Here is a 1,124,704-nt window from a genome sequence, read left to right as displayed (position 1 = left end):
AACATTATAGGGCAAAGTCAACGTCAATAAGAAACAATAAACATTTATTTATTTATTTATTTTGTACAATGCCAAAAGCAATAGGCAAAAAATGCTTTCATAATGATAATGGCACATTTATATGTATGTGTGTATAAATAGCCTATATATGTGAAACCTAGTAAATGAACGTTTTGTTTAAAAAAATGTATATAAATAATTACAAAAAATATATTAGCATTTAAAAAAATATTAACGAGTTATAAAATAATTTAAAAGTTAAATATATTTATTTTTTAAAAAATATGTTATTTTAAGAGTTCTCTGTATTATATATAAATTTATCGTCAGATGGCGTACGTAGTAATCAAAAGCGAGAAGTTCGTTTGGTTTGTTGTATAACTTTGACATCATTTGACGTATTATCGTAATCAAACGAATGGACGCAAAGCTTACATATTTAGTGAAATATGGTGGATAAGAGCGCTATAATCAGAAAATTCTACAAAATCTAGATTCGTTTTATGAAAATATTTGAAAATTTCGCGCAAATTAGACAAAAAAGCTAAAAACTAAGTAAGCAAGCCAATCGCACAATCTGTTTCAAAATTAGTGGCTAAATACGTTTCGTTCACAACGAGCCACACCATTGGCTTACTTAGCCTCTGCCAACTATATTTATCCAATGGTTAAAGTGACAGTCTGTCGCCCTGGGGATCCGGGAACGAAAAACCCAAGAATTTTTCGGGATGTGGTCCATCCCTTCCCAACCGGCCGGGTGATGAGGGACGAGTCAGGACAGATCACCCCCGAAAGATTCGATTGTTCGCCCGGATCTTCCAGAGCAGCAATCACAAACGTGACCTTGAAACTTCAAACATCGAATCTCTACGTCATACTATTATTATTTATATGAATTGTTAAAAAAAATGCATAATTACAAATTTTTATAGTTAAGAAACCGTGTATATCATACGAATTCGTGCGTTACATACACACAGAACGTCACGGCCTAACACGGGCGCGTGCTAAATATCACGTGTTATATGTATGACGATTTTCGCGGATGTAATTGAAATATTTTAATCACGTGTGCAGAGGAAAGGCCATTACTATACGAAATTAATGATTTTGGGTGTTGTAAACGTCTTAAGTGTAATATTTTAAAGTGTTTAACATTTATAAAATAATTAATTACATAAGTAGCACTTGTATATAATCACACAAACGATAATACTTCGGTTTTTTTTTAATTATCAGTAACGATGATAACATCGTAACTAAAAACTGATAAAGTGCAGTTTGAGTGTCTTGAAGGAGAAAATGGATTATTTTATAGGCATAGACGTTGGCACTCAAAGCGTTAGAGCAGGTTTATTTAATGAAAATGGAGTAATGATTAACTCTGCATCGAAACCAATTAAAACGTGGAACCCCTTACCTGATCATTACGAACAATCCTCTGATGAAATTTGGTCGAGCTGTTGTGATGTTGTAAAGGTAACTTTTCAGATTTATTCTTTTATAATTCTGCTAATTCTTCACATCATTTACTGTGTGTATGCTTAGATAATTATTACAGGTTTCCCAGAAGTAAATAGGATTAAAGGTGTAGGATTTGATGCAACGTGTTCTTTGGTGGTTTTGGATGAATCCTGCAAACCTCTCGGCGTCGGCACTTCGGGTAAAATTGGACGAGGCACCGTGGAAATTATTTTACTAAGAATAACTGCAACGGTACTTAATTTGTTAGGTAATCCTGCGCAGAATATTATACTGTGGATGGATCACAGAGCCAAGAATCAGGCGGAAAGAATTAACAAAACCGGTCACGACTGTTTGAAGTTTGTCGGGGGGATTGTCTCGCCAGAAATGGAAATACCAAAGTTGTTATGGTTGAAAGAGGTGATTGGAATGTTATAAATTATCTTAAACACATCATTCATGCTGATTCCATGTTTTTGCACTATTAATCATTGATATAAATGAATACATATTGCTTAACAATACAAAAATTAATAAGAAAACACTTCAAATGCCATTATTCTATATAAAATAGTCTAATTACTGTAATGCTCATTAGAGCAAATATAATTTATACAAATTCATTGTGGTCATAGTAATTTATAATTATTTTCACCGTGATGTTTACATACAGTAGATGAGGTTACATGTACTGTATGCAAACATTCAGGTTTGGTACCTACCGTAGCAAAATTAAAATATTTAGATATATAACTTCAAAGATTATCAAATATATAAAACCAAATTTTGTTGGGTTATCTTTTCAGTAGACATTAATACCGAAATGTTATTATCTAGTCAAAAGATGGTCCTATAAAATCCAGCTTGGTAAAATGTTTATTGAACTTGTATAATAAACAGATTAACAAGTTTTTCCCAGCAAACAGTTGAGAGAAACATCTAAAAACAGACCAACTTTTATGCGTGTATTGCTAAATTAGAAGGGACGTAGACAATTCTTTAACATAGACTATCTTGTGAAGAATGATTCCTGGATTCACAGTTTCTTTTGCTTATATACAGATACTCTACAATACAGACAAATAAGCAAGTAATAAATCATGCAGCCACCAAGAAAATTTCATTTGGCCATCAGGAAGACAATTTTGATGAATTAAACTAACTTTAGACTCATAAGAATCATTGAAATGACCACCATTTTGGGGGTTTTGACTAAAGACATTTTGAATAATAAAATCCTAAACATGACAGAATGTCTTTGTTACTTCGAGAGAGCCGTTAGTTCTCTCGCAGGTGTGGATACGAGTTATTTTCTGTAGTCACACGTGCAGTTGCAGAAAAATGCTATGATCCTGGTTTAGACAAAATAATGCAGATTTACCTTTAAGTAAATTAGTTTGATTATTAAATAACTAGCTTAATTACAAGCTGGATTGTAGATGTTCATATGCTTGAGTCAATCATCCAAAAAACTTATTTATTTTATCTGACAGACTACATTTTAAATGTACAATAAACAGAGCAGAAGATAGGAATGTCTTGTTATTCTAGGGACATTACCAATTATTTTTGTAAAAGTTTTAAAATTCTCTCTCTCTCTCTTCCTGTCTTTTTCAGTGTATAAATAGAGAGAGAGGAAATCCAATGATGGTAAAACTTGTATGGCTTTCACTATATGTAACTGGACTCTATATAATTCATAGCATACATTTTTTACTTTGTTTCTCTACAACAGAAACAAAGCCATTATCATAAATTATGTTCCAGGAAATAAGTTTTGATATATGACTATGATGAATGATATTTCATAATCATAAGAGAAAATCTATTTGCCAGTCATAAAAATGGGTGTCTACTATACATTATTACCTATTTAACCTAGTATATAAGTGCTCTCTAAATAAATTAGGCAACATAATTCTTTTAGATAAACTAGAACCATATATCTGATATAATTTTAATTGAATTTCTTGGAAAATCTGTTTGTTTATATAATTTTTTGATAGAATTTAACCTCATGTTGGACTAGCGCCGGTCATTTTTTCGATCTGCCAGATTTTCTAACCTGGAGAGCTACAGGAAATTTTAGTAGGTTAGTGCAAAAATAGGTTTTGTAGTAGTTGTTTCCAACTAATTCTATACATTTTGATATTCATATTTCAGATCTTTATGTTCTTTAGTGTGTAAATGGTTATATCAAGCTAATTCTGAATCGCAAGGATGGCCAGTCGATTTTTTGAAATTGATTAATTTAGATGATTTAACGGAAAATGACTTTAAAAAAATAGGTAAGATTGTTTTGGATTTAAACGTGGACTAAATTTAAGTGACTTAAATTCAAATTTTGTTTGATTTATTACAAACATTATTATACGATAAATATTACAGTACTAGATTTGAGCCACTGTCACAAATGCATAACCTAGTATAACTACACTTTTATAATTGGTGAAGTTTAAGGAATATCATCTTCCTTAAACTTTCACCAATTTCATCTTTAAGCACGGATAGTTGAAAGTGGAAAACCAGCGTTATAGAAAAGTGTGAAATTTATAACTACACAGTTACCAACACTTGCATAAATGACAGGGATGAAGACCTTGCTGTTTATGCAAGTCCGTTCCCTTTCTGGAAATATCTCCTTAGTCTTTTGCATCAACTGCCACCATCAAAGTCCAATTCCCTCCACTTGTTTATCCTATCCAATCTTCCTTTCTTCTGACATTGGCATTCCACTTTTAACTACCAAGTCAAGCTGCTGTCCAGCCATTGTTGTGACGATAGGATCCTCAAGTGCACAAAATTCTCCACAATATCTTGATATTTCAGACAGTTTTACACATTTGACAATGAGCTCCCGAGTATAAATTGAGTAAGGAGCTCATTAAATAATAGCACGGTTGGGGCCGACGTTTTCAACGCAAAAATGTGTATGTCGCACGTTCGGCGCAGCCATCCTGTAAGCCTAGAAGTTTGACAGTGGCATTTGGAACATCAGTGGAATCATGCTTGACGTTCCAAATGCCATTGTAGGCATCAAACTTCTAGGCTTACAGGATGGCGGCACTGAACGTCCGACATACACGTTTTTGCGTTGAAAACATCAGCCGCAACCTTGCTATTATATTTCTAGTTAATGTGTCTTCAATTCCTGTAATGTTTTTATACAGGCAAAGATCAATCTTTCATTATGGATTTAAAAATTGTAACTTCCTACAGATATTATTATAATAAATATTTTATAGAATTAAAACTTGATTGTTATCAAAAAACATTTTTAGTGTGCATGTTTACGTCCTAAAATTATATCTTAAAGAATTGAATTATATATAAGATTATATTATAAATATTAAATTCATGAATTACCGAACTGCAATAAGATATATTAAAGTCGAATCAAGAATATCTTCAAAGACTATGTATCAAAATGGTTTTAATAATGATACAACACTATTGTTGCTAAACACTGTTTATTAGAATCAATTAAATCCAAGTAAATGTATATCTAGATTAGATATTTATAGGTAACAAAGTACAAGTTCCTGGTGAACCTTGTGGAAATGGTTTAACATTTGAAGCAGCCAGAGAACTCGGTCTGTTACCCGGAACGCCCGTTGCGACTTCGATTATCGATGCTCATGCCGGAGGAATTGGTATTATTTTTTAAATTTTTAATGATTGCGCACAAATATTTCATTAATATTTCCATATTTTGCAGGTTTACTCGGTTGTTTACAGACCCAACGGGAATTCGATTCTTTAACGTCCAGAATGGCAGTGATATGTGGAACGTCGACATGTCACATGACAGTTAATACTTTTTACATTTTATAAATTAGCCCGTAATTTTGATAACATATTTGTGGTGACTTTAACAGAGTACAAAAGATGTAGAATTTGTTTCTGGCATTTGGGGTCCGTATTATTCTGCAATGGTTCCGGGAATGTGGTTGCTCGAAGCTGGACAGAGTGCAGCCGGAGTTCTGGTAAAGCAAAATTTTAAGAGACTAATTGGAGTCTGTTGATCAGATTTCTCAAACAAACAAGCAAGAAATAATTAACAGGTGTGTAGTCATAGTCACATTTAGTCATACATTACAGTCCATATTTAATTTTTCAGATTGATCACATCATCAATACACATCCAGCAAAAGAAGCATTAAATCATCTCTGTATAAAAGAAAACAGGTGCACTTTATTTTATTGAGTTCATCATCCCATTTTATATCACCAACACAGATTATTTACTATTATTGTTTAGACACATTCAGGCGATCTTAAACTCAAAGTTGGAGGCTCTAACGGGCAATCTATCTTCGGCAGCCGAACTCGTTTCCGACCTCCACATTCTGCCAGATTTTCACGGTAATAGATCACCGTTAGCAGATTCTACACTTAAAGGAATGGTTAGTGTCTTTGAAGTTTTAGATCTGTACTTTTATACTGTAATTAAAAGATATGTACATACAAAAAATTTAACTAGATTTGTGGTTTGACACTGTCTTCCAATGAGGAGGACTTGCTGAGAAAGTATCTTGCAACTGTTCAAGCATTAAGTGTAAGAGGGATAGATGCTTTTTTTTTTAACAGAGACTCATAAACATGCTATAAAAATACTAAATGTCTTTTCCAGTATGGTACAAGACACATAATAGATAGCCTGAAGAAGAAAAATATCCTTATCAAAACTCTTCTTATGTGCGGAGGATTAGCGAAAAATCCACTTTACGTACAGATGCATGCCGACATCACAGGTGTAGTATTAAAATTAATGATTTATACTTTTTCCATAGTATAAATGTAACATGTTATGTTGTTTTCTTTTTTATTTGGTCCCATAAATTGAGTTTCAGTACATACATTGTATGTTTATGCTTATACGTACAAACTGTAACAATTAACATCTCATAGAAAATCAAAAATAAATTTATATTAAATTCTTTCTCATACACTGTATACTGTGAAAAATATATTTTACTATATAATAATATTAGCCATATAGATTACTTTGTCACTTTATCTTTGATCTATTCAGGATTGCCCGTGATACTTCCCAAAGAATCTGAATCAGTTTTGTTGGGTGGTGCAATTTTGGCAGCCAGAGCGAGCAAGAAATATTCTTCGGTTCCTCTGGCCATGAATGTCATGTGCGGCGGAGGAACCATCATCTCACCAAATTTGAAGTATAAGAGGTGACTTTAGTTCGTAAAATTTTGAACTTTGAATATTTTCATCAAAACACTTATCAAAGAGAGAGAATTTTTATAAATGGAATGATGTTAATTTTCTGATAGTTTCAGTTGTTCTATTGTAATAATAATTTTGCGTTGCAAAATATTGTAAACTCGGTTCTGCCAACAAAAATTCAGTACCCAAAATTTGTAAGCCACAAATTACCTGCATTACATTTTTTATGCAGCAAGAAGTGCAAATGTAGCTGCCCACTGCATTTTAAACACAAGAAATATACTAATATTTAAAGTTGTTGGTAAATTTACATTAAAATGTATTCTTTCTGATAACATTTTATGTATAATACATATATAAAATGTTATAAAAAAGGCAAACGAGACTTAATTTTGATTGTAGAGACGAGTTTTTAAAAATATTGTAAATATAAATTTCATTTGTTATTGGACATTTAGATTTCACCTGAGATATGACAAATGACAAATTTAATAGCATCCATGACCCTTACATACAAGTTACCATGTCAAATTTTGTTTCCCAATCTTTACCCCATCCCGAGATATTAAATAGAGGCCAACACACACACCCTCGTGAATCTTTTCCCATTCTTTTTTACTTTTTGTGGATTTGGAGGGTCTTAAAATGTTGAGATTTGCAAAAAAAAACCCAGAGAATCAAATTTGACATTGATATTTTCCTGTTTATGTCTAATTTTATTTAATATCTCAGGATAGGATAACAGTTAAGAAAAGCAATTTGTCACGGTAACTTGTGTATAGAGATCATTGATGCTATTAATTTTGGTGATTAAAGTTTGGGAATGGGGTTGGAGTTAATGTTATTTCACTCACTATTGTCTTTTACAATCTTTTAAAAACTCAATCTCAGAATTAAGCCTTTTGTTTTTTTTATATTAAAAAATAACTTATATCATTAATTAACATCTCATAACAGATGGTGCCACACACAATTTTAACTTTGCAAATGTGTCAGTGTTTCATTCTGTCAACAAGTTGCAACTCGTTGACAGAATTACACACAAAAAATCCAGCTTCTGGTTTAATTACTTGCGACACAGTTGCATCTTTCTAAACATTTCGTAAGACCCAATGGTACTGCTTAACGAGACAACTGCAACTTACAAAGCTATACGCATATTTCCTGTTCATTTTCCAGCAAAGATTTATTACAAACTTGGTTTTTAATTTGCACAAAAAAGTAAAATGTTTCATTCTATAAAATTAATCACAGCATCTTTATTCAAAGCTCTCGGGATTTTTTAAATTTGCATCCTATTAGATGATCAAAAATTGAAAGTTTGCTTCTCCGGTTTCGACGGTAGTCTGTAATACTTAATATTGTATTGTGTTCAAAGAATAATCGACACAAAATAAAGCAAATTTAATTTCTTTACATATTTATTATACAAAATTTTACTATTTCTTTTTTGATATTTCCCTCTTGTCAAACCAAACATCAAATTAACAAATTTCTTTGCAAAACAAATTCTCTTAGTATTTATTACTGCAGAGTTTCAAATGTAGACCTGCATTATTCTGACAATACAGTTGGCTCTTTCTATCTGCAGGTCAAAAATATTTCGGAAAATTCCAGGAAGTTTCAAAAAGTAAAACTTGACTTTGTATTTCTCTTTCGGGTCATTAAACGAAAACAATATGTAGATGCCGAAAGAAAAATGTCACGTAGTTACGCCTATAATATAATTGTAGGCTTTTGAAATAATGAGAAGAAAAAGTGTTCTACTCATTATTCCTTAAACAATACAGTGTAACAACTATTTACATATAATTGTATTAGGTATCTACAGTAAAGTTTGCTTTAACTTTGGATCATTATGAAAGCCATGGGTCACCGAACACTAATAAGTAATTCACGACAAAATATGGTCCAAAGGTGGATGTAACATATTATACTCTTAATTAACTACCATTACAAAATTATCATATAATAATAAATTTGTTAAAAGGCTGCTTAACTTTGGTAATAGCCAAAGTTATGGTAAACTATAGACATAATTTAAAGTATATAGGAGTATGTGTATGGGTTATACTGTACAGTACATAAATACTATAATATTTTCTACAAGGGACTGGAAGATCTCCAAACCAATCTGTGGATACTGCGAGACGACCGTATTTATATACCAGTTGTTGTAATGCTTTTAATTTCCTATGACGTATAGAACAAATTTGTGACAATAGACACATGGAGCTTAAGCATTTTAAAACTAGTAGCTTTAAAGTCATAAAATCAATTGTCTCTGACTTATACAAACATAGACATGAAGTTTATAACAATGTCTCTAAAAATTACAAGATTATTCATTGATAAAGAACCACCATCGACACAGGTTCCCAACCCCTTCCTAAACAGTCGGAAACAATCTGATAAAAATAACGTACCGTTAATTCCCATTTGCAGATTTTTTCATTATATTATATTATCAAGTTTAGTAAAATACAAAGTAAATTTGTCCACCAACCCCCAAGCAATCGTTATTAACTTATTCACCCCCAGATAAATCAAGTGGTTGTAAGTAATTGGATTGGGAATCCTGGCATAGAAAACAAATGCTAACATTGATTCCATTTATAAAGCTGCACCTGTACTTTACTAACATTTTATCTTGTAGATTAAGAAGTTTTTAGCTTTATACAATCTAAATTCTTTTCTTTTGACAGTTTACACGATAAGAAGTATCAAGTGTTTTTGGAGCTACTATGCTTTCAGAAGAGAATCCAAAATATCATGAAATGATCTAATTCTTCCATTTATATTTAAAGGTTTATGTATATCATATCGATTCTTTAATAATAATAAACCGTAAAATATAATCAGGTGAATTTTATTAAATGTTTGTTTCAAATTATTGTTAAATTTCCTAAATTTTCACATAGACTTGTAATATTTCATAATCTAATAGATTGTAAGTTTGACATAATCCATAAAAAAATTGCATACGCACACAAACCTCACACAAACATTATGCAATTACTCCTCAAATCATATGTAAAAAAGGAAGAAATCTATTAAAACTTTATATATAAAAATAAACTGCCCTTACTGTTTTGACTACTCTTGATATATTATGTAACCGCTCGGATGCATTATGAAATATAGTAGTCTATGGAAAAAAATTATCATAGTATCGAAACTAAATTCTCATGTGTACCTAATGGCAACATTCGTGGCATCAGAAGGCAATTTCTTGCCACAGCAATGGCAGGAAAGCCCACCAAATTCAATTGTATGCCCCAAACAAGATTCCGCAGCAAGATATTAACAATAATTATCAAGAAGAATTGATTTATTGTACTTCTGATTTGACAAAAAAAGAAAAAAAAATTAACATAAATCAATATACGAAAAACATTTTAATAGAAATACAAGACAGAATTTTCTAAATTTTAAAATTTAGTATAATTATTTTCCCTTCTCACTATTACAGCTAATTTGTACATCTTTATAATGTAAGAAACTATGTAAACGTTACATCCATACAAACTCGATATTCCTTCGATAAGAAACTCTTGGTTATACTTCTTTTTTTAAATTTAAAATTGATTTATTTACATAGTGGCTTACTTTATAGTAAAAACTACCACATAAAATTGTATCCTGAACAAAATCAAAGGGGTACTTTGCTACGAGACGGCATCGGCATCGGCACCACATCGTCGTCTTCATTTTTAATGTAATAAAGTATGACAAAATTCAAAATTTAATATACATGGTAATTTATTTAACATTGTTTCAAATATTATGATGATTTTTTTTTAAATGGGGAGAAAGATTACAGAGTGAACGTGACGAGATTTGTCACGACATGATCGTACTGATTAAAAGAAAAAAAAAAATAAAAATAATAATAATAATAATAAAACAAAACTTAACATTTACTGTACACAGCTTTTTCCAAACATCAGTTCAGTAAAGAGAGCATTAAAATGCTTATTTTACCGTGACCATGGTCACGTAAACACCAACATGATGTTTTATTTATGTTAATTACATGTGAGGTATCGTGTTGAGTTATCCACAGCGACTAAATTAATCTTGTATTCACAAGAGAGCGATTCGAAATAAAAACGGAGAGCTGAGGTCACACTTCAATCACACTCACATGACACGATGAATAACGTAGAAACGTATCGTATGGCAATATGCACTGAATTCCAACTGATTCTAGTGTTGCAAGAAAGGGGGGAAATAAAAAAGAAGGGGAAAGGCGATCGCTAATGTAAGTTAATATATAATTCCTCAAAAAAAGGAATTTCTTCACAGTCTTAAACACATTTTATTTATTTTTTTTTCTTTGCAGCAGTCTGAATTGTTTTAAAACTTGGCAATACTTAATTTTAACTATTTGATTTGTTGTTTCTGCTGTCGGGATTGCTTCTGTCACTCACTCCGACCGAGCCCACGCTCGTGTCTGTGGAGTCTGCCGGATTGTCGACGTCGGATTCTGATCCCCGGGGAAAACGATATCTCGGAGCTGCTGTCGGCTCCTCCCTCATTAGAAGAGGAAAGGCAGACTCTCTTTCTCGAGTCGCCATTGTCTTCCTGTCGACATAACTCTTCGAGAGGAGTGGAACTGGTTGCTTCCTCTATGACCGCCAGACCAGAATTTTTCTTTCCCATGTCTTCTTGAGATTTCAAAATTGTGACTCTCCAATCCAAAGCATTAAATAACTGTTCTGTATCTTTAGGATGTGCCTATAAAATGTTTATAAAATTATGATATTTTTAAGGACATAATTTGTCTGTTTTATTTATTTTCTGTATATTTTGAAATATGACAAAATTTAGCAAAGAAAATTTACCTTCTAATGTTAATTGCATTTTTAAAAAACCTTGTTCATTAACAAATACTCATACATAACACTGTACAAATGTTTCACATTCTTCATCACAAACACCGATTTTCCAAGAGTAAAGCTGAAAATCTCAATTAATAGGTAGAGATTTTGCTTATATTCTAAATTAAAGCAATATCTTTGACAGATATGGTGGCATTTCTGATTTAAAGTACTAAAATGGCCATTTACATGTTAAGAAAACAATATCTTACTCAAACAACACTCTGAAAACTCAATACATTATAATAACAAAGCCAACCACTGCCGAATGCTATCAGGCTATATAACGGCTACATTAATAGTAAATTACCAAACAATTTGACCTTAGAGGGAAGCATATCATAATAAATTTAATAATTATAATGGAGATGGTACCTAATTATTAAATTTATTACGATATGGTGCCTAATGCTTCCCTCTAAGGTCAAATTGTTTGGTAATTTACTATTAATGTAGCTGTTATATAGCCTGATAGCATACAACAGTGGTTGGCTTTGTCATTCAATATCTTAATCTTCTAAATCCAATTAAATCAAATATTAAAGTATATTTCATTTCTGTAGAAAGAACCTACATCTAGAGGTAAAGAAAGATTTACTTCCCCTAAAGGACCTTCTAAAGACGACCTCTCGAGAATACATTTTGGATCTGTCTTTAGCTTCCCCCAATTTATAATGTGATTCAGTTACTAAATACATCAAATTTTAAATCTAAAATTCAATTTATATAAAAATGTATGACCAGTCACAGACATTTATTAACATAGTAGTGTTTTATAGTGTTACTTACTGGTTATGAGTAATAAAGATTAATTTATATAAATTACATACTCATTACAATCATTGTCAATGATGTAAGCAGTGCCAGAGCTTTTATTTGGGGGCGGTTTATCCTCAGGACAGTTTGCTATTTTATGTAAGATTGTTTATAGACTGTGGCCTACTTTCCTTAGCTGCAGGGAATTTGACAGGCTCAGATTCTGATCTAGCTACTGAATTATCACCATTTCTGTATGTTAAATATCAATAACTGAAAGAAGATTTTCTGTTTTGCCTTTTTTTTTCTTTTTCTATTTTAATGATTAACCAATTATTGTTTTAAAAAAAAAAAATAATAATTCAAAACAGACCTTTTCAATCTATAAACATTAAACAACACTATGCAGCCATGGCTGCACATGATCTTCCCATTCACAAGAAGGAAAATTAACCACAGACAAGCTCTTTTGTCAACTTATTTCATTGTATGTATCACACTTGATTCAATAATAAACATTTTTCTATAAGAAAAATTTAAGGATGGAAGATAGAGTTTCATTTTCTCCTTTACATTTTTGATTCACTTTCATCCGAATAATCTAATACTTTAAGTTTCTAAATGAAGACGCCCCCTGTATATTATTAATTTTTCCTAAACATTTGACTACAAAAGCTGGGTGATTGGATAGGTCACTAGATTAATGGTAAAAGAATAAAGTAAAAATATAAAAAATTTTATATATATATATATATATATATATTGGTTTTTAGATTTAAAATTTGATATATAATGATCAAACTACATATTGAAAGTGAAAAAAACAGCAGATTTGTAAATAATGATAAAAAATGCATTCTTCCTAGTGATGTCAAAAAGAAATTAAATGAAATGCAAGTTTTAAAAACTTCTGTACAAGAGTTTTGTAAAAATTTACTTTATAAATCTCAAATATTGTTTTAAATTTTTATTTATTGTTATCTGCATTTGGGATATTATGTCTGTCTGGGGTGGAAATCATTTTTCCTTGGACATTTTCCTATTTTTAATATGATAAATAAATAATTATTATATACATTCTACTAAGTTTTCTGTATGAAATCAAGAGTAAAATATGTATATAAATAAAAATTTGTTTCTTGTCCTTCCTTTGAAATTTTATGGTTATCGAGCTTCTATATTGGCTTCTAGTCTAAAGACTTATACCTTCTTGGGAATGATTTCACTTGGACACCAAGAGACCTTTCTTGGCTCTTCTACTTTATTAACCTATCCCATGTTAAAAATTTTCTCCATTGTGTGTTGCGCCATGTTGAATTTTTGTTGATGTTAAACCTAACGAAAATTACACGTTTTGAAAAAATGATCGTGGCTATTGTATCGTCTGAAATTATTTTTTATTTTGCACAAACAAAAATAAATGTATTAATAAATGTAGAAAGAAAAAAATATTATTTCAGAAGCTAGTTTTAATATAAAAATTATAATGACTAGTGACGTCTAGTTTCAAAAACATTCCGATGCTGAAACGAGATATCACGGTCAACCAGTCAAGGTCGGCAGGTCGCAACCCGAGATATGTCGGGATTAACGGCGGACAGGTTAAATATGCATCTCGGACAGTTATGTTCCCTTTCAGTTTAAATTAGACGCTTTTCAGGTTACAAGTTCTACAAATTAACTGATCTATTGGTATCCAAGTGAAAAGTGTTATCAATACAAAGTGTTATCTAATATATACAGCACACTGTATATATTAGATAACACTTTGTATTAATTAACTATTGGTGTTATAATTATTATGTTTGTGCCATGTGTTTATAAGCTGATGAGGGGTCCTGTACCCGAAATGCATATTTATCTAAATTTGAATATGATTATTAAAGACTAACTTTTTTATTAAAGATCTAGTCCTTCTTTCTGTTGGCCTTGGTGTGATAAGCCCTCCAATTGTTAAGTCCTATTTATTTAGGTTATCTAACTCTATCCAATTTATAGTTGTGGGCTAAAAGCATTGTTTATTATTATTATTATGTGAACAGACTAATTAATAATAATCAGGTATTTTTTTTTGGTTGAACAATATAAAAAACTCTATTTAGACTTAGTAAACACTAGTGTTGTGTGTTTTAAAAGGGGGCGGAAACATATTTTTAAGTTTTACGGTGTTAAAGTTATATTGTATTTTTACAGTCGACGAATTTTTAAAATCGTAATGTATACAGCTTTACAAGATTTCACATTATAAAAAGTAACCAACAGTTGACTGAGGAGGGGCAAAGCCCGAAACGTGTACAGACAACGTACCGTATCAACTAGAATGAATAAAGATATTTGATAGAAAACTTGCCAAGTGTCTTTGGAAAACTCACAACACTAGTGTTTACTAAGTCTAAATTATAGAACGAGACACGGTTTCATCAAACAGATAAAAAACTCTATATTTTCCAAAAAATTTACTTTTTTTTTTGATAATTTAGCTGAGACAGGAGATTTACAAGAGGATACTTCTAGATTTTCTTATGATATGAACTGAAATTTCTATACTAGAGATTAATATGTGAATTGGATCCAAACAATATCTTTAACACATAGTTAATAGTCTTTTAAATAGTCTTTAAAGATACTTCTAAATTATTCATTATTTAAGACAATCTATCACAAAAGTATGATAAAACCATGATTAAATAATTATTGAACTCATTACTTTAATTGACTGTTTTTAAGACATACATTTGCATAAATTCAGTGCCAATGCAGTAATGAGTTTAATATAAATTAAATATTTTTAACTTAAAATATAATAAAGCAAACATAAACAAGTAATTACTATGATCACCATCAATTACCATTAAAATTTATATTAAAACCCATACATACCATGATAAGAAATACTTTAACTCCATCGGTGTCCATTGCAGAGAGACGAACGGTCTTCGGACTAGATTTTTCCACAGACATTGCTGACCATACTTTAGTATTGAGAACCACCCTCAAACTGCCTTGAGTTCGCATCACTGTGAATAAAAATACAAAATAATTGGCATTGATTATTGAACTTTTATTCTTAAGTTACATTTATTTGGCATTATTACTATGGAGAATGTTATGCTCATTACTTTAAATATATATAATATTTGTTTGCAAAATTTTATAGTATTTTTTCTTTATTAACATACTCTATTTGTATCCAAGATTATTGTTTTTTAATTTAGTGTAAATGCGATGTCAAATATCTTTGTTGTTTTTAGGAAATGCTTGTAGTCACAATCATCATTAAAAAGTAACAAACACATGTCTGAAGCAGGAATTAAACCAGCAATTCATGTTTATGTCACTTACTTTGAAAGCTATTAATTAGATCACAATAGGACATGTTTATAGATATGATTATAAATTCAACATTACAGCATTAGAGTTACATATCTAAAAACTTAGGAACATTATCGATGTTAATACACACGAATTGGAAAAAATGCTTTCCATCAGGAAAGGAAAGGTTAATCAGAAGTAGAATGAACATGTTTAGATTAGTTTTTAAAGACAGCATAAAGAAAATAAATTATTTTTACCAACTCTAGAGTGTAAAGTTCCATCTACTTCTCTATCATTCAGTCTAAGTATTCCTCGACCTCGTTCTTGCCATGTGCTCGCCAATTTGTTGAATGCAAATAATTTACAATTTATCTAAAATATAAATTAATACATTAATAATTATTTCCAACAATAACAGTATTGTTTTCATTACTATTATACTTTGATACAGAAGAAACATGTCACTGAAAAAAAGAATTCTATTAACCTGTAATACATTAGATTCGTCTTCTTCGCCTGTGATGACAGTAACTTCGTCAAACTTCCTTTTCACTTGTCTCGACTGATATTCTTCTGCAGACTCAGAAAGACTTTTGGCAAATTTACCTACAAGTTGTTTAATGTTAAAAAATAATGCATTATGTACTTGTCCAGTAATTTACACCAATAATTTTATTTACCTCCTTTATCATCATCATCCTGCTGGGTAGCTGCTTCTTGAAAAGACAGATTTGTATTTGCTGGTGAGGGAGATTGAGATGGAGCATCATCATAATTCTGCTTAAAAAAATTGAAAGGGAAAGACGGAATGTTAGGCGTTATATCTGGATCTTTCTTTGAGCAGAGCTGAAATTATTTATTTTTAAAGTGATTCCGATGACTCAAATATGGGGTCTTCCAAATGAAATGCTACCATTTTAAATTACTATAATTAGGTTAATTATTATCTGAAAAATATACAACATAAACCAATTGATAGAGTAACTTCCAAGTTTAATCTACCATCTGCAATCAAACGTTCCCCATCTACTACTTCTAGGAAGTGCCGTAAATGAAAATGGTGACTCTGCAAAGGCATTTCACATTCTGCAGTTCACAAAGTTGGAATCACTCCATTGTGCAACACAAGTGATCTGCAGGAGCTGCAAAATACAGCTGCAGAGCTGTAGATTTGTGGATTCTATGGAAAGAGTGACAACAGACATGTAGTGAGTTCAGGAAGGATTTGAGTATCTGTTGGATGTGTGCCAAGTGACATGAGGCACATGCACTGAGAAACTGCAATGGGCAAATGTGAAACTTAGACAGTTTTCAATGTTTTAATATATATTACAATGTCCTTGGATAATAATTAACATAATTACAGTAATTTAAAATGGTAGCATTTTTTTTGGAAGACTGTACTTTCAGGTAATTTTAAAATCATTTATTTTTACTTGAGCATATCAAATATTTTTAAAATATTAAATTAATCCTTAACTTTACTTTCTCCTTACTAATTAAAAAAACCATACATTTTTTGTTTTGCTATACATTTATTAAATTTTAGTAAAAGTATCTGCATTCAATGAAATATTTCTCATTTCTTAACAGAATGTTACATACCATATTTAAATTGCAGGCTAAAGCTATCTATTAAATAAATTATTATTATTTATTGAAAATTCTATATAACTTTTTATATACCAACATAATATTTCTAATTAATATATTATCATAAATTGCAATACCAAATAAATTAAATTTAAGACAAATTCAATTAATAAATTTAATTATAAATGTAAATTCAGTGGAAAAAGTGCATACTTTAACTTCAAAACACTGTAAATAATTTAAAAGTAAAATTTAAGATCCGTTGATTAAATTTTTATCATTTTAAACATATTTACATATTTTAGATAAATTCAAATTAAGTTATAATTCATTTTTATATACAGTGGAATTTGCTTATGGTTATGTATAGGACTCATCAATACCGATGATGATGATAACTAAATGATAACATAAAGCAACGCTAGTAAATATGATTACAATTAGCAGAAATTCTGCTTTTTTGACTAACATTAAAAGAGTAAGTTAAACAATTAAAATATGTATAACTTGAAAATTTATTTGTTATGAAGGCAGCTCCATGCATTTTGTGAGAGGCTAGCCCCTCACAATTTGGCATTTGCTGATTGCCAAAGTGTATGTCGTGTGGCGAGCACATATGTACACATTAGGGGTCGGCCCCCGTGGCTTCAGAGCTGCATGTGGTACATTCATCCATCTGCTGCGTCTCCCTGTGGCTTTAGTATAACAGTGAATATTTAATTTGAATTTATTTAATTTTAGTTTGTTAATGTAATTCTAAATTTGAAGATTATCGTGCTCTTGTAACATTAAAATAAAGTGTTTAATTTTTTTTGTCGCTCAAAATATGCATTACAACTGGCAAAGCACGACACCCTGATGCACAATTTGTCAAGCTTTTAAACTCCAGGTAGGCGAACCATGGATAAATCCAAGAAAAGGAAAATTTCTGAGGAAAACAGAACATACACAAAAGGATTCATTTGCTTTTACTGCTGATGACAGTGACAGTGACAACTTCTCACCACATATCAAGCACTCTTACCAGTATGCTTGATACCGTATTTTATGGACTATAAGACGCACCTTAATTTTAAGCAACTTAAAAAAAAAATACCTATAAGACGGTACAGACTATAAGACGCACCTGAATTTTGGAAGCAATTTTTCGAAGAAAAAATTGCGTCTTATAGTCCGTAAAACACGGTATATGGTGAGAAGTTGTCAAACAAAAAAAATCAAATGTTGCAAGGCATTTCCACAATAAACACACAGCTTTTGCCAAAAAATATTCAGATGGAAATGAGAGAAAAAAGCCACTTTGGAACTGATGCGGACGTTTGATCAGAACAAAATCACTTCAAAAACTGGATCCAGTCTGCAAATTCAACTACATATGCAAGTTTTTTGGTCACTCAGAAAATAAGACACGGGAAGCTGTTCACAGACAGAGAACATATAAAAGAATCATTCATTAAGATTTCAGAACATCTATACATTGACTTTAAAAACAATAGTGAAATTGTGCAGAAAATCAGATATGCCTCTCTCTGTGATTTTTATGGTTTTGTCAAAGACAGAACCATAAAAATGGTAGAAAACATCACCAGACAGCAAATTAAAGACATCAGTTGAGCAGTGGCATACTCAATCACCTGTGATGAGTCCAAAGACAAAGGCGATATCGAACAAATAGTGCTATTCTGCCAATATGATTCAGGTTGACAGCTGACTGCATGCTCACATAGTAAAAGGATGACAGCATACAGAAGCAGACTGCATTTTTTGTTTGCTACAAGTGGATAATCAAGTTTGTTTTTCTTTTCATAAATAGTACATGGACTCTAATAAACATAGAGGATTTTATTTGAAAGTAACCTTCAACCCAGCATTTTTTTTTCAGAGTTCAAAATGTTTTATTGCATGCAGAAATAAAATTTTGTTTTCTCTTTAGTAGTTTATTTATAAATGCAACACACAATAGTTTTTTAAAAGCATAGTATAAAGGTAAAAAAGAAGATATATAAAATGCTATCTTTATTTTAGATGTCTAAAGTGTTTTGTAATTCCCAGTGTTTTCTTTTCTGTGGAAAATGGGTCCAAATGGTTCTTTGAGTATTTAAGGTTGTTGATCCCTGGTACACAACACACACAATAATTTGACAAACATCAGTTCCTTGTGGGAGTTATGAATGTCTGAGTTTGTTGCCTTTGATTTGATTTGGTAGAACAAACTGACAAGGAGCAGAAAAGGGCACATGCTGAGTATCTGTTAAGCAAAGCCACAAGTAAATCATCCATGCTCCTAGGTATTGGTCAAATGTTTGCTCAGCATTTGGTGAATACTAAACGCATGGAGCCACCTTAACTATTATTAACTTACATGTTTGAAAACATGTTAATTCTGATACATTAACTGACTGACATTGTTGTCAGTCAGTTAATGTATCAGTAGACTGTTTTTTAAAGAAGTTATTTTTAAGTTTAAAATGAAATGATTTAAAAAAATTAAATGCACAAGAAATTATGATACGGCTTATATTTATGTACAGAGCAGAGTTAAAACTCACCAATACTCTTTCATGTAAATTTTGTCCAAATATAAATCCTGTCCTGTAAAATAAAATATATATACACTTCCAGAATGTATTTATGTACATGCATGTATATATATACTACAATACGTAAAATGCATTTTCCTAAATATTATATTATACTGAATTGAATGAATTAAGAACTATCATTAAGTTCACTTCTAATGTGTATTTTAATGTTAAAGTCATTGTCGTAATTCACCTCTCGTCTGCCTTTGCCGCAGCAAAATCATCACTCCCGCACAGAGCGGTTTTTGAGGTGCTCGATACAAATAAATTCGAAGAACTTTCCGACATCCACACTGATCCCATGATTTCGGATCTGGGTACTTTGCCATTACTTTCATTGCTTGTCGAATTTACTTCTTTTGATCCTACTGAAAGATTTTCTACTAATGTATTTTCTTTGTCTTCTTGCTTACAACCTTAAAAAAACATAATTGTAAACAAAAGTTCAATTAAAATCATTCTAAACTTTTCTATTCATAAAAGAATTAAATATAATACCTGTTTTTTGTGAATTAACAATTTTTAATTTTTCAGCCTGTGCTGCAAGGGCAGATGGACGAAGTAATAATTTTGATGCCGAAGACGAAACGGTGCAAGATGATTCTATTATAAAATAAAATACAAATTGTTAGAATTTTTCATCATGTGTATTTACTGCACAAAATAATTAATTACCTGATACAAAATTCAATGTCGAAGGTGCCACAAGAGGCCTTGATTCTAAAATACAAGTCAAATTTTCATCATTTCAATAGTTAAATCAAATTAAAAATCATCTAATCTATGCTCTGTCAATTTTCAAGTTATGTAAATATATAAAATAAAAATGCAGATTCTTGTATATTTAATTTTTATGACCTCTGCAAAAAAGTTTTAATGTCAAATCAAATTTTTTTAAAATGATATACATCAACAATTTATATTACCTTATTTCATAAGCATTTAATTATAAACAATTATTAAAAAACATATTTTGAAGAAATTTCAATTGTTAGTATATAAATAAATTCTTAATATTTAATATATATTATACAGGGTGATTAAAAAGTCATTTACATCAAAATATTGGTTTGTGTACATTCTGTCAATTTATTTTTTATGTCGTCTCCCACCTCATAATGACACTGCAGTAACTGCTGATTAATAATAGAAACTCTGACCTTCGAGTAAGTCAAAAAATTGGCCACACTGTAGCTTCGTTCATTGAGAAAGTGAAATGGTTATTCCCAGCAACAATGGATTTTCATTGTTGATCATTGTTTTTCCAGTCGCGCTTATGCACGTGTTGCAGACAAGTTTTGTCAGAAACATACGGATTCAGCAGCTCTTGTGATAATTCTTTGGTGACCATCTTATATTTAAAAGATTAGTCACCACCCACCTTTTTCCTCTGGAGTATCTCGAAGGAGCCATGCATAAAAATAATCCAGACATAATAGATGAAGTAAAGAGGAACATTATAACTGAAATTTCCAGCAAGTTAGGTGGCATCAAATACTGTTAAATGAGCTCATGCTGGCACTGAATGAGGAAGCCATTTTCAAACATATGTCATAATAATGTAATTTAATCTATTGTACTTCCATCTATAAATTTTGTTTTTACTACCTTCTGTAATTTTGTGTATCAAGGACACAATATTAAGAGTGTGTATATCTCTACACATCCTTGATTTTGTGCCCATAGACCCTAAAATAAAAGAGAAGTTGAGAGAATGCAGTGTCCAACAAGTGGCAGAACAGAACCTGCAGCAGCAAAAGCCATTAAAGACACCACAAATTGCTATGACAAGTGACACAGTTTCTGACAGCATTAAATTTATTTTTCCTCAACCCCAATAATCTTCCTTGGTCTCTTCTCAAAACCTTACATCACATTTTGAAGAATCTCTCTCTGAATAGTGATGAGCTCATACTCCGACAATGCGAACTTCTTCATTATTATTCTATCCGCAACGAAATTCAAATCCAAATTTCTTTCCATAAGTCAAACTTCATTTAAACCGAAGACAAACATATTGAACACTATAATATAAATGGCTTTTGAGACCAACATGGGTAATATTAGATTAAAATTTGCACATTCATCATTTTAATAATGTATTAAACTACTGACTTTAATGTCAGTAGATATGTTTTGGGACATCCTGTGTATAAATATGATATACAACTGTTTCAGTCATCTTCATTATGTTAATATTAGCAGTTATACTAGTACAATCTCAAATGACTAATCAGGTTTTAACATAAGATGTAAAATCGATTACTTCAAAAAAAAGCTAATGTCTATGCAAATATTAACATGGTCAAAATTAACACACGAAACATATCAACCATATAAAATATACCTTTGTAATCTGTGCTGTCTGCAAGGCTCCGTGTCGGAGTCGTCGTCGTCTTGATAGCAAACGGATTCTGTGACATTCTCGACACTGCTAGCATTCCGGGTACTAAAACACAGTTAACAATAATATATGTTTTGAAAATGCTCATCTGCTTATTATAGAAGATTACATGCAACTATTTTCTTGGTGATAGCCAAAAATATATATAATCATTTGTTCGGCATTAGTTACTCTCTCAATTAAATCATAACTTCATTAATAAAAATTCTAAATCTATAAATTAATATGGACAAAATTTATCCACTTACTTTACTTTTTAAATTAACAAAAAAAAAAAAAAAAAAAAACATGCAAACAAACAAGCTTATAAAGTGTAACTAACCAAAAGAATTTTGATATCTTTTTCTAAAAAATTGCATTTATTCCTACTATAGAAGTTTGAGTAGGGGCCAGAATATAGCTTCAGAATGTTGCGTGGTGTAGTATGCATCTACACAGTAACAAGCACTGGGTTTTAATTTGGCATCAGCCTCCATCTGTTCCGAATACTTTCGATCAAAAAAATAAACAGGTGCAGACTATAAATCAAATGTACTGGGGCTGTATATCTGTTTTGGAAATGAAATATATTTATTTTTAACCCCTAACACAAAAAACAATGTAAGTAAATTATTATAAACTGCACAAACGACAGAGTACATATTACAGTTTTTGATGTTACTTATAAATTCTTCAATAATAAAATTCTAAAACAGATGTAAACATTATTTATTGCAATATCAACATAGGATATTAAACTTTCTAAAATAAATAACTGAATATAAGGTAAATAAAATACTGAAATATTTTTCTATGCCTACTTGAAAAAAAGTTGAAAAATTCTTTCATATAACTTATTTGTGCCATCAAAAGAACAATTGCACAACAAAACAATTACTTAACTTAGTTCACAGCACATTACAAAAAGTTAAATGCAAAAGACAAAGCGTTATCTTCCAAATTAAAGTCGAAAAATGATTCTGCATGATTTTTTCTCTACTTGATGTATTGTAATATAATGCAGCAAGAGTTTATTATTCTATATGCTAAATCTTTAATGCATTCCAAAATCTTCAGGATAAATAAAACCCTATGCAAGTGAAAAATGTCTACAATAAAAACTTATTTTGTGAATTAATTCCTAAGTAATAAATGTTTGAAAGAGAAAAAATTTCTCTTTAATTTTAAAAGAAAACTCATACTCCTCCTCTTCAACAATTTGATAAGAAGTCATCTTGTAAGCTTTCAATTTCACATCATATTTATTTTCATTAGGCTAAACGTAAACTAGTCAACACTGCAACTTGTCAGATGAGACGTCAAACTGAATTTGTGCAATTATTGTAAGCTCGATTGTCGATTTGACATCCTTCTACATGACAGAAGGATGTTGAATCTTCAACTATGCATTGGATTCTTGTGCAACAGTTGTGAGCTCACGCACGATGTAATATTTACACCACTTATTTCAGCTATGAGCCGGGATTTTGATTCAGAAAGGTTTTTGACCAATCATCATATATATAAAAACATCATAATTATTTCATTAATTTATTGAAATTATTAAATTTATATAGTACTAAAGATACTTTATATATTGCTTGTTAATTAATTTGATGCCAATAAAAAAACAAACAAGAAGTCACAGCACAAAGCTATAGGCAACGCCCCGTAATCACTAATTTTCATCATTTTGTAAACCAACTCTTCCAAGCAATATTTGTAAAGGAATAGAGGAAATGTTTATCGGTACTTTAGAATTATGTCACGAATAATATCACAAGCTGTAGCATTTCTAGATCATTTAAGGAAAATAGTCATGCGATTACAGAAATCTCATCTGATGTCGCATCAAAACAACTAGTTTGAGCTTAACCTTAGATTTATGTCTAAGACATTAGAAATTTAATTTTTTTAAAAGACACAATTAGGGATTATTTTCACAGATTCCAAATTTTTTTTTAGCTTTTTATCCATTCACAAATCACATCTAAAAGCTGTTTTATTTTCATTTTTTAGAACTCATTTAAGCATTTAAAGAATCTATATAAAAAATATGTATTTCTGGTATTATTTAAGAACGGTATGATTCAGTGTTGCTAGAAAATTAACTTTTCATGCCTTAAAATAAAAAAATAAAAAGGCCATTCACCAGACATATATGCGAAATTAGGAATGAAGACATCTTTCTTGCTCTTTAGCACTATTTGCAGATGTTCTTATGTGATGAAATATCAGTAAACTCAGTGGTCATTTGAATGTTATAATTTATCATCATCTTGAATATCCCTTCTATGGGTTTTTCTCCCTTGATTCTTTTTTCTATGCTCACATTTTCTCCTCTCCATATTTCTACATTAGTTTTTTGGATCAATGTTTTATCTTATCGCCACCTGATCAAACACCTCTTTGATCTCTTGCACTTCCTAAATATTAGGTATCTTACGTTTTCTATAGATATTTATCAAATTCTTTCCATGGCTTGAGGACAAAATTTAGAAAATGCAACAGAGGCACTAGGAAAAAAGAAAATGGACATGAAAAAAAGAAGAGGAAGGAGTTTGAAAACACTCGTTTTTGCTTGTTTTCTTTATATGCACATCATAATCAGTTCAGAGTACATGATGAAGAGGATAAGGACATAAAATAAGAGAATAATCCAAAGTAAGAAAAAATAGTAGTACAGTGTGTCTAAAAAGTTTCTGTGCAGTGATAAATTCATAACAACATTAAAATTTATACATATGGTATTGCCTGTAAGTTGTCCATTCGATACCAGCTGACCAGTTACACGTACATTATTGCATACAATTTAGAAGTATTGCATGCAATACCATATGTATAACTTCAATGTCATTACAAATTTCTCACTGCATAGTAACTTCTTGGACACACTATAATAGTTGTAGTAAGAAGAAAATAAGAAAGAAGGTAGCAAGAAGTAGATTCTTATTCATTCATCTCTTCTATGAGTATCCAATAAGCATCTATGCTGTCTGCAAATGGGTGTTGGACAGTAGGTACAACTGTCTAAAAAATTTCGTGGAAATCCGATAATTAGGATCACTTTGGATAAAATAAATATTAAAATTTGAGTCGGAAAAGTTTAAAGTAATATAAATCCGCGTCGGAGACCATGAAAACCTTTGAATTGGAGATGTTAAATGCTGTTCTATTCAAACCTACCAAGTGCTTCACTTTCTTCAAGTTAAATAAATGTTTGAGTTAGAGAAGTTTTACTGTATGTACAGTTGTGTTATCTGAAATAATTAGTGCAGGACAATTATGGATAACTGATTGCACTTGATAGAGGAAGAGTTCTATGCACGGAAGTAATCAGAAAAAAAGGTCTTTTTTTCCACCTGTGAAAAATACTGCTTTTTTCTGATTACTTTTCTTAAATTTGCAGAACCAGGTCACCGGTATAATAAGTCCTAGTAGACATTTTACATACTAAACCTAAAAAGGAATTTAAGTGTACTAAAGGTGTTATTCATGCACTTAAGTTTTTCCTTTTTCCTCGAGTGACATCTGCAGCACATTGGAAATGACAGATGAATTCTCTCTTGCCATTTTCAGTCAATAAAAATTGTATCTGATCCTCTCTTTAGTCTTCCGAATACATATGGCCTCCCCCAAAGATGGACTCGTGAGCTAACTTCAAGTATTTGTCATGCTTCCACTGTGGAAAAACTAATTGGTCACTAACTTCCAAAGTACTTTCTCTTTGTGATAAATTAAATCATCAATCAGAATAAAGTCACCCTTCCTTTGTTTAGATCTCTCTAGCATATCATATTTATTTTGCTTGTCTTCCAATCTTATATCAGCTGAATGGTTTAAAGTGTCAGCAAATCATTGCTCTAAAGCCATCGTTGCTCAGAAGTTTCCTCCACTTCATTCTTATTTACTCATCGTACCAAGACATTATTCGCCCCACCTTCTTTACTTGAGAATCAGATTTTTCCTTCATCCAGACATTCATCTAACATGTCATTTGATGAAACTAGAATCTCATACACATTAGGTAGAATTAATGTATACATTCAGTTTATTTGTAAGTGCTGTGATTCATTCCAAAGGGTGATTCAAGAGTAAACTATTTTTGAGGTTAACTGATGTCTCGACAAATTTAGCTTCAATCTTTTCCCCAAAGTTTGGATTCATTTCCATGATCACAGTATTTTTTTTCTTAATAAATGTCTTTACAAACTTTTTATTGCAATTTCAAGCAAAATGGTTTCCTCCACATACGTAACATTCAAATTTTCCATTATCTCTCAGTATCAACTTCTATTCGCTAAATTAGGGCACTTACATTTATTATCCACAAGATTATCATATTCATCATCATCATCAAAATCAATATTTTCAATCTAAAATCATAAACTAAATTATCTTTACGAAACACGTCCATCAGTTTCTATTGAAATTGGCCCATACATTCTCATAATTATCTAACCATAATATTCTCTGGTTTCTTGAACCAAGGCCATTAATCAATGAAATGATCTTGTATATAACTTTATCTAATCAGTTAAGATCAAGTCACTAAGTTCCATAAAGGTCTTAACTGCCAAACCTCAAAGCCATTCTCTGAATTAGTTTCCCAGTTTTTAAGCAAAATCAAACATTGCTGGTTTCTTATGATGCCCTATAAAGGACTGTCTAAAATTTTCTGAAGTTAGAGTGCGACTATGCAGACACGAGTGAGCAAGAATATGTGGCAAGAGGTGAGATGCGATAAATATCAAACCCTGTCAGATATGTACGAGAACCAGAAATTTGCTCTCGCTTCTTGCTTGTGCATGGTTTTCCTTTGCGAGAACTATATCGCTCGCTACTAAATTCGCATCTGCATAGTTGCACCCTAAGCTTGTACCATTTTAAAAGAAGTTTTTTCACTCGATCATAATCGAACGAAAGAACTTGTTGGTTATTTCTTCATTTTTCCTAGGAATGATTTGTGTAACATTGTACAGTCTAATAAGGTATGATACCCAAAATTCTTGATTTCTGTCTTTATTTTATTTTTATTAAAAATAAAAATACACTGAAAAGTATAACGATATCCATAATTATAAGAAACAATAAATGCCTTTATATTTTGTCCTTTTTCAACACCTCAGGAACAAACACAACAGTCTTTATGGCAAAGTTGACCTTTTATTTGAAGCTACTCATGCACCTCAATATGTAAAAATGTTTAAAAAATTCCAGGGATATGGCATAATCATAAAAATCTATTAATTAACAAATATTTAATATAATGGTCAAAACAAGCTATCAAGACATTTATTGTTTCTTCCAATTGTGAATATTTTTATATTTTATTATTGTCCTGGCCATTATATTTATTAAAAAAATATATTTACTTTTTAAAAACATTAATGAATAGAAATTTTTAATGGCAAAAAGTAATTGTTCTGTAGTTTAGGCTTATGCATTAATCTAAAAATCAATAACCGAGATGAATGAATGAGAAGAATCACTTATTATAATAGAGATGTATAAATTTATGCAAAATTAATAAATATGTATAATTAGAGCCAACTTGGCATCTTTAAGATATATTTTTTTCTTTGACAACACTAAAATTATAATAAAAAAATTTACTATTTACTTGACTGTAAATATAGTATTTAATCTAATAAACTGCACACCATCTATAACTGCAACTGTGTTGTTTATTAAAAAGTGTTTACAATAGTAAACACCCTCTAATAAACAATATATCTGCAAGCTTAAAACGGTAGTCATCCTCTAATTGGATCGTAAACGCATCCAATTTCCAAAGAATTGGAAATTGGATGCATTTTCAATGGAAAACTTTTTTCATTTTATCACTATTATTTGAAACAACAATGCAATACTTGACATTTTCACTTTATGTTAACATAAGGTAAGAGTGACAAAGCTGAGTTTAATGTGTGGTTTTTCAGTTTACAATAAGTCTTATCTTCCTCAGACAGAATGCCTTTTCATCTTGCAACTACACTTATTATTAGAACAAATAAGGTATCTGTTAAGGTGTATTAGTAGATGTGAAATTAATGGAAAAGGATTTCACGTAAATTTTGGAGAGAAACAAGAAAGAATTTACAAATATTTCGCATAATTGAAAGACTTAATTTGCAAATTTTAAAAACAATAACACAAAAAATTAATTATCTGAAATCTATTTGCTGTTCATTTTTATACTTATAAAAATTTTAAAATATATTTTTAATATGTTTTTAATAAGTAAATTAACTTCTCTAGGGTTTTGATGTTTCAAAAACTGACTTCATATTAGATTCGACAGCATGTTAGAATCAAGAAAATACAGTAGTAGCATTTTAACTAATATAACAACTTCGTAAGTAGGTACAGATGGAAACAGTACAATAACCTAAATTTTTAAAAATTTGTACTTCGATGTGAATAAATTACTTAAGAGTATTTTGTATGCTGGTTGTTACTTGTTGTGATAAACAATAGTTGCAATGATGATTCTCTAAAAAGGATCTACATGAATTTGGACAGAGTTTTTTCTAAATTGTAAGTGGGGGGGGTTTTAACAAGGGGATAAAATGATCAATTGTGTTTGTGAGCTTTAACCTCAAAGAAATAGGTATGGACAAGAAATGTTTTTTGGGGGATTTTAAGTTGACTGAACCTACCTAATGTTAAAAATGAATGAAAAGAAAATACAAGTTTGACCTTTAAGTTATTTGGATTGTTTTCTTCACACCCACAAAACTGATTTCTATTATCGAGGTCTATTAAATGTGGTAAACACCATTTTACAAATCAGTATTTTGCATTATAATAATTGATAATCTTTTCCTGATGCTCCTGTATTAATGTAATTGACTGGCTTATTATTTGAATCTTTAATCCTTCAATTTGATAAAATTCTAGCCAGATCAAAAATATTTAATATTTTTGTGTGTTGTTCTCAGTTTCTAATCTGCTAATTTCCTTACAGAATAATAAGATAATTAACAGATCATTAATATTTAATCATACATTTTTTTATGCTTGACTTTTCTTAATTAAATTTCTAGAATCAATTAATAATAATAATAATAATAATCTTTCTAGTTTAATTTTAATAATGTAAAATCAAAATAATTCAAATTAATTTCAACAATTCACACACTAAATCTTTAATCCAGCACACTTAACTTTATTAAACACTAGTGTTTTCGACCTTATTTCAAGCTATTCCGAAGACAGAGTTTCCAACAGAATGTAACTATAACATAGACCTTAAAGCTAATTTACATTTAATATTATGGAATGCTTTTGATTGATTGTTTTAAATTGTTCAAATATTCCTACAATTTAAAACTAAGCCATTTAAACTAGGTTTGCAACTAATTATATCATATTAAATTAAAATATTGCATTACAAATTAGGAAATCCATGCAAGCACATCTACATTATGGGATTTCGTACCCTGACTACCAAATATTTGATACAGTCCACTGGTTCTTAAAGTTTATGGATTTACATTAAGCAAGCATTTGCATACTTCTAGTTCTTCCAGGTGTTCTTCCAAGCTAAAATTATTTCGTACAGGTCTTATAATTTTAGCATCTTTCAGAATTAAAAGTTTACTATGTGAATTGTCAACACTGAGTACCCATTACTGTTATATCAAATGTAGCTCTTACCTGGATTGTTGTACGCAACTTCTTGCTTTCCGTTACGTTCTTCATTCATCTTAAATGTAAAAATAATAAACTTCAATTTATCTATTATAATCATATATAATCTACAGGATGATCCAAAATTTACTTGCAAGGGGTAGATTTGATGATGCTGGTGAGGAGTTTCAAATGTAATCCCAAGTCCACATTAAATCATAAGCATTTATTTATGTATTTCTTCAATATGTAGTAAAACTAAAAACAAGTGTCTCGTGGCATCACTAAGTCTACTTCTTGCAAGTAATCTTTTTATTCGATCACCCATTATAAAAAAATTTGATCATAAATTTGAGAGTTTGATATTCTAGAAACATTAAAATCAGTTTTCATGCGTTCTGAATAAAATATGTTCTATGTTTAAAAAACGTATATAATTTGAAGAAAGACAAAACAATACCAAATACCTTCTCAGCATATTCTTATACTATAGAGAAGATATTAGACCTTCCTTTGTAAGTTTTTCTCATATCTAAAATCATATGAAATTGGTTTTAAAAATTCACCTAGCATAAGGTTCTTCTGAAAAAAATCATTACAGGCCATATTCTATTTTAGACAGGTTTTACTCTAGATATAGATATATGTTACATAAATTATTGTGTTTCAGCCTTTAAAACACAATTTAGCAGCTTTCACTTTACGGCTGCTTGATTTATAATCCAACCTATAAGACCAATATGGATTTTCTGTTGTATGAAACACTATATTTTTTTTTCAGTTGCCAATATATTAATTCAAATTATATTTCTCAAGATATAACCTTAGTTTGTGACACTAAGTCTGAGGAAAATACAACTAATTTCCAGAAAGCAATAAGATCACAAAAAATAATATCTACTATAAATGCCCAAGATCTGTTCCAATTATACACATAACTATATAAAATTTTGAGCTTTCGTGTCGTGGCGTTTTCTGCCGGTTTTGATTTCGTTAATATCGAAATTACATTTTCTGTTTAATCGTATTTGTTTGGTGTTATAATAAATTCAAACTTCCTGCATATGAGATGAGAATAATTAAAGCACATGTGCATAAAATGTTTTACACTTAATGTTAAAACCCCATATCTGGGAGAATGTGACAAACGTGTCTGTAAGCAGACGTGTGGAAAAAATTTACCCTTTAGTAACAATGTATTTTGCAAAACAACACAAAATTTTTATTACAAATCCTTTTATATAAATTTTCATGAATTTTCAACCAAGAAATTTGAATTCAAACTTTCTAATTTTATACATTAAAATCTGATGCAAGCCTGTGAAAAGGATCGAAAATGTTTGTTTAATAAAGTAATGTCGCTAAAATATTATTTAAGGTGTTATTCAATCTAAATTAGTTTCAGTTTTGATTGAAATGTTTTTATATGCATCCGAATAAATCAAGTTTTTAGTAAATTTTGTGAAAATTTAATTTTGTTTACATCAGAAAGTGTAAAAAGCAACCATTACTGGAAATAGGGTTATTTCTTGAGGGTCGTAAAGTTAATTTACAGTTTGGTTTAAAGAATTCTGGCAAAACTTTAGTTCACTTTATTGCATTAACATTGAGACAATGGTATTTTGCCAAGGCAGCAGCAAAATTTGCTTTAATGCAGGAATTTGTTTTACTGGTGTTCATTTTAAGGCGAGTTGAACATATTAATTTGTTTGAGTCATACCAATAATATACAGGACAAAGCAGATGTTATACCTACCTCGTTTGAATCTTCAAAAGAGCTGCTTGAAGAAGCACCTAACAAGAAAAAAAATCATAATTTACATACTAATAATAAATATTCTATTCAGTATAAAATGAATATATCATATATCTATGCTTTAGGGCATGTTATTTTAATAAAATGTAGAAAATAACTTCGGACTTCTACGCATAGGAAAGCTCATTATCCAAATATACATCTGTATCTTAAGAACAATAAAAATCTTTTTCTTTAACTTTGGATTAAAAATATCTAATTTCTTTATGCAGTTATTAAACTAAAAAATGGACAGTGTGTTTAAGCACAAGAATCCACCTTCAGAAGCTAATCAATAAAATAAATGTAAGACATTTTACTGTTTATTATCCAAAGACACGCTTGTAAATTAGAGGTTATCCGTTAGTTACTCTCCCCTCCCTGTCACATACTTTTGGCAAATCCCCTTCAATTATGTTTACAATAGTTAATAAACTCCCTGACATTGAAAAAATGAATTTAAAAAATTCTGCAAATATTTTCTAACTGATAATTTATCCACGTGACTAGTAAGTAGGCTTATAAGAACAAATTTGTATGTTGCTAATACCACCAAAAAGTCCATGTACACAATATCTCTCCTCCTCCACTGTATACAATTTTTCACAACTCCTCCCCCCCAAAACTGTACACATAATTAACAGATAGTCCCTTATGAGATCTATTCATTTTTTAGTTTGGTAAGTTGATTTTTCAGTTTATTTCTCGCGTGCCAAGTCTAATCATATTCCAAATTTCAGTTCTGATATAAAGACATTATATTCTTGATGTATTGATTACTGAGGTATAACAATTTATCCACTAGTTTCTTTGTTTATTTTTTCATTAATGTTATCTGTTAACTGATATATTATTTGCATTAACCTACAGTTCAAATGTATTGAATCTGTTATCTGTAATAATTTGTAAGCTTTATTAACAACCGTCTAGTGTTCTGCGGAAGCTTACAGTTCTGTGAAAAAACTCAAAAATAAAATTTAAAAATGATTTTAAAACAAAACCATCAAAGATAATAAATAATTGTCTTTCAAACCTACTACATTATGCAAACAACTCAGACATTAGGAGTAGGTGAAAGAAGGAAGAACATTGCAGTTCTACAATGCTCAGTATTTAGAGATCAAGTTGGGTACCATGGAAAAAAAACATGTCTTATGAAAGGTTCCATGAGTGAAACTTGGAAACTGATGTTCTAGTCAACAATCTCGCAAAAGAAATCTTTACTAAGATGATTTGTTCAGAAAATATAACTGTCAAAAATTAGTATAAAATTTTCACTTTTATAACAACTTAAAAGAGGTTTTTCGGACAAATAAACCAGAATGTCACGTCCTTCGAATCAGATGTTAACCCAAGTACAAGAATTACTCGGTAGAATTCTTGAATTCGAGTGAATGTCGGATTCGAGGGACATAAATTTCAATTTATTCATCTAAAAATCCCCTTTTAAGTAGTTATAAAAGTGAATGATTATATCTAGCAATTATTGCTATTTTTAGCTTCATATTGAAATTTTTTCTTGCAGTGAATTTTTTCTAACTTTGATTGTAGCCAGTAAGAACAGTAATCAAACTTGATCCTTCAAAATTCTGTATAATTTACACCATACAAAGCAGTAAACTGTCGCAGCAGTTTTCAAAAATATCAATCTTAGCCACTGATTGGCAGCATGCCAAAAATGGAAAAAGTTTCAAACTGCTTTTGTGACATTTTGACCACTTAAAGGTTCCTACAGCCAAAATATTGCGTATCAAAACTTAAGATTTTGTGGAATTTCCTTTGGTTAACTTAGAAAGCCATGCACCAAATGGTCGGGTGTAGCAACCTGATCACTTAACATGGAATGAGCGAAATTATTTCATTAAAATTAATAAATATCTATTTAAAAAGATATATTTTTTTAAAATCAAAATTTCACATTAACAAAAAGTTCAACAGACAGAAGTGTGGAAACATTCAATTGTTAGGTTTTATGCCATGTGCTAATAGCTGTTAGATATTATGTGAAATGCTTGATTTCATTAGACAGATGTTGAAAATAGGCACTAAAGAATACCTACCTGCAGAAACCAAGTTAGCATTTCAAGAAGTGACCAGAAAAACTAAATAGATTCTGAAACAAATGAAAATTACAAGATGTGCTAACATTTCAAGAAATGGCAAATTTCAGTATGTTGCTACAATGTTAAAGTATCATCAGATAATACAAGTTCAAATAATAAATAATTTGAAAAATACTTACTTATAAACTTAAAAACATTCAAGTTCAAAACAAATTATACAATTAAAATTCAAAACAAATCAAAATATGTCTTAAAAAAACTCTGAATTATTGCTACTAATGAACCAAATATCTGCTTCATTAGAAATTCTATAAATTAGCACATGCACTTTTAACCCTAGTACAGTTTACAACACACCTTAAGGAATAGAGACATATTATGGAGTTTTCAGAGTTGCTAGAATTAGCAAGTCGGCATGGTTTACAGACAAATTGCGATTGGTGTCTAACTTGGCATCGAACATTAAATCTAATTGTTGTTCAACTCTGGAGACGCGATGCTGGACTCTACAATCCATAGCATACATGTGAGCAATCAAATGAATATTTAGCAGAAAATTTTCTATCCAAAATTAATAAATATCCAAATGTTTTCAACATAAGATTTTACAAAGTGAATAAATTAAGGAAAAGATTAAGACGAATTGGGTCTGAATAGTAATAAGGATCAGTTATTTAATAACAAACAATAAAGAAACCATTTTACTAATCTTTTCACACTTAAATTAGTTGATAGTTTAGGAGTAGATAATTAGCAAAAGTCGAGAAAAGCTAGGTTCTAACGGCATACAAACTTCTACAAAGTGGATACAAACTGTCACTTCATCCCCTTTTGGCAAGTGTTCAACCAGTTTGTTAGTAGTTGAGAATATCTCAACTTTTTCATAACTTTGGTTCTTTCGACCAATCAACTTTTCACAACTAGTGTTTGAAACCTTTTTAACTAATCACATCCTAACTTAGTTTATGTCATTTATGTCACATAGTATAATACAGACAATATTTTTATTCAGTTAGTGTTTGTTTCATCCATTGATAGTAGTTCACGTGACAGTGTAAACCAAGCTTAAGTCTTTGCAACAGAAAAAGTAGAACGAAAGGAGATTAAATTTATTGAAAAACAAAAGTTTTAGAAACATTCTATCAGAGAGAAAAACAATACATTATAACAGTGTTGTGATGTACTGTTTTTCTCTAAATTGTTTAATATTTAGCTTCCATGGTGAGAAAGTTTTCCAAAATACTTTACTGGTATTTAAAATAAAAACAATCATTGAAAAATCTATTAGATATTCATCCTTGGCAGACATTCCAAGTTTAGAAAGTAAAAGAACAAATTAAATTTAAAAACTACAATCAAAACAACATCCAAAGCATTTCTCTTTCCTTCTCCAATATAACCAACCATTCCTTCATTGCTACAACCAATGTGTTCTTAGCAACTGCAAGCTGTGAATTCAGATAATTCGATAAGTCAGTTAGTAAATACAATAATTTAAATGATAGCCAATATTTCAAATCATAAATAACAACAACAATTAAAACATTATAGTAACAGAATACATAATTAAATGCTAACAATTTATTTGTTTTTTTCATTTAGATCCTCTCCATTCTGTGGGCACTAAGAGAGATTTTCCATTCTCACTGTGAGTTCTTTTGGTGGATAATTTGTCCTGGATACATATGGACCGTTCCTTGCATCAGCTGCCCTCACCTTGGGCTTGGATAAATCCTACAAGAACTAAGAAAACTTTATCCATATCCATCACGGGTTTGGCCAAGCCCACAACACGAGTAAATGGATGATGATCCAGTTACCCCTCTCAACAGAACCACCCAGCTCCTCCGGAGACAGGGTGCCCCCAAAATATTCCCTAGCCCGGATTTGACCCCAGTTCCTCAGAGTGGTAGGTTGATGCGTTAACTATCTTGGCCGTCTGCCAACAATTTATTAGAATAGCCAAATTAAAAATTAGATACGTCCTGTAATTAAAAAGTAATAACACAAGCATATTCAGTTTGATCACTGATACAAGAAAAAGTTATTCATACAGAAGAAATAACTGAAATCAAAAACAGAGCATTAATAAAACAATTCTTACATATTATAAAATAAAAATTACAATTCCTTCCTTTCTTTGAAATCAAAATAAACTAAAAGTATTAATCTTAAAAATGATAAGTGAACTAAGTAAACAACAGCAAAAAATTATAATAATCCACTAATAAAAAATAATTATACTTTAATTAGAAACTTGTAAATTAATAAAACATTAAAATAATTAATCTTTTTTTTTCCAGTTACACGAATGAATTTACAAGAGCTTTAAATACTTATTCTAAATCACACAAAAAATATTTAATTCCTTTAAAAAAAATGTTTATATAAGTAAAAATTTATAATGTAAGAATGACTTTCTATTGTTTGCAGTAAAGGAACCTCGCTAATCAAAAGTAATTGTAGCCCAAACCTTACACTAGCAAGTGTTTAGGATTATCCAAACTTCTTTATTCCTATCACATTTTGTTAATACAGTAGAACGTCAACTATCCGAATCAATAGGGGACTGGGGTTGTTCAGAAAATCAATTTTTCGAATAACCAATTATGTACAAAAAAAAAAAAAATTCTTTCAGTTGATCGACGTTATACTGTACAAGGTTTCTCAATATACCATACCTGGATGACAAGATTGTTGTATTATATCGGGACAATCGACACCAGTTGGCGTCACAAGAACAGACAAACTCGGTTCATGTTTGCAAGGGTTTTCAATCTCTTTCTGTAAGTGATGACTATATGGGAAGGAGACGACAGGAAACTAGCTTTTGTTTTCTATTCCAATAACAAATTTTTACTTTGAAGCTTTGTAAATGATGCATAATCTGGATAGTGCAAGGAAAAAATGACAGTTGCATTCTATTCAAAGAGCATGATCCAGATTTTTTTTTTTTTGGATGTTTGGATTAACTAGAATTTCAGACAACAGGGGTTTGAATTAGCAATGTCCTACTGCATATACATTTAGAAGAGAAAAAAAACTTCCAGCAATTTTTGTTTGATTGTCATCTTCGTATAGAATCTTTTATCTTTCAGTGTCATCTTTAATTTTGGGAAAAAGAAAAAACTCATTTGGGGCTAAATCTGGAGAACAGGGTGGCCAAGAAAGTATGAGTGTGTTATTTTTAGCCAAAAAGGAAAGAACTGAACAAGCATTATTGTGATGGAGAGACCAATTCTGAGTGCACATTTTTTAAGGTTTTTTTTCTTCTCACAGTTTTTCTGCAACCTTTGCAAAATGGATAGAAATTTTCTGGTTGATTGTTACTTCTTCGGGAATGAATTTACTCCGGACTAGACCTTTATTGTCAAAGAATATAACTAACAGAACCTTTAACTTTGACATTCTGGATTTTTTTTGGTTTTGAGTTGTGTCTGCCAATCTATTTGGTTTGGTGTTAGGTTGATTCGAATTTTCTTTTGGGACCATACCCACAGACCCAAGTCTTGTCACTGGTTATCACTATCTGCCCACTCATCTTGCTGTCTTCGGCCATCTAGAGATCTATAGCATATTTTAGCAGACCATTTAATTTTCCTCCGTGCGCTCTTGGGTTAATATCTGAGAAACAACTTGCTTGCTCTTCCTTTTAATCAAGATCTTTGCAATGATTGAATGACAATCTAAATGACACATTGATTTCTTCAGCAACTTTCTGATTTTCGGATATCAAATTCTTAATATTTTCACAAGTTTTAAATTGTCTCACTACCTTTGAACATCCATATCACTAATCATCTATGAATGACCAGTGGCCATCTTTAATCCTCTTGTACCATTCAAATGCTGTCATTTTTTTTTGCTGAAGCTTCATCAAAAAGCTTTCACTGGCCCATTTCCCCAAATTGAAGCAAACTTTGAAGAATGTGCATTGTTTGTGTAAATCCTCCATTAAAAATCACCAAATCAATGTTACTAAGCATCTCCAATCAAATTTTCTAGAAACACAGACACTGTAGACAATCTATTTCAAAACACTAGTTTTGTTTGATAAAAATTATCAATTTAATATAGAAAAATACTTTAATCTGTACATTTTTTTCCATGACTTCTAATCTAAATGTATGTCAAAATAAATTTGATTCATAATAGATTACAGATATCAATAGTAGAGCATTGTGTTGTATTTGTCAGGTGATTGACTTTTGCAATGATAATATTAATACATTTGAATATTATATTCAACTTAAATTTAGTAAATGCAAGGCACAGTAGAAGTTTGTTAATCCAGCACCCTCTGAAAAGTAGTGCGCAACCTGTAAACAAGTTTCTCATACTCTGAACATACATTGTTTTTGAGTTGTATACAATTAATGTCCAGAAAATAAATATTACAGTATATGCACACAAATCATTTGGACAAAAACATGTTCATTAATGTTTTTGCGGGTATTAATCAATACAGTATAGTCATTCACCACATCATTTTCAGATTTATTAAATAAATTGCATGCCATCTCAATGAGTAGTATCTCTTATTGACATAGTTTCTGCACATATCCAACATAACATATCAAAATATTCCATACAAAAGAAAGTTATCTGAAAGCCAAGAATCGTCTGTATTTACATTGGATTATTATATACACGTATACTATAGTTTCTTAAATTATAGGACTTTCTAAGAAATTATCTGGTACTCGAATAATTTTGTAAAACAGAAGAAACACTCCAAACAACCCAAAACACATTTAAAAAAAAATAAAAAAAAGCATCTTCATAAATTTGTCTTTTTCATACACCTCAAGAACACAATAAAACCGTATTATAGAGTAAATCTCTATTTTGACACTCTTCTCTGCCTCAGTATTTAAAAACATCCCTCTGTCATTAGCACAATTAAAAAATATCATTAGCAAAGAATCCAAGGACAAATACTTTTACTAATGATATTTTTTAATTGTGCTAATGCCAGAGAGATGTTTTTAAATACTGAGACAGAAAGAGCCTGAAAATGAGGGCTGACTCCATCACATGACTTTACTGTGTTACTGTAAAAAAAAGAAAAAAATTATAAAAAATTTTTTGTACATAAAATGTTTCAGGCTTGTTTGGAGTGTTTCTTCTGTTTTACAGAATATTTACTTATATTGGTAGTTGAACTTTACTAATTATGTAGTAATTTTTTTTTTGAAATTCAATGACTTTTTCAATGGTAAACAGTAAAAACTCAAATTGCTAATTGTGACTATACAATTCCTATTGAAATTGTTTTGAGAAATTCTTTGACTGGTGTCGAAGCCACTGCGTGACTAATACCCCGTTCGCACACAATCCACGACTAACTTCGATCTTGATTTACCTACCATCTGGATTGTGACTGTCGCCAGTCAAACGTCGTGCCATTCACACAGGTAACTCGCTTGAGAATAACCCGGTATTGTAAGCGATGATAAAACTGGCATAACTACTTGGTAAGTCACAAACACCAACACACAAAATGGAAGTTTTGATTAGAAATAAATACTTTTTCTTGCCATATATCTAATAATAGACAGATGTCATCGTCTCTCCAAACATCTTTTTTATTTCTTTGCCGATAGCCCGACACGTGTTCTGTAGCCATCTTGTATTTTCTCACGCGTGTGGGATTGTGGGATCTCTCTTATGACTGGATCTAGTTTCAAGAACTCTTTCGAGTCAATCGCAATTGAACCTCGTTTCAGTCGAGGGTGTTTGCACCAAGGCATAGTCGCCGACCTTGGTCACAATCTAGATTGAAATGCTCGGTGCGAATGGAGTATAACTCTGATTTCAGCATTCTGAGCAAATCTTGTCTCCCAAAGCTTCCTTCAAACACTAAATGGGCAATAATCTTATGATGACAGATCTTGACTGTAGGCTGTGTGATCCAGAATTTCCCAATTCTTGATCATCTCAGCTGTGGGCAAGACTGTGTTCTATTGGTTTTATTGAATATCTTAGTGTAATATTATACAGTTCAAATTGTATCTTCAGGTACAGATCTTCAATTTAAGATATATATGTAATGAAAATTATCATTTAATTGTTAATCATATATAAATAAAAATCATTTTAATTCAGGTATAATTTTATCTGTATTATCCAGTATGAACTGAAAAATGAGAATCTATTGTCAATCACAGTTTCTATCAATCCAAAGCTGCATATAAACCTCTCCATGCTTACTCTCTCTTTCTTCCTCCATCCTTAAAGACAATGTCTTCTCTTATGACATATACAATGTGTTTTACACAAAACTGGCCCCACTCATTGAAGAAAATTGGGCCAACACTGTTTAAGGTGGCCCATGAAGCAAGCATTTCCATGTTTTGTTTTATAAATAAAAGCAAGTTTTCAAAAAGTTTCTTTGTTTAATTTTATTTTGCCACATTTGTCTCATTGTTCCGATATAAGATTACAATAATTTATTCAATTGGTGAATGGAATCAACTTTGTAACACCCTTTGCGAAAGAAATTTCGACTAACGAATCAACAAAAAATAAAAGACAAGAAGCTAAAATAAAAAAACACTTAATCTTTTCTTTTAACAGCAAATACTACTTAAAACTACAAACTTAAATGAACTTTCTTAATATTTTCCTGTTAAAAGAGTATAAGAATCATTAACTTTTTATTCGGACAATTTTCACATCTCTGATATCTGGAGCAGCATTTATTAGGCTTCAACTAATTAATTATTTATATGGTATCGGTAATTTTCACTATTTATATCCTGATAGAGAAGGCACAAACAGAAAATTTCTTTCTAGGCTTTATACTTGTTTTTCAATGCTAAATAACTATTTCTGGATCATGATATTCCATCAATATTTATTTAAATTATTTACTTTGGATAGTTTCCATTATGTTATTCATTGTATAATTATATACTACCACATCTACTTGACTTAAATACCGGTTAACTTAATACACACTCACTTCGTTTAACCTTAATATCCGGTACTTCTTGATCGTCCAAACGAACGTTTTCGTCCTCTCCGAGGACTGCCTCAGGTTATTCGAACAAAAGAATACATTAGAGCAGGATTCCAATTTTTCGAATTAATTGAAAGTTCCTCGAGAAATTAATTCAAAAAATAACAAACATAATTCAAAAAATAGCATAAACACCAAAGACGGCAACACTCTGTCGCACGCGTGGCGTTACGTGTGTGACGAATACGAAAAAGGCAACGCGTCATAGCGCACGCGTATAGTCAAATTATATTCGAATATTTTGAAAATTCCTCGAGAAATTAATTCAAAAAATTGGAATCCTGCTCTAATGTATTCTTTTGTTCGAATAACCTGAGGCAGTCCTCGGAGAGGACGAAAACGTTCGTTTGGATGATCAAGAAGTACCGGATATTAAGGTTAAACGAAGTGAGTGTGTATAATTACATACTATAACACTAACAAATTGTGGCATTAAGCATTAAATAATACAACTTTTCATTATGAAATTATATAATAAATAATCATAATTAGAAAATAAAGTTATTTAATGTGGATTTATTATGTTAACTACTAATTTTTTTTATTGTATATGAATAAAAGTTCTAACTCTTTTTTTATAACTAGAAAAGTTAAAAATGCTTATAGTAATTTACAAGGAATAATGTTTTTAATAAGAAGAATTCATAAAGCTAGAGATGAACTCGATTTAAAAAACAAAAAAAGCAAATTTAACTGACAAAGACCATATACGACAAAATGAATTAAAAAAATTAATTATACAGTGTGTCCAAAAAATTACTGTGCAGTGAGAAATGTGTAATGAAACTAAAGTTATACACACGGTATTGTATACGAGACCTGTACGACGTCCATTCGGTACCAGTTGATCAGTCAACCGTACATTATTACATAAAACTTACAGGTTGCGTATGCAATACTGTACACACAATTTTAATGTCATTACAAATTTCTCACAATACAGTAACTTTTCAGGCCCCTTGTATTAAATCATTGAAAATAAACCTTTTAAACCAGCAATTTAAAAAAGAAAGTAATATTTTCACTATTATATATGTTGGTTTTTAATGTAAAAAATTTTGCAATTTTAAAACTGAAATTCTAAGAATGGATGAAGTTCCAAAAGCACCTGATTCATGTTTTATTGAGAATGATATATCGAAGCATCTTAGAATAAGCAGTCATGTTGGACAATTAGCTGAGTGCCATAATTGTAATGTTGGTATTTATGTCAGTTTAAGATTTTCTGCTCAAAATTCTGGTTTAGACCTACATCTGTTTATACAGCTTATCAGTATCTTTGGTAAGATACTTATAAACTAGAACTAAACTATGGCTACCTGAGATATGAGGTAGCCTATGGTGAAAACATTAACCATAACACCTTTCAATATATAATATACATATTTAAACAGATTGCATGTTCCATAAAAAGTAAGAAGACTAGTATGATGCTAGAATCTATGAAGGAGGCCAAATTTTATTTCAGATTTTTCAAGACTACACCTACAAAACTGAAATAAAAAGTCTCTTTTTTGTTCCAATTCTGTAGGTTCTAAAGATGGGATATGTAGTGTCAAAAAAAAAAAAAAAAAAAAAAATTTAATCTAAATAAATATTGGACTCAGATTCTACTGTTACACTATTCTTCTTATGAAAACATTATACAGTTCGTATAAAAAAGATTTAGACGACAGAATCTACTCAGGCTCGACAGAATCAACTGTTAAAAATCTTCAGTAAGTTATCTTGGTAAGAAGTCTATTGTACCATCAGGTCTACTGATAAACACAACTGAACCAAAATCAATGCCTTCAATAAAATACTAGTTTATAAATAATAGGATCATAACAGTACCAGTGCATGTGCTATATGAGAGACAGTAGAACACTGTATTACGTCTTTGCTTACATTCCTCCATTTGTTTTAGTGATATCGTTTAATTCAGCATCACTCATACTGAATTTTTATTATAATGTTATATTTGTTAAATAAAGTCAGTAAACATGAGTTTTAGTAAGAAGTATTTGTGGCAATTTGCTGGTAATACAGCAAGTAGTGGACAATCAGTTAGCAGTAATGGTTCATATTTTATTCCAAATGTATAAGTTGATCTATAATTTTGGAAGATTGTTTTCAAGCTTAAAAGTCAACTATACTTCAGCATATACAGTGCCCATAAATATTCTGCATTCTGGAATGTACTCTACTACTTATATTCTAGTGCTTACAAATTTTGTTTCTGAATCTAAAGACTTATAAAAACTGTTGAAAATGTTAGCTTTTTTAAATACAGTAGAGAACCAAAAATCGGAATCAATTGGGGACTGGGGTTGTTCAGATTAGTGATTTGTTCCGATTACTGATTATGTACGAAAAAATATATTAACCTGTCCGATGTTCAAATTTTTCTCCGTTGCGTGTCGCTTTGTGTTGAATTTTTCTCCGTTGCATGTCGCTTCATGTTGAATTTTCATCAATTTTAAGCCAAACGAAAATTTTTATAATAATAATCGAGGCTATCATATCGTTAAAAATTATTTCTTCATTTTGTACAAACAAAATAAATATATTGAAGAATATAAAAACATAAAAATTATACTTTAGAAGTAAATCTAGTATCAAAAACGTTCGATTCAGCACGACACAGTCCAACTGAAAATCGTTCCGATTACCGGGGTTCCGATTAACGAGTCTCTACTGTAAATCTGCTTGTTTAAATGTTTATTTCCAATAATAAAATAAAACAAAGTTCCAACTAATGATAACTTCTAGAACAAAATTAGTTAAAAAAATTTCCACATGATGATAATGCAAAGGAGAATTGACAGATAATAGTTTAATATATTGATTTTACAACACATACATATGTTATATAAATAATAAATTACTAAATTAGATCATTAACACTACAGAATCTATATAGAATGTAAAGTTTTTATCAAAACATTTAATTAAAAACACTTTTTACATTAAAATTTTAATGCTAAATAACTATTAGGATTATCAGGATAATCGAAATTATTTTTGGATCATCCTGAAATTCCATCAATATTTATTTACATTATATATACCAGTATATTATTTATTGGTTAGTTATATACACTCTCAAGAGAGAGACGATGCCTTAACGTGGCGAGAGAGTTTGCGTATATCTGAGAAACTGAAAGCCATGCTGTTGGGGCCGTTATACACTCCCAGAAGGGCGGAAAGATTTCAGTGGAGACCTCAGACGAAACCCATTTAAAAAGGTCTACCCGTGACCTTTTCAACTAAATTGTGATCCAAGAATGCAACGGGAAACTACTTGGATCATCTTCCCTTGGAAACTTCATGATAGCAAGCAAAATAAACCATGGCTCCGAGTCTCAGTGTCTCTTAAATGGAACAGGGGTGCTAAGAATCTCTGAACTAGTGTCGAAGAATTCTCTAAAAATAACTACATGGAACGTCAGAAGCCTACAAGCAGGAAAACTAGCCAATGTTTTACAAGAAATGGAATGAATCAACATCAATATACTCAGTCTAAGTGAAACCAAATGGCCAGGAAGAAAGAAGTTTATATCAAATGACCACCACGTCTTCTGTTCCGGAGGAGATGAGAACACCAAGAAGATGTACGGTGTTGCTTTCGCTGTCCATAAACAACTGGCCAACAAAGTCACCAGTCTCACCCCAATATTGGAATGAATCGCATTACTATAGTTAGCAGGCAATAAGATCAACCTCAACATGCTCCAGGTCTACACACTAACAGTGGACAAAGACAATCAAGAAATTGAATTGTTCTACGACCAGCTAAGAAATACTCTAAAGCCATTGAAGAAGCACAACATAATGATCATCCTTGGTGACTTTAATGCCAAGGTCGGTCAGGGAAAGTTACAAAACATAGTCGGAGAACATGGCTTGGGGACACGGAATGAACGAGGCGACAGACTCATTCAGCTTTGCCAAGAAGTAAAATTTAGCATTGCCAACACTTGATTCAAACTACCACCTCAACAACTGTACACCTGGACCTCGCCACAAGACTCTGACAACAATATCATCAGGAACCAAACTGACTACATCTTAATCAACACCAGATGTAAGTCAAGTGTCCTCAAGGCAAAAACTTACCCTGGAGCTGATATATCATTAGACCACAACCCAGTGACAGCAACACTATGCCTCCACCTATGATCAGCAAAACGCACAAGCACACCAAAAAGAACCAATCTGGAGAAACTGAAGAACAACGCCATCAGGCGACAATTACAACTTTATCTCAACACTACAATCCGATCGATTGAAGCAGCAACAACAGACGTGCAAGCGTTCGGGCATTCACTTAAACAGTGATCGATGAAATAACAAAAACCCTGCTAGGACATCAGGCATTGAAAAAGAAACAACAGTGGATGACCAGCACATTCTAGATTTAATGGACAAGCAGAGAATACTCAAAGGCAACAACAATTGGAAAAATACAAAGAAATACAACAAAAGATAAAACAAGAAATCTGAAAGGCGAAGAAAAAATGGACAGAAGAGCAGTGTGCAGAAATCAAAGACCTAATCGAGAAAAATCATAACTTTAACCTGCACAAGAAGCTGAAAGAAGCTGGAAGCATCTACAAACTGGCTCCTATCCCAAGCTTATATACGAACAACAATCAACCTATAATAAGCAAACAAACCAAACTCAACATCTGGAAGAACTACAGGTATATCGTTACATCGTTCTCGATTATACGTCGTTTGTCAAAAAAGTATATGGAAAAATAAAAATCAAGTTTAAGTCATTTTATTCGACTTTACATCCGTCCATCACAAATATTGAAGTCGTAATATCACTAGAAAAGCATTAAAAGCACATAAAATTGTATTACAATATGTATATTTACAGTAAATGTTAATATAATCATCATAAATCCTAGAGAACGAAACATGAAAACATCTGTGTTTCTGTGTTGTCGTTTTATTTAGCAGTCTTTAAGTGCTCATTATTGGCATTTTCCACCGTAGTTTCGACTTACGCCGTAACTACACAAGTAACTTCGACTTACGTTGCCTCTCCTGGAACCAATTACCAACATAAGGCAAGGTATACCTGTATATATATAATCTGTTCGATGCCGACAGAAAACTGACAGAAACGCAACAACAAGTGCAGGAAGACAATCTCCACGTTCTAACATCTGAAGTGGAACATGCCATCCGAAGAGCAAAGACAGGCATAGCCCATGGACCTGACCAGATTCATGTGGAACTGCTGAAGCAACTAGACTACAACAACATTCAGCAACTAACGAAATGGTTCAATCAAATCTACAACAACGTTATTCCATCTGACTGGCTCCAATCAATCTTTGTGGCCCTACCAAAAAATGCTATCAGCCAAAAATGCAAAGACTTCAGGCTGATCAGCCTAATGAGCCAGGTGCTAAAAGTCTTCCTCGAGGTAATTCAGCAAAGAATACAATGCAAATGCGAAAACGCACTAGGAAACACACAGTTTGGCTTCTGCAGGAGACTAGGCACCAGAGAGGCAATTTTCTGCTTACAAATATTGCTACAGAGGTGCTATAAACACCAAAAAGTTATGTACATGTGTTTTATTGACTACGAGAAGGTCTTCGATTCAGTAGACCACAATCGCATAATTGACCAATTGAGAAAACCTAGGCTTGAAAACAATGATATCAACTTCATCGCAACTCTTTACTGGAATCAAACAGCCCGGCTCCGCTATGACAACCTGACAGACCCAATCCCAATACAAAAAGGTGTCTGGCAAGGCTGCCCATTATCTCCCATTCTTTTCAACATCTATTCGGAAATGATTTTCAATCGAACACTGGCCAACAAGAACATCGGCATAAAGGTTTACGGACAATACACCAATAACTTAAGATATGTAGACAATGACAGCACTAATAGCGGATTTTGAACAAGATTTACAGACCATCCTGAACAAAGTGAACATAGAAAGCCAAGCATGGGGGCTACGAATCAACAAAAAGAAAACAAAGGAGATAAAGGTCAGCAGGATTCCAAGTGAAATCACGATCAAATTAAAAAACGAAAAGTTGGAGCAAGTACACCGCTTCAAGTATCTCGGAGTACTCATTGATGACCAGCTGAACCACAAGGCCAAAATCAAGAGCAGAATTGAACAAGCCAGGCAGGCAATCACCAAATGGAAAACACTCCTTACCGACAGAAGTTTAAACATCATGCTTAAATTATGCACATTGAAATGCTACATCTGGCCAATCCTGCTCTATGGTGTAGAAATCTGGACTCAAAAATCAGCCACTACAAAAAAGCTCCAGGCATTTGAAATGTGGCTCTACCGAAGAATGCTGAAAATCCCGTGGACAGCAAAGATAACCAACGCACAGGTCCTGCAGGACATGCACATGGACCGGGACCTGATCAAAACCATCATCAGCAGGAAATGCAAATACCTAGGTCACATCACTAGGAACCACCAAAAATACCATCTACTGACACTCATCCTGGAGGGCAGGATTGAAGGCAAGAAATGCCCAGGCAGACCAAAAATGGCCTGGCTAGACAACATCAACACCTGGCTTCACATGACAACAGCACAAATTCTACACACAGTGCTAGACAGAGAACAATATCAGTATGAAGTCGCAAATTCAATTTGGCAGCATTGAAGAAGAAGAAGAATTATATACAGTGATGCCTTGACTTATAAGTTTAATTCATTCCGTGACAGAACTCTTAACTCAAATTATCGTATGTCAAATCAGTTTTCCCCAATGAAATGAATTGAAATGCCATTAATCCATTATGGACCCCCCAAAACACCACACTTTTTTGTTACATGTTTTTAAATAAGAAAAATATACTTATAAATTATGAATATTATATAAAAACACAATAGAATGTACTGCAATAAACTGGTTTTGCGGATGTTGTGGTGTTTGTTGCATAGATAAAGAAAGAAAAAATGGAAAATTTGAGAAATGAGACAGTGGCACCACACACATGGAAGTGAACTCATGCCTATGTCACTCAATCACGTGTTTTTCTATAAGCTAGCTTGTTAGACATTGGAAGAGTAATAAAAATGACGAAATTACGGCAGTTTTCCATCTTCCTTTTCTTAATCTATGATTTGCTGTGCCAACTAGTATAGTGGGGTATCTCATAGAAGCTGGCACGTAACCCTAATTTTAGTTCTTAACTCAAAGCAAAAACTCAACCGCAAGACGGCTCGTATCTTAAAAAACTCTTTAAGTTGGGACACTTATAAGTCACGGTACAACTATACTATAACACTATAAAAAATGATGGCATTAAATGATACAACATAGGTTTTAATTATAAAATTATTTAGCAAATCATAAAAATTAGAAAATTAAGTTATTATTAAGAAATAAAGTTTATTTTTGATCGCAAATAGTCAAATATTATCAATGATATTTTGATCATATAGATAAAAAGTTGATACTAAAATAATCAATTACGATAAATAAAATTATGTAAATAAAAACAAATAAAGATAGGTTTTCACAATACAACTACCACCAACACTTTCTCGCATTCAAAAAACACAGACAAGATTTGTCAACGATTCAGATGTTTACATGATGTACTGGAATACAACTTATGAGTAGTTCTGAGCATGCGCAAGAGCACTTGTTTCTCAAGTGACAAGTCAATGTCGTCGTTGATTGGTTTGACGCTGCGATGTCAAGTGAAAATCCAACAGATTACATTTTCCATAACAAGGCCATGGTTTGACAAACCAAGGTCACCAACAAGTTGCACTTATGATCAAACAAGGTAAATCCATTGTGGTTTTGAGTGACAAAATGTCAGTGGTAATTGTATCATGTAAACTAGCCTTAACAAAATTTATTATTTATGTTGACTGCCATTGAAAACTAAATTATCATAATATAAATAAGTAATTAATGCATGTTTTTTTTGTCTTCATGCATTATTAAATACTTATTATGTTCAGTATTGAATGTAAAAAAATAATAAAAGTCTCATATAAAAAAAACTGAATTATTGATTCAAACTGATTTACGAAATCACCAATTCATACTGTTGAAGAAGGATGACAATATGGAAAATTGAAAAACAAAAATAGAGAATTAGATAGTGATAATATTAATCTAGAAGAAAGAAAATATGGAAAGATATACAAAGAGAAGTAGATCCAAAAGAGTTAGGATATAGAGAAGAACCAAGCAAATGAAAAGAAGAGATGCAAATCATCATTGTTTTCAGATTTGCAATTTTTTTCTCTGAAAATTTCCTAATCTTCAAAATTACAAAAATTCTTAATAGATAACTTTATATATGAAAATTAAACAAGACACTGAAAAACTTTATCAATATTATCAAATACAAAATTAGAATTTTTATTCAACTAAATCAAAAATTACATGACTATTTACTACTCCTTAACAAAGATATTTACCATCAATTTATAAATTACCTAAAAGACTATTAATAACTAACGATAACTAACTAACAATTACACCATTTTTCTATCATCATCAAAAAAACTGCCATTAAAACCAAAGATAAACTATTTGTCAATTTCTCGATTTAAAAAGCCATCTGTAAAAAAAACTGCTTTATTCTAAATAACAACTATTGTTTCGTGTGTTTTTACATTTTATCGTTATCGGTACTGTTGTAGCAGGGGTGGAATATATTAACTTTGTCAAATTCGATGCATAAAAAATAAACAAACAATTTCTAGTATTAAAATTTGTATTATACTTGCAGCCAAGACAATTAAGGCACGTGCCCACATACAAAATTTGGATTCAAGTCTACATCTAACCTCAATAATTTTTGATTTGTCGGACACCATCTTTCCCAGTACAAATACCTTGTCGTAAGCATATTCGGATAAGATGTCTTAGCAGAGTAATGCAAAAGTAGACCAATTTCGGGCGGCCGTATCGGACGGTTCCCAACTCTTCTACTCCCGTGGGTACGATCTACAGCTCCGGTAAGGACCCAATTGTAATTGTAAGGTAATTGTACCCATATTTGAAACCATACAGGTCATTAAAAAGATCCCTTCTTAATGCCCACACTCAGAAAGGTTTTTTATGTATATATTTTACAATAAAAAAATGTATTTCTTTTTATTTGAAGACTCATTTACTACTTTTAAAACAAAGATAATTTCAGAATTTTATCCCGAACGAGGCAAAATATTTTGAATTAATACATTTTACGTAAAAAAATATATTAAAAAAATTAATTTTTACGTAGTTACAACGCTTACATCGAAGAATATGCGACCAAGACACGTTAAATCGAGGTGGAAGCATTAAAGAGAGGCGATTATAATACAGAATTTAGCCAGAATATCGACTTTTAATAGACATTACAATAAATCGATCGAATGAAACCTTCTTCATAATAAAACCAATCAAAATAAAGGATTCATATTTAAAAAACATAAAGAAAAATTCACAATTCGTAAGAATAATCGGGTTGAAATCGAGCATCAAAACAATATTCACGTGTCAAAATAAAAGTTATGGACAATGATTTACTTATAACCAGCATTAGGCCTATTTTTCATACGATAACAAATCAATCGAAATTTACTAAACACTGAAAATCTGCCAATTCTTCTCTTATTATTTTTAAACTTGATACTTAACTGTACACGAATTGTTAATTCTAATTTGAAGGAATGGTATTATAATACTTAAAACTCTTCTTTTATGAACACCGGGAATACTGAAACCAACCTTCATCCGCCATATTTCTGCTACTGTCACTCCACCTACGAAATTTTGAAACTTTTCCAAATTAGATTTTTTTTTTTCTTTCATAATTTACATTACACATTTACTGAACGTTAAAAAAATAATAACGCAATAAATTATTTTTCTCGATTTTTTTAATTAAATAAAAATTTATTTTGAATGTTAACGTAGACATCGTTTGTTAATTAATAATTTATGAAAAAATAAAATGGCGTAAATATTTAATATTCTTCTTAAGTTTTTACATTTGGAATATTTATAATGCATTGTATAATTGAGTAAACTTTTTAAATGTAGAAATATATATATTTATATTTAAAATTAATAAATTTTATATTAAAAAAACTTTTGAATGTAAAAACTTAACACCAGATGGACTAATCATATTAAATATTAATATTTTTATTTTAATACTTAAATGTAAGTATTGTGTTTTAATAGATGCATTAAAATCTCTTAGGTGTCATAAAAATAAATAATTTAATATTGTTACATTATTTAAAGTCATCAACTGATTACGCCATTATATATTAAAATGATACATTGGATGTGTCAAAGTTGCTAGCAGCTGACTAAGCGAACCAATAGCAAAGTCCGTTTCAAATGAAACGGATTATGCTATTGGTTCGCTTAGTTAGTCTGTTACTTAAAAGCATACCTTGTCATTTTATTCTTTTTCAATTTCAAAATGTATGTAAACAACATAAATTAATATTAAAATATATAAGTAATTACATGTAGTACTGTACATATTATGAGTAGATATGTATTAAATGTGTATTGTTAAAAACCACGTGCAATTTAAGCAAGCGGAACTAGACCACAAACATGGCGAAGGGACGTAGCAAACGTGCGTTTTAATTAAAAAACATTTTGTTTAACATTGTCTTAAAATACTCCATTTGATAAATTTGTTCACTTTGTTTCATTAATAATAAATAAAATTTAGTTAAATTATGAGCTACTCTCATTATATAACATTATAAATGTATGCAAAGAACATAATTAAGTTAATTTTACTGAAATTAATTCTAAATTTTATTAAAATGATTAATAAAATATAAAATTTAAATCTACAAATTTAGGAATAAAAAAAGAAAAACGTGTAAAAAGATTAAAATAGTTCCATAGGAAAACACACAGGAAATCCGTTTTAGTATTGACATCACTTAATTTTAAAAAAATATAAAACATTATATTTGTATTTAATTAAATTATATCAAATGAATAATTTTGAAAACTTATACACAGCGTGACGTCGGGCCCTGTTTCTTACCATACGATTGCTGCTATGTCGGCCTGACCGAATACACTAAGGATATGGAAAGAAAGATCTATCAGTGCCTACAGAATGGAGAAAAAAATGAAAAACTGGGTAATCATAATTAAAGTACTTCTATTCAACGCTATTTAGATAGATATTTAGCAGTCCAAATGCAACCAAATTTGGTATCATGACATTTCGGTAAATGCGGGAGGTATTTCCTTAAAAATAAAAAATGAATACCGAAATTCGCCACTACAGCACTTTTGGTGCTGCAAGCAACGAAAAAGAAGTTTTATTTACGGGCACACTTAGAAAGTGTAGTTTATCGAGGACACGTTGCAAATTTTGCATTCTTGAAAGACAGTATCACACTACTTATGAGAAACATTACAGAGAATTAATTACGATCAGCCGTCGAACACGCTGTTTAATGCTTTCGGATTTAACACCTTCAAAATGCGGACTACCAGGGCAGAATAAACTCTAGGGCCGCCCTGGTGGTCCGCTAAAGGACAAGACATGCATTTGACGTCCCTTATGTATAGGAATCCCTACATAAAACGGAAAAAATGGTTTTAGAATGCCATAACTAATGCAACTGAAAAGAAATTTTAATGTTTTTAAATGTTGATTTCACTTACATTACTACGATAGTTTCCCTGTTCTTTACTTTCATTCACGAAAATTTATGAAAATTTGCCGCCTTGGGCAATGACCAATTTGCCCATGCGGCAGCGCTGGTCCCAAGGACCACTTTGAGTAATGTCCCTACATCGCTAAGATCTCTGTATAGCACGAGGGTCTTGTACAAATAAAATGATTGTTGCTGCAAAAGTATCATAGTAACGAGTTTTAATACTAAATTTTATAGAAAATATCTTCTTTATGTCTTGAAATCTTATCATACCAAGTTCTTTCTTATTTACGCCGCTAAATATTTCTGGATAGAGTTGAATAGGAGTACTCTCATTCACCCAATTTAAATATACAAATGTTTGAAAATTATCTTTAATTCAATACTAGTAATGCATTTCAATAACTATTAGAACGTACTATGTTACAAAAGTCTCCATAAATAGGGAAATGCAATTACAGTGCTTTCATAACACAGGATATGTCAATATCCGCTTGATATCGTGTGGAACGCGTATCAATATATCTGGTGTTATGCAAGTAACATCATAAGTGGTCAACACATACAGAATGATTTGTAAATAAAGGTAAATTTCGCATTTTTTTTTTTTTTTTTTTTTTTTTTTTTTAATATTTGGCGACTTTTGAATTATTCTGTATTAAATTCTAACTTGATAATTAAAGCGGCCGGATGGCCGAGCGGTCAAGGTTAGCAGCCTGCCGCCCTGGGGGACTCGGGATTGAATCCGGACAGGTCGAAAAATCCCCAGGAATTTTTCGGGGGTGGTGCATCCGGATATGTCGGTCTCCGTCCCTCACCACCTGACCGCCCAATTGTGGGCCAGGTCGAACCCATAATGGGCTTGCTATAAGAGGCCCTTTTAGTGCCCACGCGGCGGAAAGAGTTACAAAAAGAAAAAAAAATCTTGATAATTAAACTGGCAAGACATTGAAGCAAATTTAAAACATGAGTATTTGGAAAAATTTAGTTACCGTATATTAAATACAAAAGTTGTGCAAATATTTCATATCCTGCAATTTATTAATACAAATTTTAATCAAATTTTCTTACGTTTATAAGCAATGCACAAATTTGAAAATACTTACTACGTTAGCATGATGTGTACAATGTTGTTTAGCACATCCTTGATAACATACAATTTTTCTAATTTTCATTATTCTTATACATGAACTCAGCTAGGCTCAGAATAAAGGTAGAAATGTACGAACGGAATCCGAAATATCCCGATCAAACTACTTATGAAACGCTATAAGGTTTCGTCCCGAACTCAAAGCCATAATTTACGGCTACAAAAGAGCGGAGGCCGGACGGCCGAGTGGTCACCTGGGATCGAATCCGAACGGGTCGAAAAATCCCCAGGAATTTTTTGGGGATGGTCCATCAGTTGATCATTTGGGACAATTTGGTCGTTGGTATGCGCCTGGCTAACGAGTTAATCATGTGGAGTTTCCGCGGTTTTTTCCACGTCTGTAACACCTAAATAGGGGCCAGTTTTTTAAATAGAAAGTCCTCCCGGAAAGCATCCCCGTTGGAACCTCGTCCACGTGTCGCCTTGCCGTATAAAAATAAACGCACAAATAATTACAGTATTATGAAACTAGCAGATAAACCCGGCGTTGCTCGGGCAAAAAGTAAAGATAGCGAAGATTAAGATTATTACATTATAGCCAATCTTACCCGGTTTCACAGAATGCAACAATTAGGTCCCTCTGTTTCCAGACTAATTAGAGAATTTTTAGATGGGTCTAAAAATATGTTCGATTTTCCGCAAAAACGAAAAAACTGCATCTGCGTCTGTAAATCTTGCATGTCACTTTCTCTTAACACTACCATTGTTGAAGCCTTAATCCTGTCGCTCTTCCACCCGGGGAAATTTCGAAAAATCCCTTCTTAGTGTACGTTCTCGTGACGTACCCTAACTGTGTGCCAAATTTCAACTCCTAACCATTTGGGCTCTGCGCTGATTATTATTATTAACCCGTCCCGATTATATATATATATATAGATATAATTGTTATATTATTGTTTTTATAATTGTTGAGAGTTTTTACAGAAATATATTGCGTATGAATATATTTTAATGACTCTATACAAAGAAGTTGTTGCTTTGTTTTATGATGAGGCTTACTTGGTGTTTAATCAATAATTAAAAATGGCGCTAAGTTTATTCGACGTTTGAGATCTGAGTTGGGTGGCGCTCAATAACATATTTTTAAAATTAATTAAGTTAATTTAATTCGCAATTAATAAATAATATTTTGAAAAAGAAAAATAAATTAATTAATAATCCCTATTAATGGCACAGTTAATTCGAAATACAACATTATTTTCGATACTGTAAATGATAACTAAATATTAAAAAATATTATTAAATGCTTTGAAGAAAAAAATAATTTGATAACAAACACTGGCAAATGTTTTAACGAACAATTATTAGAATTTAGTTACAAAAAAATAAATAAATAAATAAAACAGAGAAGATTTACCCGGCATTTTTAAGTCGCTACGAAAATTTCCCTGAATAATTTCATTAAATTACTTAGGGAAATTTTTAGGGAAATTACATTAAAAAGTTTTTAAATTTATTTTTAAAATATTCGTTAAGAAATTATTATTAACAATACGTGCAAGAGTAAATTACTTGCGTAATTAATTAATATTTATACTGGCGCAAGATTTACTGATTTAGATAAAAAATACATTTTCTGTAAAAATTTATTTTAGGGAAATTTTTTTATATTTAAATTATTTTAAAATTCAAATTTAAAAATTTAGTAAAGCAAAAAATTAAAACCGAAAAATTATTTTAGCTGACGAATTTAAAAATAATATAACTAAAAATCGGTGAATATTTTTAAAAATTGTAATCAAGACATCAACATTTGTAACGCGTGAAAAAAGTAAGTAATAAATTAAACGGCATTAAAGTTAATTATAATTAAAATTTTATTAATAAAGAGTAATTTTAAATAAAAACAAAAAGTTAAAAGAAAAAAATTCTCAAACGATGAAGATTTCTTAATTGTGATCACGTGACCGGAATATCCGGTTTTTGAACCTGTCATGGCTTCCTCGTGTTTGTAATTGATTAGATGTAGAAATTAACTAAGAAGAGCTCGACCATGTCGAGAAAGAAAGTTGTGTATTTTTGGGATCCCGACGTCGGTAATTTTCATTATGGTAAGTTATTTTCATCCATTATTATTTATAATATAATATTTTCTGTTTATGCAAAAAAACTGATCATAAAGGGCTGATTTTGTAGTTTTTTTGCTATTATATATTGTAATTTCTTCTTATCTGATGAACCCTTACTAGTATGTTAGTGTATAGAGCATTTACAAATATAACTTGGTAGAAGTTAATGTTATTTGTATGTATAAAACTACCTAAAGTAACTTTTACCATCAAAATTCCAAAATAAAATTGAAAAAAACATCAATTTTTTGTAATTTAGAGGGTAAAAAATTCTCTTATAAACCCTTTTAATAAAGAAAAATGATCAAAAGTGAATGAATGAGTGAATTAAAGTTATAAATCTTGTTGACTGGACAATAATTAAGATGATTCTTATCACGAAACCTCAATTCGGTTAAAAATGCAACTCTGATTTGGTCTGGGCCTTGTTGGAGGTGTAAGCCGTGTTCGTAGGAGTAAAAAAGTCAAAGGAACCGATGGGCTAAGTGTGACATGTCGTAAAATAATGTCCCTCAAAATCAGCTATCTAGAATTTCGGTTTTGTTTTATTCATATGTGGCAATGCAACCTGGGCGATCTGCTGAGGGGGAGTGCCTCCTGAGAGATGTTTTATGGTTCTAGGCCCCTATTTAGGTGTTACTAATATGAAGAAAACCCAAAAAACTCTTTTGGTGGTAGATTTGCACCTGGCCAAGAAGCCAGGTGCAAACCTATTATCCAGCCTAACCTTATTAACCTATTACCAGCTTTTAATGGTTTTATTTTCTCAGCCACTTCTGGGCCTAGAATTTTGGAGATCCTTAAAATTCAGGTAAATTTAAAAGTGAAAAAAAATCATGTAGACCATTGAATTCCCTTGACTTTTTTACTCCTACTGTCATGCATGGCGTATAGCTCTAAGATTTCAACTGTTTCGTTCAGAGCTGAATTTATATGCACATTTATACAGTTTAACTAAAAATTTATTATTTAGCGTGAAACAAACTATAAAATCAAAATTTTAGTGGCTTGGGGTGTTTACTGCGAGAGTTTAACTCTGATGTATGTTATAAACCTAAAAAAATTACTCAAATTGTGATTTTTGAGCCAAAAAATTATGTATAATGTGATTTCTTTGAATTTTGATCATTAAAATTAACATAATAATAATAATTCAAGACAAAAGTATATATAATTTGAAGAAAATTGCAAAAAAATTCGGGGTCATCTTAAATTCTTCTCGTACCACAAGGAACACAAATACTAATGAAGTTGACTTTCATTTACGTGCTCATCCTTGTCAAAAAGTATAAAATTTTTTATCTAAACTCTATCATTGTGACCCTGTAAAAATAATTATAATATAATTTCTGTAAGACTACGGAGCCAGAAATACGTGTTTGAAAGCAATTAAATTTTTTTTAATGTTTTCGTAGTAATTCTAAATTGTTTTAAGCAAGGAAGAGCTTAAAAATGGTCAGCTTCACTAGTAAATATTTATGTTCTTGGGTATGAGAAGGATTGGATTAGATTTATGGGATAAGGCAATGAACATGTTGCTGGGAAACTGGCTTCAATTAACATAGCTGGATAAGTAAACCAATTACGTAAGCTGTTTCAAATGAACCAAACTATGTTCTTGCTTAACTGTATTAAAGCTGTTTTACCTGTACACCTAATAAAACACATGTCAAAGGGATGCCTTCTAGAATGAATTTTAGAATGTGTTAGATAAGTGAACAAAAACTTAGAAAACTCCACATGGTTAATCCTTTGATCAAGCATGAACCCAAGACAAGCTATGTTTAGTGGTTTTTATCAACTGGTCACTGGTGGGCAGTTTGTGAACAAAATACTGGGAAGACTGAGCTGCCCCATAAATTCTCGACTCTTGTTTTGATCAACAATAACTTCCTAATGAAAGAAGACAGGTTTTTTTTTATAATGCAAGTTACTTCCTCTTACTTCCAAAGTCAACTTGTATTCAGCCAAGGTTGAAACAAACCTGTAAACAAAGTGAAACATCTATGCATGCTATTTGGCAGAGATCAATACTAACTGCATTGAATTCCTGAATGATTACATCACACAATGCATCCATATTATGTATCCTATGGCATCATTTGCCAACCTTTCTGACCTCACGAACTGCTAAACTCACAATTTTGTATCTCGTGGACCATTATCGTGAACTTTTTAAACAATACAAACATCTATGGAATAATGATCATAAAACTTTCATTTTACTTTATTTTGCTTTTGTATAAAAGTTTCATTAATATGATATTCACTTGTTTAATTATAACAAACTAGCTGTTACCCGCGGCTTCGCCCGCTCGGATTTTGCAATTTGATAGAAATAACCCTCCCTCGATACTTCACTAACGTTCTCAATTATTAGTTGTTACTAATTTGGTAAAATTACTGATTTTTGTTCGTTTCAAACTATGGACTGCTAATGCACCTAAATTCAAGTTTCAAATATTATGGGATTTTGAGATACGATAAATCTGACTTGTGAGTTTAATTTTTTTTCGAAACATAAATGACGTTATCTGAAACTCCCTAAATTTAAATAAATAATAAAATGTAAAAATACGGAGCATTCACAAAGATAAAATCTTTGTCATTGCACACCATCAGTAGTCCATCGGATATTACAAAAATTACAGAGACGACCTTTCCCTTTTAGGCAACTGCCTCTGCAACAAATATGCAAAAATGGTAAAATGTTCTCTGTTGTTTCGCCACTATCACAGTAATCTTTTTTAAAAAATTAACAAAGTAAAATCGTGGCCGACGTTATTTCAGACACCATAGTAATTATTTAATTTATAACAATCTAAATATATAAAATTCTCACACACGCAACAATCAAACGCGAGTCGTATCAGCTTATACTAAGTTATAACTTTCTTGCAATTAAGGAAAATGGAAAGAAGCAAAAGGGATAAAAAGGAATAGAAATACCCGGGGTTTATCGTAGCGACGTGCTCTTGGATAGGACACCACTTCGAAACTCTCCTTTATTCGTGACCTTCTTCTTGTCATAGACCTTTCGTCTATTCCTGACTTCGTCGTTTGTCCACAAGGTTTTCTGTCCGTAGTCTATTTTTCCTTTCTAACTTCTTCGGCACCTCTCAGTCTTGGATCGTCTTTCTCGAGGTCTGGAGCACTCTTTTTCTCTCCCTACTTCTTCAGGGTTCTCATCAAAAGTGACTCTTTCTCTGTCCGTTTGGCTCCAGGGCCCCACGCCGTCTTTTGTTTTACTTATTTTTGTGGAAAAGATAATCCTACCCAACGGCAAAAGGGTTAGACGGCCACACTATAATCAAACAAATATGTAATAACAAATTCGAATTTAAATGGTTCGAACATTTGGTTAAAAAATTCGTAATATGTAAATATTGTACGTTTGGAAATTAAGTTATTACCATCAGAAACAAAAATCGCATCTAAAATAGTAGAGTAGAAGCCATTCTTCCGGTTAAGACTTAATGCTCTCTCTCTCACCCCCGCAGGGGAATTTCGAAAAATCCCTTCTTAGTGTGCATTCCCATGGCATGCCCTAACTGTGTACCAAATTTCATCACTTTAGGTTCAGCGGTTTGCTCTGGGCGATGATGAATCAATCAGTCAGTCAGTGAGGACAAGTAGTTTTATATACCGTATTTTACGGACTATAAGACGCACTTTTTTCTTCGAAAAATTGCCTCCAAAATTCAGGTGCGTCTTATAGTTTGTAAAATACGATATATAGATTAGTGTGAAGTTTGTTGCTACTTGTTTGAAATAAGTTTATAGATTCTTGGTTTTTTTCCACAAAGCACAATAATACTCACAACATTATTTTTTGATTTATTGACATTATTATTTATTGATAAGCCATTTTATGTTTGGTTTTAGATTCAAATAAAAAAAACCCCAATGAGTGAGAAAAAGCAACTGAGCATTTTGCATTTTTTTTGTAATACTTCGTGTAACCTCGAGTTGATAAATGTCCAAATTTCTGCACGGACCACCAAAATTTTCTTGTGGACCATCAGTGGTCCATGGACTTCCGGTTGGCGACAGCTGTCCTATGGATAAACACTTTATGTTTTAAATACTGTAGAAAACAAACTCTGGTGGAATCTGGTCTGGAGATGATTTCATCCCGCAGCAAACATCCAAAGTGATTTTTCGTAATTGAAAATAAAAACATTGTACCCACTGCTACAAAATAAGCTAAAGCTTTGCCACCCCCTGGCATGCCTGACAGTCACTGACCTTGTTCTTAAGCTGGATAACATCTAGAAAATAAAAACAACTATCTATCTCATTTCATGAAAAAAATTACAATCAATCAAAATGCGAGTCATGAATTATGGGATACCCTGTATTTTTTGTACTTATGTAACACAAAACTATTAAAAAATATATAGTTTGAATACACATTACTTATACACATGTAATATTTGTTGCTTTATTTGATTATATTTGATCAATTCAGCTCTGAATGTGAATACTTTAATTAAAGAATGTTTTTTTTTTATTGTTTAAAATTTGTATTGAAAAATATTCTCATGCATTTTTTACTGTACTCAAATATTTACCAAATTATGTTTTAAGCAGTAAAATGAATGGGTTTTATTTTAAAGAGATAAAACTTTTTAATAGTATCGAGTGTTTTTAGAATTAATTAATTTCATTTCTGTCAGGTTTACGTAAATTATTATACATTATTACCAAAGTGTAAGGAGTCTCAAATTGTTTTAAAAGAATGGATAACAGATGACCTTTATTCAAGGATAAATATGCTGCTTATTTAAGGAGAAATTAGGTTTATTCAAAATGTTTTTGGCCATTATTAGCTAAAGACACATAAAACTAAAATGGAGCTCATTTCATTTTAACTGTGTGCATTGTTAGCTGATAATGGCTAACTTAAGATGTAGGCCAAAAAAACTTCAAATTAACCATAAATAAGCAGTAGATTTATCCTTGAATTTGATGTGGTGTCAGATTTCATTCAGTTTCAATAGAATAATTCAGCAGAAAAGTAAAAACAAACATAAAATAGATTAAAAAATGTTTACTTTTATCTAAAATTTACTGCTGTATTAAAAAATTATTCTGATATTGATATCAATAAAACATTTCTAATGATATTTCCAAACAGTTTTAAGTTGGAGAATGAGACGTTCTGATCTTTATGCTTTAACTGTCAATACATATAACTCTCTTCTAAATCAAATTATACAATAAAACTGCTTAGAGATAATTAAAACATTTCTAAACTCTAATGTTTTCAAGGTCGTCATTGGATGATTCTAAATTATAGTACGAAGAATGCAATTTGTCGTAAGGAGTTCCTCATAACAGAATTACCTGATGTCGACCTTGAAAAAGTTGGAAAACGTTTAAAAAAAAAGCTCTGTAGTAATTTTATTGCCGAGTAATAAAATTATTTAATTGATTTTATAAAATTTTTGAATTGTATAACTTGTTAAATTTCAACATAGAGAAAATATGCACTTAAAACATTTCTAAATTCCATTTTCATTTAAACCATTGAATTTATTTTCGGTTAAACTTATAAAAGTTTAATTGATCGGTAATTCTAGATACGCACTTAATTATAAGATCAAAATGCTCATTTGTTGAATGTCGATAGTTTAGAAGATTTAGTTATTGGGTCTAATGTTAAATGTTTAGTATATAATCTAGAATAATGTTGCAATATATGGGATACGATGATAGAGACTATGTTCTAGTGTAATACTTTATATAAAGTAAGACATTTACTTACTTTGCCACTCCAATTCTCCAATTGTTTATATCTAGATAAATTTAATTCTTTACAAACAATGTAAACTTGTATATTTTACTAAGCTAAATCTTAATTTTATAAGAATTTTAATTGATTGTCTGTTCTGTTTATATAGCAAGAATTGACGGAAAAAACCGATAAAATATATATAAAAATTTCCTTTTAGATTTCCTATATTAAATTGCTTTCTAGTAGAAAAAAATCCTGCTGATTTAATAGTTTTTATATGGGATTTAGAATGGGATTTTTATTATCCTTATCTTGATCAAAATTAATAGATAATATTTACTATTAGTAATAGTAATTATTAATTATTACACTAATAATGAAGATTTTATACAGATCTAAAGATAATTTCTTCTATAGATTCATAAAATAGTATAGTAAGTGCTAACCTATTGGATAATTTCACTTATTCGAAGTATATGTAATGAATGTAAATAAACAACGCAACATCAGAAAAATGTTAAAATAAATCACTCGAGCAAAGTATTTTTATTTGGATACATAACTACACAATTGTCTTAAATAATTGAGCTATAAATCTGCTATTTTTAATGATTAATACTAAGTAATTTGCTACTAGAGGTAGACGTTAGGCACCATCTCTTATCTAAATTAATAATTATAATTTTAATGATTTATTAAATAATTTAGAATCATCTTCTGGAAGAAAAGTTTCGAGTAAGGAGTACGAATTAAGTCATTTTGATGATGAGGAGCCTCGGGTGGCACAGAGTTTCTAAAGAGTTTGAGGTTACATCCAGATCGCTATATGTGATTGGTGGGAAGTCTGGATACAGCCTGTTAAACATTTGACTTCTTGCTGGCTCATACGTAATAAATTAAATGATCTCTCAGCTAAGATATACATTTACTGTGACTTCTGAAGAAGAGTTGCATTTAACTGATCTCGGAAGTGATTACAATAACTCACAAACACCGGTACTTATTCCAGAAGTTATTTATTGGAAAAATGAATGTTTTCACTCACTTTCAGAGACCTTTGTCAGGCTGATGTATGTTTCCACATATCGAATGCAATTAATTGAAAAGTTCTAAACTGAATGTTCTACATTAAACATACACATCCAAACAACACCGGAGTGAAGTCAACAACATACCTTGAACCTGTTACCGGTGTGAATTATACAAAGGATAAAGTGCATCATAAACATTTTCACGAATAGCTGGAAAATAATAACAAAGTTTGACTTTTACACTAGACTGGATTGATTATAAACAAGCAAATATTTATCGTGACGTTGTCACAATGCCAGGCTGAAATTTTTAATCATAATTTATTTAATTTAAAATGGAAGCTCTCCACCTCAAGTTAGTAGTGTCTTATCCCTAAACGTCATACTTTTCCTTTGGCAATCGAGTTGTGCCGGTCACCATAAAAACCTTAAATTACCAGTAAAGAAATTAAATATACTTGATTTTCAGATAAATGTTCTTGATCTACAACTAAGATCATCTTAAGTATATTAAAGTTTTTCTCTGGTGATTTAAGATTTTTATGGTGTATAATTATGAATGGACTGCAATTTGAAAAATTTGTAGACTTGTAAATTCTTACCGTCATTCGTCGGGGTTAGATAGACGAAAGACGAAAGACGCAGACACGAAAACTTTAGGAGCGGCAGGAGACCCGACTATGTTCTAACTATGTACGAACTTCTGATGCAAACCGGAAGTCACGTTATTTCAATTAAAAAATTTCCCAGAAAGAAGTTAGATAGATGACCGGCACAACTCGATTGCCAAAGGAAAAGTATGACGTTTAGGAGTAAGACACTACTAACTTGAGGTGGAGAGCTTCCATTTTAAACTAAATAAATTATGATTAAAAATTTCAGCCTGGCATTGTGACAATGTCACGATAAATATTTGCTTGTATATAATCAATCCAGTCTGGTGTAAAAGTCGAACTTTGTTATTATTTTCCAGCTTTTCGTGGTGTTTTGATGGGAATAATTACTTTAATTATACACTTGCATGTTAATTAAATGCCCGAAATTGTTAATTAATGAGAAAATATTAGAGAATAGACTGTTTTTCGAAAAAAAATAAAATCTTGCACACTTTTTCTTCTAATATTGTATTTCATTATGTTATAAACTGCCATTAAAACAAAATTAATATATAATTAAATAATTTAATTCTTTTCAAAATTGCAGAATTAAAATATTAAAAAAAAATTTTTTTTCAAATAGGTACGGGACATCCCATGAAACCGCAGAGATTGTCAGTAACACACAGTTTAGTTTTACATTATGGACTTTATAAAAAGATGCAGGTAAGTATTATTTAATAATTATATAATTTTTTTAAATTAATAATTTTCCGGATTGAACTATTATTTATAAAAAACAAAAAATTGGCCGTTGAGAGATTGTGATTATTATTTTTATTTAATATAAACTTATACAATTAATATAGTGAGAATTAATTACATTATTGTTATAGAAGTACCGTACGTACGTACCAGCATTTAGATAATGTAGAAAAGGATAAGGATTAATACCGTATTCTCAATCGTGAATAATTGCCGACAGAAATAATTTTTACATATTTTAAGCAACAATATTCAAATGTTTTTAGTAATTTCGGTATATTTTGGAATGTATGGCTATTTATGCAGTCTGCAGATTGTTATGACTTTGAATGCCTTTCTCTGTAAGGTAGTTTGGAGTGCTGTGATCTTCAATGTTTAAATTTTTTTGCAGGTTTATTTCATGCCTGATAATTACAGAAAAATCATTTTCTGGTCATTTTTAGAAACACTTCAGCTTTTCCATTATTGTATGTTATCACATAGTTTGAAGGGCCTCTCTACGAGGCCAGTCAAAGACATTCCTCTGTAAACTAAATGTATGACATTGAAATTTAGTATGTGCAGAGAAGACACATCACAGGATTACGCATAAGGATCATACGCATAAGACAGTGATTTTCTGCTAATTTTTCACATGTTAATCACCCTGCACATAATTGCCATTTTTCAAATTTGACAATTTGGAAGAATGGCAATTATGTGCAAGGTGATTAACATGTGAAAAATTAGCAGAAAATCACTGTCTTATGCGTATGATCCCGTAAAAAAAACAATCGCACGTGATTGCCGGTTAAAATAGCCATAAAATCTCTTATGGTATAAATGACTCCATTGAAAATATAACATAAATCTGAAAGACAAACACTTGAGAGATTTGGAAGTCAGAAATTTTATCCAGATGAAATATTTTTCAAGACCTTTATCATATCAGAGAAGATCAACTAGAAGTTGTGGTAAACTGACTCATTCCTTGTTACAGGGCAGAGTAAAGTTGAGATTTGAGACTGAGAGGATAAAGGTCTCAAATGTTTTGTCCAGATAAATTTGACTTATCCTAAATATCTCAAGTATTTTTGGATCCATGTTTTATTAAAATGACTGTTCTGCTTTGGCAGCTGTATACTTGCGATGATATCAAGTAGAAATTAAAATCAAGTAAAATGCTTGAATTATTTTGTATAAAGTTATTTTTTTCCATTTTGCATGTTTTCTGAATATATTTTGTTAAATGATAAAATTCATAAACAAGTATACAGGTATACCTCGTCTTTACGTCGGTAATTGGTTCCAGGAGAGGCGACGTAAGTCAAAAAACGACGTAAGTCGAATTTACTTGTGTAGTTATACATATTACGACTTCAATATTTGTGGCGGACGGATTTAAAGTCGAATAAAATGACTTAAACTTTGATTTTTATTTTTCTATATACTTTTTTGACAAATGACGTATAATCGGGAATGACATAACTCGAGGTGTACCTGTACAGTGTGGACAAAAAATCACGTGCCAAATAGGGTGAGAGGACATATTGCAAATTATAGACAAATGACACTATATATGAATATGGGAAATTACTGTAAATGATGTTTAATGCAGTATGTGTGACAGTCAGGTTGAGACTAGTGCAAGTAGGGAGTGCTGTAGACCACAATACTCATCAATGCTTATGTTTAGTGTTGTTCACACACTCGAATACGAAATATGGTGTTGTACACAATGCAGGGATTCATCTGTCACCACTGCAAGAGTTCCATGTTGATTGTTGTGAAGAACGTTACCAAGTCATTATTGTACCTGAAATAATATAAATAGTAATTACCTCTATTTGGCCACACTGTATTTACAAATTTATATTTTTGACAAGGTTTAGTAGAAATATTTTGAGTTGATTTTCCTAATAATGTTACTCAATATTCACAAAAAACAACCTATTTTATTGAAGTTACAAATCAAATGTAGCAGCTTTCCAACTGCTTTTGGACTGGTTAATTTTATTAAAAATGCTCTTAATCAGTCCAAAAATATTCGGAAAGCTGCTGTGTTTGATTTGTGACTCCAATAAAGTAGATTATTTTTACGAATTTTCCTTACTGTCTGTAAATAAAATGGCTTGGCTTTTATTACAGTAGCATTTCTCTAACATATATTAGTAAAATTTTAAAAATCAAAATCAAAAGTTTTAAGGGGATATTGATAGATTTGAAAATAAATAATTTTATTACCTGTGGGACGTTCTGTATGCTAACAGCTGCAGTCTTATATTCTCAAATACAATAGATCCTTATATCACACATATCAGGAGACAAACGAAGTGAGCAATATATAGTTATTTACTCACCTGTTTTGTGTTTTCAATCCCTTGCTAGCTTGCATTTTTGTGGGTTGTATTTCATACAATGGTAGTCTCAAGGTCAGTGATAAAGGTATAAGGAAATATTTCTTTACAAGTAGAAATTTGATTGCAAATAATTTTTTAAAATTATTGGCTAAAGATCTCTCATATTTGGAAGACCAAAAAGAAGTGTAATATAAGCAAATGAGTGATGTAACGATGGGATAGTGTACACCATTTCAACTGTAAGGTGACTTGTAACAAGCATATTTGTTTTGAAAATCTTTTAACTTTGTTCTTAAAATCAAGATCACCAATAAATTACTTATATAAAGTGATTGTTTGCAAAGTAAACATCTGTCAGAAGACAGGATAAATTTATTTTAGTGATTTTGATAATGTAGCAATTGTCCACACTATCTGGATCTTATCTTTCTTGCTGTTTTGTATAGATATAGATTCATATTCTGGATACAAATTGTCTACTATTAAAATGTATTTTTGTACTGTACACCTGGACAAGATAATCCCTAACATTGAGAAATATTAATATCAGTAAAACGAGCATAAAGAATTTTTTTAGATGAAAAACCTTTATGAAACTACAGAAAGAACAAATCACCGGAATGGATAGAATATTTCAGAACAACATCAGGGACAGCATAAGATGGCTCCATGATAACCAAACTACCTTATTGAAAGCTGACAAAAGCAGAGCCTTTGTTCTAATGAAAAGAGCATTGTATCTATCTCGGCTCAATGACTACGTCATAGCTATGGAATGTGAACCGGTCGATGAAGACTACTTAAAGCACCTCCAAAATAAAATCATTAGGTTCACGAGCACTAAGTTAGCTAAAATGTATTTTTGTTTTAATAGTATTTAATAAAATAGTTTAGAAGAATATTAGGTAAGCTAAAACACATGTGCACACCCACATGCAGTCTTCTAAAAAGAACACTATTATTTAAATTACTGTAATTATGTTAATTATTACCTGAGAAGTATGCAATGTAATATGGTGTGAATAATGTTGTCTATTATTCTAAGATGCGTCATAAATGAAAATGGTGACTCCACAACAGAGAAGGTGTTTTGTATTCTGCAGTCCACTAACTCAGAATCAGTCATGGTGGATCACTTTGAAATTGTCATTCACCAACAATTTTAGAGTAATCCATCGTGTAAGGCAAATGCTTGTTGTACAGTGATGACTGATTCAGAGTTTGCAGAATGCAGAATACAAAATGTTCTGTTGTGAGTTGCCGTTTTTGTTTACGGCACTTCGTAGAGGAACTACGCAAAAACATGTTCGAATGCAGATGGAGGCGAAACTCAGACTTTTACTCTAATGATTAGCATATGCTGTGTACGTTTTGGGTAATAATTAACATAATTCACAGTAATTTAAAACTGTAGCATTTTTTTTGGAGGATCTTGTGTATATTATTGTGAAAATCAAATTATTCTCATCAGTTATAAATTTAGAAAGTTAACAAATTACTGAATCAAATTACAAAACTTTGTGCCTTTCAGGTGTACAAACCATATCGTGCCAGCGTCCACGACATGTGCAGATTTCATTCCGACGAATACATCGACTTTTTACAAAGAGTGACGCCGCAGAATATTCAGGGATTTACGAAAAGTCTTAGCCATTACAATGTTGGTGACGATTGGTAAGTTTAGCACCTGTATATAGATATGCAATTCAATGCCAATCGTCTTTATGAACTGAAATTTAAAATAAACTTGAGGGGCAAGTCTTGAAGTTGTTTTCTCATATTGTAACAGTTCATAGAAAAATCCAGATTTTTGAGAAGTTACTTTAATTTTGCAGGAATTTTTTTTAGTAGAATTGGTTGACTCCTTTATGACTTATTTAATGAGAATACTACAGGTTTTTATTCTTTAAATCTGCCTCCATTTTGGATGCAGTCAGACTAATGATGGACATGACTAAAATACCTTCTTAATGACCAAAGAATGGTATAAGTTTTTACCCCTTCAGTTTTTTGGCCATTAAGAAGGCATTTTAATCATGCCCATAATTAGTTTGGCTGTATTCAAAACAGAGGCAGTCTCATTTATGTCAGTTCACCTGTAAAGGTTTGAATAGACTAAACCCGAATTCACATTTCTAGAGTTGTTTTGATTGGTACCTTTACTGTTTTGGCTGTACAACTATTGTTATCTGCAGTTACTACTGTTTAAACATTATTTAAGTAGTGCTGTGATAAATTTTATAGTATGTTTCACAAATCTTGGCTCACCTGCTTTAATTTACGGTAGCAAAGATGAGTGTGGGAGTATTTGAAGGGTATAGGGTTATCTGAATTTAGATTTTTCTTTTTTTATTTTCATTTTTTCTTTCTTTTCTTGCTTTTTTCCTGCTTCTTCCAATCATTCTTCTCTTGGATCTCCCTCATCTACTAGAACCACTTTGTTTACAAGTTACTCAACATCTTGAACATAGCTGTAGAAGTGATTTTCGTTTTGTTCTTTTTAGATAATTTTCAACATTTTAAAACTGTAGTTGAGTTTTTGGTCCAGAGATTTTTTTCCTATTGCCAGAGGATTCTCTTTGATTGCAAGGGGACTGAATTTAACTTTGTTTTCCTCTTTTATTAATGGGAGAATTGCTCATGATGATGTACTTTAATTCTGAAGAAGCTAATCAAATTGAGCAATTTTCCCATTGATAAAAGAAGATTACAGGACTCAAAGCACATCTCAGGTCTGATGTATGCTCTATTTGAATACTTTAAGACCCTTGTTTGAGTAAGCATAGCTTCTAGCTGGTATGCATAACGTGTTAAACATTTCAACAAACACTAAGTTGATACATTATCAAAGTCCAGGAGTTTAGATAATTATAATTGTTTAAAAGTTTATTTAGCTGATCATTACTTTATTAAATAATTTTCTAAAATAATAATTTCATATTCTGAAAAAACTGGTTAAAATTACTTAAGCAATGACTTAATTAGATATGAACTAGTTAAAATTTCAAGATATTTTTAAAATTTATTATTAAATATAATATAACGAAGAATTAATTGAATATAACTCTGATAGTTAGAATTTATATACTTTTAATATTTCATTTTTTATAGTCCTGTTTTTGATGGATTGTATGATTTCTGTTCTATGTATACCGGTGCTTCATTGGAAGGAGCTGTGAAACTTAATAATCAAGTAAGTGTTAATGTATTGTATTAAAAACTTTTTGAAATTATATAAACCTTTATCACATTGCCAACTGATTCTGTAATTTAATTACCGAGGACATTGAACAGTAAAAGTAAATTTATAACAATAATTGTGATATAAATATATTCAGTGTATTGTTGATATCAAATTACAGTAAATTGGTACGCATCAAATATAATGGACAAAATGAAACTGAAACTACATAATATTGAATTATTTCCTTTTCAATTCTTAAACATAAGTTTTATGTAAGTTTTGAAAATAAAAAGGATTCAATGTTACACAGATGAGAGAGAATTGAAGACATGTATAATAAGACTATGGAGAACACTTCACACCTGGTATTAAATAATTCTTACCCAAAACCTAAATTCTGGTGTTGATAAAAATTCACTTCACTAATGTTTTCAGGTTCCTCGGGAGTCCCGCTTCGGGTGAATATTGCTCTTTCTTTGACAGAACACAAATTTAAAATTTATTCCAATTTGCGTAATGTTTAGGCAAACAATCTAACGCCTCCCATTTTTAAATTCGTTTCACTCTCAATTGCTATTTCAATACAATATCATTCAAATTTTTATTTTAAATTGGTGTTCTGTCAAAGAAACGCCAACGTTCACCTGAAGCAGGACTCCGGAGGAGCACAAAATTGTTAGGGAAGTGAATTTTTTCCGACACTGGACTTCAGGTTTTGGATGAGAATCATGTATAATAAACTAATAAATACAACTAATCCGATAAGTATTTCAAATACCAAATGAACAGCTGAATTCTTTATGAGGTTAAATCGGACAGAGATTTGGGTAATACAATTGACGACACACCACATGTGCATGGTAAGCAGGATTTGTGGATTTGAGTTCAGCTTCAAGCCAATCTTTTCTTTCAGAATATTCTAAATTAAATATAATTAATTAATTTATAATTATTATATTTAACAAGAGATGGCAGTCTGGCAACCTTCCTCGTGCCGAATTGCTTAGTCTTTCAATTATAATCTTTCAAAGCAAACACTTTTACTTAATTCTAAATATGAAATTTATGAATGATTTTCATTGATAAATTTTAACTTTACCATTAATGGGAAAGGTATATGGATTTGGTGACAAACAGTTCTCATGTTCATTCACTAAGGATTAGACTTTCCTCTGGTATTTTGCAGATTGTATGGTCTTGTTCGTTTCTTTGTCCAGGTCAGATTTGGTGCAAAGAGCAGACATGTCGCTCTTAGATGATTCATGGTTTGGCATTCTCTATACTCATGAGTCGGTGATACATCCCCATTTTTAAGGTTACTTTTTGACCTTCCAACTTGGTGCAAACTGTTTGAGTTTACCAGGTGGGCCCGTCTGTGTCATAACCATGTGATAGCATAAATATCCAAACCAGATAACAACTGTCTCTTTTGTTTCAATCTTTTATTTGTTCACACTGAGGCTGAGTCTTTTCTGGTTGTTGAGCAATGGAGTTGCCATTCTCTCAAAGCTTCTTCTAGATTTAAGCCATCATTTTAGTGTAGTGCAATCATGGAGGGAATGCCTAGCATCATTCGGTTGTTTTGTTCGTTTATTGCTTGTTGCGATTGCTTTTCGGATGTTGGGTAATACTGCACAATAATGCGCAGGTATTCTGTTGGTGCTGGTTTAAGGCTTTTATTTTGAAGATAAACAGTTAATACAAGCGTATACCTGTTTTGTCATAATATAGTGGAATGCAGCTTACAAACCTGTTGCATCTTTCATCCAAATACTACTAAACAGTTATTGCGTCTCAGCAGTTTGAATTTTGTTAGACACCCGCTGATCAGCGTGAATACAGTGGATGGTATGTTGTCCAGTCAAAATTCAAATTTATAATTAGACGTTTCAATAATATCCATATCCAAACTATGTTTTTTTCAGTTATAATTCTTTGAATTTGTTATATAGCCAGACAGCATCATAAAAATAGCTGAGGCATTGTAATTTTGCTAGATTCTTTGTAAATCCACTATAAATCTATCAAAAAAACTAGCTAAATTGATTACTTTGGTAGATGATGCCACAGTAGCGTATTGATATTAATTTTGCATAGGGCATTGGCATTTTCTGTACGTCATTTTGAATGCAGAGGCCTTTGTTGAAAGGTGAAAAATGGGATTTTTAGCAGCCAGGGCCATTGTTAGAAGTTTATTTTATATGCGTATTTGTTCAAAAAGAAATGCTCTTGGAAAAATGGATGCTATTCAGAAGTGGTTGTTATTGGAGGTTTGGCCATAATTTTAATTTAATTGTTTATTTATCTTTGTTTTTCACTTTTCTCACCAAAATAAAATAAAATTTTTTGTCTTAAAAATTCTTATTAATTAAGTAATTAAAAGTGCTGTTAGAAAATTAGTTTTATTTTGATATATATAAAAAAAATAATTACATTTTTATTTTATTTTCAAGTGCTCTGATGTAGTTATTAATTGGTCGGGTGGACTTCATCATGCAAAGAAATTTGAGGTAATAATAATGTGATGATAATTTTAAATAGAATTAATTGTCTTCATAAAATTAAGTTTCAATCTTATTTAATATCTTTATACTATTGCGGATAATATAAAATCATTTGTTAATTATTTTGACGCTTAAATAAAAGTAATTTTTTAATGTTGTCTTTTCTGAGAAATTCCATTTTTTAAGTCACAAAACAACTCTGGTCCCTCTGTCAGTGAATTTTGATGATTGTCGAACATTATTTCAAGGAAGTGCAAGAAAGAATTTAGCAAGCACTTTTTCTAAATAATAAGTGGGATGAGATCTTTTGTTTGCAAGCGGACGTAATGGCCAGTTTGCCTTATGCGTATTTGGTTGGAAGAACAATCTGGGACATGCAACGTTGGAGGGGGATCAAGGGATCCAGTTAGGGTTGATGAAACACCTGGTAGAGCAATTATTCTTCTTGCCTTACTTAAGACCGTTGGTGTAGGGTCTTCACTCAACGCCGAGGATTGCGATTGCGTTAGAAATTCATTGGCCCTGAGGAGAAAGTCGTTTTTCTCTGCACAGCACAAACTTCCCGTCGTTATCGAAAACGCATAAGACAAACTGCCGTTACGTCCGCTTGTGAACAAAAGATCTCATCCCACTTATTATTTCAAGGAAGCTTTCTGTTAATCTGTTGGCTTAACAGACCCTGTGCCAATTTTTTCTGGCTCTCTCCCTTCCTATAAATATATATTTTCTCTGCATAACTTACATTTTTCCTTTGGATTCCGGTAGAAAAACTTCACTGATTTCGGCGTTAAACTATTTTTTTTTTTATTATCACTAGCACTTTCGATGAGTTTATAATCGTTGTCTTCAGGTGAAAAGAATTATTTTAAAAACGAATGTGCAGAATGTTCTAAGGAGAACAGAATTTGTGAATTCAAAAACAGGCATCCGGTAATTCCGTTACGAACATGCAAAAAGATGTTGGCATGTTCAAATTCTTAAATCTATGGTGCGGGCGGCGCATGCGTGGAATTGACACTGCGATGGCGATAGTTTAACGCCGAAATCAGTGAAGTTTTTTACCGGAACCCAGTTAAAACTTGGCGTGAGTTCTCAACTTTATTTTACATTTTCCCTTTTTTTGACACACCTAATATTGTAGTTTGCCCCATTCCACATTATCTTCATCAAGAAAGCAGAGAGCTGTATTTGTTTGGTGAATTTGTAGCAATAAATCTGTGGATTATTTTAAAGATCTTGTTAACAAAAGAAGTATTGATTCATTTAATAATAAAATAAATTTTTTATAAACTATCTTGTTAAACAAGATACTTCTGTGGCCACAATCACTTTTATCTAAATGACAATTGTTACTCAAAATTAAATATAAACTTTCAAATTCGTGAATTTGCAACTGATGTGCAATGTCTTAATAAGTTTTGCCATTAGGTTACTACAGAATTTATTAAAATATAATCCCTTAATCATATAAATAAGATTATTTAGCATATAAATATATTTATTACATGGAAATTTAAATTATTACATTCTAAAATAAATGTTAATTATGTATTATTTTATATTACAGGCTTCTGGATTTTGTTATGTAAATGACATAGTTATTGCAATCTTGGAACTTTTAAAGTATGTATTTTTTTATTATATGACACAATTACAGATTATTTTTTTCTTCTAAATTATATAATTATAGATTAAATGTAGACAAAATTCTGCATGCTATGAGATATTTACAACATATCTATATAATATATCAATCCATTATGAATGAGTAGGAAAACAAAAACCCTGAAATCAACTTATAAAACTTAAAATCAATTTCCAAAATAATTTTAAATTTTGATTTATAAACTGAATGAAATGTCTGGAGAAGCATTTAAATAAAATTATTTTTATTTATATTTTCTCTTTCTACTCTGTGGGCACTATGAAGTTTCTTTTAACCTTTTGCTCCTGAAAGTACCGATCAATTGGTACCCCCGTTGTTAAGCAAAACTTCGAGAGTACCAATTCGTCATCACTCTAGTAAAAATCGATTTTTGTAAAATTTATCGACAACAGATGTCAGCACTTGACGGCATCGTCTTGTCTATCGTCTGTTTCGCATATTTTTGTTCAGGTGGTGTTTTGTTGACTTAAAAAATTTTAATTAATGCTTTTTTTTCTTAATTTATTTTTTTGGATAATTTTTTATTTAATTTTTAGCATGTTCATGCAATAATATTACTATAATAAGTTTATTCAACTATAATAAGTCAACGTGTTATAAATATTCAAGTTGTGACTGTCAGTTCTGGTATTTTATTTATTTTTTATTTTAATCTAAAATATCAGTGAATGTTACATTTAATCCTACTGGTAATCATATTTTTATTACAAAAATATAGAATCTCGTTCGATATGAAGTGAATAAAGTATATTAGTTCATTATATTAGTTGATAGCAGAATAAAATTTTGATTTCAAACAAATGTTTGATATAATGTGCGATAATTTCACGACGAATAAACGTACATGCATAAGTGTTATATCAAATGGTACAAAACAATATTCTACCCCATCTTTCTGGCTTAGTGCCAGCAAACAACTAGCTAATTAGACAATGTTAATTTTCACAAAAAGTTATAAATTATCAAGTTTATGTCAGTTCTGATATATATATTTTTTTTTCTTATAAATTTTTCTAATAAAATGTATTGGAAACTATCGTATTTAAAACTAAAGATATTAATAAATGCACGTGATTTTTTTTCATATAGATATAATGATAATTTGATTTTTGGTGAATTTTTAAAATAATATTGCCTGACTGACCTATATTGCCTTAGGAGGGATCGCAAAATAAACATAAACAAGATTTCGAGGGAAAAGGGTTAATTATATCCATCATAGATTTGGCCAGGTTCACAGTTGAGGGACAGGTCCTGACCTATCCAGGATAAGATTTTCCGTGAAAAATTCTATGGGGTTGCTCTCTTGGATTTGATTTTGGATCTTCCAGAGCAATAAGTTGATGCCTTAACTGCCTCAGTATTCCTGCCAGTAGCCAAGTAGATAAAAACATCAAACCCTGGAAATTGGTCATAGGTCTGCACCAGACCAATGGGTTAGTCATGTAAAGTTTTGTTTTCTTCATCTAGCACTTAAATAGGGGCCAGTTTCCCAATAGAAACTCTCCACGAGGTATCGCTCTTGTCGGATTGTCCATGTGTTGTATTGCCACATCTAATCAAATCAATCTTAATTTATTATTTAATCTACAATAATAATTTTTTAATTTCTATTAGAAATATTAAATATTTACAGATAAATTTTGATTTAATATAGAGTATTCTGCTTGCGTTGTAAATTGAAACTATTCATATCATTCAATATGTAATTTAAATACAACAGATTACTCCAGAACATACTAATTAAACATAACTAACGGCTTTTTCAGATATCATCCGAGAGTACTTTATGTAGATATAGACATTCATCACGGTGATGGCGTACAAGAAGCATTCTACCTCACAGATCGGGTTATGACTGTATCATTTCACAAATATGGAAATTATTTTTTTCCTGGAACAGGTAACTTTTTATTAGAGAAAATAAACAATGTTTGTGTGTTTGTGTGTGTATATACATATCATATAATATATATATATTACATTACATATACGTATATATGTGTGTGTGTGCGTGCATATATGCATATATTCTTATAAAAAAGCTAATAATTGAATTAAATGAAACAGATGAAAATATAATAATAATTAATAAATGTTAAAATAATTTTGTATATTATTAATAAATATCAGGGTGGTTCAAAAGTTCCAGGACATCGACAACACTTTTGTGAAAAAGATCTCTAACACTGGCAACACTGCTGTGAATGCAAATGAATTGGTATGCATGTCATCATCAAAGCACATACTATCATTTTATAGAACTGTTGAGTTCGTTCCTTTGGTGAGTATTGTTTTCCACAAGAAAGAATGACTGACAAAAAGCTCATCATTTGAGGCATCTTGCATCATTACTGGAAACATGGTTTCAGTGCAAGAGTGGCAGAGAAAATTTGCAAAATTGAAGGCCTAGGTCACGAGCAAGACAACTGCAGCTGAATGGTTCCACCGCTTAAACTATAAGAACACCGGCCTCATAGACAAACCTCAGTCGAGATGACCATTGATCATTGATGACAAAGCACTGCTCCAAGCTGTTCAACAGGAACCAGGCAACAGCACTCGCCCAATCAACCATCATTCAACATTTGAAACACCTTGGCTTTTTGCAGCAGAAGACCTCGAGAAATACCCCATGAACTGACAGAGCAGCAGGATACAGGTTTGTAATCAGATATTGCAAAATCCAAAAGATGACAGGTTCTGGCATAGGATCATAATGGGAGATGAAAAATGGATTTTTTTCCAGTAATCCTAACAGAGGAAACCAGGGGTTCTGACCAGGTGAAGTGTCAGCACAAGTAGTTCAACAAGGACAGTTTGTGTAGTCAGTGGACCATCCAAATTCCACAAAATGCAAAGCACGACTTTTCATTTTGTGGAATTTGGATAGTTCAGTGCATCGGGAGCTGGTTCCTAATGGCCGGGCTGTGGACAGCAACTCTATGCTGAGCAACTGGAATGGGTATTTGAAATCCTGCACACTCGCTATCCATCATTGGTTAGTTTTGCTTCACCCAGCATATAGCCTTGACCTTGCTCTGTCAGATTTTTTACATTCTCCAGTCATTGGCACATTTTCTGAGAGAACATTCTTTCAATGCAGTGCATGATGTCAAAAATGGGGTTAGGGAGTTTTGGCATCAAAACCAATCGAGTGGTATTGCGGAGGAATCCGCCAACTTGCAGAAAGATGGAACAAGACCATAGCTAACAATGGCCTTTATTTTCAGGAATGACCATGTCTTTGTGTTTTATTATGAATAAAGCTTTGTATCATGTATTTGTGTCCAGGAACTTTTGAATCAACCTGATAATTACAAATACACAATAATTAAGTGGTGATGTATGTACAAATCTGCAGAATTTTTCATACTGAAGATTTAATATTATTTTATATAATGACAAAGTAACGAATAAAGAGAGTAAAATAAAATTTATACATTAAATGCCCAAATTAAGTATTTAAATTTATCAGTGATAAGAATTCTTTTCATAATAATAACAACCACCATTTTGTTTTCAGACTACATGAACAATAACATTCTAATCTAGTATTGAATTTGTCTGCCTAATATTTCTATTTGTTTAAAATGTGTTTATTTATCAAATATGTCTAAATACAATAGAAGTTAAATGTTAAAATTGAAGACAGTCTGTCAGTCACCCTCTATTCACTTTTATGTTCCAAAGTATATTCCATAACGACATTATCTTTCCTTTAGATCAGGTCATCAAGAAATGTATTCCAGAACATAAAAGTGAATGAAAAGTAACTGTTTTGACAGACTTTGTCTTCAATTTTAATCATTTACTATAAAACCAAAATCACCATTCAAGTGGAAGTTTAAAAAAAATATAGAAGTTAAGTTTAGATGTACTTCTGGGTACTTGTAAAGACTTGCTTCTGAAGAACACCAACAAGTGCTTTTTGATTTTATATAAAATAATTTTACAAAACAATAAGACATGTTTATTTTTAATACATGGTTATAAATGAGAATTAATGTGGAATCTCCTTCCATACTAGGAAAGATTAATGAGAAAAAGATGTTCTAGTAGTATTTATAGAGCATCTTTCAAAAGGCATCATTCTTGACAAATTATCACGTCTAAATGATAAATTAAGGTTGGTTTGATTAATCATGGATCATAGTACAGGGTGTCTGAAAAGTCATTGTGCTGTGAGAAATTTGTAATGACATTAAAGTTATACATACAGCATTGTATACAAGACTTGTAAGGTTTATGACCTGCATTTTCACTTTGCATTAGATGATGCTACTGCTCATTCATAGATGTTCTGGTTTTTGGACTATAATTTTTGGAAAATTTATTTTCCATTGGCATAATCTACTGTAAAATCTGGCCTGCTAGGTCTCTGGATCTTGGGGTCTTGGGGATATTTCTAGTATTTGCTGAAGCAGAAACTGCAATGTTGTATGTGAAACTTAAGTTAAACCTTCTCCACTGCACAATGTATCCAAAGTTGAAAAAATGAAACTGTTGGAAGTGAATTCAAACTTCCAACTTTTGAAAATTCAACTCAAATACATGTTCTACCAATTGTCATTAATTTTGTTAATAAGCTTTTTAAACTGTAGTAAAGTTAAATGTAATGAGTTCTTACCTATTCTGGGAACAATTTTTTATTTATCAAAAATTTTTGGCTATCCAAAAACTATCCTTGTTATTGAACATTTATATAAATAGAATGGTTTTAAATTTTTTATTTAAAAGAAGAATTTAAAAGAATTCTATTTATGCAAATGTTCAATCACAAGGATGAGCCAAAAACTTTTGACAAATAAAAAAAATTGTTGCCGGAAGAGGCTAGAATTCATTACATTAACTTTGTTGTTTAAATATGTATCTGCAGCCATTTGATAGCTCTAAGCTCTCTACTCCTAAAAGTCAGAAATCCAAGTAAGTCTTTGCAACCATTTTATATTTTTGATTATTTAGTAAAGAAATTAATACATGGGATGGCACAGGGTATTCAATTTCAATGGTCAAACCTCGGGTTACGAATGTCTTGTAAAGTACTATTTTTAGTATCTTAGGAAACCGACACTAACTGCGGTCGGTAAAACTTCCGTTAACCTAACGGGTACTTTACGCGGATTCAAGATTAGTTTGCCAGGCCTGGGCTTTTAAGCGTGCACCGAAAAAATTAGTAAGAATAACGATAAATATCAAGTCAAAGCAAAAAGTTCAAATATATTTAATTAGTAACTAGAATTTACTACGTACAAATGTCTATAATCCAAAACAAAATTTGTTAACGAAAATCAACAAGTCAACCCGACAATAAACTCAGCTACTTAGCTTAACTTAATATTAATTCCCCTTTGAAAATTCAACAAATCAAATACTTAGGAACTATGAACAAAATCTCTTACGAATTAAACATCTATCCGTCACCTCACTATACGAGGAACCTATTTCCTCAATCTTTTCACTATCATCAAATCGTCAATCGAATTACTCTTTAACACCTTGGATTGCCTAATTCTCAATCTGGACTTCGACCAGAAAATTACCTCGCTTTCGAATTCACCTCGCTTTGGAAATCACCTCGTCATTCTTCGGTTGATGTCCTGGTTTTAGGCTGTGAGGTGACGTCACAATTCAGCTGGGTTACTCCCCTTATTTACATACTTAGTTTTCTAACATTAAGTTTCCTTCTGATGGCTTTAATTTTTCGACAAAAGCTTATAAACCGTTTACAAAGTATTTAGCACAATTTTCTGGGATGCTAAGACGATTTAGTAAGTATTTCTTTACTAGTGAGTGTGGGGATTCCCCCCTCCATTTTTTTTTTCTGCAGACCGTTTACTTCCACTGGGCAGCGCAAGTGTGCGAGATTTTTCCTACGGCGCTTGTTTTTTCGTGAGTTGGTTTATCTTCTTTTTTTGTTACTAATAAAAGAATGGTGGGGAACCTTCGTCCTAAATAAACATAAGCCCCAAATAAAATATAATAAAACGAAAAATTAATAATAAAATAAAAATAACGTTCGGACTCAGTTCCTTACAGTCTCTGTTTATGAACAGTTTGGTTTACATGAACAAAATTTTGAATGCCATATTTGTTCTAGTTGTCATATGATAACTCTGTCTCTAAACAAGCTACTCAGCAGAGCCAGCTACTGATGGTCAACTTCCTATACTTCTTATGTTAAAGAAAGCCGACAGCCCGACCAATCAATGACAGGACTATCGATTCAGTAGTGGCGTCAAGGTTCACCTTGTGTCATTAGACATCACTAAATAATATAAGTCTACTGGAGCTAAACAAACTGTAAAAGATATAAACAACATCTTTTTAACAATCCAGCAAATGTTTAATTTGTTAAAAACGTTTTCGACCGATTTCAGCAGTCTTTGTCAGTTATTCTAAAGTTAAGAACAAAGTATTCGAAATTTACGAAAAACAAAAATAAAGTTCAAAGCACGGTTGTGCAGATTAACGGAAATGTGCTTACAGGTTAATCAAATATTACAAAATAAAAATATAAAGAAAATACAACAAATAAATATAATAAACAATAGTGCCGTCAAAAATACATCTATAAACCTGTATCAATATAAAAGGACTTCCAGGCGGTGGATAATCCATCCGCATCCCTATGATTGATGCATTCTGTGGTTACATGTGCCTTGTATAGCTCTTATTTTTTTGAGAAGTTTCACTGCCTGTATAGATCTTGTTGCCCTAATTCTGGGACCGAGCGGCAATTATTAGGGCAACGAGATCTATACAGGCGGTGAAACTTCTCAGCATATATAAGCTATAACCATCAACGGTTATTACCGTTGATGGTTATAGCTTATATATGCTGGAAGAGGAGATCGAGCCGAAGGTCTGCGTAGCGTAAGTGGTAACATGTCTGCATGGATAGAAGTTACGGGTTCGAGTCCCACTTTGGGCAGATTCTTTCTTCCAGTAATTCTAAATTATTATTTAAATTATTTAATTAATTGTAATTATTAAATTTATTAAGAAATGGTGCCTAACGTCTACCTCTAATGCAAATTGTCTATTAAATTATTAGTATTATAGCCATTTCTCGCCCGATTATATTCGGCTTTGGTTGGTGTATAGCTTTACATGTATCGGGTGTAGTAAAGATGCTTGATTAGAAAATAGAAAATTAAGCAGATGACACTGTAGTTGCTAGTATCGCTGCCTAGCAGTGAAAATGTGCAAACTATTAAAAAAATACTGAAAGGCAAGAAATCTGGCTATCCAGAAATCATAAATATAACTTTTGAACTTTGGGAACAAAAAAGTCAAAGGAGCCATACCCCTATATGCAACCCTTCACGAGATATAGCCCTGTAAAGAATTGCCTGTCATTTCCAGTGATTGTGATCAGGGGTTGCATCGCTCTCTCCGCTAAGCCTATTGTGTGTTTAACAGGCAGTCAGGCCATATATTCTAAAGACACATCGGCAAAGACTAAAGAAAACTGCCCACATAAAAGGCCAAGAAAACAGAATGTACTCACCTTCAACAGAAGCAGATGTTGATCCACGGGCACACTGATCATCTGCATTTGGAGTAAGTTCTTTTTGCATGCCCCTGCGCTTCTCGACCTCGGGACCTATGGCCCCTCAGCCACCGACACACTCACTATCACTTGTGGTCGGCTGGTACTTTTCGCCGCTTTCACGGCTTGTCTAAAAAACTTAACCTATCCCTTTGGGAGGTAACCATCCCTAATAGAAAATCTTTTTTTTTCAACTTAATCGATATTCAAGGCTGCAAGTCCATGTGCAGTTGGATTAAACACATTACCACAGAAAACTCTAAAATGGCATAGAATGCATTGTGGAAGGCAAGAAATTGTAAATATAACTTTCTTATTTTTTATCTGCACTCCAAAAGTATGGTACTGTTGAACTTGTTTTGGTCTCCTCAATTCAGATATATACTCAGTCCCAAAATTCCACCGGGAGTAATCTATACAACAGCCAAAATTTCCAATAATTTTTATTCAAAAACATTTCTAGAGATTCAAGAGATTCATTATTCTTAAGTTTTTGTATTGGTGATATAGAAAATAGACACTACTATAGTCTGTACAGCGAAAGAATAGACATGAGTCAGCCCGAGCTGAAGAATCTACAGGATGGGAAAGTAAGTCACTTAACACACCTGCTACAGAATATAGAATAGAATGTACCCAAAGTTAATTTACTCATGTCAAAAACACGTTAGACCACAGAGAAAACATTGATGTGTGTTACAGGCGCAGTCACTATCTTGATTGTACCTCAAAACTGTAGATGGGAAGGGGATCGTGCGACACGTCATTTAGAGTCAGAATTTCACTACTAGAGGTAGACGTTAAGCACCATCTCTTATCTAAATTAATAATTGTAAATTTAATAATATATTAAATAATTTAGAATCATATAGAAGAGATATGAGATATAAGAGTATTAATCATTAAAATAACAGATTTATAGCCTGATTATTTAAAGCATTGTTATATGTAGGTTTTCGGGATGTTTGTTTGATGTAGTTTAGTTTATTTTATTCATATTATAAATTAAATTTTAAAATTTTGTTTAATTTTTTTAACGTTCTTAGGTGATATGTATGAAATTGGTGCCGAAACGGGCCGGTATTATTCAGTTAATGTGCCTTTAAAGGAAGGAATCGACGATCAGAGTAAGTTTTAAACCTATAATTATTTGCACATAAACTATTTGTACATTGAGAACAGACCTTGCACAATGTTATTTGTTAATAAAATTGTTTACTGCATTTAGAGAGTTTATTGTAAGTGGTCATTTATATATAAGTGGTATCTTGTATCCAGTTACATACAACGAACCTTAAACACTCTTCCAGCAGGAAAACGTCTTTTAATTTTTACAATAGCAAATGTTTTTGGTCTTCTTTCATAGGCCTGCATCAAGCTTACACAGAAGAAACATAAATTCAAATTGAGAATTCCAGATTTAGAATGTTTTTTGAGATTTTTTTGTGTCATAGCATTTAAATGATTACGGGATGTTTTTTTTGAAACTATACACATTCACCTACAGCAAAAATTACTATGTAATAGAAACTTTTACATAATTCTAAAATACAAACCATAAATACAAACAACTAGGAGGATGCAAAATTAGAAAAATCTTTGATTTAAAAAATAAGAAGTCTGGAGGTATAGAACTTTTTAATATAACAGTTAACATGTAAGTAATAAGGACTGTGTGATAATACCTACGGCATGGCGATCGTTGGCAGACAACCATCCGAAAGGAAACAGCAATATGACAATGAAAAATTTGCATGCAATTCCCATCCATCGTCCATTAACTTTGAAATTGGTAATATTTAGGATTGCATATTATATAATGTAGAAATTCTTCACGTAAGTTGGCAGATCTCGTTATAGATTTGGCCCATTTACGTGGACAAAAATTGAGATCGGATAGTCTGCAGAGAAATGGTATCTTGTGTCAATAAATTAATTGATTCTTATTTGAAGAAGTGATATAAATATATTAGAGTATCTTGTATTATATATTTTTTCATTTTATTTGTTGTTTTGCAGGTTATTTTCAAGTTTTTAAACCAGTTATTCAATCAGTTATGGAGTTCTATCAGCCTACTTGTATTGTTCTACAGGTATGAATGTTTGATTAAAATAATTTATAGATTTAATAACTCTATTGAAAAATAGACATTTTATAATGAGATAATGTAAGTTGATTAGATAATGCATGAATAATGCAATATTTCAAACAGGCAAAAGAAATTTTATTCAAAAATTAGTTACTTGGTCCAAAAATATCCTGAAAGAACATATGAGCAATCTTGCAGCTGAGCAATGCCATCTACTACATGAAGATGGTGTTCTGACTCTGCATTGCTATATACCAGGGGTGGCCAACTTTTGTGTACATAAGATCTACTTTTTATCTTAAAAATGTGTCGCGATCGACTTGTTGTCGTAGGCATAGTCTAAGTGGCGAGGGGGGTGTGAAATACATACTATGTTTATACACTGTGCTTCAGTACGAGGTGCACTCCCGCGAGCTATGGGTAGATAAGGAAAATATATGTTCAAAACTATTTTTTATTTTTTAAATCACTTATTAAGTTTTCAAGATATAAGCTCATAAAGAAAATAAATTTCCAGACCCAACTTTTGATATTTGCAGTTACGAGTTCATTCCGTACAGGCGGCACCTAAAAAAAAATCGATTTTTCCACACTTTTAAGATAGATTTTTATTAACTTAAAATATAATTTAATTTTTTTATCAATTACAATGTATAAATTGTGGTACTATTTGTTTGTAAACTTGAAAAAGTTGTTATAAAACTGCACAGTATGGCTGATAATTTGATTATAAGATTTTACTTTCGCGATTTGTTTTTGGGCGAGGAAAATTTATCATGGAAGAATGATATAAGATTTTTAGACTTATTTTTTGCTAATCTATCAATAGCTCGCGGGAGTGCTCTTTGTACTGAAACGCCCTGTATATCTACCTACGTAAAAAACAACGTAATTATTTAACGGGCCAAAAAACTCACGTCCGGGGAATTAAAACAACACGAGTAATTATTAACAATATTTATTAATTCAAATTAGCTACTGATAAAGACAGATTTAGAATTTATTTTATTACGTTACATTAATGGGAGGACTGAGTTTTCAAGTCTCTTATCAAGGAAACATAATTAGGTGTATATCCTGACAAAGATAATAATAATGATTCTTCAGTATGGGAATCAGTCAGGACAGAATGTTTAGTCTTCGTTAACTTTAAGTATGAAAATGCCAATTCACACAGGTATGTAGTTCCGAAACAGGAATAAATATATTTGCTACATTTGGTGATACTGGGATATTTTTCTCAATTGACGTATTTCCAAAAATCCAAAAACGTAGAGGTCTGTTGCCGAAAACGCTCACTTATCAAGTAAATAGATAGGTAAGAAAAGCCATAATTTAATTTAAAACATAAAGAACAGGTACTTACATTTTAAACAAATGAAAAATTGAAACTCAACGTTGTCACCGTGGATAAATAATATTGATTAATAATAATAATAATGTTAATACTAAAGAAAAGAAGCTACCGCATGACAGTATCAAATATTCAAGCTAAATAGCTGTGTTTTCTACGAGTCCAGTGATAACTGCGTGCATATTGTTGCTTTTGCGCGTTACGTTCACGAGTTGCATTCAGTTACAAGTCAAGACATCGCGAGCGATCGACCAAAATTGGCATCGTGATCGACCGGTCGATCGCGATCGACTTGTTGGCTACCCCTGCTATATACAGTAGAGAGTTGTTTATCCAAATCAATTGGGGACTGGGGTTGTTCGGTTAAGTGATTTGTTCAGATAACCGATTATGTACGAAAAATATTTTAGCCTATCCGATGTTGAACTTTTTCTCCGTTGCATGTCGCTTTGTGTTGAATTTTTCTCTGTTGCGTGTCGCTTCGTGTTGAATTTTCATCGATTTTAAGCCTAACAAAAATTTTTATAATAATAATCGAGGATATTGTATCGTTAAAAATTATTTTTTTATTTTGTACAAACAAAATAAATATATTGAAAAATATAAAAACATAAAAATTATACTTTAGAAGTAAATCTAGTATCAAAAAAGTTCAATTCAGCACTTCACAGTCCGACTGGAAAGCGTTCGGATAACCGGGGTTCGGATAAACGACTCTCTGCTGTAATTCCAATTTGTCTTTGTTCAATCTACCCTTCTCAGTAGTATGCACTTAGACTTTAGCTGAATCATTCTGTATAATATATTATATATATATATATATATATATATAATGTTTATTGTGTTAGTTAATTAATTTAAATAATTGATTTTGAACTAAATTCAATGTTAAAATAAATCTTTCTTTGACTTTTAGTGTGGTGCCGACTCTTTAGCCGGAGATAGATTAGGATGTTTCAATTTAAGTATAAAAGGACATGGGTATGTTAATTTCATATGTTTAATAATTTAAATAGCCCCTGTTACTTATTTATAGATTTGGTAGAATCTTATTTTAATCACTCTAGGATTTTCCATACCCAAGCACAGTAACCAAATGATAATGTTAAGCAGAATAAATAAATTAGATTTGATAAAGGAAATTATGATTTTATTGACTCTGACATTAAGAAGACTATGATAAAAACAATTAAATTACTTATAACATAAAGATTGATTAATTTCAACTACTGTACACTCTTGTTAATTTAGCCTCTCAATTATCTGGCATATCTTCAGTGTGATAACCTGTACTCTTCTGTTTTCCGAAAATGTTAGTCGTGTTGCACCAGTTTTTTTGTTTACTTGGGTTTCATTTTGGCATGTGTGTCAGTGTGCCGTATTATCTGACCTGCCAGCATCCACAAAGAATTCGTACCGAAGGGCAAGGTGTCACACATTTTTGCCTTTTACAGCCTCTAGGCCTATATACACTTGGGTGATCTGGCACTCTTGTTAATCTGGCATTCCTCTGTGCAAGGAATGGCCAGGTTAACAGGAGTCTAGTGTATTAATTAATACACAACACACTCTTGCTAATCAGCCATTCTTGCACAGAGGAGTACCAGATTCGCAAGCATGCTGGATTACTGAGTAGTTCATTATTTTTTTGTATCCAATCAAAAATATTTATATAAATCATTAAGTCTTAATAATGCACAAATAATCAGGTGTATTTTTATCTTGTTCTAGTGAATGTGTCAAATTTGTTAAAGAATTAAATCTTCCCTTACTTGTTCTCGGTGGCGGCGGCTACACCGTTCGTAATGTGGCTCGATGTTGGACGTACGAAACTTCGTTACTAGTAGACGAAGCCGTCAGTAGCGAAATACCTTACAATGGTATGATTTTTATTTTCTTTGTATTAATTTATATTCAAAAACGTTTGTTACTTCAGTAGATTATAAAGATATATATGTTCTAATGGCAAAATTTTTATGTAGAATACTTTGAATACTTTGCACCTGACTTTACATTGCATCCTGAAGTTGTTACAAGGCAAGAAAATGCAAATAGTAAACAGGTAATTTATTCTTGTTAACAAATTTTAGTAAAAAAAAATGTATAAAATGACTGAAATTTATAATTTTATCAACTAAAATATTCAGTTTTAGGAATTTTTTTTTAAACATGGAATTTAATTAAAGGTTTATGATATTTTACAGTATCTGGATGCTATTGTAAAAGCAGTGACAGAGAATCTAAAATGTCTTGCTCATGCTCCCAGCGTGCAGATGCAAGATGTTCCTCCGGATATGTTAAATTTAGAAAATACCGAAGAACCGAATTTAGACTCGCGTGGTTCTCAGAACGAGACGGAAACAAAGTAAATTTTTAAAACTTTTCTTGTATTCTTGTAATCAATTATCGTAGATCTATACCATATTTTTATTTAAAAAATTTATACAAAAATTTCTTCATTTTAATGAAATTTTACAGGTATTTAAACTGTTCGTAGAGCTTGTTTATTTACTTAAATCTCGAACGGAGGCAGGCATTTTTCCGACTTTCTAAGATACGGAAGCTTTCCGAAGCAAACAAAAACGTCAATTAATTAACTAAAGAAGCCTTAATTTAGCATTACGCAAATGCTTTCGAAGCTTTTAGCTTTATTATCGGGTGCATTGTTAGACCTCTGAATAAAATTAAACAGAAAAGGCATTTGGTAGAATCGAGTAAGGAACAGAAAATGCATTCGAGACAAAGCTAATAATTCATTTACTTAGTTTAGAACTCAAAACGTTTTTTAGCATTTTAAAATATTTTGCCGAGTTAAAATGCCTGATGCATTGAATCAACATTTTAATTTGGTTTAGCAAAGAAACACTTTGTCCTACATTTTCAATTTATATACTTTATAAACCTATTTTATTTCCTGGATCTATTTCATTCTTTTACATTAGACAAATTTATTGTTCCCTTATTGTTTATTAAGTATTTCAAAAGTACTTCTGATGAAAAGTTAGTGTTTCCTATCTTTTTTTTTTTGGTTTTTTTTGTTACATTTTTATTTAAATGTTTCTTCATTTTTAACATTCTAAAATATTTAAACTTATTTTTACATTTCCCATCTTCTGATTTCATTTATTCTTTTGTATTTAGACTAATGTGAAGGTAAGCTATCTTCTCTTTCGTTTTATTGATTACTTACTATGGAAGATAAGATATTGACTCGTCCTCAATTCCATTTTCTCTATTCTCCTTATAATCTCTCGATTCCCGAAAGCTGTGATAACAAATTTCCATTTAAAGCATTCATTTGAATTTAAAATGTAATTTATGAAATTTAATCTACAAAATCTCTCCTAAAATGTTTTGCTTGCCTTCCATTACATTATCAAATTATATGCAGTTTCTACATATGCAAATATAGAAAATGTCTTTAATCTTTCTCTTTTAGCTCTTTAAGATTTTCTCCTTGATCTCTCCACAATATGTTCAGTGTTGCTTTCTGACAAATTTCTTATTTTCTTAGACAAGATAATATGTAGATGTTTTTGCACTCAATTTCTTTAATTGCTAGATCCAGATCTCAATTGTTTATTATCGCACAAAAAAAACCAATTATTTTTAATATTGCTTTCTGAATACATTCATCTGTAATTTTTTATGAGCTTTTTTCATTTTTTTAATTATTTTAATTTACTTTTCTTTCTATTCTTGTTGATCAAATGGTGGTGAAATCATTTGAGGACCTACACTCAAATCTAGTCAAACTATCACGATTTATCATAGACTGTTATGATTGAAACATGCTCATTGGCCGTACCTCTCCGATCCAGTTGTGAGTAAAGATCTGCCAGATAGTTTATATTCCAAGTAATGCAGGTCAAATTACAATTTTCTTGGAATTATATCTTTATCTTTCCTTAATTATTTCTAGCCTGCTTTTTATAAATGTTGATTTTTTTCTTTTTTTAAGTATTAATTCTCTCAAATCTAGAAAATCCAGTAACATAACAAGAAGCATACTTGTCTGCCTGCAAGAATTGCAGGTTTGAATCCTTTTCTGGGTCAATCTTTTCTACCAAATGTTTCTATAATTATTAATTTATTCAAACAATTGAAATTGATAATAAAAATTAGTGTGTTGGAGCCAAATATTTTTAGCAATTTAATAAAATTATTTGCCCGATATATATGTAACTAAGTCGTACTGTATTCACGATAACATTTCCCTTTCGGAAAGCAATCCAGTTCACTTAAAAAAAAAATAGAATTTTATTTGTGTACACTTCTAGTTTTATCAGATAAAATGGAACAGATTCTTATTTAAAGTTAGTAAATTGAAATTTTAAAATAAAAATTGATAGGCTTTGAATTGAATATGTGACTTTAACTTATAATTAATGTCATTGGTTTAGAATCAATATACAAGTTTTTGAAACTAACTTTATAAAATACAGATTTGTCATATTCTTATAGAACTTTATTATAATATACAGTAGAGCATCGATTATCCGACCCTCGATTAACCGACTTATCGGTTAACCGACTGCGTTCTAGTCGGCAAATTCAAATGTCCGCTAGTGATGTGGCGCTACAATATTTGGTTATGTCTTGGATACTTTAATATTATTTTTGTTAAATTTTTGCATGTTTTAGCTGGCAGCACTGGCTCGACCATGAAAGGGAGGCTAGTATTTAAACCAGGCCTAATACACTATACTAATAATGTATTTTTTCATACTTTTCAGTTATCCGACCAACCCCAGTCCCCAATTAAGTCGGATAATCGATGCTCTACTGTAATTAACAATCCAAGATACATTTTACATATATATTCTCACTATTTTGTTATTATATAATGCTCTAGAAAGCCATAGTAGTTTGAAGACTACTCCCATTCCTGTTTGTTATCCATTATACATAGTAGACAGTTGGCTTTACATGCTCTTTTGTATTGAAGAATCTGTCTTTGAATTATAGGAAACTACAAAAAATTTTACAATTGACAGTCACAAAACATATAAGTTAATTTATTAAAAACTATATTTAATGGACACTATTATAAATTAGGTCGTTCGTTCGAAAAATAATTAAACATCCAAAAGATGGATTAAGGTCAGACATAACAGGAAAAATGTATTATAACTAGTTCTTAAAATATAATTTTCTGTTTTTAATCATTAAAAAATGTTCTTTATATTTTATTTTGAACAAAATTTTTAAAGAGTACTTATAAAAAGTTTTAAAATTTTTTTTTTAATAGGCCAGAATATCCAAACGAATTTTACGACGGCGACAAAGATCAGGACAAAGATGCGGAAAATGTAGAAGTTTGACGGTGAAGAAGAATAATTTTAAAATACTGTAAAGAACGTTGCCAAAATCTGAGTCGATAAATGTACAATTTTAATATGCATCGCAGCGTCTCGCTTAATTTCCCGACAGAAATATAAGTAATTATGGTTTTATTCGTTCCCGAATGCCAATGCCATTTGTTCTTTACAAAAGAATCATCCTCATTACAAATTTGTTACTGTAAAAATAGTAATTTCAATCATCTTTCATTTGTACTTTTTCCCATAATTTACAACTACATATGTAATTTTTACAATAGTTTTTTTTATGGCCGAACATTTTAAAATGTAATTTATAAGTATTAAGACCATTTCAATACATTATTTTATATAGATAATAAAATTAGTTGCATTTAATTTATAAATTTTAATTTCAATTTATTTTCAGTTATAGAAGTCTGAAAATGTAAATCATTATACAGTTTTTTCACGGTTATGTTTAATTATTGTATGTTTTCAAAAAAAAAATACAAGTATCATTAAAATAATTTTTATGAATATAATTTTTAACGTCTATGCTCTCGTTAATTCGCGTCATAATGCCTCGGGTATCTCGAGTCGGTAACGGCAATCTTCCGAGAAATAAAGCAGAGATGCTCGGAACGGAAGTACATTAATTTACTCGAATTTTTATACAGTTTAGGTACTTAAAAGACCGTTATACACCTCTAAATAACAAAATTATCAATAGAAGGTGGTGTAATGGCTAAAACGTGGCAGCTACAAAATCATTAAATAAGTTATTCATATGCTCTGCTCGATTTGCTACACAGATTATAATTTTTCTTCGTATTCTTCCAGACAATCTTCCATATTGACGGTTATAAATCATTAAAACAGTCTTTTGTAATCGTTTTTAAGTTTCGGACTGTTGTATGGCGACATTTAGAAATTCCTCACAACGCCACAAAGAAAATTGTCTGGATTTTGAGAGGATCCACAACTGATCTATTATTCCATTGAGCTATTCTTTAATCAACATCTGGAACAGAGCCTTTCTAATCAAGTTTCCACACTAATTTTTGATTTTTTTTCAAGCAAAAACACCCCAAAATCTTAAATTTTTATTAGTGTGTTTTTAAAATATTTTGTACTTTATTAAAAGCATTTTTGCTGTTGATTTTAGGTATTTTAATTAAAAAATAATCCCCCTTTTTATTATATTATTAAGTTAAATTTTATATTTTATCATATATTTATTATTATTATTAATAAAAAAATCCTTAAAAAGTAAACGATTATTTATATTAAATTGTAATTAAATTCGAACAATTTTTAATTAATCCTGCACTATATTTTTTTTAAAAAAATCAATAAAAATTTGACAAACTCAGTAAATTATTATACTTTATAAAAGAGCAATAACACAATTAAGTATTATATATACAAATAAAAATAATTTTATTTTATTTAAATTTCCACACCATAAAATTCATTTATTTCTTAATAATAAAAGAAGGTATACAGATGTTACAACATCTGCTTCCTACAAAAAAAAAAAAAAATACAGAATAAATTATTAATTTTTCATGCAAAAATGAAATTTCTACGAAATAAAAGTCAATTTTTATAGAAATTTATTAATACATAACTGTAAAATCTATTTTGGATCGTGTATAATTATAATATATGTATATATATATGATGCATACGCTCGTGCATTGCATACCAACCAGACGTTACACATCAAGGACACCTGTCCACAACCTCAAACGAGCCACAACGAACCTTGTCCCTCCTCGGCACAGATGTACTCCTGTTGTCATAACAGTTGCACTCCGCAATGGCGCACAGTAGACTAGTATACGTGTTGTTCAAGGAGGATGAAGTAAAGGTGAGTGTTGTCCATACGTGTCTATAACGCGCACACCGTTAAGCTTCGTTATATAAGCCTTGTACGCGAACAGAAATCGATTTTAAACAGGAAACAAAACCCCCAACTTAACGTCCAAACCCGTTTGTAGCGAATTAAACGTCTAATTTATTCGTAAAATCGAATATTTAGCGTGCTACTAGACGTCAATGACACGCAAAAAGCGGCTTAGTTGAGTCTGTCCAAACGCTCTTATCACATGGTTACATTCGAGGGTTGTTAATTTAATACGTTGTAGAGGTGTTTACGATGCTCTTACGACGATAATTACGTAAAAATTTGTTAATATTTTAAATTAAATTAGCGTATAAGAAGCGTGGGGGGGTGATAACGGGGATGTGTTTGTTTGTATATGTTTTCTCTTCACCACCCCGGTTTAAAATTCGTAGAAACTGGTTTCGTGTCATCGAATAGTTTAAAAAAATTCACAATTTAATTCTTCGAATTTCCTCCTGTGTAGATTATGTATACACTTTCGGGTCTTATCCGGTCGTTAAATGGGCATACAACATGCAACGTGCAACAATGCTGTTGTCACAATGATAGAAAAGAGACACTATTCAATCATAAATTTCGATTATTATATAACATTAATGATCTAAAACTCGTTCCTTAACTATTCTAAGAAAGACTTGAGGTGACCTTCGTGCTTTTTTAGAACAATAAAAGTTTGTTAAGAAGGTGCCACGTATAGAAATTCAATGAAAATCTTAACTAGTCTGTGATGGTTTGTGTGGGGGTGAACCTACTTTCCTTTGTTTTTACGCGCCTTACGTTTAAATTATGAAGTGTGGAGGGTGTTTTTGGTGTTTGGGAGGGCCCAAACTATCGAAAAAAAATCTGTTTCGATCAAAAATTTGGGGGCTATAATTCGAGAGAAACGTGTTTAAAGTTAGCGAAAGTAAGGTGTGATATGTATTTGGAAGGAAAAAATGAGACTCTCATTGACCTAGTTTTCAACGCACACACACGGAGACACACACCTTCCTGTGTGTTTAAAGCAAGGTCGAGATCGATCAGATCGATCATCCAAGCGACTGGATTGAATAGAGATCCTGTATCCAGAAAATAAAAAAAAATAGGACAATTCACACTGTTGCTGTATTAACTTAACACAGTAAAGAGGTGTCAAGGACAGAATGAATAATGTCAAGTTTGTCTTCGCTTGGTTGAGTAGGTAAAGTGTATTTTGAGTTCTTTTTTTACGAGGATTTTTTTTAGATTTACTTCTTTAATAAAAGGTTAAAAGTACGTATCACGATTAGGAGCCATCTTGAACGATTCAACGAGGTATGACCTTCAAAAAAATTCATAATTTTTGCTTTGTTTTCGTATAAAAATGGCTTTTTTAAATGTTTATTTAACTTCCAAAACACCACAGAGATAAATTAAGATCGGGAGCCATCGTGAATCCAAAGAATCGCCAAGATTAAACGAAAGTATGGCTCGGTTTGATCTTCAAAAAAATTCAAAATTCCCCCTTTCTTGATGTAAAAGTGGCTTTTATCTGTTTACTTAACTTCTAAAAACACCAGAAAATGAAGGATAATTAGATAAATTATGATGAATTTAGCTTCCAACCTTCCTAGACACGCCATGCATTTAGAGGTGACATCATTTAGCTTTTAAATGTATCCTGAAGGAAATTTTGATGATTCTACGAAATTCAACTGTTTAATGTCAATTCTATAGTATAAGGAAAGATTTAATGAAGTTTTTAGAAGTATAAATTGCGAAATTTTGCTTTTGTATCGTTAGAAATAATCAGGATAACAGAGAAGAAAAGAGGGTGCCAATTATCTGATTCAATATTTAATTCTATACCTTTAGTCATTTAAACAAGGTCTTTTTTAGAATTTTATGAAGAATTAATTTCCTATTTCTCTATAGACTCTAAAAAAATCACACGCTCGTACACCCTTAACGATCCTAACGTGAAGAATTCTAATAACAAAATACATCTGTACTTCATTTCATATCATTGTTTTTGTTTTTCTAGATATTTCGGGGATTTTTTTTTATTCTAACGTGTAATTTTTGAAGCATTAACCTCCTCCAGACGTCAGTAATGAAGCCTTTCGGGGATATTTAACTCACCCTACTCTCATTAAGGTAGAGAGACGACATGATGGCATCCATCTCTCGACTTTTTATAACTAGATTTTTCTAAATTTTTGTGTTATTTAATGATGTTTTTTCGTGTATATATATATATATATATATATTTAGATTTTTATCTATTTTAATTACTGTACGCACTAACGTTACGCGTAGACGAGCGTAAAATGGTATAGAATGTCAGGAAGTGCGAGTGATTTATACTGTATACGATAACGATGGGATCTGAAGTGTAAAATTTTGCGTGGAAAAGGGGTTAAATTACATAAACCAAAGGTTTTACATTCTTAGAATTAATTAAATAACATTTAAACAGCATTTTCTTTTAAAAAAAATTTGAATTTGGTAACCGTAAATTACCCATTTTAACGGTCGTTAAATTTGCGGCAACGTTAAATTTAACAGTAGTACGATCTATTTTTTTTTATTTTTAATATTTGCTTATAAATATGGGGTTTAAATGATTAATTATAGAAAATTTAATTAATTTGTTATATATTTTAAATCCGGGACCTGTTTAAATTATTATAAGAACGATAGAAGTTGTAAGAATGAGCTGTAAACATGGCTTCGTTTGCATGAAATAAAATCTGCTTTTGGATCCGAAAAAACGCTGTTAAGTTGATTTTTTTGGATCTAAACTCTAATTTATTCCCTAAAAATTTGTGTTTTAGATAATAATGTGACGTGAAAGGACTTAGAAGAAGAATTTAATGACGATCTCTTTCGATACTCTGATCATCATCATCGTTGTCGTCAGTGCTTCCATTGTTATAGGAGTCATAGTTGCCTTGTGTTGGATGTAAGTCGCCATTTTTTTATGCCCTCGTTGAGAGTCAATTACTTAAATTTATGTTTAACAGGTGGAGAATCTTACGTCACGATAGAGATTGCGTCACTTTGCAGAATCCCTATAGCTGGAGTGTTGTACCACGTTGGCCTGCAGACACGTGCACACCCGCTGCAGCATCACACGTTACAGACACGCCGTGTGATACTGCTCCATTAACTAACGATACAGCGGCTGCGAGAGTGATACCCGCTCGAAGGGATAGCTCATACAGGGTTGCAACGGCTCCACCCTGGGAAGAGGTCATTTCTAGACACATGCCGGGGTCTGAAGTGTTAGTTATTGATGTAAGTTGGTTAAAAATCTTTAAAAGTGTTAATTTTCAGCATGAATCATTACTTAAATCTCTTGTTTGAAAATATAGGGCACGGAGCCGCCGCCTCCTTATGCGGTTTAAAAACGGAAACATGATCTGCCTCCGTTTTTGGATGGTAAAATAATTTTTATTTGTTAATTTTTATACGTAAAAATTATCTCTGTAATAATACTAATAACTAAACTATTTTAATTTTAAGTCGTTTAAAAATTAAAATTTAGTTTAGTTATCGACGAATCAAAAAGTTGTGGTGGCGCTGAAGAAGGAAACATTGCGATATGATTTTATTATTAAACCAAAAAATGAGTGTTTTTGTTGTAGAAAATTCTCAAACTTTTTAAATTAATATTGATTTAAAATTTAATTTATTAAAAAATATATAACACACTTAATTTTTTTAAAAATTTGATACCTGTATTTCATAAAGATCGTCTCTTGTTATTAATATGTGCTGCCATCTATAGTGAAAAAATGTCACTATCATTCGTATTATTATTAATCGAGTGTCGGAAACATTTTAAAATATTTTTTATATATTTAGACATGTAAAAATATATTTTTCAATATATATAATAAAATCACATAAAAATTATTCTTGGTATTATTAATTTTTAATAGCAATAAAAGTTTGAGTTAACGGTTATGTATACATATATACAAAATGGCTTTCAGTACAATTTTAAAAAAAAAATAATAATAAAATATATAAAAACCAGCATTTAATACATATTCTAAATTTTTAGAAGGGTTTAACGATTTAAAACGTTACAATAAAAGTTAAACCTTGAAAGAGAAGATTTAACTGGCATTTCTCCAAGGAGCCATTTCCTCTTCACAGAAATACTACTTATTTCAAATATTTACAATTCCAGAAGGACGTGGGCCAATGTTTACGAGAAAATTTATCAGTTTTATTGACTTAAATGCTTATGTTATCCTTTATCTTTGTTGTAAATTTCGCAACTAAGTAGTAAAAGTTTTATGCCTTTATGAACTTCCAACTTGAAACGAAGATTGTCACACTTCGTTAATTTTTATAGAAGGATAATTGCCTCGAAACTAAAGAAAAAAGCAATGTTTCAAGATTATATTAAGCATACATTTAAGTGTAATTTGCTGAAAATTTGGCCATTATACAGGTTTATGTACCCAGATACAATTATCCGATTATTGCAAAACTGCATACACCTATGTAAATGTTACTGATTGTATGCCAGTTAATACCAACAGAACGTTCTATAAAAAGCTCGCAGAAGCTCACTGTGTTCAAAATTTTTAGTGTATTTGTTGTTTGAAGGTCTTCTAATCCTGGGCATGCTTTACAACGCAGTCAAAGACATTACGTTCAGCGTATAGCTAATGGAGTTTTTTTTAATACTTTTTTGCCCTATGGGATTAACAGGTTCATCGTGAGTTTGGCTAGGCTTACAATGGGGCGGCCAGATGGCGAGAAACCAGGCTTAACGGACTTTCCTCTCAAAATTTCCGGAGATTTTCTACCTGTCCGGATTCGTTTCCGGGCTCTCTAGAGTGATAAGCTATGCTGGTGGAGTTTGATAAACGTGAGAAACGTGAGATATATATACATGTATGACAGACTTGACGGCGCCAGAAGAGTTGATCGTCTGATTGTGAGACAAGTATTAACATCTTCAATGGCGTCTCTGGTCGCCATGAAGAGTAAGCTGGAAGTGCCGTTACAAAACCCTATCTCTTCCCATACCATTGGCAGGCAACTTTTTAAAACTCTTTTCATCCTATGCATACTAAGCAGCTTCTTCATTATACCCATCGTCATTCATACAATGGGGCAACTGGGAGGTGAAGGACAGGCCCGACACATCCCGGAATAGATCGTCACGTTTTTACTCGCCTGGATTCAATCCTGGGTCTTCCGATTGTAATCGATGCTAGACGACTAGCATAAGTAAATGTGCATGCACAGTGACCGCTGTGCATCCTGCCGTTAGTGCCTCAGCATTGTTCAGTTTAGTTTGTAATGGTGTCATGACAGAAGGATAGACTACTAAGGACTGGCAGCGTATTGTCTTTAGTGATGAATACCGATTCTATTTGGAACGGATGACCACTGTTTTGAGTGTGGAGTAGCCTGATTAGTGCTTTAATTCCGCTTTTACTGTTGAGCTCTGCCCTGCTTGCCATCTTTAATAGAGGTATGAGAGACATTGGCAGCACAGCGTTACATTTAGGAAATCCTGTGCTCTCATGTGTTGCCTTATACGTGGTGAGGTCTTAAACAGCCATTTTCCAAAGAGAATGCTCACGTCAGCTGAACACAACTAGGGTTTCCCACGAATATCTCGTTTCGACACTTACTTGGCTTGACGGGCAGATGGCCGAAAGGTTAAGATAACTACTAACTGCTATGGGTATCCGGGATCGAATCCGGATGGGTCAAAAAATCCCAGGAATTTTTCGGAAGCTGGTCCATCCGGATATACGGGTAGATATACAGTTGTTATTATGGAAAAGCATACAGGGAGAAGATAGGAAGAAAAAAACCATTTATTTTTTTATGTAGAAATTAAATCACAAATAAGGAATACGAACTAATAAAAGAAAATAATAATGAATCCATACATTTATATTTCTCAGATTCTCAGCTGTATACCTACTTTTGAACCCACCTGTATATAGCCTCATTCCTCACCATTCTGCCGTCTCATTCTGGGCCTGGCGGCACCCATAATGGGCTCGCTAAAGAGACACTCTTAATGCCTACATGGTGGAAGAAGTAAAAAAGAAAAGACACTTGCTTGACCTGCCTAGTCTTTGAATTTGTCACTCATCGAGCATTTGCAGGACCAGATAAAATGCCAGGTTCGGTCATCCTATGAGTGAAGGATTTGGAACAGCAATTGCATCATCTGTGGCCAAATCTGTCGCTTACGATGGCCGTATCGCTGCGAGTACACATACAAAAGGAGATCGTGCAAGATACTAAAGGTCGTTTTAGATCCTCATAATACAAAGCTATAACTTCGAGCCTTAATGGGAGTCATTTATAATATGGCTTCCATGAAATAATTTAGTCTACTTTCGTGATAAAGTTTACACTTTTTGTGTATAATTAAGTGTTTCGCTGCTAATGGAGATTTTCTTGTTTTGAGTAAATTCTTTACTTGTTTGTAAAGTCTGAAATGTTTGTTCAATTCATGTATTGTAAAGTCTTGATGACGTAAAAATAACTGAAACGTTTATTAAACGTAAAATGTTAGCAGGATAATTGATAATAAAATGGTAAGAAGATGTAACTTAGTGCAAAGCGTGGTTAACTGTCGAATTAAATGTAAATGACTACAAACTATATCACCGCATAGCAATGTTGCAAACTTTATGATGCAAACTATATGATGAAAACTATGTGGTTACACGTAGTAAAGTATATAATATTTAATACATGGAAAACGTATGAGTCTTAAATGAATTGCTTGCAAAGTGTGGAAGATATGATGGGAGCCATTGAGCTACCGTGCACATTACATCTACATACAATCATTTATAAATGATCGTAAAATGATGTAATATGTGTGGTGGCTCATTGGGAAATAGGGAAGCTAAGTATTGAATAACCGTTGACCCGTTAGAAATCATGGTGAGGATCTGTAATGGAATCTCTATTATAGAATGAAAATTTATCAGCGCCATAATTCTTGTGGGAAGCCCTAAATATATATAGATATACTTTTTAAAAAAGGGTACAAGTAATTTAATTTAGCAAAAAATGTAGAAAGTATCTATGGTTACGTACGATAAAAATATGGGACAAACATAAGGACACACGCACAGATAGTACAGTACATAGTGTATAAAAATAAAAAAAAAAAGGATAAATTTATTGATTATTCGATAAAAATTTTGAACAAGAGCAATTAACAGTAAGCAGAAAGTAATAAGCAATTAAGGAAATTATCTTTAAAAAATAAATTTGAAACATTAAATATAAAAAATATTAGCATTAAAAAAATGAAAGTCGTCATTAAAATTAATTCACTCTGAAACATTTTTATTACTTGATAAATTTAGTTAATGCAAGTTTATTTACTAAAAATGCATGGACTGAAATTGTCGTCACGATAAGTCGATTGTAAAATTTGGTAAGAGAATCATTTTAAAATAATAGGAAAACTTTAAAAGGGGGAAAAAAAAAATCAAGGCCTTGAATGTGCATGAACATACAAGGCCAAAGCCAGACAATATTAAAGACCTTATTTCTCTCATCACAAAAAATAATGTATAATTTTAAGTAATGCTTAAGTCGAATATTATTTTTTAAAAATCAAAAATAGAACTGGCAACCTAGTGTGGCGTTTTGAAAAAAAATGCCGATTTGGCAGCACTGATAATTAATAAGAAATTCTTTTCATGACAGATGGCGCAGTACACGATTCTTTATAAAAAAATTATGTTTAAGAAAAAAGTAAGAATTTTAACGTTAAATTAAGCGTTTATCAAATTTATTGCGTTGGATTAACAAAAAAAGGGATAAAAGTTATTATTTAAAAAATTAATTTTTTTACCGTCGTATGAAATTAATGAACGCGTGTAAATAATTAATAAATCATTGACCACACCTTTTTGCATTAAAATTTAAAATTCAATTATTTATTAACCACCTAACGACCAATTTATTAACTTCAGCTAATTTAGTTTTAAAGTAGTAAAATTTATTACGATTATAATGTGTTACGTCTTCGTATACATTAAATGTAATTGGTTAGATTACAATATGGCTGCTTTTAACTATAATAAACTGATACAAACATAATTTATTTCAACATTAGTAAATTGCGTCAAGTTACGGTAAAATGCATTTAAGTAGCATTAAATTACAATATAGTGTATTATAATGAACTCTATGCACTTAAATGCAATCTATATGAACTGTTAAGTACAATTAATTACGCTTCATAATTGTATAATTATATAAAACTGTAAAGCTGTAGGAACCAGGTAATACAATGCATGGGTGATTTGCCATAAATGGTGCCTCCCGGAGGGCTTTCTGCGGGAAAGTGGCCCACTCCGATGTTAAATAGCGTATTTGGCCACAGTTTGTAATGCCCCTTATTAAATTTAATTTTAATTAATGTAATAAAGTACATTTACCTGATTACAAATTTATCTAATCACGAATAACGATAGTAGATACAATTATTTATGATTACTTAATTACAAAGTGTACCTAATTATTAGATAATTATATATATATAGTTTATATAAAATGTAATTAAGCACTTTTAGTTAACTATAGTGTACTTAATTGTAATTTAAATGCTTCAAGTGCATGTAAATAAACTTTATTTTAAGTTGTAATTAATTGTAATTAAGTACAAATTAAAATGCATCTTATTAAATTTAATTATAATTAATGAATTAAAGTGTACTTACCTGATTACACTTATTTCTAATTATAAATAACTGTAGATGTAGTTAATTGTGTAATTATGAATTTAATGCATTCATAATTGCATTAAATTCTTAATTAATTGTATCTGAGCAATATTAAGTGAATTGAATTAACTGTGTTGTTCTCTATTGCAATTTAAATGATTTAATTAGATACAGTTTGAAATATACTTTGTTAAATTTAATTTTAATTAATAAAGTGCATTTACCTGTATATGTATAATTTCATAATTATGAAGCTACTGTATACTAAAGTAGCCTACTTAACAGTTTAAGTAAATCGCAATTAAATTTATTCAGTTGTACTGTATTGTACTTCATTGAAATTAAAACGCTTTAAGTGAGAATTGATACAATTTCAACACATTAAATTTTATATTGTTCTTAATTACAATTAAGTATAATTTGCATTTTATTAAATTTAATCATAGTTAACATAATAAGGCACAATTCGAAATATAAGTAATCACACTAGTTTCTGTATATTAGGAAAAAAATGGAAAATTTGCGATAATTTGGCTAAATATAGTCCAAAATTCACGGAACTGGAATATGTTCATCTATGGCAAAGGCGTACGGCATCAATGTAAGGAAGGCAAACGAGTTATACTTGCATAGCCTTATGCAAATAGCTGTTTTATGGTCCACAGGATAAAGATCCGGTTCCAAACCACGGAGTCTGCTTCCTGAAGGTATAGCCAAAACAGCTCTTCAGATGACGCTTTTGTTCGTCTGTATTCATTCGTAATTGGTGAGGCATTGATACTACGAGCTGATAATGGCCACCTTCACACAGTTTGCCTAGTGCAGCAATACCTTGAAAAGAAAACTATTATCCGTATGAATTGGCTAGCACCCGACCAAAGCCCCACTGAGAATGTCTGGGATGCCCTTGATAGGCGTGCACTGTACTGCCCTCCATCCTCCCATACTCTGTAGGAGCTTCGAACTGCTTTCTCAAAACAATGGATGCCGCTGTCTATGGATCTCATCGACACCATCATTAACAGCAAGAAACATCGCTATCAGTCCTGAATTGCTGTTCGGGCGACCACACATCTTACTGAGATCATTTTTTCCTATTTAATTTTAATTGTTTGTACAGCTAATACAAAATGTTCTTGCAATTTCTAGTAAAATATGACATGACACTGTAAAGAATACCACCGAATTTCATTCAACTTCAATTGCAATATATTCAGTACAAAATCTTACAGAATTTTATTTTAAAATTCACAAAAATTATCAAAAAATATAATTTCTCCATTTATAACCACTTAATTGTTTAGGAACCACTGTAAAACCTATTCAAATTTCGTAGATACGTTCTTTATTGCACCCTGTGTTAGCAAATATATAGATGTCGTTTAGAAGCAAATGAAGCAATTCTGTCACATTCGGCTCTGATGTGACAGAATTGCCCAATAAATCTAACAAGACATTACACAACACTATTATAGAGACACGAAATGTATTACTGCAATAGGCAATAAAATATTCATCCATAAATACCCCTCAATAAACCAGTTTATAGTGGACATACCTACTTTACAACGCAGTTGAAAGTAAATTAATTACTGTAATTAAATTAAAATTTTAATACAGTTTTATAGTAGTTTACACTAAAGAATCTCTCTCTTGCTCTCTTACATTGTAGAATTGCTCTAGATATTTAGAAATTGGTGTCTTTGAAAGAATTCAATTTTCGAAAAAATGTTTCTAAAGTGATGCACAAAATTACATTTGTAGAAATTAATTAATTGCTAATTAAGTTATTTCATTTTTTGAAAACTTCAAAAAAGTAAAATTCAACTGCAAACTCCTGTAAATAAAATAAAATTAATTAATTTATATTCTTTGTTATTTATATTTTAATCTTTTGTTACTTGTGTTATTTTCGGGGAGGATATCATGTCTTATGACATTTCTTTTTGTACTTACAATTTTAAAAATTTCAATTTTAAATTTAAAAATGCAACAGAAAATTAAATAAAACGCAATGGAATAATTCAACAGAAAATTAAATAAAACACAATGGAATAATTCAACAGAAAATTAAATAAAACGCAATGGAATAATTCAACAGAAAATTAAATAAAACGCAATGGAATAATTCAACAGAAAATTAAATAAAACGCAATGGAATAATTCAACAGAAAATTAAATTAAATGCAATTAAAAATATAATAGAAATTAAATAAAACGCAATTACATATAAAAAAAATTTCAATTTAGCAATCATTTGAAAGAAAAAGTTTTGAAAAGCTTTTGAAGTTTAATTTAATATTTCAATAGCAATTTATTTCTTACTAAAAAATCAATTTAAACTTCAAAAACTTATATTGGACCTATTCAAACGCATGTTTTTGAATTAAAATTCAAATAAAACGCATAGTAAATAATAGAAGCTACTAACATTATTATTAAATAATCCATAAAGAATTTTTATAAATTGTAAATTCATAAATTATAACATAAATCAAATAATTATCGATTAGATCGAGAAAATTAACCAGGTTTCGGTAGAAAATTCATTAATCATCATTAGCCTTTTTTCTATAATTAATCATTAATTATAATTAATTCGATATTTAATTTAATATTACCCATTTGGATTATAAAATTTATCATCATTTATGGGATTCTTGAATTGTCGAAAGTAATGGAGCTTATCGATTAGTTTTACGCTTACGAAACTTAATTTTAATCATCATTAAAATTAATGATAATGAAGAAATTTTTGTAAATGACTACATTTCTCATAATTATGTTTAAGATATTACCATTAATCTTATTCTGCGTTTTAATTTAAAAAAAAAAAAAAAAATGGCAATGTTTGACTCGCTTCCAAACTTGAATTGATTCTAGAAATTCTTCTTGGATGCGGTTTAATTTTAAAAATAATTATTTCTAGTTTAGATTTTTGAACTACAGCCAAACCTCGATTTACGAACTTAATTCGTTCCTTAAAGTTGTTCGGAAACCGATTTGTTCTCAAACCGAATCAAATTTTTCCATAAGAAACGATGTAAAAGTGATTAAGAATTTAAATATGAATTTTAGGTGAATCGTTTCTAGAATTAATTCGTTTCTAGTATAATTCTCTAAGACATTTCTTGTTTAATGTTACAATAAAGTCGTTCCTGGTTTAACTCTATAATTTAATTTAACATTAGAATTAAGCTTAATCGTAATTAAAATCTAGAACTATGTAATTTCTAGTTTAATTCTAAAATCCAGTTGTTTTTTTTTTTTAGTGTAATGTTAGAACTTAGTTTAATTTAAGTAAAGTAAACTAACTCTAGAATCAAGTCCAGAATTTCTAGAATAAAACTAATTCTAACTTAATTTTTGAATCTAATTTAAATTTCATTCTTAGAATTAACTTGATTTCATTTAAATTAGCTGAGTAATTTTAATTTTTAAAGATTTAATTACGAATATACGAAGTATATAATTGCTATCCCTTAACAATTCTTCAATAAGTTGAAGGTTAATTCAATTTTTTAATCAGCTCTCGTGGTTTTTCATTAAGTTGAATTTAAATTTATATATATATATATATATATCTAAGATGTCTGCTTCCAAAAATTGCTCTCGAGTACTGGAAAAAAATAAGATTTATTGCTTTACTACATCCATCACTGCCATTGTGATATAATTACGATTACTTCTTCGTCATTGAATCATTCTTATTGTATCCAACTTAATGTATCTAGAACAAATTGCATTCATCAGAATTGACTTGATCGTTAGTGAATTTAGTTAGAAAGGTTGATGTTTTTAGATTTTTTTCTGAAGACACATTCTATAAAATAGTAGGAATCGGAGTATCATAGAAACCCATTGATTACTTGGAGCTTCGAGTTGATGAAACTGTCGAAGAATTTTCTACAAAATCATGAAAATTAATTTGTATTTTATTAATAAAATTATTATTACATTTTTTGCTATTTTTTGACATTTTTTAAAAAAATCATAAAAATAAACACATTTTTAAATAGTAAATTTGCATTGGAAAGTTGAAAGGATTTATGTAATTTTATGATGAAAACTGATGAAGAGGCACCCAGGATCTAGCCTCAAGATCTTCGTTAGTTTATTCTTTATAGGGACAACGAAGAAGTTGTAAATTCTTCTTCATTTTAAAAAGCTAACAGCCACATAAAATAATTTTACTTCTGAGAGACCTTATATATAAGTTGTACATAGAATCATCGAACCTTAATAATGGGACCACCTCCCAACAACGGCCACTTCTAAACCGCGGCAATTTTCTCAGGAACGTTTCTTGTTGAAATGCATACAAAATAACTCGAAACAACGGTTATTTTTACGTTATCGTCAGTGGTCGTTGTTTAGACTGTACTGTATATGCGTAAGGCTTCTCCCAGAACATTTACATTTTGATGTCCTACAAATGTGATGTCACAAAACGGGATATAAGTCTATAACAGAACCTAATGGCCCTGTTTATCCCCGTGTTAGAGTTTATATACAGACTTAACAATAATTTTTTGAATATACGAGTATTAATTACAAAACTTGTTAATTAAAACTTTATAGATTATAACATGAATTTTATGATTTTCAAAAAAAAAAAATATAGTAGTTTTTATAGTTACTGTAGTTATAAATTGAAGAGAACAGCCAAATGTAGGTAGTTAGAAAAGTTGGATGAGAATCCTTAGAACTAGATATAGTGTAGGGCTATTTTTAGAAATTAATCTACAGCTAAAGGAAGGAGATGATAATTACAGAAATCTACAGAGAAGATTTCTTTGTCTGTTCTAATTCTGAAATAAATTCCGAGTGTCTGGAATAAATCCAAAAGAAAAAATCACTGTAAAAAGATCAAACGCTTTCTTGACTTATATTTTAGAAAATATGAAGCTTACAGATTTAAGAGAAATAAAGAAACAAAGTGAAAATTAATCAAAAGGCAATAATCCAACAACAAAAAAAAAGTTTAAAAGCTATATCGTTAGTGTATCTTGATTCTAATATTCTTAAGATCATTGAAAATATTTTGAAGATAAAAAAATACAATGAATTAGAACTTATATTAGTGAATAAGTCTCAAACATTGAGCTTGAAAATTAAGCTTTACAGAATAAGTATAAACTACTACAAAGAGATTTAATACTATATTTATCTGTATAACTAGCCGTAATTATGTCCATTACAGGGAGGATCGATCCGCGGTGGGGTCAAGCACGAAAAGCAAGAAATTGCACTGATAAAATAAGGCAACGTAACACGTGGTCATTTGCCAAGAGTGGTGCCTCCCGGAGGACTTTGTATGGAAAACTGACCATTTAGGTGTTATACATGCGAAGAACACTAGGAAAACTCCGCATTGGTGAGGCGTGTGTATAATTGGACACTAGTTTTATACACCAGTGCACACTGGCGAGTGTTGGTGGAAACTCATAAGAGATAGACACTCACAGATTCTTCATTCATGCTATTCGACCTGCATGGTGACAGCTAGCATGAGTAAAGAATGGAAAGTAGTACTTCTATAAAAATGGTTGGATCGTTATGGCGGGTACGATGCTATTTTACAGCTTAAGTTTATCTAATAAAAAGAAATAAATTGAATTTATGACAATTTGGGAGAATGATTCCATTAATTTTAAGAATATTAAAATATTTAGATAAAGAATAAATATATATACATTAATTCTAGGAAATATGAAAAGAACGGGAATAAAAAAATTGTTTAAACTTATGGTTCGTAAATTAGCTAGACGGAGATGAAATAATTTTATTAGAATTTCCTCGAATTACTCGTTAATTTAAGAAATTAATGTAGTATTCAATAATTTAATTATAAAGTGAAAATTTAATAGGTTAAACTATAATTTAATTTAATTATTTAAATAAAATGAAATTTTATCATGTATTATTAAATATATTAAGTTATGACAACTCGATAAAAATTAAAAATTGTTTTTTGTGCTTAAGAGTAAAAAAATAGTTTCCCTATTAAGAAATTGTAAGTACAGTACATAATATATCTAGACACGTAGTGACGTTTTAGGCATAAGAAACCTTGCATAGGGCCTTTTAGGGCCTCGCTCATTCACAATTACATACTTGTCGTAGTTGGCTTCGGTCTATTCCTCGATAGTATTTAAGACATTTACCTTAAATACTATCAAGTTTCACATAAGCCTCATAAATTCATACTCGGCTAGGGCTCATGCAACCTAAAATTGCACTGAAATTAAAATATTATTGTTACATGCTCGAGTCATTAAAGAAAATTTTAAAAAATGAAAATATATTCATAATTATATTGTTACAAAAAAGTATATTTTTATTCAAATTATAATTATTTTAATATTTTTTGAAATTATGTGCACGTTTCCATCATTTTTCAATTTATTTTAACTTAAAAAATCGCAATACGCACAAACAGTACGCTATTAAAATTAGTTCCCGGAACTCTCACTGGTGGCGTAATAGTTATGATTTTAATTACAATTACAAAATTATCTGTAAATAATTTATGTTTTAATAATAATAAAAACCGGTTAAAAATGCTATATTGTTACAGAAATAATGAATTTTTATACAATTACTTTAAATTTATTCTCGAAGTTAAAATTTTTAAGTGAGTATCGTTTAAAACGACATTTATTGATCTTTTATTAACGTTAAAATTATTTTAAAAATGTCAACAACGAGGTGTTTAAAGTCGTTAAAATGTACGTAAAAATAATTTAAAAGGCAGCGCCGGATCCAATAGGTGCGAGGCCCGATTGAATTTTTTTTGCGGAGCCCCTCAAACTTTAAATAACAAAATTAATAAACTGTTAATTTACATATTGAAATATGTTGTTTTATTTTTAATAATAATATACCTAGATATTTATTTTTGTAACATGTACTATTTTTAAATATATAAATTTTGACGTGATGCGGGGCCCCTTCAAGCGCGGGGCCCGATTGGCACCAATCGCTCCAATCGCCTAAAATCCGACCCTGTTAAAAGGTATAAAATGTAACTTATTTACTAATTTAAATTTTTAAACATTTTCCCCTCCCCTCGTTTCTATTGAGAAAGAAATTAACTGATATCTAAATTATAAATCAATATAAAAGTATTTAATATTCAGTTAAATAAATTTTAACCTTTTGTATTTTTTTAAAAAAAGCAAATAATACTTTAGATTTTAATTATTATTATTTTTTTTTAGATATAATTTTTTTTGTTTTTTTTTAAGTAAAAGCAATCTGTTTTATATTGATTAAGTAATTTTCTTCTATGTTAAATTTAAAAATTTATTATCATTATTTTAAACGTTTTTTAAAGCCGTTAGCCATTAATTTAATTATATAAAAACGAATTTTTTTTGAAGTAAATTATGAGTTGTTTAATTTACATTATTCATATAAACGCGAGAATAATTTTTTTATTGCTGATATTATTTATTTTTAAATTAAAAATTTAACTAAAAATTATATTTTATAGATAAAAATATATGTACTTGTCCCAAGTTTTTAAATTATAATTTATTAAACTTCATAACAAATTATAAGAGATATTTTATTAAGATCTTGCTTCTGTTATTTAACACGTTAAATATTGTAAATAAATAAAACAAAATAATAAATATATAATATTCGTAATTGTAACTATTTTATCGCTTTATTTTCAATATTTTTAACCGATTTTTTTATTTTTAATTTGAAAAAATCGCCATATATCACGAATAATATGACCTTGAGATTAGTTTGAATCACGTTAAATATTGTAAATAAATAAAACAAAATAATAAATATATAATATTCGTAATTGTAACTATTTTATCGCTTTATTTTCAATATTTTTAACCGATTTTTTTATTTTTAATTTGAAAAAATCGCCATATATCACGAATAATATGACCTTGAGATTAGTTTGAATGACGCTCACGGGTGGTGCCACAGTCGCACAATACTTGATGCAGGTGTTTTATAATTTAAAAAAATAGTAAATATTTTTAATATTTATTTGGTGAATTCGGGAGAGAGTATAAATTAATTTGCTGATGAATTTAGTGATAAACATCGTTCATAATTAATTAATTAATTAAGATACGTTACCTATGAGATACACACACCCTAGAAATGTCAACCATGTTAAATACATTAAATGATTTTACCTGCCATGTTTTATCATTACATTTTAGCTTCTTCTGTACAAAAAAAAAAAAAAAAAAAAACCATAATTTTCTTCATAAAATACTTTATTAGTTATACAAACATGTGTCTAAGAAATACAAGTCTCACAAGTACTGTACATGCTGAGGGGTTTTTTCTTTAAATTTTAATTGAAAAACCTTCAAGGAATATTTGAATTGACAACTAACTTGAATTTCTAATAATATTTCACATATTATTGGAGTAAAGAGGTATTTTATATGCAGATTTTTAAAATTAATCATCAGAATTGATGTGGTATACATATAGCTTTGTTAACATAAATTGAGAGTGATGCTTTCTGTTTTTATATATTTTTAAATTATAAAAGCAGAGTATTAAATATAAATAATTAACTTAAATAATAGATAAAAGCTTTATTTAGTTATATTTTCGTTGATTTTCTTGTTTATTTCTGATTTTATCAGTTTAAAATCTGCTATTTTGAGTAATAACAATACATAATTAATTGTGATAGTTCATTGTTATAATTTAAAATAATTTTATTATTAATAAATCAAATTTTTTAATTATTTTTTGCTGATTATAATGCTCTTCCATCAAAGACTTTGTTTTATGTTATCACATCCCTTCCGTTCATCTCTGACTGATGAACTAATTCCTAATCTTAACTGATGCATCCCAGATCAGTTGTATCCTCTATTACCAAAGCAGACATATACCTTTTCCAATCAGTATGATCAGCAACCATGTGATTTTCTTTTTAACTTTTCTATCTGCTGCATCTTTTTTTTCTTAGTGATTACTTTCTTATCAACAAGATAAGTCTTTCTTCCTCACTGTCTTACCTTTGTAACATTCTAATGAGGACAAGCTTATCTTTTTCTATAAGACAGTAAACAGCTTTACTGTATACTTTAAGCGTAATTAAGGGGACAGAAAGGTGTTTATGTCAGTTAAATTAATTTCCAATGGTTTAATTAGTGCTTTAAGTTAAATTTTATACATAAATATACTTATACACATGTTTTATCTGTCGTATCTTATATAAGAGACTGATGTTTGTAAGCAGTCATTTTTTTTTTCTAGTGACCAAACGTTGTAAAATACGTTAAGGAAATTCGTCTAGTTTTATAGAAAAAAGTAATAAAAACACATCTGTATATTGTTTTATTCAATATTCCCTTATAAAATAAAGAATTTTCTAAAATGGAAATTGGTTATTTTCTAGGAAAACAATGAAGGAAAGTTTTATTTAACGTATATCTATCTCAATTGAATTTTCGCATCAACTAGTACTTTTTGTTTTCAGTAAGAGGAAGAACGGATAACCGGAACGAAAACAGAAGATAAATATATACATAAAAATGTAATAAAGAATCGGAACCGTCATAGAAAATTTGATATCGAATCTACATTTTCCAATGTTGTAGTGTTTGAATTTATTTATTTACTGTTTTCTAAAGAAAAATGTTGCTACGGGTATGTAAAATTCTAATAAAATCCATTGTAATTTGTATCCAGTAGACACAATTCTATAATTTATTACATTTAAGATGTGTAAACAATAGTGATTGCTTAACGTCATTGCTGTCGTTGTGTCGTCGGTTTTACGTTTTCAATTGTCGTTAGCGATGACATTGATGAATAATTATGCATTTATACAAATTAGATAAGTATTAAGATGTAAAGGGGTTTTGTTATTTGCCGTTGATACTGATTTATTATTGTCGTCGTGTTGGCTTTGCTGCTGCTGGTGTCGATACTTTTGCCCTACTGTTGTTGTCGTTGCTATTATTGACGCTGATTAATCGTTGTTGCCAGTGTTGATGTGTTATAACAACAACAACAGCAACGTTAACATTTTTGCTATTATTGTATCTGTTGTTTCTGCTGTCGGCACCATTGTTTCTATTATAATTACATTTCTTAAACGAATTTATTCGTATATAATTTTAACTTTAATCCAAAATAAACCGTAAAAAAATACAACTTCTAATTTTTGTTAAACACACAATTCCATATTAGAAAATGGAATAGACATTAAAAAATTAAATTAGTTTAAAAAGATCTTTTGAAATTTACCCAAAATGATTTAAAAAAATAACTTTTTTATACATTCTCTAAGAGAAATTATAATAGAAATTCAAGTAGAATGACAAAATTGAATTATATTGAGAGAGTATTTTATATTCTACGTACATAGAAGAGTATTATTCCCAAATGATCAGTAAGATCTATCAAGCTTTATTGTTATCCAAAGTTGAATCAATCAAATGATCTGTTAAAGATTTTTTTTCTTACTTCTTTCCTCCATTAGTTATTCTCCTTACGTCAGTTACACTCTGTACATTCGACCGAAAATAAAATAAAATAAAAAAAAGTTACTGTATTACAATTTTGAAAAATATTTTATACTAAAAGAGGAATTTCAATTTAAAAAAATATATATATATATATATTAATATAGACTTTACAAAGGAGTTACATAATGCTTTAAGAGTAGAAAGATATTGTCTGCAAGATTTAAAAAAAAGAAAAGCAGAAAAAATATTTCTTACATCTAAAAACGTTCTACGAATGAGGAAAAGTATGGCGAAAATGACCCCCCAAGATTTTTAGGACTCGATGTCATTGAAATATTGAGAAATGCAAAAAAATCGGGTGTTTTTTCTGTGTATGGATGTTAGTGTGTGTGGGGGGGCACGATTTTCTTTACCCAATTCGAAGCTTAATAACTCCTGTGCCTTTTGTCGAACATTTCTGAAATTTTGCAGGGAGGTTTGTATATTAGGGACATTGATGCTATTAAATTTCGGTGGTTAAAGGTCGAGGGAGCGGGGAGATAGAGGGGAGTCGTGTGTCACATCTCGAGTGGGGACGGACTTAATGAAGATTTTACTGTTAATCTTAGATGTAGAGCGATGTAAAATTTTATTTTAAAAATTAGAAAAAAAAAGTTCAAAATTTGTAGTGTTTTTTCCCTTAATATATGAGAAAATGGTTAAGAAATTTTTATTAAAGACTTACAGTACAATTGAATTGAAAATAATTAAAAAAAATACAATTTATTTTAGAAAAAACTCAATGAAAATATTAAAAATAATTAAATATAAAGGAAGTAAAATTCAATAATTCTAAAAATCGATAAATACATTTTAATTATTCAACATAATTCATGATCCTGTTAATTAATTAATTTTTAAAAAATACAAATAAAATAGAAATAATTTTCTGCATTTTGATGAAATGAATTTTATGCAGAAAACACGAGAAAATTGATGATGATCGATCACTTTCTGTAATTTTTATCTCGTTCATTTCTTGTGTTTGTGATCCTTCTTACATCTGGAAGAACAAGAAACAAGAAAAAACAAAATTCTAGAAACCTTGTTGACAAGAACTAAGATAAAAAAATAAAACACAAATATCATTAACTCGAACTGCTTTCTAGATTTGGAGAAGGTTGTTTTTTTTATAAAAGAAACTAGGCTATAATGTCTGTCTGTCACGGTCTTTACTTCACTGTTTCTTCGTTTTGAGGCTGTTTTGATGGCTTTATTTAAATTTTTTTTCATAAATGTGTACCAAGTAAATGTAATTTGCCGTTTTTGTGCTGTTTTAAATAATACAGTAGCAATTTTTTAAGATGATGTTGCGACGTCGCTTCCGTCGCGTCGCGTCGTCGCTCGTGAAAAAATGTACATAAAACGTTATCTCAGAGTTATTTTGGATACTTTATTTTGTTCACTGTAATATTTTATGTAAATTTATGTTAAAGCACGTAATTTATTGCGAATTTTTTAGATATATGCGAAAGACGTCGCGATATCGCGCTCCGCTTCCTTTACGAAAACAATTTATTGTAATTTAAAATTATCGAGTCACCTTTGTGTAAAAACATAACTTAAATTATTTTTCTCGTTTTAATTTAATTTTTTAAGTTTCATAAAAATAAAAATAAAATGTATTTATAAGGCGCGCGACGCGACGCGCTCGGATGCGACGTCGCTTGGGAGCACAATAAAAATACCTGTAGAACAAGAAAAAAAACACATAAAAATCGAAAATAATTAAAGTAATCTCTCACTTTTACATTGTATTACCCATTTCTCTCAATTTTTGATTAATATAAATTAGTTCCCATTAAATTAATTAGCATCCTTTAAGCAGTAACGAATGACTCCAATCAAAATTTCTCGTGTGCAGTTTAGAAAAAGAAAAAAAAATGCAATTTTAATGGGGAAAAAAGCAGAGAGACGAAGATGCCAACGTAATATAAATCATATTGAAAAATCACTTCATGGATTTTCGGAGATATATTCTTTATTGATCCATAAATCTCAGGTTATCGAAATGATGTCTTTAACTTAAACACGTGTATCGAAAAAAATACAAATTTTAGAAAATATTTTAAAATTACAATTGATTTTTTAAGATAATTAACATAAAATTCTACTTTTATGCATATTTATTAAGGATACACATTGAGCTTTTGTCAGGTATTAACCTGACAAAAGATCAATACGTAGCCATTTTGATGATAACAATAAGCCTAATAATGGAAAATTTTTTTTTCTTTGATAAAATACACTTTAAAAGCACTTTAAATTATCTTTTAAGTGGTGAAATCTTTAAAAAGACTATTGTGCCAATCTGTAAAAAGCTTCAATGACTTGTTATTAAGTATGCCTGTGGGTGTGTAAGTAATATCAGTGATAGGAAGTGAACGTTGTTATCTGTCTATGGCTCGTGTTATCTTCTTCAATTTTTGATTTTTTTTTTCAATTTTTTTCTCTCGTTTTATTAATTGTTTTATGTGAAAAATGAGGAATTATCTTACAATTTAAAAATAAAATTGTGCTTTGCTGATGTTTTAAAATTTTACGAGGTGATTCGCAGTGGCGTGCCGTGACATTTGATGATAGGGAAGCTGTGTTTCTGTAAGAAGCCGACTTCCAGGGGCAATTAATTAATTGCGCGTCAGGGCCCGTTCGTATTCGTTTGTTCGATAAGCCAGTAAAAACCGTATACTTCTTTAAATGTATTTTTAACAGATTATCTGACGTACTTAATAAATAAGAAAGTTCAATATAATTACCTCCGTTATCAGATTCAATAAATTTCCTATGCCCTCTAAATGCCAATTCTCGCTTTGAGAAAAAACATATAACATCTATTAATTTAGATATACCTATTAATCCTAATTATCTAGTTATAATTTTCAATATTTATTTTATATTGTCTACCAATGTTAAATTCTATTCCTCTTTGATTTCCAAATTGCTTCAATTTTACAAAAGAATCGTCATTCGTCATAAATTTTATCGTCAAAATGTCGAAATTTTTTGTCGACGTATTTATATTTAATGTAGGCATTGGTCTTTCTCTTTTAATAATGTTTTCTTTTCCATTATACGGTCTCGAGCCAAAACTTTTTAAAATAAATTTTTGAATCACTAGCCACGATATAAGGGCTAAAATTAAAATTATCAGAAAAACTTACTTGGTAAAACAAAATGTGTGACGAATATACATACCTAGTACAAAAAATTCTTCAATTGTATGAATATACTTTTAAAGAAACTTATAATTAAATATAACTTTGTGAAGAAACGTACATAAAAATAACAAAATATTCTTTACTTTTTAAATCTTAAAACAATCCACTTAGTGAAATACTGTAGCTCCCTACGAGTGGCTAATCCCTAATGAATGGAATCAGAGACGGTCCAGGTAGGTGTGTGCGTGCCAAATCCCGAGGGTGCCGATACCGGTCAATGTCAAATGCCTCTTTTGTCGCATCGCTAGTATATCTCAAAGGACGCGACAGGGTTGTAGATTTTAAACGTTTCTCACCGTAGCTGTAAAAATCTAAATATGTTAAACTTAACAGATTGTCCGTGGTTCGTTTTCTAACTAATTGGTTTTAGGACCAAGTGTCCACGGAAATTAACAAAATTTACAACTTTTCGGTCACTCTCGTTGAACTGGAAAAATTTCTGTCTTTATTACATCTAATATTACGAAGAGATCAGACCCCACTGTACTCGGCAAGAGATTGGTTCGGTTAAGCTTCTGTTTAAGTAAAATTTCGGCTCTTTCATCGGGGTTTTATTTATGTTTCTAATTCCCTAATCGCTTAATTATTTAACTACTTCTTAAGTAGAAATAAGTCGAAACTAGTTACTTTGTACTTGGATATCTGTAGTCTTGGGAAAGAAGTGGAAAGAAATTTTTATGACAACGGATACATAAATCGTAAATTTAAGGAAAATAAATTCTAGAGCTTTTTTTGTACCATTGTACGTCTCATTCATTAAATTTGGTTGTAAATGATGCAGCCAAAGTAACAGTTAATTTTTTTAACACTGTACCAGAATTGTACACGTTTTTTCTGCATCCCCTTACAGATGGGACATACTAAATCGTAATATCATCGGTTTAACATTGAAATCCGTAAGTAATATAAGATGGGGGAGCGGAATAAACGCGGAATAAATATATCAAATATTTTAATGGATTTTTTTTTTAAACTCCTGTCAACTATACAGAACTATCGTAAAGACATGCCAGTAAATTCCTATTGGTTGGGTTAAGTTATAAATCTAGTCTAGGGTGGGCACCCTTTTTTATAACACGGGCCAGAATAAATTTTACGTTTTTTCCGCGGGCCGTAGTAGTTAATTGACGCCTTCTTGTGACTTGTAATTTTTTTAGTCTGCAAATATGAAATAAATAAATAAAAAGTTAATTACTGCATTTATTTCTCTTATCGTTTTCGAAAATTACAAAGAATTGGAAAAATAACTATTAATTAGTTATTTTTCCAATTTAATAATCCCGTATAAAATATAGATATATATTATGTCAGCTTACATCCCTTAACTTATTATTTAGCAGATCAATACGTTTATTTAATTAATTTTATTAATGTTTTTATTATTGTTTATATTTTATATTTTACATGGAATGTTTCAACGGTTTTTTAAAATTTGAAATATCTTGCGCGTATACATTCGAACCTGCACGAGATAACATTCCAAAAGTAAAAATTGCTTGAAGATGACCTGTGGAACAGGTGGAAAACGTTTGCAATATTAAATTAATAATTTATCAGAGGTATAAGGTGTCTGAGTAGTGAAATTTTAAAACTCTGAGCATTTATTCAAATTTAATAATCTATTAAAGATCTCGCGAGCCGGATAGAAACTTTTCGCGAGTCGTAGCTGGCCCGCGGGCCAGGGGTTGCCCGCCGTTGATCTAGTCTACTCGTGATTCACATAATCGGGCGAGGGCGGCCGAATATCTAGCAGGCAGGCGGCTAACAGCCCACAACCGGTCCGGGATATAAAATTAGATGCTTTATGCGTGTGTTGCTTCTACCAGCTAAACCGGGTGAGGTTGGTGCTCTGTAAACCGCATGTGACAATGCCAATATAATCTGGCTAATTGGAAACTGACCCGGTTTCGACACTCCTTCCTCCACCGAATCATTCGAATATACAATAGCAATCTTATCGTTTTTTTCACATGTAGTATAGAAATTTGTAAAAGATACATAATGCAGTTATAATAAAATATTAATTTTAATTAATGCAAAGTACGTTAAAATATGAAAATTTATATTTTGTAAAATACAAGGGAAGGTCATTGGAAGGTGGAATCGGCGCTTCCATCGCTTCCAATGACGACACGCCACTGGTGATTCGAAACCCCCAGTGTATACAGGCAAGGGTTCACTTTACTAATCACAGAATAGGATCTGTATGGGTAAGATTTAACTGAAAGTATGTTTATATGTACACATATTGTACTTACGCACAGACATACGCTCGCGTATAAACACACACTCGCTTCAAATACATCTGTTCAATTGGTCTGTGTTTTATACGGAGAAATTTGACTCGCCTTGTATTTTTATAGCGGTATATGAAAAACTTGATACTAGAATTAAATTGCTTAAGAGTCTTTTATGGTGTTTTTATGCTTTTGTAAGATTTTTTGACATTCTTTAGCTTCACATTACTTCTAATTAATCTTATTTATATGGGGTTTGCTTCTAAACTCGAATTAAATTGCTAACACGTATGAAGACGTGAATTGCTTGGTTTGTTCGGATTGAATTTAGTTTTACATTTTATAATTAAACTATAGAGCGAATTTGTTTGTACTTTTGTTATGTAGAAATAAAAGTACAAACGAGTAATAACGTATTTTGGGCAGGCCCAGATAAGGGAAGCTACCTAGGGGTATTTGGGCAGAGAGGGCCACAAAATTTAGTCTTGTAAGTGATAAAGGTCTTTCTGATAAATAATGAAAATTGTATTGATATTATTCACATATTTTTATGGCACTCGAAGAGATACTTTGACCACTTATCACACGTGACCAAGTAACGTGAGGTAGAGCCTAAATCTGCAACAAACGAAAGGCCTACTTTTCTCCGGAAATGGTAATAAAGCTTTTTATCATTTATGAAAATAAATTTGAATTTATATCGTGTTTTTACATTTAGAAAAGTGAATTTCGGAGGCCTCTCTATGTTCGGGGGCCTGATTAAATGGTCCTGCAGCGCTTCCTCTATGTACCTCTTAAATTTTGGCATACTGAGGGTACAGATCTGCATAATATATTAGCGAAGTTGAGGCCGAAGTTTTAAACGCGAAAACGTGTACGTCGGACGTTCAGCGCCGCTTTCCTGTAAGCCTAGAAGCTTTACAATGGCGTTTGGAAAGTCAATGGAATCATGCTAGATATTCCAAACGTCCATTGTCAAACTTCTAGACTTACAGGAAAGCGGCGCTGAACGTCCGACGTACACGTTTTCGCGTTTAAAACTTCGGCCTCAACCTCTCTATTATATAAATTATTTAAAGTATGCATAATAAAGGTGCAGTACGTGTCGTGGCTATAATTTGGCTATGGGAGGGCGGCGGATGCATCGCGGATACATTTCTGGTGAGAGCAGCGTTGCCATATTTGGATACTTTGCGCCAAATTTGGCTACCCTTTTTTTAGTTTGGAGTAAAAAATATCATTTGGTGCATTGGCTACTTTTTAGGCTACATAAATTTGACTCGGCTACATTTCTGGCTACATATTATTTGAGTAAAAATGCACTTTAAAATGGTGTTTTACCGTCGTTTTTTATTACGCAGAGACCCAAATAAAACAAATATTTGTTTTTTTTCAAATAAATTTTTGTCTGTCTCCTTTATAATACTGTACTCACCATTGTGGACGACTACTCAAGAAAACTTTTCACCAAATTCTTAAGGGCCAAATCCGAAACGGAGGAAGCAATCATAGACTTCTTAAAAAACGTCGAAAACACAACTTCGAAAAAGATCAAACAAATCAGGTCTAATAACAGCGGAGAATTCCTTAACGAAAACCTAAAGACATTTTTAAAGGATAAGGGTATTAACCATCAACTGACTAATTACTATTCCCCTGCTCAAAACGGCGTGACAGAAAAGGCCAACAGAACTCATGTCGAGGGTACTACAGCGCTACTGATAGAAGCGGAACTGCCAAAAAACTTCTGGGCTGAGGCAATGAATTGCTTCACTTATGTACGCAACCGGACACCCATCCAGAACGACATGAAGAGGACCCCCGAGGAATTGTTCTCCGGAAGAAAACCCACTATAGGACACTTAAAAGTATTCGGTTGTAAAGCATATTGGATTCCCAAAATGAGAAGCAAACTTGACTCAAAGGCGGAACTATGAATCTTTGTGGGATACTCATCCTGTAGGAAAGCGTACCAAATATTCGACCCTATCACTATGACTGTACACCAAGAAGCCCTCTAGTGAGATGGCTTTTTGGAGTCACGTGATGTAAAATTCCTAGAATTCCTAGTGACTCCGATGTCGAAGAAGACATACTGGAAGACACAAACGATCCAACATATCGACCCTATAACAGTCCTGATATCAGAAAGCAAACTCATAATCCCGAACAGTTACGAAGAAGCAATGAACCTACCGAGCAAGGACAAATGGATAGAATTGATGCAAAAGGGAACGAAATCGACAGGACTGCGCTACACACCAGACAGACTAGCTGTAGAAGTTAATGAAGATTTTGAAAAATCTTACAATGAAAATGTAGTGGATGAAAAGCAGATTAAAATTGAACAGGAAGAAGTCGTTGCGGAGGATGGAAGCGTGCTTCCACATAAAAAGCACAAAAAAGCATAAAAAGCACAAAAGGAAAAAGGTTCAGAACAATGTGCTGAAGATGGATCTGGAAGTCCAACAGCAAGAGAAGGGGGAAACCATCATTAAAATTTAAAAAGCGAAGAGACCAAGCTGAAGAAAAATGAGAAAAAGATAAGAAACAAACAATTGAAAGATTATTGGAAAACAGATGTAAAATCAAAAGTGAAACAAACTAAAAATCAAATGCCCCAAAAATGACATATATAAATAATCAAGAGACAATTCTGCTGCTGTTACCTTTAGGACAAGAGTATCCATTAACATCTAAAGTTTCCAAACTGCCACCTTCCAGAATATTTTGTGATGTTAAAAGATGTAAAAGTTTTAAAAAAGTATTCTTGTCCAAAAACAGGAATTCCACTTTATAGTTTGGAATGTTATAAGAAGAATTTGAAATTCATTTAAATTGTATATTTTTGTATATGTGGATCCGCCGCACCCAACCCATAACCAAATTGGGCAGGGAATCTGTCGTGGCTATAATTTGGCTATGGGTTGAGCTCTGGCTAGGGGGCGTCTTTGTAGCATTGGTGCTTACCTTCCATGTAGAGCTTGTGAGGCCTTTGTAGTTAACAACAAAGTTATGTTGTTAAAAGTTTAGATTAACTGTGAATACAGATATACTGGCATGCGAGAATAACGCGACAGTGCGCAGAATTATAGCAACGTTATTTGAATGCAATTTCTTCGAATTCTATTCAAATAATTAACGAATTTTTATCATTAAAACTCATTAAAATATTAAAAATTCTCTCTAATTTTAACAATCACACACTCACACCTACAGGACAACCGACTTAAATGTAATTTCAATCAATATGATTAATGATAATGCTGATTAAATAATTGTTAAATTGTATCTAAATTTCTTTAACACGAGTCGAAGTCATTACAGAAATTGCTTATTCGAACGGTAAAAAATTACTTTAAATAGAACAAAAATGTCAACAAAAATCTTTCAGATATAAAAATGTCGGCTATTTGCCTATTAGATTTGAATTCTCCAAGGTAAATATTAAAGAGAATTTATGTAAACATTTAACATTGAAACGTACTTTAAATACTTTAATTCTTACCTCTTCACACATCTTTTCTTGGCTTACATCGATTATAAATTTGATTTTATCGAAAGTAAAAAAATTAAAATAATTTAATTTTAAAATCGATTCCCTTAAAACCCTTTAATATTTATCACATTTATCGATTTAAATTTTTCAAAAAATAAAATAAAAAAAATTAAATTTTGATCATTTTTCATAATAATCTTCAGCTGCGATTTAAAATAATGAATTCAATTTTTATAATTAGGTTCGTTTTTTAAATTATAAAAGAATATTTTGCTATTTTTAAAATGCAAAATACGTTTGAATAAAACATTTTCTAGCAGAATGTTGACGTTTTAACATTAACGACTTAAGGATAAAAAATAGAAGATATGAAGCAATTTGTTATATATTTTTTTTTACTTTTTTAGTTTCTAAATTCCTTTCTAGTGTAGTATCGAAAGAATTTCCGATCGTATCCTACAGAATAACGTTTTACTTCATCTACTTTTCTATAGCCGTTCAATAAACGGAACCATCATTTGGAGTGGAGCCAATATTAAACCATCAAATGCCAGGAGTATGAGCTCAAATTTACCCGTTTTAATAATTTTTTTGTACTTTATTTTTTTGTATTATTAAAAAAAATTAACGAAAAAAACTTATCTAAAATTCGAAATTAAACAGTTGTCTTGATAAAATGACCGTTATATTAATATTTCGATATCTCATTACGAAATCTACATGCGAAACGTCGCGAACGTTCGTTAAGTTAACGAACGTTATTTTTAACGAGAAAAATATCTGGATGAAATAGAATAGATAGAATACGTTTACGATGACGATGATTGGGACTGAAACAATTAAGATGCGAACGTATAAGTAGAAAAATTGATCAGAACTGCTTGCCCAGTTTAATTAGCTTACTAAAAAGGATCGTGTAGAAAAGAAGGAAGAAAGGATAAACAATTAAAAATGTTATGTTGAGATAATAAGCCGTGTGTAGATTTTTTGATAATTTGGCATCTTATACTTTTTGTTTTTATTATTTTCAAGAAAATTTTTAGATCAAACTAGTGTTGTTTTTTTTCCTTGTTCCTCTTTAGGAATTTCCTCAACTGTGAGGAAAATGAACTGAGAATGCTCAGCTTTCCAATACATTGCTTTTCAGCTTCCCCATCCACTGTTTTTTGAAGAAATTTCTCTTCTTTAAGAGTGAATTCTCTTATTTACCCTTTTCTCACTTCTTTTCTGTCCGTATTTTTAATAATTAAAAATTAAATTATTGGTAATTATATATAAATTACATACGGTTCGAATCTTTACACAATTATGTTAATTATTATATAAAAATTTAGGGTGTAACCTCTGATAGATTTTCAGAAAAAGTTTTCGAATAATAGGAATTTAATTCGAATTTATATCGATAGAGCTTTTACGTAATTTAAAATGTTTTAATGTAATTAATTATCCGAAGCCAGATAATCAATTAAATTTTGTAAATTTCTATTATACTAATTATCTGTTGTCCATTAACTTTAAAATGGCGAAAGTGTATCAGTGTTACATAGACGGAGCGATGCGTTTAAAAGGAACGACGCGTTATCGCGTTGCGTCAGACAGCGTGTTCTACGCATAAAATTTTAATCACTTATTAATTAATGTTATAACAGCAACTATAACTGAATAACGAGGCGTTTATTAATTATCTTCAATTTTTAAACTACATTATTTAATTAAGCAAGTTTAATTATTAAGTAAACTAATTAATTATACAGGGTGTTACGCGGTAATGTTTTTCCGCGTGTTCTGAAGTCCTATAAATCAAAAAAGTACCATAAACACAGCCTTCGACACACTGTTTTGGCGATAGAAGGGTTTAAAGGTCAGACTTTCTGCCCCTGAGATGCTGCTCTGCAGCACTGCTTAGCACTGCAGTAAAGCCTCAATCTCTCTTCTCTTCAGCTTCTGTGCTGTGCTAAAGGGCTAAGAAATGCAAGCGAACCTTAAATTTTTACTAGTCTGAACTTTAACCTCTTCTAGTGTTAAAAAAGTGCGTTTAAGGGGGCATGTTTGGATCTTCCAGGCTTATAGAACACTCTGTAAAAATATTAATTTAATAAAATATTTTTTAAAACTTATTTAATATCATCTGTATTCGTCTGAATATAAAAAGTCCTCGCGTCTGTTAGCAAATTTTATAAAATTAATGACGCTTGGAGGAGATAACAAACTAAAATTAATCCTATCAAATAATCGAGTGAGCAGAAAAACCTTTTATTTATAAAAATTTTTATTATATTTAGAAATTTGTTTCGATTTTTATCACTTGATGTAGCTTCTAACTACAATATATCATTTGAAATAAATTTATATAGGGGTTTTTTTATACAATTAAACTATATTTTCTACATTAAAGCTCAAAGTTGTCGGGTATTCCTTATCATCTTTACTGTTGAATTGTTCCACATCATCATCATTAAATTCATTAATTATTGAAATATTATATAAAGATTTATATATATATATATATATATATATATATATATATTTAAATTAAGGGTGTTAGAGAATGGTTTTAAAGTGCTGAGATAAATTATTATTATTCTTATTGTATATAAAACAGTAGATCGAACGTTTTATTAATGCAACGAATTATAATGGAAAAAATTCGATATCGAAGAATTTAGTAAGAATTCGATTCAAAATTTAAGCTCTGTCGCGAATTTCATCGAATTTTAAAATACTTTGAATAGACGTAATACACCTCTACTTAGGTATAGAAATGTATTTTCAACAGGAAAGTCTCTAAGAATAGGAAGGAATAATAAAATAAAAAAATAAAAAAATAGGAGGATTTTAAAAATATTTTTTACGTTAATTAAAATATAATTAAATTTAAGCAAATTATCAATGTTAAACTCTCACAAGGACTTCAGTTTCTTGCTTTTAAATCCAAGAACAGTCCATTATAAATTTGAATTCACCCAAATTTTCGGCTCCATTTAATGTAGATTGATCATTTCTTTTTAAAGTTTTGACTAATTTCCTTTCAAGACAAGGAAAAAAAACAAAAAAACAAATTTGGAACAACGTAATTTCCTGAATTAATGGACAAACGTGACGCTTGAAAAATCACGAAAAGCACGATAACCATTATGTTCAATTTTTGTATTTTCTAAAATAAGAAATGGTTGTCAACATATAAAAGATAAATGTAACGAAAATAAATGTATATTCAGAAGGAGAAATCAATGCCAAATGCTAAACAATACAATAAATATTTAAATTTTTTGAATACATAAAATGCTCTTAATATAGAGTGCGAGTTTACATAGAAACGTGCAACTACACAACAACAAAATATTGACTAAGTAAAACCCAATTTTATAATGAAAAATATCGATAATTTATATTTTTAGTTGAAGAAATTTAATATTTTCATTCTATTATAGAAACAAATCTCATTTGTTATCATGTTTCAGCATATATAATTTATATCAGAGATTTTTTATAAGTAATTCATGAATTTAACCTACGTTATATATATATATATAGATTGTGTGTATGGGTAATCTGTTTACGTGTTTGTTTGCTATATAATCATTTTCAAGTGTTCTGTACAAGTGATGAAACGTTATAGGATCTCTATCGTTTTTCAAGGTTAGGTCTAGTACAGATTGTCTTAGAAGATGATGAATGGTCTTGAAAAATAAAAAGTCTTGAATGGAGTGTAAGTGTTAGAATAATAATCGGTTAGAGATACGTCAGGAAATAGGTGATACGTTATTTTATCTATTTCTATCACACTTCCAATGAATTGTTGTTAAGAAATTAGAGTATCTCGAACTCCAACCAATCATCGTTAAGAAATTTGTACCTTCAACCAATCATCGGCCGGACAGTCGAGGCGGTTAAGGCGTCAACCTACCCTTCTGGGGAATCCTGAATCGATTCTGGACGAATCGAGTAATCTCGAGAATTTTTCGGGGGTTGAACCCATGGATAAGTAAAGTCCAATACATAACCATCCACTTCATTGTGGGCCTGGCCGAATCTATGATGCACCTGAAAAAGACAGTGTCCACAGCATGAAAAAGTAACAAAAAAAAAAAACAAAAAAAAAATCCTTTAACCAATCGTCGTTACAAATTGTTCTTCCAACCAATCATCATTAAGAAAACCAATTAATGATAAAAAAATCACACCTTTAATTGTGAAAAAAGCTGTATATTTAACGAATAACGAAAACTGCACCTCTAACCAATCAGCGATAAGGAAACCTCACATCTAACCAATCGACGTTATGAAATTTATAGACTATATTCAATCCATCTTCAATATTTAGCAACGAACCACCTATATTAGTAAGAGTTTTTGTTCTCTTTTACTATAGATAAAAAAAAACTATCTAGAAAATTTCGCAAGAATTTTTTCTTATTTATCTCTAGAAAATATCGGCCATAAAAATTTCTTTTTTCTAACAATATTGTTATAATTTTGTTTCAGATAAAGATAAAGAATGAGAAACTTTAATCGGATAAATGCTATATTAAATTAAACTAACAAGAAGAAAAACTTATAGAATCGTTATTTATTCTTGTTATTTTTTTCAATTTTACATCTTTTAAAATTGCAATTTTATTGTATTTTAATACAATTTTTTCTTTTTTAAACTGTTTTATAAGTTATAAACAACATTTTGAAAAAGTTATATTTGATAAATGTTAATATGTTTTCAGGAAAAAAAAAAATTAGAATAAAATTCATTTTTTAAAATACTCTCCGTCTTATTTTATTTAAAAGAAAAATGGAATTATTTCTTTTTAATTTTTAAAAATTATTTATATTAAAAAAATGGATACAAAATAACAAATTTATTACAATTCTAAAATAGGATTTTTGCCAATTTGTATTTAACATAAAAATTCAGTTTTTTTAAAAATTAATTTAGCAAATGTTTTTTTTTTAAAAAAATATATCACTTAATTAGCAAAGTTTATTTATTTTATTTGTGATTATTTAATTATTTATTTATTTAACTTTATTACGTCGTGTTTCTTGCTTACTTTTGTTATTTAACTGTTTTTTGTTTTGTGTTTTATGTATTGTTATATTACGTATTTTTATTATTTTTGTTTTATATTTTTCTGCTTTTTTTTTGTTCAATATTATTTGTATTTCTTTTTAGTTTCATTTGTTACTATTATTTTATGATTATTTCATAACAAAACAAAGTAACAAATGTACGAAACAATTATATTTCATAAATATTTGTTGTGAACAATTACTGTAATATTTCGTATATTTTCTACTGTTTTTATTATTGTGTATGTTAGTTTGGTTTATTGTCATTTTTGTGGGTACCTTTTACTAATTTTACTATATTTCAGTATGATTGTTGTCACTTTATTATTTTTTTACAGTCAACTTTTGTATTTTTTAATATAAATATTTTTGCATTTTTACAACCAATTTGGCTGTAAAAAATTCAAAAATAATTTCGATTTTTACTACCAATCAATTAACTAATTACAGTTTTACAAATAATCATTTTTTAATTTTTTAAAAAAAAGCAAATTTGATTTTTCGCAGATAATTTTGTATTTTTTTAAAAAAGCAATAAACTTTGTATTTTTATAAAAAAAAATCAATTCCATGTTTTTTACAATCATTTTTGTATTTTTACAAACATTCAAACATGTATTTTTATGCTATTTTACGTGAAACTTCTTATAAAATATATATTTTTATATAAAGTTTCACATAAAATTACATTAAAATACCTGTTTTGTACATTTTCTGGTATCCATAGCCACATTCTATTACTTTTAATACTTAAATTCTTTTACTTTCGACTTGAAGTTTACTTAATTTTATTACAACAATTACTAAAATAGCCCAGACACTAGCTAAATTACTTTTATCAGAGCTATTACAGTTTTGAAGCAGAATATAGGAGTTTCTATTAACATTCGGTGGTAAAAATTCGAATATATTGGAAACCATTATCGAGTTTAAAGGTTTCTTAGCAAGGAAACTCATTCTATTTTGGTGCAAGAAAAATAAGATTTCGTCATTGATAACGTCTCCCCATAAATACCATCTGATGTCAAGGAAGGAGACAGCTTATCTGTTAAAAGCAACCATACAATCGACTTTTTGGTCAACTGTTCGAAATCTTATGTAAAGAAGGAAATCGTCTGGTGAAAATTTCGAAAAAATACAACCGAAAATACCAAAGAAATTAATTTTTTAAGAAATAATTTCGATTTTTATAGAACCATTTAATTTTTGAAAAATTTCAGTAATGAGCACTAAGAACGTACCGGAAATTTTCCCTATGCTCTTAATTGGGGTGTAATTTTCAAAAATTGCAAACCTATAAATTCCCATTAGGATCTGTCTGTCTGTCCTTCTTTAATCTCGAGAATGCACTTAGATAGATGAAAGTCGAGACCAGATATGGAAGAAGTAGGAGAGGAAGGCCCCGATTATTTATATACAAACTTCTGATTTACACTGAAAATTACGTTACTTTAATTCAAAAATATTTCCTTAAACGGCACGGCTCTATTGTTAACAGGAAAAGTATGATGTACGGAGACACGATACTACTAAAATTGAGAGCATTGTGACGAAAAATTGCGGCCTGTCACAATAAGTAATAGCTGGTTAAAAATTAAAATTATATCAGTTATTTGATTAATTTTTAAAATTTAAATTAAATTTTTGTAATGATGTCCAAATAAAAGGATAAACAATGTTGTAAGTATCAGCAATAAAAACATTTTCAAAGTAGGCCGGATGGCCGAGCGGTTAAGGTGACAGCCTACCACTCTGATGGACCCGGGATCGAATCCGATTGGGTCGCATAATCCCCAGGAATTTTTTGGGGGTGGTTCGTTCGGATATGTCGGCCCCCGTCCCTCACCATTCAATCGCCCCATTGTGGGCTTGGCCGAACCGATAATGGGCCCTCTTAGTGTCCACAGGATGGAAAGAGTTTAAAAAAAATAATGCTTCCTATACTGCCATTTTTTTATAATTGTTTACATCGTATACTGTCATATTTATTGTGTTTTTCATGAACTTTTATAATTATTTGCCTCAAAGATTGCCATTTTTATCATCATTTGCTTCGTAAGCCGTTATTTTTCTTTATACAGTAGTTACCTGTTTCATAATTATATTGCCATCATTGTTTTGCTTTAATTTTTATCATCATCACACACAAAGCACACGAACACATACAAAATATAAGCGCACATTTTTAAAATTTAAATTTCTCTCTAAAATCTTAGAAAATTCATTAAAATATTTTTGATTTTTCATATTTTAATATTTATTAAAATCTTTATTAAACCATTTTTTTGGACTCAGACAAAGAAGAAGACGAAGAAGAAGCAGCAGCAGCATACATTTGTAATAACATTAGATATAAAAAGGTACACCTTTTAAGAAAGGATTAAAGAGTACTCTTAGAAGTAATTTCTTTTTGATATTTTTCCGGTTTGTTTTCATGTAGACAACGAGAATCGATAAAATACTTTCTGACAATTCTTGTTTGTATTGTTATTGCCATTGTGACAAGCTTGTCGCTGAACTTTCGCTTTTCATTGATCGCTTTCACTTATTTCAACTGAAAATACAAACGTCTAAAGAGAAAGGAAAGTAATGAAGATGTCGTTATTACTATATTGCAGACTATTCTTTTCTTTCTACCTTCTCTATCAACTTCATTTGTTGTACACGTCCTGCAACTAATTTCTCCATTTACATTACTCGCGTGACAAATTCTCTTTTCCCTTTATTTCTAATAAATATAATTAAAATCCATTTCTTTGGTATAAATTAAAAATAATTAACGAGTAAGTGATAATCCGCTTGGCGCCATATTGGAGTCTCGAAAATAATTTTTTTTTTTTTTTTTTTGAGTGACACCAGTTAAAATACAAGTTTAATTTATTAAATTTATAAATTACCACCCGTGTTTTTAATTTTATATTATTTCTTTTTAATATTAAAGATTTAAATTTTGAAAAATTATAGAGATTAACGAGCAATTATCTATTGTGACATCGTCACAATGCTATCAATTTTAGTAGTGTTTTTTTATTATCTATCTACTGCATTCTCCAGATTAAGGAAGGAAGGACAGACAGACAGATGGATGCCAGTGGGAATTTATAGGTCTACAATTTCAGTCCAATATACGAAATTTTTTTTATAATTGAAAATCGTAGATTCTTGCTGTAAATTTTGGTTTATTTTATTGTAAAATTAATTTTATTTATAAAATACATATACATAACAGTGTAATTTTATTGATTTTTATGACTTTCCCTGTTATATGGCTGCTACTTTTTATAGCTTTATGCCTGTTATATCTTACTTTCTATCATTTTTCTCTCCTTATAAAAGCCATTTCGTTTACTAAATCGATTATTTTACATGCATCTAAATGTTCTATACAATATATTTTTTACATTTTTTTAACCTTTTACACGGGTATAAATTGCAGTGAATGGCCACTTTCGCCCATATTTTAAAAACAAAATTCGCTTACAGTTTTACTTATAACCAGTGAATATGGATATTAATTATAAAATGATCAAGACTTTTATTTACTGTAATGAAATATTTATAAAATTGTTGTTTATAAAATAAAAATATTAAGAAATAAATGAGATAAATTAGACGAAAGAACATTAAAATGATTTATTTTGTCGAAAGTTCCTTTTATCTTTAACATTTTTAATTACTTTCGTATGTGTGTAGCGTAATATTAATGAAACTATGGACAATTTTTGTGAATTTTAGTTCAAGAATTTGGAAGAAATTATAAATTTTAGCTGAAAAATTTGGTAAGAAATTACAAAGAATTTTAATAAATTTTTACTTTGAAACTTGTAAAGAAGTCATAAAAACTGTTACTAATTGACAAGATTATAAAATTGACACAAAAATGTATAAAAATTGGTAAAAATTGACTGTAACAATTTTTATACATTTTTGTGTCACTTCTGTAACTTTGTAACAATTATTCATGATTCCTATAATTTTAAAAGATAATTTTCATTAAAAAATATCGTAATAAAGTTTCGAATCTTATTACAAAACCAGTAAAATTGATACCGTCATATAAAAAAGACCATAAAAAAAGCTTAAAAATATTTTATGCAGAAAATAAGACGATTGGTGTAAAACCTGGCCATCATATAGACCTAAGGTTAACACGTATAATATCGATTAACTCTTACATTTTGAAAATATTAACGAGAATTGAGTGTTTAGTTTGAATGAGTAGATTCGAATTGACTTGGCCATACGCAAACTGGCCCAGTATGGTTTAACGATGTATGGAATCACAGAAGATGGCCAAAAAAGATAGGCAGAGTTTAAGGAAATTCCGTTTGCAAGGACTATTTCTGAAGCTAATTTTAAAAATAACGAGCAAAAATTGTGACATGGTCACAATACCTGGCTGAAAGTTTTCGTCACAGTGCTTTCAATTTTTAAATGTCTTGCCCCTGTATATCATACTTTTCCTGATTACAACAGAGTCATGCCAGTCATCTATGTCACTCTGTTCTGGGAAAAAATTTTGAATTAAAATCATGTGACTTCCAGTCTTATACGGAAGTTTCTTATATTACATGATTTTCAGGGCCTCTCTCCCGTCCCTAAGCTTTCCATATCTGGTCTCAACTTTTGTCCAGCTAACACCGTTCTCGAGATTAAGGAAGAGCAGGCAGACAGAAGACAGTGGAAATTTATAGCTCTATAATTTTTCAAATTGCAACCCACAAAAATAAGTTGAAACTATAAGTTTAAACCTGACCGAGGAGGCCAAGTTTAAACATATAGCAGGCCAGTTTTATCTCATAACGGGTGAAAACCTGGCCCAATTGCCTACATATATTACATCCTACATATTGAGAAATCAAGCATTCTTGTCCGAATTTATTCGATTCAGAGTGGAAGTGGAAGTGACGTAATATAGAAGTATGCCAGCAGAACACGAGGACGGTTAAAACTCGTTTTGATATTGATCGTCACAGGCTTAAGTGGCCAGGTTTTATCTCAATTACCTTATTACAAAATTTACAAAATTGTTATAAAATGCTTTATGCTCTTTAATCATTATATTTTCTCTTCTATCAATGTAGCTACAAATTTGGCTATTAATGGGAGCTTATCACGCCACAAGTTCTAATCTGGTCACATTTTGATTGTGGTGTGATAAATCCTCATTAATTGCCAAATTGTTAGATATGTTGTTAGAAATTATTGAAACTTTGCCACGAAATTGAACAACTGTTAAAGACCTCTCAAAAAGTTAAGGTTAAAACAGTGTTTCAAATTACAAAAAGTATGTACAGTACATTTTTATATTTTTAATAAGAAATTTAGAAAAGAGTTTTGAATTTTTATTCAAAAAGTCGGAAGGAATTTGTGTTTTTATCAAAAACCCAGAAAAAAATTTGAATTTTTATTCAAAAAGTCGGAAGGAATTTGTGTTTTTATCAAAAACCCAGAAAAAAATTTGAATTTTTATTCAAAAAGTCGGAAGGAATTTGTGTTTTTATCAAAAACCCAGAAAAAAATTTGAATTTTTATTCAAAAAGTCGGAAGGAATTTGTGTTTTTATCAAAAACCCAGAAAAAAATTTGAATTTTTATTCAAAAAGTCGGAAGGAATTTGTGTTTTTATCAAAAACCCAGAAAAAAATTTGAATTTTTATTCAAAAAGTCGGAAGGAATTTGTGTTTTTATCAAAAACCCAGAAAAAAATTTGAATTTTTATTCAAAAAGTCGGAAGGAATTTGTGTTTTTATCAAAAACCCAGAAAAAAATTTGAATTTTTATTCAAAAAGTCGGAAGGAATTTGTGTTTTTATCAAAAACCCAGAAAAAAATTTGAATTTTTATTCAAAAAGTCGGAAGGAATTTGTGTTTTTATCAAAAACCCAGAAAAAAATTTGAATTTTTATTCAAAAAGTCGGAAGGAATTTGTGTTTTTATCAAAAACCCAGAAAAAAATTTGAATTTTTATTCAAAAAGTCGGAAGGAATTTGTGTTTTTATCAAAAACCCAGAAAAAAATTTGAATTTTTATTCAAAAAGTCGGAAGGAATTTGTGTTTTTATCAAAAACCCAGAAAAAAATTTGAATTTTTATTCAAAAAGTCGGAAGGAATTTGTGTTTTTATCAAAAACCCAGAAAAAAATTTGAATTTTTATTCAAAAAGTCGGAAGGAATTTGTGTTTTTATCAAAAACCCAGAAAAAATTTGAATTTTTATTCAAAAAGTAGAAGTGTTTTTATCAAAAACCAGAAAAAAATTTGAATTTTTATTCAAAAAGTCAGAAATAATTTTGAATTTTTAATTACCAATCAGGAAGAATTTTAACTTTTAATTAAAAAAGAAAAAAAGATATCTGAATTTTTTTAAATCAGAAAAAATTCTGACTTTTAATTTAAAAAATTACAAAAAAATCTGTTTTCCAAAATCTATTTTTTTATTTTTCTTATAAAATAAAACGAAGAAAGGCATTATTTTCGCATAAAAATAACAAAACTTGATATAAATCAGTAACGATGTAAGCTGGTTGACTTGATATTTTTTGACTCTTCCCCTTTCAATTCTAATATTTTGGAGAACTTTTTGGGGTTTATCTTCATATTACAGACTTCTTGTTAGGTTTATATATCTATACAAATTCTTCAATTTAGGAATAAATTATGATTAAATATACAAAAATAAGTCGTTAAAACAAACCTTTAATTATATATTTAATAAAATTTAAGATATTTCTTTGTATAAATCAATATTTTAGTGTTTAAATCGAAGCGAAGCGACGCGACGGTAAGAGTAGTTTTAACAACAGTTTTTTTTAAGTTTAGAGCTTAAAATATTAATTCTAAAGTATTGTAATTTATATAAGAACACTAAATTCATATTATTTTGTATTTTAGAAGAAAATTTAACATATACATAGTAGTATTTTGGAGATCGCGTAGCTTCGTGTCGCGACACGCGACACGAAGCTACGCGGCGACATGAGGAAACAATAAATGTAAATCATGTAACGACAACAAATTTACTATAAAAGTAACCAAAATTTTTATTTTCCATTACTTTAAATTAAGGATTAATTAAATGATTTTTCACGCGACGTGACGCGATACGTAATTCTTAAACGTTGTTTATATTGCATGAAAACACTTAGTACAGCAATTTTTATTGTAATAAATAACAATTTTGGAGACATATTCTAGTGACAGACAGACAGACAATTAAAAACCGTATATAAGATAATTTAAAATTAATTGTTTAAAGTTTTTAAATTATTAAAAAAAGTTACGTATGTAAATCACTCTAACAATACTTGTTTATACTTTATATGCCATATATCAACTAATTATTAATGCAATTTTCATAAAAATATTACAAAAATATTTAGAAAACTCAAGAGAAATAAGAAAAAAATATCTTTTCTCATATTTATTTTTATACTTTACGACATTTTATAACTGAAATAAGATGAAAATTGAGTTGTCGACAGCCAAAATATTACAATTGATACGATGACTGACGTTAGATGAAGTCAATTTTTACTGTATTCAGACAGACAGACAGCCAGACAGACAAATCACACGCTTACCAGAGATCTGAGAATTTTTCTAATCATAAAGATGACATCTTTCCTTCCACCTGAGGGAATTTCCATAAGAATCGAGACCCAAATATAGAAACTCATTCTAAAAAAAATAAATAAATAACAGTTTAAAATATAAAAAAACACAAAAAAATCTTTAAAAATGCAAAAATCATTAAAAGTTCCAAAGAAAATACAAAAAAATATTAAAAAGATTTTAAAAATGCGGAAAATATAAAATTAAATAAAATTACAAAAACGTCACTAAAAATGCAATGGTTTTTTATTTAAAAAACGCATTTTTTATTTATTAAAAATTCAATTAGGTTATATATTAATGAATAATAAAGTTTGCTAGAAAGTATGGAGTCACGTAAGTCTATATCCTAGATATTAAAGATTATTGCTGAATATGTAATGAAGTTTATTATAATAAATATTAGGAGGCGTGTAAAATAGACAGGAAAATTATTTTGCAGTCAAAAGAAGTTGGTGTGTGAAGCCACTACATATGTAAATTAAATATTTTCTGAGTGGTACACGAATCGCTGACATTAAATATTAAATAACTGTGTTTTTTTAAATTGAAATTTTATAGAAACTTGTTGAGAAATTACAGAAAACTTTCATGAGTTTTGACTCAGAAATTGTTGATGAATCTTAAGAAATTACAGAAATTTGTCGAGAGATTGCAAAAAATTTTAATTCGAAAATTGTAGAAAAACTTTGACAGAAATTATAGAAAATTTCGACTCATAAAATTGTCAGGAAGTCACAAAAATACAGGAAAAATCATAGATTATAAAATCCTAAAACATATTATGGTAATATAAAAATTCGGTTAATGTAACCCTTGGTGCCAAGATGTCGGCTCGTCTCTGATTCCAGCAAGGAAACAGTGGGGACACACGTTCTAACCTAACCTAACCTATTCTAATAAATTACCATAATTATTACCAACCAAATTATTAGAATATGTTAGGTTAGGTTAGAACGTGTGTCCCACTGTTTCCTTGTGGGAATCAGAGACGAGCCGCCATCTTGGCACCAAGAGTTACATTAACCAAAAATTCTTACGCTCTTCCGTAACTTTGTAATAATTTTTTTTATCACTTCTACGAATTTTTCGTGATATTTTTGCCACGAAATCAGTAGCAACGTTTACAAACTTGCCATGAAGCCATACAACGGCTAATTTGGAGTGGCCAAAGACTTCATTGTTCTTATATAATGAAGAAGATTATCAATCTAAAACAATACTTCATACAGAATATCATTAGCAATCGTGTAAAATATATTTTAAAATTTTAAATATATATATATATTTTAAAATGTCAAGAAAGCGCTAAAACTTGCAAAAATGTATTCAAATCACGAAAACTTTCATTAAAATTATAAAAAATTCACAGAGATATTGCCATATTTTACATAAATATATCGATAAGGCACCAAGCAACAATCCTTATCAATGAAATAAAAAAAGTCATTCGTGATGTAGAGTAAGAAAGAAATTTAAAAAAAAAATCGCAAATAGCAATTCATTAATATTTAATTCCATCAAAAATTCATAAATATGTATATATATATATAAATTACACTTTATAATTTACCATTTATAACGAAATTGACGAGTGTCTTCACGAGTGATTACTTTTAATAATGAAATTTATCGGAGGAGCATCATCTTATCATTTTGCATCAACGTATTTGGAGAATGGATGAAGGATGTTGATGCGTGAGCGTGTGTGTGTTTGTGTCTGTGTGTACGAGAAATTTTCATACCGAGTTTTGGCAAGTGCTAGAGGCCCATTGAACGAACGAAGAACAAAATCAATAGGCAGTAGTGCGTTGCTATGGTAACGTGAACGTCACCTGCAATGCCTTTGCGTCAGTCTGATACGCAGTGATTTTGTCGGGCGCCATTCACGAAGCCACATATAGTAGAACCCGTTCGGTTGCTCGGTTGTGATGTGGACATTATAAGAGAGGAACGGGAGATGCGACTTATCAAACAACCCTCAGGCATTACCAAGAGTTAAAGGTAGGCATTAAAATGCATTCAATTATATCTTAGGAGGCATTTTTTTACGTATACAAAGTTGCAATTAAAGTTGATCTAACGTAGTGTAAGTGAGGATTCGATCTGTCGGAGCGCTTAATATGTTTATTAGGGAAAAATTGCTGATTTAAATGCCATTAAGTCGATCAAATTATGTGTTTTGTGTTTTATACGCTTTGAATTTGTAATTCTATTAAGCAAAGTTAATGTAATTAATGAAGGATTGCCTTGTTTATCTTCCTTACTGTTTGAATAACGGATTACCACTTAGTTTGTTAGATTGCTTCCATACGAAGCGAGAAGCTAAACTTGACGAACTAGTCGCGAAACTCATGCATAAATATTGAAAAAATAATTTTAGACGAAAAAAACAAACGAAACCATCAGAAATTTGCATTTTTACAAAAATTAATCGCCTGTAAAAGACAATTTCGGTACTTTTCCAGCGTACTTTTTACGGAGGAAAGTAAGCAAATTAAATTAATCTAACAGTAATTATCGTGAAATTTAAGTAAGAATACGAAATGCAAATTGTAAATTAAAAAAAAATAATAATAAAAATACAAAAAATTTGCCTTTTTTACGTAAATTGAGTTCGTATAAAAAGGCAATTTTGATTTCCTACTTAATTTTTGCCAAGGAAAATATGTAAATAAGTAATTTCATTTGGATTAATTTAATGGTTACATTAGAAAGAATTTCTCGATTGGAACAATGATGAATTGCTTTTTTAACGATTGAATTTTTATATATTATATATCGCAGATAATCAATATAATATGTTATTTTTACAAAGAGTCAATTTCTTGGCGTACAGTTAAATGCTACAGATTAACTCAATTTAAAAAAAAATTTCTAAATCATTATCAATCAAAAATTATTAAGAGAAACGTAATCAAGTTTTATAATTAATTTTTCAAAATTTTTATAAATTACATCACAAGTTCGAGTTTCGTATTCTTAATTACTTTTCGTGCCACTTGCTACATGACGATTGAAGTGGTACTTTTTTGCTTAATTATTAGACTTTAAATGAAAATTATAATGTTTAGGAATTAAGAATTTTAAACGAATTTGAAATTTTAAAAAATATTTTAAAAAATTTCCTCGAAAATTCCAAGAAATTACACACTTGTTTCTGCCAGCCATTTTCAGCCACTCTTCAACAGAACAGCATCTGCAGTTGACAATGTACAACCCTACTAGACGTGTCGAGTAATCTCAATTTAATCACTTCAAAATCACGTGTTTAACAGTAAACTATCGACAGTATTTACACGCCATTTTTTAATTCTATAAGGTAACCTTCTATTGGAATTTAAAGCCACTTTTTCATGGGGATTTGCTGCAGCTTCTGGCGTAAATTAATCTAAAATTTAATAAGAAATGCCACAAATTAAAACATTATCTAAAGTAATTTACTATATTTACTATCTCTGTCAATAAATGAATATTCATGGTATTAAAGTATAAGCTATATATAAACGTTGATTAAATTCAATAATTGTTTATTCGGTACACATCATAAATCTTTCTCTCTTCATATAATTCATTCAGGATATACTTAAGGGATTTATAGGTTATGTATAACTTATACATTTAATAACATATATTTCAATACTTTGGTGGCGAAATATTTAAATTTTAATACTATTTTTTTTTTATTTTTTAAGTTAAATCTTTCAAAATTCAATAATTACCGTTGTTAAATTAATCAAGTATTTAAAAACTATTTATATTTAACATTTTCGTAAATTATTTTCATCAATTTATATAAATTTTGATAATTTATTAAAGTTTTTATTGTTAAATAACAAAAATATAACGTCGGAAATTAAAAGGAAATTAATGTAAAAAAATTTAAAGAATTTTAAAACATTAAATTAAAATTTAAGAAATTAAAACAAGGCATTTAATTTTAAAAAATAAAATATAAAAATTTAAATTTGAAAAATGATCAATTGTTGATTTTTTATGTAAAGAAAAAAATCATAAATTTAAAACGAGAAATTGAATCAATTTTAAGTCTGAAATTTAAAGGTTAATTGCGAAATTGATCAAATTTAAGTCTGAAATTTAAAGGTTAATTGCGAAATTGATCAAATTTAAGTCTGAAATTTAAAGGTTAATTGCGAAATTGATCAAATTTAAGTCTGAAATTTAAAGGTTAATTGCGAAATTGATCAAATTTAAGTCTGAAATTTAAAGGTTAATTGCGAAATTGATCAAATTTAAGTCTGAAATTTAAAGGTTAATTGCGAAATTGATCAAATTTAAGTCTGAAATTTAAAGGTTAATTGCGAAATTGATCAAATTTAAGTCTGAAATTTAAAGGTTAATTGCGAAATTGATTAATGTTAAGTTGAAATTTAAAGGTTAATTGCGAAATTGAACAATTAAACAAAATTATCAAACTAAATAATAAATAATGTTCAAAATGTTTTATTTTCGTTATTTAAAAATAGAATAAAAATTTTAAACAATTCGAGAAAATGAAATCTTTAATTTTTAGTTTTGAAACTAAGTTGAAATGAAGAATTTAAATAAAAAAAAAAAACAAAAAAAAATTAAATATAAAAAGGTGAACAAAAATTAAAGAATTTAAAATGAAAGATAATACAAAATACAAAAAATAAATGAATAATTCGAGTAAGAAAAACCTTAGAATTCAAAATAACAAAATAAATTAAATTTGAAAAGATATAAAAACGAATCATTAAGAACTTTATTAAAAACAATGATTAAGCGATATTTTCGATATTTATTTTAAAATTAATTTCATTTTATTTAAATAGAAATAAAACAATTTAAAATAATTTTACAATTTAAACGAAAAATAAAATAAAATTCAATAAAACTCGATTTTAATTTCGAAATTTTGAAAGTAAAACAAAGAAATTCAGGAAAGCAAATATTAGTTTTTATGTAAGACAAGATAAAACGTAGACGTATATTGAAAAACACATTTAGATAATTTAATTATGATTTTAAAAAAGGATCAAAACTTAATTATTCTACATTTAAGCTTATTCTAAAGACGTTGTAATTTTCTTCCTTCGACATAATTGATTTCATCGCTGTCGTGTGTTAATTTTAGATATAGACTATGATGTTACACCTAAATGTTACATGTAATCCCCCTTTAATATTATTAAAGGAAACTTTACATAAATTTTTACAAAAAATTTAACATAGAACGGACTATTTATTAACGTTGTTTCGGCCCTAAATTAATCATAGTTTTTAAGTAATTTAATTGGCTACCTTTCTATGCATACATATTGTTAAAATTGAATTATTCTTATTAGTAAAATATTCTTTAATTTAATTCTTATTTCATTGACTCTATTAGCGATATATATTGAATGTAATTACAACATTACTTGACCATTACGGAATGAAGAACTTAATTAAAACAGGAATTATTCCCCCGAATTCCTTAGCTCTGTTAAGAATTTTTCGTGTTTATGTCGTTTGTTGTTTGTTTTAACGATTAAATATTTATTTTTAATTATAATTATACATATTTTTAACCTTTTGTGGGTCAAAAAGTTACATTATACAGGGTTTCTTACAGGGAATCTTTTCCAAACATTTAATTATTCAGAATTCCAGTGTTTTGTATAGAACTTCTTGTGTTTGTATCCGATTTTGGAAAGTGTGGGAATGATGCCCCTGTGAAGAGATATCATTTTTAGGAAAATATTGTTACACAGAGTTCATTCTATTTTTATAATCGATAATTTGAATAAGTAGGAAGAGATGGCCAGATGTACAGGTCCGAAATTAGGCAATGGAAGATAATCACGGAGAAAAGACACAAAGTCTGAAATAATAAAGCAATCTTTAGAAGCTGTACAAAACTATAATCTTAAGAAAAGAGGATTTTTTTAGGAAGCTACAAGGGAAGTAAAATAGAAAGAAGGAGGGAGCACCAAGAAGAAAATCTTTCTTCCTCTTTAACTTCCTTCCTTCCTCGAGAGATTCTAAAAATTCTTTCTATTCTGTCATTTTCTTGTGGAAATTATAGGTTTGTTGCATCTCTCAAATCCCACTTCCTCCACGCTACAATGTTCTTAACTCTCAAAAAGACATTTTTTTTTTCTTTTTTTGAAGAGGGCATCTTTCCCGTACTTTAACTATTACTTACACCCAACTTCCCCCTTATAAAGTTCTCTTCTTTCTTATGCTCTGTAAGGCGATAAACATTCTCGACAAGGTGAAAAATGCTCTGCACTTTAGACTGAAATGTCGCCATCTTTCCCTCGTGGCCATCTCACCCAAAGTTCGAAAATCACGAAAATCGAAAATTTATTACACAGGGTGACCCAAGAGTTGATCGTTGTAAAAATTAATGACTTTTTTACTACATTGTTCTCAATTTACGTTTACAAACGTACTGTACTTGAAACACTGTTAACTAATTCGGGCCACCCTTACATCTATATACCTTAAATCGTTGTAAGTATACAGGGTGGGCCAGAAGCCGTTAACAGCTTATTTATACTTTTAATCACGTTGTAAACTCGTTAGTAAGCTTCCTTGAAAAACATCAAACACCGTTAAATGATATTTAGACCACTCTGCAATTTTTATTTTGTATTTTTAGTTTTTTTATTTTTTTATTTCTAAGTAAAGAAATCTCAATAAATTTAGTTTGACAAGTTTCAATTTACTCGCAAGTCACATATCATATATATATATATATTGTTTTGTTTTTTTATTTATAACTTGGTTTACAGATTTAGAAATTTTAAGAATAAATTTTTCAAATATCTAATTTCGTTTGCAACTTCTTATAAAAAATACAATAAGAAAATACAATAAGATACTTTACTTTTTGAGTTTTTTTTTAAAAATATTTTCCTTTCCTTAAGAATTCGTTATTTATTTATCGATAAAATTGCAAAGATTAAGGAGTTACATAAAGAGCTTTAAGATTTTTATTTTTTACTTTATTTTTTTATTTTTTATTTTTTGGAAGTTCGTGACGAGTTCAAAAATATAAATTTGAATTAATAAATTAATAAATTAAATTATTTAAAAAATTCTTTTAATATATTTCAATTTTTATTCATTTTTTTGTAAATTGGCAATAAATTTATATGATTTTTTTAAAAAGTTTAAATGGGAAACAACGGTAAAAAGCAATATGAATTTTTTTTCTTTTGGAATTTTTTACGTATTACATTTATTATTTAACTTCAGAAAATTTATAGAATGATATTTTAACTGATTATTAACCTGAAGGGTGTATGTTGCATGTACGGTTCTTTAATTGCATTTTTTGAAGATTTTTTTCAGTTTTTTCAGTTTTTTGGGGTGGTTTTGACACATCAAATTCATTCTTTAACTTCAAAAAATTCACAGAAAAATGTTTTTATGTCTGATTTCGTGTAATAAAACCTGAAGAATTTGTGGCATAAAATCCTTAATTGTGTTTTTTAAAGATTTTTGGATTTTTTCGGGTTTTACACACCAAATTCATTATTTAACTTTAAAAAAACCCTAAAAAGAGCATTTGCACATGTAAACTCACCTAACATAACTTGAAGTGAATATGCTGTATATATCTACTCGAATTGTATTTTTTAAAGATTTTTTAATAACTTATTTCAGATTTTTCAGAGCTTCATACACGCCTAATTTATTATTTAACCTAGAAAAAATTCGCAGAATGACATTTCTATACCTTAACTCACTCAACTTTAACACACGTATATCGCATACATCTTCTCTAATTAGTTAGTTATGAAGGTACTGTACAGTACATCTATAGACTTTTTTTTTTAGAAGTAGAAGTAATGCCAACTATTCGTTCATTGATACCAATTAAATTATTCAGTTGGGATAATCTACACGTCACTTCTATACCACAGACACACATACATACACACACGCACACAGAGAGAGAAAGAGAGACAGGAGAAGTTCAGGTTGCCACAGTGACAGACTGACTCATTTCATTCCTAAGGGGTACACGAAAATATTGGAAAAAAATTTGTTCCCGATTTTTTCCTGTAATATAAGGTAATTTTCTAGACGTAAATATATTATTTATTAATATAATAAAAATATTTATCGAGTAATAAACAGTTTTTTATAAGTAGGTGCGATTACTGGTTGTATTAATTACATATTGTATAGCCAAAGTGAGTGAGTAGCATGAACTGGGTTATCGATTTCCTCGTTTGTAAATGTAAGTCTGCCTCAGAAACATTATATATATATAAATATATTTATTCCATCATAATTTATAATTTTTTTATTATTTATCTTTGTATTTTTTTAAAATTAAAATGGCGAATTTGAATGACGTCGCCAGCGTGTGGCCGTGTGTCATTTTTTACGGTTTGCCATTAAAGAGAACCGTTAACGAGGACTTAGAGTCCAAAAAAATCGTATTTTGCATGTTGAATAATAAGTAGATTGTTTTTAATTTATCGTAAATGCCTTCATGAATTATAATTTATTCATTTAATAATGTTTTTTACTCGTACAGTTTACGTTCTGTTCGAGAAAACTTATAAAATTTTTCATGTTGAATCGCCGAATTACTTTATGTTATTAATTTTTATTTCTTTTTATTAAATGACTTTTAGAAAGTTTTAAATTAATTTTTCTTTAATTTATTTTCCCACTTTTTATTAAAAACCAAGCGGAATTATACACTGTTGTATCGCGTTGTTTTGATTATATTATAGCTTTTAACAATACTGCTGTGGTTTTAATGCTATAGAAAATTGAAGTGAGGTAAAATTAATTATATATATATATATATATCTTAATTTATTGTTTAGAAAGTTCTAAATTGTTTTTTTTTAAATTAAGAACTGTTAAGTAGTGTTCTGTATCTCTGTTTTGATTATAGTTCTAAGCAATGCTGCTGCAGTTTTAATACTGTAGCAGCGAAAATAAAGATGCGGAGTAAATTATTTAAGGTTGAACAATAATTTATAATCAAAAAATTAATTAATTTGAGTTTTTGTATTTAAGAAAACATCATAAACATGCATGGATTCAGACATACACAGACTCAAACAACACACACATATACAGTTTTTATTTGATGAAAAATGAATAAAATAATAATAAACTTTGAATAAAATTCTTGTTTTCGGATAAAAATCAAATAAAAATATAATAAAAATGGATTCCAAATGTATATTTCGTTATTAAATTTAGTTATAAAAGTAGTTTGTAGACGGTGCATTTTCTTATCTTAAAGAAAAGAATGTAATTTTATATATATATAAAACCGAGAAAAATAAATTTATTTAAATAATGTTTTTTATATTCAAAAGTGAAAAAATATATCGATTTTACATAATTAATTTGTAAGGTTATTATTATTATTATTTTTTTTAAAATTTTATTCTGCTTCAATGATTGGTTACAAAGTTTTAATCATTAACTCACAGCTCACGTTTTTCTTAGAATTAATGACGTAAAATCGAATTTTTTACATATAAAATAAGTAATTTAATCGATAATTTACAGAAATTCGAATATGTTTTTTAAACACGGTGTCGAATTTAATAATAAATATGTAAACTAGTTTACTGGCTTAGGGCCTCACATTTAAAAATATGAGGCCCTAAACCAATGATTCCCTAAGTGGGCACTATCAAGGGGTGGTGAAAGGCAAGAGGTATAAAAGGAGGAAAAAATATTTAAAAATATATGCACTATAAAGAGGTGGTAGTCCCGAAAAAGTTTGCGAAACACTACCCCGTTTAAAATGCTATAAAATTAATTAAAGTTTAGTATTTTAAATGAAAAAAAAAAAATATATATATATATATATATACGTTTTTAGAATATTTATTCCTACTTTAAAGCTACTTATTCCGATATTTTTATACACGAAAATGGCATTTTAGTGCAGAAAAATAGTTAATTAACGCAGTGACATCGCAGTTATCGATTCGTCTCCATTACAGTCCACCATTCATCCGACAAAGCCTTATAATAATTTTTTGAGATAATTTATTGGATATAAAAATGTTAATTCGTAAAAAATTAATCTTTATAATACATTGAATTATACATAAATTTATTATTATTATTATTATTTTACTTAGTCGAATTCGATAAATGTAAACATTGCTCTAATTGGCTACAATTATTGAGAGATTTAATACTGGAAAAAAAACTGTTTTTTATGACGTCTTAACTGTCAAAACATCCGAAAAAACTCAATAAATTTCCTTCATATTTACTTGTCAGTTGTCGATTTGTTAAGACGAAGCGTTAGTTTCTATTTTTTCCCTCTATTTATTTTATTTTTATTTAAGTAAATAAAGGAAAACGGAAGTTACGTTACTTCAATTTAAAATATTACTACCGAAACTCACCATTGTGGCATTTTCGGCGCTTCAAGCAACGAACATTGTATCAGCGTGATACTACCTTTTGAGGATGTCAAATATGCAATGTAGCCTCTATAAACCTCACTTCTTATCATCAAAAGTCACGCGGATGTAGATCCGAAGCGCCAAAATTGCCACGGTGGTGGACTTTGGTATTAACTTTTGTTTTTTGAGGGAATGTCTTCCGCGTGTTCTGAAGCGTCTCTAGTTACATGTGGACTGCTGAATATCTCTCTATAAATAGTTAAATGGGGGTATTATAACAACGATCAATCTATATATAAATTTTCACGTAATCTTTATTAGAAGGTTGCATGCATATTCTATGAAAGAAAATGCTTAATAATCTATGTGAAAAGGTTATAGGGCAATGTATATAGAAGAATTTTATGGTAATTTAGGAAAGTGAAAAGTTATAAGCCCTGTATTAATATGAATAAAAAGATTTATGGCAATCTTCAAAGAACGGCTGCAGAATCAATCAGTTTGTAATTACCACAGATCTTATAGAGGAGTTTGTGACAATCTTATGTATAAAACTATAGAAATCTATGTAGAATAATATATAATAAAATTCAGTACGAGTTGTATAACTTTTCCGGCAAAAACATTTAAAATTGCATGCGGCGCCAGTTGTTGCGATATTTTACCTTTTTAAAAATGCTTTTTATATTATTAATTATTATAAAATGTCAAAAAGCTTAATTTTGAAGGTGGGACGAATTTTATTTAAAAAATTCTAAATGCTAATAACTAGTAAAATCTTCATTAAGTCCGTCCCCATACGAGACACGACAAACGACCCCCACGTACTCCTCACCCCCTTGACCTTTAACCATCAAAATTTAATAACATCAAGCCACCTAACACCCAAACCTCTCTGCAATATTTCAGAAAATTTCCACAAAAGGTACAAGACAAGGACCTGTAAAGAAAGATTTAATAAGTAAGTTTATATCTTTGGCAACTAACGCCATTGTTTAACTGTAGTTTCTCTTTATTATTATTATTTTTATATTGTACATCGTTTAATAATTGTTTTATAGATGAATATTTTAGACATTTTCTGATATAAAATTCCCGTTACGCCGGAAATAGGATTAATTCTACTTAAATGATTTAAAATTTCACGATAATAAGTCGAACATCCGTTATAAATATCAGATTTCCGAACTTCGAAGTTTACAGATCCGGATATTGGAAGATCAACGTACGGTACAGGGTGGTCCAGTTAACCCCGCTGTTTTATATTCCAAAATATACTTGTAGTACATAGATTTATTACAAAACGAGATAATAAGGTTAATGTTACCTATGGTTCCAAAATGGCGGCTCGTCTCTGATTCCAGCAAATAGAAGAAAGGAAACAGTGGGGACACACGTTCTAACCTAACCTAACCTATTCTAATAAATCACCATAATTATTACCAACAAAATTATTAGAATAGGTTAGGTTAGGTTAGAACGTGCGTCCCCACTGTTTCCTTTCTTCTATTTGCTGGATCAGAGACGAGCCGCCATTTTGGAACCATAGGTAACATTAACCGACAATAATTTAAGCTTCGTAATGATTAATCGACTTTCGGGTCACACTTATATATTAAATAAAATAATAATGATATTTATTATATTAAACAATTGAATTTATTTTTACTTTTGACATAGGAATCGACAAGAAATTTCGACTTGAAAAGAATAAAGAAGAGACAAAAATAAAGCGCCCATTTGGAATTATTTTCCAAAAAAAAACAAAGAAAACTGCTCAATTTTAAAAAGTATGCATTGGTGTTGATGCAGAAAAAATACGAAAAATATCTTCAAAATCTACCCTGATGCCCCACGAAACGAAATTCCAGACAGTAAGGATAATTATCTTTTAATTTTAATTTTTTTTCCTAATTAAATAATAAATAAATAAATAAATAAATAATAATAATAATAATAATAATTAAATTTTAAAAATTAATGCCATAATCGATTCTTTGCCGTTATATCATTAATTATAATTAAGTAACAATAATGTTAATTAAATAAATTCGAAGTGACATCTTGCTTGATGGCAATTATGATAAGTTACAAACAGATTTTAATAAAGAATTTTACTGTAATTAATTATCATATTGATGTAAGAATTATGATACGTGATTAATTATAATGATAAGTTTTTGGCATTTATAACGGATAAAAATTAAATTAATTAATTATTTAATTATACAAATTTTTTTAATAAGCAAAAATAATCTCGTTACATGTGTAAAAAACCATGTTAAATACGTTTTAAATCTTAAAATACTTATCTAATTTATTCTCTAAAAAATTTTGTTGGGCCACAATTTTCAAAAATCGTAGACCTTTAAATTCCCACTGTGTCTGACTGTCTGTCTGTTTGTCCTTAATCTGGAGAACGAAGTTAAGTAGATGAAAGTCGTGACACGTATGAAAAGCTTAGGGGCAGCAGGTCCTGTTTAACTATATAAGAACTTCCTGTTTGTACCAGAAGTCACGTGATTTTAAATCGAACATTTTTTTCCTTCGAGATGTTAGATAAACGGCACGACTCTATTGTTAACGGGGAAAATATAATGTACAGGCGCAGGACACTACTAAAATTGAGAGCATTGTAACGAAAAATTGCAGCCTGGCATTGTGACGATGTCACAATAAATAATCGCTCGCTATATATGTATATATATATATGCATACAGTCGAACTTCCAATAACGGCCACCTGCCAACAACGGCCACGGCTAGTGTTTCAGGAACATTTCTTTTTAAAACGTAATAAAATAACCTCTAGATAATGGCCAACTCCAAACGACGTCTATATTTTTATTCTACCGTCAGTGGTCGTTGTTTACAGGTTTGACTGCATATATATATATATATATATATTATAAGGATGTTATTTAGAGGATGATTAAAAAAAACCTATAAAAATATAATCAAACCTCTGAACAACGGACACGGGAAAATAAAAAATAACCGCTGTTTAGAGTTGGCCGTTATTGAAGGTTCGAACGTATGTTGATTTGTATCAATATAAAACAGTATATAGAGTGTAATATTGTACCAAATTTTCTTTAATTGGTTCCAAAATAAGGTAGCAATTTAGGCTTTACATTAGTTAACTAAAATTTTGGGCCACCCTATTTTATGAGTAAATAAATTTATGAAAATAGTAATAATTTTAATTTTTTTAAAATTAATTTTATTGGCTTTATTTATTTTTTTAACGTATTATCGAAGTGAATTCGATATAACGAATGATCAGTTGATTATATCGAAAATCCCGTATAAAAGAGCCATAAAAATAAATAAAATTTTTAAAATATAATTGTATAAATGCGAAGATTAATTGTTTTATAAAGAATTTTAACAAAATATATATGTACTGTATATACCTTTTTATCCCATTGTAAGTGCTATAAAGAGTATTGTTAAATCTGGATGTATCATTGGCCAACCTTACAGCGATGTCCTTAAAGCATCTTCCTTAGGGACATTTTGGATCAATAGCTGGCTAGTAAGTGTATAAAATCGCTTTACTCCCGATCGAGGAAGAAAATTCATTATTTTACAAATAAAAAATAGATATAAAGAATGTATATACACAACATTATAAACGAGCATATCAACCTTGACCTTATATAACAAACATTACGTAAGATAAAATTCAATCTATAAACTAGAAAAATTTTTAAATTTATTTATTATTAAATTTAATTAAAATTTTATTTAAAAGAAATAAAATATAAACTATAACAAGTCAATTTTGTGTTGGTTTAATTAGATTTAATTTAATTATTATTATTATTATTTTTTTAGGATTTTTGTGACCTATTTACAAAATTTAATGATGTCAGACTTTATTATAATTTCTTATATTATTTTTATTATTTTATTTTATTTTTTTACTTCACGAGACACGATTTCTTGAAGTGTTCTTGAAGGGGTGATTTCGATTTTCGAGTGTTTTTCGATCTGTTGGCGTGACCTTAATAATGAAAGTCTTTGAAAGTATAAATGAAAGTCTTTTTCTTATTTCATTATTTAATTTTTTTTTAAAGAATTTCATCCTGTTTTTAATAAGGCAAAATGGTTTTTATTTTAGCAATTTTTCTTATGAGAATAAGAGCAACGAGCAATTATTTATTGTGACGTGGTCACAATGCCGGGCTGCTATTTTTAATCATATTTATTTTAATTTATTTAATTTAAAATATATGCTCTCCACCTCAAATTAGTAGTGGCATGCCCCAGTACATCATACTGTTCCTTTACAAATAGAATCGTGCAGGTCATCTATCGATAACCTTTAAGGGAAAAATTTTTGAATTGAAATCACGTGACTTCCGGTCTATATCGGAAAGTTATTATATAGTTAATAATGACCTTCTGCCTTTAAGGTGTCCATATCTAATCTCGAATTTTAACTATCTAAGAGATCAAGGAAGGACAGACAGGCAACAGACAACTGTGGGAATTTAAAGGGCTACAGTTGTAGCCAAAACCATGCGAAAAATAAAGAAATTTACAGTAAAATTTTCATTTTTTACATTCTAAAAAATGTATTTGTTTACTAAATTCATGTCGTATTAAACAATTATTTTGTTACAATTAATTTAAAAATTTAATGACGATTAAATTAAAATTAATTTATGCGAATTGTTTTTTTAAAATTATAATTGTATTTTTATTAAAAATTTTACAATGTAGAAATTGTAATTTTATAAGTTACAATTTTAGAAATAGTAAATTAATTTTTATTCGATATTACCGTTCAGAATTTAACATATTTATTGCAATTTTGCAAAAATAAAATTATATATTCTATGAAAATTTAAATGTCCTGTGCTAATTGATTGTTTGAAACCGTTTAGTTGTAATTTGGGAATTAGATAAGCTATTCCTAGTAGAAATTTATTATTCATAACTTTTCTTTACGAAAAAAAAGAAAAAATTATTTTTAGAAAATTTGAATAAATCATTTTTAATTTCCTTTTTTCTCGTTTTTCTGGTGTTTAAATCGCGCATTTTGCCTTTTTTTTTTTTTCCTTTTAAGCTAACGTATTTTAAAAATTATGTCGATAATTTAAGCATTTCGATAATAAATTTATGGTTTGGACATTTAAATAATAATTTATAATTTGTGTGTTTCAATAATGAAGTCGACAGTCGTTTGTTGTTTCAGAGATGAAATTTAATCGTTCTACATCGATAATTATGGCCGATTTATATATTTAAACGATGGTAAATAAATCTTTTCATTTCAACAATGAAATAAAATATGTTTATTTCAATATTATATAAAATTAGTTCATTTTTAAAAAGGAAACTAAATTTGTACGTTTCAACAATACTGCATACAATTCTTCATTACCGAAATGAAAGAGAAATGTGTCCATTTCAACAATTAGGCACACAATTCTTCCATTTCAACAATTAGGCACACAATTCTTCCATTTCAACAACGTAGTGAAATTTGCATATTTCAACAATGCTGCATACATTTCTTCATTACCGAAATGAAAGAGAAATGTGTTCATTTCAACAATTAGGCACACAATTCTTTCATTTCAACAATGAAGTAAAATTTATATATTAATATTTAAACAATACTACATACAATTCTTCATCAATAATAAATGTGCACATTTCAATAATAAATTACACCGGTATGAAGCATAATTTATGCAATTTCAACAACAAAAACATAACGAATACATTTAAATAACGTAATATCATTTATGATATTCAACAATACCCTATATAAATAGCAGATATAAACAATAATGATTTCTTTTTTACATTATCTAATAACAATTAAAGGAAAACACCATATAATTATAACGATATATTGTGATATTCATGAGATAATCTAAGCACGAAACTAATATAGATTCTGATATTTAGCACTAAAATGGATGTATATTGCATAAATTACACGATACTGAATAAAACATGGTAGAACTATTCCAAGAGAGTTATAACATTGTTTGGCCATGATTCTAATAATCTGAATATTCACAAAGATTCATTACACGGAATTACAACGATGCACTATGAATAACGCGTTATAATTAATTCAGTAACTTAACGAATGATATTGATTGTTACAATCGATCACGATCAATATTTAAAAAACCTAAATCGATTCTAATGATACTAATTTACATAAAATACCGTAATTACCGTATAAAATATCTTATTGATATTAAATACCGTAATTATGTTATTGTATACGAAACAGATCAATATAATTAATCAATTTGATACTGATAAAATTTCAAATAATTTTTTGTATCAATTAAAATTTTTTTAAAATTATATTAACAAAATTTAAAAAATAATTTATTTTTAAAAAATTAAATAATGTTTTTATTGATTATTATATAAATAATAAGGTTAATTTCCAAGGAATAATTTATTATTAAATAAATCACTTTTATTCTTTGATTTTATTTAAAAATGCGTAAAATGTTTCTTTTTACGTATTTAAACATGTTGTTTGTACTATAATTAAACGTTTTATAATACATTTTAAACCTTAAATGATCATTAAATAAAGCAAAGTACGATACATTTATTAATTATAAATCGTTATATTTTAAAAACGTTTTTTTAAAATAAAATTAAAAGAATTAAATTACTAGTTTCGAGAATATAAAATTATATAATTTTTAAATCAATTTGAATTTTTACTCTTGGATAAGGCATATAAAAGATTAAATATTTAATCGATTTAATTCAGAAAAAATTTTTTATAGAAAAGGATCCAAGTTCTAAAAAAAAAAATTAAAATGTTCTTTTCAATTTTTCATATAAAATATTTTCAAAAGGAAAAAAAGTTTTTGAAATTCTTCTTTCAAAATTTGAAAGGAACATTTTACAAAATAGACAAAATCTTTTTTTCAATATCGTTAAAAGTGTTCCTCTCCGTTGCAAATTATTAACTGCATAATTTATTTTTTTAAATAAAAGTAATATTATAAAGGACACTAAAAAAACTTAATTGTCGATTAAATTAAATAATTAAAGTTTATACAGTGGTATCTCGTACTTCGAAACGCTTCAGTATTCGAACGAAAAATTCGAGAATTCTCCTCGGTGTTCGAAACGATCTCCTGGAATGAATAATAAGGCTTTAATGAGGTTTCATGACCATATAATGTAGTGTTTATTACGTAACGCTTTTGAATTTGACAAGAAGGCTATAATAATATATTATATAAAATTATGGAGATATTCGTCTATTACGATAGAGTAGTGTAGTACCTATTATATAAGGCTCTCAAGTATATAAAATGGTCATTATGAGGACGTATGACATAATATAATGCTCTTAAGTATACAGGAAGATTAAAGTAGTGTTCTATGACAGAATATGGTATAACATATGTTATATTAAATTTCGTCATGCAATCTTTATGTAATAAATACTATATATAGCTTTAGAATAAATTATAATTGATCATAGGCTCTAATTATAAGATTATAGTGTAATATAATGAGGATCATTAGTAAAATATTACATAAAATAGGCCTATATGTGCATTTTTTAAGTCGTAAGAACGACATTTATAACGTTAATTACATAGGCTTGAAAAATATTCATAAATTTATAAGACATTTTTGAAAGTTTTATAAAGCAATAAAGATTTAGAAAATGGGTTAAAGTTGGCCAGCCAAGAAAATAAAAATAAAAGGAAGAAGAAGAAGAAAATAACATTTAATAATATCCTAACTTATACGAGAGGATTTAGCCTGGAAGCGTTTCTCAGATACAGAATTGCTCTCCTGCAGTGCAATAAATGCATGCTACTGACTTCGTTTCCTGGCAATTGCTAACTTTATGTAGGAGCTTCACTGATGCAGTACGTTGCTTGGTTCTATATAACATTTCCTTATTAATTATTGACATTCTGTAAATTCTTGTGACAAGTATGACACTTTTACATATTACATTTTGTTTCTGACTTTCTAACTGATTTATTAAACATATTTTGACATTTTATTAGTTACTTCAATGTGCCTAGTTGAAAAATTAATTATTAGTTCCGTATTTAAATCAGTTCGTACACGTGATTATTTGAAAAAAAAATCACTGTGTTTCATTACGTTTTTATATTCTAAATAATTTTTAATTTTTTAAAAATATATTTTATTGTAAATAGTAAAATAATAATAATAATAATAATTTATTTTTGACTTTCGACTTTTAAAATATGTAAGAATTTTTGAAAATAATACAAAAGATATCTTCGAAAAATGACGATGATTGATGATGATGCTTATTTTTTTTATCCTGCTGCATCTTCCGTATCATTTGTATCTTAAAAGTTGAAACATTTTGGCATCGGTAACAATATTTGTTTACTTTCTTTTTATAAAATGCAATTACTTTATAAAAAAATAATTTTTTTGAATAATTTTTCAATTTTATATCTATTTAAATCAATTTTTAAAATACGTTTAACATCTTCGTATTTATCAAATTCAGATTTTTAAAAAAAATAATAATTGTCATAAATATGATGATTTATGAGTTAAATATTTAGATATTTTCCAGAATAAAATATACAATAGAACCTGCATTAAAGGTGACCTCCCAACAACGGCCCATTTTTTCAGGAACTTTGTTTGTTTTGAATAAAAATGCGTACAAAATAACTCCGAACAACGGACATTTTTTAAAAATATTTTTTGTCAGTGGCCGTTATTTACAGGTTTGACTGTATATTATGTAGATTATTTAAATAGCCTATACATAACTTTCTTATTTAGACTATAAATGATACAATTACAGATAATTATAAAAATTATTTAAGTTAGTTTGAATCAATAAAATTATATAAATAAAAATTGAATTAATAATGAAGTAAAATGACTCTAGAGTAGATAATAAGGCTCTGTGATTGAATCCAATGCAGTATATATGTTCATGGGGTTGTAATAAGGTCCTATGATAGAATGTAACATAACACATACTATACAAAGCTCTACGCACTTAGTAAGAGTATAATGATGCGCTACAATAGAATATATGTGACGTAACACACAGCGCTATGACGAGATATAATGCATGCAATATTATATGCGGCTCTAGAGCAGATAATAAGGCTTTGTGGTTGAGTCTAATGGCATTATGTATTCATGAGGCTTTAAAACAGGCTCAAGTTTCATTGTACATTTGAATCAGTTTTATAGTGTTAGAACACCTACAAATACTTTTTCCTTGTGTTCTTTAAACATACCTTATGATAAATTTATTGTTGTTTTTGTATTTAAAATTCAATGAAAAATAAATTTATTATTAAAATAAAATAATTCTTTAAAAAATTTATGTGCAATTTAGTCATAAACTCGATGTTTTTCAGGTATATTACGAAAAAAAGCCTCATTTAATTAGCTTTACAATTTTATATTCTTAAATTTTAAAAAATAATATCGGCTTAAAAGTATACAAATTAAGCTTAAGCCATAATTCTTAACATAAAAAATAAACGTGAAAAATGAAATAAAATCGAATTAAAATAATCGCCAATTTATCAATTTTTACAATTCGTATAAATAAATTTAAGTCAATTTAAAGCTTAAAAAAATCAAAAAGACACATTTAAAGTGAAGGATCAATGGAAGAAAATAAGCCCTCGACTATTTTTCTTTCCATTAAATTCACTTTCACGACAATTCGATGACATAAAATACGATTTACAAAATAAAGACAAGAAAATAACAATTTGTTGGTACAAACAAAAGCAATTTAAGGCCATATTTATTTATTAAATAAAATAAGCAGTTTATCCAATTTTATCTTTAAAAAATTATAAAATATTATTTTTATTTATTAAGAATAATATATATGTATTTACAGTATATAAAATGCCAAAAAACTTTGCCAAAATATCCATTTATATGGATTACTACACCATTTCGTTTGATCTATATTTTTAATATGCGGCAACATTCATAGAATATGACGCAAACCTCTTATCCGTCAACAGGATATAAACGATAAGCTAAATAACGTCGCATCGTTGCATTCACCACACATTTCCTGTTATTCAAAGTTTTATATTCTTTGAAAAAATATATGACTTAATTCTTTATAATAAAATATTTAAAATAACTTTATATCCGTTTTTAATAATTTACGAATGAATTGCCTCTCCTTTATCTAGTTAATTAAATATTTAAAAGTTTTAAAAAGTTACTATAAAATGAATTATCTTACTGATTATTATGAAATTTGCCTCAATTTATGTGTTTAAATCAGCTTTATACACGTGTCTAGTTGAAAAATTAATCTGTTTCATTCCGAATTTAAATCGTTTCATTCATACACGTGTTTAATTGAAAGATAAATGCTTCACTTCTATTATATATTTAAATCAGTTTCATTACACGTGTCTGCTTGAAAAATTGGTCAGTTTCATTATATTTAAATCAGTTTCATACACGTGTCTGGTTGAAAAATTGGTCAGTTTCATTATATTTAAATCAGTTTCATACACGTGTCTGCTTAAAAATTGGTCAGTTTCATTATATTTAAATCAGTTTCATACACGTGTCTGGTTGAAAAAATTGGTCAGTTTCATTATATTTAAATCAGTTTCATACACGTGTCTGGTTGAAAAATTGGTCAGTTTCATTATATTTAAATCAGTTTCATACACGTGTCTGCTTAAAAAATTGGTCAGTTTCATTTTTAAATCAGTTTCATTACACGTGTCTGAAAAACTAATTTATTTTATTTGTAATTTAAATTTTTTTTTTTTTTTAATTATTATTTTGAGTTTTGATGGAGTGTAGCATATACGGCATATGACTGTATCAGCGTTTAAAAATTTCTACTGTTACGTGTATGACAGTATCGTGATGTATGTACTGTAAATATATATACATATTATTTATTATTATTATTATTATTATTATTATTATTATTATTCATATATTAAAAAAATTTTTGGTAGGAAATTCAGATTATCAAATTTATACCAAACAGTTTTTTTCCTATTTTTCATACTCAACTTTTGTAATAATGTTGTTAAGGTTTGGCATAAAAAATTTCTTCCTATTCGCTACTTTAAATAAAATTTATATAATTTAATATTTTACATATAAATATATATAATATTAAATATAAGAAATTCGCTTCTAACATCTTTCAACAAAAAATAATTTATTCATAAGTTTAAAAGCAAATGTGAAGATGAAAATAACATTTTTTAAAGCGAAATTTAAATAAATTCTTCTGCTGATACTTTGAATAATTACCATTTTTTAATTAATCTGATTATTTTTAAGGTCACTTTTCTAATATAGAAAAATACTTTGTAATTCTTTTTCTTTTTTTAAATTATTATTTTGAAAAGAAAACATTTTTTTTTTATTCTGAATAAAACCATTCTCTGTTGAAATATTCAACATTAAATTTAAATAATGACTGCATTATATATGTCATATAAAAATTTAAATATTAATGTTTCTTGGTTTTGCTGTTTTTCCCCTTATTTATTAATGATTCTTTTAATCTAATTTTACAAATTATTATTTCGATATTCGGGAATTTTTCTTGTGTTTTTTCCAATTTATTTTTTCCGTTTTTAAAATCTTTAACGTGTCATCCGTCCGTTTGGCTTGGGCACCAAAGAAGGGTTCCAAAATTTAAGTTTTTATGTAAAAAACACGAGTAGTAAGAGAAATGAATTAAAATTTTAATTTTTAAGTGATGAAAAATTTGTTTTGTTTTATCGATTTCGTTCATTTGTTTTTTACGGTTTCAATGTGTAAATGGGAGCCCTCTTGTCACTAGTTCGAATCTCAAATACGGAGAGGCCCAGCGGCGCCCTCAGACTATAAAAGAAGGGGGCACAAGCTATAAAAAGGGGCATCATACATTATGCAAGAAGTTTAAACGATTCGACGTCGGATTAGCGCTCCCACCAGGTGAAACTAATGCAATCAGAGCTAATGAGGAACAAGAAACATTCCTTGTTTTCAACGCCAAGTTTTGGTCAACATACGACAAAGTTGCATGGAACAATGGACAAATATCGTTCATCAATTTCTTTTATATTTACAGAATAGGCTCATGAATTTTCTGTTGTTTGTTTATCGTGGAATTTGGCATCTTGAATATTAGGAAAAGAAGGCACTTTCCGAAGTGCCCCAATGTACAGGCAATGAGAGGCCCCAAATTTAATGTTTTATATTTAAAACATGATGAAAAAGTGATAGAAACTTAGAGTGGCCATACTGTTTATCGCCCAAACCGGGACAGTATTTAAGAATAAGTAAAAAAATAAGTCTAAAATGGACATCCTACATGCTTATATTTTATTTAATACAGTAAAATAAAATCTAGTTCTATTTGTTTCTATTTATTTTATTCATAAATTTTTTATGGCTTTAACGAGGGAAGAAAGCTCCAACTCTGTGAAAATACCCGGCTCTCGTGTATTAGACACAACTTTAAAGACTTTTATATATTAAATAATTTTACAATTTTTTTACGGTTTTATATATTTCAAGTCGTGCTAGTGTAGTTTAAATCTGTCTGTTCGTCGCAAAACGATCGAAACAAACACTAGAGTATTGATTGTAAACCTTGTTTGAAATTCGTCTGAACGGTGTTGACAAAATTCTAGAATTTGGTTTGCAAAACTAAATTTTCTTTCGATCTAGATAACGAGTGGAGAAAATTCTTTTTAAATATTTATATGTATATATAAATAATTTCAATAATAATGTTTAAAATTTGCGAATAAAATTCTTATAATCTGATAAAGGAAACCGAAGAAAAACTATTGTATGTAAATGAACCTAGCAAAAAACATCATTAAATTATTTATTCATAATATTAATTTTAACATAATTATGTTTTTTAACGTAATTATGCCAATAAATATTTAAAAATAAAGTTTATTCGATCAAAATTAAAAAAAAACTCGAGATTTTTAAAAATTCCGTTAATAAAAAGTTTAAATGACCCGATCCGTTAATTGAGAATTTGAATAATCCAATAAGCGTTTAGTAAAATCGATCACTTAACTCTTACTGGCTACAGAAAATTTGAAATTCTTAACGTAAAAGTTTAATTGTCCAATCAGAGATTAGTAATCGATTATTTAAATTCTATTCGTTAAAACGGAATTTAAAATTTGGATTTTATTCTTTTTTAATTAGATTTTATTTTATTATTATAATTAATTGAAAACAATTTTCCATTTGGTTTATAAAAAATAATAATAATTTAAATTTCTATTTAATGACCTAAATTTTACGTAAAAAATAATTTAAAATGTATCCAACTTATCAATTTTATTTAAAATAATTTAAATAAATTCTTTTATTTTAAAATATTTAATAAATTACATATAAATAAAATAATTTTATGTTTAAATTTTACTTGTATTCTTTTAATCATAAAACAAATTAAATTAAGAATTCAAATATTTATATAAGGATCTCTAAATGTTATTTATGAGAAAATTTATAGTTATTCAGTTATTATATTCAGTTAATAATGGTAATATTAACAAGTATTATCGCTTAACTTTACGTACACTTTCATTAATTTGCTTTATATTATCGTTTAGAGTGGTGTCTTAGCACATTGCTTATGATTAGAACATTCAATATTTTCTCAGGTTATACAAAGAACAAAGAAGGCTCCTCTCGTCGATATTTTTGTATCAAATTGCCAGACAAAAGCACCGTTTATTCATCGTTAAGCTTTACAATTCTCGTATGTCTTCTTTTGTAACTCTTACAAGTTTAACTCTCCAGTGAGTAAAGAAAACCCTTCATGTTATCAATCCTAGAGAATTTTATTAACCATTACATGAAAAATTCACAGTTTCATCCTTTAAATTTTTATTTTTTCTACATACACACAGACAAAAAATAACAATTTCGACATAGGAGCCACGATCAATAACCCCTGTAAACGACCTCTTTATGAATTTTTATCCACTTAACAAGTTAAATTTCTTGATTTTTAATATACAAAATAACCTTAAATTTATAATTTTACTACTTTTACCCTTCTATAGGTTCTGTAGTTTGCAGTACATAACATAAATTCCATCATATAATGGTTACCACTAAGAAAACATTTATTAATAAATATATAGAAGGTAATTGTAGCTAATAATAATTACACCTTATCTTATATATATATATATATATATATATATATATATATATATATCCGTAATTATTATATATTTACCCATAAATGTATAGAATCTTAATGGATAACAGTAAAGGATTCTCCTTGAACTACAAGAAATACATCTGTATTCAGTACCAATATGCAATATGTACTTATAGACGTCACTAAGACATCTTATACGATCCATAAAAACAGACATAAAGAAAAATCCTTCTCCACTTCTCACATCAGCAAACATTATTTCCTATGTTGAATAATTGAACACGAGCAGTTCATCAAACTCTTGGTACCAAAATCCAGCAAAGAAATTGCAACAAAACAATTACAATAGACAAAAATAATAATTATGTTATTTTAATTTATATAAATATATAAAAATTCATTTTTGTACGGTGTTATCGTATTAAAAGTTTGGTTTTTTTGGCCTACCATTATTATATTTATCACGAAGTGTCAAAGAAGTAAACTCAGGAAGAAGCGTAGGTTTCATGGTAGCTTATTCGGAATTCTAGTGAGTAGAAGACAGAAAAAACGGACAGACAGATAGACAGACACAGTTATATAGATATCATATTTTTACTAACTCTTCTACACGGGTAAAATAGAGGTGCCTAATTGCCACGGCTATTTTCAGACAATACAAATACAATCTTTATATCCTGTATAAAACGGAAACCTGAAAAGACGGAAAATTCTGATCGTTACCGAAAAGTCGATCACAATCTCAAGTTACAGTATTAATTATAATTTAGAATTTGGCCGCTGTTACGCCGAAAATTTTCGCTTTACTCAGGTTACGTCACTCAATTGATCGCACACTTTCCGCGTTAGACAGGTTTTCGGCTTATAACAAATCGTATTTTTATACAGAATATGGTTTAGTTTTAACATTTATTTTCCGTTTAGACAGGTTCCGTTTTGTAGAGGGTGTTTCACTGTATCGTTCTATCGAGTATCAGAGAAATTAGATCGATATAAACACTGTTTCACTCTTGAAAAGTTATTCTATCCTCATAAATGATGATAAATGACGACAGATAAGTATATACATTTAAAGATTAGAAAAAAAAATACAGTTTATGCTGTTATTTTGCTTTTTATAAACAGTTTAAAATGCGTAATAATAAAGTAAAATATAGAATATCTTCCCTGAATATTTTTTAGTACAGTCGTTAAATGCTTTTAATCTTCTTTGAAAATTACTTATAAATCTTATAGTTTAACCATGTTTATATATACAATATTACCTATACACTGCGGAACCTGTATAAAACGGAAACCTGCCAAACCGGGAAATATATTCGGTACTGTGGATTCCGGTTTACACAGGTTTTACTGTATTTATTTACAATTATTATTATTATTATATATTATTATAAAATAAAAAAATAATAATTTTTACAATTAAAAAAGGCCACATGTAAACGGTTGATATTTTTTCAGGAACAAAAATGAATACAAAATAACCTGTAAACAACGACCATTTTTTAAAACATGTTTCAGTCAGTGTCCGTTGTTCGGAGGTTCGACTGTATAAATGTTTCGTTTAAATTATTTATTTTTATTTATAAATTTATTTTATGAATTAGAGAAGATTTATAATTAATTTTTTTTATATACATTAATTAAAATTTTTGAATTTTTTACTCAATTAAAATGATTTATTATCTGTTATTTCTTATTAGTAAGTGATTTTAATTAGAAAGATATTTAGTGAAGTGAACGGAAGCGGAAAATTCGCCTGGAATTTATCCAGAATCGATTCATAACGTTTATATTTTTATCCATAATACATATATATATATATATATAATATATATAATATATATATATATACACTGATAAATTTAATTTAATTTTCTTTATTATCTTATAATAAAAAAATAAAAAAATATATGTGACATCAAATTATATAGAGCATAAAATTATAATTTATTTTCTATAAATTAAATATGTTTAAATATTTTATTATTATTTTTAATTATTTAAGAATTCGAACCCCGTATCTACTTCATTTTTATATATTAAGCATATAATATGGGATTTCTAATGTATAAATGTTTAAATTTTCCATATTTTTATTTAAAAAAAAAAACTGAAAAATTTTGTTGAGAAACGGTTTAAAATTGATCATTTTTTAAATATATTTTCCTTTAAAAGTTGTCTATATTTTTTAATAATTCATTAAAATTGTATGTTAATTATTCAATTTTAAAGTAATTTTCTTCTTATATTTTCATAAAACTCTATAATTTTTAATTAAAAATGATTGCTTTTAATCTAAGTAAACTTTGTTTATCAATCGGTAGTTCGCGGTCTACCTGCATGGAAATTCGTATTCCTTAATGTTATTACGCTTTGCAGATGCCTCACTTTACGATGAGATAAGAAAAAAGCCTTAAAACTGAATACAATTGATAGATTTTAATTAAAAATAAATAAATATTTAATGGATAAAAATGAGAAATAGATTATATTGGGCATATTCATCTTGAAGTCAACCTAGTTGAATAGTGTTAATCGATATTACTTCGAATAATTGCAATATATTCTTAATGACCTCGAAATACTATTTATACCTTTGATATAGTTTCATGCTCTTGATATGCACTTCTATGCGATCTTATACTACGCTTTATGCTCTTGTAATACTTCGTTGCAAATATCATATAGTTAGAGCCAGATTTAACCAAAACATTGAGGTGAACAACCAAAACCCTCAAAAATTGTAGTCAATAATAAAAAGACCATACAATGTGAGGCCTATTAAATGCGAGGCCCTAAACCATCGTTTATTCAACTTATAAATTCAACACAGTACACAATTCTTTGTGTCTTCTAAAAAGATGCAATGAATTATGTCAAGTGTTGGATTGTGCTAAGGAAGAAATTGCTTTAATGATACTATCATTTCTTCTCGTAATATTGATCTAATTCAACATTGTAATGAATATCATATATCGGGAATCCATTTACTCTTCAGCATTTATGGTGAAAAGTATTCACATAAAAGAGTTTTATTGTTTAAAATGTTTTACTTTTATATAAATTTAAAAGTTTTAGTTTGATTAAAGAAGAATTGGATAAATTGCTTCAGCGAAAGTAGAGCGAAGACATTTTTAAAGATTGCAAAGTGAGATCTTCGGAACCGGCTACAGTGAGCAACATTCTCTCAGGATCTTGTATAAATAAAAATACGAAGATGCGGTACATTTGTACGCATTGCTTTAAGAAAGAAGAATTAAAATATTCCTAAAAGTAAATCGAATTCGAACAAAAACTTTGCTAAAATTCGTACTAATTCCGATCCGGCACGGAGCATCATACGGAGATGTGAAGTATGCCAAGCGCATCTCCACGGAATTAACTGTGTTTTCTCCTCTTTTTCCGGGATTCCATAATCGACATTGACCTGGATTCCGAGAGGAGGAGGATGGAATTCCGTTCCGAGTTAATTAGCTTGTCAGCTCTGACTCCTGCAACTTCCTCCTCGTTCGCCTTGCTGAATGTTTATCGACCCTCTTACAGACACACTACCCACAACACCTTGCGAGTATTGCTGGGACTGACCTCGCACACACGCCCACACGACTCTCAGGCAGCGTACACAGTTTCATCTACTCCCGGAATATGTAATTTGTATAAGATATAAATATAAATGCTCACCAGTCGCTGTGGTACTCTTTGATAATTTCTGTGCTGTGCAGCAAAGATCAAGGTAAGTATGTGTTCGAGTTAATGTTACATTATACATTCAGGGATGACCTCTAACTTTATGGTAACCTCTTTCACAGGTTAATTAGTTCAGTTAAATTAATTAAGGTAAACCTGTGACTTATTACTGACATTGAATGTGGGAGGAAATTGTCGTATTAGTCAACTAACTTACTATGACATTCAATGACAAAGTGGAGGGGTGAAAGTAAGACATCAGTGGCCATAAGTAAAGTGTCAAGATACCTAAATATGGCATAGTGGATAAGACGGGATATATATATATATATAAGTTCTGTACCTTTATATTGCATTTAGCAGAAAGATAAAGGACAGTATGCAGTAATGGGCCTAAAGATGCTGGGATAGGTTAGATTGAAAAAGTTTATTCTCTACTTTGTACATCATAAGAGAGATTAAGTTGTTGAAGAAGTTGAGTTACATTGCGTAATATAATTTAAAGTATAACTTATGAGAACTTTGAATGTGATAAAACTGTGCATAACGTTTTTGTTCTCAGCTCTTATCATTTGTTATCGATAAGTAAATGTCAATTGCTTCATCAAAGTGTGTAATTAAGTCGAAGCAGCCAAGTAAACTGTAACAATTATACTGTAGTTGCATTTAATTTAGAAAAAAAAATTTGACAGTAAATTTATATTTATTACAGAAAAGTAGGGCAGATTATTATTATCTTCGCCTGATAATAGATACTTTCACTGTTTATGTTCTGTTTACTGCAATTCCTATTAACATAGGATGGTAATATCAATCAACATCCTTTGTCTTTTTCGATATGGGTCAATGTTTGTCCTTCACGATATATACGATAATCTATGCTTATCAATTTTAATTTTGTTTTCTTTTTTATTTATTTATTGCGAAGATTGTCATATAATATAATATTTTTATGTGAAAAATTACAATTTCAAAGCAGCTATTTTACTCAAAAACCATTCTATTCTATAGAGATTTATCTATAATAGTTGAATATATATTCAAAATTTTCTTAGGAGTGATCAAAATGTAAATTTTCCTATTGTAAAAAATGATGAAATTTTCATGATTATTAATAATTTTCTTCTTTTTCGGCATTTTTCGAATAAATATTTTACATAAAATGCCAATTTTATGTACAGAAATCGACAAGTTTTACGGTTTTAATTGTTCAGTAAGCAGCTTAGTTAATATAGAAAATCAGTTTATAAATTTAATCATTATATCTGTATACAATTGGATTAAATAATCATTATATACGCATATAATATATAATAAATAACTTAATACAGCGAAACCTCCAAAGACGGCCATCTCTATTTTTATATTCTCGTCAGCGACCTTTACTCAAAGGTTATTGACTGTTTTTTTTCAATTAATTTTGTGTTAAATCACATTTAACAATTATTGTAACTAATAAAATTTAAGTAAAATATCGAAACTACATTTCTTAATTAACAATTTTATGATATTTTATATATTATTTACTAAGATTTCCATTATAACAATGATTTTAAATTGGTTAAACAATGTTATTAATTTTCGACAAAACCACTGAAATGTCCGTGAGATTTTCTTCACTATCACGCAAAGATTCGTTCGATGTTTTGCCTGTTTCGTGACAAAACACGAAAGAGTTATCGCGGGTAAAAGTTATAAACCGATATTATTCACTGTTATTTCCTTTTTTAAAATAATTTTATTCTTGGAACGTATGTTACTTGCTTAAATTGTTCGAAGAATGTTTCATCGTAAACAATTGACAAATACTTAGAAATTTTTTTTAAAATTAGTAATACATTTTTTTAAAAAAAGATTGACGAAGCATAGGTGGTTCGCTGTATAATACAGAAGAAATAATTTAAAAATTTGAATTTCTAAACGATGATTGGTTGGAGAATAAAAGTAGGCGGTGACATAATTTTATATTTTTAAGTAATCATCTTAAACTTAGTATATCTTTTTTAAAACATTTTTAATCTCTCATCTTACATATTTTACATATGCCCGCCTACATTTTAAATTTTTTTCCTACACGTTCTTCCTGTATTTAAGTACTTCTTGGTTTATATTTAGAAATAAGAATTCCTCTTGACATCTATATGAATCTTAAGAAAATATTGAAGTAGCTACAAAAATATAACGTTACATCACATAATCAATAACGAATCATTAGGAAAGTACGAGTGAGTTAAGCGTGGATGTGGTTTTTTATGATTCATAAAACGTATCAGTAATACTTTAAATGAATTTCTTCTAACAATACGAACATCATTGATCCTTTATCGTAAATGGAATTAATGAATTTTATATTTATTTTTTTCCCCCATTGAATTCTATTTTGTATTGCTTGTAGTTTCTTCTACTAATATCATAACTCAATTCTATTTATTTTATCTACAGGATGGTCTAAAAATCAGTTATTTGTAAACTATTTAGAAATTTTATCATGAGTCAGCAAATTGTAAGTGTGTGTCAAAGCGTTGTAATTTGTGCATTGAACAAGAAAGCTTTCACTTTTAACAATGTTTACAAAGCTTCTAAGTAATAAAGTACCAGTACTTGAACAGACATTCGTATGGTCAAGGCGGTTAAGGCGCCAACTTACCATTCTGAGGATCAAGAATCGAATCCTGATAAAGTAATCTCAGAAAGTCTGTCCCAAATATATTGGGCCCGTTCTCATCATCCGGCCGTTTCCATTGTGGGCCTAGCATAATTCACCATTGATATGGAGATTTACGTCCTCTGGACCCTAAGAGGATTTTTTATGATTAAAAGGTCCTCTTAAAACCCACAGGACGGTAATAATTCAAAAAGATACGTATTTGAATAAGACAGCAAATTCTTTACAATTATTAACTGTCTTTTCAGCCACCTGTATTTGTACAAAACCAATTATTTTCTGCATTTTATATGGCAAATCGCTTAGTTCTTTTCCATATCATGTTTCAAGTAATTTTATTTGGCTTCATTGCTTTCTCTTTTAGAGCTTTCTATAGAGGAAAATGTTTATAAATCATTAAAATAAAACACTTAGTTGTTAAAAATATTAGAATCAGTTATATAAATCTCGTCTAGAAAATATTTACCTGGTTTTTATTACTTAAAAACCTTACTAATGCAAACATTGATACATTTCCCATGTTATCAATGATGGTGATATCAAATAATGGTTTTCAAACATATAAACTTTATATATGTTATCATGCAATGGTTCAATGCATTTAAACGTGGCGATTTGGTGCGATAGTAAAACATAATATTACAAAACTTACATATTTCAACTATTATATATAGCGTAAAAAATGAAAACTGCAGCTGTTATATGAAAAGTTTTATTTTTAGAAGCTAAATCGATAGTGGGAATCATCACTAAAACAAAAAACAATAATAATAATGAAAACATCTAGTTATTTCCGGCGACGTGGTGTAAACGCAGAAGAAATTCCTTAAAAATATATTAAAAAATTATTATTTTTTAAAAAATTTTTCAGGCGGCGCTGTTATTTCGAACAATTACAACGTTTGAACTTTAATAAAAGTCGTAGCGCCACCTGAAAATATTTTTAAACGATTGGAACTAAAAAATGTTATCATTTTAAAAATAATAATTAAGAAATTTAAATAAGTTTCCTTATCATTCAACCGAAAATTATTCGTGAAAATTTCTCTGTAGAATTATATTTGTTTTAAAGCCGTACGACGTTATGCAAATATAAAGTCTGTAAATATTTATTTTTTTAAAATTTACTTTTAATCTCTGTATAGCATGAATATAAAATTTCTACTTCAATTTAGAAGAATAAGATTAAAAAACAAATAAAACAAAAGAAAATAGGAAATGAGAACTCGGAAATAGTAAGGTTTAGTGTTATTTCGAGGAGTTGATATTGAATTCGTATGAATAAGTGATGAAGCGGTGCAGAAATCAAACAAGAAAACTAAATTTTAAAAAAACCTGAAAAAAATACAGTTTTGATTCTTAATAGCTTAAACAAATGTAGAAGAATTGACTGTTTTAAACGTTCTTGAAACAATTTTATCAAGATTACAAATAAGAATTCTTAATTAAAAGTTGAACCTTCTTGTTGACCTTCACCATAACGAAAGCGAATTTAGAAGGTCATAAATGACAAAAAAAAAAAAAAAATTGCAATATTTGGGAATTCAACATTCAAACTTCATTAACAATTTAATAAATGTTAAATTTTTAGCTCGAAGGTTTATATATATAATATATATATATAACAGAAGGGCCTCATAGATTGTGCGCAAGATTTTGAAAAATGTGGGGTTTAAAAATCCACCACTGCCGTTATGAAACACGGGCATTGAAAGTAAAAGTCGAATTGTGTCCTTTATCGTTTAAATAAAGGACAAAGACAATTTAGCTAAAATAAAGAACGTTTGGCATCCCTAGGTTTAAACAAAATTAATTTTTCATAGTGTAGTTTATTAAATTTTATAATACAGATTTATAAAGTAACAATATAATGAACTAAGGAAGAATCGCAGTGTAACAAATAAATATAAATTATATACAGTTTTAATTAATATTTCAATACTTCCTAAATAAGGAATTTTTTCTCTCTCCGCCCTGTGGGCACTAAGAGGGTCTTTTAATCATAACCATCGTGAGTTTAGCCAGTCTACAGTAGGGTTATCCACATAGTGAGGGATTGAATTGGCTTAATGGAATAAGAAAAACTGGTCCATATTTAGGTGTTGGGCACGTGAAGAAAACCCGGAAAATTTCACGCGATCAACTACAGTCGCGGGTTTGTGCCTCATTTAGTATTCAGTTTTTTTATGCACTCGGTCGCTAATGGGGAAAGGATGAGGAAAGAGGCCTGACATATTCGTGACAACTACCATCGAAAAATTCCTGAATTTTTTGTCTGCACGGATTCGATCCCGGATCCCCCAAAGTAATGGGTTGATGTTTTAACTGCATCGACCATCCCAAAATGATGGGTCAACTTCAAAACCAGCCAAAGCAAGATTCGTGTGCAAGGCCTCGTTTCCTTAATTGTATGTATGTACGTATACGCAAAATTTAACTTAGAAATTTGTAATCAAATATAAAAATTATTACAGCGAAAATTATATTTAAACTTTTAATTATGTTGAATTACAAAATTTTAAAATGTATTTAAAAATTGATGTCATATTAGAAAAGAGATAGCTTTAAACCTTCATTCATAAATAATTGAGTTATTAAGAAAGTTATTTAAAATTGAAATTGTTTTTAAAAATTCATATCACGAATTAAATATTAAATAATGTATACACATATTCTTTTCAAATCTTCAATCGATAAAATATCAGAATATTTTAAAGATTTTATTTATCAATTTTTTAAATAAATTAATTCCTAATTCAAAAATAATTTTCTTTTCATTTAATTATAATTATATTTTAATAATAATTTTAATTATTTGATTATCTTTATTATTACATGAATGAAATTAAAATTAATTATTAATGTTTATTCTAATTATTAATTAAATAAATAAAATTCCGAATTACAAGTTTGAAAGTTGGACCAATAAAATTGCGTTTTATTTAAAAAAAATAAAATAAAATTTAATTCCAAATATGGAAAAAAATGAAGCAAATTCTTATTTTTCAGTAAAATTAAATGGAATTAGTTTTATTTTATTTTTTTAAAATTTTTTTAAGAAAAAACAAAATTATCTTTATTATTATTATTAGAATTAAATTATCATATGATCAAATCAATGAATTAAAATTTTATATAAATAAAACTGAAATATGAATTTTTTTTATTAAAAAATAATAATAAAAATCAAATTGAATAGCATGAATTAAAACAGTAATCATTGCTCGAGACGAATAAATTACATTTTATCAACTGAATTTTCACATTGAGCAAAAGTAAACATGAAGAATTTTTGAATATTTTTCCGTAAAAAACAAATTCAAGTAATTATTTTTATTGAAAAAATAAATAAATAAATTTTGCCAAAAAATCGTCTTACTGGTATATTAAATTTTAGAACGAATCGTTAACGGAACTGGAAATTATTAACAATTTTACGTTAGCGCCACGCCGCGTCGCGTCGCGTCGCGCGCGTTTTAATTCAATATGGAAGTAAGTGTACGGTGCGTACATAGCATTCTTTTCTCTACTTTTTTTTTTCTAAAATTGAGAGGATTAGTAAAACTAAACTCGAAATATTAAATATTTTTAAAAAACGACTTGTATGGTATAGATTTTGTTAAACAATATTAGAGGGGAAAAAATGATAAGCAGAAACAGAATTATCTGAGAAAATATTATCGTTTGTTTATGAATTCAGACATTTCAAACATCAATAAAAACCTTATTATCTATGAGAGGTAATAAGATTTCATTTGCAGCATCTAATCTTCCAAGTTTAAAGATAGACTTGTAATAAAATATATATATATATATATATATATATATATATATATATATATATATATTATATATATATCGAATAAAACTCATTCGAAGAAGGTAATATTATTTATTTTTATTACACAAAAAGGAAAATTTTCTTTACTTGATTGAATTTTATCATCTTTATATTTGCTACTGGTAGAAAACACCACTTTATTACTTTATTCTTTGATTTTTATCGATTATAAACCTCAGAATTTAGCGCTTGTAGATGCACTTTTTGGTGTATATTTGTGGCTTCTCGAATAATTTTATTGTTTATTTTCCTTCCTTAATAGTCAGAATTCGTGTTAAAAGATTATTTTCGCAGAAAAATTATGTTTGTTTTATGTTGGTGTATGTTGTTTCGGATCTCGTTACGGAGGATGAATATTTTTGTTATAACTAAATAATGGCTGGCAGGAATGAAACCAGATTATTACTTAAAATTTCTCATATTCGTGTGATGAGGTACGTTAAATTTTAGAACGTATCGTAACCGAAAACAGAAGTTATTAACAATTTATGTTTGCTCCGCGTCGCGTCGCGTCGCGTCGCTTGCATCTTAATATGAAAACAGATGTATGGTGCACGCCAAGCATTTATTTTTTTACCGTTTTTAATAATGAGAAAATAACATCTAAATTTTGTAAGAAGAAGCAATGAATATATAGATCAATATGTAAATCACCATTACCCATCTCCAATCTCTGAATTTTGATACGATCGAATGATTTTAATGTTAATCTACGGACGTGGGCGTCGTACAACCCACGTCCTGTTAATAATCTATACTGTTTCATTTTCGTTTTATATATTTCTATATACATTTTCTTATCATAGAACGTATGTTCTAGTATAAAACAAACAATAATTCGTGACAGAATCAAATTGCGGAGAGTTTTTTTTTAGAAAAATCCAGAATAAAAATCGACAAATTTATCTGTACCGTATAATCCTGGAAAATTTATGTTTCTCTTTATGTGCAGGTTTAAAAAACATTATTGATGATTTATTCCATTCAAAATTATGTATTATATACAACAATTTCGTCTATGAATATCTTACTCTCCTGAATATAAATGATTATTTTAATTCGTAATATATGGATGAAAATTCTTAATTTTTTAATTAATTTTACCTTGTGTATATATTTTTTCTTGTATTTCTGTTATATATTTAAGTGAGACATTCGTTTAATCGCATCAAAATGCCAAACAGCAGAGCAATCGATGCGCATTATATACGATCTCAGTATCTTTTGCATTCGTTTCATCAAATTTCCATATAAAATTTCAAAATAGCCGTTAGTAAAATCTGTAATAACATAATTTTAAAATGTAAAACAAATCGTTAGCTAGTGCTTAAACATATCTAAAAGATATATTTAAGGCGCCGACTAATGAACAACAGCGCAGAAGACTGCACTACCGGTGCGCATTATATACGATTTTCGACACGTTTTTTGTACTCGCGTTAAATCTATTATTATTTTTAGCCAGGTCTGTGCCCGTACGTTCCGAACCTGTACTTAAGATAATCTTAGTACGGATAAATCGACTTTTAGACCACCCTGACAAGAACAACGTGTCTAAAAATGCATTCGGGTTCGTGCTTTTTTTACACATTTTCCCAATTATCCTTAACTAGAAACGGGTTTTTTTAGATAGTCACGTTTCCAAGAAAATTTTTAGATTGAAAAAAATATATATTTTCAATTCTAAAAAATCTAAAAAATATATATATTTTCATCAGATGTCTCTGATACTTTCGAAGAAATATTTTATATATATATATATTTTAAGAATCTAGATACGTTTTAATGCATTAAAGCTTGCTTAAAATCCAATAAATTCATTGATTTATGTACCGGTTTCTGTACTTTTCTACATACTTAGCGTGTTAATGGAAGGTTTTTATAGAGTCACACGTATACAAATTATTGGGGAAAAAAATGCTATACAGAAATATAATATGAAGTAGGTGAGACGTACAGATTAATTAATTATTGTGTGAGGTTAACTCATAAATATTCAAAACTAAGCTTCGATCATGTCACGAAACTAATTCTTTACGAACATCAGGAAATTAATATGAACAAGAACGAAGAGAAATTTATATATTTGATATTTTACGAGCAGAAAAATGTCATAAATGATAAAATATGACCGAATTATATATATATATTATTAACTTCATTATAGAAAAAAATATATATACATATATTATACGCGTGTACGTGTATAAAGTTTATTACAGTGCACATTTGCGTGTAACTCTTCACAGAAAGTTTATTTTACATGAATTTCTATATAAAATATATTCTTAATATTGTAATTATTTACTTTTAGATATATATCTCCAGTATTTTAAACATAGAATAACAATGTTCTTGCATGTTAAAATTGTTTATGATTACTGATAAATATACCAGAGCGGTCCAAAAGTCAATTAATTGTGATAAGTACCTTGCTAATATTTGGGTTAGGTACCGTCCATTAATTAAGTGTAAAGTATTTAAACCTCTTTTGACCACCCCCCCCTAACTCCTTGTAGTCTACAACGATGTGCTTTCCGTAAACCCCTTTCCTCCTTTAAACTGTACACGTATCCTTAATTCTAGATCATCCCATGTTTACAAAATATAATAATTTATAAACTTTTTGTTATTTGATACATTATATAATGTAATATTTATAAATTAAAAACTTCCTTGCGAATTTTTCGCTAATTTTCCTCAATTAAGTCCACATATTTTTTTAAAAAAAAGTCAGTCATCTGCGATTGGTTAGATATTTAAAATACGCGAACGTTATAAACATTCGTCCAATTAGCATTCCAGAAAAACTATACGTATCGTTACGTAATCACGCTTTCGACCAATCAACGGAACGAATTTATGTTATTTTCCAAATGCCGTAATCGCTGGTAGAATCCACGACCAAAAAACATCTTGGAGATTTTAATTCTAAAAAATGATTAGATTTTGTTACAGATTTTTGTTGCAGATTAAATATTTTATATATGGTACATATTTATAGACAGAGAAATTTTTATATGTATTTTTAAAATTTGATTTACAAATAAACAAGCTACAGATTAGAGTATAGAGCCTCCAGTTTTTAAATTATAAGAGGCTCCACCTCTATTATTTAGAGGTGGGAGGCCTCTTATATGTTATATCCAGAGTCAGTACGAGTAGCAAACTGATCTTCATAGGGCCCCACGCTTAGAGGACCTCTTGAGAAGGCTGTATTGCTATAAACCACGCAAAATATGGAACCGAAAGGGGTGAATTTAGACTCTCATTTATACAATTTAAAGTAAAAAATAAAAATATTAAAAGTGAAATGAAAGTTTTCAAAGAATTTTTTTATATTTTTTACGATGGAAAATGTAGTTGTAAACTCTGAATACAAATAACGTATTAAATATTTAAGAATTTTAACAATGTAGATTGAAATTCCATTTGAATAAAATTCCAAGAAATGGAAATAAAGTAATTTATTATTAATGAATGGGGAATTATCATCACAGTTTTATATATATATCTATATATTAAAAAATAAATAAAAAAGAATTTTATCTCGAATAAAATCTATTTAATAAATAATTTGAAAATACTTTCTCCCCTTTTCCGAATACGTAACGTTATAAAATGAATAATTTCACTTCGTATGAAACATTTCCTTTAATGTTTTATTTTTTATATATATTTTAAAATCTTTTTATTAATTTTTAAAACTATTTTGGAAGTTTTTTACATTAAAATTTCACTTGTTTTAACTTAAAAACAAGCAAAAACCAGCCTTATAAATCCGTTTCAAAAGCTGCTTTTGTTTTCAATTTTTTCGTTTGTCTGTCGGTCTATCCGCGCGGTTTCTAGAAAATTGACAAACTAAACGTTAATAGTTTTGATTGATCTTATATAATCTGTCTGGCTGTCTGCCTGCATGCTTTCTAAGTAACTAAAAGTGGAGCTGATGCTATTAAATTTCAATTATATACGAAAATAACTTAAGATTTCTATGGCATGTAGAAAATGATTGATGTATTACCCGATAATCAATTTCTGAACCGTTTCGAACACAATTTCATTAGTTTTGACGTACGTTTGTATGTCTGTCGTCCATCTCCATAACTAAACAACGGTTTATCGTACAGAAATGGTTTTGATATATAAAATTCAAAATATTCTCATGGTTAAATTTACTAACTTCTGAAACTATTCGCTACCGGAAACGGAAGTTATTAGCATTTTCGATTTCCATTCGCATCGCCGCGCATCCGTTTTAAAGTAGCTGGCGCGAGTCTCGTGGCATTGGCGAATTTTAATTTTTATTATTTTCTTGAAATTTAAACAATTTTAAATTATTATTTTGTTGTATACGTTTGAGGCATTTACTTTTGGAAATTGCTCTTAGGAATTGCTCAATATTCCAATTTTCTCCATATATTTCCCTCTTTATGGCACATTCCTTTCGCATTTATACTCGATCCTTGGTGATTTTAAACGTTTCCTTTATAGTTTTAACATTTAAAAAAATTTAATTTTATATGTTACACATACTTTCTGAATCAATTCTCCTTGCCGGGTGATACTCGCTTGCCGATAACTTAGCGAAAATATTTGGTCACGAAAGCAATTAAACGATTTCTGAAGAAACATTACCTAAAAATTAATTAATTTATCGATTAAATAATATAATTCTATCGATTCTTCATGTAAAATTCGATACAAACGCAATTTTTCTCTAATAATCCTCTTCCTCTTTGTCCATGCTGCCACTTCGTAATTCAAATAAAATCTATTTCTTCTTTGACACCGTGTTTTGTTGATTGTTGGACAATGAACCCAAAGTTGAGTTTTAATTAAACACTTGGCTTTATTTCCATCTTTATATAGTTGATAAAGAATAAAGATGGAAATAAAGCCAAGTGTTTAATTAAAACTCAACTTTGGGTTCATTGCCCAATCAAATAAGATCCTGATTTTTATCGTGAATTTCAGATATTGATGACAGCGATTTGATCTTTAAAGAGAGATAATTCAGTATCGAATGAATTTCTTCGAGGAGTTTCGATCATCGAACATCGTTTGATCAAGAATTTTTAGTGCAGAATAGTATCGATTATGATAATTTCAACATCGTAGTAATGTTGTATCGACGCAACAAACCTCAATATTGAGCAAAATCAAAGCTACAGAGCTTCAGGGCAATAGCTCTGATTTAGTTTATATATCATCAGAGCAATTTACCTCATTCCTCAGTATCGAATTTCGTCAAAGCTATGGATAAGAGCCGCAAACTTCAGATTAAGAGCATTAAATAATTGTTATCAAAAGCTGTAATTATATTGTTATCGATTATAAAAGAGGATTTAGTATCTTTCCCAACAAAACATCAATTACTTTTACACCAAACAAAAAACAATATTATTATTTCCAAACGTTAAAAAAATAATACAGTAGACTCTCAATAAATCGAAATTTTTCCTTCCTATACACAGAGAGAGCAGAAAGGAAATAATATGCCTTACAAAAATTTTCTACTACCTCAGGCACCTGGCTTTAGCGGGGAAACCCCCCCAGGGTGCCTAGTTTGTTATGGAGTAACAACACGAGTGTGTTGGGAGTGTCACGTGTCATGAATGGTCTTAGTGAATGAGTTTGTACCATGAGACGTTCGAGTTGTTACTCACATAACTCGAGACTAGGCACTCAGAAGGGGTTTCAGCTGTGCTCTTCGCCCCCTAAATCCGCCCTGTTTCTTAATTTCGACATTATTCAATAATTTGATGAGTGAAGCCTTCTTTTGTGGAGCAATTTGCTTGGTTCGTCGTGCAGCTTCATTCCAAGTTTTTGCTAATCATTGGCATTGCATCTAACGGGCACACTCGGGGTGATTCTTCTTCAATAACGATCCGTTCGATAAGCTTCTTTATGACGTAATTTAAATCTTGAACGATTCCAGGATATAAAGATTTGTGCACATTCAATTATGCGGGTGTCTAACTTTTTTAGCCAATTAGAAAAAGGCTCCGACGTCATTCTCTCTTTCTTATTTACTGCACATTGCAACGTCTTGGCATTGCGGTATATCGAGGTTTTAAAGTTTTCTCAATTAAATCAATTCACTCCTCTGAAGTTCTGGTGAAAACATTCGAAGTTGCGGTGTAATTTTCGGGTGTAATCATCACTATCTTCAAGTAATATCAAGAACTTTGAAGCTGTACTTTTGCACTATCATCCGTAACGCGCGATCATTATCAATTCTCGTTACCACTCTTAATCACCGCTGTAAATGTTAAATGTTAAATGTTAATCGTTATTTACTGGCAGTGCAGTAGTTTAATTATACATTGGATAAATACTATTAATTATTAATAAAACTTTAATTAGTAAATATTTTCAAGTTAAGCATTCTTATGCCAGAGGCAATGAAACCAGAATTTTCATTAATTGCAGTGTTATTTATTTACCCGTTTTACCGTTAATGGAGGGGATTGTGTTGGATTGACGGAGTAAGGCAACGCAACACGTGGGCGATATGCCAAGGGGGGAAAGAACTTTCTACCAAAACTAGCCCCTATTTAAAGGTCAGACACGTGGAGAAACCCGGAAAGCTGCGCGCTCGAGTACTACCGAGATTACGATCATAGTAGAGCATCGTTAGTAATTCGTTTAACTCTCCCGACTTTATAATAAAATTTTATGAACAATACGAGCAATTATACGGGCTGCAATTTTTCATCACAATGCTCTCAATTTCAGTAGTGTCATACTTTTCCTTGTTAACAATAGTCATGCCCATCATCTATCTAACTCCGTTCTCGAGATTAAAGAGCGACAGACAGACACACGGACGCCAGTGGGGATTCACGTATACATTTTTTTGAAAATTTCGGCCCAATGAATACATACTACAGAATTTCAGTATTATAATTATAAATATAAAAATTACGTATGAATAATGAAATTGTTCACACATAGGTTCTGTAGTACGAACAATGAAATTGTTTTTACCAGAATACACGAGTGTGAGTGACAACACATGAACTGACCTCATTAATAACGACAGCAGTTTATCATTACCTGCCACGTTATCTTCCAAATGAAGAGTTACACGTTGTTTTGCTTTTTTAACCTCTATGACATCTTTGAACACCATAGTATTGTTCTGCGTGCCCCATTTGTTGTGTGAATTGTTTATTTTTTCTTTAAGTTTTCCATGGGCAATAATAATAATGTCCGTACACTTTACAAATCACAGCAGCAAAGCGCTTTTCAGCATTTGAATACTCATATTTACTGTCTGATTCCATTGTTGATTCAATCTTTCCTTGTTTTTCAAATATGTAGAAGAGATTACACAATGGAATATCAAATTCTTCAGCAATTTATCGCTTTTCTCGGAATTAAAATGGTCAATACATTGATTAAAAGGTCATTATCGGTGATGAAAATGCCAACATGCCATTCAAATCGTATACAAGTGTGTTCAGTAGCTGAACATTCATACTGTATGCACTTGTATACAGTATAAATGCTCAATTTCGAATAAGGAGTGGCACTAATTATAAAAAATGTTCAAAGATTTAATTTCATCTTCAATTATATTTTTAAATTTTTTTTACAGTTAAAAATGCCTGAACAAAGCAACGATTACAGAGTGGTCGTATTCGGTGCTGGAGGAGTAGGGAAGAGCTCACTGGTCCTAAGATTCGTCAGAGGGACCTTCAGAGAATGCTACATACCAACAATAGAAGACACCTATAGACAGGTAAAAAATTAATTCATTCTCATTAAGTTTAACGAATAAACTATAATGATATTTAATACGTAAAATTAGAATTCCCTCTCCTCTTATTTGCATAAAGTTCCATTATTTTAAACGGTTTATTTGATATTTGCATGAATTTCGTTTGAATGTTAAATGCATTTAAAATCGTTTCGAATGACTTCCCTTTAAATTCCTCTTTAAAATCAATAAAATTAGTATACAAGAAATACAATATTTAAAATGATGGATGCTGAAAGTAAATGGGATGCAGAGAAGGAAAAATAAATTGTTTTCAGTTGAAACGGCTAAAAATAATTGTGTTCAATTTAAATAAATTTCATTCTGGAATATTTCTTGACAAGGTTAAACTCTATAATTTTTCTTCATACTGATTTTCTATCACTTCGACTAGAAAATATCAATTTAAAGACATAAAAATTACTGTATGGACTTTTTATTTATTGATTTTACGTGTCTATATATTCTGTACAACTGTTTATTATTTAATGATGTATACAGCTATTGTATATCTGTTTTAAATGTTTATTGTTTTGTTATATTTTATGATTAACTTAGGTATAGAAATATAACAGTATAATAATGAAATGTGTTTAATATTTAGTCTAAATAAATAAACATTACAAAACGGCCTTTTAATGTATTTTATAATGTTTATTGGTGCATGAACACCAACTGAAGAGAGACTATTTATTATGTCTGAAATTCATTTTGAGTGTTCTTTATTATGTGCATGTTAAAGAGCCATAGTTTATTGTAGAATTTTGGGTGTTAATAACATTAAAGAATACGTAAATTAATCTCATTCGCTGGTGTGATTAGACACACATACATACGGACTTTTTATTTAGACTAAATAATAAATAGTATTAAGGGTTAGGAGTAATAAATTATTCCAATGAAATATGTGCTAATTAATCATTTTTATGTTCAAAATGTCTGTCGTCGAACGTAAAATATTGAACTTTTCATTGTTACGCGTGTTCTGAATGTTTCATTGTTGCACGTGTTTAACTAATTTTTTATTGTTGCATTTTTTTGTCTTATTTAAATTTCATTAATTGTCATATCGTTTTCTGTTTGAATTTTATCAATTGTTACTTTGTTTATTTTTTCTTTTGTTTACTCTGTAAACTGTTACGTTATTTGCCATTTTATTTGTTAATTGCTATGTCATTTACCATTGTTTTTATTTTATCTAAACTTTATAAACAAATTACGCAAGAATTAACAAAGCAAACAAAACGAAAACAAATGACGCAACAATTAATAAAAATTCAAATAAAAACTCAAATGACGCAACAATTAATAAAAATTCAAATAAAAACACAAATGACGCAACAATGAAATTTACATAAAAGAGAAGAAAAACGTAACAATTGACAAAATTTTAAAAAAAATCGAGTGACGTAACAATAAAAATAAAAGTAAAAACAGAAGAAAAATACAGGAGAAAGTCGTCTTAACAGAAAATTTGCAATTACGTAACAATCGATAACATATTTTTGACTTTTAAATATCTACGAAATTTGAAAATGAAAAGCAATCGAACTGGAGTTATTTAAATAGCCAGAAGCACTTACAAATCAATGTTTACGAAACTGCCCGAGTTCGTTCCAAGTGGAAAAATATTCTCAAATGTTATTTATTTTGATGAGTTTGTTCAACTCCCTAACGATAATTATGACGAATTTTATCAACCATTAAAATACATTTTCTAATTTAATTTAAATATATATATATTAAAAAATGTAATTAAAAAGATAATTTTTTAAAAAGTAATTTCGTCATTAATGTACATGTACCATTTAATAAAGCTTAAATATGTTAGGAAAGTGTGATTTTAATTTAAGTCCTTCCTTTGGAGTTGAAGAAAGTAAATATTTAAGTTAGAAAATGATTTTGTAACATTTTAATTCAATGAATTTGTTAAATATTCTTGAAGAAAAAATGGCGTAATTATAAAATGAAGTTACGTGATTTCGATACTTTTTACACGAGGATTTTTATTATTAATTTTCTGACTGTTGTATGTAACAGAGGGAATGTTAAAAAATGACCCCCTTCCCAAGAATTTTTTTACATTTTTGGACACCGGGATGGCCTTAAAACGTCCAGAAATCCAAAAAAGTTAGGGGGGGTTGTATGTTTGGGTGTTTGAAGGGCACCACTTTGAAGCTTAATAACTCCTGTATCATCTGTCGAAACTTACTGAAATTTTGCAGGGAGGTTTGTGTATTAAGGACATTGATGCTACTAAATTTTGATGGTTAAAGGTCAAGGGGTGGGGAGGTAGAGGGGGGTTAACGTGTCGCATCTCCAGTGGGGTCGGGCTTAATGAAGATTTTACTCGTTATCATCTTTTACAATTGTTTTTATAAAATTCGTCTCTAACCTCAAAATTAGTCTTTTTGCAATTTTGTAATAATTAGAAATATAAAAAGTTTTTAAAATAAAATCCCTCTACAGATGGCGCGACAAACGATTTTAACTTTTCTGTCGGGGAAAGTTACGCAACTCGTTGATAATTTTTTTTAAAAAATTATTTCTATTTATAAAACAGATCGATAATTTATTTTTTAATATTTAATAAAGTTTATTTGCATTAAATTCATAAATTAATTCATTGCATTTTTAAAAAAAGTCAATAATAGTCAATAATACTTATTATTTACGTAATAATAAAAATATATTGTTACGTCATCAAGTTCTAAAACTAGTAATAATATTTTATTGTTGCGTCACGGAGGAATTTTGTTTGAACAAAAGTTGTTGTAATTTATTATTGCGTAACAATTAAATTCGTTATTAACGGTTATTACGTAATAATTACAGCTTTAGTGTTTATAAATTATACAGAAATAATCATTGTTACGTCACATAAATGATAAACATAGTAATAAATAATTACATTGTTACGTCATAAATTGATTCTATTTTAGTAATTCTTGTTATAGTGTTTACTATTTATTATTACGAAACAATTAAAAATTATTGTTTACAGTTGTGACGCAATAATTAGTACAGAAAAAACGCAAATTTTGTTCACAGTCAATCTCTGAAACCTCTGAACAACGTCCAATGGCGTTGTTTGGAGGTTAATGGCAAAAAAGTAAGTTTTTTGCTGAAATGTGTTATATATACTACTTTATATCGAGGTAACTTGCATTTTTATGAAGGAATTTTGGTTACGCCTGTGTTTTATTATACTGTACTGTACTGTACGTTATATTGCTTAGCAAGCATCTGAAAGGTTCTAGAAATGATAAAAATCTATAAAAACTTTTCGTATAAAAAAACCCTTAAAATTACAGCCAAACTTCGATTTAGTATCATCGTTTGTTCGCTTCTGAAATTGGCACTAAATCGGGTCTAGCGTTAAAATGAAGTACCTCGTCACAAGTCTGAGTCTAGCGATTTGAAGGTCACTCCATTTGGTAATGAAAATGTCGTTTTAAATGCAAAAATGTCTGTAACGCTATTTGGGATAGCGCTATATCGAGTCAAAAATCGTACATTTAGCTTTAAGCGTTCGTTATTTACTATTTACGAGGCACGAGTGTTTTATTTTGGTGTTTTACTTTGGTGGCGCTATATCGAGGTTTGACCGCCAAACTGAGTTAAAGTCTTCACTAAATTGTTAAGCTTCTTAAGTAATATATATATAAAAGAATGTATTTAGTTTAAACCTCCACTGACGGCCAAAAATGACCATTGTTTGGAGGTTCCTTTTTGGCCGTCGTTTACAGGTGGCCATTATTACAGGTTGACTGTATTTACATTGATTTTTATATACATTAGAGTGAATAATAAAAAATTTATAAGGTTATTCCTCAATATAAGGACAAATCAAAATATTTTGTGTCATTTAAAAAAATAAATAATAAATTCGATGTTTGATTTATTTTTTCATGTTTTTCTACAGAAAAAAAATATATATTGAATTTTTTATTTGTTTATTTTATATCAACATGCAGCCTTTGTGTAATTTATAAAATTTTCTAGGAAAAGAAACAGGTAAATTTCCTTATTTTCTAGGTTTTTTGACAGATAAGTTAGAGGAAAAAATAAAAAAATACATAGCCATAGTGACAACTTCATCCCTGAACCAATTTAAAAGTATTTGTAAAAGGACATCACCTGTCAATTCACCTCCGTATCTCGGGATTAACAAGTCAAACTACAGTACTTATCGACTAATAATCTCTATACAGCACACTCTCGATGTAGTGATCACTCGATATAGTGAATTTACCTGTCCCACGCTATTCCCTAAGCACATAATGGATGATTTGAGTTCGCTATATTGAGCATCCACTCTATATAGTAGTTCTCGATATAGTGAACAGTTCTTGCTATTTTTTTAATACATGTAGTGTGAATTCTTAACATAGTAAGCAGTGTTTTACTTGTGAGGGTTCATTGTACACTGTATAAACTCTATCGCTCGAACCCCGATATAACGCCACTCTCGTAAAGAACAGGTTTTCCCGTAAATATTAAACAGAAGACCCTTAACATTAAATGTACGATTTTAACTCGATATAGTGCTCCCCTGAATAGCGTTACTAGACGTTTAGAATGAAAAATCTTACATTGTTAACATCAAATCTCGATTTTCAAACTCAAATTTGTATGTAGACACCATTACTGTATGTATTGTTCGAGGTATTTCGGTATAGCGCCGCACTCGATTTAGTGCTATTTCCGTATTTTTAAATTAATTCAAAAACGTTATTAAATTGACAATTTCGAATTTTTCGTTTTCCTAAACACAGTGATCCAAAAGTCAGTTAATAATGTATATTATTTTAGGCTATTTATTGTTAATCGCAAAATATAATCTTAAAGACAGTCAAACCTCGATATAGCGCTACTCCAGTAAAGTGCCAGTGAATACGAGTGAATACACGCGAACGGATCTTCCCCATAAATATTGAACAGAGAACATTTCAATGCCCACATACACAACCTCGCTGTAACGTATAATTTTTGTTGTTTGAAGTCCCCAGTTTAGTGCCACACTCGATTTAGTGCCACTTTCAGAGACAAACAAATGAATGGCATACAAGTAAAGCTTAATTACATTCATTGGTAATTTACAAGAGTAGCGCTATTCCGAGGTTTTGACTGCGCCTATCTCAGTTTAACTGACTTTTACTCCATCCTGTACGTACACAAGTCAATTTTTTCATAACTTTTGCAGTACTTTTTTAAACATTTCATTCCTTTTATCACCGTATGTGACCACACCATTCCCAGTTGCCTGTATCTAGTATTGTCTATTGACGTTTCTTATATATCTATATATTGACGTTTAGTGTTACTTATATGTATATATTGACGTTGGGTGTCATTTTTCCCTCCAGGTGATCAGCTGCAACAAGAACATATGTACGCTTCAGATAACAGATACAACAGGAAGCCATCAGTTCCCAGCCATGCAACGACTAAACATCTCAAAGGGTCACGCATTCATCCTGGTATACTCCATTACAAGCAAGCAGAGTTTAGAAGAGATCAAACCGATCTTTCAGGTGATCAAAGAGGTGAAAGGGGACATAGAAGGCATACCGATTATGTTAGTAGGTAACAAATGCGACGAGACTGAAAGTAGAGAAGTGGAAAATCAATATGGAATGGATCAGGCTAAGAAATGGGGCTGCGGTTTCATGGAAACTTCAGCGAAAACTAATTACAACGTTAAAGAATTATTCCAAGAATTGCTGAACATGGAGAAAAAAAGGACCGTGAGCCTACAATTGGACACGAAAAAGACGAAATCTGAGCTACGAAAAGAGAAATTGAAGGGAAAATGTTTGTTAATGTGATTCTTCAGGTGCAAAACAAACAAAAAACACACACAATTTCGAACGACATATCGAAGATGATTCTATGAAGGGACCATATATATATGTGAATCTCTCTCTCTCTCTCTCTCTGCATATATATATATACATATATAAATATAATATATATATAATACATATACATATATTTTTCTTTCTTGTTTTCATCACGTGTTAAGTCTCATTTTAATTATTAATTTATAAAAATAAATATATGCCCATGGGGGCGCATGAAATACAGAACTTAATCATCTTGAACACGTGCATAAGGATATATTTTGCATTAATTTCCTCTATTATAATGGTGCTGTGCAACGTTGTATAATTAATAATCAGCGTTAGGTATACAAGAATGCAACCTTACACTTAATTAACACATATAATTATAGAATTTTTTTAAAATTGTTTTAATGTATAACGAAGGTCAAGCGAAGGTCAAAAAGTATAAGCAAATTGCTTAAAAAATTGTTATTTGTTCATTTTATAAGCACAAGAAATAGTTGTAGAAAGTTAAATAAATTCTAAAGTTCTTGGGTACTTATCCAAGTAATTTGCCCCATTAATCAAAGAAAAGATTTAAAACTTCAATAAATTCTTGGGTATTTGCCCATTTAATCAGAGAAAATCATCGAAACAAATGGAATTCTTCGGGGGAATTTATCTGAGAAATTTACCAATCTCTGAAGAAAAAATCAATTAATTCTTGGGTACTTGCCCAGGAAATTTGCTCATTTATCAAAGAAAGTCTTTAAAAAATTAAATATATAACCTTACTTAATTAGTAATTTAGCTAGATATATAATAAATCTATTTATTATTAAAAAAATCAATAAGAAATTGTGATACACTTAAAAAAAATTAATCAAAATCACATTAAAATGGAGCACTTTTGCAACTTTAAAAAAATCACAAAAAAATTGCAAAAAATTCAGTAGTGATTGTTTAACAAAAGTCAGCACTTTAACGTTAAAAAATACCTTAAAATCATTTTGAAAATATAATTTTCCCCCTTCAATATGTGTATTTTATAATTTAATAATTAAATAAACACATATCTAGAAGAATTATAGCTGATATATATATATTTATATATCAATCAATGGTCATGACATTTTTTGATGATGGAGCTTATATTCTTTGTACATAAACAATTAGAATGGTGAACAAATTAAAAAATAAATAAATAAAACACAAATTAGAAGAAGAAAATGTCTAATTTGAATACGAAAACACTGAAGAGGCAATGAACAAATTGTAGAAAATCCTAATTTTCAATGGTTTGAAAGTGCAATTTGCCCCACCAAACTGTAGTATAAATTGATTTCTAGTGTATATAAGCGCGTGAATTCAGGTTAATTATGTATATTATGGGATATTCTATTGTTAAACACACAGCTTAGTAACAATTGTTAGTAATTAGAATTATAATTAAAGAAAATATAACTCACATGTTGCCAGGGAGGAACACACTTTTTCATAATATTTCAAACACTTCTTTGACTTCTTTTTTTAAATTAATTTATTAATTTTCTGCTGCAGAAAGGGAGCACCAAGATGAAAGAAAATATTATATTATATATATTTCTTTATTTGGACCAATTTGATTAGAAAAATAATAAAAATAAAAATAAAATGAAATTAATAAGAAAAACTATTGCTTGTAAAATTGTAATAAAGTTAGTGACTAGTTTACTTGTTTGTCATTATTTTTAATTTAAATATAAGAAGAAAAACATGATTAAATACACCCAAAAGCCAGTTTATCATTGTAAGTTGTAAAGCACTGACAATGGACCACCCTGGACGGTTTCAATTGTATAATACAGTACACGGGATTATATAAACAGGTACTTACCGAGTTTAATGCTTTGTTACTTAATTAGAGTCGTCTCGATTGGACAATTTCCCTCCGTCTGGTGCCAAAATTTGCCACCCTATCTCTTGGATTGGTGAAGATTTGACAATTGAACATCTCCAGACTAACTCGAGGAGTATGGGGCATGTCTCCTCGAGTATACATCCACGTAGAGGCCACAAGGATTCGAACCCCTTCTATAATGAACACCCGGCTGAAACGGGAGGTAACGTGTTAAACGCATTGTTACATACATCGTTCAGTCGTAACAAAGCATCGAACTTGTTAATTAGCTCTAGGCCCACCCTGCAAACAAAAACGTATTGTATATTACAAAACAAAAATAGATAAAGGGTGGTCCAAACGTGAGTTAACTGCGCTAATGTGAATCAGAAACCGCGAGTTGAGAACAACGTACCCTTACCTAACTGAATTACAAAATACTGTAATGTTAAAAATTTAGTCTTCACAGTGATTAACTGGCTTTTGGACCAACCTATATCTGTTTTTTTTTTTTTTTTATAGTTAAAACATAAGAATATTCTGCCTGAAGTGGCATGAAACAAACGAAAGGTCAACCTCGTCAATACTTAAATCCATTAAGTAAGTATCTAAGCTTAGAAAAGTGCGAATATTTCTGTGTAAATTGTATTTTATTTATTTATTTAGTAGAAAATTTAATTTACGTGGTTTTAACGAATTTACATGATAAGTTAAAAGAATTCACTTTTACTTTCCAAAAAGGAGTTTTCAATATGTAAATTTTTCCATTCGGTAAAAGGTACTTCAAAAGACGTTTTACATCACTTTTAAGCAGTGAAAAAGTGATTTTATTTTTTAAATTTTAAACGGAAAAAGAGTCAAATATGAGAATAATTTAAATAAAAATTCATTTAAATGCGGGCGATGCGACCTTTGGGCCACCCTGCGTGTATTTGTTTTAATTTTTATTTAAGGTTAGAATTATTTTTTAAATACTAAATCATGGCTTTATTCAATTTTCTGGACGAGAAAATAAATATAAAATTTTAATGATGATTTAAGGTCTTGTATGTGTTAAATGTTTAAAGCTTTTTACGAATGCATTCTTGTGATGTTTACGTTGAATCTTAGGCCTTATATAGCTTGAGATAGACACAGCTTAAGTGGACTTGGAGTTTAGAAGTATTGAAGATTTAGGAAAAGACAGTCTTCTATCATAAGTAAATAATTTTAATTAACTGTGGAAGAACAGTAACAGATAGGTAAAAGACTTCAAAGGCATCTATTATAATACAAGGGAAACATCCCAATACTACTCTAGTTTTGCACTTCTTTAACGCCAAGTTCTAAGAGCGATTCTAGCGCATCATCATCTTTCAATCATTTAAAGATGGCAGGTCATTTCTTTAGATGATAACACAGATTTACCTAAACCATTTAATGGAGGAGCAGCATTACAATCACATCTTATAAGAATATCATCTGAGATGATGATGAATGGAGTCAAATGTCATGAACTAACAGCATCATCCACTCGTATTTATGATTATATCAGAGATGGACTTGCATGTGGATTAAGATTCGAGCAGCCAATCGCAATTTGTAAGAAGAATAAGAAGCGGTAAGCGAGCCAATGACAGCCGGTTTCTTATAAAGCGTGACATGCCATTGGCTTGTAGATAAAATTCAATATGACTGCCTCCGTCTTTTGTGTAAATCTTTAAAATTCATTTTGTTCATAAGAAATTAATTCATTAAAATAATTCTATTGTAGTTTTACTTGCAGTATGATAAGTCATAAATTAAGAATTAAAAAAAAGCTTTTGAATAAGATTCAAAAAACTGAATAATTCTAGAGTAAAGTACTGTGTCGCCATCTAATGATAAAGATAATAAATAACATAGTAATTATTAAATTAAATTCTGTTGACATTTCAAATTCAATTTTTGCAAATTTTTATTTTAAAATAAAAATATTTAATAAGTAATATTTTTATAAAGTTAAAAACAAAAGAAATAATAGATAAAAGAATACAACATATCTATTAAAATATAACAGCTCTAGTGTCGCCATCTGATAGTAGCAAATTAATTTAATATTAGAATTTCATTTACAGTAAAGCAAAATAATAATATAAGTAGATAATATTATTGGCTATTAAAATAATAATAAATATAACAAATTTTAATCAAAATAATGCTTATAAAAGCGAATAATTTTACATTTAACATTACATGTTTTGTTTATACAAATTGATAACAGATGGCGCTAAGACGAATTCTTAGGATTCATCTTTCCAGCATCTTCATCCAAATCACCATCAATCGCGACAGCTACATAGCCATAAATCTCTTCCAAAAATAACTCTACTGTTAATTCCTTTTAAAAAATTGAGTAATTAATACGAATTTCCACTTCTAAACTGCATAAAGTTTGCTTATAAACCAAAAATTCGAAGCATTTGAATGTGTAAACAATTTAAAAGATGAAAAAAGTACTTGCCAATGGAAGTTTATCAATGAAATTTTCAAATTTTATTTTCATTTGTGATTGAGTAATGTATTCTAATTCATCAGAATCATCATCTTCGACTGCTCCAATTTCTTTGTTTATGCGAAGAGCTGTCAAAAGTTCCCTTTCGTTCAAACTTTCTCCTAAAATATTGAATTTTAATACAGAAAAGTACATAATAAAACAGATTCTAAACCTAAAAAATGCTTTAAAATGGCCGAAATTTACCTTTCTCTAGCAGAATTCTAACAAATTGTTCACTAGACATGAAACCTCCCTTATCTCTGGTAAACACATCAAAGGACCACATTAGATCTTCCACTATAGTATCGCAAACGGGCCTATGGTTAATATATACTAAACAGAAATATAAATAATTAAAATTCAATTATAACTATATTAGTCAATCAACACTTAAACTGTGAAGAAAGCTTTAGAGGCAACTTCATTACATATTAATAATAATTAGTAATTTACGTTTAAAAAATTAGTATGTTTATAGCTAACTTACATTTAACCAAATCATCAAAACATATCTCATCATCTCCATCTTTGTTATCCAATTTCATCTCTTGAATCATGTCCTTTATCTACACAATTATATAAATTTTTATTTAAAAAACATGTATTTTAATAAATGTGTTAAGGGTTGTTGGTATTACTTCCATACCTCATATTCTGCAGGAAAATACCCAATACCTCTTAGAAGATCAGGAACGTTGCTTATGGGAATTTTATAGGATAATTCCAGCTTTTCTGTTTGATCTTTGCTTTGACTAAAGATGATAAAACATATAATTATGCTCTAAGAATCATGATATACACATGTTATAAACATGGATTTGACATTGATGTAGCACAAATTAAGCAAAACTGAGTAAATAAAAACGGAGATAAACACCTATTTAACATTATTCAAACGTTTAAAAAATTTTTAGTATATTTAGATTTTAAAAAATAGGGAGGCGACGGGACGCGACGAGATGCGACTACACGCGAAGCGACGCGATCTATGTTAATTGAGTGAGTCGCGACGCAACGCGAACCGGAAACAAACTTGCTAATAATTTCTGCTTCCGGAGTTGGACCGTTTTAAAAATTGATAGGTTCTTAACAGACAAATAAGGTTAACTTTTGGTAATAGAATTGTTTATATATGTTAAGAAGCTTTTCAGTTATAGAGGTTTATATAAGTTGTATAGGTTATTATAGAAAATAATTGCGTGAACAATTAGCGCATGTAAGCATCTTTTAGACTTTCACTTACTTTCTTATCAGTAAATAGATGAATAAATCTTTAAATTCCTTCAGCAATGGTCCTGTTATACCTCCTGGAAACATGTCATAGAAAGGAGTCATACTTTGTTCTAGTTTCGTCAAACGATGTATTAATCTATAAAATGTATTAATTAAATAATTTTGAGTTATAAAGCATACCCAACGTTAATGGAAAATTCATAAGTACAACTGCATACTTGTAATTTAAATGCCACATAAAAATACTTGTACCGTTGTCTCCAATTGTAAAGACATACTTTCCATCAAAACTGCAGTCAAAATCGACAATCTAGCAAGAAATATTTATAAAATATAAAATATACATGTCAAAATTAATAAATTTAAATAATAAAAAGTTAAAATTTTTAAGCAATTGAACGTTATTAACATAAGCGGTTCGTTTCGTAATAGTTAAGATATAACTGAAACATTTAAAATTTATGTCGATTTGATTGGTCGATTTTAAAATACGTTTTTTAAAACTGACAAATAAGAGTGTTTTTATATTTTTTTTCATAATTTATGTTGATAAATTTTTATATTTTTTTACATAAAAGTACCCCATCAGGATGTGCTAATACGGATATATGCTTGTAAGGATTTCCATCAACTGGTAGTACACTCAGACATATATATTCATTGGAACAGCATAAAAGATGAGGCTCTTCAGAAATTCCATTTTCACATTCTTCTAGATTATAAATTATTTTCATCCTATTATACATATAATTGATTAATAAATTAGTAAAAATTACAGCATAAAATTCCCTCAGAGAAACTACAAATATGTTACTTCATCCTGGATATCTGTAGAGGAGCTAAGACGGTCCTTCTGCATAAATGATCTTCCACATCGTAAAACTTTAATTTATACTAAATTTAGAAAAAATAAAGATAATTACATTAACATAATATTGATTAAACATATAATTTGTCAATCTATACTTCATTATTAGCAATTATCAAATGTTGACTCATGTATGGATCCCAAACCATGTCGAGTGGAACAGCAATTTGTTCGATTTGGCACGAATGTAACATTTGTATCTTTCTACCCTTTATAAGTTCGTATTCAAACTAAAAAAATAATATAATTTATAATTTTAAGATTATATATTCTGCAAGATAAAGATTAATACCAATTTCTTATCTTCTCCTAGAGATAATAAACGTGGATATTCTAGATGTGAAGCGTGTCTGAAGAGTATAGTGACAATTGGAAGTGTGTGACAACGTTGAACTCCAAGTAATTCCCATTTAATCTCTGATCTATGTATATCTTTCTTAAGATTTCGCTTGAATTGGAACCTGTACGCTAGTACAGAGTAGTTTACATCCTATAATATGAAATACAGAAACTGTAAAACTGTAAATCATATGGAAGAGAATCGATCATATTTACCGCAGCAGCCAAGTACTGAGCATCATCAGAAAACTTTAATTTAGTAATTGTCCTTTTTTCAAGGCTGAGTGAGAGTTTAGTGGGTTTTGTAAGTAGTAAACAAGGTATATCTAATACAGTGATATATCCCCCTGTAAATCCTACAGCTAAAAGATGGTAAAGTTACTTGAGTATCAACAGAGTATCATCTTTACGTAATACTTACCTAGATAAACACCAATTGGATCGAATTCCATGCAGGAAATTGTTTCAGGAAGCTCAAACAGGCTCTCAATTTCAACTTCTCTAATAAATAAAGCATTAATTAATCGAATAATTTAACTATTTTAAATGGTAAATTAAGAAAAAAATAAAAATAATGCGTACTTAGTTTCATAGTTCCATAAGCGTAATAGTCCATCAGTTCGTGTAATGCATAACCAAGGACTTAGAAAATGTATAAAAATTACTTGAAAATTTATAAGTAAAGCTCTTTTTAAGTAGAATAAACTTACAGTTCTGGATGGCATTTAATTACGTATTTTAAATCGGAATGAACTTTAATTATTTTCTGTAAATTACACTGTTTAACATCCATATATCCGCAATAACCCGAGGAAGTGGTAACCAGAAAATCTGGTATTATAAATGGTGACTTTTGTATTGCAGATAGAGGGTAAGATTTTATAATATGGCTAGAAATTAAAAATATTATCATTAATTACATTTAAATTTAATAAACAGAAGTAAGTTTAATATCAAATACAGAATAATAAATTTAATAATTTAATATGAATATTTTAACCATATTTTTCTAAATTTCAGGTAAAGAAATTTATAATTGAGAAGACTTTAAAAATGTATTTTATTTATTTATTTATTATTATTATTTTTAATAAATTAATATAAATGAATTCTTGTGAGAGATTATATATGTTATTTCTTCTATCTTTAAAAAAATATATACACATATCAGTAGGCAGTATAGGGTATATATAGAGCTGTCAACAGCTTGGATAAGACATGGAGTAGAGAGGGCCTCTTTTGCCTTTTTTTTTGTTTGTTTGTTTTTTTTTAAAGAAATGAAATGTGTAGAATGTTTCTTTATTAACAAACAGCAGTCTTAAAGATTATATAGTAAAAATAGCATTAATTTATAGGGGAAGAGAACATTGTGGACCCCTAAGTTTTCTTGGAGTTAGGAGAAAATAACCAGCTCTCCCTCTCAACAGCCTTGTATACTCATAAAAAATGTATTGTTACATATATCATATACCCTATATTGCCCATATAAAGGACTTAAGCATGTATAAGCTATAACAATATAGGCTATAAGAAAGGTCTATAAGCAATGATGGACTTAGTTGTGACCATAAGTCAATATAATACATATAATAGGTCCTTTCCCTCATCAAATAATACTCATGTCAAAATAAGAGGCCCTAAACTGCAGCTTGTTTTGTTTACATGAAAGCTTATTTGTGTCCCTGTCTATAAGGATTATATATATCAAGGATAACAAAAGCTATGTATATCAGTATAAACAAGAAGAAAGAAAAGAAATATATAGTATTGCATAAGCTACACGTATAGTTAAATATTTGAACCATTTATATAATTTAAACTATAAAAAAATTACTTATAAAAAGAGCTCACCTATGCAAATTCTCATTTATATCATCTAATGAGAAGAGTATATTATTTATAAGACCAATATTTGATTCTTTGTAGCTTAAAAAATGCAAATTTTATTTAAAAAAATTATTATTTAATATTTTACAATTATTATTTTTAAAAAAACTGTTAAATTATGAATAATACTTACAAGAAAATTAATTTAAGATCTTTATCATAAAAATCAATAACATTTTCCTGGTTAACAGTTACTACATAATCTCTGCATATTGTGATGATATTAATTGATATCTGCTTATAGTTACATTGATTGAATCTCAAAGCTCTTCTTTCATCAGGTGGTGTTATTAATACATTATCTAATGATAAAATTCATTAACAGATTTATATATTTTTAATAAAATTAATAAATTAATTTATAAGATAAATCCAATAACATACTATCTTTTGTGTATTGATTATCCCAAGTAATTATATATCCCATAGAAGTTGCTGTCAGAGCAATATCTGGTGATTTTAGATAAATAGTTTGATTGAATGAACCCAGAGAATGTGAAAAATCCTAAATAGTTATATAAATAACAGTTTATTTTTGTTATAAATTTTATAATTCTACAGGTTATAATTGATACAGCTTATCATAACCATAACCTACAGATTAAGTTATGCAATTGGTATTACTATTGGTACAACTCACCTTATGGGTTATAATTGGCGAATAGTAATAGAGGATATTTTCATTATCTAACTACGGTAAAATAAATTGCATATTAAAGAATTGCAATATGTAAAAATGTTTTAAAAAGGCATTAATTAATTACTTACTAGTTGATAGAAAATCACTCTATATGATCCTGTTGAAATGAAATATGAAGAATGTATTGGATGGAATGATATGTGATGCTGGAAAAAGAAACATCATCTAAACATTATAAAGTTTAGCAAAATAAAAGTAGGATAATTAATAAACTTTTTATTAAGTATACATTTTAATCAACAAATAAAAATTGAATTAATTAATTAATTAAAACCTTAAAAGTACAACTATATTTTCAGTTATTTTAACAGAAAAGTACTTTATGTAATATAAAAGTATGTTAAAATATATTAATTTAACATTCTAACATTTTTAAAAATTATACTTTAATTAAAAAAAACCAAACAAAAGTTTAATTTGTAAATATATTTTTAAATTAGATAAAACATTACCTTCATCAACATTAAACAAATCATTGTTCAATATTGATCAGTTTACTTATATGAATAAATTGATGATAATCTTTAACATACAGGATGGCCCAAAAGCAATTCTTGCAAGGAAATGAATAATTTACCAATGTCAGTGTTGTAATTTGTATATTGAACAAGAGGCTAAATAAGCTGAAGCTTAGGGCCTTAGATTAAGCGAGTCTATAGGTTAAGGCCGCACATTTTTGCATGCATCATTATTCGGTGGAAGGAAAAGGCCTATTATATGTTATAGTTTAGGGGCAAAACTCTAATTCCAACCCTGTGGTTAACTGCATTTTGAATCATCTCTTTCTATATAAAACAATTAAAATTAAATGGCTAAATTACATGTAAATTAAAATAGTTTTACCTGTTTACCATACTCTTCCTTAATATTTACAGTATCAATAATATAATTATCATCTGTCTTCCAATTTATAATTGAAATTCTCTAAAATAAAATCAATTTACACAATAATTATATAAACATATGCTAATAGAAAAAAAATATCATATAATCCAAATGAATGTACAGCACCTGAATGTACAGCACCTGACATTCATTACTTAAAGTTAAAAGATATTTAGAATCTTCAGAGAAACTCATGCATTTTATTCCATATTTTGGATAAATTGATATATTTTTTATTGGCACACTACAAATTATTAAATAAAATATGAGAAATTTCATTAAAAATTATAAAGACAATATAATTATACTTGCTAAGTTCTCATATCCCATATAATTAAGCAATTATCTTCACCAGCATCTGAAGTAGCAAGCCATATTCTATCAGATGACAGAGTTAAACAAGTGATGTTACTCATCTACAAATAAAAGCATAATTTAATCATTTATATTAAGAATTTTGAAGCTTAGGATAATGTTATAACTTCTTACATGGCCAATTAATATTTTTTCTTCATTATTCTTCAAATCATATATAACAGATGCATAACCAGTAGCATAAACTATCTTCTTTTCTTGTTGTGATGATATATTTGCAACTGGCACATTACTATTGAAGCCAATCACCCATTCAAGTGCCTAAATTTTATGTTAAAAACTCTTTAAATGCCTGTATGTCATGCATATACTTAGCAGGATGGCCCAAAGTTAGCTAACTGTTTGTGTGCAAGTAAATATGCTTTTCATGGTTAACTGACTGCTGGACCACCCTGCACTTTAAGGAGTGATTGCAGCTTTCTTACAATACTTTTGCAGTGTCTTTTCGCACCGTTGTCCTCAACTTCATCTGTGTCTTCATCTATAACAGTTTGTTTATTACATAAATTATCAATTTTTAATGTTGGTTCCATTTAGGGATTTTTATGGATTATTTTTTGAGAAATTCGTTAATATAGAACATAAAAACGTTATATAATTAACGTTTATGACGTTTTTCTGTGAGAAAATTCGATTTTTTTCGAATTCAAAAATTTCAAATATTCAAATTTTCAAATTTAGACCAATCAGTTTTAAGCGATAAAAAAATAAATAAATTTGAAAAAATATATATAGAATTTTATGTTATTATTTACTTTTAAAATAAATAAATAAATATGTTTTTTAAATACATTCTGATCTTAATAAAAATAAAAAATTTCCCTACATACTGTATATTTTTCTTGTAGGGAATTTTCGTGAACTAAATCTGAAAAAAAACCCTTCTTTTATAAATATAATAATAAAATTCGAAAATACAATACTGTATTTTCCCTGCAATTTATGTAAATGGTATTAGATATTTTAATTTAATTTAAAAATCTGCAAAGTTTTTCTCTACTAAAATTCCCAACAAACTTAAAATCGATTAGACTTTAAAATATTTTTAAAATAAACTTTAAATATTAATTAACGTAACCTAACTCACTCTCTCTGTAGAGATAAAAAGAAGTTTAAAGTATCATTTTTATTTGTGAATCATAAATAAAGATAAAACAACTAAAAAAAAAACCCGAAACATTAAATTCCCTAATTTAGAGTAAAAACTTTGATAAAATTCTTTAAAATTCCCTATTTATAATTTAACAAATCTTAATAAATTCCCCCAATAAAAAGCGAAAAAATAATTGATAAATTACTTTTAAAATTTTTTATGGAACGATAAAATCCCCGGATATTTCAGTAAAACTTTCTGTTTACAGTTAAGATAATCTTACTAATTTCGTAAAAATTCCCTAAATAAGAGTTAAAAATCCTTCGATATAAGGATTTTTCCCCGAATACTGCTGTAGCTTAGACCTATTTCAATTTGCAGATAAATAAATCAAACAGGAAGAAAATTGCTATATATACTTGTATATATATAACCTATACACTATAAATAAGGAAAACTTCCAAGTTGTGGTTAGTTTCTGTCGACAGCTATCAAAAAAAAAAAAAAAAAAAAAAAAAAAAAATGGCTGGCTTTCATTGAAAAGAGAAACCTTTTCCACGAATGTCGAGAAAGAGAAGTTGATTAGATCGAGCGAACGCTTTTCGATCGAGGGCCATTTGTAGAGGAAACCACTAGAGACGGTGGGAAAATTTCTGGGGATCGACGCCATTTCTAGAGAGATAGGTCGACGTCGAATTAAGTGGATCGGCGCTTCCGTCCAATCGTCTACGTTCTCGGGGGAGAAGAGCAGAACAGCCAGATGACGTTTCCACGCCATCCGTCCTTTCCCATCGACTGTGACTATCTCGGACTGCCACACCCGGACTGTAATCTGGGCGTCACGGCCTTCCTCCTTCCCTCTCTCTAATTGGGACGTAATCTGTCCGGGGCACCTGTCTAAAGGCGCCTTCCACTCCAACAAGTTTTGCTCTTCTCCAATCTCTTTTGACTTTCTACTGCAAAGCCTTCCGCCCGAAGCTCACACTAGATAAATAACTCATTCTATAGCTGATAGCCATTTCTACTTCATCAACCACTCCCATCTACAATTGTTCTAAGCTACTCTGTGAGGCTGGGGTTTCGGAACTCTTTGCCGATTTTTCACTAATTCATTATACGAGACAACGAAAAAATATTAAAAAATTATAACCGTGTCTCTCGTGAAATTTGCATTATTAATACATTCACTATTCATTCATTTGTTTTTAAACGCGATTCGTAAATATCAACCATCGATATCTGTGATTTTTGTTAAGGCCTAACTAGGCCTAATTGTAATGATTCTTTCGCATTATTCTAAACGTTTATACACGCGTTATTAGGAGTATAAGGCCCAAAACTCTTGTACAAATAAGCATTCTAAATTACGCCTGCAGATTTTATTTCGTCGGGGTATTAATATATAATTGATTTAAACCTGTTAATTCTATAAGTACTCGGGTTTTCTGTGTTTAATTATTTGCAATTTTGTAAATGCTTAACTGATTAGAGGATACTAAATGCGCTTGTGCATATACAGTACTATTATTTATGTAATGGTGATAATCGATGTGTCTATGCTTATCGTGTTTTCTATAGGCCTTTTAGGGATGTAACTGCTGGTTCTATTGTGATATAACCATAATAGGCGGCATTTTTTCTCGCTTTATCAACTTTAGTGGGGTCAAAATGGAAAATGTATAGCTCTTAACAGGTCTTTCTTTATCCGTCTGTTATTTATTTACTCCCCAAACGGTCGCGCTCGAAGCTTGTGTGGGCACACCTTAGCACTAACATTAAAACACCACTCTATAGAGGGTCTCTCGAAACGGAATCTTTCTTTCCTTAGTAAAAATTGCATCCGAAACGATCGTAAATCGACTTTCTAAACGGCCAAGTCCTATTCACTAGTGAATACCATGAAGTTAACGACCTGAAACGATCCCTTAATATAGTAGCTGTTTGTCCGCAGGTAGAAATGGCGAGTTATGGAGTGGAAGAGAGAGAGAGAGAGTTTCACTAAACCTCCCCCCTATTCCCGAAAGGTCGGGGAAAGAAAAACCACAATGGACAGCCACAGATCGTACGTCATCTTTGAAGCGTATCGAGGGACCCGACGAATTTTACGGCTTGGCAACATTTGTCGTGCAGCTGCCGATATCTACAGCGTGATGACAGCGCCACGTGGCGTATAATTGGCGAACTATTCAATGCAAGCAGGGATTACAGATAGAATTTTCATCTACATTGTCGCCATTCCGCTGACTAATGCTGTTTTTCGAGAAAAGTTACGCTTGATGGTTTTCTGTTAACAAGGGATGATTGATTTTGCTGGAGTTAATCGGTTCGTCCCCCTCCAACAATCCGGTTTCCGGAAGATATCCACTCTCTCATCCCCGCTATGAAAACGCGATTATCATTGTTGATGGGATGATAGCGAGCAGATTTACTGAAAAATTTTACCATGCTACGCCATACTTTTGCATTAAAATTGATCTATAGATAAGAGTATTAAGAAATGCATCGTTTAACGATAACGCAAAGCAGCAGCATGTAAGATCCACATCAATCTAGGAATATATAGGCCCTACAAAATACCTAGGTTGATGTGGGCCCTATTAATCCATCGATATAAAAAATACAGATTAATTAATTTAATTTTACAGTTGAAATGCCTCGCGAACGACGTATGACACGACTCAAAATGGCGAAACAGTATAAACTAGCGTGAGAAAAATGATTTTTCATGGTTACGTTGAGCTTTTTAGTTCTTCATTAAGCAGTTTATTCATCCAATTTTTCTATGATTTCGGTTGCCCGTTTTGTAGACTAGTCGGGGGCCATATTCCGTGACCACGAGCGATATGCTTGAAAGGTTTTATTACCGACAGCATGAATGCCATACTTAACTGTTTGACCCGGAAACGATCAACCACTTTTCACCCTCCAGAGATCATAAAGTCATCGGGTGTCATGCATCAATGGGCGATCATACAACAACGTAATTAGAATCCCGTGCTTCGTTCTTATTCGTTTATGGCAATTCTGTCAACAGTTCTTGGGTGAGCAATGACTTTTGGTGACGTCACCCGGTGTCGTTACCAACTTTCTCGTGACAGACGCGATCGGTCCAGATGCCAACACCTGCTACGAATCTTTCGAAAATGGGCTTCCTTGCCGTTACTCTACCAAAGATTTTGGACCCGATTTTTATGGTACAGTACAATTTACATATTTGGTGTGAGGATGACAAGTTTTTCAGCATGAATATAAACCTTAAAAGCCCATTTTATTAATAATAAGATCTATTATAGAATGATGACAACCTTTCTACAACGATGAACTTACAGAAAACCCACAAATTATAATATAACTCTTAGATAAGGCAAGATTTAATCAGACTCGAATGGCCTAAGCTGCAATATACGAAGGGTCCTTCCCCTCTACCAAATAATAATAATTATTATTATTATCTGGTAGAGGGAAAAAAGCCCTTTGTATGTTATAGCTTATGAGGCTCTAAGCTGTAGCTTAGGGCCTCATAAACTGTATAAATTCAACTCTGCCTACAAAAAACCCACAGAAAATCCAGCTATTTTATGCAAAAGAAAAAAACAAAAAAATAAACTACTATTATTGCAAGATTTTATGAGTGGTAAATCTTGCTCTCGTGTTTTTAAGGGCTTTAGATCAAACTTTAGGCTCCAAAATTCAAAATTTAATAAATTAAACGAGCATTTTTTAGATGTGAAGCATTGTTAAACCCATTTGAACTACATTGAACACTCATTTTTAAACGTAACGCGTTGATTAATGTGTTTTGATGGAGCTTTAGTATAATTTTTTCCTAATCCCAATTTATAATTTAAGAGAGATCAAAAGAATCCACCCGTTATCCTCCGCTCCTGACACAAAGGATGAAGAGTGAGTGAGCTACAATTCGTGATCCTCGTACCAGCTGGACGTATGGAAGCCTTGAGGGGATCATGAACTGTTACCAAATCGTCAGGTGATAGAAATCTGCGCACGATACAGATATTTAGAAGTCGTAAACACCGGTGATGATCTCTCAATTACTTTCACACCCATTACTCGGTTATGCATTTACATATGGCATCATACGGCACCCCTTCGTGAATGCTTGTAGCGTGCCAACAATAATTCTAAAAATTCACTTAAATTTCTACAATTTCCAGTATTAGAAATGAATTATAACTCCAAATCTCTTGAAATCATAAAAAATAATTAATTAATTAGGCCTTTAAAATGGCTAAATTAGCAATGGACACTTAACAGAGAAGAATGGCGCTTGTATAATTTGGAAATGTTTCTTAAAAGTTAAAATTTAGGTGATAAATTTTAATTTTCTTCTTCTTTTTATTTGTGGGGGTGTTAGAATATTTATTTCTCTTTTTAAAGCACGTGAGAAGAGCGATCTCGCGTACTAAATTATGCACGATAAACTGCCGTAATGATAGCAATTACGGCTTAGTTAAGGTGTTTCGTCTGTTCCACCCTTCCAGTTTTCCGTGATTGTAGAAGAGTTCAGTCTTTGGACGTCTCGTAGGCCGACACCTGCTACAACATTCGATTTTCTCCCCTTAATGACAGCAAGATAATCCACGGCGTGGCCGTTTCGGACGCCATAGGACACAGAAAATTTCCTATGTCCTTCATTAATCGCGAATGGGATTTAAGGCAAAAGAGAGAGAGAGAGAAAAAGAGAGACAGAGACTAAAGAGGCAGGTGCTTCTCCTACTCCATCCCCTGCTTCAAACTTTCATTACTTGGTTCTGGTAAAGGGTTGTCACGTGACCGCCGGTCCAAGTTAGCTATTGGGTGCGTGGCCGCCCCGCCCCGTGCCGGTGCTTTATGGTCCAATGACGTGATCGAAACTTAACGAAAAGGTGACATTCGCCCGTATCCGTACAGGCTGCGCTTCTTTCGTGCAGGTAAGTACTGCTTTATCTATTGTCATCTATATATATATAATTAATTAATTATTTTTTAAAAACTGCTTTTTTTCTCCTTCTTTAAAACATTAAAAACGCCGTTCGTTTTTCTTGTTTTTCCCGAATTAAACGGCCGTTAAAAGCGTAATTGTTAAATTAACAGGCGGCTGCAATTTACGTAATAATTGAAATATACATATTTGTGTAATAAATGTCTGTTACGTTTTCAGTATGAATTGTCGAGAAAAATCTTAATTAAACTTGTAAAAATTTACTTCTATATTTTTAATCTTCGAAATTGTAGCGTAACGTTACTTAAAAGGCCTCGTGAACTAGCGATTAGTGCCTATTACATAAATACATTTATATTGTCGTGCGATGCCTATAGAACGGTTATAAATTCTACATAAAGGCCTCTACTTGGCACGCACTCAAAATGCAATTATCATAAATAAAAGTGTCTGTAGGCCCTTTAAATGTATCAAATGTCCTAGAGTGTATTGGCACTTTAATAAGATTCGAGTGTCTTTATATGGTTTTGAATGCGATACAAACGTTAATTCTGATTATTTAATTGATACGTATGTCCCAAAAACTGTCCATTGATAGAGGTCCTCTTAGCATGCGATCTGTACCACATACTACAGCCGGATTTCTAAGATTTATAAGGGATTAGTAGCAAGAGTAGTGTAATACTAGTAGTTTCTATTAGCAGGGCTGTATTTAATATAAGCTAAAGAATTTACAGTTTAGGGCCTAGCATTAAATTCAGTATCATTTGGTGGAGGGGAAAACATCATATATTATAGCTTAGGGCCACAACAAATCTAAATTCGGCCCTGTTTGCAAGTACAGTTAGCCTAGTATATAAGTTAAACTGGAGGAAATTATATATAAAATCCTATTTTTATAATGCTAAAGTAGATGGCACGTTAAATAATAAAGGGCATTCTTTGATAATAATGTTATTACTCAGTAATTTTGATATGGAATCAAACTATGAATGCAAATTTTAGCAATTTGCACCGTCGTGACAGAGGAAATTGTTATAGGTTATAGGTAACTCTAGCATAGACATCCCGGAATAGGGTCAAAGTTCATACAGGAAAGACGTTCGAACTTTCAAATAATCAGTTTCTTAGGTCATCTAAGGTCAATGCATCATTTTATATAGAAAAAGCCAAGAAATTGTAAAAAAAGAAACTATAAAAATATAATTTTCCATTAATAATTTATTATGTAATAAATTGAAACTTTGGCTTTAAAACTTAATATTAAAATATTTAAAAAGTTTGATATTTTTATAAATTTTACTTTTTACTTTAAATCTGTGTCTAAAAAATATTTAAATTCTTAACTTTTTCTGATTAAAATTTAAATTTCCAAGACATTATAAGGAAATTTTAAATTATTTTAACAATTCCGACGGTTATAACTCCTCATTTAAAGATGTAAAGGGGGCCAAGAGTCAATTAACCATAGCAAATGCTTTGTCTGTGACTCAGGTTAGTTCTTAAACTAACCTGATGCCTTATTTAAACACTTGATTAGGTTTATTGTTGGAATTTTTATTGTGCCTTGCCTGTTCAGTAACAATGTTCAAAAACAATATTATAATTAAAGTGTAAAGATGTTGATGTGTTCTGCTGTAAGAAAAGATTAAAAACATAATTACCAACCTCATAACCCAACAGAGGCAGGCTTACAACAGGAGGGGCCCCGTTGCATAAAATTATAATCTTTATTAAAATACCTGTCAATTTTGCCTTGTGTATGCCAACTTCTCGCATAATCCGACATTTATAACGTCATAATTCAGCATTTAAAAGATACAAAGAACGGCCCAAAATTCACTTAATTAACCGTTGTAGACACTAAATTACTGCCTAATTCAAACACTCGATAACTTAGAATCGTGGTAAACCGACCTTTGGCCGTCGTATAGATTTAATAACTTTCTGATTTATTTTTTAAAATATTTATTAATTTATACATCGTTTAATCATGATTTTAAATGAATAAATTTACAGATTTGCTTATTAAAATTTTGAAGAAAAATTATAAATTTAAGGAAGATTATTAAGAAATAAAATAAAAAATAAAATTATTTCTTAATTGAATTTAATATATATTTTTTAATTAATAAATATTTATTTTATGTTTTTTTTCCACCAAAAATTTAATAATTTTACTTTATTAAATTAGTAAAGTTTTCTACATTTATTTATAAAGACCAATATAACTTTATATATATTTTTTCTTGTAATATATAATAAACAAATGAAAAATTCCTTTAATTAATAACAATTAAATGCACTATTTTTGAATTTAAACATCCATTATGTTTATTTATTTAATCGTTTTTAAAATATAATAAAAATAATTAAAGAAATATTTATATATTTTTTAATATTTAAACTCATTATTACGTAATAAAAGAGTGTTAAAAAATTAAAAACGTAAAGCAACGTCACGTAATTTATTAAATTTTAGTCGCATTGTTACGTCAAAACCGAAATCTTTTACGTAATAATAGATTTCAACCACACTATTACGTCGAAACTAACAGCTATTACGTAATAGTAACTTTTAAACATGCGATTACGTCACAATTAACAACTATTACGCGCAATAGATTTTAACCACGTGATTTTTTTACGGCGTAATCGCACGGTTAAAATTTATTGTCGCGTAATAGCTGTTGATTGTGACGTAATAAAGCGGTTAAAAATTATTTTTACATAATAACTACAACTTTTATCACGTCACAGCCAACAATTGTAATGCAATAATAAATTTTAACTGCATCGTTACGTCACAACCAACAACTATTACGCGACAATAAACTTTAGCAGTGTGGTTACGTCGTAACCGATAATTGTTACGTAGATATAGTTTCATCCGTATTATTATATCACAGCTAACAATTGTTATCAATAATAAAATAAAAACCCACTTAAAAATTTATTTTAAAAAAATTAGGCAATTGAAAATCTTAAGTAATTATTAATTTAGACGTAATAATGTGACTAAAATGCATTATTACGTAACAAGTTTAATTTTGACGTAATAATGCTGTTTAAACTTACTACGTAACGATTGTTTATTTTGCCGTAATAATGCGGTTCAAATTTATTGTCACGTAACAATTGTTGATTGGTTTTTGACGTAATAACGCAGTTAAATTATATTATTACGTAACAATAGTTAGTTTTGACGTAATAATGCGGTTCAAATTTATTGTTAACACGTATATGTAATTCTAACTTGAAGTTTCGAATTTTTACACAATTACTGTGTATTTCGGACATAATGGCACCGATTTATAGTTATATTTGATAATATATGACCCAGCTGATACTACAACTGTACTTTATTTCTGGTTACTCTGACGAGGTGGGGGTGACGGGATCATTTTGCCAACTATCAATCTTACTAAATTCTAGACTCAACTTCATAAATCTATCATCGAAAATCCAAAGATTTCTCTGAGTTCGAAGATAACAATGTAAATTGCATTCGATGAATAACTTACAAAATCGATCAAATTAAACTCGCAGGAGATCAAATTTTACATCACTGTAAAGTATAGAATATTTTTAGAATATTCTTTAACAATTTCTTTTATTTTTTAGTCTATTATTCAATATTTTAAAGGTAACAATTTTGATTCGGAATCAAACAGCGCTTTGATTAAGCCGACATTTTGACTGTTTTCAATGTATTCGAGTGGCAAAATTTTGAGAAAAATATATTATTTTGGGCAATAAATTATAAATTTAAACATAAAGATCTTTATTACTTACCGTATTTAATAATTTTATTTAAAAAATAATCTTGTTATTAGATTAACACGCGACAAGCTACACAGGACTGTTATTTGTATACGAACGTGAATAAATTGCGTTATTCGTGAATTAAATTACGCAAAATAACATACTTTTTAAATAATATTACATTGGCATGTTATAAATATTGCTACCAACTTAGGCATTATTGATCCTATTCGATAATGCCTACAGATTAATTATCTTGACATACATATTTGTTGTTCTATAGAATTTTTCTTGGCTTTCTGATAAAATTAATGATACAACACTCATAAGCATGCCAAAATATATTTCATGTCTGCACGTGGATATGCCTAGAGGGTTCACAAATACATGCCTGGGGGATTCGCGTTAAACATAATTAATTAATACCAAAAAATAAAATATTTTATTTTATTTTGTTTAAAAAATATCGAAACGTAAAACACCACTTTTTAATTTGAAAGAATAATTTCTTAAAGTATCAACTGCGCAAAATAATCACTAGATGGCGCCGTAATTTTTATATATATATTTAAATTCTTCAACGAATTTTTATACTTTGAACTTATTTTTATGAAAATATTTCTTTATTTTTAGATGAATTTTAATTTATTTATAGTATAGAAGAATGCCACACACAGGTAAGTAAATTTTTTTAAAAAAAATTACTTTTTAATAAAATAATATCTATTTTTATAAATTCAAATCAATTCAATAAATTAGAGGGCGCAGTGATTAACGCCCTCTAACTTATCGAAATAATAATTATTAAAAAAAGCTTTTTTTTTGAAAAATCAATACAAAAAGTTTCTTTTTTTTATGTGTAAATATTTTTAAATATTTATAAAATAATTAATTTTAACAAATTTTTCTTATTGTGTTTAGTTTCAATTATCTCGACAAGAGTTTTGAAGTGGTTGATAGTAACGAGTTTAGGTCTAAATGCTTGAAAAGAGTTCGGACACATTGCTGATAAAGAAAGTTTTTCTTTACGATTATGGGGGGAATTACATCCGCTAGAAACAAATAAAACTAAACTGCTTGTTGCAACTCGAGATATAGCAACCCGGGGGTAAAATATCGCAAGACCTATTCGCTAAGGTTTGTATCCAATAATTTGTAATATTGATGGTAAGTGGTTAATATAGAAGTTTTCTGGTAAGCCTCACAAATCATAGCTTTTCCTTTGCCAAGTCGTCCGAAAAAAAAAAAAAAGTTGCATTTTACGATCGTCTCGACATAAAAAGAAAGGTTTTTCTACAACGTCGGCAAACCTCGGACATACCGTGGCCAGAACCTGGCCAGACGGGATATTTGACAAATAATTCAATAAGCCATCGGCCATAACGGGCCGGCGACTCATCCACACACGTTGTAACTTCCGGACGATTACAGTTGCTATTCTAAGGCACGATTGGTAGTTCGGGACGGGGAAAAAAAGCTTTTGTCATAATTAAATGTCACGGTGGTTGCGGCCGTGACGTAACAGCGGTCATTTGGGAAGTATTGTGACTGCATACATCAATTGTTATGGCCGGGGGAGATGAAACTGTCTCGTTTGTTACTGCCAAACTTGAGTTCTGGCGTGTTATCGGTAGACTCTTGTTTTTCTTTTACCATGCCAGAATGCTTTGAGAGTAATTGCATGAGAAATTTTATATATAAAACTTTGGAGAAAATGTCCGAAATTTGATTTTTGCAAAACAAGAAACGAAAAAGTTAGGTGGCGCAATCGGAACGATAAACTTGATTTCTATGGCTAACCTCTATCATAGAGATCTTTTAACTATTAAACTATCGCAGCGCCACCACAATGAAAAGAAAATTAATGAAATTTAATTTTTTTAAAATTGATTATTAATTTAATTTAATTTTTGAGAATATTTTGGAAGCGATAACCGGTGAAAATTTCTCATTTCGACTGTAAATATAATAACAAAATCGAAATAAACGATAATTAAGTCTTCCTTCCAACTTTATGTATTGTATGAAAGGGAGGAAGGGATTCATAACAGCTTCATTAAGGTAATAAAGCCGTATTTACTCCACGTTAACAAAAGGGAGACGTTCAAACGAGTTAATTTCTGAGTTAAATCAATTACGGAAGTGTAGGAAGTTGGTTAATTCAAAATGGAGTCGAATTCTTCGGTGGATTAAGCGAATGATATATCAGTTTAGAGAATTTATATTGTGACAAAAAAGTAGAATTTATGTTTATCTCTTTGAATAATTCATTAAGTTTTAAGCTTAATAAATTTTTCTCTGTGTAGATTTGATAATAAGGAAGAAACGATCTTTCTCATCGTATTTCTTGCTTCAAGTCCGATTTTTACTTACAGAATGGCAATTTTGGGGTATTTTTAGAATTTCTTAATCAAAATTACGTCCTTCTTTACGATTTTAACTAGAGAAAAGAGTTTTTCTGTGGCTACTTTCGCTAAATTAAAATTAAAATGAAGCTTAATGCGGGAAGAATTGATACAATTCGATTTAAGCCAGGATCCCGTTAAAGTCTATTTAATTAAAATGGACTAAAAAGTATTAATAAAATTAAATAAAATAGAACAAAAATACTGTTCAATCGAGAAAATATAAGCAAAATATTATGAATTTATCTGCATTTACAATACGAATCGATTGTATATTTAAAAATTAGCGGCCTCAATATTAATATTCAAAATTCATCAAGATCCATTTATGTTATCAATTAATGCAGTGATTATAAAAATTAAACAACTAATTAAGCAAAATAAATCGTAAATTAGATGCAAATAATCATAAATATAATGTTTTCGATTAGAAAATGCGATCAGAATGTTCACAGGCTTGTAGCAAAGGGCATAAAACAAGAGCCGCAATACCCGTAATGTTAAAACGTGGTTCATTAATATTTATTACGAGGGGTCGAAGAAGAGAAGAAGAAAGAAACCCGAGGAAACTGTTGTTATTGTAATTAGACCCAAGGCATATTCAAGAAAAAGTCGAGAGCCAAACACCTGCCGAATTTCGACCAATTACCTAGTGGGAATGGCCCGGTAACTGCAGTTAATCTAGTTCCCGAGAGGGAATGGACTAGTGCTTAACTAATCATTAGGTACTTGCAGAGACAAGTGGCTGACGAAAGGGAGTCTATAATTGATAGTGATGCTCCGAAGCAGGTGGAGAACCGCCCTCTCGATCGTTCCCCCCTCTTTCTCTCTTCTAGTTTATTCGCCCCCCTCTTCCTATGCCTCTCGCAACACTTAGAGGCAGATGTGATCCACAGATTCATCTCGCTCTCATTGTTTGTTTAGCTTGTCTGCGGATGTACGAAAGTACATTAACTATTCAAATTATTTATCCCTTTTAAATTACTCACTCGCGAATGTGTCAATTAATCAATTTTACTTGTTATGCTTCAGAATTTGTAATTTAAAGGTAAGAAATTTTTTGAAAATTTGACCTTGTCTTAAGCTATTAATTTATTATTATAGAACCGTTACGAAGGGTTTTGCATAGAATATAACTTTTACTACATCAACATTTTGCCATTTTTATTGATGTTAAACAGTGGCGTAGCGAGGGGAGTGCAAGGGGGCCACTCACAGAGGGGCGCCCAAATGGTCTCCAAGACAAACTATATGTGTTTCTGGAGGGGGAAGAGGGGCACCAATAAAGTGTCGGGAGCCAGTTATGCCCCGGACGCCAGTTATGTTCGCTACGCCACTGATGTTATAGGTAAATTAGCATTGAAATCCAGGGAAAAGTGTATGCAGAATATGTGAAACTATGCTGTAAAGAGTAACAAAAAGGCTGGACTATAATAAGGCCTAGTATAGTAAATTGACTTCATAGTTTTGATGCAGGTCTGCCTCATCTGACATTGCATGACGTTACGTAAGAAAAGCCTGTCTGAACAGCCTATCTAACAGTGATTCTTACAATTTGGCATATAGAAAGCTGTTCTTAAATACATAAAGGCCCACTTGTGTAATGTTTGTAAGATAGGTTTCTGCAACTAAACAGGCCTACAACACGCGAGCTTCTAATAGCAAGTTAACTAGAGGCCTCAAAATTGTAGTGATAATAGAAAAGGCCTACTTATGTGTTTAACACGTTGCTGCAGCTATACATTAGTGTATCGTTCTTAGCCACGGCTCTAGTGTAAGAAGGGCCTGGTGTGAGACTTCTAACCGATTTTCCCCCCTCAGGCCAGGCTGGCATCAACCAACTGGGAGGTGTTTTTGTCAATGGGAGGCCTCTACCCGACTACGTTCGTCGAAGAATCGTGGAGTTGGCACTTATGGGAGTCAGACCATGCGATATATCGAGGCAGTTGCTGGTATCTCACGGATGCGTGTCAAAAATTCTGACACGATTCTACGAAACCGGATCGATCAAACCTGGTTCCATAGGAGGAAGCAAGCCCAAAGTAAGTTCTTAGTTAAGTTACAATTAGAACTTAGGTCTAAGAGCCAGGCGCCATTTTCTCGCCACCCTGTGACGTATTATGCGATGTTTTTATTATATATATATATTTATAAAAGAAAAAAAAGAGACGTTCCCCTCGATAAAATTTAAATGAACTTTAAACTTATCCGAGTGATGCATCTGCCACATTCGTCACGATCGATGTTCAACTCGTGACGGCGCAGTTAGTGCGTGAACAATTGGGGCAGGTGAGAAGCAATTGTCTCTTCACCTTCACTTCATCCTCCCCTTCTCCGCGTATAAAAATAAATGGTTTAATTCGATTATTTTTAGTAAAAATATCGATAGAACTTCACGTAACGGTTGCTCGGTTTGCGGGCACGATACGTGTTTTAAAGCATCCTGACGTTAAAACGGGGTCGAATTGGCTCGTAAATCGTAAAAACTTAATCCTAATTTTATATACAAGCTCCTATATATAATATAATTTGGGTTTTTATCGATATAACGAAGACAAATTAGAAAACTCATCCAGATTTTTATCATTATAGCGAAGTTCTACCCCGTCGTAACGATGTTGAATTACTACTTAGACAAGGCTTACTCTGAATTTTATTGTCATATTGAACATTTATCCCGACTTCATTCGATATAACGAAGCCAAATCTCGAAGCTTATTCTGTTCTTCATCGTTATAACGAAGTTTTGCCGAAGTTTATTTTTTAAATGTAATGAGAGCGAGTCGCGATTTATGTCGCGGAGATCACCGGAAATTTCACCAAAAATATGCAAATTTTTGGATCCAATATAGAAAAATAACGCCGAAGAATCTTTTAATTAATTTATTTTAGTGTTTTATTGTTATAAAATATAGATAAATTTGAAAGTTTTAGGGAATTATCCCTCGGACAATACGGAAATTTAGCGTTATTATTTAAGGGGGGTTTCTTTTTTTTTTGGTGGTAGGAGCTACCGTCTCCTGTCAGATTTCGCAGGTGATGAATGACCTCGATGGCCCGAGGTCAATTCGGCTGTTGAACAACTTAATGAAACCTTCCAGGTGCTATGAGAATGCATTATTGCGAGGTCTCTACAGTTGTCCATTCTGCATTTTCACTTAGAGAAGAATTGGAAGAACGAATTCAAGAGAAATTTTCGATTTAACGTTGTTTTTTTAAAGGGGGATATTTAATTCTCCAAGGCTTCTATTGGTTCAAAGTTGGATCCTCGTCAATTTTAAATGATTTTTTTTATTCTTTTAAACATCGTAGGAGTGTATTGATCTTGGCTATCTCAATTTATCTCCGTATAGTGAAGATATGCCGCAATTTTTCTCGATTTAACGTAGGAAATCGGGGACAGAACTTTCTTGTAACGATAAAATTAAGGATAAGTCTTCTATAATTCGAGGTTTGGTATCGTTATGTAGAGTAAAGTCAGGATAAATCTTCGATATAGTGATAAAAACCAGAATAAGCGCTTGTCTATCGCGATATTTTGTTTCGAGGAAAGTCAGTGACTTCGTTATAACGAGAGAAATACTACAATGAGATGAATCAGGATAAGTCTTTCCGGTATCTCGTTGTGATATAACGAAGCCAAATCCCTGAATTAGAGTCGTCTTAGCCTAATTTTTTTTTTAATCGTTAGAGTGAAGTTCTCTTCCGAATTCTCTCAATATAACGAAGCTATAATTAGAGAAGAAACGTTTTAATTTATCTCGTTACAACGAAGTCACAATTTAACTTTTCTAGACTCTAAGTCTGAAAATTAGAGAAGCGAACTTATATCGAAGATTTACTGGGACATTACTCGATATAACGTAGCCTTATCTTGAATTAGAGCGCTCTTATTCACATTTTTATCGTTATATCGAAGACATACCTGGAATTTACTCGCTTACACTGAATTAGGATATTCTTATTCGCATTTCCATCGCTATACCACGACTTTATTCGAGGTAGTGGAACCTAGTCTCGAATTAAAGCATTCTTATTTACATTTACATTTCTATATCGAGGTTAAATTTCGATATAAAGAAGATCCGTCACGATTTTTCTCTCCAATCCACGCGAAACTCGAATTTACTTAACAAACCCCATTCGAGAAATGCCCTAATTTTCTATGTTTATTCCACTAATGTAGCAGGTTGCAACGCCTCACGTGGTCAGGAAAATCCTACGTTACAAACAGGAGAATCCTTCGATTTTCGCGTGGGAGATTCGGGACCTCCTACGTAGCCAGAAAGTATGCGACGAACAATCGATCCCCAGCGTGTCCTCCATCAACAGAATCTTAAGAAACAGTGGGCATTTAGTGGCCGAAGAACCCCAGCTAACCACCAGTAAGTACCTTCAGAAAACTGCGGTCCACGCGAGTCTAAACGTCACCGAACCTACTGTGTGACGTAATTTTACTACTTTCCTTTACACTCAGGTGGACAATCGCCCACCAGCGAAGTACCTTTATCGCTTCCACCTCTCCCCTACATACCGACCACTTATCTTCTATCGGGGACCGCACTGCAATCTTCTAATTTAGGGCAAACCTCCCGTACTAGCGACTCCCCCGTCCTCAACACCCCTGCTTCTAACGCTACCAGGGACGTTTCCAAACCATCGAACGTCATGTCGTACACCATCGACGAGATACTCAAGCCAAAAACTGACGATTCCACACAGAAAACCAATAAGAGAAAGCGAAACAAGACGGATGAAGACGACGATAACTGTGAAACAGGTGATCTGATATGTCCATATTTTTGTATTTAAATTTAAAAGTATTCTTACGTAATAGGTACTAAACTTTACGGCTTACTACTGTACGGAATTATCTAAGTTTTTCCTAATTTTTATGAGGTTTTAACTGAGTTTTTCATTAAATAAAATTAAACTTTTTCGATTATTTTATTCGAATATGACATTTTAGCCTGGGTGCATTCGTTTGTCCGAATAGTGTACAATTCGACGTCATTTTTTTTTACGGATTCCTTACGAAAAAGTGCCACAATGACGTCAAATTTGGCACACCATTTAGACAAAGTGAATGCACTTCCTACTCCTAAAAGGAGGAACCATATTAAACTACTAGCATCAACCTATACAAGTAGAGGCATAGTTTGTGCCTTATTTAGAAGCGTTATTCTTTAAGAATGTTCGTAAATCATTGATGATCCTCCACTCAAGTTGTAACTCGAGTATTTGTTTACCTTACAGAACACCGTTTAAGGTTAGATTCGTACTGTACATACACCAGAAAACACGTAAGGAAACACTACTTAACCTTGTAGAATTTAATGTTTAAGCGGGGGGGGGCGAAAGCGCAGTTCATAGAATAATCGATGCCCTTAATGAACCACGTGGTTGTCATCTTTAATGTCGACTTACACGACGAAACATGCGATAATTATTGGTGCAGCTGGCGTAAGCGATTGACGTATCGGACGAGGAAATGTCAAATACGCATGTCAAGCTCGGTCGAGTGGCAGATGGTCGAAAATTCGTCCATTGATCCGAAGAGTATAACGCAACATAACGCATTCATTGGACGAAGTGACACCAGGTGCTAAACATCACAATGGCAGAGTAATTACATCCACTCTATTGGTTTAAGGTCGAATGTCAAAGACTTAATTAAGCCAATGATTGGTTTCCACACATCATTTTCATGCCGTAACGGTGACTCTGTGACGTCTCGTGTCGTAATCGGCCTCCCTCCTACCTTAATTAACCTTTTAAACGGCGTCAATCTCGTTGTTTTACGTAATAATTAATATTTTAATTTAATGGAATTTCATTTTTAAATTTGGTAAATTAAGTTATTTTAGTATTAAGCCACGATTTGATGTTGTAGCCTATAGAAATTGCCGTTTAAAGATTCAATAATTTAAGGCCTCAAATAAGCATTCGAGGCCTTAAATGAAGTTACAACACACAGGCACAAGCTTATAAAGTAAACACAAAGGCAGCAAGAACATAAAAACACATTTTATAGCATAAACAAATGTCATACGAGGCTATACAAAATTATATAGTATTATATAAGGCTACGTAACGTCTTAAAGGCCGTGCAGTATTTATATATAAACTTAAAGACTATATAAGGCCGTACAAACAAGCCTATAGTTTATACATACATAAACCCAAAAGCTTCAGGCTGTACAATAATCATATTGCTTATGTTGCAGTGTATAGTTTTATATACAGTTTATATAAAGTTAAACATCATTCAAGACCAAACAGGCCAAGGCCTTCGAGTTTTATAGGCCTTTAAGACTGTATAACTAGGTTTCAATTTCAACTAGAGGCATAAGAATGTAAAAATGACCCCCAAAAATAAGTAATAATGTAGTTATACTAATAGGTAAGTAAGGCCCTGCAGTATAATATTTTGCAGTAATTTAGGAAGAGGAGGAAGACAGAAGTTTCTTAAAGTCAATGCCTACTTTACTGACAGCGTTAACGATATTTTTTCGTGTAATTTGACAGCTGACATACGAAAAAACAGGTTTAAAATGACGTTCGGAACCACTCCAACGTGTTTCAAAGTTATTATTAACTTTTCACTGATACAGAATGACAAATCTGCATAGGCCTTAAGGCTTGACTCTTCTGAATGAAATCGAAAAATACGTACTTAGACAATACAAAATTAAGGCTCAAAATGAAAGTTTAGGTTACTTTTGAATCAATTTTACTTATTTTATACAGGTTATAACCTTCCAAATTAAGTTATAATCCTATTACAAAGCCTAGTTTTTTAAAATATAACTAATATATAAGTAAATATCGATTTAAAGTCGAATTTTCAACCCTAATTTCATATATAAGCCTGTAATTTTAGACTATTCCATAGATTTAGACTCGGTTAATATATAAACTTTATACGATTTAAAGAATTTAAAATTTAATAATAATAATATAAATATCATGATCATTAATGAAGATATGATTCACGTATATAAGCTAGTAATTAACAGTAAGGCAGTAACTATATTTATGCTAACGACATCAACTTTAAGCAGGCGTTAACATTATGATAATGTATCAGAAAGGCATTAACTACGTCTGTCTATACACAGGTGTGAATGCGAACAAACTGTCTAGGATTGGACACGCAGACACAGGAAACACTGACTCATCGACCGAGGCTGCAAACCACTCCAATCGTTCCTGTTTGGCCAATCACCGACCACCCATTTCCATTGTTGGACATCCGCCTCCAATCCTGGATTTTCGGCTTTTTCTCTTCCCAGGTTTGTTCCCGTTCCTGGTGTTATGACTTTCAATTATCCGTACATTAGCAACCCTTCCGCTCTTACTTCCAACCTGTACTCTTCCGTTTATCCGGCTATCCGAGAATTGGCGTGTTCTCCCAAATAAAACACCCCACCTTGGTTGTAAATGTGTGTTCGATCTAAAGTATGGAGCTTGTGTATATAGTATATAAACACTCGTGAAACTTGTTTTAAAAAAAAAAAGTGTTCTCTAACCACCCCACCTCTGCTTATTTATGATGTTAGAAGAAGATTCTTCTTTATCCTTTGTAATTTTACAGAAGATGTATGTATTTTAGAAGTTTAAAATAATTAAAAAAGTCGATAAAATAATAAGAAAAATTTATTTACATTATTTTCTTTAAAAAGAAATCTGCTTCTATAACGTTAAAAAATCGAATATGAGTTTAAAAATCTCACTTTTCGTTAATTTTTCATTTAAAAAAACCCAACACGTGGCTCAATTTCAATTGTTTACCTTATAAATAACCAGTTTCAATAATAAAATACATTTATTTTGCATTTTATAACACTAATTTTAGCTAATTTTTAAAATAAAAGAATCAATTTCGCTTAACCACGTGGTTGAAAAAGTGTCGGTTTCAATTGTTTTATAAAAACATTATCAGTTTCAACCATTGTTTCGGGTATTTGAAGAATAAAGCTTCAAAACAATCATTTTCAATCATCTGTTTTGATATTTTCGAACGAATTTAATCAAAAAAAATTATCAATTATTGTTAAATTGTCAGTTTCAAGTATTCAATCAGTTTCTTACAATTGTTTACCTTTGTTAATTGTTAATATTTTAAAAAAAACAATCAGTTTCAACCAGCTGTTTTTTTAAAATATTTACGTCAATTTCAACAATTAATTATGAAATTTAAAGTATTCTGTTTCGGTTTTCTATTGTTAAATCATCACTTACAAGTTTAAACTTGAATCGATTTCAAATAATCGATTTAAAACAGCTTTAAATCGATTAAAATCGATTACAATTAATAAGTTTTAGGCATAAAAAATTTAGTTTCGGTGGGGGGAGGGGGTTAAATTTAAAAGTAACCTTTTCAATTATTAAAAGGAGAATAACTTTAAATGACTTTTTCGGTATTCAAAGCGTGTATAAAGGTTATAAATAATAAAGAAATGTAGGCTGAGTATAACGTAATATGCAATTATTTCAGTAATGTTTATACGTGCATCACGCTATAACAGGAATTCGAGTTAATGTTCGGCATCATTTATAGCTAAGTATTTGATAGGATATTGAATTGATAGGGGGGAAAAGAAAATATTGACAAGGTTATACAACAGCCGAAAATAATGTTTTCCTTTTTTATCTAGCTCAGCAGGTGTTTTTATACAAACGTTTCCGACTTCCATTTATCTCTAGACGAGTGTTTGTGATGTCTTATTCCGTTGCCAATTTAATTAACTTTCCTTATTCTGTAACCTGTGATATAGGGCCTCGATTATGCTTTATTAATTATGCTACGAGATTTTATAATTAACATTTTCTTTCTGTCTTTTATTAATGTTTAATAAATTAGCAGCCTGCAGGCTTTCTTTACCTATGTTAACTATTAATTATTAGTAATAAATAGGCCTATAAGTTAATATGATTCGAATTAATGGCTTGTGTATAGCCTACAGGGCTATATTTTTGAATATGTTTTCATAATCTGTCGATTAATTATATCATTATAAAGGTAAAGCTTTAAAATTTGAGCCTGTAGGCTATATAAAACGTAATCATTTAAAACAAAGTTTACGACCGATTCGAAAGTAGTTAATTGAATTAGTATTTAATCAATATTAGCCACATAGGGCTGTTTATTAAACACACACACAGCCTTTAATCAGACATACAAAGGGTCTTTGTATTAGACAAAATAAGGCTAAATTTTTAAAAATTAAATTTCAGAAGCCCACTTTAAGTTTTTGAATCTAAATTTAGGCACGAAACTCTGCTGTTATGGGGGGGGTCTGCTGTTCGAATTAGAAGATTTTGGGTATAAATTTGAACTCAATTAGCAATTTTTGCAGACAAATTACTTAGAAATTGTGTAGTTTTTAAATTAAAAGTGAATTTTTTAAGCTTTTTTTTTGTTTTTTAAATTGGATAGGAAGCTGCTTACATAGAATATATAGAAGAAGGATAAAATTGGAGCTACAAATTATATGAAGATGTCAGGGGCGGTTTTATTAAGGGATACCCAAGTCACGATTATCATGATCGTGAATGAGACGTCATCTCAAAGCCTACTTGATTAATGGTGCAGGGGAGAGTGTAAACAAATAATCTACTAGAAACTACTAACAGAATCGATAATTTTTTTAAAAATTAAAATAATAATAATAATAATCATGCTTTGTAAACTTTCCTAATTTATAAATAACCACATAATTAAGTAAAATATGCGTAATTAATTAGACTTTAAGGGTGAGAAAACAGTGTAGAATTTTTATCGATTTTCAAGCCTGTTGTGATATGTTTTAATAGAAATATAGGTAAAAATTTAATTATTTTTTAAAGTTTATAGCCTTAAATGCTTTTATTAATTTAATAAATCTTTTTATAAAAGAATTGTACGCTTATAAAATTAACATCAAAACGTTGAAAAGTTCATTTACATCTTAGCTAAGAGATTTTACTTTTAATTTTAGTTTATATTAACATAATTCTATAATGTTTAAATATAATTATAGTATATCATATTCTAAATTGATCTAGATAAGGTTTGATGTTGTTTATATAACAAAAATTTAATTAGATTAAATCGTAATATGTCCTTATAAACAGAGACTCCTCAACTGATAGATCGCGGTCCCTTTCTTTCTACGTACTCTTACAAGCTTCTAATGCACAAAAACGAAGATTTATGGTTATAATAACATTCTAAACTCAAAAATTTCCATCTACAACGTATATTTTATATTTAGTAAGTAAAAATATAGTATAAATAGTCCTTTTTTTTTTTTATCTTAGTCTCTTCGAGTTTAGCAATTTTTAATATAAGACTTATTAAACTAAATAAATATTTAAAATTACGTAAGCAAGATTTGCTAGTGTGACGTATGACTCGGCTCTAATTGAGCAAATTTATGCAAATTGCTCCTATCAGTAGGCTTATACAATATAAAATATACAATTGTTTATATAATATAAACAATTAAAATTGGTATTTTTCTAACTGTAAATTGCTTAGATTGTGAAGAAATGTAAAAAATTAAGCATGAAAAGTAAGCATTCGGCCTTGTGTGTGTGTGTGTGTGTGTGTGTTACGTCACGGGTTTCCATCACGGTGACATTTAATTACGTCAAAAGCTTTCTCGTCTCTGGTCCTAGTTGTAATCTAAATTGACTGGAAGTTATAACATTTGTGGACGTTGTTGTTTCCCGCAGTTATTGAATTATTGATGTAAATCAATTCAACTTTGTCCCAGATTTTGCTTATTGAATTTTTAGTATCTATAAAATCTAAAAATAATCGACTCAATGGCAAATAAATTAATTTAAAAAAGAGTATTAATAAGCGTTAAAATTGCTTATAAATTAGCGATGTGAAAAATTTCGTCTGTCCATTATGCGATACAGCATTCTATAACGCGTGATGGACAGACGAGAATGGCTACTGACTTACAACTTCTAAAACAGTTATATAATGTTTGGTTAATTTAATTTATAAATTATATAAATCTTGAAAAATTAATCTGAAAATGGCGCTTAAAAGTTTAAAATTTACTGTTTTAAGGCATTAGAACTAGTATTTTTTCTATATTTTTACATATTTTTTCGCTAAGTATTAGCTTAATGATGCGTGGGTTCGAGTTGGAGGCCATTTTGAATCTCATTATATATCAGGGGCATTGTTTCTATTCCATCACCCATGCTAATTTTCATCCTTCACTGGTGTTGAGCCTTCACTCCTGCTGGGTCCATCCCATTAAAGGTCAGATCGGGCCGTAATTGTGGTCAGCCATAAAACCTATCGTGTACTGATAGTGATCGACCCCATTGCGGGTCAAGCCCTCCCATAATGGACGTAATTACAACTTGCTATATAGCTGTGTAGATGCCTATTGTTAATCAATCAATCAATCAATCACTCGTTCTTATCATACCAAAAGTAATTATATTATATTATATTATATTTTATTTATTTATGGGAATTTAAGAAAAGTCTACTTTTTAAGACGGACACTCAACAATTTAAACTGTTAAAAATTCCAAGCAAGCGCCCGAAAATAACGTTAACAAATTATCCACATTCCGAAATCTAGTTAAAGAAATAGTTAAAGAATTTCAAATAATTTAAGAAAATTTTTTAATACGCGGAACATAATTAATTTTTATTAATGTTTGGATAGACATCTGCACTAATTCTGCAGAAACAATTACTGAAATCAAGACTTTAATCTCTGTACAGGCTAATTATAGTAATTAGTTATCGTTTCTGGGGATAGAAAGCTTATCATCGTCGTTTAATTTTATAATTAAAAGCATTAGTTCGGGTAGCAGAATCTTTTACTCACTGACAAGCGTTACGTGTTTCTACCGCTCTTCTTAAAAAAAATTAAAAAAAAAAAAATTAAAATTCTAGAAAATATTTTCTAGAATTTTCTAAAAAACGGTTTTTAAATATTTTTAAAAAACGTCATAATCAATTCCACTATTACGTATTATTTACTCTGTCATTGTTTCAGTTTCGGGTATTATTACGTCATCGTTCTAGTTCTAGAATCGTATCTAGAATTTTTAAAAAATGCTATTTAATTTTTTATATTTAAAAATAATTTATTTTATATTTAAAATTAAATAAAACTCTTAAATTTTTCATATTTATTATTTAAAAAAATTTTTAAAAATAATTTAAAGCTGTTTAGTGAGAAGAACGTCTTGCCATCTGTCGGACAAATTTGAAAATTTCTGCGAAAATTGGAAGAAAAAATTAAAATTAAACAATATACGTAATGTAAATTTAATATTCGTGTCGTTTAATATTAATTTAATCAACGATAAATAAAAAAAATAAAAAAAACGAACTTTTGGGGATTGAAACGTCATTAATATTGTTATGCGGCTTTAGACTGCGTTGAAGCGGAGGTGTCAATGATTGTAACAAGCACCTGCCTCTGTCTACTTTTAAATCCCCGTCCGCGATTAATAAAAGGAATTTTCTGTGTCCTGCGGCGTCCGAAAAGGCCATGAAGAGGATTAGTCCATCGTCATTAAAGGTAGAGTTTCGAAGGTAGCAGGTGGCCAACGGACGTCACGAGAGTCTAATTTGAAGATGCGACTGCTTTATTCTTGATTTTACTTCGATAATAATTCATAAAGTGTAAAAATTCGTGGAAAAAATCGTTATATCCGCTTTGTAATTAAAGATAATTTAGTCATTCGGATGTAACTTCAAAAAGAAAAGAAAGAAAAAAAATGCGTGTTATGCGTAGTTAACACATTTATCATGTAGATGGCGCCATATTTCACTTTTCTACTTACGTAATTCGTGAGACTATTATTTTTTTAATACATAAAAACATTAGTAACTCTTAAGGAAATATTACTGATGTAAACGTGAAAACTATTGTAAATTATTCACATTTTTTACTTTGGTACAAATGAAATTTTCTTTTTTTTTGGCTTTTAAAACTTGTTTCTATAATTGTTATTCAATTTAGACGAAATTTCTCTAACTAGGGAAAAATTTATCAGGTATTAGGTATAAAACTACTTCATTCTAAAAGCATTTAAGAATTAATATAAACAAATTCAGATTCAGATAAAAGTTTAAGTGAAATTTCAGGTAAATTGAAATAAAAATTTTATTAGGGAATTTTCAAAAATATTTCCTGTAAATACGAAAAAAAATCACGTAATTTCCCTACATAATTATTTAAGCTCCATTTTTGCATTTTTTACATAAAAACTAATGAAACATTAATAAATATACAAAAATTTCCCTACGTTAGGTAAAAATTCGATCAAGTAATATTAACGCAAAGATAAAATCAAACTTTTCTTTTTCTTTTAGATTTTTAAATTCATTTACTCAGTTAAATTATAAATAAAATCATTTTAATTACAACAAAAGTGTGAATTATTTTACTGGCATCACAGTTGGAAAGACGAAAATTTCCCTAAATCTGGGTATCAAACTTCATCATGGGTATCTGGAAAGTAGAAAATCCGCACGTTATCAATGGTTGGACGATGGAAAATTGAATTATGTAAAGGAAAGTTTGCCTTAGACAGGTGCTGCGAGTAGATTAAGTTCCAATTAGAGAGGGGAGGGAGGAAGCCGTGACGCCCAGATTACATTCCGGGTGTGGCGGCCCGAGATAGTCACAGTCGATGGAAAAGGAAGGATTCTCGTCTGACTGCTCTAGCATTTTCCCTAGAGACCGGCTTTTACGTCATCAAACTAAGTACTTAATTCTGCATTTCTCTACGGAATCAAAAATTTTCAAATTTCTAAGCGACGAGGTAATTTCCCTAACTTGAAAAATTTTTTTAATCCGGCAGGGGAAATCTATTTCGTAACGAAAATGAACGTTTATAAAATTTATTATTATTATTATTATTATTAATTTATTGATGGTAAAAATTCATTTCAATAAGTTTTATTAAAATATAAAATTCCATTTTGCATTTTATTCAATTATTTAAAAAAATTCATTTTGACGTAACACTTTTTAAGCACGATCGTTTGGTCATTTTAGCTCAGTTCTGACGTCAATTTTACATCATTTAATAAAATTCTTAATGTAAAACTGGAGAGATGACGTCAAATTGACGTAAAAGCGAACGCGCGCAACGCCATTTTGTTTCTTTCGTAACAAAATGGCGGCGTTACAAAAATTTATAAAAACCAAAAATAATGATATGAACCGGCTTCAAACTCTAATTTCTAATGTGTTTTTTTACGTTAAAATGATACTTTTAACGGTTTTAATTTATAAATAACTTAGTAAACCGTAGTTTTTTTTAGCTTACTCGCCATATTGTTTTTTATATCCATATGTACTGTCTGTACTTACATGTATTTCATTAAAGTTTGAGCAATGTAAAGGATAAACGAAGAAAGAATCATCATGATACTTGGCAAAGGTATTCTTTTCTTCTTTTTTTTATTTGAATTTATATAAAGTTATCACAAAATTTTTCACACAAGTGAGATTTCAGAAGAACAAATATATACTAACAGAGAAATTTTATTGGATTTCTTAAAATACATTATAAATCATATACTTTCAGTCCTTTCATTGAAAACAATGATTTTTTTTTTAAATATTTGGTTTCAAACTTCTCAAATAGGAACTGTACAATAAGAAAAGTATAATTTGCATATTTGACAGGTACCAAAAAAATATATATTTAAGAATTAATCATTTAAGAGTCATTCAAAATGCATCTTTGCCTTAAAACTTTGATTTCAAAAATAATAATAATAAAAATAAATAAATCATACACTTTATCATAAATTATATAAATACAAAGGAAATTAATTTAAAAATATAAATATAATTTTTTAAAGAGTTTATATATAATACATCATGACATCATATCAGCAATCCTAAAACATATTTTACATCTTTACATTGTGAAAAAAATTGTAAAAACTAATACAGTAAATATATTTTTATTTTACTTTAACTATATTTCGAAAATATTACATTTATGCAATTAAAATTATGAATGCCAGCTTCACAATGGCATCAGTCAGTATAAGTGAGGGATAGGAATGACGATTCTGTTCTGAAATATTGTGAATACCGATTGGATTCAATGCTGGATTCTTGGTGGTCATAGAACACTACCTTTGGGGCCATTGAAAGGATGAGCTAGGGATTTTTCCCTGCAATTAGAGAAAGCTTAGGAGCCTGTAATAGTTCCTACCCTTACAGAATTAATGTTATTTTTACTACATTAAGATTTCTTTTTATTAATAAAGAAACTATGTATTTCATTTGTTTAAAAACAAAAGACTGTTAAAGGGCAGAGGCAAAAGGGTCTGTTCTACTCCCAAGCCCATGCAAGATCTTTACAGGCCCTATCTTACAGCAAACAGTTTCCTGTAAGATAGGTCTAGCTAACTATATCCGACGAGAAATAAATTATTATTAAGCATTTTAGTTATGTTTCACAAAATAAATAAATTAATTTACATAAACATTTTTACAGAAAATTAACTTACTTTTATTAATTATAAAATCTCTTGCACTTAATAAAAAAAAAAAAGGTTTTAATTATTAAATAAAGACTTAGACAGAACAGGAAAGAGTAAAAATTTGCTGAAGGGAAGAGGAAGTTATAAAATTTTATAACAAAAACTGATACAAATGCAAACTTTTTTAATTTTTAGATATATTACAGCTGTTGCTTACTTTCATAAGATTATTTTTTAAATCTTTGTAAAAATTTAGATACAAATCTTATTGATGTTTTATGCGATTGCTGAATTGTTATCTTTCAATTTGAATGTATTATACATATTTAACAAAGAATGGAAAATAATTCATAATACAGTTATCACAGTACTGATTCGTACGGATCGTGTTCACTTTCTGAATCATTCTATTAAAGTTAATCGAGAAAAAGCTATCACAGATCGACGAAGCATAGATCTAATTTTGTAAAAAATGTTTCTGTTTGGATTAGTTTATAAAATATATGTTTAAATATTCCAAAAAAAATTCTTCTATAGATAAATATAGCACAGAGTTAGTGAACAATAGCATAAGTTGAAGGAAATACTTGTTAATTAAACTATGTAAAGATGCTTAATTGTTTCGTTTCTCAGTGCAGAAATGTAGAATACTGTTTATTTGTGAAATATTTTCTTCGATATTTTGCTGTTTTCTGGTAGAGTACCTAATCGGTGGTGGATTTATTGGTTCGTGCAGTTCACGATTAAAAAAAGGGCCCTTTGAATCCGGGAGGCCTCAAAACAGCCGAGTTCATTCTTTATAATTTTAAGAAAATTGGTTAAATAATGATCGTTTACTTCTAATTTTATTTTATTCGGTACTAAAAAGTAAGTTAAAGAGATATGCTAATTTTAGTGCCGGTTTTCAGTAGCTTTAAAACACATTAATATTTTTATAAAACAATATAGGTTATTTGTTTTTTCCCCCTACAAAAAGGTCCTCACTATTGGGCAGTGAGAAGGGTCCAATGCTATAAATCCACCACTGTGACTATGATTTAATATAAATATATAAGAAATCTGGCAGAATTTTAAAAATTTATTAATAAGCAAGACTCATTTTGTAATTGAGAAGAAATTGTTTAAATTTGATAACGATGATTTCGACTGCAAAATATTAGAAAAAAAATAATAAAAGTTTATGAATAAAATCATTTATATTTTACATTTATTTAGACAAATTTGCATTTTGAATTTTTATATCATCTTTTATTTTAAATATATAAATAAATTGTTAAGTTAAATTTTAATTAATTTAACTTTTATTTTACTACTCGTCCTTACATTGAATACACATTTGGCAGTTTTAAATGAGAAATTATTTTCGGAATGTACAAGTACAAAACATACTTTTTTTAATATGTTTATGGAAAATAATTTTCACCATATTTAATCTTGATATTAAAAGAATATATGAAAAATAGAGCTATGAAATGAAAATAAATGCCGTCATCGTTCGTCGTCAACTGATAGACAGTAAGACGAACGTACGCATCTTACTAACTACCAGTTACGACGAAGCGTATTTTAAATAAATATATTTATGTGACTGATATAGGATTATAGTGTATTTCCAGAAATCGCAATCGATTTTCGTTACAATATATTTAAGCATAAACCATGTCAAAATTTTATAAAATATTTTTGTCAACAAGAAAAAATTAAATAATATAAAAATTAATTCCAAGTACAAAACAGGAAATAAATCAAAATATTTACACAACATACATTATATTAAAAAACACTTATTTTCCCCTACTTTCTGTATATATTTTTTTTTTGTTCATAAATTTTTCCTGATTAAAATGTGACCGTTGTCATCATATCTCATCATCTTTTAATTAATAGATAACATACAATAATTTTCTTTTTGTTAGAACGTTCTATTCAATATGTAAAAGTTGTATGTTATTTGTTTTTACTCCAAAATTGATCTAACCTACTTCTTGCACGGTCGAGAACGTCCGAAGCTAACATTCTTCCGGCCGAAGGTGAAACCATCTCTACGTTCGGCACTTCCGTGCTTGGTGGAACTTTAGGTGCTATAATGAAATGTTTCGGACTGTTATTATGTTTAGTAAGTCACATATACAAGTTAATAAAATAAATTAGTAAAATAATAATATCACAAAATATTAACATAGAATTTAGACGCAGAACATTAAATGCCTGTTGGGAAGTTGACTCATAGAGATGAGCACATTTTTCTATACTTATTATCATAGAAAAAATATCTGATAATGCTAACATTTAAGAGCCTCTTAACTGTAACAAATAAACAGCAATTAAAGACAAAATAAATATTTTAATTTAATGTTTATCATACAATATTTCATGGTATGCATACTGCCTATTAAGTAGGATAGTGCATTACAATTTAATTTTAATAAACTTGTTTTTGTAATAAATAGATTGTGGGAAATAACTTTCTAATTGTGAATGAGCAATTACTGTATTTTCATACTTTCCCTTTAACAACAGAGTTGTGCCAGTCACCTATCTAATACCTTTGAGGGGAAGTTTTGAATTGAAATAACATGACGTCTGGTTTGCATCAAAAATTATTATATAGTTAATTGGGGCCGCTTGCCCCTAAGGTTTCTATATCTAGTCTCAGATTTCATCTATCTAATTCCATTCTTGAGATTAAGGGCAGACAAACAAACAACAGTGGAAATTTATACTACAATGTTTCAATGGTCTACAATCTTTTTCAAATTGCAGCCCAAAAACTCTGACTAAATAAATTTAAAAGTCAGAAATTATAATGTATACAAGCAATCTGATACACTTTATTAAACAAACAAGCAACTAAATTCCCATTAGGTTATATTAGGACTAATTAATTAACATATTATTAATAAATTTGGCTAGAGCCTAGTTAGTTAAGTTGCGACCTTATATTGAATTTAATTTAGAATATCATCTGGGTAGTGTAATTGCCAACAAATCGGTGCAATAAGCAGAAGTTGCAATTTGAACTTGATACAGCAGCTTAACTGCTTTTGTCTAGTCAAATAGTTTAATTATATGTTAATTAATTAGACTTAACATAGTAATAAGAATACACAATTCCTGGGTATGGTGCTTGCATGGATAGAATCCAATCTATATCTGATTTGATTCCAAAATGCAACTTATTGTAAGCTGCATTATCAACTTCTTAAAAATTTTTCATACTCTGTAGGCATTAAGTGACAATAAATTCCAATTAATATTAGTTCATTTCTATCAAATTTTTAGAAAATAGTTAAAATATAAGAATCAATGCATATAATTAAAATACTAAAACTAATTCATGAATACAGAATACATGAAATTTGTAACTTGCTATAGAAAAACTCAAAACGAAACATTTAATAAAATATATAACAGAAAATTCAAAGCTTCTTCACTTCATATATTGGGTAGTTTGGAAAGTAATTTCGTTTTTTCCATACAAAAATAAACGCAATATTCTTATAATAAATAAATATTTTACTGAATTATATATCGACCATTTTGGTCAAATACCTGTTGTCATTGTTTCTGGTAGTAGCACGATTTCACATTCATAAAAATTTTGATCGTTGTTTACAAAAAACTGATCCAAGTGATTTTTGACATTGTCATTTTAAGTAAATGTCTTACAGTTAAAAAAAATTTGTATAGACCGGAACAAGTAATAATCTGAGTGTGCCCGATCTGGCGAATATGGTTGGTGCGATAACACATCCCATCTAAGCTATAACAGTTTCCGACCAGTTACCAAACTTGTGTGAAATTTGGCATTATCGTGGTAAAACACTACACTTTGTTTGTTGATCAATTCTGGCTTTTTCTGTTTGACGATATTACTCAATTTGTTTACTCGATTGCAGTACGCTTTCGAATCAATTGTTAAATTGTCTGGTAAGAGCTCAAAAATAAATTTCTTTAAAATCCCACCATAGAGAGCATCTCTCATTAGTAATGTGTGGAACCCATATATCGAGCTTTGAAACGAAACCAATTTGTTTTAAGTAATAATAAACGGTTCAATTTAACAGATTTAATCTCTTAGTGATTTCGTGTGTTGTTATACGGCAGATTGCTTCGATCGGTACCTTTATTTTGTTTTCATTGGCTTCGAATGGCCATCCAGAAAGTGGTGTAGCTTCGATATTAAAATTGCCAGAATGCAATTTTGTAAACCAGTTTTGGCACTGTCGTTCTCTCAACGCATCTTCTCCAAACATGTACCACAATTTTTTTCTTGTTTGGACAGCATTTTGATTTTTTAGTTATAAAAAAGCAAAATATGCCGAAAATGATGCTTTCGATTTTCCATATTTGATGGGTCACCGAAAAAAAAACAATTGTACGGAATCAAACAAAACTTTTTACAAATAAGCCTTAAAATGTCAGCTGTCAAAGTATATAATGAAAATGTGGTTTAAAATAAAATTGGCTGGTAAAAATACATCTAATCCCTCTAGTAATAAAAAAACGAAATTACTTTCTGAACAACCCAATAGTTGTACTTCAAAAAGTTATACATGAGCAAACTCGTCGAAACATGCCAATTCAGAAAAAATGATATTTAATCATCTACTGTAACTGTAAATGAGACTATGCTATGTATTATGATCTTTACCTAAAAGAGAATTGGTAGAATGGCTTCATCCAAATGTAACTCTCCTTGAAAAGCAAAAGTTTCACTAGTAACAAAAAGTTAATGGTTATTGTTTGTTGGGATTGTGAGGGTATCCAGATAAATGATTTTAAAGAGAGAAACAGAATCATAAATGGTGAATGTTATGCTTGGTTACAGAAACTGTAAAATGTTGCCAAAGAAGAAAAATGAAAAAACTGAGTCAGGGAATAATAAGGCTCATCCATATAGCTACAATTATAAAGGAGATAGTTCTTGAATGTGATTTTTTCACAGAAATTAGCCATTCTTTCTAGTCTCAGCTATTATCTGTTTTCAATATAGAAATCTGATTTAAGAGGAAAAACATTTCCAATGATGAAGTCTGCTGTTTTATGATATTTTCAAATCTAAAGATAAGAAATACTATTGCTGCTAAACTGAGAAGACTTTTTCAAGAATGCATAACATATATTGTGATGAAGAGGAAATAAATTGAAAAATAACTAATAATACTTGATTTTCTTGAATGTTTTTATTAACTTGTTTAAGCTGGAAACTTTTAGACCTTTCTTTGATATGTACAGTACATATGGTTTAAAAAGGAAGATATAAATAAAAGATTCAAGAGAACAAATAGAGATAAGCAGAACATACTGGAAGAATGTAGAATAACCAATGGACAAGAAGAGCAATGAGACGAATGTCCAGAGAACGGAGAGAAAGAGGAACAGAAAGACGACAAGACGACCTCAAAAGAAACGAGATAAGATTGACAAAGGAAGGAAGCACCAGAGATGCCTGTATCATACAGTGAATAATTATATTAAACCTGATGATATATTTACATTATAAAAAGATACTTGTGAAATGTCTAATGTATTTTTACTTATTTATATATTTATAAACGAAAAAAAAAAAATAACGAAATTTTTATAAGATATTTCCTACCAGATTCACTAGGGGCAGGTTCCACTTGTGTAATAACTGGTTCTGAATTTACAGCAGATGGAATAATCTCTACAGGTTTACTAGGTACCGCCGGGGGACTTTTTGCTCGAACGGGTTCTTCGCCTAGAGTTATCACATAATTGCATTAGTTAAAAAGTAATTATAAATAACAATGAGTTAAATTTTACAGTATTTTAAGCAGACAATTTCTAAATCGTTACAAAAGAAAATTTATAAAATACAAATGATTGAATTTAAATATTTAGATATATACTTTCAATATTATTTGTCAGTTTAAACTTAAAAACAAAATGCAAAAATTATATTTAAATTAAGAAAATATAAATAACTTATATTTTAAATAACATTCTGTGCAAAAAATAAATAAAAATAATGAAAAATTTATCACTCGTTTTTAGTTTTTTAATTGGCAAAAAGGGAAAGAAAAGAAGGAAAAAAAAAATTATAATATTGAATTTTATGACAATTTTACTGTAAAAAAGATTTACAAAGTGTAAAAATTAATTTCAATCAAGTTTTTAAAAAGAGTTTCGACATTACATTAAACAATAATTCATTTAATTAAAGGAAATTAATTTTGTAAAAAATATCGGATGAAAAAAATTTGCAATTGAATATCTTTCAATAAAAAAAAATTAAGATATTTTACAAGTATAATTATTACATTTAATGGATAAAATATTAGGATATTTTTAATAAAAACTGGACATCACTCCAAGGTTTTCATTAAAATAAGTTAAAAAGATTTTTTTAAGTTGATTAAAATATATGAAGAACAATCATTGTCAGAAAAATTTAAAAATAAAATTAATTGTAATTAAAAATATATGTTGTAATTACTGCAAGAAATAGTTTTACGAAATTCTTGAAGCACAAAATAATTGCATTAGCTAATAATTGTTGTAGGAATCTTGGTATTAATTGGAAAATTCTAAAATTATAGAAAGCATAGGGATATTTCTAGGAATCTTGCAAGAATGTATTGCCGTGGATATAAAAGAGAATGTAGAATTTCATTATAGACCTTCCGTACAATTTGTCAGCCGACGCTTATACTAAAAGTGCATCTAGGTGGAAGCGACTAAGCAAGCAAGCCAATGAAATAGTATGTTTCACACAAAACAAACTGTCATTGGCTTGCTTGCCACATAAACACACCCTAAATTGCTATTAAGTATGATTATTATTAGTGTCATTAAGCTTACATTCGATCTTGACGTAATGAAATTTCTGTATAAACGGATTCGTCATATTTTCTTTAGACGTAGTGCTTTTAAAATAATTTTATGCTCAAGTAAAAACAAACAATAAAGCTTAAGACATAAATCATATTTTTATTTACTGACTATAGGATTTCTTATGGAGTCTAACAGAATTTGAAATGATCACAATTTGCAAAATTCCATTCCTAAACTACCATATTGGGTTGTTTCTATCTGTTTTCTTGTTAATTCTGTACATTTTGTTATTTAATGTATAAATTTTATTATAATTTAAAGTTTAACTAGGACATTTTGGTATCACATTAGTATTTGTATCATTAGTTGTAAAATGGCATGGGTGGTAGTATGGATTATTTGTTCATCTAGCTTCAGTTTTGTCAATTATGTCAAGTCTAGAACTGCATTGACGTAATATTAGTCTAGTCAACATGAATGTAATATTAGGAATGTCATCCCATGAAGATTCTGTTAAAGTAAACAGTTTTACACCTTATTTCTCTAGCAATTTATTAACTTTGGATGCTACCATTTAAGATGTATTTAATGCCTATCCTCACGCAGTCATACCGTATTTTACGGATTATAAGAAGCACTTTTTTCTTCGAAAAATTGCCTCCAAAATTCAGGCGCGTCTTATAGTCCGTAGTGTCTTATAGGTATTTTTTAAAAATTGCTTAAAAATTAAGGTGCATCTTATAGTCCGTAAAATACGGTATATTTAATCATATAAAACAAATTACAAATTAGAACACATATTCTATACATTTAAACTTAACAAGCAAATGAAACAATGAGCTTTTGTAATGTTATATTTAAGATTCTGGAATGAAACATTCAGAATCTTAAATATTAACATTACAAAAATTTTGAAAAGTACATTACATAAAATTAATGGGAACCAAGGTTTACAGAAAGCTTGCCATTTTACATTTCAGTGGTATCCCATGACCTGTTCAATTCAAGAAATTGGCTTTCAGGACACTAATAAGATGAGTGTACACCAGTGGCATAGGGTAGTGGGGATGGCAGGGGCGGCCCGCCCCAGGCGGCACTTTGAGGGGGCAGCAAAATTTTACAATAAATAATAATACCTAAATAAGGGAGCAGCTGACACTCATGCCACGCCACTGGTGTACACACTTTGCAGCCAGTCTACATGAATAGCGAGCTAAATTATGAAGAAAGGCAACCGCCCAGCATGGTTAAGACTATGGTGGAAAATCTGATAAGAGCATTGAGGCTAATTCTCAGCATGATAAAAAAAGAGAACAAGGAAACCCAAAGTTGGCCGGATATAACACACAGCTAATTGGTATACACAGCAGAATAGTTTAAATGATGAAGAGCAATATTTGTTTTAAATGGATCCCCATGGTGTTTTAAGTGCTATGTAATGATAAGGACCATGTGACTTCTGCACAGAAACCTGGTGCTTATATTGTGCCATTAGAAGACAGGATATAGGGGACTGACAGGAAATATGTTGAAGCAACATCCACGAATGTAAACATTACAATTAAAGGGCATGTTTACTTAGTAATAAAAGGTTTACAATCAACAACACTAGAAGTTTAATGTATTTGGTGTGGACAAAACCACAGTATTTGAGAAAAAGAAACACTAGAAGTGTTTACAATGAACGTGGGATAAAACTGCAGTGGGAAAAGACTAAGATTATCTCTCTAGCATGTGATATCACAGACTTACGATTATTAGAAATAATTGAAATTTATAAGTCATCTAAACAGGGAATATATTAATTTCAAAGAAGTTGAAGATCTTTCCAATGAATGGTGGTTGTTTTACGAGATATTGCACTAAATAGAGTCCAGATGGAATTGTGCCGATATATACTGTTTGCACGTTACTTATATTATCTCATAAATTTAAGCATTTTTTTGGCAACTTTATTTTACTAATGTTTTGGTTTGTTTCTTTAATATTTTAATGTGTAGCAGATATGGGAATATCCTCATAATGGAAAGTTTTAAAAAATTATGTAATATTTTTTTTTAAATGTGGAAGGTTTGAATTCTGTTAAATTCAAACCGACAGATCATGTTATATTTTAATTTTATGTAATGTTCTGTTTAAGAGTTTGGAATGCTTATTTCCTCATTAAGTTTAAATGTATAGAATGTGCATTTTAGTTTGTAATTTGTTCTATAAAATGATAAAACAAATCGGGATAATGATTAAGAAACGAAAGTTGGCGTGGTAACTTGTTTATAAGGAACATTAATGCTATTAAATTTTAGTGGTTAAAGGTCAAGAGGTGGGGATATAGACGGGGTCATGCATTATATCCGAAGTGGGGTTAGATATAATGAAGATTTACCTATTATTAGCATTCCCAATCTTTTTTATAAAACTTGTCTACTTTCAAAATTAAGCTTTTTGCCATCTCATAATAATTAACTATATGAAAGTTTATTAAAATAAAATTTTTTAATAGATGATGCCATAAACAATTTTAATTTTGTATCAATATCTCTTAATGTTTTTCATTGGAAAAGTTACCCAGTATATTGATAGATTTTTTTAATAGCAAACCTGCTGAAAGTCATTATACTTGCATTGCCAATGATGATGATGATAACACTGATGTTGTAAGCATCATCTCCAATGTTAAAATAAAAAAAATACACCCTAGTCACAATATGGCTTGTGCATTACCATTTTTACTTGCGTGATATTGGTAACATAACTGTTATTGAATTTGTGGGCCCAAGATTGAAATGACCATCCTCAGTCATATATATATGACGTCTGTCTGGAAAGTTTGTAAACTTTTTAAATTATGCACCAACTGATAACTGAATCTGAATGCAGCCTACACAGCTCTCTAGAGACAAGTTTTGTGTACTATTTACCAAAAGCAGTTTGTTCTATCTTCATTTATTGTTGTTACATTCATTTGTGTAAACACATGTTGATTGCATTTTGTGATTATCTTTCAGTGAGTACAAATGAGTGAAGAGCTTCTGGGATGGGATAGGTCTGATGAAAATTTCATAAAAAAACATCAACACTAGGGATAAGACGTGGATATGATGTGGAAACAAAATGTCAGTCTTCAGAGTGGGTGGGAAAATCTTCACTGTGGCCCAAAAATGCACAACAAGTTCATGGGTCTTGCTCACTGTTTTGTTTGATTCTGAAGGTGTCATTCACCATGAATACTATCTGAGGTGATGAAATGTCTTTATGAAGCAATGAGGAAGAAAAGACTGCTTGGATAGAACAGCATCATGACAATGCACCTGCCTACACATCATTGCTGATAACAGAGTTTTTGGCCAAGAACTCAATGCCACTTGTTCCCTAACCTCCATATTCACCTAGCAGGACTAAGCGCCAGCAGACTTATTTTTGTTTCTCAAATTAAAATCCTCACTCAAAAGTCACCGTTTTGAATCCATCAATGACATTAAGGAAAATTCACTAGTGAATTTTCCAAAAGAAGTTTTTCAGGAAGTATTCTTTTCATGACAGAAATGCTAGATTTGGTGCATAGACTCAGGAGGAGACTACTTCATAGGTGACAAAACTGACTAGTGTCTAGGTAAATGCAAACAACTTCCATTTTCAAAGTTAGGAAACTTTTCGGACAGACCTCATGTACTGTATACCACACCAGAATTTATTTACTGGGAATATGGCTGTATATGGATATTTTCGGTGCAAATATGCTGAATGTGTCTACTTATGCAACATGTAACACAATATGTGACTTTACGAAATTCTTCTGAAATGGGATGTGGTTTTTCAATTAAAAAAGTTCCTCACTCTTGATTTAGGACTATGACAGTCAATGTGATTGAATTTGTTTTTTATTTAAAACATTCTTCTTTTCCTTCAATTTCCATTCTTTGTACTGATCAGATTACGACACTAATGAATATAAGTTTTTATTAGAATAAGTCAAATAAAAACTTATTTAGCAATTGCAATATCTATTTGTAATGAAAAATTAATTTTACCTAATTAACATTGACTTTATTTACAATCACCAACAGTGCAGCCAGATTAATATGTAATAATTTGTTAATTCTCATCTATATTGTTATTGAAGCAGCTCTAATACAATACATATTAAATTATGAATTCTGCATTACAAATAGAATAGTATATAATTTTGCTTTTACAAACTAGTTTGCTTTGTCTTCTTTGTCCCATATTATTTTTTAATATCTAATTCTAGTTTTATCTTGGTTATATAAGTCAAATTTCAAGATTAAGAATTCTGTAATAACAAGCAATTATCTTGTACTTGTACAGTACATATTTTTTGTATGTATAAAAGTGTCTATAGGACAATTTGAAAAGAAGTGCAGGTTATATGTTAAATTGCAATTACAAACCTGTGTCTGTGGAGTAATGGCTGCTTTCATAGGTACAGGTTGTACTGTGGACAGGTTATGCAAAGGTTTTACTTTGTTCTAGAAATTTTCTGCAGCTTTGGATTACACACACAAAAACATGATACTTAATAAATTTCAAAAAATAAATCTTGTTTTATAAAATCAATAATCCGGTATAATGATTATTATTTTAGCACCATGCTTAAAACATCTGTACTGTACTTAAAGATGTTAGATACTTTGGTAAAATTCATCTAAGTTTGGCTCATTTTGGTCTCAACACGTTAGGTTAAACAGTGAGTGCAATTTGCAGTCCATAAATGGTTGCATTTAGCAAAAATACTTTGTCGTTTCTGCCACAATATTTCATCCTTTATATATTTTGGATAAACTGTTATATCTTACGATCCTTACAGTATTAATCCTATCTATTCAATCTAGGTATAATTAATTAATTGATGATTTATCTTAAATACATATATATATAGGTCTTTAGTCTTATATATATATAAAAAGTTCTGAGACTGAGCCTGTAGTGATAGATGGAGGCACTGCATAGTCATGAGTGTGCAGAGAGAGCATAAGAGAGAGGCACTTGATGTTCATGAGTCACTATGCAAAGTGACAATGTGCTGCATTAGTTGGAAATTGTGTTACACAAGCTTTGTGATGATGTCCTAATGTTAATGATGATGTGCCTTTGTGATTTCATCATGGGCCTGAAACTAGAGCAGAAAACTAACAAAATTTTGTGTGAAATTGGCAAGATATATCCAGTAGCATGCATACTTCAAAAGAGACAAAACTTCACTGGAGGATGATGAAAGGTCAGTTTGACTATCCATGAACACAATCCGAAAACTGTTGAGAACTTTTGACATCTTATGTGTTAGGATCATTGGATAACGATCAAGGCAATGTTGTCATAGTCAATGTGTTATATGGAACAGTGCAGGTGATCTTGACATATGAACTGAACATGTGCCTGGCAAAGTTTGTGTCTAAGCTCCTGAGTCCTGAGCAGAAGATACACTATGTCCAGGTCTGCTAGGATCTCTGTCAGCAAGCTTCTGATGACCAAACCTTCATCTCCAGGATTAATATCAGCGATGAGAACTGGATCTATGGCTAGGACCAAGAAACCAAACAGCAATCTTCACAGTGGAGGAGCCCAAAATTGTGAAGACTGAAGAAGGCAAGGCAGGTCTGATTTATGACCAAAAACATGCTTCCATAAATGCTGAAGAATGTTTTTCAACATTTGTGGGATTGTACACCAAGAATTCATCTCTATGGGCCAGACAGTGAAGGCTGAGTTCTACTGCAATTTTCTGAAACATCCAAGAGAGGATGTTTGGCACAACTGTGATGCCAAAGACTTCTATTGGATGCCATAGAAAATTGCAGTAGAACTCTCACCAAGACCTCAACTGTGGTGCAGTGACAATTGGATGCTCTACTATGACAATGCTCCCTCTCACACAGCACTGAAAACACACATTTTTAGTGAACACCAAGACAACTGTTGCCTCCCAACCTCTGTACTCAATGGATCTGACGCCCTGCAATTTTTCTTGTTTCAAAAGATGAAATTCAAGTTGAAGAGTCACCATTTGACAAAGTAGAGGACATTCAGTGTGAATTGCAGATAGTATTGATACTTTTCAAGAATGGGACATTCAGAGAGCATTTCAAGCTTGGCAGAAATGCTGAAATTGATGCATCAATGCAGAAGGGAACTATTTCAAAGGCGATGAGTGTCAAAGTTAAATAAATAACTTGTTTTTTATATGCCTAGACTCAGAACTTTTTGATCACACCTCAAATATTATTATTGAAATATAATTTGGGGTAATAATATAAGATATATTTAAATTGTTACGGTCTATTTGAAATTTCCAACACTTATGCAAAAAGTTTGAGATCATAAAACAAAAGAAAACATCACTTGTAGGTCACATTACAAGAATTTTCAACTTTTTTTTCTGTTCTACTTTGTTCAACTTGACTAACTTCATTTATTGCTTAATAATGGCAGTGGAATGATACATATTTAAGATTCATCACATCAGCTCTATTCTTATTTTGGGAAAGACTACATATTCATTGCCTACACAACCATTCTATTTTAAGAAACTGTTCAAACAAAGATTCAAATGATGCATTGAGCACAGGTTATGAAAATTAAAAGTTTTGAAAATGTTAATATGTTGTTAAATTAATATTTCTTCAATTTTACTTGCAATTTATGTTTTAAATTAACTACAAGAAACAATTCTAAAATGTTGAAATGTTTAACAGTTTGGAAATTATAGCATTTAACATAACATTACATTTAGAGTTTCTCAAATGGGATGGATCCCAGTTGTTTTTTAACCCAAAAAATCGTGCAAATTTCTTAAAAATTCACTTATTTGTTATTTTGTGTTAAAGTTGAGGAAATTTTGCAATTAGAAAGTATAATTAACTCATAAACTGCCAGAATACATTTGTATTTATTAATTTTAAACCTACTTATTAGTTTTTTAAATTTTTGCTCGTTATGGCATGTCACAAATGGTCAATAATCAATAAGTAGCTTATTTGTGACAGGACTCTGAAAATTCTTTACTTGTCAGAACCTGTAATATCTGGAATAATTGTGCTTATGCTGTCTTAATTTTTAACCATGCCCAATAGCTTGAATAACTGCATAATGCCAGGTCATGCAAATTGCGCGAGGCTACAAACGAGTACGAAGTCCGCAAGTATAAAGTTTTTCTTCATAAACTTAATTATTAAAGACAAACGAACTGCCGAATTATCAAGCCGTAAGCTTGATGTTTCTATTAAAGTAGCCGAGGTAGACAAATCAAAAATACTAGCGAGCAAAAGAATACTACAATCTCGAAAACGAACTAGAAATCTTCCAGGCTATGGGTGAAAAAACACGTAACATCCGTCTTCTCTTAAATGCATTAAAGACGATTCCACCTGCAGGAATCGAATCGGAATGGACATTCTCGGTAGCAGGACTTTTCATTAGTTAAATAAGAACCGGATCGAGTGATCGGAGTATTGACCATCTTTGCTTTTTGAAATCTTATTATAAAAATTTACAATAATATTTTGTATTGTGTTTTATTTAAAAAACGAAAATTATCTTTTAAGTTAGAAGTTTGATCTAAGTTCATTTTTTTAAAATTTTCGACTCGATTCAAAGCATTTTGTTGTCGTCGTCGTATGCAGTTTCCAGCAAATGTTAATAAATTTTTTCTATTTGTGAAAATTTCTATGTAATTCAAAAGTAATTTTTAATATATATTTACACAGCATTAATATGATTTTGGAGGTTGCAGAATGTATTAAATTACTTTAAAAAATGAAAAATAATTATATCATTTGATTTCAAGATATTTTGTATATCTTAAAAATAATTAATTCTATCCCGGGATCCCGGGAAACAGTTCACTTTTATCCCGGAATCCTGGGACAAGCAAAAGACCGGAAAATGAAAAACCCTAATTACATTAATGCACTTTGGAAATAAATTTGGAACATTTTATTTTTAATGCTGTAATTTTATCATTTATTTTTTTATAAATCATAAACTACGATACAGTTATCATCATTTTTATAATATCTGTAAATAAGCTGTTATCTTAAACGATATCTCATATTACAAAGCAGTTTAAGAAAGTCCAAAAATCGTTTTATAATAATTGTTTGGTCATTTGAACAGATTAATAAATAACTACTTTGTAGAATTTAAAATTATATGATGAAAAATGATAAAATGATAGAATAAGAAAAAATTTAGAGCACTTTAAGCCACATAAAAATATATTTCTTGATTAATGTATCTTTACATTAAAATTCTGAATGAAAAATTTTGAAAACTTAAAGCAATTTTAATTTTAGAAAATTTATAAGCATTTTTTTTTTTTTAACTATTATTTTTCTATATATAATGTAAAATTTTGGGGTTGTTAAAAGTTGTTTTAAACCATAAATCAGTGAAATTGTCATATGCCAGGATTATGATTGTGGATAGGTGTGTACTTTCTTTGGATGAAATAAGAACAATACCTGGAGTTTGTCCATCAGTCCATTCTAACCCTTTACCTGTTTCTATCGGTACAGTCCAAGATTCTGGATCTGGCGATTTCACTCCCGTAACTTCTTCTGGAGACCTAACTGTTGTTAGCTGTACTGGACCAGGAAGAGGTTCAGCTTGTGAGGAAGAGTCTAAATATATAAAATTAACTTTATTAATTATGTATTTTTTTTTTTTAAATCTCAAAATAAAATGAGATTTTTGTATTTTAAGACTCTCATTAGAATGAGCATTTTATGATAATTTAAATATTTTCAGGGATATATTCTTTCCAAAATTTGTGTTGTGATATTCTCAATATTATGTACTTTGTGGCTACTTAATCTATAATTTTTTACATTTAATTAATTATGCATATTAAATATTTTTAGTTTACACTTCATTTATTGCTTTTAAACATAGGGAAAAAAATTACATTTATATGTGAACCATAATAAAAATAATCTTGAATCATATCTAGCATTAATATTACACGATTAACACCACTTATTTGGTTTGGAATTGATAGTAACTTATTAATCCTACAAGATTAGTATGCTGCTGAGATGACCGATGCTAGAAATTAAGCATTAAATTCACCTTAATAAATTACTGTTTTCAAAACTGTAAGTTATTGATGCTAATATAACTATCCAAATTTAGTAGAATGAAAAACAATAACATTTTCAATACAGCAACTCTGTTTTTGTAGCTTAATTTTTCTTGGAAAATCATTGTTAAGTGGAGTCACTGTAAATCAAAGTCTGATTTCTCTTAGATTTATTACAAATTATGTCTGTTCATGGTTATACAGTTTGAACTACAAACTGCCCTCATTTTACACCAGTGATGTGTTCTTGGAGGAGGCAGTGCAAACAAAGTTGGCATAAAATAAATCTGATTCAATAAAAATTGAAGGAATCCAAAAAGAAAAGAAAGTAACCTTAATGTTCAGTTGATAGTTTAAAAAATTTCAGGATATTTCCAGTCTTTTCAAGACCGTCTTCAGTGTATGATTTCACTTCACAGAATAATTTGAATATTAATATATAAGAAACTAGGACTAATTTTTTAATATTTAGTCGATAGTTTAATTTTTTAAACTATCAACTGACAATTAAGATTAGTTTCTCTTTTTTCAAACTAAATCTATACAGTATTATTATGGAATAAATAGGGATGAATTCTATGTATCCACAAATGAATATATATACAGTCGACTCCGCATAAGTCGTCACCTGGATAACTCGACATCATCGGTTAAGTAGTCAGTTTTCTGTGGTCCCGGCCGACTTACGTAGGCATTAATGTTAAAAAACTTTGGTTTATTCGACACCGTTTAACTCGTCACCACTGGATAAGTCGACATACTTTTGCTGTCCCACACTCCGATAAGTCGTCACCCCCTCCTGAAAAAATGAATTCACTCCGCACGTGTGGTGCAAACTCATTTTTTTCAAGAGGGGAGTCGATTTATTTATTAATATATAATTAATATATTTAATAATATTATAATACATTAATATTATTAATATATATACATATTAATAAAAATGCCTTAACATTTTATGTATTTTTATGTATAAAATAATAACAGATAAACAAAAAGAAAATATACAATCTACATCAACGTCACACCGGAATCCAATTTTTCATTTTCTCACGCTAGAGGCATTAAGAATCCTTAGATGTTACTTGCCAACAATTGACAATTGCGAAGATGTTTTCAAAATGTTCATGATCGCTGAAAAAGAAAGTCGAGACGGTTAAGTGCTCAAAACAAACAACACTAAACGAATTTTTCAGTTTTTCATCTACGGAGTAATTGTAAATGGAGGAAACAATGTATTGTAAGCCTATACTACTGTATAACGCACTACTGTATTTTCCTAATTGCAGTGTTGTGGTTTTATTTCCAACTTCGCTTTAGTCGTCACGTCGGATAACTCGACACATTTCCACTTCCCCTCGGGGTGTCGACTTATGCGGAGTCGACTGTATATACATACATACATATTTTCAATAATAATAGTGAAATTTGACTAATACAAAACAATATCTTATTTATTTATAACCAAAATCAACAATGCAATTTTTTATCCCACTGCTATATCAATTTCATATAGCAACATCAGTTCTGCAATGATGGCCTTAGTTGAAATGCTGGGCTAGACTGATCATACATCTTTTAAAATATGTTATTTTCCTTGCCTTTCTTTTCCTCTTCATGAGAATTTCATAATAAAGTGCTAAGTCTTTATTTAAAGTCTTCCTAAGCCACTTCACTCCTAGTCAGGGCCCACTTCACAACACTCTTCGATCAATGAGGTGGCATTAGTCAACTAATGACAACCCATTGATTTAAGGGCATCGGTAGTTATTATCTTTATAACACACTCTGGTTTATCATCATTTGTCTCCTCTTCTGTTTGAGTGTCTAAATGTTTTTACTAAATTTGCTAACTCCTACATAAATATTTGTATTTAGCATTTACTAAAAGTATTCTACACATCACGGAAAAAGATTTTTCGTGGAAAATTTGAAACCATTATCATCAATTCAATTTGGTATAAATCAAACTGGTGTAAAATGAACACCTTGTATGTAACAAAACACAGAGATAATGAAAAAGTTACATTTAAATACAGTATTTTGTAAATCATAACAGAAAATTTATAACAGTCGTAAAAACAGGAAATCACAAAGTGAATAGTCAATAATTTATTAAATTTCATAGTGTGTATCAAATATGTGATTCATGTGATTCAAGTATGTACTGTACTATGTATGTAATATTTGTCAAATAAGTATTGAAAGATTTTTGACATAGGTGATTAAAAAAACTGAGCATCTACATCGTATCATCTGTTATGTGACTTTTTGACTCCCTTTTAAAAACTTTACATTAAGATAGCTAATTATTCCATTTTAACATCACTGGTTTTTATCTTAAAAAATTTAATCATTTACCATTTAATCTTTCACTTTTTAAATCCATTCCATTAACAGACGGCAAAGTGTTTGGTCGGGTAGCATCTTTTTTATCACTTTTTTCTACTACAGTATTAGTTTTACCCATAGAAGTCTCATCTGATAAACTATCCTTTGAAGAATCTTTGCTTTCTTTCATAGTCGGTTTTTCTTTATCTTTATCACATTGAATAGTTTTTGCCTCCGAAGTAGAAGGTTTCAACCATATTTTTCCATCCTCTCCGTTAACTACGGCAGTTGCCGACGCAGAAGCGTGTATTGGACGGGGTTTAACGGCATGAGAAACTTGTTCCGAAGTTTTTGGTGTTTTGAAGCTAGTTCGACCTGCAATTCAGAAGGATAAGTTATTTATTAATAAAATATTATCAATCACTTTAGTCATTCGCTAATTTATAAGATTAAGATATCTATTTTTAAATTCATTTATCGGAGTTTTTCAATTCAAAACTTCACTTTTAATGTGTTGAATTTTTGAAGTTTCACAACTCATAAATACAGCCTTCTAAACAAGATTAAAACTGAGCATCTACATTGTATCATCTGTTATGTGACTTTTTGACTGCCTTTTAATGGGATGGAAACATTTGAAAGATGTTGTAAAAACACAAATTATAACTTTAGTTTAGGAAGCATATAATAGAAGTGTAAAAGTTAGATCAAAGGAGGCAGAATTATTATATGATAAGTAATGAATGTAAGAATTATGGTGCCTACCAGTGGCCAAGCAGTTCCATTCCCTAAACACTGGTAGTTCGATTGTGGGTTTGCACCTTGCCAGCACTGGCTGGCCAAGTGGAGTTTTATGGGTTTTCTCCATGTCTTTAATGCCTAAATAGGGGCCAGTTACCCCTCGAAAGACCTCCCAGAAGGCATCCCCTAAGCAAATTGCCCAAGTGCTGCATTACCGTAAGTAACAAAACGAAAAGACTAAACAGTAAGAATTATGGGGTAATTATATACATATTCTTTGAATTTAAGTCACAGTATTGCAAATAAAAAACATGCTAAAGAAGTTTATTAGTATGGAAAAGAGTTACTGATTTAGCAGTTAATATTCAGCAGATTTGTGTTTTCCATCAGTAAAGCATATACTGGAGTTTATTTTATGATTTCTTGGTGTATTTTGTTTCATTTAACATCTTTAATGTTATAATTTTTATTTTTAACCAATGTGGAGAAAGAGATTTAATAAATTATATGCATTTACCTATTTTATGTTTTGTATCCTTTTTAGTGGGAGATTCAGATGGTCCTGCTAAATTTTCCTTAGGTTTAGTGCTACTTTCTGGAATACTAATAGATTGCTTGGTTAAATGCTTGGGAGATTTACTGTCTCGTTTCGAGAGACCTAGAGTCGGTTCGGCCGATTTGGGACGGGCTAAAAAATATAATTGTTTAAATTATAAAACATTATTATTAAAATAAACTTTGTAATATAATTTCTTATTTCATTTGATTGTAATTAGTAAATAGTTTTAATTACTTTTAATATAGTGTATACTTTAAATTTAACATACACCCTGACTTTAAAAAAAAATTTTTAGAGGAAAAAAATTAGAAGAAAACATGATTTAATAGAATTTATTAAATAAAAATAGTATTTTATTTTTACAACAGACTTCTGTTTAAAAGACAAAATATATCGATTCCAAGACTCATCTTTTCAGGGAATAATGATTTTTATAGAATGATTTTCAACTGAAAAATCCGTAATGCCTCCTCCTTTTCATTTGTCTGCAGAAGTTTGCATTCAAAGTACTTTTATTTCTTTACATTGCTTATATTTAGCTTTACAGTTATCTGTTCCTTCCCAAAATGAACAATTTCTAAATTTTTTTAAGAGTGATGAAGAATATCTTAAATTTAAAATGCAACCTAACTCTAAGTTAAGAAATGTGAAAAAATTTATCTTAAATTCAATGTAATATATTGTTTTTGCCCCGTGGACACTAAGAGGGCCTTTTTAGCAAGCCCATTATGAGTTTGGCCAGGCCCAAAAGGGACAACCTGGTAGTGAGGGACAGGTCCAACATATCTGGACAAGACCACCCTGAAAATTTTGTGGGGATTTATAACCTGTCCGGACTCGATTCCAGGTCCCCAAAGCAGTAGGTTGCCACCTTACTGTTCTGTCATCTGACCATCACATAATATGGTATTATAAAATAGTCCACAATTTAGAATAATAATTTATATTCTTATATAAAGCTGATGTCTTTGTTTAAAACCAATAATTTTTCTAAAATATTCGCAAAGTCATAAATTTGATGTACAGTACTTTCCATTTTTGTTCAAATAAATTACTTTTGAATCTAAGTTTTTAAAAATGTATAAAAATGAATATCAATATAAAGTAATTATATATTATCTTTATTGCAATTTCATTAAGATATATTATAACATATTTTGATAATAGCTTTACTGTAGGGGGGCACTCAGATCATCACTGTGGTTGGTGACTTTTTTCCTCACTTCATCCGACTTTGATATAATTGTTAATAATTGGAAACTGTGTAATATTTTCAACTAAAATGATGAATCTCAAGCTAATCCTACTAGTATTATTAATCTCTGGAATTGAATCAAATCCAGGACCGTTGCAGAAAACACCAATGAAGAGAGGTAGACCACCAATAAATCGTCTAAAGCAGCATTTCTCAAAGTGGGCGATAACGCCCCCTTGTGGGCGGTGAGTAAATCTAGGGTGGCGCTGAAGGCAGGGTACCAAACGGTGACCAAAGGCAAAAGTTGAGGTCACTGACAGCCGCTCCCTTTCCTCTGTTAAACTGATAAGAGGAAATATTGCATTTTATGGTTTCCAGATGTTGAGAACAATGTACGGTAAGGGCACAAAGTGTGAGATTCATAGAAAAGTTTTCCTAAGAATATTTCCAATCCTTTCTCACACAAGAGAAAATGGGTTAGGGGCATTGGGTATAACTTTATGGAACAAAGGGGGCGGTGGATCAAAAAAGTTTGGAATCACTGGTCTAAAGCAATCAACTAACAACGCAATATCATCGGAATTAGAGACAAACCTTATCACGGACTATATTGAAATAAGAAGAACAGAATTACCAACTCAGACAGGCGAGAAATCTAATTAAAACCCTTCGATAGAGCTAACAACTACGAAAACAACAAGCATTTCAACTACAGATCTATGTAAACCACACTCGTACCCAGCAGAATTCAATATACAAAAAACTTAAACCAACACCTTAATGTTCGCTGAGAGATTTATTAATTTAACTAACGTTTTCGGCTTACAGAAGATGGCTTATTGAGTAAGCCGAAAACGTTAGTTAAATTAATAAATCTCTCAGCGAACATTAAGGTGTTGGTTTAAGTTTTTGTATTGTGAAGATCCTAAAATGGCGCCGAGAATTCGGTTGTTTACAAAATCGCTACCTCGGGAAATTTCGGAAAGTCAATCGGAGCAAGAACGCGCATCGGGCTATAAACCGGACATCTGTAAAGCGTGTCTTCTAAAACAAACACAACGCGGTAATAAACGACGAAGGGAATGTCGCGGTGCTCGTATACAAGAGTCGAGATGTAAACAATTAACAAAAAAGGGGAGTAAGAAGAGAGACAGATGGTCAAGGACACCTGCTAGACCATATGAGCCCGGGATCGTCGCGAAAGGGGGGGGGCAGCCACAGAACGTTGGCGGATCGGTTCAGCCCGATGTCCGCGAGAGGGGGGCAACCTGTGTAAATTATGTGAGTAGCTGTCAACGCCCGGGAGCCGTCCCCGGCCGAATTTGGTTTTCGTCTTGCTTAGAAACAGTAGACTGACCAATCGAAAAAAGGAAAAAGGGACTTAAGACCAATCAAGAGGGAAGATTCGGGGAAAAATCGTATAAAAACCCCCGTATCAAGGTCAGAAGGGGAGACGACGGAGCTTTCTACCCGGAAGTGGACGACGGTACTCCAACCAGCCACCTACTCCTTCGCCGACGTCCGTCACCGACCCCATCGGACTCTCCTACCCGACTGCCCCGGGGCTTTACCGACGACTCCGACAGCCTTCTCCGATCGCCGTCATCCGGAGCGCCTTCTGCCGCAGACGATCTAGATCGCATCTTGTACTGTAGGCCTACCTTGTAAGTTTGTTTTGAGGTTAAAATAAACGGTTATTGTAAGACACTTGTCATCTTTGCCTCTGCCGCCACCACCCACATACGATCGGTCCCTAGGTTTTTCCTGACGTGCAATTAACTAATTGCCCCCATATGTCGGCAGCTTACAGTATACAGATCTATGGTTGAAAATTGTAGAACTTAATACTATCAGAAATGAAAAATTGGAGAAACAATTTTCATTTATCCGAGAGGAAATTAATGTAGTTCATAGTGAAATAATTAATTTTAAAAAACAATTGCAATTTATTAACGAAAGAAATGAAAAGATTGAATTAGAACTAACCAAATTACGTAATGATAAAGAACTAATGCAATTTAAGATAGATACTTTGAATAATGCAATAAATAATAATAAATTAATAATATATGATTATGCAAATAAATTAACGGATGTAAATCATAAAGAATTATTGAACTTCTCGACGCATTCTCTGAAGATTTACATGCGATGAAAATGAAGACATAAAATCTATCTATAGTATACTTAATTCTAAAATTAATATTAAGTGTTTAACTCTGAAATCAGAACAACTGAGAAATAATATTTTAATGACATTTAATGATTGAAACAAAATACATTACTGGGAGAGTGGCAACATGTAAATATGGCAGCCGATTTAGTTAAAAACTCACGTAATAGAAGAAAATCACTATTACTATATTAATTAAAAAAAACGAGTAGTTCAACCTAAATTACGAGATGATTATCTGTTAATAAATCAGCAAAAAATTACATACAGTTTTATGCAAAATCAATTAGTATATGCTGATGATTTTTTAGAATATACCCTTCAAGGAAATTTAATAAATCAGAGTCCACAATAAAAACAAAAGAAAATAATGAAACAAATAAGAATGGAAACCAGGGAAATGTACAACTAAAAATAGCAAACTGGAACTGTCAAGGATTAATAAGAAAAACTACTAGTAATGACTTCTTACATTTATTAAGAAACTGATATTCTGGGTAGTACAGAAACCTGGATAATCTCTCCAATCGAAGATTTAATTAAAAATAATGAAGAATACAAAACTATATCGACAATAGCACAAAAACCGGACGGCCCAGGACGTCCATAAGTTTGATACTAAAAAGAAATATTGGAGAAATAAAATTTATTCAGAAAACCACTAATTATATAACAGTATTATTACAAATCACTAATCCAGATATAAAGTTTCTAGAAAAAAAAATTGATAATAATCATGCTGGTCTACGTACCACTAAAACAACTACAGATTCTAAATGATATTTTTAAAGATTTTGAAAAATGGAAAAATATTTCCCCATATGTTCTAATGATAGGAGATTTGAACGCTCGAATAGCACAAAAAATGGACTTGGAATATAGGGGACCGAATATGCTAATTCGAAATGCACGAGAGTCTAAGGATAAAAAGCATAACAAATTAGGAATCCAATTACTAGATTATACTTACCAACTACAGTTATATATATTGAATGGAAGAATAAAAAACAATTATCCGTCAGAAATAACTTGTATAACTAATTCTGGATGTTCGGTAATTGATTTAACAAGATGCTCCGAATTATTGGCAGATCTATGTACAGATATACAAGTTTTAAACTGTGACTTATCGGATCATTTTCCTGTAAGAACTTCTATCGAAGTGGCGAAAGATCAAGCTTACAAGAATAAACCCGTACCCTACCAAGTAACTTATTATAACTATCAACAATATCAATTACAAATTAGTGAAAGAATTAAGTAGTGGACTAGAAGATGGAATCGACAAATATTTACAATTGGAAAATTCAATAAAACAATTTATAAAAAATACGTAAAATAAACAATACAAAATCTCTTATATTTAAAAAGCCTTGGTTTGACTTCGACTGTTATATTTGAAAAATTAAGAAGAACAAAGTCTTATCACTATTCAGAAAATTCTATACAATCGATTCATTTAATCACCACAAAAAACTAAAATCTATATACTTTAATTTACACACGGGGTGTATAAAATATAAATCGAACTCACTTGTGCCTATTGACCGGTGTGAAATAAATAACTTCAATTCAACGAACGTTTTCTGGACGCCTTCCGTGTCCTTCTTCAGGTTAACTGCTGGATTCTATTATTTTTAAAAAACTGCGTTCCGATCTTTTAAGAACAAATTCAAATGAAGATAGTTCGAAAGCGCGATGACCATCGCGCATGCGCTATATCTGTCGTGCTCCTTGTCGTACTGTATCATATTCTTTTTAATCTTTTTATTCTTTTTTATCTTTGGGTCACATGATTTCATGTGTTATCGGACCCAAATAAATCTTTATGCATCCTCTTGTAATAAAGTTTGCCAAGCAAGCGAAAGAGTTATCTCGTCGCGTGAATTAATGCATGTTGTTTTAGTTTGCGCTTTATGTATCTCTATCGCTTCCAGCCATTTGAGATGTTCCATCCGAGTCGTTTTAGTTATTAGCGTGGCCCCCGCGAAGTCCACATTAATGCCCGGTTCAGAAGCGTACACTGCAAGCGACGTGGTAGCTCTGTTGTATCTTATATCCGCCTCATGTTCTTTAACCCTGACTTCCATAGAGCGTTTCGTTGATCCTATGTAGATCAGATCCCTATTAAATCTCTCGTCCTTTATCGGGATTCGGTATACGCCTGCCATTCTATTCGGGTCCGATGGGTCCTTTCCGTTACGTAACAAAGTGTAAATGGTTGGGCCTCTCCTATAAGCAACGGTGACCTTACGTCTCCTTGCGATAGACGCGTATACGGATTTCAAGGTCGGGTTATATGTGATGGGTATTCTCTCCACCTCCGTATTTTGGTTGTTAGTTTGTGCCACTGCAGGTGCGTTTTGGCTCATTCGTGCTCTTTGGCGTTCCGCCATTCTTGGAATAATGTTGCGGTAGCCGTGTATATCCGCAATCTTCTCAATATGTTTCAACTCTTTCTTAAGCGCTTGTTGAGTGGAAGAGTGCGTGTATGCCCGTCTGACCAATGATCTAAATGCTGCTATTTTGTATTGGATCGGGTCGCATGAGTCACTCGGGATGTATGTGGGGCTTGCACATTGTTTGCGATACACAGAGGTATGGATGTTGTGCGAGTCAATCCTGATATCCACATCCAAAAAATGCACATTGGTATCACTATGTTGCTCAACTTCGATTGACAGACCATACGTGTTATCATTCATCTTTTCTACGAATTGCGCCAAGTTCGGTGTTGTCTTCCATACGATGATGACGTCATCTATATAACGTCTGTATAGTAGGATATCGTTGGTGAATCCCGGGAGTGTTTTGGATTCGAGTTGTCTCACCACCAACTCACACAAGTCCCCTGACAGTGGACTTCCCATCGGGACACCCCGCGATTGTGTGTATGTTACATTTTTAAATTGAAACACCGACCCGTAACACATGAGGTGCGCTAATTCCAACACATTCTGGTGAGGGCTGTGTCATTTACTTTCGTAAACAGGAAGTCTCGAAGTGCGCAAAAGCACGGTGGTATCTTGATGGAAGGATACAACGATTTAAAATCCAGCACCGTTATGTAAGCTGGGGAGGTGATCTGTTTCAACTGAATGATTAATTCTTCCGGATTAGAGATGGTGAACTGATATCCGCTCATGTGTGGAACAATTATGTTGTGAATCGCTTTTTCCAACTTACGGGTGGGAGCCTTGGTTTTATCCACAACCGGACGAAACTGTTGGCCTTCTTTGTGCGTTTTCGCGAACGCAAATAATTTGGGTACGTCCGGGGTATCCATTGTGATGTTCTTTAGTTCTAGCTTCTTGGCCAATTTCGAGCACGACAATCTCTTAACTCGTGAATGTAGTTTTTCTACCCAGTTACTTCCAACCTGATTGCATTGAGTTGCGTCTATGTATTCCTTCAGCCCTTTCTCGTATGTTTCCCTTTTCATGATTACTATGTTCTTGGTTTTGTCTGCTCTGGTGATCGTGACCTTGTTCAGACGTGCCCATCTAACCGTGCGTTTGATATTTTCTCTCAGAACTAGAAGTTCCTTGGAACTCCTGTTGTTTTTAATTTTGAGTGTGGCCTCACCGACACGCAGAAAGAATACTACAGATGGGTAGCCACACTCAAAATTAAAAACAACAGGAGTTCCAAGGAACTTCTAGTTCTGAGAGAAAATATCAAACGCACGGTTAGATGGGCACGTCTGAACAAGGTCACGATCACCAGAGCAGACAAAACCAAGAACATAGTAATCATGAAAAGGGAAACATACGAGAAAGGGCTGAAGGAATACATAGACGCAACTCAATGCAATCAGGTTGGAAGTAACTGGGTAGAAAAACTACATTCACGAGTTAAGAGATTGTCGTGCTCGAAATTGGCCAAGAAGCTAGAACTAAAGAACATCACAATGGATACCCCGGACGTACCCAAATTATTTGCGTTCGCGAAAACGCACAAAGAAGGCCAACAGTTTCGTCCGGTTGTGGATAAAACCAAGGCTCCCACCCGTAAGTTGGAAAAAGCGATTCACAACATAATTGTTCCACACATGAGCGGATATCAGTTCACCATCTCTAATCCGGAAGAATTAATCATTCAGTTGAAACAGATCACCTCCCCAGCTTACATAACGGTGCTGGATTTTAAATCGTTGTATCCTTCCATCAAGATACCACCGTGCTTTTGCGCACTTCGAGACTTCCTGTTTACGAAAGTAAATGACACAGCCCTCCACCAGAATGTGTTGGAATTAGCGCACCTCATGTGTTACGGGTCGGTGTTTCAATTTAAAAATGTAACATACACACAATCGCGGGGTGTCCCGATGGGAAGTCCACTGTCAGGGGACTTGTGTGAGTTGGTGGTGAGACAACTCGAATCCAAAACACTCCCGGGATTCACCAACGATATCCTACTATACAGACGTTATATAGATGACGTCATCATCGTATGGAAGACAACACCGAACTTGGCGCAATTCGTAGAAAAGATGAATGATAACACGTATGGTCTGTCAATCGAAGTTGAGCAACATAGTGATACCAATGTGCATTTTTTGGATGTGGATATCAGGATTGACTCGCACAACATCCATACCTCTGTGTATCGCAAACAATGTGCAAGCCCCACATACATCCCGAGTGACTCATGCGACCCGATCCAATACAAAATAGCAGCATTTAGATCATTGGTCAGACGGGCATACACGCACTCTTCCACTCAACAAGCGCTTAAGAAAGAGTTGAAACATATTGAGAAGATTGCGGATATACACGGCTACCGCAACATTATTCCAAGAATGGCGGAACGCCAAAGAGCACGAATGAGCCAAAACGCACCTGCAGTGGCACAAACTAACAACCAAAATACGGAGGTGGAGAGAATACCCATCACATATAACCCGACCTTGAAATCCGTATACGCGTCTATCGCAAGGAGACGTAAGGTCACCGTTGCTTATAGGAGAGGCCCAACCATTTACACTTTGTTACGTAACGGAAAGGACCCATCGGACCCGAATAGAATGGCAGGCGTATACCGAATCCCGATAAAGGACGAGAGATTTAATAGGGATCTGATCTACATAGGATCAACGAAACGCTCTATGGAAGTCAGGGTTAAAGAACATGAGGCGGATATAAGATACAACAGAGCTACCACGTCGCTTGCAGTGTACGCTTCTGAACCGGGCATTAATGTGGACTTCGCGGGGGCCACGCTAATAACTAAAACGACTCGGATGGAACATCTCAAATGGCTGGAAGCGATAGAGATACATAAAGCGCAAACTAAAACAACATGCATTAATTCACGCGACGAGATAACTCTTTCGCTTGCTTGGCAAACTTTATTACAAGAGGATGCATAAAGATTTATTTGGGTCCGATAACACATGAAATCATGTGACCCAAAGATAAAAAAGAATAAAAAGATTAAAAAGAATATGATACAGTACGACAAGGAGCACGACAGATATAGCGCATGCGCGATGGTCATCGCGCTTTCGAACTATCTTCATTTGAATTTGTTCTTAAAAGATCGGAACGCAGTTTTTTAAAAATAATAGAATCCAGCAGTTAACCTGAAGAAGGACACGGAAGGCGTCCAGAAAACGTTCGTTGAATTGAAGTTATTTATTTCACACCGGTCAATAGGCACAAGTGAGTTCGATTTATATTTTTTCACCACAAAAAACTAAAATCTATATACTTTAATTTACTAAAATCCAAAAAGATAAAATATTTTTAAAAATTACAACAGCGGCTGATTATAAATAAAAATAACGATTTTTTTCTGGACAACAATACAAAAACTACAGAAAAAAGATTTTGAACGATAACCTTATATTGATTTGTCAACTTGGTCTCTCTATTTCAAGAGATTTCCCAATATTGAAAAAAATAACATCCACGAAATCAACAAATCTGCATAAGGAAATATTAGATACACCGTTTACTTATGAAGAATTAGAAGAATCAATTCGTAAACTGAAATTAAAATTGGCTCCAGGTATTGACTTAATTACTGCTAAATTTATAAAATTACTGCCACTATCAGCTAAACAAATATTACTTGATTCATTTAATTATTTTTATAATTCGCTAAATTTTCCAGAATCTTGGAACTCAGCTAAAATACTTATGATTTACAAAAAAGGAAACTGGAATGAACCCGAGAATTATTGCCCAATAGCTCTTCTACCGATCATAAGAAAATGTTTTACATCAATTCTAGCAGCACGTTTTCAACGTTGGATAAAGGAACGAAACCCGACTTCGAAATTCCAATTTGCCTTTATTAAATCCAAGGAAACCGAATCTGCCATATTCTTTTTAACTTCAATAATTCAGATTTACTTACAAAAAAAATGCAGGAAAATATATTCAGCCTTTATTGGCATTTCAAAAGCTTTTGATTCCATACATGTTCCTACTTTAGTTAATAAACTAAAACTGTTTGGTGCTGGAAATAAATTTTCCAATTCTATTATGCAATTGTTCTCCTACTACAAAATTATTATTATTAATGGCGATCAAACTTATCAGGAAATAACTATGAACCATGGTATACTACAGGGTGAGCCACTATCACCATATCTCTTTAACTTTTATATTAATGAAATAGATAATCTATTTTTAAGTGAGATGGAAGGAATTTATCTCAATGGAGAAACTTATGGTGCAGACGACCTAGTACTAATTGTTCCAACTCGTGCAACATTACAATGTAAGATCGACAAGGTAAATAATTGTCTGAACCCACTAAATTTATCGATTAATGTATCCAAATCAAAAATAATTATTTTTAGAAATAATATTAAAATAGCAAATCAAGGAAATTTGGAATGGAAATTTTCAGTTACATTTAAAAGCCCTTATTACAAAAATTAATCTACTTATCAACAATGTCATTTATTTATGTTCGGTTTTAAAAATTACGGACCTAAAACTTCAGATGAAAATATTTAACGTACCAATTACACCTTCATTTTTCTATGCTAGTCCGATAAAGACAATAGATTTATTTTATGATCTGGAAAAGTTTCGCATCACCTACTTATTAAAATCAAAAGAAGAGTCCCGGGATACACCATAAGAGCAGAAACGAACAGATATCAACTATTCCCTTTTTTTCTGAACAGACTGATCACAGATTAATAAATACCAACGATTCGAAAACAAACACGTGGCAATACAAATTTAATAAAGTTGGTTTAATAAAGTCAATCATTTGGTGTCTCAAGCAGAATATTTGATAATTCAGAGAATAATTGGAAACACGGCTATACACTAATGATGGAATCAGCCTTATCACAGTCTATTATAAAAGATCAAAATTTAATAATGAAGTCGATTTATCACCCTCGGTACTTGGAATCTCTAAATATATCTACAGAATCGAACATCTTATCCACTAATATGTTCATATTTGTTGATAATTTATTTATATGCTCATATTTGTTATCAAAAAATTTGTATAATTTTACTGTAGTATTTACAGATTTGGCTAACAGAATAATGTATAAACTATAATTGTAAACTTAAAGCTATGTATAATAATAACCCCCTGTAACAAGGTTTTTCCTTACTACAAATAAAGATTGATTGATTATAACATATTTTATGGAAATATTACAAAAAACTCTAAGCAAAAGAGAGAATTTATGACAAAAATTATCATATTTGTTTAATAGGGATGCACAGAAATATATTTATATTACAGATAGGTAATAATTTCAAATACACGATTAGAATAAAATAATGTGTTAAACATACCTCTCTTACTAGGAGTAGCTGCTTTTCCTTGTGAGGATAATTTTTGTCCACTCCAAGTACTAGGTAATTGAGAAGCGGCGCTACTCGTACGAGCCGGAGCAGATGCAGTTCTTCTAGCCGAAGGTACTTTAAATATATATGGTCATAAATATTTAATATAATTCTTTCTATTAAAGTAAACATTATGCAATTCAATGTTTTGATTTTTATCTTTTACAAAGTTGAACTTTATATATTATTATAATTTTTGAAGTAAAAAAATTAATAAAATATTAGAAGCAGAACTTATTTATAACAAACCAATAATTTTATAATTATTTGAGCTATTTGTTTTCTTGATATCCTAGAAAATATGACAAGTCGATCCCTTTTATAAAAGATCAGAGTGTAAACGAATTTCCAAACATTGGTGAGTGTTACTCAAGAGTAGCATTTGTTTTTCATTCTAAAATAATTTTCATGTTTAATTTAACAAATCAATTTTTCAGTTAATCTAATAATGAGAAAAGATAAGAAGAATTAATAATTAAAAATATGCATAATTTGAAAGTAGAATTAATTTTCAGCCTTTTTTTGTGTCTTCTCATGTTACAAGAATGCAATCTCTTTTCTTAAATGTTCTTTAATTAAATATATTTTCTATATACTGTTGTACTTTCCCGATTTTTCAGATCTATTATATAATTCCAGTGGCCAAACTGCAGTTCATGAGCCACATGTGGCTCTTCTACACCATTATTGAGGTTTCCATACATATACTTACACAATTTCTTTTTATAATGGTGCATACTGCTTACACATAAAATTTTGTAAGTGTTTTGACTATAATGTAGTGTGATATACATACAGATTGTAAGTGTAACTTGCAACTTGGGAGCTATGGGAAAAGTTGAAAGATTTAAATGATTGTTCACCTAGTTGGTCATAAAGTACTTCATAAGTAAAGTAATAGTGATATTTACTATAGAACAGTCCACCTCCTTCTCAGCAACTACAACTAATTATATCAATACACCTGAATTTTTTGCCAAGCATTAATTATTTTATTTCTCTAATGTTTTCAACCTACTTATTATAGGCCATCTTCAGGCTTACGATTAAACCTTTCCAAAATGGAACGCATTGTTTTTTGAATGCATTTCATTTTAAATTTAAAAGATTTACAATAACTGTGTACATTAAATAAATGAAAACAAATAAATATCAATAAAAATAACATAAATAAATAACATGTAGTAAACAAGGCTAAGTATAATTATTACAAGCTTTAGGGGTTTTTAAGTTCCATGCTTTTTTCTATCATATACTTCCACGCTGTTAGAAGTGTATTAGCATCCTTGGCATTTAGGCAACGGTTTTTCATTTTACTTTTATATATTTCCATCTCTAACACAATGGATGGAGAGTGGACCATTTTAATGACTTTTGCCTCATCCCATTTTACAATTGCTCCTTCGATCTGTGCCATAATCACTAATAGTGTGTTGTTGAGCCCTTTATCAATGTTGTATTTCTGTTCTTGCAGACGTACCGCAGGTTTCTTCTGGTTACACTCACATAATCCTTTGCTACTCCCAGCTGTTGATTTTCAAATGGTATCTTATAAACTCCAGCTTTCTCTTCCATTTTTACACTGTCTTTATTGTTCCTTAGTAAGCTATAGATATTAGGTGCTCTTTTATAGACCATTCTTGAGTTTTTATAAGTAGCCAATTCATTCATCACTCCTCCTATATGCTTATTGTATGTGAATTTGTTAATTGCATGTACTTTAGTGTCTTTTTTGCCTTTATGTTCTCTGTAACACTTGACCAGGCCTTCAATTGTGGTGGTTTTGTAGCCTAAATTTGTTGCAGTTCTTTTAATTCTATCGCTCTCCTTGAGACGGTCCTGAACATTGGTACAATATAAAAAAGCTCTTCTGATGAGTATATAAAAGTAAAACGAAAAACTGTTGCCTAAATGCCAAGGATGCTAAATGCCAAGGTGCTTCCAACAATGCGGAAGTATATGATAGAAAAAGCATGGAACTTAAAAACCCCTAAAGCTTGTAATAATTATACTTAGCCTTGTTTACTACGTGTTATTTATTTATGTTATTTTTATTGATATTTATTTATTGTATTTATTTATGTTTTCATTTATTTAATATACACAATTATTGTAAATCTTTTAAATTTAAAATGAAATGTATTCAAAAAACAATGCGTTCCATTTTGGAAAGGTTTAGTCGTAAACCTGAAGATGGCCTATAATAAGTAGGTTGAAAATGTTAGAGAAATAAAATAATTTATGCTCGGCAAAAAATTCAGGTGTGTTGATATAGTTATTATAGAACAGTATTATAAAGTAAAACTTTAACCATATATAATATAAAATATAAACGAAGGATGTGGCTCTCATGTATTTTTCTGATAGGCAATATAGGACTCTTGTTGTCACATGCCATCCCTGATATAATAATACTTTGTACATTTAATATTTAATTTTAAGTCAAACTTTATAAAAATTAATGTTAAACATAATGTATTTTAAAAACATTTATGAAGATTTGAAATTTATCAGCTTTGTCTTGTTAACATTCTTCAACTCTGCTGTTGATAAATTAATTTATAATTTAATATACAAATATCTGATCAGTAAAGTTTTTGGACTATCCTTAGGCTATTAACTAATTAAATAAATTAAGAAATTTGGCCTAAAGACAGACAGTTGGCTGCATTTTACAGTAAATTTAATACAAAATGTCAACCTAACAACCTTTGAGCCAAGTTGCTTAGTACCTAAGTATTGTCTAAAAATATCTGGAAATTAGGTATTTGAATATTAATTTTGGGTTTGGTAATTGTTTATGTATATAACTTAACTATTATTGAATAAGTATTAAAAACTTTTTTAAAATTTCAATTAATTTAATTATTATAACATAAAGATGCAGTCTTTTTATTTAAACTGCACCTTAAAGGGTTTTTGTTGTTTTATGTTATTTGATTTAAGTGCAGGTAGAAAAGAATTTAATTATTCATTTATTCTCTTAAAAATTGTTATAATCAACTTCTACTATAAATTAGATTTAGCATTTTCTTTTATATACCATCAGCTTTGTCTCCAGTTTGCTCTTCAGTATCTGTTGGTTCTGGTTCTCTCTTCTTTTTTCTTTCAAGTTTTGATTTTAAAGGTTTTCTATGCAAAAACAATGTTTAGAATTACTTGAATATATAACAAGAATATGATAAATAAAACAAACAAACAAACAATAAAGCAAATTAGTCTTACATTGATATAATTATTACAGAACTTCAGAAGTAAGGTTATTTATTCCATAGTTTCAACATTTGCACATTTTGATCCTGCATGTTAATTATCATGCAAGATCAATGAACATAAATACAATATCAACAGAAATAATTCTGTAACTACCCTTGCCCGGTATGCAAGCGAACCCAAGGTGTCAGAAGATTTTGGCAGCGCCCAACTTATAAAAGAAATATACGACGAATGCAAACTAAGAATGGCGGAAGTATTAGAAATATTTAAATACACACTAAGAGAACATTATATTAACGGCAGAGAGTGTGCATCGCTCTCCTAGGCATAAGATCATTATTTGATAACCCCCTTAAAAAGGAGGGGCGGCAAAAATCATAACCCATTGCAAAACTTAACGTCATTGTAGTACTTCAAATGATTTCATTTTATTTACATTTATTCTTAATTGTACATTATTTTAGTATGTTATTATTATTTAAATTTATACTTTATTTGTAACTTAATCAATAATCCTGTTAATTTTTAAAACATAACATAATATCGATCTAAAATAACATACTTTTAAATATCATTCCAAACAGAGTCTGTTCATAAACCTGATGAAGGCTTATTAATCAAGCTGAAAACATTAGTTATATTAAAGTTTAAGTTGCTGGAAAAGTACATAAGGTAAGTATGTCTCTCTAGTTACATAATCTAGCCATTCAATTTTAGCTTAGTATTCAATCATGAAGTAGTGTATTTAAAAATATTGTTAAATGATATAGAAAAATAAATCAATAATTAAAAAATCTGTGCTCAACGTACAGGGTGTTCTGTAAGTCTGAAACCATAGGAATGTTGATATTTGTTTATTCTTTTACAGATGGCATTGGATAAGGAGGAATAAATTCAAGTTATTTTAATGATGGAGACTCAGTAGCAAGAAGTTGCTGAAGATTTTAACAGGCTACATCCAGACTACTGTATGCAATTGATGTGAAGCCTGAATACAGCCTGTTATACTCTTTGGTGACTTCACTCTGATTGAGAGTCCAAGTCATTAAAATAACTTGAATTTATTCCTTCTTATTCAGTGCCATGTAAAAGAATAAATAAAGATATAGTAAAACCTCACCTGGTCGAACTGCATTAACTTGAAGCAGTCAAAAAGCACATCGTAACATAACAGTTTCTAATTGAAGCAGTCAACAGATCCCGAGCAGAATATATATGGTTTTCCATATAATATGGTCTTCTTAAGTTGAAATTTATGGTAATTTTAATTTGAACTTTATGTTCCATATCTCTTTATCTTTTTATAGCTTTGTAATCTTTATTTTCTCTTACATTCAGTGCGAATACAGACAATTAAGATAAACACTACATCTCCATGCCGAATACAACACAACAACCATGCCATTACAACCTCGTATCAACATCCTTTTATTGATACAGTATGCTATTATTGGTATTCTGATAGGGACAAGTGGGGTGTCCTTCACAATGCCCTCGAAAGTGCTATAAACTATACGATTTTGTAATCATTCTATGAACAGATTCTTGAGAAATGGTTTGATAACACAAATTTTACAATCACAAAAAAGTTTGAGGAAATTTTCAAGATTCAGTTTAATATTAAAAAGTGTTGTCTTTTTACTATTTTTGATCAACTGAAAATACTAAGAGTTGTGAAATATAAACATATTCACTACCATATTTCCTCAATTCTTAACTTTCTTATCTAGTTTTGCTTATCTGAAATAGAGACACATCTTAGAATCAATGGTATCTTACATTTGCAGTCCAAAACAACAATCAGAAGACTTGCACGAGAATGATGCGAGCTTTATGCACTAATAGTAATGTTTTTGGCTATCCTGCTCAATGATCACAAGTTCAAATGGGCTTTGCTAGAAAAGAACATTTAATAGTAATTTCTCTTTTAATGTTTAAAATACCGTTGTGATAAAAGTTTTTTGGGGATATAAAAGTTTATATGATATGTTTTTGTTTACAGCCGGCAAGCATTGTCTATCGCATGTGCATTTGTATTGCTTTTTCTTTTGTCACTTAACAAGACTTGAAAAACTGGACATTTAAAAATTTCTCTCTCCATAAAAATGTCTTAAAATCTGATTTCAAGTTTGTGATGTATCTTACAATTAAGGAAATACATCATTTTATGGTTCTTAAGAACGTTTTTCTATCTATTAAGACAACAATCTATTATTATTAAATAAAGAAATAGTTTTAATTCTCAATATTATCTTACAATAAACCATGAATTGTTTATAACATTCTTAAATACACTTAAAATCAGTTCAGTATGTTAACAAAAATTATTCAAAAAAGTTATTTTGAATTTTATATACAAATACAAATTTTATTAACTTACTCATGTTTAACCTGACCATTTCTTGGTTTACGATAGAGAGACTTCGGTAAAGGAACTTTGGCAGTGGGAGCTGTATGCGGTCTATCACGTGTTTTGTCGTCTTTCGCTGGCTGTTTTCTACAAATATAAAATTTTCCTATAAACTAACAAATTCAATTAAATGATTAAAAATATTCTTTATATATTAAATTTTAAAATATATAATTTTTAAGTAAAAATAAATCTGACAGTTTTTCTCTTATACAGTAGACTCCCCTATAACATGGGTTCATATAACATATTCAGGATGAACCACTCATTCCTCAATCAACAGCAAAAATTCCTGAGGTTTTTTGACCTGACAAGATTTGTTCCTGGATCCCCAGAGCAGTAGGCAGATGCCTTAACTACTCATCCATCTAACCATAAAAAGATATTGGTTAACAATTCTAACTTAACACAGTCTTTCCCTCCTTTTCTTAAGTTGTCTGGTTATCATAAGTATATACAGTAGAACCCTTATGACACGGATTCGTATAACACAGTGAAAAAATTGCGATTCATATAACACACTAAAAGAGACTCATAAAACACAATAAAACGTCATCGCCGACTCGTGTCGCGACAGGATTGGTGGAATCTGGACCAATAGTGGACATTGCACAAACCGTTCAGTTTAAACGAGCAGCGGACCTACTAAAAACCATTTATTATTCAACGGCCATAAAAATTATATTTTTATTAATGATGTCTCCAAAGTTCAGCAACTTTTTCGCAGAAAAATAACTTATCGGGAAACACGCACCCGCCATTCGATGAGCCGCTCTGCGACGAAAACAAGCTTAAGCAATGGCGTTGTCGAATGGTGCACACTCGCTAAGTAATCCTACAATTTTTTGTTTATAGCATAGTTTATATGGATTATTCACAAAAAATTATATGTGATTTGGAAACGTTAAGTCAAATTAGTCTAGAATCGATTAATTTTATGGAAGAAAACCTTTCAAACAGCCGTAGCCTCTAAACTCCACATGTGCCGGGCTGTGATTGGCTCATGTATTTAAGTGACTCGTACAACACAGATTCATATAACATGGGACATATCTACAGTGTTATAGGGGGGTCTACTGTATTATTAAAAAATCTAAACATATTTAGGTCTTTAAATAATTATTTTAAAGTATTTATATTAATAATGCATTGTAATTAAACAACAAATATCTGTAGAGAAAATTATCATATTCACAATTTAAAATTTAAAACTACTGAATAAATAACTGAATTAATAAACTGCCAAATGACATCATATGCGAAATATATTGTAAATTCTAGGAAACAGTATTTGTTGATAGAGTTTATATGATTAATTATTTACAGACAAATTCGCCCAAGTAGGGATCACCATCCATTAGTTTGTGTTCCAGACGATACATTTCGGCGATCGACCTTTCTTCTTAGGCTACGAACCGTTGAAAAAAGCTAAAAAGTCCTTTTTAAAACATAAAAAAGTTTCCAATTAAAAATAAAATATTTTCTAAAATCGGAACTGATGATGTACGACTGTCCTTGTTTCTCCATCTTGCCTTTTCGGGGTGTTTCGTCCTTTTATCCACAGAGAGGAGAGCGCAGGAAAATGCAGATTAAAAAGGTCCCCCTGGCGACGATATTTCACATTTATAATTTGTTATTTTTTCGTCCGATGGTTATTTTTAAGTTTAATTATTTAAACTTAAAAATAATAATAATGATAATTTTGATACAGTAAAATTTTGCTAAGTCAAACTACATTAACTTGAAGGTATCCAGGGAACTCAATATGGGTTCTTTAGATGCCTTCAAGTGTTTACATAATACAATCTGAGTCAAAATTACTGGTACTTATACTATTTGTCTAGGTTTGAGTTATGTTGAAGTCTATGCTAAATGTTGCATATGATAATAAATGGGGTAAACACTGTCAGTCAGTGTTACAATAAAAGGATTTTAATGCCATTTGACAGTGTGCTTACTTTATTATTATACTTGAACCTATTTTCCCTGTGTATCTTCCACCTTTTGTAGGTCCATGATCATTTTCTCTTATATTTTGTACAAATACAGATGATTAGGATAGACAAACACTATGGCTCCTTGCTAAACATAACACCATGCCATTACAACCTTGTATCAACATCCTTTTACTGATATAGTATGTTAAGGGTGTTCTTACAAGGAGGTTCCCTACACAATACTCAAAAGCAGCATAAACTACGTACAATTTTGTAATCAATCTGTGAACAGATTCTTTAGAAATAACTTAATAACGGGAGATTTCAGTTGCAGAAAAATTTAAGAAAAACCATTTTCTCAAGTTAATCAATGTGTTAACTCGATACTCTTTAATTTGAAGTCTGGATGTTTTTATTCGTTAAAAGTCAACATAATGGGGTTCTATGGTAATAGCAAACACTGTTAATATTCTGTAAATATTATAGTGAACATATCTTTATGAATGAATGAATGTTTTTGTGTCTATCTGTTTCTCACTTACAATTGTTTAAGTTCTGGAATTCTAGAATTTGTAACTGTAAATGTTCTAGTGATTATTTTGGCATTTTATTTAGTCTTTTGTAAAGTGTTATTGATTTTAATACTTAACTTTTTCGACCACTTTAACTGACAAAACAATATAAAATGCATCTTGGCTTCTTATGTGAACTTTGTAAGATGGATTATTTTGGAATTTGAATTTGAATTACATAAAATTTTTTATTTCATTATTAAATCTCATGATCTGCTGTTATTACTTAATTCTGTTTTTCAACTTAAGATGCAAGATGGATCGGGACCGGGGTGCCTAGTCTCCAGTTGTGTGAGAGACAGCGCAGACATGTGGGGAGTGTCGCTTGTCACGAACTCGTTCGGCGAATGAATTGGTGCCAGGTGACGTTGCTCGCGTAACTCGACACTCAACATCCAGATTAGTGGTTCGCCCTTCTCCGAGTCATAGAAATGTACGAGTAAAATAAATAAAAACTTTAAATTTTGACGGTTTCTATGCCAGATGATTGAAAAGTCGCATCTCGTTTAATCAGTCTTAAATAATCTTACAAAACGTCATAGTTAATTGATTTTGGGGCTTTCTTGTATCTCTTTATATGGGCCTACTATTTACATATACATTACTTTTTACTGTAATTTTTATTAAATTTTCTAAGTGCAATTAAAGTATATTTGGCAAAGTGTTTTGTATTGAAGAATACCTGTCAAGAAAAACAGTTATTTTCTGTTAGAAGTCCATGTTTTGATCTGACATTTTGTTTTCAAGTTACTTAAACATCTAGTCTCATTGTAGTTTCAATAAATTGAATGGTAAATCTTATTGAAATTCCTATTTATTATAATACAAATTTTTTATTAAAAATGTATTAGATATTGTGATTTCTCTTGGTTTTAATTTTTATATTTTATCCATTATTTGTTATAATTCTTGAGTAAGTACCCAATTAAAACAACCAACCTTACTTGATTTCATAAATCAAAACTTCAAATTCGGACAATCAATCCATTTATTAATGGATTATTTTTCTCAAAATGTTTATAAAAATATTTTCAAATTGTATAAAAATATATTTTGCTAAATAGTTGAGTACTTATTCTATTCGATATCCACGTGCGTGTGCACCGCTTAATGACTGAAATATATTCCGAGAAATGCATTGTTAAGCGAACGTCGTAACGTGTACTTAGACAAACTTGTACATTATAGTTTACTACTTTTATAATTGTTGCACAAATACTTATTTTGCACCCCGAAAAGGCAAGATGGAGAAACAAGGACAGTCGTACATCACCAGTTCCGATTTTAGAAAATATTTTATTTTTAATTGGAAACTTTTTGTGTTTTAAAAAGGACTTTTTAGCTTTTTTCGGCGGCTCGTAGCCTAAAAAGAAAGGTCGGTCGCCGAAATGTATCGTCTGGAACACAAACTAATGGATGGTGATCCCTACTTGGGCGAATTTGTATGTAAATAATTAAACTTAAAAATAACCATCGGATGAAAAATTAACAGAGTTTATATGAATTATAAATCTCTTAAAGTAGCTTATTAAGAAAGTTTAAATATTTTATAAATACATGGTTAGTCAAAATAATGCAGACTACTTCCACATTTTATTTCAACTTTTCTACATATGGTATTTCCCAGTATGTATCAGTCTCATTTACAATAACAATGCACTGGTGATCAGTTTAATAAGCTTCTACTGGATGTCAAGCAACCTAACAAGATGTGGAAGCAAATGGCACTATATTGGCATTTGCAGACTTATTCTCAAAATGACATTGGTTTAATATAGACAAATAGTAAAAATGATGTTAATAATATAACTATCGAGGTGGCCATATTGCTTCATCAGAACTCATCATATCCATAGCTTGACAAATGTGACGTCATTGATCACCAATGTGCTGTTTGATGCATACTGGAATCTTATAATATAATCAAGATGGGTTGATAATAATAATAATAAGTACAGGGCCCAAATGGTTAGGAGTTGAAAGTTGAAATCTGGTACACAGGGTAACATCATGAGAATGCACAATAAGAAGGGATTTTTCAAAATTTCCCCTGTGGGGAGAGGGAGAGGGTTAAATCAGATATGGACTGTAAATTAAAATAAATAAAATTAAATAATACAAATGAATTTGGTAAAATATAAAAGTATTTGAGTTAAAATTAACTGAAGCAAACGATATTGAAAGTACATAAACATAGACGAGATATCCATAATTTAATGACAAAGGTAAAAATAATTTAAATTCTTCTTAGTACATCCTTCTCATGCCACAGAAACATATAAACAGAGTTGACTTTAAATATAACAATTTTACATACTGCTTTAGAGAACTTCTAAAGTTTGATTCTGCATTTGTCTTCAAATAATGCATACTTTAAATTTTTTCCTTAATTTTTACTGTTGTCAATGTATTTCATACATCAAAAATATCACTTTACATTGTTACAGGAATCGGGAAAGGCTTTATTTTAGTTAAATATTTTTCCAATTCCTTAATACTAGCTTCAAACCTGATACATTTAAACAAACTAATGTTAATAACAGTTATTTGGGTAGCATATGATATTCTGACTTAATTCAAAAGAATTTTAAACTTCCAAACATTAATATATTGTATTTAAACTGGAAATTTATATTTAGTTACACCATTTAACTAATTTTATAAATAAATACAAAGAAAGTTTCACACTAAAAATGAAATTAAAATTAAATTTTGTCCATTGAAGTCACACTTATATCTATATAGTACACCCCCCTATAACACGGTAGATAAGTTCAGTGTTATAGGGGGTCTACTGTAATGTTAGTTTCAGTTTCAGCAGCATCAGATCTGAGGATCCAAATCATCTTTCTCACTTTGTTCAATCAAGTGTCTTGGAATTATGGATTCTGAAAACTTTTATCTAAAAATACAGCAGTTTAAGGTGATATTTTTGTTATATGCTACTAAAGGAGTCATATGACTTAAGTTTAAAAAAAATATATTTAACTAACTTATCTTGTAATAAGTTAATAACCTAATAAAGATCAAATTTAAAAAATTCATTTATTACTCACTTAGTTGTTGCAACTGCCGTTACTAGATTTTTATCCCAGACTTGATTCCAAACGTCCGATTGCCTACAACACGGAACGCCTTGCTGTTCTCCGTACAGCGGTCTTCCGTGTGCTCTCCATCTATATTCGTCGGCTTTCTTTAATCTTTCCACTACTTCTGTGTACCAAGGATTAACTTCCAATTTTGTCGTAACATTCTAAAATGAAATATATTTAAATTAAATTTACCTTTTTGTTTTTATGTATATCAAGATAGTAAATATACAAGATGGAAATAAGTTCATTAAGAGATTCTATAGTTTCACAACATTTTTATACTAGGGTTAAAGGATGCTAATGTTTATAATTAAAATATAACAACGAAAATTAAAAACATCCGTAAATATATTTTTTTATTCATTATTTTTACTATAAATATCATAATAGAAGGATAATGTCATATGATACAGAGTGATGTTTCCTAAATGCCAGTCTGCAGCAAATTTAATTAAAGGTAACAAGTATTTCTATCTCTAAATAAACCAGTGTGCATACAAAGTTGCATCTAACCAAATATGCATCCCTCAGCAATGGTGATAAATGAAAACAAAATGCAGAAATAACTTGGATCTTCAAGCCCAATTTGAGTTGTGGCAATGCATAGAACATTGAATTTACAATATATTTTGAGTTGTTTTTTTATAAATATTTAAATGAATTGCTGTGGAAAAATATGTATATATGTATATGCGGCTCTTCAACGAATTCTGTTTTCAATATATGGCTCAAGTTCTAAAGAGTCTGGCCACCCCTGATACATATGTAAATTAGTATTTTAAGTACTTTAAATTCAACTTTACCGTAATTCAAGTTTAGGAGTTCTAAGCTCAAGCCAGTATTTCATGAGGAATGTATGAATACTTGCAAAGATTTTAAGTTACAGAATTCATTATACCGTCATACCTCGGTACTCGAACGTTTCGAAGCCCAAACAAATCGGTACTTGACCAAAAATTTCAAAAAAAAAAATGCCCGTTTCCAAACAAAATTTTGGTACTCGAACGGGAAAGCCCGCCAAGTCGACGCCGACGCCGCGGTGTCAGTTACGAGACAGTCCAGTTAGGCCTAAATTTATTTAAATTATTTAATTAAAATTCTAACTATTAAATTTAGCAAGAGATGGCGCCTAACTCCTAACTCTAGTACCAAATTATCTTAAATTATTAATATTACTATAGCCATTTGCTAGCCCGATAATACGGCAGTTGTTGGTCTTTACGAGACAGTCTTTGTTTCGCATGCACATTAACTTACGCTATGCTATATTTTTTGGATTAGCATTTTTTTCTTTTGATTTATTAGCCCTTGAACATGGGTCCCAAGAAGAATAAAAGTGAAAGTGGTAAAGTGAAAAGGAAAACAGTGAGAACAACAATCAAACTGAAAAAAGAAATCATTGCTAAACACGAAAATGGAGTTCGTGTTTCGGATCTTGCTGTCCAATATTCTATGGCTAAGTCGACAATATCGACTATTTTAAAGAATAAAGAAAGAATAAAAAGATACTAGCGAATCAACTGGGGAGTGGGGATTAATCCATTTTACATTATTTGTAATGGGAAAAAATGATTTGGAGTCCAAACATATTGGTACTCGAACCTCTTTCTGGAACGGATTATGTTCGAGTACCAAGGTACCACTGTATTTAAACAAAAATACACAAATCATAATTTTGAAATTGTAAAAATTACAAATTCTGAATGAATATTAGAACTTCAAAAAATGATGGCAAAATGAACATTAACAACAAAGTTAACATTGAAAGAATTAATATCCCTTTTTTGATAGCTGGATTTTCGACACTTTACCATACTTACAACATAGAGCTATTGAATTTTGTAAAGTAATGATTATTGTTATTTTATTTTACAAGTTTTCTGCATTCAAAATGTTTTTTTTTCTTAAAAATAGTTATTGTTATCTTAATAGTAGTGTTCTTTACTTTAAAATTATATCCATCCTAACTTTATACTATAGGTTATAGGTGAAAAAGATAAAGGCCGCACCATTAGGCATAGCCTTAGAGAAGAAAGGAATGAGAAGTAGAAATATGGGGGTAGGGATAGGTATAATAGTAGTAGGAGGGAGGGAAAGGGTGGATAGTGGGGAAGAAAGCAGAAGGAAGTGGGTCCCCATAAGTGATGAGCCAGAACAAAAAGAATGAGGATATAAGGTTAACGGAAGTTCCCACGCAGGGGAAACAGTAATAACAGAACCATTAATAAATATGGGGTGCGAAAAGTACAAAAAGGAGAGGCTTCATAACCGAGATGGTATAGAGGATAACATTGCGTCACCCAGGAAGTGCAGAACTGGAAGGAAGAACTTTATATTATGTAAAAGGGTTTTTATTTAAGAGGTAATAGTGAACAATAGCAGATTTTACACAAAGTGCAATTAAAGTCATACAAAAAACTTTTGAATTAAGATATCAATCAATACTATCAATCTCTTAGCTGATGAATAGTCCATAGCTGACAAATGTAAGATAATTCTGACATGCAGCTTCCCTAGCATTTTTTCCATATTTGCCAAATAGCAGTACTACCTTGCAATACTCTTCATTAGTGTAGTTTTTCATAATCTTTTCTTGACACTATACTCTTCAAAAAACCATCTGATGATCGATGATTGCCACACCCATGTTTTTGTGTATGAAAAGTGTACTGCTCTTATGAAAATAATGGTATTTTATGTAAAGTTTTCAGCCTTTTATTTCCATCATCTGTTTCAGTGAAATGTTTTTTTCCTGTACAACTTTCTCATTTACTTTTTTCCTGCATCTCTCATGATTTCTGAGACAGGAATGCTAATATCCAAATTTTATGACTACTGGCATTGTCATCAGTCTCATCTGGTAGTGCATGGTCAGTTTATCATATTAATATCTCACTCCATAGCTGTAGATATCTTCATTCAAAAGTTATTTATGTGACTTGACTTTACCATAAATTGAAAATTAATTCATAGTATTAATATATAAACAATCATCAAAATACTGTAATTTTCTATGAAATTAATGTCATCCTCAGTTGTTGATTGGTTAGTGATTACAAATACTCAAAATTTTGACCATTTATATGTTGATAGTGAAGATATGGAATAGAAGCACAGCATAGATTGCAGATCATAATTCATAGTACTTTTATCATCTTCATTCTTTTCATTATTTTATATATCTGATCAGATGATATATAAACATTTTAAACTCTTTGACTTGAAAAGATGCAATAACTTCACAAATTGTGCTTTAATGGAGAAAGAAACATAAGAAACAAATGATGTTCATACACGCTGTAGAGAAGAAAACTGCAGAAAGTTTTAAATTCTACTGTGTGTCTTGTGATTTTGGCAAAATTAAAAAAAAAGGAAGCTTCTTACCAATAGACTTTGTTATCATCATTAAAATATTTTTAAAACTAGATCAATTTGTATGTGCTCAATCAAATTTTGTCAGATTTTCTGAATGATAAATCTGTTACAATTTAAATTAGTCGTTAAGTAGTTTGGTCTTACCATATACAGGTTATGTTACTGTTACACTGAATGGAAAATCTGTTTTTCCACAATACTCAGATGGCAGTATTTAAAATACCAAATATAGCCCCAAAATATATGGTTTAGAATTTGGAATATTTTCAAGTACTATCTTTTAGGGTGTAAGATGCAACTAATGTCAAAAAAAAAAAAAAAAGAAAAAAAGAAAAAGCTAAAAAATTGTTTCTCATCCTATGTGTGAAGTTGCAATCTCCCCATGAGCTATGAATTCCCCAAGCCTTCAGTAAGTTACAGGTAATCTAAGGGATGTAGCCACATGGAGTGGCAAGGGATGACACTTCCTACACTAATGCTCTTCTACTCCTCACTCTCTGCCAGTCCTCACCGCCAACCTCCACTGCTGCCCTCGTACAAGTTTAAAAGTAAACATGTAAAAAAATCACAAAGCAGTTGACCACTGGATGAAACGGAAAACGGACACATCAGACTCAAATACTAGGCTACTTGATGAGCTACGAGGTAAAGAAGAATAAATTTAATATTTGTTCTTGTTCTGCCATTTATTTATTTCTTTTTATTGAGCATTATCATACATATTACTTTGCATATGACATGCAAGGAGCTGCCAGATTGATAAGGCAGCTCCTTGCACAATAATATGTTGTTAGTGATCTTGGGGCTATTGTGTTTTTTTCATAATCTACCTACCTATACTATGTTTATGCAAGCTAACAGCAATGTGGGGACCTGCTTTGAGGACCTAGGATTGAATCCAGATGACAAAAAACCTCTAGAATTTTTTGGGGACAGTTTATCCAAATAATAACCTATTGTGGATCTGGCTAAACCCATAATGTGCTTGCTAAAAAAAAAAGGCTCTTAGCGCTTGCGGGGCAGAAAAGTTAAAAACAAATTTGCCTACTTGAAACAGTGTTGAGAAGAATAAAACTGTTAGCATTTTTATCAATTTTGTATGTGTTTTTGACAGAAATTATTATTCTTTTGGGTTAATGTTAACCTTAGGTAGCCAAGATGGCGGCTCATCTCTAATTCCAGCAAGGAAACAGTGGGACGCACGTTCTAACCTAACCTAACCTATTCTAATAATATGGTTGCTAATAATTATGGTAATTTATTAGAATAGGTTAGGTTAGGTTAGAACGTGCATCCCACTGTTTCCTTGATGGAATTAGAGACGAGCCACCATTTTGGCTACCTAAGGTAACATTAACCTTTTTTTGTATTCATGTAATATTAAGAAAGTGTATTATATGCAAGCCTAATTATGAAAAGCAAGCCCAAATTATGATAATGATCAAATGATAGAGCCAGATTAACTATCAGGATAGATCTTGGTTAGTTAATTATATAGATATCTGTGTAATTAATTTTTAATTATTTATTTATTTATAAGCATGCATACATAATAACCTATGGCTTATATGTTACAAAAAAAAAAAAAAACAGAAATTACATATATTGGAAGCCATATGGTCAAAGCTCTAGTTGAGTACAGGTTGAAATAATTATAAAATACATTGTGTTCGAGATATTTGTAGAAGGCCTGATTAATCATAATTTGCTTGAGTTACTATCTGTGTAATTAATTAACCAAGTTCTACAGTTAATCAGACAATTTCACACGATGCTTATAATCAAGTATCATGCAAATTTTGGTATTTTAATTGACAGAAATTACTCTTAATGCTTTCATTATAACATAGTTTTTTCTTTAAAAAAAATCTGTCTGATGTTAAAAAGCATAATTACCTTAATTTTAGAAGGTTTTTTCCATCCACCATCAATATAGACATATGTAGAAAATGGTCGAAACTTTGCTTTATATTCCGTCTTTCTCAATTTTCTATAAAAAAAAAGTTAATTAAATAGACAAGTAAATTTATTTATAATTAATAACTATCACAATTTAATATAATTAAAAAAACAATAATAATTTAATTTTTAATTCTGACATAAAGTATAAAAACACATTGTTACATTATACAAGACTAGTTACAAGAATAAGTAAATTTAAAGAAAAATTGCTTGTTAAAATATAAAGAGTTCTTGATATTAACTCAGATAACCTGTTTGAGAAACATATTATTCTGTTAAGTCTCAAACAGTTGGAAACATTTTAAAATTATTGCTATGTTGTTTTTAATGTAATATATTCTGTAAAAGTACTCCAGAAAATGGGTTATATTATACTGTGGATACTCTCTACCTTGGTATTCACCTAGCAGAATGGTGCAAGTTCAGAAAAATGAACATTTTTGGTGTTCTTTTAAGACCTGCTTCAGGTCACAAATTTCAAATAGATGGAATGCTTAACATTTTAGTGTTCAAATGTGTCAGGCACAGAAGAGCTTATATGAAAATTCAAATTTAAAATCCTGTAAAATTGACCAATAGGATGTGTCCAAGTATAGAAATTGTAAAACGAATTTCATAATGATGTATCAAACAGGGCCTGCCATACTTGTGAAATCGGCCTCTCTTCTTTAAAATTTATACATTTTCCTTGTCTTTCTGCTTTAAAAATCTCTAGCACTTCCAGTACTTTGAGTTGATCTGTGTTTGTTGTTGTTTTAATTAATGTAGCTCATTGTAAATCAGGATTAATTTCATCCTCCCCTGCATATGTTGAGAGGGCAGTGGTTTGCTTGCCTTTATCTACATTTGCTCTGTGTTTGGTTAAGCAATTTTTCAAGAGACCTTATGGTTGAACCTATGTAGATTAAGTTTCTCTGGAACCTTTTATCTCCGAGAGGTATTTTATATATGCCTGGTGCTCTGTTGTAGTCAATCAGGTCTTTTTCATTTCTGAGCATTTTAAACATGTGAGGACTATGTCTGTATGTTACTCTTGTGCCCGCATATGATGTGGTGGCTTATGATGCACGCGATGATCGTAGATCACCACATTACAGTAAGATTTAGTTTCTTGTAGTGCTGGGTTATCTATGGTAGCATCTTTGAGTGTGCTGTCTGTGTTTCTTTCGTTTCCTGTCTATGGGCTAATTTATAGGTAAAGCCCTTGGAGTAGTCATACATAGTAGCAATGTCTGAAGATTTAACCCATTTTCTTAGGATCATTCATAGTACTGCAATGAAAATAGGCTCTCTTTGTAAGTGTTGTGACGGCTGCTACTTTGTAGTTAAATGGATTGTTGGAGTTGACCAGTATGTGTAATGGAATAAAGTCTGGTTTGTAATAGATATTCGTGTCAAAACACCTGTCATTGGAAAAAAAGTCTATATCTAAAAAATGTGCTCTGTTCTCGCCAATTTGGTCTAATTCCAGAATCAGTCCATGTAGAGTTGTCATTCATTGCATGGATGAAATCATTAATGTTAAGCTCAGTTGTTCAAATAATGTGCAAATGTCATTAATGTGTCACCCATAAATAGTGATTTATGACAGGAATTTAGGAAGAAACCTGTCTTCTAATCATTGTATAACCATTTCACATAAGTCACCAGACAATGGACTACCCATGGTGACCCCTCGTTTTGATAGGTAGACAATGATATCCAATTGGAAACGGGAGGTGTAACAAAGCAAGTGGAGACAATTCCAACATTTGTTGATGGTGTTCTTGCATAGGAACTTTTTGCATCAGCCAATCTCTTAGGTTACAGAAACATGTTTCTAATCTGATTGATGGATATAAAGACTTGAAATCCAAGATGGTAATCCAAGGGTTACTCGTTAGTGTGCATTGGCATAATATCTCTACCACTTGTGCTGAGTTCATGATATTAAGTTGGTATCCCAGGAAGTAAGCTGTGTACTGCTTGCTCCAACTTGTGGGTAGGAAACCTGGCTTGTCTATGGGTTGTAGTTGTTGCCCCTGCTTATGCATTTTTGTACAAGCAAACAGTCTAGGGACATTTGGTGATTTGACTATCTTATTGTCTAATTTCAGTTGTTTAGCTAGTAGCATGTGTGTAAATCTATGGACCCTTTCTTATAAACGATCTATGTAATCAGCCCTGATGTTTTCATATTCTGTGTCCTGAATGTACTGTAGTAATGTCTGTGTGTAGGAGTCCCTTTTCATTAAAACTGTAGATCAGTTCTTATCCGCTTTTAATAGGACGACGTTCACCCTCAATCACCTTTTACTCACCATCAGGTTCCTATAAAATTCTCCATGTTGCATATGCTCTTTCCAGTTGCAATTTCTAATTCTAAACTGTGCTTTCCTGAAGAAGTATTCTTTTTGCATTTCATTCATCCCAAGGAGAAGGCACTCATATGTTCCATTTTCAGTTTATATGTTCCAGGGACATGACATACGTTGGAACATTCTTCAAAATGTCTATGAAGTATAGGAGTGGGGAAATCCCATCCCTATATTTTATTTGTATAATAAAATTTTTTGTTGTAATGAAGATTTTTAGGAAACACATTATTTCATTATTCTATACATATGATATTGTTGTGAATGGTGTTAGGACAATAACCCCCCCCCGAATACCCCCGAGAATAACTCCCATGTAATAACCTTCCAGATATAACCCCTCTGTATAAAAACCCTCCAGATATTAAACCTCCAGTTTTAAACGTCAGTAAATTAAATCAAATATTACAGGTATCCCTTGATTAAAGCAGTTAATTAATCCTCATTGCTACCACATATGTCAAAATTCATTAATCAAATATAGTGATTAATGCAATTTTGACATATGTGGTACCTTGGTACTCAATTAAACAATCACCACCCACTAGAACAAGTTTTTGGTTAACAACAAATATTTTTATTTTAATAAATAAAAATAGCAAATCCACTAACACTTTATTTGCCAAGAAAAACATCTACGTTAAGTAAAGACAGTTGTTAAAGCTGTATTAATTAAAACTTTTGCTGCATATAAAAAGGGATTGCGCAGTTAATTTCATGAATTAATCAAATCCTGCGTTAAACAAGATACCTGTATTTGCTAATTACCACCCAAACTTGCACTCTTAATTTGATAAAAACTCATTTTTCTGCAAAAACATGTCAATAGGTAAATAATATTAAATATCTTTTCTTTTTAAATTTTAAGTAATAAAAAAAATCTACAATGAAAAATTTGTTAAAAAATACCTTAAAGTTATAAATACCTTAAAGTTATACCTTAAAGTTTTACAAACCACGAAAACCAATACGAACCACTGCAGTGAATATATTTATCATTAATCAAGTTTATGTAAATCAGTCATGGAGTTTACAATCCAGGCAAATTGAAGTTTTCTTCGTGTCCTGCGGGTATAGTGTTGAAGTAAATGTCGCTGCAGTGGTTTATATATATATTGAAAATATTGAAATAGATAAATATTGTATATAAAGCTACTCCTGAAACTAACAGTTTCAGGAGGAGCTTTTATTTTTATGAGGGTTTCAACACAAGAGCTTTTATCTAGGGGTTATTGTTGAAGGGGGGTTTTATCCAGGGGATTATTGTCCTGTTATGGTTATGAATGTGTTTATTGTATTCAAAAATCTTACTCAACTGTAAAGTCAAAAAGAAATCAATATTGTGTCAATTTGTGCTATCACTTCAATGGACTTTGTCACAATGATTTCTGATGATAAGGCACAAAAATCAATATTGTAACAATATTTTGGCTATTGTAGAGATAAAGCACAATATACCAAATGTTAGATTATGTAAATACAGTTTATAGAAATTGGGGACATTCATTAAGTGTAGTTTTTGACCCTGTTGTCTACAATGTTGTACTTTTTGCAAACCCCCTCCTCTTTAACTATGTATATAATAGTTCATGGATCTGCTGATATTGAAGAAGTGATTTTAAAATGTTCTGAAAATATTTTGTAACTGACAGTTTATTCATATGACTAGTAAATAGGAGTATAAAAACAAATTTATAAGCTACTAACACCACTAAAAAAGTCTATGTAGACTTTGCCTTGACTCTTGTTCTATTGTGTACAATGCAATAAACAAAAATAGCTACTGGAAAATAACTATTAAAAACAAAAAACCTTGATAATTACAACATGGGTATCGGAGTAAGGAGATTGATGGACTTATCGACAGGTTTCAGAGGACTAAAAATCGGCAGCTTCCTCCTATGAATCAAGGGAGAAAAGTGATTCTCAATTATTTTCCTTTCTTGCACACGATGGTTAAGAAAGTAGCCAGAAATAACAACATAAGCCTGTTGTATCGGCGTAATCCTACAATATATCGACTGTTGAGAAACGACAAGAAAAAAGAGAACCAGAGTTTTAAGACAGGGGTATATTCTATACCTTTAAAGGATCGTCGATTTAATACAGATCTGGTATACGTCGGTGCAACTATGAGACATTTAAAGCAGAGGCTTAAGGAGCATAGATACTCCATCAATAAGAGCTTGGATACTACTGTGCTAGCAGCTTTCGCTAAGCATCAGGAGGTCGACGTTCATTGGGACAAAGCGTCTATTATTAGGGCCACGACCAACAAACAAATGCTGAAACATCTAGAAAAGCTTGAAATCTACAAAGCCCACGTTAACACGGGTTGCATTAACCACAGAGACGCAGACGGTTTATCCACGGCATGGAAGTCGTTTTACCGAAATACATAACGTTCTTTCTTGTAATAGAAATATTTTTGCGGCAGTATTTTTTGTTATTTTATTTTTATTTTTATTCTTACTACGATATTTAGCGCATGCGCTGTTTGTTAGTTTCTAATATACGACGGCGTTTTTGCTTTGGAATTTTTTTGAATTTTTAAATATTTGTATTGCTTGAGTTCTTTTTTCTGCATTCTTTTGTTTAAGTTCGTTTTAACTGATGATGGCTGTTTAAAACAGTCGAAAACGTTATTATTATTAAATATTTTTTGCTGGAATTATCAAGGTTTTTTGTTTTTAATAATTTTTAATTGTGTACAATGATGCACTTTTTGTAACCCTCCTTCCCCTTAAACTGTATATGTACAGTCAAACCTGTTTTTATGCGGTGGATAGGGACCGCATAAAAAAAATCGCACGAAACTTCACGAGTGGCTATAAAAATTAGTTTTCGCAACACAATTAAAAAAATATTTTTTTATGCGGTCAATAGGGACCGCATAAAAAAAGTCTCACATAGAAAATAACTCAAAACCGTACGAAATAAAATTTATTGACAACAGATGTCAGCACTTGACTGCATCGTCTCGTCTATCGTCTGTTTTACATATTTTTGTCCAGGTGGTGTTTTGTTGACTTGAAAAATAAATTGTTTCATTTTTCGCATATTCATGCAATAATATTACTATAGAAAATAATAAAAGTTAACTCACGCCAAAGTTGCATATATTTCTGATAATTAGCACTGAGTTCAGCGTTAACGTAGATTCTTCTTTTTATTGCAAGCACTTTCGACGAAAAATTACGATCGTCGTCTTCAGGCGAATGTGGAAAGAACAAATTTGAAAGAGGCACGTGCCGAACGTTCCAAACCGAATAACGGAAGATTTTCGTTGGCGAATTTTTAAAAAATATAATGTATTCTTTTAGCGTTCGGTAACTTCGCCGGTTCGAAGGAGATTTTAGATCGGCACGAATTGACGGTGCATGCGCTGAAAAGCACACACGCTACGTGTGCGCTTGTCGGCGTGTTTGAGTGTTTATGCGCTTGTAAAGAGTGACCCAAATTTCGGGCAAGTCCAGGGTGGGGACGTTGCATGCCTCTGCTGTTATTGTGAGGATCGCTTCCCAGATGAATATTATTTTTCTATTGTTGGAGCTTTTTAGGAGCGCTGTTTCTGACCAAAGCGGAGTGTAACCTTGTTGTAGAACTTTTCTGGTCAGCTCTGTTGTTTGCCTTCCTTTATTTATATCATCCTGGTGTTCCGCGATACGGCAGGCGATCATTCTTGTTGTTGCCCCTATATATTTCTCTATTTCTCCTGTTGTTGGATTTTTTAGTGGCACCGCGTAGACCCCCGATTTTTCTAATGCGCTGATTTTGTCTCGGTCGTTGCATATGGTTCTGCGTAGGCTGGGTAGAGGGGTCAAGGGGAGCACGAAGCCGTACCGCCGGAATATACGGCTAATGAGTATGGACTGTGCTCCTAGATATGGTAATGTTGACGGTACTATTGCCATTTCTTTTTTGTTGTGTAGCGTGGTGAACGGGTGGATGGAATCGTTCACTCTACGCAGTACATGCGTAAATTTGGCGCCTGTGAACCCAGCGTGTAATACTGCCATTCGTATGATTTCCAATTCATCGTTTATTAGGTCCTGCGATGAGGGAAGCAGTATCGCCCTTCTGATGAGAGCTGCTATGGCGGCATTGATATACCGCGATGGTTGGAAGGCGTCAGCTGGAGTGATGTGGGGAATCATGTCGGACTTGTGGTATACCGCAAACCGTGGTCCTTCCGGCGATTTCTGTATCTGCATATCCAGAAATGTTATTGTCTGGTTCCGCTCCTTTTCCCAAGTGAATTTGATGGTGGGATAAACGCTTGATAATCGCTGCATAAATCGGATAAATTCTTCCTCTGAATTCCCCCATGCTACTAGGATGTCGTCAACATATCGTAGGTATAATAGGGGGTAGCAAATAGTGAGCGGTGCGTTGAAAGTTTTTTGCTCCACGTCCCTCATGACGAGCTCGGCCAAGACTGCAGAGAGAGGGGAGCCCATAGGGACACCCTGTTTCTGGAGATAGATTTTCTGGTTGAAGCGGAAATAATTGTTTTCAGTGACGAAGATCAACGCTTCACGAATATCTAGTACCTGCTGAACTGTGAGACCTTTCTTAAGGAGCATAGTATTGGCTAGCATTACGGCTTCAAACGTGGGGACGGAAGGGTATAGAGATATCACGTCCATTTTGTAGAAGGTGCAGATGTTGATGTTTGCTCTTGTGATGTTGGCTTCGATGGTGGTCTTGGCTTCTATGGAGGAGGGAGTGACAAATGGTGACTCCGGGAGCAGCTCTCGTAGAAATTTTGCCAGGGCTTTTTCCAGGTGGTAAGTTGGATGCGACCTTTTGTTTACTAAAGGTCGTAACGGCCAGTTCTCTTTATGCGTTTTGGGTTGAAAGAACAGCCTAGGGCAGGCAACATTTGATGGAGGTTCAAGGTGACCAGATAAAGTCAGTGCTAGTCCTGGCAGTGTTGTAATTTTCCTTGCCTTTCGCAGTACAGTTGGCGTTGGATCTCTGCCCATCTCCACTGAGCATGAATGCAACAGAAAGTCATTCGCTCTAGAAGTAAAATCGTTCTCTCTGCATAAGACAAATCTTCTGTCCTTATCTGACATTAAGAGCCTGAGACCATTCGTGGCTAAGAATCGTGTTACTACCTGGTGGTTTCCACGGTTTTTTGGTGCACCTTGTGATCGCTTTGTTGTAGCAAGCTTCGTGAAGACCTCTAGTTCCATTTGCTGATGCATGGGTGTAGGTTGGCAGGACTTTATGGCCGCTAGGGCGGCCGGGACCAGCTGGTCAAAATCGGAGCTTGAGGGAGGGGGGATATATTTCGGACCTCGTTGCAACATGTTATGCACAATCGTGGGCACACTTTCTTCTGTGTAGTTATGATACGGAGTTGGTACTGCCACTGTTTTTTGTGCATACGAAAACTTGAGTAGCCACTGGAGTTTTTTGCTCAGCCTCTTTTTAGTTTTTTGAGTGGCGACCGAAGCTATACTTTGTATTTTGCCTATCTGAGTGTACAACTTGGAGGGGTCACAGACTTTGGAAAATCCCAGATGTGCCACATAGGTTCTTTTCTCCGCTTCCGCGATGCACTTACGTTTATTTCTAATTAGCTTGGTCAAAAGGGACTGTTCTACTTTCGGAAGTGTTCCTCGAATACACTCCGGAAACTTTTTGCGCTTAAGTTGTATGCATTTGGGAACTACTCTTTTGGCTCTGCACGTTAGTAGGAAATGTAGTTGGGCGAGCAATTTTTGCCATTCTATCTGTAATTTCAGCAACGTGAAGAAACAGTTTTTCGCAGTTTCCATTGCTTGTAGAAAATAATAAAAGTTAACTCACGCCAAAGTTGCATATATTTCTGATAATTAGCACTGAGTTCAGCGTTAACGTAGATTCTTCTTTTTATTGCAAGCACTTTCGACGAAAAATTACGATCGTCGTCTTCAGGCGAATGTGGAAAGAACAAATTTGAAAGAGGCACGTGCCGAACGTTCCAAACCGAATAACGGAAGATTTTCGTTGGCGAATTTTTAAAAAATATAATGTATTCTTTTAGCGTTCGGTAACTTCGCCGGTTCGAAGGAGATTTTAGATCGGCACGAATTGACGGTGCATGCGCTGAAAAGCACACACGCTACGTGTGCGCTTGTCGGCGTGTTTGAGTGTTTATGCGCTTGTAAAGAGTGACCCAAATTTCGGGCAAGTCCAGGGTGGGGACGTTGCATGCCTCTGCTGTTATTGTGAAGTTCATTTATGCTATAAGTTTATTTAGCTATAATAAGTCAACGTGACACATGACAAATCGCACGAGACTAGTCGCCAACTATACCGCACAAATAAAAAATCACATTAAAAAATCGCACAAAAAAAGACCGCATAAAAACAGGTTTGACTGTAATTAATGGCTGACACCTTTGATATACATTGGACATACACATGATGTACATGTCACAGCCAGATTGTTAATTTAGCTCCTTTACAAAGTATCTAGCTGTTTGATTAAATTGTGCCGTTTTATAACAAAGCTAACTAACCTTCAGCCACTTTACAAAGAGGCTAAACCAAATATCACCAAATTGAATGACATTTTACATTCTACAATACGACTGGCCAAACGATTAGCCATTTTACAATGAGGCATTAGATAAACCGCCAGATTGTCATATTTACCAATTCTTACCATTTGAAATGCCAAAAGACATTCATTGATATAGCGTCATCTAGTATGTCTCTTCTGCTAGAAATATTGGATAATACAACAAATAATAAAAGTATACAAAATTTGTCTGAATATAGTGTGTTTAAAGATAATTTCAGTAAACAACTAATGGAGTTCTATGCAAAACAACATGGAAATTTGAACAAACCATTAATTAGAGAGAGGATTTTTGAGGTGTTCTACGGTATATTTTAGCCGGCATCGAATTTTTGAGGTTATTAGACATATCAAACACGGTAAGATGGCCATAAATTCCGACGCGCTATCAAATATTATTGGTGTTCAAAGGATGATGTCATAAATACAGCCAATGAAGATTATCTCGTTTTTCCTAATCCTACAGTAACCTACGTATCGTATCTACTGAACTGTATTTTGATGTATTAGAGATTCGTAAATCCACTGGATGGTGGTTTGTTGCTTTGTCCTACCTGCAAAACCAAATGTAATTATAGCATACCTAAGAAAAGTACCAATAATTTCTAGAGATTTTAGAGATGATGATTTAAACATACTGCTAAGAAACTTACCCTAATAAATACTGGAAAAAATATTTTTCTTAATTTACCAAAAATAGATCACGATCCTTTAGGTAATAAAAGTATTATAGGAAAAATAGTTGATTTCAGAAACAGAGTTTACAAAGTAGGGACTAAATCCAGAAAAATTAAAAATCGATTCTGTTTAAATCGATAATTATAAATCTATACGAATTATAGGAGTCGTCGAATGATTATAACAACGAAACACCAGAAAGATCAATATCTCTGTGAGAAGCTGTGATTAACCAATAATTATTTGGTAGTCAAAAGATTTCATGAAAACCCATGAAATATCAGTGTCATATGTCATCAGATGCACATGTTTTTTGAAGAAGTTCTTTACGGATCTAAATTGTCAGTCTGGTTTATCTTGGATTAATTAATTAAAAAATAATAAATCTATTTGATACATTTAGTATGCCTATTATTTTGTAACCATTGAAAAATTAAAGTGTTTTCTCATTTTTATAATTTAATTTTGCACCGTTTAATACATCAAACTATTATTTTTATTATTATTTATGTCGTGATTTTACAAAAGTAATTAAACACTAAGAGTACTTTACATATTTTTAAAGATTTTAAATAACCAATCAACAGTTAAGTTGATTAGTTTTTATAAATAATTACTGTATTTTCTGGCGTATAAGACGACCCCCGACCTTTACAGTTAAAATATAGAGTTTGGGATATACTTGCCTATAAGACGACACCCGGCGTATAAGACGACCCCTGACTTTTGAGAAGATTTTCCTGGGTTAAAAAGTCGTCTTATACGCCGGAAAATACGGTATATTACTATATTTCTCAAAGAAAGAAGTAATTGCATACTGTACTCTTTTTTATAATTATCGTCAAGTTTCTAATATATAAGTTCGATTATACAATGTATGTTTTTTTGTACTTCCTAACATTTTTTCCCCTAATCTTAGTCCTAATCCATAGTTCACATTTTAGTAGAGGCTGATTTCTGCCACTTTATAAAACAGCTGAATTTGTAGCCAGCCACATTGTAAAACGTGATGTAACAACAATCCAGTTGGATGTTAGCTATATTATAAAACGGCTAGATGCTTTGTAAAGCAGCTAAATTAACAATCCGGCTGCACATATACATTACGCGGCATAACTATTTCTAGAAAGAATTTCTTTATACTATCATATTACAAACAAAAACAGTGCTATTGATTTTAAACATTGAAATTTAAATGAATTATCTATTAATTAATTAATTTCTATTATTAAATTTTTAAGAAAATATAAAAACATGTAACCTTCAATATACACAAAGATGATATTGTATAAAAAGAGGTATATACACATAGATTTAATATACAATTATGGTAATTGAACTTAATAAGAATATTTGGATGTATGTTTTAATTATTATACTTGTATATAAATGCCTTTGAAATTGGATTTGATTTAACAATAAGTAAATTGTTAAACTATGCATTATATAGTACATATCAAATAAATGAAACATTTTATAACCTCTTTAGATCTTCAACTTTTGCTCCTCCATTACTTTTGGGTTTGCTCTGCGTTTCGATAATTTTGACCGACGTGCTCGCTTCGGGCACCCTGTCAAATCTCGTGCCCGATTCCGAATAAGGAATGTGGGTGGCCGCTAGGGCCAGTCTGGCCGAAGATCCTATTTCAAACAAAGTTCTTTATAGCACATAATTACACGAATTACTTCACTTAAGTAAAATAACGTGAATTATATCGATACAAATTGTAGAGTCAAAAATAAATATATCTTTAAAAATGCTAAATTAACTATCTTAAAAATAAAATAAATTTAATACTATAATAATTAATTGTTTACATTAAATTACAATTATAGTACTTTTTATTTCTTAAGCAGCTTTAGACAAAATAATTAAGTAAATTAATAGTCACACATAACCCAATAAATGTAGAAATTACGTATTTGATTTAATGTTAATAAAATTATGCTGGAATATTGTTTACAGTAGTATAAATGTTAACATTTATAAAAAAACAACTCAAACATGGCAATTTGGGACAATTGCAGACACTTTCTCAAGACAATCGTGGATAGCATTATACTGCGGAATTGCTTGTGTTCATGTTTTGGTACATTTACTCAGTTTTTCTTACAATATTCACAATTTTAGGAGCAGATCCTGATCATGGCAATCTATAATTATAATGATTTAATATCTGAAATGTTCATTTTCCTTTTTTATAAATTGATGAATCTGTTGTATATGAATTTCTAATATGTGCAAATAAATTACATTTCATTTCTTTATTCCCTTTGTCTGCCAAATTTTGGCCATTTTCTAACTGTTCTGTCATTGCCTTGCACCACAGGGAATACTAGACGCTGCATACTTACCTAGTACTTTATTTCTGCAGAAAAAAAGGAGGTTAATTTTTTTTAACGTCCTACACCTTATGATAGCCAACAGATTGGAGTAAAAATTGATATAATGAAGCAGAATTCCTTATCCATAATCTTAAGCGTTAAGCCAACTGGCCCCATGCCAAACTTATACCTCTCTGAATGGAGGAAATTTTCATTCTAAAGAAACAATTGTCGTCTTTATTGTAAGAACTTCAGATTTTAAAGTCGGCAACATTGTATCCAGTATACGTTTTTCTAGCAGTTTAGTTTTTAATTGACGTTTACTCTTTAGTGGAATTCCAAATGGGGACCGATTCTTTGTGGCCAGGCTTGCAAAAAAATAATAATTTTAAAAATTCTATAGATTTATTGTCTTCAAAATGAAATTATTAATTTTAAATTAATAGTTAAAAATCTACTTTAAAACAACAACAACCTTCTTCAAGAAATCACAGTTTTTATTCAATTAATTATTTTCAAGGAGTATCTTCAGCAGGGATGGGTCAGACGTCGGTTTATCAGGCTTTGGACCAAGTCCCTGTGCTCAGAGGAGCCCCGCACTTTCAAATTTCTAAGAAAATAATCAATAATGAAAGTTTTGATATTTCAAAGATGTACTGATGCGGAAAACATTTTAATTAAATTTATATTAATTCTTCGTCCTTTTATCGTTGCAAATTATTATTCGATAAAAGTTTTTTTTGCAAATATTTTGGGGTCCCACTAATAATTCTCCCAAGGCCCCGAAAAACCTTCAGCTGATCTCGATCTTCAGAATCAAACACTTAACACAATGTAAAAAATAAGAGACAATCAATATATTTTTTTATTTTTTCCTCTTAACTATAAGAGACAATGTCTTATAGTTAAGAGGGAGAGAAGAGACTCACTTCTTAAAAATACTAAAAACTATAAATTCTTTGAAGTATTCTTGATTTAAGATTTAACGAATAAGAAAATAATTGTTTTGTTATGTAGAAAAAAAAAAAATATATCGTAATATGTAGAATATGTAGTAGAGTCAAAAATAAACTGAACTTCCAGCCAGAGGAGTCAAGTGATGTTGCTGGACCTGGAAAATTTACACTGGTTCCAAGTAAATAAATTATTTGAAATTTTATTTTGAGTTTTTTTAATCGATATATTACTTTTTTACAAAATAAAGAATAATAATTATTGTTAGGCATTTTTATATTTCAATAGCATGTAAAAAATCAAGTTATGGGATGATGTCCTGGCCCCCATGATTCTGTGAGCCAGGAAATTTTACCTCATCATTCTCTTCCTCCCTCTCATGACCCTGCTTCCAGCACAGATTTTATTATTCAACACAAGAAGTCTTACAACACACTTTTAAAAATAAGTTTTTGCTGCTGTTATGCACAACACTTGTCAAAAGCAGTCCTAAAAGCTATTTTTTTTGCACCGTCTTTGTGTTTTCATCTCGGCTGTTTCTACTTCTATTACTGATTGAAGCCTGCAACCCTTCAATTTCTCCTTCATTGTAGGAAATAGATAAGACTTTAGATGTCAAGACCAAGGGGTAAAGAGTTTGAGAAAGCATTGTTATGCCATTCTTGGTCAGATACTTATTAACCAGAAATGGTTTCTGTTTGGCATTCCACATGTGGCAGTTTCCATCACATCTGACTTCTATGACTGATGAAACCCAAATACAATGGAAGCTGAAGTAATGAAAACCTTTAAAGACATTGAAAAAAAGCTTCCAGACAATATTATTAGCAGAAATGTGTAGCTGCAGGAGAAGTTTACTTTGAAGAAAGTCTTCTGTAAATGCTTGTACTATTAATGTACTAAAAGCTATATTAAAAGTTGTGTATTTTTGACTATTACATACAGTATACAGGTTCCTCAGAGTGGCAGATTGATCCCTTTACTGGCTCAACTATTCAGCTGTCTCAGAATATCTATGTGGTGTTATACACATTCTATTGATATAATCATACTATTTACAAGTATATTATAATTCATTAAAAAATTTCTCAATATATACAATATTTGTTTTACTGTGATTACGTATTTATAATCATATTTTATGTACTCCATATCTAAATATATAAAATTACTTGTCCTGACTGATTGGTTCATCATTGCCCAGAGCAAACCGCTGAACCTAGTGGTGAAATTTTTGGTACACGGTTAGGGTACGTCATGGAAACGCACACTAAGAAGAGATTTTTCGAAATTCCCCCGCGGGGGAGAGGGAGAGCATTAAGGCTTAACTGTACTATTACTGAACGGCTTCTACTGTACTATTATATACGCAATTTTTTGTTTTCAACTACGTTTAGTCTTTATTGAGTACTTAGGTGTATTAAATTGATAACATTTCAGACATTGTTATAAATATATTTATATATTTTGATTTTTTAACCAAATGTTTGAACCGTTTCAAATCCGAATTTGTTATTGCATATTGGTTCGATTATAGAACGATTGTAAACGTTCCAGAAAATTGATCAAATTGAAAACAGTTTGTTCAATTCTCAACAATTCTCATCATTCTCAGCGGTAGGTGTTATATAACAATTACTACGGTTGTTGAAATACTGAATATAAATGGTGTTTGCTTGCAAAATCCGCACGGGCGAAGCCGCGGGTAACAGCTAGTAATTAATATAGTTATAATAATGTTTTAAAAAAAGGAGATGAAATATAATTAATGAGTCATTATAAAAAAAAATCAATTGCTATTGCTTTAAAAGTAGGCAAAACTCAGATAAAAATTCCATAAACAAAATATTTTAAGAGAGTTCGGAAATTGAGAAGAATACATTATAATGATTTTATGTCATTATTTGATCATATAATATGATTATTTTTGAAATTGTATTCTATAATCAAACCAAAGATAAAGGCTAAAGTTAAATCATATGAAATAAATATACCATTTTGGTAACAGCATTTAGATTTTGCAAAGTTTCTAACTTTCAATGTAAAATATCTTAATTAATTTGAGAGGTTATTCTTGCTATCTTTTAACTGTTTTAAAGAAAGACAATACTATTGATTTTCACAAATAATTAGTCCTTTCTGCGTATTGTTTGAAAGTTTTATGAAGTATCTACATTTGTTACTCTACTACAACATCCGGTAACAAAATATCTATAAAACATTGCATTCAATTTGTTCTGTGCATCTGACAAATTAACATTTTGGGAGTTTCAAATACCTGTTAACCCGAACAACTTTTCAGAACACACTATTTGGGATCACTCTTGGTATATTTCAGTTGGACGAGAAATGGTTAGCAACTTTATAATGCACTGATGGGCTATTTGCTCCTAAGAAATGGCAACAGCACACATTGCGTGTTTGAAAACTTAAACTTCATCCTCAAAGAAAAAACTTATCAGTCTGAGGAAAGTATTTGTAACTCCAACAAAGTAGGTTTTATGCAGAAACTTCCAAATTGTTTTGGATTTTATAATGTGGTTAATGTTACCCATGGTTCCAAGATGGCGGCTCGTCTGATTCCAGCAAGGAACAGTGGGGACGCACATTCTAACCTAACCTAACCTATTCTAATAATTTTGTTGGTAATAATTATGGTAATTTATTAGAATAGGTTAGGTTAGGTTAGAACGTGCGTCTCCACTGTTTCCCTTCTTCTATTTGCTGGAATAAGAGACAAGCTGCCATCTTGGAACCATAGGTAACATTAACCTATAATTTAAATATTTTAAAAGTTAAGATTTTAACTGTATCAACAAGGTCTTTTTCTTTATTTTCATAAGTATGTACTTAAATATATTAAAGAATAAAAATAATTATAATTAGTTCCTTTAAAATTTTTGCATGCTTGCACACTAACAATAATATAAATTTACTATATTAAATAAATATTTTAAAATTGTTCTAGAGTAAAATTATATTCTTTTAGTATACCCAGTATACATATTATTATAAATAAATAAAAGATATTTTATGCTATTTTAAGACTCTAACAAGTTTCTGATTATATATAAAATTAATAAACATTTGATTATATATAAAATTATGGATTTATTTTAAAACAAATTTATCATTTGAAATAAATATTCGAAAAATTAAAATATATTTTAACATTTATAGATATAAAAATTTAAAAAGACTTGAATTACTTTGATAATTAGTATCACATAAATGTGAATTATTTTATAAAGTATTAAATGTAACTTTTAGGAATAACTTATTGATTAGTTATTTTTTAAGATGGTTCTTTTCTCTCAATCCAAACCACATTATTAACATAACTAACAGTTTCCTATGGAAAGTCCTTCAAGGGGAATGCCTCCTGGGAGGACTTTCTACAGGATCCTATTTAGGTGTTAGATACACGAATAAAACTGAAAAACTGCTTGCAGCCAGCAGAACCCGCAAGTGTTCGATTGTGTTATCCACTCAATCACTCAATGGGCCCTCAATTCAAAACTAAAATGAAACTATTAATGGTACTTTTGTAAGACTTTTACTTTTCAATTATAAAAATATTAGTAAATAAAACTTTGATACTTACAAATAAGTTTTTGGTTTCTGTCTGGATAATATACATTACTTTCCATAAAAAGTAAATTAAAAATTTTTAAGGTGTTTGAAATGTAAGATAAAGCATGTGTGATTAATACAGTTCTTTCACTTACAGGAATAGAGGAGATAAAATCTTATAGCTAACTTCTACCAGATATAGAGTTCTTCACTTTCGGTCACCAGTGCACAATAAGCTGTAAGGCAAGCCTCAGCTTTCCCCATCACAAACAGATCCAACACGTATTGGAGTTGACAGATACAGACAATACCCTAAATGAGCTTTTCATAAGAAATCATAAAGGCTCAGTAAATTCAATCATATTTGATTATTTGAAATTCATTTGTAACAATAAACTTTCATCACGTAACACTGAACACATCATAAAACCTAAAAACGAAATGAGGAGAGCTACAAACATTAGCAACCTCCTCCCGAGATCTGTTTCAGGTTTAAAGCTAACTGTTTTATAGTAGATCTATTCAGTGTTACGGAGCAGTCAAACCTTATCATCACCTAATTACTAATTTATTTGTTTACTTATTTGTAGTAGAAGAATCTGAAGTTTCTCTGTTACTGTAGCACTCATTCTAAACATTTCCATTAAAAATCAATAAACACATTTGTCCATCTCATAGAAGAAGTTAAATTACGACATGAAAATCAAGAAGTAAAACTTAAGTAAAATCTAATGATCAGATTTCGAAAGGTAATAATAAAGTTGATATCGATCATCAAATATCTTCCTTGTTTTTTCAATTCAGTTTACAATAACAATATTATAATTTCAGAATAATCAACAACATTATATACAATTTTTCTTAAAATTAAAATATGAATCAATCAAAAATCAACATTTAAGAAATGAATAGTCAGGTATGGTCAAGATAAGGTTTGTGTTTGCTACTTCAAGCAGCATGGACCCAAATCTGGATTAGATCCTCAAAAATTTTAATTAATTAACTACACAATGATTACGAAAAAGCTTTTTAACACTTAATTAAATTTAAGTACATAACCATCAGCTACGAAGGAATTTAAAAAACAGATAATAGTACCGAAGTTAAAATCATCTATTACAAATTTTACGAGTGTTAGCAAATTAGATTTTTTTATTCAAAATTTTAATATGTTATAAATTACTAATCAAATGAACAGCCTGATTCCTATCAGATTACATTAATGATAATTAATTAGCCAGAATGTATCCTGACATAAGTCTGGCTGTTTCTCTGTAAATTTGTATTCTCCAATAAATTTGTAGCTGCCTGTACCTTTTTTATGTTTAGATGTTTTAAATATGTAAACAATCACCGTGTTGCAATTAGTCTATACAATTAGCATTACATTTAGCCTATACGACGAGTACTATACCACATAAGATTTGTCTAAGTACATACATTGTATGGTATGATGATTGATTATGTATTTCTCAAAACATATCCCCCATTGTTAAGGAACACATACCTGTATTTGTCTAATAATACATCAGTAAATAAGATTTTTTTAAACAAATATCAGTAATATTTTCTTTTCCTCAAAGAATATTGTAGAAGTTTGTACATATAATCTTAAATTTTAATTTATAATATGATTCAGTTTGAACTAACAGCACAATTTTTCTGAATGTAAAACACAAGATGTACCTAGCTCATCATAGATTGCATAACTTATCAAGACAATAAACTCAGAACACCTTATATATAAGCAGCCGTGTCAAGTTAAATATATGACCGTATTGGACTTCAAGGCTCTATATCCCTCCGTCAAGCTGGAACCATGTTTCTGCCAACTAAGAGACTTCCTCCTAAGCGTGATCAAGTCCCCAGAAAAGAAAAGAAAACATATACTAGAGATGATGCACCTAACCACATTCTCATCCATCTTTAGCTTTAACGGCGTCACTTACACGCAGCAGAAGGGTGTAGCCATGGGTAGCCCCCTGGCAGGTACATTATGCGAGATGGTTCTAAGAACAACGGAGAATGCACTCCTGCCTAAATATGCTTCGCAAATCCTAACTTACGCTAGGTACGTTGATGATGTGGTTGTTTTCTGGAAAGTAAAACCCAACATACTCCAATTCATAACGGACATAAACGAAAACAAATTCGGCCTCGAGATCGAACTCGAACAAGAAAATGATAAATTTATACATTTCCTAGATTTATCTATACAGCTGGATAGCCAAGGAGCTTTCCACACTAAGGTGTACAGAAAGCCTACTTACAACCCGATATTCATCCCATGGAACTCGCACGACCCGCCGGTGTATAAACTCGCAGCATTCAGATCGCTCGCCGCTCGAGCACACACACACTGTAGTAGCACCCGAGACGAAAATAAAAAGATGAATTACATCATTAAGCTAGCTAAGAAGCACGGGATCAGTCACAAAGCCCTCACTAGCCTCACCACAACACACACTAAGAGAAGAAACCTCTTAAACACAGAGGAGTTTACATTGATGGACTACAGAGCGGCACTGAGTGGCATATATAGACGTATAGGAACCGCTACGAACAAAAGAATAATATACAAACGGAGTCCCACTATATACCAGCTGTTAAGAGCTGATAAAGACGCCCTGGACACTAACTCCCTCCCGGGAGTTTACAAAATCCCGATTACGGACGCACGGAGGCAGAATAAATTATTTTACATTGGTGCCACCAGAAGATCACTCAAGGAAAGGCTGGCGGAACATCAGAGAAACATAAGAAACGAACAGCCTTGCACAGCGCTGGCGACTTATGTCCTAGCAGATTCCCAGGAAGTCCAAGCCGAATGGGCCCAAGCAAGACTAATACAAACAGTTTGTAACATAAAGCACCTACGTTATACAGAGGCATGGCATATCTACAAAGCTAGCCAGAAAGGACAATCCATAAACTTCCGAGAGGCTAGTAATATATCTACGGCCTGGCGCTCAGGCGGCACATAAACGACAGAAAGGCGATATGCAGAAGCTTATGCAAGGACTGAACCCGCCGGTTATAGTCTCTGCACAGCTCCTACCCTTCCCTCGGTTATATGAGATGTTTGGCATGCACCATATTCTTCTGTTTGTTTTTTATTTTTAATATCTCCACAAGGCATATATTATTATTTTTCACTGTTTGTTATCTATTTTTACATTATTCTCATGTATTGTGTTATTTAATACTCATCGATGTAGAGATGGTGCACGCTATTCTATTTAGATGTTCATTTAAAAACGTTCCAAACGCTTGTTCGTTACTGCTAAATGTTCTTCTGTTCGATTTTTTCATGTTCTATCCTGAATAAGGTCGTTAAATACGACCGAAAACGTTAGTTAGTATCTAATAAACACGGCTGCTTATATATAAGGTGTTCTGAGTTTATTGTCTTGACAAGATGTACTTTTGATAGGTTAATCATTTATAAAAACTCAACGAAAGAGTGGAATTATTCATATTATTACTGAAATGTGATAAGAGAATCAAAAATTTTGTATTTTATTAACGAAGATGAAATTTATTTCTGATTGGAAGTTATCTTTTAGTAAAATACAGTGGAATCCCATACAATGTGAGGGATATGTTCCATGTTATAGGAAATTGTGTTATTGAGACATGCATTAACAGATGATTTTATGCAAGTGTAAACTTATGCCTAGAAGTTGAAGAAAAAAACGTATATCTCTGGATGACAAAATTAGAATTACGTACGAGTACTAGTTGCAATTTTTTCGTCACGTTATAGGGGAGCACGTTATATTGGAGTTCACTGCATAACAAAGACTGTCAATCAATAGATAATTTATGTGACTGTATTTTATTGCCGTCTTTAATTTAAGAATCTCCTTCTATCAACTTATTATTTTAATATATTTTTACGTACAAAACGTAGAAAACAAGAAAAATTATTATTATTATTATTTGAACTCACCAGTAAATTACGCACAGTAATAAGTAGATGAGCCATAAATATGAAGTTTTAAAAAAATAAAAATTACATAATATGAAATAAAGTTTCTCTGCAAGAAAAAAATTTTGATAAATTTTTTAAAATATTAAAAGAACAAAATTATTTTATAAATTAAATAAATAGAATTTAAAATAATTATAAATAAAATACAAAATTTGAAGCCTATTGTGTCATTTTTCGTAGAAAAAAAAAATTAAATTTATATTTTATATAGTGTCTACAATTTGTATAAAAAGTCGAAAGTGACAAAAAACAAAGATTTTTTATTTGAAACAAATTTCATTTGGCCTCTCTCCAGAACTTTCATCAACTCTTTAAAGATCAAATAATGGGATTTAAAAAAAAAAAACGTTAAAACTAATATAAAAATTTAACAGATAAAAATGTTCCTTGTAAGTTTAACAAAATGTTTAATCTAATTTTTAAATTGTAATCTGCGTCGTATCAGTAGCTTTCTTCGGACAGCCAAATATAGAATTTTCTTTTGATAAACTGGAGAAAAGCCAAAAATATATCACAAATAAGGAAAAACAGATTATTTTTTTCCTTTGGTCATGTTCTATATTTTTGTTTGCTGTCAACAACGTACGATATTTATTTTATCCTGCTGACATTTATATTAATTCGTTCGTTCTTGAATGGCGTAACAAAAATTTATCGTCCAATTATAAAAATGTATTTATTATAAATAATCCCCACTAACTCGGGCAGATTTTTTTGAAAAATTGTACGGTAATGAAATTAAAATTAATGAGTGATTTTGATATTCAGAAGTTTTTGTGATACCATGCATTAATATATATTACTGTATATTGTCAGTTACAGTTACTAAAAATTGTACATTGATTTAACTGTTATTTTTTGAGCTCATTTCCTGTAATAATAGTAATGAATTCAGTAGTATAACCTACTGAGAAACTTCTGTATAGAGCAGATCTCATAAATTACTGTACTGTTTATTTGCCTTCTCATTTTCACAAAAAACATCCCATTAACTTGGTGTTTTGTAAACTCAGACATCCTTCACCCCCTATTAGTCCAAATTAGTAGAGGTTCACTTTAGTAAACACACTTTTTAAATTTGATGTTGCTATGTACTGGTAATATTTAGTTATTATAAGCTTAATACAGTGAGATTCAACAGTCTCTCATATGTAGGCAAAGGATTTACTATATACAGTTACTCAAAGTCACAGAATATGGTGGCACTCGTATGATGTGTGTTAAATGATCCTCACATGCCATTTAACTGAATGTGCATTTGAATGCTTTTCTCCCACTCATGGTTAATACATGTTAACATGTCTGCACACATGCATCCTTTTGGGTATTTTGTACAGAAACTTCTGAATCACAATATATAATTAATCATTTTTAATATACTGTAATTTAAAGTTATAAGACTATATTTGAGGCATTAAATTTGTTATTATAGAATTACAGTGGACCCTCGATATAATGCGCATGTCGGGCAGGAAACAACACCCGCATTACAAGGTGAACTGTAAATTCGATTATTAAAACCAATGGGATCGGTGGTAATATTAACACACTAAAAATAAAAAATTTTTAGTTAAAAAACAAGTAAAAATTATACTCTTTCCATTTCCGACTTCGAGGATTCTATGAGCCAAAACAAGACAAACAAATGGCAAGGAACAATCATTACTTTATTAATTTATCCATATGCATTTCGCCATCTAGGCCTCCTCAGTGGATACATCAGGATGTTATTCGTTGATTACGTTTTATACCCAACAACCGTTCCCAGCATGCATCAACAACCACTCCAGCATTCAAATTAAGTAAATTTACATGTTCGGCGATACAGAAATGTTCTACAATTTTTCTTTCTAAGTTATTTTCTATTCTATACAAAATTTTAGTATTTTTTATATTTATATTACAATTAAATTTATTGCAATGTAAAAACCATGCTGATTCCGTTCTTCTCAGTCTAATGGCTGCCTCATGTTCCTTTACTCTCAACTCCAATCTTCTTCCGGTTTCTCCAATGTAATAATTTGGGCTTCCACATGTACATGACATCCTATATACGACGCCGGCGATTTTAAATTGGTCTCCGGGCGAATTTTCACTGTTCATTATACTGATAATGTTAGACATCTTATTCTTTTGGTTCGCAACTATGCATACAGAAAATCTTTTAAAAATTGGTTTATATTTTTCAAAAACTTTAGCAACATAAGGAAACTTTGCATAAGAAATATCTTCTATGTTATTTTTAACATTAAATCTACGTTTTAAATATAAATTGTACCACTTACAGAGAATATGTTTCGGATAGTCATTTAACTGAAATTTTTTGAACAATTGTTTTACTTCGATATCTATGTTTTCTTGCTGAGTTGTTCTATTTAGTATCTTTCTCAATTCCATATTAAAGACATTCTTTTTATTTTCTAAAGGACAGTAAGATTTAAAGTTAATAGTTTTACCATTATTACATAGTTTTTCATACTTACTAAATGATACACTTCTCTCTTCTCTTTTTATAGTGACATCTAAAAAATTCATTCTATTTTGTTGTTCATCTTCACTTGTAAACTTTAAGTTTTTATGTAATCTATTTGCATATTCCTCAATATATTTGGATGAAACTATTTGAGAATCATAAACTATTATTATATCATCTACATATCGTGCATAATATTTAATACCTGTTAGACTTGAAATTCTTTCATCTATTTTATTCATATAATTATCAGCCAATTTTGGTCCTATAACCGATCCCATGGCAATACCTTTTTTCTGCCTATAATATTCTGTAGAGATTTTAAAGTAGTTATTATTAAATACAAATTTAACAAGCTCTATTATATATTCAGGAACGTTACATGTCTTGAGACTTTCTATTATCATTTCTAAAGTGATAGATGGATACATAGACTTTATATCCAAACTCATAATACGAAAAGATTTTTTATAGTTACCTTTTAATAATCCGTTAATTAATTCTTCTGTACTTTGTATACTATAGGTTGATTTTTCCATGTTCTGAAAGAAGTTTTTTAAAAAACCTTCTAAGTTATACAAAACAGTTCTTTTAAAATCCACAAGGGGTCTACAAGTATTACCAGGCTTATGCGTTTTGATTCTTACATTTAACTTAGGTTCTCTTACATTATTAAAGTCCAAAATATTTTTAACTTGGTTAGCTGGAATTTCATTCTTATATTTTTTAATTAATTTAGTAAGGTTGCTTTTAATTTCCTCAATAGGGTTTCTTGGTAATAATACAACAAAATAGAATGAATTTTTTAGATGTCACTATAAAAAGAGAAGAGAAAAGTGTATCATTTAGTAAGTATGAAAAACTATGTAATAATGGTAAAACTATTAACTTTAAATCTTACTGTCCTTTAGAAAATAAAAAGAATGTCTTTAATATGGAATTGAGAAAGATACTAAATAGAACAACTCAGCAAGAAAACATAGATATCGAAGTAAAACAATTGTTCAAAAAATTTCAGTTAAATGACTACCCGAAACATATTCTTTGTAAGTGGTACAATTTATATTTAAAACGTAGATTTAATGTTAAAAATAACATAGAAGATATTTCTTATGCAAAGTTTCCTTATGTTGCTAAAGTTTTTGAAAAATATAAACCAATTTTTAAAAGATTTTCTGTATGCATAGTTGCGAACCAAAAGAATAAGATGTCTAACATTATCAGTATAATGAACAGTGAAAATTCGCCCGGAGACCAATTTAAAATCGCCGGCGTCGTATATAGGATGTCATGTACATGTGGAAGCCCAAATTATTACATTGGAGAAACCGGAAGAAGATTGGAGTTGAGAGTAAAGGAACATGAGGCAGCCATTAGACTGAGAAGAACGGAATCAGCATGGTTTTTACATTGCAATAAATTTAATTGTAATATAAATATAAAAAATACTAAAATTTTGTATAGAATAGAAAATAACTTAGAAAGAAAAATTGTAGAACATTTCTGTATCGCCGAACATGTAAATTTACTTAATTTGAATGCTGGAGTGGTTGTTGATGCATGCTGGGAACGGTTGTTGGGTATAAAACGTAATCAACGAATAACATCCTGATGTATCCACTGAGGAGGCCTAGATGGCGAAATGCATATGGATAAATTAATAAAGTAATGATTGTTCCTTGCCACTTGTTTGTCTTGTTTTGGCTCATAGAATCCTCGAAGTCGGAAATGGAAAGAGTATAATTATTACTTGTTTTTTAACTAAAAATTTTTTATTTTTAGTGTGTTAAGGTGAACTGTGTTATACCAAGATGCGCAGTGTAACGCAGTTCACCTCTTTACTTTAGCAATAGTGTCAAGCTTTTCTTTCACACTGTAAGCTTTTCTTTTACTCATCATGCATACAATAATTAAACATTATTCAAAATACATTCAGGAACTCAATTACTTAATACGCAGTAACAATAAAATGCGCTACTCACTAACACTGCACGGACCTGTATAAATGTGTTTCAGCTTATCGCGTTGCAAACATCACCTGCGCTATAACCGAGTGTGCGGTATAATGAGCAGCGCTATATCAAAGGCCCACTGTAATTATTAATTTAATGAATATTTAAAATCAATTTTAGTTTAATTTAATCATTAACTATTACTCAGAAACTTGTCAGATGAGATATTTAATTTTAAAAAAGATATATCAAATATTCCCATGTTATGTAGTGTTGTGGTACGGTAGGGAGTGGTTTGCGGAATTTTAAATAAAGAAATACGTGAAAAGAAAATAAGTTATAATAAATTTTTTAAAATAATATATATATATTCATTCATTCAAAAATATGCTTGAATAAAGGAACACAGCAGAAGAAGCAATTTTTGTGCCAACAATTTTATGAAATACAAGAAAAATATATATACTTCCATTTTGAAATTTTGTTAAAAACTCAAAAATGAAATAAATGGATATGAAAAATTCTCATTTGTACAAATTAAACATGTTTTGTGGTATATATAAAAATCATATTAAAGTATAACTGTGCATTATAACAGGCATATATAGTATATAAAAATGTAAACAAACAGATTTAAGCGAAACATTCCAAGGGAATAATTCAGCCATATTATATTCTTTGTGTTTTTTTATATATATATATGACAAATTATGGTATGGAAACAATCAAGACATTCAACAGATAGCATACATGTGGACAACATATAAATAAATCAGCAACTAAAGAGAAACAATTTAAAGTGTCATGCACATTCTGTACCTTCCATTTGTAATGCTTGAGTTGCTATTGATCCCATAGATACAGACTTACGGGTGGCAGGCTGGGAAGCCTCCATCCCAATGTTCGGCCAGGCATACTGAGAACGGTACTCGGACATCTTGTTCTGCTGGTCTTCCGTTTTGCGTACTCCGGGATTGCCGTGCGGACGACAAGGCGGAGGGTAGCTAAGAGCCATTGCCTATATATAACATATATATACATATTAATAATTATGATTTAAAAAGAATAAAATTTTCAAGAATAATGTTAAAACTTCTTTATTATTTTCCTATTTTTGAATGCAGGGGTACCCACATCTAGTTGCTAGCAACTCCCGAAGCTGATTTATTTGGAAATCTTGGATAAAATTTAGTAAAATGAAACACACAATTTTGAATTCTGAAGAATGAATTATAATAAACTACGATAAAAAATTATTACCGTTGGCATTGAGCCAATAGAGAATCCTACTTATACAATATTATAGTATCTTTCTTATGAAATCTAAATATTTTATTAATTATTTATATTATTGATGTTTCACAGATAATGGCACAATAGTTTTTATATCGGAGTAATGTGTAAATTTATTGTAAGTACACCAGACATGTATTTACATTATTGATATACTGTACTTATTAGCATATTGTATATTTATATGAGATTGTACAATCATAAATAATGTAATCAATATTACAGAGTGAGCTTGTCTACTAACATAATAATATATTTTATACTTTCAACATTCATTTAGTGGATAAAAAATAAAATAAGAAATCACAGATTATAATGTTTCAGGGTATTAAATTAGAAAGGAGACAATGAAACAAGTTTAAATTTAAATACATTCATTGACTTTCCTGTTAGCATACTCAGGAATACAACTATTTCATTGTCTATTTTCTAATTTAATGTATGAAAAGTGGGTTATCGTGTCTTATAAAATAATTACAATATACACTCTATAACCCTTTTATATAGTATATGGTTAATAATGCATAATACGTATAAAATGACTATCGTATTTTCCGGCATATAAGACGACTTTTTAACTCAAGTACCGGCATGTCATAAGCATTTGAATTAACATTACCATATTGAAATCAAATCTGATTTTGTTTTTTACTTTTATTTGGTGTGCGTTGGAAGAGGGGTAGTCTTATACGGCGAGTATATCCCAAATTCTATATTTTAACTGTAAAAGCCGGGGGTCATCTTATATGCCAGAAAGTACGGTACATGTTTATTAACAATAAAAATATAAATTGTTTAATTTTCGGATATTTTAATTGACAAAATAACTATCGACAAACATTTTAATAATATACACATTCTGACGAGCACCTTAACGTTTAATTGTAACGATTCTCTCAAGCGACCGAGAATAGCAATTATATATATGCAGAATAAATTCTTTATTGTACGTACTACATAACCGCTATCCTTTATCACCAGATTTTACAATTAAATGTCGATAAAAGTGCTTGGCAAAAGTGGTTAAGCGCTTTATTTATGACATTCCAAAGACTGATTATTTTAACAATTTTTTATTTACAATTATAATAATGCTAGAGTTCGAGTTGTTAAGATTGAATTATTTTTTGCATATTTTAAACTGTTAGAACAGCAATTAAACACTAAGAAAGAATTAGAAATTTATATAATAATTTACAGAGATAATATCATAAAAATGGATTCTAATAAGTAAAATAAATAATTTTAAAAATTTATATGTTTATTAATTTTTATAAAATTATAAGTGTATATTACAGAAGAATAAATTATGGATATTTATAAATTTAGTTTATTAGAATTGTGTAAAAAATTTTATTTCAGTACTATTCACCTTGATATAATGAGAACAAGCCTACTTATAATTGGTGAAAGTACTTTTATTTTTAAAGTTTGAGAATTATTTAACTCGTGGACAACTTTAACATGCTTGGTATTTGTTTACGTACAGCTGCACTTCAGTAACTATATTTTTACTACTGCAAACAAGGTTCTTTAGTAGCCATCACAGTAACTGAATCAAATTATCCCAGTATTTTGAATTTTTTTGAAGCACATTTGTGAAAGTCTTGATAGTAAAAGTGGGAAGTAAGAAGTGTTTGTACTTCCTACTTATCTCTTTACATTCTCACTCTGTTTTCATTTGTTTGGTAGCATTGTGACTATATTACATTTCAAGTGTACAGTTTAATGAGTTTCAGTGCATTTGATATTTGCTGATTGCCAAATAATTGCCTATTTGTCCCCTTTGATTTTGCACAATACACTGACAAGGAGTGGAAACAACAAATACTGAATATCAGTTGCAAGTAAATCATCTACGCTATTTGGCATTGACTAAATGTTTGTTTTGCATTCGGCAAATACCTAATGCGAGGATCTTCCTTTACAAACTTATTCTTAACAGGTCATTACAATATGTTCACCATCTCATTTGTTTATTTTCATTGTTGCTATGTTTTCATACAGTAATATTTGACACGAAGTGTACTGTACAGTATCATTATAAGATTTTCAATACAGTCTACTGCATATTATAAAGAAATAATGAAAAATAAAACACTTACTAATATCCAAATTTATTATATTTTAATTGTTTTCAAAAGCATGTTAGATTTGGATAATTCAGAAGTTGTGGAAGAGCAAGAACATGAGAAAGCTGATTTACAAGGAAATCCTCTTCTCCCTGAAGCACAGGATATGGAGTATGGCTATATTTACTTAAACACATTGTTCAGGATATATCTTCAGCAGTTATAACAAACTAACAGAGAAAAGCAATGATCTATTGTATCCAAAGATTTCATGGTCTGTTACAAAACAAATTTTAAGAGATGTCAGAAGTAATTTGTTCTGTGAAGATATTGTGGTGAATATAATAGGAAACATTTTTCCTATTTCCTACACTGCAATCTTACACAGGCTTGGAACAAGTATTATAGATTTTGGACTAACTGCATATACAAACATCACAGAAAACTATTTTCTAATCTGAATTACAATACTTCTGTTGTACGTAATGCTAAAATTTTGATCCCATCTCACTCCAGATACGTTCATTATTAATTTGTTTACATAATTGGCACAGGTTCTTACAAGCACAAACTTCACTCAACTAACAGTCATTAGTGTGTGCCACAGTGTGTTGCTGTTCATAATTTAAATAATAATTTTTATTTTTTCAAATATTATATTAAATATAAATGTACACAAGTAAATTACTAATGTGTGCTCTATTTTAGCTGTTACAGCTAGTTCTTCAAATGGAAACTTGGTGACATTAGTGACAGAGTGCTTGGAATAATTAATAATAAATAAAATAACAAGTGATTTCAGCCAAGCTAGAGCATTACTGACTGTCAACTAACTGAATACCTGAAGAGTATTTAAGCGAACAGATAAGGAATTGTGCGTAATTAACTGAATACCTGAATATGTTGTATAATGGCTGGACTGTGAATGGCTTGATAATGTGGATCAAGCCTAACTGTATTTTATTGAATTATTATCGTAGGAAAACAATAATGGTGGTGTTTATTTTGAAAATTTTATAATGAAATATATAAACTATTAAATTATTTATTATTCTTTTTTATTAAAATTGTATTTTACAAATAATATGAATGATTTTACTTTCATTTTAAATTAAGAATACGATATTTAACAAAAGTACTAAGACAAGATTTTAATTATTTGACAACACTTTAACAAATAAAGGATTTTCTTTATCATCAGTTATTAAATATTGTCTTCTTATCCGGCTCAGCTCTATTCAGAATCATCAAAGTCAAATGTGCTCCTAGTAATAACATTTTCAGAAGAAAAGTCTTCCTTTTTCTCATCATTCTTGAAATTAAGTCATTTGTCAACAGCTATACCTTCTTCAAATAAAATTCTGACATCATCCAACTTGCTTCAAATGGCAATTAGATGATAACTGAAACTTTAGACATTATTCAGTAAATGTTTTTCACTGACTAAGCAGCAGCAACAGGCAACATTTTCTTCTGTCTATTCATTATTGTCATTCATGCTATGTATATATTACATAACATAAAATTGCTAATCTTTTCCAGAAATCCACATTTTTATGTTGTGTAATTTTCTATTGTTTAAGATAATGTGGGATGATCACTTCTACTGATTCTCTTCAATCACAAAACTGTGAATAGCACCTGAAGATGTTAGAACAGTTCAGAGCCTCATTATTGCATGTCTTTTGTACTAGTTTTATGGTTTCAATAACACAAAGACCCACATTAAAAGAAAATTTAATTGCAATTCTCTATTCACTTTTTGAATCTATGATGCAACAGCACAGACATAGTTTACTCAGAATCTATGATACAACATAGGACAGACTAGATGTTATAAGTCACAAGTTTCTGTATGCACACTAGCAACACTACACAAGTACAATAGTTGCTACTACTTAGCATGTTTGCCAATACTCCTTAATCCTAAAACTTATGGACTGCACAGTGTATTTGGTAAATTGGGATTGTCATTTATTTTATGAAAAATGGATTTAATTATAACAGGCTAATTTCTAAAGAAAAATTGATGAACTGTGCTTCAAATAGCCATGCAGGCTTTACATCCTATCTTTTCTTTATGCAAAATTTCTTTTTAATTAGTGGTTCCACCTTTACCATGTCAAGTGCCATTCTATCTTTGGCAAATATGCTTGAAACACCCATACCAGGTAGAACTACTCTGCTCTGCTATCTCTTCAATTGACAAGGATGGATTTTGTTCTCATATCTAAGCTTATATACAGGGTGTTTGGAAATTCCTGTTACAAACTTCTAGGACTTGTAGAGGGGGGTGAGTACATAATATTTTGATTAGGAATCCATGTCTACGACGGTTTCAATTCAGATGTTTAACTCTTCCCCTTTTGCTGAGGGAAAGAGAAAAAATAAAAACAAATGTGCTTAAGTGATAAATGGATGTTTCGTTATGTTTCCTTTCAAATAGTTACCTAATAATTGCACTGCATCATGGCTAATTCAAATTCCTCAAGAAGTGGAAGAATTAAACATCTGAATTGAAACCATTGTAGAACAGAAACAGTATGTTTCCAGACATGGGTTCCTAATTGAAATATTATGTACTCACTCCCCTCTATAAGTCCTAGAAGTTTGTAACAGGAATTTCCAACAAAATTCAGCTAACATGTTAATGCATGGATATGTGCAACCATGGTCAAGGGCTTTGCCTTATTAAGACCACATCCCATTGCTTGCAACTAAATTTTGTTCTATATCTGTGTAAATGCTGCTAAAAAATTGGACAGGGCCACAAATGGGTTTAAAACTGTCCCGATTACACAACTAACCTTTATAATTATTAATTTCTTTAACAAGTTCAGTGTAACTCAATGGACTTTCTCTATTCAGTTAACCAATGCAAATTAATATGTTATTTATATAAATGTATCTCAGTTTGATTTATTCAAAGAGTTCAATGGCAAACTGTAAATGTTTTTATGAAATTTATTAATAAAAATATAAGATGTAGATATGCTACAATAATTTACTTATAACAATACCTTAATTTACATAATAATTAAAAATAAGTAAATTAAATTATTTTAATTATTAATTAACTTACCACATCACCATCTTTGGTATTTTTTACACCTTTCTCCTGAGGTTTCCTTCCTGGATTTCCAAGATGCTAAATAATTAAAATAACAAATATTTTAATATATTTCTTTCACTTAGTTATAAAAACTAATTTAAAAAAATAAAAGTCTTAGCAATACACTGGGGATAAATTCATATAAAAAAAGAACATTTCAAATGTTTTCAACCCAGTTAACAAGCTGTCTTTAGGTAGGGACAGTTGAAAAAGGAACTTCATTGTTTGACTATCCACATCCTAGGATGGCCCTTTAACCGGGTTGAAAACATTTGAGCTCTTTCTCAAAAATTCTACTGTTATAGGTGAATTAAGTAATTCAGTTAAGTTACCATAGTGCCTAATACATCTTTACTTCTATTAAAGAATTTATTTGTTTTTTTACTGTAAAAATAGTTTTAAAGCTCTTTTTCAATTCAATTTATTCATCAGTGAAACTCAACATGTATAAATTCAATAATGATGCAAAGTAATAATGCAACAAATAATACTTTCCTCCTCTATTTATGCCTAGACAGTTATGGATGAGATAAATTACAATATATTTTCAAAAGTGTGTACAGATCTCTATACAACAAAGGAAAGATTATGTATCCATGACTTGGCATCATCTGACACATGATGTATTTCCTCAAGAGGCCCTGGGAAGCCATAAATAGGACAATCAGTTGCTAAGTGTATCATAGTCTGGAGGGATCCACATTCAAATGAAGGGTCTATTGATTGCTGTCATTTATTGAGGAGATATTCACAGTGACCACAATTAGACCTTACTCTGTTAAGAGTTATCCATGATTTTCTTGGGTGACTGAATCCTGGTTGCCTCTTTGTGGGGTGAAGAATAGAGCATTTGTTGGTAAAAATCAAGGGAATTCCATTCCTTCTTCCATACTGTACATATATTGTGTTTCTTGCAATATTTTACCTTTCCATATTGATTTCCTTGATTTTAATTTTTCCTTGGGGTGGATCGAGCAGGAAGTTTCTGATAGGGAGTCATTCATTTTCTATGATTTTATTATATTCTTTTAATGTGGAGGCTTTTAAAAGAGGAGGAATATTTGACAATATTAGGAGTTGAACAGAGTGTTAAAAGAAACTGTCCTCATTATTTTGTTGAGTTCTACATCAATCAACTTTGTGTATGCACTTCTGTTCCAAATTGCAGTACAGTATTCAGAATCTGGATACACTAAGGAGAGAGCTGGGCTTCTTAATATTTGTGCTTCACAACCCCATGTTGTCCTCATGAGATATGATATTGTGAGTTACCATCTTTCCTGTTCTTTCTAGATGTGCCTTGTAGGTAAGGCTTCTATCTAGATATATGCCAAGGTACTTGGGATTAGCTTCAAATGCTATTTTCTTCCCATAGAAATATATATTTAGTTGGTCAGATGTTTGGGAATTTGTCAAATAGAAATAGTAATGAATTGTCTTTATGGGTTTTGGTATGAACTCTGCCTACACTGGTGGGTGAAAAAAGGAGGGGGTGGAGTAAATGCCTCATTAAAAATAACCTGGGTACAGCTGACCTGACTGTTTATGTCCTAATAAGGACTCCCACCAGAGTTTACTGGTAAAGATGGTAGATGAACCTATATGGAAGGTCAATGCTCTTCTACCCTAATTATAAGCAGTGTCTGCCAACCGTTTTAGATTTGACTGCCAAAGGTGTCTGCCTCCATGTCAGGAGCAACCTTTATGACGAAGGAAGATGGTAGCCAGCATGGGCTTTCTGGCTAGGCCACCAAGGCTGACTAATACCATCCCCGGAAGACAGACTTTATTGGAATTCTCCTTTGAACTCCTGTCTCTTTCAGTTGTGGATAAACATGGAATCCCTCCTTTAACTGGAACTTTCTTACTTTTAATCTTTTTGAAAAACCATCAAACATTTTAGAAGTTTCAGTATTTTATTAAGAAGACAACTCATTTTGAATTTCTTATATCTCTCAGAGTTTATTTTAAATAAATTCTAAGTATTTTTGTATTATTTCCAAGATCTAAATGCAGTAATATCTTGTTTTCCTATATAGCAAAATCATGTTGCATTATTAAGAAAATGGAACACTGTATTATATTTCAGCCATACAAAATACATTATGTAAATTGTTATATAAATATTGTATTTATCCCTCATGTAATGGGAAATTAATCGTTACACAATGAAAGTTTATTGATTGATTAATTACAATGTAAAAGAAGTCTGAGTTGAACATATTTTTTAAAGGAAGTTCCTCAACCATAATTCCAGTTCAAACTGATTTTCTCACAGCAAAAACTTAACATCTGAATGTTGTGGAATTTTTTCTCTAATAAGAAAACTTAAGTCTATTTACCCTTAAAAATACAAATGTAAAGAGAAGAAATTAAGATATGCAATTTTCCTCCAAAACACCAAACAGCTGATCAGAAAAGGAAGAATTCAGATAGAGACAGAAAGTTGATGTTAAGATGTACTATACATTTGAAAATTTCATTAATCTAATCTTGGCTTATGTCAATCAGAATCTGTATTTATTCATTTTAGAATTCTCAATAAAACCTGTTTCTTGAAAAAGTGAGAGGTAATTATCTTTAATCTCAAAAGACACTGTGGCCATTTGGCCTTTTTCAAGTGCCACAAATATACAAAAAACAAATGACAGAGGAACAAAAAGAATCTGAAAATCAGCAAAAAAAAAAAAAAAAGAATACAAATGCGTTAATAGCTGAGAAAAAAAAATTTCAGTACACTAAAACAGAAAAGCATAATTTATCCGTTGTAGTCAAAATCCCTTCAGAAATTTACTTCCCCCTCTTCCTACGTTTTCCTTTTTTCTTTTGGTGTAAAGGAAAAAGGTGTATCACTAAATCAATTTTTAATTTAGTTTTGACTTTGTTAAAAAATTTTCTAGGACAGGGATGGCAAACCTTTTTGAGTCCATGTGCCATATTGTAAGCATAGTTAGCTTTAAAGATGTTAATGCGTGCCAATGTCTTAGACTTCGAATAATGATGTTTAAAGAAATTAAACGAATATGCTTTAATTCGAATAAATGTAAAAAATCTGATTGAAAAAAAAATGATCAGGTGATAAACAGAAAGAATGATTGAAAAAGACAGAAATCATATGATACATTATGTGCCAGATGATTTCTCTTACGTGCCACTTTGGACACACGTGCCATAGGTTTGCCACCCGTTCTAGGATTATAAAAAAGAACTTAATGCAGTTAATGTAACTAAGTCACGAGTCTGATGTTGTACAGTTTTGATTTACAATGTTGTTCTTTTATAAATACATTGAAGGATTTTATTTTAATGTTTGTATTAAATAAAGTTTGCTCTTCTCAACGCACGATTCTCTAAACTAATGTATTAAAGTGATGGTAGATGGCAGAGAAATAAGGTACTAGTCTGCTGTCCTGAAGGACCAGACTTTCAAAAATTTTAATGAGTGGTTTGATCAGACATACTTGGTTTTCTCCCCAGTTGGTTGTCCAATTATAAACTTATTGAACCAATAACAGACACAAAAAAACCCTATGTGTGAGAGTATAGAGTTAAAGAAAAAAGTATTAAATATAACCTCTGCCCTTCTCTGGATATACCTGTGTTGATGCAGTTTATACTAAATTGATAGTACTAAATATGCATTATCTAGTTTGTTTCCTTACTATAATAATTATAAAACTGAGGATTTTAAATAATTTAGAAGTGGAGGAATGATAAAAATTTATGGGATTATGCTTTTTTTTAATACTCAATGTATCCTCACTTTGGTAAGATTCTAGTTCTAAATCACGCAGTTGGGACCTTATCAGAGATGTAGACCGTATCCATAAGAGTAAAAAAGTCGAAGGACCCAACAACCTATACATGACCTTTTAAGAGATATAGCCTCCCAAAATCAACTTGTTCAACATGTGGTAGGCTTAACAGAGTGTGCAGCACAACTCAGATCACATCTTGAAAATATAGTCGGCTTGCTGTATGGTATCACAATGTGGATTAGTCTCTGTAAACCTTTTAAGGTTCACAGAGACTAATCCACATTGTGATCTTGAAAATAGTCGGCACAATGGCATTTCTCATGTCTTACGAGCTTTTAACAATCTCTATTAAAGCGGAAAACAGTTGACTTTTAGCATTGTTTTGAGAAATAGTTCCAGATTTTTCGCTTTTAAATTTACCTCATTTTTGAAGGTCTCAAAAATTCCAGATGGACTGATTTCAGGGGGGTCTATATATGGGGAAGGGTCACATGGAGATCATTGGTTTCTTTACTCCTATGGGCATGGTCTACAGATCTGATAAAGTCCTTATTTAGAGCTAGAATCTTACATTACTTCTCTTATATATATTCAATCATTGAAATTCTTACATAAGATGATTTTACACTTAAAATTTGGACATTTCATCTAACGAGGTTGTTTATAAAGTTTAAAAAGATACAGTAATTCGAACGAGACATTCCAATTGGGTTTTATAGATATATGGATGGAAAGATTAGGCATAATGTTGATTTCTAACTATATCATTCTGCTGTATCATTACTTTTAAGTTAACTAACTGCGATCTTTCTCAATTAACGTATCTACGCAATTGTTTTCGTTATAAATTATCTTTAAGAAGCACCGAACACGTTTATCACGAAGCTTAATGTCTTTCTTCTGATAGCAACATTCATCAAAATAAAAGGAAAACGAATGATAACAGTCACGTAAGATGTTTTACAGTCAGCGATCGATGCAGTTGCTTATTTTAATCACGTTAATCACTTCAAAAATATCCATTTGTTGTTCATAATTCCAGTACTTACAACTCACGTGTTACAAAATTAAAATTGTTTATTTCAATTTGAGCGCCATCTATAATATCATCTCTATTCGCCATTAAAAAGCTTTTTTTTTATGAAACTTTAATATTTATATTTAAATAATTAATTATTATCAACATCAATAATAAAAAAAAAGAATTATAGCGTTATATTCAACATTTCTAAAGTTGAGTTTTTGTAGATATTTTCGCAGGTTTCCTCCGTTCGACAGGGGATTGATATTCTTTAGCCCTCTGGTGGAGAGAGCAAACTTATCCGCGGTCAAGGTGACCTTGATCCGCGGTATCTAAACCAAAAGAGGGCAATTCTAATAGAAAAATTTACAAAACAATTATTTTTTAGTAAATATTTGAAGCAAAAAATAGTATAATAAATTATATAATGTTAACTTTTATGTAGTAGCCAGGGCATATTTTTATGACGCTTCCAATATACAAGTATGTGTTATTCCTCATTCAGTTCACGTGTTTTGCCTTCTGGCTAAACTTTTTACCAATAATGTATATATATTTTATTCGCTTTCGTATTCAGTTTTTCAAGAAATTCGAATAAAATTCTTTTTTCCTGTTTTCATTAAATTCTTTTATGGCACTGTACTAGTATTTCATTAATTTTAATACATAATGCTAAAAAACGAAGAATAAGCTATTCAGGAGTAATACAAATTTATATTTCTATATTTTCTTTCAGTATATAACCAATTTCTGTTTTATTCTAGGAATTTCCATATCTAAGTATATAAAATAAACACTTTGCAAGTAGGAAAATGGTGATAATTTGCATCCATGTACAAATAAATAGGTAATTCATATTTATTTATAATGTAGAAATTAAGATAAAATTTATATTATTCACTAATAACGTTGCTTATAATGAACTTAAATGAATTGATAATCATATAACCCATTTAATAAGCATATACATCATTCAACATTATTTTGAAATTAATCAAAAATAATTTAAGAAACTTGTGATTTGTGTGGAATTTCAATATTTATTTTAAAAACTATTTTAAAAAGTTTCTTAACATATAAATGGGTTATATGAATGTGAATTTATTTAAACACATTATATCCAAGGCTTATAATATTCTTCATACTTTTACATTTAATATCTTATTATGTTACTTATGCCATGTTATTTTTATCATATCTATATGTACTGTACAGTACATTGATACTTTACACCACTACATGTACATTATTTTGATACAGGAAATATATATACTGTATGTCATAATAAATATATTTATCATGATATTAAAAAATATATATATATTTTTGAAGCTATAAGTAATAAAATGACAATATAAAAATTAAATAATAAAATACAAGAAAAAATTAACGATAACTATTCTAAACTATACTGTAGACCCCGCTTTTACGACTTAATTGGTTCTTGTAAATCGGTCGTAAAGCGAGCCTTCGTCATTTCCTTAAGACTCTCTCATAAATAAATTACGTTCCAGGAATCAATTTGAACTGAATAATACGTTACCGAGATAGCCAACAAAAATACAGCATTTCACACGATCGTAATAAAAAAGAATTTATACCAGTCATAAAAGCGTGAGTCGTAAAGCGAGGGTCTACCGTCAGATCTTTTTAGAACTTCACAGAATCAAACAAATTAGATTCTATAATACATTATTCATGAGAACGATTTATGACACATAACAATGTCATTTGATACATTAATGCTCCGTATTTTCTCTCACGAATACGCTATTATTCTCTGTAACATTGACATTAAGAACAAAGATGTTTCCAAAAAAATGAAATGTAAGAAATTAAACAACCAATTCTTACATCTTTCTGTTTCTCTCTTCCAACATTTGGATCCGCCGAACGACTTCTAGGTCCCATTTTACAACTGTTATTCGATCTTTCTTCCGACTGTTAATGTAAATATTTAATTACCTATTTATGTATTACCATAAATTGATCTTATTAGATAAAGTTACTGAAAGTAGAAGATAAATCGCCTATTTAAATAAATTAATAGATTATCATGATAGTTATTTAATAGTTTATAGTAAGACATTAAACTATTCAATAATTAGAATTGCAAATTCACGGGAATGAATACGTAAAGTGTTTGTTTAATAAGGTAGTTGCAAATGTAAATCTCAAGGCTTAACCTCTTTAATAATATACATTGTTATAAGAAGATAGTTAGCATTGAATAAAGACCAAATTAGCATTGAATAAAGAATTAACTACGTGTTTTAAATCCCAATTTTCTAGTAGATTTGAAGTATTTTTAAAATGCTAACTTTGCAGCAAACATAAATTCGATGGATCGATCAAACAGTGAGACCAAAGATCGTGTTGAAGAGTTCCTTATTTTCCTGTAAAAACTATTAAATTTAATAAAAAAAATAGTAATTATAATTAATTATTTATGCATCATTCTTAGGAGCAATGTTAAAAATACAGTTTTTCCCTCTTCTTGTAGTATGTGATTAAAGTATCCTAATTCTGATTTGCGATCGTCCGTATATTACGTAACGCAACTTTTATACTTTTCAACTGCCATTCCATCCCCTGTAACGCTCCGTAACGGTGTGACAAATATTCACCCCCCGAATTACGTAATGTATATCTTCGATCAATACCTTAATTACACTAAGGAATACTTCGAAATACACAGCACGGGATACGAGCGTTATATTATTTTATTAATTAAGCGTATAGCATACAAAGTAAAGATAAAAACAACATTTCGGAAAAAGGATGAATCATTCTGTTACTTAAGAGTCGAGGGTCTAGCACTACGTAACGTCTTTGTATACACTCTCATCCCTTACAACGCATCGTAACGATTACCTGCATATCCACTCATTCATATCTATTACATAATTTATGGACAGACCCTTTATTAAAATATTTATCGATGTAAACATAATATATTATCATCCAAGATTATGTATATTATTTATAAAATTATAAAGTGACTAAACATAAGACATTTCAATTTCTATCATCACTCTTAAGATAAATCTGTCATGTCTTATGAATCCATAAATTGATCCAGTTGGTAAAATTGTAAATCAAAGCACCTTGTTGTATTTGTACGAGGACTAATTCAATGAAAAGTTTTAGTTTGACCTAACTTCAATAATGATAAAACTATTCAAATTGTAAAAAGAATCTATTATCTTCATCTGAAGATTTAAGTGAACTACAAATTACACTAACAAAACCAATCAAAGACTGAAGATACTATCGTAAAACGGATCGAACTGAAAGATACCAATGGCATCTTCTTGGACTTTTTTTTTAAAGTTCAGTTCGATTAATTGTTAAATTATAACATTTCAATAAAATGTATTGATTTACAGTAACTTCTAACTCAATCGGATCGATGTAAATCAAATAAAAGCAATTGAATAATAGAACGCAACTATAACCACTTTGCCTCAATAATCTCTCATACGAAACTAATTTGTAGTTCATTAATTATTGTATTTTTTAAAAATATATTAACAGATAACGTAGAAAACTGAGCACTTAACACGTTACAAGAGTCAGTAAAGAGTTCGGGTTCGAGTTCTGAATGCCTAGTCTCGAGTTACGCCAGAGCAATGCGGGCTTGTTAGTGAAACCACTGCCTGAACGGTTTTGTACAAGATATCTTTCAATACACTCGCTTGTTACGCATGCTCGCGAATACGCATCCGATCGGCTGAGAAATTTTCTCGAATGGGTTAATCTGGCCCATCCCTCAATACCCGTTAGTTCCGTTGCAGGCCTGACTGAACCTACAACGGGTATGGAAAGAGGCCCTCTTAGTGCTTGCAGAGAGAGGAAATTAAAATCGAAAAAAAAAAAACATTTAAAGAAAGGAATAATTTAGAATTTCTTTAAAGAAATCCATTTATGGTACTCACCCTTGCTCTAATATCCACATGATCTCTAGCGTATTGTAAAGTTGGTATATTGAAATTTATGCTTTCCACAAATTTCGAACCGATCCCTTCTTGTTTCAATACTTGATGTGTCCGATATGCCAGGTCCGGATATTTTTTCTTCCTCGGTAGAATTGGTTCCATCAAAGCCAAAGCAGCTTTAAATATTTAAAAGAAAAATAATTATAATATTTAAACTAAATATCACTAAAAAAAACATTTTTGGTTCGGTAATTCGTCCAACATTAAAGGTCATTAAAGTGTAAGAAGTTTCTTTTCTGTGATTGGTTGGATATATTTTGAACTGTGCTGACGTAACGGTAAAAATAGAAAGATACATTATGGTAGGAATGCGAAGATGGATTCCAAACTCGCGTATGAAAGAGATTTTAATTATTTTTAAAAATAACACTTTAAATGCTAAATATTTCTAATCCAAAGTTTCAAAAAGTTTTCCGTTATTAAATTAAATAAAAAGAAGATGAATTTGCATATTTACTCCTCCTCTGCTGACATCACGAACACGTGTTTACATTCGCTAGCAAATCAAAATCGATTATTTTAAATTTGATTTCTAAGCAACTAACTTTATTCTGACTACCGGACCAAAAAAATTCAAATAAATTTTGTTTTTTGTTTAATATTAAGAAATAATTATTAAAAATGACAGGAAAATATTCCATTTTATAAATATAACACAATTTTACTTAAAATATGTTTTATAATACAACACAAGGGCGATCTGCAAAGGTGAAGGATGCCACCCAGAGGATTGTCTGCGGGAAAACTTCACGTAATAGGTCCGTTGGCAAGGGCAAATCCACGACCAACTACTAATATTCAGTAGTTTTATCCACTATGAACACCTGAAAAAGTGCACATTGTAACAATACACACGTGCACGCAGAAAAAAAATAGAGACGTTCGAACTGGTGTACATACACTACTTGAAAGAGAAGTTGAAGAAGATTACGAAGAAAACTTAAAACAATACTTGAATGACATGAAGGAAAAGATATCGCATTGTGTGACGAAACAATTTACTTTGAAGAGGATTAGAATTAGAATAAGGCAATGTAACACTTGGGCGATTGCCAAGGATGGTGCCTTTCGGGAGGACTTTCTACAGTAAACTAGTCCTATCTAGGTGTTAGATATATGAAGAGAACCCGAAAACTCCAGGCTGCCATCCCGTTGGTTGGGCGCGATCCCGCGACTATTAGTGTTCAACGATTTTACCCATTCGGCTATACTATGAAAAGAAAAATGTTAAGAAATTAACACACTAATCTTCCCATAAGCTCGTGGCTTGAGAGGGAAAAGAAAAAGAATGTAAATTTTTGAAAGAATAATTTTGTTTTTTTTAAAATATTTTCTGATGTAATGAAAAATGATATTTAATATTACAAGAAAATGTCATTAAGAATGCGCAAAGTTAAAAAAAAATAACCGAAAAGTTTTCATTTCTCAACGCTAAAAATGGATTATGTTATTAATCATTTCCTTTCCATCTCGAAGAAATATAATTTTATCAAACATAATTGGCGCTATTAAACTTCAAATTCCTTTTATTATTGATATTAATCGGGATTTTACTTGAGATAAGATATTGATTCATGTAACAGATTCTGATAATGGCCAAAATTGAATTACATCAATGGATTATGGCGTTTGTAAGTAACATGTTTTATCGACAGCGCTCTTAATTATGAATTATGTGCCCTCGACACTCGTAAAGCTATTGTTTAGTTTCTTTAAGAGATCATTGATTAATTTTGGAAATAGTTCTTCAGCCTCTTAAAAGATTAATCTTGAAGCAGCTCTATGAACTACATGACTTGGGCGCTTATATCTATGAGCTCCTCGGGCGCGATCCTACGACTATCAGTATTTAATCCTTGAAGGATTCTATAACTTTTCGACTTTGACAAGGAGATTTTTAAATTCTGAAGGACTACGAAACGGGAAGAGTCATTTGGTAATTAATCCTATTGTAAGGTCCATTGTGCACAGTTATTCCCATTAATCCTCTATGAGCTCTTCGCCTCATTAACAGATTAAATAGCAGTTAATTATGAGACACCGTATGAGCTTCTTGAATTTGGACAAGTATATTCATGGACTCTCAAGTTTCTAGGATGAATCCACTATAAACTCTCGAGCTTGGAGGATTAATTTAGTAATGAATCTCAAGGACCTCTGCCAGCTCCTGGGCTTCCTAAAAAAAATTAATTTGGTAATTAATCCTTGAAGGATCTCTATGGACTCTTGACCTTCTTGACCTTTAGTAATGAATCTCAAGGATTTCTACAAACTCCTATGCTAATTAATCCTTGAAGGTTTCCATGGGCTAACGTAGTTAATATAATCTAAATCAACTTAAGATAAAATTAACGAGAGCAATAAATAAACTTAGGAACTACATAATATATATTACTTAAGGATTTTAGTAGTTTTACATGGTTTTAACGCTGAACAGACTCCATCATTGATTTATAAGACATAAAACTACACATTCGAAAATTTAATTAACGTAACTAACGATAGAACAATGTTATTTTGTAGGAATAAAATGTTATTGTTAGCCTTTAGACGAGAGTGAAAGTTTTAAATTAAAGTAATATCGATCCATGTAACTTAATTGATTCACGCGTTATAGTAAATTATTGTCCGAATTGTCTCGTCAAAGTTTGTAAATGCTTCCATTCCAATTTACATATTCTATTTAAAATGGATAAAATAGCAATATTTTGCTAACGAGAAGAGTTCAAAGTTCACGTTAACTTTCCCTATGCTTTTCATAAGCATATATACATTCCTTTTTCATGGAAGTTCCTTCCCTTTTGTGTTTATTGCATAGATCTTAACGATGCGATAAGGATAAAAGAGTGGCCCAAACGTCAGTTAATCATTGTAGATACTAAACTGCTGTCTTTTTTTTAAATACTTAAACAATTTTTGCAAGTTAAGTATTTAAATAAGATAGAAACTTGACTTTCATGTTTGGTTAACGTATTAATTCGCAGATACTGAAAAATATTCCTATTTAATCTTTATGAGGTTCTTTACGAGGGAAGAGCTATTTAGGAGGACGTTATACCGCGGTTTGAGCGAATTTTCCTCAGGAGGCTCTTCAGTATCTGTCAATTATTAAATGTACGATTTTGCATGGCAGAAGACGTCATCACCAAATCACGTGACTCTTAAATGCGAACTCGTGCGTAGACGTCACTGTTATATATATTTCCCACTGCTCGAGGTTTTTCAGTTTAGCGCCACACTCGATTTAGCGCCGATTTCGGAGACGAGAAAACGAAAGCACTAAGTCGAAGTTTCGACGTATTTATCGGCATTTTACTAAGATGACGCTAAATCGAGGTTTGAGAATATTTTGAAGCAACTGTTAGAAGGATGGCAAACTTTTTTTCCAGATTTAATAATTACATTTTAAGAAAAATCTTCCATCAGATTTTATAAGAAGAGGGGGAGAAGCACGAAAGTTTAAAGTAAAGTTTATGCAAATTTTTATAAAATATAATTTTAGAAGGGGGAGGGGAAATGTCCGTGAAGGGAATGAAACCATCTGATTCACGAGAAATGTTTAATTTGAACGATGAGCTAAGCCGAACCTTCTGGTATCGATATCCAATATTTACTTCTTCACATTAAAGGTATTGACAGATACACGTGACTGAATCGTGTGCCGAATGGGAAAAAATATGATCGATTGTTTCGTGTTGGAATGTGCCTTGAACACTATTGATGCGTGACAGATGCATAAAGTACAGTACATCACTCGATGGTAGATATTGGCAAACACTTGATTCTGTATGTAAAAAAAAAAAAATATTCAAAATTTCGATCGAATTCTGCTGGATTTCTAAAAGAATATCCTGGATACAATTCAAGCTTTCGCATGGAAGCAAATAAGTGAAAGTGGGTCATATGATGGAGAATGTGTGATGTGATGGAAAGTGACACAGGCTGGAAATCTGAAGAAAATGGAGCTTCTTGAATTTTTTTTCTTTTTTACATTTTAGTTCTTTGAGTAAGTAGGAAAATGTAAGTGATACTTTGTGAAAAAAGCAATAAGAATCCGGAATATATTTTTTTTGGGTAATAAATCACGAAGAGGTAACGGAATAATGTAAAAAATTACGTGAAAAAATGAGATTTTCTTGGGAATTTGCAAGATTTGTTGACAGAATAAAGAAAATCCTCACTTAATTCTATCAGTTAATCTTCTATGAATATTCGCTTGCTTCCATCAATAAAGATGCTTACAAATTCTATTATTAAAGATAAATGAAGTGTTTTCCATTGTCGCGTTATCCTACGAGCAAAAAGGGAAATTGTCTGAAGTCCCATCAACAGGTGACCCAAAACCGACCTTTTATAATAAAATATTCTCTCTAAAAACTTCGAAGAAAAATGACTGAAGTCAACACCCTACATGGGGCTTCCTAATTCAAATTTGCCTGGGTCCCGTGAAGCCATAAAGCGCCACTGGTATCTTCTACGAAGATCCACTTCATTGAACACATGTGACTCTAATACGAAGATTGGCATAGATTGAAAGAAATTTGAATTTCGAAAGTAAACGTTTAAAGAAGAAATTTCTAAAAAAAATCTAGTAAAAAAATTATTTTACTCTATAATAATAAAATTCTATGATAAAATATAATAATTTATTTTAAATCACTTCAAATATCGAAAATATCTCTTTAAAACATGTGATAAATGCGTTGATGCCACTCGATGCCGATCCATTGAAGATCGGATGCGTAGCCAGGCAGATTTGCTGATAACTTCCGTTTCCGGTACTGGATTATTCCGAAAATCGATAAGCATCATTCAAGTGAATACAAAGGACAATTTGACATCGTTTCAACTCGATAATTATAGTAGCTACATTGGTTCATTAAGGACTTGTACTGTACAGTACACACATCTCACGTTTCATGAGGCACAGCATGAAAAGTATGGCTTATGAAGGAGAGTTGAATGTCATGTTGTGTTCTGATTCTAGAAAAACGTTACAGAAACTCCAATCTGTATATTTTTATACCCTGAAAATTTTTTGTATTGGGTAGAAGCCATCTTCAACCACTTGCAGTTTCAATATTGAAGAAAAAATTTGCTTGACGTAGTGATTTCACATAAAACACGATACCACGTTACACTAAATGGAGTGAACCTGCTTTAGGTGGAACCTGTGTGAAAACGTGGCCTAGTGGTTTCAGAGAAGCCATATTCTCCATTCAGAGTACCAAACACAATGCCACGCTGAGGATCTTGTTGATTTTCAACATGGCTTCTACAAAACATTGGTTTTGTGTTTTAAAATTAAATTACCAAATAAAAGAGAAAATTTAATTTTCAAATATTTCGTTTAATTTTTAATTTTTACGTATATAAGAGCTAATTTTGTCTTACAAAATACATGTCCATGAATATATTGAAGAATTTCTTGTCCTATGGAACAACCACATAAAATTTTGCTTTTAGACGTCAGAAAATTGCCAAAATATGTAGAAATGAATAATTTGTAGTGGTTAAATGGCTAAATTTTCCATAAATTAAACTTTTATTTATAAAATTATTTAAAGTTTCCAAAATTTTCATTAATTGTAGAGTAGATTTTGTTCTTTACATGTATGAAAGGACGGTTGAAAGGAACGTATTTTAGTGTAAATCATGACGAATTTATAAGTAAAACGATTAAATGTAATAAAATGATAAGGTTCAATTGAATTAGTAAATTGCAAATCAAACAAATTAACGTAAACAATTTTAAATGCTGAAACGGAAAATTTAGTTTCTCACCGTACACTTCTTCCATGTTGACAAGGAACGCGACAAGCGCGCGCCCACGTGAACTTTTACATTGTTTTAGAAGGCAATCTTTCTAAAATTATCAAAAATCACAAAAAATATACGACATAAAAATCGTTCACCTTCATTAATCTGTATTCTAGTCATTATAAAAGCATGAAATTAACTGAAATATACGTAAAAGAAAAAGGATACATACATCACAGACAGACATACAAGACGTATTCTAAGATGTTTAGCCTTCAAGAAAGAAGATATTTACCGATTTTAATAGACTTTTTTTGGAATTTGTTACATGTTCTGTTTGTAGAATGACAAAGAGGGACGAAGAGGAAAATGATCAAAATTAATTTTATTTTATAATTTAAGTTATTATTTTTGGGGGGGAATTTATTTTCTAAAATTTTTTCTCACGTACGACTTGAAAGACGTGTCAATATTTGCTAAATTTCTAGGTTTTCTTCCTTAATGATACAATACCAACTGTCTATACACGTTACGTGACTGACTTACATACTTTGTGACGTAAGCTGTAAGAAATTGTAAAATACAGTAAAAAATAGAAATTATTGTATTTTTTACTTCGGAAGTGTTCTTATAAATAAATAAATTATCAAAAAAATATTTTAAAATATTTAGATTTTTGATTGTCAAACTCGAGCCATTCTACTGATCTACTGGAGCAATTTATTTAGATTTTTAAATATTTTTTTAATTGTTTTTAATATTAGGAGACTTAATTACTATTTTTAGAATGTGTTTTAGGTGCAGGAGTCTGCGGAAAATTGCCAATTTACGTTATAAAGTATAGGGATGTATGGAGTTTCTACACGCGTGTGCTGCGATATAAGCGATCAGAAATTGTAAAATAAAGTTTAAAATACAGCTAATAAAAAATAAATTATTATATTTTTTATTTTGGAAGAGTTCGTATAAAGAAATTATAAAAAAAAAATTCCGAAAAAATAGTTTAAAAATTTAAGATTTTGGCTATCAAAATCTAGTAGTTCTAATTAGTTATAATGCTATTAAAATGATTTTTTTTACGTTTTTAAAACAATTATTTCAGGTGTTTTTAAATTTCTATTATATTTTTTCCTATATACAGGTGGACCTTATTGCTATTTTTAGATGTTTGTGGCCAGAGAAGAACGTCTAAATTATTAATTCAACTTTTAGAGATGTATGGAGTGATGTATAATCCGCAGTCACGAAAATATAAGCATTGGAAATTTATAACATAAATTCGTGAGAAAATTCTTTATTATATTTTAAAATTTTATATCATTTAATTTTTTAGATAGGGCACGTCTGTAGGGCGACCCTAAAGTCAGTTAAGACGTTAAAAATATAATTTACACTTAAGATTTTGATAATATTTTTTAATATAAAAATAGTATAATTAAGATGTGTTTTTTATACTTTAATTAGAGATTTACATTAATTAATCGCAGCTGTAAGATGTTAAAAGTCTAATTTCTTCTCGTTTATACCAACGAATTTAACTTTAGAAAATGCGATTAATTTACAGTAAAATAAACTTAATATATACATTTTATACCTTAAAAATAAATATTAATACTTGTTTTAAGTAATATTTTCATGTGAAAAAACGTTTCCTATGTCCCTCTTTATGGATTTTTAATGGATTTTTTTAGTAAGTTGGTGCAATGTTTAGATCCAGATATAATTTTAAATAAGGAAGATGCACTATCAAACATATTCCATTGTCAGGCACATAATTATTTTAATGACATCCTCTCGTTAACAACAATCCTTGATAGAAATGGCGTCAGTTTGACTGTCAGCAATCCAAACACACACTAACATTAACAACGATCGATTTTAACTAAAGAATACATTAGCGCTTTTTATTTAAAGAAAATGTTTATACACCGAAATTCTTAAAGCAAATTTAATTATATTTACAGGCTTTTGTAAGATATTTGCTTAAATTTAACTCAGATGCGAAGTTATAAAAAGAGTAATCACGTCATAAAGCGTATACAGGTAGTGAAACCTCGATATAACGAACACTCAACGTACTGAACTAAACTCTCTATATAAAAGAGTAAATCTCTCTCTATATAAAAGAGTAGAAAGGGGCAACGAAATTGTTCACTGTATCGAAAGTTCTCTATATAGAGTGATCATTATATCAGCATTATCTTCATTATTGTGTAATGTGTAGTTTATAGTTGACGTAACAATAGTAAACTTACTGAACAGTAGAAGAAATCGCAGTGAGGATTCCTAAATGCGAGAAGGACAATGTGTTACTAACAATGGAGGCGTTTAAGACACTGCAACACTATACCATAACACTACACAACACGCTGGTCAGTAGTACATTTACATACAAAACAGAATTTAAACTGCAATTTATGGATTAATTGTGTTCAGTATTGTTTTCTCGTGCCTCGTTCACGCTTTCTAACACATCGAACAATGCAGGTATGGGTTTACATATTAAACAGAACGTTATTAATTAGTATATATATTATTGCATGCCACGCATACAGATGACAACTCACTTTATGTATCGAAATATTCGGTCTACTGAATAAGAAATACTTTCAGTAGACATGTATATGGGGGTTTGTGTTTTAAAAAATGGAAGAAAATCTATAATTAGGAATTTGTGAAATAATCTTTTATAAAATGAGCATGAGACTTTTAGATGTATTGAGGAACTAATTAAGCCCGTACAATTCACGAAGGAAAAGTCAGGAAGTGTTCACGAAAGAGATTTTAGTACAGGGAGCCAGCCCATGGGATCTGTATAAAAACAATGTTTCTATTAGAAAGCCTGTAGAGATAGAAAGACAATGACTTTACAAAGAAGCTTACAAAAGGGATTTGGATTGAATTGATGGGATAAGTAACGCAACACACGGGGAATCCTCCACTGGAATTGCTTTCAGGAAGGATTTTTTTTAACCAGGAAACTGGTCCCCATTTTAGTGTTAGACACGTGAAGAAAACCCGGAAAACTTCACGCGGCCAGCCTAATTATTAAGCGCTAACTACCACCAGTGTTTAGTGGTTTCATCCACTCGGCCAATGGTGGGCTCACGACAGGAGGGAAGATAATGGTTGTACAGAGAAGCCCACGGGAGAAAACATAATGATTCCACGTAGGAGCCTACAGCAGGAAAGATAGTAACTTCACAGAGAAACCCCATAGGGTAGAAGATAATGATTCCACAGATAAGAATTTAAGGTTCATGAATCCCTCTTCTCCATGAAATCCAAGAGTTTCAAGAAAGTCAATCAGAAGATTTGACTTATGCTATAAACAATTTCAATTTTTATTATATTAAAATTAAATTTCTTAAATTTATTTAAAAAATAATAATTAAATTATTGAGACAATTTACTCTAAAATTAATCTGTAATTTTTATGGTAAAATTTATAAAATAATTTTATAAATAAACTTAAAATAAAAATTGAATTTTTTAATTTTATTTTTTAAAATTATTAAAATTACTTCATAATTTTAATAATTTTAAAATTTGAAATTTATAAATTTTTAATATTTAAAAAAATATATTAAAAAATTAATAATAAAAAATTTTATTGAAAACTTTAAAAAAATGTAATTTAATTAGAATTTTCCAACCCGATTAATTTCAATAAATAAAATTTTCTATAATAAAAAAAAATCGATTTAAATGTAATGAAGTGTAATATAGATTTGTTGAGATTAAATAAAATTATAAATTTTAATCGAATTTTATATTTATAATATTCAATAGAAATTTATCTAAAGTCTGATACAAAGACAAAGACTAGACTTATCCTTCACTCTTTCTTAAAAATACATTTTAATATTAATAAAAAAAATAATTTGTAGCTATAATTAACTGTTTAACCTAGTTTAATTTAAAAAAATATATTTAATTGTAATATGCTTTTGCCCCCACTCTCTCCACTCCTCCTCGTTTCGCTCCCTTTGCTTTACCCCCTACCCCCCGCATGGTTCGCTCGACCAATTCCCCCTAGCTTTGCTCACTTCGTCCCTCTCTTCGCTTCACTCCCTCCAAGCCACCCTTTTCGATTCGCTCAATCCTCCCCGCTCGCTCCGTCACTGGTCCAAAAATTTCGTGACGTTTCATCGATTTCTGGTGCCCCCCTTCCTAGAGTAGATTTGAATGTAGTGTAACGTAAAGTGTAAATTATTTTTATAAATTTTTGATTTTTAGTGCTTTAATTTTGGTTTGTTATTTGTAAAGAAAATCATGGAATGCCATTTAACAGAGTGGAGGTGTGTTGTAACAGGTTATAGCACTTCAAAATACTTTATTTTTAAAGCCTTCTATGTAAAGTAACGTTCGTAATTTAAAGAAGTTTAGGAGTTACGATAATAATACGTGAAAACATCAACTGTAAACAACTATACTAAGCCATGCTTCAACTAAAACAAACGTGTACAAGAACTAATATTAACTCGCGAATACACGTAAAGATGAGTACACACGTAGTTGAAAAGGAAAAGAATAGAGAAAGTGTGTATTGACAGGATGAAGATGGAGAGCAAAGATGGAGGAGCCATCATAAGAATGGCAGGAAATGAAAGGCATTAGGGGTAGCGAGATTTGTGTTCGAAAGTACTGTATAACGTCGTGTGCAGTATCTTTCAAAGACATCTTCTGGAAATGGATACGTGTTGAAGAATGTTTCGGATCATCCACGGATGGCAACAGTTTAGGATGATTGATGGCTGTCTTTAACGGATAAAGCCAAACATATCCTAGATGCATTACTAATGAACTGTTGTCAACATCTGGAAGGACACTATCGAGGAAAAGAGAACTTTATGTCAGAAGATTAAGAGTGTGCGGCCCCCTCATCACGGAATACAGGCGATTTCAACAATAGGCAGCTCCTCGAATGGCTCACGGATCAATGATTTCATATTTTGTTCGTCTCGTTTCAGCTTTTATAACTGATGGTAGACGTCACTGTGTGTAGAGAGATAAGCAATTCTCCTTTCGGTGGGGTTGATGGCGTTGATTGTGCTCCTTTTCATGTTTGATATAGGAATTTAGGATGAAGATATCCTTGAGACCCATGCAAGATTGGTAAAAGCCCTATTAGCCTCCAATTTATTTCCATAGATGATGATGCTCGTACAGAAATTTAAAGAATCACGAGGACGAAGGTATTCAAAGACTCAAATGATTAGGAACTGCTCCAAAATATAATCACGTAACGAATGGATTCGAGAGATTGGTTGCAAAGGATTTATTTATATCATTATATATACTTTCATTATATTTGTAATGATTCCTATTCATTTCAAAACACTATAAAAGGGGAGTAGACAAAATATTATTAATAATGAAGCATTTATTAATCACTAATGAAGAATTGTTACGGCTTATCTTTATACGAAAGGTTAATTATAAAAATTATAAATAACGCACCACTAGGCCACACGTTTTTTAACTGGGCAGAGGCCCTCTAAGGCCCCGATCACTGCTTATAGTTAAACACGTACAGTACTTGTTACAACTAACCTCACCACTTAACAGGAATTTTTATTTGATATTTTCATACAAAATATAATTAAAAAAACACAAATAAAATGCAAAAAATTTTCTTCCTAATCTTTACTTTTTTGTAATTTTTAAATAATTGATATCATATAAGATTAAAACATTAATAAAATAGCGCATAAAAAGCTGACTAGGACTCAATTATTAACAACAAACAAGGGAGAGGAGAATGATAAAAGAGTTATAAACTTTAATGTAATAAAAGCCTAATATAATATTAATGAATAAGAGTTATGAGGGGTATGATTATGAATATTAAACACGATTTGTATATAAATTCCTTTATCAATTAAGAATTTCTCACTGCAAAATTAATAAATATTTTAAAAAAATATATTATTTTGCATCAAACTACATAAAATACAGCTTAAAAAATTCAATTTTTGGGACAATTTTACTTATTTCTTTATTAATCAGTAGAATTTTATATTTTTCATTATAAAAAAATGCAAAACATTTCACTAAATTAAAGCTTAATTTAGTGAAATGTTTTAGAACAATTAGAAAAATTAAATTAATTTTTCTAATTGTTTTTTTTAATTAAATTATAATTATATAAAACTTTACACGTTTAAGGAACGTTAAATCCGTAAAATTACATTTAAAAATCAATTGAAAAAGTTAATATTAATTAAAATTCATTACAATTAAAACGATTTTAATTTTTATAATAATATAATTGTCGATAATAATCGTAATTATGTATATTTTAAAAAATCGATATTAAAGGGTAATTACTGGAGTAAATCATTTCATATTTGATAAAATTAAATCTAAGATAATTACGTCATTTGGGAAATTTTAAATAATTCCAATATTCCTGTTGTATGAGATTTCTTATCATGTCGCTACTGATACATCAGGTGGTTATTGTTAATAGATCACGAGATTACTGATAGAACACGTAGTTATTGATGAACCACGTGGTCACTGATACATCACGTGGATGCCGTATATCACGTGGTTATTGATAGATTACGGGCGCACTGTATACTAAAAATAGCTTTAATGTAACTCATAAACGAGCCAGTGGCGTAGTCTTTTTTGGTTTGCATGGCCAGTGTAATAAAGTCGCTATACCTGGATGATTTCTGGTAGATCTGGGAAACCACGTGGATCTTTATTTCACTGTTACAGAGATTGTTGATCAGAAAAGAACAATTATACACAACAACCATATTCCACAAACAACGCAGATATATATATCAACACACAGAAACACTAGATCACATGGTAGATCAGACAATGCCTCAACAGCAGACACTCATGAAAACGTACGCACGCTAATGGAAACATAAACACAGCAATTACAACTATTCACACTACAAACACAAATTTAATTAATACAATCGCTAATTTAGACTCCAAACAGACCACGTTACTTAAAATGCAGTAGAGAAAACTCTACACTACTTAAATATATACACATTATCAGAACACGTTTAACCAAAATCATGTGAATTCACTGTAGCTACATACCATGGACTTAAATTACAATTATAGACAGAAAAATCACACACTTAGAAACACAAATACATAATTTTAAACAACAATTAAGCATGCTGATACAATACACTAAAAAGTAACATAACACGAAACTTAATGAAAGTGGTTAGGAAAATATTCAGGAAAAGAAAAACACACAGACAATGCGAACGACACAACACGCACGTACAGGAATTGTCACTCCAAACACTAGCAGCAAAGACTGTACGCTACCAAAACAAAATAAATTATTCACAAACAACGAGGTACTTTTATTCTGACGTCTACAAATTGAACCTACCACACAATCACAGTACAGTGGCACGCCAACAGAAAACCAATTCACAGATTATTGATCTGCTTTTTGGTCCAATCCACACAAAGAGAGGCAAGCTGGATCAAATAAGAGGAAAAAGACATGCACGATACTCCAATCATGGGGCGTGTTGAAATTAACATACACGACATCCAACATGCAGTATAAAGAACACACAATTGGAAGACACCTGGTGCAGACAACATTTGAGATTTCTGATGCGAAAAATTCACACCAACAAAAATGCTGTCGTGGAAACCACACGGGATGGATGCAAAGAACAAATACTCATAGATTCAGTCATTCTGTGACAAAGCACTCGACAACAGAGAAACTACGTAGCATACATAGATTACAGGAAATCATTCGAAGCATCTCACACTTGTGGCTACTGCATACATTATACCTATAACAAAACGCATCCAATACTCATTACATTTTAAGAAAACATTGGAGAACAACACTACACCTCAGACTTCACGACACATGCATTAAAACAAGTCAAATAACACTGGGTGAGACATTTGAACCCATTGTTCAACAGGTTAAACTACACTAAATAGGGATACAACACCAAACACAACAAAACAACACGATACATATCTCATTTCATGTACAGTACGTGGACGACGTAAAAGTACTCACGTGTATTCAAACAAGCATAGCAAAATCACCTATTAGAAGTTACACAGTTACTCCTCTGACATTTGACCGACCTAGACCACTGTTTCCCAAACTTTTTGGATTACTTTTAGTGCATACATTTCTTATATTTTTTTGTTTGTTTCAAAATGAATTTTTGTCCCCTTGTCTTCCATACCCTTACCGCCCCTTGTCTTAAACGGCCTCTTGAGTCATCTACTACTCTCAAAATGACAATAGCGCCCACTTTGGGAATCACTAGCCGAGATAAATGCAGAACACTTTGCATAATAAAAGAATCCTGAAGGGAGGTGATTTTGTAGTCGGAAATGGATACGTCATCGAATCCGTAAGGATGAAATCTAAAGATATTTCGGGTTCCAACAGGTCCTGTGTTTTATTTGTGCGTGTTCTGACACAAACAAATAAAACAACGACATACAACAGGATACGATACGACAATAATTAATTTTTAAGCTTTTAAAACAAACTTATTTTTCGCGTATTTCACGTAATTTGTTAAGGAAATTTAACCAATCTAAGAATTTTTCGGGAATACTTTGTACTAATTGCATTTATTAAAAATTCATTTAGATGTATTTATTAGATAACGCGTTTTTCGTGCATAAATACACAAGTTAAACCATCGTTTCATGTTATATATATATATTTTTTAAAAATTAAATGAAATATTTTGAAAATAATTAAGTGAAAATTTTACTAAATTTTCGATAGATATAAATTTCATGAATATTCTTCGAAATATTACGAAATAAAATGAGATTAGCAAGAACGATGACTAACGGCATGCAATTCTTTATCTTAATGAAGTGAAATGTCTCGTATGATTAACGTTAAATATAGTAAAATGTATTTCTATAAATTATATTCTCTTAAGGACGTTATCATTTATTTTATACGCTATTTTTCGTGTGTAAATAATCGTTTTCTAGCAATATTTTATTGCTAGAAAACGATTTTACCCAGGTATTTTACCTGGGTATCGTCTAAATTATCGTTTTCGAGCAGTAAACATTCGCCTATATGCACGTATTTTATTGTTTTAATTTATCTTTTCTAAGCATTGAGTTTACAGAATTTCACGCAATAAAATTAGTAGATTTCACGCAATAAAATTAGTAGATTTCACGCAATAAAATTAGTAGATTTTACGCAATAAAATTAGTAGATTTCACGCAATAAAATTAGTACATTTCGTGCAATAAAATTAGTAGATTTCACGCAATAAAAATTATAATTTGCATGCAAAGTTTTTCGTGGAGCAAAATTAGGTATTTCAAGCAATAACATTAGCGAATTATCGAGCAGTAAATTATTAAATATCGATAAATGGGGGTCAATGAATTTCAATAAATAAAACTAGAAAATTTCAAAAATTTTAAAACTAGAAAATAGAAAATTTAAGAGACATAAAATTAAGAGAATTCAGGCAATAAGGCTATGGAATTTCAAGTAAAAAATTTATTCAATGTCATGAAAAGGAAATTGTCATGTTAAGGAAATTTATGCCACTATAGTAAATTTTTAGAAATACATGTAGAATCAATGATTTCAAGTAATAAAATTATAGAATTTTTAAAGAAAAAAAAATTAAGTTGGAGCAATGAAATTAGCTAATTTCATGCAATCAAATTAAATCAATTCAATCAAGAAAATTAGTGAATTTTAGGCAATAAAATCATGGAATTTGAATAAATCAAATTAAGTAATTTTAATTAGAAAAATCCACGAAATTTCAAGTAGCAAAATTCAGGAATTTCAGGCAATAACAATAAAAAAATTTCAAGTGATAAATTAATAAATTTCGAGAAATAAAAGTGTACAAAAGCATTCTTCAGGCACGAAAATAAATAAATAAATAAATAAATAAATAAATAAATAAATACAGTGAAACCTGTATAAATCGAACTCCCACGGTACTGGATGTTTTCCGTTTTAGACAGGTTTTACCGTACTTTCAAGAATATTTTCTAACCTATTTACAAGACATTAAACATAATTCAAGCAGAAATTTCGCTTGGTAATTCGATTACAGCACGGAAAATTTCTTATATAATTTTAATTATTTCGTATTCTTTACATTATTATTTAAAAATTAGAAGACGTTAAGCATTAAAAAATGATGATGTTTTATCGATTTGTATGGAGAAATTCCCAAACATAATGTAACGTTATCGTGTCAAATCGATCGACGATGATAATGATGATCGATTATTTGATATAAATAATGTGTTAATGATACGATACGTTAAGTAAAGCCATAAAATCGTGCACGTCACGATAGAAAAGTCGTGTGTAGAAAATACAGCAGATACACGCTAATTAGCTCTTGCAAACTGTCGTAGAGCGAGCGTAATACTTCACACAGGTTTAGTGTTGTAAATTGGGGTTTACGTTCACGAGAATGGTATCTTACATGCACAATATTATACAATAATATGTAATGTAAAATTGTTATAAAGCTAACAGTCGTAAAGCAGGGTGTAGTACTTAAATAACCTCCTAACGACGGCCATAAGAGGACGTAACGGCCGTTGTTAGGAGGTTAAGTTAAATGTTTGCTCGTTTATTTAGAAAGTTATATAACTTTTATTCTAAAAAAATACTATTAATTCTTTTTTACCTCTATGTCCTTTCTGTTTGTTTAGTTTGTTTTCATGTAACTTTATTGCATACGAGTGCGTATGTAAAATACAGTACGTATGAAAGGATGCCTTAAGGATATAAGGGTGTATATAGGCCTTAAGAAGCAAAATGTCTAGAGATGATATCTTAATAGGGAGATAAGTGTAAGGAGAGGAGAGATGCCCTAACGAGATGATATGCCTTCAGAGAAGATATGCTCTGAGGAAGAGGAGGAATACTTCAAGCAGGAAAAGTGCCAAACATAAACAAATGCTGGCCGTCTCTCCTGTGGCAGAACCCCCACGAGTCATCTGTTCCACATTTACTACACAATTACAACACTTCAACACTTCAACTCATCATTTCTTTATTTTTATCATATTCAATACCAAAGTAATAAGTTATCTTTTAAGGAAAAAAGAAATCAAAAAATACATAAATTTTTATTATTAGAATTATATATAATTTCTTTAAAAAAGTTACATAAGACCGAAAATAAGTTTTACATTTTAAAATCGAGATTAATGCCGTATCATTGTCACATTTAATAATACAGAATGACGGTGTAATATTTTATTAGAATTTAACGTCTAAAAAAATTTATCTCCACGTGTTTTGAATGAATTTAATTTTTGGAACGACTTTTCATGCAAATGTATTTAAATGTAATTTTATTTTAAAAATGCATAAAAATTAATTGCGTTTGAATAAATGACAATCTGTGTTTTTTACATTATTATATTATTTATTTATAATAAGTAAATTGTAATCCAATAAAAGTAGAAAGAAATCGAAGCAAGCTTGATGCATTTTACTTAATTGATAAATTGTGTATGGCTTATATTGATTAGTTAAACTGAAAATGGAGCAAAAAACACAAGAAAAAAGCAATACAATCAGTTTTTTTGTTTTTTTTGCCAGTTTTTTTTATATCAAATTTGAGTTTTTTTTGAAAATTTGTGTGATTTTTTGAAGAAATTTTAGATTTTTTTGATAAAATTTAGTTTAGTTATTTGATTTGGTAATATATTTACAAATATATCAATTTTATTAGAGATTTTTAAATTGTTTTATTTGCTAAATAATAGGAACAATGTGAGATTTTATAAATTTCAAGCTTCTACAAATTCTACACCTTTTTAGAATTCATTTAAACATTCTATAAAATATTCACAAATTTCAATAATTGCTTCACAGACAGACAACCTGACAGATACTATATTTTATAACCTCTTTTCATCTTTAATAGTAGCTTAAACGGGCAGAAAAGTATATGAAATTATTATAATTACCTTAAACAGACAGACAGCCAAACGTACGGTTGAATTTAAACAAGTTGAAAAATCGATATATCTTTAATAATGACCCCAAATAGATAGAAAGATCGACATATCATTTAATAGTTCCTTAAACAAAAACAACCATATAATACCTATCTCATACGGACAGACATTTCTACGGACACGATTTCTATTTTTAATGGCAACTGTAAATGGACAGACATGCAGACAACTGTAAGCTGCCCGTACGTCTCATCCAAGCTTCAGGCAGGAAAGCAGATAATAGATACATTCTATCATTAATAACGAACGCAGACAGACAGACAGCCAGACAGGCTGTTTTGCTCCTTAATAACGAGAACAGAAATTTAAAACAGTAAAATTAAATTATATAGACGTTAAATAAAAAAAAATTTATATGATTTTAATTATTATTTTTATATTAATTAACACCTCGAAGTTTATTAACAAAAAGAAATCCCCACGTTTTGTAAACAAAATTCGATTTAAAAGAATTAATACAAAAATTACAATTAATTTATTATACTTTTATAATTTTATTTGATAAAATGAATTTCTTAAATGTATTTTTGAAGATTTTATCAAATAAAATCACCAAAAAATACCAATAATTATCGAAAAAATTAGGGAAAAAGTACAGAAACATTCTAAAAAAAATTCCCTTTACTACAGTTTTATGCATTTTCTTTAAAAAAATTCAATTTTATGTATGATTTTATGTAAATATTTTTTGATAAAATGGAATTTTTTAAATCGATTTTATCGAATAAAACCACCAAAAATGATGTAAAAATGTCAAAATTAATTTATAAATTGATTGTAAAAAATTACTAATCTACAGTTTGATATATTTTCTAAAAAAGACAACAATATTATCAAAATAAATAAATAAATAAATAAACTGAAGACAAATTTTGTCGTCACGTGGCTAGACACATTTTCCATTTTTTTTTTTTTTTTTATATATTAATGGAATTTTAAGGGAAGATTTCTTTGATAAATGGTGCCAACTTTCTAAAAACACATTTTAAAATATTAGGAAAGGAAGTGAAGCTAAATGGGGTGACGTATTGCACGTATGACATGATAAATGTCACGTGTTAAAATTGTTAGATGATCTACTTCCTAAAAATTCCTTTAAAAAATCAAAAATTACAAGTAAATAAGGTGAATGACTGGAGTAGATTGTAATTAAACACTGATTTTTGGGTAAAATAAAATAATTTAATTAATTAGATTCGTGTAAAATGTCATTAAAGTTTATCTGAAGATCCATTTTTTTTAGTAAATTTATTATATTAATAACTGCAAAAAACGTATTAATATGAATTTCATTTAATTAATTTTATTTATAAATTAATTACAAATTTATAAATTAATTTTTTTTTTGGTTTTAAAAAGGGTGTTTATGAAGCGCTTTAAAAAAGAATTTAGATATTAATTGAATAAGTTTAATTTTTAAAAAAATGTATAAAAAGTTAAATAAAATTAAGAAAATTTCAATTGTTTATTAATTATAAAAATTCAATCACAAATTAATTTTTTTTGAAAAACTCAGAAAAAAATCACAAATAAAACTGCCAGAAAAATCATTTTAAAAAATAAAACTAATAAAATAAATATAAATAAAAAAAATATACAGTTGAATTTTTTTAATGTTTAAAAAATTCATAAAAATATAAATTTTTTAATACAAAAATCATAATTTTTTGGGTTTACTTTCAAGAATACCGTGTGGAATTAAACAATACAAATCATTGTGACGGACAAAGGAGCATTGTTCTTACATCAGACGAAGAAGAAATATGAAAAATGAAAGTGAAATTTCTCGAATTCGAAGACAATAAACGAGGTGACAATTCGTGATATTGATAAAATTCATTAAGGTTATTATTTGATTACGTACAGCAATAACACTAATTGGGTTTTTATGTTAGATACGTGAGAACGGGTATTGGAATTTCTCGTTGAAAGGTTTTCCTACTTATCAATAGAGATTTCATTTGATTTTTATTTTAATTCATATTTTTTTTATTAATATGCAATAAAACCTCGATATAGCCAGTGGGGTTATTAATATTCAGTCATAACTTGATATATCGCTTATGCATTAAATGATGTGTCCGGTTATTAATATGAGATTAAAGCCGTATTATATAACGCCTGCGTGTGCGTATGTAGGTGTTGCGTGTGTATTGCATTGTGTTGTGCCTATTTATGACGTGTGTTTGTATGTCTGCACACATAAATACAGTATATTATACTTATTTGAAATAATACTGTCTGCTCATTTCTTGCATTTTAAATACTGAATTTAAAAAAAAATTAACAACAAAATGTAGAAAATTATTCGAAAAATGAATAAATAAAATGCTTAATTCTTCAAAACTTTTCCTTAAATTTTCCCTTTCGGTTAATAATTGAATTTTTTTATGATTTTTTTCCCTATAAAAGTAGGGAAAATAGGGAAGAAATTCTAAGAAATATTCGTCAATTTTTCTTATTTTAATTATTAAAATTAATCATTTCTTCTGATCAAATTCAACCAAATTAATTTGAAATTAAATTTATTCTTATTTTTGCCGAATAATTTATTTTTTTTAAAATTTATTTTTTAAACTTTAATTTTTTAAAATTTTTATAATTGAAACGATTCCAAGCGCTAGATATTTCCAAAATTATACTTTTCTATAGCGAAATATAAAGATTGGCACCCAATATTCAAGGAAATGGTGCCTGAAAGACGGTTGCCAAGTTTTGAAAAGGGAAATATTCAATTTTTTAGAGACAAAATTAAAAAAGAAAAACAAAAATAAAGTAAAATTTAAGCTCGAACTTTATGAATGTTATTTGTTTACATCCTGAATTTGACGCGTGCGGCAGACCTCATTTGCATACGAAATATCTCTTGTAGAAATCGTTTCGTCATTTGAAAATGCCGAATTTATTTATTTCTCAATTTTTAAACAATGAAATTTGTAAATTTTTAGAAAATATCTTCACGAAAAACATTTTTAAAAAATGAATTTTATTTAATTTTGTTTTTTAAGAATATTTATTGTTGTATTTGTAGAATAGTGTTTGAGAATTTTTATAGTCTTTTAGAAAATATTTTAGGGAATTTTTATTATTTTAGAGAATATTTTAGGGAATTTTTATTATTTTAGAGAATATTTTAGGGAATTTTTATTATTTTAAAGAATATTTTAGGGAATTTTTATTATTTTAAAGAATATTTTAGGGAATTTTTTATTATTTTAGAGAATATTTTAGGGAATTTTTTATTATTTTAAGAATATTTTAGGGAATTTTTATTATTTTAAAGAATATTTTAGGGAATTTTTATTATTTTAGAGAATATTTTAGGGAATTTTTTATTATTTTAAAGAATATTTTAGGGAATATTTTATTATTTTAAAGAATATATTAGAGAATTTTTTATTATTTTAGAGAGTATTTTATGGGAATTTTTAGTGTTTGTATATTTTAGAGAAAATTTTAGTGAATTTTTTTATTATTTTAAGAAATATTTTAAGGAATTTTTTAGAGAAGATTTTGGGAAATTTTTTGTTTAAATAAATATAGTAATTTATATAGAATAAGAGTTAATTATACACAAGTGTTTGTGAAAATCTATAAAATTAAAAAGCTTAAAATTATAATATTAAAACCAATCACAATGTTTAAAATGGTTTTATTCGATTTTGAATTAATTTTTCGTAATTTATAACGTCTAAAAATTATTTTAAAAATGATTTTTTATATAATAAGATAATTCTTTTAATTAATTATAGTTTTAATATAGAAAATATTGGACAAAGTGAAATTTTTAGATAAAATTTTTCGGATAAAAACATTTTGAAAAATCTCAAAACGAAAAAATACCCAGTTAAAAAAAACCATTCTGAATTCTTAGGGAATTTTTTAGCGAAAATTTCAAAGAAAAGAACTTTCTAACTATAAAATAATTAGAAATTTATTTATTAAATATAAAAGTGAAGCAAATAAATAAATTAAATTATTAAATTAGCAAACACAAAAGAATTTGCTTACTTTTTTTTATATTTAAAAATTTTTCAAACTAGAATTATTGTGGCATCGTCACAATGCCAAGCTGCAATTTTTAATTTAAAAAAAAAAATCACGTCACTTCCGGTCCAGACCGGAAGTTCGCTTATTAGTCGAGACCTCCGACTCCTAAGATTACCATAACTGGTCTGGATTTTACTAGTGTTTGCCCCTGTACGTCATACTTTTCCTGATAACAATCGAGTCACATCGATCATCCGATTGCTTTCGTGAAAAATTTAAATTAAAATGACGTGATTTTCGCTCCATACCAGAAGCTCCTATATAGTTAATGAGGCCTCCGACCCCCGAGCTTTTATATCTGGTCTCGATTTTCATCTATCCAACTCCGTTCTCGAGATTAACTAAGAACGAACGGACAGAGACATGGAATGTATAGGTCTACAATTTAAAAATTGCAGCCAAATAAGTATAAACAATATATAAAACAATTGAATAAATCTCTATGCAGAAATACAGTTTAATTTGTAAAAAAAAATTATTTATAAAGTTCAAGGTTTTATCTGTTTTTTTTTCGGAATTTTTATTTTTGTAATTCATATGACCTGAAAAATTGAAAGGATAAACAGAGTAATAAAATAAAAATATTCATATTTAAGTACTTATATATATTTTATTATCATAAAAATTTCTTATTTTCTAAAATTACAAGTTAATTTCATTATTTATAAATATTTATTCGAGTTGTAAAGTTTCGTTACTTAAAAAAGTAGTTTCATTGCCGAATTTTATTGGAATTACATTATTTTTAGTAAGTTTTAAATTGTAATTTATTTTGATAATTTTATACTTGAATTTCGATTTAAAAAATTTAATTTTTTTAAAAGTTTAAGTGTAACTTTTGGATTTTGATAAAAATTTTCTTTCATTCTTCTAAAAATTAAAATTAAAATGAATTTATTTTTTAAATAGAATTTTCTTGATTTATTTTTTAAATTGAATTTTCTTGAATTATTTTTTAAATTGAATTTTCTTGAATTATTTTTTAAATTGAATTTTCTTGAATTATTTTTTAAATTGAATTTTCTTGAATTATTTTTTAAATTGAATTTTCTTGAATTATTTTTTAAATTGAATTTTCTTGAATTATTTTTTAAATTGAATTTTCTTGAATTATTTTTTAAATTGAATTTTCTTGAATTATTTTTTAAATTGAATTTACCAGAAAGTAAATTTATATTATTAAACAATAACTTGCAATTGAGAAAATAAATAATTTTTAAAAGTAAATTTTAATTCGAATTTTGATTAAAATTACGTTTTTTTCTTGTTTAATTTATTTAAAAAAAATCAATTTGTAATTTTACAAATGTTTTCTCCATTTTTTTTGATAAATTTATTTGAATTTTGAGTCGTTTTTTTCGAATTTTAATTGTAATTTTCTCTTATTCTTCATTGGTACTAGGATTAGTCACGGGAAGGTGAATCGTAGGAATCAATAGGAGGGATTTTTATGCAGTAAATCATTAGTTATGGCACGTGTCGAGTCGATATCAAGGAATCTTTCTAGGATTTTGCAGAAAGATCTAGAAGGAATTTTGCTATTCACATGAAGAATCCGATCGTTATGGATACCCGTAAGTACACTTAATGCTATACCTTATCGACTTTAACTAAAAATAAACATAACAACGATCGTAATCTACTCTTAAAAAGAATCTCCATTTATGAGCGATGGGTTTTAACTTTTATATTACGTGTGTTACAGATATACGATGCGTATCCGCGCGTTATACACGATCACGGCGGTTTATTCGAGTTTAAATGAGAAAATTTTGAAGTAAACGGTGCAACAAACGGAAAAATATTGTAAAAATTGCAATAGAAATAAGATAAAATGATATATATATATATTTTGGGGTTTTTTTTCTTACTTTTGAATGTGCCTTTAAGCTAGGTCGTCTATGCGCACCGTAGACAGATTAAAGTGATTTATTTAGATTCAAATATAAAAATATTATTAATAAACGGTAAGAAGCGATTAAATATTATGAAAATTTAATAAAATTTAGGTGGAATGATATTTTAAAATGGTTTCCTTTATTGTTAAAGTCCGGTTTACATATGTTATACGTGTGTGTGTGTGTGTGTGTGTCTATGCGTGTTATACGCGATTATAGGTGTTTACTCAGCTTTAAACGTGAAAATTAGAGTGGAAAACGATTAAAATAAGATAAAATAGCATTTTTAAAGCTTTTCCCAATGCTAGAATCTGTTTTAACACTTTATGAAATTTATCTTCGCGCTTTATATATACGATTAAAATTAAAAGTCTTCGTTTACCTAACACTAAGAATTCATAAAAGCAGCAAAAAAATAAATAGGAGTAAAAATGTATAAAAATTGAATAGAAATAAAGCAAAATAACATTTTAAAGATTATTTTTAATGTTAGAAGTTGTTTAAAACAGACTAAACGCTTTTCGTGTGCGCATTATACACGATTAAGAACGTTCATTTAGCTTTAAATCTAAAAATTTATAAGTAAATTAAGTGAAAAACAAATAAAAAGCATAGAAAGTTAGTTAAAATAAGATATATTTATGTTTTAAAGCGTTTTTATTGATGTTACAAGCTGTTTAAGACAGATTATAAGCATTGTTTCTATGCCTTATATGCGATTCTAAACTACTTTGTTACTTTGAACATAATAATTTATTAATATATATAAGATATATAAATTAAATAACAGAATAAAGCATTGTAAACAGTATATTTTATACACATTTTTTAAATATCGAAGCTTATTTATGACAGGAAATTCGAATCTCGTACTTCTAAGCTATTCTAGTAATAATTCTTTTAAATATAATTTTTAATATTACGTAAAGTTTAAAAAAAAACACAATAATGAATTCAACAGCCTATGAAAAATAAGTTTTATACAGAATTATGCCTCCAAATATATATTTATAAGCCATATTTTGTAATTCAACTGTGCGCATTATACACGATACTAAACCAATATATAACATAAAATATAATATTTTTTCACTTTATCTTAAGGATAAAAAGTAAAAAATATAAAATGTAATATATTTTATTAAAAATAATATAAATTATCTCAGATTTTTATTTTAAAAACTACTTTTTTGAGGTAAAAATTTCACTCCAAGTTCTGCATGTTATATGCAGTTATTAACTATATTTCTATGGCATATATAGTATTTAAAACGAAATATATCCAAGTAAAACAGGAAAATTAAATATATTCTAAGTTAATTTAAATTTAATATCAAGTATCGAATGAGAATGGTTAGTATATAATGTTTTATTCATTTTCTTACATCTTAAAGTGGAATAAAAAAATTAAATTTTTTGATAAAGAAGAAAATGGAGAATGATGTATTTTACTTAAATTAAAATTTCTTCTTACTCCTCTTTTTTAAAAAAAATGAAACGTATTTTAAAATTAATTATTTTTTAAATAAAAACATAATTTTCTCTTAAGATAAAACGAAGAAAGATAAGAGAAATTCATCACTAGAATGGGAATTGAAGCTAAAATTTTTGACTTTTAGGAAACTTAATTTGATTCTTTTGTGATTAAAATATAAATCGGAGATCATTTAAAGAGGAAATTCATTTTAAATAACTATTAATAAAGGATAAACACGGCGAAAATAGCATTGAAAAGTGATAAAGATAGAGAAATTTATCACTTTTCTTCCTCCATTTAACCCATTTTAAACATGGAAAAAAAGAAAAATATCGTAAAAAAATGTAAAAAATACTTCACATTTTAATAATTTTTAAATTAAAAGAGTGAAACAGAATTATTAAATCGATATTTAGTTTCTTTGAAGAAGGAAGGAAGGAAGAAGTAAACACTGTATCTAATGATACGTTAAGTTTCATAAAAGAAAATAAAGGAAACTAAATTTAATAATTTAGAAAAATCTTTTGAATTAGAATAAAATAATATAAAAAAATATTAAGAAAATTTAATACTTTGCAAGGATTTATACAGGAAAATAAGCTTAAAACATGGGGAAAAAATCAGAAAATTACTTAGAAAACCAATTTTTCTGACTTTTATTTAATTTTTAAGTTATTTAATAAATTAAAATTTAAAAAATAAAAAAACCAAGCTGCTAAAAAGTCAAAATTGCAACGAAATAAAACTCAGATTTACGTTTTCAACGTCATGAAACAATATAAATTAATAAATAATAAGTAAATGAACTTAGAGAATGAGAAAACGAGAAGCAGAAAGGTTAATCCAGTAAAATTCAATGCTCGAAATAACATAGAAGCAATTCTAGACAAATAAAATTCTCTAGAACGATGCTTTACATGGCGTAAACAGCATCCAGTTAACAGTTGATGGATTAATAATGGCAAAAATAAGAGCTACCAAACAAGCTATAAATCAAAAGATTCCACTAAACTAGTCTTTCTAGAATTTTAAAAATTAAAAATAAAGTTTAATTTGCTCTAAAATGCATTCAAATATACTGAGAAGTGATTAAAATCTTCAACATGGTACCATTTAGAAGCTCGAAGAATCATCTAAAAACACGAGTTTTCTTCTAAAAAATCCCAAAATTCCAAAAATAAGAAGGCCAAAAATCATTCTAGAAGCTGGAAAAAGTTTTAAAAAGTGCAAATTAATAATAATAAAAATACAGTTTTTAGTAGGTCCTCGCGGATGAGGAAAGAGAAAAGATGAAGGATGAGGAGACCAGAAATGGGATTTCGTGGCGAGGATGCCCCTTTTATAGAATTTATAGGCCATTTTCTCGCTTCTAAGAAACTTCTTAAACAAAAGGAAGCCATACTTTTATGATATTAAGCGACCGCAACTGCTAGACAATAACTATTTTTAGTAGAGGGTTGATGAAGATCGATACGATTGTTATAGCTCTCTACCATATACTCCACCCCCGCAAGTCACCAGCAATGATAAAATTTCTAATAAATTTATCAAAATTAATTCGATTTTAATACGGAAAAACTTCTCATCTTTAACTGTAAACGGACGGTACTCTATAAAGCCTTGTCGCTTTATTATTATATAAATAGTTTCTGTTTATGTACATATTATAATCGTTAATTTTAATTAAAAATAAATTGCCAAAAAACCCAAAAATGTTTGGTTAAACTTCTCTAAATTTTAGGATTTTTTTTTTTAGATTTATTTTTGAAGTGTTTTCCTGAAAATCGACTCGAATTTTTTGGAAATTCTAAAAAATTAACCCTAGTTTTTACTTTCCTGGCTGTTATATAACGGGAAAGTATGGCCATCTGTCAAAAAATGACCACCTTAAGATTTTCCTGTATGTACAGTACAGTACGGTTGTCAGTGTGTTTGTGGGGGTACGATTTCTTTTACCCACTTTGAAGCTTAATAACTCCCGTGCCTTTTGTCAAAAATTCCTGAAATTTTGCAGGGAGGTTTATGTTTTAGGGGGAAATCTTTCTATAATTTTTCAGGAAAATCGAACTATTGGTTCGAGAGATACAGCTTTATCCCATTAATATCTCCCGAATCAATCTGAAGACTTAAAGGTAATGGTAGCAATTGTTAGGGATGAAAACAAATGAAGGATGGAGGGAAATTGCAGCATCAATGTTACTAGCTTTTATTTTATAGTCTTTTTAAAAATAATTTGAGTCCACCAGTGGTCGATGTATAAAATTACTATTTGCCAGGTGGGAATCCACGAACATTGATCGTGGGTTCGCACCTGACAAACAGACATTGGCAGATAGCCCAGTTATTGCTTTGCCATAGCCCATGAAACCCAACCAAACGAGTTTTAAATAAAAATGAGGTTTATTTAAGATTTACAAAATAAAGACTGTAATTTCCTGTATAATACAGTATAATAATACTGTATTCACGGGGTTTGTACACATGAAATTTTGCCAGGATGAGCTTTGTACATTGCGGTTTTGTCTTTGGGTTTTCGTCCTATGGGTATTTGTTCTTTGAGTTTCTGTCCGGGTGATTTTATTTACATTTCTTCGGCACATTGTTAACGGATTTATAAACTTTTCATCAAAGATTCACGCATTCCTCCAAGGATCCTTGACTTGGAGCGGCTTTGTTAACAGTTATGCACACATTCCTCCAAGGATTCTTGACTTGGAGCGGCTTTGTTAATAGATTTTGAATAATTTGGTATACGTTCCTTCAAAGATTTTTTTAACATGGCGCAAAATTTTTAATTATTTAAATTAAAAATAAAGAATAATTCGAATAATTAAAGTGTATCCTTCGACTGACACGCATTAAATCTAACTAAACTGCACGTTAAATAATGCATTTTGAATGAAGGGTGTGGTAGCAATAAAAGAAAGATTTGTCATCTTGTTTGCCTTTGTGATTTTTATAACAGACAACTCGATTAAACGATTAAAAAATACACAAATTCTGCTGTAAATTTAGCAGCCGGAAAAATAATATTTTGGAACAAAAAGAGAAAAAAAAACAAAACAAAAATGCAAAGTGTTTAGGTAAATTTTTGATAAAGATATAAAACATAATTGTCAATATAAATTCATTTTTATGGATATTTTTCCCGTCGTAAATACATCAAAAATGGAATAAATTTCTTAAAAGTCTCCTAAAACTTGATTTAGTGCTATTTAACGCGTAATTTATCATCTAAAAACATGCATTTTGCAGTCAAAAATTCAAATTTTGTACAGTTTGAAAGGTCAGATCACATGCTTACACCAAGTTCTAATTTAAAAAATTACAAAAAATTATTTTTAATAATATATTTTTTAATTGAAAATAGTAAAAAATAACATATAAAAAATGATAAAATTATATATTTTTTTTATGTAATTTCCGAAAAATCTATAAATAAGACATACTTTTTGTTATAATTTCCAAAAACACCAATAAATTAGACATATTTTTAAACAAAAGTTTCCAAAAAGCCATAAATGGGATATGTTTTTTCAATAATTTCCATAAAACTTCATAAATTGGATATAATTTTTGCAGAAATTTCTAAAAAATCTATAAATTAAGCGTATAATTTCATACAAAAAAACCCCGAATTTTTAATAATTAAAACAAAATTATGCACCATTAACTGAAGAAAAAAATATTTTACATAAATTACATCATCAAAAAAAATTTTTTTTTTCTTTTTTACTATAAAGATAGATGATAATATTCATAAATGGAGGCAATTTCTGTCCTCTTTACGATGTAAAATAGGAGGAGAGTCTAAGAATTATAGCATCTGCGACGTCGTGGATCCGTGCCAAAAACTATACAGAATAATTTAAATCATTTGTACAGACAGACAAACAGACGCATATACACACACACCTTTTCAAAAATTTGAAAAATCGTTTCCTATGACTTTAATACTTTAAAACAGGATAAAACTCAATTAGAAGTCATCAAATTTAAAAAATATTATCTTTAATCGTTAAATTATCATAAAAATCATAAAAAAAAGACTTTAATTATTTAACGTGACATGTGATAAATGCATGTTTAATGATACAGGATTTTATGGCCTCGTAGGGGTTGACAAATTCCATTATTTCTGCCTTTTTTTTAAAATAGAATTTTCCGGAAATATTACATATAAAATATAGTATTAAAAAAAAATAGTCTTTAATAAAGATTAGAAGAATTTATTCTCAGTTCATTCAACCCTGTATCGAATCAAAATCATGACTTTTTTTCTAGTTACAGATTCAGCAGATCAAATAAAATCTAGAAAAAAACAGCAAAAACTTTTACTACTTCGATTATTTTTAGTTTGTTTTAATATAATTCTGGAGTTTTTAGCTTTATCTTTAAGATTTTTCCAAAGATTCTGGAGATTTTCATGTATAACGCGCACCCCAGAACAATTTCCATGGATAAAATTCGAAATTTTAGATTTTCTAAGAAATATTTTGTCCTAATTTCTCTTGAATAATTTTGTTTGATTTTTCTTCTATTTTGTTGGATATAATTCTTTTTTCTCTTGCCAAATTTATTAAACCATATTCCAGTTTGATGGCCTTTTCTTTTTCATTTATGACTTTGAATAACTTTCATACCAGATGATTTTTATGATTAAAAAAATTAACGTTAAATAAAGTTAAGATTTATAAAAAAATAATGCTTTAATTGGTATATAAATTAATTTAATTAATCGTCAATTAAAATTATAATTTCTACCAAGAAAGGGATAATCGTTAATGAGCAATTACAAGTTACAACTATGGATATTGAATTATTTATAACTTTATGAGGAATTTTATGGAGATAAAGAGGACTTAATCGATGAAAAATCGATTTTTTACCCATTAACAATATAATTCGTGTGAAATTTATTAAAAATTACATTAAAATTTGACACATTTTTACATCCATTGACGTTACTTATCTCTACAGCACATTTTCGCTCTTATCTCCTTTATTTTTCCGAATTATCTCATAATTTTAAGAAAACATTAAGATAACTAGGTGTGTAACTATGTAAAATATTTAAAATAATTTTATTCTTAATAATATTTGCAAGAAAAGGCCATTAAGAAATCCACCTGCAATCGATCCCGGTTATCCTTGCAGATGCAGATTAAATCTCTCGTTATTATTATTATTTTTTTTATATTTAAGCTTACGGTTAATATTAAAATAATAAAACATTAAAATTTTATAAGAAATTTATTAATTTAATGGGAAAAAAAGAGTGCATTTATTGATGAGTGCAAAAATTCTAGCGTAGAAATGGTAAATCCGATTAAAGTATCTCAGAAGAGGGATGTTAAAAGCTTTCTTTTTTTAAGATAGAAGAATTGCCGAGAGGAGAAATGATAAAAGAAGAGACACTTCAATGAATTACAAGTTTGAAACATCCTCTGATAATTAAAAACTTCGAAAAAATCTTCGAACTGTTGAAGAATTTCTAAGTTTTGGCCATTTATAATTGCCAGGAAACATGTGATCGGCCCCCCAAGGGGGGGGGGGGGCAGTGCAGACCCCCTACACCCGAACACATATAGATTCTTAGAAAGATCAAGGAGAAATCAAGATTTCGTTGGAAAATGTGGCCATTAAGCCGACAGCAATATTGACAAAAATATCAAAATCTGAGATAAGTAATCTACAAAAAAATCGCGTGGAACGTAATAAGATTATATTTTGACGTTTTTTTACAGGTAGAAATACCTGACTTTGATAATTTTTAAAAGAAAAAATTACGTTTGAATGTCCTAGAATCCAGCGCCATTTTTGAAAATCATTAAGAGAAATCGATCATTTGATAAATGATGAAAAGGTCAGATGATGCCGTCATTTAAATATATTTATTTAGTCTAGAATTTAGTTTCTTAGACGATATTATCGAAAAATAAATATTTTTTATTCATTTATTTATGACTTAAATATATAAATAATTCCATCACTATCATTGGTTTGTAGCTATAGTTACATCTATATTCAAGAATATGTTAAGTATTGTACATGAAATCCCGCCACAATAGTAAAAAAAAAATTAAAATTTTGTAAAGTTTACATGAATTAGAAGGCCTAAAAATGCAAATTTATTATTATTTAAAAGGAATTATGAATAAATAAAAGATAAAATTAACCAAAAATACGCTATAAATGAAGATAATTTCTCACGTTTTAAAGGTAAAATTTAATTTTTTTTCGTTAAATATTCATAACTTTGCTTCTTTTTTGCGTTTTAAACTAGCAAATATCATTAAAATGTGATTTGTTTAAAGTTATATTCATGTTTAATCAAATTCCCAAATGACAATTTAAAAAATAAATTTAAACGTATTTATTGATTTTAATATTTTATCGTAGTTTTATAAATTTTATTTTAAAATAAGGCAAAAATTTAAAAAAAAAATTAATTTAATTCCTTTAAAAAAAGGATAAAAGTTTGAATTAAGTAGGTGGTCCTCCGAGATATATTTGATTTCAATTAAAAAATATTATTGACGATTGGATGACACGCTCATTCTATAACGATGATTGGTTGAAGATATTCAAGCAAGCAGACGGAGATTTATTTCCACCAATCGTCGTTAATCAGATCAAGTCATTATCCAATCATTAGTAAACTCTCTTAAAATGTATTTATATATCTTATATATCATAGAGGACTGCCTATATATATATATAATCTTCAATTTATATTTCTATTATTATGCAAATAATGAAAAAAAATTAAGTATTAAAATAAATTCAGATAAAAATAACGTTCAGGATTAAAGCATAAAATAACTATTTTAATTTGAAAAATACATTAAATTAAATTATAAAGAATATAATCTTTTTAATACAAATAATATAAAATTCAATATGTTATAATATTAGAAAAGATTAATTAGGGACTAGATTTAGCTTATGAGTTAAGCAAATTACAGCATAGGGTCTCGTGTTGTGAGAGTAAAATAGCATAGATACTCAGGTTACGAAGATAAATGCATTTTTTACCTCATTATTGCCTGCATTATTGCACATAATTTAAATCTACCAACGTAAGCCCGACTTAACGTGAAGAAATTCACGATTATTCCCTGAAAATCTCTCATTTAAACAAACCTGTTTACCCGAATTAATATAAAGGGAGGTTCAATTTTATTTTATTCACTCATTAAATAAATGAACTGTTTATTATGAAAGTGGTGTGAGTCCATTTTCCCTTGTGTTGAGATAATTAAGGGTTTTCATTTCGATTGATTCAAAAACCCCGATCAAGTTTGCTCCTGTTTCTATGAATTTAAATACGGCATAAGTAAATTCATCACACAAATAATTTTTCAATGACAGTTAACCAAACTAAATATTTTTTGTGGTGCCATAAGTGAACTTGCGGCATTTTCATAATTATTTAAACTATTTAAATCGGGCTGCAATTTGAAAATTGCAGATCTATACATTCCCACCGTCGTCCGTCCAGCTGTATGTCCTTCGTTAATCTAGAAAATGGAGTCAAATATGTGACCAGCAAGGCTCGATTGTTATCAGGAAAAGTATGATATACAGGGACAAGATGCCACTAACATTCAGACTAGGTAGGAAAAGATTTCACTATACACGAACTTTCCGGACTGGAAGTCACGTTTTTCTTTTTTTTTTAATTATAAGATGATTGAAATTTTCATCCCAGCATTGTGACAATAAATAATTGCTCGGTTTCATTTTGGATTGTTACGTAGCAGTGTATTGAAGAATTCATAATACGTAGAAAGTATGTAAGGCAGTAACTGCATCACATCCTTATATTTTCTCCGGTTTAAGGATTTTAGCTTATTTTATACAGGGTTGTTCGAGTGTTGAAGATGCTTCCATACTTGTAGTACTGTACATATATATTCACTGTACCATCAGAGAGCATAGTCAGAAGAACGACATAAACCATTTGGTTTATGTCGTAAAATAATAAAACGGCTAAATTCTGTATGTTTCTAATTATTTCATTCATTAAATAATTGTTACGGCGATTCACACTGTACATTACATGTTTCTCTGATTAATGTTGTAACATACGTACTCCACATGTACAATTCCCACATCCCCATACATACTATATGAAGGGCATTGTAAATTACAATGTTTCATGTGGCACTTACCTAAGTGTTACGCGTGGAAGCATCTAGTGCATTATTTTTGAACAACCCTATATTTATTTGTTCGTATGATATTCCCAAACTTTGGAGGTCCCCTTCATCTGATTTGTGATAAATTTAGAGTTTAAGTTCCTCTTCCTCCATCAATTTTATAGAAAATTTGATACGTTTTTTATATAAAGGAGTCTAATTGTAAAATATCCAGTGTTACTCCTTAACTTACCCATAGTTTAATTAGACTATGGGAAATGGACGTCAAAGCACAGTTCAAAGATCGATCACAACCTATCGTCATACTAACTTTGCTACAATATAGTGTAAAAAGGAATTTCTTGAAGTGACCTACAATGAAACTCTGAACCATTTCCTGTGTGGCTTCGATTTAGCCAAATATACACCTACAGCGTATCGTAGGAACCTCACAGTTTATTGGCCGCTACACAATGACAAGGGCCTTATCGGCTTATCCCAGAGGTCCAGAAAGCAGGGGTCTACAAAATACCCGCGTTTTATCTAGTAGTCGTGCCAGGACATACCAAGGCGCCGCCCTGGTACTTTTTTAAGCAGCAAAAGTTGCGCTTTGTCCATACAAAGCACCATAGACGGTGGCGCCTCCACAAACAATGGCGATTCAAACTAGGAGCGCCGGTTAGCGTCCTGGCTCTTTTAAATTTATGAATACACTCCTGGTTTCATCCCGATTTTGAAGTTTCTTCGGCGTATGTCAGCCAAACCTCGTGACATTCGGGTACGAGGCCGGTAGAATGCAAAAGAGACTTTGGCATTAATACGGCTCTAGCCGCTTTTGGTAAAATGGGGTGAAGGTAAAAAGGAACCACGCGTCAAAGGCTGGAGTGGTAGAGATTCTACACCTTTACAAGCAGGCATTACGGTTGGATCCATTAACAAGGGCCCAACTCGGAAGTTTTTCCAGAAGGAACATTTCAAATTAACTTAATTTTTCGCCTTTTATTTGTGTTTTTTAAAATATTTTTGTTACTACATCGTGTTATTTAATTAATACAATTTGTAAAGCGCGAGGGCGTTGTGTTCTAAAATTTTATTTTGTTTTATTTCGACTCGTGGAACCTGAAAATGGCGGAAATGTGTTAATGTAACTACACATAATCGAATGCTTTATATTAAAAAATATATATATTTACTGTATAATTTTTTTAAAGATTTAATGATATTAAATCTAATTTTTTAATTAATTTTGATACAATTTTTTTAAATGTTTTAACTTAATTACTCGTTAACCATTTTTAAATTTTTGTCTAGCTTTTGATAATGTAGATTCTGTGTTATTGATTATGTTAATAAATTTAATTTAACTTGGCAAAAATTAAGTTATTTCTTTAATTAAATTATTTAAAACGGTAATTTATTATTTAAATTAGTAACATAAATTTTTTTGGCTTTTGAACATTGCATGTTTTTACGGCGTAAAGTGCGCTTCCCGTAGAGCGTGACGGACCGACGTGTCTGTTTTCTGTTCCTATCGTATGTAAATTACTCAATTTTTTCTATAGATGTGTTGTTTTTTGAATTTATTCGCATATATCTTAACATAAACTTTAAAAAAAACATATATTTTGTATCAATGTTTTCTATGGGGACTGCATTTAAATTGCTAATATTTAAACAAAAAATGGCATCGACTTATACAAAATTCGTATAGAATAACAACTACAAAGATTAAAATACATAAAAATTGTAAAAATTAAAAAAAAAAAATTTTTAACTGCTGAACGTATACAACTTAAGTCTATAAATGTCGCTTGAGTGACTTTTGGGCTACTTTATATACTTAAATTAATTTATTTAACTCATTTTCCGACTTTAGAATGTAAAAATAACAGTTAAAATAATAATACAGAGTGGCCAAAAATTCGGTGAGCCGAGATACTTGACAGCAATTTCGGATCGGTTTTGGCTGTTCTTAAAAATAAGTTATATCAGCGGTTTAAGGACCAAAATTATAAAGAATTTTTTATACGGAATAACTCTAAAATATCTATAAAGAATTTTAATTAAAACAAAGACAAAAATTCTATTAAAAATCCGAAAAATTCTAAACATTTTAATGGAAGAAACGAAACGATTAAGATCTTAAGAATCTCCATCTTTTCGAAATTCGGAAAAGAATTAAGGGAGTAAAACGTAATTAATTCTATTCCATTCTCTTGTATCATCTGCCAATAGAAGCGTCACGTGTTGAATGTAATTTAACAGAAGATATCAAATATATTGGACTGTTACTTCCGTGACTTCGGCACACGAGACATTTTGCGGTGGAAGTAGGAAAAATATCAAGAGGTCATTAAGGACGATCATCGATTTTTATTGCTTGCTTGACATTGTTCAAACAATAATAAGAAACTTTATTAAAAAGATTCGGTATAAAGTTTATGGTCAGCTGATACATTTTATTTGACGATTTCACGAAAATACTGTGTCGAAATGCTCTTTCACATTGCTATTGATGTGAACTATCGTCAGATGAGATAGAAATGTATTTTTTTTTTTGTGTATGTGTGTGTGTGTTTTAGACACTGATGATGTGTCTAAAAAACCAAGGAAAGCCTCGTATGCGATTTTAATTGCGTTTGTTTTGTTTATTCTTTAGATTTCTAATTATCTGTCTTATTTTTAGTGTGTTTTTTTAATTATCTGTTTCATTAATTTATTTATCTATATTCATTTTCAATTGTTAATCTTATTTGTTTATATTGTTTTAATTGTCTGTTTATTTTATTTGTATAAGTTATTTCAATTGTAAATTTCATTTATTTGTGTTAATTAATTGTCAGTTTCATCAATTTCTATTACTTTAATAATCAATTTTACTTGACTGCTCTTTTTTTTTCAATGTTTGTTTCACTTGTTTTACATATACTTTTAATTGTTTGTTTCATTTTTCTTTGTATTTAGTATTTGAATTGTCTCTCATTTGTTTAGCATTCTTTAATTGTCAGTTTTGTCTGTCTGTATTATTAAACAGCCTATTCATCCGTAGCTTTCAATTATACACATTTCATTTAGCTACGAAAATTTTAATTGTTTCAATTTATTTGTCTTTATCATTAACTTGTATATTTCCTCTTTATTGTGTCTCCCATTTGTTTATATGTTTTTTAACCGTCCATTTTATTTGTCTGTCTTATTTAATTATCTATTTCTTTGTTAATAACTTGTTTTTTTTTATAATAAATAATGTTTAGGTGTTATATTTATCAATTTTTTCGATTTAGAACACAAAATATTATCATGTAATTTTTTAAAAATTCAAATTCAATTTTTATAATTTAAATTTTTATAAAAATGTCTTTTTTGTTGTTTACATTTCTAACTCCATCCTTACAATTTTATAAGCACGTTGAAGGTGATCCTTTCATGTTTTTTACGTTGAAGGTGACTTATAAGGTTTATTTATGGTATAAATTATTCATTATTTACGTTACTTTACTGCTATTCTTGAATAATTCTTTGAAACGATATAATATCGTGGTTTATTTATTATCGATTCATTGATTTTTCTCGTCCCAAAAGGAGTAAAAGCATAAAAATATCCTTTCATTCTTCCAACATTTGTCGATTTGTCGTCGTAAATCTTAAGATTTATATCATTCCAGTCATCTGGGAGTATTGTTTACGTGACTCATCTTCACTTAAAAGGAAAAAAAGAATCAAATTTTCTTTCCATCTTTATGCCAATGTGACCCAAAATTTTGTATCATGCACTCAATTAAGTAGAGTGCAGAGCGTGAGAAAGAAGGTTGAATTTCTACCACTCGCGTGAAGACATAAGAAAAATTTACATATAAACACGTAAAATTACATATCTAATTGTATCTTTCTTAAAAAATTATTCACGTTTCTTTCAAAATAATGAAGAGAAACTTACATGCTTCCGGCACCTTCTTCACCACTTCCTGCTTGGTTGTTTGATATCCTTGGTGCCATGTAAAATTTCTCGCGTATTCTGTATTCAGCTGACGAAAAAAAAATTAAAAAATACATTAAAAATCTCTTGTAAAGTTTATTAATTAAAAAAAATATACGTATTAATTAATTTAATCTTGTAGTAAACACCAGAAGTGAAGCTAAAAACAAATGTAGGTCGCGATACACGAATCAATCAGTGTCCATAAACCTACTGTAAGGCCGAAACTAGAGAATTAATTAGTGAGTAGGACATTGACAGAACTGATTTTGCTTACGTTAATTAATAACATTTTTCTATTTTAATTTTGTTTTACATCTTGATTATTCCATTAAATGTCCTGAAATGTTTCGTTATTTAATCTAGTTAATTAAATGAAAACTTCAAATTTTTCTGAGGTGCAAATAGGCGTTGAAAGACTTTTTTGATGTTTCTTTCTTTCAGTCAATCTCTGTCCTGTTTTAATTGATATTTTTTATCCTTCACAATAGAGCAGCAATAAAGTCACACTAACATTCTCTGGAGATTTTTATTTATTTACTTAAGAGTTCTTCCTCGCTCCTTTCAAAGAATTCAATCGGTAAACACGAATATAAATTGTCAATTTACTTATTTATAATTCACATTACATGCTAAAATATAACTTTACTATTTAATTAAATTTATTATGTAGTAAATTAATTCATTGCTTATTAACTGAGATTTATTTACTATGCGGAATATTTCATTATTCATAAAGTTAAAATATTATATAATATCTTGAAAATTTAATTTATAAATAGAATAACTATGCCAATAGATAAACTTAACAAAAAAATCGGTTAAATTTAAGGAAAATAAAAAGTTTTTAAGTGTAGGTCGTCCTCTGCAATACACGTAAGATATAAGAAACAGATTATTTTAAAACGTATCTAGGGCGTTCATTGGTCGAAAAAAGCGTATCTCCGCCTACTTTTTATTAAACTAGCCAATCGGCGTTCAAATTACAAATAGTAAACTAATTTTTAAAAATGTATAATGCAGAAGACCGACTATATATTTCCATACTATTTTTAAAGTTTTTCGCGTTAATAAACACCAAAAACTTTTTGATTTTACGCTTTATTTATCCTTTTCTTCTTAGATTTTAATGAAGAAATATTATTTTCTTTCAGAAAACGTTAGAAAATGGCATTGACAGATCGTTATAAATCCCTGGAGCTTAGTCCAAGACGTCTGTAATCCTACTATTGTCTCCTCATCAAGCATTTGTTTTCTGAAACCTTTTCTATGCAATTAGTGATGAAAGGGGAAAAAATGGTAACATACGACAATTCTGCTTATTTTTTCCCTAGAAAGGTATTATTTTTAATTATTTAAATAAGTTTAACGACGACATTTTTATTTAAATATAGCCATTTTCTACTCACACATGAAAAGAAGGTTTGTTTATTTAACTTATATTATTTTTCTTAATATTTTTTTCTTTGAAATTCAATATAAAATTCGTGAAATTTTACGTCCGAACATAAAGAAAACATTACTAGTTTCATATGTTCAAACTGCAAAGTGTAAAGGTCAAGCTGACAATATAGTTTCAATAACGGACTTCTACTCGAAAGAAAACTTGCTGGAAATGTAAATAATATTATTTATTTTAAATAAAATTACATTTTATTGTATTTTAGAGCAAAAAATTTTTTATAAAAATAAAAAAAAAATACACTGACTTTTAGCGCATCTTTTCACGAAATGATGCCATTTAATTCAACAGTAACAGGTAGAAAATGGCTAATATTATTACTTAAATATGAAAATAATTTTATTTACTTTAAAGAAAAATAAATATAATTGTGTTTTGCAGCAAAATTCTTGCTGAAATATTAAAAATTTTGCCAATTTACGACGTATCTTTTCATCAAACAAAGCAATTTAATTTGATAGTAATAGGCAGGAAAGAAACAAAAAAACCCCTAATTTCATTATTTAAACAGCAAATTTATTGGGAGATAAATGTGTATTATTTAAAAAATAAATAACAAATTAATTTTTTTATTGGTTTAATAAAATAAATAATAAAACTAACAGGAAATTTTCTGAAGTGATAAAATTAATACTTTAATGCTTGTAATTATTACTTTTAACCCATTTTTAAGCACGTATTTTCGATTTTTATCGATTTATTTCTGTTATAAACATCTATAAATAACTTATAAATGCATTTATACGCAAAATAATATCGAATAAAATTAGATAATTAGATCCACGGTTAAGATTTTTTTGATATTTTTTTAGTTGAAATTTATAATTAATTCCTCTTCCCTTTCCCCCGAAAATTTACTAAATAAATGCTTAAAAAGTCGTATAAAATAATTAAATAAATTGAAATTTTTAATGATAAATTATAATTAAAAATTCTTATACAGCTTCATTGTATAAACTCATTAATTAAGTTTAAGGGATTAATATTCCAGTTTTAATACTTTAGCAGAATTAAAGAATGATGTACAGTAACATTACCACATAATACCAATGCTTTATTATGTAGTTATATTACTATTATTGATTTGTATGGTGTGCAGCATTGTACACTTTCGTATCGTTAATGCTGCATCACATACAGCACATCTGATCTTCTTACTTGAACAGCATTAGTCTAACAGTACTTTTAAGTAATAAATCATAATATTCTACTGTTATAATAGCCTTACAAGAGCCTACACCATCAAAACTCGGTGATAAATCGTACAAATTCACCAACCATCCCTATTATAAATGCATTGAAAAAATTAGTGTGGAGGGGGAAAATACCTCAAAAATTAAATTATTTTAGTAACTTTTAAAAGTATTTTATCCTTAAATTATTTAATTTTTATATAATTTAATTGTGGATTTAATAAATTACTAATTTATGAACTAATATAAAGACATTATTAGGTAAATTTTTGGAAGATTTTCAACACTAAACCATAAAAAACAGAAAAAAAATTACCGCGAATGAAGGACAGAATTGAATATTTAATCACTATCAAATTCCTTATGAGACGTTCTATTTTGGGAGGGTTTTAACAGTGTTTAAACCCCTGTAATTCTAAATTAAATTGATAAATTAATTATAATTAAAATTTTACAATAATTAATTATATTATACATTAAAATATTAAAAGATTTTATCTAAGAAATAATATTTAATTCGGGAAGTATTTTGTCACCACAAATTCCTTAAAAGACGTTCCGTATTTAAGGGTTTTTAATCATTTTTACACTCCTAAAATTGTAAATTTAATCGATAAATTAATTATAATTAAAACTATCAGTAGTTAATTATATTATACATTAAAATTGTTTAAGTAATTATTTTATAAATGTCCCTAACAAGTCGAAAATTTGGTAATATATTAAAAAATAATTTTTAATTATTACAAAAATTTATAATATATTTTTAAAAAATTTATTATATTTTATATAATTTTTCGATAGAATTTATCATCGATTCTACATAAGCACCACTTGTAGAACCTTTAAAGTAATGGAGATCCTTCCGTGCGATTTAGGATTAAAATAATAATAATAATAATATTTTTTAACGAAAAAAATATAAATTATAAGTTTAAAAATTATTAAATTAATTAATTAAAAATTCTAAAAAATTATTTAGAGAATTTCTACACAAAAATTATATATACTTATGTATTATTTTGTGTACTAAACATAAAAAAATCAATAAAAAAAATCAAGAAGAAATGTCAATGATAGATTACGGGCCCTTTATTAAATTTTTTCTTTTTGGATAATTTTCTTGTAATTTTTGTATTTTTTAAAGCCCAATTTCTTTAGAGAGATAAATTGCAAGAGATCGTAAATACAGTAAGCTATGCAAATGGTATATATACATACAATTAATGGGTTATCTGCTATGTAAAAATATGAAAAAAAATGGTAAAATTTGTATAGGGGGGTTAGGATATTTAGGCTTATAATTCTTACCTTCTCCTCTGTTGGCATCGGACACGCACGGCATAAATTCCAAAACGAATTGATCATGTGCCACCCTTATGACCCTTTGTTCCTATAAATCTGTAAAACTATATCTCAACAAATCCGCATACAACTGTATAATTGCAATGCTGAAGTGAAGACGAACACTGCAGGGTGGATTGGCTTTCTCTCCCTTCTACTTCATGACGCCCCGATGGAAGTGCCATCCCGTGGACGGAAAGTAAACTATTCCCGAAATTGACATTTTTTTTTTTTTTTAAATCGTGTCTTCCACGTGTTTAGATTCGAATGTCAAAAATGGCGTCGCGAAAGAGGTTCTTGAATTTCAAATATATAACTTTTATATATTTATATAAACTGTGTGTACTTAAAAATTTTAAACTACTTCTGTGTTTTAAAATAGGTTTTTGTGTTTTTAAAGCTATATTTCGTCTGTAATTATGTAAAAAGTTGAGCCTAGAATGATATATATTTTTTAATTATAAAAATAATTGAAAAAATTAATTTATATTTTACTTTTTTAATTTTTTTAATACACAGGGCGGCCAAAACCGTAGTATTTAAAGGCCAAACTCGCATCTTTCAGGTTCAGTCTTTTTTGTAATAAGTTATTGAAGTGCTCACAAAAAACACCTGTTAACTAATTTTCGGGCTACCCTGAACAAATGGAAGTTTGTTAGATAAAATCGAATATAAATTTTCGTAAAAATCCTAAAGATGAAAATAATTAAAATCTATTATTTTGTGATTAATTATAAAGTAATCAACCAGCTGATACTAAAATGCTCATAAATCAAAGGATTTTCAAGTGGAAAAATCTTAAGTTGGCGAAATTCTGGATAATTAGAATAAAAATTAATGATCTCGATTTGATTATCTAATGATTAGGAGATAAATATTCTTCTTGTTGAAGTTTGTGACCGTTAGAAATCGCATCTGAAATGCCAAATGTTACATGTTACTAGACAATTTTTTAGTTACAAAGATAATTTTTATATTCAAACTGATCAATAACGTCTAGATTATAAACGTGGAAGAGTTTTTTGGCATGATATTTGTCAACTCACCGCCAGATTTACAGACAAACTAAAAAAATTACAGTTTAAAATATCCCTGCTATCAGGTACAAATTAGGGGCTTACGCCCTTAAATTTATTATTTAGTAGAGGAAGGGCCTCTTATAAGTTATAGCTTAGGGCCCAAAACATAATCCCGTGCCAACTGCTAATAAATCATTATTATTATTTATTTATTTTACTGTCACAAATTGGAACCAGTTCATTCGATTTTTTGCTTTATTCGAAGCAAAAATAACAGATTTATTTATAAAAATAATTTAAAAATTTATAATAATAAAATATTTTATTAAAGTTAAAAAAATTTTTTTAAATGAAATATATTATTACAATTCCTTAGTTTTGTTTATATAAGTGGTTCTCTACGATACCTGTAAGATCATAAAAAACCTGAACACGGATTGGTTGATTATGTGATTAGCTCAACGCTAATTGGTTAAAATTTAAAAATTTGAATATATTTTTAAAACTCATATTTTAAAGCCATTTTTCGAATTATTTAATTTGATATCGTTAAATATGGGGAATTGCTTATATTTAAAGACATTTTATGTTAATTTTCTATCTTCTAGCATCTCAAGCTTATTATGTAACTGCATAAGTTATTCTATGTAATTACTGCACATTAATTTATTAAAGGAACTACTAAATAAATTTTTAAGATGAAAATATTTGTGGATATTTCTTTTAAAAACTGAAAATATTGCGAAAAACAGGAAGAAATTAATAAAAAAAACTTATCATAAATTATTGCTTTTCATAGAAATTATTAAATAGAGTCTTCTAAGAATAGAATTTAATAAAATTTGCGTTAAAATTAATTAAAATATTAATTTTATCCACTTCAGAAACCATTTTAAGTGTAAAAATTGTACAGTAAAATACATAAATAAATAATTTTCCATAAATCGATAGCACTAATTAGGGAGGGATGAAATTAAAATTAAATTTCCAGCTTCCATTATTAATTCAATAAACCGTTAATTTATATTTTTTAACATATTTAACTAAAGCTTCTTATTAAAATGATTAATTAAATAAATTTTCTTAATTACCCAGACCAATTTGAACATATAAATTATTTATTATTTATAAATTTAGATTTAAACCTAAGAAAATTCGTCAATGAAAAAAAGGAAGAGTAGGAACTTAATAAATTTTAAATTATGTTAATCAAGTATAAATTAGGAACATTAATTACATATAAAATGTATGCTACAATAAGTTATAAATAGTAAATGGAGAACATATCAATCTATTAATCAATGACACATTGGTTAATGGGTCATAAAAATTCAATAATTCTTATATAAATCGATCTCTAAAGCTGGATACACACGTATATATATATTGATCAAACCTCTGAACAACGACCACTAACGAGGACACAAAAAATGGCCGTTCTTCGGAGGTTATTTTTGTTCAACGTTTACGAAAAATGCCCGCCGTTAACAGGTGGTTATTAACGGAGGTTTGACTGTATTTAATTATAATTATAAAGGACCCATTTCTGTAATTGAGGAAATTAAGAATTTAAGTTATTCTAGTTTAATTTTAATGAATATTTTATTCGTTTAATTATACGTTTTAATGCTAACTTAGTTTTATTAATATAATTAGTATCGTAATGTGTTAAATTTTATAGTAATTTGATTTTTTTGGAGTGGGAGGGCACCAAATGTCTCTCACATCCGGCTACCTCCATTGCGGGTTCGGTCGAACCCACGATGAGTACGGAAAAAAGGCCTTCTTGATACCCACAGGGCTAGGAAGGCCTTATGGAACCAAGGCTTTCTTTGTCCTCTACCAAGAAAGCTTTGGTACTCATTAGTACTGTAGTATCTTGCCCCTGTACATCATACTTTTCAGTTAACAATAGAGTCATATCAGTCATCTATCTAACTCCTAAATTTTGAATTGAAATAACGTGACTTCCGGTGCAAATCGAAAGTTCGTATATAGTTAATCGGGGCCTCCTGTCTCTAAGCTATCTATATCTTGAATAACGTGACTTCCGGTTTGGACCGGAAGCCACGTTATTTCAATTCAAAAATTTTTCTAAGAAAGGAGTTAGATAGATGACCGGCACGACTCAATTGTTAACGGAAAAGTATGATATACAGGGGCGAGACACTACCAATTTGAGGTGGGGAACATATATTTTAAATTTAAAAAATTATTTAAAATATGATTAAAAATTGAAGCCCGACACGACATTGTGACCATGTCACAATAAATAATTGCTCGTTTCTGTGTTAAAATTTATAAAATTTAGAAATTTAAAAGGTAATTTTACATTACCGACGAACAGTTAATCTTTAAAAAGAATATCTTTTTGTTTTTATTTATTTATTTATTTATTTTTACTTTTTTTGTCTCGTGGGCACTAAGAAGGCCTCATTTTAGCAAGACCATTATAGATTAAGCCAGACCCACAATGGGGCTGCCGGGTGGAGAGGGAAGGGCCAACGCCACCTGATGCCCATGATAATAAGTTTTGATAATCAATTCCCAATTGATAGTATATAAAACAAAGTAAACTACAGAAAAAAGAACCATTCTATCTTCTATATTCGAGATAATAATAGGTATATTATATTTAAAATTTCACTTTTTATGCTATAAAATACTTTCCTTTCCCACGGAAAAATGGAAATTATAACGCATCTTCCAGTAACTATGAACTTTGTATGGAAGAATTGCTAGTTAATTCGTTAAATAAATTCTAGAGAATAGGGCAAATACATATTTTTATGGAAGAAACAAATAAATAACTTTTGTCTTGGTTTATTTGTAAGTTAACAAATTATATAACTGTGCAATGGGTGTATTATTATATAAATTTTAAATTTATATAATAATACACCCATAACTACAAGAAAATCGAATAGTTGAAGGAAAGTATCTTCAAAACTGTACTTATCTATCGTGTCTTTATGGCATTTGTTTGCCATCCGTAAAGGGATTTCAGAATGTTACAGGCAATAAATCCATTATAAACTATATGTTACCATTCACACTGCCCAACGTACAGTATATATACTATCTATTATGTTATTCGGTACTATAGTGGATAATATAGCGGCTTATATGATACTTATTGGGGGATAATATAGTTGTCATGTTTGGGCCATAAGGGGCATAGCAGTACCAGTTTGTTGCCGCCAAAAATACGGGGGTGAATAGGCGAGCAGTAATTTCACGCGTGGTGTCATACAATACCGGCTAATTTATGAGTATCCTATTATACTTATATAAGTCTTTATTCAAGTTTAATAAACACCGAGTTTTCTTGTGTGCCTTTTTCATTTGATATATTATAATAGTGTTCGATATTATAAGCTTACTGGTGGCTAATATGGTATATTATAAAGTGACCTGATATGTTAGGTTGAAATGCGGGACGCTTCTGTGTTGTGGGAGCTAAAAATGGGGTGGACCTCCGACATACATATATATAATAATAAAAACTAGTTCATTAATAAATAATTTAGTAGAAAAATATATGAATACATAAATGCATAAATAAACTTAAAAATAACTCTTTATAGAAAGAAAACAATACACAACTTAACAATAGTTAAAAATAATTATTAATATGTAATTTTTATTAATATTTTCCGGCACGGTGAATATTTTAATAAATCATTATTATTTTATATATTATTATAAAATTCTTCGCAGGAATTGGAAAAATTGCACTTCACTTGTAATACAGCCTTTAAAGTTTCTACGCTTAGTTGCATTTTCTCTGCAGTCCAAAATTGGCTTACAATTGAAAAAAACCTCTTTCCGTTTAAGCATTAGTGCCAGGCAAGCATAATGAAAATTCAATAATTTTCAATATTGCTGAACGGTATGTTATTCATATCAAAGTAATTAAATATTTCAATCCACCTTTTATCAGTTGGAATATTTTGGTGATTCCAAGTACTTAATTTTGTATGATCAACATACTTTTTTACATATGAAACCTCATCAAAAAGTCCCCTTTCTTCCTTACAGCAACGAATAATTCCATTTTATCATCAAATTTTTTAATGTATTCAAAACTTTTTTGCACATTATCCCAATGAGCACAGATTTTAAGATTGGCCCACTTAAAACAATCAATGTGTTCAAATTGTGATAAGCGGAGTTCTAAGTAATGGATACATTTATTATAAAAATTAGTGGCATTGGTTTTGAAGAAATCTGTTTTGGTGGAGCACTCATTTTCTTCTGAATTTCTTATGCGAGTGCGTACAGAGAGTAGTAGGTACTGCATATTTAATCTTTCTTTTAATTTGAATTTTAAATTGTCTAGTTCTGTAGCAACGTCCATAATAGTATTTTTATCCCCTCCAATATTTGTCACGGTACTACGAAACAGTGCTGCCTGACTATGCATAAAATGCAACCATGCTTCTGAGGTATCATCTTCGAAAAATGTTTGCAAAATCTTTGGTCAGTTGTTAATGGACAAGAAATATAATTTTAAAGGAGGAATACAATTTTTGAATTCTTTCAATTGCAGGCATCAATGCCAACCATGTAGTCTTGCTGTATCCAAGCAAGCGCTTGTATTCCACCTCTGCATCTTCGTAGAATTCTTTTAATAATCCTACCCTTATTGTAAATATCAATATATGAAAATGACCGTAATTTTAATTATGATGTACTCAATATCAATTGGAAGTTGATCTGCTGCTGACTGTATAGTGTTGCGTACTATATGTGCAGCACATCATACACCAAAAATTGGCTTCCGGAGATGTGTTTTTAGCCTATTGTACACATTATTTGTTCCTCTTCTAATAAAATTCTTTTTGTAATTTAATTGTAAACGTACAAGCTCGTTTCTTCGACATGGCTATCTAAAATTAGTTTTTATTTATTTATTTAAAATAAACCAAAAAATTAATTAATTAATATTAAAAATTTATACATACCCTCTGTTGAACATTCACTAAATATAATATAAATAAAATAATCTTAAGTTTGTTTAATTAACTGTCAATATCAAATTCAAATTTTATACGTCTCCACTACACATTGACATGACAAGTTTAACACAAACTTGTCATGCATATTATCTATATATATATATAAGCCATTGATGGCGCTGTTTCTATATCTGTTACGGTATCCCTAGAACGGCCACTAGGGGCGCCCCTAGATATTATTTAAATTAACAATAAATTTAGTATATTATTATTGCAATAGAAATTTATTATTGAATTATTAATATGAATTTATTATTTATACCACGGAATGACACCGTTGCTGGTAGAACGCCCACTATGGGGCGTCCCGGGCTACTAGTAGTAAAAGAAAACGACAACTTTGTGCTCTTGACGACTTGCGAACATGTTGAAAATGTTACATGACCAAATGCGGGACACTTTCCGGGACGGCGTTCAATGCGGGACTAACAACCCAAATCCGGGACAGTTCCGCACAATCCGGGACGTCTGGTCGGTCACCTTAGTATATTATTAAATCTCAGTTATAAGATACTGATACTATATTATTTATAAACCTATTTTTACAACTTATAGATTAAATATATTTCGTTTTTATAACTTTCTCATCCTTCTACATGTTTTTCCCAAATTATTTTATTATGTATTAATGCCTCATTAATTAGTTTACAATTTAATTTTTGCATTAATGTACTATTTTCCGCACTATACTTGTAACATATATAAATTTAAAGAACAGTGCTATTCTCTTCTTACTGAACTCAGACATACTATAACGAAAGTTATGTAATAATTAAATTTAATTTAATACATAACTTTAAAATTTTAGCATTGTATAAAACATTATTTAGCGTTATTTAAACATACTAGAATATTAAAAATACGCTGTATTATAGAAACAAAGATTTATTATGTAATCAAACAGCACGTTTCATTTATCTACCATAAATATTCCTCTAAATTACCGTGTTAACAATAACCAGATAAGGTATATATGTATTGATTATTAGTCATTTAGCTTAATAATTTCTTAAACAAAACAATTCTACATTTGCAATCGAATTTTCTACTTTTTCGATTGAAAAACTTAATATTGATGGGCGCCGCCATTTTAGTAAGATCACGTGATGTTTTTATCTTTTATTTAATGATAGAGTGACTAAAGGAAATAAGTATAAATAAATATTTGCGTTATTTATAAGATTAGTAATTAATGTTTAATTATTTAAAGCAATAATTAGTGATTAGTTAAATTATATTAGAAAAGGTCTACTGATGGGAACCAATCACATATGCTGTACTAAATTTATTATTAAGGCACGTAATTATTAATAATTAATAACAATAAACAATTAAAATAATTATGTAATTAAATTATTTAAAAAAATTTACACTAAAGATAACCTTTAAGTAATAAGTAATATTATTTAATTTTTTAAAACAATTAACATTAAATTATAAATAAAAATTCTAAAGATATTTCATGCTTATCGTATCTAAATTATTAATTAAAATTAATTATTTATAATTAAATGCACAGATGCATAGGTATAACGTGTATAAAGGAAATTTTCAATCAAACAATCCAAGAAAAGCAAATAAGACACTTTATTGATTTTTCTACTTTTAGAATATTTCATGTTTAATTTTATCTTTCTTATCTTCAGTTGAAAGAGATAAATCCGATATTATTACATAAATCTGGAGATTGTTACCTTCGAGTGAGAGATTTCCATCACATTTCTCTTGGGCATCCTCGCCAGAAGATATCTTTCCACTTCCACTAACTTGTTGTAGAATAATTCGTAAAGGGAATCCATATTTCTTCTTTAATTCTTCTTTGTTTAAATTGTTTAAAATATCTTAAAATGGAACGAAAAAACCGTATGGCATTCCTCAGACTCGGACAGTCCTTAACGGAAGACAGAAGAGAAGTATACAAGGTCGCTGTTTTGGGTGCCGAGAACGTTGGAAAAACTGGTGAGTCATACGACTGTTACTCTTATTGTTCTTCCTACACTTGGCGAATTCTTTGAATAGGCATCGTTAACCATAAGTCGATTCGTTTCTATACAGCAGGACTTCCCAACAGTAGTGACTCCTTAGGGGTCTAAGAAACTGACCTCCTAAGGAGTCACAACCCCATAAAAATCGATAAAACTTTGCTCATAAAAAATTTTGGAGGGTGCCTTTTAAAAATGAAGTTAAATACTTGTTGCGTGTAAGGGGTCGATGAGAAAATATTTTATTTTAAAAGGGGTCGATATATGAAGAAGGTCGGGGTTTGGTTTGATTTATTTGTTTACCACGTGGCGATTTATAGAGAGGGGATGCCTTCCTGCCTCTAGTTAAGTGTTAAACCCCATATAGCCAGCCCTATATGGGATTTCCTTCACGTGGCACGAACCCACGAGCAATTATCAGTGTTAAGTGGTTCTATCCACTCAAGCATTGGTGGGCTCATCCTAGAGAAATTAAGTGATTTCGATACATAAATATCAAAATATTTAATACTTTTTTTTAAAAAAAAGTAGCTAAATTGGAGCATTAATAAATATTTTAAATTATACAATCAATAATATCTTATTTTAAATGCTAGATGTTGCAAAAAATTATTTTCGAGTGTGGTCACCATTTTAAAAAAATGGCTACCGTTTTTATAACTCTACGTCTTTCACTAATATAATTTTTTTCGTAACATCATAAATTTGGCCAGACCTAAATGAAAATATTGGGGTGTTAAAGGATGGAACCTGCATATTCGAATCAAACCATCCAGAAAATACGACGAAGATTCGAACCCAAATCTTTAGCGAGCGACTGCAGTTTCGAAAGAAAATGGCCGTCATTTTATTGGTATATATTTTTAATTATGTATATTATGGAAAGTAAATATAATAGGGGGTCTGCTAAATGACGTAACAGTCCGGATTTCTATAATTTATCAAGTGCAATAAAGGTCACATCGTCCTCCATTCATGTCGATTGACATTGTGGGCCGGTTCCGTCCGAAATTGGCGAAAATATAATTATAAAAGAGGGATTAAAATACAATAAAAGTTCGAATTTTTAAAATGTTGAGTTGTAAAATTAGTAATAAACTTTTAATTTACTTGCATAAATGGAATTTACGCTGTTGAATCGAAAGGTAAATTACCGGTTGAATTACTGTTTAATTTTCAATGAAATTATTTTATTTTTATGTATAAAATGATCAAACTTGAACTTATTTATATAATCGCAGCCGAGTTAAACAAGAAATATACTATATTTGTCAGCATTAAATGAACTTTTATACTTTCCTTTTACGTAACTTAGTTATATAAATCCAATAGCGAAATCTCGACTATATAAAGGAATATTCAACAATATACATTAAAAATAACTTTATTTCGTATAGAAATAAAAGGTTAAGGGAAATCACTTTTTTATTCTGTTTTTAGAATATTTTTTTCCTTTTAAAAACAAGTCAAATTTGCAAGAAAATTCTTATTTTAATGATTAAAAAATTAAATATATTAATAAATTGTATTATTTTTTTTATTTATTTAATTAATTTATTTGCACTTATTAAAAAAAATCCAGCAAGAGTTGCGTAACTTTCCTGGCTGTTATGAGATTTTATACAGAAAATAACTTTTATATTATTAATTAATTACAACATACTAAAATTGTGTGGCATCATCTGTTATGAGACTTTGTTATAAAAATATTCTATACAGTATTTTTAAATTATTATCAAATGGCAAAATTCTTAATTGTAAGGGTAGTGAGACATGTCTAGGAAACTACAGCTGTTTGCGACCGTGCATTATTTTGCTGGAAAATGCTATCCTGCCACCAAAGACAAGACATGAAGATCGCAGATTTCCTAAATGTACTGCTGTGTTGATGTGCTTAATAGTAGTATGAGAGATAATTTTTCAGACTAACATACAAGCAGTAAAGTTCCTTAGACTAGCACACCAGGAAGCCTTTATCGTTAAGCAGTGTTGCTTAACAGTAAATGCCAAATTGAAGTGCTCTTCAGTGGTCCTCTATACTCTAACACTGTGGTCGTCTGAACCCAAATAAAACTAGCTAAAAGCAATACGTTCGAGTTCGTAGCATCACTTGTTTCTCTGTCACGACAGAACAGCAAACGAAGCCAACGATTGTAAGATCCTAATGGCATGATGCATAGAGATCGCTTTGTAAATTTATCTTTGCTAGTTACCTGATAAGGGAGAAAACAGGATTTTGTAGCAAGACTTACACTTGTTTGTGCATGCTCACGATCAGATATTTGTTTTTAATGGTGGTTTGTCTGCCCGCCATGCATGTCTACCGTCACGTATCCACTGCTTCCAACACATGCTCAGAGTCAGCATGTGTTGGCCGTTTTGCTGAATTACCCCCCTCTGGTGGATAATTCGGCAAAACGGCCATCTTGCTTCTCTCAGCCCGATGATGCGGCTGTTTTCAAACTCTGTCAGCTGTGCGTAAATGTATTTTATTAAGTCGTGCAGGCATGCTTGATGCACGAAGACGTTTCACACAGCAAGTACACTGAAAATTCTGAACACATTGAGCCTTTGCGAGCATTATCACAGGATTCTATGGTAGCGATTATAAGGCACTCTGCTGGCATTGCCTGATGCAATTGGATCACAACTGTGACCATTCACATATATGAGAAACAGTTGTATACTGAATCTATCTGCGGCCATAACTTTTTTGTCAATGAGCGTAATAATATCTTATCATTTTATATTAAAAAACATTAATTTTGGAACTAGGTGTCGCTTATAACTACGATTATTGATATTAACTGGAAGTCATTTTGTGTCTAAAATGGTGATTGTATTTTAAATTTATATTGTTTAATTAACTTATAAATTATAAATTATACCAAATTTAAAGGTTTATTATAACAAAATTGTCCTTATTTATTACAAAGTAACAACGTTATCGTGTATTATACAATGTAAGATATTGAGTAATGAATAAAACATTATTTTAATTAACTGCGGTTAATATTAATGACGCGTAGATGCTTAGATGAGGGCAATTAATTATTTTAATAACACTTTTATTATTTACGTTAATTTGCCACTATTTTGAATATTTGAGTGTACGGCAGATAGAGTTTCTTCTCTTATAAATATTAATTAAAAGTAAATCTCATTTATTGAATAAATGAATAAATGATTTATAATTATTATAAGATTCTTTATAGGTTAAAAAAAATCGGTTAATGTTACCTATGGTGCCAAAATGACGGCTCGTCTCTGATTTAAGGAAACAGAAGAAAGAAAACAGTGGGGACACACGTTCTAACCTAACCTAACCTATTCTAATAAAATTACCATAATTATTACCAACCAAATTATTAGAATAGGTTAGGTTAGGTTAGAACGTGCGTCCCCACTGTTTTCTTTCTTCTGTTTCCTTGAATCAGAGACGAGCCGCCATTTTGGAACCATAAGTAACATTAAACAAAAAATCAACTTGGCCAATTTATGAATTGGCCAAAATTTAAATATATATATATATTTTAAAGATTTAGACCATAAATTAAGGCATAAATAAGTAAAATTAGTGTAAAAACTTCATTAAGTTTTAAAAAATATTTTTAAAATTTTATTCCTTAGCTTTAATTGTTAGATTCCTGACAAATAAATATCTTTCCGAATATTCCCATTGTGGTAATGCTACTTATGAGAGAAACATCACCATCGATGGAAGAGTAATTGCTATTAATGTTTTCGATGCTTCTGGCAAAGTACGTAAGAAATTTCTACTTTATTTATTTATTTTTTCAAATTTTTTATGATGAAGATTTTATTTCTGTATTTTCGAATTTAGGAAACATTTATAGGATTAAAAAGACACGGAATGTTGGAAGGTATAGAAGGATACGTTGTGGTTTATTCTATTGTTGATAAAAGGAGTTTTTTTAAAGCCAGAGAACTATTGAGAACCATTCAGATCATAGATAAACGAGCAGCAATCGCCTTAATTGGTAACAAGGAAGATCTCATTCATTTAAGGTAGGTCATACAGACATCACGTCATACAGACATCATTTTAACAGCTGCTGGTAATGATGTCTGTATGACACAGTATTTTACATAATACAGTGACTTATTTTGATTAAGTTTTTCTTCATTTTCAGCTCTTTTTGCCTTGTGGGCACTAAGAGGGACTTTCCTTACTATCATAGCTTACCATCCCGGTTGCTCTCATGTGGCCAAGCCACAGTGGGGGCATCCGGGTAGTGAGGGACATAGCCCGACATATACGGGCCTTCATCCATGAAGATATCTTGGGTGGCTCGCCTGGTTTTGATTCTGGGCTCTTCAGAGCGATAGGCTGCCATCTTAGCCGCTCGGCTGTCACGTTAATATATCTTTAATTTACGATACAGAATGCACATTCCTCCATAATTCATTTTTATTATTTGAAGTTGCCTCGCAAGCATTATTATTGAACAATTCATTAATTATCTTTCAGCATTAAAAAGTCTGAATTCCTTCCTTTTTTTAGTCGCCATGTTTGATGAAATGACATCAATCTTTCGCAACATTTTATTGGCTTTGTTGTAAGCATACGACTACTCCGATTGGCCTAACTGGTCTTTCATGAGCACTACGACCCGACCCTACGCTTGCATAACACTATAACGTGGATCTTATATAATTTAAATTTAAAATTTTTATATAATAATCCTAATAAAATCTTTAGAATTAAAATTAATTTTTTTAAAAGAAATTGAACTTTAATAAATTGTAATTAAATGCTGATTATTTATTTCAATTAATTAATATACTTTACATGGAAAAGTGGTCTGTAATATTAATATTTACATACTTTTAACATAAATAAAAATATTTAGAATATTTTAAAATATAAAAAAAAATTATAATTAAAAATATCTCGAAATTGATATCATTAAAATTAATTGTATTATTTTTTCCAGTAATTAAATTAAATTAATAATTTAAATTATTCAGAGAAAAATTATATATTAAAATCATTTTAAAATAATAATAATAACAATAATAATAATAAAATTTAAAATTTAATAAAATAATTTTTATATCCTTTAATAACTTTATATTTGATCAGATTTAATATTTAATATCATTGTAAATTATAATTACTAAATTAACTCATTTAAAAATCGTACTTAAATTTAAATTTTTTATTTTTTAATTATTTTTCTCTGATTTAAATTACGTTGCATAATTTTTCCACTTTATTTTAATTGCATTTTTAATTATTAATTTTTTTAAAATTTAATTGTATGAAGTTTAAGAATTAATATTTAAAATAATTTTTCAAGGACTGTAAGCGGAAATGAAGGTTATAAAGAAGGGATTAAATATTCGAGATGCACTTTTCACGAATGTTCAGCAGCTAAAGAAGCCGAAAATGTTAAAATTGCTTTCCAAACATTTTTTAGACAGGTAAATTTACAAGTTTCTTTTAAAAATATCCAGCAACGAGTTGCTTAACTTTCCCAGCAACATTTAAAACTGCGTATGTGATGCCATCTGTTATTTCATTATTGAAATTTTTTATGTTTTTAACTATTATAAAATGGCAAAAAACCTATTTTTGAGATTTTTAAAAAAGTTTTATTTTAAAAAAATCTGTAAATGCTAATAACGAGTAAAATCGTCATTAAGTCCGACTCTACTGAAGATACAAACAACCCTCTTTATCTCCCCACCCCGTCGACCATTAATCACCGAAATTTAATAGCAACGATCCTCCTAATAAACAAACCTGCCTGCAAATTTCAGAAATTTTTTCGACAAAAAGCACAGGAGTTATTAAGCTTCAAACAGGGTGAACAAAATCGTGCCTTCCGACACATACACTAACATCCATACATACAGAAATTACCCCCGAACTTTTTTGAATTTCTCCACGTTTCAAGGTTTCCTGAGTTCAAAATATAAAAATTTCGGGGGTCATCTTTCGACCAATTGCCATACTTTCCCACTGTTATTTATAATAGACGGAAAAGTGAAAATATAGACTATTTTACGTAAGAAAGTACATTCAAACCTATGAACAACGGCCAATAACCGTTACATTATAATGGACGTTGTTAAGAGGTTATTAGGCTGCAATTTTCAAAAAATATAAATTTTCATTGGCATTTATCTGTCTGTCCTTCTTAATTTTGAGAACAGAGTTAGATAAATGAAAGCCCAGACCAAGTTCAGAAAGCTCAGGGTTAAGAGGCCCTGATTAACTGTATACGAACTTCTGATTTGACCCAGAAGTCACGGTATTTCAAGTCAAAAATTTTCTCCCGAACGGAGTAAGATAACCGGCACGACTCTACTGTTAACAGGAAAAGTATGATGTACAGGGGCAAGACACTAAAATTGAGAGCATTATGAAGAAAAAGTGTAGCCTGGCATTGTGACGATGTCACAAAGCCAGGCTGCAATTTTTAATCATATATTTTTAATTTATTTAATTTAAAATATATGCACTCCACCTCAAATTAGTAGTATCTTGTCTCTGTACATCGTACTTATCCTATTAGCAACAGAGTCATGCAGGTCATCTAATTCCATACAGGGGAAATTTTTGAATTAAAATAACGTGGCTTCCGGTATAGAACGGAGGTTTCTAGTTAATCGTGGCCTCCTGCCCCTATAGTTTTCATATTTGATCTCGACTTTAATCGATCTAACCCCGTTCTGGAGATTAACAAAGGACAGATAGAAGGACGACAGTGAAAATTTATAAGTCTACAACTTTTTTTCAATTTGCAGTCCAATAAATTCTTGATTAGGTTCGACCCACTCGTGATACGACACACGACATCCGCTATCTCTCCACCACTTCGACCTCTAACTATTAAAACCCCCCAATACATGCATTTTTTTGCAAAATTTCAGAAACTTTCGACAAAAGGCACACGAGTTATTGGGTGGACAAAATTTTGCCAACACACACACACATCGACATTCATACACACAGAAGAAAACTCCTAAATTTTTGCATTTCTGAACAAATCAAAGCTCCCCAGTCAAAAAGTGTAAAAATTTTGGAGGGTTCACTCTTTGACCTCTGGCCATACTTTCCCTCTGTTATATATTTTAAGCTTCTAGGCCAGAAAATTAAGCCTTTTTTATTTTAAAATAATTAAAAATATAAAAAGTTTTTAATAATAAAATATTGCAATAGATGGCGTCACACACAAAGTTTTTAAATGTCGCCGGGGAAAGTTAAACAACTCGTTGCTGAGTTGCTTAAATGAGTAAATGTTGATATTTTGATGCGAAATGGTGCAAAAATATTAAAATAAAAAATCTTCTTGAAGTACAATGCTCTTTGCTGGTGTGTTGCATTGTTACCAAACCAAAGCAAACCGAAGTTTTGTCATAGTTCACGACTTAGTTGTTAGTAGTCTGCTACCGCCCTGGGAATGATTATAGTGGTCCTTTTGTGATCATTTAGCAATATTAACTCTTCCTCTCGATCCGGAAAGATAGAGAAGTGTGAGCCCAATTTCATGGAAGCCAGCAAGGCGTAGGAAAGAAAAAAAAGACGATGGAAAAAGTAATGAATAAGAAAATAGCTATCAGGGAGAAAATTCCGATAAATTTTCAATTTTTGTTCGCATTTCGATAATATTCTACTGGAAGTTTCCGGATAGTCATAGAGGTTATGAGCAGTTTTATACAAATCGAACAGCTGTATTACGTGACCTCGACTTACACTGTATTGTATTGTATTGTAAATAACTTTGTATGGGAAACTCATCCTTGAAAAACTTTGTACAACCGTAAATGCTTTCCAATACAATAGGGAATACAATTTATAGGGTTTACTTTGGAGATATCATAGATTACTATCTGTGGAATTTCGGGACTTTGAGTATATATCTGAACTGAGGGGACTGAGACGAGTTCAACGATACCCTACTTTTGGACCGGAGACGAGAAATAAGAAAGTTATCATACTTTTTAAGTTATCATACTTATTTAATGCTACCATGCAGACTGCACCGTAGTTGCTAGTCCCGCCATCTTGCGGTAAAGTCTGCAAACCATTAGAAAAAGCACTCTGAAAGGCAAGAAATTGCACGAACAGTTGAACGCCACTTCCTGTTTTTCTTTTGTTCAAGAACTGCCGTGAATGAATAACTAGTGACGTTAAACACTCGGCGGCCTGCCGGCGGCCTCCCTCCGGGAGGTCTGTCGGGAACACGAACAGTCGAACGCCACCTAGTGGAAAACTCTAAAATGGCGTAGAATGCATTGTGAAAGGCAAGAAATTGTAACTATGATAACTTATTTTTTGTCTCCGGTCCAAAGGTAGGGTACCGTTGAACTCGTCTCGGTTCCCTCAGTTCAGATATATACTCAAAGTCCCGAAATTCCATAGATAGTAATCTATAGTACACCCTTTAATTCGATTAAATGTTCGTACTGGAAGGGTTTAAAGATAATACATATTACATTTTGTTGATGGAACGTTTGCTCTTTTAAAGAAGTAATTTCATAACTGGGTATGCACTGTATATACATTACATACATTTCTTAAAACAAGTATTTCGAGTTAAAATTACCGATACGATTCAAATTACTAACAAATTTCTTCTTTAGTAGGAAGAGATACCATCCGGATTACCATCGATTTCCATTGCATATTAGAAATTACATTATAAATTAAGTAATTACTAATTGTATAATGCTAACAAATTTGAGAACTCTTCGTGTAAGAATTGTTCATGGAGTATATATACACAAAATGAAACAGTAAACTTAAAATTTCATTGGTCACTTTGAATATAAAATTAACTATTATGATAAATTGAGGAATTGGAAAGTTTGCAATAAAATAGTTTTATTAACGATGTATTATTTTAGTAGCAATAAGTTTGGCGGTATTGGAATTTTATAGAGAGTATTATTTATACTTTAGGGAAATAAGAGCATTAATAATTATGCTTAAATTGTAATTAAAAGTAAGAAGTATTTTGCATACTCTTCTGTGATAATCATTAACATTTCTTTATATTTATTTATTTGTATCGAAACTCAAGGTCTGACTCTAATATACCTATTACTGTACAGTCAAACCTCCGGTTTTGAACTTAATTCGTTCCTAACAGTTGTTCGAAAACCGAAACAAATTTTTCCATAAGAAACAATATAAAATGAATTAATCCGTTTCCAACCCCCAAAACAGTCTTTTGTTTACCTTTTAGCTGTATTTTATGCATAAAAATGCCTACAAATGCAATATAATATAATATATATATATATATTAAAAGCAAAATGTCCCGTCATTGCCAACCAAACCGAAACCGAAACCATCACTTTACAAAGAAGTGCTATAAATAGAACGAAATAGGCGAAAATGGAGGCTGGATATGGAAAGCTTAGGAGCACGAGACCGACATACGATCTTTTGGTCTCGACCGGAAGTCACGTGTTTTAAATTCAAACATTTTTCCCTGAATGGAGTTACGTAGATGACCGACACGACTATATTGTTATCAAGAAGAGTATGATGTACTGCAAATTTGAGATGAAGAACATATATTTTAAATTAAATAAAAAATTATCTTATTTAGGAATAATTAATTAATATATTTTCAATTACTTTATACACAATTCTTCTCATTATTTTCTATTTATAATTTGTGATTATTACTGCATATTCCACTTAATTCTTGAATAATTGAAGAAATATTAAAAACTAGCAGGTAGGCCCCGCGTTGCTCGGGCAAAAGTAACGATAGCGAAGATTAAGATTATTACGTTATAGTCAACCTTACCCATTTTCACAGAATGCAAGAATTGGGTCCTCCTGTTTCCGGACTAATTAGAGAATTTTTAGATGGGTCTAAAAATATGTTTGATTTCCTGCAAAAACTAAAAAAAACTGCATCTGCGTCTTGCACCACTTTCTCTTAACAATTCCATTGTTGAAGATTCCATTGTTACGTAACACTTCCATTGTTGACACTTCCATTGTTAACACTTTTATTGTTGATGGAAGTGTTAAGCCTTAATCCAGTCCATCTCTCCCGTAGGGAGGAATTTCGAAAAATCCCTTTTAGCGTGCGTTCTCGTGACGTAACCTAACTGTGTACCAAATTTCAACTTTCAACTCCTAACCGTTTGGGCTCTGCGCTTATTATTATTATTATTATTATTATTATTATCAACTCGTCTCGATTATATATATATAGATTTTTAATTTTTTTATATCACTTTAGCTTTTGTTATTTATAATTAAATTTATTTAGGACATGTTACGTGTTTATAACAGTAGTCTATAAGTAAGTAATTTACTTATACAACTAAATTAACTGTAGAAATGTGTTTGATGTAATTATATGTACGAAAGTGTTAAACACACTGTACTGTAGTTATTTAAATACACTGTAAATACTTTTTTCTGGGAAGGTTATGCAATTCGTTGCTGGATATTTTTACAGCAGGGTCAAACTTTTTTGATTGTCGATCCGTTCAAGGATTTCATCTACCTTCTCTTTTTCTAATGCAGTTAATAATAAATTACTGTTAATTCATATACAGTTTTCATTGGTTTCGTTTATTTGGTTACGTCAGTGCCTGGGACGCTACCTCTCTTTGATTATTGCATCACCACACGTGGCGAGGCCCAGGGAGATGCCTCTCGGAAGGGCTTTCTATGGGAAATGTCCCTACTTAGGTTACAAACGTGAATAAAACCCGGAAAACTCCACGTGACCTGCCCTTTAGCCAGACGCGAACCCACGACTAACTACCAGCGTACAGTGATTTTTTTCCTCCCCGCCACTGAAGGGCTCACAGTTTCCATAGAAACGATTCACTACAGTATGTAAATTTACAACGTTCTGAACTGTCATATACATAACCCTGGAAATTTTGGGATCCTACTTTAGTGAAATGTTTAAAGGAAAAATAAAAATAAATTAAAAATTAATTTAATTTTAATTTATAAAACTAGTTAATAATAATTTATTTATTTATAATTTATTATTTACTAATAATACAAACAAAGGTAATCATCCTCATCATTTATTGGTAATATGATCTTTGATATTGATCATACTTTTAGCAAGACTTTTAGATATAACTGTAATTTATTATAATTTTTCTTTCAGGTAATCCAATCGAAAGAAGATCGCCAGCAATATTACAGCAATAATAATAATAATAATTTTCCGCAACCAAATGTACGAAGGAACACAATTAGTAATTTCACTTTATCAACTTGGTTGAGAAGATCTCGTTTCGCTTCAACCAATACTAAAACCATTAAAAATCCAAGAACATTTACTATGTAAACAATTTTTTTTCAACATTTATGAAGTTTAATATATAAAAAGTATCTTGGTTTATATATTTTATTTTACTTTATAAATGTTTAAAAAATATTTTGTAAGTGATGCAGATATACTTGGATTTAGATGTTACATTCAAAACCGCTTCAAATCTCACGAGATTAAAAAAACTCGTGTTAAAATAATAATTAAATGTATTATTTATAAAATTAAATATCATTTCTAAAGCTTAGCTTATATGCCATAAATTTATTAATTAAATATTGTGTCATATGCGAAATAACGCTTTATATATCACGTGATTTAAGATGGCGCATCTAAACTTTGTGATACATTGTAATAAATTAGTTTAATTCCTGATATATATCACAGATTAAACTTTAAAAAAATATATTGGTAATTTCGATACATAAATTTAATTCATTGTTTTTTTCGGATTTAAATATTTGTTTGAAAAAATTCTGGTGACTCGTTTCAAAATGGCGACTTGCAGTTCGAGTTTAACGTGCAAAAATATTAATTTACTTCATTACTGCTCCATTTTTAAGCTCGTAAGTTTTGTGAAAATAATATTTATGCATATTCTAATAACATGAATCATAAATTAAACATAGAGTACCTAGATATCAGAGTAGCGACACACGAGTCATCGCCGCCATGTTCTGTTGACTGTCATCACGTGGTCTATGGGTTTACATTAAGAAATGACGATTTTTTTTTTAGTTTAATAAAGCATTTTTACGAATAAAATGCTTTATTAAACTAAAAAAATCGTCATTTTCTAATGTAACATACGTATTAAACATATTTATGCATATGGTGTTTAAATTATCAAACTTTAATAGCCTATATGTTAAAATTATTGGAAATATTTATTTATCATTTAATATAATCTTCTTTTTAAATAATTAAATAATTATAAAATATTTAAAAAAAATTTTAGTATAAGTTTATGGTATACTGTGTATTATGCAAATATTTTAATAATTAAAAACAGTTTATAATTCATAATAACAGATGGCGCAACATATGTATACAATTTTGTTTAATTGTCAGATAATCCGAAAAAGCACATTACATTTTTTACGCAGCAGAAAAATTAATTTTGTTTTAAATTCAAATTTTACTTTTTTAAACTTAATATAATTAAAATTGTATGCTAATTAATAAAATTTTACACACGTAATACGAAAAATCCGCTTACGTCATATTTTTTAAAATCTTTATTTCCGCTCGAGGGCGTATACACACTTTTAAAATTTGTTTATTGATCTAAATTTAAATTTTATCGATTTTTCTGCGTAAAATTTATGTTATTTCTAATTTTCTTTGTGGCGAAACAAGTAAATTTTATTTATTTTGTCTGCAAGGTTGTTGACCGGTTCTCACAAAACTAATTTTCTCCTGCCTTGTCAAAAACACTAGGAACATGTTTGAATTTTTGTTTATATTGTCTTTTCTAACTCAGCGACATTAATTCTACTTACATTTAAATCTTTATGGCAAAAATTTTAAGTAAAATATATTATGAAACCTTAATTTTATACATTAAAATCTTCAAAACAAATTTGATTGAAATAAAGCACATTTTACGTCAGTTTGATGTCATCTATTCGGTTTTACAATGAGTAATTCTCGAAAATGACGTCAAATTTACGTAAAAATATGGCACCAATCGAACGTCAAGACGTTCAATCGTAATTGCATTCATTAAAGGCATACATCCGCCATTTTGGATCTAAAAAAGTAACAAGAAGACTTTTCATTCGTACATTAAATATTAGTGTTAAAAAATTTATTAAAATTAATTAAGAATGTAGATTAATAAACTACTTAAAAATAATTATTAAACATTAATTAAAAAGTATAATTGTATTTGCATTCATTAAGTACAGTACATATTTCTGCCATTTTGAACCTAAATGTAACATTAAAAAAATAAATTTTTTTTAGCTTTTAGCATTAAAAATTGAATTAATTAAGATTAATTATTCCTAATTAATAATGAAACGTACAAAAATAATTAAAAATTTTAAAAAATACAGTTTTAACAATGGCGGATGTACTGTACAGTACATCCGCCATTTTGAATAGAAAATAATAAAAGCGATTCAAATATTTTTAAGTTTAAAGAAATAGGCTAATTTACATTAATTATTGTTATTATTATTATTACTTTTAAATTATTAAAACGACTTTAAAGATAAACTAAATAGCTTATATAATATTGATATATTCTTTTTGTATTTTGTTTTAACTGGAGTTTTATTTTTATCGCTTCCATAATGGAGTCATAAATATCAGAAATGTGCAAAATAAATCTAAAAATAAATTCTTAGATCTTATACTATAAATATATATAATGATAAAGACTGTAAAAATCTATGTACTTCAAACAAACATTAAATTCTCTTCAGCATCGATCGATCATCAATGGTGAGAATTCGCGCTTAGGTATCGATCGACGAATCATCAATGGAAGAATTTGCATAAGTATCGATCGACGAATCATCAACGGAAGAAATTCGCTTTGGTGTCGATCAATAAATCACGAATGAAGGGAATTCACTTGCAATTCAATCGACGTATCATTAAAAGAAAGAATTCGCTTCAGTATCGATTAATCAGTGGAGATAATTCGCTCAGGGAACGATCGATCGATCATCATCATCAATGGAAAACATTCGCTTTAGTATTGATCGATATATCATCAATGGAGAGAATTCGCACGAATAGCGATCGATCATTATGACGGAGAGAATTCGCATCAATGTCCTCATCAATGCAAAAAATACACGTTTTTATAAGAATTCTTGAAACGATTTTCGATTGTATCGTTTCCAAATTACTCGGATTGTTTACGGCTGTTCTTTTTAAAGTTTATTTTAGTTTTTTTTTCTTCGTTCTGTTTTTTGCTACATCAACACTGTTCTAAATATAGCTGCTACCGCTTGACGATAATTAAACATAAGCTATTCAAATAAAACAATTTATAATTTAATACAAGAATATTTTTCTACGTGATGTAATTGAATGCTTCTTGTATAATTAATTCATGTTCCAAGAGTGTTTATCGGCCATTTTACTGTGTAAAGTTTAATGTTACCGATTAAAGTCGCGTTAATGTTCATTGTGTTTACTTTCCTTCCTTTATCTTAAATTACTTATCAGTGATATACTAGTATATATAAATATAACGTATGGTATGTGTATGTATATATGTCTTGTAAGTAACTTATGTATGTATGTACATAGTCTACAATGGAATTTTGATATAATGACCACCCGATAAAGTGAATAATTTATCTTTCTTCTTTGAAAGTTCGCTGTATCGAGAGTCGATTGTAAATTTAAATTTACTACAGATTACAGACGAAAATATTAATATATTTTTTATTTTTGTTAACTTTTTTTTATTTATGTTTAATGTTTGGTTAAGAGGACATTATTTCCCCTCTATTCTCTCCCTTGAATACATGTGTATATAGTTGCAAACACTAAATTCTCGATACAAGGCATTCTCAAGAATGTAAGATAAATCATTCTTTATATCGAATTCACCTAATATATAAAGAATAGAGAAGAGGAACAAAATTATTCACTATATCATGAATTTTTTATACCGTACGTAGGCAAATTTTTGCATTTTTAGGTAATAAAATTAATAATACAATTAATTTAGAATTGCTAATTAGCATCAATAATTTGAATAATTTTAATTATTGTAAATTAAAATTAAATTTTTATTTTAACTAAATTTTGAAGCATTTATCTAAAACTATTGTTAAAAAAATTAGATTCAAATTTAGGAGAAAAAACTATGAAAATATGTAAATATGCAGAATGCGTGAAGAACTAAATTTCTGTCGGCTCTATAAGCGATTTTGTCAGAATTTACGCAGGAAATTGATTATAAAGAAGACAGCAGGTGAGTTTTTAGTGACTTTTGGGTTACCATCGTATATATATATTATCCGTATTTAATAGAGATTTAAATAATTAACCGCTTTTAGGCCCCCTTTCAATACTTAAAAATTAGGATAATGACTTTGTATTTTATATATAACTTCCTAACTTCGATTTAAATGTTGTAATGTCATCGTAACACATCCTTATACACGTTCCCTATCAAAAAGTTTAATCAAGTAATAACGATAAAGTGTGTTTAATGTATATATTGATATAAAACGTCCTCAATCTGATAGATAAATATATATATATATAACTTTTTTAATGTGTTACGAAGCGTAAAATCACCCATACGATAATATCGATTGATCTATCATTCAATATAATTTTTTAGAAATAATTAATAAAAATTTAATTAAGAGTAAATTCCGGATACAAAATAAACTTATTTATAGCGTAGGAAACGTGTTTAATTCGATTAGTAACAATACTTTAAGAATACAATGGGTTCTCAATCTTATTATATGTAAATTTATACATCGACCCTAATAATTTATCGGCTCCCAGATAATTTGAATGAGAATTTAAGAAATAATTTAAATAATAAGTTGTGTGTGACGTCATCTGTTACGAATTAAAAAAAACATTTTATATTTAGGCCTTTTGCCATTTCATAATAATTAATAATTTCGAGGGTAGGGACGAATTTTGTAAAAATCTTCGTTAAGTCCGTCCCCACTTGAAATATGACCTATGTACAGTACGCCCTGTATTTCCTTACCCCTCGATCTTTAGCCACCAAAATTTAACAGCGTCAATCGTCTTAATATACAAACCTATCTGCAAAATTTCAGAAATTTTCGATAAAAGGCACGAGAGTTATTAAGCTTTGAAGTTGATGTACAAAAGCGTGCTCCCATCAAACATGGCGACTATATACTGTATCAACATTAGCAGTTGTTACTCCTGAGTTAGAAATAAATTGTAATATGTTTTAAGACAGCGTTAAGATTATTCTCATGCCAACAATTGCCAGATTATTGCAATAAAACAACATAAACACGAGTGACACCAACAACGTATATCTCAGTAGAATTTGCTTGAATTTTTTCTTCTGCTCCACTCTTAAGAAATCAATACTACCATAAAAAATTAAGCAGGCATTAATGCTAGAACCTCATCTAATGAAGTCAATCTAGTACTTTCCCGGCTGTTTATATATAACAGAGGGAAAGTATGGCCATTAGTCAATGGGAAAAACATTTCTGAAATTTTGCAGGGAGGTTTCTGTATACAGTAAAACCTGCGTAAACCGTACTTGAATATTATTTCCGGTTTGGCAGGCTTGCTTTTTTGTTTCTAAACAGAAAATCGCTACGATCCGAACAATTTTTCCCGTTTAGACAGGTGTCCGTTTCGAACAGGTGTGTGTTTTGTGTGTGTTTTTCAAAACAAATAATGCTGAGTTGGAATATTTAGTGGAATGTTTTCCATTTTTAAAGAATAAAATTGCTGAATCATTTTATACTGTAACATATGAATATTTTATATAAAATAAAGTAAATAATTTTTTATTTTAAATGTGTAAATATATTTAAAATAAAATTTAATTAAATTAATACAGGGTTCGATCTTTAATGATAAATTAAGCTACCAAACTTTTAATAATTGAGCTACTAAAATAGCAATTTTTACGTATAAAAATTTAAATTAAAAATTAAATTTTTATTGTACATTTTATAGTAATAAAATGTTTTTAAAATGAAGTATTATATCAATATATTTAAAGAAATTTTTCAACTTGTTACGCTTCGCAGAACCCGTAACTTGTCAATGTTTTCGCGGAAGTCGTAAACATAATAAACTATTTTAAAATAATAATAATAATAAATAAAATTACTTGAGATAAACTGCGACAGTAAAGTTAGAAAGATAAATAATTTTTGTTGTTATTTATTTCTACACTTTTAAAACTACAAATTTATATATAATTTTACCACGAAAACAGAATTTTATGAACACTATACTACACGTTACTCAATAATTAAACATTTATAATTTTTTTTTTTACAAAATTTATATGTGGTAACTCACTATAATTTGTAATTTAAAAATGCATTACTAAATAAACGTCATTCTGTAATATAATAACGAGAATTTTCCGTATTTTTAACCTAATTTCAACAGTAATCACGCGTGACGACGTTGAAATTTTCGAGAAATTCGCTGTTTTAGCGCTCGATTTTACGGTCGATATTTCATTCTAAAGGTCTATTATGGTGTTATAAAGAAGAATAAACACACGTACAAGCAATTATATAGCATTTAGCAGTTTTATTTTATCCTCATTGAATACCGAGTCCGGTTGAAAGTTTTCCTCTTTATCTTCCTCCGTCTCCTCCTCCTCAAATTGCTTCCACAAGAAAAAGAAAATTAAATGGCTTTATAAGATTATTAGAGCGTGGAATAATTTCGTCTTTTCTAATAAATTTCTTTGGTTTCTAAAAAAAATAGGAGCAATTTACAAAGTAGTAAAGTCATACACGAGCTCCATTCTGACATATCGTGGTTAAGATTATAAAATCAATAATACCAACTAAATAACTCGCTATAAAGCGTGCAAATCAGGCTCTGCATTATTGTAAAAATGATTATAATCAGCTTGTCAATTTAAGATAATTAAAATAAAATAAACATTAAGTCGCACGTTTACGCAGTTCGCTAGCGCAAACTTTAATTTTACTTGTTTTATATTAATATTTTGCACGATAATCTTCTTTATATAGCATTTGAATTAAAATATCGAATTTAAAATTAATTAAGGTAAAGATTTTTGATTTAAAAAAAAAATTATAATTGGGAATAAACAAAGTGGGATCAGTTTCCGTTCCTTAATCACGCGAAGTCGACAACGATGCTACATGGCCACTATAATTCCTGTATTTAATTAAATTATATAATTATTATTAAATAAATAAATAAAAACTAAATTTATTTTATGTAATTAATTTATTTAATTAAGATTCTTTATTGGACTGCAAATTTGAAAAAAATTGTAGACCTATAAATTCCCGCTGTCGTCCGTCTGTCTGTCGTTCTTTAATCTCGAGAATAGAGTAGGATAGATAAAATCTGAGACCTGAGGTGGAATTGTGAGGGGTAGGAGGCCCTGATTAACTATATAAAATCTTCCGGTTTGAAGCGGCAGTCACGTTACTTAAATTCAAGAATTCTCTTCTGAAAGGTGTTAGTCGTGCCGGGCATCTATCTATTGTTAAAGATAACGTACGACCAACAGGGGCAAGCCACAACTAATTTGAGATGGAGAGCATATATTGATAATTTAAATTAAATAAATTAACAATATAATTAAATTTTCAGCTCGGCAATGTGACCATGTCACAATAAATAATTGTACGTTATTTTTTAAGTCTTATTTAGGATTAATCCTATTACTTTTTTAATAAAATTATATATATATATATATGAACCAGTCACTCAAATAAAAGACAAGAAATGACGAGGGTTCCCACGTGTTACATTCTTTCGGTTAAATTATTTTTCATTTACTAAAGGTCTCGCTGATGATTTCATCAGCGAGACCTTTAGTACCTATTGTAGAAAAAAATAAATATTTACTCCCACAAAAATTTTTCTAAACTGGATTGGAAGGAGTAAACCTACAGATTATCGTGTAATCATTTTCGGAAAACCATTTATATACATATATATATAACCTATCAAAGTCAGGAACGTGCATTCACCTCTTGTCTTTGTATATAATATAAATCACTTTGTTATAATTTACTAAATAAATAGTTAAGTAAAATTATTATTGCATAAATTAAGCCAAGGCCCACCAGTGGCCGAGTGGAGAAAAACCACTGAATATTTTGGTCACGGTTCGAGCCTGGCCACGTGCAGTTTTCCGAGTTTTCTTTACATTACTGACATCTAAATAGGAAACAGGTTCCATAAAAAAAAACTCCTCTCTGGGGACAGATTGTCCTATGTGTCGCGTTGCTGTATACGAATAAACCAAATAAAACCAGAAGGTCCTTTGCCCTTTACCAAATGGAGAGCAAAGCCGTCTATACGTTATAAGATGAAATCTTACAGTATGAGGCTCTAAGGTCTTTAGCCTCGAAGTTGTGGAATACTCAACTTACGCGTAAATCCAGTCCCGTTCGTTAGGTTGACGCCCCGTTTTGCTAGAACTTCAAATCTTTGACGCTAGAGGATAATACGGCGCTGCAATAAATCAAACTCTCGTTTACCTTTTGAAATTAGCTTTAGAGCGTTTAGTTCTACGCCCAAATTCATCCCCGTATCTGAGATGGTTACGTTTTAATTTTCAAATTTCTGACACTAGTAGATAATAAAGCGCTTTGATAAATTCAAAAGAAGAAAAACTTTTAGAATTTTTAATTACATGCGAATCTATTTTGTGTATATGTAAAATTTGCACCCGATACTATCATTTCTCGTTTATTTATCACGAGGATGTGAATAGATTCCCGAACAATTTTATGAATGCACGTGACGTCGAACACGGCCTTGAATTATAGAAAATACTACAGTTTAATGTTTTATAAATTGCTCGAAAGTAATTATTAGATTTTTATATTCACTATAAACTGTATTTTCTTAATAAAATATAAAAATACATTTTCAGCAGTAAACTTTAATAGTTTGAAACCACATGTTACCATGAATTGCAATTATCTACGTGTTGATTATTTGTATAAAGTTACAAAAGAGAACCGGTATTTATTTTATTCTATATTTTTTTTGAAATTAGCCATGCGTAAAAAATTTAATAATAATATCCGTGATGGTTAGGCCGGTTAATACGCCAGTTTTTTGGAACACGGGATCGAATCTCTGCCAGCAATTCCTCAGCAATTTTTTGTCGGGCTCCATCACTACCACCCGCTAACCCACGTTTCGGTCTGGCCTTATCATAATGTTTCTTTTTTTAATTCGTTCCTCCCTGTGGGTATAAATGGTCTTTCTTGCAAGCTGGGCAAACATGGGTTCAGCCTGGCCCATGGTACGGACTCGATCCCGGTTCCCAAAGAGGTAGGATGACACCTTTAATCGCTCGGCCATCCGGCCAGCCGTTCATAATAAGTATGATTTTAATAAAAACCCTCTTAGTACCCCTCGAGGGCCGGATGGCTAAGCAGTTAAGCTAATATCACGTAATTTTGTGGACCCGTGAACGAATCCCCTAGGAGTTTTTGGGGTGGTCCATCTTTCACTATTCAGACGACCCATAGTGGGTCTGGCCGCATCCACAATGGACTCGATGAAAAAAAAGAAAGCCCTCTTAGTGCTAGAGGGCGAAAAGGGCAAAAATATAAGAAATAAATTTTCTGTCTAAAAATATTAACTTTTTAGAATTATAAATATGATTTTAATTATTTTAAGCATTTTTTAAAATCTAAAATGATTTAAAATGTATGAGTATTTTTAAAAATTAAATAAAGTGGTTCGATCTTTGGAATTTTGTGACAATTAATCGTATACGGGTCATGGTCGAGCAGCAGTCAAGGTGACAGGAAATGTCAAAAAAAAAAGAAAAAAAATAAAATAAAACAAAACTCATCGAGTAACTTGCTTAATTTTATGCAAATAAATTATTTTAAATCAAGAATAATATTTATTTAAATTTTTTAAAATTATTAATATATTAAAATTTACACTTAACACACGGTCACTTTTTATTGTAATTATTTGATACGGTTTACCAGAAGAATGACTTCTAAAAAACAATTAAAATTTTCACAAATAAAGCTTAATTACAATTAATTTTCTGTTATTTTTGGATATAAAAATTTCTAAAAGGGTTTAAAATTTTATATAAACATTTATACAATGACTTTATAAATAATAATAATAATAACAACAATAAAAAGCAGTAACTCTAGCAGATCAAATAACACACCATTAAACTTACACTCACATCATATGGTCACAACACAACATATAAAAAGCATAGACACCATTAAGCAATCGTGGGCTCGAAAGGCACTTCGTGGCAGGCATCCTTACGACCTAGCCCAGGATTTTGTTGACAAAACTGCATCAAACAGCTGATTAGCTGGGGGATGCCTCTTTGGGGAGACGGAAGGAGTCATGATTGCCATATGGGATCAGGTCATAAATACTAAAAACTACAGACACACATACTCAAAGATACAACACTCACAAATGACACATGCAGAAAACGTCACATTATGCCAGAAACTATACAACACATCACTTCCGGTTGCAAGCTCTTGGCACAGACAGATTATTTACACAGACATAACCAAGTAGCAAATATAATACACCGAGAGCTTGCAAAGAAACACAAATTATTACTTGTAAGGTTCGTGGATGTCTATAGTCCAGAGACAGTACTGGAAAACAACACGCACAAAATGTACTACGACAGAGCCATAATCACAGATAAAACGAATTTACCACAACAGACCAGACATCACACTCATTGACAAACACAATAACATCACATACATTGTAGATATAGCCATTCTAAACACTATACATTAACTGGAAAAATTAGCAAGTATACGGAACTCGCCCAGGAAATAAGGCGAGGATGGATAGGGTGCTTATTGTACCTGTTCTCTTCTCTACAGGTGTCATACCACACACACTACACAAAAGCCTGGGCACATTACAATTGAATAGAAACACATACCTCACACTACAGAAGGCCACTATATTCAATACGTGTCATATTGTGAGAAAATTCCTGAATACAAACACACACACACTGATACACTTCTTTAATTTCTGTTTTGGTTACTATGCCTTGACTTTAGTCCGGCATAGTACACAGCCACCAGTGTCAACCGAGTATAACCCACTAAATTCAACATAATAATGCATTTACATGAAATTATTTTTTATAATTTTAAGAATTAAATATTTTTCCATTTTTATATAATTATTTTCTGATATTTAAATAATTTTAATTGGAAAACTTAAAATATTTTAAGAAATAAATTCTTGCAATAATTGAGTTTTAATAATATAAAAATTTTATTTTAAAATTAGAAAAATTCTTAAAATACTAATCATAAAATAAAATAATTTAAATTTAAATTTAAAAAAAAATTGCAAAAAGAATAATTAATTTTAATGACTTTTTACAAATATTTTTTAATTATTAAAAATATATATATTTTAAAATTTTATAAGTGGTTTGCGAAGCATCCTATGTTATGACAATGTATTCGATAACTTAAAGTGTTATATATTATCCGAGCTCCGATAGAAAGAGGCCAACAGGGTGAGGCCCCTTCGGGCCCCTGCCCTTCTGGCCTTTTTTTTTAAAAAAAATCTGAACTTTAGGTTTCGTCAAAAAGCCCTTCTCTCTCTCTCTCTCCCCTGCTTTTGTCCTCATTTTAGTGAAGCCACGGCCACCTGTAAATAGCAGCCATGATTTTTTTTTGTGTGTCTGGTCACCGGCCGTTATTCGGAGATTTCGCTGTTTATAATTAAATTAATAAATATACCGTTTAATTTAAATCTACTCAGCTTGTATAATATAATTTAAAACTATAACTGTAATAGAAAAAATGCGAGGTAGGTATAAAAAATACTAAAATTTCAGGCCCTAAAAATCGCAATTTTTACTGATTTTTTTTTTTTATTTATTTTTTTAATTATAAACCGATATTCTTTATAATAAGAATATCAGTTTATAATTTTATTATTATATTTTTTATCTGTTAAAGTATCTAACAATAGTACAGTACGTATATATATATTGTATCTATTATAAGCGCACACTTCCTTCCTGGATTTCTATAACTTAAAACAATATTACACCACTACTTTTAATTTTATTAAAGAAGAATCGAAAGTCGTAAATGTTGAACTATATTTATTAAACGAATATATATATATAATATAATTTTTAAACAGTTTTTAAAGTTGTAATACGTGAAGAAATGACAAGAGGAGGGGTGAACTTACGTAGAAACATTCTAGAAAATCCCACTCGAGTGTTACGAAATATATAATTGCTTTGCCTGTTTTATAAAAAGGTATATTAAGAATTCCATGAACAATTTATTTTGCTTGAGAGCGTATATATATATATATATATATATATATATACACTTTTACATAAGATACGTTAAATTATGTATAACTAATTCGGAGAATTGTATAGGTTTACGTACATAAAAATCGGATAAATCTAGAAACATACAAGGAAAAATACAATTTATTTATTTATTAAAGCAATACACCAACCAAAGCCGAATTATGTAGTACCGAATTATCTTATAAATTATTAATTAATTTTTTTAAATAATATAAATACAATTTATTTACATATTTTGTAATTAATAAATGTAAACAATTTATATTAATTTATAAGATTTAGACATTGAGGAGATTAAAAAAAAATGATTTTTATTACATAAAATTTCAACTTAAAAAAAGGCAAAAATTATATTTTTGAATATTTATTCTTAAAAATCAGTAAAAAAATTTGTTTTAAAATTTTTAATTAATATAATTATTATTAAATTAAATCAAATCCTTCTTTATAATTTTAAATACGTATAAATTAAACTTAAATAACTAAATTAATATCTTATTTAGACATTTTCTATTGTAAATAAATATGACAATGTATTTTTCCTCCCCAAATTAGCAATAAAACCCCCCCAAAAAAATAAATTAAATAATAAAATACAAATTTTTAAATATTAACATGATTTTAAATGTTTATATATATTTCAAATCTCTTAATTAAATGAAGTTTCTTTTAACATGGAAGTTGACCTAAAAAATAAAAAATAAAATAAAATATTAGAGGAAAGAAACTTGATATTTAGGTTTACAGGTCAAAAGATGACAATCTCACTTTTAAAACTAGACTTGCAGAAAGTGGAAGAATTCTTCTTTTTAAAAATATAATAATAATAAATTATTTAAAGTCTTGTTTTAATAAAGTCTGTATTTGTATATTAAATAATTTTTTAAATTTGAATTGGAAAAAAATATCAATTAAAATAATAATTTTTATATAAAAATTTATCACTCACTCAAAGCCTCAGTTAGCTTCAATGGTAGATTTTTGCTTAAAACTTATATAACTTAAATAATTAAATAAATTATAGAAATTAAACACTTATAAGGAGGACGGGCCAAAAATCTGTTATAAATATTAAATTTCTGCCTAATTTAAATATTTACACCATGTTTTTATCAACTCTCTTGTCCATTACTCAGTATGTGATTCATATTCACAATTTACCTAGAACACACTAAACAAAACAAAACCACTTTTAATTGTTTCACCCTATATTAAGTAAACTAATTTTATTATTTTATAGCAAATTATTTGTTTTGTTTATTAATTAATATAATAAAAGGGTCAAAGTTTATCATGATTTATATATATATAAAATGTGTATTATATATATAAATTATTTGCAGTTAACTTTTAACTTTGTAGTTGCATGTTATAATTATTTGATGATCTGTCCTGTGAATTTTCTATAGATTTTCTGTAGATAATGGAATTTAGATCACTTAAAAGAGCTTAATAATGGTAAGTAATTGATAATAAATTAATATTTAAAATATATATATATATTTTTTTTAATAAAAAAAAAAATTCCAGGAAATCATTTGACCTTAAGAAGTCAAACACTTTTCCTGGAAGTAGAAAATAAAATAAAATAAATTCCAATTTAAATAATAAATTTTAAGATATATTTTTTCATATTTTGATAATATTTCACTTTCAATTTTTATATTTTATACAATTAAATTTTCATGCTAAATTTATGATTAAAAAAAAATATATTTTTAATTACTTTAAAAAAATTCAAAGTTAAATTAATAATCTGATGTAGACTCAGAAGAGAATTAGTAGGACGTGAGAAAATAAGTCTGGGGGGCCCTAGCGAGGCACCAAAACTTAGTCTTTTGACTTATGTCTTATCTCTCTACATTAAGAATGCCTTCTACGTCTTATATATTACGTCTAGACTAGGCTTTGATGCCCTAAAGGAGCCCAAACTTAGCTCCTTTATATAAAAAATACGAGATGAAAGTAGTTTATTTTAATAAAATAGATGGTGAATGGCGGGTCTTGTATTTACGATGGGCCCGTCTCATCACTCAAGTCTCGCTTAAAAACGATTTTAGATTAATTATAATGATTTTATTATTATTAATTTAACGCAGTTTTAACCGAATAACTCTGATAAAAACGCGTTATTATAGTTATATATTTTAAAAATTTATTTATTTACACTATTTATTTTTTCCCGTTAAAAAAAATGCAAAAAATGGTGAAAAATTTCGGCATTCTTTCCTAATTTCGATGCCGTATCTTGCATAATGTCGACGCGCAAAAATTACTATAGAAATATAGAATTTATAGGTATATTGAACTTAAATTTATGTAATTAAATTTAAAAAATTCGAGTGACATTGAAACGCGCGTGACTGACATGTCATTGTAACTCGACTGACATTAATGACCTTGAGTTATATTATTCGGCGGCAAATAATCGACATCCCAGACTAAAAAAAAAAATTAATTTTTTAATTTTTTTTTAAATCAAAGAACGAATCATCGAGGTGGCGTTGTACGTTAGTAACATCTGGATGAAGTGCCGTCCTAAAGATTCATGTAGTTCATTGGTGTGTGTGTGCTTTGATATAACATTACATATATACATATATAACAATTGATTCTTGGTTTTAAACGTATTATAATAAGGATGAATATATAAAATAGACATGAATAATCGTATTTCGTTAACGTTATTACGCAAATATTCGTCATTCTTTAAAGGTGAGAGGATCTGTCGACAGGTATTTTGAGTTTTGCACAAGTTACAAACTGTAAGCCGCGTGCAAAATAGGCTTAAAAAGTACGTACCGAGTGCAAAAAGAAGGTTGGAAATTTTAACAAAAGAATCTATATATATACATATATATGCATATATAGGTTCATATATACATTAAGTACTTATCTGAATATTCGTATATAACAGATAGGCAGATACATCGTTCGTTTATCCGTAAGTATCAAGCTTAATTAAGAATTGTAGAGTTAAATTTCAAGAAATTTGACGTCAAAAATCGAATTTCTAAACTGTTCTGCTTAATACAATTTGAATTGTGTGTGTGTAAGTAACAATTGCTTGTGTCTAAATAACAGAGATTCTATTGTTTTCTGCTCATTCATTCGCTGTTTGGATGCTGTGTTGAAGACCTGGTCTTAATCTGTTAAATTTATTTAATATTTTTTTAATGTTTCCATCAATCTTATCCTTTATCTGATTCTATACTTTGATTCTGTTTCCCTCATTTTTAATTTACATTGTGATAAGCATATTGGGCCAAGGACTTGTTGTATAAACTGTGAGATTGTCCTTTATGTTGTAATTTGAGTAATAAGTTTCTTTTGAATTATCTCTTCGACATCCGGGGATGATGTTCTTGTAATATTAATTTGCCAAGGAAAAGTTAAATTAATGTTTTTTTTAGGAGTTTTGTTTTTGCGGTAATTGGATTTCTAGGACTATCGGGAGTGGAAACCCGTAAGCCTGCTACTGTAACTAGCTCTATATTAGCTTTTTAAGTAAAGGGATAGATGTAAATTGATTTCTAAATGTTATAGATGTAAATTATTTAGTGTTAGTCAATTTAGTAAAATTAGCTTGAATAGTAATGTTGAAAATGAATAATATTAGGCGATTTGGTTCCTTATATATGTATAAAGGGAAATTTATTATCAGGAATGCAAATGTTTCAGTTTTGTGGTAATATTTAGCTTTACGATTGCTCAAGAGGTTTACAGAATTATGCGTTTCCTTTCTTGATTTGTAAATTCTTGAAAACATGAGTAAGGACTTCTTGCTATAACATACTTTTCAAGCCAGTTTGTACATAAAATGCATTCCTAAGTATGTGACACTACTTTTTAACCAATTTACAAAGTTTAATTAAATTATCATCATTTATTGATAGAGATTCTGAGTTATTTGTATTTTGATAAATCTATTTTTAAGATTACATCTTCGTAAAAGTAAAACTCGTCGAAATTTTTAGTATACCAAAATTTATACATTTATTAAGTTATTAAATATAATAATGTATATTGAGTGGTTGGTAGATTTGATTTAATAAAGTCCTTTTGTTTGTATAAAATTTACTAGGTCAGTATCATGTTAAATTGATTTAAATTTATTGATTCAAAAATTGGAATTGCTAGCATTAAGTTGATTGACACGTAAAGTTTATATTTTTAAATTAAATATTACTCAAGGCCCCCCGCACCATAGAGACAAGTGAAAAGAACTACCTTTTATACAGAAAAGGATATCATTGTTTTGGTTTAAAGTAATTTCATAAAATGATAAATTGGGAAGATATGTTAAGAGTATTTTATATATACAGAAACCTGATTTTATCTTAATATATAATAATTTTGGAGACGTAAAAATACAGTTGCTCATGATATTTAAGTATCGCCTCACAAAGTGAAACAGTTACATTAATAAGTATAATAAAAGTTTTATTATTCATTTTTATGGAATATTAAGCAGTTTTTGTAAGCATTTACTTTAGTTTTTTCTATTCTTTTGAAGTTAATTGGTTTTCTTTGTTTAACATTATTATATTATTAAAAATCCTTTTTAAGGTATACTCGTTTAATCCGAACCTTACGTATACCGATTTTAACGGGACAGATTTTACTCAAAAGTCAATGTTTTTTGTTATTTATTTTGATTACAGTTAAGCGTTTAGGACCAGGAAACTTAGCTGGTCTCTCTTCAGATTATTTTGTACTTAGTGGTTTAATTGTAATTTTATTTTTTAACATAATTTGTTCTTCAGTTTACTGTACTCTCTAACGTATTAAGAATTTAATTTTAAGTAACATTATTGCAGTAAACCGATATTAATTATTGGATATTTCATTGGAAAATATACGTCCGTGGAATTTATCTTGTTATTGATTTCGATTTGAATTTATGATCTGCCGCAATGATTCATATTGGAGATTGGAATTTCTCGGTGTTAGTTATCAAATTTATCTAACAAGTATTAGTGTCGCGCTTTTAATATATGTTTTTGCTTAAACTATGAGCCAATTTTGCTCTAGATTGTATTTTTCGTGCGATAATTATTATTTTTTTGAAATAATCTTATACATTTATAATGTTTTTTCCCCCCCATTTTCACTTTCTTTGGAGATCAGAAAAATACCCCATTTAGCACTCCTTAAATACCACTGAAGGTGGGCTGAGGAGCACTAAAGAATGGGGATTTAAGTGTGAAATGTCATTTGTTTTTGACCTCTAAGAAAGCAGAGATGTGTGTTTAAGATATTTGAAGAGATTAATAAATTTGATAATATTTAAATTTATCAAAATAAATTCCTGTACTTTCATCTCACATCTGTGATAATTATGGTAATTTGTACAGTTTACATAGAATAAACTGTAGTGACGAATTGTCACGTGCTGTATTTGTCATTCGAACAAATAGTCAGTCAGTCCTATGATAATATTAGCTTTGGTTAATAATGAAAAATTTACTTTATCATCATTTTATTAACTTATAAATCAATATATCAAACTTATTTTGTTTGTATTATATAAATTTGCAAAGGGGTGGCCAAGCAGTACTGTTATATTTGGCCACTATTTTGACTCTTAGCCATCCCTTTAATTGTGTATAAATTGTTTTACTAAATTTTTGTGTGTATATGCAAAACATGTCTAGATAGCAACCATCAGTATGATGAAATTGCAAATTACTCAATGACACTATCATTTGTAAATTGTCATCACAAAGCTACAGTTTTATCCAGAGATTTTTTTCAATAGGGTTGTGACTCGTTTAAAATATATGAAACGAGAGCAAAGATTTATGCTATTCTTTTCGTTATATTAATTCCTAGATTAAAATACTTTCAAAATGATCTTTGTTTGTTTGTTTTTACAATGCACTAATGCACTAAATACTTTTTTAAAAACAAAAAAGGGATGTTTTTAGTGAAATGAAGCTTAAAAGTGGAGATGAAGTAGTACAAAAGTTATACTTAATTGGTTGATCTACAGTAGTTGTAATACTGAATTTCATGATACTTACCATGTTTACAAACCTTAGTTCTTTATATCGTAGAAATGAAGAATTAAATTAACACTAGAGAAAGTACATTGTTTAATTAATAGTACCTTTCTTTTTTTGTTTTTCAGCTTTTTATTTTATTTTCATAACTTCTAAGGTTCAGTTTTAACATTTAAGTTGTTTATTCTGAAATGTTTAAAGTTATATCATTCTATACAAATGTAACCAACATTTGATTTGTATTTTCTAGGAGTCTTACTGTCATGGGTAGGACTCTTAGAGCACTGCTAATTGATACACCCCTTTTCTATCAGGAGATCTGTGCGAATAGTGGTACAATTCCTAGAAAAGCAAAATCGTTATTGCAGTTTATTACGGAGATGATGATATTCAATTTGTATTTCCCTCCCGAGGAAGGTCAGTAAAGTATAGCCAAAAACATTAGAAATGAGAGTGGTTAATGCAGTTATTAAGGTTTATTGGAGTGCTTTTAAATATTAGTACATAGATTAGTTTCTCCATTTTTAGAGCATTGAATCATAACTTACAAATGTTAGTAAATTTTAACTAAGTATCTATCATTTTATTTTATTTACCTGTCTGTTCAATTTGAAGATCTCCAATGACGAAATCATTTAGTTACAGCATAAATATTCGGAAATGGTGCTTTTGCGCTTTCATACGCGCATGGAATGGAAAAGTTTTTTCAGTTATTATTGCAAGAAAATGTGTTAAGGCATACAGAATTGCTTAGACTGCATAATATGTCTAGGAAGTTGCTTCTAAATTTTATAAAATTCTATTAAAGTTATGAGCTATAGTAAAGTATTAATGACAAATACCCAAGTCTTTATTATCTATTCAATATTTTAATGAGCGCATTCATAATAGTTTTCTTCTGTAGTTAATAAAAAGTAAATCGTGATCAGATATAATAAAAGGTCAATATAATTGATTTAATGATTGTATTGATGCTAATATAAAAATATAAGATAACATCACTTGAATGATGAATCATTTCCATGTGTTTATAATAAAATCAAGACATGAACAATAAATATGTTTGCTTAAATAATAGAGATAAATTACTATTGTTTTATGTTGTTCAAACATTAAGTTTGCCATTGGCAATTGAAGACGATTTGGACTAATGCATGCTGAATTCATTAATGATGATGATTGGATTTTTGAAATTAGACAATTTCTTATTAAAACATTTAAGTAAAGTAATACACCTACTTCTGTTTTTATACAATAGACTGGTTTCTGGAAATTGTGTAAAAAAAAATACATTGTATATATGGAAAATGAATTGGTTACGTACCTAAGAAATAAACTGAAAAATCTTGTTAGAATCGTATTTTTTGCATGTTGTTGTTATCAAGTTTTATTTTATATACGTCACACATAAATGAAATTTATGTTTCTATAATTCATTTTTATTTGAAAACAAAGAATTAATAAACATAAAAATTGGGCAGAATATGTATTGAGTTATATATAAGATTTTATTCACCCACTTTCTGACAATAAACGCATACATATTCACTCAATTGAAATATTACTGCTATCACTAAAAATGTTTTGGTTATCATGTTATTCATCCACAGGTGAAGTTTTTTCTGTGAATTCCTAAACAATGTTAGCAGTAATATCCTATGGTGCTGATGTTAGTGGTTGTTTGAACAAATTCAGTTATTAATGGCTGGGTTTGTATTGTGGCTAGGCCTTAATGTCATCTTGCAGAGAATTATATAAATGATTTCAGATCCTGTTGAAACTTTAAAAGTCGTTTCTCGTTAGAATCATACTTGACAAATATATATATATATATGTTAAATCAAAATCTTTTAAAAAAAGTTCATGTGAAAACAGAATTAGGTGTGTACTTAAGTATATGATAAAGCAATATAACAATTTGCATTCTGCTGCGTGTTTGATTTTAAATATGCAAAGTAATGTAGGATACAGCAGACACATTTTTGAAAATACTCCATAATTGGAGTATTTTGGAAATTTCACATATCGAATTTCACATATCTCCAATTATGGAGATATGTGAAATTCGATGGTTGCATTACTTTTTATAGCATTTCTATCTTAGAAAATAATCGTTACAGAACATTTTTTGCAGATTTTCGTCCGACGGCGGTAATTATAATTAATTATTTGAAGACGTAGTCCTTCCCAAAAAAGGAACCACCATTTATTAGTTCCGTGTTCCAGACAATACATTCTTGGCGACCGACCTTTCTTTTTAGGCTACTGGCCGCCAAAAAGTCCTTTAAAAGCACAAGAATACATGCAATTAAAAAATACAAACATTTTTTTAAAAAAGGATCTGGCGACACACGGACGTCTTCGGTTCTCCCTCCTACCTTCTTGGGGTCGTTTTGGCTTTTATCTACAACGAAATAAGTGCCGATAAAATGTAGATTAGAAAGAGCCTAAAAAGAAAGGTCGGTTGCCAAGAATATATTGTCTGGAACACAGAGCTAATAAATGGTGGTTCCTTTTTTGGGAAGGACTGTCTTCAAATAATTAATTCGTTACAGAATATTATTATTATTTGATATAGTGGGAGATAGTGTCTAAAAAGCCAGTTCAACAAATTATAGCAGAGGCATTATTTACTAGCATATAGATTATAATTTGACTTATTTAGATTATTTTAACATATAGTAAAAAAATATAAGCTAATTTTTTTATAGAAGATTAGTTAGCAATTTATCATATGACTTGTATTTTAAGTTTCTAGACAGTTAAAATATATAATTCACGTCATTAACAAACGCGTAAATGCAATAGTTTCTTTTCATTTTCTTCAACTCGGGCTTTTCTTTCACGACTATCGTTCGTGGCGATGTTTTTCTTCTTCGGAGCAGAAGCAGTTTCTTTTCATATATGCTTGTTGTATTATTAAGAAATGAAATTTAAACTTTTAGTTAAAATTCACTTTAAAAAGTAGTTTTTATAATCCTTATTGTTTGTGTTCCTTGCATGTAAATAGCACTGCAAAAGTTTTCTTCTCTCTAAAATGAAAATTGCAAGTCAGAATAGTATGACTTCTTATAGGTTGATATATACTTAAATAAAATTACTAATTTATAAAGCTATTTTTATAGAAGTAAAGGTTACATTGAAAATTTTGAGGCTTTCTTTTTTCCTTGCTATTTGTTGTTAGGAATAAAATTGAGAATTTTACTGTATTTTCCTAAGAATAAGACCTAACTGGAAAATAAGCCCTAACGTGATTTTTCGGGATTTGTGTAATATAAGTCTTACCCCTAAAATAAACTCCAGTTAAGATTGTCAGCCAGATATTGGTTATATTTAATATGTCCGTTGCAACCCACGACAGACTTATTGAATTATAAAATAATAATATATAATTAAATATTATTGACGTTAATAATTAATTAAAATAAATGATATTTACAAATACTTATAATATTTATTATCCAAGCGAGCAACTTTGGATGAGACATCCCCCGAAAATAAGACCTAATGCGTCTTTTGGAGCAAAACTTAATCAGAACCAGTCTAATTTTCAGGGAAACATAGTAATATATAGAGGCAGGTTTAGGGATCCACAGACTAGTTTATAAGTGTGAAGCTCTAAGCAAAAGTTGTCTAGAGCTTCATTCTTTGTTGTCATGCACACACAAATACAGTAAACTTTCACTAATTTGCTCATATTAAATCAGTCTTTCAATTATCTATCGTACTATAGTGTGATCATCTATGTACAGTACTAATGATTCCACGAAAGTGTTAGTCATGTCACGCAATGATGTTTTCCTGTTTACTTGACTTTCATTTCTGTATACTGTGTTGCTGTTTGGTGTGCCATATTACATGTTTATCTGCCTCCAAAAATGATCGGTACTGAAGAGCAAAGGTCACTTCATTCATTGCCTCTAAACCTGTGCACTCTTAGCAATCTGTCACTCCACTGATCTGGCACCTCTTTGTTCAAAGAACGGCTAGAAGAGTCTACTGTGTGTACATGTTGATATTTAGTCTTTATCCAGCACAGAATTTACTAGCCTTGTATGGTATTAAATGTCGTACGATACACACGTTATATGAACTTATATAAAAGAGACTTCTCAAATCGACTCTTTTCTAGGATCTTGCACATGCAGTAATGGTTTTATTGACATACAAAGCATTTTACCTGAACTGAAAACATTTGTATCTTTATTAATACTGAAGTAGAAATATTCTATATAATATAATTACTCATTAGTCATAGAGCAGAACACCATGTACGATAACATAAACTATCAAAGTATCACTATGAAGAACACCTCACCAATTTGTTTCATTAGGTAATTTGATATGAAAGCTTTCTTTTCTGAACTCAATCTGGAAATGGTATTCAACACTGTTAATTTATATTTATTTTCAAATTTGAGTGCAAGTATTTTACAAAAAAAACTTTGTGAAATTTAATAATATAACTTGATATATATGTTTTTGTAATTCGATACATTAATAAAGTAATATAACTACAATTTCTTTATTGAATTCCTAATGTAGCAAAGTTTATAGAAAAATCACCTGTGCTTAGAATATCTACATTTCATTTGATTTAAAAACTTGTTTCATTATTATTATTATTTTTGTCATGCTTTATAATTGATAATATGTATTATACATATTAGTTTTGAGTTGTTTTTGTATTTGGGGTGTGGTTTATCTCAGTTACTATGAAAAATGTTGTATAATTATATGTTTAAATAGAATGTAATACCCAATTTGCTTGAATGATGATGTAGCAGACTAAAGTAATGAATATTTGTGCTTTGAATAGCAAAAAAATTTGTGCATTATGTGGCAATTATAGGAAATTGTTGACAGACACTGCTGATAATACATTTGAATGGCATTCTATTATATTTAAGGGTATTTACAGTTTATAGTTTTCTTGCTGTACTGGCTTTTGCAGCTTTATTAAGTTTTGAAAGCATTGTTTTTATCAGCTTCAGTTTTATTAATACAGGTTCTATGTCAAAAGCCAACATTTTAACAGAGAGCTTTCTCGGAACAATGACCATCAGTAGTCAAAACCTGCCAACAGAGGAATGGGAATCTGCCAAATGACTGCCGGAGGCTACTTCTCTATGATTATTTTTAAGTAATTTCTAAATAATTTGTCAGTAGAGGCAGGCATTAGGTGTCATCTCTTATTAAATTTAATTATATAATTAGGGATGTCTTCAGTGCCCTTGTCCTATAATCCCACTTATGGCACTCAGCTGGTCGTCATTCAACCCTGGCATGGTGTGTGTGTATATATATATATACCATGCCAGGGTTGAACAATGGCCGGCTGAGTGCTATAAGTGGGAGATTATAGGACGAAGATGCAGAAAGCATTTCTAGTTGGCACCATAAGTAACCAAGGATGATTATATCATAATTAAATGGGTCTGGAAGTCTGGTATCGTAACTGGCAATGCATTCACACAGTGAGAGTTGCTGGTTTGAGTCTCGCTCCAGGCTGATTCTCTTCTTCCAGAATATTCTAGATTATTTATAAATATTAATTTAATTGTAATTATTAAATTTAATAAGAGATGTTGCCTAATGCATGCCGCTAATGACAAATTATTTAGAAATTAAAAATAATTGCAGAGTAGTGGTAACCCGCTCGCTTGCGTCTGCATAGTCGCATCCTTTGAGTAGAGAAAGCTTCCTACTGTGATACTTTTTCCAGTGTTATCATGTAACAAAGTTCAAAACTATTATTAAAGTGATTTAAATTGCAATTTATGAAATACAGTTGTATTGAGTGGCATTTAGAGAGATAAAATCACTTCTGTTAAGCATAATGGATTATTATTATGGGTATTATTACTGAAATTCTGCCATCTAGAAAGCTTTATATAATACTTAGTCTAGAGTAATTTAATACAATGTCCTTCCTATATCTGTGTTTAACTCTACATGAACCACTTTAATATTGATGGAATGTGAATTCTATCTATTGAATTTGAATTTAACATACTGTTCTAAAACAATTTAAATTTTAATGATCGACTAACCATTAAATCTGTAGTAATTTGAGTTTCAATTCACTTGCATTCAAGAAAATAAATTAGTTCCAATGTTATAGCCCTGCTTAAAATTGATGGGTTTCATTTCTTCTCTTGTAATTCTTGATAGGTTGCATCTGATACAACAATAACAAGCTAGAAAGTAAGACTAGTTGACTATATATATGCAACAGAGGAAAATTTTAATTGGTTTCTCTGAGAAGAAATACTACATTTTGCAATGTAGTATTACTTCTAACCGGTGTTTTTTGTTGCCCAAAATGCATATCTGCTCCTCTCGAGGACCCTGGAGTAAAGTTTGGTCTAGGATGTCTGTTTTTTTTTTTCACGTTGCATCAAACTTTACAGGGTGTGGAAGTACACATTGAATATTGTGATTCTGATGCATTTCCATCAGACAAATAATGCCTTCTATCATTAATAACAATGCAGTTATATCAAATGAATGAACAGCTGTTTTATTTTAGTTTCATCTTACAGGCATTAGACTACAATCTGTAGTTAATATTTACGAAAGTAATAGTTATGAAATCGTTAATGTTTGATTATTGCACATACATTTGAAACTTTTATCATCATTTAACATGCGAATTAGCGACAAAAGAATTCAATTTCTGTTCATTATTTATTCTGTTTGTGATACTTGATTCCTGTTAAAGTAACGAAACATTTGTTGTAGCTTAACCAATCTATTGACGATTTTATACATAGAATATAGCTTTTAAACAAACAGTTAATACTGATAGTCATTTATGATATAACTTAAATAAATATTTATACAAAAAATTGTAAATAGATCATTCTTGCTACATAATTGAATTTAATTTCATAATAAATTGTATATAATTATAGTTTGTCATGTTTGTTTTTAACTGTTTTCATTCTACTTTTCTATTTCAAACTAGGGGATTATTTTACACATCACTTTCTCTAATTTACTATGAATGAACAATTGTTATATATAATAATGGGTGTAACACGTGCGCGCGCGTGCATGGTTATCTTATATCATTCAATATTTTTATGAAATAAAGCCCAGTGTCATCTTGATAATTTTCTAGAGAAAAATATTCTGAGTATTTTTTGATTAATGTGTATCAAGAAATAATTTATAACTGATTTTACATGTAAATAATAAAAATTTTATAACAGTTTCAAGAGTTCTTACTTAAAATTATTATTTAAAAATTTAACAAGATACTTGAAATATTTTTTGCATTTGATTGAAAGAATTAATATAATATAATAAGAACACAATGCATGCGTTATTGAGTAAAACAATCGAATAAAAAAAAAATTTAGAAGTTACTTAAAACACAAATTAGTTGAATTGGTCGCACTTATCGTAGTAATTCTGTGAAAATTGCAAGTAATTCAATTTGTTAGCCGCGACATTTTATTATTTTAGCAGATTTTGATATTATTGACAACTACTGGTTCAGATTTATAAACAGAATATATCATAAAAGATACTAATGGCTTAATATTATTGTTCATAAATCTTGCAGATCAGACTCTTCTCATTGGCTGTAACTTACAGTTATGTACAGTACATAACGCAGGCTCAAGATAGAAAAACAAGTTAAATATTATCTACTATGATAACTTTATTTTGTACAATATTTCTGATCTAACTTACCTTAACTTTTATCTTCATACACTTTCACGGTAGTGAAATGAATAACTTTCATTATATGAAAATATCATCATTTATCATTACATTATCTATTCATTATCAATTATGTCTGTCCTGTGTATTGCAGTAGACAGATTGATTTAATATATTTTGGAATTTTTTTCCTAATGACAGCAAATTAATATAGAAGATAATTTAAAAAAGATAGAAAATTGTTGATTATTCTACAGGATTGGATGAAAGTTCTAGTAGCTGTGTGTGTGTGTGTATGTACACAGCAAGCTCTTACTTAACATTGTCCATGGGGGTTATGCTACCAGGACCTTCGGTCCAATCTCTTCTTCCGTGTTTGATTATTTATACGCCTTGCCGAGGTTTGCGATGGCCGGTCGAGTGCCTTGGGAATTGCACGTCGCGGGCACCGAATGTGTCCCCAGTCGGCATTGTAATAACCGTCGATGGTTATATCGTTAGCTTATATTGTTCATGAGTTCGTGGAAACTGTGATGTTAAGCAAAAAAGTTTTACCATAGACTAAATAATATAAACAAGATATAATTCAGTTAATATTATTTTTATTAGATCATGTGTTCAATTCCTACATTTATTTTTCAACTTCACAGAATCGGTTTTGCTGTTTCTATGAAGTTGTTGAAGTTTCTCTGAATGCAGAAAATTCAATGGTGATAATTGTAAACGATTACAATGCATTTTTATATCTTTTATCAAAGATGTTATGTTGCAATGACGTTAAGTCAGGACTTGCTTAAAAATAAATTTACACATATACAGTATTAAATTTTTGTAATTTCACAATTTCCGGTTTTATTCACAGTGGAATGAGGCTTATTAGCACTATCAAGTTTGAATAAATTTAATATTTGTAGGGTTAATTTGTAAATATTTCTAGTAAATTCAGTTTCTTCAATCTGGAGATGTAATAGTGGTTCTAGTCAAATACACCCGAAAGATATATGCAAGATATAGCAACTAGTGCTTTGCTTGTTATTCTGGAGATGGTGTGTTCTACCGGTTGATGTTTAATCAGAAAGTCTTGAAATTGCTATTTCTCTTCCTTTTTTTCCCTTGTAGGCAATAAGAGGGCCATTTTTTTCATATCAGTTACGAGTTTAGCCAGGTCCATAATAGAGATGGCCAGGCGGTGAGGGACGGAGCCCGACATATTGGAGACATACTGTCCACGATAAATTTCCGGAGGAATTATTTGCCAAAATTTGGTCATTGGCCCCAGAACTGACACCTTAGTTGCTTGGCCATCCTAAAGTCTCCAAGATTGCTATTAAATAACATATGCTTTCATTTTCATAAAATACATCCATTATTTATATTTTCTCAAGTTAAAATCAGATATCTTTTTATCATTAACATAGCCTAGTTGAGAATCTAATAATTTATATTTACACTAACAAAAATGTTAGTTAATTACAAGATTTTAAATTAAATAAACTTGGGATGCTGCATGACTTTGTGGTATCGTGATAAAATTGAGGCAGAATGTTGTTTTTGTAGTTAAAAATTTATAGATTAGTATTAATACATACTAAATTATCTTTCATTTCATCTGACTCGAGCACCGACTTACGTTTGAATGTATATGTAAAGGCACGCATGTGTGTATGGATGAATGAATAATATTATTTTGGGTATTCATGATATCATTTAATTATTACAAGTCTACAAAAAAACCAGTAACGGAAGCCTAATTAAATGAATAAGATTATGTTTTGATCGGAAGAAAATGGTTGCTGGCCACACAAAGAGGATAATCTTTACACCAGTCGATTGTGGAGAGGTGGTCTTTGCACTTGCCGGGCACGGACAGATGATCCTTACATTTGCTCAGTGTCGATCGCTTTATTTTTGTGTCTTATTCATTTTTGGCATCCATTTTTCTGTTAGGCATGTGCAATGCTTTTTTCTTACTTATATGTTTTTATTTTTGCCAGAGAAATTCTGTTAGTTGCATTCACTTGCATCAGGGAGCATGGACATTGTCACTTTGACTTGCTACGTGTCTCAGAAATGAAGTCATGGGCCCCCATTTTTTATTACATTTTTGTGTTGTTCCTTGCATTTAATGGAAAATGGCAGTTTTATCAAAATCTGCCTGTTAAATTTTGAGAACTAACTCAACTTAAGTCCGTGCTGTGTAAAGACATGCTAGCAAACATGGAACATCGCACGACAAAGTGGTTCATATGATATTGCTTTGTTGCGTCCTCTCTCGCTATGACCTTATATCTCAAACAAAGTCATGGACTTTGTTTTTTATGATTTTGGATTCTTCATTGTAATTAATGGAAAATGGTAAAGTATATTCAAAATTGATTGGATTTATATTTTATATTATTATTTTAATTAATCAAGTGGAACATTTTTATTTTTATATATCATGTTATCGCAAAGAAGTCCTTTAAACATAGTTGAAAACATTTCTTCTGAATAAATCCGAGTTGCTCCAGACTCGAAGGCGTGTTCTTTACTGCTATTGCTTGCGTATCTACTTTGTTTTTATACACGTTCATTTTATTTTACAAAAGGCTTTCCATAATAATTTCATTGTATGCTGAACGAATTGTATAAAATGAAAGTAACTATAAATAAAGGATGTTTCAAGACCTTTGCTTATTTATATTGATGTAAAAAGTATTTTCAGTCTAGTGTAACATAAAGTGATAAAATATTAAAGATAATTTAATCCTCCTTTATTTTGTGTTAGACCTTGTCTCTCGGATATAGAATTTTTTTTCATTTGAGTCGAAAGATTATCATAATACTTGAAATTTCCGTTTGTTTACATAATAATAATTACTAGATACACAGTTCTAGATATCATCAGTATGCGAACGTGTGTTTATTATATTACTTTTTCATGTTTATCTGTTTTTCCATTTGCGTTACTAGAAATAGTCTTTTAGATAAACACTTAGCCTTTAAATTATCATTGCTGTTAATTTTTGTTATTCCAAGATTAGCTTTCTGATAAAACTGTAAAAAATTTGCTTAGTAATTGTATTGTGGACCTATTTACAGTATATTCTTTTAGTCTTTGCAAATTTTGATTTCAGTATTTTATTTAATATTTAAGGAAATGTCTGTTTTATTGAAAGTTTATGCACTATCAACAGGGATAAATGATAATCTCCATGGATTTGAAAACAAATATCACAGTTATAACGTTAAGCTTCTGGTTAATCTTACTTGATAAGCTGATCTCTAAATGAAAGATTTTTACATTTTAATTTGGATGTTAAACGATTATAAATCTTTGCCAGCCTATTCTGTTTCATTACCAGTTAAACAGTAGATGTGCGACATGTTTTTCCCTCTCATTGCTTTAATTTTATTCTCTTTTATTTTTCCTATTTCTTAAAATTTTGTCCCGATAAATCCTTACTTAATTGTTACGTATTGCTGAATATAAATTTTCATTTATTTTTCAATTTAATAAGATATTTTTTAATTTGTAATGTTACATTACCCATTTAAAAATTCTTGTTTATATAATTTACATCTTCAGAAACAATGTACTATACTCACTTTTATAACCACTTAAAAGGGGGTTTTTGGACTAATAAAATGTTATGTCCTTTGAATCCAATGATCGCTCAAGTTCAAGACTTATTCAGAAGACCATTTTATTCCCAGATATTTTATTTAAATGCATTTCAGATTGGAATGTTTGCCGATCCTTCTTCAAATCGTATGTTCGCCCCAAGTTCAAGAACCCGAACTTGGGCGAAAGTCGGATTCGGAGGACGTAACACTGTTTTGTTCGTCCAAAAACCCCCTTTTTATGTGGGTTATAAAAGTGAGTGATTATATCCAGCAAATATTAATAATTTTAGAATAGTAAACAATGTACTATAGTTTCTTGATTACAATATAATGCATAAAAACAAATACAGGTATACCTTGCGTTACGTCGGTAATTGGTCCCAGGAGAGGCGACGTAAGTCGAAACTACGGTGGAAAACGCCAATAATGAGCATTTAAAAACCGCTAAATAAGACGACAACACAGAAACACAGATGTTTTCATGTTTCGTTCTCTAGGATTTATGATGATTATATTAACATTTACTGTAAATGTATATATTTTAATATGATTTTATGTGCTTTTAACACTTTTCTAGTGATATTACGACTTCAATATTTGTGGTGGATGGATGTAAAGTCGAATAAAATGACTTAAACTTGATTTTTACTTTTCCATATACTTTTTTGACAAACGACGTATAATCGAGAACGACGTAACTTGAAATGACGTAACTCGAGATATATCTGTATTTTGTGATACCTTTTTAAGTAATTACAATATATTTTGAATTAAAATAAATGCAATTTTTGCTAAATTTGCTTTGTAGTGTTTTAAATATTGTTTTCTAAAGTCGAAATAATGTTTATTAGCGAGGTTGAGGCCGAGGTTTGAAACGCGAAAACGTTTATGTCGGACGTTTGGCGCCGCTTTCCCGTAAGCCTGGAAGTTTGACAATGGTGTTTGGAAATTCAGTGGAATCGTGCTCGACATTCCAAACGCCATTATCAAACATCTAGGCTTACAGGAAAGCGGCACCGAACGTCCAACGTGCACGTTTCTGCATTTAAAACTTCTGCCCCAACTTCGCTAATGAAAACAGGCCTTCAGTGCCTGCAGCTTGAAAAGAATTGGAAACAATCAGTCTTATTACAAGACTGCGCAAACTACCTACAGCAGATTTGCAGTTCTGACTGTGTAGGACATACGTGAACACGTAGTTTAAATCAGCATTTGTTTCTCACCATACAAAGCTAAATCAAGCTTAAAGCAGTTAGAAAAATGTAAAAAGTATTGCCGTTAATTTTAAATTTTACTCCCTCTTAGTGGAATGCTGATCTTCAGTTTTCTGTTAACTTATGAAGGGAGTGAAATTTGAATTTTCTTTGCATTTTTTCCCCCCTCTTCTCCACTCATTTCAATGTGGAAACAGTAAAGTATTAGAAAGCCAACCTGCATTTCTTCATTGGCTTGCCAAAGATATAAAGAATTAAATATCAGATTAGTTTTGCTGTTCTTATGCTTAATTCACAATTCATATTAATAATAATGATTTTAAATATATTGCTATAACATTATTTATTTTTGCTAATTTCATTGTAGATCTTTCTGTTCTTATAATTATCCGAATAATAGATTTTAAGATCTATTCAAGTGTTGATAGGAATCATTTGCTTTAGATCCCGTATTTAATAATGAAACTTTAATCAAATTCAGTTTTATTAACCGGATTTGTACAGTTAGTTTGTTTTTAACTTATGAATTCCCATACGCTTATGTGGCTTTTACTTCGTTGCCCTTTTTATTAGTTGCAAATGTTAATTTTATTTTTTAATTATTAATCGTTAGGAAGTAGTTTACCATTTTAAAATTTATTTTTGCGGCGCAAAGTATAGCTTGTTATGAAATACAAATACCGATGATATAATATTAATGAGATGTATTTATTTTGTAATGCACGATTGTTTCATATCTTTTTTTGCTTTAATTTTTAATCAAATAAAGTTGTAATTTCTTATTCATTTATGTTTTTCATCGTATTTAGTTGTTGTATTACAAGCCATATATATAGACGACAATGTGAAGTTTTTTCCTCCTTTATTCCACTCTTCCTTCGCTTCCTTCTCCCCTTCCGTTTCTTCCTCTTCCTTTGCCTCCGTCCGCCTCTTCTACGTCCTTTCCCTTCATTTTTTCCTGTATTTAAAATTTGATTTTGCTATTTATAAGTTAGTTTGTTTGAAAAATGTGCGATTATTTCTTTCTTCAGCATTCCAACTTTTTAGAATAGATTTACTAAATAAATAAATAAATATATACATTAATAATACTTTTTGTGCTTGTTATACAGTACATTTGTTGTGCTAACTGGTTTGTTTATTTTTATTTTTTTTTAAATTTTTTGTAATAATTAATTTTGTTATTGCCCTTAAAATATTTATATACCATTAGTTTTTCATAGTCTTTATCGTTACAGTCGAGTCCGCATAAGTCGACGCCCGGATAACTCGTCACTCGTCGGTTACGTAGTCAATTTTTTGTGGTCCCGGCCGACTTACGTAGGCACTGATGTTATTAACGTTAAAAAACTCGGTTTACTCGACATCGTTTAACTCGTCACCACCGGATAAATCAACATACTTTTTCTGTTTCGCACTTTTTAGAATTCCGATAAGTCGACTCCCCCCCCGAAAAGCGGGTTCACACCACACAGCTTATTGTATTAAGTTTTACATTGTTCGATTTATCTTTCCGGAAAAATCATTTTGTGACCTAGTAAATGTTTTAAGTGTATGTATTTAATGCTACCCACTGTATCCAGAATAAATAGACAAATTAGCTGATTTATTTGTTTACAAAAACAGTTTAATGCTTTGTTTACAAAGACGAAAATAACTGGAGTGTGACAGTGTTTGTTTACGATTATTTTAAGAATGATGAAAATAATAAATAACACTGTAATGAAATTTAAAAAAAATAAAGAAGAAAATATCTAAATTGTTGAATAATTTAGAAATCTTCTCTTTGAAAGGAATAAGTTCAGTATCTTGCTCTCTTCTTCCTATCTTTCTTCTCTTCCTTCCTTCCTTTCTCTTCTTTGCAGAGAATGAATTGATTTTCCCTCTACTTTCCTTTTGGCCGAAGAGAATGTCAAATTTTTCTCCTCCTCTTCAGAGAATAAATTGAATTCAGAAAATATTAAAAAATTTAACGATGTTTATGTATTAATTTTTCTTTATTTATGTTTTTAAAAAAGTATATTGAATATATTTTTATTTTGTTTAACTATATTAATAAAATTAATAATATATTGTATTTGTGATTTTACTTAAAGATGTTAATTTTACAAATAAAGATCAAAACGTAGATACATTTGTTGTTTAAACCATTATTTACATACAAGTGTAGTGGTTTTTTTAATGATTTTAATTGTATTTAATGTATTAAGTACAGTATTTAAGTGATAAAATTTATTATTGTTAACTTTGGTAGGGTAATTCAGTAAGGATGAACCAGCCACTAGTATTTTTGAAGTTATTTAGGTATTGCGTGTAGAATTTGCTTATTGTAATAGTCATTTTAGGACTTGCCTGTAGTCACGATGTTCTCACTTAATGCTATCGGTTGATTAAGTAAATAAGACTACAATTAGTAGAAATTCTGGTTTTATTAACTCCAATATTAAAAGGACATGCTTAAAGCAATTAAAAAATGTATAATTTGAAGATTTATGACTTATTGTTATTAATAGTAGTAGTAGTGTAACTGAAGTATGAAATGCCAGCGATTTAAACTAATGTACTGTGAGCAAATAATGATTTAAAACTATTAAATTTAACGTTTATAAGAAAGGGCTGAAAAGTTTTCACTATTGAACATATATTTCTTTTTTGACACTTAAAATACAATTTAATAATATTTCCTTGCAATTCTATACATTTATTCCAATGGTGTTCTTATTTCTTTATCTTCAAATATATGCTTCTTCCAGCCTTTCAAAATAGGGATTTACAGTCAATATTAGTTCATTGTTAGAACTAATTTTTCCATTTATTGTCCTTTCTTTCTCTAGATAATCCATCAACATACCTTTTTGCCACAACCTTTCCTGCCGATAACTGTGTTTGCTTTTTCCGGTGCAGATTCTTCACATTTTGTCCACAGTTTTGAATATTGTTTGGATTTCGGTGTGTGAATCCAAGTTTCATCAGTTCATTGTCATAAATCGATGCAAGGATTGGTTGAATTTTTGCAAAACAGTAACAAGTCGTTCTCGGACGGCAAAGTCGTTTTTGTTTGTTCGCGAGCATGTCTTGTACCCGTCGTGCATTTAATGTGGACAAGTCCAATTGTATACGTATGAAGTATCCGTTTTTTGAGATGCCAGAAGCTTCTGCTGTTTCTGAAGCCTTCAATCTCTGATCTTCTAAAATCATATTGTGGACTTTATTGGCCGTTCCTAGTGTAGTAGCCATTTTTGGTCATCCGGATTAAGCATCATCTTCCAAGCTTGTTCATCCTTGTTTAAACTCATTTCGCTATTTTTCTACTATAGTATAGGAAGGACAAGACTTATCCAGTGTAGCCTGCGTACCATTTTAAATTTCTGTTGTAATTGTGTGACACGAGATTGTGTGTGTGAACTTTTCGTCCCATTCCTGTAAAGCGCTGGTTAACACTGATAACAACTGCATGTTATCAGCTGTGTGTTGAGGCTGATAGCATGAGAAGATTGCTTAGAGATACTTATTTATCCAAGGATAATGACAGCTTTAGATTAAAATAAGTATAGTTTTATAAGTGTATTCTAACTTGTTTATTTTGGAATTTGTTATTTAGCATGAATTTGTTAATTTTAATAACATTTAGATGACAATAAGCAGGTTCTGCACATTACAAACTATAGTAGTTGGTAATGTGTTTTTAGAAATAGATCATTGATATGATGGAAAATGAGAAGTTGGTTTATGGCTACATAATATTTAGATAATTGAATGTTTTTAAGATCAACTTGAAAAGGTAATGTTACATAATATATGATTTTATTTCTTATTCTTTTTCCAGACTGCCAAGAAATCCATCCAGAAATATTCCATTAACAAAGTAACGAAACAATCATTGTTCATTCGATCAGTCTGTATAAAGGATATCAAATAATTATTTTGACGAGCGTAATTTAAACTACTATTCGAAAACACTTCAAAAAGCTATTTCATTCATAAAACTTTAATACTTGAAAAATTTTGTAAGTTTTCCAAACATGGGACGTTACTCAGGGAAGAAATGTCGCCTGATGAGCATGTTCTTTCTCACGGCATCATACTTTTTGGTGGAAATCGTTGTCGGTTACGTCACAAATTCCGTAGCGTTAGTGGCAGATTCGTTTCACATGCTTTCCGACGTGATAGCTCTAGTCATTGCCTTCCTTTCCGTTCAGGTAAGTCCATTGTTTGACAATAGAAACTTCTTGAAATCCTTTTTATTTTATAAATTTTACTTTTATGAACTTAGTAAAATGCCTTACTTTATGACAATGGAAAATCACTTCATAATAGCATTTTTATCAATATTTCTATATGTCACACCTTGAAGTGGCTCCATACATATATCTGTTAATTAACAGAAATGACAAAATGGTTTTTTTTTACAAAGGTCTGCCATTTATTTGCTTAATTTTTCTACAAATGCATTTTGGTTTTGGTCGACACCCCCATCAATGTGGCATTCTCCACATTTAACTATAATATTGACTTTTGAAATATGGTCATATTGTGGTTAAACCTGGAGAATGCCACATTAATGAGGGTGTCCAGGTGTTAATTGAAATGCATTTGTGGAAGAATTGAACACGTAATAAAATAAATTGCAAATTTATGTAGTAAAAATGATTTCGGTCGTTTGTCGAACAATCGGTCGGATTATTCATTTGTCTATTTTAAGGCACGTAAATACTCAAATACAATTTGTCAGGAGTCCCCATACGAGGGAGTAATGCTTTTCAGTGTGGCTTCCAAAGAAAACAGCTACGTAAGTTTCATCAAATATACTTAAAATACAAGTCAATTTGGCTAGAAGTAGGAGGTTATGCCACCATCTCGTGGTAAATTTGATAATTATAAATAAATAAATTTAGATATTACCATGATGGTGACTCAGATTTACCACGAGACGGCAGCATAACTGCTATCTATAGCCAAATTTATTTGTATTTAATTATTTACTTGTGTTAAAATAACCCGATAGATGGTCCTCTAGATCATTTGGCAATACAAATAAATTGGGTTGTTGTTTACATTGGTCTATTTGTGTTAGTCATGAATATAGCAGGTTTTGTTTTTCGGGTATACAATATTTACAGTTTGAGTACATTTTATGCTATGAACAGTCAAAATCAACTGTTTAAATGTGAATGTAATTTTAAATAATCTCTGATTTAAAAGTTATTTCTGAAAAGTTATATTTGGAACACACTTTTAATTAAACTAGGCTTTCTGATTAGAATCAATAATGAGTAAATGTAAGTCCTAATCCTATCTGTGTGTATGGTCAGTGATTACCCCTTTCACGTTCAGTTGACGACTGGACGTGAAAGGGGTCTTAAAATATTAAAATTTTCCATAATATTTTATTATGTAATACAAAAACCATAAGCAGCATTGAAATAAATTTATGACCGTAAATTTCTGTTTTTCAGATGTCTCCGAGAAAATGGTCTAAAAATACATTTGGATGGGCAAGAGCCGAAGTATTAGGTGCTTTAGTAAATGCAGTGTTTTTAGTAGCATTGTGCTTCTCTATCCTTGTGGAATCTTTAAAACGGTTCTACGAGTACGACGTTATTCATAAACCAGTCTTGCTTTTGTACATTGGATGTATTGGTCTCATAGTTAATATAATCGGACTTTTTCTGTTTCATCGTAAGTATGCTTAATCTCGATACTTTAATATTTTAATATATTTTTAGTGAAGCATCACAATTTTAAGTTAGAGAAATTCTTAAAAATTAACATAGATAATCCATAAAGACATTTTCTTAATGTTTCACAAGCATCTGCATTTAGAATTCTTAGTAGACAATATTTTATCTTAAAACTATAAGAACATACTTAGAAACTTAAAAGCTTTTTCTAAATATCTGGAACTGTAAAAATGTCTCATAATCAAATACAATCTTCAGAATACTGGATAAATATTTAAAGATAACACTCACCAACACCAAAATTCAGAAAAATAGAAAAATTTTACATTAGACTAACGTTTACATCCATATATAATAGACATCATCTATGTTTAATTTAACTTTACTGTTTTACTCTGAAGAATTAAACATGGAGATGTTCATTATATATAGATAAAAATGTTAGTCTACAGTGAAATTTTCTATTTTGCTGGATTTTGGTGTTAGTGTTATCTTTGAATGTTGTTATAATTATTGAGAATTACCCAAAATGATTGATACAGTGAGTTGGGCATAGTAAAATTTCCTGTTTTACTGTCCAATTTACTGCATCAATTTACTATTTATTACATATTTGAAAGTGTATCTTACAAAAAAGATAATAATAATAGTAATAATAAATGCTTGTGGAATTTTTTGATAGATATCTTTGAACGATTTTAACTGTTGAACTGTAGTAAAGTATTAAAAGAGCGAATGCTTCAGATTGTCAGAGATGGGAAAAGATTTCACTTCAGATATAGAACAAATAGTAAAAGAAGAAATAAAGTTAAATTGGATAAATTGAAAAATGCAAAATGTTTGTCAAACTGTAAAGCTAAAATCATATAAAGAACAATTCCAACTAATATAAAAGCCGTCGAGTCATGCTCTAAAAATTTGATTATGTTGCAGTGATTTTAGTTTAGCAACGTTACACACACGTTATCTTGATCAGATAACGTGTGTTGTCTGGTTCACTTAATATGTAATTACTAACATACACATCATTTTGTAAACACATCAGAATATTTTAATCACTCAAATGTGCATTCAATTTACTTTTAACGTAACTATTTCGTATTACACCAATCTCTTATTGAATTTCTCAACAGGTTTCCGAATTTAATTCCTCAAATCTTAATAACGATATTGTGTTATTTGTCGAACCAGTCAGAATACAGATGAAATTTGTTAATTGTTTAAATCTTGTATTCACTGCAATGGCATTAATTAGCATTATGAGGTAAGTATTGTACCGATATGTACGACAGATTAAAATGCATACAGAACCGTACGGACACGTTCTGAAGATGGTGCTATTTTTGTACCATTTTTAAAGAAAAATTTTTTATACAAAAATATATATCAGTTATTTTTTATATTAAGAATAAAAATGTATTATTGAGACATATCGATTTGTTCTAGAAACATTTCACTTTTGCACAGCTTCTGCTAAGCACTATCGTGTTATCTTAATGATTCGTAGAAGCAATCATTTTTAATTTACTGTTCGAAAGATTAAAAACATTCCAAGTAAATTCTTGTGTTGATTACCTTGCAGAATATAAATAGAATACATTATATATGTACTAACAATAGTTCTAGTAAATCATGCATGAGATGCTTTCATTTATAAAGTAAAAAAATAAATTTGTGTTATACAATAGAGTAAATTTTACATTTACATTTTAGTAAAAATTAATTATAATTTTTTTTTTTTTAATTTTTCATAAAGAACTTAATTCTTTTATAAGAAAGATAAAAGAATAATAATAATTTATTTGAAAGTTTCTTGAAACAAATGCAAGTGATTCATATCCAATTTAATTTATTTTCACAATTTAAGATGTTTTTGTATTGATATTAACAAATAAGGAAATTAAACAAAAATAAATTTATTATTAATTTTTATGATTTATACAGTGTATTCCAAAAAATTCTGTCATTTATTATCCAAGAATATCGTAATGTACATTAAAACATTGGAAAATTTGATTAAGTTTTACATTTGTCATTACGATTTCTCAATGCATGCACTTAGTCGCATGGCATACATCCGACTGATGCGCAAATTCTTCCCACGCTTGCTACAACGTATCTGTTGTCGCTCTTCTCACAGCAGCCACAATTTAACAGCTCTTGCAGATTTTTTGTTATACAATAACGAGTGATTTCAACTTTTTGAACTGCAGAACACAAAATGCCTTTTCCTGTTGTGGGGTCACTAATTTTTTATGGCACTTCCTAGAGGTAGTAGACGACAAGACATTTTGAATGCAGATGAGAGACGAAACTCTGTTGGTTACTGTATTGACTGGTATATGTCATCCTTCTTGGATAATAATTAACATAATTACAGTAATTTAAAATGTTAGCATTCATTTTGAAAAACCCTATGTTTGTTAAGCAGGAAAAGAAATTGTACCTTTATATATTACAATTTTCATTACACAGTCCAAATCAGAATTATACTTTTTGATTGTTTAGTATATTAGCTATTGTATGTGTAATTAGTATTCTTATGTATAAAGTTTATTATTACTATTGATCCAAGTTATATATTTGAGAATTTCTGTAACAAAAAGTTCCTTTCAGTTTAGAAACAACATTTTAGATTCAGATATACTGTGTCTAAAATTATTTAACTTGACAACCTTGACTCTGTAATAATTGTAATTGTGATAGCAGTTTTCTTCGTGCAGAGACTAAATTGCAGCAGTCGTTGGTATAATACATATACTTATGCATACACACTTAAATTTTTTATGGTTACATTACAGTAATGTGAAATTTATCCAACAATCATAACCAAATTGCAATGTTAAACAGCATAAAGTTTAACGAAAAGAGGAATATTGAATAGATAGATTAGTTATTTTATGCAGTGTGCAAACATTCACTTTGCTCAATCTGTTTTCAGTGATTTCTATAATAAGATTATTTATGAAAAAATAATTATAAGTTTATTGCTTTATATTTAAACTTACGTCAAGTTTTTTAATGTTTTAGATCACGGTAGCGGTCATACCCATCGACGTGGACATCATCACAGTCTTCCCACTATAGAAGATGTCATGGCAGAAGAAGATATAAATGACAACCAAGAAAATTATCGTCTGTCCGATAATCTTCCTCCTACTCCTCCTAAAGGTGGAGATACTAAGAAACCTCCAATGAGTAATTTTTTTTTACTGTACTGCCTTTATCATTTATAAAATATAGTTAATAGAATAATTTACTATATACATACAGTATATTTGTAAATCAAATAACACTGTTTTCTGGAAATTTTTCAAACAATTCTAAAATTTAAGTAAAGTGTTGAAGTGAAAAATTCAACACTTACTCTTTGACAATTGTTTATTTGAAATTGCATTTACCATCTTTAATAGCGATTTTATGTTTTAAATTTCTAAAAACTTCCACGAAAATATTCATGCAATTATCATTAAAAAGTCACTCTTTAGTATGATTTGAAATAGCTTTGTATAGAGAAGTAGCTTAGATGAAATCTTTCTTAACTCTTTTACAAGATGGCCTTATTGATTTGAGTTTCTCAAATGTGCGTAATATCAAAATTTGTGATGAATTTTTCAGCTTTGAGTGGATTTTTCTGATACACGCTACATCTATTTGCATAAAACAGTAGTTGGAACTCTGTATTGTATAATGAACAATTCATTCTTGCTAATCTAAACCAAGTTTGTTTAGTTATTATATAAAAAGCATGTTAAGTTTTAAAATGAATGTGTACTATACATGGTACTGTATGTTAATATATGTATTTTATTTTATTTTTTACTTGTTTTCTTTACAAATAGCTTCAGTAATCAGAATGACTCTACACAATAATTGGTTTTGGATTAGCAAGAGCACACTGTATTTTTCAGCAACGAAAAAAAATTTCCTAGTTGATGGCTGTTTTTTATGAATAAATCTTACCTGCAATAATTATCAATGGTTTTTCATTTAATAATTGAAATTCTTACCAGTTATCATTAGTACTAGTAGAGACTATGACATATGCAATTTGATTTTTTATTCTCAAAAAAACAGTTTAAATTGTCCTTCATTGTACAGAGGAAAAAAATGAAGTAGTAAAGTTCTGGATAAAGTTCTTTGTGATGAAGCATTGAACTTCACAGTGTAAAGTACATTGATTGCTTCAATATACAGTACATTGAAGTTAGTCGTGTAACATATTTTATATAGAACTTTTTATGCGGAAACTAAATACAGTCACAGTAAAAATGAACATATTTACACTTAATTTTATTAAATATAATTTTTAAGTTTGTTTATTTATAATAATCAATCGTATAAATCTCTTTCAGACAGTGGAAGTCAAATGAATATGAGAGGCGTATTCTTACACATCCTTGCCGATGCTTTGGGATCTGTAATCGTCATCATCAGTGCTCTCGTGATTTGGTTGACCGATTGGACGTATCGTTTTTATGTAGATCCTGCTCTCAGGTAATTCTATAAACTAATTTGTCAAACATTTTCTTTTATATTGAATTATTTATTAATTTAATATTAACTATTGAAGTAGTCTGTAATTAATATTATATTAAATCAATTTGCAATTTTCAGTTGCATTATAAAGTTATTTGATTACACATTAAGTACAATGCATATATTTGACTTTTTGTGCACTTTAATGTACATTATAAATTTAATAATGCCATTTGTTTTCTGTGATTTAAAGCTAAAATATTAAAAGTTTCTTGAATACTTTTAATAGAATTATTTCATGAGACTACATTTTAATAGCAACTTATATACAGGGTTCCTACACATGTGGAAAGTCAGGGATTTTCATTAGTGTTTGGAAAAAGTCATGGAAAGTCAGAGAATTTGTTAAAAATTGCTAAAAAAATCAGGATTTTTTTCCCTTGGTTGCCTTGTTGATTTTGTCAGAGAGTATGGCTGACCAAGTGTAGCTGTCTGCAGGCAGCAAGAAGTATTTTGGTACAATGCAACTTGTGAAAAGGGGTGCAGAATATTTTCAGGATCCAAAATTTCACCCAAACATACACAAAATTTCCTCAAAATTATAGTGCACAAAATATACAAGCATACAACAATATCAATTGTTATTTTTAAATTTTAAAATACTTTTAGATTTTAAAACTGCTGTGTTATGCAGTATTATAAGTTTGAGAGAAAAATCTAATATTTTTAATAATTGTTTAACATTGATAAAAAAAAAACTTCTTCAAAAATTCTCTCTCTGCACACACACACACACACAATTTACACTTTCAATTTGACGGCAGGTGCTAATGAACTGATGAAAAAAAAAATTGTTAACAAAGAACCAAAAATGATAAATAACTTAAATGATGATATTAATTCAAATGATATTATTTTTATTTTAATAATTTTGATTGTTTAACAAAACAGTTTCTGATTTCTTAAACTTTTCCCAGTTTATTAATATTTTATAAAGTTTGGGAAATTTATTAAGGGACAAATTTAATAAATTTATACTTTTTTACATAGATTATACAGAATTTGTTAATAATAATTAATGGCTTTTTTCTTTTTTCAAAGCCATGAAGTTATGAGTTAATAACAGGATAAATTATTTTTATTTAATAAAACATTTTAGTTTTATGTAGAGGAAGACATGCCATAATTCTGTCTGTCTTATTTTAATTTTACTGCTACGTTGATTATAAAAAAAATATATAACTGTTAATTAGAAGAAATAATCAGTTAAAAAGTCGGAGAAGCAATAGTGTGTGTGTAGTAAGTCATGATGTTTTATTTTGTTAATGTGCCATGCTATAAGGGATGTGAGGGTCAGGTAATTTGTACAGAGTTGGTCAGGAAAAGTCATGGAATTTAAAACAAAAATTTGAGTAGGAACCATGTATATTAGGAAAATTTTAATAATAAATTTCAAATAAATTAATTTGTATACTAATGTTTAGAAAACTTAGTGTGACCATGACTATTTTCTGGAATTTTAAAAGTAATACAAATATCCTTTCGTTAATGCGATTAATTAATCCTTCGATGTCATCGCACGTATCAAAATTGCATTAATCGAATACAATATCTGTGTTAAGTAGACAATTGATAAGGCTGCATTAATTAAAACTTCCGCCCTGTATACAAAGGGATTGCCACAATTAATTTCACATGCTAATCAAAATCCTGCATTAAGCAAGGGTTACCTGTATATGTATATTTACTACTTGGTTAGGATAAAAATGAGAGTGTTGATTTCACCTCTTAGTTAACATACAGTGCTTAACACTATGTAAAATGCACATACATTTGTTAAATTTAGTAATGTATTACATACCTTTTTAAAGACTTTTTTTCATTAACATTGGTTTTTTTGTGGTTTATCTGTGACTATGGATTAACTAATAAATGTTTCAAAAACAAAAGTGATGATGTTCAAGAAGGGTGGTAGATTATCACCCAGAGAGAGAGAGAGAGAGGTGGTCTTTTAATAATCGGCCTATACAAGTCATTTCGAATTACGTATACCTGGGAGTATTATTTTTATCTTTTGGACTGTTTATATATAAAATTATTTCATTCAATGATTTCATCTGTACTACTATATGTTGCTCCTGTATGGTCAATTCACAATAAAATGGAAATTATTCTTGCCTTATATCTTTGTAGAATATTCGTTATACCATAAAATTCCAGTTTGTGTGTCGCAATTAGTGTTTGGTATTTCTAGAATATTGGTATTAATAATAAAAGCAATAGTTTTTTTGGATTAGACTGTTGAAACTACATGATAACAGTTATGTTAAAGTAGTGTATAACAAACTGCATAAATTAAGTTTAATGATGGATAATTATATATATAACTGGACATTGGCATTGAAAAATCTGTTAGTCTTTTCATTTCTATGGTTGTTCCAAGATCCTCATTTGATCGAAAGTTATCAAACATTAATTATAAAAGTGTGTTGCGAACAGAGCATACAAGAAGATTGGTCTTTGTTGGAAAAGAACAAGCATTTTCAGTTATATTGTATTTCTAAAACAACTTATGTGTGTGAAGATTATTTGTTATGGACATAAATTATCATGTAAAACGATTAATTCTACAGCAGAGCGTGTGGTCAAAATTATATTTTGACATATAACACTAGACTAATAATAGATCTCGAGAGAATTTGCAATAACTGTAGTTTGCAAACACATGGAACTTGGGAACATGTGTTCTTTCACTGTGTCAAATTTGAAACAAATAGGAAAAAAGTATTTGACAAAATTTGAATCCCGGAAAGATATAATTAATTTATCGCATTCTTCAAAAAATGATTATTTTAGTATATTTTATTTTGGGTTATCTTGCACTAAGCTATGTAATTAATTTGTTAAATTTTACTAATTTCAGATTTACATAATATGTATAAAATAATTATTATTGTGTTTTATTGTTGAGATACTAAGCTGCTATATTAATTTGATAAACTGTACCAACTTCAGTTTTTATGTAATACTAGCAGTACCTGCCACACGTTGCTGTGGCTCAAAATGTATCTATTATAAATGTATAACACTTCCCCGTGGGGAAAATTTCGAAAAATCCCTTCTTAGTGTACATTCTCTTGACGTACGCTATTAAAACGCAATCAAAAATGCAAAAAACCACATCTAAAATAGTATAATAGAAGCCCAGTTCTTCACAGGTAAGTCTTAAATTTGTCCCTCTCCCTGCAGGGGAATTTTGACATCTACCAGGTTGTTCAATAAGTTTTGTCGTTCAATAAGAGATGGCGCTATTAGGTTTGTCGTTTTATTTCTCTAAAAATAGTACTACTTTTTAATAAACACGTGTGAAGTTTCATGTAGATCTGTCAACTCATTTGTATATTTGCAGCTGTTCAAAGTTGACGTGTCAGTGTATTTTTTTACAATGGAAAAAATTGAATATCGTTCGTGCGGTGATAAAATTCTTATTTTTGGAAGGTGTAGCACCAAAACAAATTCATGAACGATTGGTAAAAGTGTATAAGGACTCTTCACCTTCAATTAGAACAGTAGAAAGATGGGTTGCTGAATTTAAACGTGGCCGTACAAGTCTCGAAGACGATCCACGTGAAAGACGTCCAAAAAGTGCATCAACACCAGAAATCGTAGCAAAAATACAGCATATGGTTTTGGAAGATCGTCGATTAACTGAGAGAGATTTAGTAGAAGCCCTAGGGATCTCATTAGGCAGTGTGAGCAATATTTTGGCTGATGTTTTGGATTACAGAAAGCTGTGTGCACAATGGGTGCCGCATTCGCTAACTATGGAGCAAAAACACATTCGAGTGCAACTTTCTCAGCAACATTTGGAGCATTTTAGAAAAAATAAAAAGGATTTTGTGCGTCGTTTCATTACTATGGATGAGACTTGGGTCTACCATCATGATCCTGAATCAAAACAAGAGGCTAAGGAGTGGTGTGAACCCGGTACTTCGGCTCCGAAGCGAGTTAGGGTCCAGAAATCGGCCAAGAAGGTGTTAGCATCAGTTTTTTGGGATGCAAAAGGAATTTTGTTCGTGGATTATCTCCAAACTGGTAAAACAATAAACTCAGACTATTATTGTAATTTTTGGACCAGGTGGATGTAAAAATTCGTGAGAAAAGACCTGGTTTACAGAAGAAAAAAATCATTTTTTTTATCAAGATAATGCACCCTCTCATACAGCTCAAAAAACCATCGCGAAAATCAGTGAATTAAAATACGAATTGTTGCAACATCCTCCCTATTCGCCAGATTTAGCTCCCTCTGACTTCTGGCTGTTCTCACATCTCAAAAAATTCATGCGTGGGAAAAGATTTTCATCGAATGAAGAGGTAATAGCAGCCGTGGAAGCGTATTTCGACAGTCTTCCAGATTCTCACTTCAGGGATGGAATCCATAAATTAGAAGATCACTGGAACAAGTGTATTGAAGTTCAGGGAGATTATATTGAATAATAAAATGTATTTCAAACCATAAAATTGTGTTTTTTTTATCGAACGACAAAACTTATTGAACAACCTGGTATATTATATAAAAACATGCAACATGCACGTATTCGAATGCAATGTTGTGTCAAAATTTCAAAGCAATCGGTGAAGAACTTTCGGAGATCAGCTATTAGGAACAAACAAACATTTACATTTTTATTTATATAGATCAGGGATGGGCAACCTTTTTCTACGTAAGGGCCGCATTTCAAAACTTTTGAACTGACGCGGGCCGCGCACAAGAGAAAAGAGGGGGCAACTGTCGGTAAATCACAATTCTTTATTCATATATAATTATAAATTAGCATAGGTATACTTAATATAGCTTCTGGCACCGATCTAAACGTAATATATCGGAAATATTTGGTTAAATGTCAGTCGCTGCTAGTTTTAAATTAGTTTCGGTGTATCTGTTAGTCGGTTTCTTGTTTTAATTTTTACTAAATTCATTGCGAAAATACTTTTCACCAATATAAGTTGTAGAAAATAATGTTTGAATTTTTGTCGAATATCTCATTAAGCTGGGAAATTGATATATTTATTCACGTTTTATGCCACGCGGGCCGCAAAAAATATTACTGCGGGCCGCATGCGGCCCGAGGGCCACGGGTTGCCCATCCCCGATATAGATTTTAACCCCCCCTGTAACAAACTAAGGTTTATACAATAAAGAATTGAATTGATATAAAAGTGAATGATACCTCAAAATTTGTGTAATCTTTTTCAAACTTTTGGTGCTGTTCTTTTCCTTTTATTAATTTGAAAAGTGACAAAATTAATTTGAGAAAAAGTTTTTAATCATTTGATTTTTAAAATCTTTTAAATCAATGAAAATACAATGCCAAAAAAGTGAATTAGTTTATAGCAGCAATAACATACCAATGGGATAATTTCAAAGAATTTTAAAAACCACGATGAATCCCTCTCTCCATCTCAAGATGTGTGTGTGTGTAAATAATTGTGATTCTCAAGAAAATGATTTTTCAGGAAAAAATTCCTGAAATTTATTTTAAATTTTAAAATTGTTCCTAAGTTCTGTTTAATCATATGAAATTATTTTATTTCAGTATAGTGATGGTTTGTCTTATCATGCGATCAACGTGGCCATTATGTAAGTATAGAAATGAATGATCTTATCTTCTATTTAATAAAAGATAAACCATACATTTATAAATTCAACACTTTATATCATATAACTAAGTATAAGAGTAGCTAAATGTCAGTTTCGTCGATAGTGACACCATCTACAGCAAAACTGATAGCGCCATATTATGACCCCCTTCAAGTATATCATTTTTTTTCATAGAATGCGTATTTCTCGATTTATTTGCCAATAATAATATAAGTAAACTACGCTGTATAATACAAGGAAAAGAAACATTCTACATTCTTGCTGTAAAATCTTCAAAATTAGAAACTCCAAAAAGAATGGCAAATGGAAATGAAATGAGTTTGCCAAAATACATAAGGTCGTAAATTTATCATAAAGCTGTACTAGTGTTGCTTGACACAGTTGCTAATTTTGTGAATTTGGTAGGAATATTCTAGAATCATAAAATTGATACATTAATTGCCTGTTTCACAAATTACACAATTTTGTTTTTGTCTATTTGATTAAATAATGCAAAACTTATTTACATATTTATTTTTTGTTTAGTTGTTGAATCTGCCTTAATTTTGCTGCAGACTGTTCCAACTCATATTCAGGTGGACTCTCTTCAGAAAAAACTTCTGCAAGATGTAAGTTATTACCATATTTACATGAAAATAAACCACGCTTTTTTTTTCACTTTAATTTTATGGACTGGAGTTGGGTTGCTGCTTATTTTCAGAAGCAAAGACAGAATACACAATCCGTTGGTGTGTCCATATGGGATATTGTGGACATTAATCAGCATCACAAAGTATTGTCTTTACATTGCTAAATTAGCATTTTTTTGAATTACTTAATGACTATAGATTCCTTGATCCATCTTGTAACAATTGGGTCAGAGGCTAGCCAAATTTTCTCTGAAGGTGTCAGTACGTGATGTGAGCTTTTGTCCACGTCTCATACTCCATCACATTGGCTTTAAATGGTTTATCGATACTGACATCAAATAGCTACAATACCGATGCCATCCCCGTGGGATTGCTTCCGGTTTGGTCCTTTGTTTCCTAATTTCATGTTTTGCCTTGTTGGTAAGGTGCCCTCTGAATGCATCTAATACAAGTATTACTTGAAAGGAAGCCCAAAAAGAGTTCCAGGATGTTCTCTTAAAACTGTGTAGTCAATCTAACATCAAATATTGTCATCTGTCTCTTGTGTTTGAATAATACCCCAATAGGAATCTGTCTTCATTTTTTTTTAATACATTTTTCTTCTTGATAGTGGTTTCTGTCTCTGCCAGCATGACTGTGATCTGGTGTTTTTATAACCCATAGTCTTTATTCTGATTTATTTTTTGCTGGTGTCATCTATTGTATAATTCCTTGGCATACTGAATCAAATTGGAATATTCACGATATTATTGATCTGCCCCATCAAAAAGTTGTCCCTTTATGGAGATCAATTATGGAAATATACGAGCTTATTCTCAAAGTTTGCTAGGAGTTTTTGTGCAACTGAATTGCATCATCTTAGTGAAAACCCTTGACTTTTCATGAATTTATCTACCCAACTTCTGCTTTCTTGGAATATTTCACAGGGAATATCTGCATACTTGGACAACTTCGTGTGCTTTGAAGTTAATTCTGGCACTTGTTATATACCGTCGTTGTGTTTGCTAGATGTATTCTGAATCTCTCTCATGATCCGAAAGTAGGCTGTCATCTATTTCTGGATGACTTGTTTTGGGTAGCTCTGTGATTTGCTTTGGATTTGAATAATGCCAGCTTTAAACTTATTCTGTCTATGAATTTGACTTTCAAGTTCAAATTGTGAACCTGCCCTGTTTACAATTTTCTCACAGCAAACATGATCTTTTTCTTGTTTTTAGCCGTGTAAGAAATGTGCTTATGCTTAACTTTTGCTAAATTCATTGTGCCACAGCACACAAATAAAGAGAAGATGAAAAGCATTAATGAAATTAACATGTGGGAATTTGCATTTGAGGACATTACATCTGGGCTGCTGAAGCATGTGCAAGTCAATTGTATTTGGTATGGCTTATAACAAGCCACAAACTATTTTTCTGGAAGAGTGTAAAATTTGTGTGGCTTATTTTTAATGCAAATACAGTAATTTAATAAATAAACATTAAATTTTAGTTTTACGTGTTTAACTGTTGTTTCCAATATAGATTGACGGTGTGCTGGCTGTTCATGAATTTCACGTGTGGCAATTGGCAGGAGAAAGGATCATCGCTTCTGCCCATATACGTTGCAGAAATTTAACTGATTACATGAAAATAGCAGAAAAAGTGAAAGAATTCTTCCATAATGAAGGAATACATTCGACCACCATTCAACCCGAATTTGCCGATCTTGCAGCCGAAGTAAGTCTTACGTGATTGCATTATAAATTACAAATGTGTAAAAGAATATTAATCCTTTTGTATATTAGAAAATAACTTGTTAGAGTTATATTTATTTTATCCTTACTTTTTCTTATAGTCCAGTAGAGAAGTTCTGATTGGGTTATAAATTCCATAGTATATCCTTATTGTATCTGTAATCATAACCATATCCATATAGTGTGGTTATAAATTCTGTATTATATTTGTATGACCATACCATAGTCTGTAAGAAAAAAAATTTGGATCCATCAAATTTTTACAGTATGGATTTGGAGAATTAGTGAACTTTGCATACATCAATTCACTTTAGTTGATACAATCAAAAGCTGGAAGCAACATATAAAAAAATAATGGATTGGGTCAATAGTAACCTTTTGTCCGACTTGAGCTATATAAAATTTTAAGGTAAGAACTACTTTGGTCACAAAGAAAATGAATAAATAATTGTGTTAGATCTGGCAGCATCAGCTGGTTATATTTCCACTGATTTACATCAAGAAAGCACATCTGTAGGTGGACTGCCTTGTATGCCATGAAAAAGGCTTGATTTGATACAGATACAGCGTATGGTATTTTGTAACTGCTGCCATAGATATGGTACCGTGGATACAAATATTATTAATATTAAACTGCAGAGTTTGTAACCCACTTCTTACTGTGGAATTTATCTTCATAAACATGCAGACATTTATCTTGTATTTGAATTTTGCTAAATTTATTTAAAGGTAATAAGATTTTAATGTGCACCTTGATTCATAATTTAGGAGTGTAAATTAACAAGGAATACAGTTAAATCTATATATAGTACCCTCCTAAACAATGTAATCTTTGTAAAGCACCACTGAATACTCATGAGTAGGTTTTTCCATAAAAATTAAATAGAGAATTCCTTATCAGCAAATTACTTTTTGTACAATTTTCCATCGAAAACAACATTGTTAATACCAAATTGCATGACTCAAATTCATGCATACGCCTCATTAGTATATATAATTATTATTATTTGATGTACTTCAGTCTAGTGACATACTCAATTGTCTGTTTTAAAAGGAACAAAGGGATCGTACTAAATTGAAGTTTCACTGTACTGTACATTTGTATTGGGTGTCTGTAAACTTACTTAACTTTTCTCCAATGAATAGTAAGGTTTTAATAAAAGTGAAATTTTATGTACAATATTGCAGTTTCTCCTAGAGGAGATGCCAGAAATGTCTCCCAGAAGCCCTAAAATCTGGGGAGAGGTTCAGAGACCTGGCGGACCAGATTACATGATCAACAAAGAAGTCTTCCAATAACTAGAACAACAGTAATGCCATCTATCACAAAGTAGAAACATGGGACATACAACTTGTCTCTTATGCAAAACCATGATAAAACTTTATAAATCATTACAAATTTTTTACTGCTCAGTAACTTTTTGGACACCCTATTCTGTATTACTAGAGTTTGACTTATAAATCTAAGCTGGGAAATGTAAGTGAATCGTGCGGAATTAGAATTTGTTTAATCAGTATCAGTTATATATTATGAAATTGAATTATAGATGTAAATCAGTTTCCTCAAGAAAACAAATGGATGTTAGTGCAAAACATTTTGTAAATCGAATGGGTGTTGAATTAACTTTTTTAACTATAACACGATCGTTATTAATTCCCAACATTCAATTTTTACACTGTCTTGCAGCTATGTTAAACTAAAATAATTTGTTTTTCTATTTTTAAGCACAAATATTAAAATGGCATATATAAATGATTATAATTATTAACTTTGTTTTTAAATTTTAGCAACAAGATAAAGAAGATTGTGTACTCGATTGCCCTTCTAGTATGAATTGTACTGCCCAAACATGTTGCGGCATGCAGAAGGAAGGAAAGGAAAGCCCGAAAACCGGATTGGTCAGTGGTGGAACATCGCCAAACTGTCGTCAGAGAATAAATGGTGGTCCCGCCATGGAACATCGCAATAAAGAGGTAGCTCTTGTCATGGAATCAGGAGAAGGTATAAGACAAGATAATATACCCTGATACGAAAAGTAGCTGTGATAAAATAAAAGAAATAAGATGTATCTTAATTATGTACTGTATCTGTAACGAAAATAGTCAGCAGTGTGCAATTAGTATAGTGCTCGTGAGATGTTCTTTCCATTGAAATTCTCTTTCGAGGCTTTCCCAAATTAATAGAAACCATTCGTAACTTCCATTCTCATAAAATCATCTCATTCCGATCGATTCGAATTAATTTGCAATTCGAGAACACACTATTTTTTTAGAACTGTGAAATAAATTCAAGACATTTCTCTATCTCATTCTCATTAAATTTTTTGATCCCTTTAAGAATGTTTTATATTCTAAATACTGCATCCCGTTTCTTCTACTGGGTTAAGATTCTTGGACCAGGTTTCTATCCTTCTGCCATTCTGTACCGTAAACCAAAACTGCGCTACAATTTTGCGACATTTTGTAAAGATCCAAATTGCGTTAAGTTGTACTCGCTTTCATAAATCGTCGAGAAAGTCTGTACGCGTCGGACCAATACAATTGCCCGCACACGTCCACAAAGCGCGAGCACGTCGGCGTTTTACCGCAACGTGCCGCTCGAAAGGACAATCATTTGGGTAAAACGCATGCCATTTAACTAGGTCTATTATTAGAAACAGTTAAGTACAGTATATCTATATATATATATATAAACATATATGAGTATAAATTAGTTATTTAACGAAATGTTGTCTTCTGAAAAAGTATTTATATTCTTCTGCATCCATACAGTTTTCCTTTTGTAAGGCAAATCTTCTGTAGGAAAGTAGAAACACGGAGACGGCGACTAAGAACAATTTTGTACATAAAAAAAAAATTGTATATATAAATATATAATATACAGTATATACATATATATAATTATACTTTACGTAATATCAACAGGACTTAAAATTTCTACTTCGTGTCGAGTTCCTCGTCGATCACCCGAATTTGTAAGGAGGAAACAATTGTAACTGTGTTAAATTATTCTGTATATTTACTGGGATACTAGAAACCGGACAGAATTTTAAATTAAATTATACGCGGCATGCAGTATACTATATATCAGGACACACTTTACAGCCAGTTTGTTCGAATTACTGGAAAGAAAGGAAGGACACAAGTTTCTTTTTTAAAAACATATTACAAAGGAAAAAATTGTCATATTTCACATGGAAACTGTTTAACATTAAGAATAGATTCATGAAATTGCCAGTATTTTAAAGTAAAAGTATTAAAAACAACAAAAAAAAAAAAAGATTTTTCCTTTGTATTAAAAGGTGTTTAAACATTTTCTTCAATTTATCATTATTATTTATTATTATTATTATTATTATTATTATATTAATATTTTTTTTATAGTTTAAAAGAACAATTTGAAAAATGTTTGTTTGTATATCCATGTACAGTTTTCAGAAATATTAAGAAATGAAATTAAATATTTACAAGTTTTAATTATTTGAATAATAATGCTTTTTGAATAATTATTTTAAAAATTAAGAATTAATTAAACTCAGTAAATTTGCAATAAATAAATTAAAAGTTTTTAAAAATGAATGCGTTTATGGTAATTTTACATTGGATAAATTTATCTCTCATTTGTAGCCGTATTCGAATGGAATGACGTCAGTATTACGTCTGTACTTCAATTCTGCAGAGCGATAAATGACGTCAATCGTCGTCGGTAAATTTACCGGTCGTTTATGCACTCCATCTGTCGTTAAAAAGACGAACTATCGCGAATACTCGAACGTTTTCTGACTGGAAATTTGTGTTAAACCTAATTTTAATTAATATACAGTCAAACTTTCGAATAATGGCCGTTCTGTACAGGCGCCCGTTATTGAAGGTTCGACTATATTTTATATATATCGTGTTGCAGAATGTAATAGTTTTTAGCAAAATTTACAGGCCTTATAAATAGCTACGAAGATACGAATCAAGCCATTTATACTTGATCAGTCATACGTTTTAATGCAGTATCATAAATTTCCTAGGACTTCTTTCATCGTAGCTCTTAAATATGATAAATTAACCGAGCGTTAAGGAAATTCGCACCATTTTATAACATGCGAATCGACTTTATCTCTGTCATAACGTCATACTTGATATCTGTCCGAAGGATATTTCATCCTATTCGGCCGCCATCTTTGACTAACGATCTGTTTGGTATGATAGTGCTTTTTACGTCAGTATGACGTCAATATTTTTAAACTGCTCGCAAAATTACATAACTCCCAAAATGATAAACGCGTGCACCGTCTCAACCAATCGAATAAACAATACGATCGATATTTGTCGACTATTTATTGAAGTAAATATAACGTCAGATAAAATATCCATAAGTTCTGCAGGGGGGCTGAATAAAACCAAAGGGCATTCCACAGAAGAGTCAAGAGTTCGCGAATGAATTCGATTTGGGTCATGAAAGCGTGAATGTAATCAATTTGTAATTATAATTAACATCATATTTGCTATTTCTGTTAAATGAATCTCATCGTGGAGTTTTCCAGGTTTTCTTCATTTGCATAATACGAAAACGGGTCGGTTTCAGTACGAAGTCGTTTTAAGCAGAAGGGTCTTATGTTGTTTCATTGAAATTAATATAAGGACGGATCAATAAATAAACGAAGTTCATTTTAGCTGGTTATTAGCCGAACCGATGCTCGAGGCTATTGAGGGCAGCTCGGGATGGAATAAAGTACGGAAGATATCAAGAAATTTTTTGTATTCTCTCCAGAATGCGTTGGACCCTATCTCTCATCATGGTCGCCAAATTGTGGCCCAATAAAAAAGGTCCTCTCTGTTCCTATAAGGCAGAAAGAACAAAAAGAAAGATTCTTTCCTTGTTTAGTTATGGCAACGCAACACGAGGCGTTCTGCCTAGGGGGTGGTGCCTTCCGGGAGGTCTTTTTAAGGGAAACTAGTCCTATACAGACATGGAGAAAACCCGGAAAACTCCACGTGGCCAGCCCGTCCGAGCGAGGCGCGAACCCACGAACGAACTCCCCAGTGTTCAGGAAATGAAGACCGCTTGGACACTGGTGGGCCAGTAAAAAGAAAAACAATACAGTAACTGAAATATTTGAATCAACGAACATTTATTTGAATTTTGCAATCTGACATTTAACATCAAAATAATACAATATAGTCTAGTATAATATAATGGTATGATAATATAGTATAGTATCAATATAATGGTTACAGTGAATTTCGATTGATTTATTTATTTGTGGGTAATTTTTAATGTTCGAAATTACATTTATGTGCAATAAATTGATAGCAAATAAGCCTGTTTTATCATATCAATATTTTTATGGAAAAAGTGAACGGTGAAGATCGTCCATGATTATGTGACTCCTTTTCATTATTCCCTTCTTGAGAATTGATACACAATGAGACCGTAAGTGACGACGGCACTAAAAATTGTCATCGTAAGATTATTATCGATGCAAAACATATTCCACGCCGAGAAATTAGGCAAATCTTGCAAAATTTCTACAGAAAACCGAAAGGCAAATTGCTGAATGGCTTGATCGTCGATAGAAAGTGACAACTTGTAAAGAGTCGTTGCGAACTTCTTGGCCTGTCTGTTCATATTCGACGAAGAGAAACAAATATCGGAGAATAAAAAGAATGGAAGACCACAAGAACTGAAAAAACTTATGACGATCGACAAGTCGGTAGAAGGCTTCAGATTCTCAAAATAGACACCAACGCTAAATATGATATTTCCAACGATCAAAGTAGACCAAAGAAATAAAATGAGAGAGTAAATAGTTTCCTATATCATTTACCAAGCCCGTAATTTGCATATATTTAAATGATGCATCTTTGATTTCTTTCAAATTGCAATTATCAACGAGCTTTTTACGAACTAACACGAAAGAATACTCAAGATCTTTGCATATGGAACAGAAATAAAGTAACAAAAAATGGAACTGAAGAGAAATAGTAACGCTATAAAGGAAATGCGGAAGAAATTCGACGATATCCGCTGTATAATCGTCAGAGTTTATATGAAAAATTTGTTTAAGGCCATTAGACTTAACTTTCTTCTTAGTGATATCGAGATAAACCACGATATTTGTGGCGATAGTGCCGAACCAAATGATACAGACCTTAATTAGCATTGATCCGGACTTGATGGAAATCTCTCCGCTTATGCCAGAAACTTCGTACAAATCATTTAATTTTGACATAATTTTTTTCTTATTCAGATGAAAGTGATACAGAACGAACACATTTATGGAAAGACAGAAGAGGTAATATAAAAATATCATCCAATTAATTAACGAAGAAGAAGAATTTGTTAAGTTTACAATATTTGAGTAGATGTAGAAGATTGTAAATATTTTTGCTGCTATCAACATGATAATTATATGTAAGGTGAATCTCTTCTCGAATTTCAAACCAAGGAATTTCATGGACATGGCCAATGACTTCCATCGATTTATGTAGGTGAAAAGTTGAATTTCTTCGTCGTCTATAAACTTCTTGATTTTGTCTAGGCGAATTGAGGAATTCATATTGTTGTCTGCCAAGTTTCGAAATCTAAAAGTAGAAATGTAGTAAAAATTTAAGGAAGAGCAATGGAATTAGTGAATAAATAAGCGATGCGATTACCTGTATAACGCTTCTTTATCCGTCAGCTATTATTTTGTATCTAAAAATAAATTAATATATAAGATTGACATTTTCTTTCCATGTGCATGGAGACGATTCAATAATTATAAGCAAAATAGTTAAACAATTTTGACAATAGTAATAGTGTTGTCATTATTTGCAATATTCTCATTGCTTTTCGCCAATGCTGAAACTTTTTAATTCCTTCAAGAAAAACGTCTTTGGCTGAAGGACGAGCCGACAAGTACCGCTTCGAGTTATTTTACCGTGATGACGATTGTGCGATTATTTTTTTAAAATTATATTTAGTTCTATATCAAAATCTTTAATTTATTTATCGATAAAACTTGTATACAGTAACGAATTTATTATTGTAACTTACCGAAATGTTTAATGAATATTTTTTACACTCGAAGCCTTTCACTTAATTTTGTGGCAGAGTTTACCCTTTTCAATATTTTTAGATAAATAATAAGCACCAGTTTTTGAAAGTAAATAAAATTATAATCTGCATAAGCACCAACGAGCTAGAATATACTACATAGAATGGCGGAAGCATATCGTGTCCAGGAAAATTGAATACACGTTCGCCATTTTTCTTTTAGTCAACGGAACGTGGCATTTGTGTTGTGTAAAGGCAACGAGCAAGAATACTTGTGTTAAAGTGTGAAAAGGAAAGGAAGAGTTTTAATTCTTAACTAAGGGTCATTTTGAGTCGCTCTATCTACTTGTTATTTACTTTCAAAATTAAAAGTAAAAACTAAGACATTTCTTTTTTTAATCCTTTATTTAAACGTGTATAAACAAGATAAAATATTCTGTAGCAATAAGTTAAATGCATTTCTAAACATTCTTCATTTTACTTCCCGTGCTGTTATGTATACAAAACAAGGTAAAGCATTGGAATTGTGTCAAATTTGAACCTCGTAGTTTTTTTGGAAATCTCACGTTTTAAAACCTTCTTATACCAGAAACGTAAAAAAAGGAAAAACTATTTTGTGTGTGTGTGTGTTCGTATCTATAAGAAATGAAATTTGGTGATAGCTTGTGTATAAGGAGCATTGATACCCCCTATTAGAGAGGTTGCGGCCGAAGTTTTCAACGCGAAAACGTCTATGCCGGACGTTCAGCGCCGCCTTCCTGTAAGCCTAGACGTTCGACAATGGCGTTTGAAACGTCGAGCATGATTCCACTGACGTTCCAAACGCCATTGTCAAACTTCTAGGTTTATAGGAAGGCGGCGCTGAACGTCCGCGTACACGTTTTCGCGTTGAAAACTTCGGCCGCAACCTCTCTATTAATTTAATAGCATCATTTCTGTTTAATATTAAAGGAGTGGGGAGAGAGGGTTGTCATGTGTCATATCTCTAGACAGGTAGAACTTAATGAATATGTTATTAGTTATTAACATTTACAAGTTTTTTAAAACTTGTCACAGTCCTCAAATCTAAGCTTTTATGCCTAATGGTGTAGTTTCTACAAATCAGTTTCTCTCATTTACTGGCTTGTTTTTTTTTGCGTATTTTTGGTGGGATAATGAAGCACTTCTTCCATTTCCCACAATTATTAGCTACCTATTGCCGTGAATTAATATTATGCTTTTTGTCCTACTATTATTTATTATCTGTGCACTATAAACAAACAATGAAGGCAAACAATTAACAATATAAACAAACAATTTACTCTCAGCCATATAAAGACTTGGCTCGTACCTAGATTATAAAAATATTGTTAAGTACTACACTTACCACTTTAAACTCTGATCTTGTCTTCTTTAGCTGTTATTTAATTATTTTAAATTCGAGATGAAACAATTCAGATTTGTATCATTTATCTAATTGCCCAAATCTCAAATCTTGGGGCAAACGAAACAATCTAGATTAGATTCGATTTTTCTCATCTAAAAGTGACAATCCTGTCTAACATGTGGTACAGACTTTAATGTTTGACTGAAAGTAAAATGGCGGTTCATAGTACTCGTCGTTGCCACCAAGAGCGCTGTAACAATGGTCACAGCCACTTTATATATAGTATATTGTAGCTCGTTGTTAAACACAAACACTAAACTAAGTACACAAGACAGGGTAATTTTCAAAAAATCGATTTTTTACGATCGAATACAAAATTATAACTTTACAATATTGAAAAGAAAATTGTAAATAGATAAGATTTACATTAGAGATCTATTAGAAAATTCGAAGAAAAGTTTTCAGGGTTTTGAATTTAAAAGTTATAAAACTTAAGTATGTAAGGTTTGCCGACGGGAGTGTGTGAAAGCAAAGGCGGTCGAGCAGTCAGACGGTCATGTGGGGGTGGATGACTCACTGAGACCTGTGTTCATCAACAACCGTTTAATAAACATAAAAATGGAGCTTACAACAACTCTATAAATTCGGCGTAAGGCCACACAAAGGGATGGAGCAGTCCGTGCAACCGTTCAAAAGTCTAGTCGATCGTTTACACTTCCGATGACTTGAGGTGGATGGCGTCGGACACGGGGCTCACAGCACAGCTTGAAGTGATGCTTTTCGACGGCGGGATGTACCTGGGCGCAGCTCGTCGGGAGCGGAGGTCGGAGACAAATTCGAAGCGACGATCCAGATTTCGTTGTTAAACTTTAGCCAGAATCCAGTAGCGGAGCACTCTGAACCAAAGACCAAGAGCTCCGAATGTCCTTGAAGCGACGATTTTATAATTTTTCTCCCCCAAATCGCCTCTCCATTGGTCTCTCATTGTCACCTGGTGCCAATTCGAAACCCGATGGAGGGCGCGGGAGAGGTCATCGTCGCGACAGAACTTGATTCCTCTCTCGGCGCGAGTTTCTCGAATTCGTTCTTTTCCATTGTTTTAAATACACAGAAAAACTTCCATTAAACAATGGAAAGCTCCATTTCGTCCCTTTTAGTCGACCCCCGTTCGGGTCCTCACAAGTACATGGAAATATTTTATAATTAAGAAAGTATATAATTATAAAAATATTAATTTTTTGAAACAGGTGACAGCATAGTTTCTTTTAAACTTCGTTGTTGTTGAGACACGTCAAGGGTCTTTTTATCTAATGGACTGTCAAATGGTGACGTTTTCTATTCGTACATTCCAAAAGGGAATATTTTAGCCAACAGAGGGCTTAAAGACTAGCAATTCAGTACAGAGGTCAATAGAAATGATCTGGACACGATCCGTGATCCTTTGCGGCAGTGGCCATTTTGGGATTTATCGATACAGGTTCATGCGTGAATCGGTTATGTTGAAGTGTTCAAAAAGTGAAAGAATAGAGTATTGTTTGGCAACAGATTGTAAAAGTTCGGATGTTAGATTATTTAAATTTCCTGCAGATAAGCAAAGAAAGGCAAGATGGGTGCAGAACTGCAGACGCGATAAATGACAGCGAACTGAACATTTTAAACTGTGTACAATTGCAGTTGTAAATGATACTGTTGGGATCTTAACAGAGCAGAAGAGAATGCCCTAGGAGCAAAAAAGTCACAGGAACTACGTGTGATTCTTCCCGAGACATAGCCTCCCTGAAATCAGCCGCACGCGCTCTACTATGTTTATCGCGTTTATGTATTTAGTCTACGCGACTATGTCTGCTTTGAGTAGCCCATTCGAATGTTGGTGGAGTACGTAATGATAGAGTTATATCGCGTCAGCGCACGATTACGTGCAGAGCGTCTGTCAAGGCTTGCTTTCGCTTGCCTGACAGACGCTCTGCTTATAATGATAATTGAAGTTTCCCATAAGCCTGCTTTAAAGGCACGAAGCTGGGAAGAATCAAATCCGGCAGAGAACATCGAATACTTTTGTTTACTCTGTCCAGGATATTTCGGGGCCCCGTCCTTTATTACGGCCGCTCAGTTGTGGGCCTGAAAAAAAGTAAATTATTTTCTAAAAACAAGAAGAGTAAAAAATAATAATACCGTACTACGACAATAAAATATTGGAAATACTTCAACTTCCATCAGTGACAGAGTTGGTAAAGCCACCAAACACTGGTAATTGGCCGTGGGTTCGGTCCTGTTCGAGAGACCAGCCACACGGAATTTTTCGGATGTTCTCCATTTAAATAGGGACCAGTTTTCCAAGAAAAACCTTCCGGGAGGCATTCCCTTTTTGGCAGATCGCGTTGTAGTAAATAAATAAACCAAACTGAAAAGTTTTAAGCAGCAAATATTTATTTCAATTTTATAATATGACATTTATAATCAAAATAATACATTTTGTCGAAAACTTTTATAATAGTTACAGTGAATTTCGATTCATTTATTTTTTCGCCGATTATTTTTAACGTTCTAAATTACACAAATTACATTTATTTGAAATAAATTCTAATAGGAGTGAAGACCTTTGCTTCATTTCAGTATTTTCTCAGACAAAAAGGAGGAAGGATGAGGGTCGACATCCATGTTCACGATTATGCGAGTTCCTTTTCACTATTCCTTGCTTGAAAATTGATGCATAATCAGACCGTAAGTGACAACAGCACTAAAAAGTGCCATTGTGAGATTATTATCGATGCAAAACATATTCCACGCAGAAAAATTAGGCAAATCTTGCAAAATTTCCATAGAAAACTGAAAGGCAAATTGCCGAACGGCTTGATCATTTATGGAAAGTGAGGCTTTGTAAATACACATCGCAAACTTCTTGGCCTCTCGGTTCATATCCGATGAAGAGAAACAAACGTTACAAAACAATAAAAATTGAAATCCTGTACAACAGAACAAAGATATTACGTCTCTCATGTCGATATAGAACTTCACCATATGTAAATAACTACCAATGATAAATACGACATTTCCAACAATCGAAATCGACCACAGAAATAAAACGGGGGAGAAAATACTTTCTATGTCATTTAATATGGCCGATATCCGCATATACTTTAAAGATGCTTCGTTAATTTGTTTCGGAGTGCGCTTATCGGCAAGATTTTTGCGAATTAACACGAAAGAATACTCAAACTCTTTGCATATGGAACAGAAATAAAGTAACAAAAAATGGAACTGAATAGGGAATGACAAAGTTACCGAAGAAATATAAAAGAAATGTAATAATATCTGCTGTATAACCATCAAAATTTATATGAAATATCTCATTAATACCAACTAATTGGAATCTTTTATTGGAGATATTGAGATAAGCCACGATACTGAAGACGATACTGTTGAGCCAAGTGAAACAGACTTTAATCAGCATTGATCTGGACTTGATGCAGGTCTGGCTGCTTATGCCAGAAACTTCGTACAAATCGTTTAATTTCTTGATAATTATCTTCTTTTTCAGATGAAAATGATACAGAGAAAAAATATTTACGAAACGAAAGAATCCAAAATATGTAAGCATGATCCAATTAATTAACGAAGAAGAACTTGTTAACATTACGATATTTTCGTATATGAAGTAAATGGTAAATATTTTTACTCCTATCAACATGAAAATAATGTGTGGAGTAAACCTTTTCTCGAATTTCAAACCGAGGAATTTCATGGACAAGGCCAATGACTTCCATTGGTTTCTGTAGGTAGAAAGTCGAATTTCTTCTTTGTCTGTAAACTTCCTTACCCCGTTCAATTGAGTTGAAGAATTCATATTGTTTTCTTTCAACTTTCGTAATCTAAAACTATAGATTTTTTTATAAAGATTTAAGGGAACGCAATGAAATTCGTGAATAAACGAGCCATGCAATTACCTAGAAAACAATCTTTAACCATGAAATATTATTTTGTATCTGAAAATAAAATATTAATAATTAATTAATATCTATTAGTTTATTTGCATACTCATGGTGATTACTCAATAATTGCAGGAAAAATATTTATAAAATATTTACGATAACAATACTGACGTCACTTGAATATTATTTTCAATTTTGTCCGCATTTATTCGTCAATGTTCGAACTTGTTAAGTCCTTCAGGAAAAATGTCGGATGAAAACGGACTAAGCATGCAGCTTTTCTTTATTTATTTTACTATAGTGACGCTTATGTGACTTTTGTTAAAGTACTCAATTTACATCGGAAAATTCCTCGTAATAAAACAATGTGCCTGTAACTAGCGTGTGGTTCCCACGATACCAATAAAAACGCATTGTTTTGCTTAAAGTTTTAGTTATTCATATCTTGCATAATATTCAGTTACTCATTTTTCAGAATTATTTATTCACATATTAAAGATAATCTGTGAGTAACTGAAACCACAGATTAACGCTGAAACATCGATCTCTCATCTCGTTAAAAGTATATATTCATTTACTACTATTATCACCCTATAGGCTTTTTAAGGTGAGACCTGTTTATAATTATATTGTAGATCTGGCCGTAGTGTATTTGGCCAGGTCTACAATAGTGCGGTGGGTGGCAAGCGACGGGGACAGACCTCTCGTAAAAAGATTCCTGGAATTTCTCGCCGGAATTCGACCCGTGGTCCCCCAGAACGGTAGACTGACACATTACCCGCCTTCTTAAATATTAACAAATGCCCTTTGCAAACTGTGCAGAAATATCAAGATTAACATAAACTCTTTAGAGGGATTGATATAACTTAAATTATAATTAGTTCTATACCAAAACTTTTAATTTATTACACTGATTTGAATTGTTGTTTACTTATTTCTCACTCTGTCTGCAACGTGATTATTGCTATGCATATTTCGATTAAATACATTAAATCATTGACAAAAGATAATATTTTGTATGGAAGTATGTTTTAAAATGAATATTAGTCTCTAGTTTATAATTAATTATTTTAATTTTTATAGGAAAAAATAAGATTTTATATATATGTGCCCAGAAAAGTTTTTGCTCAGAATCTGCTCAGCAAAATTTTTTTTGCTCAGAAAAGTATATGTTCCGCTCATCTACAAAAAAAAAAAAAAAAAAAAAAAAAATAGAGGGAACGTTGCTTGTATCTATTTCTGGATGTATAAATTTGGAAATCGTCATTCTAATAATATTTTTGGCCCACCAGTGGCCGAGTGGTTCCGTCTCCCGAATACTGGGAGTTCGGTCTCGGGTTGACCGGTGGCGTTTTCCGGGTTTTCTCCACCTGAATTTTCATTTCTTTTTCTTTCTTTCATTGAAGGGGTGTTAATATGGAGTGTTCGGCACAGATATAACGCCCAGTTACCCTTAAAAAGACCTCCCGGAAGGCATCCCCTAAGCAGATCACCCGAGTGTTGCGTTGCTATAACTTAACAAACAATAATAATTTAAAAGGATACTTTTATGCAAATTTGTCGAAAATTACAATTTACAGATTAATTTTACAGTAACAAATTAAATTTAGAACGAAAGTATCGGAGAGTAAAACTAAATTATTTTTACAAAACAAAAGCGTTTCTATAGCTTAAGTCAAATTTGACCTTCATTCAACACTACTAAGATGTTTAAAGATATTATTTTAATATAATAATATTAAAATGATTGGGTGTACTATAGATTACCACCTATGGAATTTCAGGATTTTGATTATATATTTGAACTCAGGGGACCGAGACGAGTTCAACGGTACCCTATTTTTAGACCGGAGACGAAAAATAACAAAGTTATCATACTTTTTAAGTTACCATACTTTTTTAATGCTCTCACGAAGACGGCGCCATAGTTGCTAGTACTGCCATCTTGCGGTAAAGTCTGCAAACCATGACGTCGGACTACGGTCATGTCCAGTAGAGTTAAACACGCGATACGAGAGCGGAGAGAGCCACGCGACTTCCGATCATCGCGCGATCGCCATTTCGGTTAATGTTACTTATGGCAGCGAACGCGCCACGGCCGTTCCCACTGTTCGTGCTCCCGACTGACCTCCCGGAGAGGAGCCGCTGGCAGGCTGCCATGTGTTAAACGTCATCAGTTATTGATTCACGGTAGTTCTTGAACAAAGTAAAAAAAGGGGGAGAACGTCTACTAAAGGCAATTTTAACGGCAAGCGACGCGACTCCCGATCGCGATAGCGAGACCGACTTAGCGGAGAGAGCGACGCGACTTCCTATCATCGCGCGATCGCTGGAAAAAATTATGATAACTTTTTTATTTTTCGTCTCCGGTTCAAACGTAGGGTATTGTTGAACTCGTCTCGGTCTCCTGAGTTCAGATATATACCCAAAGACCCGAAATTCCACAGGTGGTAATCTATAGTATCCCCAAATGAATTAATTTAGGAAACATAATTTCAACAATTATCAATTGTATAACGTTTAAAATAATTACAAACACTAAACGATGCACTAATAATGATAATGAGTCATCAGCACTCATTTGTGTATATACATTACGTATGTTCGAGAAGTTTAATTTCACAAAGTTTTCTGTAAGTGTAAGGCTTACGTACGAACCAAATCAAAATAAATGATACCATTTAATTATATTTTAACTAATCAGGTGAGATAAAATTTTGCCTTCGTCTTAAGTACCGTACATTATTTAACAAAAACACAAAGCTTTTATTCTTGTTCATCGATGTAATTCGAAAAACAAATACCCTTATTAATTTAACTACGTATGAAAAGCATTTTAAAATAAATACTATGTGCATTTTAACAGAAGACATTTGTCCGTTAAATCGAGGTTATAGTGTTAGAGTTGATAAAAAAATATTACTGATACTGAATTTTTATTGATAATGTTGAGAGAATCTGCAGCGGAGTATCCAGAATACCCATTTCATAACTCGAAATTACGCCAAATACTTTCACCTCCACCAACTTCACACGGAAAAAAATTGAGCAATGAGTTGCACAACTTTGTCGGCTACATTTGGTAGCGCCATCTGTTATCATATTTTAGTTAAAAATATAAAAAAAATTTAAAAATATATAACGGCAAAAATCTTACTTTTGAAAGTAGGTTCAGGTTTTATTCAAAATTGTAAATTGTAATAAGAAGCAGTATCGCCATTATGTCCTACCCTACTAAAGAGAGACACGGCCCGTTGTTTTCTCACCCCTCGACCTTAATCACCAAAATTTAACAGAACCAATCTTCCTATCAGACAAACTCTTTACAAAATTTCAGAAACGCACAGGAGTTATTAAGCTTCAAAAGGGGTGAACGAAATCGTGCCTCACACACACAAACATCCATACACACAGAAATTATCCCCAATTTATTCCGCATTTCTCGACGTTTCGAGGTATCCTAAGTTTAAAATGTAAAAATCTTGGGGGTCATTTTTTGTCGGATCGCCATACTTTCCCTCTGTTACAACAGCCTGGAAAGTAAAAACATATATGTCATAGAGAAAGACTAAAAGGTTTTACATATTGAGGCTGTTGAAAAGCCTCTAAATAAAAGTTTACTCCATTGTAACGATGTTATTTCTTGAGGTGTAGAAGACGCTTTTGTCGTATCGTCTTTTATTTTGTGAATTGTTACGTTGATTTAATTGTTTCTTGGAATAAATTCAAGCGCGCCGACTGTGCTTTTCGATGTGTCCATTTATTCCGTATTATTTTTTTAAAGTTTGTCAAAATCACAAAAGATTTAATGAAGGAATATCGGATTTTCTGAAATTATCATAATCTGTATCTATTGTAAACTGCACGTTGCACAATATAATGCAAATAGATTTTATGTATAATTAACTCTTTTAAAGCCATGGCGAAAAGATGACAGTTTTAATGTTAATAAAATATAATTAGGATTTCGATTATATAATTCATTTCCGTGAGTAACTCTGCATCAACGGCCATTTTGTTCTGTACATTTTGATCAAAACAAACTCAAACACTTTTTTGACACAAAGAAATATATAATAATATATGTATAAATACAATGCATAGTATAGTATGTATGTATATAAATATGTTTTCTACCAAAATGATCTAGTAGCAATTCATTAACCGTGGCTGTTTCCGATGATGATGCTTTGGACTTATTGGACTTAGCGAATATTAACAATTGTACTAATTGTGATGCCACACCCAAAAACGTCTTTCTGGGTGCATCCTCGTTAGCAAGAAAATGTCAATTAATCCAGCAAATTGTACAGTACGTTGAAATCTGGATCGTCTTTCGTGTTTGCTATTTGTGGTTAATGAAACTTGAAAACTAGAAAAATTAAAAACACTTTTCTTTTGAACTAAATTTCTAGTAACAGCTGACAAAAATGGAGCCTGCTGCAATCGTCTGACATATAGAATGCATAGTAGAAATATATGTATAAATAGCCATGTGTTTTAAAAAAAATTTTTCATAATTTAAAATTAAGGAAAGAAAACAGACAATTTTATAAAAATTATTTCAAATGCCAAAATAATTAGTGAATTACTAAACTAAATTTTATTATGTACAGTAGAGAACCGAAAATCGGAATCAATTGGGGACTGGGGTTGTTCAGATAAGTGATTTGTTTCGATTACCGATTATGTACGAATAAATATATTAACCTGTCCGATGTTCAAATTTTTCTCCGTTGCGTGTCGCTTCGTGTTGAATTTTCGTCGATTTTAAGCCTAACGAAAATTTTTATAATAATAATCGAGGCTATCGTATCGTTAAAAATTATTTCTGCATTTTGTACAAACAAAATAAATATATTGAAGAATATAAAAACATGAAATTATACTTTAGAAGTAAATTTAGTATCAAAAACGTTCGATTCAGCACGACACAGTCCTACTAAAAATCGTTCCGATTACCGGCAATTCCGATTTCCGGGGTTCCGATTAACAAATCTCTACTGTATTTTAAAATGACAAGAAAATTTCGTATATTTTGCCCAGAATATATTGGGCCCATTCTGCGTTCTAATAACCCTCACGAATAAATAAAAAAATAAATAAATAAACACAATTTCTGAATTAATTTAGCCAACGAATATTTATTTTAATTCTATAATGTGACATTTACGAGTATAATTAAAACAACACAATATCTCCTTCGGAACACATAATAATTGCAGTGAATTTCAATTAATTTATTTTCTTCGTGGATCGTTCTAAATTATATTTATTTGCAATAAATTGTGAAAGCAAATAAGTCTTTTTCTTCATTTTAATATTATCTCTGCAAGAATGAAGTATAAGAATCGATGCCTAACTCCAGGATTATGTAAGTCTTTTTCGTTATTCTCTTCTTGAGAATTGATACATAATGAGACCGTAAGTGACGACGGCACTAAAAATTGTCATCGTAAGATTATTATCGATGCAAAACATATTCCACGCTGAAAAATTAGGCAAATCTTGCAAAATTTCTACAGAAAACCGAAAGGCAAATTGCTGAATGGCTTGATCATGGATAGAAAGTGACGACTTGTAAAGAGACGTTGCGAACTTCTTGGCCTCTCTCTTCATATTCGACGAAGAGAAACAAATATCGGAGAATAAAAAGAATTGAAGACCACGAGAACTGAAAAAACTTATGACGATCGACAAGTCGCTTGAAGGCTTCAGATTCTCAAAATAGACACCAACGCTAAATATGATATTTCCAACGATCAAAGTCGACCACAGAAATAACACCGGAGAGTAAATAGTTTCTATATCATTTACCAAGCCAGTAATTTGCATATATCTAAATGATGCATCTTTGATTTTTTTCGGATTGCAATTATCAACGAGCTTTTTACGAACTAACACGAAAGAATACTCAAGATCTTTGCATATGGAACAGAAATAAAGTAACAAAAAATGGAACTGAAGAGAAATAGTAACGCTGAAAACGAAATGTGGAAGAAAATCGATGATATCCGCTGTATAATCGTCAGAGTTTATATGAAAAATTTGTTTAAGGCCAATAGACTTAACTTTCTTTTTAGTGATATCGAGATAAATCACGATATTTGTGGCGATAGCGCTGAACCAAATGATACAGACCTTAATTAGCATTGATCTGGATTTGGTGGAAGTCTTTCCGCTTATGCCAGAAATATGATACAAATCATTTAATTTTGACATAATTTTTTTCTTATTCAGATGAAAGTGATACAGAACGAACACATTTATGGAAAGACAGAAGAGGTAATATAAAAATATCATCCAATTAATTAATGAAGAAGAAGAATTTGTTAAGTTTACAATATTTGAGTAGATGTAGAAGATTGTAAATATTTTGGCTGCTATCAACATGATAATTATATGTAAGGTGAATCTCTTCTCGAATTTCAAGCCAAGGAAGTTCATGGACATGGCCAATGACTTCAATCGGTTTCTATAAATGGAAAGTTGAATTTCATCTTCGTCTGTAATCTTCTTGATTTCGTCGATGCGAATTGAAGAATTCATATTGTTGTCTGCCAAGTTTCGAAATCTAAAAGTAGAAATTTTTGGTGAAATTTCAAGTATAAGCAGTGAAATTCGTGAATAAACAAGCGGTACTTACCTGGATAACACTTCTTCAACTTTCAAATATTATTTTTACCTGAAAATAAAATGTTAATTATCAATTAAAATATTGTTCAAGAAATACCTTGAAAGTAAAAAAGTGAGATTAAAAATCACAACATACACCAGAATATTTGAATAATGGAAACAGCAAATATTTTGCAAGGAAAAGATTCAGTTACCTACAGTTATGGTTTACCGAATCATTTCATCATGTTTTGTATGTATCAATTTGAGTTTTTTAAAATTGTTTCTGTCCTGCGGGCACTAAAAGAGTCTCATTTAGCAATTCTATTATGGATTCGGCCAGGCCACAATGGGGCGACGAGTGGAGAGGGATGGGGGCCAACATATGCTGTCGAACCACCGCCGATAAATTCCCGGAGATTTTTTGATCCGTCCGGATTCGATTCTGGTTTCTCCAGAACGGTAGACCCACACCTTAACCCCTCGGCCGTCCTGTCCAATGCATCCATTTGATTTCTTCGGGAACACCCTCCTGGGGATGAAGAAATCAAATATAATACACGTGTAGGAAAATAAAAACAACTATCTGTATTTATGGACGGCCAAACCACCGAAATGGCTAAGACATCAATCTACCCATGGGAGACCTAGTATCGAATCCAGGCGAGCCATTCCCCAAGAAGTTTTCATGGATAGTTTGTCCCAGACGTGTTTCTCCTCATCACGTGACTGCTTTATTGCGAACCCAATCGAACCCACGATGAGGATGATTAGAAATTTCTCTTAATGCTCGCAGGACGAAAACGGTAAAATTAATTGCATTCACGAGTTTTTATCAATTGATCTCTATCATACATCGTATATATCACTATTATATAAATTGTCTGTTTTTCTTTATTTCCTTGGTGAATAGTCTATAAACTCGAAATAAAAGAAGTCTCGACGTCTGAGTTGGTCTATAATCAGCAGCGGCTTTGGAAGACTATAAAAAACGGGGTACAAGCTATAAAAAAGGAACATCAGGCATTACGAAAGATTTTTACTGTAGGTTCAAAGTAAGATTCAACGTCACGCAAAGAAGCACCGGCTGTAATCGAGTAACTTGGCCTCGGAAACTAGGAAACGTTCTCGCTTTCAAGGCCAAGTTTTGGTCAACGTAAGACGAAGTTGCATGGGGACATGGACAAATATTCGTTTATTACTTTATTTTATATTTGTAGAATAGTCTATAAGATATTAATTTTCAGTTGTTTGTTGACAATTAAACTGGGAGTCCGCCTGAAAATCAGGAAGAGGGCAACACAGACGGAAAGGAAGCAGATGTTTCATATACCCCGATGTATAGACGCCCCTCCGACCACAGAAGTTAATTCTTCTACTACCTTGCAAACTACTCATTGACTCACAGATCACCTCTTAGAATCAGTTGAAATAAACACTATGAAAATGTACTGTACAAGTAATCCGAGAAGCAAAAGAAACGAATTAATCCCATTTTCAGTTTGAGTATTCAACTTTTATTTTGCTTTCAGTAAACAAGTAATATAACTTAATTTGTATTCAAACTTATTGCTTACTTAAATTCAATTAGCACGCTGTGACTTACCAAAATTTTGAAAACATCTTTTTACATTCGAAGTTCTTCTTCGACTAGAAAAGTCTTCATTTTGTAAGAGGCGCTAACTTTTCGAATATGTTTAGTTGAAAAGTAAACAGCGGTTGTATGAGATTAAAACGTTGAAAAGAAAATGATTTATCATCATAAAGTACACATTAATTTAATGATAAGTAAATTCATTCTGAAATAATACAATACAGCTCGACATAAGAAAATGTTATCCATAAAATCGATTTTTTCTCATTTTTGTTGTCTTCTGCCACTAACTGAATAGGACCACTAAACAATGATAAGTAGCAATAAAATTATAAAAAACGATGGGGTCAGACTATTTTACTTCTTACGTAATTGTATACACGAAAAAATATATTTTTCTTTCTTCTCTGACTTATGGATATCTTATAACTTCAAAAAAATTTTAAAACATTGCATCAACAATGAATAAAAAACAAAGTTAAAAAAAGTAAAACGGAGATAAACTTGCAAAGAAAACTTTTATTTACAATTAATAAACCTCCTAAATGCACTTCGACTATGGAAGGCCTCGGGGATACTATAGATTACCACCTATGGAATTTCGGGTCTGTGGGTATATATCTGAACTCAGGAGACCGAGACGAGTTCAACGATACCCTACTTTTAGACTCGAGACAAAAAATAATAAAGTTATCATACTTTTTTCCAGCGATCGCGCGATGATAGGGAGTCGCGTCGCTCTCTCCGCTAAGTCGGCCTCGCTATCGCGATCGTGAGTCGCGTCGCTTGCCGTTAAAATTGCTTTTAGTAGACGTTTCCCCTCTTTTTTACTTTGTTCAAGAACTACCGTGAATTAATAACTAGTGACGTTTAGCACATGGCGGCCTGCCGGCGGCTCCTCTCCGGGAGGTCAGTCGGGAGCACGAACAGTGAGAAGCGCGCCATAAGTAACATTAACCGAAATGGCGATCGCGCGATGATCGGAAGTCGCGTCGCTCTCTCCGCTCTCGTATCGCGTGTTTAACCCTACTGGAGATGACCGTAGTCCGACGTCACGGTTTGCAGACTTTACTGCAAGATGGCGGTACTAGCAACTATGGTGCCGTCTTCGTGATAGCATTAAAAAAGTATGGTAACTTAAAAAGTATGGTAACTTTTTTATTTTTTGTCTCCAATCAAAAAATAAGGTACCGTTGAACTCGTCTCGGTTCCCTGAGTTCAAATATATAATCAAAGTCCTGAAATTCCATAGGTGGTAATCTATAGTACACCCAAGGCCTATTCAGTAGGTTCAATCATATACAGTTCATGCACCGACAGAAACTCATTAAAAGAAACCGCTTATATGATTTACAAAAAATTTCCAGCATTTCGCTGTCAACACTCCCGTATTCAGATTTACATTGTTGTTTTGCATAATTATAGCAAAATGTTCCTTTACTTTTCGTTTTACATTGTCCTTTTCCCTAAAGATAACTTTTAATTTATTACTATTAATTTGATAATTATTAATATTACAGTGTTGGAAGATAGGAGAACTACTAATTCTCAACCTTACTGCAACCAGGTGTTCAAATAATCTCATCTTCAGTCTTCGTTTCGTGTCACAGATGTAAAAACTAGGGTTGTTGCGTGTACATTCTATTCGATAAACACCTTCTTCTTCCAATATATTTTTTTTTGTGCTTCTTATAATCATCATATTTGATAATCTATTATTTTGAGATGGGGCTAATCTGATTGATTTTTGATTAAAAAATTTATTATATTTTTCATAAATACCTTTTATGTATGGAAATGATACATACCGTTTTGTTCTTTGATGTTGTGTAAGTACTACACTTTCCACTTAAACTTTGATATTGTCTTCTTTAGCTGTTTTCTAGATTTTAATTATTTTAAATTCGAAATAAATGATACAAATCTGGATTGTTTCATGTAATTGCCTAAATCTCAAATCTTGGGACACACAAAACAATGTAGATTTAGATGAGAAAAATAGAATCTAAAGTGACAATCCTACCTAACACATGGTACAGGTTTCAATGTTTTGACTGAAAGTAAAATGGCGTTCGTTAATACCAGTCGTTGCCACCAAGAGCGCTGTAAACAATGATCATAGCCACTTTATATATAGGCTAGTATATTCTAGCTCGTTGATAAACACAAACACTAAACTAAATACACAAGACAGCGTAATTTTCAAAAAAAATCGATTTTTACGATCGAATACTAAATTATAACATTACAATATTGAAAAGAAAATTGTAAATGGAAAAGATTAACATTAGAGATCCATTAGAAAATTTTCGGAACTTTTCATTAGTTTCTACACTCAGTGGATGTTCGAGGTGGTTAAGGTAATTTACCCACTGCTCCGGGGAATTCGAGTTAGGGTCACTGCACCCACCTGAAAATTTGTTCATAAGCTCTGTTCTGGATATGTCGGGCACTGTCTCTAATCGCGACTTTGAATCGAACCCGCGTTATCTGCCTTTATGAAGAATCGTCTATCACTGCACTGGTCTTCTACATTTTATATTAAAATACAAAGTATATGCTTTAAAAAGTTCAAATTTAATATATTTCTTTATGCCAACGGGAAACTTTAAAATTTGTAAGCCTAGATTTATTTTATTATTTTTTTGAAATAATTTAAAATTTGCTCTGTGAAGATAGAATTCCGTGTCCTTTTCACGAAGAGCGCCATAATCCACCTGACAACTATATTAGTAAGATTTAAATAGGGACCAGTTTTCCGTAGAAGACCTTTCGGGATGCATTCTTTTCTTGTTGCGAATAAATAAACCACACTGAAAAGTTTTAAAGCAACGAATATTTATTTGAATTTTAAAATACATTTATAATCAAAATAATACATTTTTTCGAAAATTTTTATAACGGTTACTGGGAATTTCAAATGATTTATTTTCTTCTCGGGTCCTTTTTAACATTCTAAATTACATTTATTTGCAATAAATTCTAGTAGCGATGAAGACTTTTGCTTCATTTTAATATTTCCTCAGCAACTTTATAGACAGAGAGGAAGAAGGATGAGGGTCGATATCCATGTCCACGATTATGCCAGTTCCTTTTCACTATTCCTTGCTTGAAAATTGATGCATAATCAGACCGTAAGTGACAACAGCACTAAAAAGTGCCATTGTGAGATTATTATCGATGCAAAACATATTCCAGGCAGAAAAATTAGGCAAATCTTGCAAAATTTCCATAGAAAACTGAAAGGCGAAGTGCCGAACGGCTTGATCATTTATAGAAAGTGAGGCTTTGTAAATACACATCGCAAACTTCTTGGCCTCTCGGTTCATATTCGATGAAGAGAAACAAACGTTACAAAACAATAAGAATTGAAATCCTGTACAACAGAAGAAAGATATGATGTCGCTAGAAGATTTTGCCCTCTGTAAGTAACTACCAATCATGAACACGACATTTCCAACAATCAAAGTCGACCACAGAAGCAAAATGGGGGAGAAAATACTTTCTATGTCATTTACCATGGCCGATATTTGCATATACTTTAAAGATGTTTCGTTAACTTGTTTCGGAGTGCGCTTATCGACAACCTTGTTACGAATTAACACGAAAGAATACTCAAACTCTTTGCATACGGAACAGAAATAAAGTAACAAAAAATGGAACTGATTAGGGATGACAAAGTTACAGAAGAAACAGGAAAGAAATGTAATGATATCTGCTCTGTAATCATCGAAGTTTATATTAAATATCTCATTAATACCAACTAATCTGAATCTTTTATTGGAGATATTGAAATAAGCCACGACATTGAAGACGATACTATTGAGCCAAGTTAAACAGACTTTAAGCAGCATTGATCTGGACTCGATGCAAGTATCGCTGCTTATGCCAGAAACTTCGTATAAATCATTTAATTTTGACATAATTAGCTTCTTGTTCATGTGAAAGTAATACAGAGAAAAAATATTTACGAAATGAAAGAAACCAAAATATATAAATAGGATCCAATGAACTAGTGAAGAATAACTTGTTAATATTATGATATTTTCGTAGATGAAGAAGATTGTAAATATTTTTACTCCTATCAACATGAAAATAATGTGTGGAGTGAATCTTTTCTCGAATTTCAAACCAAGAAATTTCATGGACAAGGCCAATGACTTCCATCGGGTTCTGTAGGTAGAAAGTCGAATTTCTTCTTCGTCTGTAATCTTTTTGGTTATGTTGAATCGAATTAAGGAATTCATATTGTTTTCTACCAACTTTCGTAATCTAAAAGTAGAAATCTCTGGTAAAAATTTAAATGTAAGCAATGTAATTTCCGAATAAACAAGAGATACGATTACGTAGAAAAGTTATGCAACCTCCAGTTTTTCAACCTTCAAATATTATTTTGTATCTGAAAATAAAATATTAATTATTAATTAATATCTATTCATTCATTTTCATACGCATGGAGATGACTCGATAATTGCACGCAAAATAGTCATTAAATATTTTAAATCAAAAATATTTAATAACTATTAAGTCAAAAGCCCTTTAAGTCAAAAATATAATGTATATCTGATGGAAATAAGAAAGATTTTTTCTAGAACAACAAATATAGATAAAAGAAAAAAAGAAATTGAAGATACACGTAAGAAATATATTCTAAATGGATACCCAAAGCGATTATTAAATGATCAGTACCACAGATTTTTAAGAAATAGATTTAAAGTCAAATGTCGTCAAGAAATAATACAGTATGTATTGTTTCCGTATATAAAAGGTATTTCTGGCTACGTTGTCCTCATTACGCAAATGCCCGCCACGACCTGGGATCGGCAACGAATGCCAACTTGGCGAGGGCCAGTACGCCGATCTCCATTTACGAACCTTCGAACAATATTACGTTCTGCCAGCTCGTGTCGCACCTTGTTACCTACGTCACTCGCACCGGTCGCTTCCATTGACCAATGAGTGAAGTCGGATCGGAGAGAGAACCGAACTTGCGCTAATATCTCTATATAAACCTTTTAAACTTTAATTTTAATCGTTGTTAGTTTAATATTTTAAAATTTATCGAAGTTATATAATATCCAAAAGTCAGAAATGAAAGAAAAATATAATCTTTTCGTATAATTTACATTTATGTAAGAAGAATAAGGAAAAAATTCTGATTCCGTCGTTTTTATAATTATTTTGAAGTTATTAAATATATACGATAATAATAACGATGTCACTTGGACATTATTTTTGATTTAGTTTGTGTTTATACGTCAATGTTCAAACTAGTTAACTCCTTCGGGAGAAATGTTGGTCTAAAATGGACTAAGCATGCAGTGCTTCTATTGCTTATTTTACTATGGTGACGATTGTTTGACCATTTTTGAAGTATTCAATTTACATTGTGAAATTCTTCGTAATAAAACAATGTGCCGGTAACTAGCGTGTGGTAGCCATCATACAAAAAATCAAATTGTGTTGCTCGAAGATTCAATTATTTATAGAGAATCCTGCCTTACGCTCTGTTACTCATTCTTTGTAATTACAGTATTTATTTATTAATTAAAAATAATTCACGAGTAACTGATGCTTTATCTTTTCATCTTGTTAAAAGTAGTTATTTATTATTATTATTATTACTTTGTTTTCTCTCTACATACTTTTTAAGATGGGAGCTGTTTGTAATTATATCCATCGTGTGTTCTGTCAGGTCTATAATAGGTAAGTCGGGTAGCGAGGGGCAAAATATTCCTGGAATTGCTCGCCGGAATTCGATCCCGGGTGCCCCAGAACGGTAGACTGACGCATTACCCGCCTTTTTAAAATGTTAACAAGTGCCCTTTGCAAAGTGTGCAGAAATATTAAGATTAACACAAATTCTTTAGTGGAATTAATATAACTTGAATTATATTTAGTTCTATATAAAAATTGTTAGTTTATTCGTTAATAAAATATATATACACTAACGCATTTATAATACGTTGTAACTTACCGAATTGTTTAAAAGAAATTTTTACTCTCGAAGACTTGTAACGAGCTGTACCTTTACCAATATGATTAGATGCATGATAAACGAGTTTCCTAAGTAAATAGCCTGTCTTCGAAAACTTAATCAACATAAAGTAAACATAAATGCTAAGGTAAATAGACAAGACAATGTAATGTCCAAAATTCGATTTTTACCAGCGAATACAAAATTATAACTTTACCGCTTTGAAAAGAAATTGTAAATGCATAGGATCTACATTAGATTTCAAAATTTAAAGAAAAGTTTTTGGAACCTTCTATTAATTTCTACTTTCGATCGGATTTTCGAGGCAGACAAGACAGCGACTATCCCTTTTGGCCATTCGGGATCGAATCCGAGCGACCAACTGCAGGAATAAAAATCCGTCCCTTATAGATCGAATTCTGTCGCTAATCCGAGTCGAATGGGCAAGTTAGCCGAATTCTGAATAGGTATGGAAAAAGGCCAACAGCGATTAAAAAAAGTGAAAAAATTAGCAAATATCGCGAATATTAAATCTCAAAAAAAATTTCAGCCAAAGAAAGATTTCTGAAATACAGTGAGAGAATATACTACGTTACGTAAATGGATTCAAACTGGCATACATATGCGTTTCAAAATCCTCTGTTAAAGCATTAAGACTTTAATAAAGTTTGATTAACATTGCGTTTGCTTAAAATTAACCAGTAAATAAGCAATCTCAAATATCTTATAAATAAATTCTATTCGAATTGTTAAACACAAGATCGTGTTATTAACTCAATCACTTGGCTTTTGACTCAGTTATATACGACATTAATTAAACTAAAATTGCATAAATTAGTTTAATTAATGTCGTATAAAACTGACTGCTCGTACAAGTTTCTTTTAAACATACGACTCAAAAAGGCCCAAAATGGCGGCTCCAGTATGCGTGTCCTGACCTTCCTATATAGACCTTGCGCAGAACCGCTGTTCTTAGAGCCATCTGTGGGAACCCCTGCAGAACAAATTGAAAGAAAAAGGCGGAGTTGACAGACCATAGGATAAAAAGACCCTGGCACGTCTTTACAGAAACGGTGACTCTAAAAGAGATATTTATATCAGTGTAACTCGTTCCTCTTTTTTTGTAACTCTCATAAACGTCATTTTCTCAGTTCTGGCACCATGTCTGGTTAAGACCCGTGCAACTCGATTTCGTCACTTCCTTCAATTCTGTCATTTAATACATATCATGAACTAAAATCACTAGTTTTATTTGTGTATTGTGTAATTTTGTATTGTATTTTGATTAGTACGTTTAGTACTTGTGAAATTAAATGAGGAACCACAGTTTAACAGTATTGGCTGTATGGTAGAATCCATTTGAGTTCTGGTTCCATCTATTCATAAGAGAAAAATACACAGAAGTTCCCTTCTTTTACATATCTCAATTGATACAGGTAAGAAAACGAAACCAAATCCTGCATTTGCAACTTTTGTGAAAGTGCATTATTTTAGGCTATTCTACGAGTGTACGTGTACCGCAACAACAATTGTACTGTATTTTCTCAAACGTAAGTCTTTTATATTTCTTACGTTTGCATTTACAGTCACATTTACGTGTGTTATATGGTAAATATTTTTTTAGATTTTTGTGGAATATTGCGTCCAATTTAGCAGGCCTATACACCCTGTACTGTACATGCCGCAACATAACACAGTAAAATAAGTAGAAGCATTGAGAGAAAAGACATTTTTAGAATCTAAAACGAAAAAAACCGAAATTTTGTAACTGTATTGTAAAGGTGCCACTACGCAAACTACTGCAAACAATTTCAAGTGCATCTAACTACCATCAGTACAATGAAAAAATGGGTTGAATCTTCAATGAATCGAAAACAACTTTCATAATTCAAAATTCACTACGGAAAAATAAAACGGGTGACATTTAAATAAATTTTATCAAAAAACCAAATAAACAGTGACTATTTTTAAAAGTTTTCATTATATATTTTCTAGTGGTAATTGAAATTTACAATAAGCCGGCCGGATGCTGAACGCTTTACAGGCACGACGCTCGGGGAAATCAAATCCGGCAGAGAACACCGGATACTTTTGTTTATTCTGTCCAGAATATTGGGTCCCGTCCCTAATCACGGCCGCTTAGTTGTGGGCCTGAAAAACAGTAAATTATTCTCTAAAAACAAGAGTAAAAAATAATAATAATATGACAATAATGGATTTGGTCCTGTCCAAGAGACCAGCCACATGGAATAAAAGACCTTCCGTGAGGCATTCCCTTCTCGGAAGATCGCCAACGTGTCGCTTTATCGTGAATAAATAAACAAAACTGAAAAGTTTTAAAGCAATGAATATTTATTTGAATTTTAAAATATCACATTTATAATCAAAATAATACATTTTCTCGAAAATTTTTATAATGGTTTTTGGGAATTTCAATTGATTTATTTTCTTCGCGGGTCCTTTAATGTTAAAAATGTAAAAGTTCTAAATAACATAACATTTATTAGCAATAAATTCTAGTAGCAATGAAGACTTTTGCTTCATTTCAATATTTCCTCAGCAACTTCATAGACAGACAGGAGGAAGGATGAGGGCCAATATCCATGTCCACGATTATGCCAGTTTCTTTTCACTATTCCTTGCTTGAAAATTGATACATAATGAGACCGTAAGTAACAACAGCACTAACGAGTGCCATTGTGAGATTATTATCGATGCAAAACATATTCCAGGCAGAAAAATTAGGCAAATCTTGCAAAATTTCCATAGAAAACTGAAAGGCAAATTGCCGAACGGCTTGATCATTTATGGAAAGTGAGGCTTTGTAAATACACATCGCAAACTTCTTGGCCTCTCGGTTAGTAGCAGTCAAATGAGTAGCACTAATCACAAAATTCCCATAGGATAACATGTATGAGTAGCACTAATCACAAAAATTTCAATTCTCTCCTACGATAACATGTATGACACGTACGAATCACAAAAATTTCTGCGCGCGTTCTAATAACAAAATTTTACAAATACCTTTTGACATACTTACTATAAAATGTGATTGGTTGATTGTCGGCATATATAAATTTTTAACATACGTTAGAATTTATTCTAATGCCAGGATCGAACATGGAAGCATACGGTTTTATTTTTACCTACGACAGCGACAGAAATTATTCTGTTTCTCCTCGGTTGTACAAGTCTCTGGACGGCTGTATAGCTGCGGTAAATAATTTTTCACTCGATATTCCCGATAATTTTCCCGTTGTTTTGCGTTATTTTAAAGTTAACGGAGATATATGGAAGGGAGATGGAAAGTTCGGTTTTGTAATTGTTGATGAAGACGGAAGAATTAATATATAACTTTATTATATGTTTAGAAAACACATCTTATCAAATTGTATGAGAATAAATAAAATATATTCAAGTGGTTTTGTCGAATTGGCTGGTATTAAAGTTACTTTAAAAATAAAGTGTAGGCCTGTTGACTGCTTACTAATGCACACTTCACTGCGTTTGCTTTAAACAAATAAACCAACCAAACAACACTTAGTTAATTTCTCAGGGTTATTGACCAACTGACTGCTGATTCTCTCTCTTCTGTCTCTTATTCTTGGTTGTCTGATTTGGAAAGATTAGTCAATTACATTTTTAAATTCGGTATTCATGTTATCATTAAACAGCAATTGAATGTTTTTATCTACAGTTTCTGTTCACGGGGAAGAAGAAAAACTCGGTGGTGTTATTAAACACGGCAGATAGACAAAATATTTCATTTCTTTCACTTCTTGCAGATGAAATAGGATACTAGATTATTCATATTTTCTGCGAAATAAAACAAATATTTCGTGTAATAAATTATTTTCTTTTATTTTAGAAATTTATTGGGAAACAATAATTTTGTATCTTACGAACACTGAAACATTCGTGTTTTAATATCTACGCTTCCACAAGTAAATTCATAACATTAGATCAAAAACACTATTCAGCGGCTCGTTATCATCTATTAAACAGAGTTTATTATAAACTAATTTCTTTAAATTAGCTATGATCGACTCAATAATTGGGACAAAAAGTTTAACATTTCGTTGATCAAATATATAGTCAAGGAAAAATTATCTTATATTCATCTGGCATTAAGTTCCATACAAATACAGTAGATCCCCCTATAACACTGTAGATACGTGTTATATGAATCCGTGTTGTACGAGTCAATACATGAGCCAATCACAACCCCGGCACGTGTGCAAGTTAGGGGTTACGGCTGCTTGAAAGGTTTTCTTCCATAAAATTAATCGATTCTCGATTAATTTGACTCAACACTTCTAAATCACGTATAATTTTTTTTTTTAAATATTTCATATAAACTATGCTAGAAACAAAAAATTATAGGATTACTTACCGAGTGTGCACTGTTCGACGACGCCATTGCTTAAGCTTGTTTTCGTCGCGGAGCGGCTCGCGGTGCTCGTTTAAACTCAACGGTTTGTACAATAACCGCTATTGGTCCAGATTCGACCAATCCTGTCGCGACACGAGTCGGCGATGACGTTTTACCGTGTTACATGAGTCTCTTTTAGCGTGTTATACGAATACGATAGCATGTTTCTCGCCGTGTTATACGAATCCGTGTTATATAAACCCGTGTTATAGGGGGTCTACTGTATAAGAACCATACACTAATTGATCTATTTTATTAATTCTTTAAATACAACAATTGTATAATATTAGTTAAGTAATAACAATATAGAACACATTCGCCCGTTCTTGTCAACGTCATTCGTAATATTGTCAGCATAAAAGTAATCATTTATTTTTATTAAATTTTCAATAATGTTGTTCTGACACAATAATAGAATCGAAAAGGGATTCATTTGAATGACCATTATCTACGCCTTCCAATTGATTAAATGGACGACATTTTGATTTACAATAAGTAAATATAAAATCATGTTTGTTGGGAGAATCAAGAACGATTTCGCATACTTCACCAATCTGTACATAAATAGGATCGTCTAATAAAAGAGAAATCGTTTCAAAATTTGTAAATTCTGCATTTCCCTTCAAATTACATGATATTTTTTTGTTTCCTTCAATATTTTTACTCACATTCTTAACTTTTAAATTAAGTTGTACGGTTGTCTTAATCGGATCATTATATTTTGTTTTAACGTTAACACTGAAATATATTCCGCATACATGAATATTATTATGGATAGGTCGGAATCGTTCTTTTACTTGTAGAAATTCAGAAGATTCTTTTAAAAAGCAATTGCATTGTGATTGATAACGTAGGGGTTGGCACGGTATATATTCTGTTGTTTCCATATAAAATGTCTCATCGAGTCGATCGCAGTTATCTGGTATAGCATTCGATTTAGCTTTGAATATTTTCAGTATTTTATTTTTTGGCAGAAAACCATCTAAACACGGAGCTCCAGAAAATTCATAAAAACTCATAAGTTGGAAGTTAACCGTTTCGTATAATGTATTCATATTCGAACGTACATCACGTGAGTTACCTTCCTGCAATTGTTTTGTTCCCCATCTGCTAATTGCATCGTATTTCTCTATCTCTGGTAAAACTTTCCAACAATTCTCACAAGTGAGTTTTAGAAATGTTTTGTAATCGGTTGATAAAAAACTCTCATTCTGAATTACTTCGGAAAAGTTCTCTATAATATATTTCCAGGATTTACATTTTAAACCATTTTCTTCAACTGCAATTGCTGTCTCGTGAATTTCCAAGACATAATTCAAAGAAAGATGCTGTTTTAGATAAGTAACGCATTCTTCTTTCATATGACTCACTAAATATTTATCGGCAAAATACAACGCTGAAATCGCTTCAGTTACGGAATTTAGTTTAATTTCATCCTTGTAAATATAGCTATAAAAAATGTTTAAAAATTAATTAAGTAACATTAGAATAAATACTTAATAAATAATACAGATAATATTATAATAAAAATAAAATATACAGATATAAGCTGTTCTGATATTGTTTTTTCTGCCCTGTGTGCATTAAGACGACATTTTGATCGCACTCGTGAATTCAACTTGGCCTAAAATGGGATAGTCAGAAGGTGAGTAAAAAACAGAGCTGAACATAGGCAAAACCGTCTATCCGTGATAACTTCCTGAAGTTTTTCGCCGGAATTCTATCCCGGATTTTCCAACGCGGCAGGCTATGCTTTTATCGTCTTCACCACACTTGGCCCCATCATTGCATTACTAAGATGTCCGACAGAACTTGACAGCTTCTCCACATGTAGAGTATTGTTTTCAAAATGGTGTGCAGTTATGTTTTTAATGTCTTCGTTATTTTTTAAACTGGTTTTAAAATATGTATAATTCAATAAAAGGTTTTAAATTACAGTAGAGAACCGAAAATCGGAATCAATCGGGGACTGGGGTTGTTCAGATTAGTGATTTGTTCCGATTACCGATTATGTACGAAAAAATATATTAACCTGTCCGATATTCAAATTTTTCTCCGTTGCGTGTCGCTTCGTGTTGAATTTTCGTTAGGCTTAAATTAGTTAGGAAGAAATAATTTTTAACGATACGTTAAAAATTATTTCTTCATTTTGTACAAACAAAATAAATATATTGAAAAATATAAAAACATGAAAATTATACTTTAGATGTAAATCTAGTATCAAAAATGTTCGATTCAGCACTACACAGTCCGACTGAAAATCGTTCCGATTACCGGCGATTCCGATTACCGGGGTTCCGATTAACGAGTCTCTACTGTATTTTATTAAGTCAAAACAATCAGAACCATTTGAGTGTCAAAAGAATTCTGTTAAGTATATATAAAAATGAGATTTATATAAATTTTTAATAACTTATTACAGACTAATGAGATTAAAAATGTACAGTTTTTCTAGGTTCTTATAAACAGAAAACATTAACACATTGGGTAAGTTGCCGCCCTTCCTATATTCTTTTCTTTCAGTACAGTGGGAGTTTGCTGATCCCTGCTGCAGTATTTCGATGCAGTTTTCTCATCTGGGTGCGTTGGCTAAGCGGTACACGTTCGCAAATATGAAAAACATAATGACGATGGCTGGAAGATGCTTTGAACAACCTCTTTGAGACAGCAGACAACAACCCAATTTATTTATTCTTGCTTTTGTATCGGATATTTTCAGCCATCGACCGTATCAGTTATTTCTCCAAAGTTACAACTTACGCATGACTTTTGTATTTAAAAATATGTGTGAAGGGTCTGTGAAGGGTCTCCACCAAGACAGGACCTAGTTCTAGGCCCTGTTCAGCTAGTTCAACATTGGCAACTTCAGAGCATAGTGGCAAGTCTGCTGCTGTTAGCTCCTTGTCTGCAGCTTTAGAGTCTATTAGCAAGCTAGCTGCCGTATACTCACAAGGAACTTCACCGTAAGGCTGGTCTACAATCAGGAAAAGATATTTTGATTTCTATTCTTTACAACATTTACTAAGCCTGTCCAGCATTAAGCTATATATATATATATGCCTTCGCCTAGCGGTTGGTTAATACGATTTTTCTTACTAAGCCTGCAAGAGATATTATTCTGGAGCTAGTTTTTTTTACACCATTAGCTCAATTCTTTCATGTTAAACGCATTGGAGGAGCTTATTAATGGGCATCTGACAAACATTTATTTGAGGAGGTTTCCTCTCCATTACTTTCAGTTTTCCTATCATCTTTAACTGCCTTGCACAATTTGGTTTTACAAATGGAAAAAGCCCCGAATGTCAAGAAAATTGTATTAGGTGTATTCCGGCATATTGAGATGATGTTGATCAGAGCTCTTTCAAGGTATCAAACATTTTGCACTTGAGCTGTACAGTACATATATGTAAATTATAATAATAAAAACGTCACTTCACGAAGACCTTACTTGATGAAAACATCGAAGGTTCCTGGATCATCATCTGGCAAATTTACTTCACTCTTTGTCTCTGCCATGGAACCATAAAACATAGCTTCAAAGTATTGACTGAACATCGCTAAAAATACTTTGTGGGTAGAAAAAGACTTCTTTTCAGGACCAACAATTACAGTCACATCACATAATTGATTAGAATTCAAAAGAAACGCCATCTTTTTCTTCAAAAACGGATTATCTAACTGCCTCGACATCTATACAAGAAATTATATATATTAATTGATTGTTGCAAATGTAAATGCGTTTATAACAGAATTAATTTTAAAAAAGTCAATAAAAATTTCTACAACTAAATGATTAATGTTCAATTTCATGCATACATATTTAGAAATTCCCAATAAATTTTTTCTGCGATGTTTTCGACACATATTCGCCCTCGAGGAACACTTAACATTCTTTCGTAAAATTCAACTTGACAAAATTTCATTTATCTCGTTTATGATAAATCGCTAATCGAAAAAGATTGGCCAATTTCATACGATATCAAATTATTCTCTAATTTATTTTAATCGATAATACGCGAAACTCGATGAAATGGCTTGTTGCATTTTGTGGAAAGTGCACCTACGCCTAATAAGCCAGTGAAGTACGAATCAAGATTTTCCCTATTGTTCACTCTAAAATAAATTATTCTGTAAATTTAGCAATACAAACTGCGTTATTACGTTGTCGTTTTATGCGAAACTGATTTGCAAATTCCTGGACGAGAGAGGATAGGAATGTTAACGACTTCGGTTAATACAAAATTCGGTTAATGTTACCTATGGTTCCAAAATGGCGGCTCCTCTCTAATTCCAGCAAATAGAAGAAAGGAAACAGTGGGGACGCACGTTCTAAACTAGCCTAACCTATTCTAATAATTTTGTTGGTAATAATTATGGTAATTTATTAGAATAGGTCAGGTTAGGTTAGAACGTGCGTTCCCACTGTTCTCTGTCTTCTATTTGTTGAATCAGAGAGGAGCCGCTATTTTGGAACCATAGGTAACATTAAACCAAAATTCTAATTTGTGAGTCCCTTGGACTTTGTATTAACAGTGTTTGATTGTCTCTCCAAATCGATATATAAAACTAGAAAAAAACACAACTAATAATTGGTTTATTAGTTACTCAATGGCAAATAAATTGTGCGACATAAGTAGTAGTAGAAACATTTCGAACAATAAACCAGAATTGCCTCCAGTTTTTACAAATCCAAAGAAACGTGAAGTTTTTAATAGTTTCAATTTCAAGAAGTAACTATTGTTTTCTTCGTTCTTAAAAAATTTAAATAATAACGTATTGTTATTATTACGAACAATGCGACACAGTGTTATAATAGATGATTAGTCAGGCAAAGATAAAAATCCGAAAATAATAAGGTTTTTATAATTACATATTATTTATATAAAACGTTTAAGAAAAACCGTCAAATGAAATAGTAACTAATACTGTAGTACGTTTCTTGTCTACTTCAATCTATTATGTAAAAGCACAGTAAATAACAGCTTCTTACATCTAAACTTACTATATCGTTAATAATAGAGATATACTATGCGGTCAGTATATCACTTTGACACCTTTCCCGAATAAAATATTTATTTATTATATCTAATTATTCAAACAATCATTTTTCATTTATATTAGATTCTTTTCCCATTATCATATCTGTATTTTTAACTATGTCATAACCTCGATTATTACAGTGTTTATCAACTGCCGAGTTATCATTATTGTTTTTGATTGCAGAGATACGTTCTTTAAATCTAACCTTTAATTATTTTTCCGTTTCTACTAAATAGTTTTTAAAATTATCACAACTCGAATTATATTCGTATATATAATATTTTTTCTTTTTCGTATATCTGAGTTGCCCACTTTACGCGGGACACACTCCATTATTAATTTGTTTATTTCTTCTGGTACTCATCAAATCCATTATGGACCATTTTTCAACTTTAATGTTTCTCAAATGTTTAGCTGTTTTACTGACGGATACGCATTACGTATAAGTAACTCAGGGGAAGATAGTTAGGACTTCGAAGTTTGTAAGTCTTTCGGCATATGAAGAAAACAATATATATCACCACATTGACAACACATTTTTTCTATATTTCTCACTTTATAACGATTTAAATATTTGTAGGCAGGAAATTACGGTCTGAAATGAGTAAAATCTTATTCTAGAATGATATTTAGCGGCAAAAATCTAAGACAATCGATATTTTCTCCAGAAATAATGAAAATGCAGCACTTGTTAAGTGTATCTGTTGGAGAAACCACAAGGCATCCATGTTCAATTGTGAATGACACGAAAAATCGTCTTACCCTATATGTTAGGAAAATAAAACGGAAATTCGCGTACCTGCATTTACATAATTTTGCTGTAATAAATGAATAAGTCCATCTTTATGGCACCAAAGCCTCAAGATGTCTTGTCTGCCTGGCCTTGGTTTGTAAGCTATGAGCCTCAGAGAGGTAGTTAAATGCAAACAAATCTATAACAACCTTTACCAGAGTTACTATATCTAACGATACATTTCTATATGTTTGTTTAAATTTCATTATTTGTAATTTTTGTATAAAATAATCTGTACTGTGTATACTGCGTTCTGACTTCGCCGAACTATATGCCATTAAATATGACATTTTAAACAGTTTTCACGATAAACAACTTCAAAGAAAAATATCTAGTAGAATATGATTGCGCTGATAATTATTACAAGGTAGGAAATGAAATGTTTTATACTAATTTATGTGTTACCTTGTAATTTAAATTTAACAAAATATGCAAATTATAACTATAATACCACTTACCTTGTTTTATTATTTCAAAAAATTATATTTTTCTGTTGTCTTTTATGTTTAATTAATTCTCTGTTTACACGCACGTTATTTAAACAAATACAATTGAGTTTTACTTTCGGTTTCGATGTTTCTAACGCTATATACTCCACTTCCCTCTAGATATAAACTGCTAAGTTCTATTTAAAAAGCAAAATTCAGACGTATTATTATGCTGTATAAATACACTATCACACACTATCTACTAATAATCTAATAATAATATAATAGCGATATTACATACGATTTATTGTTAATATCAGACGAACTTTGATTTGATCGAATTTCATCCTATATTCTTTACAAAATATATACTAAGAAATAATATATAATAAGAAAAATAAATGCACATAACAGTGAGTCTAACACATAAGACCAAAAGAACGTTATTTATAAATTAGAATGTAGTTGTATCATACCTAGATTTTACATAGAGAAAACAGGTAGGGGGTTAAAAGTACGTTTCAGAGAACATTTATGAAGTTTATAAAGTTTATAAAAGTTTATAGTGTTTTTTATTATGTATAACTGTTGACTGGCTTTTAATATTGTGTACTGTTTGTTTTAATTATACTGCTCTAAATATCGAATCAGCACGATTAATGTAAGTTTATAACACTTCCTTTTATGTTACTTGGGGTATTTAACATTGTTAACATCCTTTCAATATTGCAGCAAACACCTAATACTTGTTCTGTAATCAATGATTTACCAATTGTAGACATTTCGTCGTGCATTTTAAAGAAGTATATAATTGTATTACTCTAAACAACTTGTCAATACATCTAATGTAAGTTCATAGTTATACTTTTTACGTAATTTGTGTACTTAAATTATTAACATCCTGTTAATATTACAGTATATATACAATGATTGGATTTGTTATCGGTATTTAACCAAACGTTGATATCACACTGTGCATTTCGTAGATGTAGCTGTGTCAATTTCATAAACATGTAAGTAGTGTTACGACCTTAAATTTTTTAATGTTAACATAATTTACAGAAAAAATATTTCTATTCGACTCGCCTCGTATAGCGTGTGAAGGGACAAATCAGCTAGACTCATCTGTATGTATATTCGAATAGAAATATTTTTTCTGTAAAGCAATATTGGTCCCGGCAATTTTTATTCAATTTAACGTAATTTAACTTGCATGTTTTATTCCTAAAATATAGTTGTAAAAAAAAGCTGATGTGGGACTTAAGGTCCGAAATGCATACTTTCTTGGGTAAATAAACTGATTTTCTGCGGCTGATCTTGTGTTTAGTGACAGTGTAATGACGCTATGGATAAAGGAGGACAACGAAGTGCTCACAAGATATACCAAGTTAAAACCAACGAACACTGGTAGTTGGTTAATAGTTCCTGCTGACCGACGGGCTGGGCACGTGGAGTTTTCAGAGTTTGATTTATGTTACTAACACCCACATTGGAGCCAGCTTCAAATAAAAATTTTTCCGAAAGGCAGATCGTCCAAGTATCACATTCATTGCCGTAAACAAATAGGCCAAAATATACCCAAATGTAATACCATTATTTTACCTATAAAATAATGTTTTTTTCAACTTTTTATTTACGCGGGCATACCTCTCACGTAGTTTATAGGCATTCAGTTAATATTCTTAATTGATATGTATAAATCCGAACAATATTTTCTGGTGGGAAATAAGACATTATTCGTGTATCTAAGTACTTTCACATAACTTCCGAGTTTCGTAATAATTCGTCGAACTGCCTAGGAAATTATAGCGAACAAATATTTTTATTTGTGTAGGTATATAGATAGCAAGAAGCTTAATTTTGAGAGTAAGAATGGGCTTCATACAGAATTGTAAATATCGATTTTTTAATCACTAAAATTTAACAGCATCAATTTCCCTAATAATTGAACCTCCCTGCAAGATTTGAGAAATTTTCAAAAAGCACTTCAAATAGGGTGTACAAAATCGTGCTTGCCACGCAAACACATCCATACAGACAGAAGAAACCTTCGAAGAATTTTGCATTTCTCATCGTTTCAAAGTCTCAAAATCTACTCAGTAGAAAAATATAAAAATCTGTGGGATCGTTTTTTGACTGATCGCCTCCTCTGTTGTATATAATAGAGCTAAGAAGGTAAAAATCAACAGGAACCTTTACGAAAAAACCAAATTTATTATTATTATTTTTTTTTGAAATTTCATACTTAACATTATTCACAATATTCATTTCGGCCAGACACAAAGCCAGACTCAATTCAGTAATTAAGATGTAGCATCTTTTTCCGGACCCTCAATTCACTCATTGTTGCTCGGTGTTCGCGTAACAATACATTATTGTTTTGCAAATTCTTAAATAAGCACACAATTTATACTAATTAAAAATTTTACATAAGTGTTGCAATAATTGCACTAAAATGACCTAAATTTTTATTAAAAGTTATTCTTTCAAACTGGTTTGATAGAGGACAGTTTAATCTACACAAAACAAACTTGGGACGTGACCACGTTGGAAATAATTCAGAATGAAGAACGATTTCGCAGATTTCATTCTGCTTCACAATAACTGGACGTTGTAAATATACAGGAATATCATCGATTTCTTTCGAACTATTTTCTATGTACTGGCCAATGGAAATTTTCATAGAATTATCGAATGTTGCGGATGAAATCTTATTAGTAACTTTTAAAGTAACAATACATTCTGAATCGCCTATAATATAACTAAGGGGCGTAACGGCAATTTTCAAGAAAACTCCCCAGATATACAAATTATATTTACGTATTTTAAAAATTTCTCTTATACTTGGATAATTACCAGTACAGATTAAATTACACCGACAATCCGAGGAAAAGCGATACAGTTTAAATAACCGATATCTTCTTGGATTATACCATTGATGTACAGTGTACGTATTTTCACACACTTTCGGTAAATTTCTACATTTTCTTCGAAATATTTCTACTTGTTCGTCTTCTGTTAAAAGACCATCGGTCGAAGGGAATCCTGACAACTCATAACAAGTCATTGAAACGAATCTCACTTGTTGAATTAATGGAGAAATTTTTTCCAGTAATTTTTTCGGATCATTATCGTTAATTTGTTTTCTCCCCCATGCCACAACTGCATTATACATATCTAATTCCGATTCCAATATTAGATCATCCTCGGCTACCATGTTGAACATGGTTTCAAATTTCACAGATAACAATTTTTCACTCCTGATTACTTCAGAGATATTGTCTTTAATAAAGTCCCAACACTTTCGTATTAATCCTTCTTCGTTGATGTCTTTAGCTGTTTCGTAAATTTCAAAAATGTAATCCTGACATAAATGATTATTCAAATAACTGATACAGATTTTCTTCATAGTTGTTACCTTATATTTATGTGCAAAACACAGTGCTAAAATTGCTTCAGATGTAGAGTTTAATTTCATTTCGTCCAGATAAATGTGCCTGTAATAAATATAATAACAATATATTTACATACAATAATAATGAGAAATTAATAGAAATATACGTTTTTAATGTTCACTCAGAATTACGAATTAAAATAAGAAGCACACCCAAAAAGTTAGAGTCCAAAGAATGGAGTTTTTAGGGTTAATGTTATCTTAGGTAGCCAAGATGGCCGCTCGTCTCTGATTACCATAATTATTAGCAACCAATAATTTGGTTGCTAATAATTATGGTAATTTATTAATACGTTAGGTTAAGTTAGAACGTGCGTTTCACTGTTTCTTTGCTGGAATCAGATATGAGCCGCCATCTTGGCTACCTAAGGTAACACTAATCGTTTTTAGTATTATTTTTCTACACAGGTATCGTAATATATATATATATATGCAGCTATGTAGTAAATATAGTCTATACATTTAATTATGAACTTACTTTAAGAAAATATCAACAGCAATAGAGTTATCATCCGGTAAAATTATCTCCCACTCGTCATTTAACCCCGCGCCGTAAATAATATCACAGAAAACCTCGCTGTATATCGATAACAGCATTTTGTGTGACTCAAAGACAGCTTCGTTTTCTCCAACAATCAGGGTAATATCTGATAATTGCTTTGTCGTCAGTAAGTAAGCAAATTTCTCATTTAAGGTTCTGGTTACCGATTGCCAGGCCATCTAAAGATAAATTAATATAATTAGCGATATTACCGCTTGTTTGTGGTAGATTCGAAAGTAAACCCAACGTTTCATATTGCGTCAACGGCCGCAATTACTCGCACGCATGCCTGTGTACGTTTTCTTAGCTATGTCTGTACTAGTTCGAACCAGTGGGGTTGCCCTGGTGCGGGACAAGTGAACCTGGCACCCCACAAAGTAATTAAAAAAACTAATAAATTTTCAGAAATTATTTTCTTAATTAAAATTTACTTTTTTTTAATATTGTGTCGTATCTTTCATTTTTACACTACTTGTGAATTAGCCGGAATATTAAGAGAGATTTCATGAAATTTGCATTATAGAAATTTTAATTAGTTCAACGCGGCTCTTCCGTGCTTAAATCTCGAGCGTGCGCCACCGGTTCGATAGCGAAGTGTTGTAATGTGTAGACGTTTGTGTTTGTATTCTTAAATCAGACATTTCGCGCAGCGATTTATCGTTAAATTCTACGTGGAACACGATAAAAGCATTACCTATTTTGGTAAACTTTTCTCTGCTGATAACTGTTCAACTATTAAGATTCTCGTGTTATTTTCTTGCAGAGATTTTTACTTCTGTTTTGTGAATAATCTTGAATTATTTACTATCAATGCGATTTTAGTCATAACACAAAAGTAAAAATGCCTCACGTATATTTTGCATATGAAAATAATTGTACTAAAATAAATAGTCTTGAATAAAGTGTGTGTCATATACTTTTAATTCTACAAAATATATATACATATAAATTATACCTAACTTAGCAATGCTTACCTTTTTATTATTAATTCGAACAGATATTCGCTTTCGTTTTTATCAAGGCTTGTCTAAACGAAACTACAACAGATAACTTTTGTTTCGATTTATACGACGTAGAGGTTCTTTAGAGAAACATTACGCAAAACGGAGATTGTTAATTAAACACTATACGAACACTTTAATGTGTTGATATATATAAAACAAGTCTCCGCCGTTTTATATGTGAATTGCATTACTAATCAGTTAATATCGGATAAACTTTGATTATTGAACTGTGAGATCAGATAAAAAAGTTACTCAGTACTTTCGCTTTAGTAGAAGATTGATTATACGTCAATTTTCTAATACTGTATTAGGAAATTTATCCGGCTTGTTATTGCATTTTGTTTATATATTTACGAGAATAAGTAAAAAGAAATCAGTTACTTGCTTACAGGACTTGCTTATGTACTAATCTTACATGCTTGTTAAGATTTCCTTTTGAGGAGAAGTGGTTATAGCAATAACAGCAAGTATTTTCTGATATATCATCTAATGCAATATTCTCCATAACGATTTCTTAACAACGTAGCGGGAATACTTCAAAACTAATTGTCAATGATAAAGTACGGTTTTAAAGCTAAAATATCGACAAAAGAAAATTCCAAGCACACCGTACAGTACGAGGTATACGCTACCTAACCGTCACGACCAGTGCTGACGTTCCTAGGGTAATTACCCTTTTCTAGGGTAATTTGCACCTCTCAGGGTACTGTTTAGGGTAGTCGTATATTTAGGGTAAAACTGCCCTGTGATCTGATGCCTTTATTGTAAAAGTTTTTATTGTACACTTGTAAAAGAAATCTATGCCAGATTTCATTTCGGTAATTACATTTTTTTCAAATCGGGTTTTGTTCTAACCGGAAAATGCGCAAAATTTAACAGCGAGGTCTTAAAAGCCATTGTTTAAAACGTTTAAACATGTTAAGGTTGATTTACAACTTGTAGACAATAGATGGCGTAAAACCTTTTCTTAGAATTTTGAAATCTAATGTAGATCCTATGCACTTACAATTTGTTTACAATGTTGTAAAGTTATAATTACGTATTCGGTGGTAAAAAATCGATTTTTGAACATTACATTGTCTTGTCTATTTACTTTAGCATTTATGTTTACTTTATGTTGATTAAGTTTTCGAAGACAGGCTATTTACTTAGGAAACTCGTTTATCATGCATCTAATCATATTGGTAAAGGTACAGCTCGTTACAAGTCTTCGAGAGTAAAAATTTCTTTTAAACAATTCGGTAAGTTACAACGTATTATAAATGCGTTAGTGTATATATATTTTATTAACGAATAAACTAACAATTTTTATATAGAACTAAATATAATTCAAGTTATATTAATTCCACTAAAGAATTTGTGTTAATCTTAATATTTCTGCACACTTTGCAAAGGGCACTTGTTAACATTTTAAAAAGGCGGGTAATGCGTCAGTCTACCGTTCTGGGGCACCCGGGATCGAATTCCGGCGAGCAATTCCAGGAATATTTTGCCCCTCGCTACCCGACTTACCTATTATAGACCTGACAGAACACACGATGGATATAATTACAAACAGCTCCCATCTTAAAAAGTATGTAGAGAGAAAACAAAGTAATAATAATAATAATAAATAACTACTTTTAACAAGATGAAAGATTAGAATTGAAATTATGACTATTTACCAAAATATAAAATTTTCGAGTCTATCTTATATCCTGTTTACTCCACCACAGAAGTAACAGTGTATTGGATTGAATAAACTTCAGTAGAACAAATGGTAAATTATAAAAAATCTTCACACAAAGTTAAAAATTGATCGAAACGCCAACCTTTTATTTGAGGATTCGGCGTCCTTTAAAACTAAAAACAATAATTACAACAATGGTTACAAGATGAAAGATAAAGCATCGGTTACTCATGAATTATTTTTAATTTATAAATAACTACTGTACTTACAAAGAATGAGTAACAGAGCGTAAGGCAGGATTCTCTATAAATAATTGAATCTTCAAACAACACAATTTGATTTTTTTATCATGGCTACCACACGCTAGTTACCGGCACATTGTTTTATTACGAGAAATTTTCCAATGTAAATTGAATACTTCAAAAATGGTCAAACAATCGTCACAATAGTAAGCAATAGAAGCACTGCATGCTTAATCCATTATCAACCAACATTTCTCCTGAAGGGGTTAACAAGTTTGAGCATTGACGAATAAACACAAACTAGATTGAAAATATCGCTATTATTATCGTATATATTTTATAACTATTTTGGGTGCAATTATTGAGTAATCTCCATGCATGTGAAAATAAATTAGCGGATATTAATTAATGATTAATATTTTACTTTCAGATACAAAATACTATTTTACGATTGAAGAACTGTTTTCTAGGTAATTGCATCGCTTGTTTAATCACGAATTTCATTGCGTTTTCTTAAATCTTTATTTAAAAAATCTATACTTTTAGATTACGAAAGTTGAAAGAAAACAATATGAATTCTTTAACTGAATTGAACGGTGTAAGAAAGTTTACAGACAAAGAAGAAATTCGACTTTCTACCTACAGAAACCGATGGAAGTCATTGGTCTTGTCTATGAAATTCCTTGGTTTGAAATTCGAGAAAAGATTCACTCCACACATTATTTTCATGTTGATAGGAGTAAAAATATTTACAATCTTCTTCATCTACGAAAATATCATAATGTTAACAAGTTCTTCGCTAATTAATTGGATCATGCTTACATATTTTGGTTTCTTTCATTTCGTAAATATTTTTTCTCTGTATCATTTTCATCTGAAAAAGAAGATAATTATGGAGAAATTAAATGATTTGTACGAAGTTTCTAGCATAAGCAGCGAGACTTGCATCGAGTCCAGATCAATGCTAATTAAAGTCTGTTTAACTTGGCTCAATAGTATCGTCTTCAATGTCGTGGTTTATCTCAATATCTCCAATAAAAGATTCCAATTAGTTGGTATTAATGAGATATTTCATATAAATTTTGATGATTATAGAGCAGATATCATTACATTTCTTTTATATTTCTTCGGTAACTTTGTCATCCCTATTCAGTTCCAATTCTTGTTACTTTATTTCCTATCCATATGCAAAGAGTTTGAGTATTCTTTCGTGTTAATTCGTAAAAAAGTGGTCGATAAGCGCACTCCGGAACAGATTAACGAAGCATCTTTAAAGTATATGCAAATATCGGCCATGATAAATGACATAGAAAGTATTTTCTCCCCCATTTTACTTCTGTGGTCGACTTTGATTGTTGGGTGTGTCATATATAGCATTGGTAGTTATTTACAGAGAGTTAACTCTTCTAGTGACTTTTTGGATGTCATAACTTTCTTCTGTTATACAGGATTTCAATTTTTATTGTTTTGTAACGTTTGTTTCTCTTCATCGGATATGAACCGAGAGGCCAAGAAGTTTGCGATGTGTATTTACAAAGCCTCACTTTCCATAAATGATCAAGCCGTTCGGCAATTTGCCTTTCAGTTTTCTGTGGAAATTTTGCAAGATTTGCCTAATTTTTCTGCGTGGAATATGTTTTGCATCGATAATAATCTCACAATGGCACTTTTTAGTGCTGTTGTCACTTACGGTCTGATTATGCATCAATTTTCAAGCAAGGAATAGTGAAAAGGAACTGGCATAATCGTGAACATGGATGTCGACCCTCATCCTTCCTCCTTTTTGTCTGAGAAAATACTGAAATGAAGCAAAGGTCTTCACTCCTATTAGAATTTATTTCAAATAAATGTAATTTGTGTAATTTAAAACGTTAAAAATAATCGGCGAAAAAATAAATGAATCGAAATTCACTGTAACTATTATAAAAGTTTTCGACAAAATGTATTATTTTGATTATAAATGTCATATTATAAAATTGAAATAAATATTTGCTGCTTAAAACTTTTCAGTTTGGTTTATTTATTTACTACAACGCGATCTGCCAAAAAGGGAATGCCTCCCGGAAGGTTTTTCTTGGAAAACTGGTCCCTATTTAAATGGAGAACATCCGAAAAATTCCGTGTGGCTGGTCTCTCGAACAGGACCGAACCCACGGCCAATTACCAGTGTTTGGTGGCTTTACCAACTCTGTCACTGATGGAAGTTGAAGTATTTCCAATATTTTATTGTCGTAGTACGGTATTATTATTTTTTACTCTTCTTGTTTTTAGAAAATAATTTACTTTTTTTCAGGCCCACAACTGAGCGGCCGTAATAAAAAACGGGGCCCCGAAATATCCTGGACAGAGTAAACAAAAGTATTCGATGTTCTCTGCCGGATTTGATTCTCCCCAGCTTCGTGCCTTTAAAGCAGGCTTACGGGAAACTTCAATTATCATTATAAGCAGAGCGTCTGTCAGGCAAGCGAAAGCAAGCCTTGACAGACGCTCTGCACGTAATCGTGCGCTGACGCGATATAACTCTATCATTACGTACTCCACCAACATTCGAATGGGCTACTCAAAGCAGACATAGTCGCGTAGACTAAATAGATAAACGCGATAAACATAGTAGAGCGCGTGCGGCTGATTTCAGGGAGGCTATGTCTCGGGAAGAATCACACGTAGTTCCTGTGACTTTTTTGCTCCTAGGGCATTCTCTTCTGCTCTGTTAAGATCCCAACAGTATCATTTACAACTGCAATTGTACACAGTTTAAAATGTTCAGTTCGCTGTCATTTATCGCGTCTGCAGTTCTGCACCCATCTTGCCTTTCTTTGCTTATCTGCAGGAAATTTAAATAATCTAACATCCGAACTTTTACAATCTGTTGCCAAACAATACTCTATTCTTTCACTTTTTGAACACTTCAACATAGCCGATTCACGCATGAACCTGTATCGATAAATCCCAAAATGGCCACTGCCGCAAAGGATCACGGATCGTGTCCAGATCATTTCTATTGACCTCTGTACTGAATTGCTAGTCTTTAAGCCCTCTGTTGGCTAAAATATTCCCTTTTGGAATGTACGAATAGAAAACGTCACCATTTGACAGTCCATTAGATAAAAAGACCCTTGACGTGTCTCAACAACAACGAAGTTTAAAAGAAACTATGCTGTCACCTGTTTCAAAAAATTAATATTTTTATAATTATATACTTTCTTAATTATAAAATATTTCCATGTACTTGTGAGGACCCGAACGGGGGTCGACTAAAAGGGACGAAATTGGAGCTTTCCATTGTTTAATGGAAGTTTTTCTGTGTATTTAAAACAATGGAAAAGAACGAATTCGAGAAACTCGCGCCGAGAGAGGAATCAAGTTCTGTCGCGACGATGACCTCTCCCGCGCCCTCCATCGGGTTTCGAATTGGCACCAGGTGACAATGAGAGACCAATGGAGAGGCGATTTGGGGGAGAAAAATTATAAAATCGTCGCTTCAAAGACATTCGGAGCTCTTGGTCTTTGGTTCAGAGTGCTCCGCTACTGGATTCTGGCTAAAGTTTAACAACGAAATCTGGATCGTCGCTTCGAATTTGTCTCCGACCTCCGCTCCCGACGAGCTGCGCCCAGGTACATCCCGCCGTCGAAAAGCATCACTTCAAGCTGTGCTGTGAGCCCCGTGTCCGACGCCATCCACCTCAAGTCATCGGAAGTGTAAACGATCGACTAGACTTTTGAACGGTTGCACGGACTGCTCCATCCCTTTGTGTGGCCTTACGCCGAATTTATAGAGTTGTTGTAAGCTCCATTTTTATGTTTATTAAACGGTTGTTGATGAACACAGGTCTCAGTGAGTCATCCACCCCCACATGACCGTCTGACTGCTCGACCGCCTTTGCTTTCACACACTCCCGTCGGCAAACCTTACATACTTAAGTTTTATAACTTTTAAATTCAAAACCCTGAAAACTTTTCTTCGAATTTTCTAATAGATCTCTAATGTAAATCTTATCTATTTACAATTTTCTTTTCAATATTGTAAAGTTATAATTTTGTATTCGATCGTAAAAAATCGATTTTTTGAAAATTACCCTGTCTTGTGTACTTAGTTTAGTGTTTGTGTTTAACAACGAGCTACAATATACTATATATAAAGTGGCTGTGACCATTGTTACAGCGCTCTTGGTGGCAACGACGAGTACTATGAACCGCCATTTTACTTTCAGTCAAACATTAAAGTCTGTACCACATGTTAGACAGGATTGTCACTTTTAGATGAGAAAAATCGAATCTAATCTAGATTGTTTCGTTTGCCCCAAGATTTGAGATTTGGGCAATTAGATAAATGATACAAATCTGAATTGTTTCATCTCGAATTTAAAATAATTAAATAACAGCTAAAGAAGACAAGATCAGAGTTTAAAGTGGTAAGTGTAGTACTTAACAATATTTTTATAATCTAGGTACGAGCCAAGTCTTTATATGGCTGAGAGTAAATTGTTTGTTTATATTGTTAATTGTTTGCCTTCATTGTTTGTTTATAGTGCACAGATAATAAATAATAGTAGGACAAAAAGCATAATATTAATTCACGGCAATAGGTAGCTAATAATTGTGGGAAATGGAAGAAGTGCTTCATTATCCCACCAAAAATACGCAAAAAAAAACAAGCCAGTAAATGAGAGAAACTGATTTGTAGAAACTACACCATTAGGCATAAAAGCTTAGATTTGAGGACTGTGACAAGTTTTAAAAAACTTGTAAATGTTAATAACTAATAACATATTCATTAAGTTCTACCTGTCTAGAGATATGACACATGACAACCCTCTCTCCCCACTCCTTTAATATTAAACAGAAATGATGCTATTAAATTAATAGAGAGGTTGCGGCCGAAGTTTTCAACGCGAAAACGTGTACGCGGACGTTCAGCGCCGCCTTCCTATAAACCTAGAAGTTTGACAATGGCGTTTGGAACGTCAGTGGAATCATGCTCGACGTTTCAAACGCCATTGTCGAACGTCTAGGCTTACAGGAAGGCGGCGCTGAACGTCCGGCATAGACGTTTTCGCGTTGAAAACTTCGGCCGCAACCTCTCTAATAGGGGGTATCAATGCTCCTTATACACAAGCTATCACCAAATTTCATTTCTTATAGATACGAACACACACACACACAAAATAGTTTTTCCTTTTTTTACGTTTCTGGTATAAGAAGGTTTTAAAACGTGGAGATTTCCAAAAAAACTCCGAGGTTCAAATTTGACACAATTCCAATGCTTTACCTTGTTTTGTATACATAACAGCACGGGAAGTAAAATGAAGAATGTTTAGAAATGCATTTAACTTATTGCTACAGAATATTTTATCTTGTTTATACACGTTTAAATAAAGGATTAAAAAAAGAAATGTCTTAGTTTTTACTTTTAATTTTGAAAGTAAATAACAAGTAGATAGAGCGACTCAAAATGACCCTTAGTTAAATCGTGTTGAATATTGACGGTCGAGGCGCTATCTCACAACTTTGGGGCAAAGTCTATAAACACAGAGACGAGACACCAATGTTCCGTACAGAGTCGACATTTTGGTTCCTTACTTCCTTGACCACGGTATAGATTTTATACAATTTTTAGCCACTAAATTCTTTATGTAATTCCAAGTAGAGTATGTGTTTATTCTGATATTTACTTCAGCTCTTTAACTAAACAGATTAAAAATTTATATGTACGTATTTTTTTATCTTTATGCGAAGATTCCAATCGTTATCGATGTTTTCCTACATTTAAAATCAATGTAATTCGTATCGATTATCGGCCAATAAACGACCGAGCGAATAAAACCACAGGAACACTGATAGGTCGAATGAGCCTGACTATAGAGCTGCTCACGTGGAGCAGCTCTATAAGAGGGTATTCTTCACAATCATATATACCGATTATCAATAATATTGTTTATTTCTACATTGAGTCTTACAATGGAAGACTTATATACAGTTGTTATATATGTTGCAGTCAAAACCCGTTTTTAGTTAGAACGCGTTTTAACTAGTTAAAACTAGTTTTAACTCAAATTCATTTTTGACAAGCAGTAAATTCTAGTTATAACAAAGACATCCAGTATAAACTAGTTTCAACTATTTAAAACGCGTTCTAACTAAAAACTGGTTTTGACTGCGACATATAGAGTGATTCGGGGTAAAATGGTAAGCGGGGAAAGATGCCTACTTTTTGATATTTTCAAACGGTGACGTCAGATATTGTCACGTGTTTAATGAATCGTTGGGCAATATTGAGTGCGAAAAGCTGTAGTTGGCTACCGTTACCTCATTTTCTACATCTGAGAAGAATAAAAGAAAAATAAGAACGAAGTTTTTGTTGTAAAATGTTTCTAGAATCATTTTAAAACTAAAAGTTAAAATAGAATTTATTAAAAATTGCGGAATTAATGTGTGACGTAGTTAAGGTTCTAACGTTTCCATTGTCAGCTATCGCCGATCCCGATCAGACATGCTAGAACACGTACAACGTAGGCATCTTACCCTGACAAATAGAAAAGATGCCACATTTTTCATGGGGTAACATGCCTATTTTCTGTTAATTGAATTCCAATATGCCTATTTTTAATGAATTTTTGTTTTCTCGTTTTATTGCAGGGTATGCATAGAAATTATATAAGGACTTCTCGAAAAGGTTTTTGAACTGAAAAAAGCTTTCAGCTAGCTATAGAGCACGTTGGAACGGGCGGATACTTAACAATACTTGTACTGCGCTGTTATACTTACTACGAAGTACTTTGTACTACATATGCAATAAATTAAATTTGGTTAAGATATTCGAAAATTAATTTTATGCAATTATATTTGTTATCTTACCCTAACGGCATTTGGCATGTCACCCGGATACTTAGGGTGAGATGCCTAAAATGCCAGACAGTAAAAAAGTCGTCATTGCAAACACAAAATACAACTATTTTTCATATACTCCAAAGTTTTATTTGAAAAACATGCTCAAGAATGTGATATTTTTGTTAGAGGCCTCCAAAACCCAAATTATCGCTATAATTTCCTTCATAAGCATAATGTTAGGCGTCATCCCTCGAATCACTATACATAACTTTATTTCCCCCAAACATATTTATGTAGCTAAAATTAGTTTTAACTAATGTTAAAAGTTAAAACTAGTTTTATCTAAAATCAAAACATGTACAGCAGTAAATTAACTAGACAAAACCCGTTTTGTCTAGTTAAAACTAGAATTTACTGCTAGTCAAAAATGAATTTGAGTTAAAACTAGTTTTAACTAGACAAAACGGGTTTTAACAAAGACATCCAGTAAAAACTAGCTTCAACTAGTTAAAACGCGTTATAACTAAAAACGGGTTTTGACTGTAACATATACAAACGTATTAATTATTAAACCTGGTAGAGGATTTTGAGACAGTAGAAATGTTCCTCGTTGCTGCTGTAGTTTTATTTACCCGTTGGTTGTTTGTCCTTCTGAGTTCTGGTCTTCTTCTGGTGTTGCTGTTATAGTTACACATTGTTTCTTACCTCTGTAGATAAGTAAGTGTAGCTTCGGTGTACTGTCAGTTTTTTGGTACTGGTTATGAATTGTAATATAACATGCACAATTACAGTAGCAAATAATAGAATATATTGAATGTGGCTGGCTGTCTTTGCCTTACGAAAAAATTCTTGTAATTAAGCGTTAAATAGCAAAACATTATTTAATAAATTTAGTAGAGGATTTCTAGACGCTAAGAATGTTCTTCGGTACTATGGAAGATTTCTTTACCCGTTGCCACTTGTCCTCCTAAGTTCTGATTTTCTTTTATTATTGCCATTATAGGTGATAAATTGTTTCTATCACTTGTAAGTAGTTTCCTAAAACTTTGAGTCACTATTCGTTTTTAGTTCTGATTATAAAGTTTGTGATTACAAGTACAATCAAAGAGGCAAATATTATTATACATTAAATTTGACTGGTTCAATTTTCCTTGCAAAGGAATTCTTATTTACAACTTGTAAATAAGAATACCAATTGTGTAGAACACTTGTAAATTACAAGTGTTCTACACAATTGTCTTAAACAAACACATTAATTAATAAACTTGGTAGAAAGTTTTAAGACATTAATAAACAGTGACTCAGTTTAAAAGTTTTCATTATATATTTTCTAATGGTAATTCAAAATTTTCAATAAGCCGGCCGGATGTCGGACGTTTTACAGGCATGACTTTCGGGGCAATCAAATCCGATAGAGAACACCGGATACTTTTGTTTATTCTGTCCAGAATATTTCGAGCCCCGTCCTCCATCACGGCCGCTCAGTTGTGAGCCTGAAAAACAGTAAATTATTCTCTAAAAACAAGAGCAAAAAATAATAATAATACGACAATAATGGGTTTGGTTCTGTTCAAGAGTCCACCCACACGGAATTTTTCGGATGTTCTTCACATTAGTAACATTTAAATAGGGACCAGTTTTCCAAAAAAAAAAACCTTCCGGGAGGCATTCCCTTCTCGGAAGATCGTCAGCGTGTCGCGTTGAAGTAAATAAATAAACCAAACTGAAAAGTTTTAAGCAACAAATAATTATTTGAATTTTAAAATATCACATTTATAATCAAAATACTACAGACACAACAAACTACTTCAAACAACCTTTACTCTGCAGTTACATTATTTCTTTACTTTAACGTTTTCGGTTAGCTTTACTAACCCACTTTAAAATTGACAAAAAAAACCCGTTATTTCGAAAAACTCTTTACAATTTACAATGCTTTTAATCTTTCCGGCTGCGCAATCTTAGATCATTCTTTCACAGCTGCATCTTACATTTATGTTCCTCTATCCTTACCGCCAGCGATCTCTTCGTGGCCCCTAAATAATATAGCTCCGTTCGGAGCTGTATTATATAGGGCAAGATGCAGGCAACCAGTTACAACATTAGCCAACTATGCGATAGCAGATCCGGACGGGGTGTCTATCAACTGGGACGATGCAAAAATTGTACAGATAGTGGCAAATATAAGGCAACTTAAATATACGGAGGCATGGTGTATTGGCAAGTACAATGAAAAAGGGCAAAGCATTAATTTTAAAGAATCGTATCGAATCCCATTCGCTTGGAGAGCGGCCGGTATGTCGGCGATTCCAGCCACGACATGCGAGTTTCTTTTCACTATTTCTTGCTTGAAAATTGATACATAATGAGACCGTAAGTAACAACAGCACTAAAGAGTGCCATTGTGAGATTATTATCGATGCAAAACATATTCCAGGCAGAAAAATTAGGCAAATCTTGCAAAATTTCCATAGAAAACTGAAAGGCAAATTGCCGAACGGCTTGATCGTTTATAGAAAGTGAGGCTTTGTAAATACACATCGCAAACTTCTTGGCCTCTCGGTTCATATTCGATGAAGAGAAACAAACGTTAGAAAACAACAAAAATTGAAATCCTGTACAACAGAAAAAAGTTATGACGTCCGAAAAGTCGCTGTAAGTAACTCTCTGTAAATAAATACCAATGCTAAATATGACACATCCAACAATCGAGGTCGACCACAGAAGTAAAATGGGGGAGAAAATACTTTCTATGTCATTTACCATGGCCAATATTTGCATATACTTTAAAGATGCTTCGTTAATTTGTTTCGGAGTGCGCTTATCGGCAAGATTTTTGCGAATTAACACAAAAGAATACTCAAACTCTTTGCATACGGAACAGAAATAAAGTAACAAAAAATGGAACAAAATAGGGATGATAAAGTTACCGAAGAAATATGAAAAAAATGTAATGATATCTGCTCTATAATCATCAAAGTTAATATGAAATATCTCATTAATACCAACTAATTGGAATCTTTTTTTGGAGATATTGAGATAAGCCACGACATTGAAGACGATACTGTTGAGCCAAGTTAAACAGACTTTAATCAGCATTGATCTGGACTTGATGGAAGTATCGCTGCTTATGCCAGAAACTTCGTACAAATAGTCTAACTTCAACATAATTATTTTTTTATTCATGTGAAAGTAATACAGAGAAAAAATACTTACGAAATGAAAGAAAACAAAATATGTAAACATTACCCAATTAACTAGCGAAGAAGAACTTGTTAACATTATAATATTTTCGTATATGAAGTAAATGGTAAATATTTTAACCCCTATCAACATGAAAATAATGTGTGGAGTGAATCTTTTCTCGAATTTCAAACCGAGGAATTTTATGGACAAGGCCAATGACTTCCATCGATTTCTGTAGGTAGAAAGTCGAATTTCTTCTTCGTCTGTAAACTTCCTTACACGGTTCAATTGAGTTGAAGAATTCATATTGTTTTCTGCCAACTTTCGTAATCTAAAAGTATGGATTTTTTAAATAAAGATTTAAGAAAACGCAATGAAATTCGTAAATAAACAAAAGATGCAATTACCTAGCAAACAGTTCTTCAAGCATGAAATATTATTTTGTATCTGAAAATAAAATATTAATAATTAATTAATATCTATTAGTTTATTTGCATACGCATGGTGATTACTCAATAATTGCAGGCAAAATAGTTATAAAATATTTACGATAACAATACTGACGTCACTTGAATATTATTTTCAATTTTGTCCGCATTTATTCGTCAATGTTCGAACTTGTTAAGTCCTTCAGGAAAAATGTAAATTGAAAACGAACTAAGCATGCATCGCTTTTATTAGTTATTTTACTATGTTGACGCTAGTGTGACCATTTTTAAGGTATTCAATTTACAATGTGAAATTCCTAGTAATAAAACAATGTGCCTGTAACTAGCGTGTGGTTCCCACGATACCAATAAAAACGCATTGTTTTGCTTAAAGTTTTAGTTATTCATATCTTGCATAATATTCAGTTACTCATTTTTCAGAATTATTTATTCATATATTAAAGATAATCTGTGAGTAACGAAACCACAGATTAACGCTGAAACATTAAAAATTTTTAACAAGATATGATTTATTCATTTATTATTATTATCATTCTATAGGCTTTTTAAGGAGAGATTTGTTCGTAATTATATCCGTCGGGTATTTGGCCAGGTATACAATATTGCGGTGGGTGGCAAGGTACGAAGACAGACCTCTCGTAAAAATATTCCTGGAATTGCTCGCGGGAATTCGATCCCGGGTCCCCCAGAACGGTAGACTGACTCATTACCCACCATCTTAAAATATTTACAAATGCCCTTTGGAAAGTGTGCAGAAATATCAAGATTAACATAAAGTCTTTAGTGCGATTAATATAACTGAAATTATAGTTAGTTGTATATCAACATTTTTAATTTATTCTTAAAGAAAATTTAACAGTAACGCATTTATAATACGTTGTAACTTACCGAATCGTTTGAAAGAAATTTTTACTCTCGAAGACTTGTAACGAGATGTACCAGTACTGTACAGTACCTTTACCAATATGACTAAATGCATGGTAAACGAGTTTCCCAAGTAAACAGCTTGTCTTCGAAAATTTAATCAACATAAAGTAAACATGAATGCTAAAGTAAATAGACAAGACAATGTAATGTGCAAAAATCGATTTTTACCACCGAATACAAAATTATAACTCTACCGCTTTCAAAACAGATTGTAAATGCGTAGGATCAACATTAGCTTTCAATATTCTAAAAAAAGTTTTTAGAATTTTCTATTAATTGCAACGTTCGATCGTATTTTCGAGGCAGACCAGACAGCGACCATCCTTTTTAGCCATTCGGGACAGAATCCGAGCGACCAACTGCTGAAATAAAGATCCGTATAGATCGGGTTCTGTCGTTCACCAGATTCGCATGGGCAAGTTAGCTGAATTCTGGATATGTATGGAGAAAGGCCAACAGCGATTAAAAAAGTGAAAAAATCCTCTTTTCAAACATTAAAACTTTAGTAAAATATGATTAACATATATTAGTAAAAAGTGCAGTTTTAAAAAGTAAACATCTCAGATTTAGGAAGTGTTTGAATTGCAACCCGTGTCTTCTGCCGCGCTGAAGAATCCGCTGTAACCTTTCCTGTTTTCTGAATTTTATATTAATTAAAATACAGCATATATACTACAAAAATTTTATTTTACTACTTTTTTTATATAACAATGGTATTAGTTTATTTTACAATTATGTTTTCAGAATAATCTTTGAATTTTTAAAAGCGTTATTTGAAAGGAATGCTCTTTACTCATACAATAGAAGAACGGTTTCGACCTGGTTCTGAAAACATTTGTCTCCGAAATTTATTTTTGCATATAGCTAAAAATGTACAAAAATAGTCTCACATAAATAAAATTTTTGTAAAAATACTTTTATTTCTACATTTTTATGGCTTTTGAAAGAAATGGTGTCATATATTAGAGACTACTCTTGTCTGTTATTTCTCTCATTCCCTTGATTTTACAGTTAACTCTACTTATCCAATTAAAATCCAATTATATATTAACCTGTAAAATTTATTGTCTCTCTTACTATACGAATATATGCAGTTATCACTTTTAATATGATTTGCTAATTTATTTCAGCGTTTGGTTGCCTTTCTTCGTTCTGAATATTATTAATAATATTGGGCATTACATAAAAATAATTTTAAACATCTGAAAGTAAAAGAATTGCATTTTTAGTGTCTGTAGGGTGCTCAGGACCCAGGACCAAATTCAGGTTTATCAGGGCTCGTTTGCTAGGGCTTAAGCCCTAGCAAACGAGCGACAAGTTGCGTAATTTTCTTGCCTAGCGTTCCACTTGTTTGTTTTACTTTCAAAATCATTTATACAACCTCGGGTTACGAACAACTCTGTTTACGAACAAAATTTTGAACACTATAATTGATTAATCAATGATGGGGTATGACGATCAGTCAAATACTGACCCTCCAAGATTTTTACATTTTTGGACTCGGGTAACATTGAAATGTCAACGAAACGCAAAAAATTACGGATTTTTTCTGTAAGTATGGATCTGTGTGGGGGTGTAAGAACGATTTTTACACTCGCTTTAAAAATTTCTGTGAATAAAGCTGGATTATTTAAATTACTTGAGAATAAGAAATACTATTGTAAATTTTTTATACTAACTAATCAGATAACAATACTGTTATGTAATAAAAATTTTATAAAATGTGGTTGTGTTAATTGTAGTAATTCACTGTAATAATCATTATTGTACTTTAAAAAATGCTTCTCTCTGATAATTTTGTTAAGAAATATATCGATAAATTAAATATGAGAATAGTTTTAAAATATCAACGATTAAAAACAGATACTCTGAGGGAATTAAAAGATTATCTCCGCTGGGATTTAGTTTCTCGCTATCAAATACTGAACGAAGATTTTATTCACGATTTTAAACACCATTTTTTCTGGTGTTATATTATAAAATATCAGAAACTAGATCATGAATATATCGCTGAAAATTCTCAGTTTGTTAGTCTATACACTTCAGGATATTAGTAACATCGTTGATGATATAATGGAAAATTTAAATAAATTCGATGAAGAAGAAGAAGAAAATTAAAATAAATTCGAAAATCTGTAACATTATATTGGAATTTAAAATAAAAAAAAATAGTTAAATCTTCTTAAAAGAGTCAATCGTTATTTTAAAAATCTATTTTGAGGCCACTTCAGGACACGGTATAAGATGCAATTTGTTTGTATCATTGTTTTATAATTCAAAATGTATCATTACTTTACAAATTAATTTTATAATCCAAGTGTATCGTTCTCATTTTCAATATTTTTAAATGTTGTAATCTACTTTCTATCGGTCTTTATTTTTTTATAATACAAAATGTATCATTACTTTACATTAAATTCTACACAAATTAAATTTTATACTCCAAAATGTATCGAACCCATACTACTAATATAATAATTTTAATCTTATCGACGATCTTTTATGTTTGATAGAAAAAATTAGTTTATGAGAAACTGTAGTATTTGTTGACTGCCGTAACACAAAACATCTGTGAAAAGAGAAAAAAACGAGTCGACGAATGAACTCTGATGGTTCTAATTAATTAACACTCAGACAGGGATATTAATGTATGTATGTAAGACGACTGGATGGCCGAGCGGTCAAGGTGGAAGCCTACCGCTCTGGGGGACCCGGGATTGAATCCGAACGGGTCGAATAATCCCCAGGAATTTTTCGGAGGCGGTTCGTTCGGATTTGTCGGGCCCTGCCCCTCACCACCCGGTCGCCCCACTGTGGGCCTGGCCGAACCCATAATGGGCTGTCTATAAGAAGCCCTCTTAGTGCCCACAGGGCGAAAAGAGTTTAAAAAAAATGTATGTAACATATAAATTATAGCCGGAAATAACAAATATAAAGTAGGCTATTTATTCATTTTAATTTTGCTTCAACCCATTCCATTGGAAAATTAATAATGTAAAGACTATTCTAGAAGAGTCGCTCGCTTCAAAGGAAAAGATGCGATTCCTCTGAAGGAAACCGATCAATTGTTATTGGAAACCACAGCCGCTAATTGTGACAATTGTGTTTATCGAAGTTAACAGGTATTTAAATCTAGAAAGATCGTAGTCTAAACTTACTTAAATAATCGCTGCAAACGAAGCAAAACTCAAAAAAGCACTCGCAATAAATAATCGCACGACTCAACAATCGATCCTTTCTCAACAACGAGACAATAAAATTGTCTCGTTGTTGAGAAAGGATCGATTGTTTTATTGTCACGTAGTCACTCAATTTAATGTTAAAAATTGGAATTTTGCGGCGAATTTCGTGATCACCTTGTCTCTCTATTTCTAAAGACAGTGGCTTTGACTCATCATTGCAAGAGTTTGTCTGGAGCCTTCTACTCTTTCTCACAAATACGAACCGTAGACAATATATTTTTTCATTCAGTATTTTTGATATACTTTGTTAAAATTTTCAACCTTTTTTCATGTGGTCAATAGTTTTAATAAGGTGAATGATAAAGTTTCAGTTACTCATAGAATACACTACTCAACAGACAGAAAATAAAAATTTATTTGACTGATATAATGGGTGTATATTGGTGTGTATAAAGCATCCTTTTGAAAATATGGCAAGCATAATTTGTCAGCTCGTATATATATTGTGCTCTATGATATATTTTTAATTTTCAATTTACTTTAAAAAGTTTCATTCATTGTAAACATAAATAAAACAGGAAAGAAATTTAATTTATATCAAACCGAAAGATTGTTTTATCTGCAAAGATATGTATGACATTATTAAATTTACGGATAAATACTTTAAAATTTATTGTTAAAGTGTCAATATTTTTAAATTTATTTCATTGCCAGGTGAATGACAGGTGTTTGGTTGACAGTTTGATGTCGCTCTTCATAAAAAAGAGTGAAAATTCCATCCCCACACACCTTTAACTTTTAAATTACCTTTAAAAGAGCAATGAAATAACTTTTTAAAAAATTTAGTTTTCCCTTATATATAAAAAAGCTATCAAATATATGCTTTTTAAACCATATACACTGTATTTTAATATAACAGGGATGGGCAAGCAAGAGTTCAGTGAGAGCCGAAATGTAGGTTTTGCAAAATGCATGAAAGCCAAAGTTCTGTACTGTCATGGCGGATAGTATAATAAAACGCGCAATTTTATCATATAATATAAATATAATATAAAACAAATATTGAATTTTTTGAATAAATATATTTTCACAAAATTATAAGAATAAGATTGTAAAAATAATAATAAAAAACAAAAATGAACACTTTCAGCAAGAGCCGCATTTGCCCATGTCTGTAATATAATGCAGAAAATTAGAACAGCGATAGAAGATTTCTCAGACAGGCGGAAAGGCATGGGTTTTGAATCACTCATTTCCCGAATTTTAAAGATGTTCGCGGTTTTACTCCATGCCGATCGTGAATTAAGTCAAATCTGAGTCTGCGACTACGGTGAGCGACATCCCGAGACTGGTCACACGGTTTCCATCCCAAATTCCTTAGAACCAGGGGTTGCCGCTTTAACGCCTCGAACATTCGACCGAGTGTAGAAATTAATAGAAAATTGTAAAAAGTATTCTTCGAAATTTCTAATGAATGCAGTTTTATGCATTTCCAATCGTTTCCTTGCAATGTTATATTTAAAGTTATAATTTTCTATTCGGGAAGCAAAAAATCGATATTTAGTAAATTATGCTGTCTTGTATATTTACGTTAGCATTTATGTTTATTCTAAGATGATTAAATTTTCAAATAAAATTTCAATTTTGTTTACATTCGAAAAATGCAATTTATTATTCATCTGAAAATATTGGAAAAGGTAAAGCCTGTCACAAAGTGAAGAGAAGTGCTTCGAGGATAGAAGTCTTTATTAAATATTTTGGTAAGTTACAATAACAAATGTGTTACTGTATACAGTATAAATTTTATCATTAAATGTATTAAAAATTTTGATAAATAATTAAATATAATGTAATTTATGTGGACCTTTAGGGCAATTAATATTAATTTTAAGTTTTGTGCACATTTTGAAAGGGGCATTTTATAAACATAAATTCAATCATTTTAATTGTTTGATGAAAGGAACACAAATTTTGGTAGGCTCTATTTGCGAATCGCAATCTTCTTTACAAAGTGAATACGAAGGTTTCGGTTACTAAATTTACTTTTTCAAGGTGATCCGTTAGTAAGGGAGTATTTTGCAAGGTACAATGAGAGTAGAAAAATTAGCTTCTGTGATTGAACACAGATTCAATGTCAATTCATTTAGTTTGAGATTATGACTAATAATTTTCCATGGAATAAAAAAATTGACAATTTGTATAATAGTTATATAAATGGTCTATGAGATAGAGAGACTCATGGAGAAATAGCCAAGAATACAATTTATTACATTTTTTGTTCTGTAGACATAAAGAATGACTTTTAGTTAGACCTGTCCTGTATTCGGTCAGATGATGACAGGGCAACATGTCCGCGATGAACCAGCCACGAAAAATTCCTGGAAAGTTGCTTGCTTTCCAGGACTTGATTCTGGTTCTCCGGAGTGGTAGGCTCATGCTGCAGCCGCCTCGGTCACTTGGCCGTTCACGAATACAAATATTCGTTTCTATGTTTCTACGCTCATTATTATATTTGATTTCCTCATCCCAGGAAGTGTTCCCGAAGAAGTCAAATGGATGCGTCAGGCCGGATGGCCGAGCGGTCAAGGTGATGGCCTACCGCTCTGGGAAAACCAGAATAGAATCCGGACGTGTCAAAAAATCCCCTGAAATTTTTAGGGAGTGATCCGACCGGAGGGGGCCTGTCACAAGCCCCATTGTGGCCTGGCAAAACCCATAATAGGCTTACTGAATGAGATCCTCTTAGTGCCCACAGGGCAGAATAAGTTTCAAAAAAATCAAATGGATACATTCAAAACATGATGAAATGATTCGGTAAACCGTAACTGTAAGTAACTAAATCTTTTCCTAGCAAAGTATCTGCTGTTTCAGTCTTTCTAAGCTATTCATAAACTAAACATCTTACAATGAATCAAAAAGTAAGAACGTATTATCATTCTGGCATATGTCGTAATTTATATAGTTAATTTTTTACCGTCAAGGTGTTTCTTGAACAGTATTTTAATTCATAATTAAGACTTTATTTTCAGATAAAAGTAATATTCGGAAGTTAAAGATGAGTTATCCTGGTAATCGTATCGCTTGTTTAATCACGAATTTCACTGTTTATACTTGAAATATTACCAGAAATTTTTGCTTTTAGATTTCGAAACTTGGCAGACAACAATATGAATTCTTCAATTCGCATCGACGAAATCAAGAAGATTACAGACGAAGATGAAATTCAACTTTCCATTTATAGAAACCGATTGAAGTCATTGGCCATGTCCATGAACTTCCTTGGCTTGAAATTCGAGAAGAAATTCACCTTACATATAATTATCATGTTGATAGCAGCCAAAATATTTACAATCTTCTACATCTACGAAAATATTGTAAAATTAGCAAATTCTTCTTCTTCGTTAGTTAATTGGATGATATTCGCATATTTTGTTTTCTGTATTTTCATAAATGTGTTCGTTCTGTATCACTTTCATCTGAATAAGAAACAAATTATGTCGAAATTGAATGATTTGTATCAAATTTCTGGCATAAGCGGAGAGATTTCCACCAAATTCAGATCAATACTAATTAAGGTCTGTGTCATTTGGTTCGGCACTATCGCCACAAATATCGTGATTTATCTCGATATCACTAAGAAAAAAGTTAAGTCTGATGGCATTAAACAGATTTTTCATATAAATTTCGATGATTATAGAGCGGATATCATTGAATTTCTTCCGCATTTCCTTCATAACGTTACTATTTATATTCAGTTCTGTTTTTTGTTACTTTATTTCTGTTCCATATGCAAAGATCTTGAGTATTCTTTCGTGTTAGTTCGTGAAAAGCTCGTTGATAATTGCAATCCGAAAGAAATTAAAGATGCGTCATTTAAATATATGCAAATATCGGGCATAATAAATGATATAGAAAATATTTACTCTCCCATTTTATTTCTGTGGGCGACATTGATCGTTGGAAATGTCATATTTGGCATTGGTCATTATTTAGATAGCGTTAAATCTTGTAGCTTGTCGGACATTATAATAATCTTTTATTTTTCTGGTCTTCAACTTTTATTGTTCTCTGACATTTGTTTCTCTTCGTCGAATATGAACAGACAGGCCAAGAAGTTCGCAACGTCTCTTTACAAGTCGTCACTTTCTATTAATGATCAAGCCATTCAGCAATTTGCCTTTCGGTTTTCTGTAGAAATTTTGCAAGATTTGCCTAATTTTTCTGCGTGGAATATGTTTTGCATCGATAATAATCTCACAATGGCGATTTTTAGTGTCGTTGTCACTTACAGTCTCATTATGTATCAATTCTCAAAAAGTGAGTAAAGGAAAGGAACTCGCATTAATTATGGACATAAACAACAACTTTCATTTTATTTCCTGTTTGTCTATAAAGTTGTTGAGAAAATATTAAAATGAAGAAAAGTCTTCTTTGCTTTAGATTGTATCGGATATAAATATAATATAGAACGTGAAAATGATGCACGAAAACAATATATCAATTGAATTTCACTGCAATAATAATTAAAGTTTAGAAGAAAATATTGTATCAGTTTGATTATACTCATAAATTTCATATTACAATATTTCAAATAAATATTCATTGGCTAAAATAATTCAGACATTGTGTTTATTTATTTATTTATGTTTACACGTGTTGCTTTGTGTTTATTACGAGGGTTTTTAAAACGTCGAATGAGTCGGTGGTGCTGAGTAACGTGGCCCAATATGTTCTGGACAGAATATACAAAATTTCTATTCTAAAATATATTATGAAACCATTTTTATGAATTCAATGATTATTTTTGCTTTTGAAATAATTTCTTTTTCATTAATTTTAAATTATGAAACTTTTTCCTCCTTTAATTATACATCATATATATATGCTATACATGTGTAGCAAAGGATACATGCATATGTATATATACACGTGCATCCTTCGCTTAATGCGGGGTTTGTGATTAACCCCCGAAATTAATTAAGACAATCCTTTATATACGATGTAGAAGATTTTAGTAACATGTCTTTAGCATCTTTACTTATCATAGATATGTTTTTTGACAAATAAGATGTTGGTAAATTTGCTATTGGCGTGCTGTTTATTTATTTATTATGACACGGTCAGAATTCCGGGCTGTAATTTGTAATCACATTTTTAATTTATTGAATTTTGATCGTTTGCTTTCCACCTGAAATGAGTAGTATCCTGCCCCTGTACGTCATACTTTTTCTTTAGCAAAGGAGTCGTGCCGGTCATCTTACTCCTATCGAGCGAAAATCAATATTTGCATCTTACATAGTTATCGGGGCCTTATTCCCTACTTTTTCTATATCTTGTTTTGAATTTTAGTTATCTAAAATCGTTTTCGAGATCAAGGAAGGTCAGACGTACAATGGTAAAAATTTATAGGTCTACAATATTTTTTAAAAATTGCGACAATTGTGAAATTTAACATATTAGTGCTTTAAGTTAAAAATTCATTTTTATCATATAACACCTTTTTTCACGGGTAACAAAATTAAAATAAAAATATCTGTTAATGTAATAATTTTTTTGTTCGGGTCCTAATTGTTCGATCGAATGATTGCCACGAAGTAATTTAAACAGTAGCATTTTGTTTTTTTGGAAGTCTCTGTATTTTATTTATGTAAACGTAAATGATTCATACACACTGGTTTTAAATGCTGTGTTTTTTACTGGTAATGTACAATATTTATGAAAAGTATTTAACGCAAAGTAATTTCGTTAATCTCTGTTAATTTTGAGTATATAATGTGTTCAATGAATGAGTTTTATATTAAAATTACTTTTTCTGTGATTCTTCACCTAATTGCTTTTGTCGCTATTTCTTGATGTGTATAGGCCTTTACTAAATTTTGCAATCAACCATTTTTTTTAAAATAATTCATAAAAAAAATTCCGATTTATTCTTTTCTGATTGGTAAAATGAAATCATAAACATTGAAAATACAAATATCTTTCATTATAGATTGATTTGTGTAGTAAAATATAAAAACTGAAGCCATCAGATTATCAGATTATTTAGAAGTTTATGGGTTTATACCGAATACAAGACCAGATGATCCCTGTCATTTCATTCTTGACTTGAACATCAAAAAAGAATATTTTGATCAAAAATCTGCTAAGTACTTTGAGTTATTTGCTTATATTTCAAATTTAATTTATACATAAACGGCAAGCCAAAAAACTGTCAAATGATGAACTCTCAAGTATACTACGAAGAAAAATTGTCAGTCATCTCTGCAAATCATTACAGGCAAGTTTGACACGAGTTTGGGAACTGATGACACTGATAGGGTAATTCTCTAAGAGATGTTTGTCTTTGGCTGTTTTGGTCATGCAGTCCTGTTGTTTCGACTGCTGCAAACAATGATGTCATTGGATAGTTGAGCAATGAAAGAAAGCATTGAAGAATGATGAATCCCATTACATAATTTGGCACTTCGATGAATGAGTCTGGAGAACGGTACTGTCGAAATGTGTTGTTTTGATTGAAACCAGGAGGTGGCAGCACAATGCTGTGGGGCCATACCTCTTTGTACAGACTGAGCCAGTTAACTTCTTATGTCTGAATCTTTAAATGCTGATACTTATCGAGCCATTTTGGACAACTCTCTACTTTCCGCACTATGGCAGCAGTTTCAAACGGGCCCTTTTCTGTAGCGGCACGATAATGCACCTGCTCACAAAGCAAGGTCCTTAGCTCCGCGGTTTGAGGATTTGTGGATAGATGAGTTTGGCTGTCCAGCCCAAAGTCCACACTTCAACCCATTCGAGCATCTTTGGAACGAGCTCAAGTGATTGTGTGTCAGTCCTACCTGGTCAACTATGTCAGACTGCTCTCATATTAATAACAATGTTGTAGGTGTAATTCGCACCAACGTGATGTCTGGACAGTTTTGGCAATATAGTGTGTGTAATTATATATATACACTATATGTGTATATAATTATACTTTCTGTAACAGATTGATATGAAATATGAGTAGAAGACAAGGAATGTGAAATAAGTTATCGGAAAATCAAATTTCTGGAGGAAAGAATGCTGTAAGATCTGCTCAAGTTTAATCCTTAGCACATATAGAACAAAATGGCGTCCGAACAGTCAATTTTAGGTGCCATCTGCATATTTCTAAAAACATTTATTACTTTGCTTAACATTAAATTATTCCGTATTTTTGTCGTAATATCGATTATTTTTTACCGCAGGTCCCGAGAATAAAAAATATGGTTTTACGCACGTTGGCCATCCTGCATATTAATTAATACTTAGAATTAAAGCAAATCTTAAAGATAATAATTCTTGAATGCTGTGTAACTTTTTAGGTACACCAAAAGGGCGATCTCCAGGGCTTTAATTGCAAATGCGATGACTGGTCCATGGTGCCACTTGATTTGCAATTGCATTCTGAGTTATGTAGCAGCTACCGACTCAGTTGAAGATGCTGCGACTACGGATATTTAAAAGAATAGAAATACATTTGTTTTTACTCCTCGGGTCTACTCTGACCAACCAGCATTAAGGCTTTTCGGGCCTTAATGATTGTTAACCTTCCAAAACAAAATCTACATATTACAAAGGCGGGAAGTTATGATGTCCCGTAAATTTCCATCATTTCACGTGAATTAGAAAAAGTATACCACCCGAGTAACATCGAATGTATGAGAAAAGTGCCAACCATCCAAACCTGGTGGCTTGTGTGGGAATACACAAAGCCCACACATTGCATTTCTCTCTCACTCACGTCCGCTGTCTTACAAGAGTGCATTTATAGATTTTCCCGAATTTATGGAATTTCCTTGAAAATAGCATTTAATGTGGAATCCCAAACACAAGTATGGAAGAGCTTAACGAGAAAGAGTAAGCCTCTGACCTATTCAGATGAACTTATTCTCGAAATCCATGATTCGCACTCGAATTCGAATTACCAGAGTGACCAGCTGTGGGAACTAAGTCACGAGATCGTTGTTAGGACGGAAGAATGATGAATTCGGATGTTGAGTGTACAATTTACGATGTTACAAAATATAAAATTTTCCACGAATTCTGCTGTTCGCTCCTAAAATCGTAGGAATAACTAATTCGAAAAAATTAGATAAAACCCGAATTTCACACCTTTATGCATGGTTCATATGGTCGTAACGAGATTAATTAGTATTATAATTAAACAGTGCTTTATCTTATAATTTTGTTTGAATCTCATTTATCTGATTTACCGCTGTGTATGATTAGGTCTTTCCTTAAACTCTTTTCTGCCTTGTGGGCACTAAGAGGTCCTTTTTTAAGCAAGCCCGTTATGGGTTTGGCAAGGCCCACAATAGTGAGACCGGGTGGTGAGAGACAAGAGCCAACACACCCGGATGGTCCTTGTCCCTCACCACCCGAAAAATTCTTGAGGAGTTTTCAACCCGACCAAATTCGATCCCTGATCCCCAGGGCGGCAGGCTGCAACCTTGACCTCAGCCATCCGGTCGGCTGTATGATTAGTTCAATAATAGTGATCGATAACTTTTTGCAATATCCTAAAATAATAATACCGGATGTAAGACTTTTATATGATGTGGAATAACTTACGAATATTTAAGTAAAACCTCAAATTATATTAAATAAAATGAAAAATATCGCTTTCTCGAGAACGAATGGATGGAACTCGATGAAGTTTGATACATTGGTTGGGAAAAAATAGCAGATGACGACCGATACTCATATATTGGATTAGGCGTCTATCGTAAGTATTTTAATAAAATATGAATTCAGTTAGAAAGTGTTCTAATTTCAGTGTAGTAAGGGTCGCTTCGTTTAATCGCTTACTTGACGACTTGCCTCTACCGAGCCTTGTGATTGCACGAAATAATACTATGCATCTAGTTGTGACAGAAAAAACAAATAAAAGAAAAGTTTAAATGTTTCAAATGATATAAGACAATAACTTTTTAAATTGGACCAAATGGTCGGCACCAAATCGGCAATGCCACTTCAGGATCGGAGATGGCGATTCGTTCGTTTCACGCGCGAGCGGTCGCGGTGTAAGCGATTGGATTCCGGAGATTGGACATCCGAGAGACAACGCGAAAAAAAGAAGTGCACACCACAACTTAATTAAAAAAGAATAATACCCATTTATTTATGTAAACTATTTACAAATATACATATCAGAACAGAGTTCCGTTATAGCTTTTGTATAGCGTCATATAACGGATAAGACTTATTTACTTATTTATTTAAAGATTAGAGGTTGAAAGTTGTAAAGAAGGGTTTTCGTTGAAGGGGTAGAGGGAAAAAAGTAAAGTGAGTTAGAAAATTCGGAAAGAAGCATGGGATCCCAGAGCCCCGCTTCGCAATTAATGAACATACTTTGTTAAATGCTATTTACAATTTTTTACAATACTGTGCATAACAATTTAATCCCGGTTACCTACCCTACTATGGGTAGCTATAATTAACCGTAACACTGCCTTTGACAAGATGTACAGATCATGGCCAGCGTGGCCAGCTTTATTACATTCTTCGACATTGCTGTTACATGCTGTACTGTTTCTTGTTGGTCATTTTTTTCAGTTTACAATCGAATATAAAAATTAGAAAATTCTAAAAGCTTTCCTTAGAATTTTCTAACGGATCTCTAATCAGTATCCTAAGCATTTACAATCTGTTTTCAATGTTGAAAAGTTAAAATTTCGTATTTCGTCATAAAAAAACGATTCATTAAAAATTGTATAGTCTTGTCTATTTACTTTAGCGTTTTTGTTTACTTGATGTTAATTAAATTTTCGAAAAAACAATTTACTTTCTGAAACTGTCGTTTATCACGCATGGAAACAGGTAAAGGTACAGTACAACTCGTTACAAGACTTCGAGAGTAAAAATTCCTTTTAAACACTTCGGGAAGTTACAATATATTATAAATGCTTTAATGTGTATAAATTTTATTAACGAATAAAGTAACAATCTTGATATAGACTAAATATAATTAGATTTATACAAACTCTTTAGTAAAATTAATATTAATCTTAATATTTCTGCACACTGTTTAAAGGGCATTTCTTAATATTCTTAAGAAGAAAAAAAACAAGATCCTAGAATATAAGGTTGCGTCATACGGCCGTTTTAGCCACATCCTACCACATTCCGAATATCAAGCGACTGCTTCACAACAGTTTTCGAGGAAAGAAAATTTTGGAATTTCGTTATTCTTTTTACTTTGTTAAGAGGTTTTAAACTCTTAATCTTTGAAGGCAAATAAATCTATTGTTATTACTATTATTAAACATAATTATGTTGATAATTATATTGATAAAAATTGTACGGAAGTAACGAAACTGTTCCTAGAGCCGTTTGATATTCTGTTGTAGTCTTTACACTTGGTTCTGTAGATATTACAGAATATGATTACAGATGAAATATATTTATTACTAAAATACTTTAAAATACAAACAATAGTTTTATTCGCGTATAAAAATAGTATCCGCACGCTGAAATGACCACTACGAATAATAAACTGGCCGATAACAAGATGATAACACTTTCGAAAGAACTTGAGATGTAAAAAAGAAATACAGTATATTAATTAATAATAAACAATAACTTTTTTAAAATGTGCATATTTACGTAAAATGTATAGAAATGCAAAATGTAAAAATGTTTATGTATAGTATAGCCTAAATTTATTATAGTGTTACTTATTTGTTTAGGGTCTTTCAACAAGGGTGTCATTTTAAATCAACAGAAAAATGCAATATTTTTGTGAAAAGTGGTGATATTTTTATTTTATTCCAAAGTACAAACTCTGAGGTTAGTAATGGAACACAATATCTGCCAAATGTCCTCCTCAGTTCTTCTTACAAATGGTCATTCTTTTGATGAAATTTTTCATCGCGTTTTCGCATAATAGTGGCTGTATTTCACCAATAGCAGCTGTAATATTGTCTTTGAGTGCTTGAATCATTGCTGGAGCATTGGTGTAGACATTACCTTTAACGTAGCTTCAAAGAAAAAAGTCTAATGATGTTAAATTGCTTGATCTTGGCAGCCAATTGAAGTCTCCATTTCGAGAAATCACAAATCCAGGAAATTTTTCATGCAATAGAGCCATTGTTTCACAAGCTGTGTGACAGGTGGTGCTCTCCTGTTGAAAATAAATGTCGCCTGCATCTATAGCATCAATTTTAGGCCAAAAAAGTCAATCAACATGATTTCAACTCAGTTTTCAGCCACACTCTCAGCTACAGCGGCGATATTTCCAGGTGATTTGGCTGGACTAACACGAGCTATTTGGAGTCTTCACATCACTAACTTGTCTGAGACGTTCAAATTTATTGATTAAATTCACTATAACCGTGAAAGAAGGCACTCGATGAGGACCAATAGTAGTATGAACTTTATGAGCCATCTCCGCAATATTTTCACCGTTTTTGTAGTTAATTTTTACTACTTCAAAGCATTGTGCGACTGTGTATCAATCCATATTTGAAAACCTTCTAGTTTTTACTTGTCAAATGTCACTGCCCTGACAAATGTATCTTGACAGTTGAAAAATGGCGCGAAATTTAAAATGACACTTCTTGTTGAAAGACCCGGTATAATAATTTTTATATAAGAAATTTTAATACTAATTTTTTTCCACTTCAGAATATTATATCTTGAATAGATTTATTTGGGAAAATAAAACAAAAACATTGCTAAATTTTATTATTATTATTATTTTTAGATGCCAGGAACAATATGTGCTGTTGCAACTTGTAATAACAGCTATCATAAAACAAAGTTATTAAACAGGAAAGTTAGTTATTTTATATTTCCTAAAGATCCAACAATAAGAAAATGGGTTCATAATTGTAAAAGAAAAGACAAATTCAATCATCATTCTTGTCATGTTTGACTATTTACAAAGTAGAAAAAGATTTTAATTCCAACTTTACACGTAAAAGTTACGAAGATTTGCACGATATTCCAGATTTTTCTTATCTATAATTCATTTTTATTTATATTTATTTAAGTAGAAATCGTAATTAATGAAACATTAGCGTGTAATTAAAGCTAGAAACTTTTGATCGGTAATCTGTTTACCATTAGGACGTAATAAGGTGTTTCGTTTTGGAATCCATGTGACATCAAATAAGCAAAGAATGAGAAGCATTTCTTCTGACGAAGTAACACCTTACCTTTTACGATCTCGGGAGGATAATGCGTCAGTCACCCGCTTTGGGGGACCAGGGATCGAATTCCGGCCAGCAATTCCATGGATATTTTTCGGGAAGTCTATTCCCGATCCCTCGTTTCCCGACTACGGCAATGTAAACCCAGACAGAACACACGACGGATATAATTACGAACATGATTATATAATAAATGCCAGTTTTCGAAATTAAATCGTTTTCTTTTGAAAAATTTAATCAACATAAAGTAAACATAAATGCTAAATTAAACAGACATGCCAACATAATTTCTAAAAATTCGATCTTTATGACCGAATAAAATGACAACTTTATAATATTGAAGATTGTAAATACATAAAATCTACATTAGACCTACTTTAGAAAATTCTACGAAACGTATTTAGATTTTTCTATTAATTTCTACACTCGGGAGAATGTTTGAAGCGATTAAGACCCATGGGTCTGAGGTATCCGCGATGGAAACCGTGTAAACCATTTCCAAGAATCCAAGTCTATCCCCGATATGTCCAACTTACCAAGGTTGCATTTGCTGTAAATTTAGCCGAATCCACGATGGGCATGGAAAAAGTCCCATGGGTAAAAAAGAGTAGAAGGGAAAAAAGTTGAGCGAATATATAACTCTTTTGAAAAAGTGCTAGGTCAAAGAGAGATTTATAAAATACAATGCAAGTATATACTTCGTAATTGAAGTTTAGACTATTTACAAAAATTATATTTTTGAGTCTATCTTAATCCTTTTTACATCACACTGATGTAAAAAGCGGTAATAGAAAACTCTATTACCGCTGAGTTCTCTATTACCGCTCCTGGCATTCTGCATTTTATATTAATTAAAATATATATGCTTAAAAAGTTTCAATTATGAGCGAATTTACATAACATTACACCCACATTTCTGCACTTTATTCAGTAATGATACAACAATTTTGGTAATGCAATTGAAGCATTTTTCAGTTGCTACTTCTGGTTTTTCATTTTGTTTTGAGTTAGTCTTGAAGATTACGCTGTTATTTTTTCTAGAAGAATCTCGCTTTTAATCTAATTAGTTTTAACTGTTTAAAATATAGTGTAATATGTTTGCGTACGTAAATTACAATTCCGTTGATATATTATACTAAACAACTATCGGTAACAGTGGCGCATTCGAGATTTCATTTTGGGAGATCCGAATTGAATTAATAAAAAAACATTTTAATGTAGAAAATTGTAGATATATTTGCTGCTATCAACGTGAAAATAATGTGTGGAGTGAAATCCAGGCGAGTAACTCTCAGGGAATTTTTCATGGATGGTTTGTCCGGGACACGTTGCCTCTCACCATCTGACCGCTCCATTGTGGACCTAGCCGAATCCAGATGGGTATGATTAAAAAATTCTCTTAATGCTTGTTGTATGAGAAAATATAATGAATTGAATTTACGGGTGTTTCTCAATTGATCATTCATACATCTTTTATTTACGTCACTATTCTATAAATTGTCTACTTTATTAATTTCCTCGTTGAATATGGCATTATCTAAAAATAAGAGAAATCTTTTATGTGAGCCGCCATTCAATCGTACAAGCAGATTTTTCTACTCACAGTGAACCATGCAAAATACTCACTCACTCACAGATCACCTCTTACAATTAAACAAACCACCGTGAAAAGGTACAAGAAATCTAAGAAGCAAAAAAGATGAATAATTCAATTTGAGTACCAACATTTTGCTTTCAGTAAACAAGTAATATAACTTAATTTGTATTTAAAGTTACTGCTTATTTAACAGAGTAACGGTATACCGATAATATCAAAATTACTCAGCAAATAAATACATAGAAACAAAACACCTTAATTTGTTGCTGAGAAAAATATCTAATAGAAAAACAAACGTTTTCAGCCCGATTAACAGGCCATGTTCAGGTCAAAAAACGAAAATAGAACAGATACGTTCCATGCATAGAATACAAACATTTAAATCAAAATTTAAAACAAAAAATTTTAAAAATTATACAAGAGAAACGGAAGACCGCATAAAATTAAAACAAAATAAAATAACATAAATCTTCTAATGTACTAATTCTAGTCCGGGTTTTTAGTAAATTTCTTAACCGTGAACTTCCACGCTGACGGCAGGGTCTCGGCATCTCTCGCATTTAAACATCCCTCGTGTAGCCTACTTCTATATATTTCGATCTTCTCCGCCATCATTGATAAAGTTGGAAAAGATAAAGGTTTAATAATTGTTGCCTCGTCCCACTTCACCATAGAACTTTGGACTTGCGACATTTGAGACAAAATAGCATTGAATCCTTCTTTTTTTACGTTATATCTATGCTCTTTTAGTGTTACGCCCAAGGTCCTGGTGGTGACACCGATATAGCCTTTCTTAACATCTAGTTGGATGTTCCCATAAGGAACTTTATACACCCCTAGTTTCGCCTATGTTTTTATCTTATCTTTATCATTCCTCAAGATCTTATATAAATTTGGGGCTCTCTTTAAAACCATGCTTGCTTGTTTTCGACTAGCAACTTCTTTCGTAACACTATTCAAATTACTATTATAAGTAAACTTCAAGCGCCTAGTGGGAACATTATTTAAGTCTTTTCTTTCTTTGTTCCTTTCATACGCCTTGAATAATCCTACAATAGTGCTCTTCTTGTAACCTTGGGTCTGGGCTACTTGCAATATTCTATCAATTTCATTATTCCTGTCACATATTCTGTCACAATATAAATAAGCTCTTTTTATTAAAGTTCGAAATGCGGCCATTTTATACCGATAGGGATCCATGGACTGGGAGGGTATATACAGCGAGGTGTAAGTAGGTTTAATATACACGCTGGTAATTTTTATTGTCATTTCATGCTTTCAAGGTATTCATTGAACAGTATTTTAATTGATAATTAAGATTTTATTTCCAGATTAGAGTAATATTTGAAGTTGAAGAAGTGTTATCCTCGTAATCGTATCGCTTGTTTATTCACGAATTCCACTGCTTATACTTTAAATTTTACCAGAAATTTCTACTGTTAGATTTCGAAACTTCAGACAACAATATGAATTCCTCAATTCGCCTCGATAGAATCAAGAAGTTTGCAAACGAAGAGGCAATCCAACTTTCCACTTATAGAAACCGATGAAATTCATTGGCCATCTCCATGAAATTCCTTGGTTTGAAATAAGAGAAGAGATTCACTCCTCATATTATTTTCATGTTGACAGCAGCAAAAATATTTACCATTTACTTCGTCTACGAAAATATCATAATATTAACAAGTTCTTCTTCGCTAGTTAATTGGATCATATTTATATACTTTGGTTTCTTAAATATTTTTTCTCTGTATTACTTTCACACGAAGAGGAAGAAAATTATGGCAAAATTAAATTTGTACGAAGTGTCTTGCATAAGCAGCGAGACATGCATTAAGTCCAGATCAATGCTGTTTAACTTGGTTGAATAGTATCGTTTTCAATATCGTGGCTTATCTCAATATCTCGAAGAAGAGATTCCAATTACATTTTTCCTATTTCTTCGGCAAGTTTGTGATTTCGATTCGTTTCCATTTTATTAGCGTATTATTATTATTATTTTACTCTATCTGGTTTTTTGAGACTAAGATCGACTTTTTTCCACGTTCACATTTGAGCAGCCGGGATGAAAGACGGGCACAAAGTATTGTGGACAAACTAAACTAAATTATCTGGTGTTCTCTTCTGGGCATTGATACTCTCGACTTTCAGGTTAATGCCCGTAAAACGTCCGGCATCCGGCCGGTTATTGAAAATTTCAATCATCAATAGAAAACACATGATTAAAAATTTGAAATGAGTCACTGTTTATTTGAGTTTTTTTTTATAAAAATCGTCTGTTTTGTTTTTCTGTAGTGAATTTTGAATTGTGAAAGTGGTTTTTATTCCTTTTTCATTAAATATATTTGGATATATATATTAACCTCGACATAAGAAGTAGCCTTATAAGTCCTTTCTGATTGAAGTGGGATCTCCACCTTTGATCTAAATGTTAGATTGGATTAATGCAATAAGGAATGTAACGGGCAATCGGTTGCCTGCTGAAAAGACATAATATGGGAAACTATTCCAATTTACGTTAGACACGTGAAAACAATCCCGAAACAGCACGTGGCAACCAGCTGGTCAGCCACTAGCCGAAATATCATTGTTTAGTGGTCCTATTCAGTCGGTGGCAGAAGACAACAAAAATGAGAAAAGAAAATGTCATCCATAAAATCGATTTTATGTCCAGCTGTATTGTATTATTTTAGAATGAATTTACTTATCATTAAATTAATGTGTACTTTATGATGATAAATCATTTTCTTTTCAACGTTTTAATCTCCTACAACCGCTGTTTACTTTTCAACTAAACATATTCGAAAAGTAAGCGCCTCTTACAAAATGAAGAATTTTGTAGTCGAAGAAGAACTTCGAATGTAAAAAGATGTTTTCAAAATTTTGGTAAGTCACAGCGTGCTAATTGAATTTAATTAAGCAATGAATTTAAATGCAAATTAAGTTATATTACTTGTTTACTGAAAGCAAAATAAATGTTGGACACTCAAATTGAAAATGGGATTAATTCGTTTCTTTTGCTTCTCGGATTACTTGTACAGTACATTTTCATAGTGTTTATTTCAACTGATTCTAAGAGGTGATCTGTGAGTCAATGAGTAGTTTGCAAGGTGTGCTTTGAGTAGAAGAATGAGCTTGTGTGGTCGGCACGGGCGCTTATACATTAGGGCACATGGAACAGCTGATCTTTTTTTATTTATAATTCATTTTTATTTATATTTAATTAAGTATAAATCGTAATAAATAAAATATTAACGTGTAATTAAAGCTACAAGCTTCTGATCCGTAATGTGTTTACCATAAGGATGTAATAAGATGTTTCGTTTTGGAATCCATGTGAGGTCAAATAAGCAAAGAATGAGAAGCATTTCTTCTGTACGAGGTAATTTGACCTTCTACGTTCTCGGGAGGGCAATGCGTCAGTCATCCGCTCTGGGGGACCGGGGATCGAATCCCGGACAGCAATTCCATGGATATCTTTCGAGAGGTGTATTCCAGGTCCCTCGTCACCCGAATAGCTCATTGTAAAGTACACCTGACAAAGCACACGACGGATGTAATAAAAAACAGGTCCCTCCTTAAAAAGTTAGTACGGCCAAAACATAATAATAATAATAATAATAATAAATGAACATTTAACAAGTTAAAAGGTAAAGTTTCAGCTACTAGAGAATTATTTTTTATTTATAAATTACTAATTACAAACGATAAGTAATAGAGCATTAGGCAAGGCACTCTATGAATAATTGAAACTTTGAGCAAAACAATGCGATATCTTTGGTATCAAGGGCACCATACGCTAGTCATAGGCACGAGGGATTCCCCAATATAAATTGAATACTTGAAAAATGGTCACACAAGCGTCACCATAGTAAAATAACTAAAAGAAGCGTTGCATGCTTAGTCCATTTTCAACCGACATTTTTCCTGAAGGACTTAACAAGTTTGAGCATTGACGAATAAATGCATACAAAATTGAAAATAACGTTCAAATGACATCGCTATTATTATCGTAGATATTTTATAACCATTTTGCGTGCAATTATTGAGTAATATCTATGCGTATGCAAATTAATTAATAGATGTTAATTAATGATCAATATTTTATTTTCAGATACACAATAATATTTAACAGTTGGAAAAGTGTTTTCTAGGTAATCGCATCGCTTGTTTATTCACAAATTTCATTGGTTTTTGTTAAACCTCTATAAAATTCTATACTTCTATACTTTTAGATTACGAAAGTTGGTAGAAAACAATATGAATTTTTTAACTCAATTGATTAGAATCAAGAAGTTTACAGACGAAGAGGAAACTCAACTTTTCACTTATAGAAACCGATGGAAGTCATTGGTCATGTCCATGAAATTTCTTGGTTTGCACTTCGAGAAAAGATTCACTCCACACATTATTTTCATGTTGATAGCAGCAAAAATAGTTACAATCTTCTTCATTTACAAAAATATTATAACAATAACAAATTCTTCTTCTTCGTTAGTTAATTGGTTGATATTTTCATATTATCTTTTCTATTTTTCCATAAATGTGTTCATTCAGTATCATTTTCATCTGAATAAGAAAAAAATTATGTCGAAATTAAATGATTTGTATCAAATTTCTGGCATAACCGGAGAGAATGCCATCAAGTCCAGATCAATGCTAATTAAAGTCTGTATCATTTGGTTCAGCACTATCGCCACAAATATCGTGATTTATCTCAATATCACCAAAAAGAAATTTGAGTCTAATGGCATTAAACAGATTTTTCATATCAACATCGACGATTATAGAGGGGATATCGTCGAATTTATTCCGCCTTTCCTTTATAGCGTTATTATTGATATTCAGTTTCTATTTTTGTTACTTTATTTCTGTTCCATATGCAAAGATCTTGAGTATTCTTTCGTGTTAGTTCGTAAAAAGCTCGTTGATAATTGCATTCCGAAAGAAATCAGAGATGCATCATTTACATATATGCAAATTACAGGCTTGGTAAATGATATAGAAACTATTTACTCTCCCATTTTATTTTTGTGTTCGACTTTGATCGTTGGAAATATCATATTTGGTCTTGGTGACTATTTTGAGAATCTTAAGTCTTCTAGCGACTTGTCGATCGTGATAAGTTTTTTCAGTTCTTGTGGTCTTCAATTCTTTTTATTCTCTGATATTTGTTTTTCTTCGTCGAATATGAATAGACAGGCCAAGAAGTTCGCAACGTCTCTTTACAAGTCGTCACTTTCTATTAATGATCAAGCCATTCAGCAATTTGCCTTTCGGTTTTCTACGGAACTTTTTCAATTTTTGCCTAATTTTTCAGCGTGGAATATGTTTTGCATCGATAATAATCTCACAATGACAATTTTAAGTGCCGTTGTCACTTACAGTCTCATTATGTACCAATTTTCAAGCAAGGAATAACGAAAAGGAACTCGCATGTGCACATCAATTCTTACACTTCATCTTTGCCAGGAAGGTATTAAAGTGAAATGCTTACTTTCTATCACAATTTATTGCACCTAATTTCGAACGTAAAAAATGACGCACGAAAAAAATGAATCGATTGATATTCCCTGTAACCATTATGGAATGTTTCGATGAAATGCATTATTTTGATGATAAATGCACAGCCTACAATAAAAACAGCCTAGTCAAATGGGGAAATATCGTAGAAGAAGTGTGTCCAATGGAAAATATGCTCTCCCGCTAAATGGAGTCACACTACCGACTATAACAACACAGCTGATTAAGTTATCCTAGCTACATGCTATCATATAGTCGTAAAGCAAAACAGAAATTCAAACTTATAATATAGCAAATTATTTATGTTTTAAATTAAGATTTTGTCTAGATTTCCGCAGAACAATCTAAAACAATAGACATATTGTCAACAATAACCTAGACGGTTAAATGCACTTATTAGCGAGGTTGAGGCCGAGGTTTTAAACGCGAAAACGTGTACTTCGGACGTTCGGCGCCGCTTTCCTGTAAGCCTAGAAGTTTGACAATGGCGTTTGGAAAGTCAGTGGAATCATGCTCGACATTCCAAACGCCATTGTGAAACTTCTAGGTTTACAGGACGTACACCTTTTCGCGTTTAAAACTTCGGCCTCAACCTCTCTATTAATAGGGTAGATGTACTGTACAGTACCTGTCGTGTCCACCCATGTTTAATACACGTAAAACTATTTTACAAGAATATTTTTTAATTAATATAATTGACAAAAACAAAGCATAATATATAATCAATAGCATCTGAATGTTATTCCAGCTTTTAAACTAGTGAAATGACCAAGAAAACATATTTTGTTTTGTACCCATCAAGCCTATTTTATATTATCGATATTATTTTATCTACAGCAGACTTAACTTATAAAAAAATATTACTGCCACAGCAAATTGTTGTATAGCTTACTTATAAAAAATATTTATTTTTATTTGACTGGAAGAAAAAAGTAAAATCTTAATATAATACCCTAATAATGCATACGGAAAGAATCCATATGGTAACCAAAAATGGTGTACTATTTTGGCCGTTCCTGTGGCCATAACTGGTGCATCATGAAATATTTTGGTCATGACTATTTTTAAATATACCTTTAAAAATAACCTTTAAAAAATTAACTTTAAACTTTAAGTTTAAAAACTAAATAACCTTTTAAAAATTCTCACACTTCCTAAAGCTTTCTATGTCCCTTAAACAGTATTTGTACAACAGAATTATATAAGGTAACCCCCGTATAGCACGGCACTTCTATAACACGGATTCACTCTAACACGGTTCGAGAATTGAGACCATCCCCGTATAACACGGTACTTTTATAGCATGTATTCACTTTGACACGGTTCGAGAATTGGGTAAAACCCTCGTACAACATGACATGTAATAAAAAATATTAAAAGCGAACTTTATCTGATTTGAAAATAGGGAAATCCCCGTTCAATAAACGTGATAAAGCTTTAGTGCGAAAGATACCTCATTTGACACTTTTCATGACACATACTATCAGATTTTCATGCATAATTTTCGTGAACTATTAGTACTTAAGTACAGCATGTAAATTTTCTTTTCTTCTCTTCTGTCGATACACGTGGTCCTTCTCGAAATTTCTCTCAGTGTTGCCAGATCTCTACGCTTCTGCTTTTAATGTTGCCAGATGTTTTTCCCTTACTCCGTACTTTCTTTATTCAGTCACCGATTTTTAGGCATTGAACCGCGCCTCCGACCGTTGGGACAATCCAGGTCTTTACAAGTAAACTTTAAGACTTTGTGTCTCATTTTTTGGCTACGTAGATTAAAAATTTTCAGTTAATAGTGCTTAGTGATGAGAAAGAAAACATTGTTTAATTTATATTAATATGTATCACTTCTTAAGAAAATTTTAATAAACATATTTATCTTAATTATGAAAATATAATAGCATGTTTTTTAATTTTTGGAACCTAACCCCCCCCGTTTAGTATAACACCGATTCGCATAACACGGCAATTTTTTGGAACGTAACTCCCGTGTTATACGGGGGTTACATGTATTAATTAAAATATAAGCTGATACCTATCTGTTAGTTCTGCCTCAGGCATCGACACACTTGCTAAGAGCAAATGACTAGGCTGTTTTTATTGTAGGCTGTGATAAATGTCATATTAGAAAATTCAAATAAAAATATTCGTTGGTTAAAATATTTCAGTTTGGTTTATTCGTCTACAGCAACGTGACAGGTTGGCTATGCAACGAAGGGAAAACTGGGATAGTGAACCCTATTTAGGTGTTACTAATGTGAAGAAATTTGGAAAACTCCTTGTTTTCCAGGCGCAAACCCACAACCAACTATCAGTGTTCGTACTTCAGATATTTTATTGTCCTATATTTTTTTATTCTTCCCTAATTTCTGATTGAAATGGAATCTTCAACTTTGATCTAAATGTTAGATTGGATTAATGCAATAAGGAACGTAACGGGCGATCGGGTGTCTTCTGGAAAGACATTCGCTGAGAAACTTGTTCAATTTAGGTCAGACACGTAAAGAAAATCCCGAAAAGCAAGAGGCAATCCGAGCCTAGAACTAAATGTGAGGTCGCGTAACGGCAGGATATCCGAGTGGTGTCGAACTTGAGTGGGAATGTCGATGACACAGACAACTCTCTTCAGTTACGAACAATTAACCCGGTTTATTGTTACTGAATATACATATATGTTTTACAACAACAATACACTTTTATCTGTCGGTGGAGGCCAAATCTTCAGGTTCCCTTTTCCCAGGAGACGAAGTGTTAAGATTAATCATATTCGTTATTGTAAAACCGCGCTTGAGTTAGGCACCATGTGTTGACTTTAATTCTGTTTGTATGTCCGACCACCGAAAGACTGCTTTAGATCGAGTCTGTTTGTAACTAACTTCGTCAGTAGTATGTACAAAAGGTAAATTGCTTACGAATTGAGTCTTTGTTTAGTGTTTGATAAATGTATACCTTATTTTGACAATTACTCACAATTGCAAGTGCTTTTTGTATAGAATTTATGTTGAGTGTATATAATCTAATAAATGTTCTCATCAACTACGTTTTCACACCTTGATTCATTCACGGCATTAAGAAATCACCACAGGTTATGGGCCAAGGCCCTGTGAACGAATTTCGACGGTCCAATTTGTCTGAAAGAAAAGAAAAGGCATAAATTAAGAAGCGCGAGTTGTGTCGAGACACGTGTCAGCCGCGATCCGAACGAGCCAATCAGTCAGTCAGTTTGAGCTGTGGATATTCAGTCATTTCGTCAACATAGAATTTATTAACGTCTTTTAATTGCCGTTAGTTGAAAATCGTGTATTCTCAATCTCATCGAATGAGGTGCGGCCATCTTTGTCGGTCGCCGTTCGTGACGCCAGCCACATCTTCGTTCATCGTTTGCAATCCCCGTCTTTGACGAGCATCAATCGTCGGTCAACCTCGTCAACGACCGTAAGTGATCGTGAATTGCTACCTGTTATTACCTTCAGTAGAATATTTTGAGCTCATATAGTAAGTTATCTAGTCTCTAATACAGATTCAATGTCGAGACTTCATTTATTTTGAGATTATGACAAATAATTTTCCATGGAATAAAAAAGCAGACAATTTGTATAATAGTTACCTATTACGGACTATGACGCTACGACCATAAGACGCACCTGAATTTTGGAGGCAATTTTTCGAAGAAAAAAGTGCGTCTTATAGTCCGTAAAATACGGTATACAAATGGTCTATGAGAGTGAGAGTCATGGAGAAAGAATACAATTTATTACATTTTTTGTTCTGTAGATGTTACAGTCAAAACCCGTTTTTATTTAGAACGCGTTTTAGCTAGTTGAAACCAGTTTTTACTGGATGTCTTTGTTAAAACCCGTTTTGTCTAGTTAAAACTAGTTTTAACTCAAATTCATTTTTGACTAGCAGTAAATTCTAGTTATAAGAAAGACATCCAGTATAAACTAGTTTCAACTAGTTAAAACGCGTTCTAACTAAAAACTGGTTTTGACTGCAACATATAGAGTGATTCGGGGTAAGATGGTAAGCGGGGAAAGATGCCTACTTTTTGATATTTTCAAACGGTGACGTCAGATATTGTATGATGAATCGTTGGGCCAATATTGAGTGCGAAAAGCTGTAGTTGGCTACCTACCTCATTTCCTACATCTGAGAAGAATAAAAGCAAGATAAGAACGAAGTTTTTGTTGCGAAATGTTTCTAGAATCATTTTAAAACTAAAAGTTAAAATAGAATTTATTAAAAATTGCGGAATTAATGTGTGACGTAGTTAAGGTTCTAATGTTTTCATTGTCAGCTATCGCCGATCCCGATCGGACACGTACCACGTAGGCATCTTACCCTGACAAATGGAAAAGATGCCACTTTTTCCTGGGGTAACATCCCTATTTTTGTTAATTGAATTCCAATATGCCTATTTTAAATAAATTGTTGTTTTTTCATTTTATTGCAGGATATGCATAGAAATTATATAAGGACTTCTCAAAAAGGTTTTTGGACTGAAAAAAGCTTTCAGCTAGCTATAGAGCACGTTAGAACGGACGGAAACTTAACAATTCTTATACTGCGCTGTTATACTTACTATGAAGTACTTTGTACTACATATGCAATAAATTAAATTTGGTTAAGATATTCGAAAATTCATTTTATGCAATTATATTTGTTATCTTACCCTAATGGCATTTGGCATGTCACCCGGATATTTAGGATGAGATGCCTAAAATGCCAGACGGTAAAAAAGTCGTCATTGCAAACACAATATAAAATAATTTTTCATATACTTCAAAGTTTTATTTGAAAAACATGCTCAAGAATGTGATATTTTCATTAGAGGCCTCAAAAACCCAAATTATCGCTATAATTTCCTTCATAAGCATAATTTTAGGCATCTTCCCCCGAATCACTAACATAATTTTATTTCCCCCAAACATATTTATGTAGCTAAAATTAGTTTTAACTAATGTTAAAAGTTAAAACTAGTTTTATCTAAAATCAAAACTTATACAGCAGTAAATTAACTAGACAAAACGGGTTTTGTCTAGTTAAAACTAGAATTTACTGCTAGTCAAAAATGAATTTGAGTTAAAACTAGTTTTAACTAGACAAAACGGGTTTTAACAAAGACATCCAGTATAAAGTAGTTTCAACTAGTTAAAACGCGTTCTAACTAAAAACGGGTTTTGACTGTAAAGGGCATAAAGAATGGCTTTTAATTAGACCTGTTCTGTACTTGGTCAAGTGATGACGGGCAACAAGTCCGCGATGAACCAGCCACGAAAAATTCCTGGAAAGCAAGCAACTTTCCAGGACTTGATTCTGGTTCTCCACAGTGGTAAGCTCATGCTGCAGCCGCCTCGGTCACTTGGCCGTTCACGAATACAAATATTCGTTTCTATGTTTCTACGCACATTATTATATTTGCTTTCCTCATCCCAGGAGAGTGTTCCCGAAGAAGTCAAATGGATGAGTCAGGCCGGATGGCCGAGCGGTCAAGGTGGGGGCCTACGGCTCTGGAAAAACCAGAATCGAATCCGGAAGTGTCAAAAAATCCCCAGAAATTTTTAGGGAGTGATCCGACCGGATATGTCGGCCCCCGTCTCTCACCAGCCGGCCGCCTCATTGTGGCCTGTCCGAACCCATAATGGACCCGATCCTCTTAGTGCCCACAGGGCAGAAAGAGTTTTAAAAAAATCAAGTGGATACATACAAAACATGATGAAATGATTCGTTAAACCGTAACTGAATCTCTTCCTAGCAAAGTATCTGCTGTTTCAGTCTTTGTAAGCTATTCATAAAGTGAATATCTTAGAATGAATGAAACTATAATGAATCAAAAACTAATTAGAAGGTATTATGATTTAAAATTTCTTGGTAGGTTGTATTTTTATTGTTATTTTTTATTTTTTGCTTTCAAAGTATTCCTGGAACAGTATTTTAATTGATAATTGAATTTTTCAGATAAAGTAATATTTGAAAGTAGAAGTGTTATCTTTGTAATCGTATCGCTTGTTTATTCGCAAATTTATATCAGAAATTTCTACTTTTCTATTACGAAACCAGGTAGAAAACAATACGAGTTCCTTAATTCTGTTCAACAGAATTAAGATTACAGACGAAGAAGACCTTTAACTTTTCACTTATATAATCGATGGAAGTCATTGGCCATGTCCATAAAATTCTTTGGTTTGAAATTCGAGAAGAGATTCACTCTACAGATTATTTTCATGTTGATAACAGCAAAAATATTCACACTCTACTTCATCTACGAAAATATTATAACATTAACAAATTATTCTTCTTCGTGTTAATTGGATGATATTTTCATATTTTCTTTTCTGTACTTCCATAAATGTGTTCGTTCTGTATCACTTTCATCTGAATAAGAAAAAAATTATGTAAAAATTAGATGATTTGTATCAAATATTTGGAATAAGCAGTAAGAGTTCCATCTGGTCCATATCAATGCTAATTAAACTCTCTATCACTTGGTTTAGCATTATCACCATCATTATAGGGAATTATCTCAATATCACTAAGAAGAATGTTGAGTGTAATGACACTAAGCATTTTCTTCATATAAACTTCGATGATTATAAAGCAAATACCGTTGAATTTGTTTCATATTTTCTTTTGAGCATTTCTATTTTAATTCAGTTTCATTTTTTGTTACTTTATTTCTGTTCCATATGCAAAGATCTTGAGTATTCTTTCGTGTTAGTTCGTGAAAAGCTCGTTGATAATTGCAATCCGAAAGAAATCAAAGATGCATCATTTAAATATGTGCAAATTTCGGGCTTGGTAAATGATATAGTACTCTCCCATTTTATTTCTGTGTCGTCTTTTATCGTTGGAAATATCATATTTAGCATTGGTCGTTATTTTGAGAATCTTAAGTCTCCTAGCTGGTCAGACATCATACTATTTTTCTGTTTATCTGATCTTCAATTCGTATTTTTCTCGGATATTTGTTTCTCTTCGTCGAATATGAACACAGAGGCCAAGAAGTTCGCAATGTCTATTTACAAGACGTCACTTCCTATTAATGATTAAGCCATTCAGCAATTCTCCTTTCGGTTTTCTGTACAAATTTTGCAAGATTTGCCTAATTTTTCTGCGTGGAATATGTTTTACATCGATAATAATCTTACAATGACAATCTTTAGTGCCTTTGTCACTTTCGGTATCATTATGTATCAATTATCAGAAGGGAATAAACAAAAGAAATTCTCATTAATCATGGATATGGACATCGACTGTCGTTCTTTCTCCGTTTTGTCTATGAAGTTGCTGAGTAAATATTAAAATGAAGCAAAAAACTTCTTTGGTTTAGAAATTATCGCATATAAATGTAAAATAGAACGTTAAAAATGATATAAATGTAAATGATTAATACACACTGATTTTAAATACTGTATTTTTATAATAAATTTGCATACTACGAAGAATAATGGTCAGTCATGTCTGCAAATCATTAAAGAGAAGTTTAAAACGTACTTGCAAAATACTCCCTTATTAACGGATCACCTTGGAAAAGTAATCCGAGTAACCGAAACCATGGTATTCTCCTTGTAAAAAAGATTGCCATTCGCAAAGAACGCCTACAAAAACTTATGTTGCTTTCACAAAACATTTAACATCATTTATATTTAACAAATTTGCTTTTTCAAAATGAGCACAAAACCTAAAATTAATATAAATCGCATTATAACTTAAATTATATTTCATTTTACATAAAAACTCTTAATATATTTAATGATAAAAATTTGTACACAACAATATATTTGTTATTGTAACTTAACAAAATATTTTATAAAGACCTTAGGAAAAACTTTATTGAAGTTAGTTACACAGATCACACGGCACTTGCGAACTTTACAGACTGCACACACACACACACAAAGAAAAAACACAACTATAAAAAACTGGGATTTTCATTATAAAACACGACACGAGATCTCGCCTTCTTTTTATGAAGACTGCCGTTGAGGAGTTGTAGACATTGAGGTCTAACAGGGATAGCTGTGTGTTAGCGAGTGGAGGGTCCGAGTTCGCGGATAAATTCTGATTCGGATATAAAAGCTTTTAAATAAAGTTTTTAATAATAATTATGGTCGATATTCAATATCTGATAAATTATTGCTGCGTTGTTAAATAGACCTTACTGCTATAGTCAATATTTAGAAGCATATTAAGGTAGATACGTTAATAAAGCCTTAAAATTTTCACGTGGCCAGCTCCACCTTAAAAACCAATTCACAGTTTACGCCAACTTGTCGACCAGGCCACGTGGAAATTTAAGGGTTTTATTCACTCGACTACTTAAATAAAAATCAGTTTTCCATACAAATCCTCCAAGGGCCAATCGATTGTTTGCCGCCATTCCTTATCACATTACACCAATTCAACATTTAGAGCAAAAATGGACATCCCTCTTTAATCAGGTGGATCCTCTAAAGTTGCGTGTTATATAGAAGGTAATGCATATATTTAAATGTATTAAAAAAGGAATATAACACCTTTCATATAATAAATATAAAAAATATAAATACGACGTTACAAAGTTGGGACTTTGTCTTTTGTCTTTACTTCCGCCGTTCACACCATCAGCAGTCCTTAAGGATTCACAGTCCCTCGGAGACGACCTTTCCTTTGAGGTTACTGCGGTAATAAAGACAAAAGACAAAGTCCCAACTTTGTAATGTCGTATTTATATTTTTTATATTTATTAAATGTAATAACGCCGGCTATGTTTCTGTAATTAACACCTTTCATAATTTAAAATTCATAAACACAAAATAAAACAAACGATTTAAAAAGAAGAAATTTATTAAAAACCCAAATAAACAGCAAATTGTTTCACAAGTTTTCATTAATTTCTATTGAAAAACATATCAAAATAAGCAGGCCGGATGGCTGTAGAGCCGTCAGTCCATCCTGCAGTAGTTCTGGGTGATGGACAGAAATTTCTGAACTTTTGTGTAGTTTGTCCGTATTGTACTAGACACGAAACCACATCACGGCCGCGAAATTGTGGGATTGACAAAAGGCCCTGCAACTTCCTACACGACACAAGCAGTAAAATAAATAAGACAATTCAATAACTAAAATACTTTAATCAAAGAACATTTATTTGAATTTTGTAATATGACATTTATCATCAAAATAATACAATATTTTTTCTAAAACAATAGTTACAGTGATATTTTACTTCGTGGGTTATTTTTAACGTTCTAAATAGTTTAAAAGCAATACACAGCGATAATAAATAAGCCTTTTCTTCATTTCAATATTTTCTCTGCAAGAATGAAGTATAAGGATCGATGCTTACATCCACGATTATGTGTGTTTTTCGTTATTCGCTTTTTGAGAATTGACACATAATCAGACCGTAAGTGACAACAACACTAAAAATTGTCATTGTAAGATTATTATCGATGCAAAACATATTCCTTGCCGAGAAATTAGGCAAATCTTGCAAAATTTCTACAGAAAACCGAAAGGCAAATTGCTGAATGGCTCGATCATTAATAGAAAGTGACGACTTGTAAATAGACATCGCGAACTTCTTGGCCTGTCTGTTCATATTCGACGAAGAGAAACAAATGTCAGAGAACAATAACAATTGAAACAAAGAGAAATTGAAGAAACATATGAAATCTGTCAAGGTACTAGAGGACTTAAGATTCTCTAAATAACGACCAATGCTAAATATGACATTTCCAACGATCAAACACGACCACAGAAATAAAATAGGGGAATAAATACTTTCTGTATCATTTATTATGTCCGATATTTGCATATATCTAAATGATGCATCTTTGATTTTTTTCGGATTGCAATTATCAACGAGCTTTTTACGAACTAACACGAAAGAATACTCAAAATCTTTGCATATGGAACAGAAATAAAGTAACAATAAATGGAACTGAACGGTGATAGTAAAGGTAAAAAGGAAATGCGGAAGAAAGGCGATGATATCGGCTGTATAATCATCGAAGTTCATATGAAAAATTTTGTTAGTACCGACTGTTCCGAATCTCTTGTTAGTGATATTGAGATAAGACAGGGCATTGAAAATGATACTATTCAACCAAGTTAAACAGACTTTAATCAGCATTGATCTGGACTTGAGGCAAGTCTCGCTGTTTATTCCAGAAACTTGGTACAAATCATTTAATTTCGACATAATTTCCTTCTTATTCAGATGAAAATGATACAGAGAAAAAATATTCACGAAATAAAAGAAAACAAAATATGTAAATGTCATCCAATTAACTAGCGACAAAGAAGTATTTGTGATTGTTATAATATTTACATATATATAGAAAACTATCGATATTTTTGCTGCGACCAACATGAAAATAATATGTGGGGTGAATCTTTTGTTGAATTTCAAACCAAGGAATGTCATGGATATGGTTAATAATTTCCACCTCTTTCTATAGGGGAAAAGTTGAATTTCTTCTTCGTCTGTAAACTTCTTGATTTTGTCGAGGCGAATTAAGGAATTCATATTGTCTTCTATTTGGTTTCGTAATCTAAAAGTAGAAAATTTTGGTAAAAATTTAAATGTAAGCAATGAAATTTGTCAATGAAAAAGCGATGAAGGTACCTAGATAACACTTCTTCAACGTTCAAATATTACTCTTATCTGAAAATAAAATTTTAATTATCAATTAAAATATCGTACATGGAATAAGTCAAAGCAGAGAAATACGTATAGCACAATTTTTGAATCATAATACGTTCTTAATAGTTTTAGATTTATTTTTGTTTTGTCCTTTGTAAGATATTTAGTATATGAATAACTTACAAAGACTGAAATAGCAGATACTTTGCAGAGATAAGTTTCAATTAATCGTGGAAATCTTTCATTGTGATTTCTTTGCAACGGATTTATTTTTTCGGTTTTATTCCATCGCGGCAACTTGACACGTGGGCGATCTGCCGATAAAGGAATGTCTCCCAGATGGTCTTTTATCAAAAACTAGTTCCTATTCAGTTGTTACTAACGGGAAGAAATCCCGGAAAATTTCACGTGGCCAGCCCATTGGAGAAACGCGAACCTACGACCAACTACCATTGTTCAGTGGTTTTATCCTCCCGGGCACTGGTACGCAGTCGCGTATCTTCTTCTTCGGAATTTGTATCCCCAGTGTCCTCGGTATTTCTATATTTGATTTTTTCTTAGTGCTGTAGCTTAACCATTGTCTATAAAGGGATGGTGAAATAGCGTAAATATTTGGGATAAAGAAATGAAATATAATAGATGTGTGGGAAAATAGAAACGAATATTTGTATTTATGGACAGCCAAATGACCGAACTGGCTAAGGCATCAACCTACCACTGGCAGATCTAGTATGGAGTTCAGGCTAGCGATTCCCCAAGAAGTTTTCATGGATATGTCCCGGATGTGTTGCTCCTCATCGCCTGACTACTTTATTGTGAGCCCAACCAAACCCACGATGAGTATGATTAAAATTTTCTCTAAATGCTCGAAATCGAAAATTACTTGCATTCACTAATCTTTCTCAATTCATCTCTATCATACATCGTATATATCGCTATTCTAAAAACTGTCTGCTTTCTTTATTTTTTTGGTGCATAGTCTCAAAATAAGAAAAGTCTGACGTCTGAATCGATGTATAATCACCAGCGGCATTGAAAATCTATAGAAAATGGGGCACAAGCTATAAAAAAGGAACATCATGCATTATGCAAGAAGGTTCAAACTAAGATTCGACGTCACTCAGCGCTCCGGCAAGAACGTACCGGTTGTAATCGAGTAACTTGTCCTCGAAAATTAGGAAACTTTCTTGCTTTTAAGGCCAAGGTTTGGTTAATCTAAAACGAAGTTGCATAGGGCCATGGACAGATATTCGTTTATTACTTTCTTTTAAATTTTTGAATACTCTAGAAGATATTTATTTTCAATTGTTTGTTGACAATGGAACTGGGGGTAAGCTTAAAGATTAGGAAAAGGGCAACACAAACGGAAAAAAGCAGATGTTCCATGTACCCCAATGTTTGGACAACCCTGCCGATCACACAAGTTAATTCTTCTAATCACAATGAACCTTGCAAACTACTCACTCACTCACAGATCTCCTCTTAGAATCAGTTGAAATAAACTCTATGAAAAGGTACAAGTAATCTGAAAAGCAAAAGAAATGAATTAATCCCATTTTCAATTTGAGTATCCAACATTTATTTTGCTTTCAGTAAACAAGTAATATAACTTAATTTGCATTTAAATTCATTGCTTAATTAAATTCAATTAGCACGCTGTGACTTACCAAAATTTTGAAAACATCTTTTTACATTCGAAGTTCTTCTTCGACTAGAAAATTCTTCATTTTGTAAGAGGCGCTAACTTTTCGAATATGTTTAGTTGAAAAGTAAACAGCGGTTGTAGGAGATTAAAACGTTGAAAAGAAAATGATTTATCATCATAAAGTACACATTAATTTAATGACAAGTAAATTCATTTTAAAATAATACAATGCAGCTCGACATAAAATAGATTTTATGGATAACGTTTTCTTTTCTCATTTTTGTTGTCTTCTGCTACCGACTGAATAGAACCACTAAACAATATACAGTTCCGGGCTCATGCCTGTCCGACAGTTTGCCACGTGCTATTTCACGTGTAAGGGAGACCGGGGATAGCTGTGACAAAGGGCGTGTTGTCACAGTGTAAATATCGCCAATATAATCAAAACTGAAAGGTCACGTCATCTACGAGTAGATTCGTTTACCGCTCGCCTACGTCATCACAAAATTCGAATAATATCCGTTGCATTGTTTTCCGTTAATTAGCGGTTAAAAGATTTACGGCAAGTCGCCTAAATTTTGATGTGTCATGTTTTGTGCCGTTTGAAAACTTGCAATTAGTTAAAGGTGAGTAACAACTATATTTCCTATTAGGTGGGTCCTTAATGTATATATACATTATGAGCAATCGAATTCTCTATTTTCAAATTAGAAACTATGAACTGATTTAATTTAAAAAATCTCCATCAGACGAAAATTTACATATGAACTGATTTGTTAAGAAAGTTCATTTGGGGCAAATTGTCACACATCGAACGGGGCAACTTGTCACTGTGACAACTTACCCCGTTTTGTGTACAATCTTTTTATTAAAAGAGAAGGAAGGCGGTTGACGATTTTTTATCATCGTACATTATAGTTTTAAAATTAGAAAGGGGAAAACGTTACTCCAATTAGTTCGTTCTTCTCTTTATCCAGATGGTACGAAATTATAAAAGAAAAACTGATAGAAATGTCCCACCTGAAGACGTTTTACTAAGAGCTGCCAAAGCAGTTAAAAATGATGTTCAGCAAATTTCCATTAGGAAAGCTGCAGAGGAATACAATATCTATTACAGAACTTTAGCAAGATTCTGCAAGAAAATAACTGACGAAAAACTTGATTCTGGAAGCTCTACGGTTCAAATGGGTTATAAAAAGAGCAGACAAGTCTTTACCAGTGATGAGGAGTTGGAGTTGGAAAAATATATAAAAAAAGCTTCCGATATTTATTTTGGGTTAACGCCAAAACAAGTACGTAAATTAGCATAAGACTATGCAACAGCGCTTAACAAACCGTTTCCTCAAATCTGGATTGATACCCTAATGGCAGGCCCCGATTGGTTTACAGGATTCCTAAAGAGGCATCTAGACTATCGATACGAACACCCCAAGCCACCAGTCTATCTAGAGCCACAAGTTTCAATAAGACAAATGTGGATGCCTTTTTCACAAATTTAGGAAATTTATTTGAGCGTTACCATTTCCGCCCCAATGACATTTACAATGTGGATGAAACTGGAATAACTACAGTGCAACGTCCTCATCGTGTTGTTGCTAGAAAAGGATTTCGCCAAATTGATTCTATCACCTCGGCTGAAAGGGGCAAACTAGTAACTATGGCTCTTGCAGTATGTGCTTCTGGAAACAGCATTCCGCCGTTATTTGTGTTTCCTATTTCCTCGAGTACACTTTAGAGACCACTTTCTGCAAAATTCTCCTGCCAGGTTTCTATTGGAACAGTAAACCCATCCGGCTGGATGAAAGAGAAGCAATTTCGAATATTTTTGAAGCATCTCGTTGAAACTACTAAATGTACAAAAGAAAGGCCTATACTGTTATTGCTTGATAACCACGAGTCTCACCTCTCAATTCCCGGATTAAATTTTTCAAAAGACAACGGTGTCGTTATTTTATCCTTCTCCCACACTGCAGCCACAAGCTTCAGCCTCTAGACCGGAGTGTTTTCGGCTCCTTAAAAAAATTTACCAACTCTGCATGTGCTTCGTGGATGAAGACTAATCTGGGGAAAACTATCACCATCTATGACATTCCTGGTATTGTCTCTTTAGCACTTCCATTAGTAGTTGTGCCAAATAATATAATACAGTGGTGCCTCATATAACGTACTTAATCCATTCCAGGTGCACGTCCGTTAAGTGAAACGTCCGTTATACGAAACGCATTTTCCCATAGAAATACATGTTAAAACATCTAATTCGTTCCGCAGCATAAAATAACCGTACTGTATCATTAAAAAAATGAACATGGGGTGCGTTCTTTTATTCTTCCGCGTAACTCTGAGCGAGCGACATCCGTTTAAAAATTCCTGCGGAACGCGTTCCTAAATTCCTGTGGAAGTGCGCGCCGTCGAACGGCAAAAACGGCCGCTTGTAGCAGCAGTTTACAGTGGAAAGCAACATGGCGTCCTCCATGGCTCAGATAGTTTCGTTTCCGGGTCCATTATGTGGTTTTATGAATGAAAATTTAGAAATTGTGAAAGGGCGAGTTAGCGCACGCCGTGATGTAAGTGTCTTTACGAATTTTTTTTCGAATGGTAGCCGGCATTCTCATTTTTTCGTGGCTATTTCGAATGCTCTTTCAACAAATAATTCATTTTATGGTTAAATTTTACAATTGGGACCCTTCTTTTGCCTTTAAAAGCTCATATTTTAGAATTATAGATTCCTCCATCACGATACTATTGATAGTGCGGGCGCTGCCATCTTTCTTTCTTTCACCGTCGTTCCTAAATGCCTACAAACAGCAGCGCACTCCCGTAGTAGCGGAGACGCAGGGCGACCGCTATTAAAGAACGTACCCGTGGAGCAGTCACCAATTATGCCGGAAAGTCCGTTGTTCGCAGCCAGTCCGTTGCTCGAGTCACGTAACGGTCAAACAGAAAGTCCGTTGTTCGCAGCGTCCGTTATTCGAGGCGTACGTTATACGAGGCACCACTGTATCTGGATTTCGCCTGTCTGGAATTTATCCATTCAACAGAGATATTTTCACCGATTAAGCTATGTCACAGATCGTCGAGATCCGAACAGCCCTGCATATACAGCCGAAAACATTTTCGTAGAACGATCAAATAACATAAAAGATTCAACAACTCATACAGATTCATTTATAATAAATAAATTACTAACCAATACATGTGCAGAAACTCCAAATCCGAACATACCTTCGACTTCTGGTCTATCTGGTGTTCCACCAAATGCGAAAACCTTAGTAGCCGCTAAGCCCTAGTTCAGTAATTTCTCCGGAGGTTATTCGGCCACTACTAAAGGCACGAGGAAGAAAGGGTAACGTCAAAACAGAATAAACGCAAGTCTGCCATATTGACAGAAACCTTCAGAAAGACAAGTTGGAGGCACGAAAAAATTTTAAAACCGCAGAGGTTAAAAGAAAGCGTCTTCAAGACACAAGGCTGTCTTTAGTAAAATAAAGAAAAGACTGACTCATTAGAAGCGGAAGAAGAGACCTTCTGTTTGGTTTCTGGTGAGAGTTATAGGCGATCCGAGGAAAAATGGATTCAGTACACCAGATGTAAAAATTGGTCTCACGAGCTATGTACGGATGTAAATCCATTTTATGTTTGTCACAACTGTGATTCTAAAGACGATATGTGAAGATTTGAGTTAATTGTCTTTCATAGAATAAATAATAATAAATCGGTAGTCTACTTTCTTTATAGAATTAATACAAGTGAATGTCATAATAAGCATAATTTAACATAATCAAACTTAATTTAACATAATAAACTCAGGAAATGTGAGACTTAGGCTACCTGTGACAACATACCCCTTACCTTGTGACAACGTACCGCGTGTAGAGGTATGTTGACACAGGGTGACACAGTTTAAAAAAAAATTAATAACTATGACAAAAAATTTTTGAATGTTCATATATTTATTATAAATCGAATCAAAAGATATGTAGGTGTATGCATTTATACTTAAACCTAAATAAATTGATATTATAGACCAGGCATGGGCAAATGCGGCTCTTTTTGAGTTACACGTGCCTCTCGATGAAAGTGTTAATTTCTGTTTTTTTCTTATTATTTTTACAATTTTATTTTTATAATTTTGTGAAAATATGTTTATTTAAAAAATTCAATATTTGTTTTATATTATATTTATATTATATAATTAAATCGCGCGCTTTACCATAATATCCGCAACGACAGTACAGAACTGCGGCTCCCATGCATTTTGCAAAAACTACATTTCGGCTCAGACTGAACTCTTGCTTGCCCACCCCTGTTATAGACCCTAAAACTAGAAATCACTAAAAACTGTGAAAACTAGCCTCGGTCTCCCCTACTGTCGCTTTGCCATAGTCAAATGAACCAAACAAATATTTCAAGCAACAAATATTTATTTGAATTTTGCAATATGACATTTATAATCAAAATAATACAATATTTTATCGAAACGTTTCGTAATGGTTACAGTGAATTTCAATCGATTTATTTTCTTCGTGGGTCATTTCTAACATACGAAAATTATGTGCAACAAATTGCAATGGAAAATAAGGCTTTCTCTTCATTTCAATACTTTCTCGGCACAGACGAAGTGCGAAGATCGTTGTCCACATCCTAGTTCCTTTTCGTTATTCCTTGCTTGAAAATTGATACATAATGAGACTGTAAGTGACAACGGTACTAATAATTGCCATTGTGAGATTATTATCGATGCAGAACATATTCCACGCAGAAAAATTAGGCAAATCTTGCAAAATTTCCATAGAAAACTGAAAGGCAAATTGCCGAACGACTTGATCATTTATAGAAAGTGAGGCTTTGTAAATACACATCGCAAACTTCTTGGCCTCTCGGTTCATATCCGATGAAGAGAAACAAACGTTACAAAACAATAAGAATTGAAATCCTGCACAGTAGAAGAAACTTATTACGTCCGTTATGTCGCTAGAGGACTTCACCATTTGAAAGTAACCACCAATGCTAAATACGACATTTCCAACAATCGAAGTCGACCACAGAAATAAAACGGGGGCGTAAATACTTTCTATTTCATTTACCATGGCCGATATCCGCATATACTTTAAAGATGCTTCGTTAATTTGTTTCGGAGTGCGCTTATCGGCGAGATTTTTGCGAATTAATACGAAAGAATACTCAAAATCTTTGCTTATGGATAGAAAATAAAGTAACAAAAAATGGAACAGAATAGGGATGATAAAGTTGCCGTAGAAATATGAAAGAAATGTGATGATATCTGCTCTATAACCATCAATATTTATATGAAATATCTCATTAATACCATTTAATTTGAATCTTTTTCTGGATATATGAAAATAAACCACGACATTTAAGGCGATACTATTGAACCAAGTTAAACAGACTTTAATCAGCATTGATCTGGACTTGATGCAGGTCTGGCTGCTTATGCCAGAAACTTCGTACAAATCATTTAATTTCTCCATAATTTTCTTCTTATTCAGATGAAAATGATAAAGAGAAAATATATTTACAAAGTGAAAGAAAACAAAATACATAAATATGATCCAATTAACTAACGAAAAAGAATAATTTGTTATTGTTATAATATTTTCGTAGATTATGAAGACTGTAAATATTTTGGCTGCTATCAACATGAAAATAATGTGTGGAGTGAATCGTTTCTCGAATTTCAAACCAAGGAATTTCATGGATATGATCAATGACTTCCATCGATTTATGTAGGTAGAAAGTGGAATTTCTTCTTCGTCTGTAAACTTCTTATTTCTGTTCAATTGAGTTAAGGAATTCATATTGTTGTCTGCCAAGTTTCGTAATCTAAAAAGAAAAAGTTTTGGAAAAATTTAAAGTATAAGCATTGAAATTCGTGAAGAAACAAGAGATGCGATAACCCAGAAAACAGTTTTTCATCCATCAAATATTATTTTGTATCTGAAAGAAATATTAATCATTAAATAAAATATATTAGTTTGTTTCCATATGCACGGAGGTAACTTAATAATTAAACGCAATGTAATTTTAAGATTTCTTACGATAATAATAATAATATTACTTCAACATTATTATCAGTTGTGTATGCGTTTATTTGTCAATGCTCAAAGTTGTTAACTTCTTCAGGAAAAATGTTGGTAGAGGATGAACTAAGCATGCACCATTTTTTTTATTTTTTATTTTACTATGGTGACGTTGTTTGACCATTTTTGATATATTTATTTTACATTGAAAATTCTTCGTAATAAAACAATGTGTCTATGAGTAGCGTGTGGTTCCGCTGATACCAATGAAAACGCATTGTTTTGCTCAAAGTTTCAATTATTTATAGAGTATCTTGACTGATGCACTGTTACTCATCCTTTGTAATTAGTTATTTAAAAATAAAAAATAATTCATAAGTAACTAAAGCTTTATCTTTCATGTTGTTAAAAGTATTTATTCATTTATTTTTATTATTACAGTCGAGTCCGCACAACTCGACACCTTATGTTAAGTAGTCAGTTTCTGTGGTCCCGACCGACTTACATAGGCGTTAATGTTAAAAAAGTTTGGTTTACTCGACACCGTTTAACTCGTCACCACTGGATAAGTCGACATACTTTTGCTGTCCCACACTCCGATAAGTCGTTATCCCTTGCTGAAAAAAAGGAATACACTCCGCACGTGTGGTGCGAACTCATTTTTTTTTCAGAAGACTCGATTTATGTATTAATATATAATTAATATATTTTATAATATAATGGTATATTAACATTATTAATATATACATACTAATAAAAATGCCTTAACATTTTATGTATATTTATGTATAAAATAATAACAGATAAACAAAAAGAAAATATACAATCTACACCAACGTCACACTAGAATCCAATTTTGTATTTTCTCATGCCAGAGGCATTTAGAATCTTTAGACGTTACTTGACAACAAGTGACAATTGCGAAGATGATGTTTTCGAAGCGTTCGTGATCGTTGAAAAAGAAAGTCGAGACGGTTAAGCGCTCAAAACAAACAACACTAAACGAATTTTTCAGATTTTCATCTACGGAATAATTGTAAATGGAGGACACAATGTATTTTAAGCCTATACTATTGTATAACGCACTACTGTATTTTCCTAATTGTATTTTTGTGGTTTTTTTCCAACTTCGCTTTAGTCGTCACATCGGATAACTCGACACATTTCCACTTCCCCTTGGGGTGTGGACTTATACGGAGTCGACTGTATTTTGTTTTCGTTTTACAGGCTATTTAAGGAGGGACCTGTTTGTGATTATATCCGTCGTGTGTTCTGTCAGATATACAATAGGCTAGTGGAGTGGCGAAAGACCGGGAACAGATCTTCCGCAAAATTATTCCTGGAATTGCTCGCCTGAATTCGATCCCTGGTCCCAAGACGATTGACTGACGCATTATCTGCCTTTTTAACAATATTAACAAATGCCCTTTGAACAGTGTGCAGAAATATTTAGATTAATATTAATTTCACTAAAGAGTTTGTGTAACTTAAATTATGTTTAGTTCTATATCAAAATTGTTAATTTATTCTTAAAGATAACTTACATACAATAACGCATTTATAATACGTTGTAACTTACCGAATTGTTTAAAAGAAATTTTTACTGTCGAAGACTCGTAACGAGCTGTACCTTCACAATTGTGTTTCCATGCGTGATAAGCGACAGTTTTCGAAAGTAAGTTGTTTTTCTTCGAAAATTTAATCATCATAAAGTAAACATAAATGCGAAAGTAAACAGAAAAGATAATTTAATGTCCAAAAAATCGATGTTTACGACGAAGTACAAAATTATAACTTTGCAACAGTGAAAACAGGTTGTAAATGCGTAGGAGGTCCATTGGAAAATTCTAAGGAATACATTTAGAATTTTTTAAATTTTTATATTCGATCGAATGTTCGACGTGGTAAAAGCAGCAACTTTTCATTCTGGGTCACACAGGATTGAATCCGCGCGACTAACTCTAGGATACGTTATAATTCGTAACTCACCAGAATCGCACGAGCTGTGAAGTTAGTAGAATCCTCAATAAGTGTGGAAAAAGTCCAAAGCGATAAAAAAAAACCCTCAAAAAAAGCGAGTGCCGCAAATATTGAATCACATCAAAAAATTTTCAGTCAAAGAAATATTCGTGAAAAAGAATGAATGTACTATCATATACAAAAAAAATTCAAAGTGGATTGCATAGCAAGAATTTCAAATTCCTCTCTTATAGTATTGACATTTTAATAAATTTTGATTAACGTATATCCATAGAAACTGAATAAAATAGAAACTGTAGTTTCGAAAAACTGAATAGAAACTGTAGTTTCGAAAAATTAATTTCTGACATTTAGAAAATGTTTGAATTGTGACTGAGATTAGAACCCGTGTCTTCTGCCGATCTGAGAAATCCTCTGTAACCTCTGTAAAGCATATACATCCCAGCGAAAAAAAATTGCAATTTAATTACCGGAGGATGATCGCATCTTTAACTCCTAAGTCACTTTCTTTTCCAGGTGATACATGGAATGTGTCACCAGGAACTATCTACAAGTATTCACCATTCGTCGAAAGTAGTAATGTGGCATAAAGTGGGCGTCGATATCAAGGATGAGGACCATCGAAATAAAAGGGTAGAATCTCGAGGGGCCCGAGAGTTCGCCGATCCCCCTTTTTCGTGTGAGTGTAGTTTGACCGTGCTTTATCGACGATTCCTTCGACCGCCGCCGTTAGCCGTAGACGACTTAGCAACGAACATTTAATAGTGAACTGTACCGTCAAGGAGTCCACACTTCTATCAAGCCGGTCATGGTATTTAGCATTGGGCGTAACAATGTAAGCTCTCTCTCTCGGCTCGCAACCCGTTAAAACAGTACCTACTCGTATAAAGCCTAATCAATTATGTTACGCTATATAAGTCTTATATATTCGTTATATGATGCGGTACAAAATCTATAACGAATCTCTGTGCTATCATATGAATACGTGTAAATAGTTTACATAAATAAATGAGTATTACGCTTTTCTAATTAAGATATGGTGTGCACTTCTTTCTTCCGCGTTGTCTCTTCGATCCCCAACCCCCCCCTTCCGAATCCAATCGCTTATACACGCGACCGTTCGCGCTTAAACGAACGAATCGCCATCGCCGATCCGGTGCCGACCCTTTGGTCACAATTTAGAAAGTCTATATCTCTTTTATATACATTTGAAACAAAATAATTCAAGAAAATTTTGTTATATTATTATTGTTGAAAAATAATTTAAATTTAAAACTCTATGGCAGGGGTTCACAGTGTGCAAAATGCAACACGCCAACCCTGAAAATCATGCCCGCGAAGTTGGACCATCCGCCATCTTAAATTCATACCAGATAATTTTTCTTTCCGTTTTATTATTTATTCCTTTTGGAATGTGTTAAGAAATTACTTGTAAAAAATGAGTTATTGTTGTAAATAATAATGTATTACTTCCTTATTGCTTATCTTGAAACCGTGTCTTCTTTTATTTGTTTTTTCTGTCACAACTAGATGCATAGTATTATTTCGTGCAATCATAAGGCTCGGTAGAGGCAATACGTCACGGAAGCGACCAAACGAAGCGAACGTTACTAAACTGAAATTAGAACACTTTCTATCTGAATTCATATTTTATTAAAATACTTAAGAAATACGCGTCATACGGACAATAAAACGTGGAGGTGCCGTGCAAAAGCAAACAAATCCACAAAAAATCAAAGTTGAGTTTAGAATTGAGTTTTTTCTTCAGCCTACTGTTACAGTCGGTTTCATTCAAAAAATTGTGCATCCAACACTTTCTGAGCTTTAAAAAATCGACGTTCTGCCCAAAAAATATCCCTTTACATGTGTTCCAAGCAGAAAAATCCTATTCATTGCAGTCTGCCTCAACCAATGAGGAGCTATGATTGAGTCACGTGATTGCCAGACTGCCACAGGTGATACTGTTTTTGTTGTGTCATTTTGTTGTTCTGTTGGAACAGAGAAATTTATTTTAAAATGTTCTTTATTAGTACACATTTTATTATACAGTGTATTTTAGTGTTATAACTGAGTGAAAAATGGATGAAGACGGTTTGATAAGCAGGATCGGATTTACATAAAAACATTTGGGGCCGGTGCCCAGGGCTCTCACAAAACTATGTTTAAACATAATTTTTTTTTTCCTATTAATGCGACAGCAGAGTGTGGCCTAATCATGAGGGCCACAGGCAAAGAAAACCAAACCCGGGAAAAAACCTATGGAACATCCGAAAATTTCGGTAAAAACTTTACTTAGGTATTTTTCAATTAAATTAAAATAATTAGTTTTACACAATAAAACATATGTATGTTTACCATAACCTTATTTTTAAATAAAATTTACAACTTTCTAGTTGAAATCTAGTTGAAAGTACAGTATTTTCAGTAAATTTTCTAAATCATCAAATTTGCCTACTCTTAAAGGGTGCCCCCAACCGAATTTGTGCCAGGGCTCCTGGACTGGTAAATTCGGCCCTATTGATAAGTGTGGAAGAAGGGAATGTTGGATCTAGAAAGAAACATTAAACTGTTGGATTACGGGCAAAGAAGAAAATACAAAAATACAGTACTCGTTTCGGATGAGATTTGAGTAGCTAGTCGAACAACTACCTGTAGGGCACCCTCTGTCAGCTGCCAAATTAAGAGTCGTTTAATCACTTTCAAAGCTTTTGTATTGCAAATAATGAAAAAATGATGAAAGTTTTTCACGGTATAAACAAGTGTTACGAAACGGAACAAGCTTCTAGCAGACGACCCGGAAAAAGAAGAAAATAATGGAAACCTGTGTGATTGTTTGGCAGAAGACGTTTATTGTTCATCCCTATTTTATAAAATGCCATGTGTTTTTGATAAGTCAAAGTAGCAGCCAGTATAGCAAAGTGAAAAAGAATACAGTGGCCTACCAAACGAAAACGTATCCTAACAGTTCATGCAAGAGAGAGGAAAGGAAACATATCCACCCTGTCCGAGCAAAAAAAACGTCCGTATTTTTTGTCAATTAATCAAATACAAACTATATTCCTATCAAAAACTGCTTTCAAATATTGATGTTACATACGAAATGAAAAATAATAATAAATTTTTACAGGTGTCAGGTGTAAAATATATTTACTAATACATTTTTGCCTTTTCCCAACAATTGTTTACAGCGGACTTGTTTGCTTTTGCTTGGCACCTCCGTTTAATAATAAATATAGAACTATATAAATGTGAAGGGAATAAAAGTTTTATAATTCAAAATTGATAAAAGAGAAATAAAACAGACAATTTTTATAGAAATTATTTCAAAAGCAAAAATAATCATTGAATTACTAAAAAAGGTTTCAGAGTGTATTTTAAAATTAAAGTTTTGTATATTCTGCCCACAATATCTTGGGCCACGTCAATCAGCACCGGCGACTCATTCTGCGTTTTAAAAACCCTCATAGTAAACAAAAAGCAACAAGTGTAAAAATAAATAAATAAATTCAATGTCTGAATTATTTTAGCCAACGAATATTTATTTCAATTCTGTAATATGACATTTATCAGTATAATCGAAATAATACAATATTTTATCCAGAACATTTAAAATGGTTGCAGTGAATTTCAATTGATTTCTTTTCATCGTGGATCATTTTTAAACTTCTATATTATATTTATATGCAATAAAATTCTAAAGAAAAATAACTTTTGCTTTATTTTAATATTTTCTCAGCAACTTCATAGACAAAAAGGGGGAAATTAGGGACGATATAACCATGTACATTAGTAATGAGAATCCCTTTTGCTTATTCTTTTCTTGGGAATTGACACATAATGAGACCGTAAGTAACAACAACACTAAAGATTGTCATTATGAGATTATTATCGATGTAAAACATATTCCAGGCAGAGAAATTAGGCAAATCTTGCAAAATTTCTACAGAAAACCGAAAGGCAAATTGCTGAACGGTTTTATCGTCGACAGAAAGTGACGACTTGTAAAGAGTCGTTGCGAACTTCTTGGCCTCTCTGTTTGTATTCGACGAAGAGAAACAAATATCAGAAAACAACGAAAATTGTAGACCAGTTAAACAGAAGAATAGCGTGATGTTCGACCAGCTACAAGACTTTAGTCTCTCAAAATTATCACCAAGATCAAATATGATATTTCCAACGATCAAAGTCGACCATAGAAATAACACCGGAGAGAAAATAGTTTCTATATCATTTACCAAGCCCGTAATTTGCATATATCTAAATGATGCATCTTTGATTTCTTTCAAATTGCAATTATTAACGAGCTTTTCACGAACTAACACGAAAGAATACTCAAGATCTTTGCATATGGAACTGAAATAAAGTAACATAAAATGAAACTGAAGAGAAATAGTAACGCTGAAAACGAAATGTGGAAGAAAATCGATGATATCCGCTGTATAATCGTCAGAGTTTATATGAAAAATTTGTTTAAGGCCATTAGACTTAACTTTCTTCTTAGTGATATCGAGATAAATTACGATATTTGTGGCGATAGCGCTGAACCAAATGATACAGACCTTAATTAGCATTGATCTGGACTTGATGGAAATATCTCCGCTTATACCAGAAATGTGATACAAATCATTTAATTTCGACATAATTTTTTTCTTATTCAGATGAAAGTGATACAGAACGAACACATTTATGGAAATACAGAAAACAAAATATGCGAATATCATCCAATTAACTAACGGAGAAGAAGAATTTGTTAAGTCTACAATATTTGAGTAGATGAAATAGACTGTAAATATTTTTGCTGCTATCAACATGAAAATAATGTGCGGAGTGAATTTCTTCTCAAATTTCAAACCAAGAAATTTCATGGACATGGCCAATGACTTCCATCGATTTATGTAGGTAAAAAGTTGAATTTCTTCGTCGTCTATAAACTTTTTGATTTTGTCGAGGCGAATCAAGCAATTCATATTGTCGTCTGCCAAGTTTCGAAATCTAAAAGTAGAAATTTTTGGTAAAATTTCAAGTATAAGCAGTGAAATTCGTGAATAAACAAGCGATACGATTACCGGGATAACACTTCTTCAATTTTCGAATAATAATTTATCTGAAAGTAAAATCTTTATTATTAATTTTAAAAAATATTGTTCAAGAAATACCTCGAAAGTAAAAACGTGACAATAACAATTACAACATATACCACAATATTTGAATGATAATATGTTCTTACGTTTAAATTCATTTTTGTTTTATTCATTCTAAGTGTATGAATAGCTTACAAATGGAAACAGCAGATATTTTGCAAGGAAAAGATTCAGTTACAGTTACGGTTTACCGAATCATTTCACCATGTTTTATATGTATCCATATGAGATTTTTTTAAACTCTTCTGTCCTGTGGGAACTAAGAGTATCTCATTTAGCAAGCCCATTATGAGTTCGGCCAGGTCAAAATGGGGCGGCCGAGTGGAGACGGACGGTGGCCAACATATTCGGTCGGACCATCCCCGAAAATTTCCTAGGAATTTATCGATCAGTCCGGATTAGATTCTGGTTTCCCCAGAGCGGTAGGCCCCCACATAAACCACTCGGCCATCCGGCCTGACGCATCCATTTCACTTTTTTGGGAACACTTTCCTGGAGATGAACAAATTAAATATAATAAATTGCGTAGAGAGATAGAAGCGAATATTTGTATTCATGGACGGCCAAGTGACCGAGGCGGCAGCAGCATGAGCTTAACACTGTGGAGAACCAGAACAAGTTCTGGAGAGCAAGCAACTTTCCAAGAATTTTTCATGGCTGATTTATAGCGGACATGTTGCCCCTCATCACCCGACGGAATACACGACAGGTTTTATTAAAAGCTCTTCTTTATGTCCACAGAACAATAGAAAATGTAATAAATTGTATTCTTGATTATTTTTTCGTGACTCACTCTCATAGACCATTTGTATAACTGTTATACAAACTGTCTGTTTTTTTTTTTTTTATTATTCTAAGGTAAATATTTTGTCATGATCTGAAAATAAGTGAAGTCTCGACATTAAGTCGCTGTTCAATCACAGAAGCTGATTTTTTCTACTCGGATTGTACCTTGCAAAATACTCACTTACTAACGGATCACCTTGGAAAAGTAATCTGAGTAACCGAAACCCTCGTATTCGCTTTCTAAAGAAGATTGCCATTCGCAAAGAAAGCCTACCAAAATTTGTGTTGCTTTCACCAAACAACGTAACTTAATTTATGTTTAACAAATGCTTTTTTCAAAATGTGTACAAAACTTAAATTAATATAAATCGCACTATAACTTAAATTATATTTATATCAAAACTTTCAATATATTTAATGGTAAAATTTATACTGTATACAGCAACGCATTTCTTATTGTAACTTACCAGAATGTTTAATAAAGACTTCTATCCTCGAAGTACTTCACTTCGTGACAGACTTTACCTTTTCCAATATTTTTTGATGAATAATGAATTGCATTTTTCGAAAGTAAACAAAATTGAAATTAACTGAAAGTAAATATAAATGCTGATGTAAATGCACAAGACAGCATTATTTCGAAAACATCGATTTTTACCGCCGAATAGAAAATTATAACTTTACAATATTGCAAGGAAAATATTGGAAACGCTTAGAACCTGCATTAGAGATTCATTAGAAATTTCGAAATAAAATTAATTTAACTCAAATTTATAAAAATATTTAATAACTAATTCAAATTTGTGACCAGTATGGTCCAAGCTGCTACTACTGTTGTCCCTTTATAGTCCGACGTTTTGTAATCCGACATGCTCAGTAGTCCGACTCGCCTCCCGTCAAGGTCGCCGCAATCCCGTCCCCGTTACGTGTCTGCTTGCACAGAAGCGATGTCGCGACACGAATCTTCCCACCAATTCTTACACGATGACACACATTTCGTGTGTTTTCCGTGAGCAGTTCTGTTCGAACAGTTGGAGTAGAAATTTTGTGTGTAGGGTTTTAGTGCCAAACTTTTATTTAATTCGTTTAGAAAGTTCGTTCAATGGCGAGCACAAAACGAAAGCATAAACCGCTGACTCTAAAAGATAAATGGGACATTATTAATTAAGAGGTGCGAGTGTAGTGAAACTCTGACTGCCATAGCTAGATTCTATGATATTGGACGAGCTACAATTATGGCATTATAAAAAACATAGACAAACTCGAAAATTTATGAAATCTGAATGAGATGATTCTAGGGACAGAAAAACCCTTAAAATGAGTGAATTCCCTGAAGTTGAAAAAGCTCTGCACATCTGGTTTAAGCAACAACGAAGCAGACATGCTCCTATTTCAGGTGACATTTTAAAAATTAAAGCTCAATTTTTAACCAGGAATTGACAAAGAAAACTGATTTCCGTGCTAGTCACGGCTGGTTCGAACACTTCAAACAACGGTACGAATACGATTTTTGCAGATGAGTGAGGAGAAGTTGAAAGCAGGTAAGTCCGAGGTCCAAGAATCGAACGACCAATCTCTGCAAGTTGTACTAGATGCTGCCCTTCAGAATTTGCAACGAAGTGACTAATTCATCAGAATCAAGTGAAACGTTACAAAGGTGGATTTTAAATGGCAATCTCAATGCTGACTTAACAGATGAATAAATAAATCAAGAGACAACTGTATTTCTTCAACAGTACTTTAATTAATAATTAAGATTTTACTTTCAGATAAATTATTATTCGAAAATTGAAGAAGTGTTATCCTGGTAATCGTATCGCTTGTTTATTTACGAATTTCACTGCTTATACTTGAAATTTCACCAAAAACTTTCTACTTTTAGATTTCGAAACTTGGCAGACAACAATAAGAATTCCTTGATTCGCCTTGACAAAATCAAGAAGTTCATAGACGAAAACGAAATTCAACTTTTCACCTACATAAATCGATGGAAGTCATTGGCCATGTCCATCAAATTCCTTGGTTTGAAATTCGAGAAGAGATTCACTCCACACATTATTTTCATGTTGATAGCAGCAAAAATATTTACAGTCTATTTCATCCACTCAAATATTGTAAACTTAACAAATTCTTCTTCTTCGTTAGTTAATTGGATGATATTTTTATATTTTGTTTTCTGTCTTTCCATAAATGTGTTCGTTCTGTATAACTTTCATCTGAATAAGAAAAAAAATTATGTCGAAATTAAATGATTTGTATCATATTTCTGGCATAAGCAAAAAGATTTCCATCAAGTCCGGATCAATGCTAATTAAGGTCTTTATCATTTGGTTCAGCATTATCGCCACAAATATCGTGATTTATCTCGATTTCACTAAGAAGAAAGTTAAGACTATTGGCCATAAACAGATTTTTCGTATAAACTCTGACGATTATACAGCGGGTATCATCGATTTCCTTCCACATTTCGTTTCCAGCGTTACTATTTCTCTTCAGTTCCATTTTTTGTTACTTTATTTCTGTTCCATATGCAAAGACTTGAGTATTCTTTCGTGTTAGTTCGTAAAAAGCTCGTTGATAATTGCAATTTGAAAGAAATCAAAGACGCATCATTTCGATATATGCAAATTACGGGCTTGGTAAATGATATTGAAACTATTTACTCTCCGGTGTTATTTCTGTGGTCGACTTTGATCGTTGGAAATATCATATTTGATCTTGGTGATAATTTTGAGAAACTTAAGTCTTGTAGCTGGTCGAACATCATACTATTCTTCTGTTTAACCGGTCTTCAATTTTCGTTGTTTTTTGATATTTGTTTCTCTTCGTCGAATATGAACAGAGAGGCCAAGAAGTTCGCAACGACTCTTCACAAGTTGTCACTTTCTGTCGACGATAAAACCGTTCAGCAATTTGCTTTTCGGTTTTCTGTACAAATTTTGCAAGATTTGCCTAATTTTTCTGCCTGGAATATGTTTTGCATGGATAATTATGTCGATCTCATAATGACAACTTTTAGTGTTGTTGTCAGTTACGGTCTCATTATGTGTCAATTCTCAAGAAAAGAATAACCAAAAGGGATTCGCATTACTAATGTACATGGATATATCAACCTTTTTTCCTGTCCTTTTTGTGTATGGAGTTGCTGAGAAAATATTAAAATGAAGCAAAAGTTTTTATTTCTTTTAGAATTTTATCGCATATAAATATAATATAGAACTTTAAAAATGATCCACGATGAAAAGAAATCAATTGAAATTCACTGCAACCATTTTAAATGTTCTGGAGAAAGTATTGTATTATTTTGATTATACTTATAAATGTCATACTACAGAATTAAAATAAATATTCGTTGGCTGAAATAATTCAGACATTCAATTTATTTATTTATGTTTACACCTGTTGCTTTTTGTTTATTACGAGGGTTTTTAAAACGCGGAATGAGTCGCTGGTGCTGATTGACGTGGCCCAAGATATTGTGGGCAGAATATACAAAACTTTAATTTTTAAATACACTCTGAAATTTTTTTTAGTAATTCAATGATTATTTTTGCTTTTGAAATAATTTCTGTAAAAATTGTCTGTTTTATTTCTCTCTCAACAATTTTGAATTATAAAACTTTTTTTCTTCACATTTATATATTTCTATATATATTATTAAACGGATGTGCCATGCAAAAGCAAACAATTCGCTGTAAACAATTGTTGGGAAAAGGCAAAAATGTGTTACTGAATATATTTTACACCTGACACCTGTAAAAATTTATTAATATTTTTCATTTTGTATCTAACATCAATATTTGAAAGCAGCTTTTGATAGGAATGTAGTTTGTATTTAATTAATTGACTAAAAATACGTACGTTTCTTTTTGCTCGGACAGGGTAGATATGTTTTTTTTTCCCTCTTGCGTAAACTGTTAGGATACGTTTTCGTTTGGTAGGCCACTGTATTTTTTTTCACTTTGCTATACTGGCTACTACTTTGACTTATTAAAAACACATGGCATTTTATTCAATAGGAATGAACAATAAATGTCATTTGCCAAACAATCACACAGGTTCCCATTATTTTCTTCTTTTTCCGAGTCGTCTGCTACGAGCTTGATACGTTTCGTAACACTTGTTTTTTATACCGTGAAAAACTTGCATCATTTTCTCATTATTTGCCATACAAAGGTTTTAAAAGTGATTCAACGACTCTTAATTTGGCAGCTGACAGAGGGTGCCCTACAGTTAGTAATTCGACTAGGTACTCAAATCTCATCTCAAACAAGCACTGTATTTTTGTATTTTCTTCTTTGCCCGTAATCTAACAGTTTAAGGTTTCTTTCTAGATCCAACATTACCTTTTTCTATACTTTTCAAACCGTCTTCATCCATTTCTCACTCAGTTATAACACTGAATACATACAGTGTAAGTAGTAGTGGTTTGGGGAGCTTTGATCACAACATTAATTTTCTAATTACAAATGTGAGACATATTGATCAGAAATCTGAATTAAATTAATTTTATTTTAACGATAAGACACAGTTTCTCTATTAATTATTAAATGTTTTAATATCCGATAAAATTAAAACACGGCAATTGTATGAAATAATATAACAGCAAAACAAAATTATTTTTGAAATTTTTTATTTTATTTAAGCTTTTCCAGTTTTCTTATTCACTTTATCTGAAACACAACACATTTCTGCAAGTAAGTGGAGTAATAAATTTTGTTGATTGTTGAAAATATATTCCCGGTCTAATTTCTGATATTTTAAAATGTAACACCAAGAAAGTTCATTTTGGAAGTCGTCAATAAATTGCATGTCAAGTGTTTGGTAAAGAGAAACATAATGCCAGTTTAGCTAATCTTTTTATATGCGTAATATCATAGTTTGTAATCGTCGGTGTTTTAAATTTTTTTTTAATATCACACTTATGTATCGCCTAATAAATTTATCTGAAAAGGATTTGAAATTCGGCAACTTTATTCCAATTAAAATATTGTGAAAAGTTGGATAAGAATGACTCGTCTAACTCCCGATACTCGCAAATTAAATCCCATTTTGTATATTTAATATGTTTTTCAATAAATGAAGTAGCGAATTTGTAGTTTTTCTATAGGATTTCCCAGTATAACTTATCGGCAAATTCAGAAATGAATGTGAGAGACAATTCGTTTCGTCGACTGATGATATCCCAGTCAATACAATTTCTTAAATGACGAATATTATTTTTTTCTAATGGCCAAAATGAAGAATCCCCCAATCAATTAGCAGTTGAGTATTGTCTATAAAGAAACAATATTGTTTTTGTGTTGAAAAATATTTATTTAATTAGTTACATAATAGAATACGTTATTATTCAAATTGAATACATATATAAATGGATAACTTTATTTAAATTGAGTACATTTATTAGCAGATACAAAATTATTTATTACATTTTATACAGTAACGTCTTGTAAAATATTTGTCATATGTTAGTAATGTTATTTTATCATTTATTACAAAAAATTAACATTCATTTCTTTTATCGTTAGACAGTTTTAATGATGCTGCTTTATTAAACGCTTGTTTTAAACACAAATAAGTTTTATTACGAACACTATGTATTATATAGGCCTAAGTATGTTTTTACTTTGCATACTATTAAAAATCCGATTTGTGATGATGAGGATACCCAAAAATCTGTAAGAATCAAAAGTAGAAGCTGTAATGACCGAACGACATCACATCTATTCCATTATTTAGAATGAATTTTTATCGTAAAATGGAGAAAGAGTGAAATTTTGTTTTGCAGGTATGTTGTTACTACTTGATTTTTCCTACTAATCCCACATAGCTGATGTCTTAATAGTTCTGTGTTGAATAAAACTTCTTTATATTTATCATGATTAAATGTTTTCATAACAGATTTTTCAATACCATTAGCGGTCTTTTTTATTTTGTTTATGAAAAATATAAGAAGACATGTTTGGTTTTAAAGAACAAAACAAAACTCAATTATCGGTTTCAACAGAGTCTTGTCTTTAAAATATCTTAATTTATTTTCGTTCGTTTTATATATGTATGTAATTTGTGAGTTTTAAAATAGTTACTAAAATCAAAAATATTAATGAACGATGTAAAATCCTCATAAATATCATTTGTATAAAGTTGAAGTGTTAAAGAATCTGTGTCGGTATATAATAAATGTACGTTTTCACCATATCTGTTTTTAAATATTTTATAAAATGTTTCATATATATGTAATTTGTTTAATTCTAATACACAAAAACCTATATAAATAGATTTGTCTAAGCATAAATTAGGTTTCTTCATTTTAAAAATTGTGAGAATATTGTCTATAATTTGAAGTTGTTCTACAAATGGTTTACGTAGATATCAGCAATATTGATTTAATGTTGTAGCTGCTTTTAAGTAAATACAATTTCATACATTTTGACATGTTTTTCCGAAAAACTATTATTCATTAATTTAAAAAATGACTTGTCAAAATCGTTATTCGACTCTTGTCTTTTGTTATTATTAATTAATATATATTTTCTAAGTCATACACTTTGACAAAACGCTGGTACACTATGAATTTTAGTTATTATCAAACCTTCATGTGAAAATTCGAACCCGGGGAACCAAAATCTAGCAATAAAATTGTTTTATTGTATGTTTCCCACTGAGAGAAAAATGAATCATGAGGAACAAAATCCGAATAGTGCTGGTTGGTGAAGGAGAGTAACGTGACCGAGAAGATAAAAGGGAGAACAGAGAGGTAAAGGAGGGAGGTTACACAGTGTCTGTCCGATCGAATCCAGGCCGATTACCGAGTGCCCGTCGTCCCGAGGAACTCGACACCGTCAACGAAGAAAGCCGAGCCGAAGAGACACTCTCAACTTTTACAAGGACCTATCCACTCGGACACAGAGGTAAGATCTCCCCAATTCGTGTGAACTCTCTCTCGGGTACACTAAACTTAGGCGACTGTATATCATCTTTACTTGTAGCTGTAGAATTTAGTTATAAATAAATTGTTGTTGTATTCTCCATCGATGTCATTTATTCGAGTATTGCTGCCACTCTATCGTCCGACCCATCCACTTCTTCGCTCTCACTCGCGTAACGCGTGACGCGTAACCTACCCGAACCGCCATTTTGACCGTGGGCAGGTCTACCGACCTGTTAGCCAAGAAAAAGGAGGTGCAACTCTGTCCACCTCCCGGTGCACCCACATTCATCTAGATAAAATTTTAAATTCCTATAATGAATTAGATATTTTTTTAAAATGAAAAACAGTGGAAACCAATTTTTTATTATTATTAGTATATTGTAAATATAATTTAGTTAATAATTAGATAATAAATCATATGGAATATTAATATCCTTAGTGGCTAGTGGTAAATCATTGTGTCTATCATGAATACTTTCGGGATATTTTAGAACACTTATAACATATATTTTATATTATTTCCATCTGATATATCACATATGTCTAAACAATTTATTTCATCTTTGGACAATCATCTAAAATTATTTACAGGTAAATATGCACTCATTACATACCCATAAAGATTATTTGCATCTATGGACAGAATATAATTATCAGGTTGATTTTTATCATAAGTTTCAGGTATTAATAGATTAAAATAAAACATTGGTATATTCTGCCCACAATATATTGAGCCACGTCATTCATCACCGGGCACTCATTCTGCCTTTTAAAAACCCTCGCAGTAAGAACAAAGCAACAAATGTAAAAATAAATAAGTAAACACATTGTCTCAATTATTTTAGCCAGCGAATATTTATTTGAACTCTATAATATGACATTTACGAGTATAATAAAAATAATACAATATCTTCTCCAGAACATTTAGAAAGGCTGCAGTGAATATCAATTAATTTATTTTCATCGTGGATGATTTTTAAAGTTCTACATTACATTTATATGCGATAAAATTCTAAAAGAAATAAAAACTTTTGCTTCATTTTAATATTTTCTCAGCAACTTCATGGACAAAAAGGACAGAAAAAAGGTTGATATATCCATGTAATGTACAGTACATTAGTAATGTGAATCCCTTTTGGTTATTCTTTTCTTGAGAATTGATACATTATGACACCGTAAGTGACAATGGCACTAAAAATTGCCATTGTGAGATTATTATCGATGTAAAATATATTCCAGGCAGAAAAATTAGGCAAATCTTGCAAAATTTCTACAGAAAACCGAAAGGCGAATTGCTGAATGAATTGATCATTAATAGAAAGTGACGACTTGTAAACAGACATCGCGAACTTCTTGGCCTCTCTGTTCATATTCGACGAAGAAAAACAAATGTCCGAGAAAAATACAAATTGAAGACCATGAAAACAAACGAATGATATGATGTCTGACAAGTCGCTAGAAGAATTAACTCTTTCTAAATAACGACCAATGCCAAATATGACATTTCCAACGATCAAAGTCGACCACAGAAATAACAGAGGAGAATAAATGTTTTCTATATCGTTTATTATGCCCGATATTTGCATATATTTAAACGATGCATATTTGATTTCTTTCGAATTGCAATTACCAACGAGCTTTTTACGAACTAACACGAAAGAATACTCAAGATCTTTGCATATGGAACAGAAATAAAGCAACAAAAAATGGAACTGAAGAGAAATAGTAACGCTATACAGGAAATATGGGAGAAATTCAATGATATCCGCTCTATAATCGTCAAAGTTTATACGAAAAATCTGTTTAATGCTATCGTACTCATATTTCTTCTTTGTGATATTGAGATAATTCACGATATTGGTAACGATACTGCTCAACCAAGTGATACAGACTTTAATTAGCATTGATCTGGACTTGATGGAAATCTCTCCGCTTATGCCAGAAACTTCGTACAAATCATTTAATTTCGACATAATTTGTTTCTTATTCAGATGAAAGTGATACAGAGCGAACACATTTATGGAAATACAGAAAACAAAATATAAAAATATCATCCAATTAACTAACGAAGAAGAAGAATTTGTTAATTTTACAATATTTTTGTAGATGAAATAGATCGTAAATATTTTTGCTGCTATCAACATGAAAATAATGTGTGGAGTGAATCTCTTTTCAAATTTCAAACCAAGGAATTTCATAGACATGGCCAATGAATTCCATCGTTTTCTATAAGTGGAAAGTTGAATTTCTTCTTCGTCTGTAATCTTCTTGGTTCTGTTCAATCGAATCAAGGAATTCATATTGTTGTCTGCCAAGTTTCGTAATCTGAAAGTAGAAATTTCCGGTAAAATTTCAAGTATAAGCAGTGAAATTCGTGAATAAACAAGCGATACTATTACCAGGATGACACTTCTTCGACTTTCGAATAATAATTTATCTGAAAGTAAAATCTTAATTATTAATTAAAATATTATTCAATGAATACCTTGAAAGCATGTAATGACAATAAAAATTACAACATATAGCAGAAATTTTGTGTTACAATACGTTGTTACTAGTTTTAGATTCATTTTTGTTTCATCCATTCTAAGACTTTCAGTTTATGAACAGCTTATAAAGTATGAAACAGCACATACTTTGTAAAGAGAAGATTCAGTTACAGTTTTGGTTTACAGAACCGTTTCATTATTTATTATGCGTCCATTTGATTTCTTCAGGAACATTCTTTTGGAGATAAAGAAATCAAAATGTAGTAAATTGCGTAGAGAAATAGAAGAGATTATTAGTATTGCTGGACGGCTAAATATCCGAAGTGGCTAGGGCATTATCCTACAACCGTGAGACCTGGCATTTGGTGTGAATCATTAGAAGACAACGTTAAATAATTCTGTAAAGTTTTATCCGTGTATTCTAAAAAATTGACGTGAGTTATTTATAATAAATTTGCGAATAATTCAGCTTCGCACTGTAGACCAGTGATTCTCAAAGTGGGGGTCGCGACCCTTAAGGGGGTCGTGAAAAATATTTGGGGGGTCGCTGAAAAATTGATGCCAGATTAATTTTTTCAAATATTTTATAAATTTACTATGGATTCATGTTTAGAAATAATAGAAATAAAAAATATATAAAATAATTTTTACTTAAATAAATTGCACATATAAATAATAAAAATAATATAAATATTTAAATACGAGCCTAACCCCCTCCCTCCGGGATGTTTTTCGACACATACTTATTCTTCGGGAGTCTTTTGAAATTTTTAAGTGCAGAAGGGGGTCGCGGTCCAAAAAGTTTGAGAAACACTGCTGTAGACCATTTATATTACTACTAGCAGGTAGGCCCGGCGTTGCTCGGCAAAAGTAACGACAGCGAAGATTAAGATTATTACATTATAGTCACAAAAAAAGGAGTAATTTCATCAACGAACTAAGTTTTTCTAAAGAAAGGTCGAATTTGAAAATCGACTGTTCTAATATTGTTCGATTTTCACGACGTGTTCTGATTATATCCTTCGATTTTCATCGAATATCATAAAGAGGAAAGGTCGAGAAAAACCGAACTAATCTGTTTAAATTTGAAAATCGAATATGTTCCGCCATATTACTCTTTTTCTTTTTCCTTTTTTTTTCAAGCGCCCGTAAATCTTGCACGTCGCTTTCTCTTGGTCTCCATTGTTACTTGACACTTTCATTGTTACTTGACACTTTCATTGTTACTTAACACTTTGGTACTTAAATCTGGTACCCTAACTGTGTACGCAAATTTCAACTTTCAACAGTCTTAACCGTGTTGGCTAAACAATTCACTGAGTTATTTATATTAATTTCGTTTAATTCAGCTTCGCACTGTAGACCATTATATATTACTGGATTATACAAATTGTCTGCATTCTTTTTATTTCGTGACAAATTATTGGTCATAAACTGGAATTAAGTGAAGTCTTGACAAGTGAATCTGGGTCCAATCACAGGAGCTGATTATTTTACTCACATTGTACGTTGCAAAATACTCCCTTACTCACAGATTACCTTTTAAAATCAATTATACAAATCACTTTGAAGAGGTAATCTGAGTAATCAAAACCCTTGTATTCACTATGCAAATCATATTGCCATTCTCAAAGGGTTACGTCGCTTTCACAACAGTTTAACTTACGTTTAACAAATGCCCTTTTCAAAATGTGCACAAAACTTAAAATTAATATTACTCGTATTAAAGAATTATATGTATGTAAGTTAAATTATATTTAATTTTAAAATCAAAATTTTTACATTTCCTACTGTAACTTACCGATAAGTTTAAAGATTGTTACACTCGAATCCCTTCTTTACATTTAGTGACTGGCTCTACCTTTAGCAATATTTATGGATAAATAATAAACACCAGTTTTCGAAATTAAATCGTTTTCGTTTGAAAATTTAATCAACGTAAAGTAAACATAGATGCAAAAGTAAACAGACTTGGCAACATAATTCCTAAAAGATAGATTTTTATAACTGAATAAAATGACAATTTTGTAATATTGAAGGAAGTAAATACATAAAATCTATAATAGACATACTTCAGAAAATTCTACGAAACGTGTTTAAACTCTTCTATTAATTTCTATAGTCGAGCGGATATTTGAAGCGATTAACACAGCAATTCGTCGTTCTGGGGTATCCGAGATGGAAACCGTGTGATCATTTCTGGGAATTTTTTCATAAGCTCTGTCCCGGATATATCCAGCTTACCAAGGTTGCATTTCCTTAGCCGAATCGACGATGAGCTTTAAAAAAGTTCCATGGGGAGGAAAGAGTAAAAAGGAAAAACGTATAAAACTCTTTTGAAAAAGTGCGAAGTCAAAAAACGATTTATAAAATAAAATGGAAGAACATAAGTAAGAGATTTGAAAGCCAAGTACTGTACATTGCAAGAATTTATAATGTTTTTAAAGTTGGATTAACATATATATGACAAAATATCTTATAGTTTCAAAAAGCAGGCGTAAGTGAGATTCGGGAAATCTCTTAATCGCGACTTTGATTCGAACCTGATTTGATCGTCTTCTACCTCTCTGGCGAGTTTTCTGTTTATGCTCCCAGCCTTCTCCATTTTATATTAATTAAAATATATACGCTTTATAAAGTTTAAATGTTGGACGGATTTACACAACATCACGTCTACATTTTTGCTCTATTCGGCATGATACAACAATTTTGGTAATGCAATTGATGCATTTTTGAGTTGCTACGTCTACTTTTACATTTTGTTTTATTATGAGTTAATCTTGGAGATTCCTCTGTTGTTCTTAGTTTTTATAACAATCTCGTTTTTAATCTAATTAGTTTTATCTGTTTAAAATATAGTGTGATATGTTTCCATACGTAAATTAAAATTTCGTTGATTTATTATACTAAAGAACTATCGGTGACAGTAGTGCATTCGGGATTTAAATTTGGGAGATCCGAATTGAATGGATAAAAAGTTTTTAATCCAAATTCAATAAAATTCTAATGTAGAAGATTGTAGATACATTTGCTGCTATCAACGTGAAAATAATGTATAAAGTGAATCATTTTTCGAATTTCAAACCAGGATCGAATCCAGGCGACTCTCAAGGAAGTTTTCATGGGTGATTTGTCCGGGACACGTTGCTCCTCATCACCCGACCGCTCCATTGTGGACCTAGCCGAATCCAGAATGGGTATGATTAAAAAATTCTTTTAATGCCTGCAGTATAAATAAATAAAATGAATTGAATTTATGGGTGTTTCTCAATTGATCAGTCATACATCTTTTATTTACGTCACTATTCTACAAATTGTCTATTTTTTTATCTCCTTGTTAAATATGAGATTATCTAAAAATAAAAGAAATCTTGTTATATGAGCGGCCATTTAATCGTGCAAGCTGATTCTCCTACTCACAGTGAACCATGCAAAATACTCATTCACTCACATTTTACAATCAATCGAAAAAACAGTATGAAAGGTAAAAGAAATTTCAGAAGCAAAAGAGATGAATAAATACCATTTTTAAAGTGAGAACTAACGCTTATGTTTGTTACATTCATTAAATAATTAATATAACTTAATTTGCATTTAAATTATTAATTTGTTCATTATTTAAACGCTCCCAATCGTAAGCTGTGACTTTCCAAATCTTTAAAACATCTGTTTATATTCGAAATTCTTCTTCAACTAGAAAATAATTCTCAACTACTACTCATATGTTCCTGAAAACATAAAAGAGAATACTTATATCATAGAGTTTAAAAATATTTACACAAGAACATCAGATAATAAATGGCAAAAGACTAAACTAAGGGAGTTAGAAACTACGTTTATACTGAACGAATATCCTAAATCAAGATTAAGTACAGTACATGGTATAAACAATACTAAAAAAAACAGATATGATACGAAATACAAATTAGACAAAAATATAAAACCTTGCCGTATATAAAAAACATTTTCAAGAGCTATAATAAGAGCCTAAAAAAGATAATATCAGTTTGGCACCATCGTTGTTTAACAAAATATCGCGTAGCATTTATAATAGCATTAATAAGCAACATAACAATAAAATAAACATTCTTAAAAATGTAGGAATAGTTTATAAACTAGAATGCAACTGTTAAATCCGAAAACGTACAAAGGCGAAACAGGCCGGTGATTAGAAACAAGAATTAAAGAACACGAAGCCGCTATTCGCCTAAAACATAACACTTCCCCTTGGTACAATTGTGAATCTTCCAGTGGCGTGCCGTCATTGGAAGCGGTGGAAGCGCCGCTTCCACCTTCCAATGACCTTCCCTCGTAGTTTCTAAAATATAAATTTTCATATTTTAACGTACTTTGAATTAATTAAAATTAATATTTTATTATAATTGCATTATGTATCTTATTACAAATTTCTATACTACATGTGAAAAAAACGATAAGATTGCTATTGTATATTCGAATGTCAGTGGCGGAATGGAAGCGCTTCCAAGACAGCTTTCACGGCGAGAATAACTGAATGGTGTAAAGCAGCCAGAGGGCATTGGCGCATGCGCTTTACAAAGCACCAATCTCAGCCGGTTTACTGGCGGAAGCTACACACGCGTAACGCTTCCAACGATTCTACCCCTTAGCCACTGGGTAGGGAGTTATCTGACTAAAGCCGTGGTCACACTATGCGACTTCCAGCCGCGCGGCAACTGCAACCGCGACGGCTGTTCCCGTTAACTAGTAATCCCCCCTCGAAAACCGGCGCGACTGCAACCACAACTAGAAACAAGAAAGTTTGTTCTACTGGCGACGGTTGCAAACGCGCATCCAATCAGCAAACGCCTTTGAGCCACGTCATGCGGTGGCAACATTGAAAATAGTTCATCATGGCGGATAACAAGAATATGGATGACACGTGTATAGAATCCAGGTTGATCGAACTCATCCAGTCTCACGAATGCCTGTGGGACTTTAATTCTTCATTTTATCGAAGAAAAGATAAAAAACGCAGGCATGGCGTGAGATTAGTGAAAGTCTCGGCGTTGATCGTAAGTACCATTTTTAGATTTCTGGATATAGAATGTTGATTGTTTTTAGTTTGGTAACGACAATATTGATTTAAATATAGCTAAAGTACTAAGTAAAAAATTCCACCATCTCCGAACGTCGTTTCTGAGGATTAAAAAAAAAGTAGATGACAGCAGGCGAAGTGGATGTGGAGAACACGAGGTATATAAACCAACGTGGGAACATTGGTCGTCTATGAGTTTTCTTTTAAATTCATACAAGAAAACGATGTCACCGCTGTCGTCATACGATGTAATTATATAAGTTATATATATTTTATATATTAAAGTAGGTAAAAATTAATTAAATATAGCCTATTTCTATTTATAGTTAAATCAAACACAATCCACTTCTGGCTGCATATCTGATGAGGCAGAAGAAGCAAATATAGATGTGCATGATGATAATGAAATGTTAAATGAAAGTATTTCATTGTCACCATGTACATTTGATGCACAGCCACCTAAGAAGAAAAAAAAGATGGCAGAAAAGGAGAAAGAAAATTTTTACAAATGTGCAATGAATGTAAGTTATTTAAAAATGTATAATTTATTTATTTATAGTTTACAGCTCAGAGTGAACAACTAAACAACTCAAAATTATTGAGTAAGTGTTCACTTTAGTAACTGATACTATAAATATTACACAAATACAAAGATTATTATTAAATAATATGACTGAAAACCTGATCTGCCTTTTCATTTAAGATTGTCTATTAAATATTTTTTCAGGCTCTCTGTAATGAACCAAAGAAGGATGTGTTCGATGAATTTGGCAATCTTGTAGCTGCCAAACTAAGAACACTTCCCCAGAAAAATGCCTTAGATTTGCAGATGAAAATATTTTCACTTATTGTAGAAGAAGAAAAAAATATTATGAATAATAATTAATTAATAAATATCTTTCACTTATTGTATCAAAGTTGTATTTCTTAACTCAAAATAGTGTATCATTTATAATGACATAATCATAATAATTCCAAACTTTTTAAATATTTTTACATTTCACATTTATTATAAATAATTTTATAAACAAATTTCATCTCATTGCCATTCTACTTGGCCTACAGTATTAAAATATGTCTTGAATTCATCACGGATTGCTTTTGCCACTGTTGTTGATGGATTTAAATTACGACTGCTTTCCAAGGGTGTAAACTGTTGATGTTGCTCTCCAAAGTTGTCACTGGTAGCAACTGTGAGATAAGATTTTATTTTTCTTTCCCGTAACATGTTGTGAAGAACACAACATGTTAGGATGATTTTTGCAGCCTTATCCGGGGATAATAAAATCACTGTAGAGAAGACTCGCCAAACAGAAGTGAGGATGCCAAATGCATTTTCGACAACTCTCCTTGCTCTTGATAATCTAACAATAATTTCAATTTGAATTAAATTAAACAGTTTTCATTAGTTATACACTAATAATAATAATAAACTGTCTTAAATAATTAATATTAAATAGCTCTTTTACCTATAATTAAAGATGGATTTCTCAGCTGTCAACTGTTTCATTGGGTAAGGCCTCATTACTCGTGAAGACATACCAATTCCTTCATCCGTAACAAATACATATGGAATTGGCTGTCCTCCACTTTGAAGAGGACTATCTGGTGGAAAGTTTAACTTTCCATCATCAATGGCTTTCTTCAGATTTGATGCATTCCAAATCGAAGAATCACTTTGTCTCCCATTAGTGCCTGCATCCACATATGTAAATGAAAGATCTGCTCGCACTATTGCCATCATAACCACACTATAAAATCCTTATTTGGAAAAAATAGAGTTTTAGCAAACAGAATAACTGAGTACAACCTTAAATAATTGACTAATAACAAAAATACTACCTTTGTAATTATAATAAGCAGATCCAGATTGCTTAGGACATATGATTTGTACATGTTTTCCATCTATTGCACCAAGGCAATGAGGAAATTGCCACATTTCATCAAATTCCCTAGCAATATCTTCCCATTCACATACTGTAGATGGTACCTTAGAAAAATAAACAATTTTAAATTGATGTAGCCAATATAATAATAAAGTTAAAAATCAAAATAATATGAATTTCTTTAAGAGCATTTGAAATAAATTTTTTCTGCACAATTTTTTTTTAAATTAACATTATTGAGATATACCTTGTGTTGTATATTTGTCAAACATATCTTGATAGTAACATTAAATGTATTAAAACTGAATTAATACAAAAGTTAAATGCTATATTTGATATAAATCAAATCTGAATTTATGAAAGTTATTGTTAGATTTATTTGATTACATTTAATCAGTGGCGTGCCGTCATTGGAAGCGGTGGAAGCGCCGATTCCACCTTCCAATGACCTTTCCTTATAGTTTCTAATATATAAATTTTTATATTTTAACGTACTTTGAATTAATTAAAATTGATATTTTATTATAACCGCATTATGCATCTTATTACAAATTTCTATACTACATGTGAAAAAAACGATAAGATAGCTATTGTGTATTCGAATATCAGTGGCGGAATGGAAGCGCTTACAAGACAGCTTACACGGCGAGAATAACTGAATGGTGTAAAGCAGCCGGAGGGCATTGGCGCATGCGCTTTACAGAGCACCAACCTCAGCCGGTTTACTGGTGGAAGCTACACACGTGTAACGCTTCCAACGATTCTATCCCTTAGCCACTGGTAGGAGCTATCTGACTAAGTGAATGTTTAAGATTTAAGAAGTAAAGAATATTCAATGTTATTTTTATGTACGTTTTTTTGCAAAGTTATATTTAATTATAATTTTCTTTTAATTATACTGTAATTATATTGACAGATTTTCAGACAAAATCTTTAGAATTTTTATCACTTTTAGATGTTAATAATTTTAATTTTATGAAAAACAATTTTTCCAAGCGTGTTTTAATTCTTTAAATTAAGTAAATTTTATGGAAAATTTTTTGATTTAACTAAATTAAGTAGCGAATCGCAATATTTATATTCGTGTCCGGACTATATTGACAAGTAACTCTTAAACATAAAACATATTATAATTAAGGTCGATCCGAACAAACACGTACTAAAAGAATTATATGATTTAATATCATTAATTTTTATGGTACCATCTACCTGTGCGTCTGCTGAGCGCAGTTTTTCGACCACGAAGCGAATTCATACATTGGCCAGGAACACTCGGTCGGAGGAAAAATTGTCGTCGCTAGCGTTGCTTTCGATAGAAAAAGAGCTTTTAAATACGTTGATGGAGTCGACGACCAGTGACTTTTATGATAAAGTAATTAAAGACTCGCACAAGAAAACCCTCCCTTGTTCGTTCCACGCGCAAAACAACGTGTTTCAAGATGACAAAAAGAAGATTTCTCTGTAAAATAATTAACTCTTTGTGGTTACCGTTAAGACAATGGCAAGAAATATGTTTAGAAAAAGTGAATGTTTATGAATTTATGTAAATTTAAAACAGGATAAGTAAAAAGTTGCAATGGAGAATGTTGTTGCTAGAACGAATTTACAAATTGTCTGCAATAATTTAATTCATTAATTATACATTAATATAATTGTGAAGAATTTGATTTATAAATTGCAAACATTTCTGTGAAAATATCAATATACCGATTGACGAACAAGAAACAATCGACAATACAAATAATAAGAATGTAATATGACAATCGGGCGTTTTATTTGTTTGACTTCATTTAATGCGGACAGACGAAATTCGCGTCTCTCCGGATTAAATGGGGGCGAAACCCAAATCCTCCTAGCCTTGACCTCCTCGTGGTGCCCCCGGGATTATCTCCTTTCTGCCGCACTCCCGTGTGATCTGACCAGGACTTTTTTCAATAGAATCTAGGCACGGACTCGAGAGCGTCTACGGCCTGCCTGTCTGGACGGCTCGAGAGCGTCTACGGCCTGCCTGTCTGGACGGCTCGAGAGCGTCTACGGCCTGCCTGTCTGGACGGCTCGAGAGCGTCTACGGCCTGCCTGTCTGGACGGCTCGAGAGCGTCTACGGCCTGCCTGTCTGGACGGCTCGAGAGCGTCTACGGCCTGCCTGTCTGGACGGCTCGAGAGCGTCTACGGCCTGCCTGTCTGGACGGCTCGAGTGCGTCTACGGCCTGCCTGTCTGGACGGCTCGAGAGCGTCTACGGCCTGCCTGTCTGGACGGCTCGAGAGCGTCTACGGCCTGCCTGTCTGGACGGCTCGAGAGCGTCTACGGCCTGCCTGTCTGGACGGCTCGAGAGCGTCTACGGCCTGCCTGTCTGGACGGCTCGAGAGCGTCTACGGCCTGCCTGTCTGGACGGCTCGAGAGCGTCTACGGCCTGCCTGTCTGGACGGCTCGAGAGCGTCTACGGCCTGCCTGTCTGGACGGCTCGAGAGCGTCTACGGCCTGCCTGTCTGGACGGCTCGAGAGCGTCTACGGCCTGCCTGTCTGGACGGCTCGAGTGCGTCTACGGCCTGCCTGTCTGGACGGCTCGAGAGCGTCTACGGCCTGCCTGTCTGGACGGCTCGAGAGCGTCTACGGCCTGCCTGTCTGGACGGCTCGAGTGCGTCTACGGCCTGCCTGTCTGGACGGCTCGAGAGCGTCTACGGCCTGCCTGTCTGGACGGCTCGAGAGCGTCTACGGCCTGCCTGTCTGGACGGCTCGAGAGCGTCTACGGCCTGCCTGTCTGGACGGCTCGAGTGCGTCTACGGCCTGCCTGTCTGGACGGCTCGAGTGCGTCTACGGCCTGCCTGTCTGGACGGCTCGAGTGCGTCTACGGCCTGCCTGTCTGGACGGCTCGAGAGCGTCTACGGCCTGCCTGTCTGGACGGCTCGAGAGCGTCTACGGCCTGCCTGTCTGGACGGCTCGAGAGCGTCTACGGCCTGCCTGTCTGGACGGCTCGAGAGCGTCTACGGCCTGCCTGTCTGGACGGCTCGAGTGCGTCTACGGCCTGCCTGTCTGGACGGCTCGAGAGCGTCTACGGCCTGCCTGTCTGGACGGCTCGAGAGCGTCTACGGCCTGCCTGTCTGGACGGCTCGAGTGCATCTACGGCGGGTCTAAGTTTCCTTTAACTTTCTTTAACATTTCCTTCTTTTTCTTTCTCTTTTTCTTTCTTTAACATTTTCTTCTTCATCCTGGTCGGTGTCGGGCAGTGGGTCAGATTGGAATAATGCTAACAAGGCAGGGGGTACTCCTCCTCGTCGTGTCTCCACCTTCTCGTGGTGGGGAGGCTTGGTGATCTGTGCTGCAGTGTCTCGATGTAATTTCTCGTCAGTGTTGCGGCCGGATCCAACTAAGAGAGACACATGCCTGAACTTGGAAGACACAGTGCAGAGGTAGCGTTCTGCCTCAAATTTAAGTACGCCTTGTCAGAAAAGACATATGGCTGCTGACAACCACTCTTTTTATTACTGGAATTTTATTACTTCAGTGTTTATATTAACCGCAATAATTTATTTATTTCAAATACAATAAAAAATGTCGTTGGACAATAGATTTCACTTTGATTTCAATAAAAAGTAAAAATACCCTCTAAAAACAATTTATAAGTCAAAATATATGCATTGCAGCAGATGAGCTCATCGTTTTTCGGGCAAAAAGTAACGATAGCGTATGATTAAGATTATAGATTATAGTCGATCATATGTCATTTTTTAAGGAATAAAAGAGAGTTCCTAACTTAAAGTTTTGCTGTGAGACCGTCTACCAAAAATCTTTTGGATTACAGAGACGAATTATATACATAGTGACATACACCTTTACACCGGGGAAAGAATTTTGGAAATTTCCGTGGACCCTGGTCCTAAAACGAATTAGTTAAAAAACAAATGACGGACAATCTACTTAGTATTAAGTTTAACATATTTAGATTTTCACAGCTATGGTGAGAAACGTTTAAAATTTACAACAACCATGTCGCGTTCTTTGATATATACTAGTGAGCGACAAAAGAGGCATTTGACATTGACCGGTACTGGCACCCTCGGGATTTGGCACGCACGCACTGCACACCTACCCGACCGTCTCTGATTCCATCACTAGCCGCTCGTATCGAGCTATTTGACTAAGTGGATTGTTATCTATCTAACTATCTCCTTCTCAGCACTGTTTAAATCAATTAATAAATAAACACACCTCTTTTATATTCGCTGAGCTTATTGTTTTATTCCGAACGTTTTCAGCCTACTATAATAGGCCATCTTCAGGCTTTTCATTTTTTGTTCGAAATGGTAACATTCGAATTTATTTGAATTTGCATTTTAAGTTAACGGATTAACATACTCTCAAAACGCGTTGCAAACTAACCAAAAACTTAAAGTAAAAAATAAATAATAAAATACAAAATAACTGAATAATAACAAAAATAATAAAATACAATAACTGAATAATAACGATGAATTTTACATCTAGATTAATTAATTGTGAATACTAATTCCTATACAATCCAGCCCATATTTTTATGGATTATCAAATCCCATACTCTTTTCAATTTTGTACTTCCAAGCCGATGGTAATGTATTTGCATCTTTCGAGTTTAAGCATCTGTTCCTCATTTTACTTTTGTAAATTTCTATTTTTTCCATTTCCATTGCGATGGACGGTGAATGTCCTGTTTTAACTATCTTTGCCTCATTCCATTTGACTACCGCTCCATCCGCCTGCGCCATACTCGCCAAAATTGTGCTGTTTAGTCCCTTACTCACACTATATTTATGTTCCTTTACTCTTACTTTGAGGCTTTTTCTTGTCACTCCTATATATTCTTTATCAATTCCTAATTGTTGGTTCTCATATGGTATACTGTATACACCCGCTTTGATAATCCATAAAAATATGGGCTGGATTGTATAGGAATTAGTATTCACAATTAATTAATCTAGATGTAAAATTCATCGTTATTATTCAGTTATTGTATTTTATTATTTTTCTTATTATTCAGTTATTTTGTATTTTATTATTTATTTTTTACTTTAAGTTTTTGGTTAGTTTGCAACGTATGTTAATCCGTTAACTTAAAATGCAAATTCAAATAAATTCGAATGTTGCCATTTCGAACAAAAAATGAAAAGCCTGAAGATGGCCTATTATAGTAGGCTGAAAACGTTCGGAATAAAACAATAAGCTCAGCGAATATAAAACAGGTGTGTTTATTTATTAATTAAGTGGATTGTTTTAAAATTTAAAAAGTAAAGAATATTTTATGTTATTTTTATGTACGTTTCTTTACAAAGCTACATTTAATTATAATTTTCTTTAATAAAGTATATTAATACAATTGAACAATATATTGTACCAGGTATATATATATCCACCGCACATTTTATTTCACCGAGTAAGTTTTCATAATTTATTTTTAATTTTAGCTCTTATATCGTGGCAAGCGATTCGGAATGTAATTGTGATATTAAAAATACATTTAGAGAAGTCTACAGTTTTTACTGGCTTATCGAACAAATGAATACGAATGGAACCTAGACCAGGGACGGGCAACCTTTTTCTATGTAATAGCCGCATTTTAAGACTTTTGAACTGATGCGGGGCCGCATGCAACAGAAAGAGAAAAAAAATGTTGGTAAATCAGAATTATTTATTCATATATAATTATAAATTAGCATAGGTATACTTAATTTAGCTTCTGGAACTGATGTGAACGTAATATATTGGAAATATTTGGTTAAATATTGGTCACTGCTAGTTTTAAATTAGTTTCGATGTGTCTGTTAGCCGGTTTCTTGTTTTAATTTTCACTAAATTCATTGCGGGAAAAACTATTCACATAAAAAGTTGTAAAAATAACGTTTGAATTTTTGCTGCATACTTCCTTAAGCTGGGAAATTGATATATTTATTCACATTTTATGTATCACGGCCCGCAGGTTGCCCATCCCTGCCCTAGACCATCACTGACGCGTAATTAACTGATTGCTCCTGGAAGTCGGCTTCTTACAGAAACGCAGCTTCCCCGTCATCAAATGTCACGGCACGCCACTGCATTTAATAATATACAATTGAATAAAATAAATGCTTACATAAAAGAAAAAAATATATCAATTAAAAATGAATTAAATCATTCAAGCTTTCTTCTGAACAACACTTACCCTCAAATATTCACTTTTATAAGATTGATAAATGGCATCCAAAACTTCTGGGATAATGATTGATATTGTATTATGGGCCACTCTAAATTGGTATGCCAAACTACGAAACGTTTCTCCTAAATTATATATGAACCATTTTAATCGTAAGATTGCATAAAATATAAATTAAATACAAAATATATTCTTACTGGTAGCTAAATAACGAAGTGTCAACGAAAGACGTTCTCCGCGTGAAATAGAACCTCGAAGATGTGTATCTTCTTTAGCTATTACGGGGGTTATCTTCCTTAAAATACTTCGGAAAGTATTTGTATCCATACGGATATATCCCCTATAACCTTCGGCATCCGAAAGTCTTAATTCGTTCATCAGCTGGTGGAAGCACGATTGTTCAGCCCGTTTATTTTCATTTCGCCAAGTTTTAACCCAGCATGAGCGTTTTTTCTTATTTTTTTCTTCGTGTATTCTCGCGAGCTGTAACAAAATTATCGCCTTTTTTCTCTTATTCATTTCAGAAAAGGAACTGCTTGCCATTTTAATAATAAAAGTGGCTAAAATTCCGTAAATATTCTGAAGTAAAAAGTAAAATGTCGGTAAACTCACGAAAGTAGACAAAAACAAGCTACTGTAATTTTATTGGTTTATTATAGGGTCACGTGTTTCGAGTTGCAACTGCAACGAACAATGTGTGACCACGAGAAGACGCGCGCGACTCGCGCTTGTTGCGGTTGCGGTCGCGGTCGCCTGCGCGGCTGGAAGTCGCATAGTGTGACCACGGCTTAAGTGAATTGTTTAAGATTTAAAAAGTAAAGAGTATTCAATGTTATTTTTATGTACGTTTTTTTGCAAAGTTATATTTAATTATAATTTTCTTTTAATTATACTGTAATTATATTGACAGATTTTCAGACAAAATCTTTAGAATTTTTATCACTTTTAATTCTTAATAATTTTAATATTACGAAAGACAATTTTTCCAAGCGTGTTTTAATTCTATAAATTAAGTAAATTTTATGGAAAATTTTTTGATTTATCTAAATTACGTAGCGAATCGCAATATTTATATTCGTGTCCGGACTATATCGACAAGTAACTCTTGAACATAAAACGTATTATAATTAATGTCGATCCAAACAAAGACGTACTAAAAGAATATCATTAATTTTTATGGTACCGTCTACCGGTGCGTCTGCTGAGCGCAGCTTTTCGACCACGAAGCAAATTCATACATTGGCCAGGAACACTCGGTCGGAGGAAAAATTGTGGTCGCTAGCGTTGCTTTCGATAGATAAAGTGCTTTTAAATACGTTGATGGAGTCGACGACCGGCGACTTGTATGATAAAGTAATTAACGTCTTTGCGGAAAAATGGCCGAATAGAGTTAGTTTATAAAAAATTTAAAAAAACAAGTTTTTCTATCACTGTTCGTGTCAAATCAATTTGTATTATGTATGTATTATTTGTATTTTAGAACTAAAATACACAAATTGTTTATTTCTGTCATTTCTAGTATTTGTTTAAAACTTTTACGGAAATGTCATGTACCGGACGGGTCTGACCGGTCACGAAAAAGGCGAAAAAACGGTTAATTTAGAGAAAAATTTATTAGTTTAAAAAAACAGGTAAAAGTCGTTTGTAATCGGACACCCGTTGTTTATATAAAACTGCCAGGCAGAAACCATAAATCGCGGAAGGAAGTCGTCCTATGATCGGTGGAAGATCGAATTCGTCTTCGGTTTTGACTTTTCTCACTCTCCAGGTAAGAGTCTCGTTACGTTTAGTAACCAGGGACCGACCACTCGGGAAGCGTGATTGAGGGAGAACGACCAATCAAAATGAATAAAAGAAAGAACGGAGATTGATATAATCTCCGACAATCGAGGACACCTGGTGGACTCGGTTAACGTTCCGAATAACCAAAACGCCGTGTGTCAACGCGCAAAAAAAACAAAAAAAAAAAAAAATACAATTTCTCGTCTATTGTGCCAACTTGTAACCCGTGCCACTTCGGACTTAGACCGTGTCCCCGACGCCAACAGAGGAAGTCTCCCCGTGCCCTACAGACTTGTCAACCCACCGTCCCGGGGCCACCTTCGATCGACCATCGAAGAACCACATCGACGCCCAGGATGTCCGAACGGCTGATTGTCCTGAAGCAAACTATTTTGTACATAGTATATGTTTATTTTATGTTTCTTTTTTGTCGGTTTTTGTCAGATACGTCTCTTCCGCCATCACGCAAGTACGAATGGACCCTAGGCCATCACTGACGCGCAATTAACTGATTGCCCCTGGAAGTCGGCTTCTTACAGAAACACAGCTTCCCTATCACCAAATGTCACGCCACTGGAATCTTCGGAAGTGGTCCTAGAATTTTTAAAAAAAAAAAAAAAAAAAAAAAAAAATTAAATTTTTGTATAGAAGAAGATAATAATTATTATGTTGTAAAAAGAAACCGTCAAACGAGGGGAAAAAGGAAAAAGAAAATTGAATATTTTATGTCCATAAAAAGACATGTCTGTAGAAATTTCCAAGAAAATCGAACCACTCAGGTTAAAACAATACATGAATTTGAGTACTGAGATCGAACATCTTCGATAGGAATCAAATTCTCAGTCGGTGTTGACTCATTCTACGATCTGGGTTCCGATCTCGTTACAATTCGTAACGAGGAGGGGGACCAATTGGAGAGCGAGAGCGAGTCGGCATCCACCTACCGGAGTGTTCGATCTGGGACCCAAAAGAAACTTATAAAAACCGTCTGAAAAAAGGCTGTGACGTTCTTGGTTCATAGCGCTCCTCTCACGGAATTTTTGGTGCTCCTGTCCTTCCACACCGAAGGCGTCCGAGAATTCGTTTTCCCGTCCCTTCAAGAACCAACCCAGGTGCACCAGGTCATCGGAGGTTATCGCTGCCAGTTGTACTGTGCGTCCCGGAGTCATCGTTCTCCGCTTCACCTTCGTCGGAGGAACCTAAAAGACCATCGGGACATTTCGACTTTTTTATTTTTTGAAGAAGTTATTTCCCTTTGTTGGATTGGCATTACGCCTCTTGGTCAGCTTAGTTGTAAGGAATTTTTTTCATTATTAAACGGTTTGACGATGGGGAACCCCTCTCTGAGAGTTTTTCCTACTCCCACACGTTGGTCGTGACGGCACGACAATCCTGTCTTACGCAGTCGGTCGGCTAACTTTACACAATCACACGATGAATAATAATTGTCAAATTAATAAAAACAATATGAAAGTTTTACATTTAGAAAAAGACCCATACAAAAGGAAAGTTAAAGAGCATATAGAAATTAAAAAACACCCTAAACAGAACTTAATGAATATTTCAGAAGGCGTGTCAATTGATCCCCAAATTAAAAGAGGGAGCCTCCACGTGTTAAAAATTGTTTAAAAAGCACACACCGTTGTACGGAATGTTAGGAATGAATTGGATAACACTACTTGTCGGTATACTGTTACTCTGTTAAGACCAGATAAACATCTAATGTCGGTTACACTCTGTTTTACTCGTATTGGAAATGATACATATTTACTGGAAAATGTAACTTTTATAGAAAGGCTAAAATGAATAACTGTATACATTTTATAAAAATGTCTTTAAACCGCAAAAATTTATATATTTTTTTTATATTATAGTGAATAGTTATACACCTACGACACAAAAATATAGAAATATAATTTTAAGATGTCTCATTATATATGATATGTAAGTTTTATGTTATTGTCTTCTTTTTATACGTGATATTTAAATAATGTCGTAAACCTTACTACGATTTGTATCTTCTAACAGCACTGAAGAGGTGTTGGAAACATAAACCAACCCAAAATGCATTTGATTCAAGAATTTTACAAAATAAACCGTAAAATTTTTCTAACGAATTGCTGTAAGGTCGTCTACCAAGAATTATTTCTTTGGATTACAAGAACGACACACACAGAATAAGAAATTATTCAATTTGTAAGAGCCGCTAACATTTCGAATACGTTCAGTTGAAAGGTTAAGAGCAGTTTCAGAAGATTAAAACGTTGAAAAATTACGTTTAATCATAAAGTAAATTCATTCTAAAATAACACAATACAGCTCGACGTAAAATCGACATTTTGGATAACATTTCCTTTCCTTATTCTTGTATCATTCTGCCACCGAATGGATACAACCATTACACAATATATAGTTCCGGGTTCGTGCCTGACCGACGGTTTGCCACGTGCTATTTCACGTGTAGATCGCCAACGTGTCACTTTGCCGTAGACAAATGAACCAAACAAATATTTCAAGCAACAAATATTTATTTGAATTTTGCAATATGACATTTATAATCAAAATAATACAATATTTTATCGAAACGTTTCGTAATGGTTACAGTGAATTTCAATCGATTTATTTTCTTCGTGGGTCATTTCTAACGGACGAAATTATGTGCAACAAATTGCGATGGAAAATAAGCTTTTCTCTTCATTTCAATACTTTCTCGGCAAGTCCCTTTACGTTATTCCTTGCTTGAAAATTGATACATAATGAGACTGTAAGTGACAACGGTACTAATAATTGCCATTGTGAGATTATTATCGATGCAGAACATATTCCACGCAGAAAAATTAGGCAAATCTTGCAAAATTTCCATAGAAATCTGAAAGGCAAATTGCCGAATGGCTTGGTCATTTGTAGAAAGTGAGGCTTTGTAAATACACATCGCAAACTTCTTGGCCTCTCGGTTCATATTCGATGAAGAGAAACAAACGTTAGAAAACAATAAGAATTGAAATCCTGCACAACACAAGAAAGTTATTAGGTCCGTCATGTCCATAGAGGACTTCATTGTCTGTAAATAACCACCAATGCTAAATACGACATTTCCAACAATCGAAGTCGACCACAGAAATAAAACGAGGGCGTAAATACTTTCTATGTCATTTACCATGGCCGATATCCGCATATACTTAAAAGATGCTTCGTTAATTTGTTTCGGAGTGCGCTTATCGGCAAGATTTTTGCAAATTAACACGAATGAATACTCAAACTCCTTGCAAATGGAACAGAAATAAAGTAACAAGAGTTGAAACTGAATAGGGATGACAAAGTTGCCGTAGAAACATGAAAGAAATGTAATGATATCTGCTCTATAATCATCGAAGTTTGTATTAAATATCTCATTAATACCATTTAATTTGAATCTTTTTCTGGAAATATGAAGATAAACTACGACATTTAAGACGATACTATTGAACCAAGTTAAACAGACTTTAATCAGCATTGATCTGGACTTGATGCAAGTCTGGCTGCTTATGCCAGAAACTTCGTACAAATCATTTAATTTCTCCATAATATTTTTCTTATTCAGATGAAAATGATAAAGAGAAAATATATTTACAAAGTGAAAGAAAACAAAATATAGAAGTATGATCCAATTAACTAGCGAAAAAGACAAATTTGTAATTATTATAATATTTTCGTACGTGATGAAGACTGTAAATATTTTGGCTGCTATCAACATGAAAATAATGTGCGGAGTGAATCTTTTTTCAAATTTCAAACCGAGGAATTTCATGGACAGGGCCAATGGCTTCCATCGGTTTCTATAAGTGGACAGTTGAATTTTTTTTTCGTCTGTAAACTTCTCGATTTTGTCCAGGCGAATTGAAGAATTCATATTGTTCACTGCCAAGTTTCGTAATCTAAAAAGAAAAATTTTTGAAAAAATTTAAAGTATAAGCATTGAATTGTAAAAGCCTCACTGTCCTTAAATTCTAATATTATTGTTAATTGTCTACTTGGACTTTACTTATTAACAGGACTTTATTTTTTAAACAATAGTATAAAGTCCTATTAATAAGTAAAGTCCAAGTAGACAATTAACAATAATATGAGCATTCAAATTCGTGAATAAACAAGCGATGCGACAACCTAGAAAACAGTTCTTGAACCATCGAATATTTTGTATCTGAAAAAAATATTAATTATTAATTAACATATATTAGTTTGTTTGCATATGCATGGAAGTAACTCAATAATTACACGCATGTAATTTTAAGACTTCTTACCATAATAATAATGATATTACTTCAACATTATCATCAGTTGTGTACGCGTTTATTCGTCAATGCTCAAAGTTGTTAACTTCTTCAGGAAAAATGTTGGTTGAGAATGAAATAAGCATGCACCATTTTTTTATTTTGCTATGGTGACGTTTCTTTGACCATTTTGGAAGTATTTATTTAACATTACAAAATTCTTCGTAATAAAACAATGTGCCTATAAGTATCGTGTGGTACCATAAAAACGCGTTTTCATCGGTATCATAATACCAATGACAACGCATTGTTTTGCTCAAAGTTTCAATTATTCTTAGAGTATTTTCCTTAATGCTCCGTTACTCATTTTTTGTAATTAGTTATTCATAAATTAGAAATAATTAATGAGTAACTCAATCTTTATCTTTCATTCATTTATTTTTATTACTATTTTGTTTTTTCACCCTGAAGGCATTTTTAAGAAAGGACCCGTTTATCATTATATCCGTCGTTTGTTCTGTCAGGTGTACAATGGCTAGTGGGGTGGCGAGGGACCGGGAACAGCCCTTCCGCAAAAATATTCCTGTAATTGCTCCGATCCCTGGTTCCCAAGAGCGATTGACTGACGCATTACCCGCCTTCGTAAGAATATTAAGAAATGCCCTTTGCAAAGTGTGCAGAAATATTAAGATTAATATTAATTTCACTAAAGAGTTTGTGTAACTTAAATTATATTTAGTTCTATATCAAAATTGTTATTTTATTCTTAAAGATAACTTATATACAGCAACGCATTTATAATACGTTGTAACTTACCGAATTGTTTCATAGAAATTTACTCTGGTAGACTCGTAACGAGCTGTACCTTTACCAATATGTATAGATGTAGGATAAGCGACAGTTTCCGAAATTAAATTGTATGCCTTGAAAAATTTAATCATCATAAAGTAAACATAAATGCTAAAGTAAATAGACAAGACAATATAATTCTTAATAAATCGATTTTTACGGCGGAGTACAAAATTATAACTTTTCAACATTGAAAACAGATTGTAAATGAGTAGGAGGTCCATTGGAAAATTCTAAGGAAAGCTTTTAGAATTTTTTAATTTTTATATTCCATCAAATATACTTTTACCACGTTGTAAGCGAGTGCCGCAAATATTAAATCACATGGAAAATTTTCAGTCAAAGAAAGATTCGTGAACAAGAATGAATCTATCGTACGAAAAACTAAATTTAAGGAATTACAGTCAGAGGTTTATTTTCTTAATGTTTAATATTCTTTAAACTCTTTCTTAATTATATTTAAATAAATACTCGGTAATATAACTTTAAATGTATAGAAATTAATTAAAATGATAATATCATTTTAAATAAGTTGATATTAAATAAATGAATGTAATCGTATTATATATAAATTTTTTAATATATTTAAAACTAATCTAATTGTACGTACTATAATATATAACTAATACAGATAGTGTTACAAGTTTATTATGTTCTTAGTTAGCTTAATTGAATAAGTTGCTTTTAAAATAAATTACCTTATCGTTGTAAAATTTATTCTTTTATTTAAAGTTTCATTTCAATTCATTTACAATATAAATTTTAAAATTATATTTTTATAGATTTCACATTGATAATTTGATAAAATGGATGAAATAATTGAATATAATCGTGGTATAATATCAAAAACAGGAAGACAAGACGACATTTGGTATATCGGTGAACATTCTGTACGGTCAGTAAAAAGATTTATGTATGAAATCTTTTCGTTATTTTGTTATTAAATATATAATAATACTAATCCTAATTTTTATATATATATATAAAATTACAGAATGCCATGCTAATAAATTTTAAAGCATTTCGACTTATTGACTGTTGGCTTACGAACAATTCTTAATTAAACAAACAACAGATATTTTCAAAATGAATACATTGTACAGGTATTTAATAAATAAGTAAGAGATGTAATTTAAATAATAATTATATTGAAATATTTGCGTATTTTACATTGACTTATTGATAAAATAAAATTAATTTAATTAAAATTTGTGATCAGAAAATTAATTTAATTCAGATTTGTGATCGGTATGTCTCATATTTGTAATTAAAAAATTAATTTTGTGATCAAAGCTTCCCAAACCACTACTTCTTACACCATATTTCAGTGTTATAATTGAGTGAAAAATGGATGAAGACGGTTTGATAAGTATAAAAGAAGGCAATGTTGGATCTAGAAAGAAACCTTAAACTGTTGGAGTACAGGCAAAGAATAAAAATACAAAAATACAGTGCTCCTTTGGGATGAGATTTGAGTAGCTAGTGGAGCAACTACCTGTAGGGCACCCTCTGTCAGCTGCCAAATTAGAACACGGTGAATCACTATTAAAGCCTTTGTATGGCAAATAATGAGAAAATGATGCAAGTTTTTCACGGTATAAACAACTGTTACGAAACGGAACAAGCTTGTAGCAGACGACCCGGAAAAAGAAGAAAATAATGGGAACCTGTGTGATTGTTTGGCAGAAGACATTTATTGTTCATCCCTATTGTATAAAATACCATGTGTTTTAAATAAGTCAAAGTAGCAGCCAGTATAGCAAAATGAAAAAGAATATAGTGGCGTACCAAACGAAAACGTATCCTACCAGAGTTCATGCAAGAGAGAGAGAGGAAAAAAAAACATATCCACCCTGTCCGAGCAAAAAGAAACGTCCGTATTTTTTGTCAATTAATTAAATACAAACTATATTCCTATCAAAAACTGCATTCAAGTACTGATGTTAGATACAAAATGAAAATTAATAATAAATTTTTACAGGTGTCAGGTGTAAAATATATTCACTAACACTTTTCTTCATTTTTCCAACAATTGTTTACAGCGAACTTGTTTGCTTTAGCATGGCACCTCCGTTTAATATAAAATATATAAACTATATAAAACTATATATATATATATATATATAAGGGAATAAAACTATATAAATATATATAGTTTTATTCCTGTAAAAACTATATAAAATATAGTTTTACAAGATGTATATATAAAACTATATATATGTGAAGGGAATAAAAGTTTTATATTTCAAAATTGATGAAAGAGAAATAAAACAGACAATTTTTGAAGAAATTATTTCAAAAGCAAAAACAATCATTGAATTACTAAAAAAGGTTTCAGAGTGTATTTTAAAATTAAAGTTTTGTATATTCTGCCCACAATATATTGGGCCACGTCAATCAGCACCGGCGACTCATTCTGCGTTTTCAAAACCCTCGCAGTAAGCAAAAAGCAACAAGTGTAAAAATAAATAAATAAATCAATGTCTGAATTATTTTAGCCAACGAATATTTATTTTAATTCTGTAATATGACATTTACGAGTATAATCAAAATAATACAATATTTTCTGCAGAACATTTAAAATGGTTGCAGTGAATTTCAATTGATTTCTTTTCATCGTGGATCATTTTTAAAGTTCTATATTATATTTATATGCGATAAAATTTTAAAGGAAAGAAGATTTTTGCTTTATTTTAATATTTTCTCAGCAACTTTATAGACAAAAAGGGGGAAATTAGGGACGATATATCCATGTACATTAGTAATGCGAATTTAATGTGGTTATTCTTTTCTTGAGAATTGATACATTATGAGACCGTATGTGACAATGGCACTAAAAATTGTCATTGTGAGATTATTATCGATGTAAAACATATTCCAGGCAGAAAAATTAGGCAAATCTTGCAAAATTTCTACAGAAAACCGAAAGGCAAATTGCTGAACGGTTTTATCGTCGACAGAAAGTGACGACTTGTAAAGAGTCGTTGCGAACTTCTTGGCCTCTCTGTTTGTATTCGACGAAGAGAAACAAATATCAGAAAACAACGAAAATTGTAGACCAGTTAAACAGAAGAATAGTATGATGTTCGACCAGCTACAAGACTTAAGTCTCTCAAAATTATCACCAAGATCAAATATGATATTTCCAACGATCAAAGTCGACCATAGAAATAACACCGGAGAGAAAATAGTTTCTATATCATTTACCAAGCCCGTAATTTGCATATATCTAAATGATGCATCTTTGATTTCTTTCAAATTGCAATTATTAACGAGTTTTTCACGAACTAACACGAAAGAATACTCAAGATCTTTGCATATGGAACTGAAATAAAGTAACAAAAAATGAAACTGAAGACAAATACTAACGCTGAAAACGAAATGTGGAAGAAAATCGATGATATCCGCTGTATAATCGTCAGAGTTTATATGAAAAATTTGTTTAAGGCCATTAGACTTAACTTTCTTCTTAGTGATATCGAGATAAATTACGATATTTGTGGCGATAGCGCTGAACCAAATGATACAGACCTTAATTAGCATTGATCTGGACTTGATGGAAGTATCTCCGCTTATTCCAAAAATGTGATACAAATCATTTAATTTCGACATAATTTTTTTCTTATTCAGATGAAAGTGATACAGAACGAACACATTTATGGAAAGACAGAAAACAAAATATGCGAATATCATCCAATTAACTAACGGAGAAGAAGAATTTGTTAAGTCTACAATATTTGAGTAGATGAAATAGACTGTAAATATTTTTGCTGCTATCAACATGAAAATAATGTGCGGAGTGAATTTCTTCTCAAATTTCAAACCAAGAAATTTCATGGACATGGCCAATGACTTCCATCGATTTATGTAGGTAAAAAGTTGAATTTCTTCGTCGTCTATAAACTTTTTGATTTTGTCGAGGCGAATCAAGCAATTCATATTGTCGTCTGCCAAGTTTCGAAATCTAAAAGGAGAAATTTTTGGTAAAATTTCAAGTATAAGCAGTGAAATTCGTGAATAAACAAGCGATACGATTACCGGGATAACACTTCTTCAATTTTCGAATAATAATTTATCTGAAAGTAAAATCTTTATTATTAATTTTAAAAAATATTGTTCAAGAAATACCTCGAAAGTAAAAACGTGACAATAACAATTACAACATACATCAGAATATTTGAATGATAATACGTTCCTACTTTTAGATTCATTTTTGTTTCATTTATTCTAAGTGTATGAATAGCTTACAGATGGAAACAGCAGATATTTTGCAAGGAAAAGATTCAGTTACTTACAGTTACGGTTTACCGAATCATTTCATCATGTTTTGTATTATCCATTTGAGTTTTTTTAAAACTCTTCTGTCTTGTGGGCACTAAGAGTATCTCACTTAGCAAGCCCATTATAAGTTCGGCCAGGCCAAAATGGGGCGGCCGAGTGGAGACGGACGGTGGCTAACATATTCAGTTGGACCGCGCCCGAAAAATTACTCGGGATATATCGACCAGTACGGATTCGATTCTGGTTTCCCCAGAGCGGTAGGCCCCCACATAAACCACTCGGCCATCCGGCCTGACGCATCCATTTGACTTCTTCAGGAACACTTTCTTGAAGAAATCAAATATAATAATTTGGGTAGAGAGCTAAAAGCGAATATTTGTATTCATGGACGGCAAAGTGACTGACGCGGCTGCAGCATCACCCTTCCATTGTGGATAACCAGAACAAGTCCTGGAGAGCAAGCAACTTTCCAGGAATTCTTCATGGCTGATTAATAGCGGACATGTTGCTTCTCATTACCCCGACCGAATACACAACAGGTTTAACTAAAAACCTTTCATTATGTCCACAGAACAAAAGAAAATGCAATAAATTGTATTCTTTCTCCATGCCTCTCACTCTCATAGATCGTTTGAATAACTGTAATATAAATTGTCTGCTTTTTTTATTTCATAATAAATTTTTGTCATGATCTCAAAATTACTGAATTCTCGACATTGAGTCGCTGTTTAATCACAGAAGTTGATTTTTTTACTCTCAATGTACCTTGCAAAATACTCACTTACTAACGGATCACCCTGGAAAAGTAATTTGAGTAACCGAAACCCTCGTATTCGCTTTCTAAAGAAGATTGCCATTCGCAAAGAGAGCCTACCAAAATTTGTGTTGCTTTCACCAAACAACATAACTTAATTTATGTCTAACAAATGTGCACAAAACTTAAAATTAATATAAATCGCACTATAACTTAAATTATATTTATATTTATATCAAAACGTTTAATTTATTTAATGGTCAAATTTATACTGTATACAGTAACGCATTACTTATTCTTACTTACCAAAATGTTTAATAAAGACTTCTACCTTCGAAGCACTTCAGTTCGTGACAGACTTTACCTTTTCCAATATTTTTAGATGAATAATGAATTGCATTTTTCAAATGTAAACAAAATTGGAATTTCATTTGAAAATTTAATCAACTGAAAGTAAATGTAAATGCAGATTGTCCATTTTCCGAAACCGACAAGACAGCATAATTTTTAAAACATCGATTTTTACCACCGAATAGAAAATTTAAACTTTACAACATTGCAAGGAAAAGATTGGAAATGCATAAAACTGCATTAGAGATTCATTAGAAATTTCGAAGAATACTTTTTAGGATTTCCTATTATATTCTACAATCGATCGGATATTTGAGGCGTTAAAGCAGCAACCCCCGGCTCTAAGTAATCCGGGATGTAAGTAGTAGTGGTTCGGGCCATACTGATCACGAATTTGAATTAGTTATTAAATATTTTTATAAAATTGAATTGAATTAATTTTATTTTCACAATAAGGAGGAGTTTTTGTATTAATTATTAAATGTTTTAAAATCCGAGAAAATTAAAACACGACAATTGTATGAAATAATATAACACCAAAACAAAATTATTTTTGGATTTTTTTTTATTTTATTTAAACTTTTTCAGTTTTCTCATTCACTTTATCTAAAACACAACACATTGCTGCAAGTAAATGGAGTAATAAATTTTGTTGATTGCTGAATATATATTCCCGGTCTAATTTCTGATATTTTAAAATGTAACACCCAGAAAGTTCATTTTGGAAGTCGTCAATAAATTGCTAATCAAGTGTTTGATAAAGAGAAACATAATGCCAGTTTAGCTAATCTTTTTATATTCGTAATATCATAGTTTTTAATCGTCGGTGTTTTAAATTTTTTTTTAATATCACACTTATGTATCGCCTAATAAAATTATCTGAAAGAATTTGAAATTCGGCAACTTTATTCCAATCAAGATATTGTGAAAAGTTGGTTAAGAATGACTCGTCTATCACCCGATACTGGCAAATTAAATCTCATTTTGTATATTTAATATGTTTTTCAATAAATGAAGTAGCGAATTTGTAGTTTTTCTATAGGATTTCCCAGTATAACTTATCGGCAAATTCAGAAATGAATGTGAGAGACAAATCGTTTCGTCGACTGATGATATCCCAGTCGATATAATTTCTTAAATGACGAATATTATTTTTTTATAATGGCCAAAATGAAGAATCCCCCAATCAATTAGCAGTTGAGTATTGTCTATAAAGAAACAATATTGTTTTTGTGTTGAAAAATATTTATTTAATTAGTTACATAATAGAATACGTTATTATTCAAATTGAATACATATATAAATGGATAACTTTATTTAAATTGAGTACATTTATTAGCAGATACAAAATTATTTATTACATTTTATACAGTAACGTCTTGTAAAATATTTGTCATATGTTAGTAATGTTATTTTATCATTTATTACAAAAAATTAACATTCATTTCTTTTATCGTTAGACAGTTTTAATGATGCTGCTTTATTAAACGCTTGTTTTAAACACAAATAAGTTTTATTACGAACACTATGTATTATATAGGCCTAAGTATGTTTTTACTTTGCATACTATTAAAAATCCGATTTGTGATGATGAGGATACCCAAAAATCTGTAAGAATCAAAAGTAGAAGCTGTAATGACCGAACGACATCACATCTATTCCATTATTTAGAATGAATTTTTATCGTAAAATGGAGAAAAAGTGAAATTTTGTTTTGCGGGTATGTTGTTACTACATGATTTTTTCTTTTATTCCCATATTGCCGATGTCTTAATAGCTCTGTGTTGAATAAAACTTCTTTATATTTATCGTGATTAAATGTTTTTATAACAGATTTTTTTAATACCATTAGCGGTTTTTTTATTTTGTTTATCAAAAATATAAGAAGACATCTTTGATTTTAAAGAACAAAACAAAACTCAATTATCGGTTTCAACAGAGTCTTGTCTTTAAAATATCCTAATTCATTTTCGTTCGTTATATATATATATATATATATAATTTGTAAGTTTTAAAATAGTTACTAAAATCAAAAATATTAAGGAACGATTTAAAATCCTCATAAATATCATTTGTATAAAGTTGAAGTGTTAAAGAACATTTGTCGGTATATAATAAATGTACGTTTTCACCATATCTGTTTTTAAATATTTTATAAAATGTTTCATATATATGTATTTGCATAATTCTAATACACAAACCCTATATAAATACGTTTGTCTAAGCATAAATTAGGTTCCTTCATTTTAAAAATTGTGAGAATACTGTCTATAATTTGAAATTGTTCTACAGATGGTTTACATAGATGTCAGCAATATTGATTTAGTGTTGCAGCTGCTTTTAAGTGAATACAGTTTCATACATTTTGACATGTTTTTCCGAGAAACTATTATTCATTAATTTAAAAAATGACTTGTCAAAATCGTTTGTCGACTCTTGTCTTTTTTTATTATTAAATAATATATATTTTCTACGCCATACACTTTGACAAAATGCTGATACTCTATGCATTTTAGTTATTATAAAACCTTCATCTAGATAAAATTTTAAATTCCTATAATGAATTACATATTTTTTTAATCAAAAACAGTGGGAACCAATTTTTCATTAGTATTATTATACAGTGGTACCTTGGTACTCGAACATAATCCGTTCCAGAAAAAGGTTCGAGTTCCAATATGTTCGGACTCCAAATCATTTTTTTCCATTACAAATAATGTAAAATGGATTAATGCGTTCCAATTCCCAGTTGATTCGCTAGTAACATAACTAGTAACATAACTTCTCCACTTCTTCAAGCATCTGAGGCCTTTGCTTTGTCAACGTAGTTACTCCTTTTGCAACATTAGCTTTGTTTATTGTTTCTTTATTCTTTAAAATAGTCGATATCGTCGACTTAGCCATAGAATATTGGACAGCAAGATCCGAAACACGCACTCAATTTTCGTGTTTAGCAATGATTTCTTTTTTCAGTTCGATTGTTCTTCTCACTGTTTTCCTTTTCACTTACCACTTTCACTTTTATTTTTCTTGGGATTCATGTTTAAGGGCTAATAAATCAAAAGAAAAGGATACTAATCTAAAAAATATAGCACAGCGTAAGTTAATGTGCATGCGAAACAATGACTGTCTCGTAACTGACGCTGCCGCCGTAACGTCGGCGTCGGCGTCGACTTGGCGGGCTTTCTTGTTCGAGTACCAAAATTTGTTCGGGAACAGGGGCATTTTTTTTTCGAAATTTTTGGTCGGGTACCGATTTGTTCAGGATTCGAAACGTTCGAGTACCGAGGTATGACTGTATTTGAAATTTAATTTAGTTAATACCGTTTTTTGATAATTAGATAATAAATCATATGGGATATTAATATCTTCAGTAGCTAGTGGTAAATCATTGTCTATCATGAATACTTTCGGGATATTTTACAACACTTATAACATATATTTTATATTATTTTCATCTGATATATTACATATGTCTCAACAATTTCTTTTATCTGGGCATCTAAAATTATTTACAGGTAAATATACACTCGTTACATACTTATAAAGATTATTTGCATCTATGGACAGAATATAATTATGAGGTTGATTTTTATCATAAGTTTCAGTATTAATGGATTCAAATAAAAGATTTGTATATTCTGCCCACAATATATTGGACCACGACATTTATCACCGGAGACTCATTCTGCGTTTTAAAAACCCTCGCAGTACATACAAAGCAACAAATGTAAAAATAAATAAGTAAACACATTGTCTCAATTATTTTAGCCAACGAATATTTATTTTAATTCTGTAATATGACATTTATGAGTATAATGGAAATAATACAATATTTTCTCTAGAACATTTATAATGGCTGCAGTGAATATCAATTAATTTATTTTCATCGTAAATGATTTTCACGTTCTACATTATATTTACATGCGATAAATTCTAAAGGAAAGAAAACTTTTCCTTCATTTTAATATTTTCTCAGCAACTTCATAGACAAAAAGGAGGAAAAAAGGGTCGACATATTCATGTACATTAGTAATGCGAATTTCGTGAGGTTATTCTTCTCTTGAAAATTGATATATTATGAGACCGTATGTGACAATGGCACTAAAAATTGTCATTATGAGATTATTATCGATGTAAAACATATCCCAGGCAGAAAAATTAGGCAAATCTTGCACAATTTCTACAGAAAATCGAAAGGCAAATTGCTGAACGGTTTTATCGTCGACAGAAAGTGATAACTTGTAAAGAGTCGTTGCGAACTTCTTGGCCTCTCTGTTCATATTCGACGAAGAGAAACAAATATCAAAAAACATCAACAATTGATGACCAGTTAAACAGAAGAATAGTGTGATGTCCAACCAGCTACAAGACTTAATTCTCTCAAAACAGTTTCCAAGGCCAAATATGGTATTTCCAACGATCAAAGTCGACCATAGAAATAACACCGGAGAGTAAATAGTTTCTATATCATTTACCGAGCTCGTAATTTGCATATATCTAGATGATACATCTTTGATTTCTTTCAAATTGCAATTATTAACCAGCTTTTTACGAACTAACACGAATGAATACTCAAAATCTTTGCATATGGAACAGAAATAAAGTAACAAGAAACAAAATTGAATACAAACACTAATGCTGAAAAGAAATTGTGGAAGAAATTCGATGATATCCGCTCTATAATCATCAAAGTTTATATGAAAAATCTGTTTAGTGCCAGAAGATTCAATTTTCTTCTGAACGATATTGAGATAAGTCACGATAACGATGGCGATACTGCTCAACCAAGTGATACAGACTTTAATTAGCATTGATCTGGACTTGATGGAAATTTCTCCGCTTATACCAGAAACTTCGTACAAATCATTTAATTTCGACATAATTTGTTTCTTATTCAGATGAAAGTGATACAGAACGAACACATTTATGAAAATACAGAAAACAAAATATAAAAATATCATCCAATTAACTAACGAAGAAGAAGAATTTGTTAATTTTACAATATTTGAATAGATGAAATAGATTGTAGATATTTTTGCTGCTATCAACATGAAAATAACGTGTGGAGTGAATGTTTTCTCGAAATTCAAACCAAGGAATTTCATGGACATGGCCAATGACTTCCATCGGTTTCTATAAGTGGAAAGTTGAATTTCTTTTTCGTCTATAAACTTGTGGATTCTATTGAGGCGAATTGAAGAATTCATATTGTTGACTGCCAAGTTTCGAAATCTATAAGTAAAAATTTTTAGTAAAATTTACTGTATAAGCAGTCAAATTCGTGAATAAACAAGCGATACGATTACTAGGATAACACTTCTTCAACTTCCAAATATTATTTCTATCTGAAAGAAAAATGTTAATTATCAATTAAAATACTATTTAATGAATACTTTGAAACATGAAATTACAATAAAAATTACAACATATACCAGAATATTTGAATGATAATACGTTCCTATCTTTAGATTCATTTTTGTTTCATTTATTCTAAATGTATGAATAGCTTACAGATGGAAACAGCAGATATTTTGCAAGAAAAAGATTCAGTTACTTACATTATGGTTTACCGAATCATTTCATCATGTTTTATGCATTCATTAGAGTTTTTTAAAACTCTTTCTGCTCTGTGGGTACAAAGAGGATCGGGTCCATTATGGGTTCGACCAGGGCACAATGGGGCGGCCGAGTTAAACGGACGATGGCCAACATATTCGGTCGGACTACTCCCGAAAAATTCCTGGGGATATATCGACCAGTTCGGATTCGATTCTGATTTCCCCAGAGCCGTAGGCCCAACGTTCACCGCTCGGCCATCCGCCCTGACGCATCCATTTGACTTCTTCGGGAAAACTTTCCCGAAGGAATCAAATATAATAATTTGGATAGAGAGATAAAAGCGAATATTTGTATTCATGGACGGCCAAGTGACCGAGGCGGCTGCAGCATGAGCCTACCACTGTAGAGAACCAGAACAAATCCTGGAGAGCAAGCAACTTTCCAGGAATTCTTCATGGCTGATTCATAGCGGACATGTTGCCCCTCATCATTCGACCGAATACACGACAGGTTTCATTAAAAGCCTCTCTTTATGTCCACAGAAAAAAAAAATGTAATAAATTGTATTTATTCTCCATGACTCTCACTCTCATAGAACATTTGTATAACTGTTATACAAATTGTCTGCTTTTTTATTCCATGGAAATTTTTTTGTCATGGTCTCAAAATAACTGAAGTCTCGACATTGAGTGGCTATTCAATCACAGAAGTTGATTTTTTTACTCTAATTGTACCTTGCAAAATACTCCCTTACTAACGGATCACCTTGGAAAAGTAATTTGAGCAACCAAAACCCTCGTATTCGCTTTCTAAAGAAGATTGCCATTCGCAAAGAGAGCCTACCAAAATTTGTGTTGCTTTCACCAAACAACGTAACATAATTTATATCTAACAAATGCCCTTTTCAAAATGTACACAAAACTTAAAATTAATATAAATCGCACTATAACTTAAATTATATTTATATCAAAACGTTTAATTTATTTAATGGTAAATTTTATACTGTATACAGTAACGCATTTCTTATTGTAACTTACCAAAATGTTTAATAAACAGTTCTACCCTCGAACCACTTCTCTTCACATCGTGACAGACTTTACCTTTTCCAATATTTTTAGATGAATAATAAATTGCATTTTTCGAAAGTAAACAAAATTGTAATTTCCTTTGAAAATTTAATCAACTGAAAGTAAATATAAAGGCTGATGTAAATATACAAGGCAGCATAATTTCGAAAACATCGATTTTTACCACCGAATAAAAAATTATAACTTTACGACATTGCAAGGAAAAGATTGGAAATGCATAAAACTGCATTAGAGATTCATTAGAAATTTCGGAAGAATACTTTTTAGATTTTTCTATTAATTTCTATACTCGGTCGAATATTTGAGGCGTTAAAACAGCAACCCCTAGCTCTAAGGAATCTGGGATATAAACCGTGTGACCAATCTCGGGTAGTCGCTCACCGAATCGCAGACTTAGATTTAGACCAATTCCCGATAGACATGGAGTCAAACACCAAACATCTCTGAGATTCAGAAAATGCGTAAATCTCCAATCTGATTCCAACCCTCTGAGATTGCCTCTTTGAGGAATCCTCTATTGCTGCTCTGATCTGCATTTTGTATTAAAATACATTGTATATGTTTTAAAACGTTTAAATTTAATAGCTATTTATATACAAAGAAAAAGTAAAATTTTTAAACAATTATTTTATTGTTCTTTTAAAAAGTAATTTAAAAGTTAAAGGTTTGCGGGGATGAAATTTTCACTCCTTTTCACGAAGTGCGACATAATTCCCCTGGCGATCAAATACATTTGAAAATATATCTGTGTTGGTACTTTAACAATAAATTTTAAATTTTAAAGTATTTATCCGTAAATTTAATAATGCCATACATACCTTTGCAGGTAAAACAATCTCTCGGTTTGATATAAATTAAATTTCTTTTCTGTTTTATTTATATTTATAATGAAGAAAACTTTTTGAAATAAATTAAAAATTAAAAATATATATCATAGAACTCAAAATATATACGCGCTGACAAATTATGCTCGCCATATTCGTAAAGGGATGCTTTATACACACCAATACACACCATTATATCGGTCAAATAACTTTTTTAATTTGTTGAGGAGTATACTCTATTAGTAACTGAAACTTTATCATTTACCTTATTAAAACTTTTTTTTTTATTCTGATCGAAAATTAATGACGGGACACAAACATATATACATAGGTAAATTCGATCTATCTGTATTCATTTTCTCTCTCGCGCCAAAGCCAGTCATTTTTACGCGAATTAAGCGACTTATTCGTAATTGTTTCTTTTTTCATTTGTATTCGAAGGGAGATGTGTGGTCCTATTGATATTTGTAATCGCGAAATAATTTTGTTAGCTTTTTTGCAACGCGAAGGATTGATTTCAGATAGAGAAAAATGTGCGCAATGCAAAAAGGAGTGTAAGTTTGTGAAAAATAGACAAAATTATTATTTTCCGTGTACAGTTTGAATTAAATTTTATGCAAAAAAGCTCAATACTTCGGACCTACCTAACCTAATATGTCCTATCCAACAGACAAATGGCCGAGCGGTCAAGGGGTGCATTTTATTATTCCTCCGCGCGAGAGGCATCCGTTTAAGTTTAAAAATTCCTGCGAAACGCGTTCCTAAATTACTGTCGGAGTGCGCGCCGACAGACGGCAAAAATGGCCGCTTGTAGCAGTAGTTTATGGTCGAATGCTACACGGAGTCCTTCTTGCACGGACAGTTTCGTTTCGGGGTCCATTATGTGGTTTTATGAATGAAAATTTAGAAATTATGAATGCGCAAGTTAGTACACGCGGTGATGTAAGTATCTTCTCAAATTTTTTCGAATGGTCTCAAAAATCTTTATGAATTTTTCGGGAGGTGGCCCTTCCAGATATAAAATGTCATTTAAAAGTCATATTGGTTATATAAAAGTCATATAAAATGGAAAGCATTATAATTTTTTTAAAAATTTTATCATTATTTTTAAAAAATAATTTAAAATCTAAATCTCTGTTAGGATCAACGAGCTAGAATATACTATATAGAGTGGATATGACATTACATACAGCGCTCTCGGTGGCAACGACAGGTACTATCGACCGCCATTTTATTTTCAGTCAAAATATTGAAGTTTGTACTACGTGTTAGCCTGATTGTCACTTTAAAATCTATTTTTCTCATTTAAATCTAGGTAGTTTTGTTTGCCCCTAAATTTCAGATTTAGGCAACTAGATAAGTAATATAAATCGAAATTGTTACATTTCGAACTTTGCTATTTCATTTATTTTATTTATTTATTATAAAAAAGGCAAGATCAGAATGATAAGTGTAGTACTTAACATTTTGGTTTCAACTTTTGAAAGTATTTACAATGAAAATCTACATTTTGACCTATATCATGTTGTAAACAACATTGTTGAAATTAAAATCCTTCTAAGAGATAACAAAGAGCTAATAACCGTGGGAAATGGAAGAATTGTTGCATTTTTCCATCAAAAGTAAACATGCCAATAAGTGAAAGAGACCGTTATGTAGAAACTGCACCATTAGGATGAATACAAATTGTCCGCGATATGCATCATTCTGGATAACAAAAGTATATTAACCATTTGTTAGTTATGTCATTTATACAAATATCTAGAACTAATTCTATTAAATATCTTACCGGCAAGAATTATTAACGTAGCTTTCCAAAAATGAAACTTAAACCATTATCATATTTTAAACCTAGCAGCTTGTGAAAAAACTCGGCAACGAGTTGCGTAAATTTTCTGGCTGTTGTTAGATTTTATTTTAAAAATAACTTTTTATATTATCAATCATTGTCGAATGGAAAAACGCTTAATTTTGAGGGTAGTGATGAGTTTTATTTTAAGAAAAAATTATAAACGTTAATTACGAACGACATCTTCATTAAATCCGGCCTCTCTCGAGATATGACACGGGATACCCCTTCAAACTTTAACCACCAAAATTTAATAGCGTCAATGATTCTTATACCCAATCTATTTCCAATTATTCTTTTGATTTATCACCCGATCATCCTTTCTTTCAATAATATCTTTTACATTTATTCCATTTCGAGTATATTCGTTTAATTTCTTTAAATACCGTCATTCGAAGTCGAAAACTTTTGCACCAATAAATATCTTCAAAGCTAAGTATACGTACAACGCAGCACGTGGACTCAAAAAGGTTCGCCATCCCTGCACTATTTCCTCACCGAATTTTATCAAAATCGATGGGAAGCTCGGTGCGTAATGCCCTAACGTTACGCCGTCCCCTCTTCAGTCAGATACTGAATAGTATTGCACGCATTGGCTCGCGCCTCTCTGTTTCGGAATCAATGAATTCTAACTGATTTCGTAAAACCACAACACTAGAAATGAATGTGGTTCCCATCTCCTAATAGAGCTGTCCAGGTGGAATTTGCTGGGTTTTCTTCGCGTGCGTAACACAAAACTCGGTTTCCAAAGAAATCCCTCCCGGGAGGCATGATTTTAGTACATTATCCTAGTATTGCGCTTCCTTACTTCATTAATCTAATCCAACATTTAGAACGAAGATGGACAACCAATTTTAATCAGAAGGATCTTAATATTGAAGTTAATGTATTTCTATATACAGTCAAACCTGTTTTTATGCGGTCTTTTTTGTGCGATTCTTTATTTGTGCGTTTTTTTATGCGGTTTTTTTGTGCGGTATAGTTGGCGACTAGTCTCGTGCGATTTGTCATGTCTCACGTCGACTTATTATAGCTAAATAAACTTATTACAGCATAAATGAACTTATTATAGTAATATTATTGCATGAATATGCAAAAAATGAAATAATTTATTTTTTAAGTCAACAAAACACCACCTGGACAAAAATATGTAAAACAGACGATAGCCAAGACGATGTAGTCAAGTGCTGACATCTGTTGTCAATAAATTCTATTTCGTACGGTTTTGAGTTATTTTCTATGTGAGACTTTTTTATGCGGTCCCTATTGACCGCATAAAAAAATATTTTTTTAATTGTGTTGCGAAAACTATTTTTTATAGCCACTCGTGAAGTTTCGTGCGATTTTTTATGCGGTCCCTATCCACCGCATAAAAACAGGTTTGACTGTTTATTATTAATGGGTTAAAAAACGTTTCATAATTCAAAATTAATAAAAGAGAAATAAAACAAACAATTTTAAAAATAATTACCTCAAAATCCCAAATAATCAGTGATTTACTGAACTCAAATAATTTTAATTATGTATTTTAAAATGACAAGAAAATTTTGTATGTTCTGCCCACAATATATTGGATCACCAGCGAATCATTCTGCGTTTTAAAAACCCTCGCAGTAAGTACAAAGCAACAGGTGTAAAAATAAATAAACAAATAAACCAATGCCTGAATTATTTTAGCCAACAAATATTTATTTGAAATATAGCATTGTCATCAAAATAATACAATATTTTCTTCTAAACTTTTATAATTATTGCAGTGAATTTCAATTGCTATATTATCTTCGTGGATTATCTTTAACGTTCTATATTATATTTATATGAGATAAATTCTAAAGCAAAGAAGACTTTTGCTTTATTTTAATATTTTTTCAGCAACTTCAAGAACGAAAGGAATCGATATTTATGTTCAGGATTCGTGCGAATCTCTTCTGGTTAATCTTTTCTTGAGAATTGATACATTATGAGACCGAAAGTGACAATGGCACTAAAAATTGCCATTGTGAGATTATTATCGATGTAAAACATATTCCAAGCAGAAAAATTAGGCAAATCTTGCAAAATTTCTACAGAAAACCGAAAGGAAAATTGCTGAACGGTTTTATCGTCGATAGAAAGTGACGATTTGTAAAGAGTCGTTGCGAACTTCTTGGCCTCTCTGTTCATATTCGACGAAGAGAAACAAATATCAGAGAAAAATACGAATTGAAGACCATGAAAACAAACGAATAATATGATATTCGACAAGTCGCTAGAAGAGTTAACTCTTTCTAAATAACGACCAATGCCAAATATGACATTTCCAACGATCAAAGTCGACCACAGAAATAACAGAGGAGAATAAATGTTTTCTATATCGTTTATTATGCCCGATATTTGCATATATTTAAACGATGCATCTTTGATTTCTTTCGAATTGCAATTACCAACGAGCTTTTTACGAACTAACACGAAAGAATACTCAAGATCTTTGCATATGGAACAGAAATAAAGCAACAAAAAATGGAACTGAAGAGAAATAGTAACGCTATACAAAAAATGTGGGAGAAACTCGACGATATCCGCTGTATAATCGTCGAAATTTATCTGAAAAATTAGTTTAATGCCATCGTACTCAAATTTCTTCTTTGTGATATTGAGATAATTCACGATATTGGTAATGATACTGCTCAACCAAGTGATACAGACTTTAATTAGCATTGATCTGGACTTGATGGAAATCTCTCCGCTTATGCCAGAAACTTCGTACAAATCATTTAATTTCGACATAATTTGTTTCTTATTCAGATGAAAGTGATACAGAGCGAACACATTTATGGAAATACAGAAAACAAAATATAAAAATATCACCCAATTAACTAACGAAGAAGAAGAATTTGTTAATTTTAAAATATTTTCGTAGATGAAGTAGATTGTAAATATTTTTGCTGCTATCAACATGAAAATAATGTGTGGAGTGAATCTCTTTTCAAATTTCAAACCAAGGAATTTCATAGACATGGCCAATGAATTCCATCGTTTTCTATAAGTGGAAAGTTGAATTTCTTCTTCGTCTGTAATCTTCTTGGTTCTGTTCAATCGAATCAAGGAATTCATATTGTTGTCTGCCAAGTTTCGTAATCTGAAAGTAGAAATTTCCGGTAAAATTTCAAGTATAAGCAGTGAAATTCGTGAATAAACAAGCGATACGATTACCAGGATGACACTTCTTCGACTTTCGAATAATAATTTATCTGAAAGTAAAATCTTAATTATTAATTAAAATATTATTCAATGAATACCTCGAAAGCATGTAATGACAATAAAAATTACAACATATAGCAGAAATTTTGTGTTACAATACGTTGTTACTAGTTTTAGATTCATTTTTGTTTCATCCATTCTAAGAGCTTTCAGTTTATGAATAGCTTATAAAGTATGAAACAGCACATACTTTGTAAAGAGAAGATTCAGTTACAGTTTTGGTTTACAGAACCGTTTCATTATTTATTATGCGTCCATTTGATTTCTTCAAAAATATTCCTCTGGAGATAAAGAAATCAAAATGTAGTAAATTGCGTAGAGAAATAGAAGAGATTATTAGTATTGCTGGACGGCTAAATATCCGAAGTGGCTAGGGCATTATCCTACAACCGTGAGACCTGGCATTTGGTGTGAATCATTAGAAGACAACGTTAAATAATTCTGTAAAGTTTTATCCGTGTATTCTAAAAAATTCACGTGAGTTATTTATATTGAATTTGCGTTTAATTCAGCTTCGCACTGTAGACCATTTATATTACTATTATACAAATTGTCTGCATTCATTTGCGTGCGTGACAAATTATTGATGCATAGGGAAGCTGTGTTTCTGTAAGAAGCCGACTTCCAGGGGCAATCAGTTAATTGCGCGTCAGTGATGGCCTAGTGTCCATTCATACGTGCGTGGTGGCGAAAGAGACGTATCTGACAAAAACCGACAAAGAAGAAACATAAAATAATCATATATTATGTACAAGATCGTTTGCTTTAAAACAATCAGCCGTTCGGACATCCCGGGCGTCAATGTGGTTCTTCGACGGTCGATCGAAGGTGGCCCCGGGACAGTGGCGTTGACAAGTCTGTAGGGCACGGGGAGACTTCCTCTGTTGGCGTCGGGGACACGGTCTAATTCCGAAGTGGCACGGGTTACAGGTTGGCATAATAGACGAGAACTTTTTTTTTGCGCGCGTTGCGCGTTTAGCAGAAATGCGTTTTGGTTATTCGGAACGTTAACCGAGTGCCAGGTGTCCTCGATTGTCGAGGATTATATCGATCTCCGTTCTTTCTTTCGTGCATTTGATTAGTCGTTTTCCCTCAATCACGCTTCCCGAGTGGTTGGTCCCTGGTTACTAAACGTAACGAGACTCTTACCTGGAGCGCGAGAAAAGTCAAAATCGAAGATGAATTCGATCTTCCACCGATGAGAGAACGACTTCCGTCCGCGATTTATGGTTTCTGCTTGGCAGTTTGATATAAACAATGAGTGTCCGACTACAAACGACTTTTACTTATGTTTTTTTAAACTAATCAATTTTTCTCTAAATTAACCGTTTTTCGCGTCTTTTGTGACGGGTCAGACCTGTCCGGTACATGACATTTCCATAAAAGTTTTAAACAAATACTAGAAATGACAAAAATAAACAATTTACGTATTTTACAGTAGTTCTAAAATACAAATAATACATACATAATACAAATTGACATGATACAAACAATAATAGAAAAACTTGTTTTTTTTATAAACTAACTCTATTCGGCGATTTTTTTCGACAAAGTCGTTAATTACTTTATCATAAAAGTCGCTAATCGTCGACTCCGTCAACGTATTTAAAAGCACTTTTTCTATCGAAAGAAACGCTAGCGACGACAATCTTCCTCCGACTCAGTGTTCCTGGCCAATGTATGAATTTGCTTCGTGGTCGAAAAACTGCGCTCAGCAGACCCACTGGTAGATGGTCTCGTAAAAATTAACGATATTAAATCATATAATTCTTTTAGTACGTCCTTGTTCGGATCGACATTAATTATAATACTTTTTATGTCTAAGAGTTATTTGTCAATATAGTCCGGACACGAATATAAATATTGCGATTCGCTACGTAATTTAGATAAATCAAAAAATTTCCCATAAAATTTACTTAATTTAAAGAATTTAAACACGCTTGGAAAAATTGTTTTTCATATTAAAATTATTAACATTTAAAAGTGATAAAAATTCTAAAGATTTTCTGACAATATAATTACAGTATAATTAAAAGAAAATTATAATTAAGTATAACTTTGCGAAGAAACGTACATAAAAATAACATTGAATACTCTTTACTTTTTAAATCTTAAACAATTCACTTAGTCAGGTGGCTCCCTACCCAGTGGCTAAGGGATAGAATCGTTGAAAGCGTTATGGTGTGTAGCATCCACCGGCTAAACCGGCTGACGTTGGTGCTCTGTAAAGCGCATGCGCCAATGCCCTTGGCTGCTTTACACCATTCAGTTATTCTCTCCGTGAAAGCTGCCTCGTAAGCGCTTCCATTCCGCCAGTGATTATTCGAATATACAATAGCAATCTTATCGTTTTTTTCACATGTAGTATAGAAATTTTTAATAAGATACATAATGCGGATATAATAAAAAATTAATTTTAATTTATTCAAAGTACGTGAAAATTTATATATTAAAAACTACAAGGGAAGGTTATTAGAAGGTGGAAGCGGCGCTTCCACCGCTTCCAATGACGGCACGCCACTGGTCTGCATTCTTTTTATTTCGTGACAAATTATTGGTCATAAACTGGAATTAAGTGAAGTCTTGACAACTGAATCTGTGTCCAATCACAGAAGCTGATTATTCTACTCACATTGTACGTTGCAAAATACTCCCTTACTCACAGATTACCTTTTAAAATCAATTATACAAATCACTTTGAAGAGGTAATCTGAGTAATCAAAACCCTTGTATTCACTATGCAAATGATATTGCCATTCTCAAAGAGTTACGTCGCTTTCACAACAGTTTAACTTACGTTTAACAAATGCCCTTTTCAAAATGTGCACAAAACTTAAAATTAATATTACTCGTATTAAAGAATTATATGTATGTAAGTTAAATTATATTTAATTTTAAATCAAAATTTTTACATTTCCTATTGTAACTTACCGATAAGTTTAAAGAAGATTTTTACACTCGAATCCCTTCTCTAGCTTTTGTGACTGGCTCTACCTTCAGCAATATTTATGGATAAATAATAAACACCAGTTTTCGAAATTAAATCGTTTTCGTTTGAAAATTTAATCAACGTAAAGTAAACATAGATGCAAAAGTAAACAGACTTGGCAGCATAATTCCTAAAAGATAGATTTTTATAACTGAATAAAATGACAATTTTGTAATATTGAAGGAAGTAAATACATAAAATCTATATTAGACATACTTCAGAAAATTCTACGAAACGTGTTTAAAATCTATTAATTTCTAAACTCTGGCGGATATTTGAAGCGATTAACACAGCAATTCGTCGTTCTGGGGTATCCGAGATGGAAACAGTGTGATCATTTCCGGGAATTTTTTCATAAGCTCTGTCCCGGATATATCCAGCTTACCAAGGTTGCATTTCCTTAGCCGAATCCACGATGAGCTTTAAAAAAGTTCCATGGGGAGGAAAGAGTAAAAAGGAAAAAAGTATAAAACTCTTTTGAAAAAGTGCTAAGTCAAAAGAAAATTTATAAAATACAATGGAAGAACATAAGTAAGAGATTTGAAAGCCAAGTACTGTACATTGCAAGAATTTATAATGTTTTTAAAGTTGGATTAACATATATATGACAAAATATCTTATAGTTTCAAAAAGAGAGCATAAGTGAGATTCGGGAAATCTCTTAATCGCGACTTTGATTTGAACCTGTGTCTTCTACCTTTTGACGAGTCCTAAATTACTGCTCCCGGCATTCTGCATTTTATATAAATTAAAATATATATGCTTTAAAAAGTTTAAATTTTAGGCGGATTTACATAACATCACGCCTACATTTTTGCTTTATTCAGCATGATACAACAATTTTGGTAATGCAATTGATGCATTTTTGAGTTGCTACGTCTACTTTTACATTTTGTTTTATTATGAGTTAATTTCGAAGATTTCTCTGTTGTTTTTACTTTTTATAACAATTTCGCTTTTAATCTAATTAGATTTATCTGTTTAAAATATAGTGTGATATGTTTCCATACGTAAATTAAAATTTCGTTGATTTATTATACTAAAGAACTATCGGTGACAGTAGTGCATTCGGGATTTAAATTTGGGAGATCCGAATTGAATGGATAAAAAGTTTTTAATCCAAATTCAATAAAATTCTAATGTAGAAGATTGTAGATACATTTGCTGCTATCAACGTGAAAATAATGTATAAAGTGAATCATTTTTCGAATTTCAAACCAGGATCGAATCCAGGCGACTCTCAAGGAAGTTTTCATGGGTGATTTGTCCGGGACACGTTGCTCCTCATCACCCGACCGCTCCATTGTGGACCTAGCCGAATCCAGAATGGGTATGATTAAAAAATTCTTTTAATGCCTGCAGTATAAATAAATAAAATGAATTGAATTTATGGGTGTTTCTCAATTGATCAGTCATACATCTTTTATTTACGTCACTATTCTACAAATTGTCTATTTTTTTATCTCCTTGTTGAATATGAGATTATCTAAAAATAAGAGAAATCTTGTTACCTGAGCCGCTATCCAACCGTGCAAGCTGATTCTCCTACTCACAGTGAACCATGCAAAATACTCACTCACTCACACATCACATTTTACAATCAACGCTAAGAAAGGTAAAAGAAATCTGAGAAGCAAAAGAGATGAATAAATACCATTTTTAAAGTGAGAACCAACGCTTATGTTTGTTACTTTTATTAAATAATTAATATAACTTAATTTGCATTGAAATTCTTAATTTGTTCATTATTTAAACGCTGAAGTAGTAAGCTGTGCCTTTCAAATCTTTAAAACATCTGTTTATATTCGAAGTTCTTCTTCAACTAGAAAATTTTTCATTTTGTAAGAGCGGCTAACATTTCGAATATGTTCAGTTGAAAAGTAAACAGCGGTTGTAGAAGATTAAAAATTAAAAAAAAATGATTTATCATCATAAAGCATACATTAGTTTAATGAAAAGTAAATTCATTTTAAAATAATACAATACAGCTCGACATAAAATCGACTTTTTCGATAACATTTTCTTTTTCATTTTTGTTATCTTCTGCCACCGATTGAATAGAACCACTAAACAATATATAGTTCCGGGTTCGTGCCTGACCGACGGTTTGCCACGTGCTATTTTACGTGTAAATCGCCAACGTGTCACTTTGCCGTAGACAAATGAACCAAACAAATATTTCAAGCAACAAATATTTATTTAAATTTTGCAATATGACATTTATAATCAAAACAATACAATATTTTATCGAAACGTTTCGTAATGGTTACAGTGAATTTCAATCGATTTATTTTCTTCGTGGGTCATTTCTAACGGACGAAATTATGTGCAACAAATTGCGATGGAAAATAAGCTTTTCTCTTCATTTCAATACTTTCTCGGCAACGATGAAGTGTGAGGATTCGTGTTCACATATAAGTTCCTTTACGTTATTCCTTGCTTGAAAATTGATACATAATGAGACTGTAAGTCACAACGGTACTAATAATTGCCATTGTGAGATTATTATCGATGCAGAACATATTCCAGGCAGAAAAATTAGGTAAATCTTGCAAAATTTCCATAGAAAACTGAAAGGCAAATTGCCGAACGGCTTGATCATTTGTAGAAAGTGAAGCTTTGTAAATACACATCGCAAACATCTTGGCCTCTCGGTTCATATTCGATGAAGAGAAACAAACGTTACAAAACAATAAGAATTGAAATCCTGCACAACAGAACAAAGATATTACGTCTCTCATGTCGATAGAGAACTTTACCATCTGTAGATACCCACTAATGCTAAATATAACACATCCAACAATCGAAGTCGACCACAGAAATAAAACGGGGGAGTAAATACTTTCTATGTCATTTAATATGGCCGATATCCGCATATACTTAAAAGATGCTTCGTTAATTTGTTTCGGAGTGCGCTTATCGGCAAGATTTTTGCGAAGTAATACGAAAGAATACTCAAACTCTTTGCATATGGAACAGAAATAAAGTAACAAAAAATGGAACTGATTAGGGATGAGAAAGTTACAGAAGAAACATGAAAGAAATGTAATGATATCTGCTGTATAATCATCAAAGTTAATATGAAATATCTCATTAATACCAATTGATCGGAATCTTTTTTCGAACATACTGAGATATGCCACGACACTGAAGACGATACTATTGAACCAAGTTAAACAGACTTTAATCAGCATTGATCTGGACTTGATGCAGGTCTCGCTGCTTATGCCAGAAACTTCGTATAAATCATTTAATTTCTCCATAATTATCTTCTTTTTCAGATGAAAATGATACAGAGAAAAAATATTTACGAAAAGAAAGAAACCAAAATATGTAAGTATGATCCAATTAATTAGCGAAGAAGAAGTTGTTAACATTATGATATTTGCGTACATGTTGAAGATTGTAAATATTTTTACTGCTATCAACATGAAAATAATGTGTGGGGTGAATCGTTTCTCGAATTTCAAACCAAAGAATTTCATGGACATGGCCAATGACTTGCATCGATTTATGTAGGTGGAAAGTTGAATTTCTTCTTCGTCTGTAAACTTTCTGATTCTGTTCAATTGAGTTAAGGAATTCATATTGTTGTCTGCCAAGTTTCGTAATTTAAACAAAAAATATTCTGGTAAAATTCGAAGTAAAAGCAATGAAATTCGTGAAGAAACAAGAGATGCGATAACCTAGAAAACGGTTCTTCAACCTTCAAATATTATTCTGTATCTGAAAAAAAAATATTAATCATTAAATAATATATAATACTTTGTTTGCACATGCGTGGAAGTAACTCAATAATTAAACGCGATGTAATTTTAAGATTTTTTACGATAATAATAGTGATATTATTTGAACGTTATTTTCAATTTTGTATGCACCTGGAGCCCACCGAACGTTCAATACTCCGGAGTATTGTACGTTCAAGCTGAACATTGTAAAGGATTATGTATCAATTTAAAAATCAACCAAAAAGCCTATTATTGTCGGATGTTGGATTCTCGTATTTCTTAAAACTAGTAGCCATTGTAATCCTGCCGAAGAGGTGTGTGATAGCCCGAAACGCAGTTGTAAACAAAAATGTGTGTACAGGAGGCTCAATAAAGAAAGTCTGTTTTCTTTGAGTACTTTTGCTCAATTTTGCGATAATACTTACACCAGTTTAACAGTCCTATTAATAATTTATGTCCAAGTTGACAAATATAATAAGTACTGAAATAAGGACAATAAGGCAATAATAATTTTTGTATGCACTTATTCCTCGGAGATCTTTCAAACAAAATGTTGGTTGAGGATGATCTAAGCATGCACCATTTTTTTATTTTATTTTACTATGGTAACGTTTGTATGACCATTTTTGAAGAATTCATTTTACATTGGAACTTCTTCGTAATAAAACGATGCGCCTATAAGTAACGTGTGGTACCCATGATACCAATAAAAACGCATTGTTTTGCTCAAAGTTTCAATTATTCATAGAGTGTTTTGCCTAATGTTCTGTTACTCCTCCTTTGTAATTATAGTAGTTATTTATAAATTAAAAATAATTCATGAGTAACTGAATCTTTATCTTTTATCTTGTTAAAAGTATTTATTCATTTATTTTTATTACTATTTTGTTTTTGTCCTGTAGGCTTTTTAAGAAAGGACCTGTTTATAATTATATCCGTCGTGTGTTCTGTCAGGTGTACAATGGGCTAGTGGGGTGGCGAGGGACCGAGAACAGACCTTCCGCAAAAATATTCCTGTAATTGCTCGTCGGGATTCGATCCCTGGTCCCTCAGAGCGGTTGACTGACGCATTATCCGCCTTCTTAACAATATTAACAAATACCCTTTGAACAGTGTGCAGAAATATTTAGATTAATATTAATTTCACTAAAGAGTTTGTGTAACTTAAATTATATTTAGTTCTATATCAAAATTGTTATTTTATTCTTAAAGATAACTTATATACAGTAACGCATTTATAATACGTTGTAACTTACCGAATTGTTTAGAAGAAATTTTTACTCTCAAAGACTCGTAACGAGCTGTACCTTTACAAATGTGTTTCCATGCTTGATAAGCGACAGTTTTCGAAAGTAAATTGTTTTCCTTTGAAAATTTAATCAACATAAAGTAAACATAAATGCGAAAGTAAATAGAAAAGACAATTTAATGTCCAAAAAATCGATTTCTATGACCAAATTCAAAATTATAACTTTTCAACATTGAAAACAGATTGTGAATGCGTAGGATCTTCATTAGAGATCCGTTAAAAAATTGTAAGGAAAGAATTTCCTCATATTTTTATATTCGATCGAATGTTCGAGGCGGTGAAAGCAGAAACCAATTATTTTGGGCTATCCAGGTCCAACTCCAGGAATTATTTTTGTAAGATCTCTTTGTCAGGCTTCGTCACTCATCAGGGTTGCACGAGCTTTAAAGTTAGCAAAATCCTCTATTGATACGAAGAAACGCCCAAAGTGATTAAAAAAGCACCTCCAAAATAAGCAAATGACTCAAATATTAGGCTAAATCACTTTTAAAATTTTCAGTCAAAGAAAGATTCGTGAAAAAGAATGAGAGAATGTACTATCATATATAGAAGAATTCAAAGTGGAATGCATGGCAAGAATTTCAAACTCCTGTCGTAAAGCAGTAACATTTTAATAAATTTTGATTAACGTATATTGATAGAAAATGAATAACCTGTAGTTTCGAAAAAGTAAACATCTCTGAGATTTAGAAAATGTTTGAATGGGGACTGGGATTGGAACCCGTCTTCTGCCACTCCGAAGAATATGCTGTAACCTCTGTAAAGCATATTGCCAAATGAGGCACGCGAACCCTGAAAATCGTTTAAGTTATGGCAACACAACACTTTGGCGAACTGCCTTGACGGATGCCTTCCGGGAGGTCTTTTATGAAAAAAATGGCTCCTATTTAGGCTTTATAGACGTACCGAAAAACTTCACTACGTGGTCAGCCCGTCCGAGCGAGGCTCGAACCCACGATCGAACTCCGTGTTCGGGGTACAAAGACCGCTTGGCCACTGGTGGGCGCACTCTGAAAATGAGGCCCGCGAAGTTGGACCATTCGTCATCGTAAATTCATACCAGATAATTTTTCCTTCCTATTTTTTGTTTATTTCTTTTGGAATGTTAAAAACCTACTTTTAAGAAAAATGAGTTATCATCATAAATAGTAATGTCTTATTTCGTGCAATCATGAGGCTCGGTAGAGGCAAGCTGTCAAGTAAGCGATCGAACGAACAGAATCTTGTTATACTAAATTTAAAACTCTTTCTGATTTCATATTTTATTAAAAAGAACAAGATTTACGTGTCATCCAGACAAAATATGAGTGTCGGTCGTCATCAGCTATTTTTTCCGACCTACGTATCACCTTCGAGCTCCGTCCATTCGTTCTCGAGGTATCGATATTTTTCATTTCACTTAATACCTGCAGTATTTAAGAATAAAATGAATTGAATTTATGGGTGTTTCTCAATTGATCATTCATATATCTTTTATTTACATCACTATTCTATAAATTGTCTACTTTTTTATCCCCTTGTTGAATATGGCATTATCTAAAAATAAGAGAAATCTTGTTATATGAGCGGCCATCCAATCGTGCAAGCTCCTACTCACAGTGAACCATGCAAAATACTCACTCACTCACACATCACATTTTACATTCAACACTAAGAAAGGTAACGAAATCTGAGAATCAAAAGAGATGAATAAATATCATTTTTAAAGTGATTACCAACGCTTATGTTTGTTACTTTTATTAAATAATTAATATAACTTAATTTGCATTGAAATTCTTAATTTGTTCATTATTTAAACGCTGAAGTAGTAAGCTGTGCCTTTCAAATCTTTAAAACATCTGTTTATATTCGAAGTTCTTCTTCAACTACAAAATTTTTCATTTTGTAAGAGCGGCTAACATTTCAAATATGTTTAGTTGAAAAGTAAACAGCGGTTGTAGAAGATTAAAAATTAAAAAAAAAAATTATCATCATAAAGTACACACTAATTTAATGATAAGTAAATTCATTTTAAAATAATACAATTAGGGATTGCAATTGCTGGATCCCTCATCCAGCAATCCAGCTGTATCCAGTGCATTCTCCGGCCTGCTGGATCCAGCGCTGCGGATCTGCAAATACTCAATTAACTTTCTAAATAATGGCGCAAAAGTCTACGTTGTCGGTGTTGCCGGTTTGCTAATTACTAGACTGCTACTAATTACTTACTCACTACTTTACTAACACTAATAATTAAATTACTTATAAATAAACTATACCTTTATCAATCCAGCAAAATTTAATAAAATAATAACGTATTCAATCGCTTTTAACGATCTTCCTCAGTTACAAAAAATACATTAACTACAGTACATAAAATGTGTTCGAAATAAATATAAAAAGAATAGTGCTTAATTACATCCCATTTTTAAACAAGATACATAGTTGTACTGCCAGGTCTAATAATTTTCGCATTGTATACCGACGTAATCCCACTGTTTTCAAACTTTTAAGAAACGATAAAAAGAAAGAGGATCGGAATTCAACAACGGGTATATATTACACGACCAACGTTTCAATTCCAAGCTCGTTTATGTGGGTGCGACGATGCGCAATTTAAAACAAAGGCTCAAGGAGCACAAATATACAATCAGTAAGAAACTCGACGACACTACGCTGGCATCACACGCAAGACAGAAGGATGTTAACGTCTAATGGGACCGAGCGGCAATTACAAAAACGATGACTTATAGGCAAACGGTCAAACATCTTGAGAGATTGGAAATCTGCAAGGCCCACATGGCAATTGGTTATACGAACCATAGAGATGCGGGCTCATTGTCTACCGCGTAGAGGTCCTTTTACATTAATTAATGTTATTAACGGACAATGGTGGTTTCGTTGTCATACCTTTTTTTTTCCTTTTCGCTATTTATTTTGTTTATTTATCTATATTTTGTCCGCTTCGGCTTTTTCCGTTAATTTTTATATTTATTCCGAACATATTTTATGTTCTATATATAATGTTCTACCTTTTTGTAACCGAGGAGCATTGTTAAAAATGATTGAAAATGTTATTATTTTATTAAATTTTGCTGGATTGATAAAGCTGTAGTTCATTTAACTTATTCTATTTCCAGTACATTGTTGTTATATACTTATAAATAACTATAGACTAATATATAGAGCCTATATAAGAAAACTGGTAAGACTGATAGCCACTTAGCCACTGATTATCCGTCCTTACATTATTATAATATATTATATTAATATAAATTAATTAGTAGAATTACCTTTGCTATTATTTAACTTAAAGATTACATTATAATCTAACTAAATATTTAAAGTTAATTATCTCTATCTCAAGTGTTAAACCGAACCAAAATTAAGTTTACTACCTAAATATGTAACGGGGAGAGTTAAACGGTAAAACGGGGGAGTTTTACTGATTTATAGTGACCAGTCTAAATAATAAAAGCTTCTTAAGTATTTTTAAAAAAATGTTTTATTTCTTTAAAAAAAAAACCTAAATTGCTGGATAGATAGATAGAGAGATAACACTTTATTGCACCAAAAATACATTCGCGCTGGATCCAGCTGGAATTATTTTGATCCAGCAAAAATCCAGCTGGATTGAAAACACTGCTGGATTGCTATTTCTAAATACAATACAGCTCGACATAAGATCGGCTTTTTCGATAACATTTTCTTTTCTCATTTTTGTTGTCTTCTGCCACCGACTGAATAGAACCACTAAACAATATATATAGTTCCGGGCTCGTGCCTGACCGACGGTTTGCCACGTGCTATTTCACGTGTAAATCGCCAACGTGTCACTTTGCCGTAGACAAATGAACCAAACAAATATTTCAAGCAACAAATATTTATTTAAATTTTGCAATATGACATTTATAATCAAAACAATACAATATTTTATCGAAACGTTTCGTAATGGTTACAGTGAATTTCAATCGATTTATTTTCTTCGTGGGTCATTTCTAACGGACGAAATTATGTGCAATAAATTGCGATGGAAAATAAGCTTTTCTCTTCATTTCAATACTTTCTCGGCAACGATGAAGTGTGAGGATTCGTGTTCACATATAAGTTCCTTTACGTTATTCCTTGCTTGAAAATTGATACATAATGAGACTGTAAGTGACAACGGTACTAATAATTGCCATTGTGAGATTATTATCGATGCAGAACATATTCCAGGCAGAAAAATTAGGCAAATCTTGCAAAATTTCCATAGAAAACTGAAAGGCAAATTGCCGAACGGCTTGATCATTTATAGAAAGTGAGGCTTTGTAAATAGACATCGCAAACTTCTTGGCCTCTCGGTTCATATTCGATGAAGAGAAACAAACGTTAGAAAACAATAAGAATTGAAATCCTGTACAACAGAACAAAGATATTACGTCTCTCATGTCGATAGAGGACTTCACCATATGTAAATAACTACCAATGATAAATATGACATTTCCAACAATCGAAATCGACCACAGAAATAAAACGGGGGAGTAAATACTTTCTATGTCATTTAATATGGCCGATATCCGCATATACTTAAAAGATGCTTCGTTAATTTGTATGGGAGTGCGCTTATCGGCAAGATTTTTACGAATTAACACGAAAGAATACTCAAACTCTTTGCAAATGGAACAGAAATAAAGTAACAAAAAATGAAACTGAATAGGAATGACAAAGATTTCGAAGAAATATAAAAGAAATGTGATGATATCTGCTGTATAATCATCAAAGTTAATATGAAATATCTCATTAATACCAACTACTCGGAATCTTTCTTCGAACATATTGAGATATGCCACGACATTGAAGACGAAACTATTGAACCAAGTTAAACAGACTTTAATCAGCATTGATCTGGACTTGATGCGAGTTTCGCTGCTGATACCAGAAACTTCGTACAAATCATTTAATTTCTCGATAATTATCTTCTTTTTCAGATGAAAATGATACAGAGAAAAAATTTTTACGAAATAAAAGAAAACAAAATATGTAAGCATGATCCAATTAATTAGCGAAGAAGAAGTTGTTAACATTATGATATTTGCGTAGCTGTAGAAGATTATAAATATTTTTACCGCTATCAACATGAAAATAATGTGTGGGGTGAATCGTTTCTCGAATTTCAAACCAAGGAATTTCATGGACATGGCCAATGACTTCCAACGTTTTGTATAAGTGGAAAGTTGAATTTCTTCTGCGTCTATAAACTTCTTGATTCTATCGAGACAAACTGAAGAATTCATATTGTTATCGGCGAAGTTTCGTAATCTAAAAGGAAAAATTTTCTGCTAAAATTCAAAGTAAAAGCAATCAAATTCGTAAATAAACAAGAGATACGTTTACCAGGAGAACACTTCTTCAACTTTCAAATATTATTTCTACCTGAAAAAAATATTAATCATTAAATAATATATAATACTTTGTTTGCACATGCGTGGAGGTAACGCGATGTAATTTTAAGATTTTTTACGATAATAATAGTGATATTACTTGAACATTATTTTCAATTTTGTATGCGCTCAGAGCCCATTAGTGACCAAGCTGTCTTCGTACCCCGAACACTGGGAGTTCGGTCGTGGATTCGCGTCTCGCTCGGACGGCTGGCCACGTGGAATTTTCCTGGTTTTTTCCACGTCTGTAACGCTTAAATAGGGGCCTGTTCCTTTAAAACAACCTCCCGGAAGGCATCCCCCTAGGCAGATAGCCCAAGTTTTGCGTTTCCATAACTTAACAAACAAACATTGTATGCACTTATTCGTCAATGCTCAAAGTTGTTAACTCCTTCAGGAAAAATGTCGGTTGAGGATAGACTAAGCATGCACCATTTTTTATTTTTATTTATTTTTTTTATTTTACTATGGTGACGTTGTTTGACCATTTTTGATATATTTATCTTACATTGAAAATTCTTCGTAATTAAACAATGTGCCTGTGTAACGTGTGGTACCCATGATACCAATGAAAACGTATTGTTTTGCTCAAGGTTTTAATTATTCATAGAGTATCTTCCCAAATGCTCTGTTTTCATTCTTTGTAATTAGTTGTCGAAACGAACTGATTGTCGGAATGAAGTGACGACTAATACTTGACTTCATGCATTCCTTGCCAACATTATAACTTTAGGAAGAGTTGATCGATCTTGATGAAATTCTCTTGGACGACTCATCATCACTCAAGGATTAACTGATTAAAATTTCAACTCTCAAAAATGATCCATTTTTGTAGAACTGAAGATAGGGTTTAAAACGAACATCGCGTGTTTCTTCAGTATGGATCATTTTTGAGAGTTGAAATTTTAATTATTTCGTCTTTGAGTGATGGCGAGTCTTCCTAGAAAATATCACCAAAATCGGACAACTCATTCTAGAGTTATAATGTTGACAAGGAATGCATGAAGTCAAGTGTTAGTCGCTTCTTGCAGGCACGTGTAGAAGCGTCATCTAGTGGTCGGAAAATATGACAAGCATTAAAACGGTAATTTTGAAAGGTAAATGTATCGCCAACTAGATACACAACAAGTATAAAGAATCTTTATAGAAGAATAAGTTAAGAAAGTTTTCTTTTTGAAACGTGGAGCAGCAGCGATCAATATTGATGGCTTTACGATCCATTCTCTCCTTCGTCTTCCTATCGTTAGTAGGAAATTTCGATCTCTAAATGGAGAAGCTGCGCAGAGATTCCAGATTGAGATGAAGTCGCTCAAATTTATGATCATCGATGAAATGTCAATGATTGGCGCAAGAATGCTTTACATGATCGAGAGAAGATTGAGGGAGATAAACTCCGAGAAAGATGAGCCGTTTGGGTGGATTCTTTATCGATTTGTTTGGTGATTTTCGTCAGCTTCCTCCTGTTAAAGATACTCCTCTCTATTCGAGTGTTTTTTACAATGTAATGTCCGAACAAGGTAGGGATCTTGTTGGGACATTACATTACAATCTTATTTGATTCTTTTGAGAAGTTCATTGAACTTAGCAATTCTCATAGACAAAATAGCGTAGATAGTTCCTTCACAGATGTCTTACAACATCTAGCTTCGGGTGATTTCTCTGATACAGATCGAACATTCTGACGACAAGAAATCGAGCTTATTTATCCAGAGATGAACTCGATCAATTCCAAACGGCAGTAGAGCTATATCCAACAAACAGAGCAACGAAAACTACTTGCAGTCAACTGGGTACCCTCTTGCTTATACGGCACCTGAAAGCACTCCAGATACTGCCCGGCCTTCGTCCAAAGATGACTCAGCTCTCGGTCTCTCCAAGTATTTGAATCTCTCAGTTAATGCCAGAATCATGCCGAGAGTCAACTTATGGGTGCAAGGAGGTCTCGTCAACGGTTCACTAGGAACTATACGCTATATTATATATGCTCCTAATGCTCGTCCTCCGGCCTTCCTCTGTTTATTTTAGTGAAATTCGATAGCTATCGGGGACCTTTCATCTATTTCCAATAACCCCATAACACGCTCTTCGAACGATGGCAATATATTGCTATCTCGTAGACAGTTTCCCCTTACCTTAACATACTCGATGACTATACATAAATCACAGAGATTAACTCTTCCAAAAATCAAAATAGATATAGGGAAAACAGAGACAACTATCGGTCTTACTATGTCACATTGAGTCGAGTGAAAAAAATAACTGACTCAGTATTTTTAAAAAGTTACAATAAAGATCGCTACGAGTCTGTAAGTCCAAGGCCCATAGTGATAGACAGAATTTCACGAAACGTTGTCATAGCAATTAATTAATGAATGGCTTATTCTGACCTTATGTCTGTACCTTTAAATCCAATAGAAATCAAATATATTGTTGAGAACGAATGATTCTTTGTTTCTTTTTTCCCTCATAATCTAGAAAATAAAGGTGCGAGCAGCTTCGTTCCGACTACACGCTGATACAGCGTTACTTAACTTGTTACTTATAAATTAAAAATAATTCATGAGTAACTGAATCTTTATCTTTTACCTTGTTAAAAGTATTTATTCATTTATTTTTATTGCTATTTTGTTTTTGCCCAGTAGGCTTTTTAAGAAAGGACCTGTTTATAATTATATCCGTCGTTTGTTCTGTCAGGTGTACAATGCGCTAATGGGGTGGCGAAGGACCGGGAACAGACCTTCCACAAAAATATTCCTGCAATTGCTCGCCGGGATTCGATCCCTGGTTCCTCAGAGCGGTTGACTGACGCGCCTTCTTAACAATATTAACAAATACCCTTTGAACAGTGTGCAGAAATATTTAGATTAATATTAATTTCACTAAAGAGTTTGTGTAACTTAAATTATATTTAGTTCTATATTATAATTGTTATTTTATTCTTAAAGATAACTTATATACAACAACGCATTTATAATACGTTGTAACTTACCGAATTGTTTCATAGAAATTTACTCTGGAAGACTCGTAACGAGTTGCACCTTTACCAATATGTATAGATGTATGATAAGCGACAGTTTCCGAAATTAAATTGTATGCCTTGAAAAATTTAATCATCATAAAGTAAACATAAATGCTAAAGTAAATAGACAAGACAATATAATTCTTAATAAATCGATTTTTACGGCGGAGTACAAAATTATAACTTTTCGACATTGAAAACATTTGAGATTGTGAGTGCGTAGGATCTTGATTTCAGATCCGTTAGAAAATTCTAAGGCCGCGACTCCACTAGCCGTAAAAGGGCCGTAAAACCCCTCGCCGTAAAAGCTTTTAATCACGTGACCTATTTGCGTTTGCGCTCGGATTGCGGTGGAGGTCCGGCTAGCGAAGCTTTTTACGGCGACAGTACTATTACAGTGTATACGTGATATATCGATATAAAGACAATAATTATATTCTACGAGTTTTCTCTGTACTATAATTACAAATGTAGTAAAAGTAATATCTTTACTTTCATATATTGACTTTTATTATTATATTATTAAGATAATATACAGCACTTATAAGCTTAGCTTTTTTATTATATACTCCTCTAAATTGAAGGATTTTCCTTTGGCCGTTCATATCGCGTTTTAGGCATCCATTATTATAATCGGGAGACCTCTTGTCGTAGATACATGAATACTTTCGGATGTTTTCGATAAATCTTTCCAGATCTTCTAGAGTAGCCACGAGAGAACGTACACAAAAGCTCGTTTTCGCCATTTTCGCACCGTGTCACGATGACCTAGATTTCACTGACTTCTGATTGGTGGATGGTACCGGTTTACGGTCGTATTCACTTCGAAAGTTGAACACTGCTCAACTCGCTTTTACGTTGGTTTTACGACCTGCTCAGGCGTAAAATATCATGGTCACGTGATTAAAAGCTTTTACGGCGAGGGGTTTTACGGCCCTTTTACGGCTAGTGGAGTCGCGGCCTAAGGAAAGATTTTTCCTGATTTTTATAACCGATCGAATGTTCGAGATGGTGAAAGCAGAAACCAACTATTTTGAGTCTTTTTTTTTTAAACTCTTTCCGCCCTGTGGGCACTAAGAGGGCCTCTTTTAGTAGACCCATTATGGGTTCGGCCAGGCCCACAATGGGACGACCGGGTGGTGAGGGACGGGGCCCGACATATCCGAACGGACCACCCCAGAAAAATTCCTGGAGATTATTCGACCCGCTCGGATTCGATCCCGGGTCCCCCAGAGCGGTAGGCTGCCACCTTGACCGCTCGGCCATCCGGCCAACAAGTATTTTGAGTCATCCAGGACCAACTCCAGGATTTATTTTTGTAAGATCTCTTCCGAATACGTCAGGCTTCGTCAATCATCAGGGTCGCACGAGCTGTGCAGTTAGCTAAATTCTCTATTGATATGAAGAAATGCCCAAAGTGATTTAAAAAAACAAAAAAACTCCTCAAAAATAAGCGAGTGCCGCAAATATTAACTCACATTTTAAATTTTCAGTCAAAAAAGATTCGTGAAAAAGAATGAGAGAATGTACTACCATATATAAAAGAAATCAAAGTGGAATACATGGCAAGAATTTCAAACCGAGTGGGCTCGGTCTCCGCTCATAGCGGCGGTGACTAGACCCTAAACAGTGGAGTTCGATCGGGGGTTCGCGCCTCACTCGGACGAGCTGGCAGCAGGACTGGCAACCTTTTTTCCAGGTTTTCCTCCTTGCAGATGACGCCTGCATAAGGGCAAGCCTTTGCCCAAAAAGTCCTCCCGGAAGGCATTCTATCCCCTTTCTCGAGTGGGCCGTCAACTATAAGGCCCGCTTTGGTCTCTTCGTGACCTTTCTCCGGTCTTCCTCGGACTGGCCGACTTTTCGGTCGCTGAGCGATCATCCTCCTGTTCTTCCGGAGTATAAGCGAATAGCAATAAATTCCTCTATCAGACAAAGACAAAAACAAAGAATTTCAAACTCCTCCCTCAAAGCATTAACATTTTAATAAATTTTGATTGACGTATATTGATAGAAACTGAATAACCTCTAGTTTCGAAAAAGTAAACATCTCAGATTTACAAAATGTTTGAATCGCGACTGAGATTGGAACCCGTGTCTTCTGCTGCTCTGAAGAATCCGTTGTAACCTCTGTAAAGCATATATATATGCTTTAAAAAGTTTAATAGCTCTTTTATATACATTTGAAACATAATAAAATTTTCTTAGATTATTTTATTATTATTGTTTAAAAACAATTTAAATTTAAAACTCTATGGCAGGGATACACAAAGTGTGGTCCCTGTGCCAAATGAGGCACACGAACTCTGAAAATCGTTTGTTTGTTTAAGTTATGGCAACACAACACTTTGGCGATCTGCCTTCGGGGTCTTTTAGGGGAAACTGGCCCCTAGGCGTTACAGACGTGGAGAAAACCCGAAAAACTCCACGACGTGGCCAGCCCGTCCGAGCGAGGCGCGAACCCACGACCGAACTCCCAGTGTTCAGGGTACGAAGACCACTTGGCCGCTGGTGGGCGAATACTGAAAATCAGGCCCGCGAAGTTGACCATCCGCCATCTTAAATTCATACCAGATAATTTTCCTTCCTTTCTTTTTGTTTATTTCTTTTGGAATGTTAAAAACCCACTTGTAAGAAAAATGAGTTATCATGATAAATAGTAATGTGTTATTTCGTGCAATCATAAGGCTCCGTAGAGGCAAGCTGTCAAGTAAGCGATCGAACGAACAGAATCTTGTTATACTGAATTTAAAACTCTTTCTGATTTCATATTTTATTAAAAAGAACTTGAGATTTACGTGTCATCCAGACAAAATATGAGTATCGGTCGTCATCTGCTATTTTTTCCCACCTAAGTATCACTTTCGAGTTCCGTCCATTCGTTCTCGAGGTATCGATATTTTTCATTTCACTTAATATAATTTATTGTTCCAGATGTGTTGGTGTGAATAACAGCTGCAGCATCATCGTTAATACGAGAGCAGTCTGACGAAGGTGGCCAGGAAGGACTGATATGCAATCACTTGAGCTCATCCCAAAGATTGGGTTGAGGTCTGGATTTTGGGCTGACCAGCCAAACTCTTTTACCTACAAATCCTCAAATCACGATGCTCAGAATCTTTCTTTGTGAGTAGGTGCATTATCATGCTGATACAGAAAAGGGTCCATTTCAATCAAAACAACACATTTGGGCATGTACCATTCTCCAGGCATCTGTCTTGGCCAGACTCGTCCATCAAAGTGCCAAATTGACCGGATGGCCGAGCAGTCGACTTAGCAGCCTACCGCTCTGGGGAGCCGGGTTCAAAAAATCCCCAGGAATTTTTTGGAGGGTGGTCCATCCGGTTATGTCGGGCTCCGTCTCTCGCCACCCGGCTGCCCCATTGTGGCCCAGCCAAACCCATAATGGGCTTGCTTAGAGGCCCACTTAGTGCCCACGGGGCAGAGTTAAAAAAAAAAAGTGCCAAATCATGTAATGGGATTCATCATTCCCCAAGACCCTCTTCCATTGCTCAACTATCCAATGACATCATTGTTTGCAGGAGTCAAAACAACAGTACTGCATGACCAAGAAAACCAAGGACAAACATCTGTTAGTGAAATATCCTATCAGTACCATCAGTTCCCAAACTTGTGTCAAACGTGCCTGCAATGATTTGTAGAGATGATTGACAATTTTTCTTCATAGTATACTTGAGACCTTCTGACAGCTTACTATTTACGTATAAATTAAATTTGAAATATAAGCAAAGTTCTTGGCAGATTTTTATCAAAATGTTCTTTTCAAATGTCCATGTTAGGAATGAAATAACAGGGATCATCTGGACTTGTATTCAGTATAAACTCACATCCCCAAAATAATCTGATAGGGTATTTTACTGCATGATCACCTGACTAATAATAGTTTCCGTTTTTATATTTTACTACACACATCAATCTATAATGAAAAATATTTGTATTTTCATTGTTTATGATTTCATTTTACCATTTGTGATAGTAATATCATAAATGAATAAATCAGAATTGTTAAAGAATTATTTAGAAGAATGGTTGACGGAAAGATTTACTATATAAACATCGAGAGATGGCAACAAATGTAATTAGGTGAAGAATCACAGAGAACGTAATTTTAATATAAAAGTCATTCACTGTACACATTATGTACTCAAAATTATAGATTAACAAAATTACATTGCGTTAAATATTTTTCACGGCACCTAATAAATATTGTAGATTACAGATAATGTGTAATAGATGGTATGTGAAGAAAATTTAAGACAAAAAGTAGTAAAATAAGCTAATTCACAAATTTATACTTGTTTACTGAAATCAGTTTGTCATAAAATAATACCAAATTTAATCATGTGTAATATAACCAAAGTCAAAAAACTGAACAGATCTTACTTTAATTTTAAACTTTTTTAATGACTATTAGGATAATAAAAGAAATTTAAAATGGCAATTTCGATGCGTAAAAGTCATCTTGACGTATCTTAAATTGGTTTAATCTTGAAATGCAAACTAATTAAAGAAAACACCAAGCACTTCAGATCTTGAACTAAGTAATAGAAGCATCTAAGCCCTTCGGGGTCTCTGTAATAATAATAAAAATAAGGATTTAAAACCAGTATTATGCTTTAATCATTTACATTTAAATAAATAAGATACAGGGTCTTCCAAAAAGAATGCTACTACAGGTATTTTAAATTACTGCATGTTAACCATTACCTGAGAAGTACAGTAGCAATGTCACCAATTGATAGAGTAACCATCCTAGTTTAATCTCCCATCTGCATTCAAATGTCTTACTGTCTATTGGCTCTAGGAAGTGCTGTTAACAAAAATGGCAACTTAGCAAGAAGAGAAATTTGGGACACTCTATCAATTGATGTACATTGAATACCTCTTCAATTATAATAAACATATTACAGTAATTTAAAATATCATATTTTCTCAACAACTGTGTACATGAATTATAACTTACTTGCTCTGATTAACATCTACTAATGAACCAATTTTCGATGTTGTAAATGAAACGTGTTCATCTCCCATTACAATTTCCAACTCCTAAAATAGATATATTAATTTGTGATTAAAATTATTCAGTCATTCACAATCCAAAATTATTCATGCAAAATCCAAGAAACTTGATAGAAATAATTATAAAAAAAACAAATAAAATGTAATGGATTTTGCAGATACATTAACCTAATATTTTAACTAGAATGTAGAGCACAGATATTCAAGTGAAGTAATTCGACAGTTTAAAGCTTGATTAACTAAGATGAACCTGTAATTTAATATGTTGCTTTCCTTATAATTCATAAAAGCTTTGCAACAAATGCACCAAGCACATAAATTAGTAATACTTTTAATCTAGAATGTGCCAAACAAGTGGTTGATGCCAAGGTGACTGCAGAGCATCATGACAAAGTAGGGAGAAATTGCTATAAAATGAAATACTCTAAAGAATATTTTAAAATTAGTTTAAAATGACAATATGTATTACAGAATGATTTGTTTATTACCTGATATATTAAATTATCCTTATAGAAACATGTTTTCACAACACAAAGGGAGAAAGTACAGGTACTCCTGACTTTACGACCGAGTTCCGTTCCGACGACTACGTCGTTAAGCGAATTGGTCGATAAGCGAGAAGCTTGTGACGAGAATATAGGATCGTTGTAAAATTATACAAATTATGCAACAAACTTCAAATTTATTCATAAAAAGACTACATGTACTCCTCACTTTACGACCTATCTGCTTAACGACCACTCGCACTTACGACCAATTGAGTTTCGACCTGCAATTTGGGGTATCCCCTTTCTCGGCTTGAGTGTCGGTCAGTGGCGAATGGTGACATGCGCACTAAGCGTACTATTATAGGCTTACGTGTACTATAATAGTCTTTTTATGAATAAATTTAAAGTTTGTTGCATAATTTGTATAATTTTACAATGATCTTATATTCCTGGCACAAGCTCCTCACTTATCAACCAATTCGCTTAACGAAACGTCGATAAGCAAATTGGTAGTCGTCGGAATGGAACTCGGTTATAAAGTGAGGAGTACCTGTACTATAAGACTATTATAGTACACTTAGTGCACATTTCACTATTGCCACAATGAAAAAATCATACAAATTCTGAAAGTATTCAATACTGAGAAATATGACCATGACAAGTATTATACACACAGTAATTGCTTCAGTAACACACAAACATTCACATGCAATCTTGTATAGCAGTAAAAATAAACTTTAATAAGAAAAAGCTAACATTTTAAGTCACCTTAAATGATCATAGAACAAAACAATACGTTGTAAGGGAGAAGAGTGACTACAGGCATCCCTCTATCAGGTCTACTTTGTGAAATTATTTCCCAACTGACTTCAATTTAGCCTTCAAGATCTCAATTAGAAGTGCCACATATCCATTGCAGAAACATCATTGACCAATAGGAAGAGCTATGCTACATTAAGAAAAAGTGTTATGGATATAACCCTCAAATCATTCAAATTGCTGATTAGCAGTTAATGGGGACACCCTCAGTTCTAGTGCGGTTAACAACACCATGACTGAGTACATGGTAGTCAGTCACAATTGCTCTCTAAGTAACATTTATAAGGATATCTGGAGATCAATGGGCAGGAGAATATTTTATAAAAGGAGGAATCAAACAATTTTCAAACCCCTTTGGAATGACAAAACCCTAAGGGCCTGTTAAGAATTCTTGGTGTTTACATGGTACCCATCATAGATGGCAGAGCATCGTGCAACTTGGAACACATTTGATTGACTGCACATTCCATGATTTCACAAATGAAAGCACAAATACACAATTACCTTTGACAGCCTTAGCCACTTATGTCTTGGACAACTGGTAACAGGTACCAGACATTGAGTTACATCCCCAGTGTTGATGTGTTGTAGATGTTGATGTTTATTAAATATTTTATGGTTTGTTGTAAACATTACAACATAATATAAATGCTAACTGAAATGTTCTTTACATATAAAACAATTAAATGTTTTGTAATGTACTTACCTGACGACCAACTCTATCTGGCTGCGGCCACACTGCATCGTCTTCTTGCATTATCTCCGAGTCATCAATAATGCGCTTTAATTCTTCCATGACACATTTATGAACATAAGCCTAAATTTAAGATATCATTTATTAACATTTTCTACATATAATTAATTTACATTCATATTTTATTATTCAGATTTAAGTTAATTGATACTGGTTATAACAGATCACAATAAGATGCACTGTTTTATTGAAAATTATTACAACAATTATAACAAAGACTATAATCAGTAGACACAACCCTTATTTTCATAAGTAAATAGACACTTATTTTCTGACACTGTCTTTTATTTCACAGTATCTACATGATACAAATGCCACATATGTATATAAAACATGTCTTAACCCAACTGGACATGAAATCAATGAATTATGCTATCTTGTCTGTTGAATGTTGGCCCACATTGCACACAAAAACTCTAAATATTCTCCAGGAAAGTGGGTTTTGTGAATGTTGTCACAAAATCCTCTTTCCTATACACAAACCAGCAGATTTCAGATGCGTTCGACGAGATTCGTGTCAGATGACTGACTGGCCCATGAAAGCTTGCCCAATCCTTGCATTACCAGCCAATTCTGGCTCTTTTTGGCTGTGTAACAAGCAGCTCTGATGTCTGTGAACAGTGTAGCTGTTTTGTCCATTGGCAAACCAGAGAATATTGGCAGATCTTCTCCAATACAGCAATTATTTTTGGAGTTAATACTGCCTCACGTATTTGCTGATATTTGGGGTGTCTATTTACTTATGGATTGTCTCTGAAGAAAAGTTGTCGCATTTGTTTGAGATCTGTTAAATGAATTAATCAATATAATTACTATTTTCATTGTATTATTTTAGTGTAAAACACAATACATCAACATACCTGTAGTAAGTGTATAAACTAAAAAGAGAAATCCTGTAATTTGCAATTTCTGTTACTATATTATTTATAATATAGTCTATAACAAATATGGAATTCAAAATAATTAAAATATTAATAAATTAAATAATAAATGTCATATTATCCAAAATACCGTTTATCTCAATTATTATTTTTGCTATTGTCATAATCGTTAATAAAAACTCAGAAGCAAGTTTGCCAATTATTCTACAAAGATGAAGTCGTAACAAAAAGTTTAAAATACAGTTTAACCCAATTATAACGTCATTGGATGTAACGACAACCCTAACATAATGTCAAATTTTTATCGGTCCCACAATTTTACTATACTAGATAATGTTAAAAAACCCACTTGTAACAACAGAAAATCCTGTTTTAATGTCATATTTGAAGCACTCCCAAATTTACAAAATTAGATTACAAATTTTAACAAAAAACATACTATGTGTTCAGTTGTAGAGTCAGAGTCCACTTCCTAAAATGACTGTGGGTGGTACTCTCACCACATGACTTCGGTGGGGTGAGATTCGCCACACTTTTAAATAACGTGATGATCGGTTATTATGGTATTATGTACTCGTGATGATTGGTTATTATCAGTTATTATGTACTCATTTTTAAATTAATTTATGCTAAATTGTTAAATATTCTATTATTTTTAGTATAACATATTATGTCAAATACTTTATAAGGAAATAATTGAACCATTTTTAATTGGCATACATTAGTTTAACTTTTTGTTGCCTTTTGATTTGACATTTATTCTCATTACATCGATGTATACTTAGACATAATAATGTAAATAAAGTTGATTTAAACTTGTAGTTTGCATTTTTATACATGCGATAATAAATTATCACGATCGTAATAGATACAGTATACTGTATTACCATTAAGAAATAATTTTACGGTATATACGATGTTAAATTAGAATGGATTTTATGATAGATTCTTGAACACACTTGGTACTTTTTATGGGACTGAAATTATGACAACACAGATAACAACACTCGGTTATAACATCAAAAAATTGCCGGTCCCATGGGTGACGTTATAACTGGGTTAAGCTGTAATCTATATTTAACAAAAGTATTTTCTTTGACTCTTGTAGTAGTTGGAATGTGAATGATATTATTTTAACATTTTTTAATGATTTAAGTTTACTAATCAGAAACGATATTTGACCTCTTAACCTAACTCCTCTATGATGGACAGTTGGATGCCACGGTGACAAAAGCACCAATTCTATTTTTCCAAAAGACCCAAATTTGATTCCAAGTTAGATCCTCAGAAATATTCATAGGCAGTTTGACCTGATACCCCAAGCTCTATCCACTAAAATTGCAGCAGCAACAACTGTCACTACTGTGGAAAGACTTAAGTTGTATTCTTGCTGTAAGACTACTGTAGTGTTACAGCAAGTATACAACTTAACAAGCCAGCAATTGCAACTAAACACACACATATTGATTATATTCTTGAATAAAGACTGATTATTTACCACCTGAAAACAAAAAGTCATTCAGTATTGGATGGAAATTGACTGGTCATTCAGCTGATTGCATATGCCAGGTTGGGCGTTTGCTTAAAAATGTTCATTTGAAGAGACAGGTGTGAGCCTCCTAGGATAAAACTAGAAAAATGTAAAAACAAAACTGATCACAAGATGCCAGGTCAGTAAAGCAGTAAAGGTGTGGACATCAGCTGAATACAGCTCACTCTGTCCATGATAGCATATGTTGCTGTGAATCTATGATAACACAAGAATGTTGCAGATACAAATAATAATAATAAATTACAGTAGAGTGTCGTTTATCCGAAAGCCGGTTAACCGAAACGTCGGTTATCCAAAAGCTTCCAGTCAGACTGTGTCGTGTCGAATTGAACGTTTTTTTGATACTAGATTAACTTCTAAAGTATAATTTTCATGTTTTTATATTTTTCAATATATTTATTTTGTTTGTACAAAATAAAGAAATAATTTTTAACGATACAATAGCCTTGATTATCATTTCGTTAGGCTTAAAATCGACGAAAATTCAACACAAAGAGACATGCAACGGAGAAAAATTTCAACACCGGATAAGTTAATATATTTTTTCATACATAATCGGTTATCCGAACAACCCCAGTCCCCAATTGATTCGGATAAACGACGCTCTACTGTAATATTTTTCATTAAGTGTTGATCAGTCATGCTCCATCCAAATACACATGATGTGACACCTTTCACTAAGGCATGCCAGAAAATTAAGTGAGATTTGCAGACTGGTTACCACTTGAGTCACAGTAGTCTGATGTCATCAAAGACAAACAAAACTTGCAAGAGCCTCAAACCAACTATTTCAATACAAGCATAATCAAACTGGTGATGGGCAAAAAACACTTCCTTAGAGACCAGAAGGCACAACATTGTTGAAAAACAAATATAATTTGCTTCTGAATAAAATACAAAGTTAAAATAAAATCTCAGATCTTCATCCTGGTTTATCAATGCACTCCTTCATAAAATAAGAGCTGATGGTCTTTCAATCATGAACGTTAGCTTCATGTTAGAATCAAAGAATGGGTTTTCGCTAGTATTCAGAGCTTCACAAATACATTGAAAAGATCGATATTATTGAAAGAACAACTACAATTAGGTATAACTGTATTAAATATATAATTATACAAAACATTAAAGTAATCAAAGTGCTACTGCAGTGAGAAGTACTGTACAAAGTATTTGAGTTTGAAAGGTGTACTTTTTCATATAAAATAAAAACTGGAGAGAGAAGATGAGCATGTTTATAAAGAAGAAAGATGTTACAATTTCTAGAATATCAAAAAATAATAAAGATGGCTGACATACTAAAAAGTAGCCCAGTCCAGTTTGAGTCTCTGCACTAATGTATCATGTGCAGTGAATAAATTGAATCAGCTGAGTGAATATTGGTGTTCCATATTGTGTATATCCACAACCGAGCAACCATAGCAACCAAGGAACAGCATTAGCAGTGCAATCACCATTGCGTAATGCCAAATGTTCCTAAATATAATTTTACAAGTGCAGCCATGTATGTACATGATGGGATTACTTTCAACGTCATCTATGAAAGTGACACTGGCATTTGGCTTTGTGTTATTACTGATTATCCTGTGTTTCGACTAAACTACAGACCGGGTTACTTTTTCTGACTCAGTCTGTATATGAAACCCTGATAGAAAAGAAATATATAGAATGAGTTTCATAAAAAAAATTCAAGCAATTCAATTCAAGATTTTGAAGCAAAGTGATGCAAGCTTTAACTCAGTCATGAGCAACCCACAGCCGCTGGGTGACACGACCCATAAGGTCCTAATAATATGCAACTCCAGCTTCAAAATATGTTTCTATTTTCCCATTTTCTGTCTTGTGCTCCTAACTATTATGTAATCCTAACTAAATTGATATTTGTGACAATAAAAATTCAAAGTAAACTTGATCAATGAAAAGATGAGAAACTATACTACTAATTTGCATATTATTAGCATCTATTATTTTAGCACATTGTGTACTGGTAGTTATGGATATATTGGTACTAGGCTGGCTTAGTCTGTAATTCTAATAAAAAATTTGCATGACCTGCTAAAAAAGATCCTCTTAGTATTCATAGGACTAAAAGAATTTTTAAAAATATCTACTAAAATGTAATTTAGTGACCATTTAAATTAAAATTTTACTGAACTTACCTCTTTTCTAATCATGGTGTCATTTTTGTAGTTTGAGTTGTTGGCATATCTCAGTTTACCTGTTAAATAAGAACAAAGTCACTAAAAATTGTTTAACACTAGAAATAAGAGTAATGAGTAATTGTTTATTGTGACATCGTCACAATGCTGGGTTGCAATTTTCAATCATATTTTAAATTTATTCAATTTAAAATATATACTCTTCACCTCAAATTAGTACTGTACTGTACCCTGCACATCATACTTTTCTGTTCGCAATGACACAAGCCAGTCATTTATCTAACTCCTTTCAGGGAAAATTTTTGAACAGAAATAATGTGACTTCCAGTTTTCATCAGAAGTTTGTATATAGTTCATCGGGGCAGTAAACAACTGTATTCAATCTGCTGACAAGAATCCTTCACAATTATAAATTATTCTAATTTTCTAACTATACAATATCGAGTATAAAGTCCAACCTTAAAGTCTCATTGAGGTGGGAGGAAAGCAATAAACACCATTTCTAATCCAGGAAGGTAGCTCTTCCAAGCTGGAATTGGCCATCATGAAAAAATATAACGATGTGAAGTCCCAAAAACGGGTTAACATTAATTATTTATATTAGAAGATTGTTAAAACGAATGTAGAAAATCGTCCATTGTTAAAAGGGACAAAAGCCGATCAAAGATCGTATTTGATGCGTTAGTCATTTGAAACCGCGACGCATGAAAAAAAAGGAGAAAGATGTCGAAAGACAAAAAGAGCCTAATGTAAAATAAAACGCAATAATTGTAATGAGTAATGATTGTAGACGAATGTCCTCCAGTATAGATGGACCTTTGACAAGTCGCTCGTATACGAAATTTAGATCATTAAAATTAGGAAAAAGGGAAAAGTTAATTATGAAAAGGAACATCATATCAAAGCATTGAATTTCAAAAATCTCTCAGACTAGACAACAATGGGGAAAATATGAGCGCAAGTTTCAAAGTTCCATCAATTCTTTCCAACCTGAGTAAACGGAGGGTGTCAAGTAGATTTGTCGAGGTGGTTCTTTCTTGTGACTCGAACAGGGGTCGTTTTTCGCTTGGAAACAAGCGAGGGACCAATCGAGAAGAGAGAAAGAAAGGATGTGGAGCCAATCAACATGAACAATACGAAAAAGAGAGATAGGAGTAATCGCCGAATTGGAAGGACAAGAGATTTTTCCGAGAGGTTTCAAGGGAGACAAGAGGTGTTCCAAGGTGTCCATCGAAAGGTCCGCCGACGCCAACCGACGAGTCGCTGCACCTGCCGCTGCCCCAGGGCCTTCTATCAAGCGACGATAGGAAACACATCGGCACAAAAACGTTCGAACGTTCACCTTTGTAACGATCTGTGCATAGTGTGAGTTGTTTTATATTTAAATAAACGGGTTTCTTTGTGAGACACTTATTGTCTGTGTCATCCTCCCTCACACCCACACGCGAACGACCCTAGACCATCCTGTCGCGGGATTAACGATCCCCCCCCCTAAAGGTCGGTGAACTTACAACAATATCCTGCAGCAGATATTATAGATGCTAAATATATTGAAAATAATGCTGTGCAACTCTGCAATTTATTGCTAACTGTACTTGTTACACATTTATATTTTCAGAGACAGATAAAGAATTTTACTGGCATTTAGAGATCCTTACTACATTTTCACATAGGTACGGCCACAAGTCATTTCCGTAGATGGTATTTTTGAACAGTTTTAATTGTGAAATTTTCTTATAGCTTCAATAAATGTAACAGTTTATTGTATAACATATCAATTATTCTGTCAGAATGAACCAGGTAAAAAGTCACAATATGTGTATTTTTTTTTCTTACAATTTGATTAAATAATCCACAAAACCTTCAAAAGCACCAGCACAATAACATATTTAATACAAATATGTTAAGACAAACGTTTTCGATCCAATTAGGATCTGTTTCAGGTCATTAATGTTTGAAAGAATTAGAATGCGGGACATTCGAATTTATCAGTTCACGAATGTTGAAGGAAAAGTATTTCCTTCAGGAAGACTATCTGCATTACAGGTAACCCCCGTATAACACAAAGTTACATTCCAAAACATTGCCATGTTATGCAAAACAAAGAACTAGTACAATAAGAGGGGTTAGGTTCCAAAAATTAAAAAACATGCTATTATATTTTCATAATTAAGATAAATATCTTTATTAAAAATTTCTTAAGAAGTGATACATATTAATATAAATTAAACAATGTTTTCTTCGTCATCACTAAGCACTTTTAACTGATAGCATTTTCTTTTTGGCAAGTTATCCTTATCCTCTGAGCATTTTTCTGCATTATCTTTAGATCCATGCTTTACCTTTTGCAAAAAGTATGTAATTTTAGATTGCTTGCTTTTAGATAAAAGATCTTTATAAATTTCCTTATATGGTGCTAAGCACTTATGAAGAATAAAGCAAGTATGGAATAAGGAAAAAACATCTGGCAACCTCAAAAGCAGAAGCATCGAGATCTGGCAACATTGAAACAAGTTTCGAGAAGAACCATGTGTATCAACAGAAGGTGGGAAAAGAAAATTTACATACTTAGGTACTAATAATTCACAAAAATAATACTTTTCATGAACTATTAGTACTTAAGTATGTAAAAATTTATTACATTTTATGTTGTACGAAGGTTTTACCCAATTCTCGAACCGTGTCAGAGTGAATCCGTGCTATAGAAGTGGCGTGTTATACGGGGGTTACCTGTACTTCAAAAGGAGGGTATTGAATTATCCACCTTTGCTAGGGCAGTGGTCTGTTTTTTGAGTTGTATATTATATCTATGTTCCGCCAGCCATTTTTTTAAGGGATCTCTTTGTTGAGCCAATGTACACAATATCCCTATGAAATCTGTCATCCCTGACAGGTATACTATACATCCCTGGTGCGTTGTAGGTGTTAATGACATCCTTGCCATTTCTTAATAACTTATATACTGACAGGTTACGCATGTATGGTATTGAACAATCTCTACGAGTAGCAATATCTTGGTATAAAGCCTTTAATCCCCGGTTGTATTCAATTAGCATTCAGAGCCCTTACAAAAAGAACCTTCCACACTGCACAAACATAATTATTGAATAGTACAAGATAACAATTAAAACATATAGAGAAAATAGCAGCTATGCATGGTTACCCTAGAAAAGTGGTACAAGGTTTAGTAAAGAATTATATTAAAAGAATGAATGAACACACCACTTGCAATCTTAACAAGGGCAATAATAAGGGTTTTTACAAATTCGTATCTGTATTAAATATATTATTGTGCTGGTGCTTTTGAAGGTTTTGCGGAGTTATCTAATTGTTTATAACCAGCTTTGTGAAGATTCAGAATACAATTTGATTATCATTAACAGTATAGATTTGAGGATGATCTACCGAAACACCAGAAGCACTCATCAAATCAATGTATTTGCACTAGTTACCAAGGCTCATTTTTAATCATTATGAACTATTGATTCTATTAAGCTATTAATATTCTATTAATTTCTTTGACCAGAGTGCTAACTAATGGTATGAGATGTTTCTGTTAAGATAACAAAACTGGAAGAGAAGAAAAGATAAAAGTTGTTTTGATTAAACAAAGCCTGGTTGACACACACAACACCTCTGCTGTGTAAAGCTTCTAGTGATAATTTAGTATTGAAATAACCTGGCCACATTCAATAACACACAATTCTTGTATGTTGCAACCCTGAACTTGTTTCTACAGTCTATCTCAACCAAGATGATAGTGATGTAGACATGACATAACAAAAATCACAGTGATAGGTGAAGTACCAAACAAAGCCAATAACACAATAAAAAATTCATAATCAATCAAATCCTGACACTGCCCACTTCTTTAATTCCAAGCAATGAAATCAGCATACAATGGTAAGTTATGCTTATGACATTAGTTTTTGTGTTGGGTCTTATTGGCAGCATTACTCATTTGTAAGATGGCTATGTGTTGGTGTAAATAAACATGTTAATCAATTTTTTATCATCTGCCATCACAGCCAACTCTCGCTGACTTGAGATACCATTCAAAAATAAATAATTCTTTGTTCTACTCTCCTAGTGAATTAAATTTCTTACTTAGCATTATAAATTACTGAACATTACATGTTCAGTAATGTATAATGCTAATTAAGTCAGTAATACTAAGACTTTCTTATGTTTGCTGAATTGCTGATGACTTCCTTAGAACTTTGTACGTCAGACTGTCATTGTTACCATCTGCTAACAGTTTTTTCTTTCCTTTTTATATATGTTGACAACAAAAAACTCTTGTTTTAGAAACGTAGGCCTATATCAAATACATGTCTTTAAAAAAATCAAAAGAAAACATGTAATGGTAAAAATCTATAGTTTTAACTTTGAAGTCAACTGTTCACAGTATAAATTCAATAAATTTTATTTCATTATTAATTGAATAACTATGTAGCCCACTAATTCAACTAATGTTAACTCACTTATAGTAAAAATTATAAAAAAACTTTTAAAAAGCAGGCAAATTTATAAAACAAAAATTATTGAATTACTAAAAAAACTTAAATAAATTTAAATTTGATTATCTTTTGTGCAAAACAACTCTAAAACAATTTCTATACTTATGTTGCAAAAGAAGAAAAGACTTGCAATTAAAAAAAACTGTAATTAATGGTTCAAAAATTGCAGGCAAAATTAATGCTAAATTAAATAAATAAGTAATGTGAACGTATGTCTCTTTAATCCGAATAAATAAATCCGGTAGACTTCCTCACAGCTATCAGGTTAGGTACTCCTTTATTGAAGACTTTACAAGAGCCATAGACCAGTGTCCCGCAACCTTTTTCTACTTGTGGCACACCCATGACCCAACACGGCCCACCAAAATGTTATTCCCCTCAAAAACGTATATGATAATATTAATAGAATTACGTAATGCCACTAACCTATTATTATTATTAAACAGACATCAACACCTGTGAGCAAATTTATTTTACATATAATTTCTTAGAATACATAAAAATGAGAGGCTTGTAATAAAGAATAAACAAACATCATCTTATTTAATCAGTGCTGCGGCAGAGAATGAAATACAAACATAAGAAACACAACTGTGATAAAATATATAAATAAAACTTGAAATTAACAGAATATGTAAAAGTTCACGTCACACCTTTCACCACGTGACAGCACACTGGTTGCGGAACACTGCCATAGACAACGCCCAACAAGTAAAATAATCAAAGGAGCCAACGGTCTACAGGTGAACCTTTGCAAGACATAGCAGCATAGTATATAATAGCAACTATACATCAAGAAGACCATCAGTATGTAGAAGATACATATGCACCGTCGGTTCCTTTGACTTATTTACTTATACAGCCATCCAATAAGGTCCCACTACTTCATTCCAGGCTGCATTTGTACCAAAGTTACTTTTAGATCATTAGATTATATGTTTATTTATGTATATAGCTCTCAAAAGTAACTCCTACCAAAAACATATGGATTGTCAAAGTCGTTTTGTATACATTATTATAATAATTCACACGTGTTACATTGTGTTCAGCATTGGAAAATGTGTTCTTGTGTATATTATATGATTTGTGTGGTAAAGAATAAATTGATATTTTGGCATTAATAAAGTTTAATTCACCAACAACAAAGTTAATATACAACTTACCGTCGGGTCTGAATTCAAATTCCAAAAATTCGTGACCAAATTTTCCTTTATGTCCAACGTAATATCTGATATAAAAGTCTCTCGACATTTTCGTTGCCCTAACTGTAAGACGTGCCTTCACAACAACGAAGTTTAGAAGGAACGGAGCTGCCACCATTTTTTAAAAAAATTAATATTTTTCAAATTATTTATTTTTTTAAATCATAAAATTTTTCGATGTATTTTACTTTTATTTTAGTTATAATTTACGCTTAAGTATTTTTACATTTTAAAATTTATTATTCTATATTTTAATACAAGGTAGTATTTTTTTAAAAAATTACTTAATTGCCAGGTGGATTGCAGTCAGATTTTATTTTTTTACTCTTTCCGCTCTGTGGCACTAAGAGGGCCTCTTTTTGCAAACCCATTATGGGTTCGGCCAGGCCCACAATGGGGCGACCGGGTGGTGAGAGACGGGGCCCGACATATCCGGACGGAACCACCCCCGAAAAATTCCTGGGGATTTTTCGACCCGTCGGGATTCTAACCCGGGTTCCCCAGAGCGGTAGGCTGCCACCTTGACCGCTCGGCCATCCGGCCTGAATCCCCACAGAGAAGGGGTTCTCAATGTTTTGACCAGGCGAGACAAATTGTAAACTCCGAAATAATTGGCCTGCCGAAAAAGAAAATAGACACAAGAAAATAAAAACAATATATACTCATCTCCAAAAACATACCTGTAAACATTACAGGTACAGAAACTGAGGAACGGATGGCCGAGCGGTCATGGTGGCAGCCTACCGTTATGGGAGATCCGGAATCAAATCCGGACGGGTCAAAAAATCCCCACGAATTTTTCGGGGTAATCTGACCAGGGGCCGTATTCTGGTCACCGTCTCTGGTCTCTCGTCTCTCACAAGCCGGTGGCTGATTGGCTAATCATTGGTGGTGGCGACCGGCTTGTGGGAGACGAGAGACCAGAGACAGTGACCAGAATACGGCCCCAGATATGTCGGCTTTATCCCTCGCCATCCAGCTGTTCCATTGTGGGCCTGGCCGAACCCATAATGGGCTTGCTAAACTAACTCTCTTAGTGCCCATGGGGCGGAAAGAGTTAAAACCGTTTATAATGAAATATAAAAAGTTAGTAATGAAATGAATCTGTAATTCACCACCGAGTGTGCGTTTGAAAACCGAAATATCATAACATATACGATCAATTAATTAAATATTGTTATGTAAACTCGGCAGTGCCTATGCATTGCCGCGACTAAACTAGTTCATACCCCTTTAACTTTTTACCAATGAAAACCAAAATTCCCCTCAACATTTACCTGTATATGAGTATGTATAATTGCTGAAGAGAATTTAGAAAAAGAATGTTTAGTTTACTGATATTGACCTTTTTATTCTTCATCTCAGTAATAAAATGCTGGAGGTAGTAATACTGTGGGGGTAGATATATTTCCAGCATTATTTACGGTTCAAGAAATAGTTTAATCTATACCGTTATCTTTTATTATTATTATTTTAGATAAGGCCAATCAAAGAATTAAAGTGGAAAATAACTTTCGAACTGTTTCCATAGAATTTAGCGAAAAACCTTTCAGTAACGTTGACTGCAATCGTAGAGAAAGTGTTTCCGTGTACGGCATTGATGAGTGTTGTAATACCAACCTGTGGCAAAGAAATGACGTCAGAAAGATAAGCTTGTATCTGTCAATTGTTATAATTTGTATAATTAACAATTGTTACTCATATAAATTATTGTATAACGTGGCTTATATTAGCGACATTGAGGCCAAAGTTTTATACGCGAAAACGTGTACGTCGGACGTTCAGCGCCACTTTCCTGTAAGCCTAGAAGTTTGACAATGGCGTTTGGAACGTCGAGTATGATTCTACTGACGTTCCAAACGCCATTGTCAAACTTCTAGGCTTACAGGAAAGTGGCGCTGAACGTCCGACGTACACGTTTTCGCGTTTAAAACTTCGGCCTCAATCTCGCTATTATATTAGACAGAAAATAGAGTACTTGGATCCGACAGCAATTGTCATACTCCACTGTGATTAACGTAGATGTATGAAAAGTAACAATGCAGAAGATCGGATAACCGAGACGGTTTTGAGGCATTAGCCAGATGGCCGGATGACTGAGAGGTTAAGGTTAAAATCTTATTATAAAAAATTACAGTAATATTTTGTATTGTGTTTTATTTAAATCACGAAAATTACCTTTTTCAGTTCATTTTTTAAAATTTTCAACTCAATTCAAAGCATTTTTATTGTTGTTGTATGTAGTTTCCAGTAAACTTTAATAAATTTTTTTATTTGTGAAAATTTCTATGTAATTCAAAAATAATTTTTAATATATATCTTACACAGCATTATTAATATAATTTTGGAGGTTGCGTAACGTATTAAATTACTTTAAAAAATGAAAAATAATTATATCATTTGATTTTAAGATATTTTGAATATCTTAAAAATAATTTTATCCCGGGATTAAAAGTAATTATAACTCAGTTTGAATAGCGGCATGTTAATATATGACGTATGCAACGACGACGTCACATATAAAAATAAAAGAACAATGTTACTCGAACGCGATTGATGTCGGACAGGTTCAAAATATCGGTGGCAGGTTGAACCTTTGTAAGTTATTTTCATATTTTACATCTTTGTTAAAAAAGTTATTAACTGTATGCTACAAAACAATTTTATTGTTTTATAGACTGAAGAGGGATCGGCGTAAACTGTAAACTGCAATTATTAATTTAAAATGTGTGCTCTCCGCCTGAAATTACCAGTGGCTTGTTCCTGTACTGTACATCATACTTTTCCTTTAACATCTATCTAACACCTTTGAGTGAAAACGTTTTGAATTAAAATAACGTGACTTCCGGTTTGCATCGGAAGTTCGTACATATTTAATCGGGGCCTCCTGGCCCTAGAGTTTCCACATCTGGTCTCGTCTTTTCTCTAAGTCCGTTCCGGAGATTAATGGAAGACGGCGGCGACAGTGGAAATTCGTAGGTGTACAGTACAATTTTTTCAAATGCAGCCCGATGATACCAGAGATTTCGTCAGCATGCGGATATGATAAGTGGAAGAAGAGCAAAGAAGAAAGCAACGCGGTGTTCACAGATACAGAAAATTTTGTTTAAATAAAACATTGTAAATTAAAAACTAATTTTTTAATATTAATAGAAATTTGAATGCTAACAGTCGTTACTGGATGGCAGGATAACGACGAAATGCAACGTCGGGAGGGAATTTAAGACTATTTATGGAAGAAACGATACACTTTTAAGAAATCCGTACGAGGAAGACGTTTCAGATGGAATTTCAAATAAAACTTTTAAAATTTGAGAAGTTGTTTTGTAAATAAATGGTTTAGACTTGTGAAACACCAGCAATAAACGTGAAGAATTGTTTGGCTGTTCTTAAAATAATTACAATTCCGCGCGTCAACAATAGACTTATATTGCCAGTTGCTTACAATCTGTAATGCAACAGGCATCCGAGCTCCTTTGCTCGGCCGGGGGGTTCCCTGGGACAACTGCCTGCTTGTTGGGCAGATCCGGCGCCCTGCGCTGAACTCGCAGTTGGTCGATTACATCCGAATTAAGATAAGGATTCCGGTTCCGCCCTGCAGGCCCCTTTTGTACCTGGGCCGCTCTCCGGGCTTATCCCGTTCTTGAGCCGCCCTCCGGGCCCCCTTTGGGATTTTCGCTTTATCGGTGGCCCTGGGGCCCACTGTCCCGTTGGAAGAACACCCTTGGACCACCAAAAATAGAAATAATATAAATATGAACGATGCACGGGACCGTGTTCCAGTCCGTTTCACGCGTCCATTCATTTGTTTTTACACACACACACAATCGCGCACTTCCTGCACTTCCCAATAAATTTTTCTGCTCCGCAACTATGTAATCCCTTTCCAACCCCACTGAAATACCCATTTCAGTGGTCCGTTCGGATATGTTGGGCCCCGTCCCTCACCACCCGGTCGCCCCATTGTGGGCCTGGCCGAACCCATAATGGGCCTACTAATGGAGGCCCTCTTAGTGCCCACAGGGCGAAAAGAGTTAAAAAAAGTAAAGCCCCTTATGGAAAAAATTGCGGAACACGTATTTAGAGAAATTTTCCCTTTCCGTACCACAAAAGCAGTGCAGAAAATCGTGTCTAACTTTTCCTTTACGTAATAGGGAAAAGGACTTTCTTGCACCGATAGCAATAAAGTAGAGAATTGCGTCATCACCACTGCATAATAAAGAGTTTCGAAAGAATATAGTATTTGAAGTAAAAGAGCAATCGGAATTTTATGCAATCGTCTATAGAAGAGATTCTCATCCATCGACACGCAGACATGCCAACTAAATGCTACAATAGCGTTTTCCTGCAACTCGGCCATATCGGCTGTGACGTCATTACAATAATATCCGATTGCGTAAATTATTTTCCGGATGTGACGAGGACACGATGTATATTTCGCACAGAACCACTATAGAATTACTTTTCTGTATTCTTTTTCCGCATTACTTTTCCCTAGTGATTTTTCTTGCGCTAGAGCGGTTTTAACTTGGGGCCAAAAAGTCATACTGTGTGATTTTGCCGGTCAGAAATATTTAATTTACTCGCAGAACTATATTGTACCACGGAGTTTTTTAAATAAAATTTCTCAGTGATATTTTCATGTATCTATGCTTTTATGTTTTGGATCGCAAAATTTCTATACAATTTTTTAAAGTACCACCACATTCCTGACGTTCAAACAATAGGAGTGTTCTTACACTATGATACCGACTTTAATTTTCTCTCTAAATTTCCCTCCACCTTGACGACTTCCCCCAAATTTAGGAGGAAAATCCCTAAGTTAGCATTACGTTAAGGGATTATAAATTTTAAATATTCAAATTAAATTAAATATTTATTATTTATTTAAGTTATTATTAGCCTGAATCATTATATATCTTGAATTTTCTTAACATCACTACCTGATAATAATCGTTTATCTGGCAACACTTGAGGGTTTGTTTATGAAATTTACGTGCCATGCTGTCTCCGAGATTTCAGAAAATGAGTTGATCATGCCTCTGCCTATTCACAATACTCTCCATTTGGATTGTAAACAAGGAGCCGTTCGGGCTGTTAGATTTAATGGTATGTTTGTTTATTCGACAGATCGAAATGATATTTAAAAATCAGCTTCAACCAATTGATATTGCTAACCTATCCTATTAAAATGCATATCGCATCGTAACACCCACAGATACTAATGAGTTTAGGATCATCCATTCACTATTTACCAAGAGTATCTCAAGAGTACCACCGTGTATCTCACAATTAATGAGCTTATGAATAAGCAGAAAGATGCATTATGTATCTACTTTCATTATACAGTAGGATGCAAACTGTAGGCTGTTTTTATATTATATTGTAAATATATGTAATTTTTTCATTTCATTGTAATAGACAGATATAGAACTGTGAATAATGGTAAGATATGAACTTTGGATGAGAGATTCACCATTTCCAAAGTTATAGACTCCCTGTACGAACAAAACATCAATGGAACCGTACCTGTAAGTGTAACCCTTCGTGAGATATTATCTTCCAAAAGTCAGATTTTACCAAGAACTAGAACTACTGCTTATTCTCCATGTACTGTACCTTGTTGGTCAAAGCTAATGTTAGTGATTCTTGAATGACACTTCGTACGTAGTTGTGCATTTTGATGTTCGCGAATACTCGCACCGTGGTGCTGCGTGCGAGCCTCGCCTCCCCTAAAACCGTATAACATCAAGTACTCCACAAATGGTCGAGTGGGCTACTAAAGCTGCCGTAATCGTCCGAGCTAAATAGTTAAACGTGATAGTCTGATTGGAGTGATGCAACTCTCGATCATGTGTGACCCAAAGCAGAAATAGGCTGCTTTCGTGGGGCTATATTTGGCTAAGGGTCATATATGTGATTCCTTTGACTTTTTGCTCCTATGGGTATGGTCTACAGCTCTGATAAGGACCCAACTGTCTCATTCAGAGATGTAATTGTACCAATTTATTGATATGACATGACAACCCCCTTCCCATTTTAAAATTGTGAGTTGCATTCAAGATGACAGTTGCAAAAGTTACCTTCACTGAAAAGTAGAGGATTCCATCCAATTACTATCTTTGCACATGGAAAGTCAGTTTTGTCAATATTGCTCGAGATAAAAGGATTTACCTTACCCTGTATATAAGTAGCTTATGCTAATAAATCAATCAATCAGCTACAATTTAGTAACAGATAAAAAATTAATATACAGTTATTTGAAATATATTAGATTTCAATGAAAAGTTAATAGTTAATTTATAATAAATCGTAAAAAGAATTTAAAATTATACTCTTATAATTTAAAAGTTTTCTCTTTTTAGTCGACGGCAATTATTCTTTGACTTGTGGTAGCGATAAGACGCTTAAATTATGGAATCCCTTTACGGGAACTCTTCTGCAGACGTATTCGGGTCACGGATATGAAGTTTTAGATGCCCAAGGATCGTGTGACAATGCACAGATTGCCTCCGGGGGAATGGACAAATTGATATTTTTATGGGACGTTGCAAAATCGGTAGCAGTCAGAAAATTTCGAGGACATGCAGGTAAGATCTAGTCTGAGAATAACTTCAAATTAATTTTGTTCTAAAATCAGTTTTCAAATAGACAAGTAAACAATGTTTAATGTAAATATATTTCCAAATACAACAGCGATTCAACTTCTGTCTGGAATTTCAATAATAGCAATGGAACCATGTTACATAGTATGTTTATTTCTCTAGGTTTGACCTCCACACATTGACATTTTCATCATTTCAGCAATGATACTATGCCTGTAGAACAGAAGTCTTTTAGCAAGTGTCAGAGCATGGCCCTGTGCATGGTGGGGTGAATCGACAGATTTGATTGGAAAATTCTGGATCTGTCACCACGCGATTGTCATCCATTTGGCTCTTTGAAAGAACATTTGGGATACAAAAGATTAATCCAGAAACTTTCAAGTCAGAGTTTGTCATGCAGTGGCTCCAAAAGAATTTCTATCACTGCTAAAACAACGGGAGAAATTTTATCATGTGGAGAAGGAGTACCGAGAGAAGGAAACATAAATTAGGACCAGGTAACACATACAGTTCCATTGGTATTACTGAAATCCCAGACAGAAGTTGTCCTCGTATAATTTAGATATATTCTTTGGAGAAGTGAGAATTTGTATTACAGAAAAAGTATACATATACAGCTTTATTTCTGTTACTAATTAAGGATTTATAATGAAACAAATCCTCAAAAACTCATTACTTCCCTTATTAGATCCTAAAATTCATTATTAATTTTATACATATTTGAGTTTTGTACCAGTACAATTTTAAAAGATTTTGAAAGGTCTTAATCATTTAAGTTGTACCTAAAGTTAGGTAAAATACACATTAAAAAATTTTATGTCATAAATGAAAGAAACTTAATAAATATTTGATGGGAGTATAAGAGCCCATGTTAAAGGAGTATGAGCAACGGAGAAAGGGCAGTAAGAATCACCGATTTATCGTTAATCATAAATGTAAGACGAACATAATTTGTCTGGTTATGTTAAATTAGAATTCCAATCTGAAGATAATCAGATAAATTTATGTAGTTCAAAATGTTTGTGTATATAGAATATAAGGGCTTTCTGTCTTATAGGTGTTAAGAAAGTTTATTTTTATACTTGTAATGGGTATTACTATTAAAATGTATGAACTTGTGAATATTTGAATCACAATGTTTTCTCTTTGTCTATATAATTATATTACTAAATGAGTAATTAATTTAGGTCAAGTAAATGCAGTTAAATTCAACGAAGAATCGAGTGTCGTTCTGTCGGCTTCGTTGGACTGTACGGTTCGAGCTTGGGATTGTAGAAGTCGTAGCAAAGACCCAATACAGGTTATATTTGTTACAAATAATTAAATCGACGATTATATTAAAATATTTGTTTATATAAAAAGTAATGTTTTTAGATAATGGATGAAGCGAAAGATAATGTTACTTCTTTACATGTGTCCGATCACGAAATATTAACGGGCTCTCTGGATCGACACGTGCGAAGATACGATCTACGTAAAGGAGAAATGTATAGCGATCATTTAGGAAGTAAGTAAAGTAAAATAAGAATGTTAATGTTTAACATTCTTTTATATCCACTTGTTGTAATCACTTTAGGGCTTACCTAAAATGATAACATTAAGTAGGGTAAATAAGGATATAATCAGTGGAAATTCTGGTTTTATTGAATCAACATTAAAAGGGTTAAAATCTTAAAATAACTCAAAATATATGATTTTAAGCTTTATTAATTAATTAAAAATTATTAGTAATTCATACAGTGTTATTTGCCTGCTGATATTTTTCAGTATCATCTTTAACAATGACTAGCATATAACTGAAGTAGGAAATGCTAGAAATTCAATTATAATACTGCAAGCAAATGATTACAATGATTAACTTTTGAATATTTAAATCAATAGTTAAAACTGATGATAATTGTACGTTGTCAACTATACATTGAGCAAGTAAAGACAGCTTAAAACTGCCTATTTTTCTGAAGATAGTTAACTAAAACTGAATTCTGATCACAATAAGCAAAGTTATATAAGTGTGTTTTAAATTATGTTTTCAAGATTTGTTAATTCTGATAACATTAAACTAGGTTTGCTCATGTGGGTCAGATACCTTGCCTGTAGACTTAACATTGTAAACTTTGACATTTTATATCTCCAGTCAACTTTTAAAATTCTATTTGTGTCAGGATGTATATCGCAATAGATTCTATTTGTATCCATGGTGGCTTTTCTAGACTCTTACTGCATTATATATCATAGCTAAACCAGTGTGCTTTATATATATAAACTTATATAAAATACAGTTTTAATAGAGAATGCGTTGCTCGTATTTTTGATGGATATGGCTCCTATCATGGTAACATTTGGCCAGCCCCGGTATATGTATATAATTACAGTACACACACTTAATTATCTGCCAATGTGATTGCCTACACATTTTCATTTCCAAGAAAATGATAGTCATGTTTTACTTTACATGTCTCATTTTGTGTGTACTCACATTTCATTTCTGTATATATTATTGCACATCAGTAACACTGTATTGTTTTCTCCTGCCTCCAAAAGGTACCACAGGGCAACAGATTACTTCATTCATTGCCTTTAGGAAGGTTTTACACCTATACACTTTCAATAATCCAGCACTCTCGCTAATCTGGCACCTCTCTGTGAATGAAATAGCCAGATTAGCAAGAGTCTAGTGTATTAAGAAGTAATAAAGTCATGTTGATAAATTTTGAATGAATTTGAAGTTTTTTTAGATTAATAAAACACGAATTTAATGTATGCAATGATACAAAAATACACTAATCCGTTGTATTCAATGTACACTATATCAAGTATATAAACAGTGTTTTAATTAATCAAATATATATTAATCAAAACATAATAATTCATAAATTATTTATATACAATTTCAGATTCTGTCACTTGTGTTAATTTTACTAAGGATGGTCAGTGCATTTTGGTCAGTTGTTTAGATAATACATTGAAACTTCTTGATAAAGAAACTGGAGAAATGCTAGCAGAGTAAGTAAAATATTTTATCTTAATTTTTTAAATATAAAATACGTGATGTGTGAGAAACAATATGGATATGTTCCTAACTTTGACTTGATTAATTTGAAATTTCCTAAGTGTTTAAATGGATTGCCAGATGGCTGAACAGTTAAGGTGGAAGCCTACCCAGAATCGAATCTGGATGGGTCACAAACTCCAGGAATTCTTGTGAGGAATTTGTCTGGCCCCGTTCCTGCCTCATTGATGACCTAGCCAAACTCATAATGGGCTTGTTAAAAAGGCCATCTTAGTGCCTACAGAGAGTTAAAAACAATAACTAAAAGTAAAAAGGGGGGAGAGCACCCAAATTGAGGTTCTGTTTTGGAACTATAGTTTGAGCTATATAATAATGTAAAGGAGTCAATGTCCGATCGTTAATTTTTGTTTTGGGGCGTTATTTTTATTTTATTCTTTTCTTTTTCTTGGTTCCTTTTTTTTTGTTGTTACGGACAAACTCCCAAGCACCAATGACCAAAAGAACAAAAAAACGAAAATTTTTAACTTAGTTTGCATCGGTGCCCGATCCTGGAACATCATCCTATGTAAATTAGACAGTGCGGAGCTACACTGGATGAACAATTAAAAGCGGAACAGCCAGGACCAAAAGGAGAGAGAGGTTCAGGTGACCAAGGTGGTAAACGTCAGTGATAAGTTCGAGGAAATTGTGTTTGGCTGTACACTATTTATAGCTTGAGGAGGAGATAAAACGTTTTCTTTATTATGAGAAAGCTGTACAAGATTTTGATATTGTCTGTGGTTTGTGGAAATTATTAGTTTTAAATAAAGTCCTGGTCTGGTACTTGCCTCATTATTATGTAACCTATTGTTGTTTCCGAAAACGGTGAGTTACATAACTGGCGCCCGAACAGGGACCTTTATTGGTCATAAGAAAGTTCTTTTTGAGTTTATTTCAGATCGAACCGCTAGTGTAATTGTTTTGTGTGGACGAGAAAATAATGTCTAAGGAAGATTCCATTACTCGTGAAGAGTTCAGGACTTTACAAAACCAGCTGACAACGTTATCGCAGCAAGTCGCTGCACTGACACAAAGCATGGCAAGTATCGCTTCTGCCTTATCTTTTAAGCCGGCGGAGCCGCCAGCCGAGAACCGACCCGATCCCAGGGAAGTGAGCCAAACCAGTCCGGGGGGAAGCATACCCAATAGGCCGCCAACAGGTACATCTACTCCCCTCCCACCAGTGACACCAAATACCTCTGTGGTGATTGTCAATGCTCAACCTACGCCATCTAAAACATTTAACGGGACATCTGAATACCCGGCGGCCGACTTTATCCAAGATATGGAACAATATTTTTTCGTTAATCAGGTCTCAGCTAATCGTTGGGTTGATACAGCCGCCTTCTTATTAGAGGGTTCTCCAGCTAAATGGTGGAGAAACGATGGACGGAAAAGAGTAGGTAATAGCTGGCCTCTCTTTTCCCATTTACTTAAAGAATTGTATTCTCCTCTTACAGACGAAGTCGCTCTAGCAAAGAAATTATTCAGCCAATCGTATGATGGTATGTCTGGTGTCGAACAGTACATTTGGGACACTGTTCAGCTGTACCGTGCGTGGAAACCCTACTCCAGGGACGAAGAAATCGTCCAATGTATAACGACTCAAATGCCTTTAAATTTACGTGAGTATCTAGAAATTAGACATTGTTATTCTATTAATGACTTAGTGCGAACTGCCAAGGAGTACGAATTTCGGAGAAAGCCGACCAGTCGCCGATCTGCGGAACGAACCGATGATTCGAGAGAAAGTTTACCTGAACGCGCACTAACTCAACCCCTTAGTGCGGAAAGAAAGGCGCTCTCAAACAATTGGAAGAAGAAAAGAAAGAAGAAACGGGCGCTCTCAAACAATTGGAAGAAGAAAAGAGAAGAAACGGGCTCTCAAACAATTGGAAGAAGAAAAGTGTAGAAGAAAAATATGACGAACTTCAAAAGATTCTAGAACAAGCACAGAGAAACATAAGAAAGGCTCAACGCCAACAAGAAAGAACGTATAATCTAAGACGGCAGCCACTCTCATATAAGGTGGGTACACCTGTATTATTAAAAACTCATCCAATTTCTTGTTCTCCCAAACGTTTTAGTGCAAAATTTGCCCCGAAATGGTCTGGACCTTATGAAATTTCCAAGGTGATATCGCCATTAGTCTACGAACTACAGGACCCCGCTACAGGAGCCAAACATGGACGACATCATATATCAAACCTTAAGAAATACAACTTATTTCCAACCGTATCACCAGTTCCTCTTGATCAGACGTCACCAGCACCCCGACGACTCCGGCCCCGAAAGAAAATAGACTACCGACAGACTGCCAAACGGAGGTCTAAGAAATGAATAAAGAAAACAATAGCACCGATAATGGTTACAATTTATTGTCAATCATCGATGTTAGGAAACTGTAAATCTCCTCCTCATCGACAAATATCTACAACAACAGCTTTATTACCAATATTACGGCACCAGGACGGGCACCCTTACTGGTATATAATATTTTTCAAACCCTATAAAAGAAATATCCAGTATTTCTTTTTTTTTAAGAGGGGAGGGGTGTAAAGGAGTCAATGTCCGATCATTAATTCTTGTTTTGGGGCGTTATTTTTATTTTGTTCTTTTCTTTTTCTTGGTTCCTTTTTTTTGTTGTTACGGACAAACTCCCAAGCACCAATGACCAAAAGAACAAAAAAACGAAAATTTTTAACTTAGTTTGCATCGTTGCCCGATCCTGGAACATCATCCTATGTAAATTAGACAGTGCGGAGCTACACTGGATGAACAATTAAAAGCGGAACAGCCAGGACCAAAAGGAGAGAGAGCTTCAGGTGACCAAGGTGGTAAACGTCAGTGATAAGTTCGAGGAAATTGTGTTTGGCTGTACACTATTTATAGCTTGAGGAGGAGATAAAACGTTTTCTTTATTATGAGAAAGCTGTACAAGATTTTGATATTGTCTGTGGTTTGTGGAAATTATTAGTTTTAAATAAAGTCCTGGTCTGGTACTTGCCTCATTATTATGTAACCTATTGTTGTTTCCGAAAACGGTGAGTTACAATAATGCACAGAAACAGTTAACAAAAAATATTTTTTCTGGTTAAATGGTGCTGTATAAATCATAATATAGTAGAATCTCATTTTAACAGATTGTGGGACAACAGATTTCTCAGAATAATGGATTTTCTTCCCACGTCCCTCCAAATCAATGTAATTTTACCTCCTTTAGCAGATCCATAACTTGGGATAACAGATTTTTTTCTAGACCCATCTATTGTGTAAACCTTGCATTTTTTTCAATATATAGTTAATATTTAGGTGTTTCCAGGAATTTATAGAGTTTGATAAGGCACTTATATCAAACGGTTGTTGTATTCAATAAGCAGAAAAGTGACATCAAAACAAACCAAGATGGATGATTTTTTAACAAATCATCATGAAATTGAGTGAAGGTGAAGTGTTAATGAGCATATGTAATTTGTCTCTTTGTGTGCTTACAGTATAGTTTCTCTCAGCTTTGTCATATATACTGTACTACATATAGCATAATATATGATCATGTGTATGATCATGTAACATATGTATATAGAATAGAGTAGAGATCCCAAGAGACTGAATAATTTCAAGTACAAGGTATTTCTTATATGTAGGGGTTAAATAATGGATATTTTCCTATGTGTGTGGGAAATTTGTCATTTGCAATATAAAGGATTTTTGGTGGCCCGAGGAATATGTTAAAATGAGATTCTGCTGTAGTAATAAAAGTGGGGGGTAAGAATCCACTGTATAGACTCAAAATAACCCATGTATTGTCTTTCTTCTTAAATGATGTAGAATATTATGTAATGCTATATAAAGAATATTTTCCCATTTAAGGCTTTATAATGCTGGTATAGACACTTGCCCACACTCCTTTGCATTGCTTAATTTATGGAAGTGCCAAAGTGAGACATCTTTAGAAAAAGCTAAATCTTATAATCCCCTCGAAATACTAGAACACCTAGTAAGTTAAATTCTTGAAGTCCAGTGAAAGCGCTTCCAACTCGCACTTCACCTAGAAAACGTTTTAACCTTGGACATGATGTATTATCAACTGAAGAACTCTATAGTCAGTCGCAATCTAAAAGACTAACTAATATTGGTTCTCCAAATAAACGAGCTTGACTCCAACATTCTCCAAAACCAGTTGTTAGTCCTAAAATTGCTATTAATGCATTAAATCAAACCCAATTAGTTCACGAACTTATTGAGAGACACCAGATATAATACAAGTAATAAATGATATTCTGCCAGCAGTTGATATACATCCTCTAGAGCAAAACTCTCCTATTTACAAAAGAATATTTTCAAATCAATTCACAGAAATGTTTGGTTAGCGGATAAAGATGTTTATTGTTATCACTGCGTTTGTATTTATTTGTACACCATCTAAATATATGTCCTGTGGCATGAGTTGGTGACATCATCACAGGGTGGATGATCATTAGCTGGAAATAGTTTCAATGTGTTAGTTGACAGTATTGTTTTTAAGGTGTCGACGTGGAAAGTTTATATGCCGTGCAAAACTCCGTATTGTTTAAATAAAGTAACAAAGCACCATATTAAATTTATAAAATAAGAATGATACTTATTGTCTAAATTTATGTTAATATAGATATATTATATCGGGTTTAGCGATGTTGTTTAAGACTAGACACCAACCAAATGCCGAAACTCTGTCGGGCTAGTTTAAGGCTAGCCCGATAGAGTTTCGGCATTTGGTTAGTGTCTAGTCTTATGTTAATACATAAACATTTTAACAAACAAATTATTCAGGTGTTATATTTATTAATCAAAATTGAAACACATCCATGTTTATGTTCGATCTCTACTTGGTATAATGAATTATAATCCTCATAAAAAGTAAGAAAAAATCTCTCAAAATTGGCTTTTATTCAGATTTGGTCTCGGGAGTTATATTAATTGAAGATTAGTATCATTGCATGTAATTCTAAGAACTGAAAGTAATAAAAGGATTAATTTTGATGGATTTTGTTTTGATCTTAATTAATATCTTTTAAATATTTATCAAATATAATCTTTAAAAGTACCCTGAAATTGTTATTTTTATATATATAATTTGCTTATATTTTATTTAAAATTGTAGAAAAATACAAAATAATAATTACAAGTACTACCATTGTACTTCAAGTACAAATGATGGTGAGCCGAGCTAATTTAGTAACTTGAAGAGCCATATTTTTCAAAATTTTGCCATACCGAGTTAATATACATAAATGAGGATGGCGTAGATATCATAAATTTGTGTAATTTCTCAGTTAATTAAAAAAAGTTTAAGTAAATAATTAAAACATTGTTATTTTAGATATACCGGCCACAAAAATGAAGAATATCGAATCGACAGTTGTCTAAACGAAAACGACGACCACGTGTTTTCGGGATCCGAAGACGGAGTAATTTATTGCTGGGACTTAGTCGAAGTAAGTTTTAATTCTAAAATGTGTTGTGAAATATTGAATACTCGACCTTGACCTTGTTATTAAGTAACAAGGTCAAGTACGAATACAAGTTTATGTATAATTATGGGTGTAATTTTGTACAATTTTTGTTTGTTAATTAAATTACTGCAACAATAAATAATTTCTTGTGATAATTGAATGAATTAGCATAGTAATCAGTTTTATTTGAAAATTTTTTAATATATTATAATTGTTTAAATATTTTTGCTTCTTGTAGTTAACTAAAGAAATTTCTTTATTGCTACAATACTTTATTAACATGTAAAGTTGAACTTCAAGTAATTTACCACTTGGGAGAGACAAAAATTAATAATATCCTTAAGCTTTTTATGGTGTCGAATTGGTAGAAAATATGCATGATACATTATATTGTTTAAAACTCAATACAATAAGATAACAGGAGAAGCAATGATCCAATAATACAAGTGGCCACTATTTGTATTCCAAGATTTCTTTGTCAACTACAAGTCTTTACAAGGGATATAACTGACAAACTAAATAACTTTCTGCATGTTGTCTACTGGCATTCCACGAATTAACAGTCAACGTCTGATCTTAAATAATGTATTTCCAATTTAGAATTAATTGGAAATACATTATTTGAAATGCCTTAACAAATGCCTGGTTACAAGGCATTTGTTTCTGAAATTCATTGTCAGGGTCTGTAAAATTGTGGGTCAACAGTAAATGCAGAACATGAGGCTACATGTATTATGTAATGTATCATTGTAACTGGGTGCAACTGGCAAGTGCAGCGCACGGCAAGCAGAGATTGCGGGTTCAAGCCCCTCCCTGGCCAGTTCTTTAATAAATAATTTTAAAACATTCTGAAATAAATTTATTAAAAATTATAAATATTAATCTAGTTAAGAGATGGCACTTAACACCTCACTCTAGTGACAAATTATTTTATATTAATCATTTAATTAGCCAAATTATAGCCCCGATCTTTAAGGCAATCATTGGTAATTCATTGTATCATTGTATTGTTATTGTGATTGTAATGTATCATATGATTTCAATATAAAGAGGACAAGTTCAAGTCACACTACACTTTATTTTATTTGTAGGATTGAATGAAGAGAGAATCTTTTGGCTTTTTTGTATTTGCTAGTTGCTGGTAATGTTCAGCACATTATAGAGATTTGTAGCCTTTAACACTTGACAAAATTTCTCTAAAATTTCAGAGAATGTGAAGATAATGCAAAATAGAATAAATTCACTCAAAAAAATGGTTTTTGTGTTTAAAATCAATTTTTGATTGTTATCAATATCGTTAATTTCAATACTATTACATAATTTAAACATATTGAAAGCATAATATGATTTATGATATTCCTCAAATCAAACAAGACTGCCAGTTGCATTAGATGCAGAGATGTGGATAGGTTATTGGCCACACAAAAATCAAATTTACATTCTATATTATGATTTTCAATTAAAGCTTGATGCTGTATTTGAATAAATATTAGAAAATTCAAATAGAAATTTTAATATTTACAGTTAGAAAACAAAATTATTAATCAAAAAATTACATTATGTTTGATAATAAGCCTAAGTAATTACTCTTTTCCAAACTGCAATTGTACAGATACCTCCTCTAAAAACCATTTAATGCAGTAATGTGGAGCTTTCAAATGCATTCTGTAAATTCGAACAACATTCTAACATATTTTTAGAAATATTTTTCCTGAATATCATTGTCGCCTTTATGATTATTTTCAATCAAGAAATATTACTGCATTAAATGGTTTTTACAGTGAGTATCGTAACATAATTTATTGTTCTAATGTTAAATTTGAACAATTTATATAATGTAAAATAGCATTAATATTCTCAGTTTTGTAAAGATGCATCTATCCAAAAGAATTACCGTATATTTCCGCAGATAAGACGATAGTTGGATCATAAAAAATGCCTCCGAAATCAGGGCTCGTCTTATAGGACAGATATATGCTAAAACTATAAAACATTGACGAAAATTTATACCTCGTCTCATCTGTGGAAATATACAGTACAAATAGATTATCTACGGTACAAATAGAATTATATATCTATAAGAAGGTCCAAAACTCGGTTACAAGTGATTAAAACCAGTTTGAACCTCATTATTATTCATCATTCAAACCCTTTTGTTGGAAGAAACTGAGTTGCAAATAACAACATGCAGCCACTCCAAACTGCTTGTTATTGTTATATTTATGCTGAGGTGTAGGAAGGGTCCAAGCTGACTTTCTGACCGCTCTTTTTATCATTCATAGATTAAAATTACAAAACGTAGATATATATTTATTATATCTAAATACAGTATCACAGTAAAGTTTGTTGTAACTTCATCTGTCGACGAATATATATTGATGAAAAATTTTTTAAAATTGTTTTATGTTTATTAAAAAAAAAAAGTTATTTTGCTGTTTGTCAGGCTGCTCTAAATGAAGAAGAATTTAAACAATTAAGATCGCATTAATTCTGTCGAGTTAAATGTATTATAATAGAAAAATTCCAACCGGTTTTAATGCACTCGTGCATTTTTCTGTCGGAGATAATCAAATAATAAGAGCGCAAACAGTCGTGTCAATGACAGCTTCCATTGTGAAGTGATGGCTCATTGTCTCCGATAACTGCATTGTGAACAGCTAAGACAATTGAATAAAAGGATAATTATCTATTGAAAAGTTGACTGCCTGTAAGCTTGAAAAATACCAATAAATGTTTTATAGGTAGAAATGAAATTTTAAAAATGTCAAGAATCGACAGTTTTCTTATAATTATATGTAAATTTGGTATTAAGAATTTCTTTGAATTGTTAAATTAGCTGACTAGTGAAGTATTATTACACATAATTAAGTAAAAGAAATTCAATAAAATGTTCCAGTCTTTCATAAAATTTACAAAACTTGCTTTATAGGATTCCAAAATCAATAAATAACATGTTTCTATGTTGATTTCCAAGATTTTTTGATGTTAAATTCTCCTGAAAGTGATTGGAAAGATGTTATATGTCAATTTTTGACTCCAATAAAGTTAACATCCAGATGGCCGAGATGTTAAAGGTATCTGTCACACTGGGACTGGAAACCATGGGTTTGGGTTCTGGTTAACTTAGATGTGTCGCACTCATCCCTGATCGCCTGGCTTTCCATTTATAAGCATGGCTACTGACAGGCACTCTTACTACTTGCAAGAATTAACAAACAAAAAAGACTACAATAAAGTATTTTTGTGATATACAAAAAAGTTTAAGTACTTTTATGCTTTGTTTTCAGAGTAACGTCAAAGCAAAATTGAGTCACGTCGGCAAAGTGGTACACTCTGTCTCGTCTCATCCTTCCAAACCTTGTTTGATCTCGGCGACAAAGAACTTAGTGTACGTATGGGAGGATTCGCCTCGAAAAGAAGAGAAGGACGACTCTTAATTTTTACGACGAACGGTATTAATTTATAAATTATTAAACAAACCGAATATCTTTAAGTTCTCTTACGAAGACTGTATTATAATAATAAATAAATAACAATTTTTGTTACAGTATCATTCTAATATTTTTATGAAATAAAATTTTAATAACTTTGTACTTTGTCATTTGTCACTTTGACAGTTTAATTATTAAAATTGCATTCATGGAATAGGATAATGACTTGGAATACAATTATTTTTAATTGTAATTTACTAACAAAAGTTCTAATACTTTGAACAATTGTTTACAAATTTAACGTAATGTAATGTAATTACTTTGGATAAACAAAATGTAGTTATTATATTAGAATAATTTATTTTTGGAGAATTTAAATTGATTATTATTAATTTAATTAAATTGTAAGAATTGGATCGGATGGATTACGAAGCAGTAAAGACAATCGTCGTGCCGTTCTTTTCGGGTTGTGTCCCACACCACTCGACTGCTCCATTGCAGGTCTGTAAAACCCACGAGGAGCATGAAACAAGGCCCAATCTTCTGTAGGCATCTTAGTGCCTTTGGGAGGAGAATCTTTAGACACTATAATCTATGCTTTCCACTCTTACTGCCTGCAAGGAGGATGGAGTTTTAAAATAATTTTGAAAATAAAGAAAGAAAATAAAAAATTGGCAAGATAATTCATTAAAATACTATGTAAATATCATTATAACTTTACTTTTAAGAATATGTTCTTAACTCTATACTGAAATATTGGAAATTTTTATTTGTTACTTCATTTTTTAACTTTTTATAATTAAAAATATACAATTTCATGCTTTGCTGCCACATTTAAAAGTAATACAAAACCTATAAAACACTGTTTGGAGGTTTTTAAAATATATATTTATATATTTAATAAGTTACTGTCAATAAATTATTTAATAAATTAACAGAAATGATATCCATTTATTTAAAAAAAATATAATACACATTAAAGAAAGGTAGATGTGGTAAAGTTTGAATCCTTGAACTGCAATTTGTCCTTATATATTTAAAAGACAGATGAGCTAATTTACCTTTCAAGTACTCAATACAATGCTTATTGACTTATAGAGGAGAATCAAAAATTTATGGTGATGTAGGATGTATCCCACACATCACTTCTCTATTTACATTTACAGAATCACTTGTAGGCTTTGATGTACCGGACTTTCTGAATGAACACGCTAGTTGTGTTCGCACACAAAACTAGATGCATTAGTGCATACATTACAACGGGAAGAATTCGTCTGTACACGCGTTCGTCGGCATCTGTGTAGAGAATATTTTGCGACTTGTAGATTCTTTGTGTATTTATAGAGACTTTTAATCCATTGCAGTTATGAATTAATAATAAATGCACACATAATTAGTTACTATTATTACATTTTATGTTGCAATTTTTTATAAATTCTACTTCTTAGTTCTGTAATGTGACCATTCCTTTCTCTTGATATCATCAAAATTACTTAAATATGTAGTTTGATTTTTATTTTTATGTAGCTGTAGAATAACAATTAGAAAATTTAAGATGTGGAAATTATTATTTATTCAAAAGCAATATATTGTTTTGTTTAATATAATTTTTTTTTTTTTTGCATTAATACAAACTTTCCAACAAGAATTTACTCGTGCTTAATTGTATATTAACAGGTTTTCCTTGTGACGACAAAGTTAAAATAACACTTAGAAAGACCTTTACTAATTAGAATACCAGCTGCATTATTAATTATTTGCACAAATGTAATTATTTATTAAGGAACACGAAAGGTTAGAGATTGAAATTATAAATTATCGTCATCCATTTTTAAATATTAAACTGTGCAAAACGTGTCTCGTGTTCCAATTCACATATTCTGGTTTCTTTGTCTTCCCGAGGACGGTATTTCGAAATATTGTACACGTTATTAAAAATATCATTTATTTAACACCAAATAACCGAACTCTCTTCTTCATGACTTGTCTATCCTATTTTATAAGCAATCATCCTGCATAACTTAGAAATTAAATGATTAATAACCCTTACAATGCAACTTCTTTTAATTATTTAGTCACTTCTTGTCATAAATTATTCACATTTAAATTAATTATGCATGAAAACTGTTCAAGTTGTGTATTAAACACAAATACAATTAAATACAAATACGATTTGTCTAACCACTTTTGACGAATAGAATTTATACAGACGTCTTATCAATACTCTTGTTATCTAAATTACTTTTGTCAAATTAATTCCTCACAGTTATAACAGAAATTATCAACTCATCAGGACACAATAAATTAATTTATGATAAGAAAAATAAAATATGTGATAGCAACAATATTTTTATTAACTGATAATATTACTTGAAATCTCATCATTTATGTTAGTGTTTTTATTCCTTGTAATTTAGAATTAAATTTCAGATGATAATTGAGATTATAAATTAACAAGAAGAACATTATATATAAAGAAATTGTATATATAATATATTAATTACCGTCGTTAAAGAAGTTACGTAACACAAATATGGAGATAGCTATGAATTACTGTTAACCAGTTGATTCCTTCCATAGATTGCTTTAGTGAATTTCAATTATTGATGCGAGATGATATCCGGTAAAGCATGGCAAAAAAGTGTGTAGCGAATGAAAGAGCATATTGATAAATTTCTAATTAACGTGTATAGGGAACTTTATTGTATAATCTTTTTTGTATAATCTTATCTATACAATGCATCAGAGATTGATAATATAAGACCATATAGAATATTACTAGAGAATTTTATCATAAAACATTATCACAATCATTTTCAATTTACCAATTTCTTAGAAATTAAATGATATTTTATGCAATTAAAGTAGATATATTCAATTAATTTAAAGCAGAATTGCATAAGAATGACAATTGTATTAATTGAATCCGAGAAAGAGTAATTAAAAATTAAAAGTTCAAGAACATCGGTAATTACGTCTTTCATTATATTAATTATTAAATATATACATTAAAACATTCTATATTTGGATAGAATTCTGTTTTGTAGAACTAAGATCATAAAATATAATTGATTAAGTGGACAAATGCTATGCTTAAAGAAAGATTCAGTACAACAAATATTTTATTATTCAATTACTTATGTATCAAAATATATTAATGTTAAGCGGTGTCTATCAGATTATAATGAAGTGAAAAAATTTGTAGTTGCCCATACTTTTTTATGTTTAGATAGATAGATACTCTCATTGCATTTAGGTGGCTTCATGCATTAGTATTTGCTAAATGCCTAGCAAACATTTGGCACCAATACTGAGGTGTGGATGATTTATTTGAAAAATATTTGGTATTCATCATTTCTCACTCCTCTTCAATATATTGTGCCAAATCAAAGAACGATTATACAGACAAACGTTTGTAATTTCCACAATGAACCAATGCTTGGCAAATAATCGTGTGTGAGCACATTTGTCTCGTCATGTGACAAACCCTTTGGCAAAAGGCAATTATCCAGCAATCAACAAATAATGTGTGGAGCAATCTTGACATATACTAGTACCATATAAGCTTAGATTTGTCTAAGTATGCTATATGATGTTTGCTTAAAAATGTATTTCTTGGAACGTATCTTTGGCTTTAAATGGCACAGACCTATACTTGTAATTGTAATAACTATTAATGCATTCTTTGCAAGCGATTAAAGTAAATTATGTGCAAGTAATTGAATGTAATATACCAATAAATAGGTACAGAATTGTATAATTTTTCATTTTTTTTAGTTTTACAATACCAACAGAACAGCTGTTTCTTTACATATTTTTAATTATAAAATTATATGTTACATCTATAAGAGATACAATGTTACTGTTGCATTACATATTCAATACCGTGTAATCCAGTATGTATGTGTTAGAGTGACTCAGACTATACAGTCTGAGTACGGCAGTTTATGTAGCATATAATGTTCAGATATGCAGTACAACAGTATGTAATTTAAAATATATATCATACAGAATATGTAATGCAAACAGTATACATTCTAGAATATATATTATGATAGTAACTCAACTTGTATACAGTCCAGAATATATATAACATATTAATACAAATGGTGTATACAGAATTGCAGTAGTAACAAACTGTATACAGTCTAGAATATGTAACTATTAATATATACAGTCTGTAATGTGTAGCACAATAGTATAAAAACTGTATGCAACTCAGAATATGTAACATACAGGGCCATTTTAAGCACTTTTGAGGACCCAAATTTCTTTAGAACGGCGAGACGAGGCCCCTAAGAAGACAATGCTCCCAGCTGATAAGATCGTGTTAATTGTAGCCCTGGTAACACGATAATTACACAACAAAGTGCATAACATGGTAGATATTTTTGATTATAACAGGTTACATATTGCAAACGTATGGCTTGTGCTACGTATCCAGGATCAGTAATGAACATTTATAAAACTTATATACACAGAAACAATCTTGTTTTACAAAATCTATATTAATACTAATATATTAATGCAACAAGAGATATTAACAGATTTATTTATAATAATATAAATATATAATACATTAATTTAATATAAAATTCATTATTGTTTTTATACCTTTTTTTTTTATTTTTAACTCTCTCCTATAGGCACTAAGAGGACATTTCATTCTGTATCTGACAAGCTCACAATGATGGTGACTGTATGATGAGGGATGGGGTCTAATGTATCCCAGACTTACCACTCACAAAAAAAGGGTTTCCCAGATTCAAACCCAGGTCTCCCAGAGCAGTAGGCTGACAGTAAAATATAAATACAGGGTCTTCCAAAAAGAATGTATAAGGGATTATAATTATATTAATTACCATCTGAGAGCATTGTTATTGGAAAACTATCCACATTTCCCGTTTGCTCATTACAATTTTTCAGTATGCACCTTGTGACACATGGCACACATCCAACCGATAATCAAATTCTTCCTATGCTCACTATGACATATCCGTTGTCACTCCTCCTGCAGCAACCGCGATTCTACGGCTCCTGCAGATTACTCGCATTGTGCAAAGACGAGCAATTCCGACCACGTGAACTGCAGAACACAAAACACCTCTATTTCCGGTTGCCATTTTTGTTTACGGTTCTTCCTAGAAATAATGGACGACGAGATGTTTGAATGCAGACTGGAGGTGAAACTCAGATGGTTACTCTGTCAATTGGGTATAATTACAGACTTCTCGGATAATAATTAACATAATTACTGTAATTTAAAACTGTGACATTAATTTTGGAAAACACTGTATTATAACGTAACAAAGTTGCAGTTACTGGTACCATGGTCTTCAGACTTAACATGCAACAGTTTTCTTTACAGCATTATGAAGGAGAAATTTTCTTCACTAGGTCTTTACATGTAGGAAGTTAAAGAATTAATCAATTGGTTATCAGGTCTATTTTATAAAAAGGACTTTCTATCATTGATGTGGAAGACGATCTTCGGAAGAATTCAGAGAAAAATTAAGATTTGTGTAGAGAATAGAGGGGACATTCAAATAACTTCTAATTCCTGTGCATAGGGACTTTTAGAGCATTCTTTACATGGAAATTCTTAACAGTTGCCAAATTTAAAACATTTAAAAGTAAAGTTATTAAAAGATATATTCAAATTAATTTTGAATTTTATAGAAATTTATTAACTTTAAATCTAATTTTTTTGGTTTCTGCAATTAAAAGTTCCACTTCCTCTTCTGTCAGAAACACATAAAAACGTTTATTTAGTAAATTAAATATTGTATTAAATCCTAATTATTTCATTTATTTAAATATTTACATATTTTAAATTCATTTAACCGGAATTTACTTCAGGTTCGGTTGCCATGTATTTAATACTCAAAATATTTTTTGTTTACATCCTATTCCTGGATATGCATGAGCAATGATGCTGTTCCACACTGTCTGTTTTCTATGTTTACTTATTCACAAAAGCATTACAACTTGATGAAGTGAATTATGACTTAGATATGTGTTTTATATTATTTAAAGTATGGTTCTACAGATAAAATATCTACAAAATTACCATGCATTAATTAAAATTGACTTTATCCCTGTAGTGCATATAGCACTTAAGTGGTCTCTGTAAGGTTTGATACATCTAGCTGCTTCAAAAATTAACATTAATACAATTTTCTGATTTTTTTTTATGGCAAAAGTAAAAAATATATCTGATTATTTATCCAAAAATCAAAATTATGGGCAATTTTCACACTGTTTTAAAAATATTATATACCTTCGACACATCAATCAATGTCAAGGGCTTATAATTTTACCTGGAATTTGCTATAAACTTTGCTCTTTTGAAATTCTCTTTACATGCAAATATCAAATTAAGATAAGTTCCTGCATTAGACTACTTATTTGAATTTATAAATGCCAATTTTTAATGTTTTAATCAACTTTCTATTCCTCTGTTAAATGTTGAAAAAAATGCAAATTTCTACACCATTTAATGATTACCTCAGAAATGTCCCTAGTACGGAAAATTGCGAGATGCTAGCTCATTCCCTCTTCCACGTCTTTGTCGCACGAATTGTAATTAGATAACTGGGTACTGCTGGGCGACGATAACGGATACTTTTCGTAAGCAAAGAGCTTTATAGGTAGATTAGACACGTATTTGATCTAAATAGAGGAAAAAAATTAATTAATTATTTAACATTCTAATTACCTGACTTGGTTCATTTTAATAAATTTTATTAAATTAACTCGATGCAAATTATTATTTAATGATTTTTTCATAACATAACCTATTAATTAATCATATGCGCCGAATACAAAATGACTGAAATGGGTTGCCTTTAAACTGCCATATTCGTAGTAAATTAGTATTTGATTTCATTAAAATAAATTCAAAGAACTTACTACGATAATTGCAACAGAAGTGCCTAAAATTCCTCCGACTAGGACGTCGCTCCAGTGATGTTTATAGTCGGATATCCGCGACAGGCTGATGAACCAAGTGGTCGCGAGTGCTAGAAACTGGAGAAATGGCTTCAGTAGTTTATTATATTCAAATTTCATTCTGTGTTGTAGATATATCTGAAATTAAAAAATGAAATTTTTATTAGTATTCATTTTTATGACATTTTAACCAAAACGGAGCAAGATACCTACTATAATATATACCATGGCATATGAAGAGAATGATGCATGACCAGAAGGGAAAGATAACCTAAAACATAAAAAGTTATTTTGTTTATACATAAATTTACATTATATTTAATTATTTTCTTGACTTATCAATCTTATAAAATAAGAAAAATATCTAAATTTGCATGATGTATCAGTATTTAAATATGCTTTATCTGTAGAGAGACCATGAAATGCATGCTTTCCTCCATTCTCTATACAAATCCTTCTATTATTCTGCATATATTCATCAATACAGAGTTGAAATTAATTAAAATAGTTTCTAAAAACTAGTTTTATGTCTTCATTTGTTTTAAAGGGGCTTTTCCTAATCTTTCTTGATCTTTCACTGTCTTGCATTCTCACACATTTTAGCATAACTTTCAGTACAGCTTGAGGCCATCCAAATACTTCCAAAATTGTACTGATAAGAAACAAATACTTATTTATACTTTTGTATAAGTAAAATAGGCATTTTACGGATATAGTAAGATAAATAATGACATGTATCAAGAAATGTTTATTTCTGCAATTAATTACTTGTGTATTTTTAAAAAATACACCTAATACAAAGTCTCACATTGTCGAAGGTGTATACTCTTTGGATTAAATCACTCTCTTTAAAGTAAACTGTCACACATTAAGTCTGGACTACAAGGATACATTATTGCAGCATTCTGAAGCTTTTGTAGCTTATATCAGACTAAAAACCAAGTAGTAAAATTCTACAGCACTCCTATTCAACTATTAAGAATATATCAACTGTTACAAAAAAGACAAAAAACCTATCAAAATCTCTTTAAAATTTCATTTATTTATGACACCTTTTAATGAAATTCTAAAGAATAAATCAGAGTTATTTATGAGATATTTTTATTCTTCATATCAAAAGCTTGCTGCATTATCGGATTCGCATTGTTTCGTCACTTGCCAAATTTGTCATCTAGATATTCTTTAACCGGGAGATCCAATACGCAGTGTCGTGTATAGGAACTTTGCAACTGATCTGTACATAATCCACATTTTAAAATATAATCACCAGTCTTTGAATTTTCAGTAAACAAGTTTAATCTTTCGACAGTTTAATCCTTTGCGACGATTACGCTACTTCGATATGGTCGACAAAAGATACTTCTCAATCTTACAATGGAGAATTTATATTCAAAATGTTAAATAATGCTAAAATATTCGGCTTTAGAGGTTCTTAGAAATTCATTATGCAGTCGGAAAGCGTCGAGATCCTTCGAGACGGAGAACATTTACAGATGAATGAAACGGTGTTTTTAGATTAAATTTAATATTTTTAAGCTCAAAAAATATAAATAAAAAGTATTAAATTTAATATGTTTTTCATTAAAAATGTATAAATATGCATGTTAGTTATGAGTTAAAATAAATAAGTAGTAAATAAAATATTCTACATTATTCAACTATGTTATTTTGGTTGTAGGTGACAATGATTTTTTTTATGCTGAAATTAATAAAAAATGTATATTTCTTACAATTATTTAGAATAAAATTAATTGTAATTTTTATATATTTGATTATAATCTAATAAATTTATAAAGTTTCCTCTGTTGAAGGAAGTTTAACAAGTTTTATAAATAACATTAAATAACTAATATAACAGAATTATACTGTTTACGGTTGTAAATTGAGCTTAAAATAATAATTAAATTACATTTATTTTACTAATATTCAGTATATTTTAACTGTTTCCACTTCAAATTTGATAAACTTTGAACTGGTAATGAATCATGACTGATAAACTGACATAAAAAAACCACAAATCTTATACCCTTATGAAGTTTTATCTTATCTTTTCAATGGTTATGACCTTGTTTCAAGTATTAATCAATTAAAAATATAATTTTATATTTACATAATTGAGAGATACAGCTGATGAGACTTATAATTTATGTTTTGTAGAGTATGATATTAGTTTTATTGCACTTACCTGGCTTCCCTGACCGCGAATAAATCCGGATTCGTACAGTTAAAATTTTCTACGTAACGATATCCGTACTGCGAGCAACTCGTGAGGTTCACGTCGGGCCTGCACATCGCTATAAAGTAAGGCCTTAGCCTCCCCGTGGTATATTTAGCTATGTCGGTAAGTATCTGAGAGACACACGCTCCAAAGAGGAAGACTCCTATCTGTTTGTACAGCAGAACGGCCAGAGGAGGAATCTGAAACTTGTGTACCGAAAACTGATTTTTGTTCTGGCACTCAATCTTCTTTACGCAGATTATAGTTTCGGTGACACTTATCTTAAATAGAGAAGAATGCAATTTTAGAACTTGCAAGATAACAGTATTATTCACACAATTAAGTAACACTTACCACAATAACTGGGGAAGTTATACCTATAACATACAGCCACATATTGGATATGGTATCCTTAACAAAAGGATAACGGATCGAATCATCGTCACAGTAGAACCCTCTAATGAAAGGTTTTCCAGCAACATAGAATATTAACAGAGGGAAACCAACTGCAAACAGTTACACACACACATATATATACATATTAGAATTAAACTGATATTTACATTCTTTCTTAACAGGCTATTATTCTATTTAGCTTATAAGATAGTGTATGTTAGAGTAATTACTTTCCTTATTTTGTGATCAAAACAAAGTGAATACATCCTGCAAATTTACTTATATTACATTTAAGCAAATTTGCACGTGTGTAATTGAGTACTTTTTTTTTAAATTACATTTAAAAAATTACTCAATTACGCACGTGTAGCGTAGAAGAGTGTACTCACCTATTGCACAGCACACAACGTCCAAGCACACCTTGATCAAGCGACTGTTTTGCTTTGCCATCAACACTAGTCAAACTGCTACCCCAACACTAGCTTGCCACACACTACCTATCGTCCTTGCGCCCTTTTAACGACTTTCAGAGGAAGTTGGGAATCAACATCCTGGTCAGTAGATGAGTTGTGATTGGTTGTTCCCTCTCTTTCTTTTGTATCTCAATTACACCAAGTCGCGTGGAAGTTAAACTTTCCAGTATTTAATACCACTTAATTATAATAATTCCTTGCTTAATCGTTGGTTTAAACTCGCGTGCATATTTAAAAAACAAAAACATTTTCGCAGTTGGATTTTTTTTGCGTGTGGAATTTTAGTTTTTTTACGTTAGTCACTCAGGATTTCTATACAAGTCACGGTTGTGTTGCGCTTGTACAGGTATTCTGCTGGCCCCAATGTCACAGACGGTAACATATCCTGAGAGATAATTAATATAACTATATAACAGATAATAGGAACGACCTTCAAAGTCAATTCAGTTAGTTGGATTACATTCATAACTGCTAACTGCTCCAGTTATTGTTGCTTAATTCGTGTACACAGATTGAATTTTAAAGTAGTTTTATTGAAGTAAATATCATCTAAAACACTGCAAAACGAATCTTTTTCATCATTACTAAGTCTAGACCATGTTTATTTATAGTTTAAAATCTCATTCCGTTCGGTGGCTAAAAATAAATTTCTCCAAAATAGAAGCTATTAAGTTCATCGCTCTTTTTATCAATTTATTATTAAAATATTAATATATATCTTTATATTTTGCATACTTTAAAGATTAATTTCGATTTTTCTATATATTTATTAGGTATTTAGAAGTTCCGGTATGTGTTCTCAACGCGTAGAAAGATGATGATGATGATGATGATGTGGTTGATGATACGCATGATAAACCGGTGAGAATTCTTGATCATTAAGTTGTTTAAGTTGCAAAACATTCACAAAAATCGGAAATTGTTTAGTTTAAAGACCAACGGATGAGTTAATTGAGTTAATTGATGCATAATTGGGATTATTAAAGAGTTCCTCATGATCCAAATGTTTATATCGTTTTAAACCCTATTCCACGCAAATTTTAACGTTAAAATAATACAAAATTATGCCACATATTGACATTAGAAGAGCGAGGATGCTAAATTTTCCAGTCACGTTTATGTAATTATAACCTTAGTCAGGCAGTAGTCATGTTTCTATAAAGAAACTGCGTGTTTGAGATTAGTTAATTAACAGGAATCTCCCTCATTTGTGCCTCTGAGGTCATATGGCTTCGTGTGGTTATCATTCTTATTTTGGGTTGTGATGTGTTGCGATTATATTCGAGTTAATGAGTAACAGCAGTTTTTTTTTAATATATATATAATTTAATACAGGTTTTTGGGGCCCCCTATTACATTTTCGTAAGTATTTTTCTTACTTAAGCTACGATGATACTGCAGCTTTTATCTATGGATTAGTGTATTTTTAATAATAAATGCTTTGGTAATGTTAGTATGATGGTGCATAAATTGACAACATAGAAAACAAATAAAAGCAGAAAGTCTCTGTTCAGTGCAAAAATGCGAATAAAAAATCCTCCGGAGAAATTTACTTTAAAGAGTTTTTGAAGGAGCCCTCTAAAGAACCTTCTCTGTTCGTGGTTCATAGTCTTTGTATCGCTGAAATTCACTGTGTTCCTTAATTAAAGGATTCTTCAGACCTCTCTAAACCCTGTAGAACCCTGAAAAGGGCCGTCCATACAGTAAAGTTTTTCTGCTACTTCTGACCTTCTTTCTCCTGTAGTGTACAATGATATACTTTTGGCAAACATCCTCCCTCCTTAATTACGTGTACAATAGTTCAAGGATCCGATATTGAAAAAATGAGTTCTGCAAATATTTTCTGATAGATTATTCACACGACTACTAAGTAGGCTTATAAGAACAAATTCGTATGTCACTAATATTACTGGAACAACGCCTCGACCCTCTCAATTCCTATCATGTACAATGACGTAATTTTCGCGGCTCCTCCCTTAAACTGTACACGAAATTAATGGACGGCCCCTAAGTGACGTTCAAGAACTCGGATACTAAGCAAGATTTTGACTTATTTTCATCTTATTTAACAGAAAAATTGAGGAAAACAAATTGTAGAAAAATTGCTTTTCGAGAACTATTGACGTAATAATAATGTCTCAGCTCATAGACAACATTGAAAGGTATGAAGCGTACTCATGCTACCGAGGTTTATTCATTGTAAATCTAAATTAAATACAGTAATTAATTCAAATATACTTTACTATAAAATCCTTATTTAAATAATTATTCGTTAATTGTGATTATTTATTAATTACTTCATGGTAGCGATGGGAATTTTACATTTGTTTCTATTATTAAAAATTCGTGTTCATGTGGCGTATTAATTTACTTGCTAGCAGGAAAGGGAGATGAGGGGGAGAGAATTTTTGTAATTACTTCAATATTAATCTTTACTACTTCTTCGCCGAAATAATTTTAATGAAATATTCGCCACGGGTATACAAACACAAGCTGTTGAAACCAGGCTGGAAGTTCGCTAATCCGGCACCTATGGCACCGGATGATCGAAAATGCCAAGTTATCCGGTGCCTACTTAAACAGTACAGTCATATATAAATAAATACCGATTTAAAATGTAATAGGTGACAATAGCTTTAATACAAGATGCGAAAACTGGCAGCATTCATAAAGTATTCAGCAATAACTGTTAAGAATAACAGAAAAAATAACAGTAAGTAATTTATTGGGAAGTAAACAAATTGTCTGGAAACCATAAACTGGCCGTAAATAATATAGATGTATACGAATTACAAACTGTTTATACCAGGAAATCTAGAAAGCAAAGAAACGAGAGAGGTTCTTCTGTGGGTAAAAATCCAATTTGGGCAAATTATTGGGCCTGTCATTTTTGATTGAGGGAATTATAACATTAAGAAAACGTTAAAAATTGGAAGGATTTTCTCGCAGTTAGGGAAAAAAACATTTCCCCAAAATTTTTTAATGTTTTAGAGAATTTTCCCTATATTAATCCTGATAAATTGGGAAGAAATATTTCTAAAAAAATTTTTTTTTACTGTTGCAGGAAATTTTCATTATACCAATTTTAGAAAATTGAAGAAAAAATTTCCCTAATGCCGTAGGGAATTTTCCCTACATTAATCCAGCAAAATATTTCTCCCCAGATTTTCCCTCTACAAGTTTAGAAAATGAAAGAAAAATGTATATTTTTCAAAATTTTTTAATGTTGTAGGGAATTTTCCCAATACCGATAACTAAATTTCCCTCGTTGTAATTATTAAAATCTCAAACTTTCTTCTGTTTACATTTCTTGTTTTTTAGTTACAACATACTATTAAACTAATATTTATTTAGTGTAAGGTTAAACTGTGTGAAGTTCAACGTTTAAAAAATATTACTAACGATAAGAATTTTTTAGAATTTCTAGAAATTCTTATCGTGTTATCACGATATCCGATATGCGAGATGGAGTTATTCTAAATCGATATTGTCAACAGACTGAAAACTTTCAAAGGTCACTTACCCATCAATTCAAAAGTTTCTTTGACCTTTTCAAATATTGCAAATTTAAGGGATATTTCCTACAGAGGAGGGAAATTTCTGACAAATTTTCTTTCCTAATTTTAAATTTAGGGAAATTTCCGCAATTTTCCCTTTTCGGTGTATAATTTTATGAAAATAAAATTTAGTTTTTCTAAAATTAAAAAAATAGAGGGAAAACTTTAATTGAAATTTCCGTTGATTTTCTCCCTCACAATTTTAATGTAAATTATTTCTTTTTAATTTAGAGAATTTCATTTACATTTTTTTTTTTACTCATGAAAACAGAGAAAACTATAGGATTAATATTTCCAAAAGTTTTAGGGATATTTCCTCTGTTTACAACTTTATATAAATACAGTCAAACCTGTATCACTGACGGGAACGGCGGCCATTTTTACTGTATGCTCGCATCAGTGATCATTGTTCGGAGATTATTTTGTATGCATTTTTTGTTCAAAATGGCTACTGGTTTAGAGATAACCATCATTGGAAATTGGGCAATATGAACATTAACCGGATAACTGAGGCGATTAAGGGACCATCTAGGATCTAACGTGGATCCGGTATCTAATCCGGAGAGCAACCCCAGGAATTTTTCATGAGCAGTTGGTAAGTACCAGATATGTGGAGCCCCGTCTTTCACCAAGTAGTTGCCCCATTGTGGACCTGGCCGAACCCACCCTATGGATGTGAAAAAATGCCCTCTAGTGCCCACAATAAATATATATATATATTGTGATAGTTTCCTCCTGATCACGTTGTGCAGCTGCTTTGTTCGCAAACAATCAGTTTAGATCAGCTGTAATACTGTTTATTTTATTATTTCGTTTTCTCTAGTTAACACGAAAGTTCACTCCCATTTCGTGCTTTATTTAACAAAGAAAGAAAAAAAAAATACGAACGATTGTTAGTAAAGTCGTTTAACTGTCGATAAAATACAAACATAATAGGAAAAAGTAAAATAAATAAATAAATAAAATCCTCCATTGACTGTTCTTTTCTATAAAATCTAGTCAGGATTTTAGGGAAAAATCATGTAAGCTGTTTAAGTATCTCATATTATCAGATGGAATTTTTACAGGGAATTTCTACTAAATTTATCGTAAAGAGTTGTAGTCTCTGCCAGAAACTCATTTATTTTTTACTACATCGATAACGAGAAAGGTTAAATTTTATGTAACTTTAGCAGAGAATTTTTCTTTGGCCAAGTTTGGCTCCCTCGTTTAGTCGTTTCATATTTTTTAAGAAAAGAATTAAAGAAAGAAAACGATTTTTTTAACTGAAATGCAAAGCGCTGATGAAGTGTTTTAAATGGTTGTTTCCGCCCTGTGGGCACTAAGAGGGCCTTATTTTTAGCAAATCCATTATGGGTTTGCCACCCGGCCTCCCCATTGTGGGTCAGGCCCACAATGGGAGGCCGGGTGGTCAGGGATGAGAGCCAAATTATATGGCGCGTTATAGCTTCATGGGGCTCAGGCGATTTTTAATTAGGAGCCTCTGCGGACTGGCCATCTCCCGAAAAAATCCTGGGGTTTATTTGTCTGTCCGGTCATCTCGCTGATGAGGTTTAATAAACCCAATAGTAATCCTGAAAAATTTGTACTGAATTCAACGAAATTTTACAGAAAATTTAGGGATATTTCTGTAAGAAATGTTTTATAAGATTTACGTAATATTTTCATATCGAAAATTTCTTTAAAATTGGATTTTTCCACTTTACAACTTCAGAGAGATATTCGATTTGGTTAAATTTTTTCCCCAAAAATTCTGTAATGTCGTGGGAAATTTCCTATATGATAACGGAATTTTCTTGAAAACTAGGGAACATTTCCTGGTGCATTATTAACGAAATTTATGTAGAATATTAGGGAAGTTCCCTCTTAAATATTCAATTTTATAGGGAAAATTCCCTATATTATTTCCCTAATCAAGTTAATTCTTAATAGAAAGGAAAATTTATTATTATGATTATTATATGAGTAAAATGAAATTAGTTTTATCGTTAGTTGAGTTAAAGTAAAATACCGAAAAATTAAATTTAAGGTTTGCACAAGAAAAAGTAATATATATATTATTTTTATTGCATTTTCTCCAACGAATAAAATTGTGTCACGCATTATAAATCTTCAGTTTAACGTCGTGATCTGTATAAAATCTTTTCTGAATCGATACTATTTTTTCTCTTTCTACATTTCTAGATATCTCTACTGCTACTAAGCTATAAATACCTGAAAACTATTAAATTTATAATTAAATTACACGAAGAAGATAAATCATGATAAATACAGGAAAATGTGCATTTAAGAATTTTCCTTCTTACTAATTCTACTACTTTTCTCTAGCTTCTAGAATTTTTATACGGGATGGTCCATTTATAATGCCCCTGGTATATCTTCTAAAACATGCACCCTGTTTAAAAATTGAACAGAATAAAAGTTACTTATTTTCTAGGGGCCTCGGAGGTAATTCAAAAATAGAAGAAAAATAGATGGTCTCATTTGAAATATTAAAGTTGTCCCTGCTTCATATAAGGGGGCAAGGCGACTTTAGAATAAGGAAATAAAATAAAACCACCTCATAGAATAAAACATTAAAGCCCCCTTATAGGGAAAAGGGATTGGCTTTAATTTTTACGAAATTGAAAAGGTCCCTCAAAAATAAATAACTTTTATACTGATCAATTTTTTTTTAATTGGACTTATATTTTTTATGAGACGTCTGTCAGTGACATTATACTACCCGGTATAGTTGCATCTCCAAAAATTAATAGTTTATGTAGTAATGAAATATTCAATATATCAAAAGGTACTTAAAAGTTATCTTTATAACTACGTATTCCACTCATGTATTGATTCAATAAAAGATATTCTCCATTTGTCTACATAATTTATTTGATGATTCTTATTTTTCCCTTGTTTCGCTATTTTTAGATGAATTCTGCTATATTCCACGATTTCTTGCCTTTAGCATTGCTTATTAACTATTTTCACATTTTAAGGAAATAGTTTAGAAAATTTTCTCCTCACAATTTTGAAGAGAATACAAAATTCAGGAAAGAAAATGACTTTTTCTCGAATATATGTAAAATTTCCCTGGTGTGGGGAAATTTCCCTAAATTTTATCTAAAATTGGAAGAAAATTTATCTAATTTCCCTAGATTTTTCAGTCATAGGAATTTTTTCTTTTCGTGGGGACATTTAGAGGGAAATTTTAGTCTAAATTTTATAGGAAAATCTCCCGTAAAAGAGTAAAGAACTAATAGGGAAAAAATTAAATTCTAAAACAATTATGGAAAAAATGAATTTAAAAAATATTTAACATAATTTTCATTTATTTATTATTAAATATAAATGTACAACATTTATAAATTATTCTGAATATGATAATGGATGTGTTTAAAACAAATATTTCATAAAATAACCCTTCCATAATATACAGTATATTTATATACATATTTTTATTATTATTATTGTAAACTCTGTTAAAGTTTCATAGCATAAAATTAAAGATATAAAATTTTGTTATATATATAGACATATATACACACACACATGTACGTCACGCAAGTCCACGAGACAAATTTATTGCCGAGATATTGTACATACAAACACACAGACTGACACACACACATGTACACACACATATTCACAGTTTATTTATTTATAAAATTAAACATTTTAAAATAAAAATTACAGAAAATTGTCAATAGGAGCAATATTTCTGTTGATATTATTAATATTTTATTATTATTATTCGTTGATTTCATGAAATTTTCTTAACATCTCGCACATCTCACGATAATCACAGCAACAAGAATAATTTATAATTGGCAGTTATTGAAGATTTTTTTTTTTTTTTGGAATAAGAAAATAGCTTAAACAATTCTTGGCAACTCGAACTTCGCTTCCATTCTTCAGTCGTCGTTGTTGTTGTTATTTGGTCCCCATTATTTCCGATTTTTTTCCTATTATTTTTGAATAAAGTGGCACGCTCCACCCCTTTAGATGGCAACACTAGCGTTGGTGATCTTTATCCGTTGTTGCCAGATAATTGATAGACCCGTATTTAACCTGCGGATAAATTCGTGTTTAGTTTAGTGCTTAATGTTGCTGGTGTTAGAAAATCACTTTTGTCAACTATGGCATCGCCTCGTTTTAATTTCCTTCTCACGTGAGCTAAACGGGATTACGTAGAGGGGAAAAGACTTCAGTTTGCGTCACGAAACCGGACCCCCCCCCCACGAGAGGACGTCTCGCTTCGCACACTGCCATCCTATGTTAATATTGTTGATTTAATTAAACTTATAGAATAATTTATAGATATATTGATAAAATCGAATCAAATTTTGCTGAAATTTATTAATACTTTTTTTAGTACACGAAATATAGATATATTGCAGAAATTAGGCCGAAAATATTACAAAGTCGCCATTTTCAAAACAAAATGGCGTATGAAAAGCAGTTATCGATTAAAATTATAGGCAGACAATTAAGACAGTGTGGGAAACCCAAAATCGACTCTAGGATTTTTTCATGAGCGGTCCGTCCCGGATATGTCACCCCATCTCTCACCATTTTAGGCCTGGCCAAACCACGAAAACTGGCATGATTAAAAAAGGCTTTCATAGTGCCCACGGGGCAGAAAGAGTTTTTAAAAGTTATAATTATAATAGTGGTCTGGATAGTTATCAATAGTAAAGACCAAAAGTCACAATTGAATCTCTGCGATAGCGATAGGGACAAAAGCAATTTTTCTCGAATACCCCTAAACAAAGCACGTTACTCACAGTTAAAATTGCACCTATCACCCCAAGTAAAGCTCCTAAAACCACATCCCACCAATGGTGCCGAAAATCAGTCACTCTAGTCACACAGCAAGTTATTGCCCAAGAGAAGAAGAAAATCTGGACAACGTTCGATAAATATGACATTTGACTCGATTCTTCACGAACTTTACTTCTGGTATATAACTGAAAATAAAAAAAAAAAACATTTAGTTATTTGCCGAAAAGTATTTTTCTTTTCTGTGCGTTGATTGTAAACACTTACAAAGACAAAGACAAATGTGTAGAAAGATACAGAAGCGTGTCCCGAAGGGAATGATTGATAAATATCCTTGTCAACTAGCCATTTGGGACCATTACCGGTACAATTGTATTTAGTCACCAACCTGGAATAAAAGTAAATTTTTATATAACACGAATTTGCAACCGAGTAAAGTATTAAAAAGCATGCAAAGCTCTGAATCAATATCGTACCCAACTTACAGGTGATAGAAATTGAGGAAGTTAATGATGCGTAACGGGGCGAAGAAATTATTAGGGGCCATCGTAAATCACGTGTTCTAAATTGAAAATTTTAAGGCTGCTCTTCTTATTTATTTATCATTTTTTTTAATTTTTTGAAACTTTGCCCTATGGGCACTAGAAGCCTACTTTTTTTTAGCGAGCCTATTATTAGCAAGCCAGGTTACAACGGAACGGGGCTGAACATATCTTGACGGATCACCCTCGAAAAAATTCGTGGGTTTATTTTTACCTGTCTTGATTTGAATCCAGTTCCCCGCGAGATAGGCTGCCACTTTAACCGCTCGGCCTACTAAAGACATGAGGATTTTGTTTTAGTAGAGATATCACCAGATACTAAAAACCTCATGTCCTTTCTCTCCTCCTTGAAAATAAACACCATAAAAAAGTTCTAAAAAAATGGGGCATATGTATAAATGAAATCTCCTACTCTCCCTACGGTGTCCAAGCTTATACCATTTCGACCCCCACCCGACCCTTTTTCAGGGATTGTGATTTACGGATGGCCTCTTATTATTTTTTAACTTATAAAAATTTCACTAAGATCTTCTATAAAAAAAAGTACGCAAGACTTTAGACGAAACACAATCAGCATCCATTATTAAGTTACAAAAAAGTAAGATAAGTCGTTTGTACTTTATAATGGAAGAGTAAAGGTTTAAAATTTCAGAGAGAATTCTTAAGATATTAAAAATAAATTAGGACATTCCTCGTTTATTGTCTTTATTTCTTCTGTATTGTACGAAGGTCTATTGCTAAAGGTTTGTGTATTATACTCAAGTACGTTCCCGCATTAATTTAATTGATTAAGTAAGTTATTAACCTTTATGTCACGCTCTGTAACGTAGATTTTACAAGCGAATCACAGGTCATATCACCCATAAAAGTGATAAATTCTGTTGTAGAGATTACAATAAAACACGGCGAGTGCGTTATGTAGAAAATGCCAATTCAGCTTATGCAATACTCGATTACACATAAAGTGGATTCTATTGTTGAAGCATCGTCAAACGGATGTAACGCATGAATTACTCCATTGTAAACACGACAAGTACAGTGTGCGGATGATAATGTTTAAGTATAAGACACCAGGCAGCATTCCCAGATTTAACTCAAGCAGTACTTAAAATGTTTATATCTCTTACCCCTCATAAGAGAATTAATTGTTAAAGAAATTGTAAGAAATAAAATGGCGGAATAAATTCGAAAAAAATAAATGTAATTTCTTTTACAATTTTAATTAACTTTTATTCCCTAGATTGTTTGGAGTTGTATTGTATGGGCGTGATGAGAAAACTGGAGTAAGTTTGGTGATACAACTTGATTTAGGTTGCCTTAGGGGATCAGATAATGTTTGCTTTGTTGAAAGTAGTGACTTTCGCCAAGTGCACCAGTAATAAGAAGTGGTAAGACATTCAAATTGATTAATCTCGAGAATGGCCCGAATTTTACTGTTAAATGAACAGAAAATATGCAAAAAATCGATATTTATAAACTTTGTATGCATTTTTATGGGTTTGAAGCAAGTAATGGCGCTGAGGTCATTCAGGAATCTTCCTTTCTTTTGTGAAAGTCCTTTGTTTAAACGTGGGAGTGTGCACGTTACGCTGTTACGGTTGGTTACAGGCGATTGCAGCATTGTTACTGAGCACAGATATTTTCGAAAATACGTAAAAATGTTACTGGTATCGTGTTACGTATCGAACTAGAGAACACGATCCACAAAATTGCAGTTCGTTAGAAAGAATTATCTTTTTTGTAGACGATTTATAAACTGGAAAAAATTCTTGTTTTCGCGTGACTCATTTATCACCTTCGCCATTTTTTTTCCTACCAGTTGAGGGGGCGATAATCTTAATGATGACGTCAGACATGTCTAGATTTTGCAGACTGTGACGTCAGTTGACAACCTGTTATCAATTCAACTAGAGGATTACTATTTTTTTATTTTATTTTATACTTTAAAGGAATATAACTTTGAACATTTGGAAAATGTTTTAGAATACTTAATATTGAATATTTTTGAAAATTTTCTAATACAGTTACACTAAATTTCTCTTTGTTCTTATAATATAGATTTTTTTTTTTAGGTATTAAATTTTGCATTATTTAGTATTTTTATTTTTTATATTAATTTATTTTAAAAGATAAAACATTAAATATATATATATATATATATATATATATATATATATATATATATATATTTAATGTTTTATTTTTTTTTCAATTACCCAAGCAGTCAGCCATTTTTGTCCTTAATAACCATCAAAAATACATCATTGCCATCTATCGGCGGTTTTACAAACTATTCCGTCCAATTCATTTAAATTTAATTAAAATTAACTTAATCATTATTACTTTCGCCAATATAAACATATTTTTTAAAGAATTAAATTAAGAACGGGGTCGAGATCTTTCGCAACTATCTACAACACTGTATTTATTATGCGCGAGGAAACTTATGGAGTTTAATTACCCTTGCGAACAATTAATGTTCGACCAATCAGGACGGCAAGAATCTATAAAATGTGGCCTCAGTTCTCTAACGAAGAACTTTAAAATATTAGTGATTGCACCAACGTACGTTAGACCCAAAGAATAAGTCTTATAATAATTTTTGAATCTCCAAATGAAGCTTTTTCCTCCGTGTTTACTCGACGATAACAGCTCTTTGATGAGAATCTGAAAGTAAATTTTACATGATCACAATTAAATTTAAGGTTTAATAGGTTAGAAAAAGCTATAAAAAGTTAATTTTTAAAATAAAATACAGAACAAAATTGTTCTGTCACGTATTAGGACACAAAAAAACGTTTCCTGTAGCAGATTACTCTTCATTGTCCTCCTTCCAACTTTGCTATAGAAGAAGATAGAATTCCAGGAAACTAGGATGCTGTAACCAGCAATCTTAACAACAATCGATTGTTGTAGGCACAATATATAAGATCCTAACATTAATTTTACTCTAAATAATAGCAGCTGATAGTTAACAGCGTGCATCACTCACCAGTATGACAGTTGAAGTTAAGGACACAATGATGAGAGTTCGAAATGATATGGTATCACCACGAAACGGTTTCTGGATATAAATATCATCACAATAGAAACCTTTAACCGGTTTCGAAAACAAAACCCCACGAAGGTCAAAATATAGAAAAATTAATGCTGTAAAATATAAAGGAAACTTAATTAATATACAAGTTATAAATCATTAAATTTAAATTTAAATTCAGTTAGTAAAGAAAAAATAAAAATATACATTCGTTAATTTATCCATTTCTTCCTTTATTTTAATTAAAATTATACATTTATACAAAAAATGTATTTGATTTTTTTCTGTTGCGCCCTTTTTTATTCGTGAATTAATGCTAAAAAAGCATTAATTCACGAATACTTAAGCTGAGATAGAATTTATATTTTGCCGAAAATTAAAGGTAATTAAAGGTAAAATTTAATAATATTCAGTGAGATTATTTTAATAATAATATATAGATTCGTTAATTTATTTATTTTTTCTATTATTTTAATTAAAAACATACATCTGAGTGAAAAATTCACTCGATTTTTTTTACGTTGCGCTCCTTTCTTACATTATTAAATGTAGTAATTTTAGATAGTAGCCTGTCTACAAAACATTTATTACTTGAATTATACATGTAATGGTGTCAGTAGGAATTAAAATTGAATAATTTTTCTTACTAAAATATATATATATAAATTTAATACAAAATTTCATATATAGATATATAAGTTTACTTATATTAATGAAAAATCAAATTTTCCAATAAAATTCTTCTTAGATCTGTCGAGTTAAATGCATTTTATTATATTAAATATATTTTATTTTATATTAAAAAAAATTTTTATTCTTTCGTGTCATTTATTTGAAAATATCCTTCTTAATTTTATCGTGATTTAAAAAAATTTTTATGATTAAAAAAATATTTTTAATATAAAAAAAGACGTAAAATTTGAAAGCGTTTATTATTATTATTATTATTTTTTAAAGAAGAAATTTTAGTATGCAACTCTATAAAATTTTTTAAACGGTATTTATATAAGTTAAGGATAAATTGAAAATTTTAACAAAAGTACTTCTTTTATATTTGAGGATATAAAAACTAGGAAAAAATACAAATAAAAATAAAAAAAAGCATATTTTTTCTCCTTTCCATTTTCTTTGTTTCTTACTTTTCAGCAGATAAAACACAGTTTCCTTTCCAAGAAATTTCTATATTACAATTGCGATAACTAGAAACTTTATCGCCATTTTTTAAAATAAATTGTACGTATAATAAAATATTTATTTATAAATTTTAATATATTTTAAATCTTTAAAAATAAAATTTCTATAAATATTCTTATTTTATCGAATAATAATAATAATAGTAATAAAATTAGACTTTTTGATTCAGTAATTGCATCTTTATCCTTCGATTATGGTGGAGAAATCAATGAAGTTTTGTCCGTCGTTAGACTCTGGATTTCCTCGAAATTTCAACCAGATCAAATGTACTTTTATTGACAATCCTGACAAACAAAACTAAACCCCAGACTCCATTGTTAAGCTTTATGAAGTAGAAACATGTACAGTGGATATCTGCTAAGATTATTCGCTTATTTTAATTTATTTTATTTTTCCACTAACTTTAATTTCATTCTAATTTCTTTATTTCACTTACACCTATAGAAAATTAAGTGTAAAAATTATCAGAACGATCTAGAAATTCTTTAAAAAAAGAAAAAAAAATCCTATCAGCTGTACAGATTTATAGAGACTTTAAAATTTAAGATTGAAGGGTTTTTTTTATTGATAGAAACGTTTTTTATGTTCTAAAAGTAGATCGATATACACCCTTAGAGAATAGAAATTTGTTCGAGTATATACATATATAGGTTAATTCAGTAGGAAACTGGTTTAAATATCCAGTAAACAGCAGGATTTTTTTTGCAAAATTAAACTTGAGATCCTTCAATTTCTGGTAATTTTCTTTTGCAAATAGTTACTTCACTAGATAATTCTCCTTTCTCCTTTTTTTTCAACACTCCAAGACGATTGTGATGGATGATATAATATTTAAAAGTTCGTGTTGAGAATGAGTAAGAAGCTATTGTAGAAGGTGTAAAATTTACCAAAGGAACTATCCAGGGTAAATAGTATTTTTTTGATAAATATCGATTCGTTAACTTGAAGATTGAATTTTAAAAAAATTATTACACTAGAAAATTTAATTTTTACATTCTAAAATTAAAAATCCGTTGATGAGACATGTCATATTTAAATGCATTAAAAATGATTATAAATCGTCTTTAAAATCCTTGAAAAAATCTGTGATAAACTTTTTTTTATTTTTTTAAATTCTAGAATATGAAATAGATAACTTTTTTTAAAAATAAATGACGTAATAATGTCGTGAAACGTACACGGAAATGTTATCTGTAATTGTTATAGAATTGACAGATGCTTTTCTTGTACATTTCACAATATCATTTACCTTAAAAAATAATCTGTTTCCTATTCTAGAATTTACAGATCGTGTAACAATTATAGATAATTTTTCTTTACATTAATGACGTAATAATGCTATGAAACGTACAGTACACGAATAATGCCTATGACGTAATAATGAAGCGTACATTTAAATTTATTTATATGTATATTTCATAATGTTTCTAATATTTTGTCATGAAATTTACAAGAAAATATTCTAGATTTTGTTGCAAATTTCAGAACCAATAAGAAAGGTGAAATTTACAATTTTCTCTTGTTAAATTCACAATAAGAAAGGATGAAATCGAAAATTATTTTCGCTAGAATCTTCAAGAAATCTTTTAAAATAGCAAATTTTACATCAGGCAATTATAATTTCTTATAAGTAGATTTACACGAAATTCTATATTTAAGAAAATAAAGAACATTCTACAATTTTCTACAATTTCCCGTGTAGAAAAAAAAAATCAGTAAGAAAATTGAGACGAAAATATTTTATTATGAAACCTTCAAGAAAAATCTGTAATTTTTAAAGTAAAATTTACAAAATTAGAAGATAAAAGTAAGAATTTTTGTAATTATATTTTTATTGTTGCCAATTGGCATTTCATCAAGAACCAATATCGAGTAACATATTCAATATCGACATGAGTTATTTTAGTAAATCGTGGAGATGCCTACAGCAAATTGGATTTACTTCAGGTCGAGATGAAAATCTATGAGTACGGGGGGACAAAAATGATTAATGGGGAAAGTTGCGCCATTTATTGAGTCACTCGGATTATATAAACACAGTTTATGCAACCGACTTAATTATGCAGTTTGAATCTTCTTAGAAATCCCACTTGATTATGTTAATTTTTTTCAGTTATTTCAAGCAATATAGTTGTAGAATATTAACTTTTTTAGAATAAATTTTAAGTTTTCTTCTGCTTTCTTTTTGTAATGATGAGAATATTTGTAATTTAAGTATGTAAAATTGTAGATATATACAAAATTTGGAAACGAAATTGTGAATTCCGCGATAGAAATTGCAGTTGCATTTTTTTTTTTTTTTTTTTTTTTTTGTAATTTTGCAATAGAAAATTGTTAATTGCACTTTTTTCCTTTTAATTTTACAGCACAAAATTGTAAATTGCATTTTTCCTCCTTTCACTTTCGCAACGGAAAATTGTTGATTACGTTGTTTCTCTGGCAATTTTTCAGCATTATTGCGTCATTAATTGTAGAAAATGATTTATTTCAGTATTCTAGAATAAAAATCATTGTGTAGCAATTTATTTTTGAGGATTTTCTTCAATGATTCGCAAACAATTCGGTAAGATTTCGACGCTTGTAGAGTAGCAAACCGAATCCAAATTTTCAATAATTAATTAATTAATAACGTGATGTTGCTGTAGTAAATAAAATATATCGCATTTGATAGGAGATTTTTCTAAGAAAAATTATTTAAAAAATGCTAAAAGGAAAACGTGATAATATCAAACACGCAAACTCATTCCCTTAAACAATAATTTGCTTACTTCCTGCAAATTATTAATCATAACTTCATTCCCTCTTTTTTTTGTAATTTTAATGAATAAAATAAGTTTCGTAGTTGCAAGAAAAATTAAATTGGGAAAGTTAAAACATTATTTAACACGAAATTTATTATTTAATGGGGACAAATTAAGGAGTTTAAGTGCTTTAAATGTCAAGGAATGTTATTGATACGTGCATGAAATTCGATTTGCTAGTTATTAAAGGAGGTAACTTAACTTTGAAGATGATTTAGTGCATGCTGAAGTGAATGCAATTACTACAATTTATGATTTATTAGCTACTTATTTAGATTTAATAATTGTTCAAATTATTAATTTATTAGTTAAATTAGAAGATGATACTGAAGATTATGATTTATTATGGTAAATAATTCATTATATAACGTATTTTCTTTTAGTAATTAGTAGCTCGGTTTATATTATTCTTTGTTTAATTAAAATTATTACTACTTACCCTGCTGTTATATGTAACAGAGGGAAAGTATGGCGAGTGGTTCCTTTAAGATTTTCGCCCAAGAAAAAAATGAACCCTAAGATTTTTGCAGTTTTGAATATTTCGGGAACATTGAAATGTCTAGAAATGAAAAAAGTTGGGGGTTTTGCTGTATGTATGGATGTTTGTGTATGGGAGGCACGATTTTGTTCCTCCACTTTGTAGCTTAATAACTCCTGTGCCTTTTATCGGAAATTTCTGAAATTTTTCAGGAAAGTTTGTGTATTAGGGATATTATTGCTGTTAAATTTTGGTGGGTAAAGGTCAAGGGGGTGAAGAGATAGAGGGTGTCACGTGTTGTAAATGCTAATAAATCGAGATACAATTTTTTTTTCTTTTAATTTTATAAAACTCATCACTACCCTTAAAAATAAGCTCTCTGCCATTTTAAAATAATTGATATAAATAAGTTTTAAATAAAATTTCATAATAGAGGAATTTTTTACAAGTATATTTTCTACTAAAACATGATTTAGTAGGTAGAGAATGCGTAGGAGGGGCGAGCATCACTTATTCAATTATTCTTGCTGGTAATATAAATATGGCCATCTCTTCCTAATTGGCATCTCTTCGCGGTACGTGCTACAACATTAATTATGCAGAAACTATTGAAATATATTATAATTTACCTGTATTAGTAAGCTAGTAAATGTACTTATTATATAGATAATTGTTGGCTATATTATTACAAATGATCGAAGTGTTACTACAGAACAGAATTTAACGATTCAATAGTAAAATGAAGCAATAGAAACAATAAAAATCCATCACGAAACATATTAACTACTAAATTTTGTTCTTGGTTTTAAATGGAAAAATTAGCAATTAATAAATCAATTTTCTAAGAATTTTATTAATTATTATTTTAACTAAGTTCTTTTCAATGGTAATGAATGATCTCTACTCATAAATCCAATAATAATAATAATATATCTGTCTATAGCAATCAATAATGTTCAGTAGTAAATAAATGGTAAGTTATCCACTACAGCAATGAGGATAATTTTTCAGTTACTATAGCAGATAATTATCAAATGCTGTAGTTTATCATCAAGTTATAATAGTTACAGCTGCTATTACCCCAAAAAAGGTAACTGCTACTCTAATTTATTAAGTAGAATTTAATAGTAATTCCAGAAAATGTAGCAGCTGTTACTTATAGGGCTTGTGTTTAAAGTACAGTTGTGTTGTTATTATTGAAAATTAATTACAGAAAATTGTACTTAATGACTTGGATACTTAAAACAAAATACATTGGTAACCATGAGAAAATTTGTAGGAGTTTCAGAGGTGTTCCTAACTAGTCTTACTGCCCTTCTCACTATTAAAAATTAGAAGGAATATTAGAGGTATTCCTATTAATTTCTTACTAATTTTACTACTAATAGTCACATTGATGTCTGTCCTTCTCACTAATATCACTTCCATTTTTTAAAAAATCAATTGCTAGGAATATCAGAGCTATTTTCTACAATTTCTTACCAGAGGCCATTTCTACTATTAATAAGAATACCCCCGATACAGTAATTACTACTAAATTAAATATTGCAGTAACCGTTTCATTGCTCGAATTAAGGATGACTAAACTTACTAATGAGAATTTACTATTTATTAACCTATTTACTGTAGTAGCAGTTACAGGAAGTTATAACAATCAACTGCAACAACATTACCATTTAGTGCATACGTCAAGACTGCAGTTACTACTAAAAAAAGTCGTCACTAATTTGCATTTTCTAAAGAAATTCCGAAGATAAATTACAATTTTAATACGTGTTTACTCGGAAGCAATCGATACAATTAATAGGTGAAAATCTTAATTTAAATTATACATAATTGACAAATATACTTAATGCCATTTTACATTAAGACCTCTCATCTGGGGGAGTTAATTAAGCTTCTAAGTAAATACTTAACGTAATTCTTAATGAGGTAAAGTAGCGCAGAGCCTCATAAAGTCGTTTCCTTAGATTAATATTCAAAACATTTCGGTAATTTATCAAACTCTAACCTATCTCTACGACTTGATAAATCGTGTATTAAAATCAATTAATTAATTATATAATTTGAATTATTCTCTTCCAATTGTCTTTAAGTTAGAGCGTGAATTTTGGAGAGTAAAATTTGAATATTTATTTGTCCTTCTATTCTAAATTTATACACTTGTATACACAAATATTTTATGCGGAGATTCCCGTAGATGAAAGTAAACGTAGTCTGCTAACACTTGGAGAAACTACCTGGACATTGAATTTTCCTCCATCTGTACCATTTATGGACACGTATAATCGAATTTATGTCACAAAAAGTATTTTATAAATATCGTTAAATTCTTCTGTAATGCATTCTAAGTGTCCCTTTCTATGTTTTATGTAAGAGAATGATAAAAAAAATTATAAAAAACCATAGGACAAATATCATACTTACAGCAGAATTCTCGATATTTATTGCAGTTTTATGATAAATTTACACGTGTACAGTTAACAGTAAATCGCGCGCCGGAAAACAATGAGAAATTCGTTGATTGGCCACCCTGTAGGAATGTATTTTTTTTTTTTTTTTAAGTTATAGCTGGGGAAGGGTGTATTTTAGATAAATTATATTTGAAATTATTATAAAACACCTCTATATTTAGAGGTAAATAAGGGGGAAATGTATTTAGTAAAGTAGTTTTGGTAAATGAACAATCAGCTACACCAATGTACGATTTAAAATTTTTTTTTTTTATGTAGCAAACATAGTCCTGTACACATATATATAAAAACACGCAATGTTTGCTTGATCATTATTCATTTTTGTTATTCATTGAATTATACAGTAAACGGAGGAAAATAATTTCTAATTTTTTGTCTTTTTTTTTGGCAATTTCATTACAGCTCGCATCCATTAAAGCTCGACATTAGTGCGCATTATACGCGGGTCGACCGGCATTTATACATCGGGCGTCCGTACACGTTTTCTATTTTTATAAATCAAACAAACGGATAAAAATACACCATTTTAAAATAACATAAAAAAATATTAAGTGTAATTTATAAGAGAGAAACATGAAATTCTAAAATGGCCGGCACCGTACCAGGAGACATCTGCCACTGACAGCGAAACGGCTTAAAAGAATGAAGAAATACATTAGCCTATATCGCATGCAGGTGTTCCTGACAATGTTAAGACACATTTTTAACAATATTACGCTAGAAATATATATATATATTTAAATGCAATAATCATAATAATAGAAAATCGGGCTTGAATTCCTCTCTAATATTTATCCTTCTTTGTTTATTATATTTTAAATCCCTACCTATACCGATCATTAATAATTAAAATAGAAAAACAGTATACAGTATTAATGTAGTGGTATACAACTCTCTAGTCAATTTTCGCTTATATCAACGAGACATCTCGTTACGGAACACATGGCATATTTCACATGCAAGCGCTCTTTCTACTCGTGTTTACAAAATTTGATTTCGAATTCCCCGATCGATTTCGTAAAATTTAAACAGCAAAAATGGCGAAAAAACAGATTTTAATTATTTAAAAACTTAATAAACACGTCACAGCTGTTAAAATCCAATTCAAAATGGCGCCCGAATTAAAAAAAAAAAAAAATGGAGGCGAATAAAACTCACACGTCTTCACCTGACACCGAATTCTTTTGTGTAAAAAGTAATTAATTAATTAAAAAATATTTTGGCAGATTTTTAATTGATAAAATGATAAATATCTTTATTAAATTTAAGATAATTTCATAAAATTTAATTATATTTAAATGTAACTATAGCAACCGGACAGTTTGTGTATTCAAGGTATACACTCTTAGCATTGTTAATAATTCCCATAACAGTAGTGTTGATTAGTTATGTTTAAAAGCTTATTTATCTTTACTTTTATATGAATAAATATTAAGCAATATTTATATACTGTTAACGCATTATATATAAATAAATATATATATAGTAACATGTTAATTTACTTTAACCATTCGAGTGTTTTTTTAAAACTTTTATGTTAAAATGACACGTATTTTAAATAAATTCTTTACTGTCTTTTCTTTAAAAAATACTATCTACTGTTTATTAATTCTTTTTAAATTTATTTATTCGCTTTAAAATGCATTTTTAAATTAAATTATTTAAAGGATAATTTATACCGATCTCGCTCGTGTTTTGACTATAGAATATGCTAATTTAATTTTTGCAGACCTTAAAAAATCGATTTTTATGCGTATTTTGCTTATAATATTTGTTATATTTTTATGTAATTCTTTACAATTTATTTATTTATTTGTCTGTTTTAATGGTAGTGGGATAGAGATTTTACTATCTTGTCTGTTACCTACAATAGAGGACGAGTGTGGTGATCGGTCCCCCAAGATTTTGACCCGAGAAAAAAGACCCACCCTAAAAATTTTTATATTTTTTTTACTCGAGAAACGTCGAGAAATGCAAGAAAATCGAAGGGGTTCTGTATGTTTGGATGTTAGTGTGTTGGGGGGACACCATTTTGTTTGCCCAATTTGAAGCTTAATAACTCCGGTTCCTTTTGTCGAAAATTTTGGAAATTTTGCAGGGAGGTTTCTGTATTAGGGTGGTTATTGCTACGAAATTTTGGTGGTTAAAAGTGGAGAGGGTGGGAAGATACAGAGAGTCGCGTGTCATATCCCGAGTGGGGTCGAACTTATTTATTAGCATTTCTATACCCAAAAGTCAGCTTTTTGCCATTTTATATTAATTAATAATTTAAAATGTTTGTTAAAATAAAGTCTCGTAATAGATGACGCCACACGCAATTTTAAAATTTGGCCGGGAAAGTTAGGCAACTCGTTTCTGCATTTTTGAAAGTGTAACTTTAAAAATTTTAATGCTGAAAGCAATGTTTTTCTTCAGATATTTATAAAATGTTTGCTTATATTTAAATTTTTAAATAACGATTTTTAAAAGATAAAATATTTTATTTTAATTTATTTCTTTTACCTTTTATAAAAGAATTTTTTTAAAGTAATTTTTATGTGAATAAAATGTATTTTATCATTCGTAACCGTCATCTATTTTCTTTACTTATAATTTGTTTAAACATCTAAGAAAAATTTCAATTACGTGTAATTTACATTTATTTTACATTTTCTTTATTTATTTTTTCTTATAAAATTGTCTTTATCACTGTAAACGACATTTATTTTTCCATTGTTATATTGTAACAGATTAACAAAAATATATTTCTGTTACGTGTAATTCACATTTATGCAGAAGAGATTAACAAATAAATTGTTAATACAGCCGAACCTGCTATAAAGACCACCTGTAAACGGCGGACATTTCTCAGGAAGGTTTCTTTCTTTCTTTTTTTTTTAATGCATAAGATAATCTCCTAACTATACCCATTTTTTATGTTCTCATCATTGTCCGTTATATACAGGTTTGGCTTAGATATATAATCACACGTGTTTATTTTTATACAAAAATTCATCTTTATCATTGAAAAGAATATTTTTTTTTTAGTGTTTCGTTACACGTACTTTAATTTTTTCTTTAAAATAATTTTTTATTCAAAATCAAATTGTATTTTTTTATTTTCAAACGATATTTTTTAAAATAAAAATATAAATGTTATAAATTATGTATAAGATAATTTTTTAATATAAAAAATACACGTACCCTTATCACTAGAAATTTTTATTTTTATAATTTTACAAACAAAATACGTTTAATTTGCACGTTTTTATTGTTAATTTTATTTATTTATTTTTTTTTTAAATGCTTTTTTTCATTTGCAAACGACATTTATTTTATTTATTAAAAAAAATCAATTTCTGATACACGTGGTTAATAATTTTTTGAATTGTCTTTTTTTATTATTATTATTAAAAAAATTGTCAATATCACTGTAAAGGACATTTTTTTTTTAGTAAAGAAAAATAAAAAATAAATGTTCTGTTACACGTAATATACAATTTCTTTTTTAATTTAAAAATCCTCTTTTATCGTGTGTAATATACATTTATTTCGTGTTTCAATTGTTAAGTTTATTTGTTAAAAAATAATCATTATCATCGAAATGGATTTATTTATTTACTTTGCTCATTATTATTATTATCACTACTTTCTCGGCCGTTGTATATAACAGAGGTAAAGTATGGCCATCGGCCAAAAAATGTCCCTCCCCCCACCGAAAGATTTTTACATTTTTGGACTCGGGACCTTGAAACGTCCAGAAATGGAAAAAATTTGGGGGTTTTTCTGTATTTATCGACGTTATTGTGCGTTTGTGTGGGGCGCGATTGTGTTCTGCTTTGAAGCTTAATAACTTGTTCCTTTTGTTGAAAATTTATGCAATTTTGAAGACAGGTTTGTACGTTAGGGATGTTGATGCTGTTAAATTTTCATGGTTAAAGGTCGAGGGAGTGGGAAGATAGAGGGTGGTCACTTGTATTTCGAGTGATATCGGACTTAATTAATGAAGATTTTACTCGTTATTAGCATTTACAATTTTATATATATATAAAACCACCTCTACCCTCAAAATTATACTTTTTGCCACTTTATAATACTTAAAAATATTAATTTTTTTAAAAAAATGATAGATAGCAGATGGCGCCAGCAAATGTTACCGGGAAAGTTAAGCAACTCGTTGCTGGATTTTTTTTTAATAATTATTTTTTAGTTTTTGCTTAAAAATCAACTACGTTTTATATAATTAATGTAGTTTAATGAACTTTTTCTGTATATGGATGTATCTATTAACTTTTATAATGGGCATTTATCATTTTAAATGGTAACTAATCACATTCTACGCTTTAATATTGTCAACCGGAATGTTCTTGAGTTGTAATATATTTTGTACATTGTTCAAAATAATTTGGATGGGAGCCAAATTCGTGGAAAAAAGGGAGGAGAGGAATGATTTTCTTAACCTTAATCACGTGTCAGTTCAATCTAACAACAATCTAATTGGTTTTCATTCATGTTTTTCTTCGTTTTGTCTCCTCCAACAAGGAATTAACTAGGATATTTAACAGTTGATGTTAAGTTAAACCAATTATTTTAAAATACATTTAAATGTAATTACTAAATTTCTGGAATTTTTATTAAACGTAACTCTATTACAATGAGTGTAACAAAATCAACATAGAAAAAAAAAATGCATACAAAATAACCTCCGGACAACGACCACCTCTCTATAACGGCCATTTTTCTGGACTACGAAACAAAAATGCGTACAAAATAACCTGCAAATAATAGCAATTTTTTTTTCATGTTTTCGTTTTTGGCCGTTGTTCAGAGGTTTGACTGTAATATAATATAAATATAAAATAAATATTTGTAAATCGTTGTAAGATAGTGAATATATATATATATATATATATTTTAACCTTCTATCAATAACAACTTGAACATTGTTATCGATTTTTTCAGCATTAACTTAAATGAGACAATCAGAAAAGATTCAAGTAAATGTAATTCTTCAAAATGAAATTTTTAAAAAATGCATTATTTATATAAACAAATTCTTGTTTATGATCGCTTCTAAATCTTCTTTAATGGTTGTTGAGATAAAAGAACGTATAATAAATTATACTTTATTGTGTTACTTCCCCGGCTGTTATGTATATAACACAGGAAAAGTATGGCCATCGGTCAAAAAATGATCCCCAAAAAATTATTTTACATTTTTGGACTCGGGGACCTTGAAACGTCGAGAAATTAAAAAAAAATTGGGATTTTTTTTGGTATGTATGGATGTTCGTGTGTGAGGGGAACGATTTTGTTCACCTACTTTAAAGCTTAACTCCTGGTCCTTTTGTCGAAAATTTATGAAATTTTTGAGATAGGTTTGTGCATTATGGATGTTGATGCTGTTAAATTTTGGTGGTTAAGGGTCGAGGGGTTAGTGAGATAGGAGTCAAGTGTCTCGAATGGGATCGGAAAGTTTTACTCGTTATTAGCATTTAAATTTTTTACAAAACTCCTCTATCCAAGTTTTTTGCCATTTTATAACAATTAATAATACGAAAAGTTTTTAAAAATCTGGTAAAAGATGGCGTTACACACAATTTTAACTCTTGCCGGGAAAGTTATGCAACTCTGTATTGGATTTTTAAAATATATATTTTTATCTATTTATACTTATACAGTTTGAGAAAGTATTGTATAAAGTTCTTTTAACTTTAGCTATTATTATTATTATTATTGTATAGAATTTCAAATTTTTTGAAAAATATAGAAAGTAAATCTGTGGAAGATTTCAGAAAAATCTTTTCTAGAATCTCGTTAAAAATGAAAGAAGATTTATAGCTTATTTTTCTATTTCTTAACCTTATTTTTCATAACTTCCTATGGGAATATAATACAAGTTTCTATAGAGAAAAGTATGTATATAGATTATTATTATTTATATTATGATAAATTAATTAAATCCTGTATTATGTAAAGACTCGAATGACATATATACAAGTCGAACCTCCGATAACGGCTACTCCAATGTCAGAAAGCATACAAAACAACCTGCAAACAACGGCCAGCCGCAAATAATGGTCATTTTTATATTGCCACCAGTGTCCGTCGTTTGAAGGTTTTTCTGTTTTTAACTTTCAGATATACGTGTATTCACGAACAACGTAAATAATTTAATAAAGAAAAATGTTTTAAAATATTATTTTTAATTTTTCTTAAGTGTTTTCCATTATTTTCACTTACAAAATATACGACAAATAAATAAGTGGAATTTTATTCCAATCATAAATTTCTACACACGACAACTTTAAAATATGATATTTTCTGATTGATTTATTATTCTATTAAAATGTTAAATACATTTACGTTATCCTCGTTAAAAGTTTTCTCACGATTTTTAAATCTTTTGTCCCTTGTTGGATTTTTTGGCGATGAATGTTTGGTTTTTTAACGTTAGGTGTTGGATTCCCTAATGAAAAATTTCCGAATCTTTCATTTTTATTAAAGAAAAGGAAGAACAATTAAAATTTGACACTTATAATAACCATCTTTAGGTTAGGAGCTTGTTACAGTGGCTAAATCTTTGGAGTGCCAGCTGATACAACTTTCGATTATCAATATATGTAAATGAGTGTTTATATCCCTTCTACCGCTTGTCATATTTAATGTCACTAAGTAAATAACTAATACTGTTAGTGGAGTAACAGAACACTGTATACGCCATTATCTATCGTTAACGTAATAGCTTCTGTACCAAAAAAAATAAAGAAAAACCAATAAAAAAAAAAAATATGGAGTTACAACTTACACCGGGCTATAAAACTGTACAAAGTTTGGGAAGTTTATCTGAACAATAAAAATTGTTTGTGTGAATGGTATAGAAAAATTCGTGAAAGAATGAAACTAATTTCAAAAAATTGAAGCTTTCTTTTTTTATAGTTTCTTGGCTGTTATATAGATATTTGTGTGTGTATTGTGTTATGTATATTGTTATGTGTATTATGTATCGCAATACATGTGAGTTGTATGGTAGAACCCCAATTTTTCACCTTCAATTTTATCCACTCCCAATTTTATTTACCCCAAATTTTATTTACCTCCAATTTTATTTACCCCAAATTTTATTTACCTCCAATTTTATTTACCCCAAATTTTATTTACCCCCAATTTTATTTATTCCCAATTTTATTTACCTCCAATTTTATTTACCCCAAATTTTGGCAGATTCCCTCTATTTCCCCAACTCCTAAAGGTAGAGGGGTGGAGAGATATTGGGGTCACGTATAATATCTCAAATGGGGTCGGGCTTAAGATTTTACTCGTTATTAGCATTTATAATTTCTATTTTATTTATAAAACTCGTCTCTACCTTGAAAATAAAGGTTTTTTTTCCTTTAGAAATAATGAAAATCTTAATACAATATTTGAAAAATTTGCAAAAAAGTCCTATCCTTTATCCATTCAACATCATTTATACCTCATTAAGTTATTCATAAAGTATAGATTTAAACGAATATTTTTTTTTCTATTTAGTAGGAATAAACTAAATAGGAATAAAAATTATAAATTATTAAGATAAAATTATACGTAAAATAAATTAACCTTTAAACAACGGCCACCTCCGAATAACGGCCTTTTTTTGTTATTTTTCCACCACGAATTAAAAATTTATAAATCGAATTTAAATATTACAACGAAACCTGTCTAAAACGGAATTTGAATAAAAAGAAAATCTGCGTAAGCGGAAAAAATTTTTTGGAACGGAGTGATTTGTTTTGTGTTTAAAAAATAGAACCTGTTCAAAGCGGAAACCTGTTAAACTGGAAGAAAATATTCGATACCACGCGGTTCCGGGTTACACAGGTTTTACTGTAAAATTTTTCTTAAATTTTTTTGTTTTATACATTTTTAAATAATAATTAATGATTTAAAACTCCTTCTCTTGTTAATTATGAAGAATTATTTTACATGCAGTTTAGGGAATATCAATGTCTGTACTTGGTTAATTAACTTTATAATCATTATTTTGTATCTTAATTAAAGTTTTAATCAAATTATAAAGGTCAATTTTGATAAAATTGCTTAAATTTTTTTTTCATTTTACTAATTTAAACAAGCTTAAAATTATAATTAAGCTCGTGGAAAATTTTTTTTAAAATATTATTTTATAACTAAAAATTATTTTTAAATAAATAAAAGTTTATTTTACGAGTAAAACCTGTGTATGCCGGAATGTGTTTGAACAGGGTTTTTTTTAACATAAAAAAAATCGCTCGGTCCGAAGGACTTTTCTCGTTTACACAAGTTCCGTTTTGGACAGGTTTTACTTTGTTTTGTGTCTTTACAGAAAGGAATTTCATATGTAGAATAAAACCTGTGTAAAGCGGAATCGCGCGGCATCGACTATTTTTCTATCCTTTTAGCGGGTTTCCGTTTTAAACAGGTGTTTTTTAAACATAGAAAACCGCTCCGTTCCGAAGAATTTTTCCCATTTAGGCAGGTTTCCGTTTTGGACAGGTTTTACTATATATAAAATTTGTAAAAGTTTATTAAAGAAATTCCTTTCTTCATTAATTTTTTTAAAAAAAAGTAATTACTTTTTTAATTTAATTTAATATTATTATTTTATTAAAAAATCTTCTAAAGATTATTAAGTTTCCTTATTTTACTTTTTATTTAATAGAAAATAAATTTTTTCCTCTTTAAAACTAAGTGAAAATAGCTCATTTAATTAATTTCTGCTGGCTAACTGCTGTAATTTTATACATAAGAGGGTTTTAAATATTTTTTTAAAAATTATTATAATCTTATTAAGGAATAAGAAATTTGGGTATATATTCTACACCCTTTCTTCTATAATATATTAATAATAATTTGCTATTTTAACTGAAAAATAATTTTAAAAAAAAATAAAAGAAAATGGTAAATTGAAGTGTGAGGTGTAAGCTTCAACCTGCCTGCTCATGAATACATAGTACTTTTATATAAACAACTGAATATAAAAGTAAATTTTTTACTGTTTTATGAATTAAAAAAAGACCTTATTTTAATATATATTTTAAAATTTTTCCTTTATTAAGCTGTATAAAATAATTGAAAAAAAATATTCATATGTGTGTACATTAATGTGTGTAAATTTTAAAAGTTTAATAACAATTTATTAAAATTTTATTTAATAAATTTTCTATTTATTTTTATTTAATATAAAATTTATATTAAATTTTTCACTCTTCTCTTTATAGATTTCTTTCTTCAATTTTCCAATATCTAAAGTTGGAATTTTGTATACATGCACACACAATTCCAATTGTTAAGATCTCAAATTATAATCCTATACATTATATTTTTATTATTGATTTTTGTTTAAAAATATAAATAAATTATTCAAGTTTTATGTAGTTTTTATCATGAATTAAGAGGTATTAAGTAGACATTAAATTTTTCATTGTTTGAATTGCATTATCTTATTCATCTGTGTATTACCTAAGATAATAAGATTAATTTTGCTGTTAAAATTTAGCACAGTTTCCTATTATTTTTTATAATTATTATTATTATTTTTTACATTAAATTCTTAACACTTTATGGATTTTTTTTTTTCCTTCAATTTTCCCAATGTCTAAGTTGGAATTTTGTATACATGCACACACACATACACACAATTCCAATTGTTCTGCTCTTTATGATCCCATAAATCATGTTTTATTATAGATTTATTGTTTAAAAACACATAAATTATTGAATTTCATATAAATTTTATCATTAATTAGGCAGGATTAAGTATAAATTAATTTTTTCACTGTTTGAAGTGGCATTATCTTAATCTCATCTATGTATAAGGACAATAAAATTAATTGTCCTTTTAAAAATTCAGAATATTCAGCACAATTTCTCAATTATTCTGAATATATAGAATATTTTTTTAATTATTTTTTTATAGATCTAACACATGGCATAATTCTAAATTTAAATGTTACTGGCCATATTGTGATTGATGATTTTAAATTACAATAATATACGTTTTATGTTAAACTTTATTAAAGTTTATATTTTGATCAATATAATCTATATTTATTGATTTTTTTACATTTTCTTGAATGGGATAAATCAAAAAAATATTACTTTTTTTGTAAAAAAAAACAATAAAAGTAATGTCTAAAATAGTGTACTCTTGATTGAAAATCATTACACAACTTTGACTTTATATCAGAAATTAATTTATTTTTTTTAAATTTATATATTTAATTACAGTAAAACCTATTTAAAACGGAATGATACGGTACGAATACTTTTTCCGCTTTTGCAGGTTTCCGTTTTGGGCAGGTTTTACTGTATATGCACATATTTTTAAAATAATTGTAAACAGACAAAAGTAAATTTTATTTGTTTTTCCCCCTTTTAAAATTAATTATAATATTTATAACTTTATGTACAGTCGAACCTTTAATAACGGCCACCTGTCAAAACGGCTATTTTTTCAGGAACTTGTTTTCAATAGAAATGTATATAAAATAACCTTTTAACAGCGGCCTTTAAAACATAAATGAATACAAAATCACCTCCGAACAACGGCCATTCTTTTTTAAGTTTTTGTTACTGGCCGTTGTTCACAGGTTTGACTGTAATATAAACATTAAAAAAATTTATTTGCGAATAATTTTATTTTATACTTATTTATTATTTTTTTAATTATTAAAAGTTTTATATATGAAAAAAAATTAATATAATTTGTTATAATAATTACACAGTAAAACCTGTTCAAAACGGAACCTGTATAAAACGGAAACCTGCCAAACCGGAAAAAACTTCGGTACCATGCGATTGCGGTTTACTTTAACCTGTGTAAACCGTAATTGCGTGGTTCCGAATATTTTTACCGATTTGGCAGGTTTCCGTTTTATTCAGGTTCCGTCTTGGACAGGTTTTGCTGTATAAATACAGAGAAACCTTTGTAAACCGGAATATCTGTTTCGGTTTTGCATATTTCCGCTTTAAGCGGGGTTTTTTTAATAACAAGAAAATCGCTTTGTTTCGAAAAATTTTTCAGTTTAGACAGGTGTCCGTTTTATTCAGGTTTCGTTTCGGACAAGTTTTCTTGTAATTATTATTTTTGTGAAAATAAATAATATTTCTAAAAATTTTTTTTAAAATATAATTTACAGTAAAACCTGTCCAAAACGGAACTTGAATAAAACAAACCTATTTAAATGGTAAAAAATGCTTCAGAACGTTGCGGTTTTCTGTTTTAAAAAAAACCTGTTTAAAACGGAAACCTGCCAAACCAGAAAATATTCGGTACCGTGCGAGTCCGGTTTACACAGGTTTTATTAAATTTTGAATATTTTAAATGCTTCTGAAGCATTTTATATTTTTAAACATAAGCGAAAATAAATTTCTGATTTTTTTCCTCTTGCCAGGTAAATGAACTTTGTAAATATAAAATAAATATTTAACGAAAAGTATTAACCTTTTTCTCTATTTTATCGTTAATAATTTATTTTATATATATACACAGTAAAACCTGTAAACAACGACCACTGACGTTAACAAAATTAAAGCGGTCGTTGTTAGGAGTTTGCCTGTATTTGGAAGTTATTTTTTTAATAAATTTCCAAAAATTGGCCGCTGTTTACAGGTGTCCGCTTTTGGGAGATTATTGCTATTGTAGGTTCGACTGTATAATATTCTATATACATTTTTAAACTGTTTATTGCAAATACATAAAGAAAAAAACCTTAAAATTTATTTACAGCAAAACCTGTCAAAACCGGAAAGTATATCCGGTGCCGTGCGATTCCGGTTTACACAGGTTTTCATGTACATAAAAATGTATTATTAAATATGTAAATAAGAAGTGCGATTTAAAATTATGGCATTAACCCGTAAAGTATTCATAAACTGGTTTGAAAATCCGCGTGAAAAGTGGGTCGAAATTTCAAATTAACAATTAACAACATAATTTAAATTATTCAAATTGTAACAATTGGCACGAATTTTGCAAAAGGTACAGTACAAAAGTTGAATGCCGAATGAATACAGATTTTTAGCGTGCACAAATTCTTCGTCAAAATTCCAATTGTGTTTTCCTCACACCAAACGAACACATAAAAGTAACAAATAGGAGGGCATAAAAGAAAATATATATATATTTTTTTTTCGCCTTTAAATGAAACGTTAATGTATAATATTGATTCATTTTTAATCCTTTAAACCTTAACAATGGTTGTATGTTTCAGTAATGTTGAAATTAATCATTTATTGTTTCGTCATTTTTACGTTTTGTGCGGGTGTCCAGTCTCTAAACTTACAATTCTAGTATATTTCAGTACACAAGCATTGTTGAAATTAATTATTATTTAATTTCTTTCGCCGTTGTTACGTTTTACGTGTGTTCAGTTTCTAAACCTTTAACAATACTTGTATATTTCGAAATATATGCTCCATTATCATTGTTTTACGCGCACCCTTTAAGCAAATAAACCTTATATATTTCAATAAATAAACACTGTTAACGTCAATTAGTTACTTTCTGTAACGCATATGAGGGTTAAACTCTTAACAATGCAAAGACCTGCCCAAAACGGAATCTTAATAAAACGAAAACCTGCATAAACGGCAAAAAAAATTCTTCGGAACGAGCGATTTTCTACGTTAAAAACATAAAAACCTGTTCAAAACGGACACTTGTCAAACCATTCCGGTTTGACAAGTTTTACTACATACGTATTAATTACCATTAAGAAGTTTGTTTAAGGAAGTAAAGCTTTAACAAATGTTTAGTGTTTAGTGTATTTAAGTAATTCACTGTATAAATTCGAAATAATGCTTTGCAATTAATTATGATTAATATATTTTAATTTAGTTCAAGGGGTGTAACCCGGCTTACACGACGCACCTAATTTTTTGTCCAGGAAACATCCCACAGGCAACTCTTGCTAGTCAACTCTTTCAACCTTGATCTTTTTAACTGTCCCAACAGATAAACTGCAGCGATCGTAGCGCCAAATAATCCCTTTTTATGGTTTATATATTAAACCTACAACATACCTGCGATCCAGAAGAACTCCACGATCTTTCTGATGAGCGAAGAATCGCCATTCATTCTGCTAAAAAACGTCCACAGGTCCAAGCAAACGAATCTTTCCGACGTCGGCGACTCTTCTGTGCGATCTTCCCCCCACGTGACTAGGTGACGTCAGGACGGGTGGAGTAATCGTGGTGACGTCGCTTCACTCTACCAATAAACGAGAACAGTTCGGGTTGAATGAAGTTGATAATCACGTGTTTTTCTTTTTATTTTTAATTATTATTTTTGTTTTTACGTCATAAAAAAGTTACGCGACGAACGGTAAATATATATATATATATATATTTTTTTTCCCATTGGTTAATAAATTGTAAATTTCGAAATAGACAAGTAATCTGATTGGTTTATTTTAAAATTTTAAATTTAAAAAAATTGTACGTTTCATTTCCAGTATGATTGATTGGTTATTTGCTATTGTTACGTCAGTCGAGTGTTGAAATTGACGAAAAAATGCGTTTTTTATTTAACAATGGGAGAAATTGACGTTTAACAATGAAAACGAATGACCTTGAAAACGATTTTTTTTTCTTCTATTTCATTTTGTTTCATTTTATTTTTAAGACAGGGAAAATAAAAGAATTTTCGCTAATACTAAAGGAGGAAACAATCGATCAATAAATAAGAATTACTTTCAGAATAATTACGTGGCTTGCCAAGAATACTTTTATTGTAAGACTTTGCTAATATATATTTTTATCACTTAAAAAAAAGTTGTAAGTGTTTTTAAAACTTTTTAAACGAAGAAATTTAATTTTTAAATCCTTCTTCTACACTAGAAATTGTTTTTTAATCCCCCTTTTCAATTATAACTTGAATAATAGGTGGATAGTAGCCAATATAATTTGAAGAATTTCTAGTGTTATCTGCGAGAGAAATTTGAAATGTTTTCGAACTTTCTGTATTTTAAGAAGATTTGTTGGATTCTTGAAATATTTTTTTTCTGTGTCATCATCGTCGAGTGCTTCCTGAGGGTTTACAAGTGCTTTAATCTCGAGATTTTCAACGTTTCTCCTGTTCTCTCGACTTCCTACGGTTTCTTATTAACGTCAGATCTTAAGTGATAAGGGATGATTCCTGAGTAAAATGGCATTAAGTGATGATAAGGGATGATCTGGACAAAATGCATTTTCTATAAAGAAAAATCGCGTAGAAATTGTAACGTCTTAAGCAGGTTATGCTCTGTACAGGTTTGACTTATTTTAATTAAATTATCACAGTAAAAATAACAGGGTAGCCCAAACGTCAGGCAAATGTGTTTGTTTCACGTACACTCGTGAATATAAATGATAAACTGCTGCGGTTAAATGACCCTTTTGGGCTGACCTGTACATAAGGACGAAAAATATATTAATGTATATGCTTTTATCTGAAATAGGCCTAAGCTTGTTTAGGTTATTTCAGATAAAAGGCAGACAGACTGACATTTCTATCTTCGTGGATATTTTTTCTTCGCTTTAAATACAGTAAAACCTGTTTAAAACGGAACCTGAATACAACGGAAACCTGCCTGAACGGAAAAAATTCTTCGAAACGGAGCGACTTTTTTGTATTAAAAAAATAACCTGTTCAGAACGGACCGTGCGATTCCGGTTTAGGCAGGTTTTACTGTATTTTCATTTAAAAAATGATTTATTTTATCTTAAAAAATTACAAAAAGTCAACACTTTATCTTACATCCTTATCGATTTATAACGCTGATTAGGAGACTTTTTTAAAAAATATTTTAATCATCAATTATCGAATTTTTACTCTAATTAATTGTTAATTTATAAAATTTAATTTAAATTTTATTTTTTAATAAATTTAATAAATTAAATTAAGATTTATCCTTTATTTTTCACACATTATTACAGGACGTGTAGAGTGTAAGCTTGTGTAATTCACATACAAATGCGTAGATTTGAATGTTTTAAATGCAAATTTTTATAATTTTTAATATAAATTTTCGTTTAAAACATTTAAATTTCTATAATTTATCAATCGGAGACCATTTCTAAATAGAATTAACAGCTGGAGCTTTATTTATCTACGCGTGTTTTATCTGTGAGGATCCACAAATCTATTTGATAATCGAGGATTTTTAATTATTTTAATTGAAAAAGTAATTACTTAATACTTAAAAATCGACTGTTAACATTTAAAATTAATAATTTAGATAATTAAATGTTAAAATTGATCAGGAATGTGCTAATTAGTTAGGAATTTGGCAAGTTTATCCCATTGATTAACGTGTAAATATTAGTTAAATTATTAAAAAAGTGAGTAAAATAAACTTTAAAAAAAGTAAATTAATTTATTATTAATTATTTTTTTACTTATTTATTAAGTTTTTCAGTTAAAAAAAAACATTAAATAAATCGTTTTTAAAGTGTATTTAGTTAATGAGGAATTAATAAAGTAATTAAAGTTCATATTTTTAATATTGATTATTTAATTAAATAATAATAAAAATCTAAATTTACTTTAAACGTTTTTGGAGGAAATTGTGTATTTTTTTCTACATTTTTTCTGATTTTTTCCCTCGTTTTTTTTGAAGTAAGAAGTGAGAATATTAAGAAAAATCGATTTAAAAATATTACTAAAGCATATGTTACTGATGGCTTTCTTTAAATGATCGTTAATTATACATTAAATCAATGTCATAATTTTATTATTTTAAACGTAATTCCCTTTAAAGTGTATTTAAACGTAATTAACAACTTAATTTTCTTACAAATAGGGTCGTTAAACGGGTGTTAAAATCTCAATTTTCACAAAATAATGCCATCGATTATCGACGTTATCTGATACTTTGAACGCAGTATAAGTTTGACCTTTAACCCCTGATTACAGGGAGATGGGTCACGTGAAAATTGAAAGTAACGGCTTATATTTTACTTAAACATGGCGGAGAAACGTTGCAAATTGATATTTTTTAAAGCTTGCGGTTACTCGAAACGTGTGCTAACTTCTTACTTATGGTGTTTTGGTAAGTGTGTTAGTTTAATTAGACTCCATGTTAAGTTACGACCCTCGTGGGGTGATGGAAACAATAATTTACTGACTCTAAATGTAGTTTAGTGTTGGTTACTCACGCTAACTCCGTAATTTCTGTGCTTTCTGCAGCTTTATCCTTCTTGTTACTCAGCATAACCGGAGTGATACCTCCTTACAAACGTTCCTTCGTATGTAACGACGAAAGGATTGATAAACCATTTCGTGGAGACACCGTAGGGCCATTGTTATTCATTTCATGCACGCTACCCCTCCCCAGTTTAGTGGTAAGTTTGTATACTTTGACTTTGACAACCTCTTTGACTCTGTATCTTAATTTTAGTAGGTCTACTTAACAGATCGTTTCACACTTAAAAATGGTGGAGGAGGTTGGCGTACAGATGTACGACGGTATTTACGAGGATTATTGTACGTGCTGACCGTCACAGAACTGTTGAAAATTTCTGTAGGAGAATTAAGGCCTCACTTTTTACATACCTGCGTGCCTGACGTTAAATGTGTCACTGGGTATGTAAGGCTATGTTAATCTATAAATTATAATATGATTTTTTAATATTATATTAACATTTTTAGCATAGTTTCGTCGTACAACTGTATGGGAAGCTCTTGGTTTTGGAGACTGGATGTTCATAAATCCTTCCCTTCTGGCCATGCATCTTTATCAACGTACATGTTTCTTTACATCCACGTGAGTGTTATACACGTTTATAAAGTGTTTACTCGTCATTTTGGGGAATGGAAAGTCGCAAAATTCCCCAAATTTTTCTCTTTAGTTGTGTTATTAAATGGTTATTTTTTATCGTGGATTACGTCCATCTCCAGATGACATTTTCTGTAGATTCTGCTTTAATAAGTCATTTCTAAATCCCTAATTCAGTATTTATGAGTGTTAAAATGTCTCTTGCATAATTTAAGAAGATAAATGATGCAGAATTTGCATAAAGCGAATGCTCCAGATCCGACCGTGTTACGAGCATTGCGCTGGGAAAATCGGATTTGAAGTTTATGAGCATGAAGATATTGCATAATTTACTTGGCATGTTTTATTTCGGGATGATAAATGACTGAATTTAAGCGTAAAATATTGCATAAGTGGAGACATAATCGCTACTATGCATGAGTGGACTCCATACAAATACACTGTTAAAGTAATTAGATTTGAATCCTAGTCCTTTATATTTTATGTTTAAATGCTTTTTAGCACTTAAACATAAAATATAAAGGCTTAGAAGCATCAAAAATAAGATATTTGATGCTTTTCAGCTCAGAAGCACCAAATATTTATAAAATATCAAGAACAAAGCTTGAAAGATTCATTAAAGAAAGCATCAAAATGGTGTCAGAAGTGAAATTATATGCAAATTTTTGTAAAATTTAGTTTCCTCCTCCTTACTTTAGTATTTATTACTTTTTAAAAAATGTAATTCCAGTTCTACATCGAAGAAAGAATTAGAAAAGGATCCGTTCGTCTGTTCATCCGGATAATGTTTTTAGTATGGAGCTTCATCTGTTGCATCACCAGAATCACGGATCATCGGCATTTTTGGTGGGATGTCCTCTTTGGAGCCACTCTAGGAATCGTTCTGGGATTCATGATGGTATATATAATTATCCTTTACGCGATTTTCTCTATATATAATTTTAAAAAATTAATTATTTTTTAAAAAAGCAGATTACTTACAATCGCACACGAGAAGAATCGCTCCAAAAATTATGAATCTTATAGAGATTTAATGAATTCTGTGTATAAATTCAACATGGCTCTGAGCCACCGGTTGGCCCTGTGCCAGTTAACTACGTTTCGTTTCGTTTGTTCCAATCAGAATTGTAAATTCGGATCTTTAAACTGAGTTGGAAAACAGCGCAAGAACACATAGAACTGTTAATTGACATTGAGCCACCCCGTATATAAAAATTTATTTCTGTGGCTATTTAAAGTGTTATATTAACGATAATTTAATACATTATTCGGATTTTTATTGTATTGAAATAATTATTATCGAAAATACTTGGCGCTGTTAATATTCTCTGCTCCAACAAACAATTTAATCAAGCGTTCTAGCTAAATGTCTTAAGCCGAAATTAACAGGATAATGACGTAATAACGATGATTACAACCAGGAAAAACCAAAATAGTCGCAGGTATTTAGATATTTATGAGGGAAATATCGAACGTCGGGTTCAGTTTTCGTTAGAGGAAAACACAGAGGAAAAGGACAATACAGAAATTGATTTGATTTATGACTCTCAACAAAATCTATCCTGCATTAAAAGTCTATCGAGCGGAAGAAAATGGCATCCGTAAAATCATTCAGTAAATTTTATAACCAAAAAAGAAAAAAAAGTAAAATCCACCAATGAGTTGCTTAACTTTTCCGGCAACACTTAAAATTGCGTGTGTGGCGCCATGTTACGATATTTTATTCTTATCGATACAAACTTTTCATACTTTTAATTATTATAAAATGGCAAAAAGCTTAATTTTGAGAACGTGAATGGGTTTTATTTTAAAAAAACTGTAAATACTAACCAGTAAATTCGTCATTAAGTCCGACTCTATTGGAGATTTCGATGCCCTTTATCTCCCTACCCTATCGACCTTTACTCACCAAAATTTAACAACATCGATCCTCTTAATTCAGAAACCTCCCATCAAAATTTCAGAAATTTTTGACGAAAGGAACAAGAGTTATTGAGCTTCAAAGATGGGCAACAAAATCGTCTCCCCCCCCACACACTAACACCCATACATACAGAAAAAATCCCTAAATTTTTTTGCATTTCTCGAAGTTTCAAGATCCCTTGCCATCGGTCAAAAATGACCCCCCTAGATTTTTACATTTTTGAACTCTGGGGTCCTTGAAACTTGGAGAAATGCCGAAAAATTCGGGGGTCTATTCTTGGTGTTAGTGTAAGTATCTGTACGTGTGGAGGGTGCGATTTCCTTCACCCAATTTAAAGTTTAATAACTCCCGTGACTTTTGTCGAAATTTTTTGAAATTTTGCAGGGAGATTCGTGTATTGGAGGGAAACGTTTCTAGAGATTTTTAAGAAAATCGAACCATTGATTGGGAGATGTGACCCCACCCTTTCGATATCTCTTCGAATCAATCTGAAGACTTGACGATAATGATAACAATTATTGGGGATGAAAACAAATGAAAGAAAGTCCAGTAACAACGTTGCCAACTTAACACATTGGCGCACTGTTTATTTCGATTTTATTTGCATTATCAGATAATTTTATAAAGTAATTTAATAAATTTAATTATAATTTTTTCGATGTAACGATAATAAAACAATTTATAACAATATTGGCATTTGAATAGAATTAGTTATAGTTAGAGTTATATTTAAATGGCAGACAGAACGAAATACAAAAGCTTAACAGTAGTAGTGTGAAAATTTCAAATAAGAATACAAATAAATTCAGACACCATAAAAAATGTTTTCAATACTCCACTTATAAGAATTCGTATGAGTAGCAGGAAATTTAAATGAGAAATTCTTGTGTAAACAACACTGGTTTATTTAAAGACAATACATTAAATTTTATAATTGTTATTTATTATTCCTATTTTGAAAATACAAAGAGAAAACTCTTTAAGATAACACCAAACATAAGTCACGTGTGTAATGTCAATATTCTCGTGACCTCTGCATTCGACATAAGCCCAAAATTTGACCCTTTTCACAGTCAAAATTAAGTATTTTTTGGGCTGCAGTTTTCAAATTGTAGAAATGCATTCTTTGTTAACAACAGAACGGAGTTAGATAGGTAAAAACCGAGACCAGATATGGAAAACTTAGAGCAGGAAGTTCGGATTAACTATCCAGTTTATCCGGAAGTCACGTGATTTTTCAAAATTAAAATATGATTAAAAACTGAGGTGCCAAGCAAAACTAATTTCGATTATCCTATTTGTTTTCCCTGTTTCTTATCATACTTGTGTACGTCAGGTAAGAGGGGATGAGTAGGGGTAAAGAAGTGTTAATTTACATCCCCGAAAAATCTTGAACAAAGGGCAAAACTTGAAATAATTTGTGAAATTTATAAAAATTTCTTTTGTTCACGTGACTTCCGACCCCTGAAGTCTTCCATATCAGGTTTCGATTTTCACTTACCTAACTCAGTTCTCGATATTAGCGAGGTTGCTGCCGAAGTTTACATCTCTAAAACGTGAACGTCGAACGTCGAGCGCTGCTATTTTGTAAGCGGCGCTCGACGTTCGACGTTCTTGTTTTAAGGATGTAAACTTCGGCAGCAACCTCGCTATTAACAAAGAACAGGCAGACACAACAGTGGGAATGTATATGCCTGAAATTTGAAAATTTGAATAATTAAATATAAAATTTTAATATTTTAAAGTAGATATGTAAGTGCTTATCGTAATTAGCATTTTTTTTTATTAATTAAATTCAGTTTCTGGGTAATTTGCATAAAATTGTAATTACGATCACGTGACTTAGATTTTCCGTATAATAAATGTTTGCACACAGAAATGATTTAATCTTATTTCCTGTAAAGTTGCTATTTATAAGTACGTGACTGGTAATTTATTGGAGTATTTTAACAGACAATCAGACATTTAACTAAAGGACGAAGCCATAAAATCACCGAAGCGAGACTGTGCCAGGCCCTACTTAATCCAGAACCAGCGGCACCCTTTTATATAAGTTATTTATGGTAAATAACTGACGAATCACTTGTTGGACCCTTTGCCTTTACCAAATAACGATTTACCTTAAAATGTAAAAATGTAAGGCCTTAAGCTACAGGCCCGTAATGGATGCTCCGAGTTTTAGCTTCTGTGCCAATCCTGCTCTGATCACACCACATTTACAAGGTCTAGGGCCCTACTTAGTATTGGATTCTCTGTGTGTGGCACTTTGAAACTCAATAACCCCCGTACCTTTTGTCAAAAATTTTAAAATTTTGCAAGGAGGTTTGGGTGTTAGGGCTATTGATGCTATTAAATTTTGGTGGTTAAAGGTCAAGGGGTAAGAAGATACAGGTCACGTGTTATGTCTGTAATGGGGTTGGAGTTAATGAAGATTTTTATTCGGTATTAGCATTTACAGTTTTTTTTTTTTTTTTTTTATAAAGCTCGTCTGTGGCTTCAAAATTAAGCTTTTGACCATTTTATAATAATTAATAATATGAAAAAATTTTAATAAAATATCATAACAGATGGCGCCACCACCATAATTTAAAAAGTTTTATTGCCCAGAAAGTTACGCAACTCGTTTCTGGAGTTTTATTTATAAATGAAAAAATAAAAATAAAATATAAAAATTTAATTTTATATTTTATTTATATATTTTTTTTATTTAAGAAATTGTTATAAAATTTGTTTGATAATAGATGGCGCCACACTAATGTTATAATTTAATATAATTATAAATTATAAAAGGCATGTCTGTATTTTTTTTCCCCGATTATAAATAAAATATAATCTTTAATATATTTGTTACAGAATTAAATGAAAAATTTATAGTTATTTTTATATTTTTTTTTAATTTAGTGAGTAGGCCTATATAAATTTTTGGGGTAGGGAAATGTGGGGTTAAGTGCCTAACTATCCCTTTTATTAACAAGAAATTTACAATTCCTCTTAAGTAATGGAAGAATTTATATTATTTTATATTATATAAATATTTTATTTTTTTATATTTTTATTTAAAAATTTTATTTTTTAGTGTAAAGTGTGTGTGACATTTTTCAGGGTCGAAACACATAAAGTTAGTGTTAAACCACGCTCTTTATTAAGGAGGATATTTATGATTTGACGGTATAATAAAGTAATTTATAATCTTTAATATATAAATAATTTATTTTTAGCTTAACTAGCTTATAAATTTTAGCAGATAGGGAAAAATGGGGTTTAATTACGGCTTTATCATTGAGAATATTTATAATTTGACAATACAATAGATGTATTTACATTCTTTTAATTGTGAATTTTTTGCACGTGATTAGGAAACAGCGCATTAATTTTTTTAAATAAATATATACTTTATCCTGGTGCAATATTTTAAACTGGATAAACACTCAAACCAGTAAAGAAGATACGATAAAAAAATTTTATTCATATGAAAATTGCTCTTTATTTTTAAAATTCCATTGATTATTGTCTTGAGAATTCTTCATTTTTTATAATTTATTGTTAGAAAATTCCATTTTTTTTTTTGTATTTTTTTGCATATAAATGATGTTGCTTGTATTATATTAAATGCATTCAATGGAAGTCCCTTCTTACATTTTTATGTAGTGAGTATTTATTTAGCATTTAAATAATTTAATTATCGAATCAGGACATTTTTTATACTTTTCTGGGTGTTCTACATAACAGAGGAAAAGTATGGCGATCGGTCAAAAAATAACCCCCCCCAAGATTTTTGGACTCAATGGACCTTGAAACATCGAGTTCCAAAAAATTCGGGAGTCTTTTCTGCATGTATGGATGTTAGTGTGTGGGGGGGACGATTTTGTTCACCCTGTTTGAAGCTTAATAACTCCTGCGCTTTTTGTCGAAAATTTCTGAAATTTTGCAGGATGATCTATGTGTTAGGAGGATCGATTCTATTAAATTTTGGCGGTTAAAGGTCGTGGGGGGTGAGGAGATAAATGGAGGTCGGACTTAATGACGATTTTACTCGTTATTAGCATTTACAATTTTTTTTATGAAACCCATTCCTGTTTTCAAAATTAACTTTTTGTCATTTTAAATAATTAAAAGTATGAAAAGTTTGTAATAATAAAATATCGTAACAGATGGCGCCACAAAACGTTGCCCGGAAAGTTTAGCAACTCGTTGCTGAAATTTATTATTATTATTTTTTTTTTTTTTTAAATAATTTAGAAAAAATTTTTAACTTTCAGGTCGATTGATTTGCAAATCGATCTGAGTCGAGTCGAAAGTTAACATCGACTTCGGCTTTAATATGATCTCTGAAAGCAAATTTGCTTAAAATATGTAAAAATAGATTTTATTTTATGTTTTGCAACTATAAAATATACCTTTATATTAAAAAATTGTTAAATATTCTGTAAAATTTTCAAAAATATACGAGTTTTTGTCAAATTTATAGGAAGAAATTTCATATAAGAAATACGCTAATCTATCACGTTGTATAAACTGTTAATGAATGAACTTTCACATACAACGTATTGTCATTTAAAGTTGAAGTATCTTTCAACTTATAATTTTTTTTTAATTAAACAATTATTTAGAATATAAATGTTTAAATTCTTCAGAAAAGTCACACTAAGAGTACAATTGTAGCTATTTTTATCATTTATCAATTATTACTATTCTTATTATAACAGTACTTTAAGTTACTACAACACATAGACACATCCTTTCATTCAACATTGTACACACTGTATTGGAAAAAAAATCAATAAAAATTGAAAGACTGCACTAGTTTTTATATATATCTTGATTACAGAATTAAAAATCTGCAATGTCTCTATCATCTCTTGTCTTTCTTCTTCTCATTTCTACTCTCCCCAATTGAGTGGAGGTATAAATGAGGAAAGATGTTTTTGATAGGCAGTAGGAAGAAGAGGTTTTTTTGGACGTCTGCAGTAGGAAGGAGGAGAGATTCGTTGGGCACCTGTAAGAAGAAGGAGGAGAGATTCGTTGGGCACCTGTAGGAAGAAGGAGGGGATATTCGTTGGGCACCTGTAAGAGAAAGAAAAGATTCTTTGGAAATTTGAGATAGGATGAGGGAGATTCGTTAGACATATGTAAGAGGAAGGAGGGCTTCTTTGGGTACCTGTACGAGGAAGGAGGGGAGATTGCTTGGATCTTATATCCAAAAAATCAATTAATTTTAATATTTTCTTAGACTTTTATATAAAATTTAAGGAAAATACGTATAATTTTTACCTTGAATTAATAAGATAATTTATTAAAAAAATAAGTAAAATTAATTATAACATCTGTTCGCGTTTAGTTCGCTGACATATAGTTTTTAATTATAATATTTTATATATAATATAATACTAAAACTGTTAAAGATATGTATGTTTTATATAACTCATTTAATAAATTTACAAAAAGAAAACTATGTTTGAACATCGATTTGATTTATAAGAATTCATGTCGTACCAAATAAAAAAAGGAAATATATTTCAAGAAAAAATTATTTTCTTTTGTAGGAATTTCATTTATGAAAATAGAAATATATAAACAAATTTTAAGTTATTAAATTAGTGTCAGGAAGTAAACGTGACACATTAATATAAAAATTACCAGATGAAATAAAGGATTAGGAAGAACGGGAAGAATATCAAAAAAATAATAATAATATAAAACAATAAAAAAAATATATTTCTTGCCAAACATTTGACGTCTTCAAAAAAAGTGAAGCAGGAAAAATTGCTCAATGGAGCAAACTAATTCAAGAAAATGATAGATCTCTGTCAAAATATTATGTATGACCCTCATTCTAAAGAAGATTTACGGTGCATCAAAAAAAGAAGAATCAATATAGATATCGTTCAATATCCAAGAAAACAAATGGTTATTTACATATTTAAACAACAGTACAGTAAATTTACGGTTTTAATTATAGTATTAAATAGTGAAAAACAGAAAAAAACACGTTTAAATGAGCTTTGTATACAATTACACGTTCTATAGTTGTGTGCAGAATTCTGTAACTACCGAACAGTTTTCCACTGTTTTTTACGTAATTTTATTGTATCTTTTTGTTATTACGCTATTAATAATTTTTTGAACACGTGAAACAAATTAAATATTATTGTTTGTATTGTTACATTCCTTTCTATGTCTCGTCAGTGATTACTGTAAATTACAATTTCATTTTTGTATTATTACGTCAATTTCTTTCTGTTGCATTATTAATTATTGAAACTAACAAAATAATTTTTATATTATTATGTCAGTTAGTTTATAACGTGTCTTTTTATTGTTACCTCAGGATAATACAGAAATTAAATTGTATTTTTCAATGATAACTGACGTAACAGTAAAAAAAGACGAGCTAAAAACTAAAGGAAGTGACGTAATAATATAAAAATTATTCTGTCAATTTCAATAATTAATGAGGTAACAAACACGCATCAATACTACGAAAAGTGACGTAATTATTGAAGAATGCAATTTAATTTTTGTATTATTACGTCATTCCAACTATTAGGAACGTGAAAGAAATTGATTTTTTAATTATTTTTTATGACAGAATAATAAAAAAAATAAAATAATTGTTCCGTAAAGTGACAATACGCACGATCTGTTCATGTCTTCAAGAAAATGATCCATAACAATAAAATAAACATACAGCTTATTATTACATTGTTACTATGAAAGACAGAATAGACTCACTTATTATTTTTTGTCGAATCAAAAATTATATACAATAGCTGCATATTTTCATGCTTTTACCTAACTTTCAAAATCAAACCTTTGATCTAAATGGTTAGGCGTTCTTATGATTTTTGTTGAACAGTATTTTCATTGGAAATTGTTCTATTATTTTCTTTACTTTCCCGGCTGATTTTACATTTTTGGACTCGGAGGACCTCGAAACCTGTGCAAAAAGGGGTCGATTTTTTGTATTTATGGGTGTGTCACTCCTCTAGACAATACGACGTATGATGCCCTTCTATCTCGCCACCTCGACGACCTTTAACCACCAACATTTAATAGCATCGATCTTCCTAATATACAGGAGTTATTAAGTTTCAAAGAGTGTGAACAAAATCATAACTTCCCAGACAAACATCCATACATAACATACCCATACTGAAAAACACACACACACACACACACACACACACACACATACACAACTCTTTCGTATTTCTCGACGTTTCAAGGTCTCCTGAGTCTAAAAATGTAAAAATGTTGAGGGGGTCATTTTTTGACCGATGGCCATACTTTCTCTGTTATAGAAACAGCTGGGAAAAGTAAAAATTTATTTAAATTTCTAATCATTATTATTATGAGTTAAATTAACACAATTATTTCAGTCTATTTTCGTAATTTTTTTCGAAATAAATATGTTCGGTTCCATTATAATATCCGCGATACGCAGCAACAGTAATTTACAACTATTACTACTTTGATTGGTTCTATAAGATGTAAATTTTTGAACGAACCAATCAAACAATCGGAGACAATTTTATCGTAAAAACAATTAATATCTAAAATAAAATCACATAATTTTAAAATATTTTAATGCGATTTAATTAATTTAAATGTGCCGATTTATGTAAAATAATTTTCAAAGGTTTTACAAAATCTTTTCCAGTAAGTAATGATTCATTTCAATTTATCGCCAGCAATTTTGACTTCATCTCTGGAAAAAATGGGAATAAATTAATTTTAGAGTGAAAATACGAAACAACTAATTAATAAACTAGCAATTTATTTATTCATTTTTAATCGTTAGCCCTAAAACTAAACATCTTTAACGGTTTTTAGTCATTTATCTTATCTCGAAAATATCCATTATAATTACGAAAATCCTACAATATCTCTAAGGACCTGCTTAATGGATTACGACAACGTAACGCATGGGACGAGGGAGGCGCCTCTCGTGTAAATTTTTTAAACTAGTTCCTATTTAGGACCCGCAAAACACCACACGACAGCTTGTTAATCAGGCGCAAACCCGCGACTAATTAATAATGCTCAGTGGTTACATCCACTGGGCCACTGGTGGGCAATGTAACTTAGGATTTTCCTAGGGCCTCGCGAATTTAGGGACCTCAGATACACGTAAATGCTTGTCATGGTCTATTGGTTTCATTCGGTCACGTTCCGGTTAGGACTAAATATACACGTATTACACAAGCTGCAGTAGCTTGTGTAGGGTTTCACGTCACGACATTACGACTTAAAAATTAGGAGCCTCAGTTTTTAAATTTAGCCCAAGGCACATATCTAGATTCGGTCTTGAATCCAGTACTAGGAATCCAATACCTCTACCTTATACAATACCAAGTATCGTGAGATGTGAGCTTTGTGTTATATAAACTTATACAGAGGGCACATCACGATTTTACATTTCCTAATAGCTTAAGATAACCTAAAATCGCTTATTATAAAAAGATAAATCATTCAGAATTGTATTGAAAGAGTGTTTATCGACTTACACGAGCATTGTTAAATCACTGAGTGCCGCTTCTTGCAAGACACGTCGATCAACTTGGATTTCCGAGAAATATTTTTTTAAAGAGAAACGTAATCTTTGATTTTCAACATTTAATGACATTAATTCTTTCTCTAGCACATTACAATCGATCAATGCTTTATTGTATAACTTCCAAAATTCATCGTATGAATGGTATTCATTAGTTTCCTATTAAGAGATAATCATATTATTGGTAAATAGGAAATTTTTTAAAATAGATTTATATATATACTAGCTGACCCGGCCACACGTTGTTGTGGCTCAAAATGTATCTATTATAAATGTATAACGCTTCTCCCGTGGGGGGAATTTCAAAAAATCCCTTCTTAGTGTACATTCTCTTGACGTACCCTATTAAAACGCAATCAAAAAACGCATCTAAAATAGTATAATAAAAGCCGAGTTCTTCACAGTAAGCCTTAATCCCGTCACTTTTCCCGCTGGGGAATATCGAAAAATCCCTTTTTAGTGTATATTCTTTTGACGTAACCTATTAAAACGCAATTAAAAACGCAAAAAACCGCATGTAAAATAGTATAATAGAAGCCGAGTTCTTCACGGTAAGCCTTAATCCCGTCACTTTTCCCGCTGGGGAATATCGAAAAATCCTTTTTTAGTGTATATTCTTTTGACGTAACCTATTAAAACGCAATTAAAAATGCAAAAAACCGCATGTAAAATAGTATAATAGAAGCCGAGTTCTTCACGGTAAGCCTTAATCCCGTCACTTTTCCCGCTGGGGAATATCGAAAAATCCTTTTTTAGTGTATATTCTGTTGACGTAACCTATTAAAACGCAATTAAAAACGCAAAAAACCGCATGTAAAATAGTATAAATAGAAGCCGAGTTCTTCACGGTAAGCCTTAATCCCGTCACTTTTCCCGCTGGGGAATATCGAAAAATCCTTTTTAGTGTATATTCTTTTGACGTAACCTATTAAAACGCAATTAAAAATGCAAAAAACCGCATGTAAAATAGTATAATAGAAGCCGAGTTCTTCACGGTAAGCCTTAATCCCGTCACTTTTCCCGCTGGGGAATATCGAAAAATCCTTTTTTAGTGTATATTCTGTTGACGTAACCTATTAAAACGCAATTAAAAACGCAAAAAACCGCATGTAAAATAGTATAAATAGAAGCCGAGTTCTTCACAGTAAGCCTTAATCCCGTCACTTTTCCCGCTGGGGAATATCGAAAAATCCCTTTTTAGTGTATATTCTGTTGACGTAACCTATTAAAACGCAATTAAAAACGCAAAAAACCGCATGTAAAATAGTATAATAGAAGCCGAGTTCTTCACGGTAAGCCTTAATCCCGTCACTTTTCCCGCTGGGGAATATCGAAAAATCCTTTTTAGTGTATATTCTGTTGACGTAACCTATTAAAACGCAATTAAAAACGCAAAAAACCGCATGTAAAATAGTATAAATAGAAGCCGAGTTCTTCACAGTAAGCCTTAATCCCGTCACTTTTCCCGCTGGGGAATATCGAAAAATCCCTTTTTAGTGTATATTCTGTTGACGTAACCTATTAAAACGCAATTAAAAACGCAAAAAACCGCATGTAAAATAGTATAATAGAAGCCGAGTTCTTCACAGTAAGCCTTAATCCCGTCACTTTTCCCGCTGGGGAATATCGAAAAATCCTTTTTAGTGTATATTCTGTTGACGTAACCTATTAAAACGCAATTAAAAACGCAAAAAACCGCATGTAAAATAGTATAAATAGAAGCCGAGTTCTTCACAGTAAGCCTTAATCCCGTCACTTTTCCCGCTGGGGAATATCGAAAAATCCCTTTTTAGTGTATATTCTGTTGACGTAACCTATTAAAACGCAATTAAAAACGCAAAAAACCGCATGTAAAATAGTATAATAGAAGCCGAGTTCTTCACAGTAAGCCTTAATCCCGTCACTTTTCCCGCTGGGGAATATCGAAAAATCCCTTTTTAGTGTATATTCTGTTGACGTAACCTATTAAAACGCAATTAAAAACGCAAAAAACCGCATGTAAAATAGTATAAATAGAAGCCGAGTTCTTCACAGTAAGCCTTAATCCCGTCACTTTTCCCGCTGGGGAATATCGAAAAATCCCTTTTTAGTGTATATTCTGTTGACGTAACCTATTAAAACGCAATTAAAAACGCAAAAAACCGCATGTAAAATAGTATAATAGAAGCCGAGTTCTTCACGGTAAGCCTTAATCCCGTCACTTTTCCCGCTGGGGAATATCGAAAAATCCCTTTTTAGTGTATATTCTGTTGACGTAACCTATTAAAACGCAATTAAAAACGCAAAAAACCGCATGTAAAATAGTATAATAGAAGCCGAGTTCTTCACAGTAAGCCTTAATCCCGTCACTTTTCCCGCTGGGGAATATCGAAAAATCCTTTTTTAGTGTATATTCTTTTGACGTAACCTATTAAAACGCAATTAAAAACGCAAAAAACCGCATGTAAAATAGTATAATAGAAGCCGAGTTCTTCACAGTAAGCCTTAATCCCGTCACTTTTCCCGCTGGGGAATATCGAAAAATCCCTTTTTAGTGTATATTCTTTTGACGTAACCTATTAAAACGCAATTAAAAATGCAAAAAACCGCATGTAAAATAGTATAATAGAAGCCGAGTTCTTCACAGTAAGCCTTAATCCCGTCACTTTTCCCGCTGGGGAATATCGAAAAATCCCTTTTTAGTGTATATTCTTTTGACGTAACCTATTAAAACGCAATTAAAAACGCAAAAAACCGCATGTAAAATAGTATAATAGAAGCCGAGTTCTTCACAGTAAGCCTTAATCCCGTCACTTTTCCCGCTGGGGAATATCGAAAAATCCCTTTTAGTGTACATTCTCTTGACGTACCCTATTAAAACGCAATAAAAGCAAAAACGCATGTAAAATAGTATAATAGAAGCCGAGTTCTTCACAGTAAGCCTTAATCCCGTCACTTTTCCCGCTGGGGAATATCGAAAAATCCCTTTTTAGTGTATATTCTGTTGACGTAACCTATTAAAACGCAATTAAAAACGCAAAAAACCGCATGTAAAATAGTATAATAGAAGCCGAGTTCTTCACGGTAAGCCTTAATCCCGTCCATCTCCCCCACTGGGGGGAATTTCGACATGTATATTATATAAAAACACGTGCGTATTCGAATGCAACGTTGTGTCAAAATTTCAAAGGAATCGGTAGGAACAAACGAACGAATACGATATAAATATAAATAGAATCGAATAGAATACGAATAGAATATAAATAGATAGAACTATCTATCTATTTATATAGATAGATAGAAAATGATCTGCTTCAGTCTCCATTCTCACAGAAAAGCATAATGCCTGACAGAAAAGCAAACTTAGGTCGTCGGAAGGTAGCGCCATCTGTTGGACATAAAAGCCTTAATCCATATATAAATATATTTTTGAAAGGGGGGAAATAGTGTAGGAGTATGAAAAATAGATAGTAGCCGATTCTCAGACCTACTGAATATGCATATGAAATTTGGTAGAAATCGGTAAAGCCGTTTCGGAGGAGTACGGTAACAAAAATTGTGACACGACAATTTTATATATAAGACTAGCTGACCCGGCCACGCGTTGTTGTGGCTCAAAATGTATCTATTATAAATGTATAACACTTCCCCCGTGGGGGAATTTCAAAAAATCCCTTCTTAGTGTACATTTTCTTGACGTACCCTATTAAAACGCAATCAAAAACGCATCTAAAATAGTATAATAAAAGCCGAGTTCTTCACAGTAAGCCTTAATCCCGTCACTTTTCCCGCAGGGGAATATCGAAAAATCCCTTTTTAGTGTATATTCTGTTGACGTAACTTATTAAAACGCAATTAAAAACGCAAAAAACCGCATGTAAAATAGTATAATAGAAGCCGAGTTCTTCACGGTAATCCCGTCCATCTCCCCCACTGGGGGGAATTTCGACATGTATATTATATAAAAACACGTGCGTATTCGAATGCAACGTTGTGTCAAAATTTCAAAGGAATCGGTAGGAACAAACGAACGTTATATTTTGTTTATATAGATAGATAGAAAATGATCTGCTTCAGTCCATTCTCACAGAAAAGCAGAATGCCTCACAGAAAAACAAACTTAGGTCGTCGGAAGTTAGCGCCATCTGTTGGACATAAAAGCCTTAATCCATATATAAATATATTTTTGAAAAGGGAGAAATGGTGTAGGGGTATGAAAAATAGATAGTAGCCGATTCTCAGACCTACTGTGTATGCATATCAAATTTGGTAAAAATCGGTAAAGCCGTTTCGGAGGAGTAAGGTAACTAACATTGTGACACGAGAATTTTATATATAAGATAAAGATTTATTGAAATTTCTCTCTTTATTCCATTTATATTCTATGATTTTGTCATGGTATATCTTAAGAATGTGGTTTTATAACACAATTTAATACTTTTTACATACAATAATAATAATAATAATAACTTTATTATGTTAAGGCAAGCCTTATTACAGGGGGAGATAATTTTTTACATATTAATTTCATACAAACAAAATTACAAGATTCTATTTTATATCCTCATTTTTGATTTTGCTAACAAATAAAATATTATATAAATTAATATTTTCTTTGTAACATTGAATTTAGATATTAATAGTGTACAAGCAGTAATGGTAATTAAACCATACGATAAACTTCGTAGACTATATATAATTGGGGTTAATGTAACCTATGGTTCCAAAATGGCGGCTCGTCTCTGATTCCAGCAAATAGAAGAAACAGTGGGGACGCACGTTCTAACCCAGGCCTAGCCAACCCGCGGGCCGCATGTGGCCCGTCACGTTAAATTGTGGGGCCCGCTAAGCAATATTTTATATCTATTAAAACTTTTGTTTACGTGTATACCAAAACAATTAAATAAATGAAAACTTGCATGTGTCATTGTTATAATGCACAAGTGCGAGTACGAATTCTTGGTATAACAATAAAATCTTATTCATTTTGTATTTGTTTTACTTTTTTAAAAGAATGTTTACCTAAATTGTGGTCCACCGTAATTTTACGCGTGATCGAAGTGGCCCGCGAAACAATTTGGGTTGACCAGGCCTGTTCTAACCTAACCTAACCTATTCTAATAAATTACCATAATTATTACCAACAAAATTATTACAATAGGCTAGGTTAGGTTATAACGTGCGCCCCCACTGTTTCCTTTCTTCTATTAGCTGTAATCAGAGACGAGCCGCCATTTTGAAACCATAGGTAACATTAACCAATAACTTTGGCAAATTGAATATTGTATGCTCGCTCTTGGATGTATGTAGATAACAAACAGGTACATCCCATGTAAATTTTTATATTTAAATATTTTTAATATCTATAAAGCTTTCCTCCTGAAAATTTTTAAAGACATTGTGTATTCAGTCTGTCACAAAACAAAAATTGAGCCACTTTGGATTAATGCAAAATTGTAATAATTTTTATACTATGGACTGAAACTGAGAAAAATATAACCATCAAACGGGTGCAGAAAACAGTTCAAAAAGGTGAAAGTGTTCGATGCACCCATTTGGAGTTCACCACAAGTTGCTTGGTTTGAAAGGCACATTGGATGTCATCTCGTGCCATCAACCCTCCAGACTTCAATCAATTCCATATACAATGTATGAAGATTGATGAAGCAGAAGCTGTATGAACTGAATTTAAGTAAAACAGAGAAAAAACTTTAAAAATTGGATAGATTTACATTTAAGCTACTTTGGATTTGCTTGTAGATTCGAGGCCTTTTCCAAGCTGAAAAGTGTGTTGTGTGCAATAGAGAATTTATTAACTATCTGTTACATATTTATATCATGAACAAATATTGTATTTATAAGTTTGGAAAGGAATAATTTGATTCCATTAAAGAATTTTAATTTCATCAACAAAAATACGAGGCTCATATTTTTGGTAACAGACTGTGTTTATGTAATTATATAATATATATTTATATATTATATAATTAAAAAATAATTTTTAAAATTAACTTTTAATTCTATATGATTTCAATTTAAAAAATAAAATTAAGTTTATGTTACTTCTATATTAGGAAGAATAAGCTTGTCAGATATATTTTCATCGCTTGTTTGCTTCGATTTCTTTTCAATTTCACTGTTTCTATAAAATGGGTGAAGTTTTTCCTCCATTAATTCTAATTTTTCGTATAATATTCTAATTTTCAGAATTGCTTCAACCTAAAATTTTCAATTATGAGAAAGATAAGTTAAAAATATGCAATGTTTAAATTAATTTAAATATTCCATAAATCTGGACAAAAATTGTGGATTGGATTGATGGAAGAAGACAACCCAACACGGGGGGACGATGTACAAAAGAGGTACCTCCTGCGAAGACTTTCAATGGGAAAGTGATTCATATTTAGGTGTTTGTCACATGACGGACTGGCCTCAAAAACGTATGAGGCCAGTCCAATGCTCGGGCGATCGAGAAGGTGGCTTCTTTAGCGGCTGCGAACAAGTTTCCTAGGGAGGCTTTGTCTTTGAACAGGATAAGTGGAATGTAGTCGATTGGACTTGTCTGGCGCAAGCCTGTCATAAGGAATGGAAACATCAGCGAGTGCCTCTTGTAGGATTTCACTTGATAGGAGTGCTGCTGAAAAGTGGGACGGGTCCTTGTTACTTTGGCGGCCCGAGCCGAGTTTCCTGCCGTCAATCGAGCACGGCTTTCGTTGGCAGTAAGATGGCCCTACTTGCTGTACTCGTACTTGCAAATGAAGTTTCTGGCGTCTTTTGAAACCTGAGGGTTCCGGGATACTAGATCTCCCGGATTTAAACACCGACGGGATATTTGAACAACTTTGAATGGATGCGGCATCCTTTCGAGTTCCGAGGATTGTTCCCAATCTGAAACACCTTCACAAATTGCGGCATTTTCCTTGGTGGTGAAAGGACAATGTATGAACTGAACGAATGCAGTCGATCTCGCCCCAGTCGGTGGAAGGAAGTTATATGGTTAACGTTCCTATATCACAGCGAGGGAGGTGCCTAAAGTCCACTCCTGCTTCAGGGCCATAGTCGGAGAGAAAGTATCATATCGTATTGTATCATGGTGCAATCGTATTGAAGTACAGTAGACTCTGTAATCCGACATGTATCGGATCGGTGGATGTCGGATTATTGAATTTTGTATGTATGTATGAACTGTACAATAAAAAATGCACTTGGTTGACAGGTTAGTTTACCTATTAATCACGATTGTGACTGTTTTGCCAACTGCAGGTGCAACAAACAACAAGCGACTAACAGTATACACATACATCGGTCTCTCATATACATCAAGAGGTAATACGAAAATTTCATGTGCTTCGCCTTGCGGAGCAACACTGGACGAGTCGGACTGGCAAGTGACGGATTGTAGAGACTATATTGTTTTCTTATTTATTCATAAGGTCAAAGATCCGGCTATCAACATCAGAAATATTTATCCTGAAATGTTTTAATAATTTTTGTTCTGATCCCCCATATGAATTCGTTACCGCTAAAGCCAGAATATTATTCTGTCAGACTTTTATTGTTCAGTTACCTTCAGTGATTATTGTGTGCCGACTGCCGATGATTAAATTACAATCTCCTTAGTGCCATTAACAGCAGAGTCCAACTTCTCAGATTTGTTGATGTGAAACAATGCTTCAGGCGCCAACCTGTGTTTGGTGGTTTAATCCACTTGAACACTGATGGGCACGACAGAAGTCATAAATTTACGTGCCTGTGAAACAAAAGTATTAGGAAAAATCTTTGATGTATTCTTTAAATATGGATTCGAATTAGAAGTGACGATCCTGGATCTACCTGAAGATCCAACTAATACCTGCATATAAGTTCATTTACATTTGGTATTAAGGTTACGAATTTTTCTCCTATTTGCATTTTCATTGTGTAGGATTTCATATTTTATATAAAATTAAAGTCAATAATAAGCAATTAAATTTATTTGAAATTAATTCTAACCTTTTCTATTAAAGACTGCAAATACTTTAAAACTTCGTTACTACGAGTTGCAAGAATTGATACTGATTTTTTCCCCTCTTCAAAGAACTTTTTCTGCGAGTTTTTTCTTCTCAATTCCTTTTTCTGCATTTTGCCCCTTTGCTTGAAAAATTATTTATGAATTATTAAATATTAATTTCTATAATATCATCTATATAATATATAAAATAAACATTGTTATTTTCATATACCTCTGATAATGAGCGAATTTTTTCTTGTGTCTTCTTTGAAAATATTGACATCTTCAATTTTAGTTTTGCTATGTTTTTCTATAAATTAAAAATGTCTATACTGTAAACAAATATGAAACAATGGGAAAATTTTTGTGAAATTCTATTCATAAATATCATTTTATAACAGATTTAAATTGTTTGGGTTTGGTTCGGTTTTATCCGTATACGACAGCGCGACACGTGGGCCATATGCCGAGGGGAAAGCCTTGTTGGAGGTCTTTTATGGGAAACCGACCCCTATTTAGGCGTTACTAACGGGTAGAAAACTAGAAATACTCCACGTGGACAGCCCGTTGGACAGGCGCGAACCCACGACTAATTACTGATCTTATCCACTCGCTAGCGGCGGGTTTGTTTGTGCTAATTGGAGCTGCGACTGTTTGTATAGGCTACAATAAAAGTTATAAGGGTTTATTCAACGGTTAAAACTAGGAGGAAATTGGCACATTCTTATAATCGTTGTATGTGCCTGATTCTTCAAAGTTTTTCATCAGAGCAATTTTTTACAATGTTAAATGAATCTTCATAGCTTTGTTTGTTGAATTTCTCGTAATTTGCCGAAAAGTTACTCGAGCTCTAATACGAAGAAAGTAAAGTAAATACGAAGGAAGCGATTTTGTATTAAATATGGCAAATTTACATTTTAAATCCAGGGTAATTATAAAGTCTCGATTCCTCTTTGTGAAAATTGTAACAAAATCATTTGTATGCAGATCGCGTGGAACATACTGATCCAATTAGAGAGAATCACTGTTTTTGCGCAGGTTTTCGTTGATTAACATCAAATTCGGGTGAACGGGTAATGTATACGATGGACAATGTTTCAGTAGATCCACCATACCAGACAAAATGGTTCAACGTGTAGAAACTGCAATAATATAGAATCTACGTCATCAACCAGAAGACTAAGCCAGGTACCTCATTGTATCACAATAGCATGGGAGATCATTACAAATTCATAAAACGTGCATAATGTGACCATGCGTTTCATAAGCTGGAAGAGGTGAAAAAAGACTGTCACTCGCCATGCAATATCATTATCTCTTAAGGCTACGGAGCAGGAAGATTTGATGGTACTTTCGTGTATGTTAATCCACTCAAACATGTTCAAACCGCAGCGATTCTCTTTTCTGGGATCATCATGCTTCACACGACTTACAAACAACTAACTTTTTTACCATTTTCTTAAAAATGGATCGACACTTTAGAGTCACGCTGTATGTTGATGATTTTACAATTGAGTTACCTAAAATTGATATTTCAGTAGCAGTTATGCCTAATATGAGAGGGCCTGACACGCAATGAGAGCGATGCATTTATTGTAATGGTGAATTAATATATTCTTTCAATTTAAAATGCGTAAAAAATATAATAAATTCAGAGTATGATCGTGACAATATAAGTATGAGTTTATAGAAATAAGGAGAATCGAGCAAAATGAATAAAAAATGTAATTAAGGACAGCAAAACATTTTTACTAATTCACACTTCGACCTTCAAAAATTGAAATTTCTGAAGACCAGTACAGTCACCAAAATCGTAATGAAGCATTTTGTTTTGAAGCTAGCAAACTCGCATTATAAATATGATGATCCATAAATACCATTGAGACACCATCAATTGGAATAAAGTCAATACTTTTGCCCATTACAAAAAGACCTCACCCGCAATGGGGTCGAGCGATCTTTATAACTGTGGATTTATAAATTTTATGAAAATTTATAAATCCATGCCGACATTCATAAAATATAAATATGAGTATGTTAATGGTATCAAATGTGGACGAAGGATTGAATTGGATTAATGAAAAAAAGGCAACGTTTGGCTTTGACAATCACTAAAGAGGTATTCAATCCTAGAGGACTTTCTATGGGAAAATGGCCCCTATTTAAGCATTAGACACGGGAAGTAAACTTCGGAAAATTCTACGTTGGCGAGATGCGAGCCCGCGACCATAGTTCAATGCTTTATCCACTCGGTCGATAACTGACAAAAATATGGTGGATGCAACTTACAGTTAATGCAGCAACTTTTTCCTTTCCAATATCGATATTTCTTTGATCTTCTTCGTCTCTTTCACATAATTTTTTGTATCGTTGCCTTCGATCTAAGGTGCTATTTTCGTATGTCTTATAGCAACTAATAAGTTGTTTCCAGGCTCTCTCCTTTTCTAGTGTTAAGGCACCTTTTGCGACTTTTAATTGATCTTCATTCTAAATTTCATTTAAAGATTTAATATTTAATTAATTCATTAATAAATGACATTTTAAATTTATATTATTATTATTTCTATTTAATCTCAGTTTTAATTACTTTTTAAGTTTTTGACTTCTCTTTACGTAATTTCCATTCAATACTGTATTTAATAATTCCATAATTAGCTTCTAGAGGTCGTACCTATTTCAAAATTCGTAGAGAGCCTATAACGAGAGTAACGCTTTCTATTGGCAGTTTGTGATCACGTGACCGTAAGCTGCCATTATTCTTCCAAACACGTATTAGAGAGATTGCAACGAAGACTTTATGGATAAATTTTAATGTCTCTACGTTCGTTTTTTGCAAACAAATTAAAATTAATCAATGGTTAGTGACATTAAGAATGCGATATTTCCAATGCGATATATTGTTTGTATTAATGTTAAGTTGTTATATACTGATATTTGGGTTAATGTTACCCTTGGTGCCAAGATGGCGGCTCGTCTCTGATTCCAGTAAGTAAACAGTGGGACGCATGTTCTATCCTAACCTATTCTAATAAATTACTATAATTATTAACAACCAAATTATTAGAATAGGTTAGGTTAGGTTAAAACGTGCGTCCCACTGTTTCCTTGCTGGAATCAGAGACGAGCCGCCATCTTGGCACCAAGGGTAACATTAGCTGATATTTGTTAGTTAAATGAGAAGTTATTGTTTATTTTAACTTATTTTATACTTTAATAATTCTTAGTGTATGCTTTAAACCTCACAAATCGCAGCGAGAAAGAATTTTTGATGAAAGTCGTAAACTTTGGGAAACAAAAGTGAAAAGAAAGAACTGGAAAGCAACAAACAGCAGCTATTTATGTGAGGTAAGTGAAGTATTAACAATTATCTATGTATATAGAATTTTTATATTATATTCGGATGATATATTCGTTTATAAAACAGTCCAAATTGCTTAAAATTTAAATAAATAAAACAATCATTATACATGAATTAATTATGAGTATTGATATAGTTTAATATTTGTAATATGTGATATACAATATCTGATATGAAAGCCATTAATTATACAAATCTACTTTATTTTAATCAAAAGTATTGTAAATTACAGTATATTTGTAATTTAGAACATAAAATACAAGTATATAAAATAGAATTTGATATTGAAATGATTGATGAATAATAAACATATTTTAATTATGTAGTGTTTATCATAAGCCACTTATAATAAATTATTACTTTAGTTTAATAAATAACAATGATTATATATAAGTATGATGTGTATTGTTCAGGGATTAAGTTGTTTTATAAATACATCTCACAGTAGAATACATTTAATATTCTATAAACATATATATTTTACTTATTTAATTGCATGGAACTTATAAAATAAGTTAATTATACAATTGCAAACCACAACATAAGTAACATTTACAAGTAAATCATATAATATATTTAATTTATACAGGTTTATATTATGATATCATATCAATCTATTTCTTAATAACAACATATATATATATATATATATTACTAATATGAGACTCTACTTATAAGATAATTTTTACTTATATATGTTACTTATGGTTTGCAATTGCATAATTATTTAATAAGTTCCATGCAATTAATAAGTAATAGCACAAATTGTTTAAATCAAAATGTGCCACCTTAATATCTGAAATGATACACTTAAAAAAAGTGAGTTATAACATACAGAAGTCATTGTGATAAGTTTAGGAATAAACAGCACTATTGGGGTGCTGAAATAATTTGATAAAAATTCAAACAAGAAGCTAAATGAAGAATGATACATTTAATCTGATATCCTGATGATCAATGGGAAAAACTAGAGTTGATGGAACTAGAGAATTGAAGCATATTGCTGTTCCTTCCATATTTTCTTATGCATCACCTAAAAATCTAGAAAGGCTCCAGCAGTAAGAAACCCACTTCCTTCAAAAGCCTGTAAAATTTCAAAAGATTGATGCAAGTTTTGTTGAACGAGCATCAACTTATGAACAAGCAACAGATAATTTTCAACATGATAATTCTACAATATTTAATGAAAATTTCAGTTATGAGAAATGTAAAGATAACGATAAAATAATTGATGAGTTAAAAAGCATAACATTGAAAAGGGATAAAGTAATTTCTAAATTACATTTTAAATTAATCAATCTCCATTAAAAAAATTAGTTAGGAATAGAATACAAAAATTTAGAGATTGCCAAAATAATAAGAAAGTTAAGACAGCTGTACAAAACACATTTAAAGAGGATCAAGAGGATTTAGCTGTGGTTCGAAAGGTTATGACAGCATACTCAAATTCAATCTGCCATATGCATCTTTAAGAACCTTACTTAAACGATTGAAAAACTTAAAATTTGAAAGTGGAATATTGTATGAAGTGTTTGATTTTTCTAAAAATAAAAGTAGATGGTATGAAAACAGATAAAGAAAAGCAACGTGTTTTAATTTTGGACGAAACATCACTAACTCCAAGCCCTGATTATGACACAAGTACTAATAAATATTATGGCGAGGTAACGTTACCAAATCATAGTCTTGGCTACTCATCCACTAGTCTTTATGTTAAGTGGTACAGTACCTTTATACTAGCAACTCAACATATGGTTCAGTTTTAAAAAATATAATTCTTGATATAATTAAATCTAGTGAAGATGTGGGATTAATTGTCAATGCTATGACATCTGATATGAATGTGTAAATCAGGCAATGTGGAAAGCCTTCGTCATTGTTAGTGGAAATTTTAGTAAATATGTATATTATATCCCAGACCCTTATTGTTCAGAAGAAACCATTGGCATCAGGCAAGACGCCAATGATTTCTTCTGAACAATTAAGGTAGATAGACATTGGCATCTATTCGTATGACCACTCTCTCAATTAAAGGCTCTCTAAAAATTCCTTATGTAACTTATTGTCAATATTTTTACTGTTTGTCAGCGGATTTATCCAAATTTATTTTGCCAATCGCTACCTATTTTTAGTTTTTCCCTTATCTATTGTCTAGACTAGTGTTTTCCAAAGTTATGAATACAGTATACTTCTTAATTAAACGTTTTTTTGTTGTAAACTAGAATGTATTCCAACGTGTATAATTATCTGAAAGTATTATATCAACTGAAGTAACTCTCATCGAAATTAATTTTGATAATATACGATGCACCGACATGGTACATTCGAAACGTATACAGTACTTATAGACTGCCATTTTGGATTCTCGGCCGAATCCATGGAAGTGCAACTTAAAAGCATCTCTAATCTTCGTTTACTGTATGGCTACGATCCACTGTACAGATCTAATTCAGACAGGTTCACGTAACGTAATGTAAGCGACGTAACTTGACGTCTTTATATACCCGGAAGCCATTTCAATTACAACAACTGATGCCAATTCGATTTTGACGAAAAGAATTTTAAGCTCGGACAATGAAAATTGTCCCATGCATACACAGGAACGGCAGGAAGGACAAAAAAATGGAGAAAAATCATGTAGTTTACGCTCAAGTTGCAACAAAATTTCTCTGGTGTTGAAATTAAGTTATCAAACTTTCAATACCAGATGTTAGTTTACATTTTATATTACGTCATGCTACTTTTATATTAGTTTACCTTGTCGCTAATCTGTCTTTTAGTACTTTCGCACTTGACTTTTGATTCTCTTCTGCGGTTTTCGATCTCTTTTAATTTCGAATCGATCATTCCTTGAATTTCCCTTTTTTCTCGATTTTGTCTGTGTTTCATTTCTGTGTTTTTTTTCTCGAATTTTTTGAGAATTTCATCCCTCTGGTCGCTGATATCTTCACACATTTTCTGCTGGTTTTGTTGTATTTCGTCTAAAATTTAAAAAAAAAAGCAAAAGAAAGAGTTTGCTACTATTTATTTACACTTCAAACAATTAAAAAAGAAAATTGATTGATCAAACGGCGATAATTTTATATTGATTTTCTGATGCTTGAAGCACGATGCAATATGCAAAGGATGCTTGACGCTTGCGATAATGGCTTCAGTATTTGTTACCAGGTGAGGAAATAGCGTTGCGAGTGACTTATTTTATTATTATACCGCTCTCCAAACTCTCTAAATTAATTTATAACCAACGAAGTAAATACGACCATCCGTGGCCGAGTGGATAAAATCACCAAATACTGGCTGTTCGCGGATTCGTTGACCACGTGGAGTTTCCCGGAATTTTTTTCACGTTTCAAACACCTAAGTGGGAGGCAATTTCCCTTAGAAAGTCCTCCCTGGAAGCATCTCTAATTGTCGCATTGCCGCAATCAAATAAACCAAACCGAAAATAAACATACCAATTATTTTGTCCATAACGTCGTAATAATAACTTATAACTTTGGAATGCAGACGTTCGGCATCCTCTAAATATCTTTGTAGTAAATTATACAAATTATCTTGGCCATCGACAAGATTATTGAAAAAATAGATCATGAAATCTCCATCTCTTCGAATTTCTTCTGAGTGAATTTTCGCAAAAATCTGCTTCAAAATGTTGTTAGTAGTATCTTCATTTTGATCTCTAAAGTCGGTTTCTCTCGATAATTTAAGCTGAAAAGGAATTTTCAGTCGTTTCACAAAGAAATTTACATTAAAATCAATTGAATTATGGTCCCTTGAAGTGCAAACTTACGTGTAAAAATTCACTTATAAGACCTTTTCTTCTGGTATCTTCTGGTTTTGTATTAGAAGCTTCCATTTTTTCTTCGCTGTAAACAAATCGAATTGTAAATTACTGCCAATAATAAAAATTAATAAATAAAAGTAAATTATGCTTTTTACTATTTTTAGAAAATTTTTTACAGTTTTACAAGATTTTAAAAAATTATGATTCTTTTTAGTTTGTACAGGATATCTATAATTAAAATAAATATACTACTTTGGAGACAAAACTATAGGAGTTAGATCGATAAAGTTTTGTATACATATTTATGGCGACGCGGGAAAACTATGGACAGTTCAAAAAATTGTAACAAATTTTGACGCTTGGGTCTATAACGTCGCCACTGTAGCAGCAGCCACTCTGTCAAATACTACAGTCGTGTTATCACGTTAGCTATAGCCGAGTGTGACATGTCAGGACTAACGAGGCTCGCTTCCTTTCAGTTCGCCATTTTAATTCTGATAAATCCACAGCTCCATCTGTATAAACACTGCTTTTCAAATAACATAATAACCAGAAGTCGCTTGGAATTGGGTAAACCCGTATGACAATGCATTGAAGAAGACAGCGATTAGTAATGACTGCTGCGTGGAATCTTGCACTGTCTTTCATAAACATGATGTTATTAACTTTATACTAAATCTATTATATTATACTATCTATTAAATTATACTATCTGCTATACTTTATTGATGACAAAGGTTTTCGAGTAACAAATAACTGTGTTATGTGATGCTACGAAAGTGGAACCGTTGTAGACTCTTTGAAAACTGTAGACCTATAAATTTTTACTGTCGTCCGTCTGTCTGTCTTTCCTTAATCTCGAGAACGGAATTACATAGATGAGAGTCGAGGCCAGATATAGAAAGCTTAGAGATAGAAGGCCCGATTAATTATATAGGAACTTCCGATGAAAACCGGAAGGTATGTTATTTTCAATTAAAAAATGTTCCCCTGAAAGCAGTTAATAGATGACCGGCACGACTCTGTTGCTAAGGGAAAAGTATGATGTACAGGGGCAAGCCAGTGCTAATAATTTGAGGTGGAGAGCATATATTTTAAATTAAATAAATGAAAAATATGATTAAAAAATTTCAACCAGGCTGTTGTGCACGATGTCACAATAAGTAATTTCTCGTTTTAACTCTCTTTTTCATTTAGTTAGATAAACATAAAATTAAAAACATGGTTTACTTCCCTCCCAAATTATTTCCATAATTACAGAACAGCCATGATATAGATTGTTTTGGTTATAGTTCTGCCAACTTTTTCAATTAGAACCAAATTTGCATTCCAGAAATTTGTCTCTACCTCTCACGAAACAAGAAAACACTGTATTAACAGAAATATGATTGTCTATACAACAGATTAATTAAAATAAAAAACCAAAATAGTAAAAAAATGTACGTAGAACTCTGGTTCTCGCCTCACGATATGTCCATAGTAAGAGCCCATCAGTGGCTAATTGGATAAACGTACTGAAAATGTGGTAGGTAGTGGGTTCGCACCCGACCAACAGGCTGATCACGTGGAGTTTTTCAGGTTTTCTCACTTGTCTAACACTTAAGTAGAAGTCATTTTCTCTTTAGGTGTTAGACAAGCAATCTAGGATAATAGCCAAGGGGGCAATACTCTTCGGCTTATTATCCTAGTGTTGTCTTCTCCCATAAATTCTATTAATTATCAACGTTAAAATGCATAATTTCTTAAAATGAAATCCGAGTTGTTGCAATCTAGCTCAGTACTATTCGTAATTGTTTTTCTTTGTTTGTCTTAGAATAATAAATTCTAGTTTACTTCTTTCTAATATCTTTTAGTTCTAGTTCTAAATGTGTTTTTAACTGTTTTTTCTTTTTTAAAAAAAAAGGAAATTGTTACCTTTATTCTCAATTTTAAAATTTGAAAGAATTTCCGAATATGAATTCTGAAGTATTTAAAAAAATTCGAGTAGAATTTTTAAAATTTAAAGCAAGGAAAGAAAATTAAATTTTGAATTGTATACGATATTTTTAGTAATACAATTTTTTTAGAATTAAAATTAAAATATACTTTAGGCTACGAACGTCGCCATGTGGCCATTTGTAGAAACTCGTCACGGACGGCAATTAGTGCACGAAATATCCGCTAGGGTAGCGGTATTGTTTATGTGTAGTGTTTGTTTCTCGTATTTATGAATTACAGTGTTTGTCTATCTTTTTGTATTTCGTACGCAGTTTAGTTTGAAAGCAGGGATTGACCCTCCGACATGCTGCTATCTTAACATTTTCCTCCCTTCCTGTAATTGAAATCGAAAACGTTTTCTTAATACTTTATAATTCACACTTACGAATACAACAGACAATCGGCATTACCAAACTAATACCATATTCCTATTAGTCTGTTGTATCGAGGGGTCAGCTGTAATATAATATTACTAAATGTGTTGTAACGAGCAGAAATGTTTATTTCGGAAATGGTTATACCGGGGTCCGTAATGGCGAGGAAAGCGAACTAAATTGCTCTAGTTAGTGTTTCCAGTACCCTTGGTGTTTTGTTGCCTGAATTTCAAAGTTAGGTATAGCCCGCTGACCCTTTTTATACCGATACTCGATAAGACTTAATGTCAGCTAATAATACAATGACCCTCGATATAGCGAACTCTGTAAGCACCGAGTTAATCGTGCGCAAATATTAACTGTAAATATTATATGAAACTAATAGGAAGAACCGACAGACTTGTTCACTACATCCAGTCTTCTGTGTATTATTAAGAAAAAATTATGCGTATATTCACACGCAATTTATGAATGTTTTGTCATATTTTTCATTAGTAAAAAAATAATTTTCTATTTATTAAAGTAGAAACCATATAAAGAAGTTTTTTTTATTTATAAAATAGAATTATCCATTTTTATGGTTTAATCCGTTACATTGGTTATACAGTTACAATATACAGTAGAGTCTCTATAGTCTGTCACTGCCAATAGTCCGACACATCGTCGCAGGGTGGCGCACGTGAAATTTTCGTGTTACTATTTGTTATCTATGACAGTGTGTGTACTGCCAGTCTGTTATAAATGCGGACGGCAAAACAGATACAATTGTGATTAATTAATACGGTAAACTAACCTGACAACCAAGGCCGTTTTTTACTGTATAGTACGCACATACGCACTATACAGTAAAATACGTAGTACTCAACTGTGCTTTAATACAGTTGCAGTATGATATAAACTTAACATAGATTATCGTCAAAATTGATAGAGAATTAATGCACAAATCTACTTTAAATGATAAACTTAATTTTTCTGAAGGTGAGACTGTAAAGGAATGCCAAAAGAAATCCAATTTTCATAAATAAAATTACGTAATATTTCCTGTAAAAGTAAAAATAATGATATGTTATAAATTTTATTATTTACAGGTGAAATAATGTAAATTGATACTTACACCAACAAAACTTTTCTGCTTAGAGGGATGGTCGAATCATCATCCTTGAAAACAAATCTCCTCAAACCCAGAACGTAATCTTCCATGTAGTCATTCCAATTGAGTTTTGAGATGTCGAAATTGAAATTCTGAAATGAAATTTCTATTATGCGCATATTTTGCCAGTGGTTTTCGGTGGCCAGTAGCGGTCATTATGGGAGACTGGTCCCCATTTAGGTGTTTCTAACATGAAGAGAACCCGGAAAACGCCACGTAACCGACCCCATTGGGGAGGCACAAACCCGCGATCAGTGCTCAATGGTTTTATCCATTTGGCCACTGTGGGAAGCACGAGATTAGAAAACAAAAGAAAATTCAAATTTTAAGCAAAACCATGAGGTAGCTCTTGTTTTCTCACTTACAGAAAAGAAGTAAATTCTAATAGAACCATGTGAATAAATCAATGCAAATGTTTCTTTGATAATAACTATAAAAATTTGAATGGCAGCAAATCGAAAGATAGAAATAAAAGAAAATGTTCAGAATTATGTTCCAAATACTGCTAATGTGTACTGTTTGCTAGTAATTCAAAATAGTAATGTGTTTACTGCTGATTATTGCATAAATTGGCCTAAAAGAGATGGAAGATTTTGTCGAGGATTGAAAACCTCATAATTAGGAAAATAACCTAACTTAAAGTTTGATTTTCTTGTACTTCTTTCCTACTTCTGGGCACCTACTCTTTAGTTAATAACCCCGTAAATTTGCTGCTTATTATTGCATAAACTGATATAGAAAATATTAAATTTATAAACCATGGATGGGATAAAAGTCAATTAACAGCTTGTATTTGAACAGGCGCTGGCTATGTAGAATATTTTGAGATTTTTCGCGTTTATAACACCTAAATAAGGGCCAGCCTCCCGTAGAAAATCTATCCCCCCTCACGCGTGAGTAGCGTTGCCGTACAGCAACAAACGAACAAGGAAGGGGTCGCTAACTACTTAATTTTAGTGCTGCTATTAATTCTACAGTAGCAATAATTGTTTAATTATAAATAAACCATTATTGTTACTATTTCAACAATCGTAATATGGTATTATTTACTGAACGTAGAAAATAATCCCACCTGTTTATCTTGTGTCGACATTGTATTAAACAATTCTTCTAGATTATTAGCATCAAACATCCATTCTCTTGTACAGAAATATTGTAACACTTTCATCGTCGTATGAACTTTTTTGTAGATATTCATCATCCTAAATTGTAAGTAATATGAATATCATTCCGAATACAAATACGAGATCATATTTAAAAGAACGTACATTGGTTTTCTGCCCACAGCAACTTGAAATATATCTGTTATCATTGCAGGAAACAGATGCTGCATCACAATGCGTAGACGATTCCAATAATAATTTTTCTTGGGTAATTTTGCCGGATATAGAAAGGTGCTCTCCGGGGGGTAATTCCAAAAATTTACGTGTAACAATTCGGTAAACTCGCGCAAAGTCAGAGGATTTATGGTTCTTGAAGTGCAGTTGTATATTGGGATTTCATCATCTCTGAAAAGAGAATAACAAACGACTTTTCTGAACCGTGTTTACGGTTTCTGCATGAAATTCTCGTAATAACGGATTCGTATTTTTTCGAATAAGAGAAAAAATTTCATTTTAAAATTTCTACTTTGTTCTGTTATGATGAATATTTTTAATGTTTTCGTTCAGTGAAACCTTTTGAATAATTACCTTCGGTGAGGAATCTTCGCTTTTTTCCAAGTCGCAGCTAATATTAAATTAACTACCATGTCCGCAGGAACTAAATCGAAGTGTTTATCTTCATCAATTAACATGGTCCTCAAAACTCCTTTCATTCCCTGAAAGTAAGAAACTTTGAAATTTTTTTTTACGTGTTCAGCAGTATTTAAATATACTTACAGCTGCAATTAAAGAATTGACACCGGTCGAGCTGTCGTTCCATCCCTAAATAATGAAATTTGTAGTGGTTACACGCCAACAGATAATTTACTTTTATATATAATGTAAAAGTACTCACGTCAATAGGTTCCTTCCAACTGCAACCCACAATAGAAGGTCTTACAATAACTATAGGCAAATCTCTACAGAAGTCATTTAAATAATTTTCTGTTATGGCCTTTGTTAAAACGTAAGTGTTAGGTCGACCTTCCAAAATATTTTCATCTGTTATCTCTACTGAAGCGTTATTTCGTACACTGCATTAGAAAAACATGATCACAATGAATGCATTTACTAATTAGGAAATATACAGCAAGAAGAGAGTGCATTTATAGTGTCATAATGTAATAATACTTTGCGAGATTCTTAAATTCTTCGTAAGTTCTGGACATTGTATAGATTTTCTCATTAATTTCCTTGTTGTTGCAGAAAGAATAAGCAGTAGACGTGTACACTAATACCTGAAATCGTGATACATAATCTATATTATATTCATTTTGGTATTATTCTTACACAGCAATGCGACACATGGGAAATCTGTCGAGGGGATGCCTCCTCTGAATACTTTCTAAGGGAAACCGACCCCTATTTAGCTGTTACTACCGTGAAGAAAACCCGGAAAATTCCACTTGACTAGCCCGTTGGCATGTCGCAAATGCAAGTATTTGGACAGACAAAATCCTACGAACTTTGTTCAATGCAGTCATGAATTTGCATATATAAAGATGTTACAAACGTTCGATTGACCAGAATTGGTATGAATTAATTTTCTGTTATTGGGCGTGTTGCCTGGTATAGTGACTTTAATACAGCCGGACAGCGAGCCAATGACATAATGGGTTTCAAATGAAACAGATCACGTCATTGGCTGCTTCTCCAGCCGAAGTAAAGTTGCTTTACTAGACATTGCTTGTATTGTTCATTCACAGAAGACGTTTTGTGTGGATAAGAGATTTGGTTTTAACAAATATTTTGGACATACACCAATAAAAACACTTCATAAAATTTACATTTCTCGTAAATCTCACGAGGTATTTGTGATCACAATATTGAAGTTTGAAAATAGAAACAAACGTGGCTTCTACGAAACGTTTGCGTGCTCTTGTACTGTACATCGAGTCAGTGGCGCATTATTTTGTATACAAAAAGGGCAATTGCCTGGGAAAACGAACCAGTCTTTTATAAGAAAACGTATTCCCCCAAAAAATTCCCTAAAAAATAAATGTCTGAAGTCATCACCGTTCGTGCGGTCACCTAATTCAATGTCGCTTGGGCCCCACTAGGCTATAATACACTACTGCATCAAGTCCAACAATAGCCGAGTGGATAAATTTGTACTGGTAAAACTGGTAATTGGTCGCGAAAATCGGGTTGGAGGTCTGAAGTTTTCCGAGTTTTCTTTGCCTATGTAAGACCTAAATCCAGTTTTTCGGAGGCATCTGTTTGGCAGGTGTCACAAGTGTTGCATTGTCTTGTTTTGTCAATCAAATCCGATTCTTTACACCAAAAAGCAGTCTGTATAATGAAACCATTAAGAAATGTTTACCAGTAAATTTTCCATCTGACGACAAACTTTGATCACATTTTTTGTCGATTCCACGTTCTTGGCGAATGAGTCGCTACAGAAGAAATAAAATTACTTTTGTCTCACCAAACACCTAATTTTGCTGAGCTTAAAATTCTTTTATTTTTACAAAATTTTTTTCAACCTGTTTTCTATAGGCCATATTGTACCAACGAGCAGGACCGTCTCAAGGAGATTAATAGAATTAAAAGTGTTTCAACAACTTTGGGTTACAAAACCAGCAAAAGTTGAAGGGCTGATCAAAGGTTGCAGAGAAAATCAAGGAAAAAAGATACTAACTCAGAAGGAATTAACAAATTCAGATACAATAGGCATTTAGGAGGTGTGGTGAATGAGTAAGTTTCTTATAAAAACTCGAGAATGATCTATAAAAGTTATCCCAATATCTATAGCTTAATACGGAGAGAAAGCTGGAGTATATAAAATACCATTTGCAAATCAACAATTAGGAATCGAAAAAGATTGTGGCTTGTAAAAATTGAAAACGTTTGTAAAAATAAAAGAATTTTAAGCTCAGCAAAATTAGGTGTTCGGTGAAACAAAAGTGAATTAATTGCTGAGAAAGCGGTGGATGGATAGAAAAGAATAATTTAATTTAATTTAAAACTTACGGAAAAGGTTCGTTGAATTTAAGTGATGCGGCCAAGTGAAACACCACCGAAACATTTTTCTTTATCAAATTCATATACGAAGAGGAAATTCCCAAATTCTCTTCACAAATATTTCCTTCGATGCATTCGACTTTGTTGCAAATATCCGGATTTTTCAGTAAGGCTTCTTCAAAAATCTTTAAGAAATTTTAAAAGGATATAAAAATTTCAACACCAAATTTCATTGAATTTAATGACGTAAGTCTTTTACATTGTTTGTGTTACAACATTAGGTGTAGGGGAGAGCGGGGCTACAAGTTCCGTTTTTTAATCAACCTTATATTTTGTTAAGGAAACATAATTCTAGCCTAAGTATTAAGAGATTAAAATTTAGTAATATATCTAACTTTGCTATAAATACAGTTTTTGGGGTTGATTTTTTGTAAGTTTTTTTATAATTAATAATACAATACCTAAAGTCGGAAAGTAACAACTTACCCCGGTTCGGGGCTAGTTGTTAACAGGGTGGGGCAAGTTGTTACAAGATCTATGGAAGGTGTAATATGTAAAAAAAAAAACAATTTATTTAACTAAGTATGTATTTAAAGACTAATCAATAATATCTTATCAATAATTAGTTGTTTTTCTTAAATTTATTATAAAGAAAACATTTTTACGTTACAACATTTATAACTTTTACTTAAAGAAAAGGGGAGAAAGGAACATCCTTTCCAAGTTCTTGTATAACACCAGAGTTGCAGGCAAATTTACAACTCCTGATGACCCTGGCTGATCCAAGATTTGTCTTTCGTCAGTAAAGCTTACATGTAACAAATACTCTGCTAACTTGTTTTCTTGTTCTTCAATAAAGACCAATCTTACTTTTCTGTAGCCAATCGCAGCATTTTCTACTCCAGATTTCAACTTCTTTACAAAGCAAGTATGAAATCTGGAGTAGAAAATATAACGTCATATGACAAATATCCAATTCTCTGGCAACAGTTTTTATTTTTTAACCATCTTTAATAACTGCATCTGCAGCTCTTTGCATCAACTCCTGAGATACAGAACCCCGTGTTGTTTTTCGAATATAAGTCCGCATACTGCAAAAGGAAAAAAACATTATTTTTACTGCATTACCGGTACAGATGAACTGGGGCAAGTTGTTCCAAGGTCACAACTTGCCCCCAAAGAAGGGAACATCCAGCCCCGATAACACATAGGTTCAAAACAGCAACTACTAGATTAGGTTACGGGACATATACAGTTTTAGCGTAGTATATCAAGATACTCGATATATTTTTGAATAAAAATACCAAACAACTAATCCCTAATTATTTAAATTCGCCAGATATACCAAAAATATCAAACACGAAAATATTTACTTATGTGGATCAGCGACGTACAGGCTCTTTTTCCAATGTACCGGACGTCACTGGCCTGATTAAGATAGCTGCCGTTGGTGCGCAGAAACATTCGATTTCATGAAATATTTACTAATTATATATATATTTTTTCCTTGTGGAGCTATTTCAATCGGAACAACTTACCCCGGGAACTTTTAGCCCCGCTCTCCCCTACTCGCGTTAACACGACTGTGTTCGGTTTTACTTCAATGTGACGTCGTCATTATACTTTTTGTAATCGGAAAATGTAATAGTGACGTCAATTTAGAGTAAAAAAATCTATGTATTGTACTTGCCTTCAGGTTTCGTACGTTTTATAATAAACAAAGCATTGTAATGTTTCTTACTGTAAATAATAACCTAATGTAAGAACTCCTGTAAATGAATTTTACGATACTATATTGCATGTAAGTGTTCATCGGCAGTTCACCCATCACTGTGATCCTTGTGACGTCATGTATTGTTTTTACTTACGTCACTATCAACTTGGTTGAGATGGAGTATACTGTAGGTATTCAATAACGAAAGTATGGCACTGTTAAATCAATTTTAACGTGTTATACTACTTGAAGGCATTTTCTTGAAGTATTTGTAGTTAAATTTTTGTAAAGTATTTGTTCTTAAAATACAGAAGTTGATTTTAAGAACGCGTCTTTACTTCAAAATTACTGAAATACTGATTTGAAATTCATGCCTGAATTTTGATCAACGTTATAACTCTTACAGAATAATATAAGCAACTCAAGTAATTTATTGAAAATATATTATTTAAACTTACTTTACAACGAAGCAATTCCTTTTTCCTTTCCTCCACTTCTTTTTCCTTCTTGCATCTGACTAAAATGTAAATTTTTCTAACATTGCAAGACCGTAGCAATTTCTCTATAAGAATCTACAGATATTAAAAACATAAAGTGTAAATATACTTAAAATATTATCGGTGCATGAAAATCGATGTAGAAATGCTTACCTTTCCCAAAAAACCCGTGCCTCCAGTTAAAAATATGTTCAAATTTTCGTAAAACTTTGATACGGACATTCCTCTTCTGTGAATCTATCAAATACCGTATTCAGTTGAATATGAACGATAATTAAAAATAAAATATTTTGTTCCACTATATCTTCTTTACTCGATTTTAGAATAAAAGACAAAATATAGGGGTTTTCTTAAATTGTCCGTCCCTTTGGCTAATTGATTTTTAAAAGAAAGAAACTTTATAAGATGCGAAGGTAAAATGAGAAGTTCGTTAATTCCAATGATTAGAGAGGTTGCGGTGCAAGTTCAAACGTTAAACTTGTACGGCAAGCAGAAGTACACGTTTGACGTTCTAAGTCTAAGTAAAAGACCTTGTGGCGCTCGTTCACAACATCACGTGACTCTGTGAACGTCGCGCATTGACTCACGGGAAATTTGTCGAAAAAATGGCGGTTACATTTAACATCGAGGATAAAGTGGCTAGGAAATATAGTGTCAAAAGCGCTTATATCCCTCCATTATAACCGTTCGGTCCATACATCGAAGTTAGTGACGACACAGAAAAGGTGGCGCTGATGTCAATCGTAGTGCTACTTTCGCTTTGTCTACATAATATCCTTTCGTACAACATGATTGAAAGCGATTAAATTTGTGTTTTTAAAGTAAATATATTCATAGGAAATGTTAATCAAATAATGGTTGAACAAGAACCAAACACCCGAAAATCAAAATCAGGCACAGTACGTGTTTTGTTCCATTGTGTAAAACAGGATACCGATCCTGCAAAGAAAAAAAAATCGCTCTTCTTGGCACCAAAAGACGAATTGGAAACATATCGTGAATCGTGAAGAAGTTATTATCCCCCGTTATGTTTCAATACTGTCTGTTGATGCTAAGTTTGAAGATTACCCAAAGTACTATAGTAATGTTTCAGTGCCAAGGAAAAGATCAAACAGAAATTTAAGTAATAACACAAACAAGAAGAAGAAGGTCAACACGCCTCTTCTCTCTTCAGAGAAACTAGATATCGAGCCAGAATTGTCCTCAGCACCTTCCTCATTTTCATCCCTTCAGCTTAAAGATTTTGAAAAGCTAAAAGTGCCGGATTTCTGGATAAGGTGCCCTTTAAAAAATGAATCTAATTTAATTGTGTATGCAGAAAACGAGCTAATATTAGAGGACAATCGTGCTAGTATAAATGCACTAAAGTTAATAACTTTTGCCCAGTATGAAAATGTATTTTCATGCAAAGTATATATCAAGGTTGTTCAATTTGAAAATATTTCACCAATTTCTTCTTTGCAGCAAGCTGAGGATATTATTGAAAATACAGATAAGTTGAAAATATGCAATGGTGCTGCAACAGAGAGAGAATTAGAATCAAACATTATGTTTGACTTTAAAAATATGAAAAATTTATTCGGCTGTATCCACAGTTCAAAATGTTTGGTTATTGCTAACAATGGTAAATCCTGCATCCCCTGCAAATATACAAGGTATTTACTCATAAACCGTAAATCTAGACAAAGAAAAATTAAAGTTAAAACATCAAAAACTGTGCGAAAGCCTCAACGTACTTACAGAGCTTTGAATGAAATAAATTTTAGATTAAGAAGGAAGTAAATAAATTACAGTTTGTGATCATCCAAATTCATACATCAAACAGTAACATTCAGCAGTCTACATTGGAAGAAAAAATAAAATCATTGCCTGCAAAAGAACAGCTAGCAGTGAAGTACTGTTTCCTAGCATCCAACCGTGGTTTACCTTATGACCCAGAATGGATTTTGGAATGTATTATGATGAGGATGAAAAGTCCCAGATTGTATGAGCATCTTAGAATCAACAAAATTCTTGCACTACCACTCAGAACCTCGCTATATCAGAATTCTCCCTCCTTACCTCCTTGTTCCTTCTCGTAGTATCCGTCGAAGTTCTTCCCACGAAAACCAATCCACCAGAAGAAAAAGATAGCTCTAGCATGGCGCTCCCACAATTTATATACCGCGCCAATAGAAAGACACGTGAGCTATACGTCACAAACATAGTCCAATCACGATGAAACAAAAACGGTAAAACCCGGCACGTGACAAACGGAACTAAGTATTATAGTACTAGTACGCGACTAAACGGTAAATTCCAGTACGGAGTTTACCGAAAAAATAAAAATACTAGTGTCATAACACTACAATATTTTCTATACTGTGTAGAATTTAATTGTAATTTTAATATTGCTTTATACTATATCACACAATACTGTATGAACAGTATACAGTATTATGTAACTGATAGCATTTGCCTAATAAGTTCTATTCTAAGCCCTCACAGTGGAAGAGGTTCACAAAACTATATAAAAATTGCATTTTATTATCAAAAATATGATAAATTCTGTATTTTTTAGTAAATATAAATAAATCTTGTTGGTAATAACAAGAGTAGATTACTCTTGTACTCTAAATAATACTTGTTTGTACAGTACTCAACAGTTGTAATGTAAAAATAGACAGTGCTATTTGATTTAAAAAGAATCTTAATTAGCATTAATAAAATCGAATTCCTTTATATATAAATGTTAATAAAGTAATACTATATAATAATTGATTGCTTGTGATATGATTTAATATCGATCTAAATTCTTTTACTACTAAAAATCCCGCTTAAAACCAATATAAACATAGAATGACACAGCCAATGTAGCGCAACAATTGACAGCAGCGCTTCTAGAGACAACCTCCAGTAAAGGGATAGACAATAAGTTTGATTCTGACACTATATTTTCTAGCCACTTTAATCGGGGTTACCAGCAAAGAAAAATAAACAAATTAAACTGTTTAAAAGTATTTATAGGGCGTTTAATAACACTAAATAATTATTTTTAATTCTCTTATCGGACGATTGGACTACCTCATACTTTTGTCGAGGGAAGTAGTGGCTTATATAAATTCAAAAGCAGCTCGGAAAATTTTTAGAAAATTTACAAACGTATTACGCTGTTGATGGTAGAAGATGCCGTCGAACAACAAACCTACCTTAAAATAAGCTGTTATGAAGACAAATATATGTATATTCTATAGGCACTTCCCATCACTCGCTAAAAAATTGAATAATTAAATAATTTCTGGATTAAAATCGTCTGTTATTTTACAATATTATTCGTAAATGATTTAAATAATCATTATTTTAATATAATACGTCATAATTTTAACCACAAACACAAAAAAAAAGAAGTTTAAGCCGATCGTCTACTCGCCATTCTAGACGTAGCAAACGTCATTATCGGCCGTATAGAATAGCTATATGGCGGCGCTCGTCCGTCCGACGTTCACGTTTCGGGCTGAATACGTGCGCCTCGACCTCTCTTATTCATTAAGTAAGTATTGTAGAAGGTTGAAAAATTCCTCGAAATCTCCCATTATATTTAAGATTCAAATCATAAGAATCCTTGGAATCATGGGCGTTGAGATATTAGTAAGGTGACTAACCGTCCTCCTTTTGTAAGTTCTGTCGTCCTGCATGTCCTCCTTTTCGATATTTGAAGACTAATCTGTAAATCTCCATATTCGATTGATGCCGAACTGATCCGTTACATGTGATGTGATGTGTGTATTTGACATGACGGTTCATCGAGGCTTGGTACAGTGCAGCAAGACGCGATTATGAAACACGTGCTCTGCACAGGAGACCTTGAGAGAGTGCGCTGCATGCAAGTAGTTTTGTTTACTCCTTACCGAAACGGTAACACGGCACATACGCATACAGTAGAGATTATTACAGTGTATCATTGTTGCAATGAATAAAATGTCTTTTATTTACAATATTTTTTTCCTTCAATTTATTTGTCTTCCTTTTCATTGTATAAAAGTTGGTCACCTTAGAATATGTAATGGCTGCGGGCCGATTATCGGTTGTAAGCTGGTTCGTGGTTTCTCATCACTATAAGTGTGTATTGTTCTATACAATTTTTATCTTTACGAAAGACATAACACGCGCGATGTCGTGACGAAATCAATTTTTCAAAATACGCACGTGTGGTCCTGCGGCTACGCCGGTTAAAACACGCACACGAGTAACCACGGAATACATGTGCACATGTTTTAACCGGTTGTTGGAGTATGATAAAATACAGAAAATATTCAGTTTATGTATGTGCATGTATGTGCTTTAAACGTTTCTTGACGTTTCCTGACAAGAGTTAAAATTGTGTATGGCGCCATCTGTTACGAGATTTTATTTTAAAATATTATTTATATTATTGATTATTGAAAAATGGCAAGAAGCTTAATTTTGGGGTAGAGACGAGTTATTTAAAAAAAATAAAAAAAAACTAAATGCTAATACCAAATGTTCATTAAGTCCGATCCCACTCGATATACCACACGAGACCCCCTCTATCGCCTAAGCATGGACTTTTAATTAGCAAAATTTAATAGCATTAATGTCTCTAATACACAAACTTTCCTGCAAAATTTCAGAAATATTTGACAAAAGAGACAAATTATTAAGCTTTAAAGTGGGTTAACAAAATCGTGTGCCCACCAGTTGCCCAGTGTAGTGGATAAAACCACTGTCCTGGTATGTATAAATAGTGTGTGTATAAGATTATAAAAGGCACAGGAGTTATTCAGCTTCAAAATGGACTTATCCGTCCATTTTGAAGCTGAATAACTCCTGTGCCTTCTATCGAAAATTTTTGAAATTTCACAGGGAGGTTTGAGTATTAAGGAGATCGATGCTATTAAATTTTGGTGGTTAAAGGTCGAGGGGATGGTGAGATAGAGAAGGGCACGTGTCGTATCTCGAGAGGGGTCTGACTTAATGATTTTATTCGTTATCGGTGTTTACAATATATATATATTTTTTCTATAAAACTTATTCCTACCATCAAAATTAAACATTTTGCCATTTTATTATTATTAACAATATAAAAAGTTTTCGTAATAAAATCTAGTAACAGATGGCGCCACACGCAATTTTAACTTTCTCACTGGGAAAGTAATGCAACACGTTGCTAAATATTTTTTATTTTGTTTTGAAATGTGCAAATACATTTTCTTTCAATCTGTGCAATCGAATTTGACTCGTAGAAATTTGTACGCTTTGTGCTGCACCGAAACACCTGTGCTATTTTTCAATTCTGTGTACTGTCCGGGGAGTAGGATGAGGAAATAAAATACATTATCTGTCAGTTAAACACTGCTTATTTGGAGTGATTACTGGTAATTGTCGACATATAGCTTGAAAAACAACAATGACAACCACTCAAGTGTAATATAAGTGATTGTAAATCCAACAATTTACAATAATGGAGTACGTGTATTAGGAGGGGGCAAATATAATATACGTTTTTCTGTATTTAAGGAACTAACTTAAACAACTCGTCGATGGACTGTTTCATAACTCCTGGCAAAAAATATTAAAAATCATAGTTTAATTTTGAGGATAGAGACGAGTTTTATTTTAAATAAATAAATATATATATATAAATGCTAATAATGAAAAAATCTTCGTTAAGTCCGACCCCACTCGAGAGTGACACGTGATCTCCCTCTATCTATCCACTCCCTCGACCTGTAATCAATGACCTAACACACATAACCACCCTGCAAAATTTAAGAAATTGCAATAGGTGGGCGATCTGACCTCCCGGGAGGACTAGCTAAGAAGAATTGGCCCTATTTAGTGTTATTAAGGTGAAGAAAAGCCGAAAAACTTCAATTTGCACCCATTTGTCGGGTGCAAACCCACGATCGGTGTTCGATGGTTTTATTCACTCGGGCACTGGTGGGCAAGAAGATTTTAGAAAAATTTGGTCATTGCAAAGATTCAATCTTTCTAATATTTATAAATATTTGCTTAGTTAATAATTACGCGGGAATAAAAATACACATTCTTACCTACAAAATTCGAAGACAAAGTTGATTCAATACACTACCTCAGGTACTGTACACCAGGAGTGAAGTAAACACAGAATTTCCTCCTACATTATTGAAATATATTTTATCTCTCGACTCAATCAGTTTTCCTGATCGATGATTTATTAGACATTAAAAAACTCAATTTCGTGGAAACAGGTTAATTATGCAATTTTCTGTCCTTCACACAATCTTGATTATTTATTTTGATTGTTAATTGCAGGCAGCCCCACCGATTCGCAAAATTTTATTCGAAAAAAAAAGGGATATTTTCGTGTTTATAAAGCATGATGTCAATAATAGAAGGACTATATTTTATTTATTGATGCAATAATACAAAGTAGTCCTATTATTGACGTCATAATTTGTTCTACTTGTATCTCGGGTAGGGTCGGCTTTATGACGATTTTACTCGTTATTAGCATTTCAAATATTTTATAAAACCCATCCATACCCTCAAAATTAAGCTTTTTGCCATTTTATAATAAATTAATAATAATAATAATATAAAAAGTTTTTATAACAAACTTTCGACAGATGGCGCCAGACACATTTTTTTATTTATGATTAATAATATAAAAGTTATTTTTTGTATAAACTCATAACAGCCGGAAAAAGTTACAATACTTCGAAATTCGACTTATTGTCTGCTACAATTTAATGCTTTTTTTTTTAATTCAACCAAAGGTGTGAATTTCCAGCAAATGAATTGCGAAGACAAAAGGAAAGTCAAGTCATTCCTGACGCAATAACACTTAATGCAACAATAAACTTCACAGAAGAGAAGTCATGAGTAACGAAAAGTAATTTTTCTTTTAAGTCTTTAAATAATTGTTTCGGGAATTTCTAATTTTCACGTAAACGTCCTTGTATCCATTTCAAATCAATAAATTCATAGGCCAGACAGAAACAATGACATACGTTCATGTGTAAATACGAAGTTTTCTCTATACCTTTACATTAATGCGAATAACAATAAGGATAAAATCCAGCAACGTGTTGCGTAATTTTTCCGGCAAAAAAAGAAATTAAATCTTTGATTATTAAATTTCGTCTTTAGATAATTTTTTAGTCGATTCAAGAAGACGTAGTCTGTTCAAAAAATAATTTTTGGGTCCACCATTTATTTCTTAACTGTGTTCTAGAACACCCTTTGACGACCGGACCTTTCCTTTGAGGCTGCTTGGCTGCGCCAATTTCTGAATTTTTACCTTTGTTTTAATTTGGATGTTTTATTGTGTTTTCATAAAGGAACTATTTTAACCCGGCGGCCTAGCAGCCTCAAAGGAAAGGTCCGGTCGTCAAAGGGTGTTCTAGAACACAGTTAAGAAATAAATGGTGGACCCAAAAATTATTTTTTGAACAGACTACGTCTTCTTGAATCGACTGAGAAATTAAATCTGTTGATGCCACCATCTGTTATGATATTTTATTTAAAAACTCTTTATATTATTAATTATTATAAAATGGCAAAAAGTTTAATTTTGAGGATAAGGATGGGTTTTATAAAATATATATATAGTAAATGCTACTAACGAGTAAAATCTTCGTTAACTCCGACCCCCATTCGAGATACGACACATGACCCCCTTTCTCTCTCCACTCCTTGGACCTTTGACCACCGAAATTTAATATCATCGATCCCTTAATATATAGACCATCCTGCAAAATTTCAGAAATTCTTGACAAAAGACATAGGAGTTAAGCTTATGTGGATGAGTGGATAAACGAAATCGTGCCTCCCCCATATACACCAACGTCCATACATACAAAATTTCGGGTTTTTTTTTCTGTATTTCTCGATATCTGAAGGGCCCCTGAGTCCATCAATGTTACTCAACAAAAAGAATCATATATAACAACACAATTTTGAAATACACTGTATATAATGAAAACGAATGTTTGTTAAAACAAAGAAAATCTCTAGTCCTTATTTTAAAAAGTAATTTTTTAAATGTAAAAGAAAACCGCGAAAAATTAATAATGTTGTCTGGCGACTCTAATAAAACACAAGTGTCTGAACGAATTAATAATAACGATTAAAAATACTTAGCCTATAAAATGGCAACTGTGTAGAGACTGTTACAAACTATAAAGTAAAATTGCCCAATTTGCGACTGTCGCCAAATCTGGCATCCCTGAACATAAAAAAAAGTTTCAAGAGTTACGACCGTATTCACCAACATAGTTGAGAAGTCAAGCAATCGCAATTCATTTTGCTTTAAGTGCCCAATTTCCCATTAGATGACTTTGACTCTCAAGTATTTGTTGGCGAATACAGTCATATCTTGATCCTTACTCGTTCAGTGTTGTCAGATTAAACGAGCTCTTGATGTGAATAGGAATCCTAGTTAGTTCCTGGTGCAGTGAAATACTATAAATTGTTAATATCGTCTGCCCCATGTGTTTCCCGACTGTTCGCTGTACTCCATTTTGACTGTTTTATTTGCTTATTTCGACATAAAGTAAGATTGGTCTTTTGTAAAGTTTTCTTCTTCCTTTTTGATTCCGCTTGCTTCATCTTTGTGTGTGACTTGATTGGACCAAAGAGCAGACAAATAGTTTGTGATTTGCTTTTCTGTTGGCATGTTATTGTGCTGCGATCGTGTGGTGGATTTAGTATGTAGTTGTCTGAAGAAAAGTGCCTCATTGTTTGTGAAATAATTTATTTTGTTGTTTTCGCAGCGTAAACATTTAGTATCGTTTCGGTCTTTACGACTTGGCTGCTAGTTTTTGTTTCTAATTAAATCTGTAGGTGTTACTAGTTGTAACACCTACAGAATTAATTATTACGAGCATTTACTCCTACAATCTTAATGCTCTTATTGGTTATGCTAGGCTGTGCAAGGTAGCATGAGTGACTACTGTTGAGGTACTGTCAATAGCAGCTTTTATACATATAATACTGTACATTTTTAAATGCCCGACTGACCGGGTCATTCCTGCGCACGCGTACAGACGGAAGTAAGATTATAACGCGCTAGAACATGGAGTGAAAAAATACAACACATTCTTACCCACGCGTTTTCCTGCGTTTATTACGGCAACACGCAGGAGTGGACGTGTAAATACAAGATCACCCGCCACTCGAGTGGGGTGAGAATGCGCACTGAGTATTGAATATGTCAAAAGTTTTGATTGGCGCGTCCTTGAGTGTAATCACATCTAAATTGAGTCAGCCATATTACGAGTGCAAATAAAGTATCGTGTTCGTGCTGTTCCTGCTGCTGGACTATGTGTGCTGGTTAATAGCAAAAAAAAATAAATAATAAATAAAACAGTGTTGTATTTGAATTGAAGAATATTGGCGCCGCTAAAGCCATTTGCCGGCTCATTTTTTCATAATTAATGCGCATTTCGTTATTAATCCAGATCACATCAGAAATTGATATCACGTTGTGAATGTGACGACCAATTCTTTCTACACAGAAGTGTGCGCGCTCATAATACCTAAAGACAAGTATTTCTTGATCAGTCGCATTTCACATGGCGAAGACATAAACGAAGTTAAACCTCTGTTTATCTTCGTCTATGCCTTAACGATCTGCTTTAATTTCGACGAATACGATTGGAGGATTTTAAATTCAAACTATCCAATTATAACGATCGTTAGTTACAAATTCGAGTCGATCGCCATTGTTTGATAATTTAAGTTCTGAATGTCATCGAAATGATATACAGTTTACAAAAATTAAATTAATTAAATTATATTAAATTGTCCTCTTCCGAATTTAAGGAAACTATTTACATTATCACTTTCAATTAATTATTAAATATATTACAAAAATTATTTATTTATTTAGTTCTAATGTTTCTCGTTAGATGGTGTTACTTGTATCATTAACATTTTCCGACGCGTAATAAAAATTTTTTTATTTTATTTTAAATGATGCGTTATCAATTTTGCTTTTTTCAGTTGGTAAATAATAATATTTCCCCGTTGATCGAAAATTTAAAATCATAAAACAAGCTTAATAATTATGGGAAATACCCACAAATGAAGTTTTGCAAATTTTGATCCTGTTTATTTTAGTTTTAACTTCAAAAACCAGATGGCACTAAATGGTTTTTCTATATAAACGTTGCCACTTTTAACTTTTACAATTTAAATCATTTAGTGCGGCGTGAATAATTACATTATTATTTTAAAAAATAAAACTTTTAACTATATTATTTAACTCATTATAAAAGCAATGATGTGTAATCATAATTGTGGGCACTATGTAATTACGGACTCGCACTACTGTCGAATCACCGGTTCTTGGTCCCTAATACTGATAAATTGTCCCTTCGACTCAAAGTTACTACTGCTATTAATACTTGCCCCGTCGTATCTATAAACATTTTCAACAGATAATAAAAAATTATTGAGTTACAATATAGCCTAAGAGACTAATTAACGTGACCAAATCCCGGCCGCCCGTTGTTGTAATCAATGGCAGTTAGATGCCCCCTCAATGTTGGCAAATTCCGGTGAATATTCAGCAAAGTCACGCCACCAAACAAAAAACATATTAATATGTATATTTTTTTGAAATTAAGATAGTCTTGTCCCAAGTACGGCTTTGCCGTTTTACTTGTTTATATCTCGGAGACTCACTACTAAGCGGGTCTCGTCCTCATTCTCCATTCTTCTTTGGTATCGCTGGTTTTGAGCGCGATCGTTCAAACTTCGCCGGCCACGACCACGAGGTCATCTACGATGCATTTTCGGTGAAATTAACCTATCCAGGTATACCCTATTCGTGTCGAAATTTCTTTTCGTTGAGTGACGGCCAGGATTGAATTTTTGTCGATGCTTAACGAAAATTTCCCGTTTTTGAAAAAAATAATCGTGGCTATTGTATTGTTCGAAACTATGTTTTTTATTTTGCAGAAATAATACACAGTTTAATCCGATTATAACGTCATTGGATGTAACGACAACCCTAATATAACGTCTTTAGAGGCGTGGCACGTCCTACCTTGTCCGTGATGTTCACGTTGACCTCGACCACGTGTTCTGCGTCTTTCGTTCTGCCGGTAAAAATTAACTGAGAAACTGATCATTTACTTAATTTGTATCGGCTACGCGATATTTACAATAGTGTCGAGATATAATATAAATCCAAGATCGGCACGGCTGTCGAATCGAAAGGTTACCTAAATGAAATAAAAAGATCTCTCTCCTCGTTAGAGTTTAGGTGCAAAGTGAGGTCAAAGGGCGAAGGTCACGCGGTGACGCCCTCTGCCTTACACGTCAAATTTTACTGGTCCCACGATTTTACTATACTAGATAATGTTTTAAAAAGAACCCACTTGTAGCGACATATAACCCTCGTTTACGTCATATTTGAAGCACGGGTGTACTATAGATTACTCCCTATGGAATTTCAGGACTTTGATTATATATTTGAACTCAGGGTACCGAGACGAGTTCAACGGTACCCTATTTTTGGACCGGAGACGAAAAATAAAAAAGTTATCACACTTTTTAAGTTACCATACTTTTTTAATGCTCTCATGAAGACGGCACCATAGTTGCTAGTACTGCCATCTTGCGGTAAAGTCTGCAAACCATGACGTCGGACTACGGTCATCTCCAGTAGGGTTAAACACGCGATACGAGAGCGGAGAGAGCGACGCGACTTCCGATCATCGCGCGATCGCCATTTCGGTTAATGTTACTTATGGCAGCCCGACTGACCTCTCGTATGGGCGCCACTACACACGCCGCCATGTGCTAAACTAGTGATCGATTCACGGTAGTTCTTGAACAAAGTAAAAAAAGGGGTAAACGTATACTAAAGGCAATTTTAACGGCAAGCGACGGGACTCCCGATCGCGATAGCGAGGCCGACTTAGCGGAGAGCGACGCGACTCCCTATCATCGCGCGATCGCTGAAAAAAGTATGATAACTTTTTTTATTTTTCGTTTCCGGTCCAAAAGTAGAGTATCGTTGAACTCGTCTCGGTCCTTTGAGTTCAGATATATACCCAAACACACGAAATTCCATAGGGAGTAATCTATAGTATACCCTGAAGCGCTCCCAAATATACAAAATTAGATTACAAATTTTATTTAACATAGAAGATACTACGTGTTCAGTCCTAAGGTCAGAGTTCACTTCTTAGAATGACTGCGGTGGTACTCTCCCCACCTGACTTCGGGGAGTGAGGTGCCTGTTTTGCCTGTTTGTAGAAGAGGGTCGCCATTTTGTATTTTATTTTGACTCGGTTCTCGGTCCCCTGACTACTTACAAGTCTGAATTTTTTATGCGCAAATGATTCGGGCACCAAATACTCTGTGCCAAATATCAACTCTTGACATGTACTCCTTCATACCTCTAAGCTGGTAACAAAAACGGCAGTACGATTTTATAGACAAGACGATAGTCTTGTCAACTATATAAAGGGCAGGAACAGGGATGCCAAATTTCAGAATAACAAATTCCAAACACAATGTGAAAAATCATCATGAAAAATGCGATGAACAAAAGAAGACTTACAATCAAATTTGGAAATATTTTCTCTTTTTCCATGATGATGGAGGAGGAGACGGCAAGATAGCCATAGTGGTCAAGGTGTCAGCCTATTGCTTTGGGGACTAGGGTTCGAATTCAGACTGCAACCCCAGGAATTTTTCGTGGGTGTCTATTTCGAATATATTCCTCACCACCCTGCCACACCCGCTGCGGGCCTAGCTGATCCCACTATGAGTTTGAAAAGAGCTTTTGGTGTCCATGGCAGAATGAGACACCCCCCAAAAAAGGATCCTCATTCATTTTTCAGAATATTTCCAAACAGTTGACATCCCTAGGTGCGGGTGATGGGGAGAATGGAGAGGAGAGTTAGTCTTCTTTACTATCCGATCGGCCGTTGGTACCGGTCGGCCAAATTAGCCTCGAGCCCCCTCGACGAGAAATATCAGCTCCTGCTCCCGACCTCTTCAACTAGACGGCCAAATGGGCACGTGGTTATGGTGGCAGCCTACCACTCTGGGGAACCCAGGATCAAAACTGGACCGGTCAAAATAACTTAAGGGATTTTTGGGGGTGGTCCATCCAAACATATTGGGCCTCCCATTGTAGGCTCGGCCGAACTCATAATAGTCTTGGTGAAAAGGCCGCCTTAGTGCCGAGAGTTTAAAAAAACATGTGGTTTGTGAACATTCTCTGTAATGTAAATGTAATGGTTAACAAATCAGTATAGACATTTTAAAAAATTATGAATTTTTGTTACTCATTTGCATTAAGACATGGTCAACTGAAAATGTAAAAAAGTGTAAATGTAGTGTACTATCAGTCAACAGTTTTACTGTATAGAAAGGAATGATGTAAGTGTTGTGTTTATTTCTGGTCTACATTAGCATAGTACTGTACTATTTAAGGGTATCTAACAAGTATCATGTCTGAAAAATGGGCTGTGTCGGTTATAACATGATAAAATAACAAATAAAAAGTACACTCGTGGCCAAAATCTTTTCTACCATTGGCACTCCAGACTGATACGTAATCAGAAATGTAGTCATACGAGGCAGAATTTTCCACACTAGCACTCTTCTGCCGCTCACGAGTTTAAAAGCAAGCGCAAAGGGCAGTCGAGCACTGGACGAACCAGAGAAACGAACGTATCAGACTCAAATACTAAGTACACAAACAGATCCAAGATAAGAGAGAGTAAAATTTCTCGTTCAACCTTTTTTCATTGGGCATTGTCACGTGTAGCATTGATTTGCATTTGACAAGCACATCCATATTGATACTAGCTCCTTGCATTATGTGTTGCTAGTGGTTGTTGGCTATTGTATTTTCACAGTAGAGTACCCATATGAAGTCTGTGCAAGCCATCAGCTGTGTGGATTACCCACTCATATTTCTGGATACATCCTTGATAATGCATCACACTCACTAGTGATATGAAAAGAGAAATTGCATGGATGTGAGACTACATTACACAGTTTTTACTAATTTTAAGATCTTAACGTGAATATATAAATCAATAGTATTATATAGTAAATACTACCGATTTATGCATACTTTGTAGGCCCGAAATTCATTAGAACATGCCTAATTATTTTTATAAAAGTCCATAAAGTTGCTAGTAGTAAATACTTGTTATTTAATAATATTAAGTAGGCATTTAATGACAAAAGTGAATCAAACTACTCAATTAACTTTCAAATTTATTGAAAGGATTGCTTCTAGATTTGGATTTAGAATAATTGTTTATTCTGTTAGATATAAATTAGGTATTACAATTAGAATTAACAATTATTATTCTAATAATTGTTAATTCTAATTGTAAGCAGTTGGAGTGACTTTGTCCCTATCTACATTCCAAAACCATGTAAATATTATTATAAATTCTAAAAAACACATCCATATTTATTTTTTCAATTAAATACAAAGTATAAATAATTTGCTAATTGTTAATAAAAACATAAATTGTATATCTATATTATGAATGAATTTTCCATATTTTTTCAAAAAATTCTTAAAACTGGTCTGTTACATTATTAATACAGATTAAATTATGTTCTTTCTTCATTAAAAATATTTTATAATTGAATTTAAATTTAAATATAATTCTAATATTCTGATTTTAGAACATAATTCAAATTTTAATTCTATAGAATTTCTATAAAATGAAGTAATAAACTGGTATATTAAAAGCTTTATTATATTTTAAAATTACAATAAAAGAGAGTTTAAGACAAAGGCCGATTATCTCCTGGAGATTGTAGATGATTATAATCTGGTTACGCACACAATCGTCTAAATTGCCACTTGCAAATCCTTTGCAAATTCATAAAGTGAACGGAAAAAACATTGGGACAATTTGTATATAAATTGTTTTACTTTATCATTACTTTGTATATTTTGAAGTAAATACTAAGTAAATCTATTCATTCAAATTGATTTTCCAGGTAAAAGATAGATTTACCAAAGTACAGAATATAATAAAAATGAATCTATGCTGGAAAAATAAAAGATATAGAAGAAAGTTGGTAAGACGTACAATAGAGCAAGTTTGAGAATTGTCTTTCTAATGGCAAAGTTTGTATACATAACACTCGTATACAGTAGTATTTGTGTGTGTATGGAATTATATTTTACACAGGGCTGTCCATTAATTATGAGTACCGTCTCAGAGCCAGTTTTAACCCAATTCCTCCCTGATGTGTACAGTGATGTAATTAAAGGGGGGATTTTCCAAAAGTACATGTTCATGAAGACATTGAAGAAGGGAATTAGTTTATTCCCACCTCTAAGTATTGTTACTTCCAGCAGGGAGGAAGGAGGTCTGATTGTCGTCTAAGTCGGCATTTTAATAACATTAGTGGCATATGAATTTATTCTTATAAGCATGTTCTGTATATTTGAATTTCTTCCCTCTCCTTAAATTACACACACAATTCAAGGACTGTCCTCTTCAGGCTGATGCAAGAAATTAAAAATCAAGTGTTTGAATGCCCTTAAAATTATGTAATAACGATGATCATCATCATCATTCAAAAGTCTAATTTTATTCTTCATTTATCCCTATCATCACAATTTATTTTTAAAATCTATTTTTTACTTTAAAAACTAAAAATGGTTTTATTTGATAGATTACATCTGCTACAATCATACAAAGATGGTGGAAAGAAAATAAAGATAACGATCGTAGATCTTATCTCTCGGTACTCGTACGCTCCATTCTCTTCCAGATTATCGTCTAGTTTAAATCGCTAAAGATCGTTTTATAAATTTTATTTTAGAATTTGAATCCGGTGATAATATTGCAAAATGTTTCCAGAACGTATTTGATTAGAAAGAGACTGCAAAGCTATTTTATAAGCTTAGAAATGGTGATTATTTATGCGGTAGATTCTTGATTATCCATCTTTGAATCAATTGGGATGTTGAATGTAAATCACTAACTCATCCAAAAACCTTTAACCCGTGAAAGTCTGCTCAAAGTCCCCCGGCAAACGTTTTCGGACACCTCGCCGTGCCCTTTCTCGAGCTTTCTTCTTTTCTTAAAACGATTTTTGAATTATTGAACGCCTATTTCCGCCGGTTTCACCGGTTAAAGGTTTTTAGATGAGTTAGTGATTTCGACCTGGTGTTTTAGGTGATTATTTATTTGTTGAATATAAAAATACAGGATGTGAGATATAATGGAAAATCAATGTGTGAGCCTTTTACATGTGAGCCAATAATGATAACAGCTTTGTGTGTGTTTTCTGTCTGATCAACAGAGGAGTATTAATTAGTATGTAAAGAACATTGTTTACACTGACCAACAAGCTAATTGTATGATTTTCTGAATTAACTTCACATTTCTAAAAACCTAAACAAGGACTGGTTTCCTGTAGAAAGTCCTCCCAGGAGGCACCCCTTTAACAGATCACCTTTGTATTATGTTGCCTTATGCCATCAAACCACACTAACTATTGGTACTAATAAGGTTTTATCCCAACATCCATTGTGATTCATTTTGGATAACTGAGAATCTTTTAGGTACATACATAATATTACAGACTATACACTAATAATCTTATAACAGAACATGGCAGTAATGGCAATACAGTGTTGGTGGAAGAAAAATATTCAAGAAATTGAAAGATTGGTAAATATAGTAGTAATATAAAATCAAAAAAACTGACATTATAACATTGCTTTGTACTTTTTTTGACAGATGAATAAAATTGAAAGAATACAAGCAACGCCGAAGACAAAGAATCGGGAGGAATTTTATAACCGTTACGGAAGAAAAGTGGTCCTGATTCAAAGCATTATTCGAAGCTATTTTACCAAAATTACAATTAATTATTTACAAAATATAATAAGGGTAATTATATATTTTATTTATAATTAATTAATAATATATGAGTATGCAATCACTTATCCGAAATCCTTGCAAGTTTTAAAATTTCGGCGCCTAAGATGCGGCACGGCTACGTGCATTAGAGTTTTGTGCTATCGATAATAATTTTCAAACGCTTTCTTTCCGCTTCTCAAAGTGACAAAATGCTAATAAAACTATTAGTAAGCAGTAGAGGGTCATGCAACTGATACAACACACCTGTGATTTGGTGTGGGTGCGTGTGTAATTGGGACATTTTGGTATCAAATACAAGCTTTGGTGTCAGGATAAACTTTTGGTTTTCAGAATTTCAGATAAGAGATTGTGTATTTGCATCATCATAATCATGTCATTCCTGTTTAAATCATCAGACTGAAGCACAAGTCAAATTATTCATGATGATGATGCTGGTAATAAAAAATTGCATTACTGTAATGTTTGTTCAGTGTGAATTCAGTTGTGAAAATGTTCAGATGATTTATTACTCTCTCTCTTCTACCTTTTCAATATAGAATTTTTTGATAACTGCTAAGTTTAATTAAAAAGATTTATATTGATTTTTAAAATATTATTATAGAGTTTTGTTTCACAGCAGATTATAATGTCATCTAACAATCAAGCTTTACACAGAAGACCGAGAGAGAGAGATTTTCCTTTATTGGAAGAAAGAGAATTTATCACAAGACGGCCTCGTATGCATGAAGAGGTAATTTATTTAATTTATCATTTCGGATAATATATTATTTAAATAATAAACATTTTGGGAAAAGCCATTAACTAAAGTAATATCTTTTTTCTATCTCCAATATTCAATTATAACTGCTAAGTGACAGTTGAATTTTGAATTAAATTTGCTGCAATTTATAGTTCAAATCTAATCCATCTGTAAGATTGAATGCTTAGAAATTTCGGTTAATGTTACCCTAGGTATCGAAGATGGCGACTCGTCTCCGATTCCGGCAATCAGAAGACAGGGAACAGTGGGGACACCCGTTCTAACCTAACCTATTCTAATAAATTACCATAATTATTAGCATCCAAATTATTAGAATAGGTTAGGTTAGGTTAGGTTAGAACGTGTGCCCCCACTGTTCCCTGTCTTCTGATTGCTGGAATCGGAGACGAGCTGCCATCTTTGATAGGGTAACATTAACCAAAATTTCTATAGCCTATTCTCTAAAATTCAAAACTGGTTGCACAGGAAACACGGAGAAAGAAATAGTATGGATTGATGTTCGGGATGTTGTCACAAAGATGGCAGTCTCAAGTACTGATATCCAGATTTCTTTCTTGCCAGGATACATGGAGTAATATGGTCAAGCATGGAAATATACAAAATAGTAGCATGTAGTGGCCTGTGATAGAGTTGCCAACAGATGTTACAACTGCCACTGTAAACCCTCGTGCTCATAGATGGCCAAAGCCAGTGTTCCATCTGGTCCCACAAATGCTCGACATGCAACAAATCTGGAGACCGGATAGACCGAGAAATTGTAACAATATGACAAAACATTCCTCAAAAACCCTAGTTCTGTGCAGCCAAATGTTATCTTGCCAAAAAATGGCCATTTACATCCGTGCCGTGAAAGGCAACACGAGGGTACAGTATTTCCCGAGCATATTGCCACGCTTTTAATATCCTTCGCACCACTATTAAAGTAACAGACTGTCGTGCAAGATGGCTTTCCAGACCAGCCACTAGTGGGAGCAGTGTGCTGGACGGTAAAGGTGGGACTGAAGTGCTTGTCAATGGTTCCACACCTATAATACAGCAATTGTCTGATCCAAACATAACCAGGATTCATCATTAAAAGGATGTTCAAACACTTTATATAATTTAAAAATTTAGGACAATGCTCCGACACTCAACGTTCCCGAATCAGAAAATTGCCACAGACTTTCATACGATAACAATCCATCCAAAATGATTCGAGCAATCCTTGCCAAATCAAAGATCATCCACTTATCTCGACTTAGAAAATGCGTAAGGAATGCACTTCGAGGAATGGAAGACGTAAAATATTTTAACAAGAAGCTAAATTTCTAAATTTTATTAGGATGATAACTTTAATAAAGATTTGATTTTATTATTAAGATTATTGCAGCAATAATTATCGAAAGCTGGTGGAGAATGGCTAAAGAAAAAAAGATATGCCAATCTCTTAATTCGCCACCTAAAAATTGGAAATCGAGAAAATGCCAAGTAATTTTCAAAATATATTGTTTTGTTTTGTTATGTTATACAGTGGGAGATCGATTAACGAATGTAATCCGTTCTGAGATTTTGTCCGCTATCCGAATTGTTCGTTAACTGATTATCAATTTACCATAGGTTTTTGTGGGAATTCAATTAATTCGTTCTGGAGACCCCAAAAAATAAAAAATGTAAATAAACGTAGTAAGAAAGAATATATGTAACAATAAAAATACATATATACACAATCTTGCCTTTTTATTAGTCATGTATTTTCCATTTGTGGGGGTTAAAGAATCTGTCTAATGTCGATTGCATTTCTCTCTTCTTCAGAATTTTTCAGAAGTAATTAATAGCATTGTAATTGTAGAGATCCCTAAGCCTATTAACCTCAACCTAGTTTGTATGCCATTCTAAGACCGTTGTTCTGACATCCTCCCACTTCTTCAAAAGATCTTTAATAGTAGATGTCGGCATTGATCCTTTTTCAGAAGAAAACATATCTCGCCGAATTTCTTGGTATTCTTCTGTCGTCAGATCGGTTTCAGATTCCACTATGAGCTCTTCAATGTTCTTTATTTCTCAGATTTAACTTTTGTTACTGCTTTAGTTGCTTGAGTCTTCTTGATTATGCTGTATCTTTCTTAGATAAGAATGAACTGCAGCCTACCGTAGACCTGTTCGAGCCATACTGCCCGGCAATGTCAGACATCATCAGCCCACTCTCTACCTTTGCTATTATACTCTAGCCTTTCAAAAATAAAAACCCATGCAAAACTTAACAAGTGCCTGCCTGACAGTCTCGCAAATTCTATAAAAGAATTGTTTCTGTCAGAAAAATAAAAGGCTGGAATTACAAGGGAGAGTTTCAAAGTTCGGAGGAATACTATCCGATCGGTATATACCGGGTCGAGCGTCAACGTCGACGTCTCCCATTCTCCAAAAAGTTTCGAATTGTTACCCGAAGACAGGGGAAGACCAATCGGTATTCATTATTTTGCGTTGCTTCCTCTGGTGTTTGTTCTGTGAGGTGTTCATTATCCGAACATAAAAATCTTTTACGAAAGTGTTCGTTAACCAATCACCCACTGTATTAGCAAATTTCATGACAATTTTGTTTTAAATTTTTATACAATTTCTGTACAAACAAAATAGTAGATTTCTGTGGATTATCTGATTGACCAAATACAATGAAATCTGGGTTTAGTAGACACCTGCACTTAGTGAACAAGACTAAATACTCCTATTTTGATGTTGGGACTGTTTTTTTACTTTTTCATGATAAAAAATGGCAAAATAGACAACAGATTGATGTTACTTAGTTAACTTTTATTTGAATAAAACTTCACAATTAAAACAATATATATGGTAGAAAAGTTAATTTGTCTAAAGTAGAAAGATCTGATCATTGAAATGTAAATTGCAACCACTGTACACAGCAATTCCTTTTTGGTGTGCACTCTCCCATTTTGCCATTACGTGAGCATTTTTATTCATGGAGTAAATATGATTCAATCCTGCTTCTATACTTTCTGCCAATTAACACACGATAGAAGCAGTGTGTATCACTTGACAGACCAATCCGATCTTACGGATCAAGCCATCCAAATCACACACACCCAAAGTTGTTCTAAATGACAGTACAATTAAATAATTTTCAGACCACCAAAATCTTAGATGACCTTCGGCATCTTCAGTGGCTTGACTGTGTGATTTATATGCACCATACCCATCATACCCGCCTAGAGCAGATATAAAATATAGTTAATAACTGTGACATAAGCAAATGTTATTTAAACTAAGTGATGTTAAACAGTAAAAATACTTTTTTTAGCATGAAGAATTTGGATTATCATCATCATCAGAAGAAAGAATTTTAAAAATAATAAATAAATTTTGTCGTTCTCGGTATTTTGTAGGAACAGATTATCTTGTCAAATCGATGTTGGAAAAGATTGCAAAGGTAAGATATAACTTAAGCATTTATACACAAATATATTCAAAATTCACATTTCTACTGTTTGCACAAAGAACGTAGCTGCAATGACCATTCAAGCAAACTGGAAAACTGCTGTGCAACAAATAAATATCTAACAAAGTAGTGAAAAGTAATAAACTGACGTTTTTCTTTTCTTCTTGATTAATTATTATAAAAGACATATTTTAATGCTGTATACAAGTCGTTACTATTCCATTTCTGCAAATGATATACTACAGTATTTTTATGACATTTTCAAATGAATAGAATATAAACTATAGATTTTTATATACCAGATGATCACTTACTTCCAATTTTATAATCTAAAATATTCCTATTCAAATCAATATGGTAACATCTTTTTAATGGAAATGCCTTTTGCAAGTCCATAAAAGTACCAAAACTTGCCATTATAATGGGTAAGAGTAAGGCACTGATCTACCACTTTGAGGGACTGGGAATCAAATCCAAAAACATTCATTTTAGTGATTGGCTGTTCTATCCAATTTTGACTAGATTTGTCAAAATTTGATAGAATAGCCAATCAATAGGCAACGATCCCGAGTGTGTCAGACCCCATCTGTTGCCATCCAATCTTTCCCACTGCAGACATGGGAAGAAGGTCTTTTTAGTGCACAAGAGAGTGAGTTAGGAATTAAGAAAAATCTCAACATTATGCAGCAATGCGATAATCCATTTAAACTCTCCACGACCAAAAATTAGAATACCGGGGGTATCGGGGACGTTTCGAATCGGGTTGCTTCGAAAGACGAGATTGGAGTGTCGATTACGATCGGCAGTCGACCGAACGCCGTTCGTCACCATTTTTACCTTTAGAACGGAAACCACGTCGGGCAATATCTTTCGCCGAGGTCTTCGTACGGCACAATCATCTCGTTCAAATAAAACATTTGTTGCTTGGGTGCCGAAAGTGCTAGCTCTAGTGGCAAGTTTTAATATTGATTTTTAGTCATCTTACTACATTTGGACTGCTATATCTCTCTGTAGATAGCACATTGAATACAGATACCATACATGATTGTAAATTTATATATATGGTATATAAATCCAAACGAGTGCTCAGTTCTGACCTTAATTCTGGTCATTTTTATGTCTTCTGTTTTTTTAGAATTGTTTTTAAATATAATGAATTACAACTAGAAGTATAAGAAGTGTAAAATTTAATGACTTTATGAGATTATAATTATCTTGATCAATTTATAAGCAAATAATTTAGACACCAAACTCATCTGTGAATTTAATCAGAGGTCTGTGGAATATGGGAACTGTTTATCTTGTGTTCTTTATATATAATTTTTTCTTACAAAACACATTATTTGAAATTATGGTTGTCTTCATTCCCTATAATAACTATTTACAAATGTATTTCACTTCAAGCATCATACTGATTGATGCTCTGTACTTTTATAATTTTCATTTATATATACTACTTTGTGTGACATTTCCTTTTGTGAAAATGTACAGTACTCCAATCAGAAAATTTGCTGAGCTATCATTTTTAATCCTCGTTTCTGATGTACTATACTTTACCTAACAGCATTTCTGAAATTTCTACCTTCAAACTGCATACAAGTCTATTCCATACCGATAAAGTTTTTGATCACATTGCATATAGAAAACCAAATATTAATGTGGTGCAAAAAACTAATCGTTATTAACGTCTAAAATTGAACATTTACTTATTACAAAGTAAACTTGTAATGTGTAGCAGGACAGCAACAGGCATACATGAACATAAATTAACTTACTTGGTATTAGTCCAGTAATTACATCATCACTTAGTCATTTCCCACTGAAATCAATGACTTCGTGATGATGTAAACTGCTAATGATAATGAATGAGCATTAATAAAATATAAGGAAATTCAGGTACAAATGTAGCTCTGAATGAGGTAGTTGGGACCAGCGGCGTAGCTAGCATGGGTGTCACCCTTTTTAACTCTTCTATAAAACACTATTGAATCCTATTATCTTTGCACTTGAGCAACTCGAACGTTATATCGAATATGCGATGTCGCCGCATATAAGTTTAGATTTATAAATCATAATCATACATCAGTACTTCCACCTATAAATATTTGCAAAACTAGTGATTCCATAACTGCCCTTTGTAAACATTTTGATCTGGAGTAATTATTTATTTTGTAGCTTACATGCATTTATAAATTATCACAATTAATAAATTAAACTATTTAATACAGACAACTTGGTTAAAATGGCTTCAAGTCTAAGTGATTTATCATTGAAAAACATTGTGATGGTTTGTTTAAGCTTTTATTTTTTTCATGCCACCCCCTCTAGCTACGCCACTGGTTGGGACCTTATCAGAGCTCTAGACTATGCCCGTAGGAGTAAAAATGTCAAAGACCAATGGTTTACACATTACCCTTTGTGAGATATAGCCCCCAAGAGGCTTAACATAGTACTGTACACGCAGTCAGTGGCTCCAGTCATGCCTGGAAGAAGTCAATGCATTTCTTGTGTTTTACGAGCTTTCGGCTGTAACTCGTTAAAGTGGAAAACAGTTACTGTTTCGAGAATATTTCAGGACTCTTTTGGTAAGGTTTTTACTCTCACGGTCCCGACCTCCTCGTTCGGAGCTGTATTTGTACCAAAATTTGCAAGTTATATGCATCTTGCTTGCAAATAATTTCAAATATAATAGTTTATATATGACTATAGTACTCTTTATTTTCCAATTGTCATTTTTTCATACAACCTTCAATCTTGTTTAACATTGATTGAATGTGAAATTCTTTAGTACAGCAATTTAGATATCTTCATTGAGATAACAATACATACCAGTAGTGTTATTAAAGTACTTACAAGATGACATATAGAGCAATAGTAATAACATCTAACAGAACTTATCTGTGCCAAGTTAGTTATAACAGACAATCCTATATGTACAAACCATAGGCCAAATCTTATTTTGGCAGCAGAGCCGATAAAAATAAAATCCAAGCCGACGGGGGTGGGCGCTTCGATAAATTCGAAATAACTACCGACGATCGGAATACACGGGGATAACAAAATTAAAAAATAAACGTTTCGTATTGCACCGGACCATTCGAGACTCTTACCTTGATTTCCGTGCTTAACTTTATTACTACTACTCCCGATTAATATTAAAGTGCAAAAAACCTTTCGAGGAAGAATGAAAAATGCAAACAATGCAATGGACAACATGTATGGCGAGAGCCGTCGATCGAAAAGTCAAAAAAAGACTAGTACTGATTTCACGAGAGACATCACAGACTTTCATTATTGGCAATGTAATTCGATAAATTGCCGACCCACCTCAGAACGACAATGTAAAATTAATACACACCTATATTGAAAATGCTATACTGCGCTATCTGATTAAAATGCATATTTTAGATCTTTTGGGATCCAGAGCTAAATTACTTAAATTTGTCTCGTAAATAGAATAACATCCGAAATCATCCTTAACGTTTACATACATAACACAACGTGTACCAACAAGGCGTACGAACCCATCGTTAATTACCAATAAAAATTAAATGCTCGAACGTCTTAAAAAAAACTGTACATTATAATAATAATCAACATAGAAAATTTTTCTCATTACCAAAAATTACAACAAGATATCAAAGTTTTGACTACCAACTTCATTCAACGCGAAGGCTTATTATTATTATTATGGTACTCTTATTTTAGACTGTATTGTGTTGCATTCGAACTATGCAAAACTATTTAAATTTTTGGTGATGTGCAATTTTAACGTAAGGTAAATAACTAAATAAATGTTTGAGTAAAAGTATGATCCGAATGAACTATGCCTGATTTAAATTAATTTTCACTGGCAGAGGCGGTGCCTGAGGATCTTGAGGCGGTTGAATCTTGATTTTTTCTGCGGGACTACAAACTAATAAATAATCAAGATCACCATTGATATGAAGTTTCTGAAACAAATATACATTTTGATTAGTTTTAATTTTGTGTATTCTGTATTTTGATCTTTCACAAAACTCACCTGAGGGCGAAGATGTTGTTCCGGAGCCGTGACTGCGGTGGCACAGCAAAGCCACACCATGACCATTACGGCCAAGAACAGTACCAACACCAACAACCATCGCGGTATGCCGGACTGTCTCGAGATGCAACCCAGCCAGTCCGCTGCTGCCGTTCTTTCCGGATATCTAGAGACTTCCTCGCGACCGAATCCTCCGAGAGCCACGCCGTAGTGGGAGTTGCTTCGATAGGCAGTAAGCCTGTGCATCTGTGCACCTTCAAATCTAATTGGTTCGTTGGGAAAATCATTTTCTTGTGAATCTATAACTAAAAAAATACGAATTATTTTTGAACTTAAAGTATAGTTTAATAAAAATTATTAAAATCCAGATAAGTACATCCGAAATAAAATAAGAATTCTGCATTTACACACAGCCTGGATCCATAAACATGCAGACTGAATATCCACTCGTAAAGGTTTCTTATCTAAACATAATGTGGAGATTCTGCAGCTCATTTCTTCAAATAAAAAACTAAGATCATTAACTGAAGGAATATCAGAATTACCTATGGACAAAGCTGGAAGATGAGGATTACAGATAAGTAGAAAAACAAACAACACATTGCAATGGTTTGTTTGAGTTTATAAGTCAAATGGCTAAAACAGAGAATAAACTTATCAAATTGGCTTGTAATGGTTTGATGTTGCTATTAGTTACTCAACCATCATAGCTTACGCCAATTCAGACAGTATCCTCGTCGGGTGATGTACGCTGAAAAATTCAACAATCTGTGCTTAGATTTCTTTTTAGAGGCGAGAATAATCTAGAAAAAATGCATTTGGCAAATCAAAATTAATGAGTCAGACTATAAGAATGGGATTTATTAGGCTGCAATTTGAAAAATTGTAGACTTATAAATTCCTACCATCTGCTGTCTGTCCTTCCTTAATCTTGAGAACAGAGTTAGATAGATGAAAATCGAGACTAGATATGCAAAGCTTGGGTGCAGGAGGATCCGATTAGCTATATACAAACTTCCGGTTCAAACCAGAAATCATGTTATTGTAATACGAAAATTTTTCCAAATGAGTTATACAGATGACCGGCATGTATCTATTGTTAACAGGAAAAGTATGATGTAAAGGGCAAGATGTTAATTTATTTAATTTAAAATATAAGTTCTCCACTTTAAATTAGTAAAAATATGACTAAAAATTTCAGCCTGGCATTGTGACAATTTCACAATAAAATAATTGCTCGTTAAAGATTATATTCTTATACTGCTATCCTAGAACCAAACTGTTCTAACTCTATTTTCACAAAACCTCTCTACTGAGAAATTTAATTTCAATGGGCATTAATTGGTGTGTGTTAAACAATTCAATGGACAATTTTTTTTGTCTATTCTATCGATCAACCTTTCTTCGGGTAACATATTTTGGCAGCTAATAACAATATTTGGACAGTCACTAAGTAAATACGCAATATGGCGTCAGAGTTAAAACATGGAAATGACACTGAATTCGAAACAGTTTCCTTGCTATCTAGCTAACCTTTTGCAAAAGTTAAAAAAATAACAAAGTATCAATGAATGTTTTATTTTATTGTAGGCTTTATACAGTATTGACAGACATCAAGGAAACACATACACTTTACCATTTTATTACTTATTAGCCATTTTTGGAAAGATTTGTCATAAGGGAAACTGCCTTGTAATTCTTGAACCCATTCTTCTGGGCTTCTGTAACTTCATAGCTTCTTCCGGATTTTTCTATGGCATTTGTCACGGCCACGGGACTGCGTAACATGTTTTTCAAAAAATGATCCGACACGGTGTGCATGCTACCTACTTCTTGCATACAATTAGGGTCTGGCTCTTGAAAATTTTGATGTATTTCACATACATTGTGTCCTTGTTTCAAGAACTTCGTGATGGCTGCAGTTGTCGGAGCATTTTGACTTTGAGGGATGCACGAAGTATCAGCATTTTTCTTTTTTTTTTTTAGTTTTCTTAACATTTGATCTCTTCAACAGTTTTCATTAATGTCTACATCAAAATGCTGGCAATGTCATTGCCAGTCCTTCCTGCCATAGAAAGCAATAGCCTTGCCTTTTGCCAACATCAATAGGCTGTCAAATTAAACACAGCATATTTTCTTATTTACAGCAAACTAGCTTTGTGTCATTAATTTACTAATTTTCACAATCTGGTTCCAAAATAGTCTGGAATTAGAACAGTACATAATTATGTCCTCTTTACCAATGAAAATGGTAAACCCAACTTTTTCTCTATACCATGATACTACATTACCATTAGAACACTATAATGTATTTATCTCAAAATTGACAAAAATTGAATTAGAACACACATGTTCTGACTTTGACATATCATTTCTCTAGAACCATTTTTTTATTGTTTTAGTAATTAAAATTTATTTTTTAATATCTTTTCAGGCTATCTGCATCTTTGTTTGCTCTTCTGTCACAAATGAATCACACATTAACGAAGATCAGAAATGCAGTAGCATCATGATCCACTTCTCAACATTTATTAATCAAAGCAGCATATTCTTGACTTTTTTCTATATTACTATTATTCTTTGATTTAACTTTCCATTAGGCAAGGAAAACCACAGTATAATTCTATAAATTCAGTAAAAAAGTCAAAAGACCATGGTCATAAATCTGACATCACCCATTAAGGGTGAAGAAAAACAATACAAAATAGGATAGGAACTTGCCGACATTTGCAAACAATGCAGTACCGAAAGAAAATCTACAATGCAATGACCCGTCTACTGTCTTGCTTGTCAAATAACTACAATTACATATTATAAAAAAATAACTATTTTTTTATAATATGTAAATCCTGTCCTAGACAATTATTCTATATCAAAAGCGTGTAGACATTTTTACATACAAGCTTCAGGAGGTGCACAAGAACAGAGAGAGGGAGGAAAAGTTTCAATTTTGGTACTAATATCACAACTCGAAACATCAAAAAATGCAAAAAACAACTTGGGGATTTTCTGTATATGTGGGTGTTTGTGGGGGGCACAATTTTGTTCACTCACTCTAAAAATTTTCGACAATTAGGCTTCACAGTTTTGCAGAAAGGTTTGTGTATTAGAAGGATTAATGCCATTAAATTTTGACAGTTAAAGGTTTAAGGGTGGGGAGATAGAGGAAGGTCACATATATCTCTAGTGGGTTGAACATAATGAAGCTTTTACTCATTAACATTTGCAAGTTTTTATAAAACTCATCTCTATCCTCAAAATTAAACTTAAGGTTTTTTGTTGTTGTTGATTTCAATTTTAAGTTTCTAAATTTGCACATTTTTCTATTAATCTACTTTTAATTTTAAAAAACAACACTTACATTCATCTGTATCCGAAAATTCCTGCACAGTTTCCGGCTGAGAACGAACAATCACCATTTTTCCGTTGTCTTGCTGAATGTATAACGTCCAGCTTTTAGTAACCAGACGTGAAACGTGATCCACGATATTGTTATACATCGACTGGATGTACAACAAGGGCATCATGAGATGTAAAGTTTGTTTCTGTTCCTAGTACATAAAAATATAATAAATTGAAATTTCAAAAGTTCTTTCTGATGATACAAGATCTAACATTAAATATTTCATAAGTGTTTGTACATTAAATATTTTCTAAATTCAAATTGTCACAAATTAAATTTTACATCATAGATTATAAATAGTTTTACCATTCATTGAGTGACTATTACTACTACTATAAAAGTTTAGAAGGCCGTACCTATGGCTTAGCCTTAGAAGAGAAGTGAGAAGAGGAAGAGGGGGGGGAAGATGGGGCAAGGATGATAGAAAAGTGTGAAGAGAGGGCCGTGAGCGGTAAGTACCGGGCAGAGATAAGTAATGCCAAGATAAGCTTTTACAAAACGTGGGCCTAGGCCCACAGAGAACAGTGTAGGTGCTCCAAATTGGAGGTGACAGATGAAACCCGACAATTACAGTACACTTAACTAAAACAAGAACAAAATGCTCCTTCGAAGGAGAGGTAGCACACAAACACCAACTCGGAGTGGACGAAGAACACCACGAAGCAAACGCCGTTACATGGAATTCCGAGTAAAGCACAGGTGGCAGATGAACATAAACTGACGAACCACTGTCTTGGGGGACCCCGAGTACCATGTAGGACTTACTACAGGTTCAGGGGTACAAGAAAGGTCGCGTGATGGACAACCCTCCTGATGAGAACATAACATCCCCAATGTGAGGGAACAGAGCCCGATAGTGAAGAGGCGCCCGACAGAACACTCGGTCCCGATGAACCGAACACAATGAGATAGCCTTTAAGAAGCCGAATGTGGGTGCAAAGATGAACACCCGGTGAGAGCCCCAGGGCTCGACATAACAGAACAATACCACGACAATACACGAAAAGCAAGCATTCGCAACAACCTTTGCTGACAAGTTCCCATCTTGGGAAGGTCCTGGGTGCCGTATCGGACTTACAACCGGCACAGGATTACAAAAAGCCGCGTGTAGATCTATGTGGCAGGATCAGAGGAGGGACGCCTACTGGAGCGCTGGTTAGTACTAGGATGAAAGTTCGGAGATGTGATCCCTGTGTTGTAGATGAAGGTCTTGAAGGCAGTTGTTGTTTTCTTGTTGAAGAGAAAGTCCTTATTCTGACAGGGCCAATGAAACCCTTGGGAGTACATGACACTTTTCAGCTGGACACGGTGGGTAGAGTACACTGGGCAGTGGAACAGTATATGTTCTGGTGTTTCTTTCCCCTTCTTGCAATCACACATTCCGTTGCCTTTGTTCAAGAAACGTTTAAGGTAGTGTTTAAAGCCGCCATGCCCAGTGATGAACTGCGTTGTATGGAAGTCAGGAGTGTAGTGGTTCGCTTTGTTCCTCTCTTCGATGGTTGAGAAAAAGTCAAAAGTGCTCCTTCCCGTAGAACCAGTGGCCCACCTTTCTTGCCACCTACTGATAGTGAATTCGTGGAGCTGAGCTTTGACCCAGCTGAGTGGGACGAGGGAGAAGGTAGGTTCCGCTATATTACAGATGGCCTTCTTTGCTAAGAAGTCCGCTTTGTCGTTTCCTAATGTCGACTCCGGAATGTCCCTTGGTCCAATGGAAAGAGATGTTAATGTTTTTCTTTGCCAGCATGTTGGTCATAAGCGTGATGTCCTTAATAAGTTTTAGATTTGCGTTTAGTGCCTGGATCTGATCGAGCGCCACCTTACTGTCGCTAACCAAGGCTATCTTTTCCTTGGCTCCTTGTTTAACTGTCGTATCTCAATATATATATAACTTAACTGGACGTATTTCAATGCGTTGGAGATTGCCAGGCTCTCGGCTTGATTGATCGTACAGAATGGACTTAATTTGAAATACGCCTGATGGATCACTCTACTGTTGTTGTTGAGGTGCACAAAGGCAGCCCCTACACCCATTGGGCCTTTCGACCCATCCGTGTAGATAGTGGCGCAAGTCTTCTCACGAATCCCAGAGTTAATGTCCACCACTGGGGGCACGGTGGCGGGGTGCACTAGACTGTAATCATTATATTTATCGATACCATTTTTGAGAATGTTTTCAGCTATGGTTTTAATCCGAGGCGGAGTAGTATTGCAGGTGACCAGGTGAGAAGGGAAGTGCTTGAGTTGGAATAACCAGTACCTACCAGCCGCCTTGAGGTCGAGAGGGACGATGTTGGCTATCACTTGCAGCCCACTGGTCGGGGCCGTCCGATAGGCCCGACACACAGTAATGAGACAGCAGCGTTGAATTGTTTGGAGTTTTTTACTGATTTGTTGCCTACAGGTAGCATATCCCCAAACCTCGGCGCCATACAAGACAGCCGGCTCGATCACACAATGGTAAATAAGAGAAGAACTTTTGTGGTTGAGGCCCCAAAGGTTCCTGCTAATGGACCTAAGAGTGTGCGACATGGTCACCGCTTTTTGCTTTACATAGTCCATGTGGGGCGACCAGGTCAATTGGCTGTCGACTTGTATTCCAAGATATTTGATTATGTCTGTACACCTGATTCTCTCATTCCGAATTTTTATTGATGGCTTTTTATTGAGCGGTTTCTTCCTTGGGAATACGATACAAGCACAATTATTGGTGTTGATGATTAATTTGTTTTTGACAGTCCAGTCCTGGATGTTGTCCAGCAGGGAATTCATTCCGCTTTGAAGAACTTCTTGATTTCTGTGGTTCATCAGGATAAGGATAAGGGTATCATCTGCAAACCCTATGATTTTGGCTTTCAAGTTGGAGTGAGCCTTATCCTGGATGTGAAGAAGGCCATTGTATAGTATTATCCAAAGTAGGGGGCCTGAACTCGACCCTTGGGGGCATCCCCTAGTAATCTGCTTGATGACCATCTTGCCAGTTGGGCCCAACTGTGCTTGCCGGTGTGTGAGAAAGCTTCTATAAAGCCCAAGGATGTTAGAAGGGCAATTTATGTTTTTCAAGGCCAGAATGATGGCCGGCCACCAGGCGTGGTTAAACGCCCCCTTAAAGTCTATGGCTACAGCCAGAGTATGTTGGTCTTTCTTCTTAGCCTCCTTTATGCTGTTGATTAGCTCCTGGAGGGCCAAATTTGTACCATATTTTTTCTAAACCCATACTGCAGAGGGTGAAGGGTGTTGTTGAGTTCTGAATGATGTTGGAGCCTCCTAGCCATAAGGGAATCCAAAATTTTCCCCATTATCGATAAAAGCGAAATGGGTCGGTAGTCATTCGGGGTGTTTGGCTTGTCACATTTCGGTATCAGCCTAATTTTTGCCACCTTCCACCTGTCCAGGAAGTGTTTCATTTGTAGGCATTTGTTATAAATTACCAGGAGGTGGGCTGGGATTGCCCTAAGATCCCCTTTCGCCATTTGTCCGGTAATTTCGTCTGGACCCGGCGCCTTCCTGTTGTTTATTTTCCTGAAAAGGGTGGCAATTTCTGTCATTGAAAAATTTTTGTCAGTGATTTGTTCGTCCTCTGTCACGCTGCACGTCCTGATGTGATCGTGGTACTGAGTGTCTTCGCTGGGGTTATCGTCAGGAAAGAGAGCATTAAGAACATAACTGTAAGTTTCCTCGATGCTTTTGGTATAATTCCCGTCTTCCTTTTTGACCGAGCAGGGAGTGTGTGCAGCTTTTGTTTTGTTAAAGGCTATATAGTACGGTATAGTCCATGGCCCTTTCTCACCCACCCTGTTGCAAAACTGTTTCCAAGATTGTGTTCTCGCCTCATTTATGGCCTGTTTGTACACTTTTTTGATTTTTAAGTATTCCTGACGTAGGTCCTCCTTACTGTTTCCATTAGCCTTCCTGTAGCCTCTTTTTGCTTTTCTTGTTTTCTTCCTCAGATCCTGGAGGTGCGAGTTCCACCAGGCTGTTTTTGTGGTATGAAGTCTCTCCTTAGTGGCTAGCCGATATGCCATGTGTAAGGTATGGGTTAATTCTTCAATAGCGTGGTCCAGCTCCCCAGTGGTTTGGATGTTGATAAGAGGGTCAGGCCTCCAGAGAGTTTTGACCAAGTCTTCGTAGAGGTCCCAATTTGTGTGCTTACTGATGGTGCAGATGGCAGGAGGAATGGTGCAGGCAAGTATTGTGAGGATGTAGTTGTGGTCACTAGGGACCATGTAGTCCAGAGTCTTGCAGGAGTGAACAGACCCCAGTATCCTATTGTTCCCTATGCAGACATCTATCCAACTCTCACCCTGGGCCGAGGAGAAAGTAGGAAGGGGGGAGGTGTTGAGAGAGTGGAAGTGGTTCTCCTCCAGAAATTCCCTGACGATTGTCCCCCGTGGGTCTTCCTTTTTAGCGAACCACAGAGGGGATTTAGAGTTGAGATCGCCTGCCAAAAGGATCTGGTCAGTCCCTAAGGCTCGTATAGTGTCTCGGACTTCCTGAAGGGGTCCGAGGATGGGGACAGAGGGAGGAAAGTATGCTGAGATGATGTAGCAGTTGAGGTTGCTTTGCTGAATACTAATCGTGGCGTGGTAAGTACCGCTTAATTGCGGATGGAACTGAACAATTAAGTGGGGGTTGTAAACAGCCACCGCAGCCAAGGTAGGACCTTGAGAAATGGCCTCGAAAACCCTGCATTTACCCAAGAGGGCAACCCTGTTTTTAAAAGTGTAGGGTTCCTGGAGAAGGGCGACATCAATATTTAGGGTAGTGACATCCAAGGCAAGCTGGGAAGTTGCGGCCTTACTTTTCTGTAAATTGGCCTGGAGGATGTGAAGATTGTGCTGGGGAGGGGTGATACAGGTGTTTGCAGTTATAGGATTGTTAGCTGTACTTGCTGTTGTAATGATATTATTGTCCATAGTTGGTTTGCATGATGGCCATTGATTTCATTTTCTGCAGTGTTGGGCATTTCTGGTCAAATGCATTGTGTGCTGTGTTAATCTTTTTCCCCTTATTAACCATGTCGTTAGCTTCGTTGCAGTTTATACACCTGGGCGCCTCCTCCCTGTGAGGGCATTCATGGAACCTATGTTCCTCCCCACAGTGACTGCAAGTCACCAGCTGGTCGCACTCTCTGGCATAGTGGCCATAGCCGCAGCATCTGAAGCACCTCAATATATACACGAAATCATCTACCCTTATGTTGCTCCATGATAATGCAACATATTTTTCGTTGATCATTATTTTCCTAATTTCTGGTGTGGTCGTTACAATAATATGCCTGCACTTCTCCTTAACGTTTCCTCTCTTTAGGAAGGATGTTATTCTGCACTGCTCTAGAAAGTTTTCCTGTGCAAAGTTCCCCCATATTTTATTTTGGCTGTAGAGAGTAGGAAGGACTTCATTGTCTCCAATGTATTCAGGTACATTTAGCATAATTAATTTAGGTTGCCGTCCCTGTGAGAGTTTGGTGTTCAGTTTATTTGAAAGTTCCGGGACTTCCTGGACTGCTTTCAGAAGCTTGGCCCCATCTCTATCCGAGCCAACCCTTACACAAACTCCATTTCCCCTGACATTTCTGATTGATTTAATGTTTACTCCCAGTTTCTGAGGCTCTATCTTGGTCCTCAGAGTTTTAGAAATCTCTTGCGAATTTTGTCCGTCACCTTCTTCGCCCGGTTTGGGGTACAAGAGTAGGGTACAAGAGGGGTACAAGAGTAGGGTACAAGGGGGTACAAGAGTTGGGGTACAAGAGTACCACTCCCCCTCCCTATTAATCTTTCCGGTAATAGCCTTACTTATTGTTTTTGTGGTAACACTGTGGTTTATGTTAGCCTTTACAACATCGGCGAAGCTTTTCTGCATGCCAGTGTCAGTGACTTGGGTCTTCCCCCTTATTTCTTTAAGGACTCCAACTAACTGGTGGACACACCCGTGTAGCTGCATAACCCTCTCCCTAATTTCAGCCCTTTGAAGGGTTGAAATTAGGGAATCCTCTGCTCAAGTCAGACCCGACTTGAGCGGAGGACATAACTTCATTATTCTATCAAGCAGAGATGCTGCTTCTACGATAATCTGATTTTCGATTGAGGAACCCATTTCTTTTGGCCTAGGCATTTCCTTGTGTGATTCCTTATGTGTTACCTTCAGTGGAGTTGAGACCACCATAGGCTGTATGCCTCCTGGGACTTCCATTTGACCCCACCAGTAAATAATATAATTCGGAGCAAATAATAAAACCAATTTTAAATCCGATGACTAATTAAACGAAAACCGTTGGAACCGTTGTAACGGCCGAGCGAATGTCCGTTAAGTGGAAAGAAGCAGCAAATTTGCCAAAGTTTCCAACTTGGCCTAATTTAAAAAGTATACCGTTGTAACGGCCGAGCGAATGTCCGTTAAGTGGAAAGAAGCAGCAAATTTGCCAAAGTTTCCAACTTGGCCTAATTTAAAAAGTATTATGGTTCCAGTAGCCAAATTTGCAGCCAAGATTGCTGAAGCCGTCTGCTTTCCAACGACACCACTTTAGTTGGCGGATGGAAAACCAGCGGCCCGATAGAGCCCGCCAAAGCCCGACTTAGAACCGGTAGAAATCCCAGATAATCAAGTCCGACGGTCCGGTTGCCGGTCCCAAAGCCCAAGTCTCCAAGTGTCCGTAGCCGCCGAAAGAATTGGTCCACCCCCACAAAAGTGACACCAAAGTGATCCTTAGGACAACCCGAAGCGAAAGATGCAACACACCCCACAAAACCAGTTAAACCCAAAGAATAATTACATGCAAAACATGAGCTGAAAATAATCCAACTTACAGTCGATGAACTCCACCTTGTGGATGAGTGACATTGAGTGACTATTGGTAGTTCCAGTACTGTAAGTTTATATAGTAAATCTTAAGGACAAAACATACTGCAGCAAAAAAAGAATTGACCCTAGCCCAATAGTGGTGATTTGTCACCCCATCTCTGGTGTCTACACATTGCTCAATGCTGTTTACAGCAACTGGCACCTCTATCAGAAATGACTCGGATAAAATAACCGAGGAACAAAAAGCTAATTTATTTAATCAGTTTCCTTTATTTTTTTAGTCAATGTAATTAATCATTGAATGGGAAAGTTAAGAGAGTGATCTCCACTTCCAAGTCCTGGAACAAAATGTTCAAACAGAAGAAACACTTTTTAGTATCAGTTTTTAAAAATTCGGAGGCCTTTTCTCATTGGGAAAAAGGGTTCAGCTAACAAAACTCCACTTAGCAGTATTCTCATTAATTTGATTACAACTGACTCCCAACCACAGATATCTGCAATTACAATGGTACCAAAAATACCGCTACTAACAGGATGACTAGCTGTACTGTATTTTCAGATGAATTTATTGCCCCACAAAGGATGGATCTGTATATGGAGGGACAGTGGCAAAAGGCTTCTGGAACATGCACTTTGAAACACTGTAAAGGCCTACCACCAGCTGTTATGGTTTGGAATAAACTATTGTTCTTGCCTATACACATTGCTAATACTTAGACTAGCCAACAGATCACAGAGTACTGCCTTAGCTTCCAATACTTATCTTCAGAGGTTTGCTGGTTTCATATTCCAACAACATAATGCCATCATCATGTGCATCATGAAATGTCCTACTGTTTCTGGATGACTACCATATGTCATTTCTTCCCTAACCTGCATGCTCACCAGATTCAGTCTCAATTAAGCACATCTGGGAGATGGTTACAAATGATTGGCTTGACAGAGCCTGTCAACAGTTACCACAAATAAACTTTGAGCACTTATAGAAGCTGCAAGGCATTCCATAGGCACATTTGGCAGCTCTTCCTTTTCTACCAGACTGTATAAGCAGTTTTTTCCATCTATGTTGGGTACACTAAATACTAACTATTATGCATTCTGCATACGTAGCCAACCGTACCTCTAATCATGACAAGTGATTTTCTATAAAAAAAATTATTTTGTCAGCCCATATCTTTATATTGCTGGGCATTAAATTTGATACACCATTTATATTACTACATATCATTGACTCAACACTGGATTGTATTAACTAAAATGCTATACCTGTTACTGGTGTGCACGCTCTAGACGACCACCAAGAAAATCAACCCAATTATTATACTATATTAATTTAAGGAACAAAAACGTGTAGAATTTATATAATTTTATGTTCATATATATATTTGTATAAACCTAAAATTCTATAATTTCTCTCCCCTCTCCCTGCAGGCAGCATCTACCACCTCATTGCTTTGCTGGACATGTACTGCATCTGTTAGATAGATAAACTTTTTCACATTCTTTAGTCTACAGACTATTTGGTTGCTCTAGACCAGTGATTACCAAACTTTTTTCAGCCACTGCCCTCTTGAGTGCATAAACTTATATCCAACATCCCAACCTAATTTCCCTTGTGTGAGAAAGGCTTGGAAATATTCTTAGCAAAACTTTTCTACAAACTTTGTACCTTTACCATACATTGTTGTCAACATCTGGTCTGGAAACACATTAAATGCAATGTTTCTTCTTATCTGTTTTAACGGAAAAAAGGGAAAAGTTGTCAGTGACCCAAACTCTCGCCTAAGGTCACCATCTGGTCCTGCCTCCACTGACCCGTTGCATCTTTTCGTCCCCTAGATTTACTCACTGTCCCATTGGGGACGATAGCACCCATTTTGGGAACCACTGCTCTAGACACACAAGATACTTCTTTGTAGAATCCTATTGTCGGTAATATGGTTCTGACAAATGGACCAAATGTATTTTAATGTCTCCACAATTACTTATTATAAAACTAACATTTAATTTTGTTCAGTCCTTAAAAATTATTTTCATTGCTGAATATGTAAATGAAGTATTACGGTTGATGCCAGTGCCAAATGTTATGCCAAATCAAGGTACAATTATTAAAACACAAAGAACTTATCAGAAAGATTGTTTGTTTCTGTATTTAAGAATATGAATTTTTTACAGAGTACCAAAATAGGTGAAAGAATTAAACACATAAATTTGAATGAAATTGTGTAACTAAGATTAAAACAAAACGTAAGAAAACAAACTCGAGAACAAACTGAGATCTGATCATTTTAAATGTTTTTACCTCTTGTTGTTTCTGCGATGCAAATGGGACTTGATTACTGCAGCCAAGATTGCAGGCGTATCGCTCGGCAGTATGACTGTAGGCTTCCATACACGCTGCAAGAAAAAATAAAATTTTACTAATATTTCATTTTCAATCATTTTTAAATAACAATAACATCCAATATTCTACAGAAATATATAACATTGAGAGCATTTTTTATAAAAACATATATCAAAAGTGGTTCCCAAAACACTCACTGCAGGTTAACCGTCAATTTTAATTATTAGTGATATGCCAATCGCACTTGTGAAGCAAATATTTTTGGGTTGCTGTAATTTATGGGCTTAATACCTTAGCCCATAAATTGGTCATCACTTCAAAGAATTGAAATTGTAGAATCCATTTAGATGAATGTTTCTGTATTTGTATTTAGACCATCCTTTTATTCTGTAACTAACTGAATTTATATCCTAACTTAAAGAACAAAAAAGTATTCCCAGAGTGCCAAGAGTCATTAAATTCAAAGCTATGTAAATATAACAGCAAATTTTAACAAATTTAGAAGATACTTCTAACAGCTTTAAGAGTGAATATAAAAATAAAAATACAGTAGAGAGTCGTTTAACCAAAAGCCGATCAACCAAAAGCTTTCCAGTCGGACTGTGTCGTGCCGAATTGAACGTTTTTGATACTAGATTAACTTCTAAAGTATAATTTCTTTTGTTTTTATATTTTTCAATATATTTATTTTGTTTGTACAAAATAAAAAAATAATTTTTAACAATACAATAGCCACAATTATTATTATAAAAATTTTCGTTAGGCTTAAAATTGATGAAAATTCAACACGGAGCGACATGCAACGGAAAAAAATTTCAACATGGGATAGGTTAACATATTTTTTCGTATATAATCGGTTATCCGAACAACCCCAGTCCCCGAATGATTCGAATAAATGACACTCTACTGTAGTATGTTTTCATAAATCTTGGCCAAAATGTCATAACACGCAGTAGTAAACATAGATTGAGTTTATATTAGTGTTCAAACGAAATGGGTTGTATGAATTTAACAATACAAAACACATTTTGGATTTCTGCCATTTACACTTTCTAAACACGCCATTTGGGTAACAGCCTGGATAGGATTTGTGAAACTACTTATAGTTCGAAGTGATTACCACAAGAAACTAAATGAAAAAATATGTGAATTCTTGCATCTTCCTGCTTTATTAGAGGTCCTGTGGTGGTTTGTCATAAGTATCGAGTACTTTTGGATCTTGGCCCCTCATCACGAATATAAAGCTACGAAAAATTTCAGTAAGCATCCAGATAATGTTCTATCTAATATTTGTCGGAGTGTCTTTTAATGTCAAACCTCTGATAATGGGCCGAAAGGTCAAAGTTAATGGAACTTAAAGCAAACAACCATAAAAAAAAAATCTATTACTTTCTGCTTTATTAGAGGTTTTAAGGATTAGAGAAAGAAGTTTTGAATTTCTTGAAACTTGTCATCTTAAATGTTCGTTCGTGAGATGATAAAGTATCGGTCGGCTATCAAAAATCTGCTCAAAATTTTTGAAACAACCTATAACCAAGAGCCAATTAGATTTCTCAAGACAAGTGTTTAACCCAAAAGCACTTTTTGAAAATTTATGCTCTAGAGAGAGACAAAGTCGGACTGTAAATTGTTAGTGCACGTTTGTTAAAACGATTTGTTTGTGTTATCCGCTCGCTTATCATATTGTTGTTTGTTTTCCTATCTGTTGTATTTTACTCCATTATATAACTCCATTTGTTTGTATTCATATACAAAAAGAAAAAAAAAATCAATTGTTGATTGATGAACCCAACGTTAAGTCATAAGACATTTTGCAGCTCCTTAACCAGAAGCCAAATCAGGTTAAGAAGCTCCCGATTATAAGTGTCATCTCTACTTATCAGATAATGTACAAGTAGAGATACGCAGTACTTATGGACGCATAGCTACTTAACTGTTATCTGTTGGTTTTTATTGTAAACAGCTAACAGAGTTTAAATATTTAAATATATTTTTTTTCTGACGATTTTCCTGCATCTAGAATTTAACTTTTAAATTAAACACAACACATTTAAATATTTAAGTTTAAAATAGTTTGTTTCTAAATTCTTACGACACTAATTGGAAAATTTTTTCACTTCCTCTCCTCTAGTATTTATTCCCATACACTGCAATTATTAATAAATTCAGGAAATGTCATAATATATCATTTTTGCTTTGGATATTAGATTTAATTGTTTTACACCATACCAATTATAATGATATTATCAAGGTTATTTTAAATAAAGAAATGACAAATTAAATTTGAATAAACAATGTACGGAACAGTCGTCGGATGCAAATAATACTAAACAATAATATGCAAATTAGCATCATTAAAATTCAAAGGAGTTACTTATTGCTTTAATAATTATATAGAATGGATTTTAAAAAATAAGCAAAAAATAACTACACTAGATATATTTAATTTATATACTGTAGTTATTAGATTGTTAAATAAAATTAAAATTGAAGCTATTTTAAATGTATAACCTACTTGAATCAATTATATACCTACCGCTATGTTGTCTGCTATCTTCGCACTACATTAGCATAAGAAGGCCTATTGTATGTACTAGAATAGCAATTCTCAATATTTCTTGTATATCGACCTATTTTAATAAATTTTATCAATCCCTAATATCGACTAACTTTGTTAGGAAGCCCTGCATAAAAGGTCTTTGTGCCTTTGGGTTCCCTTCTGTTGCCTTAACACAATGAGATCATCTTTTGACCAATATTATAAATCTGTTAATAATATTGAGAACTTGCTGCACTTTGAATTCCATTTATAAAAATCACACTGCAGAAATTATATAATTAAATCTTTATTATTATTTTTATTTAATTGTTAATAGTTATTGCAATAATTTAACTGGGATTTGTTTTTTAAATATTCATCGCAATGGGAGGGCATCTTTTGTCTTTGTGATGTCTGTAAATATGATAAATATTAACACACACATAAAAGTAACTTAAGCATTGAATCTATTTATATTTGTTTTAATTACACATTTAATGGTAAATGTCAATGTACTCACCAATTGTTTGGGCACAAATGTTCCTATTTGTTAGATTTTAATGGAAATTGTCATTTGGGATGCTTGAAACCACTAAAATTAGCATTGCGTGTAAAGATTAACAAATTTTGACACCTTAAATTGTAAAATAAACATTAAGATCTAGAAATGGCCCTTTATTACAGATAAAATATTCTTGTTAACTATTAGAATTTGGAACATAGATTGTAAAAAGTACGCTTTAGTTTTACATTCGTTACAGCACAATAAATCCAAAGAATTTCTGAAGTATAAAAATCCAAAAATTATTCCAATGTAAATAAAATTTTTTTTACATATGATCTTTATTTTTTAAAAATTAACTTACTTTGATGATAATGAGTATAACATATGGCTTCCACCTTTATAATGGTAAAGGCCATATGTTACATTCCCCAAACAAATGTCACACTGACATTCTGAATCACATAATAATAATTTTAAATTTATTTATCTATATTTTTAACAGTATTTTAAAGCTCTCAAATTGCTACAACAGATTTTTTAATTTAGCATTTACTATATGTGCTATAAAAAAGATATTCGTGCTTAATACATTTTTTCATTTGATTTCCTTACACATTTAATTATAAAATGTGATATAGAATTGAACCAAACATGTAAACAGACGTTAATGAGTGACAATCCAAGCTCTTTTACATCAAACATTCTATATACATATTTGAATTCTGAAAATATAAATTCAAAATACAAGGTCTTCCAAAATGAAAATTACATTAATTTAAAATGGTTGAAATGTTATTATCTGAGAATATGCAATGCACAGTACACCAATCAATAGAATAACTGAGTTTCATCTCCCCTCTGCATTCAAATATCTTTTTCTTCTAGTGTGTTCTGTAAATAAAAATGGTAACTGCAACAGAGAAGGCATTCTGTGTTCTCGGTTTGTAAAGTCAGAAAGTAACACGAGTAATTTGCAGAAGTTTGTAGAATTTTGGCTGCCGCGGAGGAACGACAATGGATATGCCGTAGCAAGTACGGGAATAATTTGAATATCAGTAGGATGCGTGTTGTGTTACGTGAAGTGTACACATCCAACTGAAAGAGAAACTATAATAAGCAAATGTAAAACTTGGACAGTTTTCCAATGTTTTAATGTACATTGTAATGTTCTCAAATAATAATTTAACATAATTATGGTAATCTAAAATGGTAGCAGTATTTTCACATGCAGTCTCATCTTTTTCAAGATCAGAACATGGGTTGCAAACCATTGATTTACAGTCTGCATAGATTACCTAGTTTCGAATCTCTACAGTAATATTTGATAATGACTATGCACTCAGCCAACTTAAGCTTAATATTATACTGTGTGTGTATGTATGTACAGTACAGTACATACATACATACATATACATATGTATACATATATACACACACACAATATATATATATTGCCATGGTAAAAACTTGAGTTGGCTGAATGTCATGAACTATGAACACACAGATGTCCCCAATTGGCATATTAAATGACTAATATGGTTGTAAAGGTCCGCTTTTAGCGTAGCAGGTCGAAAAGTCACGCGACCAGGATAATTGGTCCCACCTGGCGTCGGGGCTATAAACAGCCGGAAAGAATAAAGGGATAGCGTCTCTGTTTATGGGTACACGTCAATGTGTTTGCCACGTGTTGGTCGACTTGAAAAACGTAAGCAAGGGACGGACGCGACTGTAAGCTACGTCGTCGGGAGGAGGGCAGACGTCTTTGAAAGCTCCCAGGGGAAAGAAGAACCTGATTGGTCGCAAGTGGTCGCCGTGAAACTCTTTAAATTGTAAGAGTGGCGAGAGGAACGGGGAGAAGGGCGAGAGACCGGATACGTGGTAGTCTCTGACACTTAGGAAGCCCGTGAGGTGTAGAGAGAGTGTTCTCCTCTTAGGAATTCCTCTGAGAAGGGTTAGTGTAGAGACCGAACGGCCACACGGTTGAGCCAACTCCGCAAACCGACCGGAGTTTCCCCAGAGTCTAATAGTCCCCAACAGACAAGTTGTTACGTGAGACACCACACCCTTGTTGCATCGTGTGTGTAATGTTGTCAAACTTGTATATCCTGTAAATATTTGTTTTGTAAATAAACTGTAAATATTCACTGGACTGAGTGTGGAAGTGTAGCTTTCCTCGAACCATCATATGGACATTCTCGAGTCGTAAGAACCAACTCGAGACGGATCATCGTAAAGATCGTAATGGATTACATAAGGATCTTCACTATGGTTATCTTCTAAATTAATTAGTCTGGAAGCAAAAATCAGAGATTCAAGTAACATAACCAGTAACTCATCCGCACGGAAAGCAGGAGTTGCAGGTTTAAGTTCCATTCTGAATCAGTTATTTCTTCCAAATTATTGTAAATTAAATTTATTTACTTCTAGTGATTAAATTTAGAATGGTGGGACAGTTTAACTGCCTATATCTAGTTCAAACTGCTTAGTATCTTAATAATTAATTAGCTTTTATGACCTAGACCGACAAGATCCTGGCTCTATCATTTGGTTATTAACCTTTTTCAGTTTGATTTTGTACGTAATCAAGTATTTAATGCTATCAAATGATCAAGTCTAAATATTAAAACTGGTTAATTACACAAAAATAATAACTTACATGCCATGCAAGAATCTTTGGTGCTATTAATGTTATCGGCATCGTGTATGAGATCGATCATAGCAAACAGTCGACATCCTCTTTTACAACAGGTGAGGTGTTCCGCCTGTTAAATATTTAATGTATAAAGTTAGAAAGTACACACACACAAATTTATTTATTTATTTATTATAGCTATTTATATAACAATGCCACTCAACACACTAATTGTTATAAATAAATTCATTATATACTTTTTCAAGTAGCCACACGGTTTCATGTATAAATGCAGCTATATATAAAGTTATATACATATTTAAAGACAGCTGTATGAAAGAGATAAAATTATTTATAATTTTCATATAATTAGAATTATCAAATAACCCTGGTACAATTTTATAACATTTTCTATTAAAAAAAAAATATTTAAATTCTATTTTTGTAGATTTTTATATGCAAATTCACTTGAAATTTTGCTTCTGCTCACATTACAGAAGCTATTTATTATGTTTGCATTTACCAAAGTTATTTACAAACAAAGAATTATGCAAAAAACATATATTTATTTATTTATTTTGTGAACCATCCTCTTTGACATTTACATTACAAATATCTTATATACATGGAGAAACCATTGGAAGATAAAAACTTAAATCGGATTTGAATACAAATTACATTTTCGCTCTCCCAACGGACACACAAAACACACTTCTCTATCATCAAGATACTTTATAGAACATTTTAATGGATTTAGATCCAATATAAGTGCGATATACACATCGTCGTCTACATTTTCAAACGAGAGAAAGGCCGAAACAAGAGTTATTATTATTTATTTTTTTCTCCTGTATTTTAATCATTTGAAAAGTTGGTAAGTAACTTGGAAACATTGCTCATATAGTAGTTGCAAATATGTAAATACATATTTATCTGAGATCAATATCTATATATAAACTATGTTTTTAGTATAGTAAATAAATAATACTTAGGTGATTATGGCTATTCTTTTACAGTTCAGTTTAGCACTCATTAGTTTGGTATTGTTTTTTATTAATTCAATAATAATAAAAATCATTTGTCTAACTTTTAAGGGATGATAAATATATCAATTCACTTACTTTTAATTTAGAAATTGAATTACTAATCTTTACTGTTTAAAAAAAATATGGCCTTTTTTTATGTAAATAATTAGACATTGTATATGTAGAACGAACAGTCGAACTAACGGCTTCGACTGTTTGTTTTGGTCATGCAATGGTCGTCGTTTCAAAGCTCTAATTGCCTCGTTCAAATACTTTTTTAGATAAATCTTTGCGGTCGGCGAGTTATTTTGATCGAGTAACTAATTAAAGCATTGCATATCTTTGATTGTTCGATTGGATTGGACCGTCCTAATCTAACGGTTCTCGAACCGTGTCGACCGTTTTGGTATCTTTGTGGGTACGTATATACATAAAGCGAGTATAATAGTGACTGTTCTCAATCCATGTTATACAAAGTTGCAGTGTTCCACAAAATAAAAAGCTTTAAAGTTTTTATTGCAAATTTATTCCAACATATTACTTTATTCATAGACAATTCCATGTTTGCTATTTTATTTAATACAATAAAGTTTATTGTTTATTGCTTCATTGCTTTGTGAGAATAGTAAACACGGAATTGCTTATTGATTATTGAATATATTGATGCTAATGCATAATGAAAAGTATATGAATGGTTTCTTACAGCCCAAATCTAATAGTTTTCAACCTTTCTGCGGTACATACACAATTTTTATTGACATACTGACAAGCCAGCATGACATCAAAGATGACATTATATTTAAAAAAACTGCAAATATTGAAAAACAGACAAAAAAAAATCATCATTTAAAAATTATTATGGCACTTCTATAAGCAGTTTATGGATACCAATTGAGAATTATTGCTATAATACATATAAAACAGATTAGAGTTTCACTCAGAGCCAACAGAAATATTCAAAAAAAATAATAAAAAATAAAAAGCTGTCATTTTGACAGCTGTTGTCGAGGCAACCGTTATTGCCGGTAAATAAAACTTGGTTTTATTGCGTCGGTTTGATCATCTGCTTCTTTTAAACACAGAAAATTAGACAGAAAGAAGCAGATTTTTAGAAGCGCGACCGTAATTTATTATTTTGTCCGATTTACTACATTTACAGATAAATAAATTAATTAAATATTAATAAACTGTTACTAAGCGTGAAAAAATTCACAATTTAATTTTAAAACAAAATGACTGCAAACCGGATTACTTTTTACTTATAATAAAGCTAATCATTAAACTACACAGTTTGTCCTAAACTTAATAATTAGCTTAATTAGAGCCCAAACAGAATCAGACTTGTAGACATTGACCGCTAGATGGTCGCTTCGGTTGACTATTAATAATCTACACATAGACGTCAGGAGGAAAACTTACACACACTTTGTTCGTTAGTAATTTTTATGATTATTTCCTGAATTTTAATTTAATGATTTTATAAAAATTCAGTGAATGCTTTTTTTGGGGGGAGTAAGGACCTTTTATTAACTAGATGTCTGAAGAAAAAGCATTGGTCACAAACCATTTTTAGAGCAAATGTTAAAATAAAGATTACATTATATATTTCTAAATCCAATTTTTATCTTAAAGAAGTTAGAATTATAGCTAATAAAACATGTACATGTTTTTTTCACCTGTATATACAATATAATTTTCACAATAAATCAACTTCTTTAAGAAATGATATATTTTACAATTTAATTTTTGTTTTTTTTTTACATTCCTAAGCACAAAAAAGAAGTCATTTAAATAATTAACTAGAGATAAATACTTGAAACAGTAAATTTTAGGGAACAAACATTTCAGATTGTCAACCGTCAATTTGTTTTGTTTTAAAATTAAACTACTAATGAGAAGTTGTCTTCTCTGACACAAACTTTTAGTAAGATCATTTCTCTATTACTTCATTAAAATGGAAATAATATAAAGACATATTATACTGTAAATAAATATAAATTCAAAATTCAGCAGTTTCTCCGAAGGAAAATGTCAGAAATGTCTTCCGTAGGCCTAACATCTGGTCCAGAGACCTAACGAGCTGGATTACATGGGAGATGACGCAGTTGGCAAAGAACTCCGGTTTTTGAACGAGTTCTTTGCAACAAACAGTAAAGCCACCTTCCAAAGTAGAAATGTGGCGCATACAATTTAGAGTCTCGTGTGCAACGTACGTAAAACTTTAACGTCGTTGCAAATTTCTCGCTGCACGGTGACTTTTCGGTCACCCCGTACGTGACAATCTTTTCTTGTAAATCTGCACTATTTAATTTAAAAAACACACGATAAAGTATTGAAATATATATTTGTGCAACAGTTCTTTACTCTCGATACGAATTTTTAGTTCTACAAAACTCTATTAAAAAAATCTTAAATTCTCAAATTAATCACAATGCGGTATATTTTCAAGATTCCGCAAACTAATTACGTCTTTTATTACAATTTCAGGTAGAAGAAACACCATTAAAACATAAATTCTGCATCTAACAAAGATCTATTGAAGTTGCAAGTCCCATTTCTATAAAAAGGGTCATTGTCCTCTATGCATATTACATCATTACTTTTCAATCATTAAATATACATTCTATAAACCTATTTTCAAATTTTAAACATGTCATAGCAATTTAATTTATTATTTTATTGTAAATACAAAGACATTATACTTTTATAAATAATTAAAATGCACGTACATTATAAAAATTATTATTATACAATTGTTTTTTCAAAGTATGCAAGTAAAATAAACCAGCGATTAGATGAACTATGGTATATTGTTGCTTTGAATGATTATTTTCTCCTTCAATTTAAAGTTACAATAGATAAAAATCTAATTACGCATTAGTACAGTAAATTTTTCACCATAGTACGATGTCTAGAATGCATCCAAACGAGCACAGAAAAAATTAAAATTTCAAAGTTATTATTAAGCCAGAACGATATTAGTAACTTTCAATTCTTACTGTTCAAACGAACATTTTTGACCATTTAAGTGGCCCTCGTTGGGTTAATTAGCTTACTTAGAAGAATCCATTGCATTCCAAGACATTCAAAATTTTTTTCAAACAACGGCATTCAAAAAGGCACAAAAAATTAAATTATTTATGTAAGATTTGAAGTTGTTAGAGCTTTAAGAGATTGTTAACAATCTCTTGTTTGGAAAATCATGAAGACAAAAGATTAAAAAACTTCAAACGTCTTGGAATAAAACAGATTCTTCAAAATAAGCTTTTTAAACCTGACGAGAGCCACTTAAGTGGCCAAACACATTCAGATGAATAAACTACGTGCTAGAAAAAAGTATGAAGCAAAAGATACTAACAAAGACTTTCTTAAAAACTGAATACTTTAATGTGTTTTGGTACAATAAAAACTAATTTTATTATTAATATGTATTAATTGATCATTCTGCATCAAATTAATTTTAAAAAATCCCATTACTTCATGCTGTTTGAAAATATATACATAAAGACTGAAAATGGTCAAATCAATTGAATTTCGGATAAAAATTGTTAAAATGAAAACCAGAAAGTATGAAGTATAAAATCATTTCATTTAATGTAAATTACACTGCAAAATAGTACAAATGAAAATAATAGAAGTGTGTGTGTGTGTTTAAATTTTGCCATCTGCTTCACAAAAGTCGGTAGCTTGCCATCAAAAACATTTAATTTAGACAGCTGAACTGCCGACGAACTTGTATCAACAATCGTCAGATCAAGTTAGACAATACTTCTAGCCGTAAGCTGGCACCATTTTACGACAGTTCTCCAAAGGTCAGTAGTTTGTATTGTTGGCCAACGGCTGCATTCTTCTGACAGCACGACAACATAAACTGGCTTATGACATCTGGTTTACAACCATTGCCTGCTTCAAGTCATTTGTTTTTTCAAAATCAATTTCTAAATTCAGAATTTTAAGCATTAAGAATATAATATTAAGATTCTCATTTCACAGCAGCAAATTTTACACTCCATTAATTTCGGTTACTGAACTGACACTCCTTGATCTACTTTAGTTAAATCGTGAATCATTCCAAGACATAAGGCTTTCTAAATCAGTCTCTAAACCACATTACGTTCCCAATATGGTGTCGTACATATAAATTACGATCGTAATTGTTTCCATGACTTCTCTCATCTAAACGGTAATCTGTTATTAACTTCAATCTTTAGATCTCATATTTAATATTTTATTGCTTTTAAGTATACGAAACTGCAATTTTATTTATAACTGTCAATTATGATTCATGATCTCTAATTGAAGTCAAAAAGAAAATGGAGTTTGACTCTACAAAATATATGAGAAAAACATAAATAATGAAGTATATGATACGCAGGATGATAGAGTGTTATGCTAAATTATATTTACTGGATGTAAACAAGAAAATTAGTCAAAAATACAGTATAAAACAAATCTATAAAAATCTTTCCTTTCCACATGACTTCACTTTGGTTAATGTTCTCTCTTCTTTTTTCAACAAAAAGTGTTCCAAGAACAATTTTCAGATGCCATAAAAGAAAGAATGCGATTAAGACTCAGTAGAGCTTGAGAGTCATATTCTTAAACCGCTTCTTATAACACATGTAGCATTAACCTCTCTAAGTATACGAACTTAGAGAGACATTCTATGACTTATAAACTATTCTACAAAGTCGAACTTTTAGTTAATAACAAAAATTTTATAATGTAATTACTACTAAAAAATATGTAGGGTAGACAAAAATTTAATTAATCTTAAAATATTCTTGGTTAAGATTGAAGATATTCCATCAAAACTGTCACTTTTTTTAATTCTTGCATTCCTGAATGCGTATTTTGATGCACAACCCTCCCTTTTAGGCTATTCACTCATTAAGGGAATTTTAAAATATTTGTTAACATAACCAAATAACCTAAACGGAAGGGTCAGGATCATCATAAAAGAAACCTGGAAGTGAATTAAAAAAGGTGATCCAGAGAAGAATTTCTTTAAAAATCTAAGACCGGTTTGCGGCTTCCTCCTCTCCGTCGAATGATTTTTTTTAGAATTTTCGACTCATTCTTTTCTCGAATCGTTTTCAGTCTTAATTAATATAAAAATTAAAATTTTAATTTGAAAATATTTAAAAAATTGCCGACTTTCTGAGTCGCTTAGTATTTATCATCTTGTATTCGAGTGACATTATATATTCTAAAAGAAAAATCATATCTAGATTCCACATTTATGTTAAATTTAATACATTTAGAAATTAACTCTAATAATAATAATAAAATTCTACAGAAGTTAAATTATCTTCAAACATCTTTATGTACATTAAATTCAAAAAAAAAAAATAAAATATCACACAGTTGAAAAATAGCATATGTTTTGAGTTATGACTACAATTACCGTTTGAACAACCGTAATTTAAATTCAAATCACAATTACGAGCATATTTTTTATCCTTAATCATTATCATTATTATATCTTCCAGAAAAAAAGCAAGTACCATAACATTATATAATAATTATACAGTTCCTTTGAAGGGTATTTCAAGCAAAGGAAAAGAAATAAGCAATCAAGAGAAATGTCTTGGAAAATATGGAAAGGACAGATGAAGGAAGATGTACAGGAAATTGGAGTAGAGTGGAAGAATGTCAGGTTTACAACAATAAGAACGAATGAAGCAAATTGACTTAGCTGACCTGACTAACAGCTGGAACAGCAGGAGTATAATGATGATGAATCATATAGCACACAATTCATAATGTACAGTACATCTCAGTCTTCCGTCCTGAATAATTCTTTATTTTCTCTCTTATTTGTTAAAATAGTACTTAAATAAAAATAATAATAATGCAAATAAATACTTATTTACACAAATATTCTCAGGGGATACTAAAACTTGTATTTAAAAAAAAAAGAATAAATGTTTATCCTGATCGAGCAAGTATTCTATCATTATCATCTTTTATTAACTAAATATCCAGCTCCGAAAAATTATATTAAAGCATCAATAAAATAACGACTTCTATATTTAATATCAATTACACTATCTTTTGTACTGTATAAAGAAATGCAATAATACAACCTAATGCAATTTTCGGGCGCGCTCCACTTAAATTATAATTAAATTTATTTTTTACATTATTGTTTATCTTTACAATGTAAATGAGAACATTACTCTTCATGAACAATTCTCTCTTTTACAATTGATATCATCATCAATAATTGGGCTGCAATTTGAAAAAACTGTAGACTTATAAATTCTCATTGTCGTCCATCCATCTGTCTTTCCTTGTTATTTCAATTCAAAACTCTTCCCCCAAAGCAGTTAAATAGATGATTGGCATGACTAATGTTAAAGGAAAAGTATGATGTACAGGAGCAAGCCACTACTAATAATTTGAGGTGGAGAGCATATATTTTAAATTTAATAAATTAAAAGTATGGTTAAAAATTGCAGCCTGGCATTGTGATGATGTCACAATAAATAATTGCTTGTTTTGAATTTAGTTTTTGCTTTCTTTTAAGTATTTGGCAAATCATCACAAATTTTCGCTTAAAATCTTGTCATAGATACTCGTACAAAGATTTACAAAAATATCTTAAAATCACTTTTATTATAAATGATCTGCTGTGCCATTACAATTGTATTAATTGCATAAAAATAATTTGTTGGAATAAAACTAGAAGTTCCAAAATTACATTAATCATGACAATGAGAATGTCTTGCTATCTAAGGGCTTGTTCTCACCAAAAGCAACTGCAAACACAAACTGACCGCAGTACTTAAGTATAAAAATAAGCCAGATTATTATAATAATCTGATTCATTTTTATACTTAAGTAGGTATAGTAAAAAGCATTACAGAGTTAGATGCTTGTACTTGATGACCAGATTCTTTTATCAGTAGTGTCTTGCAGAATCCGATAGACAGGTAATTTAAATACCTCCTTTAAAACTGATGCTTTTGCTTTGAATTCATGTCTAGTATATTGGACAAAAGACTCAAAAGAAATTGTGATTAGCACATTTATCTTTTCTGTCTCAAAGTATTCCATGAAATACTTTTCTGCATCCATTGCTTTTCATTTGGTCCCAAAAGGACAATGAACCTTCTTGTTAAACATTTGGTTACCTGAAATAAGCATTCATAATATGGAGCTAGAAACTTAAAGTTATTGATCAATATTGTTACATTTTGATTCCAGACATTTATCTACTGGTGATAGCTATCAAAGTATGACTTATTTTATGGAGAGACTCATTACAATTAGCAATATAATTTCACCGAACCAATTTGGACGGTTCTTTAACAAGCATGTCTTTGTGAGAAGGGTAGAAACAGACTGCAAATCATCACTATAAGTTGTGGATTATGCCACATTGCCTAGGCACATTGGACAGCAAACATTTCCAAAGATTTCTCCTGATTTGTCAGTAAAACCAATAAAAATATAAAGATATGGTGATTCAATAATTACAAACTAATTATGAAGCCAAAAACCTGAAGAAAAACAACAAAATCTTGTAATTATGTTTTACACCTAGTCTAGATCAAATAGATACATATACATGCAAGCTTATCACACCAATGTGATAAGCGCACATATATGTGCATCTATTTGATCTAGACTAGGTGTAAAACAATATTAAGGGCTAAAAGCAATTATTCCATTGTAACGATGTATTTAAACATTAATTTTAAGCTTTGTATGAACATAAAATATATTAGATTATGGTTCAAATTCAAATAAACTTTTTACTTTTAAGAATTTTATATTTATTTTACAAACAAGCATTTCATTTTTATTATATTTATGCTTAACTTTATTCAAAAATTTTAATTATATTCTGATGAAAAACTATTATTATAAAAATATTTACACTCCCAACAAATATCTTTGCATTAATTAAATATTTTATTTCTAATAAAAATAAATTTAAACAAATATAGCAGATTTATAAGTTATGTAATTTGTTAATATCTTACTCACATTACATAATTAAACAGACTTTGATAAACCATAAGATAAGATCTAAAACCTAAGTTTCACCAAAGAGAAATATAACTACTAAATGTTCTATTTTTAACAGTTCATTACTCTCATTTGAACAAAAAAAAAATCTTCAAATTATATACACAATTCAAGATAAATAAATACATGCAGACATTTCTGTTTTACATTAAATATTTTGAGTAGCACTTTATTATATCCACTCTACGAGGAGAGTTCGATATTAAAAGGTACAGGTCAAAATTACACTAACATTTATAAATAAAGAAAATATTTAATATATTCCACAAAAACTATATACTTTTGTTTATTTCTCAACATAATCACCTTAAACATTGAGACATTTTCCCAGTGTGACACTATTTGAACATCCTTCACGCTACTGTCGCTTGCCAACTTGCTTGTAGTAGTTCGGAACGGTGTCTTCCAATTCCTCCTGATCTGCAAAGCATTTCCCCGCCAAAAATTTCTTTAAAGGTCCAAATAAATGAAAATCCAAGTAGGCTAAATCTGGACTATACTCCACGCGTCAAATCAAACTAAACTGTGGTTGGCATGGCGGAACTGAGAGGTCCTGCAACATCTTCCATATAGTCCAGATTTAGCCCCCTTGGATTTTCATTTATTCAGGCCTTAAAAGAAATTTTTGGCGGAGAAATGCTTTCCAGATCAGGAGGAATTGGAAGACACCATTCTGAACTACTACAAGCAAGTTGACAAGCGACAGTAGTGTAAAGGATGTTCAAATAGTGTCACACTGGGAAAATGTCTCAATGTTTAAGGTGATTATGTCAGGAAATAAACAAAAGTGTGTAGTTTTTGTGGAATGTATTAAATATTTTCTTTATTTATGTTAGTGTAATTTTGGCCCGTACCTTTAATATCGAACTCTCCACCTAGATTAATTAGTAAGAATTAAAAATTGGATTGATTTTAATTTTGTATAGAATCAATACCTTTCTCCAGCAAATTATTGTAGAAAACAAATATTTTTGACTAGCTAAACAAGTCAACTTTATATATATATGTGTGTGTAAGCAATATGATCGAATACAGTAGAGCATCGATTATCCGACTTAATTGGGGACTGGGGTTGGTCGGATAACTGAAAAGTATGAAAAAATACATTATTAGTATAGTGTATTAGGCCTGGTTTAAATACTAGCCTCCCTTTCATGGTCGAGCCAGTGCTGCCAGCTAAAACATGCAAAAATTTAACAAAAATAATATTAAAGTAGCCAAGACATAACCAAATGTTGTAGCGCCACATCACTAGCGAACATTTAAATTTGCCGACTAGAATGCGGTCGGATAATCGATGCTCTACTGTATATCATAAATATAAATGTTAAAAGAATATGTAGCAAGGGTGGCAGATCCTTGTCACAACAGGAACAATATACGTTTATCAAATATGAGAACATCGCATCCTATATTAGGATGTTACTTTATATATCATTTATATACTGTATTAAAAGAGAAACCCTACCTCTAAGTTCTTACTCAAGGGTAGAGATCCAATATAGGAAAGTCACAACAAGGTGGGCAAACTGTACCTTTAGAAGAGACACAGTTTGACCACCATAGATTTTGTTTAGTCCATTCCAAACAATAATATGTAATAGACTAAACAAAATTGAATTTACATAACATTCAAAATTTTATTTGACAGTCAATTCAGCTGAGTGACAAAGTTGATAAAAGGCACCGACCCGCCATCCTGAGATTTCAAGTTCAAATCTAAACAGCTCAAATCACAATAGCTTGAAAAAAGGCAACGGGAGTTAATCTAAATAAGTGAAAACAGTCCTTTCATAAAATACTTTGCTGGATAAAAGTATTACTACTAAATAAAGATCACATAGACAGATATTGATGAAAGTACACCAAACTTAATGAGTACAACACTTAAAAGTGATGCATGGTTGCAGGAACAGATTGTAAAGATTTAAATACAGCTTAAGTTATAAATTAGAAGTTAGTTGCATACTGGAAATTTCTTCTTGAACACTGAGCCAATAAATTACAGAAATATTGAGAGGGTTTTGTTTTCTATTAAGTTTGATAGATTGCAGGACCAACCTACCTGCAGTAAATCCAGTTCCAACTGTAAGATTAGCCTTTCATAGGAATATAAGAGCCTAGTTTAAGCCATTTTACTTCAAATTTATTGAACAGAAAAATAAATTTGTCAGTTTTCAAAAATAAAGAGTTTAAAAACTGCTTGATAACAACTTTAAAGTTTTTTTTTTATCATTTCATTTCTATCTTTTTCTTCATTATAAAAAGCAAATTTACCTAAAAAAATATATATATAAAATACAGAGCTAACAGAACAGCCCACCCCTTAATAATCTGAACATCACATTAAATATAGACTTAATGCTTCACCACAGGATGAGATAAATAAGATCAGTATATAGAGGCATGTAATTACATCTAACTTTCATGAGGTACAACCTGTAAATAATTAAATTGATCACTACAAATTTAATTATTATTTACAGGTTGTCCGTACAAAAGTTAGAAATTGAATCCTCTTCTATATGGTAGCATTCCTTTCTCTTTCAGAAAACTTCAAGTAGTCACCATTAAACTAATAAACAAGTTACGGCAACAGTTATTTGGGATAAAAAGATGTTCTTTTGATCATTATTCTGCCTTGAAAAGAAAATCAATGTCAACAGTTATTGCAAAATATCAAAAGAACCACAGCATGCTATCCAAAACCATTCACACGGATCACAGAGGGAGAGTGCCTGTTTTACAATAATATACTTCCACACATTGCTGGAAAATCGTTACAGAAAAGTTTAGACGGAAAATAATCAACAGTCTGGAGATCTGGCACCTGACTTTCATCTTTTCCCATTGAATTTGGATGGAAAATGATTGCAAATGAACAATGGCATTCAGGAAACTGTCATCAATTGGTTAAATGGCCTAGTTGCAGACTTCTTTAATAAGAGGATACACTACATCTCTGCAATATTATGCAATTTATTATATTAATTATTATTGTACAATTACGTATTAACATTAATTTAAACATTTTAACTGTTTTATTAATATTGCAAAGGTATAGCTTCTAATAAAAGATTGTCTCTGTGAAGGAAGACTGTTTCTCTCTATATATACTAGACTTCTAGTATCTAGTTTTAATATATTAAGAGTCATTTGAATTGTTAAAAATATTAAATGTTTGTATATTAAGGAAAAGTATATTAAGGTTTGTATATGTTATTATTATTATAGGATATTTACACAGTTTAAACCCGACAGTATTTTATTGTGTGAACAGGTTATTGTATATTTAACAAGGTAATGCAACTTAAAAATTTATTAGCGACTTGTATTTATATTATAATTGTATCTAATTTCTTTCATATTAAGTTATATTAAGGAAATAAATAAAGCATATATTTTGCTAATTTATTTATTTTATAAGATAATTTGGTTTTATTATTATTAACATAACAGAATTTAATAATAATAAAATATACTTTTATATTTAAATGCACACGTTTTTTAATCTGTGTTCAGTTTTAAAATAAAAATATTGAAGGTTTGATGGTTTTTATCAATTAATAAACAGTATTTGCAATGAGCATTACATTTGTTTTTTTTTTTACTGGTTTATTCAGATGCCCCATTTAAACGTATTGTATCTCTTTACAAGACACAAATCACATTTATCTACCACAAATAATTTTTTTCAATTTCGTCACAAAACAGCAAAATAGAAATGACAGTACAAGAAATTGATAAATCAGTATAAAATTTTTGCAAGAAAATAACTGAAGAAAAAAACAGAAATTCTTCATTTTTCCCCCCATCTTTTGCCATATCACACCTGAGGAATAAACAATAAAACCTTTGTTTTGAATAATCTATATTTGAAACAAGTGAGTAAAACCCGTCGGGCAAGAAATTGGAGTGGGTGGTTTGAACTACACATGGAGGCAGGAGGAAAAAGCAAACAAACAAACAGGACATGGGGATTGATGAAGCATCAGAAAATGTTTAAAAAAGTAAATGAAGCTGCCTTACTATTAAAGCTATTAAATTATGTTCTGGCTTAAATAACTTAATAAATCATATCACAAAATTTTTGAATTTTAATGTGGCTATATTTAAGTATAATCTTTCAATTTAAGATGATATTAATTTCAAATATATCATAATCAGTTTATTAAAGTCATACAAATCAATGACAAGAATGAATAGTGAGCTTGTAAGCCAGTCTACTATTCATTATTTTCTTTTACATAAAGATTATAATCTCTAATAGATGTTTGCTAAATAGAGAATATTGAAATGAAATGTATTCTACACTTCAAATAATTAAAACTTTGTATGCTTAATCTATTTAAAATGTACATTAAATACATCAAATCTTTCTAAAAGAAAACATTAACAAGAAATAAAAATAAAGGAAAAGCAAGATAATTAAATTTGTAAAGACTAAAAGTCAAAATTCTTTACATGTAACAAAAAACAAAATCTCTCTATTGGAGCTCACTCAACAGTTTCTGAAGTACTTTCGAGCAACCTATCTCTTGACAATGAGCTTGGTTACCCGGAACTCCTTGAGAAGCTGTCATTCAACCGAGCTACGATAAACAATGTTTTATCTAAAAATTAAATTTGACAGAAGAGTCACATTTGTACACTATTTTGCACAGATTTATTTTCAACAAATTATATATATATATGTGTGTGACAAAATGCTAAATAATGAAGCTTACAACACAAACGTTTATAACTGACAGAAATCTGTCAGTACTGTGTACTGACATGCAAATAAACACACTTAAAATCCATTCTTTAGTTTATTAAAAAGCAAAAAAAAATATAAGGTAGGAAAAAAAATGAAGCTCTGTAACTAATCATTTGAATCATTAAAGATAATGCAATTTAAGTCGTCATTTTTTAGAAAAGGGAATTCAACGATATCAAACAACACTCAAATACAGTAATACCTCAGTTTTTGTTGACTTCAGTTATTGTCGGTTTTGGTTTTTGTCGATTTTTTTCGCAAAAAATCTGTCTCGGTTTTTGTCGGCGTGACCAAATGACCTTGCTGCTAATTTTGAGAAAACAAAGGGTGACCCATGCATTTTCTGGCTCAGTGTGGCGTTATTTCTCGTTCTGTGAGCATTACCCTGCGACGGCCCACCATTGGCCAACATTTCCGTTTCCTGAACACTGAGAGTTCGGTCGTGGGTTCACGCTTCGCTAGGATGGGCTGGTCACGCGGAGTTTTCCGGGTTTTCTCCACGTCTGTAATGCCTGAATAGGGGCCAGTTACCCTTAAACGGACCTCCCGGAAGGCATTATTCCCCTCAATATGACCATCATAAACGCATACAACTACTATTACATGACAATTACGTCACACTTTACCACGGGGTGATATAGGCTAGAAGCTCATGTCCAACTAGCTTCTATAAGACAAGACTACCCCGCGTGCCTAGCCAAACAATTCCATTGCTTTCTTTTAGATTAGTTTTTTTATATTAATTTCTTATTGTTTTTAGTATTTAACACTACATTAATTCTCTATAAAATGTGTTTTTGGTATGTATTTTGGACTGTCTAGAACGAATTAATTGTATTTACATTGATTCATATGAAAATAATTGCCTCGGTTTTCATCGGTTTTGGATTTCGTCGATTGTTTTCAGACGAATTATTAACAAAAACTGAGGTATCACTGTATTAAGCACAAACGTCCGACGAAAGACCCAAAAAAAGTATTCGAAATAATAAATCGCGATTTACTTGCCGCTTCTTCTACAAATCTCATAACTGAAATTAAAACAAATCAATTAAAAATACGAACTTAAAACCACAATCAAAATTACAAAACAAAACCAATTAATTCACGTAGCCACAGCAGTCGAACCGCAGTTCACAAACAACACGTGGCTCTTCTAGATCTTTCATTTTCAATGCACAAAAAGCAAGAAACAAACTCTAGATGCTTCTCAATTCTTCAGTAGTGCGAACAGAGTTTATAAAAAGATACGACACGGTAGGAAGATACATAGTACGATATGGGAAGTTATACGCCCTCCGTAATCTGGAAGGTCATTCACAATCTTCTCGACGCAAAGAAGAAAGGTGCAGATGACATACAGAACACAAGGAACAAACTAAGTTCATTTCTCGCTTTCCGTACGTCATCCATACCTTTCTTCTTTGCATCAAGATCACAAAACACCATCCAGATTACAGAGGCTATATAACTTCCTACAGTGTCGTATCATGGCTATATAATTTCCTTTTATAAACTCAGTACACACTACTTACAAATGTGGCGAGTTAGCCGAGCGGGCCCGACCACCCAATTTATACAGGGTATTTATTTCCAGCAAATAATTAAAGCATCATTATGATGCTTAATAAGTAGGGCATATCAAAAGACATTTTAAAATATGCAAAAAATGTAATAATAATGCTAATAAGAGGCTATTCTTTTTTAAATTAAGCATATGGAAACACACCAACAAATACCTGTAAATTATATAAAGAATGTAATTACAATTGAATAAATATAGCGATGAAGTATTAATATATCAAATTATAAAGGAATTGAGCGTAAATATTTATAAAAATTGAATAAAAGTCGAGTGAAAACATCAACTTACCGATGGATAAGTGTGTAGAGGGTATGTTTTATCACAACTAGCTTCACACGACTCGGAATCTTCGTTCAATTTACCAAACAAATTACAATAACTTAGAGAATGTCCAAATGTAAAGAAAATGAATACTTTAAATAAAACCTTCGCCTCCATATCCGTAGTAACTCGCTAAATAACTAACAACAAATTGCATCGATTCGAATCATTCCAAGTTCCAAGCTAATTAACCTACTGCGACATCTGACATTATCCTCACTATAAACAAAACTATTTTTTAAATTTTATATTACCATTTTCTACTATTTAACTATTTTATTATTTATTTTCGCTTCGGTACTATTATTAATAAGTTAAATAATCTCGGTTAAGTTGTATTTTTCTTTTTTTTTTTCATAAATTATTACGCGTCTTAATTGTTCGTAATTTAAAGAGAGGGCGAAGTAGAAGTGGAGTAGCACGCCTATCGGAATGAGATGGAACTAATTATTAATTAACAAAATTTATTCTCGTTAATTAATATTTTATTGTACGGTATGATTGTTGTATAAATGACCAATAAAAATTCACGTACGATATTTATCTAAATTTGATTATGTTATCTCATTAATATCGATTTCGTCATTATTTAACACAATGAACGTCATCAAATATTCAAATTAAGACGTGTCTGGGCGGCGGCGTGAAAAATGTAGCGTGCTTCCGCCATGAGAACTCGAGCAGGGTCCTCAAAAGGGTCTATCCGAGTGGTCTCGAATGTCACTTCCCAGAAAAAGACACAAAAGAGAATACTTCAATATAATCACTTCAAAATTAATAAATGACAGTTGAACTGTATCGTAGAAAATAGAATATGATGTACAGGGATCCACAGTCGGTTCCTGTCTGAATCTTCACGTATCTTCGTGAGTGACTAGAGCTTCATTTTCGCCATACCATTAGTCGATCCTGTTTAAAAATGGAAGAGAATTAAGAACGGCGTAATACAGTTTCGAAAACTTAAAATATTGTCAATAAATTTAGATTAGTCCCTAGTAAATCAATTATCGTTACATACAACTATGCATGCAGTCGGATAAACAAGACGATTAAGACATCAGCACGGGCATCCGCTGAACCATTATCAAGGAGGGACCATAGGGATATATGCTCTCCCTATCATAATTATTGCTTAAATAAGGCTAATCCAGCTTATCTGAAGTAATTTACTATACTACCGCTTTAAAGATGAGGCATCCAGTCTAGTCGACACGCATTCCCTCCTTCATCACCCGGTCTTATCCATTGGAGATCTGACCAAACCCATGATGGATATTTTTAAAAAACTTTCTAAAACCCAATGGGTGTAAAGAATGAAAAAAAAGTACGCATGCTGATACTGTATGTATTTATCTTAATAAAATTTCCAAGTCTCATTAAGCATTTGTTTATTTATGTTATACGAAATATAAATAAATTACAAAGTATTATCTATATTACATCTATACCTTTTAAATAAGAGAATAGATTGTGTTAATTTTATTAGTTTTAGTGATGAATGAAGCACTTTACTTAATCTGCCATTCAAAATTAAACATCTCTCTTCCAGCGGGATGTCAACCTATTCTCAAGATATAGGATCGAATTCAGTCTAAAAATTCGTTATTTATCATAGGCAACACGGATCGACAACATTTTCCATCCTTCAATCCACTCGGTGGGATGAAATCGGTGGATCTGCTTGGAGTTAACGCTGCAAAGGATCCCAGTTCGATGCCAATCCACAGCCTTACAAACTACAGTTCACATCATATCAGTATGGCAATGTAAATTTTGGTATTTTCAGTGGTAATTTTATACGCTGATTCTAGAAAATATAATTATATTTGATTTTTATCTTCGTGATAAATTCTATAATTCCCCAGATTATCGTTTGACAAATTCAAAAATATTCCTTTGTTTTCATCTATAAACTGTAGTGGCCAGATGTCCGAGGCCGTTAAGGCGTCAGCCTACCGCTCTGGAGGAATTCCCGATCGAAATTCGGGCAAACTACCCAGAAATGGTGGTCCTCATAATCCGGCAACCTGCATTGTAGGCCTGGCCGAACCCACTATAAGTACAGAAAAAAAAGGCCTTCTTAGTACCCACATTATGGAAAGGTTTTCTTTAAAAAAAACCTATAAACTGTGGACAATATTGTTATTTAAAATTTTTAAATCACGTTTTCAAAGATAAATATAAGACTGAATGAACACATGCATACTTAAATCGCGTATTATTTTTAATGCAATTTTAATGAGTTCTTTTTAACTCTCGGTCCTGTGGACATAAACAAGACTCTTTTATCAAGTCTCATTATGGGCTCGACCAGGACCACAATAGAGCGACTGGATAGTGAAGGAAAAGACCCGACATATCTGTATCCCCGAAAAAATTCCAGGGAATTTTCAATCCGTCCAAACTCGATTTGGAGTCCTGCAGAGCAGTATGTTGGCACCCTAACTGCTCAGCTACCCGGGCATGTAAATTGTTTTAAGAGTTTTGAGCTCATATACAATTTTTTCAGTCTAATAACAAATTTTAAAATAACTATTTTGGACACAGTGAGAGTACAATAAAAGAAAATTTTATATTTGTAATCGTACGATTAATTGAATGAATATTATATGTATTTAATCGAAAAATAGAACTTTGATTCCAAACAAAATTGATTATGAACCGTCAATTATTTGCCCTACGATATAAATATCAATAAACACAACATAAATAGGTGGACATGATCTATTTCCTAATTCAGTGCTATATTACGAATTTACAATTTAAAATACTATAATTTCCAACAGTTGTCATTATTTATAAAATATCTTTTGATACAAAAAACAAACATTTTTTCAATATTTGCGTGATGGGGAGAAGGAGAATTTTAAATTTCTTTCATAAAATCCAACTGATGGAAGATCAAGTAGTACAGTTCTCTTTATTTATGAGAAACTCCAACAAATGCAACTGCTCGGAACTCTATCAATCTCAGAGGAGGCCTGCGTTTAGGCCTTGTGGTAGTTTTCTTACAATTTCTCACTTCAGCATTTGATTTACAAACTCGTTTCATTCAATTGTTCTTGTACAAAATACATAAAAAGAAAAAGAATTATTTGTTTACACTATATACTCATTGACAACAAAGTTACGCATACAAATAGAATTGTCTGATATTAAACAATCGACTTATATCAATAGATATGTATGTCAGATTTGTAAACGATTACAGTTGTGACACGAGTGCACAAGCAGAGTGCCTTAATCCTTATCACACTATCCTATAAAAAAGGCTCGCAGAGGCTCAGTGTTCAGAATTTTCGGTGTACCTGTTGTTTGGAGGTCCTTGAACGCCGGGCCTGTCTGTACGATGGAAAGATGCACAGCCGACAGAGTAAAAGGCTGCATCACGGAGTTGATTAAAACAGGAAAACCGAATTGCCCGCCATCTGGGTCGACTGTGAGCAGGCGATAGGGAAGGCAAGGTGAATATAACAAACAGACACGTTAGGGAAGGTTCATGATTTTGACCAACTAATGTATCGCGCAGATTGCTATAAATTTACCAGTATACACTGAAGCTAGCAGAACATATAATGAAACATCGCGAAAACCATAGAACTTCGTTTATAGTTTTAAAAAACTATTTTAAAAATGTCTGCAAGTGGCCATATTAGAAACACCGTATACCCAATGCAGTCACCTGGTGTGACTATTTTAAGAATATAGACATTTAAAGGAAGATGGTAAGTTGTTTTTTTTTTGTAAAATCAATTGTTATTGATTAATGGTAATTGTTTTATTAACTCAAATGAAGTACGAAAAAAATTTTATCAGATTATTAAAACTGAAAAATCTTTTAATGATGTGGCCATAAGTTTTGAAGCGTAAATAAATCATAAACCTAACGAAATTTTCAGAAAGTGTCATACGATATAAAACTATTATTAGGTAAGGAAAAACGTCCAAAAACCATTTTTGATAATTTACAACAAAGAAAAAACCTACTGTAATTTTATAATATGCCTATCAAAAAAAGAAACTTTCTTCTCTCTCGACTATTATGTGAGTTGAATTGCGGTCATTATGAAAACTTCTCTTTTGAATACGAATTGGTACGTGTTCTTATTTAGAGAATGAGGTGGCTGTCAAAACGAAGAAACAGTTTTATGATTGTATTAGAAACATATCCATTATTTAGCGCACTTACCTTATATTAAAAATGTTCATATTATTATAGATCTAAATAAATTTACCCTTCACCTATCACGCTTTTAATGGGCCTCAAAGATAAAGTTTTCCTAAGGCCTCGCAAACCCAAGACCCACCTCTGCATACGGTTCACCAGAGGAGACGATGCTCTGATGCTTACACAAGCAACACAGAATCAAACAGCTGCAACGGAATCATTTTCTCTTATCCAGAAAAAGGCGGAACTCTCTTTACAAAACCCTCTCTACCCGTACCACTGGCAGGCGATTAACTATCAGAAGCAAATTAGCATGCACGATGACCGGTATGCGTTCTGAAATAGTCCGCTTCGATTGCAATGGTACCGTGACAAAGAAGCATCGACTATTACTGTTTTGGCAGTATATTATCTCTGGCGACAAATCGTCTGTTTGGGAACGAACGACCACCATGTCAGAGTATGGAGGGCCATCGGTAAGCACTTCAGTATTATTGCTCAGCGATACTCATTGCCCCTACTGCTGGTGTGCTGATCTAGACAGCTTCCCAACTAGCACGTCACCACTAAGTCAATCGTTCAACTCTAGCAATGGTGCGAGGAACATCGATGGTACAACGGTAGGTTCAGGAAATCCTGCATCCTCACGTGTTATTTTTCATGACAGAATTGCAGCCTTTTCCAACATGATAATACTTGGCCGCGGAAAACTAGTGTTTACCAGGAACGTGTCCATGTCGTCATAATTTCTTCACCCTCCCAGTCTCCAGATTTATTGCCTATTGAGAATTTGTGGGACCGGGTGTAACACCAGTTTCAGCCATCCTCTAGTGTAGAGGATCCGGAATGATTGTTGCAACATTTTTAAATACTGTGAACAGGGCATGGCAATACTGAAACATAATTTTGAATAATTAAACGTTTAAAATTGAGTCAATGACATAAAATGGCCATTATATATTTTATAATTTAAATATTTTTAAATTGATTCTCATAAAATGAAATTTTTTGTTATAGTTTGTTGAAAATAATAAATAGAATTAAATTTAATTTACATTAAGAAAAATTAAAATATGAAAATAATACATAAATATTGTTTTATATATCAACTATATTATAAAAGAATTTATAATAGCCAATATACCAATTATTCAAATTACTTTCTACCGAAAATGTGTGTTTAAGGTGCATTAATCTATAAAAATAACCTCAAATAACATTTGGATCACTGAACTCTTCTTATTGAAATCAATGAAAAATAGCTTTAAAAAGTAAAATAATATGATACTTAGAAATTTAACACTTTTAACACGTAATTATTTCGTAATCTTACAGAATCTATGTAAAACCAAGGTCATATAATGCACTAGGTAAATTGTAAATGAATAAGATCAATCAGTCAATGCCATAGTACAAATGTCTTTATTGTTTCTGACTATTTGGACTTTAAATTGCAAATGCTCTTAGTTTTCTTGAAAAAAAAGAAACGAAACTCCAGAAAATCGAAAGTCGAGAACGTAATTTATCACAATTAAAGTCAATGACTTTCTTGCGACTAATCTTCGTCAAAGAGTTCGTACCATTGTAGATGATATCAAATAATCGCGTTTTTTCTTCATCTACATTTAATTTAATCTCGAAAGAATTCAGTATAAAATCGCTTTATGTATTATATAATCATCATTAACAAAGAACATTTCATTTAATTGTCATTAGAAGGAATGCAAAGCGGAATTTACAGATTTAAAAATATGTCCACGAAGTACGGAAAAGTAAGAAAACACTGGAATGAAAAAGGTACACAAATAGAACTAAATGATCATTTGAAATGCCATTAAAGTAGCTATTTAATCCTTATAAAACTACACGAACCGAAATAAAAGATTGAATTTCTCTACCGTAAACGAAGAGCGTAACCTTTATATACGTAAAGCTCGCTCTCGCGCCTATAAAACGTTTTTCTACCTTGTTTATTTTGATAAAGTATATTATTTACGAGGCATCGCAGTTAGTATTATACGAGGAAGCAGTGTATGATTTCTCCCTCTATATATCGTGTTTAGTCTAGACAAAACCCATTTTAGTATATTGTTTCTGTTTGTAAGTCGTAACTTAGCTTACGAAACGTATGCACTTCACAGCAATGTAGAAATATCTGTGTTTAAATAACAATTTATGTTCCTTTATATTAAAAATTTGTTAATGAAGCCAAACGGTATTTTTTAAGTTATATTTTTCGAGTAAATTATTGTTTTTTTACGGCTGATTTTATCGTTGTTCTGTTATTTGGATCCCAGATAAAATGCCATTACGTTCACATGATTTTAAAAGGTATCTTTTGCATAGGAACGTCCTTGAATTGGAGTCAAGACGTTATCTGTTATCGAACTCTGCAAAAATCTAAACGTTTCAGCAATTAATGATGTCAATGAATGCTTAGTTTAAATTATCGTTGCATGAAAACTAAAATTAAAAACTCTGATATCGTTTCTAGCTCCTAGAATTTTTGTTTGTGATATTTTTCAAGACTTCCATTAATTATTATTATTTTATTTTTGTTGTTTCTGTTAGGAAAACTTTTAAAATTTGAGAAGTTGATACAAAATATTACTTTTTAAAATAAATTTAATTCCTATAAAATGAGAATAAATTTGCTTTAAAAATTTTTCTTGATAAAGAACCAAAAATACAATTAATGATAATGATATAAAGTTATAAAAATAGCATTAAAATTTAATGTGATTTCATATAAAAATAAAATTAATTAATTTTTTAATTATTTATAATTATATATAACAAAATTTCAAAGGAAATTATTATATAATTTTTCCTCCAAAAATGTCAAATATTAATTAATAATAATAAAATATATACAGTCGAACCTACAACGGCTCTCTTTATGTTCCCATCTGTGGCCTTTGTTCAGGGGTTTAACTGTACAACTGTATTCAGATAGCCAAAATTTAAAAATTCTTAATTAATTATAATTAGAAGAAAATATTTTAAAAGAAATTCCAATACAGAAAAGCATAATTTAAAAAATGCAGTAAAATCCAACATAATAAATAGCTTTTAAAGCATTATTTTATATATTATTTACATGACTAAGATGAATATTTTAAATTCTGTAAGCAAATTTATTGACTTACATATAAGCAAAAAAATTTCCTTAATATGAAATTTTTGCAAAAATAAATAAATAAATAAATAAATAAAATAAAAATAATTTTACTTGACCCAATTAAGTTCATATAAAATGCTTAAATAGCTTCCAATCTGCTTTAATTAAATTATTATTAAAAAAAAAAACAATTAATGTAATATATACAGGTTGTCACATATGTCTGAAACCACAGGACTCCTGTTGATCTTTGTTTATTCCTTACAGGCAAAGCCTGGAACTGAGTAAGAAGGGACAAATTCAAGTTATTTTGATAGTGGGACCTGTAATCAGCAAGAGGATGCTCAAGAGTTTAACAGGCTACATTCAGACATTCAGACTTTCTACCAATTACATACAGCAATCTTTATACAGCCTGTTAAGCTGTATACAGATTACTCTATGGATTCCATACCCTGTATATAAATGAAAAATTAATAATTTAATTTGTTTAATTATAATAATACTTATATTATTGATTAATTACTATGTTTTTGTAACTACAAGCATATTAATTAATGTTATAATATAAAAACTAAGCTTGCAAATGCAATATTATTTTCAATTCAACCATAACTTTGCTTATATAAAAAATTCAATAATTAAACTAGAGCATAATTATCAGCATAATTAATTTTAATTTATGTAATTAATAATATAGCTTCTCTGTTTCTAAATTTAAAAATTGATTCACTAATTCTGTAAGAAAATATTTTTTTAAATATATTTTATATCTTTCAATTGTGTAATTAAATTTTTATATAATTATAATTATAATTTATATTTAATTATATATTTTATATTATTATTGGCCTAATTCTTAAGTTTTTTCATAAATAAAATTAGGGCAAAATATAATTAAATTATTGCAAAAGATCTTTTTGCAATATATTTCAAAATGGCCTTCATTTGTTTAAAAATATAAAATCTTTAAACTTAATTAAAACTCAATTTAAAATCTTATTTTTAATAATTTATATTACTATATAAATTATGTACATATATATATATATACAAGTTTTTATATTTATTTTATAAATAAAATTCTATATTATGTATAAAATTACAATTAAGTAAATTTACATTAAAATTAGTTAATTTTAATTGAAATATAAATAATTTAAATTTGATAAATATTAGAAAATTATAACTTAAACATTTTGAAATGATTTTTAAGTGATGAAATTAGGAGAAATTTTGGAAATTTTCATGCTACAAACTACATCTCTTATAGGAACATAAGTTTAAACAGTATTATCATTATATTTTATTAAAAATTAGTAAAATAGGAATAAAGATCACTAATTAACCTATAATTTCCCTTAATTTTTAATAAAATTAATAAATTAAGATGTTACATTATATAAATTATCATTTTATACCTCTAACATTGAAGAGATATGATGCAAAAAGTTAATAAGCATAGTAAAAACATTATAATTAATTATTATAGAGGATAAACTAAATATAATACATTATTCTATATGTTAATTTTATATGAAACACTCTTAAACTTGTATTTAAACTTGATACAAAATAATTTCTTTCGTGTTGCTTATACTTCCAAATGGGCATATTCAAGCTAAAATAATATGTCATATATTAATTAAATTTTAAATATTCTGACTAAAAATTTATGTATTTCCCTTTTTATTTATGTTGTACAGAAATTACTTTAAACTATTTTAAAACTTTGATTATTTAAGTATTGGGCATTTAAACTGAAATTTATAATGGCATTTTACATGTTATGTATGGGTTCTCATATCTTACTTAATTCTATGAATAAATATGGCCTAAAGGCAAATATCTTGTCTGGCCAATAAGCCAAAATCTCTAGGGTATCCTATTGTCCTAAGTTCTCTAGAAAATACTCATTTTTCTTAAAAAATTCGAATTACATAGTTGAAATTCCCAATTTCTACGCGCTATTTTCGCTAATACGCCATTTTTACAGAGAAAAACTATATAATTTTATATAATTTTTCAACTTATAACATATTCTGATGATTTCTACATATTTTTGAAGGAAGGATGCCAAGGCCCTACACTTTCTTAAACTAATTAAGGCATATTCTGTACTTAAAATAAATTTTATAAATTAAATTATATATAATTATCATACCTATAAATTCTCCAAATTTTCGATAATTTTGAGATTTAATGGGCAAAACTTGTAATCAAATTTTTATGAGTAGGTTGGAACGTAGGAGTCCTAATAATCAAAGAAACACAATCTTGCTGTAAATTATCAATATGTACGATTATGTTTTATTTTTTTAATGCATTGTTTATGTCTAACGGAGAGAGAAAGAACCTTACTTTCACTCGAAATGTCTTTCAAAAGTCGCTTGAGGACAAATTATATTCAAAGTTCAATAGATAAGGATTCATCTTTCACCAAGTTATATTCAATCCCAGATATTCGCATAAATTCTTTCAGAAAACTCTAATCGCTTCTTTATGCAAACATTTAATTATTCTGGATGAATTTTATTCATTTATTTTTAAAATTATATTTGAGTTCTTGAACACGCAAAACAAATTTTCCAACCCGTTTCGAGTACCGAAAAAAGTGGTATCTACTTGTGTTTTGCGCGTGAAAATTACGTTTTAAATCCTAAAATATTTTATGCAATTATAATGTGGCTGAATTTTATTATATATTTTCTCCGTAGTTTTGTATTATTTCTTTTTTTCTTAAATTCTTTTAGACGTTTCTGGTATCCAGAATGAGTTTCCAATAACATCCGTCCAACCTCCGCTTATTTTTGGGACCGTCCTGCGCAGAAGAGATTTCTGTAGATATCAATGACGCCGTAAAACATATAAAAAAGTGAGAATCTAAGTCTTTTGCACATTGCTCTTTCATTAGAAAGTTCAGATCAACATTGTCATCAGCATGTCTCAATCGCACCGCGCTATCTTTTTGAGTTTTCTGGCTATTTTTATAACGATATCGCATCAGAACTCTATAAGAAACAGGCGAGACGAAGAAGAATGTCCAACTTGTGTTAGGAATAAACAAAGCAAAGAAGAAATCAGTGAAGAAGAAGAGAAATTAATGAGGACCGCTCTAATCCAATTGCAAATCTTGAAGACATTGAAGCTCGAAGAACCACCAAAATTTAACGATAACATCTCGAACTATTTTCGAAATTTAATGAAAAATGTAAATCTAGAAAATGGTCAAGATGAATTTAAACAATATAGAAGTTTATCAGAGAGAAGGGTTTCGAAAGTTGAAACGAAGACTATCATCGTGTTCCCAGATGAAAGTGAGTATTGAAGCCATGTCCATTCTTTAAAACTATTTTCCTGTTTGTATATCGTAGAAGCAGAAATTTGGGAAATTTTGGCCTTAAGAAAATTTTAATTTAAAGAATTTTTATTTTAAGAACCGTAGATAAAAATATCTTTAATCGCTTCGATTTAATTTCTGTTTGTTTTCTGTCTAGAAAAATAACCTTTTATCATATGTTCATATTTCTCACTGTACGGAGATAAAAGCATTCTGAAATCTAGAGAAGGGTCAATGTCATCAATTCATACGTAGCCAGTGTGAATAAGTACCATTAACTTCTTTTAGATGCAGCTGTAAGAGTCATAATTTGAATAACATAAACAGTGAAGAATCGACATTGTCATATGAATCTTAATGATATAATATAATGACAAAGATCAGGCAAATATTTTGAAAGTATCTAATTTCATTATAGAAGTGCCACTGGGAGTATGCTGTTTGTTTGTTGACAATCTCATTTTGCTACTATAGAATGACATCAGGTACCATAAACAATCTTGGTAGTTAGTTTACCGTGTTACTTTCTTATACCTCTTTCGTTTTTATTAAAAAACGTAAAGATTTAAAAGCATTAAAGTTTTTACTAACATTTTAAGCCATTTTTAAGTTTGCATAAGCTTTCTTATTCTTTTGCAACGTTAGTCAAATTGCTAAACTAAAACATTTCAATATGGCGACCAGTGAATAGAGATTCTTGTAATAAGATTTGTTTTTAATAATCGAACTTCTTTAGTAATATATACATATATATATTTAGAAATTACATATATATTATTTTAAACCAGCTACATCATAGTTTTAATTCAAGAATTGTTTCATTCAAGGTTAACTTTTGTTCGTTGTAACACGATAATTTTTTAAATACAAAAGGTGTGTGAACTGAACGGTTAAATTACATTTTAAAATATAATAATAATAATAATAATAATAATAATAATAATTCGATTTATTTAAGAGATAATTAAGTAAAATTTAATTTCATTTTATTGATTTAACAGCATTTTTCTTATAAATTTATATAAATAATTATGAAAAAAAATATATGAAAAGTTTACATAATTCTGTTTAAATCTGAAACTTTTAAATATTAGATTATTAATTCATAAATAAATGATTGTTCGAAATGAAAGTTTAACATTTTTTATCATACAAAATTCAAAAAATACAGCAAAAATGTAGTACAAAGTTCATAAAAATCTGCTTTTAAATCATTGTTTGATTATATAATTTTGCTGAATTTGTTTGTTTCTGTAAATAATTTATAACAAATTTTAATTATTTTTAAGAAAGTTGATTTTTCTAATTAATTGATATATTTAATATAATATTTTTTTTATTTTTTATTTTCAGTTAATGATAAATCATTTAGCAAATATCCAGCAGTCACTCTGTACTTTAATTTCACTTCAAAGACACTTCCAAAAGGATCAGTTTCAGCACAGTTATGGTTTTACAAAACTAAAACTGATAAAGAAGCTATACAGTTTGGTATAACTGAAGTTGTGGAGTCAAGCAAAGCTACAATAGATTATGTATACAGCAAACACGATATTAAAGATTTTACAGATGCTAGAAGAGCAAAATGGATGAAAGCTGATGTTTTCTCCTATCTTCCAGAATGGTTTGAGAATCCCAACGACACTCACCGAATAGAAATCAGTTGTCAAAGTTGTGCCGATGGAACCAAACCTCCAATATCATTAATCAAGAAGAGGAAACCATTTCTTCTCTTTAAGATTAACGATACAACATCAGATAGAAACAAACGAAGTACATCTTGCACGGGATCTAACTCTAATGGATGCTGTAAACAACCTCTCTTCATCAGCTTCTCAGAGATAGGTTGGGATGATTGGATCATCCAACCATCAGGTTACATGGCTAATTATTGTAAAGGATCGTGTTTAAACGAAATCGATCGATCAAGATACTATTATTCTACAGTCATCAGAGAATATATTACGAAACAGAAAGATAAAGCCGAAAAATTAAACTTAACTTTATGTTGTACACCTTCAAAGTTATCTTCCATATCCTTGATCTACAGGGAAAAGGATAATGTTATCCTGACTAAAAATCTTCCTGATATGGTCGTCGATGAATGTGATTGCGCTTAAAAAAACTGTATAAAATAGAAAAAAAACAATTGCGAACAAACTCTAAGTTCTGAACTATTTAGGAACCAGTAAACAGTTTTCAATAGAACTTTCTACTGTAAAAAAGAGCACTTTACCTATTAAAGATGTAAACTTTGGTAGAACTTCCATCCTAGAGAATAATGGAATAGACTCCAGATAAAACACTAAAATACAGAATAAATGTTTAAATATCCTCTGTTTTATATAATGTATTATATACTTGTACATGAATTTCTATTTTGGAAGAAAAAAGTTCTATTTTCTAACTTATTAAAAAGACATTATATTAAAATTTTTGTAATCACTTATAAATCAATCATTCCAATCTTTAAATCAATTATAATTAATTTAATATATAAATATACATATTTTTCTTTATAAAATCATTAGATATATTTAAATAAAATTGTATATTTCATATTAATAAAATTTATTTAAAAAATAAATAAAAAAATTATTAAAATTTTCTAATATTTTACCAAAAAATTTATTTTTAAACCATAAAAAAATTATAAAAAGAAAAGATTTTAAAAATTATTTATTTATTTTTAATTCAAATATTTAATTATTTTTTATCAATTATAAATAAATTGTACACATTAAATAATTGATTAAATTCTTCAAATTAACTCATATAATTTTTATTAAAAATTATTTTATTTATTTTTAAATTAATTTTTAATTAATAATTATTGATTGAAATATAACAAAAAAAATAAATAAATAAAATTATTTATAAAAAGAGCAGGAAGATGAGATAAGCTTAAGAATAATTATATAGAGTTTATTATGTTTGAGAGCATGAGAAAGTCCTTGTTAGATAATAAAATGAAGGCTTTAACAATTTAATAGAGCTTAATAAACATTATTTTTGTTTATAACTATTTATTTAGCACAATTTATATGTTGTACATAAACAAACATCATTGTTTATTGATATGTAATATTGATAACAAATTGTTAACTAAATTCTTTACCTCTTTTAATTCAATTTAAAATTTGGAACATTCAATTATTTTATTAATGAATTTGATAAAAAATTTTAAAAATTAAATAATTTTTCACTCAACCTTTATTTAATTTTACTAAAATATAATTTATCAAGTATAATTGCTGTACAATTTTAATGTTAATATTTTTATTTTGAATCATATCTTTAAGCAGATAGGAATTACATGAAATAAATATTATAAAATAAATATTACAGTTTTAAAATCTCGTATTAATCTCTATTTATTCTAAAAGATAATTTTTATTTATATATAAAAAAATTAATTAAAATTAAACTTATTTAAATTTACATATTCGGCTTTACTGCCTGACGACTTTAGTGTTATGAGGAGAAGTTCATCGATCAGCACAGGAGCTTTAGAAATATCTTTTGTAATAATTTTTAAATAATTTATTTTTAATTATTTGCGAAATGAATATCAAATTAAATTATAAGATTAATACTTAATTTTTATTATAAAATTATATATAAATATTAAAGTCTCTTCACATGAAATAATTAGTTAAATAAAAGGTTGATGAACCTTTTACAAAGTGCATGCTTCAAAATACAAAATTAATTTTTAAAAAATTAGCTGCGTGCTCAAGTGTTTCCAGACAGTAACTGTGTTTAATTTAATCATTAAAAAAAATAGATACTAGAATAGTAAAACAAAGGAAACAAGAAGAATGGAGAATTAAATTACATATATGAGAATATTCTATTATGGTAAATATTTTTAAAGTATTAAATTTATCATAATTATGATAAACCATAGGCAAACAGAAATAATATATTTAAAGTCATATTATTAATATTTTAAAGTTTCAAGGGACAGTTATGAATTGAAGTCAGTGACTTTTATTATTTATCCAACCAATTAATAATTTAATTCGAATAATTTTATGAATAAATTATTCATATTAAATTCATGAATAATTTTTATTTTAGTGTGAATTAATGAATATAAACTATTAATTTATCCTTAATATCAATCAATTATTCTTATTTTTCATCTAGCAAATTAGAGATTAGTCAGATGTAAACGTTGATAGGAGGATTATTCAATCTGAAAGGATAATATTAAATTTTTATGTCTATGTAAACAATTCCAAAATTCTATAGACTTTTGGGGCCGTCCATTACTTATGTGTACAGTTTTTCAGTCACTTTCGACTCCTCCCTGTTGTGTACAGTGATTTACATATGGCAAACTCCCCCCTTTAATTACCTATACAATACATTACAGACCTCGCAGACATTGAAGAAATGACTTTAAAAAAAGCTCTGAAAATATTTCCCGAGAGTTTATTCACATAACTATTAAACAAGATTATAATAACAAATTTGTACGCCATTAATATCATTCACATAGACAATGCCTCGGCCCTCCTGTCTCCCCAATGTATACAATGATGGAGATGTTTACTGTATATTAAATTACTTAAGAAAACTCCCGAAGATATAAAAGTTTAAATAGGATTTTAATAGTATATAGTATAAATAAGTAAAAAAATCCCATTATAAATTGAGGAATAAAAAATACAAAGGTATCCGAGTAAGAGATAATTATATAAATATCTCTGTTATATTAGAATCTTAAAATTTTAAATATCTGTACACTATTTTGTAACTTGATTAGGAACGGTATAGAATTGAATCTTTAGATTAAAAATAAACTTTTACATTTTGTAATATGTATACTGTATGTTATAATCTGTAGAATCCCATTACATAAAATTGATATAAATCTATATAATTATATAGAATAGTAGAATTACGAGAATAATGGCATCGTTATACAGAATAAAACGTGTTAAAATAGAACTGAAAGCATTTAAATTAGTAGTAAAACATGTGCAAAAAATCCAAGATGGCTGAAATGATAAAGAAATCATAATTTTAGCAATATTTTTCAACTATTTTAATTAGACAGAAGCCAAATAAGAAAAAAAAATTTGGAATATCTAAAAAATAAACTCTTGTAGTTTTATTCAAATTTTAAATCCAAAAAGAATCTTAAATAATTTTTACCCTTTTTTTCCGTTTCAGAAAGTTTAGAAACGTAGACGTCACCATAGACGTCATACATTTTTGAATTCGAGAAGCCAATCAGCATCTAATAATTATTACATGACCCAAGATGAGGTGCGGAAGAGAAATAAAAAAGAAAAATAAACTTGAATTTTAGCAAGCTTTGATTAAAGCTTTTCTATAACTTAATATAAAATATTTAGAAAAATAATACAAATATACTTTCATATATTTAATTTAATATGCAAGTTTGAGAATTTAATTTTAAAATTTCATAGATATGAAATATTTACATTAAGAACTACGGAAAAACGAATGAAGCGCCAAAATGGTCGAATTTTTTTTATTTAGAAAATTATTAAATATTTATTTATTTAATCGTTTAAAACATTCTTTCAATAAATTAATATACGTAAATATTTTAAAATAATTTTAAAATATTTTATAATTATTACATTTCAATTCTGAAAATCAATGAGAAACTGCGAGTTTATACTGGAATCGACCTCGGATTCCTATTACATTAGAAACTCGATTATTCGAATCGGTATTTTAAAAAAAGAGAACAAAAACCTAGAACGTGTAGCATTGTACATACTACAGAATATAATATAGTATATAAAAATCCAAATTATATATTGAAATTACTACGTTATCTGTCGATTGTAGCGCCACGAAACTAGGTCACATGTGCTTAACATTACGTTACATTTCAAGAAAAGTAATTTACTTTTAAACACAGTAATTGCATTAAAGTATTCACAGTTCGTGAAACTTTAAATGTACAGTGGAAATGCACAAAACCAAATGAGTTTCTGAATCATCCGAAAGGTCCCCGATCCCATCAAGTTCTATAGTATTTAAATATGCTAGAAATTTAAGACAATTTTATAAACTTAAATAAAATTAAAACAAAGTTTTGGAGAGTTAAGATAGAAAAAGCATAAAAATTCAAGCGAGTCCGAAAAATCAAAGATAAAAACTTGGTTTTCGAGCATTCCGAACGGGACGTAGCTCTAAAATTTTTTATAAATTTCAGTTAAAAACTCTAAATATTTGAGGAACATTGTTATATTTAAAATTTTTCCTTAATTTCTTCTAATATATTGAAAAATAAATTCATATAATAGTAGATCTTACATAACAGGTTAAATATGACAAGGTTATAAGTTTAATTACACGAATGATCGTTAAAATATCGATGAAAAAAGTGAAAGTGGTGAAAGATGATTGTCTATTTATTATTATTATGGGAGATATTCTGAAGATCAAGGTTACAGAAATAATTTTAAGCAATAAAAAGTTAAGGGCAATACGTTCTTTTAACCTTTACAATGATCTTTAAACTTGAATTAAATGTCAAGTTCATTTAACAATATATTCATTGTCTATTGATTAATTTAATGTAGAATAATTTTTTTTAATATAAATAAACAATCTTAATTTAATTTTTTGTATAATTAAAACTGTTAAAAAATAGTTTATAATTTTTCTAATATTTATAAAATGTTAAATATTCTTATAAAGGTATGTAAAAGTTTGGTATTTTTATAAGAAGTTATGGAATTTTCAAGGGATTTATAAGAAAATATTTGAAATTTATGGGTGCCCACCAGTGGCCGAGGATAAAAACATTGAACATTGGTGGTTGATCACGAGTTCGCGCGTGACAATAAACAGGTCACGTGGAGTTTCCCGGGTTTCTTCAAGTGTTAAACAGGAGCTCATATGAGAAAATGGCCCTTGTTTAGCTGTTAACCACTTGTCTTTACTTGTCTAACAGCTAAATAGGGCCAGTTTCTCGTATCTTCACGTACCTAACACATAAACATGGATAGTTTCCTGTAGAAACGCCCCTTGGTAGATCTCCCATGTGTTCGTTGCATTATCTATCACTCTAGTCCAAAATTTAGAGGAATTATTAAAATACAGGTAATTTTATGCAAGAACTAATTTATAAAATGAAACTACAGTATTTTAATAAAAATTATTCAATGTAATCCTTTTTTTAAAAAAATTGTACAAATTTTGTAAGAGATATATTTATTAAAATCTTAAATATATTATATTTCTACAATTCAATAAAAAATATTAATTAATTAATTGTATTATATTAATTCGTTCTTCTTATGAGACGTACTGTACAGTACATTTTAGAATGACGAATGGGTGGCCAAAAGTCAATTAATCATTGTTCAGAATAAATTGCTGCCTTATTCAAATACTTCATTACTTGCAAAATTCGTTACGCAAATTGTTAATGGTTAATTTAATGGGACAAGACAACGCAACACATAGGCATCGGCCAAGAAGGAATTTCCATGGAAAGTCCATCCGTGAGGACTTTCCACGGGAAACTAGACCCTGTTTAGATGTTAAATCTAAACAAAGATTGTAAATAAATTTGCCGGCAACGTGCAGTTTTCCATATTAAAACATGGAAAACTCCACGTTGCCGCGTTGATGAGGCGCCAACCCGCGACCAACTGCCAGTATTCAGAGGCCAATTCAAACACACTTCATAAATTTCTGAATTCTTGCATAAAACATGGACTTTTGGACTACTCTGTGTGTATGTGAGTGTGCTTTTGTATTTCTTTACTTATTCTTCGTGGTATTTTCTCAAGTTTTCCTTTACACATCTTAAAAATTTAATTACAAATTGTTCATAAATAGTATTTTTGTAAAAAAAAAAAAGTTCCAACAAAACATGAGCATTTTAACCTTCAAATAACGCTTAATATGACTTAAATGTAGAATGCTGCATTAGTTTGCAACTTGTTTCTTGTTTTCGAAGGAAGATTTCATAAATTTATCTCTTGTGAAAACGAAAATAAAATTGCTAAATTTCTTTATTCCAAATGGTGAAATATGATTTACTGATTGAATTTTTCTTAATTGCCCAAGTATCATTTTTATCGCAAGTTTTTGCAATTGTGATTGCTGCAATGAAGATGCTGCGCTTATCGACTATTATATTAATTTTTCACCACAAAACTTTCTTTAATTAATGTTTGAAAATCTGTTAATTCTAGATTACCGAACACGACGGCATTGAACAGCAACACCTCTTGCAATGAGGAACAATGCGTGTTCTCGTGTTCTTACAGCGCGATCTTAAAATAGAATTTAATCTTTCATTACTTTAATGAAAGATCACGTTTTATTTTAATGTAAATAAATCAATTTAAATAAATTCACAATCTTCAGATGTCATTTAAATACATATATGGGCATGGTATCTGCAAGGGTCTTCAGGATGACCAATTCTCTGGTGCATGAAAGAGGAGGAATACGTTTTTAATTAAAACGAATTAAATCATTTATATATTTTTATTAGTTGTAAATAATGTAAGTCGGGGCATGGAAATGTTTACACGATAAAATCTCGATATATCTATAGATAAAACATTGGTAAACACAATTATCACGAAGCAGGAAAACTTTCACTGCTCTCAAAGTCCACAGCGAAGGTCGAGAACTGGAGAAACTGAGAGTGATTTCCCACTTCTTCTAGTGATTAATGAGACTGATAAAGCCTAAAAAATACACATGATGCAATTAAACTCCATATTTAAATTGTTAAATCAGTAAACAAACCATAGATGAATATTCTCTCTCCAATTATTTTGATAAAATGTACAAGTTTTACGGGCATTCGTTTAAAAATTTAAAAATACTTTTAGGGTGAGAAACCATTTTTTGATAAGCTATTTTTGTTTATTTAAAAAAAATAATTTCTCAGATATGTCTATTATCGAACAGTTTGCTATTCATTCTTGATTGAAGTCCATCAATCAATCATCCGATCGCGAAGAAGAATCATTTAACTGTTTACTGTTTAAAAATAGTAAAAATAGTATAATTTGATATTTAAAACCGATAAATTTCACGTAATTTCTTAAAGAATATTTCTAATGTTTTAATACCCTGGTTTTCTGAGTTTTTTCACGTGTCTAATACCTATATAGAACTAGTTCAAACCCCTTTAAAGTCTTCATAAAGGACCAGTTTCCCATAGAAACCCTTAAAATCTTCATATTATTTCCAGTTTCTACATTTTGAGTATAAGAAGCTTTCACATTCTTTCGCTGTTATAATGCACATTAGTCATCGCATTTTGTCTATATGAATTCTTTATAAGTCTTCATTATTAAGTCTTTTATATTTTTGTCGTATGAGCCTTCATTTTTTAGTGTGACATTAAAATCTTCAAGCTGTGAAATAATATGATGTAGACTAATGTAGTATGAGATTGATCAAGACTCATGCTACGTAGTGTAGCCACAATATAGTGACTACACTGCATAGCATATCCTAGCAGAGAAGCCAACATATCAGGAAAAATATATTCTTCTATGCAAGATATAGAAGAATATATAAATTAAATTGCAAAAGAATAAATTGGAATTATAGTGCAGTTTTTTTAAATGAAAAGAAAGAATTAGAGAAAAGGAAGGTAGAAAAAGCCAAAAATCTGGGCAATTTTTCTCTCATACGGAAAAATTACTGCATATATTTTATAATATATTTCATTAATTTATATTATGTTATTAAATTTCTTTATCTGGAAGACAAAATCAATGAATTAAACACAAATCGACCTTGAAAAATTCCAAGAAGAAGCCTATTAAATGCATTTTTAAAACAGTTCTATTTTCGTTTACGGAACATATCATCTCGATTGCAACTTACTAGACCATAATTTCCTATTTTTACGTTATAATTTGGATATACGTCACTCAAATTACACTCCTTCAAACGTCATAGATTACAATTTGCTTTCATTCTCGTGACATCACGACTCCGTGACACATCGACGTCATACGGGCGCTACCTCGACCTTGTGTCTAAATTCGCGTCACACGATTTCATAACGTAAACAGAATATTACTTGATTACACTGGAAAGAGAAAGGATATATTGGTACCTTTATTTTTTAATTCGTTTTTCTGTACGACGTCAGATAATTGTAATTCAATTTGCAAATTAATCGACGAGTTGCATTTCCTTCCGTTTTTTATCAGCCTGTTAAGTGGTCAAAATTCGAATTTTTAGCAGTAAAACCGGTTGAAAATTCAAATCCAAATGGTCAGAAAAGGCTGTAAGATGCTCTGAAAATTAAAGAAAAAGGAAAATAGTTATTAAATATGATTTTCCTGCACAAAAAGATTAAATTGTTGATATAAAAATATGCATCTCGAGTGTGCCTCCTGCTAGATAGCCTCGCTGATAAGGTTTTGTATGTATAGAATGGATGCATGTAACGTTAAACCCTGCAGTAATTATAATTAAAATTAATAATTTATTCTCACGTAAATTCAGGATTTACATTAAAATAGTTCTAACAAATATGAATGCAGTAAGGCCATTCTATACTAACATGTAGAATATTCTTGATGATATTTGCATATACATCTATTGGTTTGAAACTTGAACATAATGTGATGCTTTAGAAGCCTTTATAGAGCCTTTATAAAGCATACTTTCGTAAGTGTAAGAGTTTCAGACGTGACTCATTCAGGGTTGTTACTGTATAAATATTTAGTACAGGTTCCAAACAGCATAGGATTTGATACAAGATCTAAAATTCACTTTTAGATTCTGTACTAAATTGCTGTAAAAGTATCTTTAATGGCAAAAAAAGTTCTGTAGATTTACTAAAATTGGAAGAAATCTTAATATAAACGAGTAGAAATCTATTTAAATTCATCCAAAATCACATCTTAACGTTCAAATGTACGTATTTTTAGAGCTACAACTACATAAAATTCGATATAAATCATCGACTTTTTATATATAAATACATACTTCGAACTATAAAAAATTGATTAATGCGACGATAATTTATCATTTTCTACTCGAACAATTGAATTCTAACGCATTAAATCATGTTAAAAATAAGAAATATGCGGTATAAACGGGCCAGTTATATAACCACATGTGTTTATTTTCGTTGCGGTTTCCTGTAGAAACCGAATAATGTATACAAAACAGCGATTATTTATTTAAAAAAATTCAATTAATATAAAGTTTGTGTTGACATTTACAACCTAAAATGATTTAAAATTAAATTAAACGTAAACAAACAAGTGAAATTATGTAATGTTAATTAACAGCCATTGTTAATTACCTGATAAACTAAATTAAAAAATAGAAAAATCTCCATCCACTTTATCATCTTTGAACATTTAAACATAAATTTCCCTAAAAATTAAATTTAAAAATAAAAAAAAAACTCTTCCTAATTAAAAACTTTATCAATTAACGTATCGCGTAAAAAATTAGTAGTGTGACGTATCTGACGTCATCGCATAAATTTCATTCCGAGAAGAAATCCGGTAATTGACCTTACTTCCATATATGGTCACGAGTAATTCATGAATGAATGTCGTCATCGAACACTTTCGTAAAGTCTACTCGTAAATTTAATGCCGTCTGTTAAAGTTATTAATAAACGGCAATAAATTTTAAGTATAATAATAATAAATAATATATAATTAAACGTTGTTTTTAACTAATTAAATTTTGTAATCATAACTTTTAATCGTAGTGACTTGCATTTTAGTCATCCGCCTCGTCGCGACATCTGCCGTTTGTGATTAACATTTTAGAAATTAATTTATAAAATTTTTCTTATTAAAGTATTATCTACATTGTTATAGAAGGAAAAATTAATTAAATTAATTTATCTTAATTTACATAGTAATTATATTTAAAATAAAAGTATTTAACTGTTTATAATATTAAATAATGAAATTATATTAGCGAATCGAATTTCCGAACACTCTTTAATTAAAAATATTATAATATATCTATATATAATTAATCCATTTTATTTTGTTTAAATAATTGTAATATTTGATTATTATAATAATTTTATAGTGTCGTCTGCTTTCTGCTATTATTTTTTACACTACAGATGGCGTTAACGTAGCAAATTTCATAATCATCGATTTGTTTTCTGAAAAAATCAATTAAAAAAATTAAAATTTCGAATTAAAAGAAAATTTTTTATATATTAGAAAATATTTTAAATATTTTAAAATATTTTTATTCACTTTTGATAAAGATAGGACGCGAGGTCCATTCACCTACATGTTTAAGTTAGTGTGGGTGCTAAAATATTTCCTCACCACCCTTCTAAAGGTAACAAGATACTAGTCGCATTCTAGGGCAAAATAGTAATGGCACGCGACAGTCAGCCACCCACAACTACTAAAACATCACTATAACAGTTTCCTCTACTTTTTTTTTAATGCGATTTTTTTCAAACTTGAGTATCGCTAACAACTGCCGCCGCATACTGGAATATCAAGCAACTTTTGATTCTAAGAAACTTATAATATTAAAAGAATTTCCATGAAGATTTTTTAAAATGTATCAGCCTCGGTAGTTTTTGAACTTCGCCAATTTCTACCTCATACGAGAAAAAATCCCTAAAATTTTGCTTTTACAAAAAAATCTTCAAATTACATTTTGTGGGAAAATTTACCCAATTTTATTTTTTATGACAAAAAAGTTTACGTAATTTCGCTTCTAGGGAAAAATCCCTAATTCCCAATACCTTGAGGAAAAAACTTTCTCAAATTTGATTTATTCGGGAACGAGCCCTGATTAAAGGAAAAACCCGAAAATTCCGCTTCTGAAAGGAAAAACCCTAAATTTCTCTTTCTCAGGGAAAAATCCTCCAAATTCCGCCTACCCGAAGAAAATCCTCATTAGTCATCATCTAGGAAAAACAAAATAAAAATTAAAAATTCTACACTTTGAAATAAAATCTCCAAAAACTTCCCTCTTCGGGGAAAAATCCCTAAAATATATTTTTCTACAGAAAAAACCTCAAAATTCATTCTTCTAGGGAAAAAAATCGACGATATCTTAGAACTCCAGTCATAAGAACAAAAAATCTTCCAAAATTTTTAAATTTCCTTTCAAAAATACATTAAAAACAATAGACAAATAATAAGAAAGTGACCATTGTTTAAAACTCCGATCACGTTGTGGTATAGCAAGTTTTTTTTAAATTTTATTTATAGACAAATCGTCTCTATAGCTAGATTATGAGCAATTAATTTCGTTAATGAAAGTGGGAAAGTGTACTAGAAACCAGTTCCACCACACCAGCCATAACACTATATATACATATGTGGCATACCCGATGACAAGAGGTTGAGAAGAGTTTAAAAAAAAAGAAACTAGTCGAGGCCTGTGAACCAAAAAGTACGTGGGATTATCAAGTGTCATCCCGACAAGGTTAGTCTAGCAATCAGGTATACAGGTTGAGTTGAGAGCCATTCATTGCTCTCGTAGAAAACACTTGTGGGAGGAAAATTGTCTTTAGTTCAAGGACAGTAACAAAGAATAAAGCACCGAATCGAGTATAAATATTTAAATAATTTCAAAAACAGAGTATGCCTTTGTACGATATTGTTAATATACCACTTCTATACACCTCCAAGTACTACCCCCTAACCTAACGCATGCTCCTTTAAATAACTAAAAGAAAAAATTTTTAAATGGTCCACGTCACTTTAAATAGTCCTCTAAACAATGCAAGATAATCACGTGATTGGTGTTAAGAGACTAAAAATAGTATCAATTATCTTGAAAAAATAGCATAGTATTTTTTTGCGAGCGCTTAGTTACAAGTCTTGAAGTAATTTTAATGTGTTTTACTGTTAGTTGCCTTAAGTAACGATGTAGTTAGTTTTAAATATGGAACTTCCTTCATTTTTCATGTAACCTTGTAAAATTTTTAATCTGTTTGCGGGGTTAAGTAGAAAAAAATTGAAAAAAATAACAATAACAACACAAGGACTTTATTCTTTCCCTTCATTACTCCTTCACGTATCATTAAACGCTTAATTTACTACTAATTTTATATGTTATATGAATTATCCTATCGAGAGAGATATCTTGAATATTCCAGGCATCAAGGGAAAAATCTCTAAATTTTCACTCGTTGGGGATTAAAATATATATATATATATAATTAAAGTTACACTCTTTGAAGCAAAAAACTATAAAATATGTAAAATAAACTAAATTTTATTTTATTAGTGAAAAATTTCCAAAGTTTCACTTTCGCAGGGAAAAATCCCCAGAAATCAGTTCTCAAGAAAAAATCAGCAAAATGTCACTAGAGAAAATTTTTTGGAAAATAAATGAAATTTTGAAGACTTTTCCCCCTCGAAAAAATCCCTAAATGCTGCTCTGCGAGGAAAAAAATCCCAAAAATTTCATCCATTTAGGGAAAAATATTCGGTATTTCACACATCTACGAAAAAACTTTCTAAAATGCCGCTGATTGAAGGAATGATTCCTCAAACTTCCAAATTCGACCATGACGAAAAGATCCCTAAAATCCTCCTAGAGTTAATCAACTCTGTAATATTCTAACCTAAAGTTTTTTTTAAAAAAAAATCTCTAAAATTCCCTAATTGGAAGAAAAAAGTTTCAAAATCAGTGGGTTAAAATCGAGAGTTCACTTTAAAAAAAAAAAAAAAAAAAAAAAAACAAAGTTCTCGAATCTTCGTGGAGTTCTGTCGTCCCTCTTGAGTAATATACCATTATTAGAACACACACAAATACACAACAATAAAAGATAATGCTCCCCAGCAACGATGACGACATAGTAGAAAGAAACAAAAGGTTATTGCCTCCACAGACGGACTTAAAGAGACTTCAGAGAATTCAGGGAAATTTATATATATATATTTATTTACATTTAAAAAAGGCACCCCACGAGGTCATTCATATAAAAATTCCACAGGAGTCAATTCTACTTTAGCGATTACGTTAGCGATTTTTGTGAGGATCGATACTTTAGTAGTATCGAAAGCAAGCGCTTTTGGAGGTCGACACTTATCGATCTATCGATTAGATTTATCTATTGTTAACCCAATAAAGTTACCTAAAAAAGAAACTGTGTGTCTGCGTCTGTGTGTGTGTGTGTGTGAAGAGTAAAGTAAAACGTGTCCTTCGAACCCCGCTATTCAGCCTTGAAACGTGGGTGGCACTATAAACAACGCCATTAACATGCACGATACAACGTGGGTCAAGTCAAACAACAGATATTCTATTTAGTCGATGAGCTATCGATGCCACGTCACGTGATTTGTATGCGTGATGGGGAATCCTCGCGAGAACCCCTTGATGCGACATGATTCTAGCATTGATCAATGGAATTCGATATCACGTGGTTTGCACCAAAAAAAGAAGCTGAAGTTGAATCCTCTTTTGCGTGCGATACGAGCGCTTGGATGGGTAGCTCTAAGTTACGTAATTCTTCCAAACCACCCCCAAAAAGGGCAAAACGTGAAAATCTTCCTGTGATCAGCGTAACGCTGAGCTAGCAGAGGTTACTTAATGAAGATAGTGATTTAGGCACAAGCTACGGACGAGAAATCACTTCATTTCTTGCAAAAATGTACTGAAATAACATTTATAATATTTTCTGTACGCTTTCGCTATAGAAAATAACAATAGTAATAAACATTGTGATTCTAACAGCATCACTTCTAATGCAAATCTCATCAATATTTGATGGTAAAGTTTACGTGATAATATGCATTGTGTAGTACGAACGGGATATGACAAGTCTAACCCGTTAGCAATCACCATAACATTTTTCCCCATTAAAACTCATACATTAGACCCCATTAAAACCCACACAAGTTACAATTTTGCGTACGGGTCGCGAATCACGTGATCTTCCCACCAAAAGAAACCCCTCGAAACAGCGCACTAAATCTCGTAACGTCGACTCTATCACGAGAAACGATTACGTACATCACATGTTTATACGTAAGCCATAATTTATACACGCATAAACATAAATACTGCAAAGTTATCTGCGTGCAAAAAAAAGAAGAAGAAGTCTCATTATACGGCGTAGTACGTTCGTTTGTTTGTACGAAAACATTTAACCAATAACTCTTACGAAACACTTCAATCGTTACGTGACTTCTTGACCTTTTAAATGTCACTTTAGGTTATCTACCCGAGTTTAAAATCGTTTAAGTTAGCACTTTATTTAATTTTTCTTCGCATAACACAGAACTTTGTTCGAGTATCACGAAGACAGATGCCTCAGGTATTACATAAGCATCGATAACACACTATAATAAAGTAACACCCACGTTATTACGATAGCTTTTTTTTTCCTTTTATATACAATTATGAAAGAGTGAACCGTTCTATTCTCTCCTATCGATCTCAATGGTTAAATAACTTCTAAAGCGATCGACTGTTACGGTAACAAAGGAATTGTTACCGTAACAGTTAAAAAAAAAAAAGTGAAAAATTCGATAGCGCGTAACCTTTAAGTAACGCCTGACTACATCATTTAAGCTATAGTGATGAGAAAATTATGATTAATTCGTTCGCTTTACTAATATAGTAACAAAAGTGGCAAGTTAAACACAACAGTATCGCGTTACTGGCGTAAAGATCAGAGTTCAGTTCGGTGGTGAAGGTGTTTTCTTGTACGTATAATACCTTAATTATTATCGTAACACTAAACTTATATTCTCGTGTGCTTTCTACGTTAAGTCAATTAATACTTTTTAACTGTTATCGACGATCTGTAAAACGTCAAAAGAGGCAAAGACCCCCCTCTAGATCCTAGTTGACGATAACGTCCTACATAATGTGAGATGCTTTAATAGTTTCGCGTGACCGAGCACTTCCGGTCTGTCCACTAAGAATGCCCACATACGCCCACGTGATTCTTTTATTCGTGTTGGCCCTACCGTCACCTCACCAAGCTTGTAATACTCGAGGGTGTCGAACAAAGAATCGTGACGTCGCTTAACTACTTTCACGCTCTACACAATTTGTAACGAGAAATTATAAATTTGCATACACGTATTCATCCCCCATCGGAGCCATGAGCTAAAACATTTCGTGTTTATAACACGTAACTAGTCTCGTGAAACTACGTAACGTCATAGTAACAAATTCGGGGTCTAATTTGTCACGTGAGCTTTATTCTTTACTTCTCTATTGAGATGTGTTATAGATTCTGAGCACGTTCTAGTTCTTAATTCTGTGTAGGTTTATATTATAGTTGACGGTGTTAGTGTTCATTTAACACTAACTATGGGCTTTAATAATACAAATAGTGTACGTAGATTTACGCGACTGTACGTTTACGAAACGTAAGTGCAAGTTACAAGGCCATAGACTTTTAAAAAAAGCGAGAAATTCGATATAAAATTGGAACAATATTTTTAGTAATACCTCGTTATAGCGATAACTTAACACAATGATCCATAGCGTGATGTGAATAACCCGTAATGACTTCGATCGCCGACGATCGATCGTATCTACGTATCGATTCTAGATTTGCATATTACGTTACGTCACATTAAATGAACTGAGTTAACACCGTTAACGCATCAACTAACCTATATCGTTGCAGGGTGAGGGCCACGTTAAACAATAACGAATAGAGGAACTTAACACCTGCGGAACATCTCCAACCGAATTGTTTATAGTATGCTAGTTAATAAGGGTCGACGACCCTAAAATTACTCTCCGCATCACATCACCTATTCCGGACTTTAACCGATAGAACGAACGCATTAAACCCTTTCTAGACGATCGAGAAAGTATCACGAACGAGAACGACCTCGTTATAACGATTAAACCGTACTATTTTCCTTAATTCGTAAGGCGCAACAAGCGGGTTTCTCACACACACAAAAAAAACACCTCCCAAGTTCTTCATCTGGAAAGCTGTTAGTAAGGTGTGATAGACATTATGCAGTTTCCAGATGTCACCGGCTGACGTAAACGAACTCAACACATAGCCTTGAGAGCGTGTAATGCCCATACAGGAGATTACCCCGATACAACGAGTGACAAATCTGTAAATCATTAATGACACCGAAATTTTTGTGCCGCGTAAACGTAATTAAATCTAATTAAAATTGTTATTTCTGTTTGTATTTTTATACGGATCAACAGTTACAAATATCATCCACCCACGCCTTCAGACACCACGTTTTAAAAATAAGTCGAAACATATAATTAAAAGACACGGGGTCAGAGATGTTGCTCTAGAATGTAACCCACGTTACAGGTATTTATTTATTTTTTTTTTTTTAAATATTACGTTTATGTACTCAACAAACCGACTGTACAATGTGTTCCCACGATGTTTCTCCATCTGAATACTGCTAATTATAAATTATAAACCAGTCCAGAAACAGATTAACTACCTACTTTGTTAAGTCAAACTTCAGATAAAGTATCGATTAAACAGTCTACACTAGAAAAGGTCATAGATAAAAGGTCAAATTTTATTTACTGTCTTATTTTCCAAGGGTATCCACAGTAAACAATAGAAACTCTGCCTTTATATATATATATATATTGTTAGGGTGAAGAATTGTAACATAACACCAACCACACCCTCGAGTGTATACCAGGATGTTGTGGGTGGGTAGACCTGTTTTCTAACTCCAATAATAGAATAGTGTACGTTTCCTCGCACTCTATCAGTAGTACAGCCGCTAGACTTGTGTTTATTATTTATTTTTCGATGGTTAATATAGGTTACGTGACTTTGTTGAACTGTTACGTACAAGATTATTCGATATCCTTTCCGCCATTTTCACTACAAAGCAGCAAGTGTAATATCAATGTGTATCGTACAAAACACGCGTTTCATAACCATAAAACTACAACTACTGCAAATCTGTTGTAAATGACAAGTGTAGGCAGCTATCAAATAGTGTTTCGTAGACTTACAACAAAATTACAAGTATTTCGAAACACTAGAGTACACTTGCAATACACTAGAGTATGTGTTTAGAACACACGGGCCCCAACAACAACAACAAAAAACTCGCCTTTAATAATTTTAAGCTCGAAAATAATTAATACTAAAGTGTATTTCGTAACTACAAACGAACTCTACATGTGTTTCGTAACAATAAAAAAAGTACAATTAAATTTGGAGACTTGCCTGATGAATGGCAAGTGACTCGAGACTTTCGATAGAATTTTTAAATGGCAGACTCGAAAAAAAAGAAAAGAAAATTCCAAGTATGTTTCACGTAACAAAATGGCACCTTAAAATATAACAATGTAAACGTTTTACGTCACTCGAAACATTCTTTAACCGTAAAGTATCGAATACGTAACAATTAAATTCCAAAAATAAATAAAGTTAGTGTCCGAAAGAAAGTTTGGTGTGTGTTGTTAAGCAACGAATAAAGGAAAACAGGGATTGTTTCCTCGAATCACGACACTACAAAATATACTAGGAATTAAAAGTGACAATACAGATTATGTTTTTAAATTATTTAATAGTGGTAATTTAATCATACGTCGGAGAATCTGCCTCCACTTTTCTTCGTACGATCTCCCACGTCAACAATAAACGTGTGGATATCGAAGTAAATGTCAAGGGCATTTACTAAACCGGGTTAAGAAGCGATCGTTTAAACGAGAAAATAAATAAATAATAATTTAATTCAATAAAATAATGATTAAAAAGTCAAAAAATATATTTTTTTTAATTCGATTTTTTTAATCTTTTCACTTTACTTTCTTCTTTTCCTCATTTACTAGGTCGAGGTCGCGTGTTTACCATTATTTAATCGACACCTGGTGGAGATTTCTGGCATTTTTTCGAAAATATCCACCATGTTTTCGGGGTCGATCTCTTCGTTTCTCTTTAAGTGTTGTCACCCCCTTTTATTTTTTATTTGTAAACATGTCCGAGTGACCTACATTCTGGGTAATCTGTATTGCTGTTTTTTTTTAAGTTAACGTCGAGAGGGGGTAAAATGTATTATTCATTTTAAAAAATTAGGCATTAAATTTGTTTAGAAAGTATTGTTTGATTGTAGTCCAAATATTGTGCTCTAGTTTAATTATTTTTATGTAGAATTGTTATTTAAAAAAAATGAGTATTTGTTTGTTATAACTTGTACTTTTTTTCTCTTCTTGATTTAAGGCACCGGTTATTGATTGTTCTATGTTATTGTTCCAGAATTTGTACGATTTATATCTTATTTACACCATTGTTTATGCTTGCATTGCTCAATAGACAATTGTAGATCTATAGACCGTTAACATAGAATACTGGCATTTATCATACACTGATTATCTAGTGTATAACTTATTTACATCTCTAGGGTATTGACACTAGACATAAATTACGATAATGACTTATAAACTCATTATAAAGCTCTAACAATAAAATTAAACACTTAGCCTAACTATAACACAGTACTGTAAATTTAAGACGGGGCATAGATACCTCAACATAGATCCATTCCTCACTGCATTCGTGTATGACTTAGTCTTACAGATATACTTAACTATAACACAGAGCTAACATAGGACTATAAATTTCAGACGGGGCATACTCGTCCAGCATTCGTGTATAACCTACAATGTTACAGCATTATTAAAAACCTTCAAATAGCATTAAAGCGTTAACATAACAATAGCCTATGGGGTGGGTGTGCAAGGCCAAATAAAGCCTATTGTTGTAGTCTACGAAAAAATTTAAAAACTTTTATCACTAATTTCTGACACTTCATTATGAGAAATTTAAAGTTAGACCTTACTCTTTCCCCCTTTAGTTTTGGCCTATTTTTCTCTATTTACATTAAAATTATAAACAAAGTACTCCGTGTTCTCAGCATTTTCTGTACACGATCTTTGATCTTTGTTCATATACTTATAATAGACTCTAAGCGGTATGTTTATTACCACAAACATATTTTGTCAAACATTCATTACCACGTAGTCTTGCTATTGTTATGAAACAATGCTGTTACTACGTTATCAGAGCGATCTTATGATGCCATTACTTGTAAATTTGGGAGCCATGACCCACGCCTTTTTCGTCATAATTACTACATTCCTACTATCATTCATGGTATTTTACGACATCAAACAGCCTACGATTTATTCAAAATTTCGAAAAATTAGAACTTGTAAACCTCATGAATTACACAAAAGTAAAAAATAAATAAAACTAACTCGATTACGTCAGAGAAACTGGTAAGTGAAAGCACAAAAACCCGATCTTTGGACCTTTTAACATCCTCTGTGATCTAATTACGATCCAGCAAACGCTTCGATTGAGAGTCATTTTTGGGTCGTTCACACCGTACGAGCTTATCCTATCCCATTCAAACGTATTCGGCGCAGAGAAATGTCAAAGGTTACTCTATCTCTATCCACCGTAGAAGATTACACACCAGTGTAGCAACGTCTATTCGAAATAGCTAACCTCACCCCTACATTTTTTTTTTCTCAACTCGAGCATTCGAAAGCGGCAACCCATAAACCAGTTTCTCTGCAAAAAACGGGAGAAAAGTATAATAATAACAAAGCAACTTATTGTTGATCCGTGCAGATGAGAGAAGCCGACACGTATACACACACACATATGTGTGTACCACTTCGAGGTGGAAATGCCTCTATGGCGTCAGGTGAGTCATTAAGGTATTCAGCACCTGGCTAACCTTCGATATGAGCCACATGCTGACTCTAACTCAAACGAGTCGGATATTAATTGGAATAACAAGTCCAAGGTTCTATTTTAATGCTTAAATATATAACTAACATCTAGAGTCGAAAAAATTTCAAGAATTTCCTTTGAACTCTTCAAGGAAGACTTGTTTATGCATCGTTTTTTAATAAAGACGACATGTTTCTTTTCCTGTTTAGGATATGGTTTATCTGTAAGCATGCGAAGAACGAGAATGCAATTGGATATAACGCTGACTCACACAGTGTGGATCAATGGATGACACATTCGATTGTTATTCTTTATGCCTGTGACCTCTACTCTTTACCTAAACGTCAGCTTGAAGTAAGAGAAAACGTTTCTTTACTTTTGTCACGTGATAATTGATGCGCTCACCTTTTCACTCTAAAATTATCGGTATACTTAATGTAATAAATTGTCAAATATCATAGACAAAATATTTCTCCTTACAATAAAAACTCTTTTTATAAAATTTATTTACTATTTTTTTGTTATTATTTTATACAGTAAAACATTTATTATAAGGTAAAATATAGAATATTGAAGATCAAAAAGTGGCAGCGTTGTAAATTGATTGCTTACCACAGAATGGGCCCTTCAAGTGGGGAAAAGTGCAATTATTACTTTTTAAACAAAAATTTCTAATAAAAGTATTTATTACTCTTTAATTTCAAGTAAAAGTAATTAAAAAAAACAAAATAATAATTACAAGATTAAGTTTAAATATCTATAAAGATCGAAAGGTGGCAATGTTGTTAATCGATTGCTTACCACAGAATGGACCCTTCGAGTGAGGTAAAGTATCAAACTTTTTTTTCTAATGATCAGAAACTGGAGAATGAGGTATTATTAGGTTTTTTTGTGTAATTTTTTGTGATTAAATGAGAATGTTTCGCGACTATGTCGATAATATAATTGGCTTCACTAGCTTCGAAACTGCTTACTGCAATTAGTGTTTCAGTTTTAGTTTTCAGACGTTTATTATGCAATTCTGTCATTTTTTTTAAAAAGTAGTAGTAATTAATTTTGTTACTTATACGAAAAAATATCCCGTTATACGTTTATTATTTTATTTTATCAAAGTAATGTGCATTAATAGAGCTTTTCTTTGTTAGTAAACCATCCTTATTAACTTTTCAACAGCACTTAGCTTTACGTAGTGTTAAAGGAATTGTATATATATGAAGATACTGTACACCACTATCCACAGCATCTCTATAAATATACCTTGATGGGGGTGCTGTGGGAATATTGAAGAAATTGATGGGGGTAGGTATTGTAGATTACATAAAATTGAACTTTCTCGCAGAAAAAGCTCCCTAGAATTTTTTTTTTCCTGTAAGTCTAATTCTGTCACTTAAATAAATCCGATAAAAACTTGGAAATTCGAGTAAAATGCCTTTTTTTTTGTTTTTTTTGTTTTTTAGATTAATAAATTCCCGTTTTAAGATGACTTCAGAGCGAAATAGTTATAAACACTTAATTAATTTAATTGAATTTTACTAGAAATTTAATTAATTTAATGAGCTAAATCCTGATAAAGATCCATTTAACAGTATTAAATTAACAGAAGAGAGATTAAAAGTGTTGAGTGATTTAGATCCATTTGATTGATTTACAAAATGAATCCTGAACTTCTTCTAAATTAAATTATTTTAATAAAATAAATCCTATAAATTCAGAAAATTTTAATTAAAGTACAATCTGGAATTTATTCTTTTTAATAAATCTTGACTCTAAAATGATTTTAAATATTAACAATTCATGAGAATTTAATTATTCCAATTGGATGAGTCCTGAAAATTTAATTATTCTAGAAAATTAAATACTGAAAATGTAATTATTTTAATAAGCTAAATCCTGAAAATTCAATTGTTCTAGTAAACCGAATCCTGGAAATTTAACTGTATTAAATTAATAGAAGAAATCCTGAATATTGATTGAAATTTGGATTATTTGATTTATTTTAAAAAGAAATTTAGAAAAATTTTTAAATAATATTTTTATAATATTGTATAAAATTCTTGAAATATATTGGCATGTAAAATTAATAATTATGCTATTTTACAAACGTCTAATTGCTATAAATTAATAGGAAAGGTTGTAAAAGCCTAGAAATATGCAAAACAAATCCTAAAAAAATGTTTATTCTTCTTGAAAATTGGATTATTTTAATGGAATAAACCATATAAATTCAATATAAATTTAATTAAAATAATTCTTAATCTATTTAAATAGCATTTAAATGTTTAATTATAAGTAAAAGCCAGACACAATATGTTTTCTGTTTAAGGTGATAAGTTTTCAAGTTTAAAAAAAAAAATAATAAAACCTTGAAAAATCTAGAATTAAGAGAAAAATATCCTGAAAATTTAGCAATTTTTATAAGGGGAAAAAATCCTTTAATAAATAACTGAAATTTCAACAGTTTAATTATCATTTTATACTTATATTATTGAAATTTTCACGTATGAAATCCTGAAAATAAATTAATAATTGATTTTCACTTCAATTATTAATTTATTTTTATATTTACGACATAAAATTTTCTGAACTTAGAGAAGAAAAGCCTTTTAAACTGCTGAAATTTTAGCATTTCACGAAAAATCCTGAAAAATATAAAAGGATTATTAAGGTTATTTATTAGGATTATTAGGATTATTAAAGTTATAAGATAATAATATAAGGTTTTATTACCTCAGTATAAGGTAATAAAACCTTATACTAAAGCAAGTTATAAGGTAAAATAAGGCATCATAACGGTGATAAGATAATAAAAGTAATATAAGTTATAAAGCAAAATATATAAGGCTTATTAAAGTAAAATAATCTTGAAATATCGGAATTTTTTAAAACCACTTTCACATTGAACTTCTGCATTTAAATATAAAATAAAAGTTTTTTTTTTTTAAACCTTAGAATCTGCACGCACAATCAATCGACAGAAAACGATTTCCAGCGTTAATGTAATATTAAACAAATCGATAATTTATCGAAGTTATTTAGCAACGATCTTTGGTAAAATTATCATAAAGCTTGTCCTTGAGCCGGTTGAAGGTTTTTACATCATTTTGGCCTACCTCAAGATCGCATTCTGGGAAGTAGACACGAAGCAACCTACACTTTTATGTGCCCACACCATTTCTGTCAATACATTTTGATAGAGATTACTTCACGTGTGTTGACTACAGACAAACTCACGTGAGAAAATATCTGCCGTGACCTAAGATCGACCCTCTCTCTCTTTCGGCCATTTTTATATTCCACAAACTAGTTTAGCCTCACTAACATTACTTAAGCAAATGTCTTCCTTTAACAAGATCCTCTCCACGTTTGCAAATTACATCATTTGCATCACTACTTTTTTTCTTTTTAAGTGCTGAAAATTCTCTGACTCTTTTTTTGTATTAAAAATTATATATATATTTTTTTTTATTAAAAAAAACATTTATTATACGCCATTTTTTTAGATTTTTTTAAAATAATTTTTTTCTAGAATTTACTTCCTCATTCCATCCACTTTAAAATATTCTCACGTTTAAATGGAAAGTCTTCAACATGAATTTAAGAATTGAATAAGTAAATCTGTATTTTCGGCTTAGAAAAGCTGAAAAAATTGAACACAGATTCTAGAACTTTAATTCTAGAACGTCTGAAAAACGTTCTAGAATTAAAAATAAAAATAAAGTTTACAATCAAAACCTTTCAATTTATATTAAAGTATAGTAAATTTTTTTTTAGTTCTAGAATTAGTTCTTTTTAATAATAAAACATTTTAAATTCTAGAACTTTTGTTTTAAATTGTTAAATTATTTAAAAATTTTAAGAATGTATTTATTAATTAAGAATTCATTTTCAATTATTTTTTTGTTCTGGAGCATTATTTTTTTATATTGTAGAATTATTTTAATAATAAAACAAAATTAATGCTAGAACATTTTAAAATTTTCGAAAATAAAATTTTTTTTTCTAAATTCTAGAATTTTTTAAAAATCCAGAACATATTTGAATTCATTGATTCGATTCTAGATTATTTTTAAATTCTATAAACATTTAAAATCGATTATTTCTTTAAACTTTTCCTGGTGTTTTTAAGTGTTTTTCCTAAAATTTTAGATTAAAAATATTTAGGAATTTATAAGAAATAAAATTCTGGAATTAAAAAAAATAATTAAAAACTCAAGAATTAATCATTTTAAAATTAAAAATGATATAAAATTAAATTATAAAATTTAATATAAAATAATATATATAATATATAAAATTATAAAATTAAATAAAATTAAATATAAAATTTTTAATATTTATTCATTAGAAAATAAGTAAATAAATAAGATTTTTTTAGGAAATTCACACGAAAAAAAATTTAATAAAGTTAATTATAATCAAATGGACTGAAATATATATTAGAGAGCATCCGGATGATAAGATAGAAAAGGAGAAAATGTAAAATTTTAATTACATTTTAGTTAGTTAATTAAACAGATCGTTTGTAATTCCTGGATGAAAATCGATCTATATTTGTTTTTAAATGCAATTTTCTCTTTTATTGTTCGTTTTAGTATTATTTAACGTCTATAAAATTTCCTCCTTTTTACTCGTTTGTACTAACAAATTGTCGACTTAATTCCAGAAGAAACGTTTTTCGACTGAAGTTAAACATTTTAATAATTTTCTAAAGAGAATTTTTTAAAAAACATCCAAACTTTTTCTTTTATTTTTTATTTTATTTTATTTTTTTTATAAAATGAATCTTGGAAACCTAAACTACTTTACTGCTTATAACCTTGTTTCGTCCACTAGTACGTATCTATTAGCAGGACTTATTAAACTGGCTTTAAGGATACTGCAACTCAGTTTCACAGATTATAAAATTATTGTTTTATTTAATTGTTTAATAAACTAAATAAAACAATAATTTTATAATCTGTGAAACTGAGTTGCAGTATCCTTAAAGCCAGTTTAATAAGTCCTGCTAATAGATACGTACTAGTGGACGAAACAAGGTTATAATAAGTTAAGGACATTGAGGCATATTAATTTAAATTTACTTTACTGCTTCTTCACTTAGCTTTAAAATCTGCTGAAAAATATTCTGGTTTATGCTTAAAATCTGTTGAAAAATGTTCCTGTTTATCCGTAAAATCTGCTGGAAAAAAAAAATTCTTAATTATCTGGCAATGTGAAAAGTCTTTAAATAATTTTATCCTCAAAATCCCTGAAAACAATCGTCAATTATCCTTAAATCTAAAAAAAAAAAAAAATCCTAAGTTATTCTTAAAGTGTAGTTTAAAATATTCTTTATTTATTGTTTTAAAAATTAAAATTAATTCATTAAGGTGTACTATTTTAAATCCTTTTAACTATAACATATCAGAAAAGTCTAATTCTTTTGTAGTAAATAGTTTAAAAGTTTAAACTTAGAATAAAATAAATTAAAAATTTGAATATTTTAAATGAGATAATCGAAAAATTTCCAAAAAAAAAAAAGTTCATAAATTTCTACAGTAACGGCTCATAATTAGCGATTGAGCGGGCGAATGGAAAATATATTTTCCCCCCTCAAAAAATATTGAAATTTTATATAAAAACAGCGATTCTAAAAAAAAACAATATTCAAGATTATTTTTTTTTCTATTATAAAATTTCCAAAAATATTCGAACCTTTCTAGTAGAATAACTTCAAAAAATTCGGATTTTTCTACTCGAAAAACTCCAAAAAATATCCGAATTTTCTAGTAGAAAAGTTCAAAAAAATAAAATAAAAAAAATTTCCAAGAGATAAAATTCTTATCTTCAATACTTTTTAGATTATTTCTCTAGAAAAAAAAAAATACTCAAGAAGTTAATGATGCTTTTCTGCTCCGTAACTTAAAAGGTTGTAGCGGTTTGTAAAAGAATATTGTTTTAATTTTTTTCTTTTTTAAATCTTCAGTAAAATTAATTTTTTTATTATAAAATTTTTATAAATGAAGTATTCATCGATCGCCATTGTTCATTTAGATTATTACTATTATTTAAAAAAAATATTATTGGGAAATATTTGGGCTATTAATAATTATTTTTTGTAAAATAATTTGGCCTTTTATAATACTTTTGGCGAATGTACTTTAATAATTACTTCTTCAACGAAGAAATTTTGTATTTTTAATTATTTTTAAGAAAAATTTAGGCTATTAATAATGTTTATTGAAAATTCTGTGTTATTTATAATTATTTTTAAGCTATTTGGGCTATTAAAAATCGAAATTTTTAAAATTGGGCTATTATTTATTATTTTATATGATAATTTGGCATCCTAATAATGATTATTTTTAATTAATTAATGGTGTTATTTAGGATTATTTTGAGTATTATTAGATTCTTAATTATGTCTATTAAAAAATATTTAGGTTATAAATAATATTTTTTTAAATTTTGCCCTATTTATTAATATTTTACAGCGTAATTTGGGCTATTAGCGTTACTTTTTGAGAAAAATTTAGTTTATTTTAAAAATATTTCGATTATTTCGGGCTATTATTAGTTATTTTTGGAGAAAATTTGGGGAATTAATAAAAAATTTTGGTCATTTTTATATAAATTTTTGGCGATATTTGGGCTAGCCTTGATTATTCTTTTTTTAATATTGAGCATTTAATTGTGCTTATGGGCAAAATTTTAGTTTATAAATAATATATTTGGCTGTTATAAATTAATATTTTTAAATGAATTTGGGTTATTTTTGGGATAATTATAAATATTTTAATTATTAATAAGTATAATTATGTTTCCGCTGTACGTAATTACTTTTGGGAAAGATTTGGGCTATTATTAATTATTTTTGTTGCATGTCTCGGCTAGTGTTAATTTTATATTTTTAAGAAATTCGAAACTATTAATATTTTTAGAGACATTTAGATTATTAATAAAAATTTCCGAACAATATTTTCTCTATTAATGATTATTTTTTGGGAAATATTTGGGCTATTAATTATAAATAACAAGTTGCAGACAGCTGCGCTATCGACAGTTTGAAATAGAACGAAAGGAAAAAACTTTTCAGCAGAAAATAAGGTGGGTATAGAAGAAAAATAAGAAAAATATAAACGTAAAGAAAGAAAGAGACAAAAAAGAAGTTATTGGAGATGATAAAAGTTATTTATTTTTATCTTTCTCTTCTCCATTTCCTGTTCTGTAAGTTGAAAACAAAATGGAAGAGACACGAACACTGATTGGCGGTAATCCTTAAACAACAACAAAAATAACCAATCGATGACGAGTTAAAAGAATTATATTAAACTTAATTGATAAATGACCCTCTTTTGGAACGAATTTTCATATATTTTGCGATTTTTTACTTAATTTTCTATAAAATAATCGTTATGTAATTCATTTTTCCACGTTTTCACGTGTTAAAATACGATAATGAATTTTCTATAGTGTTTTTCACGCATCTCTCAATCTATTAATATGGCCCATTATAAGTCAATACGGTTTAGGAGCCGCGAACTACCGGTTGAGAAGTTTTCGACGTAGGCGTTGGACTTTTCACGATAATAATACATTTTTGTTTAAAGATTAATGTAATTTTTAGAACGGATGTTTATATTTTTTCGTACGAATTCAAATTTTCTATGAGAAATGTTTATCGCTAATGGAGATTTATGTTATCGTTTGACGTCCGTAATCATAAATAATTATAGTTTATAACGTATCATTTCAGTAGACATTCAAATTTTCCATAGCATACACGTGACGTGTATGTCTATAGTATGCCTCATATATGATGTACTTTATAGAATTCAAAGCATAGTTTTACATAAAATATATGCTTGTATGTGAATATAAACGATACCACTTAAGATACACACTCCAATAATGGAACAGTACATGCCGTAGAAACATGTTACATAAGACACTTCTATAACACACTTCATGTATATGCCATTAAAGCATGTCATATTGTAGAAGCGTATTTTATGACAGGAAGCATACTACAGAGGAATATCACGTGAAGGCAGCTGCATAGGAAGCATTCATATTACATAAGAAACACGTATAGGCATATTTCAAAGGCATGCAACAGAAACATTCCAAAGAAGAGATAATTTCTGTTCTTGTATTTGTATGAGGCATTTATTCTTTCTAAAATGTCTTGAATAAACATAATTTTCATTTTTTTAATGGAAAAATTACATTATTTTTGGGAATATTTCGGTTGTTAATAAATATAATCACAAATGTATCAAGTGCCTTTGTTCTGATAGCAACCTTTCCTTATTATTTCCCGAAAAATGTTATCTTACATACTTTCTGATAAATAAATGATTATTTTTTTCCATAAAAATAAAGTTAACATTTAAGAAAACTTAGTTAATAGCGTTTAAATTTAATGCTAATTATCTATTCTTTAGTGTCATGGTCATCAATTTTATATCTATTTTACATTTAAAGTTCATTTATCACGACATCCTGTTTGCATTTTCTCATCGTACGATGCTATTATGTAGGAATATTATCAGCAGCTCTTCCTATCGTCTCTCAATTTCCGACTCTTCACGAATTAATCATAAATAAACCGAATTTTAATCTTCCTAATCTTGAAATGGACCATCCATTTACCATTATTTATCTCTAACTCCTTATACTTTCCTCCAAAGGCTCGTACCTCTATGCTCTCGTGTCTATAGAACTATAGACTTCTATATTCAAAGAAATAATGACGCCACGAGCCATGTCCATAAAACTATGGGCCTCCTCCTATATCCAAAGAAGTAAGGACATCATGAGCAATGTCCATTATATTCATATTTTTATGTGGCACATTTTCTATGTTAGCCTATCAACAATTTCATTAATGTCTCATAATTCGTTTATGTATTTGTGAAGTTTTATTATTAATTTATGAATTATTGTCTATATAAATTCTTCTCGTGCCCCATAGAACACTTCTTATACACAAAATACCTTTGCTCATAGAATAAACGTACTCATAAATCACTAGAGAACGATTTTAGCGAGTTTTCTGACGTGTACAATTAAGTTTTAATCCAATATTTCTACAGATTTCTCTTAGTATTATTTTCGATTTTCGATGGTGCCACAATGTCTTTGATCCCATTTTTTAACACCTACGCTAGGAATCGTTTTAATACCTTTTAATTGCATTTCCGTGTCTTTGTCTCCTGTATAAAAATGGCATAACCATCGATTTTTCTCGGTTAATTCTCCCATGTTACGTTAGGATTTTTTTTCCTCTGTTAACGTCTATAAATATACGTATAAGTTATAGGCCTATTTTGCCTTTATGGAGTCAAAGTTAAATTCGTATATTTAGTAAAAGTACATTTTCTAAATAATTTCTACAGCCCATAACAGCATAAATTCCATTAGCTTAAGGCTCGTAGAATACTTAAGCATACCGTGGGAAATCTACATTTATGGGCTCTATATGCCCTACTTTTTCATAATCTATGGATTAAACTGATTCTTTATTGAGATTGTATTGTAATTTTCATAATTTATGCCCATTTTTAATTTATTATCGACCAAATTTACATAAAAGTGCACCCCTTGCGGTTGTTTTTATGTTAAGAAGCCCGAAATGAATTCGAATCTCATACATTTATATGGCCTTTCACGTAAAAGTGGGTATCAAGTTTCTCGTCTAGCGATTGTCTGCATTGTAGACAAAGAACTTTTTAAATAAAATAGAAAAAAAAGAAGACTACTAAACAGAAACCGGATCCTATCCGCTTTTATCATTCATCCGCTCGGTTCTGCATCTCAGAAATTTAATTTAATATTCACGAACTGACAGAGATCCTTAAAGCTTGGATATAAAATACTTGTACATAAAATTTCATAATATGAGGCCATATAAACTCTTTATGTATGGAATATGTACAGGTTTAATCGGATTTCTAGTCAGTAAATTCAGCATAACCCGTACTAGAGCCCTATACAGCTGTTAAAGATACGCCTACAGAAAGCTAACAAAATAGGCAAAGGGCTTACATAACCTACAAACTCGATAAATATAGAATTAAAAGTAGGAAATACCATGAACACCCATAATTAGCTGCGTTAGTAGACCCATTATGTAACACAGACTTGACATTGGTTCTGTAAATATCATTAAATCCATAAAACTGGGGTGTGCCATAACAATTTTGTAAGTCTTAGGCCTTTATCTTGTGTAAAAGCCCTCAATACAGGACGTTTATTGTGCATCCTACACCCATAGCAGAGATGATCCTTTCTATTAAAAAACAAAATGTAAAAGGAGAGGAGTAAAGAAAGGCAAATTAATTAAACAATTCTCTATCGTTGCAAGTGCTTACTGTGAACACTTTTGTTCACGTTTAGAAACCAGAAACATAGTTAAGATGGCGGAAAGGATGGAAACACAAAGGAGACTCGAGTTCTCATACTAGAACTAGTCTCATGTCATCGGACTAGCAAACATGAGAATGTCATTTTACCTTCAGGGCTTGTCGAGCAGGAGCCATTTCAGACACCGGAGAAGGGAAAAAACTTGCCAAAAAGGCGAAAAAATTGGCCAATGGTATGCAAATTTTTTAAAAAAACAGAATCCGATTGGTGCGTTTGGAACTTTTAACCAATTTTAAATTGTTAATTACAGATTAAGAGCTGGAACAAAGTAGAATATATTTTGCGAAAGATTTATTCTTTTTATTTTATTTTTTCAAACTGGCGCAGCAGCAGGATTTTTACATCATCACAGGATATGTGCAAGAAAGAGCCTGGCGGCTAAGTGAACGAGTCTCCGATGGCACACAGCAGAGGGCCAACGACCCTGGTTTGGTGTCTGCAGGGGTTTTAATCGAGATTTTAATTCACCCCGTCACTGTAACCATAGCAACGCGGGACCGTGCAAGAAGCTGGCAGCACGGCGAACAAACAAAACCATTTCTATGTTGATTTATCCCCGTAGAGGTTGTTTTTTTTAATTGCGAAACTGTTAGTAACGGACGGAATATAAAAACGATAAGAATAATAATATATAAAAAAAAGAAAACGTGACGTGACGGCAGCTCGTTAAACAATGCATAAAGCGATGCAGAGATCACGTGGCGTGACGTCACCGCATGAGTCATAAAGCGAGCAACACACATACATACGCACACACACACACTACAACTGGCGAAACACCTGGCTCGTTCCGTTCGACGATCCTGTTTAAAAAACGAGAATAAATTTAAAAAATAAAACGTCACGCGCGATTCGGATGAATGTTCTACTTTGCAACGTTTTCGATTCTGTGTTAGGAAATCGATCCCCCGTCTTCGTTATCTTTACTTTTACTGATAGACATCGACTCGATTACGTCACTAACTCGCCTCCCCTAGCCAGCGATTACAACGCCGCTCCGCCAATTTGGAAACGTGGACGGATTCCAGGGCAGACGCGCTTGCCACACTCTGACGCCACGGTCTGACGTCAGAGCGGCGTGACGTATTACACAAGACACGTGATTAAATTGCACCGTTATCCATCTAAGGTAGTATAAACCACACCGGACCGGCTTCGGACGCTTTCTGTACAGTTCTTAGCGGCGGAAGGTCGACGTCGTAACACAGGAATCGCTAAACTTCTAACTTATCTACGTAAGTCACGCTCTTCGTTCGACGCGCCGTCACCCTCTCCCGACGTCGTGGACTCTTCCGAATGGTAGCTAACACCCGATTGGTCGGTCGATCTTTCATTGTGAAATGTTAGATGAACGAGAAGTGAGACTGTGTTGAGGTGTCGGACGGTCGTGTTCTTTGTGGTCTGTGTTGCGCGTCTTTTTTCTTCCCTTCCTTTCTTCTCTTTCCGATTAATTCGTCGTCAGGGCGCAATACGCAGGGTTGTTGCTTTCTGCGCCAGGGACTAGGCATTTTGCAAGCAACACAAAGCCAACACACAAAGCATGGCAAGCAATACTTCGACTACAACAATAGACAATAAAAGTCCTGTGTTAGAATGTACTGTTCAGACGAGTTGCAAACAGATTGTGGTGTATGTTCTACCCACTACAGGAGGACAAATCGATTTGCATGTGAGCCAGGACATAAGTGTCGAGAACCTCAAGAAGTTAATCGCCGGAAGGTTAAAAGTACCAAAGGACAAGATAGTTCTGTTGTTGAAAAATAGGTGAGTTTCGTACAGTTTTTTTTCTTATTTTATTATTATTATTATTATTATTATTATATTCCCCACCGACAAAGCCGTGTTAAGAGAGAAGGAACTCTTGTTTCTTTCCCTAACAACCCACGCCGAGTGCCTCGATAGGGGAGGAACGTCTCGCAACCCCCTTTCCACTCTTGAGGCATGTATGCCACCGTCGAGAGCTTGCAAACAAAGAACTTGGTCCACGCGGAAATAAATTGCACTCGGTGTTTGGGGGATCGCCGACTGGCAACACTTAATGGTAATTCGGGCGATTGTTAAAATGCGAAACAGAAGGGGAGGTGAGAGAAAGAGGTAAAAAGGAAACGGTGACCTTTAAACTCTTAAAGCTCTCGAGGTTATCTACCTCGATTTCTCGAATTAGAATGGATAATTTTTCAACGTTTAAGTCGATTTTTGTTGCATGCCCCCATTTATCTTCGCTTTGCCAGAATGAAAGATAAACTATGTTACATAAGTTTGGAGCTTGTTTGTATTCCCATATTCGAGCATCAATTCCGACCGACCTACTTTCTGAACGGTTCTCTTGTCGATCGCTCTTTGTGCTAATTCGGCTCGTTTGACGGGGGCGACGAGTGTGACATTTCTGACGTTCCGACACCCCACGTGCTTCGTTTTGGGCCGTTCCGAAATTAGTCAGAAATGCCCTCGTGTAGGTAGCGAAATCTTTCTCGAGTGCCACTTTTTTGTTTTTTCATTGCTCTCTGTTTTTTTTTGTGCTGTGTTCCTGGTAGCATTCCCTGTGCGATCGAGTGGCGATTAGCGTGTTTGTGCGTGCGTGACTGGCACGTCCTCCATCCACCCGCATCACTAACCACCCTTCCAACACGGGAGAATTTATACGCGATTCCCACCCTCTGTTCCCCCTTTGTGATTTTTTTTTTCTCCTCCCCTCTAAGTTTGCTCCTCTGGTCTAGCTCCTTTGTGGATTTACGTCGTGTTTGCAAAGGATCCCTTCGTTGCGCGTTCTTCGCGTGCTTGCAAAGGTTCTCTTCTGTTGTTTGCTTTTTTTTAAATATATATACAGGAGGAGAATTTATTTGTGCTTGCAAGGGCTCTCTTTGGGTGTTCCTTTGTATATTTTTTTATGGTTTTCTTCCTTGTGGCTTGCTTTTTTAGCTACGTTGTGGTATTTTTTGTGATTCCAGGGCTAACACCTTTCGTGGGTTTTTATGAAAAGTAGTTTTACGCGCTTCCAAGGACTGTCTTCTTTTCTAGGTTATTTCCTAGAGTCTCTATACTTGTTATGCCCTGTTTTTTTTTCGAATGGTTGCTTTGAGTGCTTTCGAGCATCCCTTCCTCCCTCCTTTTTCTTGAAAGTTGAACATAATACAATTAATGCTGCACCGCTTTTGTAATCTTTTATAACGGAGGAAGGGATTAAAAAAGAAATATTTCTCGTCTTTGGCTACGCGTCGTATTGTGCAGAGGTTGCACTATCCCGAAAATCGATTTAAGATACCCTTAACGGATTAGCTACCCCCCGCGCCGTCTTCCCAGATTCCCCTGCAAGCGCGGACGACTCGTATCGAATGATGTCATCTTAGTGGAAGCGGATTGGGGGAGGGTGCTCCGTGCAAAAGAAGACCGCGCAAAAGGCACGTTCTGCAAAATGGGGGGAAGGTCACTTTTCTTTCTACAACCTCGAGCAGTTTGTGCAAAGCGCAGCGGGAGTGTAGTGATGTGTGGGCTGCGAAGGGCAAACGATGTTTTCTGCGAAACCCCACGGCTGTGGCATGTAGGGGTCCCGTTGTCTGCAGAAAGGAACGACATTCTTCATCGCCCGACGCCCACTGCGCGTAGGTGGTGCAGGTGTATCAGTTTCGTTTGGAAGTTTAGCCGCTGTGCTACACGTATCACGATTTCTGTATATCGTTTATACGCGCCACGTATCGCATTTATTTTCTTTCGTCACCTCGAAACACCCTCCTTTTCGTTTTTTAATTGTTCTCGTTAATACGGGGTCGAAACAAAACCCGTTTGTAGAAAGGGATAGGAAAAAAAGGAGCGCAAAGTGTGTTAAAAATTGAATACCTTCTAAAGATCCACCTACGCCTAGCAAACAGGAGACCGACTATCATTGTCCTTCCTGTTTCCTAGACCGTCAGAGAGGAAGTGGGGTGATTTCCTGAACCGAGGGCGGACAGAAGTATGCATTAGAATGTAAAGCCATTGTCTGCTGGTGTGAGAAACGTTCGAGAGACTTGGGGAAGGGGAAAAAAATTCAGTCTAAGTGCCGCCCTTTGCTATAAAGATTAGATAATGCTACACGGCGCGCACATACAGATTATCCGATCTAGATGGGGGGATCGTTTGATGAAAACCGTAGTGCGCACGCTCCGCACAGCATCGTTTTGTTCTCTCGGGTGTTACTCCAGGGGTTTCGTAGACGATGACATTTTCTTCTTTTCTTTCCAGAAAATATGCAAATTTGTAGGTTGGCGCGCCATACTCACCTTAATCGCTCTCTTGTTGCAGTTTTTTTCTCCGTTCCTCGTCCTTGACATTAAAAAAAAGAATCGTGGCAGGACCCTCCCGCTTTGACACTCCCCGTTCGATCATTGTTGTGCCTTCCTAAACTATTTTTAGGGTGGTGCAAAGCGCTAAGAAAGTTTCGTCGCGTGTCTCGCTTATGCCCTTTAAAAGCGGGGGATTTTGTTTTTTCTCATACACACACTTTTAAAAAAAGAGACCCCCAGCTACGCCAGCGGCTTGTGTGTCGATTTGCCAATCTCTGTCTCTCCCCCCTCTCGAACGACGTGTGACGTCAATTGACAACAGCCGCTCTTCGAAACGAGCTGCATATTTTGCTGGAGTATCGATTTATTAACATGTTGATCTCCCTCCCCAACGCGCAAATACGCGCGTAATTCGTAAAAATTCTACGCGGATGATCGTCTCTTAGGTGATTGAACCAAACAGGAAACGGTCACGGTTACGCATATTTTATTTATTTTAATTTTTTTTTCGTTGGTCGCTGCGCTGATAAGTTTAGTCTTACCGCAGCGGAAGTTATCGGGTGTATCGCTGGGTTTTTTCTCCTTCACTCGATTATTCGGCCGGTTTCCGACGAAATTCCGGTTATTCGGGAGGGGGGTTTGTGAACCGGAGCCGATTTTACTGTGTTGCGGCGTCGGAAGGTCACCTTTCGCGTCGTATCGACCGCCACCGCCAGCCGTAGCCTTTGGCCTTTTCCTGTCAAAGCTACCTTCGCTGACGTCACCACTGACGTTAATCGCGTCGGAATGACGTCAGCGTCGCCCAACTGCCAATGTAGCTAATTTCGCTCTAGCTCTGTACGAATCATTGTTTTTTATATTATTCTTCGAAAAATCTGGTTTCGATCGGGAATAAAATGTCCCCGTTGTAGAGACGTTAGTTTAAAATAAGATTTTAAAATTCGAACGCCCGCTACGATTGTTTACCGTGTTTTTAAAAAAAATTTTGCACATTCTAGTGGGATTTCCAGTAGAGGGCGAGAGAGACGATTCGGGGGGAAACGGGGGAGAATCGGCGCCCGATCCCCTTCTTCCACCTACACGTCTGCCAGGGCCACGGCTGACGTCATTGGGTGACGCAAACGACCCGAGCAACGACAACACACTTTCGAGCGTGGGTGGCTACAGTTCGCTTCTGTGTCGATTCACCAGATTGTTTTGTTGACGTTAGAAGGAGAGAATCTTGCGTCATTGATTTTCTAACAGAAAACCAAATTTCAAGATCGAAAAATATTTTCGCAACGGGGGAAGAAAAAAAAACATGGCGTTTCGTAAGGCCATTACGAACTAATTTCTCCGTTCGAGCGCTATTAATTCGGCACAAAGAAGGTATAAAATAGGGAGAAAAACGCTTCGGATTGACCCATATTTTCATCCTCCCTGCGTGTATCGGGTCCCTCTGTTGCCGTGGTAACGGGACGGGTCCAAAATGGCCCCACGGAGGGGAAGCGGCTCCTTTCGTGTTTTGGCGCGGAAGAATATATACATAAAAAATTAAAAGGGTGCATTGCTAACAACGGAGTTAATTTCGAGAGAATAATTTAAGTTTTCGTTTAATTTTCTTCGCGAAATCGTTGAAAAAGTTAATTTTTTTTTACCATTCGCAGACAACTGACGGAAGGCACACTACTGGAAAATCACGTTACCGACGGTGCTAAAATCACATTATTACCCAGCGTAGAGACTGGATTGCTGGTAAGTGATCTGAGTGAAGTTTTCTTTTGATTTCTTCGCGAATTTAACCGTAATCTCTAAGAATTTCGGTGGAAAGGTGGCCGAGGCTTAATATTTTATGAAGAAACCAAAAACGTTCGGTTTTCTCAACGTTAAGGCGGACAGCAATACGGACGAACTTAGTACTTTCGATCGCGACTCGGACTGCGAGTACTACTTTGCGGCGTGTTTTAAGCCGTTTACAGCCAGACAGGACCACAAAAATGTAAAAAAATCACCGCATTTTTGTGATTTTTTTTTTGTAAAAAAGAAAAGCGTAAAATTAAAAAAAACAAATTAATTTACAAGACACTAAAGGAAAGGAAGTTCTTCCACTTTCGCTTCTTAGCGTTACACAATCGTAAATTAGCATTAAAAAATCGAAGTAAACCACGAAATCATTAATGGATAATGCCACTTCGTGTAGGTGTCGAGATTTATGACGTAGAGAATTTTTTTTTGTAATTTACGACGATTACGTTCGTTCAAAACACTAAAAATTACTGTTTTCTTTTTGTTTTTAAGGCTCAAAGACCCGAACACTCCGTCAGACAGGCTCTGGAAGGCTTGACAGACGTACAGGTAAGGCTTTCCCCCCTTCTTTTTCTCTTTTTTACACACACCGACATAGAAGTTTTAAATATTTAAAAGAAAAGTGGAAGGAGGAAAGAAGAAAGACGACCTTGAAAATGTCTGAAAGGGGGTGGAAGATTCTCATTTTTCGTAAAGATCATTCACTCTACATCAGACCTATCGTATATCAAACACAAACGTTGTCTTGTTACATGTTATCCAAACAAGGAAATGTCCTCTAGATGATACACTTTAATCCTCCGTTTGTAACCGTGAACATTTATGGATTACGTATCCTTCCGTTTTAAAATTCTTTTTCTTTTTGAAAGCAATGGAGATTAATGTGTTTTCATTGAAGAGAATTAGTTTTAATTGCGTAACCGAGAGCGTGGTTAGTAGCTGGAATTTAAGGAAAAGCCACGATTTCGTATATTTAAATTTCGACCCTCCTGGAAGAGGGGAGGGGGACGTCACTACCACTGTTTTTTTTTCTTCTATCCTCCTCCTGGGCTTGGTTCTTCAAGTTACAGATTCGGAGATTTTTCCTCTTGTTTTATTAATTCAGTAGGAATTTAAAGACGAGCTTTGCCGTATCGATTCTGGGGTTGGAATTACGCACGTAAATGTTGGTTGCCATGAAAACCTTGTAGTGACGTCAAACTTTCTCTACCCCAAAACACTTTCCGAATTGGAGGCGTGGTACTCTTATTGATTAGCTTGAAATTACTCAAGTTTTTTTCGGGAGGGTTTACTTTAGTAGAATTTTAAAAGAAATAATAGTAAAGTGGTGAGGATTTTTCCCCCCTCCTAAAAGTAATTTAATTGTTTAGAAATGGGCTTCGTTTAAATATTGTCAACAAGAGGTCAACAATTAACTTAGCCATTAAAAAAATAAATTAAATGTATTAAACCCCCAAAAAAATCATCAAAAAATAATTTTTTTGGCTTCTTCCGAGGTTCTTGTGTAAAAATCAATAGTGCTTAAGTGTGTTAACCGTTCTATTCTTAATTATAAGTGTGAGAATTGAAGATAAGTTTAATGATCCTTTTAAGTAAATTTTTTTTTGTGTTTTCTTCTTAAAGTTAATTTGAATATCTTTTTAATCTATTTACTCTTCGTTTAAATTCTTATAACTTCATAATAAAACTTGATTATAAATGGCATACAAGAGGGATGACAGGATGATTTGGCAGGCTTCAAAACTTTGTTGCTAAATTGTAAAAAAAAAATGTTTATTGATGATGATTATTTCATGTATTTGCATAATTCATCCATGTTGGACACCTTTTCAGATCATGCCCAATTTCTTCAGAGGGATCTTGAGGGATCTGCCTATGAAATTAGTTGGAGGATCTCGGTTTGAGCCCAGATCCTTAGATGACGGAATTCTATGATCGGTGGTAAACTTACGGTTTTGATCCGTGTTCGAGTCCAATCCAGACTATTGTAATCAATTTTGGACGGCGAGATTGGGTCCCATTCTGCACCTACACTGCCGGTCGGACCCACCGTAATGGGCATATTTGAAGTCGTCCGCGTAGCCCGCAATATGTCGGTACCTCGTGCAAATCGGTTTCTTTACAGATATTTATTTTTTACATTTATGAATAGCAACAAGGCAATGTTTACCTACAGTCTAAGCAATAATTGAGATTATTTAACATTCAATGATTAATTTCAAAAGGACAGAACTTATTTAACCTGACAGATAAGAATCACAATGCCTTAAAGGAGCAAATTATTCAAATTTTTAATCGAAACTTATCTCTATACAGGGTGCAATTAGAGGCGGAAGGTGGGGAAAAAATGATTTTGTTAGCCTCGTCATTAATATTTATAAAATTAACTTGATTAATTGTACAATAAATGAGTAGAATTCTAATTTTAATGAAAATTTAATTAAATTTTTTTTTATTCTTTCAATTTTTACATAATATGTTACTATTATGCATGAAAATCCCCTTAATCATCCTTATATGCATTATTAGAAAAATATGTTAATTAGCAACATTAATTTATACTTGATAATTATGATAAAAATGGAAATTAATTAGATATAATTTTATTGTTTATCAATTTGAAAAAATTGTGATTATATTTACATGAATAATTTGAATAAATCTAAATGATATCAATTGTTTTATTAATTTAAAAATGTGAATGATAACACTTCTCAAAATTCTGACACCATCAATATTTTTAAAATTAAGTGTTGCCAGTTACTTTTTATGATTAAAACTGGTTAAAAAGAATTTTACTAATTCATTTAACAAATTAAAATTTAAAAACATTTTTTGCAGGTGGATAATTTTCTTGCCGGGCGAGCCCCGCTCAACCTGACGATGAGGCTAGGCGATCACATGATGTTCATCCAGCTACAATTGTCCACGGCTGCCAGTGCGGGCAACAGACCCTCCCAAAATTCGAATGTTCAGGCGCGTTCCACGTGCCTGCCCACTCCGCCCCTCACTCCGACGTCGCCGGGCTCTTCGGCGTCTCCACTCTCGTTTCCTCTGCCCCAATATTCGACCTCTTCCATAAGCCACAACTCCGTGCCTCTATCTCCTCCTCCGTCGCCGGGATCGGACGACAAAAACGAAGCCCGCCTCGACTCGCTGTCCGAAATTGCCCGCTCTCAAAACTACAAACCCGCCCTGGACACTAAGGCTCTTGTCGAAGCTAGTCGGAATTTGACTCAAACGTTGCGCCAGTTATCCACGGCAGCATTGGGAAAGAGAAAAGAGGAAAAGTGCGAGGTGAGTCTTAACGTACTTTCCTCATACACGAGGAGCAATTCTGTATGGTCCAAACCGTTAATTTAATATTCAAGCTTAGTGTGATTTTTGTTTCCAAAAAAATTTTTCCTCGGAGGATTTCATTTATAATGCACCATAAAACAATGAAATTTTTATTTCTCACAGGGTCATTGCTGCAAAACTCGTCAGAGTGGTGCCGTTATTGAAAGCATGTATCATCATGGGAGAGGAGTGTACTCCGGAACATTTTCTGGTAAGTTTTTAATTTAAATTACAGAAAAACATTATCAACATATCAACAATTAATGACAATGACAAAACAAAGTTGGTCATATGGTTCTGCATGGGGGATCATTTGGCTATGTGACATGGATTCTAGTTCGAATCCAACATAGCCTGTATGTTCATGTATGTTTTATGGGTCAGACGTACCCAAATGGGCATCCATATAATCCTTGTGTGCTAGAGCTACAATAATTCTTTTGTTACTTGTAGTAGTGGTCCACTATGATAGTTTTTTTCACACATTCTTTACATTTTAGATTTTATTATCAGTATATTTTTTTTTAACTTTAAGAACTCTTAAATTCATATTGAATAGGGTAAAATACCCCTATTCAATACTGTTTGGAGAGAGATTTAGTAGTCTAAATGCAATCATATCTGGTATGATAACATTTTGGGACATGCATAACAGGTATCTGTAAAAATACCTTTAGTACCAAAACTTGCCACTGTGGTAGTTTTGGCACTGCAAGAAACAAACATTTGTACTATACTTTTAGATACTGCTCAATGTGGTATTCATCCTGAAGGTGTAAAACCTAAAGGTGCCAATGCATTCAACGACCGACCACAGTTGATTTGTGATGCTTCTCGTACGTAGTGTGTGGTATGGACATGTTGCAAATTTGGCAATTTGCAACACGTTCTCAATGAACCACGTCCTCAATGAACCACACTTTAAATGTCTCCCCAACCAAAAATTGTGCAGATTACGATCTAGAGACTGAGGGAGCCGGGCAGTAGGAAATGCACAACTAATTATTCTATTACTGTGAAATGTTGTCACAAACTGCCGTACACTGCATTTGGTATGTGGAGGTACTCCATCTTGCATGAAACTAATTTGACCGAAGGCATTAGCGAGGTTGAGGCCGAAGTTTTAAACACAAAAACGTGTATGCCTAATGTTCAACGCTGTTTTCCTGTAAGTCTAGAAGTTTGACAATGATGTTTGGAAAGTTAGTGGAATCATGCTCGACATTCCAAATGCCATTGTCAAACTTCTACGCTTACAGGAAAGCGGCAGTGAACGTCCGACGTACTTGTTTTCGTGTTTAAAACTTCGGTCTCAACCTCACTATTGTTGCAGTTGGAGCATTTTTCAGTATTTCTGATCTCTTCTTGGTATCACAGAACATGTCACAGATTGATTAGGGCTAACTTCTTCAAAGAAGAATGGTTCAAGGATAAACATGGGCTGAATCTGCACCAGACTAATTTTTGTTGTGAATCTACTGAAAAACATTAAGGTCTTCCATGGCCCTAAGGTGACAGTCATGGGTGTTAAGTTTTCACCTTTGTGAAAAGTAATCTTGTATATTAATGTCTCTTTAATCCAAAACTTGTTCGGTAGACTATCTCACAGCATTACAGTTAGAAACATCTTTACTTTTGTAATCCAATTTTTTAAAAATAATCTAGTTGCTCCATGGAGATTTTCTTGGATAAGGTACATTCACTTGCATACTAGGAAGTGAATTAGTTTCCATAGGTTGTGTGTTTCCCTGCCATCAAAGAACTACACTCAAACCTGTTTTTGTGCGATTTTTTTTGTGTGATTTTTTTTTTTTGTGTGCAGTATATGAATTTCAATCAAATTGGTATACTGCACAAAAATAATTGCACAAAACACGTTGCACATATAAAAAAAAATCGCACAAAAACAGGTTTGAGTGTACTACTGTTTATAGCTGATCCTATACAGATGACAACACACCAACTTTCTCAGTACCTTTCATGCTCTGTCACTGCAAGTGTACTGTTGGATCCTATAACATTGTTTTTGACTATTTGTTGTAATTGTAAGATCTTCTGTAACTCTTGAAGCTCCCAGATGTCCAGTTTTCTCAAAACAATTGATCGTTCTTCCAAGAGCTTAGTCGGTTCTCGGCATAAATTCTTTCAAAAACAAAATTTTGGGTTCTGGTAAGAATGAATACCTAGAGCACTGCTGCAACAGGCGTGCTTATGCAGAGAGAACTTTCCCATTACTTGTAATGCCAAAAGTGCCACATTGGTGAGTTTTGGCATAAATTATTTTATATTGTCTTTCACATGTCCCAAAATCAATTTGGTTGCATTTGAATTGTTAAATCTCTCTCTCTAGATAGTGTTGAATAAGGGTGTTTACCATCACACTTGATGATTTTTGACACTGACAATTTATATTTTTGTAGGAACTCTCAGTCCCGCACTCCAAGATAGCAACGGACGCCCAAGAAGAGATATTGGGACCATAATTCACATCCTTAACGACCTATTGGGAGCATCTTCTGGATGCTGTCAGTGTATGAACGGACACAGTCAGTCCACACACAACTGGTCAATGTCGTGTGCCAAATCATCATCTGTTAATAATATGGAAGGTGAGTTTTCTGTGACATAACTTGTCCAGCAGAAAATCCGACAGAATCGTTAAAATATTTCTTCTATTTTCAGTGGACTGTCAGAGAGAAGATGAAAACAAGGTGACGAGAGGTAAAGTGGAGCAATTGCAACTGATGCTGGAGGAACGTCGCCAACGACGAAAGGCCAGAAGGGAAGTAAAATGTAGTCCCTATTATTCCAATCGCGTCGGCGGACATTCCGAACACTACAGTTTGCACCCGAAACAGACCGAATATGAAAATTCCAGGAAGAGCATCGCCAGCACGAGGATACAGTCCACGGAGGTCAACGGAACGGTAGAGAGCAGCAGCGAACTAGCCAAACTGAGTTCGGAAGCGGCGGTAGCCTGATACGGCGGGAAATAATTGTAAAAGCAGTATTCCAATTTGCGGTGTCATGTGCAAAGCTCTAAAACACCCAGTGTGAGTGTGTGTCGTTGCCCAGTTTTATCTGTAATGGATAAGAGAGGCAATTTGCTCTACCCACTTGGACATGGATTTAACAAAGATGTTGTCCTAACAAAAAATTAGAATTTTTTTTTGTTCTTTGGTTATCGGTAGTTGGATTGTTAAAGAAGTGTATTCTCATACTTTGCCGTAGTGGGAAAGCGGCAAAATGGTTTGTTTGCGATAGAAAAATTCATATATTTATATATCGGTTACTCGACGGGTGACGTAAAGGAGACCGGTACCAAAGTTAAACACTAGATTCGCTACCTAACAACGCTCGTCGGACGTTACGTGCGGACAGTTAGTTACGTCGTCACAACTTATGGGTAGGGAATACAGTCTGGCACGCAGACGGACGTGAGTCTCAGGTTATTTAAATTCTCTGTAGAGGCAAGTCGCGTCGGTTAATTCAGAAAGACGCAGGGAAACTTTCTTTTTTGCTACACCGACTGCGTGTAGTCCACTTCACTTTTTTCAGTATATTGCCACATAGGTATTATTATAATCTACAGTATCTCGGTACTGTTAATCCATTGTGTGTACGTGTGCGTGTTTAAGTGTAAGTATGCACTTTACGAATTACAGAACAATTCAAAGTTTCTCGATCCATCTTCTATATCATATCAAGACACCAATCAGGATTATTTGATACAGGATTTACTAGTTTTAAAAGCAGACCAGATCAGTATGCTCGCTCGTATTAATCGTACCAAAGACCCGACCGGTATGCTTGCTCGTGTTAATTGCCCGGCATTTCCTTTCTTTTGTATAATCGTGACGTAGAACAATGCAGTTTTAAAACCACGACAGTATATAGCAGTTAGCATCTAAGTCCCTTCGAATCGCTACCTTCGTTTTCAGAATCCTACTGGTAAAAGTATGTACGTGACCCTATAGTTTACTAGATTGTTCATCTATATATACATATTATATATATATATATTATTGTTTGTTTTTTTAAAATCATTGTCGTATTTTCGATTTCCCAGTGAAAATGTATAGATTTATTGTCTCCCCTCGAGAAAAAACATAATAATAATTGAAATTGTTGTGAAAGTGTAACGAGTGATTAAAATATAAACGTGCAAATGGGATGCTATGCAATGTTGATGTGAAAAAAAAATTTTTGAGTGGATTAAATTCATATTTTGCTGGTGATCACGTGTTCTGTTCTTTTGTATAGTTCAATTGTTAAATAACGGGAAGAGATTTGACCTATTTACTAAAATGGCGACTCGTTCTTTTGCCGCAATCGTTACGAGAATCAATGAATCATTCGCGCCAACTTCTGACCTTTCACGAATTAAATGAGTCGTTACAGATAATGCCAGTGACCGAAGGGGACCCTAAAATTAGAAACGGTTAATTTTATTGTTTAAACTAAACTTTTCCACAAGGGGGAGCCAAAAAACTCTTTACGTCACTGGATAATGGCAAACTGACGAATTCAGGACGTATTGTTAATGTTAAGTATTTTTATGCAGAAAAAAAGGTCAGTGTATTTTTAGAACAGATTTTGACCTTTACTGGGATTGATGATTCGAAAATGTCAAACTGATATAATCGAAGACGTTTTGAAATGTCAAGTGTAATAAATATACACAAATGCCAAAATTGAATATCGTTTATTAATGGAATGCAAACAAATGGAAAAATATATTTAAGTCTGTAGATAAAAATTCATTTCGAACCCGTATGACACAAGTCAAATTTGCAACAACAATTGAGCAATGTTTTATCTAATGAAAGCAGTGAATGGAGGAATTTCCACGTGTTAGATTTCTATCGAGCCTCCTTTCTTATTCCAACGTCAACTGCTGACGCAATAATGGCCGACCCACCCGATCCTGATACCCGACACCCAACCCCAAGTAACGGCAAAATTTCCCGTTTTCTTTAACGAAACTTAGAATGGAGCCAGACAAAAGTTCTAGCATCGTCTCCACGACTGATGCAAATTCGTGACTCATCACTTCTTCCATTGTAACCTTGTGTTTTGGGGTGTCTGCTAGTTTTCGTATGTCATTTGGGTGGTTGCAAGCATTTCGCTTTATATTCAAGCTATTTGCATACCAAACAACACAGCCGGCATTATTTTAAATATGAGTCCATAATTTTTTCGGGGGGGGGGGGTAAATGACTATGGTCATCATAAATTAGCTGCGGGTAAGGTTGCATCAAAACAATAGTACTGCTGGGATTCGAGGCTCAAAAAGTAGAATTAATAGAGGCCAGACAATGCTGTATTACTTAGACACCAAACTTTTATTGATGATTCTTGTATTTATTACAAATTGGTTGTTTAGTGATCCCATCTACGGAACGGACCGGACTTAGAAGTTGGTACTCGACAGATCTTAAAACATGGCCAGTTTATTGATTTTCGACATCCACGTTTTTCACTAGCTTTTATCAATTTTAAAAGGTGCTGGGGATATGTTAGGGTAGCTACAATTTGTGACATAGAAATTCATATATGTATGAGAATGTGTCTTCCGCAGTTAAGTTGGACCTAGAAAGTCACCCTTTTCCGAAATGGAGATGTGGGACAAAGGGAAATTGCCCCGCAGAAGCTTTTTATGATCGTTTCGGAGTTTTCAAAAAGTGTATATTGGACCCGCGTAGGGGTAAACAATATCAAATGGGCAAGCGGTTTGGAAGATGTTGTGCCATACTTATTGCCCGTAAACACTCTGAACTAAGACGATTAATGAATTTTGTGGTACCAACTGAGATATAAGTCAAAGATAGATGTTCCCAAAACTATGGTAATGTTTGACACACTTGCTACCAAATTATGAGGATGATTGACACATTTTCATAACTAGGCCATCACAAACGGCAAATGAAATCGGCTAATGTGGACTACCTTCTCCGAAATAAGGCATGCTATTAGGAACGACATTGAAGATCTTATGCTTTGGTGAGATGAGTGTATGGAAGCAAAATGTGGGTTGCCAATTACTTGAAGATGGGCTGCGTCCCGACGGGAATGATTGGCATAAGAGGAATGGATTAGATTGGAAAGCAATAGATGTAAATTAACATAAAAAACATTGGAACCGGTCCCAGGCTAGATATATTGCACAAAATACAATAGACGGATGGGTTCTGGATATTGGAGTGAGACCTAGAGACCTGGAGACCTGGACGGAACGATGAAGGATAATTGGCTAGGGTGCAATGGAGATACTGCAGATGACACTTGAAATAAGTGTAACTTTTTCCTAACAAATTTAGCTGCAATTGGTGCATCAATTTTCTTGTAATTACATTTACATTATGAAAGAGTGCCATGCATGTTAATTCTGTATATATTTTTTTTGTAGCAGATAATTACTGCTTAACAAGATCAATTTATGTACACAAAGTTAGCTACCGAAATTACATATTTATAGAGCGGAGCATTTTATTTTAATCTCTATTACTGTGCAACACAAAATCAGACTATTTATTCCAAGTGAAATATTTATTTCAATGTTTTGACAATATTCCCCTACAAAATCAAATGATTCCCATTACACAAACTCACAATAAGACATCTGTACAAGAGTTGTGCATAGACAAAAGACGTCACAAACAAAATGTTGGCTTTAATGTAAAATGACATCCTATTCCTCCGAATAGAATAAGGATTTTTGATGTAAGAACTATTTAAATGAATAATACCCCCCTAGAGTTCAATATGGTCGTGATCGTGAGCAGTTTCCTGTAAAAGAAAATAAAAATTATAAAAATATGTTCCATTTTACTTTGGTAAATTCTATTGATTTATCATTTAGATTCTAACAAAATATCAATGCCATATAACTACAAGAATTTATCTTTGTTAATTGAGAATAATTAATTTACAACAGTTATTACAAAACACATTCTGTGTGTAAGCATAATTAATAATTATTCTTTTTACCATTCAGTAACAATTACCATATAACCGAATAATAATTTCAATATTTGTATAAACTCTTTTTATAATTTGAATATTAAAAATCCAGCAAAAAATTGTGCGCCATCATCTGTTATAAAAAGCTTAAATAAAATCTCATTATTATAAAATGGTAAAAAGCTTAATTTTGAGGGTGAAGACAAATTTTCTAAGAAGTAAAATTGCCATTAAGTCAGACTCCACTTGATATGTCACATGCCCACCTCTCAACACCACCAAAATTTAATATTTGTTTTTTAATAATCTACTATATTTTCTTGTTAAAAATCTGAACATTTATAAAGACAGAATAATTGAAAATTATCATTAAAAAATAATTTTAATGTATTTTACTGCCTTTGCATGGATAAACAAATATAAATTTACGATAAATTCCATTTTTAAAAGTTTGCAAAAAATCATTCCTATAAATTTTATGTAAAATTTGTGATATTGATAAACTTTTTTTAATTTTTGAAAACATTTTAATAAGTGTAGAGGAAGGTCAGACAAGATGGGGTATAGGCTGCATTGTGTTTAATGAGTGCTGTAACTTGGTAGTAAATATTACAAACTAAATATGCACACCACTAATAACAGACATCCATAAAACTGCTGCTATTGTTCAGTATTCTTTGCCTATGGAGGTAATAATATATTTGCAACCAGACAGTTTAATGCTGTTGTAACTTGTTTTTTAAAAATACTTGCATGTAAGTAATGCAAATAATTTTAATTTTTCATTCTATTATATAAAACAAAGAATTTTCTACTGACTATTCGAAGTCAATTGAATTACCATACAATTGATTATCACAAGCAGTTTAAGCACAACTTCAAAATGACATATTACGGCAAAATTGTTTTGTGTACTTTGATATTCTATCTTAAAGAAAAAAAGACTTAAGAGAAGACAAACTTAGATAGCAAGAAAGAAAAAAAAAAGTCAACTTGCAAAAAGACAACACACAAATAGGAGGTTCACTACTTTTACACCTTATGTTTTCAAGAAAAATACAATGATTACTACAAAAATGTCTATAATAAATATTGTTTCATTGCTAGTTTGATGTTTAATCTTAATACAATAAAATGTTGGCATAATGAATTCCAGTTTAACAAAACTGGTATAACAAGTTTATCTTGAATTCCCCCAATTTCCTATTCAGTTCAATACAAAAATGTTTCAGTTTAATGAATATCACTGTAATGAAATTTCAGTTTAAAGTAAGTTTTGTCCATTATAAAAGAAAAGTTTCATTATAATGAAATCTATAAATGCATGTCATTAATTTTTTAATAAATGACTAATATGTTTGAGTCAGTCCGGCAACACTAATTTTAATCCTGTCAGTTTCTTTTCAATGCTATTACTCTAGTTATTTCTTTCTAAGTTTATGAGGAAAAAATGAAGAAAAACAAAGCAGAAATAAAAGCAGTTTTCTTTGGAAGAGAAGAAAATATATCGGATGACATGCAGAAAGGAATTAAAAGAAATGATGCTGACAAGAGGTATGAAACCTCTTGCAATTGCAAACTGCTTTTCTAAAGCAGTTATTATGGAATAGCCAGCAAAGAAACTGAAGATGATTACAATACAGATATTGTAAACCACTGGAAACATTTATGCCAAAGTTAAATGTACCAAAAGAAACAAAGTTTAATGATTTTGTTAAAGTAGATAAAGTTGCCATTTATATTGAAGTGAATGATGTAGACACTATGGCAGAAATACTGTTAGAACATGGTTCTAATGACAATTATGATGAGAAGAGGAAGATAAATTTGTAGATGACTAAAATTATTCTGTTATTTCTGTAAATTATCAAAGATTTTATGAAATTTATTTGCAATTAAACAGCCTATAAATACTGGTTTTAGATCAGTGGTACTCAACTCAAAATAATCAAAATTTATATAGAATTTGGTAAGTTACTAAAACCATTAAGAAATATTTATATATAAAGATGTTACTAAAAATAAATTAACTTAGTAATAAAATAAAAAAATAGAATTCATTATAAGTAATTTAACATAGAACAAGCAACTATTTATTGTGACATCATCACAATGCCAGCTGCAATTTTTAATATTTTTAATTTAAAATGTAAGCTCTCCACCTCTAATAGTGGCTTGCTTGCCCCTGTACATCATACTTTTCCTTTAACAATAGAGTTGTGCCAGTCTTCTAACTCCTTTTGGGAAAAATGTCTGAATTGAAATAACATCACTTCCTGTTTGCATCGGAAGTTCACATATAGTTAAATGGGACCTCCTGCCCCTAAGGTTTCCATATTGGTCTCATCTTTCATCTAACTAACTCCATTCTTGATATTAAGAAAAGACAGATAAACAGATGACAGTGGGAATTTACAGGTCTACAATTTTTTCAAATTGTAGCCCAATAATGAATTTATGTTAAATAATTTATTTGAACTACTACTTTCTTTTATTACTCTATTTCAACAGAAAAACAAATCTGAAGCATCATAATTTTCAGATTCAAGCATTAAAATTGGATAAAATTTGATATTTTAAATTTCCATTAATATGTTGAACAAAAAAATGTGTGTTTTATGTTAGATTATTCTGATTAAACAACCTGAAAAGGATTTTAATAAATAAAGGATAATATATCAAATTCTAGGAAAAAATACAGCACCAAATATTTGTTGTTGTATATCTCAAATTTTCTTCACTTTTTGAAGAATAAAACTAGAATCTAAATTTTGTCTTAAATATTTCAAAAAATATCAATATTTATAATCTATCTATTTGTTGTTTATTTAAACAAAAAACCAATATGACATTGACTAAAAATCTAGTAATGCCCTTCTTTAATCTAGCAAACTCATTCTATTTATGGCAGTAAATTCGTACATAATTATGCTGGGAAAAACATGAATTATATTACCATTAAACTGTACATAAATCAAATGTATTTGTGGTTATGACATAACCTGCCTTTATTCTAAAAATATCTGTTTCAAAACAAAACTGAACTCATTTTAACTATCCCTAACAAACAAACAAAAAAATTGCATGTCAGATTAAAAACTTACTTCTGTAGCTTCAGTTGTAGATTCAGTGTCTTCCTCCTCATCTTCTTCCTCCTCCTCTTCATCTTCATCTTTTTTAGCTTCTGCTTCTGTTTTCTTCCTTTCTTCTTCATCCTGCTCATCTTTCATTTTACGTTCAGCATCCTAAAAATTTTCATTTGTTAGCATTTAAGAACAATTACATCAAATCTAATTATAATGCATACAACTTCAAACTAATTATTTATGAATCATCTCGATTCTATATAGATACATATACTAATTTGCATACTTTGGGCATAACTAATTTAAAAGTTTAAGAAAATTACTTTTGTAGAGCCCCATGTTTCTTCTCCTACTTTCTGAGCAAAATCTTCATCATCCGTAATTAATATGTTATCAAATATTGTACCAGATTTAACCTGAACAGAAATAAATTTTAATTATTAAATTATAATAGCTACATCAGAATTAATTTTAAATTTTAAAATAAGACTTTACCTGCCATAGATCAAAACCAAATGCTCCAATATCAGTATACCTGTAGATAAATGGATCAGGTACATATTCTGGATTATCAATTTCTGGATGAATCCATGGTCCTTTGTAATTAGGATTATCAATTTGTTTAGGTTTCCATTCTCCTTTATATTCAGGATTATTTATTTGTGGTGGTTCCCATTCACCATCCATTTCATCATCCCAATCTTCAGGTTTTGTGGCATCTGGATCTGGTATGTATTCAGGTTGATCCCAGTCCTAAAAAAATATACACATAAAATTTGTTTGTTAGTGTTTTCTCAAAATAAATGAATTTACAGCAACTGATTCAGTAACAAATTCTTGGTACAATAATGTGTTTAAACAAAAAATATTTTAAAATATTTAAACCATTCAAAATGGAATTAAACCAGTTAAAAATTGCACAATTACATTGTGTCAATTAAATTAAATCTCATGACTCAGAATCATAGATCTAAATATTGCCTTTTATAAATGCTTTTTATGCTCATTTGCATTTTTGAAATTTAAATGCTGTGCTACTTAAATATTTCAAAATTTGGATAAAAATAAAAAGTTCAGATTAACAGTAAAAATTTAAAAATTTCATTCTGTAATTATAAAACATCAAATGAATCCTGTCATATCTCAAACAATTGATTTATTACCTAAGTAATGATTCAACATTAAATAACTGTAAAACAAATTTATCTTGCAATAGCTTGAAATATGTACTCATCCGTTTAATAAATGGCTTTTCATTTGTCAACTAAAAATTTATTTAGTAAAATAGTTCCAGAATTTATTTTGTTAGATTAAATGTTGCTGAAAAATTGACAATTAAGTAGTACTGATAAATACTTAAGGTTCTGAGAATGTATATTTATTATTGTATATTATTAAAATTAGTGGATATCAAGTTTTCTATTGTAATCATTTATTATTATTTTGTCAGGATGTCAAAAGCATTTTTAAATATTGACAGTTCTGAAAGATTTTTTCTTTTCTGTCTTTACTTCAATTATTACATATTTTATTACATTTGTTTATCACTTCTCTCAACTTATTGATGTACAAATTCAAAATATTTGGAAACTGCTGTAAGATTTGATATTTTTGAATTATGTATACAATTATGGTGTTTCAGAAACATTGTTATAATTTTTATGATTGCCATTTAAGTTTGTATTATGTAACATGCTTTGATATGTTTAAAATTTACTTTAAAATGATAAAAAAATTTAAAAAGAAAAACTTACATCTGGTTTCTTGTCTTCGGGATCATCGATTTTGGCTCTATCGTCCCAATCCTCAGGCTTTTTAGCTTCGGGATCCTTGATTTTTTTGGGAGGCAAGAAATTCCAATCCTTTTCCAATTCACCACTTTCTACCTTTTCATTGTCAATTTTGACAATGTAAGTATTATCTGGTTTTACAATCAATGTGTATAAATGGGAATACACATCATCCTATTAAAAGAAGGAAGTATTTAAGCAATGAAAAATACAAGAATTAAACTAAAACGTAAAGTTTTTTACCTTGCACCTAATGTCTTTATTGATCAGAAGATTTTTTCCTTTATAATTGAAAATAACATGTACTTTTTTAGTGCCAGGACCACAAATATCAGGACCTTAAACATAAAATAAAAATTTAACTTAGTGCAAATGAAGCTTAAATGTAGAAAATGGATCATTTTAATTAGAAAAAACTCATACCAAACATAATTAAATAAGGTGTTTCTCCATGTAAATCTTTCTGATCCAAAGTGTTATCAAACAATTTCATATAACCTCCTCCACAATCAATATTTTGCTCGTGTTTTACAGTAAATTGTATTACTAAAGTTTTCTTTTCATTACTAAAGGGAGAGAATTTTGAAGATATACCATAAAACCTAGCATCCTGGGAAGTTTGAATACCTGAAATAATTAAAAAATCGTCATCATTATTACTACTTTAAATAATTAAACTTAAAATTCAAAATAATTAACAGCCTTTACCTTTATCCTTCTCAGCATCACCATAAAATTTACCATGAGTTAAAACAAATTTTCCTAGTTCATTTCCTTTATGTTCTGACTGTATCCATCTTTCTTCCCATTTATCTGGAAGGTAAAAAATAATTTGCATTAAACCATAATGTAGTACAGTACATATAATATATAAAAGAAAATGTTTTTGTAATTCTGAAGAATAATTCTAAAAAAAAAAAAAAAAACAAAACCTAACTATTACTATAATAAAATTATGTATGAAATGAAGCAGTAAAGAGTTTTATAGCACTACTGCAAAACAGGTTCGTAATATTAAATTTGATTATTACTAGTTTTCAAATTCATTTTGTTCCGAGTCAATGCTAGCTTCTCAAGCAGATGCTAGAAAATCATGTCGTTTTCTAAATTTAGATATTTAGAAGACAGAGAGCATATTGGAGCATCCACTCAATTTCTAAACATCATTTACAAAATTTATCATCATATACCAAGAATTCTACGAACTTAAATTTGTTAAGTTATTGATCTTGTTCCGTCACACTCTTTTCAAGTCTTCTGTAATATTACACAGTCTTGATTAAGCTCAATTGGTTCTCCAATCATTAAACTTGAACTACTCCAAACATTAAGATTGGAGAAGTTCAATATAAACAAATTATCTATTACTTTTAAATCATAACAGACTGACCATATCAAAATATTTACAAGAAGCTATCAACTGAAGTTGTCTATCCTACTTTTCCAATTTCAATTCTATTCTAATTAAAAAGTGTCTAGAATTAAGATTTAAAAGTAGCCATAAAACATGAAAATTTGGGAGAAAATAAAAACCAACCTTGTTTCACTTGATAAAAAGTATCGCAACATCCTTTTACTACATTACGTATGAATAAATCAAATGATTTAGTCGAAAATATCTAGCTCTAACTTAACTAATTACCATACACAAATATCACATATTTATAGCCAAATATGGTAGAGCCAGATTAACTATTAGTACAATAATTTAGGTTTGATTTTCTATATTAGTTAGGGAAATGAGATTAACCAATTAAATAGTTAAAAGAGATGCAATAATTATGAACTACTGACCATTCTTGTAAAATAAATCCTGATAGAATGGAGAATATTCTAGCAAAGAAAATGGAAGTTTAACAGCTGTAAGTTTAAAAAACACATTAAAAGATATTGGCTTTATAGAACAGTGAATCATACCAAACAATTGTAGCATAAAAAATAAGCTAATTATCTGTCCCTTGCAGAATTGAAGAATATCAAATTCCCAAATCAACACAGCATGATGAAAGAAAACTAAAATTATATACAATTTCATCTAACGTCCACTTATTTAAGCTACAGAAAATAAATGTACAATTCCTGTAAACAATCATATCTATCGAGGAAGTAATTATAGTCTGAATATTTTTAATAATGTCTTTAAGATACAGTAGTTCCATGTTTTTTGTAACTTGATTTCTGGAAATCAATTAAGCAAGCTGTCTTATTTTTCCATTATAAATTAAAATTAATTCCGGTGAACTGCTGACTTCAGTGATTTTAATTATAATAATAGAGTATGAAGAAAATTTGCTAATGTTAACAATAAAAGTAACTGATAACAATAATAAAATTATAGAACTTAGTTATTTTATAACTAGCTTTCCTAAGGTGCTAAAACTATAAACTTTTTGGCAAGATTTTCTCTAATTAGAGCTCTATACAGGGTGTATCAAAACTCGTGGTCACTAGATAATATGGTTGGTGAGCTGCTATTATTCTCACCCTTTGTTTTCATTCTAGGAACAACTGCTTCTGATCGGGCGGCATTCGGATGGTCCAGTAGGCAAAAATATGTAAGAGTTTCATTAGTACGTGTATATTTTTACTAGTGTTTTTGTACTGTTTTTGGTTATTTCAGTTTTATTTTTTGAGTTTTTTGTAATATGTAATTCTTGATTCAGCTTTAAATCTACTATTTGCAAAGAAACAAGGTGGAAATCATTAGTTTTTTTACAAACAGGCATGAGAGTTTGAAATCTGTGGATTTCTAGCAAGTGCAACATGAAAAGCACAGAGTTGCTATAACAACAAGAGTTGTACATTTTTTTATTACTTAGAGTGCACTTTTTTGTAAGGTGAAAGTAGATAGAGATTATATATATATATATATATCTATCTAGTGTTATGTTTTGCTTCAAAACATAACACTAGATATGCAAAAAGTTGTCGCACATTAAATTCATAACTACAATAAAAATTACATACCCAGAACCTTTTAAGGTGTGATCACGTATAAATATCGACAGACGAACGTTTTCAAACCCCTTCTGGGCTCTGCTTCAAGTTCCAATCAGTTTCTATATGGATGTTTGACATCAACATGCATAACAAACTGATATTTAACGGCTATCAAACATCCATATAGAAACTGATTGGAACCTGAAGCAGAGCCGAGAAGGAGTTTGAAAATGTTCATCTGTCGACATTTATACGTGATCACACCTTAAAAGGTTCTGGGTACATAATTTTTGAAGTAATTCTGGTGTGATAAGTAGTGAGTTATTTACTACAATAAAATTTTAGATAAATATTGCAAATACACCGGTTATTGAAGTATATATATTTAACTTTTCATCACTCTAACACAAACAATTTTTTAAAAAATAATTTCTTTCGACTTCCTATCCATTTCTAACTTATCAGTTAAAGGTATCATTTCTCACTTTAAAGAACATTTTCTTCCTTTTGATTTCTATGTCACCAATATAGTTTACAATGGAAACTGATGGCTCATGGAATTTTGGCGTTATAGAGTTAGCCAGTGGGGTGATAAACATTTTCTAATCTTTTTAATGAAGTACCAAAATAATACATAGTTGTGTAGAATGTCTTTATTATTGTCTACATTCAACTTAAGTCATATTAAATATTAAAATGTCTTTAAAAGAAACTTGAAATTAAAACACTTGTAAATGTTTTAAAATACTATATAATCAGTTTACAATATAATTCAAAGCTTTCAAACTATGTATTTTATATGAAAATTTTATCCTTATAAATTAACTGCATTATTTATTGTTTTGTAAGAATTTAAGATACTTTTAATAAATTTATTGAAAAAATATATTTTGCAGAAGCTGCTGAATTTTTATTTAGAAAATCATTTTTTTCCATTAAAAAATTGGCTAAACAATTATTGTTGAGGAGAAAATGCATTCATTTTTAAATAAATTAAGACTTTAAAAGATAGATAAATAATTTTAATGCTTCTAAGTAATTTTTTATTTAAAAAATAATAAAAACAGATCGTGCAACTTTAGGTCATATTAAACATAACTTTTTGTCATTTATTAGGGAGGGTGGCCTTGTAATTTTTAACAAAGGTTCAACAGTCCCTTTTACTGAATTTAAATATATTTGAAAAGGTCTTAATTTATATTTAGAAGTCAAGTTACATATCAGTTTGAGCAGAAGTGGCTCTAGGCAGAAAATTCACTTCTGCTCACAGTCCCTGCTCCGCTCCCAAACCAAATTATTTAGTAACCATGGTACAAAAATTAGGGAGTGATAGAACAACTAGACAAGCACAACAATCATCCTACAATGCATACTTGAAACTCAAGCAGTGAAGCACTAGAGTGATACTTGCTGTGTCACGAAATGATTAACAGGAATGACAAGGAATAAAAGAAAATCGATAAATTTAAGGAAAATGTTTTATTCAACATTTTGTTACAACAACTGCTCAAAAGTGTGATCACCAACAGTGATGTACACTTCAAACTGTCAATGCAGTGACAACCGTACATTCACCTTGAAGTTCTTCTAGTGCATTGTAGGATGATTTGTGCATGTCTAGTGTTCTATCACCCCCTAATGTTTGTACCATGAGTTTGATACACCCCATATAACTGAAAATATTAATGAGACCATCTAGTGAGGCTTCATCTCAGCTCCCAGTAACTGATACAGCTGGGGAATAGTGTAAAAAAAAAAAACATAATAAACAGTGTGATGTGGTCTACTCTCGTCTAGCTCCATTTGTTTGTTCAAATAGATTTTCTAGAGTATCCTCTAGTCAAGAGAAATGGCAAGTAAAAATAAAGTTTATATATAAGAAAAACATTTTATATTGTATCAAAAATTCACTAACTCAACACCAGAGTGCAGTAAATTAACAATACCTTTGAGCCTGTTACTGGTGTGTACTCCCACGATGACGAAACCAAAAAATAGTTTGTTACTAACGTTTTTGAACCAAACAGGTTCTTCCTCAGGTATACCAAGATAGCTAAAAAGAGCCACTTTCGCATCACTTACAGAAGATGTGCATCCGTATTTAACATCCTCTGTAATGGAAAGGACGATCCTGACCAGAAAAGACTCCTCGGTGTATACAGCATCCCACAATTAAGGATCATAGATGCAATAGAAACCTAGTCTGCATAGGCTCTACAAAGCACTCCTTAGGAGTTAGATTGAAAGAACACTCAGCTGATATACAGAATGAGAAGACCACCATTGCTCTGGCCATTTATGCCTCGGATCCAGACATACAACTGGATTTTAATCAGACGAGAGTTATCTGCACCGCACAAAATGCACACCACCTCAGGTGGTTAGAGGCCGTATGCATCTACATAGCTAGCCTCAGCAATAATAACTGCAACAATCACAAGGAAGAGAGAACTATCAGTAGCGTGGCAGGCACTTATGAATGAACAAAAATCTATAAATACAGTCAATCGCTGGAGAGCGCATGCCCAAGAAGACTTAATTGAGAGGCGCATGTTTCAGTTTCAAATTGTGTTCCTTTTCTTCTATCTGCATTCTATCAGGAATTCAACATTACCTGAGGAAGAACCTGTTTGGTTCGAAAACGTCAGTAACAAACTATTTTTCGTTTTCGTCATCGTGGAAGTACACACCGGTAACAGGCTTAAAGGTATTGTTAATACATTGTATCAATAAAAAAGTTATCAGAATTATTCAAAGTAACTTTAAAAGAACATACATAAAGACAAAATAGCCAAAGCTTCAAAACAAATTGAAGTTTTAAAGATGCTTGAAGGAGAAAACTCAAAATGACACAATTTAAGACAGTGGCAGATCAAGTAGAATCAAAGGGGCCTAACTGAAAAATTAAAAATATTTCAAATAAGTATCTTTTATTAACATGTGCATGAAGTTTATATTGCAGATGGTCCAATAAATCATGTTTACAATCATAATATCTATAAAAACAACATACTGAAGTTAAAATAGATAAATTTTAATGTCTTTTTGTGTCAATGGGTAGGGCTTAGATCTGCCATTGATTTAAGGTGCCCAATAAATGCAAAAGTATAAAAGCAGCATATCATCTTCAATTAATTCTTTTAATAATTTTGCTGGAATTTCATCGTCTTTTCTTCTCTATACCATTTTCCTAACCCAAATATTTTCTTTAACTTTTTCTTTTGATTCATTAATATTACAATAGCTATAGCAACTAGGACAAGTATCTCTAGAACAGTGTAACTCATAGCCCAACTGAGTTCTCTAAAATAAAAATACCCTCAGTAGAAAACAGCAGAAAAATTGATCATTTACCTCTCTAGAGATCTAATGATTTTAGACTGGTCTCACTAGAAAAGAGGGAAATTTTCTTCCAAAGTTAGAATTTATCATTTGAATAAAAGATAACATGTACACAAATTTTAATATAAAATGTTAATTTATAAAATATTTGAAGGCAATAATCTAAATAAAATAATTTAATATATTCAAGTGATCCACCAGATCTTTCCTGTACCATACTTTCGTGTCATTAAATTGATTTACGTACACCAGATTCATTTTTGTACATCTTAGCCAACAAAAATTTTGAGTTATTGTTCAGTGACAATTACTGTTAATTTTTCTGGTAACAGCAGAATCATTTTTGAAAATGAATTTTTTTCTGTTTCCTGTTTAATCTATGGTTTTAGCATTTTAAATAATGTTTTATGCATTGTAACATACTAAAAAAACTTTTCCTATCTTAAAATTTTTCTTTTGCTATCCGAGAACAGAATTCCTGTATTGATTTTTGTACATATTGTAGATCTGAAATTGAAAGCAGCAGCTTCACATGTTTGCAAATGCTACTGATTTGTATTTTTCCATCAAAAATAATTTTAATGTGTGTTAAGTTCAAAGAAAATGGTTCTTTCAATTAAATAATTAAAGTGTGATTTAATACTTACATTGGAATTTTATCAAATTATGATTTTTTTGCTCCCTCAATATTTTGTATTTTCTAACATTGTTGTTAATCCAAGGAAATTATTGGCCCAAATTTAAGTTGAATAATCTGGACTGACGTACGATCAGAAACAACAGTAATTGTGAAATACTACTGAATTACAAACTTCTCCAAACAAGACAATTGTCAATACACTTAAATACATCACATGCTTAGTCTGGCTTTATCTGTTCTCCATATACAGCACATTGTGTATCTAAAATATGAAATGCAAAGAATACGAATATTCTACAGATGTGTAACAATATCAGTCTTTATTAACACAAACAAATGCATGACCTTCCATTCTTTACTACATTTATGATTTTAATATTTCATTATAGAACATGGTAAAAATGAAAATCGTGCATTCCACTAAATCAGAAGCAATTATATGTGCAAGGACAGGTCAATAAATAATGAAATTTTTTTTTACTGAAAACCTGTTCAATATGGAACAATAAGTGAAATTATCCTCAAAATCTCAGACCTTACTCTCCTTTGTCAGCAGGGTCACACTGCAGCAAATACAAGCTACATAATAAATTCTGAAAAATGGTGTTAATTCTAATTTCATCCACATGTGAAGAGCAGAAAAGTATGATTTGTTTTTTTATGTGCTAAGGGGATGAAATTCATCCACATGCAATTTGTCTCAATGTATGGTAAATATGCTCTTGACCACAGCAATGGGCACTAGTGTAACAAATTTGAAAATGGTAAAACCAAAGTTGTTAGTGTGTCAAGGCCTGGACACTTAATCTTCATCCAGACTACAAGCAATAGCCCTACTGTAAATAAACTTATTCAAAGTAATTGTCAAAAGAATGTTTTCAGTAGAAGCATGGATTTGGGATTGTATGTTTGCATTGTGCATATACCAACATCAATAAAGACTAGTAGTAGAGAAAGCTCTTGGCTAGGTAGATTTCCAGTGTGCTCAGTGGAGAGCATATACAGCAACAGATGGTGCTGTTGTTTAATCATCTGCAGCAGTATCACGTGGAAGATCCAGAAGGGAGCAGCAGTTAGGATTGATTTATCAAAAGTCATTCTCGTCCACAATAATTCTCACCCACATGTCACTGAAAAAGCTGTTAAGGGCAAACTAATCTTAAAATTGGAAAATTTTTGGCCATCCTCCAGACCTTGCTGGAATCCATCAACATGTTGATGGATTTACGTCCAACTGCACAATTTCTGAGTGGCAAAGAAAAACTGGTATACCACAGAGAAATGTACAAACTACACAAGCAAGGGTTTTCTGTGGGGTTGCCAACTTATACAGTAATCTAAACAAAAATATTCACTATAATGCAATTTTTATTTTTAATGGTGTCTTGAAGTTTGAATAATTTTATATATTTGTTTTTAATTAAAAATAAGTGTAATCTAGGTACGCTATTCTGTCACAGTTGGTTGAAACATGTGTTCAGAGTTTGAGAGTAATGGTGAAATGCCTCTATTGTTTGAGGAAATTCATTCTTGGAAACATTGCCATGTTTGAGAAACTCTGCAGTGTGGTAGACGAATCCGAAGGTGAAATAAATGAAAATTTGAAAAGAGGAGATTACTAGGCATCTTGAATTCCTTGAAAACAAACTCCAGCGTTACTTCCCTGAGCTGAAAGAAGAAGAAACTACATTGACACGAAATCCATTCTCTGCTTCCTCTGATGTAGCCAGCATTCCTGATGAATTATAAGACAAATTCTTGGATTTGCGGAATGATTCCTCAGCACATAACTTGTTTAATGAAAAATTGCTCACAATTCTGGTGTGGTATGTATCATTCATACCTAAATGTGACAATGCTTGTCTTTCAAGTTTTAGTTCTATTTGTGTCTACATATCTCCGAGGGGATTTTCAACTCCTCCTCGTTTAAAAACAAAAGAAATAAATTAAATATTGAGAATGACATGAAGTTGGCATTAACAAAAACTCACCAGAAAATTTTGAGGCTGGTTAATAACATGCAATTTCAACCATTGCATTAAATGGTTAATGTTACCTTAGGTAGCCAAGAAACAGTGGGACGCACGTTCTAACCTAACCTAACCTATTTAATAATTTGGTTGCTAATAATTATGGTAATTTATTAGAATAGGTTAGGTTAGAATGTGCATCCCACTGTTTCCTTGCTGGAATTAGAGACAAGCTGCCACCTTGGCCACCTAAGGTAACGTTAGCCCATTAAATTAATTATTAAACATAATTTAAAATAAAATTATACTAAAAAAACTATTTTCGTTGTTTTTTTAATTACCTTATTAAAAATGCTTTTTTCAATTGTATCGGGGTCGCGGGTCACCTGGCTTTTATAAAAAGCGGTCACCACCCAAAAAAGGTTGGGAACTGTTGATCTCGTTGAAAGTTTGCCTTCATAGAGCACCAGACATCTTTCTGTTATGCTATCTGCTTCAGATTGAAACACTAACTAGCCTACTCTTTCAGGCAATCTATCCATTTTCTACACAGTTATCACCATTTGTTGCATTTGATACAATTTCTCCTTAAAAGCTCTTTAAGGCACCAGAATGCCATCTTTTACATTATAATTCTTGTCCAACCTTCTTTCATGCTTTGATTGTTAACTGTGAGAGGCCTTCCCATATAACCAGAACTCTTGTACCTGGTTCCAGAACCTCTATACAAACATGTATACAGTAGATTGTCTATAGTTTCTCTTCAAACACCACAATTTCATCTTATTACTGCTTGATAACTTAATAATTCATAATTTTCTCCAGTTTGTTACAATCTGTCCACTGTATATTGTAGAATAAAGCCAGATAATATGCCAAATTATCAGGTTATGATTAGGATAAATTAATAATTACATACAAATTAATTTGTCTAGAGATAGACAGTTAAACCACAGTTAATTTTAATAATTATAAATTAACTTTTAATTTAGAATTTCTGGAAGAAAATTCAGTTTGTTGAGATGTTTATGTACATTGATGTTTTTTCCCCAACTATTATTCCTTTGATGCTATCTAGTGCCTCTTGCACCACCTATTTATTGAGGATTTTGATAGAATCTGTATTGGTTATTGTTCTTCCATAATACATTCTCCTGTCTTTGACCTTATTCTATTGAGAAAATATTTTACACGTGCAAGGTAAGATTCATAATTTATGATCATTACAATCATAGCAGTTTTCCTTTGGGATATAAATCACCACATATCTGGTAAAATCTGCCAGTATATCTTCTCCCACATACATGGAATTCATTTTGCCATGTCTGTCAGATGTCCATTCATGTATTTAAATGCTCCAGTAAGGATATTGTCCACAATAACTTTTTTCCTCAAATGGATCTAATCAATGGCATCTTCTACCTCCATATAGAAAAAGGGTAAGGGCAGAGTTCCAAGGCCAGCAGCACTATTAGTTCCATTAAGCCCTTCCTCACATCTAAAGTTCCCTGCTATATTCACACCATCTATTCTTGAGACCTCATTTTATGTCAAATTTTTATATTAAAAAAATTTTCTACAATACTGTACTCTAACAAAGACATTTTATACCCTGCATTCTTATAATGTATGGATTTATGGAATACTGTAGATCGATATTAGTCAGTAAAATAAAAATACTAGTTTCAGCTGCAGAGGAGTCATAGCTTTTGATAGTTGAATCATAATGGTCAGCTACTTGCACAAAAGCAAGGATTATACACAGTGGTGATATTCAGCGAATTTGCCCGAACCTGTTGTTAAAATTTTCAGTTTTCCAAACCTTGTTAAACTCACAGAACATTTCTCAGTGGTTTTGTTTTTTTTTTATTAAAAAAAATACATTAAAATATACGTATTATACTCTGTAATACTACTAAACTAGAGCCTTCTACCCCATTTGCACCGAGCATTTCAATCTAGATTGTGAGCAAGGTCGGGGACTATGTCTTGGCGCGATCTCTCTCAACCATTTTAATCTCGACCGAAACGAGGTTTAATCGCGATCGATTCAAGAGAGTTCTTGAAACTAGATCCAGTCATAAGAGAGATCCCACAATCTCACGTGCGCGAGATAATACAGGATGGCTGTGGAAGACGTGTCGGACTATGGACAGCGAAATAAAAAGGTTATTGTATTTTGAGAGATGATGACATCTGTCTATTATCAGCAGTGCCATTTGGGGTGAAAAATTTCTCTGCCTAAAAAAAAAAAAAAAAAAAAAAAAAAAAAAAAAAAAAAAAAAAAAAAAAGGGTCGACAGCAGTAATATACTATTGTTACCTGTCTTCGTCCAGGGCTCGTTACGTTCCAAATATGCCACTGATTATTAGATATATCACAAGAAAAGGTATTGTATTTATTTCTAGCCAAAACTTCCATTTCGTTTGTTGGTGATTGCCAGGGAAAAATTTTCTGCTAGCAAACCCTTTGTTAACTATTTCGAATATCACCACTGATTATACAGCATGTCCAAGTTGTAACTTAAGATAAAATTACTCTATTTGGATCAAAAAATCCAACAAACAATTAAATTAGTGAAAACATGAACAGCACAATCACATTAATGTTGCTATGTAACATGACAATTATAGAAATCTCTAAAATTCAAGTAGCACCACAAACCAGTAAGTGAAGTGCAAAAATGCAGTCAGTATTCTTCATTTCAATTTTGGAAACAAAAAATATCAGCAGCAGCAGCAGCATTAGATTATAGAAACAAGTCAATCTGAAAATCAGGATTTTCAGATTAAACATGTGGAATAAACATTAATATTTAATAATTCTTGTTTATTGAAAAGATTTGGAATTAACTTAATGAAATATTTAAAAAAAATTTAATGGAAAAATTTGTTCATTAGTTCAAAAAAATATTTTAATAATTTGATATAATAAAAGTCAAATCAAGTATGTTTTATCTGTAGAGAAGTCAATTAGATCTGTAATTAAAAGTAACACTGAAGAACTCCTAGTGTAAAGCCTGGAACACAGTAGTCAATACACTTGCTTTTGATATGATGTCAAATGAGAATTCTGTAGCCAAGTGACTATCTTCCTTTGACCATCTCAATGTCATGGTTTGTGACACCACTCATGACAGTTCTAAAGAATCAATAAACATTTCCTCTACCACCCTATGATCTACTGCCTGGAGGAATTTGTTGACAAAATGACAAAAGTCAGAGTTTACAATGTGTTACTTACAGTTTCATACCACCATCTCTCAAGTTTCTTTTTATTGGCAAAGAATTAATAAGTGATAAATATGTTGTTTATAATATTTGTGTGTATATTTTGTAGTTTCAATAATTTAATAAAATAATTATAATGATCTTACAGACAGAGATGAAAACATTTTTGACTGATCATCATCAGTCAAAAATCTTTTTATCGAGACAAAGTATCAGTTTGTAGCTGAAATAAGTGGCATAAATATTTCACTGCACGAGTCTCTCATGACAGTCACACAAAAAATTAATGTGTTGGATCTGAGAGTCAAAGGGACTGCCTACTTCCTGTCAAAGGGTAATCAAATGATATGATATAGAGTGACATTGAATCAACAATTGCATGGTGCAATGATCATACATATTTAGTTCAACATTACATCTGACCTGTTTGCTGTGATATCATCTAGTTTGTACTTAGCCTAGTATCTTATAAAAGTTCTAAAAACTACTATTAAAAAAATAATTATATAGATCATTCATCCAATTCTTTCATTTCTTAAATAACTTAATTTTAAGAAATCTGATTAGAAAATAGAAAATGTTTCATAATGTTCTAAATTGCAGCATAAATCAAGTCTTAAGCCACATGGAATTGGAAACAGAGTTTCAATAATTAAGCCCTTATGCTCTAGTTCGTCTTTTTGGCTTACTATGACCTGGAAATCAAGGAACTTTCAAAAACATTTTTCCTCAATATCTAATCAGTGTTTTTAAAAGTAAGCCATTACTTTATTTTCTTAAAGATTAATTATAATCACAATATTAAATATTGTGTTTTACATATTGAGGCGGAAGAGTAGTCTACAAAAGAAGGTCAACTCCGCCATAGAGACAGACAGTTCCCAAAGAGTGAAAGGGACGTTAAAATTTAAAAGAAGACACTTTTGTGATTACTTCTGTGCATTTAATATTGTAATGTATAAATTTTGTCCTGGCATGTTTTAATTATATTGTTTAATTGTAAATTAATTATAATCCCCATCTCTCTTATTCTCTGTCTATAATCCTTCTCTTCTTAAGGATTATAGACAGAGTAATATTAAACTGGTGAAATTTTAAACAATTACCATATTTACTTGCATATAAGACAATCTCACATATAGGACGAGGTGTGACTTTAAAGATCAAAATAAAGAAAATTGGATTTATTAATACAATTCTAATTTTATTTCGTTTAACCACAAATAAAATATAAATGCAAGTAAATGCACACATTGTCCTGCAAAAATTACTGGCATTTAAACTTTAAGGAAAAATCTTGTAAAATCAACAACATAATTTGTTCATGAAAGCTGGACAATCAGGAACCTTTTTTGCCAATTCTTAACAGTCGAATCCACTCACCGTCAATTACACTTATGAGTTTTTCCAAATTCTGATTTCCAAATAATCATCTGTTTTCATGTGAGAATGGATTAAAACTTACATCGGGTTTTCGTGTGATTTTCGAATTTCAATTCAAAAGCTTTGCTTTTCCTATTGCTATTCATCATTACTCCTGACATTACACAAGAACAATTGAAACGACTCAGATAACATACTTTTGTTTTTAAACACGAGAGGTTGAGCATCCGATAAAAAATGTGAATACACGGTTCACAAAAATTATTGCAAAAACGCAAAGAATCCTTCGAGTATAGAACAAAAACCTAGGTTTTTGAAGCTGTAAAAAATGAATAAAAACCTCGTCTTATATGTGAGTAAATATGGTAGTTGCAATATTTTATAAAAATGCTAAAATCAGGCTGAATTGATGTTTTAATTAAAACCATAATTTAAAAATTCATGGGCTGTTTTTCAATTTTGAAATTTTAACAATGAAATTTAAACTGAAACAAAATATTCTGTATTCATTATTGCATGGACAAAGTCGTATCACATTTCATTGGTGCAATTTCATTTTAATTTAACTGATCTGTATAGATTTTCATTTCTATGTTTATATTATAAAGTTTATGTATTAATATTGTAAACACTTTATATATATATATATATATATATAGTGTTTTTATATTTTGATGAACAGTTTTTGCATTTGATGTTTCTTAAATTAACCACATTCAATTTCAATCTTTTAAAATTACAAAATTTCTTTTGCTATACATTTTTATTCTCTATTGCTTGTTCTAAAAATATTAAACAAGTAGAACTCACAAGAAATAAGAGTTTGATGATACTGTGAATCAGACTTCACAATGCCATAAGACAGTGGTGCAACTAGCATGATAAGATTATATACCAAATCACAGTAATTTCATAAACTATAAAATACAATATTCATATAAACAAGTTTGATTATTGAATAAAAAATGAGGAAAAGGATGAAACAATTTCTGTTTGTTAATTATTAACGTAAAAAATTTTAAAACTTTTCCTCTAAAGATGAAAGATAAACAGTTTAAAATAAAAACAGACAATTCATAAGTATCACTCCAATCAAAAATGTTCAAATTTCTTACCGCACGACTGAATTTTTTTTAACTTCCTACAAAATTACCTTGAACTAAATCACAAAATTTAATTCCTACCCGTAATAAATTTCACAAAAACAATTGAAAAAACTTTTTCCGATTAGCAAATCATTTAGGATAATCAAGACAGAAAAATGATTATGGCAAAAATTTTCCTACCATTATTCTTTATTCTGTTACTTGAGGAAGTAAAAGAATAAAAAACTATCAGAAAGGTTTTTACTCTAGTCAACTTCAGTCAAGCTGTTCGTTGCAACTTCCAGAATGTGTTACATAAATTAGTACTTTAATATGAAAAAACCAGCCTGTAGAACAATCAAATTTTTCAAAATTTTGAAATTACTAATGTATAATTTTCAGTAGTTCTCAATAGCTTTGGCTTCAAGTAGCAGAATAAAGAATAAAGGTATTAAACATGGCACAAAAAATTTCCATATCTAATACAATATTACATCTATAAGAACAAAAAATTTTTACCATTATCATGTTCTACCATATAATTTTTGTTTTGAAACAGAAATTCCCTTTATAGCTTATAAATTTTTAATTATGGAATTTTAAAGCCGATTAATATCTGAACACCGGATATTTACGTAAATCACTAGATTTTTGCAAGAGGCAAATTTCATTTACCAAATGTATAATTTAACTTGCTGCTTCTATTCTGTTTTTCAAATATCAATATGTAACCGGTTCAAACACAATTATTCTCTAGGAATTATCATATACACTGATTCCAAAAATACTAGCCTATCGACAACTATTTTATTCATATGCATTTTGGAATTTACAATATTTCCCTCCCACCGAGGAGAAATTCCAAAGAAAAATATTGTAATTTCCTGAATAAAATAAAGTTGTTGATAGGCTAGTATTTTTGGAATCAGTGGATGCGATAACTCCTAGAGAATAACTGTATTAGAACTGATTACATACAGATACAAAGGTATACTTTGCGATTCAAGAAATACCTAGATTATTTATTAATCCTATTTTTTAGGATAATCTATTAATTTTCCTCTATGTCGAAACACATTCCTCACCATAAATTTTTGATCAAGTTATATCAGCACCTTATTGTGAGTCAGAAGCAATTTGCAATGAGCAAAAACTATAGCAAGTCTTCTTATGTTAATGAACAGTACTTCATACTAACAACGTAATCAAAATCATTTAGCTACAAATTTTTAAAAAATTTAAAATTCCTTTCATCATTTAAATATTAAAAAAACCATTTATGGATATAATTTTAAATTCATATGAAGAATTCCAGAACTTATACTGTTCTTGCCTCATTTATTATTAATACTTTTCTTAAACGGCAAATTTTCATAAACAATTTTCAAATGTACATTTGGATCCAAAAATGTCCAAATTTTTATAGTGATCACACAATTTACCATATTCCATTTCTTCTTTACTTTAAAACCATGAACTCCTTTCAAAAAAAGGTAACATTCTCAATTAAAAAACAAAGTAAAAACAGATGAATTGAGTTCACTTTCAATTTATTATTAGATAATTGAGGCCAATTTAATATACAAACGCTATATATTTTTCCTGAGATCTATGTTCATCTTTAACTAATGTTTTCAGCTTCTCAAAAGTAACCTGCAACATTATTTTATTATCTGCATTAACTCAGCCTGCAGATGACTTTCGAGAAGCCAAAAACGCCACTTTAAACAGATTTCCAAATGGATTTTGAAGCTTTCTAACATTTAGACAAATTCCTTACACATTTTAAGATAAATACACATACAACCAGATACAAAATCTAAATAAGATCAAACCTTCAACATCCATCAAAAGATATAAACAAGATATATATACATTTTCACCTTGCTTTATAAGCCATCATGTTATATATTCAAATCATACCTCTCTAAAACATGTAGAATTATGGGTTTTAAACGTTCTAGAATCGTAGAATTTGAATTTATAAGCCGTAATGGCTTCGAATAGTAGCCGAAAACATACGTTCGTTCTTTATAACCTTGGCCAGATAATGAAGGTTCGAAATTATTTAAAAGTTGTAAGCAGAATGAAGCAGAATCTTTTTAAATATGCACAAGAAACAGATTTTTTTATATAATTCACCAGATTTTTCTCTGAAAATAAGAAAATATGAGTTTTTTACATTGAAATATTCTATAAATTTAAATTATGTAACTCTAGAACAGAGAATTATGGGACCTAAATGTTCTAGAATAACAGAATTTATAAATTCTAGAAATTAAAAAAAAATCAATTTTTTTTAATTTATAGAAAAAAACAAGGAAACTCAAATTTAGATTTAATAAAATCACACTTTTAGGGAATTTTTAGGGAAAAAATACAATAACTTTGAACAATATAAATTTCAAATACATCTATTGTCTTCTGATAATCAAGTGTTAGATCTTTTTTTTTAAAATGCAAGTATTTAGAGATTTAAAAGAGAAATTTAAGTAAATTCTTACCACCGTCGTTGAATTCTTCTCTGAAATATACGTTTGGTTCGGTAAATGCTAAACTAAATAACGAGAAAATGATTATAAAAGTCTTCATGTTTGAAATGTCTTCTGTCGTCTGCCTACAAAACGCTAAGCGATGACGATTGTTAATGACAGGACCGCACTTAATCTACCGCCAGATGGACGCCTCTCATTGGTTAAAATTAATAAACCAATAAAAGACTACCACGCGCCAACTGATGTAGTTGAATGGCTGATTCAACTCTAACCAATAAGATTCTACCACGAGTTGTGACTCTCGTTACGTCAAAGATGAGATAATAATATATATATCTACTTTTTAAAATTTTAAATTTGATATTTTAAAATTTTGAATTATTTTTTAAAGTTTTTTAAAGGTTATTTTTAATTAAAAAATGAGAAATTTGTTTCTGAATATATGTAATTTTTTATTTTTTTAGATTAAACTTTATCAGCATTTTTTAAATATTTTTGCTGAGTAATTTGGCTCTAAATAATTGCATTTTATGATTGTTTAAAATTTTTTTTGCATTAAAAAATTTATTTTATTACAAAATTTAATATATTTATGGCTTAGATAACTCCTGTACTTTCAGCATAAATGCAATAAAAGTAATAAATTAAATTTTAATTAAATAATTTTTTTCTTTTAAAAATAAGAAAAATTATGAGAAAAGTTATTAATTTTCAATTTAAAATAAAAAATTTTATTCATTTTATTAATTTATTATTATTTTTATTATTTTTTTTTACATTACGCTCGCGCTTAAGCGACGCGACAAGGCGACGGCCTCGCGTGTCGCTTTTTCTATAAACGACTAGCAATTTCTTTTAAAATTACTAAATAAAAGTCAAAATCATTACAATGGACATTTTAAATAAAATTCCTTCGTTGATGCGCATATTTATAATAATAAAAAATTTATTAAATATACTTTCTTTGCGTCGTCGCACGCGACAACGCGCACCCAACTTACAAAAGACAACGTAAGAATTTTATTATATTATACTTAATAAAATTAATTCTATTGTTAAAAATACACATTTTAGTTATCAATGCAAAAGATTTTAAATCATTATCATTAGTTTTGATTGATTTCTCACGCGACGCGTCGTCGCATGCGAAGTCAAGGAAAGTGTTCTTTCAACAAAGAATACTCGAGATATATCAAGTTACAGACTACAATAATATACAACAAACAATAATATAGGAATTATTGATATTTTATGATTTGTTTAAGTATATTTTTACTGTAAAAATGTACAGGAAATGCTTATTATAACATATTTAGAGGATTAGATAATAGTTTATTGCTTGTCAAACGATAATTTAATAAGTTTAATGCAGTTAATTCGTAACTTTATTGTATTTTAACATGAAAATTGTCATTTATTGTGATTCACTATAAAATTTATACATTTAATTGTTTAAACGGCCCAAAAGTCAGTTGACCGTTGTACATATTTTAGTACTTAAAGTGGTTAAAATAAGGCAGATATTTTATAAGCATTTATATATACATATATAGGAAACGGTTAAAGAACGAGTGATTATTAGAGTAATTTATTAATAATTTTATGCACATTAAACTTTTATTGAACATATTATCACGCTTACAGATCATGTGAACACTCGAAAATAGAGTGCACGCGGGACTATTTGCATCATTTATCAATGACTGCGAGTGCATAAATAATTTAATGTCACGTGAATTCTAGTAATAGTGACATTGTTTTTCAGATAACGTTATAGCTAAAAGCTTCTTATAGATTAAATTAATCATAGTATTGCACGCTCCATTCAGCATGAAGTATAGAAAAGATTCTTTCATATTGATTTTAAATTTTAAGAAAAATGAATAAATAAGAGCCTCGAATAAATGTGTCACTTATAATTATAACTTTGATATATATTATTAATAAAGAAGCTTAAATGTCAACTCAAGCCACTAGAAGTGGTATGTTCGAGCACTCTGATTCAGTTCTGACGTGGCATTTAACTACATACACCCAAATATTTTATTTTTAAATAAAAAAATCACACTTTTTAACACGTACTTATTAATGTTATTATAGGTTAGAAATCCAGCAAAAACATTAATTTAAAAAAAAAAAAAATTATTATAATATTCTGAAAGAAAAAGTCGAATTTTACATGTTATAAACTACAATAAATTAAATTTCCAGTAACTTCGAATGATAATTTCGTGATTAACACAAGTAAAGAGCGGATTTTAAACACATTTAGCAACGACAAATAACAGCTGCATCATTATGCACATATTGATTCAAATAAGTCTAAAAATGCAATTATAATTTATCTAAAATTTAATTCACTTTAGATTAAAAACAAATCTTAATTTATAACTTCTAACCTTTTTAAGATTTATTTAAAAATAATAATATGTCATTTGTAACATATGAAAACAGTCTCAAAAATTAGCATGTACTGTACTTAGTATAGATAAATTATAATTGTCTTAAATTTATAGAGAATAATGTGCATGGCAGTAGAGATAGGATTTTAATCAATAGATAAACAAGTATAATTAGTAATTAAGAGATTATATGTGAATTTTCTAATGAGGAAACTGTTTTAAAGAGTATAACAGTTGTAAATCAACCTCTTTATGTAGACAACTTGTTATATGTTCTATAACAGAGAGAGCAGCTGTGACCTCAATAATGTTAACAACTATCTATGAAATATTCAAACATTAATTTATGCCAGTTTGTATGTTAATAGGTAAAAATTTCTTTCTTTCTTTTGTTTTAACTTAATTCATGTCCTTGTCTTATTTCTTAATATTTAGACATTTTCATTTTTACTAGATGGCTTGAAGACTTTAAGCTCCCTTTCTTTTTTAAGTGAATACACTATATCGTGGGTGTATGAAAATATAAATATTGAGTAACAATCTGTAAAGATTCTCCTTAAAATCACAGTTTTATCAAAGAATGTGCTGATTTCTGCATTGACCCATTACTAAATGCTGAATCATTAGAAATGGCTCACTTGATTCATTAATTAGCAATGAATCTCTACCGGAATCATGCCATTCGTGGATAGGTGGTGAGGAACCGGATATATCAAGGCCAATTCTCATGAAAATTTTCCATCGAACCTGCAGCTGTATTTTGGATCTTATCTCTCGTGTTGTAGTGACTACTATATTACAAACAGGCCATAGATTGGCTAAAAGTTACTCTTAGACAATGAGAGATTTGACTGGTATTTCCAGTTAGAATTTCGTATTGGTAAGTCGTACCGGGCCAAACATTCCGGTACAAATACCAGGATTCTTGTGGGTTGCACGTTACTGCTTCTCACTCCACGTGGCTCCAGCGAACTCAGAATGCTATTCACATGATTTACGACACCTACTGGATAATTATTAAATAAATAAACATTTATTTTTTAAATAAAATTTATTATAAAAAACACAATAAAAGATTACAACTACAATTACTTAATAAATTTATAATTATTATTTAAAAAATTAAAATAGCTTAATTTGTTTTAAATGACACAAAATTTTTGAATTGTGTAAAATATTTCTTTGTAAGAATATGGCCGCCGTGTTTTTACATGGCGGCTGGATGATTGTAATGGCTACTGACACCGTTGTAAAGGCTACGATTGCCTTAAATTAAGTGGGTTTTCAAATGAATGGCGTGCAAAACACGCCGGTCTCCACCCTACGGCTCCAGCACAATTAAATTCTAAATTAACAACGTAAAAGACTTGAAAGTAAATTATATGGAATTGCACGCGGCACAGTGCCTGCAATTCCATATTATTTTCAGATTAAATTAAATCACGATTTTTAAGAAAGTATTAGTACCTTATATTCAATTCGCAATTCGGATTGATTTTAAAAGAATACAAAAATTATGAATTCATATATTACAATACATAAGTTTTATAGTTTGATCACCGAAAAATTTAAGTCGCTATTCTACATAAAATTCCGCTTGAATGATCATCCGAATTTTGGGTGCTACACCAATTACTTAAATTCTAGTCTTTGCTCTCGCCGTCAATTTATTACTAGAGCAAAATGTAGAATAGAAATGGGTCTACCTTTAGTAATCTACATTGAATCCAGTATTACTTACGTGGTCTAGCCAAACAATTGTAATAACTAAAGGGCAGTACAGTGTGGTACACTTGCTTATTTTTTCAAATTAAAACTATTCTACAGTGCTTTCCACCTAAACAAAGTAGATGATACCTAATCAAGAATTAATTCTCATGTACTGTACAGTACTGTACGTAATATCAATTACTACTATAAACACTTGTATATCGATTTGACAAAGTTTGAAAATTAGCGAAAAGTAAAATAATTTTGATCTTTTTGATCAGCCAACGAAATAATTCTGGATTCTTATTTACAATAGCAGGAGACTAACCAGTTGATTCCATTAGATGGATGGCCGAGCAGTTAAGGCATCAGCCTATCACTCTGGGAGTCCGGATTCGAATCCATCAGACTCCAAGCATTTTTCATTGGCGATCAGCCCCGGATAAGTCGGGCCCTATCCCTTACTTCTCAGTTCCCTCACTATAGTATGGAAAAAATGTTTCTCTTAATGTCAACGAGATGGATAAAGTTTTTGATGTAATACACGATATTGTAGATAATACTGCTGAACCAAATGATTAACCTTAATTAGCATCGATCTGGAATCGATGTAACTCTCATTGTTTATACCAGAAACTTCGTACAAATCATTTAATTTCGACATAATTTTCTTCTTATTCAGACGAAAATGATACATAACGAACACATTTACGGAAATATAGAAAACAAAATATGCAAATATTATCCAATTAACTAACGAAGTAGAAAAATTTGTTAATATTATAATATTTGAGTAGATGAAGTAGAGTGCGAATATTTTTGCTGCTATCAACGTGAAAATAATATGTGGGGTGAATCCCTTCTCGAATGTCAAACCAAGGAATTTCATGGACGGGGTTAATGGTTTCCACCTGTTTCTATAGATGGAAAGTTGAATTTCTTCTTCGTCTGTTGAAGTGAATTAAAGAATTCATATTGTTGTCTACCAACTTTCGTAATCTAAAAGAGAAATTTCTGGTAAAAATTTAAAAATAAACAATAGCGAGGTTGAGGCCGAAGTTTTAAATGCGAAAACGTGTACTGTAAGTCGGACTTTCAGCGCCGCTTTCCTGTAAGCCTAGAAGTTTGACAATGGCGTTTGGAACGTCGAGTATGATTCCAGTGACGTTCCAAACCTTCGGCCTGAACCTCGCTAATAAAATTCGTGAATAAACAAGCAAAGCAGTTCGCAACTTTCTTCAACTTTCAAATATTATTCTAATCTGAAAATAAAATCTTGAATATCAATTAAAATATTGTACAAGGAAAACGTTGAAAGCAAAAATGAAAATAAAAATTAACAGAATAGCGAGGTTGAGGCCGAAGTTTTAAACGCGGAAACGTGTACGTCGGACGTTCGGCGCCGCTTTCCTGTAAGCCTAGAAGTTTGATAATGCCGTTTGGAAAGTCAGTGGAATCGTGCTCGACATTCCAAACGCCATTGCCAAACTTCTAGGCTTACAGGAAAGCGGCGCCGAACGTCCGACGTACACGTTTTCACGTTTAAAACTTCGGCCTCAACCTCGCTAATTTTTGAATTGTAATACGTTCTTACTAGTTTTGGATTCATTTCTGTTTCGTCCTTTGTAAGATATTTAGTATATGAATAGCTTACAAAGACCGAAACAGCTGAAACTTTGCAAACAGAAGATTCGGTTACTCACAGTTTTGATTCCGGGACATTTCCTCGTGATTTATTTGCATCGGTATGTGATGAAACTCAAGTAACACGCTGTAACTTACCAATATCTTTAAAAGGGCTTTTTATATCCGAAGCTCTTCTTCAATAGAAAAAAGAGGGGCTAACTTCTCCATTTGTAAGAGGGGCTAACTTGTTTAGATGAAAAGCAAACAGCAGTTTTAAACGATTAAAACGTTGAAAAGAAAACTATTTATCATCACAAAGTAAACATTAATGTTACAGTAAATACATACTAAATAATAATAACAGCTCGACATAAAATCGATTTCTTGGTTAACCGCTCGGCCATCCAGTCACTTAACACTGGTTTTCTGTTTGTCTAACCAACGGACTGGCAACGCGGTATTTTCAGTGTTTTCCTGACATGTCTAACCTAAATACAGGCCAGTTTCACATAGGAACCTTCCCAGAAAGCACTCCTCGATCGCCTATGTGGTGCGTTGCCTTACTCATCACTGAGATCATTCTAATCCATTCTTTCCACCCCGTGAGCAGTAAGGGAGCCCTTTCTTTTTCATGCCCATCATTTGTTTCGGCTAGGTCTAACTGGGAAGGCCGAGTGTCCAGGGATGGGCCTGACTTATCCGGGCTTCTGTAACAAATTTCTGGAGAAATGCTCTCTCGGATTTAATCCTGGATTCCCCAGAGAGCATCGGTCATCCAAATTGTACATGATATTAAAAAGTCATTAATCTCTCCATTAATTCATTCAAATCTAGTTTGTAAAATTTTAAAAATCAAATTTTTATTTGAGGTTCTTTTTTTTTAACTCTTTCCGCCCTGTGGGCACTAAGAGGGCCTCTTTTTGCAAGCCATTATGGGTTCGGCCAGGCCCACAATGGGGCGACCGGGTGGTGAGGGACGGGGCCCGACATAACCGGACGGACCACCCCCCGAAAAATTTATTTGAGGTTCTATATTTAATATTGAATTTCCTTCTGGCGATATATAGAGTAGTCCAGAAGTCCATACAGAAACTCCATTTTAAAGTAAACGTAAACAAAAACTAAATTGTTCTTAACTGTTTATCATGAAAGTATAAGCTCAATTTTTACTACAAATAGTTTCTGAAGAGATCGCGATGGACAGACATTTAGAAAATTTACATACACTCGAATACAAATGATTTATTTACGTTTATTATCTTCACTAATTTTAAACTCTTTTAAGTTAGTTTCCACTCGAGATATTTTTATTTTTAAGGCACACGCTTCATTTTGTGATGAATCAGAATAGTTTTCTATGCCTTGTCGCGATGCATTAGTTTTAATAATGGGTCCTTCTTCTCTTTGCAATGTTTCGTTTTCATTCACGGATAGTTTATCACCAGGATTCATTTCTTCGATCTGCTGAAATTCAAAATCTAATTGAAGATCTTGTTGATGAGATGATCTCTGCTTCAATTCATCGTTTATTTTAGCTTCAGGATCTAAAATTTTGTAGATTTCTTGGTTCCTCCGGTTATCGACTTCGTATTCTTCGTCATTGTTGTCACGATCCTCACTCATTTTGCTTTGATCTTTATTTTGCATACAGATCCTGAACAGAAATTCGTTAGTTCTGTTCTCTTTTTCTAAAACTATGGATTCGATCGTGGTGTCATATCCGCCCAATGTCCTGAATTTAATAGCGTATTCATCTCCCTTTCTGCCATCTTTAACGATTTCAAATTGGAAATTGTTCGCTTCTTTCGATTTCTCTCTCATAATTATCTAATTTTCATGTAAAATATAATTTAAAAAATATTATCATTTTCTGACGTATATATTAATTGGGTTAGATTTACCTTAGGTAGACAAAATGGCGGCTCGTCTTTGATTCCGGCAAACAGAAGAAAGGAAACAGTGGGGATGCACGTTCTAACCTATTCTAATAATTTGGTTGGTAATAATTATGGTAATTTTTAGAATAGGTTAGGTTAGGTTAGAATAGGTTAGAACGTGCATCCCCACTGTTTCCTTTCTTCTGTTTGCCGGAATCAAAGACGAGCCGCCATTTTGTCTACCTAAGGTAAATCTAACCATTAATTGTTTACAATCATAACTTTTTGTAGTTCGAAATATACCTTTTGCTCTTTTAAAATTGCTTGATTTTCTTTATTTTCTGAAATTTCTTGTGCATCAATTTCCTCTTCTGCTCCTTCTACGTAAGTAATTGGGACTTTCACAAGCTGAGTACAAGTATCTTTCTTGGCATCCTCTCGTTCGGTAGAAATGGATCTTGTTTCAACTTTCGCTTCGTACGATTCGTTAGAAGCGCTTTGAAGATCCATTCTCGAATCGTTGGAATCGTCACTTACAGATTCTTTTGCATAATTTAACAAATTATCATCTGTTCCGGTTGGTATCTCGCCTACTGATAACTGACTTTTTGTCTCTTGCTCCTCATCCTCATCATCAAAATCAGTTCGTCTTTTCTAGAGAGAACAATTGTTCAAATTTACAACAGTTCAATGGAAGAACTGCTTTGATCTTTGACAAGAGTGAGGATCAAATATAAATTAATAGAAAGATTATTTTTAATTATATTGTTTCGTGATTAAACACACCTGCAACACTTTTCTAGCTAACCAACTACGAATTGTCGATTGATCTCTGATAACAAAATTCAATTCGGGTTCTAAGTATTGGTACTTTGTTACTGTCTTTTCGTAGATGATTATTTTTCTCTATAATTTTAAAAATAGATTCGAATAATTCTAGGAGTCATAGACAACGTATTGTAGATCAAGTAGAGATCCAAACACCATATTGCACCTGACTACTGTTTAATGGTTTCCTGATGAAATTTTTCTCTACTTCCTGACTGAAGCCATCCCTGTAAATTTTTTTTATTTCAATTACCGAATATTCCTAGATAAAGAATTGTTGTGGAATAATCTGTTATCGTGCATTCAATTAAGCATAAATATCAAATATTATGGTTAAGTAATCAAATTTGCCCGTAGACTTCTCGTACAAACCTCCGTTAATCCATCTTTCCAATGATTTCTTTTAAACCAATTTTGGATATTTTTAATTGAATTTTTATAATCTTGGTTTTCTAAACGAAAATAAAATATTTTCAAAATTTAAAAATTAGTTTCATGTTAATTTTAATTTTAAACAAACCGATAAAAGCCTTCAAGAAGTGATATCCATGATAACCAGCAAAGGCTAAAGAAACCACAATCACTAATCTCTTGATGATATTCATGAGATTGGTGCTGCTGCTGCTGCTGGTATCTGGATTCAAGTAGCAAATCCCCGTGTTTTTTTCGTCATCCATGGACTTAACATATCGAAAACATTTGATTAACGAAAAACAAACATTTTCGATTGTTACATTAACAAATTGTTGGCGTTACATTCAATTTTTCAATGGAGAATTGTTATGCATCAGTTAAAAACGAAGATAAATATTGGAAATAACACGAAAATTTTATGTTTTTTTCTGTATTCTTTACATCCTGTGGACACTAAGGCCTTTTTCAAGCCCATCTTAGGTTTGGCTAAACCCACAATGGGGTGGTGAGTGGTGATTGTGAGGAATGGGACAGACCACATTGTGCCTTTTTTCATGTATATTTAAGCTAGGCACTTACCTTATTAATCCCAAAGGAGAAACGTAATATATACTGTAGTGTCTGCCATTTAAGGAAATGATGACTGCATTTTTATAGACAGAACGTTAATGAAAACTGAAAGGTATGTTTGTTAAATTCGGACATTAAAGGACACTTTTGTATGCTAAATCTAAGAGTTAGTGACTAGTTTCTTCCTAGAATGAAAAATTAATGGAGAGATAAAAATAAAATGTTTTATGCAGTTTATTACAAAAAACTACACGTTCAAATGATTATCTTTAAACTACTTCAGGATTAATATTTAGCTTGAATGGCAGAGGAACCTCTTAATTTATATAGATCTAGACTTTAAAACATGTCTGTTAACAGTTTTATACAACCATTCCATACCTGAATATATGTACAACAGATACAGAACCAACTTCTAGTACATAGAATACAAAAGACAAACACTGCACAAACATTTACAGTTTGACCTTCACACACAAAGAGTTATTTGTTAGAGTTTAACGATGAACAGAAGACTCAACAACATTCCCAAACATAATCCAGAATACTGAATATTGTATTGTCAGTGGCGTAGTGAGGAGGGTGTAAGGGGGTCTATCGTGCATCGGGTGCTCCTCGCAGAGGGCACCCGGTCTCCATGACAAACTATATGTGTTTCTGGAGGGTGAAGGGAGTCGCCAATAAAGTGTCGTGCCCTGGGCGTCAGTTATGTTCACTACGCCACTGTGTATTGTCTCTCTTAATTCCATTTTTAAGGGATAAAAATTACAAACGTGTATTATTATAATAAAAATTAAACTTCTAGCCAACAAACTCGATTTGATTATTAATGCCAAATGAACTGCCAAATTATTGAGTTAAAACAAGGCTAAAGTAATGGTTAGATGTAATGGTTCACATTTAATCATTAAATTAGTCTTGTTATAGTTCAATTAATAATCTGGTAGTTCATTCGGCATTATTATTATTGATTCTTAACCCTTGAAAATGGAACTGGATATGTTTTATAGCACTGGAAAATGTGTGTGTATTTTTCCATTTTTATTCCAATAAAGCATCCCTTTTATTTTGTTAACTTTAAAATGGCAGCTTTTCAAGACTGATTTGTAAATACAAGCCCTGGCACATTAAGGCTAAACAACTAGCTATATTTTTACCCATTAAAAGGTGGACCCAACTGTAGCAATGTTGGCCGACACAGGCAAAAGATGGAGAATAATGCTACAGCCCACATTTGGTATAAATTATTTAAAGTTTGTGTTGGATTTGAACTGGAATCCTTATAGCAGTAATGTGACACTTTACTCTGTAACCACTGGCCAATACAGTGTTTAGAGATACAGACTGCAATCCAATTCTACAGATCTACAAATAATGTGTTGCAAGAAATTAAATATATATTTCTTTTTGATAAAAATGTATTTATTAAATACAATTTCTATACAGTTTTTCATATTTTATCGATATTTACATAATTTATATCTTAAAACAGATTTCAATTTTTTCTTCCGAATAGAGAACAAAATAATTCATTCCTAAAAGATAAAAATAATAATTAAGAATTAGTAAATAATCATAAAATTATCAAATATTTATGATATAATGTTGAACATTTTTATGGTTTGAATTTGCTAGAATTTTAAGTTGTAAAAATATTCTATTTTGTCTATGCTAAAAATTGATAAAATTCAGATTGAAAATGTTGCAGTTCATAATAAACATATTGGTGTTTTTCTCTGTTAAAAGTTATTTAATAAAAGCATTCAAGAATTTTTAGCAAGACTTAAGGACTGCTTAAAATAATGTGTTAGGATATTCGCAATGTGCAACTTTTCTCACTAAACCGGCTTTTACAGCTTTCTTAAAAGTAACAAAAACATTGCTTCTCTTGACCCTCATTTTCATAAGTACAGGCTCTATAACAAAAAGCATTGGCTTAATAGAAAGTTGCCCCGGAGCAGCATTCTATGATTATCGAAATCCACCAACAGAGGAACTAGTTGTCATATTTTCAACAGAAATGGCATAAAATAATTCTCCCGAAAGATAATAAATGTGAAACAAGAATTGTGACATTTGTGGTTGACATTATCTGAAAGCTTCACATTTATTTTCTCATACTTCCAAATATTTAAATACTTTGGATCTTGCATCTAAATCTCTCATATTTTATAAAATAAATATCTACAATTAAATACTTTTTATTGATTTTTTTAATGAATATCTGAATATCATTTTTTTCCAATTTGAAACAGTGTCTTTTATCTATGTTTATCCATATTGTACAATGAATAGATTCATTGTACAATACATTCAATAGATACCGGGCTTTATATCAATCTTTATTCTGCCGATACGCACTTCGGCCGCTTTCCTCTCTTCTGTCGGCTACAGAATTATGTTAGTTTTACAATATTATAAAACTGCAATAAATTTTGTTTTAAAGAATATACCTCTTTGTTATTTCATATTCAACATTGTATAAAATATATAAACACATAGCATTCTTGCCACTTTAAAAATGCATAGAATTACTATGAAATAGAGTTAACACTGATATATACATACAAGATTCCTTAAGTTACATCACATGTAAGATAAGCAGAGGGTCAGGGGTTTATCCTCGCTGACCACTTACACTGCACGGGTTGGCAAAACCCGATCTCGTTGTTGTTTCGGATGGCTAGGAGGGCAAAAAAGTGAGTGGGGAGGTGCGTCGGTAAGTCGACAGACGTCTTGGATTGACAGGAGACAGGTTAACAAATAAAACATTTATTGAATAACTAGAATAACATACAAGGCGATTACAAACTATTCTACGGTACTATGCGGTTATATACGAGTAGATATAAAGCTCAACAAGTTCTAAACAAACAGATGGCTATGGGCTAAGTCTATTGCCGTTGAGGGAGAGAGAGTTTACAAAGGTCCTAACAAAATACCTCTTGGTGTGAGATTGGACGATATCATTCGATGTATGGCAGTCACCAAAGATGTGGAAGAGTTGCCATAGGTCTTCTCTGACGGGACTTCGTTCCTGAGCATGGAGACGGACACAAGTACAATAATAACTTCCTATGCGAGCGCCCTAAGTTTCCGGTGGCGCGAGTTTTTATAGTGTTAGTGTGGGAAGCTGTCGGTTGTTGACGATGACTTGCGAATTCTTGACAGCTAAGTGTCAACTTTCCCACCTAACTGTTGATAGTTACTGGAGACCTCTGCTCCGTTTCTCTGTGAGGAGATTTTTCTATCCGTAATTGTTTACAATAATTTTTGAACAAAAACCATGAAAGTTTTCTTTCATTTACACACATTTTCCGGCTAAAATCCGCGGTCTCACACCTACACAGATATCTATAAATGATTTTCTTGCAATTCTTAGTGTCAAAATGACACTTAGAATATTTTGTATATAACAATAATAAGAAGGAAAGACAAATTAGAGTTTAAACCATATCTGAGTAATCAAAAAATTAATATAAATTTAGAAATGAAAGAAAAGATTAATGTACTTTTTACAATTCATATTATTATTAAAGACTTATGGAAATGAAAGTTGGAAGTGCAGCTCATAAAAGTGTAAAAAAAGAACTAAGAATGTAAAGTGCCATTTTGACACTAAGAATGGCAAGAGAATCACTTTCGGATATCCGAGTATGTAATGTAACTTAAGGAGTCTTGTATGTATATATCAGTGTTAACTCTAAAATAGAGTTAACACTGATATATACATACAAGATGCATTTTTAAAACAGTGAGAATGCCATGTGTTTATATATTTTATACAGTGTGTTGAATACGAAATAACAAAGAGGTACATTCTTTAAAACAAATTTTATTGTGGTTTTATAAACAGCAGAATGTAAAGTAAAGCCTGGTGTCTATTGAATGCACTTCATTGTGCAATACAGATAAATCTAAATATCAATTGTTCAACAACCGTTTTGCTTTATTAAATTCCAGAGAACTCAAGATAAATTCACTGTTTTCTGTAGTCATTCAGTCGCCATTTTTGTCACTAGATGACATTATTATTTTCCTGAAATTGTCCAGTTCATATGGAAGTTCACAATTTACAGCTTTTGTATAATTCACTCTTCTAAAAGCAAGAAAAGCTCTCATTATGAGTAGTCCTATTGATTGATCAATTCACTGATACAGTCAAGAGATAAAGCATATTATTTGTTATCAGTTATTGTTAATCAACTGGTGCAAAATTGTTGTTTAACCTTATTTCGCACCAGTTATTGGGTTTTTTGTTCATGGTATTATCATTATCCCAGTGTGGTTTGCAGCTATTTAACGTTAATTGAACATTGTTATTATTGTTAACAATTGAATATAAAACAATACTCACTTTGCTTCATCACTCATTGTGCAATTGTCAACAGGTGCCATAAAATTAACCATTTTTGAATGAACTCCAAACCTGTAATGTAAAAAATTTCAATAAATAACTACTGAAATTTATTCAAAATTATCTTTTAATAAGCATAAATTGAAAATCATTCACACTTTTCCAGAAAATGTCTGTTTGTTTAATGATTAAACCCAAACATTTTCAGTTTATTTTACAGGTACTCCTCACTTTACGACCGAGTTCCGTTCCGACGACTATGCCATTAAGCGAATTGGTCGATAAGCAAAGGGCTTGCGCCAGGAATATAGGATCGTTGTAAAATTATACAAATTATGCAACAAACTTCAAATTTATTCATAAAAAGACTATTATAGTACGCTTAGTGTGCACGTCACCATTCGCAACTGACCGACACTCAAGCTGACAAAGGGGATTCCCCGAATTGCAGGTCGAAACTCGATTGGTAGTTACGCAGATAGGTCGTAAAGTGAGGAGTACCTGTATAAACCTGCCTCGTGTTTCAATCTACAAAATTCAGAAGTTTCAAACATTTGACGATATTATTTACAAAATTTTAAAAATATCGTAATTTTGTGTAGCAAAAGATATATTTGAAAATATATTCTATGTATTATTGAAAAGCAGAACAAATAAAATAAAAATACAAATAAAAGTGAACAATAACCACCAAATATGCACAAGTCTTTTCGTGTATAATTAATCTGTGAGATCATTACTGTATGCATCCGTCTCGTTTCTCGGGTGTTATCGAAGAACGGACCATTAAGTGTTACGTTTAATACAACCGTTTTTGCAATGTGGCCGTGATTATCTCCAATGTATCGGGCATTCTTCATAAACCGAAGGTAGGTTTACGAAATAAACCAAAAACACTCATAAATTTGCTTAATGATTAAATCCATTTGCTGGAAAAGTGTGGTTGGTTTTGATTTTAGAAGTTATCTGTGTCCAGCTCTGTTATTGGATTTTAATCATAAAACTGTTTAATTATTACATTTTATACTTTTATCTTGCATATTAAGTTAAATTCATTGTGATGACATAGAGACTTTATAGTATTATAGTATCTGAATGATAACATTAACCAAACATTTAAAATAAATCGATTGCAGTTAACATTTATTAATATAAGCAGCAAACATACATCGTTGTGGTAAACTTGTCGAAGAGGGATCTAGTGGTCTGAAACACAAATATCATGTGTAATAAAATAATAATACTTTAAAATTTAGCATACACTTGACATATCAACAGTAGAAAACGTCGTTCGGACTTGATGCATACAGATTCGATTCGGTTAAATAAAAAAATGCAGATAATCCGGAATTCATAAAAATTTGAACTGTTGAGGGTAAAGAAATATGTAATTAATTGTTATTTTTTTAGTACTGTAAAGTTTTTATTGTTACTGAGTTTCATCTTTCATCCACATTCAAATATCTCATTGTTTACCCCTAGGAAGTGCCATAAATGAAAATAGCGATTCTGCAACAGAGATGTTTTGTGTTCTGCAGTTTGCAAAGTTGAAATCACTTGTCATTGCACAATGCAAGTAATCTGCAGGAACTGTAGAAGTGTGGTTGTCGTGGAGAAGTGACAATAGGCATGCTGTAGTAAGTGTAGGAAGAATTGTGTATCAGTCAGATGTGTGCCATACAACATGAGGTGCACACATTAGGAAATTGTAATGAGGAAACATGAAAACTTGGAACAGTTTTCCAATGTTTTAATGTACATTACAACATTCTCTGATAATAATTAACATAATTACAATAATATAAAATGGTAGCATTCTTTTTAAAAGACCCTGTACTTTCTTGGATAAATTGTACTGCCCAGACAACTATGGTAAAGCTCATTTTAACGGATCGTGGAACGACAGATTTCTCAGAATAATGGACTTTTTTCGGGTCCTGCCAAATTAATGTAATTTTACCTCCTTTTAGCAGATCCATTACTTGAAATAACAGATTTTTTTCTACCCCAAATCTATTGTAGACTTCACAGTTTTTCAAAAGGTTAGTTAATATTTGGGTGTTTCTGGAAAGTTGTAAAGTTTGATGATGCACTTGTTACATTTGGGATGGATATATATATATATAATTGAAGAACTATACGAAAAGAGTCAGTCGGCTGATACAATTGAAAATGAGTCACCTAGTGAACACACTGTTGCTGGTCCAAGTGTAGAGCCAAAATTTAGTAAGGCCATCGAGTATTTCCAAGTCGTGAAGACCTTCCTGACAAGTTTCAGGATAAATGAACAGGCTGTACTGTACATGACATTTCTAATATCAAACAGCATGTATTCAATAGACAGAAAAGTGGCATCAAAAGAAACCAAGGGTGCGTTTACTTCTGAGCTAATAGTGCTACTTCTGAACACCGGAAGTGACGTCATTAGCACGTGTATCCATGCTTACACGTCCAGTTCGAAAGTAAATGCAAATGCAAACAAGAAATATGGCGGTTTCCTGCAAATAATATTGTCAAAGCTGCTATTTTAAATGTTATATTACAGATAGAATTACTTGTTTCCAAATCGGACGAGGATGATCTTATTGTGGATATAATTGTAGAAAAAAGAAAAGTAAAGTCAAATAAAAAAGATAGAAACTTCTATTGAAGAGACTCTACTTTTTTATAAGCCAACCAATTTTAAACAACCTTAGACTTACAAGAGAATGTTTTGAAAGTCTCCTTTAAAAAATAAGTCCAATTATAGACACAGAAAAATTACTTCCTCTAGAAGACAACCCGTGTCTCCTCAAAAGCAGCTTTTATACTGCCTACGGACATTAGCAAATCAAGAATCATTCAGGTTTGTTTATACGAAGTAATATATGAAATTAGATGCAGTATATAAGAGAATAGCAGATTATACATATAAATAATACAGATTTAATGCAATTGTTTTATGCAGTGAATAGATGCAACGTTGCTCTTTTATAGTGTAACTAAACTGAGTTTAAAATCAACAAATAACACATTTTATTTTCTTTCTTTCTTTTCTCTAAGGGTATTGGCGATCGTTTTAATATGTTTAGACGAACTGCATGAAATATTTTAAATAAGGTTGTTAATTCTCTCTTAGTGTTAAATGAAAATAAAAAAATAATCTCTTGGCCATCACAGCAGGATGCTGTAAGAATAATGAAATTTTTTTATACCAAATATGATTTTCCTGGAAATATAGGCTCTACTGATGGAAAACATGGCTATTAAGACATCAACATGCCCAGTAGCTTCAATAACTGCATGACGCCAGGTTGTGAAAATTGGGCAAGGATACAAACGAGTACGAAGTTTTTCTTCATAAACCCGATTATTAAAGAGAAACGAACTGCCAAATTATTGGGCTATGATGTTTCTATTAAAGTAGCCATGGTAGACAAATCAAGAATACTAGAGAGCAAAAGAAGTACTGCAATCTCAAAAACGAACTAGAAATCTTCCAGGCTACGGGTGAAAAAACACGTAACATCAGTCTTCTCTTAAATGCATTAAAGACGATTCCACCCACATCAATTGAATCGGAAAGGGCATTCTGTGTAGTGGGACTTTTCATTATTAAAATAAGAACCGTATCGAGTGATTGGAGTATTGACTGTCTTTGCTTTTTTAAATTTTATTATAAAAATTTACAATAATAGTTTATTTAAAAAACGAAAATTATCTTCTAAATTAGAAGTTCGATCTACGTTCTTTTTTTTTTTAATTTTTAACTCAATTCAAAGCAATTTTTTTTGTTGTTGTTGTATGCAATTTCCAGCAAACTTTAATAAGTTTTTTCTATTTGAGAAACTTTCTACGTAATTCAAAGGCAATTTTTAATAAATATCTCACACAGCATTATTAATATGATTCTGGAGGTTGCAAAACGTATTAAATTACTTTAAAAAATGAAAAATAATTATATCATTTGATTCTAAGATATTTTTTATATCTTAAAAATAATTAATTCTATCCCAAGATTTCCCGGGATTCCGGGAAACGGTTTACTTTTATCCCCGAATTCCGGGACAAGCAAAATGCCGGGAAATGAGAAACCCTAGTGAAAATTCATTCAAGTTACAAACTTATATAATTTTGGATTATAATTAATGCTGCTTGTTTCTTTACAATTTATTTAATGCTCTGAACATATACACGTTTGGAATCTTTAGGAATGTTAAGGTAAACGTCACTTTTAATCATAAACAATAAATTGAACTTAATTTTTTTCACATCTGTTTATGAAAAAAGATCATTGTAAACATTTTATACAACAAACAATTGAAATTTATCAATGAAAATACTTTCTGCTGTTTATTTTTCCAAAAATAATTCCATTTTTATTACTTTGTACAGAAAGTAATTTTTTCGTTGGAGCAGCCATATTGAATTAGAACAAAGCTCGACGGAGAATTAGCTAGCACTCCCAGCTTACTAATTCCGTTAAAAATGACGTCACACAACTATAAAGTAAACGCCAATGAGCGCGGCGCTCGGACAAAAGTATACGGGTTGAGCGTACTGTGCCGACAGTAAAATTAGCTCGGAAGTAAACGCACCCCAAGATAGATGAGATTTTTACAAATTGTGAAGTCAAGCAAAGTGCTAATGAGCATATGCAACTAATTTGCTTCTTTTTTATGTACAGTTTTTGACAGCTTTGTCATATGGCATAATATACACGTATGTTACAAACATATGTGTCTCTATAGGATCAAGAACAGATATCTCAAGAGACTGAATAATTTCAAGTACTGGTATTTCTTATATACAGGAGTTAAACAATAAAAAATTTTTTGAACGACGGATATTTTCCTGGGTGTGTGGGAAATTCGTTGTTTGCAATATAATAAATTCTCGTAATAATGATGATTTTTGGCAGCCTGAGCAATCTGTTAAAATGAGATTCTTCTGTAGTTATAGTTTTTAAACTTATGTAGTTGTTCTTCAACCTGTTACTCCTATGTAACATGGGATCACTAACAACTGTTTTATACACAAGGACAAGTCACGTTTGGTATATATTTTAGAGTTGGATGCCCTTCTTGTCACTCTTCATATAGACTCGCAAACATTCAGAGTTACCAAGTTCTTGCTGAAGATAAAGAACATCTGATATAAGTGAACTGTCTGATATCTTGCTCCTTAACTTCAGCAATCTAATGAGAAAGCTGTATGTTCAATGAGGGCTAATAACCTTTCAGTTATAAGATTAATAAAGTTCCAATATATTTTAACAATTAAACTAATAGGATATTAATGACAAACAGTCCACAGTGGAGATTTGGCTTCATGAATCTTTATTGAATAATTTTCAACAGAATTCTTTATCTTTAAAGAGTAATTTTTGACTTAAATTTATTGAATTAGTTAAAAATATTACAATTAATTAAGTTCGTTTATAACCAATTATTATTAAAGTTAAATTAAAAGCGTAATAAATTGTCGAAATTTTTTACTTAATACAAATAGAGAATACAAACCTGATTTTCCTTCCTTTGCTGGCTTTCGTGTCTACTTTCTTTTTCATTTTACTTCTGAGTTTTTGTATCTCTAACCATTGCCTTTGATAGAAAGAAATATTTCAAATTCAATTTACTTTTAAATACCATTTTCAGATGATTATATGCTAGTTTAAACCTAGACCTAGAGTAGAAGTAATAAAGTTTTAATGGACCAGTACTAGTCTACAGATCACAGTTTGAGTAGCACCTGCCTATATAATGCTAACGCGTTAGCATATTGTAAGCTATAAAACCAGCCTCAGTTTGCATATGTATATGTATATTATACAGCAGGGTCAGCCACAATGGATAATAGAAAAGATCAAAAAATCTAATTTTTCTAGACGAGACTGTAAAAGTATGGCTGAAATTTGAATTCAGATCCTTCATGTCAACAGGCCAACCTTACTACACAGCCATCTGACCAATCCATATCTTAATACAAAAAACAAAAAACATCAGAGAATTATTAACAATTATTTTAATGTGTTGCTAGTAAGTTTGTTTAAAACATTACCTGCTTAATGCTATGGGATCATTAATATCAACAGTTTTCCTCTCTATTATTTCTCTTAGCAAGTGGTGATAAAAATCGTCGTCGTCAAATATTTCTACATCATAATTGTAATCTTTTACGCGATGATCTTGCAGAGGAAGTTTTTCCTGTAAAGAAAAAATTATTATTTTAAATGGTAAATTTTAAATTTTAAAAATATATTTGCACAAATTAAATATATCAAAAAAGTTGAGTTATAAGAGAATTTGGATATTCGGGACTTAGTTCAATCCCTTAGCATTTTGCGCCGCTATCCTCCGTGTTGCATTTTATAACAATTCTTCACATAAACAATAAATATTACTTTTAAAAGTAAATGTCGGTAATACCTGTTAGAACATTAAAACAAAATTTTAAAAAATACACAATGTGATCACAATTTAAAGCCAAACATTTACTGGATTAAATTGGGCTACAATACCTCTACTAATAATTATTAAATACCAAGTAATTTGACACCAGAGGTAGCATTAAATTCCATCTCTTATTAAATTTAATAATTATAATTACATTAATATTTATTAAATAATTTAGAAAATTCTGGAAGAAAAGAATTGGCCCAGAGTGAAACTTGAACTTGCTACTGTCACTTATGCTACCCAAACCTCCATCCGATCATTTGCTTCCAGACATATTTGATTTAGATATAAGTATACTAGTTACTCATGATGATGACTGGGGACAACTCAGCACCCATATAGCCATAGTGGGTGCCATAGTGGGTGAATATAGGCTGTGGCTATTGGATTACTGAATTTCGTAAGTACATATGTACTGTACAATACAGTAAAAAATGCACAATTGTGACTGTTTTGTTGATCACATATGCGACAAACAACTAGTGACTGCCAGTATACATGTACATCAGTCTCTATCTGTTACATCAAGTAGTAACACAAAAATTTCACATGCACTGACCTGCAGCGGAATGTCAGATTAGCAAGTGATAAACTATAGAGATTCTACTGTATAAAACTCTAGAACCATATAAATTATTTCAATCTTTGTTTATTCTTTTCAGTAAACTATTGCATCGAGTAAGGAGGAATAAATTCAAGTCATTTTAATAGCAGGAATTCACAGTCAGTGTGAAGTTACAGAAGAATTTAAGACTGCATCCAGACTTACCACCATTCATATACAGTAGTCCATAAAAAAATAAACGAAGATTAACATAACTCCAATGGTACCAGACTCTTGGGACATCCTGTGTATGCTCTACAAACCATAATAGGGATTTTTTGCATGTTAATTATAGATAATTATGAATTGTAATCTATAAAACTATGACATTATTATTTGAAAAAATAATCCGTAGATTAATTAGTAACTCCTACTCTCATGGGTAACTCATTAGTGTCTCCTGACATCACTAAAAAAAATAATTGATGAAATTTATTAAATAAAAATGAAGCCAAATTTACCTTTCCAGATTCAGAAATCTCCGCCTCTTCTTTTTTTTCTTCTTTCCCCAATATTCTGTAAGTAGATCTTTTCAGTTGAGTTCTACTTATAAGCCGTGGCTTATCACTGAGTATCTACAATAAAATAAAAATGAGCAAGATTTATATTTTATAGTATTTAAATTCATTTTCATTTAATGTAAGTAAATTATTTAAAACAAATATAACAACAATGTTCATTGTTTGCTTAGAAAAGTAGTGGAATTTCTGTGCTAAGAGAAACTTTAAGAAGCTTCTTGCACAATCTTGCATAGTCAAAACTATACCACCATTTCACAACTCGTTTTTCTGACAGTGTTTAGCCACTTCCCCTTTAAGAAGACAAAAAACATTATTTTATATCTTGAGACTCTCCACAACTTTGTAATTTAAACTGTGTTTCTTAGTAACGAAGACAGGATTTGGACCCATAAGGGGAGTCAGATGCACGGCAAATATGACATCACTACCACCATGCACTCATACACTTGTATTCAGCAGAAGCACGATATAGTCTACACTCATACATGATTATATTGCTCAAACAGATTGCAATAGTTTCTAGGTGCAGCTGAACAATCTATTGGCACACACTTCTTTAAACAAATAAATGTTCAAAAGTGTTCCCACTCTCTGATTTTGAAGCAAAACTACTTCATTAATATCTTACTCCATACACAGAACATTACAAACTGAAATCCAAAAACTTGAAACAAAAGTAAGAACTTACAGTACAAGAATACAATATATCTTTATACTCCATGAGAATATGGTTATATATTCTTTAGAACAATTCTTAAGAATATATCACCATACTTCACTTTCAAAATCTCTACTCATCAATTAATCTATATTACTATGTTTTTGCCAGTTAAGAGATTTACTCTTCGAGATAGTTGCGGAGTCATACGAATATCACCAGACCATCTCAGAATTAGCACACTTGATCTGCTATTTCTTCTTCCAATTTAAAGTATCATTTATATGCAAAATAGGAGAGTACTGACGAGAAGCCCCATTGCTGGCCTGTTGTATAAGTTAGCTGTTTGAACCTGCGAAAGCCATCTCATTATGATATTGAATGTAATAGCAAATTGTTATGTTGATGACAACCTTACCGCCTGGAAATGAATGATAAATGTCCATCATATTCTGAACCATGTCGACTCTTTGGCCTCTCATTACAACTTGATCTAGAAAATTGTATGGATATGCATTTCCTAGACATTTTATTAGCATTATGAGAAAGAAAGTCAACAATCAATATCTGTATTTGATTAATGCAATTTTGATATATGCGATAGCATATATAAAACAGAGAGTATGTATGTATGTATGTATGTATGTATATATATAACTCTTTACTCTTTACATCCAGACATCTTCAGGATATAGGATTCAACAGAAGTTAACAGGGAAATGCTTAAGTGCAGAATATGCCATATTTCACCTCCATATAGAAATATGCATTAATTAAAAAGACAAGAACTTGAAATTGTATATCCTGAAGGCGATCTATCAAATAGACTGAAAATGTACCATATCTGTTCGGGTATAATTATCATTTAGCAGTTAGAAAACAGCATTGGTGTCAGATCTCGGTATTTTTTTGTCGAAATGACTTTTAAAATAATAACAAATATAAGAGTTGATACCTGTTCAATTTGTTTCAAAGCAGACTGTTCAAATGCATTAAAAGAACTTTGATTTAATTTACTGGATGCGACTTTTGTCTTTTCATTCCATTTTTGAATCGTGGAATTCCTACATAACAGAAAAATTAAATAGAGAATATAATTTCTAAATTTTAGTAGTTAAATATATTGAAAATATTCCTTTGAAACAACCTAAATGATGTGAGGTTTTTGTGTCTCTTATTCAAAAATTCAGGATATTCGTCGACAGTCAGTTTTCTCTTGCCAACGTGTTGATCTCCACCTGTTTCATCAGAATCGCTTTCTTCTTCACTGCTTCCACTAATTTCTTCATCACTGAAATTTTTAACTTAATGAAGTAATGAATTTTATATAAAAATTAAACTCTTTTAAATAAATTGTTAAAAATATATTAAAAACTGAAATTCCTTCACATCACAAAAATCAATTCTTGAACTTTTGTCTCTGTCATACAACATTCGCACACAATCCATGACTTATTTCAATCTCGCTTTACCTACAATCTAGATTGTGACTGTCGCCGGTCGAACGTCATACTGTTTGCACAGGCAGTCTGCTTGAGAAGAACCCGGATATTACACACGATGATAAAACTGATATAACTACGCAGTACATCACGAACATCAATGAAAAAAATGGAAGTTTTGGTTAGAAATAAATACTTTTTCTTGCCATATATCTAATAATAGACAGATGTCATCATCTCTCCAAATATCTTTTTTATTTCTCTGTTGATAGCCCGACACATGTTCCGCAGCCATTTCATGTGCGAGGATTGTGGGAACTCTCTTATGACTGGATCTAGTTTCAAGAACTCTCTTGAGTCGATTGCAATTGAATCTCGTTTCAGTCAAGATTAAAATGGTCTAGAGAGTTCACACCACGGCACGGTCACCGACCTTGTCACAATCTAGATTGAAGTGCTCGGTGCTAACGGGGCATTAAAGTACAGCTAACAAAATTATTGTGTTATGCGAAAAGACTGCAGTTTTTCTGTGCAATTTTGTACAATTTCATACAAAATTTTAGCATGCAATAACTGAATCTCTAAATCATTCACCAAGTAGAAATCAGATATGCAAAAAGTACTAAGAAAACAGCAGCCGAAGCAGTTTTCTAAGTTTACAAATGAAAATTTAATTAATTTAGATGATGAGCAATATTCCGAAAGACTCAAACATTTATTCATACAAAAATAAGCAGAAATTTGTGATAAATCTTTAGGGATGTTGCAAAAAGCAAATATATATATATATATATATTTTTGTTTTAAACTCTTTACCTGTAGGCACTAAGATGACCTTTAAAGACCCATCATGAGTTTGGCCAGACAAATGAGGTTAAAGGATCGACACAGCTGGGACAAACCATATACAAAAAAAAATTCCTCGGGTCTCCAGAGTGGCAGGCTGATACGCCTTTACCATCTGGTCGTCGGCAAAAATATATCAGAAAATTCTAGTAAACTGTACATTCATTATGAATTCTGCACTTCACATTACATGCTCATCATCAGTTATCAATAAGAAAATCCTAATGACAGGGTATAAAGCCCGAAAGCTCTGGTATCATATTTAAAGAACTTCATCAACAAGTATATTATCAAATTATTGTTTTCTATTTATTTACAGCAGAAATAATTATATAAAAACTCTACAATAGTTTCGATGTTATAGATACTTTAATAATTTCTTACCTGTTCTTTTTTACTTTGCGAGATTTATCATCAAGTACGTATCTAGTTTCTGGATTTTTTTGGAGCAATTTAGTCTGAACATCAATTAATAGGTCTAAAAGCTTTTTAACTGAAGAACTACCTGCAAATTATAATTATCTTATGTTATTATTATATATTACATACATGAAAATATCATTATAACTATTAGAGTTATACATAAGAATGTAAGCACAAAAACTGACTGACTGATTAGTTACTGTAAGACATCAATATATTGATGCCACTACAACACAATTTCGTGCATTATGGATATAACAGGGTCAACCAGCATGGATAAGAGATGATAAAATGATAATCTGACCAAACTACCTACAATCAATTAGACAGTATGTGTTGAAACTAATATATATATGTGTGTGTTATATGTGTGGTGTCTGTAGATGGCTGGGCTGGGCTGGGCATTAAGAAGCATATGCAGAATGCAGTTTAAGAAAGAATATGAAGAGCTTCTTATGACATATAATGACGTATTTTAATATGATACAGAAAACATTACAAAACAAAGAACACTAAACAAATTATCTTGATACTAATTATTAAATGGATATTAATTGTCTTGAAGCGGACACGTCATTCGTGCTATGTCGTCGCTTCTTCTTTTTCTAACTCTAACGGTCCGTCTTTTTTTCTGCCTGCGCACGACATTGGTTTCGACCAAGTCATATCGACGTGGGGGACGAGCACCACATATATATATTAATTATTTATTATTATAAAGTAGTAATATAATTAATTTATATTGCACTATGTGTATACTATACACTATTAAATAATTTATCTAAAGATTAAGTTAGAAGTTAATTTATGCGTAAATAATTAACCTTGTTTTGTAAAATCGTTATAGTCAATATCTCCTTCTTCAAGAAAACAGTTAAAATTATCTGGTTGAGGAAGTTTATTAGCGATGACCAAAAGTTTCTGCAACTTGATCCTGCATTCGAGAAGACAATCCCATAATGCTGAAAATACATCATTTCATTTATTAAATAGAAAATAAAATCACAAACATTAAGATGTAGATGAATAATTTTATCATAAACAACAACAACAAATGGAAAATATTGCCTTATCCTACTACTTTTAAGCTAAATTCTGCTTACAGTTGTCAATTGACATTCACATGATAAGATTCATTAATGAATAGATAAGATGACAATTAATCTTTTGTAATCTATTCATAAAATAATTCTCATGCACTGATAAAATTTTTATAAAATATGAATCACATTTATAAATATTAAAGTCAGTTTATTGTCAAATTATACTGTAAAGATTCTAAGATTACTCATGCATCTAGCATTATTATTAACAATAATAATTAATTTGTATCATTGGTTCAAAGTTTATAATTTATTATTATTTCATTTTTAAATATATGAAGTCTGTTCAAAAAAGTTCTCCAACTTTTTGAATAGTACGCCTCTAGTTGATTATTTTTTAATCAGCTTGGAGGCTCTGTGTCTGTGGAAACCTCCCGAGTTACCTCCTTCAATCCATTTGTTGATATCTTGTGTTGGTGATTAGTTATGGCCATTTATATGAAGGGGTGTTTGTGGGATTTGGTGAAAAATCAGAAATGAGCTCTTTGAAGGAGCAGAGTTGTTCTGTGAAATTGTGTGAAACTCGGGAAATCCTTCATGGAAACTTTTAAGTTGATTACCAAGGCTTATGGTGAAGACGCTACGAAACATACCATGTGTTATGAGTGGTTTACCCGGTTCAAAAAGGGACGACAATCAGTGAAAGACGACGAGCGTTCCAGATGACCATCAACATTGACTAATGGCCTCCACATCAAGAAAGTGAACAATCTTGTTTGTGTAAGTTTGACTGTCATGAGAGTCAACTTGCAGAAGAGTGTGGCATCTCAATTGGTTTGTGTTATGAAATCCTGACTGAAAAACTGAGGATATCTAGAGTTGCCAGCAAATTCGTGCCTCGCCTGATGACAGCAGACCAGAAACAACATCGAGTTCAAGTCTGTCAGGAACTGTTTGGTCAAGCTGAAGAGGATGAAACCTTCTTGTCCAGGATCATAACAGGTGATGAGTCATGGGTTTATGGATATGACATCAAAACAAAAGTGCAATCTTCACAATGGGCAGGTGAAACATCCCCCCACCCCAAAAAAGCTCGACAAGTTCGCTGAAATGTTAAGGTAATGTTGACTGTTTTTTTTTTTTTTTTTCAATGCAAAGGGGGTTGCGCATCATGAATACCTACCTACAGGCCAGACAGTCAACACAGAGTATTACCTAGGGTTATGAAATGCCTAACAGACAGAATCAGGCAAAAACGGCCCAAACTTTAGAGGAGTGGCGAGTGGTTTTTTTCACCATGGCAATGTGCCGGCTCATTTGTCCCTCAGAACTCGTGAATTTTGGCCAAAAACAAGACCGCTGTGCTTCCCCACCCACTCTATTTACCTGACCTGGCCCCATGCGACTTTTTCCTGTTCCCCAAACTAAAAAACCTGCTCAAAGGAAAAAAATTTGCCACCATTCCAGAGATAGAGAAAAATTCGACGGAGGAGCTTATGAGCATTCTGGAAGAAGCTTTCCAGGACTGTTTCAAAAAGTGGAAACACCATTAGAATAAGTAAGGGATTACTTTGAAGGGGACCCTGACCAACAAATTGTAAATGAAGTATTTTTTTGTAATAAATAAAGTTCGGGAACTTTTTGAACAGACCTCATATTGCTTGATCAAAATCAATCAAATAACAATATTTCCGTGACTCACTTCTCTCACCGTGACATTCATGGTGCACGGATTAGCGTCTTCGCCTGTTAGACGGAAGGTTTCCGGTTCGAACCTCTTTGACATGGTTTTTTTTTTTTTTTTTGTGCGTACGTTCTCCTGGTCTGAGAACACATGTTAATTCATTATCATTTACATATTTCAACCATGTCCGAACAGTATATCATTGCAAGCTCTCAGGTCGAGAGCGGTTATTATCTAGCACTGCAAGCTGCAGTGGTTGTATGTTCTCTGAGTGAATAAACACCCCTTTGTGTTCCTAAAGACTGGTTGCTGTTTGTCTCCATGACAATACATATAAAGGTAAGGAATGTGTAAAGAACATAATATTAAATGTTATGTGGTCCTAGTGTAGTGGTTTTCAATTCATGTTCCGTGGAATGTAGATGTTCCACAAACTTGTATGAGTGTTCCATAAAGAAAATTTTTTAAAGTTTTTTATTGCAAATTTATTCCAAACTACTATAACATATTACTTTATTCGTAGACAATTCCAAATTTGCTATTTTATTCAATACAATAATGTTTATTAGTTTATTGCTTTATTGTTTTATGAAAATAGTAAACAATTGCTTATAGATTTTTGAATATACTGATGCTAATGATCCACATGATATAAAGTATACAAATAGTGTTCCATGGCCTCAGAAAAGTTGAGAACCACTGTTATAGTGTTTCAAACACTGGAGCTGTAGCAAGATAGACTTAAGACTTTATCAACGGCATGTTTGCAACTCTGTACTAAAGTTGAAATCTAAAATCAGCCGTAACAATTGCTTTCTGATCATTAATAACATATATTATATGTGCGTGTATGTATATTTATGCGATTGATGAGTAATGTATATTTAAACAAAAATGCTATTATTAAAGCATAAAAATATTTATAATAATCTGGTACTTACTCAACTGTGACTTAACAGCTTTTCCTTTTTCAATTTCTTCACCAACATCAATCTTAGAAAACTTTTGCACAATATCCATATCTAAAAGTATTTAAATAATTATACCTATTTTATTTGTTTATACAAATTATGGTTAAATATTTATGTTAATATAAAAAATAATATTAAACTATTTATATACACACCCAATTCTCTTTTTACATGATTGGTTTTGATCTAACACATTTCAATAAATTTGGTTTATTTTTTTTAAATCTTCATTTAATTTTAATTCTAAGAAACAATATTCATACTTTATTTTCTAGCAAATTGCTCCTGTTTAGAGGAAACTTTTAATATTTGCATTTAAGGAAGCTATACATGCTCAAGTAAACTTTAAGATTTGGCTATTTTCTATAACTTATTTGAACATGCATAGCAACAATATATATATATACTAGCAGACTCGGCCACGCGTTGCTGTGGCTCAAAATGTATCTATTATAAATGTATAACGTGGGGGAATTTCAAAAAATCCCTTCTTAGTGTACATTCTCTTGACGTACCCTATTAAAACGCAATCAAACACGCATCTAAAATAGTATAATAAAAGTCGAGTTCTTCACAGTAAGCCTTAATCCTGTCCCTCTCCCCCGCAGGGAAATATCGAAAAATCCCTTTTTAGTGTATATTCTGTTGACGTAACCTATTAAAACGCAATTAAAAACGCAAAAAAACCGCATCTAAAATAGTATAATAAAAGCCGAGTTCTTCACAGTAAGCCTTAATCCCGTCACTTTTCCCGCTGGGGAATATCGAAAAATCCCTTTTTAGTGTATATTCTGTTGACGTAACCTATTAAAACGCAATTAAAAACGCAAAAAACCGCATGTAAAATAGTATAATAAAAGCCGAGTTCTTCACAGTAAGCCTTAATCCCGTCACTTTTCCCGCTGGGGAATATCGAAAAATCCCTTTTTAGTGTATATTCTGTTGACGTAACGTATTAAAACGCAATTAAAAACGCAAAAAACCGCATGTAAAATAGTATAATAGAAGCCGAGTTCTTCACGGTAAGCCTTAATCCCGTCCATCTCCCCCACTGGGGGAATTTCGACATGTATATTATATAAAAACACGTGCGTATTCGAATGCAACGTTGTGTCAAAATTTCAAAGGAATCGGTAGGAACAAACGAACGTTATATTTTATTTATATAGATAGATAGAAAATGATCTGCTTCAGTCCATTCTCACAGAAAAGCAAATGCCTCACAGAAAAGCAAACTTAGGTCGTCGGAAGTTAGCGCCATCTGTTGGACATAAAAGCCTTAATCCATATATAAATATATTTTTGAAAGGAGGAAATGGTGTAGGGGTATGAAAAATAGATAGTAGCCGATTCTCAGACCTACTGAATATGCATATCAAATTTGGTAGAAATCGGTAAAGCCGTTTCGGAGGAGTAAGGTAACTAACATTGTGACACGAGAATTTTATATATAAGACTAGCTGACCCGGCCACGCGTTGTTGTGGCTCAAAATGTATCTATTATAAATGTATAACACTTCCCCGCGGGGGAATTTCAAAAAATCCCTTCTTAGTGTACATTCTCTTGACGTACCCTATTAAAACGCATCTAAAATAGCATAATAAAAGCCGAGTTCTTCACAGTAAGCCTTAATCCCGTCACTTTTCCCGCTGGGGAATATCGAAAAATCCCTTTTTAGTGTATATTCTGTTGACGTAACGTATTAAAACGCAATTAAAAACGCAAAAAACCGCATGTAAAATAGTATAATAGAAGCCGAGTTCTTCACGGTAAGCCTTAATCCCGTCCATCTCCCCCACTGGGGGAATTTCGACATGTATATTATATAAAAACACGTGCGTATTCGAATGCAACGTTGTGTCAAAATTTCAAAGGAATCGGTAGGAACAAACGAACGTTATATTTTATTTATATAGATAGATAGAAAATGATCTGCTTCAGTCCATTCTCACAGAAAAGCAAATGCCTCACAGAAAAGCAAACTTAGGTCGTCGGAAGTTAGCGCCATCTGTTGGACATAAAAGCCTTAATCCATATATAAATATATTTTTGAAAGGAGGAAATGGTGTAGGGGTATGAAAAATAGATAGTAGCCGATTCTCAGACCTACTGAATATGCATATCAAATTTGGTAGAAATCGGTAAAGCCGTTTCGGAGGAGTAAGGTAACTAACATTGTGACACGAGAATTTTATATATAAGACTAGCTGACCCGGCCACGCGTTGTTGTGGCTCAAAATGTATCTATTATAAATGTATAACACTTCCCCGCGGGGGGAATTTCAAAAAATCCCTTCTTAGTGTACATTCTCTTGACGTACCCTATTAAAACGCAAAACGCATCTAAAATAGCATAATAAAAGCCGAGTTCTTCACAGTAAGCCTTAATCCCGTCACTTTTCCCGCTGGGGAATATCGAAAAATCCCTTTTTAGTGTATATTCTGTTGACGTAACCTATTAAAACGCAATTAAAAAACGCAAAAAACCGCATGTAAAATAGTATAATAGAAGCCGAGTTCTTCACGGTAAGCCTTAATCCCGTCCATCTCCCCCCACTGGGAAGAATTTCGACATGTATATTATATAAAAACACGTGCGTATTCGAATGCAACGTTGTGTCAAAATTTCAAAAGAATCGGTAGGAACAAACGAACGTTATATTTTATTTATTTAGATAGATAGAAAATGATCTGCTTCAGTCCATTCTCACAGAAAAGCAAACTTAGGTCGTCGGAAGTTAGCGCCATCTGTTGGACATAAAAGCCTTAATCCATATATAAATATATTTTTGAAAGGGGGAAATGGTGTAGGGGTATGAAAAATAGATAGTAGCCGATTCTCAGACCTACTGAATATGCATATCAAATTTGGTAAAAATCGGTAAAGCCGTTTCGGAGGAGTACGGTAACTAACATTGTGACACGAGAATTTTATATATAAGATATACACACATGAATATATAAATATGTACGACATATTGATAATCATTCCCTGCTTTATTAACCCGCAATCACTTACAATAGTGGCAATTTTCTGCAGCAACTAGTTTTTTCCATGGGCATTTTTCACCAAACTAACTTACTTAACTGTTTTATATACTATTCATCTAACTGTAAAAATCACTATGAAAAACTGCTGCATTACATCTACAACTGTATACAGTTTTTCTTTATTGTCACATAATTGTGTGTCTACGGTGATTTTCCATTTTGGCATCATTAAGAATGATATTATGGAGATCTTACATAATTGCTGCAAGAGGTAGTCATGATGTCGTGGAAGTTTGTCAGCTTCGCAGGGCATAACGACACGGTAATCTGCAACCTTGAACATAAGATAGTATGGGGCACCATAACCTTCCACAATTTAATCATTATTTTAATTGCATCTGTATTTTGTGCCTGAAAAATACAGAAAAATCACGTTTTGATTCTTCTAAGAAACACCTCATCCCTCCCGTCGTTTATTTCCATGAATTTGTTTTGCATTAGCAATGCTATCACAAAGTTTCAAGGTTTCCTTAAGAGAGCCCGATCAAGAACAATGTTCTGAAAATAAAAAATTATCTCATACACTAAACACTATATTACATGAAATTTAGCACATTCAGAAAAAAGCATGTTACAGGATTTTTCAGACTTGTCAAATTGGAGAAATAGCAATTACGTGCAGAGCAATTATGTGTGAAAAATCAACTGAAAATCATTGCCTTATGCATTCAACCTATAAAAAAAAATGTGATTACAGATTAACTCCATTTTTGATTCCTTATAATGAGATATATATTACTGAGAGACAAATAAATTTTATATATTTTTATCGTTTTTGACTCTCTCCATCCCGTGAGTACTAGGAAGAACTTTTCCTGTGCCCTTCATGAGTTTGGCCATGCCCACTATGAAGTGGCCAGGTGGAGACTGACTTATAGGGTCTAGAACTTATCTGAGATCAAATCCAGAAATTTTTCATATCCAAGAGCTATTAGCTAATGCTTTAACTGTCTTAGCCATTTAATAAATACAAAATATGAAGATGAAATATATTCACACTTTTGGTTTTATAAGTGATAAAATAGAAGTTCCATTCTGATATTATATATTTTATACTTGATACCTCTCTATCATGTATTTTGATGATCTTTAATCATATCAATTACAAAAAAATAATAATTAAATGTATAAAAGCATCTGATTTTATAAAATTAGATACAGTAGGTAATTGGTTAATGAACATAATCTGTTCCAAGACTCACTTCTTCAAAAGATCTTTAATACCAGATACCGACATTAATCCTCTTTTTCAGAAGAAAACATATCTTGCCGAATTTCTTGGTGTTCTTCATTCAAGAGTTCTTGGCGTTCTTCTATCATCAGATCAGTTTTAGGTTCCATTATGATCCCTTCAATATCATCTTCATTCACCTCCAATTTCAGATCACTAGCAGTTGTCATAATTTCATCCATAATTTCAAGGACATCATCTGTTTCCCTGAATGCAGGAGGACACAGCTTTTGCCAAGCAGAATTCAACTGTTGTTGAGTGACTTCTGACCACACCTTTTGAATGAGCTGGATAGCTTGAAGAATATCAAATTTTTCTTAACAAAACATTTTTAATGTCATCGTCGAGAATTGGCATGCTTCAAAGCACCGACGAAACGGTGCTCGAATGTACAATTTCTTGAAACCCGCAATAACCTCATGATCCATTGGCTGAATCAACAAAGTGGTATTCAGAGGCAGAAAGTCTTCCATCAAATTACCTTTAAGATCTTTTGGGTGTCCTGGTGCATTGTCCAATAGCAATAGTATTTTCAATGGCAATTCATTGGTCTGAAGGTAATCCTTGATGCTTACAACACAAACTTTTTATTTAATCTTCACATCATTGACAGTCTTTTTTTAATGCTCTAGGGTTCTCAGAGTGATAGACAAGAAGCGGGATAAGCTTCATATCACCATTAGCATTAGCTCCCAAAAGTAACGTCAATCGGTCTTTCATGGGTTTATGCCCAGGAATATTTTTCTCATCTTTTGTGATATAGGTACGGTTTGGCATGTGCTTCAAAAATTTCTACAGTATTCTCATGAATGATAATCATTCTAATTACATCTCTTTTCATTTCCTTTTCTTTTATCCAAACTAAAAGCAATCTCTCCATTTTTTCATGGATGGCACATTGTTGTTTCTCCAATGTGATTTTCATTACTCCTTTAGCTGCTAAGAAAGATATAATCAAGAAGAGTTGAGTCTTCTTGATTATATCTTTCTAAGCTAAGATTGTGCCTACTGTAGATCTGTTCAAGTCATTCTACCTAGCAACATCAGACATCTTCTGCCCACTCTCTACCTTGGCTATTATATCTTGCTTGGTGTCTATGGTCAACACAGTTCTTGACACTCCACTCCTTTTAGGCTTCATAATATTATCAGTTTCTTTTTTAAATATACAGTTCAGAAAAGCACAAAAATTCAGAGAACAGAAATCAACTAGCACACAAAAAAAAATTATGTAAATGTGAGGCCCGGATGAAACTCAATATTTGGTGTTAAAACATTAATGAATGTCCAATGAGACAGTTAAACACTCATCTTATGAAAATAAAATCCAATGCAAAATTTAATGAGTGCCCAGCAGTCTCAAAAAGGATATAAAAAAATTCTTTCTGTCAGAAAGGTAAACAAAAGGCTGGAATTACAAGAGAGAGTTTCAAAGCTCGGAGGAATACTATCTGATTGGTATCGAGTTGAGATTCAATGTCGACGTCTCCCATGTCCTGAAGGTTTCGAATTGTCACCTGGAGAAAAGAGAAGATCAATTGATATTCATTATTTTATGTCGCTTCTTCTTGTTTCTATTCTGCAAAGTGTTTGTTGTCCGAACATAAAAATCTTTCACAAAAGTGTTCATAGTCCAATTTGTTTGCAGTCCAAACTGTTCATTAACCAATCACCCACTGTATTTGAAAAAAATTATAAAAATTTAAATTTACTAACCATCATCATCTTCATCTTCATCGTCATCTTCTTCTTCTTCCTCCTCCTCTTCATCAATAGATTCCTCGCTTTTATCTTCTTCCTCTTCATCCAGATCACTTTCAATATCCTCATCTCCAATATTCTCAAGATCTTCGGATAATCTCTCTCTATCACTGAAAGCAGAATTGTAACTTTGATGAAAATCATCAAAGCTAAATTTATAGTAAATAGTATTTTAATTACAATGTATAATGTATTTAAATTATTTGATTTACATTTTTTTCTGTTTTAGACTAGATTATGGCAACTTTGAGTTTATCTGGAGCGAACGACGGACGAATAAACGGAAACAGTAATTCTTGTTAAACGTTGTTTTTATATATTTATTTATACAATGTATTACCGTCGGCCATGCTTTTTATATTTTTTACTTAAATTGTAATTTGTGAAAGTGGCGATAGCCCAGAGGACGCTAGTTGACTGTTTTGCATTTTATTCCGGAGGCAGTAGCCTCTAAGGAAAGGTCGCCTCCGTGATTGTGAAATTGGACTGTCATCTGGAGCGAACGACGGACGAATAAACGGAAACAGTAATTCTTGTTAAACGTTGTTTTTATATATTTATTTATACAACTTTAGTTTAATTACAATGCAATGCAATAATTACAGATGTACTACTTCTGATCCAATGAATAAGAATACTCATTAAAATCTGTAAACTCTAAATATTTATGTCCAAATCCATAATCTTGCAAACAAAGAACAACATTTTGACAAATTCTGTTGCCAGTTTGGCAAATAAAAATAAAATGAATGTACTTAATCATGCTTCAGATGTTTCTTAGCATTTCTCAAGAAATGCCAAGCGAGCGATGTGTTTCCTATGTCAATATATTGAGTACGGCTTCCCAGAGAATATGATTCGCTTTTACCGAAATTAAGAACATTACATTTAAGAAAAGCAGTTCATGCAACAAGAAAAATTACGTATTCTAAACTCAATGGCTTAATTAGAGTTGAGAATCAACTCTTTGAGCAAAACCCTGCATTACTATATGAGGTGAATGGAAAGGTTACAACTTATCAAGAAATACTGGAACGAGACCTGAAGAAAAAGTATCAGAAGAAATTTTCTTGGATTTTAAGTAAGCGAAAGCCTGGCAAAGAAATCTATAGCATGTAGTTAATCTGTTGGAACAATATCTCACTCACCCCCGAATTACCTAATTCATACTATGGCATATGGACTTATGTATGTGCCAAGTAAATCCATAATACAACCTGAAAAACTGATTCCAGAAGTCGAAAACCTCATCACGGGCATGATGGGAGTCCAAGAGGAATATTACAGATGGAAAACCACACTCAAAACCTGCACTACCAACAACCAGACCCAAGAGGATGAGTTCTGGCGCCTCCTAAGAAGATCCAGGAAATAGTTGGTGGATGAACATGTCATTGTGCTCAAGGCAGATCGCTTGTCTTACTGAAGGAAGATACCTACAAATCACTAATGTAGCAGTACATCGTGAACACTGACTGTGAACCCGTCAATGATACATACTTAAACAGGTTCACACAAACTCCCTTGGCCAGGGCCTGGACGTTGAACAGAGCAGTGGTTGCCTCGCCAGATACACCTAGGCTATTTGCTTTCGCAAAGACACATAAACCGATACCTTTCCTGAGACCCATTCTGTATAAATCCAGATCTCCTACTAAGTTGCTTGACAATGCAGTACACAACTTTATATCTGAGCGCTTACGGGGGTATGATTGGAATGTCGAGAATTCCAATGATCTAATTGATAGTTTATGACTAGTTAAGGCAACAGATGTTGCATACATTACTGTCTTTGATTTTGTCTCCCTATACCCTCTCGATTAAAATACAACAGTGCTTCTGTGCACTCAGGGATCTGTTACTAAGCTGTGAAGGGGCAGGTATGCATCGTAAGCATGTATTGAGCTAACACACATCCTATGCTATACCTCATTCTTCCGCTTCAAGAACTCTACATATTTACAAAAACGGGGCATACCTATGGGCAGCCCATCTCAGGAGACTTGTGCGAATTAGTTGTTTGACAATTGGAGCAAAAGGTCATACCTCTATTCCTACCCAACATCCTAGTTTATAAAAGGTATGTAGATGCATCTGCATTCTTTGGAAAAGTGAGTCCAACGTAAATGATTTCATGGAATACATGAACAACAACCTGTATGGCCTTACTGTCAAACTGGAGCAGAAGAGTGACACAAATGCACATTTCCTAGATGTAAACTTTCACCTTGACGCAGACAGAGTGCAAACCAGCATACATTACAAACCTTGCTACGTACCAATATTTATTCCGTCGAACTCTGCGGACCCTTTATCTTACAAGATCTCTGCATTCCGTGCGCTAACTAGAAGGGCGTACACGCACCACACTAGATGAGAAGATACTGTGGCAGAACTAAAGTGCATTGGTAAAGCACAGGTATGGTCAAAGCATGATACATAATTTATCGTGCAAGTATGTCAACCTACTAACAGCACACTACACATACAGCACACAGGTAGACACCCATAGTATCCCCAATCATAGTAGCAACCAATCCCGTACAGTGGTGCAATACAACCAACACCACCTAAGTTCCATTTATAAAGAAATTGCTAACCGTAAAGGAACAAAGATCACATATAAGAGATCTAACACAATATATGGATTGTTATGCAATGACAAAGACAGGACAGAGGAAAGTCGAGCACCGGGTGTCTATATGGTTCCTCTCAGAGACCACAGATTCCAGCATGATCTAGTATACGAAGCGCTCACTAAGCGAAAGAATACAGGAACACAGGTATGATATCGCTAACCAAAGGCATACCACTGTCCTAGCTACCTATGCCACAGACCCTGAAATACAAGACGACCTGCATAGGGCCAAATTGGTAAAAATGTCAGATCAGGTTTGACACCTTTGCAACCCTGAAGCGTTGGAAATATACAAAGCCAGCCTGGCCGGCAACTGTATTAACGTGAAAGATGCCGCCAATATTTCGTACGCACGAGGTGGTGCTATGAGAAAAAGCGTAAGCAACACTAGCATGTTGCTAACATTTCTACACCAGCAAATACGTCGTATTATTTATTTGTGGAAATGTAACAATATTTTTATCACTTCAGTAGCATGTATGATGAAAATTAGTTTCCAATTTTTAAATAATTTGGAATTTAAAATAATTTTAAACATGTTGTTCGAATTCCAGTTTCAAATCTTATACTACTACTACTAATATTAATAATTAACTACTAATTTGGCCTAGAGATAGGCATTAAGTGCCAGCTCTTATTAAATTTAGTAATTATAATTAAATTAATATTTATTATTAAATAATTTAGAAAATTCTGGAAGAAAAGAATCAGCCCAGAGTGAGACTCAAACTCGCAACTCCTGCTTATTGCGTGGATGTGTTGCAAGTGCACCTGGTGCTCCATCCCCATCAGATTCTTCACTTCTAAACATATTTAATTCAGATATAACCATACTAGTTGCTCACATTCTTTTTTTAGCAAGCCCATAATGGGCTTGCTAAAAAAACAGCCCACTTAGTGCCTACAGGGTGGAGAAAGTTAAATATACAATATATGTATTCAGACCTATAAATTTTATTTGTGACTTAGAAAGTTTGAATATTTATATTAATTTCTATAAATGTGTTAAATAATTAAGAGAAATTATTGGCTAAAAATTTTTCTGTTAATGAAGATATTAAAACAGAAATTAATACCTTAAAACTTGTTTTTTTAAAGAAATTCTTTTATCTTTTAGAAGGTCTTCAGTTTCATATTCGTCGTCGTCGTCATCGTCATCGTCAACCTCCTCCTCCTCATCCGCATCACTAATTGATTCTGGAATAAGCATTTTCATTATAAATTGTTCAAGCATTTATAATTTACTTTCTGTTTAATCAAACATTTTAAATCATTTATTCAAAAATAATAATTTTTTTTAAAGTTAATGATATAAATTTACAATCCCTTGCTTGTATACTCAAGCTTAAAATACTTTAAATCAACTTCATATAGAAGTCTAGAAGTTACATAAATACTTAAAGGCAAATATTTTTGGTTTACGTTATACCATTCTAAAGCCAATATACTGTACTTTGCATCACAGAATAAAGCAGAATAAAAAATAAAAATAAATAAATTATTCATGTAACAAAACAAGTCAAATGTATTGTTTATTTTTAAATAATTCCTTATTCCTTACATTAAATGGTCATATTTCTTGAAATATGATCATTCTAAATGCAGACTAACTTGCTTCCCATCTCGAATTTATTAATAATTTAATTATGCCATAAAGTAATATAATTCTTATTAATCAATGAAAAAACTGTAGATTATTTAAAGTTTAATTTTAAGATTCAATGAATATCTTTGCTTCTAGTCAAATTGAATAGGAAGCACAAAGAGAATTACTACTAAACATAGATGTCTGGTAAGAAATTAAGCTAGATTCACATTGACACATGAACTGCTACAAACACTAATTATTGTTTGCATTGTTATGCATGTTGTTTGCATTGTATAACACAAACTAAGCTAGAACATGATTAGTCAAAAAGTTTATATTCCTCAATTTTAAATTATTTTCCTCAAACATGTGTGGTATTTTTATGAAATTGAGGAAATTTTACTTATCATAATTTTAATCAATTGATATTTCTTATAGATTAATTTAAACTTTACGTAATCAGTTTAGAAATATATTACATTATTGCTAACCAAATAGTAATATTGTATTGGTGTGTATTTTAAATAATAATTATAATAATAACCTGTTCTGAGAATAGCATTTAACCTACCAAAGTAGGTTAAATACTATTCTCAGAACAGAGTTAAATGCAAAACACACAGTTAAAGCAATAAACACATGTCATCCCAGTACTCACATATTCTCTTGGAGTTATACATTAGACTCACACAGATCTTGAGCAACTCCAAAGGAAAACAAGAACAACACTTACTAAGCATAAACAACATCATCCTAAATCCGCCACAGAAAGATTAACCCTTCCACGTAAAGATGGCGGACGTGGCCTGATTGACATAGTTAACCTTCACTACAAACAAATACAGTCACTGTGAGAGTTTTTCTACAGAAAACAAGAAACATCACAATTACATAAAGCAGTAACTCTAACAGACTCAAATAACACACCATTAAACTTACACTCACATCATATGGACACAACACAACATATAAAAAGCATAGACACCATTAAGCAATTGTGGGCTCGAAAGGCACTCCATGGCAGGCATCCTTATGATCTGGCCCAGGATTTTGTTGACAAAACTGCGTCAAACAGCTGGTTAGCTCGGGGATGCCTCTTTGGGGAGACAGAAGGATTCATGATCGCCATACAGAATCAACTCATAAATACTAAAAACTACAGAAAACACATACTCAAAGATGCAACACTCACAAATGACACATGCAGAAAATGTCACATCATGCCAGAAACTATACAACACATCACCTCTGGTTGCAAGCTCTTGACACAGACAGATTATTTACATAGACATAATCAAGTAGCAAATATAATACACCAAGAGCTTGCAAAGAAACACAAATTAGTAGACATCCACGAACCATACTACAAATACATTCCACAGACAGTATTGGAAAACAACACGCACAAAATGTACTACGACAGAGCCATAATCACAGATAAAACAATTTACCACAACAGACCAGACATCACACTCATTGACAAACACAATAAAATCACATACATTATAGACATATCCATTCCAAACACTCACAACATACAAAACGCATGCACTGAAAAAATTAGCAAGTACACAGAACTCACCCAGGAAATAAGGCATCTGTGGAGGATGGATAGGGTGCTTATTGTACCTGTTGTTCTCTCCTCTACAGGTGTGATACCACACACACTACACAAAAGCCTGGGCACATTACAATTGAATAGAAACACATACATCACACTACAGAAGGCCACTATATTGAATACATGTCATATTGTGAGAAAATTCCTGAATACAGACACACACACTGATACACTTCTTTAATTTCTGTTTTGGTTACTATGCCTTGACTTTGGTCCGGCATAGTACACAGCCACCAGTGTTAACTGAGTATATCTCACCTAACCCAACATAATAATAATAATAATAAATAATATTACTATATTATAACTTTCACTGCTGTGATGATTATATAAACAAACTCTAGATAAGAAAGTTGATTGGTTGAATGAACTGAAGTTTGGCAAAAGTTGAGATAGTTTCAACTCCCAATGAACTGGCAGTTTGTATCTACTTCTGCAATGAAATGGAAAACAATGACTTTGCATTACAGTTAGCCAGCGTATTAGTGAATTCCTGACCAACCATGAAACTTTCAACTCTTATCTAGCATGATTCAAGAACATGCCCAACTTCAACTGCTCCCTCTGTGGGGTTGCTGACGGTAGTCAGCACTACATCTTTGACTGCCCCATGTTGGAGTCAGAAAGACATCAGTTAAAGACAACAATCGAGGCTTATGGTGGTACTTGGCCAACCAACTGTGACAAAGTCTTCGATAACAGAGAGACTTATGATACATTTATGATGCTCGTTAACATTTATTTTGAAAGGACCACTGTAAGAGCATTCAACTAACACCTTCTGCTTGGGCCTTGATACAGTAAGTGTAAGTGGTAATCGTAACTGAAACTGCAATTTGTAACTGTAGTCTGTAATTGATATTAGTAATTATAATTATAACTGCAATCTGTAATTGTAATTTGTCTCATAAGTGTTAATGTAATTGGCGTAATTGTACCTATCCACATGCATACACTTGGATATGAATCTATTCTACTGTGATTATTTTCTCTCATGACATTTGTGAATCGTTATGTGACTGCGTTTAGTTACCCTCATGTGTATGTATACTATACTACTGTTGTAAATTTTTAACCTGTATATTACTCTGTATATTATTGTATAGAATCTTATGTAACTTTCTTATATACCCAATTTTATTATTATTATTTTTTTCTCTTCTCCTGCTAACTTATGTATATTATTGAATCAATTGTTACTTATTCCAATTGTAATGTATCAATTAACTGTACTGGATCTGCATTATGTATTAATTGACTGAGACTGTACTGGGTTATACCCAGTGGTGATATTCGAAATAGTTAACAAAGGGTTCGCTAGCAGAAAATTTTTCCCTGACAATCACCGACAAACAAAATGGAAGTTTTGGCTAGAAATAAATACAATACCTTTTCTTGCGATATATCTAATAATCAGTGGCATATTTGGAACGTAACGAGCCCTGGACGAAGACAGGTAACAATAGTATATTACTGCTGTTGACCTTTGTTTTTTTTTTTTTTTTGAGGCAGAGAAATTTTTTACCCCAAATGGCACTGCTGATAATAGACAGATGTCATCATCTCTCGAAATACAATAACCTTTTTATTTTGCTGTCCATAGCCCGACACGTCTTCCACAGCCATCTTGTGTTATCTTGCGCGCGTGAGATTGTGGGATCTCTCTTAAGACTGGATCTAGTTTCAAGAACTCTCTTGAATCGATTGTGATTAAACCTCGTTTCGGTCGAGATTAAAACGGTTGAGAGAGATCGCACCAAGACATAGTCCCCGACCTTGCTCATAATCTAAATTGAAATGCTTGGTGCAAACGGGGTATAAGGCTCTAGTTTAGTAGTATTACAGAGTATAATACATATATTTTAATGTATTTTTTAAAAAAAAACAAAACCACTGAGAAATGTTCTGTGAGTTTAACAAGGTTTGGAAAACTGAAAATTTTAACAACGGGTTTGGCCGAACCTGTGCGAACCCGCTGAATATCACCACTGGTTATACCTATTGTGGCACCCAAAATGCTTTGTAACCAATGTGTTGAAAAAATAAAATATGAGTATGAGTATATTGCAGTATTGCATATCAGTACTATACCCATGCTCAATTAGAGCAGCAGAAGTATAGTAGTGATAACTGCAAAGCCATTGTAAATGTATATATTAACACTCTAAAAACCTTTTTATATCCCAGTACAAATAGCTTTAGATAAAAACTAACGTTTTCGACCAAAACTTGGTCTTTGTCAGGCTACTGACCAGTATAAAATTCAAAACTGAATATATATATTTTATGGAATGAATATTAAATAATGTAGCTTGCAATATAGAATACAGTTAAAAATAATCATAATGTGCCTTTAGTTAACCTAAAGGTACATTATGATTATTTTTACATTGCAAACAAATATTAGCAGATGAGCTATCAGCTGCAGGCTGAGCACATGTGATTAACTGAATGATACAAAGTTATGTGGCAGCCGGCAACACAATGTTGACTATAACTCAAGTGATGTCAAATGGAGTCTATCTCTTTCTCTCTTGTCGAAATGTTGACATAAGCTGGATCATCCCCTATGTGACCCAGTACAGTATATTTGTTTATTATATGTAATTAGTAGATGTGGAGTAATAAATAACTGGGATTCATTCAGAGAATATACTCAACCATTTCTATCTGTTTTCCTACAACTGCAATGTTACACATGGATGAGAACAGATTAATCATTGCACACAGCTTATCTGAGCACAGGCTTACCACCATAACACCTCAGTTAAAGCTCATAAACAACATAAGGATTTTAAAATTTAAAGGAGCTCCAACAAAGCAGATTTGATATTCCCATGAATTTTCAGGCCACCAAGTCCATCATCAGGACTTGAGTGTACAGCGAGCTGTTATAAATTTACTGTTAAAATCTACCTGATTCAGAATATTCTTCTTGCAGCTTCTTTCTAGATATCTTTTTGCCGGCATATTTTGAACCTAAATTTATTTGAGCAGTTTTCTTTCTTAATTGACTTTGATGAACTGGTATATCGTCTTTTTCATATTTTTCAACAACCGTAGCTTTAGTATCTACAAAATATTAACAAATATTTAAAAATCTAAAGACTTCTTCCTTATTTTCTTATATTACAATTATAAAAAGGCATAATACAAGAGAAAATAATGTTTACAAACCAAAATCTACATTATCTTCCGGTTCTATTAACGTTGGTGCTGGATTTATAAGTGCAGCTATTTCTTCTGCAAGAGATGTCATGATTTTAAATAATCTTTCTTTCTTTCTTTCTGTAATCGTTTTTATATTTAAATAATCTTTATAAAGTTATTATATTTAAATATTACTCAAAATAGTAAAGTATGTGAAACCACGTGGTTAGGAAGTACTTGAGTGTTGTTTGAAAAATAGACAGTAGAGGCGCTGCTAAGATTTTAAATTCAAGAGAATAACTTTAAAAAATAATAATTTATGACAATAACTTTGAAAATTTCTAAATTACTGATGACTATTTTTACATTTTAATAAATTCATATTAATTCATTTTTTATATTTGTTTCAAATTCATATTAAAATATTGTTTTTACGAAAGGCCAGATGACCGAGCTTTTTTTTTTTTTTTTTTTAACTCTTTCCGCCCTGTGGGCACTAAGAGGGCCTCTTTTAGTAGGCCCATTATGGGTTCGGCCAGGCCCACAATGGGGCGACCGGGTGGTGAGGGACGGGACCCGACATATCCGAACGGACCACCCCCGAAAAATTTCTGGGGATTATTCGACCCGTTCGGATTCGATCCCGGGTCCCCCAGAGCGGTAGGCTGCCACCTTTACTGCTCGGCCATCCGGCCGTCAGATGACCGAGCTGTTAAAGCTGCATCCTAGCGCTCGGGAAATCGAATCCGGACGGGTCGAAAAACCTCGAGAATTTTTCGGTGGGAATCCATCCAGATGTGTCGGACTCCGTCTCTCATCATCCGGTAACCCCATTGTAGTCTTGGCGAACCCATAATAGGCCTGCTAAAAAGGCCCTCTTAGTGTTCAAGAAACGAAAAGAATGACGGCCGGATGGCCGAGCGGTCAAGGTGGCAGACATTTGCTCTGGGGATCCATCCGGACGGTTCGAAAAATCCCAAGGAATTTTCCAGGGGGTTCGACCGGATATGTCGGTCTTCGTCCCGATTATTGGCAGTGTGCCCAGCGTTGTTCGGACAAAAAGTAATAAGGGAAAACATTATAATTAAAATCATATCAAAAGTTTAATTATTTTAGGCTGACTCAAGTTGTCAGCATTATTGCGGCGGAGCTTCCAAATCATAAAGACCCTATCACTAAGAATGTGAACCACAAACCGTGTGTTACCTTCAATTATTACTCGGTGCTTAATTACGCAATATAATAATACATTCAATTTAAATTATCATAAAGTGTCAAAAAGAGGAAAATAGAGGATGATCGGGTTTCATGGTAGCCTATATTTTTCACATGGTCTTAGAGAGTAACTGTGAAAAACTTGAGCAAGATCAGTCAAGTGGTTTGGTATTGTGTAGGAAACAATTAAGCATTCTATTTTATACATATACTTATGAAGAAGTATTTTGTGTTATTAACGTTTTATGACTTAAAAATACTACTCCGTAGTTAGAAAAACTGTGATAAAAAAATATAAAAAACTCTTCTTTACGTTGATGAATCGTGTAATTTTATGGAAAATAAACTAAAATAATTAATTTTTTTTACCGGTTTATAACAGTTAGTTTATTGTTATAAATATTTTTAAAGGCAGAAACAGCACAATCTTAAAAAAACTAAATGAATAAATAAATTTGATTTTATGCTGATCTTGTTGCTACGATCGTATGTACTAAGGGCTTTTTTTATGCTCATCATGCATGATCATTATGGGCGTAATATAACCCATGATTATCACGGTTTACAGTAGAACGACATAACATGAGAAATGAAACCTGGCATTTCCGAATCAGCCAACCCTTAAAAGTTTCGGAATAAACCTAGATTCAAATCCGGGTTTCTCAGAGAAACTACTGTTGAGTTTATCGCCTCTGCTATCCAACCGTCCGGTACGATTATTCTCATGTTTTTACGATTGATCAATCATATAAAAAATCGCGTGATATTTGCAAAGTGCAAGGAAACTGTAATGCGGAATTGTATTTAAATTATAAGCAGCTGAGTTATCAAATAAGCAGTTTTGAGGGCAATGGCGGATCACACGTGGAATCAAAGGACTGTCGGTTCATCGCCCATCCATTTCCATCATTACACGGACGTCGCTTATCGAGATGGAGCAAAAGGAATTAAGTAAAGTCCACGGCTACCATTAAAACTATAACAATATTTATTCGTGAAAAATCGGTACAAGTACAGTACACGTTACAGCTACACGTATTCTAGCTGTTAACATCCAACAAAACTAAGGTATCCCAGAATCCACCGGAATAATCGAGTTCTCGTGTATGAGGCTATGGGGGCCTCTAGAGGAACGGCGCCATCTGTCGAGTCTGTGACAAGTTACTGGTCGCCGCAGTTTAATACTGTACATTACAGACGAAACGAAATATTCTCTTGGTTTGCTTACTATTTACAATCAGCCCTAGTCTAATTTTAAAGACTTATGCATCAATACCGTTAAATAAATAATAATAGTAAACAGTATTTTAATTGTTTTGATAACAAAATGATTAAAAAATTCACATTAGTGAACAAGCTAATCTACCATATTTAGTCCTGATGGTGATATTTTATTTATTTATAATATATATTGCACTTATTTATGCCCATTATTAATATATTTATTTCTATATCCTATACATTTGCATAGATTATGTAAATAAATAGACACTTTAAAATACAGTATAAATTGTGGATAATAGATAAGGACTAAATATGGCGACGTCCAGTATAAATCATTTATGCATATATGTATATATTATCATTCAATATTAAAATAAAATTTAAAGAATTTTGTATATTAATAACATTTTTTCAAGGATAATTATGCTAAAATGAATGTTGAGAGTAAAAGAAACAAGTTTTAATATTCGCAATTAACGACGTCACGTGATGTTTCGAGTCGTTTAACCTACTGTAATAAAAATAAATTTACGAGTTTAATAATCCGAACATCGATTAAGAAACAGAAATTTAATATACACAAAATAATGAGAGAAACGGAAATTTATTACACTTTAAAAATTATATATAGAATGATTAATAAAAAAAATTAATTTTAAAATATTTAAAAAAAAGTACGTTTTAAAAGTAAAATAAATTTAATTCTTCACTTGAATAATATTAAAAAATTATTAAAAGAAGAAATAATAATAATTTTTAAAACCAGACGATCAAAATTCTAATCACATGACCAGAGTACAATTCAAACTAGTTTTTCAAGATGGTGGATAGACTAGGTAAGTCACTTATATCAATAACGTTTAAAACACGAAATAAAGAACGTATCCGTACGAAAAATGTAGAAAACCGGGATTATATAAGTTTAGTTAACGTTACGGCAAGTAAATCCACGGAAATATTTATAAATTAACGGAGAAAAAGGGAAAAATAACGAGAAAAGTTGTCGAGCAACGCCCACTGAGACAAGTGTCACGTTTGATTATGAGTAAAAATTGGCGTATTTGGTGACGAAACGGAGCAATTTACGTAAAAATAACGTCAGAATTATTCATTCAGCAATGACTAATGATTTTGATTAAAACTTACAAGCGATTGGTTTAATATAATAATAATAATTCGACGAACATTCAAGCGTCACATCCTGCTCTTTACATATTTTCCACTAGTTTCTTAATAGAATATTTCAGTCGAGAATTACACCAACGTAAACACTTGTCTTCCTTCTTTAACATGGTGGAAAAAGATTGTATGTAATTAATTTTTTTATATGTATATTTACTTATGTTACATGTGTCGGTGATATTTACTAGAGTTAATTATATTTAAAGCTAGAAACGTTAAATTTTAATTATGTAAGAGTAAAATAAGCTTATTTTACTGTTACTGTGCCCCTCGTCGGTTTGACCCGGGTGCTCTCTTCTTTCGGTCAAATCGACGAAGGGCACGGACGGAAATGCATCTTCGAAAACTGACTGCAATTAGAAACTTTACTTCTTGAGATTGCATCCGAATAGTGCGCCACAATTTTTGCGAATAAGCCTCGACTGTAAGTATATATGGATCTTGATACTCGTTGAATAAATATTTGCTATTTATTATGGCAATTTGCTTTGTAAAATATTTATATAATAAGTATCTTATGAAGTAAATGATCTAAATCTGCGGTGCCCGTACTTTTGATTGTCGGGACAAATTGTGCATAACTCGGGCAAAGATTTTAGGTGAGCTGGTTCCGTGTGGTCTGTAATTCCGGTAAGGTCCCAACTGTCTCGTTCGGAGGTGTAACTCTACTGGATTTTATATATTCTGTGTGTACGAAAAGATCGTACAAATTCCGTCTTTAACCGCTCGCCTCTAGTCGAATTACCTCATATCTAATTGTTAAGTTAGTCTTGTTATAGCCCAATAATACTGCGGTTTGGCCAAACATAGTCCCATTTTTCTCGTTTTATAAGTGATTCGTCCAATATATTTGGCGACTGGATTTGACCCAGAGATCGTAGTTCGGGCACTGCGATCTAAACCGTAATTGTGATTCCTAGCAAGTTTATAGCAGGGGTTCTCAAAGTGGGCGATGAGTAAATCTAGGGGGTGCTGGAAGCAGGGTACTGAACGGTGACCAAAGGCAAAAGTTGGGGTCACTGATGGGTTAGGGGGCGTTGGGTATAACTTTATGGAACAAAGGGGGCAGTGGATCGAAAAAGTTTGAGAACCATTGGTTTATAGCAATGTAATAATAATTTTGAGCATGTGTCAGAGTAAAATAACCTCATACGAAATTTATTTTTATATGCTTATATAAAGCTGATTAAAATTTAAGTACGTAATAACAAAATAAATGTTGTTTTTTACTGTTGAAATTTAATGTCTGTAGCTGTAAGTTTTGCATTTAACTCTGATTAACTCTACAAAGTTTATTTTACTGTTTAAATAATGTTTGTGGCTTTGTATGATCCTTTGTTTTATTAATTATGTTACTATTATAATTTTTATTATAGTATTTAGCTCTTTAATTTATAAATTCTTATTAAATATTGGGAAGTGATGAATCATATCCTGATTTGATTAATCTATTATACAACTTTTTCTTTTGTTAATATATTAAAATATAATAATTTCAAAACTTTTTAGAATTGAAATTGTCTACAATTTTCTGTTTGATTGATTATATGTCATCAATTTGTATGTGAAGTTATATATATGTATTTTTTTATTCTTAGTTATAAAATTATAAAATGTAGAAATTTGAGGAAGGTTTAGCAGTGTTTGTGGTTTATTTTTTTTAATTTTATTGAATTTCTTATTTAAACTGATTGTAAAATGAGGTCATATATGCTCTGCATGTAAACTAGTGACTCCAAGATATTGATTCATCCATGCTCGAGTGAATCAATATGTTATGAAAAATTCTTGGACTATTGAAAATATGCCATTCTTGAATGATTTACTGTTTTTAAGAGAAACTTATTTTTAAATTATGTTTGTCGAGTTATATCACTAATTTTTAAATAAAAATAAACAGTTTTCTGCCCTTTTCTGTTCTTAAACAATAATTATTCATTTTAGAACATGATCTATATCGACCTCTCTAAACTTGATTTATAAGTTAGTTCAAACCAAACGATACGCCAAGTTATCAGGCTAATTATTAAAATTAATGCGAGATGACGGCATAACTGCCTACCTCTAGACAGATTAATTAATTTCTAATCATTAACTTGCCCATATAACAGCCCGATAATTTGGCAGGTGGTTTAATTTGAATTTTCTTTAATATGAGAACATTTTTATATTGTATCTAGAGGTGGTGTTTACTTGAGAGTGCTAATAAATGATTTACAATTCTATGCTGTTGCAATAACTATTTCTATATTTTCTTGAATGATCATTACATTTTGAGTTGTTTATTTAATAAAATATCAATTATATAAATAAGTAAATGCATTACAAAATGTTTTAAATACTTTAGTACATTCTCCATATGCTTTTTCTATAATATATAATGGATTTTGAACTTTTGAAAGGAATATCCTGAAGATAAAGTTTAATATCTGAAGACTCTTATCTTACGCATTATATTCAGGATGTTCTTTTAAAAGTACAAAATGCTCTAGTCATGAAATTATTTTATAATTTGTCACATTCTTAATTATGCTTTCCTGAAGATGCTCTCATACATTTAACATTATTATGTCCTTTGTTGCTATATATGTGAATGTATGATTACAGATATCTTCCAATATTACTGGGTCATTTGAATTAATTAAGAAAGATTAAAACCTGTTGACCTAAAATTTAGAGAGGGTTGAAAATTATTTTAACCGAATCAACGGATTTTTGGTTCATTTTTAATTGTAATGAAAAAGTAGTTAATGCTGAGATGATATACATCTGAAAATGTCTGCAAGGAAATAAATTTCTGACTTTATCCTGCATTACTTCTATTATCATCATTTAACATATCTTTCATATTTAAAACCTGTTTCATCATCAATAATATCGGACGTACTGTTATGAAATTTGATGCATTGGAAATTTTATATGAAGTAGCTTTGTAATTTCTGTATTGAAATATGGTTTTAATGATTATTATTTTTAAAAAAATTGCAGTTAAATTATAAAATATACAGTTCAAAGGTAATTTTTAGTAAAAGTTGTTGCAACGTGTTCGTGTCAGTTTAAATGTTAAGATACAGCTGTTTGATAGTTAATTTCGACACGTGTTGGCTTATATCAGTTGCACGACATAGTTCGTAGACTGCATGTGGCCCTTCGTGTAATTTTGACAAATATTTTTGTATCAATAGTCCATTTAAATATTTAATATGCATATTAAGACTATTTTAATTAAAATTCTTGTAATGTTTTTAAGTTTAATATGGTATTTGTGTAGTTAGATTTTCATACACCCAATTTTTTATAGCTAAATGTAGCCATATGGGATTTAATGATGTAATTTGAGGCAATGCTTTAAGTTATGCACTCCTGCATTAGTGTTGTCATGGTATACCATCTCACATGTATATTTATGTATTCAGGGCTTATATCATCAGCATACTGATGATTTTATATATTAATTTTAAACATTAAAAGTAATTTTCTGTAAATAATGCTTATAATTTAGTAGCTATTTATTTATCTTAAATAATATGAAGTTTGTATCAAAATATAAAAGAATATTACATGTTCAGAAGAATTTATAAGGTTAAAGTTTTGAATTTTAATTGATTTTTAAACTTGAGTGCATTTCAAATTATTTTTTAATGAGAATTAACACTAATAAATAATTAAAACTAAGCATTTGTTAAGATATGTCTCTATCCCTTAAATCACAGGGATAGAGGCACACTCCTCATGACAACGATGATAGGAGGCTGTAACGGGATCTGAGGCCAACTACCTGTTAAGATAGTGAGAAACACAAATATTTTATTTTTAATTACCATGTTTACTGCTTTAAGTAATGCATATTTAGCATTAAGACTTTTGTTTCTAATAGTGCAATAATGCAACAGAATTAATTATCAGTGTATATTAGGAGATTGCCTTGAATATTGGAAAATAATTCTGATAATGTATTGAGTAATAAAATAATAGCTATGTTTAATTTATTGTGGTGGAGTGTACAGTTTAAAGAAGAAAAACTTTGTAATTTCAAAGTCCATTCTGCATCGAAAGATTTCGTGTAATTTTTACTTTTGTTCCTAATGTAATGGGATTAAAGTTGAATCTATGAAGAATTTCATATTTCTGTCAATAAAATTATGTATTATAGTTCTACATGAATAGTAATTATACAGGAATATAGTAAACTATTGCAAAAAACATGCAATTTTCATTATTAACGTAATAATTAATATTTTGTTAAATGTAAACCAAAACTAAATTGATTTAGCAATGCTTTGTTTGTCCTGTCTGGTTATTAGAAAGATGATTTTTCTCAAATTATCACTTTATTTTGATAGAAGTAAAGAAAGTTAGTTATAAAAATAACACACAAATATCTCTTATTTTTTTATGCCTAGCTTTACAGGAACTGCTAATTACATCTTCCAGGAAACAAACAAAAATTTTTAGTGAATGTTATGCACATTAACACATCACAAACTAAATATTTTGATATATTTTACCTTATATTGTCAAATACATAAAAATGCTGAATAAGTATTAAATTATACAAATTATTATCCCACGAATCTACAGTCTTTTTGAATTATTCATAAGTTTTCAGTTTAAAGCTGCAGTTACGAAATCAAATACAGAGAAAATTGCAGTTTAGCGTTTATAATAATTACATATTTCTATTACGTCGCTTACTTGGATCATTATGTTATCAAGATATAATAAATATAATTGTTGTTGTATTATCTATTTCCTTATCACAGCAGTGTTTATAAAAAGTATTTATTAATTATCTATTTGACAAAGGTAAAATTGAAGATTTATCTTAATTGTAGCAAAAAAATTGGATTTATCACACGGGGTGTAATGCAGCGATCAATATTTGAATTATAGTTAACTAATCAGTATATCAATATTCTGATAATGGTTAAGATTAAGGAAGCAAATTAAGTAGCTAGTATTAATAATAATTTACTCATTTCATTACACCAGATTTTGATACCGTGAATGCGAATTTAATAAATACAACCTATCGATGATAATTTGATGCTAATTTTATTGTAGAAAATTATAGTTTCTGCTGATTTAACAGGCATACATTAAATATTTTAAGAGCTATAAATGCAGTGTAATAGTATCTTCAGATTTTAACTATTCTTTAGCTGTTAAGTTTTAAATGAAAAGCCAGATGAATTTTCGATATTTTATATTTTGGATGAAACATGATACTTATTAAATTCTATCTGCGTATTAGTTAGTTTGGAAGTTTGCAAAAGGTGATATGATAAGAGGAATATACTCTTTAATGTGAATAATGGGCTTTCGATATCGATTTGTAAGTTACAGACTTCGTTCAGGTGAAAAAATTCAGTTAAACTGTATAATTTTAAGTGTGAAAATGTTAAAAAATTTTTAGGTGTTGCATGCAAAATTGATTTATAAACAAATTTTAAATTTTTTATAAATTGTATTGTAATTGTCACACGTTTTATTTTTTAAATTAATTTAAAGAATTTATTAGTAACAATTTGGAAAGTAAAATTTATTTAATACAACATATGAAGTAAGTGAAGAGTTAGGTTGCGAAACAAACTGGTCCTTTGACACTTTACTGCTGTCGACCATCTGTGACCTGTCCTATTAATGTAAAACTACGCATAAAAAATATTTAGTTATCATATTAAAAATTGGATGATTCTGAAATTACATTAAGAAATACTGTAGATGTAAATTAAAGAAATTTTATTAATAGTAAAGTCCAGTTAACAATAATTGAACTAGATTGATTTATAAAATTAATTTTACAAAGATTTTGCTTAGATTAAAACTTATTTTTCATAAATGTTTGTATGGCATTTATGTATTAATGTAATAATGCATGTATTAAGGCATTTATTTTATATTAATATATATTTATATTGAAATATAATACAAAATTTCTGCCTCCTTTTCCAGTGTTATTATTTTCACTTTGGGGTGGTTGTTGCCAGGGCTTTGGAATCCATATATAAAACCACCAACTGTGTCTTCTCGGTTTTTAAATCTCAGACTTCTTTATGAAAGCTTAGTAGGTATTAATAATGGTAAACCTTCTAAATTGGTTAATTGTGTCGCAAGATATTTAATAGCTTGACAATAAACATAGCAGCAATTTTTTTAGACTTGTAGCTTATATTTAAGTTTGTTCAAATGTTAAAAGTAGGTAAAATGTGCCGACTCCATCTACATAGTCTTTTTTGATGCTATTTCTTGATTTGGCTGGTTTTATGATTATTTGCTGGACTTGATGTTAATCAGAACTTTAACCTGGTTGTTCTAAATGGGGTTAGATAACAGCATTTAACCAGAATACTACTGGAATCTGAGAATCTTACTGTTTAACTTCTGATGAGAAGTAGCAGGAATATTCATGATTTGTAGCTTTTCTCACTTAACTGACTTTGGCTACTTTTTTTATTAAAGTTGTGAAAGCATTGCTCTTTCCAATCTTGCTTTCACTAGTACTAATTCTATGATTAAAGATAAGGCCTTAATGGAAAGTTTTTTGGAAACAACATTTGTCTGAGTGTCAAAAGTCATTTTACGATTTGAAAAATGGTGAAAAAAATTCCTCAAAAAAAGACAATGCCAACTAATAAAATAGTGTGATGAAAATGAAGTTAGAATTGCAAATTATTCTATTCGAATGCATGTTTATGGTTTATAGCAGACATGGGCAAATGTGGCTCTTTTTGAGTTACATATGGCTCTTGCTGAAAGTGTTAAAATTGTAAATATAATAATAAAAAGCAGAAATTATTTCCACAATTTTGTGAAAATATGTAATTATATATATGTAATATTTAGTAATTTATTTCCAAGTTGGTGCAATAAATTAAATTGTCATTTCAAATCTATTCTTTTAAAACAAGTTCTCGACCCAGATGGGGACACCCTATCCTTCCCTGCCTTACCATACTATCCGCCACAATAGTACAGAACTGCGGCTCCCATGCATTTTGCAAAACCTACATTTCGGCTCCCACTGAACTCTTGCTTGCCCACCTCTGGTTTATAGCTTTTGTATAATGCTGTTGTTCTAAAATTGATAAGTTTTTCATTTTATGTCTGGTAAAGGCTACTCATTGTCCTAGCTGCTTTTGATACTCAAAATATATATTCTAACTGGTCATTTATTAGTAAAGAATTTTCATTTTAATGATATTTTGATTTGTTAAACTAAGCTCAATATGATTAACAGTTTTAGTACTTAGCAATAAGTGGATAATTTAAAAATTGTTTTTCAATGATTAATTATTGCATAACCTTCTAGGAACTAAACTTTTAAAATTTCAATAATATGGAAAACATTTTGAATATTCATATTTAACTGTTGTAATACTTATAGTAAAGCTGTATGATTAAAATTTATTATTATATTTACATTAGGTTTCCAAAATGAATGATGTCATTTTAAATTACTGTAATTTTGTTAATTATTATCTGTGAATTGTTCAAGGTACACAATCAATAGAGTAATTGTCCAAATTTCATTTCACCTCTGCATTTAAATGTACTATCATCTACTACCTTTAAGAAGTGCCGTAAACAAAATTGGTGACTCCAATACAGAAGGCATTTTGTGTTCTGAAGTTTATGAAGTCAGAGTCTTTTATCATTCTGCAACGTGAGTAATCAGCAAGAGTTGCAGAACTGTGACTGCTTTGGGTGAAGTGACAATGGCTATGCCATAGTGAGCTTTGAAAGAATTTGAGTATTAGTCATATGTATGCCATGCTACACAAATTATGTGCATTGAGAAGTTGTAATGGTCAAATGTGAAACTTTGATAGTTTTTAAATGTTTTAATGTACATTATGTTGATTTCAAGTATTAATTAACATAATTACAATAATTTAAAGTGGTAGCATTTCTTTTTGGAAGACACTGTATAATTCTAAAAACAAATACATACAAAACTTAAGAAAACAAAGTTTTTGACAGTGTAGGTAGTACTTAAATATTAGTATTTCACAAATAAACTTGATTTGTACCGTTTTCATTGAAATTAATTCTTAAAATTCCACTCGAGGTCGGTGAGTTAATCATAAACTGGTTTGCATTATTTTCACTTGATTCAGCATTGATTTTTTTTTTTAAGAAGTCTCGAATAGAAGTCTTAAATAAATCATGTTAAGAATGTACTTTTTTTTTTCTTTAAACATTTTTATTATTTTAAAAAGGAATGTTGCTCATTTTTTTTTCATTTTTTTTTTTGCTCTTTGAATAGCTCAGTGCTTGCGACAATTATTTCAGCAGGAGTAATTTGATTAATATTTGTTGAAGTGAATATCATGTAATTTAAGAGAAATTAAAATTGAATGATTTTTTTTTTTCAAAATAAAGAGAGAGGTCAATGATAAAACTGAAATAGAACTAGTAGATATTTTACTTGGTGACTTTAGTAATTTTGTGCCAGTTAGGAAAAATGGTTGTGTATTGGTTTGTGCTTTACTGACAGCAAAAATGAATAAAATTTAAATTTGTTTTTTAATAACACACATGAACCTATCTTTCTCTCTTCTTTTTCTGTACTGACATAATTCAATTTATATGAATTTCAACTGTGAAAAAAACCAGTTGCACACTCACAAACACAAATACACTTATCCTCAATTTAACAGAGTATCATTAAACTTTGTTAACGTAATGAAAAGAAGTATTTTTTTTTCATAATTATTCTTTATTTCATTCATTTATAATTTATTGTGTTTTGTATCTGTGTGGAAAGAAGTCTGTGAATTGAATTCCACATTGTAAAGAGGTTGACAAGCAAAATTAATTGTGGTTTTTTTAGATGTGTTTTCCAATCTAAATTTTTTTTGCTTAACATTCCACAGAAATTATTCAGATTTTTATTTTTTAGAGTTTTGGAGAAAAATTTAGAATTGAAATTCCCAAATTCAACTAAATACTAGGTGTTAGTTAGGTGCAGTGGTGAGCTATACATGTTTTATTAATAGCCAAGGCAGCAAAGGTTTTGCTTTGCAGCTCTGCAGACCTGGAATTAAATCCTGGCAAAGATCTCAGAAATTTTTTGGATAGGGTCTGTCTTGAATACATTGAGTTCTGTTCTTTGTCGCACAACTATCTCTGTTATATGCCTGGCTGACCTGTGATGAGAATGGTTAAAGGAACCCTCTTAATGCCCTTAGGATGGAGAAAATTCGGTAACTGTTTCCTTTAACCTAATCCAACTAGATGTGATTCTGAAAAATGTGTTTAAAAAAAGTGTTACCATAACGTCCATGGTCTGTCTAGGCACATGTTTTGCACTTATTAAAAGTGTCTGCCAGTGTGATGCGTTAACTTTAAAATTCATTTTTAATCTAAATTTGACATATTTTAACAAAATAACACCTTAAACACAAATTTCCAGCAAACGTATTTTAGTTAAAACAGTGAAGTACATTATTTAACTCTTCAAAAAACTTATGTATAAAAATTACTTTGTCTGTATATATCATATTGCAGCACTTCCGTTATTTTCAACAGCTAAGGGGGGATCATGAAGAAAAGATTGTGTGGATCTGAATTAAATCAATGCAATAGTCTGCTGTTTAAAAAGATTACCATCAAATCTGATTTATGTTTTGCTATTAAAGACATCTCTTTAAAGAGTATGTCTTTAATAGCAAGAGTATGTCTTTAAATTTCTCTTTAAAGTAATATGTTAAAAGTTTATTTAACCCTAGCAGTGATTTCAATAAAAGAAAGAATATTTCTTGCATTTCTAATTGAATCTGGAAATTCTTTAATTTTTAATGACAAGATGTCTTCCACCAAATCTTTAAAATTATAATTACTTAGGTTACATATAAAATATAATAGGCCTATAAAATATAATATAGGCCTTTTCTATTCTGTCTTTCTGTTATGTACCATAAACATTCTGTTTCTGGATATCATATGTTTAAAATAATCTGTTCCTCATCATTAATTTTTGATCGATGTTTCTCTCCATTATCTGCATATTTATTTATGGCAGTCAAGGCACGCTATGCTATCATCTGCAATACCATAAAATACTCAGTGCCAAACTGCCAACCACTACGATACAAATATAGGCCAGTCCTTATTACAAAATATGATGTCAAGTTTATGGCATTTAGTCATTTGAGAGGCTGTTTGTGTCAGTCTTTGTTAATAGAGAAAAAAGATAGGAAATAATCTATACTTACAAGGTTCTTGAATGTAAACATTAATCACAAGCCTGCAAACTCATTAAATTTAAATAAAATTTAATGAGTTTTTCTCAAGCCCATGCTACTTTAACACAGCTTACCACTGGTTAGACTTGTGTTCTCATTATTTTATATAATAATTATAAAATTGAAACTTTGTCGTGACTACAGAATCTTTGACTACTGTTTGTCTAATGTTGGAGCTTGTAATAATGATCTGTATCTTACCATATCTTTCTTAATTTCTTTTTAACTGTTTCTACCTTGTGGGCACTAAGATGATTTGCATACCCAGCATGGATTTGGTCATGCTCTAAACAAATCTGGGTTTAACCATCTACAACAAATTTGAGTTAATTGGACTTAAAGAGAGTCTCTCGAAGTGGCATTTTGATGCCTTTACTGCCTCACCAATCTTATCATTGATAATTTTACTATTAAATTTTATTGCTTTTTATTATTAATTAATATTTTGGACATACAAGATTTTTAAAATGAGTTAATTTTTTTAATAGTGAACAGTGAAGCAAATGCTCAAAGAATTGCAACTGTGGAGTACTGTTTTGGCAGCTCTGGCGAGGTAATCTGATTGTTTTTAAATAAAAAAAAATTAGATATGTTTATAATAATGTATTGAACAAACTGATACACTTGTATTACCAAATGAGCTGCTGAATCTTTTCTACCAGGCTTTATTATTAACTAACCTTAATATAGGCCTATAAAAACATCTGGCAGGTCATTTGGTGATAGATATATTTGACTGGAGAAATTTGTCAGCTTTTACAACAGAATTTCACCTTTATTCTAGAAAAATTAATTACATTTCTAGCTACTGTACTAAAATTTCCAGAATTAAAGAATTTTTTTAATGAATTCATAAGAAATGAAAATTTTTTACAGTTTTTCTTAGCATATCTGTAAATAATGGTTTTCAATTTACAGTATTTTTGTTTTTTTTTTTTGCAAGAATCACTCTGGTATCGAGTTTTTGCAAAAACGTTTTATAATAATTAAAAATTTCAGGACAAAATAAATATTTTTTAAGAATTTGGAGAGAATATTCTTTTATACAAAATTAATAGCTGATTCCAAAGATACATGCAGACAAATTAAATAGTGGTAAGCTTGTTAGGAAATCAATAAAACAGGATATACTTGGAAAATTTGTACAATAGATTTAAAGAAATTACATAACACACAGATTGATTTTGTAACATAAAAGAGGTAATTCCAGATTATGACATGTTTTATAAAATATTTTTGCTGTAGACTTCAAATGATTTCAGATGATAACAGAATTTTTTCATTTAAAATTTTATTTAGATTATTAATTAAATATGGTTGGGAAAAATATTAGAACAGCTTCCAAAGACAATTTATATTTTATATTAAAGTCATATTATTTTTCTTTTATAGCCACTTGCCATTCAGGGTCGCGTGTTGGTCGGCGATGGAGTTTTAACCAAGATGTGCCGAAAAAAGCCAAAACCCCGTCAATTTTTTTTATTTAACGATATACTAGTATATGGCAATATTATTATACCAAAGAAAAAGGTAAATATTTTGAAGTTTTACAAAAATATGAGAAACTGATATGTTATATATGTTTTTCCATTAGAAATTTTATATATGGAGAAATTTAATTTGAACAGAAAGTTGATAGTTATGTACACATCATGAATTAGTTACTATGTGAGATTATCTGGATTATGAAAAGCTAAGATTAGTGGAGTTATATAGAAAGCAAAGAGAGTCAAAAAGGACTATAGAAAAATACATACAAAAATACATATGTATTATTATACTGTATTTGCTATATGTATACAGGTTTTCAAAAAAATGCTGCCATTTAAATGATTGTAATTATGTTAATTATTATCTGAAGACATGAAAATGTACATTAAAATATTGAAAAACTGTCTAATATTCACATTTGGCCTATTACAATTTCTCAATGTGTGCACTTCACGTTGCATGGTACACATCCAACCAATATCAAATTCTTCCTATGCTGGTTACAACAAATCCATTGTCACTCTCACAGCAGCTGCAATTCTAAGATTCCTTCATATTACTCACATTATACAATGGTAAGTGATTTCAACTTTGCAAAACTGCAGAACACAAAATGTCTTCTCTACTGGAGTTGCCATTTTTGTTTACAGCACTTCCTGGAGGTATTAGAGTGCAGGTGGGAGGTGAAACTTGATGGTTACTCTGTCCATTGGTGTACTTTGCATACTTCTTGGATAATAATTAAAATAATTACAATAATTTAAAATATCAGCATTTATTTGGAAGACATTGTATTTGTTAAAATGTGCATATTAATTTTACAAATGTTTTTCTCTGCAACATTCAGTGATGAATTGAAGAAAATCAGTTTGGATTATTGCAAGTTTGAATTTAGTGAGAGGACACTACATATGTATTATCACTTATTTTACTGAACAAAAACTATCATTAGAGCAAATTTTGTACTTGTAAAATTTCTTTCATTTTAAATATTAATTTTTATAGCTGTTTTTTGCAAATATAACATACCCCTATACATGGAAAATTCAGTTAGTGTTACAATGAATTGTAAAATATATATGATTTTACTAAATCTTTTATAATCATTAAGTATTCATTTATATTTTTAAAAGTTATTGTTATTTCTTATTTCTGGTTTATTTAAACTTTGGAGGGAAAGAAATATTGAATAGAAAATAATTAATATTATACAAGTAGATACAGATTGTAACACACTAATATGACGTATGACGTAATATAATTTCATGTAATTAGGAAGTAAAACTTTTTATACGTTATCATATCAAACTGTGTAATTTCCTAATTACATAAATTCCTATTTTTCCCCTTCTAATATTCACAATTATATTTGAAAATTCCCAAGTGTCAAATTTCAATATTAAAGTAGAGTGAGAGTTTAGTTAAATAATAAAACCAAAAAATCTATAATTATGAAATTGAGTAGGAAAATAAACTAAAATTTATTATTATTATAATTATTTTAAATTTCTATTGAATGAATAAAATTTTTATTGGAAAATGTTAGTTTTTACAATCCAACACACCAGTTTCATACTATAGAGCAGTGGTTATTAACCTGGGGCATGAGAGAGATCTTTTTGGGGGTTAATAGACTTCTGAAGGATAAAAATTCTTTTCCTCCTTGAGTTGAACTTTTTAGATTGCTTTTTATTAAGAACAGAGTATTTTTAAATTAGAATCTTAATAAAATTGTATTAATATCAAATTCAAATTTATTTCAAAATATATTTATTATCACACTTCTAATAAAATATTAATATATTATGATATAGTTGATATTTATTTATTTAGTTGATATAATATTGATATTTTGTATGTAAACCTAGTAACAAATGACTTAAAAATCAGTTACTAAATAAAATTAGTTTTGATATTTTTATTTCCTGTTGAAAATTTACTCAACTTTTTAAAGTACATTGTTATTTAAGATTAAAAATGATGATGATAACTGATTAAAAATAATTATTTTTAGTACAACAAGCAGCATATCATTCCTTTGGAAGCAGTAAAATTGGAGAACTTAGAAGATGAAGGAGGTATGTAATCTTTCGTATTGGAATTAAAAAAAAAAACACAAAATGTAGTTTAATAATAAATTTGAAGAGAAAGTCTGTTTAATTGCCATCCAACAGAATTCTATAATTGAAAATGTAGTATAATATTAAAAAGTATATTAATGATTCATCATCTGGATTTTCCATAAGTAATTCATATAAAAATCAATGAAAGCTTTCAATTCCAGAAAGTGTATTGATTTTGAAGTAGGATTTTTTTCCAATGTATTTACATTTGTAGATATTTTTCCAATGTTTTATATGTGTAGATGTGTGTGAGATAAGCTGGGGGCCACTGGGGCGATCCCCAATGACCACTTATGTGGCAAACTATACCCAATATCAAGGTCACTGGATGGCTTTAAGGATAAATTGTTGGTGGGATTGCAAGATCCGGCCAATGTTAGGATCAAGTTAATTGCGTTCTTAATTCGTGGATGGTAAAGTTGAGTAGGAGGGCTAATTTTCGAGTGGGGAGTCAATGAGCATGTCGATAGGTGTCCACTGTTTGACAAAGACAGGTAGACAGGTTAACAAATAAAAATATAAGTTTAATAAAAACATCTAAATCTAAGAATATGCAGAAATATGGGGTATACATCTATAGAAATACGGAATTTACATATGAGGTGACATGACAAAATATTTGTGTGCTCCAGTCGCGTTCTAGCCGCTACATGCTCGAGAGAGAGAGTTTACAAAAATACCTCAGAGAGAGATGCAGTTCTCTGTTTTTTTTTTTTTTTTTTTTTTTTTTTTTTTTTTTTTTTTTTTTTTCTTCTTTTGTAGAGGTTGGCCGGGGACAAAGTCTTCTGATCTTATAAGGCAATTTGAGCCATTGTTTTCTATGGAAAAGTCTGCTTTTGGCTATTCTGGATACGACAGGACGGAAGTCTTCTCCTGCATCGTGGAGTCCATCTTGTAATTGCTGTCCTAGAAGGTCCATTGGAGTGGCTGGAGGTATTTGCTGGTATATGGCTCCAGATGTAGTCCACCTCAACTTGAGTTCTCACTTCCCTTTTATCACTTTAGCTTGGGAAAAATAGTCAGGTGATCAACTATTTATATGACGGATCTGCAGGTGTAAGGTGAAGGGTTACCATTGCTGATGTTATGATGTCGTCCATCTGCAGCTGTCATTTCCATATTTGGTACGTTTCCATCTATTTAGATGTGGACAATTGACTTTCTCCTTCTTTAACACTGTTGTGTTGTTTATCATTTAGACTCAGATATTATATTTCTCAGCCAGTTGTTGAAAGTGCTGTGATATTCAATCTGTTTCCTGAGCAATGTTTTTCTTATAGTCACAACGGAGAAATAGGCTTAAGATTTTTCTTAATTTTACGCAGAATTGCACCTGGATCCTCACATATGTATTTTCAGCATAAAGATTCTAGAAAGTTTTAAAAAGAATAATTATGATATGCATGATACAGTTCAATATATTTAATTTAAATTTCCAAAAATAGGATCTTTACTGTAATTAAAAGGATCAGAGAATTACATTTAAAATTTTAATATTGGTAGTTGAAAAGGTTGTATCATTGAGATAAAATAAGTTTTAGGTGAAATTAAAGAATTACTTCTATGTGTAACAGAATAGTCTTGTTCTGTATAACTGTTATTTTAAAAAAGTATATTTTAGAGTGCACATTGTTAATTCTTATTTATTGAACATTGTCATAATTAATAATCACTGTAAAATGTAAATTTTTTAGAAACAAATTCCTGTTAAAGTTTGACTGTTATAAGCATTGTTTTCCTTAAGATTTATTAAATCTTTATAAAATATCTGTAATAAGATTAATGCCCAAAGTAAATTTGAAGTTGTGGTGCAAATAGATAACACGTAATGCCTGAATAAACTTGGGTGGTGGTGTTTTGGCAAAATTTATTCAAAAATTACCAATATTAGCGATAAACAAAAACACACACAGTTTAGTACAGTCAATAAGATCAAAGAAGTGTGCTGTGCTTGATGAAGATTTTTGCTACATACTACTTGAAATACTTCCCACAACTGTTACACATTTCTCCCAATGGACGTATCATTGTTGGAAGCAATCATGTAAGCCATTTCCTGTAATTGTTTGTTACATGTCTACCATAGCTACTCAAACCAAATAAACACAAATTACTGCCTCTGTAGATTCTTTACCTTCAAAAACATGTAAGTCTATTGGGATCAGATCTGGGGAATTGACCCAAGTAAACTTTTATCTGTTCCTAAAACAAAAAGATTAAGGAAATAGTTTTTATTCAAATAGGATTTACAAAGATTTCAAATATACTAAGTTTTTATAATGAACATTCAAACATTCCTATAGAAAATTTATACATAAATTATCAAAATAAATATCTATATAACTACTTTTACATCAGTAAAGTTTTAAAATATTATTTTAGTTAAATCTGATTTTCTTTTATTAATATAATCATATTGCATGTAAAACATAAGTAACCAAATTATAATCTTGCTGTTATCATTAATAAAATGATTGATCAATTATGCTTAAATTGATCAAATTTTAAGATTTTTATATTAATATGTAATTAAAAGATATTTTTTAAAATAGCTGTAAAGAATGGATGGTTAATTAGAACTCCAACAAAATCATTCGCTGTTTATGCAGCAACTGCTAGTGAAAAAACAGAATGGATGGCTCATATTAACAAATGTGTTGAAGATTTAATAAGAAAAAGTAAGTTGAATGTTATAATGTTATTTTGATTCTTTTAGAGTTTAGATTATTAATTTTTTTTTCCTTAAAATATATAATATGCAATGTCTAATATTAAAAATTAAGTTCAGAACCTCCTCTGAATATTCAGAGCAGAATTATACAATAGAAGTAGATATGAAAGCAATTATTACCAATTGCTTCCAAAAAGTGCTAATTATTTAAGATTTTATAATATTTTAATGAAATGCTGCTATAATTATATATATTATAAGTCATTCTAAAAATTTCTTATATAAAAATAGCTGGAAAAAAACCTTCAAAAGAACATGCTGCTGTTTGGGTGCCAGATTCAGAAGCATCGGTCTGTATGCACTGTAGAAAATCCCAATTTACTATTATTAATCGTAAAGTAAGTGAATTTATCATACAACAACTTTTAAAATTTTAAATATGTGATTATTAGACTGATGATTTAACAATTGATTATTTGCAGAATTAATACTTGATTGTTTTAATTGAATTTTTATCATTCTGACAGAAAATTATTTCAGTTTAGAATTAAAGATTGATTTTTGTAAATTCAAACTGCTCATTTTTTTATTGAATGGAACATTTTGTATTTGGACAATTTTTTTATGATGATTGTAATTTTGTAGAGAATTTTTAATTTTCATAACTGTGATAATTGTATGTTTTCAGTATGACAGTTGTAATTCTCTCTAAATTAAGTTGTCATACTAAAATTGAACTTTTAACATGAAGATTTCTCTTCTATATTAGTAACCATGATATTCTAGAGTGGTTGTTTATAAACATTTTTGAGCTGTGGCCCTAAGGACAATTATGAGATGTGTACCCCCGCAATCCCCGTTTTATTGAGTAAATTTAAATATTCCTCTGCATAACATTTTTTAATTTTTTTTCTGTATCATGTAATAATGTAATATGAATAGTCAAAGCAATTTTATTTTATAAAAATGTTATTTTTGTTTCTGGCTCCCTGAAGCCATCTCACAGCTTCCTACTTTAAGAAGCTCTGTTGTAGATACTAATTTTTCATAATGTTAGTATAATTAAATCTTATCATCATAAGTGTTGATTATTACATATTTTATGTTAATATTTCAAACTATTGTACATTAGCAATAAATTCATTTCAGGCTTTTTTATATTCCCTTATCAGTGTCGCTGCCAATTAAATTTCATTGCTTCTATTTTTTTGATGTCTTTGCATCCATTAAAACCTCTGTTTGCATACCACACTATTGTAGTGTTCAGAAGATAGCTAATCAAAACATTTATAGTGAAATATATTTAGATATGGTATCTCTGCTGATAAGATATCTTACAAGTGTGTATAGGTTTTAATGATTCTTTTAGTGCAAAAAACTTTTATTAAAAAAAAAAATAGACAATGGATTTTAATTGGCAGCCATACTGATGAAAGGATCAAAAAAAAAGCCTGAAATGTATTTATGGCTATAGTATGAGTGTTTGTAAAAAAGATTAAACATGTCCTAAAAAAAGAATGTATAGTATTAAGATAATCAGCACTTTTCAAATCTATCAAAGAAAAAATTAAGTATGGTTAATAATTAAATTAAATGATACAACGAAATATTAAATAGTTACTTAAGATAAATGTTTTAAAATGTAAAGATTTTACAGTTTGGACATGCTCAGCAGAGATAAAGTACAAATTTTCGACAACATGTATTTATTTGCTTAGAGAATATTTTTATTCACTAACATTTTCAGCCTACTCTTATAGGTCATCATCAGATTTCTTAAAACCGTTTATAGAAAATGTTCCACAAATAGAACATTCCATTTAAAATTTAACCTTTGAAGTATTCTAAATACACATTTAAATTGAGATGAATTAAATAAATAACTTATGAAATATAAGGTTAACATTAAATAAAAATATACAATGTTAACAAAATATAAATACTTATTTGTACTATATATGTTAGTACACGGAAAATTAATCTCCACTCTTTTCTGACGTACGAAGGCTAGAAATTTTACAGTACTCTAATCTGTTTACTTAAAAACAAACCCGAATAAAATTAAAAATTGTAAGGCAAACAGGTAAATCTTGAGAGAGAAAAAATTTTTTATTATTCATATTATATTACCCCAAATGAATTTTGTTGTAAACGGCCTCCTCAGTAGGGCTTTTTTTCCAAAGAAACTTTGATGCAAGTCATCCAACAGCAACATCATCCACACAGTGAATACTTCGCGTACAATCTTTATATCCGATTAAGCTATCCCAACATTCCGCAGTAATCACACCATTATTCAAATTCATTGTGCTGGTTTGCATAATGATTGCATAATGTTCTTTAAATTTTCACTTAATTACATTTTTTTCTCGATGTAATATTTTAATATTATTAATATCCCCACGTAAAATAATATTATTAATATTTTACGTGGAGGAAACAAAAAGGAAACTGCAAGTAAGGTTGTTGGAACACCTGGCCTCGATACGTCTTAAAATTAATACTTCTCCAATATTTTTACATTGTTGGGCTAATAATTGTTCTATCGATATTAATAACAATAAAATATTACATTGGGAAAAAAAATGTAATTAAGCGAAAATTTAAAGAACATTACGCAATCATTATGCAAACCAGCACAATGAATTTGAATAATGGTGTGATTACTGCGGAATGTTGGGATAGCTTAATCGGATATAAAGATTGTACGTGAAGTATTCACTGTGTGGATGATGTTGCTGTTGGATGACTTGCATCAAAGTTTCTTTGGAAAAAAAGCCCTACTGAGGAGGCCGTTTACAACAAAATGCATTTGGGGTAATATAATATGAATAATAAAAAATTTTTTCTCTCTCAAGATTTACCTGTTTGCCTTACAATTTTTAATTTTATTCGGGTTTGTTTTTAAGTAAACAGATTAGAGTACTGTAAAATTTCTAGCCTTCGTACGTCAGAAAAGAGTGGAGATTAATTTTCCGTGTACTAACATATATAGTACAAATAAGAAAAAGAATGATTTTATCTGACTCCATCGGTTTTAAGATAAGAGTTTTTTTGAAGTAATTTTTATCTTTTACATTATTTTATTAAAATATAAATAAATATGCAAATAAGAAAAATATATGATAGTATAACACAAAAGCCAAATATGATTATAGGGGGACACAATTCAGGGGTTTTTATGTTCAGATCTTTTTTCAATGATGTATTTCCACGCTGAAGATAATGCATTTGCATCTCTCATGTTCAGGCACTGCTCTTTGATCTTGTTTATAATTATCATTATATTACTAAAAATGTGTTACTAAACAGTGTCTATGGTTTATAACCAATTGTGCTGCAGATTCTAATTTTTAAGTGGAATTCCAATAGTGGTTTGATTATTATGTTGTTAGAATTTTGACTGATAATGGCCATTGAACATGACCAAAATGGTTACAATTTGAAACTTAAATGTAGTGCTAAAATTTAAAAGGTGATGTGTATCTTTTTCAGTTTATAGATTTTTTTTTTTAGTATATTACTAATGATAAGTTTTGAATTTACTTAAATGGTTAATTACAGCTAACCAACAAAACAAATGATAATGGTTATAAGTCATTTAATTCCAATAAATATTAGTTCAACGGTCAGAATTAATTTAAATTGAGCCATTCATTTATATATGATGTTCACTCTTAATACATTGTTTTAATCTTGCACTCAATGTTTATACAGTACTGTAGTTTAAATTTTGATTTCTGGCACTCATTACTTTATTTATATGCTGTTTGCTGCTGTTTAAAACTGTGATCTTCATTACTATTTAATTAAATTATTGTGTGGCATGTCTTAATGGAAGAAGCAAATAAATGCAAAAACTTGCCTTTCAAAAATAAACTTGAAATTTTACAACAATGTTACAAGTTGCCAAAAGTCAATGTAATGCCACTGCACAATAAAAAATTTCAGTAAATTTTGTGCAAGGTTTTGAAAAATGGAGTGAATATTGAAATGTCAGTGGGACAAATGATGACATGATTTGAATGTGTTAATGGACCAGTAATGACTTGTTAGATAGCAGAATTAGCTAAAAATATGAGAAAGATTTTATTGTACACAATGCATGGTTTGACTAGGGGAAAAGAACATTCGTGCACAGATGTATTAGCGAGGAGAAAAGTTCTGCATCATCTGAATTGTGAATGAACAGAGAATACCCCTTATTGCCAAATATTCACCAAGGAATATCTACAATGCACGTGAAACAGTACTTTTGTGTAATGTCCAGTCATACTTACATTTAAATTATGAAAGTGCTAAGGATTTAGCTTATTAATTCTACCATGCTAATATGAAAGGCAATTCTAGTGACTGAAAATAGTAAAAATCTTAGTTCTAAAGGTGTGAAACATATACCAGTGGTTTACTGTTTCAATGCAAATGACTGGATGACAATTAACATTTTTACAACTGTTTAGTTAAATTGGATGTAAACATGAAACAAAGGATTGTTTTGTTGGTAGACAATAGTACAACATGATTCATGTATTAACGATGTCATTAAAAACATTAAAATAATAATGCTTTCTGCAATCATGCCAATTCATTGATTCAGCCATGCAATCAAGGAGTCATATCTAACTTAAAAGCATGTTTGAGATCCTGGTTTTAACTCCTACCATGAGACAGTTATAACACTCTGTAAAAGGGGCATGTCAAATGATTGACATTCACATGATTTGAATAAACACAGAGTGAGAAGGTCAATGGCATACATTTCTTGGGTGAGTCATTAAACAAACCATGGATTGGCTTTAATGAAAAAATCCAGAGTTTACAAATGCTATTTTATTAATTTTGTAATTTGTTTCATAACAATGTGTTAAACATATGCAGATTCTATTCTAAATAAATACTCTCTTAAAAATATTTTTCAAGCTGAAAAAAATAAAATAGCTCTAATTTTTTATCGTGAAGAATAGTCTTAATTCTTTTTCTCACTTTCTAGTATTCATTTTTAACTTTTCTTGCATTTATATCACACAAATCCTTATTTGTGCACCAGTTGATTCTCTTTTCCAAGCCATAAAAGATCATGTTTGCTTAGTCTGAGTCATAAGTGAATAATTCGACATTACTCAGTAGTGGATCACACTATTAGTTACGTAATGAATCGAAGTTATCAGTTCAGTAATGAATCATTTACATTTCATAAGAATGAATAATTACTTGTTGGTAGAAATCCAAATTTGAGATCTTAAACTTGAAATAGTCATTGAAACATCAGAACAGGTTTTTGAGCTTTTTTTATAATTTAATCATCATTAATAATCAGTTTATAATTTATTTCTGTTTTTTTTTAACAGAAATAAATTATAAACTGATTATTTTATTAAATATTAAACCTACTTTTCGTTATAAATGTTTAATAGACATCTCTCATCTCCAAGTTTTAAGTTTCAACAATTTATTACTTGCATATTTTAACATGTATTTTGCTCTGCTTGTTAGTTTCTTACTTCTGTATTGTTTCTAAATAAAGGCAGTTATAAATACTGGTTCATCAATTATAAATTGATATATTGTAGAGTTTGTTTTTAAAAAATTGAAAGATGCTGCTTTAATAATTTAATCTGTTGTAAACTAGAGGACAATTACAGAATGTGTTTAAGAATGTTTTTCATTAATTAAAATATTTTACTAATAAGTATTTAGAAAGTTTTTTCCTCTTTGAAGAGTATTGCGGAAACTTATTTCTAACATTTTAAAATTGAAAAGATTGTTGAAGTAGTCTAAGTTCTAATTTTTAAAGTATTTGCTAGTAAGACCAATGATAAAGATGTAAGTAAATTTAAAAATTATTTAGTTTTTAACAGTTATTAAGTGGTGGTGATATAAAATCTATTAAAAAAGAATAAGAGCAATTACTCTTAACCTTTTTTATATTTACCAAAGTCTGATATTTAATTACTAAAATTATATTAAAAATATATAAAATTTGATAAAACTGATAAAATCCTTAGTTATTTATCTCTTGTCTAACTCTTCATCTGAGGTGAAATGTTAAAAACAACAATTCTTTTTAAAACCAGTTTATTGTTTAACATTTCACCTTGGATGAAGAGTCAGGAAAGTATAAGAGATAAATAACGAAGGGTTTTATCAAGTTTTATATATTTTCAATATAATATTAGTAATGATGATATAATTTCAGATTGTCTATATTTTAATAAATGTTAATCTGTACTAAACTTAGCTGTAGTGAAAAGTATTTAATAGGGTTTCAGATGAGTGTTTAAAACAGTATGACAATTGTATTACTTAGTTTTTTTTAAGTATTTCCTTGGTTTTTCCAAATTATTTTTTGGGCTGTGGTTATAGTAATATGGTATCTTGAGAAAAAGATTTAATATTATGCATTTGAAATTCATAAACTGTAATAAATATATCAACCATTTAGTGCTGCTTACATTGCAGGTCAGTATAAATAAATAAATAAATATATATATATAAATCATATGCAACAAATTTAATTTATGGTTTATTACTTTATGCTTTTAACAAGATTTTATATAATATAGTTTTTACAATAACATCCATGATTTTGTTGATTCACATTAATGTAGATACAGTATCAGACCAAATATCCAGCTCCTAGAAATCTGGAATTAGTGGAATACTGACATTTTGAATTTGGCAGTCTGTAGTTCACCATCTGGCCAGTTTGTTTTAGTTTTCATGGCATAATCATATGATGCTAGTTCTGATGGAACTGCTATTATATATGGACAATTCTCTTGCAGTTGAGTTTTTTGTCAGAATTATAATTTTCATCTTCAGTTTTGTTCTTTATTATCTATTATTTTATATTTTAAGTATATATTTAGTCGGGTCAAGAAAACCAGGAAATTTAAAAATCCAGATCACTTCTATTTCCAAACTTGCTGAATATTTGGTCTAGTGTCATTTACATAATCTCAATTTTATTCTTAATGAAAACCAGAACTGTTATAAACTTAAAATGAAAAAGAATTTGATTTACATACATATTGAAAGTGTAAACATAAATTATTAATCTTTGCCTTTCAGAAATGAAATTACAGTCATTGAAGACCAGATTTCATGAAATTTAAATTACATTAATTTTGATAAACACATTTTAGAATATAATTTATAAACATCTGTCTTAAATAAATTTGTGTTCACACATGATATGTTTATATTAGTTTAAAGAGAATATCTTATTAATATTAAAATGGTATTTTTAAAAACTTTTCAGCATCACTGTAGAAAATGTGGCGCAGTAGTTTGTAATCCGTGCTCCAGCAAAAAGTTTCTACTACCTACACAATCTTCTAAACCTCTTCGAGTTTGCCTTCATTGTTACGACACACTCAGCAAGTCGAAATCCGATGCTCAACAAACCGAAAAAGTAGATGCTGCAAAAGGTGGGTGGATAAGAACGTTTTAAACCATTTGATTGTAAGTGCTAAGTTTTCTTGCAGGATTAAAGGTGTAGTAAACAAGATACATCTTTTAAGACAATACCATTGGGGCATAGTTGATGCTAGTATTTCAAGTTTTTCATTATTTTGAGCTTGTATAAGATAAAATAGCTAAAAAATGAATAAGAGTGAAGTTGGAAGTTTTCAATATTGTGTTTTATGATTAAAAGACAGCAAGATCAGAGTTATCGTAGAAGAATATTAATATTATTATTATTTGAGCGTAGAGCCTACTCAAGGGTCTAGGTCTAAGAAAGGAAGAGAGGGAGGGAATAAGAAGTCGCATAAGAAAAAGGAGAAAAGGTCCTAGCAAAAGGATATTGAGCAGTCAGGTGAATCAGAAAGTATGGAAGGGAAACTTGTATACAAGGAATGGTAACATTCACTGTTTTACAAAAAAAAAAATATGAAAATGGTAACAAAAATATAGAAAATTAAATACAATATTTAAATAAAAATATTAAAATATAAACACAAGATAATACAAAAAGTAACAGCTTCATAATGAGTGATAAAATGGAACGGTATAGAGTAGGACAGTATAAGGCATTAACTGTGTAATATATTAATTTTTAGACCTAATAAATGAATACCATATATTTTGTTTTTTTCACTGAACTCTATTTCTTTTTTTTTTCTTTTTTTTTCAAAAAATACATATTTATTTTTTGAAGCATTTTCTACTTAATTTTATTCCTTGCTTTTTTGAATGAGTTTTGTTTTATTTTTATACATTATTCAAATAAAATGTAAAATGGAACAATTAAAAATAAATCATTAAAACAAAATTCTACATAATTATTAATTTCAATGTTAGTGCAATGAATTTAATTAAAAATATACAAAGCCTTCTAAGGAATTTTTGATGGGCAACAGAATATTTTAGTTCTATTGCTGTAACAAAATTATTGCTGCCTGACATATATTCTGAGAAAAATGCTATTACTTTGAATATTCTGTACTACGAAGAGTTTACTCTTTACTTTATTTAATAACAATCTAAAATTATTAAACTTACAAAATAACTAACATCAAAATTAAAATTTACACGTTTTTCTTTATGAACATAAAATTTCCCCTACTTTTTTCTTATGAACTTAAAGGGGTTTTTGATACTTGACACAAGTTTGCCAAGCCCATTTATTGAAGATATTGGAATTTGTTGTGTCCAGAACAGACCACTTAGGTTCTTGACCTCGATTTAAAACTAGATTCTCTACAGTGGTAGACATCTTAACCTATTTAGTTACCTGGCAGTCATTATTTTGTGAAATTTATAAATTTATTAGAAACCATATTTTGCTTGGAAATTTCTGTAAGGCTTATTTTTGAAGAATAAAATATAGTCAATTAAGAAAACCAAGGTTAAGTCAAGGAGAAATGTTGGACTGACTTCGACTCATGGTAACATTCAAAGCAAATGCAGGATACGTGCATTGTTTCTGAAGCATGTAAAATCCAAAATTTACACTAGTGTCACACATGACAAATAAAAATTTTATTGTTTACTCAATACTGAAAGTTACCTTTGATTTTTTTTTTTAATCTGCCATGTAATTAATGGCCTGTAACGTGTGACCATTTGAGGCTATATACATTGACATTTTTGATGAAATCTTACTTCAGAGAAGTTTTCCTATAGTTTCTGTTGAGAATTGTGTGACTGTGGTTGCATGTAGTCCTGATAAGCCGACTAGTGATGATCTAGTGTTGATTGACATGAAGTGAGATTGAGTGACATTATCCTCAGTTAAAAACAAACTATGGATGCACCCAAATCAACCAAATTTATATTTATATTCTTTGTCGTCTTCACTATTCTTGTCAATTAAATACATTAAATGAATTGCGACTGCTTTTATGTTTTTTAATTTGAATGGAAAGAATGTGTGCCATCATGATGAATGCAATTGGTAATGCCTGGAAGTGAATGACAGATCACTAACTGGATATGCAATTTAAGTTATACATAGCATCATGTAGTTTTTGCATTGACTGCAAATTGCATATGCAACTTTATTGACACTCAGATTTTATTCCAAAAATGTTGTGTGTTCTAGGGCCTATTAGGATCACCATCCTAATAAGCCCTAGGGTTATTTTTTGGTAAGAGATTCACAGACTTGAAACATTTCATCAAGTATTTTTTTAATGTGAATTCCTTTATTGCTGTTTCAATCTCTTCATCTTCAATGCTATTACTCTGAGCTTTGTATGGTTGATTTGCATCCAGATAATAACTTATTCATTGGTAAGGTCTCTGTAATGGGATTGGGACAGTTTTTAAACCGCATCCTTGTCTATTTCAGTTAATCCTAAAACCAATCCAAGTTGTCTAATTTTTCTAAGTTACTATTAATTTTAGAGTTGAATCATTCTTTGGAAATCATTTGTGTATTCAGGAATTAATTTTTGTCAAATGGTCCTCGTCTTACTTATTGTTACTTTTCTTCACACTTCATCAGTGTTTTCAAGAGCAATTTTTAAACTGAAAATTTTTCCAAAATTCTTTCAAAATAATTGATTCATCTCCTTTAATTGAACATGAACTATTATTTTATAACTAATTCACTTTATTTTCTTATGTACTTCACAGTCTTTGGCACTTGGAACAGTTAGTTTAAAGATTATAAAGTACATAAAATAAAGTGGATGAGGAAAAGTCTAGTGTCACCACTTCATGGTGTCTCAAAATATAACAAAAAAAAGCACAGTTTCAACATAGAGAAGACTAATTCATGTTACTGAACTCTATATAATTTACTTAAACTAAATAATAATGCATCACTTTGATAAATTGCTGTTTATTTTTCTAGTTCCACCAGTAAATGTTACAGTCGATTCTTCTGGAGATGAAGATTCCGACGAAGGCGACGAAGAAGAGCAAGAAAAACAAATGACCATTGAAGACGAGGAGGATGCCACCAAAGATATGGAGGAACTACACATTCAAGAAAAGGTTAGATATTTAATACTAAACAATTATTGATTTATTAATGTGTTTCATACAAATATACTGTAGATATAAGGATTGATTTATTGGGATTATTTGCAATTTATAAATTTATGTTTCATTAAAAAAAGAAATTAAATATTAATGTTCTGGATGTGATTTGTAAAGGCGTTTTGAACATGAACAATGCTATCTTTTCATTTACAATAAAGATGACAACTGTAAGATAAAGCTTATTACATTAAGATAATTAATAATTAATGTAAAATTAATGTCAGAAATTATCTGTTATATAGCACACACTGTTCATTAATATGTATTCATCTTCTTAGCTAATTTGATGCAACATAATTCTATATTTTAATTAATCTTTAACTATGACTATTTAAAAGAAAAAATATCTTTCCTTTATTTCATACTTTGAAATCTTATGTATATATTTTTTCAAAATATTTAAATTAATTCACATTATTAGGTAGAGAAGTAAAAGAGTGTCTTGTAATTTATATATATTGTTAAATTCAAAGAAGAAATAAGTAAAATGAGATTTTAAAATAGTAAATAATACAGTAAGTGTCTACATGAAAATTGTCTGCTTTTAGAATGGATGGTCTTTCTATTAGTATTAATATTATATTGTTGTATTATTCTTCTCTTCTTTTTATTATTGCGGACATAATCGAATATATCAATTTTTGTCTTTTGTTTTCTTGATTTATCCATTCTGAATTCTCTAAAATCATTTGACTTTTATCTATTTTGTTCCCGTTTGGTGACTTATTCTACTATAAGTCAATATTTTAGCATTTTTGAACTCCATTTGTTAATGTGTTTGGCTCCGCTTAACATGTGTATAGTAGATTTCGACTATCTGAGATTACATTAGCTAAGCAGACGTTAGCCAGGCAGTAGATAAACCGAGATGACGAATTGCCTATAGACAAATTGTTAAGTCATCACGAATTACTGTTGCCACTTTGCAGGCTATTAGCCAGTAGGAGGGAAAGTGGAATGATATGCATTGCCAAAGTGTTTAGTTTATTACAAAATAACTACATGTAGTAGCTGTATGTGCTGCTTTCTTTTCCTTTCTTTAAAAATTTGTCTGTTACATATGTAAACAAACTGTTTTGTGTAAGTTATTTATAAAAGTCTTTATTTACATTAGAATTTCACTAATAGAAATGTAAAATATTCATAATTCTAGTTCTAGGAATGTTGAAAGATTGAGAATAAAATTGTATTAGTTAGTTTTATATATATTATATAAAACTATCTTTTCCTCTGAAAATATTTATGATGGAATACAAAACAAGTTTAGCCTCCCGAAAAACCTCATAAAATGAAACTTTGTCTCTATGTCCAGTCCAAAATAGACATTTTTTTTAAAGTATTTTTTGCATAGAAGGATTAATTTTATGCAAATTTGCATTCCATTTGTTTTCCTTTGTCTTATCAGAAAGTTGTTTTCATTTCAAATTGTAAAATTATATTTAAAGTACAAAATTAATTTGGCATCAAAAGTTCATTTTTTACTGGCTTGATGCTTGCATTTTATCAGTTATTATTATTTTTTTTCATTTCCATTTGTGCACAACAGTGTAATAATTTTCGATATTTAGAGCTTAGAGATTTAATCATTTGATGGAATTCACTGTAATGAAGTCAGTATTAATACAATAATCTGATGTGTCAACAGAGTTTGTGCTATAATTCCTTTATAATTCCCTTGTTAAACGTGCCAAATTTAATAATATTGGAATCGTTTGAGTTTCTTGGTGCATTTAAATTATTTAAAATTAATAAATATGGTATCAAATGTATGATTTTAAACTTGTGTGTCTATACTTTGCTCATATTTGAATTTTGGAGGAAAAAAGACCAAAAAAAAATCTGAATATTCTTGAATTTATTGTTTAAAATTATTTCCTACAATAATCAGACCTTATTTAAGACATTGATTAGTTTGAATTCTGATCAAAGACTATGCTTAGTCAGGTATTCATTAAAAATATCAAAAAATCAATAAATGCGTAATCTGAAATGGTGAGGCGATTATATGACAGATCAGAAGCATAATTGAAATTTCAAAACACAAAGTCTTGATTTTAAAGAGGGGGAGCGGATATAGAATGAGAGAAATTGCACTCGACTCGTTGACAGCCAAACAAAAGCTCGAATTTCTCCAGAGGAATGGAGAACGGAGAGAGATAATGATGTCGCAAAACAGAATTTGAAACACATTCTGGTTTGGACAGACTTAGATGCTGTCAAAACGAGTAAGTAAAAACAAATAATAAAAGCTTGGATGTCAGAAGTGATTTTTTTGTTTATATAAAAAAAAGGAAAGCCAATAGACTATGCAATATCATAAACACATCAGCTAACTACTACTACTTCATTCTTGAGTTTAAAGTGTACAGTGTACAGTGTAGAGTCATTTGGCTCGGTTCTCCTCCTTGGTGTATAATTTACAAATGAATAAATTATTTGTATATAATTACAGTAAATTTTTAAGTTAAAAACTTTAATTAGGTTTGTAAGTTGTAATAATGAATATTTTGAAGCATTAATGTTTAAACTTAATTTTGAGAATGCAAATTATTAATTGTTTGGAGTTTAGTGTTATATAAATTTTCTATTGGATGTTAAATTAATAATATTCAGATTTTGACAAATTGACATCTAATGCTAATTGTTATAAATTGCAGCCGACATTTTACCAGGACACTGATGTGTCTGCCACAAAGCAGGAGAATGCAGTCGACAATCAGACCTCGGACGTGCCAAACGACCAGAAGGAGCCTCAATTGGCAGAGTGCAATCCGACCATCTCAGACACAGCAGTTTCCAACTCTATCTCTGAACCGACGACCGTGGACAACAATTCCGCCTCGTCTGCCGCCGAACCCGCCACTTCTTGTAATGATGAGTGATTCAATCCCCGTGGACAAACTTATTTTGTCTTGCACAAAAGAACACGAATTGGTTTAGAATAAAAAAAAATTTGATTAGGATATTAATTTAGACTGATGTATGATTTTGTAAAGTGCCTTTTCATTTTTACAAAATTTGTAATAAGAATAATATATGAAAATTTGAGGAAAGTATTATCATTGTGATTATTATTATCATTATAATAATAATAATTAGGAATTTAATATCCAAAAAACATAACCTTACTCAATAAAACATTTTGTAAGTAATCTCTCCTAATTGACGATCAATTAGATTTCTCTTTCTCTCTCTCGAGGATTTGGTCTGATAATGAATCGCTTTGTATTTAAGTAACAAAATTCCATACATGCCTGGCTGTGTTAATTGGGAGTAAAAACTGCATTAAACATTCCAAGAGTGACATATCATAAATGGCAGGCATTTAGGCTCCGAGTACTTTGCTAAAATTCATTAAAAGAATATATTTTTTGAAATTATTTGTAAATACGACGATCTTTATATATCGCATTGGTTAATTTTCTGTGTTTCTCGTAAGATTGACTGTTTTTTCACTTACTTTGATGTAATATGAAATGCATTTATAGAAATAAATTTGTAACTTATGAATCAGAGTAACGTTCTCATTTGTTCTATTGGGTGATCAAACAGAGTTTAATTTCGAGGAGTGTTCTCGGCCACGTCACAAGCTGCCCTACTCGGTATCGTAAGAAACACTCGAACATTTCATTTACTGCGGGTTCCGACAAATCGGACGAGGGCCACTATCCGCATCACCGAGTCCGTTCCTCTAAATAAACTTTGTTTGATCATTCCATAATACTTTTAAAATGTAATTTTACACATTTACGTTCTTAATATTTGTCTTAAATTCTAAATTTTTGTAATTTTGGAGTTTTTTACTCTCAGTTCATCACACCATCTCTCTTCGTCAGTCTATTGGTTTCTACATCTCAACTGCAATAAGATTCGTCGCTTTAGACCAGTGATTCCAACCCGTTTTTCGTCACGGTACACTTTTAATAATTTAAAAATTTGACGGCGCACACGGTTACATCGGTAAGTACCGCAGGACAACCGGTCACGTCATGATAGTGTGATCTTTAAACGCAGTTAATTATTTAGGTCACATTTTCTAAACGCCTTGGTAACTACTGGCAGTTACCGGAAACACCAGTTACAATTTCCAAACGCGCCCTAGGAAGGTAGAACCGATTGAACTACTTGTCAGACGTCGCTCGTTTGGATATTCGCAGTGACGGCGCACTTCAAAAATCTCGCGGCACACTAAAGTGCCACGACACAGTGGTCGAGAACCACCGCTTTAGACTTTTAAATTACACACACATCAATATGACATTTATTGTTTTAACATTTTAACACTACTACTCGCACTATAAAAATAGTAAAACTCTTAAATCTATTGTATAAAAACCCATCAGTTTTTGTATATCATAATTAAATCAATGTTAAAATCTTTTTGTGATGTAAAACAACACTAGCCATCAATTCTGACACTAGACATATTTTTTTCAGAAATTGTTTAAAAATTTCACTTTTGTTAGTTATTAGAATATTGACCATTTTATAACAACCTTAAACATGATTTTAAGGTTAAAAATATCAATATATTTGGTTAAAAACTGAAAATATAAACAAATTTTATGGAAATTAGTTTAAAAAATAGTAAGTTTAGAGTAGTTTTGGCTTTTTTTTGAGTATTTTTGGTTAATTTTTTTACAAAATTCTAATAAATTTTTTGTTGTACCACAGGTTTTTAGTTCCAAAAACTTGGCAGTTCTTTTTGTCAACATAGAAAAACTAATGATTTCTAGATAAGAAGAGAAATGATAATTACTTTATTAAATAAAAGAATCATCTAAAAAAAAAACCATTTGCATCCAAAGGTGTGATTAATTGGCATAAAACCAGACACGATACCAGATTGCAAGGTAAACTTAGATTATTTTAGATTTATCAATTCATTTCTACGTAAACTAAAATTAGAATAACGAAAGTTTAATTTACTAACAAAATTAAAATTCTAATCTAAAAAATTAAACCAAATTAAGTGATTTTTTTTTTTTTAATTGTTTTCCTCCTCCATTATTGTTTAAATGACTTTTTCTTATTGATTTATGAGTCGGATTGTAGCAGATGTGCGCAAATATTAGGAAAGATCAATGATTTGATTTCTTAAAGATTAACAGGATTTAAGGTTTTTTTTTCCCTACAAAAAAATCACTTTTATGAACAATTATTTTTTTGTTTTTGAGGAAATATTCAATAAAGGGAGGAGGAAAGTTTTTAATAATTAAAATTATATAAAATATATAAAAAGATACAGTTAGAGCATTAAAACACTTCAAAACAAGCAAAAATTGTTATATTTTTATTCATAAAACACTGTTTTTATGGTGTTTAACAGTTTTATAGATTTCTAGATGCTTATACAAGTGCCACTTCTTCAATGTATACATGTAAAAAAACAAATTTTGCTTAATTAATCATAATTTTCATGCTTTTTTTAGAGGCTTCTACAATTGACACATCTCCCATTTAATGCCTCACACATTAAAAAAAAAGACCATGTCCAGCTACAGAAAGTTGAATGTAGCTAAAAAAAAATCAATACCTTATATGAAAATCTAAAAAAATGGATTTTTTTAAAAAGAAGCAACTCAAAAAATTGAATAATAAATTGTTTTTTCTTTTTTTGTTTAATTATAGTTTAAATTACTTCCATTTTTCTGAATTGTTTATATAATTACAATCTTTTTCTATCAAAGCAAAAATTAGATTTCTAAATTAAATTTTTTTTATGGATAATTAAATTAATAAGTTTCTTTTTTAGAAAAAAAATTTAATTCAGTTAAAAAAAAGAAATTTTTTAAAGAGAAAAAACTTGAATTATGCCATCAAAAATGCAATAATTTTGTATTTTTAGAGTAGAAAAAAAAGGTGCAAAAATTACAAAATTATCAAAAAATTATTTAAAATTTTTAATTTGGTAAATTGAAAACCAAATAAAATCTTTTAAAATATTAATAAATTAGCTTTATTTTATGGTATGTATATATATATATATATATATATTAATGCCAAGTTAGAGGGAGAAAAATTAAAAATTTATTAAATTTTTTTGGATTTTTTTTAAAAATTAAAATCAAAATTGTTATAAAACAATTTGTAGGGGTTTTTTAACACCTTTATAAATTGTTTTGTAGCAATTTTGTGTTTAAATACTCAATCAATTTGTGTTTTTAGAACAATTTTTAACATGAAAACGTCAAAAATTCGAAAGTTTTTATATTTTAATTTTAAAAAATCAAAAAAAAATTTGCTTTTTACGACGTTCTTTTTTTGTGCTAAAAATCATCTTATTTAAGAGAATAATTGCGATTTTTAAACGCCAAACTCTTCTAAAAACACTCAAACTTTTGAGATTTTACTTTTAAAAAATTCAAAACAAAAAAAAATTGATAAATATTTAGATTTTTCTCCCTGATTTAACTTTAACACACCGAAAAATACTTAAAACAGATAAATTAATATCCAAAACAGCATTTAAACCACTTCTAAAAAAGTCAAATTTGAATTTCAGTGTGAATTTTTTTAGCGAAAGAAGAGGACGAGGAGGATAGAGGAGGATGCTTAACACGTAAGTAACTAATCTCGTTTCTCCTTATCTACACCATTAAAAGCATGGTAAATAAGTCAGTAACACAAAAAAACACAAAGCGTAACGTCGACATTATCACGTAAAAAAATAACGTAACGGCGTAACGCGAGATTATCTTAATTTACCGCATCAAAACGTCCGTACACCCACCTGTAATTCTGGCGAATGACGTTGCATCAGGGGCGCTACGTATACCTAAAATACCTGTGCGCTGCACCTGCTTATATGTCTGTGTTAATATTCGTACAGGAGGCAGGTAAACTGGAACGTTACTCGTGTGTTGCATCTACTATGACAACCGATGTCTATGGCTTTTCGCGTTTAACCTCTATACAAACGGGTAGAAGCGTACTGGATCACAATGTACACATATTTCGACTGATAAAGACAGGTGAGTCGTTCGTAAAACACCCCCTTTTAACGCATGAAATTCGTAAATTTACTGCTTCCACAGCAGCGAAATCCCGCACTTAACGTCGCCACTATTTACGGGAATTTCCCTTTATTATTTTGCTAGGACAACTGCGGTTTTTTAAATGACTTTTCTGTGTTTTTAGAGACGTAATTGTAGTTTTTTTCGCTTGCAAAAATTCAAAAAAATTACACTGAAAAAAACTAAAAAATGTGATTTTTTTCTTGACAATTATTTTTAAAAAAATGCAGTTTTTAGCGCTTGTTTCTACCCTTTACGCAGCTTCAACCGTCAACTCTTATGGATTTTAATTATCAATAATTTAATTCCTCGAAACGAAATTATCAAAATAAGCCATCGAGGCTATTTTTAGATGAATTCTTTAGATAATTTAACGTTCGTGACTGCGTAAATATTTAAAAAAAAAACCCGCCAACTTACGTGCTTTAAAAACTTATCAACCTTCTGTTAAACGGTGATTAAACGTGACGTGGCGATCATCCAAAAGAAAAAAAAAAACGTGCGATTTTTTCTTAGATGATTTCACGTGTCAGGGATGCTGAGGAAGGGATGCGGAAGAATTCTTTATATCAAATCGCCTTATTCGTGACGCGAATCTAACAAAAGGTTAAGTTAGAAAATGTATCCATTGTCACGTTAATGGAAAAGTACTCTTCCTCTCTTCCTTTCTCCTTCCTCCCCTCTTCCTATCCATCCTCCAACCGTCTTTTTCTATTGATAAAAATACCAAAATTGAATTTTACTGATAATTGTGAGGTGCGATAACTTCAATAAATAAATAAAAAATCCATAAAGTGCCACTAGAAATATAAATTTGTCATCATCTTTCGTGATTTTTCTTCTTCTTCTTCTTCCTTCTCCCCCTTTATATTGTAGTGTGTAGTTGAGCGTTTTTTAGATAGAATTCGAGTTTTTTGATGCGACTTTTTTTTGAAATGGTAATTTTTAGCTGCTTAATGAAGAAATTCCGTCTTTTCTGTGTGTTGCTGGAGTTAATTTTATTGTAATTTTGTTTATTTTTAGATGTTTTTTTTTGTGTTTTGTAATTTAATATGATGTTCGAAGCGTGTTTTTTGATGGATTCGAGTCCTTATTTTAACAGTTTTTTTGCGTTTTTTAATGTTAAATTGCCTTTTTAAAGCCCGTCCGAGCGTTGCAAAGTTAATTTTTTCCTAATTTTGTATATTTTTAGAAGAATTTTGGAGGTTTTTTTTTCTATTTTATAAAAAAATTTTTTGATAATTTTGTCACTCTAAAAACCCTGCTAACATCTTCAGATCGTGAGTAACAATATACATTTATGGCATTTTTGTAATGAATTTATAGAAGATTGTTTTAAAATATATTATTTTTAGAATGTAAATTATCATAAACTCCACAAAGCCCAGGTTTTTTTTTGGTCATAAAGATTGTAAATCTCTGATTTTTAAGGAAAAATACTGGAGTATTCCGGATAACATGATTTTTTTTTAGTTTTTTTGTAATATTTATAGGAAATTTTGGAAAAATTTTGATATTGTATCAATTGTCAATATCATCCTTTTGAAAGGAAGGGAAAACATTATCTAAGTTATATAAATTTTACCCAAAATTCGAGGTTTTTTGAAGTCACGACTCAGTTTTCTGCTAATTTCATGCATGAAATTCAATACTTTTTCTAAAAAAATCCACTTTAAAACACTTCTTAACACAAAACAAAGAGAAAAATAAGGGATTAGCTAAATCTTTTTTTCGTTCTTAGAAGGTTTTTAAGCTTAATTTTTGGTGAATTATCGATCACATGCGAAGAAACTCGACTAAATTATCAACATCAATCAAAAAAAAAACCTTCCAAAGATCTCGAACACACACAAAAACACTTCGATTTTCTAGAAGAAAAAACTGAACACCTCTACGCTGTGTACTTCTACTTTATAGTCACTATAGTCTAATAAATGCCAATTGTTAGATGGAAGGGTATTGGATGAATGGGTAAACACGATTTTTGTTTTGACTCCAACCATTGACGGTCTCTGCTCGCCCCCAATTTTATCCAGGACCTAGTCATTTGTCTTGTGTCTAAAAGGAGTGACAAGTTGAGTTGTCTTCGAGCACTTTCCTTTTTTTTATCCAACAGAAAAAATCTATACAGAAAAAACAGCTTTAAGTGATTAAAAAATGACGACAGTTTCTAAAAAAGCAAACTTTAACACCTATTTAAACATTGAAATTGATGGTAAATGTGACACAAGAAAAATCTTTTGTTTTTTGCAAAATATTCTTGATTTTTAGACAGAATAATTTGAGGTATTTCTAGGGTAGGATAGGGTAGTTGGGGTATTTCTAGGGTGAGGTAGAGTAATTTTGGGTATATTTCTAGGGTAGGATAGAGTAATTTGGAGAATTTTCAGGATAGGGTAATTTTTATATGTAAGTGCATAATTATCCTTACGAATTATATGAATCCTGGTGTGTATCTATGAGAAAAACCTTCAATATTTCTCGCAAAAATTCTTAAATTTTGATTATACTTGCGCGAGGAATGGGTAAAAGATGGTATTTTTAGATGAATTATCAAAAACTGGCTCATAGTGTCCCGAAATTATACACAGAATCCTTAATTCTAATAATAATAATAATAATAATAAGCGGATTTCATAAATATAAATGCGTACGAAGCGTGAAATTTTTAGGTAGAGTTAAACCAGGTGAAATGACTAGAGGTTGGTTTAATCAAATAACACTCGGTAGAACAAATTACTAGTCACTTTCACGGTGATTATGCATAACTTTCCTGTGTTTTGTTATTTTTCGAAGGGTGGTTTTGCCGATTTTTTGGTCAAAAATAATTACTGTTTATCCTTAGTTGATAAAAAATTATAGTCGTTTCACTCGGTTTTACCCTGTATCTAAAGAAATTTCCTTTAAATTTTGCCGTTTCGTTGTTTAAAACTAATACAAAAAATCAGTTTTCTTTATAAATATGTCGGTTTTTTATTTAAAACGAACGGAATGTCGTATTTTTTTTAAACTAACACTAACAAATCATTTCAAATAGTCAAAATTCGACAAAATCCTTACGAGAACCACACATTTATGGGCCAAAAGTCTCATAAAAATCAACAGTTTAAGTTAAATCTACGTTCAAAAAACAAAAATTTCAAAAAAAATCTGTATTCAAAAACACGAAATTTCCAAACAAATTCTGTGTTGAAAACACAAAGTATCCAAAAAACGCAAAATTTCCACGTGTTACGTTACACAAAATTCGAACTGCCGGTGTGTGTCATTAGCACAGGCATATAATTGTTAAATAAATATTAAATAAATCTGTTAGAAAATTAATGGAAACGGGATTTTTTATTGGTCGAACGTCGGAATGAAAAATAGAAGCAGTTAGATGATTTGATTTTTTCGTGTCATCTGTTAGTTTTAAGCTTTTATTGGTGTATTGATCCGTCGGTCGTAGACGTGACGTGACATTTTCTATGAACTGATATCCGCACAATAGAATATACTTTTTTTTATTTTATTTTATTTTTATTTTCGGCTTTAAATGGCTTTCTTTCAAGAATTTTTTGGATAAAAAGTTTACTTTTCCACATCGTTTTCTTTATAAATTTTTTTGAACCTTAAAACATTATGTAATATTTTATATATCGGTCGAGTTTTGGATCTCCTTCCAATGGATTTTTTTTATTTGCCGTGTTTTAAAAAAATGGTTTTTTTAGATGTGACATTAGTCTTTTTTGATGTTTTTTTTTGGAATTTTTAATTTAAATCATGGAGATTTTTTTTGATAATTTTTGGTAATTTTGAGAGTTTTTTGGATGATTTTATACAAAATTTTCGGTTTGTTTTATGCAAAAAAGAGTGTTTTTTTAGATTTTTTTTGAATGAATTTTAGATCAACTTTTATTTGAAATTTTGACTTTTTTGAGGAAATTTTAAAGTAATTTTGAAGTACAGTAGAGAGTCGCTAATCGGAATCAATTGGGGACTGGGGTTGTTCGGATTAGTGATTTGTTCGGATAACCGATTATGTACGAAAAAATACATTAACCTGTCCGATGTTCAAACTTTTCTCCGTTGCGTGTCGCTTTGTGTTGAATTTTTCTCCGTTGCGTGTCGCTTCGTGTTGAATTTTGGTCGATTTTAAGCCTAACGAAAATTTTTATAATAATAATCGAGGCTATCGTATCGTTAAAAGTTATTTCTTTATTTTGTACAAACAAAATAAATATATTGAAGAATATAAAAACATGAAAATTATACTTTAGAAGGAAATTTAGTATCAAAAACGTTCGATTCAGCACGACACAGTCTGACTGAAAATCGTTCGGATAACCGGGGTTCGGATTAACGACTCTCTACTGTAATCTTGTGGGTGAAGTTTAGACAATTTTGAGGCCTTCAAAATATTATTTTGGGGGTAATTTCTTTCTAGTTTATTCTGAAAATTGTAAGTTAATTTTGAAGTTTTACTCTTCATTAAAAATTCTTAGAGATTTTTTTTTAGTTTTCTTTGTAGCGAAATACTTGAAAACAACTCTACAATTTCGATCAAAAATCTTTAGGGATTTTTGATCGAAATTGTAGAGTTGTTTTGAAGTATTTTAGATTTATAAATTAAAATTTTAAAAGTTTTTTTGTTTTTGTTTTTACGCGAATGTTGCAGGGTGTTTTTTTTTTTTTTATTAATTTCCAGGGAATTGTAGGGTAATTTCGACGTTTAAACATTTAAAAAAAATCCCCAACATTTTTCTGTAGCTGTTTTTACGGAAACGATTTTTAAGTATTTAAAAGGGAATTTACAGTAGTATTTGTAGAATTTAAAAGAAATTACAAGGTAATTTTGAAAGTTTTAGGGAATTCTACGATAATTTAATTTTTACAACGAATTTGTAATAGCGGTTTTTAAGGAAATTTAATACAGTTACTTACCGTAAAAGTTAATTTTATATTTAAAAAATAAATGTTTTAATTATCTTTAATGAGTTCGTCCAAAATTAGAATAATTTAAAGCAATTTAAGGTAATTTTCTATATAAAGTTTTTCGTAATTTTATGAAGAATTTTTAGAATAATTTTCACAAATTCTTGTAATTATTATTCATAATTTTTTTGATGTAATTTTTTAGAAAAATTTCTATAAAATTCGGAAATTACGTTCAAATTACGGAATTAAGCGAGAGTAATGTGTAAACGTGTCGTGCATTTTCAAATTTGTAAATTGTTGAGGGAATTTTCAGGGAGTTTTCGGGTTATTTTAAAGGAATTTTAGGTTATTTTAGAATAATTTGAGATTTCTTCAGGGAATTTCGATATACTGTTTTGAAGACTTCCCCTCTGGATTATTTTGAACTTTTTAGGGAATTTTAGGATAATTTTGAGCTCTTCTTAGAGAATTTTGAATCTGTTTTAAGGAAATTTTAGTATAGTTTCGAAAGAATTTCTGAACCTTTTGAAAGGAATTTTCGTTTATTTTGAAGAAATATCAGATAAATTTGAATTTTTCAAGAAATTTTAGAGGGATTTTAAGAGAATTTTGAAGTAATTTTGCTTTCGTCTCAAGGAATTTTGAACTATTTTTAGCGAATTTAACATAATTTTCAAGGAATTTTGGGATAACTTCGAGCTATTTAAACGCTTTCCAGGTAATTTTAGGGTAATTGCAAAATATTATAAGGGAAATTTAGTACAATTTTGTAGTTTCTCGAGAAAATTTTTAGGTAATTTGAGCTTATTTAAAACGAATTTTTAAGAATTTTAGAGACGTAGTCAAGACAAAAAAATAAATCTCGTATTCTTTCTTTTCTTTGTTCTTTGTCAATAACAGACAGATATTGAATACTAAAGAAAGAAAGGGGGAGACAAAGTATAAGGATCTACAAAGAAAATAAATTATATTTTGTCTGCGGGTGAAGGGGGAAGGAATCTTTACAAGGAAACCTCAGATTTGTCAGACCCACCTGTAGTAAACCCCAAGATAAAACCTCATTTTTTTTTCTAGATTAAAGAGAAAAGTCTCCTTTAACTTTACGATTTTCGTCAGTTCTCCTGTCTGATCGCATTATTTTCTACATCATCATGCCTTCTAATCACTTCTCGATTGAAAAAAAAATGATTCTTGGTTATAAATAATATAAATTAATACGCAAATTGTATAAGAATATATTTAAATAATTGTAACAATAAAACACTAAAAAATCAATCTAAAGATTTTTAATACACATCAGGCATACACGACATTCTACCTCGGTGCACTTATGTATGTAATAAAATATACCGTAACAAATATATATGAAAAGGACATTCTTTACATTAAATTACACCTTATTATCGATAAAGACCATCGATTTCCTAGTTTTTAGAGCAATAAATCTAAAAGACATTTGATGTAAAACATGTAGATAGATGCTTAAAAAGGTGAAGAGGATGGCAAAGATTTTCCAAGAAAAATCCTTCTAAAAACACTAATTTTTTAAAAAAGAAAATCAAAATTTAGATTCCTTAGAGGGGGAGGAATCATGAAATTCAATAATTGGGTATATTTAGATGTGTAAGAAAACAATGATGATGCGTGACGAAATGCAAAACGGATTTTTCATTGGCTCTACATACGTATCAAATGAAATTAAAGTGCGACAAACGAAACATCAGTTTCGTGACTCGAAAAGGAAACTGAAACGAAACACAAACATCTACACAATCGATCGAGAACGTAGGGGAAAAATTACTTTTCTTCTAATAATCCCTCCTTTCCTGCTTTTTTTTTTTTAAGTGATGAGCGAATAATTTAAAATTTAACTTAAAATACTCGTTAGAACACATTCCTTTTTATTCTTGAGGGTGTAAATACTTTGATATGTACGTAAATTTATGTAAGTAGATTACTGTTCAGAGATATCGGAGCAGGCAGCCTGACAGGTCAGTGTGCAGAGAGGTGGTCATAAAGGCGAAGGAACAGTAATCATTATAATATAGATGTGTTGACATGAAAAACACGAACACACAGAAGGGCAGAGAGAGTAGAGGCATTGAAAGGCTGGTAGAGCAGAGGCATAGATAGGCAATCAGGCATATAAACTAGATACATAGATGGGGAGGCATAAAATTGATATATAGACACGGTATACAAAACAAATGCAAGCAGGCATAAGTAGATCGCGGGCTTGAGAAATAGAGGCATGGATGATGAACGATGGCGTAGTTATTTTTACATTAAAAAAAAAAAATCAATTTCTGAAAGTAATGTTGTATAAAGGTAAATATAATATGACATTTTTGTTTTGCAAAAACGAAGACATCGAGTTCTATAAAAAGAAACAATGACAGAAATTCGTGAGTGGGTCACATTAACATACAAAAAAAAAACCATTACTTTAAATAAATCTGCATTTATCTTAAATTATTTAATAACAACAAAAATCGAGATTGCTTCCCCCCTCTAATCGATTGTTAACGTGTTAGCATGCGATAGCGTCGTGCTACTACACGAAATTAATGTTTTGAACATTTAACTAAAAAAAGCACACGCGTAAATAATGATTTTTTTTGAGGAATTTAATGTCTTTGTAATTAATAGAACACGCGCCAAGTACTGTGTTAAGAGCGTGTCACGCTAAAAACACCTGTAAAACACGTGTTTTTACATGATGATGCTTCAAAGTCTTACAGAGAGACAATGAAGCTTCGTCTCTGCTAGACTTTGAAGCGGTTTATTCTATGTGTTAACGTATCAATTGGCTAATAATTACTATGTATTTGAATCCTGACAATGTATTGCTATAGTAATAAATTGCTACAAAAACAGCATGAAGTAGTAAAAATCTCTGAAGATTTAACTAGAAATTTGCTACTTAAGTGGGCGTGCTATTATAGCAACAATTTATACATTGTGTTAACGTGCTAATTGTTAGAATTTACACAATTAATGTCGATGCGCTACTATAGTAACAATTATAAATGATTTCTAAGCTGTTTTTATTGCCGTAATGGCAAATTTAAAGTGCTGTTATAGTATTTCTGTACATTTTACCAAATATTCTTTAAATAAAACCGGTGTAAAAAATACTCCCGGCTTGCTATAAAGCATGAATTATCCTACGTAAATATAGAAATTTCCTCTTGAATATGATTTTATATTAATGATTTCAACAGTTGTGTAGCAATTATGCTATTTTTTCCAATATGCTGCTCTAGCAACATCAGTATTACAGTATTCCAAGTAGACATACAGTAACAATATTAATAATACTCCCCAGAAAGTACAAATAATAATAATAATTGTTGTTGTAACAGAATATTGGAAAGACAGATCCGTCATTTAAACATGCTACTGTAGTAATAAATTAGTGTAGCAACCTTACAAAGGCTTTGCGTAGGATTAATTCATAAAATATAAACAAACAGTACTTTGTTACTATAGTAGTACAGTTTACGGTAATGTAGTAGTAGAATTTACAGTAGTTTTTATGATTTTTATCTATTATTTTAGCGAATTATAGTCAAAAAGTCGAAGAAAGTTCTGCCAAAATAAGTATATAAAAGCCTTGAATCGAACAATGTAGATATACTACAGTAGTGTAGCATCATAAAGATTTTTTTCTACTCCATTAGTCTCCCAGGAAACCAATATTAAAGAAGAAACAAAAAAATCTCTTATTATGATAAGTGTTTCCAGGAAACTACAAAGCTTATCCGAAGCAAAATACAAGAAGAAAGAAAGACCGTTCATTTATACACATTATAAAAGACATGCTAACACCGTATTAATTCTTGGCAATTGTATTCGTTAACGCTACAACACGTTAATTTGTTGTTGCTGTAGTGTGTATTTACACACACAACACTATTTACCTTCGGGCATGCTAGTACAGTATGAATTTTTATGCAAATTTCTACGTATTTACTATTAAAGCGCTATCTAAAAACCTGATAGAGCTGTATTTATGTGTTAGTAAGCGTGTAATTGTCACTGTAATGGCATATTCTACGTAGTGCCAATTTTTTTACAGGTTTTTAGAAAACTTCTTGATTAAAAACGTTAGTTTTAGGTATTAGAATGCTGTCTTTCTCTAGTTTTCTTGTGTTATTTGTAAATATTTACTTCGTTATTTCTGAGTTTTTTAGATGTAAAAATGGTTTTTTTAGATCTCTTCTCGATTTTTAAGCGTTTGAAATCTAAAAAACTCAGTAATAGAATTGTTTTTTGGTGTTCCCGAAGAAAAGGATGAATTTTCTTAAAGTTGAGGTGTCCTTTCTTGGAAATTTTTGTGTGGTTTTGAAGAAATTTGCTTGTATATAATGGAAAATAAGTTAATTTTATGGAACCTTTTTAGGAAGTTTCGTTGTGTTTGATTTATAAGGAAATGTGTTCGTTAGTAGAACATTATCCTTCAAAAAACATACATTTTACTCATTTGTCGAACTTGTTTAAGCAGGAACTTATTCTTCGTGTTGTGCTTCCATCAAAAACACCACGTTTATTTCATCTAAAAGTAGTTTAACGATACTCTTTTTGAAACTTGCTTAAGAAGGAAAAGCTAATTTTGTTAAACCTTTTTAAAAAAGTTGAGTCCAAGTAAGACGTGTTTATATTAACTTGTTCAAGCAGCATATGTTTGAGTGATCAAACTTGTTTTAAACAGTGTTAAACTTGTTTACGCAAGTTGGTTTGTATTTAACTTGTTTAAGAAGGCCACGTTTGCTTCGGCAGCTCGTAAAACAAAACTATTCGGTGCAGTTAACTTTTTAAGCAGGACAAGTTCGGCGTGAAATCGTTTAACAAAGCCAAATCGTGCCGTCAACTTGTTCAACAAGGCAATGTTCATGCTGCCAACTTGTCTAACAAGCCACGTTCGTGCCGAACTGGTTTTAAAATAGGACAGATTTTTGTTGTTAACTCGTTGCAGCAGGCCATGTTCGTGTTGAACTCGTTTAACAAGGCCACTTTCGTGTTGTTAACTCATCTAGCAAGGCCATGTTCGTGCTGTCAACTCGTTTAAGCGGGATATGTTCGTGCATTCAACTTATTTAATCAATTTATAAGAACAAACACGACAATTTGTTGACATTTTTCGAACAGAGCCGCCTTAAACAAGGTCCAACAATAAGTTTAATCACAATATATCATCAGAACTCATTATTTAACGTTGAAAAAATAAAACATAATAAAATTTTAACAAATTGAAAATCCCAAAAAACTAAACAAAACCTAAAAAATCGCATAAATTGTAAAAATCCAGAAAATATAATGCAAAAAAAGCAAAGTTTAAAAACTTTTATTACTAATTTTTTTAAGTATAAAAATATTTAGTCAATAAATAGCTAGTAAAATTTAATTACAATTAAATTAAATCTCAAAACTGATTATAGAAAATATAATTAAAGTAATTTGCCCAACTTCAAAAAAAGCAACCCCCCTACACCATTTGGAATCGATTAAACTTAATGAAACATTAGAGAGGTGCTTAAAATATTTAAAATTTTTAAATCTAATAAAGCGAAATTTAAGAATATTTTTAGTTTTTTCTAATGCCCTTTATTAAGTTAAGCCATTAAAGTGGAAAGAATTTCAAAAAAATTTCTTAGAAAACACGAAAACGTTAGAGCTTAGTATTTATCAAAAATCTCCGTTGTTAATCGATGTAGGGAGTTTTTTCTTAGTAAACGTGACGTAGGGGGTCGTCCGTTTCCGGAATTGGAAAGTTTCGGTCGGAAGTGACGTCACCGGCCGAGATCTCCGTCCATTGGCCGTGGCGTCACGCTCCCCTCGCGCTCTCCAATGGAACGTTCGAGATTGATAGAGCGATGGTAGTTGTAGAAACGTGTTTTTTTTTAAAGATCATCATCGATATAAAGTTGGAAAGTTCTTGACGTCACGAATCTTCCTTATTTTACTTTCTTTTTTATTTTATTTGATTATCTTGTTGCGCTATGAGGTCAGAACTTTGGTTAGGAGCATGCGCGTATCCGTTAGGTATATCTGAAGATGACGTGTGGTTCTTTGGCAGGGAAACAGATACCAAAATTTTACATCGTGAAGGAAGGTTGTCACGAATATCATGGCTCCGTCACATTCCAGATTGGCATTCCGAAATTTGACCTCTTCCTGGTCCAGACAGAAAATAAGAGCTCATAACGAACTCAACTGGAGAATGGTCAGGACAGGTAAGTTTGTTTACCTTTATCCTGTTTACCAGTTCCCCGATTTACTTTGATCCTGTTTACGATACGATCAACTGGTTTATCTATCTATAATTTACCGTCGTCGTGTGTTTGTGTGTATATGCACACACACACCCACTTGTATCCTATCTACCTATCCCTAGTTTACCTTACCTTAATACAGGTAATGATACAATTAATTGTATCATTACCTGTATGTAGATTATCTGTATAATTGTCACCTGTTCTAATTTACTTGTGTAGTGTCTGCCTATTCCTAAATTACCTATATCGTGTTTACCTATTCCTAAATTACCTGTATCATGTCTGCTCATTCCTAGATTACCTGTACAGTGTCTGCCTGCCCCTACATCACCTGTTTAGTTCTGCCTGCCCCTACATTACCTGTATTATTGTGTCTGCCTATTCTTACGTTACCTGTATCGTGTCTATTTTAGTTTGCATACGTTAACTCCTTCCTAACTTACCTGTATCAAACCCACTTTTGTCTAGCCAACCTGACTTGCATTGTATTTATCTGATTCTGTTGATAGTTTACTTTATACGATCCTCATCACCCTTCTTTAATTCTCCTGATTTACATGTATTTTATTTACCTGTTCCTGATTTATCGATATCTGATTGGAAACAAATTAGGAAAATGATCACTTTGTAGATCTTACTTTTTAATTATATTATTATTAATATTTAAACAAATTCTGGGAGCCAAATTATCACAAATGGTCCTCTAACAGAGGCATAAAAATACCATTTCCTCAAAAACAACCTTATTTTTCACTCAATATATCTTTGACTATTTGAAATATAGATATCAATCAATCGTCATTTTATTAATTGTTACAGGCAGACATACATACAAACTTTCTCCCGTTAAAAAACGATCGCTTTACGCACAACTTTCATAAATTTTGTAATAAATTATCAAAGAAAAAAAACCCAAAATATACATTCAAATCTTTAAATTATTCCAAAAATTTCCCCTAAATATCCACTAAGTTGTAAGCTGATATATGATTGGTTAATAAATTACCCCAATTAGAAGTGAATTTACTAAAATGTAAGCTGAAATATGATTGGCTAATAAATTAAACACCCGGAAAATAGGACTCATCGCAGTTAATTTTAGCGGAATTATTCCATTTTATCTACTGCAATTGTCACTGTACGAGTCGAATTTTTCATATATTATCCTAGTGTGACGTTAAATAATTATTTTCGTTAGTACAACAGGTGGCACGAGCGAATTTATTAAGGAGATAAATCACTATAAATGAAGTTTTGCCACCCTCTAATGATATAATACATACAGTAGCCTGCATTATCGGGTGTTTTCCAGGTGTTTTATTAAACTTTCTACTTTATTTTACTCGTATCGAACGTCTTTATAAGGAAACTTACTTCGATTTCTGATTGATCTGTTAGAAAATTTATACTTTCGATCGATCATACCTCATCGATCAGTGCGTTAAAATACATTTCTTTCTCTCGTATCGATCTCCCCCATCTATATGATATTTAGCTAATTGATATGGAAAAGGCGAGGGGGTTTTTTTTACAATAAATCGAAGGTTTCTCGGATATATAATTGTTTTTTGGAATGGAAAGAAGTTTATCCTTGATTTTAGAGGCGATTTGGGGATTATTTGGGAATTAACACAATTGTTTCTAATTATTTTGTAAAATAAGTAACTCTTCCGCATCGTCTTTCGACGCCATCTTGAATGGCGCAGACTCTAATCACGTGTTCGAAACGATTTAAAAAATTGTTTTACGTCATAAGCACATTTTAATATATTATTTACACACGTAATTTATATTACGTGCGTGCATTTAAATCGATTTAATTTATTATTTATAATTATTTATTTAAGAAAATATATAATTATCGTCATAGAATGGATTTTTATACGCGCCACGTCGCCTCACGCAAGCGAACTTACTTTTGTTTCTTTTTTTGTTATAAATATCGACAATACATAAAACGAGTATACTTTAAAACATTATATATTTGTCGAAAATAATATAAATACATACGTTTACCTGTTTAATTCGCGCGCCAAGCAGCGAAGCGAAGCTACGCGATGCGCCTCGTCCCGCATCGGCGCGTACTGAACCTAACTTATTAATCCCTATATTTTATACTTTTTAACCTTATAAAGATAGATTTATCATATAAAATGGAGAATATGTTATCCAGATTTTGAGGTTTTAAAGAAAAATATAGTTTATGAGGCCTAGAAAAGGCATAAAAGGAACCATAAATTCTTCATCCTTCTCTAAAACTCCATCGTTTCTATGCTAAGTACCTAACAATTTAGACGTTTTATACACGTTCACGCGAATTTTTTCATACCTTTGACGTGTTTAAAACAGTCTTTCAGGTAGGAAAATAAGTAAAATCTCCATCTTCATCTCTCCTTAAGCGTGACAGATTTGATTAAGAGCCACAACGTGATTAATTCAGTTAATGTAATCCTATAAATACAGTCATTTGCACTTTTAATTATTTAATTATTAATTAAGTACATCTTTAAAATGAATGAATGATTTCACACCTGGAATATTCCAGAACTTTTCTAGAATTTTATATGTATATTAAATCCATTAAATGAAAGATTTATCGGCGTGTTTTTCTTTTTTATCTCAAGATTTCGCTCTCGAATGTGTAAATGATGGTAATTACGGGTTCGATTTCTCTTTGCGCGTGCTTAAACATTTAAATTAAGGGCTTAAACGTGTAAAAACGGCGAAAAATCTGCAAAAGTTGCAGGTTTTTTGAGTGAAACTCGGTGTAAAAACGTTGAAATTTTAAACAAAACTAGCTTTTTATCTGAAAATTCCGTCTTTAAACGTGTAAATTCTGATTATTACTCATTTGATGTTTGTTTAGGCACGTTTAAACTTTTAATTTAACCTGTTAAACGTGTACAATCTGCGAAAATTAAGTGAAACTCGAAGGTAAATTGAATCATTTTTCCAATATTAATTAAACGAACAAGTTTTGTAGATTTATCTAACATTTGTAAGATAATTTCTGGTGATATTTCATCGTTAAACACACACACAAAAAAATTACATTTTACCGTACCAAGTCACTAATGTGTGTCTATATATATAGGTTACATGCTATTTAATAATATAAATTCGAGACATGTCTATAATTTGTACATTTAGATATATGATGATAAAAAACATGCAATAAATATAAAACTTTGTTTGTATTTACTGATTGCTTTGCTTGTTATTTTATTATTTTTTAAGTATGTATATTTGCTGTTGAATTTACGATTAATTTTAAGATATGATAGTAATCGTGAGTTAGGTTTAGAAAAGAATTTTTTATAAATAAAAAGTTTATATCGAGATTTATTTGTTATAGAATCTCCGTACATTTAATTTTTGTTTTATTTAACATTTCTCAATACATTTTTATTAACATCTCTGGAAGCATTCTAGAAACATTACTAGATCCTCTTCATCCAGCTTCTCTAGAAGCATCCCTAGATCCTCTTCATCCAGCCTCTCTAGAAGCATCCCTAGATCCGCTTCATCCAGCCTCTCTAGAAGCATCCCTAGATCCGCTTCATCCAGCCTCTCTAGAAGCATCCCTAGATCCGCTTCATCCAGCCTCTCTAGAAGCATCCCTAGATCCGCTTCATCCAGCCTCTCTAGAAGCATCCCTAGATCCGCTTCATCCAGCCTCTCTAGAAGCATCCCTAGATCCGCTTCATCCAGCCTCTCTAGAAGCATCCCTAGATCCTCTTCTTCCAGCTTCTCCGGAAGCATCCCCAGATTATTTTATCCAGCATCCTAGAAACACTACTAGACTTTTTCACGCAGCATCTCCGGAAGCACTTCCAAAACATTATACTTACTTCTCTAGCAACATCACCAGATCATTTTTCTCCAATATCATCAGCATCCTTTAAAGTTCTGTATACATACAAACTAACGAACCAGACGAGTTTCCTTCTCTATAAATATCTTTCTTTTCACCGCAAACTGTAATTTAGAAGGGCTAAAATCACAGTAAAACATATAATTTCATCCAGTTGGAGTTGTAAGAACTCTGTTGGAGAGGTGACAGAAAGAACATTCCTGGAGTGTGTATGATCAACTGTTGCTAGCTTAAGATGTAATGTCCTGTACAATAACTCGTATCGATTTTTACTCATGCATCTAACACTCATAACATGGATATTATTTTATATTTTTCTACTTAGATGATTGCGACTTATCTCATTTAAATCGATATCTTCGTCTTGTTCAAAATAATAATATTTTATAGGATGTCGTTAGTCGAGAATCCTCTTAACGATTCACATTTTCTTCAATTTTTTTTTAATGGTGGTTCTTGTAAAACAATTACTTTAATAACAATATTTTTTGGAGATACTTTAACGTATTTTTCTTAAAAAATTCTCCCTTCTCGAGATTTTTATTAAAATTTTCGAGTGCAGCTGTATGTAATCACCATTAATCTATAATGGTGTTTATATATAAACATGTAAAAAAATTTTAAACCTGTTTTTAGAAAATCAAGGTTTATAAATTCTAAAAAAAACAATACGAAAATTTATGAATTTTATATATTTTAAGTCATAATTCTCTCGTTTAAATTGCTTAATTTTGTAATGTTTTAAACATATTTAATGGGAAAAAAAGATAAAAACGTTTAAAATTTAACACCGATTATCAATTTTAATAAATTATAAAATATTTTTAGACGAGACAAGCAGGTTTTTATTGTGAAAATATCAAAGAAATTGTAAGAAAAATAATCCAGCGACGAGTTGCGTAACTTTTCCAGCAAAAAGATTTAAAATTGTGGTGGCGCCATCTGTTATGAGATTTTATCTTAAAAACTTTTTACATTATTAATTACTGTAAAATAGCAAAATGCTTAATTTTGAAGGTAGGGACGAGTTTTATAAGAAACTGTAAATGCTAATAACGAGTAAAATCTTCATTAAGCCCGACCACACTCGAGATACGACACTTGATCCCCTCTACCCCCCATCCCTTGACCTTAAATCACCAAAATTTAATAACATCAATGCTTTTAATACCCAAACCTCCCTGCAAAATTTCAGAAATTTTCGACAAAGGGTACAGGAGCTATTAAGCTTCGAAGTGCGTGAACTAAATCGTGCTCCCCCACACACTAACATCCATACAAACATAACTCCCCAATTTTTGGATTTCTGAACGTTTCGAGGTGTCTCGAATAAAAAAATGTGAGAATCTTGGGGGTCATTTTTGACCCATTGCCATACTTTCCCTCTTATATATAACACCAGGGAGAATAATAGGATTTTTGATGATAAAAACTAATTTAAAAAAACGTTTTTAAAGCCATAAACTTATGATCTATTATACGAATTATACAGTAAATATACTGTAAAATTGTTTTTATTTTACATATACATACGTGGATATAAATATATATCGTATTTACCTCGTATATCCATAATGTATAAGCGCATCTATGCAGTATACGTCAAAGAAGCTTTGTAATGGCGAAATTTTCGTGCATACTCGCAAGGAAATTGCATATATTTGTTTAAAAACCGAATAATTACATTATTTAAAATGTAGAAATGATTATTTTGGTAAAAATATAACCGATTTACTTATAATTTATTACGAAAACCGTAAGAAACAAGCGATCGATACGTGTGATAATCTCTTCTAGTGATAACCATCCTCCCAGTTACATCATCTCTAGAATTTAAATAAAAATAATAATAAAAATCGAGGAAAAATATCGAATATCCAGACTTAGAATATACGAAATGATGTTTTTATTTATAAATTTTATATTTTTATATTTATTTTTTTTAAGAAATTACAAATTCTCAACGTGCTGTCGTGTCACATTCACTTACAAAAATCCTGTCATAATATATTTACAATGTATTTTTGAGAAAAATACAGAATTTCATGTAAAATTTCTTTATATTTTCCTACATTTAAGAGCTTGAAGTATGTAAAAATATAAATTTTATAACTAAAAACCCCTATAAAAAGCTATAAAATTAGTACAAATTAAGGAAACCCTACCTTTTTTTTTTTCTTTTTAATAAATTAATTTATCAGCTTTATTATTTATGAGCCAAACTTTTATTTACTTGTAAGTCCTATCCTTCAAGGATGATTAATGATACAGGAATAAGCTGTAGACTGGAGAGAATGCAATTAAACACCGTTCTTAGATGATAAGTGGATGATAGGAAGGAAACGAAATTTAGAAAAATTACAAATGTACACGTTAAAAAATCGATTTTTTAGGTAATAAACTAAAATATCCATTGTTTTATTGCTATTTTTTTCCATTTTAACTTTGTTCTGATCCTATTTTTTCTTTGTTTTTTTTTGGAGATTAATAGGGCTTATCTGTGATTGTATCTCTAGTGACATCTCCAGACAACAAGCTTAATACTTTGGAAACGTCTTAAGTTTTCTCTTGTACAGTACCTCAAATTTATTTAAATTTATAACTATATTTTCTATAAATTTACAATGTAACCTTTAGAAAATTATTATTAAAATACAATTAATTTGCGTGTAAAAAATAAAAATACATTTTAAAAACTTATTTTATCGTTGGCCATCTCTGATAATTTTTCTCAAGTTTTTATCGATTGGAAGAAAATTTATTTATATTTATTTTAAGTAATAAAAGATCGATAAAATGCTATTGTTAACAGATAAAATTCATTTATCAATTCGAATTTTTAGAATATTTTTCCTTTTCTTTTTGACGATGATAACAATAGAAGATAGAGAGATCTTTCTTATTACAGATTTGATTTATCTTTTCGTTGAAAATATAAAGTTTATTTATTTAGAAACTTAAAATAAAATCGCTAAAACGAATTATTATAATTAAAAAAAATTACAAATGCAACTGTCTGTAAAAATAAATATCTAATTAAATTTTAATTGGATTATTTATTTATTATTTAATTTTTGCTATTTGAAAATAAGAAAATGTAAAAGTTTTTTCAATTTTGATGAAAGTTTTACACAAAAAAAATCACTAAAATTTCCTTTCTTTACAGAAATTTTGCATTATTATTATTTTAAAAAATAAGAAAACATTTTCAAGATTTTTTTTAGAATTTTAATTCAAAAATTTAAAAAGTTTATTTATATTTATATATTTAAAAAACGATACAAAATTTATATTTTAACTTTAATTGTATACAATTTTCTTCTAGAATAATTATACAAAAATCTAGTTATACAAAAATATAAAGGCATGTTTGCAAATTTATATTAAAAAACTAAATTGTAGATAATTCTAGAATTAACTTTTGTTCTAAATATATATAATTAATTGTGAAATGTGTTTTAATACAGAATATAAAGTGAATAGGGGAAGGTGGTGCAAGATGGGTCGTGGGGTAAGACGGGGACGTCTGTTTATTTTGGGTTAATATGCTTCTATCTAGCTGTTATTTGGGAAACTAAATGTCTACCTCAAAAGGGATCATGGAGCGAGAGAACGTCCAAATCGCTCTCTTTGTTTGGAAGTAAGACACGTTTTTCATGTTTCAACAATACTTCATCTAATTTTACCCCTCCTAAAAAGTTTCTACAGAGTATCATTGTGAACTTTTACATGAAGATGATATGGTATTCGAAGTAACCTTTAAGACTGTAATTGTTTAGTTTTGAAATGAAGTTTACCTGTGTTTGCAGTCAGTACGAAAAGTGTACGTTGGGGGCAAGATGGGGTACCATGAATATGACCTATGAAGTATTTTCGGAGGCAGACTTTATTGCTGCAGAGACGACAAACAGGCCCCTTCAGCAAGGATAGGCCTAACAAGAAACAAAAGACAAATGACACAGAATGCCTCTATTGTGAAGGGTTATACTCTGTATCTACAGAGAGTTGGGCTAAATGTAGCCGTTGTGATAAATGGGCACACTGTTCTTGTGCCAATATTAAAGAAAACGACAGTTTAACCATTTTAATTTCCTTCTTGTATATAAAAATAATATCCCATCTTGCCCCATGGGTGGGGCAAGATGGTGCATTTACATATAATTTTAAAATATTAAATTTTCTTGTTTTTAAAAACGTTTTTCAAAAATTAAATTTTGTATTACGTATTACCAGATGTTGTAGTTGCTGAGAATAAAAAAAATTATTGTGGTTGCCATCTTATGACTTTTCAAACCTTAACGTTCTCATCTTGCCCCACCTTCCCCTATATCTGTTATTAATGATATAGTTCTACAGAAAATGCTTACAATGATGTAGGAAATCAAAAAGCTATTCTATACTTCTAGTAATTCTATAATAGTTTTTTCTACATTATTCTAAAAAACTATTATAGAATTACTAGAAGTCTAGTATAATTTTTTTTTTGATTTTTTACATCGTTGTAAGCATTTTCTGTAAAACTATTTAATTAAAGTAATTGTTTTCGAATGATCTAATATTTGTTAAAGACAATTGTAGAAAAATTTTAAGGAACTTTGTGCAAAAATTAAATTGTTCTAGAATATTTTAAGAATCCAGAAAAAGAATTTCCAGAGAGATTACATACGAATATAAACAAAAATTAACTCCGGTTAGGTGTACAAATAGAAGAAAAATTCTAGACTACTTTTCTAAAAAAAATTAAACTGTTGTATGATTATATTATAGATAATTCTAGAACAGTTTAGATTTTTGTTTAATAAATTCTAGATCATTTCAAAACAATTCTTTACACAATTCCAGAAAATCTTTTCTAGGATCATGTATGATTATATTATAGATAATTCTAGATGATCCTAGAAAAGATTTTCTGGAATTACCAGTATGTAAAAAATTGTTTTGAAATGATCTAGAATTTATTAAACAAAAATCTAAACTGTTATAAATTCTAGAACAAAAATTTTTGTTTAAGAATTATTTTAAAATATTTTAGATATATTTTTAAAAATCCAGAAAAACTGTTTGTAGAAACGAATATACACGAATATAGACAAAAAATTAGCCACAGTTAAGTATAAAAATTGAATAAAAATTCTAGAATGATCTAGAACAAGATTGGTTTGTTTGCCCTCCCTAAAAATAGTTGGAGAAATGAAATTTTCACGATTTTATAATTAATTAGAAGGGAAATGGAGTCGATTAAATTAAATAAATTAATTAATATACCCTTTTCTAATTTTTGTATTATTTTTTTCTAGAAAATTTAAAAGATTTTGACCACTATTTCACGCCGTATTCATGTCAGTTTTCGAGCAGGTAATACGAGATTTATCTGACAGTTGGGAATCACATTCGCGAATTAGAAAGATATTTATGAGGTTGTTTTCCCCACGCCATATATAATAATACATTATTATATAAAAACCGATGATTTATAACTTTAAAAAAAATCTAAAAGTATAATAATAATAATAATAATAATAATAATAATAATCCATTCTAGAGCTTAAAAGATCCTTTACAAACGTAGTTTTGACGTAACGAGGAACTGTCGACATTGCTAATTTTTTCTTACAACCCCGAGGCAAAAATCTATTGTAGCTACTTAAATATTATGCATAGGTGTACCGTATACGGTATACAGGAAGCGAGTAAATTTAGAATCCACTCTAACAAGATTACAGATGCGAAATGATGAATAAGTCATGATTCGATGCTAGTTGATAAAATTTGTAACACGAGCCTCGAATATCTCCGGTTACATGCCACACTCTACAATGCTTTTAACTGTAATTTATTCAGGAGATTTATACTTTTTAAGCGATTAATTATGTGTTTATTGTGTTTACTGTGTTCTACAATCGAGAGGTTGGACCGTATTCACGTAATTTTAATAAAAATTCTGGTAATATATGTAGAGAGAGCGTGTGACGAGTTAAGGAGAAGATAAATTCATATTTTATTCCGATAAAGTTGTATCAGCTTCTACGTGTAATTTATATGTATGTATGTATGTATAAATATATGTTTTTTTTTGTTCACGAATTTTACTTTTTCGGCTGTGTTATACAGTATATGACAGTGGGAAAGTATTGCCATCGTTCAAAAAATTAACCCTCTCCCAAAATGTTTTACATTTTTGGACTCGAGGAGCTTCAAACATTGAGAAATGCAAAAAAAATTCGGGGGTGATTTCTGTATTATGGATGTTTGTGTGGGGGGGCACGATTTTGTTCACCCTGTTTAAAGCTTAATAACTCCTCTTCGTTTTGTCGAAAATTTCTGAAATTTTGCAAGGAGGTTTGTTTAGTAGGGGGCTCGACAGTATTAAATTTTGGTGATTAAAGGTCGAGAGGGTGGGGAGATAAAGAAGGTCGTGTGTATCTCCAGTAGAATCGGACTTAAAGACGATTTTATTCGTTATTAGCATTTACATTTTCTTATAAAACCCATCTCTAACCTCAAAATTAAGCTTTTTGCCGTTTTAAAATAGTTAAAAATATAAAAAGTTTTTAAAATAAAATACGATACTAGATAGCGCCACCAAAATTATAAATGTTGCCGGGAAAGTTGAGCAACTCGTTGCTGGTTTAGTTTATGTACGTACGTATTAATGTTAGTGCGTATTGGGCCCGATTTTGTTCACTCACTTGATAACTCCTGTTCCTTTTGTCGAAAATTTCTGAAATTTTGCAGGGAGGTTTGTGTATTAGGCGCATCGATGTTACTAAATTATGATTGTTAAAGTTCAAGGGAGTGTGGAGATAGAGCGGGTCACGTGTCATATTTCGAGTGGGTCGGATTTAGTGAAGATTTTACTCGTTATTAGCATTTACAGCTTTTTATAAAACTCATATCTGCTCTCAAAATTAAGTGTTATAATATTTAATAATATAAAACGTTTTTAAAATAAAATCTCAACAGATGGCGCCATACAGAATTCTAACATTTTTGCCAGAAAAGTTACACAATTCGTTGCTGGATTTTTTTAAAAATATACATCAACGTAATAATAAATGATAACTTTTCATAGTCGACAATCATAAAAACGAATTGCTTTGACATACAACACATTTAATGTAAGAAAACATGGATAGAAAGTCACAGTCGATAAATCTAAGAGGAAAGACAGCTGTTTTGTTCGGACACGTACTACATAAAAATAACATCAGTTGGGAGCTTTAGAAGGTCCACATGGTACGTTCCTTATTAATTTTTTAGCTAAATATTTAAAGTGTAAAGCACGTGATAAATATGTTGGTTGATGTAATAATAATATACAAATCAAAGCTTTTGAATTTAGTTAATATGTGCGTGGTGTGCGTGATAGGAAGATACGTGTTCTTTCGTGATGACAGAATACGTGAATTATACAATAATCTTAACTAACGTAATCACTATATAAGTGTTTTTAAAAATAGAATTTAATTAATTTCGTTCCATTTACGAATTTTCTTACAGAAATTGAAATTATCCTCATTTCTCTCTCTCCCTATAGAAAATAAACTATTCTTATTTACTTTCTTTACATAAAAGAACTTTAAATTTTCCTTTTTTCCCTATACTTTCGTCGTAAAGAGAAAGTGTGGGCTCTTCTGTTGTAAAGGGAAGAACGGGAAATTATAGGCTTTTTGTTGTAAAGGGAGGGGAAATCTATATTTACCCTACACGAAAGAACCCGTTCCCTTTTTTCCCTAAACTTTCTCTTTACAAAAGACACATCCTTATTTACCCTCCCTACAGAAAAAAAAAAGCTAACTTTACTCTCCCTACTGTAAATTATCCTTATTTTACATTCCTCTCCCTACTTCACTAACTTAATATTCATGTAGCTTGCAAATATATTTCATTCTTCTCTACAGATTTTACACGACTACATTATTTACACCGTATAAAACAGCTTATTTTGATAAATATATTTTTGCTATATATTTAAAATATTACTTCATATAAATGCATAACATTTGAATAATATAATAATCCGTGCTGTTCGGTTATAAATTATAAATCAGGTGGAAAATTTAAATTAAAAATAAAATAAAATAAAAGGAAATGTGTGGAGTTATTTATTGTTAACTCGATGTAACTAGCGAATAAATGTCATAAAAAATAGAGTAAGAATTATATAAATTTTGTATGTTTAGCCCGTATAACCTTAGTAAAATTTATATATATATAACGTTGATAAAGAGAAGAAAGAATGTTTACCAAGAGAATAAAGAATCAACAAAACGAAATTACTTAATTGAGTTGGTTAAAGAAAAAATTCTCTTGAGAATTCTCAACGAAAATCGAAGTATTATGCGATTTTATATATAACTAAAACTTTGATTAGTTAGATAATTATGCTTATTGATTGTTTGTAAAGGCTAATGATCAACACGCACAGAAATTTTTATGTATTTCACACGAGAAAAAAACATAGATATAGACGTGAAAAATTGAATGATTGAAACGAATTACACTACAAGATTGTTACTCGTTACCACTTGGACAAGTGAAGAACAGATATTTGGGTTGAAGCCAGAATCTTGACACATTGCAGATCATTATATCTCCTCTCTTATCCAATAGAATGTAAAAGTATCATTTGATTTCACAGTAGAAAATTTGACACTCCACCTGATCGAATATATCATATTTACGTGACTGTGGTACGAAGTTGAAGACAAGTTCGATAAATTAAAATGTGTGTACATTTTTTTAATATATTAGAATCTATACATTTATTTTTAAAGAATTGTATAAATTCTATGATATAATGCGATAAAGAATGAAGAAACATTCTATATATAAATCGCTTAATAAATTTTTGAAAGCTATCTTTGATTGACATAATTTAATTATCTATGTTTAGTAACAAGAGATTTGATTTATAATTTATTCATGTTTGATATTTTAGAAAATTTTTGTTTGTTCATAGCATAAATGTGATGTACACATCGTGATCAAATTATTTAATTATTTATATATATAGTTCTTGAAATTTTGTATCGAATAAATGCTTAAAACTATATACATAATTTAGAAACCGAAAAATTATATTTTTTAATTGATTTTTTTACTTATTAAAGTGGTTTATTTTTAAAACAAAATAACCGTTCTTTAAGAATACAATAAGAAATGCCCTTTGTATGTTTTATGAATGTACCGTGCATTTTAAAAATATATGTTATTTTACTCTATCCGCGGAAGCGAACCCGTTTCCAATTTGTTCTCCCCACGGAAGCGAACCCACTTCCAATTTGCTCTCTCCACGGAAGCGAGCCCATTCCCAATTTGCTTTCCCACGGAAGCGAGCCCATTCCAATTTGCTTCCCCACAGAAGCGAACCCGTTTCCAATTTGCTTTCCCCACAGAAGCGAACCCACTTCCAATTTGCTCTCCCCACGGAAGCGAACCAACTTCCAATTTGCTCTCCCCACGGAAGCGAACCCACTTCCAATTTGCTCTCTCCACGGAAGCGAGCCCATTCCCAATTTGCTTTCCCCACGGAAGCGAGCCCATTCCAATTTGCTTCCCCACAGAAGCGAACCCGTTTCCAATTTGCTCTCCCCACGGAAGCGAACCAACTTCCAATTTGCTCTCCCCACGGAAGCAAACCCATTCCCAATTTTTTCTCCCCACGGAAGCAAACCTATTTCCAGTTTACTTCCGCAGAAACGAGCCCATCCCCAAATTGTCCCCACCCACGGAAGCGAACTCATCCCTCAATTTACTGTCTCCCTATAGAAAATAAACTATGGGGGATGATGAAATATAAATAGTTTAGAATGTAAATACTTATGAAATGGTTTTTAACATTACAACTTCAAGAAATTCATTAGGGATTTTACTAAAATAACGTAAAAATTATCATTTAAATTACGTTTCAACAGCTTTAAAAATTGAAAATTTTTAACCAATAAATTTTTTATAGTTATACTTATATATATATATATCGTGTGCATAAATAGTTAAACTATGAGGAAGAAACTGAATTTAATCCATCACTGTGTTTATAATATCCATAAATTCTGTAGAAAATCGATTTTACTATATCATCTTCACGCTGTTATTTTTGTCTTTCTCTCTTATTTCTTTGCTTATTTTACGTTATTGAGACTGGAAAATTCGTCTCTAAAGTCACTTTAAAAATGATTGATGTTACCGATCGAAAAACGTGTTGAAGACATTTTCATTCTAAAAACACAACATATATAAATTACGTCACGAAAAATTACCTTTAAAATCAAATTAAAAATTATTATTATTTTATTTTTTTCTTCCTTTTCTTCTTGTAAAATATTAATCTAGAAAAATAATGTGTCAAAATTTCCCTTAGGTATAAGTTACTTCTGGGATGGACTTTTCTCTTTGTTGCTATAGAAACACACCCAGAAGTGACAGAGTAAATGAAAATGAAATCAAATACGAAAAATTTTTTATATATAGATATGTATAAACTCTTTTGTATTGAAAATTAAATTTCGAAAGATTTTTCCATTATTTATTCAACAATAGAAAAAAAATTAAATAATATAAAATATTCTTAAGTAAATAATTTTTACGTTTTATTAGAACAAATTCCTTTATTTATTATCAAATTTTTAAAGGTCTTCCTGTTTATTAAACCAATCGTCATTCGAAGGCCTTTGTTTCGAGTAGCAGCCTTTCTCTACGCCGATTGGTTGTAATATTCAGTATCTATTCTTAAAACGTTGTGATTGGTTGATTAGTTTTTAAGGGGGGAGAATTTACGTTAAATTGGGCGGTGCTAATTTTAAATTAAATATAATTTTAAAAATATGTTTAATTTTTAAATGTATTTAACGAATTTTAATAATTTATTATTTTACGCCTTTATTATTTTATAATGTTTTAAATATAAGCCCCTCCTATTTATAAAACTCGATCTTCACTTAAACCAATGCCTTTCCGAAGGCGGGATTTTTTTTATAATTTCAAATAACGCTCCCTTACGCCGATTGGTTACCATTTTCAAAATCTATTCTCAAAATGTTCTGATTGGTTAATTAACCTCTCAAAAGAAATATTTTTTAAGTTGAGATGGGCGTGGCTTATTTTAAATGAAAAAAAAAATTAAATGAAGAAAAATTAATTACAAGTGGAAATAATTTTAAATTTTGTTAATTATACTTTAAAATAGGAGCAAGAAGCTTAAAATTAAATTTCCTTATTAAAATTTATCGCAATTTTAAATTTTTATTATTAAATTTTATCACTTTTTATGTTTAATTTACCGTGCTTATACTCTCAATCTACTTGTTTACCGTCCGGGATGATGTAGATATTTTTGAAAATTTCGTAAATAATCTGTTTACGGTTGAAAATTTCAACTTTCCTAAATAGTTTATAGCATTATTATCGTATCAAATAATAGTTTCTGGACCATCTTTCATTATAATTAAGTTTTCAACTACATTAATTTACATATAGATTCTATATATTACGTAACATTTGAAGAGGTTTTAACTATGAAATTTGATGCGAATTAAGCATTACCGAGCTAAAAATAGATAGAATATTAATTAAAAAATATATAAAACACGATTTTCTATACCTTAAACCGCAAAAAAGTATTATTTGAGACATTTGTTTTTTATACTTTCTCCAAGAAATAATAAGTCGTAAGCTTGGTTGAGCTTTACGGTTCGATAGTTAAGATTTTTTATTTATAGGAAACCAAAAAAACCAGATCAAATCATAAATTTACACGAGTTTGGCTCGATATTGGTTGAGAAAATCTCGAATTTAGAATATTCAATTTCTAAATAAATACATCGACAACGTTTCCATGATTTAAATAAAGGTTAGAGGTCGAGTAGAAGAGTTGGAAGATGGCTTGTTTTTTGTTTATTTTCTCTCAATTTTCAAGTTATTTCGGTTTTTGAGTGATGGTTCTTGGCAGTTCTCAAATCAAAACATGCTTTTACAGCAGTAAATCTATTCTGTATAGACAAGCACCAAGCCCAGATGAGGGGGAGGAGAATCTAATCAGGATCGTTTTCATGGAAATTCCATTTGATCTATAGTATATCCAATTGTGTCAGCGAAATTTCCAGATATCGAACTGCATAAAATCGATGGGAGCAATTAAATTTTAAGCTTATTATATTTGAAGATAATTTTTTAAAAATAACTTACTTAAGAATGTTGCTACTCTACTCGACTCAATCAAGTTAATGAAGGTAGAAAAGTAAGTCAACACTTGATAGAAAGTTGTTATATCCTGTTATACTAATCCAGCTGTTCCATTAAGCAAAGGAATCTTTACTTTACTTTCTCCACTCTCATAGAGAAAAAAATAGATTAGATAGGGAAGTATTTTTGACTCAATAGAGTGATACGTGTCCATAAATAATCTAAGAAATTATCTAGAATATTTTAAGTTGTTTAATATGATTCCCTGATTTTAAATTGGTTCAGAGGAATTTTTTCGAGCCAAATTAATGCCGTATATCACTAGGATTAACAGGATTAATTTTTGCTCTAGACAAATTCAATTACAATTTTCTTAAGTATTATTGGAATATTTGGCTTTAAAAGTAACAAATTAATAAGGTTTAAAGTTAAAAATATTTTTATTTTAATTAAATTTTTATTACTAAAGCTAGAAATAAAGGATCTATAATAATGTAACTTCTACATCATTTTTCTAATTAAATTCTAGCGATAAAATATTCACGTATTGAATTATGCGAGTTAAACAAGTTTAAATTATTAATTAAATCGATTAAAATATTCATTCGTCATTTCATTATTTATATATATATATATAAGATAAAAACTCGAATTAAATCCGCTAAAAATCGCCGCCAGCTTAAACATCATCACACTCGCGCCGTGCGGAAAAACGCAAATTACAGGGGGCAGCGCATTGTGAAATTTTTTTCTCTCTCTTCTCCCTTTATACGAATTCACGTTATTAAACAATTTTAAAAACACACCCGAAACCGCTTAAATTACGTTATAAAAAAGGGCAACACTTTACTAATCGATCCGTATCACAGAATGATAAGCGGCCATTTTGATGATGTCACTATTGTTGTTATTAACGTTGTCACAGCGACTTACTAATCGTTGCGAAAATATCAACGTGACATCATGTTCCGCACTCCTCCTGGTTATCAAAAATTAAATATTCCGTTAAATTAGAATAAAAGAAAAAAATATATATATGAATATATATTTATTTTAAAAATAAATAAATACATAAATAAATAAAAATGACGTGTTAGAGGAGAGAAAAATGCTCCTCACTACAACAGTTAATTTTTATTTTTATTTATTCTTAAATTATTACTTTGGTGGAGCGAGTCAATACTAGAGTTATTAATAAGAAAGTATATTTATTTTTCCGCATCCCCTCCGCATAGAGATCGTTCCGCCCTATACTAGAGGAGTGAACTTGGCCACGTGTACGCTAACTAGAGTCTGAAGTCTAGACTTACAGTCAGTACCACGCTAGCAGTCGGTCTATATACAGCACGACAGGATGAAGCGTGTGTTGTTTGGATAGGACCCTGTCGATCACACAACAACAACAACAGCTATGTCGTCCGAAGTGTCGTTTCGTGATCTTAAATCACCATCTGTTAACCAACAGATGCTAGAACATAACGTCATCACCTTCAAGTTAATTAAGACAGGTAAGAGATAGAGATTCTTTTATCGGGGGGTGACGACGCTGTACAGGGGGCGGAGAACCTTTAATTTATCCCCCGATTTACGTCGAATTTTATGTAAATTAATTATAAATCGCCCTTGTGTAAAAACACGATGAAAATCCGGGCCAAAAGCCAAAAAATCCTCTCTTTTTCTAGAACACAATAGACGTAGTTATATAACTGTCCGAATACTTTTTCAATGTTGATACCTGTACAATTGTACAGTACTTATCTTAGTTATTACTTATTTACGTTTACTAACTTACGTATCCGTAAACGTTGTTGACTGTTAACGTTTTCTATATATAAATGGAACGGTTATTTTTTTGGAGCGTATCACTTTAATAAATCTATAACACGTTTATTGATGAGTAGCCATGCTTGTTACGGCGATAACGATACGTTCGAAAATCTATAACATAATTAGGCGCGTGTACTGTTAAACGTAATTAATCTTATAAACGTTTAATAGAGTAGAAATAATCACGACAAGTGCTCAGACCGTAAATATTATTTATTTTTTTTAATGGTCAGAGTAGACATAGAAGAAACTGTTCTATTCTTTATCAATGAAGCAGCTGTTTGATCCCAGGGCTTCGAAAAATCTACTAAAAATATCTTGCAGATAACAATTTTCCGGATTTTATTGTCGCTTAGAACGTCCAGGACAGACTAAAGACTGTGTTTTGTTTGATTTGGGGATCGTTTCCTTGTAATTAATCCGTTAAAATCGTTAGGAAAAAAAACGTTTTTTAGGGGAAATCCTCCGCTATTTTTAACAGAATTTTGGATGATAAATTCGTGCTACGTTTAACTCGACATTTAAATGCAGATATTATACAGAAACATTCATTTGCTATGCAGCCAACTGGATAAGCGTGAAGCTACGGCACAGTTTTCTATCTGTTAATGTTAACTCCACATGCCCGACATGATACGAATTTTCTATAATTTAAACGTTGACTGTTAAACGTTTTTTCCGGAATTAAACCGTCGTTTAGTCGAGAAAATATATTATAAATTTGTATTTATTTCTTTTCCTATGAAATATTCATTGGCCGCTGCGAGAATTATTTATGTACTTAAATAATTTAAAATAATAATAAAAAAAAACGTTTAATCTGAAAAATATCAGTCCGATTTTTATTGTCAAATGCTTTTACGCGTATTATTTATTAATTTTTATTCTAAAAATGTTTTTGTTTTAATATTGGAAACGTTGAATATTAGAAGATTTAATTATACAGAAACGTTTACTATTAAATAATTAATAAAGTAATTTTTAAAATAAACGTTTTATGTTAGTAACACTAGTGCTTAATAAAATGTTCATGGAGAAATTTTTGAATTTTATGAAAGGTTTAATGCTGAAATTCTTGAATTTTAGAAAACGTTGAACCGAATGTACGAAATTTTAGGGAAGTTTTAACGATTTTCTCTATAAATTTTCAAATTTTCAGCATATAATATAGTGAGGAATATTTAAAAAAGTTTAATCATTAAATTTTATGACAATTTTACTGCCGAAATTCTCCAATTTACTGATGATCTAGAATCTAAAAACAAACGTTTAATTCAGAAAAGGAATATTCTAAAAAAAAAAAAAACGTTTTCAACTGAAAATTAACAAATGTTAAAACAGTGAATTAGAAATGTTTGATATCCTTAACAAATCAGTTTGTTTATACCGTAGAAAATTGCCAATAATTCAACGTTTTTCTATAGAAAATGTGTGTCAAACGTTCCCACGACACTCGAGTCACGTGACAGGGGGTTGAGAAGCTTCTCGTGCCGGCTAGCTTATTTACGGGTGGCGTATTATAACGCGCAGTCCAACATAGACATATAAAGCGCGGAGAAAATTACGCGTAACGCACATGACTATATTTATAACACGTGAATTAAATGACGTCAGAAAGCATACAACTATATTTAACACCCGGATATACTAAAATCGTTCTTGTCATTGCACTTGAGTCTGTGACCGTACTTTTCAGTTACGTCACCATTTTCTAGTCGCTACGACAGTGACGTCAGCGGTGAAAGGCTACCGTCGATTGACGTCACCAGCCCGTAAACGAATTGATAAAAATTTATGTTTTCGGTCTTTTTAGAATGGCTTTTTTTTTAGTAGATTATTTCTGTGGAAGGGAAGAAAAAAATCTGTATATAAATAGGGTTTATTTATACACATCATCTATATTTATTGAATTATATTTTGAGTATTTTTTCGGATTTAAATTTATAATAATATGTGTAAAACCCCCCTACTGAGCTTAAACTTTCCTGGCTCCTCTACTTTTTTTTCCTTTCTCCCCATTCTATTGTTCTAATTGACATTGTAAAAGTTGGCTTTGAATCGTTTTTGTAATTGCAAAGTCTTATTTTAGATTATAAACGTTAAATTCTTTTTTTTTATTGTACATATTTTTTGAATTTTAAAATGTTTAAAACCGTTTCAAAATGTATTTTTAACGCGACGGAGGTAAAACCTCTGAAAAAAACCTACTAGAAGCAACGAGCTTTTTCGTGCCGAAATTTTAAAATATTCTCGGAATTTTTGAAGAAAATACGTACTTAAGTACGTAATTTCTTCACAAAACGCAAAAAAGTTCGTTTTTAGAATGCGATTTTTTAGAAAAAAGCCGTAATTTTATAGGAAACGTCGAAGAGCGACGACGTTTTGGCGACGTCCTTGTAGCATCTCAAACTGTTTAGTTTTTGACTGCGGGCTGAATTTAGCCCATGCGTCAGAAGTGCACTTAATTTTCTCATTCGCGGACATCTTTCGTTGCATCGAAGTCTAGACTCGAAATTTTTCATTAAATTACCCCGATCGTGCGTTATAACGAGTTAAAGTTAGTAGGAAATTACGTAGACGGGCGCATACTTTCGTTATACGCGAGCTTGCACGCTTAACAAATTATTTTTTGATATTTACATAAGCCGTTAGCACGAATATTTATATTATATTATATTCTCAGATTTGATATTAATATAAACGAAATCGATTTTTTGATATATTTTCAGTTTATTCTTCTGTTGGTCAATGGATATGGAAGATAGAATAAGCGAAATCGATAAAACTAAAATTATTTCACTTTAATTTTCTTGGAGACTTTTCTTTGATTTCTAAGAATAAACTTTCAAAAGTAAAATCATTTTTAATACCATTTTGGGCATTTAAAATTGATAATTTGTGATAAAAATTCCTAAAATTAAAAAGGAATTTTTTGGATAAATTCAGGAAGATCTTGAAGAATAATTTATACTCGTGAGATATTTTTTTAGATGATTTTCCTGAGATTTTTTAAGATTTCCAGATAAAAAAGTTATATTTTTTGAAGAAATGATTAGAATAAAAATATTCCTCAAAATAAAAAAAAATTCACTAAAAATCTTCCAAAAATTCCCAAATAAAATCACGGGGGAAAACCCCTAAAAATAATATTTTTAGAGGAAAATTTAATCTTACGAAACTAAAGACGATTTTATTACTAGGTACATTTTACTCGAGTCAATCTTCCTGTAGATGATGACGATGATGATGATGATGATGATGATGATGATGATTTATAATTTAAAAATATTTAAAGTTATATATATATTTAAATTAAATTTAATTTAAATACTTTGTAAAAATCTGGATATTTGCCAACGCGAAAATGTTCAGTGGGTAGCAAAAATTTAGGAGTTAGAAACCGTCAAAATTAGAATTTACGAACCTTCGCTAATGTAAACATTAGACTTATCGGATTTATAACAAAAACCAGTTAAAATGTTTTTTCCCCTTCCTTCGATTTTTAATAGTTTTTTTTTTTTTTTGGATATTTTCAGTCAAAGAAATCGCCTTTATTAAGGATGATGGATGTTTCTACATTAACCGAATCTTGCTTTAATGTCACGTTTAATAGCTCTAAAACATAATTCTCCGTCTTGTAAACGTATAGAAGGATTCAAAAATGCAATTTTCACTTGAAAAATTATCTAAAAAATTACATTATTTGCGAAGGGAATGTCTTAAAAAGTGAAGGTTTAATTAAGAAAATCGCCGTCCTCAAAGGGAGGTTTTTTTAGGATTTAGAGTAAAATGTTGGTCAGACGAACTTCCAAAAAATTTTTGGTATGAATTTATTTATTTTATTTATTTTTTCTTAAATGTGAGTGAGTTTGACAAGTGGCTTTGACGAATTCCTCCGTTTAAACTTTTTCCTATGAATTTTTTTAAAAGGGTGATATATCGAAAGAGTGACGTGGTAAATGAAGAAAATGTTCGAATTTCGAAGTTTTTTGCCGAAATTTTTAGAAAATTTTATTTTGCATTCGAAATTTTCGAAGATGTCAGTTAATAGTGTGACATTGAAAAATGGCTTATAATGATGAGTTATTTGTAATGAAAACAATATACAATGGTGATATGGATAAGAAATTTCACATTTAAACATGATAATGATGATAAGTCGTATATAATCATTGTTTAATTGTCGTTTTGTTACAAAAATTTGATTATAAGACTTTTATTAGCATCATCATCATACAGTATTTCAATACGAAATGTTTTTTTGCCAATCATCATTGTATCTTCACTGAAATGATCAGATATTTACAATGAAAAGAATATTTCTATAAATATACAATGATGATATGAATAAGAAATTTTGTATTGAAATATGACAATGATGATGATGCTGATGATGATAAGTCATATCATCATCGTCATATTTCAATACAAAATTTCTTATTCATATCGTCGTGTGGTAGTAGGAATATTGTTTTCATTATAAACATCTATCTGATCATCATCATCATTTCTGTAAAGATACAATGATGATATTGATAAAAACATTTGTATTGGAATATGACGATGATATTGATAAAAGTCACGTAATTAGATTTTTGTAATGAAACAGTGAAAATCATCATTATTGTTTCTATAACGAAATGATGATGATGTGGATTTTGTAATGAAACAACGATTAAACAATGATGATATGACTTATCAGCATCATCACCACATTTCAATGTAAAATTTCTCATCAGTATCATCATTTCACTTTTATGAATATCTAATATCTATCAGCATTGTTTTGCTGTAGAATTTATCATCACTGTTCCATTAGAAAATATATTAAAGCACGATGATGAGGAGGAATTTTTATAATGAAGCGATTGTTTTGTAAAAACGTGACGAGGATGCTGATTAGATGTCTGCCACAAAGTTATACTAAAACGTGATGATGATAAATTTCATAATAAAACAATGATTTTTACAAAGATATGATAATGATGATGATGATATTTATATAAGGAAGCAATGAATAAAAAATGATGGTGGAATGTTGTGCTGACAAATTTTCTAACAATGATGATTACGAGAAATCATCAGGTAAAACAACGATGAAACGAAAAAATTAGCAAAATTTTAAAAAATATATTTTGATTATTTTATATTCGAAAACAAACATTTTACAAAGTTATTTAATTATAAAAATATTCAATTAATCACAATTTAATGATTAAAAGATGAAAAGGATGAATGGACGTTAATTAAAATTAGCGAAAACGATCTGATAAAATAGATTTCTAAAGGAATTCTATTAATTGAATGCTAAATGCCAAAAATTTTATAATTAAAATTATAAATAAATATATTTACAAGATAGAATTGTTTTAAAATTAAAGTTTTTAGAAAAATCTAAAAAAATAAATTAATTTTTAAATGTATATTTTTATATGAAATGATTTTGTTTTGAAAAATTAAGATGAAGTGTTTTATTTGTTTCGTTTTGTTAGAGAATAAATATAATTAATTTGACACGTGAGTGATTTTTTTAAGACGATAATTGCCGCGAATTTGACGTTTTCGATTGGAATTATATCATTTAAACGTGTTTTATTTGAAGGGGAAACGTTTTTTAAAAATAGAAATTTACTAAAAAAAATTTAAGGCACGTGATAAAATTTTTTTGATACACCTGAAGAATATATTTAACGATTTTTTAAATGTAAATAAAATATAAATTCATAATTAAATAAAGGTAATTTCAGTGTTTTTTAGATGAGGGAAGTAATTTTTGTGCGCGATTCTTTAGGAAATTTTGATTGCACTTGAATACATTTTTTAATGCTTTATTTACATATAAATAACATATATATATATATAGTTATGGAGTACTCTACAGTACATGTAAAAGAAAAAATAAACGAAACGAGATTTTTAAATTTAAAATATAATTTTTGCGCGGTTTTTAGAGGAAATTTTTCGAAGTTAGAGAATATATCTAATAATTTTTTAGATGTAACCACCAGCTTAAATATAATTAGCCCTTTCAATGGCGATTTTGATAGGGTTTTTTTAGAATAAAAATTAAATGACTTAATTATGGAAATAATCTTATTTTAGAGAAGGTTTATTAGGTTTTTTAGATGAAGTTTTACGTGTTTTAGAGAAGTTCCACGTGTTATAAAGAAGTTTCCACGTGTTTTAGAAATTTTCCACGTGTTTTCAGAGAAAGGTTTCACATTTTTAAAGAGAAGTTTCACGAATAAAATTCACTAATTCAATAAAATTAATTTTAAAAAAACAAATTTTGAGTTTAGCTAAAAACATCTTATAACTTAAATAATTTCAGTACAAGAAATTAAATTTTTTATATCATTGTTAAACATCTTATCACGACATTTTTCCCACATAATTGTAATTAATTGAACACGTTGTTACACTTAACAAATTAGTTAATGTAACTAATAATTCATTATCATTTTCTATGTCAAAAAACGAAATTTAATCATTTCTTCAACTGAAAAAGAACTACAAAAATTACATTTTAAATATAATTTCTTTAGTTTTTTTTTACATTCGTAGAGGTTTTTTTTTTTATTTTTATTCTAGTAAATCCAGTTTCAGAACAATTTTATAAAAGTAGTAGTAAATAAAATGTATTTATAGTTTATATATAATATATATATATATATTATATATATAACGATATTAAACTTTTTTTTCCGTGTATTTTTCTCAAATTTTACTAAAAATATGCCCTTTTTCTTTACTTCTAAAAATGTCTGTTCCTTCTGTTTAGAAATGTCTTCATTTAAAATATTATATTTAAGTAAATATTCATATATTTTCGTTAAAAAAAAGTCAATTTTTTTGAATTTTCTTTTTTTTGGTCTAAAACACCTGAAACAATGGCTTCGTTTCCAAGAAAACTTAAAACTTTCATACTTAAAATTGTTATCGTGCAATCGAGTTTGCAGTCGCAGCAAAATTTATGCTTTTGTATTAAAAATTGTTCTCGTCTCTTTTACTAATTCAGCAAAATTCGAGCTTCCACACTTCAAAAAAAAAAAAATTGTATTTTAAAACAAGTTATTAATCGCAATCAACTGTTTTGCATCAAAAACTGCAGCATTCTGCAATTTCTTGCATGAAATTAGTTATATTGGAAAACTTGAAGTATTTACAAGTTATTGTTTTGAAGATTTTCTTTTAAAAACTAAGAAGTTTTTTGAATGTTTTTATCCAGAAAACTTTTGTTAAATTGAAGAAAATTTTGTTAATAATTAAATTATTTTGTGTCCGAAAAATTGTAATATATTTTTTATTTATTCTTATGAATATCGAGTCAAAGACTTGCAAGTTTTAACCTTTGACCTTCTTGTCAGAAACCAAAAATAATCTCAAACATGGCCCTTAACAGTCCACGTTAGAGATGAAAAATGAAAATTTTTTTATCTCTGACTGTCCATTTTACAAATAAAAAAATGCACATTTCTGACCTTTAACCGCTCATTTTACGAATGAAAATGCACATTTGTGGCCTTTGCCCGTCCGTTTTACAAATAAGAAAGCACAGTATTTGACCTCTAAAAGGCAATTTTAAAGGTCAGAAGAGTTATATCGAGCGTTGTGTACTTTTTAACCTTTGACCTTTATTTTTACCATTTGTTAGTATTGATATCAGTATATTACCTTCACAACTATTTTATAGAACGTATAATTTTGGAATAGAGTAATATTTTCGACTTTTTTAGTATATATATATATATAACAATCTAACTCTATAAAATCGTGTTATATTTCGAAAAAACTTTACGATCTTCAAAAAAAGACAAAAAAAATAAAAATAAAAATAAAAATGCAATTTTCAAACAGACTTAAAGAGGAAAGAAGTTTATATATAACAAAATTTTAAACGAAAGTATAAAATTTTAAACAAATAAATATTTAAAAATATTATTTTGGCCAAGTGAATATATTTTCCTTTTTTTTAACTGTAAATATTTTATCTTAAATCTAGTTTATAAAAGAACAAAAATTTAAATAAATAAAAAACTCAATTTATTTTACTCTAGAAAAAATAATAATAAATAAAATAAAATCGAAAAATTCTGACGAATTTTAGAATTTAAATTCCAAAAAAAATTCAGCAAAAATGTAATTTTTTGGAATATTTTAATTAAATTTTGCTATTTAAACTCCAAAAAAAATCATCAGAATTTTTATATTTTTAGCATAATTTTTAAAAAAATTATTTATTAAAAATTGCATCAAAATTCTAAAAAAATTTAATTAAACTATTTTTTTTAAATCTATAACTTGTTAATAACAATTAAATGTAAGTTTAATTTAAAAAAATTGGTGATAACTTAATTTAATTTTATAAAATTAAAGTGAAATTTTTTAGATATTTTAATAATTAAAAAAAAAATATTTTAAAAATGTAATTTTTTTTTTCTTCTTTTTAGGCTATTTAAATTCCATTCTTCTTCATTTCCCCCCTACAAATTTTCTCTCTTTCCATCAAATATTCGTATGTTAAATCAATTGAGAATGTTAGAAAAATATAAAATCATTTTAGATAAAAATCTAAAAATATTCAATAAATCCTCAATTTAATTTTAAAAACATTAAATTAAATTCTCACATTTTATACTTACTAAAAAAAAAGACAAAAATTGCAGTAAATGCGATTTATTAGAATCATTTTTTGTGAATTTTTATTCTAAAAAATAAAAAAAATAATGATTATAATAATTCCAAAAAAGGAACACGGTAAAACCTGCATAAGCCGGACTCTCACGATACCCAATATATTTTCCAGTTTAGGCAATTTCCGTTTAGAACAGGTTCTTTTTAACGTAAAAATCGTTCCTTTCAGAAGAATTTGTCCCGTTTAGGCAGGTTTTACTGTATTTAAAATTTCATTTACTGTATTATTATTATTAAAATAGCTTATTTTCGTTAAAATTAAGCGCTTTTTTTAGATGTTTATGAAGAACTTAATTAAATTTAATTTTTTTTTTCAATTAAGAAAAAATATATATATATATATTGATTATACAGCAAAACCTGTCCAAAACGGAAACCTGATTAAATGTTAAAATTTCTTCGGAACGGAGCGATTTTCTGTTAGAAAAGAACCTGTTCGAAACGGAAAGCTGCCAAACCGGAATGAATATTCGATACGTGCGAGTCCGCTTTACGCAGGTTTTGCTATAAACTGTAGTCAAATTGCACATTCGTGCGGAAGTTTGATCAGAATTTTAATTTATTTTCCTTTTTTTGGGGGGAGTTGAATTTATCAAAACACTCAAAATTCTTCAAAAAGAAGAATTTTTAGTAAAATTAAAAATTCTGATCAAAGAAAACGGATCATTTTCAAAGGTTTGCTTACATTTTATATTTTTTAAAGATTTATGGATCATTCTAAATTTTTTTTTGAATTAAAATGTAAAAAATTGAAATTTTGTTCTACTTAATTGGTAATGTGAGATATTTATATTTGTATTTTTAGTCAAATTTCCTCGTTTCTGCATGTAAAAGTTTAGGAAATGTTTATGAATTCTTGAAAAATAAGAATCAAAAAATTACCAAGAATAAATTTTTTCAGTTGTATTGTAATGAAAATTTTTGAAATATTTCCATAAAATCGTTCTGTAAAATTTCATGGAGTCTACCAAAAAAGATCTTCAGAAATTTCCGAATTCTTTGAATAGTTTTGAATTTCAATCCAAAAAATAGAAATAAATAGTCCATTAAAAGCTTCGAAAATTTTTTTAGATTATTTTACGAACATTGAATTTTCGTAAATTATAAGAATTGCTGAACGTTTATTTTCAATAAATTATTGTTTATATACAGTAAAACCTGTCCAAAACGGAACCCTGCCTGAACTGGAAAAAATTCTTCAGGACAGAGTGATTTTCTGTTTTAATCAAAAAACCTGTTCAAAACGGATAAGATTTCGGTTTACGCAGGTTTTACTATACTTTTAAAAAATTTATTTTAATATATAAAAACGTACGCGCTGTACTTTATAGTAAATTATTAAGCGTTAAACATATTCATATAATTTAAAGAATATTCGTTCATTACAAATACTATATATATACACAAATATACTTGGCGCGTAGTGGCCAGTATATATCCTTAAAATATGTTTTATATCATGCGTAATAATTCGTGCATTTTAAAAAAATACAGTTTAAATGTTGCACGATAGCCCTTATATTCTAAAACATAGTTTACTCGGTGCATAACAACACAACAATCCACATTAACGAAGAACAGTCAACCCACAATAGCCCATAACAGCTCAGAACAATCCACAATAAGTCACAGCAACACATAACAGCCCATAACAACCCGGAAGAATCCACAATAAGCCACAACAATACATAACGATCTAAAATAACCCAGAATATATCCATAATAAGTAACGATATATAAGGCATACGCGAATTTATATGCCAAGTAAAATATTTTAAAATAATATAATATCCACATATTGTATAAGGTAAAAAAAATAAAAGTACAGCTCACGACACGATTTAATAATTGAAAAAGATTTATTAACTATCTTGAAATAATTATGCAAATTAGACACGTTTCTCTTGTCAAATTCTTTATGAACTTCGTTATTCTATTCGATAATTAACATTGTTCCAGACTTTTCGTCATTTTACAACCGACATCCATCGATTTTTATTTATTTCATTTCTATATTTAAACAATTTATTTAAATCCGTAATGACGTCAATTTGACGTTTCTTGAATTGTCGCAAATTTACATCCTTTTATTTTTTTTATTTATTTACTTTTTAATCTTTAAATCCTATTATACGTTGAAATAGATAAATTTATTAAATGGAGTGCTATAAACATTACAAAAAATCGACTTTTATGTATACTCTTTTAGAAAAGATTGTAAAATATTTCTAAAAATACTCGAAATTTGAATATTTTACCCTGTTTACGGATTGCTCCGTTTGAATTTTCTCCATAATTTCTATTAGTATTATTGGGCTGCAATTTTCAAATTGCATACCTAATGTTACCTTTGTCATTCGTCTGTCCGTCCGTTGTCCGTTAATCTCGAGAACGGAGTTGATATACAGTTCGAATACAGTTAGTCAAGCCGGTCAAGCGGAAGTCACGTGATTTCAATTCAAAATTTTCTGCTGAGTCGGATAGATGACCGACACGACTCGATTGTTATCGGGAGAAGTATGACGTACAGAGGCAAGACTACTAAAATGCACTCCAGATACGGAAAGCTTAGGGGCCAGAGACCCCGATTAACTGTGTAAGAATTTCCGGGCCGGACCGGAATTACCGGATCGGAAGAAAAATTGAAATTACATCCGGCATCCCGAGAATGTGGCAATACTTCGATTGTTTTTCATATATTTATTTCTCAAAACAACTTTCGAATGCTTAATTTGTTCATTTTCTAAAGAATAAATACTTTACTTTTTAGAAATTTCTTGTAGAAAGATCTGTTTTTAACATTTTTTACTTTATTATTAAATATATAAGTTAATTTCTAGGCTGCAATTTGAAAAAAGAAATTGTAGACGTATAAATTCCCACTGTCCGTCTGTGTCCGTCCGTCAGACTGTCTTCCTTTAATCTTGAGAACGGAGTTAGATAGATGAAAGCTGAGACAAGATATGAAAACCTTAGGAGACAGGAGGCCTCGATTAACTATACAAGAACGTCCGATACAAACCAGAAGTGATGTTATTGCAATTCAAAAATTTTCCCCTGAATGATGTTAGATAGATAACCGGCACGATTCTATTGTTGAAGGAAAAGTATGACATACAGAGGCAAGCCACTACTAATTTGAGGTGGAGAGCATATATTTTAAATTAAAATTAATTAAAAATTGCAGCACGGCATTGTGACCACGCCACAATAAATAATTGTTCTTATTCGGAAACTTTACAAAGTTTTGGGATTTTTAGAAGAGATTTATTTTAGAAAATCCAAAGCATCTTTCAAACTACAAAAATAAAATTTATAAATTTTTAATTTCCATAAAGGTTTTTTTTATTTATTTTTTTTAAATAAGATCTTGCAGTATTTCAAACAATTTGTCATTGAAACAAAGGGGGAATTTTTGTCCAAATGCTATCTAAGAAATTTTCCAAATGGCACCACTCTAGCTTTTCTAATCTATAATATAAGATTCTCAACAAAAAAGAATTATTAAAAAATTATCACTAGAAAATATTTCTACAAATATATAAATTTTTTTTTCTTTATTTAAATAAATTTCATTTCTTCGATTTCCTGCGAAATTTTAAAAATTGTACTTTTAGAAAATGAACTGCGAAAAGTTGTTTGAAAAGTAATTTGTCTTATTCTTTTCTTGTTTTTATTTGAATATTTTGCATTTTTTTTTAAATTAAAAACTATTTTAGTATTTAAAAACGGCAAAATAATTTCTCAGTGCTTTGTAGCACTGTTCTAAAAAAACGCAGAAGTTTTCTGTATATTACCAAAAAAGGATTTTCTTTCATAAAAAAATGAATAGTACAATCGGACCTTCAACAACGGCCATTTTTTCGGGAATGTTGAACAGAAATACATACAAAATAACCCCTAAACAACGGCCGTTTATTATGTTCCCGTCAGTATCCGTTGTTTAGAGGTTCGACTGTATTTTATTGTATTATTTTCTAAAAAAGCAGAACTTCTCCACATATTTTTCTCTAGAAAACGCAAAAACCTAGTAGTATTTACTCCAAAAAATTAGATTTTAAAGAGTATTTTTTGAAAAAAAAATTTTTTATCCTACGTCTTATGAAATATTCTTTAATCTTTAAAATCAAATTCACCTTTATCCGATTGAATAAAAATTGTAAGAAATACCCGAAGTTTTTAATCATCAAAACTGAAATTTATTCGATCTTAAATAATCAAAAATTAATTACAGCTACTAACAGAAATTTAATATTCTATATGTTTTTTTAGAAAAGAAAATACATTTTGAAAAAAAATCAAATAAAATCTAATTCTCCAAAGAGCCATTTTAGAGTCATTTGAACTGCTTATATCAACATTTATCTTTCACTTTTGATTGGAACGTTTGTATTAAATGTTGAGTTAGAATGTTTACTATGGAATAGTTGAGTGGAAGAAAAATTCCAATAAAATACATTTTCAAAAAACCTCTATATATATAGAGGTAATATATACATAACGAGACTGTAAACGTCTTACGTAAGACGTGTATTGAGATATTACATAAAAAAGGTTTTATTATAATATATATATATATATATATATATATAAAGTACATTTAATTTAATAAGAAATTTTTTAGATAATTTTTATTCGTCTTCCATCAAAACAATATAATTTTTGTAGGTCTGTGTGTTGTTATTAATTGCTTCGTGTGTATTTTATGGATTTTTTTACTTCTACTTTTGTGCTTTTAGATAAATTTTTGAATGCGGATGTATAATAAAAAGTTAACGAAAATATAATAAAATTTTGTTTTCTTGGATACTTTTAGTTATGTTTTTTGAATGAATTTCTTTGTGTTTTGGGGCAGTGTTTACCTGTATCTTTTTGGATAATTTTATTATTTTCTGTACAATTTTCTTCATACTTTTCTACTTTTTTCTTTGTACTATATCATTTTGTCTTTAGACAGCAATTTTTCGTTATATTTTGGACAATTTTGTCTTTATACTTTTCGTCTTTGGGCTTTTTGTCTTTTGTCTTTCGGCGGTATTTTTCCTTTAGACGGTAATTTTTTGTTTTATTTTTGGCAATATTTTTGCATACTTTTTGGGCTTTTTAAGACAATTTTCATCAAGGTGTTGGACAAAAGCACCCAAAATATAACGAAAATGATTGTCAAAATTTTTAATAAAAACCGCACAAAAAATTACCAAAACCGTACGAAAAATATCGCCCAATAACATATCGAAAATTGCCCAAAAATATTTAGATAATTACTCGGAATAATTCACATACATATGGACTTATTTTCGACAATTATTTATATATAGGGTATATATTCGGCAATTATTTATATATAGGGTATATATTTGGTAATTATTAATATCTATATTTTGGGGCATTTTTGGGCAATCGTCATTATGTTATCGGGTAATATTTTAAGAAATTTTCTTTGTTTTCGATTAATTTCTACTAAAATTTTTTGGACAATAATTTCGTTACGTTTCGGATAATTTTCATTGTACTTTTGGAAGGATTAATTTCATTATTTTTTCTAAAAGATAAAACTATCCACTATCACATTTTTTTTGTGTGTTTTAGATAATTTTTATCATGTTCCTCTTTGCCTCAGTTACCCCAAATTGCCAGTAAATTTCACTTGTAAAAATCGGAGGTGAATTTATTCTCGAGGTGCGAGCTTTTTCTCTTACATTTTTACCTAATTAAGACGAAGGTAATGTTAGTTAAGTATCATTAATTAATTTTTATTTGACATTTTGACTAAATGTCCGAGATTTACGAGTGAATAGAGAAAGGGAATAGTTACAACCAACGACTGAATAATTCAATTAAAACTGCTCACTCTCCATTAATGTTCATTTGCACATTTCCAAAATCTACTAAATGTTGGGATCATTTTTCAAAAATAAAAAACAAAATTAACTTTGCTAATTATTTATTTATTCAATCATTAAAATCTAAAAATCTGTAAAGGATTTTTAGAAGCAAATTTAATTATATGAATTTAATTACTGTACATTAAAAAAGTATTTATTGTAATTCTAAAATTAAAATATACATATATTTAAACTTTAATTATGTTAATTAATTATGTTTAATTAGTAAATTACTTATTTAAATGCTCTTTAAACAGTTATATATAGAATTAATGCAAAATAATTAATTTAATTTTACAAAAACACCAATTAAAATAATTCAAAAAATTTCAGTTTAACGTTTTCTAATTCAAAAAAAAAAAGAAAAAAAAATACCTATCTTAAAGCACAACATAATTAACTTCGATTAAACTTAACTCTAAAACAATTAGTTGTTTTTAATTTTAAACATAATTAAATATAAAATTAATACGTAAATTTAATTAATTTCTCCAAAAAAACAAACCACTTTAAACAATTTATCTTAAAATTTCTATTAAATTATAATGAATACAGATTTAAATAGGTAAAAATCTATTATAAATATGAATTAAAATTTCGAACAGAATTAAATTCTAGATCATTAATAATAATGATAATTAAAAATTAAATTAAAATATTCATTTAATTCCTTTAATTTCAAAAGAAATTAATCTTAACTTAATGAATCTGCTCTTTACAAACAAACAGAAACTTACTTCGATGCTGTAAAATTTAATTACCTTTACATAACAATTATACCTTAATTGATCTGCATTTATCCTTTGCCAAACGATCACTTTAACTTCATTTATTATTCATGATCCGTAACTGAAATTTGCATGAACGACATAGATTTAAACAATGTCACTATCTATCAATTTTCATGTGCTATTAATACTAATATTGACATCGTTACTAATACTAAAATGGGATTTCACCGATGTTACTATTAGTAATGTTAAAATGCAGCAATCCACCACTGTTGTTAATGCCACTGATACCGATATAGAGCTATGCTATATTATAGCTACTGATACTAGTATAATTACTAATACAGTAATATTACTATTACTATTGATGCCACTAATACTACTGCTAGTAATGCTACCAAGTACAGCTGCTGCTACTACTATTACCAAGTACCAAGCGCTATACTATCATCATCACCACCAATTACTTCTAGTACCACCACATCACCACAACCAATTACTTCTAATACTACCATTATCACCATCACAAATTACTATTACTATTACTATTACCACTATCGTCACCACCAATTACTTCTAGTATCACCAATATCACCCCTTCTAGTACACCACCACCACCAATTGCTGCTACTACTACTACTTTTACTACAGTACCTTAACACTACTACTAATGCTACTAATACTACTAATGTTGCATTTTTACCAAACCAGTATCGAGTGCAATAATTACAGAATAAAAAGTTAATAAAGCCTTAAGTTAAGTAAACAAAAAAATTCTTGCACAATATTTTATATGTGGGCATTACTATCCTTCAAATTGTTACCATAGTAACATGTGTTTATTAACAAGATTGCCACCCGGAGTAAAATCGATTCCACGCGATTATTATCTGTGTTTTAGATTGAGTAGTATCATTCGTTCGAATACATATTCAAAAAACACCGCATTACTATAATAAGCATCTAAAAAAAAATCACGTTTCCAAAGAAAAATAAAGGCGTGTAAAATTTAAAAAAAAAACAATAAACCTATTTAAAGACAATTATATCGAAATGTAAGCTTAGCGAATTTTAATTATTGATTTATAACCGTATAAAGGTCTTTAGTGTACAGGAATAACGATGATATTTAATCATTTAAGACACGTGTTCATGACAGGAAAATAAAAAAAAATTTCGAATTTGTTTCGAAAAATAATAATTATTTCATTAAATTTTGCTAAATTTTATTAAATTTTTACTGTTGGATTGATTACGATTTGTAGAATTCCCCAATGTGTTAATGTGTGCTCTGAATAAATTAAATCGGTAACAGAATTTCTGTTACTGATGAATTCTTAGAAAGATTCCATAAATTAATGAAATTCATTTCCTCATCTGCTGCAACACACAGACACACACACACACACACACACAAAAGATGGATTATTCTAGCTTTTGTCCTTTGATAACGTTGACGTGACTAATTTACTAGAAATCATTTTCGATCCTAATAATAATTAAAATTAAAAAATAAAAATTTAAATTAGTGTTTTTAACGGGAAAAAAAAGTTTTAGGTGCTTAAATTTATAAATTTAATCAATTTTTTTAAACGACTTTATAAAATAAGTAAATCAATTTTGACACTCATTTTTATTGGCATTAATTTGATTTAATTTACTTAATATTAATGGAAATTAATATTAATAATATTAATTAATTAAATAAATAAATTTTGATACTAATTCTCATCAAACTTTTTGTAAATTTGTAAGGAAAAAGTTGTAAAATTTAGTGCTTAAATTAATAATAATAATAATTAATGGCATTGATTTCTATTATTAAACCTAATTTTTTTTCATTTAAAAATTCCAACTTATTAATAAATTAAAGAGACATTAAAGTTTGTTTTATTTATAAAATATAATTTATTTTATAGTTTTATATATATATAAATTTTAAATACTCTTTCCATAAAATTCCTTTAAAATTCTGCCGAAGTGCTTTAAAATTATATAAATGACGTAAAAGATTTCGTTTAATTATAATTAAGTGATGTAATGGATTATTTTTAATCGCATTTTAAGGTGGAATAATTGGCTTTATTTAATTATAATTATGATGATGATATACATTTCATTTAATTATATTTTAAAAAACCTTAAGTCGATTCTTATTTAACTACAATAAGCGTTGTAATAGATTACGATTAATTATGATTAAAGTGATGTAACCGATTGCTTTTAATTACAATTTTAAAAAGTGTAGTCAATTTCGTTTAATCGTAATCATAAATAGTTTAATTGTAATTAAAATGTAACAGCGTAACAGATTTTTCATTCCTAATAATTGTGAAGTAGATAAAAAATTTTGTTCTGTTTGAGTAACGAAGAAAATTAAATTTCTGAGTAAAAATAACGAAGTTAAATAAATATTGCAACAAATTTATTTTTTTTCTTCCTATATAAATAGAAATTATGTAATTATTTAGTTACTCATTAAATATTTCAAATAATCGCTTTATTTTATTTTTTATTATCGAAATATTATTAGCTGCGAAAAGCTGAGAATTTGTTTTTTTCTAATTTTTATTTTCTCAAAAGCTACTTTATTACATTTTTAAAAAATATAATTACTTTTATTAACAGATTTAATTATAATTAAACTGGTGTAATTGATAGTTTTTAATTACAGTTAAAAATTTAATCGATTTCCAATTGTAATTAAGTAAAAATTGATTATATTTAATTGTAATTGAAATGTAGAAACTGATTTATATCTTAATTACAATTAACAGTACGTTTATTAGTTAAATAATTTTTTAAAAAATTAAAGACTGTTGTATAAAAATTAAATGTTTTAATTAGAAGCGACAATTAAAATTTAATTTTTCGAAACAAAATAAAATATTTTAAAATAATTTTCTTATGGATTTTTTCTTTTTTACTTTAATATTTTTCTTAGTTTTTTTAAAAATTTTATATTATTATTTTTATTGGGAAAAATATCAATTTTCAGCTAGTTTAAGAAAACAATTTTTAAAGAGTGAATAAAAAAAAAGAAAATACAAATCGATGCCGTTCAATTTTTCCTTTTATTATTTTTCTGGAAATATCTTAAAGTACGTATTTGTTTTATTATTGTCATTAAAAGAAATCTACCATTTGGTAGATCAATAATTTCCAGAAATATCAGTTAATCGCGTAAAAAAATGATGATAATTTTTAAAAAATTTTACCTATAAATTAAAATGTAATATTCTTAAATATAAAACAGATATATAAAAATATATAAGTAAATACACAGCGGTCGAAAGTTAGTTAGCTGGGATATATTCTAAGTACAGTTAGAAGTGATTTTAAAACTGTTACGTGTTGTTAACTGGCTTTGTATATCGACAGGAAAGTAATGATTGTTTCTAAAATAATATTTTAGGTTTTTGTAGAGAGGAATAATGTTTTTTTTTTTTTTTTTAAATTGTGTGAAGGTGATTCAATAATTGTATTGTTACTATTAAGTACATCATCATAAGGAAGTAATTAGATCAAAAATAAAAAGAAAAAAAAAAAGAAAACCACCGAAAGGGGGGATTCTTGATGATTAATGTAACGTCTGGCACAAACCAAAATATGTTATAATTAATCTTGTAAAATATTGTTAATTTTTCAAATTTTTACTTGTCTCGTTTTCGATGTTACAAATTATATTTTAAAGTAATTATTTAAGTAAATATTTTAAATTTTAAAATTTATTCAACGTTTATAAACTGTTTAAATGGTTATAATTTCGAATAATTGCCAAGTTTAATTTACACGATCATTCTAAATAACCGATAAAGCTAATTATAACTTCCCATTAAACCAAGTAAGATGTGCTATTTTGTAACTTAATTTCTGTTGAATTTTAAATTTAATTTTGAATTTAAAATAAATATATATATATTTTAATACGGGGAGGCCAAAACTCAGTTAACAATGTTTCGTTTTTATTTGTCTCAAGTGCATTTATGAAAATATGAATAAGTATTTGAATACGATAGGAATTTATTCTTCACAGTGATTAACCGACTATTGGGCCACCCTTTATATAACGCTCATTGTTTAGCTAACGTAAAATTTCATAAGATTCTTTAAACGTTGAAGATTATAAATTCTTCTATAAAATTTATAAAAAGTTTTAAAAATTTCTGAATTCCCTCGAGCAAATTTCACTTTAGAAATAATTTTCTAACAAAAAAAAAAAAAATTCTTTTATTATTTAGAATATAAAATATATTTTTCGTGTCAAGTAACATTATGTTATTTTTATTACATAAATACTTTTAAGTAAATTATATACTCTGTATCATAATTCTTTATAATAATATTTTAGGGTTTAGTTATAAATATATATTTTCTTTATAGCTTTCCCCAATTTTTAATTTAATAATAATTAAATAATTTAATTTAAATTTTTATTTTTTAATTTTGTAGGTATATAAAAATTCGATTTAAAAAAATTTTTTATAATATTCTAAGAACAATATATTTAAAAATCATTCAAATAAATTCGTTTTATTATTATTTTATAAGCCATAAAAATAATTTTTAAAGTGGTTAAACGGATTAAAAATTATTTTAAAAGTTAAAATAAATAAAGAAAATGTTTCTAATTTAAGAGCGAATTCTTTTGGAAAAAGAAATTTTAAATAGAAACAAACTAAATTAATTTACAGAGGATTTGTTTAGAGATTTGAAATTTAAAAACAATTTAAAAAATAAATTCCTACGTTAAATTTTTTAGAAGAAAATATACACAGCATATCGAAATTTAATGTTAAAAATGGAAATACATTTTCTTTGCTAGAATATATATTTATACAAAAAATGAATTTTTATTAATTTTTTCAATAATTTAATCGGATATTAAATAAATAAAATGGAAAATTGTAAATAAAACCCGCATTATATCTGATACACGGTTATGAAATTGCATAGAAAGGAATGGAGAGAAAAATAATTTAAATAAAATAATAATATATATATATATATAGGTGCGTACGGCGTAAACAGTTTTTGAAGTTGATCATCTAAACGTATCCTGTTTATATATAAAGTATAGGAAGAAAAACAAAAAAACAATTGTAGTGTAGTGGTTGGAGATCGTTTATCTTCCATACTCGAGTGCACGTTGCTGAACAGATTGGAATAATGCTCCATTAGTAATCTGAAGTCGATTTATTCTGAATATTATGACTTCTTTCTTACGTCTTACTGCTTAGAATAAGTTAACAGTGAAGTTTCCTTATCGAAGACTAGCAAAATCTGAACACTACGCGTTGCCTTAATATATTAAAAATAGTTCTTTTCATTTTTGTTAAATTGCAAATTACAAAATCATATTACTACCGATAATAATAATTTAAATCTATTCAATTTCTATAGTAATAATTTAAACGTAATTAATTTTTTAACTGCATACATTTTAAATGTTGTCAATTTCTTAACTGCGTTAAAGTTAAATATGATCAAATTTTCAATTGCATTAAATTTAAATATAATCAGTTTCGTAATAATAGGAATTTTAATTTTGTTAATTTCATTTTAAATGGTAGTTGACATTTATCTTTTATACCACGTGGAAAATATTTCGCTCGGCAACTAAGGCGTTAAATCGGTTTTAATTAACTAAAAAAAATTTCTTTTCAAACACGTTCTCATGAGTATTTTTTACTTCAATTGTAATTAATTTTTTTGATTAAGCGAGAGATTTATTTTGAATTAAATTTTTATTATTGGTTTGTGTATAGAAAAGGTGCCAAATCATAGGTTTTTGGCATTTGTTCATGTGGCTTAAAAGAAGCCAAAATTATCGATAGCAGTTGTTTGTTTGTTTTCTCAAATCATATGATTCAAGATGGTGATAAATTTAAATTATTATTCTTCAATTTTATACACGAAAATGTAAATTTCTTTTGGCACCAAGTTTAATAAATTAGAAAATATAATTGATATATAAGTCAAGATAAGTGAAAACTTCTTTCTGGTGTTAAATAATGTAAAAGATAATATAAGTTATAATATACAGTTTCCTATATTTACCCTTACGCATTACAATAAATAATTTATAGCTACATCTTCTCTTATTTTCCCTTTATTATAGCTTAATTATAAGCTGTAATAAAGAATCCTCTACGTATCAGTTACCTTTACATAACAATTACTCATAACAGTTATAAATTACCTACAGTATTGAATATACTTTTGTGTCATTTATAATATACAGTCCCTTACGTAACATTTACCCCCTTATAACAGTTATAAATTACACTTTTGCTTCAAATAGTCCCCTCTATAACAATTACCTCTATATTACAATTACAGACGGAAAGTTCCCTCGAAGTAAGTTATAAACTGAAACTTCAAAAGTTAAGTGTTTTAGAATTGCATATTGTTAACATCATCTAAAAATTTATGATATTTTTCCTCAAATATTGGAGCATCTCTTCCATCTGCCGTCTCTTCTTAACTCTAAAAACAAAATTTATAATACTGTCATTAACGTGTTAATATGTAAATTAAAATGCTAATTATGAGGCCATTTCTAACGTGTTACATTTTTATATTTTTAACCTTACTTCATTTATGTATAAAGACATTTAAGAGAATGTGTGACGGTATCTTATTAAATGCGACTTATTTAGATTAATAAATCTATAAAAAAAAAACATTAATTATACATTTTCAAAGATAATTAAAATGTTTAATTTAAGAAGAATTGCGCAGTTTATTTATATTTTTATCTGATTTAACGTGTAAATAATAATTTAATTCGTTTGATCGTCATTAAATCTTCGACTAAAGTAGGATTTTTTTTAAATGTTTAGATAATTAATACGTTATTCTTTCGAAGAAATAAATTTAATACGTTAATAGGATTAATTATAAATAATAATTTTCTAGAATATTTAACAAATTAACTTTGAAAGTAACCGCAATACTTGTTACACCTTTTTGGCCTTTAATTATCTCTTCATGATGCTGAGTACTTAAACTATAATTAGAAACTTCAAAAAAAAAGAAAAACGTAAAATTTAACGTGTTTTTTGAATTAGTTTTATTTGAATATAAATTATTATTTAAAAAAAAACACAAGAAAAATCTCCCGTATCCTTCTATAAGCATTGTTGTTTTGTTATCCAACAATAAGCAGATGTTAATGACGTATCTGACAAACAAACTCATTTTTGATGGTGTTCTTGAGTATAAATGTTTATATTGTCAATCTACTTGACTGTACAATCGTGTAAAAAAATGAAAAAAGTCTTTAAAAATACATCAAGAACAAGGACCAATCAATTAAAAATAGCTTATTTTTATAATTTGAGCATATTTCCTTCCTCTTCCAGCTTGAACTTTTTGATCCGATAAAGTATCCAATTAAATTTTATATTATATATATATATATATATATATATATATATATATATATATATAGGCCTATATTATATATATAATATATATATTATCTAAAAAATAAACAGATATTTTGTTATAAATTTCTAAAAAAAAATCCGATTTATAAGCTTCGTTAAAAGGTTTTTAGATAGTGGAAAAAGTGCACTAGAAAAACAAGAGTTTACGTCCAAGTCATCTCGAGAATACGATTTTTAAGTTGTATCAAGAAAATATTTTTGTTTCTTCAGTTTTTCTCCTTCAAAAAAAACCTATCCAAACTCTTTTTTGAAGGAGGATTGTAGTATTTTCGACTCTGTTTACTCGTTTGTTTTCTACGCAGTCTGGCGAAGTTTTTACCCCAAAAAAAATCAACGAAATTACGATTTATTGCCCGGTATTATTAATTAAATTAATCGGAATTAATTTTTTACACGATTTCCTTAAAAATCGCATGAAATTTGTATGCTTTAAATGGATAAATTCTTTGTAATTTGAACTTTTTATTTACTCAACCGCTAGCGAAGCGTTGGCAACGTTACAAATTTTTATATACGAATTGTTTCTAATTTAATTCATTCGGCTATTTTATTTAGTGTTTAGATTTGTTTAAAACACGTTTTAAAATTTAACATTTTGATGATTCTTACGTTGTAGTTGCCGACTTTACACAACAGTTATCGTCCATTCACGAACAACACGCTGAAGAACTGCAACTTTTAGTTGAAACGTTCAGGAAGAGAAATGCGGAATTACGAAGAGAAAGGTCAGTAAAAATAACATTTTTTGACGAAATATTAAGTTTTTTGCAATATAAAAACGTATGGTCAAGTAGACAATATGCTACAGTCTTATATTCTTTGCATGTTCTCCAAATTTATTTACCGGCTTCTATCTATACTTTAAATCAATTATTTTATACACGTTCTTTGCTCTAATTTGCTTTCTATGTATTCCATTTTGTTTATTTTACGTTTTACTTTCTCTGTTTACTATTTACGTTTTTTTATTTTTTAAAATTGTTTTTATAATATAATAAATATAAACTTCCTTCCTTTGATGCGCTTTTTCGCATGTTTAAACTCTGAATTTTTTTGAAAATTTTGTATTTTTTACATAAATTATTTTACTCTTTAATTACTTCTCTGCTATTTTATTAAATTCTTTATGTATTTTTTTTCATTTATTATAATTATTTCCTCAAAATTCTGTCTTTTTACACCATCACATTTTGTCTTTTCTATAACGTTTTTCCTGCAAAATATTGGATTTTTACTGCCAAATTTTTGATTTCTATGAGTTTTTTCGGTTTATTAACAAATTTCATCTTTTAATTTCCAATTTTTCCTTATTTATTTCCAATATTTTACATTTCTTCCTACTACTTTATTCAAGCTTACTGGATATACACTGCTACTCCATATTTACCCATTATTATTAAATTTAACCCCCTATAAATTATTTTATATCATTTTATGATTTATTCTCTTCCTATTTTTTGCCCTTTTCAATGTGTTCTACAGCTTTAAAAATAGAAAAAATTCAGCATTTTCTTGTAACTTGACACTATTTGATCAAAGCAATATATTTTACACACATTCTGCTATAAAATCCATTCTGATTCGAGCATCTCATCCTTTATTGAATACAGATTTAAGTAGAAATGATACTACTAAAGTACAGCTTAGGAATTCTATACACACGAGCTTAGTATTGTTGGAAATACCAAGAAAAATAGGCTCGAAAACACAAGAAATTCGACTCACAGGCAATATTTTTAATGCACTGGGAGTAATATAGAATTCAACCTACACAACTATAAAATACTGAACTTGATACATCAGTTACTGATCAAAAAGTATATATTATTTCACTACTAAGCCTCACGTTAGTTTCAGATTTCTCGACTTTCTTCACGTATCTAACCTCTAACTTTCGCAATTTATAAATAAAATAACAAAAGTTAAACTTAATTAGATAAAATTTAATTAATCTTTATAATATATTTATAAAATTAAATTAATTTTCTTCAAGAAATTATCGATAATTTATAGGTAAATTCAGGGAAAGTGCTCCGAGAGATGAAAAATTTCCTTGTTTTTCTTCGATAAGATGGAAAAAAATCTATGGATATTTAAAGAAAAAGCATCAAAAAATTACGTAAAAGAATGCATTTTCTTTACTTTTCGATTTCTGTTTTATTAATGAAGTTTTTTTTTATTCAAAAAAACTTCAATAATATCGAAAAATCTGTCGATATTTGTAGAAGAAAATAAGAAAAGAAAACTCGAAACATTCACTTTTTAACATAAGTTTATCGATTTTATTTTTATTCAGTAATGAATGTTTGATGTTTTGATTCAATAAATATCAAAAATCTGGTGATGTTTATGGAAGGAAGGGAGCTGAAAGATTTAATTTCTTTGATTCAAAATTAGAGAAGAAAATAGGATAAATGATTCATTACTCAGTAAATAAGTAAGTTTAGAGTCAATAATATAAAAAAAATTACCGAAATTTACTAAAAAAATTAAGAAATGACAACGATAAAAATTCATTTTTTATTAATTTCGAAAATAAAAAAAATCATTATTAAATCCAAAAAAATTGAATGTTTTGGAAAATTTGTTGATATTTATAAAAATAAAACAAAATGACGTCCAAGACTTATTTCTCTAGGTAATTTTTAAAATTTTTTATTCATTAATACAAAAAAAAAACAAAAAAATCCTTGATACTGAGAGAAAAAAATAAGGAATTAACACGAAAGTTACTCTACTCTACTTAACAATTTTTTATTATATTTTATATGAAAGCCGGGTTAAAATGATAAATAATAAATTAAGACCCGTACTTGAAAATGATTTATGTGAAGGAACGATCTTAATATTTTTATATATAAATTTATTTATAGACCTTCTTATCAAAGTGGTCTCTTTACGATCTGGGAAGTGCTCCTTCAAGAAGTCGAGATCGATTCTCAGGTAAGATTTAGAAACAGTAGCGAGTATTTTTTCGAAAACAGCATTTATAAAATGTTTTTAGAATTTTAAAATCTAAATTAGGAGATTAAGAATTAAATTATTTTTAGAAAATTAAGTTGTCTTAAGTTGTTTACCTTGTAAATAAAATCATTAGATTCAATTAAGATAAAGGGCTTTTCGTTTGATTCTTAAGTAAAATAATGAAGATATTTAGACTCGAAAGTTATAAATTTACTATAATTAATGAAAATCAATTAATTACGTTCTATAATTATTAATTTTGTTTAAGAAGTTTATCGAAAAAAAAAAATCTTAAAAATTAACTTGAAAAATTTTTCACCTTTAAGTTATTAATTTTTGATTTTTTAGAAGAAGTTTTTCATAAGTATTTTTAATGTTTAATTTAATATTTTTACGTTTTCAATGGTTTTTTATAAAACATTTTTTATTTTGTAAATGTTAATTATTTTTAAAGAATATTTATAAATTTTTTAAAAATATTTTCTTAAAAAATCACTTAAAAGATTAAAGAAAAACTTGTAAAAATTTTAGAAATGCCATCAAAATTAAAGATTTTTTTTTTACTGAAAAGTTTAATTTTAGATGATTTTTTAAATGAAAATTAACTTAATTACTCACTTGCAAGCGAAATGTATTTCCTACGTGGTATAAAAGATATCATTTTAAATGGTAATTGACACTAACAAAATTAAAATTCCTATTATTACGAAATTGATTATATTTAAATTTAATACAATTAAAAAATTGATTATATTTAACTTTAATGTAGTTAAGAAACTGATTATTATTATTAGGTTTTTTATTAAGATGCTGTTTTAACTATTTTGTTATCATTACTCAGTTTCTAATTGGAATATTTAATCAATTTTTTAATGTAAAAAATTTATTTATTTATTTCTAAATTTTAATAATTCTAATACTAGAAATTTACCCACGAAAGTGGAAATTTGATGTTTTGTTAGAAGCGTAGGATTTTCAATCTTTTCATCTTTTGTATCCAAAAACATCAATATTCTACGTTTACTACATGAGAATGAACTTAAAGGTTTTTTTGAACATTTTACTTGTCAATTTTATAAAGAAAACATCGATCAGAAAGTAGATGAGATGAGCAAAAATCCGCCCCCCAAAAAATCTCTGAACATTTCTTTGATTTATAACTCTCTGAATTCGTTATAAAATTCAAAATAAAATTAGAAAAATAATACATTTATAACCATTAAAAATACAAAATAAATAAAGGCAGCACACTAAAAAATTGCAATTTTTTAGAATATCAAGTCTTAAAATTTTTATCTAAAAATGAGTGTTTAGAGAAGAATTTCCGAAACAAAAATTCAAAAATAATTCAAAAACTTCAGAAATTTCTTTGATTTTTATCTTTAAAAAACATGCAATTTTTTAAAAATAAAAGAAATTCGGAACAAAAAATTTTTATTTTCTTAATTTTAAATTGATTTTTTTTAAATTACAGTTAAACGTATTGAAAATTAAAATTGTAAGCACTTTAAAAATTCTTTATTTTCTAATAAACAAGAAAGAAAAGTTTTATTTTCTACTCAAAATTTAAAAATAAATAAATTTTATAATGTAAAATATAACATCTGTTGTCAGTGTAAAATTGAATTTTTTAAATATTTATTTAAAGATTTTTTTTAGATTTGATTTTAAAAAAATAAATAAATATTTAGAATTTTTTTTAGATTTTTCTTAAGGATTTTATGGAATTTTTGATTTTTTTCCCATTCTCTAATACAAAAAAAATTTTTAAATAGAAATTTTAAAGCAAATTTTTAAATTTTTAAAATAAACTTTATTATTAATATTATATTTAAAATAAATTTACTTAAATTTTATTGATTTTTAATTTTTTACTAAAAAAAACTCGAATTTAATTTTTTAAAATTAAGTTAAATTATTAACTTTAGTCATAATGATTTCAATTTAATTTAATTTTATGTAATTAGCAATTAAATATATTACTAGATGAAATTTAATGATTTTTTTTTATTATTAGAAATTAGTAAAAAATTTGTAAAAGTTGATGCAGACTTTTTTCAATATTCAATGATTTTTTTAGCTGTTTTAAACAATGATTTTTCTTTGTTAGATAGAATACAATATTGAGTTTTAAAAGGGATTTTCTGTGCAACTTCGCAGCTTTATTCAAATGATTTTTCTATATTTAGCTCCTTAGTCAACATTGATTGTTAGAAATTTAAAGTTTTATATTATAAAGTTTAATATAGAATATGAGAGAATGAAGTTTCATAGAAATTTCAAAAGATAAAATTGCAAAAAGTGGAAGAGCAAAGGAAAATGTGGTTTAAACAGTTAATTTAAAGACAATTTTATTTATGATTATAATTAAATTTTATTTAAATTTTACTGATTTACTGACAATTTTATTGGTTTTTTTTTTAAAAATAATTTTTTAGATTTTGATGATTTTAGATTCATTATTTGTAATTTTATTAGAATTTAAACGCTATTTTTTTTACTTTTTAGATTTATTATTTTCATATTTAAAACGCCAAAAAAATGCAATTTTATAATTACAAAAAAAATCCAAAAATCTTTCAAGATGTTTTTAGAATGAATTTTTAGAAAATTTTATATAATTTTGCTTTTTTTACATTTATTAGTTTTGTAATTTTTTTTCATATATAATGAATCTAAACGAATAAAAAATATAGGCCTACAGAATTTTCGAAAAATTTCTTGGAAAATTTCTTCGTAATTATAAAATTGTATTATTTAAGCTTTTAAATATGAAAATAATAAATCTAAAAACAACAAAATCTTTAAAAATTATAGAAAATAAAAGGAATAAAAATATCCTTAAATAAAATATATATATATTTTAAAAATTATATATTTTATTAAAATATAAACAATTTGCTTCTATATCTTAGATACATTTAAAAAAAGGAAATTTTTTTGAATTTTCTTGTATTTTTTTGAAGTGGAATATAATTTAAATTTTTAATTTATTTTAAATACATAATTAAATTTTTATTTGAAATTATATTTAGGTACATGGTGACATAGCTAGAAGTTTAGCTAGACACTTAGGTATGATGTTACTGGAAAAGACTTTCCACAGAAAAATTCAATCTAGAAAAATATTTCTACATAGAGAAAGCTTTGAAACGATTTTAAATAAAGCAGAAGAATTGCTTAAAAAGGTAAGAATGGTTATTTTTATTATTTTTTGAAGTTTATTTCATAAAATTCCATGAAAATAGCTTGTCAAGTAGCTCAAAAAAATCTTGTTTTCGCTTTCTCAATTCAGTTGTTAGCTTGCCAAATAGTAATGTCTAACTTAAGTTTATTTGTTTAATTTAACAGAAAAAACCGGCAGTTTTAGAAAGAGAATAAAGCAATTAATTAATTTACTCAAAAAAATTTGCAGAAATTGTTAAAATTATAATGAAACCGCCGTTTATAAAGTCGCACCCGTCATCACTTGATACAACCGGAGCGGAGTTGGATTCGCGACTCCTGGCGATGTTTTGACGTTAATTGTAATTACAATTTTAATTATTGATAATGGAAAAAAATCTTAATTAAATATTTAAACATGTTAACAAGTGATTTTTATGCTTTGCAAATTTTGCTGATGTTGGCAAAGTCAATCAGATGACTGAGTCTAACGTTGTTGTTTCTGGCAATCGTCCACATTGTGAATTTCAATATGGGGGTTTTCTTTGAATGTTTTTCATTGAAATTTTCACTTTGTTTAGCAATTTATAATAAATTTTGTTTAACATAAGTCTAAATATATTGTATATTTCTCTTTAATCTCAAGTAAACCCAGTTTTAAACCCATAAAGTGGTGGCGATAGTAAATTTTCGTATAGGTTTATCACAAAGGCGATCGCTTGCTATTGACATACAAAGCACGGAAACTAAAATTTGCACATTGTAATTTTAAAAATAAAGATGGAAGAACGTAGTAAGCAAATTTACACATAGTTTTGAAAGCTGCAATTAAATAATAAACAAGAAAAAACCCGAACATCCAAATCGAAAAAATATGTTGTAGCCTTAAAGCATAAGATCAGAACCCACGTCCAGTTGTTGCAAAACTTTCATTACAGAGGGTTCGGATTCCTTCAATCAATACTTGTCTTGTACTGATTAGAGATCCGACTTTTTATAAGTGACGTCCAAAACCAAAATATATTCTGTTTGGGAAATTCTTTAGATGGATGCTTAGTTTGCATTTAAAATTTCATAAAAATTAAAAATGTACAAGCATAAATTAATACTCACTCTATCTAGGAATTTCTTGATTATGTTTTGTCTCTGTGTGAAATATGAACCCACATATTTTCATAAGACAAGTGCTCGTTAAAGATTCGACAAGTTAGAAGAAGCGTGGGTTCAGACCCCCATCCAACGTTCTGTTTAGGAATTTATTTTGGATAAATTTGTGTGCTTTATATTTAAATTATTTTTATAAACTTTTAAAATTTTTAAAAGCTAATTTAAAGATAATATTATGTTTAAAAGAATTTCTTTTTAAATTTTTAAAAATAATTTAATATTTGTTTCATTATAAACAAAATGCAAATGATTACTTTTAGATAATTGCCATTATTATATTTGATTAAATTTCTTTGTTATTTAAGAATACAATTAACTAAAATCAGCATAAAATAAAAGAAAATTATAGAAAATTGGGAAGAGGGAAATAAGTTTAATGTGAAGAAAATTAAATATAATTAATTTAAAAAATGCTAACACCTGTCCAAAAAATGCAACGAGAAAAAAACAAACTTTTTTAAAAATTGCAAATTGCAAAATAAATTTTTAATTAAATTAACACAAAAAAGTATCAAGATTGTTACAAGAATTTATTAATTATTTATTTTTTAAAACTTTTTTATTTTTTTCAAATTTATTTATTTAAAAAACCTTCAGTTCAAAAATGGCATTAATTATGCATTTATATCTGTATATTTTTTTTATTTAAAAAAATCCAGCTTATCTTTATTATAAAATTTATAGAAATAAAAATGTATGTATTTAATTTTAATAAAATATATTAAAATATTTACAATTTAAATGCATAAAATTTAATTATTTTACTGTTATATTCTACGAAAAATGTCTCCACCGTAGAGGATTTTTCTTGAATTTTAACAGAATTAAATTAATATTTTTTACGTGAAATATTTATAAAAAAGCTACTTGAACGTATTTTATTATTGTTATAATAGTTTTCTGTATTAATATATATGTATATATATATTTAAACAGTTGTATCAAGTGGCGACATTCAACAGTTGCTTGGTTTACTTAGTTCAATGCATTGATCCTTCGAATAAACTACAGAACAAGTTTAGAAACGACAAACAATAACAATGGCTACTTTATTCTTCTTCGAAATCCTTGCCAAAATTTTACAATATAGCAACAGAAAAGATCAAAAGGAAAAATAACTTAAACAATACTTCTATAGTCTATTATCGAAAGAACACCGTAACGGCAAAATTCATTGGTTCAATATTTTAAAAATGTATTTTGTGATATTGTTTAATGTCTTGACATTCTAAAAATTCGATTGTTGTCTAGGAACCATGCCAATATATTTGTCTATAATGGCAGTTTTCTCATGCTCGTAAAGTTGTATTTTATTAATTTTAACTTCAAAAAAAAAAAAAAACGCAAATTGAATGATTTTTTTAGAAAATATATTGAATTTTATTATTTGAAATTTATTAAAATTTCTCACCATTTTATGGTTCTTAAACTATAAACTATAAAATGAATTCATAAATCAAAAGAAAATTTAGTTAAATTTTTAGAATTTTAATTTAGTTTAATTTTTTCTAAATTTATAGAATTTTATCATAATTTTTAGGTTTTTTGAGTTATTTTAATTAATTTCTTAGATTTTTAATTAACAAAACTTCAGCATAAAAATCAAATAAAAGAAAATTTTAGAGAAATTAATAATTTTTTTGAATTTTTTAAATTTTATTTTCTAGGATTCCGGACTCGAATTTAATTCGAGAATTTAAGAATAATTTTAAAATAAAAAATAAAAAATTTTTAGAAAATTTACTTTTTACCTCTTTACAACGTTCTCCAACTTTCATAATTATCAATTTAGTAAAATATTTATTATAAAACTGTAGAAAAAGCAATATTTTAAAGTATGAAATTATCTTTCAGTGCCACCAAGATTATAGTGATGCATACAAGAAATTACTTAGTTCCAGAAATCATGCTCAACTAGCTGAATACTATGACATGCACAATGCATACGTCCAACAATTAAGAGCTGCAAATGGGATGTTAGAATATTATCACGCGCAAATATTACCGAAATTATTAGAAGTAAGTACTCTTTACCTATAGTAAATCTGGCTTCTTATCAATAATACAAAGCGTACAATAGAAAAACAATGAAATTCTCCTTGTAAAAAAAAACAACTTGGAACAATGCCTAGACTTTAGTTATACTGTCCATATTGTTTCAAACCCGTGAAATTTTATTATAGAAACTTAAACCATTACAGAGGGGAACACGTATAAAAAAACAAACACTAAAAATTCATTTGTCTCTTTAGAAAGGAGGAGCCATTGTGCGATATATTATAACGTGTTCTGTTGGGGTATCTGTGTGTAATTTATATTGTTTGTTTCAGGAATTAGAGCATGTATACCTGGACCTTAGCGATACTCTAGCTGGTTCTATGGTGGCCGCTGCCGAAATGTTGGCAAGCAAGGTACGTAAATGTCAACAAGGTCGACCTTCTCGAAATAGGCCTTTTTTAACCCCTAGACGTCATTAAAATGGTTGTTCTTACAATGTATTGTAATGCAGTTTGATAGAAACATTTTGGAAACTATTCAAATTATTATCAACGTGTTCTGTTTTGTATTTACTTATTGTTAAATATAATAAATACGTTATGGTTTTTATTTACAGGCACGAGAACAAGGGAATCATTACGATAATCTGTGTTCGGCATGTAGAAATGTTAACAGTAAAACGGATTTAGTCAATTTTATAAAAACACTCAACCTAGAAAAAGCGACGGCACCTCTAAAAACACATTTATTTATGGCACCGAGAGCCGAAAACGAATCTGGACAAGTGGTAAATAAATGACAGATTTTTATTTTATAATTAGATTCTTAATTAGAATTTAACACGGATTCTCTCTCTTTTATTGTGAATAAAAGGATCGTTAATTCCAGATTTATTTACTCCTCATTCCAACTCGTGAATAATTAATTCGGCAGGAAAGTTAGAACTTTGTATTAAGACGAGTGCTTTTGCAAGCATTCGGAATTTATATCACGATTGCTAAATATTGTAAGAGATTGTAAGAATTCTCTCTCTCTCTTACGAGTACTGCTTATATTTACTTATTAATGTTATCAATTATGCTACACGAGTTTACTTTGTATAGTTTCATTGTGACTTAGATAAACTACATAATTATTATACATAAAATAATAACAATTCATCATTTATTGTGCTTCGTTTCAGACACCCGATCCTATGTTAATGTTAAGAAACGAATTGGTAGTTGAGAGAATCGCCCATTTGTCACTGCCTAATCGTTCACAGAGCTTGAGACAAGATGTTTCCAACTTGGAATCGCAAATTAGACAATTGCAAGAAGCAGTAGACTCGCTGACTAGACTGCAACAGAGGTATAAATAGGTTAAAATATTTTAGTGAAACATTAAACGTTTGTTATTTTATGTATATGTATGTTTTAAAAAGATAACTTCTCGAAAGTAAAAATAAATAAATGTTAATTTTAAAAAAATACTTCAAAGGAATAGAAATTTTGTAAACAGAAATTTTTCACTTCAAAAAAATTGTCAATTAACATTTAAATCCATTGCCAATTTTCTAGGTAAAAAATACAGAAAAATAAATTTCATCCTTGATCGAATCACGCCTTTATTAATAAATTCGTGCTCTGATTGGTTCTGGCCGATAAACTAATTGAAAATGATTGGTTATTTGCTTTCGACAAATTAAATAACAATATTACGGCGTAGATATTAAATAACCAATTAACTTTATTTATTATTAATAACCATACTCACGTGATTTGTATATAAAAAAGGAGGGAATTAAAATTAATAATTCACGCCTACTTCTCATAATCATTCTCTGATTGGTTCAGTTTTATAAACTAATTCAAAATGATTGGTTATTTGCTTTCGGTTAATTAAGTAACGGAATATTATAACGTAGGTATTAAATAACCAATTAAATGTTATTTGATATTAATAGTTACGCCCACATAATTCATATCGTGTTGCGCTGATTGATTGATCGCTTTAAATTTACAATTTATTAATTTAAAACATATAAAAATGTAAATAAAATTGTTTGATTGATTAATTTCATTTATTTTATCTTAAAATAATAAAATGAATAATTAAATTTATCGTTTTTTTTCATATTTTCAGGAGCTTAGAATCGAATTTATATAACAAATCAAATGAATTACAAGAAGATATTAGTATGAAACGTTTCGATCTTCAAGTAGCAAACATTCATTTAGCTGCTGTTAAAGCTCAGGTAATTAAAATATATTATTATTACAATTACAGTCAGACTTCACCACAATTTGTTTCGATTTAGTGACAATTTCAGCTGGTGACTTAGTAATACTAAATGTACAATAATCTGCAGACACTGGAGGGTTTTCTATTCGCGAAGAAAGTCTACTTACCTGTATTTATTGGCGCATTAGTAGAGTAACGCTATTTACGAGGGCGCTAAATCGAAGTTTGACTGTAGCGTTGATTAAAAAAAAGCACTATACAAGGTTTTGTACTGTGTTATGTCGCGAATAATACTCAGAATATATATATTTTTTCTTTTTTCATTTCCTGTCCAGTTGGAATTGGTTGCTTCAAAAGAAGGGAACCATTCTGATGAAAACCAACACAATCGAGATAGAAAAACCTCGACAAGTAGCACAGCCGGTATGAAGAATAAATGGTTAAAAGCTTTCCGAAGCCTCAAGACTGGTAGCATCAATATGCCAGAAAAGTAAGACTTTGATGTTCAATCTTTGCAAGAAAACATAAAAAAAAAACAAACAATGGGTGTGGGAGATAAAGAAGAATCGTTTGTGATTTCTATGCTCAAGTGTATAAAAGCTTGTGACGAAATGACAGTTTATAAAAAGACATTTTTAAAGTATAATTTAAAAATAAAATAAATTCGAACTGCACTCTGATATATATACATATAAAAATTCCTTCCTTTCCTCCAACACCTGATTGAAAATATGGAAAGTTTAATATTTTTCACATGTTTGTGATAACATTTACCTTATGGAAGGAAAGAAAGGTATAATATATTCAACATGCAACTGAGAATATAAACATATCAAAACATTTTATAGGTTTTTACGTGCTTGTTTAATATTTGCTTTCTTGGTTGACCTCTTCTAATCTTTTTTATTTTATTTTCCTCCTTGTACGTTTTTTTTTATATGTACAAAACTTGTATTTGCTCTTATAACAAGCTTATTCTTATCCCAAAGAGTTGTATTCGCACGTACAGTACCTTTTATATTGTAACAATTTATTTATTTATTTTTCTTATTTTTTTGAATTTCTCCAAATATTAACTCGTGTTTTGGACGAATTCTTTTCATTTTTCCGTATTTTATTTTATTAACAATCAATTATTTAAAAATTAATTTTATTTTTTCTTGTAAGTGAATGTCCATACTTTCTGGCATATAAGGATGCAAGTTTTTGAATTATTATTTTTTTTTTAAAAAAACAAGAAAATTGCATAAAATAGGAAAAAACTATTAATATTTTTGATAAATATCACGATAAAGAATATAATTTTGAGTGGGTGAGTATGTTTATTACGTGTTTTATTTACTTATAGGCTATATTTTTTTAAAATAAATTATGATAATGATTTTCATGCAGAATTCAAGAATAAGTTATGTTAATTAACATTATAAATTTTCAAGGATAAATTACGTTGATTACAATTAAAAAATTCAGGAATAAATTATAATAATATATCCACATTAAAAATGACACTATACAATAAAAACAGCGTGCATTTTTTGTAAAAAAATGCAAATATATATATTATGTAACTAATTATTTTCCAAATTTTAAACAATACACACAATTGCACAACTGATAGGTTCTCCCCTCTTCTAATACCTTTACGTTAATTACTAACTGAAACTAATTAATGTTGCATGTGTATGTATGTGATTAATGTGTAATTTGCATGTATTACTTATGCACGTTAAGCGTTAAATTTTAACATTTTGCAAAATATTTTAATGTAAAAATAAACGAAATTATGATAAAATGTAGATGATTGTTTGTTATTATTCTTATTATTATGGTTATTATTATTTGTAAATTAGATTATTAAAAACAAGAAATTATATAATTTTTTTTCTTTCCTGTCTTTGCGAATGCATAAATTTATGAAATTTAAAATAGAAAAGTGTTTGTACATAACTGGAATGTTTATAGATACAAATGTATAATTTAATTATGTATATAGTATTGTCAATTTTTCTAATTTCTGTTTAATTATTATTATTATTATTATTATTGTTATTATTTTGATTCTATCATTTCTTTGTTTTTTCTTGATTCCTTGTATCCACCGTAACTTCTATGTATAGTTATTGATACTTGGAATAAATCGATGTAATTTTTAGTATGTTTTTTTGTAAATCTATGTGTACTTATTACACAAATACACTAATCATTCTAACATATTTAACAGATTTATACACATTTTAATTCATATTTATGGGTAATTTCAGCAGAATTAATATATAATCCCTCAAGTCGCTTAGTACAAAATACACTTTTATGTAAATCTACAAGTGTATTTACACAAATACAATATTAATTCTATCACGTTTAACACAAATATGTATTTAAAGTATGTACTGTATAACTGTATAGAAAGTTGAAAAATGTGTTTAAGTTTAGCAGAGATATAGTAAAAGTTGGACACATACTGGGAATAAATCTATGAATATTTATTACACAAATACACGAATCACTCTAACATATTTATGTAGAACATAAAATAAATTGTTTAAATTTTCCAGAAATACAGTAAAATCACTCAAGTTGGACATCCATACTGGGAAGTAGTTCTATGTAAATCTATGTGTATTTATTACACATACGTCTTCATTACACTAATTTATACGCGTATCTATCTCAAAATTTCCCTGAAATATGGTAAATCTCAAGTTAGACAACCTTAAAGTCCAATTTAGAGGAATATCAATTGAAAGTAGAGAAGATGAATGTAATTTTCTCTTATTTTCTATGTTGGGCACCTCCCTAAATTGAACACATATCTATGAGATTACTAGTATTAAGGGAATTTTAATGTATTTATAAAACACGAACTAGTGAATTTTTTACATTAAACTGAAGCTCATAATGGAGGCGATAACATAAAAAATGACTTACGCACCAAGAGATACACATCTACAGACTGTAATTCAATACATTTTCAGCTATTCAAGAGAGAAATATGATGTAAACTTTAAAACAAAATCAGCTGTTTATTTTTATATTTTACCATTCAAATTTTTACCCCGAAAACAATTTAAGTTTTTCATGCCAAATGTAATTCTAATTAATTCGTTTTTTGTACATGATGGATAGGAAACCGCATTAATTATGTTAATTAGTGCGATTTTACAGCGAATTTAAACGCTTTAATTCATAGAAAAAGTACATAAATTATAATTTTTACTGGAATAAACATAAAAAGAATTTTTCAACATAAATTTCGTTTAAACCTTCGAATTTACCGTATAAGCTAAAAAAATACCTGTCCACTCCCACTATTCCATACAGTAGAAGGCATAATAAAAAGTAATGTGACCTATCTACGATAAATCAAAGATTTAAGATGTAAGATATGACTTGTATAAACGATAAAACTTTATACTTTCTTTAAAAAATATATAAAAATTACGTATATATAACTATTTTTCCACGTTGGCACGTAGATTGACTCCCGATAAGATTCGTGATTTATACACGACTTTCAACAGTAAAATTACGCGTAAAGTGTTTTAATTTTACGAATAATTAAATTACTGTCGAAATATTTTATATCCGTGTAAAAAATTTAAGTAATTAACGCAGATTTGTGAGGGATTTTAACAACGTATCGACGAAAAAATGCCTGTTAAGACTTAAAAATTATTGTTCTTTAAAAAAAAGAACATCTGTAAAATGTTGGAGTGAGTTATTTATAACTTGGTTATACATTTATGTACAGGAGGAAACTAATTTAATAAAGATAAAAGAGTTTTTGTGTCGTGGATGACAAATTAGCATTAACCTAAATTGTAATTTGTTCCTGATGATCATTTATTTTTTAAAAATGTTTATCAACAAATTAATTATCTTAATATTATTATTATTATTATTATTATTATTTTAAGTTTCTAAAATTTAATTAAATATAAAAATGCTTCAACATTATACTTAAAAAAATTATTTTATTTTAAACGTAATTTTGAAAAAGGAAATAAATAATTATACATTTCGTGTATAAAAAAACGCAAATTAAATGTTAAGTATTAATTAATTAAAGAATAATTTTAATTAACAGAAAAATCGGGACGGCCCAAAAGTCGATTAACCAGTGTAGAGACTAACCTCGTGTGTTATTTAAGAAAATGCTAAGTTGCTGGCAAGATATTCGGTTGCCCGGCTTTTGGGCCCTCCTGTATATATTTAAGTGGAAGAATATACTTTTCTATAGCCGAATATAATTAATTCTTTACGTTAGGAACGATTTGGGGGATAAGAAAAACGGCAAAGGACCTACTAGGCCTCAGTCAGCTACACCATCACCTCTTGATACTGGTCAACATATCTTTCAAGAATACACATACAAAAAAATTACACCTTGTGATTATTGTAGTCAAATTCTACGAGGTAATTATTAATTTGTCGAAATTTGATAAATAATTTTATTTATTTATTAAATAACTAATTAAGAAATTTTAAATTTAAAGGACACGTCCGTCAAGGTTTGAAATGTAAGATGTGTAAAATGAACGTTCATGCTGACTGTCAAGACAAAGTTAGCAAATGCCAGGTAAAAATAGTGTTTAGAATGCTATTTTTTTGGCTTAAATAATTAATTTTGTATGTATTTTAATTATTTAAAGTATTTACTGTATATTTTCTATAATTTATACTGTACATTATAATACATAAAAAATATATTTTCTGTATATAATGTAATAAATATGATATAGCTTTAATTTATCTTCTAATTTAAGAACGTTATAAATAAATTTATAACTTAACTTAAAATATATTTTGTTTTAATTCTTTGCAGAACTTTTGAATAAATTAAATTTTAAATATATAACAACATAATATGATATTTTTTTCCTATATCTAAACTACACCTTTGCTTCTTTTAAATCATTTTATACGATTTTTAAAATTATCTCTCCAATATTTTTTGTTTTTAATTGATCCTCCTACTTAATCCGAAATTTGAACTGCAATTCTTATAGAGGTTTCCTGTCAGACATAATGGTAATTCTATACAAAATTTTGTTCTGATCTCCTATTTACGATACTTGAAACTCATATAAAAATTATAATTATTCAAGACTTTAAGCTCCGTAATAACTAACTGGAACTGAAAGTATCAGTTTCTTGTACTTTCAATTTTTTAGAGTCTTGGAGCTGGAACTGATATATATATGTGGTGCGTGTGTGTGTATCATTTCCTACACAGAAAATTTCTTTTGTATTCTTCATTCAAGATGCATAAAACTCATAATTATACAAAACTTTTCAGCTCTTTAATGGCGGTAATTAGAACCGTAACCCACAATAGGTTAAAATCTGGAAGAAATATATATATTTAATTCTTACGTAGTTTAAATATAAAATTATGTTGGTACCCCTAAATTAAAGTACTTAAAGCCACAATTCTTCAAGATTTTCATCTCTTTAAGGACAGTAAGGAGGTAACTGTAACCTACAAGAAGCCGAAAATCTAGAAAAATAAATTTTTCATTACGTATAATAATTTAAAAACCACTTTTTATCTATTTATATTCTGAAAATTTAAATTATTTACGATTTAACCTCACTTTTTCTAACGAAATTTCATTTTTAAACAGCCAAAACCACGTCTTTTAAGAAGACAAAAGTCCACGTCTGAGATCGAAACGAAAATGTTGGCAACAGAACCCGAAGAAGATAGTAAGTGGTGAATATATCTACATCGGAGACAGGTGCAACCACGAGCCTTCCACTATCATCGAACACACTTTTAATTTCATTTTTTTATTTGTAATTTTCAACTTTCTCCAAAAAGAAAAATTGACTTCTGTATAGAAAATACAGCACTAATTTGCATGACGTGCTAAATATCTTCTCTCTATTACTTCTTTCCAACTAATAAAAATGCTATTTCTATGCTTCTTTCAATAGTATAGATAGAATTATAGATTAAATTTCAATTATACATACGTAGCAGGCATGTAATTGGCCTGATAATACGATAATTTACAGCTTTAGAGCTTTAGTTTATAGAATTTTTTTAGTTAGAATTTGCATGAATAACTATTTTTACAGTCGGATTTCCATTTCTTTTGCTTGTCTTTGCTCTTTTAACACTGTCTTTAATCGTATTGCATAGGCTAATTTTGGCATATTTTAATGATAAATAATCGGAAAAGCTAATTATTTATCGAAACGATTTAATGAAGAAGCAAAAATTTGGTTTAATTAAGCACAAAATGAATCTAGGAATCGATTGTTTAAAATTTAATTCGAGAATTTGAATTTTAAATTAAAACAGTTACTCTATTGGCTGCTTCTAGGAGGCGGAGTAACGATTAGCCAATGAAACTTACAAGAAGAGTAAAAGATAAAAAAGCGCTATCTCGATTATCAATTGATAGACTACAAATGTTGTTACGAACTTTTGTGCTTGATTATTTATCTTCACGAGCATTTTTACGTTTACTTCGTTGCTTAATTATTCATCTTACACTATTCTACTTCAATTTAAGATAAGAATTTTAAGTTTAAATGTGTTATTATTTTTTTAAATTTACTTTATTTATCGATACAGCATCGTGGTTTAGATATTAATTAATTAGAAATCAAAGTTTATTTATACGAATTTCGGACATTTTTGCCTAATTTTACAGGTAGGCAGCAACGGGATGGGGATCCGACTGATTATATTTATTGCGTACTTATGAATATAAATATAAATAGATATTTTATATTAAAAAAACAAAATGTGTGAACCAAGAACCTGTTATGTCTGGTAATTACAGAACAAGACGTAGATCCGATCTACCAACTATTGAAGCAAGCGGGTGACATCAGCGGTAGACGTAATGATAAAGATGGGAGTAGCCAAGGTGGGGTTGGAGGAAGTATAAATTCCAGCCTGACATCCCTCCACCAACGATGGCCACGCTCCAACGCCTCATCTTCGGCTTCCTCATCTTCCTCTCATCTACTTACAGTATCCTCTGCCCATCACGAGCACATGTCATCCTCGGGTGAGCCTCCGTAACACATGGAAATTTATTGTTAAATTTGTAAAGAAAAAATAAATAAAACAGAAAATTTGTATCGCATTCGCGCGATTATCGACTTTCCATGTTAAAAATGCCGGTTTTTTCTCTAAAAAAATCAGAAAAATATATTATAATAATTAAAGAAAAACACTTCAGGAGCCTTCGTACGTAACGTGTAATTATAAAAAAAGTAATAATTAAAAATGGCCGACTTATCGCTTCAAACTGTGATATATAAAAAAAATATATCCAAAAAAATCATGAATTATAATAATTTTTTAGAAAATTAGTTATAAGTTAGCATCCTTTAACGAATTTCACCTTATGTAACGTACTTAAAAGTATATAAAATTCGAGTAAAACAGCTGTAATTTTCATTTTAAATTATTTTAAAAAATACAATTTATGTGCCTTTAATATAATTAATAATAATAATAATAATTACACGGATTAATTATTAAATAAATAATTAGTTTAATTTTGATTTTAAAAAGTAAAAAAATTGTTAGATTAATTTTTTTCTTATAAAGTTAAGCAAATTTAAATTATCTGAAGGAAAAAAATAATTTTGCTTCTAAAGATTCTTAAATTCAGTTTTTAATTAATTGCACATTTAAATTATACATATTATTTATAAATAGTTAGTTTTATTAAAGAAATACATATATGTGTGTGAGTGTATATATATGTATATGTATTATTGATTAAAATTATTAAATTATACGAGTTATTAAAAGAGTAGAACTTCAATTAAGAATATTTGATGCTTTTCCATTTCTATGCCTTTATTTTGCTAATATTTCCATTCTTATGCCTTTCTTCTAAAATTACTTCCATTTCTATGCCTTCAATTTGCTATTACTTCAATTTCTATGCCTTTCTTCTACAATTATTTCTATCTCTATGCATTTCTTTCACATTGTACTGAACTTTCTCACAAAATAATGGTATATAAATGCATATTTAACTAATAATATATATATATATAATATATATATATATACACACACACAGACTATAAATACATCTAAAAAATATGTAAATAAATAAATTAAGTTTAAAATTTAATTTTTGAACAATTTAAAATTTCAATAAAGAAAATGCAAAAATGAAATTGTATTTTTAAAAAGTTTAGTGCTAATAAATTTAAAATACATAATATATATGTGTGTATGTATATACATGTTATATATACAGTATATACATATATATTAATAAATATATTTTTGTGATTAATGTGTTCTTTCCGCTTCTGTTAATGTTGCTTCTATATACATATATGACAGTGTTTTTTCTGATTCATTGTCTTTTTTTCTGTGTGTACGTTGTTTACTCGTGTGGCCTCTATCAAAACGTGATAAAACACATCTTATTTTTATTTATTTAATTTTTTTTTTATTTTTCCTCCTGTTTTTTCAACTTTATCTTTCGCTTTTTTCCCCCTCTTCGCTTCTACGCAGCTGGAACCAGAAGAATCGTTTCAGGTATATTTTGGTAATGCTTTTGTACGGGTTGTCTGTCTGTAAACACAGAAAAATATATACTTTTTTTCATGTGATTTAGGCATGTCTTCTTTCTATTCTTCAAAGAAGAGAGAAATATATATATATTTAAAATTTTATGTATTTTTCGAAAGTTTAATCATTAATAAAAATTATATCTTCACGGGTATTTGTGAGCTTTTCTACATAATACACACTTTCTTCCTTACAGCATGAGCACATTCTTTTCATTAAAAAATACGTATCATCTTCGTTAACTTAATGTGATTTTATATATTCTATATCTATATCTATATCTATATATATACATCTAGCATGGCCGTGTGTCGTCGCGCATGTGTTCAATTTCTTTATGGTTCTTATCCCCATTGTTCCTTACCTTTCTAGTGTTGAAACTGATCAATACTCTGCATGCTCTTGTGTTACTTGATCGTTTATTTCGTGTGTGTTTCCTATACGTAATAGTGTAATGTGTGTTTATATAGTAGTGTTTTCTTTAATTTTCTTCGTTTAGAAAAAAATTACCTCATCCCATTACATTTTTGAATATATTTAGCTCCTCACAGTCCCCGCCGTCAAAAGCTGTCACTTCGTATGAAGAGCTTCTCTCTGGATAGTCCCGAATCCAGTGAACACGTTCATAGAAGACATCAAATGGGTCAATCCTCATCACACTGCAGCTCCCATAGCCAATGTAATGTCTAATATTCCAAAAAATATCTAACTTATCCCATTATATCCTATACTTATCCGGACATCAACAAAGATACAAAGACATTGAAAATTCGAATTTAAAAAAAAAAATTCTGTTTGCTTTTTATTTTCGTAATTTATTAGATTTTTACGTCTGGTATCGTTTGTTGATGGGTATTTTCTATTGTTTTTACGTGTTTTTTTAAATTATCTTTCCGTTGTTATCCATTTTTACCTGATATATATATATATATAGCCTATATAATTTTACTTAATTTTTTAAAAAAATTAATAATAAAGTTTACATATTTTATTATTATTTTCTGCATGCATAAATTATTAAAATATTTGTGTGTATATATACATATATTTATAAATTTAAAAGAAATATATTAAAGTTAATTTTTAAATTAAAAATCTAACATAAAAAGACATGTAAAGACTACTACTACTTCTATAGTAACAAAATTAACCATGTAAATATTCGATCGTTTCTTAAAAAACACCTTAATCATAATTAAATTTTAATAATTATCATCTAAAAAAATTGATTCCTTTGATAAAGGCAATTTAAATTGCGGAAAAATACTAATTTTTTTAAAAAGTTTTATTAACTGATAAAGTGTGTTAAAAGACAATTATCATCGTAGAAGAGGCGATGTGATCATCCTCTAATTATATATTCCTTGTGTTTGTTGTTGTTATTAAATCTCTCCAAATGTAACCCTCTCCTTGTCTGTGTAGCTCCACAAAGTCCACAGGGTCGAAGACAATTACTGAGTGCCAAGACAGTGAGAATGAGTTCTGTAGACCTTCCTGATGATAATGAAAAATCCCTGAGTAGTGCCTCCACGTCCCCTTGTCCATCACCCGTAAGTTCTAATAAAATGCTATGAATGAAAGCCATTAATCAATATCATTTAATCCTGTAGTAGAATCGAGGGGATCCACTTTATTTTTTATTTTATTTTCTCTTCCTTCTAATTATCCAATTATACGTCGAGAAGTTACAGTTATCAAGGATAAGAAACTGTTGTCTATTTATTTAATTTTATAATTTTTCTTTTATTTTGCTTCTTCTAAGTTTTTTTAAGTTTATTTGGTTTTATTTTTACGTTAAAGTTTACGTATGGCTTAATTTGTATGCATCTTGCATTTGTATTATTTCTCTTAACTGTTAAGAAATATATTTATAATTAAATGCATGATTTTTTTATTGTGCACATTTTTAAAATGCATTTATTTGTTGTGCATGCGTTTTTTCTACGCATTTCTTAGTGTAGTTTCACCCTGTTTAACATACAATTTGCATTGTAATATTATAATTAGGTGGGCGGGCCTATTAATGCAATATTATAATTAGGTAGGCGATCTTATTAATACCATAAATACTTTATATTATAATGGGGTGGGCGGTGTCTCTAATATATTATTTACATTATGTTATAATTAGGTGGGCGGGTTAATTAATACATTATAATAATTAGGTGGGCGGTCTTATTAATATAATATTCATATAATAATAATATCATTTATATTATGTCAGAAGATACATAATTTATAGTATATTTTCCCATTAAAATATAACGATTAGTTGGATTTTATTAATATCATTTTTAAGCCAAACTTATCAGCTAGTAGATCGCGAACTCCACGAAGCTTACATTTTTTCAGTAGGCTGAAAGTAGATTGGGAAGCACCGTTCTAAAACACGATTTATCAATTATAATAAATAATTTATTTATAAAATCGTTTAATTATATTGTCTTTAATTTAATATAAGAATATTTATTTATTTTTACTAATTTATTTTATATTTTAAGCCACGTTTCTTCAGTACAGCGTGATTTTTTTCTGCTACTGATATAAATTTCGAGATAAAAAAATACTATTTAAAAAATTCCGAAGATAATAAAAACACATTTACTTAAATTTTCAGCATTTGTAAACATTCGAGCCTTTATTTTCAGCACTTATAACACCTAATTTAGCATTAAAAATGGGAAAGAAGAGCATTTAACAAAACGTTCGGTTGTCTGTCCGCTCCGTATAATTAAAAATACGTATTTTGCACAGTTATAAGCTTAAAAAATTGGAAAAAATCGATGTAATTAGCCTGAAAACCGCACCGACCAGGAGCAAGATATGAGATTAACATCTATGATATTGAATTATTTACTATAATAGCATGTTATTTAATATAATGAAGATGTAAATAATGTTTGTTTATAAACAGGAAACACGTTATTTTCCCTTCTGTTTCTTTTTGTTTTGATTACAGAAACCTCATCGCCTGCTACCGACAAACCTCTACGTCGTCCTCTACAATTTCCGTAGCAGACACGCCGATGAATTGGATTTGAAGTAATTTCATTTTTCTATAAAATTTACTCGAAAGTTTCTCCTTTTTTTAAAAAAAAGAAATTTCATTATTAAATTCGTTTTAAGTAATGTTAAATGTCGATTTTTAAGCTTGTTAAATGGACCGGGTGGAATTTAATTTAATGGCCATAAAATAATCGAAGACATTTTTTTTAATAAAAATTAATTGCATTTTTTTAAAAACGAATTTTACTCTAATTTTTGCGAAATTTAAAAGATAAAAATGAGCTCAAATTTCACAGAAAAATTAACTCAAATAAAATTCGTAAAAATGCAATTAATTTTTATTTTAATTTAATAAAAAGTAAAGCTTTTATTGAATAAAAAAATTATGTTTTTTTAATTTATATTTTAAAAAATATTATTTTCTTTTTCTAAAAAATTCATAATTGCAGAGCTGGATACACAATTACTGTTATTGACACGAGTGATCCAGATTGGTGGCAGGTGAGGGATCATCCATCTACACCACGATTATAAAACTAAAAAAAAATAATAATAAAAATTCTAAAAATACCAATCTTAACTTAAAAAACTGGGTTTTTATTTTTAGGGAAAATGTTTAGGAAAAGTTGGATACTTCCCCTCAAATTATGTTACAAAACTCCATCCTGGGGAACATCCATTGCAAGTCACTCACACCGTTCAAGTCACTGATGGAGAAAACGGGGTGAAGTTGCTTAGAGATCAGGTCAGTTACCAATTTTTAGAGAGTATTTTTAGGGAATTACTTTAGAATTTACCACTCTAAAAACATTTTTTATGTTCAGATTGTTATCCAAGTTGGTGAAGAGATCGAAGGAATGGTCACAATCAGAACAGGAACATCGGAAAAAATCTTTACTTGTCCATTAAAATATCTTCAAGACGTCTGAAAGCTCCCATTTATAATAGAATTGGTGTTGTCTACCCTATTTTGTTTTTCTTCTGTCGTTCTTTGTTAAGATCTGAGGTCTTAAACAAAGGCGCGTGGCTTTTGGCCTATTGCCAAAATCGAACGACACCCCCGGGTCCTACGACCTATCACCAAAAAAACCACACACCTTTTTTTTTCTTTTTTTTTCATTTGCAAGAAGAAGACCATGTCGTGTGGCACGTACAACTCATAGGCAGTACGATCACAAGTGCCTAGATATAAATACAACACCCACACACACATACACACGAGTACATACATGCATACATATACATAAATTTCTTAATTTTATTCTCTCTCTTCTCTCTCTCGTTAGCTGAAACGTGTCCAGGACCTTTATAAATTTAGTTTATACGTATGTATAGTAAGTATATAACAATAGTTTATAACACGTTATACGAGCCGATCGAGTCATTTTACCATACGTGTATATTGTTATACCAGAGCATAGATTTAAAAAATTATTAAAAAATCATATTGTAATGAAGACAATTTACTTGCAATATTGTTATTTATACATATATTTGCATAAGAAAATAATATATATATGAAGTAAAATTTAAAAAAAAAAAAATACAGAATTGTGTAGTGTGTACATCAAAAAACTCAAAAGATTGGAAGTTAAATTTTACTTATATATATATATAAATTAATAATTCCTAATATAAAATTAAGAAATTCGACTCCAAACTTTAAAAAAACACACTTTTTTCAACATTTCTAATACACATATCGTGATATTTGTTAGAAAAAATGCACCTGTTAGAGACGGTATATATACATATCTTATATAAAATATATTTTTAACAGAATTAGAATTATTATTAGAGAATTTTTTTTAATTAATTCTATTTAAAAAAACCAAGCCAAGAAGCGAGAATATAATTTGTTGATGACCATTTAAAACTTTAAATTTAAAAATTTAAAGCCTGTAGATCTGTATAGAAAGAATATTGTTTATACAGGTGGTTTTCTCCATTGGTGGCAAATTGTGTATGTTAAAAAACAAAAAAAAAATTGTTACTGCAAAAAAAAAAAAAATTATTATTGTTAAATGTTATATATAAGAATTTGGAACAATTTTACTACTGATTGTTCGTTGGAAAAATTTTTAATTAATTAATTAGCACGAGCACATATTCACAGATCACACACACGGACACATACCTTTATATAAATGGACTGCACAGAGCTTATCTGCACTTTTGGGCTGTTAATACTATCCAGTGATAGTTATTGCTCTGTTGGTAATTGTGATAATGTTGGCTAAATAGTTTGAAGCTGCCTTGTTAACAATATTTTTAAATGAAAAACATAAAAAAAAACTTTTGTCATTTTAAATGTGAAGTCATGTTTGGAGTGAATTAATAAAGAAAGAGATAGTTTTCAGTATGTTGTATTCATTTATTTGTGCTGTTTTGGGTGCGGTAAGTGGGAATTGTGTGTGTAAGTTGATACAGGACGTACAGTGCTACACACGTTCACTGATAAGTGCAACATACACTTTCAAAAGTGCACACAAAACGTTCAGTGTTCTAAACACATATCGATAATACCCGTACACGAACACGTTTCATTTTGATGCGTGCATTATGCGTTTGCAAAGACATATACGTTAATATTAGCGTAGACAGATATATAAGTTATGTATAAATAATATAGAATTTTTATTCTGATATAGATTTGCAGTGCACTTTTAAAACCCGTGAAAAATTATATGGATAAATAAATTGGCATGCAGACCGATATCATCCTGCATACTAATTTAGATATCTGTATCATTGTGCACGTGCCTGATTCACATACAAAATGATATAGACATTTTTATGCCAACAAATGTCTATAACACGTTTATCATCATCAGCATGAAGAAATTGGAAAAAAAATTTATAAAATTGTAGGAATGTTCTAAATTTTTTTTATTTTTTACATTTTTACGTCACTTATAATCCCGACAAAGTACAGTTTATTGTTCTGTAGAAGTTAGTTAATATATTATTAAGAGTTATACGATAATTGCATTAAATTTCGTCAATATTTCATGTTGGCACGGATCCACGGGATAACTTTCTCGAATTCGAGTTACGTTTTAATTTATTAATAGGAATTTATACATAAAATGCTATTAAGTTATCGAAAGTCTGTGCTCTATTCTAGTGTTTTTTTTATATTTGTTTTATTTTTCGTGCGGAAGAAAGGAGAGAGATAACGGAATCCATTTTCTAAATGTTTAAACTTTTATCAGATTGTGTCAGAGCAATTCTTAAAGCCGATTTTCTTGGAGTAGTCTGTAATCTTATACCCAGAAGGTCTCGAGGTGGGGCATAAGATACAAAATACAAAATTTACAGGGCCCTTTTTCGAACAGTTAAAATATAGTCTTAAATATTTTATTTTCTTTTATAAGAGTATCTTTAATTTTTCGTAGGGGGTAAGAAACACTACGGCCCCCTCCGTACTATAAAAATAAATTACAGTATCAATCTGAGGAAGATTTCATTATTTGCTTCCAGACAAGCGAGAGAAATTTAAGTGGAAATAAAAAATTTCTCGGTATATTTTTTATAATTTCAGTAATAAATAAATAATAATAAAAAAAATGATTTATAACTTTACAAGACGAATGAAATGTGTTAAAATTTGATAAATAACCCGATGAGCAAAATTGATCGTCAACGATGCTGTATCGAAGAATTTTACTACACAAAAAATGGAAAATTTTGACAAATGGTAGGTAAAAAGCTAAAAATATAGTTTAAAACTGATTAAAAAATTTTATTATAAATATATACCACGTCCCCGATTTACGACTTAAGCGGTTCCCTCTAAAAAAACACGTCGGTCGTAAATCGAACCCAAATTTCCTGTAGACTTAGTGTTATAAATCGGGGTTACGTTCACGTTATCACAATTTGAACTACATAATACCATACTTTTGGTGGGTCAGCTGAATGTGGTATTTTATATAAATGCAGACGGAATTTTATATCAATTATAAAATCTAGGATTAGAAAGATAGAGGTCGTAAAGCGGGGTATGGTATAGATAATTTGACACTCCATTTTCTATTGTGCTTACCGTTTGTCTATTTCTCTATCATACTACGGGAAAATGTATGTTATACGCGCCACATGTATGACGTAATTCGAATTTTGAATCTATTCGGTGAATATCTGAATAGAGCATTGCTATTAAATGGCTTTTAATGTAAGCTATGAGTTGTGACGTAAGCTATGAGGTAATACAGCTATAATGACGTAATGACACGACGATTTTAAAGCTAAAGTATCATAAAATCGAACCCGAAACGTCCTTGGTGTATGAATGGGATCGATATCATTCCAGTTTGAATCACACGCATCTTGGCGACACTTGCGACTCTATTTAATTTTTATATAATGCACCATACACGTAAAAATAGTACAGATTTTAAAATTAGAATAATTAATTCAAGATTTATAATTTAAAAAAAAATTAATATGCGATTAAAAGTTCATAAATTTTAAAATAAAAATGAAATTAGGTCAAGCGCAAAGATGTTGATTGAACAGCCACTGCGACGTCAGACATTTTTACGTCGATCGATCTGATTGATTGTTAGATTTGCCACGTGACATTAAAGGCCAATCAACGAACTGTATGAAATTTCGAAATTAATTCTGTTAAAGTAACTTCTTTCGGCGCCATTTTGCATCCGAAAGAATAAATTAGTTAATTTAAAATGGCGTTTTATGAATTGAAATTAATAGAGTAAATGAAGATTAACTGTAGTGTTGTTACAACATTAAGAGTGGTGTAAGTTTTACAACAATTTGACGTAATCTCTGTTTTTATAATGAAATATTGCTTATAAATATACATTATATCGACCAATCGAATAGACCTATACAATTGCGAATACAGTGGGCATCAAGTTTAGTAAAGTGAAAAAATTGCGTGTATGAATCAAGAATGATGTACAGTATCTACAATTTTTAATGAACATCTATGCAATTCACAGCTGTGCATTTATTTGCACTCATATTCATGTTAACAATCAATAATCATTGGCATATGTCCATATTCTTTATAATCAGGAATTTAGATAATTAGCATGATCATCTACATGATGAACATTCGTAAGATAATTACTAGAAGATTTTGTCATCATCATCGTGTATGGAACAAACCTTACAATGACATATTTACGATGTTTACATGTTACATGATCTTTTTTAACTCATGGGCTTGGGCATGAGAAAATGTCCTCTTAATGCCCTCTCACAAGTTCTTTCAGGCTTACAATGGCCTTATTGATGGGCCTGTCCAAATTTATTAGCAGTGAGGTATGAGGCCCAACATACCCAGTTCAAATCAATTCATGAAAATTTTTGAGGGTTGTGGCCAGAACTCGGACTCCTCAAAAGTGGCAAGCAGCTTTACCTCTTCGATCCTCTAAAACTTATTAATATTTAAGAACTAAAATAATTCCGAAGCAATTATTTTCAATCATCTTTATCCATTATGACAGAATACGCTATCGGCTTTTAGTTATACTACACACAGTAAAAGACAATACACAACTGTATTGGCAATAAGTTGAATAATTTATTTTCTCTATAGTAGTAAATAATTTCATCGTCAGATGGCAGCACTATAAGAAATGGTCAAAACTACTTAAATTAGACATTTGCTGTTTCAATATTTTCATTTATAATAAACGCTTTTTGTAAGGATATTAACATGGAAAAATAAATTTGTGTGGTGCATATACAAGAAAGATTAACATTTTTGTCCATTATAGACAGGTTGAACCTGCAATGGTAATTTGAACCCAGAAACTAGTGTTTAAATGTTATATCCACTGCGCCATTAATGAACAGAGTAAGAGGTTTCAAGGTCGCATGTCACGTGATAAAACGCACGTTTTCTCCGCCCATTCGCCATGTTTGTGGTCTAGCTTCCGCTTGCTTAGCCTGCACGTGGTTTGTTATCTGACAGGTTGGCAGCACTTTTTTCAATTTAAACTTAATAGAACTGCAATATTTTTATATCATGGACAAAGTAAAAAGAGGATGCTTTTTTGGCAGGTTATTCTAACAGTTTGACAGGATAGATAGATAGACAGTGGATAGATATACTGATCTTTGAGGTATGCTCTAATGTTAATGTTAATGTGTCAGGTTGCTGATAGCTGGGTTAGAGTCGCATTGGGGCGAGAAATTAGTTTATCTATTTGGTTAGTAGGTAGTTCTACCGTTTTCAAGCATTTTTGTAACTTTTTCTACTGTTCTGTCAAAAAAAATCTTATTTGTAATTACATTTTTTAGTTTTATATCATGTATATAACAAAGTATATTTGGTTTATAAAAATTTTATAAGATAATAATTTGAAATTACACATGAGGATGTGGATAAATCAAAAGTAATTATATTTTTGATTTAATTTATCCAGGTTTTAAATAGAGATCTGTTTAAAGCTGCTACATATTGTGAATGAAAGTTTTGTACATAATGTTTTGAGTATAACATATTTGTTCAATACATACGTAATGGTAAAATAAGTAAATAAACTTGCACTTTACTATTTTGTTTTATTACATATGTATGATAATATAATTAGGAAAACCATAGCTTATCCTCTGATACATTTAAATAACCATAGAAATTTAATCCAGATAAAGATAAAGTTAATAAATTGTTTAAAAAGTAGTTTAACACTATATGAAGTGTGCTATACAATTTTACTTGATTCAGTATGGTGAGAAATAGTATTTGGGATAAAATAGTTTTGTATTTTTGACATGAGAAATTATATTTATTATGACACTCACATTGGCTCTATATATTTTGGTAATTTATATAATATCAAAAGTATAATATGAATAGAGATTTATTAATGGACTAATACACCTGTCGTTTGTTAATATAGACCTAAAACATTATTAACATGTTTTTCTTTTAGACCCTATGTCATCACTAATCACTATCACTGTCAATATCTAATAATGCTGTCTGAACTCTTGCCATCCTACATTTACCTATTTTATTTGTCAACCTCTAACTCGTCATCCTCTAATTACCTCTAAGTTATCATGTGCCTGTAAATATGTTGAATATGTTGTCTAAATAGTTGGAATTTCCTCTTTTTCCTCTAACAGCATATATTTGAAATCCAAGAACTAAATCTACTGACTTTTAACCCCCTTCTCTAACCTGTTCCTAATTTTTTTTTTGGCTCAACTTTAATCTCTATCTCGTAAATAAACACAATATAAATTGTGAACAACATATATCATAGCTCCTTGTTTTATTGCAAAGTACAATAATTTACCTAATATTAATAAATAAATAAAAAATATGGGCAATGATAAATTCCAAAGCCACCCTAAATTCCTACTATTAGTTCACACTCTCCCTATATATACAGTAAGTCCTCTACTTACGAACTTAATCCGTTCGTAGCGGTCGTTCGCAAGTTGAAAAGTTCGTAACTCGAAAAGACGATGTTTGGCGCAAAAACTCAAATACAACGTTGTTTTTACAATTATGTAATGTTTAGGCTACTTGAATAATGTTGAATTAAGATTGTTAAAGGGAAGTATAAATTCAAATCAATCACATGTACAGTACAGTACAGTACAGTACATTATTTATTAAAATTACTCATTTAAAACAACTACAAATGTACATGTACATATGTATGTGCTGTAAATGTTTTAACGTAAAACTTCAAAAAAAACTTGACTATACATAAAAAATAACCAACTGCACTTTAACCCGCCATCTGTCAGCTTTGTTCGTAACTTCGAAAGTTCGTAAGTCGAATGTTCGTAAGTAGAGGACTGCCTATATATATCTTGTTCAAATTTTCAATCGTTAATAAAATACTTTTTATTCATCCACTCAAGTTCAAATACATTTTTTAAAACTTGTAGTGGATGACACTTGATGTTAATACAGTTTTTTCAAATATTAATTCATTAATTAAATTTTATTATTGGTTAATATTACCAATGGTATCGAAGATGGCGACGGGGAATTTTTTCCCTAGATACTAGACGGCGACGGGGAAATTTTTTTCCTCCTTACGTTCGAGATGGCCGCGTTTCCGGTAATCTCGAATCAAATTATCGAGTGATAATCTGGAAGTAGATTAACAATGGATAATCTCGAAGGAGAATACAGAGTGATCTAAACGTTAGGGGGCGTACCCGTACTATCTGTCGCATTATGGAAATTAATAAATTTTCCCGTCGCCATCTTCGATACCACGGGTAACATTAACCTAATTATTAATACTTTAAATAGAGTTTTAGCAGTTTGTAATGAAAATTGAAATTAACAGGCAGTAGCTTAATCGGTAAAATGCAAGGATTTCAGTATTTTTCACGTGAAGGTGAAGAATGCGAGTTCAATTCTTGCGAAAATCGATAAATTTTTGCTTTAAGTAGACGTTTTATCCAAATGATTTTCGAGAGTGAGTTAGCAGTTGTGGCTTAGTGGTTAGAATGAAAGATTTTTCTCAAAAAATAAAATTGAAGAAATTTTATGCTTTGGGTTCAATTCCGATTTCTCTTTCTATTTTGCCACTTAATATTGTCATTCCGTCATATGTATATACATATTTATATTAATTGTAATTATTTAATAAAAAGTAACTAAAATAAAATTTTTCTTTGACCTAAATAGGAATTGACTTAAAATTTTTTTTTTTTATATTACTTGTTTTTGTAACACTTTAAATCTATCCTAGTTAACACATGGTTTAACATTTCCACACATTTCCATAATTAAATGTATATAATTCTCATCATTCCCCTTTCTTTCTGATCTCGGGAACCCAGAAGACATCCCATATTAATGTCATATACAGGCTTAACTATAAATTTTTTGACTACGTTTTCTTACCATTAACGAAAACACCCAAAAATATTTTAAAATGAACACAAATTGTAATAAAAAAAAAAAACAGTCTAATCAATTTAAAGTCTAAAATCGTGAAAGTGACAGTTAATAGAAATACAGTATAAATATTAACAACATTTACGAATAAATAATGTTCTAAACCGAATTAAAATAGTATTTATTAGCAGCCCTTTAAAAAAGACAAAAGAAATATCTGAGTTAAAAACGAGAAAATTTCATATATTAAAAGAATTTCGAATGTTTAAAGCTGATTCTCCCTATGCTCAAGTCAAACTTACGCCGCGAAGCGATTGCAGCGCTCGAAGTGGCAGAAATATTTATTACGCCACTTCCGTAGCATTAGAGCTATCAGCAGCTTAAGGACCAGTATCTGACAGGACAAGATGATGCTTTACATGAAGAAAAGTTTCATTATATCAAGATATAGAGCCATACGAAGCCAGCATCTTCGTTGTAGATCAAGAGTTAAGGCCTAAAGTAGAATTTGGTGACATCATAAACTATTTGGTTTTGACGACAAATTATTACTCTCTTTTACAAATCTTTAGAGGCCCATAACTTTCTTAAAAGTGGCTGTGTTTCTCCCGATTACATGTTCTTTCATAACGTTCCTGATACGCAGTTGGGTTGCGGCCACTCTCATAGTCAGGGGCAAATCTATATAGAGACTAATAGGGCTTAAGCCCTGGGTCCCCAAGTGTTAAGGGTCCACAAAAACCGAATTATCATAAATTTTTAATAGTTTTTCATTAACAATGAGCACTTATCGTATAGTAAAAATAGTTCATAATATATAATAATAACGATAATTTATAGTATTATTTGTATTAATAAAAAATGGGGCCTCATTGGACTTCAATAAGCCCTAGGCCCCAAAAAACTGGAATATAAGCAGGGGCGAATCCATGTATGGTTAAATTTATCCATGGTAATCAATGTGGCGGCTCGTCTCTGATTCCAGCAAACAGAAAAAAAGAAACAGTAGGGACGCACGTTCTAACTTAACCTATTTTAATAAATTATCATAATTATTACTAACCAAATTATTAGAATAGGTTAAGTTTTCTTTGTAACTCTTTCTGCCATGTGGACACTAAGAGGGCCTCTTATATCAAGCCCATTATGGGTTCGGCCAGGCCCACAATGGGGCGGCCGGGTGGTGAGAGACGGAGACAGACACATCCGGACGGACCCCCCCCGAAAAATTCCTGGGAATTTTTCGACCTATCCGGATTCGATCCCGGATCCCCCAGGGCGGCAGGCTGCTAACCTTGACCGCTCGGCCATCCGGCCGCAGAATAGGTTAGGTTAGGTTACAACGTGCGTCCCCACTGTTTCCTTTCTTCTGTTTGCTGGAATCAGAGACGAGCCACTATTTTGACTACCATAGGTACATTTAACCCTATGGATAATATTGGTACCAAGTCTGGTGATAAAATGAGGAAGGTTTTCTTTTGGGATAAGAAATTTTTTCAATAATAAGTTTGTTATAATAATAATAATAATTTATCATTATGGTATGTTATATATAAATAATAAATAAGAATTTGTCAGGAACAACTTGAAGATTACATAATGATTATGTTGTTGATTATCCGATGGATCTAAGTCCACGGATGTAATAAGGATGTATGTTAAGGACTCAAGTAATGACCAATTACACGTGCACGAATTTGGCGAAACAACAGTAATTTATTCTAACAGTACAATAACCGCGAGATGCTTCCTAACCCTCAAGTTTACACGATACACGACTTAAAACTAACGAAATTTACAATACTCTATATACATATATACATACACATTTTCCTTCTATACAATAATTGCATATATTAGCCTTCGACGAATCACGGTATTATGTTAAGTAAATGCAACACGATCTCGAGTTCCAAGCGTTCCTTTTCTTTACGTTAATTCACAAAACTAATAGTTCTTTCCGATACCTGAACGTAATTTACGTCACCAGAAGTACGTCCCTCGTTGATACTTCTCAATTACACTACGATGGAAACGGATTGTGCTTCCCGACTGAAAGTGGTCGCCCTTTCTAGACTCCTGTTCTCCCGGTCTAACTCCGACGTCCTTGCTGACCCTTCCTCGGCAACCTTCCTCGACGAATCCAAAAGCAGCCAAAAAGTGTCCTCAATCGTGAGAGTCCCTCAATTTATATTTCCCGCTCTCCGGAAGTCCGCTTCACTTATTGTCCCACTCTGGACCAATCAGAAAGCTTCTCACGTATCCTAAGGTGACATCATAAGAAAATTCCACGCGACACGGTACAAACCAAGAAAACCCGATACATACAAAAAGGAAACCGAGAAAATAATTAATAATAATAATAATAACAATAATACATAGTTGCGTAGCACTACATATCTCCCCCCCCAAGCGACTCACTTCCCGTAGTGCAAACTACGGAAATCAATTTTGCGTTCACGTAGGTTATAAGGTTTCTTACGCACCTCAAGGTCAGTGCACTTCTGCACACCACTTGTGTCAACACCTTGCGTGTTAGTGACCACCCCACGTCTCCTCACCAACCGATCATCCAGGACTTCATCATCATCCTCCAGTACAATTCCTCTATCCTCCCTCTTTTTTTTCTTATTACAAATCGGATAGCCATAGCAAGGTTTTAGGCGATCGACATGGACAGTCTCCTGATCCTTCATATTGCAACCCTCCACACGATACGTAGTTGGGTTTATCACCTTGGTGATCCGAAAGGGTCCTTTATAATTATAAGAAAACTTATTCCCTTTAACACCTTTCTTTCTCACCCAAACCCTCTGCCCTTCCGAAAAACTTACTAATGTTCTCCCTTTGCTTCGATAATCCCTTCCTTTCTTGTTGTAATTTCGCGCATGGATACTCGCATTTTCCCGTAATGCACGGAGTTTCGTGACCAGGAATGCCCTACGCTCATCGGTAGACATATCATCAGGCAGGTATTCGATATTAGGGGTACGGGGATCAACACCATACAAGAGGAAGGCAGGTGACTCATTTATGGCAGTGTGGTGCGAATTGTTATAGGCAAAACATGCAGAAGGTATCATTTCATCCCATTCGACTCTCCCATCGTCAGAGGATTTAGTTATCATTTCGACTAACGATCTGTTCACCCGTTCGCACGTGCCATTCGCACAAGGTCGATAAGCGGTAGTAATGTTCCTCCTAATTCCTAACCACTTGCAACAGTCCGAGAATAAAGATGATAGAAAGTTGGTACCTCTATCGGAAATAATTACTTCTGGGGCACCGTACCTACAAACGATTTCATTAAATATTGTATTACTCACAGACCATGCAGTTTGGTCCTTCAAAGGGTGTGCTTCGACGAAACGAGTGAAAATATCTACTATTACAAGGATGAATCGGTTACCGCTGCTCGATGTGCGGATAGGTCCTACTATATCCACAGCAATCTTTTGGAAAGGTGCCTCAGCCGTCTCGTTTTCTTGGAAAGGAGCCTTTCCTTTGTGTACATTATGCCTCTGGCACCTTTCACACGTCTTAATGACACCTTCGACCTTCTCCCTCAAATTCCGAATATAATAGTGTTTCTCAATGTTAATTATAGTTTTTCGCACGCCCCAATGCCCCGACAGATTGTTTTCGTGAACAGCCTTAATCACTTCCCTAGCAAGATCCTCCCCTACGCATAATTGGCTAACATACTTGTCACGGGACTTCAAGAGGCTTCTTCTATACAGGCATTCGCTTATTACTACATACTGGTGCATATAGCTCCCAATATTTCTATTCCCGGGGCTTCTCAGTAAATCCCTTTTTATGGGGCCAAAAGTTTCATCGCGATCCTGTGATAAACCAATCTCGTATCTATTAGGGATTACAGCCCTTGTAGATTCAACATCGAAGTGATGAACCCCGTTAACGTTCCTCGAAAGGAAGTCCGCTACTTTATTGTCAACGCCTTTCACATGTTGGACTTCTATATGGTAGTCCATAATCTCCATTATCCAACGAGTCAGACGCTTGCTCCCATTTTGAATGTTGCTAAGGAACACAAGGGGTTTATGGTCAGAGAGTATTATCGTTTTTTGGCCTAGAATTAAAAATTTGAAGTGTCTTAAGGCTAAAACAATTGCTAGACATTCTTTCTCAATTGTGGAATAATTGATTTCTGCCCCTTGAAATCTCCTACTAAAATAGCCTATCGGAGCCAGTCCCTTTTCGTGCCGTTGTTCGAGCACCGCAGCTGCCGCGTTGTCAGATGCGTCAGTGTGCAAATAGAATGGTCTATCAAAATCCGGGTGAGCTAGAATTGGTGGGCTTGCTATTGCCTCTTTTAACTTTTCAAAACCTCTCTGACATTCTGGGCTCCATAAAAATCTCTTCCCTTTCTTGGTGAGTTCTGTTAATGGAGCAGCGATATCGGAAAACGACGGGATAAAATTCCGAAAAAATCCAACCACACCGAGAAAACTGCGGACCTCTTTTACACTACGAGGTGTTTCCACTTTCTTGATCGACTCAACATTGTTGGGATCAGGTCGCACACCCTCGCTATTAATAATATGTCCTAAATATCTCACCTCCTTTGCTAATATTTGGCATTTACTCGGATTTAATTTTAGGCCCTCATCCCTTAATGTACTAATTACTCGATCGACAAGCTCAAGATGATCCTCCAAACTTTGTGAAAATAATACAATATCATCTTGAAACACAAAGCAGCTATTTCCGACAAATTTTGCTAAGATCTTCGTCATAATGTATTGGAAAAACCTCCCACTATTCTTCCCACCCTGAGGCATCCTACAAAGTTGGTATTTTCCCCATGGTGTGGAGAACGCAAATATGTGTCTTACCTTGGGATCTAGAGGAATCTGGAAATACCCTGCTTTTAAGTCCAATACCGAGAAATATCTGTTCCCATTAAGTTGGGATAAGATGTCGTCTATTCGAGCCATCGGGAATATTTGGGGTTCTGTTATATCATTAATTTTTCGCAGGTCCAAAGTGATACGAATCTCACCAGAGCTTTTAGGAACAACATGTATAGGAGAGTTCCACTCCGATGAGCTCTCCTCACATATACCTGCTTTTATCAGCTCACTAACTTGCTTCTTAAGGCCAGGTAAGTAACTGTACGGAATTCGGTACTGTCTAACGTTGACCGGACGTTCCGACGTCAGGCTAACAGAGTGCATATGTCTGCTAGTGCCAGATAACTCGGCAATTTCGCTAGCAATAGCGTCCGGATACTTTCTCAAAATATTTATTATTTTCCTCTTAACCGGTTCATCTAGGTGATCCAATCTCCACACCTCTCTTTCTACCTCTGCCACCCCTACCTCACTATTTATATTAATACAAAATCTCCCTTCACGACCTTGCTTATCTGCCTTAACCACTGATTCGATCCCCACCAACAGCCCAGGGTGCTGGCAAATAATGTCCATCCCGATGATCATCTCGTAACCTGCCCTTTCAGGAAACCCAACACTTGGTGTTGTCGTGCATACCTTTTTCCCATCGTGGAAACAGCACTCGATTGCTACGGCCTCATCACTGTTTATGAGTGCTCCCGACATCCCACTAATACATGAATTGTTTGGGACCACCCAATTCCTATTTTCACGCCTGATATATTCAGTCAATTCATTCTTAATTACGGTCCTTTCTGCACCTGTATCTACTAGACCAGCAATTTCACGTCCTAGGATTACACCTCTTACAATCGGTAACCCCCGGTCTGACAAGTGGATCTTTCTGGTCAGTTCTAATTTAACTAACCGGTCATTCGCCTGACCTTTCAAATGACCTCTGACTAGTTTAAACCTCTTCTCTTGTTGCATTTTCTCGAAATATGGCCTATTTCACCACACGTGTAACAACGGCGCTCTTTTCCCCACCTCTCGCGGTTATTGTTCCCCTTCATGTGCTCGAGTAAAGATGCCATGGACTCGGTCAAACTCCTTATTTGAGTCTCCAACTCCTCTACACGCTTACCCAATTGTACTTCCCTTCTCTCCAACCCCCTTTCATGCTCAACATTTGCGCATACCTCACTTATCCCACCTCGTTTGTTGCAGGCCGATTCGATTTCCTCTTCTTCTTCGGCCTTTACTATCGCCTCATCCAAGGTGTCCGGCCGCCTCTGCATCACCTGCCTCCTAATCTCCGCTAGTAGTCCTTTTATAAAGCATTCCTTAACAGCATTGTCGCGAAGCGTCGCTAAATTAGAATTGCGCGTCACCGCTCGTGAAAACAACGACTTAATCCTAATCCCGTATTCGCAAACCCTCTCCCCTCTTCTCTGGGAGATCTTTAATACCTGATCAAACGGGTCCTGTTCTTTTTCTTTACGACCAAAGCACTTTATAAGAGCCCTCCTTATTTCATCATAGCTCATGACGCCCTGGTCCCTTAAATCGAAAAATAAAGACAAGGGCTCACCTTTTAGGCGGGCTTGAACTACGGTGACCTTCACAGTCTCATCCCAGCTTGCCAACGACGCGACGTTCTCGACGGTTTGGAAAAACCTACTCACATCTAAAATATCTCCGGGCAGGTTCGAAAAACATGGGATCATGCCCATAAATCCCGTTACAATAGGCACATTGCCCAATTCCCCTGCCCCTGAAGATCCGCTGGTAATTTGTTCATCCATAGTTTACCGAAACCTTTTGGTTTTACAATAATATAATTTACAATTCCAATGGCTATAATTACAGATATAAGCGGCAGTAGGATGAGGGGTTAATACAAGATGCACGTTTGGTCGGTCCTTTTACAACAAACAACCCGATCAATATCCTGTCGCGGACGCCAATGTTGATTATCCGATGGATCTAAGTCCACGGATGTAATAAGGATGTATGTTAAGGACTCAAGTAATGACCAATTACACGTGCACGAATTTGGCGAAACAACAGTAATTTATTCTAACAGTACAATAACCGCGAGATGCTTCCTAACCCTCAAGTTTACACGATACACGACTTAAAACTAACGAAATTTACAATACTCTATATACATATATACATACACATTTTCCTTCTATACAATAATTGCATATATTAGCCTTCGACGAATCACGGTATTATGTTAAGTAAATGCAACACGATCTCGAGTTCCAAGCGTTCCTTTTCTTTACGTTAATTCACAAAACTAATAGTTCTTTCCGATACCTGAACGTAATTTACGTCACCAGAAGTACGTCCCTCGTTGATACTTCTCAATTACACTACGATGGAAACGGATTGTGCTTCCCGACTGAAAGTGGTCGCCCTTTCTAGACTCCTGTTCTCCCGGTCTAACTCCGACGTCCTTGCTGACCCTTCCTCGGCAACCTTCCTCGACGAATCCAAAAGCAGCCAAAAAGTGTCCTCAATCGTGAGAGTCCCTCAATTTATATTTCCCGCTCTCCGGAAGTCCGCTTCACTTATTGTCCCACTCTGGACCAATCAGAAAGCTTCTCACGTATCCTAAGGTGACATCATAAGAAAATTCCACGCGACACGGTACAAACCAAGAAAACCCGATACATACAAAAAGGAAACCGAGAAAATAATTAATAATAATAATAATAACAATAATACATAGTTGCGTAGCACTACAATGTGTTACTATTGTTACTTTTTAAAATGATTTTTTTACATCTTAAAGAAATGTCAATGTTGCTCACCAAAATAACCTAACAGCTATTTGTAAACGAACAATGGAAATTATTTGTTTATATCTTAAAAAATATACACAGTTTTATTTATGTAAATTATACTGGAAGGACAATAGTTCAAAATTTATATCTATCTCTTCATTCTGCTAAGCAATTATCTTTGCTTAACACTTTAATATTAACTCTATTGTATATTTATTGCAAACAGAGACTAAGAAAACAAACAGAAAGGTGAAAAATAAAGTTAGAACACAATTATTATCTATTCAAGCTAAAATCTGAGGTTGTTAAAATTATTTATTTTGTCGGTATTAACAAAGGAATTTATGCAACCGGCTTGTACACACTTTTATGGTACTCATACAAACATTTATCTAATCATTTATTGATAAATAGTAATTAAATATTATTGCTTACCTGAAATAAAATGTTTCTAACAAAACTCTTGTATTGATATTCACTTTATCCGTATTGAAATTTCGAGAGCCATGCAAATTGTCTTTGTCGTGAAAGCTCATCGGTTTGAGGTCCTTGATGACAAATAATGCCGAGAATTTTTAAAAATAACATTCCTTTGTTCTCGAGTGAACTAGCATTACACCCAATTACACAACAATTCGCCATAGTAATATTGCCACGAATAAACAACGCAATAACTCTAGCTAAAGCACATGTAAACACACATAAAGCACAAAGATGGCGCCAGACAATTGTGCATGCTCATGACGTCACTCGTCTTGTCCACTTGAGACCTCTACAGGAAAATGAAGTTTTATTGTATTTTCTTTTCAATCTTTTGTTTCATTTTTATCTCACTTTCCACCCCACAGCTTTTTGCACGCCCTTTTAGTTGCAGGCCTGGAAAAAAGCCCTCTTAGTACCAGCCGAGTAGCGCATAATTATATATGTATCTACTTAATTAAAAAAGAGAATACACTAAATTTGTTATATATTTGAATTACTGTCTGTTTTTCCGGATTTGAGTATTTTTATACACAATAATTTAGAAGATATAATTGACAGCAAGTTACGAATTGACCAGAAAATGGCGCTCTAACACCACGTGACCGGTCATAGACCAATGATACTCACCGTTGTCGACAGACGACGTCGCTACTTACGACGTAATAACTCCGAAGCGCTGCCTAGCGGATAGATCACGCACTAATCGTCTAATATTCTCAAATAACATATTTCTACTTAAGCGGATTTGGTTGTTTCCGAAATTCGTTCTATCGAGTCAATAGTATTTTATTTTAGTTAGGTTTTATAAGAAAATTCGGCGCGTGATCTCCTCGCGAAGAGACCCCACGACCGATATTCTCGCGAGTCGCGCGCGAAAATCGCTTCCGCGAGAACAGAACACGCTCGGAAAATTCTTGCATGGAAACCAACGAAGGGGGCATTGGGCGCTGTCGTCGTTTCTCGCTTCAGATTGAATTTCGATCGATAGTTCCATTAAGTACTTCATAAGTAAATAATATATAAGAGAAAGAATTACTTTTAATTCTCTCTCACGACATCGAATTCGAATATATCGTGACTAATCGCCATGTCGTGATCCTGTCAGCAAGTTATATCGAACGGTTGCACTAAGAAAATGAAATCCCGCGTACAAAAGATAACCCGTGTTTTCATTGTGGAATCAAAACTGCACTCTTAAATATTCAATATAAACTGATCCATCTACGGTACAGTACAAGAATTCGTAATTATAACGCAATTGACTGTACTCTCAATTGTTTTCTATTTACTTACCATAGAATCGGGTTCGAATCCTCAATTCTTTTACGAGTACATCGGGTATCATTCGTCACCCCTTTTCCGTTGGGATGACGACGACATACTTGAATATACAAGGTTTTAAGGACGCATTATGGTGTGTATGTGCAAGCCCTATATGCCATAACCATCGTGGGTTCGGCCAGATTCGTAATGAGGGTGATGAAGGAGTGGCACCAACATATCTAGACAGAATGGGTAGAAAACCTGGAAAACTCCATGTGGTCAGCCCATTGGTGAGGCGCGAACCCACAACCACTTCAGTGGTTTGAAGGGTATTTTATTATAGAGTGATCTGTTTAAACCCTACAAATGTAACATATCTCACGACGTTTAAATAATGTCGTAAGATATGTTACATTTAGCTTATTCTAAACAGAACTAAACATTCAGCAGCCGTCCGTGAACACCTGAAAAAGTACTAAAATTTCAATAAATTTATTATTAAATTCCATTCATTTAACACTAGAAAGCCTTAAATACCATATAAATTACATACATCATGATTTATTGTCTCATAAAATTTCTTACACTGTTGTAAATGATCGGAAATACTCGATTATCTTCTAGCAAAATATAAGACAATATGTAGTATTTTATTTTGTGTGTTTTTTTAAAACATTTTTTTAGTATAATTCCCGCAGGAAATCCATTAAAAACATACAAAGAGCTTTTTCATATTGTCATGGGATTTTCGAAGGGGGGCGAGGATAATAAAAATATAGATTAGTTCCATATTAAATTTGTAAATGGTCCAAATTTCAGGTGTGGTAACAATAGAAAATTGTACTCGAATTTACCATTTTCTGTGTTAAAAATTGGCATAATTAAATAAAAATTTTAATCGAGTTTAAAAACATGATTTCTTAATGGTAATCGGAGAGAAAAAATTAATTAAGTTTTAGCGCTTTTACAATGCTCTCCTGTAACACCAGATTCATTGTTTCTTGTGTGGTAAAACATGGCCACGAGTTTGAAATTGAATTAAATGCATTTGAAATTATGAAATCTTTTTTATTTTTAAATGACGATAACAGGGGATGATAGAGAAGCTGAATTTTTCTTTTTTTAAAAAGTATTTGTGATTTAAATTATTCTATATATATATTTATATATATACAAATTCTGGCAGTTAAAGCTGGACACAAAATTTCAGCTAGACAATGAAAAAAAATTTGATATGCTCTTATTTATTTTTTGGATCAAGTACAGTGAAACTTCTCTAATTCAAATTCTTGTACTGTAAAAAACAGGCCAAACTTGAAATAATTTTGATTTAAACAATTATAATTAGGAAAAGTCAGAATAATTTGAGAAAGGATTTAAACTGTGCAAATTTGACACCAATGGGCATAAATTTATGGGATTATTTGCTTCCTCCGTGCTCGAGGAGAAGACAAAGAGGAAGATAAGGATAAGCGATGAGTTATGCATTTTAATGTATGTGTTCTGCTTTCATTTTGGCATATATGGTGATAAATTTGCTTGAAAATGCTTTCTTAAATACAGTAAAATTCAAGAGAATAATTGTAAATGTTGTGTGATCAAATGATGGGATTGTTGTCGTCGAGTTTCTAATATAAAATGTAAAGAAAAAGGAGTAAAAGTGTTTAAAATATGCTTTAGGAAAGTGCATATAGTATGATTTTCAATGCAATTTTACAGTGTTTAATGTGTTTTAAATGCATAAAGTTTTAAGAAATTTGGTGATAATTCATAAACGAGTTCACTTTGAACCATACTACATCAGGAGAAAACATAATACTTATCGATAAAGGCCAATTATTTACTTAAAAATGAATAAGAAGCCATTTTATAAAGATAATTTTTTAGAAATTTTAAGTAATTTCTAAAAAATTGAAGGCAAGTAATATGGAGACATGCCAGAATATTTGCAAATTCTGTAATTAGCCTGTGAATGTGTTGAGAGAGAGAGAGAGCTAAAAACAATGTATTGAGATTGCAGGTTCCATTGCTAAGAAACCTTATATGACAGATATATAATTACCTTGGCTAATTATAGGTTTGCCATCATGCTAAAGTATTATTTAGTGTTGTAAACTTAAATTAATGGTATATTAAATATGGTTATATGTAAGCAAAATGAACTAAAAATTTACAGGACAGAGCAACAACTGCAATACAGATAATCCGAGTCGGGTGTAACTGGTAGCAGATGAGGCACGTGCTGCGGATGCTAGGTAAGGGAGGTGCTAAAGAGAGAGGGTGTGAAATTATTTGAAAAACAAATATTAAAAATAATTCACTGGAACCAGGTAAATGGGCACTGAGAAGAGAGCGTGAAGAGAAAAGCAGACTCGACATCCCAAACCTTCCAAATAAGAGAAGGAGTGTCGAGATGTTAGTTTGCCCGGGATGGCAGAGAGCCTAGTCGTGCCCCAATCCGAGCAAACGTACTACAAACAATCCAACCTCTGCTACTTGGTGAATGAGTGGGGCAATTGCTGGAAATGTGCTCTCCAAATCCTGTCCAAATTAAAAGAGATGCCAAAGAATTAGTTAAAAATCGAATTAAAAATAGTGAGATTGGATTCTTTTTCTCTGGATACGGAAGCACTTTATTACCTCGATCACATAAATTCACGATTCTAAGCCAATCTACTCGACCAATGAATTAAATTACAATAAAACTAGTATAAAAGGAATAATCTATTGCTTTTAGCCCTTAATATTGTTTTACACTTAGTCTAGATCAAATAGACACATATACACGCAGGCTTATCACACCAAAGAATGAGATTAAATTACAAAATCTCATTCACTGGTGTGATAAGCCTGCATGTATATGTGTCTATTTGATCTAGACTAAGTGTAAAACAATATTAGTATAAATGTTTTTTAAAAAGTTCAATGTGTTGATGTAACCTTACAATCTTTTGTAAGGGGCCATCCATTAATTATGCATGCTGTTTAAGGAGAGGGAAATTGTGTAAAATATATCACTGTACACAACGGGGAGGAAAGAGGTCGAGACACTGTCTTTGTGGACATTTTCAGTGTTACTAGTGGTGTATGAATTTGCTCTTATAAGCCTACTTACTAGTCACGTGAATAAACTATCAGTTAGAAAACATTTACAGGACTTTGTTAAAATTTTTAAAAACTTAAAGAGTTCATAAACCTTTTTTAAAATTCATAAACTGGAAATGTTTTCCCCCTTAATTACATGTACAACAGTAAGTGTAATTAAGGAGTAGGAAGTTTGCCAGAAGTACAGTACACCATTGTACACAACGGAAAGGGAGGGAAAAAGCAGCTCAAAAACTGGACTCGTAATTAATGGATGGCATCTAACCACACGTACTTATGCTATTTGTAAGAATTCTATTCATTACTTTAATTACTTAGAAAATAAAATAAGTCTTAAAATTTTCTTTTAAAATGCCTGTACAAAGCATTATACAAGAATGATTATAATTGATTTGCAATTGGTTCAGAGAACCGTACTTTTCTTAGTAACAACGATCCTGCTAATAATAAACTAAACTGATATTAAGCATAACGACTTAACAAGACAAAGTGGAAAATGGAAACAACTACAAATCCATAAAGAAACCTACTTTAACATAGATGGAAATCGACACCTAACATCTTTCAGTTCTTTTGGACTAATTAAATCCTTCTTTGAGGGAACTTATTACCAAAAAAACAGTTCTTAGAATACAAATATTGTAAAAGTGTCCCCAAAGACGGACTTAAATCGGTTTTAGAAAAATGTTAGGCCAGATTGATATATGCGGATTCTTGTTTACGTGGACATATTTATCCCTTGGATTCATCAGAGTAATTCTGACCATTAATGCACGTGCCGACTATTTTTATTGTAAGATTGATTGTGGAGCAAGTGTAACGATATAAAAATTAAAAGCGATTTTCTACACCTCTACTTTTGAGAGAAAATTACCAGAATGAAATGAAGATAGAAGGTTCTAATGCAGAAAAAAATTGTATGCGTACAATATCCCAGTAGTACGAAAACAAAACTTTTGATTACTAACAAAACCATAACCACAATGGAGGGTGACATGCATGTATTTTCTCAATTAGTGTACCAGATATGTATATATTAAAATTTTACTGTAAACATTCAGAAAAATTGGACTAAAATATATGAAAATGTAGGTAAAATATTGAGTTAAATTATTTTAAATATATGTCAAAGTTTTTCTGTTAATTGCTAATAGTTGAACAAGTGTCTAGGTACTGTCTGGGACTACTGGTACGGTACACAAATTTACACGAGACTGTTTTACGAGGGCCTGCCGATACCTAAATGCTGCATAAAACAAGACCGTAGTGTACAGCATGTTGATTTTTGATGTCATTAAAGTATGTTTATTTGTGGATTTCTGAAAAGTTGGAGTGTTTTCTTGAAAAATGACAGTTTTTGCAAACCAGATTAGCTATCGTTTAAACTGAATGATCCTTAAAACTATTTCTGCCCCATAGGCACTAAGAGGCCTTTTTAGCAAGCCCATTATGAGTTTGGCCAGGCCCCAACTGGGTGGTCTGGTGGCGAAGTATGGGACCCCGATCCCCCGAAAAATTCCTGGGTTTTTTTTTTGATCCATCCAAATTCTATCCAGGGCCCCCTCGGAGAAATAGGCTGCCACCTTAACTGCTTAGCCATCCAGCTGTCAATAGAAAATACATTAAAAATATCTCATTAATATATTTAATCGAGTTTATAAGACATGATAATAGAGAACTCACACTCAAAATTGAAAACTAAGCTATTAGTTAACTAACTTTTTAATGTGTAAACTTTGTTTTAGAGTAGTTTAAAGACCATTGGTGCCAATATTAAGTTTAGAAACAGTATTTGTAAGCTAAAATTTCTAATAATCCAACCATTTTACTTTTATATAGTTCAGTTTAATAGTATACCATATAAATTGCACTGAGTGGTTTGATTGATAGGAGTTTGACGTTAATAACTTTCTTACATTTTAGTTAAGTTTAGTAATTTTGGAATAAAAATTTAAGTTACAGAAGTTTTACTGTATCTGATTTTTTAAGTTTTATTATTATGCAAGCTCATTAAAGGTTTTTATTTTCTCCCAAGGAGATGAAAAACTGTCTATATGTATATATATATATATATATTCAATGACACAATAATACGAACCTGTTTATACTAACGAATTATCCAAAATTCTATATAATCTACGTTCGAATGCTTCGTATTTTTCATCTCCGTGAGCTTAGATAAAGATATCATTACAAAAAAAAATTTTTAAAAGAGTTTTTGATCAAATTCTTAATCGTTTTTAATCATATACAAACTCTACATTGCTTATTGCTTTGCTAAAATAAAGATCGAAAAAACGTCTGATATTTTTTAAATGAAATAAATAATGATTATATGAAAACGTCTGGTAAAAAGTATAATTTACGATGGCTCTTTGCGAAATTTTTAAGGCTAAAAAATAAAAAATGAATTTAAAAAAATGTGTGTTTGATAGTACCTCCTAAATGATTTTAATGATTATTTACAATGTAAAAAAATTTAACTTTTTAACACTAATTTACATGAATTTTTATCTCTGAATCAGAGTAACTAGAATGTTTTGGTCCCGCTATTCGAATATTCTTTCAAATTTTAGCGTTAAAATGCACGAGTAAAATGAATTATGGATTCGTTTTTCTAGTCGAGACGGTCGCCGAACCGGTACCTCAATAAAATGCCTATCTACAAAAATCATAATGAGATCATAAAAAATGAGCTGCAAATGTATGGCTATCCCAAATACATTAATCTCTACGAATCAATGCTTAATCCCTGGATAAAAACTGGACAAAAAAAGGCACTCTTTTATCCCCGTGTGGACGGCCGATTGAATTTTTTTTTTTGGTCAAAACTTGATGGAATGTGTGTAATTTTTTTTTCTTTTTTTGTAGTTTTTAAAAATTTGTAATTTTACGAACTACATTTGGTTTCGATATCATCTGCAATCTCTGTAACAGATGGTAATTTTAATAATAACTGCTGGCTAGTGTTTAAGGAATTGAGTGTTTTGTCGTCGTCGGCGTGGCTGTAAATGTAATTACCATGTACAAATGACAAGCTCTTTGTATCCGGCGATAATACTTGTTTCTCGCAGTCGCTTTCGAGCGTCGGAGACGGAGTGGAAGGAGACAATGCGTCGTGTAGAAACTGAAGACGATCATCACAGAGTTCTTCCCAGATTCCTTTCTGAAAATATAGAAATGAGTTTAGTGGAGAATTTTCTTGAAAAATTAATAGTATAAATGCAATGTTTAAAATTAAATTAGTACAAATGTTCAGAATTTGCTGGTTTTTTTTTTGAATCTCTGATAAAAATTACAGCATATCCTTCAAATTATTATCCACAGTTAGCCCAAAGGATTCATCATCACTTCTAGAGGATGTTTCAAATGAATATTTATACTTCTACAACATCAAAAATTTAAATAATGAATATATCTGTAATTTCTTTCAATTTATATAGATTAAAATCTGTTGGAACTGTTCAGAATTTTCTATTTTTGCAGATTTCCATTTGTATAAATTAACTGCTGTAGAGAGATGGGGAGAAACAGCAGTGTTATACTGTTACTGAGAAGTTGACCATGATCCAAATACAAATGTTAGAGTTATTAATTAGAAATTTAAGTGATGTTCATACTGAAAAATTCCACTTTACTTGGGTTGAGAGAATGTCGGCTACTATTTAATTTCAATTAGATCAAATGGAATGTTTACACACTAATCTACAGGGTGTCCCATCAAGACTGCATAAACTCTGCAGAGTGAGAATCCTCATGTGGAGTACATAAAAAATGACCCAAAAACCATATCTCTACAACCCATAGTTTTCGAGAAAAATGTGAACATCGTGATACTTGCATACGACATTATGCTCACACAGGAAGATGCTCGAAATGATCACCACACAAATTGAGGCATGCATGCACACGCCCTAGAATGGCCGACTGCACACGATCCAGCACAGTGTTGTCCACAAAAGTGAACCTAGCATAAAGACGAGCAACCGAGTCTCTTTCTGTAGTCTCCAACAGTCACAACAACCACGTGTGGTCGGTCCAACCCTCATGCAATCCGACCTCAGAGACATCAGGTCCACTGGTCTGTAAATGTGTGGATGGGTATACCCAATTCTTCATCTTGATTTTGAATCTAGATATATCAAAATACTGAGGGTGGCAGAAGTTTTGACTTTTGCCACTTTAACAGACAACAGTGCTGACTCACTTATAATGCAAACCGATTTTAGGATTTTGTCGGCTGCATTAAACTGGACCTATAATAAATTAAGGGTAAAAATTTGTTTCTTTTTCCTTTTGATCAGAAAATTTCACATTTAACAAGAAATTATTTTCTTGCAAGGATGCAAACTTTAATCATCTTTCAATTAAAAAAATCATGTGATTTCCGGTCCAGCCTAGAAGTTCATGTACAATTAATTGGGTTCTCCAATCCCTAAGCTTTCCATACCTCAACTGGATTTTAGTAGTCTCTTGCCCCAGTACATCATGCTTCTCCTGATAACAATTGAATTATGCCAGTCAATCCATCTAACTCTGTTCTCAAAAAAATTTTGATTTAAAATTACATGACTTCTAGTCCAAATCAGAGGTTTGTATACAGTTAATAAAGATCTCTAGCCCCTAATCTTTCCATATTTGGTTTTAATTTTTCATCTATCTAACTCCCTTCTTGAGATCAACAAAGGATGGATAATCACAGATGAATGACAGTGGGAATGTATAGGTGTGCAACTTGAAAACTGCAGCCCAATAAATGTACAAATAAATTGCATGGTTATATTATGGTATATTTAATATAAATGTTTTCTACTCCAATATTTTTCATATTTACTTTAAGTAACCCTTTGGTACACTTGCAATGATTGCAATTTCGATATCAAAATTCATACAAATATACTGTGGGCTATTGGTGCAACAAACATGGCCAGCTTATATTTGCTGACTAATAACCTTGTCAAATTCCTTATAAGTTCTACTTTGGTTTGGTTACCCTATCAAACACACAATCATATACACAAAGTTCATAGTGAAGTCCTTATATCATGTAACTGACAAATGATATAGCTACAGTTACAAATATGATATATAGTTAGAGTAAAATGACTATGTTCTACAAGACAAGACCACTTATAATGTCCTTAGTGGTAAAATTCAAAGTTAGCATTCCTATCTTGAAAATTACACACATTGAAAAAAGTAGATTACAAAGATGTAGAACATGACCGATTTAGTATGAGAGAACAACCTGTTTACATAAATAGGAACATGAAATCCTAATGCACACATTGAGCACAAACTGTAAAATGTGTATTTCTCGTGTTTATCCATGTGCTTTCATTCATTTCTATGTATTTATTTATAACGTATTTTTCTATGGCTTCATGCTGCATTCATTACTGTGTGTCATATATTGCGCATCACTCACACAGAAGTGTGAGTGATGCACAAGTTTTTATGATACACACTGTATATTAAAGTCCTTAGTGCACCTTCTAGACTTTACTTTGCACCTTGTATATTATAAGTACTTAATTAAACATGCATTTAGTTCATATTTAACTCACTGATTTGAATATACAGTTAATTACACAATATATTATTTTTTAAGATACAAACTTTACAAACTGCAAAATAAATAAAAATAGATAACTCTAAAGTACCTCTGTAACTTTTTCATTGCTATTACAAACTTATATAATTAAGAAACGAATGTAAAAATAATGAAAATAGCTTATTAAACAGAAATTTAATTTGAGAAGGATAAAGAACTTGTTATAAATTGTGTGTTTAAAGGTTTTAATCATGTTTTACAATAATGTGAGCAATGTCTTAGATCCACAGTGAGCCAGATGCAGCCTCTTCTAGACCCTCAATGTGGCATTCGTTTCCGATAGGTGATATATGGCTCCTGTCGTCGTAAATTTTCGCTAGTCCTGTCTTAGATCCATATTTCCCAAAATATTATATCGGAACTTAATTATATAGTTAAGAGCAAGGTGAATCAGAATATCCACCAGACAAAACTCGAATCACAAGCAGCCGTACTTGGATGATGCCTGCCACAAGACAAGATATGCATGACCCGTGAGTCAAATACAGAGAGCAACGTTAAATTTTTAGTATGATAAATTATATGACTGCCGTTGCAAAAACACAAATCTGCAAATACAAATATGAAGACCCATCTGTACTCTTGACACCAAATGACATATAAAAACTATTCTGTACTGAAAGAAATCAGAACTGTATAGCAAAAGTTGCTATAGTTATGTCTCAGACAGGCATATAAACAGAACAGTTATGGTTTGGTTGCCAGGTAATACCAGTAGTGCCTTAAAATTGATACCCTAGTAGCCTTATAAAAGGGACTCTGTGTTCATAATTTTCAGTGTAGTTGTTTGGAAAGTTTCAAATGCCAGGCTTGCCTGTACAATACAATCAAAGATGTTACACACAACTGACAAAGTGTGAGAAAAGCCATATCATTGAGCTGAAGAATCAAGATGGCCATTTTGCTGAACTACTTGACATCTAGGTTGTTCTGATCTGTCTGTAAGAGGATGTTGGAAGTAATAAATATGTCAGGACATATACATACATTGACATTTACAGGCAGTTTCAGGATACTCCAGAAGACTACCAAGACAGATGATTGTTTGATCATGAGATGAACACAAACAGCTGTAATGGTGTCTTTATCTATCATCCAGAGATAAGTGAAAGTCTTGCTACATAACCTGTCTCTTCCCATACCATGGCAGGCCTAGCAGAAGCAAATTTGAATTCATAGTAACTGTTACACAACCTGCCATTAGCAACCTAACATAGTTCCTTTGCAGTTGACAGAGAAGAATATACTGCTCTAAACTGGCAGTAAATCAGCTTTAGCGATAAACCCCAATTCTGTTTGGTAACAAATGACCACCGTGTTAGAGTGAAGAAGACCATTGACAAGTAACATTCATAGAATCTTCCACTTCTATCTATTCATATCAGAGTTGCAAACAGCCATTTTCCAGCATGTACTGTTTGGACAAAGACCACGTGTTAGAGTGAAGAAGACCATTGACAAGTAACATTCATAGAATCTTCCACTTCTATCTATTCATATCAGAGTTGCAAACAGCCATTTTCCAGCAGACTTATATAGACTCAAGTAGTAGGTTGATAAAGGCCAGATTAAAAGAACATAAATGTGATGTCCTTAAAGGCAATTACACCACTACCTTAGCCCAATACACCAAAGAACCTAGGGTATGCTCCTTTTGGGGAGAATAAGGAAAATATCTGATGTACAAACATTAAGAACAACAGAAGCCATTGACACCTATAAGGTGGCAATCAAAGGACTTTGCATCACCAATAGAGAGAGCCTTAACATATTATGAATCCCCCATTTCTTTGTGGTTAAGATTTATATAAATTTATATACACATTTGTTATAATTTCATTTAAATAATATAGAGCTATCCTCCAACTAATGCCGAATATTATTAGGCATTTCTAGCTCGATAATATTCGACATTAGTTGGAGGATAGCTTTAAATATATCGTGTTTGATGATGATGTTTGTTTATTTAAATAATATAATTATCCAATGTAATTTTTGATTTCTATTTAATGTATAAATACCAAATTTTAATGTGTGAATTTAAATTGTTTCACTTTATAACTCAACATAACATTTTGGAATGGCTTCTAACCCAGTTTAAATTGCAATTATGTTAATTATTATCCAAGAAGTATGCAATGTACACCAACTGACACAGTAACTGTCCTAGTTTTGTCTGCCGTCTGCATTCAAATCTCTCGTTATCTACAACTTCTAGGAAACACCATAAATGAAAGAAGCAAGTATGCAACAGAGAAGACATTTTGTGTTCTGCAATTTGCAAAGTTGAAATCACTTGTCATTGTGAACGTGAGTAATCTGCAGTAGTGGTAGAATTGTGGCTGCCATGGGAGTAATGACAATGGATATGCCGTAGCAAGCTTACGAATAATTTGAGCATTGGTCAGACGTGTGCCAAATTGAGAGACTGTAATAGGCAAATGTGAAACTTGGCTGATTTTCCAATATATTAATATAAATTACAACATTCTTGGATAACTGAACAGAGTTCTGCATAAATCAGAAAGTGTTTTTTCTGTGATTGAAGTTTAAAGCAACTGCACAACCATTAAACATGATTTTTTGCAAACACATACAACTCAGCAAGGCTGATGTAACAAAGTTGGAATTTTCAAATTTGATCTATAGGCTAACATATCCCAGGTCAAAATCTGCAATGTAAAATTTATGGGCCAATTGCCAGTCATAAACTAGTCGCAAATTACCTGTTAATTGAGTTTACTACTGCTGTCAATTTACATTGATCTCTACAAGATTTTATTTTGATCTGTACAACAGAAATTTAACATGCAAAATGCCCTGACAAAATCAATTTTTAAAAACACACACGTGTGTCCCGCAGCCACACGTGTGCATATTTTAGCTCCAGCAACTCAACCAGTTGCTGGAGTTGGTAGACCACTGGCCACATATTCAGGTGCTAATAAAACATTTCTTGATGTTTTTGGCCGTTATGATGATGGACATGCACGTCCTCCCCAACGTTGCAGACAAAACATTTGTGTTTTCCTAGAAAATACCTAGTAATTAACTTAATTATGATAATTTAAAATGGTAGCATTCTTTTCGGGATGTGTGTGTGTGTATATATATGTATATATACATTTGAGAATTTTCTAAATAAAAAATATTTGGCTATTTCATAATATCAATAATCATTTTTTTTATATTGATTTAATTAATTAGCCTATTGCAACATTTGTTTAAGTTCAACTGACAAAATAATAACATAAAAATGTGTACAAAATAAAACATGTACATGCATGTAAACAATTCATGTAACAAAACAATGAATGTAAACAATTCTATAAACCATTTACATGTAAGAGTGATTTGATCTGTCCACACCTTTATCTTTAGCACCTGGCTGCTACAAACAACAACAAAATTCCCTCATCACTTGTTGGGATCCTGTTTTTTTGGTTGGTTGAGACATCCAACTTAAAAATACGAACTGTGAGAACAAAAGACACAACGGAATGAGACGCTAAAAGAATCTCCCAAGTGATTAGTCATACGGTATCCACATATAATATGGTAAACAGTTTTCTGTAAATATTTGATGTAAATAAATGTAGTTAGAAGAATAGACTCTTGATTCAGAAGATGGCGTCTACTTTGCCAAGAGGTAGAGATACACGAATTAACTTTTTTGGGAAGAGGGCCAAGATAGGAACTGTGAAGTCAATGGACCATCCTGTAGATTTTTGAGAAGGAAGTAGAGACAAAGTTGGAACTTGAGTAATAGTGGCACAGTTTGAGATACTCTATGACTTTGTTTTCTGATCTGTTTTCAAAACAGTAAATACAAGAAAGGAAGTCAAGAAATGACTTCTTATCCGAGAACCTTTCTACGGATAAACATATAAATACAAGTCGTATGAACGACAAAAGTATCATTTTTAAACTTAAGTGTTCGTTACAGTGTGTATTATTTGACAAGAAAGAAAAGATTTTTAATTTGAAATATCCATTTTGATACAAACATCATACACAATCAGACTTATAATCTTTAACAACACGGAGCATAGATCTATAGCAAAGAATGGTGTAATAATGCCTGATATTAGTTAAACTCTTTTAAGGTTCATTAAATTAATCGTAAAAAAGTTTAACTCAAAATTAATACAAAACATTTTTTCATTTGATAAAAATACTTAAATGGGAAATAAATGGACACCATCAAAAGTGGGTGGAGAAAACTGTGTGAGTCTTCTTAGCATATGAGGCTTTACATGTGTGTTTTTGGTTAAGATGTAATTTGATTTTAATAATGTTCTAACGTCAAAATTGTTAGAAATTTAAAATAAAATAAACATAATTTATTTCTTAAAACTGATTCATATAAATAATTTTAAGCTTTTATTTAGAAGTATCATCTAATTAAACTTTTACCTGAAGATCTATACCATGCAAAGAAGGATCCAAGTTCAACGATCCTTCGATCGGTGGCAGGTCAGCAGTGATTGATTCGACTTTTGTCGTATCAATTATATTCATGTCTATCATTTCGCTCACGTTGTCTAAATCTTTTGGAGTCGAATTTTCTATTTTCTCGTCTTTCTGGTTGGCACTCTCGTCCGTGGGCATCTTCTTAAGATGCCCCTTTTCCAGAAGAGATAGCCGTTCTACGATATTTTAGAAGAATAAGATAAGTTTTCTATTTTGATGGATACAATTTATGCATTTAATTTCCTTATAAATTTTAATTGGCAAGAGTTACCTGGATTTGCCATACTCCGACGAATGGCTATAGGATCTTTATTACTCCACTTCTGTAATTCTTCATCCATCTTTACCACTTTGGCTGGGTTCATTGCCCATAGGCAACCCTTGCGTTGAGAACCGTTACCGACTGGTGGTTCCACTTTTTCAAAGCACTTGTTGAGAGAAAGATTGTGTCGAACAGAATTCTGTAATTAAAATATTTTATAATTAGTAACAGTTTGGAAATATTTTGTATATCAAGATTCAATTGAAAATACATTCAATACGGTTCACCAGGAAGAGCGTAACCGAACCTGTCTCCCTCTTCCTGTTTGCTAAAACAATAAGTGGGCTAGAAAATAAACTCATGCAAAAAATAAATCAGGAAATTTGCTGGACTAACATGGAAGTTGTTGAGTAAATATGGTTTAAAGAACTTTAGGACTTACTTATACTTCCAGCATTTAGTGAATGAGCAACAAATGAATTACTCAATTCATTTATACTTATAGTGAAGAGTGAGTAAACGAATAAATGTTTTCAGAATTGTCGCTCGAGTGCCGAACCAATCAGATCGAGTGAATCGATGGCATGCAAATGCCCACTACTGCACCGTCTTTATAGCTGCTTAACGACAATTTCTTCACTCATTTGTCAGTTTCTTATTTTCTGGCTCACTTACTAGACACTGGATGTATAAACAAGTCCTTTCATCCTACAGTAGACTGAGAATAGTTGTCGATAATGAGAGTGACAATAAAAACCAAAAATCAGGGCACCATATTTATTTTCTAATGTATCATTTCTTTGCATCTTGGGTTAGAGTGACCGAACAAGTGGGACTGTTCTCCAAATGGGAGATGGTGTTGCACCAATAGAATCTTATTTTGTATGCTATTCTGATTAAAAAAAGTCTGTTTTAATCAACTACTATATAATAATTTATATAATTACTACATAATAGAAATATCAAGACATTATTTTGTGACTTTACTTTTCTCTTGGATGTCACAGTTCTTTAGTGCTTATCACTGCAGCCATCAACCAGTAATACAAGGCTGGTACCGTTTGAGAGAGCTTTGACAATGCTTTATCAAATATAGAGATTAGAGATTACAGATTCCAGGCCCTTGATCCCTTATCTGATGACTGCATGAGAATGCTAAGCTGTAAACAAAATGAGACATGCTTTCTTTTTATGCTGGCAGTCTTGCTATGTTTTCGATAACATGTAGTGCTTTAAGTTAATTATTATAACCACTATTTTCTTATAATACAGTAGCTTTAAACTGTTGGCATTAGGCTAGGTATTTTGAAGTTGGTAGCTGGTAATCAATACTGGATGAATTATTTATTACAATAGAATCCCAAAATGATTACAATAATTAGATACCTACTGTACTTACCATTTTATGTTGCTCTGTAGCAAGGAGCAGGCATGTTAACAGTAACACTAAATCTTTTCAAAATGATCAAAAATTGTGGGCATTAGTATTCTTCAATTACATTTACTGAACCTTCACAAAATGTAGCCAGCCAACACCTTGTTGAAAAAGATAACACCTAGATCATAAGCTCTAATGGATGATTCAACCACAACTTTACACAATTAGGATAGAATTCTTCACCTAACGTACAGTTGCCATCTGAGCCATGCAGCTCAAATTTCAACTCGTCTGAAAAAGTACACTTCTTCCGCACACCTTTAGACCATCCAACATGTTCGTTACCCTATTAAAGCTGCTGCATTTCCATTTTCTTTGTCGGAAAAAGGGGCTTCTTTTTGAGACAATGTCCTTTGAGTTCCAATTGGGAAAATTTCCTCATTGTTACTGAAGCCACTTTTACATCAACATGCTCTTTCCAGTCAAATTTCAAGTTTATGGATGTTGATTTTTGAGATAAACATTTCAAAACTTTCTCCCGGATGAGAGTGGATATTATTTTCTGTCAATTAAACTGTTTATCTACTATAGAACCCATTTTGGCAAGCTCATAAAGCAAATGAGACACTGTGGACTGATTAAAGTTCAGCCAAGAAGCTATCTGACATATAGAAACCTTCCCTTACTAAAACAGTAGCCACACACTTTTTTCTTATTGTTAACTCTACGTATTTTCCCATACTAACAAATCCTGTGAAAACAGACCACTGAATGCAGGAACACCTGCTCTACCTTTATGGCAGATAATACATATGTTTATTTGCAACTCAAATATAATGATTCTGAAAATGCAGCAGATATAAATTTTTAAGCTTTGTACCAAACTGGAACTATTTAATATATATACGCACACAATGACACCTTTTGTACTTATTCCAGCAAACTTTATTTAGAGATACGAATGTTTTTGGTCACCTTTAATGGCCCTCTTCGGGTTACAAGCTGTTCCATTTATCAGCCATTTAAAAGGTAAAGAAACATTCCACGGATATGATCTTTTAAAGAAGCATTCTATATTAACCGACGCGAATAAAATTTAAACCGTAGAATAAATTCCACATAATATTAAAATAAGAACAAATGTAGTTGGGGGTTATGAATTACGAATACATATCCAGCATTGCCAAGCCTGGTCTAAGAATATATACTCGTTGTTTATGCAATATCAGTTTAATTTGGCTTTGTATATTTCGGCTTCATTCCAACAGGTGGACACCATAGATTGAGATGTACAGTACATTGGGCCAACGAAGTTACAAAATTGTTTTGATATCATATTTATGTTCTTTAATTCTTGTATTCAGGAAACAATATGTAGAGCTGACATACGTTAAAGGTCTGTTAAATCTCGAGTCTACTAAAAGGAATGATGTCTACCCTGGGTTATATAAATGTATCTTATGTATGTAAATCTTAGTATATAAATTATGCATTTCTGGTTCATAATTGAAGGTGAAACGTATAGTTGTTTCATTGGTTGTTAAAGCCTTTCTGTTCGGTTCTCCTCCTATGGAATTTATCAGTGTATTGATTAGTGATGACTTATATCCGTGTTCATTAGCTATATGTTTAATATGATTTAATTCCTTTATAGTGTCTGACGAGTGGGTAAGCTCGTTTGACAAGAGCATGGAAAGTCATAATTTTATAGTGCACATTTCTCTTTTAAATGATTGATAAATGGAACAGCTTGTAACCTGAAGAGGGCCACTAAAGGTGACCAAAAGCATTCATATTTATAAATAAAGTTGCTGGAATAAGTATGAAAGGTGTCATTGTGTGAGTATAGATATAAATTTTCTTGAGTTAATGTAATTTTATTGAATACCATTATATACTCGTCTTCCTATTTAACAATGATTTTACTGATCAATAATGCTTTATATTCATTTTTCAATAAAAATGTTATTCACATTAGTAAGGCATAAGCAATTGTTCAAAATAACTGAAAAGGTGTTGTAATATTTCAATCTGTAACAGACTTGAAGTCTGAAGATATTAGGAAACTATGTTTTTCTTGTGTTACAGTATACATTATTGTGACTGTACACCAAATATGTAAACAGACACGAATATATAATGTAATGTCACCATAATATAATATATATTATGCAATATTAATGTTAATATTGCATAACATATGAAGTATCATTACCACTGTATGATACTAACAGCATCAACTTCACCTGCACTGGTACATGTCTTAATAACCAAATTTCAAACTTACTGCTTGCAACAGTTCCCACTGTAAATTATATTTAAACTTTAAACTAAAAATTCAATTTAATTTTTGTATGTAAATCATTGTTATTGAATACTGTAAAATTATATTAAAATGAAGCTCGTGCACAATGAGATTTTATGTTGAACTCTATACCCATTTATATATAAATAGCATTTCTTAGGGTTGAAACTTAACATGAAAATTACATAACACTATTTTTATAGTGTTATGTAATTTCAACTATTATCCAACTCCCCTGTAATGTTGTTGCACACACCCACTACCATAATAAAGCCATATATATACTCGATCCCTTAATTACACTAAAGAATAATACAATTACCAAACATTAATTACACATATAATGTACAAAAAAGTGACGTAAACAGTACGATTTGCTGTGCAACACTTCAAATACAAAAATGAATCATTCTGTTACCCAAGGGAGAGACCCTAGCATTACATAACATTCTCGTAAACACCCCCACCCCTTATAATGCATCGTAACGATTACCTGTATCCACCCACCCTTATCTGCATTATGTAATTTGTGGACAGTTCTTTATCGGGAGTCAACAAGAAAAAATAACCCGGTATCTTTTCTTGCTTACTCCCGCTGACGGGCATACACCCTATATCATTATACTTACGTGTATTATCACCCGGCTACGAAATAAAAACAAGTTACGCGGTATATATAAAACGAATACGATCCGTACGACGACGTAACAATTACAAAATTTAGACCGACGACAAGAAGAATAATTTAGCAAATCTATTTTGTATCTTAGGTGATGCAGTCATTAATTATTTAGATATATTTTTAAAGTAACGCATCTTTCGATCCGACTTTCCCGGCACTCCGAAGCATTACGACCGACGACTAAGCGTGTTGCAAGATTTTCCGACACCCAATAATTTATTTAAACTTTAAATAAATTATTGGGTATCGGGTGTGTCGCATGCAAGCACGCCAAAGCCTTTTAGGACACCGGCTTAAAATTGAAAACTACCGCTCTAAGAAGCGTCAATAAAAAAATTCTTTAAATATTCAGGAGTGTTTCTAATAAATAAACAAGAAGTCTACAAAATAAATGAGTTGTTTGTTTTCCTTAATTTAAAATTATTATGTTTTAATGTCACTTTTTTGGAAATTGGAGAAATATAAAATTTTATTTTTAATGTTATTTACAAAAATATTCCTTTTTAAGTAATTATTCTCTTTGGATAATGTAGAATTTTGCGACATAATTAGGGAATATTCTTATATAATTTTTCCAAAAAGAAGATTCAGAATACGACGATAAAAGAAATAAAACTTAAAATTAATGATGTATTCTAACTTTTAAATTTTTTAAAGCCAAGTAATATTGCTTTTTTTGGTTAGAAAGTCACATTTTATTTTGCTTAATGCAAATACCAAAAATAATTTCGTGAAAACTAATATAGTTATCATTCATAGATCCAAAAATGCAGCAAATTACCTCTACTTGATATTTATCACGAGTATTACAATGCGTCGGTTTTCAAAGTTGCTTTGTAAAAGTAATAAGAATTTACCGTTATCACATTTCAAGTGATTTACCATTTACTTCATTTTCAAAAAGTATATTGTAATTATTAGTAAACGAATCTACTCTATATAAATATGCTTTATTAGCCTGCGAGGCAGCTTTCCGAGCATACGTTTAATGTTCCGCACGGTAAGTATCGAGCAGGGGTAATGTAATGTATATACATATATACTAATCTATTTTTAATCAATTTATTCTCATTTTTGCATTGAATAAATTGTGAGGAATGACTTTCCAACCGACAAAATGTTTATAAAAATTTCTATCAGACAAAAACCCGTGTAATATATAAGCATATATACATATATACAACCTTATATAAGCATATATACATGTTTTACAGTGCTTTTACCAATTTTTATTCATACGAATATGTCTTACAAGTTTAAAAAATAAGTAAATATGCAGAAAACATCCCTCAAAAGTACTTTAATTAGTACACAGTCTAATTGATAACAACACTGACCTTACAACGTGTTTAATGATGTAATTAAAAAATAAAATTAAAAGCTTACCTTCCATCCTGTTGGAGCAGTTTTAAAATATGGGAAATTCTCTCTATAAAATAAAATAATAATAAATTTTATATAGTGTTTATAATCCAAATGTAATTTAGCTTCATTAATGTTTGTATATTCGATATATTGTTGACCTTTGATGTAGACCCTTACGTGACAAGTTTTGGAAATAATAGACCAAATACGTGAGGTGTGAAGAGTGGAAACAGCATTCGACATGAAACTACGAATGCTGTAGTGTGCGTAATGTCCATTGACAGTTACACGCGATAGGCAGTGCATTGACAGTTATTGTTTACATTCCCGATTGGGAGTGTGGTGTTTGTTCTCATCCCATTTACCACACTAAAGCACGTTTCTCTGTCTTACCATAGCCCATGTATATGCAAAGTTTGTTTTATAGTTGACTGTGACATCTTCGGATACAATGGACAACCGATGTTACCAAACCATCGCTTCTTCCTGTTATATCAAGGTCAACAGTATACGTTAACAACAATGACGATAATAATAATAAACATTTTTGCAACTTCAGATATAAAATATTTACTTAAAGAATGACATAATTATTATTTATAATCAAAAATATAAAAGAAAACAGATCAAATTCTTAACGTTTTCGAGACGCGAACACCTGAAACATCCGTCAATTTGTGCATTGATTACAATCTCATTTTATTGACGATCAGTTAGCATCGTTGATGAAACGATGCAGAGTGGATGACACGTGATGTCGAGAAACAAATTATGCAATTCCCAATAAATGTATCATTCAATAGACGTAATATATACGAGAAAACTTGAAACATAAACCATTGAAAATATACTTACATCATAAAGTTGTATATCTCGTTGACGGGCAGACTTCCTGTCTGACTGTTCTTGAGGGCCATGGCTATGAGGCAACTGTAAGAATAGGCAGGCTTGGGATAGAACTTGTCCGGAAACATCTGGCCGTCATTCCTTCCCAAACCGTCCTTGTTATTGTTGTTGGATCCCTTTCCCTTCTGCTTGGCCTTGAGACTAGCAACGTTACCGTCGGTCTTCTGATTGCGAATGACGACCCGAGGCAGACCGGTGATGCAGGGGTCGGCGTCGTCGGCACCGGGGGAGGGAGCGTTGACGGGCACGGTTATGTTGAGCCGCTGCCGGTCGACCCGCCGGACGAATCCCTCGGAGACGTTCGGCGGCGTCACTATGTGCGTTATCTGCACCGTGGCGGGCTGGGCCACGACCAGGGCCGGCGAGGACGAGACGGGCTGCGCGGACACCACGGACAGGGTGACCGCGGACGTCGGCCAGAGACGCTCTGGGGCTGGATCAAACCTATGGGCACGCCGGTCTGGGGATTGACCAGGATGCCTCCTCCCGCGTCCACGTCGATGCCGTACAGGTGGGAGTTCTGCGACCAGTTTTCGCCCTCCGAACAGTTATCCAGGGGCTCGGCCGGCGTCAGGGCAGTCAGTATGGGCAGGTCCGATATATCTGCTATGTCCGACGGGAAATCCAGCTCGGTGCGTATGTCGGAATCGATCATGTCCTGCAACTTGAAGGTGTCTTCGTATAAATCCATCGTGAAGATCCACGTGTTCGGGGATGCTGCTCTATTACAGGAAGTATGTCACGAATGATGATGACGACGATGATGACGTTGATGTTAACGTAAACCGAGTGACAGTCATTTCGACGCACGTTACTCGCAAACGAGTAGAAAAACACTTTCGATGTCGACGACGGCAACGCCAAACGTACTCCTGTCAACGTACTTGACAAGCGTCTACCTCCATCGGACGTTACACCTTATCAAATATATATATTAATCTACTTACGTGAATTTCTCGCCTTTTTAAGCTACTAACATTTAAAATTTTCAACGATTATTTTTAAATTTTTGATCAAAATACGTTGTTTGTACGCTTCTGACCCCTAGGACAAAGAGAGGACGAGTGTTTGAAATTACGAACGGCGATTGGGTCCAGCTCATCACGTGACGTCAAGGGCGCGCTCCCATTGGGCGATTCGTGTACAAGGACCTTGGCGGGTAGCGACTGTGTAAATCTCCTAGAGACCGTTTGACCATAAAGACAGCTGTAATGGTTTTTTTTTTTAAATCCGTAAACGCAAATTAAAAACGGAATTTTTATTAATACGCTTTAAAATATATATAAATTTGTTTATTTAACGAGATTCCGATTTATAAATAAATACGTTTAAATGCGGAGTTGATGATTCATTCCGCACCAAAATGGATTTTCCACGTTGCTATGGCAACGATATACTTTATTATCCTCTCCTCCCTCGAGTGGAGTGAAATATTTTGATTTAATTACCGAGGCCGACAAATATTATAGTGAAAAAATATTGCTCTTTAAATTACTCGTAATAATTTTTAGCTATTCGGGATTTTCGGATTTAGTGCAGGACGATGGCGCGATATTACGTTATTTTGATTGTTACCGTACATTAATTCTTTTGTGACGTCGGCGAGAGTCACGTGACCACATCGGGCCATTGGACTGGCCGAAACGATTATCTATTTGTTATTTACATATCTTTTTTTAGATTTGTTACTAACGCCGTGACGTCATCGCTTCATTTGCTGATTTAAACAGCTCCCTCTATCTGGCGTCAGAAAATGATATTAGGAAAATAAATAAATATTTATTTTTTCTTCGTTATTAATCGTTTAAAAGCAGTTTTAAATCAATTATAAATTTAAAAAAAGTTATTAACAATACAAATTTAAATAATAACGTATAAATCGATTTTTGTTCTGTGAAATAAGAATTTAAAATTGAGAACGGTTTCGAATTGCATATTCACGACATGGCTTGGTTAAAAATGAACGAAGCAAGTACAGAACGATTTATGGAATGGACCTCTTTAGGAGTCCAAGATCTTCCATGCAGATTCCATAACGATCAACAAGTACCACTGAAAAAATTAGCACGCACCGTTCACGCTTATAAACAGCCTTTCATAGGGCCACAAAGGGGTAAACATAGATTTCATATTTTACTAAGAATATTTGTTTTACTCTATAAATTTTGGGAAAATAATTACAGGAATCACAAATAGTTTGCTGTATAAAGCCGCCCATTGCCTTCACGACGCAGTGGATGTACGCGAAAACTGCGAGGAAGATAGAGAGAAAGGAGAATTATGGACCCGACAAACTTATAATATGTCCGATAAAGATTATAGTTTTTGGCAAAAAACAGAAAGATATGAGATTGACAGGTTCTTAAATTTAAAAAAATTAATATGATCCGATCTATAATGGCTATTAATGCCTTATATTATTTACTTTATAGAATAGCCGATACGGATTTACAATGCAATTTTATCATTCGAGAATTGTTAAAAATAATTTCGAATGTCGAACGCCATCTTGTCATCACCGAAAAGTGTTTGGAGTTAAGAATAAATATTTTAAATATTACAGCAGATTCTATTAATAAAGCATTGGAGAATGTATGTAGGAAACATTTTTCTTTAATCTTTTTTTAAGGTATCGAGGCAAATTTACAAGTTTAATTACGTCTTAATTTAAATGACAAGTAAAGTAATTCACATCCCAAAGTTTTAATAATTAAATATTTTGATTCGTGACATATTGTGTAGTTGCGACACTCGTCGTTAATGGTGTGACGGTCGTCAATATTTAAATACGCGACCGTTTTTTAAATCTTAGCGACCGTCACGCCATTGTTAGCAGTTTTTTTAAGTTTTTAAAAATTACATAAGATTTTTTTTTGTTGTTGTAATATTACAAGACTTTTCAATTTAAATAAATTATTTAACAGGAAAGAGATGTTATAGAAGAAATAATAAATGATTTGAAAGCAAAAGTCGAAGAACTAGAAAAACACCTTAAGTAAATTTAAATTAATTTCAAATATAAGTTGTTGTTATTGTTGCTTGATGTATCTTGCTTATACAGTTTTATATCTAACTCATTTACTTAATTCGTCGTAGAAGACTGCGTTTAATTCGTCCTTACCTTCAAAAAGACGTTCAATACAAAACTATAGCCGCTTCGATCAACCAAAGTTGCCAGCATAACGACAGATTACTCCTTTACAGGGAACCTCCTAACGTTACAACTGAACCCCCAAAACTTCAAAAATTGTAAAATATATAACTGGCAAGTATTTAATAATTGTATTTACTATTAAAATTTATAATTCTTGTTTTAGAAATTGCGATGTATGGAATGACAATGTTAACAATTTAATAAAAACGTCTACGGATATAAGAGAAGCGTGCTGCAACAGTTGCAGAGGTGCCGAACAAGTGTTACAAGAATGTAAAATGAAACTACACGAGGCTTGGAAAGCTACAGACAATGCTTTAGGATCGGAAATAGAGAAGAATAATGCTCGTTTAGATAGAATTCGAGCTGAAATTACAGCTGTAAGGAATGTAGACGTAATAAATTATATATAAACTAGAATCGTATGATATTTTCTTTCTATTATAGGTTTTATACGACATACAACTTTCGGATCAAAGAACACTTAGTTTACGTCGTAGTGGCTATCAAGAACAGCACGCTCTTCAGTTGGCAATTTGGAGACAGCAAAGAGAATTTCTCAAACCTCCTAGGGAACAGATACAGGATCGATGTAGCGGGAGGTATGTACTATAACTCGAACGTGAAGGATTTTTAAGTTAAGATGAATCTTTATCTGAATTCTTAATATTAGAATCGAAGAAGAATTGAAAGCTTCCGATGGAAGAACTACAAATATTGAATTATGTCTAAGAAAAAATGAGGAAATTCATTCTGATCTTCAAGCTAGAAGATATCTATTAGAAAAACAGTACGATACGATCTCTCTTCATCTTTTCGTGGATAGAGAGTATTGTGAAGGATTGAGAAGATCTGTACAACAGCAACAACCTACAGAATGTCTAGCTAAGAGAACAAGATTCCAGCCCACTTCATTCCCCTGGCGATGGAAACTAAGTACTAAAGGAGTTTCTGCTTGTGTCTGTTACTAGATGAGAAAAATTAGAGATTTTCACTTAAATTTTAACACAAAAATTTAAAATATGACGGAATTTTCATATCTTCAACACATTCTTACATTCTTCACCAAGTTACACGAGCAAAAAATTTAAAAATTTTGGACAGTTTTAATGCATAAAATTATCCCGGGATGGCACTACAAGTAAAATTCTCAAAAATTATATTGTACAGGAATATTTTTATTATTAATTGCTAAGCATATAAATAAAAATAACAATAATAAATTACTTTTAGTAGTAAATTGTATTAAAATTATTTTATAAAAATAAAAATGTTTATACTTCCAACATTTATACAGTCGAAAAGTAAGGTAATTAGTTTTAAACGTTAGAATTTACTGCTGGAATTTTAGTTTCTGACATCTTTCACCAAACAACGTTACACGTTAAAGTGGGGGAAAGTCATACATTTTCCAGCAACTGTCAGATTTAATTATGAGTCTCTCTTCAACTAGAAATACTGCCATTTTAATCAAGAAAACTTTAAAATTCCCTTTCTCCTATGTTATTTATTTTAAGAGCGATTAACTATATCCGAGCGAGAACATAAGCAATTCTTTATTGTTGTAAACATGATTGATTATTGATAAATCGCCATTTTGGGAAGCCATTTTGGAGCCAGTTTAACTACAAAAGTCGTTAAATTTTAGATTTATTATGCAAATAAAAGGTTCTTACTAGGTTTATCTTGCTTATCTATTCGTTCTTTTTCTAGTTTATTGCATTTTTACTTCGAAAGTTCGTGTTGTAACGGCTATATATGTACACTTTTTTTCTCCTTCTGGTATATTTGTGATTGATAGCAAAGACTCGAGTTCTTAACTAGGTGATTTGAATATTTTTGCATCTAATTTATACTTCGAAACGATGTCATTTTACATTGATGTAACCGATTTTATACTCAAGAATTGAGAGCCTTAGAAAAGGGTGGTGACAAGGATGAATATCTAAAAACACTATCGAAATATATCAGAAAACTGTCTTTTCTTTGTTTATGTGATGAAATAATTTCATATGCCTTATAAATAATATAAATAATAAAGATACAATAGATTTTTATATCGCGCTTAACACATAAAACACATAATTCCGCGTAGAAAATAAGATATGACACATTAAATTTTGTAAAATTTCGCATAATTTTAAAACATTTTCATATTATTTTTGGAATTTTTAATAAATTTATTATGTGAAAAAATGTACCATTCATTAATTATGTAGTTTGAAACAAAATTTATATATAAAAACTTTGTTTATTTTAAGTAATAGTAATTTATTCAGATTTTTTTTTTTGGATGAATACTTCAACGTTCATTTCTACTATTTTTGGAAAAAAAAATTCATTAAAATTTTTAAAACATGATTTAAAATACATAAAAATTCCTGTTATTTTACAAGCATTTAAACTATTTTGCATGAATATATATATATAAATAAAATCAAAATAAACTGGCATTCTAGCTAAGTGTATACAGTATAAAATTCCCCGATATTGCAATATATTTTTCTAATATATAAACTATAAAAATTTTCCAGAAGATAGGTAACTTATTATTAAATTTTCTACTAGAGTTTTTAACGGTTACGGTTAGCCGAGAAGTAAATAGATTTACTGCTAAGCAACAGAGGAAAGGAATGAAAAGTTACGTGCTTCGATAGTGATGTAATACGATAAAATTAGAAAAAAAAGATAAAATATATATATTTATCAAAAAATTGATGTAATATTCTAAAAAAAAACTTTACTGTATTATGTTAAAAGCATAGAAACAAAGTAGAAGAGGGGTGAGGGTGGATTGGCGTGACGAAAGAGTAATGCATTCACGAATCGAACATTTATCACAACTTGATAGTTTTATTCCCAAAACATTATTTGAAAAATTGACATTTAAGAAGTTAAAAGTTTTGTTTCGAGTTAAACAACAAATAGAAAAAAAAAAATAGTTATTTTATTCTTGTCACGCATTCGCTCCACAAATAAATGGATAAATGCAGTACTTTTACGTACAAAAACACACTCCACTCAACAAACTTTGCATTATTTTGTGTAATGTAAGTAAACTCTTCGATAAAATCGTTTATTTTTTTATTTTTTAAGATATTTTCCTATCTTTAAACGTTAATTAATTGATGATATATAAAATAAAATAACTAGAAGCCGTCTCTCTAGGTTGGTGATGATGCTACTTTAATATGGTGTTGCTTCTAAGATGATGATGCCCTTTTGTAATTTGTAAACTGATGGTGATGATGATGATGTTTATTTTTAATTTATAAAGTGATAATACTCTTTCACAATTAGTAAACAAGAAAGTTGTAATTATTATTGAACTGTAAGCTTTCTAAACACGTTTACTTACTAAAATCGCATTCATTTCACGGATATTTGTAACAGTTTGACATAAAAGTAGCAGGAGAAAAAAAGAAAAAAATGTTAAGAATATCCAGTGACAGTTGATCGTCGATGTTTGATTGGGATGAGGATCAGCATTCGAGTCACATCTCGAAAGTGTTGCTAAAGAAGACGGAAATGGAGCATGATGTCTATACCAAGTCGAGGAGTTTTCTGCAAAAATGCCTTCTATTTTTTTAATACTTTTTTTTACAGAACAGAAAGCAATTTACAGAAGTTTAAACGATGGAATGTTTTACCAAATAGCCCATTTTCCAGCAACGAAACTATATTTAGTCTCTCTAATTTGGCTTCGAAAGATCGAAGTTTTAATAATAAAACTCGTCCCATTTTTATAATAGTTTTTAGATGTACGTGTGTGCGATTTGACGTAATTTCTATCAAATACCTTACATCATAAAATTTACCAAAAACTGATCGTTACAAAAAGAAAAAAAAAGAGGAAGTACTTAATGGATTTGAGAAAATCCTGGAAAATCCGATTAAACTTCTCAATAAGAATTTATAGATCTGATAATCTTATAAAAATGATCATCAAACACAGAAATTTATCGATTTTAAGTATTTTTAACTAAAAATCTAATATTTTTCATCCTTATCACTTTACTTCCCTTCTTTCTCTCTCTCATCTTCATCTTCATCCTTATCATTTTTAATTTCTTCTTTTATATCTTCATCACCTTTCTCTCTCATCTTCATCACTGATCTACCTCATTTTTATCACTGTATTGTCTTCTTTTTTTAATCTTCGTCACTTTCGTCCTTTTACTCTCATCTTTCTCAACTTTATCACTTTCATTCTCTTCTTTTCTGTCTTACTTTTATTCTCTTCTTTCTCTCTCATCTTCATCGCTTCTCTGCCTCATAACTTGTATTTCCTTCTTTTATATCGCCATCATTCTTTCTTTCTCATCTTCATCACTGCTTTACCTTATCTTTATCTCTTTTGTTCTCTTATTTTTATTTTTATCACTTCTTTCTCTCTCATCTTCATTACTTCTCTACGTTATATTTATCACTTTTATCCCCCCTTATCATCTGCATCGCTTCATCTTTTTCATCTTCATCATTCCTTTATCCTCCTCTTCCTCATCTTTATTACGTGACTATCCTCATCACTTTCATCATTCTTCATAAAATAAAGTCAAACCTGTGAACAACGACCATTGACGTGGAACCGAAAAATGTCCATTGTTAGGAGTGGCCGCTGTTTGGAGGTTCGACTTTATTTAATTTATAAATTTTATTTTCAATTTATTCTAATTAAATTAACTAATTTACAATTAATTTTTAATTATAATTAACTGTAATTTATGGTCGATGGCGATAGATAACAAAGAAAAGCGAAAAAAAATAAAAATGCAATTTTTTAATTGCATTTTCTCTAAAAGTCAGAATTAAAAAAATGCAAAAAATAAAAATTTCAATCGAATAGAAATTATAACATTAAATTATAAATTTTAAATGATTAATTTCCAAAAAAACCTTCATTTTTTAAGATGTGGAACGACAGCTCTTGCTGATTTTTTTAGGAAAGGAGCAGGAAGAGGAGGAGGAGGAGGAGGAGGAGGAGAGGAAGAAAAGGGTTTTTTTTTTTGCTGTTTAAAGAAGAATGTTTGAAGTCGTTTGGCATTTTAGTTTCTGTAATAAATTAATTGTTTGGATAGACAATATCATGCCAAAATCTCCTTTAGTTAGATTTTCAATTAAAATGATGAATGAGTACCAAAGCATTGCTTACAACTCCTCTCACTCCAATGACTGGAAGGTCTATGGTTACGCTACGTTGCATTTTCTAATTGATCTCGAAACTTATGTTGTTGTATGACTTTACAAATATCCTTCCTTTAAAATTATGTAAGCCTCCTAGGGTATCCCTTTCCTAATTTCCTTAAACAGTTTTATAGGAATTTCAGGATATTAACTAAATGCAAATTCTGCTGGAAAGGAAGAGGAAATTTACGCATTTAAATGGAAATCTACGCGCCGAGGATGGCCCGAAAGTCGGTTTAATTTCTCCTCTCTTCTGTCTCGGGTACGCTTGTCGAGTTATGAAAAAAAATGCTTACAAACAATAGCATAAAAATGTTTAATAAATGTGGTTTTATTTTTTTAAATATATTCGGAATTTATTGAAATTTTTTAAAATATAATTCTTCTTAGAAAACAGAGAATACAATAAATCAAGTATGCCATAGACGAGAGCACGAAGTTGGAGTTCTTAAGCATTGGCACACCTAAAACGTCGTATAAAAACTTATAAAATCTTCTAAAATAAATTAATTTATGGAGAAAAATTATAATTTTAATTAGAATTAATTCTTCCTTATCAAAAATTTGATTTTAAACTAAATTAATTCTAATAGAAAGCGAATGTCTGGAGAGTAACACGTGGTACAACAGTGGATTTAATTTAAAAATAAGCAATTTAAAAATAATAATAATAATAATAAATCAATAGAAATTTAGCAAAATTGCCTGTAAAATTAGGAATAGAAAAAGAATTTTTAATAAAAAGTATCGTTGTACATTAGAAAACACATCGTTTAATTACAAAAACAAGCATTTTTAACTCGATCCCATCCATTGAAAACACATCAAGATGAGGTAGAAGAAGTGGGTAATGCTTAAGAGTGTGTGTTCTTCTACTTCTACTTGAAAAACACACCAAAAAAAAATAGTAAATTTAGCATTTTTAATAAAGAACAATTTTAAAAAATCACACGAATTACGAAAAACATTACACGAAAATTCCCTACACCATGAAGACATTTTATTATTAGATTATATCTTAGTTTCCTGAATATTCTTTCTTCTTCATACTTCAAAAAGCTAAAAGATAAAGATATTTTCCTCATTTCTATATATAAATCATGTTTAAGATACTCTTCAAACATAACGAAGAGTAACCGTTATTAGAGCCGGATTTATATATAAGCTACAACTTAAGGCCCCACGTTACGAAGAGGTGGGGCCCTAAGTTGCATATAGTGAAGAAGGAAAGGCCTCTCGTTTACTGTAGCCCATGGTCACAAGTCTAAATCCTGTTCTGAATGTTCCAGAAGTTTTTAAAGCTTTGACAAATTTAACAGGTATTTTAAAAGGGGTATTTTCTTTATATTTACACACAAAGATCACGATTTAGATGTGTTTCAGTGATTTAAATGTTTGAAACGAATTAAGGTCAGCATGGAGGGATACAGATTCTTCCTTTGTTCTGGATTCCTCCCTGCTGAAGGTGCTTTAACGTCATAGACATTTAAAATTCATTTTAAAAAGAAGTGTTTTTCTACGTATTTACATACAAAGATCCCGTTTTAAAGGTGCTTAAACAATTTAAATGTGGAAACGTAACGAAGAGGCAATCGTTACCAGAAAATGGCAGATGTTGCAGAAGGGCAATGAAAGAGAATAACATTATTATAATCAAACTTGTAGCATTGATTACCAACATGGTAATTGCAAATTACTCTCAATTTGCGTATACGTTCAACACAGCGTTACGAGTATAGAAAATTTAATGCGCCCTATAAATTTATCAAAATCATGAAAACTAATTACGAAATTCTCGATCGGAATCGATAGAAAAATCTAGAAAATTTACATTTATTCTCGATTCTTGTTTGATATTAATCGTATGGGATTTATTTTCTTTATCTGTTCACTGCATTGTCTGGTAAACTAATTCTGACGACTTAACCATCGATTTGCTTGAATATCCTTCCCTTTGTACTTTGATAATCAAATTAAGGGAATTCGAGCAGAAAAGGCAAACTTTTAAGCTATTTACAGAGACATTCGTACAATTTATACGTCTAGAATTGTCAATAAACATCAAATAATCTCGGGAAACTAATCGATTTTGAAGTGACGAAGACGGATAACTTCAACGGGACATTGTATAGAAACCCCGTTACAACTTTACTCCCTTTGATTCTCAATTAAAAGCTTAACAAACTTGCCAGTTGCCAGATAAAACAGCATTGTTATGGGGTCACGTCTTAAGCTATTTTGCCAAACGAGCAATTGCTGATAGAAGTCTACCATTGAAACTACCGCTCGTTGATGAGAATAAGTGGCTCTGAAGTTGCTTTCTATCGACTTCGAGTGGATCTTCTTGTCCTTTTGAATTAAAAAAACTGTTAAGTTTTAAGGGGTGATTTTTTAAATAATTTATTTCGAAAATCATCAATCCCCTCGACGAGAGATGGAGCCACTGAGAGTAAGTGGTTTAAATTTATTTATTTTTTTATCCGTTTTCATTATATTTTAAAGTGTCAATTTTTATGTATTTTATTTCAAATTTAATTATTGTATTTTTTAATTTTTTTCTTTAATTATAAACATTTACTTTACGGTCAAACCTGTGAATAACGGACGACTGTTTTTGGTTATCTTTGTGTGCATTTCGTAAAAGTGCCGCCGTTTAGAGATGGCCATTGTCGGAGGTTCGACAGTAAATTAATTTTTTGGGTATATTAACAGCTAAGTTTAAGCGATAATGCGAAATGCTGGAAGTATTGCGATGCCAATGTATTAATAACACACCTCTAAGAAAACCTCCAAGAAAAATCCCCATAAATGTGTTACAGTTACTCTTACTATTCACTTTTCTAGGACGTGTGGGCCATTTGACCTCCCTCGTTTGTGGGCCCGTGTAAATTCACAATGGGTATGGAAGGAAAAAGCTCTATTAGTGCTTTAAGGCAGAAAGAGTTAATGATTAAAAACAAAAAAAAAATCTTTGTAAAAATACCTCTGTAAGAAACGTAACGGTACGTTATTATCTAAATACTTTGGTAAATTTTCGTTGCACAAAACAGTTTTGAAAACCTCAGCAGTTTATATTTTACGAGACACTATCATTCAAAAAACCCTTCAACACTTTATGCTTTAAAACATTATCTAAACACTTCAGAAGTGTTTAGCTTCAAAATATCACTCAACTTCACAAGCTTATATCTCACCAAAAACTTGGAAGAAGAAGGGAAAAAAAGAAAAAAAGTAAATTAAGTATCGAGTTTTTCATCAAAGAAAAAGAAAAAAATAACTTCAATTTTTCTTTCTGATAAACGACCTTTAATTGTTATTGTTTTTATCAGTTTGACGAGTTAAAAAAAAACTTTAATAGGAAAATTCTTATTTTTAATTAATTCCCTCGATACTAATCCGTTAATAGGCGCCTTTTGCGACTAATATAATTATAATTAACTTTAATATGTTAAAATTTCCAATTATTATCATTTTATTTATAATAATTATCCTTACTTTTTTAAGTGTGTTTTTTCATTAATTATTATTTTTTTATTTTCACTAAATACTGTACTTTCTATCGAACACTGCTATTTTATCTAGTAAACACTTTCCCGAGGAAAATACTTACTGGAAGCACTCTCGAGAAATGCTTATTTTAAGAACATTTTATATCAAGGAAATAAGCACAATCCTTTCTATTCCAGTAAGTATTCTCTTTCAATAATCAGAAAATAATTTACTAGTAAGTATCAAGCACCACTCTTTCTTTTCTAGTAAGTGTGCTTCATCAAGCATCACTCTTTTCTTTCCAGTAAGTGTTCTTCATCGAGCACTACTCTTTGTTTTCCAGTAAGTGTACTTCATCAAGCATCACTCTTTTCTTTCCAGTAAGTGTTCTTCATCGAGCACTACTCTTCGTTTTCCAGTAAGTGTACTTCATCAAGCATCACTCTTTTCTTTCCAGTAAGTGTTCTTCATCGAGCACTACTCTTTGTTTTCCAGTAAGTGTACTTCATCAAGCATCACTCTTTTCTTTCCAGTAAGTGTTCTTCATCGAGCACTACTCTTCGTTTTCCAGTAAGGATTCTTCTTCAAGAACTACTGTTTCTTTTCCAATAAGGATTCTTCTTCAAGCACTACTAGTTTTCCAGCAAGAATTTTCTAATAAGCACTATTATTTATCTTCTAAACAAATTTCCCAGTAAATAGTATTACTTTATAGACATTTTTAGTATATAATTCCCTAATAAACACTAAACTTTGTTATTTTTTTTAAATATTTATTAAGCATTAAGACGAGTACTTAAAGCGGTAAAGGTGATGAATTTTTGATAGAGAAAACAGATTATCGCTATTAAGTTAATGATCTTAATTTAAATATAAGATTTTAATCATCATCATCGACTTAATGATGTTTTAATAACTCTTAAAAGATACTTTCACTTTTAATGCAGAAATTTTTATATGCATTTAATTGAGTTAAAGATGATAAAAATTCTTCATTACCTTAATTGGAAATTAGTCGAATTGTCCAAGATTATATTCGTGTTCTAAATGAGACTAATTCCTCTTCACATATGTTATCAAATTACAGAATTAGTAACGATTGAAATTCGATAAAGTGAAATATGATAAACATGATATTGCTCTGTTAATGAGTCAGAAACATGTTAAGCTTGCAAGTTTATCATCAAGTTTAGAAAATTTTCGAGTCTAATAACAACAAACTAAACTAATACTTCATCTAATTTAATTAATTATTACATTGGGATCAACGCCTAATGTTATAAACATATGTTATAAAATTAAAATTCTGACAAACTTCGTGAAATTTCTAAATGCATAATCATCGATTATATTTACAACTTTTAAAATATTTATTTATTAATTTAACAGATCAGTTTGTCTTACATTGAGGTGTTTACATTAGAGTGTTTCTTATATTGGGGTGTATACATTGCAGTGCTTACTGTATTGAAGAAGCCATCGAGGCTGCGTGCTTTATGGAAATGTATTGGGGTGTGTATACCCAACTATATTAGAATGTTTATTGTATTAATAATGGACACCACCGCAATCCAGTATGCATCCAAACAGTAAATTTTGAAGATTTTTCTATTCAATTTTATTACTAAAGTAGCATCTTCTATCAATTCTTGCTTTAATCCGATACTTTCAATCATTAAAGAATATAATGGCATCCTATATAACAATGTTTATTGTTAAAGTTACATGCATATAATCCTCCTAATCTACATTAAAGCCGAGCAATAACTATTATCGTTAATCTATAATCTCTTCAGAATATTATTATGTTTTACAGTGAAGCTACCTTCTGCCTATCTTTATTATGAAGTTATTACTGTTATAATAAGTAGAAACACTCTAAAAAAATTAATTTTATCGAAAGGTTTGTTTAAAAAGCGTAGCTAAAAATGCATGCTTATGTATATTTTCAAGAGCATCTTTCATAAAATTGAGCCTTTTACCATTTTACTTTTAAATATATTTAGGAGGAGGGAAACAGAAAAATACGGGGTGGTCCAAATAATTTACACTTAAACACGGTTATTTACGGTAAAATTAGTCAATAACGAATATTTAATTGTACTTAAATAATGTACTTAAATATGAATAACCCTTCGTCGCCTTTGACTAAAGAACGTAAACAAATTAAGTTATAAATTTACACTTAAAAACAAAGCGGCTGAAAATTTTAATTTCAGTCGAACCTCTGAAGACGGCCACCTCCCGACTGTCCGCTGTTCAGAGGTTTGAATGTATTTTAATACAGTCCTTCAGAAAGCATAACTTACCTACTTTAAATGTATTTTCCTTGCAATTATCGAGTGTATTAAGCCAATTTCGATTTTAAAAGTTACTAATTTTAATAAAGTAGAATTTAAAACGAATTTTATTCAGATAAATAAATTAAAAAAAAAGTGGCATTTATTACAATCGAAGAATTTAAAAAGAAAAGAAAAAAGGATATTAAAGAGTGTGAATTTACACGATCAAATTGCTTATATTCGAATTATAAGTGATTGTAGCATTTCCGTTTCCTTTAAGGATATCCTTGCCTTTAGAAATATGAGTTTCCTCTGTCCTTATTCTCATATTCTTCTTTATAAGGGTGCAGACTTTAGCTGTTGTTCATTGTCGATGTGCACTACACACACACACGTAATGAATTTCATTTTGTTGGCAATTGGAATTCTTTGCATTTTAATGTCCTTCTCCATTGCTAATGAAACCGATGATAAAAGTACAACCAATCCACCCAGAGGTATGATATTTTCACTTTATTTTTTTTTTAATTTTAGTATATTAAAATACATAAAAATAACGCCGCGACACCATTTCTATTCATTTGTCTTCTCATCTTCTTCCTCCTCCTCCTCCTCATCTCTCTCTCCCGAAAAACTCTTTTAAAATTGAAAAAATTTAAAAAGGGTGGCTCAGAAGTCAAAATTTGAGTTTAACGAGAAGAATCGGGGTTAAATAACAACGTAACACACTATAAATATAATATACTGACTTTTTGGCATTTTACACACACACACATTTAAGTATAAATATATATAACATCCAAAGAAGGGTCATGTTTCATGCCCTTATCAACGATCTTTCTTCACAGATTCGACAGTATTTAACAGTAAGAAAAAAAGATATACAGTATAACCTGTACAAAACGGTAATCGAATAATAGAGGAAACCTGCCTAAGCGGAAAAAAAATTCTTCGAAAAGGAGCGATTTCCTACGTTAAAAAAAACCCGTTCGAAACGGAAACCTGCTAAAACGGAAAAAATATTTGATACCGTGCGATTCCGGCTTACACAGGTTTCACTGTATGTATAACATTTTCATATATTTTAATAAAATAAGTAAGAAAATTTATTCTGAATTTTATAAAATGAAAAATCAAAATGTAAGAAAAAAAAATTATTTTTAAAGGGATAGATATAAAAACAATAGAACTAAATAGAAGAAAGTGCTGCATACACTTCAAAATGTTTACTTGTAAAGACAAAAAGTATATATCTTAATTTTGTATATGCAATTTTTTTTAAATTGTATGCGCCATTTCTCTCTTTGTCCTATTGATTTTTGTAAAAGGAAATGTCATCTAATACGTTTCTATGGCGTTTTACTTTTTCTATTGATTTTACCAATTTTCTCTTCTTCGATGGCAATTTTTGGCATAACATTTCACACCATTTGCCAAAGACTACTATCAACCCCTGTGAAATTACATACATTTAGACTTAGTGGTTTTTTGAAACGTAATATAAAATACCACCCCCCTTTATTTACTTTCTATTTTATCTCCACTTACTTTCTATGTTCTTCTATCTTCCCCCCCACACCCTTACTTTACTCTAATCAAATTTTCCCTTTCTAAAATTATTTAATTATAATTATAATTTTAATGTATTTTTCGGTTGTTGTTGGATTTTTTAAGACCGTCAATTCACGTTATAATATTCTTGGTGTTGTCTTGTTTTAAGGTATTAATTTCTATAGCGATAAATTTTAGGCCATTACGGAGTTTAGGCCCCACAATTTAGTGTATTACAAGTTTTAATCACTACAATTTAATGCCTTATAAATTTTAGGCCCCACAATTTCGGGCATTACAAATGTTAGATTCTACATTTTAAAGCATTATAAATAATACAATTCCGGGCATTATGAATTTTAGGTTTTACAATTTAAGGCATTACAAAATTTTAATACTTCATTTCAAACACTAAAACCTTAGGCATAACATTTAAAAGTATTAAAATTAATTTTAAGCATTAAAAAAATGTAGGCATTTGACTATTAGTGTTTAGTTTTAAATTTTTTTATATCCTGTAATAGCTTTTGATATTTAATTTTAAACACTACAACGTTCTTTATTACATTTTAAGATAATAAATTGTTGAGAGTATTACATTATAAGGCAATTTAATTATTAAAAATTGAATTATTAAGTTATATAACATAAATAATTACACATTTGTTCATAAAGGTTAAAGTATTTTGCTTTACATCTTAAATATTCCAGTTTTAAGTACTAAAATTAGGTAAAAAATTTATATAAAAAATTAAAATTAAATTTTATATACTAATTAAGTCTAAATATCAATATAATTTATTTATTTTTTAAAGCAAATGTACAAAAGTATGTTATCTTTATGGTGCTGATAATGATATTTCTTTCCTTTTATTCAATTAGATTAATTAAATGTTTACTTTTAAGAATTTTGTTGCTTAAATGTAAACATTTAAACTAATTTATAGTAATTTTATTACTGAATTATTTATACCTATTATTTAATAAAAGTCGAATGTTTTCCTGTTTTTCTGTAGTCACTATTGGGAATGTTGTACGTATTGGAATTTAACTACCACATATATATAATTTTTTATATCTATTTCGGTACGTGGGAAAAAGCAAATTGAAGAGAAAAAGACTAAACATTCGTCTCTTCTTTTCTATCTCCTTCTTTTCTTCTTCATTTCCTGCTCTTTCTCTTTCCTTTTATTGCCACCTTTCCTCCTCCTTCTTTTCCTTCTCATCTCTTCTTCTCTTTTCCTTCATCTTTTCGTCTTTTACTCCTGTTCCCTCTCTTTTTCCCTCTTCTCCTGCTGCTTTCTTCTTTCCTCCTCCTTCTTCTTCTCCTTCTCTTTCCTTTCGTTCCTTCACCTCCCTCTGTTATTCCTCTCTTGCTCCTACTTCTGCCTCTTTTCTTCCTCTTCTTCTGCTTATTCTTTCTTTTTTTCCTCTCTCTCTTTTCTTTTTCTTCTCGTCCTTACTCCGAATCATTTTTAATCCTCTAGAGATTCTCATTCTTTTGTGTTTATTTCTTCAAAATTGCTTTATGTTTTATTCAAAATTAATACATGGATCTTGTGTAAAATTAATATCCGATCTTTAATAATAGATAAAATTTCGATATTTTTATACACAAAAACTACAGATTTTAAACTTTTAAATACATATTTATATACACGGTCTGTGAACAACGGTCACCGACAAAAACATTAAAAATATAATAACAACTATTGTCGAAAGTGGCCGTTGTTTTCAGGTTATTCTGTACGCATTTCTGTTCGACGTAGAAAAAAATGTCCGCCGTATAGAGGTAGTCGTTTCTAGAGATTCTACTAGACAAAAAATTAATTTTCTTTCTATAAAAATTGCGGTATTTTTAAAGTGTAGTGGAGCGGAAATGTGTACAAATCATTATTAAATTATCTGCTACAGTTGATCAATAATTTCTATACTATTTTTTATCTATCGCAATTGTGCTTTTGTACTTCTTTTATTTGTTAAAAATACTACTTTTATGTCCTAATTATATTTTAAAAATATATTATTTTGGTTTTAATAGAATAAAATAATACAAAATTAATTAAAAACTTGATCATTTTTGAGATAAATTTCCAAAAATTAGTGAAATGACTTAGCACTTTCAGGTATAAATTCTCATTAACTTCAGTTTCGGTAACTATAATTATTGTTTTTTATTATTAAAATAGTGCTATTGTATAATATACTTTACTTCAAATTAATGTTTCTCTGCCTGTAATCGGGTTAATGCTTTAATTACATACTCGAAATGGTACTGATTTAGATTGTAATATACGAAGGGACATCATTATTTGCTGTAAAATTGGGTTTATATTAACAAATCAATGCCTATCTCTTTACAATGTTGGAGTGTTTATAATTAGTTTTTGTTATAAAATTCAGACATTACACTTTTTTTTAGATTCTCTAATGCCATTAAGTATTGAATTTTAGGAAACAAACGGAATTATTTATTAATAATAGAATTCAAAACATCAAGACTTTTAATTAGTCGACTTCAATGTAATGTGGTTTTGTTTTGTACTTAGTAAATTTAAATTTAATCATTATTTATTATTAAATTTCTCGAAATTTACTCGAGAAATTTCTGTACTTTCAAAATTAAGCACATGTTGACTTTTGACACTCAAACTTCCGGTCAGATAGTTAATTTCCTGTGAGAAGGAGAAAGACGGGTTGGACTTTTCCTGTTTTGATAAACAATAAATAAATGTCTGAAAGGAATTAATTTTTAAATTATTTTCCTTTTCATTTATTTAAACATTACATTTTAAAGCACTACAAAAATTGAGGCATAAATTTTTAAGTACTACGAAATGAAAACATTTTATTTTAAGGCACCACAAAAGTAAGGCATTACTTTTTAAAACATTGCAGAAATTAGGAACATTACATTTTTGTACACCACAAAATTAAGGCATCACATTTACGACATGATTTTTCATTTTGAAATTTATTTTATTTTATAGAAAATGGATTTTTACACAATTTTATCCAAAAAAACAACTTTTTTCCTCCTGTTTTTTGGAAAAATATAATAATAACTCGAGTGGAATATTTCGTGAGAAGAATACGCTACATAAAATATCTTCAACAGAAAATAAATTCTAGTCACGTTATTCTTTAGGAAAAAAAATAAAAAAAATAAAAAAAGATTTAATTATTAATTTCTAATTTTTAAAAAAATCATTTATTTATGATTTTATAACATAATTATTTCCTCTGAAAATCCATAAATAATGCAGAAGATGTAGATATTGATGCTGTCAGGTTACTCTTCAAAGAAATATCCCGTTATTAAAGGTTGTTTTTTCACTAAAAAAAAAATAACATTTTTTATGGAATTTTAAAAAATTCTGATCAAATAATAACAAGATCCCTTGCGATAATACAGGATTTTCTGTATTCTAATGCTTTAAAATTATTTTTGAAGTTGAAAAATAATGTTTAAGTGTTATAAAGTATTTTTTTAAAAATTTATTAATTCAGTAATAACCTGTTCGAAGCGGAACCTGAATAGAGAGGAAATCTGCCTGAATGGAAAAATTCTTCAAAACGGATCGATTTTCCGTGTTACGAAACAACCTGTTCAAAACGGAAACATGCCGAACCGGAAATACGGTGTTATTGCGGCTTACAAAAGGTTTACTTTACCATAAATAATAATATTGGATGTACAGTAAAACCCGTGTAAACCAAAAATAGCAACGTACCGAATATTCTTTCCGTTTTGGCAGGTTTCCGTTTTGAACAGGTTCTATTTTAACATAGAAAATCTCTCCGCTTCAAAGATTTTTTCCCACTTAGGCAGGCTTCCGTCTTGGGCAGGTTTTAACTGTATAAGAGTAGGACTTCTCAGATGTTGACAGGACATGATATACATAATTTGTTTGAAGTACAGTACAGCACTTAGTTAAATATTTATTAATTTAAAATTAAGAAAGTGGATTAATTATTAAACACAATTAATAAATGAAATGAAAAACAAAGATTTGATTTCAAGAACAAATAAATACGAGAAAGTCTATTCAAAGATGGAGATTTGTATAAACATTCTTGACGTAGAGGAATTGCCTAGGGGAAAGAACTTTACAACAGAATGTGGTTTAATGTAAAATAATTATTGTTTACAATAAACCAACGTCAGTTAGACTCTTGTTACTGCATGAATATTTAAATAAGTAAAGTTGAAAATTATATATTAATTATTAATTAAATTTTCGAAAGGAGTAAATTTGAAGATGCACCAAGAACCAGCTTGAGAGTTATAGAAGAAAATTTTCTATTGGAGGGGGAAAAAATTTAATTTATTAAAAATAAAAATATACTTTTAATCGAAACAAATTAAAGGTAAATATAATTAATTTTATTATTTAATTATCTAAAAATAACTTTAAAGAAGTTGTAAAGTTTCTACGCTTGTACACAGATGATTTTTCGTTAACAAAAGATAAATTAATATAGAAGGATGAAGAATTAAATTACCATTTCTCTTCATCAGTCCAATGCAATTTTAATGATGTTCTATGTTGTATAAGTAATTTAGATAGGTCTCAATTAGCATAATTCTCTTCAAAAGTGAATCAACAAAAAGAAATTTCTTTGTTGAATGAACAACTTTAAATTATTATTATTTAATTTCTCTGAAAACTATGCCTTAATTATTGTGGTTTACAAGTGTTGAATTAGTGCAATTTTCTATTTGTAATCAATTTTAAATACAGTGAAAACTGTGTAAGCCGGAAGAATCTCTCCATTATCCATTTAGGCAGGTTTCCGTTTTACTCGGGTTTCGTTTTAGACAGGTTTTAACTGTAGTTATATTATTATTTTAAGTTATAATTTTATAGAATTACTTAAGTTTGTGTCATTGAATTGCGAATTTAACGTTCAACGTGCCTAGTTATAAATGTTAACATATATATTATTGACGTAAATTTAATTTCTAATTTTAAAATTATTTTAAATTTATATTGCTGACGACTTTCTAATTTTGATTCATTTATTATTATTACATTCCCATTGTTTTAAACTAAGATATGAACTTAAATATACCGCTTAAATAGTAATTAAATATTTTAAAAAATTAAAAAACTTTTTAATCGTAATTAAAATATTTTTGAAAGTAAATAAATAAATAAATTTACGACTCTATCAGTATTTTCTCACTGAAGTCATTTCATGTACTATTTAACATTAATACAATTAAACCTGCGTAAACCGGAATCCCACTTTACCGAATATTCTTTCCTGTTTGACAAGTTTCCGTCTTACACAGGCTTTTTAATATTAAAAATCACTTCAGGTTTCCATTTTACCTTGGACAGGTTTTACTGTATTTATACTGTATAAGTACAGTAAAAGTAATTGTTATTTCTTTATGTTACTGATGTAATTTTAATTCTATAACACTTAAAACTTTGTTTAAAAAGTTATATTTTAAGGCAAAAATCAACTTAAATCTACCGCCGAAAATGCCAAAAAATAGTACATTTTTTAAGATTAATTTTCAGGTTAAATATTAATTTTAAAATATTTAATATAAATTACGATTTTTCTTTCTAATTTTCTTAAACTTATAGAGTAAAAGTTTCTCTACAATTTATTTAAAGATTCTGAATAACACTATAAAGTTTATAAACATGTTTTTAAAAAAACATAATAAGTTAAAAACAAAACAAATAAATGTAAATATAAACCTTCGTTGTAAAAGGACTTAACTTTAAATCACTATAATATATAATATTTAAATATACAATAAAATAAAGATAGATTTATATATATATATATATATATATATATATATTTGAAATTTTTTAAAAAATTCCACATACTTATAGAATTTCTAAGCATTTTCTTCTATGCAAACTTCTTCAGAGACATGAATAATTCAGTCGAGTTATCCCCAAAAGGTTGAAAAAAATATGGATTTAGAAATAAAATAAAAGAGTGTAAAAGGGATTCTTGATCTTCCAACTGTTTTTAACAAAATAAAATTTTTTTTTCTATTTAATAATTCAGTTCTTCCAGTTCTTCTTTCATATTCTCCAGCAGAATCTGGAATAAAAAATTAAATTGTATATATAATACTAATGTATTTACTGTGTATACATATTATTACATATTTTTAAAATTAATATTTTTTGAGTACATAAATATATCATTAAAAAGTAATATATTAAATTTATAAATATTTTATATGTATTTATTTATTTATCTTGTAAGATAATTTCCTTTGAAAGTAAATTAAGTAAACAATTTTTTCCAATGACGTTATTTTAAATTAATTTAATGTTAGCATTTATCTTTTTTTAAAAAAAGTTTATAGTTTTAAATTAAAATTAAAATTTGTTTGTATGTATAGTCCGGAAAGAAATATATACTGTTTACAGTTTTAAATTCATAAAAGTTTAACGTATTTTTTAAAACATCGTATATTATTATTATTTTTTCCTATAATCTTGTATCCAAGGCCAGATTTAGACTCTTTATGGCCATAAGTTACAACATACGAGGCCTTCCCTTCAGATAAAAAACTTAAAAGCTTGAGGGCCTATCTGTATCCTCATAGAGTGAGGCCCTAAGCTGTAGCTTGTGTAAATCTGACCTACTTTGTATCCCATTTTCTACAAATGCAGAAAATAAGCTATATATGTGATGCGTATTAAAGTATATTCCTTACATTGAATTTGCTTTGATATCGTTATCTCTTATCTCTTATCCATATATAAATATATATATATATACGAGATAACTCTTAAATAAAAAGTATAAATGTTATAATAAAACTATGCGCCAGTTTATAAAACACAAATAAACATAATTTCTAAATTAAAAGTAAAAAATCTACCAACGAGTTTAGTAACTTTCCCGGCAAAAAAGTTAAAATTATGAGTAGTGCCATCTGTTATGAGATTTAAATTATTATTATACAAAGCTTAGATTTCAAAGTAGAAGCGAGTTTTATTTTTTTTAAAAAATTGTAAGTGCTAATAACGAGTAAACCTTCGTTAAGTCCAACCCCACTCGAGATACGACACGTGACCCTCTTTTTCTTCCCACTCTCTCGATCTATAATCACCAAAATTTAATAGCATCGATGTCCGTAATAAACACGCCTCCTTGCAAATTTTCAGAAATTTTCGTGAAAAGGAACAGGAGCTTCAAAGCAAACATTAAGCTTCGAAGAGGGTGAACAAAATCGTGCTACCGTACACTAACATAGAGAAAAGCCCAAATATTTTTGCATTTCTGGACGTTTCAAGGTTTCCTGAGTCAAAAAATGTAAAAATTTTAGTGAAAAGCTTCTTTAGTTGTGATTTTATAAAAAATCTGAGAACTTTTGCCATTGATTGGTTGTAAAAAAAGAAATGACAAGAGGCGTATAACTGATTAGATTGTGAATGGATAAAATTTTCTAGAATCACGCCTTCTTTATCCTGTTAACCAATTAGCGATAAGAATACGTTTAATCTATAAAGGGCCTTAATTTAATTTAGAATAACCTAACCAAAAAATTTCATTTGATAATATATTTTAAACACAATAATCTTGATTATAAACAATATTATTTTTTGGACTTTTCTTCAAAATATTTTATTATTTGAAAATTTTTAATAATATTTTTTATAAATTGTTTTCATTTTTCTATTTTTTTCTTTTAATTTTTTTAAAGAAAAAATACATAAATTTAACTTTATAAAATAATCCAAAAATTAATTATATTTATACTTATTTTTATATCTAAATATCATTATATAATATTAATAAAAAATATTTAATCTAAGAATTTATAAAATTATTTAAAAAATAAAGTAAAGAATTTAAAAAAAATTTAATTAAATATTTTTAACATTAAAGAATTTGTATCTAATAATAATAAGAATTATATTTAGAATTTAATTTAAATTTTTTACATATTTTTAAAGCAAATTATAAATATTTTTTAACACAAATTACATTAAATAATCGAATTTATAAAAATATTCTTATCATAATTTATTGTTACTAATTTATTTATTAAATAGTTAAAATCTATTTAGCGTAATATTTAAAAAAAAATTAATTTAATTACTTTAATTATTTTATTTGTTTAAAAATTAATTTGTATATTTGATAATCATTCTAAACATTTATAAAATTAAAAAAAAAAATATTATATATATATATTAATATATAATATTTAATTGTACTTAATTTAATATTTAACTTAGTTTTAAAGTAATTTAATAATAATATTTTAATTAAATAATTTTTTTCTAAAAATCTTTTTAGCATCAAATTTAATTTATAATAAATTTATTTATTATATTTTGAAAGATGAAAGATGAGAGATTTTACAGAGATGCTGCGAGATAAAAGTGTATTTTTTTTAGTGTAGTTTACTGATATATTTTACATTAATATCTATTTTTACTGTGTAAAAATTAAAAAAAAAAATTTAAATATTTAAAATTATTACTAAGGAAAGTTTAAACGCAATTAAGTTTATTAATATTTAAAAATTAATAAATTATTAAGCGATTTAATTGAGATGCTGAAGAGGATAAATTTTTTTGTTTTTTTTTGTTTTTAAATACAGAAAGTCTTCTAAAAATTAAATATCTAAAATTATTATTTAGAATTGTTTAAATACAATTAAGTTAATTAATATTTAAAAAATTTAGAAAAAAATGAAATTTTCTGTTATATTTATCATAAATTATTTTAAAAATTAGAAAGAAAGAATTATTTTCTTTACTTTTTTTTTCTAGTTTACTAATTTCTTTTCCTGTTTTGAAGACAGATATATAATTTTTAATTTTAATATCTGTTAATTTAAATAGTTTCAAACTTAAATTTAAACCTTGGAGAAATTTAAAAAAAAAAGAATTTGTAAAAATCTCATTCTGATAGCTTAAGAAATGAGTCAAGTCACTCCTTGAATAATTAGACAGGTGATCAACAATGAAGAGAAGTAAAGAAAATAGATATAAAGAAAAATTAAATTGTCTTCTTTCTCTCTCTAGAAAGTGTTAATTAGTAATTCAGATGAGTTTCTACTCGTGATTTAACAATTTAAATTTTTATTATTTTTTCTCATTTTTTATTCTCTTAAACTCCCTTCTTCTCTCTCTTCAACTCTTTAAATTAAACTTCGAAAATAGTTTAATTTAAAGCAATTTTTACCAATGATTAGCTTACAAATCGAGCAATTTTTCTATTAAATTTTCGAATAAAATATTTAAAAGAAAATTATAATGAATTTGTATCTTCTGGTGTCAGCAAGTTTAGTCGTAGAATAGAATTTTTCTGTTTAATATATACAGAAAGTATTTTCTTTAACAAATATATCAACAAGTCATAATTTGAAGTTTGAAACAATTTGCATTAATTAGCATGGAAATGTCACAACTTGATAACAATTGCTTCAGTTTGAATGACGTGGTTTCCTTTGTGTAAACAATAGCAGCCTTTCTCATCAATTTGGATAACACTCTCAAACATAATCAAGTTTAATTAAATATTTTCGGACCTCCAAACGTTATGAATAATGTATTAAGTGAGTAAAGAAGATTTTTCTTAGATTTATCTTCTCTCCTTCTTTTTTTATTCTAGTCCGGAATCGATGCCCATTTATAAAGACTTCCTTAAGAAATGGCCGGGTTAAGATAAGATCCAGAGGAAGAGTTGCTAAATTTATATGTGATATTGGATACGAATTAGTGGGGAGCCGTTTTGCTACATGTGTTAGAGGCCTGTGGAATAAACCAATACCAATTTGTGTCAGTAAGTAAACGAGGTTTAAGTAAATAACCCTGTAATAAGTAACCCTCTATTAAGAAATTATAAACCATTCTGGTCATTTCTAGCTGGTGGATGCCCATTGATAGAAAATCCATTAAATGGGCAAACTAATGTTTCCTTTAGGGGTGCCTTACTTGCCTTTACGTGTGATCCCGGATACGTACTCAATGGTTCTTCTAATATATACTGCGATGGGTATAATTGGAACGATACTGCACCCACATGTGATAGTAAGTAGTCATTAGCCTTTAAATTTATTATTATTATTGAATTATCTTAATTGAAAGCTTGGTTTAACTTTGCTGTTTGAAATGGGGTCGACTTATGCCTATTGATAAGTTTATTTTTACTCTAGTAATACCTTTAGTAAAGAAAGGATTTTGTCAATGTCACCTTTAAAATTTTGATCGATAAATACGTATCATTTTACTAATATTTACTCGCATTTTAAAGCATAAATTCGTGTATAAACAGTCATTAAGCGTGAATTTAATGTGAAACTATAGAGTATACTTAAATACGTTTTATAGTAAATATATTTATATATAAATTTGTTTATTTTGTTATATAATTTTGAAGAGATTTACTTACTTTTCGAGTTGGTAATTTTATTTTTTTATAAGTATTTTTATATTCAAATTCAAGCAATGATGTTAAACATAAAGTACAAGCAAAGTCAACAGAATTCGACAAGAGGGTGAAAATCGAATTTTCTTAGAATATCCACACATTTATTCGTTTGTCTGAAACTTTGCTTAACCAACATGTTCTATGGAATGTCCAGAGATAGAAGGTTTATTTATTTATTTATTTTTTAGATGCTCCAAAAGAATTGGTACTGAATACAAGAAGGGTGACTCGCTTGTAAATGGATTTTTTTTTTGTTAAATCTTTCCCTCCAACTACAGGTGTTGGGCATATTGTGTATGTGTCTGTGTGTGTGTCTGTGCTACTACTTAGTGAATAATTCATGTGTAGAATCGCATTTGATCAAGTGAAGAAGTGCTTATGATGCTGCTGACATCATGCACATTTATGCCATTAATATTGACGTATACGTAATAAGAAAAGGAAAAAAATAATAATAATAAAGTCGATTTTAATATTTATATATCGAAAAAATAAAAATAAAATCCGATTAAAATTAATTAAATTCTAATCTTTATTTCCTTCTGTCGGGGAATGGAAGCAATTTTTGTTTCTATAATCAATTAATCTTGAAAATTTTCTTATTATTTTTTAATAGGAAATGATGGATGAAAGGTTAATAAACTGCTTTTATTTAAAAGAATAAATGAAAATATTTAATTTAATTTTGATTATTATTTTTTTATGTAAGTACAAAAATTAAATATAATCAGTAATTACTTTCAAATATATTTTTAAAAGTAATTGATACCAGCGATATATATAAAAAAAAGGAAAATTAAATTAATTTAATTTTATAAATTATTATCAAATTTTGTTTATAATAAAAAAAACAAATTTTGGTTAGAGAATTAATAATTAATGAAAAATAATATTGACATTAATTATATATAAATTTTAATTGTAATTTAATTTAAGAGTTAATTATAATTAATTGAAGTAAAACACAATCGAGAAAAGTGATTAAAATTTAATTAATTTAAAAATCATTTCATTGATATAAATTACATATAAATATTTTAATCATTTAATTATAGAAAATAATATAAATAAGTGGCAAAATATGAAAAGCGAGGCCATAAAATAATATAAAATAATAATTTTAATTATGATAATTCATATTTTGACACCAAATTTTCTAACGATTTTCATTATTTTATATATTTTTTGTATTATATAGAAAATTTTTTTATGTTAGATAATATTAAAATATATTTTTTAAATATTTAATAAATAATTTTAAAAATAGAATAAACTATCAATTAAGTCAAGTTAATATATTAATTGTAATTTAATTTAAGAGTTAATTGTAATTAAGTAGAGTTGGAAAAAACGATAGAAATTTAATTAAGAATCATTTTATTGATGTAAATTACATATAAATTATAATTTAATCATAGTTAACCGGAGTTAATTGCAATTAAGCATAAAGGCAACTTAAGAGAAGGTAAAAAGAAAGGAAATAAATGAAGAGAAAACAAAGTTATTTTGTGTCATGCTGCAAAAATGATCGTCAATCCAGCTACTTCCAATATCTAAAGCTGAGTTATAGGTAACATTTCGTGGCTTAGTCCTTCAATAATTCTACTGGATATTATCCTGGACGCATAATGGCAAGAAGTGTCATCTTATGATAAACGGTTATTATGGCATTAAAAGTTGCAAGAAGAAAAGTAATTTTCTCCTTTTTGTCATTGAATATATATATACACCAGCAAATCATACCAGCAAATTAAATAATAAATTAGTCGGTTTATAGAGACGAATTTAAAAATTTCAATCAACAGTAGAAATATCAATCAAATGTTCAAAGTATCAAAAGTATGTAGTAGTAAAAAAAAGGGGAGAAGAGGACCCATTTTTGAATGAAAGGATGGAAAATTTATAACTTTTTCGAGTAATTTATTACGCCTTTAACCCATTTTTATTATATTTTTCGTTTAAGTCATGTTAAAATTTTGCGTAAAAAGTCTGATGCCCGTACACGTTTTAAAATTGTTTCTAATGAAATTTACTACTCTAAACAGGAAATTTTAAGAAATCTCAAGGAAAATATATGTAAGATTCTATAGAAATTATCTTTAAAATTTTCGATTAATTTTTAAGGCATACGAGATGCCACAACTCTGTATTCGAATTCATTTTAAAGCGTAGAGAGCATCTGAGATGATGTAAAAAATTTAAAATTAATTTATAATGCTTAAGAATGAATACAAATCCCTTAAAAAAAGGTTAAAAATTTTTTAAAAATCTATTTTTAAAGCTTATGAAAGAACATCTAAGATGCTGTAAAGAGCATCTAAAGAACACCAGCAATTTCAGATTATTTCTGAAGCTTAAGGGGAAAAAAAATCTAAGATGCTGTAAAGGACATCTAAAAATATCAGATTATCTGAAATAATTTAAAGAACATCAGAAAAATCTAGATTAATTTTCAAAATTTAGGAAAGAGCATCCGAGATGCTGTAAAGTACATCTAAAGAACATCAGCAATTTTAAATTAATTTTCAAAGATTGAAGGGGAAAAACACTTGAGATTCTACAAGGAAGAACATCTTTAAAAATTTTTAATTAATTTCCAATTTTTTAAATTAAATAAATAAACTTAAAGCTTATATCTTTTTAAATTGTGTTTATAAATTGTTTTTTCTGAAATCCTTCATTAATGAGTGACAAAAAGATGAGTAAATTTTTATAATATTTTATAACCTCTACAATAAATTTATGTTAAATTTTTATTTAAATATCATTAAAATTTTGCGTAGAAATATAATTTTTTTTTTAAATCTCCTTTCTAAAAACGAAAATTTAAGAAAATCCTAAAGAAAAAGTTTTAAAAATCATCGTTTTCTAATGAAATTCAAATGTTTTTTTTTAAAAGAAATATAAGTGAATAAATTTAAAAAATGCTTTTTTATAAATTATGTGCTTTTAAATTTTATATTATTTTGTATAAAAGAAGGGGGAAAGTATGTGTAAATCCTTGTTTAACAAAACAGCATTGTTTATTCAAGATTCTCCATAAAGAAAAGTAGGAAAAATTCTCACAAGTGAATGACCTTTAATCCTTAAGAGAGGGAGAAGAAAAGGATGCGAAGAATGCATTGAAATTCCTGTTTTCAATTCTGGTAATCACCATAAATGTCTTTACACATTTACACAGTTTGTGAAAAACAGTAAAAGAAGATGAGGACGGGAAGTGTGATGAACAATAGAAATTAGACACTAGGTTGAAGTGTGTAAGAAGAGAATTCTTTGCCATTTATTGGATTGAATTTGACAAGATGGACCCTTAGGAGTGGACAGCCTGCAGCTTTCTACTAATAGAACACAAATTCAATTTGTTACAAACAGAAAAACATCGAGAAAGTCGACCGAAAAATATTTCCATTTTCTCATATAATTTATTAAAATTTTAAGTTAAGATTTTATTTATTTGATTAAGATTTGAAAGATTGAATGTGTATAAAGATGCAGAAAAGTCTCCGAGGGACGTCATTCGTACTGAGTTTATTTACAAGAATGCGGTTATAATTTATAAAATTGATGTTGTAAAGTTTAAGATGTAAACAAGTTTTTGAAAAATAACGATCGATTTTATTTTTAAAATATTGGAAATGTATGTAAAGAAACTTTTGATAAAATTCTTGAATTATATTTTTAAAAAAAAGGGGATAAAATTTGAAGGTTTATAAATAAATAAATACGTTTTTAAAGCGAATTTTTGCCACTAATTTAGTGTGAATTTTATGTATTGTGTCTTGTGTGTGTAAATAAAACGACAAAGCTTACAAAAAATGACAGAGATTCCAGTAAAGGTTATTTTATGTATTTCTAATAAATAGTTGCTATACCAAATCCAAAATTAACTTGCGATTTCGAAGATTCGACATTATGCGGATGGACAAACGATAGAAATCACGATTTCGATTGGAGAAGACACCAATTCAGCACTCCTTCCGGACACGTTGGCACTGGACCTTCCTACGATCACACGTTAGGAAAAGGCAAAGAAGGTAGAAATTTACAATAATTCTTGTAATATTTTCTTAATTTACAACTTAAAATATAAAATTTATTTTGTTATTTTGTCGTAGAATTAAATAAAATGTATTTAAATCGTTTATTTCCTGTATAACTTGATGCAGCTTCGAGATTTTAAAAAAATCTGGTCATTTACGTGTAATTTCAATGGGAAATTAAGCATTTTTGTTGGTTTTTTTTAGTTAAAATGGATCATAAATCATCGTTTACGTAATTAATATTCATTTAAAGCATTAATTTTTTTTAGATTTTTTTAAAAAAAAATTTTTATATGATGGATGGATGTAAAACTATTTATCTGGTGATTAACAAAACATTAATGGATAGATCTGTCTACGTAAAAATTTTATTTATATTGATTATTTTAAATGTAAAACAACTGTAGAAATTTAAATATTTAAATTAGAATATTAAAAAATTTAAAAAAAGTGAATTTTCTTTGATTTTTTTTTCGAAAAATTCAAAGTAATAAAATCGATTTTCATTTGTATTTTCTCTTTGATTTTGATGCTTTTAAAGAAAAGAAATTGATATAAATTAAAATTTTTAAATTAAAGTATTAAAAAGAGCATTTTAATTTGTATTTTTTTCTAGTTACTTCCTGAAATAAAGCAAAAAGAAAGAAAAAATACATTATCATTTTCTCCTTGTTTTTTGCTTTTTTTTCAGAAAATAATCACACACAAAAATACAAATTAAAATCCATTTTTGACGTTTAAAAATGATTTCTTTTGTATATTTTAATTTAGAATTTAAATTTTTTAATAATTTTCTTCTACAAACAGCAAAAACAAAGTTAAAAGACAAAAAAATCGTAAAAAAACAGAAATTTTCTGTTTTTTCCTAAAAAACGTAGGCTATAAAATGAAAATTCATTTGTATTTTTAAAAATTAAAAGTAATTTTTACTTGTGTTTTTTTCCTCTCTTTTGTTAGGTTATTATATGTACATCGAAGCTTCGTCTCCACGTAAGCAGAATGATACAGCTCGTTTGTTTTCTCCTGTTTATTCTTCAGATTTGACACCCGCTTGTTTCGTTTTTTGGTATCACATGTACGGCGCTACAACAGGTAAATTGATTTGATTTGTTTTTTCTCCTCTACTTATGAATTTTTTATTGACATTCTCTTCCTTTCTTGCAAATTGGAATAATACTTTTCGATATATTTCAATAACAAAACGTTAGGGATGCTGACGGTTATTGGAAAAAATCTAATCTGTGTCCTCTGAATACACCAACCACAATGCCAGAAACCGGTCGCTGATTTGTTTGTGCACGAGTTTAATATCTTTAGTATCGATGTACGGGGCGGCCCAAAAATCGGTTAACCGTATTTATTTATTTATTATTTTTTTGTGCGCGTGTGTTTCGGGTTAACTTGCGAAAACCGAGTTTAGAACGTGTTTTTCGGCAAAAATTGCTATAGAATTGTACCAATTTCGGTACAAATCGCTTACGAAATTAGACTGATATTTAGTATTTACGATGGTTAAGTGAATTTTGTGCTATCTTTTACGTTTATAATACAGGGTGGTACAGGTTGGCATTCTAAGTTCACTTGTAAGTACTGCACAAACTTCTTACAAAATAAGACAATTTAGTCGTTAAGGAGGTAAATTTATGAAGGTCGTTTTGGGCCATCCTTTATAAAGGGTACCTAAATATACAGGGGTGAGTTTAACACTGAAAAGTCCACTTGTAGGTACAAATTGCTTACAATTTATTTTTTATGATGATTATCTGACTTTTTGGTCACTCTCTATGTTTGTGATAATAAGGGTATATGTAATAACACGGGGTAGCCCAAAAGCCTTTTCGTATACCCTTGTTATAAATCCTAAACTGAGTTTAGAACAACGTGTTCTTTGATAAAAATTGGTGAAAACTTGAAAACTCTTTATGGTGGTCAATTAACTTTTGAGCAACTCTGCGTGTAAATATATAAATATAAATAAAATGTATGCAAATTAGAATAAATGCATGTTATAGTACACATAATAAAATACAATAAGTATGCACTGAAACTGTAGATTTGTACGCAACCACGCACGTTTGCAAGGTAGCAAGTGTGGCATTTAGCTCCGTACGTATACAATTTTACTAAATAAATTCCATTTTTAAGGAATAATAATTAAATTTTAACGAAGGAAATTAATTAAAATCGTTATAATTAATAAATTTAATAGTAAATTTAACGAATATTTTAATGTAAAAAAAAACTGTATTGTAATTAAAATTCTGCACTAATTTAGGTCTTCGTACGTACAGTACACGTAAAGGAAGAATTTGCATTTAAAGAAAAAAATTTTTACTGTATGTTTTGCATTATTAAGATAGGAAATTAATTATTATTTATTGTACATATTTCCTTTAAAGCATCTTCTTTGTTTTATAAAATGAAAAATCGATTATCTCGAGTAAAGATTCTTGAAGTATTTAAGATTCCACGAATAAAAGGTTATTTTCTGCTGATTATCATCAAGAAATTTCTTGCCTATCATCAACAAGTGAAAGGAATGTTACCATTACTTTTAACTTCGAAAGATTTGGTATTTTATGTGGTCAAAATTGTCTTTTCATTGTATCAGTTAACTCGTTGATCCAGAAAAGTATCAGTCGAGTGGAAGAAAAAAGTTTGCTACACTCGAATTATTTTAGGTATTTAACTTTTCTAATCAAAATTTAACTGTAAAGACAATCTCCTATTGTGTAGAAATATATAAATTCCAAAGGACTATATATATATATACATAAATTATAATTAAAATCTCAAGTCTATACTAAAAATTTACAATACAAAAAAACGCAATTATAAGTAACTCAATTGAAAAAATATAACACAAAAAATACAATTTTGAGTAATTAGGTTGTGAAATTGTTGAAAAATACAATATAAAAACGCAATTTATAACTACTAAATTGAAAAAAATACAATTATAAGTTATATAAACAACTGATTTAAAAACTACAGAAACATTAAAATCTGTCGAGAACAATTAAATAAGTTGGAAGAAAATAAACTACTACTTCTTAATTAAAATACTTTATAGTTAATTGTATTTTTTTTTTTTTTAAAGAATTTATTTTATTACAAAATATATCTATTATTTAATTAAACAAATGAAATTATAATAGGCGAATGCATTCTACAAAGTGATAAGCAGAGTCATATCGTGGAATATAAAACGATTTTATGGGCTTTAAACTCTCGAGTAGCAAGAATCTATCTAACAAGTTTTGCATCTAACTAATGCATTTACGACGAGGAGTACTGAATCTACCACCCCTTCCCCCTTACTACGCCATTTAAAATTCTTAGAAAATGATGGGTTTTACAAGGAAGGGATTTAAATAGGAAGTAAAACCAATGTCTAAAAATACCATTATCTTCTAACAGAAGTGAATAATGGCTTGCTGCGATCGCTGCTATCTACTTCACTGTTGTTGTTGCTTGTGTTTGTGTCGCTTATCTCAATAATCTTCCTTCTGTTATGTCAAATAACAAGTTACTTGTCGTTCCGTCGACCAGGTTAAGCATTTTCTGGCTTTCTCCCATCTTAAATTACGTTATAGCTTTGTGTGTTAAAGGTTTAATGGCGTTTTTTGCCAGAAATTCGGCGATATGTGTGTCAAGGCCGGGGACAGACTTACGTATGTATATAAGCTAAACGAGCTACGTCGTAGAGCCTCACACTGCAGAGGCCTCGCTCACTTAAATTTATTATTACGATGCGGAGAAGGAAGACTCTTTATAGTTTAGGGCCTGAAGCATAAATCGGCCCTCCGATAGTATAATTTGTATATTAAACAATTGTAGGTATTACATGTTAAATTGCATACACAGTAATTTACTCTTTAAAGAGGCCACAACCCGACTTTAGGGCCACAATACTGTTATATATTAATTTAAAAAATTTCAAAAATGTTAATTACAATTAAAATTAAACCAAACAGTAGCATTTAATTATATTTTACGTATTTAAAAATTTATAAACAGTTTTACTTACTAAAAAATAATTAATTAAATTATAATTACTTAATCATAATTATTTTACAAATAAATTAAAAAATTAAAAAAAAAATCCGAATTTTATAAACTACTTTTTAACTCAATAAAATTCAATTGGAGAGATCTTTTTTGTAAAAAAAAAATGTGAATATTCAATATAATATATTATAAAAGTAATATAATTTTTTATTTTATAATATATAAATATGTGGGGAGAGACCTGCATTAATAAAATGTATTAGAGGGTAACGGTTCCATCAAAAAATATAAGAAGTGACATTAGCAGTATGTTGCTATATTGTAAGATATTTTTTGATGTCTTGTAAGGCAAGAGCTGCTGTCAGAAGCAATAACTTCCACACAGCCAAAACTACATCCCCCCTTCTTCTCCTCAAAAAGTTATAAACAGGAAACTATTTGATGGATATTTAACAAAAGTCTATACACAGGAAATCGACTTCTAAAACTTGCTTTAAAAATATAAATGATTTTTATTATTTTTGATTTTGTTAAATTGTCTAACATTAAATTAATTATTAAATTAAACAGGAAGGGGGGTGAGCATGTACGTAATTTAAAATAACCCGAAAAATAGCGCCGAAATCGTCGAGAGATTAAATTAAAATGTAGTAAAAATTCATCGAAAATTAAATTAAAATACTCAAAACTCGTCGAGAAATTAAATTCATAATTTTTAAATTTGTAAATATAATAAATTTTATATATTTTATAGAAAATTATAGAATATTTCTATAAAAATTATTAAAAAAATAATTTATTTTTTTTAAGTTACATGTATTTTATCCTATAAATTTTATAGATGAGCTGCTGTATTATATTTCTCTAGGCAATTAAAATAAATTCTACACGTGTACAATTTTATGTAGAAATGTAGAATTTCTAGATTTTTTTTTAATTATTATTATTTATACTCCTATATAGTTAAAGAGAAGTAACAGAACTTTTCTAGAACAACTTTAAAGAGTTTAATTTTATTTTTTTTAAAGTATTATGCACTTTTCTTCTATAAAGTCCAAAAATGTTATAGAACTTCTTTGTAAAAATGTATAGAATTATAGAGTTTTTGTAGAAAAATAATTTTTGAAATTTTTTTAAAATTTCTAGAATAAATTAACTTAAAATTTTATAAACTTTTTTAGAAGAATTTGCATAATTTTTTTTAATAATTATACAATAAAGGTAGATAAATTATATAATATTTATGGAATTTTCAGAACGAAAAAATATAAATATACTTAAAAATGTTAAAAACTATTCCAGAACGGTAAAATTTTCGCAATTCTAGAAATAATTCCATAAAAATTCTAGAATATCTAGAAAATTTTTTCTAAAATTCTTAGAAATACTAGAATTTTTCTAAAATGTTTTAAAAATTCTAGAATTTTTATAGAATAATTATAAGAAGTTTTTATTTTTGTATAAAGTATAGATTTTAAAAAATATATAATTTTAAAATTAAAAAAAATAATAATAATTTATTTAAGCAAATTTAATTACGTTCCTTCTTAAAAATATCTAAAACAGTATTGAATAAAACATTAAGTTTTTATTTGATTTAAACAGAACGAATCTAAATTTAATGCGAAATTTTTAAACGAATAAATTATTTATTTACTTATACAAATTTATTTATTATTAAATAATATGAATATTTCTTTTAAATCTTTCATTTTATAAATCACAAAGATCTAAATTTGTATGTACAGTACATCAAGACAACAAGAAGCCATCTTTATACCAACAAACATTTGTTTGTTCAGGAGCAGTAGATCCTTAAAAGACATTCTCCTATACAATGGTACTTAAAAGCATAAAAATGTCCCAGTAGTGCAATAAGTTTTTGTTGTAAGTCGTCCTATTTATCTAAAAAAAATAAAGCTTTTTTTAGCAGAATTGCTAGCTAAAAATGAAATTTTTAATAATTATAACATCTAGAAATGATTAGTTTATCATTTTATATATGCAAAAATGAATTTCGAAGTATTAAAAACTGATAAAGCTTTGTGATTAGTGATGCTGACTGTATACCAGATTAGTGCATTTACATCGATTCCATACACGAATTACTTATAATAATTACTAAAAATTGTAATTTTTTGTATTTAAAATCATTAATTTAAAATTTTATACGCAAAAATTCAGTTTGGAATATCAAAAATTGATAAATTTTAGTGATTTTTATTACCTTGTTGGCGTATCAGATCAGTTCATTTACATAAGTTCTACGCGCGATATAAACAATGTAAATTGGACTAGCTATCAAGAATTAGTGTATTTAAATGTAATTTATCAAAGTGAAACGATGTGAAATAAATTATCAGACATATCAAAATGCCAGGATTTACAAAATGACATTTACAGAGATGAAGATTATCTCTGAGTAAAACACATTAAAACTTAGCAAACTTCATCAGTAGACTAAACAAGGATTACTTCGATCGCTAACCTATACAAGGATGTTTATGATATCTGTATTTATATCCATATAAACAGCCATACAATCTACGAAATTCAAGTAGGAAAATGAGAATTAAAGCCTCCTATTTGTAATGGGATTAGTGGATAAATGATGAAAATTTAATTAAATTTATTTATTTAATTTTAATGTTATTATAAACTAGAAAAAAAAATAGGTCAAGAAGGCGGTTTTAAATGCCTGTTTGGTGTAGTTAAGCTAGCGATTACTGAAAATCTGTTGCTTATATACAGTAAATGTGACGTTCTATAAATCCTTGTGTTACTTTTGAAAGATTTAAAGCTAAGAATTCTTTGCTAGATTGTTCTAGAGACAACCGATTTAACTCTGTAGCCTCTGCTCTTGTACAAACTCGTAAATTATTCTACAACGAATTGTACATCAACTACACGCTCTTCTGTATAATAACTTCCTGATATAATGCCATATACTAAAACAGAATCCATTTTTATATCAAAATTTATATTTTTTATATAGTAATATAACTTTAAAATCATTTTTTAAAGCTACTCTTTATCGTTAAAAATGTCGTTAAAAATATATATATATAACTTATTTCTAGATTATTTTAATGTTAAAGTATACAATATGTTATATATTATAAAAATATTTATAATGTTTGATGCTTTTATTAGAAAAACTCAAGAAAAATAAATTTTAAAAAGGTTGAATATTAATTTTTATTTTACTTGAAAATAATTTTTCAAATATCAAAACATAAAACATTTATAAACTTGTTTTTTTTTCAATTATTCTAATATTATTATTAAGTTTATAAAAAGTATATTTTTATTATTTATATTGTTAATATTATATATATAAAATTACAAAACTTAAATTGTTTAAAACTTGAAATTTTCAATCTATAGATCGCGAGCTACAAAACATTGTCTTTCCAGTTTAAATAAGTTAAAAGTTGAGAAATTTATCATTAAACGTTTAATAAACTCGAAATATAAATATATTTAACGGATATAAACAGATATTAATAAATTTTTTAGTTATTTATTTATTTATTCGCTCATAAATAAGGCATCACCTGCATCAGAATGATATTAAAATGTAACAGGATTTTTGTCTGTGTAAATATATTAAAATTTTAATATATGTAAGAGTAATGCGTTACAGTTTTCTACAGTTAGATTAAATTTATTTTAGTAATAATATATATATATATATATATTTTATTTTAATTTTTTATTTATGTTTTACTTCTCTCCTCCTCCTCATCATCACCACTCATGGTTCTGTTGTTTCGAATGAAAAATGAAGAGAACCATTCGAAGAGAAATTTAATTTGTTTTAATCTTATTTACTAAGTTTTTATCTTAAAAAATGACGAATATAAACGATTATTAGCTGTAAATTCACAATATTTCGACTTGTTACTTACGAGAAACTTCATTTCCTCAAGCCATTCAACGTCGCAAAAAGCGTAACTAATGGCCACGAGATGATGAAAAATATTGCAATTTTCTTCTATTTATAAATCAAAATATCGATATTATTATTTTGAAAAAACGAAAGTTAAATCTAATATTTCTTATTTACTCTTAAAATGTATAAACGTACACATTTTTAATGTTTTTATTTAAATTTTTTAAAGTGAAAGTTATGATAAATTTGCTCATAACCAATAGATGGCATTAAGCGAAAAAAATGGAATTTAATCGGATTTTTTGGATTTTTAATATAGAATTTTTACATAAAAAACGTTAAATTAATTGTATGAAAAAATTCTACTTTAATTATCTGTGGATGGATTTTAATTATTGTTAATATAATTATGTAATTTGATGAGTAAGTAATTCAGGCTTGAGCAAGTATTTAGTGAGTTACTCGTGCTACAACTGAGTTAATCTAGCGTAACTTAACGCTGTTTTTTTTTAATTGAACAGCTTTTAATAACTTTAATAGTTAAATTATTTAAATAAAACAACATTTTGTACTTTAATAGTCGAATTTCTCGAGTTAGAGTTGGAAATTCAATAAGTTTTTAGTTCAATTAGTACCATATTTATTACAATTTACTGGAGTAAATTGTAATAAACATGGTACTAATTGTAATTTAATTACAATTTACTTGGTAAATTATAGTTAAATTGTTGGTTAAAGAAGATAAAAATTAAATGTTTCACTTAAAAAGTAATGTATAACACTTTGACACATTGTTAATAAATAAGTTATAATGATTTAAGAAAAGTGAATGATGTAGAGTTTGTAGCAGTGCTATTAATGGCCCATTAGGACCATTAATAGCACTGCTACATATCATATCCGCATACCATACTATGTCATACTATATTTTATGTTTGGACTTTAATTAACTAATTTGTCCATTAATTTCAAGAAGTATCAATATATAAGGGTTTTGTACTAGAGACACAGTAGACATAGACATATGACACCTTGTATAACAAGTTCCAACAGCAGCTGGTTCGTGTTTTATACACATAAACACTTGTATAAGAAGGGTTCAATAGTTTCTTGTTCCTGTACTCCAGTATATGAAGAATGCAGTGGTTGTAACTTTAAATTTTGCCAGATAAGCGTTAAAATAACCATGCCCAGCGAGCATTTGGCCTATAGAATAAGTGGTGTTTTTGATTGGTGTTGTTAGGGTATTCCTCACTAAAGGGAAGAAACGTTTTGGTGTAGCCCCAATTCGAGTCTTTGTCCCACATTTTATTCCATTTGTCTATGCACAATTCGAACTCATTGTTTGTTTTGAAAGAGGGAGATGCTTAATTAAATTCCTACCTAATGTGCAATGCACTGCTTCTAGTATTGTTTTCTTTGTGTTCGAAAAATAGTTGTAGACTGTGCGAAGCAATACCCGAAACTGTACAGAAGTTTAATTTGCATTTATCTCAAAAACACACGCTAATTTCCATACCTATAATCGACTTTGAGCCATCTGTTTAGATTTAGATTCCAAGACTGGATCGAGTAGTAGGGATCTACTTTAGTAGGAATTTTCTACATTAGCTTGTAGCAGATCTCTACTACTGTACATCCTTCAGCAGATCCTTGCAAGAGGTTACAATCCCTAGCAGGAATCTGCTAATTGGTAGATGTATATTTCTTGGATCTTCTCCTTTGAGAGCGTATTAAGACCAGTGTACTCAGAGTAAGTTATGGTGTAGAATATTTATTCTGTTATTCTGGACGTAGTATGATTACTCTGAATTAGTTTACTCCGTGATTTTGAAGCTAAATCTGGATTTAATCTGGTCTGACACTATAATAATTGAATTCTAGACCCTGGGAAATTATGGTCTGATAAATGTATTTCAAGGAGTAATTTTCTTACTACTATCTTAAAAGTAATATATATTATAAAATATATATAATAGTTGTTGAATTTATATTATATATAGCGGAAAAATTCAAAATAAAAAAATATTAGAAAGATTGAAAAGTGAAAATTATTTAACTTAATAATAATTTTAAAAAATCTACAAAAGATAAAAATATAAAAAATTATTTATTTAATTAAGATTTTAATTGTTATATTTACATTATAAAACATCTATATTTTAAATAAAATATTGATAAAATTATACATAAATATATAAGAATAGAGTAGCTATTAAAACTTGAGATAATCAACCTGTAGATTGCATCCTACAAGATATATTGAACAGCTGACTTAAAAGAGAAATAGCATAATTAAGTTTGAGTAGAAATAAAGTTTGCAATTATACAGTTTTAACTCAATTAACGATAATTAAACATTATTTTATTTATTAAAACTCAAATCAATATCAGTTAATTCAATTAAAATAATTATTTCAGTTGTTAATCAAGTGAAATAGCTGTAAAATGAAAATAAATTCGTTAAATTATAACTTTCTTGAGTTGCAATTGAGTTAAATCACAATATTCTTGAGTTGCGATTGAGTTAAATCACAATATTCTTGAGTTGCAATTGAGCTAAATTACAATTTTTTTGGGTTACAGCTAAATTAAATACCAATTTCATTGAGTTAAAAATAAAAGTACAAGTTTACTTAATTCTTAGTCGATTTATTATAGTTAATACGCAAAAATATAATTTGTTAAAGCTGCTTAAAATGTCATTATAATCTTGTTAAAAGATAGAGAATACGATGACTTTATAATCGGATTATATATAACAGAATTAATTACCGTATACAAAAATTCAAATTAAAAAAGAAGTTCATGATTAAGAACGTACAGTACATACATACCTATGCTTCTATTTTTCTGTACTTTTAAAGAAATTAAATTAATTTTATTGCTTAAAGTACTAACTTTTTATCTTAAAAATTACTCAGAATTAGACATTTAGCGCTTATAATTTATATTTTTTAAGTTAATATAGGGATAATTTTATATAATTTTCTTAAAATTCAAATTAAATTATTTTTTAATTTTATAATTTTGTTTAAAAAGTCGCTTAAAATTCGAATTTTCTTATTTTAAAAATCGCGCAAAATTAGGCGTATAATCGCTTATATTTTCCTTCCTTTTTTAAATGAATACCCACGCATTTTCTATAATATTTATTTAATTAAATTATTTTCGAATAGATATTTATTATATTTTTAAAGAAAAATCCTACTTAAAATCTCGATTTTCTTTTTTCAAATTTAAAGATAACGTATAAAATTAAAAAGATACTTTCTATATTCCTCTCTTTTCTTCTTAGAAAACAGGAAATTATTTTTATATAATATTTATAAATTCAAAAATTTATTTAATCTAATTTATCTTTATCATATTTTTTTTTTAAATCGCATCTAAAATTCTAATTTTTTTATCTTAAAAATATACGCAAAATTAAATACAGTCGAACCTCTTAACTACGGCCAACTCTACACAAGAACTTTTTTAAAGAAATATGCGTACAAAATAACCTGCAAACAACGGCCATTATCTTTATATATCCATAAGTGGCCGCTTATCAGAGGTTTGACTGATAGTACAGTACTAGTATTTAGACGTCGTTCCTTATTAAACACAGCAAACTGTTTTACACAACCTTTATTAAAAGAAAGAAAAAACTAAATTAAATAATTTTTGAATTTAGGCCTATATATTTACTTTCTCGTTTAAAGTTCTAAAAAAATTACATAAAATAAAACATGTGGCTCAATATTCTTTTCCTTTTTCCCTCCTTAATAAATACAGGTAATATGAAATATTATGTACATGAATTTTTCACGATAAAACTCCGTTAATTGATTTTATGACTTTTTCCATTATCTTGTAGAGTGGCCTCATATATCTTTCATAAACTTTGGTGTAAATATCTCGAGGAAAAGAGGAGACGAGTCAGAAAGGAGAATCACTAGAAAGTTATATTCTTCTTGTACATAAGTAGACAATCAAATTGACTGAGAAAAGTCAGAGCATTCAATTGATAAGAGGTCTGCGACAAGAGAAAGAAAATTTATGGTCGAATCTTATGTCAACAACATCAATGACCGCAGGCTGCATACTCAGCCATAATTTTCCTTATATCACATACTGAATCGTTGCTACCTCCCAACTAAAACTATTAACGTTTATCGATATGTTGACAAAGTTCGACCCAAACGTCATTCTTTGTGTGAGTTTCACAGAAATTTATATACAATCACAAATATTTTGAATTAGAAATTTGTAAAAGTGTCAAAGAAATTTCTATTAATCGATCGATAAAATAATATTCAATCTTAATGTATGAAATGTATGCTATGCTTTCTGAAAAAGGAATGTGTTTTGACAAAAGTCGTGGGTTCGAATCTCTGACCCACGTTCCTCCATTTTGGGAATGGGTTCGTATTTGAATATTCATTACCATAACGCTTCCTTTTATATAGGAATCAAGCAATCAGTTTTAAGCGTGGATTTAGACCTTAACCAGAGAGGTGAATCCACGCTCGAAAACTCCTTTTATGATTAAGATTTTAAAGTGTTTTGAGTGTGGATTCTTGTCCAAGCTAGAGATTCGAATCAACGCTCAAAATGCATTAGAACAGGAGTTTGTACCGTCCGTTAATTACGTGTACAGTGTAAAAGAAAGGGGTTGAGAAAGGTATAGTACATCGTTGTACACAATAAGAAGATCGAGGCATTATCCACATAGACTTGTTTTATTGGTGTTAATGGCATACGAATTCCACCAATCGTTTGAATAAATTATCAGTTAAAAATATTTACAGAACATTTTAAGTAAATTCTTCAATGTTGGGGATCCGCGATCTATTGTACTGTACAGTACACATAACTGAAGGGGAGTGTTTGCCAAAAGTGCACCATTGTACACAACAAGGAGTTGTAAAAAATCGTATACTTAATTAAGATCCCTCTATAAACTAAGTTCGCCGAAACTTAAAAAACTTTCCTGCTCAGATAAAAAAAAATGTTTCAAGAGTGGGTTCGTATCGAAATCAGGAATCCGAACCCACGTTCAAAATCAAAAGACATTTTTATACACAAGAGTTTATATTTTGAATATTTCTTATTAACAATTTTAGCTATTCACTTAATAAACAAACATATTTTCATTACTTTTTTTTCCTTTTATCTGCTTAAATTTTCTATTAAGCTAATACAAAATTTGTAACATTATCTTAGCAGAAAATAATTGTGTTTTTAATTTGAAAACAAATTAAATTACCTAACGCCAAAAATTCGATAATTATAAATGTTTTATTATTACTTCACCAGGCATTCAATTAACATAGAGGAAATATCAAAGTACATCATTATCTTCCTAGTGATTTATGTTCCCTCTTTTCCACCATAAGGTGGTATGAAATACTTTAATTTTACTCTCTCTCTCTCTTTTTTTTTTAGGATTTTCTTTTCATAAAGATTACGAGATGGTTTCTTTCCAATAATTAACACATTCTTCTGTGATGCGTTAGATAATGTCGATCGTTCTCTTTAAATTTTACTCTTCTGGTAGCAGAAGCTTATCAACTAAAACTGTGGTTTTACTTATTACTACATTAGGTAATAATTCTAACAGAAAATACACTTCATTATGTTATATTCCTTGCAGAAAATTAAAAAATAAAAATAAAATGCACAGCATAGCTGTTAATAAATTCAATTCTTATTATATCTATAATTTATTTTTAAAATATCAATATTTTATTTTTAATTTGCATTTTTAATATATTTTTTAATATTTTTTTAAATTAAAAGAATGATCAATTTCAATTACCACGTGTAAAAAAGTCATATATATCTTTTTTCCACGTGGTGATAGAAACTGACAATTAAATTTCGTGGAAGCGAATTGTTAAAATTGATTATTAAAATAAATATCAGTTACAATAGAATAAACAAATCTATTGTTGAAATCGATTGTTAAATTAAATAAAAAAAAAAAAATACAATTAAAATTTAAAGCATCAATTTCATGATACTGATTCGTGAAATTGATAGAAATTTATATTTAAATCAAATTTTCTAACCTTTAAGCGGCTTTTAAACGAATTTATCATTATAGAAAGAGCCGGATTTATAGTCACAAGAGGCCCTCCCTCCTTATCAAACAATAATGGGTAATACGTAAAAAGGCCCTCATAACGCCAGGCCCTAAATTATAGCTTGTTTATATGTAAATTCGGCTGTGATTACACATCATTTATGTAACTTATTTGATAAGGTAACCATCTTTAAAGACGTTCACTGGAAAATTTATATATATTATTCACTCAAACGAGTTAGGATGAATAAATTATAATTTATCTCTATTAAAACAACATGCCAGATATCAGATATGTGTATATATATATATATATATATATATATATACAGTTACTTAATAAATTCTCAATCTAGATGAGAAACAGTTTGGTGCTTAACGTCAAGAACCGCTGCTACCAAACAATTTCCTCTTTCTCCTAAATGTATTTCCTGCTTGCCACATATACATGGATGAGAAAAGTGCACGTCAAGATATTCATTTTAAATATGATTACTTTAGACAAACGTCAATGACGTATTTAATACGTTTTTTTATATATAAAAAAGGAATTTAATAAAGCAATTTCCACGTGTAAGAATTGTATCATTAATATTGATCTTTAATGGATAGAGTAGGAATTATTGCGTCATTGAATATTTTTACGCGGTGCAATTAGTGCGTGTTATTAGATTTAATGTCGCCATATTAGTTTATTAAATCATATCTTTCCGCTTATATCTATAGTTTGGATAATTACACACCCGCTGTTCAGTTATAAACTTTTAATATCCCTTGTTTAATGTGGCGTGATAATGAATAAAGAATTTGTCTTTTGGGTTTGACAAAGACGTCCTTTCTTGTCCTTTCTCTAAATTATCTAAGAATAGATTTCTTTGGGACTTTTTCCTTTTAATATCAAGCCTTAAATTTCATTTAAAAAATTATTTTTTTGGAAGATTTAATAGTTGTCGTTGCTAGTAGTTTAGTTGAAGTAGTATTAGTTTCAATAAGAGTTTAATAGTATTTTAGTTCGGTTACTATCAAAATTATTAAAGATAGCACTAATAAAGTAGTTCAGTTTGATAGTATTAGTAATAATATTATTACTAGCAGGAATAACAGTAGTTGAAGTAACAGCGGCAGCAATAGCACTAGTAGTAGCAGTAATATTATCAGTAGTAGCAATGGTATCAGCAATAGCAGCAGTGGCATCAGCATAAATATTAGTATTAGTATCATTAGTAATATTACTTATATTAATACTACTAATAATAGTTTTATCAATACTATTGTTACAATTAAACTACCGTCAGCTTTAACACTAATTTAATTCAAGTTTTAATAATTTTCGTAAATTATTTTTTAAGATTTACCTTTGTTTATTGTTAATTTTTAAACTTATATTTAAAAATTTAATTATAATACTTTTACATAAAAATTTAAATAAAATTCTTTTTAATAAAATTAATTTAAATCAATACATATCTGTAAAAAATAGAATAAAAATAAAAGAGGAAGAGGAAGAGGAGAAAGAGAAAAAGTATGAGGAAAACAAGCATAAATATTTTATAAATAAACAAAATTGTATTAAAAATGATTTAAATATTAATGAATAAATTCTATTTATTTATTTACGATAATTAATTATAAAGATTTCCGTTTATCTAGAAATAATTGTTCTAGAAAATTATTAATTATGGAAGATTTTTCTGTTTACCCCTTGTTTTTTGGTCTTTTGTGTGATAGATAAACTACCCAGAAACAATAAAATATCATTAAGTCGGTTATTAAAAAAGAAAAGAAAAGCCTGTGTTCCTATATCAAAGTGATTGTTCACCTCATAAAAAAAAAAATTGAACAGACACCCAGACATTCACCATATCTTGACAGTATCTGGATTATATTGAACTTATATTAAAAAAATGACAGAAAAATCCTCATCTCGCCTTTCTAGAAAATAAAAATAAGATAAATTTTTAGAATGTTTATATATATTATTTATATAAAGTAATAAGTGGAAGTGAAACTGTATCGTTGTATCTTATAAACATTTAAGAAATTAATTTAAAAATTTATAAAATAATTAATAAAATTTCCTATAAAAATAACAATATTATGATTTTTTTACAACTGGTGATGAGGATTTAACATTATAAAAATAGTTATAAAAATAATTATTTGTATATATATATACTGAATCTCCAATATAGCCACCTCTCAATAGCAGCCATTTTCCCAAAAACTTTTAAAAATGAGTACAAAATAACCTCTAAACAGGCCACTTTACTACGATCGTTCCGTTAGTAGCTGTTGTTCAGTTGTTTGGTTATATTAATAAACTGATTGACGACGCCAATGTGACGCCATTTTGTTTCACCGATACAAAATGGCGTCATATTGGCGTCACAAAATGGCGAAAGGTTTTAGGATGTAAGATTATGTATTCGTATCTTGAAAAAGCGAACTTAAAATTCGATTATTCTGTTTAAAATCTGAATGTTTGTCAACGTTATTACGCGGCATTTTATAACTTTATGTTAACATACATTATGAAACAGTATGGCATTATTTTCATCACAATCTCCGCCATATTGTTTCAAAATGGCATATAACCAAAGAAGATTCTCATGTTTTATTATTAAAATCTTAAAAACTTAACGTTATAACTAAGATATATAAATAATAATTGCAAGAACAGATACGAAGATACAGATAGTAATAACAGTAAGTTGAAGTATTTGTATACCTCAACTTAACCATGAGGTATACAAACCTTACTCATATATCTATCGAATTAGCATCCGAAGCCATTTATAATTACAATGTATTCGACGCTTTTGCCCTCAAATTGAAGCAAAAGTTTTAATAACATCCCTTAATTTATAGAAGATTTCTCACTCATTAGTTGACCCGAGTTCTTCTAAAGTGCTCAATAGTTTGGTATCGGGTTTGTGCATCGTCATTGAGCTGTCCACATGGAGTTTCCCGGATTTTCTACACGCGCACAACACCTAAATAGGGATCAGTTTCCCTAAAAGGCATCCCTCCTTTAGCAGATATTACAAGTGTTGCTTATTCCCTTAATTCACAATCTTCCAAAGTTTTTGGGCCGTCCAGGTACACTCAGTTCTTGAGATATTCCCCATAGAAAAAGCCCTAGGAATCTTGAGAATGTGCAAATTAGCTCCTCATAATGTGGGCTTTCAACTTCAAGTTGAAGGAAATCTTTTGATTTATTTTACATTTATTAAAAAAACAAATTAAATTTCATGCTTTGAACACAATCAAAACGAATCAAAATTGTAAATTTAAAAAAATACAAAAAGCAAAATTAATTTTACTTCACAAATAAATTCAATCTTTAACACATTTTTAATTATATTTAAAACATTTACTAAAACTAAATGTGATTAGGAAATATTTAATTAGATTGATCGGTGAAAGGGTAAAGAAAGTGAATTTGTTGTTTAACATATTTAATGATTCAAACCGGTGACATTTTAAATTTAATTAACGTTACGATAATTAACGCGTCACACAACTTTTTAACCTTATTTTTTCAGGTACTTTACGGGTTTTTATGAAGAAAGAGACACAAATGTTTCAAGAATTGACACCCGTTTGGGAGAAAGAAGGCGAACAAGGCAATTTATGGCTCCAGAGCAGCCTTTCTATACCTAAATTAAATGAAAAATTTCAGGTAAGATAAATACATCTAACGCCATTTTTAATTATTTTTCCTTGTTTTAGAATTTAAAAATAAAAAATAAAAAATTACAAAATATAAAAATGTCAAAAGTTCGAACTTTTTATTTAGAAAATACAAAAATTTAAAATATTTATTTAAAACACCACAAAAATGAATAAATTTAGAACGATGTAACAGTTCTACTCTTCTCTGCCTTCAATTTTTCAAAATTCTTTTAAATTTTTCACGATTTTTCGAGTTTTTAAAATTTAAATATTGGAAATTTTTGTGAATTTTTAAGAATATATTAAAAATTTGTCATTTTCTTCAAAATATATATAAATATATATATTTTTTGAATTTTTAAGGGTACTTTTCAGACGATTTTTCGGAAATTTTATGACTTTTTGAGGTTTTTCTAAGAATATCTTTGATTTTTATTTTTTAGAATATTTTTTTTACTTTTTCAAGAAAACAAAATGTAAAAAAAGTCAACTAAAAAAGTGAAATCCAAGAAAACAAACTTCAGAAAAGTCAATTAAAAGTGAATTTTTGAGAAAATATAATTTTAAAAATGAATTTATAAAAAAATACAATTTTAAAACTCAATTTTTGTTAAAAATACAATTTAAAAATACAATTTGTAAAAACTCACTTTGTAAAAAATACAATTGTAAAAAGTCAATTTATATGAAAGTGCAATTCTAAAGGTCAAGTTTTAAAAAATGCAATTTTAAAAACTCACTTTTTGTAAAAAATACAATTAAAAAGGTCAATTTATAAGAAAGTGAAATTCAAAAAGTCAAGTTTTAAAAAATACAATTTTAAAAAGTCAATTTTAAAAGAAAATACAATTTTAAAAAAACAAATTTTTAAACTGACTTTTTTGAATTTAATTTATTTTATTTTACGTAAAATTGTTTTTGGAAAATATTGTTATTTCACTTAAACACGATCGATTTTTCTAAAATTAATTTTAAAAACTTTTTACAGATTATAATTGAAGGAATACGAGGTGACAGCTACGTTGGTGATACAGCTATCGATGATGTTGGTTTATATTCGACCCCCTGCGAAGAACTTGCATTTGCAAACATTACAAAAGGTCAAAAAAAAATTATTTTATTATTCTTTTATTATAATTTGCATTTAAAAAATTGTAAGAATTAATTTAAAAATTATATTATTGACTTTATAATTAAAATAATCTTTAGAATTATTTTTTTTGTTTTTAATAATTTAACTAAACATTCAGTTAATCGATGCTTTAACTTTAAATTTCTTTTACAAACGTTTTAAAAATTTATATTTAATTAGAAAATTAAAATGTAATTTATAAGTTGAATAAATATATTTTAAAATATTAATTCCTTAATTTTTATATTACTATTATATATTTTAAAAGTTGGTTTGTTTGTCTGTCTATTCGCTCGATACGTAAAAATACTCGTAAATGAAAATGTACTGTCTATGAAAATGTATCAACTAGTAAAGAAAAAAGTTCGAAAATCCTATATTTCTAGAATGTTCTCGATTTAGATAGAGATTTTGAGTAAACAGACAGACAAACAAACGTTTTAAAAATATATACATGTATTAGATTACTTCGATTATTTATTTTTAAATATCTATAAATAAACTTCATAAAAATCATTACGGTAATTTGAGAGAGATTTTTTTTAGATATGGAACAGACAGACTTACGGTCAAACCTGTAAACAACGACCACTGACGAAAAGCGGCCGTTATTTAGAGGTTCGACTGTACATAATATAATTATATCTTTCGAAATATTAAATTTTAATATTTATAAATTTATAGCTGCTTTATATATTTTTAAAGTCCATTCGTATGTCTGTCTTCTCAATATCTAAAAAAACACTTTAAATATAGTAATGATTATTTTTATAATCGTTTTAGGAATTAAATATAATATTTTTAACTAATATTTTTTTAGTTTTATAGCTTAAAATTTATAAAAATTATACACGAAAGCTCTATAGAGCGTATATGCGACTGTAGAGGAAATGTATTTTTTGGATAGTTAAAAATAAATAACCGAATTAATCTATTAAATATATATTTTTTAGAATGTTTGCCTGTTTGTTCGTTTGCCTGTTTGTTCGAGAACTCTTTCTAAATTGAGAAAAATCGAAAAAAAAAAAAAAAGCTTTTTCTTTGTAGTTTCCTTTTATCATAACGTCAAGCATTGTTAAATTTTCATAAAGATCAAACAATTAGGAACCTCGAAATTTGGAAAAAAGAAGTTTCTGTTGACTGTACCGAAGTGAATTATGTACTGGAAAGTTGTATAGTGTATACAGGCGGCTTAAATAATTGATACAGTATCATTCTATGCTGTAATGCATGGATGAAAAGATGTTTAAAAAAATAAGAAAAAAGTAAGGAAAAATGTATACAACACAAGAAAAAATACTACCCTTTTGTCAACAATACGTTGAAACTAACTCTAAACATTTTAAAAATTACTGAAGATGGACGAGCCTTTAAAATAATTGAGGATGCATCCTTGGGGAATTCGGCTATAAGAAAATAATTTAACGGTTTGTCAATCGGTGGATCGCGATCTAGTGAAGCTCAAGAGCAACACTATAAGATTGTTAATTAATTAACTTTATGAGAATTTCAAATTAAAGAAATAGTTTTTAAAAACCTCGAAATATATTATTGAAATTTTTAATTAGTTTTAGGACAGAAAGGGCCAAAAATATTTTGGTAAAAATCATTAAATATTTCGAAGGTGAATATTAAATCAGTTTTTGGGATGATTCTTATTGTATTTAATATCTAAGTAATTAAAATAATATTTAAAATGTTTTATAATATAAATATGATTTAAAATCATAAAAAATCAATTCCAAAAAATTTTTAAGTATCAACATCCATTAAAAATATTTAAATTTATCCATTCACCAGTGTTGCTCTTGAGCTTCAGTAGATCGCGATTTATTTGTTGAGAAGATATAACACTATATTCTTATCAGAGGATTATTCAAGTATGCATTTTCATTTCCTTTAAGTTTTCACGCTATTTCGCGTTAAACTACGCTATTACCTGGCACTTATTTTCACTTAATAACTTAAATATTTAAAAAATAAATAGTAAAATAGGTGTTTTGATATAAATTTTGATTTTTTTTTAAATAGAATTCTATTCTTGTCAAGGACGTTGCAACGTTGGAATGGAAGAAAATTCCACATGCTCCTGCAAGGAAGAATGTTTAATTAATTCGACTTGTTGCGACGATTACGAACAATTCTGTACTAAAACTGGTAAAAATATTTTAATTATAGATTTATTAAATAATTTAAAAAGTATTAATGAATATTATTATTATTATTATTACAAAACTGTAACAAATAATTTTAAAAAATCCACTAAAAACTCCTCACTTTAGGTAATTCTGTACTATGTTAACCTAATTTATAATACATGCTTTGTACAGACATACAAACGTACTAATTTATATAATATATATACATATATTAAATTTTTATATAAATATAATATTATAAATAAGTGGTTTATTTGTGAATTTTTGCTGAAATTATTTGTTGACTTGATTTAATTATTTTAATTTAAATTGATTATTTTTTATTATTAAAATTGTAAAAAAATTCAGTAAAATTATTTAAAAAAACCAAAAAAAAATTAGAAAAAATTACTTTAAAATTGTAAAAAATATTTTTTTGGTTATATTTATTTAAAATATTGTAAAATTCTTGCTGTTATTTTTTTAAAAATTGTCAAATTTGGCTTCAGTTTTTTGGACTTAAATTGAAATTTTTGGATTTATTATAATCACTTTGGTTGCTATTTATGTTAATTTATTTAATTTAATTTAAACTATTTTTTCATGTAATAATTGAATATTTTTTAAATGTAATAAAGTGAAATTACCTAAAGTGAGTGTTGAGTTTTTTCTAATATTTTTATATATAAAACACAAAAATTCCTTAAGTCATTGTATATGGCCTAAAAATGCATTTTTTAATTTAAACTTTTTAAAAATTATTTTATTTTTTAATTCTAAAATAATAAAATTACATATCTGCGATTTTACAGAGTTCGATTTTCAAGTTTAAAATAGTCGTTTCGTGTATTTTCTTGGTTAAAATTTATAAAGGAGAAGCTAAAAATACAAATAATATACTAATTTTTTTTGTTAGATTTTAAAATAAAAGTATTAATTACTAATATAAATGCTAGCTGCTAATCAGTAAAGCAAGTGTTAAAGTAACTGCTAACTACTAACGTAAGGTTAAAATCGACGTAACCCTACTAACATAAGCCATTCTATCGGCGTAACAGCGAATGTAATTGGTAACGTAAGACTACTAACTATTGACGTAACTAGTAACTGTTAACTTTAATCTATTGATATAAGTATTAATGTACTAATATAACTATTAAACAACTGATTACTAACGTAACAAATTATATAATTTGCGTTATTATTTAGCAAACCGAACATTTATATTTGGTCCAGAACCTCAACCAAAACCGAGTACAACATCAAATCAAACAATCTTTTCAACGTTTACGACTGGAATGGCGTCAGAAGAACCTAAAAACATAACCAAGTCGACGTCCATAGTATCAACTGTTAACGGCACCATTCAACCGTATTTTTCAACAAATAACGATTCCACTGCTAAATTTACAACTTTATTGAATTCGACTTTTATAACTACATCAACAACAGCAGCGGCACCAACAACAACTGCACAAGAAACTAATAAAACTATCGGATTAACAACAAATAACTTGGGCGAAACTAGTACATCAGTTAAGTTATCGAATAGAACGACGACCAACACTATTAATCTTGTTCCATCGCTTACGACCATATCGAGTCCTTCTACTATGAAAAATGTGGTTTCTGTTGACGTTAATAATAAAACTAAGTTGATAATAACAGAAACAACCGGACAGACAACAAACTCAAGAAATGTAACCACATATTTGCCTGTTCCGACACAAAAGGAAACGACTCCACAAAGTACAACAACACAGAAACCTACCTCACCTCCCAGGAAAGTAACGCCTGTGTTTACTGTTTGGAATCCAACAACAGTACAAAGTACAAGCAAATTAACAACAGTTCCTAATACAACTACAAGAAAGCCAACAACAATTCCTAATACAACTACAAGAAAACTAACAACAATTCCTAATACAACTACAAGAAAACCAACAATTCCTAATACAACTACAAGAAATCCAACAACAATTCCTATTACTACTACAAGAAAAACAACAACTGTTCCTACTACGACTACAAGAAAGCCAACAACAATTCCTATTACAACTACAAGAAAGACAACAACTGTTCCTACTACAACTACAAGAAAGCCAACAACTGTTCCTACTACGACTACAAGAAAGCCAACAACTGTTCCTACTACGACTACAAGAAAGCCAACAACTGTTCCTACTACAACTACAAGAAAGCCAACAACTGTCCCTACTACGACTACAAGAAAGCCAACAACTGTCCTACTACGACTACAAGAAAGCCAACAACTGTTCCTACTACGACTACAAGAAAGCCAACAACTATACCCAATACAACTTCAAAGAAACCAATAATAATTCGTGATACAACTACAAAACGACCAACTACAAAGCAACAGACAACAACAACAACAAGAAAAGTGACACGAGCGCCACCTTTGTTAACTTCAAAGAAGCCACCTCTTACAACACGCGAATCGACAACAAAATGGTTAATTACAACAGAAAAATTAATACCTACGAGCAGAAAAGTTCCGTTAACAACGTCAACAACTACAAATGCTAAAAACACAAAAATGCCTCCAAGAACAACCACAAGAAATAAGGAAACAACGATGAATCTTGAGAAATTAATGACAAGTTCAAGTGTCAAAGCTACTGAAAGACCAGAAGAACGGAGCGACTACAAAAACTGAAACAGCAGCAACAACACTGACAACAACAATAAAATCTGTTACGGATTCGAAGGAAACAACCGAATTAATGTGGACCATAGATTACAGTTCCAGAACAAAGAATAGGGTGATTTCGAGTAGGTTATCCAAGGCAAAAACCTCAGATTCATTAACTGTTATCATCGCAGTTACTGCATGTGTAACTATAACAACATTATTTTTAATTGCAATTATATGTTACCTCATGAGGAAACGTAAATCCTCACAAAATAAATTAGCGGAAGATTCGGAAATGAAATTTCTATCGGATAATGAAATTTTCGAATTTTCTGATCCGTCATTAAGTATCAATTCTTAAAACGAAGTCAAATAAAAATATAAATAAAATAAAGAGGAAAAAACAAAAATAAAGGCACAAAATTTTATTTTATTTTTTAGTTTTTTAATTTATTTCTTTATATAAACAAAGCGGAATTTGTTTAAAATGCATTTTATGTTATAATTTTTTTTTTGCGTTTTTTCAAAAATTAATGCTGTTATAAGCATTGCATTTTATTGTTTATAATAAAATTTATCATTTTTATTAATTTTTTTTGTAATTCTTTAACTGAAATTTCTATACACAACGTAGAAAAATTAAATTGATTTGTTTTCTTATACACACTTACGTAGCTATACTTTTCTATGGCATTACATAAACTTATTTATAAATAAATTTCCTAAAATTTTATTTAAAAAAATATAATAAAATTAATTAAAATAAACTTTTTAAAAGAAACTTATTACTTTATTATTTTATATTTTTTAAAATTTAATTTATTTTTAACAATTATATACACGTTTCCCTCAGCGACATCGTGATTTACTCGCTTATTTATTTAACTTTTAATTAAATTTATGGCTATTACTAACTTTATATAATAATATATATTAAAAATTCAGTATTTTAAAACATATTTAAATACATTTTTTTTATTAAAAATTTTTACAAAATATAGAATAATAAATGTATTAAATTAAATATAATTAAGTTAGCATGAGTTATCAATCGCTTACACTAAACAAAACATTAATAATAATGACATAAAAATAATATTACATGCTTATTTATTTAATATTAACTTAATTAATGATTAAATTTATTAATATAAATATATAGTTAATAATTTAATTTCTAAATAAAAAATATATTTTTTTCCCACTTTCATCAAAATTGCTCTCGAGCATCCCAGAAGTGCATCACCTTAAGAAGTTGTTTACGAGTATTTTACTATCTTATTCTTTTTTTATATGGCTCGAAATTATTGTATAAAGTTCATATATTTCTACAGAAGCAATAAAATCTTCTATATACAGTAAAAAACAGTACACATTTATCATTTATCAAGTAGTGTAGGGAGATGGATAATCTAGTCCACGTATCTATCAACTTAATCATTAAGTTGATGAAGCATTTGGGCAGAGAATAAAGAAGAAAATGTAAGAGAAGAACCGATATTAATTTATAACTTAAAAGATACAATTGTGGAACAGTTGTTAGGTGAATAGGAGGGTATAACGCTGTGTGACAAACATTGTCAACAAGAAAAAAAAGAACACAGGGACATATCCCTGGAGTATAGAAGCTGCTGTCACTGTTTTTATCAGGAATGAAGACAATGACAGATTCTATGACACCTTCGACTGATTTCTTAGCAATGCGTGGCCAGTAGATCGGAAGTTTTTGCTTAACGGATGGCTGAAGACCGATGTGTTTCCAAGATGTTCCGTTGGTGATAAGCATTTCCACCACCTTAAGGCATACGAATTTTATACAGCTGTTTCTCGAATTTGTTTTGTTTAGTTACGTGTAGAATCCGATTAAATAGAATTCTATTGTTTCCTTAATTAGTTTAAAACATAAAGAAGAGGAGGAGGATAAACACGACATCAACATCAAAGCATCAATTAACTCTATCATACCCCAGCATGGAAACAATTTAGTAAACTTTCCACACTATCCTTTGATGTTTATTTTTTATTATTAACACGCGAAAATAATATAAATATATAATTATTTTCTTTAAAAATGTTAAAGAAAATATCGTAAAATAAGAAGAAAAAGAAGAAAAAAGGTTTAAGTAATAAAAGTTTAAAGTAATTTACTTTAAAGAGTAGATACAAAGATGCGAGTAGAATTTTTATGAGTTGCTTAACGAGTTGATACAAAGAATGATGATTATTATTATTTTTATAAATAATCTAAGAAAATAAATTAATTAAAAATTATACAAAGATTAATTTAACACGTTGTACTTTATAAAAATTACAAAATAAATAAATCTTTTGTTTGTTTTAATTCTTTAATTAAAGAAAATAAAATCGCCAGTTTCGATTTTCATGGTTTGTTTAAAGCCTGGACAAGATTAATAATTATTTAAATTTATTTAATTAAATGATAATAGATTAGGGATAATTTAAAAAAATAATAATAATAAATAATAAAAATATGATTAATTTTCTAATTATTCTTAAGAATTATGATGTCAATTGTAATAATTAATCATCTTTTATAACGTCATTCGTGTAAATAATTAAAATATTTAGCGATTTCCAAGATAATTTAATCATAAAAATATACATTAAAAAAAATTCGATAAATTATTTGTCTTATATTAAAATATCATGTTGGAAATTAAATTACTTTGCCAGATATTTAAATAATTAATAAGTTAGAGTTTATATAAATATTTTATTATGTTGTTTGGTTGATGCTAGTTTCTCTTATGTGTTGAACTCAACTGATAGAGAGGAGGAGGAGAGGAGAAAGAGGAGGAGGAAGATGGAAGGAAAAATAAATAAATAAAAAAAACTATACGAAATTCGTTATCAAAGCTAAGCTAAGCTTTTAGATAAATTTGTTTATCTTCTGTTTCTGGCATCCTCTAACACTACTCCTTTCTCCACGTCAGCAAAAGGAAACGCTGCCTTGCTAAATTATGTGTTGAGTTAACACATCATATTTTACTTATGTCTAAATAGGAGTCTTGTAAAAAATATATATATTAATAAAACAATAAGAAAACACTAAATTATATAATATATATAAGCACTTCTCTTCGTTTTATATCGATTATTATAGGATAAATCGAAGTAGAGACATGTATAACACGAAATAAGATATGGCATAGCTCCTGTAACTTCTTAGATTTTTTTTCTTTTTGTGTTTTATTGGAATTACGTTGAAGTCAGAAGAGTTCTGAAACTATTTGGATGAGTTCCAAGACAAGGAAAAAAATATAGTAGATAGGAAGCAGTAGGAAAGAATTCTTACAAGTTCCAGACATGAATTGCACTACCTTTCGATCTTGCATTTACCGAATTGTCGTCATCAATGTCTTTGTTTTCTTGCCCCTGTTAGTAACCTTTCCTGCTCTCACTCATTGGGAGGTAAGTCATGAATGTAGCTGTCGTTTGCATGAATTAACTTGGTGACAAGTAAAGAAAAGGGGTATTTACTCTATCTAAATTGTGCCCTAATCAACTATTGCTTATGGCACACCATTCCATGTGAAATATAGGGATTCGTACTATCGAGTTTAATTTATCTGGACGTATCTTTAGTCGTAAAGAGAATTTAATCGAATTGGAAACGTTTATCGAATTGAATTTTTCCAAAATTTATTGCTTACAAACGAAAGTTTACCAAAAGTAATTTATATCAACGATAAAGTATTGTTAAGTCGTTAAAATATATTTATAGATGAATAAATTATTTAAATGGATTTTTAAAAAATGATTATCTTCTTATCTTCTCTATTTGGTGTTTATTTGGTGAGAGTTTCGATGGAGTAAACAAGGTGTTATGAGATTGAAGTGCAAGTGAACGTGATATTCTTGTTTATCTTAGTTAAATATGTTTATAATTAAATTATTTTTGGGAGAAAATAATTAAAGGAATCCATAAATTTTCATTTTTTCTGAATGATTATAAGCGTATGTAAATATTTATTTATTTATGTTTTGCTGCTGAACAGAAAAGGAGAATTAAATTTACTTAATAATAATTTTCGATTTTCTATTCTTAACAACAATGCAAAAATTTCATTTTTGCATTGTTGTTAAGAATAGAAAATCGAAAATTTGCATTATTATTGACAATAGAAAGCTGATATTAACATTTTAAAATTATTTTTCTATAATGTTAAGAACAATGCATATATTTTAATTTTGCATTGTCATTGAGAAAAATGAATAATATACTACACTAAAAGTCACTAAAAAGAAGACAAATACATTCTTTTTTCCTTGAAATTCACAAAAACAGAAAAACATTAAAATAAATTAAAAATGTGTATACATATTTCGTCCCTTTTCACACCTCAGAAACCTAACAGTTTCATGGAGTCGACGTTTATCTTGAGGCTCTCACTTACCTCAATAATGCCTCAACATAAACCTCGACTCCATGAAACTGAGTCTGTTATTTTTCTTCTATATCAGTCTCTGACACAACAGCCTCAACTTTATCTTCAGGTATTATTGAGGTTCTCATTTGCCTCAAGATAGTCTTTTAATTTATTTCAGTGAATTTAAAGTATATTTATCCTCTTGGCTTTTTATTGAAACTGAAAAAACAAAACTGTTTGTTTACAAATTCTGTACAATGGACTTTCATGTGCTCCAGTATTTTTCCCCCGTATTTATAGGATCTTTATACATTTTTAGCGAAGCGTGAAAAGTAAAATGTATGTTTATGTTGTTTATTGTTTCGATAGTAGAAAAAAAAGCAAAATAGTTATTTATTAGGGAGTAGGACCTTACTCAAGGGTCTAGGTTGAGAAAAGGAAGAGAGTGAGGGATGAGAAAGGGAATAAGAAAGAGGAGAGAGGTTCCCAGTAGATTACAGAGCCGATAAGATAAATCAGAAAGTAGGGGAAAAACTGCAATAGAAAACAATAAACAAAAAATACAATACAAATCTTAAGTAGTATTTACAAGCATAAAGAAACAATAAAGCTACTGGCTTTCTCTAAGAAAATAACAAAACGTATAGAAGCAAAATATAAATTTATGTACAGTACATACGGGAAAAATAAAGTATGTGTCTGTGTATTCTCACTGAAAATAGTAAGGAAAAAAAACAATCCAACAACGAGTTCGGATAGTTTTTTTAAAATTTGGGGCGCCATTTTTAAATTTTATAAGACAAAATCATTTCAAAAGAGCTTTCAAAAGTTCGACCCCACTCGAAATATGATTCATGATCCCCTAACCTGTCGAGTTCCGTACATCAAAATTTAATAGCGTCAATGCCCTTTATATACAAGTTACCGTGTCAAATTTTGATTCCGAATCATTACCCCATCCTGAGGTATCAAACGAAAGAGATACCAACATACGCACACACGTAGATACAAACATACACACGTATACACATATTCACGAAACTTTTCTTGTTTTTATTTTTATTTTTATGAATTCAAGAGGTTTCAAAATGTGATTCGCAAAATCCCTTATGGTGACAATTGACACGATTACAATATTTTCCCGTGTTTCGTCACAACAGCCGGAAAATAAAACACATATTTGCTCATATTTATCGATTATTCTGTACAAATAACAACAAATAAACGAGCAATTGTTTATTGTGACATCGTCACAATGCCAGGCTGCAATTTTAATCTATTTTAAATTTATTTAATTTAAAATATATGCTCTCCACCTCAAATTAGTAGTGGCTTGCCCCTGTACATCAAACTTTTCCTTTAACAATAGAATCGTGCCGGTCATCTATCTAACACCTTTCAGAGGAAATTTTAAACTAAAATCACGTAGTTTCCGGTATAAATCGAAAAGTCGTATAGTTAATATTTCCATGTTTGTTTCGGCTTTCATATAACTAACTCTGTTCTCCAGATTAAGGACAGACATACAGACGGACGGACGAATTTATGTGTCTACGATTTTTTCAAATTGCAGCCCGATGATAAAATATCAAATTACAGAAAAGTATCGAATACATCCTCTCATTTCTATTCAGGAAAGAACAATCGAGACACACCTAATCTCGTTATAACACAACAAATTTAACGATTGTAAATAAGTAAACAGTACAATACCCTCGTAGAAACTTAACACGCATTCATCAACAGATAATTTAATAATATACGTCATAATATAAGTCATAGAATTATATTTAATTACAGAAAAAGGGCAATTTATCAAGGTAACTTTTTAGAAGTTTGAGAAAATATTTTGATCCGGAAGTAAGTGGAGAAAAAAAAAGAAGAAGAAACTAAGCTTATAAGTAGTAGTTGTTCTATTAAAAGTAAAGAAGAATGTTGGATCGGACAATCAAGAGTATGGAGAAGTTTTGTCCATCCACGCGCAATTAACTTCTCATCTAACATCACAGGACTCAGGTGTGGATTATAAAATTCCCCAAAGTGCCATCACTTGTGCAAGTTATTTTCTTTTCTCCTTTTTAGAAGCTATACACAAGAGTGAATCCCGTCAGACATAAATGGAGAGTTTACACATCACAAACTCATCAACAAAGTTATCTTCATTAAGCTTATCTGTTATCGCCTTAACTATGGGATTTTATCCGATAAATCCCGCTCGCGTAACCTTATTTATTTTACACCCCTCTTCTATAACTTCAATAATATAGTAATTATATTACTGATTTATAATTTATGTTATATACATAAAAGTAAACGTTAAAAAAAAATAAGATAAATGTACCCTTTTATAATTGAAATTACATAAATATAATATATAAATATACGAATTTAATTTTAAAAAATGAATAAATAAATAAATTTTAAATAAAATTGTTTTTATGTTTAAATGTTATGTATTTTAAAAGAAATCAAATATAATTTATTTTCAAATTTATAATAGGGGAAAAAAGTGAAATCTACTCCGCACGCGGCGTTAGTATCGATGAGGTCGTAAACAGACTAAGCGATACGTTGTCGGTTGTAAAGTACCATTTGTTTTTTCTGTAAACGAAAATCTAATAAATATTTTAAGTTTCAAAAATGCCAAGTACGTGGTGCTGTGTACCACATTGTTCTAATAGTGGTGGTCACAAGTTTCCAAAAAATCCAGCATTGCGAAAGAAATGGATTCACGCCGTTAAAAGAGCAAATTGGAAACCAACTTCATCCAGTCTCGTGTGTAAAAATCACTTCACACCTGATCAGTATAAGGAGATTAAATGTAATTTAAAGAATTATAATAACTGTACAATATTTTTTTCAAGCTATTAGCAATTAAGAAGCTTCAAACACCTCGCTTGAAAAATACTTGATGTTTACATCAAAAGTCTCTGTTTAGTTTTAATATCTAGGCGTGATAAGCCCTAACAGTAGAGGCTAGTTTTGAGCACTTACATAGCATTAATGCTAAGTTAACAAAGTATAAAAAATATATATAGTACCATGGATTTAATTGTTAATTCTTTATGCTGAATGAAAAATAAATAGATTTATTTTACTTTATTAGGAAACATCCCAGCAAAGAGACAACTGAAGGCTGATGCTGTACCAAATGTATTTTTTTGGTCTAATAAAGAGGCACCTTCGGTTGCCTGCTTTGATGATGCATGATATATAATGGATACTGGTACATTAGAAATAGGAGGAGAAGTAATAATAGATGAGGAGGAGGAAAAGGCTACTTGTCTTATTGAAAATAATGTGGCAAGCACTATGGTCTGTGTAACTACACAGACCCATACTTTTGAAGTCCCAATGTCAGTTGAAAGATTTGAGTTTGACAACAATGCTATACATTACTATACTGGGTTAGAGAACTACAATTCTTTCAATTTTGTACTACAAAGTTTGGGACCAGCAGCATACAGCTTAAAATATTACAAGTTTCAGGTTGTAACACTTGCAGTGCCAAACCAGTTGTTCTTGACTTTAATAAAATTAAGATTGAATACAGCAAATTTTGAGTTGAGTAGGATGTTTAGTGTATCTGAAGAAACAGTACGAAACGTTTTCATTACTTGGATCAATTTCATGTATTTACAATGGCGAGAGTTGGATATATGGAGTGAAAGATCTCTTGTTGATATATACATGCCTAGAGATTTTAAAATGAAATTTCCAAATACTAGAGTTATCATTGGATTGCTCTAGAATGCAAAATAAGCAAACCAAAAAATCCTGTTGCACAGCAGGCTACATGGTCATCATATAAAAATGACAACACATTAAAAGCAGTTGTAGGTTGCACACCAGGTGGTCTAGTAAGTTTTGTTTCAGAAGCCTATGGTGGTTCTGCAAGTGATCGACAGATTGCAGAAAGGTCTTCACTGTGTAAAATAACAGAGGCAAAAGACTGTTTAATGGCTGATAGAGGTTTTAACATTCAGGACTTGCTAATTACTAAAGATGTTGTGGTAAATACACCCACTTTTATGAGAAGAAAAGCACAGCTGAGCAGCAGTTTGTTATCTCGAGACAGAAAAATATCTAGTAAAAGAATACATATTGAACGTATTATAGGAATGGCTCGTACTGTACATATAAAGATTTTGAGGCAACACATGCATCCGACAGTAACCAAACTTGGCAGTGAAATTATATTTATATGTTTTATGTTATGCAATTTTAGACCATGCATTGTTGGCAGAGATGCTTAATTTGTTTCACTGTTAGTCTAGCTCTCTATTAATTCTGTATATAATGTTTTTTTCATTCTAGACCCTAGCCTAATTTAAGTTTTCCATTTATAGTATTTTTAAATTTTTGTCTGCTTATAAATTCTAAGATTAAGAATGTATACTAGCATACACAGTAAGGTCTTCATTATGGAACTTCAATTCAAAGTAATATAGTGGTTTTAAAATTTGTACTATAGTTGAATAAATGTTTGTAAATTTGTAAGCAAATAAAAAATTTTAATCTTTAAAACAAAATCTCTTTTTATTATTTAAAAAATTCACCATCTAGAAAAATTTTACATAAACTTAAATTGTAAAATAAAAATAACAATTAGCTCAATTATTTTATAAACTTAATGTTTATAGAACATCTTTTTTAAAAGAGCTGGCTTAAAATGCTCATGGAAAAACATAATTAGTGTTTCAGTCATGTCTGCAATAAATTTATCTTCTCTTGGAATGATACAAACTTTGAAGTCACTTTTTGTGTAAATAAACAGGTGAGCAACTTGTCTATTTATCACTGCTAATTGACCTTGGATTTGATAAAAATCATCATGATTCCGTTTTAAAGTAATTTTGTCATCAGTACATTCCAAACATGGTACATTTTGCACATTCACAGGAAGTTTAAAACTGGAGTAAGGACATTTAACTTCTAATATTTTATCATCATCCATAAAGCTTTTAAAAACATTTCGGACATTGTGCTTTTGCAATAATCATGATCTGACTCTAAAGCCCTCATGTTTGCTGGTTGCCTTAATTGCAATATCGGTATTGCACAACCACTTTGCATGTTCATTGCCAAATTAATAACAAAGTTTGTATAATCAGAGATTGAACTGCCAGATAGTCTGGGGTCAAATTTCATGTCTTCCAATCGTTTCCTTTTCATTCCTCTCTTCTTAAATAAATGAAATGGAAGCTCACTAGCCTTAATTGGGGAACCTTTATGTTGGTGGGTAGGCTGATGGAATGTTTGCAGAACCTGAGTGCATGTTTTGTGACACTTATAATTGCCTGTTCTTCCGTATTCTTCTATTGCCAATAGTGTTACACATATATGTTTGCAATACGCTTTAGGCCCTTTACCTGCTGTACATTCACATATTGCATTTTCTATATCCCCATCATCTGTAATTACTAAGTCTGTATAATATGTGTTCCCCTTGGTTAATTCAGATTTTACATTACCTTTAAAATATGAAAATTTTTTTTCTTTTGTTCCTCTTATTGTTAATAAGAATTCATTAAAATACATCTGCACAGCAGACAGTGGCATTCTTTGATCTGACATCTCCATGTAGGCATCAATTGTATCTATAGTCAAAACTGGTATTTGTAAACTTGGAGAGAGATCCTTATATTCAGATGAATTAGGAAGTTTGAGTTCAGGAGAGCTATCACAGGATATAGAAAAATTATGAGTTTCCCGATTCCTCTCATATGCCAGTAACCTGAAAATTATTGTAAACAAGTTTAATAACTAGTTAACATATGATCACCAATATTTTATTCAGTTTTTTCTGTCTCATTGACAGGAAAGGCAAAAATTATTATTATATATTATATTCTTACCTTAATATATTACATATAATATAAAAATAAACAGTATAAGGTAACTGAACAGTATTGACAAGCACCTAAATATGCATATATATAGTTATGCCAAATTTAGTAAAAGGAAATGGGCAAAAAATTCACTTGTACAAAAAGTTTATTGGTGAAGAAATTAGTCTTATTGCATTAAATTATTGAAACAAGTAAGAGACTTGTGACCAATAAAAAAGACATTTTGATTATATTTATTTTAAATACTCCAAATATTGTTTTCTCTTGGTAAAAGATTAAGATATATATCTCTTATATTGTCTTAGAACTTCATAGAACATAGTTTTGTTTGTGTTGATTGTTTTAAATTACAGTGATAACCTGTTGGTACAGTTAACATTTCAGATACTGGTATAAATTGGTTATAATATATCAGGCTCGGTACATGACCATATTCCAAAGGAAAAAAAAATTATTTTAATTAAAGTTTTGACCTTATGTATTGGTTAGACAAATGTGAAAGGAATCAATAACAACTTTACTGATCTTTAAATGTTTTTATCGACGAAAAATGTGCATTTTGTGAAATCTTATCCTTAAAACTTTCATCTACTGGTAAGTTACCTTATCATGTAATAGTTATAAGGACTTGAAATTATAAATGTAATAATTAACGATAAAAATATAGATGTAGATTATTTTAACTTACCTTTCTATTAAATCGGCTTTTCTACCAGCTAACTTGGCATTGTACTTTTTTAATTCTTCCTTTAATTGTACCGTTGTTAACCTTCCTAAAAAATATTTTCGTTCTTCCTTTATTATAAAGTAAGCTATCCTTCGAACGGAACAGCTTGTTTACAACCGTATCGATATGCGCGACACCCATGTCACGTGATCACTTTTTCCCCCTATTGGTTTTGAATCAGGTTACATGAAAATTATTTTTTAATTTTAATTATTAATTTTTTACAATGAAATTTTATATTTTAATTTTTATAAAATAAATTTTTAAATATATTTTTTTACTATTAAATCTGCATTAAATTACAATTTTTTAAAAGATATTGCATTAAAAATTCAGTTGAATTTAATGATTTTTCTTCCCTCGCTTTATTATCAAACCATCAAAGAATAAATTTAATTATAATAATAATATTTCAAAAATTTTTTAAAAATTTATTAAAAAAAACATATATAATTATAATAAAAGCTATCCTTTAATTATAATTAAGGAAAATTTAACAGGATATTAAGTTGAAAATATATTTCAAACAATGAAAAGAGAAACTAAAACAGCAAAATGTAACAACGAGTTGCGTAACTTTCCTGGCAAAAAAGTTAAAATTGTGTACGGCGCCATCTATTGAGAGATTTTATTTTAAAATTTTTTTTTATGTTATTAATTATTTTATGATATCGAAAAGCTTAATTTTGAAGATAAAAAAAAAATTGTAAATGCTAATAACGAGTAAAATCTTCGTTAAGTCCGACCCCACTCGAGATACGACACGTGACTCGCTCTATCTCCCCACCCTCTCGATCTTTAATCACCAAAACTTAACAACGTTAATGCTCCTAATACACAAATCTCCCTGCAAAATTTCAGAAATTTTTGACAACGGTTACGGGAGTTATTAAGCTTTAAAGTGGATGAACAAAATCGTGTCCCTCACACAAACATCCATACGTACTGTACATAAAGAATCCTTGAATTATTATTATGATTATTATTATTTGCATTTCTGGACGTTTCAAGGTTCCAAAAATGTAAAAATCTTGGGGGGGGGTCATTTTATATACAACAGAGGGGACCAGACTTTCCCTCTGTTGTATATAGCAGGCGGAAAATTAATATGACTAAAATATTATTTTTTAACATAATTAAAAACTAATTTTTAAAATATTTAATGTAAATAAATTAAATATAATAATTTAAGTAATTTTTACATTAATTTAATGTTATTTTATACGTAAATATTTATAGAATGAAATTAAAAGTAAGTAGATGTATAAATCTAAACTGAGAGTAATTATGGTTCAGGATATTTATCTTCATCATCAAGATAAGATCTTTATCATCGTTAATATATTGTATTCGTTACATCGTTTTATAATACACTGAATGATATATTTAATTGTAAATTAGTGAAGGAATAAAGTATCTTATTGTAATTAAGCAATGGTAATTTGTTCAAAGCTGGCCATCTGGAGCAATTGAAATTTATGTAATAAAGTTAATAACGTTCGTTTGATTGATAATGATTATGTCACTGTTATTGGTAATTATGGATGTGATACTGATGGCAAAAATTGTGATTAAGCATTCTTCTTCATAATTTTTAACCTCAATGAGCAGCAGCAATGGGCATTAGCAAATTTGCCACGATGATTCTGTGGTTATTCTGATGATATTAACAATGATGATACTGAAATAGTGGGTGATTATGCTTATGATGATACTATTTGCTGATACAGTGATAATGATTACGATTTAGCGTTTATGATAATACTGATTATGCTGAAGATAATGCAAGTAAATGATGATACTAGTAAGAACGATAATAAATTATAGTGATGACGATGCTTATGATATAGCTGTTTATTATATCGATAATACTAGCGTAAGGAACAATGATGATGACGATTGATGGTGAATTTTGCAATGATGCTGCTGTTACTAGTAATGTCGATGTGTCAATATTAATAATAATGATAATGGTTTATAGTAATGCTACTATACAGTTGTGATCATAATGTTGATGATAATCATGAAAAAGAACAAAATAATAACAACGATAACGAATGATGCTATTGTCATTTATGTTGATGATGATGATAATAATAATAAATCGATAGTAATTGATGATATTGCTAGTAATCAATTTAATATCATTATCTCTTATGATTATTTTTATTACTATCATCATCATCATAGCTGTCAGAAGTGACGATGATAGTAATCATCTCTTCTAACAGTTATGATTATGTATGAACAGCGATGATGATAGTAATTGATGATTACTGTTACGAGATATTATTATTATTATTCTAGCATCACCACTAATAGTAGTGACACTTTCGTGACGATAACCGAATTTCACTTCTGTTCGTGAAGAAAAAAAATTAATTATGAACTAAACAGATTAATTTCTGTGTGGAAAAGTACAGACAAAATGATTTATAGTGCAGAAAGTAAAAGATTTCTTTCTGCAGAAAAATAATTCTGAGAAATCTTGAATTTCAAAAAATATATTTCTATATTTTTAATACACTTCTGTATATTTTTTTCTTTATTTTCAACCAATATAATATCAAAGTTATGATCTGGTGTTTTTCGAAGTCAGGTATTATTAAAGATTTGTGAATTCAGTACATTATTAAAATTGGATTATGTCTTATATATATTTATAAAACTTCTTCAAAAAATATATTTTACTAAATCATCTTCCCTAATTTACTGTAACTTATTATTATTATTTTTTCTAAAAATCAATAAAATATCTTATAAAATTAAACTAAAACAGCCGTGTCAGTAATGGCGATTTCCTACCTCTCTAGAAAGTTAAATTTGGTTTAGAGCATACTAATGGGGCCCCTCATCATTCGTTTCACTCATCATCTCTATTGTGGGCCTAAATAAACTTATAATAGATTGCATTGAGGATGAAACTTATTATAAGGCCGTAATACAAGTTGAAGATTCAATTAGGGCAGGATGTTTGGGGAGTGGGGCCCCTTATTATTCATTTTCATTTTGGGTCTGAATAAACTTATAATAGATTTAATCGAGGCTGTCCCCTGTTGTGGGCCTAAAGGGCTTGGAAAAAGGCCCTCTTAATGCCACAGAGGAGGGAAGTTGGAGCTTTCACAATGGCTGTTTATTATTAAATTACTCTGACTTTTTTTAAGTAAATACTTTCAAAAATCTTTAATATATTTTTAAAAAAAATCACATTTTTAGATCTTATACGCCTTATTGATTATATAGGAGTTGGATTTATAAAACAATTCTATTTACAATTTTTAAGCAACCAGTTGCATAACTTTCCCGGCAGCAAAATTTAATACTGCGTGTAGCGCCATCTGTTATGACATTTTATTAAACAACTTTTTTATTATAAAATGACAAAAAGCTTAATTTTGAGGGTACAGACAAGCTTTTCAAATAAAAATTGTAAATGTTAATAACGAGTAAAATCACTATTAAGTCCTACCCCACTCGAGATAAGACACGTGACATGCTCTATCTTCCCATTCCCTCGAACATTAACCACCAAAATTTAACAGCATCAGTGCCCTTAATACAGAAACCTCCTTGCAAAATTTCAGAAATTTTTGACATAAGGGCACGGGAGTTATTAAGGTTTTAAAATGGCCGAATAAAATGTGCCCTCCATACAGTAACATTCACACATATTCATACTCCCAATTTTTTGGATTTATGGACGTTTCAAGGTGCCCCGAGTCAAAAAATGTACAAATTTAGGAAGGGGAGCCATTTTTTGACCGATTTGGTTCTATTCCCCCCTCTGTTATATATAACGGTATAATAAAATTCCAAAAAAACTATTAGAAATTTTTTAAAACTGTCAAAAATGTCGATACCCAAATATTCGTTAATAAATTATTTTTATACATAAGCCAAATAATTCTTTTATTATTCGGAAGAATAAAAATAAAAATCCTCTTCAATTTTGTCTTCATTAAATTTTCCAAACGTTAAAAAATGCAGGGAAATTTTCATAAAATGAAAGATCATCTTTCACTATTTATTATAAAGAAAATAAATTTCGCGACATTAAATTCCAAAAAATCGATTATTCATGTTTAGTATAGGAGTTTATTTTTTAAAAAAATACTTTTATTTATTTTTTAATTATTTATTATATTAAAATATATTCTCGATCAATAGTAATGCATCAAATTAACTTAAGAAAGTAAAATCGCACATACAAATATTTTTTTTTTTAAATAAGATTTTTGTTGTTTTGGAAACGTAAACAATGCTAAAAATATTGGGAAAGGGTTTAGAAAAATTCAAAAAATACTTAGATTTTCAGTAAGATGAAGCATCTCACAGAAAAAAAATCTTAAATGAGAGTGAAATATATTCAAAAAGCACTAAAGGTGAGTGAAAACAACTCCAAAAAATTTTAAATGCCAGTCAAACGTACTAAAATAATCTTTAAATGTAAATGAAAAATACTCAAAAAATCCCTAAAATTTAGGGATTTTTTGTGCACCTTTTTGCAGAAATTTTTGACTTTTTGAAGTATTTTGCCTTACATTTGGGATTTCTTGAAGTGATTTTGACTCTCATCTAAGGATTTTTTCAGTATATTTGACTCATATTTAGAATTTTTAATATTTTTGGCATATTTAGGTAATTTTTTGAGTACTTTTTACTCACATTTCTACACAATTCATTACTGCACAATTCTAAATAAGTCAAATATACTGAAAAAATCCTTAGATGAGTCAAAAACACTTCGAGAAATCCCAAATGTAAGGAAAAATACTTCAAAAAGTCAAAAATTTCTGCAAAAAGGTGCACAAAAATTTTGAGCTGGTTATCAAGCTGTAAACCTCCAAAAATTTTGCTCTAAAACCCCCCAAATTGTGCTCTGAAACGACTCTAGATGTGCATAAAAATATATCCAGTATAAAGGATTTTTTTAAAAAAAAAACTCTTAAAGTAAAACAACGTATTAATTAAAATAAAGAATAATGATTTAAAAAAGTGAAGTTTTTTATTTTTCTTGTATATCATCCTTCTGTTTCTCTTATTGAATGTAATTAGAATAAAGGTTTAAGATGGAGCTATTTTTTAATTGTTTTGTATGTCTCAACGTTTGTATCAGAGAGGAATTGGTAAGATTCTCTTGTGAATTTTAAAAAGTGCTCTTTTCCCACGTGAATAACTTTAGACTTCTATTAATTAGTTAAGTTTGATTCTTACTCCGCATCATTTACTTCTCAGTTCCAATTAGTAGACTGCAAGTAGCATACTATTGTTTGAGTGTGGATGTCTAGCCATTCGCTAGGGAATAGCTTGGCTTCTAGAGGAAGAAAAAGAGGAGGAAGAAGAAAAAAAAGAAACAACAAAGCTAGCATCTCTCTCTCTCTCTCTCTTTGCTATCATCAAACAAATTGGTAAATGTAGCTGCTGTAAACTTTATAGACTCCTGAAGCTAGTAAAAAAGACGAATATAGCCTGTAGAAGGAAGGGGGAACAAAATCTTATTGAGAGAAAGTGTCTTCTACCAAGCTAAGAATTAGTACACGTAAACTGGACAATGCTGTTCCATCTAAATTTAGGAAGTTGGAAGATTGCAGAGTGTAATTTACAGCTCTGGAAAGATGTATGTACGTGTAGGGATGTGTAGAAAATTAATATGATTCGTTGAGGGGACTATTAGTAAAAGTTGGGAGATGTATTCGAAATATGCAATATCTTCTGAAAAATATGCATGAAAAACACGCTTAAATGAGTAAGAAATGTGCTTAAAGACCTGTAAATCAGTATGAGGAAAGTCTAAAGCGTGACTTTTTTTCTATGATTAAATTCGTTGTTTAATTGTCTAAAACAATACTAAAAACTTAATTAATTCTAACGCTCGGCATGTTAAAGTGTGCGCTGAAAACATAAAACATGAATAATTCTCCAAGATAGCGTATAAATCGAACTGTAAACTCGCCTAAGTTTACGCTCTTATATACGATTTCTGGCCCTTGTTTTCATTAAAACGGGGTCAAAAATCATTATATGAGACTATACTTTATTTAAAAAAACCGATCGATACATAAAACATTAAAAGCAATGTTAAATCGAAGAGTGAGTGTATAAATCTTGAATAAACACTGCGCATTATCCAATTCACAGGCGATAAAAAAAAAGGAAAGTGAAGTTAATGCGATCAGTTTAATGAGAATAAGTGGAACTGATTCATTCCCCACAGGAATTCTGTGTTGTGGAGACAACTGCCACAGATCTTGATAGATGTATTAGACTAATAATCTTATCACGTTCTACTATACGTGATGAGATTAGTCTCAGGACTTATCTTCCCAACTTGCTGTAAACTATATATAATCGTTAAGATTGACATCTATTCACAAATATTTACACCTTCCTAATATGTATTTGCCCCTGTATACAGCTTTCGAGTGCGTGTATAAATACATATATAGTTCCCAGGTGTACAATCTACACAATGTACTGTAAATATATATACACATGTAAAGGATTCGAGTGTGTGTAAGAATTTGCATCTTAGTTTTCAAGTATGTGTACTGTACATATGTCTGTATTTTAAATACATATATCTATATATCAATATGTATATAGTTTTCAGATATATACAGTATATATATATTTATGTGTGTGTGTATAGGTGTATATATTATATATAGAGAGTGCTTTTAAACACAAGTATGCATGTGTATGTGTATACTGTATATTTAATAACTTTCAAATAGTCATATATGTGTATGTATGTATATATTGGATATATAGCCTATATATTCAGTATAATACAGTATATGAAAGGCACACACACACACACATACACACACACACACATATATATATATATAGGGCCTATACATAGGGATTATACATAAGACCTATAGTATATGTATAGCATGTAAGGCATGTTTAGGCCCTATATATATGTATAGGCATACTTGCCTTGTTTACATTTGACATTTTTATACCTTGATATTTTATAAATATTTCTAGCTCAGAGGTATGGAATTTTAATCAAAAACACGAAGAGTGTTTAAATTCTTAATTACAAAGTATTGAATAACTCTTAAATTTACTAATAAATATTAATTTGATTACAATTTAATAATTTTTGTATTAAATGAATAATTTAATATAATTAACGTTCCATAGATAAAGAAGATATTGCTATTTATATAAAGTTATAAACAAATTTTTATGTACTAAATTACTGAAAATTGAGATTTTTTTTCCCTTTTATTTACCATTATTTTTAATAAATGAAAAAAGTAAAAATTGTATCAAGCATGTATTTTATTATTTCTTCTTTGTTCTCCCGTCATGCATAAATTTATTTTTTTAAAACAGAATTTATTATTTATACCGAATTCTGTTTTTGTAATTCTCTTGTATATAAAGCCGTGTTTTAAATTAAATCAGAAATTAGATAAATTGTCCAACAGTTGGAGAAAAAAGTGGATTTTTTTTCATAATGGCTTTACCTAACCTTTTCTATTAAATAGTTTATTTGTTACTATTTTTGTTATTTTATTACTATTTAATACGAAAGAGGAGATTTATTTCTATATAAGAATATGCTAATTAAAGGTTTTCTTATTCTTCACTCAAACGTAGTATATATGTAAATATATATGTATGTCAAATTAAAGTCTTTTCGGAGTAGAATTTATTGTTTAAAATTGAATCCTTTTTGTAAATCTCCTGCATGAAAAGTTTTGCATTAAATCACGACGAAGAAAATTAATTCAGTCGAAAATAAAGTAAAGAAACGTCCTTTTATAAACCAACCCTCAAAAAAAGCACATTACTAACATCGCATATATTTGTATTCTTTTGTTATTTTTTACATTTATTCTAACTCAGAATACGAAATTTATCATTTTTTTCTTATTTTTCTACAAATAAATCTTATTTCTAGATTGATTTTTCTTATATTACTTCAAGGAAACTCTTAATAAGAGGAGGAGGAAGAGACTTCAATACGCATCCATTTAAACTTTAATTGTATAGATTTAAATAAATATTGTAAATATAAATTTAAAAAATAAGAATATAAATGACTAATATTACCGTAAAATTACTTGAATATTCGATTTAATAAGTAATATATTACATGAATAAAAATGTTATTCATCTCGCTTCGATGCGTATCACTTGATATCGTGGTTATAATTATGTACTTGATATCGCTTGAATAAGTTATATCCTTTTATGGAATCAATGTTAAAGAATATTAGAAAATTTATCATATTTTTCTACATTTATCTTTTAATTAAACTTAATTTACGACGATATATTTGTATATCTGAACGAATCAGACTGTGGGAGACAGCAGACAGTGTGGGTGTGTTACTCTTTGAATTATTTTTTTTAAATAAAATCTGTGATAAAAATTACAATTTTATTGAATTTTTAGAAAGGTTTAACTGTCATTTATTTTATGATAAATTTATAGAAATTTCATCTTTCTTTTTTTAATATTAAAACTAATTTTAAAACTGATTTTTTCCCCTTCTACTTCTTGACATTTTCGATTATTTTCTCAATTTTCTAGATTTTTTTTTCCAGACTTTTGGTGAAAAATTTTACAAAAACAAAAATTGTATTATATTAAAAGTAGGCTCTTAAGGTAATAACTCGAGTGTTTATTCAATAATTAACTCGAAAATTAACTTAATAAACTCAATCAAAAAGTTCATAAAACCAATCTTTTTATATTAAGATTTGTTGTAGAAGATAAGATTTAATGGTGTGAATAAAAATCTTCTTTCTATCTTAATTTTTTTAATATTATTCTCGTGTGTTTATATAACAAAAATCCTAATAAAGATGAGCCTTTATATGCCAAATATCATTATTTATCTTTTTTTTTCCTCCTAGCCATTTCTCTCACCATAAAGGATAACATTTTGCGATCTTATTATCATCTGATTAAAGAGAATTTTATTGATAAAAAATATAAAAAAACATAAACTTAACTACATCATATTTATAATTATAATAAAAAATTAAAGCATTTAAGATCAAATAATGCAAAGGAAGAGCGGGAGGAGAGAGAAGATAGCATCACTTCATCTTGGTTATCTTTATCAATTATTCGATATTTCTTTTTATTTATTAAGATTAAAGTATTGCATTAAAGATAAAATCAAAATATGGATATATTTAATAAAAATATTTAGAAAATGATCCTTTTTATATAATTTAAAGACGTTTGGTTATATTAAAATTGGATTTTTAAATTAAATTATTGTTGCTGATTCTTCTCTCTCTCTCTCTTTCTCTCTCTCCTACTCCACTCTCTCTTTTTTCCTTAAGGTTTTTTTTTTGTTTTACTCAATCACAACTTATGTATTTGTATTGTGGGAAGGTGAAAACAACAGTTATCTCTCGGGAAATTTGCCAATTTTGAGAAAACACCAGAATGATATAACAGTATTTTAGCAGAGATGAAGAACGAACCATTATATACACAATGTGTGTCTAATCTCCCAGGTGGTTAAAGAGATGGAGGAGGGAGATAAATTGTTATAATGGAAGTCATTTGCGTTTCTTCTTCTTTTTTTCCTTCTTCCTTCCACCTTCTTATTGTGCATTCACATTGAAAAAAATCTTTGTTCCTTCTTATCCTGTAAAAACTAAATTTTTTCTATCGCATCGATTTTTACAACAAACACACTATACTACACTAAAAGACTCTTTCGACACATCATATAAATGTAAAACGATACGAGAACGAGATGATTTTATTAAGATTTTCATATAAAAATCCTGATTTAGATACGTGTAATCCTGATTTAGATACGTGTAATTTATTTTTTGGGGGATGGTAGACGGAGGAGGGGTGACGATATTGTATTAGAAGGGCTGGTAAACATTCCAGATATGTTTCATTTGTTGTGATTTTAAGATACGTTCAACCAGGTAAACATTTACTCGAAATTCTTTCTAAGCTATCGACAACTCTTTCCATTACTTTCCATTAAACACATCGACTTTACACAAAGTTCTACATCTCTCCATCCTTCTTCCTCACTTTCTCTCTCTTCCCGCCAGAATGCTGACAGTTTACCATTTTGTTACCATGGTTACGTGGCGTAAAATTGTCCATCGATGCTGACCCGTTTCATTTCGTAATGCTTAAGGAGTCCCCCGCGATGTGTGCAAACGTAAAGTAATTTTTGATAAGCAGAAATATATATACATACATACATACATATACATCACATTTATCAACTCCTACTCTTCCTAAATGGATAATGATCCATACAGCTCTAAAAATATCTCATTAAAAATTTAAATATGAAACACTTTTTCTACTTAAATTCTAGAAGAGTCGGAGCTAAAAATAGAAAGACTTAGCCATTTTTGAGTGTTCTTCTCCTGGTTTAATCATTGTTAAGATGAGGTTTACGGTTGTTTGTGTTTGTGTGTGTGTGTGTGTGTGTGTGTGTGTTTTATTTTTTAAAGGCTTTTTTATGGTTAAAGAACACGAAAAAGTTATCCTGTTGTTTTTTCGAGTGTAGAAAAGTCGAAAATATATGTTATCCGCTTGTTTTATTCGATAGATATTGTGAAGGATGCTGCAATGGCACCTGTGGCTAATGGAGCCTTTCTGATGGTTGATGACATCCATCGGCGCCATTGACGTCCTTTTTTGTCTGCTCTTTGTCGTTAGCTACACAATCACATCATCGATAACATTCGCTACTTTCCAGTAGTTAAAATAAAATTCTTTAGAAAAATTTGACAATTAATTATAGACCCGAATTTCGAGACAAAAAGTTGAAATTTCCCAGCAGTTTTAGTAATTTTTAAAATTATTTTTAGCTGAAAAATACGTAATTTTTTGATGTATTATTAAAACATCCGATTTTAACGTTTATCGACGTCATAATGATGTTTTTATTACTTTTTCTACGTCACGAGATGATTGCTTTGTGACATAGAAAAGAATTAAATTTTAATTCTTTTTTTAAATAACAAATTGTTACGTCATCTGTGCGTCATAATAGAGTGAAACTGACTATTTGCTTTTCTTTAATAATAAAGTCTTTGTATTTACGTCACAGAGCGGTGAAATACAGCGTTTGTGTCGTTTTCACACCAATGAAACGTAATAGTATATATATGTATTTTTTCGTTATTACGTTAGCTATTACGTAATAATGAATTAATTTTCAAATTAGAAAATAGAATATATACAGAAATAGAAAATTTTACAGTTTGAATTAATAATAATGAAGTTTTTTCTATTATAAAAATTTAATTTAAAAAAAATTACCATAAATAAAAAAGTAATAATAGTTTATTTTATGTGCCTTTTTAAAAAAATTCGACTAGAAAATTACTTTTAAAACCATAAAATCCTAATAACTTCCTATTGACAACAGATGTTATTAAGTATGACGCATAATAATATGAAAATCTCTTAATTTTTTAAGGAAATTTTGAAGTGTTTAATGTACTGAAAACTTTATTTTATCGGCGACAAACACGAGCCCTATTACAGAAGGACATCGGGGCCTCTAGCTTCACATTTTCAAGGGCCTTATAAACATTGGCTATAAGTAATTACACAAGGAATTGCCTTTCTTGTTCTTCTTCTTCTTCATACGAAGAACAAGAAAAGCAGTAAGGCATTACGAAAAATAAAAGCTGTGAACCATTTTTATGTTTAATGAGGCTCAGGAGAAGAAAAGACTGAGAAAGGCAATGAAGTATCTTGTTCAGTGAGACGTCAGAAGAGCAAGAAAGGCAGACAGGCATCAAAAGAAGAATAACAAGAAAAGCAGAGAGGCATTAGAGGATGAGTAAGAGAGACAACAGAAGAAGAGCAACAAGAAAGGCATCTTCTTTATTATTATTATTTTAAAAAACTACAACACAACTTTTAAACTTCATTTCGTGTTTTTAATACGCTGAAAGGCACCTGTCTGCTTCTGAAAGGATCTTTACATACATATATACATATTGATTGTTGATATGGTAAATTAATGAAAGTGAGAAGTTGAAAATAATGTCATTAATAAATTGTCCAGATCCATTATTCTAGTAATGTGTCATCGTTCATTTGTTCTGTGTGAGTAATTTAAATTGAATGACACAACACTACTCGTTCTATGACAGAAAATGAATTCGCATAATATAATTTATAAGAGTAATAATTATCATTTGCTATTAAAATGTAAATCTGACATTTGAATTTTCAACTTATTGAAATTTTATTACTGTCAAATCATCATCATTATATCTATATACACATTATAATAATTTAAATTCTACTAACTGGAAAATTACGTCATTAATTTAATTTTATAAACATTTTAAGTAGTTTTTTTTAAAAATTAAATAAGTGATTAAATGTACAATTTTAATTTCATTTTACTTAAATTTAATTAAATAATTGAGTTTTATAAGGTGTAAAAATCGCATTTTACTTTCCGGGCTGTTATATGTAACAGAGGAAAAGTATGGCGATGGGTTTAAAAAATGACACCCAGGATTTAAAATTTTTCGACTTAAGGGACCTTAAAACGTCGAAAAATGCAAAAGAAATTCGGGTGATTTTCTGTATGTATGTGTGGACGTTAGTGTGGGTGTTTAGGTGTATGTGGGGGTCAAGATTTTGTTCACCCTCTTTGAAGCTTAATAACTCCTGTGCCTTTTGTCGGAAATTTCTAAAATTTTGTAGGGAGATTTATGTACTAGGGACATTGGTCCTTCAAAATTTGGAGGTTAAAGGTCAAGGGGGTGGGGAGACAGAGCGCATCACATATCGTATCTCGAATGGGTTAGGACTTTGCTCATTATTAGCATTTGCACTTTTGTTTTTTATAAAACTAATCTCTACCATCAAAATTAAGCTTTTTACCATTTTATAATAATGTATAATATAAAAGGCTTTTGAAATAAAATCTCGTAACAGATGGCGCCACACACAATTTTAATTCTTTTGCCAGGAAAGTTATGCAATTCGTTGCTGGAGTTTTTATGCGTAATCCCATGATGATGATGTAAATTTTATTGCTAAATTTCGACCGATTTTAAGGTTTTAATGCGATAAAAACCTTAAAAAGCAATTTAGGAAATTATGAATATTATAAAATTTTAATTGTTTATTTAATTAAATGGGAAAATATATAAAAAGATGTCACTTAAATTAAGTATATTTCAGGAAGAATTTCGCATGAAAATGTAACTTTTTATATATAAAAACAAGTTTTTTTACTTACGTAAAGATTGATTATAATTTAATTTAATTTTTAAAAGTATTTAAATATAATAAATTATTTTTATTGTGTACAGTTCAGTCGCTTTGACACGCATTTTATTATTAAAATTGAAAGAATTTTAGTATAAAAATACCTTAAAAATTAAGTTTATAAGCTTTAAAATGTTATAAAATTTCAATTTTTAAATTAATTTATAAATATTTATTAAGAGAAGTCCGAAAACATATAAGAAAGTGTCACTTAAATTAAGTGGATTGCTGAAGGAATTTCGAATTAAAACGGATGGGGGTTTTTTTTTAAAAAAAATATTATTTATAAAAAGATTTATTTCAATTTAATTTAGTTTTATAATAATTAAATATAATAAATTTAAATATTTATAAAGTGTAAAATTAGAGTATTTATTCGTAATCCTTTGATCTAGACGTAAATTTTCATGCATAATCCTCGAATTTTACATTAAAAAATTCGGCATTTTTTTTTTTTAATAAATATTTTAATATAATAATACCTTTAAAATTATGTTTAGAAGTTTATAAACAAGGTAAAATTTAATTTTTTAAAATTAATTTTGAAGTTATTTACTTAATAAAGTAGTTAAAATCAGTAAGAAAGTATCTCTTAAATTAAGTGGATTGGCGAAGGAATTTCGAATTAAAAACGTGTTTTTTTTAAATTAAAATTAAAATTTTATAATTTTAAATTATTTTCTTTTATTTTTTAAGCGTTTAAATAATTTTATTTATAAAAAAAAAAACAGTTTTTTACTGACTTCAACTTTCTTCATTAGTAACGAATGAGGCCAGTTACTTTAGAAAATCGAAAATACTAGCCAAATCCAATTACTAAAATGGTAGTTTTTGGACCTATAGAAGCAGTAAAACTAAAACTAAGTAGTAAAATTTTCAAAGACTAAGTGATTAAAACATAGTTTTTACTCTTTTTTCCCTCTCTCCTCCTCTTTAAGAGGCTCGTTTTAATGACTTTATCTTTCCCGAAATTTTTTAGGATTTAAAAAAAATAAAATAAAATCATATAAGTAAGAGCTTCTATAAATAAAATTTAAATTATTTTGCTCACGATTAAAATTATTAATTAAAAAATAGCACCTTGACCTCTTCAAACTGAAATCTACTGACGTTTTAGCCTCTTTAAACTCATAAATATAACTACTTCGACCTTTAACCTCTTCAAGCATAATTTCGTAAATATGCAAACAAATTTTTAATGATTTTTTTAAAGTAAAAAGATGCCTGGAAAGATCTTTCTAACCTTTGACCTCGCTGCTAAAGAATTTCGTACAGTTATTGCAATTTAACCCCTTGAAATTTATAAATACGCTGACCTTTAACTTCTGCCAACACTTCATTGCGTATTGTTTGAATTACAGTCGAACCTGCGATAACGGACATCTCTAAAAGACGGCCAATATTTAAGGAATATTTCTTTGTGAAATGCCTACAAAGTAACCTCCAGACAACGGCCATTTACGTTCTCGTCAGTAGCCGTTGTTCACAGGTTCGACCGTATCTGAAAAAAATGCGATTTTAAGTAATTTATTGGAATGGAAAATTCCCCACCCCAAAAAAATAATCGATTTTACGGATTATTTGTAACACTTAAATCGCTTCTATTATAATTTATTTGGAATTAATTAAAATAAATCTTGGTAACGGCGCGTAACGTAAAATATTTTATCATTTATTTTCCATCCCAATCTATACGATACAATGGCTAATTATGAGGAAAATATCCTCTAAATCTATCAGAATTTATATTTAATTTATGCTCTTAGGTGAGACCGCATTGAATGTAAATGGCAATGGTGTTTAATGGCTATGATGTGACTTCGTCTGTTAAATTTTCGTATAAATCACCTCCCAATTTCACTCCTTAACAAAAATAAAATTAAAATATCCCGCAAATAAGCCTCAAATATAATATTTTAATTAAAATTTAGCGATTGTTCAACATTATTTTCAATTTAAAATGCCGTTTTCGTGAGGTGGGATGCGGGGGTGTTTTTCTAGAAAAATAAGTTTCTTCAGCAGGTTCTTGGCACCAGTTGTATGTTCATAAAGGCCATTCACTGACTGGTTACAATCTAAATTGTAAATGTACATCATAAAGCTTCTATTATCGGATAGAAGCAGTGTTTAATGCTGATAAACTGTTTAATTTTCGTGTAAATCACGTCTCAATCGGTCTTCTTTCTTGAACGAAATTAAATTAGACACACAAATATAATAGCTTTATTTAAAAAATAGAAATTATTAACGCGTATAAATACAGAGATACACTTAGCTGTGTGTTATTTTTTACAGTTCAATGCCGATAAACTTATATTTTTATATAAATCACGCCTTAATACGTGTTTTCTATCAAAAAAACAAATTAAATACCGAAAGAAGATTTAAAATATAATGTTTCAATTTAAAATGTAGTAAATTTTAACGTTATCTTGAACGTTAAGTGCGGTGTTGATGAAGAACAATACAGATACTTTTGGAAAAATATGTTTCTTTGAAAGGTTTTTGGCACAGATTTATGTCATAAAGGTTAGACTGTAGATAAGATTGTTTACAATTTAAATTTTAAATGACATCATTAAACTTCTCCTATTGGATAGAAACACCATTCAATGCTCATACACTTATTAAAATTCTGTATAAATCACGTCCCAATCCATCTATACGTGTTTTTTCCTTAAAACATACACATAAACACAATAAACGAACACCTAAACACACATAAAAATACAAACACACAAATTAAACACAAAAAACCTTTAAATATAATATTTTAAATAAAAAAAGAAGTAAATTATAACGTTCTCGAACATTAAATGCAGTGTTAACCAAGAATAAGATAGATATTTTTTGAAAAATATGTTTCTTTGAAAGGTTTTTGACACGAGATTTATGTCATAAAGGTCATTGTAGACTGTTTACAATTTAAATTTTAAATGAAGGTGGTTAAGCTTCTCCTATTGGACAGAAACACTGTTCAATGCTGATAAACTTCAGTTAAATCATTTGTTACATACCTCTCGCATTTGTGTCATTTGTTATATTTGGAGACAGTGTCTGGACAAGTTACTATATTTCGATAACGCTACTGAGTTTTAACAATCGAGTTTCCTATTTCATGCTACTGATTTTCGTGTAATTTATCAAATTGCTGGAAGATGGTCTCTTTCAAATATTCATTTACATACATAAATTCATCATAATTTGTAAATGTTGTATCTTTATCTTTGTACAGATATTTAGAAATTTAATAATAATATTTTATCTTCAGGATCTTACATGTAGAGTATGATAAAATCGCTTGTAGAAAATAGTATAAATTTTAAATACTTATAGACTAATTATGAAAAAATGTACATAAATTGCTTAAAAACTTCGTAAAAAATGCATTTTACGACAATATTATCTTAGAATACGCAAAATACTGTTATTTTACGCAGTACTTTACGTATTTTTTATTATTCGTTCACTATTTTATCATGTTTTATGTAAGAAATAATACTAAAATGCATGATAAAAGAAGAATAAAATAAGTGAAAATACGTTTACAAGACATTTATTTCAGAAATACTTTTTAAAGTTTCAATACAACAATGTTCTCAAGAAATATTCCTGAAACAAACACTTTACGAAAAATATTTTAACAATATTTTTATACGGTTCTTAAACAATAAAATTCTCGGAAAAAAGAATTCTTGCAATAAAATTTCTTTAAAATTCCTAAAAAATTAAAAAACGAAATCATATTTTAAAAATATTGTTGAAATAAACACCTCGTAAAATGCTCAATTTAAGAAAATTCTAGAAAAGTATTGTTGAAATAAACACCTCGTAAAATGCTCAATTTAAGAAAATTCTAGAAAAGTATTGTTGAAATAAACACCTCGTAAAATGCTCAATTTAAGAAAATTCTAGAAAAGTATTGTTGAAATAAACACCTCGTAAAATGCTCAATTTAAGAAAATTCTAGAAAAGTATTGTTGAAATAAACACCTCGTAAAATGCTCAATTTAAGAAAATTCTAGAAAAGTATTGTTGAAATAAACACCTCGTAAAATGCTCAATTTAAGAAAATTCTAGAAAAGTATTGTTGAAATAAACACCTCGTAAAATGCTCAATTTAAGAAAATTCTAGAAAAGTATTGTTGAAATAAACACCTCGTAAAATGCTCAATTTAAGAAAATTCTAGAAAAGTATTGTTGAAATAAACACCTCGTAAAATGCTCAATTTAAGAAAATTCTAGAAAAGTATTGTTGAAATAAACACCTCGTAAAATGCTCAATTTAAGAAAATTCTAGAAAAGTATTGTTGAAATTGACACTTTATAAAGTTTTGAAACACCTGGAAAGGACATATTATCTGTATAAATGAACAACATGAAATGTTGTCCATTACATCAAAGGCATTGTTGAAATAAACAATATTTAATAACGAAACAAAGTCTAAAAAATATTGTTGCAATAAATATTTTTTGGAGTATTATTAAATTGTAAATAACAAGAAAAACAATATTATAATAAAATATTTGCACAGAATATTGATGAAATAAAACATTTTGTTATATATAAATAACATAAAACACTAAAAAAATATTGTTAAAATAACATTATTTATTTTATTAGTATTTCTAAAAATATTTCCTATTTTATAAATATTTTGATTAAATTTTTGTGATAAAATTTAAGTTAAATATCATTAATTATATTAATTCTCTCGTTTTTAGAATTTATAAAGATTTTTAAACAATAAAACTTTAATTTCTAGAATAAATTAAAATATTAATATATATATATATATGTATATATATATATGTATATATATATATATATATATATATAATATATATATATGTATATATATATATGTGTGTGTGTGTGTGTGTGTGTGTGTGTGTATGTATGTATGTATGTATGAGTGAATCTAGAATAGGTTAATAATTAGTTTTAGAGATGAATAATTTCTAAAATAAATTATTTAATTTAAAATAAGTAATTTTGGAACAAAATGACTTGAAATTATATCAATTTATTTGTTCAAGGATAATTAATTTTATTTATATAATAAGCTCACAAATTTCAGTTTTAATTGAAAACCTTTCACGATATTTATCATGGAAGAGGATGTACTTTTCGTATTGTTTGCGTCGTAAAATTTACAGTGAATAAAATATTATCTAGATAATAAATAAAAATCATTTTAAATCTCTTTCTTCGCTTTACTAATGAGAAGCATTTATTCGGCTAACCTTACGATTTATTCCATTAGATTAATAATGTTCCTAATGGAAATTTCTATTAATAACCTTGTCAGATCACCAGCTTCTAGCAATATTTAATAAAGTCTCCATTAATCATTTTTATATTGTATTATTAGATATTCATTCTACTTTCCTTCTCCTACATAAAATCTGATTTAAATACATTCTGATCATAATTCACGAGACAAGATTATATTCTAATTCTTATTATACTTTACGGTTATAAATATATATTAAAAATAGTCTGAAGATATTTCACTTATTAATATTAATAAATAAAATTATAAGAATATTCTATTTGTCTTTAACATAAGAATATATTCATGTATTAATGTATACAAGCGCTCTATTCGTAGATTATAATGTTATATAAATTTCGCGTGCTTTTAGAGAAGAGTATTCGTTACGAGATACGTTTTGATCATGTCCTATTGATGCGTTTATTAAAAATCGATTAGCTTGCACGTTTTTAAACAATGCCGTTTAAGTTTGTTGATTGCAGATAGATTAATTTGTGCATTTCAATATTGCTGCTTAAATATGTACTTTACAAATCGATTATTTCAACAGATTTTCTGAATTGTGTACGTTACAAATCGATTAATTTGTGTATTTCAAGAAAGCTGTATAAAATACAATATATCGGTTACACATCGATTAATTTGTATAAAACAGTAAAACTGTATAAATAAATTAGTTCATATCTGTTGAATCTAACTAAATATGTTAATTAAAAATCGATTAATTGATGTATTATTTAATTGCTTAATCAATTAATTTCGAAAATTCTAAATATGTAATACGTATATAAACGTTATAAATTGACGAATTTCACAACAATTTGAGAAAAAATTTAACACCGTTCTGAGGTACATTTTTGTAAACAAAACTCTTCGTTATTGTAATGCAGGTTTGGTAAAGTAAATGTTTATTATGCATATTAACTTTACGACAAAACTTTAAAATATTCATAAGAAAAAAGAAGGTAGAAGCTTCTTTCTATTTAAATATCTAAGAATTTCAAGCGTAAGTTTAAGAATAATTTAAACAGTATCAAATAATTTATTCTGTGCATTACTTTGCTCGTTAAGTTGACTCACTTGTATCGAAATTTAAAACAAAAAAGAAAAAAATTGAATATAAAAAAAAGAAGAAGGGGAGGGAAAATGGCTGGAGAGGTTAAAGCCGATTTATTTCCTTAGTAATTGGACAGAATACAATTTAGTTGAAGCAACTACGTTATCAAATATGATTATTCCTGATGCTTGTTTGTCTTCCAGCAATTACAGTTTCAATATAATCCTAGGAAAAAAATATTTTAAAAAATAATAAAACAGAATATATAATTATTTTTATTATAAAAATTATTTTAAATACATATACTTTCGCATCATCAAAAAATCGCGTATTAACGTGCACATATTTTAAGCTGCAATTTGAAAATTGAGGCCCAAATTACGTCTGTTCGTCTGTTTATCCATCCGTCTGGAGTTAAATAAAAATTAAGACCAGATATGGAAAGCCAGATATGGATTCTCGATGAAATATATACGAACTTCCGGTCTGAACCGGAAGTCGCTTCCTTTTTTACAATTAAAATTGTTTTTTAAAAAAGATAGCTCTGAATTAAGACGACGTTCTATTTTACTTATAACGTGCGAAATTATTCCGACATCCTCACAATGCCGGGCTGCAATTTATTTAATTTAAAATATATGTTATGAATCTCGAATTACTAATCTCTTGCCCCTGTACATCATACTTTCCCTGACAACAACAGATTCATGCCGGTCATCTACGTAACTCCGTTCTGGCAAAATTTTTGAATTGAAATCACGTGACTTCCGGTCTATAATAGAAGTTTGTATACAGTTAATCCGAGCCTCCTCCTCCCCTCAGGCTTTTCATATCTGGTCGTCTTTCGTCTGTGTAACTTCGTTTTAAGGTTAAGAAAGGGCAGACAAACAGACAGCCAACAGTAGGAATTTATAGGTCTTAAATTAATTAAATTATACTTGAAATATTTCAAAATTCAGAATTTTATTTACAGAACTTAACGATATTGATCAAAATTTGGGGAAGGAAATCAAGTATTCTACTGCACACCATTACAATAAATCAAATAAAAAAGTCTTTTTTATTGTAAAAAATTTTGTGTAGTTTAATATTTGTGCTTATAAAATACTCAAATTTTACTTTCAAATATAATATAATTTTTTTTAAAGGAAAATGTAGTTATATTGCTATCTTTAGAAATGTGCTTTTTTTGGAATAGTAAAGAAGTGGATATCTATAACAGGGAAATTTTTTCAACGTCATAAAATACCATTCATAATATCCAAAAAATACAGGTTAAAAAAAAATTGTATATATATAAATATATATATACACGAATAAAATTTATTATATAGTTCTTATTGTGATACTGACTATCCATTAAGAAGTGTTGCTCTCCCGAGATGACAATTCCTAAAATTCTGCTACTAAAAAATACATAAAAAATATCAAAAATATCTACAGAATGCAAAAGATATAATAAATATTTTTTTAGACATTGTTTTTACTCTATAAAATTCTTCGTCGTTATCCATAAGGTGCCTACTTTACAAAATAGATTCTTTTCCTTCTTCTGGAAATTATACTTTATCTAAGGCCACTACACGAATTAATCTAAGAAAAACACAAGAAAATAATGAATTCTATTGAATTTTATTGTTTTTATTTTCTTACTTTTTATAGATTTTTTTAAAAATGCTACAAATTGGTTGTTTCGTTGGTAGAGCTGTTATGAAGAGCCGAAGGATTATCTTGAAAATGCGTTTTATCTACAACTTTAACGTGAAATAATCTAAGAAAAATACAAGTAAATAAGGATGTATTTTTAGTTTTATTTTTGTTTTTCTATTTTTTTTTAAATAGATTATTCAAATAATGACTCGGATGTTATAGTTTTATTGCAGAATCGTGCGTATAGTTTCGAGATTTTCTTGAAAATAATTGTTATCTATAGCTTTAACATTAGATAAATTTAAGTAAATTACAAATAAATGAAGGTATATATTCTTTTAATTACTTGTAATTCACAGCTTATACAAAGAAATGGCTTAGAAATTGTACAGTTCTTTGAAAATTACATCTAAATAAATGCAGCTGACTTACGCTAATTTCGTTCGTAAATAAATTATTTAATTTTATATTTACAAAATCATGCGATTTTTTATGTTCTATTTTACAAATTCACATAATTGCACATTAATTTCTGTTATAAATTCATTTGAATTATGTTAATTTTTCAAAGAAATGTGCACGATTTTGTCGCACGATTCTCTGTTCGAATGTTTAAAAAACATATAATTCTATGTTAATTTCTTCTGTAAATTAATATAGAATCGTGTCTCTTGATTAATTGTGTAATTTTATAATTTAAAATTAATAATTTAACGATATTTTCAAGTGTAAGTCTATGTGGTTCTGTGCTAATTCCTCATAAAATTATATATGCTCTTCATTAATTCCTCACAATTCTTCATTGAAATTTATGGAAATGAAGTTGCTTTCTTTTAAAAATTCACATAATTTATGCTCATTTTTAAATAAATATACATAATTTTAGAACAAATACATAACTTTTTACATTAATTTTATCTGCATAATGTTTAAAGGATATTCTTGAAATATATTTTATCTATAACTTTAATTTAGAATAATTTTTTTTTAAATACATGTAAATTAAGACTTATACTAAATTTTATTACTTTTACATCTCAAATATTATTTAAAACAACGGTCCAGGGTGTACAGTGTTGTTGCAGCACCGGTGTAGAACTGAAAGGGTTTTCTTGAAAATACGTTCGATCTACAGCTTTGATATAAAACATTCTAAGTAAAATACAAGTAAATAAAGTCAGTATTGCTTTTTTACTATTGATATTTACTTATTTTTCATGCATTATTCAAACAATGGCACCGAAATTACGGAGTCAAACTGCAACGTGCACTTGTAAAGCTTGAGGGAGTTGCAATGAATAACTACTTATCGATCCTGTGGTAATATAGTAAATCCATTTATAATACAGAAAGCCAGATAATGTTATATAGTTAATCTATCTGCATATAAAGCTGACGTGTGCTTAGAATGATATTCATATTGGTTGGTATCTGTCGACATAAATCTGCACAAGATTATAGTTAAGCATTATAAAGTGTATCGTGAATCAAATGTTATATAAATGCCTTAATTATAATTAATCTTTGCTTGTGTTCTAATAAAAATTAACCTTACAACAAGAGGGAGAATATGATTAATTGATGCTTAAACTAAATATAACTTAAGTTACAAGATTAATTGAGTACTTAGAATTTTCTGTAACTATATTATGAGCTTTAAATGCTTTGGATGTATGTATTTTGTTTTATTTTAGATAAAATACAAGATAAAATACATAAATTTCTTCTAATTTTTATGGTAATAAGTTAAGTGTAAGGCTTTGACGGGGTGATTTTTGAATATGTTTGCAGAGTTTCAGTTGATTCTGCACATAAAAATCGGCACGTTTTTCATTTATTCTGTATGCTTTCATTCAAAATAATATTTAATACATAAAATATAAATAAATATTATATTATATTATTAAAAATATATTTTTCTCGGAGGATTTTATGCTTTAAAGATGCATTCGAAGAGTTGAAACAATGTTCAAATTCATTAACTTCTGTACAAAATTTGTGTATTTTGTACATTTATACTAAATTATAAACTCAAAAATTCAATTTTGCAACAGGAATATTAAATATTTCTTAATATATTTGGACGAGAGGGGAGAGATTTCCAGCAAAAAAAATTGGCAAGAAACGAGATGTAACTGGAAATTTTGTAAATTGTTCAACGTTTCAGCACAAAACAACTTTTTAAACACTACAAATTTATAGTGTAGTATCTCCTTTAACGTGTTACAAACGTGTTCAATGCTTACAGAAACAAATACAGGAGCTGTCCAACGTATACGGATCGATCGACGATTCTTCCATTTAAGAGCATCCTCGTAAGAGAATACTTAAAACATGGTTAACAAAGGGTTAAACTTCAATCGATTTACAACAAATTACCTTAATTATAGCTTTAAAAATAATTACAAAGTGTAGAAAAGTCATAAATACGAAGCGATATATTGTAAAACAAGATGGACGTCACAAACTTTGCTAGTAAAGAAGAAGACATTGACGAACGACTGCACGTGTGATTCCAAGTGATCTATGATGATAGGCTCTCGACAACATGTGCTGCTTCACCTTTCATGCAACATTCTCCCACAACTATATATCATGTGTATGATTTAGTTGTTTCTGTCGTCAAGTGCATACTCCGGATACATTTCCACCCTCTTACAATTTCTTTAAGAAATTGTCCTCTCGCAACGCGACTTGTCCTCCAGGCACCAGATTTTCGTCTGGGCGTAAATTTCTCTTATACTTAATTATCGTCGAAAATTATCCTAATTTACATCCAAATTCCTGTAAATTTTACTCCTGCGTTGTACAAATTTTTAAAAATTTTAATTTTAATTTTAAGTGTATGGGAAATTTAGCTCATACTCTACACCTATTCGATCTTGCCCGACACGAGGTTGGTTTAAGTGTGTTTAAATTTAATACGGGTCTAGGTAAGTCTGGTCTACTTCTGTGTAGATTCAGTTTAATTTTGTATTAAATTGGATAAATTTAGTCAAAATGTGTATAAATTTAGCCTGATTCTAATTAAATTTAATTTGGTCAAGTTTTATGTAAAATTAATCGTTGCTCTACGTAAATTTAGTCCATTTTTACAATAAATCTATACAAATTCAGACTAGATGAACATAAATTAACCGTAGCAGCTCATAAATTTACTGTAATTTTACATGAATATACATACACATATACAGTCCGGTTCTAACCGAATTAAATGCACCTCCACCCAAATACAGCCTAGACGTGTGTAGATCCCATCTGGCACTACCCAAACCTATGAAGTGGCTCTACAAGAATTGATTCAGGCCGATAATATATTTATGTGTAAGTCGTT

At 30.8% G+C, this 1,124,704-nt stretch overlaps 31 protein-coding genes and 1 long non-coding RNA gene across 56 annotated transcripts; 17 read left to right on the top strand and 15 right to left on the bottom strand.

Moving 5' to 3' along the window:
* Positions 1 to 921: 921 nt before the first annotated feature.
* Positions 922 to 9,518, top strand: LOC136983171 (FGGY carbohydrate kinase domain-containing protein-like). 3 transcript variants are annotated; one of them, XM_067279826.1, is made up of 14 exons: positions 925 to 1,479; positions 1,549 to 1,663; positions 1,733 to 1,884; positions 3,471 to 3,556; positions 3,628 to 3,752; positions 4,989 to 5,117; positions 5,183 to 5,274; positions 5,343 to 5,450; positions 5,585 to 5,652; positions 5,726 to 5,870; positions 5,948 to 6,022; positions 6,098 to 6,218; positions 6,500 to 6,656; positions 9,357 to 9,518. In XM_067279826.1, exons 1-14 carry the CDS (start codon positions 1,303 to 1,305, stop codon positions 9,430 to 9,432), a joined length of 1,626 nt encoding a protein of 541 aa, XP_067135927.1. In that variant the 5' UTR covers positions 925 to 1,302; the 3' UTR covers positions 9,433 to 9,518. The 3 variants fall into 3 exon arrangements, with proteins under 3 accessions (XP_067135928.1, XP_067135926.1, XP_067135927.1); XM_067279825.1 differs by having other exon boundaries at positions 923 to 1,479; positions 1,549 to 1,884; XM_067279827.1 differs by lacking the exon at positions 5,948 to 6,022 and having other exon boundaries at positions 922 to 1,479; positions 1,549 to 1,884.
* An 877-nt stretch (positions 9,519 to 10,395) lies between these two features.
* LOC136983150 (ran-binding protein 3-like) lies at positions 10,396 to 50,468 on the bottom strand. 6 transcript variants are annotated; one of them, XM_067279794.1, is made up of 13 exons: positions 50,412 to 50,468; positions 31,555 to 31,592; positions 29,826 to 29,874; positions 22,128 to 22,229; positions 20,456 to 20,500; positions 20,279 to 20,383; positions 19,974 to 20,196; positions 19,748 to 19,790; positions 16,286 to 16,451; positions 16,093 to 16,211; positions 15,863 to 15,977; positions 15,171 to 15,307; positions 10,396 to 11,391 (listed from the first exon to the last, which is right to left on the bottom strand). In XM_067279794.1, exons 1-13 carry the CDS (start codon positions 50,422 to 50,424, stop codon positions 11,077 to 11,079), a joined length of 1,470 nt encoding a protein of 489 aa, XP_067135895.1. In that variant the 5' UTR covers positions 50,425 to 50,468; the 3' UTR covers positions 10,396 to 11,076. The 6 variants fall into 6 exon arrangements, with proteins under 6 accessions (XP_067135895.1, XP_067135898.1, XP_067135894.1 ...); XM_067279797.1 differs by having other exon boundaries at positions 50,322 to 50,431; XM_067279793.1 differs by having other exon boundaries at positions 50,369 to 50,426.
* A 4,927-nt stretch (positions 50,469 to 55,395) lies between these two features.
* On the top strand, positions 55,396 to 90,119 carry HDAC3 (histone deacetylase 3). The gene is made up of 14 exons (XM_067279801.1): positions 55,396 to 55,531; positions 63,560 to 63,642; positions 67,552 to 67,694; positions 69,132 to 69,213; positions 71,658 to 71,714; positions 73,276 to 73,331; positions 75,144 to 75,277; positions 81,976 to 82,056; positions 82,949 to 83,022; positions 85,290 to 85,354; positions 86,105 to 86,253; positions 86,356 to 86,435; positions 86,578 to 86,738; positions 89,625 to 90,119. The coding sequence occupies exons 1-14, from the start codon at positions 55,474 to 55,476 to the stop codon at positions 89,695 to 89,697; spliced, it is 1,296 nt and encodes a 431-aa protein (XP_067135902.1). The 5' UTR covers positions 55,396 to 55,473; the 3' UTR covers positions 89,698 to 90,119.
* A 1,219-nt stretch (positions 90,120 to 91,338) lies between these two features.
* Positions 91,339 to 98,147, top strand: LOC136983167 (uncharacterized). Of its 2 annotated transcripts, XM_067279824.1 has the most exons (5): positions 91,339 to 91,549; positions 94,381 to 94,508; positions 94,570 to 94,843; positions 94,921 to 94,987; positions 97,489 to 98,147. In XM_067279824.1, the coding sequence occupies exons 2-4, from the start codon at positions 94,420 to 94,422 to the stop codon at positions 94,951 to 94,953; spliced, it is 396 nt and encodes a 131-aa protein (XP_067135925.1). In that variant the 5' UTR covers positions 91,339 to 91,549; positions 94,381 to 94,419; the 3' UTR covers positions 94,954 to 94,987; positions 97,489 to 98,147. The 2 variants fall into 2 exon arrangements, with proteins under 2 accessions (XP_067135925.1, XP_067135924.1); XM_067279823.1 differs by lacking the exon at positions 97,489 to 98,147 and having other exon boundaries at positions 94,921 to 95,464.
* Positions 98,148 to 134,281: 36,134 nt separating this feature from the next.
* On the top strand, positions 134,282 to 182,485 carry LOC136983165 (GTP-binding protein Di-Ras2). 2 transcript variants are annotated; one of them, XM_067279820.1, is made up of 4 exons: positions 134,282 to 134,433; positions 144,489 to 144,682; positions 174,783 to 174,926; positions 180,314 to 182,485. In XM_067279820.1, the coding sequence occupies exons 2-4, from the start codon at positions 144,656 to 144,658 to the stop codon at positions 180,773 to 180,775; spliced, it is 633 nt and encodes a 210-aa protein (XP_067135921.1). In that variant the 5' UTR covers positions 134,282 to 134,433; positions 144,489 to 144,655; the 3' UTR covers positions 180,776 to 182,485. The 2 variants fall into 2 exon arrangements, with proteins under 2 accessions (XP_067135921.1, XP_067135922.1); XM_067279821.1 differs by lacking the exons at positions 134,282 to 134,433; positions 144,489 to 144,682 and adding an exon at positions 160,391 to 160,719.
* Positions 182,486 to 184,774: 2,289 nt separating this feature from the next.
* LOC136983184 (cilia- and flagella-associated protein 251-like) lies at positions 184,775 to 192,092 on the bottom strand. The gene is made up of 25 exons (XM_067279840.1): positions 191,879 to 192,092; positions 191,568 to 191,714; positions 191,391 to 191,494; positions 191,215 to 191,322; positions 191,037 to 191,115; positions 190,262 to 190,339; positions 190,134 to 190,184; positions 189,878 to 189,998; positions 189,627 to 189,795; positions 189,458 to 189,532; positions 188,317 to 188,496; positions 188,189 to 188,248; positions 188,028 to 188,107; positions 187,823 to 187,968; positions 187,560 to 187,757; positions 187,366 to 187,497; positions 187,214 to 187,293; positions 186,981 to 187,134; positions 186,618 to 186,709; positions 186,410 to 186,535; positions 185,813 to 185,918; positions 185,654 to 185,732; positions 185,371 to 185,499; positions 185,134 to 185,285; positions 184,775 to 185,010 (listed from the first exon to the last, which is right to left on the bottom strand). The coding sequence occupies exons 1-25, from the start codon at positions 191,984 to 191,986 to the stop codon at positions 184,900 to 184,902; spliced, it is 2,865 nt and encodes a 954-aa protein (XP_067135941.1). The 5' UTR covers positions 191,987 to 192,092; the 3' UTR covers positions 184,775 to 184,899.
* A 5,308-nt stretch (positions 192,093 to 197,400) lies between these two features.
* On the top strand, positions 197,401 to 211,287 carry LOC136983183 (paired box protein Pax-5-like). Of its 2 annotated transcripts, none has more exons than XM_067279838.1 (6): positions 197,401 to 197,477; positions 201,887 to 201,930; positions 205,480 to 205,700; positions 207,845 to 208,043; positions 208,136 to 208,438; positions 210,780 to 211,287. In XM_067279838.1, exons 2-6 carry the CDS (start codon positions 201,918 to 201,920, stop codon positions 210,977 to 210,979), a joined length of 936 nt encoding a protein of 311 aa, XP_067135939.1. In that variant the 5' UTR covers positions 197,401 to 197,477; positions 201,887 to 201,917; the 3' UTR covers positions 210,980 to 211,287. The 2 variants fall into 2 exon arrangements, with proteins under 2 accessions (XP_067135939.1, XP_067135940.1); XM_067279839.1 differs by lacking the exon at positions 197,401 to 197,477 and adding an exon at positions 202,175 to 202,390 and having other exon boundaries at positions 201,889 to 201,930.
* Positions 211,288 to 221,092: 9,805 nt separating this feature from the next.
* LOC136983149 (fibrous sheath CABYR-binding protein-like) lies at positions 221,093 to 348,063 on the bottom strand. The gene is made up of 17 exons (XM_067279792.1): positions 347,865 to 348,063; positions 343,860 to 343,947; positions 306,507 to 306,682; positions 304,423 to 304,509; positions 297,760 to 297,825; positions 292,132 to 292,330; positions 277,523 to 277,682; positions 266,367 to 266,460; positions 261,060 to 261,256; positions 255,465 to 255,581; positions 252,912 to 253,000; positions 249,818 to 249,943; positions 238,630 to 238,800; positions 237,402 to 237,746; positions 234,424 to 234,582; positions 224,748 to 224,870; positions 221,093 to 221,226 (listed from the first exon to the last, which is right to left on the bottom strand). The coding sequence occupies exons 1-17, from the start codon at positions 347,919 to 347,921 to the stop codon at positions 221,093 to 221,095; spliced, it is 2,388 nt and encodes a 795-aa protein (XP_067135893.1). The 5' UTR covers positions 347,922 to 348,063.
* On the bottom strand, positions 288,426 to 289,217 carry LOC136983168 (uncharacterized). Its single transcript, XR_010881990.1, has 2 exons — positions 289,173 to 289,217; positions 288,426 to 289,031 (listed from the first exon to the last, which is right to left on the bottom strand). It is a non-coding gene; the product is annotated as an uncharacterized lncRNA (long non-coding RNA).
* Positions 292,751 to 693,110, bottom strand: LOC136983153 (dynein regulatory complex subunit 2-like). Its single transcript, XM_067279800.1, has 11 exons — positions 693,085 to 693,110; positions 691,177 to 691,252; positions 690,842 to 691,094; positions 690,144 to 690,367; positions 686,318 to 686,515; positions 684,261 to 684,338; positions 684,031 to 684,171; positions 682,102 to 682,257; positions 676,013 to 676,218; positions 675,152 to 675,213; positions 292,751 to 292,765 (listed from the first exon to the last, which is right to left on the bottom strand). Exons 2-10 carry the CDS (start codon positions 691,240 to 691,242, stop codon positions 675,177 to 675,179), a joined length of 1,359 nt encoding a protein of 452 aa, XP_067135901.1. The 5' UTR covers positions 691,243 to 691,252; positions 693,085 to 693,110; the 3' UTR covers positions 292,751 to 292,765; positions 675,152 to 675,176.
* LOC136983164 (ras-related and estrogen-regulated growth inhibitor-like) lies at positions 313,465 to 367,240 on the top strand. 2 transcript variants are annotated; one of them, XM_067279818.1, is made up of 11 exons: positions 313,465 to 313,607; positions 326,038 to 326,197; positions 329,806 to 329,977; positions 345,053 to 345,197; positions 345,293 to 345,515; positions 345,614 to 345,657; positions 355,584 to 355,896; positions 359,550 to 359,680; positions 359,764 to 359,948; positions 361,244 to 361,367; positions 367,052 to 367,240. In XM_067279818.1, exons 7-11 carry the CDS (start codon positions 355,785 to 355,787, stop codon positions 367,232 to 367,234), a joined length of 735 nt encoding a protein of 244 aa, XP_067135919.1. In that variant the 5' UTR covers positions 313,465 to 313,607; positions 326,038 to 326,197; positions 329,806 to 329,977; positions 345,053 to 345,197; positions 345,293 to 345,515; positions 345,614 to 345,657; positions 355,584 to 355,784; the 3' UTR covers positions 367,235 to 367,240. The 2 variants fall into 2 exon arrangements, with proteins under 2 accessions (XP_067135919.1, XP_067135920.1); XM_067279819.1 differs by lacking the exons at positions 313,465 to 313,607; positions 326,038 to 326,197; positions 329,806 to 329,977 and adding an exon at positions 338,416 to 338,452.
* Positions 371,096 to 418,022, top strand: ZnT63C (zinc transporter 63C). 6 transcript variants are annotated; one of them, XM_067279806.1, is made up of 9 exons: positions 371,096 to 371,159; positions 401,591 to 401,963; positions 403,221 to 403,443; positions 406,476 to 406,643; positions 407,801 to 407,942; positions 413,522 to 413,565; positions 414,112 to 414,194; positions 415,736 to 415,930; positions 417,736 to 418,022. In XM_067279806.1, exons 2-9 carry the CDS (start codon positions 401,787 to 401,789, stop codon positions 417,973 to 417,975), a joined length of 1,272 nt encoding a protein of 423 aa, XP_067135907.1. In that variant the 5' UTR covers positions 371,096 to 371,159; positions 401,591 to 401,786; the 3' UTR covers positions 417,976 to 418,022. The 6 variants fall into 6 exon arrangements, with proteins under 6 accessions (XP_067135907.1, XP_067135906.1, XP_067135905.1 ...); XM_067279805.1 differs by lacking the exon at positions 371,096 to 371,159 and adding an exon at positions 379,116 to 379,203; XM_067279804.1 differs by lacking the exon at positions 371,096 to 371,159 and adding an exon at positions 381,765 to 381,826.
* Positions 534,619 to 535,539, top strand: LOC136983182 (uncharacterized). Its single transcript, XM_067279837.1, has 3 exons — positions 534,619 to 534,870; positions 534,949 to 535,143; positions 535,350 to 535,539. Exons 1-3 carry the CDS (start codon positions 534,814 to 534,816, stop codon positions 535,506 to 535,508), a joined length of 411 nt encoding a protein of 136 aa, XP_067135938.1. The 5' UTR covers positions 534,619 to 534,813; the 3' UTR covers positions 535,509 to 535,539.
* LOC136983181 (uncharacterized) lies at positions 535,603 to 536,704 on the bottom strand. Its single transcript, XM_067279836.1, has 3 exons — positions 536,465 to 536,704; positions 536,092 to 536,383; positions 535,603 to 535,986 (listed from the first exon to the last, which is right to left on the bottom strand). The coding sequence occupies exons 1-3, from the start codon at positions 536,559 to 536,561 to the stop codon at positions 535,662 to 535,664; spliced, it is 714 nt and encodes a 237-aa protein (XP_067135937.1). The 5' UTR covers positions 536,562 to 536,704; the 3' UTR covers positions 535,603 to 535,661.
* Positions 588,349 to 601,461, bottom strand: mago (mago, exon junction complex subunit). The gene is made up of 5 exons (XM_067279822.1): positions 601,318 to 601,461; positions 595,635 to 595,693; positions 590,998 to 591,108; positions 588,929 to 589,011; positions 588,349 to 588,537 (listed from the first exon to the last, which is right to left on the bottom strand). Exons 1-5 carry the CDS (start codon positions 601,403 to 601,405, stop codon positions 588,438 to 588,440), a joined length of 441 nt encoding a protein of 146 aa, XP_067135923.1. The 5' UTR covers positions 601,406 to 601,461; the 3' UTR covers positions 588,349 to 588,437.
* Positions 606,340 to 620,558, top strand: LOC136983159 (WD repeat domain-containing protein 83-like). 2 transcript variants are annotated; one of them, XM_067279813.1, is made up of 8 exons: positions 606,340 to 606,465; positions 607,722 to 607,946; positions 609,149 to 609,261; positions 609,336 to 609,468; positions 610,856 to 610,964; positions 616,370 to 616,484; positions 619,790 to 619,954; positions 620,343 to 620,558. In XM_067279813.1, exons 1-7 carry the CDS (start codon positions 606,342 to 606,344, stop codon positions 619,937 to 619,939), a joined length of 969 nt encoding a protein of 322 aa, XP_067135914.1. In that variant the 5' UTR covers positions 606,340 to 606,341; the 3' UTR covers positions 619,940 to 619,954; positions 620,343 to 620,558. The 2 variants fall into 2 exon arrangements, with proteins under 2 accessions (XP_067135914.1, XP_067135913.1); XM_067279812.1 differs by lacking the exon at positions 620,343 to 620,558 and having other exon boundaries at positions 619,790 to 620,095.
* Positions 625,740 to 630,730, bottom strand: LOC136983161 (putative phosphatidate phosphatase). The gene is made up of 6 exons (XM_067279814.1): positions 629,888 to 630,730; positions 629,457 to 629,608; positions 629,070 to 629,383; positions 627,098 to 627,155; positions 626,846 to 627,022; positions 625,740 to 626,605 (listed from the first exon to the last, which is right to left on the bottom strand). Exons 1-6 carry the CDS (start codon positions 629,946 to 629,948, stop codon positions 626,477 to 626,479), a joined length of 891 nt encoding a protein of 296 aa, XP_067135915.1. The 5' UTR covers positions 629,949 to 630,730; the 3' UTR covers positions 625,740 to 626,476.
* LOC136983162 (phospholipid phosphatase 1-like) lies at positions 636,835 to 662,003 on the bottom strand. Its single transcript, XM_067279815.1, has 6 exons — positions 661,848 to 662,003; positions 641,830 to 641,987; positions 641,299 to 641,504; positions 638,563 to 638,683; positions 638,301 to 638,483; positions 636,835 to 637,584 (listed from the first exon to the last, which is right to left on the bottom strand). Exons 1-6 carry the CDS (start codon positions 661,900 to 661,902, stop codon positions 637,528 to 637,530), a joined length of 780 nt encoding a protein of 259 aa, XP_067135916.1. The 5' UTR covers positions 661,903 to 662,003; the 3' UTR covers positions 636,835 to 637,527.
* Positions 664,650 to 666,858, top strand: LOC136983163 (phospholipid phosphatase 3-like). The gene is made up of 6 exons (XM_067279816.1): positions 664,650 to 664,855; positions 664,993 to 665,147; positions 665,207 to 665,388; positions 665,455 to 665,569; positions 666,312 to 666,479; positions 666,554 to 666,858. Exons 1-6 carry the CDS (start codon positions 664,771 to 664,773, stop codon positions 666,596 to 666,598), a joined length of 750 nt encoding a protein of 249 aa, XP_067135917.1. The 5' UTR covers positions 664,650 to 664,770; the 3' UTR covers positions 666,599 to 666,858.
* Positions 693,111 to 694,471: 1,361 nt separating the features above from the next.
* LOC136983172 (putative fatty acyl-CoA reductase CG5065) lies at positions 694,472 to 707,064 on the bottom strand. The gene is made up of 13 exons (XM_067279828.1): positions 707,046 to 707,064; positions 701,142 to 701,225; positions 700,950 to 701,063; positions 698,787 to 698,962; positions 698,137 to 698,209; positions 696,945 to 697,051; positions 696,670 to 696,847; positions 696,552 to 696,596; positions 696,363 to 696,490; positions 695,940 to 696,179; positions 695,744 to 695,873; positions 694,636 to 694,763; positions 694,472 to 694,562 (listed from the first exon to the last, which is right to left on the bottom strand). Exons 2-13 carry the CDS (start codon positions 701,208 to 701,210, stop codon positions 694,472 to 694,474), a joined length of 1,479 nt encoding a protein of 492 aa, XP_067135929.1. The 5' UTR covers positions 701,211 to 701,225; positions 707,046 to 707,064.
* A 10,434-nt stretch (positions 707,065 to 717,498) lies between these two features.
* On the top strand, positions 717,499 to 728,728 carry LOC136983147 (uncharacterized). Its single transcript, XM_067279785.1, has 4 exons — positions 717,499 to 717,655; positions 717,725 to 717,877; positions 718,488 to 718,598; positions 728,683 to 728,728. Exons 1-4 carry the CDS (start codon positions 717,596 to 717,598, stop codon positions 728,701 to 728,703), a joined length of 345 nt encoding a protein of 114 aa, XP_067135886.1. The 5' UTR covers positions 717,499 to 717,595; the 3' UTR covers positions 728,704 to 728,728.
* LOC136983145 (transmembrane protein 59-like) lies at positions 724,751 to 760,263 on the bottom strand. 2 transcript variants are annotated; one of them, XM_067279784.1, is made up of 6 exons: positions 760,001 to 760,263; positions 744,328 to 744,433; positions 738,586 to 738,680; positions 729,444 to 729,633; positions 726,083 to 726,381; positions 724,751 to 726,011 (listed from the first exon to the last, which is right to left on the bottom strand). In XM_067279784.1, exons 1-6 carry the CDS (start codon positions 760,148 to 760,150, stop codon positions 725,883 to 725,885), a joined length of 969 nt encoding a protein of 322 aa, XP_067135885.1. In that variant the 5' UTR covers positions 760,151 to 760,263; the 3' UTR covers positions 724,751 to 725,882. The 2 variants fall into 2 exon arrangements, with proteins under 2 accessions (XP_067135885.1, XP_067135884.1); XM_067279783.1 differs by having other exon boundaries at positions 726,083 to 726,387; positions 760,001 to 760,259.
* A 7,262-nt stretch (positions 760,264 to 767,525) lies between these two features.
* Positions 767,526 to 772,805, top strand: LOC136983179 (inhibin beta A chain-like). The gene is made up of 3 exons (XM_067279835.1): positions 767,526 to 767,606; positions 770,076 to 770,639; positions 772,016 to 772,805. Exons 2-3 carry the CDS (start codon positions 770,264 to 770,266, stop codon positions 772,780 to 772,782), a joined length of 1,143 nt encoding a protein of 380 aa, XP_067135936.1. The 5' UTR covers positions 767,526 to 767,606; positions 770,076 to 770,263; the 3' UTR covers positions 772,783 to 772,805.
* A 30,983-nt stretch (positions 772,806 to 803,788) lies between these two features.
* Positions 803,789 to 816,351, top strand: stx (stuxnet). The gene is made up of 7 exons (XM_067279799.1): positions 803,789 to 804,494; positions 808,636 to 808,723; positions 809,267 to 809,323; positions 811,616 to 812,071; positions 812,237 to 812,324; positions 814,534 to 814,722; positions 814,796 to 816,351. The coding sequence occupies exons 1-7, from the start codon at positions 804,271 to 804,273 to the stop codon at positions 815,092 to 815,094; spliced, it is 1,401 nt and encodes a 466-aa protein (XP_067135900.1). The 5' UTR covers positions 803,789 to 804,270; the 3' UTR covers positions 815,095 to 816,351.
* Positions 816,352 to 818,643: 2,292 nt separating this feature from the next.
* Calr (calreticulin) lies at positions 818,644 to 841,206 on the bottom strand. The gene is made up of 9 exons (XM_067279808.1): positions 841,047 to 841,206; positions 824,661 to 824,765; positions 824,376 to 824,579; positions 824,196 to 824,290; positions 823,917 to 824,126; positions 822,658 to 822,915; positions 822,486 to 822,578; positions 822,181 to 822,321; positions 818,644 to 818,902 (listed from the first exon to the last, which is right to left on the bottom strand). The coding sequence occupies exons 1-9, from the start codon at positions 841,132 to 841,134 to the stop codon at positions 818,867 to 818,869; spliced, it is 1,230 nt and encodes a 409-aa protein (XP_067135909.1). The 5' UTR covers positions 841,135 to 841,206; the 3' UTR covers positions 818,644 to 818,866.
* Positions 841,207 to 847,947: 6,741 nt separating this feature from the next.
* Positions 847,948 to 850,255, bottom strand: LOC136983178 (uncharacterized). Its single transcript, XM_067279834.1, has 6 exons — positions 850,001 to 850,255; positions 849,853 to 849,932; positions 849,647 to 849,742; positions 849,437 to 849,558; positions 848,956 to 849,301; positions 847,948 to 848,602 (listed from the first exon to the last, which is right to left on the bottom strand). The coding sequence occupies exons 1-6, from the start codon at positions 850,155 to 850,157 to the stop codon at positions 848,018 to 848,020; spliced, it is 1,386 nt and encodes a 461-aa protein (XP_067135935.1). The 5' UTR covers positions 850,158 to 850,255; the 3' UTR covers positions 847,948 to 848,017.
* A 1,625-nt stretch (positions 850,256 to 851,880) lies between these two features.
* On the bottom strand, positions 851,881 to 884,745 carry LOC136983144 (protein AATF-like). The gene is made up of 15 exons (XM_067279782.1): positions 884,661 to 884,745; positions 884,519 to 884,617; positions 884,258 to 884,413; positions 879,209 to 879,329; positions 875,450 to 875,604; positions 869,421 to 869,501; positions 866,577 to 866,714; positions 865,714 to 865,834; positions 864,189 to 864,332; positions 863,997 to 864,105; positions 862,324 to 862,437; positions 860,861 to 861,006; positions 860,323 to 860,403; positions 854,822 to 854,893; positions 851,881 to 851,999 (listed from the first exon to the last, which is right to left on the bottom strand). Exons 2-15 carry the CDS (start codon positions 884,598 to 884,600, stop codon positions 851,960 to 851,962), a joined length of 1,560 nt encoding a protein of 519 aa, XP_067135883.1. The 5' UTR covers positions 884,601 to 884,617; positions 884,661 to 884,745; the 3' UTR covers positions 851,881 to 851,959.
* Positions 884,746 to 887,677: 2,932 nt separating this feature from the next.
* LOC136983158 (pleckstrin homology domain-containing family F member 2-like) lies at positions 887,678 to 918,656 on the top strand. 3 transcript variants are annotated; one of them, XM_067279810.1, is made up of 9 exons: positions 887,678 to 887,766; positions 898,851 to 898,915; positions 899,755 to 899,892; positions 901,868 to 901,931; positions 904,529 to 904,654; positions 904,939 to 905,045; positions 911,909 to 912,077; positions 914,951 to 915,093; positions 917,799 to 918,656. In XM_067279810.1, exons 1-9 carry the CDS (start codon positions 887,751 to 887,753, stop codon positions 918,021 to 918,023), a joined length of 1,053 nt encoding a protein of 350 aa, XP_067135911.1. In that variant the 5' UTR covers positions 887,678 to 887,750; the 3' UTR covers positions 918,024 to 918,656. The 3 variants fall into 3 exon arrangements, with proteins under 3 accessions (XP_067135911.1, XP_067135912.1, XP_067135910.1); XM_067279811.1 differs by lacking the exon at positions 887,678 to 887,766 and adding an exon at positions 887,829 to 888,236; XM_067279809.1 differs by lacking the exon at positions 887,678 to 887,766 and adding an exon at positions 893,412 to 893,469.
* A 3,308-nt stretch (positions 918,657 to 921,964) lies between these two features.
* Stacl (Stac-like) lies at positions 921,965 to 998,616 on the top strand. 5 transcript variants are annotated; one of them, XM_067279786.1, is made up of 22 exons: positions 921,965 to 922,115; positions 933,154 to 933,310; positions 974,617 to 974,725; positions 976,874 to 976,943; positions 980,000 to 980,152; positions 983,151 to 983,315; positions 983,627 to 983,707; positions 983,911 to 984,081; positions 984,478 to 984,644; positions 985,419 to 985,530; positions 985,853 to 986,007; positions 989,785 to 989,933; positions 990,014 to 990,096; positions 991,145 to 991,226; positions 992,315 to 992,545; positions 994,024 to 994,047; positions 994,622 to 994,759; positions 995,503 to 995,630; positions 997,040 to 997,122; positions 997,536 to 997,587; positions 997,694 to 997,831; positions 997,911 to 998,616. In XM_067279786.1, the coding sequence occupies exons 2-22, from the start codon at positions 933,205 to 933,207 to the stop codon at positions 998,013 to 998,015; spliced, it is 2,502 nt and encodes an 833-aa protein (XP_067135887.1). In that variant the 5' UTR covers positions 921,965 to 922,115; positions 933,154 to 933,204; the 3' UTR covers positions 998,016 to 998,616. The 5 variants fall into 5 exon arrangements, with proteins under 5 accessions (XP_067135887.1, XP_067135890.1, XP_067135891.1 ...); XM_067279789.1 differs by lacking the exon at positions 994,024 to 994,047 and having other exon boundaries at positions 921,966 to 922,115; XM_067279788.1 differs by lacking the exons at positions 921,965 to 922,115; positions 933,154 to 933,310 and adding an exon at positions 950,669 to 950,917 and having other exon boundaries at positions 997,911 to 998,615.
* A 22,609-nt stretch (positions 998,617 to 1,021,225) lies between these two features.
* Positions 1,021,226 to 1,035,756, bottom strand: LOC136983142 (forkhead box protein N4-like). Its single transcript, XM_067279780.1, has 5 exons — positions 1,035,380 to 1,035,756; positions 1,034,546 to 1,034,588; positions 1,028,804 to 1,028,993; positions 1,028,476 to 1,028,708; positions 1,021,226 to 1,021,611 (listed from the first exon to the last, which is right to left on the bottom strand). The coding sequence occupies exons 1-5, from the start codon at positions 1,035,496 to 1,035,498 to the stop codon at positions 1,021,336 to 1,021,338; spliced, it is 861 nt and encodes a 286-aa protein (XP_067135881.1). The 5' UTR covers positions 1,035,499 to 1,035,756; the 3' UTR covers positions 1,021,226 to 1,021,335.
* A 1,567-nt stretch (positions 1,035,757 to 1,037,323) lies between these two features.
* Positions 1,037,324 to 1,039,789, top strand: LOC136983177 (tektin-1-like). Its single transcript, XM_067279833.1, has 8 exons — positions 1,037,324 to 1,037,543; positions 1,037,614 to 1,037,788; positions 1,037,863 to 1,038,022; positions 1,038,355 to 1,038,425; positions 1,038,527 to 1,038,679; positions 1,038,748 to 1,038,964; positions 1,039,032 to 1,039,186; positions 1,039,258 to 1,039,789. The coding sequence occupies exons 1-8, from the start codon at positions 1,037,375 to 1,037,377 to the stop codon at positions 1,039,553 to 1,039,555; spliced, it is 1,398 nt and encodes a 465-aa protein (XP_067135934.1). The 5' UTR covers positions 1,037,324 to 1,037,374; the 3' UTR covers positions 1,039,556 to 1,039,789.
* A 10,089-nt stretch (positions 1,039,790 to 1,049,878) lies between these two features.
* Positions 1,049,879 to 1,089,537, top strand: LOC136983189 (mucin-2-like). Its single transcript, XM_067279845.1, has 10 exons — positions 1,049,879 to 1,050,036; positions 1,060,709 to 1,060,879; positions 1,060,963 to 1,061,127; positions 1,065,391 to 1,065,561; positions 1,066,525 to 1,066,659; positions 1,083,092 to 1,083,228; positions 1,084,210 to 1,084,321; positions 1,086,385 to 1,086,510; positions 1,087,701 to 1,088,827; positions 1,089,131 to 1,089,537. The coding sequence occupies exons 1-10, from the start codon at positions 1,049,913 to 1,049,915 to the stop codon at positions 1,089,506 to 1,089,508; spliced, it is 2,646 nt and encodes an 881-aa protein (XP_067135946.1). The 5' UTR covers positions 1,049,879 to 1,049,912; the 3' UTR covers positions 1,089,509 to 1,089,537.
* Positions 1,089,538 to 1,124,704: the final 35,167 nt, after the last annotated feature.

The sequence above is a fragment of the Centruroides vittatus genome, unplaced genomic scaffold (assembly GCF_030686945.1).
Source record: "Centruroides vittatus isolate TY-2023 unplaced genomic scaffold, ASM3068694v2 contig_877, whole genome shotgun sequence".
Lineage (NCBI taxonomy): Eukaryota > Metazoa > Arthropoda > Arachnida > Scorpiones > Buthidae > Centruroides > Centruroides vittatus.
This window is presented reverse-complemented; position numbering and strand designations above follow the sequence as displayed.

Coding starts and splice junctions, on each gene's coding strand:
- LOC136983165 (XM_067279820.1), top strand. CDS start 144,656: ATGCCCCACGAAACGAAATTCCAGACA. Junction 144,683..174,782: donor ACGAAACGAAATTCCAGACA/GTAAGGATAATT, acceptor TTTTTTTTACAG/TTAAAAATGCCTGAACAAAG. Junction 174,927..180,313: donor TAGAAGACACCTATAGACAG/GTAAAAAATTAA, acceptor TTTTCCCTCCAG/GTGATCAGCTGCAACAAGAA.
- LOC136983159 (XM_067279813.1), top strand. CDS start 606,342: ATGAAATTTACGTGCCATGCTGTCTCCGAGATTTCAGAAAATGAGTTG. Junction 607,947..609,148: donor AAAATTTCGAGGACATGCAG/GTAAGATCTAGT, acceptor TAATTAATTTAG/GTCAAGTAAATGCAGTTAAA. Junction 609,262..609,335: donor GTAGCAAAGACCCAATACAG/GTTATATTTGTT, acceptor TAATGTTTTTAG/ATAATGGATGAAGCGAAAGA.
- LOC136983181 (XM_067279836.1), bottom strand. CDS start 536,561: ATGTGGCAATTTCCTCATTGCCTTGGTGCAATAGATGGAAAACATGTA. Junction 536,384..536,464: donor TGCTTATTATAATTACAAAG/GTAGTATTTTTG, acceptor TTTCCAAATAAG/GATTTTATAGTGTGGTTATG. Junction 535,987..536,091: donor AAATCCATCTTTAATTATAG/GTAAAAGAGCTA, acceptor AATTATTGTTAG/ATTATCAAGAGCAAGGAGAG.
- LOC136983189 (XM_067279845.1), top strand. CDS start 1,049,913: ATGTGCACTACACACACACACGTAATGAATTTCATTTTGTTGGCAATT. Junction 1,066,660..1,083,091: donor CATGTACGGCGCTACAACAG/GTAAATTGATTT, acceptor TTATTTTTTCAG/GTACTTTACGGGTTTTTATG. Junction 1,084,322..1,086,384: donor ATTTGCAAACATTACAAAAG/GTCAAAAAAAAA, acceptor TTTTTTAAATAG/AATTCTATTCTTGTCAAGGA.
- LOC136983158 (XM_067279809.1), top strand. CDS start 893,427: ATGGGCTTTCGATATCGATTTGTAAGTTACAGACTTCGTTCAG. Junction 905,046..911,908: donor TTACTATTATTAATCGTAAA/GTAAGTGAATTT, acceptor AAAACTTTTCAG/CATCACTGTAGAAAATGTGG. Junction 912,078..914,950: donor AAAAGTAGATGCTGCAAAAG/GTGGGTGGATAA, acceptor TTATTTTTCTAG/TTCCACCAGTAAATGTTACA.
- LOC136983172 (XM_067279828.1), bottom strand. CDS start 701,210: ATGTCCGTATCAAAGTTTTACGAAAATTTGAACATATTTTTAACTGGA. Junction 698,963..700,949: donor AGGAATTGCTTCGTTGTAAA/GTAAGTTTAAAT, acceptor AATTTCTTAAAG/ATTTTTGAAGAAGCCTTACT. Junction 695,874..695,939: donor GCTGTGGGCAGAAAACCAAT/GTACGTTCTTTT, acceptor CTTACAATTTAG/GATGATGAATATCTACAAAA.
- LOC136983142 (XM_067279780.1), bottom strand. CDS start 1,035,498: ATGTTTCCGGACAAGTTCTATCCCAAGCCTGCCTATTCTTACAGTTGC. Junction 1,028,709..1,028,803: donor TCGGAGTATGGCAAATCCAG/GTAACTCTTGCC, acceptor AAAATATCGTAG/AACGGCTATCTCTTCTGGAA. Junction 1,021,612..1,028,475: donor TGCATGGTATAGATCTTCAG/GTAAAAGTTTAA, acceptor CTATATTTTCAG/AAAGGAATCTGGGAAGAACT.
- LOC136983144 (XM_067279782.1), bottom strand. CDS start 884,600: ATGACATCTCTTGCAGAAGAAATAGCTGCACTTATAAATCCAGCACCA. Junction 869,502..875,449: donor TGAAGATGAAGATGATGATG/GTTAGTAAATTT, acceptor AAATACTTTTAG/ATATGGATATTGTGCAAAAG. Junction 864,106..864,188: donor AAAAACCTCACATCATTTAG/GTTGTTTCAAAG, acceptor TCTGTTATGTAG/GAATTCCACGATTCAAAAAT.
- LOC136983179 (XM_067279835.1), top strand. CDS start 770,264: ATGTCTCAATCGCACCGCGCTATCTTTTTGAGTTTTCTGGCTATTTTT. Junction 770,640..772,015: donor CATCGTGTTCCCAGATGAAA/GTGAGTATTGAA, acceptor TTTTATTTTCAG/TTAATGATAAATCATTTAGC.
- LOC136983183 (XM_067279838.1), top strand. Junction 208,044..208,135: donor AGAACCCCAGCTAACCACCA/GTAAGTACCTTC, acceptor CTTTACACTCAG/GTGGACAATCGCCCACCAGC. Junction 208,439..210,779: donor CGACGATAACTGTGAAACAG/GTGATCTGATAT, acceptor GTCTATACACAG/GTGTGAATGCGAACAAACTG.
- HDAC3 (XM_067279801.1), top strand. CDS start 55,474: ATGTCGAGAAAGAAAGTTGTGTATTTTTGGGATCCCGACGTCGGTAAT. Junction 73,332..75,143: donor GCAATCTTGGAACTTTTAAA/GTATGTATTTTT, acceptor CGGCTTTTTCAG/ATATCATCCGAGAGTACTTT. Junction 86,254..86,355: donor TAGCGAAATACCTTACAATG/GTATGATTTTTA, acceptor ATTTTTATGTAG/AATACTTTGAATACTTTGCA.
- LOC136983150 (XM_067279793.1), bottom strand. CDS start 50,417: ATGAAGGTTGGTTTCAGTATTCCCGGTGTTCATAAAAGAAGAGTTTTA. Junction 31,593..50,368: donor TCATAAAAGAAGAGTTTTAA/GTATTATAATAC, acceptor TTTTCTTGTTAG/GTGCTTCTTCAAGCAGCTCT. Junction 20,501..22,127: donor AGACAGCACAGATTACAAAG/GTATATTTTATA, acceptor CTTGTATTTTAG/AATCAAGGCCTCTTGTGGCA.
- LOC136983184 (XM_067279840.1), bottom strand. CDS start 191,986: ATGGAACCAACATTAAAAATTGATAATTTATGTAATAAACAAACTGTT. Junction 189,999..190,133: donor CGCCAATTATAACCCATAAG/GTGAGTTGTACC, acceptor ATAACTATTTAG/GATTTTTCACATTCTCTGGG. Junction 189,533..189,626: donor GATCTTAAATTAATTTTCTT/GTAAGTATTATT, acceptor GCATTTTTTAAG/CTACAAAGAATCAAATATTG.
- LOC136983162 (XM_067279815.1), bottom strand. CDS start 661,902: ATGAATGGCGATTCTTCGCTCATCAGAAAGATCGTGGAGTTCTTCTGG. Junction 641,988..661,847: donor GGAGTTCTTCTGGATCGCAG/GTATGTTGTAGG, acceptor TATATTTTACAG/CATTAATTTTTCTATATTTT. Junction 638,484..638,562: donor ACACATTTGTCTTTGTCTTT/GTAAGTGTTTAC, acceptor TTTTATTTTCAG/TTATATACCAGAAGTAAAGT.
- mago (XM_067279822.1), bottom strand. CDS start 601,405: ATGTCGAGAGACTTTTATATCAGATATTACGTTGGACATAAAGGAAAA. Junction 595,694..601,317: donor ATTTGAATTCAGACCCGACG/GTAAGTTGTATA, acceptor CTTATTTAACAG/GTAAACTGAGATATGCCAAC. Junction 588,538..588,928: donor GTAGATGTTAATCAGAGCAA/GTAAGTTATAAT, acceptor TTATTATTACAG/AGACCCCGAAGGGCTTAGAT.
- ZnT63C (XM_067279806.1), top strand. CDS start 401,787: ATGGGACGTTACTCAGGGAAGAAATGTCGCCTGATGAGCATGTTCTTT. Junction 401,964..403,220: donor TTGCCTTCCTTTCCGTTCAG/GTAAGTCCATTG, acceptor TCTGTTTTTCAG/ATGTCTCCGAGAAAATGGTC. Junction 406,644..407,800: donor TACTAAGAAACCTCCAATGA/GTAATTTTTTTT, acceptor AATCTCTTTCAG/ACAGTGGAAGTCAAATGAAT.
- LOC136983171 (XM_067279825.1), top strand. CDS start 1,303: ATGGATTATTTTATAGGCATAGACGTTGGCACTCAAAGCGTTAGAGCA. Junction 5,118..5,182: donor TGCTCATGCCGGAGGAATTG/GTATTATTTTTT, acceptor CATATTTTGCAG/GTTTACTCGGTTGTTTACAG. Junction 6,219..6,499: donor GATGCATGCCGACATCACAG/GTGTAGTATTAA, acceptor TGATCTATTCAG/GATTGCCCGTGATACTTCCC.
- LOC136983182 (XM_067279837.1), top strand. CDS start 534,814: ATGAGTTTTCTTTTAAATTCATACAAGAAAACGATGTCACCGCTGTCG. Junction 534,871..534,948: donor CACCGCTGTCGTCATACGAT/GTAATTATATAA, acceptor TTCTATTTATAG/TTAAATCAAACACAATCCAC. Junction 535,144..535,349: donor TTTACAAATGTGCAATGAAT/GTAAGTTATTTA, acceptor ATATTTTTTCAG/GCTCTCTGTAATGAACCAAA.
- stx (XM_067279799.1), top strand. CDS start 804,271: ATGGCAAGCAATACTTCGACTACAACAATAGACAATAAAAGTCCTGTG. Junction 804,495..808,635: donor GTTCTGTTGTTGAAAAATAG/GTGAGTTTCGTA, acceptor TACCATTCGCAG/ACAACTGACGGAAGGCACAC. Junction 808,724..809,266: donor GCGTAGAGACTGGATTGCTG/GTAAGTGATCTG, acceptor TTTGTTTTTAAG/GCTCAAAGACCCGAACACTC.
- LOC136983178 (XM_067279834.1), bottom strand. CDS start 850,157: ATGGATGACGAAAAAAACACGGGGATTTGCTACTTGAATCCAGATACC. Junction 849,743..849,852: donor GGAAAGATGGATTAACGGAG/GTTTGTACGAGA, acceptor TTCTTTATCTAG/GAATATTCGGTAATTGAAAT. Junction 848,603..848,955: donor CAATTTTAAAAGAGCAAAAG/GTATATTTCGAA, acceptor CATGAAAATTAG/ATAATTATGAGAGAGAAATC.
- LOC136983163 (XM_067279816.1), top strand. CDS start 664,771: ATGGCGGAGAAACGTTGCAAATTGATATTTTTTAAAGCTTGCGGTTAC. Junction 665,389..665,454: donor GACGTTAAATGTGTCACTGG/GTATGTAAGGCT, acceptor TAACATTTTTAG/CATAGTTTCGTCGTACAACT. Junction 666,480..666,553: donor TCGTTCTGGGATTCATGATG/GTATATATAATT, acceptor TTAAAAAAGCAG/ATTACTTACAATCGCACACG.
- LOC136983145 (XM_067279783.1), bottom strand. CDS start 760,150: ATGGAGGCGAAGGTTTTATTTAAAGTATTCATTTTCTTTACATTTGGA. Junction 729,634..738,585: donor CATCGCAGAAACAACAAGAG/GTAAAAACATTT, acceptor TTTATGTACTAG/GAACAGAAACAAACTTTACA. Junction 726,012..726,082: donor AACAACATCTTCGCCCTCAG/GTGAGTTTTGTG, acceptor TATTTGTTTCAG/AAACTTCATATCAATGGTGA.
- LOC136983167 (XM_067279824.1), top strand. CDS start 94,420: ATGACGATCTCTTTCGATACTCTGATCATCATCATCGTTGTCGTCAGT. Junction 94,509..94,569: donor ATAGTTGCCTTGTGTTGGAT/GTAAGTCGCCAT, acceptor TATGTTTAACAG/GTGGAGAATCTTACGTCACG. Junction 94,844..94,920: donor CTGAAGTGTTAGTTATTGAT/GTAAGTTGGTTA, acceptor TTGAAAATATAG/GGCACGGAGCCGCCGCCTCC.
- LOC136983149 (XM_067279792.1), bottom strand. CDS start 347,921: ATGATCAATTCGTTTTGGAATTTATGCCGTGCGTGTCCGATGCCAACA. Junction 343,948..347,864: donor CGATGCCAACAGAGGAGAAG/GTAAGAATTATA, acceptor TTTTTTCGTCAG/CTGAATACAGAATACGCGAG. Junction 261,257..266,366: donor AAAAACCTTCTAAAATTAAG/GTAATTATGCTT, acceptor ATTTCATTTTAG/AATGTTACGACAAAATTGGA.
- LOC136983177 (XM_067279833.1), top strand. CDS start 1,037,375: ATGGCTTGGTTAAAAATGAACGAAGCAAGTACAGAACGATTTATGGAA. Junction 1,037,789..1,037,862: donor GAAAGATATGAGATTGACAG/GTTCTTAAATTT, acceptor TTTACTTTATAG/AATAGCCGATACGGATTTAC. Junction 1,039,187..1,039,257: donor CAGGATCGATGTAGCGGGAG/GTATGTACTATA, acceptor TCTTAATATTAG/AATCGAAGAAGAATTGAAAG.
- Calr (XM_067279808.1), bottom strand. CDS start 841,134: ATGAAGACTTTTATAATCATTTTCTCGTTATTTAGTTTAGCATTTACC. Junction 822,916..823,916: donor CCGAAGACAAGAAACCAGAT/GTAAGTTTTTCT, acceptor ATATTTTTTTAG/GACTGGGATCAACCTGAATA. Junction 822,322..822,485: donor AAACATGGGGCTCTACAAAA/GTAATTTTCTTA, acceptor GAAAATTTTTAG/GATGCTGAACGTAAAATGAA.
- LOC136983147 (XM_067279785.1), top strand. CDS start 717,596: ATGGCAGTAATGGCAATACAGTGTTGGTGGAAGAAAAATATTCAAGAA. Junction 717,878..718,487: donor ATTTACAAAATATAATAAGG/GTAATTATATAT, acceptor GTTTCACAGCAG/ATTATAATGTCATCTAACAA. Junction 718,599..728,682: donor GGCCTCGTATGCATGAAGAG/GTAATTTATTTA, acceptor ACTTTCCATTAG/GCAAGGAAAACCACAGTATA.
- LOC136983153 (XM_067279800.1), bottom strand. CDS start 691,242: ATGGAAGCTTCTAATACAAAACCAGAAGATACCAGAAGAAAAGGTCTT. Junction 682,258..684,030: donor TGCAGTCTTTAATAGAAAAG/GTTAGAATTAAT, acceptor TGAAAATTTTAG/GTTGAAGCAATTCTGAAAAT. Junction 676,219..682,101: donor TTATTCTTCCTAATATAGAA/GTAACATAAACT, acceptor ATCTCTTAATAG/GAAACTAATGAATACCATTC.
- Stacl (XM_067279786.1), top strand. CDS start 933,205: ATGGCTCCGTCACATTCCAGATTGGCATTCCGAAATTTGACCTCTTCC. Junction 983,316..983,626: donor TATTACCGAAATTATTAGAA/GTAAGTACTCTT, acceptor TGTTTGTTTCAG/GAATTAGAGCATGTATACCT. Junction 997,588..997,693: donor GTGATCCAGATTGGTGGCAG/GTGAGGGATCAT, acceptor TTTTATTTTTAG/GGAAAATGTTTAGGAAAAGT.
- LOC136983161 (XM_067279814.1), bottom strand. CDS start 629,948: ATGGCAAAGCAAAACAGTCGCTTGATCAAGGTGTGCTTGGACGTTGTG. Junction 627,156..629,069: donor TTCGCGGTCAGGGAAGCCAG/GTAAGTGCAATA, acceptor TTTATGTTTTAG/GTTATCTTTCCCTTCTGGTC. Junction 627,023..627,097: donor ATGCCATGGTATATATTATA/GTAGGTATCTTG, acceptor TTTTAATTTCAG/ATATATCTACAACACAGAAT.
- LOC136983164 (XM_067279818.1), top strand. CDS start 355,785: ATGGAACGAAAAAACCGTATGGCATTCCTCAGACTCGGACAGTCCTTA. Junction 359,949..361,243: donor GAAGATCTCATTCATTTAAG/GTAGGTCATACA, acceptor TAATTTTTCAAG/GACTGTAAGCGGAAATGAAG. Junction 361,368..367,051: donor TCCAAACATTTTTTAGACAG/GTAAATTTACAA, acceptor TTTTTCTTTCAG/GTAATCCAATCGAAAGAAGA.